The sequence below is a fragment of the Balaenoptera physalus genome (genome assembly GCF_965194825.1).
Source record: "Balaenoptera physalus genome assembly, chromosome: 2".
Classification (NCBI taxonomy): domain Eukaryota; kingdom Metazoa; phylum Chordata; class Mammalia; order Artiodactyla; family Balaenopteridae; genus Balaenoptera; species Balaenoptera physalus.
In genome coordinates, this window is record NC_138883.1 from 67,903,578 (window position 1) to 68,961,045 (window position 1,057,468).

The following is a 1,057,468-nucleotide window of genomic DNA, read 5'->3' on the forward strand; positions in this document are numbered from 1 at the left end:
TGTAGCTACCTGGCTGCCTCACAGAGTGGTGGTTTAGTTCTAAGAGCCAGCATCACAATGGTGGCTGGGTTCCAAGAATGAGCCAGGTGGAAACAATATCACCTTTTCTAACCTAGCCTCAGAAGTCAGGCAGCATCCCTTCTGCTGCCTTCTATTCATTAGAAGCAAGTTTGTAAGGCCGGCTCATATTCAAGAGGTGGAGAATTAGTCGTCACTTTTTGATAGGAAGAATGTCAAAGCACACTCTGAGGCAAACTGAGTTGGCAGACTGGATGGCCTAAGTAATCTCTCTAGGCCTTGAAAGGACAAAGTTTCTTTGCCTGGCTTTAAGAGAACATAGTTTTGGAACAAAAGCATGTGAAATATAAGGTTAAAAAAAAAAAGCATCAGAACCAAACCTGATAATTTGTTTCCCCAACAAATGGCTGAATTCTTGTCGTATTTCAGGAACCAAGAAGTGTAAGTCCTTATGGAGCTCCTTGTCAAATGAAGAAAAAACAGACAAACAGATCCTGAGGTCTTCAATAGAAGGGCCCATGTCTCACTCACATATTCTCAGTGTCTAGCACTGTTCCTGCAACATAGTTGACACTTAATAAACATTGGGTAGTTGAATATTCTATTGTAATAAGTGTTGTATTAAGTTATATACAAATATATAAGGAAGCACAGAAGAGGGAGTAACATACCATAAGGGAGTCATGGAAAGCTTCACAGAGGATGTGGCATTTAAGTTAGGTCCTGAATGATTGAGAGTGTGAAGTCAGGGGCATCAGAAACATCACATGCAATGACATAGAAGCGTGAAAGACCATGACTAAGAGAATGGCAAATTCAGATGACTCTGTGGCTAACATACATCCTTGGTACGGAGTAGGCACTTAAGAAATATTTGCTGAATAAATGAATGAAGGATGAGTGTTGGATGGTCAATGTAGAAAAGTGAGGTTTATGTTGGGTTGTGAATCTTTATGCCATATAAAGAATGTTAAAGTGTGTCCTACATGCATTATGGAGCTATATGAGGTTTTTACACAGGAAAATGTTGTAATTAGAGGTGTAAGAGCAAGAGAGAGCAGCCAAAAGAGTTTTGATGGCAGAATTAATAAGATTTGATAACTTAATTAAATTATGCAAAGTAAAAGTGAAAGAGAGAAGGATACTTCTTAGTTTTCTAGCTGGGTGACTAAATAATGATTATGATGATTAAGCCATCGAATGAGACAGAAAATACAGTGGTCAGGATACATTTTGTATGCTTTGTTTTGTGTGGATGTGTGATGTAATCTCTTCAGTCATATGTATTATATACTAGGTCCTTGAGTGGGACATTGAAGGGGAAATGACAGGTTTCCATTTAGAACTATGTGTAGCACAAGTTTTCCTAGCCCACAGCCTGGTTCATAAAATAATATTCAAACAAGAGACTTAAAACTGGAGCTTATCTAATTAGCTGGAAATCTAGCTTCACATTGTTCCTTCCTGGTTCAATGATAATTCCTAGCTGTTTCATGTGTCCTAGCACGTGGTGGTAATCACCTACATCTGCCCTATAGCATGGTATCTGTCTTCCCCTGCTTTCACCAATATCATGAACTGGCCTCCGGGTTGAGCACTGACTTTTGAAGACAGCTCCTGTTTCTGTTTCATTCCTTGATTTTTCACATCCGTTATGGGGACCTCATTGGGCTCCCATGATAATGCTGAGATGACAACTCTAAAATTTCTGAGGGTGGCATAGCTGCTCTTCCATTCAAATTAAGGAGACACCATCATGATGAAATAAGAAAAATAGTCTCCCCAGCACTTGTGAGGTGCCCATGGAGGTGCACCTCTCAGATCTCCCTTCAAGAGAATCTGTTGTTTGGGTGCTTAGCTGACTGACAGCCTCCACCTGCTGCACCTTTGGATCCACTGTGGCATATATGACGAGGTCACACTCCTGAAGAGGTGCTTTTAGTCAATGACTGAGCTTGGCAGAGGTACTAGAGCTGAGCTATTTCTGCCAAACATGGGACTCCTCTAAGGGCAACTGTTGCTCAGGGACACACCATTGGTTTGGCCAAGGCTTTCTCAGAATGACACTATAATCTGAAATCTTCTGATAATATGTTCTGAAGGCTCTCCCCATTTACCCCTGTTCTCATCCCCCAGGCGTTTTGGTTTGTTTTTCCCATAAATTTCTTATGTGTCTAATCCTGTTTGGGCATTTGATTTTTGGAAGACCTGAACTGACACAAGGGATCTTGAGAGTGGGGTTGTGGAGCAGGAATTCCTACTATCTACGTGCCCTCTCCCCCAAAATCCAAGGTGAGAATTTTTTAAAAAGTGCTTCTAGGTTATAGTTCCCATAGATATTTTTTAGAGGAAAACCCAAATCTTTTGAAAGAATCTTACCTTAAATTCAGTCTCAAATAAATTTCATACATAAATTTCATACATAAAGTGCAATTTCATTCTTGAAAGTCATACCCTTAAATGGGAACAAATGAAGGCAATATTGTCCTATACAAAGATTCATCCCAATCAATAGTTTGACAATATATATGAATGGAAGAGAAGCAAGAATTACAGATAATTTTATCAGAACATAAAGGAAAATTTCTTGGATATTTTAGTTCATAACAACTGAACACAAAGATAAGATCCTTGTACTCTGATTTTGTCAAAAGAAATTACAAGGGATGATAGTGAGAAACAATAAATAATAAAATTAGTAAATTCTTCAATGCCTAGAAATGTTTAGAAAATATACCCCCTGGGAGTACTTACATTCTCCAAATGGTATTTTTAAAATCACTTAATAAAACTTCTCTTCTTTTAAAAATGAGTTATTATTTTATATTTGCAGAAGTTTTGACACTGATGTCTTTAGAAAAATCGAATACCCTTGAGACTAGTGTATCTAATTAATAAAATGTTCTTTACAAACAAAATAAATTCAGAAGAATTCATGCCACAATTATAATATTGAGATAAATATTTGCATCAAAGCAATCTGATTTCAGATGTTGCATCAAATAACAAGCTGAACACTCCACACTGTATTTATAGACCTTCGAAGAGACTACATTATGCATAATTTATTGTAACTTGGAGCTTGCTACTCATTATGTAGTGTTAGCAGCAAATACTGTAGGACACATATAAGTATCAAAATAAATTATGGAAGGTGGGAGACCATGTCTTTTAAAGCTGAGAACGTCATCAGCTCTTTTTGTATTTCCTACAAAATAAGAATCAAAGCACTGTTCATTAGTTGCCAAATAATGGTAAATAAAAATACTCTCATGATAAATTCCTTCTAGAGTTTCTCACCACAAAGATGTTTGTTTCTCCAGGCAACTTGACAAATATTTTCGTAAGCTTGAAAGCATGAAGTTCTTCTTAGGCTTCTCTCTTTCATTTTTGGGGGGATCTATCTGCTTTCTCCAGATGACTTCTGTTATGGACTTCAGGTGAAAACAGCAATTCAGGTCTAGGCTGTATTATGAGCACATGGATATTATATATCAGTAGACCCTTTAAGCTGCATCACCAGCAGCAGGTCCAGTTCAGAAAACTGTGGAGCGATTCTTTTCAGCTGGGGCAAATGTGGGAAAAAAAGGGCTTCCTCTGCTAGGAAGATGGAAGGACTGGCCTGAGGAATTTAAGAGGAGAAGGCAGGGGCAGCAGGCTCTTGGCAGCCCTAGGCCATCATATTGTGGGATCTCACTGAAGAGAAGAAACACAGGAGGAAGTACAGGAGATTAGGACTGTGTGAACTGCATGACATAAATATGGTGCTCTTTGCTCATAAGAAAGCACAGAAGCTGTTTCCTAGAGGGAGACCACTGTCAATTCAGACTCGGGTGCTAGGAATGCAGGGACCAAAGAGAGGTAGAAAGAGAAAATTTGAGGTTTTAGATATACAGGATAGATGGTAGGCAGAGAATGGGGTTTCAGAGAAGACTTTATGAGTGGTAGTGCCCAAAATGCAATTTCTAAAATTTGAAAGAAAACAGGAGTGTTTCAAGTACTCTCTGAGAGTGGCAGTGCAGCAGTTGCATAAATGATAGATTTCCCATCTGCTACCCTTTCCCCTCACGATATGGAATTCTAGGGTCACAGTTAACCTCATGGGCTCTTTCTCTCAAGTGAAATTTAAGTTCACAGATGGGAGACTTGAGACAAGTGTCATGGATTGACTGGCATCCTAGTGAAGCTGAAACCAAGAAGCTTTTTTTCTTTTCCTCTCTTCTGTTTTCTTTGTTATAGTTTATGGCTGGTTAAGAATCACATGGTTCTAGATTTCAGTATTTCCTGATTTGACTGCATTGGTTTTGTTTGGGGAATGCTATTTAAAAGTAATTGATTCTTACACTGTAAATTGCTGAAGCAGTGGTCATATTTATTCTGGAAGTGTGTTTTGTAATTTTTTTGTGAGTGTGAGGCTTGCAATCATATTCTTCATGCACCATGCTGCATCACTGGCATTTACAAAAAGTGAGCACATGAAATGTTTGGGGTCAGAGAAACTCAATTTTATAGGTGCTGAAGGAGCTGCATTAATTCCAGTGGAAGATTGGAGGGGATTTATTTTTAGCATATTTTTAGCTTGCTTAAGTCTGTCATTGTGATAGCTGGGACATGGGACACTGTTCTGCAGTGCATTATTAGTTTTATGGTAAGAGAATTCTTGGTCAAACAAATTTGAGAAAAACTGTCTTTAGCAGACTTACCCAATCTTTCTTTTCCTGTGGGACTTCTCAGTTCTTAATCTGTTAATGTGCATTTTTAAACACCAAGAGGAAAATATACAATTCAGTAATTCCTTGATATTTTTGGTCACAGGATACTTTAATATGGCATATGAAGTAACATCTTTTCAACTGTTTCTTAGGAAGAGAGTTTGAGAAACACCAAGCTATGAAAAGGGACTTGGCTACTGGTTCCTGCTTAGTTCATACTCTGAGGCTTTGGACAAAAGTTTTATAGTAATAAGGAAGTCACATTTACCTGGCTTTGGGCTCTGTGTCTATATCCCTTGCAAGGGGGCTAGGGTAGTTTGGATGGAGGGAAGGGGAGGGAAAAGAAAGGTATTGCTATGAAAGAATGTGATACAGGCATTCAGAAATCTTGCATCCTGGCCAAATACTTCTTCAGTTCCACCTCTGACACATCTTACTGAATCAGAGATCTGGGTTGAAACCAAAGATATACTAGCTATCAACTATGGGAATGATACTTAACCCCTTTAATCTTTAGTTTTCTCACCTGTAAAATTGGAGGAATATTACTAACTCATTAGATTATCCTAAGAATTACTAACAACCTACCTGGCACATAATAAGCACTCAGTAAGTATTCACTGAACAAATGCACCCTAGTGCCTGGCATATTATCCTCAACAAATAGAAATTTTTATGATTACTACTATCATTGTAAGGTCTGAATCCCAAATATAAATGCAGTTGGAATGGACATCAGTGTTGAGGAAGATATACTTACTAAACCTAAATTTTAGACATGCTTATGAATATTTTTTGAAGGGATCACTTATATGAGTCTAAATTATCATAGAGCTAATTCTAGACTTAAAACATCTCATAAGGAAGTATTATGTGCCCAGAGAGGTGAGGAACAAAGTACCATGTAACCAGGGCAGCAGATGTCTTAGTATTGCTTGTGCTGGGGGAAAATATGGGTTCAAATATACATAATAAGTTCTCTGACCACATCAAACTATCCTACACACCAATGCCAGAGGATCTTCCCAAAGCTCAGTATGTCAATTTTCTGTTCAAAACCCTTAAAATTTGCCTACTAACTGGTTATATAATTCCTACCATCTCTTTAAAGGCCATTTCAGTTCCATGTATTCCATCATCCCATGATGAAAAGCCTTCTCCAATCAATGGTGACCATCCAGAACCACACCTTCCTCAGAGTTCTTGTACAATAGTATCTGCCTTTATCACTCATTTGATAATTAGTAAGTGCTCTCTTTTATCCATCCCCCCCCCCCTTTTATACACATATGTCAGGTCTCCCTGACTAGATTGTAAACAGGGACTATGCTTTACTTATTTTGGCTTAAGGGTGAAATATTGCAGATAGTAATGCCACATCTCTTCAGACGGTAGTAAAGTCTTTCAGAAAACTAACAAAATTTAGCTTAATTTTCCACATAAATACAATGATCTGACAGAAGCATAAGTATAAGAACAAAATGACATTTTTAAGAAGCTGAAATGTATTTTAGAATTTGGGAGAAATTGCAATCAGTTACCACTAGATGGAGGAAGTGATTTTCTTAGTCTCTGAGTGAATTTAAAGTTTTTCATTTGAAGAATTACAAATGCTTGCTTAGACCTCAGATGGTTATCGTTGGCAATTCATCAGATTATCAATATCTTTAAGAAGACCAGCTTTCTTCATAATTTTATAAAAAGTATTTTCTATCTTCCTTTCTCAAGCCCCCACCCCTAACAAAGGAAAAACAAAAATAAAGCAAACAGATATAACTACTAGGGTGAAATGAGATTGCCTAAATAAGTGATTTAAAATATACCTTTAGATTCTGGGAGAAATTTCATATGATTTCATTGCACATTAGCATAATTAATGTCTTTTTATAATAAGATAAATGTACTAATGTTTCTAGACCTTTGTAGACCTCAATGTCTTTCAGGGTAACATGCTCCTTGACTGTATTTATTGCTATTGTAGCGTGTTTGTAATATGACTGCATTTTAGACATCAAACACGACAACTTTTGCTTCAATTGACTTCTGTTTTGAAAAGCCTTTTTTCTTCCTTCAAGAGGGTAAACTTGCAACTTAGAAAAAAATGAAATCTATATAACTGTGAAAATCACTTTTCACTAAGGGCAAAATTGATATCATTGCAATTGGTTAGAAGTGAAACCATTCACCTTTCTTTCTTCCTTTTTTTTTTTTTGGTAAATGTTGTTACTTTTATATAACTCTAGTAGAAATGTTAGAATTATCATAAATGAGCTTTTACGCATGCTGTTATTTCATCTTCTGTAAAAAATTTCAATCATATTCTTAATGTTTCCGTTTCCAAGCCAACTGTTTAATGCGCAAGGCTTTATTTCAGACTGCAGCTCAGACTATTCATTTATGCTAACAGTAGAGCTTGAACAATACTGTAAATTAACGAAAATGTAATTTGGGGATTTGTCTTATAATTTACCATTTTCAAAAAGCACTCTCTGGAGAAATTAATAGCTTAAATATTACTGGAATAATGAGGATCAAGTTTGAGGAAAATATAGCTTGAAAGTCTATTACTGAAAATGATGGAAATAGGCATTTTTGTATTGCTATCTGAGCAAATATAATACCATACCATTTATCTCTAATTCTCCCTAGGAAAAAGAACAAGAAGCACTGAAAAAACAAAGAGTAAGGATTTAACTGGATCTGTTATTCTCCTGCTTTCCCTTGCCTACTATTTCTCTTATGATAAATATTAACAAAAATCAGCAAATAGAACTACAGAGTAAAAACAGAAGGCTGATATAGTCTTTGGGTCAACAGAGAGTTTCCACTTAGCATATCAAAAAATCTTGGGCCTATTATTCTGGGAAAAATATCCTCACATATAATCCAAATGTTCATTTTCAAATCTATTCATGTTCGATGAAGTGTGTGATTTTTCTATTCAAGTTAGAGAAAGCCAGATTGAGAATTTATCTAAATTCAGCTAATTACATTTGGTCAAGCATTGTCCTTGGCACAATTATTCTCCAGATCTAAATGTTTGTACTTTTAATCAGCTATGGCTACAGGGGTCATTGGCTGCAAAAATAGAAATTTTAATTACCTCAGGATACAGTGCTATCACTAGACCTTTATATTTTGTGTTGCTTTTTCCTGTCCAAATAAATGGTTGGGTTTATGCAACAAATGTGTCCTAAAGAGGTAAAACAGGGACAAACAACATGGAACAGTTCAGTGAGATTAATTTGTCTCTTAATTCCGCTCTGTGAAGTTTAGAACTTCATTTCTGAATGGTAGGTAGCTTTTGACAGCCATTTGAATTGTATCTCTTACGGCACAGTCATCATTTGGGCTGGGTAGTTTCACCACCACCCAATTAATTTTTAAATTATACCACAAGAAATTGACACATTGTCTTGATGCATTTATATCTGTGATCTTGGAGCTTTGATGCCTCACTTACCACCGCCCTCCCTCACTTGTGAGAAAGACTTCTCTCCTTTGTAAAGACAGGGATATGAAACAGAAAAGAAGCTGGCAGAATTTTTACACCTCCTCTTGTCAGTTTGGATGACTCACTAAGCTTGGTAGGCTGTATGCCCTGTATCAATACAATTACATAATCATTACCTGTAAGTTAAATCACTTCACACACCCACCGGCAAAAATATAACAATAAAGCTATTCTTATGATTTTTCCTCTTCAAAGTAATTATATATAGTTGAGGAACTAAACTAAATTCAAACTAATGTAATTTCAAACATTACCTTTCCCCTTATAAAACTTTTTGCTCCTCTTATCCTGCACTGTACTAAATTAAAAAACAAAACAAAACAAAACAAAAAACTAGTCATAGTGAAGAGATAAAATGAATTTCTCAGCTATTCAGTAGATATATTCAGGAAAAAAAAGGGAAACTGGTAGCATTTTCACACTGCCTAACAGGTAGTAGGTGCTCAAAAAGCACTCACTGAAACAGTGTTAAACATATACATTTCTTTCAAAATGACTTGAAAAATGCCAAGATTTTCAAGAATAAAAATTTGCTTAGGAGATCAGTTTTCTACAATAAATGCAAGCACCAGTAAAATTTCCATGAATTAAGGGAAATGAGGATGACTTTGATTTTATAGTTAGTTAGCTTTGAAAATTAGTGTGCCTAAGTTCTGGGCATTTAAAGGATTTAGAGATAGGAGAGGAAGCCACATAACCTCCAAGGGCATGGGTCTGAATCCAACACAGGTTGTCACGGAAAGTTGGTATCATTTGACAACTGCTTTGTGAAATGAGCTGGTCTCAGTCCAGTGGACAGATGTCCATATCACAAAATGCTCTAATTGGCAGTCTGAGCAGAGGAGCCAAAAATTGAACGGGTCTGGAATCTGAACCCTTTTCTCACTCTCTAAAGGGGCAGACAGAGGTTCACTCATAAAGGAAGCTTAGAATTGCTGGTGGCAATCATATAGCTGCTTTATGGATAAACAGAGGACTTTGTGTTTCAAAGCTGTCAGTCTAATTTTTCAACATACTCTAGTACTTTTAATAAGGCCTTCCCAAGTTGATGCAAGTGTTCTTTACTTTTTGCTGCAAATTAATGATTACAATCTTGCATATTGTCAAGGAAAAACCAGAGATGGAGGTACTTAAGGCAGTAGAAACAGATTTTATTCAGGAACAATTGCAATATGGCAAAAGAGACCGCAACATAGAACTGGGCTCAATTCTAAAAACAGTATGGGGGAGTAGAAATTTATAACCAAGGAGCAGGGTGGGGGTCAGTAGATGGAAAATTACTTAGAGGAAACATCAACGGTAAGGGAGAATTTTGGCTAAACCGATTTGATAGGATTCTTGCTGAAGGTAGGCCAGGGTGATCAGATATCCCCTGGGGGAAGATGGCGGAATAAGGAATTTGATCAGATATTGAGGGTGGAGATTTCTGCAAAACTGACTAAACAGGGTTTTTGCTAAAATTGGGTGATATAAAGATAGACAGGGAGGTCCAAAGGTCTAGACCTACATAAGAAGAGAGTTCTGGGGAGCCTGACTAAAGTTTGGTCAAGGAGAGAGTCTTTGTCAATATACTAGCGCATTTCTCATATAAAATGTGTAATATTGTTGGATTGAATGACTATCACTAGTCAGCTAAAAATATCACACATGCCATGAAAACTGGCAAGTAAAATTCAATAAATGCTTGAACTTAGAATATTTTGCCTGTGGCTCAAAATATGCCCAATCTGCTATAGCTTTTCTGTGTACCACATTGAAGCAGATATTCACAAGGCCTGGGAAATCAGATGGACTGAATTACTGGACATATCCTTTTACAATTACTGACATAGCAATAGCCTTGATCAGGGTCTTTATACTGAATAATGACAAATGACTGCCTACTGATATGATTTTAGGAGCTATAAAATGCCTACAGTCTCCATTCCCTAAAATTCTAGGCTAGAAGTGTCATTCTTTTAGCTCTGGTTTTGATTTCTTTGGGAGAGGTCATTTTCCAAACTACAGAATACTCTTTTAGCTATTTCACTAACTGCCCACCGAACCCCACAAGTAAGTGTGTGTGTGTGTGTGTGTGTGTGTGTGTGTGTGATTCCACAGTCATACACATTTGGGAAAAACTTCGTTAAACAATGTTAAATAGGTTTATCTATGCAAAATTCACTGAGTCTTTAACATACAAATATGTCTTTTGACACTCAAAGAGGAGAGAGCATGCAGCATTTCATATAACACGACTAACAATGCTGGAAACTAGTGTTCCAAGGAACACAGACTAAGAAATGCTCTTCTCAGTTATTTAGAGTTTGGTGTGCACTAATTGATAATTGTTACCTGTCCGCAGGATTTTCAAAGGAAAGGGGGGAAATAGGCAAAGTTTGTTAACCTGGAGTTACTGGAGACTGTTTTCCCAAATCTTGCTGACATCAGAACACCACTAAAAACAAAAACTTGTTCCTTTCCCCGCTACCCAGACAGGGGTCCATACGGCATTGTTCTGGATTCCCATCGTAACTTAAATGGAAACGTTCACAATGTTTGGAGCCCTTGATGTCCTGCAAATGAAGAAGGAGGATGTCCTCATATTCCTTGTAGCAGGAACCCACTTAGGTAGCACCAACCTTGACTTCCAACTGGAACAGTACATCTACAAAAGGAAAAGTGATGGCATATGCATCATAAATCTGAAGAGAACCTGGGAGAAGCTTCTGTTGGCAGCTCATGCCATTGTTGCCATTGAAAACCCAGCTGATGTCAGTGTCACATCCTCCAGGAATACTGGCAAGTGAGCTGTGCTGAAGTGTGCTGCTGCCATTGGAGCCACTTCTATTACTGGCCGCTTCACTCCTGGAACCTTCACTAACCAGATCCAGGCAGCCTTCCGGGAGCCAAGACTTCTGGTGGTTACTGATCCCAGGGCTGACCACCAGCCTCTCACAGAGGCCTCTTATGTTAACCTGCCTACCATTGCTCTGTATAACACAGACTCTCCTCTGCGGTATGTGGACATTGCCATCCCGTGCAACAACAAGGGAGCTCACTCAGTGGGCCTGATGTGGTGGATGCTTGCCCGGGAAGTTCTGCGCATGCGTGGGACCATCTCCTGTGAACAACCATGGGAGGTCATGCCTGATCTCTACTTCTACAGAGATCCTGAAGAGATTGAAAAGGAAGAGCAGGTGGCAGCTGAGAAGGCTGTGACCAAGGAGGAATTGCAGGGTGAATGGACCGCTCTAGCTCCTGAGTTCACTGCTGCTCAACCTGAAGTGGCAGACTGGTCTGAAGGTGTGCAGGTGCCCTCTGTGCCTACTTAGCAGTTCCCCCACTGAAGACTGGAGTGTTCAGCCTGCCACTGAAGACTGGTCTGCAGCTCCCACTGCTCAGGCCACTGAATGGGTAGGAACAACCACTGAGTGGTCTTAAGCTGTTCTTCGACAAACCCTTAAAATGGAAATAGGCTGACGGAAAAAAAGCACTTTCTAAAAAATTTTTTAAAAATAAAACCTTCCTCAGAATGAAAATGGTTTGCTTTTTGAGAAGCTTAGTAGATTCTCAGTAGCGTGTTGCTCCTGGTAAACTATTTTCAGTTAATCATCAGGACAGTACAATTTCTTGCTATCAACTTTCTTTGAAATATTAATTAGATGAGTAAGCACTGTTTAGAGTCCTTCCGTGCCCTTTCTCTAAGCCTGCAATGTTTCCCCTCTGCTTGGAATTATCATGGAAGGCTTCCACCAGTAATATGTGGGTAGTGGAGGACAAATACGCTGGAAATGTATCGACTAGAACTGATCTTCGGAAAATTCTTCCAATCATCATATGTGAAAAGTTATAGGATTTGTTTCTCACTCCAATCAGACTCCAATCAAAATGGAGTTTTTCTCTTGTCAGGAATGTATTTGATAATGGAGCAGAGGCAGTTGCAAATGTACTACTCATTTTGTTCTTTATTAATAGGAATTGCATGAGATAGGACTTATTTCATGTTCCTGTTTTAGGGCACAGACTTGTAGCTGGACTATTATTCTTTCTACAGGGAATATTGTAAACTCATTGCCATTTGAAGAAGGAGTCGAAGAATATGAAGCCAAAGGATGGGGGGGTGGGAAATTATCATAGAGGTGTGTCACATAGTTAATTCACAAAAATATTACATTATTTTTCTGGTATTTGAGATGTATATAGCATTTGTAAACTTTAAAAAATTTTCAGTCTGTTTTGATTGCTTTTGTTAAAAGTAATTATTTACTCTTATACTTAATTTTGTACTATTTAGCTTTAGGCACCACAAACCCTGGATGTATCCCTTATATACTACTCATAAAATGACTTAAAGTAGTATTCTTTTGTATATTCTCATTATATAGTCATGCTTTAGGTTAAAAAAATCAGAAAACAATTCTCTCCATCCATCTGTCTTTGTCTCTCTCCAGTTTAAAAGGAACGCTTAGTTAATGGTTAACTTTAAAAAAAGTTGTGATAGTTCCTCACAAAAACATGTGTTTGACTAGATGAAGAAAGGGAGCTAAAAATAGGACTAGAAATAAGGAAGATGATGAGAAGATGAAAAGAGAGAGAGTGAAACTTGAAAAGGAGAAGAAAGGTATGGCAAAAGAGAAATAAGAAAGGAACTAACAGAGAACAGAAAAAAGAAAAGCAAGAGAAGAAATGAGGATGGACATAATACCAGCTGGCTTTATAGTTACTGACAGCTGACTTCTATAAATTACAATCACTATAAGTAAGATACATAGGGTAATGATTTATTTTCCAGAGCTTTATTTCTTTCTGAGCTTTATCCTGTGTTTTTATTTATTTTTTAAAACATTATTATTACTTTATTTTTATATCCCTCTTAATACCAAGTGTACTATTTTCTTTTCAATTTTTAAAAAAATTTTATTTATTTTTTTGGCTGCATTGGGTCTTTGTTGCTGCGCGTGGGCTTTCTCTAGTTGCGGTGAGCTGGGGCTACTCTTTGTTGCGGTGCATGAGCTTCTCATTGCAGTGGCTTCTCTTGTTGCAGAGCATGGGTTCTAAGTACGCGGGCTTCACTAGTTGCAGCACATGGGCTCAGTAGCTGCGGCGTGCGGGCTCTAGGGTGTGTGGGCTTCAGCAGTTGTGGCACGCAGGCTCAAAAGCGCAGGCTCAGTAGTTGTGGCACACAGGCTTAGTTGCTCTGCAGCATTTGGGATCTTCCTGGACCAGGGATCGAACCCACGTTCCCTGCATTGGCAGGAGGATGCTTACCCACTGTGCCACCAGGGAAGCCCCTATCCTCTGAGTTTTTACACCACACATATTCTCCTCTCACATGATCTGATACTCATTCATACTAAAGCAATAGAGATCAAGTGTGTTATATAGGAACTTGGGAACTGCCATACTGGGTGAGATTTATGGTCCATCAACTCAGCATTTTGTGTAAACAGGGCCTCCAAGGTGTAGGAGAAAGTGTTTTCACACGTTTTTAGTAGATTTGAAACTGCTAGAAGTATTCTTTATCTCAAACAGTATGAAAAGAAAAAGTTAGGCCAAGAGAGTCTAAAGTTTTCTGTTTATCAAGGGAACCTAAGTAATACAGGACTGGTGAGAGAGTTCATTTACAGCTTAAGTGAGCAGACTTAATTTCCTAGAACAAAATAGTCTACAGATTAAGTGGAAAAAATATAATTTTATATTAAACATGTTTATTACATATTTTGTGATTAAAAATACTTATTGTATTGCAACAATTAAAAAAAACTATAACTCATGACCTGATGAAATCTTTGCATCACTGAATCTCCTGACCTTTTATTTTTTCCAGTCTTATTGTTGGCAACATGATCTTTCCAATCACTAAAACTATAAACTCTGGAGTCCTCCCCAACTTCTGCCCCCTCAGCCACAACATCCAATTGGTTATCAAGTCCTGACATTTCTACCTTCTTAATGTTTCTGGAATCATGTCCTTCTCTACAATTTCATGTCCACTGCTTCAGTTCAAGCTCTCATTATCACTCTTTGGTTTACTGCAATCACTTCCTAACTGATCTTGTTGCTTTGGGACAAATCATCTAATTCAGGGATTGGCAAACTATATAGCTCATGGGCCAAATCCAGTCTGTTACCCATTTAAAAAAAAAATATTTTATTGGAACACAGCCATGCTTATTTATTTACCTGTTGTTTACTGTTGTTTTTATGCTACAGCAGCACAGCTGAGTAGTTGTGACAGAGCCTGCATGGCCCACAAAGCCCAAAATATTTATGATCTGGCCCTCTATCGATAAAGTTTGCCAACCTCTGATATAATCCTTCTCCTCTCTGCAGCCAGAATGATATTTCAAAAACTCAGATATGATCATTACTCCTGCTTAAAATCTTGCACTGACTTCCCATAATCCACAGAATAAAATTCAGATATAATACTTGTATACCAAGTATAATTCATAAGGGCATTATTATTATTATTATTTTTTGGCCCTGTCTACTCTTCTAGTCTCATTTTCTGCTATTCTGCACTTCCTTACCATGTTCCGTTATGATAAAGTACTTGCAGTGCCCTGGATCTGTGATGTTTTTTCCTTCTTGCTTCTGGCAAGCACAGTCATCTTTCAAACTCATGTACAATTGTTGATCCTTAAGTAGACTTTCTAGATCACTCTAAGCCTAATTAAATCCTTCCTGTGAATTTATAATTTCTTCTTATATTTATCACCAGTAGCACTCATTTTAATTTGTTGCTATTTTAAATTACTTCTCTGTCTTTCCTAATAGACTAGGAGTCTTTGGAGGATCTGGATGGTGTCTTATTTATTCTAGTATCCCTTGTGCCTCACACAGTGCCTTAAATATAATAAACATTTGATGAATAACTGAATGAAGAAACTTTAGCTAAATCTTCCTTGAACAAACTTCAGTATGATCTGTGGAAAGGTGAACTTTTTCCCACAAAAACTGTAAAACACTACTGAATGTTTTTAAGCCAAAATTTGCTGAGGACTGTAAAAGTAAAGCAGAAAAACACAACACTTCTCCATAAATTTATGGAGTAGAAGAACAAAAACCAATTTTTTGAAATCAGAGGAATGAAAAAAAATTTTAATGAGAAAAACAAGGAAATGATTTTGTTACTGATTGTGACTATAAACATACTATTATTTAATGAATTAAATAATTAAATTATATTACTTTGTATGGAAACATTTAAGACCCCAAATAGCCAAAACGATCTTGAGAAAAAAAAAAAACAGAGCTGGAGGTATCATGCACCCTGACTTCAGACTATACTACAAAGCTAGAGTCATCAAAACAGTATGGTATTGGCACAAAAACAGACACATACATCAGTGGAACAGAATAGAGAGCCCAGTCCAGAAGTAAACTCATGCACTTATGGTTAATTAATCTACAACAAAGGAGGCAAGAACATATAATGGAGAAAAGACAGTCTCTTCAGCAAGAGGTGCTGGAAAAACTGGATGGCTACATGTAAAATAATGAGATTAGAACATTATCTCACACCTTAGAAAAATAAACTCAAAATGGATTAAAGACCTAAATGTAAGACCTGAAACCATAAAACTCCTAGAAAAAAACAGGCAGAACACTCTATCACATAAATCTTAGCAATATTATTTTGGGTCTATCTCCTAAGGCAAAGGAAACAGAAACAAAAATAAACAAATGGGAACTAATTAAACTTCAAAGCATTGCACAGCAAAGGAAACCATCAACAAAATGAAAAGACAACCTACCGAATGGGGGAAAACATTTGCAAATGATACAACTCATAAGGGGTTAATATTCAAAAGGCTTAACAGCTCATATAATTCAATATCAAAAAAACAAACAACCTGATTAAAAAATGGAAAGAAGACCTGAATAGACAAACAAGACCCACAAATGCCCAACAGGGGACTTCCCTGGTGGTCCAGTGGTTAAGAATCCATCTTCCAATGTAAGGGAAGCAGGTTCAATTCCTGGTCAGACAACTAAGATCCCACATGCCATGGGGTAACTAAGCCTGCGCGCCACAACTAGAGAGAGGCCTGCATGCCGCAATGAAGAGCCTGCATGCTGCAATGAAAGATCCCGCGTGCCGCAATGAAGATCCCGTGTGCCGCAACTAAGACCTGACACAGCCAAATAAATAATAAAAAATAAATAAATTAATTAGAACAAAACAAAAAAACCCAAATGTCCAACAGGCACATGAAAAGATGCTCAACATTGCTAATCATCAGAGAAATGCAAATCAAACCACAAAGATATCACCTCATACCTGTCAGAATGGTTATCATCAAAAAGACCACAAATAACAAGAGTTGGTGAGGATGTGGAGAAAAGGGAACCCTCATACACTGATGGTGGGAATGTAAATTGGTGCAGCCCCTGCAGAAAACAGTGTGGCGATTCCTCAAAAAACCAAAAACAGAACTAACATATGACCCAGCAATTCCACTCCTGGGTATATATCTGATGAAAATGAAAACACTAATTTGAAGAGATACATGCACCCCAATGTTCATAGCAGCATTATTTACAATAGCCAAGATATGGAAGCAACCCAAGTGTCCATCAACAGACGAATGGATAAAGAAGGTGTAGTTTATACATACAATGGAATACTACTCAGCTATAAAAAAGAATGAAATTGCACCATTTGCAACAACATGGATGAACTTAGAGGGTATTATGCTTAGTGAAATAAGTCAGACAGAGAAAGATAAAAACTGTAGGTTATCACTTATGTGTGGAATCTAAAAAATAAAACAAAAGAATATATATAACAAAACAGAAACAGACTAATAGATAAGAGAACTAGTGGTTACCATTGGGGAGAGGGAATGGGGGAGGGGCAAGGTAGGGGTAGGGGATTAGCAGATACAAAGTAATATGTATAAAATAAATAAGCAACAAGGATATATTGTACAGCATATGGAATATAGCCAATATTTTATAATAAGTTTAAATGGAGTATAACCTATAAAAATTTTGAATCACAATGTCATACATCTAATATAACATTGTAAATCAAGTATACCTTAATAAATTTTTTTAAATCAAGAAAGTATATTGCTAAAAGTTGAATTCATTGAAAGACTCAATTTGGCTTTATAACATAAAATGAGTGATTTTTTTACCTTCTAATAATGCTTTACCAGGTTTTAGAGACTGAGCTGACTTCAGAGAAAAATGTTATGATTTAAGAGGCTTCACATTTCTTACGTGAAGATCACATTAAAGGCTCTGAATTCAAATAACCAACAGATATGATGAATATATCTATCAGAGCATATAAAGCACATCATACAGTAAATAGCCTTGCAAAAAGACAAATTATATATTAACTGAAAAAAACAGAATGTAAGAAAATATATTAGATGTAGGCTTTTAGAAATGGCAGAGTAACTCAGCCAGAATAACCTTCTTGCAGATAACAATTATAATATATACATAATATAATAAAACCCCCTAACTGTTTGAAAGCACTGGGGAACAACAAAGCACTCAGATACTAGAGGGCATCTATCCTTGAAAGACAGAACTGCAATCAGTGAGATTTGTGAGTATGCACCTTTTTGCCTGAGAGTACATCCCAATCTGCACCAGGTTCTGGGTAACAGAAAGCTGCAATTTTACTGGCTTGGGATAAAAAAGAACAGAGTTCTAGGCTGGAAAATTCAGGGGGAAAATCCTGGAAGAGAGGGAGCTACAGAGAAAATGAATCTCAGAAACTGTGTATAAATTTCATCCAAACTCTTGTTTGACCACTAAACTGTACCTGCCTCAGAGAGACCCTGGTAAGCCTGGTGAAAAAGCAGCAGCTGGAAGATAAAAGACTTGGGAAGAGATTCTAGTTGCTGCCCATATAAAGGAAATATAGTTTGTATTTTAAGTCTAGCCAAGTTAACTACCTGTCAGAACAAAATTAATACTCTTCAGAGGAATATAACTGAATCCAGAGTCTTTACAACATGGCTGTCATAATGTCCAGTATACAATAAAAAACACAATATACACAAAGATATAGGAAAATGTGATCCATGGTTGGGAAAAAAAGCGGTTATTAAAATCGAGTCCCAAAATGATTCAGATATTTAAAAAATAAAGATTTAAAAATTGCTATTATAAATAAATACAAATTTAAAGGAAAATATAATGAATTAACAATGGGAAATTTTAGCAGAGAGCTAGAAACCAAGAAAAAAAAAAACTAAATTAAAAATTATAGAACTGAAAAATACATTAATTAAAATAAAAAATTCACTGGATAAGATTAACAGCATATTAGAGATAGCAGAAAAAAAACAGTAAGTAAACTTGAAGACAGAGCAATAGAAGTTATTAATTTGGAAACAATTAGGGGAAAACAAAATATTAAAGGAAAATGAATAGAGTCTCGGAGAGAGTGGGACAGGATGAAGAGGTCTAGTATACGCGGAGTTGAAGTCCCAGAAGGTGAGAATTGAAAATGAATCAGAAAAATCAATAACAAAAAAACACTTTGGAGACATAATGGTTGAAACTTACAAAATTTAAAAAAAAAAAAAAAAAAAGAACATGCAGATCCAAGAGACAACAAGCCCAATAAAGAATTATTACAAAGAAAACCATACCAAGGCACATCATAGTTAAACTGATGAACTCCAAAGATAAAGAGAAAATCTTGAAAGTAGCCAGAGAAAAACAATATATTATATTCAGGGAAACAACATTAAGCATTTTTTACAACAATAAGCGTTCTTATTTCATTACCTTCTTATCTGTAACAACTGAGGTGAGCTGACAATAGAACAACATCTTAAAAGCACTGAAATAAGAAAAAAAATGCTCAGCCAAGAATTCTAAATCTAGAGAAACTATCCACCAAAAATGAAGGTGAAATAAAGACATTTGAAGATAAACAAAAACAGAGAGAATTTGCTACCATAAGACTGCATTATAAGAACTGCTAAAGGAAGTTCATTAGGTTGAAGGGAAATGACACAATTGTAACTTGTATGTTCAGGAACAGATGAAGAGCATTAGAAATGATAAATATTTGACTATATATAAAAGGCTATATGTATTTTCTTTTTAAAAAAAGACATTAAAAGCAAAAATTATAATATTGCTTTCTGTATTATTGCCTTTTATAACAACTATAGCACAAAGGATAAGAGGGCAAATGGAAATATACTGTTGCAAGATTCCCATATTTTACATGAAATAGTATAATATTGACTCTAAATAGGATGTGGTGAGTTAAAGATGCATATTTCTAGAAATAAAGAGTTATATCTGGAAAACAAATAGCAGAATGATACATCTAGGTTCAAGCATATGAATAACTATACTAAATATTGTTGGATTCGGGTCTAGCATTAAATATCATTATTGGGCTAAATACTCCAATTAAAAAGCTAAGATTGTCAGACTGGTTAAAAAAAGCAACATCCTATTATATACTGTCTATAAGAGATAAGCCTTTAGAAAAAGACAGAAATAAATTGCAAGGAAAGGATGGACAAAATACATACCAGGCAACCTATAAGCATAAAACATATGTTGGGTAAAAACAGTGATAGAAATAGTATTCAATGGAATACTACACAGCAATGAAAATGAAAAATTTCTATGTACAACAATATGGATATCCCTCACAAAAAATATTGAACGAAAAGCCAGTCACATGAAAAAATGATGTTTGTTGTCAGTATGGTGATTATTTTTGGGAAGAGGGTGGGAATAGGGCTGGATGAGAGCACAAGGGGACTTCTGAAATGCTGAATAAACTTCTCATTTCTTGATCTGGATGCTGTTCATATGGATGTTTACCTTGTGGTAAATCATGGAACTGACACTTGTGACTTGTATACTCTTCTCTATGCATGTTATACTTCAATAATAATGTTTATTTATAAAAATGGGCTAGGATCAACCTATATAAACCTAGAGAGGTACTATATAATCAATGAATCATTTCACTAATAAAAGCATATGAGTAAAGAAAGAGTATATTTTAAGGCAAATATGTAAAAGCAATGTTCAACTATAAAAATTAAGTTTTTGAAAATCTCCATAGTGAAACTTAATTATAGGTTATGCCATAGAATCATTTGTAAATGTTTCTGAATTTCATTTTTAAAAATATTTTTTAAAAGACAGTACCATAAATAAGGAAATCAATTTCATTTTACACATCTTGAATTTGTAATAATGTTTTATTACCACCCTTGCTCTTTGAGATCGCCTTCCTTCTATGTTCTTTTACAAAATACGTGTAAATTAGTACTATGTTGAAGATAATATGCATAATAAGAAGCATTAAATTTTTCTGTCCTTAATGCCTTTGTGATATTATGACTCAGAACTGTCAACTCCCACTTCTAGGGTCATGTTTTTGGTTGACACCAAAAGAGATCCATAGTTATTTGGATGTTTGAGATGGAAAAATCTTTGGGCGATTATTATTTAATTAACTCAGCTTAGCTGGTTATTTTTTAAACCTCTTCCTCAATATACAAGGTTATCTGATGGTTGGCTTAATGATATCTTGCCAAAGCACATGCCTTCAGCTCTTCCTTCATCCTCAGTTCCCTTGAGCTAACAGATGCAAGAATACAGTTCTAATTTCTGAGTTTCTTTTCTTCCAGCTTTAGATAGCTAAGAATTCATTGCTAAATCATCTACTAATTCTTAGCCAATTTATTTAATTTTCCTTTTGAGTTCCAAATCCTTCTTTTTCTGATGTTCCCATTAGGAATGACTCCAGTTTGAACATATACTGAAATTTCTATGGTTTCCAGAAAGGTATACTGAAATAAACCCAGATATTCTAGAATTCCACATAAGGGTTACTTGTAGTAGGCACTGGTACCACATACCATACTAATTAGTATCTCTGGCTTTTAGAATTCTAGGCTATTTCCTCCATTTCTTTTTACTATTAATCATTTCCAATTTAGCATGCCAATTATCTTTATTTTTTAAATTTTTAAATTATTTTTTCCATTATCTGAATTGTTTAAATTTCTGAGATTAAATAGCAAGTTTGAACAGTGAGAGATACTGTGTTATACAAATCTGTTTGACTCCCGATTCTCTAATAGTACCAGTAGCAAGAGTTTGGAGAGCAGGCGGTTTACCTGAAAATATATTTGTAGCTATTTGATCCCGAGTTTGAATGACGAATGATGTCTGTATTTGAAAAGAATAGCAAACAAAGGCCTCACTTTTTTCTCTCTGGAAACTTCTGTAAGCAAACAGGCCTTTCCAACAGCTTCTGTTTGCTTTTTTTTTTTTTTTAATCGGAGTATAATTGCTTTACAATGTTGTATGTCAATTATCTTTATAATCAGACCAAAAAAATCCCTAAAACATACTCAGCAACCAGTTGTGATGTGCTGGAACTGCTTTTCCTGGAGCAGAGGAGCAGATTATGTACATCTCTTCTCAACTTCCTGTTCAGTGATCTCATGTTGGTAGCTTGAAATCAGCCTTAGTGGGCGTATTTACATCATGAAAATTGGCAACATTAAAAATCAGGGCCTGGGACTTCCCTGGCAGTCCAGTGATTGAGACTCCGCATTTCCATTGCAGGGGACGCGGGTTTGATCCCTGGTCGAGGAACTGAGATCCCAGCATGCCGAGCAGCTTGGCCAAAATATTAAAAAAAAAAAAAAAAAAAAAAAAAAATCAGGGCTTTAGCTTTAGAGAGTCTACTTACCAGTACAGGCAACCAGCATCTCCATATGAGCTGAAAGGGTAGTCAGTTGGTTCTATAAACAACAACTAGAAAGTCCATAGAGACTCAAGAGTTGGGGCAGGACTGCCTTTATACATCACTCATTTTGGTAAAACTCAATCTCAAGTGACCTTGGTGAATGGCTCACTGGAAATGAAAACATTAAAATGCTGGCTGATTGGGTGGCAAATTCTGGCATGAGAAGAGCAATTGCAGCTCTCAATTCTTTGGCTCACTATAAACAAAGCCACAAAGAGACCTGAGAATTATTTTGTTCCTTACCCAAGAAATCTTACTAGTTTTAGTGAGGGTTAAACCAGGAAAGGTAAGTTTATGTTTTAGCTTTATTTGCAATTTGAGTTACATATTAGTGTTTCGAATCACTAGGATGTGTGATGAAATTAATTACCTATAGCCTCCTTCTTTGACAACTTTTCAGATAATAGAATGCTGGGTTTTTGGTTTTAATTTTACTTTTCCTGAAGGCAGAAGGTAAATTACATGGTATTTTCGTAGTTTCTTTCAGGCTTTTGTGCCTATAAAAACTTTTTTTTGGTGGACATATTTTTGTAAGAATTACATTCACTTAAAAATAGTGAGAGAAATGGTATTTTCTTCTCACTGAGTTACTGGGTCTTACCATGTAGTGCTTTTCTCACCATGGTAGTGTCAGGGAAAGACAGACTATTGCTGAGGATGCATTATTACTATTCACAGCAATATTTAAAGACACAAAAATAGAAATGTTGATACTCAGCTTTAATGCACTAATCAAAGCGATTGGAAATTGCTTAAGTGGACCAATTTTAATTCTAAATGCAGACTTCTAACTCAATACCAAGCAAGAAATGTGCCAGAACCTAATGATTAGAATGTTGTGCTTGAAAATGATTTTACTTGGAATTTAATTTGGTTAGATTAAACAGACATTTGTGATGTATTTTTTCACGTGGGGGACACTGTTTTGAATTTAGACACATAGTGCTGACTCTCAAGGAGGTCAAAGACCAGCTGAAGGTGCTGTCATGTAAACAAAAAAGCCACCATTGTTAGAGACCTACCCAAATCCCAACAATACTAGATTCATGATATTTTATAAAGTGTGCCTATTTGCCTAAGCTCTCAGAACCCTGAAAAAACAGGTGGCCTGGTTGTCTGCCATTATCATATAATGATTACTACACTTGAAAGTATTTTTATATGCCAAAATCATCAGTCAATTCAGGAAAAACAATCCAGTTATACTGTAAAACAAGAAATATTACAGAAATTGGTTGTTTTGTAAAATTCAAAGAAAACAATGAATTGACTTATTTTAATAAAATGGTTGTTAGAGTTTGTTAGAGTATTTGCATAACTGCTTTTCTGATTCTGCACTGGCTGTTTGAGATAACGAGTAGAGTGAGCCTTCAGGGTACTGAAGATACTGCCATTGTGGTAGAAAAGACAGCAAAATAGACATGTCATCCTGTGCAGGTAAAGGCAAAATGAGTGGCTCATGGACGTGATGAGCACAACCTATTTGAAATTATCTAGACAGGAGGAGTCATGGTTAGACTCTGCTTCCACATCATTTTAGTTCAGAGAAGCTGAGACTATAGTATCTTTTAAAGTGTTTTCTTTAGATAGGGGTTATTATATTCAAAATATTTTTTCCGAATATACTAAGAGTTTTATATGATCTGTACAGTAATTAACAGCACCTTAGTCTGCTAAGTAAGCAAGAGAGTAAAGAAACCATTTAAAAAAGGAAACAGAGAGCTTCCCCGCTGGCGCAGTGGTTGAGAATCTGCCTGCCAATGCAGGGAACACGGGTTCGAGCCCTGGTCTGGGAAGATCCCACATGCCGCAGAGCAACTAGGCCCGTGAGCCACAACTACTGAGCCTGCGCGTCTGGAGCCTGTGCTCCGCAACAAGAGAGGCCGCGACAGTGAGAGGCCTGCGCACCGCGATGAAGAGTGGCCCCCACTTGCCGCAATTAGAGAAAGCCCTTGCACAGAAACGAAGACCCAACACAGCCATAAATAAATAAATTAATTAATTAATTAAAAAGGAAACAGAGACATGAAAAGAGAAATAATTTTCATAAGAAAGCAGAGCATCATCTAAAAAGTAAATTGTGATCTATCTTGGTCAGAACTTTCAATGGCCTGCACACTGTGAGTATCAGTTTCTCTGATTTCAAAGATCTTTCCCTTCTGATGATCCTCTGATCTTTGCAGAAGCTCCTTAGCATGCTAATTTTTTTTAAAAAGTAAGGTTTTATGCAATAAACCAGTTCTGTTTCTGTTGAAAAATGAGATGTGGATAAACCAAATCAACAGAGACACTCAAATCTCATTTTAGATACTACTTTTATCTTTCACCCTGACACCTTTGAGTAATGTGGACGGAGGAATTCACCCCTTGAAAGTTTCAGGTTTCCTCTTACACTTCTTCCAGATCTATTCTTGATTGTAAAAAATTAATAGGGAGCAAAGTGAACAAAAACTGTGCCCTAAGGGAGACATCAAGAACCAAAACAATTAAAAAAAAAAAAAAAGAACCAGAGCAATCAACAAATCTGTCAGTCTTACCCTAAAATTTAAAGAGTTGTCTTTAACAATTGAGAGAATAAACAGAAAATCCTAAGTCTATAGAAGCATATTTCTCCCCATGCTAGAATATCAGCAACAGCTAGGTCTAAAGTGAAATTACCTACTCACGACAAGAAAGTATTACTGATACAACACCCAAGAGGGTTCTGGGGGTAGTGTCTCTGTAGCATTTCACATCCAAGAAGGTATCAGTTTCAACATCTATTTCAGAAAATCTTTTGGTGGCTTATTGTGTGGGTGTGCTATAGATGTAAAGATATAAATTAAGTTCTTTCTCAGTTCAATTAATTAGTTTTATAGGGAGAACTCAGTTATTTAAAAGGAAGGGGTTTTTTTTGGTGTTTATGCAGGTGATATTTATTAACAAATAGACTGTGTGCATAAAGAATATGTTTGTATGCATGCAAAGTGGTATTTTATTGAAGAACGCAAGGTAGGTTGTCATGGAGATTAAAAGCCTTGAAGTGTTATTCACTGGTGCTAGTTATGGTTGCTGGGCACTAGGATATTAGGTTCTGGCACCCTGAATCTTTCATCGTTGTAAAAGTAATTACACTTTTATCTTCACTGTAAGGGCTATTCAAGTAGGATAAATAAATACAGACACACGAACAAGTGTAACTTAAAGGTAAATATAGCAACCCTATAACCCATCCCAGTGTAAAATTATGTAGCTGTAGTTACTATACCATCAAAATGCTTGATTTTTATTGCAGGGTCATTGAAGCTGTGTATAAGATGAAATTACAAAATGCACAAAATCTGCACTTACATTAAAAGGCAAAAGAAGAATGAAAGCTATTGACCGTTAGTATGGTCACTGGTAAATATAAAGCTTTCCTTTAGAAGCACAGGAAACAAATGCAAAGCTTGTAATATGTTTTGCTAGCATTTTCTTGAAATACTGTATTTATATGAGATTTCCAACCTCACTCTGAGCACTGTGTAAAGCACAAAGTGATTTTTCTGGTGTTCTTTTCTCTTCAACGATTAGATGAAATGAGCCTGACAAGTTTACCTCGGTGAGAAACTATGTATTTTCTGTATAAAGAGAACACTTATGCCTGGCAGAATCAGTATGGACATTTTCTTAACCAATAAATCAATAGAGAGAGTTGCAATATAGCAAACTGCACAACATACACAATATAACATTGAAATTTGCAGCAGTAAGTAATGTGGTTTTCAAAACTGCCTTAAGTGATGATTAACTAGAATTATATATATTTATATTTAAACTGACACCACCGAATTCTTTTAAGTCTTGACAGATATGTGGAATATTTAAATGTAGTAATTGCAGTTGCCAAACCTCCTGGTATTAACCTGCTAGAGAGATAGTGACATCTTAGGCAGAGAAAAATGATTTATACTGTGGGGGGAAAAACTAAAGATGGAGTAATTCCATGTGTGTTTTATATAACTCTTTGGAAAAAGAAGTTTATTGTAACTAATGAATTGGTAATATTCTGTAATAACCCACCGTATGAACAGTTACATAATTTATATAAATAGGCATATAAGAATTTACATGCTGTAGGCATATAATTTAGTTTTTCAACATTGATTTTTAGGTTTCACAATATAGTACACTTCACAAAAAGTAAAACAGAATGAGAAGTAGATCAGCACTGTATTACTGTTAATGGTAGGAATCTTGGATTTTTGTTTAAAGGCGGGCTCTGTATTACTTTATCTCCCATTAATGGGGAATGATGTAACACAGTACTTCTCAGTTCATTTTAGGAAATATCTGTTAAGTGCCTGTATGCTTCAAGCACATGTTTCAGTGAATTTCACTGAAGTCAAGGAGCAGAATCATTAATAAAGGGAGATAATTTGATATGTTTTCATCAAATTAAACAATTTAAAAATAAGGTCGGGACTTCCCTAGTGGCACAGTGGTTGGGAGTCCGCCTGCCAATGCAGGGGACATGGGTTTGAGCCCTGGTCCAGGAGGGTCCCACATGCCGCGGAGCAACTGAGCCCCTGCACCACGGCTGCTGAGCCCGCGTGCCACAACTACTGAGCCCTTGAGCCACAACTACTGAAGCCTGCACGCCTGGAGCCCGTGTTCCGCAACAAGAGGGGTCACTGCAATGAGAAGCCCACATGCTGCGACGAGGGGTGGCCCCCGCCCGCCGCAGCTAGAGAGAGCCTGCGTGCAGCAACAAATACCCAATGCAGCCAAAAATAAATACATTAATTAATTTTACAAAAAGCTGGTGGAAAAAAAAAAGGTCACAGTGTTACCATATTATCTGTAAATAGCAAATGTATTAATCATAAAGACTGTCTGTTGCCCCCTGGGGAAGTTCTTTGAGCTGTATCCATATAACACAACCAAATAGTCTGCAACTCCAATTTCAGAACCAATTTTAATGACCTTGAAAAGATATAAATCTTTTAAAGTAAGACTGGAGGGAGAAGATCTCAGCAGACCTCTATTTGGGTGGATACTTTCAAAGTCTAAGCCTTCTAGGATTCTGCACATCAGATTGTATCTCAAAGCTTTAAAGCACTTTCAAAAGTGGCAAATGTACATCCATAACATACCTGAGATAGTGGGATAATCTGTTTCATATTAGGGTAGATTGAGGTAGATATTTAGTAGAAGTGTATGTTGCAGTTGTATAACAGAGAGAGAAGCTACTGGAATGAGAACCGCAAATTTTAATTACAACTGTCTACAAGCCAACTAAATGCTTTAAAATAACTTGTTCATTGCTTTGGTGGAACAATGCTGGGCCACTGTGAAACAGAAATTTTTCTAGTGTGGTTGCCATCACTGCCATTGGAGAAAAGGGGCATTTCTCCATTCAACAACTTGAGGTCTGCCTTTCCCGATTACTCTGTTCCCAGAGTCCCTACACTGGTGGAAGTCTAGTGGGGCTTTCCTAAGAAAAGAGCAATATTTTCTTTACGGAACTTATAGCTGAGTGGGGGAAGACCAGCACTGAACGAGCTACTGCAAGTGTGAGAAGATATACAAAAGTTAAGTCCAGGATGCACTGAGAGTATATATCTGCTCGAAAGAACTGTAGATGGAGTATTTGACACCGTTAAAATGACTCCAAAATGGATTTATCTCTAATCTCAGACTCTTTTCAGAGTTAGAGACCTATATTGCTAATTACATGCTTACAATTTCAACCTAGATGAAATTAGCTCCTCTAACTCAACATGTCTAAATTCACTATCTCCTTATCCAAACAACACCTCTTTCTAATTTTCCTACTTATTTCAGTGGCTCTGTCCTTTCCCCAGCCCACTTATATCTGAGTGATCAGAAGACCTAAGATCCATAGTTCATTCTTCTTTCATATCCATTCTGTTGCCATGCAGCAAAGATTCTATTTTGATAATGTCTCCCTGCTTGATGATTTTTTTCCATTCCTTTACTCACCAGGCACTGGGCTTTCAAGTAAATTACAAATCATCAATTCATTCAATGAATAGTCACTTGTTTATTCAACAAATGTTTAAGAGCCTATTATAGACTATGCTCTGTGCTGGGAATACAATAACAAGCAAAACACCTATAGTCCTACTTTCATGGAGTTTACAGAGTCATAGATGAGGTAGATATTAAATAAATAATCTTACAGTATACATATTAGCTACAAAAGATAAATGCTATAAAGGGAAAGTATGGGGTGCCGTGCAAAAGGATAATAGGTCTACCTGATATACTCTGGTGGGGCAAGTCCTCTCTGAGACTTAAGGGATGAGTAGCAGTTAGCCAGAGGAGGAGTAGGAGGGAAAGCATTCTGAGTAGAGGGAAGAAGTCTTGCAAAGTGTCTGTTTCTAGAGAGAGTGTGGGGTCTTTGAAGCTGAAAAGGAAGGCAGAAACCAGATTGTGCAGGGTATCATCAGGCTTTTTAAGAAGTTCGGGTTTTATTCTAAGTGAGATGGGGAGCCACTGAAGTATTTTCAGTAAGGGACTGGAGATAGAGAGAGGTATTTGAGATACATATAGAAAGTAGAATGAGCAGAATTTGTTGAAAGATTGCATATGAAGAAGTAGATGAGAGGCTAGGTTTCTGACAAGGGTAATGGGGTAGATGGAAATGTCACTTGGTGAGAGAGGGAACTTGGGTTTGGAAGGCAGAATAATGAGTTCAGTTTTGGACATGTTAAGTTTGAGGAAAACAGGGCTATCTAAGTTACTGTTTAGGAGGTAACTGGATATAGGGACATGTACCTGAACTCATCTGAGAAGTGTTGAAACAGAATAACTACATAGCAAGGTAGATGATAGTTAATGTCACATTAAATTGATGGCTCAGGGAAAACCTCATGGAGAAGGACAAAAAAACATTTGAGAGGGCCTTGAAAGAGTCATAGAGTTTTGACAAACGCTCCTTGGTTGTCCACATGAGAAGGATGCACTCTAATGTTGACAGGATGTTCTAAATTTTGAGGTCGGTGTTTGCTGACTGGAGTAAGATAGTAGGGCGTGCATTGACCCTTTCTTTGAGGGGCCCTTAAGAGACAGTTTCTATAGGGCTGGTCACTTTCTTCCAATTTCTCATCCTGGAGGCTATAAAGTTTGCTGCCAATGTTCTGGGAGTCAAGTGGGGGAGGGGAGTTATGGGTTTTACAATTTTGTGTGTGGACTTTTAGTTAATTTCTCTGATTTAATTATGGTACCTCTGCCCTTAGCAGTTTCTGATGACCCAAGACTGGAGTTCTTTAGCTTTAACTTCCCCAGAGAATAATTTCTGCCAGGGTGGGAGAGAGGAACTCATCTTGCTCCTTGGGGAGGGGATCTGAGAATCTCATTGTTACTTACCCTTCAACAAATTCTCCAGTCCTTAGCCTTATACTGTACCACTTGCAAAGTTCCAGGTGCTTCTAATTCTCAAGCCTATCAGGGGTTCTGAGGGAGAGTCAGATCCAACTTGCTGCTTATGGGCTTCCTCCTCCAAGCTTAAGTTTATGCTGTCTTTGGCCTGCTAAGTCAGTATCATCATCCATTTTCTTTCTAGCTTCCGAACTCTTGTCTATCTCTTCTCTTTGTCTTTGCATGCTGTTTTCCTTCACTGTCTGCTATGTTCTCAACATTTGTGTCCCTCTCCCTATTCATATGTTGAAATCCTGATGCACAGTGTGATGGTATTAGGAGGTGGGAACTCTGGGAGATGCTTAGGTCATTAGGGTAGAGCCCTCATGACTGGGATTAGTGCTCTTACAAGAGAGACCTCACAGAGCTCCCTTGCCCCTTCAGTCATGCAAGGAAACAAGAAGTCTGCAACCCAGAATAGGGCCCTCACTTGACCATGCTAGCAACCTGTTCTCAGACTTCCACTCTCCAGAACTGAGAAATAAATTTCTGTTGTTTATAAGCTACCTAGCATGGTATTTTGTTATAGCAGCCCAAATGGACTAAGACTGTCATTTAGGAGGGAGTTGGAATAAGCTTCAGTTTAGTTTCTCATGTGTAACAGTAATGCAGTTTCTAAAATGTGACAAACTATAATGATAGTAAGTACTGGAAGATGACAGCTTAATAAAGTGTATACTTTAATTTCCTCCTGTTACAACACAATTCTGGTTGTAAAGAACTACTCCATAAACTCAAAGAGTATTTTGAGCTTCAATTATTTTACAATTGTTTTAGTGTTATTAGTGCTTTATAAACCTTCAGAAATCCTTTTTCTCTCTTAAGTCCATTTGCATCAGATAATCACTACATTAATGAAAGCATATTTACATAAAACTGTTTTTAGAGAATGGGCTTGCTTTGGTTTAAAAAAAAAAAACTAGGGACTTCCCTGGTGGCGCAGTGGTTGAGAATCCGTCTGCCGGTGCAGGGGACATGGGTTCGAACCCTGGTCTGGGAAGACCCCACATGCCGCGGAGCAACTAAGCCCGTGCACCACAACTACTGAGCCTGTGCTCTTAGCCCATGAGCCACAACTTCTGAGCCTGTGTGCCACACTACTGAAGCCCGTGCACCTGGAGCCCGTGTTCCACAACAAAAGAAGCCACCGCAATGAGAAGCCTGCGCTCCGCAACAAAGAGTAGCCCCCGCTCGCTGCAACTAGAGAAAGCCCGTGCACAGCAACAAAGACCCAATGTAGCCAAAAATAAATAAATAAATAAATAAATTTAAAAAGCTAAAGCTTTTAGAAACAAAAGGCACAAGGACAAAACAGCTACATTTAATTAACATTAAAGTTGTGAAGTCAACTGATGAAAAATAATGCAATTGGGAATTTAGGCTGGCACTTAGACTTAAGTCTATACTTAGACTTAAGTGTAACCACCCTGTACTTGGGAACGGGACTTGGAATAATGATATCAGGTAATGTAGGTGGTGGAATAGTCTAAGAATGACTTCTCAAGATCCCAAGTTAATGGCAGCTTTAGGAAAATAATTGAAGGGGTGCCGCCAAGATGGCAGAGTAGGAAGACCCTGAGCTCACCTCCTCCTATAGGCACACCAAAATTACAACTATTTACAGAGCAACTAATTGATGAGAAAGACTGGAATCTAGCAGAAAAGATCTTCTACAACTAAAGATATAAAGAAGGAACCACAATGAGATGGATAGGAGGGGCAGAGACACAGTATAGTCAAGACCCATACCCTGAGGCAGGTGATCCACAAACGGGAGGATAATTACAATTGCAGATGTTCTTCCCAAGGAACAAGCGGTCCAAACCCCACATTGGGCTCCCCAGCTCAGGGGTCCTGCACTGAAAAGATGATCCTCCAGAACACTTGGCGCTTACTTAGCCCTCTGGAGAGCCAGAGGGCTATGGGAAACAGAGACTCCACTCTTTTTTTTCTTTTTTAAAATATTTATTTATTTATTTATTTATTTGGCTGCATCGGGTCTTAGTTAAGGCACGTGGGATCTTTGTTGCAGCGTGTGGGATCTTTTGTTGTGGTGTGCAGGCTCTTCGTTGTGGCACGCAGTCTTCTCTCTTGTTGTGGCGCACAGGCTCCAGAGCACGTGGGCTCTCTAGTTGTGGCGCATGGGCTCTAGAGCGTGCAGGCTTAGTTGCTCCCTGGCATGTGGGATCTTAGTTCCGCGACCAGGGATTGAACCCACATCCCCTGCATTGGAAGGCGGATTCTTAACCACTGGACCACCAAGGAAGTCTCTAGAGTCTCCACTCTTAAAGAGCATACACAAAATCTCACATGCTTCAGGACCCAGGGCAGAAGTAGTAATTTGAGAAGAGTCTGGGTCAGACTCACTTGCTGATCTTGGAGAGCCTCCTGGAGAGGCAGGAGGTAACTGGAACTCACGCTAGGGACACAGACACTGGTGGCAGCTGTTTTAGGGAGTTTGTTCTATCATGAGGACACTGGTGCTGGCAAGCACCATTTTGGAATCATCCCTCTAGCTTATTAGTGCCAGCACCCGGCCCTGCTCACCAGCCTGTTGCACCAGTACTAGGATGCCTCAGGCCAATCCAAGCAACTAGCTGGGTGGGGACACAGCCCCACCTACCAGCAGGCTGGCTGCCTTAACACCCCCTGAGCCCACAGCACCCTGGGACACAGTCCTGCCTACTAAAGGGACCATGACCCACCTGTACACACCAGTGTGCTGGCACTAGCCCCAGGACCCCAGGGCCTTGCAGCCAGAGATGGCAGGACCCAGCTCCATCCACCAGTGGGTGGGCAGTAGCCCAGGCACCAGCCTTACCCACCAGTGGGCAGGCACTAGCCCCAGGAACCCTTGGGCCCACCAGCAGGCTGACACCAGCTCTGAGACACTTTGGACCCCTCAGCCAGCCACCCCAAGATCCAGCCCCACTGATAAGTGGGCTGACACCAGCTTTGGGACATGCCAGGTCCCACAGCCAGCCACGTCAGGAACAAGCCCTGCCCATCAGCAGGCTGACACTAGATCCAGGACCCTTGCCCCCACAACCACCCACCCTAGAACTTGGCCCCACTTACTAGTGGGCCAACGCTAGTCCTGGGACCCCTCTGGGCTCTACAGCAAGCCACCCCATGACTTGGACCCACCCATCAGCAGCCATCAGCTGTCTCACAAGGCAAGGCCTGACAAGCAACCAGACCAGGGGCCAGCCATGCATACCAGACCACTCACAGTATTCAGCCTGCCACAACAGAAGGACCCATGCAGCTCACATAGGGGGCATCCCTAGAGCATTCAGCTTTGATGATCAGAGGATATTGTGCTGCTGGGACACACAGGAAATCTTCTACAAAAAGCCACTTCTCCAAGGATGAGAAATATAACTAAATTACTAAATACATAGGAATAAAAACAGCAAATTAGGAGACAAAGAAATATGTTTAAAATGAAGGAACAAGATAAAACCTCAGAAGAAGAACTAAGTGAAGTAGAAATAAGCAATCTACACAATAAAGAGTTCAAGGTAATGATCATAAAGATGTTCAAATAACTTGGGAGAATATTGGATGAACAGAGTGAGAAGTTAGAAGATTTTAACAAAGAGTTAGAAAATATAAAGAAGAGCCAAACAGAGATGAAGAATACAATAACTGAAATTTAAAAAATACACTAGAAGGAATCAACAGTAGATTAGATGATACAAAGGAATGGATCACCAAGCTAGAAGGCAGAGTAATGAAAATCACTTACGTTGAACAGAAAAAAGAAAAAAGAGTTTAAAAAAATGAGGACAGTTTAAGAGACCTCTGGGACAGCATCAAGAGTACTAACATTTGCATTACAGGGGCACCAGAAGAAGAAGAGAGAGAGAAAGAAGCAGAGAACATATTTAAAGACAAAGGAAATGCAAATGGAAACAAGAAGAAAGCCAGAGTAGCAATATTTATATCAGACAAAATAGACTTTAAAACAAAGACAGTAACAAGAGACAAAGAAGGACACTACATAATGATCATGTGATCAATCCAAGAAGATACGACAGTTGTATATATATATATATGTGCACCTAACAGAGGAGCACCTAAATACATAAAGCAAGTATTAAGAGATATTTGAGAGAGATATAAAGAGAGAAATTGACAGCAGCATGATAATAGTAGGGGACTTTAACACCCCACTTACATCAATGGACAGGTCATCTAGAGAGAAAATCAATAGGAAACACAATCCCTAATGACACATTAGAATAGATGGACTTAATAGATATATATTTATAGAACATTTCATCTAAAAGCAGAAGAATACACATTCAAGTGCACGTGAAACATTCTCCAGGATAGACCACATTCTAGACCACAAAACAGGTACCAATAAATTTAAGAAAATTGAAATCATATTGAGTGCCTTTTCTGACCATAATGCCATAACGTTACAGATCAACCACAAGGACAAAACTACAAAAACCACAAACATGCAGAGGCTAAACAATATGCTACCAAACAATGGATCACTGAAGAAATCAAAGAATAAATCAAAAAATACCTGGAGACAAATGAAAATGAAAACATGACGATCCAAAATCTATGGGACACAGCAAAAGCAGTTCTAAGAGGGAAGTTTATAGTGATATGTGCTTACCTAAGGAAACAAGAAAAATCTCAAATAAACAACGTAACTTTACACCTAAAGGAATTAGAAAAAAAAGAACAAACAAAACCCACAGTTAGTAGAAGAAAAGAAATTATAAAGATCAGAACAGAAATAAGTGATACAGACAAAAAAAAAAAAAAGAGAAAAAATCAATGAAACTAAGAGATGGCTCTTTAAAAAGATAAACAAAATTGATAAACCTTTAGCCAGATTCATCAAAAAAAATAAAAAAAAGAGAGAGAGAGCCCAAATCAACAAAATCAGAAATGAAAAAGGAGATGTTATAACCAACACCACAGAAATACAAAGGATCATAAGAAATTACTGCAAACAACTGTTTGTCAATAAAATGGAAAACCTAGAAGAAATGGACAACTTTCTAAAAATGTACAATCTCCCAAAACTAAGCCAGGAAGAAACAGAAACAATTACCAGTAATGAAATAGAATCATAATAAAAAAGCTCCCAACAAACAAAAGTTCAGGACCAGATGACTTCAGAGGTGAATTCTACCAAACATTTAGAGAAGAGTTAACAACTATCCTTCTCAAACTATGCCAAAAAATTGCAGAGGAAGGAACACTTCCAAACTCATTCCATGAGGCCAGCATTACCTTGATACCAAAACCAGACAAAGATATCACAAAAAAGAAAATTATAGGCCAGTATCACTGATGAACACACATGCAAAAATCCTCAACAAAATATTAGCAAACCAAATCTAACAATACATTAAAATGATCATACACCATGATCAGATGGGATTTACCCCAGGGATACAAGGATGGTTCAGTATTTGCAGATCAATCAATGTGATACACCACATTGGGTATACACCAAAGTGGGTATAGAGGGAACATACCTCACCATAATAAAGGCCACATATAACAAGCCCAGAGCTAACATCATACACAAGGGTGAAAAGCTAAAAGATTTTCCTCTAAGATCAGGAAGAAGACAAGGGGTCAGGAAGAAGACAAGGGGTCAGGAATAAGACAAGGATGTCCACTAATATTGGAAGTCTTAGCCACCACAATCAAACAAGAAAAAGAAATAAAAGGAACCCAAATTGGACAGGAAGAAGTAAAACTGTCACTGCAGATGACATGACACTACAAATAGAAAATCCTAAGGACATCATCAAAAAACTACTAGAGCTCATCAATTAATCTTATACAGTTTCAGGAAACAAAGTTAATATACAGAAGTCTGTTGCATTTTTATATACTAAAAGCAAACCATCAGGAAGGGAAATTAAGAAAACAATCCCATTTAGAGCCACATCAAAAAAAAAAAAATTCCTAGGAGTAAATCTAACTAAGGAGGTAAAAGACCTATATTCAGAAAACTATAAGACACTGATGAAAGAAACCAAAGGGGACACACACAGATGGAAAAGTATACCATATTCATGGATTGGAAGAATTAATACTGTTAAAATAACCATACTACCCAAAGCAATCTACAAATTCAATGCAAAAACTATCAAAATACCAATGGTAGTCTTGACAGAATTAGAAGAAATAATTCTAAAATTTATATGGAAACATAAAAGACCCCAAATAGCCAAAATAGTCTTGAGAAAGAACAAATCTGGAGGAATCATGCTCCCTGATTTCAAACTATATTACAAAACTACAGTAATCAAAACAGTATGGTACTGGCACAAAAACAGAAACATAGATCAACAGAACAGAATGGAGAGCCCAGAAATGAACCCACACTTATGGTCAGTTAATCTACAACAACAGAGGCAAGAATATACAATGGGGAAATGACAGCCTCTTCAATAAATGGTATTGGGAAAAACTGGACAGCTACATGCAAAAGAATCAAACTGGACTACGCTCTCACACATGCATAAAAATAAATTCAAAATGGATTAAAGACTTATATTTTAATCCATTATATATATATACCACATCTTCTTTACCCATTCATCTGTCGATGGACATTTAGGTTGCTTTCATGTCTTGGCTATTGTAAATAGAGCACTAAATTTTTAAGCACCAATTCTGTTTGGCATATTGAAGATACTGGTGGATACAATGGTGAGCAAAAGGAAATACAGTCTATGATGTCAGGTAACTTTTAGTCAAGGAGAGGAGACAGACATTAATGAACTAAACCTATGAATCAAATCAACTGAGAAAAATGTCCTGAAGAAAAAAAAAGTTTTGTTGGCAGGTGTGTAATGAAAGAGTCCTACCTGTACTGGAGGGCCAGGGAACACTTCCAGAAGAAAATGACAGTTCAGCGGAGATCTTAAGATCTCAAGATCTTAAGAATGCCAAATTAATTAAGCTAAAAGGGTACTGGGATGGTGGGAACAGTATTTACCAGCACAGAAAGAGGAAGCACAAGGTATTTGAGAAACAGAGGAGACAAGGCCAGTGTGGTCAGGGCTTAAAGAGGACCATGATTAGGCTGGAGAAGTAAAAAGGATCAGATTATAGAATAATGGGAAGACTGAAATATTGGGAGTGGGAATGAAGGAGTAATATAAAAAGAAATTTTTCCTCAAATAGCAATACTTTCATGAGAGATATTAAAACTGACTGTTTCATCATAGCTGTTCTAACTGGGTGAAGCTGAAAAGGCCATGAACTTGGGCTTCCCTGGTGGTGCAGTGGTTGAGAATCTGCCTGCTAATGCAGGGGACATGGGTTCGAGCCCTGGTCTGGGAAGATCCCACATGCCGCGGAGCAACTAGGCCTGTGAGCCACAACTACTGAGCCTGCGTGTCTGGAGCCTGTGCTACACAACAAGAGAGGCCACGATAGTGAGAGGCCCGCGCCCCGCAATTAAGAGTGGCCCCCACTTGCCGCAACTAGAGAAAGCCCTCACACAGAAACGAAGACCCAACACAGCCAAAAATAAATAAATAAATAAATAAATAAATAAATAAATAAATAAATAAATAAATAAATAAAGGCCATGAACTTGAGTGACCTCCCCTAGGGTATCAGACCCTTTCTGGACTTAACCGAAGACTCTTTCCTGATTAATAAACAATGAATGGAACTCATTTGTTTTAACCAACTACCTAAAGACCTATAGACTCATTTTATTCAATCCAGAGAGCTAGTTTTCAATGCTTAATTAGTATGAACATCATGAGTTCTTTATGGTGCTTCTGATTCCACTCCGCCTCCCAGTGGATTTCTTAACTTGAAGGTCTTTCTTTGCCTGGAAAGGAAATACTTAGCTTTTAATTTCTTAGCCTAAATGTTTATTTTAAACACAATTTTTGACAGCAAGACTAGGGGAGGTGGGTTATATCAGACTTGAATCAGAAAAAAATCCTCTTTGATTGCACTTTGGAGACTAGGTTGAAGAATGAACCAGTGGATCCCAGGAGACAATTTAGATTACTGCAGTAGTCCAAGCCAGAGATGGTAACAGCTTGCTCTAGAATGGGGGCAGTGGAGAGAGGCAGTAATGGAAGATTTGAGAGAGATCCCAGAGGCAAACCCACAGGACTTGAGGATGGATTGGATATGGGGCTGAAGGAGGGAGTCACAGATGACTTCTATCCTTGAAAGGATGATGTCAGTCACTAAGATGGGGAACCCTGAAAGAGGCCCAGATTGGAGCGTGGAAAGAGAAGGTTAGGAGTTCAGTGTTGCTTTATCATCATCCAAATTATTTGTATGGGAATCAGAAGCTCTTTAAAGAAAGATTCCTGAACAGAATTAGGTTTTTATTTGTATCCTATTTCAGAGACATTACACGTACAGTTTTTCCTACTTAACACTCTTGATTTGTTACATGTCTCTCTGGATTTTCCTTATGTAATCCTACTGGCATTTTCCACTGATAAAAATTATAGTCATTTCGAATCACATTTTAAAGGAAATTATATATAAAAGTGTTGTGTGGTTTTCCTATGGATCATTTAGCAGAGTGGAGCACAAATTGAGAGTTCAATTCAAAAAATAAAACAAAAAAGCAAAGGTTTCCTTACATTGGTGCATTGAAGAGTGTGAATATTGGTTTAGATGAATGTAATCGTAGAAATCAAATATGGGCATGGGGAAACATTACCTGTTGCTCACTTAGCATTGATTTGTAGTGGCAGCAGGTTTAGATAAAATCTGTGATCAATGGACTGTTACAACTAAATGGTCTCTCTCATTTCCAAGGAAGAAGAAACCCTGATTCTTTTCTAAAAATAAAGTTTCCTTCTCTTATAAAAGCAATATGCTTTCAATATAGAAAATACGGAAAACATATTTTGATTCTCGGGTCTTTTTTTCAGACAGATGTCAGCAAGACTTTTCTTTTTTTCCCCTCCCTCCTTTCCTTCTGTTGACTGAAAAAAAAAAAGCACAACCTAAAAGTTGAGAAGTATGTGTTATTCGGCAAACTTACTGAGAATGTAAGTTTGCGATACAGCCTCTCAGATAGCTCTGAGGGACTGTTCCAAAGAGGTAAGGGAGGAACAAGGATATATAGGAGTTTTTGCAAAAAAAAAAAATAAATAAAACGGGTAGTCAAACATCAAAAGATTACTGCTAATTAAAGAAAATCAGACATCTCAAGTTAATGAATTTAAGCGTTTTTCTATGTATGGGAAGATGCAAGAGTCTGGGCTTGTTGAAAGTATTCCTTTGATATGCACCTTAACTACCTAGGGCCAGTATCCTGTTTTTCTCCATCCTGAGTTCCCCTCAGGGTGCACCTTCAGGGGTGGCTGCAGTGATTGATGGCTATATGGCCACAACATCCTTTGTTTACTGAAATGGCAGGTGACATTCCTTGTCTTTCCTTCCTCCCTCCCTCCTTTCCTTCCCTTTTCTTCCTCCCTCCCTTCCTTCCTCCCTTCCTCCCTCCCTCCCTCCCCTCCTTCCTTCCTTCCTCCCTCCCTCCCTCCCTCCCTTCACTCCAAGATATAGAGGGAGTGGGAAGCAAAAATAATCTAAACAGAATTTCTCAATCCTGTCTGTGACCCACAATTCTAGTAGTTTTAAAATTTTATCTCCCAACTAAATTATCCATAACACCACAGTGTGACTAGATAAAAAGTAAAATAATGTGCTATGTCTGTATTCCCTAAAATGGAATTGATCTTTAAGGAGCTAATGTTGGTCATATTTTTGGCAAACCTCTAGTGTTCACTTTTAAGGCACTGGTGCAGCTTTTTAAGAAAAATAACTTCTTGTTTCTGTTTTATATTATTTATAACCTTATCTTTTTATATTATTTTATAACCTTATCTTTTTAAGTCTATTTATTATCTTTATTTTATATTCTTGTTATGTCTGTTTCAATATCTCTGCTTTGTTGACTTTTATTATAGTGGTTGATCTCCTTAGGTGTCTAGATATTCTGGCCTTTGAGCTGAAGGGGAGCAGAATATGACACTCCAAAATATGCCTCTTCGGCATAAGAACTATTCTGAGCTGATTATTTTGAGAAATTGAAGACACAGGAGAATCTCTGAAAACAGAGTCAAGTTACTCTTTTGTAAGGGAAATTTTTATTAGAAGGGGGTCTGTGCCGGGAAGAGAGCAGAGGTCACCCTTCATTTGAGAGACTCATCTGCAAGGCAGGGCAAACTTTTTTATCAAACATTTCCTCTTCTCATCTTCCTGTGAATTCCCTTCCTCCCCTTTGAAGCCCTAGACCCCTATCCCTTTTCTTAGCTCAGGATGGTGTGCGCTCCAATGCCTGGCTGACTTTTGGGGTCTCATATCTTTGTGAGGATCCCATACGTAATTTAAATTGTTTTTCTCCTGTTAATTTGACTGTTGTGTTTCTTTATGATTGGTTCTAACCAGCTGAAGCTGATTAAGGACCATAAACACTGAGTGTCACTCTCCTCCCCCCATGACTAGGTCTGACTGAAGACACTTTCCTAATAAACAGTGAGGCTTATTTAATCAATTGTATTGAAGGGGAGCAGAATATGCCACCCCAAAATATGCTTCTTTGGCATAAGGATTATTTTAAGCTGATTATTTTTAAGAAACAGCAGACATAGGAAAGTTCTGAAAACAGAGTAGAAGTTGCCCTTTTGTGAGGGAAATTTATATTTATAAGGAAATCCCTATTTGTAAGAATATCTTCCTACCAGGAAGAAGAGGATGACTACACTTCCAGAAACTCTTATCAATGGGGAAGGCAGAGACTTAAATATGCATACCAACCACTCCCTTGTTTACTGTGCTTTTCTTGGTAACCTCCCATAACTAGCCTCCCTCCCCCTCCACCCCCGCCCCCAACATCTTCTTTTGTCTTTAGTTGAAGAAGGTATTTAAGGTGGTGGTTTGGGCCATTTCAGGGAGCTATTCAGTTTTCCTGGGTGTCTACATACAGAGGTATACATGGCATTAAACTTCTGTGGGCTTTTCTCCTGTTAATCTCTCTTTTATTTTGGAGGGATGTCTCAGCCAAGAAATTAGAAGGGTAGAGGAAAAGTTGTTTTTCCTCCCCTACAGTTTACAGACTCAGAGATTCTTTTCAATCCTTAATTAGCTTAACAGCCATAAACTATCTTCCCTCTCCCCTTCCTAGCATTTAAAACCCCTGACTTTTCTCCCTTACTAGAGTACTCAGTGAGTTTCCTCTAGGATACATGTCCCTCTTCCTGGCTGAGTTTGTTTGATACTTAATTCTAACCTTTCCTTTCAGGGTCTCCTTGCCACTTTCTGCCACAGGCTCTCATCACCTTTCCTTACTCTGTTGACAACTACCTTCAGTCTATCCTAGGATTTCTCATGGCTTCATTTTCTTCCTCTTATTTTTACTAGTTTTCCTATTCTTCTGGCTTCTTTAGTTTTTCCAGGGTTGACTGGTGACTAGCTCACTTCTCAAGAGGAACTGGAAGCTCTTGGTCCAAATATCAAAGAAAATATTTCCTCCTTACTTTCCAAGAAAATTTTTGTGAATAAGCATCTTCTAAAGAAAAGTGGGCAACATAAAAGGAAATGTCTATTTTCACATACTGTCTACTTTAGGATCTTGAAGCACTATTGTTATGTTACCTGTAGTGTTTAGTTCATTGTGGCTGTTTATGTATTCATCCATTTACTTTCCTGTAATAATTACATGAGCTGACTCATGAGTGAGAAGCCTTTACATCACATTTAAAAATAATTTTGCTCAGCATCTAAAATTACTACTTCTAGAATACAATATCCATATTACCTGGGGGACAATTGGTAAACATGTTGATTTAATTCTATGGGGTACTCTTTTTTTAAATGAGGAATTTTCAATTCTAGCTTTAAATTGAATTATATCTACCTTGTTTATGCCTGAACATTAGCAATCTAATGCTTAGGCATGGCTCAGGATCTTCTTCTGCTGCGTCATCATACTTCTATTTTACTAAAACAAACTACAAAGCTTTAAGGTACTTGAATGTTAGCTCCCCTCAAATACAACCAAAATAGTCTATTAATAAAACACAGCTGAGTTTATTGTAGGAAGGGCGATCACTCCCTTGACAGAGTCTTAGTAGTGTCTTGAAAGACAGAAAAGGTGAGATGTTGTCCCCAGTCACACTTTTAATAAGTGGCAGACATGGAAGTCAGACCTCCATCTGGCTGATTCTCAGCCCCCATCATTAACTGCTGAATTACACAGTAAATTTTGTCCTAACTGTGGTGGATAATTTCATGAAAAAATTTTGTAAGGTTCAAATTGAGAATATCTGGTGCCACCAAGGGACCTTCTTGAGAGTTACACCAGCACTCTTCAATGGACTCACCCTTACTTTGCTTACAGGACTGAATTAGAGTCCAATCTATTTTTACACGAAATGCTTTTGAGAGTCTCCAAAAAGTCTTCTCTAACATCTACAGATTTTCTAAACTTCTTGGGTTACCTATGAAGTTGAGAAGTTTAGAGTCCTTAAGTTACCCTCAGGGTCTTTCCATTCTACTTTTTCCATCCTGTGCATCTGAGGTTTTCACAAATATATGAACCACTTGTTATAGATCTAGGAGCTAGGAAGTATATATTCTCAAAACTATACTAAATTCCTCTGTATATTTCTCTCCATCTAGACTAGGCTTTGGGAAGTCTTTGACAATGGCTCTCCATTTAAAATATTAGCAGAATATATAATCAACCTTGAGGGATTTTCCTGTTCCGAGGGAGGTTTAGTTTTAAGAGGTAATTGAGATTTGGGTGTTACTGGCTGACCAGACAGGAAGGGAAGTAGGTCAGAAAGAGAGATAGGGACAGAATGATATATGCAGGAGCACAGGATGAAGGAAGACCAGTGGGATAAAAGTCATCACTTCAAGTTGAGATTTGGAATGTCTTGAGGACAGCTAGTTTTAATTTTTTCAAATTTTTCTTTTGCCTTGGCCAAGGAATCTCTTAATAAATTCTGGAAATAAATTCTGGAATCTAAATTCCTTCGGAATCCTTCCTTATACCAATAAAAACATGGAGACCTTTGGCACTTTGGTATTTTGCTGCCTTTTGGTTCTATGAGGCCCTTCAAATGAACAATTTTATTCATATCTAAAGGTCACCAAGTGGTCACTGTAAATTCTTTACTGGTGAAACTATATTACTTAAAAACATAAGTAGAAGAATTTGAGATGTAGCACAAATACATATGAGAAGGACGAGTCCAGCTCAGAGCAGGTGAGAACATAGATTAAGACTGAGACTAATCCATGAGAGTTTGGGAACAGTCAAAATTGCTGCTCACGTACTATGTGAATTAGATTCCCAGGCTAATGGCCAGGCCGTCTCCAACTGTGAGATAATAGAAAATATATATTGGTCTCTGCCTCTGGTTCCTCATACAGAACTCCTGAAGTCCTTCTAATTTCCTAAATGATAAAAACACTAAGAGCAGCTCTTGTTCTAATATTGTTATTTGACCTCTGTTCCTGACACAGAGCTCCTGAAACCCTTGTCATTTCCTGGGTGATAGGAGTGCCTTTTGTTCTAATGATGTGACTCTGGGTGGGCTCCTGGATGGCTCCTGGATGAGGTATGGTCACTGAAAAGACCAAGCCATGATTAGAAGCTTAGAATTTTCCGCCCTGCACCCATTCTCTTGAGACAGGATAAGGGCTGAAAATGGAGTTAGTGATTGATCATGTCTATGTGATGAAGCTGCCATAAATACCAAAAGTATGGGGTTTGGAGAGCTTCCAGGTTGGTGAACACATCCACACAGGGAGGGTGACACCCCCACCCCCTCAGGGACAGATGCTCTTGCACTTGGACCCTCCCAGACCTTGCCCTATGTATCTCTTCATCTGGCTGTTCATCTGTATCTGTTATCAAATCCCTTAATAAAATGATAAACATAAGTAAGTGTTTCCCTGAGTTCTGTGAGCCACTCTAGCAAATTAATCCAACCCAAGGAGGGGGTCTTTGAAACCTCTGATCTATAGCCAGTTGGTCAGAAGCACAGATGACAACCTGGGCTTGTGACTGGTATCTGAAGTGTATATGTGAGTGTATGGGGCGGGGGCAGTCTTATAGGACTGAGCCCTTACTTAACCTGTGGGATCTGACACTATACAAGTGGACAGTGTCAGAATTGAGTTAAATTGTAGGATACCCAGCTGGTGTCACAGAGAATTGCTTGGTGTGGGGAAAAACCTTCACATATTTGTTGACCAGAAGTGTCAGAAGTGAGTGTTCTGTGTGAGTAGTAAAGGAAACACGCAGGAAAGAAAGACACAGTAGAGAAGAACTGGATTTTTTCCCTACACAGGAAGGCAGAAAAAGCTGAATTTTTCCTTTACCTCAAATGAAAACTCAACTTATATATAGCTCCTGGTGGATGGAAAGGTTTGGAGAGGAAATCTCTCCCAGAACCAGAATCTCAGGGACAACTCAAGACTCAGGAAAGTTTCCATGATGTCTTGATAATTGACTGAGGGGAGAGTTTGTCCAAAGGACTTCAGTCTGAGAAGAAATCTTCTGAAATTCTCCATTCCCAGTGTAGCTCAATGAATCATCTTATCATGGACCTATGCCCTTCCACTTCTCTATGAACTTCCTCTCACAGATGTACAACATAAAAATGCTAAAGACAGATAAAGATAAATAGTAATTATTGTTAGTAATTAGGTTTCCACTGAAGACAAAAGTTTTGCAAATCCTATCAGATAATCAAAGAATTCCTAAAAAAAATTTCATATTCCAAGGGGTCAAAATAAACTCATCATTTGGGGAAATTAAAAAGAAAAAGAGAAACCGAAACTTAAATCCAATGTGGACTTAACCGCAACACTATTGTCATGGAGACTTCAGAGGAAGAGGCTCAAAGGGGCTTTGAGGAGCACTCTATTTACTTGTGGAGGGTTGCAGATCTTTATCTTAATGAAACTTCCAAGATTGTTGAATACTGGTTCCCTCAAATACCATCAAAATAGTCTATCGATGAAGCAAAGCCAGTATTCGAGATCGCTATCTTGACAGAGTCTTAGGACCATCTCTGAGTGGGAGAGTAACAATGGCATATTTATGAAGTTTTATGGATGTGATTTAAGATAGATTTTAATGTGTGATTAGGAATGGCAAAATTCATGATATAATAGTTTCAAATTAGTAAATACAGCAAGGTAGGGATTTCAAAACAAATGTTGGAAAGTCTATTGTCTTGAGAAGGGGTTATTTATTCTAATGACAGTAAGCTGAGCAGTCTAGGGGTCAGATAAATGGAATTTTGGTAAGTTCCTAAAACTTACTTAAATAGTTAGAGCAATTTTCATCTTCTTGTGCAAGAACTTCCTACAATAGTAAATTTACGTTAATGCACACAGTGAAATAGTAACATCATGTTGTAAACAGTAAGTTGTTTCATTTGTCAATATTTGCCCCCCAACATACATGCACATTTTTTTTTTTCCTGTTGAAACTTTGGAAATTTAGGTTCAGGAGCCATATGAAATGTTGCTTCAGTTTGCAAAGTTCTTTCTGTTTGCAGTGACACTTTTTTGCTTAGTTGACTTAGAATTTGCTTTATTCTGTTGTCAGTTGGGATTTATTTTGTAAAATGAAATTAAAATGCCAACAGAGAATTTAAAGTGCATAATGGCCTATAAAAATGAGAACATTTAGCCACAATCAACATAACTTTTTCCATTTTAAATCATGGTCAAAATTGGAAAGGAAATTTAAAAGTATGATTTCTTTTTTTCTCCCAGCAGGCATTATTAAATATAGAAAGCTTAAAATTTCAGAAACAGTCTATGTTAACATGATTTAAATAAAATATTCTGTTAAGATCATTTAAAAAATAGAAATCTGGGGTAATCTTGGTGCTATATTTTCATTGTACACTTTAAAAAATGTACTTTTGCCAAATTCAAAATCAGTTAAAAAATTACAGAGCACACTTATTTTTTGCTTCCAGATGATTTGTTCAAAATAACATCTTTTGATTTTAAAAGCAATGAAATTCTTATTATAACATTTTAGAAAATTTAGCAAAGTACAAATAAGAAAGGCAAATATGTAAAAAAAAAAAAAAGCTACTTTCTAGAGACAGCCACTGTATTAGTTTTCTGTGCTGCATAATAAATTATCACAAATGTAGCAGTTTAAAACAACAACACACATTTGTTTTCTCACAGTTTCTGTAGGTCAGAAGTCCTGGCACAGCATAGCTGGGTTTTCTGCTTCAGGGGCTCACTAGGCAGTCAAAGTGTTGGCTGGGTTGTGTTCACATCCGGAGGCTCATCTAGGGAAAAAATCTGGTTCCAGACTCATTCAGGTTGTTAGCAGAATTCACTTCTTTGCAGGTGTATGACTGAGGGCCCTGGTTTCTTACTGACTGTTGGCTGGAGGCTCTGTTCAGGCCCCAGAAACTGCCTGTAGTTCCGAAAGGCTGCCCACAGTTCCTTGCCACATGGCAGCTTGAATTTTCAAAGCCAGCAGGATAATCTTTCTTTCCAGTCTGCTAAAATAGAATCTTATACAATGTAACATCATCATGAAAGTGACATCACATCCATCACCTTTGCCATATTCTATTGGTTAGAAGCAAGTCATCAGTTCTGCTTGCACTCAAGGATAGGGGATATACGAGGGCATCACTCATTCGGGGTCAGTTTATGGTGTCCATCACAGCCACTTTATTTTTGGGCGGATATATCCTTCTGTGCTTTTTTCTATGATTGCATACATAAAGTACATTACAAATACAGTATAAATTGATTTTTTCATTTTGCCAATATTGTTTAAAAGCCTGTTTTTAATTTACTACATGTATATATAGTACATATACATTCATATGTACTATAATTTCTTATAGTGCCATAATTTATAATAAAATTTTATCATAACTTATAGCAGTAAAATTTGTAATAGAAAAACATTACATCAAAGCTAAATGCCCAGGACTTCCCTGGTGGTTCAGTGGTTAAGACTCCGTGCTTCCAATGCAGGGGGCGAGAGTTCAATTCCTGATTGGGAATTAAGATCCCACATGCTGCACGGCGCAGCCAAAAAAAACACACACAAAAAACAAAAAAACCCCTAAATGCCCAATAAGAGGAGAATGCTTACATAATTTTTAATTTCAAATCTCTTCTTGTTGTATTTTTTTTTTTTTTTTAATTTTATGTATGGCTGTGTTGGGTCTTCATTTCTGTGCGAGGGCTTTCTCTAGTTGTGGCAAGCGGGGGCCACTCTTCATCTTGTTGTATATTAAGAGTATTTCTATTTTTAACTATTATAAATAATTCTTCTTCAGAAACGTTTGCATATTTAGAAAAACAAGTCTTTAGGATAGACCTGTAGCAGTGAAATTTAGGTCAAATGGCAAGAACATCTTAAATCCTTTGAATTTATAATCCCAAATTACCCACCAGAATGGCAGTACCAATTTAAACTTCTCCCTTCCTCCAATCTGGTAAGTGGAAAAACAGTACCTAGTTTTAATTTTCCTTCCTTTCCCTGTAACTGAGCAGGACATTTGCCGTATGACTTATTCTCTATTTACACTTACTCTTTTAAAATTATCCGTTAATTTGCTTGTTTTTCTACTAATTTGTAATTATTATTTTTTATGAAGAAAAGATATTAAGGGATGTGGGAAGCATTAAAAGTTTGTTTTTTGCAAATGACAAATGCATTAAAATAGGCTTCAAATTATTTAGATAATATCAAACAATACTGGCACCTTTTAACACTGGCCACTGAAACACTAAAAAGTACAAAAGTTCACAACATATTGTAAGGAAAATCCATCAAGAATCTGCTCTGTTATCTTGGAGGTACCAGACATACCATATGCTGTGTCTAGGTGTTGCTATGGCAACTACTTAAAAAATTTAAGAACAGGGTAAATTGTTGCCTAAAATCTTCATAACTTACTGAGTCAATTAAGATCTTGTCAGAGTACTACATTCCTTTTACTACCTGGTAATGCTTTATTTCTTGTAGTTCTCTAGCATTGAAAGTCTCTGGGTCAGAGCAGAATGTGCTTTATTTCTGGCTAGTTAAAATCCTGGAAAAGAAGCTGTTCGTTTGGGACTTTTTTCTCATCAGCCAGTGAATGATTATAAGGGAGACACTAGACATTGCCTCACTGAATAAGGGCAGATTTGACCACGTAAGCATCAAATTGAGAGAACATTTTAAAGCCCTGGCCTCCAATAAGGAAACGGAAATGAAGAGACTTAGCCACAGTCTTTTGGAGTTGGCTGGACTGGGATTAGACCTAAGTTTCTTGCCTCCCATTGTACCATCACACTAGTTTTTCCATTGCTCAGTCACTTTTTAGAAAATTAAATTATGTTTTTGTTAAGGTAATACATTAACCCACCCACCAATGCCCCCAAAGGGGACTCAAAGGTTTATCAAAAAATTATCAGTTTCTGACCCTTCCCCATCTTCTGCCAATCTCAATTTTCCAAAATTTGATATTGTCTACTGATGTCTTATCATGGTAATGGAGGTTTTAAATCTTTAATACTCTCCTCTGCCCCTTTTCTTTTCCCTCATACTCTCCAACTAATTGTATAATGCTGTTTAGTTAATTCAGTAATCAAATTTATGAAATCATGATCTTTCTTATAAAATTACTGCTGACAGAAACAAGTCAGCAATATTTTCCTGGAATTAATAATTGTCTCCTTTAAAATTTTCTAATTTTCTATGTATTCATCACTATCTTTTTTGGTCATATACTTATCAATTAAAAACCAATATACTGAAACACAATTCTAAACACTAGAACTGTTCAAGCTCCTGCCCTGAGACATCCTTCCTGAAGCCATCTTTCCTCTTGTTTCCACCTGGACTTGTTGCTTTCTAGGCTGCTGCATAGCTGTCAACCTGGACTTGCCTTCATTGCTCTCATGTGTTGGAGTCTCTGCTTTCTGAAAACCACGTCTTCCTCTTTCTCTCTCGTGTTGCTGAAGGATATCCTCCAGTGGCTTCCTGGAAAACAGTGTACAGGAGGCAAAAATTTAAAATTCTTGCATGTTTGAATTGTCTTTAATTTAATCTTACATTTGATTACCAGATTGCGTATACAATTTTTAGTTGAAAATAATTTTCTTTCAGAATTTTGAAGGCATTGCTACACTACTGTCTAGCATTCATATTGTTACTGAACAACCTTTTTTTTATCCTGGTGTTTTGAAATTTTACAGTAATAAACACTGGTGAGAGTCTTTCTTCATTCATTATATGGGCCCTTTTTCTCTAGAGATTCATGTTCTTCAGTTCCAGGAAAGCTTCTTGTGTTACCTCTTTGAGAATTTCCTCCCCTTGGTTTTCTCTGTTCCCTCTGGAATAACTTCTGGGAGATTCACTCAATTTTATCTTCCTATCCTATTATTAAAAATTTGGCTTAATTCCTAAAAAATTCCTTAATTATTCTCTTCCTTTTCATGGATTCCTACTCCCATTTCTTGGATGTACAATCTTCTCTTGTTTTCTTAAATAGATTGATTATACTTTCTTAAAGCTTTTCTTTCTCTTCTTTGTGTGCGTTGTCCCTATTTGCTTCAAATTCCTATGGTATCATTATAAACTCCAAATATGCTTTTTGAAAATAAAAAATATAGAATTATGAGATTTGAGTTCATATATTCTTATTTAATATTATGACAGAAAAATGCTTAACTACTGAAATATGTTCAAGAAACTTCTTCATAAAGAAAGTTAATAGTGATTATGCGTTTTATGTTTTTATTTCCTACAATACATAGATGTAAATAAACCTTTTCATGTGCTAATAAGATTCTATACACTTTGGCAGGAGTCTTATAGAAGTAGGAAAACTATTGCATCAGAAATTGGTTAGCCAGTTTTCTAGTAACTTGCAAATGGTACTCTCTGCCCACTATCCAGTTTTTTAAAAATCTTCATTTCTTAGGTCTCTTTCTAAAGTGTCCTATTCAAAGCCTGTGCTGAGAATTTTTACTGTTTCTTCCCCTACTTATTTCCAAAGGTAATTCCCTGGCCAACCTCTCTTTCTAACATATTATATAATATCTTATGAAAAGGTCAGGCCAAACCGGTTATATAAATCTTCATATAATTGAATATGAAAAGAAATATTTCTTATAGGAATCACTATAATAAAACATTATTAAGGTACTCTTAAATATAAAAATGCCTGTCTTCAGTAAGTCTGGGGAATGAACAGGTTGTGTCATATTACACAAAAAGGGGGGAAAATATACTCTACACTACAAATTTTATTCTTTTTGGTTCAATGAAATTCTGGGGAAAAAGTATTTTAAAATAGTTATGTGCTATAATAGTAATCAAAGAAAGAATAGATTTAGAGTAGGGACAATCACCTGCAATTTTTTTTTCTAGTACTTGGATTTAACAGTGTGAGTCCCACCTTTAACAGGATTAAATATAACAACAAATATTTTGAAACTGACTATATAGTCCTTTGATCTTCATTTTTAAACTTTCTGGAAAGTAGAGACCAATTTCCTTTTTCTTTCATCAGTTGTTTTGGTAGGGCTACAATTGGCTCCACTGTAAATACGTGATGTTAAGGTGTGATTATTGTGATACAATAAGAAATATACATTTTGGTCTTCACTCGTAGATCATGGCCAGAGCTCTTAAAGCCTTTGTAATTTCCTAAGCAATAAAGGTGTTTGCTCTGATATTTTGTTTTTTGACAGAGGTTCCTGACACAGTGCTCCTAAATCCCTTGGAATTTCCTGGATGATAGGAACGTCTTTTGTTCTAATGAGGTGACACTTGGTGGGCTCCTGGATAGCTCCTGGATGGTGGCTGGTCACTAGAAAGACCAGTCATGATTAGAACCTCTATCTGCCATCTTCTAGGGAGGGAAAGGGGCTAGAGATTGAGTTAATAATTGATCACATGTATTAGATGAAGCCTCCATAAAAGTCCCTAAAGTATGGGGTTTGGAGAGCTTCTGGGTTGGTGGACACATGGAGGTGCTGGGGGTGGTGTTCCTGGAGAGGGCATGGAAGCTCTGTGTACCTTCCCACAAACCTTGCCCTATGCGTTGCTTCTATCTGGGATTCCCGAGTCGTATTTTTATAACAAACTGGTAATCTAGTAAGTAAACTATTTTCCTGAGTTCTGTGAGCCATTTTAGCAAATTATCAAACCAAAGGAGAGTGTTATGGAAGCCCAATTTATAACCAACCAGTCAGTAAGAAGTACATGTAACAACCTTAGACTTGCAATTGGCATCTGAAGTGGGGGCAGTCTTGTGGGACTGAGACGTTAACTTGTGGAATCAGATGTTAACTCCAGGTTGATTGTGTCAGAACTGAATTGAATTTTAGGACACCCAGTTGGTGTCTGCAGAGAAATGGAGAATTGCTTGGTGTGGGAAACCAAACAGTGTGTAGAGTAATAGAGGAAAACAGTGCATTTTCCTTTCATGAGAGCTTTATTAAAAAAACAAAATTCAACTGAGTACATTTTAAAGACTTTATTGGCTTTACTCAATCATTCATCAACCTGGCAGCATCCAATCTAGCAGGGAGAAAGGAGCTCTGAGGAACTGTACAAAATGAAGACTTTTAGGCAGAAGGGAGAAGGAATAAGGAAGTTATACTGGGTAAAAGAGCAGGTTGGTTTTTGCAAGGTTATTTTCTTTTGGGGGCTGGCAGGAATCTATCAGGCAGATTACCTAACTGATCAGGCAATTCCTGATTGACTGGTTTAAGATTCTATTTCTGGGAGAGCTGAAACTGTAATTAAGTCTTGGTTTTTGGTGATGGGGAGCTTAGCATAAGTGACTCCATTTTGGACCTGTTGTTTGTTTTTAACAGTTTGCTCTTATTTTGAACTCTATTAAAAAACTGAATCAAGTACTGCAGCAAGTTAAAAATGTTCTGCAAAGGCAAGGCATTTAACATATTTTTTAAGGGCTCTGTGCTAGTCTAATGGGTGGGAGGCAAGTCTTCTTGGGCATCCTGTGGGGCCAAGATCAGTGGCAATTTCCCACAGAGATGACTGGGTGTGGTTGGCCAGGTAATGTGAAATTGCACATGCCTCAACCTGGGCCTGGGACCCCTAAGGTTATAGGCAAGTTTATTATTTCTTTGTTTTGTTTTTCCTTGATTTCAGAGCATCTGTTAATATAGTTCTTATTCCTGAAAAAAGTGGGGAAAAAAGGATGCCATATGATTAAGTAGAAAGTCATCCTTCATCCTGAACCACCTCTTCCTATGCTTCTTCCATGCCTCTTCCCTTTTACCATCTTCTTTTGAAATGATACTTTTTCCATATAGTCAAACCTATAAAAATGATCACAGTCTAGGGTGGAATAATCAGGTTCAATGATCACAGAAAAGCACTGTAAGATACTTTTAGCAGGAAGTTACAAAAACCAAACCAAACCAAACCAAAGCCAAAACAGCAACAAAAAAACCCAACCAGACAAAAGCAAAAAACCCTGACTCAAAACAGGTTATTGTATGATTAGCAGCTCACAAACGTCATTAAGGACCCAAGTTCCTTTTATCTCCCTGCTCTGTCCTCACCACTGGCTTCCTGAGGAGGCTGGTGTCCTGGAAAACTAGAACTGGACAGTAGTTAAAGCAGTAAAAGCAGATTTTAATCAGGAGCTATTGCCATAGGGCAAAAGAGACCTCAGTAAAGAATTGGGCTCAAACCTTGAATTGACAAGAGTGGAAATTCATAGCCAAGGAGCAACGCTTTCATTACTTGATTTTACTGTTTTGTATGATATCTCAATGTATTTATTATGCTACATGTTCTTTTTGTGATAGGTATACTTATGAATATTTTAGATTTACTTTTATGTTTGTGTCTGTGTAACCCTTTTCAAAAGAATTCCATGAAGCAATAATATTTTGTATTACGGTGAAAGGTTTTTACAATAAATACGTTGATAGAGGGATTTTTTTTTATTAGAGTATAACTGCTTTACAATGTTGTGTTAGTTTCTGCTGTACAATGAAGGGAATCAGCTATATGTATACATATATCCCCTCCCTATTGGATCTCCCTCCCATCTACCCCCATCCCACCCATCTAGGTCATCACAGAGCACTGAGCTGAGCTCCTTGTATTCCCACCCTCCCCTTCCCCCGCTGTGTCCACATGTCTGTTCTCTACATCTGCATCTCTATTCCTGCCCTGCAAATAGGTTCATCTGTATGATTTTTCTAGATTCCACATACATGCATTAATATACAATATTTGTTTCTTGAGACTCTTTCTTAGGTGTGAGGAATGCTTTTCCAGAAACTTCCAACCTACTTCTCTCATATCTCTATAGCTGGATTGGATCAGGTGCCCATCCCCAGTCAATAACTGAAATGAGAAATGGGTTACCAAAATAGCCTTAGACACCACAATGACCACCACTAGAAGCAAGCTTTCTGTCTAACTTTGAATTAGAAATCCTGTAACTTTTTATACTTAATTCAAAATTCTCTTTCGGTTGTTAGATTTAGTAAAATTCCACAATTACATATTTGATAATAATGTGGATTTAGATATAACACAATTGACAATTGGATCCTGTCCTCTCCATAGCCCCCTTCTCAAGTTGAGTGGCCTAAATTCTTATCTTCTGAGGAGGGAGGAGGGATGTAAGGTGTAGGGAAAGGCAAGATTGGGTGGAGATATCCAGGCAGTACTTCTTGGGAAGTGGAGACAAAACCACTACATGTTCAGTATTCTTTCTGACAGAATACAGCAAGAACCAGAGTGGATTTGGAATACACGGTCATGTTTCTAGGAACTTCTCGTTGGCCGTGTAGGCAGTAAGCACTCCTGGTCATTTATCTCACAATAATGCAAAGTGCATTTTACACGATTAAATTTCTAGATTTCACTTATTACGAATTTTACTGCAATGGTCTCTAGTCTTCATATTAGTAGTGTGGTACAGTGGAAAGAAAACTGCTAAAGCATAGTTGTTTCCTCTAACTTGGGAACATTATCGGTTCTTTCTATATGTCTCGGAAATTCTGAACCGAGGGAAAAGGAAGTAGTAGAACAGAAGAAAGAGAACAAAGAGAAAGGCACAAAGGTACAGAGGCTATGGGACATTGCTCCAGGGAGGTTATCACAGAGAAAAGACTTTCTTTTAGACATTCTTAATTGACCATGGCTAAAATATTTATAGCAAGAAAATTTTCTACCAAGTGATGAAAAGCTGTTTAGGTATGGGCATGATATACTAGCTTGTATAAGCAGTTAAACAGAAAAGTAACTGGGTAACAATGGCATCGACTAGAGTGACATCATTGGTTGATTTATAACCAAATGTTCTTAATTTTCTCCATATTTATTTTCAATCTTGATGAAATATGTGAGTTTTACACTGTTGCAGAATAAATAGAACAGAACTTATGATACATAATTTATGTAGCTGATTTCAAGTGTGTGTGTGTTTTACGGTTTTAAAAATAATTCTTTTAAAAATAGCTCCACTGAGATATAATTTATATGCCATAAAATTTTACCCATTGTAAATACACAATTCAATATTTTTTTTAGCAAATATGTAGAATTTGGGGTAAATTTTCCTATGACTCAGTTCTAGAACATTTTTCATACACCCCAAAAGTTTCCTCAATATCATTTATGGTCAATCCTTCCCAGTCTCAGGTAGCTGTTCATCCGCTCTCTATAAATTTGCCTTTTCTGGAAATTTTATATGAATAGAATGATATAATAGCCTTTTGTGTTTGGCTTATTTCACTTAGCATACTGTTTTAGGTGTTCATCCAGGTTTGTAGTACGTATCAGAAGTTCACTTCTTTTTATTGCTCAATAGTATTTAACCGTATGAATATACCTACCACATTTGGTTTTACCATTCACCAGCTAACAGGCATTTGTATTTGCTTCCAGATTTTGGTTCTTATGAATAATGCTGCTGTGAACATTTGTGTAAAAGTTTTTGTGTAGTCATATGCTTTCATTTCTTTGGGGTATATATCTAGGAGTGGCATTGCTAGGTCATTTGGTAATTCTAGGCTTGACCTTTTAAGAAACTGCCAAACTGTTTTCCAAATGGCTATACCATTTTACACTCTTACCAGCAATGTATGGGGTTCCAGTTTTTCAATATCCTTGCCAACATCTAGTATTGTCACCCTTTTTGATGAGTCATTTTAATGTGTGGACATGGCATTTCACTGTGGTTTTAATTTGTATTTCCCTAATGATTAATAATATTGAGAATGTTTTTATTGGCTTATTAATTAGCCATTTGTATATTTTCTTTGGTAAAATGTTTACTAGAATCTTTTGACTATTTTTAATTGGGTTAATTTACTTTTACTTTTTCTTTTATGTATCATGCTTTTGATATGATATCTAGGGAATCCTTCCCTAATCCAAGGTTTTCTTCTATGGTTTCTTCTAGAAGTTTGATAACTTTAGCTCTTACAATTATGTCTGTGATCTGTTTTTAGTTACTTTTTGTATACAGTATAAAGTAAGGGTCTAAACTCATTTTGTTACAGATGTATATCCAATTGTCCCAGCAACATGTGTTGAAAAAAATCATAGTGTTCCTACTAAATCAACTGACCATAAATATAAGGGTTTATTTCTGGACTCTGAATTCTTTTCTATTGATTTCCATATCTGTCTTTACACTTACCACGGTGTGTTCGTTATTCTAGGTTTATGGTAAGTTTTGAAATTGGGTGGTATAAGTTCTGCAAATTAGTTGTTTTTAAAAATTGTTTTAACTATTTTAGGTCCTTTGCATTTTCATGTAAATTTTAGGATCAGCTTAGTTCCACAAAAATGACTCCTGGGATCTTGTTTGGGATTGCATTGAATCTATAGATCAATTTGGGAAAAACTGCCATCTTAGCAATATTTATTGAGGCTTCCAGTCCATGAACATGGAATATGATTCTAATTCTTTAGATCTTTAATTTCTCTCAGTGTTTCGTAGTTTTCAGAGCACAGTTCTCCCAGTTCTCTTGTTATTTTTTTTCCGCAAGTATGTATTCTCATTAATTTTATTGAGAATGGAATTGTTTCTTAATTTCCTTCCAGATTTTTTTTGTTTTTTGCTAAGAAAACAATCAGCAGTAAAATAATTTTTGTATATTGATCTTCTATCTTGTGACCTTGTTTATTTATTAGTTCTAATAGTTTTTTAATTGTTGTTTTGTTTGTTTTGATAGATTCCTTAGGATCATGCCATCTGTGAATAAAAAGTTTTACTTCTTTCTTTTCAATCTGTATTCTTTCAATTGCTTCCTCTTGCCTGACTGTACTACATAGAACCTACTGTGGGATGCTGAATAGGAGTGGTGAGAGTGAATATCTTGCCTAGTTCTTGATTTGGGGGAAAAGCATTCAGTCTTTTACCATTGAATATGAGGTTAGCCGTAAGTTTCTCATAGATGCTCCTTGTCAAGATGAGGAAGTTCCTTTTTATTCCTCACTTGTTGAGAGTTTTTATTGTAAATGGGTGTTGGGTTGTCAAATATTCTTCTGGTGTCTATGAGGTAATCATGTGTTTTTTGTCATTTATTAATACTGTATATCTATCAATTGATTTTTGGATATTAAACCAACTTTGCATTCCTGGGATAAATTCCACTTGGTCATGGTGTATAATCCTTTTTATCTGTTCTTAGATTTGGTTTACTAATATATTGGTAAGAACTTTTGCATCATTATTCATGAGGGATATTAGTCTGTAGTTTTCTTTTCTTGGATGTCATTGTTTGGCTTTAGTATGCTTGATGTTGTCCACAGGTCTCTGATACTTTGAATATTTTTCTTTAATTTTCTTTTTTAAAAATTCTTCAGAATGGATATATTATATTGATCTATCTTCAAGTTCACTGATTATTACTTCTGTTATCTCATAACTGTTGTTAAGTCAACCAAGGAATTTTCATTTTGTTTATTGCACTTTTTAATTTTTAGTATTTGTTTGGTTCTTTCTAATAGATTCTATTTCTTTATTGATAATCCCTTTTTGTTGAATAATTGCCATCATACTTTCCTTGAGATCTTTAAACATAGTTTGCATCAGTTTTTTGAACATATTTAAAATAGCTTCATTGAAGTCTTTATCTGCTAACTCTAACATCTGAGTCTAATCAAGGACAGTTTCCATTAGCTGCCTCCCCCCTCCCCCAACCTCAAACATAGGTCAAATTTTCTGCTTTTTGGATGGTTTGTATTTTTTTCAAACTGGATATTTTAAATAATATACTGTAGCAACCCTGAAGTTTGATTTTCTTTATTTTTTTTTGAGTTTTTTTATTGTTGATTTTATTTTGTTTTGTTTTTATAAGTAACTTGTCTGGATTTTATCTGCAGAATCTGTCACTCCCGTGGTATGTGATATGTAGCTACTGATATTTACTCAGTTAAAAAAGTCTTATTTTTATTTTTTAGCCTCTGTGCCTGAATAATTTACTTGTCAGCTAATGTTTGGTCAGAGGTTGTGCTCAAACACCTTGAGCCTTTATGGCTTTTACCCTCTGCTTGTGAATCTGTGTTTGGTTTGGGTAGTACATTGACAGTCCAAGCAGTTATCAAGTCTGCTCCAGATTTTACTTTTTATTGAGTCCTCTCAGGTTTCCACTGCCATTGCATGCAGCCTTCCACACAGCAACCTGGGGCTAGAAGAGTTGAAGGCTTTTGTCACTGCTATAGGGCATGGATTTTCCATCTTCAGTTCCAAATTAAACCAGCCTTCTCTCCTCACTTCCCCCATACCAGCAGCAAAGCTGCTTTTTAACCACCAGCCCTGCCCAGGCAGAACTAACGAACTGGCAGAGCTGGCAATGGTGGAGGAGATAAAAGAAGCCTCAGGCAAGAACACCACTGTCTCCCACAGTTCTTAGTTTGTTTTTTTTCTGAATATATACTTCTCTTTTGTTTGTCTTTGGTTAATTTCTAGAGCCCTGAAATGCTTGTTTCTGACAATGTTGTCCAGTTTAATAGTTGCCCTGGGGGAAAGGATTTGTTGGCCTCTTTACTCCTCTGTGGCTGGAGCTTCCATTATGTGTTTTTGATAGGTTTGGCATGTTTTGAACAATGATTAATGTTTGTACATGACAGTGGAATGAGGAGTCAATAGGCACGTGTGTCTCTGATTCTCTGACTTGTATTATTGAGGGATGCATACAGAGAGCAACTCCTCTTCTCCAAGTCTCTATTGCATTGGATAAGGGGGTTTTTATGTCTCATTCTTTTTTAAAAAGTTTGCTTCAGTTTTTAAAACATTTTTTGAACATATTCCTAGTAACTTAAGATAGGTATAAAACCTTTCTCATGAGCACTAAAATGTTTTCACAAGTGAAAAATCATTCTCAAGACTTTGGCTCCAAGATTAGCTAGGCTTAGGGTTCATAAGAATCCACCCCCTTCCACGCCCCCAACCAAAATCAATGGATGAGAATGAATAATACCCTGGGAAGAAAACTTTTCCTCTATCAATTTAGGTCCTAGTGCTTGGGGCCTATGAATTAATTGACAACAGACAGATTAACCAAAGAAAAGTTTATTACACATGCAGGAGTACTCTATATAGAGAGCACCTCCCTGAATAGTTAGGATTAAAGGTTTATATACCAGCTTAATAAGGTGGCGGGTGGAGGAGGGAGCTAGGGCTTCAGATGATGGAAGGTTCTGATGATGTTTGTTTACACATTTTTTTAGGGGACTGTCCTGCTGCCCAAGGTCAGGTACCCTCCAGACTGGAGACCTCTCAGGGGTGGGGAGGCAGTCTGTGGTAGCTGACACTTGTAAACTCTACAAAGCTTTTTTAATCAGAAAAGGGAGGTTCAGATAAGATATCCTTTTGCATCTGCTGTAGCTCAGATGTTTTCACTTTGATACCATTTTGGTGGGTTTTTGGTCCCTTCAATCCACTTAATGGTCTTATTCAGTTGTTCTTTTTAACAAATAAGACATTGCAGGTGGTAGGAGGATCCTAACAGTGGCTAATATGGAAAAAAGAGTAGAGAAACATAGATTTGACTTTAGAACCTACTTAAGATGGTATTTGATACAGCTCACTTCATTTCTGTTTGATTATAACTCCTTTAAATCCCCTGGAAGTGTTCAGATGTCATAATGAGGAGTTTGGCTTTTATTTGATGATACTACAGAGGCAAATGTTTTCATCAAGACAGTGTCATGATCAGAGTTATTCTTCAGAAAGGTAATTCTTAGAGTAATAATGTGTGGAGGGTATGAAAATAAAGGCTAGAGATTAGGAAGGCCAATAAAAGTCATCTGCAATAATACAGGACAGATAGTTCACAAATTTTAGCGCACATCAAAATCACCTGGGGGTCTTGTTAAAACAGATTGCTGGCCTCACTACCAGAGTTTCAGATTAAATAGGTCTGGGAAGGGGGTGCTTGAGAATTTTTATTTCTAACACGTTTCCAGGTGACCCTGATGCTGTTGGTTCACTTTGAGGACCATTGGTCCAGGCAAAGGAAATAAACACTTGAAGCAGAATGGTGGCGACAGGATGGAAAGCCATCAGAATGGAAGGCTTCCCATGTCACAGTAATTTATAGGATATGGAGAATCAAGTTGATAGTCCAAGATGACAGAATTCAGATTCAGACGTGGACATTTGGTAGTTTTATTAATAGAGGTAGTTGTAGAAGGTTATTTGGAGAGGTAGGTTGATGAGTTTATTTTGAACATAACTGAATTTGAAATGCTAGAAAGACACTTTGCTGAGGATTATCAGCAAACATTTGGAAATGTGGCTTCTTATCTGTGAGAGGCTGGGGTCAGAAATGGAAGTTTTGAAGCTGTCACAATAGAAGTGAGTTTGAGGCTGTGGAAATGGTTGAAGCTGCAGTGGGACTTTAAGGCCCAAGCCAAGAACAGAATTGTGGATTCTTACCTTCCGGAAGTGGGAGAAACAGGAAACAGGAGGGGCCAGGAGAGTGCAGTGTTATAGTGTGGAAAGGAAGAGAAAGGGTAAACAAAGAGCCAGCAGGGTCCAAGCCTGCAGAAAAAGATGAATGCCTTTCAGTGTCACTAGATTCTGTGATGAGGAGGTAATTGGTGACTTTTAAAAGAGAAATTTCAGCAAAATGGGAAGACAGAGGCAAGATTATAAAAGTTTAAGCAATCCTGAAAACTCAATGGGAGTTCAAACACGCCACTCCTGAACAGACAGAATTAACTCCACAGTTTTAGGGAATTTGAAAAGCTAGTATTTGGGTTTGGTGAAGCCAGAAAAGAGTTGTGATTAGAAGCAAGGCAAGGACCAATGAATAGTAAGCAAGAAATGGAGCAGTGGTTTACTAAACACAAACCCCACTGAGTGCACAGAAAGAAGAAAAATGTGGGTAAAAAAATTTAAAAAGGGGAAAGAAAAGGGACCAAAATGTGTCTTTGAGGGATATATTTAGGGATGTTCTATCAGGGACATTAATGTCCTATCTGGTTACTTAATCACCTACTGATGAAAAGATGGAATTTTAATGTTGCCAGGATTTACTTTTATATACAGTTGATTCTTTCTTAATAACACCAAAAATTAATAGCACTTACTCTCATCTTCAAGTGCAGTTCATAGGAATCTAAAGTGTGCAGTGAGATAATTATTACTGAGATACTCGATTTTCGCAGCACCATAAGTATAGTAATATGATCTGAGTTTGCAAATGCCACTATCTTCTGAAAGGGCTGTGGGCTCGGGACCAATGAGAACGATGGGGATTATCCACATAACCCAATGAAAGAGGAGTGCAGACACAGTTCTTATAAAAATAAACATAGAAAGGTACTTTCGTCATCATTTGTACTCCCTTCACCTCTTTTAGGTCATTGGAAGTATTAGTTAGAAACATATGTACTTTCACACTAGACCTTGTGTTTTTATTTCCAAGCACAGGGGAAATTTCTTTAGCTGAATTCCTTGCTCAGCGTACATTAAAGAACTGATGTTCACAGTATAGCTGATAGCTAGTGGAAATGAAATAATCTGTATTGACACATTTGGAAGTTTCACATCTTTTTTCTACTTAACATGCTAACGTGATAATTGCCAGACTGATGATTTTTCCAGTGACACATCTCCTTTTGTCAATATTTAGACCTGTGTATAGAAAGCTTATCTAACACACCTGGCTAATTTTCACTTCATTTAAAAATAAATGAAACATGTTTAGCCTGCTGGGTTAGAAGGGAAAAAAAGCGGTTTTATAAGTAATTTTCTCAAAACACCTTTATGATAAGAAAATAAATATAAAAAGATTTTTCTTCACTAGCTGTATTTAATCAGATTTAAAATCTTAGCTGGAGTATGTGTTAAGATCATCTTATGAATTTTGAGGCTTCTTTTTTTTTCCTTCAGGAAAATTCTTTGGAAACTCAAAAAAAAAAATCACTTGAAATATTCAGAGTGACCTCTGATTTGGGTATTGCAGCTTTGAAAGGCCATCCTAGAGTTTGGTTTATTTGTTATTGTTTTGGGATGCTCCACTTGTAATCAATCGCCAGTGCATCACAACATCCATAACTCAGAAGAGTCTTGGTCTTAGTTTAGTGACTTAGAAGATTAAAACTTATTGTGGGGAAGCTCTCCTATGATAAACTCAAGGTGACCCATCCTCTCCAAGATTCCTGGTGAGTCATCTAAGAAGAGAAGAGCATAAAAGAAATGTAACTCAAATTACCTCGTTTCCTGACTAGGTGGGTGGTCCTTGTTTTACTTCTTTTTTTCTTCAGTTTGGAAAACAGGAGTTTCAGTTTAGCATAAGAATCCCTTTGGCAGCAAATGCTGATGTCCCCCCAGGTCTCTGTCTGTCTGATAAAGCGGAGGGTGCTAAGGACCGGGAAATGCTTATTTCAAAAAGCTAAGGCGAATGGAGATCTTAAGCTGTTTTCTGATTGGCTTGTCATCATCATGCTTTTGAGGGTTTTATTGTTCCTCTCACTCCCGCTTCTTCCCTTTTCATAAAATATAATTGCTGTTTAAAAATGTTAGCCTGGCTTTCTTTTGAAAGTAGAATTGTACTGACAGTAACTGGGTTAACTGTTTTGCTAGATTTTTCTGGTTTCCAAAGAATGCTTCAAAAGTGTGGAAATAAAGCTCTTTTTCTTTTTCTTTTTTATGGCTAACAACTTCCCAGCCTTCTAATTTGCTGTCCCGTTGCAGTGGAGTTCATTATCTTTGTATTACAGTTTAGCCATTCTGTTGTTTCCATCCTTTCATTCTCCCCTGAATTCTTGCTGAAAACGGCAATAAAAGTAACACAGCTGAGGCTTGCATACAAACTGAAGACATAATGAGAACAGTACTTTCATAGGAATTCTACCCCACATCATAAGTTTCATTTTAAATATTCAGAATGAAAAGCATACTTCAAGTATACTACAGTATTTTCCCCTTCCTTCTCTGACCTTCTCTCTTTCCAAATTCAATTATACAATAAAGCACATTTAAAAAAAATAAATTTATTTACTTATTTATTTATGGCTGCGTTGGGTCTTTGTTGCTGCACGTGGGCTTTCTCTAGTTGCAGCGAGCTGGGGCTACTCTTTGTCATGGTGTGCGGGCTTCTCATTGCGGTGGCTTCTCTTATTGCGGAGCATGGGCTCTAGGCACGTGGGCTTCAGTAGTTGTGGCACGCGGGCTCAACAGTTGTGGCTCACGGGCTCTAGAGCACAGGCTCAGTAGTTGTGGTGCACAGGCTTCAGTAGTTGTGGCTCGCGGGCTGTAGAGTGCAGGCTCAGTAGCTGTTGTGCATGGGCTTAGTTGCTCCACAGCATGTGGGATCTTCCCGGACCAGGGCTTGAACCCGTGCCTCCTGCATTGGCAGGGGGATTCTTAATCACTGTGCCACCAGGGAAGTCCCTAGCACATCATTTTTATCTTCACTTGCCTGTAGAAGAAACAAAGTCATGCAAAGTCTCTGAAGATTTGGAGTAATGGCCCAAGAAATCACTAAATATGATATTTTTTGTTGCACCGAAGAGCAATATATTGCAACACCAAAGTTTTAAGTAACAGAATAAAGCTGGAATTGTAAGTTAAAGCTGAGTGGCTAGACTTTACTAGTTATTCTGGAAAGTCAACTAGAAAAATGACCATTAATTGTGTAATTTGCTATTACAATGCAAATGCAATACCTAACTAAGTGCAGCCCATAGAATGAAGATTATATAGTGAAATATCCCTAGTCATTTGATTTAAAGTATCCCATGAGAAGAGATCCTCTAAAATAGTGCCTACTATTCTTTTTGTGACCTCATTACAATGGTTCCAGATAATTAAAAGTAATATACACCTAAATCAATAGTTCTAGTAACCAGTCAACTACCTGGGGCTTACATTCTTTAATAGAAATAGAAGCCCCTGGCATTTCTAATTTATAAGACCTGGCTTTCTATTAGCTATTTTGGCAAAATAAGGTTGGCAATAAAGCTACAGGCAGGGACTGTCTAGAGTTAATTTTTGATTAGAATATCACAGGTCATGTAATTAGAGAATGAAAATGAAGTAAATACAAGCATTCCTAGAAATGAGTACTGAATACAAAGAATGGCATAATTTGAATGAATTAAATGGCATCAAATACAGTGTTTTTCATACTTTTATAGAATACAATACAGTTTTTTTTTTTTTTTGGCTGTGCCACGCGGCTTGCGGGATCTTAGTTCCTCAACCTGGGGTTGAACCCGGAACCCCTGGCAATGAGAGTGTTGGCAGTGAGAGTGCTGAGTCCTAACCGCTGGACAGCCAGGGAATTCCCACAATAAAGTTCTTTTCTTCTTTAGAAATTATCAATCTCTTTCTGTAGGCAGAACTATGTGGCAACCCAAATTATCATTACAAAGTTGCTTGGTGGGTAGAGTATCAATTGAATAACATTTAATGGCAGCAGGAAGACATCCTGAGACATCCTTCTTAGGGGAGGGTTGGCTTTATCAGTGGGACCAGAATACTTGAAGTCCTTTGAGTACTGTTCTGTCTTGGAAAAAAAGCTTGGAAAAGCTATGTTTGGCTGCTTGATCTTTCTTTCTAGTCCCCTCAATTCCCTCCAATCCAAATGTTTATTGTTTAGATGAGTTGCATCATTTAATTGATATGTTCTGGTTCTTTCAGTTCACTTTACATGGTTATATTTTGGTCTAGTTCATGTACATCTTATAGCTTAATCCTCTAGTCCCTTAATTATGTATTACAGTATCACCTGGGGACTGTTTATTTTTAACATCTTTATTGGAGTATAATTGCTTTACAATGGTGTGTTAGTTTCTGCTGTATCACAAAGTGAATCAGCTATACATATACATATATTCCCATATCTCCTCCTTCTTGCGTCTCCCTCCCACCCTCCCTATCCTACCCCTCTAGGTGGTCACAAAGCACCAAGCTGATCTCCCTGTGCTATGTGGCTGCTTCCCACTAGCTATCTATTTTACGTTTGGTAGTGTATATATGTCCATGCCACTCTCTCACTTCGTCCCAGCTTACCCTTCCCCCTCCCCGTGTCCTCAAGTCCATTCTCTACGTCAGCGTCTTTATTCCTGTCCTGCCCCTACGTTCGTCAGAACCTTTTTTTTTTTTTAGATTCCATATATGTGTTTTAGCATACAGTATTTGTTTTTCTCTTTCTGACTTCCTTCACTCTGTATGACAGGCTCTAGGTCCTTCCACCTCACTACAAATAACTCAATTTAGTTTCTTTTTATGGCTGAGTAATATTCCATTGTATATATGTGTCACATCTTCTTTTCCATTCATCTGTCGATGGACACTGAGGTTGATTCCATGTCCTGGCTATTGTAAATAGTGCTGCAATGAACATTGTGGTACATGACTCTTTTTGAATTATGGTTTTCTCAGGGTATATGCCCAGTAGTGGGATTGCTGGGTTGTATGATAGTTCTATTTTTAGTTTTCTAAGGAACCTCCATACTGCTCTCCATAGTGGCTGTATCAGTTTACATTCCCACCAACAGTGCAAGAGGGTTCTCTTTTCTCCAAACCCTCTCCAGCATTTACTGTTTGTAGATTTTTTGATGATGGCCATTCTGACTGAAGTGAGGTGATACCTCATTGTAGTTTTGATCTGCATTTCTCTCATGATTAGTGATGTTGAGCATCCTTTCATGTGTTTGTTGGCAATCTGTATATCTTCTTTGGAGAAATGTCTATTTAGGTCTTCTGCACCTGGGGACTTTTAAATGTAGATTCCTGGATCCCAAAGAGATACATCTTTCCAGTGGATCGGGGTGGGGACCAGGACAGATGACTCTGCTGCAGGAGATACTAGAATAACACTTCAAAAAACCCTGCTAAAGAGTATTTTTAAATTTAATATTTGAATAGATAATATGCTTCAAAAATAATAATAACTCTGGCTCCACATCTCCTTCATCTCCCACCCCTCAAAAGGTAACTATGGTTCACTGAGAAGCAGACACCAAACTGGGATTAGATGTGCAGGTTTGATAATCTGTGGAAGGAGGGAGAAGGAAAGAAGACTGGGTAAGAGGAGGTTCAGACAGTTCCAAGAAAGACTGGCCACGCCAGTATGGAGTTTCCTGTAAAAGAAGCTGCCTGGCTGGCTGGGCGGTCTTGACTTAGTACCCCAGCTGTGCCCAGTCATTGTCTGGGAGCAGCATGTGAGAAGTCAGCCTTGGCATGACCCGAGTGGTAGAGCCAGAGGGTGTGAAGTTAGGACCATAAGTCAATTATGCTCCCTGCAGCAGCACGTCTTAGTGACAGAGTTAACGGCTGCTATACACTGTTATTAGTTTTTTTGTGAATCTTTTCAAAGTATCTTTTTGCACATATGAGTTAATACAAGAAGAGTCCTATTTTTCCTTTTTCTTACACATAAGTTAGCATTTTGTACTTTGTCACTTTTTTCACTTGCTTTTTTCATTTAAATCTTGAAGATCTTTCTATATTGGTACATATAGCGTGTCCTAATTCTTCTTTTACAGTTGTGAAGTGTTCTGTTGTATGGCTGTACCATAATCTTTTATTTTTTTAACCAGTCCTCACTGATGGACAGTTAAGTTGTTTCCATTCTAAACAATGCTGTTGTGATTAAACTTGTAGAGACATCATTTTGCACATATGCACATATACCTGTAGGATAAATTCCAGAAAGGAATTGCTGGGTCAAAGGATATATGCAAGTAATTGTGATAGGTGTTGCCAAATTGCTCTCCATAGAGCATAAAACCCATAACCAGGGTTTTACATATTTATATTTCTGATGTCCAGAGTGCCTATTTCTCCACAGCATTGACAACTGAATGTGTTATCAAATGTCTGCAGTTTTTCCAATATAAGTGAAAAGTGGTATCTCAGTGTTGTTTTACTTAGCACTTGTCATTTTATAAAGCATAGGTTTGAAGATAAAGTTTTTTTTTATTGAGGTAAAATCAGTACATTTTATGTTTAGTACATTATATTGCATTATAATTCAACATCTTTATAATACTACAAAGTAATCACCACCAAAGGTCTAGTTACCATCTATCACCATACAATTGACCCCCTTCACCCATTTTGCCCCACGCCCCCCAACCTTCTTTCCTTCTGGTAACCGCCAATCTGTTTTTGTATCTATAAGTTTGTTTTTGTTTTGTTTTGTTTTAGATTCCACATATAAGTGAAAGCATATATTTATCTTTCCCAATCTGACATTTCACTTAACATAATACCTTCAAGGTCCATCCATCTTGTTGCAAATGGCAAGATCTCATTCTTTTTTATGGCTGTGATATATATATATCATGTCTTCTTTATCCATTCATCCATCATTTAGGTTGTTTCCATATTTTGGCTATTGTAAATGATGCTTCAATGAACATAGGAATGCACATATCTTTTCAAATTAGAATTTTGGATTCTTTGGATAAATACTTAGAAGTGGAACAGCTTGATCATATGGTAGTTCTATTCTTAATTTTTGGAGGCATCTTCATACTGTTTTTCATACTGCTTGTGCCAATTTACATTCTCACCAACAGTGTACAAAGGGTTCCCTTTTCTTCACATCCTCTCCAACATTTTTTATTTATTGTGTTTTTGAAAATAGCCATTCTAACAGGTTTGAGGTGATATCTCATTTGTGGCTTTGATTTGCATTTCCCTAATAATTAGTGAGGTTGAGCATCTTTTCATGTTCCTGTTGGCCATCTTCATGTCTTCTTTGGAAAAACGTCTATTCAGATCCTCTGCCCATTTCTTAATTGGGATATTGTTTTGCTGTTGAGTTGTATGAGTTCCTAATATATTTTGGATATTAACTCCTAATCAGATACATGATTTGCAAATATCTTCTCCCATTCAGTAGGTTGCCTTTTGGTTTTGATGATGGTTTCTCTCAGCTTTTTAGTTTGATGTAGTCCCATTTGTTTATTTTTGCTTTTGTTTCCCTTGCCTTTGGAGTTAGAGCCACAAAAACATCATTAACACTGATCTCAAGAAGATCACTGCCTATGTTTTCTTCTAGGAATTTTATGGTTTCAAGCTCTTATATTAAAATCTTTAATCCATTTTGAGTTAACTTTTATATATGGTGTAAGATAGTGGTCTAGTTTCATTCTTTTACATGTGACTGTTCAGTTTTCCCAACACCATTTATTGAAGAGACTGTATCTTTTCTCCATTGTATGTTCTTGGCTAATTTGTTGTAAATTAATTGTCCATATATGTGTGGGTTTATTTCTAAGGTCTCAATTCTGTTCTACTGATCTGACTGGTTTTATGCCAATACCTTACTGATTTGATTACTATAGCTTTGTAGTATAGTTTGAAATCAGTGAGTGGATTCCTCTACTTTGTTCTTCTTTCTCAAGATTGCTTTGGCTATTTGGGATCTTTTGTGGGTCCATACATATTTTAGAATCATTTGTTCTAGTTCTGTGAAAAATGCCATTGGAATTTTGATAGGGATTGCACTGAATCTGTAGATTGCTTTGGGTAGTACGGACATTTTAACAACATTAATTCTTCCAATCTATGAGTATGTAATATCTTTCCATTTATTTGTGTCCTCACCAGTTTCTTTCATCAGTGTCTTATAGTTTTCAGTGTACAGGTCTTTCACACCTCCTTGGTTAAACTTATCCCTAGGTATTTTAATCTTTCTGAAGCATTGTAAATGGGATTGTTTTCTTAATTTCTCTTTCTGATAGTTTGTTATTAGCATATAGAAATGTCAAAGATTTCTGTATATTGATTTTGTATCCTGCAACTTTACTGAATTCATTTATGAGTTCCATAGTTTTTTTTTTTTTTTTTTGGTGGAGTCTTTAGGGTTTTCCACCTATAGTATCATGTCACCTGCAAATAGTGACATTTTACTTCTTCCTTTCCAATTTGGATGCTTTTTATTTCTATTTCTTGCCTAACTGCTGTGGCTAGGACTTCCAATACTATCTTGAATAAAGGTGGTGAGAGTGGGCATCCTTGTCTCATTCCTGATCTTAGAGGAAAAGCTTTCAGCTTTTCACCATTGAGTATGATGTTAGCTGTGGGTTTGTCATGTATGGCCTTTATTACATTGAGGTATGTTCCCTCTATACCCACTTTGTTGAGAGTTTTTATCATAAATGGATGTAATTTTGTCAAATGCCTTTTCTGCATCTATTGAGATGATCATATGATTTTTATCCTTAATTTTGGTAAAATGGTGTATCACACTGATTGATTTGTGGATGTTGACCCATTCCTGCATCCCTGGAATAGATCCCACTTGATCAGGGTGTATGATCCTTTTAATGTATTGTTAAATTCAGTTTGCTAATGTTTTGTTGAAGATTTTTGCATCTGTGTTCATCAAGGATATTTGCCTGTAATTTTCTTTTTTTTGTGGTATCCTTGTCTGCTATTGGTATCACAGTAATGCTGGCCATGTAAAATGAGTTTGGAAGCTTTCCCTCCTCTTCAATTTTTGGAAGAGTTTGAGGATAGGTATTAAATCTTCTTTAAATGTTCAGTGGAATTCACCATTGAAGATGACTGGCCCTTGACTTTTGTTTTGGGGAGGTTTTTGTAATTTCTCTTTCATTTCTGACTATTTATTTGAGCCCTCTCTCTTTTATCTTGGTTAGCCTAGTTAAAGGTTTGTCAATTTTGTTTTTCTTTTCAAAGAACCAGCTCTTTCTTGATCTTTTCTATTTTTTTTTAGTCTCTATTTCATTTATTTCCACTCTTATCTTTATTATTTCCTTCCTTCTATTAACTTTGGGCTTTGTTTGTTCTTCTTTTTCTAGATCTTTTAGGTATAAAGTTTGATCATTTATTTGAGATTTTTCTTGTTTCTTGAGGTAGGCCTATATTGCTATAAACTTCCCTCTTAGAACCGCTTTTGCTGCATCCTATAGATTTTGGTGTGCCATATTTCTGTTTTAATTGTCTATAGATAGTTTTTGAATTTCTCCTTTGACTTCTTCATTGGTTGTTCAGTAGCATGTTGTTTAATCTCCACATTTTCGTGTTTTTCCAGTTTTTTTCTTGTAATTGATTTCTAGTTTCATACCATTTTGTGATTGGAAAAGATCTTCTTAAATTTACTGAGGCTTGTTTTGTGGTCTAGCATGTGATCTATCCTGGAGAATATTCCATGTGCACTTGAGAAGAATGGGTACTCTGCTGCTTTTGGATGGAATGTTCTGAATATATCTATTAATAGTCAAACTGGTCTAATGTGTCACTTAAGGCTGATGTCTCCTTATTGATGTTCTGTCTGAATGATCTATCCACTGATGTCTAAGTGGGGTGTTAAAGTCCCCTACTATTATTGCATTGCTGTCAATTTCTCCCTTTAGGTCTGTTAATATTTGCTTTACATATTTTGTTGCTCCTGTGTTGGGTGCATGTATATTTATAAATGTTATATCTTGCTGGATTTACCCCTTTATCATTACATAATATCCTTCTCTTTTATTACAGGTTTTGTTTTAAAGTCTATTTCGTCTGATATGAGTATAGCCAAACCAGTTTTCTTTTTGTTACCATTTGCATTGAATATCTTTCACTATCCCTTCACTCTCAGTCTGTGTGTGTCCTTACTTCTGAAGTGAGTCTCTTGTAGGTAGTGTATATATGGGTTATCTATTCAGTCGCTCTAAATCTTTCAGTAAGAATTTAGTCCATTTACATTTAAAGTAATTATTGATAGATATATACTTATAGTCACTTTGTTAATTGTTTTCTGGCTGTTTTTGTAGTTCTTCTCTGTTCCTTTCTTCTCTTTCCCTCTTCTTTAGTGTTATGTTTAGGTTCCTTTCTCATTTTCTTTTGTGTATTTATCATAAGTTATAAGTTTTTGCTTTGTGGTTACTGTGAGGTTCACATATAACATCCTATGTATATAACAGTCCGTTTTAAGTTGATAACAGCTTAAATTGGAACACATTCCAGAACTTTACATTTTTACTCCCCCAACATGTTTTCTATTTTTTATGTCACCTTTCATATCTTTAAGTTTATGTATCTCTTAACTAATTATTATAGGTTTAGTTAATCTTACTACTTTTGTCTTTTAACCTTCTTACTTTCTGTATAAGTGATCTATTACCTTTAGTATAAATTATATTTACCTTTTCAGTGGGATTTTTACTTTGGTATGTTTTCTTGTTACTAATTAGTGCCATTTCTTTTCAGGTTAAAGAAGTTCCTTTAACATTTCTTATAAGGCTGGTTTAGTGGTAATGAACTCCTTTAGCTTCTGCTTATCTGTAAAAGTCTTAATCTCTCCTTCATTTCTGAATGATAACCTTGCTGGGTAAAGAATTCTTGGTTGGAAGTTTTCTCCTTTTAGCACTTCGAATATGTCATGCCACTTCCTTTTGGCCTATAAAGTTTCTGCTGAAAAATCTGCTTGTAGTCTTATGGGTTTCCCTTATATGTAACAGGTTGTTTTCCTCTTGCTGCTTTTCAGATTCTCTCTTTAACTTTTAACATTTTAATTATACTGTGTCTTGGTGTGGAACTCTTTGGGTTCATCTTTTTTTGGAAATCTCTGGGCTTCCAGGGTCTGTTTTGTTCCACAAATTAGGGAATTTTTCAGCTATTATTTCTTCAAATAAGTTTTATGGCCCTTTCTCTCTCTCTCCTTTTTCTGGGGCCCCTATAATGTGAATGTTATTCCATTTGATATTGTCCCAAAGGTCCCTTAAAGTATGTTCTCTTTTAAAAATTCTTTTTTCTTTTTGCTGCTCTGTCTGGGTGAATTCCATTGCTTTGTTTTCCAGCTCACTAATCCATCTTCTGCTTCAGCCAGTCTGTTGTTGAACCTCTCTAGTGTATTTTCCAGTTCAGTTATTGTATTCTTTGTACTCTGTAACTTCTGTCTGGTACTTTCACGTATTTTCTATCTCTTGGTTGAAGTTCTCACTGTGTTCATACACTCTTCTCCTGAGTTCAGTGAGCATCTTTATGACCATTAATTTAAACTATCAATTATATTGCTTATTTCCATTTCATTAAGGTCTTTTTCTGAGGTTTTTGTCTTTTTTTTTTTTTTGGGAACATATCCCTAATTTTTCTGACTCTCTGTTTGTTTCTATATATTAGGCAAATTGGCTACCTGTTCCAGTTTTGAAAAAGTGGCTTTGTGTACGAGATGTCCTGTGGGATCTAGAAATGCAATCCACCCCTTGCCATCAGAGCTGGGAGTTCAAGAGGCATCTCCTGTGTGGGCTGCATGTACCCACTTGCTGTGGTGCAGGGGTGGGTGGGGCTCTCACTGGTCCAGCTGTGGCACACAGCTGTAGCAGAAGGGTAGGTGGGGCTCTCAGTGGGACAGCACTGGCAGGTGAGAGGGAGAGTTCCAAAATGGCACCCACTAACACTGGCATTAGCAAAGTAAAGTGAGATCACAAATGATGCCCGCCAGTGTCTCCACTCCCAGAGAGAGTCCTATCAGGTTCCAGAGTCTCTCTGGAAGATGCTTTAAGATTAGTAAGTGGGTCTCCTTCACAAATGGTGTAGGCACTTTTTCAACTGGTAGGTTTTTTTTTTTTTTTTTGGTGTGGCTGTGTTGCACAGCTTGCAGGATATTAATTCCCCAACCAGGGATTGAACCTGGGCCATAGCAGTTAAAGTGCCAAGTCCTAACCATTGGACCACCAGGGAATTCCCATCTAACTGGTGTTTTTGCACTGGGTTTCAGGGCAAGTGAGTCTGCCCATAAGCCCTTTAAAAGTGTGTTCTCTGTTCCCTACAGTTCTATGATTTTTCTTGGATGTAATCCCTGTTGGTTTTCAAAGCCAGGTGTTTTGGGGGCTCGTCTTTCCTCTGCAAGATGAGAGTTTGGGTGCCTGATGTGGGACACAAATCTCTTGCTCCTTAGGGAAAAGTACTGTATTTTTGAAATCCCTCCCAATTGTGGATGGCCTGCACCTGGGTTGGGTTTTGTTTTTTTTTTTTTTTTTTGGTGAGACCAAGTCTCTGTCTCTCCTACGTGTCTTGATGCTGCCCTTTTATCCCTTGTTTGGGAGGCTCTGTTCATCCAGTTTTCAGGGTTTTTTCAGAGGAAACTATTCCATATATAGTTACAGATTTGTTGTGTCAGTGGGAGGAGGTGCATTTGAGTTCAAAATCTTCTTATGCAACCATCTTCCTCTTTTTCTGAAGATAATTTAAGAGTTATTTGTATTTCTTTTTCTGTGAGCTGGCTGTTCGTATAATTTGCCTGTTTTTCTGTTGGATTGTTTGCCTTTTTCTTATTGATTTTTGTGAGTTAAAAAAAAAATATGATTAGCCCTTTATCTATGATGTAAGTTGTGAATACTTTCCCAAATTTGTTAGTTGTCTTTCTACTTTCTGTAGAGTGATACATGTGGGAGGAACATACACACACAGTATGTACATACTTTTAAGAGTTTTAAATTTATCATTTATTTTGGGGAGGGGCTGCTGGATTTTGAGTCGTAGCTAGAAAGGCCTTCCCTACTTTAAGGATATAAAAGAATTCTTCTAGTACAAATGTGATTTCAACTTTTACAGTGAAATCTTGAAGTCATTTGGTTTAAATTCTGAGGTATGAATCCAGCATAGTATTTCCCCTAGATTTATTCCAACTCCATTTATTTAATGAGCCATCTTTTACCCACAGATTTGAGGTGTTATTTTTGCTATGTTTTAACTCATGCTAAATTCCCGTACGTATCTGGATCTATTTCTATTAGTCCCATTATTACACCTATTTATTTGTGTACTGGTATCATATCTTTTAAATTATTGAGGCTTTATAATATGATTTAATATTTGGTAAGACTAATCCTCATAGCTCTTCCCTTTCATTGGTTTCCTGACCATTCTTGTTTATTTTTTCCAAATGAACTTAGAGGTATTTCAGGACTCAAACAACACAGAGAAATAAGAAAAAACTTGATAATGCTTTGTTCAGATTCTAATAAATTTGTAAATTAACTTATGAAGAATGACAACTTTATCACATTGAATCTTTGTGTTAATGAACATGATATCATCTTCTTTTATGTTCTAGTTGATTATCTTATTTCTCTCTTTTCCAGGTTCTTGAGATATTTCACTGTAGTTCTCAAATACAGAAAAAGATAACTGACCATTGAACATGTTAAAATATAATATTAAAAAAGGCTAAATCATGACTCTCTCGTATATGTAGGATGAAAACATGTCAAAGATTTTATTCATCTCATAAATTAATGAGGGAACCAGTAAGGTGTTACATTTGTACCAAACTTTGAGAAGCTAGGTACCTATAGGAAATTTTGCTGGGTTAGACACAAAATTATTTAATGTCCAATGATCCTTCATAAACCTTTGTGGTCATCTGTTCTGCTGGACAGAACTTATGTGCATATTTACTAAACAAAACACCTACAGGTTAACTTCTGCCCTCACAGAGTTGCAAAATAAACCAGGCAATATAAAATCAAGCCTAGCCTTGCACTGAAAGAACACCCATCTCTTTAGCCTATTTCCAAGTTTTGAATAATTTTTTTTCTCACAAACATATCACTAAATACAACTGTTGGATTTTAAAATTAAAAATTCATTTATTTGACTTTATTATTATGCATTATTACTGTTTTTCAGTCAGCACGGTTGGTTCTTTCTCTTTGATGACTCATTTTTCTTATGATAAAACCCGAGTGATACTTCCTGGACTAAGAAATTAAGAAAGACACTGCATCTATTCAACAAGTATTTATTATGTTGAGCACTGTCCTAGGTTTTTGTATATCAGTGAAAAAAACAGAGAAAGCTCTCTATCTTCATGGGCCTTACAGTCTGTCTGGGTAACAATAAACGTAATAAATAAAGTATATAGTATCTAGGAGGTGACAAAAGAGAAAAGAGAGCAGAGTAAAGGGCATCAGGGGTGTGAGGAGAGGTATTGCGAGTTGCAGTTTTAAACAGGTTGGTGAGTGTAGGCTTCATTGAGAAGGTGATATTTCCTCAAAGGCTTGAAGGAGATGAGGGAGTCAGCCCAATAGGCAAGAGCAGTTTTCGCAGAACACACAGCAGTACCAAAGCCCAAATGAGAGAATTTGCCAAGGCTGTTTGAAGAACATCTAGTAGACCAATATGACAGGAATGGAGTTAGTCAGAGAGGAGGTTAGAGGCCTTATCACTTAGAGCCTTGGAGCCCATGTTAGAACTTTGTATTTTATTTAGAGTAAGATGAGCAGATGAGTGACATGATCTGACATATTTGAACGGATCCCTTTGGCTGTGGCGGTGAAAATAGACTTAGGGAGGGGGTTCAAAAGTGGAAACAGGGAAACTAGTTGAAAGGCTATTGAAATAATCCAGGAAAGAGACTTTAGTGGCTTGGACTACAGTGGTAATAGCAGAGAAGGTAAGAAAAGGTTGGATTCTGGATATCTTCTGAATGTAGAACCAATTTGGTTTTTATGAAGATTAGATGTGGTGGATAAAAGAGAGGAGCAAAATATGACTGACAGACTTTTGTTTTGGGCCACTAGAAGGATGAAGTTTGCCATCAAATGTGATGGGGAAGACTGAGATTAGAACAGGTTTGGTGGGATAAAATTAGGAGCTCAGATTTCAGAGCTGTTGATGGGTAATAGACTTCCAAGTGGAAATTTCAAGTAGGCAGTTGGATATGTGAGTCCTAAGTTAGGAGTGAAGGCTGTGTTGAAGATGTAAACTTGAGGGTCATTGGACTACAGATGGGATTTAAAGCCAAGAGACTGAATGAAAAATTGTATATAGAGAACCAAGGATTGAGCTCTCTGTCCCCAACATTAAAAAGGTCATTTCTTGATATCACTAAGCAACCTGTGTTTGACAGTATCAACTGAGGTTTGATCTTAGTATCAGTTCCAAAAACATTGATGAGATTTTTGAACCATTTATTATTGCCTAAAAGTTAAACCAAGCATATGTTGAATCAAATCCTTCTGTAATCTCAATAAGTAAAATTGTAAATAAGCAATTAATATAAGATTCTTTCAAAATAAACAATATTTTGGCATTTGGTAATAGCTTAAGAAGTTAATATCTCTTACTGAGAAGCATATGTTCTGTTCTTAGTTTCATTTTATGTCATATTAAACTTCTTGGGCTGATCAGAGAAATATATTGGATATGTATTATGTACCTTGACCTTTGGAACTCATTGTCTAAATGTTACACAGGTTCATAGATGCAATTACAGCATTATACTGTCTCTGATATTTGATAGGCTTTGTAAAAAGACCTGGTAGCTAACAAAAACTCTATTATTTGTACCATATAATTATACTAAAGGTGTGGACTGTCTTTTTTTTTTTTTTTTAATGTATGGTTTATATACAGCTCCCTGATTTGGTCAAGTTGAAAAGTGTTTCAAGGAGAGCCAAGCATGTTCTGGAGAGAGCAGGTGGCTCTTGAAAACAGCTTAGCAATAAACATGGGAATTTTTCTTCTTCTAGAAGATCAGTGTTCTCTGACACCCATACGGACATGGTATGGCAGCTCTGAGGGTCCCCTGCTCTCCTTGGGTCGGCTTAGGGTTTCCACACCACCATTTTACTTATTCCTTCTATTTAGGAACATGTTTTTAAAGACTTAAAATTGTCTTCTTTTGCTATCAGCTGAAAACTTTTTATAACATAACTTTATTTTTTAGAGGCCATAGCTACATGATAAAGACAAATCATAGAGGTAAAAATGAGGGAGAAAGCATTTTACTCTATATGAGCAAAATATACTCTATATTACTTTGGCGTCTTGATCATAAATTTTGTCATATTAAAATCCACTTAGTAGTAGATTTGCCACGATAGTAGTCAGCTACTGCACAGCCACACTTGCTCCAAGAAGATACTGAATAAATTTTAGGGTTTAAATTCCTCACTAGTTTGAGCAGTATAAGCTCTGTTTCTATGGTTACTATCCATTCTTTTATCCTGTGTTATGGACTGAATTGTATACCCCACCAAATTCATATATTGATGCCCTAACCCCCAATATGACTGTATTTGGAGATAGGGCCTATATGGAGGTAATAAAGGTATATGAGCTCATAAGAGTAGGGCTCTAATCCTATAGGACTGATGTCCTTACAAGAAGAGGAAGAGACACCAGAGTTCTTTCTCTCGACGTTCACAGAGATGAGGCCATGTGAGGACAAGCCAGGAGGAGAAGCCTCACCAGAAATCAAGCCTGACAGCACCTTGATCTTGGACTTCTAGCCTCTAGAACTGCAAGAAAATAGATTTCTGTTGTTTATGCCACCCAGTCTGTGGTATCTTATGACAGACAGCCTGAGCAGACTAATACACTCTGCTTTATTTTTCCTTGCAACACTATTACCACATGACTTATGAGTGATTTTATATATATACTAGAACATAAGCTGGGACTTTTTGGTTTCTTCTGGTGCCATTGTCTGGCATGTAGTAGGCATGCAATAAATATTCATTGGATGAATGAATTACATGGACTTGCCTAGGGACAAGATATCATAAACAAACAAAACACCACATTTCTTAGCATATGGTATCCTTGACCCACATGAATGCACTTACCACACAATCAGTCTATCCTTTCCCCTCCACTCTCCTCTCCTCTCAGCTCCTCTCCTGTTCCCTTCTAATCTCATTTCTCCTATCAGATTGTGTGCTCTTTGAAGGCAGGTACCTTGTCCTTATTTGGGTTCTCCAAAAGTAGATCCCGAGACTAAGAGTCCAGATGCAGAGACTGCCTGCAGAGGTGTAGGGAAGTGACTCAAGGAAGGCAAGGCGGCCAATAAAGGATTAAGCTAGCTACCACTGTGAGCAACTGTAGCTTAATCCTATGGTGAAACTCTGGAAAGGGTATAAAACACATGCTGCAAATTATCCCGCCTGAGGGGTAAGGGAGCTGGAGTAGTTATTCACCAACCCCTGAGAGTCACTGGCCTGCCACTATAGACGGTGTGGCTTTCCACAGTTCCAGAAAAAGTCCTCAGGTACAGAGGTCTTGATACTGGTGTCTAGAAGTTTGCTGCTAAAATGGGAGGGTCCTAGGAATATGGGTGGGGTTCTCAAGGTGTTTGCTATGGCCCTCATTCATTTGTTTGCACACCAACTGCTCAGCAGTGCCCAAAAGTTTATTGTCACAATACAAAATATCACATCTTCCCTGCCTTCTAAATTATTGGAGGAATACATGTCTCTTACTAATCTATGTTTGCAGAAAAATAGAACTTTATCATTAAAGAGAAAGAGAAACAGACTTAAAACATTCCCATTCTCAATTCATTCAAAACCACTTCATTTTATATTTTTATACACCATGCAAAATATATCCCAATTATCTACAGATATCTACGGGATAGATGGGGTGTGCTGATCTCCAAGTTAATGGTGATGGGATCAAACTTCTGAGCCGTGTGGCCTTGCTCTGACCTCCCATTTAGGCATTGACATTTTCTCTTAAGCTCAGCACTGGCATTGTTCCAACCGTGCGTGTTATTCAATACGAGGTTTTATAAAAAAAACTCCACCTCCTTTTATTTATTTTTTCTTGGATGAAGCTTTTTAAAAATGTTAATCTATAGATCCTCCTCCTCCATAATTATACTTGCCAGACAAGTAGGAGCCAAACAATTAAATTCCCCATAGGTACTGAGTGTTATAATTCCTCATGAATCAGAAGATTAAGCATGGCAACAACAAATGGAACAAGATGGTCTAAGCTCTGTTTTTCCTGCAGAACAGCAAATAGTTGCAAATCAAAAAGCAGTTCTCCTTAATTACCACTGTATGAGGCAGTGGGCTAAAAGCAGGCTCATTTGGTAATGTTTTCTGTGTGGCTACGGTATGTACACACAGGGAAGGCCTTTATGCACCGTCTAATAGACAATATTATATACTAGGGTACTGCTGACATTCATTTTATGTGGAGATACAACTGGTATGCCCAGGACACTGGCCTCCAACCTGTGTGTGCACTGAACTAAAGGAACAGTTTTGCTTGCTCAAGCCAGGCAAGGCTATTTATACTTAAACACCGTCTTCACGACTTACAACATGCCCTACGAGGTGAAGGTCCATGAGCAGGACAGGCTGCAATCATGGATTGCGATCTCAGGGAGGCCTGCCAGCTGTAGCTTGTAGGGAGCTTCACCAAGTTGACATGTTTTCCTCTCTCTTTACCCTCGAATCAACTACCCTGCTGATCTGGAGGCCACTGGGGACAAGAACTCTTGCAGTAGGAATCAAAGAACTGATGTAGGAAAATGAATAGCAGAGCTGTATGTTTTATCCCCTCTCTTTGCTCCCCAAATTAGACCTGCTTGTTTATTGAAATTGGTCAAACAGTTTAATCAGCATTCCATGTTTGTTATTTCTTTAATCAAGGTTTCATACAGAACAAGGCAACAAGCCGGGCCAATAATGAGTCTCCTCCACCTACTCTTAAGTTAAATACTTGCTGAGATTCCCATTCATTTCCCAGGGATGTCTCATCACTGATGTACTTTCACTTATCATCAGGGTTATTGGACGCTGCTTGTAAATGCATACTAATTGGCAGTTAGGTGATATATATATTTATGTTAATTTATAGTTATATATAGGTACCCATAAAACATGAATTTTTTTGAGTGAGAAGAGTTGAATGTTTTTCTGATGGAATCTGAGAGAATGTGAAGGCCATCTATGAGGAAAAATGATTCAAAAGATTTACTGACTCATGTCTGAAAGCCCATAAATTAACCTTTTGCTTTTAAAAAGTTCACTTAAGATATATAAGCAAGGATATAAAACAATTCTCTGAAAAAGTGCTCAAGTATCTAATTACTTGGGTTCCCATAACAAGTTGAGATGCTTAAAAGAAGTGTCGAAGGTCAGGGCCAGCTTGGCAAATGGATTTCATTTTGTTTCATCCAAAACACTGCTCTGCTTTTAGCTGCAAATGTAGATAACTTAGGTAATGCTGAAGAAATTATGCAAATCCTAATTGCAAACAGTTTTCCTTTTAGCTTTTTTACATTTAGACTAACTGTAGTAATTATTTGAAAACCTTTTTGAATCCCACACTTAATAAAAGGAAATTTTATGCAAACAGTGAAAGAGAATTTCAAAGCACTAAGTGAGGGTGATGCTGGTTTGCCTTCAGGGGCTAGTAAACTGGTGAGGAGTTTATTTCTGATCTTCCTACTTTTGGTATCATGATCTACTGAGGTCTTGGCAGCTCTACAAAGAGCAGCAAAGGGAGCAAAGATTAATTCCTGCCGAGGTATTTGGGGGACAGGTTGTGAAGAAGGAAGGGTCATGATCCACTGAGTGGCTTATGCGGCCACGTCTCCAGCTTTGTAGGTATACTAGGCAAAACAGAATAATGGTTAAGAATTATAGAAACTAAAGCTGGACTTCTTGCAACCATATCCTATCTCTGTACCTCACTGGCTTTTTGACCTCACTTCTTTAAACCCTGGTTTCCTCATCTGTAAGAGAACAGTACTAGTACCTACCTCATATGATTGTTTGGAGGATTCAGTGTGTTCATACATGTGAAGCAAAGCCCTTATAACAGTGCCTGGTACAAACAAGGGCTATGTGCCCATTATTATTACATGGGCTATGACTTTTAAAATGTGAACAAATGAAAGTATCTACACGTGCCCCTGGCTGGAATTACTTTCTGGGAGTAAGTACTGTCTATGGCTAGCATAATGATCTGTTAAGAGAAGGCTGGGGACTTCCCTGGTGGCCCAGTGGTTAAGAATTCACCTGCCAATGCAGGGGACATGGGTTCGATCCCTGGTCCAGGAAGATCCCACGTGCCGTGGAGCAACTAAGCCCACGTGCCACAACTACTGAGCATGCGCTCTAGAGCCCGTGAGCCACAACTACTGAGCCCATGCGCCACAACTAGTGAAGCCCGTGCGCCTAGAGCCCGTGCTGTGCAACAAGAGAAGCCACTGCAATGAGAAGCCCGCATACCACAATGAAGAGTAGCCCCCGCTCGCCGCAACTAGAGAAAGCCCGTGCAGCAACGAAGGCCCAACACAGCCAAAAATAAATAAATAAATAAATAAATAAATTTAAAAAAAAAAAGAGAAGGCTGGAAATTGTGAAAGGCAGCAGTGCATGAGTTCTGAGGCAGGTCTATCTGGGCTTGGAGACACTTGGACAAATTATGTAAACTCTGCAAACCTCTATTGTCTTCATCTGTAAAATGAAGATAAAGTAAAGTTCACTTCAGAGATTCTTAGGAAGATTAATGAAATTAGGCATAAGGAGCATTCAGCATTAGCACCTGGCACAGTGTGAGTGCCAGATAATGGAGAACAAGGTTTCTCAACCTTAGTACTATTGACATTTTGGGTCAGATAATTCTCTGTTACGGGACGGCTATAGGACGTTTAGCAATATGCCTGGCCTCCACCTACTAGATGCTAGTAGCATACTGCCAACTGTCACAAACAGAAATACCTCCAGACATTGCCAAATGTCTCCTAGAGGACAGAGAAGTATTTGCTCCTGGTTGAGGGAGAGGAAGTATATAAAAAACAGGAATATCCACATACGATCTCCCTTTCTGACAAAGCCAGCCTGTTGTCAAGGACAAGAGGAAAGGGGAGGAGTGAAGTCAAATGAAGCAATTATTGTGTCCAGTTTGTCCCAAGTTCCTGGGGGCTCTCTAGAGGTCTGCGGTTGTAGAGTTTAGAGATATGAGGATATTTCACAGCTCTGTTCCTCTCACTAACTTTCTTACTAATTGATGGGGACCTCCTGAGTTCCCATCCCTTGGTCCCAGAGAGCATCACCTGTTGCCCAATAAAACCTGTGCTTTTTGTCTCAACTGACAAAGCAAATTGCAAGAGTGAAATTGCTAGCCTCAGTCTTAAATTATTCTTGGAAGCAGGTAAGGAAATCAGGGTCATATATCTTAAATTTTCAGCCTGATTTTATTTGGATTTGCTTACTCTTATTACTGCTGTTATGGTCCAATTACTAATTTATACCCTGATAGACTATGCTGGTTATTCTAATTTAAACAAAGACAGAAAGATTTAAGGATTAAATCTTTAATCCAGAAAATGAAGCTAAATGGCTTTATTCATATATATTTACAAAAAAAATTCATTGAAAGTTTACCATGGGCCAGGCATTGTTTGGGAGATTTGGGATATATCAGGGAACAAAACAGGTGAAACTTTCCTCCCTCTTGGAAATTAGCTATCAACTTTTTAGAACAGTAACAGCCTGATTGAACAAATATATACCTACAGGCTCAAATACTTCAAACCCGATTGATTCCCTTTTCCTCATTCAGTTTCATTCTGCTCTCTATTTTCTTTCTCCCCCAGATTTCCTGCCCTTAATTTTCCATACCATGGAACAGAAATGCAATAGGTGAGTCGAATATGGCTTTCTGTATGTAACTCCCAATCTTTGTTTTTTGTCAGTTGCAGACTCTCAAAATGAAAGAGTCATCCTATCTTGATCGAAAGAGATGTTTGCTCCTGGGTTAAGAACTTGATCATTACAGTATAGGCTCCAGGGTGCATGAATCTCTGTGACTCTCGCAGTCACAGTTTTGAGGATTATAAATACTGGTGAACCCTCCCCCCTTCCCACCTGTGCCCGTATGGGTGAGCCAGCCCTTGGGTTGTTTCCTATCCAAGCTCTCTCTGCTCCAGCTACACTTTGGCCACATAAAAAAGTTGTAACAGAGCAAAATATGAGACTTGTTAATGGGCCAAACTCTGAGGATAAGATTCCAGACATCTTGGCACATTGATCTCCAGGGAGTAGCATATATTCTTGTGGAGAATAGTTCATTATTTTGGATCAAATGCTTGTCCACTTGTCTGTAGGCTGGGTATTAAATATAAGTGAGAAGTCGATAAAAAAGATAATTATGAAACAGGCCTTAGACTGGAGTGTCATTACTAGACTTTCTGTTTGTGAGAACAATTCCTGGGGATTCATCATTGGTATGTCAAGCAGTAACGGGCTGCATTTCAAAAGAAACTTAAAGGGAAGACAAGTATTTGGACTCCAGGTTTAGGGATGGGAAGAAATGAGAGATGAAATAGGTGTTTGATTTTCTGTTGAGTCCCAGTTTCTGCGCCTTTTACTTTGGCATTTATTTTCATGATATTTACATACCACAGTCTTGAACGTACTATGGATAGAAACTTCCCTTTTAAAACTCATATAGAACACAAATTTAAAAGGTACTAATGAAGTTTTTCACTCCACATTGCCCTGACATACTAAACACAGTTCCCCTTTCAAAAGGGCTATTAGCTGACTTGGAAAGATTTGTAAATAATACTGAGTACACAGATTTGTCAGAATCACTTCCTCTGGGACATCTTCATCTTTTTCATGTTCTCTAAGTCAGTTTAAAAACATTATTTGATCTTACAGTCTTAGCATCTAATAATTAACCATATGTGGTCATTCAAACAGCCATTGAAGTTGGTCCATGAATGTGCAATACTTGGGATTATCTCCTTCACACTTTAATTAAGGGAAAGCAAGTTTAGACAGTCTGTATAGGAGGGAAAAGTATATTTTTCTGAGCTTTTTTTCTTTCTGTGACTCATTTCTTCTTCCTTCTCCTAAATCTTTTAGAACTCAGGCTTTACTTAGCTCTTTGCTGCAAAGTAGAATCGTTCAGGCAGAGCTTACACAAGATGATGGGCCATTGTGAGTAAGAAGGGTATAAGGGGTTGTGTCCCCTGTGGGGAGAGGGCAAATCAGATTTTCCAGCTAAACAGAAATTTGCTGCAGTAATTACTCTTTATCATTAACGACAGGCAATTGCCATAGCAACTGGCTGCCACCTGTCTCTTACACACCAGCTCTGTACATTCTGAAACAGAATAAGAGACATTGCAAAGGCAGTTGTGGAGCCACAAGTCGGAAGTAGGAATGAAACTCTATGCTGATATTCAGAATTTAAAAGCTGGTGGCATGCGTGGTTCATCTTGTTCATGAAAGCATTAAATAACAATAAAACTTAAGAGAATTTGATTTTTAAAAAATGAATGAACAGTGCTGACCTAGGACAGGGTAATGGTTAAGGGAACGGCTCTGGATTTGGAGGAAACTGGGGTTTTATCCAAGCTTCTCCACTTACCGGCTGAGTGACCCTGGGCAATGGCTTAACCTCCCTAAGCATAATAGGGTTAAACTCAGAGTTGAAAGGATTAAACTGGATAATGTTTGTAAAGCACTTAGCACAAGGTGAGCACTCCATCAGTGGTAGCTGCAAACGGCAGCAGGTGAATTGAGCACATAGCAAGGGCACAATACAAGGCTCTCGCTGACTTTGCAAATTAGATCACTGGTGGACCACGGCTCAGGGAATCCAGGTCTCCCAATTACATGCTCTACAAGCTCTCTCTCCACTTTACTTTGTATGTGTGGAGGCATATGCACAGAGGCATGCAGACACAGCCTTTGAGTGACATAATTTTGATCTCTGCATTTTAGAAATGTCTTCTCAATACCAGAGAGTTCAGCAGGTCACTTATTCTTTCTAATGACACTCCATATAGACAAATGTCTGTGACAGCCGAAATTAGTTTTTCTTTTGAATCTCCTTGATTACATCTCTAACCTCTTTAGCACTCCTCTCACCCCCTGAGTCTTGGCACTGTTCTGAGGACAATTAGAGATGTTAACCACTCTGTGCCTACAGTGGAGGGATTTTTAAAACATCATCGGGTGGTGAGGACATGCCAGATTTTCTTTTTCTTTGACCTATGTGCCAAAGAAAACTATTCAATAACTAGAACCAGCCTTATAAGGTGTGTGTACCTCTTTCTCTGCTATATATCATACAGTGTTAAGATAAATTAGGATTTGTCTAATCCTAAACTATGTTTCAGTGCACAACCTAAAAATCACAAACATTTCCCCCTGAACTACTAACGGTCTGAGTGTTGTTCTAGATATCAGTCACCTAAAGCAGAACTCAGGGTCATTCTTGGCATCGATACTCCCATCACCCAGCATAATTTAAATTCAATGGTTTGTCCCCTTTTCTACAGTCTTCAACTCTCTGTTTTCTGTCTAAACTCACTGCTTTTTCTTGGTTCCGGCCTCACCATCTCCGTCCTGAATTGCTCTGACAGTCTACGAGCTGGTCTCCTTCTCTCCTATTCATTTTCCATGCTTCAGTCAGCATGATTTTATAAAATGCTAATGTAATCATGTTACTCTCCTTAAAAAAGAACTTTTAGTGGGTTTCCATAACCTCCGTGATAAAGATCCTTGGCCACCTGCTTCTGTTCACCTCTCTAGTCACATCTTTCCTTTTTCTCCAGGGATACCCACTTACACCTGGCCATTCCATGCTTCTTGCCTTGGCCCAGGCTTTCTTCTATATAAAACACCCTTCATCCTTATTCATTTTTCAAAGTCCTGTACAGATGTCACCTCTTCTTTGAGGATTTTTCCATTTACTTTTCCCTGAAAGACTATAACTGCCTCTTTTGTTATAGTTCTCTATATTGATTACAATCTTATTATTTAAAAATACTTTATTCTTTCTTACTAGACTATTTTTTTTTTTTCCCTCACAGGTAAGGTCTGGATCTCATCCATTTTTGATACCCTTAGGGTCTGGTAATATAGTAAGTCCTTAATAAAATGTATTTGATGTAAACACATATTAGATATTTCTATGGATAGCATGGTCTTTTTAAAAACTCTGCTAATGAAAGAACTTTATTGGAATCATGTTTTTACATGATTCCTGGATCCTCAGATAGAATTTACAAAATTATAGGCTTGTAGTATCCTACTCCCAAAGTAAGTAATATTATAGCTCTCTCTTTTTCATAATTAAAATAATTTTTATACCCGATAACATGCAAAAAATGCTCACAGAGTGTTAAAAAATTATGATATAAAACTGTATATTTGAAATATCAAAATTTGGTAAAAAACTATCAACAAAAATATATAATCCTGTAAGAAATGTAATACAATATCAATGGTATTTACTGGTGGGTGAAAGGAGTATGGATAATTTTTTTCTTTCGTCATTCCAAATTCTTTACAAAGACCATGTATTTCATAATCAAAAAAAAAAATGATAGTAATTGACATGGATGTCATGTGATTTTCCTTCAGAAGGATTACCTAAACTTGCTTATTTACTTTTGATACTTAGGACAGAAAGTGGTAGGTAAATGTCTTCAATTGTTTATCTGTGTTTTTAGTCCTAAACAATTCCATTTTGCTATAGGATTTGAACTATCTCAGTACTGTAGGCTGCAAATCACTATTTCCACTAGATGTCACCAAACTACTGACAAATGTAGCTCGAATGCTCTGCACATATTCAAACAGCTTTTAAAAACATTTAAAACCCCACTATTCAGTATTCCTTGGTATCATACAAAGCATTCAGAATGTGAAGAATTAGTAAGAAAATGCATATTACATAAGGTTCTGGCCCCTTACATAACAAGTGAGGGCTTATATGGATCCTTTGGCTTTATTTAATCTATATTTTATTAGCTTCTTAATATAAATGTGAGGAGAAAACTGATCTCAGGAACCCTGTTAAAATTTTTTTGTTGTTATTTCCAGGTGATTTCAAGCTCTCTTTTTATATAGTACATGGAGCAGAAGAAGGTCAGAATTCTGAAACTCCTTTCTGAACAATGTGTTTTAACCTAACACAGCTTCCATTACAGAATGACTAGCTCCTTGGTTAATGAATAGAAATACTGTTATCTTTTCGTATTGGGATGATTTTCATGACATCTTAATTTATTATAAAGCTGTTTATAGCTCACTTTATGTTTAAGAAAACAAAGTAAATAACTTTTCCTTGAGGAATGAAGTAAGGCATCTCTTCTCTAATCCAACAAAGGGCAGCTAGAAAGCCATGTTTCTTTAAATGTATGAGCCTATTTACTTTTTAGGTTCAAAACTGGTCTTTTTTTTTGATTGGCTCAGTTAACAACTAAAGTGGGGGGTTGGAGGAAGCTCTTTTCCAATCATTTTGGCCTGGGAATGAAAATGATTGGCCAAGCAAAAGACATTTAAATTAGACAGGGGGCTCTTGGAAAGAAATCCATGTACTGTCTCCTACATTATTGCTCTCTACTGTGGTGTTTGGTTTTTTAAGACGTGATACATTATTTTTCTTATGCTTCACCATGGGACGACAAGGCATAACACAACAGTTTGTAAACAAAAGTCTGACTAAATTTCTCAGGTTCCTTCTTTCTCCAAATTTTTTTTTTCAGTTGTTACCCTTTTGAAATGGAACATGCTAATCTCTTTTCACAGTCTTAAGGATTTCTGATTATTGTCTATTTTAAATTTCCTCTGTCCCTTTTATGACAATTGTAGCATATTCTCAGTGTAAAAATTTAAAAATAACAAAGAGAGCATTACTGATGATAACCTTGGGTTTACTAATGGGAAAACAACTACTCTTGATTTCAAAAGGATACAAACCAAACCAAACCACAACCTCCCATCATTGGCCACATATCTCAGACCATTTCTGAAACATTTTTTTTTTTTTAACATCTTTATTGGAGTATAATTGTTTTACAATGGTGTGTTAGTTTCTGCTGTATCACAAAGTGAATCAGCTATACATATACATATATCCCCATATCCCCTGGCTCTTGCGTCTCCCTCCCACCCTCCCTATCCCACCCCTCTAGGTGGTCACAGAGCACCGAGCTGATCTCCCTGTGCTATGCAGCTGCTTCCCACTAGCTATCTATTTTACATTTGGTAGTGTATATATGTCCATGTCTGAAACATTTTTAAAGAAAAAAAAGGATACGTGACATTGATCATTACATTTCAAATGTTATCAACCCAAAGTAAATAAAGCTGCACTTCATCAGGGATCTTAGCTTCCACTACTGAGACTATTACGGTTAGCACAGCAAATTTTTTTTTAGCAGGTTTTTTATTAGTTATCTATTTTATACATATTAGTGTATATATGTCAATCCCAAAGCACAGCAAATTTTATTTTACTTTGTTTTGTGTAAAAACTATGAATTGGACTTCCCTGGCGGTCCAGTGGTTAAGACCCACGCTTCCACTGCAGGGGGCACAGGTTTGACCCCTGGTCAGGGAATTAAGATCCCGCATGCCGCATGATGCGGCCAAAAACTTAAAAAAAAATAAAAAATAAAAACTATGAATTATACACACTATGGATATAAATGTCATGGCAGGCGGGATAACCTCAGTGTTATGGGATTCTAGTTTCTGTAAGTGTTCATCAGTTATGACCTGAAACTTCCATGGTTTGCACCCTTAACACTGTTTTGCTGATACACATGTATGGTTTCATCATACAAAGAAGTCAGATCTGTGTTAGATCTTCCTGCAATATTGTAGCATGTAATTGCAATTTAGTTTTGCTGCCCTAGGCATTTCCTTCAAAATATTCTACATGTACCTTTCACATGAAATATTCATCTGAGTCCTTCTGATATGGTGACAAGCCTCAGCTGTAAAGTGGAGAAGCTGTTTTTGGACGTCCCTCTCCAGATACCCGGATTTGCTTCTCTACAGCACTTGAAAAAATAAATAGTTTCCATCAGCGATATACAAGGCCTGATAAGCTCACTCCCTTGACACATTTTAAAATATTATTATTCAATGCCTTTCTTTTCTGTGGCCACCCAAACTCCTCTATTTCAGCTCCAAAGCATAGTGCATTTACTCTAATTATGTTATTTTTCATATTCACTGTCTCCTTGCTACAAATGATAACTGAAATGCAGGCAGAGACAGGAATTTGCTGGTGGGCTCGCATCCATGAAATTACTCTGGTTTCTCAGAGTCTGAGACTGCAACTTCACATCTTTTGAAATAGAAGTTCATTTTACGGTGGGTCCACTTCTTTATAAATATTTGTGGTAATTTGCTGTTCTTTAACTTCCTATGTTTTAATGAATGCTCCAGGACAAACTTGCTCCAAGGGAGTTAGTTTTAAGCAATGAAAGGTACTGGTATCCGCACAGTTTGGTGAAAGAGAAGTCCGGCACTAAATTTTTTATTGGCGTTTGCTTTGGGAGTCAGCCATGAAAATGTGCTCAGCTCATTACTGAAGGATACTGAAACACATTTCTTGCCGACATGGCGTCATCTGTGGTGTGGATGGAACCTTCATGCTGACAAATACTGCATAAATGGCTGTTACAGCCAGTAGGCACTCCTGATGATTAACTATAAAAATGTTTTTGACTCTGGTTGCTGACAAGAATGACAATGCTTTGGCCAGACTGGCCTCCTTCTGGACACCAAAGGATGTTCCAGTCTTGGTTTTACCATCTGGTTTCAATATAAGCCAGGAACGATGAAGAGAAGAGAGTCTTTTAAAGAGGCAGTGATCGGCTAATACTTCTGGCTGTATAATCTTTCTTCGATAAATGAAAAAATGCACTTAGGCCCAGAGAAAAAAGCAACAGCTTCTGAAATTCTATTTTCTAGGATAGATACAGGTGTTTTGAACATCCTCATAAGGCAAAGGGATCTGACTGTGTGAGTCACACATAAGCTTTATGTAGAAAAGACAGTTAAATGTGTGAGCTTGTCCTGTAGAGCTGAAGTTTAGTATGCATGAAGGAAGGCCAAGCATATATTTAACAGGAATAATTTCCTTCTAAGTGAACTTAAATTTATTAATCTGATGTAGGAATACTTAGTTCTTCAAATGGTAATAAAAGCAGCAACAGCAATAATATTTCTGTAATGCTTTATCATTTGCAAAAGGCATTCAAGGAGATTGTTTCCTTTGATCCTCACAAATACCCTGTACTACAAGTATTATTTTTATACCTTCAATTTACACACAGGGAAACCAACTCAGAGAGACTAAAAATTCATCCAAGGTCACACAGCAAGTGGCAGGGGTCGGGGAAGCAGAGGAATTCTAACTCTGGTGACCTGTCGTCAAAACCAGTACACTTTCCACTACCTCTCGCTGCATCATATCCTCCCAGCAAAAGTCCTACGGTCCAAGGAAAGTCAGGTTAATTCCATGACCATAACTTGAAGAATAAAATATTGCCTTATTCCTCCTGTAACTCGCCATGATTTTGCATAGAATGCTTCTTAGACTCAAAATATGTCATGGACTATTTTGCTTTATCAATAAATGATGAGAACTTGAATTGTGTAGGTGGTGTGGTATAGACTATAATTGTCTTGGGTGGGAAAGCATGGTGAAAGCCTCGTATGTTTGCGTTCAAAAGGGCTTATTTGTAGAGTGAAGCTGCTTAAATAATGCGTCAAACAAATCCCCACATGTCTTTTCAGAGTTTCTTCTATCCCATTCTTGTCTCTTAGACCTTACAACTGTATGTCATTGTCTCTGTGCAAACTGAATGGCACTTTCATAAAGAGGAAGGCAGTAATGATAAGGATAAAAGTAATTTATTATACTAAATACTATCTCTATTCAGTATAATAACTGACATATAGTAATATATAAATTTTTTTATTTCAGAGCCAAAATGAAACCCTTGAGGCCTTCTCTGGAAATTCAGACCCATACATTCCTTTTTTCTCTGAATTGCTATAGTACTTACAGCTGATCCAGCAGATAAATTTTAATAGACTAAATTTTAATTAATTAAATAATATAATCACTTAATAAATAAAATTTAATAAAATTTTTAGTGTTCCCTAGTTGTTACATGTGTGTTAGTTTTCTTTTTCCTATCAGGCTATAAATTCATTGAGGTTATGAATTATGATTTATATTTCTTTGTAAACTCCATAATAAATATGCTGTTAGGTAATTATGTTTTCAACAAATTCTTGTTGGTTATGTAAAAGGTAATACATAGAAATATGTGAACTAGCAGTCCTATTCAGATATAGAAAGATTGATATTGGGAGTAAGGAAGGGGTGAGGGTATATAGAGAGGAAAAGAGAAGGAAAATGAAGGACCCATTGTACTATGCAACAGGTATTCTGCTAAGTCATCTAATGTAATCCTCCTAACAACCCTATCATTATTTTATATAAGAAGAGAAAAGTGATGTAAGATAGCATTTGTTTTCTTACCTGAAGCTTGGGTAACTGGGTAATTGGGAACCATTCTGAGAAGAGTTGGATGTAGGTGTGCCAAGAACTACACAAGCCAAAACTATATTGACTGGCAATCAAGCTTAAGAGTGGCTCTTTACATTTAAGGGGTTAATATCAAAAATATATAAACAGCTCAGACAACTCAATATTTAAAAAACCTCAAACAACCCGATTAAAAAATGGGCAGAAGACCTGAATAGACATTTTTCCAAAGAAGATATACAGGTGGCCTATAGGCACATGAAAAGATGATCAATATTGCTAATCATCAGAGAAATGCAAATCAAAACCACAATGAAGTATCACCTCACACCTGTCAGAACGGCCATCATCAAAAAGTCTACAAACAACAAATGTTGGGGAGGATGTGGAGAAAAGAGAATCCTAGTACACTGTTGGTGGGAATGTAAATTGGTGCAGCCACTGTAGAAACAGTATTGAGGTTCCTCAAAAAACTAAAAATAGAGCTTCCATACGATCCAGCTATTCCACTCCCATATATTAGAAGAAAATGAAAACACTAATTCAAAAAGATACATGCCCCCAATGTTCATAGCAGAATTATTTACAATAACCAAGATATGGAAGCAACTTAAGTGTCCATCAACAGATGAATGAATAAAGAAGATTGTGTGTGTATATATATATATACACACACAATAGGATATTACTCATTCATAAAAAAGAATGAAATTCTGCCGCTTGCAACAATGTGGATGGACCTAGAGGGTATTATGCTTAGTGAAATAAGTCAGACAGAGAAAGACAAATACTCTATATTTTCACTTATATGTGGAATCTAAAAAAATAAAACAAATGAATGAATATAGCAAAACAGAAACAGACTCATAGGTATAGAGAACAAACTAATAGTTACCAGTGGGGACAGGGAAGGGGGGAAGGGCAAGACAGGGGTAGGGGATTAAGAAAAAGAAACTACTATTTATAAATAAGCAACAAGGATATATTGTACAGCACAGGGAAATACAGCCATTAGTTTGTAATAACTTTAAATGGACTATAATGTACAAAGATACTGAATCACTATGTTGTACACCTGAAACGAATATAATATTGTAAATCAGTTATACTTCAATAAAAAAAAAGAGTGGCTCTTTACTAGTATCATTTGTCTTTTCACTTTGAACGCCCCTTTCTCAGAAGCACTGGCATCCAGGTCTCAGTTGCTAAGTTTGCAGTGACCCTTGAGGTTTCCCTGCTGATCTTGAAGAACTTTCTGAGGGCCACCTTCTTCACCTCTACCTGGGTCTGTTGGTTTTGGGCTGCCCATTAAGGAACAGCAAGAGGTAGGGAAGCTGCTTAGCTTTGCTTTCACAGGCTTTGATGTTGGCCCCCTCTGTAGAGGCCACTCCCAGCCCATCCGTAGGCATTCTGGATCAAACAGAATGAGACTGAGTGATAACACTGTTTTTACTTTCTGTCAAAATCAAGCCCACCAACTCAGTTCCTACCATGCTGTGAATAGGTACCTGGATGAAACTTGGCTTTTTTTGGGCAAGTACCAGGATGAACTTTTTATCCTTGTTTCACCTGTTCTTCCTCCAAATCAATAGGAAGCCTGGCTAGTTGAGCAACAGTGCATCTTCTACTGATCATCAAATATTATGGAATAATTATAAGGGGTCTGAGTTTGTTCTGACTAGTTATTATTTTTTTTTAATGCATTATAGAGTCACAGGGTTGGAAAGAACCTAAAGAGTTCTGGTATTATAAGGCAAAGACTCCAGAGACCAGTGCCTACCACAATGGAACATATATACTATCTGTGTCGGAAAAGATGGTGGTCAGAGGTGATAGATAAAAATGCAAATTCGTGGGCCCCTAATGAAACTTCCTGACCCTACTCTGCAAGTGGAACACAGGAATCTGCATTTTAAAATACGATCCCCAGGTGAGAGCTACTGCCATTAACTGTGCAGCCCACTTGATTCTATTTACCAACAGTGGCCTCCAGAATTCATGAGAAGCCGGTCTTTTGCTGAAACTCTGAAAAGGTGGTTTTGTTTAAAAAAATGGATGTGCTTATTCATGTCAGAAGGAAAGATATAGATATTTACTAAATAAACACTGATTATGCGTGTGTTATAGCTCTGTCCCTGTGGTAGGCACCCAGAGAACAGAGATGAAATACGACCTAGAACTCCTCTCGAGGACTCGCAGGTTAGTTCTAAATACAAACCAATGCACACCTAATTACAATATAATGTGATAGTGCCACTGGGAATTGTGTAATTTAAGGGCAGTTAGGCAATATGTATCAAGAACCTTAAAAACTTACACAGACAAAATAATTCCATGTCTGTAAACTTGTCTTAAGGAAATAAGTGTAACTAGCTCACCAAGAGCAAACTAACATTTATTTACTATGAACTTACATGTACTTTCTCACTGGTCCATAAAATCCCTAGGAATTAGGTGAAATTATCTTCCTTTTACAGATGAAGGAACTAAAGCTTTGAGATGTTAAGAGATTTATCCAAGATCACAACCACTAGAAAGTGACAGGACCCAAACCTCAGTCTGATGGGGACAAAAGATTACGCTCTTAACCACTGAGCTTTACTTCTCAAGAGTACAGCTGCATGAACAGTCATGGAAGAGCTGCATATTAATGTAAAAATGGGAAATATCCTAATATCCAGCACCTGGTACTTGGTTAAACAAATTATGCTATAGTTGTATGATGGGATAATACATTCAGATACTGAAAATTATACTAGAGATAATACGATTTGGCAGGAATTTAAACATAAGGTACTTTCAAATGGTCCATTATATCTTATGTGTCTGTTTCAATGTAGTCATATTAAGTTACAACCACAAAACTGGAAATCTGATTATTTGGCTGGAATTAACCAAATCCTCCTAGTCTCCCACAATGTAGAACCTCTTGATCACTTGAATTCCAACTGTTTCCATTGGAGGCCCAGAATAGCATGGTGGCACAGAGAGATTATCATAAACAAAGAACTGGGTTCTTGTCTAACCTAACTAGATTCCCAATATTCTCCAAGGGCCTCATTTAACAGGATGATTCTGACTTTGAACCCCTGTTTGACTATATGAAGAATGGGGGAGGGTATCCCCAAAGCCCAGGACAAATCAGTGGTCACCCTGACCATTAGAGTTCGAGCTATTTCTGACTACCTGAGACAAGAGCTGACTGGGTAATGGAGTGTCAGGTTAACATACCCCAGGGCTTGCTGTCTTACTTTACATATGATTTTGACATAAATGTTGGGACTACGCCTTAATAAGATCTCCAGTGGACCAGGAAAAAGATATTAACATTTAAAAACACAAAATACTGCACTTGTAAAATATTAAATTAAATGTAAAGCTGAGATACTTATAGTATATTCTCAACCTGCTGGAGTTTACTTAAGAGTCCGCTATTAACTGGTGTGTGTGTGTGTGTGTGTGTGTGTGTGTGTGTATACCCGTGGGCACTCTCACCAATATTATGAGAAAGAAGTGATTGACAATCAGTAAACTTGTGTCAGAACTATAAATTTTTTTAATAGGAAGACTAAGACATATTCCAAGTTCAGTTCATCTTTACCAAGGATGGAAATTATTCTATACATTTAGTTGAATTACTCATATTTTTAATATCATGGGTTAAAACTTAAAGTATATACCGGTTAATGTGTAATTAATCAGACTTTTTAAAAAAATTATTTGCTTTATTTTCTATTTATTTATTTTTAAAAAATTTTATTTATTTATTTATGGCTGTGTTGGGTCTTCGTTTCTGCGCGAGGGCTTTCTCTAGTTGCGGCAAGTGGGGGCCACTCTTCATCGCGGTGCGCGGGCCTCTCACTATCGCGGCCTCTCTTGTTGCGGAGCACAGGCTCCAGACGCGCAGGCTCAGCAGTTGTGGCTCACGGGCCCAGTTGCTCCGCGGCATGTGGGATCCTCCCAGACCAGGGCTCGAACCCGTGTCCCCTGCACTGGCAGACAGATTCTCAACCACTGCGCCACCAGAGAAGCCCCCAGCCTTTTAAATAAACTAGGACATTTCAATTCTCTAACCATTCTAGATACTATAAGTTTTATTATCCTAGCCAAATTAATTGCCCCACCTACATCTGTTTCTAAGAAATAAAAGAGGGGGCTTCCCTGGTGGCGCAGTGGTTGAGAATCCGCCTGCTAATGCAGGGGACACGGGTTCGAACCCTGGTCCGGGAAGATCCCACATGCCGCGGAGCAACTAAGCCCGTACACCACAACTACCGAGCCTGCGCTCTAGAGCCTGTGAGCCACGATCACTGAAGCCCGTGCGCCTGAAGCCGGTGCTCCACAAAAAGAGAAGCCGCCACAGTGAGATGCCCGCACACCACAAGGAAGAGTAGCCCCCGCTCACCACAACTAAAGCCCATGCACAGCAACGAAGACCCAACGCAGCCAAAAATAAATAAATAAATTTATTAAAAGAAAAAAAAGAAATAAAAGCGGGATATTAGGGATTTATGTCTCAGGTATTATCAACTCCCACTAACTCTACCAGGTAACGTCTCAGCCTTTTACTTTTGCCTGTGAAGACTATATATACACATATGTGTGTATACATAAATAACATGCATTTCCTTGTTTTCCAGAGATAAACATCTTTAAATAAGGACATACAGAGTTTTCCCTCTAATTGTAAACTGTCACAGCACTGAACTTTCTGTGACTTAAGATGAAGTATCAATACTTCATTATCCAAGTCACATTATCATCTGGAAAGAGCTGGCTGTGTTTAAACTGCACTTAACTGTATTTAAATGAAATACAACATATTTACCTTTTCTCCCCTAGTTTATTATAAAGTTTATACTTTAAAATTTTTAAATAGAAAATGTTTCCCAGAACTAGCATTTGTATGTGTTCCTTTGACTTAGCTGCAGGAATCGATCAGATCGTGTTACGGTGCACAATACCGCTCTTCTTGAAGACTGTTATTAAATATACATAAGAATAGACACTTTTTTTGTGTTCAGAAATAAAGAGAAAGAAAGTGTTCCATGTTTTTGAAGATTGAAATCCTTCAAAGCCCTTTTCGCTTGCAAGAAAACAAAAGGCTATTATAAACTGAAGCGCTGAAACAGCGACAGCAGCAAAGTAATTAATGGCTCATTCATGAACGAAAAAGTGTGAGAGGCCAAAGTTAACCCCTCAAAATAAAGTGTATGGCTAACAAACCAGCTATCAGCTTCTCTGTTTTTAAACATGATGGTTCTTTTTGTGCCGCTGGTTGTTTTGTTCTGAGGACTGGTGGCAACAGTTGATGTCGCCGTACCTATCCTGGGAAAAAGACACAAACTGCTTGTAAAGATTTAATATTTTTTCTCAGAGGAAGAGCTTGCTGCTTATGGTACTATAATGTGAAAGCCAAGCTGAGGAATATTCTGTAACTAGTGTTTAGCACTTTTAATGTAGCATATTTATGATTATCTCTGTGATTAGGTTATCTAATTAAAATATACATAAATATATATACACACATATATGGTAGAAGTGATTATTAAGCTTCCAGGGAGCTTGAACAAATACTAGATATTGAAAACTATGTAGGATTTCCCCTAAAACAGTCCAATTAAGTGATCAATCCTACCTAGAACGGTTTTTCAATATATTTCATATCCCAGGGAATCTTACTCTAACCAAGAGCTATGGCTGGTAGCCACTCTGTCTACATTTGCAACAGCTTGAGCTATGCCATCTCACAGGGTTTAGGGAAATTGCTACCAGCATAGAGCAAATAATTTCCTCCCTCCGGTCCTCAAGAATTGCAGGAAAGTGTCATTTCTCATTATCAAACCTTCTGCTCTGTACCATCCTGCTGTACCTTTGAACTGTAAGCCTTATTCACAATCACCTTTCTGTCTTAAGCACAGGTGTATATGTATTTTGATGTGACAAAATCACACCTGGTTGTCGGCAGTGTAACATCTTCCCAAGGTGACGGGGAGAAATCTGAAGCAGATTGAAGGGTGGCTAAAAAGTTCTCATCATTTTAATATTAAAACCTTGACTGACTTCACCTTAGAAAGGTTCACACATTTAAGTCAGTTGGAAAATGAAGCATCCATTTGGGTTTCACCCAAAATATTTGTTCACTTTACCCAAAAGAGCCTAAGGCACAGCTTCCCAAATTTCATCTCTAAAAGTTAATTTAACTGGAGGGATCTTTCCTGGATTGAATTGATTTAATCTCTTGAGCTACTGAGAGCAACAAAACAAAGACCAGAGTTTAGGATTAATAATAAAAATAAAAACAATGATAACTTTCTATTAAAAGGTAAATGCAGTTCCCAATATACAAATAGCTAGTTCTACAATTAATTTCATTTGTAAATTCATGTTTAAAACTCAGAAGCCATTTTTCCCATGAAAACATTGTAATAAATTGAGTTTCTTGGTTCACCTGTGAAATGTATTTGAAATGCAGAAAGTAATTGTTATTTAAAATATTATTTCTATGGGAAAATGTATTCAGAGTGCCCTAGCATGTCAGGGAAGGTCATTCCCCAGATCCCAAGTAGGGGCACAAACATCCCCTCCCCCATCTGTGACCACAGGATTTGAAGTGCTGAGGGTTGAAAGCACCAGTGGTGCCTCCTGTGGCTGGAGAAGAATTTTCAGCAGGACAGGGGGATGAATGAGCACAGCTGAGGGACTGGAACGGGAGGCATGGAACTGAGATGCTCAGGGACAGAGGGATGGAAGGGGATGGAGAGGGACATAATGATCCCCAGGGGCCTAAAGTTCTGACTTCATTCTGACCAACCCCCTGCCGTGGCAGGAAGGAGGATGCAGCAGCAGTGGTTTTCTCCCTCTTGAAGGATAAGGACTTCGTGGTAAAGGAAGCAGCAGAGGGACGGAGAATTCCTATCTTAGTTCAGATGAGGTGCTATCTGAATGTATGGGATATAAGTAAGTTGGGAGCCTGTCTGTGCTGAGTATTTTCTTTTTGGGATCTTCTGAATTCTGGCTGCAAATTATCAGCAATGCTTAAGAGAGAAGTCCTTGCTAAAAAATAAAGATCATGTAAACATTTGTTCATTGAACAAATAGCTATGGAGGGCTTACTTTGTATAAGGCACTGGCTATCCTAAATTCTTTTAGGAGCTAGTTGTACAAAGCAATGCAGTAGAAAATTTAAATTGCAAAGTGTATTCTAGTAGTTATTTTTCTTGACTTCAGGAGCTTCCAGTAGTGGAGAAGATAGTATTCTCCACCTTATTTTATGGGGATTCATGTAACTGTGAGGGTGTGGAAAGAGTATAGTAAGCCTTCAGAGGAGGGAGGGATCACTTCCAGACAGAGAAGTTGGAGAAGACATCATGGAGATAGCGGTGTTTTAAACTGAAGGTACTGAAGGATGGCTAAGACACATGGATATAGGGTAGGATATTCCAGTCAAGCTGTTGTGAGCACTTGAATTATGCTGTTTTCCGTAGGAATAGAGAATAGGGCATAGGAGTGAGAGAGACGAATACAGAATCAATAGGTGATTAGCAAGTGATTTGATAAAAAGAGTAAGAAAGTGTTATGATTTCTGAGCTGGAGTACTTGTGAAGATACTGAGCTCATTATGGATAGAGAAAAATCTGTATGTTTAGTTTAGGTCACGGTGAGACTGAGCAGCCTTTTGGTCTATTCAGGGGGACAGGTCAGCCAGCAGTAAGAAATGAGGGACTGGAGCTGTGGAAGGGTGCTGGGGTGAAGAGTCCAAGTCCTATAGAAGTCATGGTTGGATAAGATCATCAAGGTCTCCAGAAGATAAAATGGTCAAGAACACATCTTTAGGGGGATATCACTCACTCAGGAAGCAGGAGGAGGAAAAAAGGTGTTCAGACAGGTGAGGAGCAGAGAGAATTGCAAGAAAAAGGTGGTTATTGTTATCACAAAATAAAAAGATTTATTTTCTTGAGCACAAATAAGCATCCACCTGCTAGATTAGTAGCCAAGAACTTTTTGGTAACTTTAAGAGAAGAATTTTAATAACGTGATGAAGCTGGATGCCAGATGGCAAGGCCCAGGAAGCAAGACAGGGTAAGGAAGTAGTGGAGGTTGTGTAGAGAAAGAAGGAGAAAACAGTTTCACTGTGAGAAATGCTGTTGCAGATCAAGGGACAAGACAAAGCAAAGGGAGAGATCAAAATGCAAAGGTGAACAGGTTATTCTCTTACTCAAAAATATTCGGTAGCTCTTAGGGCCTAAAAGATACAGCTCATATTTCTTTTTTTTTCTTATTGATGTATAACTTATATACCATAAAATTCTCCATTTTAAAATGTACAATTCAGTAGTTATTAGTATATTCTCAGAGTTGTGCAACCATCAACACTATCTAATTCCAGAACATTTTCATCACCCCCCACAAAAAAACCTCATACCTGTGAACAGTCATTCTCCATTCACCCCACCTCCCAGCCTCTAGCAACCACTAATCTATCTTCTGCATCTATGGATTTGCCTATTCTGGACATTTTGAATATAAATGGAATAATAAAATATATATGCCTTTTGTGTTATGTCTTCTTTCACTTAGTATAATGTTTGCAAGCTTTACTCATATTGTAGCATGTATCAGTACCTCATTCCTTTTTATGGATGAATAATATTCCATTGCATGGATATACCACATTTTGTTTATCCTATCTTTCTTTACCTGATGGGTATTTAGGTTGTTCCCACCTTTCGGCAATTATGAATAATGCTGCTATGAGCATTTGTGTACAAGTTTTTATTTTGTGGACATGTTTTTTTATTTTGTGTGAACATATTTTTATTTCTCTTAGGTGTGGTATTGGTGGGCCATATGGTAACATAAACATATGTTTAACGTTCTGAGGAACTGCCAAATTGTTTTCCACAGCAAGTGTACCATTTTACATTTCTATCGCCCAATGTGTCAGGGTTTTGATTTCTCCATATCCTCGCTAACATTTGTTATTATTTATCTTTTTGATCATAGAGATCCTAGTGTGTGTGAAGTGGTATCTCACTGTGGTTTTGATTTGCATTTCCCTAATGCCTAATGATATTGAGCATCTTTTCATGTGCTTATTGGCCACTTGTGTGTCTTATTTGGAGAAATGTCTATTCAAATATCTTCCTCATTTTTAAAAAACATTTATTTATTTATTTATATGGCTGCATCAGGTCTTAGTTGCAGCATGTGGGATCTCATTACAGCATGAGGATCTTTTGTTGCAGTGCATGGGCTCTTCGTTGTGGCACATAGGCTCTCTAGTTGTGGCACACAGGCTCCAAAGCACGCGGGCTCAGTAGTTGTGGCGCACAGGCTTAGTTGCCCTGTGGCATGTGGGATCTTAGTTTCCCGACCAGGGATCAAACCCGCATCCCCTGCATTGGAAGGTAGATTCTTAACCACTGGACCACCAGGGAAGTCCCCTCCTCATTTTCAAATAGAGCTATTTGTCTTTTTGTTGTTGAGTTGTATGAGTTCTTTGTATATTCTTAATATTTGACACTCATCACATAAATGATTTGCAAATATTTTCTCCCATTATGCCGGTTGTCTTTTCATTTTCTATATGCTGTCCTTTGAAGTTCACATTTCTGGGCCATACAAAGTCCTCCAGGATCTGCTCCCAATCTATCTTCTAGTCTTATCTTTCTTGATCTCTCATTCTACTCATTCTAACTAGATGCATTCACTTTCTATTTTTTAAAAACAGCTAAGTATACTCACCATGCTAATGCCAGTCTCTCCACTGAGAAATGCTTCCTGTTTCCTCTACAACTATCTAAATCCTACCTGTCCTAAAAAGCCCACCTCAAATTCTGCCTCCTTTTTAAAACCTTCATTGACAGTCTTAGCCTAGAGTGGTCCCTTCTTCCTTTAAACTCCTGTAGTCTGTCTACACTTTCTGTTGTTGCTACCAAATATCTGGCACTTAGCATAGGATATACAGACTCTTATTCTTAATAATTTTTTTCAGCATTTTTACCCAGATGAAAGTGGATCCCTTGCTTTGCATATTTACACTTAAGTGTTTGTCTAAGAAAGAGAGAGGCAGGTTTTTATTTTATTTAAATTTGTTTTGGGAAAAGCTCTCTATTTTACCTTCAAAACAATGACACATGATTGGCACTAAATCAATTCTCTCTCCCACAAATTCATATTTATTCCTGATATTAAATATATTTAGCAAACTACCTTTCTTTATAAAAATAAACATTTGCAGTTTGTAAGTTCTGAATGTGATTCTCAAAGAAGAATATTGGTAGGAAAACTGATTCCACTAATTTTAATACTCAAAATAAATGCACTGTAATTTATTATTATTCTTTTAATTATATTTATTATTACATGTAAGACAATTAGAGAAAGCTGAAAACATAGTTATTTCCAATATTATGATGAGGCTGTCTTTTTAAAAGGAATATTATAGAAACTAACCATTAATACGGAGCCTGGAAAAACTATCTGAATATGTGATAGCTCCCAGGAGGAATAGTAAGACAGGAGTGAAGATTAAAACTGGGCTATAGTTCTGGAGGAACAGGTTAGCCAGGGTTACAATCATGACTGACATTGTCTAAAACAGAGGAACATGCCTCTAATAAATGACACTGAATCCATGGACAAATATAGAGAACAGAATAGAGAATAAAACCTGAAGTGGTCAAGAATCATGTGAGAGAAAGATTAGAAAAAAATATCACCACCCCCTTCATATTTCTTTAACTAGGAAGATAAACGTTCATGTTGTATTTTGACACTGGTGATGGATGAAATAACATTGACATTTTTTTTCCTTCTTGAAAAATTGATATGTTTATGTTGAGTTTTTAAGGTAGAAGAAAGAAATGGGGATGGATATCCAATTTCTCGCTATTCCTTCTTCACCAAATTAAGCAGGGGTTACACACATAACTGAAGAGGCCATGTACAAGCCAAGTGAACTCAAGGCCAAGATCTTGGTATAAATGATAGATACGGAAAAATATTTATCAAGCTAGGTTCTCTGCTTCTTCCCCCTGCCCCCTATGCAAGGGGGAAAATCAAACAGTTCTTTGGGGTGGGGAAGAGAGAGTGAGGGTTAGAGAGAAAGCCAGAGAGCTCTAATCACTGAGAAGGGATGCTGCCCCATGCTACCTCCTCAGGCAAAGTCCCAGGGCAGAGGACGCAAACCCTCTGACATACTTGGCAATCTGAGCAATGGAGATGCATACGTAAGATACCGGGAAGTGGCTCAAGAAATGACAAGGTCCAGAGTTCCTCCACATCCCTGACATGATATAGCAGCAAGAGAGTGGCTATGATGACGAGTTATGTTTGGCTTGAAAGAGTCTAAGATAGCCCATCAAAACTTGTACTTCCATTACCAAGAGTAAATGCTGAAATTGCCACATTGTCCTGTTCTCTGAGAGAGCTGTGCAGAAGTTAGCTGAGGGTCAGTAGGTGAACCTAAATGGACCTCACAATTGTGACACAGGGATGCTATAATGGAAGGCAGACTGGACCACACAATTTAGGAGTAGGGGTGGTTGGAGATATCTTGGTGGTTTCCACCACAGAAGACGTCAGTTGAGGACTAAATGGGATCGTATGAACATGTCAGAGGATGTCATGGTGGACTAGGTCTCTTCCCCAGAGGCATGGACAATACAGAAGGACCTTAGAATGTAAATGCTTCTCTAGGGAGAAGGAGACGGAGGGAAAGTTTATCCATAATTGACTAGGATCACATTTCTGTCATAGGGGAGAGCAGCAGCATGCTGGTAAATGTCTAACAGCTGGCTCTCTCCGGCAACCAAACAAAACAAAACAAAATCCAGATTTGTAACATTTGCTTATTTCTATGGTGTAAATACTCCCACCTCAGCCAATTTCAAACTAGCAACCTGATGTCACTGAGTTTGGACCTGGGAAGAAATGAACACAATCAGCTTTTGAGCCAGTACCAGCCTATCCTGTCACACCACTGGGGGAGGGTATCTGAACATAAAGTGAAATGTTATAGAAAAAAAAAAAAAGGAAGTTAAAATTTGTACACATCTGAGTTGCAGGGCTTGAAAACTTGTTTCTGCTGTAATTGGATTAGACTAAATTTTGATCATTGTTTTCTTGGTCAATCATTTCATATGATGCTCTTAAAATTCATTAGCATTTGAGTTAATTTTCCCAGATCATTTGCAAAGGGAGAGCAAGGGCGGGTAGTCATCCTTGCTTGTTTTCCCCTCCTACTGGCTTGATTGTACAATATGATTATTGCGTCTTTAATCATTCTTACATCTTCAAATAGAACAAGGGTTTCTAAATATTTCCGAGCCTAAGAATAGGTAATAGTAAAACCCAGGTGGAATGAAGTGGAGAGGGCATAAGATAGGAATGTTCAATTAGAAAAATGCAGTGTGGGCTTCCGTGGTGGCGCAGTGGTTAGGAATCCGCCTGCCAATGCAGGGGACACGGGTTCGTGTCCCGGGCCGGGAAGATCCCACATGCCGTGCAGCGGCTAGGCCCGTGAGCCACAACTACTGAGCCTGCGCGTCTGGAGCTTGTGCCCCGCAACGGGAGAGGCCGCGACAGTGAGAGGCCCGCGCACCGCGATGAAGAGTGGCCCCCGCTTGCCACAACTGGAGAAAGCCCTCGCACAGAAACGAAGACCCAACACAGCCAAAAATAAATAAATAAATAAATAAATTTATAAAAAAAAAAAAAAGAAAGAAAAATGCAGTGCACCATTACTTTTTGAGGGATTATGGGGCTGCCATCCATTGCCAGTTTATAATATTCTAGCCTTTCAAGTCCGTAGGAAAGAGACCACTTATGTCCCAGGTTATTCTTTGTTGTATAACCATATGACTCCTTATACATTTAACAGTGTGTTTCAGAAGTTTTTAAGAGCTGAAGTGAGATGTAATAACCCTTCAGCTCTTTATGATATTCATAATATTTAGCTAACGATAGGGCTCCTTAAAGAGCGAGTCTCCTATTCCATGATGATGTTTTTCCACTGACATATTACTGGACATGAAAAAATTAGGAAAAGAAGACACTAAGTTAAGTAATGAAAGTGAGTAATGAGTTTTATACACATCCTCTAGGAAATGAGCATTACTTCCCAGTCATACTTCACAGTATTAACAAGAATAAAAGCCTAATATGTGATAATAAAAGGGTAATAAAAGGCAACTGCAGGGACTTCCCTGGTGGTCCAGTGGGTAAGACTCTGCGCTTCCAATGCAGGGGGCCCAGCTTTGACCCCTGGTCGGGGAACTAGATCCCGCATGCGTGCCGCAACTAAGAGTTTACATGCCAAAACTAAGAAGTTCGCATGCCACAACTAAAGATCCCGTATGCGGCAACAAAGATCCCACGTGTGGCAACAAAGATCCAGCACAACCAAAATAAATAAATAAATAAATTTAAAAAGTCAATTGCATATTTATCAGGAAACTAGTTGTGATTATTCATCTGTCTTCTTGGTTATAACATTAAAAATACAACCAGAATTCCTTACAAGAGTACTATAAAAGCTGAATGAGTTAAATTTCTCTAGGCAATTTTCAACACTAAGAAAAAAGATGCCTTTTCAAACTAATGACTATTTCATAGACGCAGTGGAGAGATACTCAGCATCTGTAATTCTCTTTGGCCCAAGAGCGAAGAGATAAGTAGTAATCATGCCTTCAAGGTAGAATTCATAATCAAATCCTTAATTAAACTCAATATGGAAAGTTCTTAATAAATATCAAAATCTGACTACCTGGTTTTCTGGCAAATATTTAATGCTGTGTTCAGTATCTGCTATCTGAACATCACTGTGGAAAGAATTAAGCCTTTCTTTTTATTTACTGGGTGCTTGGGACTATCACTGTCATATTTAAATTGAGAAGTACATTATATTTTAATAACACACCTTCATATTATCCTATTTTTGCTTTACACATACTTAACACTTTCCAGAGGAATTTCAACTCATTTTACTATTTTAAAATTTATATTAATTATGTATTAAGTGAATATGTGTGGCTGATTCTTTCTTCAAGGAGTTTTTAATCAGCCCTCTTATGTTCATCCAGACCAAAAATCTCATTGTCTTTCTTGACTCCTCTTTCTCTCATACCCCACATCTTTACGTTCTCTTTAGTACTTGTCATTCTTTAACATACCATATAAGTTATATATTTATCTTGCTTATCATGTCTCCCTAGCAAGAATGTAAGTTCCATGAGGGCAGAGATTTTTGTCTGTGTTATTCATTATTGTGTCATCAGTGCCTAGAATAGTTGAGTAAACATTTGTTAAATGAATGAATGAAATATTTCATTTATGTGGATTAACCGTTATAAAACATGTAAAAGTATTTAAATGGTACAAGATTACGTGCTGCATTTATATTGTACTGAGAACGAGAACAAGCAAAGGACAAGTGCTTTTATCCCATGAAGGCAGTTGTTCAAATTTCTCAATTAGGACAAAATGTCATCTTCTTGATACCAAGTACACACAGGCTTCTAGAAAGAGGTAGGGTTTCAGATCCTGCTTGAAACTTGGAAGGAATACATTACAACCACCTTCTTTGAGTTTGAGAACACCTGAATTTCAGCAAAATGTTGGAAATTAGAGTAGACTGGCTAGACAGGCAGTACTATAGCATAGTGGTTAAGAGAGGGGTTCCAAAGTGAGAAAACCTGAATTTGTACTGGGGGTCTAGGGTGCTATATCTATGAGAATTTGGGCAAATTGTTAAATTTATTTGCCTCATTTCCTCATCTCTAAAATGAGGATAATTATAGTACCTGCTTCATAGGGTTGTTGTGACTATTAAATGAATTAATTCATGTAAACCACTTAAAGCAATATTTGAACATAATAAGTGCTCATTAAATTGGAATTAGTATTTTCATCATTATTATTTTGACCATAAACACTGTGAAGACAGAGGCCATTAGCCAAATCAAGGGAGCTGATGCCCTGAAAACTGGGGTCAGAGAAGATACTGAATTGGAAATGGATCACTGGTATCCAAGGTAGAACAATATTGGGGGTGGTAGGGATGGCGGGGGGGTAGTTCGAGGAACATTTCACAGTGGAGGGTTCTGAAGTCAGATTGGTTGGATTTTCTGACCATCATTACAGGCTGTAAAGGGGAGGACAGACGGAGGGAATGTATTCCAAAAGCCCCTATCATAATTTTTCCCAAATTTCTGATATTCCAGTAGACAGTGAAGTGAAGGGGTAAGGTCAGAGTAGAGACAGCTGGCAGGGAAGGAGAAACAGTGTTTTAGCTGTGACTGGAAAATGCTATTCAGTAGGAGGAGTATATAAAATATTCCCATTAAAAAATAGAAAACTGAGAAACTAAGAAGTAATTTGAAATAAAGTCAAAGATAGAGTCAAATAACCAGATGACATGCCAAAATTCTATCAGCCATTTGATGTTTCTGAATATCTTGGTGTCTAGTATTGTGTAGGTAAAATATCCAGCTGCTTGTCTAAATTTTTCATTTTTCATCCAGATGTTTCCATTCCTTATTGTACATGGATATATTTAATAATATTTATAGTTTAATTAGGCATTTATGAAAGCAATTATGAAGTTTGATTGGATATTCATAGTTTTGAAACTATAAAGAATGGCATAAAATGTTTGTACTGCTATAATAAAATTCTATTTTTATTTTGCAAAGATGTACTTGATTTTTCAATAGAAGAAAGAATATAAAAAATTCAGTGTAATAAATTTGACACATCTGTTCTTCCCGTACAGAATCCTAGAACTGTGGGGCTGAAATGCACTTTAGGTCACAGACTGGCTCTAACAGAAGGCCACCTTCATGAGAAAAGAGTTTGGGCAAGGGATATCTAAGATTCACATGGAGACGACAGATGCCTTTCTGAAGTTTTTGTCAATTAACCCTCTTTCAGGATTTTGTAGTTGTTGCTCAAAATCCATCTTCGTCCTTCTCCCTCAGGCCAATTTTATAAATATTTAAAGGCAACTCTCATGTCTCTCCTAACTTCTTGCTACCTCAGACTATATATGTCTTTTTTTCCCATCATTCGTCATATGATTGTGTTGAACCGCTTCTCTACCCTAATCACAAGCCTCTGTATATAGATTTCTGTATTTTAATTTCCTTTGAAAACTATGACACTGATAATAAACAGGATACTCTCCCTGAAGTCTGACTAGAACAGAGGGCAAGGGGATGATTACTTTTCTTATTTTGGACGCTATAGATATGCATGCAGCCCAATACATAAGTATTCACCAGTGCTTTTGGAGTTACATTTCATTGTTGATTTCTATTAGCTGATGTTAACCAAAACAACTGGATTCTTTTCATGTGAGCTGCTCTCATTCTATATATCCACCACCCTGTTAGGGAGCTTTGGTTGTATGCCATCAGTGAGAACATGCCATTACTTTTCTCCCTACTAAGTTTTATCTTATAAGCTTCTGTACATCATTTAGCCTGTTTAGAAGTTTGAGTGTGTGTCTAGTATGGTACCTATCCTTTCCATTGTTAGGTCAGCTGAAGATTTAAAAAAGCATGGTTTCGATGTGTTTGTTTAAGCATTTGATTAAAATCACAATAAAACAGAGCTAGACCTGAAGTACGTCCTTGGAGATGTCTCTCCTGGCTGGTAGCAGTGAGGAGGGCCTTCCAACCATTCATTGCATGTAATCTCTGGAGAAGATCTGTGTTTACTCAGAGTCTGAGGAAAATCTTTGGGAATAAACACGTTTTGTTGTGGAGTTTACAAGTTAAGCACCTTAAGGGTTTCACTTATTGCTAAGAATTAACATCTAATTAATTTGTTAAAATGTTTCAACAACAGCAGAGTAGGTAAAGGGAAAAAAAGCAAAGCAGAAAAAAAAAAAAAAGATTGGTTGACGCCATGTGCAAGAAGTGAAGTTGAATTGTGCCCTGATTAATTGATTAAGGATGGTTCCTGTGGTGAATAATTATGTTCAATAACTGTCAATATAATTTGCAATCAATTATCACTTATAAAACCAGCCTATAGCAAACTCAGTTTTACATGCATCCTAATGTAACTGCCACATTAGAAAGCATTACTTTCCAGTTTTTAAATCATGTCCTTTATTCAATGAATCATATTTGAACATTCTCACTTTTTATACAAGGTACCTTCCTTCCAAATTCATCACTCTCCTGTAGAGGCATTATACATCCACATGTTTGACATAACCTCATGGTAGGTGAAGAAAATTTCCTGCCTTTGACTCTAGGACTTTGTCATGTGACTTGCTTTGACCAATGGGTGTTAACAGATGTGCCATAAGCAGAGGCTTGAAATGTGCTTATTATAGATGGGCCTGCCCTCTTGTGCGTCACCATGAGAAGAGCTTCCCCTGGTAGTTGCTTGCACTTTCAGCCTGGATCCCAGAATGAATACACATGGAACAGAACTGAGCCCAGCCTGCAGCAAGGAGTCATATCCAGTCAGACCTACAACCTGAAGCAGTTTCCCACTGAACCCAGCTTAGATGAGCTGAATCCTAACTGACCTAGAGCCTGTAAGCATAAGAATAATTGTCTATTGTTACATGCCTCTGCATTTTGGGGCTGACTTTTTAATGTTGCAATAGGTAACAACACAGCTTTTCCTACCAAGCACTATTTCTTAATATAAGTGGGATATTTATTGTACACTCTATCACTTAAGATTAGTAGCAACATCCAGTCAGAATTTGGCTGTCAGAAACCCCATTCATCTGTAATGCAGCCAAGAAAACAGAAGAGAGAGAAAGAGATCTCCCAGTGGCCAAAATAGATAAAATGTCCACATACTAACACTCACACATTTATTCATAGGAGAATTCTTCAGACACTCACTTAGATATATTTAATCTAATTTTTATATTCAATATAAAGTCTTTGCTAATCTGCTGTCCTAGGTATGAGAAAGTATAAGAAGTAATATAAATGTGAGATAAAGGCTTTTACATTAGGCACCTGAAAGGAAATACATAGATAACATATGGTTTGATAGGAAGTGAGAAAACATGGGAAGTATAGTAGTCTGGAATATTCAGTGTGGAGCCAGAAATCAACCTACTTCTGCAGGCCCTGAGAGCCTCACTGCTTTCCTGCAAGGCTCCAAAACAGAGGTTCACAAAGATGCATCCTTTTGGGGCATAATGTAGCATGCTAGGATAGGTAAACATGGGTCATCTTTTTGAAATTTTAAACTTTCTTTTTAGACTTTATGATAAATTAAAATAGTAGGTCCAGGGCTTCCCTGGTGGCGCAGTGGTTGAGAATCTGCCTGCTAATGCAGAGGACACGGGTTCGGGCCCTGGTCTGGGAGGATCCCACATGCCGTGGAGCGGCTAGGCCCGTGAGCCACAACTACTGAGCCTGCGCGTCTGGAGCCTGTGCTCTGCAACAAGAGAGACCGCAATAGTGAGAGGTCCGCGCACCGTGATGAAGAGTGGCCCCCACTTGCCACAACTAGAGAAAGCCCTCGCACAGAAAAACGAAGACCCAACACAGCCAAAAAAACTAAAAAATAAATAAATAAATAAATAAAGATGTTCGCACTTAAAAAAAAAAAAAATAGTAGGTCCAGGTTTTTGAATTTTATGGACAAGTAAAAGAGGAGGGGTTCTGTGTTTTCTTCCCAATTAAAGACATTTATCAATATCATTTCATAAAGGAAGGTTATTTTAACATTAACCAAATAGGAGTGACATAAACCTACCCAAAAGAGGTCATTTGGCCAAGTGGACACTTTGTCAAATCTATGAACCAGTGTTAGGAAACCACTGATTTAAATAACTAACTTCATTTTAAAACAAAGATATATTATGAAATGCAAAATTTAGATAATAATTTAAGATAAAAATGGGGCATTTCATGCCTATTCTCTTGGAAACAAATGTTCACTCTCTTAGGCTGATAAAAGTTGTGTAGACAAATTTGAGAGATGATGCTCTCATTGTTAAATCAAGTCCATGTTGGCCTATTTGAGAAAACAGAGAAGTATATTCTGCGTTCTAGGACGAAGCACAAATTTCCATCAAATGGTTAAAATATAAAAGATTATGATGCTTTACATTTAAGAGTATATTTTTGTTTACCTGGAAATATAACTCTGGAGTCATTTGTTAGCCATGTATTCTAGACAACTGAGTCATTATTGTGTATCAATCAAGCAAATCTCACCTCTTCCAGGAAACTTCCAGTGAGATGTAGCACTGAGTTAGTTCATGGTGATTCTTAGAACCATAGAAATGTCAGTTTGTGTCCAGGGCTGACCTCTATAGGAAAGAAGAGGACATGGCCTGCATGAATGGAGTTGAAGGTCAAGCTGTCGTTCCCCCAAGCATTCCCTACTTGCCTGCAATTTCCTCCATTGGTGTAGTTACTATGACTTTTATAATGAATTACCAGGCCAGGCAAACCACATAGGCCATCAACATTTCCCACCATGTGCTAAGAGGGATGCGAGACACATACATGTATTACTCCTGTCTCAAAGAGTTTATAATGTAACTGGAGAGATAAGGTGGATATGAGACAGGAAAATAAAACAATAAAGACAAAGTAGTAGTTAACTGAGAATGAAAGTATGTGTTATCGTTTCCAGGATTTGCAGGAAGTTTGAGGAGGAGAAGTGTAGCAGGACTGGAGTAGCAGGAAAGTTTCAGGGCCTGAGGAGTAGTCCTTGAGTGAGACTATGATTGAAGGGAGTGGCCAGAAGCAGAGAGGTCATCCCAGGAGACTGCCATGTTGGCGGGTGGAGACTTGAATGGCAGGAACCCATCAGCAGCAGTAAAAAATACTTTTGGATGGTTAGAAGTAATACCAGGAGATCAAGGGCATTAGAATTAGAATTAAAGTAAAAGGAAATGAAAGGCTTTTGAGTAGATAAGTAATTCGATGATAAGTAAGGTTGACCTGAAGACACGAATAACAAGAGGACAACAGTTAAATGTGTAAGTGAACCACTTTTTAAATCGATGGATTCTTCATAAATTTAGGCAACATAAGGGTACCCTGAAGAGATGAGATAAACGATAGGTGAGCTCCCCTGTGTGTATGTGTGTGGGAGAAGGAAGGGGAGATTTGAGGATGTGCAAATGTCAGAAGGACGATGTGATACTTGGGTGATCAATACCAGTTCACAGTTTGACTTCTGCAGTCTTGGGAGGTGCATTTGGTTCACAAGTTTTGGGGTTGTGAACCAGCTCTGAGTTCTCAGGAAAACCAACCTCTCCAGGAAAGCAGGGGAGGGATAACGCTATGCCTCTTATCTCTTAAAAGATAAATCAGTTGGTGGTGGTAGAAACAATGGTTGTTGGGCATGCTCCTGCATCTTTTATTATGGCTGCGAAGTTCTCCAACTCTATAATCACTGTGGAAAGCAGAAATGCACTTTTACTGAGGACTTTCTATGTGTTTAATTTAATCAAATGCAAACATCAACCCTGTGATTTGCATACTGCTTTTCATTAACACATGAGGAGGTGAACACTCAGTAAAGGTCACATGGTGATAAGGGTGACGCCAGGGTTGCATGCTGGTCTTCTGACCACATATAACTTTGTCTTGCTGTGTTCTTTTTCTCTCATGACCTGGAAAGAAATGAGCATCTCAGAAGCTCGAGTTGCTGGACAAAGTGTAACTATGCATAAAGAGAAACAGCATTTTGTTTAAGAACTGAAATAATGGAAAATAAAAGCAGCACATATGTGTACACTATATATCCATTTATGCACTCCTCTTTCTCTCTAGATAAGAAGTGCTGTTTGAAGTGGAAGTTTTTTGTACTTAAATATAGAGAACCTGAAACAAGATGTTTCAATTCTCAATCAAGAACTTACAGACACAATAAAAGTGTTTTTTGTACAGTGTTCAGGGGAGGCCCAGGAGTAGGGGAAGGGATAAGGTGGGACCTACATGTTGTTCGGAGCCTCTTGACTCCTTCTTCCATCCTAGATGCTCTTCTCCTTAAAAAAAGTACTTATTTTCATACGTGTAAAATTTCCTTTGGACGAAGGGTTATACAGCTTAAAAAATCAGGGCCAATTTCTTTCTTTTTTTTTTTAAGTACTTGTTCCCTTTATTCTTTTTTTTTAAATTTTTAATTAATTAATTAATTAATTAATTTTTGGCTGCGTTGGGTCTTCACTGCTGCTTGCGGGCTTTCTCTAGTTGTGGTGAGTGGGGGCTACTCTTTGTTGCGGTGCGCGGGCTTCTCACTGCCGTGGCTTCTCTTGTTGTGGAGCACAGGCTCTAGGTGCGCGGCTTCAGTAGTTGTGGCGGTGGGCTCAGTAGTTGTGGCTCGCGGGCTTAGTTGCTCTGTGGCATGTGGGATCTTCCCGGACCAGGGCTTGAACCCGTGTCCCCTGCACTGGCAGGTGGATTCTTAACCACTGCGCCACCAGGGAAGTCCGAGGGCCAATTTCTGAGTCCAGTTCCTTTCTTTTTTCCCAAACACCATCAGCTGAACAACTCAATTGAATTTACTCTGAAATCAAACCTTGTTTTATGTTTAGTGCTACAAATGACACAATGCAGAATACATTATTCTAAACATGTAAGAAAATATGATCAAGATATTCAAATAATGACTAAATATACCCTCATAACCATTCAAGTGAGAGAAAAACTGACTCCAGAGGAAAAGCAGCTGGGCCAGCCACATAAGTAACAGGTCCTGTTTCAAGATCCTTTGGGTAAATGGAGGATGAACTTACTCTTGGGAAAGCAAGTGGCACAAAGAGTCTAAGTGTTACACACAGCAACTACTCAGATATCAACTAGAAACATCATCATTTAGGTAGGTCTTTACAGGAGAGTTTTAGGGATGAAATGGGAGACCAAAGAAATAGGAGCTCCTGACATATATTCTTGGATTTGCTCTCCAGACTAGTTTTAGTATTTTACGTTACCAAAGCTCATCAAAATATTATAGGAATGCTAGTTACTCCACAACTTCATTAATTGGGTATTATCATTTTAAAGATCTTTGCTGGCTTCAGGCCTTTCAAAAAATCCCAACTGGAGGAGGTACAGCCTTCCTCATCAAGTGGTGCCCCGAGTTGCTGCCCATTACTATGGGAGCATGGAGTTGTACAGAGCAGCACCTAGGGAAATTGTCCTAACTTGTGCCATCTTGGGGGAAGTCTACAGCCAATCCATTGGAACTAAAGCTTTCCACAGAGCACAGGTTCATCTGAATGAACATAAAGTTAGCAATCTATGGCGGTGAACAATCTGAGATAATTTGAACTTTTGAATAACCAACTGCAGTACAATGTTTGAAAAGCTGTAAAAAAGACTTCTTCACAATTCACAACTGAAGACGGAGACTTTTATAATTCTGCCCCAAGTGTTCCATTTTAAACATTTTATAGGTAAATACAAGTAAATGACATGTATTTAAATTGAATTTGTTCTCAAACCTGTTTCAACTTGAGCAATTGCTGCAATAAAATTTCCTTTAATATCTTTGTTTAACTGCCATTGGTAAAAAACCCTAAATCTGAAGCTATTTCTAAAATGGAAGATTGAACATAATTGATATTAAGTACCATTAAGCTCATTATTGGTCTTGTGAAGATATTTTTATATTCTCTGGGACAGATATCATCTCAGGGAAAAGAAAGTTCATCTCTCATGTGTTTCTTCTATTCAATTCTCTTCACCAGACTATGCTGTGTAATGTGCTAGCCTCTGAATACCAGAAAAATGAGGAACAAACCCAATCTTCAAGAAACTCTGTCTAGAGGTTACTGGCATATGTACATGTACATAAATAATGCATTGCAATGGGTGCTGTAATAGAGAGACACATATAAGTGCTTTGGAAACAAATGTGAAGTTAATAATTCTGAAGTCACAGTAGGGGGAATGGGATGAGAAAGGTCAGGGAAACGAATAAGAGATGGCATTTCATCTGGGACTTAATTGATGAATAGGAGTTTGTCAGGTTGATGCGGAGGCAAGGAGATTCCAGATAATGGGAAGAAAATTCATGGAACAGTGGGAAATTTAGTGTGCTTAGAGATATGGTCACATGAAGAGGAAGAGGGTAGACAGGAGCTTGGAAATCCCAACCAGGTCAGCTGTGGGCAGGCTGTGAACTGCATGTTTATTTGTCCACTGAATACTGAGCTAGAATGCACTTTTACTCAAAATCCTAGAGTTGTGGGACAAGCTCTCACTTCATTGCCTCTGTAAAGGATTGCATTTCCTTTCTTCTAAGATGTATACAAAAGGGAAAAAAAAGATTTTGAGAATGAATTCCAATATATCTCTTTCTAACAACATTTATTTGTATTTGATTTTTCTAAAAGAAACAGACATCCAGTGTATGGATCTTTAGAAACGTGTGTGATTTTGCTGAAATATATATTTCTACAGAACCATAATACTTTCTATCATATCTTTCCTATTCCACAAAAAAAGTTCTTAAAATGAATGACAAGCCAATGGTATAGCATTATCTCTACTAGGAATTCTTAGAGATAGTGTTTGTCAGTGTTTGAATAGTGCTTTTTTGCATGGGGACAAGCAAATTGTGGGCTCTTAACAAAAAGCATCTCAGAGAATTCTTTTGATAATGATGAATTTTATCTTTGTATGTGGGGTTATGCTGGGTGATTTCTAATGCCCCTTTCGCTCTCTCTGCCTTTCTGCCCCCACCTACCCCATCTCTTTCTACCCATCTACTTGTCTACAGAGGGGCCATAACACCTGGAAACATACTAATATTATTTTACTATGTATTATAATATCAAAAAATCCTTTATTAATCTATACCTACAGACTAGATGGCTGGAGTGTAGTTCCAAACTGGCTGATATTGAGATCAGTCAAATATATTTTGATATTAAATAAGATGAGATGCTTAAACATAATTGATTCTATTTAAGTAGGGTTTACTTTGGTAGAGCACCTTGTCACTTTGGGGAAGTATTTTAGGTATAAGCTGATATTTTAATATCTCTGTCAGAAAGCAGCTGTATATGATGTTCTATGTATATTGATTGATAAGGGAACCACTGAGCTAAAATAAACAGTTCATGGTAGACCTGGCTGAAAATAGCTATAGAATGGCAGGGTAAAAGGTAAGGTGGAGGCCATGACAGATTGATATACACATATGGAGAGTCTGCCAGTGCTTGACTCTGTCCTGGTCACATTCTATCTGTACAGAATATTTCAGGTGGACATTTAGGGGTAGGTGTTATTTATATTGGCTGCTCCATATTCTTCCAGCAGTGAACTAGAATACTTTGGATAGCATGTGAGTAACTTCTGTCAGTGTCCTAGGTATGTATGATGAATTGTGACCCAGTAGTAAGCCCCCTCTGAATGCCCTCCAGGTCAGGCCACAACTAGCTCATATGACACCTCTGTAAAATGAGAAAAAAGTGCCTCTTCTTCTAGATGGACATAGTCTGGGGAGCATGGATTGGGGATAGAGCACAAGATTGATTTGGGGTACCTTGTGCTGAAAATAAACTATGTGATTATATATGATGGTCTTGCCTCCATTATCTAGTGTCAGGCATCTCCCGGGCACTAATACTTAAGGCAGAATCCCACTGCCCACTTTTGGCTGAACACCTATTACGTACTTACATAAGTATGTGATTAAGTAGCACACTTACTAATATGTATACTTAATATACATACAGTGTACATACTAATGCTAATACTTAATATGGAGGTAGCATTTCAAGTTTGCTAGATTTTTCTAATTTCCTTTGCTAAAGTTATGACAAAACTTTCAAAGATTTCACCCTGTTTCTGAAATCAATTATTTTAAACAAGAAAAAATAGTGTGAATTCATGAAATATCTCGGTCAGTAAAGTAGGTGGTCATAAGAGTCTACAGAAACTCAGTTAGCATCCTGAAGTCCAGAGGATGAAGAGTTATCACAGTGCTTGGCTAGGATGAGGGGGAGAAAATGCGTTCAGAAAGTCATATAACAACACCAATTCCAGGTTTACTTATGTTTCACATTTTTTTTCACTCTTTTTGAAAGGCAGAGTAATGGGCCCCCCCCCCAAAGATCTCTAATCTCTGGAACCTGTTACTATGTTACCTTACATGGCAAAAGGAACTTTGAAGATTAAGTTTAAGGACCTTGGGATGGGCAGATTATCCTGGATTATCTGAGTGGGCCCAACCTAATCAAATGAATCTTTAAAAGAAACTTTCTTGACTGAGATGAGAGTCAGAGGGTGATGTGGTTATGAAGGAATGGTCAGAGAGAAATGCAGTGTTGCTGGCTTTGAAAATGGTAGAAGGGAGCCATGAGCCAAGGAATGTGGCTGGCCTCTAGGAGCTAGAAAAGGCAAGGAAATATATTCTCCTCTAGACCCTCCAGAAGGAATGCAGCCTTGCTGACACCTTGATTTTAGCCCTGTAAGACCCATTTCAGAACTTTGACCTACAGAACTATAGGATAATAAATTTGTATTGTGTTAAACCACTAAATTTGTGGTACTTTGTTACAGTAGCAATAGAATACAAATACATTTTATGTGTATAGTACTAAATTACATATTGCAGGTTTATATTTGTTTTGCGATGCCTCTTTCCAAGATTTCATAGCACTTAATTTTTTTACTGAAAGTTAATATACTTTGAACTTAATACATTAAAGGACACTATCAATAGAGTGAAAAAGCAACCCACAGGATGGGGCAAAATATTTGTAAATCATATATCTGATAAGGGATTAATATCCAAAATATATAAAGAACTCTATAATTCAACAAAACAACAACAAAAAACCCCACTAAAAATGGGCAAAGGACTTGAATAGATACTTCTCCAAAGAAGATATACAATGACCAATAAGCATATGAAAAGATGCTCAACATCACTAATCACTAGGGAAATGCAAGTCAAAATCACAATTAGATACTACTTCACACTATTAGGATATCTATTATCAAAAAAACAGAAAATAGCAAGCATTGGTGAGGATGTGAAGAAATTGGAACCCTTGTGCACTGCTGGTAGAAATACAAAATGGTGCAGTTTCTGCAGAAAACAGCTTCCTCAAAAAAGTAAACACAGAATTACCATATGGTCCAGAATATCCACTTCTGAGTATATACCCCAAGGAACTGAAAGTAGGGACTTGAACAGGTATCTGTACACCCACTTTCATAGAGGCATTATTTAGTATAGTCAAAAGGGACAAACAACATGTGGTATATATATACAATGGAATATTATTCAGCCTTAAAAAGGAAGGAAATTCTGACACATGCTACAACATGGATGAACCCTGAAGACACTACGCCAAGTGAAATAAGCCAGATATAAAAGGACAAATATTCTATGATTCCACTTCTATGAGGTACTTAGAGTAGTCAAATTCATAAAGTCAGAAAGTAGAATTGTTCTTTCCAGGGGGTGGGGGGAGGAAAGAATGGGAGTAATTATTTAACAAGTACAGAGTTTCAGGTTAGGAAAATGAAAAGTTATGGAGATGGATGGTGGTGATGGTTTCACAGCAATGTGAATATACTTAATGCTACTGAACTGTACACTTAAAATGGTAAATATTGTTACATATATTTTACACAATAAAAAAATTAATAACGTTGAGTAAAAGAATCAGTGAGATTGGTCTAGGCATATTTGAGAAATGGCTAGGAAAGCACAGCAAGAGAAAAGGGGTCTCATATAGGAGATTTTTATCCCCTAGGGGACATTTTTGGTTGCCACAATTGAAAGGTTGCTACTGGCATCTAGTGGGTAAAGGACAGGGTTGCTGCAAAACATCTTACAATGTAGAGGACAGCCTCCCACAACAAAGAATTATCCAGCCCAAAATGTCTGTAGTGCTGTAAGTAAGAAACCAGACAGAGTTGGAGGGAACTGATGAGAAGTGTCTTAAATGCTAAGCCAAGTTTAGAGTTTGTGCAATAGGGAGATTTCAAGACAAGATGGTGGAGTAGGACCCTGAGCTCACCTCCTCTCATGAGCACACCAGAATCACAACTAACTGCCCAACAACCATCAGTAAAAAAGACTGGAACTTACCAAAAAAGATATTCTACATGCAAAGAAAGACATAAAGAGGAAGCCACAAGGAGACGGTAGGAGGGGTGCACTCATGATATAATCAAATCCCATACCCACCCGGTTGGGCAACCCACAAACTGGAGAATAATTATATCAAAGAAGTTCTTCCACAGGAGAATTCTGAGCCCCACGTCAGGCTCCCTAGCTTGGGGGTCTGGCATCGGGAGGAGGAGTCCTCCAAAGCATTTGGCTTTGAAGGCCAGAGCAGCTTGATTTGCAGGAGCTCCACAGGACTGGGGGAAACAGAGACTCCACTCTTGAAGGGTACACACAAGGTTTCACATGCACTGGAACCCAGGTCAAAAGCAGTGACTTCATAGGAGCCTGGGCCAGATCTACCTGATGGTCTTGGAGGGTCCCCTGGACCTTGGGTGACGAGAGGTGAGTGTACTTCTGGGACACATATGACATCTCCTACAGAGGGCCACTTCTAGGTCGAGAAAGGTAACTAGCCTACCACATACATAAAAATACAAATAGAAATTTAGATAAAATGAGATGACCAGAGGAATATGTTACAGAAGAAAGAACAAGACAGAGTTTGTGCAATGGGTAAAATATTTTTTAAGGTGGGAGAAGGGTGACTTGACAATGTTGAGAAAGGTTAATGACAGGAGGATGGATTAAATGCAAGGAAAGATTAAGGGTAGATAGATGGTTGTGATAATCTAGTCTGGTGTGGCAAAATCTATAATGTTTTGTGTAGTTGCATGTGCCAGGCACTATTCTAGCACTTTACAGGTATTAACTCATGTAGCCCTCATAATACCTATGTGTTATATACATTATTCTCATTTCACAGAAGGGGAAATGAGGAACAGAGGAAGTGTTTACGGTCAGTAAGGGATGGAGCTGGCCTTTGAATGTGGGAAGTCTGTGCTACTTCTTTTTACAGGCTGAACTACTTTTTAAATACCTAGATACATCTCCTTTTTTTTTCTATCAACTTGGTTGGAAAATTGGGTTTATGGTTAAGTAGGATAAGGGGATTATTTAGACTTTACTACCTCCTTTCTACATTAGATTGAGTTTGAGGAAGACTGAGAAAGTTGATAAAACAGCATTTGGCTTCTTGAATTTTAGAAAATTGCTTGGAGCGAAGATTAGAATTAAGAGTGGGTGAATTAAAAATATAGGTTGGAGGAGGTGAATAATCAGGGAGAGATCACAATTTCTCACCCACCAGCTCTCAAATTCTGACTCTCCAAAAGCTTCAGCAGCATGTAGATGCCATTCCATTGACATGCATCAAACTTGAAAAACACAATCTAGGCCAGGACTGTCACTCCACCTCCCACTCCCGGTAACACTCACTCATCCTGAACACTTCCCACTCAATAATCCTTTCCCATGAAAAGGAAGGAAGACGGCCATGCCCTGCTGCTAGGGCCTTGTGTGAGCTTGTTTAGGGAATGGAGGGGGTCTATGCCACTGAGGAAGGAGAAAGGAGAGAGAATGGGCTCTTTGTTTCATTGAAAGCACATCACACTCCACTGTTTGCCTGTTTTTTTGTAAACAGTATTGCAGTTTGCCATAGCTCTGAAGACCTGGAAAAGGCTGAAAAGCTGCTGGCCCAATTAGCGTTTGTCCCTGAAGAGGTTTAAGACCAGGAACCCAGCTCTTTTAGTCTTGATTCTATCACTAATCAAGTCTGTGATCTTAGACAATATTACCATATTCATCATTATTTTACTGCCTGCTTTTCCATGCAACATCTTCTTTTTATATTCATAACAGGCTGCTGGAGTAGGCAAAGCAGATATTATTAGCATTTTTTTTCTGATGACAAAAACTGACGTTCTAAAAGGATAAGTGATCTACTCAGGATCACCCAGCTAGCATGTGACAAAACTGGGACATGAATGTGGTCTGAGTCACTTCAAATCCATGTGTTCTAATGCCACTACTTCTCCAACTCTAGGGTGCATAAGCATCACCTGGAGACTTTATTAAAACATATTCCTGGGACCTACTCTAAGGTATAGAATGTGTATTACTATAGAATAATACTAATGGTATCTATTACTATAATATCTCTATTATTTAGATAGTATCTCTATGCTAATTTAGTAGGTCTGGGGTGGGATCTGAGAATCTGCAATTTTAACAGCTGCCCAGGTGGTGCAGGTCTACGGCCCATTTTAAAAGTAGCACTGTTTTATACTATACCTATGTACCTCTTTGTAGCACAGTTTCTTTATCTATAAAAGAGAGTTGATAATAACTGGCTCTCTTTATCTTCTAAGAGTTCCAGTTGAGATTGTAGTGAATTAAGGATGGCTACAAACACTTTGCAGGTCCTCCCATAAAGAGAAACAGTCTATTTCCTTGCCTCTTGAATCTGGGCTGGTTTGGTGACTTGCTCTGACAAATAACATATGGTAAAAGTGACATGTGACTTTCAAGCAAGACCTTAAGTGGCCTTGAAGTTTTCATTCTTGCCCTCATGGAACCCTGAAGCCACCACGTGAAGAAGTCCAGGCTAGATGTGGTGGTGACAAAGACCCAGCTGATGACCCAGAAAAGAGTGAGGCCATCCAGGATCATCCTTTCAGCTAAAGGAAGCCACATGAGACAGCCAAAGAGACACTAGCAGAAGAACTGTTCCATTAACCCATAGGATTATAAAAAATGATAAATTGTTGTGTTTGGGGTGGTTATTTTACATCAATAGATAAATAGGGATAAAATAGAAAATGATTATAAAAATATTTTGAAATTATAGTAATATCTCTGTAAATTCTGTAAGAATAAAGCTTTTCCATAATAATAAAATCAGCTGTACTAAAAATTAACAAAGCAGATAAAAGATTTAAAATCAAGCTATTAGAATAAACATTAAATAAAAAAGATATCTATGAAGACATACTAATAAAAACAGATACATGAGTAAATGAATGGGAGAAAAGAGGATTCTTCTGTCCACCAGTGAGTACAGAGGGAATGGTAGAGTTAGAAAATCAGCATTTTGCAACCACATGGTAAAGACTGATTAGAGCAAGAGTCATCAGTGGGTGCTAAATATAGGGGGAAAGTTTGAAGATGAAATTCATACTTGAATTGAAGATGAAGATGATATTTGCGTCATCTCATAATGTCTTCACAGATTGTTATTCATTGCAAAAGGAAAATCTTATATTACACAGTAGGAAAATCATACAACACCATGACTAATCAAAATTAAAATCATCAATGAGGGTCAATGGACACGGTTTGCCTCTAGATGTGATACCACGAGAAGGACACACCCTCAGGGGTGCATAACCTTAATCTACTCATGAGGAAACATTAAATAAACTCAAACTGAGGGATATTCTGTAAAATAAATAGCTTGTATTTTTGAAAAATTAAAATGTCGGACTGAGAAATGAGAGACTGAGAAACTGCTCCAGATTAAATGGAACTAAAGAGAGGAATATGCTATTAGGGACATTATTGGGACATTTAAAAAGACTGGAGTGGGCTTCCCTGGTGGCGCAGTGCTTGAGAATCTGCCTGCTAATGCAGGGGACACGGGTTCGAGCCCTGGTCTGGGAAGATCCCACATGCCGCGGAGCAACTGGGCCCGTGAGCCACAACTGCTGAGCCTGCGCGTCTGGAGTCTGTGCTCCGCAACAAGAGAGGCCACGATAGTGAGAGGCCTGCGCACCGCGATGAAGAGTGGCCCCCGCTTGCTGCAGCTAGAGGAAGCCCTCGCACAGAAACTAAAACCCAACACAGCCAAAAATAAAATTAAAAAAAAAAAATTCGTAAAAATGACTGGAGTATAGCCTGCAGATTAAAGTCTTGTAACAATGTTAAATTCCCTGGACTCCATCATTGTACTGTGGTACTGTAAACCAATTATTCTTGGTATTAAGAAATGCATGTTGAAATATTAAGGAGTTAAGGGTCATGATATATATATATATATATATATATATATATATATATATATATATATATATATATATATAGTCTATCCTCAAATAGTTTAGAAAAACTAAATTACACACAGGCATACATAAGAGACAGAGAGAGTGAGTCTGGGAGCATGCAAGAGAGATAAAGCAAAAAAAGCAAATGTGGCAAAATGTTAAAAATGGATGAATCTTGGTAGAGGGTATATGAGAGTTCTTTAAGTTATTCATGAAACTTCTGAGTTTGAAATTATTTCAAAACAAAAAGTTACAAATAGTATATAAGTGAATATATATATATATATTTTTTTAAATTCCTTTTCTTCTTTTTTTTTTTTTTTTTAATTATTTTTATTTATTTATTTATTTATTTATTTTTGCCTGTGTTGGGTCTTCGTTTCTGTGCGAGGGCTTTCTCTAGTTGCGGTGAGCGGGGGCCACTCTTCATCGCGGTGCGCAAGCCTCTCACTGTCGCGGCCTCTCTTGTTGCGGAGCACAGGCTCCAGACGCGCAGGCTCAGTAGCTGTGGCTCACGGGCCCAGCCGCTCCGCGGCATGTGGGATCTTCCCAGACCAGGGCCCCGAACCCGCACCCCCTGCATTGGCAGGCAGATTCTCAACCACTGCGCCACCAGGGAAGCCCAAGTGAATATATTTTTGATTTCCAAGTGAAGATGAACTTTGTGAGCTTAATAAAGGAAAAAAAATCATAACACAAATAATTGATAGATTTGACCACATTAAAAAGAAAACTTCTGTAAAATCATCATCAAATTAAAAGACAAAATACAGGCTAGGGGACTATCTGCAATAAAAGCAACATAAGGCAAATATACCTAAAATTATAAATATGAAGAGCTCATACAAATTGCAGTAGGTAAGCAAAGGATACCGGTGCACGTGAGGGCATGGCGGTGGCCAGGTGAGCATGGAGCGCCTGAGAGGGCCGAGCGCCCACAGTCCCCTGTGCCCCGAGAGGGCTGCAGTGCACCCTGAAACCTGGGAGCCTCAAATTGTGGCGCTGCATACGTGATGATGGATGAGCCATGGTGGGAAAAGTGTGTCGCCTCAGACCTCCAATCCAGTGCTCCTGTGTTGGAAGGTGCCGGCCTTCCGTGTCTACTCCCTGCTCCTGAAGAGCCACGGGTTTTCTGACATCCTGACCCTGCTGAGTAACCACTGCCAATTCTGCCGCACGTCCCAGCATCTGGTAGTCTACCTGCCAGACCATTCGTGGATCGCCATAGCATCACCACCTCCAAGCAGTGTACACTGTGGCAGTCTCCTACCTCCTGCTAGCAAAGGTTGGAACAAAGGATCCGGGACCCCGATGTCCAAGCCTTCAGGGGCACCACAGCCCAGAAGGACTTACTCTGTACATCCTAAAGCAGCAGCCCCATCAGGCCTGGTCTGGTCTGGGGAAGCACAGGCCTGAAAGTTAGAGATTTGCCCCAGACCATTCAGCCAGTAAGTGGCTGAGCTCCTGTAGAACCTAGGATGGTCATCTTCAGAGTGTGTGATCAGTCCCACCCATGCTTCATCTCAAAGTAAAAGAGCTTTTCAGTGGGTGCTTACTCTGAGTTTTCAGCTTCTCCATCAAACTGTCAAATTTGTCTATCCTGGTTCCCATATGGGAAAGGCCTGGGACCCCGCATTCCCCTCTGCCTCCCTCTCTGTGAACCTTGAAACCACCAGCAGGAGGGTCAGAGTTCAAGATCAGAGTCTGGGGGAAGGGTGCTGGAGCCACTCTAGTGTCCAATATGGGCTTCATATACAGCCTGGACAGTGGGATCTGGTGGGGGTGGGTGAGCCTTTGTTAGAGTTACTTCTACTCCTTTCTCAAAACATGTAAGAAAATGTCTTGTAGTATCTGCCATCAACTCTAACAGTTCATCTCTACCCAACTAGGTCTGGGGTACAAAGAGTAAATACCACGCTCATTAAATAATTCAGAAGCAGCTGCTACCTTTATGGAGTGCTTCCTACCTGATAGGTCCTGTCTGTGCCAGTCATTTTACCAATGCTATCTTCTTGAGCCCTCTCTACTACCCTTTGAGGTGTGGGTTTCCAAATGATTGCTCAATATCACACAAGTTAGTCATGTTGACAATACTGATCAGCTTTTGTTTCTCTCATCAGTGTCTTATAGTTTTCAAAGTACAGGTCTTTCGTCTCCTTAGGTAGGTTTATTCCTAGGTATTTTATTCTTTTTGATTTGATGGTAAATGGGATGTTTCCTTAGTTTCTCTTTCTGATCTTTCATTCTTAGTGCACAGGAATGCAAGGGTTTCTGTGTATTAGTTTTGTATCCTGCAACTTTACTGAATTCATTGATGAGCTCTAGTAGTTTCCTGGTAGGATCTTCAGGATTTTCTATGTATAGTATCATGTCATCTGCAAACAGTGACGGTTTTACTTCTTCTTTCCCAATTTAGATTCCTTTTATTTCTTTTTCTTCTCTGATTGCCGTGGCTAGGACTTCCAAAGGAGAGTGGATATCCTTGTCTTGTTCCTGATTTTAGAGAGAATGCTTTCAGCTTTTCACTGTTGAGAATGATGGGTTCGTCATATATGCAATCCCTATCAAATTACCAATGGCATTTTTCACAGAACTAGAACAAAAAATTTTAAAATTTGTATGGAGACACAAAAGACCCCGAATAGCCAAAGCAATTCTGAGAAAGAAAAACAGAGCTGGAGGAATCAGGCTCCCTGACTTCAGACTATACTCCAAAGACACAGTCATCAAAACAATATGGTACTGGAGCAGGGACAGAAATATAGATCAATAGAACAGGATAGAAAGCCCAGAAATAAACCCACGCACCTATGGTCAATTAATCTATGACAAAGGAGGCAAGAATATTCAATGGAGAAAAGACAGTCTTTTCAATAAGTGGTGCTGGGAAAACTGGACAGCTACCAGTAAAAGAATGAAATTAGAACACTGCCTAACACCATACACAAAAATAAAATCAAGATGGATCAAAAAGCTAAATGTAAGGCCAGACACTATAAAGCTCTTAGAGAAAATCAAAGGCAGAACACTCTTTGACATAAATCGCAGCAATATCTTCTTTGATCCACATCCTAGAATAATGAAAATAAAAACAAAAATAAACAATGAGACCTAGTTAAACTTAAAAGCCTCTGCACAGCAAAGGAAACCATAAACAAAATGAAAAGACAACCCACAGGATGGGAGAAAATATTTGCAAACGAAGTGACTGACAAGGGATTAATCTCCAAAATATACAAACAGCTCACACAGCTCTATATCAAAAAAGCAAACAACCCAAGAGACTTCCCTGGTGGTCTAGTGGTTAGGATTCGGCGCTTTCACTGCCATGGCCTGGGTTCCATCCTTGGTCAGGGAACTGAGACCCCGCAAGCTGCACGGCGCGCCAAATAAACGAACAAACAAACAACCCAATCAAAAACTGGGCAGAAGATCTAAACAGGCAATTATCCAAAGAAGACATATAGATGGCTGAAAAGCACATGAAAAGATGCTCAACATCACTAATTATTAGAGAAATGCAAATCAAAACTACAATGAGGTATCACCTCACACTGGTCAGAATGGCCATTATCAAAAAGTCTACAAACAGCTATACGTATACATAGTAGAAACTAGCACAACATTCTAAAGCAACTATACTCCAATAAAAATTAATTTAAAAAATGTCTACAAACAATAAATGCTGGAGAGGGTGTGTAGAAAAGGGAACCCCCTTACACTGTTGGTGGGAATGTAAATTGGTACAACCAATATGGAGAACAGTATGGAGGTTCCTTAAAGAAGTAAAAATAGAACTACCATATGATCCACCAATCCCACTCCTGGGCATCTGGAGAAAACCATAATTCGAAAAGATACATGCACCCTGATGTTCACTGCAGCACTATTTACAACAGCCAAGACATGGAAGCAACCTAAATGTCCATCAACAGAGGAATGGATAAAGATGTGGTAAATATATACAGTGGAATATTACTCAGCTATAAAAAAGAATGAAATAATGCCATTTGTAGCAACATGGATGGACCTAGAGATTATCATACTAAGTGAAGTAAGTCAGACAGAGAGACAAATATCGTATGATATCACTCATGTGAAATCTAATTTAAAAAATGATACAAATGAACTTATTTACAAAATAGAAACAGACCTACAGGTATTGAAAACAAACTTATGGTTACCAAAGGGGAAATGTGGGGGGGAGGGATAAACCAGGAGCTTTGGATTAACATATATACAGTAATATATATAAGGTAGATAACCAAAAAGGACCTACTGTACAGCACAAGGAACTCTACTCAATATTCTGCGATAACTTATCTGAGAAAAGAATCCGAAAAAGAATGAATATATGTATATGTATAACTGAATCACTTTGCTGTACACCTGAAACTAACACAACATTGTAAATCAACTATATTCCAATAAAATAAAATAAAAAAAAAAGATCGCATAAGTTATAACAGGGGGGCGAGGATGGGAAACTTGTACCTGAGCCTGAACTTGAGTCCCTTGGGGAGGGTATTTTTGCTTGTTTCCAGTAAGGACCTCCCTAGAATCCTGGCTCCCCTAGGTCATGGGATTGAGGTCCTTATCAACTATCCTTAGGACATGCTGTAAATAAACCTGGCAAATACAGGTGGAGGATTCTGTTCCTCCTGGTGGCCACTTCTTTCTCCTCTAAGGAAGGAAGAATTTGAGGAAAATATAATTAGAATCAGAAAGATCTCCATTTAGCCTGGCCCTGCCTGGGAACTAATGGGCCTGACCCTTCCACTCCTGGGAAACTGGCCTTCCTCTCCTCTTCTGGGTATGGGAAAAGGTCCTTTCAGTCAGACCTTTCTCTTTCCTCTTGGGTCCCGCCACCTCTACTGCCTAGCACTTTCCACAGTCGCCTGGAAAGATGTCAGATCCCACTTGGAGGACAAGGCAAGGCCAGGAAACCATCAAGGCTGCTTTTTATCCCTCTGACCTGCCTCTCCCGTTTTTCCTTTATCATCAGCACTATATAGGGTAGGGCATGGGGTGACTAGAGGGATGTGGGGTGGTCATGGGGTCACAATTCTTGATCAAATTTTTTCATTAGCTGATGAAAAGAGGAGAAAAAGTCTTTATAATAGGAGAATGGCCATTCTTGGGGACAAGTAGCTTTGCCTGTTCTTAAAGGCACTGCATTTAGCCAGGAAACTTTTGCCTCATCTCTGAGCCTAGATTTAGCACCTGAATGGGCAGCAGGTAACCCTGAATGAAGCTGTAAATGGGCATCTTGCTGGGCATAAAGGGATTAACTGGGAGTAGTACTAAAGCAGCCTGTCTGATAGAAAGCAAGCAGTGCTAGGGTCTGGGCATCAGAAATGGGGACAACACTGACTTTTTATAGAATTCTATTCTGCACTATTTACCTTTTTGTTAAGAATTTTTCTAAAGGCAGTGTAAGGGTTGTTGATTGTTAGAACTGGATAATGCATTCATGGGGGTTCATTATAACATTTTCTCTATTTTTAAAAAATATATTTAAAAATTTCCAAAATAAAGCATTTTTTAAGCAATTAAAAAATAAAAATACAAACCAGACTATTCAAAAAAATAAAGGAAAAATTATAACCAGTGTTAAAAAATTTACCCTTACAAATAATATAAAAATGCAAATAGAAAAAAATAGATGCCTTTTCAGTTATGAAATTAGTAAAGATGGAAATGATAATACTCAGTAATGTTAAGGATGTAGCGTGGTGAGCACTTATGCTGGTAACTGAAAATCTGTACAATTTGGAAAGCCCATATCAAGAATTTTAAGTGTGTTCTTACTCTTGATCCAGTAACTAAATTCTAGGAATTCATCTCAGGGAATCAGAAATCCACACAATAATTTATATCTAAAGAGTTCTTTGCAGCATTGTTTATGTTATTGAAATTTGGATAGTCCAACAAGAAGTTAAGTAAATTAGGTTGCACATGATGTTTGTAAAAAAAGGTTTTAGTAATACGGGGAAATTCTTATATTAAGTAGAACAAAAGCATACACTTAAAAACTAAGTGGAAATGAAACAACATATTAATGGTGATCCACCAGACAGGATCCTTGTAGGACAGAGATGGCACACCGAATAGAGTTTAGCCTAAGAAAGTTTAAACAAGGGATGATCTGTACAGGTGTGGGCAGGGTTACAGGAGCCATTCAAGAACTTAGCAGCAGAGGGTGGTATCAGCCCTAGTCCTCAGGCAAGCAAGAGCAAGGAATGATGACCAGAGACTGGAGAGAGCTGAAGCTGTGCAAGATCCCAACCTAGTTCTTTTCCTACCCAGTGATCTCCTGATCTCCCATTGGGCATAATACATGTGAAGCCTGGTAATGTAGTCCCTAGAGATCAGCCTGCTGGCCCATAGAACAGGGCAGAGAACTGTGGAAAGTGGATCTAGACATGCAAACAGAAACTAACCAGCAAAATATTATCTCTGATTGGAGGATTATGTGTGCTTATTATTTTCTTTTAAAATTTTTTAAATTGAAGTATAGTTGATTTACAATGTTGTGGTAATCTCTGCCGTACAGCACAGTGACTCAGTTATACACAAATACACATTCTTTAATATTTTCTTTTTATCTGTTAGCCTATAAAACTCCTGGGCCTGGTGTGAACACCCCTGCCCATGAGGAGTTTAGTAACAAAAGCCATACAGTTTACATATTATGTTTCCTTTCTCAAGCCATCATAGTTAAAACAATTTAAAATGTAAAATTTATATTAAGAAGCATATGCTTATATTTTTCTAAGCTATGTTTTATGATGTTCTTTAGAAATTAATCCTTCCTTCCCCTTAACTCTTCTTTCCTGGTTTTCTATTCTGTGCTTCTTTTTCCCATTTTATTTGGGTATTTATTTAATAAGTAACCTTACAACAACAAAACTCATAGGACTGTCTGCTTTATGAATAGTTGTGACTGCATAAAGCATTGTACTGTTATACCAGCAGCAGGAGTAACAGCTTTGATTTGGTCAAGACCAATCAGGACAAGGGCAGGCCGCTTCCTTTGCCCCCATACCTGGGGAAATACAGTTCTTAGAATGTCCACAGCTACTGTACAGGTAGAGAAAGATTCAATATTGGTGGAAACACAGCTTTCTTATTTTTAGAACCACTGTGACTATATAATGGATGTTTTATTTTAGGACCGCCCTCCAAGCTGGCCAAATGATCATGCACGTATAATTTGGGAGCACAACTTTAATATAAAAAATCCAAATTCATTTCAGTTGAGTTTAGGAACATAATACTTGAATACTTTTATTTGAAATGTGTTGATTTTATAGAAAGTGTCTGGTGTGAAACAAGTGACTATATTTTAAAATAAGTTTTTTATTTAAAAAAATTTCTCCATGTACCAAAATGTTCATTGCAGCTCTATTTACAATAGCCAGGACATGGAAGCAACCTAAGTGTCCATCATCGGATGAATGGATAAAGAAGATGTGGCACATATATATAATGGAATATTACTCAGCCATAAAACGAAATGGAGTTATTTGTAGTGAGGTGGATGGAGTTAGAGTCTGTCATACAGAGTGAAGCAAGTCAGAAAGAGAAAAACAAATACAGTATGCTAACACATATATATGGAATCTAAGGAAAAAAAAAAAAAAGAGGTCGTGAAGAACCTAGTGGCAAGACAGGAATAAAGACACAGACCTACTAGAGAATGGACTTGAGGATATGGGGAGGGGGAAGGGTAAGATGTGATAAAGAGAGAGAGTGGCATGGACATTTATACACTACCAAACGTAAAACAGATAGCTAGTGGGAAGCAACCGCATACCACAGGGAGATCAGCTCTGTGCTTTGTGACCACCTAGAGGTGTGGGATAGGGAGGGCGGGAGGGAGGGAGATGCAAGAGGGAAGAGATAGGGGAACATGTGTATATGTATAACTGATTCACTTTGTTATAAAGCAGAAACTAATACACCATTGTAAAGCAATTATACTCCAGTAAAGATGTAAAAAAAAAAAATTTCTCCGCAAAGGCCTAGTATTAATTCAAACAGGTGAATCTGATTTTTGTCACAGACATTTTGTGTTTGAAAAGCGGTCATACTGGAGGTGTGTAAGGATATATCATTTTGGCCTTGACAAGCTAATTTGAAAAAAAAAAGATTATGAAAGAAAAAAGGTATTTTATTCACTCAGAATTTTGAATAACTTTTTAAAGTATAATTTGAAATGATTAAAACTCATTACTTGCTAAAGGCTTGGGTCATGTGTATTTTGACTTAAATTATTTTGCACACTGACATTGATTTTGATCATTTGCTCATTATCAAGGCTTCTCTGTGATTATTATGCAGTTATATCGTTAACAACACAGATTTCAATTCAGAATGCTAAAATTCACTGAAACATTGTATGTGCATTTGGTGTACTGAGAAACTCAGTCATGATAAACCTGTCGTGGCTTATCTCCTTGGAGAGGCAGTAATTTTCCCAAATGCTTTGGCCCATTTGAGTGTCAGGAGCCTGGACCCTGAACTCCCTTTGAACTCACCTTTCTAGGTTATAGTTCTAATTAATCAGATACAGTTTTAAAATATTATTTTAGAGTAAACTAGATAAAATAGATGCTGATTTCCTCCCTTTTCATTTTCTCGTGTTATCACAAGTATTGGTTCTGACTTTGTTATTCATCTAACTTGAATCATTAACTTAAGTAAACGTGCTGCCATGGTATGTTTATCAGTTAACTCAGTCAATTGATAAAATACTTTTTTTTCTCTACAAAATATGAAATTAATAGCCATAACTTTAGTGTTAGCTGATAAAAGACATGCAAACAAAATCAGAGTAGATCAAATGACTCATCTGGCTTCCATAAAAGCTAAGTAAAATTGCTTAGTTATCAACATATTAAAAGGGTAAAAATTTAGCATTGGATTTTTAAAAATAAGTCAAAATACAGACCTATAGCAAGAATTAAGCTGCTGATTTATGACAACGGCTTGAGCTAAGGATAAACCAGATGAAGAATGAGCCCATTTATATGTAATATAAATCAGTGCCATTTTTCCTTTACTAAATATTTAAGAACACAAGACTCCTACCCTTGGAAAAGGCGACCAGTGCTGTGGCCTGCACTTGAGGATGTGCATATATTACACACATGCACAAAGTAAATTTATTAAAGAACATACCATGGGAAACTCTGCCACTAGAGTCCAGTGCTTGACAATAGCATAGCAAATTCCATTAGGTTGCAAGGCCTGAGAGTAATCATCTGTGGCTTGATGCCTGGATCTGGAGCCTCAGAATGCCCTCTGCATCCATGGCTTTACCCTTGGATTTATTCTTCCTTTATTTCCTCTCAGCTATGTTGTTCAATCCAGGCTGGCAGTATTTCTGCTGGTATAACATTTTCAAAAACCTTGTTGGTCTTCTGTATAATTTATGGGGATCTAAGACATCACACAAGAAGGTCTTCCAAAGATCTTTCCTGGATAACCCCATCTTTATTCCTGACTTCTGCTGAGATGGTTGCTGGGATCCATGAGATACATGCTTAGTCTCTTTAGGAAAAGTCTGTCCAGCCACACCACTGGTGTTCTCTCCAGAGAACTCTTTCTCATCTTTTGCTATCTGCATAAGTTAAGAATTTTCCAAATTGGGTGCTGGTTCCTTTTTGCTTAAGAGTTCCTTCTTCAATATGTCTCTTTTCCCTTGCATTTTACGATAAGCAGTAGGAGAAACCAAGCTGCACCTTCCACACTTTGTTTGGAAATCTCCTTAGCTAAATATCCAAGTTCATCACTTACAAGCGCTACTTTCCACCCAACACTAGAACACAAATCAGCCAAGTTTTCTGCCACTTTATAACAAGGACTGTCTTTACTACAGTGTCCAATAATATGTTCTTCATTTCCTTCTATGATCTAATAAAATCACCTTTAATGTCCATGTTTCTACCAGCCACCTCCTTAAGGCAATCTAGGCTTTTCTTACCATGCATCTCAAAATTATTCCAGTCTTCTACCCATTACCCACTTCCAAAGCCATTTCCACATTTTTAGGTATTTGTTACAGCAGTACCCACTCCTCAGTATCAAAATCTGTATTAGTTTCCTAGGGTTCTGTAACAAAGTACCATAAACTAGATAGCTTAAAACAACAGAACTGTATTGTCTCACAGGTATGGAGGCTAGAAGTCCAAAATTAAGGTGTTTGAAAGGAGCCCCCACCTTGCCTCTTTTTAGCTTCTGGTGTTTGCTGGCAATCTTTGGTATTTCTGGCTTAGAGCTATATCACTCCAATCTCTGCCTCTGTCATCATATGTCTTTCTTCCTTCTGTCTCTCCACATGGCCTTATTATAAAAATACTAGTTATTGGCTTTAGGACTCTAACCCAGTATGACTTTATCTTAATTAATTACCCCTGCAAAGATGATATTTCCAAATAAGATCATGTTCTGAGATTTTGGGTGGACATGAATTTTGAGGGGACACTCTTCAACTCAGAGAACTTCAAACACGTTAAACTGCCTAACTATCCACAAAATCAAAACGGTTCATAATAGTCTAATTAGCAGTAAAGTGTATTGAGTCATTAGTCATTGAGTATCATAGATGTTTATGAGGAAAATTAATTCAATGTTCCTAAGGAAAAGTGAATTTCATGTGTGGTTCAGTTCACTTTTCTATCTTTAGGATTGTATTTTTTCCATCTTAGTTGGGTCCATTTTCTTAATCTACTGTAGAAAGACCCAATCTGGAAAAAAAATTAAAGGACAAAGGATGGTGTTTTTTAAAATTTTTATTGAGGTATGGTTGATTTATAATATTATATTAGTTTCAGGTGTATGACAAAGATGTTTTTATTTTTGTTTTTGTTTTTTACTTCTTTCACTTTCCTCTTACTGTCCCTGCCCAACTCTCCTCTCTCCCAAAGTGGATGTCATATTTGTGATTCTCCATTCCCCTTTAAGTAAACTTTTTATATTTGGGAAAATTCCCAACTTGTAAGTTCTGCCTACCTAAATTAAAATTCCCAGCCCCCTTATCAGTTCTCTTTAACTCTGAACCAGAAATTCTAGCCAGGCAAGTGATAAAAAGGCATGCAAATTGGAAAGGGAGAAATAAAACTCTGTATTCACAGATGACATGATCATTTGTATTGAAAATCCTATGGAATTGACCAATTAAAAAAAAGCTACTAGAACTAATAAGTAAGCTTAGAAAAGTTACAGGATATAAAGTCAATATACAAAAACCATTTGTATTTCTATACACTAGCAGTAAACAATCAGAAAATGAAATAAAAATAAAAATAATACCATGCATCATAGCATCAAAGACATGAAATGCTTAGGGATAAATATGACAAAATTTGTACAAGACATGAACACAAAAAACTACAAAACATTGTTGAGAGAAACTACAGAAAGCCTAAATCGATAGAGAGGTGTATATATTCATGGATCAGAAGACTCAATATTATTAAGATGTCATTTATCCCCAAATTGATCCATATTTTCAATGGAATCAGAATTAATATCCTAACAGGCTTTTGTACAGATTGACAAGCTGATGCTAAAATTTGTACAGAAATGCAAAGGACCTAGAATAGCCACACACACACACAAACACACACGAAAAAGAACAAAGTTGTAGTACTCATACCACCTGATTTTAAGACATGTAGTTTAATAGAATAGAAGAGAGTCCACAAATAGATCCAAATAGGTTTGGTAAAATGATTTTTGACAAATATGCTAAGGAAATTCAATGGAGAAAGAATCACCTTTTCAACAAACGGTGCTAGAACAATTGGGTAGTCTATGTAAAAGAATGAACCCTGAACTCACACCATATACAAAAATTAACTCAAGGGACTTCCCTGGCGGTCCAGTGGTTAAGACTCCGTGCTTCCAATGCAAGGAGCGCAGGCTCGATCCCTGGTCGGGGAACTAAGATCCCACATGCCGTGTTGTACGGCCAAAAAAGTATTAAAAAAAAATTAACTCAAAATGGATTACAGATCTAAATGTAAGAGCTAAAACTATAAAATTCCTAGATGAAAACAGGAAAAAATATTAGTTAACTTGGGTTTGGCAAAGATTTCATAAATACTACACAAAAAACCACAAACTACAAAAGAAAAACATCAATAAGTTGGACCTCATCAAAATAAAGTAATTTTGGGGCTTCCCTGGTGGCGCAGTGGTTGAGAATCTGCCTGCCAATGCAGGGGACACGGGTTCGAGCCCTGGTCTGGGAAGATCCCACATGCCGCGGAGCAACTAGGCCCGTGCGCCACAGCTACTGAGCCTGCGCGTCTGGAGCCTGTGCTCCGCAACAAGAGAGGCCGCAATAATGAGAGGCCCACGCACCGCGATGAAGAGTGGCCCCCACTTGCCACAACTAGAGAAAGCCCTCGCACAGAAACGAAGACCCAACACAGCCATAAATAAATAAATAAATAAATAAATAAATAAATCCAAAGTTTAAAAAAATAATAATAATAAAGTAATTTTACTGTTTGAAAGACAATGCTAGGAAAATGAAAAAGCAAGCCACATGATGGAAGAAAACATTTGCAAAACATTTATCTGACAAAGATTTTATATCTAGACTATAAAAAGAAGTCTTACCTAATTATATGAAGACAAGCAACCAAATTAAAAATGGGCAAAAGATTTGAGCAGACACTTCATCAAAGAATATAATGAACAGTAATTAAACACACAAAAATATGCTCAACATCACTAGTCAATAGGCACCCAATAAAATGGTTAAACTTAATAAGATTGATCATGTCAGGTGTTGATGAGAATCTGAAGTTACCGGGTCTCTCAAAGACTGCTTGTGTTAATGTAAAATGATATAGCCATTTTGGAAAACAATTTAACAATATATTAAAAAGTAAAATGTATACTTATCATTTGACTCAGCCATTCCACTCCTAGGTATTTATACAAAAGAAATGAACGCATATATGTTGGCACAATGACTTGGAAATGAATATCCATAGGAGCTTTATTTGTAATAGCCCCATACTGGAAAAAACCCAAATATCCATCAACAGATGAATGAATAAATGTAATATGCTATATCCATGTAATGGAATATTATTGAGAAATGGAAAGGAATGAACTATTGATACATACAATCATGTGGATTAATCTCAAAATTATTATGCTGAGTAAAGGAAGCCAGACAAAAAAGAATACATACTGTATGATTCCATTTATATAAAACTCTGGAAAATGAAAATTAATCTAAAGCAAGAGAAAACAGATCCATGATTGCTTGGGACAGGGGAGTGTGAGGGAAGTGGTGATTACATAGGGTATAAAGAAACCTTCAGGGACTACATACAGACTCATGATCTTTTAGGGTAAAGGTTTCACAGGTGTATACATGTGTCAAAACTTATCAAATATGTGCAGTTTATTGCACTATCATTTATAACTTACTAAAGCTGAAAAATTACAAAAGCCAAAAAAAAAGGAAGTAATTTTTTAAAATTTCAACTTTTTGTTAAAATTGTTTTCTATGTCTGTGAGCCTGTTTCTGTTTGGTAAATAAGTTCATTTGTATCATTTTTTAAGATTACATATAAGCAGTATCATGATATTTGTCTTTCTCTGTCTGACTTACTTCACCTAGTATGATAATCTCTAGGTCCATCCAGGTTGCTGCAAATGGCATTATTTCATTCTTTTTTATGACTCAGTAATATTCCATTGTACATATGTACCACCTCTTCTTTTTCAAAACTACAATTTGAAAAGATATATGTACTCCAATGTTTATAGCAGCACTATTTACAACAGCCAGTACATGGAGGCAACCTAAGTGTCCATCAGCAGATGAATGGATAAAGAAGATGTGGTATATATACAGTGGAATACTACTCAGACATAAAAGGAATGAAATTTTGCCATTTGCAACAACATGGAGGGTACTGCACTAAGTGAAATAAGTCTGACAGAGAAAGACAAATACTATATGATATCACTTACATGTGGAATCTAAAAAATATAACAAACTAGTGAATATAATAAAAAAAGAAATAGACTCACAGATATAGAGAACAAACTAGTGGTGACCAGTGGGGAGAGGGAAGGGGGGGTAATATAAGAGTAGGGGATTAAGAGGTACAAACAATTACGTATAAAATAAGCTACAATGATATATTGCACAACACAGGAAATATAGCCAATATTTTAAAATAACTATAAATGGAGTATAACCTTTAAAAATTGTGAATCACTATATTACACACTTGTAACTTATATAATATTTATGTCAACTATACTTCAATTAAAAAAAGAAAAGTAAGGAAAAGACAAGAAAAGTAAGGCCTATGCCAATATGTTCACATGTTGAAAAATAATTAAAACAAGAAAAAAGGAAGTTTGTCCAAATTTAAGTCTAAAGATGGGAAATTGCCTCTGAATGTCCAGCAAAATGAACAACAACAGCAAAAAGATTCACATGGAAGGACATCATCCTAAAATTTCAGGACACAAGGAGCAAAGAAAAGATCTTAAGTGCTTCTAAGGAGAAAAAACATATTGTAGAAAAGGGTCAGGAGTGAGAAGGGTATCATCAGATATGTAATATCGTCAGGGCAGCAACACCAGAAGGTAGAAGATGATGGAGAAATGAATTAAAAATTCTGAGGAAATACTATTTCAACCCAGAATTATTCACCTAACCAAACTATCAGTTAAGTGCAAAGTGGGAATAAAAAATTTTATGTATGCAAATTCTCAGAAAACTTATTTTCCATGTACCCTTTCCCATGAAGCTAATGGTGTAGAAGAGAAAAGTAAACCAGAGGAATATCTAGGATACAGGAAAGAGGGGAGCCAATGTGTGAGAGAGAGCTGAAGAGGATTCCTCAGATGACACTTAAGAGGAAATTTTGTATGAATGCTGAGAGCCTCTGGTACAGATCAGAGCAGGAGGATGGAAAGTTCCAGCAGGTGTGTCTTCAATAAACAAAAAGAATTTCATCACTTGATTATGTGGAAAATATTGATTAAAGGATTTTACATCTGTTTAAAGAGTTTGGAGAGTATTAGAGAAACGTACATAGAAAATCAAGCAAACAAACAAAAAAAAATCACGTGAATATAAACTCCAGGAAAAAGAACAAGAAAACTATTACAAAAAATGTAATCGTGATTTTTCTACTTGGCTAATCATGGCATCTGACTGAAGAGATGACACAGATCTACCAGAAAGTTTGCTCTGCATCAGCCCAAGGGTTAATACTGCCACAGATCCCTACCCATGAAACCTCCTGTCCTTTCTCAGTAGCTGGTAGTCAAGTGTCTTGATTAACTAGACATCATTGTGAGTCATTACTACATGAAAGTTGAAGATGGTTTGTGATAATAATACTAACATTTACTGATCCCCTACTGCATGCCAAATGCTTTCCTCGGTTTAGCTTCACTGATCCTTATTTATCATCAGCTCCATTTTTACAGATGAAGAAACTGTGATTTAAAGAGGTTAGGCAACTTTCCCAGAGTGATAGGGCTTGGATTAGAAAGTAGGCAGTGTACTTCCAGAGGCTGTACTCTTTTTTCCTTTAATTAAAGTATAGTTGATTTACAATATTGTGTTAGTTTCAGGTGTACAGCAAAGTGATTTGGCTATACATACATACATGTATATTTTCAGATTCTTCTCCATTATAGGTTATTATAAGGTACTGAACATAGTTCCCTGTGCTATATAGCAAATCCTTGTTGTTCAGAGCCTGTACTCTTGACTACTGCTCTCTTCTGCCTCAGTACATACTTTCCAGGAAATGCTGAAGGGATATATACTTAGGAAATCAAGGAGAAACGAAGGCTCCTCTGGTGGAAGCGGTGGTAGAATGAAGAGAACTAAGGCCAGACAGGAGGAGTCAGGCAGGATAGTAGGCTGACCTGTGTGTCCACTCATAAGAATCGAGAGTTGATGTGATCTTGTTAATGATTCATTTAACTTAGAGAGAGATGCTGAAAAACTCCTTTACTGAAGAGGGCAAGAACATTGGCATCAAAATGGGTCTTTCTCCTGAGACTCTCACTTCATTCGTTTCATGCCTTTTGACGACCATTTCTTTCATTTCTCATTCCCTTTAATCACCAGTCTTCAAATTACAAGCAGAGAAACCCAGCTCTGGCTTCTCTTGTTTGAACTTTCCTTCACTTATATTTGACCCCAGGAGTCTTGGCAACTAGGCAAGGTGACGGCAACCTGGAGGCAAAGAGGACCTGGTTCCCCCTCCCACCCCCAGCCTCATTAAATACGGTGCGGTTCCTACCAAGAGGGTTGGGGGTGGAGGCTGTGTGGGCAAAAGACACAGCTTCCAAATGTTCTTGTAAATATTCATAAAAACATGTCAGTGTTGCTAAACCCACAACAAACGATAATCATCCATCCCCCTACACCCTCATCTTTTTGCTGTTAATCCTTTTGTCCGCTTTGAAATTCTTCCCACAATTGCTTCTCCCTTATCCTTGTGTTTTTGAATTGCTGCCAGCCGCCCTAGCCTCTGCAGTCCTTCATGCAAGTCTGTGGTACCCTTTAAAAAGCAGTGGTGCTCTGCTGCCAGCAAGGGATGTGAATAACACACCATCCTCGGGATGTTGCTGCTTCTCATCTCCATTCCTTACTCTTGGGGAACACAACAATTATTCTGCCCAGGAACTGATGGGGATTTCGGAACAACCTGGCACATCTGAAACATTTTTCTGACTCACTGAGCTGGCATATACTGCTAGATCAGCACTGGCCCTGTTCCACGCAGCCTGTCACCAACAGTGGGTGTTGTTGTAAGCCCTAGTTCTGATTGTGGCAAGATGGGCTCTGTGACTCTCCTCTTGTTCTGTTGAGTTCAGAAAAGGCATCTGGTCTCCATTCACATTGCATTTGACAAGAGTCCAAAACCTAAATGAATGTTGCTAATAAAGAACTGTAAGGAAAAAAACATGTTGAGAACTACTGAGTGTATTCAACACATATCAAGCTTTGGAGCAGAGGGAGGGGGAGGAGAGCGAATACACTGGGTTAGGATCACGGATTGGAGGGTGAGATCTCTGGGCTCTGTTCCTGGCTCTGTCCATGGACTGTGCCTAAGACTGCCTTCTTTAAATTCAGAGTGCTCAGAAAGTGCTTCCGATACAGAAGATACTCCATGTGACCTTGCATATGCTTAACTCTGCTGTTGGTCAACTAAGTTTCAAATGAGCTACTATTAATTCAACAACCACTCTGTGCTTAAGTCAATGGCTGCCAAGGGGTGGCTTTAGCCCCTGTATATTGTCACTGGCTCCCCCTCTCCAAATTCTCTGATCTGGATAATTGGCATGTCCTCCACCTTTTGCAAAGTACATTCAAACTGGGCCTACTATCTCCCCTTTATCTTTCACAGGCATATCTCTTGCATTTCAAACTCTGTCTTGATCCTAGAGGACCTAACCAGCACATAAGGAGAGTTTATTTCTAAATGAAATTGGCCAGAATAGGCTGAAAAATGTTAATACATGTGAACCTAAATTAAACTTAGTATCAATGAAGCCCCCTTTGAACAATGATTATTTCCTGGGGTAGCTTCTAAAAATGTACTATCTGCAAAATATACATACAATGGAGGTAACTGAATGAGGAAACTTTTTTTTTTTTTAACTGAAGTATAGTTGATTTACAATGTTGTGTTAGTTTCAGGTGTACAGCAAAGTGATTCAGTTATACATGTATCTATTCTTTTTCAAATTCTTTTTCCATTTAGGTTATTACAGAATATTGAGTATAGTTCCCTGTGCTATACAGTAGGTCCTTGTTGGTTATCTATTTTATATGTAGTAGTGTGTATATGTTAATCCCAAACTCCTAATTTATCTCCCCTACCCTTCCCCTTTGGTAACCTTAAGTTTGTTTTCTAAGTCTGTGAGTCTGTTTCCATTTTGTAAATAAGTTCATTTGTATCATTTTTTAAGATTCCACATACAAGCAACATCTTATGATATTTGTCTTTTCTTTTCAAAATACTTTCTTCCTTTGGCTTTCCAAGGCAACACATTCTCTCTTACCTTATTTGACCAGTCCTCTGAACACCTTTCTTCCTCTACCCAGACCCTTAATGTTAGGGTCCCTGGAGCTCTCTCTCTTCTTATTGTCTGTACCCAGGTTAGCTCCTCACAACATTCATCACATGTCATTGTTATTTCATTGTTTTTCCTGCCACTGCAAACTTTATGAGGCCAGGATTATATCACCACTCTACTTCCAGTATTAGCACCATGCATAATATGAAGTTTGTGCTTAATAAATATTTGTTGAGTGAATGAATAGTTGATTGAATCCTTTACAGAAAGGTTATATTTGAGTTGAGGTTTAAAAGAAGAGTAGGAGTATCAAGAAAGAAAAAGTAGAGATTTTTAACATGACAGGTGATTGAGAGACGTTTGTGGATTTTGAGCAGATCAGTGATATATTGAGATCTGAAGTTAGATCACTCCAGTGACAGCATGGGGGACAGACTGGAGCAGGGGATCAGGGCAACTGATGTTGCAATATTCTTAGCAAATAGGGTGATGGCTATAGAGATGAAGGAAAAGGAAGTGAACGGGTTCAGGCATAATTAGGAGATTGAACCAACAAGCCTTGGATGGATTGGTTACAGGCAGTTAAGGGAGAGAGAGGAATCTTGGATGCCTTAGATTCCTTCACCAGCATAAGAGGCACAGAAGAAAAAGAAATCTGGGAGAAAAGGTTAGTTTTGGACCCAATGAGTTTCAGGTTCTTAAGTGTTCGATTATGGGTACAGAAGTTAGATTACATTATAAATTCTAGGCGTTCAGAAACCATGTCAGTTTAATCACATAGTTCATCCTAATGTTGGTGCTTGATAAATTCTTTTGATGGCATTGATAGAATGCCACAATGACAATATTGCATTGCCAGTCCATCTAAGGGAACCCCTTTATACGAAGCCCGTGTGTTTATTTACTCACCCCTGTGGGGCTTTATGACTAGGTTGCCCTTTAGATGAACATTATCCATTTTTGCAGATGCTGTTTCAAAATTGATTAGTTCTCCGACCTGCCCACCGAAATCATCCAACCTACTGAAGAAGCAGAATGGGATGTGGATTATAGGGTTTCAGATAACACCAATTCTCTAGTGAAAGGTATGTTATTTCATTGCTTTGTTCTGCTTTTGGAAAAAGTGTAGCTGTGTTTTCTTTTCTCCAACTGTATAGGTCACAGCGATTTTTTTTTTCCACTGGGAATTACAAGCTATATGGAAGATTTCCAGGGTAGAATCAGGCTCACATAAATGCTAAATATAACTAATCAGGGCCTGGAAGGTACACAGAGTGTAATTAGTAGGTTATATTTGGGTCAGTACTAAGGTCATTTATGAGATACAAGAAAAACAGACCTTTTGCCTTTCTGTAGGAAAAAAATGAAAATATATTCATTTTGTGCACTGTAGTATATACATTACAATGGGTTAAAAGTGTTTTTGGTAATTTCATGTGTACATGTAAGATAATTTTAAAGAGTAAACCAAAACAATGTACTGTATTTGTAATAAGAATATTAAAATTGATAGCAAGAAATTGCATAAATTTATCTAATATGCTATTAACTAATGTCAGAACTGACAAAATGGGATTCTCACTCTTAGCTTAGTATGTGTTCTGCTTCTAAGAAGTCATTCACCTGATATGCTTAAAGCCTTCACTGTGCAACTATAACTAATGAATTCATGATAACAGAACATGACTATAGTGGATCTTAGCTCCTATAGCCTGTGTGGGCTTTTCAGGGCTTCCCTGACTACTATGAACACCAAATGAGAGGCAATAATATTCACTCAAAGTGCAAATGTAGGACAGATATTTAAAAATCACTGAAGATAGTGAAGGTTATCAAATCGGTGAATTACAGCAATGGATTAAAAACGAAGCCAAAAAAATCTCTTCTTCATACATCCATAAGAGTTGATCTCATATACATCTACTGTTTCAACCACTATTCTTATAGGAGCAGATTTCCCCACTTTCTCTCTCTAGGTCAGACCTTTTCTCCTGAATTCAGATCCACAAGTCCAATTACTTTCTACATCTGCATCAATTTCTGTCTAAATCCATAATGTTATGAATCAATGTTTATTTATATTTCAATGTGTTCAAAGTTAAGCTCATTATCTTCTTCTATAAACTTCTCCTTCCTGCTGAGGTTTCTAATAAACCAAATGTTCAGTCCTGGATTATCATCCTCCTTTCCTCTTTCTCTCTTATTGCTGGTATCTAAATAGCCACTTCTTAGAATGATTTGCCTTATAAATACCTATGGAAACCACTCCTTTTACCCCCTTCTTGTCACTGTTTACTTCAGGCCTTCATGATTTTTCCCCTGAATGACTCCAGTAATCTTTTAATGGGTCTCCCAGTTTCTAGTCTTTTCTGATCTGTCTTTAAACCAATCCTTGAATCTCTACCAGAGGAAGTATTTAAAACACAAACCCGGCCATGTGACTCTCCTCCATAAAACCCTGGTCTGCCTCTCTTACCTTAAAAAAAGACCATTAACTTCTACTCCCCACATAAAATAGAGGCCATCAAGCATGAACTTTCTTAACTTCACTTAACTCTCACTGTTTGAATTTGTATTTGCACTCTTCTCATCTTTGCCTCCTCAATTTCCTTATTTCTGGCCAAGGCCAAACTCTGAGCCCATGATCTGAGTCCGCTTGCCTTCTGCCTCCTCAGGGCCCTCAGGCCATCATTGGTAGCCATTCTTCTCATCCTCTGCTTCTCTACTGTCTCACTCCCCTTAACATATAGACATGGCCAAGTTTCCCTGATTTGAGACAAACAAAATCACTCCTTAGATGCAACAGGCCAAAATAGAACTCACCATTTCCCCATATCTGTGGTTAACTTTTCTTTGTCTTTCAAAACTCAGCTAAAGTTGTACTCCCTACCCCTACTCCCACACTCTGCTATGTCACCTTGAATATTTATCAAATATTTCCCATATCGTAGCTAGCTATTTGCTTACCTATCTTCTCTATTAGACTGTGAACTTCTGTAGGAACTGGTATTAAATTATTACCAGCAATTAATTAATTAAATAGTGAGTATAACTGTCAAAATATAATCTCAGGTCTAGACACTTATTTTTCTAAAATTTCAATTTTTAGCTCTCGTTTTGTCAGAAACTAAACTTAATCTATCAGGTTTCTTACCCCACTGTGCCCTCCCCCTCCCCCCTCCCCCCCCCCCCCCAACCCCGAAGGCTGTGTGTAGATTCAAAGCAGGTTATTAAGTACTGATGCTGGTGGGGAGGGGAGACATGGGATATGTTTGGTCTCAAGTTACCCAGGCTGCATCGCTAAGACTCCTCATTCCTGCCTGGTCTCTATTTACTGTGCATTCAAATGGCTATATCCTCCTGACCCAGACCCCAGGCTACTCTGACTTGGCTTTCTCTGGACTACTTCTATCTCTTCTCAGGAACCATTTAACTGGAATTTCTCTTGTTCCCTCTCCTCCCTGAGATTAGGCCAGGGGTTGAGCAGAAGAGTAGGACCTCTTCTCAGGAAACATCAATGTTTTAGTTTTCTTACTTTCTCTCTCTCTCTTTCTCTACCCCAAGGAATCAGTTTTTAGATCAAACTGACTTTGACCTTTGCTTCCAAATCTGTTGGCATAAACTTTATGCTCTGAGTCTTTGAGAGATTAGGGTTTTGAAACCGCAAATCCTAGTGTATCAGTTCTGACGCTTTCTACTGCAAAAAATAGAATACCTAACTAAAAAGTAGCCTCCACAACAAAAAGTTTTAATGATCTCACAGAAGAGAAAGTTCAGGGGTAGGGGACAATTCTTGGGTTGGTTTATAGCACAGCAATGCCAATGATAATTCAGGTTCTTTCCTTCTCTCTGCCCCCTCTCCCTGTCCTTTGTATACTGGCTTAGTTCTCAAACTTGTTTCCTCATGGTCTCAAGATGGTTGCCTCTCTCTCTTACCATTAGGGAGGAATATATATTGTACTTCTAGAATAAGAATATATTGCAGGATCAAGTCATCCACGGTGTGGTAGTATATAAAATGTTTCTAACCCTAGCAAACAAGGAAATTAAATGATCAGGGCAACTTCAATATAACAAATAACATTAACATAAACAACACTTCTAGATTTGTCTTAAATTTGGAAGTCACATATGAAGGATGTTATTTAGTTGGCATACATAAAACATCTCTGCAAAATACACGTTAATCAACTGCTAGAAACACTATGTGTATATATTGGTAGTACATAATGATCAACAAAATCACCAAAGAAAAATAAAAAAGGAGGGTAAGAACTTGTCTAATATATAACCTGAAAGCCTGATTCATTAGAAACTCATGCTTCTATGTGAAGGTTCAAATGTCATGCTTTAGTTTAAATGATAGTACACTGGTTTTCTGGAGAAACTTTTTTCTGCACCCTCATCAGCTTACTTTGCTTATGATAAGTGTGTCCCCACCTTTGCTTACTTACAAAGCACTTTATTTCTGCCTTTTAAGTCTCTTACACTCATCTTTCCCTCTCTGATGATCGACCTATAGGTTGTCAAGCCAGGTCCTGTAGTAGCCAAGAATCAAAGCATCTGATCCCTTTTCATAATCACATCGAATCCCTGGGTAGCTATATATTTTACTCCAGAAGGAGGAAATTGTTTATATCTGGCTCTCATTCTCCCTTAGTTTGCATTATAACCAGAAAAATTATGCACTCTTGAGTTGAACCAGCTCACGAAATAACAAATGAGTAATGATACTTGGCTCTTGTTTTCCTTTTTTAATTTTAAAGGACATAATGTGTGTTATCTCAGAGAATGTCAGTTTGCTGATTCAAATTTGGCCATGTGGTTGAATCCAGCTGCCCTTTACAACTCTACTTTTTTATATATTTTAAATTTCTTTCACATTCCAAATAGCATAAGTGAATGCATTTTCAAGGCTAGAATTGGGATTCCTGCTTGGATTCTTGCTGAGAACTATTCCAATCTCAGAATGCGCTTCTGTAGGCCATGACCTTTTTCTTCATATACTCCAGAATCTTAAAATCTGTGGCTTATGGGATTCCTACATATTACCTGCCAAGGAGACTGTCTAGCTGAGAATGAACTCGAATGCATGTATTTTTATGAAGTTTCAAAAATGAGTTCCTAATATTATCCTTTGTCAATCATCCACGTATTATTTATTAGGTTTCTATAGCACCTTTTCTCCAAAGAGCTCAATGTATCTTAAACACATGTTACAATGCACTTTAAATAGGTGTTACCAAATTTGGCATTATATATGAGAAATAGTGCTAAAATTATTAATTCCAACTGTAAATCATTCAAAGAAGAAAAGGAAATTTCAGCATCACTTAAAAATTACATATATATATATATATATATATATATATATATATATATATATATATATATGATATATTTTTTTTTCCAGTCCTGTTAGATCTGTCAGAACCTCTTTCCAAAAGAACTGCAGGGTTAACTTTGAAAACAGTGAATGTTACCTATAAATACAGGCACTCAACTGGTATTTGAAATGTTATGCAGTTTTCTTGTTTGCAAAGGTTCTGATGTTTCCTTTGATTTCTAGGTATACAACAATAGCCATTTCTGTCTAAATGTCAAGTGACAGGCCCAACAGGCCTTGGATGTTTATTAGGTTGGACTTGTAGGGGTTCCCAACTCTTTTGCAGTTGATATGCTCTTTCTTTTCTTTTCTTTTTGTCATTAGTGTTGAAGCAAGACTGAATACAAGGGAGTTGTCATCAGTGAGCTCTTGTCCCCTCGATAGCAGAGGGAGGAGAGTGTGAGGGTGAGGGAGGCAATTACTATCTCTCTTCTCAGAAGAGGGAAATAAACAAATTATAATCTTTAAGTTAGAGGTAATTCAGAAAGTCAGAGGCAGGCGATGCCTTCTAATTTAGAGACATTTTCTCTTTCTTTGCCACTCCTTCCCCAAAGTACAACAGTAATAAAAGAAACCCCACAGTCAAAGAACTAACACCGACTTCCTCGTCCTAGAAATCCCAAATTGGGGGCTTCAGTTGCATTCTGCCCTGTTCTTTTCTTTCCTCTCCTTTTTACTCAGGTGGATTGCTTTCAGTTGGGGCAGTCTTCATTCCACATGAGCTTTGAAATCATATCCTTGGATCTGTATAGAACGGCAGTAGTTCAAAGTATTAGTAGCAGCCTTTCATACTAATGCTGCCATTAGATCATTATAACTATTCTAAGGTTCTGCCTGTGAGCATGGCATGAATTTTATATTTGGAAATAAAATCCTCCCGGGATACCACAAAGCTGCACGCCAGCCTTGCCCCTTCTCGCAGGCCGTTAGGATTGGCTGCCCTGCCTCCGTCTTGTGTTACGCAGGAATAAGTCCTGCCGTGTTTGTTTCACATAAGAACCCCTTCAATTTGTTTATAATGATCTGAATGATATTATTAGGTGAACAAAGCCACTCAATGGTGACATTTATTAACCAGTCATATCATCTGTGTTTAAATCTCGTATTACATTTCAGGGAAATTGTGTGAACCTAACTCCAGCATAACTTTTCTTTGGGGACCACTGCTTTGTATTGAGTTTGAAATAAAATAGAAGAACATAGAAAGGAGGTTTTATTTCCAGGAGAGCATTTCACTTAAGAGGTTTAGACTGAGCCAGATTATGTGTAGAGGCCCACAGAAAGGTGGATTTTGGGACTTTTCAACCTAGCACTGGCTATGTGTCTATGCATGAATTACGGGGTATGGTTTGTTTCTAAAGAGGGATATGGGAATTGGAATGAACAGTGCTGGGGAAGTAGAAGAGAGGTGTAATGCAATGGATGGAAGAAAACCATACCTATAAAAATGAAATCTTTGTGTGTGGGCTGGGAGAATGATGGATTTGCTGTGACACCTCCATGAGGAAGAGTGTGCATGTGTGGGATAATGCCCATTGTCTGGGAAGAAGGTATGCAGATATTGGTGACTGTGGTTAGGTATGTGGGTGAATTAAAATGTGGAGAAATTAGAACATGATTGAAGAATGATAGCCTGTTAATATGAGAGCAAGGAAGGCTGGCATGTACATGTATGATTTTGAATGATGATGCAATTACATACTTTAAAAATTTTTTATTGTGGAAAACCCTAAACATTACCCAAGAGTAGAAAGAATACTGTAACAAAGCCTCATATACCCATCACTCAGCTTCAACAATGAACTCATAGTCAATCGTGCTGCATCTTCACCTCCCCTCTCCCCCCATCACTACTGTATTAAACACACCATATCTTGGCATCCGTATCTACTTCTGTATGAATCTCTAAAAGATGAAGAATCTTTAAAAAACCATAATGATGTTACCATTATCATACCTATAAAATTAATAATTTCTTACTATCATCAAATATCCAGTTAGCTTCCAAATTTCTCTGACTATTTTTTTAATGGTTGGTTTGTTCAAACAAGAATTTCAACAAGGTCCACACACTACATTTGGTTATGTCTCTTAAGAATCTTTTAATCTTTGTTATCTGTTTTTTTCTTGTGATTTATTTACAAAAATGAGTCATTTTCTCTATAGAGCTTCCCACATTTTGGATTTTGTTGATTGCATTTCTTTTTTATTTCCTATGAAATAGTAGTTAGATTAAGAGGCTTCATCTGATTCAGGTTTGATTATTTGGCAAGAATACTTCATAGGTGGTATGGCGTACTTCCACCAAGAGGCATATAATGTATGGTTATCTCTATTTTGGGGAATGTTAGCAGCCACTGATGTTTATTTCCCAGATTCATTATTTCATTAAGGGTTTGCAACATGGGATTTTCTTCATTTATTTGCTGGAGTATGTCTATAGAGAGAAACATTTCCTTAACAACGATTATTTCTCACTGAGGCACAGTTCACACAAGAAAAGCAAATTAAACGCTTGATTGTTTCTCTTTATTTAGGTGGTCTCCTAATATTCTAAGATCAGTGAGGTTTGTTTCCTCTAGCACTATTATGAATGCATGGATTTTAACATATTTGATTCATTTCAATCCACAGCACTTATTACTATTTTATTATTATATTTTTGATGCTCAAGCTGTCCCATCTTTGGCCAGTGGGAGTCTTTCCAAATTGGCTCCCTAGTTCTTTGACACAGTAGCTTTTGAGAACTTTCTTGCCTTTTGGCGTAACTGGATGTCCCAGGCTCAACTTTTATATTTCCTATACAAGGCCTGGAATCAACCATTTCTTTAGGAAACCCTGGTTACTTTTAGCGGGAAGTGGAAATTAGGGTGGTCATCACTTTTAGTTTGTGGTTTGTCTGTGGAATGGTGTGCATTAGGGCTTGCCGATATTTCTGAAGTATACTGTGTTTGTTCAACTCACATTTGTTCCGTGGTCATATTTACAATTGTATCAGGATGTTTTGTGTTATAGGAAACAGAAAATCTGACTCAAGCAGACATGAAAGGGAATTTTCTTCTTCTTCTTTGTTTCTTTTTTTGTAGCTGAAAAGTCCAGAGATAAGACTGGGTTCAAGGGAGGCTTTAGTTTCTTTCTGTCTCTGATATAGTTTTCTTAAGGTTGGCTCCATCCTAAAACTTGCTCTCCTATTGGTCCTGAGGTGGTGCCATCAGCTCCAGGACTGTATGTTTCCACATTTACACCCAGCAAAAGCCATCTCTGTCTCTTCTTTCCCAGAAATAATCCTGAACTTCATTCTGAATGGAAATATTTAGCTGGGACATGTGCTCAAGGCAGAGACAAAAACTTGCCAGTTGGATGCAAAGTGCTGATTGGTTTAACCTAGATTACATATTCCACTCCTGGAGCTGGAGATGATAAGAGCTTTTCTAGAACCGCCTGAATCTTCAAAAAGAGATTAGGACTGTTGGAAAGGAAAGGAAAGAAAGGAAGGGAAGAAATGGATGTTGGAAAGGGGCCAACAAATATCCACTATTATTATTATTTTTTTTTAAAATAAATTTATTTATTTATTTATTTATGGCTGTGTTGGGTCTTTGTTGCTGCACGTGGGCTTTCTCTAGTTGCAGCGAGTGGGGGCTACTCTTCGTTGCGGTGCGCGGGCTTCTCATTGCAGTGGCTCCTCTTGTTGCAGAGCACGGGCTCTAGGCGCGCGGGCTTCAGTAGTTGTGGTACATGGGCTCAGTAGTTGTGGCTTGCAGGCTCTAGAGCGCAGGCTCAGTAGTTGTGGCACACGGGCTTAGTTGCTCCGTGGCATGTGGGGTCTTCCTGGACCAGGGCTCGAACCTATGTACCCTGCATTGGCAGGTAGATTCTTAACCACTGTGCCTCCAGGGAAGTCCAAATAACCACTATTATAATATAGTATTTTTTCTTTCTATCCATCTATCAATTCAGCTATTCATACTATTCTAGGTACTATTGTAAGCATTAGGGAGGCAAAGTGGAGTAGTGTTTAATAGAGGTAGGCATATTATCCTTGCAACAACTATGAGAAAATACTGTATGGGGTACAGTGAGATACAAGGGATGAAATAATCATTTCTATCGGGTTGGTCAAAAAGTTCCATAAGATCTTATGGAAAAACCCAAAGGAACTTTTTGGTCAACCCAATATTTGGGCAGAAGTCTTTTCAATTGCAAAGACTTTATGATTCTGTGATTATTTTATGGTAGATTTGTTATATTCCATGGAACCTATATTGGAAGGCTCAAACATTAGAACATTATGAAAATAATATTCCTTCTCAATAGTGGATTCATCAAGAAAATTCTTTGACATCCATAGCATGAAGGTATCAGCAGTATAAGAACAAATGTCTGGGATTCTTTTCCCATATGGCCGGAAGGAATAGAATATTAATGCTCTTCTAGAGATGAAAGAAACTCATGTTGTTAGTGCAAAGCTGTTTGATCTTTCTGAGCTGATTCAGATATCATCAGAATGTTATATATTTGTAATTTAAAAGAAAACAAGATGCCAAATCCAGATTGTTCCTTTGGGCTGACCATTTATTTAAGTGCAGTGTTTTGGATTACGATACTAAACTTCTCTACCACACGAATTGCAATAGAGCAGAATTTGGTAAATGACACCTCTTAATCCCATCTAGGCACGTCTCATTTCAAAGGGCAAAAGATGTCCTCGGTGGAGAAGTCCCATAGCAAAATCTCTGGGTATGAAGCTCACAATGATCAGAAGAACATCAGTTGAAAAATAAATTTAAAATAGCCTGATCTAACTTTGTATAGAGGTATGACAAGGAGACCATTAACTAATTCAAAATCAAACATACCACCAATGTAACTAAATACCATTATGAAAGGCTCTAATGATGGTTACCTTTTCCATTTTATCACCTGGTGCGACAGTCTGGTAATAAATTACAATCACAACTTACTCTATAAATAACTACTTTAACTGTTAAACCCATGGCATGTCACCTAATTATTTGTTAATCATTAAAGTGATCCATGCATTCCTTTCTCAATCTACTTTTCATCATTAAAATGGTTGGTTCTTGTTAACTGACCATATCCTGCCTTAGTCTCCCATTATCATTCCCTTTTATGATTTATTAATAATATCTTAGAGACCTACCACATTGTATTGCAGAAGGCTTATTGTGGTCAAGTTTGCCCTTGAAAAACCCCTGGGGGAAAAAACCAAACAAACAAAGCCAACAGTCTTAAACCCAAACCCAACCATCTGTGCTGTTTGATGGGGCGTTCCTGATGTGGAGCATTAGTCCTGGCTGAGAGTTACCACCGAGTACAATTGTTTATGCTGTGCCACTGTGTAGAGCAGACAATACCACACAATCAAAGCCTTCACACTCAAACAGACATCACACTCTGTAATTATATTTGTCTGACAGATTATTATAATTGTACATGGCAGGTAGTATAAAGCAGCTCCTTTTTACAGCCTAAATAATGTGGCATATTCTGCATACTCTAAATCAACCTTGCAGAAGGTAAATTATGAAAGCTAAATGCACGTTGAGTGTTTTTATTTACTCTTTCAGTTAGCATCTTATGTGGTGCTAGACAGCAAAAGAGCATTACCTTATTTTGCCTGGTAGTATTTCACTTAACACTTTGTTATGCAAAGTTCCTCTCTGGATGACAACTTGTTTCGTTTTGGCATACTCCGGGCAGCTCCAGTGATGATTATTTGTAATTCTTTTCCTCACACCCAAACTGACCAAATACCAGATCAGCCTGTGCTAAGTCAAAATGAGGATAAAATCCATTTCTTAAAAATTTTTTTAAAATTAATTACAAACTTAGTTCTATGGCTTCTTTAACAATGAGAATAAAAACAACTTGGGGAAACAGCCATCCAGTTGTTTGCAGAATTTAAAGACTTTGTGATGGCCTTCTAGACAAAGAGACATGTCTTATGGTAGAGGCTTTTAGTGCTTGCAATATCTGATTGGGAGATATCCAAGTAAATGGGAGGATTACAGTTCTCTACCACCTTGCAGTTAGATGGGGCCTTGTTGACTAGTTTTTGCAATTGGTTGTACGTGGAAGTGATGTATATCATTTCCTCTACCAATATGTACTTAGCAATGTGAGACGCTCCAGGGCCCTCTTACTCTGCTGGAGACAGAGGAGTCTGCATGTTCCAGAAGGAGCAGATATTAGAAGGTAGCATCTCTGTCAGCCCCAATCCCTGAGTAGCTGAAGCTGAGCTCCTGCAAGCTGGGGTTTTCATTTGTTACTTCAGCATAATTTAGCCTATCCTGACTGATACATGACTCTTCAGTACTTGATTTGTCTAAATTGGTCACATTTTACACTAGATTTGTGATGTTATATCAAGTTGTCATAGTTTCTACACTATGATGATTCTGTTCCAAAAATATACATGATAAAACCATGAAAGTTATTACACATTGAGTGTGTGACAAATGCTGTCACTGTATAATTTTTACATACAGTATGCCTAATCCTCATAAAAATTTACAAAATGAGATCACTTAGATTAAAGCAGGTAATTGATTTCTAAAGTCCATGCAGGAGTAGTGTTCAAAATCAGTCCTGTCATATATACACTACCAAATGTAAAATAGATAGCTAGTGGGAAGCAGCCACATAGCACAGGGAGATCAGCTCGGTGCTTTGTGACCGCCTTGGGGGGTGGGATGGGGAGGGTGGGAAGGAGGGAGATGCGGGAGGGAGGAGATATGGGAACGTGTGTATATGTGTAGCTGATTCACTTTGTTATAAAGCAGAAAGTAACACACCATTGTGAAGCAATTATACTTCAATAAAGATGTTTTAAAAAAAAAAAAAGAAGACAGAGCAAAAAAAAAAAAAAAAAAAAAAAATCAGTCCTGTCTAGCTCCAATATCTAGCTAGATTGTTCCATTTTGCTATACTGGTTCATGTTTTTATTTCCCGAAATAGTGAAATGAGTTAAAAAATAAAAGTATAAAAAGTAAATATGAAAAGTAAAGATATTTATATTTCCCAACATTTTATAGTGTTCTATTTATTTACTGCCTGGATTGATGTGTGGGGTTAGATGCGGCATAAGGCTAATCTTAAAAAGCATTGTCTTCAGACACTGTTATTCCAGGAAGAAGACATGAAACATACATAAATGCATTCAAATAAAATGGCTGATATTTTAAATGATCAATCCAACTTTTGAATTTTGACACATTTGTCTATGAGCTTCTTGGATTCTTAGGACTGAAGTCAATTTCAGTCCTATCTCATAGGACTGTTGTGAGTATTAAATATGTCAATATAATTAGAGCAGAAATTAACATGCAGTAAGGTCTAGGCTAGGGCTGAGACTAGGGTGAGGCCAGAGAGGCACCTAGAGTGTGAAATTTAAGGAGGCGCTTACAAAACCCTGAGAGTGCCTTCTTTTTTTTTTTTTTTTTTTTAACATCTTTATTGGAGTATAGTTGCTTAACAATGTTATGTTAGTTTCTGCTGTATAACAAAGTGAATCAGCTATATGTATACATATATCCCCATATCCCCTCCCTCTTGCATCTCCCTCCCACCCTCCCTATCCCACCCCTTTAGGTGGTCAGAAAGCACCGAGCTGATCTCCCTATGCAGCTGCTTCCCACTAGCTATCTATTTTACATTTGGTAGTGTATATATGTCAATACTACTCTCTCACTTTGTCCCAGCTTACACTTCCCCTTCCCCGTGTCCTCAAGTCCATTCTCTACGTTTGCGTCTTTATTCCTGTCCTGCCCCTAGGTTCGTCAGAACCACTTTTTTTTTTTTTTTTTTTTAGATTCCAATTCCATATGTATATGTTAGCATACGGTATTTGTTTTTCTCTCTCTGACTTACTTCACTCTGTATGACAGACTCTAGGTCCATTCACCTCACTACAAATAACTCAATTTCGTTTCTTTTTATGGCTGAGTAATATATTCCATTGTATATATGTGCCACATCTTCCTTATCCATTCATCTGTCGATGGACACTTAGGTTGCTTCCATGTCCTGGCTATTGTAAATAGTGCTGCAATGAACACTGTGGTACATGACACTTTTTGAATTATGGTTTTCTCAGGGTATATGCCCAGTAGTGGGATTGCTGGGTTGTATGGTAGTTCTATTTTTAGTTTTTTAAGGAACCTCCATACTGTTCTCCATAGTGGCTGTATCAATTTACATTCCCACCAACAGTGCAACAGGGTTCCCTTTTCTCCACACCCTCTCCAGCATATATTGTTTGTAGATTTTTTGATGATGGCCATTCTGACCAGTGTGAGGTGATACCTCATTGTAGTTTTGATTTGCATTTCTCTAATGATTAGTGATGTTGAGCATCCTTTCATGTGTTTGTTGGAAATCTGTATATGTTCTTTGGAGAAATGTCTATTTAGGTCTTCTGCCCATTTTTGGATTGGGTTGTTTGTCTTTTTTGATACTGAGCTGCATGAGCTGTTTGTACATTTTGGAGATTAATCCTTTGTCAGTTGCTTTGTTTGCAAATATCTTCTCCCACTCTGAGGAATCTTGTTCCCCAGGTGCCTCTCCTGTCCTACTCTAGTACTGATCCTAGGTTGAGCTATTATTAATTCATTCATTTACGTATGCTTTACTGTGGAAAGGCATAAGGAGGCTTTTCTTATGCACACAAAAATAGGGATATTTAGAGTTCCTACCCTATGAGTTTTTGTGAGGATCACGTGAGATAATTCACTAGCCTGTAGTAAACATCAAATAAATGTGAGCTTTAAAATCAGAAGGTGATGGACTAGGTAACCTCTAATGTTGCCTCCCACTCTAAAAAAATCTGTATTTAGACCTAGCCAGTTAAAATGTTGTAAATGTACTGATAGCTGCCTTGAAGAAGGGTGGCACCAACATTTAGCAGTGTGACTCTGTGGGGGTGGGATCATCATAGAGTGGAGAAAAAACATGTTCTCAGTCTTTAGGGGCTCACAATCAGGCTGAAAAAAGGCAGGTGAATAAGTAAAACATATTCTCATACATATGTAACAACACTATCTATATCCAAATACACTTTCCATGGGGAATGGCATGCTGTTGAGATGGAACGCTTTGGAAAGCTACTTTTCATTCTAATCAGTCAGGAATGATTTTGAGAAGGTGGCCAGCTTTGAGTTCTTTGAAGCATTTGCTGGGAGAGGGCCATTGTTTAGTCTAATGGGAGTTTGGAAGGGTGTTTGAAGGCTGGGAGATAGGATGGGTGGAATTTTAGGTTTAGAGCTGAATCAATGAAGAACTGAGAAGGTGAAGGTAGATATATTAAAAAGTGAAATGATGGGATAAAGGAACACAGTTTAGCATGAGGATATGCAAGAGAGGTATTGGATGATCGTGATGGACACGTCCAAGAACTTCATGCGGAGGTGGTGAGACCCTTAAGGAGTGTTAATGTAACTGCTCATTTACCCATCTCATTTATCAAGGTGAGCCTCTTGGCCTAACTGATATCTATTAGCTGTTATCTAAGGGCCCAAAGAAATATAGAACTGCTGAAAATCCTTGAGATTTGGCCCAGATTGCTACAGACTGTACTTCTGTCAAGAGAGGTTTGTTAGAATTTCTCGTTATTAATTAATTAACTGGTCAACAAGCTGACAAAGGTCCACATGCCACTCAAAAGTAGAGTTACATCTTTATATAACATAAATTAAGTGCTGCTTCTGATATTTGAGGAAAATGTAGGAAAAACATAAACATGCCCTGGTGGCTTTGGCTTTGAAATAAAGACATACCCAGTGTGGATGCTTAAATATTTCTGCCATGGCATATGGCGTAGTGCAAGTTATACAGCAGGTGCTCAATAAATATCTGTTGAATGAATCAATCAATAAATGAGAATTGTCTTTGGATTAAGTATAAGTTATTGTGCAGTGTTTCTTAAGTGTGTATATTATTTCATATCTTTATTCTACGGATGATGTTGTAGAAACAAATTACATGAAGTGCACATTAGAGAATTATAGAAGTAAAATGTTAATTGATGTAGATGCAATTATTTTGAGGGGTTTTATTTCGAGGTAAAAGCGGGGTGTGTGTGTGTGTGTGTATGTAATATAGCCTTAAAATTAAATGGAAGTTCAGCAGGCTGTCAGTCAAAGATGCCTCATTTCTCCTTCCTGTAGTCTTTGCAGCAGGCCAGCTTGGGCTTCTTTGTAGGGTGATCTTGAGATTCCCAACAGCAAGAGAGGGTAAGCCCTAATGTGCAAGCACTTTTCAAGCCTCTGCTTATATCATATTTTTGAATGTCTCATTGGCCAAAGAAAGTCATATGGCCAAATCTAGATTTGAGGGGAAAAAAAATAAACTCCACTTCTTGATGACAAACATAGCAAAGTCACATTGCGAGAGATGGGAGGGATTACCAGGGCCATCTTTGCTGACAGTCTGCCACACTTACTATTTGAATAAACTGGTATGTCAAGTAATGGTTGATGAAGTGAAGCTTATGAAGCTTTTACACCTTTTAAATATAAACTAGTGCAAATGCAAGTTTATCTTCCAAATAAAAACCCTTCCACTGACTTATATCCCCAACTAGTTTTTTTTTTTGAGTTATGTATTGGTGGATTTATGTACAATGTAATGGGAATTGTCATAATTTTGGATAGACTCGTGGAATTTTGTAGTCCTTGCTAATGTCATATTCCATGAATAACTTGGAAGAAAAAAAAAAGTGCAACAGCTCTAGAGATCTGGGAAAAATTAGGTAAGGGGGACAGATGATAGTCTTTTGTTTCACTGCTTTTTTTGTGGGGGGGAGTGGAAAATATACAGTGGTAAAGATATAGAACCTGCCTGTCCAGGTCCCAATCTTGGCTCTGCCATTTTTGAGTTGTTTACCTTGGGAAAATAAATTAATTTGTCTTTCCATAAAAAAAAATTAAATGGAATAGAAAAGTCTGAGTTGCTAAATTCACAAAAGTCAGAGGCTTTAAGAGTTGCAAAATGTCTTGTGAGGAGTCCAGATAGACAGGCTTAGGTACTCAAAAAGAATTTGCTATAAATTCATCAACATCATAATTGGGCTGTGGGGGCAACCTAAATGGCCAACCATGGGCAACACAGTGTTTCTCAATGGAATATTATACAGCTATTAAAGGGTTCTTGTAGTTGGAGAATATGTGAACACAGGGAAAGATGTTAACAAGACACTAAGTGAAAGAAAGAAACTTAAAAATCAGTGTGTGCCAGATTAACTCATTCAAACATGCACAGAAGAAGCCTGGAATAATGATATCTGAAATCAATAACAAAATCATTTCAGAGAGATATAATCACTGATATTTTTTTCTCTCATGCTTGTGTGTATTTCTGAATTTTTTTTACAATGGCCCCAGAATTTAAAAAATTGTATTCAATTATTTCTTAAAATAAAGAAGAGACCCAAAAGGACCTGCTAAAATTGGAGATACTACCCTCTTTTTATTTCCATGTTGAACTCAATGTCAACCTCCAAGTGCCTCTGACCTTAGCATCACCTATACCAGTGATTCGCCCTCCTGCTTGTGCATGGATTTAATATCTCCTGCTATTTTAATACAGACCACATCCTACCCAGCCCTGAATTCTACTTCATAAAATAGATTTATGAACTAGATACGACCTATGTTTTTTGGTACCTGAGCATATTTTTGGTTACCATGAATATTCATGAATATAGCTCATAGTAGCCCCACTCTGCTCCATAGCCTTCACTACAACAAGGGCAGTTTCTGGAATAATAAGGTCACATGGTATGTGAGGACAGTACCTTTGTTGATGGATGGAATAAAAGACAGAAAGGTCAGACAGACGACTATTACAAGGGACCGTTTCAGAACTGACCGGGCCTGTAGAAAGGTCATATTAGGCTGCTTAGCGTTTTAAAGAAAATGATTTGATTTGTTTGCTTAATACAGCGTAAGTACCACTGTCAACACATATAGCGTTTTAACATTATGAGCTTATTAAAATAGTAAATCTGTGGAGAACATTCAAATCTTCTCACAATTATGCTTGAACCTAATGTTCAAGTGAAAACAGGCGATGGTTATAACATCGTACAACACTGGAGACAACTTCTCAGCCTGCAGGTACAAAAAAATGTTACTTATTGCCCGAGCTTTGTGCCAGCTCCTTTTAATCTGTCTGCTTGTTGTGTTTCATTCAAATTATAACACCTTTTCCTGCAAGATAAATTAACAGGTTTTTTGTTTTTTTTCTAGTTTTAAGTTTAGATCCTTCGAAAAGCTTAACGTAAAGTAGAGTCATTAGGCTTTGGTAAGAGGCCAAATTTAGGCAGAGCAGATACAAAAATACTTAGTGTAAAATAAAAATTCAAATATGGGATGCATGCATGGAGCTGCCTGACTGCTGTATTTATGAGGGCCTGCAGGTTTGTTTTAATTTCTTCCTGCATTCGTGAATCCTTGTTTTTATTGTTCTGCTGTCCCTTCTCTTACTGTGGCGGCTTTGTGTTTGGCTTTCATTTCCCTTTCCTGGTCCTTCTTTAATGAAGAAATTAATTTTTTTCTTATCACTCATTAGATGTTTTTTGAAAGGTGAAAAGTATTCTCTCTTCTTGAGTAATCATTAATTTATCTAAGGCAGTTATATTTTCTTGACTTTGAAGCGGTATAGGTGAGCATCTTGGTTTGGAGGTACAAAACGGAGACCATGAAAGAAGAAAGTTGGTGAATAATAACTCTCTGGAGCCCAAAGCCTTCCATTTCAGAGGCATAAAGGCCCGCACAGCCGTGACTTTCAAACAGGCATTGTCTTTAAAATGTGTCTAGGTAGGGAGACAGTTGGGAAGCAGATGATATCCCAGGTGGAGGACATTTCAGTTCTCTTCCTGACAATTTAGTTGGATATACTGTTATTTTCCCAAGGTTCTAAGGGATTCATATGTGAATCGACATCTATTATTAAATATCACTATGTGCAGTCACTTAGGATATGTATGTAAAAGCAAGAGGATATATATATAAAAGCAAGATGAACAGTACTGCTTTCAAAGTGTTTCTAATCCAGATGTGTTAATACCATACCATCATATAAGATTTTGCAGATTTATTAATCTGATCCTTACAATAATCCTAAAATGTAGGAAAAGCAGATACAATGATTTTTAATTTATAGATGATAAAATTGGGTCTCATAGTGGGTAAGGATCACACAACTAGTAAGCAGCAAAGCTGGGACCCAATGTCAAATCACTTGATTTTGAGTCCAGCCAGCGTAATGGTTCTCACCTCGGATGACATGGGAATTAGAATTGCAGAGGTAATATTTTTGATTGCTCGTTGCAGGTGCCTTCATAGATTTTGGCATGCGATCAGAGGATTTAGATAAATACTCTCTCCTCTACACGTATTAGACTATGGAGGCGAGCAAAGTGAGGTGGGTGGGAGGGCACTCATAAATATAAACATTTAAATATACATATGCATTTATTTTCAGATGTTTTTGATATTCTTGCTTTACACAACTGAACCCACCCATTAAGAAGCACTGAGGTAAATATCTGCATGAGAAAAGATAAGCCAGGGTACAAGAAGTGTCACTTGGGTAACAAACAAGGGGTTGCATTCCGTCCCACCTGCCTCCTCTTTGAAAGCTTGTCTTTATATCCCCGCAATACCTGGTACAGGACCTTATTTTATTAGCTACTAAACAAATTCTGGGCAAACTGAATACAGGTCTTGATGTTCCCTTGGAATCTGGCATGATCAGGCCCAGGCCCTAAATTAGTTCCCTTGAGTTGGGGACTTGCTCCAATCACTTGGGATTTTTCTCTAATCTGTAACAGTTACACTAATCGGATTTAAAAGTGACTGAACACTTTTATTATAGCCTGCCAGAGGTATGCATTAAAATTTAACACTGTTTCCTCTTTGAACAGAAAGAAAGTACTTATGGTGTGATTATATAGGATTAGAATTTTTCATTAAAAAGGGTTTTAAACACTTCGGCAAGTAAAAGGCAGAATCCTATTTAATGAGTTTTTAAAGGTAGCGAAAGTAAGCAAAGTTTAACAGAACTGTTTTCTCTCCCCTTACATAAAGTTCCCCTTTCACTGCAATGTACCATGCATAAATCATGGCTTTATGACTTGTAAAGGATTGTTATTTGCACAGAGCAACAGAAGACAAAGCCTGTTATAAAACGATGGAGAGTTTATACAGAAATCTAAGAGCAGATCAGAATGCTTCACAGCCTTGAGTTTGGAGAATATCTGAATTATAACTATAAAGTGATTTTATAGACTCCACACTTTGAACTGGGGGAGGTATTTGATGGTCTGTGATCATCTTAAGAGGCTTATAGCCTGGATTCCTAAAGAAAGTTCAAGGTCCAGGAATTTGAAGGCAGTTATTGATGTTTGGAGAGCTCCATCTGTGTGGCACACAGCGGTGAATAGGTGCCTGGGGCCTTCCCTGTGGGGCATGGTTCTTATGGAGGTTGGCAGATGTGGTGTCATTCAATACTGCCCCAGTTGCCACATGCAAACGCAGAAGCCACATAATACAAAGCCCAGGCTTCTGGAAACAGGAAATCTAGCCAAAATATTTAACCAAGTAATTTTATCACTGCCTTTGAAATGGCTATGGTATGCATTTTAGTCAGGTTCAGGAGCACACGTATCTCAAATAAAGAACCTGGGCTGAAATAAACCTACCTCAGATCTGTTTACCCAGTAAGATCTAAAGATTCCCTTTTCCAAGCATTTCTGAAATAGGAGTTGCTGGAATTGGAGCAAGGCAGCTCAGTGGCAACAGTTTAAGTTTTCTCTGATGTGAACTTTGATAGGAACAGAGTGGCTATTGGAAATGTTGTGTGTACAGTCTCATTTATGGCTAATTAGAAGTATTTTTGTGACTCGATATGGGGAAATGGGTCATGGGTGTCAGCACACTGCATCGCACAATTAATAAGAATTGGCCCTAAAGCCACATGTATCATACTTGGAAGCAAACTCTGATGAAGACACAGTTTCAGAACTGTTGTGTATACCTTCTCATTTATAACTAGTTGAAAGTATTTTTTATCGGTATCTAGGAAGTGTGACACAAATGTCAGCAAAATGTACTATACTAACAGTTGCATCTCAGTTAAGAAAAAAATAGATCACCAACAGGAACTTGCATGCTTCTTGAAGAAGTGAAGTGACCAGGAAGCTGGGAAGAGAACCCTTCGGGCCAGGCTGAACACCTGGCAAGAAGGCAAAGTTTGCCAGGCCCACCCTGTCCCACCAGCATCCGAGTGGAACCTTTGGGGCTATTTTTTATCTTTCCTTTTTCTTCTTTCTTTGTCTTTGTTCTCCTCTTCCTTCCTCTCTCTCTCCCTCCTTTTCTCCTTCCTCTCTCCTATTTTCTCCTTTCTTCCTAGAAGCAGAAGCTGCCTTAGCTGCAGGAGTGGAGTGGCTGTGTGTAAATGGTCACCCAGCCATGACAGTGAAGCATATCTCCTCTCCCTGCCTAACTAAAGGTTGTAGCACCTAAGCTATTGCTATTGTTGTAGCTATTTTTCTATTACTATAATCAATTATAAAGAAATGATAATAGCCAAACTCTATATAGCATTTACTATGTGCCAGGTACCATTCTGAAAGCTTGCCCTATATTTCCCATTTAATTTTCTTAGCCCAGTGAATCAGGTACTATATTATCATTATCTCCATTTTACAGATGAGGAAACTGAAGCTCAAAGAAATAAAATAACCTGCCCAAGATCATGCAATCATAAGTGACAGAGCCAAGATTTGAATGCAGTTGTCTGGCTCCAGAGTATGTACTCTTAACCAATACGACAAACAGCCTCTTCATTTTTTGTTTTTTGTTTTTTTTGATGTTTATTGCTTTAATGTTTTTCTGATTATATAATTAATCTGTGTTTACTGTAAAATTTAAAACAAGAAAAGTGTGAGGAAGAAAGTAAAACCCTACCTGAAATCCCATATCCCAGCAGGTTGATGACTGTCCTCCTTTCATCTGTCATAGGCACATACTCATATTTGTATGGTTTTACCTGAATGGAATAATAACATTATGTTATACATGTGGTTTTTTAAATGAGGACTGCCTTTTCCTGTTTCACTAACCTTCTCCCTTCCATTCCCACACCCCCAACTGTTTAACAAACTAGTATGTATCTTTTTTAAAGTTTACATGTGTGACTAAAAAATAAATGCTTATATATATACATTTTCAAATTAAGTATTTTTACTATAGATATAAGGATTTGGGGGAGGCTACTTTTTGTGTTCTTTCATATTACATAACTGCTCTGCATCTTGCTTTTCTTAAACAGTATGTCATGGAAATTTCTCACATTAACTGGATTGACTTACCTCACTCGTTTTAATGGTTGCATACTATTTCACTGTATGGTCTCTCCATTAACAAAATTTCACTGTATGGTCTCTCCAACAACAAAATTCTGCCTAGTTAATATTTTCCTTCTATAGACAGTGTTTTAGCCTGGTGTTCCTTCTAAAGCAAAGCCTGAGACAAGGGTTTGCACATGCGTAACTCATTAGGGAAGGGATCCAGGGATGAGGAGGGAAAGACTGGGGAAAGGGAAACCGAGAAGGCAGGGACGTCAACGCAAACGTGCTTCCCTGAGTTGGTGGCTGCTGTGGACCTTATCTGGGGGCCTTGCCTGAGGGGCCTTACCGAGCGCGCTTTGGAACTCCTCAGCTTTTATCCTCTGGCCCACATCCCCCGAGGCCGAGAATTGCTCCTCCAGGAAAACCGCTACGGCGTTAGCTCGCTGCGCAAGCGCGTGCGCATGCGCGCGCAGGTGCAGAGGCGCCCTGCAGACCCGAGGTCCGGGCGGCCTGCCGGCGTGGTCCTTGCTCCGCCCGTGCCGGGCGGGTCGCTGCCCCAGGGGCTGGAGTAAAAAGTGAACTGAGAAAATGAAGCTTATGATACAGGAATTAACACCTCCTTTCCTCATCCCGGGGATCCCCGGTTTTCATGCAAGGGACAGACTCTTACCCTGTGTTGTGACAATGTTGAAGATAATAGTGTACTTCGTCTTCCGCCCAACTTGACAACAGTCACACGAGGTAGGTGTTTTACGTAGGGGACAAGGGGGGCCCAGAGAGGTGACGAGGGGAGAGACCACCTGTACCGTGTTCTCTTTGTGTTCCCAATGGTTAGCGCAATGCCTGCCGCTTAAAGGATATTTAATATATACTTTTAAGGGGATGCTGTTGAAGTAATTCGCCAAGTCACACGCCCAGTACGTGGCAAATCTTGTGATTAAACCCAGAACTTGCTGCCTCCGAAAAACCTGTGTGTCTTCAATTAAACCAGTGGAATGAAAAAAATGGATTTTTTTTCCTCGCATACAGCCTAAAAGAATTTCGTAAAACTTCGTGCACATTTTAAAGCACAATATGTGAAATAGTTCATCCTAAATTTGAAAGCTTTTTTTTTTTTTTTTTTTAATTTAATTATTTATTTATGGCTGTAATGGGTCTTCGTTTCTGTGCGAGAGCTTTCTCTAGTTGCGGCAAGCGGGGGCCACTCTTCATCGCGGTGCACGGGCCTCTCACTATCGCGGCCTCTCTTGTTGTGGAGCACAGGCTCCAGACGCGCAGGCTCAGTAATTGTGGCTCACGGGCCTAGTTGCTCCGCGGCATGTGGGATTTTCCCAGACCAGGGCTCGAACCCGTGTTCCCTGCATTGGCAGGCAGATTCTCAACCACTGCGCCACCAGGGAAGCCCCCTGAAAGCTTATTTTTTAATCTGAGGAAGGAAATGCTAAACATTTTGTAAGATGGAATAAGTTGAAGATAGGCTACACTTAGTACATATAGGTTATGTTTGTATTATGATATGATAAAATGAGTTTTAACTTCTTATTGAATAGCATTCGCTGACCATGAAAAAATTGTATGATGTTTTTAAAAAATATTTATTTATTTGGCTGTGCTGGGTTTTAGTTGCCGCCCGTGGGATCTTTGTTGCAGCATGTGGTATCTTTAGTTGTGGCATGTGGGATTTTTTTTTTTAGTTGTGGCATGCGGGATCTTTAGTTGCGGCATGTGAACTCTTAGTTGTGGTGTGTGGGATCTAGTTCCCTGACCAGGGATCGAAAACCCGAGCTTCTGCATTGGGAGTGCGGAGTCTTAGCCACTGGACCACCAGGGAATTCCCTGTATAATGTTTTATCTGTGGATTTTTATCCAGTATAGCTTGGAAAATCTTAAAAACATTACAGTTACATTTTAAAGGAATCGGCTTCAGTTCTGAATTCACAATATTCCAACATTGTCCAAGCTTACCCTATACAGAGATGTTTAAAGTGGGGGAAAATTGGGAAGCTCCATGGATTTAAGGTTCAGCAATTAATCATTAAAGCATTAGAAACCAGTATTTCCAGTCATTATTTTTTTTGGCTCTTGGGGGGTTCCCCTCAACAGAGCAATGCACCATAAAAAGGTATGGGATGGATTGGGGGGGGGTCCCTTTCTTTTGAGAAGTTGTTGTCTTGTTAGATCTCTGGGCCTCTTTAAAACCTCTTGACTACTCCTTTGAAATATATTCTTTTCCTGACTTTCTGGTTTGTTTTTATTTTTTAAATAGATGATACATGTTAATGACAAAAAATTAAGCCATACAAAGAATACAAAAAGCACCCAAATCCCACTACCCAGATAAAATAATGTCGTCCTCTCCTCTGCCTTTGATGTGGCATTGTCCTTTTGTGGTTCTTCTCCCTTCCTTGTCTTTTGGCTAGCTCCTCTTCTTCCTTCCCAAATCTAATTTAATTCCTGAAACAAAACCCATGGTTTGGATGCAGAAACTGATCTCTTGATGCCAGCAAAGATCCCTGAGTTCTGTGATCTGTGATTGTCAGGTTAAGTCTGAAATAAAAGGCTCATAAATGTCTCTTCTTTAAACTTCTAGCCATGATAACCTGCATGTGGGAAGACAAGGGCTGGCACATCTGTCTGTTGAATTTGAGGATGGGATTCTCTTGAAAGAAGTTTCTACTCCAGCTTTTATGTTTTGTTTCTATTGGACAACAAACAAACACACAAACAACAGAAACTTTAGTGTCAAAAATAAGTATTACATCCATAGTCGCTTCACTTAAATAAAGATTCTGGGCCAGTGTAGTTTGAGGATAAAACCAAACTGACTACTTATCAAGTCTCCCTTATTTCTCTCTCAGGTGGTTTTTTATTTGTCTCGTTGCCATGAAAGTATATTATGGTTTGACCAATAAACTATGAATACTCAAAAAAGTACATTATGTTTCCAAAATATACTGTTTTCTCACAGGCATTTAAAGTAGAGTATGCATTGAAACACATATAATTAAATAGAAGAATGAAATTATATTTGGAAACTACTAACTAAAAGAGACTATCTTTATGTCTTTTACCATAATTCTTAAGCCTTACAACAAAGAATGTGCTCCTGTATCTACCTGAGAGCAGGGCTTTCTGTGTGCTTCTTCTGAAGTGAAGAGATTTTCCTACTGACTGTTGAAAATAATGTGGTAACTAAGGAAATTAAAGCGAAAAACAAAGCGTAGGCTCAGTGTGCTTCGCTTAGGCCTGGGTTCCGACTGGTCCATGATTTATGAGACGCTAATATACTAAAGGATTAATCCTTCATTAACAATGTGTAATCAGTTGGGAAGATTTGCTCCACAGGGCAGCACACCAGTGACTGTCTTACAGAAATGGTCTCAAGTCACAAATTAAGAGTTATTTGGAGAAGACAGCATGCTCTTCCCTATGCTTGAATGCGTTGAGTCAGGCTACACAGAGCAGCTTTCCCTCTGTGAGTGCATGCCCAAAGTCCAGGAGCCTTAAAAGCTGAAGGGATCTGTCCCAGGCACCTATGTGCCTATACTTGTTATCTATTGCTGCATAACCCACTACTGCCAAACAGCTACCATTTTATTGTATCTCACAATTTTGTGGGTCAGGAATTCAGGCATTTCTTTGTTCTTTGATTGGCATCACTTGGTGACATTCAGGTGGTATCTGGGCTAATCTGGAGGGTTCAAGAGAACTTTACTTACATATTCGGCCCCTTGACAGGCTCAGCTGGGTTGTCTCTCTCTCTCTCTCTCCTTGTAGTCTCAGGGCCTTGCCGTATGCTTTCTCCATCAGAGTAGTTGGCTTATTATGCGTGACAAGTAAGTGGAGGTGGATGCTGCCAATCTCTTAAGGTCTGGGCCCAGAAGTGTGCTCAGCATTACTTCTGCTGTATTCTGTTGGTCAGAGCAGTCACAGAGCCCACCCAGAATCAAAGGGATGGGATAGAGATCTCACCTCTTAATGGGAGGCATGTCAAAGAATTTGGCATTGTCTTTAATTTGCCTTGATGAATTCTTTCTCCCACTGTTAAAGTCTAGGAAGAGGGAAGAAGGCAACTATGAGGAAAAGCAGTCCCAGACAGACTCTTTGCCTGGCCCATCTTAGCCTTGGGGAAAGAATGGAGGACTTTGGCACACAGGTAAGCTCAAGGAGCGTATTTAACTTGGGAGATACAGTGCCCAGGGGCCCTCTGTCAGCCTCCTGGAAGGAGGGCTCTGCAATGTTAAAATACAGTGAGCTGAGATCTCCCAAAGTAAGAAGGCTGTGATCCAGTTCCTTAACTTGGAAGGCCATGTGGCCCCTTTGCAGCACCTGCAGTGAGCAGCTGGTGAGCAGGAACATGGCCGCATGGCTTCAGGAAGAGCTTCCTGCTGCAAAGGGGTGAGCCTGCTCGGCTTCATCCTCTAAGGAGGAATTCTTCCAAGTTGTGAGGAGGGAGAGAAGGTCAGTGGAGCAGGATAAACACACCAGTTGCCTGCCTCTTCTTAAGAAAGGAAACGGAATTTGGGGATGAATTCTACTATTCCGCTCCAAGATCAGTTTGTATCAAAAGATGAGAACAGAGAACATTAACCTAGACCAAAGCGTTAACCTCAGCATGATTGGTGCAAAAATGTCTGTTGCCAGTTTTGTGATAAAGCACTCATTATGGTGTTGGAGATGAGAATGTGGGCTGTGGCGGGAGAGGTGGTCAGACTGCCAGCCTCAAAAGCTACAGCAGTGTGATCCTGGGCGTTCTTTGGTTCCTTCGTCTGTAAAAGGGGAGTAATAACAGTATTAAATGACAATAGTGGTAATAATATATACTCACTTCATAGGACTGATGTAGGCATTAAATGAGATGATGTGTGGAAAACCCTCAGGACAGTGCCTGACGTTTATTAAGTGATCACCACATAGAAAGTGTTCAATACATGTCAGCTTTTATCACTGTTATTATAGCAGTGGCCCACACCCTGGTGGTGGAACACGAGGGCACTGGGGGACTGAAGAAAGGGAGGGGTGGAAACCCAAGTAAGACTTCTCATTCCTCTCTCTCTGGTTATAGCCACTGGGATATAATGTGATCTATAAACTCTTCTGTCTGTTGACATGCCAGTAAATGATACGTCTCTCTGATCTACTTAGATTTTCAAGCTTAATGTAAGGGCCCAGGTGCTGGAGGCTCAGAGCAGAGAGAGGGCTGGGGGCTGTCCTGGCCTTTACAAACCATTGCCACTCTAATAAATAAAGCATTCACTCAGAGAGTCTGAGAGCTGGGGAGCCACACTGCGTGCAAAGCCAGATCAGTGGCTGAGCTTCTTTCAGGTTGAAGCTAATCATAACTGACATGTTAGAGAAAAACCACTTTATAAAATCAATATTAAATTTACAACCTTTGACATCCTGGGACATCAAAGATCAAGGGGAAGTAAGCCATAGAGTAAACAGTCCTCCAGCTATGCCAGTTGCTCAAGGAGATGGGGAGATGTGGGAAACCGGAGGCCCAAATCATACACAATTAGTCTTGTTTTTACGTCAACGTCTTGACATCAATAAAAACATTAAGAAAAAAATCACACAAACATTTACACGCAGAGAAGAAAGGGAAGCAACAAGGAGAGCTCCACCAATCCATCAGACTCCCAGAATCATTCCTGAGTGAAATGATTAGATTCCTTCTCCGACAGTGAGACTTGATTTTTCTGGACAGTGGGATGCTTCAATTATGGAGCAAACATTATTTTGTGAGGCTGGCAAATCCCCTGCTGAAAAGCCTAACCTATCTAGCCAGGGACCATGCTCTAATAAAAGCCTGCACCTCTCTAGTAAGTCCTCCCTGTAGTCACTGGGATTCAAGTATAGCTGCAAGGGACACGTGGAAGCAGAGTAAAACTATAAAGGTCATCACAAGGTGAGAATATGTTTCTCTGAGTGCTCCTCAGAGGATACTAGCTCTCAGCTGCTCAAGTCTGGGGTGGGATTCCTACCTCTGGAAAGGGGATTTTAATTTTGACATCTAGAAGCAGATTTGCCCTAAGTCCTACCAGGAGGAGTGGGCAGGGTCAGTATCCAGCATGGACAGGCTAATGATGGACTTCCTAGTCCTTTGCTTCCAGAAGCATTTTGTCTCAAGGACTGGTCAGAGAATTGTGTCACCTCCACTATGAGTCTGAATAAAATACCAAGTGCTGTAGGAAAGGTGGAGAGGGGAAGGCAAGGCCAGGTGGCTCTGCTGGTCTAAACAGACTCTTCTGTAGTCCTTCCTCTTTTGAAAAAACAGCTTGAATTTATGCCCTGGCTCATCTGCACTCAATGATGTGAATCTGAACTTACCAAAATAGATGTTTAATTCAGTGTTTCCATCTATTAAAAGCTTTAAGGGGAATAGCAGCAATGCCATTCTCTCCCCTCTCCTCTCCCCATCTCCCAGCTAACCCTCGAAAGTGATCAATTTGAGCCTCTTTGCTTTGTGGCCATCGTGAGGTCATAGTGGTATTTTTGATGGATTTTGTATGGTCCTATGATCAGAGACAGGCACTCTAAGATCAAACCTATCAGTAACACTCAGTTTCCATCTGCTTCCTGAATGCAAAACAAAACATAAATAATATTATCCATTTAGAATTCTACAGAAACAGACTCACAAGGTCAAAAGACTAGGAGGTGTGCAGCTGTTGGTGGGTCTTGCTGATGTGTATGAGAGTGAACGTGTGGGAGCCTTTGGCACAATGGTTGAGGAAAACAAATGGCCTGCTTGAGTCTGGTATGTGTAGAAAGTGAAAAATTACTGCAGTATATAAAACGATTTTGCTCCTTTGATTAGGTTGTAAACTCCAAGAGCTCCTAGAATGGTGTCTGGCACATAGAATGTGTTTTTTGTTTTGTTGTATTTCTTGTTGTGAATGCATGAGTTAGAATTTCCTAGATAAACTGTGGGAGGAAACTGATACTTGTTTAGGGCTTAATCTGTGCCAGGCTCTATGGTAGACCCTCTACTTATGCCTTCTCACAACACCTCTGTATTTGTTTTTTATTGCCACCGGAACAAATTATCACAAACATAGTAGCTTAAAACAATACACATTTTAAATATTATAGTTCTGTAGGTCAGAAGTCTGACATAAGTCTCACTGGGTTAAAATCAAGGGGTCAGCAGGGAATTTGTTTCCTTGACTTTCTCAGCTTCCAAAGGCCATCCTTATTCCTTGGCTTATGAGCCCCTTCCATCATCTTCAGAGCCAGCAATGGCAGGTCGAGTCTTTCTCATCCTGCCATCTCCCTGTTTCTTGTTCCACTGACACATCTTTTCATGACCACAGCTTGGAAAGGATCTCCGCTTTTAGGGACTCATATGATTAGATTGGGCCCAGAACAATCTTCCAGGATAAAGAGTCTATACTCCACAGTCTCTTTTGTCTGTAAAATACCATATTCACAGATTCTGGGGCATGGTGTGTGGACATCTTTTAGGGCTTTTATTCTGCCAACCACAGCCTCTGTCAGGTAGGTATTATTAACCCTATTACAGAGAGGAGGAAACTGTCTCAGAGAAGTTCAGTAACTTGCTCCAGATCATACAGTATGTGATAGAATTGAGACTGCAGCCAAGGTCTGTCTGTCTCCAAAGACCAGACATTTCCTACTATGCCGCACCATTTCAAGTCACAAAATAGCATGCTGCTGGATGGGTTGGGCTTAGGGTCTAGTTGGGTGGGAGCTGGAATAGAAACTGAAAGGAGAAGTCTCCTCATAGGAGGCAGGGCAGAGAATCAGGGAATTGAATTCTGTTGGAAATGCTCCCTTGGAAGAAGAAATGGATTTGCACTTGAAAAAAATAAATTCACTTTTCATAGGGAAAAGTTAGTTTAGGAGCAGGGAATCAAGTCTGAGAATTAAATAAAGCACTATCTTCTTTCTCAGGGCCTCAGGGACCCTAGTGATCCCATATCCTATGTTGTCCTGTACCCACTTGGAAAGAGATTTACCAAGCCAATTCCTTCCAAGCTGTAGGGACTCAGTATGCTACCCTTCTCGAGAGTTTTACATGTGAAAATAGGGCACAATGACCCAAAGGCATACACAGAACCTCTGGATTTCTTGGTTTTTTGAATTGATAAGAAGCTAATCAGAGCACTATAAGTTGGCGTTTGTTATCATGAGCTAAATTAGTTGGTTGGTTTGTTGTAATAGTAAACTTTTAATCACTATGGCACCTGAGTCAGGAGATATTCTTGGTCATGGAAGCCTTCCAGGTTCCAAGCTGGTTACCACCTATTCTGTATGCTTGAGGGTAATAGAAAAATGAAAAAGATTGGTGTAAAATTCAAAAGAAAAAATTAGTATTGGGTATTTGCTCATAACGTGAAACCATTAGGGAACATACTTGATTGCATGAAGAAAGGTAGTTTGAAGAATTGGGTTTGATGGGGGCCTTTGCCAGAGATTAGGCAGGAGGTTACTCTAATAGTTGATGTTCAACCTCTTTTCCATTTTTGTAAGATAAAAAGCTGTAAAAACCAACCTTCCTGAGTTTCATTCTTTGGTGCTAATAGGACAGAACAGCAATGACATACTACAAAAAATAAGGATATGATTTGTAAGTGAAGCAGATGGTTCCCATCTCATCTCATTGGATTGTTATCTTTTGAAGAGTTCCTTTTTGTGGATTTTAAAGAGAATGTAATCACTTTAGAAATCCCCAGAGAGTTTCATAATGAACCCTACTTATGTTATGTTGACACTAGTAGTAACTATAACCATGATCTTCAAATACCCATGTAGGAGGCAGGGTTATTGAAATTATAGCATGGGCTAGTAATTCATTTAAAAACATACTTTTAAAAATGAACTTTATACTGACCAAAAGCCCACTTAAGTCAGTTTCACTTGCATATATGAGATGCTATATTAATAATGAAATCAGTATGGTTTAACTGATGAAAAATAACATTTTGCTGACAAGTTTTGCCCAGTTTAGTCTTATATCAAATTAAGAAACTAAGTAAACCAAACATTTAATATGACTGACTCATACTGTGAAAAAAATGTGATCACAGCTTCATATCACAAAACTATTAAGTTCTGTTCAAGTAATTTCCTCTCAGCATTTCCTTTCCTCACTTAAGGTTTCCTTCTTAACCAAAAAGCATCAAATTAGGAAGCTTAAATGACTGAAGTATTAACACTCTCAGGAAAAAAATGATTGCCTTTCAGAATGGGGAAAAAAAAATCCCTTCACCAACCTACCTTACCAAGGCAAATGGTTACAGAGTAACAAGAACAGAGGGGTTGTTGTTTGTTGTTATATTCTTTTCAAACAGTTTGGTTTTTGATTTGAAGTTTCTTTAAAATTAATCCTTTAAAATCATTTCCAGCAGTGAGCAATTCAGCAAGTTCAGAGAACAAAATGGCCAGACCTTTGCATCCTTGAAGATGGGATTTAGACTAGTAGGGTTGTATTGAAGTAACTTTTGCTATTTCAAGTATAATAAATTATAACTCATATATGGTTCAGTTAGCATTCCTGTGAATAAATCTAGCATTTCCCTCTTTGCAGTCTTTGTTTAATTTGGTATGCCTAGTTCATTTTCATTGTATCTGAATAAATATGAAATTTTGAAATTTTACCTATCTTTTCGAATTTTATATCTGTTTGTACATAAACATGCCCCCCTACCCCACCACACACACACACACACACACACACACACACACACACACACACAGTAATTTGTTACGTGAGGCTGATGTATATTAAGGTGGCAGATGTGTAATGCTCCCAGGCCAGGTATAAAAAAAATCTTTTCCATGGAGTTTGGACCTCACTCTCAAAGTTCTAAACACATTGCGTTAGGCAGCCTTTACCAATTACTTGAAGTAGGCATTGGAGTCCAAACCTTCATCATAGTGTTTAGTTCCTAAAATAGAACCTGCTTTAAATATTTTCAGCTGAATGGAATGTAATACAGGGAATTAGGTGCTTACAAAATAAAATTGCTGGAAGACCGGAGGAGGCGACTTGCGGCCTGACCTCTAGGAACAACTCCCAGAGCACTGCTGAGCCGAGTCCCCAGTTATGCTGCTGCTATTAGGGATGGAAGGAATCAGGAAGTTGCTAATGAAATTCTGAGGTTCCAGAACACGCTGCTGTAGCAGCAACCCAAGGATCAGAAAGCTGGGATAGGGAAGCCAGCAACACCATCCAGGAAGCTGTTGACTGGATGGGGAACACAGAACATGGCTGCTTCCACCACTGGTGCAGCTGCCGCTTGACACTCAGGAAGCTGGGAACTGGTTCTCTACACAAAGCAGAAAAACCTCAGGCCGCCACACCCTTGCTTGCCATCTTTCTCATCTTATCTGAGTGATTTAATTTGGGGAAATGTAATTTGTGTGCAGAATCCTGGCTTCAAGAAAGCCTGAGAGATGCAGTTTTCAGTCTGGGAAGGCGTACGAAGTCAGAGCATATACAGAAGGTACATCCTTGTTGAAACCTTCCTGCTCTCTCTGTCCTTATTGGAGCCTCACTGTACAGAGATACAGAACTTGTATATAGAATAACAGGAAAATGTAGGGAACTGGCTTTTCTTAGAAGATATGCCAAAACTCTAGGGGGATTTGATCCCTAACTTCTACTTAGAGGACACAGGTAATGATGATTCTACCTTCTTATATTTAATTTCTCTTTTCTCCTCAGCAAATAATTTTGCTCAGGAACTTCATTTTAGTTCTTGAGCACCTTGATGCTACTGAATTACTGAGACCTTTGTAAGTGCTGACACTGTTTTCCCCTCTCACAAAAAAGGAGGGTGCTTCCTAACTTTATTACCTGAATTAATAGAGACTAACTCTATATATTTCATTTAACAGCTTACTATACTAATACTCAATTAATACCACTTAATATAGAGCAAAAATAAAATGCAAAATATGCATAAATATATGAATATATTACCCAAAATTGTATATCTGGGCATAAAATGTGCTCTTAAACTGATGGTGACAGCAACATCCATACCCTCCTGAGAAAAAAATTGATTCAGTGAGAAGCAAAAGAGTATAAGCACAGCACTGAAAATATTTTGACTCTGTAATCCATTAATTATGGCCATATGGGTAAAATACCTAACTTTTCTTGAGTACCCAAAGCTTTATGTACTAATATCTTTCATTTGTATGGTGCCCCCCAGAGTACTTGACTCTCAAGGCATCCCTGTAAGCACGTGTGTCAGGATCAGCATGGTTACACAATGTGTTTCAGTCATGGCACAGAGTGGAATTCAAACCCAGGCCTCTGAACTCAATAAAATTGTTTTCTGCTACACTAAGGAAGGCCAATACTCTTCTTAGAGGAATGTTAGTACACACTAATAATTTGTAACCAAGTCTTTAATGCATCTAGAAAGTATGAGATGGCTGAAAACAAATACCCATAGTAATATGAGTCAATATGCTAAATGTTATACATTTACTTTTACTTTTGCAATTTTATATAACTGGCAGAGGAATAGTTATATGACTTTTGCATCTCTGATGTGTGAGTTTTTAATCTATTTTAAAGTGTCATGTCTGTTTAGATACCACAGTTTAATAGCCATTTTAGAGCAGCTATTCATTCCTGTGGAAATATCTCTTTTGTAGGAAAAATGTATATGTATAGGAACATGGCCGTGAAGTTGGAATTTTTTGTCATAACTCTCATTTTAGTAAGCTCACCCCTGTGTTTGTGTCTATGCAACTATTCCTTTCAAGGCTGCTCTAAATAACTGTCTCTAATTCTTCCTTCTCCCTTTGGTATCACCTTGTGAAGCTTCTTCTCACCTGCCACATTTTGTAAGACCCAACTACATTTTGGTAGGTTCTACCATCTAATCTCACTTATCACGTACTTGGCCTGTAGGGCAAGCACATTGATATATGGCTTATCATTCCTATATTCTTTCAAAGTGACTTCCTTCTGAAGGCAGGTCAGTGTGAAGGGAGGCTACTCAGTCCTTCTGACCCTAAACTATTTGATGTGAGAATGAAATACAACCTTCTTTAGGCTATTAGGCCCCTGTGAAAAAAGATATAAATATATGGTGCCTATAAAGAAAGAAGCTGGATGACTACCTTAAGGTCAGAAGTCATTTGCATCCAAGAACACTGTAAGTGCCTGACTAACTTAGTTGGTAGAAATGAGATTCTGGGAGATACAATAAATGGACCAAGGAGTGCTCTTGGGTGACAGTTTCTGATGGGTTATAAGATCACATCATGTCCTAGTTTTTGGTCTCTGCTAATAATCTGTTGTGATGTACAGCAGGTTCTGGTATACAGAGTAATTCAAGTGCTCTTCTGTTGGGCATATGGTGCTTTTAAGAACACTCCAAAGGTTGATTTGACTACTCCTGTTGATAAAGGATGGCACAGTAGGAAGAAAGGGAACAAGCTATGGATGGTGCATGGGATTCAAGAGAGGAAGGGATTCATATGAGAGCAGAGCTGCTGAGAAAAACAACATGCAGTGACTTAATTAGAAAACCAATTTTGCCATGATTTGAGTTCCTGCAAATCTTATGGTAAAATTTAATGATATATAAATATATACATATATGTGTGTATAAAATATGTATATTATGTACATGTGTGTTTTATACATTGTAAGTAAGCATGTGTGTGTGTATATATATATATATATATATACACACATATATATATACATATACATATACATATATATATATATATACATATATTAAGCAGCAAACTCATATGAGGTAGCAGAAGGACAGGATTTAACCCAAGCTGTTGAATTTGGGGCAGGGGGAAATATTTGATAGGAGCAAAAAGAAATAATTCTAGACAAAACTTTTTGAGTAACAGAGAAAAATCTTCCAGGAAACACAGCTTGGTACTCTTCTTTCCCCTTTTAAAGACAGGAACAATAATACATTTTTCTCATAGTATCATCTACAGATCACATTCACTGGTAAAAGGAGTGATTTTAAATGTAAAATTAACAGGTTAAGTTTACAGTTGAAGAGTGTCATGCCTCCAGAATTATCTGTTACAGGAATTTGTGTAATAGCAAATAGAATCAAAAATTGTCAGAACAATAGGAATATGGCCGACCAAATCTGTGCAGTTGTAGAAAGCTCTCATGCTAAATTTGAGTAATTTCAGGCAGAGAGCCTGAGAACTCTGCAATCAGGAGGTCAACTCTGATGCAAAAACTGACCAATCAAACACCAACCAGGATGGAAGAGAGGAGAGAGGGAGGACTCAGGACCTCACAGGACTAAGAGGTCAAAAAAGAATATGCTTAAAAAAAAAAAAAAAAAAAAAAAGAATATGCTTAAAGCGGGGCCATAATTGACATTAACTAGCCATTCTCAGCCAAGATTTCCTTAAAACCATGGCTGTCCAACATATGGCCCATGAACCAAATAAATCATTTCTGAAATTGGATTGCAGTTCACCTGAGGTTTTGAAGAAAAAAAAAGATTTTCCCTAATTACCTAATATCTCCATCCTAACCAGCTGACATGCTTAGGTAAGAGCTGACTGCTGCTGGGTTTTACACAGAAGGCTTAGATCAATAATTGTAATTGAAGCCAGAGTCATTAGTTATATACTGTGAGTTGTTCAGGTTTAAATCTGTACTATCATATTATGAAATGTAGATATTATAAATGATTGTGGAATGAAGCAAAGTTACCGTAAATAAATCTTTGATAGAGACCACTCATGCTTGAGTTGAGGTCAACATTCACTAGATTCACTATTACCTGCTAAATAAGTAAGTAAGTAAATATGGAAATGTCTTCTACTATTGAAGACATGAGTGTGCTCTTATACCAATAACAGAGAAAGAGGGAAAGGGGAGATAAACTCAGGTGCCCCTTATATGCCAGGAATGGCTCTAGGAGTTTTTCATATATCTCTTCTTATACTGCTCCCCAGGCCCACAATATATAGATTCTCACCTCACAGACAAGGAATCTGAGGCATAGAGAGCTTACTTAACTTAACCAAAGTTACACAGTTTGGCGAGGAGCATAGCCAGCTCTTTGAACCTGTGATTCTAAAGTCCATATTTGGTCGGACCTTCAAGATGGCGGAGGAGTAAAATGTGGAGATCACCTTCCCCCCCACAAATCATCAAAAATACATCTACATATGGAACAACTCATACAGAACACCTACTGAATGGTGGCATAAGACCTCAGACTTCCCAAAAGGGTCTTAGTACTCCAACAAGATTACTGTACCCAGCAAGGATCTCATTCAGATTCGACAGAGAAATTAAAACTTTTACAGAAAAGCAAAAGCTAAGAGAATTCAGCACCACCAAACCAACTTTACAACAAATGCTAAAGGAACTTCTCTAGGCAAGAAACACAAGAGAAGGAAAAGACCTACAATAACAAACCCAAAACAATTAAAATGGTAATAGGAACATACATATCCATAATTACCTTAAATGTAAATGGATTAAATGCTCCAACCAAAAGACATAGACTGGCTGAATGGATACAAAAACAAGACCTGTATATATACTGTCTACAAGAGACCCACTCAGACCTAGGGACACATACAGACTGAAAGTGAGGGGATGGAAAAAGATATTCCATGCAAATGGAAATCAAAAGAAAGCTGGAGTAGCAATTGTCATATCAGACAAAATAGACTTTAAAATAAAGACTGTTACAAGAGACAAAGAAGGACACTACATAATGATCAAGGGATCAATCCAAGACAAAGATATAACAATTGTAAATCTTTATGCCCCCAAAATAGGAGCACCTCAATACATAAGGCAAATGCTAACAGACATAAAAGGGGAAATCAACAGTAACACAATCATAGTAGGGGACTTTAGCACCCTTTCACCAATGGACAGATCATCCAAAATGAAAATAAATAAGGAAACACAAACTTTAAATGACACCTCAAAGAAAATGGACTTAATTGATATTTATAGGACATTCCATCCAAAAACAGCAGAATACAATTTCTTCACAAGTGCTCATGGAACATTCTCCTAGATAGATCATATCTTGGGTCACAAATCAAGCCTTGGTAAATTTAAGAAAATTCAAATTGTATCAACTATCTTTTCAAACACAGCACTATGAGACTAGATATCAGTTACAGGAAAAAAATAATGTAAAAAATACAAACACATCAGGCTAAACAATACACTAGTACATAACCAAGAGATCACTGAAGAAATCAAAGAGGAAATAAAAAAATACCTAGAAACAAATGACAATGAAAACACGATGACCCAAAACCTATGGGATGCAGCAAAAGCAGTTCTAAGAGGGAAGTTTATAGCAATACAATCCTACATCAAGAAACAAGAAAAAGCTCAAATAAACAACCTAACCTTACACCTAAAGCAATCAGAGAAAGAAGAACAAAAAAACCCCCAAAGTTGGCAGAAGGAAAGAAATCATAAAAATCATATCAGAAAAAAATGAAAAAGAAATGAAGGAAACAATAGCAAAGATCAATAAAAGTAAAAGCTGGTTCTTTGAGAAGATAAACAAAATTGATAAATCATTAGCCAGACTCATTAAGAAAAAAAGGGAAAAAACTCAAATCAACAGAATTAGAAATGAAAAAGGAGAAGTAACAACTGACATTGTAGAAATACAAAGGGTCATGAGAGATTACTACAGGCAACTATATGCCAATAAAATGGACCACCTGGAAGAAATGGAAAAATTCTTAGAAAAGCACAACCTTCGAAGACTGAACCAGGAAGAAATAGAAAATACGAACAGACCAATCACAAGCACTGAAATTGAAACTGTAACTAAAAATCTTCCAACAAACAAAAACCCAGGACCAGATGGCTTCACGGACGAATTCTAACAAACATTCAGAGAAGAACTAACACCTATCCTTCTCAAACTCTTCCAAAATATAGTGGAGGGAGGAGCTCTCCCGAACTCATTCTATGAGACCACCATCACCCTGACACCAAAACCAGACAAGGATGTCACAAAAAAAGAAAACTACAATCCAATATCACTGATGAACATAGATGCAAAAATCCTCAACAAAATACTAGCAAACAGAATCCAACAGCACATTAAAAGGATCATACACCCTGATCACGTGGAGTTTATCCCAGGAATGCAAGGATTCTTCAATATACGCAAATCAATCAATGTGATAAATACAATACAACTTGAAGGAGAAAAACCATATGATCATCTCAATAGATGCAGAGAAAGCTTTCAACAAAATTCAACACCCATTTATGATAAAAACCCTCCAGAAAGTAGGCATAGAGGGAACTTACCTCAACATAATAAAGGCCATATATGACAAACCCACAGCAAACATCATTCTCAATGGTGAAAAACTGAAACCATTTCCACTAAGATCAGGAATAAGCCAAGGTTGCCCACTCTCACCATTATTATTCAACATAGTTTTGGAAGTTTTAGCCACAGCAATCACAGAAGAAAAAGAAATAAAAGGAATCCAAATCGGAAAAGAAGAAGTAAAACTGTCACTGTGTGCAGATGACATGATACTATACATAGAGAATCCTAAAGATGCTACCAGAAAACTACTAGAGCTAATCAATGAATTTGGTAAAGTAGCAGGATACAAAATTAATGCACAGAAATCTCTTGCATTCCTTTACACTAATGATGAAAAATCTGAAAGAGAAATTAAGGAAACACTCCCATTTACCATTGCAACAAAAAGAACAAAATACCTGGGAATCAACCTACCTAAGGAGACAAAAGACCTGTATGCAGAAAACTCTAAGACACTGATGAAAGAAATTAAAGACTATACAAACAGATGGAGAGATATACCATGTTCTTGGATTGGAAGAATCAACATTGTGAAAATGACTATACTACCCAAAGCAATCTACAGATTCAGTGCAATCCCTATCACACTACCACTGGCATTTTTCACAGAACTAGAACAAAAAATTTCACAATTTGTATGGAAACACAGAAGACCCCGAATAGCCAAAGCAATCTTGAGAAAAAAAAACGGAGCTGGCAGAATCAGGCTCCCTGAATTCAGACTATACTACAAAGCTAGAGTAATCAAAACAGTATGGTACTGGCACAAAAACAGAAATATAGATCAATGGAACAGGATAGAAAGCCCAGAGATAAACCCATGCACATATGGTCACCTTATCTTTGATAAAGGAGGCAAGAATATACAATAGAGAAAAGACAGCCTCTTCAATAAGTGGTGCTGGGAAAACTGGACAGCTACATGTAAAAGACTGAATTTAGAACACTCCCTAACACCATACACAAAAATAAACTCAAAATGGATTAAAGACCTAAATGTAAGGCCAGACACTATAGAACTCTTAGAGGAAAACATAGGCAGAACACTCTATGACATCAATCACAGCAAGGTCCTTTTTGACCCACCTTCTAGATAAATGGAAATAAAAACAAAAATAAACAAATGGGACCTAATGAAACTTAAAATCTTTTGCACAGCAAAGGGAACCATAAACAAGATGAAAAGACAACCTTCAGAATGGGCAAAAATATTTGCAAGCAAAGCAAGTGACAAAGGATTAATCTCCAAAATATACAAGCAGCTCATGCAGCTCAATATCAAAAAAAAAAAAAACCCAATCCAAAAATGGGCAGAAGACCTAAATAGACATTTCTCCAAAGAAGATATACAGATTGCCAACAAACACACGAAAGCATGCTCAACATCGCTAACCATTAGAGAAATGCAAATCAAAACTACAATGAGGTATCACCTCATACCGGACAGAATGACCGTCATCAAAAAATCTACAAACAATAAATGCTGGAGAGGGTGTGGAGAAAAGGGAACCCTCTTGCACTGTTAGTGGGAATGTAAATTGATACAGGCACTATGGAGAACAGTATGGAGGTTCCTTAAAAAGCTAAAAATAGAACTACCTTATGACCCAGCAATCCCATTACTGGGCATATACCCTGAGAAAACCATAATTCAAAAAGTGTCATGTACCACAATGTTCATTGCAGCACTATTTACAATAGCCAGGATATGGAAGCAACCTAAGTGTCCATCGACAGATGAATGGATAAAGAAGATGTGTCACATATATACAAGGAATATTACTCAGCCATAAAAAGATACGAAATTGAGTTATTTGTAGTGAGGTGGATGGACGTAGATTCTGTCATACAGATTGAAGTAAGTCAGAGAGAGAAAAATACCGTATGCTAACACATATCTATGGAATCTAAAACAAAAAAAAGGTTCTGACGAACCTAGGGGCAGGACAGGAATAAAGACGCAGACATAGAGAATGGACTTGAGGACACGGGGAGGGGGAAGGGTAAGCTGGGACGAAGTGAGAGAGTGGCATGGACATATATACACTACCAAATGTAAAATAGATAACTAGTGGGAAGCAGCCGTATAGCACAGGGAGATCAGCTCCGTGCTTTATGACCACCTAGAGGGATGGGATAGGGAGGATGGGATAGGGAGGGTGGGAAGGAGATGCAAGAGGGAGGGGATATGGGTATATATGTATATGTATAGCTGATTTACTTTATTATACAGCAGAAACTAATACAACATTGTTAAGCAATTATACTCCAGTAAAGATGTTTAAAAAAAATTTAAAAAAATAAAGTCCATATTCTTAGTTATGCCTATGTATTATATATATTTTGTTATATAGGTATATTTATGGATATATTAGTTGTTTCTTAAACCTTATGCAGTTAATTTATTAATGTAAATTCAGGTCTTCGAAACTATAATTATAAAATACATAAAAATATTAATGATTATCAATAATTAAAAAATACATTATTACATGTTATTAATTATAACAGTACTCAGTGAAACATTATTTTTTGTTCCCTAGGAAATTGTAACTTGAAAGAACTCAACTAAGTTACTAAGAATGATTATTTCAGAGTGGTAGGATAATGGGTGACTCTTCATTTCTCCTTTGTGTGTTTTGTATTTCCTGTTTTTCTATGATGATCATAGATCAGTTTCTCTAAGGTGTCATTGTGGTGAGATACCTGAAATAGGTGGTTTCAAATATAATTTGTAATGCCCTTTTTGGATACCATTAGTAAAGCAAAAAAGCATACCTTGCTTGAGCCGTGTCCATTCCTTTTTGAGTGTGCTACCTCTTAAATTTACTTGATCAAATTTCTCATTTCTAAGTTCATTTCAAGGACTTTTGTACTCAAGTAAATTCAAAACACTTATTTGGAATAGCCTGTGTAGGAAGTGGTAAATGTTAGGTGTATATTTGTTCCCAATTGTTAATTCAGAGCTGAGTGTCAAAAAACCAATAATTTGGCCTGTATGAGATTTTTGGAAGTTCTACATATTTTGTACCCCAAAGAGAGGTTGTATAGTACAGTCATTAATGCAAGAGCTCTAGGGCCAGATGATTTAGGTTGAATCCCTACCTCCCATTGGTAGGTGTATAATATATGGTGAAATTTTAATTCTTCGGTGGCTTAACGTAGTCTTCTGTAAGATGGGAATAATTATAGTACCTATACCTCATAAGTTTATTGGGGGAATTGAATTGGTATACATAAAGCACTCTGAATAGTGTCAGATACTTCGTAAGCATTCAATAAATGTTAAGTAAAATTTAGCCCAGGTGGACATTTTTCACAGTAAGGAAAGAACTAGCTCACTAGCTCACAAATTTCTAGAGACTTGTGTTATATAAAAACTAAATAAATAAGTTGCAAGACTAGATTTTCTTATAGAATACAAACCAATGCTCTTAGAATGAAATAATTTGAAAGCACATTATATATAATGTTTGAACTTACGTTTGATATCTGTACGTTGCCTCCAGGGAGGGGATGTCTCTACAAGTGTCCTGAGCCCCAAGAGGTTGTCTTGAAATTATATTGTGCTGTCCCCTTTTTCTGTGTCAGATAATCTGCAGTGGTTATCATGAAGTTAGTCTTACATCTTCCCTTCCTTTATTTTATCAGTAGGGGAATATAGTTAAGTGTGTAGGAAGAGTGTGGGCAGTTGGAGGTTTGGCTTTTAAATGCCCAGTAATAATAGCTGCCAATAAATTGGGTGCTTTACCATGAGCCAGCACTGATCAAAGCACTCTCTATAAGAGTTAATGTAATCTTCCTTCTCTCTCTCTCTCTCTTTCCCTATCTATCTATCTATCTATCTATCTATCTATCTATCTATCTATCTATCTGGTGACATGTATTATTGTCTCTATTTTACAGATGAGGAAACTGATCTCCAGAAATTAGTCACACAGCTAATTAAGAGGTGGAGCTGGGATTACAATCCAAGCAGTGAAAGATAAGTCTGGCTTTCCTGTCAGCTCCATCTGGTCCAACAATGAACACAAATTATAGAAAAAGCGAACATAGATATTGACTTTAGGCACAGAGGGATGATATTCAAAATATTCACCTGGTCAGCTGAGGGACTAATTCTGACTAATCAGAACGGATGCCAGCTGTGAACAACTGGCATGACTATTTGGGTGTGAACTGTCTGAATACCAGCTCTAATTTTTTAGTGAAAAATGATTAATTTGCAAAATATGGCACTCAAAATCTTCAAAAATAAAATTGATTAAATTACAAGGGATCACTAGAGACCATATCAAGTCCAATATGTAATGCCGATCGGTTCATGCTCCTGCCACACACATTACTCAACTCTGAGATACCCATTGGCAAAATGGCAGGTTTTAAAGATGGTAGAACTGTTTAACTGTGTTCTTCCCCCAAACAATGCTGTTCTCCTTGTTGGTACCACAAGCCAGTGGTAGCCAGCCTCAGGATGGAAAGAGCGGTCTTGAAGTGGCCCTGTTTTTCTCTAAATCTATCTCACTACCTGTCCGGGGAGGATTAGAATGGATTTTGATTTTAATTCATTGCATTGATTTGGCATCTGTTTGGTGTGACATAGGTAATAGGATGATGAGTTTAATGTCCCAGTCCTGGGTGGCTAAAAATACTGTCCACCCAGAATCCAATGATAAATAAGTTAGTGGACTCCTGTTTGATGTGCTTTGATAAATACACCCACATTTAGAGCTCCCACTTTTACCACAAGGGTACATGCAGACTTTCTTACTAAGATTTTCTCCTGTAATTGAGAAGCCAATTGCTTCTGGCACTTATAGTTTGAAGTGTAATATTAAGTCATAGAAGCAAAAGCATCTGGGTCCTGGCCCTGGACCTGCTTCTGACAGGCCTTGAGCAGGACAGCTAATATGTAAAATGGTCCCTATCCTGGAGAGCTGTGTGGCGAGATTTAACGACATCAAACTCATAAAGCCAGCACTTCCTTTCTGGAACAACAAGAACAAAAATATTAAAATATTTGGAATTCCTACATTCTCTTGACCCTAGCAAGTTTTTGAAAGTGCCATAGTCCTTAAAAATACTTATACTTACTTGAGAAAAAAAGTTTTCGTTATTATTATATCCTTGGGGGGAGTCATTGTACTGAACATGTGGCACAGCATAGCAATAAGATAGCCATCGTGATCTGCTTTGCCGCCGTGTCTTCTCTCTGTTTTGTCCAGCCAGATGTGTGTGTGAGGCCCAGTTTGGCATGACTTCAAACCCTAACCCTGTCATAAGGAAATTATATGTAGGGCCTGAGAAGATTGTTTTAGGTTTATAGCTAATGAGGTACATTTCTTTGTTTCCTTAAAGATTTTCCCATTCAGATTTTAGATTCCCTTACATTTTTCTTAATAAAATGATAGACCCCAGCTTTTACACTTTTATGTTCTTCTGGCTAGTTTTTTCCCAGCTTATCATTTTAAGCAGACACTTGTAGATGTTTAAGTTTTTGACATTGTCACTTTCCAAGTTGCAAAGCACCAACAACCACAGTAATTTATTTCACCTGGCATCCAGCAACAGCAGGAACTGACACTTTTGGTATTACCACTCTGTGAATTTTCAAGTCCTGACTTTCAACTTTTGACTGCTCTTTTTTATTAATTAAAATTGCTCTGGGCTTATGTGTCGTGTAACATACAATGAAAGCAACAGACAATGGGGGGGCCCTGAAGGAGTCAACATGGGCCAGAACAGCTCATGGAAGATAAAACGTAGGGAAAAAGTGCCCTGGAAGCACAGTTTTAATTTTGTCAGGTTCTTGGCACGTGGTTTTTCAATTAATGCTGTTTCTTGGATTTTGAAAGAAATCACACACATTTTTGCTCTAGGAGCACTTCGAGTAAGAACAGCATCACCCATCTCTGAAAATATTTCCCAGTGGATAAACTGTTAAGAAAACATGTTTGTGTTCACACTTTGAATAGAAATATTTACTGTTCAGACTGTACTTGAATGTTTTTTTTTTTTTAAATCAGGTAACTAAATTGGCTTTTTGTGAAATCAGGGCACTGGGTCACCACAGTTATAGCCAAAGCAAATGATTAATAATTTCAGAGCCTTGAAATAACCTCCACTGAACCAGCTTACATTGTACTGAATTTTGTTTGTTTTAATTCAGAAGCACAGTATTTCAGGAGGAAAATGTGTTAGAAATTAGTTCATAAAAGCCTGAAAGACAATGAGTATTTGATGACATTTTGAAGCTTGAATGAAAGCCTCTTTTGTTCATTAAAAAATGAGTTTAGATCATTCTAGTCATGTGGATGAGGGTCTGAGGTGATGGGCTTAATTAATGTCACTATTATTTTTCCCTAGTCAAACTTACATTCAGTGTATTTTTTATAAAAATTTCTATTCCTGAAAAAAACTTTTTTTTTCAGGATAGACCAGATATTTGGGGGTCTTTGAAATAAGCTAGCTTAATGGCTCAACTCACCAAGTCTTTACTAGGTATCAATCAACCCTTTATTTCATGTGCTTACCATCAAGCCCACATTTAGACTTTTGGCTTTTTTGTAAGTGACCCAACTTTGAAAGAGGATAATTTACCCATTCTGGACAGCATTAGGGATAAAGGAAATCATTGCAGAGAGTTTTATTTATTATTTCCTTGCAGCTTTAGAGTAGTTTTATTTAGAGTAGGATCATTTAACAAATACAATTTTTTGTAGTTAGTTTTGTTCTTATTGCATATATCATCACTGAGTTTTGCTGTTTAACTGTTCAGTGTTTAGCTCATTAAATGCTGCCTGATAAAAAAAAAACCTTTACTTCATTTCTCTTCACCTTCCTGTCATGAGATGATTTTCATGGTTGATAAAACGGAGGATGTTTGAGAGACAAATGCAGGAATATAAGCTGGCTTGCTTTATGACACTCAACACCTTGACGTGGTTTCTAGGTAACAGCAGCTGCTTACAGGGTCATTCTTGATTTCCTGAGATGGGGGTGGGGTGAGGCTCCAGCACAGCACAGGATGGTCAGAAAATTGGGAGCAAATGACTGTAGTTAGTCATCATTTACTTTTTCTGCTGTTTTAGGGAAGAATTTTGTCTCAGTTTCACAGAGCTTTACAAAAAGGATGATATATTTCAACATTCCTTGGCATGGAGAACCTGTTGACATAGTTTATATTATTACAATTTCATATTATATTTGAAGCTTTATATGCTTCCTTATTTTTTCCCAATATTGGATTGCACCAAGATTTGTTCTAAGTTCTGAGAAGCAGATGGACTATTCTTCTACTGGTTTGCATCTTTACTTGAAAATAAATTTCTGAAGGAGTGATAAACAGACTTCAAGATATCATAAGCAGAACCCTTCATGATGCTTTTAAAGGGCAAAGGTCCATTTAACATGTTTTTCCCCCATTTTGTACTTCCCAGTCCCTCCTTCCTCCCACCTTTTTTTTGAGTCCTAATTGAGGCAGTAGAACAAGGAGAATGAGAGAGGATTGTAAGTGTTTAGTAACACTGCTTCAGCACTCTGCATAAATACAATAATAGACAAGTAGAGAGCCAGAGGCCCAATGGCCACCTCCTGGACTCCAGCCATTCTTGACAAGCAGCTCCAGCAAATCCAGAAGCACAAAGTCAGTATTCTTAAGTACTCATCAAAGCCACCAGAAACAAGCTTTCAAAACTTTTCTTCCATTCTTGCTTCTTTTCCTCTTTCTCTCCATTCCTCATTGTTTGGCAGGTACTCTTTATTTTTCCTTATCCTTTCCTGTCTAATATGCAGGTTGCTTGAGTTGGAAAGAGTTTAAAAAAAACTCAACAAGGTGAATTTTTAAGAGCAAGGAGGTGAAAAGAATGGCCAGAGAGATTAGGAAAGAGATAACTGGGAGAAACACAATTTGTGAGTCCCTCTTAGACTTTGAAAGAGTCTTGATCAGGGAAGAAATACTGGCTTCAATATGTAGAACAATTTTAGATAGGACTTTGGGAGTAGCGATACATCTTAATGTTTGGAAAATTTTGGAATTTTTAAAAATAAAAATAAAATACTATAGTTTCATATAGTAACATGACAAAATATAGTCAAATCATCTATTATAGATAGGAATAAATGGCATGAATTTCATCATAAGTACTAGAGATTTATTGACTAATCAGAAAAAAGTTAAAGGGCCTTAATATGACAACATAAGTTTCACAGAAAAGAAATAGCTTAGTAGGATTAATAATCCAAGTTATTTTGTATGCTGTCAATTCAAATTAAAAACACAAATAAAAGGAAACATTTCTGCTAAAATATAATCATCACAAAGGGAAAATGGGTTCACCTCCTAATTTCTGCCTCTCCAGTGACATGGAAAGTATTAACTTTGCTTCTTCCCCTTTCCCCCCATCTCTTTGAGATGACACATGAAACTCAGTAGGACCTTATAATTAAAGAATAATGTACTGATTGTGAAACACTTCTCCACTAAATAGTTTTGAAAATAGAAATTCACTAGAACTGATAACTTCAGAGCTCCTAATGCCAAGAATGGGTGACATCAGCCAGGTTTTTGTGTGAATATCGTCAATGGCTGTTTAGCCATTGCCAAAACATGTTGCCATGCTATTGCACTTTACGTTTGGTTAGCATGACTACATGCTCTATAAAAGAGGTGAAGAAGGCAAGGGAAAATCCAAAAAGGGGAAGTAAAGTATTTGACCACTATTCTCTGTATGGTAACAATCTTCAGAATATATAATAATGGAAAAATCATAGACACATGAAAGCAAAATTAGGATGAGAAACCCAGACAATGCAGGCTCTAAGGGTGGACCTTTACTCAGTTCTGACACCTGTTCAAACTTTTATACCCATGAGCATGATGAATAATGCCATATAGTAGCAGTCATTGATCTTTGTTGAATGAGTAAATGAATGGCCAAGCCAGAGCACAAGCTTGTCTAACTCACTGAAGGAGCTGTTTGTTGAACCAAATGCCTGGAACTACAGGGAAATGAAGGAAATAAATGTAAGACATGGTGTCTTCCCTCAAGTTAATAGCCACCTCTGAGAAATTCACCTTCTTTTGCGGGTCTGCTGTCTTGGCTTGATTTGATTTTTCACCGTCTTTCCACAATTCAAAAGTACTTGATTTATGCTAGTAGTGGCAATGCTAGTGCTAAATGACCATTTCTCCAAAACCACCCATAAATATATTTATTAAGTTGCTAAGGAGGATTTCACAACACCTCACAGCTTTTTTTTTTTTTTTTAAAGATTTTTATTTTATTGATTGATTGATTGATTGCTATGTTGGGTCTTCGTTTCTGTGCTAGGGCTTTCTCTAGTTGCGGCAAGCGGGGGCCACTCTTCATCGCGGTGCGCGGGCCTCTCACTATCGTGGCCTCTCTTGTTGCGGAGCACAGGCTCCAGACGCACAGGCTCAGTAGTTGTGGCTCACGGGCCCAGTTGCTCCGCAGCATGTGGGATCCTCCCAGACCAGGGCTTGAACCCGTGTCTCCTGCATTGGCAGGCAGATTCTCAACCACTGCGCCACCAGGGAAGCCCCACCTCACAGCTTTGAAGTAGCAGGCACAAATGAGCCTGAATCTACACATTATCTGGCTATGGAACTGAACTATCAATTTTAGGTTTGGATGGGGATTTGAGAACCATGGAATGTACTTTTTCTTAATGAAGCATTATTATTTTATTTTCTCTTGCCATGCATTATTTTCCTAATTTAAAAGGGCAGCCTTGCATTGCTTCCATGCATTCTATTTCACAGGATGACAAACTAGGGAGATGAAGGGAATATTCCTTTGTGAGGAGAGTTTGTGCAACTAAATGACTTATCATTAGCCATCTTAGTATCTTTGAAAGTATAACACATGTTTTGAAATGGACTCGCTGTCTGGAAAACTGCTTCTTCCTCTCAGTTCTTTTAACGCTGCTAGAATCTCAAAGATAAGTGGAATCTGTTACTTCATTTATGTGATTTCAAATCACAAAGTTATGTGATTAAATGAGATTCTACTTACCTTAGAGCACCAGGAGGGCATTTTGGAATTTATCTGGGAGGACTCAGGAGGGAGTTACATTAGGTATGGCTACAGTGCTATATTCTGCACAGTCAGGATGACAAGGTTGTCATGGCAGTGAATCAAAATTAATAGTTCACATCTGTAGAGAGCCAAACACACACACAGAGATGCGCCTGGTTCTCTGCAGTTAAGAGTATCCTGCTAGAAACCTATATGTAAATCAAACTATCCCTTGGGAGTGAATAACCAATTATTTAAGAGACATTTCATCCCCTTGGTTGACCATTGTATATAAGAATACATTTTGGATTGACTTCTCATATTGAATCACTCAATAGTGTGAGTCATTCTCAAGATGACATTGAAACTTGATTCTTTTCTTTAGTATGTGTAGTTTCCATAGAAGGTAAATAATGCACTGTGTATGAATTATAAACCAATTCAAAGACATGTGAGTTTCAAGTCTCAAATCTGTGTGCTATTCTAAACAGATAAGGAGATAGGGTGGTGGACAGATGGTAGGTCCAAAGACTATAGACCTTTAATAAGAGGAGCCCAGAGGGCTTATAAATAACTAAAAGAAATTAAACGTTTTATTCATATAACAGAAAAAAAAAAGAAAAAAGAAAGAATAAGATGAGCAGAATACAAAATGACTCATCAGCATAACTTTGGCTACAGTATTGTGTACGCAGTGTTCAATCACACGAACACTGCCAGGAGTGCATATGAGCTATTTTGGCCCATACAGGCATTTTGATAAATTACCTTCCAAGCACCTGAAAAGAAAACTTTGTCATTGTAGCCTTAGAGGTAGAAGTCAGACCAGGGACTAAAATGACCAGGAAGAGCCCTGAGAGAATGGGGTTCGGGTCCAGTTGTAGATGCAGAATGCGGTTAATAGCAGAATGCCCTGGAGATCTGTACCAGAGAAGATTTTTGTTGTTGAATATATTTATTAACCATTTATAAGATGAGGTGAATAAAGGAGTGATATTATTCAGTGACCCTAGATTTTCAGTCCGATAAGGACTACTAGGGACTCCAGCAAGACTTAACAAAACTAGGTAATTGGGCAATATGATGAAGAGGAAATTTGAAACAGGCAAGTGTGAGGTGATGCACATCTGAAAGAACAATTTAAACTCATCATACACAGTGATGGATACTGAATTAGCCATAACCTGCCAAGAAGAAGATCATGAGCTTTGCTCAATGTGCAACAGTCCTAAAACTAAGTCACTGGAATAGGAGTGAGAATAATGTGGAAAATATTAAGGTGCCATTGTATAAATTGACAGCCTTGCTTGGAATATTATGTTGAGTTTTTGTCACCTCATCATAAAAATGGAATGGAAGCAACAGTAAAATTCTCTGAAGGCCAGCTAAACTGATTAGAAATATAGGATAAGCTTCATTATGAAGGAAATATTTTTATGCCACATTTAAAGATCTCCTATTACAAAAATCCTATAGTGATATAAAAGACAGGCATTTATGACTCTCAATAGCATCTGAAGTATGCCCATTAAAGAGAAAATAAGCACTCACATTTTGCAGTGTAGTTTCTAGACTTGAGTAATCAAGACATTTTTATCCTCAAATAGTATCTTGAGTCTACTGAAAGTAGTATAAGTTGGTGGCATCTTTTGGGGGAAAAAAGAAGAACATCTTGGAAAACCTCTTTGGGCCAGATCTGATGCTTGTCTGTGCTTCACTTTTATAGTGATAATTGGTATTCATAATGATAATTCGAGGTCATTACATGATTCTTAAAACACTTTCAAAATCCAAAAACCTGAACAAACAAATAAAAAACACAAACAAATTTTATTCAATATAACTGAACAAATTTAACCTATTTTCCTAAAACTTGGGCATTGATTTTTGGTCAGTATACTAATTTACTAACCATAATATTTATTTACGCAGTACATTCCAATCCTTGGCCACCAAAGATAAGTTATTATAGTTGTTTTCCAGTCTCTATTTAGCCTGAGAATTTCATCCAAGTTAACAGTAAAAATGAGATAAAGATAAAACAACACATGATACTAAAAAAGGGAAGGGTCAGGCACTGATGTTCTTCTCTCTTGTTGCCTGGGGACTTGAGAACCGAGTGGGGGTGGGTGGAGGTGGAGGAGTGAGGGTTTCTATCTCCATTATTATATTTGTATGTACACACACAGCCCCTGACTGTTAGAATTTGCTTTGAAGGAGGGACTGAGAGATAATGTGCAAGATGAGCTCAAAAAGAGAAGAATCTAGTACTTGGTAATGAGAGTAATAATCAAGTTAGGCTAATTTAAGAAATGTGATTGTCTACACTAGCTTGGCTCATACTTTCTTTCCCTGGGAAGTCTATTTATATGATAAGTGGCATCTTGGGAATGGCTTCTTCCAGAATGACCTAGACTCTTTAATGCCTCAAAGGATAATCTCTACCAGGGTATAAACTCCAGCAGCCCTTTACATAAACTAGATGGAAGTTATTTCAACATTGATTTTTGTCTCTAAAACATCATCTGGGTTGCTCTTGTAGCTATAACAAAGACCAACCAAATAAGAACAAGCAAAGGCCATCTGTTCAGACCTTGCTATGGCGAGAGATTCAGTGACTTCTGTCATTTGTGTTTTGGCAAAGACTTAAAGGCATGCAGAGGAATAGGGAAGCTTCGTGGTGGAAAAAAGGGAAGGCTTCAGATGTGCTCTGATTGGAGGCTGTTGGCATGGGGAAACTGTAGATGGACTAATTAGATGTGGGATATCGTATGTGATTAGTTAGGGGTACATATTTTTCTCTGGTTGATTCTAAGATGGAAGCAGGGATAAGAATTAGAGAAGCTGTCAGTTATTAAGATCTGCATGTTTGGGCTGACTGTTACAAGGCTTATTGTTTGGTTTCCCAGGTTGTTACTAGAGATAACATCCTGACTGCCTGCAAGTCTGACTTGCAGGAGGCCAGCTATTTTAGATAACGAGTTGGTTTCCTGGGCAAGTTGCTTCAAGTCGTGGGTCGGAGTTCTATTTTTATATATGGTCTGGCCATTGTCCATTTGTATATTCAGTCTCTCACTCCATAAAACAAGAAATGAAGTTCACATTTTGAGAGAATTGAACTCTTGAAAGCATGACTTCCATTTTTGAATAGCGTTTTTAGTTTTCTAATGCCTGAAATAAATCATCACCAAGATAAGAAAACCTTTGGAAGTCTCAGATTATGCCTTGCTTGTACTTTGGGCAAGAAGTGACATGAGTACAGAACTTTCATTCAAATAAGGTAACTCTAAATTAGAGAATTCAAGTTGAGAATATGGCTGTATGAGAAAGATAAAGAAAAAAGATTTTTTTTAAAAAAAGATAAAGAAAAAATATGTTTAAAACTTCCTCTGTCCTTTTATTTTATTAATTAAAGAGCATAACTTTTGAATTAAGTCCCAGTGTGAATAAGGCTGTCTTGAAAGTTGCAGTAACAATTTCAGGCCACAGGGTGCCATATTGGAAGCTGTTTCAGAGATCCTATTGATATTCTCACAGGCCAAAGAAGCTTACACACCTTAAGTGCCCTAGCTTTCCCTGAGGGATACAGTGTGAACCAGGATGATCTGCTTTAGCAATAAAGAACCTTTGATTGATGGATTTTATAGTATTCAGTATCCTAGATTGAATGATTTTAAGCCAGCAGAAAGAGCTAATTTTTTTTCTAGGTGCTAGTACTGACATTTAGCCATGTATGATATACTAACACAATTAACTAAAATATACCATTCCTGAAATGTGCTACAACCGAATGCACTATATTTTTCATATGATTTGCAATTTCCATGGAGAGCTCATTTGGATTACGTTTATAATACTCATTTAGCAAACTCCATTAGCAATGTTTACAAGTGCTTATGGATCTGGTAAATGAGTTTGCGGATGTGCTGTGAAGGAAGCTAAATGTATCCAATTGTGTATGGGATCTAATTCATAAACTCATTCCAATCAGGTAGGGTGTATAGCACATTAAACTCTAACCTTGGAGTCTGGATTCCTATATGGTTCCTACATGGTTTCTTAATATGATTGAATTGATTACCTTTTGGTTTCTTGATTTTCCTGGGGGGAGAAAACTCATTGAAAAACTGGATTAATACAAGCCACTGAGCATAAGAATCCTTAAAGGCAAACAAACAAGTAAACAAATACACAGAATAGAGAGATATCGAGTCAGTCTCTTCCTGGTTCTAAATTGGGTTTTTAGTGCAAAACTGTTTTAGCGCACTCATGGTTTTAGAATGTTTATCACATTCTTGGGAATGTTAACTTTCTGAATTATCCTGGCTACCTGAAAAGCTTTCTGCATCTCGCAAAAGGGCCTAACCTAAAAACTTCAAGTGTTTGTATTTGGAGTGACTGATTCTTTGATGGGAAATGTTTAGAGGCCTGTTAGAAAGGATAACAAAGGTCCTTTGTTAGACCGTTGATGATCTGCATGAACTGTGGATTTACTAGTTCGTGAGATCCAAATTTCTAGGTCATTGTTTATGCTAGGTCAAGACAGGGGTGTGGGGATGTAGGACCTGGGAAACAGTAAGTCACTGATACCCAGGCCTGTATAGATCTCCCAGGATTAAGAAAAAAGCCTGTAATAATAAGAGCTAACATTTATTGATGTTTATGGTAGGCTCTAAGCACAACAATCCCATAAGGGCAGGTACTATTATTTTGTCTTTATTTTACAAATGAGGAAACTGAGGCTTGGAGAAGTTAAGTAATATGTCCTAAGGTCACACAGCTACAAAGCAGAAGTGCCAGATTTTGAGCTCAGGTGCTCTGACTCCAGACCCCTTGCCCTTTACCACTGTATGGCAGATAACTGATATTTTCCTTAGAACTTACATTAAGATACAAAACTGGCTGAAACAGAAGAATCAGCAATCTTTCCCAAGATTATGCACTTGTTCTTTTGGATAGAAGTTCTAATTTTGGCTTACGAAGACATAGGGTAAAATCCCCCATCTTGAATCTTATTAGTATCCAGAAATTTGAGTCATCTTTGACATGGTAAGAAATTATCAAACAGTGCCATCCAACGAGTATATTTTCTTGTCTTCTTTCAAAATCAAGTTGGGAGTTTCAGTTATTATTTAAAATTTTTTTCACAAATATAGTTTTTTTTCATAGAACACAGATGCTCTTAACTCCCTAGCAGTCACCATCTGTACCTCAATTTACATTTCCCAAAACACTGGTGACATCTGTTTAAATGCCAATCTCCTTCCAACTTAGTAGGATTTTAGCTCAAAAGTGATATTCTATGAGTGATTTGAAATTTCAAAGTTAAGCTGATTTTAATCAAAATACTCAATGGCTACAGGTATACAGGCTTTATCTGCCCCTTTGAGAAGGTTTCCACAAAATGGAGGCAAATATTGAAAGTGATCTATCATTTCCAAGGGAATGTGGGACCATTTTGCCAGGTTAGACTTTTCATCTATGGGAAAAGGAAGGGAAAGGTTCTGAGTTGTCATGGAGAGAATTCTGGGTGATTAGGAATTCTCCTCAAGTATCACTGCCCCTGATTCTTTTCCATAGGTTGATGCCCCTTTCATATAGGGATGTCTGACTTTCTTCAATGAATCATTTTGTGAGGGGAGGTATAGAAAATATGTCTGGGGATAGACACAGTACAGAAGTAGTGCTGAAGGCTGGTTGAACAATGGGACTGAGAGATAATCATGAGTTGTGGGATACTGATTTTTTTTTTTTTTAAAGAACACTTAGAGGGGCTTCCCTGGTAGTGCAGTGGTTAAGAATCCACCTGCCGATGCAGGGGACACAGGTTCGATCCCTGTTGTGGGAAGATCCCACATGCTGCGGAGCAACTAAGCCCACACGCCACAACTACTGAGCCTGTTGTGCTCTAGAGTCCATGAGCCACAACTACTGAGCCCATGTGCCACAACTACTGAAGCCTGCGCACCTAGAGCCCATGCTCCTCAACAAGAGAAGCCACCACAATGAGAAGCCCGCACGCCACAACGAAGACCCAACGCAGCCAAAAATAGATAAATTAATTAATTTAAAAAAATAAAAAAATAAAGAACATGTAGAAATTATGTCCCTAAGTTCACATTGCTCCTTCACAATAGGTACCCAGGGAAACCATAAGCTTAATCTAATGGTGCTATAATTATTCAAAACATTCTTGGAGTTACTTTGAAATCAGGGGCATGTCTTTGGGGGAAGTTCTCAGTGATATCAAACCTTTGTTTGAGAGAAAATTTGATTTTTTGAACAATCTAAAAGTCTTCTGGAATGTGGTGTTGCTATAAAGTGGGTTTAAGGGGGCAGTTTTTTCTTAGTGGTTTACAAACTGATTCTAAGAAGGCAATTTCAAGAGATGAGCTTTAGAAAACTTGTAAACAATAGAAGCATCAGAGACTAGATATGTATGCCCTTGAGAGGAATTCTTCATTTGGAAGTATAAATTTGGTCTTGTTTGTTTGTGTTCTGATACCAGACAGACCTGGGCTTTAGATCTGGCTTCATATATATTTCAAATGTGTGACTTGGGCTACTTAACCATGTTAAGCCTCAGTTTTCTCATCTGTAAAATGGAGATAATAATATTTACCTGATGGCACTGTGAGGATTAAAGAGGGTAGTGTATGTAAAGAGTCTTGCCCAGCGCCTGGCATATAGTAAGCACCCAATAAAAGTGATGTCAACTCATACATACCCTCCTTTATACCCTCAAGGTAGCTTTATGGATTCTAATTTCATGGGATGCAGTGTGAGGTATTAGAAGGAATTGGAGCCATGTTCTACCATTTGTTTGGCTATAATGGTCCTAGGCAAGTCATTTAACTTGTATAGTCCTGAATCCTTCTTTGTAAAGTGGGTATAATAATACTTCTCTTCCCAGATTACCATGAATATTAAAGACAATATACATAAAGAATTTAGAGCAATAATTATGATTATTGTGAAAAGGAATCTTAGGATAATAACCTTTTAATGAGGTCCATATTGTTCTACAAAGATGATAATAAGTTTAATGTGTACTAACACCTGCATTTTTAAAACTGACAAAATTTTAAACTGCATCTTGGGAATTTTTCAAGATGGCAGATATCTTTGGGCATGGCTCTAACACCTGGATTTGTTAGTTTCTAGGTGCACACCTAGATTATCATAGGTTAGTTTGTTGCACTTGTATCTCCGAATGGATTTCATAGTATTCCAAGTGTTAATCAACCTGAGGCCTTAGTTAACCATAGAGCCCAATGGAATATCACTTCCATGGTTAGAAGTTTTTCCTTAACTACAGAACAAGACCTTAGAGAATAGCTTCAGTTGTGAAATATTTAAGTACATCTTTTAAAATGCAAATAAAATATTTAGTAGAGATAGGGCATTACTCTCTTACCCATTTTCAGCATTGAATTTCCACTAAGAAGTCTTCAAGAAATTCTTATAACAAAGGAAAATCAGACCCTGTAGCAGCATCTCTCTTTCAAGAGGAGAGAATATTCATATTTTCTTTTCAATTTGGCAAAAATGTCTTAGTTAAAATGAGATGTCTGACTCATTTCTACAGCCAAATATTTCTGAAATAAAAGTTTGTAGTTACAAAAAAAAAAATCCAGTTCAGTTCTGAAATAGGCTTAAAACTTGTTGATTTAAATCAAACCAAAATGTTGAGAAACAAAATTGTAGTTAAATAAAAAATTTAGAGGAGTGGAATCTTTTCTTCAAATCGAATCCCACAGAGAAGTCTAAAATGGGAAACAGAAGCAAGGCTACTCGAGTTAAAGAAGGAAGAGAGAGGCCTACCCTTCACCTCCCTAACTTCTCCTTCCTCCCCTCCTCCATCTCCTATGATCATATGATACCTTCCCAGAATCCCCAGGGTTCCCAGAAACACAATTTGGCATCCTCTGGTATAGCCATTCCTTTGGTTTCATCTATTGGCCCTTTTAAAAAAAAAGGCAGTCTTTCATGCATAGAGCATTAATCCTGTCAATTTGAGTAGGCAGGAGACAGACATGTTTATACTCCAACAGCTCAGTTCTCTCTGCTTTGCCCAGTGTTTGGGAGCAGGGGTTCTGAAGATAGATAAGTCTATCTGCAAGTTTGATTTCTGTTGGTGGTGAAGTTTCTCCTGCTTGACTTGGCAGATTTTCTCTAATGACTTTCAGATCAAGAGGACAGGTACCACAGTATTAAAAAGTAGCTCTACTGATGTAGATAACATGAGCCATGTTGGTACTTTGTCAAAGTACAGTGGGTGGGGTGGGAACTTGAGTACTCTTAGAAAGAACACAGACTCTCTGCAGCATATTCCATCTGGTTAGGAAAGATTGTTTTGCCCTTGGTGAGCCTGGGGATGGGGAAATGTCACCATGCCCTGTAAAGTGTTGATGTGACTTGTGCAGAGATTCTCTTAGGTGTCTTTTAATTGACATCTGGATTTTAGAATCCAACTGCCAGAAATCATGTCACTCAAAGGGTATAACTGGAAGTACTGTATAGCATGAGGACCCCAGACCCCAAGGTAGATGGAAATTGCTTGGAACTGATGCTCCAAACCGATCTGAGTGCACGGGACCTCATTGACAGACGGAGGGAATGGCAGACAAGATGCTGACGTAAATAATGAGCTGAGCTGCTGGATCTTCACCTCCTGGCTCGTCAAAAACTAATCAAAAACCTAGAGGTTTATATCGTAGGCCTCTAATGGGGCGCTCAAAGAGAGAAACCCACGGCAGAGTTCCACAATTCCAGTCCAGACTATCACTGCTTTCCTTAGGCTCTGTATATTTGGGCAATTAACTTAACCTCTCTAATTAAACCTTGGTTCTCACAGCTGTACAGTAAATTCCAGTGTTTCTCAAACTGTCTGTGCTGAAGAACCAGGTTTTAAAAAAAATTTCCAATCCATCTATAGACTGATACTTTTGTAATATACAATACAAATGAATGCCTAGAAATACTTAAATTTTTTATTCTTAAATTCAAAAGACATAAAGTTACTCTGTCAAATTGCTTTTAAAGTTTCTAAATATTTACTCTCAATTTCTGTAGTATTTTATTGCAGATCAGTAACAATTTGTGGACTGACATCATTAACAATTTGTAGACTAGATTTTGAGTATCATTGGTACACTAATGGTACTCACCTTATATGGGGGTATTATGAGGCTAAATGGAATAGTACATATTTTTTATCTCCATTGTCATAATTTTTATATTTCCTATGGGTTTAACCCTTGGAAAAGCATTTTACCACCAGAAAATCTCTACTTGTATTAAGCCATAACACAGAAGCTTTCATATAGAGTACATTGGAGGAAAGAGAAGGAATGGTTCAAATCAACCTCTCTTGAGAGACTGAGGAATGGTAGGTCTCAGGAACACCAGATGAAGTTTCAAGTTTTGGGAGCCAATCCATCAGCCAAGTACAAGTCCTGGGACTGCTACTTTAAAAATGTGAACTGAAGACACCCCAAACAGGCCCCCAGTTTTGGGGGAGAGTCATACCTGCAGCACAGTCAATCAGCATGATGCTCCAGTGATTAGGAGGGTCCTGGATTTCATTCCTCTTGCAAGAGCTGCTGGGTAGCTGAGCAACACAGGGTTTAGCACTCAGGCTTGGAGGCAAACAGACTTGGGTTTGAAAGTCTCCTGCTTATTGCCGGTGCAACAACAGATGAGGTTATTTATGCTCTCCAAGCTCCCATTTTCTTCTGTACAAAGTGGGGACTAATAATAGTGCCTGCTTTTCTTAGTGCTACTGAAAGAATTAAATGAAATAATTCCTATTAGTACTCAATAATTTTTGAATGAGTAATGATAGTTACAAGACCATAGTGAGCAGCTCAATTTTAGCCAAGCTGTGCTAGCACGTGGCCAGATTTTACATGGCATGATGGACCGAAGGGGTCGCTCTCTTGGACACAGTAGAGGAAAAGAACCCCAAACTTCAGTACACCACTTTTAAAAGGTTTCTGACCCTTAAATTATGACTTTCCCTATAGCTGTCTAACACTCTCACTCCTTTCCCTTCACCCCAGCTGTGAAAGAGATGTTTATAATATGGAAAAATGAATCAAAGTCTTGAATACATCATCCAAGGTGAGGAAAACTGCAGGGGTTGAACAGGAGTCTGGGGAAGCAGGAGCACACCTTTTTTCCTATCTTACACGATGTGCAGAGAATATCCGTGATTAAAATTCTTAACACGATTTCAAAGCATCACCTTCCTAGGTAGATGACACGCAAAGGCAGGCACAGAGATTGAGGAACCGTCTGACTCAAGTAGCTCATTTGTAAGAGCTCGAGTAACACTCCATAATGAATTTGCTATTTACTGATACAGCAGTGGATTCATTTGGCATTAACGGGCAGGGCCAATGTACAGTCATAGTTATTTTATTTAAATTCAAGCTTTTGTACCAGGCAACTAAATTCCTGCGGAAGGAAAGTGACATGCCAATTTCAAAGGTATTTATCGCCACACCATCTAGTAGCTGAAAAATAGAAAGAAGATATGAAAAATAAGATGAAACTATAAATGCTAACTAATGATGTTACTAATAACACACTGTATTTGGAAGGCACAGTTAGTGAAGGGAGATTTTCTGAAAAGGTATTGGCCTACAAGGGGTGAACATAAGCTGCAGGGTGGGTCAGTGGCTCTCAACTACTTCTCCTATCTTATACAATTGTGGGGGAAGTTTCATTAGCTGCAATTGTAATTAAGCTTCAGTAGGCTTCAACCCTCACCCTACCCTCATCCCCAAACTCTTTAGTTATTTTTCGAGTCCTCAGGACAGGTGGTGTCTCACATGTGCCCTAGAATAAGCCACCTCAGATGTTTTGGTCTCCTTGTCGAAGAACCTGGACGTTGACTCTGACCTGGTTGCCTCTGTAAGAATGCTGCCCGCCAGTACAATCCCTTTTCCCTGGGAGGCTATCGTGACCACTCAGGCTGTGGTCTGCAGCAGAGCTAGGATGGTAGTTCTCCATCACACGGTCTTTCATAAATGTAGATCTCCCATTTTCTTGCAGTAACCTCTCTTCTTATAGAAGCTCAAAAGCAGGCCATCAGGCTGGGTTTTGTGTGTGTGGGGCAGGAAGGCAGGTGAAGATAGAGACCACGCCACTCCCTGCATCGACTTCATGTAGTCCCTGTGAATAGGACTCGTGCACTTAATCATTGCCAGCATGAAGATCATCCAGCCCCAGTCACCAAAAGCATCTGGATCCTGGTTCCAGTCCAGAGAAGAGCACCCCTAGGTTAAAAAACGGATTAAGTCACATCTATCATTTACACCTTCACATGTGTGAGTTTTTAAGATATTTTTCTAGGAGCACACTTGGATAGGAGAACAGCTGGAGAGTATTGGAAAAGATAGGAGTGGAGGGGCAAAACGATGAGGGTACTAAATCCAGCTTTGATGACTTCGCAGTTGTACTTTCAGATGGCCTTACTCACTCTCACTAGTAGCAAAATTTAAGACAAGTCAGGAAGGAGGTGGGTAGCCGTAGCTAAAGAAGACCAAATACCCAAAGGAAAATTAGGTTCGAGTGTTTTCACTTGCGTCAGCCACTGTGTGTGTTCTGCTTTGGTATATGGCAGGGGTCTCCGACCCCTGGGCCGTGGGCCGGGACCGCACAGCAGGAGGTGAGCAGTGGGTGAGAAAGCAAAGCTTCATCTGTCTCTCTCTTCCCATCCCCCCCCCCATTGCTCACAGTACTGCCTGAATCATCCCCCAACCCCCGCCCCGTCCATGGAAAAATTGTCTTCCACGAAACCAGTCCCTGGTGCCAGAAAGGTTGGGGACCGCTGGTATATGGCGTTTCTAACACTGGGTCTGAATCAAGACCTCCTCTGAAAAATTGAGATGGAAATCCTTAGAGACTGATTACCCCTCATTTGCTGATTATGAGCAGTGTTCGCTCAAAGAAGAGCCATACATTTCAACCTCTGATGCCACAGTTCTTGTCTGAAGGTATGTTTCAGAGGAGAGCTGCAAAGGATTCCTATAATTGTGACTCTGAGGAGAACCTGTGGTCATTCTCTGAAATCTGTTTCTCTGACGTCCAGGTCACTTCTGCTCTAGACCTGGCCTGGTGGGGAGGAGGCATGTGGGGACCAGGAAGGACTTGTTCAAGCCTGGCATGTGCCTCACTCAGAGTCTCTTGACCCAACTCTGCATCTTCTCCAATAAAGTGAATCCAGGGAAGTTGTGCAGACAGTTGGAGACATAAGTACAGTCAGGGCCAGGGTTCCACCCTTTGTCATCACTAAGGCCTTTTTAAAAATTGCTTTTTTTCCCCTCAGGGACTTCACACGTTAACGATTTTATTTACCAAATAACATTTATCAAGTAATAATTGCTTTGTTTTCCTTGTTTATTAAGATAAGCTAGGGATAACTGCCAATCAGAGTTTTGGACTGACATATGATAACCAGTGTTATTGATTTGATGTAATGCCATAAAAATTAGATAAAACAAAATGAAAGAAAGCCTAGTGTGTATATTTATGTTTATTTTAGTTATGTTTGTTTTCCATTAGGTTTTCAAAATACTAAATATAATTCACAGATGCCTATTACTCCCTTTACTCAATCTTTGAAAAACATCAAAATTTAGGAGAGCAGTATGGAAAAACTTTCTGGGATCTACCAGGAGTGATATATGGAGAGCCACATCATGCCTTTGGAGACTTTGGGGCTTTTGGAATTCAGCCAACATTTTAGGATGAATGATAGGGGGTACACCTACTCCTCAGGTATGTTCTGGTTCAAAAATTTTGTCCGAAGAGCCGATGGCTATTTTCAAGCAACCTACAAGACTGGTTGTTTAGCTGACTGTCTTTCTAACTGTCCCATTTATGTTTTCAGCCTTGACACCCCAGAGAGAATATTGGGTTAAACTGGTTCTATTCAATGTTAGTGAGCCGTGTGGGCAAATTCAGCTTATGTGACAACTTCCGGGCTAGTCCTTATTCATCAATCTCTTAGCAAAAAGAAATATACCATTGTAGTAAAATGTAGGGTCCTGAGGAAATATGTGGGGGGACATGGGTGTCACTTCAGCCACTTTCATAGGCATCTAGTGTCAGTTCTCGTCTACACCTGCCAAATGGAAGAGTGAAAACAAAGTGAATGAGTTCAGCAGTTTGCCTCCATCAGGGAGATGTCTGTTAAGGTATTTATATCTTATGAGCAGTTTTTACGACATTCATCTATTAGTATATACCTACAGAATCTTATGTCATCTTTAGAGTGGTGATGAAAGCAGCATATAAAGTGTGAAAGTAACTTAGTTGATGATATTTTAGAGAGGAGAGTAGAACCCTGGATCTGTTAAATTATGGACCCTTTGTAGTTAATTAATGCAGATAAGAGACTTCCCATATGAAAGGTTAAGTTAAAATATATGTAACAGGCAAATACACATAGAAGATTTTTGGTAAGTGATTGTGGCTCAACTGCCTATTTAAACCAAACATACATTTGATTGTTTTTAAATATTGATGCCTTTGCTGTTATTACAAAACACTGAGTAGGAGTTCACACAATGAGGGTGACATGTGAACATGTCAAGCTAATGTCAAAACAACAGCCTTGAACAGCATCGCAGTCTGACAGGTTTCAGAATGGAGTGACTGCTGACTGGACTGCTCCGAGGCTGAATTAGGTCTCTCCTCATGAGGACTTTGCTATTTTCTTGGGTGTCTGCAGCCTGGAGTCATGTCAGACTTCACTTATTATATCCCTGTGCAGAGAGGGAGGGCATGAACTTTGCCAACAAGAGGGATGAATATGTATGGTGTTTTTCTTCGGATCAGGCTGACTGCGACCTCTGCTGAGAGAGATTGTGTGACAGTGTGCTTGACTTTCTTAGCGTGAGGCCTGCCAAATGAAGCATCTAGGTTGCACCTCTCATATAAGGACAATCAACCAGCCAAGGCTGTACTTCTTAGTGCTTGGAAAGCACTTCTTTTACGGTAGGGCCACTGAAAATGCTATTTCCTTTGCCTGGAATAGTTTTGGCTTCCCCTTTACACTGGTTGTGTCTGACATCTACCCATGATGTAAATCTTGGCGTAAATGTTGTTCCTTTAGGAGGCCTTCACTGATTTCCCAAACTATGTTAGGAGGACCCTTTAATATATGCCCCTACATCACCCTTCATTTCCCCATTGTAATAATCAGGGTTCTCCAGAGAAATAAGACCAACAGGATGTGTGTGTGTGTGTGTGTGTGTGTGTGTGTGTGTGTGTAGATAGATAGATAGTTAGATGGGGTTGGGAGGGGAGAGAGAGAGAGAGAGAGAGAAAGAGAGAGAGAGAGAGAGAGAGAGGTTGACCGATTAATTGGTTTTAAGTAGTTGGATTACATGATTCTGGAGGCCTAGAGAGTCCAAAATCTGATGGGATGGGCTGGCAGGTTGATGACCCAAGGAAGAGCCATTGTTGCAGTTCAAGTCCAAAGGCTGTCTGTTGGCAGAATTACTTCTTGTTGGGGAAGGTCAGTCTTGGTTCTATGAAGGCTTTCAACTGATTGGATGAGGCCCATCTAAACTATGGAGTGTAGTCTGCTTTGCTAAAAGCCCACCAATTTAAATGTTAATCTTATCAAAAAACATCCCCACAGAAGCATCCAGAATAATGTTTGACCAAATATCTGGGTACTGTGGCCCAGCCAGGTTGACACATAAAATTAACCATCACACTCATGTAACACTGTCATATCTGTTAGTGTTTACCTATGTGAATGTTTGCATTCCTCACTAGGCATGAGGACATGGACCATATTTGCTATGTTTTTGATATGCTCCCAGAATTCAGCACATGACCAAACACAAAGTAGACTCTCATTGAATATTTAATGAAGTCATTATTCATTCAACAAATATTGAAGTACTGTCATGTGCCAGGTGCTGCTCTAGTTGCTAGGCATAAGCAAGGAACAAGACAGGCAAAATCTTTGCCTTCCTGGAGCTTCTATTCAAGTAGGAAAATCTGAAAGTTGATGTGTTTTAATGGGGATATGACTGACTCTGATTTTTGTTTTAGAGATATGGCTGGCTGCTGTGTTGAATGGACTGTTAGGGTGGGAGAGGGCAGGTGGCAGCGGAGACCAGTTAGGCAGCCCATTGCATCAGTTAGGTGCGGTATGGCAGTGGCTTGGACCAGGCTGGTAGAAGAGGGGGCAGTGAGAGGAGTCTAGGTTTGGGACACACACTGAACGTGGAGGTAACAGAACTTGCGATTGACCTGGCTGTGGAGTACGTGTGAGGGAGAAATCAGCGGTGAGGCCTAAGTTTTGGGTCCAAGTAACCATGAGAATGGTGTTTCCATGTACTAAGTGCAAAGCTTGCTGGAGGAGTAGGTTTGAGTTAGAAATCAAAACTTGTGCTTCGGCTGTGTTGAGCTTGAAGTGTGTGTTTGATAAATGACTGGAGCAGGTGAGAGGGAGGTTGAATGCGGAAGTCCAGATCTCAAGGAAGAGGCCTGTCCCAGAGGCATAGACTGTCTTTGGAGCCCTGGGATGGGAGATGTTTGTGCAGGAAGCAGGCAGAGATATGAAGGTAAGAGTGCCAAGGACCAAGCTCTTGGGCACGTCATCATTCAGGGTTTGAATAGAGGAGGAAGATCTGAAAAAGAGACAGAAAAAGAATGGCTGAAGGTAGGAGGAATAGCAGGAGATTTTGGTGGCTAGAAGCCCAGGGGAAAAAGTGTTCTAAGAAATAGGAAGAGATCATCTCTGCAGCTGAACAAATGAATTAGCCCTCACAGTCTATGAAGCACTCAAATGACCCAAAGGGTTATAAGACGTGATATGCATCCCTGAACCTATTTGGGGAGATAAGTCACTCACATTTGTCTATTTAGAATGTTCCTTGAAAGTTATGGTGGAGAAATTGGCTGGGGGAAATAGGGCAGAAGGAAGAGACTTTTCCCCCCTTCTGGGATTAGCCACCTTGTGCTCAATGAGAAAAGAGAGCAAATGTATTTGTTTATTTTTGAATTTATTGGAAGCCAGTTGTGTCAGGCACTATTTAACCCCCCAAAATAATAATTATATGAGTTAGGTCTGAAAATCAAGCTTTCAGGGCAGTTTTATTTGTTTCTCTGTCTCGTATTCCATCATAAGAAGTCTATGCAACTTAAGTACCTTGAACTGAAAAGAAAAACGAGAACATCTTCTTAGAAAAAAGAGAACATCCTCTTAGAACATCCTCTTAGAAAAAAACATCCTCTTCCCTCATCCAAGGGAAAGAAATCTAAAGTTCAAAGTTTTAATATTTATTTATTTTCTTTATTTTTTTGGCTGCATCAGGTCTTAGTTGCGGCACGTGGGGTCTTCGTTGAGGCGTGCGGGATCTTTTGTTGACGTGCAGGCTTCTCTCTAGTTGTGGTGTGTGGGTTTTCTCTCTCCAGTTGTGGCGCATGGGCTCCAGGGCGCATGGGCTCTCTCACTGAGGCGCTTGAGCTCAGTAGTTGTGGCGCATGGGCTTAGTTGCCCTGCGGCATGTGGGATCTTAGTTCCCCGACCAGGGATCGAACCCATGTCCCCTTCATTGGAAGGCAGATTCTTTACCACTGGACCACCAGGCAAGTCCTGAGTTCAGAGTTTTAAATTAAGATTAGTAATAAACCAAGAACAGAATCATATCAAGTAGAATATGGGGATGATGGGGGATAGAACATTGTTAGGAGCGAAGATTTATTAAGTACTTACTATGTTCCAGGTACTTTATAAATACTTAGCATATAGTAATTTACAATAACCTGACATAGGCACTATTACTGTCATCCCAAATGAGGAAACTGTAGGATTGACAGATTAAGAACCTTGTCCCCAAACAAATAGCTTATAAGGGATTAAGCCAGGATTAGGATCTAGCTGTCTGGCTCCAGAGTCCACTTGCATAACCATTATGTTCCATTGCCTCTGGTAACCCCATGGGACAACCTTGAAAAGAAGCATGAAATTGTATTGGCTTGGGGGTCCAGTCAAAGGTCAGGAGAACAGTGACAGCTGCAGTGGAGGTAGAAGCAAGATCTTGTCCAGATTTGATGACAGAGAAGACTGGAAAATCTTTTCAGTGAATAGAGATCTCTGAAGTGGTAAATGGTGTGTGTGTGTGTTTGTGTGTGTGTGGTGTGGGAGAAGCAGTAAAGTCTATCCACACCTGTCAGGGTGTTTTAGTAATGCACTAGCTGTTCTGCCTAATATGTGCTCCAGTGCTTTGAAAAATAGGGTACAGACTTCTTGAAGGAGGCAGGGTGATGACAGCTGAATTTCCATGTGACATGCATAAGGGTTTCTCTGAGACAGGGATAATACAGCTTGGTCCATCTTGCTTGCTTCTGAAAATTTCTAAGCATGGTCCACAAAAAAAATCTGTGTGGTCCTATTTTGATGTCATTACCAAACCAGCAGGTTGATAAGATTGATAAGAAAGAGGACGAGAGAGAAGAATAATTAGGGAGTTCCATATAAAGGAGAAACCAGGGGCACCTGCTTGTTCAGGGATTGGCATCAGCCCTCCTGCAATTGTCTGCCCCGTTATTCTCTCTCACTCTGGCTGGGCAGGGAGAGTAGAGTCCGCCTACTACCTGAGCTCTCAGAAACAGGGCCTGCTCCTTCAGTTCTGGCGCCAAGAGGTCTGCCTGCCTTGTTTTCTCTTCTGCTCATTCAGCTTGTGGAGAGAGGAGATCAGGCCTCAGAAGACTTGTTGCCACTAAACAAGTCTCTGTTGTCATATCAAAGAAGATCAAAATCCTGGTCTCCTCATATCAACGTATGAAAGAAAAAAAACCACTCAGCTATTTATTTCTTTTAAACAGGGAAAAGAGCTAAGATTGCTAACTAAATAAGCGTTACCAGAATTCAAATAGGTGATAATTGAAAAAGAAAGTCTAAATGGGCTTTTATTTTGCACTGAAGAGTGAAAAAGCCATTGGTGTTTCAGAATCATAACCTTTGTCTTCCAGCGTACAGAAGAATCTTTTGGAATTCTAAAAAGCCTGACCCAAAATAACATTCACTTGCGGTGAAGTGGGCTAGCCATCTAATTTCCCCCGTGTTTCTTCTGTTCATAGAGTCTTCACTTGAGCCTCTGGTACAACTCCTAACAGAAAGCAATAATTGCGTTACCCAACAACATCTGCTTTGATATGATGAGCAAGTGGATGCCTTACTCTGTGGTGGCATCTTCACTATAATTCAACTGACTTTTATTGGACTCCAGCTGGATAGATGCACCGCACTGTCTTAGTCCTTGAACAGGACAGTCATTCAGTTGTGCTTCCTGCTCTCCCATGCTTACCGTTTCGGGAAGGAGACAAATGTACAAGTAATTCTGGCATAAGGCAGAATGAACTGTAACGTAGGTACATGCTGAGTGCAATGAAAATTTTGTGTAGTGATAATATAAGAGAATGCTAGGAGCATTCATATATTTAATAAAATTCTGTGATGAGGGACCTATAAAATGGAAAGGCTTAGACATATGTGACCTATAATAACTAGCATTTGATCCATATCTTATCTAGAACATGGACCCACAATAATTTCTGTAACATAATATTAGTTAGCACTTTTGAGTGCTTATTATGTGTCAGGCTCTGTCCTCCATGGCGTATATAGAATATGCCATTGAATTCTCATACTCTGTGAGATAGCAACTGTTATTTGCTCCATTTACAATTAAGTAACATGCTGAGAGAGATTAAATCTGTCTACAGGGTCACATACTAGTAATGAGGAAGCTAGAGTTAGAAACTGGGTTTGACTTACTCTAAAAGAACTCCATATTGCTTTGTTCCATGTCTGTGTATATGGCATGGATGTACCAAGATACACTGATCCCTAGTGTATCTCTAGTGTACATTCTGTCCCAGTAAGGTTGGTCGTGGCCCCAGCCTACTACTTTTCCTCAGGTTTCCTCGTATCACAAAAGAAATAAATTGTCTTGGGCCAAAATTAAAAGTTTTTTTTTTGCAGTATTGGTGCCAGGGGTGCTTTTATGCTAGAAATGGCACTGACAGATGCATCAACAGGAGCTGGGTATGAGATACTGTTACTGAGTTCGAGCTTGTACTGCTTGCCCCACTACAGGCCAGTAAATTGGGAGACAGGTGTCGGGACAAGTCACTACCTTATTCAGAAATCCAGCAGACTAGTGTCCCAAAGAACCATCTTACCCGAGTTAAAATTCAGGCTTCTTTTATACTAAAGGGAGGGGGGAATGTGACTGTTGTTGCATTATTTCTTGGTGCTGGAATCCTTTGTTCTTGCAGCTGTCCATGTAGGTGTGGTCGCAATGGTCCTTTAAACCTCCAACAAAACAGTTGTCATTTTCTGTTATGAAACTTTTTATCTCTATATGAATGGAAAAATGTTATGCCTTTAAAAGGTAGAGCCTCAAGAATGTGCTGTCATATATATTTCAGATTACAGGCAACATTCTTTTACAAAGGTCCAGAGCCAACATGACTAAGCACAGGCAATAGAGTACAAGGATTAGAGCTGAAGGAATAGATCCAATATGGAGTCAGGTTTATTCTTCTCCATTATAATACTGGTTTTGGTTATTTTTTTTTTTTTTTTTTTTTTTTTTTATAGCTCATCCTTGCAGAGAACATCAGACTTCTGGGAGAATTAGGGCATATAGCAAGCACTATGGTAGCTAGTAACAAAAGGAAAGTTCTGTAACCTCCTTCAATTAATAAAATATAGATCTTATATTTTGCTTAAAACAAATCAAAAGTCATTTCAAAATGTAATTCTGAACATGAATACATGGAAGGATGTCCACTGGAAAAGTATTACGGTATGAGATTTGGACTGACAGAACACTGTCACTTATAAAACTGTGATTTAGTTGTGTCCAGTGTTGTTTGAGGTTGTGGCGAGAGGCTTCTCACTGGCTCAAGTGAAAATTATGAGGTCAGGTAGTTGCTCAACCTTTTCATCATAAGGGTAGCCTCTGGTCTGCCTGAAAGTCTGTAGACCAGGATTTGGGTTGTAACTTTGCCACTAAGTTACACTTGTCAGTTCCTCTCTGTTTCTTCCTCTGTCCAGTAGATGTTAGGGCACTTTGGAAATCGTGGTTTATTCGGGTTAGGTCTTTCACTGCTTCATGTGCATCTGCCACTGAGGGGAAGAACATCCTGTGACCAAAGCTCAGCTGTGAAATGGGAATACTAGTACCTATCCACCCACAGCGTTGTTGGGAGTTTACAATGAGTTAATGGACATGGAAGCTCTTTAGCACGAAGTATACTTAGTATGGGGCTAGGCACATTGCCTGTACTAATTTATATAGCATCTTCACAGATTTATGTTTTTCTTTTCATAACACCACCTGCCATGGGAAAAGAGGCAGCATCAAACCAGTTTTACAGATGAGGAAACTGAGGTCCCGAGTGATTGTGATTTATTGGTAATTACATAGTAAATTAGCAGAATCAGAACTGGACCACAGCTCTCTTCCTGGGCACTTTCCCCTCTACATGTGACATATTATTATTTTGCTTTGAATCACAGAATAACGGAGAACAAAGAAACTGAGTCTTTTCAAGTAGTTTTTAAAATGTCCTGAAAGACAGAAACCTTTTTTGTTTTCCCCCATTTAAAGCAGATTTTTGGAGACTCATATTTATTAGGGTAAACAGGGCTATTCAGGAGGTAATTCCTCTTGGTATTTTATTTTATTTTTTTTGGTGAGCAATTGCATTTTTTTTCTCTGCAGTAGAAAAATATTACTGTTGTAAGTGAGGGTTGCAAATGTGAAAACAGGCTCTCAAATGAAAATCGTATGGGGCACTTATTAGCATTCTGAAAAATATTTGAGTCATTATGTTGCAGTTCTAAAATTGAATCAGTGCTATATTTAATAAGACACAACAGGCCATGAATTATTGCACATTAATTCATACCTAGTGTGTTGCTAGGCACATGGCTAAAAGCTGAGTGCAGTTAATGCAGCTAAACGTGAATATACCTTAATTCACACACCAGAGGGTCCCACTGTAATTATAAAATGCTATTATAAAGGGTTATTTAAAAATATTTAGATATGTTAAGTTTTATACCTACACGATTCATGACATGTGGTGCTGTCATAAATTCAGCAGCTCTCTCCCCTTTTCGCATTCCCATAATTCCAGGATTTTCATGTTAAATCCTAGATCTCCATTTTTCTCATCAGTGGACTCTCTAAGGCTAGAAATCTTATTCTGTAGTTTTCAGTTTTCATTTGGGAAGAAACAGAACTTTCTCTTAAGCAAGAAGTGTCATGCCAAACTGTGTGGAGCAATGTTTTAAATAAGGGGGAGTAGGAAAGGGTTAGAAATTCTACTGCAGTTTCACTGGAGACAAAATGATGGTCAGGTTGGTGGGTGTGGGTGGGTTTTCCCCGGGGGGATACTGTGGGCCCCTGAGGAATGAGAAACAGAAGGAAGCCCTGATGCTAGTTCCAGATATCACCAGAAGGGCTGGTCAGAGTAAGTTAAAGGTGTGATTGCTCGTCTGCTTTTCTTTTTAACGTCACAAACTATGGTTTGTGGTAGGAAGACTGCATTTAATGTTGGTAATTGTTGATGAGGTACTTTCAGGAAAAGCCAAGTCATTCACAAATACTTGTACCGTGCTTCCTCAGGAACTACATGGGCATCATTTCCAGTGACCCAGAAGTGTAACGGAGACTGATGGAATTCTAGGGCAGAGAGTTCTGGGTCCTAACCCTCAGGCCTAAACATGATGAAAATAAAGTTGCTGTAATATGTACAATAAAACTTTATTTTTACGTAATATTTTTAAATTATAGTATTTATGGAAGAAGAAATGGTTGACTGGGTCATAGGAGATTTTTATACTCTTATTGATACTTGTGTAGCTTACTTTGTTAAAATGAATAAGAGGAGAAAAATTGACCTTGCACCTCCAATCATTAGTCAAATAAGGTTTTTCTTTTTTTCTTTTTATTTATTTTTTCTTTTTTTTAACCTAGGAAGTCTGGCTCCAGAATCTGTGTTCTTTTTTTTTTTTTTTTTAAATTTTATTTATTTATTTATTTATTTATGGCTGTGTTGGGTCTTCGTTTCTGTGCAAGGGCTTTCTCTAATTGCAGCAAGTGGGGGCCACTCTTCATCGCGGTGCGCAGGCCTCTCACTGTCGCGGCCTCTCTTGTTGCGGAGCACAGGCTCCAGACGCGCAGGCTCAGTAGTTGTGGCTCACGGGCCTAGTTGCTCCGCGGCATGTGGGATCTTCCCAGACCAGGGCTCGAACCCGTGTCCCCTGCATTGGCAGGCAGATTCTTAACCACTGCGCCACCAGGGAAGCCCCAAGATTTTTCTTTTAATAATTATATAGAAAAAACTCCTAGCCTCTGTTTTTCTTGGAGATTTATTTTGTTCTTACCCTACCATATTAAATTGTAATTTTATTGTCTATATTATTAAAGTATATTATAAACTTTATTTAACAAGGTATTAACATAATAGCTAGACTTATATACTCTTAAAAGCCAAACAAGGAAGGATATTACTGAAATGAATGAACTGGGTTTAATTTACATTTCTATTACCAAGAGTAATTGTAAGAGCTTACACCTTGATTAGAGCCCTTAGTAAATAAAAATATGCTCAGTTTTTTTGGGAGTGTTTGAATTGCTCAAGTATCACAGGAAATTAGACTTGACCAAGACATTCATCTATTCAGACTAAGGTTGGAAAAATGAACTTCATTAAATAATAAAGCAATACAACTTAAAATCTATATTGTCTTGGTCATGCCTTTATAGTTGTGACTTTTAGTTGCACATATTGTATTGAAACTTCAGCCATTTTAAAACATGTTAAAAACTAGTTGAGGTCCCGCAGTAATCTACAAATAAAATCGTGCTTATGTTGCTACTTCTGTTCTCAGTGCGATGTAGTGGCTCTCAAATTTCCAGAGAGTATCAGCATCACTTGGAGGGCTTGTTAAAACACAGATTACTGGACCCTGTCCCCAGAGATCATGGGGCTCAAGAATTTGCTGTTTCTAACAAGTTTCTAGGTTTGTTAGACTGTTGCTGTTGCAGCTTTGGGACCACACTTTGAGAACCACTGATGGTTGGTGTGTGTGTGTGTGTGTGTGTGTGTGTGTGTGTGTGTGTGTGTTTGAAACACAGTTACTGTTTTCTTTGATGTTATTAGCACACAAGTTGGTGTTTGTGGAGCCTGGCAGAGATAAATTGAGTTTATGATTTATTTACTTGATGACTAGTACCAGTAAATTGATAAATCTAGATTGAAAGAAAAACATTCAACATAGGATTCCTTCCAAGTTCTGCTCCTTATGGGCATTAATAGGTCAAAAACTTTCAATCACAGGACGTATATGGGCAGTTCCTGGTTTATGAATGGCTTGTTTTCCAAAGTTTGTTGTTTCTTTTTGAATGATCCACAGATGGCCGAACTAACTAGAAAAAAAAAATGCCTATTAAATCCATATGTGGCTGAACCACAGTACCAGTTGAATTCTTGTTTTCCACTACTTCTAAGGAAATATGTCTCAAGTTAATAATAATTAAAATTTATAAAGCAACTTAAAATGTCCAAAGTGCTTTCATATGTATTATCTCATTTAATCCTCACAAAAATTCTGTAAGAAATATTTAAATTATAATAAATTTAAAGATGTGTTCTGCCTATGGTCATGCAATCAGTATATGATGGAGTCAGGGTTGGAATCCAGGTTCTTTGACTCTAGATCCTGTGCCATTTCCACTTGCCATGGTATTTCTAAGTGTCACCTAGGACCTTGAGACTCTAGGGACATGTGACTGTGCCTGGAAGCCTCAACCCCTGAACCTAAGTCTGGTTTTTCACTCTTCTTACCCTAATTTCCTGGCTTAGTGCCTGTTGATCTTAGACCTAGAGTTCCTACTTGTTCATTTATACCTAATCCTTGATACTTTTCTACTTTAGCTGTCCTTATTGGATTTGACTTGTAGCTCACTGGGGTAACTTTCATTTGCCCTTTCTGTCTGGTGGTTCAGGTCCTGTTTTAACCCAAGAGGTTCAAGCTCAACATAGAGTGATAAGGAAAACTGAATAAAATGTCTCTTCTTGAAAAGCAGATTACCTCATACTTAATGTCAACAGGGGTTTCTCCAGCTTTGATTCAGAAGGTTGACCATTATGCCAGTGAACTAGATAGATTTCTGGTGTGATTGATGAATTTAGGGAAAAGTCAGATCATCACGATTATGGCAATATGTGAGGTCCCCACTCTTAATCCAGAGCACCAGTGCATAAGCATATGGTTTACAGGTCCTTTGAGATATTAATTATTGGTCAATCAAATATGGAGCAATATTAGGTGCTGGGTGCCAACTGAGGATGCCACTTTGACAAGGCACATTCCTGGCGTTAAGAAGACTCCAGGTTCAGAGTCCTCAAGGCTGTGTTTTTTCCATACACCTCTTAGATCGTGTAAAGATGACTTAATCTTCAGTTGTCCAAAGTGCCAATTGCAATGGTAGAAGACAAGTGAGGTGCCCAGCAGCCTCAATTAGCATAAATGAAGGTACATACCATTAAGATGAAGAATATGTGGCATGTCTGCCTGACTCAAGAAATGCAGGTGATGAAGGCAGAGCAATGCCACCAGAAACAAGGGGGCCGGGCTCGCCTTCAAGCCCATGGAGAGTTAATATTAGCCCTCTTCAGACATAAAAAATAATAATTAAACACTGCTTGTCAATTAATGCCAACTTAAAGAAAGGCCCTACACTTAGATTAAGCGAGGAGCATGGGTTGCTTGAGAACAGCAAGAAAGGAGGAGGGAAAAGGGTATAAAATAATGGAAGAGATAAGGTGAAAAAGGAGAATAATTAAACATACATGTACTTTTGCAGAGTTGGGGCACTCATATTTCTAATTAGAATTTCAATGCAGGGGCCCAATTTAACCTTAGGGAGTCTTTATATTTGTGTCACTGTTATACACAGCAATCAGTTCAACTCTGGCATCTTACTTGCAAGTTGAATTTTCATATTACATTAGTGGAGCCCCAGTCTCTTTGTATTTTTAATGGATATTTTCTTTTTTGGAGCTTTAGTATGTGTTCTGTCTTCTAGAAAATTCTATGCTGAGAGGAACAATAGCCATTTAGATACTGGAATTCAAGAGTCAGTGGCTTTTTGACATTAACCCATTTATTTCTTGACAAATACAGTCATGGTACTTTTGGAATCATCCTCAATCATGTCTGCTTGAGTGAATTTAGAGGACTAACCAATGTATGTTCAACAAAACAGCCTGGTGCACTAGGCAGTGTATGGTAATAAAATTCTCCAGAATTCTGTCTCCTGTGACCGACTAGTGATTAACGAGGCGTCTCACAATTGACTTCCTCCCAGATCTCTGACATGGAATTTTGACTTTGTCCTTCCCTTCTTTTGTCTTCAGCAGATTCATGTTTAGCTAGCAATTTCTAATTTCAGAACATACTATAGACACACAATCTATTGCTCTATATAGCCAAAAAGTCAGTAGTTCTAGTCTTCCATCTTACCAAATGGGAAACTGAAACCAGAGAGATTAAGTATTTTGCCCCAAATCAGAGGGCTTAGTAGGAAGTGACTTTAAGTCATACTATGTAATGTAGAACTCAGCACATCATTAAGTCCTCTCAAGCAGGAATTTATTAATTTCCACGCCATTACTTTTTTGTTTTCCAACATCTTTATTGGAGTATAATTGCTCTACAATGGTGCGTTAGCTTCTGCTGTATAACAAAGTGAATCAGGCACACGTATACACATATCCCCATATCCCCTCCCTCTTGCGTCTCCCTCCCACCTTCCCTATCCCACCCCTTTAGGTGGTCACGAAGCACCTAGCTGATCTCCCTGTGCTATGCAGCTGCTTCCCAAGAGCCATCCATTCTACATTTGGTAGTGTATATATGACCATGCCACTCTCTCACTCGTCCCAGCCCACCCCTTCCCCTCCCCATGTCCTCAAGTCCACTCTCCACGTCTGTCTCTTTATTCCTGTCATGCCCCTAGGTTCTTCAGAACCATTTTTTTTTTTGATTCCATATATACGTGTTAGCCTATGGTATTTGTTTTTCTCTTTCTGACTTCCTTCACTCTGTATGACAGACTCTAGGTCCATCCACCTCACTACAAATAACTCAATTTCGTTTCTTTTTATGGCTGAGTAATATTCGATTGTATATATGTGACACATCTTCTTTATCCATTCATCTGTCTATGGACACTTAGGTTGCTTCCATGTCCTGGCTATTGTAAATAGAGTTACAGTGAACATTGTGGTACATGACTCTTTTTGAATTATGGTTTTCTCAGAGTATATGCCCAGTAGTGGGATTGCTGGGTTGTATGGTAGTTCTATTTTTAGTTTTTTAAGGAACCTCCATACTGTTCTCCATAGTGGCTGTATCAATTTACATTCCCACCAACAGTGCAAGAGGGTTCCCTTTTCTCCACACTCTCTCCAGCATTTATTGTTTGTAGATTTCTTGATGATGGCCATTCTGACTGGTGTGAGGTGATACCTCATTGTAGTTTTGATTTGCATTTCTCTAATGATTAGTGATGTTGAACATCCTTTCATGTGTTTGTTGGCAATCTGTATGTCTTCTTTGGAGAAATGTCTATTTAGATCTTTGCCCATTTTTGGATTGGGTTGTTTGTGTTTTTGATATTGAGCTGCATGAGCTGCTTGTAAATTTTGGACATTAATCCTTTGTCAGTTGCTTCAATTGCAAATATTTTCTCCCATTCTGAGGGTTGTCTTTTCATCTTGTTTATGGTTTCCTTTGCTGTGCAAAAGCTTTTAAGGTTCATTAGGTCCCATTTGTTTATTTTTGTTTTTATTTCCATTTCTCTAGGAGGTGGGTCAAAAAAGGTCTTGCTGTGATTTATCTCATAGAGAGTTCTGCCTATGTTTTTTTCTCTAAGAGTTTTATAGCATCTGGGCTTACATTTAGGTTTTTAATCCATTTTAAGTTTACTTTTGTGTATGGTGTTAGGGAGTGTTCTAATTTCATTTTTTTACATGTAGCTGTCCAGGTTTCCCAGCACCACTTATTGAAGAGACTGTCTTTTCTCCATTGTATATTCTTGCCTCCTTTATCAAAAATAAGGTCACCATAGGTGCGTGGGTTTCTCTCTGTGCTTTCTATCCTGTTCCATTGATCTATATTTCTGTTTTTGTGCTAGTACCATATTGTCTTGATTATTGTAGCTTTGTACTATAGTCTGAAGTCTGAGAGCCTGATTCCTCCAGCTCTGTTTTTCTTTCTCAAGATTGCTTTGGCTATTCGGGGTCTTTTGTGTTTCCAAACAAATTGTGCAACTTTTTGTTGTAGTTCTGTGAAAAATGCCATTGGTAGTTTGATAGGGATTGCATTGAATCTGTAGATTGCTTTGGGTAGTATAGTCATTTTCACAATATTGATTCTTCCAATCCAAGAACATGGCATGTCTCTCCATCTGTTTGTATCGTATTTAATTTCTTTCATCAGTGTCTTAGAGTTTTCTGCATACAGGTCTTTTGTCTCCTTAGGTAAGTTTATTCCTAGATATTTTATTCTTTTTATTGCAGTGGTAAATGGGAATGTTTCCTTAATTTCACTTTCAGATTCTTCATCATTAATGTATAGGAATGCAAGAGATTTCTGTGCATTAATTTTGTATCCTGCTACTTTACCAAATTCATTGATTAGCTCTAGTAGTTTTCTGGTAGCATCTTTAGGATTCTCTGTGTATAGTATCATGTCATCTGCAAACAGTGACAGTTTTACTTCTTCTTTTCCAATTTGGATTCCTTTTATTGTTTTTTTCTTCTCTGATTGCTGTGGCTAAAACTTCCAAAACTATGTTGAATAATAGTGGTGAGAGTGGGCAACCTTGGCTTGTTCCTGATCTTAGTGGAAATGGTTTCAGTTTTTCACCATTGAGAATGATGTTGGCTGTGCGTTTGTCATATATGGCCTTTATTATGTTGAGGTAAGTTCCCTCTATGCCTACTTTCTGGAGGGTTTTTATCATAAATGGGTGTTGAATTTTGTCCAGAGCTTTCTCTGCATCTATTGAGATGATCATATGGTTTTTCTCCTTCAAGTTGTTGATATGGTGTATCACGTTGATTGATTTGCGTATATTGAAGAATCCTTGCATTCCTAGGATAAACCCCACATGATCAGGGTGTATGATCCTTTTAATGTGCTGTTGGATTCTGTTTGCTAGTATTTTGTTGAGGATTTTTGCATCTATATTCATCAGTGATATTGGATTGTAGTTTTCTCTTTTTGTGACATCTTTGTCTGGTTTTGGTGTCAGGGTGATGGTGGCCTCATAGAATGAGTTTGGGAGTGTTCCTCCCTCTGCAATATTTTGGAAGAGTTTGAGAGGGTAGGTGTTAGCTCTCCTCTAAATTTTGTAAGAATTTGCCTGTGAATTCATCTGGTCCTGGGCTTCTGTATGTTCGAAGATTTTTAATCACAGTTTCAATTTCCATGCTTGTGGTTGGTCTGTTTATACTTTCTATTTCTTTCTGGTTCAGTCTTGGAAGGTAGTGCTTTTCTAAGAATTTGTCCATTTCTTCCAGGTTGTCCATTTTATTGGCATATAGTTGCTTGTGGTAATCTCTAATGATCCTTTGTATTTCTGCAGTGTCAGTTGTTACTTCTCCTTTTTCATTTCTAATTCTATTGATTTGAGCTTTCTCCCTTTTTTTCTTGATGAGACTGGCTAATGGTTTATCAATTTTGTTTATCTTCTCAAAGAACCAGCTTTTAGTTTTTTTGATATTTGCTATCATTTCCTTCATTTCTTTTTCACTTATTTCTGATCTGATCTTTATGATTTCTTTTGTTCTGCTAACTTTGGGGTTTTTTTGTTCTTTCTCTAATTGCTTTAGGTTTAAGGTTAGGTTGTTTATTTGAGATGTTTCTTGTTTCTTGAGGTAGGATTGTATTGCTATAAACTTCCCTCTTAGAACTGCTTTTGCTGCATCACATAGGTTTTGGGTCGTCATGTTTTCATTGTCATTTGTTTCTGGGTATTTTTTGATTTTCTCTTTGATTTCTTCAATGATCTCTTGGTTATTAAGTAGTGTATTGTTTAGCTTCCCTGTGTTTGTATTTTTAACAGTTTTTCCCCTGTTATTGATATCTAGTCTCATAGCGTTGTGGTTGGAAAAGATACTTCATATGCTTTAAATTTTCTTAAATTTAACAAGGCTTGATTTGTGACCCAAGATATGATCTATCCTGGAGAATGTTCCATGAGCACTTGAGAAGAATGTGTATTCTGTTGTTTTTGGATGGAATGTCCTATAAATATCAATTAAGTCCATCTTGTTTAATGTGTCATTTAAAGCTTGTGATTCCTTATTTATCTTCATTTTGGATTATCTGTCCATTGGTGAAAGTGGGGTGTTAAAGTCCCCTACTATTGTGTTACCGTCGATTTCTCCTTTTATGGCTATTAGCATTTGCCTTATGTATTGAGGTGCTCCTATGTTGGGTGCATAGATATTTATAATTGTTATATCTTTTTCTTAGACTGATCCCTTGATCATTATGTAGTGTCCTTCTTTGTCCCTTATAATAGTCTTTATTTTAAAGTGTATTTTGTCTGATATGAGAATTGCTACTCCAGCTTTCTTTTGATTTCCATTTGCATGGAATATCTTGTTCCATCCCCTCACTTTCAGTCTGTATGTGTCCCTAAGTCTGAAGTGGGTCTCTTGTAGACAGCATATATACGGGTCTTGTTTTTGTATCCATTCAGCCAGTGTATGTCTTTTAGTTGGAGCAGTTAATCCATTTACATTTAAGGTAGTTATTGATATGTATGTTCTTATTACCATTTTCTTAATTGTTTTGGGTATTTATTGTAGGTCTTTTCCTTCTCTTGTGTTTCCTGCCTAGAGAAGTTCCTTTAGCATTTGTTGTAAAGTTGGTTTGGTGGTGCTGAATTCTCTTAGCTTTTGCTTGTCTGTAAAGGTTTTAATTTCTCGGTCGAATCTGAATGAGATCCTTGCTTGGTAGAGTAATCTTTGTTGTAGGTTTTTCCCTTTCACCACTTTAAATATGTCATGCCAGTCCTTCTGGCTTGCAGAGTTTCTGCTGAAAGATCAGCTGTTAACCTTATGGGGATTCCCTTGTATGTTATTTGTTGCTTTTCCCTTGCTGCTTTTAATATTTGTTCTTTATTTTTAATTTTCGGTAGTTTGATTAATATGTGTCTTGGCGTGTTTCTCTGGATTTATCCTGTATAGGACTCTCTGTGCTTCCTAGACTTGATTGACTATTTCCTTTTCCATATTAGGGAAGTTTTCAACTATAATTTCTTCAAATGTTTTTTCAGACTCTTTCTTTTTCTCTTCTTCTTCTGGGACCCCCATAATTCGAATGTTGTTGCTTTTAATGTTGTCCCAGAGGTCTCTGAGACTGTCCTCGATTCTTTTCATTCTTTTTTCTTTATTCTTCTCTGCAGTAGTTATTTCCACTCTTTTATCTTTCAGGTCACTTATCCGTTCTTCTGCCTCAGGTATTCTGCTATTGATTCCTTCTAGAGAATTTTAAATTTCATTTATTGTGTTGCTCATCATTGTTTGTTTGCTCTTAATTCTTCTAGGTCCTTGTTAAATGTTTCTTGTATTTTCTCCATTCTATTTCCAAGATTTTCGATCATGTTTACTATCATTAGTCTGAATTCTTTTTCAGGTAGACTGCCTATGTCCTCTTCATTTGTTTGGTCTGGTTTTTACCTTGCTCCTTCATCTGCTATGTATTTCTCTGTCTCCCCATTTTGCTTCATTTACTGTATTTGGAGTCTCCTTTTTTCAGGCTGCAGGTTCATAGTTCCCTTTGTTTTTGGTGCGTGGCCCCAGTGGGTTAGGTTGGTTCAGTGGCTTGTGTAGGCTTCCTGGTGGAGGGGACTGGTGCCTGTGTTATGGTGGATGAATCTCTTTCTTGTCTTTCTGGTGGGCAGGACCATGTTCGGTGTTGTGTTTTGGGGTGTCTGTGAACTTAGTATGATTTTAGGCAGCCTCTCTGCTAATGGGTGGGCTTGTGTTCCTGTCTTGCTAGTTGTTTGGCATGGGGTGTCCAGCACTGGAGCTTGATGGTCATTGAGTGGAGCTGGGTCTTAGTGTTGAGATGGAGATCTCTGGGAGAACTCTCACTGGTTGATATTATGTTGGGCCGGGAGGTCTCTGGTGGACCAATGTCCTGAATTTGGTTCTCCCACCTCAGAGGCTCAGGCCTGACAGCTGGCTGGAGCACAAGCCCCTGTCAGCACATGGGTGGAGAAGATGGGTTATGAGTTGCGTGTCAGCCACTGCCCTGTTGTAGCTCTGTCTCAGCTGTCTCCAAAGGTCACCCAGACACATTGGGTTATTCCACCATTCCTCAGAACTTGCACATGCCAGTGTGGGATTTGTAGATGTCCTCCTGATACTCTTCATTGAAATACCTTGCATTGATGGTGGTGAGAGATATGCTAATAATGTTGGTTCTCTTCAGTTCAGAGAGTGGGACAGTCTGAGCCTTCATGTGGCCAAGTCAGGAGCAGCTTGCCAAAAGTCCCAAAGTGATAACATGTCAGATTCCAAGAAGGCTTTCTGCAGCACCTGAGCAGTAGTCCCAAGCAGCCACTCCGCTCAGCTGCAGCACTCTGACCGGGAAACTCGGTGGTGCCCTCCAATGAGGATTTCTGCCGGCCCTAGAGCCTGACTTGCTCACCCAGGCAAGGAGCTGAGGAGAGCGTCTCCCGGCCCTGTCTCACCAGAGGAGCGGATACCTGGAACGACGCCATTACTTTTTGGACAAGCCCTAATATAACACTCTTTATTGGGTCAGATCTAAGTATTATCCAGGCCTGTAGTTTGTCTCTGACAATATCAGTGAGAGAGTAGTTTGTCCCAACTCCTACTTTCTTTAACGTCCTGGTTTTCATCTGAGATCTCAGCAACTAAATGTGTGTTGGCCTGTCCATCTCCATGTATGTATGGTTTTGTCTGGCTAGCAGTATGGGGCCAGAATCAGGAACCAATACAGACCCTCAGTGAGCCTGCCAACCGAGAGCAATGATGATCCACAGAGAGTTGCATCCTGTGCACCTGGGTACCAGGCATAGAGCTAGAACAAAGGGTTGTCAATCAGGGTAGTAGCTGGGAACTCATGGGGAAATAGGCAATTAACCCAGGACATCCTCAATTTCTCAGTCTAAAGAGACAGAAAGAAACATTGATCATTGCCTGGATGTGTGTGCTGGACAGCAAGGTGCAGGCTAGTGTTGGACCACACTCTGTAGTAGGATTTGTGAGGTTAAGACAAAAAAGAAATCCCTCAACTATATATAACCTGATACATATACACACGGATACATATCAGATCATTTAATTGCAATATAGAACTTGGCATTTGAATCTCCAAGGACAGGGTCTGTGCTTGTTTCATCTCAAGCATTAACTCACTGCCTGGCACACTGGAGAGGCCAGATAAATGTTGATCTGAATAGTTTTATTCAATTCACTACTGTAGAAGTACTTACAATTTTCCAGGCAGTGGGGAAGAAGCAAAGGTAAGCCACACACATAATCATTGCATTCAAGGAGTTTACAGATTCTAGTGAGTGAAATGCAAATTATAATAAAGATTCAAAGAAAATGTTGCAGGGGAATGAAACTGGTAGGTATTACATTAGACAAAGAACAGGGGAAGCCTTCATGGTAGAGACATCTGAGAGCTGAGTCCTGGAGGATAAATAGGACTTGAGAGGAGATGGACTGGGAAAGAGGAGAAGAGACAAGATAAGCCTAACCGGGACTTGGGAAAGTGCTAGGCTATGTGTCCGAGGAGGAGGAGGCATGTGTGTGCGTGTGTGTGTGTGTGTGTGTACACACGCATGTGTGCATGCACATGAATGAGTGTGTATGTGTGATAAGTTCACAAAGATTTATGGGAGAAAACCTTGGATGATTTGATTTCAGTAAATAATAAGATTCACTCAGTCACAACTATGTTCTCATATAGTACCTGCCAACAGTATACCGAATAGAGGGAGAGAAGTAAGTTATGAAGTTAATGCATACATTTAGGCTGGAGGTAATAAAAGGCCTGAAAAAAATGTATGGCAGCTGGAAAAGTAAAGGAGGAAATGGATTCAAGATATAATGTAGGGTTTACAATTTAAAAATATTTGTAGGTTAGTTGAAAGAGAGTGATAAGGAAAACGAGTTATCAAAAATGACTGATATTTTATATCAGTATGAGATCCCAATGACATTAACTGAAATAAGGAAAGAAGGAAAGGGTAGTTTAAGGGGTTGAAAAAATTGAATACCTACCCGATTCTGTAAAGATGGAGCTTGGATCAGTAGGTACTTTATTCCTTGTCCAGCTCCGCTCCTAAGTCCCAGTCACCTCTGCCACACTGAGGAAGTTGCTTGGCTGTGTGGAGGGTATGGAAGGTGTGAGCAAGACCTCTACCAGGGCTGGAGCGGGAGCAAGCACAAAGCCTTGTGCTCTCTGGGCCTGAAGAGATGCCTGCAGACTGCAACAGAGCACTCAGGTGTGAGGACCAGAATGCCATGCACCCTGCAGAGGGCTCGGCTTGGGTCCCCTTTGCCCACCTCCTGAGGAAGAGCAGCACTCCCAAGGAAGTGGCCTTACTGGCTCCCAAGAGGTGAGGGGAAGTGGATCAGGTGAATGTAGGCACCTTACTCTGGAGGCTGGAGGAACCCTAGCCTTGACTGCAGGGGAGAGTGGGGAGATGAGGGGCTTCCTTACAATTCCCTGGTAGCAAACTGATACATTGACTGCTGGAGATGGTCTGTGGAAGCAGCGTGCTTCTCTTTAGGGCACCCCAAACTCTGGATATGAGGTCTGAGAATGAGTTAGAAATTGGCAAAGAAAACTAGGGGATCAACAGTGATAGGAGAAGAACAGCATCCAGAATATGTAGCTCCTAAAGGAAATAGAACTGAAGACAATTTGAACAAAAATTAATAAGAGAACTTGAGGTTCAAATACAGTATAAAATCTCTCACAGTCTTGGAACTAAAAAAACTCATAATTTTTGAATTAAAAAAATCAGTATATGAATTGGAAGAAAAGATAGTCACCATTGAATTCTGAATTAGGGGCCTGGGAAATTAAGTGGGGGAAAAAAAAAAGAACACTGCAGAACAGAAGTGGGAAGATAGAGAAATCAGGAGGGAAAAGGTAGTGGTTTTGGAGAACAGGTACTCAAGATACAAATAGGAGTTCCATAAGGAGATGTAGGAATCAATGGAGAAGAGGCAATAATTAGACAAATAATAGAAGACAGTTTCTCTGTATTGAAGGAAGATTTGAGCCAGAGATTCAAAGGGCTCCCTGAGTTCCTGGCATTATTGTCAAGAAAAAAAACAACGTGGTCCTAGCCCAAGAATCTCTCTGAGCTCAAAGGATAAAAGGCAAATTGTATAGACTCCCAGAGAAGGAACAAACTGTTTTAAAAATAGGTAAGAATCAAACTGGCAGTCAGACCTCTTGTCTACAACACTGGAAAATAGAAGGCAGTAGAGTGAAATCCAAAGACTACCAAGAGAAAAAGAAGGCAATATGAGAATTCTGCATCCAGCCAAGATACCCCTTACTTGTTTGTGGAAAAAAACACCTGAGGATGCATAATAATCCTGAGAATGTATTATCTACATACCATATCTGGGGAGAATATTCAAGAAAATCTCCAACAAAGAAAAATTGAATAATTGAATGAGAACAGATGATGAATGTATATGTGTAAATGTGTGTGTGTATTATTGTAGCATGATGGGAACATATAACTACTAAATAAAGATTCTTGAAATAGAAGTAGTATGACTAATGATGCAAACTTTAGGAATGGGATGTGTCATAGTAGAGTGGGGAATGAGGGAAGTAAAAGTATTCTAATGAATACTGATTTGATCTAAACAACATGGATCCTGTTTTATTTATAATTTTGACATTTGTTCATCATTAATTGTTTGCATATAATTATTTTTTAAAAAAAATATTGCATTAAAATATCATTTATTTTGATTACTGAGTTTTTTGGTACAACCCTAAATTTTGTGTCCAAGGCCAGTGTCTTACTTGCCTTACCCTGATCCCAGCCCTGCCAGGAAAAATAAGGAAATGGAAGAAGAGAAAACAGCAGAGTCACAAAGCCAAGTAAGAGGAAAGTTTTAAGAAGGGCATCAACAGAGGTAGCATACCGTACAGTCTAAGCAGAGTTCATGGGGTCTTGTGCTAGGCAAGCTGTGGTACCAGTTGCAGTCATGTAGTAGAGGTAGAGTCTAAGTGGGTGGTTAGGAAGTAGAGACCACTGATAAAGACAATGATTAAGCACAGTATTGCTTTTATAAATGAGGAAGTCAATTGTTAACAGTTTCAATAAGCTTTTGTCCATGGGGATGACTTCATGAAAATTTTCTATGAAGAGAAATCACTTGGACTTAGGGCATCACCAAAAGCAAATAGTTCCCATCCAATTACTAACCAGGCCCAACCCTGCTTAGCTTCTGCGATCAGACGAGATCCGGCGTGTTCAGGGTGGAATGTCCATTGACAGATGAATGGATAAAGAAGATGTGGCACATGTATACAATGGAATATTACTCAGCCATAAAAAAAATGAAAATGAATTATTTGTAGTGAGGTGGATGGACCTAGAGTCTGTCATACAGAGTGAAGTAAGTCAGAAAGAGAAAAACAAATAACATATGCTAACACATATGTATGGAATCTAAAAAAAAAAAAAAATGGTACTGATGAACCTAGTGGCACGGCAGGAATAAAGACGTAGACATAGAGAATGGACTTGAGGACACGGAGGGGAGGGGGAAGCTGGGGCAAAGTGAGAGTAGCATCAACATATATACACTAACAAATGTAAAATAGTTAGCCAGTGGGAAGCAGCAGCATAGCACAGGGAGATCAGCTCAGTGCTTTGCGAGGACCTAGAAGGGTGTGATAGGGAGGGTGGGAGGGAGGCTCAATAGGGAGGGGATATAGGGATGTATGTATGCACGTGGCCGATTCACTTTGTTGTGCGACAGAGGCTAGCGCAGTATTGTGAAGCAGTTATACTCCAGTAAAGATATATTAAAAAAAAAAAAGCAAATAGCTCCTACTCATCTTTGGCTATTGAGGCAGCTCTGAGATGAAAATGGTCTTTGAAAGAAACTTTCTAGGAAGTCCATGTCTCCTTGCATGTCTCATATCCAGGAAAACAACACAGGCTTTCAAAAATCATTGTTATCTCACTCTCACATGGGTAGCCATGACTGAAAAATGATGTGTTCTCCTTTCTTGTCCATCCTTCATTACACACGTGCACTTCTGAAAGAATAAAAATAGGGAACTTAGACTCTTTTTTTTTATGGCCCCTCTTCAGACCAGACTCCATTTAGGACCTGCTCTTCCTGTACACACTTTGAGAAGGGTTGCCAAGGAAACCCGAAACAAAGACGACTTCATGCACTCAAAGCAGGAAAATGCATCAGCACCTCAAATCTTTATATGTTACTGCAGATTGACAGTCTCCTTCCTTTCTCTAACTGGAGTTTTAAAGAACAGCCTTAAAGAACTTCACATGTTTTTTAAATCTAGGATACAGTCGATAGGGAGTTTTTTTCTCTTATCTTTTGGCTACTTTTCAAGTGTTTTCACCATTATTTCACAGTTTATGTATTCAAAAGTAAACATTACAAAATAGCAACTCTTCATTTTAAAAAGTGAAAGGCTTAAATAAAGAAAATGTTTTTATTCCATATTGACTTCTGTAGCACCACCTTTAACAAATATTGCTGTAGCTTATATGTTAATTTTAGAACTCCTAAGGCTAGTGTTAGTATCAGTGGAACAGATCTTCTGTTGTTGCTTGTCAGAGTGTATAACCCCATAACCTGCTAACACTTCGAAATCTTTTGGCATACAAATTGGCTAGTTGTAGGAGTTAATTGTCATAACTGAATAAGGGTCATTTTCAACACTGCAAATTGATATATTTGATTTAATTCATTAGATTGTCTTTTGCATCATGTTATTAGAACAGGAGGAATACACTGTATTAAGCAAGAGTCTTTGGGGGGAAATAAAATCCTGATACTTGACTAGTTACATGGGCAATGCATGGCTAGATAAAAATAAACAGATTTTTCATTAAAAAAGGAATATATTGTATAAGCAGAGGGGTGGTGGGGTGGCAATGACCTGGCAAAAACTAGGGAAGAATGAAGGTATATAGAGTAAGAGTGTCCATTTGGGGTTTGGAAAGAATGGTCACTGAAATAGGATCTAAATCTGAGTGTGTGTGTGTGTGTGTTTTCCAAAAAACGAAGTTTAACTTTCCCTGTGGTCATCTTCTTCTGAAGGGCACTGTTTTCTTGACTGTACCTTGCCTCAAGGTATTATTTTTGAGAAACCACACAGCCTCCAGGGAAGAGATGAATGTGATGCTGTGAAAAATGGAGGGACTCAACACCAGCCACCTGAGTCAGATGGAGACGGCGCAGAGAGGTAGCTCTTCAGGAGGTGTGGCAGCTCTCATGTGATAATCATATCCTTGGAGAATCACAGATCCAGAGCAGAACCTCTTGCCTCACAATGCCCTAGGGTGTGATTATCTTATGATAACCATCTTAAAGATGTCTTTTTGCTCAATTAACACATACTTCCATGAAAATTAGCTATCAAGATGAGTTACAAAATACAGATATTTAACATGACAGGTTAGAATAGTGCAGATGTCTTCATCCAATTATTGCAATTTGTACTCTGGACAAGGAAAACTACTTGGGTGAGTGATTCAACTTGCTAACATTTAGAGGTTTTGTAATTGTATATGATTACCAGATTTCTTCATATTGGGCAAACTCTGTATTTTCACTGACAGAGCTGTCTTTTTGAAAGGCAAACCCAGGCAGGTTTACATGAGTTTACATGAGTGTCTTCAGCTCCCGTCAATTTATTCTGTTTGGACCTGCCCTTTTACAAAACTTCCCCCGGGATCCCAATACATTTTCTCATCCATTCTGAGGCACGCAATGAGAAGGAGCCAGGCCATTTGCCTTTTGAGCATTTGCTGGCACAGAGTAAAACATACTTGTTATGTGTACCCATGGGCTTGGGATATTTCCTGAGCATAAATGGGGCAGCCAAATGAAGAAAGGTTTGTACATTGTTGAAGAAGTTGGTATTGATCTGAATTCCCCCTGATTCCTGGCAGAATGCTGTAATACCTCTATGGACCATGGGTTCCTTCTCTGAATGTGAGCAGATTCATTCAAATAATCTCTAACTTTCCTTCCAGCTTTAAAGTTCTGTGCTTCTGCAGTGAAAATACATATGACCTCCTGATAGATGAGGATGCTAAATGGTTAAGGTGTTTCCTAAACTGTTTGGGGCAATAGTTCTCAGCCAGAGGCAGGGCCAGTTGATAATGTCTGGAGACATTTTTGGTTGTCACACTGAGGGGGAATGCTACTGGCATCTAATGGATAGAGGCTGCTAAACATCCTACAATGCACAGGACAGCCCCCTGCCCAAAGAATTATCCAGGCCCAAAATGTCAAGTGCTTAGATTGAGAAACCTTGCTTTAGGGCAAGTTCCTTAACATCTCTAATCCTTAGTTTCCTCATCTGTAAAATGGAGATGATAATACCAACCTAATTGAGTTTCTGTGACGGTCCATTGAAGCAATGCATGTAAAGCAGCTAGCCCTGACTGGCATGTGATAAAGACACCCTACGTGTCAGCAGTAATTATTAATTTAAAAATTAATAGTGCCAATAATATTAAAAAAATATATTTGCTGTACACTTGGAAGAAAAATTCTTTCAAGTCATTTTCTTCAATGACTAGTTAATCAAGTATGCCAGCAACTTGAGAGGCTTCCTGGACCTCTGAAACAGTTTATCAGACCTCTGAAACAGTCTATCACAGTGGTTCTGAAGATGTGGTCCCTGGACCTGCTGCATCAGTATCACTTGGGAACACATGAGAAATGCAAATTCTTCAGCTCCATCCCAGATCTACTGAATCAGAAACTGTGATGGTGGGGCCCAGGAAACTGTGTTTTAACAAACCCTCTAGGTGATTCTGGTGAAAGCTAAAGTTTGAGAACCACTGCTCTAACGTATACCTTGGGAATAATTCCTCAAAGCGGAAACTAGGTCTCATCCTTTTAATTACGCCAAACACCTGGTTGAGTGCCTTGTATGTGGTAGGTACTTAGTAACATGATTGAATGGGATGAAAAGCTAATTCATGAGCAGGACCCGATCCTACATTTTTGACAATTGTCCCCACAGCTTGGCATTGACTGATGTTGACAGACACAACTGAGTTACACTCACAGACCCTAATCTCTCTCTATCTGCCTGTACCAGGTGTAAGGCAGCCCGCCTGTGGGCTAAAGAGGCCACTTGTGCTTACAAGTTGAGACCTGCCGGCACAGCTTAAGTGATCCTACACCTTAGTTAGGTCCAAACAGAGGGAGAAGTTTCATTAGAAATAATTAAACTCAAATGCAACAAACCCAGGAGTTCAACAGAACTGCACCTGTGGCTGTCATCAAATCATTCCTCTATTGTTTATATTGGAGGGATTTTGCAACTTATAGACAAGTGTTTTGGGGATGTTTGTATGTATATTTGGATTAATGATGTAAATTTCATTTTCTGAATCTCCTTTTCATTATTCAAAATTGAATGACCCTGAAAATATAAATCACATTGTAGAAATATGGAACCAAGAAGAAAATATGTTAATTTGAACTTAAAGTCATCCTCTACTATTGTTGCATAAATCTAGAAGAGGGATTCAGATAATTAATCATAGTAAGACTTATTGAAACCCTAGTGGTTTATGGGTCAACATGTTTAGTGATAGGTTTTTAAAACTATAAACATGGAAAGTAAATATGAGAAAGGCAGCATATTTGGGAGATAGTTTTTAAAAGCATAGTTTTAAAAAGTACTCACTATATAAAATGTGTAAGTTATAAAACATAATTATAAACTAGACACTCAAGAGGCCACAATTACACTTAAGCAGTAGAATATTACCAATGTTATTGAGACTTTCTTGAGATCCTTTGTGCACTGCAAACCCCTGCTGCTATAGTGTTACTCCAGTAACCACTATACTGAATTGTGCTTAAAAAATAATTTTAATACATATGTATTTATCCATAACTTCCTTATTTTTAGAGTTTGCTAGTTTTTGAACTTTGTTATAAATGATGTCATACTCTATACATTCTTCTGTGATCTACTTTTCATTCAGTATTATTCACATAGTTATGAATTCTCTGCTGATAATCCCTTTTATGACTGTATTACAGTTTATTCATTCTCCTGTTCAGTTTGGATATTCATTCATTCATTATGATGAATGAATTTATGATGGAATGGTACTAATTAGAAAAACTCTCTTGCATGTGTATATACCCCAGTCTCTTCAGCTGGAAAACAAAGTAGTTCAACCAGTTCTTTAAACCTTGGGAGTACAGGGCACCTTCTAGTCCTTGCTTTTTTGTGATTTGTGATCTTTACATACATCTATCTTATCTACTAGATGTGAGTTCTTTGAGGGCAGAAATATGTCTTATTTTTTTTCTATTTCTCTAGCACCTAAGATAGTGCTTGATCCATAGTAGATACAGAAGTGGGAATGGTTGTGACAGAAAAGCAACTCAAACTAGATTCATTTTTTTTTAAAGGAATATATTGGTTGATTTACCTGAAAATCTCAGAGGTGACCCCAGGAAACTTCAGGCTCCTATCATCACAGCATCCAGCCTCTTAGAAAAGAGAGAGACTCTCTTTCTAGCTCCTGCAGAAGTTTTTGGATCCATTCTCATTGGCCTAAATTGGTTCATTTGCTCATCCCTGTACCAATGATTATGGTTCCAGGTTATGAAATGCTATGAGTTCCTCATGCCCAGGTCTCATATTCCACCCCTGGGACCCAATCCAAACTGTCTTTATTAAGAGTGGGAATGAAGAAGTTCTCTCAAAGCAAAATTAGGGGGCCCCAAAGTGAATAAATAGATGTAAAAACAATAAATGTCTACTACTATAGATGCTTGATAAATTCTAGTTGAATAAAAATGAAAGAGTAAACAAAAGTAGATTTTAAAATCACACAAATAAGAATTGATCAAAGGCTATGGGGATTTAGCAAGGATTCAGTTTATAAAATGATCCAAAGGACACATTTATAATGGAAAGTCTTTTTCTGATGGTAAAAAGGAGAAAGGGGAAGAGAAAAAGACATGGGTTATGATTATTTCAGCATAAATTTTGTGGACTGAGTGCTTCAGAGATGCTAGAGGTAATGAGGCAATGAAAACAAGTGGCCTGGGATGGCAGATAAGCATAGATGGGATATAGAGAGAGGTTAATAGGAAGCCTAGGTAATGGGATCAGTTTGGTGTCAAGAAAAACGTTGAATTTGTGAAAGGAGGGAGATAGAGAGAATGCAGGGGTTACCAATGCCAAATTGAAGTTGACATATAACAACTTGAATTCATTGAAGAAAATGATTTTTTATATCAATTTCAAGTTCTCTTAATTCTGCAGGCTCTACTTTGGGGATATGAGAACCTTCCTCTTATTAAAGAGTCAGAAGATTAAGGTATAGGAAATGTTTTCTTCTTGAAGGGTTAATATGCAGTGACTGTAAAAAGAGATATATGCAAGGCATAAATAGTTATCTCTCTAGATATCATCATCATCACCATCATCATTATTTATAATAAACTTAAGTAAGAGCAGAGGGAGCAGTCTCTATGGCCTTAAGCATAAATGCAAGAGATGCTTCTATAATTTAATTTTCATAGGTTCGGAGTGTGAACTTAAGACCAAGTTAAGTCTCGCATTCAGAGGGGATTTTTATGATTTCTCCACAGTGAGGAAAAAGTAATAAAAAGCATAACAGCTTAAGGAAGAATTAATTTTTCTCTTAAAGCTATGGAGTTTCAGTTAGGTGTGGGATCACTTCCACAGCAAATACGATGGTGATAAATAACTGATGGAACTGTCAGGCCTGGGTGACTCCCATGTAACCTCTGTCCACTTCTCATGCCATTGGTCCCTGCCTACTTTCTAGTTGTTTGTGCTCCTTATACAGTGGGATTTCCTGTCTTATTCTTGGAGTTATTGGGTTGTCCAAAAGGTTCCTTTGGTTTTTAATTAAAAATAAAAAACACATTTTTCATTTTCACCAAGAACTTTATTGAACAATGTATTCACCCTTTTGTTCCCCTACCTTCTGCCATTTTCCAGGCAACTTCATAATTCCATCTTCCCAAAACATTTTATCTTTTTGAGAAAAGAACTGTTCCAGGTGCCTTTTACAGTCTTCTAGGGAATTGAAATTTTTTCCCTTAAGAGAATTTTGTAAAGACCGAAATAAATGGAAATCCGAAGATGCAATGTCTGGTGAATATGGCAGATGAATCAGAACTTGCCAGCCAAGCTGTAAAGTTTTTGCCTGGTCATCAAAGAAACATGCGGTCTTGCGTTATCCTGATGGAAGATGATGCGTTTTCTGTTGACTAATTCCAAATGCTTTTTGTCGAGTGCCGCTTTCAGCTGGTCTAACCGGGAACAATACTTGTTGGAATTAATTGTTTGGTTTTCTGGAAGGAGCTCATAATAGAGGACTCCCTTCCAATTCCACCATATACACAACATCACCTTCTTTGGATGAAGACCGGCCTTTGGTGTGCTTGGTGGTGGTTTATTTCACTTGCCCCATGATCTCTTCCATTCTACACTATTGTACAGTATCCACTTTTCATCACCCATCACAATTTGTTTTAAAAACGTAATGTTTTTGTTATGTTTCCATAGAGAATCACATGGGGAAATACGGTCAGGAAATTTTTTTTCGCTTATGTGGAACCCAAACATCAAAGTGATTAACATAATCAAGCTGGTGCAAATGATTTTCGATGCTTGATTTGGATATTTTGATATGTTGGCTATCTCCTGCACGGTACAACCTTGATTGTTCTCAATGTCTCGATTTGTTCGCTATCAACTTCAACTGACCTACCCAACTGTGGAGCATCGTCCAGCGATAGATCTCCAGCACGAAACTTCGCAATCTACTTTTGACACGTTTGATCTGTCACTGATCTTTTGTTCGATCAGTCACAAAAGATACACCGCACAAATCTTTTTTTGCATTTCAGTTGCGTTTTTACCTTTCTTGAAATAATAAAGCATAACATGCCAAAAATGTTGCTTTTATCCTTCCATCTTCAATATTAATATGGCTACACAAAAATTCACCAATTTGATAAGTTTTTTTTTTTAACTCACACTGATATGACAGCTGTCACAATACAATCTAACAAACTTGTTTCGAATGAAGTTAAAGACAACTAAGTGCTACTAGAGCCATCTTACGGAAAAAATTGAACGAATTTTTTGGCCAACCCAATATTTCTCTTTCTCTCCTGCTCTTTCCCAGAAGTCTTATCTGTTCTTGTTTCTTCATCTGTTACCTCTATACAGATAATTTCATATTGTCATCTCCAGACACATAGTTTTAATTGCCAGTGGGTTGTCCTCTAGATACCTTAAACCCAGCCTATCCAAAGGCAAGCTAGTCATCGTCACTGCGTGAGAATTGCTTATCTTGACTCTCCTATTTTATTTATTGACATCAGAGTCTCCTAGACTTGAAACAGAGTCATTGGTAACCTTTTAAAAATTCTCCCTGATACCTAAGTTATTTAATTTTTATCATGAACAGATGAGAGAACCTGTCTTCTCTTTTCCATTTCTACTATTGCAACCTTAGCTAAGTCTCTTATCACTTCTGCTCTGCTTTTTGCATTAGCTTTTCCTCACATCTTGTCTATCCCACCATTAATCCATCCTTTGCACCAGGACCAGATTAATTCTCCTAAAGTGCAACTCTGATTTAACTCAGTACCTCAGTTAAAGGCAGGAACAAAAAGCAAAAACAGCAACAAAACTCCATTGGCTCCCTACTTCCTACGTGATTTAGAATAAATTCTCGGGTATTTGATGCTCTCTACAATAGAATTTATCCTGCTAGTTTTATCTTTTACTACTCCCCTGTTTTTGCCCTTCACTCCAGCCAGTTATTCATCATTCTGTACACATTTTCTTTTAACCATGCCTTTGCTCTACACAGAATGTTAATAGGTAACTCTTTTACAGGACTTAGTACGTTCCAGGCTCTAAGCACTTTGTGTTTGTTTGTTTATTTATTTAGTTGACTTATAGTTGATTTACAATGTTGTGCTAATTTCTGCTGTACAGCAAAATGACTCCATTATACACATATATACATTCTTTTTTTATATTCTTTTCCATTATGGTTTATCCCAGGAGATTGGATTCAGTTCCCTGTGCTATACAGTAGGACCTTGTTGTTTATCCATTCTAAATTTAATAGTTTGCATCTACTAACTCCAAACTCCCAGTCCATCCCTCTAATAATTTATTTAATTATTACAACTATCCTAAGAGGTAAGTATTATTACTAGCTCCATTTTTTTCATAAGGAAATCAAGGTAAGAGAGTTTAAATGACTTGTCCTAAATCACACAGCTGTTTGATAGTAGAATCTGAATTGGAATCTGGGCAGAGCCCATGCTCTTCTTTTGCTTGTTTTGTCACATTCCTAACTGTGCCTCTGTGCCCATCAAAATCTTCACCATCCATCAGGGCCCATATAAATGCTGCTTCTCCAATGATGCCTATCTTGGTTTTCACAAACAGTGGTGAATTTCCCCTGCTTTGAACAGCATAGCAATTTGTTTCCTACATTTCTCCCACTATGTATACCATGAATGGTAATTTAGTTTCTCTAACTATTTTTATTCTTCAACTAAATAAATAAGGCCCTGTTCTTACTCTCAGGGAGTTCACAGGCCTTGAAGCATCTAGCAAAGAAATGTCCAATATTTAATTAATGTTTATTGGAATTAACTTATGTAACTGAAATCAGTAGAAGACTCATCCTAAGCCCCAAAATCAAGTCAGATGAACTAAAATGTTTAATGCACTTTTAAGAAATTCAAAATTATTTGTAATAGAGTATAGTTGCTGTGTATTTAAGACAGCCTTTTAGCATTACTTTATATTGAACATCAATGCATGTTTTGGTTTTTATTTCCATACCAGAGTTATTTAACAGTTCAAAATTATAAATAAGATAACAAGGGGGAGATTTATTGTGGTTTTTGCTAAACCTTGCTAAACTTCACGCCTTCACATAAACTTCAAATAAAGCACCCTGGGAACCCTTCCGGGAAAAACTCTAGGATGGATTAAGCATTTGACTTCTTCTTTGCTTCAGGTACTCCATTTCTTTGCTTTACAAATGCTTACCCACAGTCTGGTTCATATCTTCTAGTCCCTTGAAACACGCTTTTTAAAAGAGGAATTCAGTGCAACAAGTACTTACAGTTATTTGGATATAATGTAGAATAAACACAGAGGTTTTAAAATTCATTTTTCTACTTCAGGTATCACCATTAATGTAATGAACTCCTAGAAATCCATTACCAGTCTGGGCCTCTAGTCTTCAGGTTCAGTTTAAGCCCTCAGTCTGGGACAAAGATAGAAAATGGCAGAGAACCAGGAATCAGTTTTTCAGAAGAGAATGCCTAATCTCCCAAAGGGTATGCCTTCATTTTGTGGGATTTGCTCCAATCAGATCTTCATTCTGTCTCCCCATTTCTCTTATTAAAAAATTAATATTCAGCTGTGGATTTTCTTCCTGGAGCTGTCTTCTCAAGTAGTCAGAATGTGTATATGTCTGTTTGTCACAACATCTACATGAAAGTGGCAAATATTTGAGATGTTGCCGGAATCAGTGGACCATTTCCTCAGTCCCATGCTCCACTGTGTGGATCATGAAGTTAGCCTTACATGTACAATGAGCAGAAAAGATGGTCACTAATGTAGGACATACAGTCGTGCTAATAAGATTGCCATTAACACAAGCTGAAGTTGAGATTTCTGCATTTAAATAAGGTGAGTAGCAATCAGGCAACATCTACTTGAAATCAATTGCTAGAGGCTCTGGGTATCTAGTGGAATTATATTCTTTTATCAGTGGATTTTAATTTCTAATTTTTTAAAATTTCTTTGCATAGTAAAGTGTGTATGTGAACTCTGCCTGTAGTGAACCAGGCAACATTTATAATAGAGGGTGAGCCCCTTTCCTAGAAGTTGTGTTATTGACCCACAGCTTTAAAACTAAAGATTATCTTATAGTCTCTCAGGTACAGAGTTTTTTGGCTGAAATTGCATTAAACTCTGGTATTGGAAGAAGAGGAAGAGTCCGTTAAAGATCAAGACCTGTAAGAGATAGAATTGAGGGGTAAGTTCATGGTCAGGAATAGTTCTTTGTTGAATAATCCACCTGTCTGGGGAAGTCATCCTTTATAATGGAGTCCATAGATTGCAGTGTGATATTCATGTAATTTTGGGTAAAGGGCTCTTCTTGGCCAGTTAGGTCAGTAGAATCAAATTAGATCATCAATAAGTGACAGATGCCATACCCAGTTTGGAATGTCATTTGGTTGATGGTCACTATACCATTACAATATTGGAACACGCCAATACCCTACAGTGGAGTTTCATATCTTTCTATATTACCAAATTAAAAGTGTCAGTTTCTTTACTAATTTAACTTTATTAGTTAATTTTACATAGATATATATGTAGTATATAATAATATCAACTCCCATTTTTCCTAAAGAGATATTTATTTGAATAGATGAAGTAACATAAGAAGATGGTGAATCTTAAAGTAAGTTATATGGATCCAAAGTATTAACTAAATATTTAAATCATAAAAACAAGTGCTTCCTAGGAACAATGATTTCATTTCGTTCAAGTCAGTTTATTTATTGAGCACGTACTTATTGCGTTCTAAGTGCCAGATAGTGTATTAAGTAGGTATTGTGATGCTGAGCAAGTAAGATGTAGTCTGTGCCATCAGCAGCTTTCAGTAGGGGAGGAGACAAACATTTATAAATGTTTGATGATGCGTAAGGAATTTGTTAGCAACGTATATAATTGAATTGAATATCCATTAGTCTCTGAACACCTTGACAGTGGAGGGAGTTTTAGTCATCATTATAGCAAATATAACATTTAGTACATGGCAGATTCTCAAGAAGTGTTTGCCAAATGAAAGAGTGAATAAGTGTCAGTTAACCACCCAGTGGGCATATTTAGCCTCAGTCATTTGTAAAATCAAAAATCGTTATATCTTTGTGAACCCTGATACTTTTTATGGAAAAATAAAGACAAGAGTTATCATTTATTTGGTGTTCATCCAGTGTCAGGCACTGTGCTAATAGCTTTAAATATATAATCTTCTTTAGTCTTCATAACAACCCTGAAAGGCAGATGTTATTTTACAGTTGATAAAGTTTAGCAAAGTCCAGTAACTTGTCTAAGATCCCATAGCAGATAAATGGAAGGTTTAGGATTTAACTACAGGGTTGTCAAATTACAAAGCACATTCTCTTGACTGCTACTCCCCCCAAAATAGTGGTTAAGACTCTTTTAACAAGGCCAGTAACTTTGAAGAAACAGTTTATTAAGTTTTCAGAGTTTTACTTCTATAATAAAAAAATTACTAAGAATAATGTTGAAAGTATTTTAGTCAGCGGTACAAAATAGTGTTGGTGTTGACAGAGACTCTCAACCCATCTGGTCGGATAGGACAGGCTGCGGTCTCATTCCCACAGTGCTGGACAGGAGTGTAAATTTAACTGGGGAGCGGCGGAGTGTGGTGGGAGTGGTGAGCCCAGGCACATTTGCTGAAGAGCGGGCTCACTGTGGGCGTTTAGCTTTGTGTGGAGACATGAGATCTCTGTAAGCACAACCAAGACGATTGCCTTTTTTTTTAGCCTCCTTCCAGGCTTGCCTTATCTTTTCTTCTTGCCGTACCTCCTTAAGCGGTGGCTCCCTCTGCATTAATGTAGGGCTATAGAGGTGCTGCTAGCGCCTAGAATTTTGTGATGGTGGTGGCGGGAGGTAGGGGATGCTGGTTCAGTAATATTTCTTTCCTAATATAGTTGCATCTTTAGCCTCATTAGGAGAAGCCCAACAAGACATTGTAAAATGTAGTCACACCCAGACTTGTCCCTGGGGCAGAACTCTGAGGCAATGCATGACTGAATTAGCAGCACTGTCTACTTTCTCTCATAATAGGATGCCCTCAGCTTGAGTTAATTCAGTTTGGTGAAAAAATGTTCAAGGCAGGAGGCTTTGATTTCTGGGACTTTACCACTCACTGGTCAATAGCCTTGGATTAGTCACTGTACTTCTTTGGGGTTGTTTCTTCATCTACAACATGTGGGAATTAGAGTAGATGATTTCTAAAAATCATCATGGCCATTAGAAAGATAAACAGAGCCTGGAAACAGACTTGACTTAAAGCAGTTTCAACTGGTTTTGCTTCCCTATTAGCTGTGTAAATCTAGGGAATCATCATACAAACACACACACACATACACGCACATAATGTAATATTGGAATATGAATCCTGCTCTCTCTATCTTATAGGGTTGTTGTAATGATCAAGTTGAAATAATGTTTATGAAAGTATTTCATAAACTGTGAAGTGCTCTGCAAAGTTAAGATGCTTTAAAATTTTTACATTATTCTCCTAACCACACATTCATATTATTTGTGTAACTAGAATATGTTATTAGATAGTATTTGAGGAGCTAAGATTCAACCATTCTCACTTTATCATATGTTCATTTTAAAATGAGTTCATATTAAGGTGTCAAACAATACCCTGACAAATAGTAAAATACCACTCCTATGCATCATAAGGTACAGTAAATCCATGCAAAGTCTGATGAAAAGAGATTTAAAGAACTTCTGAGAGTTTAACACTGGTATTCCTTTTAGCTGTTCACCTGTATAAAAATGACGTTAAATGAAGTATCCTTTGTTTTTTTGGAAATCATTAAAGACTGTCCATTTTTAAAATTAGGCATTATGTTAGAGGAAGGAGAGGTAAAAAGTTAAAATGATTTGTACAGGGTGACAGAATCAGTAAGATTTGCAACTTAACTCACATGAAGCAGCGGCACATGCAGATGATAACTTATCTCTTTCATTGTGTTGGGCATATTCTCGATTTTGCGTTGGCTTAGCGATAGCCATCTTTACTCATTTCTGTTATACATCTGTATGTTATTTTATTCATACATTAAGTTAATTATCCTGGTAGCCCACAGATTAACTTGGTACATGTATGTGCACTTGTTTGAGCACGTATAAGTAACAGGTCTTAGACTCTTGCCATCCCCCCACAGAGTCTGCTACCTTCTTTTCGTAGCTCTGTCTTGCCAGAGCCCAGTCACCCAGGACAGGAAGGTAACCGCGGGAGGTCAGCAATTAGAGTGGCTCATTATCAGCTCCCTCCTAGGTTTTTGAGGGAGGCAGAGCGATATGATGGCAAGAACATGGTCTGTGACTGAGACCTGAGTAATTCTCTGGGCCTCAGTTTCCACATGCATATAATGAGATGAGGGGGGTCACTGTTCCAAGAGGTCTTTGAACCGAATTGGGAAGTGGAGTAAAAAGAGAGTGTTGTGGTAGTGGTGGGACTGAGGTGGGTGTTGCAGTCAAGATGGTTAAACTGACTGGGTTTGGATCCTGGCTCCACACACTTATTGCAGTGGGGGCTTGTTAGTAACCTCTTTAACCCTCCATTCCCTCACCTCTAATAGGAGAATGCAGTAACTCTTTTTAAAAAAATTTTTTCTTAAATTTTCATTTTGTATTGGAGTAGAGTTCATTTCCAATGTTGTATTAGTTTCAGGTGTACAGCAAAGTGATTCACTTACACATGTATCTATTCTTTTTCAGATTCTCTTCCCATATAGGTTATCACAGAATATTGAGTAGAGTAACACTTTCACAGTTGTTATGGGTATTAACGAACCACCTCTGTAGAGCAGTTGATTCTCAACAAACTAGCCATTATTGTTGTATGACCTTGAGCAAGTTATTTAACTTGCTGTGTGTCAGTTACTTCGTCTGTGAATGGGATCAATATTGATGCTTTTCTAAAATTGTTGTCTTGAGAATTAAATCCATCAATACAGGTAAAGGATTTACAACAATGCCTAGCATGTAGTAAATATAATAAATATTAGAGGAAGAAGGGATAAACTCTAATCGGCAGCATCAGGTAGGGTGGCATTTAGATGAAAATAATTAAAGGATAATTAAGATTTTGACAGACTGGAAAAATAAGGACATTCAACCTATAGGAAAGAGCACCAGCGGAAGAATCCCCTGAAAGTGCGTGGCATGTTGGGTGACCCTTGGTTTTATGTGTGGCAGGAACATAGTAATTATGGGCACGTCCAGTAGGAGATGAAGTTGGCAACAGAGCTTGGGGCTAGTGTGGGGAAGATTTTGAGTGTCATGCTCTTATGTTAGCACATTTTGAACTGTTTCCTGATTAAGTAGTTTGATTTCCAGCCTTATCATAAGATGTTGAGCATCTTTTCAATGAAACGTCTTCTGTCTTCTTCCTTCTTCTGTGCACCCGTGGAATGTTGTACCTAGAATATTTTAATTGTATAGAAAGATATAGAATTGTCATAGAATGTTTTAGTTATTTGTCTACTATATCTTACTTCTCTACTAGACTGTAACTGGGAGGCAAGAACTACAACCGAGTCATATTTGTATAAATAGCACATAACAAACCCCTGGCCCAGTGCTTACTACTGGGTACACAACTGTTTTCCTGAAGCAAGAGGAGCCACGTCCCTCTCAGTGAGACCTCTATGCTGATTGAAGCCTGGGACTGCTTTGCAGGATTTTGATGGGAGACATATGAGCTAGGTCTTCAATGTTAGGTCATTAGGCAGTGAATAAACACATTTTATTTATTTATTTATTTTTAAAATTTATTTTTATTTTTTGGGGGAAAAGAAAAATTGCTCATTTGTAATTTTTGTTAAATTAATGATGTAAATACTCTCTTAATGGTTAATTTTAAGCTACCAACAGTTTAAAACTTGACTCACAAATTCCTGTTTAACAATTAGCCCTCATGAACTAGGGTGAACCAGCTTTAGCACACCACTACAATATGTATACAGAAAAATGTACAAATCACTAGTTTATAGCTCATTGTATATCAGCAAAGTGAACACACCTGCCACCCTGGTCAGTAAATATAATTATACCTTTCTTTCTTCCTTAAAGGTGACCACTGTCCTAACTTCTAACACCATAGCTAACTTACTTTTGAGATTTATTTTATTTTATTTAAGGGTGATTTATTTTACTTAAGGGTGGCAGTGGGAATAGTCATAGATTTCTAATACAAACCAAATACAAAAATCAAACAACCATAAGAATAATGAAAATCTGAATATGAAAAGCTAATCTTTTAGGAGAAAAATAAGGAGACTATCTTTTTTTTTTTTTTTGCCAATGGTAATGGATATGTAAGGATATTGACAACAACATTGGAATAGCAGAGGAATTGAAAATGCTATACATTGATCAATGGGAAACTAGCTAAATTAATTATATTGCATACACACAATAAAATACCATGAAGAAAGCAAACACATATATAGTCTTTGGTTGAACCATATACCATTCTAAGTGCTCTACATTACATATACTATCTCACATAATTTCCCAACAATACTACTACTATCCCATTTTACATATGAGACAAGAAGTTAAGTAACATGCCCAAGATGACACATATATGTATATATTTTTTCTATGTCATAATATTGACATTCAGTCCAGTAATCCTCCACTGTAACAGCTCCTTTACTTTGCAGTGAAAATTGATTTGTATATTATTTGCCTCTGAGTCCTTGTGGGACTTTTTTTTTAATTCAAGCAGAAAGTCACAATAATTATAATCATCCTCATCAGTTCACTCAGTCCCATGTAATTAATTTTTTTTTCATCTTGATCTTTTGTTAGCACTTTTATGAACACATTTTAAATTGATCAGGACATACCTGATCTATACCTAGGTAGTTTTATTACTTCACTGTTCCTTTAAATGTCACCTTCTTAATTTAAAAAAATCTGTGCCTTCTTTATTAAAAGGAATTTTAATAGTTTCTTAATATAAAAATATAAAGAAGATATTGAAAATATGCTCCATAACCTCTCTACCTAGATAGTTCCTGCTGATATTCAAGAAAAATAAAAGTTGTAGATATATATCTTTAGAAATTTCTAAATGATTAGGAGGGCACAAAATAAAAAGTGACAGCCTTTCCCTACGTCCTCTTCCCCAGCCATAATCATTTCTCCCCAGATGAACTACTGTTAATTGTGATTTCTTGATTTACTTTAAATGATAATGTACAACATGTGCAATTTGTGTTCCAATACTATGAATTCTATTATTTTATAAATAACTTTTTCCCCCAGATAAATAAAATGTGTTCACAATTAACGTGTGCATTTTAATTTTTATGACTCTAGTTAGGATGACACACAAATCCATCAATGGATATACATTATCTTATTTGACTATTGCCAGCACGCCATTACCTGGATTGGAAGAATAGTCTCAGAAGGAAATAATATCTTCAGTGGTTGCCTTGCAAATCTACACTATTCAGTGGGCTCAAAGTTATAATGGACCTCTTTCTAATCCTTATTATTTGGCTTAAACTGACTTTAAAAATAACATGTAGAATTTGAGTTAAATATGATTTTTATACCTGCAAACAAGTTGGAAGCATTGACTCTATCTTGAACCAAATCAGAATGGCTAGGTTTGAGTAGGTGGATTTCTCTGGTGGTAACCAGGCTTGGGAAACCTTCTATGGAAAGGTGGCTGATTAGTGACACTGAAGGGCCAAAAGTAGAGAGGTGAGAGGAACCAGAGTCTGGGGAAAGGTAGGCTGGATCCTAGAAATCAAGACAGAAGCAAGGAAGGAGGACAGAACTAGAAGTGAAAACTGTTGCTGAATCTGGAAGCCAGGTGAACCCTTTTGTGGCAGTGGCTCAGGACTCCCCGGCTGACCCTGCCCCATGGGCAATGACACAGACTTTTCAGCAAAAGCTATGTCTCCCTCCTCCCTTCCTTCCATTCTCTTCAGTTAATCCTTAAATGCCAGGCACTATGTTGGTCCTAAAGAGAAAAAAGATGTAACCTCTATCATTGAGGAGCTTATAGATTTTTATTATTGATGAAAAAAAAAGGAAATAAGTGGAATGTAGTAGAAATATACTCTAGCAGTGATGCATTATTTCATTGATTCATTCATTCCAAGCACTGGGGAAGCAATGGTCCTCTGGTGGGTAGACAAATATTAATAATTACTACCCAGAGAAATATCACCTTAGATACTGAATACTGTGAAGGAAAAGTGTATAGCTGTGTAAATATGTGTCAGAGGGATCAGATCTAGGCTGATGAATCAGGGAAGACCTCTCAGAGAAAGTGATGTCATTTCTTAATTTATGCAAATGTTCAACTTAAATCCACATTTTGTTAATTGCTCTGTAAATCATGGTACTATAAGATGGTAGTGTGCATTATGGTAAATGCAAGTAAGTACATATCAAAGGAATTAATCCTGAGAATAATGTTTTCCATTAATGTAACACTGTTTAAATAATTCCACTAAGTGAAAAGTTTTTTTATGATAGAAATAATTAATTGTTGGAAAGCAAGTAATCTGTTTAACATCAAAGGAAAAAATTGTGCTGATTTCTGAAAAAATTGAAAAACACTGTTTAGCAAAGAATCAAAAAATATTTGAAAGAAAAAGGCAATAATATAAAGCAGACAGCTACCTGAATTAGTCCTTAGAAGAGTTTCACATTATCTTAACAACCTTAGGTAGACTTCTTCATGGAATCTGAAAGTTATGAATTTTATCATTGGAAGGGATTTTATTATTATGTTCTTTAATCCCCTCCATTTACAAATAATGAAACTGAGGGGCAAAGATTTTAATTGCCATGTTTCTAACAATAACACAATTCTAAAAATATTTCAGGAAAATATAATTGGTGAGTCATTTAAAAATATATCCCCAATTTAGGTAAAAACTTCACCTTTTAAGATATACAGAAAAACCTTTAGAGGTTGAGTCTGAATTCCGGTTCTGCATTAAAAATAAAGAACTTAGAGAAAGACAAATACTATGTGTTATCACTTATATGTGGAATATAAAAAAATAAATGAATATAACAAAACAGAAACAGACTCACAGATATAGAGAACAAACTAGTGGTTACCAGTGGGGAGAGGGGAGAGACAGGAGCACCATAGGAATCGGGGATTAAGAGGTATAAACTACCATGTATAAAATAACTAAGCTACAGGATATATCATACAGCACAAAGAATATAGCCAATATTTTATAAAAACTTTAAGTGGAATATAATCTATAAAAATTTTAAATCACTATGTTGTACACCTGTAAACCAACTATACCTAAATAAACAAACAAATAAGTAAACTAACAAATAAATGGAGTTAGTTTTTTAAAAATTTGTTTTATGTAGTTTGGAAATTAAAAAAACTTTCTACATTAATCATAATGCAGAATTGTTCCCGGTGAATTTAGGGTTCTTGCCTTGTCTCAGAAAGAATTCAGAGATGAGGCAGGGAGGTCAAGAAAGTAAAGTGAGGATTTATTTAAGCCAGAATACACTCTCAGAGGGAGAGCGGGCAGGCAGGTGAGTAGCTGCTGCCCTGGGTTTCTTTGGCAAGCCGGTTATGAGGGGCATACAAATGAAGGGGTGAGATATTCACTGGGGAAGGAGAGGTTTGGGGGTTGTATTCCTTGATTTTCATTCCAGCTCCACCTTCCCGAGGGAAGGAGGGATTTTTGTCCTTTTTTATCTTTGATCAGAAGTGTCATGGCATCAGGGCATGATAGATACTTCTTATCTGCATGACTACTTTTATTGTAATGATGGCATAATGAGCAACAGGTTAAATTTGGATGCACGAGATTCCCGCCTTTCCCCACCTTTCTTTGTGTGCCTCCAGGGCACTTATCACCCCAAATGTGCAGTTTCCTGTCAGTCTGGAGGTTCCTGCTTTTCCTTGTCTGCCCATGGAACCCCGCTGTTCACAAGATGCGTGATTTCCTGCCACCTGGCCCCTGCCCCCTTTCTCTGCTCATATCTAGCTACCTGCCTGCTGTAAGAGAATCATCAGTTATACAAATAAGGGAGGAAAGGAGTTGATGTCTTCAACAACATTTGGTAGATATACATGAGAAAAATCTTTATATATTTTAGGAGGAATAAAGAATTGTCTCTTTGCATGAAGTGTTGCATTTTCTAAAGTACTTCTCATACTTCGCTTACGTGATTCTCAAAGAGAGGTAGTAGGAGCCAGGTCTGCTTTCGTCAATTGGCAGAAGGGTGAGGTTCAGAATAGGCGCAAGAGTTAAGGGGACATCCAGGACTCTTATTATGAGATTAACCCAGTATACTTGTTCGCACAACCCAGTGTAAACTGCTGCTGTTATATCTGTATGAGTATGGTGGAATATGGGATGTTAACAGTTTTTTTAAGACTCTATAAAAAGTGAACAATGTCTAGTCATACAAAAACATGAAGATTTGATATAAATATTTCAAAAATGTGAACAAAATATTTAGTGATCAAGAAGACATTGGAAACTAACAGTTAACAGCATATTTGGCTGTGAAAGGCTGAATGCTTTCCCCCAAGATCAAGAACAAGGCAAAGACTACTGCTCTTACTACTTCCATTCTACATTGTACTGGAGGTTCTAGCCAGGGCACTTAGGAGAGAAAATGAAATAAAAGGCATCCAGATTAGAAAGGAAAATGTAAAACTAGCTGTATTTGTAGAGGATATGATCTTGTATATGGAAAATCCAAATCCTGAGGAATTCACTGAAAACTATTAGAACTGGCAAACAAGGATGCAGTATATGAGATCAATATGCAAAAATCAATTGTATTAATATTTCTGTACACTTGTAATAAATAATCTGAAAATGAAATTAAGAAAATAATTCCATTTACAACAGTATCAGAAAAGAATAAAAAATAAATAGTTAGGAATAAATTTAACAAAACAAATGCAAAACTAAATTCTGAAATCCAGAAAACATTGCTGACAGAAATTAAAGAAGACCTGAATAAATGGTAAGACATTCCATGTTCACAGATAGGAAGATCTAGTATTGTTAAGATGCCAATACTCTCTAAATTGATTTACAGATTCAGCACAGTGCCTATAAAAATTCCAGGTAACTTCCTTGCAGAAATTGACAAACCGATCTTAAAATTCCTATGAAAATTCAGCAAACCTGGAAGAGCCACACACTCTTGAAAAAGATTAATGTTGCACTATTCACACTTTTCGATTTCAAAACTTACTATAATACAGAGCTACAGTAATCAAGATAATGTGATACTAGCATAGGATAGACCTATAAATCAATGGAAGAGAATTAAGAATCCAGAAATAGGGAGTTGTCTGGTGGCCTAGTGGTTAGGATTCTGGGCTTTCACTGCCATGGCCCCAGTTCAATCCCTGGTCTGGGAAGTGAGATTCCGCAAGCTGCATGGCGCAGCCAAAAAAAAAAACAGAAAAGAAAAAGAAACCAGAAATAAACACATTTATGGTCCGTTGATTTTTGACAAGGGTGCCAATTCAGTTGAACATAAAAAAGAATAGTCTTTTCAACAAGTGGTGTTGGGACAAGTGGATGTTCACATGCAAAAAGAATGAAGTTGGATCCCTACCTCCATATAAAATAGTTAATTCAAAATGGATCAAAGACCTGAAGTTTTATAACTAAAACTATAAAAATGTTAAAAGAAAACGGGTAAATCTTTGTGACTTCGGTTTTGGCAATGGTTTCTTAGATATGACATAAAAAGCACAAGCAACCAAAAAAAAGATAAGTTGGACTTCATCAAAGTTAAAAACTTTTTTGCTTCAAAGGTCATTATCAAGAAAGTGAAAAGACAACCCAGGGTTTGGGAGAAGGTATTTACAAATTATATATCTGATAAGGGATTTGTAGCTACAATATGTAAGGAAGTCTTACAACTCAACAACAAAAAGATAAACGTCCCAATTAAAAAATAGGCAAAGGATCTGAATAGATATTTCTCCAAACAAGATATACATATGGCCAATAAGCACATGAAAAGATTTTCAGCATCACTAATCATCAGGGAAATGCAAATAAAACTCAGTGAGATACCACTTCACACACACTGGGATTGTTATAATTAAACAAACAAACAAACAAAGAATAGCAGATGTTGATAAAGATGTGGAGAAATTGGAACCCTTTCAATATGCTGCTGGAGGGAATATAAAATGGTGCCTTTACTTTGGAAAACAGTCTGGCTCTTAAACATAGAGTTACCATATGACCCAGCAATTCTATCCCTAGATATATACTGGAGAGAAATGAAAACATATATCCACACAAAAACTTGCACATGAATGTTCACAGCATTGTTTTTCAAAATAGCCAAAAAGTAGAAATAAACCAAATGTTCATCAGCTGATGAATGGATAAATAAAATGAGGTGTATTTATACAATGGAATATTATTCATCAATAAAAATGAATAAGGTACTGATACGTAGAATAGAATAGATGAACCTCGAAAACATTATGCTAAGTGAAAGAAACCAGTCACAAAAGGCCACATATTGTATAATTCCATTTATATGAAATATCCAGGATAGGCAAATCTATAGAAAGTAAATTAGTGGTTGCATAAGACTGAGATTAGTGGTGGAAGAAAAATGGAAAATGACTGCTAATGGGTATGGGTTCTTTTCTAGGGGTAATGTATTAAAAGCACTGAAATGTACACTTTAAACTGTATGTTTTGTAAGTTATATCTTAATAAAGCTGTTACTAAAAAAAAGAGGACATTGGACCATTCTAGCAATGATAAACAGAACCTTAGTGATATAGAAAAGGAGATATGTAAGGCTTAAACACGGCTTCAGTGGATCCATTCTGGATCCTAACTGCTTTTTGGCATAGGGAGGCCACTGACAGTGTCCTATCTGAAGCTTCCTCTTTTAGTTCCTCGTCTTTTGTTTGGATTTTTTGAATTCTTTGAATGCCTGACAGAAACCAGCTTAAGTTAGTCAAGAAAAAAGAGGGCACTGTTGATATAGGTGCCGCTTATAATATTCTAGAGAAGGATTACAATTGAGTCTCAGAAAAAGCCAAGAAACAGAACTCGGATAGCCATCAGGGTTCTAGGAAATGCCCTTTCTTCTTTCTCTCCCTCTCTTGCTCTTGCTCTATTTCTTTCTCTCTGGAATGATATTCTCTGTTCTCAGTCCACGGGGTAGAAGTTGGGCATCTTTAAGCTTCCTTACCCATTCTCATTGCAGCTATACACAGAAATGAACTGGCTTCTCTCAGTCTCATTTCCAATTTGAAATGATCAGGAATCTGACTGGTCTATCTCAGGTCAACTGTCTTCTTTAAGTCCAATTAGCTGTAATCTTGGGGTGAGATCATACATAAATGTCTTCTGGATGCCCCCTTTAATAAGGCTGAGGGCAGTTTGGGAAAAGGCAATGGCTTGTGGATTTAGCAGATATTGGAAAGGAAGTCTAGTATGCTTAGTCAATATTAATAGTGATAACAATAATGATAATAGTTCGAGTCATTGAGGACCTGCCTGTCTCTGCACTCTGTTAGGTGCTTAACATCCTTTAGCTCATTAAGTCGTCCTAATGCTTTGAGGTCATGTCATTAGTCCCATTTTATAGATGAGGAGATTGATACTTGGAGAAGTTGAATAACTTGCCCAAGGTTTCACAAGACTGACTCTAGTCCTCTATACCATGCTGCCAATTCTCAAGAGCCCTATCCTTCTAGCTTAGCCTAGCTTAGCCCTGCCTCTAGCTTTCTCTCATAGCTCTGTGAGGACACAGGGAAATGGAGAAGGCAACATTAACAGTGGTTATTCTGCTTATCTGTTTCCAATCACTCCAAAACTTAGTGGCTTACAATTACAATTTATTATGGTCTCATCGTTCTGGGAATTGATGAGGCTCAGCTGGGATCTAACTTGGGTGTCTCTCTCGTGTGATTACCATAAGATGGTGGCTGGGGATGGAGTCATTTGAAGGCTTTGACAGAGCTGAACCTCCAAAGTGGTTTCTTTACTCATGTATCTGGAGCCTCTGTGCTTTTACATGTGGTCTTTCTTTCTAGCAGAGGAGCCTGGACTTCTTACACAGAGGCTCAGGGCTCCAAGAGGGAGTGCCCCAAGAGTGAACATTCCAAGAGAGAGGAGAAGTTGCCAGTTCTTCTACAGGCTAGGTCTACAACTGGCACAGTATCACTTATTCCATATCTAGTGGTCAAAGCAGTCGTAGCATCTCAAATGCTACAGACCACCTGAGTGTAAGTGGAAGACAGGAATTATGGAGGCCATCTTTGTGATTCCAAAGATACCACAGTGTTAAGGTAGGAAGTGAGGTAGAATCAGCATATTAGTAGGAGACTAATGGGTGTGACAAAGTAGGGTCTTTCGAGATGAGCACAGTCTTGCATATGGGGTCTGTTCTCTACATCTGCCTTGACATAGCAGTGGGAATAGATTTTCAAGAGAACCTTTTTAAAGACACAGCTCTCCCAACTATCCTTTCGTAATATTTCATATTGACAAGCCACGATCCCTTAAGTGGAGATAGTAGTTGTGTCCTCTGATTTGCAACCTGCTCCTGAGCTGTCCTGTGGACATAAATATCCCAAGGACATATAAAGCTAGGGCTGCAAGCACCAGAATCACTTACTCAGTTCCTCTGCCTGCAGATAAACCACAACAAAGTCATAAATAAAGCTTTTCAATAGGGGTCCAACCTATATTCAAAGACTTGAAGAAGAGAAGCTTCCACAAAACCCTTAGGAAATCCCTTCTGAGATACAATTGTTTTTTATGTGTGATCCAAGTCCTTCGTGCCATGTGTCAGTCACCTCCCTGAACCCGATTCTCTGTGCTTGGGAAACAAAGCACTCAGATACTTCAGAAGGAAGTTATTTGGATGAACTAACGAATGGTTACAAAGGATTTTGAAAATATAAATTGCTGCATAAATACTTAATGTCTATATAAATATCTTCGCTACAGCCTGAGGGGGGCTCAGGCTTTTTGAAAGATTTCAGCCTTGTGGAGTACCTGAATAGCAAAGATGAAGCTCCTGCTAAGTGAGAATAAAATGATTCTTGCCTCTATTATGTATATTATTTATTGCAAAGGCGTTTCTAAAATAGAAACATGGCAAATTTTAGAGAGGAAGAAAAGTATTTCATGGTTCTCTTTAGATTGTTAGCTCTTTCAACCAGGTCTATGTTCAATACATGCTTTTAAAAATATATATAATTCATGGGTATTATTGGTGTTAAGAAATAATGTGCAAGTGCTTTCTTGCATATGATGTTTTCTTGCGGAAGTGGGGAGAAGGAAGAAAAATTGACACTGTATAATTTTCTTGTTTTGCCTCCTTTACTACTTTTAAGGCATTATTTTAAAATGAAGGAGATGATTTGGAGTGTGCCTTCTCAAAAATGATTTTTTAATACTTAGAAATTGGAAAGAAAAATGGTGAGGGGTTATATTCGGTAAGACCTGTTTCTCCAAACAAATTATTTTTACCCATCCCTTGCTGCGGATGGGGGCTAAAGGAAGAAAGGGATGTACCACACATACAACCGAAGCATATAGCCATCCTACATCTCTGCTTCATGGCCTCCTTTCCATAGAATTATTAGTAGGTCAACAAAGATAAAGAATTATTTAGGATCTCAGATTCAGAGGAATTAAAGAGAGTAGGGATGAATAGAAGAGGCCAAGGTATCTATGTGGGGAATTGTTTAGGAAAAGATGAAGGAAGCTTTTCCTAAAAAGACACTCCCTTGACGCCTTTACGGATTGGTAGAGAATGCTTTGAGTCTCATGAAAGGGTAAAAGCAGCAGAGATGGAGGGCTGGACTGTTCTCCCTGAGGTTGAAACCGAACCCAACAGATCTTCATATTCTTTGAGCTTCTGCCTGAGAAAAGGGGATCTGGTAAATTTCCTTTTATCTTTGTTATCCCATAATCCAAGATGGTGGGAAGGATAATTAAACCAATTGATGCAGACCGCAATCAGAGGAACAGTGTACTGTCTCTAGGACAGTATTTTGGAGAGCCGTTTTGTAATTAACCTGCAGATGACATATTCAGATTTGATTAATCTCATGTGGTCAGTAGGTAAGCTTGAGTTGAAGGTTATCATTTTTTATAATCAACAATAAGCCCTTCTCTATGATGTGTTTGCAGGAGAATGTTTAAATAATAGAAGTGGCAAAAATGTTGATCAATGCCATGGTCAGAGATTTGTCTCAGTTTCATAAATGGAATGTATAAAATGTTTCTACTTAATACAGAGAAACACTGATTTAGGTTCATGTTTATATGTTATAAAATCACATATGTATGTATAAATATGTATGTAAAGATTTTATAAATATGTCTGTGTGTACATTTATAGTGGTACATGTATACCTATTTATGATAAAAAGTCATCTAATTCTTTAACTAGAAGGATTTGGTTTTCATTTGGTCCCTAACCTATTCGTTTAACTAGTATACATGATAGATTCTGAGTTATAGATTATTTCCTATTGCATTGGTAGATTACAGCTCAAACCTGAAAGTTTAAAGATTTAATTTTCTGTTGTTCTTAATGAAATAACCAAAGCAGCAGCTCCCTGTGGCGGGATATGAAAAGTAGTGTGTAGATACCTACTAAAACATTTGCAGACCTCCTCAGTTTTCTGTTTTTAATGTGATGAAAATTTGTACAAATAACAAAGAAGGAATGTCATGGTAACGAAAACATTTCCTATACATGTATTTTAGAGGGAAGCTAAATCAAAGGTCTTCAAAGAATTACTAGGGTTCTTTCTAGGAGGTTATTGACAAATATGTAGTTTGTCTCTGGAGTTTGTGCCTCTTTCACAGATTGGTGTATTTGTGATCCCACCGGCAGAATAAGTGTCTGTAATTCATTTCTCCTTGTTAACTAGTGTGCCTTTGTGTGTAGGATGATTGGCAGCAAACTCGGCTGAGTCCCAGCGGATGAGCTTGTTAGCAAAACCCTAGCATCCTATCTCTAATAAAGCATATCAGCAGTACATTTTGTCCTATCTATTAGCCTCTCTGTTTCTTTTTTTGTGAAAAGCTGAGTGTCCCTTTGAAGCAATGACAAATAAACCCCTGAACTGAAGTGCTAGGCTGCCTTACGGACAGCTGGATAGTAAATGTCACACCGTGTAGAGAATGGCTATTATCAGAGTGAGCCATTTGTTCCCGGCCTTTCAGTATCTTAATGTAATACAAAATTGCTAAATCAAGCCCCATGTCTGTGACAGAACATAATTAATGAGAAAGCAGGAGCCAATTCAACACTCTTTATTGGGACCTAATTGGCTCAGGCAACAGAGTTGTCACTCAACAAGAGACTTCCTTTAAAGCAATTTTGTTCTTGGTTGTATTACAGAGCCTATTAAATTGTCCCCTCCTTGATCACACAAAGAAGTATCTGCATGCAATAATTAGCTTTTCCAGGGGGAATTTTTTTTTAACTCATGCAATACCGGATCATTTTTAAACTGTCTGGAAAAACACCCAGGCCGTGGGGCTGTGCTGCCATACTGAGCAGCGCTGTAGGCTGTCTTCCTGTCTGCTGAGGCACCAGCAAGCTGTGCTGCCCAAGGATGAAAAGGAGCCCCAAGGAAAAGAGAAACGTGGTCAAATGTGGAGGGTGGAAGGATGGTAGAGGGAGTGGGTAGAGGAAATTACTTTGGTGGGTAATCACAGCTCACTTCAGAGTCTTCAGCTGAAAGGAACAAAAAAGGGAATACCTATAATGTACATATTTAAATGTAGGGTTAGTTTTTGGTAGTCCTACCCAGCTCACTTAGAAATGAAAATGAACAGAGCTCTGGCAGGGGGTAGAGGTTAAACACATACAGAATTGTGAGGAGGAACATTAATTCATCTGACCATATCGCAGTGTTTTATGGGCCATACTATTTCAAAACCAGTACAAATATTTAATAGCATATAATTATTTATTATAATTAAAATTTCACTTTTGGGGATTATGTTCTTTCCCTCCCCCTTATTTAACAAACCTCAAGATAATTTATTCCTGGTACCTATATTATTGTTATAAATATTTTTTTTCGTGTCACAGTGTCACAGACTTCAAATAAATGTATGCTTTCTTCTGATAAGTTTTAAGACAATGTGACATATGATGACTAGAGACTGCAGACAACCGAGCTTACAGTTTACACTGGCATCTGCCTGGATTCGGGCAAAAAGGACACAGCTGGCTAAGCCTAAGGTAAAGCAAATGGGGACGTTGTAGGAAATATACTTTCAAACCTAAGAATTAGGCAATAAACAGTATGAGTTTGAAAAATGCAACAATTTATTTTAGAAAAAAATGATTAAAGATTGATTGAGGTAATAACACTTGGAAGAGTCTAAATAAACGCAAATATGTGGCCCCTTTCTTGAAATAGTTGTCAATATCTCCCTTCTGTGCCCTCAGGAACAATGCAAAGACTGTTTAGTTTGCATGGCAGCAGCGTTTGGTTGGATTCAGAGAGCTGTTTGCCCCAGCATTGTTACTTTCCTCAATGTGGAAGTGCCAGATTACTAGGAAAGGAAAGAAGGCAAACCTCTGGAAGAGAGGAGAGCCGTGCTGTTGTCTCTGTGCTGTGTGGTGTGGTGTAGAGAACGTTTGCAGCTGCTGAGATCCCGGGGCTGTGCCACAGCAAGGACGTTATTATGCGACAGGCGCTCACAGTGTCGCGTATTTTAGATTTTCTAGCGTTTGCCGACATATTAGCTGTATCGGTTAATTGTAATTTATTCAAGCATACAGAGAAATTGCTGGGTTCCACCGCCCCCAAACCTACCTCTAAACAGTGAGCAAAGTCAGACTCCTGAATGCACTCTAAATGTTTGAAAAATATTAGTTGTTATTCCATAGTGTAATAGAATATAAAACTAACAGCAACACAAAAATATTAGTCAATAATGTCCTTTCCCAGGTGACTCTTGAACCTTGTGAAAGCATACATTCTCAACAAAGATTTATTAGTCTAGTCAGGGAACACATGCTAACGATAGCAAGAGCTGCCAGAATCTAATTTGCTTTAATTAATCATTTGCTTCATAACATGGTGATTCTTCCCCCTCCCCCCGCTTTCTTTTTAGCTGTCTAGATTATTTTAAAACATTAGATATTACACTGTGGATGGCTGATGAAACTGAAATTGAATGCTGTAAAAGTTAGATTAAAAATTCATTTAACAGTATAAACATTTTAGAGTGCAGAATGGTGCCGATTAGGTCAAGTGTGTGTGGAGTGATAAAACAGTCATGGAGCTGAGAGAAAAAATATTGTCAGAGGGCACTCAAACAGCTGAATTTAGTCTAATTTAAATGCTATAGCAGACAAAAAAACGTTAACTAGAAATCCTATTATAATTACTCTTTGGTATTTTAGCAACACAGACTGGTAAGAAGTCAGAACCTAGGTTTAAACACATTTATTCATTTAACTGTACAAACAAGCTTTGGTTGTGACTGGAATTAGTTCCCATGGTTAGGCCAAGGGCCCTCAGTGGAGTGCTAAGGCTGAGTCCAAGGCCACTTTGCCTGGCCCTCTTAGGAGCATTAGACGACTATCTCAGGTTATCAGGAGAGCCAAGACTTTGGATATTCATCATACCTTGCTAAGCAAATCCCTTGTGTTCAGAGATCTTGCAGCTTACTCCATTTTGCTGATGCCATGAAGGACGTTTTCAGCACTTAATTCTTACCTTTGTCTTTGTAAGCCTCCCCTATAGTTGACTGGCTATATTGGGTGGGATTTAGTGCAAATAAGTGTTCAGAATTCTCTAAGAGTTCCCCATCATCTACAGGATAATCCTAACCTCCTTTGGTTGTCACCTAAGGCCCTCAATGAATTGGGCCTTTCATATGTGTATATATTTATGTACAGTTCTCATTCTGGCTCCCTTTCCATCTCTACCCAGTACTTCACTCACCATTCATGATGCACTACTTGTAATCTCAATTACGTCCCACTATCTCAGGTTACCATGCCTCAGCCTGAATGTTACTCCTCAGATAAGCTTTGCCTCTTTCAGATACATAGTGCTGACCTTGTAATAAGGTTGATATGAGGAGTAAATGAGTTAATTTATTTAGTTTGAACCTGGCACATAAAAGGCACTGTGTTAGCTATTATTATTAAGCACTCCCTTTCCTTTGCTACCCCTACACTTTGTACGACTCTCTCTCATAACAACCACATTATAATATTGTTTGTTTCCATGGCTTTTTTCTCACTATATTATAGTCCTCTTGAGGATATTTATTGATCATCTTTGGATCCCCAGCCTAACCCAGTGCCTGGCTCCCATGTAGTAGGTGCTCAGTCAGTATCTCTTACATGAACAAGTGGCTGTTTGTTGTAAAATATTTTGCAATCTGGTCCCTGGCCGATTTTTAATAGGTATGTAGGACTCTGAGTATTTTTCAAAGAAGCAGACATTTTACATGGAGCATAATATTTTTTCCCAAGCAAGTTTTCATACTGCTTTCAGAATCAATTCTAGAACCTCATAAGCATTAGATTATTACAGTCCCATTTCTTTTTTTCCAAATAAAAATAATATTCTCTAGGACAGTTAATTCATTACCTAATTCATTAAAATTGATAATCAGTGTATTAAAACCGTTTTTAAAAGTCCATCCTCTAAGTATGAAAACTTGGCTATCACTGAAAATATTCAAAGGCATTTCGCAAAATGAATTCAATAGTGACAGCAGGCATGGAGTGAGCTTATATTCTCTCACTGTGGTTCTTTGATGTAGACTGTATTCCAATACTCCATTAAACCTCTAAGTTCTAGGATGTCCTAAAGGTAAACAAGCTATTCCTTTTCCTTGTCTACTCCATAAACTTCACCTGAAATACAATTACAATTGTAATTGTTGACTGATACAACATGGCCCATTAAGATGAGAAAATGAGAGAGGTAAGAGCCCTATTCTGATCCTCAAGGATGTTTCAGATTAGGAGAATCACCCTAATTTGGTATTTTGAAAGGAAAAGAACATTGACATCTCCTGCTTCAACAGTGTAAAGTCTCACAGACTCCTATGGTCAAAAAAAGCCAAGGTCATGTCGTTCTTTTCAAGTCCCTGACCCTGAGAAGTTGGGATATCCACTGCAGCTCAAGGCACATCTTCACAATAGAGTCACAGCAAGTTTTGTGCCCAGAAGCAGGGCAGAATCAGAGAGATTTGTGGGTCTCCTTCCAATTTTCTCCCCTAAAATACAAGGGGGGAATTACAAACTGGCATTGATTTGACTGACTTCTTTGAATCTCACTGAAATGATTCAAGCAGAAAGGAATGCACTGTCACTTGCTTGGTTCACAATTTCTTAACATTCAAAATGGGGAGTGGGGAGTGGTGAGTAACTCCTGTAGTCCCACAGGGAGCATTGTAATCAAAGAGAGCTCTGAACAGTGTTAGAAGGGCCTTTACATCCCCTCTAGGTCCCTGCAATATGCACTTGCAGAATTGGTTAAATGAGCCACCATACTATGGTAAATATGAATAGGCTTGTAAGATGCTCAGTTTGATTTAATGGCCACCCATGGACACTTCCATACGCAGAAGGTAGTGTCACGTTCAGTCTGAATAAAGCTCTAAAAATCAACTACTCCATTTGGCATTGTAGTTGTATTTTAATGTCCTCTTCAGAATTCTCCATTATAGTAACATCTCTGCAATCAGTCTAGCATAAAAAGGGCTGTTTATAGTAAATTGGTCAGCCTCTTATGTGCCTATCTTTCCTGATGGGATAGAGAACTATAAGATTGTTCCTTGTAGACTAGGCTATAAGATTTTCAGTATTACTAGTTGTATCTCTCCATTTGCACAGATGATTTATTTCAGGCTTTATTTCTGTTTTGAGTCTTTGTTTTCATTTTATCTCATAATTTTCCTGAGGGAGGGGGAGGCAAATGGTTCTGCTTATGAAGTATAGGTCTTTGGGAGCCACTTAAATGAGGTGTAGTTTATGAAGAAGCCAGTTAGTGAAAAACAAAATTGTTCAGTCTTTTGTCATCTTTTCAATTAGAAGACCTATGTGACAGTTGTGAACTGTAGTGCCCTGGAAAGGAAATGTTGGCAGCGGTAGAAGTGTGCCATTGTTTTTATGAATATTCTGAGGTAAAATAATCATATTGCCTTGTTAGTGTATAATAATCACCCAGTGTACAAGACCCTAGACCTTTGGAATCACTCAAAGTTTTCATTAGAGAATCAGCAGTCTTTTAGACTCATATGGTGTACCTCAATGTTGAAACTGTGTATTACAGGTTATGCTCCTGTAAATAAAGGACATTTTGTTATGCCCACACTCAGCTGCATTTCCTACTGTGACTTCTTTACCAGAGCCTGCTGAGACCTATTGCCAGATACAGTGCATTATTGGTGAGCCTTTTTTACCCGAACTTGATGTCTGTCCAAAAGACAAAAACACTGATTAGGTAGAAGGAGGATAGAAGTCCTTCAGGAACAGAGTGACTCTGGACCTCAGCTACAAACTACAGCTTATTCAAAAAAGACATCCTGTCCTGAGGGTGCCTTCCCATCCATCTCTGGGAAGCATGACTTCCTTTTGGATTGAGGTTTAATGGGAAATGACCAAACATGACTCCTGGGCTAAATTTGTAGAGGCCACTCGGTTCAGTTTTAAAGGAAGATCAATTCCAAGGCAGTCTTTTGCCTTTATTTCTCTTGGAGGGTTCTACGAGGGACTCAAGGATGGCTCACTTTCAGAAATGCTTGGGGAAGTTATTAAGGAGCCAGCAGTTTCCCTAGACGTTGTTTCGGATTCTCAGTTCTTCTCCTCTTTACTCAAAGCACACAGAACAGCAGTCTCTTCAAGAGATACTGCTATTCTGAGTTGTTGTGTAGATAAGGAAACATTTTGTTCTTCAAGAAAGTCCTTTTCCCTAGTCATTTCTTAGCCTATAGATATAGAACTCTACTATTGAAAGATGGCAATTAAGAGACTTTCATTATGAATTTTTTTGGTGAAGCCAATCAACAAATATGCATAATGACATCAACAATTTACAGTTTCACTTGTTGTAATTCCCATTTATAAGCATTCTTAAATGTTGTCTACATTTTGCAGAAAAGGAAATGCGAGCTCAATAACTTGCCCAAAGTTGCTTTGTTGATAATAGTTGATAGCAAGCTTCTGAGTTAGTCCTGGTTCTGCCACTTATTTAGCTGCATGAGCCAGTTGCTATTATCATCTGGTTTCAAGTTCAGTGTTTTTTTCCACTTTGCTGTGCTACCAACCTCAAATAATTACCTTACCAATTAACTAAATAGAAGGAGAATGTATTTTCTTAAATAAGTACCACAAGTAATGAATTTTAAACCCTGTTTTGCAAAGAATGGTGGAAATTATAACTAGTTTTTCCAAAGCAAGAAACCTTGCTCCAAAGACACTCAGTTCTTCTGTTGTTTTCTGTTGGCTGAGGAAGCTAATCTTATCCCTTTACTCTACGAAAAGATAAAGGCACTGTTTTTGAGTCATCATAGAGTAGTGATGTTCTGTTAAAGAGTCAACACTATCTAGAAGAAGAGTCTGAATATGACCAGTTTTAGGCAGTCATGCTTAACACAGAGCATGGGCTTTGGAACAATAAACATTTTTTCCCTTTTTGCTTTATGACAGTTCTCTGATTAAAGTCCAAGAAAAATCTGTTGAACTGTGAAGTAAGCAAGGATTAAGAAATTGAATATGACCAGTGTATCCAGCTGTACCTTAGAGAACACATACTCAACACACGCATGCACACACATACATAAAACAAAGCAAAACAAAGAGCAGTTGACTTTCAGTTCTATTCATTAAAAAGATCCATTTATAATCGTGCATGTGCAGAAGGGCTGCGAGACTGAAGTGATACCTGAGAGAGGCCTGGGAATATGTTTGCACTACATTACTTGGACTGCATAATAACTGAGAGCCATTGTGGCTGAACACTTTATGAGCTTATTTAATTTGTCACAGTAAATAAAGCTTTTTTGGTGCAAGTTAATTAGCTCTCTTGTGTTACTGCACATCAAATGTAATTAACAACCAACTGCCAGTGTGGGGTTGCCCTTGTGTAACATGATAATAGGGGGAAAAACTTAACTGGGGCTGAATTAAGTAAAAGATATACTGTTGAATCAATCATCCTTCTGCCTGCTTAGATTCGGATGGACTCGAATCTAGGGGAAAAATATCAGGTCTCATAAAAATCTTATGTGTTATGCCACGCTCACATTTGCCACCATGTTAAGTAAATTCAGCTAAGTACAATTCCTACCACTGCTCAAAGTTCACTTTCTCCTTGGTTGGCATTGCCTGTTTATCCCTTGTGCTTGGATCTTTCATTCCCTTTCATTTACCTTTCTTTAGCTTTGACATTTTTATCTCCTTTGTGATAAGTGCTGCCATAGCTAAGGCAGAAGAAGTGCATTAAATAATGACTAAGAAGAAATTTGTTTGAATGGGCAGAAGAAATTGAAAAATCCATTCAAAGAAGGGGATCACACTTCTAAATTCATAATGGTATTCTAATCTAGTTTATACTTTGAGAAAGTTTTCTTCTGTACTTTTTTAGTTTTTCCTAGGTAAAGTTAACACAAAGATATCAGACATCCTTGATTTATCAAGTGACCAGAAGAAAGTTAGGAAGGCGGAAGAATCTTTAAAGGGACACAATAGTAGTAGACACTCCAGTTGCCTACTATTTTACATTTAAAATACTCACTGGGGAAACAATTTAGGATGAAGTAAAATTATAAAGTTGTATAGCTTTATTAGAGTTTTCCCTCTCATCACCACTGCCCTTAAGGAGGGAAGAATCTAGGCCAATTTATGTACGTAGTAACACTGTTTGGGGAAGGAACAACTTGAGTGGGAAGGGAAATTGAATCGGAAGTGGAAGACCTGGGTTAAGACCTGACTCTGCCACTAACCAGCAATCTGACCACAGTGGGCAACTCACCTTCTCTGGGACTCAGTTTCCTCATAGAAGTAAGAGTTAGGTTGGGTTAGATTTGAACACTTTCTATAAAGTAGGTTCTGGGAATCTGAGGATGAAAATGATCCAGATAATCCTTCATATACATAATTGAAAAATAGAAAACAGCTAGTTTAATAAATTATATCTCTCTGTTCATGTTGAATCAGTTAAAAATATTCCTGTGTGTTTTATATGTATCTATCATCCTTGGGTTTTTCTTTCAATGCCCTACATATTCAATACACTGAAACAAACAAGCAGGCCTAAGCTTAGGTAGGGGAAAGAGAATAAAGCTCCCTTTATACTTGAGCATTTCATCTTGAAACAGCTCTCTTTGCTAAGAGTTGATAAGAATACACACCTTATTTTCTCTGAAGTTTCAATATGAAGAATTATATATTGAATTCATTTTTACTCTTTCAAAATAATCTTTTTATTAATTACAGAAGTAATATGTTCTTATTTTAAAAAATAAAATATTGTGGAAATTTATAATGGAGAAGAAAATTAAAATGCCCCATTAATCCATTTTCCAGAGATAATCACTATTGATATTTTGGTTCATATTCTTGTATCTGTTACTCACACATGCTCCATCTTTCTCTCCTTCTCTCTCTCTCTATCCTAGTAAAAATGTATTATTATGTCTTTTCACATATATAGAATAATACTTTTAATACTGAAACTTGATTTTTTTCATAGCATATCCTGGCTCTATTTCTATGTATAATGATCTCATTTTTGAATAACTATGTTTTATTCTGTTGAATGGACCTAAGTTTATTTAACTGATTCTGCAATTGACAGATAGCTGAGTGTTTTGCTATTATAAATGATGCTGCATAGTATTTATAATAACATTATCATCACTATGAAGAGTAATAAACACCTCATAAGTCCTTATGAGGTGCCAGGCGGTTTGTTACATACTCAGTAGGCCTCATTTCATTTCATTCTCAAAATAATCTTGCAGATGAGGACAGTGAAATCTAGATGTCCTTTGTAATTTGTCCAATGTCACATATCTAGGAGATAATGGAGTTGCAATTCCAAAACCCAGGTCTGTCTTATTCCAGGGCTAGTGCTCAACACTCAGTCAGAAAATATTTTTGTACGTATATTTGTGTTAGTATATGTGCATATACATTTATAAGGATAAAGTTGCTGGGGATCAAGATGGTGGAGTAGGAAGATCCTGATCTCACCTCCTCCCATGGACACACAAGAACTACAGCTACATATAGGATAACTCTCTGAGAATGACTTGAAGACTAGTAGAACAGCTCTTTTACAACTAAGAATATAAAGTAAAAAACACATTGAGATGGGTAGGAGGGGCAGAGATGCAGTCTAGTCAGGACCCACACCACTGGCATGGCAACCCGCAAGTGGGAGGTGTTATCAGAACAGTGGAGGTCCTCCCTAAGGAGTGAGGGGTCTGAGTTCCATATTGGGCAGCCTAGCCTTGGGGACCTGCACCAGGAAGAAAAGCCCCTATAACAGTTGGCTTTGAAAACCAGTGGGGCTTACGTCTGGGAGAGCCAGAGAGCTATAGGAAAAGGAGACTCTGCTCTTAAAGGGTTTGTGCACAAACTCACTTGCTCTGAGTCCAAGTATGGAGGCAGCAATTTGAAAAGTACCTGGATCATATATGAAGGAGATTCATTGACTACTTTTAGGGTGAGTGCTGAAGGGGCAGGGATCTGATGGAACTTTCTCTGGGAAACAAAGCACTGGTAGGCACCATTTTAAAAATTCTCCCTCTACTTAGCTGGCCCAGTGCTGGAGGGCACCATTTCTGACTTTTGCCATCTACCTTGCTAGCACCACTCACCCAGCCCCAGCTGGTAACCCCCTCCCAAGTGGCTCCCACCACAGGGGGCCAGCCCAGCCCACCAACACACCCACAGCAACCATGGTACTGCCACAACAGGAGGGTGCACACAGCCCACACATGGGATACCTCTGAAGTGCCTGGCTCTGGTAACCAGAGGGGATTGCTCTTTTGGGCCCGTCAGGAAGCCTTCCACATAAGGCCACTCTTTTAAGACCAGGAGACATAGCTGATTCACCTAATACATAGAAACAAACACAGAGATTTAGACAAAATGAGACAGAGGAATATGTTCCAAACAAAACAAGACAAAACCTCAGAAAAAGAACTAAACGAAACAGATAGGTAATTTACCTGATACAGAGTTCAAAGTAATGGTCCTAAAGATGCTCCCTGAAGTTTGGAGAAAAATGGATGAACACAGTGAAAACTTTAACAAAAAGATGGAAAATGTAAAGAACAAATCGGAGCTGAAGAATACAATAACGGAAATGAAAAATACATAAGATGGAATCAATAGCAGATTAGATGATGCAGAAGAATTGATCAGTGATCTCAAAGACGAGGTAGTAGAAATCACCCAATAGGAACAGCAGAAAGTAAAAAAATAAAATAAAAAAATGAAGGTAGTTTAAGGGATCTCTGGGACAACTTCAAGTGTACTAACATTTGCATTATAGGAGTCCCAGAAGGAGAAGAGAGAGAGACAGGGACAGAAAACTTATTTGAAGAAATAGTGGCTGAAATCTTCCCTAATCTGGCAAAGGAAACAGACATTCAAGTCAAGGAAGCACAGAGAATCCTAACAAGATAAACCCAAGGAGACCCACAACAAGGCACATTATAATTAAAATGTCAAAAATTAAAGATAAAGAGAGAATCTTAAAGGCAGCAAGAAAAAACCAACTAGTTATGTACAAGGGAATCCCCATAATGCTATCAGCTGATTTTTCAGCAGAAGCTTTACAGGCCAGACGAGAGTGGCATAATATAGTCAAAGTGCTGAAAGCAGCAGCAGAATACACATTCAAGTGCATATGGAACATTCTCCAGAATAGGTCACGTTAGGTCACAAAACAAGTCTCAATAAATTTAAGAATACTGAAATTATACCAAGCATCTTTACCAACCATGATGATATGAAACTAGAAATCAACTTTTAGAAGAAAATGAAAAAACAACAAACACTTGGAGACTAAACAGTATGCTACTGAACAAACAGTGGGTCAATGAAGAAATCAGAGAGGAAATCAAAAAATACCTTGAGAGAAATGGAATGGAAACAAAACCTTCTGAAATCTATAGGATGTAGCAAAAATAGTTATGAGGCAAGTTTATAGTGACACAGGCCTACCTCAAGAATCTATCTATCTATATATAATATACGTATATATATATAGATAATGAAATACTACTCAGTCATAAAAAAGAATGAAATCTTGCCATTTGTGACAACATGGATGGACTTATGGGGCATTATGATAAGTGAAATAAGCAGACAGAAAAACAAATACTGTATGATTTTGCTTACATGTGGAATCTAATGAACAAAACAAGCAAACAAAATAGAGACTCATAGATACAGAGAAAAAACTGGTAGTTTCCAGAGAGTAGGGGGATGCTGTTGGGCAAAATAGATGAAGGCAATTAAGAGGCACAAACTTCCAGTTATAAAATAAATAAGTCATGGGGATGTAATACACAGAATAGAGAATATAGTCAATAATATTGTAATAACTTTAAATTGTGACAGATGGTAACTAGATTTATCATGGTGATCACCTTATATAAAAATGTGGAATCACTGTGTTGTACACCTGAAACTAACATTGTATGTCAATTATACTTCAATAAAAAGATAAAATTTCTGAGTCAGAGGATATATGATATTTGAATTATACATGTATTTTCAAATTGCCCTGTAAAATGTTTTGTCAATTAGCACTCCCAGTTGCAGAAAACAGTAGCAGTATTTTCTCTATACTTTTGCCAACATTATGTAGTATCATCTTTTTCCCCCCAATTTTACTGTCAAAAAATTATATTTTAGTGTTGTTTAAACTTGCATTTCTTTAACAATTTACATTCCTTTATTAATAAAATGTATACAGTTGATCTTTGAACAACGTGGATTTGAACTGCGAGGGTCCACTTATATGGAAATATTTTTCAATAAATATAGTCAGCCCTCTGTATCTGGGAGCCTTAATCTTATCACAGACCTAATACATGATCTGCAGTTGGTTGAATCTTTGGATTCAGATGCCATGGATATGGAGAGCCAACTATGAGACTTAAGCTTCCACAGATTTTGGTATCCATGGCGTGTCCTGAAACCAATCCTTTGTGGATATCAAGGGACAGCCATGTATTTAAATCTCATTTTTGTCATCAGCTATTGAAATATGGCTTATGTGCCTATAATCTCTCAGTTTTAGAAAAATTACATAAAATTCTCCATTTTAAAATTTTAATATATCATTTATTTTCTCTATCATTATATATATCCAAACTTCTTATATGTATCTGTATCCCTGGTACCTTTGGAATTCTTTTCTTTTTAATATATAATATATATGTATTTAATACTTAAACAGCCACTAAAAATCTGTACAAAGAGATATAGATGAAAACACCACAGATAAGTAAAAATTCAGTACTAAAGAAAGTATTCAAATAAACCAATAGGAGGAAGAAAAGAGGGAAAGGGAACAAAGAGAAAACAAATAATAAGATGGTAAAACTACATCTAAACATATATATAAAGTTACATTGAGTTAAAATCATCTAAAGAAATCAGTGAAATTACCAAGATTACCAGATGGATGAACAAATATGACTCAACTATATGCTCTCCACAGTAAATGCACTTGAAATATAATATAGAAAGATTAAAAGGGTAGGAAAAGATATACTGTACACACATTCATCAAAAAAAAAGGTGAGATGGTTATATTAATATCAGAAAAAGTAAATTTTAAAGCATAGAAAATTACCAGGGATAATGAGGGACATTAAAAAATGATGAGTCAAGTCTACAAGAAGATATAACAACCCTACATTTGTACTCAACTAACAGTAAAGCTTCAAATTACATGATTTTTTTTAACATTGCTGCAAAATAAATTCAATGGGGAAAGTATGATCTTTTAACCAAATGCTGAAAACAGAGAACGTTAATCTAAACTCCATACTTTATATAAAAATTAATTCAAAATGGACTGTAGATCTAAATGTAATATATAAACTTTAAAAACTTTTATAATAAAACATTGGAGAAAAATTTTGTGACACAAAAATCACAACCTTTGGAAGAAAAAACTGATAATGTGGATTTCAAAAAACTTAAGAATTTTGCTCTGCAAAATACATGGTAAAAAGGAAAAGACAAATTGCTGGCATAGGAGAAAATTTTACAAAATATATATCCAACAAAGAAAATGTATACATAAAATATAAAGAACTGTCAAAATTCAACAACAACAAAAAGAATCCAATTAAAAATGGACAAAAAAATTGAACAAACACTTCACCAAAGAGGATATAAGGATGGCAAACAAACACATGAGAAGATGTTCAATATTATTAGCCATTGATTAAAACCATGATCAGATACCTCTACACATTTATTAAAATGGTTAAAAGGAAATTGTTAATATCATTTGCCACTAAGGATGCAGCGTAACTAGAACTCTTATTCATTATTGGTGGGAATGCAAAATGGTAAAGCCTCTCTGTAAAATAGTTTGGCAGTTTCTTATAAGCTAAACATTCACAGTAATTAGTCTCTACCTTCAAGAAACATAAGTTCACACACAAAAAAGCTGAACGATTATAGCAGCTTTATTTGTATTTGCCCAAAACTTGAAACAACCCAAGTGTCCTTCTGTACAACGGGATACCACTTAGAAAAAAGAGGAATGGACTATTGGTATAATGCAATGGCTTGGTTGACTCTCAAAGGCATTATGCTGAGTTAAGGAAGCCATTCACCAAAAGTTACTTGTATGATTCGAAGTATATGATGTACTTGTCAGTTTACTCCAGAGAAATAGAACCAATAAGATACATTGGTCTGGGGCTTCCCTGGTGGCACAGTGGTTGAGAATCTGCCTGCCAATGCAGGGGACACGGGTTCGAACCCTGGTCTGGGAAGATCCCACATGCCGCGGAGCAACTAAGCCCGTGCGCCACAACTACTGAGCCTGCGCGTCTGGAGCCTGTGCTCCGCAACAAGAGGGGCCGCGATAGTGAGAGGCCCATGCACTGCGATGAGAGTCGCCCCCGCTTGCTGCAACTAGAGAAAGCCCTCGTACAGAAACGAAGACCCAACACAGCCAAAAATAAATAAATAAAATAAAAAAAAAAAAAGATATATTGGTCTGAAGTCTAAAGGACTGAGAACCAGATGACCTAAAGATGCAGTTGCTGTTTGAAGGCTGGAAGGCTCAAGATGCAGATGTACCAGTTTGAAGGAAATCAAGCAGGAAAAATCCTTCTTTATTTGGAGGACTGTCATTCTTTTTTTTTTTTTTAACATCTTTATTGGAGTATAATTGCTTTACAATGTTGTGTTAGTTTCTGCTGTATCACAAAGTGAATCAGCTATATGTATACATATAGCCCCATATTCCCACCCTCCCTATCCCCCCGCTCTAGGAGGTCACAAAGCACAGAGCTGATCTCCCTGTGCTATGTGGCTGCTTCCCACTAGCTATCTATTTTACATTTGGTAGTGTATATATGTCCATGCCACTCTCTCACTTCGTCCCAGCTTACCCTTCCCCCTCCCCATGTCCTCAAGTCCATTCTCTACATCTGTGTCTTTATTCCTGTCCTGCCCCTAGGTTCATCAGAACCTTTTTTTTTTTTTTAGATTCTATATATATGTGTTAGCATACGGTATCTATTTTTCTCTTTCTGACCTACTTCACTCTGTATGACAGACTCTAGGTCCATCCACCTCACTGCAAATAACTCAATTTCGTATCCTTTTATGGCTGAGTAATATTCCATTGTATATATGTGCCACATCTTCTTTATCCATTCATCTGTCGTTGGATACTTAGGTTGCTTCCATGTCCTGGCTATTGTAAATAGTGCTGCAATGAACATTGTGGTCATTGACTCTTTTTGAATTATGGTTTTCTCAGGGTATATGCCCAGTAGTGGGATTGCTGGGTCATATGGTAGTTCTATTTTTAGTTTTTTAAGGAACCTCCATACTGCTCTCCATAGTGGCTGTATCAATTGACATTCCCACCAACAGTGCAAGAGGGTTCCCTTTTCTCCACACCCTCTCCAGCATTTACTGTTAGCAGATTTTTTGATGATAGCCATTCTGACCGGTGTGAGGTGGTACCTCATTGTAGTTTTCATTTGCATTTCTCTAATGATTAGTGACATTGAGCATCCCTTCATGTGTCTGTTGGAAATCTGTACATCCTTTTTGGAGAAATGTCTATTAGGGTCTTCTGCCCATTTTTGGATTGGGTTGTTTGTGTTTTTGATATTGAGCTGCATGAGTTGCTTGTATATTTTTGAGATTAATCCTTTGTCAGTTGCTTCGATAGCAAATATTTTCTCCCATTCTGAGGGTTGTCTTTTCATCTCGTTTATGGTTTTCTTTGCTGTGCAAAAGCTTTTAAGTTTCATTAGGTCCCATTTGTTTATTTTTGCTTTAATTTCTTTTTCTCTAGGAGGTGGGTCAAAAAGGATCTTGCTGTGATTTATGTCATAGAGTGTTTTGCCTATGTTTTCCTCTAAGAGTTTTATAGTGTCTGGCCTTACATTTAAGTCTTTAATCCACCTTGAGTTTCTTTTTGTGCATGGTGTTAGGAAGTGTTCTAATTTCATTCTTTTGCATGTAGCTGTCCAGTTTTCCCAGCACCACTTATTGAAGAGGCTGTCTTTTCTCCATTGTATATTCTTGCCTCCTTTATCAAAGATAAGGTGACCATATGTGCGAGGGTTTATCTCTGGGCTTTCTGTCCTGTTCTATTGATCTATATTTCTGTTTTTGTGCCACTACCATACTGTCTCAATTACTGTAGGTTTGTAGTATAGTCTGAAGTCCAGGAGCCTGATTCCTCCAGCTCCGTTTTTCTTTCTCAAGATTGCTTTGGCTATTCGGAGTCTTTTGTGTTTCCATACAAATTGCGAAACTTTTTGTTCTTGTTCTGTGAAAAATGCCATTGGTAATTTGATAGGGATTGCATTGAATCTGTAGACTGCTTTGGGTAGTATAGTCATTTTCACAATATGGATTCCTCCAATCCAAGAACATGGAATATCTCTCCATCTGTTTGCATCATCTTTAATTTCTTTCATCAGTGTCTTAGAGTTTTCTGCATACAGGTCTTTTGTCTCCTCCGGTAGGTTTATTCCTAGGTATTTTATTCTTTTTGTTGCAATGGTAAATGGGAGTGTTTCCTTAATTTCTTTTCACAGTTTTCATCATTAGTGTATAGGAATGCAAGAGATTTCTGTGCTTTAATTTTGTATCCTGCTAGTTTACGAGATTCATTGATTAGCTCTAGTAGTTTTCTGATAGCATCTTTAGAATTCTCTCTGTATGGTATCATGTCATCTGCAAACAGTGACAGCTTTACTTCTTCTTTTCCAATTTGGATTCCTTTTATTGTTTTTTTCTTCTCTGATTGCTGTGGCTAAAACTTCCAAAACTATGTTGAATAATAGTGGTGAGAGTGGGCAACCTTGGCTTGTTCCTGATCTTAGTGGAAATGGTTTCAGTTTTTCACCATTGAGAATGATGTTTGCTATGGGTTTCTCATATATGGCCTTTATTATGTTGAGGTAGGTTCCCTCTCTGCCTACTTTCTGTAGAGTTTTTATCAGAAATGGGTGTTGAATTTTGTCAAAAGCTTTCTCTGCATCTATTGAGATTATCATATGGTTTTTCTCCTTCAAGTTGTTAATATGGTGTATCACATTGATTGATTTGCATATGTTGAAGAATCCTTCCATTCCTGGGATAAACCCCACTTGATCTTGGTGTATGACCTTTTCAATCTGCTGTTGGATTCTGTTTGCTAGTATTTTGCTGAGGATTTTTGCATCTATGTTCATCAGTGATATTGGATTGTAGTTTTCTTTTTTGTGACATCTTTGTCTGGGTTTGTTATCAGGGTGATGGTGGCCTCGTGGAATGAGTTTGGGAGTGTTCTTCCCTCTGCTATATTTTGGAAGAGTTTGAGAAGGATAGGTGTTAGCTCGTCCCTAAATGTTTGATAGAATTCACCTGTGAAGACATCCGGTTCTGGGCTTTTGTTTGTTGGAAGATTTTTAATCACAGTTTCAATTTCAGTGCTTGTGATTGGTCTGTTTATATTTTCTATTTCTTCCTGGTTCAATCTTGGAAGGTTGTGCTTTTCTAAGAATTTGTCCATTTCTTCCAGGTTGTCCATTTTATTGGCATATAGTTGCTTGTAGTAATCTCTCATGATCCTTTGTATTTCTGCAGTGTCAGTTGTTACTTCTCCTTTTACATTTCTAATTCTGTTGATTTAAGTCTTCTCCCTTTTTTTCTTGATGAATCTGGCTAAAGGTTTATCAATTTTGTTTATCTTCTCAAAGAACCAGCTTTTAGTTTTATTGATCTTTGCTATCATTTCCTTCATTTCTTTTTCATTTATTTCTGATCTGATCTTTCTGATTTCTTTCCTTCTGTTAACTTTGGGTTTTTTTTTTTTTTTTTGTTCTTCTTTCTCTAATTGCTTTAGGTGTAAGGTTAGATTGTATATTTGAGATTTTTCTTGTTTCTTGAGGTAGGATTGTATGCTATAAACTTCCCTCTTAGAACTGCTTCTGCTGCATCCCATAGGTTTTGGGTTGTCATGTTTTCACTGTCATTTGTTTCTAGGTATTTTTTGATTTTCTCTTTGATTTCTTAGTGATCTCTTGGTTATTTAGTAGTAATTGTTTAGCCTCCATGTATTTGTATTTTTAACAGTTTTTTCCCTGTTATTGATATCTAGTCTCATAGCGTTGTGATTGGAAAAGATACTTGATACGATTTCAATTTTCTTACCAAGGCTTGATTTGTGACCCAAGATATGATCTATCCTGGAGAATGTTCCATGTGCACTTGAGAAGAAAGTGTATTCTGTTGTTTTTGGGTGGAATGTCCTATAAATATCAATGAAGTCCATCTTGTTTAATGTGTCATTTAAAGCTTGTGTTTCCGTATTTATTTTCATTTTGGGTGATCTGTCCATTGGTGAAAGTGGAGTGTTAAATTCCCCTACTATTATTGTGTTACTGTCGATTTCTCCTTTTATGGCTGTTAGCATTTGCCTTATGTATTGAGGTGCTCGTATTTTGGGTGCATAAATATTTCCAATTGTTATATCTTCTTCTTGGATTGATCGTTTGATCATTATGTAGTGTCCTTCTTTGTCTCTTGTAATAGTCTTTATTTTAAAGTCTGTTTTGTCTGATATGAGGATTGCTACTCCAGCTTTCTTTTGATTTCCATTTGCATGGAATATCTTTTTCCATCCCCTCACTTTCAGTCTGTATGTGTCCCTAGGTCTGAAGTTGGTCTCTTGTAGACAGCATATATATGGGTCTTGTTTTTTGTATGTATTCAGCCAGTCTATGTCTTTTGGTTGGAGCATTTAATCCATTTACATTTAAGGTAATTATGGATATGTATGTTCCTATTACCATTTTCTTAATTGTTTTGGGTTTGTTATTGTAGGTCTTTTCCTTGTCTTGTGTTTTCTGCCTAGAAAAGTTCCTTTTGCATTTGTTGTAGAGCTGGTTTGTTGGTGCTGAATTCTCTTAGCTTTTGCTTGTCTGTAAAGGTTTTAATTTCTCTGTCGAATCTGAATGAGGTCCTTTCTGGGTAGAGTAATCTTGGTGGTAGGTTTTTCCCTTTCATCATTTTAAATATGTCCTGCCACTCCCTTCTGGCTTGCAGAGTTTCTGCTGAAAGATCAGCTGTTAACCTTATGGGGATTCCCTTGTATGTTATTTGTTGTTTTTCCCTTGCTGCTCTTAATAATTTTTTTTGTAGTTAATTTTTGATAGTTTGATTAATATGTGTCTTGGTGTGTTTCTCCTTGGATTTATCCTGTATGGGCCTCTCTGCGCTTCCTGCACTTGCTTGACTATTTCCTTTCCCATGTTGGGGGAGTTTTCAACTGTAATCTCTTCAAATATCTTCTCAGACTGTTTCTTTTTCTCTTCTTCTTCTGGGACGCCTATAATTCGAATGTTGTTGCATTTAATGTTGTCCCAGAGGTCTCTGAGACTGTCCTCAGTTCTTTTCATTCTTTTTTCTCTATTCTGCTCTGCAGTAGTTATTTCCACTATTTTATCTTCCAGGTCACTTATCTGTTCTGCCTCAGTTAATCTGCCTTTGATTCCTTCTAGAGAATTTTTAATTTCATTTATTGTGTTGTTCATCATTGTTTGTTGGCTCTTTAGTTCTTCTTGTTCCTTGTTAAACGTTTCTGTTATTTTCTCCATTCTATTTTCAAGGTTTTGGATCATCTTTACTATCATTACTCTGAATTCTTTTTCAGGTAGACTGCCTATTTCCTCTTCATTTGTTTCGTCTGGTGGGTTATTACCTTGCTCCTTCATCTGCTGCATACTTCTCTATCCTCTCATTTTGTTTACCTTACTGTGTTTGGGGTCTCCTTTTTGCAGGCTGCACCTTCGTAGTTCCCATTGTTTTTGGTGTCTGCCCCCAGTGGGTGAGGTTTGTTCATTGGCATGTGTAAGCCTTCTGCTGGAGGGGACTGGTACCTGTGTTCTGGTGGGTGGGGCTGGATCTTGTCTTTCTGGTGGGCAGGGCCACGTCCAGTGGGGTGTTTTGGGGTGTCTGTGAACTTAGTATGGTTTTAGGCAGCCTCTCTGCTAATGGGTGGGGTTGTGTTCCTGTCTTGCTAGTTGTTTGGCATGGGGCATCCAGCACTGGAGCTTGCTGGCCGTTGGGTGGAGCTGGGTCTTAGCGTTGAGATGGAGATCTCTGGGAGAGCTTTCTCCGATTGATATTATGTGGGGCCAGGAGGTCTCTGGTGGTCCAATGTCCTGAACTCGACTCTCCTACCTTAGAGGCTCAGGCCCAACACCCACCTGGAGCACCAAGACCCTGTTAGCCACACAGCTCAGAAGAAAAGGGAGAAAAAAAGAAAGAAAAAATAATAATAAATAAATAAATTATTAAAATAAAAAAATTAAAAGAAAAAAAGGAAGAGAGAGCAACCAGAGCAATAAACAAATCCACCAATGATACCAAGTGCTAAAAACTAAACTAAGATAAACATAAAAATCAGAAACAAATCAGTCTCAGACAGCAAACTCCAAGAGTAAAGTTGCTCCCAAAGTCTACCACCTCAATTTTGGGATGATTCGTTGTCTATTCAGGTATTCCACAGATGCAGGGTACATCAAGTTGATGGTGGGGATTTAATCCGCTGCTCCTGAGGCTGCACGGAGAAATTTCCCTTTCTCTTGTTTGTTCGCACAGCTCCTGGGTTCAGCTTTGCTTTTGGCCCCGCCTTTTCATGTAGGTCGCCCTCAGGCATCTGTTCCCGCCCAGAAGGGAGGGGGTTAAAGCAGCGGCTGATTAGTGGGCTCATGCTCATTCAGGCTTGGGGGACGGAGGGGATACGGTAGTTATAATTGGAATGTGGGGTGAGCCTGTGGCTGCAGAGGCTGGGGTGACGTTACAACAGCCTGAGGCGCGCCGTGTGTTCTCCTGGGGAACTTGTCCCTGGATCACGGGACCCTGGCAGTGGCGGGCTGCACAGGCTCCCGGGGGGTTGTGGATAGTGACCTGTGCTTGCACATAGGACTCTTGGTGTCTGCAGCAGCAGCCTTAGCGTTTCATGCCCGTCTCTGGGGTCTGTGCTGCTAGCTGTGGCTCGCATCTATCTCTGGGGCTCGTTTAGGTGGTGTTCTGCCTTCTGTGGGCAGGCAGGGAAGGAATCCCCTCTCCTCGAGCACCCCGAAACAATGGTCTCTTGGCTGTTAGGCAGGTCCAGACTTTTTCCCGGACTCCCTCCCGGCTAGCTGTGGCGCACTAGCCCCCTTCAGGCTGTGTTCACACACCCAACCCCAGTCCTCTCCCTGGGATCTGACTTCCGAAGCCCGAGCCTCAGCTCTCAGCCCCCACCGACACCAGTGGGTGAGCAGACAAGCCTCTCAGGCTGGTGAGTGCTGGTTGTCACCGATCCTCTGTCTGGAAGTCTCTGCGCTTTGCCCTCTGCACCCCTGTTGCTGCGCTCTCCTCCGTGGCTCTGAAGCTTCCCCCCCGTCTCTGCCAGGGAAGGGGCTTCCTAGTGTGTGGAGACTTTTCCTCCTTCACAGCTCCCTCCCAGAGAGGCAGATCGTGTCCCTATTCTTTTTTCTCTGTTTTTTCTTTTTTCTTTTGCCCTACTCAGGTACATGGGGATTTTCTTGCCTTTTGGGAAGTCTGAGGTCTTCTGCCAGCGTTCAGTAGGTGTTCTGTAGCAGTTGTTCCACATGTAGATGCATTTTTTTGATGTATTTGTGGGGAGGAAGGTGATCTCCACGTCTTACTCCTCTGCCATCTTTTTTTTTTTTTTTTTTTTAATAAATGAGAATCTCCTCTTTATTCCACCTGTAAAAGCTGGTTTCTGGAACTGGATAGGGAAAGAACTTTGGCATGGCTCTACCTCTGTGTGGGCCCTAGAGATAAAGGTCTAGATTCTGGTGACAAGGCCTTTCTCCAGGTGGGAATGAAACGTCCTGCCCCTTCAGTCCCAAATTAGGGGGTAGGAGCAACGATGTAGGGCAATTCCTTGGTGAGGTGTAAATCAAGCTTGCGGCAGGCTCTTCCAGGCAAGTTCTAAGATCCCATACTGGGCAATGCCCATAGGGAGCATGGTACGTACATCTTGAAGGTCCCCCCTGGAATTCTTTTGCAGGCTGCTACCTGCAAGCTCCATTTATTCAATTTAATAATCAATTAAGGTCACAGGGCTTGGCAAGGAAACTGACAAGAGAAAAATGGGAATAGATCATTTAAAGTTGACTTTTTTCATAAAAATCATGGTAGTTCTGGGAAGTGAAGAAATGACTTTTTAAAAAATAACACGGTATCTTTAAAAGAGAGCAGAGGGTTCAAGGGAAAAACTAAGAAAAATAACTTTAAAGGAATAGATGTTCAAAATATTTGTTTATTTTGTTATATAAAGTTAAAAAATTCTTCAGAAAATATAAACTTGTACCTAGAATTTCATTAAAACCACAACACTAATAGACTATAGGTATTTGAAGTGAATTTGTGCTTCAGTGTTAGATTGAGATATATAGAGTCACTTTCATACACTTTAATTTCTAGGAATGAACACATATTACCTAAGATTTTTCTAGTTGAACCATACTCTTGAGGAATGACAAAGTTAGGATCCATTTTACTTCATTAAGAAAAACAGGCTCCTAGTTCATATCTTTCTTTTGAAAGCTACCTGCTGTCAGCCATATCCTTGTGTAGGCAAAAGTTTCTTATTTGTAAAATTCAGGCTTTCCATGATTTTAACCAAAAAGGAATAAAATAATTATATCACATTGTTTATTTGATTCATTAAAAATATGGATAGCCAGAAAGATGGCTAGTCAGACAGATTATTATACTGGCTGAATCCTTAAGGAACCTGAGATTAAGAACATGACCAGAAAGCACTAGGGAGGTATATATCAGAGAGCAGGAGACGGTTAAAGGAAAAGAGAATATACTGCATTGTTGGGCTCAGAATGGAAAGGGCTGGCTTTTTACAGGCTACTCCATTGCTCTAAAGCTCTTGCAGCAAAGGAAACTTAAAAATGTATTATCCAGTACAACCTGCATCTTGAAGAAAGTGATTAATGCAATTTGGCGAGTCTATAACAGAGCCATAATATAGTGTTGAAAGGGGCCTGCTGAGGCAAGATGTAGTGTTGAAAATGTGCTGTTTCTTAGTAGTAATAGAGGTTACCAAAGGGAGCCTTAAGAAAAGTAGTCCTGGCCAGTGATTAAGCTAACATTAACACCTTTTCCTACTTGCAAAGACTCCAATTTTCCCCAAGAGCCTCTGGTTCTTTAAACTTTTTCTTTTTTTTTGCTTGGTTTGGATATTTCATTTTCTGCTAGGGATTTTGGAAACAAGGATGAAGGAGGGAAGAAAATCTTGGGGGAAACAGAGGCAGGAAGTTGGATTTTTTTCTTTCAGTAATCATTTCTTCTTCTTTAAACTGAAAATATCCTGTATATCATATCCTATCATGTGTCATGTTTCAGGATAGGGCAGATATGGCACAGTTAATGTCTGTAGAATGGGGCAGACTAGGAGGAAAAGGACTTTGGAATTAGACTGCCCGTTGGGGACGTGCGGTTCTGGAGGGGAACTCTGCTTCATGTGTAGGTAACGAGTTAGCCTGGACAGTAGAGCAGGTTTCCAAAAGTTTAGGCAACAAATAGGTGGTAATTCCAGTAAGAAGTTGGTGTTGGAGGGGGCATTCAGTATGAAGCCTGTTGGAAGCCTGGTAAAAATGAGACAGTGGGAAATCCTGAATGCCAGTTTGGAAACTCATATGGTAGATGGTGGGAAGCCTCTTAGTAGGGGGTGGCAGTGCCCCAGACACTGGCCTGAGGATAAAGAACATGACTCAAGCCCATGGTAGAGAAACTTGCATGAAATGACCCTTGCCCCCAAGGGATTTTATTTTCCTGGTACTGATAAGATTCCTGTTTGGATAGTGGCTAAGTTGTTAACAGAGAAGAAAAATAAGGAAACGAGCACTAATTGTTGATTCTTCCAAAGTGGGTAGCAAAAACAGCAGTAGCAGGTTGACACTGCAAACTCTCATCTCTAATGTAACAGCACACAATTCCCTTGACAAGAGACAAAGCAACTGCTAGGTTTAATGTGTCTTTACATGAGCAAATGCTCTCGCATAGTAATACTGCACCGTGCTGACAACCCTTTATGAATACAGCAGTGTAACGCCGACAGTTAGCTAACAACAGAGCTGCCTGCCCAGATAGAAGGTTTGGAACTACACGGGAGGCACATATTCAGCTCAAGGTAATTCTGGGAAAATGTGGAAAGGCTGACATCTGGACTGTCATGCAAAGCAGATACATTTTGAAGCACAAGAGAAATACCGTCTGAGAGGTCGTAGTGAGGCTTCCAAATTGTCATCAAGAACTTGTTAAATTTTCATAATTTTAATGTGGAAGCAAAAAAGATTGCTTTAGAGGAGTAGTGGGAGGGACCAGTACTTGAGATGGATGCATTTATTCATTTACTGAATATTTCTTGACTACTTTCTGTAGTCCAAGTACTGTGCTAGGTGGCAGAGATATGGACATGAATAAGACAGTCCCTGACCACAAGAGAGTTATTATCTAAATTTGGAGGGGGAAATAAGCCAACAATTACAGTGTGCTGTGGCAATAAGTAGGAATTAAGTAAAGGTTGCTATGGGAGCTGAGTTAAAGAGCATCTAACTCTGTATGCATGTGTGTGCACATGTGTGTATATGCATGTATGAAGGGTGGTGTTGGTCAAAGAAAGTTTCCAGGAGAAGGGGATATTTGAATTAGGTATTATAGGGTATGTAAGGATGTATCAGAGGAATGGGTGAGTGGGTGGATAGGTGAACATTCCTGTTGGAGGTAAGGATATATACAAAAGCTCAGATTCATAAAAGGGACACTTATGGAGTACATGGTGTACATTGTGCTGGGAGATATGGTGGAGACATGGAAATCAAGAACTGCCAAATGCCTTATTCAGTAGCACCTTTTTGGGGGTCTTTGTAAAGTTTTTCTCTCATGGCAAGACAGAAGCAGATTATATATCAAGTGTTTCCTGATACAAAACTGATTAGATCTTAGAGGAAGTTGTAGGAGAAGATTAAGAGATTTCCTTCTCTGAAAGATGTGGTGTAGAAAGTAAGGAAACTAATAAAGAGTTCTTTCAACTCTGGGATTTCTCTTTGTTTCCAAAACTGACTGAAAGGAGTTGGGAAAGATTAATGAAGGGGAAGGACACTGCATGGAATGCAATTGCAAAATGGTGCAAACATTGTGGGACCTTATATAGGGGTGCTTCAATATCAAGATGATGATTGTGGCATAATGGACTAAGATTATTTAATACCCCTAAAGCATCTAAACTACTTGCAGTAAATTCTAACATGCTATCCTTGCAACTTTTATAAACAGGATGCACTCAAGTTCAGGAAACTGCACTGAAGAAAGCCCAGATCATTACGGACATTTGGTTGGTCTTCAGCAATGTGTCTTGATTTCCAGTACTCCTCCATCTTATAGACTGTCTTCTGCCACTTGTGATCTGGAGGGCTCTGCTCCAGCCTGTGTATGGTAGCCCATTCATTAGTGGTGTCCAGGTTCATGTCTAGTTCTCTGTTAAACCCAACTACTTGTGTGCTAACTTTATCAAGTTTTTGCTTTGACATTTACATCCTACAAATTACATGCAAACTGTAAGCAGATATTTTGAGATATAAATGTATATATCATGTTTGGTTTTCAAAGCACATTTCTCCATCCCTTCTTTACTTGTCACATTCCATTGATAACAGGAGAACCGGTGCTACCAGAGATGACAGCAGGGCTGGCTCAAATGAGAATGCCATTCAGAGTCATCTCCATCTGGACACGTGGGAAAACATAGGTAATTTCATAGAATTATCAAATACTGGAGTTAGTAAGGACATTGAAAATCATCCAGTTCCTCATCTTCAATTGGCAGATGGGGAAACTGAGGTCCTTGCTCCGAGCCCTGCAATAATAATGGACTAGAGTTTTAAATGCTAGGCCAACACTTCCTTCTCAGCTGTACTGTTTTCCCTTTCATCCTTACGAATACTTCTTTTCTATTATGGGTCAGCTATTTTAGAAAACACTTGGAAAATATAAATGCCATAAAAATGTGTTATTTAAAAAAAATTTATATGTTACATTGAATTAAGACTGTAAACCTTACACTTATTAAAACCTCACATATTTGGTTACATTTTTCACACAAAGCTTCCAAAGTCCAACAGCCTCTGCATATGGAGTTTTTTTTTCACCTCACATGATCCCATGTGAAAGCTAGCAACCTGGCTAGCAACTCATCATGGTAACTTGGTTGGCAAAGGCAATCGAGCAAATCTGTGTCATTACTTACTTAAGCACGTTGCTTATTACAGAGTGATCCCATCTATTTCTTGCTTTGCCCATGTAACGGCCTTAAGAGGCACACAGGAAAGTATTAATCTTCCCATCATAGAGATGAGAAAGCAACATCTTAGAATAATTGATTTGTTCACAGTCATGGAGCTGGTCTATAGCAGAGCTGAGCTAGTACCCAGGCTTTCTCACTGTTGGTTGTGTACTCCTTTTACCCTATCAAATCATTGTCATCATTACGACCATCATCATTGCCACCACCACCAGCATCAACACCATCATCATCACATTTCTTTCTCCGATGATAGTAACTTTTCTAAGATCAGCAGATCTCGATATGTAATAGCATCTCTCTTACAGTACCATTGCCCCAAACTTGCCTCTTGGTTGCCTAGGAGGTTGTAGGGAAGATGACCACGCCTAACTATGTTTTAGGGACCCCATCCTACCATTAACTCCTCAATAGCAGTTAACAGTAGGATTGACATTTAGTGTGTCCCCAAACCATACTTCCTAAAACATCTGAAGAAATTGCTGACATTTTTTGATCGCAAGTACCGCAGTGAAAATTTTGATGGCAAAATTAGCAACTCAAAATAATTGGTCTTAAGCAACTCTAGTTCTGCCTTTGGTGTTTCTTCAAGGAGTCCCATCCCTCACTCCTTGGTCCTATATCTCCTAGTCCCTCTACACTTCTGTGCAGCTTCCCAACCACTGAGCTTGCCCACTTTTTGTGGCATACCTTTGGGCTCTCTGCTTCTCATTTTACAACTAATTAGTACTCATGCTTTTATCATTTTCCCCATTAGTGACTCCAGTGACAGGGAAATACATAGGGGTAGACAGAAACTTGTGTACTCTTTCATATCACCAGTATCCACTGATCGGCCAAAAGACAGGCTGAATCAGACAATAGATTAAATTGGGGATGATGGGACTGGGTAAAGATGGTCAAAAGGTACAAACTTACAGTTATGATAAATAAGTTCTGGGGATGCATGGCATACTTGAAAATTGCTAAGAGAGTAGATCTTAAAAGTTCTCGAGGAAAAAATATTTGTAACTGTGTGAGTTGATGGATGTTTACTAAACTTATTGTGGTAACCGTTTCACAAAATATACATCTATCAAATCAATGTTGTATACCTCAAACTTATACAGTGTTGTATATGAATTATATATAACACTCAATAACACTGGGGAAAAAAAAAACAGATTAGGCAGGAATACATGGGAAGTATCCATTGGCTTAATCAAATAAATCTCCCTCCCTCCCTTTGTTCCTGTTTTCCTTCCCTCCCTCCTCTCAGTCCATATTCACTGAACATCTTTTCTGAATATAGCAAAGTATGAAAATGATAGGGAGCTAACAACCTAGTTGGAAGACAAGTCTTATACACTGGGATAGGGTCAGGGTGTGGGAGAGAAGGACTTTGTTATTAAATAAGTTTGGGAATGTTAAGTTAGCAGGGATCATAAACTCAAATACCTTCAGAGGCCAGGCCTCTGAAGAAAGGCTGACATCTGGACTGTCAGGTCATATGAATGTAGTGTAGTGTGAAGACAATAGGGCAAGGTGGCATCTGTAGGCCTCCAGTTTGCACTTCTGAGTTAAAAAAAAAAAAAAAATGCCACTAGGGGCATTAATATCCTGAGACAAAGAGTTTTAGAAATACTGTTCTAGAGAGTGGGAAGTCATTGAAGAATTCTGAAATGGACATAATATCATTAAAGGCATGTTCTGAGGGAGAATGAGAAGGAGGCAGAGGACTCGGTATGAATTAAATGTAGGGAGACAACATATACCAGCTAGTGTCCAACAGTCCTGGTTTTCCAGCTGTAACTATTAGTAGTGTGCCCCTCACTCTCACAGGTGTCCTGATCTGGACAGAAAAGATCACCCTGATTCGTGGGCTATGTCAGCCATTTTTTTGGTGAGTAGAGCCCCCATTCACAAGGACTCCAACAGGCCCCTGTTAACATTTAAGATAATTTCTTAGTACGGGGTCCTCTACCCCACCCATGGCATATCATAGTTTAGGTGTGGATGGAGAGAGTGCTCACACACAAGAGAACAACAGAAGCTGACATTTCCAAGGTGCTTTGTTGCTGGAGTGATGGTGGTAAGATTGACAAGTTTAGGTATATGGTAGTATAATCACAGGATGATGTGGGGAAGGACATTTATCAAACAGGGAGTGCTGATTTTCTCAGGGGAATGGGATTGAATGGCAGAAAGGGGCAGACTATGAATTTTTTTGTTTATATGCTCCTCCATTGGTTGAATTATTTTATATAAGTATTACATTGGTAAAATTTTGAAAGACCCAATAAAACTATTTTATAAATATAAAGAAGGCTAGGTTGGGTCCATATCCTGTGATATACTAATAGATTTGTACATATGTAAGTATTTGAACAGATTTAGATCATCTTATCTTCTTATGAACTTATTTATTTCTTTATTTTTGGCCGCGCGGCTTGCGGGATCTTAGTTCCCTGACCAGGGATTGAACCCACACCCTCGGCAGTGAAAGTGCGGAATCCTAACCACTGGACCGCCAGGGAGTTCCCCTGTTGCTGTATATATTTTTAAAATTCTTTTGGCTGTGTGGGATCTTCGTTGTGGCATGCGGGCTCTAGTTCCCTGACCAGGGATCTAACCCAGGCCCCCTGCATTGGGAGCGGAGTCTTAACCACCGGACCACCAGGGAAATCCCGCAGTATACTTAACCTTTAGTTCTTAAGGACTAAAAAAGTGGATACCAGTACCATCTGTGAAATACTGTATCAGATAGTATAGTTTGCAAGGTGAATGTTATAATCTTTTTTTACACATGAGGAAAAGGCTTCAGAAAGGCTCAGTGACTGATCCAGGGCTACACAGTTTATAAGTATCAAGTTGGAATTCCCATCCAAGGCTGTTGGTATCAAAGCCCATGCAATTGTAGGTAAACAGTAGAAGACATATGCAGCAATATTAGATTTTAAAACTTTCAAACATGGGGCCTAAGTACAGCTATTATTCATTCCAGCAGGTTGCACTGGGGAATATAGAAAATAGTTCTGAAACTTCTCTTTCAATGCTGTTCTCTAAAAAGACCTACAGCTTCGGGGTAAGGTGGATGGGTGGTAGACTACATCTGACATTGTTTGGTCCTTGTCATAACAAAAGGATCTTTTAATGAAATAATTGTATCAGGACTGGATGCAAGTTTGAATTTTTTTTCTTGTTTATTGATATCTCAAAGCACATGCCTATTAAGTAACTCTCAGACCAGTCCTATAAGGATAATATTGATAACACTATGGCACTCTCAGAGGTGTCCCTCTCTTTCAGTCTTCTACCAAATGCAAAGTATGTCATTCACAGAGTCATGGTTTATAGACTCTTCGTGGTCATACATGACTATGAAACTCCCAGTGACTTCTGATCCTGGTTTGTCTACCTGCACGACCTTGGGAAAGTCACTTATATTTTTGAACCTCATTTCCTTCTCATGTAGGAACTACAGCCCTTCAAAAATTTCTTCTCTTTCAGGCATTTCTGGGACTCCCCAGGGGGAATCTTACTTGCTTGTGAATCATCCTGGACCACAGTTTACTTTTTATGCTCTTGTGGTGAATACTACTGTTGCTCTTCTCCAAGCTTCTGTCCCTGTTGCTGGTATTTTTCGCCACCCAGAGCCCATGTTCCACCCTAGGTCAAGGCTTGTCATAGTGAAATAGTCCGTGTGAATGGTTCCCCTAGAGCTGTAAAGTGCATAACCCGTTCATGTATGACAAAGCCCTAGTTAAGCCTAACCTAATAGTTTGCTAAACATGCCCAGACATGTCTAAATCTCCCACTAGGACAGTAGAAGTGATGAATGTTTTCTGCATATACAAATATAAGTTGTTGTTACTATTATAAATATTAATTTGTGACAATTCGGAATGAGCTTTATCAAGGAACATAGTTTCTCCTGGTTGAGGAGAAATTCTTGGTCATATGTGACTTAAGTGGGTTCTGTCACATGCCTTACATGGTAGGTTGGTAAAGGACCTTTCATTGCCCCTTAATGACCTTGTAGTTTGTGGTTATAGAATTATATGTGGATCTGCATGGTAACCCAAGAAGGGTGTGGACCTGAAAAGGTCATCTCTACAAAAACAGCACTGCTGTTCCATTTTCAGTATTCTGACACTGAGAATGTTGAAGTTCAAAGACACAAATTAGAAGAGAGCAAAAGAATAAGAAAGCAGAGCAAAAAAATTTTTCTAGATTTTACATATATGTGTATAAACATACACACATATACAAAGATTAACCCTAGAGTCTGCTCTAAAGAACTAAAGTTATTGCTGCTTTTAAAAATAAGAACAAAAAAAATGTGAAAACTTTAAAATTAAATTCCAACATTTTCAAACAAGTGCTGCCTGGGAGATCACGCAAAGCATCCAAAGCCTAAATTGAATGTATATTGGCAAGAGCATCTTCACATCTCTCTAAATAACTAGCTAATACAGTCAGTATTTTGCACCTCATCGAGGCCTGGCACTTATTTGCAAAATGTTCCAGTCAATTGTCAACTAAAAAGAATGCAGAATTTCAATCCTTTTTTGGGGGAAAAGCAGGCAAAATTTTCTCTTCTCCCAAAGAATGTTGCATTGCAAAGACTGGAATTCTCCAGGGACTGCCAAGACTGCTGTCAGGTGTAATCGAGCCCTTCAGCATTTTTAGGATAAAGGCAGAATCAACAAGAAAACAAAAGATGAAGCCATTCAAAAAAGAGGTATAGATGCACCCATCTGTAAGCTGCTATAATTTGCTATAATTAAGCATTTTATCTATCCTATTGAAAAAAGTTTAATAGAAAGTCAAATACAAAGCACGTAAAATACTCTGTTTCTCTTTTCCTTATTCTTTTGCCAGGCCTCTATTTATCTGACCAGAATAAAAGTTCATCAGTCACTCAGCCTTTCATTTAATGGTTTATTTATTTAAGAGAAAGGCAAGTGATCACAAAAAAGTATTAGCTGCACAGCTTAGCAGTCAAGGAATATATCATCTAGCAGAGGGGAAGAGATAGTACTGACACTATTGTGGTACCGGATAGAGAAGAGGCACCATGAAAGAAGAGCAAGTGTCTGTAAGCGTCCAAAAGAAGGATACATGGGTGGAGGTTGGGGTCTCATGTTTTGAACCCACCTACATTACAGGCATTATTCTTAGTGTTTTACACATTAAACACTTTAACAATCCTATGTGGTAGGTATTATCTCCATCTTATAGATGAAGAAATTGAGACTTAGAGGTTCAAATCCATTTGGTTAGGTCCCCACAATAGATGATAGGGCTGATACTAGAACCCTCAGGTACCTCTGACTCTGATTTCTGACAGAAAGGCTTTAGGGGACACGTCACAGAGATAGGGGCATTCACAGGTTCTTGAGGATTTGGTAGATTTGAACAGTGGGAGAGGTGAGAAAAGCTTATTTCTTGAAGAAGAAATAGTATGGACCTAGGAGTTAAAGTTTGTTTGGAGCCCAGGGTAGGAGCAGAGTTTCTGTATGTATTGAGTTGGGACCCATAGCTAGTTTGTAAGTTGAAATCTTGGTAAAAGTGGGGAATCATTAAAAAAACAACACATGTAGGCTTTTAATTTTAACATAAATTGTACAGGCATGCATTTATTTGCCAGTCTTTTCCTGAAGAACCAAATCATTTTCTCGGAGTATGAGTCTGCTGATTGGAGACCCTGCCCATAACACCATTTTATGCCTGATTTGATATAAACCAGTTTGGCTTATTTAAAGTGGAGCAAAACTAGGAGACACCTGAGAGCAGTCTGAGTCTGATATTTTTCTGTATTTTTATTATTTATTTTCTCAATCTGTTATAGCTGTATTGCCCATTTTTAATTGGACATCATTCTTTTGTTGGCTTGTTGTTTTTTTTTAATCAAGCATATAACTCAGTTTTCATAGAAACTATTTTCTTTCTGTACTTATATTTTATCAGTTTTTGTGTTTAATTAAATCACATAATTGCAAAAACAAGTAAGACTGGCATAAATAGGTTTGGACAAGCATGTAGCTAATTGGTGGGAGAAGGGCACAGATGTACTGTATTACTTGCTTGCTCAAAGCGTTTAATCATCCATGTTTTACAGAGGCCATATTTTACACAGGGAGTGGAGAATATTGATCTGATGAGTCAATTAAATAGAAATATTTTAAGAGAACTACTGTTGCAATGGAAAAGTAGGAGATAACGTATACTGGGGTTGGATCTTCTAGGGCCTTGAATGCCAAGCTAAGTGGTTTAGTCATCATTGATTAGCCATTGTTGCCATCCCCACAATGTTGGGATTGTTGTGCTCAGAGCTGTGGCCAGGGAAGATTAAGTTAGATACTGCCTAGAGAGATTTGGTAGAGAAAACAGTGAGAAGAAATAGTACAATGGCAAATGAAAGGAGAAAAGGGGATGGATGTGAAGGATTGTGGGTGTAGGATAAGTAGGACATGACAGGGGATCAGATGTGAGTGTGGTATTCAATGTGCCTGTCTCATTAAAGTGAGTAGTAAGTAGGAATTTGCTACCCTGACATGATATGGAACTCCAGGGACTTTACTAGTGCTTTTGACTTTTTGTTCCATTTAGCTTTAGTCATTGTGCAAACCATCCAAGTGTTTGCAGTGGTATCTATTGCAGCAACCCTCTGCCCATCACTGTGTGTACAACCTCTCCTGTATTTAGCATTTTTGTATATTATTTTCTGGTTGTTACAGTATATACCCTATTCATTGCATTTGATACTAAGATGCACTTTTATTTATTTATTTGCATTTTTGCATCTCTAAAATCAGAATGCATCTTAAAATGTCAATGCATCTTGACATACATGATGACAAGTCAAAATTTAATCAGATGCCTATTTTTCCTTTCTTAGTATTTTTTCTTCAAAAAATAGCTGTGCTTTATAACCAATAGTATCTCACCTCCTCAACCAGGTTGCAAATTCCAGGGACGATTCTTTGGCTTCTTTCCTTCTACATTCTTTATGATGCCTCGCACAGTGCCAGGCATGGAGTAGGCCTTTAGTAAATACTTATTAACTTATTGTTAACTTAGGTTAGAATCATGGTAGGTAGGTTCATAAATAAGGCATAGTGTAAGGACTTAGAAACTGTAATATTCTGAACTTCAAGGAGACTTCCAAAATCTTTTAAGGAGACTGATAAAATATTCACAGAAATCACAGTGTGAGCAAGAATTAACTCGGTTGAATTAATTTAAAAAAAATTGTCTGTGTTGATTAGCTCTCATGATACCAAAGGAATTTTTGAAGGGGGCTATTTAATTTTCTTTCTGTTTGTATTCTTATGTATGAATATATCAATTATTGGACAAGAAAAAGTGAAGAGAGAAGGAAACATTCAGATAATAAAGCCATCTAGACTCTACAAGACAAAAATATTTTTAATGAAGTTGACTGTTTCCAAGGTTTGTCTTAGTCCAAAAAGCCTGAAAGAAAAGGAGCCAGGTGTCTGAGGATACATATGTAAAAGGCATAGTGACATTTAGGCAAAGGCAAGAGGCTGGTTAAGCTGTATTCTAAGGAAGATGGTCAATATAAGCATGGATTATCTAGTAATTTCTTCAGTTTTTCAATCAGAATATAGAAATTGCTTTTCTTAGAAAAATTACTGGGTGATGGAAATAGATTTTAAAATTCTCTGCTGATATAAATCATTAATGAAAATATAGTGAATAAGAATTTTGAGAGGAAAGATACTTGCATTATCTACAAATGTAAGGTGCAAAATAAGGATTTAGCACACAGTTTCCAGGTGGGAGTAAGGTTTTTGGAGCCTGAGGACAAAAAATAAGAGATTACAAGGGGTGTGGCTTGACTCTTCCTCTGTTATGTCATAAAACCTATACCATACTGGAAAACCAAACCACATTTATAAAATGTAACCTTCCTAGAAAAATCTATCCCTTGTAGGGAGTGAACACAAATTTCCCCATGAGTAGAGTCTATGCCAGCCCTGTCAGGAAAATGATAGTAGAAATAAAACCATAAGAAGAAAATCTTTAATAAGAAAATGTTTAGTGACGCCATAGTATGGTATTGATTTAATAATAACGAAAAAAGAAGAAACGCTTTTTATTATTTATCCTGACAACTTCACTTTGAATTGACTTTTCTAGGGTTGTCAAAGATTAAATAATGCTAAGAAATCAAAACATTGTCAATTCTTGATTATTGGTATGAAGAGATGGTTTGTTGGCATGTAATTAATAACAAATTTTGACTTCCATGATAGGAAGGTTTCCCAAACTTTTCTGCACATTGGAATTACCTGGGGATCTTTAAAAAATACTGTGTTTGGCTCCCACCCCCAGACATTCTGATTTCATGGGCACAGGGTATGACCTGAGCATCAGGTTTTTAAAAAACTTTCTGGACCATTCTAATGTGCAACGAAGTTTAGGAATCACCGCATTGCCAATGAAAACATGTATTGCCTACTTTTTGTTTTGTTGACATAAGAACTCCCACTATTCACTATGTAGACTGAGAAACCTTTTGATATCAAAACACATGCCCTTTGCAGAAAGGGTAGTTTGTAGAGAGGGGCGCTTTTGCCTGAGAGGGTGATAAGGCATGGACTAAAGGAGAATATTCTGAGCATGGAAGATTATGGGAAAGAGTTAAAGGGTCTTGATACCTAATGAAGAAAAGGGATATTTCTCCCTTTCCCGAGTTTGGACTTTCATGAAGCCTTGTTAATTTGCTTAACCGTCTATAAAATATATATCCATTTTCAAATGTCAGTTCAAAATATATTAAAAGGTAAGTTTTGATGTTTCACTATTCTGAATTATTTAAGCCTTGGGGGAATAATCAGAGGTCTATTTCCTGAAAGGGAAAAACACTGCAGATTGTTGATCATTGAAATCACTACTCTAGGTAGATACATATTGTATCTTTGTTGTCTTTAATTTCGATGATTCCCTGAACTAAAACTTGTTGTAATACTACCCTTCCTTATGGCCCTGACTATTCTTTGGCTAGTTCTGTGACAAAAAGAGCAAGACAGTAATTTCAAGATGTATTTCCTCCATGACTCTGCTTTTGTGACTTTATCGATCCCAACATTATCTGAACTCTTTCCCTCCTTGGTTTTGGGATATCAGATGAGAGGGAGTTATTTTACTATCTCTTGAAGAATAACATCGATGAACTATTTTCGTCCAATGCAGCATAAATTGCTTTTATCCACAGTGGATTCCACCCAAAGAAGGCAGACTCTGATTACTGGTTATTAAGCTTTTTTTTTTCCTGCCATATGTCTGAATGGAAACGTGGCAGATTTTCCTTTGGTTTTCAACAAAGTGTTTTCTCAAACCTCAATGAAACGAGTTGATTGAAATGCCATAATAACAGTGGTGGTAGTAGATTGTTGCTACTTCTTGATAAAACAGAGAAATGGGGCTATTTGAAATCAGGGTAACTTTTGGGTGAAAGGATAAGGCCTTGAAACCAAAGATCAAATTTGCTGTTAGTCTAATCCTAGCTAATAAATGAGCAGTGTTTGCTTGATTGGAATCTCTTCAGACAGGATATTAGTTTCCTATGTCCTGAGACATACAAGAAACACATCAAAATGAAGAAGAAATGGCAGGGCAGCACTTGTGTTAGGTGATGTTTGTGTTGGCTGTACTTATGCAGGAGGAAAATGTCTTCTTTTTCCTGTTCAGTAGCATTCCCAATTCATTTGGGGTGATATTTAATGGGGCTGGGCATCAGCCCAGGAATGCGTACAGGAGAATGCATTAGCCACAATTAGTCTTAATGCTGTCTTCACTCGTTCTGTTCAAGAGACTGATGCATTCTGAAGATCACCTTGCTAGGAGTGCTGATCACAATGGTCTCATTAGACTTCCTGAGGCACTGAAGTGGACACTTTTGATAGTGATGTGATGTAATTGTTTTATTCTCAAGTCTGAAGCTAAAAGAGTTTATCTAAAATTAATGAGAGACTTTTTGGGGCTTCCCTGGTGGCTCATTGGTTGAGAATCCGCCTGCCAATGCAGGGGACACGGGTTCGACCCCTGGTCCAGGAAGATCCCACATGCCGAGGAGCAACTAAGCCTGTGTGCCACAACTACTGAGCGTGCGCTCTAGAGCCCGCGAGCCACAACTACTGAAGCCCTCGTGCCTGGAGCCGGTGCTCCCCAGCAAGAGAAGCCACCGCAGTGAGAAGCCTGCGCGCACTGCAATGACAAGTAGCCCCTGCTCGCCGCAACTAGAGAAAGCCCATCATGCACAGCAACGAAGACACAACACAGCCAAAAATAAATAAATAACATAAATAAATTTTTAAAAAATAAAATAAAATTAATGAGGGATAAGATAATATGTAAAATCAAAGTCCTAGAGTCTTGGGCATCATGCAAACTGAGACTAAAATCATAATATGTTATTTGACTAAGTGTCTGAAATTATGGACAAGGGGCATTTTTTTTACCTCAATAAATTGGATTAACTCTATATATTCCTTTTTGTTTTTGTTTTTTCCCCGAACATTTATTGGCCACTTATATTTGTCTTTTTTTGATTGTGGTTAAATATACTTCACATAAAATTTACCACTTTAACCATTTTCTTTAAATAAAATTATTTATTTATTTATTTATTTATTTTTGGCTGTGCTGCCTGGCTTGTGGGATTTTAGTTCCCCGACCAGCAATTGAACCTGGGCCCTCAACAGTGAGAGTGCAGAGTCCTAACCACTGGACGCCAGGCAGTTCCCCACTTTAACAATTTTAAGTGTTCAGTTCTGTGGTGTTAAGTACCTCCCATTATTGTACAACCATCACCGCTGTACATCTCCAGAACACTTTCATCATCCCAAACTGAAACTCTGTGCCCATTAGATAAGAACTTCCCATTCTCTCTCCCCTCAACTCTGGAAACCACTATTCTAATATCTGTCTCTATGAATATGACTATTCAAGGTACCCCATATAAGTGGAATCATATGATACTTGTCCTTTTGCATTATAAATTCTTTTTAAGCATCTGGTTTCATAAAGTCACATGGTCATCACCATTTAGACCAGGAAGAGATCAGTTATGCCAATCTACTTACATGGATAAGGGAGGCTGATTACTAGAAAGTTAGCTAATTTGCTCTGCTGACTTCTGGTCCACAACATTTTATCCAGTTTAAGATATTCCATTAAAACACTATTTGTACCTATATTCACTTTCATGACGTTTGTGCTGAGAAAGTCTTCAACATCTTTTGCCCACCACCTCTCTACTGGTTCTATCTTATGCTCTCTCTAAATAAATTAACATTAACTATAATGATGTTGAAGATAGCTAATATTTATTGTGCTTACCATTTGACAAGCATAATGATAAGTGTTATATAGGTATTGATCTCACTTACTCTATACAACATTTTATAAGGTACGTACTCCAGCTGTCCCCATTTACAGATGAAAAAACTGAAGCATGAAAGGTGAGGTTTCCTCCACTATGTTGTATAGCTAGTAAGTGGTAGAGCCAGGCCACTGAATAACAAAATTTACCTGGTTGATATTTAATAAATAAGAATCATTTGTTAAAATGAACTAGAATTGCACAGTCTGTTAAACTTAAGGAAACCTTATATGAAATTTCTGTTTTTTACCTTTGTCACTTACTTCATTTTCATTGATAATTCAGTTCCTTAATATGTAAAATGATTACCCATTTAGCATAATCAAAGATAATGTTAAATAGATAGTTTGCAGAAACATTCTCATGTATAAAATACCTTTAAAAATAACTATGTTTATTCATGTCCTGCCCCTAGGTTCTTCAGAACCATTTTGGGTTTTTTTTTGTCTTTTTTTAGATTCCATATATATGTGTTAGCATACGGTGTTTGTTTTTCTCTTTCTGACTTACTTCACTCTGTATGACAGACTGTAGGTCCATCCACCTCACTACAAATAACTCAATTTCATTTCTTTTCATGGCTGAGTGATATTCCATTGTATATATGTGCCGCATCTTCTTTATCCATTCACCTGTTGATGGACACTTAGGTTGCTTCCATGTCCTGGCTATTGTAAATAGAGCTGCGGGGAGTGGGAAGGGTAAGCTGGGACGAAGTGAGAGAGTGGCATGGACATATATACACTACCAAATGTAAAACAGACAGCTAGTGGGAAGCAGCCACATAGCACAGGGAGATCAGCTCAGTGCTTTGTGACCACCTAGAGGGGTGGGATAGGGAGGGTGGGAGGGAGACGCAAGAGGGAGGAGATAAGGGGATATATGTATATGTATAGCTGATTTACTTTGATATAAAGCAGAAACTAACACACCATTGTAAGGCAATTATACTCCAATAAAGATGATAAAAAAAAATCCTCCTTAAAAAAAGAAAAACAAAAAGCTATGTTTGATTCCCATCTGCATTTATGTATCTGTAAGTATTATTACACATGTATGTTAGGCATTAAAGAAATTAGTGACAATAATACCTGTGAGAGATGTATAGCACCAAGTTAATCACCAATCTGGGTAAAGCATTACTCTGATGATGCTTTTAAACTACAAGAATTTAAAGTCTTGCATTCTAAGTCCACATTCTCAGACAAATCTGCAGCACCTATGAGTCTATGATTTTTTTAATTTAATTTTTATTTTGTATTGGAGTATAGTTGATTTACAATGTTGTGTTTGTTTCAGGTGTACAGCAAAGTGATTCGGTTATACATATACATGTATCCATCCTTTTTTAGACTCTTTTCCCATATAGTTTATTACAGAATATTGAATGGAGTTCCCTGTGCTATACAGTAGTTCCTTGTGTATTATCTATTTTATATATAATAGTGTGTATATGTTAATCCCAAACTCCTAATTTATCCCTCCCCCCACCACCTTTCCCCTTTGGTAACCGTAAGTTTGTTTTCAAAGTCTGTGAGTCTGTTTCTGTTTTGTAAATAAGTTCATTTGTACCATTCTTTTTAAGATTCCACATATAAGTGATATCATATTTGTCTTTGTCTGACTTACTTCACTTAGTATGATAATCTCTAGGTCCATCCGTGTTGCTGCAAATAGCATTATTGCATTCTTTTTTATGGCTGAGTAATATTCCATTGTCTATATGTACCACATCTTCTTTATCCACTCCTCTGTTGATGGACATTTAGGTTGCTTCCATGCCTTGGCTATTGTAAATAGTGCTACAGTGAACATTGGGGTGCATACATCTTTTCGAATTATGGTTTTCTCCGGATATGTGCCAAGGAGTGGGATTGCTGGATCATAGGGTAGTTGTATTTTTAGTTTTTTTAAGGAACCTCCATGATTTTCTGTCTACTTTATTTTGGTTCTGCTCCTGATTTGCTCTCAGTAGAAGCCAAGTCTGCGTTCTGTGTCTCAGTCTTATGGTTCTCTCAGTCTCATCCTACAGTCCTAATTGGATGGGTCAGTGGAATGCCTGGCCAGTCAGGAGAGTGTAGCTGAACAATTCTCAGCCACGAGGTTGGCAGAAGAGGTCATGGGTTATTTAGTGATTGACAATATCTCTCTCATACGGAGTCAAATCTTCCACATCAGTGTGATCAGTAATTAGAATTCCATTAGTCACTTCCTCTCTGGTAGCTCAACTCCATACACAGCATCTCCAAATGCTCATCGTAGATGCATCCTTTGTAACAGGCAGTTGGAGTGGATCCTGCTGCAGACAACAAATGATATGTGAATTTGGATGAAGTCTTTTAACTCCTAATATTGGGCAGTGTTTTTTCCTTACTCTGACATTTGCATTAGGACTGGATCAGTCCTGGGCCAGAGGGGAGACATGATGTTCATGCCTGCTTCTCCAGAAATTAGCCTAATGCCTGAAACAGTTCATCATTGGACAGAACTTTTAGATTCTCAATTTCTATGCTTACTTTCATCCTATAGTAATAGGTGGTTATGTCACAGGACTCTACTCCCATGCATGCCTCCATCTCCTACTTCACAATTTCTTTCTTTAAAGTATTGTTGCCGGATGATTATATCCCCCACTTAGTCATCATAATTTTTCTATAATGTATATATTGTTTGTAATGTGTCATTTTCCTTTATATTGTTACATTGTAAACATGCTGTGTTAAAATATGTTAAATTGGTTTAAACAAGTTTCCTTTTTAGGTGCCTTTAATTTAGCTCAGATTGGTCTAAATCCACGAAGAACCATATATTAAACACTCTTGAATAGCTTCTATGAAAAGAAACTTAATTTATGATGTTTAGTATTATACATTATACAGTTTCTTTATTTTTCACTCAGTTCATCATGCTGTGAAAATTCATGAATATTTAACTATTAAATGAAATGCAAAATTTTCATTATCATTTTATTGAAAACTTGACATCTTAAAATAACGTACATACCATTAGTATTCTAATGCATTGTCACCTTATTGAAAAATGCTGCTAAAAAACAATACAGCCATTCAGAAAAAAAAATTTTTTGTCCGCCCAAGGCTATTAACTATAGTTCTACACATACATTAGTGACAAATAAGTGAAGCAGCCAGTGCTCACAAAAGATGTCACTAAAATGCTAGGAAACAACTGTAACCATAGAAACGATCTCACACTGCAATCTGAACATCTTTTGTCAGTGTGTGACTAGAAATGAGATGCTTAAAATCATTAGACTATCAAAAAACCTGAACATCTCTTCATTGAAATTTACATATTTAAATATTTTGAAACCTGCAAAAACTTCAACATGATACTTCTATAAAATATTGTTTCAGCTCCTAACCCTCAACTATCAGTTTAGATATAACAACAAAAATTATACATGAAGACTTACAATTTTTCCCCCCTGTATCTTTAGGCTACATGTATTGTCTAAGGAGCCTAAACAGACACCCTGGAGAACAGAGGTTAGCTCCAAGGGCTGTCTACCTTCCTGCTCTAAATCTTCACAGTGGTGCCATTCTTCACCTTTCCTTTCTCTTTTGAACAATCACTGGCTTAAATTGTACCTGTTCCAGCAAGACAGGTTTGTAGGTTTCATAAGCCTTCATGACAGTAAGTACAAAATTGTCTTAGATAATGAGATATTTAAATAAAAGATTTGACAAACCAGTGTAGGAGAGCGTGAGTTTGGATAAATGTAGAACAGCCTTTGCAACCTTGGATATGGAACTGACTTTTTTACCTTGTCTTCATTTTCTCAGAAACTCCTGAAAGGTCTGGTGATTTAGCTGAATGCTCTGCATTTAAGGGGCAGTAGAAGCTATTTTCCTTGAAACCTCCATTTGAAACTGAAGGTTAAGAAGCTCCTTGAACAGCCGAGAGTATTGAGACTTTACTGTTTCTAAATCACTCTCCCTACCCGCTTTCAGTCGTCATCCTCACAACATTTATGAAGGCCCCACAATGTGCTAGGCACTGTTCTAGGCACTTGGGATACATCAGTGAACAAAGTAATGTTCACTGCCTTTCGGAGCTTACATTTTAGCAGGAGGAGACAGGAAACAATGAACAGAACAAATAAATATGATGTCTATAATATGGTATTTTTTCAGCACCTATCATGTGCCAGGCATTGTTCTAAGCCTTCGAGATCCAGCACTGGGCAAGATAGGCATGGCCCCTGCTCTCCTGGAGCTTTCGTTATGGAGGAATCCAAAGGAAGTATTGAGTAAATACATGAATGCATAGATAGGGTGCTTAATCTTTGAGGCTTTAGCCCTGGGATCATCAAGGGGCCTCTCCAGCCATCCATGTTACAGGCAGTTAATAGGAGATAAATAAGGAAGTGTCTTGGAATAATTCTCAGTGGTTGACCGGGTATCTAAAATATAGTATTCAGTTGTCTGTACATTTCATCTCATCATACCTATTTTTCCTGATTTGCAAATGCTCTTTTCCATAGAAAATGAAAACCTTATTCTTCATGAATAATTTCTATTCTCCCACTGCCAAATAACAATAGTCTTTTTTCTATAAATCTGTATAAGTCAAGCTTACCAGAGATTTAATAATAAATATATAATATGTTAAATATGTATTGGCATGCATATATATCAGTACACACAGAGTTATTTTGAATACTTAATATGTGCTCAGCATCATGCCAAAAATGTCATCCACATTCTCACACTTAAGCCTTAAAAGAGTTTGTTGAGGTGGACATTGTGATCTTCAATTTCCAGGGGAGAAAAACTGAGGATTAGGATAGTACTGTCGTCCCTCAGGTTCCAGGACTCCCCACAGATACCAAAATCCATGGATGCTCAAGCCCCTTATATAAAATATGTAGGACTGTGGGCTTCAACCAACTGCGGCAGATGTAGAACCCTTGGATATGGAGGGTTGACCATATAGTAACAGGTCAAAGGGTACATAGCTAGTGACTGGTATTGCTGGACTTGGACATGAACCTGTCAGACTTTGAAGTCTATGCATGTAACCATCATTTTTGAGTCAGGGAGAGAGATTGAGGGACATGGCCTGCTCTTTGTCATAACGGTCCTAGAGCTTCTACTACCTTCCCAAGAGTGGCTCCTTTCTACACACTGCATTCCAGGGGTCAGATCAAAGAACAAGAGTTTCTCCTAATTGCTTGATAATGACCTCCTATACACAAATGTTTAGAAATCTTAAAGTTGTAAAGGACCATGAGGATATCTCAATCCTTCATTTTATTGATAAGCAGATGGAGATTTTGAGTTGACTTGAATTGCCTGATGACCTCACTAGCTAGTTAGCAGCAGAGCCTGGTCTGAATTCAGGAATTCTGTCTCCCACACATGTCTGTTGCGTGTATGTGTGTGCACAAATATGCAGATAACCAGTACAAATGCTCACACAGGATATGTGCTCTCTTTGTATATTGAGAGTTCTCAGTGTGCTTAAATTTAATTTACAGTTTAAATTTTACTTCTGGAATAACAACCTTGTTTTTCATCTGTTTTATTTAAACTGCCACCAGTAATGTCACAAGCAACCTTGATTCACAGGAGGGCACTGGAGGCGGAACTAGAGAAAAGACTTTCAGTCTCACTCATCAAGCCTCTATCTCTCCCCAACCTTTCAGTCCCTCCCACAGAGCCTGTATTGCTGTTACACTCTGCACCATTCCAAACCCCTATGTTGAGAAACAGGGCTGTGCAGATTCACCTGATAGTATGAATTCATTCGTGTTTTATAATCTATATATTGTACATGTATATGCACATACATACGTATATTCCGTACGTGCATATATAATATATACGTCCAGTAAGAAGGCCCACACATGCAATCTCCTCCTTCCTTAAAATATAAATGTGGTACTAAATAGTTACTATACCTTTTGAGATAATAAAGACAATGCTACTGAGTTTTTAAAAGATCCTTAATGATAAATGAACAAATTAATAAAAATTAAACAAAAAGGGCAGAGCAGCTTACTCTTTGCCATGCTAAGAGTGGGCTTCGATTGTATCCCTCAGTCACCAGAATGATATTGAATCTAAATTGTAAGTGGTTTCTGTCCCCATGCAATCTAATATTCAGCTGTTTGCTTTTCTTCCAGTACTCTGCGGCCCACCCATCTCTAACCCGAGGGCAGGAAGGACTATTAATCATTCTTTTGCTCTCCATTGAACTGGATTTTTCTCAGAGCCTCTGGCCCCCCAGGGCATGGGGGAACCTGCTTAGGCAGACCACCTAGGATTCCACAGAATAGTGGTCAGTCTGAATGCAGGTGATTGGTCTCCTGCTCAGGTTTCTGTTAAGACCCATTAACTCAACCTTGATGGGCACTTCAGAGAATTAACTCCTTCCTTCCCAAGCCTTTCCAGGCTCTAAAGTCTTTGAATGTTCCAGGAGAATTATTGCTACTGAGTCCTGGGCACCAGCAGTTCTGGTTCTGATGAGAGAACACCACCCCAGAAAAACTACAGGGTAGGATCCAAATCAGGGCCAAGAAATCCCAGCAGGTACCTCTTAGAAAACTGAGAAGTGCTCTGTATTATGGAATTGAAGATATAGCTTTTTTTAGGGGCTTTGGGAAGACACCTCTGATATCTCAATATCTCCCTCCATTAGTTTTCCAATGATTGAAAATTTAACATTACAGCTTTATTCCTTTTTATGTAAGATTTTGTCTCCTGTAAAAATGTAAATACCCTTGGGAGAGTCAGCATATCAAGTCTTATGAATGAAGTAAACCTTTGAATGAGAGAGCTGACCAGATTCCTTCTAAGTACAGGCTTTGAAAGAAGCTGGGGAAAATGCTGAGAAGCTGGGATGGAGTAAGGGCAGGTGGAGGTGCCAACAACAGGAGAGAAGGAAGAAAGAAGGGAGGCTGGATTTGCTGAAAGCACTTAGTAAAGGCTAGGAGGATTTAAGGATTTTAGGAGAAAGAGCAGAGAGTGAGAGAGTGAGAGAGCAAGCACCTGTGAAAAGGGGAGGAGAGGAGGGGAAGGAAGGAAAGGGAAGCAATGAATTTATCCATAGATGTGGAGTAACTGAGGGCTTGAAAAGGAACCTGTATATATCCTGCTGTGTCACATGAAGCCATGTCCCTTTTGGCCTTCAGGTTTGCTTTTCCATAGTAACTACTGAAACAGTATTGTGAGATATACCAGGAGCTATCTCTTAATTTGTGGTTCTAGTGTAGCCCATAGGAACTGTTTTAAAAGCTCTGGGGACGAAAGTCTTTTATTTTTCTTCAGTAAGACCTGCATTTCTCTTTTGTGTCTGCTCCTGGAAATTTACACAGCCTAATTGAGTTGTAGGTCTGAATTCTGTATCCAATGAGGATAAATCTGGGGATTGGTTCCTGTGATGCTATATACATAGTGTGGTTATTAACAAGTCCCACACAGACTATAGTAGTACTGATACCTACTGGCTAAGTAAGTCCTTTCATCAGCCCCCATGGTCCTTAAGGGGAGGATGGTCATCTTGAAGAGAGGATGGAGGGAAGATGGAGGGAAAATGGCTAAGCTTAGAATGCCCAGGATTATCTTGGATCATCCCAGAGTCATTGCTCTTAGAGCTTAGCTCTTTCAGTCACATACACAGATGTCCCCCAAGGCACCCACAACCCCAGGCACACTGCATCAGAGACGGTCTAGTCAACCCCTCCTGCCAAGGGCCTGATATACCTGTCTGTCCATTATGTGGATCTGTCCTCCAGTTGTTGGGTAATTCTTCCTTCTCAATTCTTGAAACCCCAGAAGTCTCCTTACCTCCCTTTCTTTTATGATAAGGCTAACCATCTAGTTTCCCAGGAGGGGTTCCAGTCCTAACCACTTTCATCATTTCTGAAGGTGGGGGGTGGGTGGAGCTAAATTTTGTGGCTCAGAGGTGAATTATCCTCATAAGGATCATCGAAGAGTCTTTTCAGCATCTCTTCTCACTACAGCTTAGGTTAAAAGTACAAATTCCAGTGGACTGTCCTTCTACTTTAGGTACCTCCATGGGTAATTCTGTTAGTACAACCTTAAAATCCCTCTGGTGGCACTTGAGTAGACATCAAATTTGAAGTGCTTCTGTGAGCCAGGGCTTCTCAATTTTAGTGGCTCTTTATAAGAATGGTTGATAGCTTTTTTTCAGTTGGGAGAGATTTGAAGATTTTCCTATCTAGGGCTAGCAAATAGACTTCAGAGTGATGCTAATTTCCTCCCCCATGTCATACATTACTAATCAATCATAGAACTCTTTCCTGATGAACCCCTATTCAACCTTGAAATCCTTCCCGATGTAACACTCTAGAAAGACACTCCCAATTGATCAGAGTTGATAAACAAGTTGAAGCCTATTTGCCATCCAGATCTAGGCTGATCTCCTTTCTATATGAGAGAGAGGCAGAGACAGAGGCAGAGAGACTGAGAGAGAGGAAGGGAAGGGAGGGAGGGAGGGAGGAAGGAAGGAAAGAAGAGTAAGTGCCTTGCCAAAGTCATATAAGCTTTTTCAGTATCACTGAGGGTACAATTTGTGTTATGCCAGCCTTTAACATTTTCATTATTTAATGTTAATAGTTTTTGCTCCACAGAAGCTTGTATTGTAGAATAAATTCTCCTTAGAAACAGTCCTGTGAGATAAGTTGCATAATTGTACAATATAAAGGATCTGAACCCCATCAGAATGAGGGTTTTCACAGATGTTTAGTTTCCAAACAACCTCTGTGTCACTGAGAGCAGAGCTAATAATCCCACAGGCTCACTTATAAGCTGAGAAGTGATGGTGTGATTAGGTTGCAGTTCTTTAATATTTGTGAATGCCTGAATGCCAAATGGACTCAACTTTAAACTTTCTGCTGTCACTCTCAACAGAGAGGCTGAAAACAGGTCAAGTGTGTGGGCTCATCCTTCAGTTATTTTGGAATTAATGGTCCACTTAGGCTGGGTCTGCATAATGCTACATCAGCTCACTGAAAGATGAAAAATTAGGTCAATCACCTAGCTATTTTGTTGCCCAATGAAAAGTCATCAGTGTGTCCATTGTGAGTGTTAAGCATAAACCATGGAAATCCATGATTTGTGTTATGTATAGACAACAAATATCATCAAGATCTCTGATCCAATAATAATACATTATATTTAATGAGTACCTTTTAAATACTGGGCTCAATGCTAAGCACTAGCACTTTAAATATATTATCTTATTTAAACTTCACAATGCTATGAGGCAAATACCATTTTCTTTGTTTCAGAAATGAGGAATGAGAAGCACATTTATCTTTTTTATTTAAAATATGGATTATATATTTAATAAAAAATTCTTTTATACTGTGGATAATTGTAAGCCTAAGGAGTTTCTATTAGAAGATTGATCAAATAATAGGGTCTTAGCACTTACTGCCATTGCTTTGGTGTCTAAAATTCTTCACAGTAAAGAGAGAATTTTTAAAAGCAGCCTGGAGATCTGGAATGCCAAGGTCATTCAGGAGAATTGAGACCTTGGTGGGATTAGGACTCCTTATCTTGAGTCTTCCATTTATTGACACCCCATATGGTTTGAAGCCACAGTGACAGATTTAGACCGTTTGCATTCATCCAGCTCCCACTTAGAGGAGCTATGTCATACTGGTGCCACGGAAGAATACAGAGAGGGACAGTCTTGCCAAGATCATCCGTAAAAAGGTACTTACTGCCAACCCTTCAACATTTTTTTTATACACATGAAATGACTAAAGTAAACAAGGAGGGAAGGCTTGCAGGGAAACAAGTCAAAAGCTGTCAATAAGTAATTTAAGAAGAGGATCATGTAAAGGAAATATGAAAGTACCATCACTTTGCTTTCGTGATGATAGAGGAGGTAGTATGTCAATTGTGGGTGTGCATTTGAGTCTCAAATCATTTTAACATCTGTAGAGAAACTCCCTCATTTACCCCAACCAGTTGCCTCCTTGAGTAAGTAATAAGTTCTGACAGTTGAGGCTCCCTCCAAAGTTTGGATCTCAGATAATAGCTGAGCACCTCTCTCTCTTTTCCCAATTGTATACTTTGGACATAGATAGATCTACATGCCAAGTCTCTTTCTTGGTCAGGACATGGGGACAGTGCTGTGAGTAGAGACTTGTCTTAGCATGTAAGGCTTATATGAGACGGTATATGCTTTGGACCAGGGGCATGAGGATGGTGGTAAGTGTGTGTGCCTGTGTGGAAAAATTCTCAAGGCCAGAAGATGCAACTGAAGAAAGAATAGGCATGCAGCCTAGGAAAGGGAAATATCACAGGGAATATAAACTAGGCAAGACCCTTATGACATTGAGTTTGATTCCTAAGAAATATTTGGTCAAGAGAATTGTTTGGCCAGGGGAAACAATGTTTGGCCCGGTGAAATGGACAAAAAGTCTTCTTTTCCTTTCCAGATCAAATTCAACTCCCTAGCAGTCTGAGAGATGCATAAGATACTGCCCGCAGTATGCTCATTCAGAGTTTTGGAAAATCTTGGCTTCCAGTTGCCTAGTATGGAAAAGCCAGGGATCAAAATATATCAGCATGATAAAAAAATGATGTATGCAAACATGGATGTTTAAAACTCAGGTGCAAATTATTATATTGATGCAGATTAACCATCCTGAAAGTTAGAGAGTGCTGCTGACAGCAGTCTATGCAAAGAATTGCATACCTCAGTGGCCGGTTGGTCTCAAGTGCGATTGTGATTCATTTGCCAAGAGATTTAGCCCTTGGCTAATGGAAAGGAACAGACAAGGAAGTACAAGTAATTTATCAAATAAAAATGCTTCCAGTGTTTTTCACTTAAAAAGTAGCTCAGTGATCTATAAATGGACTGAACTTGGCTGGGTTTAACTTTGCCAAATATTGTCATCATCTTTGACTCACTGGTGCTGTACGAAGCTACAGTTTTTCCATCATGGGGACATGTTCTTTTGGTGAAGATAAATGCTCTTTTTTGGTACTTTTCACTCAGCTCCTAGCCTTTCTTTCTACTCACTGTTTTTCTAAGCATGAAGTTCAGCCACTGGAGATTTCACTGATAGCTAAGTGCAATCATAGACTTTGGAGGATGGAAATAATTAAACTAGATTATATTCATATTTCATTTCTTTTTATAACTTCATATACTTTAATACACCCACAGCGACAGGTAAAAGTGAGTCAAGATTTCCATAAAGAGACATTTCACCTTGTGTCTAATTGAAAATGCAAAATAAGAAGTGAGTTTTAAAGATGAAACCACAGTGGAATGAAGACTCTGGCATATGAATGAGTTTGCTCCTCAGAAAAATTCATAAATGAACCTATTGTTTAATATTATAAAATCTTATTTTTTGTTGTTGGGAGGAGATAAGGGGATGGATCTTTATTAGTTGGACAAATGTCTCAATGTTTTCAGCTTGAGTTTTCTCATCTGTGAAATGAGATTGGATTAGATTACTGTAGTTCTCCTCTAGTTTTAAAATTCCATGATTCAGTCATAGAAATGATAGAAACATTCTACATAAGAGCTGAGTGCTCTGGAAGGAAGCACAGTTTTCAGAAGATGCCCCAGCTTACTTTGTGATGTTCATTATTAATCTCGTTCTGGTATAGTGATTGGATTATTCACATCTATGAGGAACAGAATCACTGTCCTTTGGACAGAGCTGGATAAAATTCTTATCCTCTATGTTAGTTCCCTAAGCAACACAGTACACGATGTGTGAGAGACTTTAGCTTTCCACATTTCACATTTATGTTTTTCTAAGGGCAACCCTGGTCACCTTAGTGTGTGTTCCTGAGCAGAAGGAGTGAGCCCCAGAGTTCAGAGAGCTCTGCCTAAAGCAAGGCAGCCCACAAAGAGTCTGTGTGCCATAAGAGAGAGACTTGGACCTCTCAGCACCTTATTAGGAAGGTGATGAAAAGCCATCAGTAACTTTTAGTGAGAGGAGAGGTAGTGAGAAAGAAATGATCTGATTTGTATTTTAGAGAGAAAACTCTGGCATAAAGTAAAGAAAAAATTGGTGTAGAGATAGCCTACAATAAGCATTGACCAGCTAAGATGCTATGGAAATAGTCCAGGCAGAAGATGAAAAGGAAAATAAAGTGGGACTAGTGAAGACAGAGAGAGAGGGTGATGACTGCAATAGTAATTTAGGGCACAGAACCACCAAATTTTAGTTGTTTCACGCATGTGGAAGGTCAGGGAAAGAGGGACATTGAAGATGACCCTCAGGTTTGTATCTTGGGAAACTGGGGAGATGGTTGATGTTTGGGTAGAGAAAATAATGGGTTCAATTTTATGGATGACAGATAAAAGTATAGCAGGAACGGTTAAAGAAGAGGAGTAGAGGGAGGAGGGGAAATGTTGACTTTAGAGCAGAGGAAGAAAAAGGAACCAAACAAGAGAAGGTGGAGGCCTAATTGGCAGGGCTGTGGGCTTCACAATAATTCTGGGTGCTCTTGTCATCTGCTGCCCTTGGCTTGCTCAGCTGATTCAACAAACACATCATACCTCAGGGGGCTTACGGTATGGGAGAGAACTTGGATGAGCTAGTGTTGTGCCTCTCTCCATATTCCCGATGCCAAGCATGATGCCTGACAAATGGTAAGCCACTTACGCTTATTGAATAAATGGATAAGTTAATTAATGAAGTTCTATCATAAAATCGTATAAAACATGATATAGGACCATTGAGAAAACAACGAACTATTTTTGAGTGGAGAGTAAAAGTCAGATAATATTTAACAGAGAATGTGGCATTTAATCTGGGTCTTGAAGGCAGAGAGTGGCTGAGAAACAATTGAGGTTATGGGAATGCATTTGTAAAGGCATGTTGGTATTGAAGTGATCTATCTTTTGTTTTGAACTCTTGAAGAAGAATGTCTTTTTAAGACAGTGGTTTTGAGCTCTATTTTAGTATGGATTATCACATGACAATCATTTTTTTTTTTTCTTAAAAAAACATGCACTCTTGAAAATCTGCTTCTATTTCATGGTTTGTAGGATTGCTATATTGTTATGCTTTTAGCATAAAGTAAATAGAAATGGTGTGCATAATTTCCCCCACTTAAATGAAATAGGGGAAATAATTCAACTAAGTTATTCCCTCAATCAGTGAGTGAATGACGTATTAATACTCTTATGTGAACAACAGCGTCAATACTGTTGAGTAAACCCTGATAATATTTGAAGACCTTAGTTTGGGACAAATAAGTGTGGACTAAATTAGGTTTTAAAAACTACTATTAATTTCTTTCGATAAACTATAGAGCTGAAGAGCCATAAATATGCATGTTTTCAGCCTTCCTCCTTTCAGCCTTCACATATTGTAGTCTAGAAACCTATCCTACATTCTGATATCTTGTTGTAACTTACTTATACAAGACAAGAGAAACAAGACTTCCTAGACTATTTATCACATATGTTCTCTCCTTTAACTAAGCAAATATTGTTTCATATGTTCTATATGTCAAGTATAATATTAGGTATCATGAGGAATATGCTGGCTTCCCAGGAACTTGCAGATCAGAAAGAGATACAGAATTTACCCAAGTGAAAAACAGAAGCAACCAACAAATAAAATTTGTGATTCTGATTATTAAAGTTCAATAGAATTCCCAAAGAAATAAGTTTTCCTTTGAGCTACTTGCCTGTTGTATGTTGGTAACAAGCACCTCATTGCACCCAATAGCCTAGTATATACATCTGAGAAATTTATATTTTATTCACCTTCTGCTCCTGGATCACTACTTACCTTCTGATGTTTTTTTTCCAGCAGTTGGTTTTATGAACACTTTCAGAAGGCAAACAAAAACAAACATTTGTTAAGTACTTCCTGTGTACTTGTCACCTTGCCAGTTTATGTTGGAGAATTCTGAGATGAAAAAGACATAGCCCCTGCCCTCCAGGTGTTGTATTTGGGAATGAGAAGAGTGGGAGTAGGTTGGGAGTTTAGATAAGTATTCAAATGACTCTGCTCTAGGCAGAGTAAATTAAGAATCACCGAGGAAGGAAGTAAAAATGCTATGGGTGAAAGCAATAGTCTCTCAAAACAGAAAAATCATACTGAGAACCTTCAATGTATCGGTTACTACGGGAAATAAAAAGGCAGAGGACATGGGTCTCAAAGTCTTCATAGAAATAAAACAATAAAAATGAGATCCCTAGGTATTTTTTATTTGAGTGGATCATGTAAACCTTTAATTTACTCGTATAAAGCATCATCTTATGCCTTGAAAGGCCCAGTGACGTATCGTGTTTGATAAACCTTTCCTACCCGCTGCCTGAGCTCTGAACTCAGAGCAGTTGTCTCTCTTGTCTGAGACTCAAGTGTTTCTCTGAGAGCAGATAGCTCAATGGTCCTCTCCTCTTTTGAGGTCAGTGACAGCTTTTATTAGTGCACTACAGCCAGTTCATTTGTAGCACCTGCCACCTACCACCAAGTGTATGGGTGGTGCCCAATTCCTGTTTGTCTCCCCGCTATGACTCCTGGGAATAAATGCGGGGGAGCAGCTCCGTGTGGTTCACATAGTAAGACCACGACTCACATGCTTTGGGTAGACGATTAAGCTGCCAGTTTGAATCTCTGTCTCTTCATAGGGCTGGCCTCCAAGCTGTTTCAGAAGTTCTAGGGATCCAGCTTGACATTGCACGTCAGCCTCAGGGGCTCCTCAAGAAAGTTTACAGGTCTAGGGATCTTGGCCCCATCCTCAGAGAGAATCTTGTTCAATTGGCCTGGGCAAGATATTTATTTATTTATTTTTAACTGAAGTAGGGTTGATTGATTTACAATGCTGTGTTAATTTCTGCTGTGATTTTTAAATGTTCCCAGGCGATTCTTATATGTAGGCAAGTTTGAGAACCACAAAGTGCTCTCTGTGGAAGCCTCTGTGTTCTGGGAGCCCTTCCGCCCTGGTTCTGAAAGAGCTTGACTACTCTTCTAGGGTATGAAGAGTAGGACTTTACCAAGCCCTACTGTTCTAGGGAGAATCAGTTAGAATATTTGGGATCAATTTAAAAATATTATGTAAATATTTTATTCACAAATCAGTAGCAACTTGTCAGCTTCCCTTGATCCTTCAAATGACAAATATTTCTTGGGTAGGTATTATGGCAGCCGCTGTCCAAGGTCAATGGGATACAACCATGAGATAGAGTCTTCTGCTAACAAGAAGCTCCATGGTATGGTAGAAAGAACACTGGCTTCAGAATCAGAAAACCCTTTGTTTGAGTGTTGACTTCACTACTTACCTTGTTGTGTGACTTCTCAAAAATTAACTTCAGTAGGATAGACCCTTCCTGGGCCTCAGATATCACATCTATAAAATTGAGACTTTAACACGTATTTCATGGTGCTGTGCATTAGGACTAAAAGTCATACACAGACATGACTGGAAGAGAGGTTATCAGAGGCAGGATATTCCTTTTCTTTAGGGAAAAAATAAGGCAAATCAACAAAAGTCTTTTAAACTCTCTCTTGGTAACTAGAATGATCTCGAATTTTTAAGACATCTTGAAACACTTTAGAAAAGGTTTTAAGTCATGACTGTTTTGATATTGCCAAGAGGTTAGTCTAAGTGTCATTGCCTTTGAAAGCAAATTTTTAAACCAAAAGATAATTTAATCATTAAATGGCAATTTGGTCCAATAAGCAGGAGTTAGGCAGTATCAGCATGAATTTCAAAAACCTGCTAAGAGCTATAAATATAGCCTGCAATATTTTGCAATATCTAAAGTGTTTGGCCTAATGTTGAACATGCTCCATTGTTCAAACCAGCTGTGTTCTTTCACTCTTTCGTTTCTATAAAACTAGGATAAAGGCTGTCAAAGCAATCGCAGCAGCAGCAGCAGCAGACTTTCTTGCTGAAAAGTTCTGTGTACATAGTACATAGCAATCTCAAGATGGAACTTTGAATGTTTCAAACCAGAACAAAATCTTCATCTAATTATAAGTGAACTATATTAAGCACAAAAGGCAATTTCAAATTATACTGAACAAAGTTACATTTTACTCTTTGCTTTCAAAATGCATTTATCGCAATTTCACAAACTAATTGCAAATTCATTTTGCTTAATTTTCTTAGGTTATTTCTTTTATTGCTTTCAAGTGCTCTGCATATTTCTCAACCATCAAAATCCTTAAGGGAGATTTAGAGGAGCTTTTCTTTCTTTTTTTTTTTTTTTGTTAATTTGTATTTAAAATTCTAGAATAGGAAATGAATCATTCTTTTCATTTCTTACTCTTGAATTAATGTGGTGACCATTAAACCGGTTTCAGTTATTATAGACACATTCAAAATAGAGGGAGAAAAAGTTACCAGTGATGAGCACATTTGGAAAACTAGATTTGGAGAAAGACATTACAATTTTAGAGACAAACTCTAATGGAGCTGTGTGTAAGTGACTTCCATCTATACCTACATGATTGCAGGTCTTTGTGTAACTTTGCGTAGGTTCTTAAACTGAGGTGGCTCTCCATTTTCTACGAAGGTTGATTATCTCCTACATAGATTGACTGTGGCAAATGTTCATCTAAGGCTGGTTATTTCCCTCTGTTTACTGTAATTCCAGTTTGTCTTTCCAGTTACATCCTGTGTCTAGGATAAAACACTTCTAAACTAAACTCTAAAGCTCCTGCATTCCAAAGTCTAATACAAGTTGATACATTAAAAAATATTTTTGTTGTTTTATATTTATGACCTGCCCTCCTCTTGCACCATTAGTAGGGATGGTGGATAGTGGCTAGTGTCCAGCATGTATGATTTTGTTTCAGTACTTTTGCAGACAAAGCACGTTTCTGGAAGGATTGAATACATAGTTTAATGTGGACTTTATTTGGTATCATTCTGAGGAAACCGTCAGTCCCTAAAGAGTCTGCACTCTCATCTTAGAGTTGTGTGTGTGTGTGTGTGTGTGTGTGTGTGTGTGTGGTGTGGTGTGGGTGTGGGTGTGGGTATGGAGGGAGGAGGTGGGGGGAAATGGGGTCAGTTCTATATTTTTTCCTCTGCACTGGGGCAGATAAGATAGCTACCAGAATTGGATTTCCAGGCCCACATGTTTAATAGTATTACTCTATCTTCCTGTGACTGAGTAAATCGTTTATGTGCTTGCTAATTAATTACCCCCAAATAATAAGAAGTGTGTGTGCTTCATTCTGTACTTTGTGGATTTTAGCAGTTTTTGCTTGAAGGGGAATGTCATCAAATTGTAATAATGACCTACATTTACATAGCACTTTCAATACTCTCATACTAAAGGAACCTAGAATACTTTGAAATTCCCTTGAATAGGTGGAAAAGCTCTAGATATCTTTCCTTAAACGTCCTAAAATATCATCTTGCCTGTAATTAAAATACAGTCATTCTTAAAACATAGCCATAGAAAATGAAAAGTATTATCTCCTTGGTTGGAGTTGGAATTAATCAAGGATTTTTGGATTTAAGGAGCTTGTTTAAAGATGTAGAGATCAATTCACGATTATTTTGGTTCCACCCTACTCTTGCTTGGCTCAACTCCTTATGGTCATCTAGTCTACCATGTATCCTAGAAAAGAGTCGCTTCCCTCTCCCTTTCCCTCTCTTCCTCCTCCTCCTTCCCCTCCTTCTTTAATAAAGTGACCTGATGCTTCCCCCTGCTTAGTTGATAGCCATAGAGTTTATGGCGCTGCTGTTAGTCAGCAGCTATTGGCTTTTCAGGTTCTTGATGAAAGTATAATCTCTAGCTTTCTGTTGCCCAACTCTTCGCAAATTCTCAGCTGAAAGAAACAGTAGTCACACAGAATGGCCTGAAGGATTTCTAGATAACTCATTTCTCCAGATATTTAAATATTTACTTTTAAGATCAATTTAAACCACAAGAGAGCTGGGTAGTTAAAGCATTTTATTTCACTCTCTCGGAAGATTATTTTTTCAGAATTTTGTTTAATAGTTTATTTTTCTTGTTCAAAATGATTTTGGACAGCTGCTTTTATTGAGCTGTGCTTTGCTCTGTGTCATTCTTGAGGGAAGTTGGGACAAGGTCATATGAAACTTGTTCTTTTTGTCACAGGAGATTTACTACGAAGTCCATGGCATTATGCAGTGTTCTCTTTATGTAGATCCAAGAGAGACATTCCTCTCTGGTCTCAGTACTAAGAGAGGTTTGGCTTCTTTATAGCAACTGTGTTATTTTTATATCAGAGATAGTACCAATCATATAATATTTTTCATTGTTTGGCTGCTCACAAGCTCACAGCCAGATTTGTAGCCCACTTCTAGGACCTGTGCAAACTTTATGGCCTGCATTTCTTTGTGCTAATCTTTCTCCTGGCTTTATTTTATTTTTGCTACTCTTAATGTTTTAACATGATTTAATGTATGTCTTTTTGAAATTATCTCATGTTCTTTTCAAAATAAGGAGCAATAAATATAAACAAGTAAATAAATAACAGAGAGCATTCTGTGGATCCCCAGGAGTGCCTGGCTTATTTCACATACAGCTGAGACAGAGCACCTTAAGTCAGTGCTGCCAGGCTGTATGGCATCCGTAAACCTCATCCCTGGGGAGCCAGGGCTTCAGTCATCGTGACAGGATATGCTACTCAGGTGTCCAAGAGGAAAAGGTGCTCTGAGCCCAAGTGAGTGAATTCCAGTCTTCTCCCCTCCCCATGTTAGATACCCAAGTTTTTAAGGAATGTAATAGGATATTTGGGATGAATTCCAACTCCATAAACCCTCCAGTAAAGAGATCACAGGTAGCTTAGAACTGCCAGGTCTCCATGGTTTATGGCTCGGTGTTCTATATGGAAGGAAATTCTCAGGCAGGAGAAAGGAGGCAGAGCCAGACACTTAGATGCCTGCCTTAGGTTGGAACAACCCCCAAGTTGGGAGAGTCATTGGTGGGCTGGCTGATGGAAGAGAGAGCTGGATGGTCACGACTGTCTCCAGGGACTCTTCTTCATGGTTTGGGTAAAATAATTGCCACCAGAGTTCCCAGGAATGTCAAAGGCCCAAGAAGTGTGTGTGACCCAGGGACCAGCAATCTAGGGCAGGACGTTTTAGGGGGCAGGAATCTCATGTAGTTGGCAGGTCCATCAGTTTTAGGACCACTGACCTTGGATTCAGTGAAAGATTCCATTTTCTCCCTCCCATGCCTGGAAAACATTTCAGCCTTTTGCAGCAATACAGGTCTATGTATGCAATTGTTGCAGAAACAATGCCGCCAAATTGCAAACATGGCCCCAGAAAGTTGTTCTGGCCCTGCTCATGTCCTAATTCCTGCCCTGCAGTAGGGTTCTGGCAAGAAGCTGATTGGGAATTATTATTATTATTATTATTCTGAGTATGGAAAATGGGGGTCTAGGTAAACAAAAAGGAGCCTGGACAAAAATTTTATTTCCTTACATTGACTCTGATCCCAGGTGTGAAGTTTTGTCCATCTCTGACACCTAATTTTACTTTTAAAAATATGGACAGGAAAAGAAGAGAACTGCACACCAACCCTGACTCTCTTACCAGTTTCTGCAGAGAGAAAAGGGAACATTTTATAGATATGAGTGATTTGCTGGAGATTACCCAGGAAGTAAAAAGTAAGTGGGATTGGGACATATGAGAAACATTTTGAATTTCCTGAGAGAAGATGATAAGGCAATAAAAGCTGAGATCAATCTAGAAAGTCTGGCCAGAATTGAGGATCCCACTGCCTAGCCTGACCAGCCACGCTTTTCAGTCCTCATGTGAATTCCAAGTGACAGCAGGGAGAGGGCTCACCTGCTCGGCAAACACCATGCATCGTGATGACAGGAATGGCAGCTGGGGGTCAGTGAGAGGTAAATGCAGATCTGCAGTCTGCACACCTGGGGCTGACTGGAGGCCTTTGGCACCGTCCCCTGCTTCCATGAGTCAGAGTTCAGAGATCCTTTGGCTTCCTGCATGGTTTTGGAGAGGCCAACCAGACCGAGCTCTCTGGACTACACCAGACAAAGGAGGCCTTTGGTTTTGACCATGGTCCCAGATCTCCTTGGGCCCACCCTTCTTCCAGCAGCATCATTCGCTTTAACTGTTTATAACAAGATGTCACTTAAACTAGCTCCCCTAGTTACTTGACATAAACAACACAGAATGCTTCAAGGAAGACTCAGAAACTAACATTTTGTGAAATTCTCTGCTCTGATCCTTCCTTAGAGTTAATTGTTCCTTGTGCTCTCAGAAGATTCTGATAGCTTTATTTAGCACTTTTTTTCTGCCTTGTTTCCTTATTATTTACATATCTGTTACTCTTATTAGGTTGGAAGTTTCTGGCAGAGAAGAATTATGCTGTTCATCTTGGTCTTCCCTTGGGAAGAAGCATGTAGCTTGGTCATTTGCACATAACTAGTATTTTATAAACACTTGCTGTATTTAACTGAAGTTTGGCAGTGAAAGACAAAAGGAAAGCTTAAAACAGCAGGGTTGGGGCTTCCCTGGTGGCGCAGTGGTTAAGAATCGCCTGCCAATGCAGGGGACATGGGTTCAAGCCCTGGTCCGGGAAGATCCCACATGCCACGGAGCAACTAAGCCAGTGCGTCACACCTACTGAGCCTGCGCCCTAGAGCCTGTGCTCTGCAACAAGAGAGGCCACCGCAGTGAGAAGCCCGTGCACTGCAATGAAGAGTAGCCCCCACTCACCGCAACTAGAGAAAGCCAGTGTGCAGCAACAAAGACCCAACGCAGCCAAACAAACAAAAAACAGCAGTGTTGCAGGAAAGGGTTTATTTATTTATATTAAGAAATAAGTGAGATATGGTAGAAAGAACATCCAAGTTGGAGTCAAACTTGGCTTAAATCCTGGCACTACCAATTTATTTTTCTGTGTGACCTTGACCCAGTCACTCAGTGTTTGTTAGCATTATTTTTTTTCTTATTTCTCTATTTATTTCTTACTTTTTTTATTAGTGTGCATATATTTTATTTAATTTATTTTTTTAACATCTTTATTGGAGTATAATTGCTTTACAATGTTGTGCTAGTTTCTGCTGTATAACAAAATGAATCAGCTATATGTATACATATATCCCCATATCCCCTTCCCTCTTGTGTCTCCCTCCCACCCTCCCTATCCCACCCTTCTAGGTGGTCACAAAGCATGGAGCTGATCTCCCTGTGCTATGTGGCTGCTTCCCACCAGCTATCTATTTTACATTTGGTAGTGTATATATGTCCATGCCACTCTCTCACTTCGTCCCAGCTTACCTTTCCCACTCCCTGTGTCCTCAAGTCCATTCTCTACGGCTGCGTCTTTATTCCTGTCCTGCCCCTAGGTTCATCAGAACGATTTTTTTTTTTTTTTTAGATTCCATATATATGTGTTAGCATACGGTATTTGTTTTTCTCTTTCTGACTTACTTCACTCTGTATGACAGACTCTACGTCTATCCACCTCACTACAAATAACTCAATTTCATTTCTTTTTATGGCTGAGTAATATTCCACTGTATATATGTGCCACATCTTCTTTATACATTCATCTGTCAATGGACACTTAGGTTGCTTCCATGTCCCACCTCACTACAAATAACTCAATTTCATTTCTTTTTATGGCTGAGTAATATTCCACTGTATATATGTGCTACATCTTCTTTATACATTCATCTGTCAATGGACACTTAGGTTGCTTCCATGTCCTGGCTATTGTAAATAGAGCTGCAGTGAACATTGTGGGACATAACTCTTTTTGAATTGTGGTTTTCTCAGGGTATATGCCCAGTAGTGGGATTGCTGGGTTGTATGGTAGTTCTATTTTTAGTTTTTTAAGGAACCTCCATATTGTTCTCCATAGTGGCTGTATCAATTTACGTTCCCACCAACAGTGCAAGAGGGTTCCCTTTTCTCCACACCCTCTCCAGCATTTATTGTTTTTAGAGTTTTTGATGATGGCCATTCTGACTGGTGTGAGGTGATACCTCATTGTAGTTCTGATTTGAGTTTCTCTAATGGTTAGTGATGTTGAGCAACATTTCATGTGTTTGTTGGCAATCTGTAGATCTTCTTTGGAGAAATGTCTATTTAGGTCTTTTCTGTCATATAACATGCCAATAATCAAATCAACCTTTTGAGGTTCCTGTAAGGACTAAAGGAAACATTTTGTGCAAATTGTCTAACACAATGTCTGGCACATAGGAGATCTTCAATGGTATTCATTCATGTACAGGCCTTGAGTATGTCTCTAGACAAATGGGAAGAAGATTGTGAGATGGAAAACATAAGAGAAAGGAGAAATTATAGAACAAGTTTCCATAAGTTGGAGCAGCAGAGGAAGTGTTTTTGAAACAAAAGACTGACAATAATTACCTTTAAACAGGCAGAAAGGAGAAAAGGAATAGTGAACATTTAAAGAAATTCTGTCAAGTGAAGAATAGGGGTTTTAGGATCACCAATCTCGGAAATGTTGGAAGAAAGATTATCTTATGAAGGTAAGGTGCGGGAGGGGTCGTAAATGGTGTTGGGTACTGGAAGGGAATAAATAATATTTGGAACAACTGCTATGGGTATTGGGGCAGGGAATCAACAAAACAAGAGAAGGATTGCTTAGAAGTAAGGAAGGTCAGTAAAGCCTGGATGGGATGAGTTTGCTGTTGAAGAAATTAGCAAGGCATCAAAAAGTGTGTGTCCAAAGTGTTACTGGTCAGTTCCATTTATGGAGCACCATCAGTGCTGGGCAAGATGGGCTCTCAGTAGAGGAGGAGGACGACAGAGCTGGAAAGCTGTGTGTGTATGTATACATACATACACACACACACATTTACGTTCTGTCAAAGAAGCAGAATAGCTTGCTCAATCTAGTATTACGTTATACCTGGAAAAGACTTTTAGAGCTTATGTAGTTCAACTGAAACTTAGATGTGAGAACTGAGTGTGACTTGCCAGAAATTGTTTTAGTAGGAGGCAGTATGTTATAATGGTTAGGAGAATGGCACCAGGACCTGATTTCTGGGGTTTGAATCCCAGTTGTGTGACCTTGGGCAAGTTTCTTAACTATATAAAGCTTATCCAGTGCCTGTGATGTAATAGTCACTCCATAAACGTTTTCTAGACTCAGGGCTCCTGATTCTTGTCCACTGTTCTGTCTGCTACATGGGGCTGCCTTGTTGACTAACAGACCCCCTTGAGGACTGACTGTTAAGTCTCTTTTGGAACAACCCTTTTCTTTACAAACCATATTCAGTATATTGGGCCCGTGTTTCATATGAATTTGCATCCTTAACCTTTGACACACCAAATTTTTTTTCAGTGTTCCTACTGAACTGACACAGTGGCTTCACAATAAGGATGATCTTGCTTGAAATACGTGTAATGAATAATCTTTGTATGTAATTTATGAAGCCAGTCCCATTTCTTTTGACCGTATAGCTTTTACAACAACTCACTTGAAGACTAATCTCAGCTTTCTTCATCAGAATTCTGTTCAAAAGGGAACGCTATTGAGCATATTTTTTGACAAGGAGAACAAGGAACAGAGAGGATCAGTGAGTTTCCTGAGGCCAAACAGTGACAGAAGTGTGGGGCATGAAGCATGGATTATCCACAACTTACCCAGTGGTGTGGCTTCTCTTCCAGTTATAACCTCAAGCCAACATGAGCTGATCTAGAGGCCTTGGGACATTGCATAGATGCTTAAGGTAGACCATAAAGCATTAAACTCCCTTTTTCAGAACCCAGAAATAATTTTTCTTTTCCCTACCTCTCTCCCTTCCATTTCTGTGGCAAAGGAAAAAGAATTAGAAATTAGACCTAGCGAGGCCATTTGGGCCTCAGAAAACAAGTCAGTTGTTTGTGTTTCCTTCACTCCAGAGATATTCTGAGGGTTGGTACACACCAGCCTGGAGGAAGGAAGAATCCATGGACCATCTCATTTCTGACTCAGTCAGCCAGCTGGGTGTTGAGACTATTTGCATGGCTTCCAATCCGTCAATGCTTGAAAACATTTACTACGGAAAGGATCGCTGGCTCGGGGAAGACATTTGTCTAATTCGGCAACAGCACTTTACACTGCATTTCCAGATTATGCCTCTCCTTGAAAATGATCTATTACAGGAGGAGTTTATAAAATTAAACACTTGTCATTATGCAATGCAAAATTCATGAAGCAACCAAATGTCAGGGATCTACATATTTAAAAGATGGGAGCTTTAGCATTTCTTTCCTGGCAGGGATTCTGAGCAGTAAAAGGCCCAGAGAAAAACATAGTTAATCACAAAGCTGTTTTGGAACGGACCAAACCACTCCTTTTGGGGACCTTGTTTTCCAATTGAAAAAAGTAATTATTTCTTTGATAAATATTTACTGAGTATCTACTATGTGCCAATCACTGTGCAAAGCAGGGGGCAACAGCCATGAATATAGGCAATATTCCGGCTCTCATGGAGCCTACATTCTAGTGAGTGGTGGGCTGCAGGGAGGTAGGCAACAAACAAGTAGACAAATACATGAACAAGAAAATACTTTTGATACACAAGGTTCCCTCCCTACCCACATACACTATTTTTTTCTGTCAAAGAGAAAGGAGAGCTGTGTCTTCAAACTACAGTAACCATTTTGGAATTGCCAGGGTGAAATCATACACATGTGAACAGTTAACACTAAGCAATTATGGGGAGCAGAATACCACACTAGATTCAGAAAATTATGGAATACCAAAGGTGAAAAATAAACTAGCTGCCTGCAAAGCACTTTCCTTTGAAAAAATATAAACCACAGTCTTGACAAAATTGAAGATCATCCGTCGGGACCCTCTAAGTCACGCTGTCTCCCACTGCACCTTCACTTCTAGCTCTGCAGGAAAGAGGAGGTAATAAACACCTGTCCCCAGGTTTGGCCTGTGATAGATGCAGGAAGATTAAGCAACTTCAGCATTTTCTTGCAGGCCCAATTACCTGTCGATTTTATGCTCATGACAAACACTCCCTGCTAGAGGGACCGGGGACTTATAAGTCTGCCCCTAATGACTTTTTCATTGGGAACCACGCCTAGTGTCCCTGATTCCTCTTGGGTATCTGTTCCAGCAGTTTGAGGCCCATGAATATGCTAGAGCCTTCCCCTCAGAGCTCTGTTGTCACTCTGTCGTCTGATCACCAGCTCACATCAAGGTTGCCAATTGTGTCATGACATTGAGACCCAGCTGCTTTGGCACAGCCATTTTTATGCCAGGAACTTTTCAACATGGAAACGTGGCTTTGACATAATATTTTAACTTCTGACTTTCAGCGTTTTAAAATACGCATCATGGTGAGAGTTAAAGGTGTAGTAAGAATCGAGGGTGATGGCTTCACATGTTAATTAGTAATGACACAACAAAGAAAACAGTGATTTTGTGCATTGAAAGTGCCATTCGATGTCAAAACAGCTACAGCAGAATGAATATGTCAAAGTGAACGCATCAAATCACGTCAAAGTTCTTGGATTGTCCTCTTCCTTTGTCTTCACTACTCATCTAGGGCATGATGGAGCAGGCCTATTCCAGGAAACTCCTTAGTCTGAACATGATATAAGCATCCAACCTCAGCAGCAAATCACACAGGTCAGACATCATGAGGCTCTCCTGCCATAACATCATGCACCTGTGTCAGAGAGCAGGGAGCAGATACCGGCGGGCGGTGGGGGGGTGGGGGGGTGATGAGGCTATCAGGCCATGGCCTGTCAGCAAAATTTTTATGAGCATCTATAGTTCCCTGAAAGTGGGCCCACCGAGGGAGGATCTCAGAGAAGAGGTTAGATCAGAGACAAGTGTGATTCATCTTAGACTGCAATCAGGGACAAACACATTTTGAGAGGAGTGAATGAGGCATTCCAGGGGGAGACTGTTGTACACAAAACATTCCTATACCAGGAATGCCAAAGAGATGAGCTTGACTGGAACTTGGGACATGTGTCAGGGAGCATGTGTTCTGTGAAAGTGGGTTAGAGTTGGGAAAGAGCTCAAGTGTGTGAGGCTAAGAAACTTGGTGGTGCTGAGAGGCAATAAGGAGCTATTATGGCATTTTAACAGGTGAGCTCCATGACGGCCTACTATCAATAGTTAAAAGACTACCCAAGCTTTTTTGTGAGATGAACTGGTACAGGAGTGGAATTAGAAGCCAAAAGAACTGCCCTAAAGTTACTCCCCAGCCCACGTATAAGGCAGTGAGGATTTAAACTCATTGTGCAGTGGCTGCAGAAGTGGAAATGAAGATGTGTATTTGAAAGGAATCAAGAAGAAGGAATTTCCAAGTCCTGGGGGAAGTTAAATATTGGGGGTAAAATAAGGGTAAATCTAAAATGAACCTAAGGTACTGAACTGAGTTGAAGATTGGGAACATTGTTGCCATTGATAGTAATGGACAGAATTGGGAAACATGTCTGTTTGGGGGTGAGAGTCAGAGCCCAGAATTTACTTACTTATCGTAGTGTTGATGGGACAGCCAAGAAGAACTATTCTGCTGCAAAGGTAAATGGTGATATGGGTCTGAAAAGAGGTTGAAAAATCACGGTAGAAATGGAGGATTTGGGAACTATCTTAGTAGAATGGTAGCTAAAATCATGTGAGCAAATCATAATCATCACTATCACCACCACCAATTGCTATCATCATGAAACATTGTATAAGGATACAGTGGGAGTGAGTAAATATATTTGTAAATTCACAAGCATACCTATGAACAAAATCCAAGTTCGATAAAGTCCCCAGATAGGAAGACAAGAAATCAGTGAAAAATGTAAGACACTGAGTTATTTGAAAAACAGAATAAACAAAGTAGAGAAGAGAGGAGAATGCTTCAAGAAAGGAATGCAGTCAGGATGCCACGATGAAGCAGTGAATTCAAGAAGAGGAAACAGAAGTGAACTCTTTGCCCTAGAAAGGCTAACTTCCTTTTTGGAAAGTAGCGAGTTTACAGACAGGGTTAAGTAGGGAGAGGCTGGAGAAGAAGTGGAGATTGAAATAGAACTAAGTTTAAAAGGACAGAATCAAAGTTGGAAGGAACTTAGAGGTCATCTATTGTGACAGCTTCTCCATTTCAGGAATCACTTTCGAGATCGGCAGACCTAACAGATGTCACTTCCCCATGTTGGAAGGGCGCTTCCTAATTTGTCAGGCAGTCGATTCTGTATTTGAACAATAGGATATTGGGTCAATGAATTGCTCATTTCCTTGAGATAAAATATGGAAAGATACAAGCACAGAAAGTAGAGATTTGCCGGTAGCAGGAAACTATAGAGGGATTAAATCCCTATATTTATTTCAACTAGAGGAGAGCTTGTGCATATTTAAAGGACATGAAAAAGGAGCATTAGAGAGTCTAGAGAGAGAAGGATGATAAAACCTCTTAGAAGCCAGAGGCAGGAAGTGATCAGAGACACAGATGGAATGGTTATTTTCTTTTTATTTATCTACCCACTAACCAGTGCCTAATGCAGTGCTTTTAGCATAGCATGCGAGGGGTAGAGAGATGTGCTGGTTGATTAAACGAGAAGAAAAACATTTTTGAGATCCAGGAAAAGAAAAGGGAGGAATTCAAAATCAGATCTGGGATCTAACTAGTGATACAAATTGTGTGAGCTGAGGACTAAGAGAAAATTCAGAAGCATCACTTTTGGCCACTAAAAAGAAAATGGCTGCTGTTTTAGACAATTTTAAAGATAATGATTAAAAAAAAAAAAAGCTGTGTGACTCCTTTGTATCTTCTCCCAAATCTGAAGTAATAGGCAAGGCATTCGGATCAAACCGTTCCTCCTGGAGGATGAGACATGCCAACAGAACCTTGGCCAGATGGAAGCTGTAGAAAAATCCTCAGAGGGGCATTTTGTTGCCCAGTCAGTTTGGATTTAAATCAGGTGCCTCCAGGGTAAAAGGCCAGAGCTTTGCCAGTCAAGAACAAGGATGTAAGCTGCTGCTGTGTGAAACAAGTTAAGTTGCTTCGTTCCAGGGAATATGGTCCAAGTGTCATAAATGCATCTGTTTAATAATGCATATCAGTAGCTGTTCCAGAATTTGGGTGTCTTGCACTGCCTTTGTTTCCTCATTTCCAGAAAAATGAACAAACCCATGTCTTAGTGAAAGCACTAGATGGCAGCATAGGACATCTATTCAACTGTCTCTCACCACAGGCTGCTGGAATTTTGACAGATACAAAACGGTACCTGTGGTTTTGTGTATAAAACTGATATAACTGTTTGTACATTTAAAAAATGTAACAATAAATTAAACATAAGGGAAAGGGGTTGCTAATAAATACAGTGTTAGACTGCATTTTTGTATACCAGGTGACGACAAGCTTGGGCATTCAAACCTGATTTGTGCAGGGGATGGGCAGGATGGGAAGCAAGTTGAAGGAGTTGCAACATGTACATGCTGGTTGGTTATAGCTTCCTTGAGGTTTGTTGATGATTTTCCCATATGCCTATACACAACACACAGAGGTGAAAATCTAGGAAGGTGAGGGGTGCGATATGTCTAAAAGTCTAGTTACAAGGGATTCTAGAAGGAAGCGCTGTTCTGTGGTTCCCTAACTCAGTGTTTGGATGGGTGGAAGCTGAAAGTGTGAGTTCATTATATGTTTTTTTTTAAAGGGGGACACAAATCATGCCTTTCCATCATTTCAAAAATGGACCCTTTATGCCTGCCCACATCCTAGCCTATCGGACTGGGCTCTGTACACACTGTCATCTAGGCCGATTCATTTTCTTGGTCAGAACAAGGTACAGTCTGAGATGCCAAGGATGTGAATTTGATACCAGGAAGGGCCAGTTGGCATGCTGCAGAGAAGAAGGAAAGCAAAAACGATTCCAGGCCGTACATGGTGAACCTCACTCAACCAGCAGTAATAGAGATTCTTTACCACACCTAGAAAAATAATTCGGAGCATAAATCCAATCATGCTGGTCAGAAACATTGTCATTTTATTCTTTTTTTAATTCAACAAACCATTTATTATCTACGATGTGCCAAGCATTGTGCTGGGCAATGAAAGAGAGCTAAAAACAAAAAATAAACAAAAAACCCTCAAAACCCAAAATAGGATATAACATAATGTACAACTTATTTATCACAAAGACAATAATAATAATAGTTACTACTGGCATAATGGCTTATAGTTCATGATACATAGATCCACAATATCTTTTTTGGGTCTGACAATAACCCTGTAGTTTAGATATTTTTAAAGGTGACGAAACTCAAGTTCAGAATTAGTAATTTGCCTAAGATCATAGCCAATAACTAGAACCAGGGGAACTTGAGGCTAGTCTTTTGACTCTAATTCCTAAACTCTTTCCACTACGCCACACAACTATAAAGAAAATGCTTGTCAGATTTTGTGCCATTTCAAGCTCTTCTCTTGAAAACATTTTTATCTCAGAAATGTGTGAAATTCAGATCAAAGATTTGAATTCAAGTGCTGTATGATTATTTGTTTAGTAAATGATGTTTAGAAATAAACGCATGTTCTACTAAAGGTAGAATAAAAGCAAAAGTAAGGTGCTAAGGAAGACCATTTCACCTTGGTTTGAGGTTATTTGATTGCTTATTTACAACTAGGACAAATGCTCTTTTTATTAGCGATCCTGTTTCTATTGAGTGAGCATATAGACTTCTTCTGGTGTAGGAAAGGGTATTTTCCAGATATCATTTCTTTACTTCTTATACCTAAATTTCTCTCACTTCCCTCATTGTTTCCCCAGGGTTGCTATGTTTTGCTCTGTAGCAAACAGAGTGCTACAGAGTGCTCTGTAGCAAATAGTGCTGTATACTCAGCACTTCGCAGACCGCTTGGCATTTAGTGGTTTCTCGTTTATTTGTTGAATGAATGGAGTAAATGAAAATGGAATCTCCATCTATTGGCCTCATTTGGTCCAGCCCAAGCCGGCCTTCTGCCTCTTTCCAGAGGATCTCTCCATTTTAAGGTCAAAACTTACCTCAGATCTTATCTACTAATCAAAGCTGTCTGTAAGTTTCTTTAGTAGTGTACAGGCCATTGCCACATAATTTAGCACTTCTTTTTAGGTTTTCTTGCATTGTTCTCCAGTTGTTTCATGTGGGTGAGTCATGTTTCCCCAACCAGAGTATCAGGTCTACGAGGGCAGTGCTTGTCATCACATATCAGTTTACTTGCTTCTCACATTTTGCCTATTTAAATCTGTAAATTCTGTGTGGTCATGCCTTTCTGTGGTGGCACATTCCAGTCTAATCCCATCTACAGGCACTTGAGCATGAGTGGGGAGGTAGAGATGCTATCTTTTTTGGGGGGGCATGGCACCAGGTGAAATCATCCTCTTTCAATGTGGGCATTCAAACCAACAAAGAGGCCGTGTTGCTTTATTCCTGGAGCCTGCTGATTGCCCATTTTAGTGATCTAGGTCCATCATCTCTGTTTTAGCTAGTCACAAAGGGCCAGTTGTAAACAACCACAGACCAACCTGGATCACATTACCCAGGAGATGAGCAAATGCCAAGTATAGCCTTGGATAGAGTCCGGAGGGCTTGAAACTTACAGCTTGTGATGTAAGTCAGAAGCAAAGACCATAAAAAAGTAGGTTGATTTCCTCCTACTTAGCATTCAGTGGAATGAATCATTTAAATGCTCAATGATTTTTTTTAAACAAGCTTTCAACATAGAGATTAATGAAGTTTTTCCCTCCTTTGCTTTCTGTATGCATAAGCCCAGAGTTGGCTTATATGTAGGCAATATGTTGCCATCTATATGGTGGGATTTGAAGTCCACAGTTTTCCCCCTGCTGACCTACTATAGTACAATCTTTGGCATCACTTATTTCGGATAAAGCATCACCTCTAGAAAATTTCTGTGAAAATGGATATGACCTGGCAGAGACCTTAGAAATTACTAACAAAGAGTAATTCTTTAGGTCATTTAATTTTCTCTCAGCATCTGCATCACTATTCCCCCAACCTTCCACTCCCCCCGCCCCCTTCCCCCAGTAGAATAAGTAGGAGGGCAAAAAGGAAAAAACTCATCACTCAGGGGTAAAAAATTCTAAAACAATCTTTGTTCAGCTTATAATTAATTAGAGTCAATAGAAATTTGGAAACACTGAGAGGAGAATTCTGATCTTCGTGTGAGAATACTTTAAATGTTAATTTCCCCCCTCCTGTGTTAGTGTTAGAATTCTCAACAGGTAATGATTTAGAATTCTTCCTAAGGCTTTATGGATGGCCACAAGAAGGTGGAAATACTTTCACTTTCTACAGTGATCAGACAGAGATCCAAGTCAGTGAGAAGAGACACAGAAATCCAGGGCAAGGGTTGGTGTTCCCAGCTCAGGGACAGAGAATCCCCATAGCCCGTGCCCAGCAAGGGGTGAGCAAGTTCTCTCTTTGCTGCCTCTAACTGTCCTTAAATCTCAGGGACCCTTTTAAGTCTCAACTTGCAACAGATGACAGAAGCGTCTCAGCAAATGAGTCCTTGCAGGTGGAAGAGAGAGAGTATGCACCTGCCCTCAGGAGAGGGGCAAAGGGAGTTTCCCACAGAATAGGTGGGATTAAACCTGACAGTGCAAATAATTAGGCTGCAGAAAGATTGTTCCTGAAGCGCACACTTAGACTGAGTACCTGCTTTTATAAACAAAGAAAACTTTTTGAGACCAGAGGTGAGAGGATCAAAAGTCTGAAGGAGCCAGAGTCTATTAGTTTTTATTTTGTGGGATGTTGGGGAAGGGAGGAGGGGCAAGATCCCAATTCTGTATTCTCGGTCAGTGTCCTGCCAGGTTGGTCTGAGGTTTCAGGTACAGGTGTGCTCCATCTCAGGTCTAAACAGCACATACTAGTTTACTGGTCGATGGCCCTCCTATCAAAGCCCTCCAAATCCTTCTGTAACTGTCTTGCACCTGGCCTAGCCAGAGGTCCAGGGAAATACATGTTTCCATGGGAACTGTGCCCAGGAGAGGACACAGCAACCAGTGCGGGAGTGAGGGGAAGGCCTGCGACCTGGGTCCAATGTCCCAGGTTCTTTCAGTCTTTGTGATGTTTGCCTGTATTTTACTATTTTGTGTTTGTAAAAACAGCCACGGGAAACCTGATCTTTTCTTTGTAAGCAACACATCTACAGAATTAAGAGGTCTGTGGGACCAATTAAGCAGTGAATCTTCAAGGCACCACATCCTTTACAGTGACTCAGGCTAAACTACCTCAATTGCCAGAAGACCAGCTTTGCCTTCGCTGATGTGCCCGGAGCTGAACTGTTTTAGGGAGAAGAGTGAGAATCAAAGGATTGTGTGTGTTTGTGTGTGTATGGTGTCGTGTGGTGTGGTGGTGTGTGTGGTGTGGAGTATATGAGTGTGTGTGCATGCATGTGTATGTGTGTGTGTGGATGGTGAATCTTATATTCCATAGCTTAATGGAGTTAATGGGAATAATATTATTATATGGTTTTAGGCAAATTGTTCACTTATATTATTGGCATTTCCAAGTATCTGCAGCTGGGTCAAATGAAAGCTGGACTAAACTGTACCTTCAGTTAATATACTCTGCTGTTAATTCTGCCAGGTAGCTCAAATGTTGATAGACCAATATGCAGTCCAGACAAGACAGCATGGGGTTCTAGAAGGGACTTAGACCTCGGGGGCCGGTGTGCTGGCCTAGACACATCCTAGCTGTATAACCACCCCAGATGGTTGTTATGAGGGAAAAAACTAAGTATCTCAAGAAAAGTGCTCAGCATGTGGCCTATCATTTAGCCTGTGTCCAACAAACAGACTTTCTCCTACCTGGCATATTGAGCAGAAACAATGTCTTAGCCCTTTCCTTTTGTCCTTCTCACTTTAGAAACCATAATATAATCCTCTTTTTCCTGTCCTCCCAGAAAATTCACTTCATTTTCCATATAAAGCTAAGACATAGTAACAAGATGGCCCTAAATAGCACATACTTCTGATGTGAGGAAATATTTTCTTATGTCTACTGTGGGGACTTTAAATTCTGGGCTCCAGGCTTATGGTTCCATTGAGTAATCACATGACTTAGAGCAAGACTGTAGGAACTCTAAGTCACTATTTTCTTCACACAAACATAAAAATTACCCTTCAAAGGCCTGAATCAGATTTTCTGTGCGGGTACATAACCATCTCTCATTTCCATGCTGGTCCATAACCGTATCTTGCCTTTGGGAACTCTGATGGCCATTACAGTTACATGTTCTGAGATGATTTCTTCCATATTAATAACATCTCTCCAACCAGATATTCAGCTATAAGTGTATAGGGTCCATATCATATTTTTCTCTGTGGTATGTTTATTGATTGGTGGATGACATTATCTAGGGAGTAATTATCTAAAATGTGGACTACTGCATTTGGATCTCTTGCTGCTGCTTCTTCGTCTTCCTCTACCATTTTACCTATTTTACAGCTCCAAGCTTTTCCACCAGACAATGGACAGGACAGAGGAAAGATAATCTGGTCTCTTGGTCCACTCTTTGATGAAATAGAATTTGAGAAACCCTTGCCTAGAATGAGATTTTTTAGTTCTCTGTGGTTTTTCAGTTATTCATGCATTCTTTATTACTACTGGCAAGGCCTCCTGGAGAGAACCTCATGAAAACTTTACGAAGAACCACTATTATTGCAGGGAAGTAAGGGTTAAGTATAATATATGGCATGAAATGTAAGTGCTGCAGCTGTTCAGCTGGGTATAATAATACACACCTGATGCTACTTATATTCTGATGTCCTGGTAGCAGCTGCTAAGAATTTTTAAACAAAGAAAGCATGGAATATTTGCATAACTAACTCCAAGTTTAGGAATTTGTTTTATTATTGTTAATAATGAGAAGGAGGAGAAGGGAAAAAAATCAAGGCTATATAATTGGTGGAACCAGTTAAATGCTCGCTTCCTCCCTCTCTCCTTCCCTCCACCTCCCTCTCTTTCTCTTTCTATACTGCTGAAGGTAATGGGTGGAGGGAAATAAGAGGAGGAATTGGGAAGAGTTGTATATATCACAAGTGGGCCAGTTCTATTCTGCTGGTCTCTGTCATAATGACAACTGAGAAAATATTCCTAACAGCTCCCACGTCTCCATTTCAGCAGCTACTAACATCACACTATCCTAACACTGGAGTACCACGGGCCAAGTCCACATACTATAGAAAGTGCTGAAATGTAGCTGCTATTTACCAACAGCAGACAGCCTGAGCACTGTGGGCATATTTCCCATATGGCACAGCACGGTAGAAATGTGGGCTTTGCCAAGACATTGGTGACCTTACATACATTTGCAAAAAGTCAAATACAGTAAAGCCCATTTCCAGGGCCTGAAACAGTTTAACACTAATCACAGGGCTTTCCCTTCTAGTTTTTACATCCTATTTGTATCACTCTTTCAGAGTCCATTAAGATGGGGCTCTAAGGCTAAGAGGCAACGTCACAGGGCCCTTGCTGTTCTGTGCATGCTAAGTAGACCACATTCCTGCCATGGGATGAACGGTAAAATGGCTCTGATTTCTAAATAGAGGCAGTAAGTCTTTAAGGAAACGTAACTTCATTTACTTTCAGTGGTGAAGGCCGTTGCCACTTGCCTGTGCCAACTTCCACTGGAGCCCAGTGCTGGGCCTAGAGGGTGGAGTGAGTATAGAAGAGAAGGACTGCTTCTGGCTGTCTGCTTCTCTGATTATTTGCAAAGCCAGTGCAGCCCCCCTGTTATTACGAGATCTGAGGCAAAGAACTGAACGTGGCTGGCTTAGATTTTTAAGTCCCAGAGTGCCAATTGCTTTTGAAGGAAAGTAACGGCATTGAGGTGATTATCACCATGCACAATAAAAGAGTACAAAAGTGGAAATAATCTGTCAAGAGTTACCTTGGCTTAATTTAGGTTTTTGGGAGATGAAATGGAAAGGACCAAGGCTTTAATATCTATTCCTTATTCTTCCCATCCCTCCAATGCCTCACTCTCCATCCCTGTCTCTCTAGAAAGCTGTTGTTTACAATGTATTTATGTGTACAGAAACAGCCAGACCTGTTTGAGAGCCTCAAAGATATGATCTTAGAGAGTCATTCATCAGAACCTCATGGATCTCCACTAAGGAGAGCAGTATAATATTCTTGGGGCAAGCAGTAGACAAATTCCTTTGCATATAAGCAACACTAAGCAAAATCCCTCTCCCATTGCCTATCAAATGCTTTACAGTTTGTAGACACATCATTCCACCAAATAAAGCAGGTGGAAGTCAATATGCCTTTTTTTTTTTTTTAAATAAATTTATTTATTTATTTATTTTTGGCTGTGCTGGGTCTTCGTTTCTGTGCGAGGGCTTTCTCTAGTTGCGGCGAGCGGGGGCCACTCTTCATCGCGGTGTGCGGGCCTCTCACTATCGCGGCCTCTCTTGTTGCGGAGCACAGGCTCCAGACGCGCAGGCTCAGTAGTTGTGGCTCATGGGCCCAGTTGGTCCGCGGCATGTGGGATCCTCCCAGACCAGGGCTCGAACCCGTGTCCCCTGCATTGGCAGGCAGATTCTCAACGACTGCGCCACCAAGGAAGCCCCTCAATATGCCTTTTAAAATTTATGCAGCTTATAATGGAAGAATGATCAGCCACTCTGTATGCAATGTAGGGTGACAGGCCTGTAATGACTGTCTCCAGAGTGTTCCCTCCAAACAAGGGAGGACTTTCTCTGGTTACTCTGTAACCCTGGATGGAGCAGCATATTTTACCTGTAAATGTGTTGAAGTCTACAGGACTGAGCTGGGTATTTTTCCTAGGATTTAGAAATAGACTGCTTAATGTCGGGTGTTCGTCACTTCTCGGTTAGATTGTTCACGCTGATTACTTTGGTCAAGGGAAAACTAAGGTTTCTAAGACCAATGTAATTATTTTGCTATAGCGTAGAGAAAAATGCTCTTCACACAAACTGTGCCACAAAAGTCTCACCAGATCCTGATCCTTAGCCAGTTGTCTTGCAAATACATATTACTAATCCCAGGAGGAACTAGGGGAATATTACAAATACAGTCATCCCTTGGCACCTGCGGGGGATTGGTTCCAGAAATCCCCCACCCCTGACAGATACCAAAATTCACAGGTACTCAAGTCCCTTATATAAAATGGCATAGTATTTGCATATAACCTATGCACATCCTCCTATAAACTTCACATCACCTCTAAATTACTTATAATACCTAATACAATGTAAATGGTATGTAAATAGTCGCTGGCATGTGGCAAATTCAAGTTTTGCTTTTTGGAATTTTCTGGAATTTTTTGGGAACATTTTCGACCCGTGGTTGATTGAATTGGTGGCTGTGGAACCAACAGATTCGGGAGGCTGACTACGTGTAATAATACAGCGCATGTATCAATCAGCATAGGTGAAGTGCTCTAGCAAAAACTCCCGAATCTCAGGGCCTCAGCACAGTGAGGACTGACTACTGGCTCAAGTCACAGTTTAATGCAGGTTGGTGGAGTGAATGCGGGTCTTCCACACAAGGTTCCTCCATATTCTAGGACCTTGAAGGGCTCCATTTTATTCTCTGAAATCAGCTAACATAGAAGAAAGAGCATGGAGAAGGTACAGCCATTCTAACCTGCCTTGGCACAGAGGTGACACATTGCTTCTTCTCAGGTGTATTGTGAGAACAAGTCACATGACCCTGTCTAATTGCAGTGGGTCTGGGACATGTGGCCAACCATTCACCAAAGAAAAGGACACAGGTAAGGGTGTGTGTCTATCACAGTGCAACTCTCTGCTCTGGCAATAGCAGTATCTTTGTAAACAGAGGACAAGCCTTTTTTTGTCGTTGTTATAGGATTTAGCTGGGGCATACTGCCAGCCTTATTCCATGTCATGATTTGTAAGAGAATTGCAGACACAATAGAGTGACTGTAAAATTTTCCTTTTGTATTACCTTCTCACAATATACATCCCATCACTGAATATCATAGCTAGGGATCAATATTTCAGGGCGACAGTGGTGGATTCACGACCAGTCAGATCTTGTCAAGTGAGCATACACCGCAGGCCCTTGATCTGAGCCTGGGTAGCTGCTTAAGAGGGTTGTAAATTTCAAGACAGTGCCATTCCCAATTGCAATGGCACCTCATGTTTCATTTCTGGCTCCTTGGTGAGAGTGTCTCCTCCCACTGGCATGACATTTAGATTGTTTTAGTGGCTCCTAAGATGGGTGTGAGGAGAACAGAAAAACTCCTTTGAATTGTAATCAGTCTGTCTCCAGACACAGTGCTAGCAAAGATGCGTAAACAGCACTCTGTAAAGATAAGAAAATATTTGTGGTGCTTCACACACACCTATAGACAAAAAACAGTTCTTGTTGCTGTAGAAGCAGCAACACTGTGCAGCCTTAATTAAAGCATCATCTGACCTGTTTATTTTTATGCTACAGTTGCAGAATCCTGCTGAAAAAAAGGATTAATTACAGATGAGCTGTGTGTCATGATAATTAACTATTGCGGTTTCTCTTGTTTGCCACATTCTGGTACTTTTTCCACTTTAGTACATTCAAGAAATGAGAATTTTTATCACATCTGCCTGCCTGCAGTCCCTGATGGATTTGTCACACATAAATTTGCACGGCATACACAAAATATTGAGCCATCAGCAATTTTTTTATCCCTATGCGCATTGCAACAGACAGCAAAGTCAAACTGGCAGTAGGGCAAAAAGGTCCAGGTATTAGAGGTATTAAAGTGATCGTGAGATGTAGGGAAAACAGATTGAGAAAGGATCCTGAAGTGGACAAAAGCTAACTTTGGAAATATCCAAGCACATGTTGACAGGAGGCGAATAAATTGAATCCAAATGATCCTGATGAGACAACAAGATCATCTGGCTCTGATTTGATTAAGACTTGGGATTTTCCACTTAATGCTGTGCAAGCTCATTTACTGCCAAGGTCACATCAGGTTGTACGGTTTTCCACAGGATGTAGAACTTCCAAAAGCATCCATGGAAAGTGCAGCCATAATCCTACAAAATGCATAATTTCCTCTACCTGAAAGGATTCTATTAGCATTACCATTTGATTTCCTAAGCATAATGGCTAAAAGTGCATCCAGCACCACCTTGCAGTTCCTTTCTGTTTTGGTTTGTACTCAACCCAGTGGAGAGCTGTGAGTAGTTAACGAAGATAATCAGTGATAATTTTCTTTGACCTGGAGCTTCTTATTTTGGTGCTGCAGACAGCTCAGGTTATGGCCGCAGCTTCCCTTCCATCACCTCACTTCTAGAACTTTTGAAAATAACCTTTTCACCTTCATTCCTCTAGCCCTCTTTATAGTTGTTGTATAGGTGTATAATTCCTTGTTTTGAATTTCTGTCTAATCAAAATGCCTGGGGTGGCTTCACTTTTCCTAATTAAACCCTGATCTTTAGATATAATTTCCAAAAGTAGAGTTCTAACTCTGCATCTGACCAATTTCTGAGTAATTACATATAAAGGAAATTTTTTTGTGTACATAGTCAAAGTTTCAATTTGTGATGAATTATTTTGTAACAAGTTCTTTTAGAACATAAATTATTTCACCTCTCCTTTCAAAATAATTTCCACATAGGCTGTAATATTATCTAGTGTAAATGCCAAACATACTAATCTAAGGGCACAGAGATCTAATCTCTTAGCTTCATCACATATTACTTTTTGGAACAAGACAAGTTACAAATAAATAATTAACAAATAAGGTATCTTTTGATTTTCTAGAAAATATGCTTCCCATATTTTCTAATGGTTGATTTAATTCTACCAAGTTTATCTTGTAACTTGTACAAGATAAACCTAACTGGAGAGAGAGTTGTATGACCATTTGCTAGTCATTTAGGATTGTGTTTCCCATATATGTTAATAAAATCCTGGGGGTCCACTCAGTGCCTTATCAAGGTTCAAAAATGTCTCAACTATCATATTTGGTTACATAAATACATATTTTAAAATAAGGCACTGAATATGAACAGTTGTAATTTGTGTTAAAGAATTAAAATCCATAAAAGGTAAGGACTGTATGACTGGTGTCAGAAGTCAGGGTTCTGGCTGATTTTCTGCTTTATAAATAGCAGATGCTCTGTTCTCCTAGACAAACTGAAATTCACATACACATGCCTCCTTGCACATGTGCCCACTACAGTTAAGAATAATCGATGGACTTTGGTGATAATTCAGAAATAACAATAGTGAACATTTCTTTATTCTTTGCAAAATTTAATTGTAGGAAGACTTCTTCAGTTTAAATTTAGTTTAGATAAATGTGTGGCACATACATACATTGATGTAGGCATCGTGGAGGAACATGGAATTCTCTCCAGAGTGAAATAGATAAACATGAGTATGTGACTTTAACATTTTTCTCAGATATGCTTAAATAAAAATACAAGATACTAAATAATTTTGGGAATGACATTAAGAAGGAAGATGTGGGGACTCCCCTGGTGGCACAGTGGTTAAGAATCCGCCTGCCAATGAAGGGGACATGGGTTCGAGCCCTGGTCTGGGAAGATCCCACATGCTGTGGAGCAACTAAGCCCATGCACCACAACTACCGAGCCTGCATTCTAGAGCCAAAGAGCCACAACTACTGAAGCCCACATGCCTAGAGCCTGTGCTCTGCAACAAGAGAAGCCACTGCAATGAGAAGCCCGCACACCACAATGAAGACCCAATGCAGACAAAAATAAAAATAAATCAGTAGGGAGAGACCTTCAAGATGGCAGAGAAGTAAGACGTGGAGATCACCTTCCTCCCCATAAATACATCAGAAATACATCTACATGTGGAACAACTCCTACAGAACACCTACTGAACGCTGGCAGAAGACCTCAGACTTTCCAAAAGGCAGGAAACTCCCCACGTATCTGGGTAGGGCAAAAGAAAAAAAGAAAAAACAGACCAAAGAATAGGGATGGGACCTGCACCTCTGAGAGGCAGCTGTGAAGGAGGAAAAATTTCCACACACTAGGAAGCCCCTTCACTGGCGGAGACAGGGGGTGGTGGTGGGGAAGATTCAGAGCCATGGAGGAGAGCGCAGCAACAGGGGTGCAGAGGGCAAAGCAGAGAGATTCCCGCACAGAGGATGGGTGCCGACCAGCACTCACCAGCCCGAGAGGCTTGTCTGCTTACCCACTGGGGTGGGTGGGGGCCGGAAGCTGAGGCTCAGGCTTCAGAGGTCAGATCCCAGGGAGAGGACTGGGGTTGGGTGCGTGAACACAGCCTGAAGGGGGCTAGTGCGCCACAGCTAATGGGCAGTGAGTCCGGGAAAAAGTCTGGAACTGCCTAAGAGGCAAGAGAGCATTTTTTTGGAGTGCGTGAGGAGAGGGGATTCGAGCACTGCCTAAACAAGCTCCAGAGACGGGTGCAAGCCACGGCTATCAGTGTGGACACTAGAGACAGGCATGAAACACTAAGGCTGCTGCTGCAGCCACCAAGAAGCCTGGCACAGGTAACTATCCACACCTCCCCTCCCGGGAGCCTGTGCAGCCCGCCACTGCCAGGGTCCCCTGATCCAGGGACAACTTCCCTGGGAGAACACAGGGCGTGCCTCAGGCTGGTGCAACGTCATGCCAGTCTCTGCTGCTGCAGGCTCGCCCCGCATTCTGTACCCCTCCCTCCCCCAAGCCTGAGTGAGCCAGAGCCCCCTAATCAGCTGCTTCTTTAACCCCGTCCTGTCTGTGTGGGAACAGACGCCCTCAGGCGACCTACATGCAGAGGCGGGGCCAAATCCAAAGCTGAACCCCAGGACCTGTGCCAACAAAGAAGAGAAAGGGAAATCTCTCCCAGCAGCCTCGGGAGCAGCAGATTAAATCCGCACAATCAACTTGATGTACCCTGCATTTGTGGAATACCTGAATAGACAACGACTCATCCCAAAATTGAGATGATGGACTTTGTGTGATTTTGTCTGTATAGCTTTGCTTTTACCATTTGTCCTAGGGTTCTGTCTGTCTGTGGTTTTTTTTGTTTCTTTGTTTTTTTAGTATAGTTTTTTAGTGCTTGTTATCATTGGTGGATTTGTTTCTTGGTTTGGCTTCTCTCTTCTTTCTTTTTTTTTATTTTCAATTTTTTTATTTTTTATTTTTAATAATTTTTTATTTTTTATATTAATAACTTTATTTTACTCTCTTTTTCTCTTTCGTTCTTTCCTTTTTTCTCCCTTTTCTTCTGAGCCGTGTGGCTGACAGGGTCATGGTGCTCTGGCTGGGTGTCAGTCCTTTTCCTCTGAGGTGGGAGAGCCAAGTTCAGGACATTGGTCCACCAGAGACCTCCCAGCTCCACATGATATCAAACGGCAAAAGCTCTCCCAGATATCTCCATATCAACGCTAAGACCCAGCTCCACTGAACAACAAGCAAGCTACAGTGCTGGACACCCTACAGCAAACAAGTAGCAAGACAGGACACAACCCCACCCATTACAGAGAGGCTGCCTAAAATCATAATAAGGTCACAGACACCCCAAAACATACCACTGGATGTGGTCCTGCCCACCAGAAAGACAAGATCCAGCCTCATCCACAAGAACACAGGCACCAGTCCCCTCCACCAGGAAGGCTACACAACCTACTGAACCAAACTTAGCCACTGGGGGCAGACACGAAAAACAAGAGGAACTATGAACCTGCAGCCTGCAAAAATGAGACCCCAAACACAGTAAGTGAAGCAAAATGAGAAGATAGACATATACGCAGCAACAGATAAAGGAGGAAAGTAAGGACCCACCAGACCAAACAAATGAAGACAAACTAGGCAGTCTACCTGAAAAAGAATTTGGAGTAATGATAATAAACGTGATCCATAATCTTGGAAATAGAATGGAGAAAATACAAGAAACATTTAACAAGGACCTAGAAGAACTAAAGAGCAAACAAACAATGATGAATAACACAATAAAAGAAATTTAAAATTCTCTAGAAGGAATCAATAGCAGAATAACTGAAGCAGAAGAATGGATAAGTGACCTGGAAGATAAAATAGTGAAAATAATTACCACAGAGCAGAATAAAGAAAAAAGAATGAAAAGAATAGAGGGCAGTCACAGAGACCTCTGGGACAACATTAAACACACCAATATTCGAATTATAGGGGTCCTAGAAGAAGGAGAGAAAAAGAAAGGTACTGAGAAAATATTTGAAGAGTTTATAGTTGAAAACGTCCCTAATATGGTAAAGGAAATAATCAAGTCCAGGAAGCACATAGAGTCCCATACAGGATAAATCCAAGGAGAAACACGCCAAGACACATATTAGTCAAACTATCAAAAATTAAATAAAAAGAAAAAATATTAAAACCAGCAAGGGAAAAACAACAAATAACATACAAGGGAATCCCCATAAGGTTAACAGCTGATCTTTCAGCAGAAACTCTGCAAGCCAGAAGGGAGTGGCAGGACATATTTAAAATGATGAAAGGGAAAAACCTACCACCAAGATTACTCTACCCAGCAAGGATCTCATTCAGATTCGACAGAGAAATTAAAACCTTTACAGACAAGCAAAAGCTAAGAGATTACAGCACCACCAAACCAGCTTTCCAACAAATGCTAAAGGAACTTCTCTAGGCAGGAAACATAAGAGAAGGAAAAGACCTATAATAACAAACCCAAAACAATTAAGAAAATTGTAATAGGAACATACATATCGATAACTACCTTAAATGTAAATGGATTAAATACTCCCACCAAAAGACATAGACTGGCTGAATGGATACACAAACAAGGCCTGTATATATGCTGTCTACAAGAGACCCACTTCAGACCTATGGACACATAAAGACTGAAAGTGAGGGGATGGAAAACGATATTCCATGCAAGTGGAAATAAAAAGAATCTGGAGTAGCAATTCTCATATCAGACAAAATAGACTTTAAAATGAAGACTGTTAGAAGAGACAAAGAAGGACACTACATAATGATCAAGGCATAAATCTAAGAAGAAGATATAACAATTGTAAATATTTATGCACCCAACATAGCAGCACCTCAATACATAAGGCATATGCCAACAGCCACGAAAGGGGAAATCGACAGTAACACAATCGTAGTAGAGGACTTTTAACACCCCACTTTCACCAATGGACAGATCATCCAAAATGAAAATAAATAAGGAAACACAAGCTTTAAATGATACATTAAACAAGATGGACTTCATTGATATTTATAGGACACTCCATCCAAAAAACCCAGAATACACTTTCTTCTCAAGTGCTCATGGAACACTCTTCAGGATAGATCATATCTTAGGCCACAAATCAAGGCTTGGTAAATTTAAGAAAATTGAATCATATGAAGTATCTTTTCCAACCACAACAGTATGAGACTAGATATCAATTACAGGAACAAATCTTTAAAAAATACAAACACATGGAGGCTAAACAATACACTACTAAATAACCAAGAGATCACTGAAGAAATCAAAGAGGCAATGAAAAAATACCTAGAAATAAATGAAATGAATGAAATGAAAACACAATGACCCAAAACCTATGGGATGCAGCAAAAGCAGTTCTTAGAGGGAAGTTTATAGCAATACAGTCCTACCTCAAGAAAAAAGAAACATCTCAAATAAACAACCTAACCTTATACCTGGAGCAATTAGAGAAAGAAGAACAGAAAAACCCAAAAGTTAGCAGAAGGAAAGAAATCATAAAGATCAGATCAGAAATAAATGAGAAAGAACTGAAGGACACAATAACAAAGATCAATAAAACTAAAAGCTGGTTATTTGAGAAGATAAACAAAATTGATAAACCATTAGCCAGATTCATCAAGAAAAAAAGGAAGAAGACTCAAAACAATAGAATTAGAAATGAAAAAGAAGTAACAACTGACACTGCAGAAATACAAAGGATCATGAGAGATTACTACAAGCAACTGTATGCCAATAAAATGGACAACCTGGAAGAAATGGACAAATTCTTAGAAAAGCACAACCTTCCCAGACTGAACCAGGAAGAAATAGAAAATATAAACAGACCAATCACAAGCACTGAAATTGACATGGTGATTAAAAATCTTCCAACAAACAAAAGCCCAGGACCAGATGGCTTCACAGGCAAAATCTATCAAACATTTGGAGAAGAGCTAACACCTATCCTTCTTAAACTCTTCCAAAATGTAGCAGAGGGAGGAACACTCCCAAACTCATTCTATGAGGCCACCATCACCCTGATACCAAAACCAGACAAAGATGTCACAAAGAAAGAAACCTACAGGCCTATATCACTGATGAACATAGATGCAAAAATCCTCAACAAAATACTAGCAAACAGAATCCAACAGCACATTAAAAGGATCATACACCATGGTCAAGTGGGGTTTATCCCAGGAATGCAAGGATTCTTCAATATACGCAAATCAATCAGTGTGATACACCATATTAACATATTGAAGGAGAAAATCCATATGATCATCTCAATAGATGCAGAAAAATCTTTCGACCAAATTCAACACCCATTTATGATAAAAGCCCTCCAGAAAGTGGGCATAGAGGGAACTTACCTCAACATAATAAAGACCATATATGACAAACCCACAGCAAACATCATCTCAATGGTGAAAAACTGAAACCATTTCCTCTAAGATCAGGAACAAGACAAAGTTGTCCACTCTCAGCACTATTATTCAACATAGTTTTGGAAGTTTTAGCTATAGCAATCAGAGAAGAAAAAAAATAAGTAAAAGGGAACCAAATTGGAAAAGAAGAAGTAAAGCTGTCACTGTTTGCAGATGACATGATACTATACATAGAGTATCCTAAAGATGCTACCAGAAAACTGCTAGAGCTAATCAATGAATTTGGTAGAGTTGCAGGATACAAAATTAATGCTCAGAAGTCTCTTTCATTCCTATACACTAACGATGAAAAATCTGAAAGAGAAATTAAGGAAACACTCCCATTTACCACTGCAACAAAAAAGAATAAAATACCTAGGAGTAAACCTACCTAAGGAGACAAAAGACCTGTATGCAGAAAACTATAAGACACTGATGAAGGAAATTAAAGATGATACAAACAGATGGAGAGATATACCATGTTCTTGGATTGGAAGAATGAAAAGAATGAAATTAGAACACTCCCTAACACCATACACAAAAATAAACTCAAAATGGATTAAAGACTTAAGTGTAAGGCCAGACACTATAAAACTCTTAGAGGAAAACATAGGCAGAACACTGTATGACATAAATCACAGCAAGATCCTTTTTGACCCAGCTCCTAGAGAAACGGAAATAAAAACAAAAATAAACAAATGGGACCTAATGAAACTTAAAAGCTTTTGCACGGGAAAGGAAAACATAAGCAGGATGAAAAGACAACCCTCAGAATGGGAGAAAATATTTGCAAATGAAGCAACTGACAAAGGATTCATCTCCAAAATTTACAAGCAGCTCATGTAGCTCAGTATCAAAAAAGCAAACAACCCAATCCAAAACCGGGCAGAAGACCTAAATAGACATTTCTCCAAAGATATACATATTGCCAACAAACACATGAAAGGATGTTCAACATCACTAATCATTAGAGAAATGCAAATCAAAACTACAATGAAGAATTACCTCACACCAGTCAGAATGGACATCATCAGAAAATCTACAAACAGTAAATGCTGGAGAGGGTGTGGAGAAAAGGGAACCCTCTTGCACTGTTGGTGAGAATGTAAATTAATACAGCCACTATGGAGAACAGTATGGAGGTTCCTTAAAAAACTAAAGATAGAACTACCATACGACCCAGCAATCCCACTACTGGGCATATACCTTAAGAAAACCATAATTCAAAAAGAGTCATGTACCACAGTATTCATTGCAGCTCTATTTACAATAGCCAGGACATGGAAACAACCTAAGTGTCCATCGACAGATGGATGGATAAAGAATATGTGGCACATATATACAATGGAATATTACTCAGCCATAAAGAGAAACAAAGTTGAGTTATTTGTAGTGAGGTGGCTGGATCTAGAGTTTGTCATACAGATTGAAGTAAGTCAGAGAGAGAAAAACGAATACCATATGCTAACACATGTATATGGAATCTAAAAAAAAAAAAAAAAAGGTTTTGAGGAACCTAGAGACAGGACAGGAATAAAGACGCAGCCATAGAAAATGGACATGAGGACACGGGGAGGGGGAAGGGTAAGCTGGGACAAAGTGAGAGAGTGGCATGGACATATATACACTACCAAATGTAAAATAGCTAGCTAGTGGGAAGCAGCCACATAGCACAGGGAGATCAGCTCGGTGCATTTTGACCACCTAGAGCGGTGGGATAAGGAGGGTGGGAGGGAGACGCAAGAGGGAGGAACTATGGGGATATATGTATATGTTTGGCTGATTCACGTTGATATAAAGCAGAAACTAACACACCATTGTAAAACAATTATACTCCAATAAAGATGTTAAAAAAAAAAGAAATCAATTAAAAAATTAAAAATAAAAATAAAAAAAAAAAGAATGGAGATGTGAACCCCCAAAAATTATTTTTACCCTATCATCAGGGCAAGGGTCCTTTGTTCTATTTATACCCATTTTTGAATAGAGTTTTCCTTATATTTGTGTAAGATGGTCTAGTTTTTTATAGTAGCTGTTTTGATCTTGGTAACAATCCATTTGTTTAAGTAAATGTAACCTTATTTTATAAAAATATTATTATCCTCATTTTACAGGTGAAAATACTGGGGTTTATATTGTCTAAATTATTTATCTGGACTATGCCAGCTAGGTAAGAGTTGGGGCAGGTTTCCTAGCATCCAGTTCAGTGTTCTGCCCACTATACTGTGCCCCTGTTTGCTCATATATAGAAGAGAGTTAAGTCTTATTGCCTTTAACTTCACCCACTTGCTTCACTGGTCATGGAGTGAGGTTTGTCTGGTCCGGGGATTAGAGAAGTAAGTTCTCATCCAGGTCAGTAGGCCCCTGAGGCTAATGTATGATCAAAGCAATAAACCAAGTAAGGAATATAGATGACAATATGTCTATAATGCTAGGACAAATGAAGAAACAGAAAAAAAACCACAAACAAACAAAACAAAAAACAAAAATGGTGTAGTGGCCATAAACAATGAACTTCCCCAATCTCTGGCTGCAGGGATCATAATGGACGGCCTCAACCGCTGTATATTAAAATTTGTCACTCCGTTCACCCCAAAGCCCCCTTTTGGACAGCCTGCTTCCAGAGAATAAAAGAATAATGCAGGATTACTAAAATAAGTCTGTTCCTGATAGGCCTGTTTCTGGAGGATACAGGACTCCTCTGACTGTCAACTCTATCTAAAGGATTCCCCATTGTCTCATTCCAGGGTGGTGGCAGTGGAAGTGGTTGAATTCTGTATATATTTTGAAGGTAGTACTGATGGAACTCACTGACAATTTGGACGTTAAGAGTACGAGAAAAAGATAGAAGTCAAGGATGCCTCCAAAGCTTTTGACCTGAGCAACTTGAAAGCTGGATTGTCATCAACAGAGATGGAGAAGGCTTCAGGTAGAGCATATTTCCAGGATGGAGGGGAGAAGGAGATCAGATGTTCAGTAGTTTTGTAGCGTTGAATTTGATGTGTCTGTTAGACATCTAAGCATATGTGTTAGGTAGGCAATTTGATGTATGAATCTGGAATTCAGGAAAGAAGTCTAGATTGGAGTTATATGTTTGGTAGTTATCAGCACATAAATGGGGTTGAATGAGGTCACTGAGGAAGTGAGTGAGGATAGAGGAGAGAATTGATCTAAGGACTGAATGGAGAAGTGGTCAGAGAGAAGAGGAAAAACTGTCAAAGAAGCCTGAGAAGGAGAAACCAGTAAGGTAGGAGGAAAACTAAGAGAGTATGGTACCCTAACTGTCTCTGAGACATACCTAAGGAGTTGGGAAGATCAGAGTTGCAGACCTGAGTATGAGTTTTAAGAATAGGTTAGGCTAGTGTTCTTCAATACAAGGGCTTTTGGATTGATTGTGATGTTGAGAGCAAGACCAACATTATGATGCTTTCGACTATTTTTTATGGGCTATGAATCAGTAAAGATGCTTTTAGTTTACTCAAACCAGCTTCAACAATGGAAGATATCTTTTGATTTACATATCTAAAATGTTCAATGATGAGGTGAGCTTCGGGTGAGATTTGATCCAGTTGCTGAGTGATGTCACTTGGGATGTGAGTTTTTTCTGTTTCTGCATTTGATTTCTACAGTATAGGTTTCTTTCTAAAGCTGGCTTCCCTCATAGTTTCAAAACCCCTGTCAGCAGCATCCAGGCTGGTGTTAAATGCTTTATCATTCATTTTTGGTGTGACAGAGAGAATTCTTTTCTGGCAGTTATCGAGAGAGAGAGAGAGAGAGAGAGAGAGAAAGAGAGAGGACACTCCTTTCTAAAAAGTCTCCAAAAATATCTCATGACATTTGTCCAAATTAAGTTTGTATCCATCCTTGTGGCCAAGAAGGTAAGAGGCACAGATTGGCTGGACCCATTCAGAACCTTCCCCACAGTGACACTGGAGCTGGAGATAGGTTAATTCTGCCAAAATCATGACTATGAGGTTAGAAGGAAGGAGAACATGGAAACTGTGGATATCCACTATGGTCTATAAGATAGCTAGACTTCTTTTTGTTAAATGCATCATGTGGTTGAGAGTTTGGAGTGGTCTCTTTGGAACATGATGAAGAAACACAACAAACTAGGTAACTCCAAGACTCATTAGTGTAATTGGATGAAGAAAATAAATTTATGCTCAGAGAAGGTGGCTATTTCTTGTTCAATGAAAAAAAAATGTTATACTGTTTGGCAGGGGGTAATTCTTAAACCTGGATTGTATCTCAGAATTACCAGATCCCCAAGCACTATCCCAAGACTTCCTGAATCAAAATCTTCAGAAATGGGCCTCAGGATCTATATGTTTAGCAAGCACTGCAAAAGACTCTCATGTAGCCAGATGGGAAGCTCTGGGAGCTGACATCTGAGGCTCATGCAAAGCCCACCTTCAGTAATAAACAGTATCACAACTCTGGGCTGTGACAACAAAACCAAGGGACAAGATGGCCTGTGGTTTGGACGTTCAAGCTCCATCAATGTGAATGAAGAGAAAGAATGTCAGTGCTCTCTGGTGGCATATAACTTTCCTGCAGATAATAAATATTTATATATTCTGCTGGGAATACATGTCTCTCCCCACCCTACCACATTCTTTTTTTTGGGGGGGGGGTTATTTATTTATTTATTTATTTATTTATGGCTGTGTTGGGTCTTCGTTTCTGTGCAAGGGCTTTCTCTAGTTGCGGCGAGCGGGGGCCACTCTTCATCACGGTGCGCAGGCCTCTCACTATCGCGGCCTCTCTTGTTGCGGAGCACAGGCTCCAGATGTGCAGGCTCAGTAATTGTGGCTCACGGGCCTAGTTGCTCCGCGGCATGTGGGATCTTCCCAGACCGGGATTCAAACCCGTGTCCCCTGCATTGGCAGGCAGATTCTCAACCACTGCGCCACCAGGGAAGCCCCACATTCTTTTTAAGCTATGGATGACATGGTTTCATTTATACAACTTTCTAAGTAAGCTGCACTTCAGAGCCAAAGAATTCATTAATCATGAGTGGCAGTAACCCTACATCCAAATGTGGCTCTCCAATTAGATAGAACTCAAAATTCCTCACAGCTGTTTTCCTCTAGAATCCTTACTATGTGCCAAGCCCTGTTCTAAGGTTTTATATATATTGACTCATTTAATCTTCAACACAACCTTTAGAGGGAGGTGCCATTATTATCTCTATTTTATAAATGAAGACACTGAGGCACAAAAGCCCAAGTCACTTTACTACATTGACTCAACTAGTCAGTGGCAGAGTTGGTTCTAGGACTGCCATTGTGGATTAGTATTAGGGAGTAGGGACCTAAGTTGAGGAATGCCTTTCGTGATATCAAACATGGAGGCCACCTGCTCATGAAGTGACACAGTGACTTGATTAATTCTGGATGACAGGGAGCTATCTTAAGATCATTTGGATCATTAGCACATTCAATAGTGGCCCCCTTTAAAACATGGATGAGAGGGAACAGGATGGCATGCCTAACAGTGCTTTTCCTATTCTGACATACTGTGATTTGACATTCGGTGTAACCAAATTTGGCATCGTGAAGCACCTTCTAATGACATTTTGCTGTATTTCAGATGGAGTCATTTTATGTGTTTTGCAGGAAAGGAGTGGAGGAAACCTGAAGGATGGGATCAGATTCATACCAGAAGGAACAGATTGCTAATCAGGGCAGGGTAGGGGAGGTTTTAGAAGAAGCAAGTCCTGTGAGGCAGGCAAAGCTTTGCTAATGCAAATTGATTCCTGGAGGGCTTCCAGGTCACCAAGAGCTGGGCGATTATCTCTGCTGTTGGAATAGCTCTAGATAATGAATGGCAACCATAGACACGAGTGAAAGTTACTTGCCTTTTGGACACTTCTGCAGCTTGTGCTTGTGGCGTATTTAAATAATAGGCCAAAGAAAAATAGAACTCATTTAATTCAGAGTAGCTTGTTGAAGAATGCCATGTCTAATAGCTATGACTTCATTTGTCCAGTGATTTTATTGATAGAGTAATGCTATACTTTATTGTATACATTAAGGTGGGTGGTACCTTGGGTTTCTAATCTAGGAATTGGTTGATTAACTGATTGATCCATTGATTGGTTGGTTGATTGATTCATTCATACATCTAACACATTTATTGAATAAGGGAAAAAGATGAGTGAAAATGGTTTGGGTAGTTTAACTTCTCCAGAAATGTCTAGCAGGTCATGATTGAGAAACCATGTATACCAACATCAGACATTGTCCTGAACAACTGGGCAAAAAGCCTTTTTTATGCAGCCTTCGAGGAATAATGATTATTTATCCCCACAAAACAAGACTGACTTTGCTTTTACTAACCAGACGTCATACTTCCTTTTTTTCATCCAAAGCATGATCTTTGTTTTCATGTTTTAACCCAATCATAAACATTAATGGCCTTTTCCATTTAGTTTTCTCCATTTACCCTGCCTGCCCTACAATAACTCCTGCAAAGACAACTTGCTTATGTCTTATTGAGTATACCAGGGCCACTAAGTCACTGCTAGTGCCTATTGCTTAATAGCTACCATTTAGTAGTGCACTAATGGCACACAAAATGCTGCCCAATAATTCTCAGCACAGCCCTGAGTTAGGTATTCTTATTTCCATATAAAAGATGAACACTCAGACCTTAGAAGATTAAATGTTTTGCTTAAAGTTAGGCTACTGGTAAGTGGAAGAGTTGGAAGTTTGAAATCCAGGCCTCTGTTGCCCCACAGCCTTTGTCCTTCATGCTGTACTGGAGTTTACCGCACAGAGTAAATACTTTGAAATTCATTTCATTTCATTTGTCTCCTTTTAAGGTAATGGCCATTTTATTTACTCTGGCTGACTTTCCACAATTATTTTCCAGTTTAGTGACTCATTTATAAGTCTCTCCTTTGGAATTTTTTCTTCATAGATGTTGAAATTATGGGCATTGACCTCCAAGAACCCTCATTGTATTCAAAGGGAGACACATAGTCTTTTCTCTTTATTTCTCCACCTCCCTTTGTGCTTTTACTGCTAGCCTTTCCTGCCTTACTTTCATTCTCCTCACTTACTTATCATCTCCACCCCTTAGTTCTACTGGACCACAAAGAAATGTGCTAAGAAGAAATGAGAAAAAACATTTTAAAATGTATTTTTGGATAGGAATAGGTAAAGCGTTGCTGGGAAAATATATCCATGTTTATTGCCAAGCTACCTATAGGAAATACAGGTGTGTATATTGTCTTTCTATTAAATTGCATGTTTCCTAAGCCCATGGACATGTTTTAGAATCAGGCATGGTTTTGTTATATTATCCAGATTTAAATACTGCATAGAAATTCAAGAGCCAGGTGGAGACTTAAATAAATCACTGGGTGCAAGAAATCGTTTCCATCCATTTGGTCTTCGCGCTTGATGTTGAAGATATGTACTTCAGAATATTGTATAACTTACAGGTCCAAATAATATTCTAAAAATAGGAAACTTGGTGGTATGTGTCATTTAAATGCACAGGCTAAAATGGATATAAGTAAAACCACTCAACAGCTGGTACAAGTGTGCTGCTATAAAAGAGCACTGTTAAAGATGTCATTAGAATGCAGGGCTCATCCCAACATATATCACCACATCTCGTGTCCTTTTCTTTTCTTATGCTGGATGAGTGTAAATAACCCAATTTTATTCCTTATGTAAATAAATTCTGAAACTAAGTTTGGTTCTCAGACCAGAGAAGAACCTGCAGTTCTTTTTGTTGTGAAATAATGACATTTCTAGGCTATGACATTTCAATAATGTCCTAGGAATCCTTATTGCTTAATTAGGACATACCATATAGATGAGGAAGCTCTGGGAGAGATGTTTTCTCTACACATTGTTTTTAGATGATACACTCTATCATCTGTGTTTAAAATTTGGACGTTAGCTTTTCTGTCTTCTAAATCTCCCATCCTCCCCTTCTTGTTGCCTTGCTCTCTTACCATCTTCAACTCATCTTCCATAAGACTTCCAAGTGATTTCAGTCATAAGCAAATAAAATATGCCCCTCTTCTGCTTAAAAAAAAAGCAGTGGCAACCCAACGTCTATCATATAAAATTTAAAATCTTTAATATAACCTACAAATTACTTCATAATCTAACCCACCTGTGCATAATTTTCAAGTCATCTCCTGAAAACTTACCACCTTCTCACCACATCAAGAATCCCCTTTATTTTAGCCAAACCAAACCACTGGACATTTCTTGAATATGCTACATTTTCTCACTACTCTTATTTTTGGTGCTTGTTATTCCTTATGTAACTGCATTCTCTCCATTGTCAGCTTGGTGAGATGCTCACCATTTATATCTGGTCTTTGGCATCCACTCCTCTCTGAAGTCTGCTCTGTTAGCCTCAGGAGAGCAGGTGGCAACTTATATAGCCTCCACTGTTGCATTTACATCTTATGATGTTGATTGGGAGAGTTTGGTCATTCATGAGACTCCTTGAAAATGGGGTTTAAAGCCTTTAACCTTTGAATCTCCAAAATCTAGCAAAGTGCCTATAACATAAAAGGTACTCAGTAAGTACTTTTTTGAATGGAAATGATAATTTTGAATTCACCTAGAAAGTAAACCTAACTCAGCGTGTTTATGATTTTATAATAACAAGTTCAGACTTTGAAATAATTCATGCCTCCCCCCAAAAAATCATGAAAATACCTGTCATGTATATAGTGGCCTATATATATCAACTCAGAAGGCATGTAATGGCTGTTTGCCCCAATTTGAGTGATACTAAGATTGATCAGAAGATTCAGATGGTGATAACCTGAACTTCCCATTTAAAGTTCCCCACCAACCTTTCTTCTCATGGTTTTATATATTGGTTATTGTTGCCTGATTCAGTTATTTCATTACCTATTACAGAATGATTTTTTAAATTCTGTCATTCAGTACACGTTTATTAGTTGGAATTCTTTTAAAAACAAACTTTTGCTCATCAAATATGGCAATTTGGTTATCTGAAATATAGTTCATACAGGAAAGGCACAATAATGCTTAATTATTTATTGGCAAATTTTAGGACAAGGAATTGGTATACTAGTTACTTTCAATGGTGTCCAGGGTACATATTTACTTTTGAATTTATTCCTGTTATTTAGAACTATGCAGTGTCCTTAGTATATAATATAATGTCACATCTTCCATTCTGACCATAAAAATTCTCAGCCTTTGATTTATGTCACCCTTTTAGTATCTAGGAATTGTGTAATGATCTTCAACACAAATCTGTAAGTGATTTCTTGTACCAATCAGCCAATCAAGTACAGCAAAGTAAAGCCCAATTATCTTAACACCTGGCACCAAAATTCCTGTGAGGGAGAGATCAATCTATGCTTAGGAAAATACTTTGATAAGTTGCTTGGGATGGAACAAGAGAGAGAGGAGGTGAAAGAGAAAAAAAGAAGCAAGGTAATATGGCAAGAACCTGGAGACCAATGGATAAAATTAGCTGACCAACTTTTTAAAGAACAGTCATATGTAATGTTTAATGTTACATTGTTTACGGTATAAACTATTGTCACCTCTCCCAATACTTTAGTAAAGCCTACTATATAACACTCGAAAGCCTGATATAAGGGAATAAAATGTTTAATGTATTGTAGGGGAAGAGGAAACCAAGGAAAGGGGCTAAGTTCCTTGTCTGTGTTGATATGAGTGGAAGAATGAGATGATAAATGGAATGAACCAAGCAGAGAAAGGAGTTGAAAGCCATAGGTGGCTCTGAGAACTGGAGTCTTCCCAAAATGCACAAATTCTGGAGGAACAGTTTGGAAATTCCTCAGGAAACAAAAAGGCAAATTGAGCCAATCATATCCAGTTCTTAAGCCACAAAGTAACATAATCATTACAAAGAAATTGCATGAAATGTCTCAAAAGCTTACAATAGAATTTATTGACTGTTCTTTCTACCCTCTTCCACCACAGATTAAGACTTTTTCTTTCTTTCTGCTACTCCTGCCCAGTAATGGTATCCTTAGTTATTCCTTTGCTTCACTAATACCCTCTTAGCTCTGTAATCAGCAGTCTATCTCCACTTGAACTTGAGGTTACCTTCCGTCAGGCATTTCGATCACACCAGTTTCCAGTTGGAAAAGTTCAGGATGGCTTCTGTCTCACCGTGGATGAAGTCTGGGATTGTAACCTCAGGTTCTTCACAAGGTGCCCTGAACCCGTTTACTGCCTTAGTTCTTATCCACCAGGTTGGCTGCTCTAACTGTTCCAAGAACAGTTTGTTCAAAACCCTGTTTTGGTGTTCATGTTATTCCCACTTTTAAGTTTTTTGAAAGCAAACACTTTATGTTTGAAATCTCCTTCCATTTTGCCCCAATTCCCAAGTAACCCATTAGAATTGTTAAAATGATGAAACAATATTTACTGCAATAAGTTTGGAGGATTCATTTATGTAGAACACATTGTCACTATATTAGTTATCTAGTGCCACATAACAAATTCATGAAGAAAAGTATGTTTGTTTTGAAAGATGGGAGACATAAATACATGTTTGTCTGCTGATGATAAAAGCACAGAGAATAAAAATTTGATGATATAGAAGAGAGTGGAAAGAGTTCTGAATCTTGTCCTTGAAAGATAGGACTCGTCCAAGAGGAGTCATGGCTTTAGATAAGAATGTGAGTCATTTATTTATAGTAAAAGGTAGGAAAGCACTGCATATGGTATAGGTATTGGTAATTAGGAAGGTCCACTGGTGGAAGTGGAAGTTCTCTTATGATTGCTTCAATTTTCTCAGTGAGATAAGAAACAAAGTCATCAGCTGAGAATGAGGATGTGGGTGGGTGTGCTGAAATATTTGAAAGGAATGAGATAGTTATCTGTGAGTAGGAGAACAAATGGACTAGGGAACTATAGTATGATTGCTGGGCACCATTAAGGACTCATTTAGATTTATAGTGAGATCATTCAGCCATGTTCAATTGCCTAGGTGTAGGTTTGAAGTAGGCAGAAAATTGGATTTATACATTTTAACATTTGGTCAAATGACTATAATTAAGTAACAGTGAGGCAAAGGAATTGAAAGCATATGCAAGGGAGTTAATGTAATGATTGATTATGAAATTTAAGGTGATTTAGGAGGCAAGAAAAGCTTATACAGGAGTGAGGGAAAGCAAAAATACGGTAGGATTAATGGAATGGAGATCCATGTTGAGTGAAGGTATTGTTGAAGTTGGGGAGGTAGAGAGAGTACCCCAACATGGTAGTTTGGGAATAGAATATGTTAAATCAAGATCATGGAGGGGTGGAAATTGTTAGCAATATCTAAGGCATGACAATTAGTGTTAATGGCTAAGGTAAGGTGGAGTGTAAGGCTTTGAGAAGTTCATCCTTGTAGGTATGGAAACTGTTATAGACATGGAAACAAGACTGTTGGATAGAGTGACAATGAACCAGATGTTTGACTTTTCAAATGAGAGTGGGTGATCTGGAGGACAATAATGACAACAATAATAAAGGAGTAGTGGGTAATAAAATCCAATGGCATAAGATTTAAAAGAAATAAGTTGAAGAACATAAAAAATTATTTAGGGACTTCCCTGGCAGTCCAGTGGTTGAGACACTGCCCTTCCAGTGCAGGAGGCATGGGTTCAATCCCTGGTCGGGGAACTAAGATCCCACATGCCAGGCAGAGCGGCCAAAAATAAATAAATAAAATGGAAAAATATTTTTAAAAAGTGTTCTTAGTATCCTTAGAGATATTCAAAAGGCATTCATAGGGCTTCCCTGGTGGCGCAGTGGTTAAGAATCCACCCGCCAATGGAGGGGACACAGGTTCAAGCCCTGGTCCGGGAAGATCCCACATGCCGCGGAGCAACTAAGCCCGTGAGCCACAACTACTAAGCCCGTGTGCCACAACTACTGAAGCCTGCGCGCCTAGAGCCCGTGCTGCGCAACAAGAGAAGCCACTGCAACAAGAAGCCCGCACACTGCGACGAAGAGTAGCTCCGGCTCGCCGCAACTAGAGAAAGCCGCCGCAACTAGAGAAAGACCCAACACAGCCAAAAGTAAATAAATAAAATAAATAAATTTATAGAAAAAAGGCATTCATAAATCAAGAATAGGCTGTTATGGAAAGAGAACAATTTAAAAATAAAAAATAATGTGTAGAAATTAAAAGTATCATTGCAAAATAAAATCCAATAGATAGGCATAACCATAAAATGGGCATATGTAAAGAACAACTTAATGGTCTGAAAAATAAAGATAAGAATATTGCCCATGATAGAGACCAAAATTATAAAGACATGATATCTAAAAGAGAAGAGTTGAGAGACATGAAGGAATCAGTTGAGGGTCCAAAGAAGTTCCAGAAGGAGGGAATGGAATACTCAAATCATTAATAGAAAAGAATCTCCCAGAGTGGAAGAACGATCTTATTCCTCATACTGAAAAAGCCAGCAAATGTTGAACATGGTACATGAAAAAAGACACCTACCTAGACAGAGCACATTAAGATTAGAATACCAAGGATAAGGCAAAAATTCTAATAGCTTCCAGAAAGGAATAGATTGTTAATTACTAATGAATGAGAAACAGATTTACATCAGGCTTTTTTCTAATCAACCACCTGGAATGTAAGAAGAAAACTGAGCAATATCTTCAAGCTAGTGAGTGAAAATACTTTTTTTATTGTGGTAAAAGGCACATAACATTAAATTTACCATCTTAACCATTTTTCTGTGTGTACAATTCAGTACTGTTAAGTATATTCACATTGAAATGCAAAGGATCTAGAGAACTTTGTATCCTGCAGACCTGAAACTCTACACCCATTAAATACAAGTCCTTCCTCCCCACTTCCTCCAGCTGTCAGCAATCACTTTTTTACTTTCTATTTCTATGATTTAAACTACTTTAGATACTTCATATAAGTGAAATTATGCAGTAGTTTGCTTTCTGTGACAGGATTATTTCACTTAATATGTTCTCGAGGCTCATCATGTTGCAGGTTCCCCTTGTACAGCAAGAGAATGTAGATACTAATTAATTTTAAATGTGTTTGAAAAATTTAAGTATAAATATGCGTGACAAAAGTGTAAGTAATCACTGAATAATATAAATAGGCTGTATAACTTCCAAATAGAAGAAAAGGAATAAAATAGAACATCAATAGCTCAAAAAGTTCAACAGGGCAAAGGAGGGCAAAAGAGAGAACAAGAAAGCATAGTCATAGAAAACATAAACTAGGTAGTAGGAATAAGGACAAATATGTCATTAGTTATGATATTGGTTATGATGTTTAAATGGGTAATAATTTTAATATTATTTAATTATATTTATTAATAAGGTGTTTGTTGATGGGTGTAATTTCTCTATTAAAGGATGGAGATTTTCAGATTGGGTAAACAACAATATTTAGATATGGTTTAGAGGCAACAGTAAACAAAATGGTTCAGAAAGGTTGAAAAGAAAAGCATATGCGAAACAATCTAAAAAAACTAAAGCATGTATAGCAAGACATCGAAAAGTAGATTTAAAGCCATAAATATTTGATAAACAAAAGGGATATTTTATATGAACAGCTCACTCAGAAGATACAGTAACCATGAAGAAAAAGCTGCTAAAAGAGTACAGTAACTTACCTGAAATCACAGTTGGAAACAGTATACTTCTCTCAGAATTTGAAAGATCAGCTGGAAAAAAAATAAGTCAAAATAAGTAAAATTTCAGTAACAAGCAACAAGCTTGATCTAAGGTACCTTTATAGCTGCCTCTATCTTTATAACCCACATAGAGGAAATCCACATCCTTTTCAAACCTTCATGAAAAATATGTGAAAAGAAAAAGTAAACATTAATAGAGCTCCCCTCCCCTCCAATTTCAGTATATTCCAAAAACCAGAAATAGTTTAGGCCATGTGCTCTGATCACAATGCAATAAAATTAGAAATTAACAACAAAAGGGTAGAGAAAATAATCTCTAATAATTGAAAATAATTACTTTTGAAGAAGGGAGCAGAATTTGGTGGGTAAGGGGGAGGTAAAATGGGATTTTCATTTTTCATAAAATTTATACCTCTGTACTTAAGACTTTCGTAATCTTACCTCTGTAGTTAAAAAAGAAAAATCAATTAGCAAGTTATTCCTTCAATGAATGAATAGAACCTCGAAAGTTCTCCTTATCTTCTGTCTTCATAATATTCCTGTGAATATTGTGGAGGTAGGCATTATTCCACTTTGATGCAATGAGAAACTGAGGTTTTAACAAAGCAGGTTAGAAGACTAAGCAGCTAAATTGCATTATTTTCCCCTTTTGGGGGGCTTACAGGATGAGTCTACCTTTCCTCTAGATTCCTATTTTCTAGAAATACATAAAAACAAGAATATCCATTTGTTTATGCAAACAAGTCAGAACCATGCTGTAAAGACAGAATGCTATATTTGAAAATGTTCTTATTTAAAATGTAATCCACTCTAATATTGTGAGCAGAAATCATTTTTTAAAGATCTTTTGTTTGCCAAGGACAAATTCTAGCTATTGATCGAGGCAGTAGAGTTCACTGCCTTATTCTCTGAGAGGTAAATACAAGGAAATGATGATTCTTATTACAAGGTACCAGGCCTTTTATCCTTGGAAGGAACAAGACATTTCTGATTTGGGAAAGTTTATGATCCCTGTTTTGATTTAAAAAGCCTTTTAAAAATAAACATCTTAAGTATTAAAGAACATATATAATGTTTTTCTTTAACAGAATACACAAAATAATGAAAGCATCTTTTTTTTATTCAAAATGAAATCACATGACTTAGGAAATGAGTTCAGAGTTCAAAGTCCTCAACCCATTGCAAAAAGCTAATACTTACTTTTCCATATTTTTCTCTAGTTCCCCTCTTTCTGCATTGAGAATTCCTGTAGTATTCAGAACCCTGACTCCTGTCTCCTTGATTTTCCACCAGGAACCTTAAGTTCCTCTCCATTCTACTATACAGAGCTCTAATCAATCTGCCACCCCCAGATTTTCACACCCACACTCAACATGGGGCTCAGTAACACAACAGGGCCTGCATGTAATGGGACCCACCCTCCTTAGAAAGAGTTGGGATCATAAATAACTAAGTTGTCTAGTTGACAGCTTGTTTTCTGTGGCCTGCAAAAGTTAGTGCACTTTTCTCAAGGACAAGTTAAGTATGAGGAAGATCCTATCCTGAGAACTCTTTTTATTTAAGTGGCAATAAAATTCAAATACAATATTTTACATTTCCAAATACCTCTGTGCTGTGTGCATCATAGAAACATGGCTTTGTTCTCCAAGATGATCAAGAAACCCTAGAGAGGGACTTCCCTGGCGGTCCTGTGGTTAAGACTTCGCCTTCCAATGCAGGGCGTGCAGGTTCGATCCCTGGTCAGGGACCCAGGATGCCTCGTGGGTCAAAGATCCCACATCCTTGTGGCCAAAAAACCAAAACATAAGATATAAGCAATATTGTAACAAAATTCAATAAAGACTTAAAATTCTCATCTCTCAACTTGCTTCACAAGAAAACAAATCTAAAAAAAAAAAAAAAAAGAAACCCCAGAGAGAGTGACAACATCAGTTCTAGAAGGAATATGTTTGCTGCATATGTGTGAGTTCAGCTATCAGAATTTTAAATTAAACTAAATTTATTAAAAGCCATTTTTGTACATCCAAGTCATTTTTATATGTTTGACACAATGTAAGATAAAGGGGAAAGGTCTCCCTGTATATGGCACTTAAAGTTTACTTCATTACATTTGTTTCAGCACTTGGGTGGTATAAAAATTAGTCATGTGAACGCCAAGCTGAAAATATGACTCTCAGCCTCTGCTAACAGCTGCCTTAAAAACAGTTTTGCCTTTTCAGTGGTAAATGGATTTTGGGAAGTGGATTTTTGTGGAAGTCTGGGATATTTTCAAGTGCATTCTTGGGTTTCTTTGTTTATTACCTGGGAACTCCTCGCTGAGAATCTAGTCAGGACATGTTGGTACATTCTGGAGAAGTTCTGTTTGTTCTGATGAATTCCTTTTGAGCTTCAGAATAGATTCCTCTGTCGAGGTACCCATTTTTGGTGGCAAAGGGTTGTTTTAGAGGACTAGGAGAAGGAAGCCTGTGATATTGTGATTTATAATAAGAAATATGTATTTGGTCTTTGATGGCATTCCTAGCACAGAGCTCCTTGGAATTTCCTAAGTGGAGAGAGAGATAAAAGAGTCTGTTGTTATGTTATTGAGGTGACTTTTGGAATGCCTCTAACTCTCCTAAGGATTGAGTCTGGTTGCCAGGGCAACCAACGGGTGATGAGAGGGTTGGAACTTTCAGTCCCCACCGCCACTTCCCAACCTCTGGGGAGGGGGGAGACAGGCTTCTGAGAGCATCCCAGTGGTGAGCATGTGGAGGTGTGGGGAGAGTGACACACCTGGAGAGGGTATGGAGGCTCCACGTTCTTTCCCACAGACTTTGCTTTGTGCATCTCTTCCATCTGGCTGTTTTTGAGTTACATCCTTTTATGATGAACTGGTAATCTAGTGAGGAAAATGTTTCTCTGTGTTCTGTGAGCTTTTCTAGCAAGTTAATCAAATCAAAGGAGGGGCTCATTTGGAGCTCCTGATCCATGTATGGGCAGTTGGTCAGAAACACAGGTGACGACCTGGGCTCCTGATTGGCATCTGAAGTGGTGGTGGCGGGAGGGCAGTCTTGTAGGACTGAGCCCTTAACCTGTGGGATCTGATGCAATCTCCAAGTAGATAGTGTCAGAATTGAGTTAAATTGTAGGACACCCAGATGGTGCCTGAGAATTGCTTGGTGGTTCAGGAGAATACTCCCCCACACTTTGGGATTGTTGGAGGAGAACCTTAAAACCAAATCTCTAAGAAAGAAGGTCTGAAATCATCAAACTTATTGACACTTCAGTAAGATCCAGCAGGAAACTCTAGGCAGAGCTATGGATAAGTACTGAAAGTGCATTAAGATCTAAGCAAGAATCAGTACTGAGCAGGATTTATTAAACACCATTTGTACATAATACCGGTCTAAATGTTGTACACTTAGATAGGTTTTGCATTCTTGAAAATTTCCCTTTGAAACCTAAGGTAATTTCTAATTCCTTTCTTTGAACTCCATTCTTTTTACCATTTGTTCCTGCTGCATAATTCCACTCACTGATTCACAGTTGATTCCCACCTAACCCCCTTCCCTTCTCTTTACAATTGTTCCTTTATATTTTGCTAGCTGTCCATTCCACCCTTCTCTCCCTTGGTCTTATCTTTGTCTCTTTATTTGATTCAAATGGGGAAGTTGTTGGAGTTTAAAGTGAAGGTTATTGCATCTGACATCCCTTATCTGCCCTCCTGGGGCTTGTTTGGGAGTCACCTTCCCACACATTCTCAGTGTAACATGTGATTGTTGCGAGTACAAATCCACAGCTCTGGTGAAATCTGAAGGGTAATTTGAGGAGCCAGCTGGTCTTGTGATCATGGATGACCAACCGAAAGGTAATGCTTAGAGTCAGGACCTAAATAGGCCCCAGAGGCTTGCGTTCCATTTAAAAGAGAGCATCTTCATGTTTCCCAGCTGTCCCAGCCCTTGGCAATTCCAGACTCATGGGGTTTCTTTCAAGAAGCACCTGTTTGCATTGTAGCCTGAATTTGTAGCAAATTATTTCTACACAGTTGGAAATAACATCAAATTGGCTCTTTTACCAGGCACGCTGGTTGGGCGCATTTGGGTTTTGTAGATGTTTGTATGTTCTTGTAGTGTGAAAATGCCTTTATTTAAAACAAATACATTTTCCAGCTCATTATCCCGCAGTATGAAGCCCAATTCTGTTAAAAATAATTACAATGGCTGAATTGTTTTGCTGAGAAAAACAGGTATCCACATGCCACTACAAATTCAAACTTTTGTTTCCAACAGACTTTTGATGCATCATCCCAGGATATTGTGGCTTGAAAGTTTGAAGAATATTTCTCTAAGGTTATTGTCATAAATATTTTTACTGACTTGGTGATGAAAAATCCTTACCAATACTCACATTAAGTATATTTCACATCTCTCTTAGATTAAATCCAAGGAGAATGAGTTTCTTTTATTCTTTTTTTGATTATTGAAAATATTGAAAGTTATGAGATACTGTAGTCTTGTTGGGAGGAAAATAAAAGGTTCATCTTATGACTTGCCATGTATGTATAAAAAAGTCTAATTTGCTTTGGGAAAATAGGAGTTAAAATCTGAATATGGTAGAACGTAAAAGATGCAAAAATTTCAATTCTCACACAAAATCTGACACCTTTGGGTCCATGAACCTCTGCTTTGAACTTCAAACGAACAAACCTCTACATTCTTTGTCTATATTTATCTTTGTCAGGACTACACAAGGCACATTTGCATGGCTTATTCTTCCCTCCATCTGTAATTTGAAGATAATTAAAGAATAGGCAGACGAGGGAGATGGTAAGAAAGAGAGAATTGAATGCTCTGTTCACCAGAAATTTTTTTCAGTGTCTGAACCTTCATGTTATTCAAGTAATTAGAGTTGATCGTTAATTAACAATAGCTTTCTAAGGTTAAAGCAGTCACGTTATCCGGGGAGACTGGAAAATTCCTCCAGGCAAATACAATTTTTGCAGTAACTGTTTTGGTGTGCAACAAAGTTTGAATTCGACTGCTTTGGCTTTCCTAGAAAAGACACTGGGCAGAGAGACACTCTAGTCCCTACGGGTGCCTTTTCCTGACCCTCAAAGATGCTCCTTGAATAGTGCTGTGAGATGTTGGCAAATACTGTATTTTATATCCTCCTCTTTGTGCTTCACACTGCACTTTAACATACTAAAAGTTCTAAGCAATAAAATACTTTTATTAATTAATAAAGTAATTTTATTTAACCAAATTTTCCCAAACTTACATGATCACGGTACCCTTTTTATATGCAACATTTATTAACATCCTGGGATTCCACAGAAAGAATGCTATTTTTTGTTTAAAAAGCTTTGCAAGGAAGAGTTCTAGAATTATCTCCTGAGGCACAGGTTATGGTTGGTAAGAATTATTGTATGAACTGATATTGCCAAAAGTATTCTAAAATCTTAGAAGATGTGTGAAGACCCAGGAGATAAGGAGGATGTAGCAGTGAGTATACGAAATATATAATTGAGTCTCAAATTTGGTTTAGGCTTTTCTGGCAGCGTTGTCATTCTAATTTCTTTTAGAATTATCAAAATTTGTTCTTGAGATATAAGTTAATGTTTACAGATACTATTATACACGGGCAACGTTGCTGGAAAGTAAGGGACTGGCTGAATGTTGGTGGGAGTTCAATTTTAGGAGAAAATAGTCCCAAAATTTATAATTAAAAACTATTATATTTAATATATATATTGTTTTCAAAAGTTTAAAATAGTAATGTTTGAGTTTCTCTCCCCTCTACCTCTCTCTGTGCCCTCCTGCCCTTTTGCATATTTAAAAAGCAATTCTAAATCACCTCCTGTGTACACCGTTGTATGTTAAGTACCACTGGGGGGATAAGAAGAAATAGAAGCCATGATCCCCTTCCTTGAGTAGCCGATTAGAAAAGACTTCAGGCTGGATTTTTCCACTGACTGGGTAGCTTTGGCTACACAGAACAAAGAGGGGAGGTGCGTTCTGGGTGGGAGGTTCAGCTGAACAAACAACAAAAGCAGAATGAAACCTGGTCTCATCCCGCAGTCAACTAGCACCAGGAAGCAGAAATAACGCAGGTTGCCTTGAGTCAAGTGGTTATTAACTCTTAGCTGGATGGCTGCTCACTCAGAGGGCATGACCTCTATTGGCAGCCGGATCCCCTTTGTTGTTTTTATATGGATATACTCTATCTTCATCCCAGTTTAGAAAAGTTCAAGAGTTTTTTTGAGGTCTGTGAGGATACAATTATTTATGAAACTGGATTGACATAGGGGAAAAGTCTGCAAGACATTTGAAGGCTGTCCTTCTGATGAATGTGATGACAACTTTATGCAGGATGATCTAGAGGAACATGTTCCCCTGTGGTCATGGTTAGGTTAATGAAAACTCTTTTTCAAGTGGTATTTTGGGGATCTAAAAGGGACTCTTACTTACATCTAGTGAAGGAAGGAAAATATATTGGACCATGGCTAGAAACCTAGCTTCCAGGTTTCTGCTGGAAAGTTGATGATGTTTTCCCCACTTTGGAAAGGAAAGGAAGAGGCAGATGTTCCACTTTTCTAAATAAATAAGCAAGTCTTTTTGTTCCCTTTTTGGGAGATATAACTGGTTTGGGAAAAGGTAGAAGGGAACGAAGAACTGGAGGAAAAGGTAAGGAAGGGTCAGACTGGTTCATGGCTGTTTGCTTGATGCCAATTTAAGTTGCTAGCCCGGATCACTTCTCATCTTCCTTTCCTGAGATGCAAGAGGGAGACAATCAGCTATTTTATAGTGGCTATTGGACTTGAAAGATCAGAAAAAGTGCACATTAGGGAATATTATTTCTGGTGAAAGATTAACAAGACACTACTCACTGACTCTCTGCTATGTACAACCTTTGTTTTTTCAAGTGCTTGTTATAAGGGACTTTACCTGTGGGCTATAGTTAGCTAACCAATTAACTAGAAATTACTCTCCAAGAATTAACTAGGGCTTTGCAGTCCAAAGATAGAAAATCCCCAAGAAGAAAAATTGAATAATTTAAATTCTATTGAAATGAAGAAGGCTTTGGAAATTTTTCTGATGTTTTCTGGGATTCTGATTTGTCTTTTTAAGCACCATCAAATTATGGATTTGCTGCCATGCTTAGATCAGTCTAATATAGCAATGTAAGTGCTGCTTAAATGAGGCAAGAGGTTTTGTTTAATGTTAAAACTATCATCTCTCTTCTTAAAAGTATAGAACCAGTTCTTTAAAATGTAGCCGATAGATGTATGACAGTTTAATTATTCTAAGGGAATTTTAGATTGGTGTATAAGTACATTTAAAACACAAATCTGAAAAAATACCCTTCAAAAATACAACACAAGCATTGAAATACTATGTTGTCACCTTTACCAAGATATCTAAAACTCATACCACACAGTAAGAGGTCTAATATGAGTATAAACAGTTTAGCTTTTTCAACTAGAATCATTTAACTGCTTTACTCTTTATATTACAGCAGCTAAGACTCATTTTAAGACCTAAAATGTATCAACAAGTATGGCGTCATGTATTCACATGTAGTCAGTCTCAGTGATAGGGACTATTAAAAAATTAGCCCAAATAACCAGTTATTTCAATCTCCAAGAGTAGAGTACACAATCCGAGGGCCACAAAGGCTGGGGTGTAGTCCTTGGAGCCAGGAGGCTACCAAACAGCCTTTAAAGTGTGGTCTGACTGTGAGGACTTTGGGAATTGGTCAACAATTGGCTAAATAAGCCCTGGACTCAGTCCTTGCCTTGAGCTGCCAATTACACAGCAATGTGGGCAGTGCTACATAGAAGTAAGCACAGGGCACTCTAATGGCTCCTTGAGCATCTAGCTCAGGCTTGGGAGGTGGGGGGTCAGCAAAGACTCCTTAGGGAGTGCTTATCATTCCATGAGGTAGAAATGTATAACAGGGAAGTTATTATCTAAGTACAGAACAACTAAATGCCAGTTACTGCAAGTGTTCATAGATGATAGGATCATAGTACAATAATATTACAACTTTATGTGTGTATAGTGCATCCAGTTTAATAATTCATCTATAGCATAATATCATACCAGCTGAATGTTATCAACTTGAATATTTCCTGATCTTCTCTTTTCCAGACACATGGTAGGATTATACTTCCCTAATCCATTGAACTAAGTGTGGTCATCAGACTTGCCTTGACAGCAGAAATGTGAGCAAAAGTGATGTGTGTCACTTCTTGGTGGACATTTTAAAAGCTTGTATGCAATTCACCCTCTCTTTTTCCATACTGTGGTGATCTAGGAAGACTGTGTCCAGATGACTCACTTCTCTACTGGGTTTTGAGTGACTAGAGAAGCAGAGTCACCCTGTCAACCCGTAATGGACATATCGGGTGAGAAATATATTTTTGTCTTTAGCTACTGAGGTCTTTTCTTAACAGTGTAATCTCATCTTCCTTGGTAGATACAAACACTGTTCATTGTTCCTATGAACTCTCATGGTACCTGCTAAAGGAAATTAATGCAGAACATGCAGAGCTTCTAATGCTTTTTTTAAAAAATAGACTTCTTTTTTTAGAGTAGTTTTAGGTTCACAGCAAAATTTATCTTAAGGCACAGAAATTTCCCATATGTTTCCTGTGCTCACATATGCATAGCCTTCCCCATTACCAACTTACCTCACTAAAGTGGTACATTTGTTATAATTGATGAACCTACTTTGACACATCATAATTACCCAAAGTGCATAGTTTACATTGGGTTTCGCTCTTGGTGTTGTGCATTCTGTGGGTTTGGACAAATGTATAGTGACATGTATCCACCATTGTAGTATCATACAGAGTATTTTCATTGCCCTAAAAATCTGCCGTGCTCTGCCTGTTCATCCCTTCCTCCCCACAACCCCTGACAGTTACTGATCTTTTTACTGTATCCATTGTTTTGCCTTTTCCAGAAGGTCATATAGTTGGAATCATACAATATGTATGTAGCCTTTTCAAAATGGCTTTTTTCACTTAGTAATATGCAATTAAGTTCCCTCTATGTCTTTTCATGGCTTTATAGCCCATTTTTTTTTTAGTGTAGGATAATATTCCATTGTCTGGATGTACCACTATTTATTCATCCATTCGCTTACTACAGGACATCTTTGTTGCTTCCAAGTTTTGCAATTATGAATACAGCTGCTATAAACATATGTGTGCAGGTTTGTGTGTGGAAATAAGTAAGGTTTCAACTCCTTTGGGTAAATACCAAGGAGCACAATTGCTGGATCACATGGTGAGATTGTGTTTAGCTTTGTAAGAAGGAGCAAAACTGTCTCCCAAAGTGACTTGTACCACTTTGTGTTTCCACCAGCAATGAATGAGAGTTCCTGTTGCTCCATGTCACTGCCAGCATTTGATGTTCTCAGTGTTCTGGATTTTGGCCATTCTTATATGTGTATAGTGGTATCTCCTTTTAATTTGCATTTCTCTGATGACATATGATGTAGAGCACCTTTTCATATGCTTATTTGCCATCTGTATATCTTCTTTGTTGAGGTATCTGTTAAGATTTTTGGCCCATTTTTTAATCACGTTTCTTCTTATTTTTGAGATTTCTTTGATATTCTGGATAACAGTCCTTTATCAGATGTGTCTTTTGTAAATATTTTCTCCCAGTTGGTGGCATGTCTTTTCATTCTCTTGACAGTATCTTTTGCAGAAAAGAAATTTTTAATTTTAGTGATTTTTTTTCATGGATTCTGCCTTTGGCATTGTATCTAAAAAGTTAATGCCCTACCCAAGGTTATCTAGGTTTTCTCCTATGTTATCTTCAAAGAGTTTTTAAATTTTGTGTTTTATATATATATTTATTCATTTTTGGCTGTGTCGGGTCTTAGTTGCGGCATGTGGGTTCTTTCATTGTGGCGTGCGGGCTTCTCTCTAGTTGTGGTGTGCAGGTTTTCTCTCTCTAGTTGTGGTGCGTGGGCTCCAGAGCACGTGGGCTTTGTAGTTTGAGGCACACGGGCTCTCTAGTTGAGGCGCACGGGCTCAGCAGTTGTGGTGTATGGGCTTAGTTGCCCTCTGGCATGTGGGATCTTGTTCCCCGACCAGGGATCGAACCCCTGTACCCTGCATTAGAAGGTGGATTCTTTACCACTGGACCACCAGGGAAGTCCCTGTGTTTTAAATTTAGGTCTATGTTTCTTTTAGAGTTATTTCTTGTGAAGGGTGTAACATTTGTTTCTAGATTAATTTTTTTGCATGTGGATGTTCATTTGTCCCAGCACCATTTGTTGAAAAGACTGTCTTTGCTCCATTGTATTGCCTTCACTCCTTTGTCAAAGATTAGTTGACTATATTGATGTGGGTATATTTCTGGGCTCTCTAGTCTGTGCTACTGACCTATTTGTCTGTTCTTTCTCCAGTACACACTGTCTTGATTACTGTAGCTTTATGGTAAGTCTTTAAGTTGAGTAGTGTCAGTCCTCTGACTTGGTTCTTTTCCTTCAATATTGTATTGGCTCTTCCGGCAATTCTTGTTCTTCTAGTGCTTTTTGTGCCTGGTGTGTAATACGGTGGTCCAAAGGCCTTTTTTGGACTTGTATCCTGATAATTGACTGCCAAAAAGCTGAGTTCTGGCGCAGTGAGTTGTTCCTAAAAAAGGGATAGCCATTGCCTCCAGACAAAATGTAAATGAGCCAGATCCACAAGAAGCATTTAAGTAATAATAATTCACGTCCATATGATTTTTGTCCTAGAACAAAATGATTATAATTCCAAACACATTTCAACAAACCTAAGATCACCTCTTAAATTATAGTTAAAAATAATCCAATAACCAATTTGTGTTAGTGTATTTACTCTTTAGGCAGGTAAAAAATACAATTTGCTTTTCCTATCTTGGTTCATGACAGCTGTGCCTTCCCAGTCACCCAGGCTCTGTTCTCTCTGTCATTCCTCAAAGCCCAAGCAATTGCCAAGGCCTACCGTGTCCTGCTCCAGAGTTCCTCTGTTATCCATCACTTTCTTCCCTCTGCATTGCCAAGGTCTAGCTCATGTTCTTTTCATCACTTTCTGTGTTACTGTGTCTTTCTGATTCCAATTTCTCAGATTCCAGAGAACGTATTCTCTATGTTGCTATTGTTCCTTTTCTAAAGCAGATTTGGATTTTTAGCTAAAAATGTGAAACCATATTTTGATGAATTTTTATGTCTCTTAGTATTTCTACTTTCTGGGCTCATTCTCCCCTTATCTATTGGCATTAGTATTTCAGCTTCTTGTTCCCATCACATAGATAAGTTTAGTTAAAAATTTAATTTCTGTGGGAAGACATTTATGACATCATACTATTTGAGAGATATTCTTTCCCTTATTGTACTAGTAGCACACTAACAATAAAACAAAAACCCTAGCCTGAAATTCAGCTCAGATTATATTTGTTTATCTTTTTCTCAGAAAACCTTATTGGATTCCTTATTCCCACCGAATAAAGGAATTCAGGGATATCTAAGCTTACTTCTAACTTCACCTACTAGTTTGTCCTTTAAGGTAGAAACTCTTATGATTCCCTTGCCTATTTCATATATTATAGTACATATTCAAAATAAATGTTTTTAGAATTGATTTTCTGAATGAATTATTTATCTTAATGACTAATATTGGGTATATGAGAGCCTGGGGTTATTTGATAAATTTGCTGAAATTCATTGAACTTTTAATAAAATATAATGAATATCTTCAGTTGAAAAAGAACAGTGGTCCCAGACTTAAGCTAAGCTAGTCATTTCAGCACTGAATCTCATGGGTAAATTTAATAGAAGGTTGGACCAAAATGTCATGTATAGCAACAACTTCTTCCAAGATAGTGAAGTCCAGTGGAAAGGCATTTGATGTATAGATGCTGGCGCTACTAAATCAATTGGTCAGGGAAGACCATAAACCCTGTATGTACAGAACATACAATGTCCGTTTTAAGTGAGCCCTAGATCTGCCCATCTTGCTGATCAAATGAGGGGTTCAAACAGGACTGTAAAAGGAAACACGGTTATTTGGGAGAATCTAGGGAAAGTATCTTAGAGAAGGTGGGATTGAGCCAGCCCTTGAAAATTGGGAAAGGTTTGCAAGGAAACAAACAGAAAAATACTAGGGGCAGGAATAAATAATTGAGAAACCTGTCTGATTGGAATTCATGTTAAAGAAGGGGATTTAGGTAAGTTTAGGATTGAGTAGATAGACTAAGCTAGAATCTAAGAAGCTTGTATAGCAAACTGAGAAGTTTGACCTCTATACTCAGGGCCAGTACTTCTAAACTGGGGCCAAGGGTAGGAGGAGGTAGCGAAACTTCCAGGAGAGCTTCTTAAAGCTTTATTGCCCTCTCAGTGCCTCATTACTAAGCTGCACTGAGTAGTCCCACTGTAGTGAGCCCCTGTTACTGACATAGTGCTTAAATTGTTTTTGGCAAGAACAGATATTTGTAAGCCACTGCTGTAGGCACTTAGGAGCTACTGGAAGTTTATGAGCAAAAGAGTTTATGCCAAATAGTTATATAATCCGACAATGACCTTCACCCAGTGTCCCAAATCCCTCTTGAGCCTCTCCTTGACACCACTAAAGAAATATATGACAGGTGGAGGCAATAGAGCCTGTACTTGTCTTTTTAACCTACTATTTATGACATATTATAAAGTTATAACCAACAGAAGTAATGTTTCAAGTATTTTCCCATATTTCAAAGAGGAAATATGGAATTGTAATATTCATGCACATCATAAATTCTAGGGTCATTGTTACCTCTTAATACACAGGTGATATTTTTGTACACTTTAAAGAGAGATTATTCTGGGTAAATGTCATGAAATGAACTCTATCTCAGGGCAAAGGTATGGCCAATATATAAATCCCTTTTAAAAATAAATGAAGAAGTGTTTCTTTCCATCTGTTCTAAGTGCTGCACCTGAAGTCCGGATCTGAAGCTGAAGCCTGCCAACATTTACATGCTGATTAATCCTATAAAATTTGATAGAGTCATTCCACTACAACACCTGGAATAATTGCATAGTTGCTGGCAAAAGAGAGCAGAAGGTACTGTTAAATCTGCCAATCATGGTGTAATTAATAGTTCCCCAGAAATTGCACTAAATACTAGAGTCCTGACCTTTTTGTTTATTCACGACCCATTTCCTTTGTATTTTTCTTCCTTTGATTTGATTGTTTGTTGCTACATTTAACAACAACAAAAAGAAGAAGCAAGCCACCCACACCAAAATCCTCCTTTCATCCATTAAAATTAAGCATTAATAATAACAGAGGCTGAGAGAACAGTGAAGCTGCTGAATCCTAAAGCACATCAATAAAATGCGGGATTGGGCTCTTTTATCAGTAAGGTAGGTCTGTTGGCTTCCCAGTGCTAGACTGGGCTCAAATCAGAGTGCAGCCCTAGTTTAGGAACACTTCTTATGTTAAATTATGCTAACTTGTTATTCTAGAACACCGTTTGATTTTTTTTTTTTTAATGTTTTCTTAATAGTGCCTCCATTCTCATATCAACTCTTGAGAGCCAAGTTAAAAAGAAAGGACTCAGGTGTTTTAGTTTCCCATTTTATTGATAGAAAACTAAGACATGAAATGGTTGTAACACTTTTCTATAGTTAATTCTGGTTGAATATCCAGATAATCTATGGGAAAAAAGTAAGACACTGGTCCACAGAAATAAGTGGCATTAGTGGAAGGTATATGGATTTTAGAATAACAGACCTTGGGTGAGTTACCTAAGCTTGTTGATCTTCAGTTTTCTCATCTATAAAGTGCTAACAATGGTGTGTATACATTTGTATTGAACTTTGTCTTTTCACTATGTATTTTGCTCAGTTGTTACATTTTCTGAATTTGAAAACTAGTTGTACAACGTGTGTTATGTAAGAAGTGCTAATAATTTATTAACTCCTATGCAAACACTGTTTGCCTTTTAATAAAATACAATTAAAAAAATTAGCAAATGGAATAATTGGGTCATTTATATAGATGAGAGATGCCTAAAATTAGTTTATAAAAAGAAGATTGTAAATAAATAAATCATTTAGAATGAGTGGAGATGAAAATTTCACTATACTACAGTTTTCTGAGTTCCTTAAAAATAACATTTATTGTGGTTTTTTTGTGATTACAAAAAGAATATTCATTGTATAAAGATTGGAAAATGTAGAAGAGAACAACAGGAATTACAGGTATACATGATAGATTGAAGATACCCTTTTTCTTGAAAAGAAATTGCTCAGCATGTCAGTAAACACATTTTAAAAGGCATAAAACCTCAAGGACACACCAAAGAGAAAGGATATGACAGCAGACAGAGATGTCAATAAAATTTTGAATGATGGGACACAGATGGATTGGTGCTAAATCATTTAGAAGAGTGAGAAAGTAGAAATATAGTCACATGCAAGGGGAAATAAGGGGAGAATTTTAAAAACACCTAATAGTTTTGAGCCTCCAAATTCAGGATTATAGGCACATAAAATGTTCAGTAGTCTTGGGCAGGGTAGGAATGAAAATGGGAAGATTGCTTTAAAATGTATATTATGAATATATTGGTCCTTAGATTTCCTCATCCCAGCAGAAGGCACCTTTGATGGAAAGGCTGAACCAAAGAGACTACGGATCCAACGTAGAGCTGAGGCATGAGTTAGGTGAAGTGAAAATCCGTACTGAAGAATGTATATTCCTACTTTTTAGGTTGTATGTGGAGGGACTTTCCTAGACTAACATTCTTGGCATCTTGCCCTATTTCTATCTTCCTTTTTCCCATGGAGGAGGAGAGAATTACCTGATTGTTGATCACTGTTTTGTGACTGGGAGGAGCTAATTCATCAGTCTTTTTTCTTCTCTCTTAGTGTGAGGCAGTGATTACGGATAAGTGAGCCTGCTCTGCAGCCCTGAAACTTCCCTCAGGAATGCTGACCAAGGTCTAGATAGGGGCAGAGAACTTGAGCAAGCTAATTCTGCCCTCACGTCTAAGCCATATTCTTCTAACCAATCAGTGAGAAAGACGATATTTGGACTTTAGTCTCTCAGGTGGTTTAAAACTTTGGCAGAGCTTTAAGACAACAGACATGTTATTAATTGATTTCCTAAGTATCGTACAGTTTGCATCTTAAACAAAAAGATTCACATTCCCCTTTCTCCACTTCACTGCCAGAATATTGGCCACTGGCATGACGTACTTCAAACAGAAGATGAGACAAACCCCTCTGGGAAACTGACCAAAGGAAAAAACAACACATATGTTGGCATTTTGGAGTCCTCCAGTGAGATAGCCAGATTCCTGGGTGTTCATCTATGGTAATGCCCAGCGGTCAGTAAGCCTGTTTAGGCAAGAAGTGTTTTCAGTCATCATTTTAGTGCTTCACTCTTAAATATAAATTCACAGTCAAGGACTTTTGAGGAAAGACTCTAATATAAAAGACAAGAAGAAAGAAGAATGAAAGAAAGAATTTTCAGAGAAAATAGACATATCAGAAGAAAACATCACACTTCATATTTAATATCCTCAAAGAGAAAATAAATTATTCCATGAAGTAAGAATAGGATGCTATAAAAGGTAATATTCAGGAATGAGGCAAAGGTCTTAGAAATTGAAAATATCATAGTGTATTAGTTTTCTATTGCTGTTGTAATAAATTACCAAAAATTTAGTGGCTGAAAATAGCACAGATGTATTATCTTACAGTTCTGAAAGTCTAAAGTCTAAAGTGGGTCTCACAGGACTAAAATCAAGGTATCATCAAGGCAAAATTCATTTCTGGAGGCTCTGGGGGAGAATTTGTCTTCTTGCCTTTTCCAGCTTCTGGATGCTGACTGCATTCATTGCTTGTGGTTCCCTTACATCTTCAAGTCCAGCTGGTTAAGTCTTCATTACATTGCATCACTCTAACTCCTCTGCCTCCCTCTTTCACATTTAAAGACCCCTTGTAGTTACACTGGGCTCATCCAGATTATCTGGGATAATCTGCCAATCTTAAAGTCAGCTAATTAACCACCTTAATTCCATCTGCAAATTTAATTCCTTGCTGTGTAACATAACATATTCACAGGTTCAGGGATTAGGCTGTGGATATCTTTGGGATGGGGACATTAGTCTATGTACCATAGATAGCAAAAGATAATCTAATTGAAAGACTGAAGATAAAATTGTAGAAATAGGCCAGTCAGTAAAACAAAAAGACAAAGAGATAGGAAATAGGGGAGAAAAAAAGTCAAGACATTTGAGAACCAAGTCCAATTAATAGAAATTCCAGAGAGAAAATACAGGAAAAAGAGGATGAAATTACTTTAAAACAAACAAAAATAATATAAGAAAATCTCCCAGAACAAAAAGACTTGAATTCCAGATTAACAGAAATTCCAGGAAGAGAATACAGAAAAAATTTATAGGAGGAAATTATCAGAGGGATAATACAAGAAAATTTCCCCAACTTCCCCAAAGTATTGAATTTCCAGATAGAAGGAGTCCACCCAGAGTCCAACAGAATGTTTGGGAAAGGATCATATCATAATATACCACACATTTCAAAATACTAGGAGTAAAAAAAGATGTAAAAGTTTCCAGAGAATGAAAAAGTCATGCACAAACTGGCCTTCTCTAATGATACTGACGTTCTCTAAAACAATATTGAAAACTCAAGGAAAAATAATACTTTACAAATTCTGAGAGAAAATAAATCCATTCTTGAATTTTGATCCTGAATAAATTAATTAAGGGGAAGAGTTGAAAACCATTTTTATCTTCTGTGCATCCTCTCTCAGAAAGCAAATTAAGGATATGGAAATGTGGCAATGAACTAAGGAAGGAAGAAACAAAGAATTCAGTAAGAGAGTGTGCTAAAGGGAAGTTTCAAATAAATGGTGAAGGGAAGTTCCATGCTGACTGCTCTGAAGCATATCCAAATTACGACCAGTCTCAATGGAGTAGAAGGACTGAGAGTTTCAGTGGCAATATCCCAAAGGAAAAAAAAAATTAAAGGGAGGAAAGAAAACGTAATGTTTTCTCTTTTAATGAGAAGAATTTGACACTTCCGTCAAAAATTTTAGACCTAAATTAAGATAAATACTTTGAAAAATAAACAAATGAAACAAGGCAATTAATAACGCGAGTAAAAACAAGTTTTAAAGAAAGCAGACATAAAGGTAGTATATCATGTAAATCAGTTCCAAATAGTATTTACATAATAGTGAAAACACTAAATACTAATTTAACTGAGTCATTGTTATGTAATTATTTGGGGAGGATGGGGGATATATGTAAGTGTATAGTTGAAGACAGTGAAATCTTTATTTTTCATAACAGAAAGTCAAAGAAAATGTCAAAAGTAGATACTTCAAGTATTTTCAATATAAACTTATTATTTTGAAAACAAGATAACCAGTTAAAAGAGTTAAAAGAACTGGGAATTCAGAATGTTAGGGCAAATTACAACTTAGTTTTTTTTTAACTATCTACAAATAATACTTTTAAAAAATAAAATTTAAATTAATTTTTCTTTTTTATCTAGTTCATCAATTACTATTTTCCTCTCATTCACTATGCTCCAGCCAGACTGACCTTCTTCCCGTTCCTTGAAAATGACACCTTCCCATCCAAGAGTTTTTACAGGTTTGTGATATTCTGTTTTTCAGGAACATATGCCTTAGAAAATTTCCAAGTTTCCCTTCTAATATTCATCTCTCAGCTCAATCATCACCTCCTTAGGGAGGTGTGGTAAAGATGATTGAAGTTTTTGGTACTTCTCTCATCAAGGGGTAAAATCTATTTCCTCTTTTCTTGAATCTGAGATGTGCTGTGACTACTTGATCAATAGACTATATACCAGTAGTGATGCTATGCTAGTTCCAGGCCTAGATTTTTAGAGGATTGGCAGTCCCCACCTTGGTCTTTTGGAATCCTCAACTTTTCTTGTAGAAAGTCTGACTACCCTGATGCAACCATTCTGTGACAAGCCCAAGCCCAACAAACAGTGATGTGTAAGTTCTGGCTTGCTTGAACTCAATTCCCTGCAGGGGCAGCAGAGGGCTCTCTTCAGACAGAGGCTAGGAAGTCTCCTGCTACTGAATCTGCTCATTTCCACGTGATACCTCTTGTGTGGACCCTCATCACAGCCCTGCTCTTCTCAATTCTCCCACATCGTCGTAGGTAACACTCACTCCAATTTTCTATCTCCTGACCAGCCTGGCCTCTCTAATTTTTCTCTGTCTTATAAGAGAGTCTGTGTTTTCATATATTTTCTTTCCAAGCCTTGTTTCTGGCCAAAATTTTAAGCCTTTTCCTTTAAGGTCTTAGACTTTTGATTTTCAAATAACCAATTCTCAAAGTTCTTCAAAACTTCTGACCATTAGAAATATAAAGGATTGTCTCTGCTCTGAACTTTATAAAAATTAGAAACTCAAAATCTGACCTTTTCCTTTTCATTCCTGCCATAATGGACAATGAAAGCCCCTGACTCAGCTGGCTAAGGAGAAGGTTCTACGGTAATGGTACCTACAAAACATATCCCACCATGCTATCAGCTGCAGGACTGGAATGTGAACACTGGGTGACTTCCAAGGCTCCATATAACCATGTGTTTTGTGTCTCTCCAGAATTTCTCCTTTTTCAACAAACCTACCTTTCTCTCAACCAGGGAAAAGGAGGGGGAAAACCCTTGGTTATAGGCTTTCCTCAGTGTGTGTGTGTGTGTGTGTGTGTGTGTGTGTGTGTGTGTGTGTGTGTGGCATGTTAGACCTAATTACATGGTAGTGGTATTACCAGAAAAATGGGTTCTTATGCAAAGTTGATGACTAACATTAGTCTACCCTTTTTTCTCTGGAGGTGTAGATATAAGATTTTCCCTAAGTATGAATGCTACGGAATCAGTCACATTTAACGTACTTTATCTGAATTCAAAAGGAAAGAAATTACCACAGCATTCTAGGGTCAGATTTCAGTTCCGTTGTTAGAGTTCTAAATGACTCTAAATTTGTTAGTCACTGTTGGAAGCTTCATGATTCTTCCTGTTTCTCAAGAGTGTCATACTGTGTAGGAGCCATGTTGACTTGCTGACGCACACCCTAAAGGCCCCAAAGAATTAATTAACAGCTTCTGGAGGTGTGTGTCTTTATTAAATACTCTCTTATCGAAACTTTCAATATAGTGATATGCAGAACAACTAAGACCAACATTTCCTCAGACGTTGAGACAGAGAGCAGGGACTCACCACTCCTCACTTCTTAGATGACTGCTTATTTCTCTCTGGGTCTCATCATTTCCTCTATAGACTCCACTCAGACTTTCAGATGAGTTTTTTGAAAGAAAAATTAAATGAGCATAGCAATTTTATTGTTAATAGATGTTAACCATAGATGTGGAATGAGGTAGACAAAGAAAGGGAGGAACTGGAAGGTGTAGGTTTGTTTCCCACAAGGTCCACCTGGCAGCATTCATGGTATAGCAGGCTTTGGAAACTGGGAGATTGAGACAGTGACTGGAAGTTTTAGGGGTGTGTTACGTGGCACCATGGATACTGAGTATTCCAATGTTATAAATAAGTACACTGAATTTGGTTGTTCAGCTTTCTATGCATTGATTCTTCAGAAAAACTGACTAGGGTAAATCAGGGCTACATGGAAAAAGAAAATTCCTCATTTGGGGAGTTGAGGGTTTCCTGCTGATTCCATTTACAGGTATCCCTCGCTTTTTGAAGGTTTGCTTTACGCCTCTTTGCTTTTACGAAAGACCTACTTTAGTACCTATTTTCACTAATGGAAAGAAATCTGAAGAGGATTTTGATTTTATGAAAAAGATGAAAAATGAAAATAGTGTTCAGTGAGCCCTTATAGAGGTAGTTGCAGTGAGCCCTTGTAGAGGTAGTTGCAGTGAGTCCTTATAGAGGTAGTTGCAGTGAGCCCTTGTAGAGGTAGTTGCAGTGAGCCCTTGTAGAGGTAGTTGCAGTGAGCCCTTGTAGAGGTAGTGCACACGCAGAGCAGCAAGGGTGACACCACCAAGCTCCTTCCCCGGGAACTACATGCAGCATCTCAGCATCAGGCTGCCATACCTTTGAACTGTGTCTGTGAGCATCTGTCTTCATCTTGATTTATTTTGTGCATCCGTTAGCAAGATGTGTCTTAAGGAAATTGCTTCATCACTGTCATTTTGGCTTATAAGAGATTTCATAGGAAAACTCTACTTTCAGATATCGGGGGAAACCTGTACTCCTTGAGGCAAAAATGCACAGCAAACACCCATTATCTAGAATCTACACAACTGATGCAAATTTTAACTGAAATCTTACTTAAAAAATAGGACAATAGGTCCTTCAGAGGAGGACGTCGTTTAGCTCTCTTTGCTGTGTAACATTTAGCCTAGTGCTTTGCATGCAGCACATGATCAACAATGTCAATACAGGTTAGTTGAATTAATTAGTTAACCATCATAGAAAGAAGAACTTATATTCAATATAATTATAGAGTCAAGTATAATCAATTTATCTGAGTATTCTGACTTTCAGTTGTTTTGAATAAATGGGGATTTACTGGGAAAAAATGTTTTCTGGGATCATTTTATGTAATAGTTGATTATGGGTTTGTTTTCTATCCTCCAGATATTCATTCAGTGTATATTTATTTAGAATTTAATATAATACTTGCAGAGCACTGGAAAAACATGCATGAAAGAGGAACACTCTGTGCTGTTCCAGGTGTTTATGCTGTAGCTGAGGGGCACAGCAGGGGAATGTGTACATAAATTCGTTAGCAGATACTTAATAACTTAGATGCTTAGAAAGGAACATCTGATAGTCATAGAAGGCTTTGCACGAGAGGAGGCATTTATGTGGTAAGAAAATGAGGATGACTTCACCATTTCTCCAGAAGTGGGTGAATGATTATATTACTGTATTTTAGGAGAAGGAGGATTTTGTGGAATTAAGAAAATAAAATATTTTTCCTTGATTTGATGAGCCAGAGAGACATTCAGAGGAAGATGCCTTGTAAGCTGGTGTTTTTCAGACATATTGAACCACAGGCCACAGCAGGAAATTACATTTTGCATGTTGACACAGGCCATACAGATATAAATATCAGACAGAAACTAAAGTGTCACAAAGCAGTCCTTATCCTTACTATATGCAATACACTATGATACTTTCTATTCTAACCTGGTCTACTATAGTTCGTGCTGGTTGTGATCTTCTAAGTGGATGTCAGGACCCAATCACTGCTATAGACAGTTGTGAGTGTGGTTCTACAGCTCATGGTGCAGATAGAGTTTAACATAGAGACTTATGAGTGATCAGCTCCAGGAGGAGGCAAAAGTCACAAGAGTGACCAATTAGTGGGACTTCCCTGGTGGCGCAGTGGTTGGGAGTCCACCTGCCAATGCAGGGGACACAGGTTCGAGCCCTGGTCTGGGAAGATCCCACATGCTGTGGAGCAACTAAGCCTGTGTGCCACAACTACTGAGCCTACGCTCTAGAGCCCGTGAGCCACAACTACTGAGCCCGCGTGCCACAACTACTGAAGCCTGCGTGCCTAGAGCCTGCGCACCACAACAAGAGAAGCCACTGCAGTGAGAAGCCCGTGCACTGCATCGAAGAGTGTCCCCTGCTCGCTGCAGCTGGAGAGAGCCCACGCACAGCAATGAAGACCCAACACAGCCAAAAAAATAATTAAAAAAAGAAAAAAAAAATCTACGAGCACCCAGATTCTAGAAGTTGGTGATAACATATCTTTACCTTTCTCATATGCTTCCTTTTCAGATCATAAGTCAGTTTTATGAGTCCAGAAATCCCTTTTCTATCTAGGTCATCATCCTCTTCCCATATTTTCCTTGTTCTTTTATGCTCCTCTAACCTCCTTCTCAGTATCCTAGCTCCTGAGATCCTGAGAAGGTCCCAATACATCTGTGGAAGAGTGTCGTAGATCCTTAAAGTATATCCTCCTGTCCTCATAGAAATAAACTTAGGCTTTTTAAGATTCTTAGTAGTGGAGTTGCTATAAAATAAACACACATTTTTGTTGTTAATACTGGCCATGTCTCATAATATTATATACTTTAATATGTTATCGTGCTAATGCAGTCTCAACAACTGTGCCGTTTGAAGGAAAACTCATTCCCTATTCAGGATGTTTTCTTGTGGAAAGGCTAGTATAACAATACTGGCCTTTTTCTGTCCCTTCACTCATTCCTCTCTAGTGAGAAAAGAAAGAATTCTAATCGATGTGTCTGGTAGCAGACTGGGCATGCTCCTCAGTCCCTTTCTCCTGCCCTTCCCTTAGGGCATCTTGTCTCAGTCTCCATGTTGTAAAGGAAGGCCTGTGATTCTGGGAGGTAGGATCAATTCAGTGAAATGTTAGGACCTGGTGCATTGGCTGAAAACATTGAGAGGTTGACAAAGACTGGAATTTAGGGAGCAAAATAGTGCCCTGAGATGAAAACTTCTGGCAGAACCTTGATCAAGAGGCTTTAACACAATCCTAAATTTTGTGTTTTTAATTTGGCTTATAGGCCATGGAAGCTGTGGTATAAGCAAGTAAAACTGAGGCAAAAAATGTGATTATATAGCAAACAGAGTTTGTAAACATACCTTTTAGACATGTGGAGGTGGAATAATCCTTAGCTATTTTACTGTGTTTTTCTGCAAAATCTGGGGGCTAGGACTATCAACAGCAACTAAGTTACTTATTCTAGAGTGCGCTGATGTGTGGACTTCTAGCTTTGACTTCTTTATACCAGGCTTCTTGGCAGCATAGAGAGGCTACTTGGAGTCCCATTCTTTTAAATGATGGATTTGGAGCAAAGGGAGGAAACTAGAAGAGATGACTTTAAATTCACATGGCTTGTCCAAAGTTTCCAGACCTACACCTCACTACAAAGTCTCAAGTTGTTTTTGAATTGTTAAAGATATAATGGCTGACCGTGGCATTAGAATTCAGAGGCCAAATTGTGGATTGGCCCATACAAGTGTGGTAGAAATTAATAAAAAATAAACCACAAGAAGAATTTGAGTTTTTTTAGAAAGAATAAAAAGCTGTCTTCTTGGGAGGAAGCAAACAAATCGTTCATTGAAATTATTGTAAACCTAAAGGCAATTAAAAATCTTGGCCTGAAACACGACCTCTAGGGATCATAAAGGAGAAGCTGCAGTGGTTTCCAAAGTTTGTTTCAGTCTTACTGTCAGAACAGAATAGTGGAATTATATAATGAGCTATGAGGAGAGGCATTTATATAAGACAAATATTAAAATCTTGGCTGGATAAAGGTGAAGAAGAAAATGAGATATTGAAGGCCAGTATTGACTGTAGGGTCACAACTGTGTCTAACTGCTTTGAGAGAGCATTATCACAAGGGGACATATATTTTAGTCGTTGTTAGTTGTTGCTAAATCAGAAATGGGGACAGGGGCTGGAGATACCTAACAGAAGAAGGCTGGCAAGACCTTAGAGAGCAGACTGGAACAGACTCTATCAAAGAGAGCCAAACTCCAGGAAACTATAAGAAATTTAGAGACATTAGACACCATATCATATCATGGAGTCTAAATTTCTAAAGTTAGACTCCATATCATAGAGAGTCTGTTATGAGAGAAATTGGGTTACTACTACCTCTGAAAGAGTAAGCCAGCACACTAAATGCTACAATAATCTAGACAGAATTTAATGGGTAAATCCACAAAAATGTGCACTATTGTTGGAAATACAAAGTAAGGGTGGAGGTGTGGCCAGTGGATAATTTTGAAAAACTCAGAACCTACTGATTTCATGTTTCTCATGATGGTGAATGCCTCAATAAAAAAAAATTTGAGTAACATATTAGAATAAAAATATGTAGGGGCCACAAAGCAAGGAAAAAAAAATAAAAGGAAAGAAATTTGACTCTCAGTTCCCGCAAACAGTTCTAGTCTTCATGGATTTAGGAAGGAAAGGATCAAAGTATTTTAAACTATTGGAAATATAACTGAGTTTCCCAAAGGGAATTGTAAGATCAGACAGAAGAGGCATATCTAACTACTGTAGATGAAGAAGAAAGAAAAACGATTGAAGGCCGGGAACATTCAAAAGTTTAGGAAAGATAGCATCAGGAGGAGCCTGTGACATGGGTATTGGTTGGCCCTAGAATATTAGGGGTCCAAGCTTTTAAAACCGTAATAGCATCGGCATTTCAAGAATCTTTTGAAGTGTTTCTCCAGCTGAAACTGATGTGAGGATGAGGGGCAAAATTTCTCTTTGAAACAGATTTCCTAACCTAATGCAAAGTTTCTCCATCTCATCACTATTAACATTCCGGGAGGAATATTTCTTTGTTGTGGGGACTGTCCTGTGCACTGTAAGTGGTTTAGCAGCATCCCTGGCCTCTGTGCCCTGGATGCCATTAGCATACCCCTTCCTCCCCACCTCCCTAGTTGTGAAAATCAAAAATGTCTCCAGATATTTAGCATTGTTGCATGTTCCCTGGGGACAAAATCATTCCCGGTTAAAAACCACTGACCTAAGCAATTCCTGTTAGAAGAGGTATGGAAGAAGCCAGTGTGGCACGGAATGGAAAAGTCTGTATGCAAGACATTGTGGGTGTTATAAGGTGGAGCTTGCCCTCAGTTCATCACTGGTGCGTTAGAAACACAGAGTCCAAAGGCAGAAAGGAAGTAAAGGAACCGAATGTGCTGATTCAGGAAGAAAGGCATCTCAGATTAGACCTGAGGTCTAAGGTTACCATTATTGCAAATTTTGTAAGAGGGCAGGATAATCTCATGCAACTTTCTATGAGAGGTGAGTGCATAAGTGTCACCCTCAAGCCCCACCGTGTCTTCCAGATATGGTAAATGCATCATGCTCAAAGTAACCTCTCTGTGGGAGAGTTCTCCCATTATGTTGAATTTTTAAAGTTGTGGACAATTAAATTTGCCATAGATGGCTAGCGTCCTAGTTATGTAGAAACCAAGATTTTCATTATCTATCTGCCTTTCCTCAGATACACTGAGTCTCTGCCGTGGCCTTTGGAAATGCTTAAGACCTTTGTCTGTGGACATAATTTTGCCTGGAAGATCTGCTTAGGAAACAGGGATTATTTCATATTCCAAATTTCATTGAAGATGGGGCCAGCACTGTTATATTCTTGTGTCTTAGTAACCATTTGGAATCTTGAAAAATGAGGCTCATCAGAGATTTTGAAACAGAGTCAGATTCACAGCTCTGAAGGAACTGTACTTCATTCATTATAGGATTGAAACTGCTGTGCCTCAACCAATGCTTTTCATAGAGAATCTCTCCAGCTGAAACTGAACAAAATAAGAAAGCTGACCTCAATTTAACTTTAAATATTTGTAATTTAACTTTCAGTGGCAAGATAATTTTCATTTGTGCTTCAATTTTATTGGATTTAATTTGTGAATACTTTGAAAGTGAGGTACATGAGTGTTCAATTTCTTCATTTCTTGAGAAATTAATAATGAAAGAGAGTTTATGTTAAAATTTGAGGACTCTTTATTGCTGTCATTTTATTACTGGAGTATCTTTGATCTCACTGTAGAACCTCTGATAGCTATGTTAATGTGGCTGGGAAAAAAATTGGAATTAGAATAGTGAGTGATCGTTAGGCTATGGATAATAGAGTGGTCTTAGAAATTTTAACCCACTGCCTGGTTCTGATCCATTTCAGAGCATTTTGGAGGCAAAACTATGCTGACCTAAGAAAACCCAAAATGGAACAATGGTGGCTCTTGGAGTGTGGTCTCTTGAAATTGAGAGTTGATCTTGTGGTGATAGTATGCTACAAATATTCTTTCTTGGAAAATAGCTCCATTTCTGGTTTATCGCTAGCGTAACAGTTAGCCCAATGCGTTTAGAGACTGAAAAGATGAGCAAAATTGGATGCGGAAACATTTGTCCTTACTTCCTTATATTTCCTTCAACGTGGAGGGATGTGTATTAGTGCAACACTCTTGTCTCACTTCACTTCCTGCTGGTGGTGGTGCTCTGAATTCAGCTTGGTGATTTGACAGAGGACTGCGCAGTCTCAGCTCTGCCCCTTCCTCCCGCCGTTTTCTTCTGAGCAAGGTGCCCTCCGGAAGCTCTGTGGGAGGCTTGCTTTAGGTACATTCCCTTGTGCTCTCAGTCTGACAGCGGTAGACTCCCACAAGAAAGGCCTGACGATGTTTTGCACCACCTTTCTTACTCTGAGGTTTCGTTGTAATGCTAATAGTTATCTCTGTCCTACTCCTCATCTGTCTCTGAAGTGGTTCAGAATTCAGGACAGGAGAAAACGGTTACAGTTTATGAGACCCTTCAAACTCCAAATGATCCTCTTAGCACTTAAGGAATACAAAACTCCGTCCTACCACCCAAATCTAAACTGTCCTTGAGCCTTTTGTTCCTGGCTCCCTCTCCACGGGTACTCCCATTTAAGCTAAAAACCAGGCCAAATTAAACCCTTAGGATAATAAGCAGACACCCAGTTATGTCCTCCATGGCAGAGATTCTGCTGTTTAGAAGGTGGAGGAAATGCTTTGGATCTGATCTGTTCACTCTGGGATTGTTCTCATTTCCTAGAGGATTGGCAAAGCACCTCCCTATAGGGTTTATTTCAGAGGTATCCTGGCTCATCGTCCAGTGCTTCTTCATTATACCATATTGTCTGGTAAAATCTGAGAATCCCTCTTTGTATATTTCCACTGCTGAGTGACATGCACAGAGGTGTTCAATGCAGTAGATCCCATTAATACACTGGCATCAGGATATAAGCCAACATTTGCTTTAGAGATGTTCTCTAACAGTTGAGTGAATATATTCTGTGAGTATCGTAGGTACACAAAGCATAGTTTTTTAAGGAATCCTCACCTTTACCATTATCCAACTGGTGACTTTGGCCAAGTCACTAAATAACTTCAAGTTTCAGTTCCTCAATATGTTTGTTAAAAAAAAAAAAGATAATGATACCTACTCAAATATGTGATGTTAAAGTAATACCACAGATGTAGAAGTGATTGAAAAGTTGAATGGATTTTAGGAATGTTATGTATCTGAACGATAGTGTAACCACAGCCATGGACGACTAAGGCTCTTGATGATGGGTGTTTGGTGAATGTGCTTTTTGTGAGTCATCCATTCTATTGTGTGTAGCACTGGGCACAAAGCAGGCACTCTGAAGTATCTCTTCATATGATTATCACATTACAAACAGCTGAAGGATCCAGCTTTCCACAGGATCCAGTATACGTTTCTAAATATGAAGGTGTAGCATTTGGATAAACCTTTTTTGTTAATGTTGATAGTGAACAAAACAGTCAGAACCAAGTGTTTATTTTGCTCAGTCTTTGATTCTGCATAACTAGGCACTGGTTTGACTCTCCTTTCTTGCAGGGAAAAGGCCCATGACTCATAACAGGCCTTTCCCTAGACCAGTGTTTCTCAGATACGTTAATTCTGATTAACAGTAGGTTGATTCTGTAGGTTAGGGTTGGGCCGCAAGATACTGCATTTCTAACAAGCTCACAGATGATACTGATATTATTGGTCTGCAGACACTTTGAGTGGGAAGGCAAGTCTCAGAGGCCATAGACAGATCCTTTCTAAAAAGGACCTTAAAAAAGAACAAAAAGGGGAAAACTACTCTTGCAATTAATTTGAAATTGATCAAGGTTCCAGCAGGGGAGGGGGGAGCAGTGTTGTGTTTTATAGCCTAACACCTGTAGCTTGAGGAATGATTTGTCTATCTAGAAAACTTTATGAAATTCATGAAAAAGACAGGTAATCATTGACCAGATTTGAAGAATTCTTTGTAAAGCTTAGCAGCTGGAAAGAGTTGAACAAATATGATGCATATTTTCTTGCCCATTGAGGTCAGTTAGTTGGCAGATAGGAAGAGCTACCTCTCGATATCATTGTCATTGTTGTAGTCAGTTTCTTCATCATGAAAACATCTATTTGGAGCACATCATTAATGATCAATTCTGTTATGCGTCCTGTCAAAAGTCTACCATATAATCTGTATGAGATAGGCCACGTTGTGACATCAACCTTGTCCAGGTAAATAACAATATTCAGTCCCTTAGAGATAGCTTCAACCTTGTATGCATGCAACTACTACAAGAATCAAGAATCAAATGAAGTATTTATTTATAAAAGTATTTATCTCCCCTTTGATGGTAGGTAGGAGGAAGCCAATATAATCAGAACACCAATTAGCTTTTAGCATTTTCTTTATTCCTTCTGTTTTTTCATGATCATAGTCAATGATGAATCTGATGTAATGACCATCAAAAACAAGAAAAATAAAGTGCCCATACTATCAAGGGCCCCCCTTTTTGTAATGAAAATGATCACAATAGGATCTCCTTAAATTGGGTCAATTGAGATTGGGTGAGTTTGAGTATAACATATGAATCATGGCATGTTTTAATAATGTATTACTTTCAAATATCCACAATAACTAGAATGAAGCTCAAAGAACACTTTTTAATGAATAAATAAGAATACAATTAATCATTTGATATTATAAGTAGATTCTTTTAAAATGTTTGAGGGTGTCAGAAAATTGTTCTTTGAAGTTGTAACTTTATTGCTCCTTTTTACCATTACCATGTATGTAAAAGTTTTGTTTAAAAATAAATTGACCCAAACTTAAAAAAAATCCTAGTCCTTCTATATGTGCCATATGATGGTGCTGGAAAAAATGAAATCTTGCTGACATTACAAGTTTGCTTTTCTGTTTGGCTGAAGTTCTTTCAGGCCCTCGGCCTGTGAACATAAGCTCTGGTTATATTTTGACCAAGTCAAGAGACCGTTTTTAGGTGGCATAAGGATAATGCATGGTTCTCTTTCCTTCCTTTTCATATGAGTTAATTTCTGTTGCTGTCTTCGTGTTCCAGTGCTGTTTAGAAGCAGACGATGGTATCCTGCCAGATGCTTGCATTCCAAGGTTCTTGTCTATAGGTGGAGCCGCCTATCTGGCGTTTGATGAAAACCCTTTCACTGATGATTCTATTTTCACATTTTTTTTTTAATAATCTCCCAATTAACTGCTTCAATATGTTTATGAAATTTCTAACCTGATAATACCAACAGGCATAACATTTGGTAGAGATATTTTGATGTGAGCATAGCTGGTAGTGGTAATACAGCAATAATTGCCGGCTCATTTACGGACTATTTAGGTCGTGCAGTGAGCCAGATGAGAACAGCTAATGAGCACAGCTTCTTGCTGTAATTAGTCAAACAGTGGTGGCTCACAGATGATTTACAGTTTGCAAAAAAATCTGTGTATTTACTGAAGTGCTTATGTATTCTGTAAAGTTGTGACAAAGTAACAACTTGGGGATGTTGTGCTTTCTGCCCCCACATACCTTTCAGAGAGCTTAAACAATAATGCTCTCAGCACCCGCAGCTTTGGCGGCGAGTGGCGCAAGTGATAGGTGGCTTCAGGTTTTCTTTTTTGCCTGTTTCTCACCCAGTATTTCTTTCATATCCCACAGTTTCTTTCACGTGCCTCTTTAACAGTGTGGCAGGTACAACAAAGCATCTCCACAGCTTTTCCATTATGTCTGCTGTAAGGTGAGATTGTTTTGTTAGTCACATTTTTAAGAGCCAAACAGCTGGAATAATCACAAGTAACTGCAGAGCATGGTGACCTGTCTTTAAAAGGTGGATTCTCCGTTTCTGGAGAGAACTGAAGCCAGAAAGCTATACCTGTAGATTAAGAAGGATCTCACTTGGAAAATATTCTGTTAAAAAAACAAAAAAAAAGATTGGTTTGAAGCTGCCCTTGGTTTTGGAATTATGCCAGAGGCATGACTTTAGATGCCTGTGATGATTAGTTTTCAAGGAAAGATGGTTCTGCCACTTTTTAAAAATATTTTTCTATAGGTAAAAAAATATTACTGTTAGATTTTTTCCATTATATTTTTTTCTTAATTTCTCTTCTTGCAATCAATCAGACTAATTTCTTTTTTGTTCTAATCTTGGTACCAATAACTTGTTAATGTCTCTGGTCAAACTTAAACATTGCCACACCACTTGCTAACCACACTCATCACCGTGGCAGCCAGAAGTGACTGTCTTGTACAGCGATCCCACTGAAGACAGAAGGGTGTTTCCTTTTTGCATCAGTCTGATAGGCATTCCAGAAAAAAAAGAAAAGAAGGACAGAATGAAGGAAGAAAGGAACCCTAACCTTTTGAAGCATTTAGTTAATCAGAGAAAGCAATTAGAAGGAATGAATATGTCTTGGGCTATCTGAATATTTTTTAAAGGTGGATTTTTCAGTTACTTGCAACAAAAATCTTGCTAAAGGATACAGTTCCAAGAAGTTGTTCATGACTCCTTTTGTTCATAAGTCCAAAACAGCTCTATACAAATGGTAGCCCACACCATCTCTTGGTGATGAACAGAGTTGATAAATTTTGCCCTGGCTTAGATTTTTATTGGAGTTAGAAGGGTGTAAGCAGAGAGGTTATGAACTTCTTTGATATTGGTAAATACCATTTAAAAGAAAGCACATGGAACTAGAAAGTAAGGGGATAATAAATGTTTATAAATGTTTATAAATGTTTATTGTCAAGATTGGGCAAAATTAGGAGTAAGGAACTCATAATGACGACGGCTAGGTCTCTGCTTCTCCAATGTGAGTAAGTGGGACTTTCTTACCTACACACAAACCCACACAGTCAGTTTTGTTCTTACTACTTGTCTGCTCTTATAGGTATGCCTTGATGTGCTTTCTACTTGGCTGCTTGCATTAATTTCTATTAGTGAATCAACAATGAAAAAAACCCATCCTCACACCATACTCTGCTAGAGAGCAGAGACTATGGTCTTTTTAGTAAGTATTAATTGATAACCAATTGAGGGCAAGTTCATTCTGGAAAGTTTATAAGACATAAAATGATATAAGTGTAGTCAAAAAGTCAAGGATATTAACATTTTCTGTTGATAAGAAACTGTCAAGTGCTCCTTTTAATGAAGTGTGCTTGTTTTGGTGGCCTAATGGCGCCTACTTATTTCCTTATTTACAGAGGCAACCTTCTGTCACCACTATCTCCCAGGAAAAAGAAAGCAATAATGCACTGAGATTAAGAGATATCCGGACCAGTTTCTTAGCAGAAACATGGCACTGCAAGCAGTGCTCTAAGCCCCAAGCAATGGAAATGTGATGCTCTGAGCAGGGAAACCCTCACTTTCTTCAGCTATAAAATGCAGACAATACTAGCCACTGTGAGAAATGAGGGAGGATTGAGTGGCTAGCATAGTGCCTAATATATAGTAGATATTCAATAAAAGGTAGCCATTATTCTCATTAATAATAATTATGATAGATGTAACTTGCTAGAAAAACCAGCTGATCTCGAAAAGTTGAAGTGTACTTTTATGACAGTGATGTTCATTTAAGAATTATTAGCTGTTCTTCTTTGATATAGGTTCTTTAACAAACTGCATATGGGCATAGGGAGCGCCTTGAGAAGGACACATTAGTTGGTGGCCTGTAAGTGGTGGCCTCTACGTAAGGAGAAATGGGATTCACACCTGGGAGACTACCTTCAACTCATAACAGTAATGGTGAAAATGTCTAAGCAAATTTTCTACGACGCTAACCTCCAGTAATTTTTCCTTCACTTTTGTTAGTCTTTTCTGACATTTTACTTAGAAGTGTTAAACTTAACACTATTCTTTTTTTTTAAAAAAAAAAGTATGCAGCAGCTAACTTTCGACTGTTTATCAACTATCTGTTTGTCCATTAGGCTTCTCTTACTTAGTGCATATTTCCCTATTTATTTGCATTGTTACCCAGAAAACATAATATCAAGATTCTGTTGCTCCAATTAATCATTGAACAGGTCTGGCAAAAAAATTTCCCAGGAGAGAGAATTTTTCCTTTTAATCATGATACGTATTAAACACAAACTTGGTTATAAATCGTCAAGGCAGTTACTTACTGAAATTAAACTTGATATGTGAGCCTCTTGGACCAAATCCCCTTGGACATTCTCAATTATTGTGTAAGACAAAATTATTTTTCTCTGCATGGGTCTTCTAAGAGTCTGAGAGGCCACTATGTAATCATCTTAAGTATGACCTCTTGAGGAAATGGCACACACACACACACACACACACACAGAACACGGTAAGCACAGTTATGGGGTCTGAGAAAATTGACTAAACTTGTAGGATAAGAGACTGTCACAAGTTCATTAAAGATGAAAAAAATTATGAATCTTCATGTACCTAGGATTTAAAAAATTATCTCAAGGAGGTAACTTTTAAATGCTTGTCAATGACCATAGAATAGTTAATTTATGTGAGAGATAATAAAAATTCTTAAATGGATAAAAAACACGTATCTGCAGTTGTTATAAAAGACTTTTTCAAAGTGAGGTACCATTTTGTACTCAGAAGACTGGCAAAATCTCTAGAAGATGAATATGAGTTTATATGTGTAGAAATGAATACTTTCAAACTTATTTTTGCAGCTTCATTAAGACATATTGATGCATAATAAGCTGTACATATTTAAAGTATACAATTTGATGCATTTTAACATACCTGTCATATCTTTAAAGACATTGTCATATCAGAATAATGAACATATTCATTGCCCCCAAGAGTTTCTTTGTGCCCCTTTGTAATTGATCCATCTCTCCTCCTCTCCTGTCTTCCCAATTAGTGATCCTCTTTCTGTCACTATAAATTAGGTAACATTTTATGGAATTTTATAGAAAGATAATCAAAGAGTATGTACTCGCTTATTGTCTCACTTATATCACTCAGCATGATTATTTTAAGATTCATCTATGTTTTGTGTATCAGTAGTTTATTTTTTTATTGCTGGGTAGTATTCCATTGTATGGCTATACCACAGTTTGTTTACCATTTGATAGTAGACATTTGAGAGTTTTTTTTTCTTTGAGGGTGAGCTGTATAAAGCTGCTCTGAGTATTAGTGTACAAGGTTTTCTATGGACGTGTGTTTTCATTTCTTGGGTAAATACGTTGGAGTGGAATGGATAGGTCATACTGTAGGTGTATGTTTAACTTTTTAAGGCACTGCCAGGCTGTTTTCCAAAGTGAAACTGTTTTCAGCAGTCTCTGAGAGTCCCACTTGCTCCACACCTGTGCTAACATGGGTATGGATCATTTAGTATGATCAGTTTTGGGTTTTGGTTTTTATTATTTTTAATTTTGTCTATTATAATATGTAGTGGTATTTCACTGTGGTTTTATTTTATTTAAGTTCTACAGCTGTGTTTTCTTTATCAGAATTCTCTTGGGTACTCTAAGTCCTTTGTATTTCCACATATATCATAGAATCAGTTTAATAATTTTTACCCAAATGCCTGTAGGGGTTTTTATTAGGATTGCATTAAACCTGCAGATCAATTTGGGAAGGAGTGACACCTTAGCAATAATAAGTCTTCTGAGCCAGGAACACAGAATATCTCTCCCTATATTTAGATCTTCTTTAATTTCTCTCATCAGTGTTTTCTACTTTTCAGTGTATAGGTCTTGTACATATTTAGTCAAAATATATCTCTGTTTTATATTTTTTGGTGGCATTATAAAGGGTATTTTGTGGATTGATTTAATTTTAATTTCCAGTTGTTTGTTGCTGGTATATAGAAATACAATTAATTTTTGTTTTTTGACCTTCCATCCTGAGAATCCTTATAAACTCACTTATTAGTTGCCTCTTTTGAAGATTTCCTAGGATTTTATGGGTAGACAATCATGTCATCTGCAAATAAATATCTGCATGTCTTATTTATTTGTTTATTTATCTATTTATTTTCATACTTCATTGCACTGTTTAGGACCTCCATGATCATTGGAGCAGACATTCTGTCTCTTTCCTGATCTTAGGGAGAAAGCAGGCAGTGTTTCAATATAATATATGATGTTAGTTGTAGCTTTTAATGTATATGTCCTTTATCAGGCCGAGGAAATTGCCTTCTATTCCTAGTTTGCTGAGGGTTTCATCATGAATGGATGTTGGATTTTGTCAAATGCTTTTTCTGCTTCTATTGATATGGTCATTTGGTGTTTCTTTTTTAATCTGCTAATTTGATTAATTGCATTGATTGATTTTGAATGTTAAACCAATTTGAATTTAAATCAAATTTAAGTCAAACCAACTTGAATTTCTGAAAAAAATCATACTTAGTCATGATATATTATTCATGCTTATATTTTTGCATTTGCTTTGCTAATACCTTAAGGCCTTTTACATCTATGATCATGAGGGATATTGGTCTGTAATTTTCTTTTCTTATAATGTCTTCATCTGGTTTTGGAATCAGGGTGATGCTGCCTTCATAGACTTAGTTGGGAAGTGTTCCCTCTTTAAATTTTTCTGTAAGAGTTCATGTAGAATTTGTATTATTATTTACTTAAATGTTTAGTGGCATTCATTAGTGAAGCTATCTAGGTCTGGACTTTTCTTTGTGAGAAGGTTTTAAATTGCAAATTAAGTTAAGTAATAGGTAGAGAGTCTTTAGTTCATTTCTTGATTGGGCTTTGATAGTTTATATCTTCCAAGAAATTGTCCTATTCATCTAAATTGTTGCACTTCTTAGCATTTTAATCTCATAGAATGTGTAGTATTGTCACCTCTGTCATTCTTCATATTGGTAATATGGGTCTTTTTTTCTTGATTTCTGGTTAGAGGATTATCAATTTTATTGATCTTTTCAAAGAAACAGCATTAATTTCTTTATCGATTTTCTATTTTCTAGTTTATTTTTTTCTGGTCTGATCTTTATTATTTCCCTTCTTCCGTTTATTTTGGTTTCATTTGCTCTTTCTTTTCCTCAGTTTTTAGTGTAGATATTCAAGACATTTATTTAAGACTCCCTTCTTTTTTTTCTAATTCAGGTGTTTAGTGCTACAAAATTTCCTCTAAGCATAGCATTAGCTGAATCCCACAAATTTTGATATGTTTTCATTTTCATTCACTTCAAAACTGTTAATTTCCCTTATGATACTATTTTGACACATAGTTTATTTAGAAGTTTGTTGTTTAACTCACATGTATTTGGGGATTTGCTAGAGATTTTTCTGTTAAAGATGTCTAAGTTCATTTAGTGTGATCAGAGAACATACTTTATATGGTTTGAATCCTTTAAAATTTATTAAATTTTCTAATGGCCCAGATTATAGTCTGTCTTTGTAAATCTTCCATAAAAAGAAAAAGAATGTGTCTTTTTCTGTTATTGCATGGAATGTTCTATAAATGTCACATATCTTAGGTCAAGATAACTGAGATTATCATGAGTCTTCTAAACCTTAAATACTTTCTGTCTACTTGTTCTATCAATTACTGAGAGATGGGTATTGGAATCTTTGATCATTATGTACATTGGTCTTTTTTTACCCTTTAAATTCTGTCATTTTTTGCTTCATATATTTTGAAGCCCTGTTATTAGGTGCATAAACCTTTAGGACTTTTATGTTTTCCTTCTGAATTGATCCCTTTATCATTATGAAATGACTCTATCTTCTTTATCTTGACAATATGCTATGCTCTGATATCTATTTTGTCTTATATTAATAATGCCACTTCAGCTTTTTTTGACTGGCGTTAGTATGGTATATCATTTTCCATCCTTTTCATTTTAACCCTTTGTGTTTTTATATTAAAGTGTGATTCTTGTTAGCAGTATATGGTTGGATTTTTTTAAATCCAATTTGACAACCTTTGTCTTTTAATTGGAGCATTTGAACCATTTACATTAATATTACTATTGATGTTTTTAGGCTTAAGTCTCATCTTGCTATTTGTTTTCTGTCCTGTCCTTTGTTAGCTTTTTCCTCTTTTTCTGTCTTCTTTTAGATTAATTAATTATTTTTTGTGATTTCATTTATTGGCTTGTTTTGTTCTTTTAGTGGTTGATTTAGGTTTTTTTTCAAAGATATGTATGCAACTTGAATTTGTCACCTATTGAAAGTGAGACACTATTCTGTAGTTACCAGATTGACAAAAATTTTAAAAGAGGAATATGAACTGATTGAAGAAATAAATATACTCTTACATTTCTGGTAGGTGTATGAATTGATATCATGTGTCTGGGGTGCAATTTGGCAGTAGTATCAAAAACCCTAAGATAATCCATTTGACACAACTGTTCTACTTCTAAGATGTTAACTTAAGGAAAAAAAGTGGGTGGATGCACAAAGGTGTATGTATAATGATATTTTTACCACAGCATTGTTTGTAATAGCAAGATAATGGAAATGCTTTGAATATCGAGCAACATGGGAGAGATTAGATAAATTATACTGTAGCCATTTTTTAGAATATCACACTATCATTAAAATGATGTTGTAGATTTGTAATTTTGCCATAGAATGATGCTGTCTTGCGTGTGTTCTCTCCCTCCCTTTCTCTCTCTCTCCATATACATGTATGTGTGTATATATACATGTACATACATACATATAGAATTACAGGATAATATGTAATCTCATTTTTTGATTGACAAAAAAACACACATACATGTGTGTATTTTTTCTAATGGGAAGAATGTGAAAGTATAACAGTGCCTATGCCTAGGTGATGGAATTTTATCAATTTTACTTTTACTATTTCTTTTTTAATGTAATAATCATGAATTAAGTAATTTGTTTTAGTTAAAGCTAAAATATAATAGTGATAGCAGTGACTACTTTGAGCTTAATTTTCCTATTATTTAGTCATTTTACCAGAATAATTGAGGTGATACTATTGACTATGTGTCTCATAAAAATGTTTTAAAATGTCAGGGACTGCACCTAGTTCCGTATTGATTTTGGATATTTTGTATTATGTTATATGATTAAATCTTTTAATAGCATTGATAAACATTCATAAATGACAGAGGCAGTTTGCAGCAAAACAAGGACAGTGTAGCATCACATTAGTAACTGACTATCACATCCCACTTGTCTAGAGTAATGTAAAATGAACTTATCTTTTTACAAAAGATAATGGGAGAAATTCAAGCCTTTGGTTTCATTTAGTTCAAGTACATAACCCAGTTCTCTACAGTTGCTTCATCTCGAAATGGTGTCATTTTCTGAGACGTTCTCTGATTTTGCTCATGTTAGAAATATCTTCAAGAAGTCTTTTTCAATAAGTTTCACAGTTCTGCTTTGAGCCTTAGATAAAAGTACATTGCTTAAAGGTGGTAAAATTTAGAAAACAAAATAAACTGAATTATGTTGGAACTTATGTTTTAATTCAGTTTCATACTTTCTTTGTCAGTATTTGGGGCATACAGCTTCTCTCTCAGGGGATTTATTTTCTGATTTGCTTTCTTATGTTTATTCTCATGAGAAACACCTGCAACATTTCATGAAAATCATTGCCCTCATATATTTTTCAGAGTTTTTCTTTTTTCTCCTCTGAGGATTCATTTATTAGGTGTAAGTTAGAAGAACCAACCTGAGGCTTTGGTTTACATACCAATAATATGTGGCTTCCCATCAGTGATTTCCATTGTAGGTTTGTATTACTGTGAGAATACCTGAATTTTTCTGAGGAAATAAGATTTGTTTTTCTTTTCTTTTTTTCTTGTGCTTGGTTAAGGAAACTTATCTTCAAGTGTAAATTTCAACCTAAATTGGAAGAGATATACATGTAATATGCCACAGTTTGTCAAGTGCTTTAGGCAATTATTATATGGAATAAATCATAGGTAGCATCAAGAGTAGGTAAGAAAATATGGCAAGTATACAAGATAGTTTGCAATTAGAGGAATTTGGCTTTAGAGAAATTAATTTAATATACCATAAAACTTGATGAACTAGTGTTTGAGTGTCCGTCAAGCTAATAACTTTCCCAGTATATGTAGTGCCTATACTAATTAAATCTGAAAACAAGGAAAAGATGAAACTCTGGAGCTGGAACTTGAGATCAGGAGATACAGCATAATCCCATTTTTAAATCTGGAAAGCCTAAGGAAGAAAATATACCTAACCCAGTTCCTTTTGTCAATTAACAAATATTTGTTGCCTGGCTCCTATCTGCAAACCGTCTGCCAAGCACAGGAGACTCAGTGAACAAGACAGACGTGGCTCCTGTGTTTAGGGAACTTAATTCCTGCACTGTAAATAGCTTCTATCTCAGAGTATTTTGGGTGCTTTTTAACTTTTGTGCTCCTCTGTATTTTCAAAAATTCCTATTCCTAAAAATACGATTTCAAAGAAAAAACGAATAAGTAACTGCATTTTAAAAAGTGGCCTCAGGATAAATAAAATCTATAAATCAGTAAAGTCATTATTCACTGAAGTCTATACTCTTGTTTCTAGTCAGCTTGCTGTGGCGTGCCATCCTGAGTTTGTTTCTCTCATTTAACGGTTCCAGTTTGGTTTCACTTTTTTGCTTTCCCTACAGTTGATTCATGGTGATACACTTCCTACCTCAAGATTTTGTATGTTCTGTTTTGCAGGCTTTGCAACCCTCTGGATCAATGGCTTTTTCTTACTTTAATTCCTTTATCTCTGTCAGTTCATTTTGGCCTCATTCTTTAAACTAGTCATTATAGAACACCCAGAAACTCCAACCCAACAACTTTTAATGTGCTTTAATAATTACGTACTTCATTTTGAAGATTAGAAAGGGAGGATCCCAAGTGTCCTATTCTCTATCTAGCAAAATATCTGAATGTAGAGAAGGACAGGAGCTAGTATATTCTGTATGGACTCTCATTCTTTCAATCAGTAAATATTTGAGGGCTAACATTTACTGTGTGATTATTCTGTGTTAGGCATCATGGTAAGTACTTTATTTAAATTATTTCAACTAAAATGTATAAGTATTCTATGAAGTAATTTCTGTTAGTTTCCTAGGGCTGCTAGGAAACCACAGACTGACTGGCTTAAAACAACAGGATTTTATTCTCATCTTTCAGGCCAGAAGTACAAAATCAAGGTGTTGGCAGGTTTGGTTTCTTCTTGCGGGCTTGGAGGGAGAATCTATTCCATGCCTCTGTCTTAGCCTCTGATGGTTGCAGCAATCCTGACATTCTTTGGCTTTCACCTTCCTAATTCCAACCTCTGCCTCTGTCACCACGTGGCCTTGTTCCCTCTGTGTCTGTGTCTTCACATGGTGTTCTTCTTTTCTTATTAGGGTACCAGTCATTTTGGATTAAAGGTCCACCCTACTTCAGTATGACCTCATCTGAAATAATTACATCTTCAACAGCCCTATTTCCAAATAAGGTCACATTCTGAAGTTTGGGGAAGGAAATGAATCTTTGGGGGATAGTATTCAACCAGTATATAAATATCATTCTCCTTTACACAGATGAGGAAACAAAGAATCAGAGCGGTTAACTAATTTACTTAGGGTTACATGTGTTGTGGGGAGTTAGGATTCAAACTCAGATCTGTCAGTTGACAAAGTCCATGCTCTTTAACACTAATATGAGATGCATGAGGAAACTTTCCATATCTCAGTAAATTTATAATCCAGTTGGGGAGCAGAGTCACAAAAATTTAAGTAATAGCAAAAAGGGAGTACTTCAAGGAGACTATACAAAATAAGCTACTAAGTATCCTACTAATTATCTTTACAAACAAAATAGCACACAGTTAGAACATAGTTTCATTTTTTCTGTCTTTTAAAAATGTGGTGTACGGAGAACTACAACAAAGTACAAACATGATTATTGAATCTATGTGTCATTACTTTTTGCTTCCTTCAGTACAAGTTAAAATCAAAGCTCGCTGCTACATTCTTTGCCTTTTATAGTTTATCGTATCTCTTTATATACATAATCTGCATCTTAAATTCATCTATGCCAAGGCCAAGACTTTTGCCCCAGAATCTTCTCTTTCCTTCAAATAGAATTAGGTAGTATCCTAACTCACTCCCCTCTTGTCTCTGGCAACTCACTATCATGTTTTGGGGCCAATAGGAGCAGCTGGGCATGCTAAAGGCATAAGGCTAATACTAGAAACCACCTTCTGGGAGTTGAAGATGACAGGGGTAGACATTACCTATGTGACTGGGTCTTCAGCTTAAAGAAGAACAAACGTTATCTGTGTCAGGGCTGGCAGGATTGGAGGCACCATGGTCATTTACAGAACTGGGGTACAAAGATACAGTGGGGCTGGCTACAGAGTTGACTTGCTGGTGATTTTCTGAACTGCACTTCTAGGTATGAATAGATTTCCTCCAACATCTGATTTATACCAGTGACAAAACTTAGGGCAGAAATAAGCTAAGTTGTTACTGCTGTGTAGTGTGGGTGGAAGTGCTGTGTGTGTGTTTCTTTTATCACACAGAAAGGTGCAGAGATTAAGTGGCTCAGCTCCCATTGAATCAAGACTATTGGACATTTCCCTGCACATTCTCCCAGGGAAAGTAGTATTTAGCTGTAAATAATATTTATATAGTTCTTTGGGAGAGAGAAATAACATTTATTAAGCACCTGAAATGCGGGAGACATTCTTTTATGTGTTTAACATATATTATCTCATTTAATTCTTATCACGTCTTTTTATGTTCCTCAAAATAATGCTACCAGGAGGTATTATTATTATCCTGCACTGTAGATAGGAAGAATGAGATTTGGTGAAGCTAAAAGCTTTTCCAAACCACTAGGCTAATAAGCTCCTTGAGGAGAGAGACCATGTCTGGGGTTTTTGTTGATTGTTTGCTTTATGTTTTTATTTTCCACCATGGCAAACCCCAACTCAGCATGGTGCAGCAGGACACATGTTGGCATTTGTGCCAGTGTGTGTTCATCCTAATTTTAGCTCATCTCTTTCTCTTTGTTATTTGGGAAATGCCATAGCATTAGTTAGCTCTCATCAAATAACCATATGCCCCCTACATTTTCCTTTCTCCTTTTCTGTGAATTTGGTGTCATGTGACTAGTTGTAGCCGATGGCTACACAATGGAAGGTATACATGCCATTGCTGGTCATTTTAGAGCTGCTGTGCCTCTTCCACCTCTCTCTTTTCTGCCTGTGGCGACCTTGAAAGGCAGGTGTTTCAAACGGCATAGCTGCAAAAGGAGGCTGGTCAGATTACTGACTCAGCATTTGGAGAACAACCATATAGGAGAGCAATACAACCACATATAAAGTGTAAATGTAAACTTCCACTGTATTATCTCTCTGAGATTTTGGGGTTGTTGGTTACTGCATCATAGCCTATCCTGTCATTATTAGCACAGACAATACCTTTTGTTGATTTTCTTCAATACCTTCTTCCTCTTAAGATACTTTCCTTGTCCCTTACATAGCGCTGCCTAGAAAAAGAATGGTATGCTTTTGAGTGGGGAGGACTTTGTCCACAAGTGTGATCAAGAACATCTTAATTACATTCATTACACAATGAGAATTTCATTAGTGTTAAGTTTAATGACATTGTCAGAAGCAAAGAATTCTACTATTGAATACATCTTACAAATTGCTATAGGCACTGTGTTATTGTAGTATGTTTAATGAAAGTTAATAAGAAGCATGCTATGTGGGATGAAAGCCTTTTCTTTACTTCATTGTAACGGCGACTCAATCCAGGCTATAGCAGACCATTCTAATTACGGGCTCATATCTTGGATTTTTAGCATTTAAAAATGTTAATTTGAACCTAATTATTGAACGGACAACCTAAAAGTTGCCACTTTTGTTTTTATTGACTCAGAGTTTACAGAGACAATGAAATAATGCAGTGCAAACCTACAAGGAGGATTTCCTTTCACTTTTTGCCAGCAGAGTAGTAATATAGCAGCCGTTCTGAGGCAAAAAGTAAGATATTCATTGAGGCTGCCTTCAGTTGCTTGAGGATACAGACCATCTGGCAATGAGAGGAGATGGGGCTCAACGTGCCCTTTGTGAATAAAGTGATTGCCACTGGGAGGAATAATTCTTCCTTTAATTGTGTACCTATTTGAGAAGAGAGAGCAATCAAAGGGTCTCCCTTCTCAGATGAAAATGATGAATGACCTTGAAGACTCAGCACTAGTCATCCTTGGAAAAGTGGATTCTCATCAACTCTGCTCATTATGAGTTCAGTCTGAGTGTACACAAAGCATCTATTGACTTCAGTGGGAGTTCTAAGGCACAATCAGTCCTGAGGGAGGCGATGTTTTTAAATTGTGCTTCCTATCTCACTGAAAGGCTAGAAAACGAAGGCAGAAAACACAGACGCCTCAGTTATGAGCCTTAGAATAAGATAAAGCATATAGTATGGGTTTCACATCAGTATCAACAGTTAACTGCAACCACTACTTGCAAATGGAAGCTTGTGGTGCTTGGTGTCACTCAGTCACTGCTACTATGAAGGAGAGAGAGACATGTAAAAGGATCTTCCCAGAAACAAATATTCAGTTTACAATTCATCTGAGACCAGGATAAGTGAAAGAGAAATGCTAGAGTTCATGGAGCTTAGATTTTATCAACTGGTATTAATAGTTATGATTTCATGACTTTACTTTTTAAACTAGCAAATATCGAACCAAACTTCATTGTGCTCAGTTCTATGTCTGTTACGGCAGTTATCTACCAGTTGCTTGATAAATCCATTTTATTGTTGCAGACAATGATGATGATGAAGATGATGATGACAGAAATGCAGAAGAAATATGACATAGGCTCCCCTCTCACACATTTCATGGAATATAGATATTGTAACCTGATGACCTTAGTCATGTTTTACTAAAGTTATTTCCTTTTAGTCATGATTATGGTTTCAATACCATCTATGCTATCAAGGAGAATTGCTATGTGTACCAAAAATCAGATCTTTCAAAATTGTGTTGATCCATCCTTCTGAGGAGACAAGTGAGAGAACTGGAGTGGAATGAAGGGATTTCTGCCTGAGTCATTATTATTCATTATCAGTTGAATCATTTGAAACCTTGAGTTAGGAATAAAGAGTTTGTCAGTAAGCAATATCTAAAAACTACTAAGTTAATGCTCCTTCTACCTATCTTATGACCAGAACATGCCTTATGTCCTTTACTTTGGTCTCATAAAAACTAATTTTAAAATCAGCCTGGGCAGAGTCCAAAAACCTAAACTTAAAGTGATATATTGACCATTAGTAACTATACATCACCACTTAGCAAAGTGCGTTTTTTACTTTTAATGAAGGGATTTTAATGACATAAATCTAAGTAATTTTATTACCATGCTAGGAACATTGTAAGTAATCAACAAATATGTTTGAATAGTTTCTCTCTGTGTCTCAGTTGAGTCCTGTACAAAGACCTGTTCTCTAGCAGGTTTCTCTTTTATTCTGCTTTCTATCTCTAATCTTCTTCCCTTATCTAACTCCAATGACAGAATCTTTCCATGAGTTGCGTGCACCTTCAAGCACACTGCAGGTTTCTCAGAACAGTTAAACAACAACTCTAATTACTATGTATAATTGAAGAGTAATTTTCCACAGTACAGGTGCAGTTACCTGAAATCCATTCTTCCGCAAAATACTTAACTCTTTTCCCCATGTTAATTTTGCAAGGAAACTATTTATCTTTCAATAACCTCCTTTTCTTTCTATTTAGAAGGTGAATTGGGCTTTACTTTCTTTGCAACAAGAGATATTATCATATCAGTTTATTCCTGTCAGCACAGTTTGCTGAGATTAAGTTGATTCTATTGAGGAGGGCATGGGCTTTGTCCATTTACTAGAATTGACTATCATTTAATGCAACAGTGATTATTTACTTTTATTTCTTCTGGTCCGAGACCATTAATGCTCTTTACTAAGAATCTAAGTACTGTCTGTTGTAAAGAAATGAGCTCTGCAAAAGCAAGACCCTATCAGTTTTGTACTCTTTGCAGTGTTAAGTCAGGTGTAGCGGGGAGGGCAAGAAATGGAAGGTCTCCTCCACAGAGAAATGTTTTCTTTTCTTGATTTTTTGGAAGTCTGATGTAAACAAAATAGCATTTTATGCTAAATATATAACTAACTTCCATTAGTTTCCTCAACCTTGAAAAGGTATGAATGTGCAGCTCTGTATACACATTGAAAAAAAAGCTTTGTTAGAGAATTTGTTCTGTTTCAGCTTAATAATTAGTAATATAGCCTGTAGTTTCAGGTAATATTTAATCTGTTAATGGAACATTAATGAATAGAAGGAAGACTAAAATAGAAGTGTTGCCTTACAGCTTAAAGATGGCTGGAAATAGCTGCTTTTTGAACTGATGACCCCGCCTCCCCAAACTCTAAGCAAGTGATGCTCTCCGTCTAAGGTATCTTTTATCTTCATAATTAGAACTGAGAAAATTAAATCCTATTCCTGAATTCCAGATATTTCAGCTTCTTTGCCTCATGTCATCTTTAACTTAATAATCATCCTAAAGTTGTTGTTGTTGTTCTTTGAGGAGGTTTAATCCACTTTTTAGGACAGTCTGAATGTCTTGTGATTCTTGAAAACAAAATGGCAATGGCATTTTATGCTGCAACATGCTACATAACACTTCCCCAGCAGCAGAAATTCATTCAGCGCACCATAAGTGAGGGTTCTTGGAGTCACACACACACACACACACACACACACACACACACACAGAGTTATTAACAGTCTTGTAGGACTTTGCAGGGCAGATTCTATGCCTGAGTTTGCTGATTAATTTGTATAATTCTTTTGCAAGTGTTACCCAGTAGGCTTCTTGGGTATACATTAATACAGTAGACTTAAAGTCACATATGCACAACAAAACAAATCATAAATAATGAGATACAAAAAACCAACTGTCACTGAGGTAGCAATTATTGGTGTCTCTTTTTCGCTTCAGTGACTTTTTCCTTTTACCCTGAGACACGCAAACAGAACAAACAATTAGCGAAATAATTGATGATCAGTACCTTCAAAGCTTGTGGTGACCTGGTTTATGCTTTATAAGCCTAATAATGAGAACACCTCTTATTACTGATTAGTGTGCTGCCTGGTGCTCTCTGATGGCGCTCAGGAGGTACATCTGTATCAGACAAAAGGTTTTTATCTGCCCTTTACAGTTAGTTGGTCCCTAATGAACTGAGCTTTTGTCCCTTGCTGTTTTTAGATTCCAATTAAACTTGTTTATAGAACAGACAAATAAAGATGAACTGTTTTCCATGACTTAATATTGTCTTCCAATAGGGTTGTGTTGAAGTTGGTGGCAATTAACATATATAGTAATGTTTTTAATCATTTACATATTAAACCACATGCAAAATGTGTCCATGTTTTCTGAATCTTCTTTGTGCTTGTCAACCCATTCTCTTAACTTGCATTGGGTATGCTAATTACCCTCTGTCAAGCTAGGGTAATTCATCTTTTCCAAGAAAAAAATTCGGTTTTCATTTTTATGCTTGAGAAAGTCAAAGAATGGCAATTTATTCTGGAGCTTTCAGAACCAGAAAGAAATGCTATAAGGTTATGACAAACTGATTTTATGTTGTGCACAGCAAGAAGTATTAAACAGATAAATAGCATGTCATGTTAGAAATTTTATGTTAGAGTATAATTTCATAACCTCTTTTGTTGAATTTTCTATCAACTTGCATCCTATATTAGGTCCTTATGCAAAATACATGTATAAAATATTTCTTGGTCACAAAAACATGGAGAATGAAATAGGGAATCCTTTTGGTAGCCACATCATCCCCAAACAAATTAAAAAGTCCCACAAACCTGAGAGACTGTGGAACTGTTAGTTCTCTTGTAATCTGTAGATAGCCTCAAGTTTTCACTTTCACAGTTCTTAAACAAAGATTTTAAATATGGTCATACCTTATCAGTGAGATGGGGAACTCTTTAAAATTCCTCTAGGATTTTCAGGAAATGTGTGACTTTAGCTCACACTCCCATATCCCGAACACTATTCCTTCCATATGGCAGGCCCTCAGTAAATGTCTATTAATGGATTCATTTCTCCATCTCCGTCCATTTGATTCATCTGATTTTGAGTTAAGTATTAGTGAAAAAGCTATGCCCTGGGCTTCCAATGGCCTTGATGAACAAGGAGACCACCTGGGAGATTGTTTGAGTAGGTGAGCTTTTTGTTTTCGTGAAACATCCAGAGTATGTCTTGCATAGACGCTGCAATGGAAAGCCAAGCTAGTACTATCTGATGCCTTTTGAAAATTGTGATGAATTTGTTGTCTTCAACCGATTAGAACAAGTAAAAATAGAAAATGTTCTTTATTCTGTAGTCCTGAGGAAAAGATGGGAATATAATTCTAGTTGTATTCTAATTTCTTTTCCTCTTTGTTCTGGAACAAATCTTAGACAGTTTGTACAAGGCACGTTTTGGATGGCTATCAATCCTTCAGACACTAAAACTTGCTACTCTACAATACAATATAAATAGCTTGGATGATCTATAATTTTTAAAAATATATATTTCCAGCTATGTGTTTAGTCTTTGAGATTAATACCAAGTGAACATTTTTTTTCCTTATGCAGTTATGGTCAGGGAAAGTGCCAGATAATCAAATCCTACATAATAGACGATTTCCCAGTAGGTCATGTGTACATGTGGTTGAAGTGGGTATCTAGAAATACACAATCAAATTGCTAGATCAGTCAGCTCTTTCTGTTCCTTTAGTAAGACGTGCTGACAGATGACCATGGCACATGGAGTGCCAGTGATTACTAGGCTATTCCATAGGGAACCCACACAATTTTGCTCCCACAAGGTAAGTTGCGTGCTTACCAAGAGTTAGTTGTGTTTGCTCCCAAGCCTATGTATGCCATTGGTACTTGTTATCTTAACCACATAAAATTGCTTATAATCTTAATTACTTTTTACATCCATGAAATATGAGTGCAAAAAAGAAAGCTATGTTTCTGTGACAACTAAATTGAATGCTTTGGAAAAACATGTTAAAGTTAACTTACTAAAAAAAAAAGTGTTGTAGAGTTAGATTTGGGTGAGACAAAGGAATACATAAAAATCTTTAAGGATACCCCGCTCAGATTGCTATGTAAGTCTCTATTAGTTGAAGAAACTCCAACTAGAACTCATAGAAAATGCATTATGGATGTGATTTATGCAAGAAAGATAAACAGACAGACCCACACTCAATGAAAAGGCCCACACAGAAATGAAAATTATTTGGTTCCTCCTCAAAATATTGGTGAAATAATGCACAGTCATATATTTTAATTTAAAATGCTTAGAACATATTCTTTTAACTATCTCCCACTTTAACTTCCTTTTTGGGTTAATTTGACAACTGTTATTCCCATTTGCTTTGATAAGAGAGCATCTAGTGTAACATAAGTAGAATTTCCTTATAACCAGTACTTTGGGTAATTGATTAACTAAACACCTTTGGCTAGGAGCCCAGACTCATATTTATTTTCCTGCATCTTGCTCTGTGGTGATGTTAGAGTGAAATAACTCTAGAGCATGGAAAAATATTTTTGTCCCAATTTGAAGCATGGTAAGGAACTAAATTATGGGTAAGCCAAATGACTGATTCAGGATCAGATCATTTATAAAGTGGAGTGTCTAGGTGATCTCACACCAGTTTACTCCTCAAAGCATGAATCCTGTACATTTATTTCTGTAACTGTAATTTCTTCAAAGGCTAGCTGTTCTCGTTTGGTGAATAGTAGGCTATTGGATTTTGGCAGCAAGTTCCAGGATTTCTCCCATTTTATATGCATATCTAGCACAGAGTATGTAAGTGAGAACTAGGCTCTGGGTAACTGACACATTAGCATGTGTGAAAATAGCTCAATTAACACAGGTAGAATGTGAGAACGTCCATTAATTCCTCAGGAAACAATGGCTCATAGTGCTAGGACCAATGCAGGGTCTTGCAGATGGTGTCCAACCAACTGTGTTTGCAAAGACACAATGCAGCATCTGGAGGGCTGGCAAAATACAACAGCTTCAGAGACAGCAAGTCAGATTTGATCAGAGAGACCAACACTTGACCACATGAGTGTCTCAGCTTCCTGGGATGTGTTCCAAAATCCATCCATCTCATCCAGTGTGACAGTCAAAAAAAGTCACACTTCACATCTCTGCATCAAGCCATGTCTCTGACTGTCACACAACTCAGCCTGCCTGACAGAATAAATTTATGGCATCCTCCAAAGGCTTCCTCACCTTTTTTTAAATGCATAACCTTTTCTTTCCCTTAAGTAAAAGAATATGCGTAATAGACACAATGAACTACAAATGCAGTTTCCTGTGGACAAAGGAGGAGACCAAGGATTTTAATAATTTCATTGATTTTAGAAAATGCTTCTTCTCTTACCAGTGGTCCCTTTGTGGAAATCAGGGCACCAGGCAATATAAGCACCTGAGCGTGTGCAATGGTTAACAGAAAGGGCTCTTGAGTCCAACTTTCTGAGTGTGCATAGCCTTATCTATTATCAGCTTTGTGCCCTTGGGTGAGACACTCACCATTCCTGGGCTTAGTTTATATTTCGTTTTTTAATTGGGGGGAGTAATATATCTATCTCTAGAGTGTCATGAGGCTACAAGTAGAATAGTTAGGATATTGTCTAGAATATAATACAAAGTTGGTAAATGTTATAAATTATTTTTTTAACATCTTTATTGGATTATAGTTGCTTTACAATGGTGTGTTAGTTTCTGCTTTATAACAAAGTGAATCAGCTATACGTATACATATATCCCCATATGTCCTCCCTCTTGCGTCTCCCTCCCACCCCTCTAGGTGGTCACAGAGCTCCGAGCTGATCTCCATGTGCTATGCGGCTGCTTCCCACTAGCTATCTATTTTACATTTGGTAGTATATATAAGTTCATGCCACTCTCTCACTTCGTCCCAGCTTACCCTTCCCCCTCCCTGTGTCCTCAAGTCCATTCTCTACGTCTGTGTCTTTATTCCTGTCCTGCCCCTAGGTTCTTCAGAACCAATTTTTTTTTTTAGATGCCATATATATGTGTTAGCATACAGTATTTGTTTTTCTCTTTCTGACTTACTTCACTCTGTATGAAAGACTCTAGGTCCATCTACCTCACTACAAATAACTCAATGTCATTTCTTTTCATGGCTGAGTAATATTCCATTGTATATATGTGCCACACTTTCTTCATCCATTCATCTGTTGATAGACACTTAGGTTGCTTCCATGTCCTGGCTATTGTAAGTAGAGCTGCAATAAACATTGTGATACATGACTCTTTTTGAATTATGGTTTCCTCAGGGTATATGCCCAGTAGTGGGATTGCTGGGTCGTATGGTAGTTCTATTTTTAGTTTTTTGAGGAACTTCCATACTGTTCTCCATAGTGCCTGTATCAATTTACATACCCACGAACAGTGAAAGAGGGTCCCCTTTCCCCACACCCTCTCCAGCATTTACTGTTTGTAGATTTTTTGATGATGGCCATTCTGATTGGTGTAGGTGTTACCTCAATGTAGTTTTGATTTGCATTTCTCTAATGATAAATGATGTTGAGCATTCTTTCATGTGTTTGTTGGCAATCTGTATATCTTCTTTGGAGAAATGTCTATTTAGGTCTTCTGCCCATTTTTGGATTGGGTTTTTTGTTTTTTTGATATTGAGCTGCATGAGCTGCTTGTAAATTTTGAAGATTAATCCTTCATCAGTTGCTTCGTTTGCAAATATTTTCTCCCATTCTGACGGTTGTCTTTCTGTCTTGTTTATGGTTTCGTTTGCTGTGCAAAAGCTTTTAAGTTTCATTAGGTTCCATTTGTTTATTTTTGTTTTTATTTCCATTTCTCTAGGAGGTGGGTCAAAAAGGATCTTGCTGTGATTTATGTCATAGAGTGTTCTGCCTATGTTTTCCTCTAAGAGTTTTATAGTGTCTGGCCTTACACTTAAGTCTTTAATCCATTTTGAGCTTATTTTTGTTTATGGTGTTAGGGAGTGTTCTAATTTCATTCTTTTACATGTAGCTGTCCAGTTTTCCCAGCACCACTTATTGAAGAGGCTGTCTTTTCTCCATTGTATATTCTTGACTCCTTTATCAAAAATAAAGGTGACCAGATGTGTGTGGGTTTATCTCTGAGCTTTCTATCCTGTTCCATTGATCTATATTTCTGTTTTTGTGCCAGAACTATACTGTCTTGATCACTGTAGCTTTGTAGTATAGTCTGAAGTCCAGGAGCCTGATTCCTCCAGTTCCGTTATTCTTTCTCAAGATTGCTTTGGCTATTCGGGGTCTTTTGTGTTTCCATACAAATTGTGAAATTTTTTGTTCTACTTCTGTGAAAATTGCCATTCGTAGTTTGATAGGGATTGCACTGAATCTGTAGATTGCTTTGGGTAGTATAGTCATTTTCACAATGTTGATTCTTCCAATCCAAGAACATGGTATATCTCTCCATCTGTTTGTATCGTCTTTAATTTCTTTCATCACTGTCTTAGAGTTTTCTGCATACAGGTCTTTTGTCTCCTTAGGTAGGTTTATTCCTAGGTATTTTATTCTTTTTGTTGCAATGGTAAATGGGAGTGTTTCCTTAATTTCTCTTTCAGATTTTTCATCATTAGTGTATAGGAATGCAAGAGATTTCTGTGCATTAATTTTGTATCCTGCTACTTTACCAAATTCATTGATTAGCTCTAATAGTTTTCTGGTAGCATCTTTAGGATTTAGAATCTTTAGAATTCTCTATGTATAGTATCATGTCATCTGCAAACAGTGACAGCTTTACTTCTTGTTTTCTGATTTGGATTCCTTTTATTTCTTTTTCTTCTCTGATTGCTGTGGCTAAAACTTGCAAAACTATGTTGAATAATAGTGGTGAGAGTGGACAACCTTGCCCTTTTCCTGATCTTAGAGGGATTAGTTTCAGTTTTTCACCATTGAGAACGATGTTGGCTGTGGGTTTGTCATATATGGCCTTTATTATGTTGAGGTAAGTTCCCTCTCTGTCTACTTTCTGGAGGATTTTTATCATAAATGGATGTTGAATTTTGTTGAAAGCTTTTTCTGCATCTATTGAGATGATCATATGGGTTTTCTCCTTCAAGTTGTTAATATGGTTTATCACATTGATGATTTGCATATATTGAAGAATCCTTGCATTCCTGGGATAATCCTCACTTGATCATGTTGTATGATCCTTTTAATGTGCTGCTGGATTCTGTTTGCTAGTATTTTGTTGAGGATTTTTGCATCTATGTTCATCAGTGATATTGGCCTGTAGTTTTCTTTCTTTGTGACATCTTTGTCTGGTTTTGGTGTCAGGGTGATGGTGGCCTTGTAGAATGAGTTTGGGAGTATTCCTCCCTCTGCTCTATTTTGGAAGAGTTTGAGAAGGATAGGGTCTTCTGTAAATGTTTGATAGAATTGGCCTGTAAAGCCAGCTGGTCCTGGGCTTTTGTTTGTTGGAAGATTTTTAATCACAGTCTCAATTTCAGTGCATGTAATTGGTCTGTTTATATTCTCTATTTCTTCCTGGTTCAGTCTTGGAAGGTTGTGCTTCTCTGAGAATTTGTCCACTTCCTCCAGGTTATCCATTTTATTGGCATACAGTTGCTTGTAGTAATCTTTCATGATCGTTTGTATAGCTGCAGTGTCAGTTGTTACTTCTCCTTTTTCATTTCTAATTCTATTGATTTGAGTCTTCTCCCTTTTTTCCTTAATGTGTCTGGCTAAGGGTTTATCAATTTTGTTTATCTTCTCAAATAACCAGCTTTTTGTTTTATTATCTTTGCTATTGTGTCATTCATTTCTTTTTCATTTATTTCTGATCTGATCTTTATGATTTCTTTCCTTCTGCTAACTTTAAGGTTTTTTTGTTCTTCTTTCTCTAATTGCTTTAAGTGTAAGGTTAGGTTGTTAATTTGAGATGTTTCTTGTTTCTTGAGGTAGGATTGTATTGCTATAAACTTCCCTCTTAGAAGTGCTTTTGCTGTATCCCATAGGTTTTGGGTCATCGTGTTTTCATTGCCATTTATTTCTAGGCATTTTTTGATTGCCTCTTTGATTTCTTCCAATCTCTTGTTTATTAAGTAGTGTATTGTTTAGCCTCCATTTGGTTTTATTTTCTACAGATTTTTTCCTGTAATTGATATCTAATGTCATAGTGTTGTGGTCAGAAAAGATACTTGATATGATTTCAATTTTCTTAAATTTACCAAAGCTTGATTTGTGACCCAAGATATGATCTATCCTGGAGAGTGTTCCACGAGCACTTGAGAAGAAAGTTTATTCTGTTGTTTTTGAATGGAATGTCCTATAAACATCAATAAAGTTCATCTTGTTTAATGTATCATTTAAAGCTTGTGTTTCCTTATTTATTTTCATTTTGGATGATCTGTCCATTGGTGAAAGTGGGGTGTTAAAGTCCCCTACCATGATTGTGTTACTGTTGATTTCCCCTTTTATGGCTGTTAGCATTTGCCTTATGTATTGAGGTGCTTCTATGTTGGGTGCATTAATATTTACAATTGTTATATCTTCTTGGGTTGACCCCTTGATCATTATGTAGTGTCCTTCTTTGTCTCTTGTAATAGTCTTTATTTTAAAGTCTATTTTGTCTGATATGAGGATTGCTACTCCAGCTTTCTTTTGATTTCCATTTGCATGGAATATCTTTTTCCATCCCCTCACTTTCAGTCTGTATGTGTCTCTAGGTCTGAAGTGGGTCTCTTGTAGACAGCATATATACAGGCCTTGTTTGTGTATCCATTCAGCCAGTCTATGTCTTTTGGTGGGAGCATTTAATCCATTTACATTTAAGGTAATTATCGATATGTATGTTCCTATTACCATTTTCTTAATTGTTTGGGTTAGTTATTGTAGGTATTTTCCTTCTCTTGTGTTTCTTGCCTAGAGAAGTTCCTTTAGCATTTGTTGTAAAGCTGGTTTGGTGGTGCTGAGCTTTTGCTTGTCTGTAAAGGTTTTAATTCCTCCGTCGAATCTGAATGAGATCCTTGCTGGGTAGAGTAATCTTGGTTGTAGGTTTTTCCTTTTCATCATTTTAAATATGTCCTGCCACTCCCTTCTGGCTTGCAGAGTTTCTGCTGAATGATCAGCTGTTAACCTTATGGGGATTCCCTTGTATGTTATTTGTTGTTTTTCCCTTCCTGCTTTTAATAATTTTTCTTTGTATTTAATTTTTGATAGTTTGACTAATATGTGTCTTGGCGTGTTTCTCCTTGGATTTATCCTGTATGGTACTCTCTGTACTTCCTGGACTTGATTAACTATTTCCTTTCCCATATTAGGGACATTTTCAACTATAATCTCTTCAAATATTTTCTCAGTCCCTTTCTTTTTCTCTTCTGCTTCTGGGACCCATATAATTTGATTGTTGTATGTTTAATATTGTCCCAGAGGTCTCTGTGACTGTCCTCAATTCTTTTCATTCTTTTTTCTTTATCTGCTCTGCAATAGTTATTTCCAGTATTTTATCTTCCAGGTCACTTATTCGTTCTTCTGCCTCAGTTATTCTTCTATTGATTCCTTCTAGAGACTTTTTAATTTCATTTATTGTGTTGTTCATTACTGTTTGCTCTTCAGTTCTTCTAGGTCCTTTTTAAACGTTTCTTGTATTTTCTCCTTTCTATTTCCGAGATTTTGGATCATCTTTACTATCATTACTCTGAATTCTTTTCCAGGTAGACTGCCTGATTCCTCTTCATTTGTTTGGTCTGGTGGTTTTTTACCTTACTCCTTAATCTGCTGTGTGTTTCTCTGTCTTCTCATTTTGCTTCAGTTACTGTGTTTGGGGTGTCCTCTTTGCAGGCTGCAGGTTCAGTCCCCATTGTTTTTGGTGTCTGCCCCCAGTGGCTACAGTTGGTTCATTGGGTGGTGTAGGCTTTCTCGTGGAGGGGACTAGTGCCTGTTTTCTGGTGGATGAGGCTGGATCTTGTCTTTCTCATGGGCAGGATTGCATCCAGTGGTGTGTTTTGGTGTGTCTGTGACCTTATTATTATTTTAGGCAGCATCTCTGCTAATGGGTGGGGTTGTGTTCCTGTCTTGCTAGTTGTTTGGCATAGGGTGTCCAACACTGTAGCTTCCTTTTCGTTGAGTGTAGCTGGGTCTTACCATTGAGATGGAGATCTCTGGGAGAGCTTTTGCTGTTTGATATTACATAGAACTGGGAGGTCTCTGGTGGACCAATGTGCTGAACTTGGCTCTTCCACCTCAGAGGCACAGGCCGGACACCCGGCCGGAGCAGCAAGACCCTGTCAGCCACACGGCTCAGAAGAAAAGGGAGAAAAAGAGAAAGAAAGAAAAATGTATAAAATAAAGTTATTAAAAAAGAAAAAATAATTATTAAAAATAAAAAAATTTAAAAGTAAGGAAAAAAAGAAAGAAAAAGGAAAGAAAGAAAGAAAGAAGAGAGCAACCGAACCAGAAAACAAATCCACCAGTGATAACAAGTGCTAAAAACTATACTAAAAAAAAAAAAAAAAAAAAGAGACCAAAGAAAAAGACAGATAGAGCCCTAGGACAAATGGTAAAACAAAGCTATACAGACAAAATCACACAAAGAAGCATACACATACACACTCACAAAAAGTGAAAAAGGAAAAAATATATATATCTGTATATTAAAAAAAAGGAGGAAGAGAGCAACCAAATCAATAAACAAATGTACCAGTGTTAATAAACTCTAAATACTAAACTAAGATAAACATAAAACCAGAAACAAATTAGGTGCAGAAAGCAAACCCCAAGTCTACAGTTGCTCCCAAAGTCCACCTCCTCAATTTGGGATGATTCGTTGTCTATTCAGGTATTCCACAGATGCAGGTACATCAAGTTGATTGTGGAGATTTAATCCGCTGCTCCTGAGGCTGCTGGGAGAAATTTCCCTTTCTCTTCTTTGTTCGCACAGCTCCTGGGGTTCAGCTTTGGATTTGGACCCACCTCTGCCTGTAGGTCACCTGAGGGCATCTGTTCTTCGCTCAGACAGGACGGGGTTAAAGGAGCAGCTGTTTCGGGGGCTCTGGCTCACTCAGGCCGGGGGGAGGGAGGGGTACGGAATGCGGGGCGAGCCTGCGGCGCAGTGATAGCCACGGCTCGCTCCCATCTCTGGAGCTCGTTTAGGCGGTGTTCTGAATTCCCTCTCCTGGTGCACCACAAAACAATGGTCTCTTGCGTCTTAGGCAGGTCCAGACCTTTTCCCGGACTCCCTCCCGGCTAGCCGTGGCGCACTAGCCCCCTTCAAGCTGTGTTCACGCAGCCAACCCCAGTCCTCTCCCTGGGATCCGACCTCCAAAGCCCAAGCCTCCGCTCCCAGCCCCCGCCCGTCCCGGCAGCCTAGCAGACAAACCTCTAGAGCTGGTGAGCTCTAGTCAGCACTGATCCTCTGTGCGGGAATCTCTCCGCTTTCCCCTCTGCACCCCTGTTGCTGTGCTCTCCTCCGTGGCTCTGAAGCTTCCCCCCCCACCCCGCACCCCCCGTCTCCACCACTGAAGGGGCTTCCTAGAGTGTGGAAACTTTTCCTCCTTCACAGCTCCCTCCCTGAGGGGCAGGTCCCATCCCTATTCTTTTGTCTCTGTTTTTTCTTTATTCTTTTGCCCTGCCCAGGTATGTGGGGAGTTTCTTGCCTTTTGGGAAGTCTGAGGTCTTCTGCCAGCGTTCAGTAGGTTTTCTGTAGTAGCTGTTCCACATGCAGATGTATTTCTGATGTATTTGTGGGGAGGAAGGTGATCTCCGCATCTTACTCCTCCGCCATCTTGAAGGTCTCTATATATTGTTTTTAAGCCTCTGCTATATATTAAATTCATGTCACAGTCATGAGAGAGAGAGAACAGAGCATGGGGCCTATGGAAATGGGACTGGGTTCTTTTCCTGTTCTAGTCTAGGCTTATGGGAGAGGATAATAAAAAGCCCTCTGAATGGTACTGTCAGGGCTGCCAAGGTAATACATTGTTATAAAGTGTGCACTTGCCTGGAGTCCCCCTGTGCCATGTAATTCTACTGTCAGGAATTGGTGGCAGCAGGTAGCCTTTAGGTAAAGATTTGGGTATTCAGGATCCTGGCCATCTTGCCATCTGTTGTGACTAAGTAATGATAATAAAATAACCATACAGACATAGTAACCATGTTTATTATAGTGCTAGACACTATTTTAAGCACTTTTCATATATCAACTCATTTTTTCTTCTCAACTGCCCTATAAGGTCTTTTCCCATTTTACAGAGGAAGAAACTGAGCTCAGTGATTAAGTGTAAGAGCTGGAATTTGAACCCAGGCAATCTAGGTCTGGCATCTGTACCATAGGCTATGATATTAGGAATAGATATGTGTTTCCATTATAATCTGTATCATTATATTGTGCTATGACTTTCAACTCTTCCATCACTTTTATCCCCAAAAGTAAGAATTCCAGGGACTATTAGAAATTGTAAGTAATAAATTCATTAGGAGTAGGTATAGTAACATAATTCACTGATAGTAGAAGGGCACTTATAGCTTTCATTACTGCAATTCTGTAAATTCTCCTGGGGAAAAATAATTGAGAGACATTTTCTATTGGGGAATGCTTTTGTGTTTAGTGAGTGACACTTACTAACTATTAAATCGCCAAATCATAGCCTAGTCTATGAATCTGAGTTCGATCAGAAAATCAGAAGCCACCAAGGTATTTTGGTTAGAAATTAGAAATTCCTCTAATTTATTAGAGGAATTAAAGGTATATACAACTTCTGGAAATTCTGAGAGGATGAAGTCAGGAGACCTTTCAGGAAATATGTCAGGAAATCCAATGAGACAGGGTTTGCAGGGAAGCTGCAGCCAATGATCTCAACTCCTTGTAGCGCCATTGTGGCTGATTCTTAGTAGAAATCCTCAGAAGTCAAAAGCAGGTCACACCTCACATAATCTAAGCTTCCTGCCTGCAGTTGCCACTGGGGAATGAGCTTCAGCCCATGACAGTGCCTTTTATAGGCACTAAGGGCCATGAGAGGGCCAAGGACTTATGGGAAGTGTAATTCCAAACTTCCCTCCTACCATGCAGAGATGAATGCAAATGGGGTGACACCGAGACCGCACTCAGTACAGACCCTGCCCCACACTGAGGCTCAGTCTCCGGAAGTCAGCTCAGTCATACTCCTACTTTTCAACAAGATTTTGTCAACCCTATGAGGACAGTTATTTTCAAAATGCAGGAGAGAGTTCGTTTTTTTTCCTTGAGATAGTAAAATGGTATACTACAGAGAGTTCATTTATTAATTCAACAGATACTTACTGGCCACCTTCTTTATTTAGAACACTGTTTTAGGGAGTTCCTCATTACTAAGGTGTAGGCCTAACACTGCATGTTCAATTAAGACTTTATGAATGAATAATTTAATTTTACATCATAAAGGTATTAACATCTTTTCTTGCCTTCTAGTAGATACTGTGATCATTGTGTGTCATCAGCAGGACAGATAAATGCTAGAGGAATTGGCCATTTAAAATTTTTGTGGCCGAGGAAGACCTTGTTAAACACATGGAATTTGAGCAAGGCTTAGAGAAAATGACCAGGCACTGCCATAAGTGATTTAATTATATCAGACGCTAAACCTAGGCCTCTCTGAGGGTAGGTACTCTTCCTGCTCCCATTGTGCATTGGTGGTAGCTGTGGCTCAGAGAGGTTGTGTGCCTACCCTCAGTTGCCTAATACCAACTGGCAGAAATTATTGGAGGTGGGCCTCAAATCCAGGTTAGTGAGATTCCAAAGCTTCTTTCACCATCACCCATACTTAGTACCAACTATGTTTTAAGCTCTAAATATAAACTGAGATAAAGAGAGTTCCCAGTGTAAGTTTATGAACATATCAGTAAAGCTACACAGGTGACCCAAGTCTCACATAGAAACATAGACATGAACACATATCGAAATAAGTATATTTAATGTAATATACTTATGTCTGATACCAACAGAGACCCAATGGTACAATTGTGAATTAAGATACTATAAACCCTTTTGTAGTCAACTCTAAATTGTTTGTTTGAGTTAAAGTCACTTGGCTATGGTATAGTAAGTGGTCCAATTTAGGGAAAGAACTTTCATTCATTCATTTATGAGGCAAGTTGGCTCTGTGATTAAGAGTGTGGACTCTGGAGCTATACTGCTCTTGTTTGAATCCTGTCCCTGTTATTTACTAGGTACATGAGCCTCAGAGTTCTCACCCAAAAAGTAGAAATAATAATAATAATGTATCACCTATTGCTGTGTAACAAATTACCATGAAACTGAGTCAGGAATCCAGGTATGGCCTAGCTGGGTGCCTCTGCTTCAAGGCCTTTCATAAGGCTGCATTTAGAGTGTCAGCAAGAGGGCTGTGGTCTCACCCGAAGGCTCAGCTGCGTGAGGGTCTGCTGACAAGCTCATCTGTTCTTAGCAGGATTCAATTCTTCATGGACTATCAGACTGAGGGCCTGAGGTCCTCTCTAGCTGTTGGCCAGAAGCTTCGCTGTATCCAGAAGAGTTGATTACAGACAGGTGTGAATACTAGGAGGTGAGGATCATTGCGAGTCCATCTCAAAGGCTGCCTACCACACCTACCTAATGGGTCTGTTGTGTGGGTTGAGTTAATTTATGTAAAAGATCTTTGAACAATGCCTGGAACATAATAAATGATAGATAAGTGTTGGCTCTAGCTATTACTATATTCAAATCACTGGCATGCTTAATAAATAAGCCTCAGTTTCTACTTTCAAGAAAATGATAGCCTAAGATACTATATGGCAGGAAATGAAAAGTACTGTAATGGAGGCGCAAATGAAGAGCTGTGGATATTGAGAGGAGGGAATGGTCACAGTGAGAGGTGAATGACCAGAAAAAGTTTGATTAATGAAACAATATTTGTGCTGAGCCCCAGAATATGGGTAAGGTTTTGATGGGGCTGGGTGAGGGAAGTTTGGGGGGTGGCGTGGGATGGACAGGGAGCTGTTGAAGGCAGCAAAACAAGGAAAGTAAGGGTATCCTTAACTTTTATAACCATATGACAATGCCCAGGGTTGCTAGGCATTATCCAGGAAACCATGGCTACTCCAGGTCAACTGCACCATCCAAAATGCAGCAAAAGCTGGGAGGGAAATAGAATGAAAAGAAGGATTTACACCTGGTTATTGAAAATACTGAAAAGCTGATGTATTTTGACTTAGTCCTATCTGTAGTGGGAATCACTGACGATTAGGAACTGAGCTACAGGAAGTTCATTCTGGCAGCTGGAAATAAGAATGGATTGGGGCAAGGAAATCCTGGAGAAGAGCCCAGTTAAGTCATTATTATAATAGTTAAGGTGATTAGGGTTAAAGATCTATCTGACTAGAGCAGTGTCAATGGGCTGGGTGAGGAAGGGGGTGAATCTGAAAGAGGAACAGCCTCAGCTGATAGTTTTGTTATCTCTGAAGTATAGGATGAGGTTGACTGGCTTTGAGGACAGGCTTAGGGACAAATCCTGACTTTAACAACTTTTAGCTGTATCACCTTGGGTAAATTGTTATAAACTCTTTGAACCTTAGTTTCTTTGTGACAAGAGGATTAAATGATCTAACGTGTGTAAATATATGTAAAGGACTCACCGTGGTGTCTAGCATAGTAAATGCTCAATGAATACTAGTTTCCTCCCTCTGAAAGGGTTGTTATTTACAAGTAGAACTATAAATAGAATTCTGGGTCATTATTTTATAATTAGTCCCACTTGTAATGGGTTTAAGCTTTAACTATTATAGTTATATATAATATATATATTATATGTATAATAGCAACAGCAGCTTTTATTAATTTATTAATTTATGCCCAGCACTGTGCTGAGCACTATACATGCATCATCTCATTTAGTTCTGCCATCAGCCATATGAAATATGTGTTTTCATCATCTTCATTTTATACTTCAGAAAACTGAGGCTTAGAGAAATTAACTTTCTTTTTTTTTTTTTTTAAATAAATTTATTTATTTATTTTTGGCTGTGTTGGGTCTTCGTTTGTGTGCGAGGGCTTTCTCTAGTTGCGGCGAGCAGGGGCCACTCTTCATCGCGGTGCGCGGGCCTCTCACTATCGCGGCCTCTCTTGTTGCGGAGAACAGGCTCCAGACGTGCAGGCTCAGCAGTTGTGGCTCACGGGCCCAGTTGCGCCGCGGCATGTGGGATCTTCCCAGACCAGGGCTCGAACCTGTGTCCCCTGCATCGGCAGGCGGATTCTCAGCCACTGCGCCACCAGGGAAGCCCAGAAATTAACTTTCTTAAAGCCCAGCAGCTGATGAGTGGCAGAGCCCATATTTGAACAGGTTTTTGCTGTTTCCAAAGCCTTGCTCTTAGTTATTGAACTGCCTTTCTAAAATATAAATGAGAGCACATGAATATATTTCTCTTTCCATATATATCTCACCTGATATACCATTTATACAGTGAGAGTTGCTAAATCAATACTTGCTTGTTGATGAAGACCCATCACTCATGTTCCAGTTGAGATGATGTGGCTGCCATTTTTCTGGCTTCAGACTCTCTTGGCACTTTACATCCTGCGTGATGAATGTGGTTTTACTCCTTACTATTTTGGCACTGCTAAAGTGCTTTAAAAATGTTCCCTTCCTGACTTCAAGAGGTGATTTACCAAAATGTCAGTCAGAATTAATTTGAATGATATTCATTGCAGTTCCCCAAGGCCTAGAGTTACTGGCATGTTGTTTTTGCATGTCATATTTTGATGGGAGATAACATTTTAACTGGAGTAGGAAGGGCACGATATTGGATGAGTCAAGCAGTAAGTCACCGGGGACTATATTCATAACTGTATTACTGTTCTGCTTTTACAGGAGTTGTCTAATCACAGTGATTCCAAGCCATTTAAAATTTCCAGCACCCTATTTTTTATTTCATTTACAAAATCCTTCTCCTTAAATTACTCTATGCCATGTTTTTCTTGAAGAGATTTCAAATTGAGTTTACTTTGATGACTTTTCAAAATTATGCTAATACCAGTGAGATCATTAAGGCCATTCCAGGAGGCTGTAGTACCAGGATTTGGAAGTGTTGCTTCCATGATTCCATTTCTCAGCTCTGCTTATTCAAATAAACTTGGAGAATCTGAAGTTCTTTCTTCCTTTTTTGGGGAAGAGACTCTTTTTTTAAAGCAACTTTAAGATATCTTTGACATATGGAAATTGTATATATTTAAGGTTTACAACTCTATGTGTGTAGATGTATGTATATAAAAGGTCATCATAATCTGAATAACATCAACCCATGTACATATTTACCCTTGTGTGTGTGTGTGTGAGAAGATTTGATTTAAGATCTATCCTTTTAGAAAATTTCAAGTATATGGTACAGTATTATCATCACCAGGCTGTAATTTCGATCTCCAGAACTTATTCATCCCAAATAACTGAACCTTCATACTCTTTGACCAACATCTTTCCATTTCCCTCATCCCTCAGCTTTTTACTCTCTGATTTTATGAGTTTAACTTTTAAAAATTCCATATATAAGTGAAATCATGCAGTATTTGTCTTTCTGTGTCAGGCTTATTTTACTTAGCCTAGTGTCCACCAGGTTCATCCATGTTGTTGCAAATGGTAGGATTTCCTTTAAAGACATTATTTCCAGGTGCAAAAGCAGGATAACAATGTTTGCTATTTTCTGGGATCAGAAGAGTTGCATCTCAGACTCATTTAATGTGAGAATTGCAAGCGATTTTAGAAATCATCTAATTCACGCCTTGTCTTTTAGGAAGAAGAACATTAAGATTCAGGGTGGTGAGGTAATTCATCCAAGGTCCTACAATTGCTAAATGATGGAACTAGAAGTGAAATTCAGGACTTCTGGCACCCAACCCAAATTCAAATTAAATTGACTTAGCAGGTGCTTAGCTCATCAGAGGTGCCTTGTTTAGGTGTTCAGTAAAAAAGCCATAATCCTTGAGAATACATTCCTGTTTATTACTGAGGATAAAATTCACTCTTACATATTGTCTTCTGAATTATTGCTAACTGGCTAGCAAATTCATTTTGACTTTAGTACTCAGTATTGCCCATAATTATTTTCTTATCACATTTTAGAAATACATCAATTAAAAGAGATGATTCCATCAAACCAAATGATTTTCCTAAAGTATTTTTGAAATGGAAACAAAATCTCTTAATACCAGCATTGGACATTATTTATTATGTACCTGTCTATACCTGATACGGTTTAGTCATTGTATAGACTAAGACAAACATATATTCTGATTTTTCTACTTTTGTAAAATGATTGCTGACTGGAATGGAGTTGATGGAATGGCATCCAGTAAGTTTAATTAAATAAATAACATGTTAAGATACATGTAACAAAGGGATTACCTTGCAAAGTGGTTAACAAAGAAGGGTCAAGTCAATTATTTAGACAAGTGGCTCCCAGACTTTCGAATTTAAAAGATTAAGGAAATTTCCCCCCAAAGTTTGAAAATCAAATAAAATGAAGCCCTGCTTATAAACAAATCTTATTTTGACAAATAATGAAAAAAAGTTTAGAAGACACTTGATCTTCCATTGACATTATTATATAAGAAACAGGATATATTAATATTTTAAAGAGTGTAAGAACATAATTTTAGAATAAAGGATAAGTCTTCCCAAGAAAAGGTAGTTTCAGCCGGCACCTTTATACCAATAGGGATGTGTGTGTGTGTGCACGTGTATGTGTGCACCTTATGTTTTCATTTTGCTACAGGTGGTACAAACTCTGTAACAGCAGTGGTCCAAGGACTGGTATTTAGGAACGATTAATATTTGTTATGTAGAATCTGTAGATATTTACTTCCTGCCCTGAAGCTAGGGAAGGATTAAAGGAAAAGGAAAAATTGCAGGAATGTTAAAAAAAATAAGCTACCACAGGTGAGAGCCAAGTACGTTTTCAGGTATAGATATAGCCTGGAAGAAGTCTTAGACTTAGGAATGTAATTATTCAATGAAGAAAGCATTTGATAACTACATCTGAGGAAAACATACAACCTGCTTAAAGAATGAGATGGAAAAGAAGAGGTTGAAGAAAACCTTTGGGTCATCTAATTAATTTAAATTTGAGGGAGTTTATTACTTTTCTTCTGAGTTTTTACTCGTGGCCAGAGTAATAATGAAGAGCATTGATTCAAGAAGAGAAGGGAAAAGCACTGATAAAAATGGCTGTTCTGAATAAGTAACTAGACATTTTTCCTTTTGAAAATACTGTACTTGAAATAAATGCATACCTGTCAAGCTTCAAGGTAAATGCACTAACTCTCTTTTATAGGAGTTTGTCCTTTAAAGATATGTCTTTCTTGCTAAGAAAATGTTATTTAAAAATCCATACTATAGAAAATAGCAAACAGGGGCTTCCCTGGTGGCGCAGTGGTTGAGAATCCGCCTGCCAATGCAGGGGACACGGGTTCGAGCCCTGGTCTGAGAAGATCCCACATGCCGCAGAGCAACTAGGCCCGTGAGCCACAACTACTGAGCCTGCGCGTCTGGAGCCTGTGCTCCGCAACAAGAGAGGCCGCGATAGTGAGAGGCCCGCGCACCGCGATGAAGAGTGGCCCCCGCTCGCCGCAACTAGAGAAAGCCTTCACACAGAAACGAAGACCCAACACAGCCATAAATAAATAAAGTAATTAATTATTTAAAAAAAAAAAAAGAAAGAAAATAGCAAACAGTTATTACAAACTCTTCCTGAACACCTTGCCTGGGAACAGCAAGGCCAGGCTATGCCAGGAGCAGAGAGACTCCCTTTAAGTCAGGAAAATTATTTCCAAATTACCTTCCTTCCAAGATGTTCGGGTGTGGGGAGGCTTTTTCTTCTCTTCATGTGTCTGATAGCTGCTCTCATTTGGAGGATGAGGCTTTGGAAAATCGTGACTGGAGACTGAGTTTCTTCTTGCCAAGTGGCCAATACTTCCTTCACCAATATCATGGAACACTTGTGTTAACCTGTGGTTGGAATCTCAAATTAGAATTTGGGATACCATTTTCCTTTCAAAAGCAATGTTATTAATGATAGTTACATCCTAGGATGGAATAGAAAAAATTAACTCCTTATGTAACCTCAGTGCCAGTTCTAATTATTTACTGAGCACCTACCAGGTCAGGTGTCAACCACAGTTCTGGATCAATAATGGGCCTTCCCTAATTTTTTTTTTTTTTTTCCCCCGCTGCGTTGGATCTTTGTTGCTGCGCATGGGCTTTCTCTAGTTGTGGCAAGCGGGAGCTTCTCTTCTTGCGGTGCACAGGCTCTAGGTGCATGGGCTTCAGTAGTTGCAGCATGCGGGCTCAGGATTTGTGGCACGTGGGCCCTAGAGCGCGTGGGCTTCAATAGTTGCAGCGCATGGGCTCAGTATTTGTGGCGCAAGGGCTCTAGGATGCGCGGGCTTCAGTAGTTGTGGCATGTGGGCTCTAGAGCACAGGCTCAGTAGTTGGGGCACATGGGCTTAGTTGCTCTGTGGCATGTGGGATCTTCCCGGACCAGGGATCAAACTCGTGTCCCCAGCATTGGCAGGTGGATTCCTAACCACTGCGCCACCAGGGAAGCCCCCCTAATTGTTTTTAACTCTGTGACTGTGATGAGATTATTTGTTCTAACTGGCTATGGCCTGTTTTATGTATTCTCCATTAAGATTTCTCTAAGTGGCCTCATTTGTACTATTATGATAAATGAGTGTAGCCAATTAGTCTTTTTTTGTTGTTGTTGAAACAATTACCAATAAAAACAAATATTCCATAGACCCAGGTCAGATTGCAAGAGATTCCTTATTCAACAGAATTTCACTTTTTTCTTGAATTTTGAATTACAGTATTACCTATAAACAATTAAAGGACCTCTTTATTTCAAGTAATGAAACTAGGGATTTATACTAGACCCCAAAACACAGTTCAAAGAAGATAATTACACTACTACCTTTACTTTCTGGTAATGGAGATGCCCTAATTAACGAATGTGGAAGAAGTTGCATGGGTCAAATATTCCTTCCTTCTCATCAGGAGATCTTTTGTAGCATAACTGATGCTTGCTCTAAAGAGGTCACTGGGAGGGGTAGTTGGGGAGCATTTGGGGAGATGCAAGGTAAATAAATGGATACACTCTTCTGTTATAGAAGGCACCTTTACCTTCCTCTCTATCCATAACTTGTTTTTGATTGTAAGGATAACTTTTGTTAATCTTAAAAAGAGCATAATTTAGTATTAGGTAACAGCTAAGGGAGGCAGTGAGATAAGATGCACAAAGGATTGAGAGGTTACGTGTGAAGTATGAAGTGTGACCAATAAACCTTTCTCTGTATAGCATGTTGAATATCCATACTCTGGACCACATTTTCTGGGTTTGGATCCCAGCTCTACCACTTCCTAGTTGTGTGACCTTAAGCAAATCACTCAGCTCCTCCAGGCTTCAGATCCCTCATCTGTCTGTAAAATGGAGATACTAACAGTACGAACTTCAGAGGGTTGTTATGTGAATTAAGTGAGTTAATATATCGAAGCTCTTAGAATGAGACCTGGCACAGTAAGTATTTGCTGTGATTATGGAACAGTGTTCTCCAAAGGAGAGAGTGTATTCCTCAGAGACTGACAATCCAAACATCTATTCATGTCTATTTTTATCTTAGCCTTTTACGTTTCCTACTTTGTGTATGTTTTCTAATGTACATAATATTTATGAATTATGTAATATATGTATATGTTTCATACATATTACATATACATGTATTAGAGGTACATAAATTTTTTTATCGTCATAAAGATTGGGAGACCATTGATATGGTAGTCTCCTAATTTTGTTTCAAAATCTAATTTTAATTAGTTCTCCTTGGGAAGTATCTTTATGCATAGCAAATTTTATTTTGTGTTGAGGCTATGGCCAAACTAATCAGAGTAGGAATATACTGCTTTTAAGACTAAACTAATAACACCACTAAATTTACTCAAAGTTTTGTTTTTCTTCTTTTAAATCATTTCTTCAGAATGTCCCCCAGTAGGGCATAATTCTTTAATTTTTATGAACATTCAAATCATTTATATTGACACGTTTCTTGAAAACACGGAATCATTCTGGGTGTCATGTACAGCTAGAAAGATCTCACTTGGGTATTTGTAAACTACTCAACTCCTTTCTACTTCCCCTTTATGTAGGTTTTCTTCCATGCATTGATATATTAATTTCCCAAATTATCTCCTGAAAATCTAAGGACAGGAGTATAAAAGAATCATTAGCCAGGTGAATTTTTTTTCTTTTCAAGTTAGATATTTTAAAAATCTGCTTCAAAACATATGTCCCTTTATGGCCCAAACCATTTTGTTACAACTGAAGAACAAACCTATGGCATCTAATTTAGGCTGAAAATTAGCAGGAAGCTTTTTGAAAGCACCACTGTGGTGACAGAACAAATATGTGAAATAATTATTACCTTCAAAAAATTCTAGAGAGGCTTGCTTTCACAGTATGTCATTATATAAATGATCTTTGGAGGGCCCCAGAGCTCATGATAAAACTACCAAATTGCTTATTAGGAGGCAAACAACAGCTCTGCTGAGATAAGTGTAACAGGCTTAGAAAAGCACATCCCTGGTGCGGTCCACCTACACAAATTCAGCTCCTACAGAACACAGAAAACACTTCGGAATACATTAGCATGCAGTATTTACTCAAAAGCTGCAAAAACATTGTGTTTGCATAATTTTATCAATTGTCAATAGCAGTGCTTGCCAACATTCATATCTTTATTGAGATGCAAAATTAAGAGCAGGAAGAAAGTTTGTATCAATATTAATACTGAACTCACTTGAAAAGATGACATTTATTAATAAAGCATCTGGCTCAACATTCACAGTGGTATTTAAAGGCTAAACACAGTCCTGGTGCAGGAAACATTTTTTAGCAAATCTTGTTCATGAGCCACCTTATAGTTTTGAAATGTAGAAATCATTTTTTCCATTCCACAAATGGCTACTTCCCTAAAATTCTTTTGAAATTTGGGATGGGCTGGATGTAGTCAGAACAAGAGCAGTAATAAGACAAAGATTACAATGCATTAAACACTCTTTGGAGAATTGTGTTGGTGCAAAGCATATTAGTTTTAAAAACTCTATGTTGGGAAACAGCTGGTGTGGGCTGAACATGGAAACAACTGTTGTAAAACAAATGTTAAGGAATTGCTGTAAACAGCACTCCATCTATTTACAGTATGTTTCAATTCTCTTTCTTTCCTCTCTCTCTCACTCCTCTATCTATATCCATCCTGTCCAATAGAACGAGAATGGTGAAAGATTCCAGTATGTAGGTAGGGGTGTGTGTGTGTGTGTGTGTGGTGTGTCTGCGCCTGTGTGATGGGAATGTTATATGCACACATGTACACACACGTACATATGTAATATAAAATATATCAATATCTATCAATCTATTCTGCTTTCTTAGGTTGATATTTTGTGCTCAAAAACTGTAAAAATGGAATAGTGATGATATTATGGCCATGATGTAAATTGTAAAAAAACTACAAATTTTTCTCACTATATTACCCATATTCTTCATGACCAACCATCCCTTTGTTTTTTATGAACCAACTTCCAATGTATTGTGGATACATTACCCACAGATACGTTACATTGCTCAAAAACAACCACATTTCACATATGACCTAAACAGTTTGAAACTTGAAACTTTAGATAAAAATGAGGAGGATGCTGAGATTACTTGAAGTGGGACAGGTACCTGAGATTCCACCTCTCTCTTTACAGTTGATCCACATAAATTTCTAGCAACATTAAGAACCTAACACTGTCTTGTCCTATTTTCAGTCTGCTTCCAACCCACTCCTGTTCAGCTGTTCAGTACATAAGGAACTCATGCATCATGTCATTTTTTTCATCTTAATGTTGTTGCCCTTGCCTGCTTCCCTAAATGATTATGATTATACAGCTTAATTAAAAGAAAATGAGGGACTTCCCTGGTGGCTCAGTGGTTAAGAATCCTCCTGCCAATGCAGGGGACACGGGTTCGATCCCTGGTCCAGGAAGATCCCACATGCCGCGGAGCAACTAAGCCCGTGAGCCACAACTACTGAGCCCGTGCTCTAGAGCCCACGTGCCACAACTACTGAGCCTGTGTGTTACAACTACTGAAGCCCGTGTGCTACAACTACTGAAGCCCGTGCACCTAGAGCCCATGCTCAGCAACAAGAGAAGCCACTGCAATGAGAAACCCACACACCACAATGAAGAGTAGCCCCCACTCCCCACAACTAGAGAAAGCCCGCGCACAGCAACAAAGACCCAACGCAGCCAAAAAGATTAAAATTAAAAAAATTAAATATTAAAAAAAAAGAAAACGAAAGGATTGTAGATAAAGTAATCTAATGGAAAGCTTCTTATGCAATTATTCCTTAGCATATAAATTCCTGGAAGGCAGATGGATGCTCTAAATACCATTCATTTTTTCTTTCATTGCAGACTTCTGGAAACACCTCTATTTTCTAGAAGACACTGGCATCACCATGACTTGATTCTTAGACAGTAAGTGTACTTCTTTTTTAATTCACGCCTCAGCTCCAATATGTCAGGAATCCTCACTAAATCATGCCGTGATTCTGGTCAAAATCCTGCAATGGTTGTCTGATTCTAGACCATGAGAAAATACTGCTTTGTTTTAATTTTAGTGACAAAATGCTATTAAGGAAAGAATACTTTTCTCAGAAAAGTGGTTTTGTTCCAGTTCTCTCTTAACTTTCATTGCTTTGTTGTATAATTTTAAGGCAAATCATGTGTATTCTGCTTCTTATGAAATGAGAATTACTGGTATTTAGGAATTGAATATTTTTCCTCTGCAGTTGTGGGCCATTATATTTATCATTTTTCACCCTGTGTGTTATAAAGTTTGATGAGTCCTAATTGTTTTATTTTTAATCCTTAGGAAGAAAAGTACAATATAGAATATGATGATTACTTTTATTATTGCAAGAAATCTATCAAACTATCCCATTGATCTCGATTAGAGTAATCCATTTATTATCTTTTTTTTTGTTTCAACAAAAAACATCAAGTGCCTACTATTTGGGAAGTTGCACACAATTGAATATTCTTTGTCATAGAGCTTACAGTTTAAAAGAGCAGCAGAAAAATCCCCCCAAAGTATTGAAAATTGCATGTATTTAATGAAAGAAAAGGGAGCTAACATTTATTGTGCTAGGCTGCTTACGTAATAACCTCATTTAATCCTCACAACCATCTTGCTTTGCTGGTAAGGACACTAAGGTTCTGAAAGGATAAACAGCCGAAAGTCTCAAGGCCCAGTAATGAGGATAGGGGAAGTCAGAGTCGTTCCAAAAGCTACATTACTTTCATCATAGTGAAGTACATTTGGAATTCTGAAAAATAGGGTTAGGGAATGGTGTCAAAGAAGTCAGTGGGAAGGAAGTAGATCAGGAAGAATTTTAGAGTGAGTAATAGTGAGAAAATCCTGTTTCATACAAATAAGTGTTTGCAAATGGTAATAGTTTTTAGCTGCTTACCTATCTCCTCAGCTTGATCTTCAATTAAACTAATCTAGAAACTTGAAATCTGTTTAGAATGGATTTTTGATTTAAAGTTAAATTGTTAAAAATAAATATTTACATTCCTTGTTCTGAATATGAACCTATGACTCGAAGCCTTCAGAGCTCACAGTTAGCACCAAGCTACCTGTATTATGATATATGTTATGGACTTGCTTATTAGTGCTCAACTGACTGTTACTCTGTGGGAGGATCATGTGGTAAGCTGATGCATCTGCACCTTTCAGAGCCCTGACCGAAACAACTTGCTTGGGTGCTCTGCAGGGGTAGAGTGGCTCCGGAGCTCTGAGGGAGACCTAAAAAGAACAAGGATGTAGAGAAAAAGCAACCCTAGTGCACTGTTGTTGGGAATGTAAACTGGTACAGCCACTGTGGAAAACAGTATGGAGGTTTCTCAAAAAACTAAAAGTAGAACTACCGTATGATCCTGCAATTCTACTTCTGGTATTTATCTGAAGAGAATGAAAACACTAATTCAAAGAGATATATGTACCCCTATGTTCGTTGTAGCGCTATTTACAATAGCCAAGATATGGAAGCAACCTAAGTGCCGATCGATAGATGAATGAATAAGATGTGGTATTTATATATGCAATGGAATATCACTCAGCCATAGAAAGGATGAAATCCTGCCATTTGCGACAACATGGATGGACCTAGAGGGTATTATGCTAAGTGAAATAAGTTAGAAAGAGAAAGACAAATACCATATGATTTCACACATGTGTGGAATCTAAAAACCAAAACAATGAACAAATGAAACAAAACAGAAAGATTCGTAGATACAGAGAAGAAACTGGTGGTTGCTTGGGTGGGGGTGGATGAATTACGTGAAGGGAATTGAGTTACAGACTTCCAGCTGTGAAATAAATAAGTCACAGGGATGTAATATATACATAGGGAATATAGTCAATCATATTGTAACAACTTTGTATGGTGACAGATGTTAACTGGACTTATTGTGGTGATCACTTCATAATGTATAAAAATATCAAATCATTATATTTTACACCTGAAACTAATATAATACTGTATGTCAAGTATAACTTAATTAAAAACAAATTAAAGCCATATGTTAAAAAAAAAAAAAAGAGCTAAAGACCTCAGAACAGCTCTCGCTGTCTGCTTTAATGACTCCCAAGAGTCAATATGGAAGGTGACGCCAGAGGAATGTGGGGAAAATTATTTTTTAGTGGAGGAGAGCATGCAGAAAACTAGCTGGCATGCATAGTGTCTTTGTGACCAGTGTACACTCACCTGTAAATTTTACAAAAATCAATATACATCAATCTGGATTGAGAATAAAGAAAACAGTGCAGAGCTACAGTTCTCCCAAGTAATGACACATTTCCAACACTCAGGTATGTGCAGAGTTGGGGAAAAATCTCCATTAAAAATGAGGGAGGAGCCCAAGCAAATAGGCTTGATAATCTACAGTGTATCAAAATCTGATACAGAATTCATAGGTATATGCTTGCTTTTAATGATCAATTTAAAAATAATTTAAAAATACATTTTTAGGAAGCAAATTTTGAACAGCTCCTGAGTATTACCACAGAGCTTTATAGTCTTCTAAGGGACAGAATTTGAGGAGTACTGATTTAAAGCATAATTTTCCTCCTGGAGAACTAAAACTGTTGAATATAGAGGTAAACACTTCCATTTTACTCTAAGCAAACAGGGGTCATTTGTGCCTGTCCAAATCCTTTTTCTAAATCTTCAGAGGATCTCCTACTGCTTTTGTTGGCATTAGTAATTGCCCACTGGGAAAGAAACTTTGTGGAGAGAAATGTCAAATGTTTCCTGCTAGAAACTGGAAGTGGGGAAACCTACAAGGGGACTATATATGTGAGTAAATAAAGTACTGTTGAATGACTTAAAATACAAAGTAGCATAAATTTTTTTTTCCATTTCTGAACTCGACCTCTACAAAGCTGTTTTGGCTATAATAGAAAGGATTACAATAAAAATGTAATATAATAAATTACAGTACCTCCAACTATATCAGTGATAATTGAAAGTTATTGCATTCAATTAGGTGATTACTCAGTCACACACATCTACATTTCTACGAATTCCACTTCATTTTACTATATTATAAAAAAAGAATCATTTTAATAGAACAACTTTAGAAAATTAACTAGAAGAATATGTCCACTTTCAGATTAGATATACCATTGTACATTTTGGCATACATATTTAACAACTCGTCCTTAATATATTAATGTAAAATTTTTTGGCTTTCTTCAATTTAACTTCTAAGAGAAAGAAGCAAACCACACACACAAAGCTATCTATAAAGGAAATGGAATAAAATAGAATAAACTGAGTTTAGACTCAGCTCTATCATCTACATCTTCTACATCTCTGCACTAGAGTTCATCTTTACATCTTTATGGTGGTCTGTATGTTGAAAATTTATGTTCAGATCAATGTTCCAAGGTATTTCAGTGTATTAACCATCCAAGATAGATTCAAGTAGGTTCACTTGTGATGTTCTTACTAAACAATTCTAGTCTGTCTGTCTATCTCTCTCTCTCTCTCTCTCTATCCAAATATATAGTTGTATAACAGTACTTTTAATCTTATTTTATTTACTATATGTGTTATTCTCTATCAGTAGAGCAGAGTTTGGCAGACTTTCTGTAAAGGTCCAGATATTTTATAGTTTAGGATTTGTGATCATACTGTCTCTGTCACGGCTACTCAATTCTGCCTTTGAGCTCAAAAGCAGCTGTAGCCAGTGAGTAAATTTACGTGTTGGCTGTGATCCAATTAAACTTCATTTATGAAAACAGGGGTGAGCAAGATTTGGTCCTTCATCCTTCTCCATATGTGTAGTTCAAATTCATCTTTCATGGATTGTATGTATATATAAAATCAAATCCTATTGAGGGATATTTAGGTTTCCAATTTTTACTCTTATAAACTGCTGCAATAAATACCCTTGTGTATGTATCTTTTAACTCGTTGATTGTTTCTTTATAGTAATTCCTAGAGTTTGAATTGTTGTGTCAAAGAGGATACAGATTTAAATATTTGAATCATTACAAAATTGCTCACCAGAAGAGCCAGACCAGTTTATACTCATGTGCACTGGATATGAGTGCTTGTTTGCCCATATCCTCCCCAATACTCGGTCATATTTATCTTTTAAATTCTTTCTCAGTTTGGTTGGTAAAACATTGATTCCTCATAGTTCTTTGGGTTTTTCTGATTTTAACAATATGGAGCATCTTTTCAGTTTCTTATTGTTCATTTATTTATTCTTCTGTGTGTTGTCTGTTTATGTAATTTGCTTATATTTATACTGACTTGTCCTTTTTTTTCTTATTGGTTAGTAAGAACTCTTTAAATAATAAAGAGGTTAACATTTTGATCTTTATATGTATTAGAAAAAAAATTCACCAGTTTGTTCTTAAATTTTGTATGTTTTTCCATGTAGAAGCTTTTACTTTTTAAAAGTGTTTTCATGTAGATCTTTTCTTTTATTGCTTCTGAATTTGGAGTCATGTTCACAAAGACATTTACCAATAGAAGATGTAAAACTATTTTCTGTATTTTTTTGTCGTGCTTAAAGCATTTTCCTTTTTGAATCTATAATATACTTTAAGATAGTGCTTTTAGATTTTTAGCTTATTAGCATAAATTTACATGTCCTGTTTCTTATTATTTTAAATCTCTCTTGCATAAATGTGATTACATCTCTTTTCTTAAAGTTATACACTTGTTTTTTTCTCTTTTATTATTTATCCATTTCTTCAACATTTGCACATTGTCGTATGTTATTTTTCTTTTCAGAAAACCAGCTCTTAACTTTATTGGTTAATTCTTCTTGGTTCCTGCTTTTAACTTATTTACTGCTTCTTGTTTTATGAATTTATCCCTCCACTTTCTGTTTATTTTCTTGTACTTTTTTCCATCCTGAATTGAAAACTTTATGAAATTATATTCAGTAGTTCTTTCCTTACAGTAAAAGAAATATTTAAGGCTATAGGTCACATCTCATTTCTATGCATATATAAGGATACCATTAGATTTGATTTCTAAATAACCTGGAATTATTAAGCTCCCACACATTATAGTTTCACAGTTGATTTAACTCAGGTCTTAACCATTAAGAGGTCATGGCTCTTTATCTTGATTCAGATAATTTGGTCAGTTGTTACACAGATGCATGCATTTGTCAAAACTTTTCAACCTATATTTTTGAGAGCTGTGTATTTTACCATGTATAAAATATACTTCAATAAAATTACTACCACAAAACAAAAGAAAAATAAATGTGAGAATGTGGAGGGGGGCTATTTGTGGCACAGCTTACTAGCTTCTTCAGTTCCATGGAAATGCACTGGAGGAGCAGGTGCAGGCAACTTCAAGCTTCAAGCATCTGAAAACCAGGCCCACTGCCTTCCTTACCCACTGTATAAGCCCCACTGTGTATACCAATGATGTATACATTGGTATACATCAACCCAATCAGATAAATTTGAATAGTTCAAGGTATTCAAGAATGCATTTCCAACACAGCCAGTTTATCTTTGGAAGATTATTCCTGTGGAGTTCATGATCTTCATTCCTTCCACATGAACTGCTACCAAGATTCTCCTTCTGATCCATTGATTTTATTGCTTCATCCATAGATCACTTCAGTTCTAGGAGTTATCATGGATCTCAATTATTACTGTCAGGCCTGATTATCATTTGGTGCCATATGGAAATTTTGACCTGATTATGCATAGGAGATTGGGTGTGAAGTTTCAATACCTTTGCTATATCTTTGCCTCCTTACTAGTCTTGAATTCTGGAAGACTAATTTTATTTCAGTGTATTAATGATACAATGTATTAACTATAAACTGTATAAAAAATTATAATATAAGCAGCCTGATCTTTAACAATAGCTTATTTTTGAAGGAGTGTGACAGAGAAAAAGCACAAGACAATTTTATGTTCTAACTCAAAAGACCACATGAAAAGAATGTTTCTGAAATAACTCCCTTGGTCACTCTGAGTTCCACATAGACATGCTGGCTGGAAGGTTCATGGCTGAGAACCTCAATCTCAGGTGCCCAATATGTTCTTATCTTGTCCATAAGCATAGGGGTACATATCAATGTAAAAAGATACATCTTTTTTTTTTTTTAACATCTTTATTAGAGTATAATTGCTTTACAGTGGTGTGTTAGTTTCTGCTTTATAACAAAGTGAGTCAGCTATACATATACATATATCCCCATATCTCCTCCCTCTTGCGTCTCCCTCCTACCCTCCCTATCTCACCCCTCTAGGTGGTCACAAAGCACCGAGCTGATCTCCCTGTGCTATGTGGCTGCTTCCCACTAGCTAGCTATCTTACATTTGGTAGTGTATATAAGTCCATGCCACCCTCTCACTTCGTCCCAGCTTACCCTTCCCCCTCCCTGTGTCCTCAAGTCCATTCTCTATGTCTGCGTCTTTATTCCTGTCCTACCCCTAGGTTCTTCAGAACCTTTTTTTTTTTTTGATTCCATATATATGTGTTAGCATATGGTATTTGTTTTTCTCTTTCTGACTTACTTGACTCTGTACGACAGACTCTAGGTCCATCCACCTCACTACAAATAACTCAATTTCGTTTCTTTTTATGGCTGAGTAATATTCCATTGTATATATGTGCCACATCTTCTTTATCCATTCATCTGTCGATGGACACTTAGGTTGCTTCCATGTCCTGGCTATTGTAAATAGAGCTGCAATGAACACTGTGGTCATTGACTCTTATGGTTTTCTCAGGGTATATGCCCAGTAGTGGGATTGCTGGGTCGTATGGTAGTCCTATTTTTAGTTTTTTAAGGAACCTCCATACTGTTCTCATAGTGGCTGTATCAGTTTACATTCCCACCAACAGTGCAAGAGGGTTCCCTTTTCTCCACACCCTCTCCAGCATATATTGTTTGTAGATTTTTTTGATGATGGCCATTTTGACTGGTGTGAGGTGATACCTCATTGCAGTTTTGTTTTGCATTTCTCTAATGATAAATGATGTTGAGCATCCTTTCATGTGTTTGTTGGCAATCTGTATATCTTTTTTGGAGAAATGTCTATTTAGGTCTTCTGCCCAGTTTTGGATTGGGTTGTTTGGTTTTTTGATATTGAGCTGCATGAGCTGCTTGTAAATTTTAGAGATTAATCCTTTTTCAGTTGCTTCATTTGCAAATATTTCCTCCCATTCTGAGGGTTGTCTTTTCATCCTGTTTATGGTTTCGTTTGCTGTGCAAAAGCTTTTAAGTTTCATTAGGTTCCATTTGTTTATTTTTGTTTTTATTTCCGTTTCTCTAGGAGGTGGGTCAAAAAGGATCTTGCTGTGATTTGTGTCATAGAGTGTTCTGCCTATGTTTTCCTCTAAGAGTTTTATAGTGTCTGACCTTACATTTAGGTCTTTAATCCATTTAGAGTTTATTTTTGTGTATGGTGTTAGGGAGTGTTCTAATTTCATTCTTTTACATGTAGCTGTCCAGTTATCCCAGCACCACTTATTGAAGAGGCTGTCTTTTCTCCATTGTATATTCTTGTCTCCTTTATTGAAGATAAGGTGACCATATGTGCGTGGGTTTATCTCTGGTCTTTCTATCCTGTTCTATTGATCTATATTTCTGTTTGTGCCAGTACAATACTGTCTTCATGACTGTAGCTTTGTAGTGTAGTCTGAAGTCCGGGAGCCTGATTCCTCCAGCTCCATTTTTCTTTCTCAAGATTGCATTGGCTATTTGGGGTCTTTTGTGTTTCCATTAAAATTGTGAAATATTTTGTTCTAGTTCTGTGAAAAATGCCATTGGTAGTTTGATAGGGGTTGCATTGAATCTGTAGATTGCTTTGGATAGTATAGTCATTTTCACTATGTTGATTATTCTAATCCAAGAACATGGCATATCTCTCCATCTGTTTGTATCATCTTTAATTCCTTTCATCACTGTCTTATAGTTTTCTTCATACAGGTCTTTTGTCTCCTTAGGTAGGTTTACTCCTAGGTATTTTATGCTTTTTGTTGCAGTGGTAAATGGGCGTGTTTCCTTAATTTCTCTTTCAGATTTTTCATCATTAGTGTATAGGAATGCAAGAGATTTCTTTGCATTAATTTTGTATCCTGCTACTTTACCAAATTCATTGATTAGCTCTAGTAGTTTTCTGGTAGCATCTTTAGGATTCTCTATGTAAAGTAAGATGTCATCTGCCAACAGTGACAGCTTTACTTCTTCTTTTCTGATTTCAATTCCTTTTATTGTTTTTTTCTTCTCTAATTGCTGTGGCTAGAACTTCCAAAAGTATGTTGAATAATAGTGGCGAGAGTGGACAACCTTGTCTTATTCCTGCTCTTAGAGGAAATGGTTTCAGTTTTTCATGACTGAGAACGATGTTGGCTGTGGGCTTGTCATATATGGCCTTTATTATGTTGAGGTAAGTTCCCTCTATGCCTACTTTCTGGAGGGTTTTTATCATAAATGGATGTTGAATTTTGTTGAAAGCTTTTTCTGCCTCTATTGAGAAAATCATATCGTTTTTCTCCTTCAGTTTGTTCATATGGTTTATCACATTGATTGGTATGCATATATTGAGGAGTCTTTGCATTCCTGGGATAAACCCCACTTGATCATGCTGTATGATCCTTTTTATGTGCTGTTGGATTCTGTTTGCTAATATTTTCTTGAGGATTTTTGCATCTATGTTCATCAGTGATATTACCCTGTAGTTTTCTTTCTTTGTGACTTCTTTGTCTGGTTTTGGTATCAGGGTGATGGTGGCCTCGTAGAATGAGTTTGGGAGTGTTCCTCCCTCTGCTATGTTTTGAAAGAGTTTGAGAAGGGTGGGTGTTAGCTCTTCTCTAAATGTTTGATAGAATTTGCCTGTGAATTCATCTGGTCCTGGGCTTTTGCTTGTTGGAAGATTTTTAATCATAGTCTCAATTTCAGTGCTTATGATTGGTCTGTTTATATTTTCTATTTCTTCCTGGTTCAGTCTGGGAAGGTTGTGCTTTTCTAAGAATTTGTCCATTTCTTCCCAGTTGTCCATTTTATTGGCATATAGTTGCTTGTAGTAATCTGTCATGATCCTTTGTATTTCTGCAGTGTCAGTTATTTTCCTTTTTCATTTCTAATTCTACTGATTTGAATCTTCTCCCTTTTTTTCTTGATGAGTCTGGCTAATGGTTTATCACTTTTGTGTATCTTCTCAAAGAACCAATTTTTAGTTTTATTGATCTTTGCTATTGTTCACTTCATTTCTTTTTCATTTATTTCTGATCTGATCTTTATGATTTTTTTCCTTCTGCTAACTTTGGTGGTTTTTTTGTTCTTCTTTTCTAGTTGCTTTAGTTGTAAGATTAGTTGTTAATTTGAGATGTTTCTTGTTTCTTGAGGTAGGAGTGTATTGCTTTAAACTTCCCTCTTAGAACTGCTTTTGCTGCATCTCATAGGTTTTGGGTCATCGTGTTTTCATTGTCATTTGTCTCCAGGTATTTTTTAATTTCCTCTTTGATTTCTTCAGTGATCTCTTGGTTATTTAGTAGTGTATTGTTTAGCCTCCATGTGTTTGTATTTTTTACAGATTTTTTCCTGTAATTGATATCCAGTCTCATAGCATTGTGCTCGGAAAAGATACTTGATAGAATTTCAATTTGCTTAAATTTACCAAGGCTTGATTTTTGACCCCAGATATGATCTATCCTGGAGAATGTTCCATGAGCACTTGAGAAGATAGTGTATTGTGTTGTTTTTGTATGGAATGTCCTACAAATATCAAATATATCCTTCTTGTTTGATGTATCATTTAGGGCTTGTGTTTCCTCATTTATTTTCATTTTCGATGATCGGTCCGTTGGTGAAAGTGGGGTGTTAAAGTTCTCTACTATGACTGTGTTACTGTCGATTTCCCTTTTTATGGCTGTTAGCAATTGCCTTATGTATTGAGGTGCTCCTATGTTGGGTGCATAAATATTTCTAACTGTTATGTCTTCTTCTTGGATTGATCCCTTGATCATTATGTAGTGTCCTTGTTTGTCTCTTGTAATAGTCTTTATTTTAAAGTTTATTTTGTCTGATATGAGAATTGCTACTCCAGCTTTCTTTTGATTTCCATTTTCATGGAATATCTTTTTCCATCCCCTCACTTTCAGTCTGTGTGTGTCCCTAGGTCTGAAGTGGGTATCTTGTAGACAGCATATATACAGGCCTTATTTGTGTATCCATTCAGCCAGTCTATGTCTTTTGCTGGGAGCATTTAATCCATTTACATATAAGGTAATTATCGATATGTGTATTCCTATTACCATTTTCTTAATTGTTTTGGGTTTGTTATTGTAGGTCTTTTCCTTCTCTTGTGTTTCCTGCCTGGAGAAGTTCCTTTAGCATTTGCTGTACAGATGGTTTGGTGGTGCTGAATTCTTTTAGCTTTTGCTTGTCTGTAAAGGATTTAATTTCTCTGTCAAATCTGAATGAGATTCTTGCTGGGTAGAGTAATCTTGGTGGTAGGTTTTTCCCTTTCATCACTTTAAATATGTCCTGCCACTCCCTTCTGGCTTGCAGAGTTTCTGCTGAAAGATCAGCTGTTAACCTTGTGGGGATTCCCTTGCATGTTATTTGCTGTTTTTCCCTTGCTGCTTTTAATAATTTTTCTCTGTATTTAATTTTTGATAGTTTGATTAATATGTGTCTTGGCCTGTTTCTCCTTGGATTTATCCTGTATGGGACTCTCTGTGCTTCCTGGACTTGATTGACTATTTCCTTTCCCATATTAGGGACATTTTCAACTATAATCTCTTCAAATATTTTCTCAGTCCCTTTCTTTTTCTCTTCTAATTCTGGCACCCCTGTAATTCGAATGTTGGTGCGTTTGATGTTGTTCCAGAGGTCTCTAAGACTGTCCTCAATTCTTTTCATTCTTTTTTCTTTATTCTGCTCTGCAGTAGTTATGTCCACTATTTTATCTTCCAGGTCTCTTATCCGTTCTTCTGCCTCAGTTATTCTGCTATTGATTCCTTCTAGAGAATTTTTAATTTCATTGATTGTGTTGTTCATCATTGTTTGTTTGCTCTTTAGTTCTTCTAGGTCCTTGTTAAATGTTTCTTGTATTTTCTCCATTCTATTTCCAAGATTTTGGATCATCTTTACTATCATTACTCTGAATTCTTTTTCAGGTAGACTCCCTGTTTCCTCTTCATTTGTTTGGTCTGGTGGGTTTTTACCTTGCTCCTTCATCTGCTGCACATTTCTCTGTCTTCTCATTTTGCTGAACTTACCGTGTTTGGGGTCTCCTTTTTGCAGGCTGCAGGTTCTTATATCCTGTTGTTTTTGGTGTCTACCCCCAGTGGCTAAGGTTGGTTCAGTGGGTTGTGTAGGCTTCCTGGTGGAGGGGACTAGTGCCTGTGTTCTGGTGGATGAGGCTGGGTCTTGTCTTTCTGGTGGGCCGGACCACGTCCAGTGGTGGTGGTTTTGGGGTGTCTGTGACCTTATTATGATTTTAGGCAGCCTCTCTGCTAATGGGTGGGGTTGTGTTCCTGTCTTGCTAGTTGTTTGGCGTAGGGTGTCCAGAACTGGAGTTTGCTGGTCGTTGAGTGGAGCTGGGTCTTAGCATTAAGATGAATATCTCTGGGAGAGCTTTTCCCATTTGATATTACGTGGAGCCGGGAGGTCTATGGTGGACCAATGTCCTGAACTCGGCTCTCCCACCTCAGAGGCAGAGGCCTGACACCTGGCCAGAGTACCAAGACCCTGTCAGCTTCATGGCTCAGAGCAAAAGGGAGAAAGAAAGAAAGAAAGAAAAAATAGAATAAAATAAAATAAAGTTATTAAAATAAAAAATAACAAATAATCATTAAAAATAAAAAAATTAAAAAGTAATAAAAGAAAGAAAGAAGAGAGCAACCAAACTGCAAAACAAATCCACCAGTGATAACAGGAGCTAAAAAAATACTTTTAAAAAAAAAATGGACAGACAGAACCGTAGGACAAATGGTAAAAGCAAAGCTATACCGACAAAATCACACAAAGAAGCATACACCTACACACTCACAAAAAGAGAAAAAAAGAAATATATATATATCTATATATTAAAAAAAAAGGAGTAAGAGAGCAACCAAATCAGTAAACAAATCTACCAGTGATAATCAACTTTAAATACTAAACCGAGATAAACATAAAACCAGAAACAAATTAGATGCAGAAAGCAAACCCCAAGTCTACAGTTGCTCCCGAAGTCCACCACCTCAATTTTGGGATGATTCGTTGTCTGTTCAGTTATTCCACAGATGCAGGGTACATCAAGTTGATTGTGGAGATTTAGTCCGCTGTTCCTGAGGCTGCACAGAGAGATTTCCCTTTCTCTTCTGTGTTTGCACAGCTCCTGGGGTTCAGCTTTGGATTGGCCCCGCGTCTGCGTGTCGGTCGCCTGAGGGCGTCTGTTCCTGTTCAGACAGGTTGGGGTTAAAGTAGCAGCTGATTAGGGCCCTCTGGCTCACTCAGGCCGGGGGAGGGAGGGGTGTGGAATGCGGGGCGAGCCTGTGCAAGCAGAGGCTGGCGTGACGTTGCAACAGCCTGGGGCACGCCGTGCGTTCTCCCGGGGATGTTGTCCCTGGATCATGGGACCCTGGCAGTGGCGGGCTGCACAGGCTCCCAGGAGGGGAGGTGTGGATAGTGACCTGTGCTTGCACACAGGCTTCTTGGTGCCTGCAGCAGCAGCCTTAGCATTTCATGCCAGTGTCTGGTGTCCGTGCTAATAGCCGCGGCTCGTGCCCATCTCTGGAGCTCGTTTAGGTGGTGCTCTGAATCCCCTCGCCTTGCACACCCTGAAACAATGGTCTCTTGCCTCTTAGGCAGTTCCAGACTTTTTCCTGGACTCCCTCCCAGCTAGCTGTGGTGCACTAGCCCCCTTCAGGCTGTGTTCACACAGCCAACCGCAGTCCTCTCCCTGGGATCTGATCTCCAAAGCCCGAGCCTCAGCTCCCAGCCCCCGCCCGTCCCGGCGGGTGAGCAGACAAGACTCTCGGGCTGGTGAGTGCTGGTCGGCACCCATCCTCTGTGCGGGAATCTCACTGCTTTACCCTCTGCACCCCTATTGCTGCACTCTCCTCCATGGCTCCGAAGCTTCCGCCGTGCCACCCCCGGTCTCCTCCAGTGAAGGGGCTTCCTAGAGTGTGGAAACTTTTCCTCCTTCACAGCTCCCTCCCAGAGGTACAGGTCCCATCTGTATTCTTTTGTCTCTGTTTTTTCTTTTTTCTTTTGCCCTACCCAGGTACATGGGGAGTTTCTTGCCTTTTGGGAAGTCTGAGGTCTTCTGCCAGCGTTCAGTAGGTGTTCTGTAGGAGTTGTTCCACATGTAGATGTATTTCTGATGTATTTGTGGGGAGGAAGGTGGATCTCCACATCTTACTCCTCCGCCATCTTGAAGGTTCTCCCCAAAAAGATACATCTTAATTTAGAGGTGCAGCACAGTCTCCAGATCTTATTGCTTGGGTTTGTATCCTAGTTCTGTTAGTTACCAACTATGTGATCTCGGGTAACTCTTTTAGCCTTTCTATCCTTCAGTTTGCTTATCTGTAGAGTGGGAACAGTACTACTACTTACCTAATTGGGCTGCTGCGAAAATCAAATGAATTGATTCTTAGAATAGTGCTTAGTGTATAGTTAGTGCTAAATGTGTGTTTTAATATAAATTGTAATTAACATTATCCACCATCCCTATAAAGCAATCCATTGGGTTATTATCTTGGTTGGGCTCCTTGTCTTTGCATTCTCAATGCATGAATACCATAGATATGTTTTCCTTTAGTTTCATGAAAAATTGCTGTTTTTAATGTATTATACTCAATTCTTACGGACATAGAAATTACACTTTTAAGTTGTCTCTTGTTTTATTCAGTAACTACGTTTTAGTTCAGTTGCTCTGATTGTTCTTTGTGACCCTTCCCCCTAATATATTTGTTGTTGTTACCCTCATCATCCTCCATCACCCTTCACTTCTGATTCCAGTGTTCTACCACACTAACATGCCTTTCTGGTGGGGGCTCCCAATCAGAGTACACCCCCTTACCACAAGCTAAGCTTATCATAGTATTTCATCATTCTGGCCACAGTGACTGCTCTAGGCATGGAGTCCCAAGTTGGACCAATCATAATTCTTCCTTGGGATTTTTAACATGATAGAAGGGAGGCTCCTTGGTCTTTTGTGTTGTAAAACTGAAAGTTTTGGAGTTAAGAGTAACCAGCAACTATGCTTCCTGCTATGAGATAAAACCCATATGCAGCAAGAGAGAATGAGGCTAAGACATTCTTATAAGCAGAGAAAATCCATGGTGAGATTCCTGTTGCTTTTCCAAATCCTTCATTTCAGTTATTATTACTAAGACCAGTTATACTCTTGCATTTTCTGTTTGTGTAAGCGCCTCTAAATTCCATACCCCTCTCCTCTTTTTTGTCTTTATTTTTGTTTAAGCTAATTCATATTGGATTTTCCTCACAACACAGTGTCCTAACTTATAGAATATCTCTCTTTCAAGCAGCCAATTTTCTTTATATGTTCGGAGATTTTAAAATGCCTATTCATATTTACAAATAACTGGTTAGAAGTCATTTTCACTAGTTCCGTGAGGACATGGACCATGTCTGTCTTAATAATCACTACATCCCCAATGTTTAACATGGTGTCTTATGCTGTAAGATAGTAAGGTGGTTGGAATTCTCCTCCAATGAACCAGACAGAAGGTAGTCGCCCTAATGCATGGGCTGAGGGGTTACCAGATTGTTTTCTTAAGGGTGTACTAAAGAGGACCAAGGGAGACCTCCCATCAAGTGTGCTAGATGGAAGGGGGCCATAGGGCTCTAGCAGGTAGAGGTTCCTGTCCATTCACTTCTAACCTATTGAAAGGACCCCTCTGTAATTATCTGTTGTAGAAGTGATACACATATTTAGCAACTGGCTTTCAGCATTGGTTGAGCTACCTCACTGGGAAACTTGGAGACAGATAGATGCAACTTAGATTTAGATTAACATATTGCTTCTAAAAAAATCAATAAATATAATTTAGATAAGTTATCAAGTATTAATATAATATTTCAGGTTGTAAGAAATTTAAATATACTAGTCTTCCCCATTCTGTACATTTTCATTTATCATGATTTATTATGATTGTAGTGTATATTTATAACTGTTGTGTTTTTAATCAACAATCTATAAAACTCTGAGTTCTTCTAAATTGAGTCATTGAAGCATTAAATAGGAGCTAGCTAAAGGAAATGACACATGTAATATATTTTTGTACATATATATGCTAAAATTCACCTTTTTCTTTTTTCAGTAGATAAATAAATGGACAAAAACAAAGTTTTTATTTAGAAAAATGAAAATTGAATGTGCTCTCAAATTCCTGGTATTGGACCATATTTTTAAAACAAGATTCATTATAATCTTGTTGGATATTAAATCATCAAATCAGATCCATTTCAAAGATTATTTCTTAATTCTGGATAATGAAGTCATTTTTTTTTTCCCAAGGAAAGCAATCAAAGTAAGAGACACTCCCCTTTCCATGATGCTGCAGAACTGAATCTGTTACTAACTGCATCTAAGGCACTCTGCAGCTAACTAAGCCAAGAAAATGTGCACGATCAGTTGAGTGACTTGACATTGAAAAGCAAGGTTTCCAGTCAGATCCTAATGAGAAGAGAATTTTAAGGGGGAAAAAAAAGAGAAAATCCTAAAGAGACTTGACTGCACTTGCAGACAATTAGGAGGAAAATCCAAGGTTTTGTGTTAGGATGATTATAGGTATTCCTGGCATAAAATATGATTGTACCAGTTGTTGCAGATCACCTAGCAATTCTCATCCCTGACTGATACCAAAATGCAAATTAAAGCAGCCTTCTCTGGAAGTTACGGATACTGGCATTTCTTCTCTCAATTCTTTCTCTTTTAGTCTCAAAATTCAATTCAAACACCATTATGCTTTCTTTGTCTACCCAGCCTTTCTGCTTTCCTGCTATCAACTATAGCTTCTTGTATATTAGCAGCTTTGGGAATGTACTAAAGCTATCTTCTGATTATACTCAAAGGGGAAGTCAAACTATAGTGAATGATGACTTGAAAGTATAAAAAGCTTATATAGAAATGAGCTCTTCCAAGAAGTTAAACTGAGTCTTCTTAAATCAGACTTGACAGACTTAAGAAGTTAGGCTTTTCCAAAAAATCATAGGGGTCATTATCCCGACGTTCTGTGAAAGATAGACATGTACTGTGTCTGATTAAACACAAACTCCTGGGCTCTCAGCTGGGCCTGTAGCATAAAAGGGAGTTGAACAATAGCTTATGAATTCATTAGAAATGACAACAATGTTTCTATCAAACATCTCATCGGTTGTATTTATGAGTCACATCAGTAGAATGAAAACTTTCACCACTTTGTGTACAAAACTTAGGACAGCAATGTACAGCAGCAATTCATAACATGTACACACTAATCATCTGGTTTATAAACCATTAGGTTTGAGCCTGAATACACTGTTTGACAGATGCTTTCAGCCTCTTAGGTTTTAAACAGTTTTCACTTGCCAAAATTCTCACTTCATTATTATAAACATAACATGAGGTGGCAGCAGCTGCTTCAGGTAAGCTAGCGATTCTCATCCACACCTAACAGTGAATCTTAAATTAAGAGTTACCTTCTCAGAAAGTTAGGAAAATTTAGATTGGTGCTTTGAAGTCCTTTTCTGGTTTCAATTTCAAATTACTGTTCAAACACAATTCTTAAATTTTCAAACAATCCAACCCCAGAAATACCCAAACTCGAGCAACTTACAGGTTATTTCTTTTGCTTCCCTATTGTATAAAATCCAAAATTTATGTCCAGAAAAATCTATTTAACTCTGATGGCGTGTCTGAGATGAAGGGCAAAGCCAGGAAAACCAAGAGCCTGAAGCAAGAGGCACACATTACCATGAAGAAAGAGTATAAATCTACCTAGAAATCTAGCATGCTGGGCAGCCTAGGGAAGACGAGAAAAAAGGTGTCTTCTCACATGTTGCCTGTCCCTGAGACCAGAGTGCTGCAGAAAATTTGGTTCAGGAAAATGGGCGAAGCATCTACTTTTCTTTTTCTTTCTTTTTATTAACATGTTTTTATAACTGGCCTTGAAGAAAGATGGCTGATCATGGTCCACTCCAAGCAAAAAATAAGACAAAAATATCAAAAGCATATGCTGAAGAAGATAGGTAGACAACTAGAACAGGGATTTGTAATTGGCAATTATAAAAGATGCATGGTAGGATCTGATAGTGGTAGGCTTCTCAGTTAGACAAGACGTATGTTTTCCCCATGTTTAGTTTCTTTCCTGACACACTTTGTCTCTTTTTTTGGCCAAAAAAACCCCCAAAAACAAAATAGAAACAAGACAAGTTTTATAGAGCATGTAGCTAATTTCATCTGCTAACACGTTAGTGTTTAATTGAGGTTATGGTAGTTACAACACTTTATGTCTGAGAAGGACTTCATGGGGCTTTATCATAGTGGCATGTACTCCTGTGGAGACAGCACGTTCACGCCACCCTCCCTTCCTGCCGCCTGCCATCCACACACACTTACATACTCCTGAATGCTACATTTTCCTCATTTAATTGAATCCCTTTTTTCTGTTTGTATGTTTGTTTGTTTTTTCTTTCCACCTGTAATTTTGGTGAAGGAGTTAAGGGCGTGGCAGTAGGTAAATGAATCACTAAAAGCAATGGCAACCTTAGGTCTTAAATATATGAAAAACCACAAAGTTGAAGTTCCTTTCAACCATATCTCTCTACATCATGCTTTCAAACACAAGAAAAATGCTCATTTTTCTTACAGGTTTATGTGTTTTAGATTTCCCCAGTGTTATTAATCTGCCAATTCCAGTTCAAGAACTAACTCCAGTTGTACACATTCTTTTTCTAGTCTCTTATTGTTCCTCGCCTGTTCATGTGCAATTTTTTCATGCCTGGTTATTTGTAGAATACAGGTAGAAAACAATAGAATACGGTGCTCTCTTGTTCTTAAACATAGATAACCAAGTCCCAAGACATTAGGAAATAGAGAGAAAAACAAATGCTTTGCAGGATATGTATTTGGATGCAAAAGATTTATTGCAATAGTATATGTTTTTACTCTGTAGACCATTTGGTTAGAGTCTTGTGTTAACTTAATGAGCTTATTTCTTATTTCATATTTCTGTAATGAACATGTGAATAAGTACATTTGCAATGTGCAGGTAGTGAGCCTATAAGTTCTATCTCTTTGTGTTCATCTGTATTTATCAATGGGAAATGGTCACATAAGCAGCACCATGAACAAGTGGTTACAGTCTAATTTTTCATAATCATTCTTCTTCTTGCCCATGTCTTTCATTATACAGACAGTTTATCATCTAGAACAGAACATTCACATTTTTTCAGTAATGGGCCATTCAATCAGATATTATATGTACTCAGATTGTAGGGACTTTTAAAATTTTTAAAAATATAAATTATAGCCTATATATATTAAAATATCCAGTTTGAAAGTCACAAAAGAGCAATTTTAATCAACTTATTTATGTGAAAAGCTTACCATTAACAGCATATTGCTAGTCATTGATCATTTTTTAGCAAATCAATAAAAATACTGCTACTTAGTACATTGAGTTAATTTTAAAACCTGAGGGATATTTTTTACTTAAGACACATAACAAAGATGTGGTATATATATACAATGAAATATTATCAGCCATAAAAAAATCGAATGAAATAATGCCATTTGCAGCAACATGCATGGACCTAGAGATTATCATACTAAGTGTAGTAAGTCAGACAAAGACAAATATCATATGATGTCACTTATATGTGGACTCTAAAAAAATGGTACAAATGAACTTATTTACAAAATGGAAATAAACTTATAGACATTGAAAACAATCTTATGGTTATCAAAGGGGGAAAGGGGAGTATAAATTAGGAGTTTGGGATTAACAGATACACACTACTATATATAAAATAGATAAACAACAAGGACCTACTGTATAGCACAGGGAACTATATTCAATATCATAATAACCTATAATGGAAAAGGACCTGAAAAAGAATATTTATTTATTTATAAAACTAAATCATTTTGCTGTATACCTGAAACTAACACATTGTAAATCAATTATACTTCAATAAAAAAAAGACACATAACAATTCTGATTCCAAAATTGCATCATTGGTGGTAGCTTTCACTTTTGAATTTGTGGTTTCATGAAAGAGAATACATTTTCACAGAGTCAAGTAAAATCAAATAAAAGCCAAAGTTTTGCTACAGGGCCACAAATTAAAGGACAGTTCTGAGATTTATATATTCATTTCCAAATTTCAGGGAAACTATATTTTCTGTAATTCTCCCTCAGCTCAGTAAGTTCCATATCCATATTAGCAGCTGGTTTATATTTCACTGGGAAGTTTTTCCTCCGTGCACCTCCACTGCAGAAACCTAAATCGTGATAAATATTTATCAATCTGTAAATTACTTCCGACATTGTGGCTTCCGTTGACCTCATGGAAGTTCAGCTGTGCAAGTGATTTTTCTCCCCTAGTGTTGGGAAGAGAATTACTTCCTACAGAGCTTGGGGCAAGATTTAGGAGTCACAGTGTCTGATATCTGCAGTAGAGATTCATAGGGCCGTGGGAAAAAGGAAAGATAGGACCTGGAATTGATGTCCAGGTCAAAGCCTAAAGACTTGTTCCAAATAGATTCTTAATACAGGTAGTGAAAGAAGCCCCGGAGGAAGGGGGGGGGGATGCAGGAAAGGGAGGAAGAACAAGAGCAGCCCAGTGGTGGGTGATATCACATATTAATTCCAGAGACAAGGTACCAACACTTGTGGGAGGCTTTTAGTATATTACTACATACACCTATATTTGTGTTTACTAGTTAAGTTCATTAAGAGGTCAAGATTCTACTTGCCCTTTGCTTAGTCTAGGCAGTTTGAGTTTCTTCCAAAAATTCCATAAATTGGCAGAGGTTAATGGCACAGTCATAAGGAGATAGGCCCTCATAATCCATTCTTCTGATCACATTACCTAATAACCCTTAAACCAAAATTCACAGTATATGTTTTTCTGTGGTACAGTGGACACTGGGAACATCAACTTCCATTTAAAAAGAGATTTTTATTCAATTATAGTTGACCTACAATACTATATTTGTTTCAGGTGTACAGCATAGTGATCTTTTTATACATTACAAATATACACAATATATATTATACACATAAAATATACCTATATAATAAATGAAATATGTAAAATAAAAATATATTTTAAAGGATACATAAAAATATACATAGTGTTTTTTACATTATGAAATAATTACCATGATAAATCTAGTTACCTTCTGTCACCAAAGTTATTACAATATTTCAAAACTGTATCCCCTATGCTGTACATTACGTTCCCATGACATATTTATTTTTATCTAAAATTTTGTACCTCTTAATCCCCTTCATCTGTTTTGCCTGTCCCCCATCTCTCTCCCCTCTGACAAATGGCAGTTTGTACTTATGAGTCTCTTTCTGTTTTGTTTGTTTTTTTAGATTCCACAAATAAGTGAAATCATATGGTTTTTTTTTCTCTCTCTGACTTATTTCACTTAGCATAATACCTCTCGATTCATCCATGTGTTGCAATTCGCAAGATTTCATTCGTTTTCAATGGCTAATACTCCATTTATATATATATATATATATATATATATATATATATATATATACACACACACACACATACATACATACACCACATCTTCTTTATCTGTTCATCTATCGATGGACACTTTGGACACTTAGGGTGCTTTTGTATCTTGGCTATTGTAAAAAATGCTGCAATGAACATAGGGGTGCATATATCTCCTCAAATTAGTGGTTTTGTCTTCTTTGGAAAAATATCCATAAGTGGGATTGCTGTATATTAATTTTGTAATTTATGACTTTATTAAATTCATTTATTAGTTCTAATGGGGTTTTTTTCCCTTTTTTTTTTTAGTCAGTCATCAATTTTATACACATCACTTTATACATGTCAATCCCAATCGCCCAATTCAGCACACCACCATCCCCACCCCACTGCAGTTTTCCCCCCTTGGTGTCCATACGTTTGTTCTCTACATCTGTGTCTCAACTTCTGCCCTGCAACCCGGTTCATCTGTACCATTTTTCTAGGTTCCACATACGTGCGTTAATATACGATATTTGTTTTTCTCTTTCTGACTTACTTCACTCTGTATGACAGTCTCTAGATCCATCCACATCTCAACAAATGACTCAATTTCGTTCCTTTTTATGGCTGAGTAATATTCCATTGTATATATGTACCACAACTTCTTTATCCATTCATCTGTTGATGGGCATTTAGGTTGCTTCCATGACCTGGCTATTGTAAATAGTGCCGCAATGAACATTTGGGTGCATGTGTCTTTTTGAATTACGGTTTTCTCTGGGTATATGCCCAGTAGTGGGATTGCTGGGTCATATGGTAATTCTATTTTTAGTTTTTTAAGGAACCTCCATATTGTTCTCCATAGTGGCTGTATCAATTTACATTCCCACCAACAGTGCAAGAGGGTTCCCTTTTCTCCACACCCTCTCCAGCATTTGTTGTTTGTAGATTTTCTGATGATGCCCATTCTAACTGGTGTGAAGTGATACCTCATTATAGTTTTGATTTGCATTTCTCTAATAATTAGTGATGTTGAGCATCTTTTCATGTGCTTCGTGGCCGTCTGTATGTCTTCTTTGGAGAAATGTCTGTTTAGGTCTTCTGCCCATTTTTGGATTGAGGTGTTTGTTTCTTTAACATTGAGCTGAATGAGCTGTTTATATATTTTGGAGATTAATCCTTTGTCCGTTGATTCGTTTGCAAATATTTTCTCCCATTCTGAGGGTTGTCTTTTCGTCTTGTTTATGGTTTCCTTTGCTGTGCAAAAGCTTTGAAGTTTCATTAGGTCCCATTTGTTTATTTTTGTTTTTATTTCCATTACTCTAGGAGGTGGATCAAAAAAGATCTTGCTGTGATTTATGTCAAAGAGTGTTCTTCCTATGTTTTCCTCTAAGAGTTTTATGGTGTCCAGTCTTACATTTAGGTCTGTAATCCATTTTGAGTTTATTTTTGTGTATGGTGTTAGGGAGTGTTCTAATTTCATTCTTTTACATGTAGCTGTCCAGTTTTCCCAGCACCACTTATTGAAGAGGCTGTCTTTTCTCCATTGTATATCTTTGCCTCCTTTGTCATAGATTAGTTGACCATAGGTGCGTGGGTTTATCTCTGGGCTTTCTCTCTTGTTCCATTGATCTATGTTTCTGTTTTTGTGCCGGTACCATATTGTCTTGATTACTGTAGCTTTGTAGTATAGTCTGAAGTCAGGGAGTCTGATTCCTCCAGCTCCGTTTTTTTCCCTCAAGACTGCTTTGGCTATTCGGGGTCTTTTGTGTCTCCATACAAATTTTAAGATGATTTGTTCTAGTTCCGTAAAAAATGCCATTGGTAATTTGATAGGGATTGCATTGAATCTGTAGATTGCTTTGGGTAGTATAGTCATTTTCACAATGTTGATTCTTCCAATCTAAGAACATGGTATCTCTCTCCATCTGTTGGTATCATCTTTATTTTCTTTCATCAGTGTCTTATAGTTTTCTGCATACAGGTCTTTTGTCTCCCTAGGTAGGTTTATTCCTAGGTATTTTATTCTTTTTGTTGCAATGGTAAATGGGAGTGTTTCCATAATTTCTCTTTCAGATTTTTCATCATTAGTGTATAGGAATGCAAGAGATTTCTCTGCATTAATTTTGTATCCTGCAACTTTACCAAATTCATTAGTTAGCTCTAGCAGTTTTCTGGTGGCAGTTTTAGGATTCTCTATGTATAGTATCATGTCATCTGCAAACAGTGACAGTTTTACTTCTTCTTTCCCAATTTGTATTCCTTTTATTTCTTTTTCTTCTCTGATTGCCATGGCTAGGACTTCCAGAACTATGTTGAATAATAGTGGTGAGAGTGGACATCCTTGTCTCGTTCCTGATCTTAGAGGAAATGCTTTCAGTTTTTCACCATTGAGAATGATCTTTGCTGTGGGTTTGTCATATATGGCCTTTATTATGTTGAGGTAGGTTCCCTCTATGCCCACTTTCTGGAGAGTTTTTATCATAAATGGGTGTTGAATTTTGTCAAAAACTATTTCTGCATCTATTGAGATGATCATATGGTTTTTATTCTTCAATGTGTTAATATGGTGTATCACATTGATTGATTTGCGTATATTGAAGAATCCTTGCATCCCTGGGATAAATCCCACTTGATCGTGGTGTATGATCCTTTTAATGTGTTGTTGGATTCTGTTTGCTAGTATTTTGTTGAGGATTTTTGCATCTATATTCATCAGTGATATTGGTCTGTAATTTTCTTTTTTGTAGTGTCTTTGTCTGGTTTTGGTATCAGGGTGATGGTGGCCTCATAGAATGAGTTTGGGAGTGTTCCTTCCTCTGCAATTTTTTGGAAGAGTTTGAGAAGGATGGGTGTTAGCTCTTCTCTAAATGTTTGATAGAATTCAACTGTGAAGCCATCTGGTCCTGGACTTTTGTTTGTTGGAAGATTTTTAATCACAGTTTCAATTTCATTATTTGGTGATTGGTATGTTCATATTTTCTGTTTCTTCTGGTTCAGTCTTGGAAGGTTATGTTTTTCTAAGAATTTGTCCATTTCTTCCAGATTGTCCATTTTATTGGCATAGAGTTGCTTGTAGTAGTGTCTTAGGATGCTTTGTATTTCTGCGGTGTCTGTTGTAACTTCTCCTTTTTCATTTCTGATTTTATTGATTTGAGTCCTCTCCCTATTTTTCTTGATGAGTCTGGCTAATGGCTTATCAATTTTGTTTATCTTCTCAAAGAACCAGCTTTTAGTTTTATTGATCTTTGCTATTGTTTTCTTTGTTTCTATTTCATTTAGTTCCGCTCTGATCTTTATGATTTCTTTCCTTCTGCTAACTTTGGATTTTGTTTGTTCTTCTTTCTCTAGTTTCTTTAGGTTTAAGGTTAGATTGTTTACTTGAGATTTTTCTTGTTTCTTTAGGTAGGCTTGTATAGCTATAAACTTCCCTCTTCGAACTGCTTTTGCTGCATCCCATAGGTTTTGGGTCGTCGTGTTTTCATTGTCATTTGTCTCTAGGTATTTTTTGATTTCCTCTTTGATTTCTTCAGTGATCTCTTGGTTATTTAGTAATGTAGTGTTTAGCCTCCATGTGTTTGTGTTTTTTACGTTTTTTCCCCTGTAATACATTTCTAATCTCATAGCGTTGTGGTCAGAAAAGATGCTTGATATGATTTCAATTTTCTTAAATTTACTGAGGCTTGATTTGTGACCCAAGATGTGATCTATCCTGGAGAATGTTCCATGCGCACTTGAGAAGAATGTGTAATCTGCTGTTTTTGGATGGAATGTCCTATAAATATCAATTAAATCTATCTGGTCTATTGTGTCATTTAAAGCTTCTGTTTCCTTATTTATTTTCATTTTGGATGATCTGTCCATTGGTGTAAGTGAGGTGTTAAAGTCCCCCACTATTATTGTGTTACTGTCAATTTCCTCTTTTTTAGCTGTTAGCAGTTGCCTTATGTATTGAGGTGCTCCTATGTTGGGTGCATATATATTTATAATTGTTATATCTTCTTCTTGGATTGATCCCTTGATCATTATGTAGTGTCCTTCCTTGTCTCTTGTAACATCCTTTATTTTAAAGTCTATTTTATCTGATATGAGTATAGCTACTCCAGCTTTCTTTTGATTTCCATTTGCATGGAATATCTTTTTCCATCCCCTCACTTTCAGTCTGTATGTGTCCCTAGGTCTGAACTGGGTCTTTTGTAGACAGCATATATATGGGTCTTGTTTTTGTATCCATTCAGCAAGCCTGTGTCTTTTGGTTGGAGCATTTAATCCATTCACGATTAAGGTAATGATCGATAAGTATGTTCCTATGACCATTTTCTTAATTGTTTTGGGTTTGTTTTTGTAGGTCCTTTTCTTCTCTTGTGTTTCCCACTTAGAGAATTTCCTTTAGCATTTGTTGTAGAGCTGGTTTGGTGGTGCTATATTCTCTTAGCTTTTGCTTGTCTGTAAAGCTTTTGATTTCTCCATCAAATCTAAATGAGATCCTTGCCAGGTAGAGTAATCTTGGTTGTAGGTTCTTCCCTTTCATCACTTTTTTTTTTTTTGGTGGAGTTTTTAGTGCTTCCTATATATAATGGCATGTCATCTGCAAACAGTGAGAGTTTTACTTCTTCCTTTCCAATTTGGATGCCTTTTATTTCTCTTTTTTGCCTAGTTGCTGTGACCAGAACTTTCAATACTATATTGAATAAAAGTGGTGAAAGTGGGCATCCTTGTTTTATGCCTGATCTTTGAGGAAAAGCTTTCAGCTTTTCACCATTGAGTATGATGTTATCTGTGGGTTTGTCATATATGGTTTTTATTATGTTGAGGTATGTTCCCTCTATACCCACTTTGTTGAGAGTTTTTATCATAAACGGATGTTGAATTTTGTCAAAAGCATTTTCTGCTTCTGTTGAGATGATCATATGATTTTTATTCTTCAGTTTGTTAATATGGTGTATCTTATTGATTGATTTGTGGATGTTGAACCACCCTTGCATCTCTGGAATAAATCTCACTTGATTATGGTGTATTGTTGAATTCAGTTTGCTGATATTTCATTAAGGGTTTTTGCATGTATGTTCATCAGGGATATTGGCCTGTCATTTTCTTTTTCTGTAGTGTGTTTTTCTGGTTTTGGTATCAGGGTTATGCTGGCCTCATAAAATGAGTTTGGAAGCATACCTTCCTCTTCAACTTTTTGGAGTTATTTGAGAAGAATAGGTATTGACTCTTCTTTAAATGTTTGGTAGAGTTCACCTATCTATTCTTGGCTTTTGTTTGTTGGGTGTTTTTTAAATTACTGATTCAGTGTCATTGTTAGTAATCGGTCTATTCTGATTTTTTCTTTCTTCATGATTCAGTTTTGGAAGATTATATATTTCTAGGAATTTATTTCTTCTGGGTTGTCTAGTTTGAACTTCCATTTTGAAGTGAATAAATTGCTAAAACTTTTTCTTCTCTTTCATTTTTCTGCCTAATCTGAGATAACCGAACTCAGTGTTTGCAAGCTTAGATTAAATTTCTTAATATAAGCAGGGAGTTAAGACCTCTGGTTTGTGCATGCTAACTATATTAGTCTAATATTTTTAGTTTTCTTAATTGTGTTTGATTTCAATTTAGCTTTGTTGTCCTAAGATTCATGGGTCTCAGGTAGATTTTGCTTGGCACTTAGACTAAATGTGACTCTTCTTTAGAGTTAGTTAGAAAGGTAGTGCTTAAAAAGCCATTTGAAATGGACAGAACTAGTTAATGCTGCTAGAATGTAAAGCCACAAAAGAAAGGCTTTCAAGTAACATCTTGCCTTAGAAAGTTATTAAATTATGTGAGTGTTGAGGATACTAATGTTTTAGATCAATATAGGTAGGTAGTACTTAAGAAATTAAAATTTTTTTCTATTTATTCTTGAGTTGGTGATTTTCAGGGAACTTTTCTCCTCTGTAGATTCAGGCTTTATTAATTTTAAAATTTCTTTTATTATTTGCTTCTACCCTATTTATTTTTCTTTCTTCTTTATTCTTGGTTTCTATCATTCTATTATTTATTATATACAGAATGGATGATTAGAATTTTTCTTCCATAGAACCTCTTATCTAAAATTATTTTCATTTTTTTAACCTTCACCTTTAGATAAATTCTGAAATTTGTCTTCTATTTCGCTAAAGTGAATTTTCTGCAATATCCAATCTGCTGTTTATTGCCTCTCTTCAGGTTTTAGTTGAACAATTTTATTTTTTACCTTCATGAAATCTGACATTTCTTAACTTCTTCCTTTTGATATTTGACATATATTTTTGAGAACTCAAATTAGACATTTTATAAAATGTGCTCTTTTTCTTGCAATAAATCTATTTTAAGGAAGGCATTTCCTCTGCTTCCTCCAGATGGTCTCTCTCCTTTTGACTTACAGTATCTTTTACATGTCTTTCTGAGGAAGCCCTACTTTGCCAACTCTTGGGTTTGGGGGGCCATCTGTTCTAGACTAAAGCTCATCCACACATATTTTCTGTTTGGTGCAGCTGCCTGCTCCATATCCTGCCCTCATTTCTCAATTATAGGGTATTAATGTATTATTTAGGGTCTCCTGTACCTGTTTCCCAGGTAATTCACAGTATAGAATAGTCACCAGTTGGCCTTCTATATCACCTTCAATACAATAGAAATTCCAAGTGTCTGGCATATGAGTGGTATTTTCCCCTCATTTCCAGCACAGGTACTGGCATATTAGTTTCATGCTCTTTAGCCTTTTTCATGGCAATTGGGAGTGAGGTCAGTTTAATAGCTACATTCATAGTTTTCTTTTTCTCTTAAAAACATGGTTTTTAGGTTCCTTGAAGTACCATCTCCAGTTATAGGCACCACTGAGAGCCCAATGAGAGTCTGGTCTCTCACATCTTTTCCTTATTACTGTTCTTTTCCCCATCCTCCTTCTGGTTTTGAACTCTCCAAGAGTGCATGGGAACCATGGCATTCCCATGCTGAGGTTCCCCTTCCTATATACATTCTCTAAATTCCTTCCTAGCAGCACTAGCACCCTCTTCTGCCTTCAGTCTTCATGTCCTCCCAGAGGTGCTCAGGGTTAAGATTATATTGCTACACTATTGTGGAGAGAATGGAACATCAGGCTGTTAGACTGCATCAAGCATGAGTTAGAAGGCAGCTCCCTCAGAGTGAGGAGGGATTCTTCTCCCTCATTGAGAGAGCAGGGGAGCTCCTGAGACTGTAAAGAATACTTCTTCCCATGGATACAACCTGATTTTAATCTGTTCTATGTGACTGAATAAACTGTTGTCAGGAAACTTATTTTACTTCTCTTTATAACTCTGAAGTGTCTGAGGAACTGAGAATCCAGGGACGTAGAAATCTTTAGAGTCTGGAAAAGTAGTTGGAGCCATTTTGTTTAAAACCAATGTTTTAGTCTCTTTTTCTTTTGATGTTTTTTTAAAATCACATATGTTTGATGATTTGGGGGTTGCATGAAGGATTTTTTTTTTTTTTGGTAAATCTGTTCCTACAAAAAGCAATCCAAAGCAATCAGGCTTTAATTTATTATATGATTACCCAATTGCTCTTATTGTCAGCACCCTAGCTAGCTTCCTGAGAACTTCCTTAGCCTCTTCGATTAGTTAAAAATTAGCCACAAAGGCTGAGAAATCTGAGTGTTTAAATGTGCTTTGCTATGACCATATCTTTCTCTTAAAGCAATGACAAAGCTTAGTACAATTTTTGCCAGTGAAAGTGTGGTTGAAAAAGGGAAGCAGATAGCCTAATGAGGACGAGTGGATGTGATGCTAAATGCAGCATGTTTGGAGGAAGAACACCTGGGCCAGGACATGGCCCAGCCTAGCGCCCTGGAAAGCAAAGCTGACAAGGTGGGAGGTAGGTTACTGGGCACCTCAAGAATTTCCTCACATGCCAATCAAGCTGATGTCCCTACCATCCTCTACGCTGAAGTATTAAGGGGAGAGAGCCTGCGATTCCAGCTCCTATGACTGGATGAATTCCTTGTGGAATGTCAGAACAAGAGAGGCTGCAGCAGGGTGAGTTGTATTGTACTCCTTTATAGTCCACTCACTTGTATCCCCATCTCCTTTATAGTTTTTGCCATGCTTATTTGCTGGGTTGGTAATAAACCAAAGTGAAAATAGCCTTAGAAGAATCTGAATCTATATTCTCAAAAATCTTTGAGCTTGCATGAGCTTGTGTTTTCTGGTCTGGCTTAGTGCCATACAAACAAGGTCAGTTTTTAATGAGAACTTTTCATCCTGGCTGTTCTACCAGTGATTTCATAAAAAAGGTTTGAGGGCAAAATTAACCATTTTACCAATGTATCAGATTCATCTTTCAAATGTAAACGCTATTCATGATCTGAGAATGACAAGCTTACCTCTGCAGAGCTCTGAAGATTGTCATTTTTGGATAGAAAATATCTCATTAATCAGAATGTTAAATAATCCACAGTACTTATATAATGTGTTATTATTTATCAGTCTTGAGCAGCTCTATTTCCAGAGGGGAGAAACAAAATAATTTCAACCAAGTGAGCATAATATTAATGACAGCAGTTTTATAAATAAATTTAAAATGATACCAGAAAGCATGTGACAACAAGAAAAAAACCCCAATTCTCTGAATTAGTTTTTCCCCTTCAGTGTGCAAAACATGCTGCTATACTTTTATCCACAGACTTTGCTTGAAAATTTCTCAAGACACAAGCCAGCTCCATGTCAACAAAGGATGGGTACTTGGTTTGGTGCAATTAAAAGATTTTTACAACTTCTACAATGGAAATCTGCAGGAAACCAGGAAAACTGGCAATTCATCAAACAATCTAACTGAAGGGAAAAAACAAACAGGGTGTAGATGAACCACTGAAAAGAGTACCATTCTTCTCTGTGATATTACTATAGGAGTGATCTTAGGGTCCCATGAATGTGAATTTCAGGCTTCCTTTCATTAAGCTCTCTTTAGACTAGGAATTATTCCAATATGATGTGAATACCCCTTTACATCCCTCATTCTTATAATTTAACTTGGAGCCTGTGTCCCTAAGCAGCTGTGTTGTCATTCTCCGAATAGGACAAACAGACAGGGACACTGTAGGAGACAGTGGTTCTCTGTGGGACACCACTCAGTCTTCCTGCAGAGAGAATCATGTTTCCAGTTTGAAGTTTGCTATTTTGATGCAAGTAGGCAGAGTGTGCTATGAAGACGAGCTATCTTTTTATGCCTAATTACATTGGCTTCTGAGGCCTGTTCTGCTGATCTGCATACCTGAGAATTAAGTTGTTATTTATGCTGAGACTTGCCACCAGAATGTATTGGGCCAAGAAATAGATTTTCTAATCTCAATATTTTTCTCCAGTGCTTTATCCAATGGGTACCGTTCTTAAAGAAAGGTGTTATGTGACTGTCAAATGCCAGGCTCACAAACAGGAATGTTAGCTCATGTGGATTGATTCCAGGATGACTCCTAGGATTTTTAGTTGTGTTTTGCAGAAGTTTACGTCCTAAAAATATACACAGATTCAACGCAATCCCAGTCTAAATCCCAGCAGTAATTTTTTTGTAGAAATCCCCAAGCTGATCCTAGATTTCATATGGAAAGGCAAAGGAACTAGAATAGCCAAAACAATTTTGAAAAAGAACAAGTTGGAAGACTCACACAGTCTGTTTTTAAGACTTATTATAAAGCTAAAGTAATCGAGGCAATGTGGCATTGGTGTAAAGATAAACTCATAATCAAGAGGACAGAATTGAGAGTCAGAAGTAACCCCCCACATATCTGATCAATTGATCTTTGGCAGAGGTGCGAAGGCAACGTAATGAAGAAAGTATAGTATTTCATCAAATGATGTTAAAGCAATTGGACAAAGCAAAGAAAATGAATCTTGACCAATACCTCATATTTTATACAAAAATTAGCTCAAAACAGATCGTAGACTTAAATGTAAAATCTAAAACTATCAAATTTCTAGAAGAAAAAAATAAGAGAAAAACTTTGTGACTTTGGGCCAGGCAAAAATTTCTTAGATATGACACCAAAAGCACCAAAAGAAAAATCAATGAATTGGATTTCATCAAAATGAAAACCTGCTTTGCAAAAGACATTGATAATAGAATGAAAAGGTAAGCCATAGACTTCATGAAAATATTTGCAAAACACATATCAGAGGAAAAACTTTTATCCAGAATACGTACAGAATTCTCAAAACTCAGTAAGGAAACACAGAATACATTTTTCTGGATTTGTACAAATACATCACCAGAGAAGATACATGGATCACATATAAACATGTGGGGTGATGGTCAACATCATTAGTCATTAGGGAAATGCAAATTAAAACCATAATGAAATATCACTAGAAACTATCAGAATGAATAAAAACAAAAAACAAAAAAAACCCCAACAATACCAATTGCGAGCAAGCACTGTGAGCAAGTGGAATTCTTGTACATTGCTGGCGGGAATATTGCAACGTGGCCAACCCAATACACTATGGTATAGCCACTGAGGAAGACAGTTGGCCAATTTCTTTTAAAGTTGAACATACACTTACTATATGACCTAACAGTTTTACTACTGTTCCAGTATTCCAGGTATTTACCCAAGAGAAACAAAAGCTTATGTTTAGGGCTTCCCTGGTGGCGCAGTGGTTAAGAATCCACCTGCCAATGCAGGGGACACGGGTTTGAGCCCTGGTCTGGGAAGATCCCACATGCCGCGGAGCGACTAGGCCCGTGAGCCACAACTACTGAGCCTGCGCGTCTGGAGCCTGTGCTCCGCAACAAGAGAGGCCGCGACAGTGAGAGGCCCGCGCACTGAGATGAAGAGGGGCCCCCGCTCGCCGCAACTAGAGAAAGCCCTCGCACAGAAACGAAGACCCAACACAGCCAAAAATAAATAAATAAATAAATAAATTTTAAAAAAGCTTATGTTTACACAAAAACCTGTACATGAATAGTGATAGCAACTTTATTCATAGTCACCAAAAACTAGAAGCAACCCAGATGTCCTGCAACTGATGCATGGATGTACAAACTGTGGTACATCATACAATGTAATTCTGTTCAACAATAAAAAGGAATGCACTATAAATCCATTTAAGAATATGGGTGAATCTTAAATATGTTTTCCTAAGTGAAAGAAGCCAGACTCAGAAGACTGCATACTATATGATTCAATTTATAAGACATTCTGGAAAAGGTAAAACAATGGAGGCAGAAAACAAGTAAGTGTTGCCAGGGTTTGGGGTGGATGCAGGGTTTGGCTGCAAGGGGACTTGGAGGAATGTTCTGGGGGTAAAGGAACTGTTTGTATCTTTATCATGGTGGTACTACACCACTGTATGCATTTGTCAAAACTTACAGACCTATGCACCCAAGAGTGAATTTTACTGTATATAAAATTTTTACTTCACTCTGTATGACAGACTCTAGGTCCGTCTGCCTCACTACAAATAACTCAATTTTGTTCCTTTTTATGGCTGAGTAATATTCCATTGTATATATGTGCCACATCTTCTTTATCCATTCATCTGTTGATGGACATTTAGGTTGTTTCCACATCCTGGCTATTGTAAATAGTGCTGCAATGAACATTGTGGTACATTACTCTTTCTGAATTACGGTTTTCTCAGGGTATATGCCCAGTAGTGGGATTGCTGGGTCGTATGGAAGTTCTATTTTTAGATTTTTAAGGATTCTCCATAGTGGCTGTATCAATTTACATTCCCACGAACTGTGCAGGAGGGTTCCCTTTTCTCCACACCCTCTCCAGCATTTACTGTTTCTAGATTTTTCACAGGGAGATCAGCTCCATGCTTTGTGACAACCTAGAGGGGTGGGATAGGGAGGATGGGAGGGAGGTTCAAGAGGGAGGGGATATGGGGATATATGTATGCATATGGCTGATTCACTTTGTTGTACAGCAGAAACTAACACAACATTGTAAAGCAATTATACTCCAATAAAGATGTATAAAATATATATATACATATAAAATTTTTTAACTGTAAAAAAGAAAGAATCAGCACTTAGAGCTAAGAAAAATCATATTGTAGATTTTTGAGGGTAAGGACCCTGGCTTCTTTTTCATCCTAGTGCCATACAGTAAGTGTGCATGTGTTTAAAACTTGTATAAAGTGAATTTTGTCTACATCAGGTCATAGTGAGATTTCTGTAGTCAGACACTTCTATGTTCTTGAGACCAACTAGATTTATTTTTACCAGAGATTTTTTAAAAACACATAGGAAAAGAAATAAATAAAAGAGGTCATTCATTAAAGCATCCCCAAAGGCATTCCCAAGAATTGTTTTGTCTTATGTAACAAAGGAAGACTTTATTTTATAATGTATCTGCATAAATAAGAGCTTTTCCCCAAAATGAACCAATGATGTATTTTTTTAAAGGCAGAAATAACAGAAGAGAAATACATGTGACCCTTTACAGTGTTTTTCTTTCCCCCTACATTTGAAAATGTGACAGCCCCTCGCCTCCAGCACCTCAGCTGCAGGATTGGGATGCGGAAGGATTATTAACGAGGGCACTCCCATTCTGTTTTCAAACCCACATAATACCCGTTAAAAAAATAGCCTTGCTGAAAGAATATTATACATCTTTCACACCATACTTGGAGATTTCTGACAGCCAGATCCAAAAAAGTACAACACTCCGTAGTCTTTGTCAACCAGAACGACTTTTCTTTACATAGAATCAAGAAGCAGTGCCCGTTTTCCCCAGAGATTCTCCCAGCCTAATATTCCCCAAGTCAAATGTGTCAGGGGAAACTACATCTTGCTGTGGGATTCAGATGTAGTTAATAGAAAGAAACGCTACTGTTGTTGCGGTACTTATGGTGGTGACAATCTAAAAAGTTCTCATGACAGCAGAAATGACACTTTTGACATGCTATATATAGAGGCAGAAGTGTACCATTTAGAATCTGCAATGGATCGTGACTCAGTCTGCTTGTTCTCACACTTTGTATTGTTCCTTGGCACCACTGTGTGTCTTAAAGCACACACCAGTTCTGCCAGTCACAGACCTCCTTAGCCGATCCTCATTATCACCATGGCACAGAATCAAACCCCCATTCAGCTCTCTCTGCTTTTAAGAAGAGTATCTTTTAAACTTTACATCAATGTCATGTCAGAAAACTAGGGAGCTCCCTGCTTATGGATTTGCCCTATTGAATAGAAAACAAGTAAATGGAATAGTCACTGTTTGTGCTGCAACAAAGGAAAGCTCCCAGCCCTAACATTTACCCCACTGGGCTAGCCAATATCAGGGAAAACAATCTTCTGCCTCTGGGGCAATAAGCTTCACGAATTCGGGAACATTCATGTTTTCCATCCTTCTCAACAACCTTCACTCTTCGCCATGAGGGAACAGGAAGAAACTCTTCCAACTTTACTTTCATCTGAAAGGCCATGCATAGTCTGTTTGCCACCCTGACTGCTTTTATAGTAATGGAAAAATTTCTGAGTCATGGAAAATATCCTGAGGCCATGATGGTTTCCTGAGAATAAAATAAGCAGAAAATGGAATGGAAGAGAGAAAGTTATAGAAGGCCCAGAGACAAGGTAAGAAAGAAAGAGAGGCTAAGGGGAGCCAAAAGAAAAGGGGTCAGTGTCTGGGCAGACTGAAGAACACTTTGAGAATTTCATGAGGGCCACAAAACCTTTACATAAATGCTATTCTCTGCTCAGGCAGTTACCTCTGCTGCTGTTCAGAAAATTCAAGGTTCTGCTCTTCATCTCCAGCTTCATTACTTACATTCCAGGCATTTTCCATTGAGAGGGCATTTGTTCTTTTTTTAAAAATTTTATTGAAATATAGTTGATCTACAACGTTATGTTGATTTCTGCTGTGCAGCAAAGTGACTCAGTTATGTGTGTGTGTGTGTGTGTGTGTGTGTATATATATATATATAAATTACATATATATACACACACACATTCTTTTTCATATTCTTTTCCATTATGGTTTATGACAGGATATTGAATATAGTTCCCTGTGCTATACAGTAGGACCTTGTTTATCCATCCTATATATAATAGTTTGCATCTGCTAATCCCTAACTCCCAATCCATCCCTCCCCCATACCCCATAACCCCCTTGGCAACGACAAGTCTGTTCTCTATGTCTGTGTGTCTATTTCTGTTTTGTAGATATGTTCATTTGTGTCATATTTTAGATTCTACATATAAGTGATGTCATATAGTATTTGTCTTTCTCTTTCTGACTTACTTCACTTAGGAGAAGACATTTGTTCTTAATGTTCTATCCCACATGGTATGGTACCACAACTTTTCTACCACCACCAAGAATCTTCTTTCACTTGCCTCGGGGTCACAGCATATAAGCACCCACTTACCTCACCCTCGCCCCTCCTCCCAAAAACAGACTGAGCAACCTTGTCTGTCTGTATATCTCTATATTCCATTTTAAAAAAAATTATTACCATATAAAAGAGCTGGTAAAATTTAGATAAGTTTTTGTGTTTTCTATGTATTCATTCATGAAGTTGTTTTTTAATTGAGCAGTGTATCAATATATAATTTGTTTTGTTCTAAAGGTTTTTACAAAGTGAAAAGAATTTAATTTTATGTATTAAAAGGCATGCTTATTTTTAAAAATTAGAAGAGATAAAATTATAATGAAGAAAATTTATAAAATACTGTAATTCCATATACAAAAACAAACTATATTACCTTTTACTATATTATGTCCTTGACACTTGTTTCATTTAACATGTCCTGAATCTTTCAGAATGTGTATCAGTTAGGATTGACTAATTTATGCTGCAGTAACAAAAATCCCCAAATCTCAGTGGCTTAATACTACAAAAGTTTATTTCTTGCTCATGTTACATATCCCAAATGGGTCAGTGGAGGGCTCTGTACCACACATTCACTTATGGACCCAGGCTGATGGAAGCTGTGGCTGCGAAGGTTGGAATGCCCTGCTTGCTCAATTTTCAAAGTAAGAGAAGGGAGAGATTAGAAAATCTTACAATGGCTTTTAATTGCCTCGATTTGGAAGTGGCACACCTGACTTCCACACTCCACCTTGGCCAGAGTGAATTACATGGCTCTACCTCACTGCAAGGGTGTGACAGAAAATGAAAGGAGTAAGTGAAATATCTAGTAGGTATTACTGTCTCTGCCAGATGAGGATGGGGAAAGAAAAGAACTCCATTGTTTTAATTTTTATTTCTTTGATTCTTTGCCCTATGCTTTAAAATGCTCCATTGTTCTGGGTGAAAAAACTCAAGACAATTCAGGACTTCAAGAAATAGGCCAATACAACAATTTGTATGAAATGAGAAAAATTAAATAATTTTCATATAAATTATTATAAAGATATCTTTTGAAACTATATAGTAAATAATTTATCTACTTATACTTAAAAGGCAAATTCAGTTTCTCAAAGTTTTAAAGAAGCTAGTTTATAATCTCAGAAGTTTTGCCAGAACTTTTTCACCAAGAGCAAGTAAACTGTCACCAATTTTGAAAAACAAATTTTGCAGATATTTTCTTCAATCACATATGGCAATCATTTATCATTTTTGTCCCAAACAGTAGAATTTTAAAAAATTGGATTGGTTAGGTGCATTCAGCATTTTGGGAAGGTCTGTGAATTAATCGTTTAAAGTATAGTTAAATAATACAAAATATATTTAAATATACTATAAAGCATATTATAAATATTATAACCTTGATAAGGCCATAAAAATCATTATCCTATGAAAGAAAAGCTCACTTGTATAGTTAGATTTTTGAAAAGTGTGTGACGTACAGAAAAATCATATTGAACACAAAGAACAAAGTAAACATATTGGATCAGAATCTTTGATAAATGAATCTGAATAAATGTTACTAAATCGATAAACACACTGTTGGTTTGAAGAGAGAGAAAGAAATTTTGTTCCTGTTTGCTTTTCGTTACTACCTTCCTACCTCTAATGTTTAATTTTCTCATTAATTTATGAGGTGACTTTATCATGTTTATAAGTCAAGGAGAGGATGGCCTTCTATATTTCCTTGTTTCTATGGCATACTTTTTCTTGGTTCACATTTTCATATTTCTGATATCAGGATGCATTTTGCATTTGCTGTTAGCAAGGCAGCAGTCATGACTTTTAGTCACTGTCAGCACATGCATGTCAAAGCTTAGAGGATGGGGGAAGCAATTGAAAGAACGTCTTGGAGACAACAGTGGAGCAGTCATAGGAAATGACATATAACACTTTTGATAGCGCAGAGTGTAATATTGTGTGGAAAAATATCCTCAACAATCCTGAGTATGAGAGGAATCGACCTGTGAATGCAGAGTTTTAGGAATACCTTGTTCAACTTGTTTGCCTACATTTTCCTTTCTGTGTAGGCTCAAGAGAGATATATGTGAGTGATAAAGTATTCTAGCGTAGTTTAATGGCAACGTTTATTTTTCTTTACAAGTGATGATATCTTAGGGTCAATAAAATAGAGTTTTAGAGAATAGAAGAGGACAAAAGATTGAAAACTTGAAAGACGGATTAAGGTACTAGAAGAGGCAAAAGTGGGTAAGGTCATTGACATAAATAGAGGAGTTACCTTGGGAAAGAAGGTGAAATTCTTTCTCTGTTGGAAGGAAAGGAGAAGATGAACTTTCTTCTAATATCCCATTTTTCCTTATACCCACCTCTCACTCATGCTGCTGCAGAAATCCAAGTCAGTCTATGAAGAGGAAGTGATTATCCTGTTGCACATTGACACCAGAGAATCCAAATAATAAAATCTGTCATTTATTCAACAAGCCTGCTATATTCCAGGCTTTATACTAGGTGCTTTATTTACAGATCAGAAGAAAAAATTTGAAAGTGCACTTGTTTCAGTGTCCTAACTATGAAAGTAAAAGTTAAGGCAGGTGAGGTTTCTCAGAGGTGTTTTGAAGGAGGAGGAAGGGAAGGCAAAAGCCTGATATGACAATTTTAATAGGTGATTCATAGATGCCATGGCTCTAGTGTTCTACAGAAGATATTGGGTCATACTAATGTAAGGTCATCTGTGAGTACATATTCAAGTCTAGAGTAAAGTGACAAATTTAGAATAGCCTTTATGGTATAAAAATAAATACCACTTATAGAGCCCATCTATAGATGAAACAGTAGGCTAAGTGTTTTACATTCATTTCTTCATTTACTTATAAGGAATAATTGTTGGGAGGCAGTACAGCGAAGTGCTATAGAGCATGGGTTCTGGAGGTTTAAATCCTGCTTCTGCTATGTGTTAACTATATGGCCTTGATCAAGTTAGTTACCTTCTCGGTCCCTCAGTTTCCTCATCTGTAAAATGCAGATGATAATAGTGCCCCCTTCATTATGTTGTTGTAAGGATCAAGTGAGTTAATTGTAAAGGGCTTAGAAGAGTGCCATTACTTTCACCTTTTTTATGCATGAGAAGATCAAGACGGAGGAATCTGTGTGATAGTTACTATGATAAAACCTATGTTTCAGGTAAGGAGACCGAGGCATGGAGAGGTTAGGGTCATATACTTAGTAAGTGGCAAAAGCTGTGACTTGCTGTTAGGTCTCTTTTATGCCAAATCCTATACTGCCTTCCTAATATGGTTGGCACTCAATTTGAGGTGAAAAACAATTGCTGAGCAACAGAGTAGACTCAGCTGAAGAGCATAGATTTTTTTAGTGAAAGCACCCAATGAGTTTGGTGACTTAAATTTCTGTAGACGAATATGTGCATGATATTTGTGTGTGTATAAATTTAAACATTTTTCTTTGTATCTTTTATGTATATATGCTTATATATGCAATTATAATACAGTATATTTTCATCAAAACACAAAAACCATAATTCATTAAGAAAAAAACCTGATATATCAGTATTAAAATGTCCTTCTGACAAGTCACGAGAAAGTTATAAAACAGACACCATATAGAGAAGAGTTTTTTTTTTTTTTTTTTTTACGTAGAATCATTTTGCAATTTTATTTTTATATTTTTTTATTTTTTATTTTTTGGCTGTTTTGGGTCTTCGTTTCTGTGTGAGGGCTTTCTCTAGTTGCGGCAAGTGGGGGCCACTCTTCATCACGGTGCGCGGGCCTCTCTTGTTGCGGAGCACAGGCTCGAGACGCGCAGGCTCAGTAGTTGTGGCTCACGGGCCTAGTTGCTCCGCGGCATGTGGGATCTTCCCAGACCAGGGCTCAAACCCGTGTCCCCTGCATTGTCAGGCAGATTCTCAACCACTGCGCCACCAGGGAGGCCCTTGAGAAGAGACTTTTACAAACATACATGAGATATAATAGTAGTATTCAGAATATATAAAGAACTCCTATAAATAAGACAAAAAGACAAACATCTCAAAAGAAAATTGGATAAAAATACATGAAAAAGCAACTCACAAAATAGGAAACCTAAATGGCCAATAATTATGAAAAAATCTTCCAGTTTGGCAATCATTAAGGAAATTTAAATTAAAATAGGGAGATTTTATTTTATGCCCATCAGATTGGCAAATGGTCTGACAATATAAATATAAAACGTTGGTGAGCACATAGAGAAAGAATTATCAAACATTTCTGGTGGAAATGTAAATTCACATAACCCTTTAGAGAACCAGTTGGTACTAGGTAGTAAAGATGAAAGTGTGTAGAGATGTGTATAAGGATATTCATACAGTATTGCACATAATAGTGAAAAATGGGAAATATCTAATAGGGGAATGGGAAAATTTATGGTATGGTCAATTATATAATGAAATGCTACCTAGCAGTTAAAGTGAACGAGCTACTTACGCATTGTTCATGTAACACATTGTTGAGTGATAAAAAGCAAGTTGAAGAATATGCACAGAATGAGTGCATATATGAATAATTAAAAGAACATACAAAGCAATATCATATATTATTTATACATAGATGTATGTTATAAAATGACCTAGAAGTATACAAATCAAATAATGATAGCATCTGGAGAGGGAGGGAGGGAGGGGTACAGGGTGGAGAAAAGTAACAAATACTATTTCAAATTTTTCTGAAATGCTCTATTTTTAAAATATCTGAAACAAAGTGACAAACTATAAGCATTTGTTAGTTCTGGTATGTGAATAGTACATGCATGATGATGTGTGTGTGTGTGTGTGTGTGTTTGCATTTTTACTGTATTTAAATTTTTTTCCTCCAAATATTTAATGAGAAAACAGGGTTTCCAGGAGGTCACTGCAATGAGGAAATGGTATTGTTGATTGAACAATGCAAATTTCAAAAGAAGAGTGATTGGCTCTAAAATGCTTCCCTTGACCCTGCAACTCTGCCAGACTACTTTCTCTTCTCTCTAAATTCTTTCGCAACCAATATAAAATGCAGGTGTTAATTTGGGAGTTTAACCCCTTGACCCAGTGACGAAGTAACATAGATTATTTTTCCAGATTCGCAGAAAGCCCTGTAAGGCTTCAAGGCAAGAGACAGAGCAAGAGGAGTAATTTTGATCAGTAGTGCTCAGATTGCAATAATTCTCATCAGTTTCTGTGTGGACACTGTTCAAGACAATTTGTAAATTGTAAGATTTAAAAGTAAAAGCCCAGAGTTTAGTAGGTAGGGTTTGGGGATGGGGCAGGGCAAGGCTTGGCATTGCATGTTGAGTGGCCCCAGTGGAGGGATGACCCTGTGTGGCTGGGACAGTGGATGAGAGCCCTGCAACTTGAACAGGTGACAGTCCTTACATTGGAAGCAAAGCCAGGGCTGCTCCCCAACATCGACCTCCCCTAGGGTTCCTGAAGCTGCTGGACTCTCCCTCTGTTTTCCATGCTGGTACTGGGTTGTTGCTCAGATGATCAATCAACTTTTAATGGCTCTTCCTCACTTTTCAAGGAATACTGTTCTCAGTGAAGTGGATACTAAAGAGATAGAGATATAAGCCACTTAGAAGAGGAATGGCATAACTACATTAAAAAATCTCTTTGGTAAGGGGATTAAGAAAAGATTTTTGATTAGCTATGCATCCTTTCCTCTGCCATCACAACTCAGAAATCAGCAAATAAAATTCCTTTGGAATAGGACTTCTCTGCTGAGCTAATTTTAGGCTTAGATTTTGTGGGTAAAATTCTTTCTTCCTTTCAATTAAACTCCCTCAACAGAGATCTCTCACTTCTGGTATGTAGAGACTTCAGCACAAATTTCCCTCGATTTTATACATTTCCCAGAAAGGCCGTCTGTGAAATATTTGCAGTGTCGCAATTTCCTTCCTTTCGATTTTTATTTTTCCCTCAGAGGAATACATTTCCATGATGACATGTAACTACTACTTGGGCTCATGTGATGTATCACTCAGGAAACCTTTCTAAGCCTTAATAACATTTTCACTTGTTTGCTATTGTGGTGTATGGTGCTGACACACTCGGAAAGTTTGTGGTCTTTCCCAGCACCTGCTTTTTTTCAAATATGCAATTGAATTTTTCACAGTTGAACTCTAACATTTCTCTCCTAACTGAGCGAAGTTTTACAACACATTTGAAATATTTCTGAGCCTGGGCATATGTTCCTGTTTATCCAACACGAAGCTGAGGCCTCTTTGAACTTTCATCTCCTGATAATGTTCCTCGTATTTTAACATCATAACACTCTAAGATTGGAACTGTTTGGAGGCTTTTGTGCTTTCCAAAGGCTTTTCTCCTTTTTCCCTCCTCCGTGTTCCTCGTCTCTCATTTTAAGCAGCTGTGCAAGGGCTGCAGTAGCAGAGTGTATCGGTGGTCAGTGCCAATAAACCTTTGGTATGTACCCTCTGTTTTCTCAGTGGGGAATTTTCTAAGAATCTTTATCTTACACATATTTAAAATCCTACAAGACCTTCTGGAGAGTTCCAGTACACCATCGTGGGTGTCAGAAGCCCAATCTATGCCAAACATCTTTGCTCCTGAGTTGAGCCCCTTCACTTTTTCTTCTCAGATGCATTTCCAGCCCCCTGTTTGTTCTATTTCTGATGTGTTGCTTCCCATAGGTAATGAGAGGCTAGCATAACAAAGCCTCATCTCCGTTAGGAAATGGAATGATGTGGTTACAGGTTGGACATACTAAAATACTAAACCTCATCTGGAATCTGTCAGGTTTGACTTTTTATCTTTTGTGAGGTTTGTTATTTTAAAGAAAAATCTGGCTCAGAGAAACCTGAAAATGACTTTCTTTGGCTCTTTAACACCTTCTTCACACACCACAAGAGTATTATCCAGGATGCATTTGGCCCCCTATCTGCCATGAAACCTTGGTGAGATATTTCTCTGGAGTTCCTCCAAAGCTGGAGGAGCCCACATGGCATCCTTTTACACCTCTAGGAAAGAAAGAAGGTATTCAGACTACGTTTATTGGCTGATTTCTTGGTTGGCTCCAAAATACCAGCTTTATTTGAGCATTGGTACCTTATGCTAGGAAAATATTACCTTCTCAGTCCCTCTTTTTAGATGGAGTTTGACATATTCTTCACCTCTTTTTATCTTCTTCTCCTACCTCTTCTCATGATAGGGCATAATAAGTCTCTCACATGAGTTCTAAGGGAATGGATAAAGTGATAAAGTGTTTTAAGACACAGTAATTATTTGGGTTGCACAAAAGCAAAACTTTAGCCTTGTTGTCCAAAAGATTAGAACCTCCGATTTTAACAAAATTTACAATTGCAGCATCTCATGTGAGCAGGTTTTTATTTCAGCTTAATGTTGTCTGCACTATTAATTATCTTTGAATTCTTCATAAAAAGAACAATTTGTAAATCCAAGATGTCATCATAATTATGTTTTTGTCTTCCTTGAAATTTACTTAAGTGATTGGGCAAAAATGGACTTCTCAGCAATTCTTTTTCTTCATCTGTATTTAAAAGCTTAAATTTTCTATATGTCTTTTATCCATGATTATATTTTCAAAGAAGAAAGTAGCAATTAATTAATTTGTTTGGTATAGATATGGTGACTAAATAATTGGGTCATCTGGATCTGGAATCTACTCTAGGGCCTAAAATACTTGACTGAACTGTCTATACTGGTAATGTTACTTGGATTACTAGATAAGGCTTCCTGAATTTTTTTTTTTTTTTTTGGCTGTGTCATGCAGCTTATGGCCCCGAACCCCGGCACCCCTGGCAGTGGAAGGGTGGAGTCCCAACCACTGGACTGCCAGGGAATTCCCTGAAATTTTTAATTAGAAAGACGAGACAGTCAATTTTATTTCCCAGGAGATCCAACGCAGCAGAAAATCTAATCATAAGGAAGTTTTGTCCCTAGTTTGGTTGTCTGAAAGAATAATGTGTTCCTAACTAGGAGTCAGATCAACTCACATAACTTAGAAAATCTATACAAACATTCTCCAGATGTGTGGTCAATGGTCATGTGAGGCAGAGAAATCTATTTACTCCCTTTAGTATTCAGTATATTCTGTACTTCTCCTAAGTTTTTTTTTCTTTGTTTTGTTTGTTTTTTAAATTAATTTTTATTGGAGTACAGTTGATTTACAATATTGTGTTAGTTTCTGCTGTACAGCAAAGTGAATCAGTTATACATATACATACATTCACTCTTTTTTAGATTCTGTGCCCATATAGGTCATTACAGAGTATTGATTAGAGTTCCCTGTGCTATATAGTAGGTTTTTATTAATTATCTATTTTATATATGTGTATATGTTAATCCCAGTCTCCCAATTTATCCCTCTTGTCCCCCCTTTCCCCTTGGTAACCATAAGTTTGTTTTCTACATCTGTGACTATTTCTGTTGTCTCCTAAGTTTTTGATAGACTGAATTATGTTTTGAATCAAAGATTTTAGAAAGATTTATTAGAAATGGTTAAAGGTCTACATTTCCATTTTTTGCATAATCATTTAGGGACCATCACATAACTGATTCTCCTTCTCCTAATCTTTCTGTTTTCTAATTCATTTGTCACACATTTGTTATGCACTTATTCATTCAGCTATTATCTCTCAAAAGCCTAGAAAGTCCAACACAAATTAATCTTTTAAATAACTGCCAAGTTAATTGAGTATTTTAATTGAGTATGAGTATTTAGCTTTACTTTTTCCTGTAATTCACATAACCTGTATATCATTGGCAACTTCCAAGGGCTTTTAATTACAGTAAAATACCTGTGTGCTATAAAACCACTGACTGTGTGTACCATACTTCTGACTGTGTGTACAAAATTAAGAAGTATACCAGAAATATATGAAAGTCTACTAATGCAAATAATCTTACTAAAAATAAAGTCAAAAGGTGTGCCTCAGAGATATTGTGGGTTCAGTTCTAGACCACCACAATAAGTGAATATCACAAAAGAGTCACATGAATTTTTTGGTTTCCAAGTGCATACAAAAGTTATAGACTGTAGTCCAATAAGTATGCAGTAGCAGTATGTCTAAAAAACACAATGTGCATACCTTAAATCAAAACTGCCTTATTGCTAAAAACTGCTAACCATAATCTGAGCCTTCAGCAAGATGTAGTCTTTTTGCTGGTGGTGGGTCTTGCCTTGATATCGCTGGCTGATGGTTGATCAGAGTGGTGGTTGCTGAAGATTGGGGTGGCCATGGCAATTTTTTCAAATAAGACAGTGGTGAAGTTTGCCTCATCAATTGACTTCCTTTTATGAATTGTTTCTCTGTAGCACGCAATGCTGTTTGATAGCATTTTAGGCACAGCAGAACTTTCAAAATTGGAGTCAGTCCTCTCAGACACTGCCACTGCTTTATCAAATAAGTCTTTGTAATATTCTAAAGCTTTTGCTGTCACTTCAGCAATCTTCACAGCATCTTCACCAGGAGTACATTCCATCTCGTGAAACTACTTTCTTTGCTCATCCATAAGAAGCAACTCCTTATCCCTTAAAATTTTATCATGAGATTTCAGCAATTCACATCTTCAGGCTCCACTTCGAATTCAGCGACTTCCTCCACTAAAATCTTGAACTCAAAAGTCATCTATGCAGAATGGAATCAACTTCTTCCAAATTCTTGTTAATGTTGATATTTTGACCTCTTCCCGTTAATCGTGAATGTCCTTAATGGTATCTAAAGTTGCGAAACTTTCCAGAAGGTTTTCGATTTACTTTGCCCAGGTTCATCAGAGGAATCACTCTGGCAGCTATAGCCTTACAAAATGTATTTCTTAAGTAATAAGACTTGAAGTTGAAATTGCTCCTTGATGAATGGGCTGCAGAATAGATATTATGTTGGCAGGCATCAAGACACCGTGAATCTTGCGGTACATCTCCGTCAGAGCTCTTCGGTGACTAGGTGCATTGTCAATGAGCAGTAGCATTTTGAAAGGAATCTTTTCTCTCAGCAGTAGGTCTCACAGTGGGCTTAAAATATTCAGTAAACCATGTTGTAAACAGATGTGCTATCATCCAGACTTTATTGTTCCATTTAGAGGGCATAAGCAGAGCATATTTGGCATAATTCTTAAGGGCCCTAAGATTTTCAGAATGGTAAATGAACGTTGGCTTCAACTTAAAGTCCCCAGCTGCATTAGCCCCTAGCAAGAGGGCCAGCCTGTCCTTTGAAGCTCTGAAGCCAGACATTGGCTCCTCCTCTCTAACTATGAAAGTCCTAGATGGCATCAGCTGCCAGTATAAGGCTGTTTTATCCACATTGAAAATCTACTGTTTAGTGTAGCCACCTTCATCCATTATCTTAGCTAGATCTTCTGAATAACTTGCTACAGCTTCCACATCAGCACTTGCTGCTTTACCTTGCCTTTTTATGTCATGAAGATAGCTTCTGGCTTCTTTCTTTAAACCTTGTGAACCACTTTCTGGTAGCTTCAGACTTTTCTTCTGCAGCTTCCTTACCTCTTTCAGCCTTCCTAGAATTGAAGAGAGTTAGGGCCTTGCTATGGATTCGGCTTTGGCTTAAGGGGATGTGTGGCTGATATGATCTTCTGTCCAGACCACTACAACTTTCTCCATATCAGCAATCAGGCTGTCTTGCTTTCCTATCATTTGTGTGTTCACTGGAGCAGCACTTTTAATTTCTTTCAAGAACTTTTCCTTTGCGTTCACAACTTGGCTAACTGTTTAGCACAAGAGACCTAGCTTTTGGCCTATCTTGACATTCCACATCCTTCCCTCACTAAGCTTAATCATTTCCAGTTTTTGATTTAAAGTGAGAGACATGCAACTCTTCCTTTCACTTGAACAGTTAGAGGCCATTGTAGGGTTATTAACTGGCCTAATTTCAATATTGTTGTGCCTCAGGGAATAGAGAGGCATGAGGAGAGGGAAAGGGACTGGAAAGTGGCTGATGGGTAAGCTATCCAAACACAAACAACATTTATCAGTTAAGTTCACTGTCTTACATGGGCACAGTTTGTGGTGCCCCAAAACAATTACAATAGTAGTATCAAAGATCACTGATCACCATAACAAATATAGTAATAATGAAAAAGTGAAATATTGCAAGAATTACCAAAATGTGGCTCAGGGACACAAAGTGAGCAAATGCTGTTGGAAAAATAGCACCTAGAAACTTACTCTACATTGGGTTGCTATAAACCTTCAACTTATGAAAACGCAGTATCTGTGAAGCACAATAAAACAAGGTATGCCTGTACATGAAAACTGAGAAAGGAATCAGAGTTAAGAATTGAAGAGTGAAGTAGTCATAGGGCAACAACACTAGTGTTTAACTGAAACTAGCATGGTTTTCAGTTAAACATTTCAGTTAAACAGAGGTCCAAAAATTATTGTAATTATAATTATAATGCGCAACACAAATGTCAAAATGATTCTTAAGAGAAAGCACCAAATGTTCAAAATAATGTTTTAGTCTCAAGTAGGTGAAACTAAACATTTACACTGTATTAACAAAATGATGAAGGGCAGGAGGTGGGTGGGTAGAAAGAAGTAGAAGTTTGTTAAATGCCTTATCTTAAAGAAATGTTCTACAGATGAGTTGTTTATTTTTAGTTACTATTATTAATTTTCAAGTTATAAGAGTAGTTATGTTTGTTATACGTATCACTTGAAAACAGCTTCTATTTACTGATTTAATTTTTTTTCTCTGTATCTACTTTTTGTTTTTCCAGTATTTCTGAAATGAGCCAGTTTATAAGGACTTATTTCAGCTATTACTTGGATATATTCTGCAAAATGAAATTCTAATAGTGCTTTCTCTAAGTACGTGAAACTTTGAATTTTTATTCAATCCGGATTCAATGATGAAATCTAAAACCAAAATTTAATTTGTATTTTCCCCCAAGAATCTGTTGTTAAAGCTGCCAATTATTAGTAAAATAGTCAAATATACTAACAAATGAAGAATGAAGAGGAATAATGTATGGATCAAGGATGATTGTACGTGTGGGTTTTGTCTGTGATATTACTGAGACTTACCAACATGGGGGAAAATGAATCTCACTGGGGTGGTAAGTTATCATGAAACCAGAGGAAGAAGCAGGAGGCCTGGCTAGTCTGCTGAAAGATTTAGTCAGGGTACGTGTGGAAGCACACGGGAAAGAGTGTCAAGAGATGGGTCACCAGCAAGCCTATATTCCCGACTGAGGCCCAGAATGTCTTCTAGAGATTGCCCTGACTCCCCCGGATTCAGTTTATGGGTTTAGAAGTTAACTTCCTCTTGTCCGCATCACAGATACTCTACGTGAGTACTGAGCTGGAGGATAGGCTACCTAAGCTGCTCTTGAGTCACCTCTTAACTAATGATGGGAAGGAAATGAACACTATCTAGGAAAGTACAAAATGAGCATAATGAGCGCCTTTTGCTGAAGCAGTAACTTCACTGGGCTCAGAAAGGATATGAGGAAATCCTTGGGGGAAAAAAACACGTTTCAAGAATCTTAAGTAAGCCAGCAATTCCACATGCATATTGCCATTTTATTTTTAAAGAGACAAAAAAAAAAAAAAGAGGAACTGCCCTTTCAAATATATAAAGCAATTGGATTCTTTGTATACAATACCACTTTAAAAAAAAGTATCTTTATTTACATGTATTAGGAACAATAATGAAAAGCTTAAAAGTGGAGTGCTTAAAAATGAGTTGAATATTCTTCACACATTGGAGGCTGCCTAATCATGCTTTTGAAATATTTTGAAACGATATAGGCAACTTAAAAATGGAAGTCTTCATTTTTTTTTTGGAAAAGCTATATCAAATATGTTTTTAAAAGAACATTTTTGCCTATTTGAGAGCTTCTTGCATTTTATTACCAGACCAAATATGAAAAAATACAAACTAACTCCAACTTATCGATTAATTCAAAAATTCAGGTTTTTGGGTTTTTTTGGCTGTGCTGCACGGCTTGTGGGAATCCTCGTTCCCCAACCAGGGACTGAACCCGGGCCCTCGGCAGCAAGAGTGCGGAGTCCCAACCACTGGACCACCAGGGAATGCCCAAAAATTCAGTAATATTTTTATCATTAACTATGAAAGGTGCTGAGGTTCTACCCTCGTGAAGCTGGCATGGCAACTATAACAAAACAATCCCTAAAGTTAAAATCTACCTCGAAAGGAAACTGTCCAGAATGATGGTACGTGTGCTAAGGTGATCAGTTTATGGGTGATCTTTTCCCCTTTTTTATTTTCTCAGTTTCGTGTAATGTGAATATTATCCTTAAAGTACCACTGATTGAGATCAGTGTGCTAATAGGTGCCTTATAAACACTGTCTCATCCATCTTAATGATTAATCACAATCCCTATTTTACACTTGTAGAAACTACAGCTTAAAAAATTAAAAATCATACCTCCAGCACTTATCATTGGAGTACTTTGAAACCTGGTTGGTTTTACCTCGAATGCTCACAACCACTATGAAACATTAGCAAATCACAGAACTTTTAAAGCAATATTTATTTCCCTTGAATACGATATAATATGTTAAAAGATAAAGTGAAAGAAAATTTTCCTGGACTTGGACTTTGTAAATTAAAATGTTTTTGTGAGAAACATAGCAATTCTTTATTTTCTTTAAATCAACTCAATGTCCAACTCTTCCCTTCCCGTTGGGCTGCTGGGCAGCTCATTCATCGTTCTTTAAGCTCTTCCTCTTCAAGGTTGCACCAGGGATCCAATATTATAAACAAGTTTCAAGGGGTTCTTGAGATCTATGGATATTGGTTATCTGTTTCCACTAGTTAGTACTGAAATGTCCATTGTCCAAGCCACGCGTTCCATTCAGGTCTGGGTAACTCTACAGCTTTTTTGATTATGTTTTAGGCATAGAGGTCTTTGGAGAGACTGGAAACTTGTAGCCATTCTTCTGTGGGGTCTCGTAATCTCTTTGGGGCGTTGTCAGAGAACAGGAAGTAGGTCACTTGCCCATCCCGCTCCCCACCAAAACAGCTGTAAAATGTAAAACCTCTGTTGGTGTTGTATGAAACCACCATTTTCCCCAAACACTTGCTAATCCTTGTGAGAGGTAAGGAAGGGTTAACTTGTCTAAAACTGATCTCCTGTAGATTGGCTTCCCAAAGAGAGCTGGGCTCCTGCAAAGCTCCGTGGAAACTGGCTATGACCTATGTTTAAGGCCACCAATACTTGGCAGTCTCAGGGCTTGGACCCCAGTTCCTCACTCCATCATGCCAGTCGAGGGGCCACTGCTTCAACTATGAAAGCACGGGGGCAGATTCTTTGCTGACTTGCCACTACGTGCACCTATCTGACTCCCAAGAAAGGGCATTCCTTCCAGCTGTGAACACCAAACTGGCAGCTTAGAACTGTAGCAAAGGTTCTGCATATGATGTTGCTATTGAAACTTGGCTTTTAATTCCCCCAGAGAAGGGGTTGGCCTTTCTCAATCCCGCTGCATAAAAGCATCATAGCCCAAGGATCTGAGTTGCTTTCCTAGACCCCAGAGTTGGGCTCTACTAGATTGCTGTGAGGTGCTCCAGGGTACCTGCTCCTGTCCCTTGAATGTTTCCCAGGAAATGCTGCTCAAGCGAGCCTGGCGTGTGAAGTGTGTGGCCACTTGAACCTGTTTACACGATACTTTGACATCATCAAATTAAAAAAAATTTTGTTGCTAACCTGAAGGGTATAAAGTGACATATATTGTGCTTTTAATATCCATTCCCTTGGCTATTAATGGACTGAGTGTCTTTCCTTATGTTTATTGATCATTTTTGTTCCCTCCTCTGTGAAATTCTTGTTCAGTCTTTGCCTTTTTCTTATTAATTGGTAGAAGTTTACTGAAAACCAATCTTTTGTTTCTTATATGTAGTTCAAACCTTTTTGCCCATTGTTTCTCTTCTAACTTTACCTATGTTATCTGTTTGCAAAGAATTTACATTTTCACTCCTGACTTTTATCCAAGCTTTGATACCATATTTTCTTTCTTTCTTTTTTTAATCTGATCTTATTTATTTGTTACTCTTAGAAAATCTTATTTTTGACTTGACTCAGACTAGCATAGAAGCTCTTAGAGAGAGTAGCCTCTGTCTCTTGGAAATGTTCTTGGCATTTCTCCTTGGTCTTCCATTCTCTTGGCCAAAAGTTTAGCGTATCCTTCAACCTCTTCCTTATTTTTCTTAGTAAGCTGTTTCTTCAGAGCAGTGTGTAGAATTCATAGAGTAACAGGACATAGAATTTGGGCACTCTGGTTCTGGGTTTCTTAATTTCTTTGTGCAATGATTTTCTAACAGCATCTTGATGGACATCCTCTTTTTAGAGAGATTGAAAACTTTACAGATGCTTTTAGCTTTTTGGGACCTAAGCAATGAGGCACAGCAGTATCCTTCCAGGAATTTCCTACTCTCCCTTTTAAAAAATAACCAAGTTAAGAACACTCAAATTACCATTTCTTTCTCCTGTTCTCCTTGGTCTATCACAGGAAAACCCCCTACTCAGTAGCAGATGAACATGACCATGGATCAGGGCACACTGTATCATACGGAAACCTTGTTTGTCATTCCCACCACTGATTCAAGCTACATAACCCTTCCACTTTTCACTCACAGCACCGTCAGCAACTTCTGTGTCCATAGGCTTCTTAACAAAGGTATGAAGTTTTTGTTCATTGTCTATTGCAGTGAGTTTCTGGCAGCCAGTGACTGGGAAGAAGATACCTATCTTCATCCTGAAGCAGCTGCTTTTCCTCTGAGATGCCTTGTGAAAGAGGGAGCCAATCTTATATTTCTAAGTATGTGTTGGACATCTTTCAAAATGAAGTCATCTTACCTTTCTCTTATGACCTCTCCTTCCAAACTTTTCTGTCTTGCATGGTCCCAAACTACTGTTGTACATAATGACTTGAAACAAAGTCAATTTTGACTTTTTTTCCCTTTTTTTTTTTTTTTTAACCTTTAGGCCCTTTCTAAAGACAATAAGTCAAAACACATTTGATGCCAAACAAACACACCATGATGTTACTCCTTTGGCTTTTTTCAAAGTTGGTAGAGAAAATATTTTATTGTTATTTTTCTTGCAACATGTTTCCTGGGTTCTAAGTTCAGTTGGGGAAGAAAAATGCTTATGCAAATAAACTATCATGTGCCAGTTTTCAGTGAATGAAAGCTATACTGTAAAATGTTTCTATGATTACTTAATATGCAAATAAACTCCTTTATTTACCTTTCCAAAAAAAGGGGTTCTTGGCAAGCCTCCTTTCTTGACCTTTTAGTAGAACAGTGTTGTGAGTATGAAGGCGCTCTGGAAAGGGCCAGCACTCGCTGTAGCTTTTTCTCCTGGTTTCCCATTTTCCTATGTGGTTGCCTCCAGTCCCATCTATGGGAATTTCTGTGAAAATTTACTGTATGTTGCCTTTCTACATGAGGCATACAACCATCAAAATTTTATTTCTCAGTAGCCAGCTAGGTAGAAGAAAAATCAGCTGTGATTGTAATTTTAATGAAGCAGAATTTACATTGTTTCCAGGCTGTCTGCCAATTTGTTATTTAGGAAAGTTAACCCAGATGCAGCTTAATCAGTTTGTCTTTTTATTTTAATCACAAAAAATTCTCTTGTCAAGATCAGATGAAGGGTAATAATATCCCCTTAATGGTTTTGCACACCAGACAGGAGTCAGTCCCTAACTTCAGTGAATAGGAACCAGCTGGAGGTCCTGATGGGTCCTTCTCTGCTCCCACCCATGGTCTAATGCAGTCACACTCTCTCCTCTCCCATCCAACCTGTTTCTGTTGGCTTCAGCAAATCCATCAGTAGCTGGGGTGTGTGGCCTCTTGACCAAATAGCTTGGGAAGCAAACTCTGACCTCATTGTGATAAGTCTTCCCCTGACCCATAAAAGTTTTCATTATATTAAAAGTGTCTTGGGATTTCCCTGATGGCTCAGTGGTTAAGAATCTGCCTGCCAATGCAGGGGACATGGGTTCGAGCCCTGGTCTGGGAAGATCCCACATGCCACGGAGCAACTAAGCCCATGCACCACAACTACTGAGCCTACAGTCTAGAGCCCATGAGCCACAACTACTGAGCCTGCGCCTAGAGCCCGTGCTCCGCAACAAAGAGAAGCCACAACAATGAGAAGCCCACGCACCTCAACGAAGAGTAGCCCCCGCTCGCTGCAACTAGAGAAAGCCCGTGAGCAGCAACAAAGACCCAACGCAGCCATAAATAAATAAATAAATTTATTTTAAAAAGAGCGTCTTGATGAATAGATTTGAATCTTACACTCTCACAGAACATTGGGATCACAACTTACGTCACACAGTTTACAAAGCTGATTCCTGAAGCCATCACATTTTATGTTCCATCATGTTTCTGTCAGTTAAAATGTGTGTGTGTGTGTGTGTGTACGCAGAACACTAGAACATTGTGATATCATACTGGAATACCAGAAGTTTCTTGTGAGGCAGGGTCATGTTATGGCCCCTGCTCCTAGGTGTCTACCTAGAAATGAGACTATAGCAGCCTTGATAAGCCTAGTGTGTAATGCAAAAATCAAGAGACAGAGCAGGTCCCAAACACGTTGATTATTTTCCTGTAAAAGAATAAAAGCTTCAGGGTCCATTTTATATCCTCTACCAAAATATAAATGGCTGTAACTCATCCCAGGTTCCTTTCTTCACTACCAGTCCTCACTGCCTTCCACCAGCCCCACCGTAGTAGGTAGTTATACGATGTGTGTGTCCTGGATCTGCTTGCTGTCACACCCCTTCCCTGCCCTCCCCGTGCTCCGCTCTGTATCAAGAGGCAGCTCTGGTTCCCATGCTTTTCAGACTGGACTGTGGAGGGGGCAATGGGGAGGAATAAGCCAGGGTATCTGTCTTCCTCCTTCCCTGCCAGCAGCTTTATGAATCCAACTCTTGGCGGGTGGGCCCAACTATGGTTCCAGCTTCCACTAGTGCTGGGAACACTGCCTTTGCCTTTTATCCCGTCAGTTGTGGGCGAGGGTGGCTTCCTGCTGTTGTTGATCTTTGGATTGCCCCAGTGTCCCTTGTTTGGTGTCTCAGCTCTTTCATCACCCACGGAATCAATTTTCTGTATTAAAGTCTCTTTAACTACTCAGGTGGTTTCTGTCTCCTGGCTAGACTTTGATGATACACATAATTTCCTCAGTACATATGAAATAACCTTTCAGACTTTTTTTTCTAAATCTCTATAAAGACTGAAAATTATTCAGTCACCCACAGAGGGCAAATCCAAAAATAAAACTGCCAAGGGGGAAGCCCAAGAATGTGCAACTTTTTAATTTACTCTGATACATCTGTTGACTTGCTCTATTTAGAATATATTTTTTTAATTAAATATTTCCTCATTAAAGATGATGTAGAAAATGAATCTCCACTTTAATAAATTTGAAGAAGATGAAATATTGCTTTTTACCTATTCGTATCATTTCTCTGGTTAAACTTTACTGATTGTTAGATTTTTACTTTTACAAAGAGAATTATTTCAGTAGTTTGTGGAGACTGAAAAAAATCAGCATATAACATTTTGCATTACTTTTCTCTGGTTAACTGCTACAAAATGTGAACCCAGTAACAGTAAAAGTAGCTTCCAAGGTTTCCCACTTAATTTCAAACTGAAGCAATGACTTAGAGTAGAGCCCTTTCATCTTTCCTCTATTTGACATTAAATATTGACTTTCAGTAAATTGCATCTTGACATTATTCCTCTGCTTTTCAGTGTAAGATGACAGAAATTTTTATAAAATAAGAAATAATATTTGGTGTGTATGTGTGTGTGTGTGTTTGTCTGTGCACATCTGTGTGTCACACTTTCTGTTTGTTGCTGTATATTCCCCCTGAAAAAAATGGTGAGAGTTCCAAGGAAAAAAAAGGCACTGATAAGGAAGAGTTAGATATGACATTGTAATAAAAATAGTTAGAATCTGAAATACCTTTTGTAACCATTTAAATGGCTTCCATTCTCCCTTTTCCTTTATTTCTAAAACAAAAACTCTAAGCCTAGTTTTTTTGTGTTTTTTTTAAACATCTTTATTAGAGTATAACTGCTTTACAAGGGTGTGTTAGTTTCTGCTTTATAACAAAGTGAATCAGCTATACATATACATATATCCCCCATATCTCCTCCCTCTTGCGTCTCCCTCCCACCCTCCCTATCCCACCCTCTAGGTGGTCACAAAGCAGGGAGCTGATCTCCCTGTGCTATGCGGCTGCTTCCCACTAGCTATTTTACATTTGGTAGTGTGTATATGTCCATGCCACTCTCTCCCTTCGTCCCAGTTTACCCTTCCCCCTCCCCGTGTCCTCAAGTCCATTCTCTAGTAGGTCTGCCTGCGTCTTTATTCCCGTCTTGCCCCTAGGTTCTTCATGACCTTTTTTTTTTTTTTTTTTTTTTTTTTAGATTCCATATATATGTGTTAGCATACTGTATTTGTTTTTCTCTTTCTGACTTACTTCACTCTGTATGACAGACTCTAGGTCCATCCACCTCACTACAAATAACTCAATTTCGTTTCTTTTTATGGCTGAGAAGATGTGGCACATATATACAATGGAATAAGCCTAGTTTTTTAATTGCCACATTGCTTTTATCAATGTTGAAAGCGCATGCCAGGTACCAAATTCCTGCCATGGGCTGTATGTTTTACTTGCCTGTTTCTAATCATTATTAGCAAGTTAGACATTTTTACTCTCATTTTACAGATGGAAAAACTGAGACTCAGATGTAAATTAATCACTCAGTGTACAGAATTTAGGCAGCAAACTCAGGATTCAAGACAATGTAGTACTCTTTTATTTCACTGAATTACTTCTCTGTGAAAGAAGGAAAGCAAACGAAAAACATTTTTGAGCCATTTATTTATGCATAGGACTCTGTTAGGATTTTTTGAAGACTTTAAAGTTGAAAATATTGACTCTACTCAACAGAGCTTACAATTTAATTTGAGAAATAAAGTGTCCCAGGTCATAAACAGTAACAGAATAAATGGCAATCCAGACTATGACCATGAGAGTGTCAGAATAGTGTGGATAAAAAAAAAAAAACCTCTGGAGTATTAGGGTCATGTTAATCAGGGGTGTTTTCTTTGAAGGATTAAATAATGAGAGATTCAAAAGATAACAGAAGATGCAAAGTACTGAAAGAGAGAGTGAGAGGATTGGTTTGATTGAACCAAGTTAATAAATAATGAGTAAAAGAAATGGGAAACAAAATAGATAAGTTTTAAAAACTAAACTGACTTCACCAGGGTAATTAGGTAAGAAAATGACATAAAAGACATCCAGATTGAAAAGAATAAAATAGGAATAAACTTAACAAAAGAAGTACAAAAGTTGCACTCTGAAAACTATAAAACATTGTTGAAAGAAATTTAAGAATACTTGAATAATTGGAAAGACATCCCATATTCATGGATCAGAAGACAATATTGTTAAAATAGCAGTATCCCTGAAATTGATCTACAAACTCAGTGTAATCCCTACCGAAATCTAGCTGGCATCTTTGCAGAAATTGACAAGCTGACCCTAAAATTCATATGGAAATTCAAGGGATCTAGAATAAGCAAAAAAAAAAAAATCTTGGTAAAGGAGAATAAAGTTGAAAGATTCACATTTACTGATTTCAAAAGTATTACAAAGCTATAGTAATCAAGACTGTGTGGTACTGCCACAAGGATAGACATATAGATCGATGGAACAGAACTGATAGTCCAGAAATAAACTCTCATGTTTATAAACAATTGATTTTTGACAGGGTACGAAGATAATTCAATGAGGAAAGAATATTCGTTCAACAAATGGTGCTGGGACAACTGGTCACACAGACCACATGGTTCTCTATTGTCTTTCTCTTGGCCCAGTTTACACATTTCTCATACCTGCTTTGTGTCTGTAAGCATTTGATTTTCCAACCTTGATCAAGTCCAACCATTCACCCAGTGCTTGAATTCTGCCTACTATTTCCCTGAAAAGAGGTTCTAGCATATGCTTGAGTATGTCGTATGGCAGGGATCTCCCTTACATTGAGCTCCATTACTTAAATCAGTAGTTCTTTACAGGGAGAATTTTTAAGTGATGTGATTATTTTTATTTTTCATAGCAAATAGAGGATGATGTTATTTAGAGGGTGTGGGTGGACAGAGATGGTAGATGTCCCACTATGCATGTGTCAGTTTTACACAGTAGAGAGTTAATGGTACATGACTTTCAAATTTTTGAAATTTGAAATTAATACTTGTGTAGGGGGAAAATGGTTTACAATTATTTGAGAGACTAGAAAATAATTTTACATATTACAACAAAGTTTCTTCCTTACAGTTATAAACTCAAATTTCCAGGGATGCAATACTGTTTATATCAAGGGAATATTGCACTATGTTTTCTGAGTGATATTCACCATTTCAGAAAATCACATCAAGAAAACAGTGCCACTCATTATAATTGAGTCACCTATATAACTTACCAGTGTCAGTTGGCACACATAGCTGCCACATGCAAATATATAACAAAGGAAACCTGAGACTCTTTTTAACAGACTTAGAATGAAAAATTGTTCAATTAGTGAAGATACACAAGATACAGGGATCTTGTTGAATTTTATTAATAAAGATTGTTTTTATATTTCATATTATTGCCATCACATACGTTTTAAAAAGTTTGTGAATAACAATGATAAATCTAGATTATAAAAGTTACATATTGGAATTATTTATTTTGAGGATTGTTTTTGCCAGTGTACATAGATTCTCTGTCATAGTTTTTCACTGGTTTCTTGTATTACTGCTTCTTTTTGCAGTGCACCCTCCATCCCCCATAGCTTATCAAAGGATATGATCTCCTGGGTCTTTCTAAGTGCCAGAGACTGATAGCGAGCCTCAACATGTGGAGGAATTCAAGGCAGGAGATATGTTTTCAGAGATACTTTGTCACTATCCTATCATAACATTGGGAATTATTTTGACAGTGCACTTATAAATAAGGCTTATCTCGTTCGTGCTAATATCATACTTCATCGTTTTCTCTGTTTCCAAAGTCTGTAATTTGCCTTGGCATGTTATCCTTATTTCAATTAAGATTATTTCCCTCTTTTTCTTATAGACAAATAAGTCTGGTCTGTTAGGACTTATTTTTAGTTTAGTGACCATCTGTATCTCCACTCTTTTATCTTCTGAATTTCTTGTGATGATGGGTTTCTGATCATGTTACTCTGCTACTCAAAGACCTCCTATATATATACTGAATGTATATGTGTATGTATATATGTATATATAATGTGCATACTGCATATAATATATAATACATATATATATAAATGTATATGTTACACCTCTTACTGTTCTTCATTTTTTCCCTGAATTAAGTCCAAATCCCTTATTATTTCACTCATGACTTTCTTGATTCTGATCTCAAATAACTTTCCCAGTATCATTTGCATCAATCTCCTATGCACAGGCTTTGCTTATGCCACGTGGGTGGTTTGCAACTCCCTGAATCCATTCATAGATTTCAGATCTTCACACTTTTGTTCAGGCAATTCCATTTGCCTGGAATGACCTTTTCATGTCTGTGGGCATCTTTGCTATCCTTCAAATACACATTCAATTGTTGTTTCTTCTGAACTTTTGCTTGAGCCCCAATCTGATTAACATCTCCCTCCACTGAGTTCTGAAGCCCCTTTTTACTTTTACAGCACTTGGATGACATCACATATATACTGCATATTTTTAATTTCCTTTACAAAATCCAAGTTCCTTGGTAAAGCAACATGGCATAGAATTAAGAATGTGAATTAAGAATGTGAGCCAGACCTACTGGGTCCAAATCTGGATTCAACCACTTACTAGCTTATGTGGCTTTGATAATACTAGTACCGTGCCTCTAGGGTGTGTTATGCACTTATTTTTATCCTGATGATTTGATATGTGGGACCTAACTGGCACTGGAGACTTACCTGCCCCTCCCAGGGCTAGCCAGTTCTGAGAGACAGTAAATGACTAGTCTGTGAGTATGGCTCTTACATGCAAACTACCCAATCCAAAACCTACACCCTCTCCTACCTCCTTTATCAGGCTCTTACACTGCAAGCCAATATTTCCCTGCCTCAGTCACCCGAAGGGCAGGCATCAGGCAACTTGGGACAGCCCCTACACCCCAGAGCTACCTGAAATCATTCCAAATAGCCAATCTTAAGCCTTTTTACCATGCCTTGTTCCTCCCAATGGAAACCACAATAAAGGCTCTTCCCCACATTTTCCTTCTACTCTTTTTATATTCTGATTGATCCTGGTGCTTCTTTGTGTGGCCCTGCGCAGTGTGACGAGTCCCCCTCTCTTGGGAACTATGAGTAACAAACTGTCTTTTCAATGGCAGTCATCTCCTGGTCTGTTGGCCTCACCATACCTGAATAATAATAAAACCTGAATATTAAAACATAGGGAATGTTGGGAGGGCCAAGTAAGTTGATATTTGTAAATCACATAGATCAATGCCGGACACATAGTTGGTGCTATTTGAGCATCAGCTGCTATTGAGAGAAGTGGTGGTGTATAGAGCATCTTTGTGTTCTCCCACAGTGGCTTGCACATAGTAAATTCTCAATAAATATGTGACTGACAAATGAATGCAGCTGTTCTTCTTCTGCTGTCATCTCTACAAAGTCTTCATTAATGAAAAGCAGGAGCAAGTTCATGAATGGATTAGAAAACAGAATAATTAAGAGGAAAATAAGGCTATAACTGAAGGAAAACATTAGCATTGATAATTTAAAGGGGAGTTTGAGAGGGAGCAAGGGAGCTGAAGAAAGCTGAAATCAGAGAAGTAGACTGCTATGAAGAGAAGAGATAAGGGCTAATGGGAAATAGGAGCTAAGGGATGTGGAACATCAGGGGGGGGATCCAAAAGAGGAAACTCAACAAGCAGGAAAATTAAATCCAAAGTTATTACTGTTGCAACCTAATTACAAACTCCCTACTTAGGGTGTTCAGGTATAACTTGCCCATCTTCAGACTCCGATACTGACAAAAATGGGGGAATGAAGAGTAGAGCTATTCAGTGCATGTGCTTGGGGCCAAAGTAAGAACTGTGTGAAATGATTCCATTTTCACTACATGAATTTTCACTTTTGAAAAATGAGACTTTTGCAGAAACCATGAATTTGATGAGAACTAAAACTGTGTCATTTCTACCACAGAACAGTAGGTTGTCATAGCACAGAAAATAAATACAAGTGGCAAAATTCCACATCAGTAATACATCCAGAACTCACTAATATTGCCCCTGGCAAAAAATTTACTGAGCTATATAATGTTAAAGGAAAAAGAACTCTTGAGGGAAAATGACAGACTTTCACCTGTGAGAAGTCACCTGTCATGGCAGAGGGAAAGAAAAACTTAGAAACTTCCAGAAAAAAAATGCAAGTTGATTTTGTTAGGCGTATATCACATTTTTCTCACCAACAGTGAGAATTTTTTCTCACAGTTCTAGAAGAGAAAGCAAAGCTGAAGTCAGCCAAAGTGTCCTGTATGAAAAATAACAACAAAAAAAAACTGTGTCCATAAGCTTGGAAAAGCACAATGTTTCATTTTCAATTTTTTTAAGGAAATATGACAAATACAAAAACAGAACAGATGTTATGTCTCTAAGCAACATCATCTTTGACACATCTTGAAACTTTGTGAAACCTGCTCTACTTTATTTCTAACTTTTTATATCATAAATGAAGGAAGACGAAAATGTTTGGTTTTCATGTTCCCGTGGGCTGTCAGTTAATTCTTTGCTCTTTTTCTACCACACCACAAGCATATACTTGCGCTTCAGCTATCTCAATCTATAATCAAAGGGTCGTTTAAGTGCAGTTACTCATTTAATTTAATTAAGTGCAGTTATTTAATTTAACTGTGTAGCATAATTATTATTTATAGATTGTGAAGAAATACCTGAAGAAAACTATGCCAGTGCTAAGCATATTCTGGTATGCTATAAATGTATTATCGTGTCACCTCTGCAACCCTTTAGGCAAAATTACTGTTTATTTTCAAAAATAAATTTATGAATCACCAAAAGAAAATATACACAGAAAATTTGAGTCCTTTACCTGGCACAACAAATCAATGCTACAGTCAACAGCTTTGTTCTTTATTTATTAAGATCTAACATACGACGGTGAAATTATTAGACAAAGTAATGAGTCTCTATCAATCTGTCTTTAATTATATAAAACCCAGCTTTACTCTGTCAACCTTGTCAATGCTACTGAATATTAATGGGAATAAAGTTAATTGCTGGGTGGAGAAAGGTCTTACTCAAAGTGAAAAGGAAGCACCTTGTTGAAATCTGTCATTTTTGACAAGCCATAATTTATTTCTATTTAGTGGTATGTACCGACAGGTTTCAAACCTCACTCTTATCTTTACCACAAATCTAATTATTTTTATTCGGGATATTGTTGGATCCTAAGCCTTTGACCACTTTCATCATTTAGAAATAAATTATTTCATGAAAGGTAGTTAACGCATTGTTAGTAGAAGGAATTTTGTCTAGAGTATAGGGAAGCAACTTCCTTCTGCAACCTCTAGAAGACATATAAATGTATTTATTTTATTTCAGTAACCAAGGAGAGGAAAGTAATGACTTTCATAACAAGAAAGGGTTATATGTGAACATAATAATGCAAGCATAGCTACATGCTAGTTAAACAATTTCATTCAGAGAAAATGAATAATGAATAATCACTTAAGGTTCATCCTGATTAGATTGTCACCTGATTGGAAACACAGCATTCGGTTAAGAATCTTAAGAAGTTTCCATTAACTTTAAACAGTTATAACTTTAAAACAATACATATTTTACTTTAAATCAGTAGCCTATCAAAAGTAATACCATTCTTCACTCAGTAGAGTTTAGGAAATAAATTAACCTTGAAAATAAGCACTGGCCAGCTTATAAAGTTCTTATTTGAAAGGACCAAATTAAAATAAGGTGGTAAGATGAAAATGCATTTAATATTGTCCATTTCCCCTTCATATATCTTTGCAGTTGCTTTTTTATGAGAATCTGCATTTATTGTTGGAAACTTTGAATTACATATTGTTAGCTGAAGGTTCATTGTGGTCCTTACACAAATAATAAAGAAAACACTAGAAAGAAGACAAACAGCTAAGAGGAAAAAGGGTAGCTCAGTGGGGTCAACACAGGATTTTGTTTTTAGAAATTAGACTTTGTGGCCTGATGATTTTGGTAATGATTCAATAAATGAAATCCACCTGCCCTCATGACCTGGCCTCTGATAGTTGGCTGTAGATTCTTCATTATATTTGTCATCTACATCTAGTAACATTTCAGGAACCTGCTCTTTTCCCTTGGCTGAAAGTAAGTGCCACATGTGACTGGCCAGCAGATTGGGTGGCGTTTATGTTGTGGTTCTTAGTCATCCCAATTTTTCTCCACCACATCCCAGTCACAATGGGGAAAAATGAAAAGCAGCTGCTAACAGCCTCACAACAGTTCTGTAATTACTTTCCTGGGCTGGCATTATATGATTTGACAATGGCCTGGGGATGTAACAAATAAGAAAAACCTTGTCATTCAATTTAAAAGGCTTCCTACCAGGCCAACACACTCCCCACTTCATCAGAATGACAGTACCCCACTCTGACACAGCCAGCGTGTTTAGTGCTGAGTGATGTAACTGCAGCCGGGTGGTGCCAAGCACAAACAGCCGACTTGCTTTCCTGTTGACACTGCCATTGAATTCAAAGAGGAACCCTAACTTAGGCCAGAGATTCACATCTCAGGTCCGAAAAGCACTAACCTATTTATTCCAAGAAAAAATGCTAATATATTTGGGCATTTTAGTTAAAAGCAAAGATTTTTGCCAGAGATTTCAAGTTTCCTTGATGCTAACACATGCCATTTTCATAGCTTTGCATAATCAAGTTTCATCCTACCTTTCTGAGACAATATTAGGTACTGGCTCTGTAGGTCATGGTGGAATAGATATAAAAATCAACCCCAATTATCAGTGCGATAAAACTATAAAGATTTTAGCCGTCATTCACGTCGTTGTCCAGTAAAGAGTTTGGTGAATGGTCTTCCACCTTGTGATTCAGAGACTCAGCCTCCTTTCATCCGGTGACTCCATCATGTTCTAGGGCATCTGAATCCTCCACTGCATGCTCTCCTTCCGACCAGGGGACAAGGGAGAAGAAAGTCACAAGGGAAATGTAAGGACTCAGCCTGGAGTGCAATCCTATTCTGTTGAATTTCTACCCTATTCTACTGTCCAGAACTACACTCATAACCTCCCTAAGACTCCCAGGGCTGAGAAGTGGAGTCCAGCTGTATACCAAGGAAGAGATAGTGTCACCCCTGCCATGCTGCATTGCACAATAAGGTGAAGGACCGTTAATCATTGCAGCTTACAACCACTTTAAAGTAACCTATCCAAGACCAATAAATTGTTATGCCGCTTAGCATTACTGTGAAGCTCTTCTCCACTAGTGTCAGTGATGAGGTATATTTTTTGAAGGCAGTTTTTGGTGTTACACTAGTCATAATTATACCTTAATTGGTGAGATCACTAGAGGAAAAAGAAAAATTATTTTTGCCTTCAGAAGCTATTGGTCTAGCCTTAAAAGTTAAAGCATTCATTCACTCAACAAGTATTCAGTGTTCTTGGTGCTTGAAATGCATCAGTGACCAAACAGACAAAATTTTCTGTCCTCACGAACCTTATATTCTAAAGGAAGGAGATAATAAACAATAAACATAAGAAATATTGTATAAATAGATGGTAGTACAAAATAATGAATACTTGGGGTGTGGATGGAGGTTGGGATATGCCTCATTGAGAAGGTAATAATTACTCAGACTTGAAAGAGTGAGGAATTAGAAATGCAAGTATCTGGAGAAGAGGCATTTTAAGCAGAAGGAAAAGTAGTTGCAAGGGCCCGAAGGCAAGGGCAAACCTGACACATTTGATGAATGTTAAGAGGGCAGTATGGCTGGTGTGAAGTTAGTGACAGAGAAAATAGAATGAGGTTCAAGTTTTCAAGAGGCCAATTCATATAGGGCTTTATGGGCCACTGTAAAGACATTGGCTTTTACCCTGCATGAGGTGAGGAGGCATTGGAGGATTCTGAGCAGAAGAGACATGCTATATTACTTAAATTCTAACAAATTTACTCTGGCTGCTATGTTGTCAATAAATTGTAGGAGGACAAGGGTAGAAGTGGGCCAGTTGGAAGAACATAAAAGTAATAATTTAAGTGAGAGATGATAGTGCATTTATGAGGATATATCAGTGGAGATGGAGAAAGTGGTTGAATTCCGATTATATCTTTTTTTTTTTGGCCAGGCTGCATGGCACGTGGCATCTTAGTTCCTGACCAAGGATCAAACCCTCGCCCCCTGCCATGGAAGCACAGAATCTTAACCACTGGACCACCAGGGAAGTCCTGATTCTGATTATATCTTGAATGTACTTTATATTTTGAACAGAAAATCTTTGTGGATTCTGCATGGGGTGTGAGAAGAAGGAATAAGTCAAGAAAGACTAAGATTTTTGGCACAAATGACTGAAAGAATGGAGTTGCCATCCTCAGAGGTGGAGATGCTAAAAGCAGAGCAGGTTTGGTGGCAGGATGACTTCAGCTTTGGACATGGTGAGTTTGAAACGTCTATTACACACTCAAGCATATTGAATTGGCAGTTAGTAATGTGAGTCTGAAGTACAGGAGAGGGGTCTGGACTGGTGATACATATTTTGGAGTCATTAGCATATAGATGGCATTTAAGGCCAAGAGATTGGATGAGATGCCAAAAGTGTGTGTGTGTGTGTGTGTGTGTGTGTGTGTATGAAAAGAGATCCAAGGATGCTCTAGTATGCTCAAATATTAAGAAGTTGAAGAAGAATCACCAGAAAAGAAAACTAGAAGGAGCAACTAGTGAAGTGAAAGGAAATTGAGACGAGTGTAGTGTCCTGGAAGGCAAGTGTGTCTACAAGACAAGAGTAGTCAACTGTGTCAAATGCTGTTGATTGGTCAAGAAAGATGAAGATTGAGACTTGAACATTGGATTTAGCAATGTGGAAGCTATTGATAACCATGACCAGAACACTTTGAGTGGAGTGGTGGGGTGAGAGTCAGATTGGAGTGTGTAGGAGAGGACTTGGTGAAGGGAATATAGATGTCTTTCAAGGGGACAAAGGGGAAGAAAGGGAACAAAACCATTTGTGCAGGATCTGTCAGATAAAGTAGACTCAAGAGTTCTTTTGAGATGTGCAAAATAATGGCATCTTTATGCATGTTGATGGGAATGATCCAGTTGAGAGTGAAAATAGGAAAGTCAGGGAGGGGGGATTTGCTGAAGTATAGGATTTAGGGTACAAAGTTACGGATAGGCTTTAGATAAGAGCATAGATAATATATCTCTGGTAACAGTCAGGAATCCAAAAATGTTGGGGAAGATGTAGGAAAATCTTTGGAAAGTCTCAGCAAAGTAGGAAGAAGAAACAATAGCACCAAAGAATAATCAAACAAAACTCAACACTATTGAAGAGTTCTAAAGGAGATACTTCTAATACTTCAAATTTATGTAGGCTATTTTGGGAAAGACTCCTTTCGAATTGATTAATATGGTGTAGCATCTGCACCATGAATATTTATGACCCAGGTCTCATGAATTCCATTTTCATGATTATCCTCATTTTTTCCATAGTACATGTGCTCCATTTCATTCAGGAGTTTCCTAACTGGACTGTTGTAGGTTGAATTGTGTCCCCCAGGAAGATTTGTTGAAGTTCTAACCCTTGGTACCTGTGAATATTATCATGTTTGGAAATGGGGTCTTTGCAGATGTATGGATGAAGTTATACTGGGTTAGAGCCTTAAATCCAATAACTAGTATCCTTATAAGGAGAAAGAGATTTGGACAGACACAGACATGCAGAGCAAAGACAACCATGTGAAGACAGAAGCAGAAATTGGAGTGATGTAGCTGAAAATCAAGGAACAACGAGAATTGCCAACTATCAGAAGCTAGGAAGAGGCAAGGAAGGATTATTCCCTGGAGTCTTCAGAGGGAGCATGGCCCTGATAATATCTTGCTTTCAGACTTCTAGCTTCCAGAACTGTGAGAGAATACATTTCTATTGTTTTAAGTCACCCAGTTTGTGGTAATTTGTTACAGCAGCCCTAGGAAACTACATCAACCATGATCATTTCAGCCTCCATAATTTTGCTATGCTCTTTCCCTCACATGAAATGCCTTCTCCCGTCCTCAATTTAATTCTTATGTATTTACACACATTAATTAAAATTATATATTCCAACCGTTTATGTTAAATGGTCTGTAACCAAAAATTGAGATCTGTAACAAAGGTGAGGTGGAAAAGTTGAAAATAAAGCAGTATCTAGTATTTGCTATCAGAATAATTTCAAGAGCTCACCCCAATCAAATTCTGAGTGTATCTGCCTTAGAGAAAATCCAACAAAGTTTTAGCACTTGGGGAATAGAGAGAACTCACTTAGGAAGAAACCAATTATATTGTAGATGTCAGTCAGTGCCCTCATTCCCAGTCTATGCGCCTTCCTAAGGAGATCTCCACCCATGACCCCTGCTGAAAGGATCGCCATAGAAAATCATAATTACTTCAATAAGCTCAACCCACTGGCCAGAGATTATTGACCCAAAATGGATGAATCAGACTCTTTCTTTTGAGAATTGCAAAATGAGCACTAAATGACTAAGTCTCTTGTGGAAGAAGACCTGTAATGTCTGTAAAGACAGACAAAAGTCAGTTCATGCCAAGCCAGAGCCATGTGGCCTTTTGTGGGAGTAGAGAGACCATGGGCAAACAAAGCTGGTTTATAAGAGGAAGAAGAACAATAAGATAAGGGGAGAAACAGAGACCCACTAGCATGAACCTACTTTAAAGCCAAGGTGGATAGCCTTGTCCTGACCTTTCGGATCCCATCCTATGAATCCTGGTGTTATTGTTTCCCATTCTTGAATTCTCATGAGATTGTCTATCAATCCTGAAACCAAACTTCTCTATTGATCCCCCTTCAAATAAAACACCTACACATTCTTGCAGAGAATAGGCTGGCATGCTGTATTTTATGAGGGATATGTGTTTCTGGAAGCAGACATGGAGCTGAATTAGGACTACTGGGGGATGAAGATAGGTAACCCCAATCTTCAACAACAGCAATAATCCTTTTTCTTAAAATGATCAGAAATCATGATATTTTTACATCCATTGTTTTAGCCACCATTTCACGCAATTATCGGTCAGTGCTACTAGGTCTCTATGCTCTTAGGATGCCATAATGTTATGGTGCCATTTATAATAACAAGGATATTGTGAATCCCCATTAATAATATGCCAACTGCTTTCTAATCTTTACCTTCCTTTATAGATCATTTAGTAGTCCTAGACCACTGGTAAGGTGGCTTAAACAACTAAAATTTGCATTTTGAAATCCATTATGATTCTCTTGTTTTGTTTATTTGGGACAGGTTCAACCCTGTCTCTTGCACCACTGTAGTCAGGCATATGTGTCAAAATTGTTCCCCAGAGCAGAAACAAAATGGTAGAAAAAGGGTCCACTGTGGAATAAGGAATGCATGATTTGAAGGTAGAACTTTGGGCCATGGGGGAAGGAAGAGGTCAGCAAATCCTATTCTCAAAAGCCAACTGTAAAACTGTACAAAATTGTCAAAGCAAATCCCTCAAGCATTTCTGGGCTTTAGAAATCAACAAAAGGCGAACAATAAAGAGAGAACCATTTATTTATGAAAAGCTGCTAGAATTTAGGTAAAAACAGTGGGAGGCAGCGGCCTTCTTGCCCGAGGCTGCTTCCATCTCTCCTCCACCCCAGCTCAATTGGCACACTATTTAGACCAGGATAAGGCTGTCTGTGAAACCAGCAGCTTTGCTGCCAGAGGGAATGGAATTGGTCTGTAGCTGAAAGCAAAATCCCATGGCTGACAGGTGTTTTCAGTAAAAGGAGCAAACTTGGTAAGAAATGAATAGGCAAGCCTGCAGCTTTGCTAGCTTGAGAGTGCGGTCCTGCTTGTGATGGGTGGCAGGCTTACAGACTAGCCAGAAATTTAACAGGGAGATCCTGGAAGTGAGAAAGCTGTAGCGGGGATATGTACATTCTTCACACATCCCCGACTGACTGGGGACTTTGTGAACACACAGTGGGACTCCAGAGGGCTGAGAGGAAAATAAAATCTGGAACAGACAAGAAAAAGTTGTCTGAACTTTGAATGTCTTCTTCAAATCACACACAGTTCCATTGGCAGAAGATAAGTTTTATGAGCACAAGGTGTTTGAGCACAATCTCTGACCACTAAGCTATGGCTTATTGGCTGGCCACTAAGCAATTTAGAGTGATCCCTAGGAAGCTAGGGTAACAGATAGAAATAAGAATTTTAAAAATCTTAGCAGAGGCATTTGTGGTGGCACATTACAGAGGAGACAGCTTCTACAGAATAAGTTCAATGAAGCAATGTATAAAGAGAGAGAGAAAGAAAGGAAGTGGGGGGAGAGAGAAAGAAGGAGAGGGAGAGAAGGGGGAAAGAGAGAGAAAGAGAGAGAGAGAAGAACTCAATGAAGAAAATCAGGAAAACCAGAATCCAGAGTTACTACAATATACTATCTAAAATATCCAATGTTTAACAAAAAAAGTATAAGACATGCAGAAAAGCAGGTAAATGTGACGCATACCCGGGGGAGAGGGGGGGAACACTAAATAGAAACTGACTTTGAGTGGGCTTTACAGTATTTTGGATCTACCAGATACAGACTTCAAAGCAGCTGTTAGAAATATGTTCAAAGATTGAAGGAAACCATGTACATGTAATATAAATATAAATGGTTAAAAGAAAATATGATGACAGTGATAAACCAGGAATCTCAGTAAAGAAACAGACTATAAAAAAGAAACAAGTGGAAATTCTAGAGATGAAAAGTAAAATAACCAAAATGGAAAATTCACTAAAGGGGTTCAATAGCAGATTTCAGATGACAGGAGAAATAATCAGAAAACATGAAGACAGACCAACAGAAAAATCAAATAAACAAATTTTTTGAAAGAAGAGAAAAATTATTCATTATATACAGGAGAAACAATATGACTAATAATTAATTTCTCATCAGAAGCAATAGAGGCCAGAAGATAATGGAATGGTATAATCAAAGTGCTGAAAGAAATGGAAAACTACTGTCAACCTATAATTCTATATCCAGAAATGTTCTAAAATTGATTCTGGTGATGGCTGCACAGCTCTGACTATACTAAAAAACCATTGAAATGTATACTTTAAATGGGTAAATTGTATGGTATATAAATTATATCACAATAAAGCTGTTAAAAACAGACACAGAAAATTCTATATACAGCAAAATTATCCTTCAAAAATGAAGGCAAAATAAAGATATTTCCTCAAAATTGAATACTGGAAGAATTCATTACTAGCGGATCTTCCTGACAAGATACACTAAATGTAGTTCTTTGGGCTGAAAGGAAATGGCACCTGAGAGTAACATGAATCCACAGGAAGAAATAAATAACATCAGAAATGGTAAATATGTGGGTAAATATAGGACCATGAAAAAAATTTTTCGTTTTTTCTTCAATTATTTCTGTAAAAGACATAAGATTATATATAAAACAGAATGAAAGATGCCAAAGACACTCAATTTAAAAGAGTACAATAGAGCATTCATTGACAGAAAGCAATGGAAACAGGGTGTGCTATGCCCATTGCCTGAAAGCTTACATGGCAGTTTGCCTTAAAAGTGCTTGTTAACTGAGAGAAAACAACACTCAGCAAATGAAAACACATACTATAAATTTTTATGTATATATCTATTTTTTTTGAATTTTATTTTATTTATTTTTTTATACAGCAGATTCTTATTAGTTATCCATTCTACACACATTAGTGTATATGTGTCAATCCCAATCTCCCAATTCATCACACCACCACCACCCCCGCCTCTTTCCCCCCTTGGTGTCCATATGTTTGTTCTCTACATCTGTGTCTCTATTTCTGCCCTGCAAACCAGTTCATCTGTACCATTTTTCTAGGTTCCACATATATGCGTTAATATATGATATGTGTTTTTCTCTTTCTGACTTACTTCACTCTGTATGACAGTCTCTAGATCCATTCACGTCTCTACAAATGACCCAACTTATCTATTTGATGTGTATATAATTGTTTTATATGGTTGGCCCTCCGTATCCACGGGTTCCACATCCTCGGGTTCAAACAACCACAGACCAAAAATATTCGAGAAAAAATTCTATAAAATTCCAAAAAGCAAAACTTGAATTTGTTGGCAACTATTTACATAACTAACATTGTAGTTACAACTATTCACATAACATTTACATTGTATTAGGTATTAAAAGTAATCTAGAGATGATTTAATGTGTACAGGAGGATGTACTTAGGTTATATACAAATACTAGGCCATTTTATATAAGGGACTTGATCATCCTTGGATTTTGGTATCCGCAGGAGTCCTGGAACCAATCCCGCACAGATACCAAGGACGACTGTATTCCAGCTTTGGGACTTGGACTATCTGATTGATTTATCACCAGCCATTTTCTCATGGCAGGGTTCTCAAGGAATGGGACACAGGAAGGGAAAATATTGATGGGAGAAAATGCGTGGGGAACATTGGGAACGTGAGTTCCTGCCAAAGCCCTCAAAATGTTATGTGTGGAAGGTAGTGGTGATGGTGGTGGTCATGGCGGCTAGGGGAGCAGCCGCAAATAACAAGATGGGAGCCCTAAAAACCTGTAGGAGTCTTCCGAAAGTAGGGAAAAGCCAAAGAAAAACTCCTCATATTTTATAGTTTTGCCTTGGGATGACCTTATCAATAAAGTGTGATAACAATAACTGTAGTAGGCAGGTGAGTAAACAGTAAGCTCGGGTGGGGACTTGCAACACCTTTTACCCCTCATGAATAGGTTCTTGCACTTTTTTCCCCTCTATGAAGTCAGTAGAATTGACCTATTCAGGGCTTTTCCAACTTTAACGAGTGTGATTTAGTCATACTGTTCTGAATTCTTATTCCTCTCCATACATCGTCCATCGCCTTGGGGAGAAGAAAAGACTGGAACCATTAAATAGGAAAGGGTTTATCCTTAACTACTTCTTCTATTCTTCTCTCATCATCAAAGAACTACACACCTCCCTGCCAAACAACAGGAACAAGAAGAAGTGGATATGTGCCTTCCAGCCTTTCTGGATGTTAAAAGGGATGGATTGAGCAAAGATGGTTTTGTAGCAATTATTTGCCTTTGTTTCTGGGTGTATGTATTTGTTTCCATAAAAGTTTTTTTTCCCTCTGTGCTGTGGAAGTGTCATAACAGCAGTCATTAACAATATCTACATGCTAAACAAATACCTAACTAATAGATAGCTAATAAGTATTTTTACTATTGAAAAGGTAGCCTTTCCTTTGCATCCCACTTTAATTTCCTACCCTAAGGTAGATATGAAGTAGCAAACCAAAGGGGAGGGAGATGGGTGAGAACTAGAGGCCTGCTCTGGTGAGGAGCCGTATGCTATCACCAACGTGATTTAGAAATGCATGGTGATAAGAAGATGTAAGCAGATCTTTAGTTGGTTTTATTATGGTTTTTCAATTCCCTACAGACAGTGTGCCTCCTTACAACCTACACCTGGGGCAGACCACACCCCCGCACCACCCGCACCTTACTCTGCCGCTGGCATTTAGGAGAATAGACATGACATGCATATTGGAGCCCCAAGAAAGCAGACACTTTGTGTGCACCTTTATACAAATGAATATGCATGCAAACATGAAAAGATGGTTAAGTTAATATAGGGTCTTGAGCTTCATGTCCATAAATGAATTCTTATTTAGTTATAACCTTCTGGTTCTGCTTCAGAGAAAATATATAATATATGGACACACATATATCTTATATTTGTAACTGTACACACATTCATGGTTTAGGACAAAGTTAACAATTCTTATTCATATCTATCTATCTATCTATGTAACTATGTATCTGTGTAACTATGTATCTATCTATGTATCTATGTATCTATCTATCTATCTATCCATCTAGGAAGAGGAGGGAGATAAGCAGAAAAATAGCCGTCGGATAAACTGCTCCCAGCTCTTCATGTATAAGTTGTATCATTTACTACTCAGTGCCTCATTTTCCTCAGTGGTAAACTAAGGATAATAGTTGTGGCTCCTCATAGAGTTACTGGAGGATTCAGAGAAATGATGCACATGAAGTGCTCACTCCAGCATAAGTCCATGTCCAGTAATCATTAACTATTACTATTATATGAAATAGCCTTGTATTATAGTAACTTGGGTATGTTTTTATATGCTCCATTTCTCTTTTGCCAAATTTCCTCACACTGCATATTCATCAGGCAGAGGAGGGAAAGGTACAAATGTGCCTCTGTGCCATCAGACTTCAGCGTGTATGTGCATGCCCATTCCAGGGGCTACTTCAGTGACACCACTGCTGCTAGGAGAAGACAGCATTTTCTGTGAGTCATGTATTATTCTAAGTGTTTCATAAATATCAACTACTTCAGTCCTCCCATCAACCTTATGAGGATGAGGAAACAGATGAGGAAACTGAAACCTAGGCACAGGTATTTTGCTGGAAAGCATGCTAACACGTGACAGAGGCAGGAAGCAAACACGGGCGGTTTGGCAAAGCCCTGGTGGTTTGGACTAGCCCTCTGCACCACTTCCCACAGTTCTGCACAGATACACACCATGCAGGGACCTGGCTGTTTTCCCAGAATGTGGATGCATAGACCGAGGTACTAATAAGGTCAGGTTAAATAGTTTCGAAGACAAGTCAGTTTCATAAAGTGAGCAACTCTGCCCTTTTGTCACCTGCGTGACAAGTTGCTGCTTCTGGTTGTGAGAAGCACTGCTGAATGCTTCACCACAAGAGAGGAAAAAAATCCCAACTCACATTTCATTATTCCCAGGTGTAAGAAGCACCTATTATTGTGTATGAAATAGGAGACATTATTTCATTGACTAGATTCTCTCCTCTTTGTCTTAAAACAGCCTGTCATTTTTCTAGTCATCATTGGGCCTTTTTCCGAGCCTTTCTTTGGGAAGAATTCCTCCAGATTACATCCCCCTCCTTCACTCCCCTAGGGAGAAAAACCAAATAAGAGCAAAACCCTCTTTAGTATTATAAACTAAACTTCAGAAGAAAATCCATCCCCAGAGAGTACAGTAATACAGTAATATCTTACTTTGGGGATCTATTTGCCTTCTCCAGGCTAGAGCTCTCCTAACATTTCAGTTCGGAGTACATTGGTCCTTTTTATGTGACCACCTGCGTGGCTCTGTGCACCTTTAGTGCCAAGAAGCATGAGAAGATTTTATAACAAGAGTAATTGTAATAGGATTTAATCATGTTGTTGGCAGCAAAGGGCCAGCAACCCTAATGATAATGTTACAATAGAGAGCCCTGGAAATGGTATAAGTAGGTAAAATACTGTAAATTGAAGGTGCCTTATGCCTGTAATATACACTTAAATAGCCATTCAAAGCCAGGCAGCATAAAAATATGTCCAGCGTCTATATCAGGCATTAAACATGAAGCAGACCTCTGACAAAAATCCAAAACCCCAAAGGATGCCATCATGTTAAAACCCCATCTGTTAGAAAACTGAATTGCAATGCATCAAGAACAGTTAAGAAATCAACAGTGAAACAAAGGAAAAATTACAATTTACAAATTACTAGATCTTTCAAAATTTTGAACAAATGAAATTTCACAACGCATTCTTTCACCTCTCTAGATGGAATGGGTAGACTGGCACACTGAGTTTAGATGGCAAAATAGATATATATGTATAATCTTTTGGCAGATGCTTTAGGTGTCTGAGAGTCTGGTATAAGCCGAATATCAGGTTGATCAGGAAGCTATCATTTGTAGGTTTTCTGCATGTCTTTAAGGGATAATTTGTGCATTAAGTAATACTGACACTGTTTATTCCAACCCTTTTTACAGAATGTTGCAAATGTTAATTCATCAGCCTCCACAATACCGTTTTGGAATAACATAAAAAGCAATATTAATAACACTTTGGGCTTATGTAATGCTTTTGTCTGAAAATCCCTGAAGGCATCATAAACATTAATAACATGAACAAAAGTCCTAATAACGCTGGCTGCGTCTCAAACAGAAAAGATTCCTAACCTCATTTTGTAGATGCTGAGATTTAGTCACAAATCGGCTAGGAAAATTGCCTCAGACTACAGAAGCAGTCACCAGCTGAGCCAGCAATAGAAATCAATGCTTTTTGATTCTCACGTCCCCATTCCAGACATTGGACTTTTTCCTATAGAAGCAGGAGGCATTCGATCTTTACTCTTGAACTCTTGAATGTAACATTTTATGTTCACAAAACTATCTAAAACTATCTTGGACTCTCCTCCCTGCCTACATCTGTTATCCCCAGTATCAGGAACATCAGTTCACGCCAGATGTCTATTTTAGGTGTGGACACAAATATTATAATGGCTGCCTCTCACGTTCCCAATCATACTTACCTGTACTAGATCTTGTAAATGCTCCCACTTTAACAAGATTAGGAATGGTCTGGTTCTCTTTCACCATACCTAGACTTGGAGCCTTTATTGAATTTGAAACTTGCTAAAGCAACTGACACACACGCACACAAATCTAATTCATTAGATGATCTCACTATTAAATAAATTTTTTTTCCTACAAACTGGTTGGTAAATATTTACCTTAAACTAGATTTGCGTTAAATTCAACTTGTACTCTGAGTGTCTAATATCTTTTAGAGCAGATCAAAATCTACTCAAAGCCAACTAACTAGTTTCTTCTCCCATTATAGATCTTGACGACTTTTAGTATTTCTCCCTTAGAGCTGCTTTTATGAAATGATGTGGAGCTTTTCAGCTTTACTTTTGAAGGAAGGTGATGCTTTGCTTCCCTTTTATATTTGTCTGAAAGCACCTTCGCCATCCAACTAGCATCTGTGCTACATGTGAACTTTTCTACAGAATCTCCCAAACAAGGTGAAAAAAAATCATTAGTAGTCCAGATTTCAATCTTCTGCACAGCTCAGGTAACAATAAATGAGTAATTTGCCGCCCTTCGCTTTGGCAAGCTGATGCCTAATGATTACCCAGGGACAGGATAATGGTACCATAGTGATTACACTATGTTTTTCTAACCACTTTCAAGGCCTTTGCTTTCAGACCTGCCCTAATGAAAAGAAAGCTCTGAAATTGGGCCAGGTTTTTATTAAAAATGTTCTGACAGGCTCTGCTTAGATAAAATGTATTCACTTCTCAGATTTGAACCTTCTTCAGAGGATTTGGGCTCCACAGTGGATATGATTGCCTGAACACTTTCATAAGGAGGAAATGGGGTGTTGGTTAATTCCAAAAGCCACTGGAAAGATTTATTTAAAGAAGATACAATGATAACCCATCTCTAGACAGTTTACTGGCTGAGGGAGAACTGCATAAGAAAAGGAGACAAGATCATAAAAATCTGATGTTTGTTTATATTACTGAGTTACTGTGTGATTTTACAAAAGTTAATTAATATTTCCAAGTTTCTTGGTCACTGTAGGCAGTCAGCACAGATGTTAATAATCTACTTTATAGCTAGAAGAGATTGATAGGTGATAATGATAGATAGACAGGAATACAGGTAGACTTACTATTGACAGGAACCACTATCTGTGCATGCAGTTGTGGCTATAACTAGTACCTTTAACATTTTTATCTGCAGGAAAACATCTGGGCAGCATTTAATCAGCCTCTAGTACATCCTGCACACTGCTTCCAGAACTGTCTTTCTGAAGCACAGTATTTTATACAACATCATTGGGTAATACCTCACCAGTGCCCAGTGTTTATCAGACAATGGTTTGTTTGATAATCACCTGGGAAAATTTTAAAACACAGATTATTTCTGCCCCCTTTCTGACTCGGTATGTTTATGGTGGGAGTGGGGGTGGACAGGTGTACAAATAACAAACCTGTATTTTTAAATAATCTTCCTCAGGCTCTCTGGGTAAATCAGATTTGGAAACCATTGACTACAGTATACATCCCAAACTCTTTGGAGGACTAAAGACCCTCTACTGGAGGACGCTAGAAAACTATCGTAAGAGTCCACACTGAGGTAGAAGAATACAGATGTAAAAACAGGGGACAGAGCAGGTAGGAGGAGCTCTGGATGTTACTCGGGATTTTGGATGAGGTGATAGGAGGATAAAAACCAAAACAGGGGTGTAAAATGAAGTAGAGCAGGGGTCCCCAACCCCCTGGGACGCGGACCGCCAGCGGTCCGTTAGGAGCCGGGCCGCACAGCAGGAGGTGAGGGGCGGGTGAGGGAGCGAAGCTTCATGTGCCGCTCCCCATTGCTCCCCGTCACTCACATTACGGCCTGGACCATTCCCCTCTCCCACGTCTGTGGAAAAATTGTCTTCCATGAAACCGGTCCCTGGTGCCAAAAAGGTTGGGGATGGCTGAAGTAGAGACATATTTGAGGGATGAAGTAGAAAGTGAACGTATGAGAAAAGTGATGAGTTTAATGTGTGCAGAGTCTGAAGCAGTTGTTGATAATTAGCAGCCAGTTAAAATGAGAGATCTGGAGCTCAGGGAAAGCTTCTGGGTAAGACATATTGCTTTGAGAGTCAGCACTCATGGAGCATGGATAAGATGACCTAAAGAATATAGCTGAGAATTGAACCCTGAGTAGCTCCAAAATTCAGGGCAGGCAGCGGATGGGGAGCAGACGCAGAGATGACTAAAAACAAGAGGTCGCAGAGTTAGAAGAGAGGTGTCCCAGAAGCTTGTGTGTCGGGGGTGAGAAGTTGACAGTGTCCCATGTTCTAGAGGGCCCCAGGAGGATTAGAACTGAAAGGCCTACACTAGTTTTGAGGAGAGCCAATTTATTGATGTGTGTTGACAGATGTGTTGCTGCAATTCACTGGGAGGGAGTGGGGCTGGAAGATATTTAATTATGTATTTATTTATTTTTATTGAAATATAGTTGATTTACAATGTTGTGTTAGTTTCAGGTGTACAGCAAAGTAATTCAGTTATATATATATATGTGTGTGTGTATGTGTGTGTGTATATATATATATATATATTCTTTTTCAGATTCTTTTCCTTATAGGTTATTACAAAATACTGAGTAGAGTTCCCTATGCTATATAGTAGGTCCTTGTTGATTATCTATTTTATATATAGTAGTGTGTATATGTTAATCCCAAACTCCTAATTTATCCCTCCCCTACCCCTCGCTGTCCTCTTTGGTAACCATAAGTTTGTTTTCTGTGTCTGTGAGTCTATTTCTGTTTTGTAAATAAGTTCATTTGTATCATTTTTTTAAGATTCCACATATAAGCGGTATCATATATTTGTCTTTGTCTGGCTTACTTCACTTAGTATGATAATTTCTAGGTCCATCCATGTTGCTGCAAATGGCATTATTTTGTTTCTTTTTATGGCTGATTAATATTCTATTATATATATGTGTGTGTGTGTGTGTATATATATATCTCCACATCTTCTTTATCCACTCCTCTGTAAATTGTGCTGCAATGAACATTGGAGTCATGTATCTTTTCGAATTAGAGTTTTCTCTGGATATATGCTCAGGAGTGGGATTGCTGGATCATATGGTGACTCTGTTTTTAGTTTTTAAGGAACCTCCATATTGTTCTCCATAGTGGCTGCACCAATTTACATTCCCACCAACAGTGTAGGAGTGTTCCTTTTTTGGGGCTGGAGGATATTTAAATTCTATTCTTCTCTTTAAAGCAGCTTGGCTGTGAGGAGATGAAGAGAGGTAGTAATAGTTAAAGGGCCAAAGGTGGGATTTGTTAGGTAGAAGAGGCTTGAGCATGTTTATATGCTAAGGAAAAAGAACAACTGAGATGGGAAGATTGAAGATAAAGAGGAGAAGAGAAAATTGATGGAATGAGGCTGTCAAGGAGATGAGAGAGAAAGGGATTCAGAACACAGTTACGCATTTGGGCATGGGAAGCAAGAGAAATGGCCCTTCCTCTGAGGCTTAAGGTAGGATGGCAGTGTAGATAGAATTCTTATCTCAGGTGCTTTGATAAGCCTGACTGGGGAAAGGTTGAGTAGGGCCTTGAGAATAGCAGTGAAATGTGGAGCAGCTTCTCTGCAAATTGAGAGATCAAGGCTCTGAGATTCTAGGCAATATTATTAATCCACTGGCAGTTAAAGACTATGAAAATATAACAGCACAAATCTCATCCACCTTGTGGTTTTTCTCCCATAGTTCTCAGCAGGGTATACAGTAAATTCAGAGTTGGGTTTTTTCAGGGAGGGTATGTAGAACAAGAAGATAGAACTCTAAGGATAATAAGACTTGGGAGGTTGGAAATTATGATTCTGAGCATTAGACTGGAAGTGTAAGCCCTACCATCGTAGAACAGAAGTGAAAGTTCTTGGAGTTAGGAATTAAAGGAATTGAGAGGTGAGACGTGAGTTGGTGTGGGATAAAGCCTAAAATTAAGGCTCAATATGGTGTGCTGCCTTGACATCTGGTAAAATAAGAAGGGCCTCAAATACCTTAATCACAAGCTTCCCCCACTCCCACTCTGCTCTCAGAGGTAAGACCCCCTAGCCAAACAGCCCTCCTTATCATGGGGACCAGGTGCAGTTCCTGCTTATCCCTGAGTAGTGGGTTTCAGTTCCCTGTCATCCCATAGAATTATCCCAGCAAGCCAATCCCCTGGGAACCAGGGGCACCTACCCTCTTGGTACTATAACGCCGCCTCCCACTGCCCCTTGGTAGTTCACTCTGCTCCCAAGCACAAGCCCATGTAGCCTGGCCTGGCATATGGTGTCCTCCTCTCCTGAGCTGTGAGTATCATGAGTATCATGGGACCTTTGGGGCCATCCTCACAACTCCAGGGCAGGAATCCCTCCCTCACCAACAGGGTTCTGAATAGGAGGTGATTAAAACAATTGGATGTGGTGTTCACCTGGACAAGATGACACCCAGTAGGTGGAAGTAGTGTTTTTCTGAAGGAAATGAATGTTCCCACTGTCAGTCATCCAGGGAAGTGATTAATCATGGGGCAGAAATTGAGAAAGCTTTGTATGCCAAGCTTTAAAGGATGTAAAGTTACAGAGCTCATCATGGTCATTCATGTTCTAATTGTGTTACCTGGAGCAGTTTTGTTGGGAAATGGATAAAGGCAGTCAAATTTAGATGGACAGAGAGGAGGGAAAAGTCAGCAGGTGCCTTGGAAGAGTGTGGCACCCTGAAGAGTTGAGGCAAATCATGACCCCAATGGGGGAGGCAAGATAGACAAGAAAAGCATGTATAGCATGATGTCAGGACTTGGGGAAGAGGGAAACTGAGAGTCAAAAGCCAGTTTTAGTAAATGCTGGAAAGCAATTTTGAGGCAGATGGAGCATTAAAGATAAGAGCAGACAGAGAATATCCAGGTAACATGAGCCATGTGCCTGGGGTCTAAGATTGTCAGAAACTGCTGACCTTCCAATCCTCAAACTGAGGCGTGTCGGAGAGTTGTAGGAGGTCAGAAAAAAAGGACCCACATCTTCAGAGACAGATCTGTGCCGGATGTTATACTGGACACTAGGCATGATACTTCATTTAATTCTTTCCCAAGCCAAATAAGATGGGTATTATCATCTCCTTTTTTTCAGAGGTGGTAGCTGAGGACCATAGAAATAGGGAAACCTGGCCAAATTCTCAGAGACAAAGGCTAGACTAGAACATCGATCTCCTAAGTCCCACTACTGTCCTACAGTGACTCTGTCAGTTCCTATCACTGGACATTTTATTTTGAGATGCTATTATGTTCAAAACTCTATTTTAGACACCGAGGATACAGGACATCAGTGGATACAAGAGTTCCTTGCTTTCAAAGAGCCTACAACATAATGCGAAATGTTGTCATAGTCATTCCTCCAGGAGAAACAAAGACTTATGCCAAAAGAATTTTAAAAAATTGGTAATGTGAGGTCTGTCTTTACTGCATACTGGATTATAAGTTATTTTCAAACCTAGTGTAATCCTTTTGCCAAACATGAGAAGAGGGATCACTTTTACCAGTGAATATAGAAGCATCTATTTTTAATCACCCTTTTGTTTTTGGATCTTGCACCAGCCCCTACAGCTTAAAGCTGTGTCTGTTTCTCTTATAAGCAGCCTAGTTATAGGCATTGTATGTGGTTCTTTAAGAGCCTTATGATTTTTTATTATCCCTTTGTGACAGTTTTCTCAGAGTTATGCAAATGGTATGCCAAGTGTAGTAGACTGAAATTTCTTCCATTTTATCTCTGTCCAAATAGAAGTTGCCTCATCTGCATATAACAGTTCCCTTTGCAACTCAGTTGTAGTAGAAAATTGGAATTCATTTGTATTTGCATTTCCTGGGGATACAGACAAGAGCAGATGCCAATAATGGATGTCATAATTTGCTGCCTTCTCTTTGCTGCCTATAAATCTTTGAATATTTTTCCTACAATAGCAAGTAAAGAGATTCAGCAAGCATAATGGGGAGAGAGGAGGTGTAAATCTCAGCAGTGGTGGTGGATTCCAGCTATGAATATTTCAGAAACAAGGCACTCTCTTTAAATGAAACACTAATGGTTTTTAAGATGCTGATAGGCCTGATGTGCTTTTGATTTCATTTAATAACCAAAGCTCCTGACTGCATAACACTAGTTCCAGGTTGGTATATTCTAAAGAAAGTCTTTTCTCCAGTGCTGGCCTTATTGTGGTGTTAAATCTTGATTGCCTACACACTACACCAGAGATACGCAGGTACGCACAGTTCAAAATTTAAATTATTTATATTTGGTTTTGAAATGACACATATACAAAAAGTCTCTCTCTCTCATTTTACACACAGGCATACAAATATGCACACTCACCCAAATTCACCCCCAAACACCTAGCCTTGAGTCTTTGCTTCCCTGAACCTTTTTCCAGTAGTTTGTGACTCAACTGAGTGTTGGTGATTATCCAAACATCGATATGAAAGACAGCATGTTTACTCAAATTATGAGTCCCAAATATAGAGATTTCAAAATGTAATGCTATTGATCAAATGTTAATTTTATGGTTTTCTTACATCTTATATCTTGCAAGTAATAAATTAGGAAATCCAAAATTCTCCAATCTCCACTTTTTCTAACTCACTTGGGCCATTTTTCTACCGTTTTACTTTATTTATTTATTTATTTACATCTTTATTGGAGTATAATTGCTTTACACTGTTGTATTAGTTGCTGCTGTATAACAAAGTGAATCAGCTATACATACACATATATCCCCATATCCCCTCCCTCTTGCGTCTCCCTCCCACCCTCCCTATCCCACCCCTCTAGGTGGTCACAAAGCACCAGCTGATCTCCCTGTGCTATGCGGCTGCTTCCCACTACCTATCTATTTTACATTTGGTAGTGTATATTTGTCAATTCCACTCTCTCACTTTGTCTCAGCTTACCATTCACCCTTCCCATGTCCTCACGTCCATTCACTATGTCTGTATCTTCTTGGATTGATCCCTTGATCATTATGTAGTGTTCTTCTTTGTCTCTTGTAATAGTCTTTATTTTAAAGTCTATTTTGTCTGATATGAGAATTGCTACTCCAGCTTTCTTTTGATTTCCATTTGCATGGAATATCTTTTTCCATCTCCTCACTTTCAGTCTGTATGTGTCCCTAGGTCTAGGGTGGTTCTCTTGTAGACACCATCTCTACGGGTCTTATTTTTGTATCCATTCAGCCAGTCTATGTCTTTTGGTTGGAGCATTTAATCCATTTACATTTAAGGTAATTATTGATATGTATGTTCCTATTACCATTTTCTTAATTGTTTTGGGTTTGTTATTGTAGGTCTTTTCCTTCTCTTGTGTTTCCTGCCTAGAGAAGTTCCTTTAGCATTTGTTGTAAAGCTGGTTTGGTGGTGCTGAGCGTTTGCTTGTCTGTAAAGGTTTTAATTTCTCCATTGAATCTGAATGAGATCCTTGCTGGGTAGAGTAATCTTGGTTATAGGTTTTTCCCTTTCATCACTTTAAATATGTCCTGCCACTCCCTTCTGGCTTGCAGAGTTTCTGCTGACAGATCAGCTGTTAACCTTATAGGGATTCCCTTTTATGTTATTTGTTGCTTTTCCCTTGCTGCTTTTAATATTTTTTCTTTGTATTTAATTTTTGATAGTTTGATTAATATGTGTCTTGGCGTGTTTCTCCTTGGATTTATCCTGTATGGGACTCTCTGTGCTTCCTGGACTTGATTGACTATTTCCTTTCCCATATTAGGGAAGTTTTCAACTATGATCTCTTCAAATATTTTCTCAGTGCCTTTCTTTTTCTCTTCTTCTTCTGGGACCGCTATAATTCAAATGTTGGTGCATTTAATGTTGTCCCAGAGGTCTCTGAGACTGTCCTCAGTTCTTTTCATTCTTTTTTCTTTATCCTGCTCTGCGGTAGTTATTTCCAGCATTTTATCTTCCAGGTCACTTATCCCTTCTTCTGCCTCAGTTATTCTGCTATTGATTCCTTCTAGAGAATTTTTAATTTCATTTATTGTGTTGTTCATCATTGTTTGTTTGCTCCTTAGTTCTTCTAGGTCATTGTTAAACATTTCTTGTATTTTCTCCATTCTATTTCCAAGATTTTGGATCAACTTTACTATCATTACTCTGAATTCTTTTTCAGGTAGACTGCCTATTTCCTCTTCATTTGTTTGGTCTGATGGGTTTTTACCTTGCTCCTTCATCTGCTGTGTATTTCTCTGTCTTCTCATTTTGCTTAACTTGCTGTGTTTGGGGTCTCCTTTTTGCAGGCTGCAGGTTTGTAGTTCCCACTGTTTTTGGTGTCTGCCCCCTGTGGGTATGGTTGGTTCAGTGGGTTGTTTAGGCTTCCTGGTGGAGGGTACTGGTGCCTGTGTTCTGGTGGATGAGGCTGGATCTTGTCTTTCTGGTGGGCAGGACCACGTCCAGTGGTGTGTTTTGGGGTGTCTGTGAACTTAATATGATTTTAGGCAGCCTCTCTGCTAATGGGTGGGGTTGTGTTCCTGTCTTGCTAGTTGTTTGGCATGGGGTGTCCAGCACTGGAGTTTGCTGGTCGTTGAGTGGAGCTGGGTCTTAGCGTTGAGACAGAGATCTCTGGGAGAGCTCTCGCCAACTGATACTACGTGGGGCTGGGAGGTCTCTGGTGGTCCAGTGTCCTGAACTCGGCTCTCCCACCTCAGTGGCTCAGGCCTGACACCCGGCCAGAGCACCACTACCCTGTCAGCCACATGACCCCAGAGTCAGTTTCTGCTTTCCTGGAGTGCCATCTTCTGCCCCAACTCCTGTTTTCTGTTTAGTTAAGCAAGGAGGCATTAGACTGAGGGGGCTCCAGTGCCATGACAACTAAGCAAACCAAAATCTGTACCATTTTACTTTAAATGTAAACCTTTGTTTACTACATTGTTTCAGAAATTCTGGAGCCTCTGGCAAGACTACCTCTCATACACAGTTTTTCCTTTTTAACATCTGCCAACGTATACAGCCTTTCTATAAGGTGTCTATTATTACTCTAGTGAGATGTTGAAATACGTTAATTAGTGTAAATGTTGTACACTAACCCCAGTATACCTCATTAACCAGCTATATTCAGTAATACTACTGCCAGGAAGTATTGGCAGCCTATAGCTTAAAGAAATTTATCCAAAAGAAAAAGAGGAAAAGGGAAAGAAAGAAAGAAAAGAAAAGGAACTAAATAAAAGTTAACACCTAGTTGATGAGCTTCCACTGAGTTCAGAAAAATGTTGAAATCAGATATATACGATTCTGACCACAAATCTCCTCCAGATTTGAAGTCAGTGATCTTGTTGCCTACATTACTGTTCACTCCCTAACTTGGCTACTCTGTTCTCAGCCTAATTACCTCTTTTCTCTTCCTAACAAGCCAAGTGTAATCTTCATGACAAAATCTTTTCTAATTCCTCAGCAAAGAGTTTCTCATTCCTCCTGTAGGAGAGCTGCTGGTGCCTGGCCCAGATCCCTTTTAGCAGCTCACGTACAATGATTGCCTCCCACCAACAGGAGCCACCTCACTCAGAAGTGTCTGAAATGTTGCTCTCTGTCCCAGAGCTGGCGATATGGGGAGACAGAAGTCTGCCCTCTTGCCTCTAGGTGGGGCAACTCGGTGTGCCCTTCATGCTGGAGAGTTCACCAGGGGATCGCTGAGGCTAGACTTCTGCCGTATCTCCACCTAGCTTCATCCTCTGCCCTATTCTGCTTTCCTCACTAACTTAAAGTTTCTTCTGAGAGAACTCCTTCATTAAATCATTTGCACTAGAATCCCTGTCTCTGGCTCTGATTTTAGAAAACCCAACCCAAGATAGTTGGTACCAGGAATAATCCTAGAAAGCAGTCTCTAAGGATGGGAGGCTGGGGTGAGATCATTCACCAGCCAGATGGCAACAAAGACTTCATTACTTTTGATTAGTAGCGTACTGATTCCTGACCTGCTATAGCAGTACAGCTGCTGAGACTTTCACCTCTGGTGAACTTGGATGGGATACAGGTGGACGTAGCTTGTGTAATGGTCCTGAGGCTTAAGAATTTCAGGGAAAATAATAACTGTAAAGACTGAGGTATTTGGGAGCTGTTGCTAAGTGCTACTAATGCCTTAAAGAGAGAAAAATGACAGGCTCAGACTCAGTCTCCAATTTAAAGTAAAACATACTTCCTTGGCTGCAATTAAAGAGACCCGTACCTCTTGTTGCCAAAGTGCAGGCAGATCTGACAACCAGTCACAGGACTTGACTGTAAGAGTGGCAGAAATTCAAAGAAAGCTGAATTCATAGGCTTGGCGAGTCTGTGATACCAGTCAGAGCCCTGATAGGGATGGGACCAGTTGAATGGGCTCCCTCTCAATATGGTTCACCTGGCTACTACCATGGCTGACTGTCTGACCTGTCAGCCACAACGACCAGCACTTTGCCTCCAATCAATTTAGGCAAACTGATAAAATCGGACCCTTTCCACCCTAGAAAGAGAAACCATTTAATCTGATTGCGATTAACTCGTATTCTGGATATGAGTTTGCATTTCCTATTCACAGTGCCTCAGCCAGTACCAAGATTCAAAGGTCTGATCTACCAGCATGAAATCCAGTATAATATTGCCATGAAGCAAGACCCACTTTATGGCAAATGAGGTGTACTGTTCTTACCACATACTATACCATTCAGAAGCTGCCAGCCTGACAGAGTGCTGGAATGGCCTCTTGAAAGTACAGCTGAGGCTTGAAGATGACAGCCCGTAACATGGTGCTATGTCCCCAACAGGTAGAATATATGGATCTGGTGATCAAGGCATGGAAGTGGGAGTCAGCCAACACCTATAACTGAAGTAACCCATTTGGAGAATTTGTGCTTCCCAACCCCACATATTTAGGCTCTGTGTGTCTAGAGGCCTCAAGAAGAGGAATTCTCTTTAAGTTTTCCACTGCAATTAAAGCTGCAGCTGCCACTGGTCATTCTAGGCTCCTTATACCAATAGACCAGCAGAAAAAAAGGGAAATTACCATATTGGCAGGGTAATTGAACTCTGATAAGCAGGAAGTAAGACTCGTTGCATCGTGGGGTAGGGAGGAATATTTTTGGCACACAAGTGACTCCATGAGTCATCTCTTGGTATTCCCATGCTCCATTTTAATAGTGAATGTGTAAATGGTAAGTGGGTTAATATAGCAACCATGACCTAGAATGGTCAAGGTAACCAGAGATTCAGATCTGTCAGGGATGACAGTCTGGGTCACCTTACCAGAAAAGCTACCTGAATCAACAAAAGTGTTATCCAGGGATTTCCCTGGTGGTGCAGTGGTTAAGAATTTGCCTGCCAATGCAGGATACATGGGTTTGAGCCCTGGTCCGGGAAGATCCCACATGCTGCGGAGCAGCTAAGCCAGTGTGCCACAACTGCTGAGTCTGCGCTCTAGAGCCCATGAGCCACAACTACTGAGCCCACATGCCACAACTACTGAAGCCTGCATGCCTAGAGCCCATGCTCTGCAACAAGAGAAGCCACTGCAATGCAAAGTCCATGCACCACAATGAAGAGCAGCCCCCACTTGCCGCAACTAGAGAAAGCCCGTGTGCAGCAGCGAAGACCCAACACAGCCAAAAATTAATTAATTAATTAATTTTAAAAAAGAAGCCGCCTACCAATGCAGGGGACACGGATTTGAGCCCTGGTCCGGTAAGATCCCACATGCCACGGAGCAGCTAAGCCCATGCGCCACAACTACTGAAGCTTACGCACCTAGAACCCGTGCTCCACAACAAGAGAAGCCACCGCAGTGAGAAGCCCGTGCACTGCAACGAAGAGTAGCCCCCGCTCGCCGCAACTAGAGAAAGCCCGTGCACAGCGACAAAGACCCATTGCAGCCAAAACTAAAATAAATAAATACATAAATTTATTTTAAAAAATAATAAAAGTGTTATCCAAGGCAGAGAGGACTCTAGAATGGGTGGGTAGAGAAGGGCAATGGCGAGTACTAGTGCTGTGGGGACTGTAGTTTGTCTCACTAACCCTCCTCATGTAAGTTTCTCCAGAAATTTTGAACAACCCAAATCTTGGAGAAGTTGTGCCATCATGATACTAATTTAGTGTGAGAAGCAAGTGGGGCTGAACGGTGTAAATAGTGGAATGCAGTAGACACAGATTCTATTTCCTGGGCCAGTGCACCCATCCCCCAGTGGCTGTGAGTGATGACAGTTAATAGTCTACAGGGATATGCCTGAGAGTTGTCCCCGGTCGACAGAAGCCTGCCTGTTTGGAAACGCCTAGGAGCATATGCCTTCTCCCCAGGGCCATCCTGGAGACTGTGCTTTATTGATATAAGGTCTGGGCCTTTATCTCAAGGTGGGACAACTTTATGATGCTGTTCCTGACCCAGAGCTTCTTGAAGAATCAGACCGAAGCTGAACTACTGAACTTACATCTTTGTCTATATTCTTGCTGCCCACACTGTATGTTAGGTTTCACTTGAACACATTCCCTCAATAAATCACTTGCACAAGAATCCTTGTCTCTTAGGCTCTGCTTTTAAGAAACCCACCCTCAGAAATTTTCTTCTGTGTTCTCATAGCTCCTTTCACTTTGTATCAAATACCTCCTATCATATCATTTATTTTTATTTATTTATTTTTGGGCTGCGTTGGGTCTTTGTTGCTGAGCGCAGGCTTTCTTTAGTTGCGGCAAGCAGGGGCTACTCTTCGTTGTGGTATGCGGGTTTCTCATTGCGGTGGCTTCTCTTGTTGCGGAGCACGGGCTCTAGAGCACAGGCTTAGTAGTTGTGGCGCACGGGCTTAGTTGCTCTGCGGCATGTAGGATCTTCCCGGACCAGGGCTCGAACCTGTGTCGCTTGCATTGGCAGGTGGATTCTTAACCACTGCACCACCAGGGAAGTCCCTATCATATCATTTAATACTTTGCATTTATCTTCATTACTAACTATGAGCTCCAGGAGGAATTTGTCTCTGGGTCTCTATTATCTAAAACAATTCCTGACAGACTACATGAAAGCATATTGAATCAACTGAACAAACAACTGAGCAAATGAGTAAATAGTCATTATTGTAGGGTTTGCCAAATCTGGGCTAGACTACGCTTTGAATCTTTTCATCTTAATTAGAAAAAAAATTCAAGATAATTACTGTGGCTGATCAATAGTTTCAATGTATGTAATTCTCAATTGAATGTAATTTCCAAGTAATAATAAGGTGTTTTTCTTCATTTTTAGCTCTATACCTGAAGGTGGCGAAATTCAACTGATCAAATTGTGCTGGTCTCAGGAGCTACCAATTGCTCACTCTGTGATGGAAGGACTATACCATACTCCTGCAGCACAGAGGAAATCCTCTAGGGTAAATAAATTGTTTTTTTACAATTTCTTCTGATGGTAAAATTCCACTAGGCTTTTTCCAATGGGGAAATCCCTTGAGCTTTTCTTTTGATTTATTTAGGAAACAATGGTTCCTGCCTCTTCCAAAATAGTTTAGGCAAACATATCAAAAGGAACAAACAGTTCTAAACAAAGGTTTGCAAATTTTCTTCATATTTCCTCTGTGCAGATTTATAGATGTCTTATTGGAAAATCTCAGAGACTTTAGTTAGCAAAGCTTCCCATGTGGGATATTTCCTGTTTGTTCCTTCGGATTCACTCCTCATTTTCCCACCCTTCTATGTGACCCTAGGAGTCTGACCTGTTTGGACTGCATCAGTGGTAGAATATTTTTCATCATTAGTGAGCATAAATACTTTTCACATACTTATTGGATATGTGTATTTTATTGATAATCTGTTCATGACCTTATTCCATAGGGATGTTTATCTTTATCTTAATGATTTCTAAGTTATTTTTATGTTAGGATTATTAATCCATTGTCTTACATATATGTTACATTATCCCTAGTTTTCTGCTTATCTTTCAATCTTTTCAAACAGTACCTGAATCTTTATTTTTATATTCTTTAGTGGTTTGTGTGTTTCATATCTGACTTAGATATCCATGAAAAATTCTGGTTATGAGTCAAATAAATGGAGGATCCCTAATAATATTTAGCTGCTATGCTTAATGCCTGTTGTTGTAGAGGGTTACTGAAAATAACTTCTAGCTTGGACACTAGAAGACAGAAGAACATCAGATTTCTTTAATTTGTCTATTGTAGAATAGATCATATTCATTGATTTTCTTTTGAAAATTCTTCCTTCTATTTTATTTGGAGCTATCTAGTTGCAGAGCTTCCCAGTTACTTTGTGGAGGTTGGAGGCAAGCGCACCTATGCAATTCCTCAAGCATTTCATTCCCTAATCCAAGGATTACTAGCAACTTTTCGGGTCACTCAGTAAATGGGCCAGTGTGGAATATGTTGCTTCTAAATTCCAAAGAGGCCCACTAGGCATTGTGTCTCTTTTTCGGTTGTGCCATAACTTACCCTTAATCTTAGAAGGCACATCTCAACATGCCCTACAGTACTGAAGCCCTAGAAATTTCACTGAAGTAGAAGGTCCCTGAATTTTTGTCAGATTTATTTCCCACCCTCTGACACACAAATGTCTTACCCATAATTCTAGAGTAGTTTTTATTTCTTCCTCACTAGGTTCAGTCAGCATAATGTTATCAATATAATAGACCAGAGTGATTTCTTATGGAAAGGAAAGGCAGTCAAGATTCCTGAAAACTAAATTATGACAAAGGATTGGAGAGTTGATATACCTCTAAGGCAGGACAGAGAAGTTGTATTGTTGGCCTTGCCAGCTGAAAGCAAACTGCTTCTGGTGGTCTTTATTGACAGGTATCAGAAAAAGCATTTGCCAGATCAATAGCTATATACCAGGTACCAGGGGATGTATTAATTTGCTCAAACAATGAAACCCCAACTGATATAGCCATTGCAATTTTAGTACTTATTCAGTTAAACCTAAAATAATCCACTGTCTTTTCCAAGATCCCTGTCTTCTTCACAGATCAAATAGGAAAGTTGAATGCAGATGTGGTGGGAATCACCACACCTGCATCTTTCGAGTCATTGATAGTGGTACTAATCTCTGCATTCTCTCCAGGAGTGTGGTATTGCTTTTGGTTTACTATTTTCCTAGGCAGAGGCAGTTCTAATGGCTTCCAATTGGCCTTTCCCACCATAATAGCCTTCTCACCACAGATCAGAGAACCAAAATGGGAAATCTCTCAGCTGCTAAGTATGCTTATTCAAATTATGCATTCTACAACTGGAGAAATAACCACAGGATGGATTTGGGGACCCACTGGCCCCACTGTGAGTCAGACCTGAGCTAAAATTACATTGATCACGTGACCTCCATAAGCCCCCTACTATAACTGGTGGACCACAGTGATGCTTTAGGTCACCTGGAATCAGTGTCAGTTCAGAGCCAGTGTTCAGTAGTCCCAGAAAGGTCTGATTATTTCCTTTACCCCAGCATACTGTTATCCTAGTAAAAGGCCATAGACCCCTTTGGAGGAGGACTGAAATACAGATTAGCAGTATAAATTTCTGGCAGTGTACCAGGGTCTTTCCTTAAGAGAGCCTCCCTTGCATTTAAAGGGTTCCAGGTCTGTAAACTGGCTCAAGTCTGGGAACGGATTGAGGGGCTGTGACTCTCTCTTTTTATATTCAAGTTAGACTTTAATTCACTTAACATAGAATTTTTCTGCTTATACAGATCAAGTAAGTATTTAGTAGGCTTGCTATTTAGTTCACATTTAGGTATATACCATGATCAGCTAGTGAATACTGCTTGAGGCAGACTATTCTAACTGCTGCTTTGACTCTGCTGTCCACTGCAGTAACCATACTCACTTTTCTTTTGGCAGTTGAGTGATGCCATTTGGACCCTGCCACTCTGGGATTCAGTTACTCTCTTGCATTTAGGTTTCCCAATTCAATGACTGCAGTTCCCAATGTAAGGTCTGGCTTGCAGAGACAAGCAAGCAACAGAGCACTTCAAGGCTGTTGGAACTCCCCTCACAAATTGATTCCTCATAGTTGTGATAAAAAGTGTATCTTCTGGACTATCCCAGGGTGGGTGAGTAGGTCTTAAGTGACAAATCCACTCTAACATTTCAGTCTCCCTAAGCCTTTGAATCCCTTCCTCTACAGTAAAGCAAGGTCGGTCCAGCATTTCCAACTTGCTCACTGTGGGCCACCTTTTGGTCCATGTTTTAGCCAATCAACCAACCAAATTGTTAGCTCCCTTTCTAACTCCCCAAGATGCAAAATGAAATGCAGAATCACTGCTTAGTCAGTCCATATTAATGAATTTGGCCTGATCCAACTTTATATTCCTGATACCATTATCCCACATCCTTACTATCCATTCCCACACATGTTCTCCAAATTTCTGTCTGTACAAATTGGAAAATTCAGGTTCTTTTTTTTTTTTTTTTTTTGGAGTATATTGCACATCCTCATGGGTCACACTTTCTACCTCGGCCTTAGGGACCTATTGGGTCTTTAGCCTGGTTGTAGGTCTGGAAGCACAGAGGAGTGGGGGACAATCAGCATTGTGTTGCGTGGCATCTGCCTCAGGGTAGGCCATTACTCTTTCATCAGGCATGGCGGGGTTAATCCCCCTCAGATGGGGGTGGAGAGGCTGCTTCTACTGGAGGTTCCACTGGGGTTGAAAAGACCTCTTCCATTGTGAGTAGAGAGGCTGCTTCCATTGGCAAAATGATTCATCAGAATTTAGGGGCTCAGTGTCTGTAGCTTCAGCAAGGGCTTTCCATGTGTCCTCATTCCACTTTTCAGGATCCCAGTGCCTTCCCAATCAGTGCCCTTTAATAGTAGACACCTTACCAGGCTGGGAGTGCAACATGCCTTGTAATTCAGCCAGCTGCAGGTTGAGATTCTGCTTTTGATTTTCAGCATTTTCAGCCCTGCAGCTATAGGAGCACACATAGAGCTTTCAGGTCATTTATGTGGCTCTTGAACTGGGAATGTGAATCCCTGAGCTCATTCTTTTCTTCTCCCACTTTGTCCACCGGTGTTAGGAGCAATGAGTTACTCTCCTTATACTTGTTAGTTTGACAGAAATGTTCAAAAGTATCATGTACACAGACACTTAGATCCTTGCTTCTTGTAAGTGGTTGTTTAGGAGTCTCCAGTGGTGATATTTTGCTTATCTCTGTTGCCAGAGGTTGCCTGATCATGAACTATCAGTGCTTTCTTTACTACTGGAAATGGAGTCTTTAGCATCTTTAAACCTAATCAAATTAGAAAGCCAATTCCAGGAACCCCAGAACCAATTCAGAAAACTCATTCTTATAATTCTATTCCTCTAGAATCACTGTTGGTAAAATCTGTTTTAGAGTTCCCCAGAGAAACAGAACCAGTAGGATAGAGATAGAGAGGGAGATAAAGATGGAGGTAGAGGTACAGCTAGAACTAGAGTGAGAGTGATAGTGAGAGCAAGAGAGAGAGAGATTGAGAATGAGAGAGATTTATTATAAGGAATCAGCTCACATGATTATGGAGGTTGGTAAATCTTAGATCTGCAGGGTTAATCAGCATGATGGAGGCTCAGGAGAGCCAGTGGTTTAGTTTCAGTCTCAGTCTGAAGGTCTGAGAGCCTGATGGTGTTGTTCTAGGTCAAAGTCCAGAAGGCTTGAGACCCAAGAAGAGCTGATGTTTCAGTTCGAGTCCAAAGGCAGAAAAAAGCCAATATCCCAGTCCTCAGACTCTCAAAAAGAACTGTTTTACTCATGGGAGGGTCAGCCTTTTTGTTCTAGTCAGCCTTCAACTGATTGAATGAGGCCCATCCACTTTAGGGAGAGCAATCTGCTTCACTCAGTCTACTGATTTAAATGTTAATCTCATCCAGAACTCTCTTCATAGAAATATCCAGAACAGTGTTGACTAAGTATCTGGGTACCCTGTGGCCCAGTCAAGTTACCACATAAAATTAATCATCATACCAGACTTCTCCCCCCCAAAAAAAGGCCTTAATCTTTAATACCAAGTATTACCACTCCAACTTGTATGTTATGTTTGTTGGGTATTTAAATCTCAATTTGTTCGTTTCCTCCTCCCCAAATTAATCATTATTATTCCTGTTATTTAATGAAGTCAGTACTTTTTTAGATTTATCTACTTTTTACCAATTTATTTGCTCACCTTCCCTTTTTTCATCTCAATCCTTCTTTACCAATTCAATATTCTTTTTCATGAAGAATATTCATTAGCAATTCCTTCAGTGATAGTCTATTGATAGTAAATACAATTCATTTTTATTTGTGAAATGCCTATTTTGATCTCATTCTTAAATGATGTTAAATGAGCACAATATATCCATTTTTATGAGAATTTAAAATTTTCTCAGCTCATCGAAGAGGGTAATTTACTTTCTTCCCTTTTTCATATTGCTGCTGAGAAACGTCTATGTCTAATTGTTGATTCTGGTCTGCCTCTTCTCTTGGCTTGGTTTAAAAATCATTTATTTGCCTTTGCTGCTTTAGAGACTGCTTGGGATTTATAAGATTTCTTGAATCTGAGGACTGGAGTGTTTTATAACTTCTGGAAAATTCTCAGCCATTCTTTTAATAGATAGGCTTTTCACCATTCTCTCTATATTCTCCCCTGAAATTACTTTTGAATATATGTGTGACTTTCTCATTTTACCTCATGTCTCTTAACCTCTCTTTTTTGTATTTTTCCATTTCCTTGGTCTCTCTGTGTTTCTTCAAATTTATCCTTCTATTCACTAATTCTATCTTTAGCCATATCTAATCCCTTTTTAAAAAATTTCAGTGACTAAATTTTTTATTTCTAAAAGTTATTTTTCATTTTTTTTTCCAATTTGCCTGGTCCAATTTTTTCATTAGTAATAATTTTGCATTATGTTTTAAAATTATAGGAAACAAAACAGTTAACTGGAATCAGATATAAAGAAACTGAACATCCTTTGTGGAGAAAAGGGAACTCTTATGCACTTTTGGTGGGATTGTAAATTGGTGTAGCCACTGTGGAAAAAAGTATGGAGGTTCCTCAAAAAATTAAAAATAGGACTGTCATATGATTCAGCAATTTTACTTCTGGGTATCTATCTGGAGAAAACAAAAACACTAATTCAAAAGATAACATGCAAAGCAATGTCCATTGCAGCATTATTTACAATAGGCAAGATACGGAAGCAATCTAAATGTCCATTAATAGAAGAATGGATAAAGAAGATGTGGTATATATATGTATAAATATATATATATATGTGTGTAATATTACTCAGCCATAAAAAATGAGATTTTGCCATTTGCGACAACATGGATGGATATAGAGAATATTATGCTAATCGAAATAAGTCAGATAAAGACGAATACCATATTTTCTCACTTTTATGTGGAATCTAAAAAAACAAAACAAACAAAACAGTATGAAAAGAGACTCATAGATAACAGAGAACAAATGGGTTGTTTACAGAGGGGAGGAAGGTGGGTTGGGAGCAAAATAGGGGAAGGGGATTAAGAGGTACAAACATCCAGTTATAAAATAAATAAGCCACAGGGATGTAATATACAGCATAAGGAATATGGTCAATAATATTATAATAACTTTGTACAGGGACAGATGGTTACTAGACTTATTGTGGTGATCATTTCATAACGTAGGCAAATGTCAAATCACTCTGTAATACACCTGAAACTAACATAATATTGTACATTAACTATATTTCAATTAATTTTTTTAAATAAAAAAGAGAATGAACATTCTTAAAGCAAACACACAAGTGCCTTTTAAATTCTTTTAAACAACAATGGATTTATACTATATGATGCTTTTGTAACTAGCTTTTTTATAAGAAAATTTGGAGATCTTTATATATCAGCATATATAGATAGACCTAACCTTTTTTAATTGCTGCAAAGTATTCAATTATATGCATTGTTGATAGTATTGTGTTACTTTCTTAGACTTTTGAGTCCTTCCTCTATTTATTTTAGTCAGTTTAAACGCACTTATTTTTTTTAGTGTGTTTCAGTCTTATTACCTAAAGCTCCCAGGGTCTTATTCTGCTGTTTGCTTTTTCTGTGGATGCAAATTTTTTATAGACGTTTTTTTCCTACCTAGGTCCCAGGTCACCTCAACAAGGTTTCTCTCATTTCACTTTGCCAGTAGATGACTTTTTCCCTAGCTACCCTTGCCCTGAGGACATAGCCCTTCATGTGTCCTGGACTTATATATGTGTCTTTGAGGGGAGGGTTTGCTAGTCCAACTCCCCAACTCAAGCAGTTCCAGTGCTTTGGTTTTTGGTCCATAATGTTCATTAAATTCCTTTCAATCACAAGAGTGACTAATATGCCCCACCCTCTCAAGCTGCCAAACTATCAGCATCAGTTCACTAATCTGGTTTTCAATTTTCTCTTTGCTTTTAGCCCCTGGAGATTTTACAACTTCTCTGTGAGTTTGACTATGCATTTTCAACAATGTTTGTTATGTTATTATCTCATAAGTGTTTGCTGCTGAAGATTTTCAGGGTCTCTAATAGTCTGTAATGTTGCTAGACACAGAAGTCCTACTGTTTTATCACTCAGCCTTAGAAATGCCTGGGTGCTGCTTGTCTCTGAAACTCTCTAACTCTGAATTCCTTGTCTTCATGTGTTCTTATTGATATATATTTAAGTAAAGTGGGGCTAATTTAGGTCTGAAAATTTGACATGGGTTAGTAATCGCCTTGTTTGAATTTCAAAGTAAAAATGAACATGCCTAATGAACAATGCCAAGGACATATCTGGCAAATATCTTTATTCTTCCTCACCTCCTTCCCTTCTCTCACACGACGAAAGCTCAAGCTCCCTGTTTCAATTTCAAGTCCAATATCAATTTTATAATTACATTCGAGGCAGTGCAAGGTAGTAGAAATAATAGTGACTACAGTGAAACAACCTGAATTATAGTTTAAGTTCTACCACTAAATTGTATGCCCTTGAATTAAATTATTCTACCTTTTAGTGCCACTGTTAATCTGTATGAAACCCTCAAGCTCTATCTATGATCATGTAATTCTAGAGCTTATTACTTCTAAGAATTACTTCTAGCCACCAAAAGTATAGAATGATTAAAAGATGGAAGGTTTTATGTTTTTACGTTTTTTAAATTATAATTTTTAAAGGCATTCATAAAAACTGAACGAAAGGGTAATTCTTAGTTTCTGGGGTTTTCCCATATATCAGGAGAAAGTGGTCATTAGATACATTATATTAAAATTATTGAGGGTAAGAAAATAGACTGATATGATTTCAATAGGAAAAGTCTAGGCATCCGAACATGTAAGTGTCTAGGTTACATGTAGGGCTGGAGCTAACTATTCTGACCCAGAGCATAATTGAAGGAATTAAATATAGTCACAAAGCATGTAATTAAACAACTGACTATGGTGTTTCATTCTTTGCAGTAATTCGACATTTCGTCTACAGTGTCAGTTTATCCTGTCTTCTCCCCCGTTTACTCTTACCCCTACTCACACAACCCACTGAAGCCCAGAAATAGACAGAAGTCACTAGAGAAGGTCTCAGAATCCTGACTCCCTCAATCCTAAAAGCTATTTGTAATAGTTAGGAATTATATACACATATTTCTATGGTCAGAGCACTTCCTTTAATAAAAATGCTGGGAAGGAAATGAGTAGATCTTTTTGCTCGTGGCCTTTTAGTACTTTTGACATTTCAGAGGTGAATCTCTCTTGCGATTTTGCCGACTCAAATTTATATGGGTTCCTTCTGTACTTTCACCAGCGGTTAATGGGATTATTTTATCTTTAATTTTCTTTAACAGTAGTAAAGGAACTCCAAACCTGTGGTATGATTTCCTCAAAAAGCACTGATAGCATTTTTTAGACTTGCTCTCTGGAGGCCTTAGTTGATAGTAGGGAAATGTACCTCCCATAGACTTCCAGTAGATGGCAGGTACAGTATTTCAAACCTCTCATAACATGAAAAAATCCAATAGCTCAATGCGTAAATATAGATTGTTATTGTGTTTTAAATCTCAAGAGCAATAAAAAGAAAGAGTAAAACTTTTGTTTATGGATCTAGTATCATATTACCATATAAGTATCTTCTTATTTTTGTCTTCTACTAAAAATACAAATGCAACAAATGAAAATATGTCTTTATCAGGGAATGCCTGCAATTCCAGATTGCAAATTAAGCATTTAAATGTTGAATAATATAATCACCATGTTATAGTTGTTAATTAAAGTGCTTAGTGAACAAAGATACATTTAGCAATTTTTAAATATAAATTTTGGGGGATGAGAAACTATTGTTTTACAGCAATTATAGTTTAATAGGCTTCCATTTTACACTATTTATTCAGGTTTTTTTTACAGATTCGTAGATGGCAGAAGTACAGACATAGATAGATAAATACATACATATGTACATACATACAGACAGACAGATTTCTCAATCTGTTCCTTTGTTTTCTTTGACTAATTAATCCCATAGTGTTTCCTTCAGCTTACTATAGAAATGACTATCTACAGTGTATTTGGAAAGAAATTCCTCTCTACTATCTATGGTAAGAAACAAAGAACGTTTAAGCTGGCCCCTTATAGATGGGAAATGAGCACTCGGTCAGACCATATATCACCTGATTAGTGAGACAGATGTTTGTTCTGGGAAGCATGACTGTGAAAGCTGCAAAATATTCCATTATACATTCAGATACACACTTTCATTAAAAATATGTCCAGGTGTGACACAGCTAAGGTTCCCAGGACTTTCTGAAATATTTTTTATTAACTCAGTAAAATACTTTCAAAGGATTTAAAAATAGTTTTAGCTTCAACATATATCTTGAATTCCTTATAAATTTATCATATTTGTATTATACAGAAGATGTTCAAGGTGACTTGTTTGAATGAAACTCAGCCAAAGTAGATTTTGGGCTATTTACTTGATTTTCCCAACTTTAATACTGTATGTTTTACTTATTTTGTTTATTTTCTGTCCTTCCCTTGAAATTATAAGCAAAGGTTTCAAATTTTATTTTATAGTTTTATTCATTACTGAATCCACAACATTTAGAACAATGCCTGTCACTTAGTGGATACTTAGTACATAAGTGCATAAGTGTAGACTAAGTGAATGAATGGATTTACTTTATATGGTTAGGTCGCAGGATAAAAGAAAATAATGAACAGCAGTCACTCGATGAATGTTGGATTGGCTCAGTTTCCCTTTTCTCTCTCTCCTGTCTACTATAGCACACTAGAAACCTTGGAGTCATCTTTGACTCTTATTTTCCTTCATCACACTGGATTAGATCATTATTTTCAAAATCTTGTCTTCTTAACATGTGGTTTACAGATTAGCAGTGTGGGTATTACCTGGGAGATTGTTAGAAAGTCAGAATTCTGGGCCTTAGCCCAGAACTACTGAATAATAGTTTGCATTTTTAAGAAGATTCTCAGGCAATTCATGCATACAGTAAAGTTTGAGAAGTACTGATCGAAGTCTGTTTCTTCTCCCACGTCTTAGATTTTTCCCCTCTCTGTAATCACCATCAGAGAGAAAACATCTTCCAAGTTAGTTTACTTGCCTCTGAACTGTACAGTATACCACAACCAGATTTAACTTTTTACACAAACATTTGGTCACAATACACCTCTGCTTAAGGATCTACAACTCTTCCTTTTGCCTAGTTACAGGAAGTCCAGGTAACTCCTCTTCTGTAATTCATGCCTCTCCATCATCCGGCACCACCTTCCCAACCCAGTATCATCTCTTATCACAATTTATTCTTCCGTTGGATTTCTGCAGCTTCTACAGTCATTCCTGGCTACTTTGTCTCTTAATCTAGAACACATTTTTTTTTAACCAAACTTTTTATCTAATCAAACTCTACTCATCGTTCAATGTTTAACACAAAGAACTATGCCTCCAAGATCTTCCCTCCTTGCTAGAGCCCACATGGATTTCTCCGTTGTCTACTGCACATAATTATGCCACCTAATGCTCATTGTGGAATAAGCTGCATTGTTTTGGAGAGTTTTGTTATATGTGAAGGTCTTGTTTCCCTAATAAGATTTTAAGTTAATCAAAAGCAGAAAGTTTATCTTTTTATTTCTTTGGTATCACTCATAAGTGATTTAGAAACTTAAGTAAATGCTTATGTTCCATTTTAAACTAGTCAACTTTTAGGTCTCTCTGGGTTTCCAGTAATACAAAACAAAGCCAGTTGGCTTAAGCATTAAGAAGTATCTCACAGACTCAAAGGGCAGAAGTTCAGTAGAGCCTCAGAAGGTACAGGAGCTAGAGCGTGCAAAGCTGTGTAGAAATCTTTCACCACTCACATCCCTTTTCCTTCTGCCTGGTCTGTTAATTTACACATATCTGCTTCATTCTTCTCTTCTTTCTCTCTGCGTATTTGCTGTCTCTGCTTCTCTGATCTGCATGGAAGGCAGATCACACTCACCAGTAGCTCTGTCTTTGAGCCTACATATTTCAGGACTCAAAGACATTGACTCAGGCTCCTCTCACCCCAATCTCAAATTCCTGATTAGTCCAGCTTAGACCCATCCAGTCAATCAGTGTCAGAAAGGGAAATCATTGCTGCCAGGGCTTCAATGTTCTTGTGATTAACAGTTAATATGGAGAGAGGAGAATCATAACTTAGGAAATTATTCCAAGTTTGTACATTATAGCCAGGTAAAATAGAATCTTAGCCCATGTCTATTTAGGTCAGATGAGAAGAAAGCTTTTTTCCCTCAGCAAGTACAGAAAATATAATTAATTCAACAGTATAGCCTTCTCTTTTCTCAAAATCTTCCATGATAACTTTTGTTTAGTCATTTGATCAGTAAGATAGATGTTTCACTCTCTACTTCAACAGCGCTGTAGCAGAAGAGTTTTCCAGGAGTTATCTTGCCATCCTGCTTTTATTCAGGAAAGGCTGCATTTTTCAAAGCTCTCTAGGGTTGAAAATCTTTCAGTTCCAGTTAAGAATCTATTGTACAATTCCAGTAACCCTAAATATACACTTCTGCTACTTAAAAAACAAAGGTGGCAGAAATAGTTCTGTTCACAAAAAATGCTGTAGGAAGATTTTTATAATCATTAGAAGTTTAAAATAGGTGAACTCTGTTCTTTCTGACTTACACACACACACACACACACACACACTGAGGCCACTGAATCTATGTGAAAAAGAAACAAGAGCAGAGGTAAACCCTGAAGTGTGGACTTTTTTATTCACTAACTTTTTTATTAACTAACAAACCCTAAAGTGTAGTCTTTTGACTACAGTAATTATGATTTGAAACTGTAGTCAAAAGAAATATTTGGGCATGATGAAAATGTTCTAAAATTAGATTATGGTGATGGTTATATAACTCTGTAAATATACCAAACGACACTGGATTATATGCTTTAAATGGGTGAACTTCACAGTATAAAATTATAACTCAATAAAGCTATTAAAATACATTGCATAAGATTAAAAACCAAATTTAAAGAAACCTGAAAAGCACACGTACAATGTTGTTTAGATCACTGTTTGGACACTAAAAATGTCACTTAGTATGTGTGACTCATCATTTTGGTAATGTATGATTATAAGCAAAATCGTTGAGCTGGTTTTAGGTTATTGAATATTTGAATAAGGTGAATTATTAAATAAAGACTAGAGATATAGGAAAATTATAGTTGTGCCATTGTAATGGGTGGTATAAATGAAGCAATTCATTTGTAGCAAATGACTTGTAGTTTTCATTTAAGTGATATATGAATAAAGCTAAGTATAAGGTTGAGGAGCAGTAGGTTGTCACTATCTGGATATTCACTTGAAGGTCGAATATCAGGGAACATTGAGCTAATCATAAAAACAAGCTCTTCAAGAAGAATTATATGCAGGTTTTTTGTGTATGAATTATCCTGAATAACCAGCTACCTTGAATTTGGTTGATTGATTATTCAGTTTTTCATTTCACTTTGCTCACATAGTGTCAACTTTGTTTCAGTAATCAGCACTCATAGACTAAGAGAAAAAGACCTTAACATTGGCACTTAACTTAATGCTTCAGTGAAGCTCTAACAAGACTGTTACACTGGGTCTCTCTCTGGATCATTAAGCAGATCATACAACCTTTAATTCCAGTTATCAGTGTAGGCAAATGAAAAATCTTGCAGACAAATGTAAAAGAAAACTAAGTGTCACTCACTGTCCTGCAAAATGTCTTCTAGTGTACAGTGTAGTGGTGCCTTGTTCTCATGCCATGTTCTTCAACTCTGTAAACCGATTTTCTGTTTTCTCATTGTTCGCTGGAGATAATCCTGGATTTAGTGATTTCCTGTGCCTTCTGATAGCATAACCCCTAATTGTCACCCACTACTGCTTTCTCAGCAGGTCCCTCTACATTTTTCTTCCTTCCTCCATCACTTTGAAGAGCAAGCCATATTTACTTGTATGCTACAGCCTGTATTTCTTACATGTCTACTTTATCAGTTTCTATGGATCATGCTATCTGTCTTCATTTGTTCCTTCAATGGCCAATTCTCTGTAGTCAGTCAGTTCACTGACTATAAGGGCCAAATTCCTCTGTGATCAAGAAAAATGTGATGCCTGTAAAAATTTATTCAAATACTGTATTTATGGAGCTATTTTTTATTGTAGCTTTATTTTTAATTGTTTAAAACTAGAACAGAAACGAAGAACCCAGTAAAAGAGATAAATAAATTGTGTTATAGTCATACAATGGGATACTATACAGCAATGAAAAAGAATGTATGCCTTTCACACACAGGATCATTGTGTACAGGCATACTATTAAGTGAAAGATGATTCCATTTACATGAAGTTTTAAAAGAGTCAAAACTCAGCTATGAAGATAGAAGTAAAAGAGATGTACTGTTTTTCCATTGGGTAATAAGGGCAAAGGGACATGAGGGATGTTTCTGGGTTGCTATTTTAATATTCTATGTCGTGATCTTGGCAGAGGTTTCACAGGTGTATCACTTTGTAAAACTCACTGAGCTGTACACTTGACTTAATATTTGTGTACTTTGTGTGTATTATATTTCTTTTTTCCTACTCTTTCTCTTTAATATTATTTCATACAAATAATAATGTTATTTTTATATTCATCAAGATGGGCCACAGAACTGTTTCAGATAGCTTTTTAGTATTAAATTTAAATTTCTTTTTTTTTAACCTTTTGACCCCCTTCACTCATTTCTCTCACCTCCCACCCCCTGTCCCCATCTGGCATCCACCAGTTATTCTCTGTATTGATGAGCTTGGTTTGTTTGTTTTAGATCCACATGTAAGAGAGATAATATGCTCTTTGTCTTACTAGATGCCTAGACCACTGCTTGGGAAACAAAGGTAAATTGCATAACCCCTACCCTCAATAAGTTCACAGTTAATTGGAGGAGATATTTACAATCAGATAATATGAAAATAAGTGTCACAACTTCTGGCTCCCAATCCCATGACTCTCTATATCCTCCTTATGCCTTTAGGTGTGAAAGTACAACCAAATACTTCTTGCCTTTAAGAGCTGTTAGTCAAAAAGCATAAAATCCCAGATGATGGGAATGTTACCACATGAGAAAATTCCTTAATCAGCTAAAAGAGCTTAGCATTCAGAACTATCCAAAGTGACTAATCAGACATTTTATCCTGTGAAAAAGCAAGTGATAAAGACAGTCATAAAACACTACTTCTAAGAACTTTGTCGGAATTAAAATAAATATCCCCCCCAAATTTGGAATAAATGGTTACTTTACTATAGTACAAATAGATATAGATGTTCTAAGTAACAGTAAAAATTTTTAATTCAATCATATGAATTTTAAAGGTAAATTTGGGGCAGAAAAATCACATAGATGTAGTTTTTTAGGCGTTTAAGTAGTCTGTTTTATCTGTCCCCATTATCATTGTTTGCAAATGCATTGCCTGTCTTTAGTCTTCAAAAGCATGAGCATGATATCTAGGTAATTTGGGAATGTTCTCCTTTCTCATTCAGTAAACTGTTCTAAGCCTCCAACCTGGTGGCAAGATTCCCTTCACCCTCTGACTAGTCATCTTTTACAACACAACCCAGCAGCCAAGATTGCCCTAGACAGATTCGCTCTATCATTGTAAAGAGGAAAATGCCCAAGTCTGCAGGAATCACTGCAAGGAACAAACTGGTTTACCATAAATAAAAATGCCAATTTAAAAAGGTACATAACAAAAATTGGTTTTTTTGTTGTTCTTTTTTTAATTTTTATTTATTTATTTATTTATGGCTGCATTGGGTCTTTGTTTCTGTGCGAGGGCTTTCTCTCGTTGCAGCAAGCGGGGGCCACTCCTCATCGCGGTGCGCGGGCCTCTCACCATCGTGGCCTCTCTTGTTGTGGAGCACAGGCTCCAGATGCGCAGGCTCAGTAATTGTGGCTCACGAGCCTAGTTGCTCCGCGGCATGTGGGATCTTCCCAGACCAGGGCTCGAACCCGTGTCCCCTGCATTGGCAGGCAGATTCTCAACCACTGCACCACCAGGGAAGCCCACAAAAATTGTTTTTAAATGTCATTTTAGCATCCTTGTTTCATATAGGCCTCTGGACACACAAGTTCACATCATTTTGTGTTACTGGGTTTGTTGGAGATTTAGTGTGTCCTGATCACAAGGGCTTTTTCCAGAGTCCATGTGACTGTAAGGGTTAGAGTTTTCTTTGGTAAATTTTTGCTTACTTACTAATTAATTCAATTATACATTACCTGATTCCCTAGTATGTGCTTTTTATAGTTTCTACAGAATTTGCCTTGTAAGTGGTAGGCAACCTGGAAAAAAATGAATGAATTATTGAATAGAAAACATTATATCCTAACCTTCAAGAAACTGGCACATAGGGTGAAAGTACTTGTGCCCCCCCCCACCCCCATTCCCACCCGCTATGGCCTGATACCCTGTGCTTCTGTTCTCCCTGACCAGGCTCTAACCACCCACACAGCAACTTTGTGGGAATTAGAAAAACACACTTCTTCCTCAAGGAAAAAACACGTATGATGGTATATTTTCTCATTTATCAATAGCAAATTTATAACATTAAATTGTTACCCCAATTGGATTTTGTTACAAATGGATTGTTAATATTAAATGTTAGTTATGAAATATAATTATATGTGAATTATGTCTCAGTGAAAGCACTTGTAGATTTAAACTGGAAACTCAGCATACATTCTGGTGGAGTAAATGTAGATGATATTAAATGCAAAATGAAACCTTAGAATTATCTAGATTAAACCATCAGGCTTTTTTTTTTTAATGTAGAGATATGCCCCCTAAGTTGTACATCTGTCAGGAAAGAAGCTCCTCTTTTAGAAGCACAGGTTACAAAAATGTTATTAGATCAGCAAGAGTTTTCTTGAACTCACATCACCTTTGTAAGTCAAAATGGAACAATCAAGACCAACTATATAGGAACAAGCCTAATCATTTCATTTATTTACTATGATAAAAGCCAGAAAATTGCCATAAGTATACAAATTGCCCATCTCTGGATTCAGCAATTATAATGAAAAGATGCAAAAGTGAAAAATAATAAAAATGTGAATTACGACCCATTGATATGGTGCTTTTGTGCAGTGCACAACCTAAACAAAGGTGTGCTGCAGATCTGTCCCTGACATATGACTCTTTCTATATTATCAGTTTTCTTATGCAATCCCCTCTATTGGAATGCCATGGCAACCTTCATAATTCTGACACAAACGTCTATTCACTTTTTGGCCAAGTCAAATTGAACCGATCTATGAGGATATTCTGGAACTTTCTCTTCCTGGTTGGTTGAGCATTGCCTATGCTTCTACAACACTTGCTTCATTTTGTATTGCAAAACACTCATCAGGTTGTTTTATGATACAGTCAGTAGTGTGCTAATAAACAAGCTCCTTGGAGGGTATGGAGAAACCCTGATTAGTAGTATTTGTTGATTTCCATGGTATAAGTACTCCCACCGTGGCCACTTTGAAGCTATCAATGGTTTAACAACTGGCTGGCAAAAATTCCCAGATGTTTAACAGTTGGCTCTCATGAGCCTGTATCAGCCCGCTCTAGCACACCAGTGGGTATCATTGTTTTATATATCAGTCTCATCTACTGGATTGTGAATTCCTCAAAGCCAAGAATCCTGTATGTGTAGCTATGTAACCCTATGAGCTAATAGGGTGCTAGGTACAAGATAGATGCTTAATACATATACTGAGATGTTAGCTTACAATTGTTTTCCATCGGGGGTTCCCATTTTCTATTCCACAGTTCAAGCAATTGGTTCAGAGAATATGCTGTAGGGTAGAAAAAAGAAATAAATGCATGTGTCTGGTTTTTGTAAACAAAAAACCTGAGTCCCAGAGAGGGGAAAGGATTTAGAGTATAGATCAAATGTTAAGACATTCTATTTGGGTAAATTTTATAAACATTTCTATGTGCTCTAATTATTGGTTACAGTTAGTAATTGTGTCGTCCAAATTTTCTATATCCTCAACTTTTTTTTCTTGATTTATCAGTTATTGGTAGAAATGTCTTAAAATTTTCATCATAGAGAATGGATTTGCCAATTTCTCCTGAAGGTTTTATCATTTAAAAAATAAACACCTTTTCAATTGTATAATGTACATAGAGGAAAGTGTACTTATTTATATCAAGCCATAGTGTTCGGCCTGATGAATTATGACAAAGAGCATACACCGAGGTTAAGAATCCCAGAAGTCCCTTTTAGGCCACTTCTTGTCACTAGCCCATCTTCTTTCCCAAACCACTATCCAAACTTCTAATATCACAAGTTAGTTCTGTTCATCTTTGAGATTCATATAAATGGAATCTGTTTTATATACTTGATTTTTCAATCAAACTTATGTTTGTGAGACTATTCATTAATGCAGTTGCATGTAGCTTTCTTTTTTTAACTTTCACCATGGTGTACTATTTCCTTATATGAACATACTATAATTTATTCATTCTACTGTTGATGAGCATTTAGGTTGTTTCCAGTTTGAGAAAATTAAGAAAAATGTTTGTCTTTTGGAACACATTTCTAAACATTTCGGCTGGGTATATATCTAGAAGTGAAATTGCTGGTCATATGGTGTACATATGTTCAACTTTAGTGGATAATGCCAAACAGTTTCCCAAAGTGGTTGCACCAATTTACAATCCTACCTGCAATGTAATGAGAGTTTACATTGTTTTATATCCTTAGACACACTTGGTATTTTCAGCCTTTTTAGTTTTAGTCATTCTAGTGTTATGTGGTATTCTCTCATTGTGTTTTTTAATTAAACTTTTTATTTTGAGATAATTGTAGATTTATGTGTAGTTGTAAGAATTTGTACAGAAAAATCCTGGGTTCTCTTTGCCCAGTTTCCCCCCGTGGTATCATCTTCCAAAACTATAATATTATATCACAAACAGGGTATTAACAGTGATGCAGTCAAGACAAAGAACATTTTCATCACTATAAGGGAATTCCCATCACTACTCATTTTGCACTTTTACAGCCACGTCTAATTCCTTTCTACTCCACCTGCTCCTTAACCCCTTACAACTACTAATCTGTTCTCCATTTCTATAATTTATCATTTCAAGGAAGTTATATAAATGGATCATACAGTATATAATCTTTAGGGATTGGCATCTTTACCCAGAATAATTGTCTAGAGATTCATTCAGATTGTTGCACATATCAGATTTCTTCCTTTTTGGGGGGATGAATAATAGTTCATAGTACAGATGTACCACAGTTTGTTTAACCATTCACCCATTGAAGGACATCTAAGTTTCCAATTTTTGGCTATTACAAATAAAGCTGCTGTAAATATTCATGTGTAAGTTTTCATGTGAATGTAACTTTTCATTTCTCCAGGATAAATGCCCAGTAGTGTAATTGCTGAGTCATACGATAGTTGCATACTTAGTTTTTTAAGAAACCAAATTGCTTTCTAGTGTGGCTATACCATTTCACCTTCCCAACAACAATGTATGAGTGATCCAGTTTCTTCACTCCCTTGCCATTGTTTCTTGTCATTATTATTTTTCAATCATACTGACTTGTGTGTCGTGATATATCATTGTGGTTTTAATTTGCATTAACCTTAGTGATTAATGATGTTGAACATTTTTCATGTGCTTATTTGCCACCTGTTCCTATTCTTCTGTGAAATATCTCTTCAAGTCTTTTGCCCATTTTCTAATTGGATTTTTCCTTTTTTATGGTTGAGTTTTGAGAATTCTTTATATAGCCTAGATACTTTGTTGGATATGTGGTTTGCAAATACTTTTCCCCAGTCTGTAGCTTATCTTTTTATCCTTTAATAGGATCTTTCACAGAGAAAAAGTGTTTAAATTTGATGGAGTCAAACTTTTCAGTTCTTTCTTCTATAGATTGTATATTTGGTGTCAAGTTCAGGAACTCTTATCTAGTCCTAGTTCAAAGATTTTCTCCTAGTTTTTTTTTGGTAGAAGTTTTATAGTTTTACACCTTACATTTAAATTCATTATCAATTACAAATTAATTTTTGTATTAGCTGTGATATTTAGGTTGAAGTTCTTTTCTTTTTTGTAAAATCTATGGATCGCAATTGCTCTAGCACTATTTGTTGAAAAGGTTTCCTTTCCTTCATTGAATGGTTTTTTTCACATTTGTCAAGCATCAGTTGGGCAAATTGGTATGGGTCTATTTCTGGGTTCTTTATTTTCTTCCATTGATCTATGTGTCTATCTCTGCCAGTTGTACACAGTTTTGATTATTATAACTATATAATCTTGAATTTAAGTAGACTGATTCCTTCCGCTGTATTTTTAGTTTCATAATTGTTTCAGTTAGTCTAGTCCCTTTGCCTTTCCATATATATTTTTGGAATAATTTTGCCTGTAATATATAATAATATATATATAATTTTGTCTTTAAAATACTTTGGGGATTTTGATAGCAATTGTGTTAAACCTATATATAAATTTGGAGAAAATCAACATCTTTACTCTGTTGAGTCTCCTAATTCATGAAAATGGTATTTCTCTTCATTAATTTAGATTGTCTTTGATTTCTTTGATTAGTGTTGCATGGCTTTAAGTATATAAACCCTCTACATTTTTAATATTTACATTTAAATATTTCATTTTTTAGTGATTGTAAATGGTGTTGTATTTTTAATTTCAGTGTCCACATGTCCATTCTAGTATATGGAAATACAACTTGTTTTTGTATGATTATTTTGTAATCCCAAAACCTTGGTGATCTTACTTATTAGTTCCAGGAATGTTTTTGTAGATTCCTTGAGATTTTTCTGTGTAGACAGTCATGTCATCTGAAAAAGGGAAAGCTTTATATCTTTTTTCTAATCTGTATGCGTTTTCTTTTCTTTTCTTTTCTTATTGCATGGGCTAAAACTTCTAGTACTGTTTGAATAAGGGTAATGAAAGCATACCTTCTTGCCTTAGTCCCAAGCATAGTGGAAAAACTTTCAGTCTTCAGTCTTTCTCCATTAAGTATAATATTTTCTGTATGTTATTTGTGGATGCTCTTTATCAAATTGAGGTTGTACCTAGACCAGTGTTTAGATACAAAGGTAAATTGCATAATCTCCATCCTCAAGGAGCTCAAAGTTTAATGGAGGAGACAAATGCAAACAGATAACTAAAATACAATGATGAAAATACGTGTAATACATTACAGGAACTCAAGAAAGGGGGAAATAGCAATGTGTATCCTAGAGTGGGGATGGGTGTGAAGGTCATGAAAGATATGTCAAAGGGCCCATGCCTGAGCTGAGTCTCCCCCACAGCCAACATTTTATTATGGAAATTTTCAAGTGTACAGCTAAGTTAAAAGAATTTTAGAGTTTCCACATCAAGAACCTAGAAAAAGAAGAGCAATATAAATCCAATGTAATCAGAAAGAAGGAAATAATTAAGATTAGAACAGAAATCAATAAAATTTAAAACATAAAAGTAGAATGAGTTAATGAAACCAAGATCTGGTTCTTTGAAATATCAATAAAAGTGACAAATCTCCAGCAAGACTGACAAAGAAAAAAGAAAGAACCCAAATTACCAATGTCAGGAATGAAACAGGATATCAGTACATACCCTGCATACATCAAAAGGATAATACAGGATTACTGTGAACAACTGTACACACACAAATTTGACAACTTAACTGACACGGATCACTTCAATGAAAAACACAAACTACCACAACTTACCTAATATGAAATAGATAATTTGAATAGACCTATAACTGTTAAGGAAATTGAATTAATAATTTTAAAACTACCAGAAAAGAAATCTCCAGACCCATATGGTTTCACTGGAGAATTCTGCCAAACTCTTAAAGAATTAACACAAATTCTACACAATCTCTTCCAGAAAATAGAAAAGGAGGGAACAATTTACAATTTATTTAACAAAAAGTACTATCATATCAAAACCAGAGAAAGACATTGCAAAAAAAGAAAACTATAAACCGGTATCCCTCATGAATATAGACATAAATATTCTTACCATAGTATTATTAAATAAAATCCAGCAATATATAGAAAGGATTATACACAATGACCAAGTAGGGTTTGTCTTACTGAGGTCTTAATCTGTATTTTCCTGAAGAGTAAGGTTTAAGGACCTTCTTAAATATTTATTTTTCTATTGTATTGTTTGTCATTCACTTATTGATTTATAGAAGTTCCTTATATATTCTGGTTACAAGCTCTTTACCATTTAAAGGTGTTGCAAATATTTTTTTTCCTTGTGACCTGCCTTATCCCTCGCTTAATGGTGTCTTTTGTAGAAGAGAAGTGCTTACTTTTAGTTTAGCATAGTTTGATAATCATTGTCTTTATGATCAGTACTTTTTGTGTCCTATTTACAATTTTTTCCTATTATTAAGATATGTTCCTTTATTATCTTCTAGAATTTATTTTTTTACTTTACCTTTAATATTTAATTTGCAATCCCTTGATTTTTGTGTGTGGTTTGAAATAGAGATTATATCTTTCTCGTAAATGAATATCTAATTGGTCCAACACAGTTTATTGACTATACTACTCTATTCCCACTGCCTTTCAGGGCTTCCTTTGTCATTATGTGCATGGGTCTATTTCTGGATTCGCTATTCTATTCTACTAGTTTATTAATCTATCCTTGTGACAATTCCACAAAGTCTCTATTTTTTTTTCTTAAAAATGGCTCTGCTATCCTTAGTCCTTTACATTTCCATGTGAATTTTAGGATTATCTAGCCGACTTCCACAAAAAACAAAATGTGCTTCTGTCACCCGGATTGGAATTGCATTTAATCTACAGACTAATTTTCAATACAATTCATGAACATTGTTTATCATTTCATTTATTTGGATCTTCTTTCATTTCTCTCAGTAGTGCTGGAGTATATCTGGAGGTCTTGTATATCATTAGATTTATTCTTAGGTATTTGATTTTTTGTTATTATAAATGTATCATTAGTCACTTAAATTTTCAATGTCTTAATTTCCGTATTTTTACCCTATGTGGTGGGTACAGCTACTTTAGATGAAGAAAGTAAAGCTTAAAACAACAACAACAATTTAAGGAGGTTAATTAGCTTATGCAAGGTCACACTTCTAATAATTGGTAGAGCTGGGATTTAAATTCAAGCAATTTGACTGTAGAGCTTACAGCCTTAACCACCACCTTGTTAGGCCTCATCAGTCATTGCTTATTTTGGAAATACCAGTGGGCTGTGATGAGACTGGCCACGGAGAGTGCTACAAAATGCCCTGTAACTCTGGGCACATGCAGGATGGCAGGCACAAAAAAGAAGAAAAGGAAGTGCAGCCTTATCAATTTGCTGACAAAATTAAATTCTCAGATTCCCAAGAAAATACCTAAAAAGGGAAGGATTAAAGGTGATTTTTAAAGTCTTATTTTCAACTCTAAGTTTTTTTAAAAAATGAGAGGTAGATGATTCCAGTGGTACCAGCTCAGGTTCTAATACTTAGATGGACTCTTACTCAGTTTAAAGTCCTAGGTGGCATTTTGCTGGCTTTATGGAAAGCCTGGTGGAGCAGCCACAGACCTTCCAAAGCTGATCCAGGGCAAAGGAACCCATGGGTTTCTCCAAATAGGCAAACACTAAATTTGCTTCCCATGAGGTGGCCTGGGACCCAATGGAGAAACTAAGACCAAGGGGAGAATTCCTACTGAGAACACTGCTCATCCTGATGGGATAATGTTTCTAAGATTTAGGGAAGTGTAAACACTCCTCTTTTTGCTTTGACTATGGAGAAGATGGATTTTTTTTATGGTCAACAGCCCTCTTCAAAAGACTGCAGGGCTGCAGCCATGGGTGAGTTGGTTGGTGAACAGACCCTAGTTGCTGCAATTTCTGATCCGCTGATACCGTAGTTGTAGGGTCTGAAGAAACCAGAACAGGACCAGAGTGTGGAGCTCCATTGGCCCCGCAAGAGCCAGGCTCAGCCGAATCAGTTTGCTTTCTTGTACCAGATGTCTGATCTATGAGGAAGACAAGGTAATGGGTGAGATCAAGTTGGAGAACTACCTATTGTCCTTCTCCAATTCCCTGCTTCACTCCCCCACCAATGATGTGAGGCCTGCTGGAGTTTTATCTCAAACAAAGAACTTTCCATCTGCACCACTGGCTTAGCTTCCTGGAGGGCAGGACTGAGACCCTCCTGAGGGAATACGTAGGGACCCACAAACAAAGGAAGTAAGACATCTGCCCTGTAATGAGGCTCCCCAGCTCCACACTTAGGGAAAGATCACCACACAGCCAGCCAGTGCTATTGGAGTGGGAGTTACCATCCTCAGAACCCTATTGCGGACAAGGACACAAGTCCTACACTCTGGAGATGGAAGGAGAGGGTAATATCTGGATGAAAAGTAAAATTTCTTTGCATAAAAGCAGAGAATTTCTAGAAAAATGTATCAAGATGATATTTTTCTGATATTGATTTATATTTCCTGTCCTAGTATTTCCTCCCTCCCGTTGCCCCCATTGAGACAGATAAAGATACTCTTCATAGCTTCAGAGAAGGAATGTGAGAGGTTTTAGGGCACAGATTAAATAGCTAAGACAGAAACATGAGAGAAAAAAAATGCCCAGAGACTAGAAAAAGTTTCATTGGATCAGAGAGCTGGGAGGAGAAAAGGAGGTTACTTTGAATAGCTTTCTCAGAGTGTATCTGAAGACAGACAGGACCCCAGGCAGTCTCACATAAGAATTCCCAGGTTCCAAGAGTAGCATGGAAGCTGAAGGGGTTTCCTGGACCTTAGGGCCTTGCTTGACTGGATCAGTGAGTGTCTTAGCAGTAACTTGTGTGTCCCGCTCCTCTGCCTTGTTGCCACGTCACTTGGGACATAACATCCCTGGACAGGATTAATGAGACACATGCTAGGATTTCCAAACACAGCCCAGTAGAACAGAGCTAAGACAGTACAGTTTTATTTCCTGGACTCCTGAGTTTTTGATCTGAGGTGCATTAACTATCACATTCTATTCTACCATACCTAAACAGATTAATATAGTATTTCCTAAAATGTGTTTTTAGGGTACAAATGGGGGTTCCTCGATTAAACAGTTCTGTGGGATGTTCAAGCTGTTCAGTGGTTATTTCTATTGTTCATGAGCAAGAAGTTGTTAGGGGATTAGTGCTGGAATTGGCCTGGGGTCCACAGCAGAGAAACAAAGGCACTAAAAGGCCACAGTCTAAATTCAGAGAAAGCTGACTATCGGGCCAGCTACCTTTCCAAAGGCATACTGAGAGCTGGCTCTCAGCAGAACAAGGGGAAATGGGCCAAGACTTAACCTTCTCCAAGTTACCAGTTCCCATGGAAGACTGAAGCTCAAGAGTTGGCCACAGCATGTAGATGAGATTGGGGCTTTAACCTTGCAAGGGGCTGTCACAACATAGCACAGAGAAGCGCATGCTTCAGAGGAAGACAATATGATGTTGCCTTCTACCAGTCAGCACAAAGATATAGCTGAGTCTCATGGGCCACCAAGGCCAGGGGCTGCTGGGTGTGAGTCCCTCACAGAGGGGGTGCCTACTGGAGCCACCACCTGTTTTACATCAAGATGATGAGAATAAGCTAGAACTGAAGTTATAGCCACTTGCCCAGGCAATGTATTAAGCAGCTATTAGCATTTTCCTTCTATTTTTTGCCCCATCAGAGTAGCAAACATTGTAATGAGGAAAGAAAGTGGTGTGAAGACAGACTATGTCTTTCTTAAAGAAAAATTTTCATGGTCAAAGACATTTGGGAGACATTATATTAAACAAACTAAAGTTTCTTTATTGCACTGCTTCTTGAAGCAATTAATCACATGAAATCCTGAGAAAGGGAATGTTATGCACAATGTACCCAAATTCATTTAGCCACCTATTCCTTTTTTCACAGTCTGGTATAAAGGTATTGTCAACTCTGAACACCTTTTGAGAAATGCTGGGTTATTTGTCTGTACACAGTCAGCAGTAGGGTTGGGGAAGTGGCGGTCACAGAATACAAGGGAAATATCCAAGTTCATTCTAAACCAGTACTTAAGTAACACCCATATTGCTTTTTAAAAATAGTTAGGCAAGTATTTTTCTCTTCACAGCTGAAATGGTAGTAAATATCAAAAGGTTGAAAGTCCTTTCATCTATGTATAGGCTACAAATATTTTAGGTCTTCCGTAGGTGTTTAAGTGTTTAAATGACCCTGTTTTCCAGAACAAAACATTCTGGAGAAATATTTCTTTGTGAGCCTTTGGCTGCTGTAGAACAAGATAAACTTGTTTTATTGACAGAGAAAAAAGGTAACTTTTATTTCAAGAAGTAACCACGTTATTCAAAAAAATAAGTACGTTTGTCATTTAAAAATGTCTATTTAATTGTATTCTGAACTTCAGTTTTACAAACGTATTCACATTTCTATTTATCCCATTGGCTTTTCCACCCTTCTGTGAAACACACTCTAAAAAATTTTTTGCATAGTCAATCATTCCCTAACATACTTACACCCACACACAACCACACACACACACACACACACACACACACACACACACACTTTTATATCTCTGCCTCTAAAACTACATACAAGGTCATTTCTTACCATCAAATCTTTTGCTAATAAGAATCAGGTGTGTTCAGTTGTGTTCTAGCCTGGACAAACATGTAATTAAAAGTGACTGTTTATTAATGACTGATTCCTGAGAGGGGAGAGTTCATCAGTGTAAAGCCTCCCATCTAAACTGTTGTTAAGACATCTGAAGTACAACTTTGTTGCAAAAACTTGAAGTCAAGCTGCAGCCATTAATTTGTTCTCATTTCCTGAACTTCTGGCATCCAATGGAGGTGAAATTCTCTATGTACAGCACACTTTTCAGTCACTTGAACTCTACTCCTTGTCCCCCTCAAAGTACACAAAACTCTTCTCAAGGAAAGGAGTTTTTGTTGGAAGGACAAGTCTTCTGGTACCCAAAGTCAAATTAGTTTTTATCAGTGAGTGACATATATAACTCTGAAAAATATCAGTGTAATTTTAGTAAGCAGGATTGGGAACCTAACAGTTGCCAAGAATGATAAACAGACCATAACATACACATTGTGTATGTTCACCTCTGACTTTCAGGTGAAAATATCAGAGAATAAGGTGGGAGAATGCGCAATATAATGTATGAGGTAATTGTCAAGTGTCACATTTGTCTTGGGGCAGCACCTGTCTTATGTAGCACCTCTATCCCTCCAGATAGGCTCAGCTTCTGAGCCATCTTAATAAACTGAGACATATTCAACACACAGGAAAGGGCAGGATTTCAGACATGGGGACCACCTTCCCACTGTTTCTCTGTCACACCATAAATATACACAAGGCCTGATCTAGTGATGGAAAGATGAAAATGGGTTACACATCTTGTTTATCAATTGTTATTTCTTGTGCTTTTCTTTGATTTGTCTTTAATTCTTATAACTTGCTATCGCAGCTACTCAATTATTTAATAGTCAAGAAATAAACCACCACTGGAAAGACAAAACACTAAAAAGATCATTAATATCCAAATTGACTTCTTATCCCAGCAATGATAGATTTTTTTATTGACAATTTTAGAGTGGTAAGGGAAAAATCAAAGTGGCATGTAACAAGCTGACACATTGAACAAATCACATAATATTAGGTGACCATATGAAGTTCAACACACAAAGATGGCTGTTTCATATGGCTCGCTCTAATAACAAAGCACACAGACCTTGTCTAAACCGACTTGCTGCTGCCTTTCCAGATCCCAAAGGTAAAGCTTCCATGGGTAAACGAAGGACTTCCTCTACTTGCTGAAGCTTTGTAATGCTGAACCATGGTAAGAACAGTAATAATGGTAGCTACCACTTACCACGTACTGAGTGCTGCTGTGTGCAAGGAGTCTTATATTATTTATCATATTTAATCATTACAAAGAAAACACTGGCATAACCATTTTGCCAATAAAGCTCAAGGAGGCTAAATATTTTGCCGCATTCACACAAGGAAAGAGGTTGCAGTGGTGGTGGTTTTTGAACTTAGTTTTGCATAAAATGTGCACATCACATCCCCTCCCACTAATCATATAAGTTTATTATTGTTTTTTTTTTTTTCTCAAAGACAATCTGTTTTACTATGTTTTCAAGGTGTCAACTTGAAGTTAAAAATAACTACTTTCTCATTCACTGCTATAAAGTTAACAGGAAAAACAAACTGCAGTTGAAATATATGAGTTCAAAATGAAACTAATAATTGGAAAATTTATCTAACCAAACTAAAAAGTAATAGCAAGTGAGAACAGCTTGAATTTCCACTTTACTGCCTGGTTTCCTCTAACTGTGGTTAAACTGTCACTTGCAATTCTTCAAATGACAAGTAATAGAGACCAGCCTAAACAAACCCTTTTCAAAAAGTACTTTTTAGTATAGATACTGATAAGCTTAATGGTTTTAAGAAACAAAAACTCTCTAGGTGTCAAGGGTAGCCAGGTGAATGCATCTTTGAAATTTACTTTTTTCTTTAGACCTAATACTTTAGAGAAGCAGCCGGGGAGCTTCTGTGCATTCTGCTGTCTGGCCCAAGTGTGATCTGTCAGAGAAAGTACACATCACAATTCCTACAAAAGTGCCTAAGGAGGGAGATACAGAGAGCCTCCATCCACATTTCAATCAAATGTATACACACTTTATTGCACAAATTTACCTGGGAATCTTACTAAAACATTATATCACATAGTTTAAGGATGCATATGTTCAAAATGTCCACTATCACTCATTCCTCTATAATATTCTGGGAGTTATGCATGACATTTGTGTTTCTAGTGAGATAACGACAATTTAATTTGAATGTTTAGTATCCCTCTGCTGCCTATCTTATTTAATGTCAACATTCCCATATTTCATCAATTCTAAAGCACACCGCCACTCATTTTAACATGTCTGTAATCAGGATGCATCTCATAATTAATAACTTCTAACTGTTGTTGGCCCAGGACACAGTTGTAATATAATTTTCATTGCTGGTGCCTGCGTGAACATCTTAATTATTCCTCTTGATAGAGCTGGACAATGGCAATTCCCTGACCTTTTAGTCAAGAAAAATTTTAAGGATCACTTGAAGGCATATAAATCCTAGACATTGTCTAAAAGCCTTGCTTTGACATGCTCTTGTAAGATCAACAAAGTGCCAGCTTCAAAGCTTACAACTTCAAAGAAAATCTCAGAAACAATAGCGGAGGACTCTTGTTGGCACAGAGGACAATACTGTATGAAAAAAAATGGATTTTGACAATTCTGAGTAGAAAAATAACTTGTAAGAGTTAGATTCTGAATGTGAAAGAAGTTTTAGGAATGCTTTAAGCAATCTATTTTGCTTATGTTTTCCTTTTCAGAAGAGTAAACTATGATCTTTAAAATTTCTGTCTAAATAAATCTAAAGTAACTTTTTCAGTTGGTTCAAAATAAAAATTCTAAGAGATAGGAAAACATTATGTTACAGTTTAATAGAATTTTTCCCTTTCTTAGTGAGAGATCAAATAATGGCGCATTCTACAATCAAAGTTGACATAGATTAGTAATAATCTAAGCTAAAGATGATCAGAGGCTTCCACAACATCTTCACTCCTTGTATCCAATTAATTACAAGACTTTGTCAATTTTGCTTGTGGAATATAATTTTAATCTGACTGCCCTCCACCATTTCCATTGTTTCTTCCCTAATTATGATCATCGTAATTTCTTCCAAGATTGTTAATAGTGTTTTATAGCTCCCTTTGTCTATGGTCTCTTCCCAGCCCAATTCATCCTTCTCAACAACTGAGTGATCCCCACAAAATACAGTTATAGTCAGGTCACTACTCAGGTTGCAGACCCTCAATAGCTCCCTATTTCCTAAAGCACAGTTAATGAATGTACTGTGTGTCGTCTTCCCACATGTCCATGGCTAATCAATCAAGTTTTTTTTTTGTTTGTTTTCTCTCCTTTAGTTTCTATGCTCAATAAGGACAGGTTTGTGTCTACCTTGCCAACCACTGAATTCCAAATCCTTAGCATACCACTGGCATATAATATGATCTCAATAAATTTTTGGTGAATGAATAAGGAAGGCAAATTTGCTTCATAATCCATCTAAACACCAAACTCCTGGAGGCAACTATCTATCTCTTGGAGTTGGCACTTAAAGTTAACAATCCCAAACCTTCAGGACAAAATCTTAAACTCTTTAAGATAATAATCAAGGTCATTAAAAGTCTATAACTCTGTTCTTTTACAGTCTCATCTTTTGTCTCTCTCCATCATGCATCCTTGTACTTCAACCTCATCATACCACTTGACATTACTTGAATAGTCTTGCCAAAATTCATAACTTCTGCCTCTGTGCTCCCCTCATACTGCTAACTCAACGTTATTACCCTGAGTTAATTGAATGTGTCTGTTTGCCCTTTTAGAAAGTGAAGGAATTATGCCATAGTCATTTTTTATGCCCTGACTGCCTAGCATCATTTCCATCAGAAAAATGTGCTGAAGTAAAATGTTTATGGATGACTGTATTTATGTTTCCTAGGGCTGCCATAACAAATCACACAAACTTGGTGGCTTAAAACAGCAGAAATGTATTCTCTCACAGTTCTGGAGGCCAGAAATCCGAAATCAAGCTGTTTGCAGGGCTGTGCTCCTTTCAAAGGGTCTAGGGGAGAATCCTTCCTCTCCTCTTACAGCTTCTGGTGGCTACAGATACTTCTTGGCCTCCATAATCACCGGTCTTCTCCTCTTTTTTGTGTCTCTCCTCTGTGCCTCTCTTATAAAGACACTTCTCATTGGATTTAGGGCCCACTCAGATAATCTCATCTTGAGATTATTAGTTTAATTACATCTGCAAAAATCTCTTTTCCAAAAAAGATTACATTCATGGGTTCTGGGATGTGGACATATCTTTTTGGGAGCCACCATTTAACCCACTAAATGACTGTCTAGCATACACACTTTCCCCACAAATAGTTCTAAAGGTGTGAACTCAATAAAATGTAAAGGTAGATCTTACAGGGACCACGTACAAAAAGACCACATATTTTGAATAATACTAATATGTACTCACGTTGCTTAAATCTCAGGCTAATGTTGAAATTTGCATTATTGCATTTTTATTGATGTTAAAATTATGGCTATTCTATGGTGTATCACTAAAATGCAAATAAGTGGTTCTATCTATTACAGACTTTGAAATATGATCTCATCTCTCCACATTCAAAGTAAGCATGCATTTTATTCATAGACTTTCCAAAGATAAGTCAATTATTCTAAAATATATGTAGTTATACAGATATCTATCTATATATCTATGTATCTATGTATCTATCTATGAGTGTTATCAGCTTCCTGCTATTGCTAACCCTAGGGAACATTGCCATCTCTTGTTGGTTTCCTTTAACCTTGCCCACAAATTTTAAATAATCCCTCCATTAATTTCTCTTTAATCTCTTATTTTGAGTTTGACAATTTTTTCCTTCTAGGATCCTAAAGAAAATGATTTGGCATCAGGAGTGACTGCAGGAAATTAACCTTTCAAATGGGATTCTGTAATTGAGTTGCTAACACATTCGTGAAGGATGCAGCTAACCTCCCTGCCATAGGAAAATATGACAAGTCATTGTGGCATGTAGTGGCATCACTATTACTCAAATTATCACCTATCATGGCATAGAATAGACAGTAGGTCGAGGGCAAAATATTTTAAGATCAGGTGACTGTGACACTTCATCACTTTGGGGACAGTGGTGATTACAAAATTGTGGCTTGAGCTGGTTATTTCTGACTATTCTCTAGTGTGTAAAGAGAAGAGGACAAATTGAAAGGCTTGAATGCCAGAGTCATTGCATAAAGGAAAATCACAAAGCCTTTATGGTTAAAGGAATGTCTTATCCCCTATTGCTGCAGAGCAGATATGGCTGAGCATCAAGCCCACGGCCTGACTCTAAGGGTTGCAAAGTTGTGGTGCCAATTAAATATGCCGCCTTATCAGGTCTTTTAGGCCCATTTGATCTGATGAATAGGAAGTAGCAAGCACCCTAGATGCTTTACTAAAACACATACATGCCAAAGGATGGGAGGTAAACCCCATAAAAGTGCTGGTTTCTTCGTATAAGTGAAGTTTCTAGGCCTCTGTGTTGTTTGGAGTGTGTGGTGAGACCCCTTCTAAAATGAGAGGTACATTGTACTGCCCACCACAAAGAAAGAGGCACAATTTGATGGATCTCTTTGGATAGCAGGGACCACATATATTACATTTGGGCATGTTGCTCCAGTTTAATTACTGAGTAATCCATAAGGCAGTTTTGAGTGGTACTAAGAGCATAAAAATGTTCTGCAGCAGGAACCAGTGTGGTGTAAACTGCCTTGCCACCTAGGCCTTAGGACCCAGGAGACCAGTTTGTATTCAAAGAGTTTGTGGCAGATGAAGAGGATCTGTGGAGTATCTGGTGAACCCTGATAGGAAAGCGCTAGGATTTGGGAGTAAGTTCATGTCCTCTTCTGCCATTAACCATTTTCCATTTGAAAATAAGCTCCTGGCTTGCTTTAGTAGAGACTGAAGAACTGACCATGGCACACTGAGTGACTGTGCACTCTGAAGTGCCCATGTTATGGTCCACAGGGCCATAAACCTGTATATGTACAGCAGTATTCCAACGTTAAATGAAAATGGTCTGAATGAGATAAAGCTTTAGCAGATCCAGAAGGCTCTACAAAAATGAATGAGTGGGTAGCTCAGAATCCCATGGTATCTGCTTCTACCGCTTTGTCACTTCTTTCTCAACTTGCATCCCTGGCTCAGCACTGTATGCTAACACATGCCTGAAAGTTGATAGGCACTGCATTACAGTTCCACTCAGAGGTGGGCCTGAAAGACAGTGGCTAAGGAAAATCCTCCAAAAGAATAGAACGTCTAGTTGTCTAGTTGGCAGGGAAGGAGAGATGGCCTGAGATGCAGATCTATGCTGATTCATAAGAATAGCTAACAAGTTTATTACATCAGTTGGTCAGGGACCTGGAAAGAACAACGTTGGAAGAATGATAACAAGGAGTAATGGGGAGGAATGGGGATGAGCTCTTCACAAGTTGATAAGTAAAGCTTTTCATAAATCAGTGAGTAAGATGACCTGACCCATGAATATCAGTCAGTTTTTAATCCCAGCCACTCTTAATGTTTGTTGAATGAGCCCATGAACAAACTGCCAAGGGGGCAGGGATGGAGGCTGTACATGGACTCCACAATATGGACTTTCCCTCACTTATGAACACTAGCTACTCTATTCCTCTACACCCCACACACAGTCTCTCAATTCATCCCTGAACTTCATCGCATCCCTGGGAGAAAGGCCTACCACTGCAGATAGGAAAAGTTGAAGCAACAGAAAGACTGGTGCTTGAAAAACGAATGTTACCCACTTTACATGTGTGCCCAGAGACTTATCCCCCTCCCTGCCAAGTTCTTACAGTGATATTTTATAATGGTATGGGATTGGTTTTCTACTCGTTTCACATTTTACGTAGAAGATAAGAATTCAGGTCTTTCTAGAAGAGAGGCATTTTTGTGGAAACAACCCTTTGCTGAGTTGTCATTTTTAAAATTTATTTGACTTGCTGCTGTAAATATCTGAAAAATTCAGCAAGTTGCAGAATACAAATCTTTCTGCCTACATGAACCTTGAAGGTGCTCCAAATATCCTCTTAGCTTTCTAAAGCCCATGCTCTTACCCTGCGTTTGTGTCAGTTGAAATGCCTTTATCAATTTAGAAAACTTTAGATTGGGAAACACCACCTTAGAAGTAATCTAGATGATGGGTGTCATATACAAATAAAGAACGTGGATCTCAGTTAGATACACTGATTTGATGAAAGTCACACAGACCTGAGAGTTAGGACTTAGACCCACTCTCCTGTCTCCCGGCTACTCAGATAACACAGGCAGGGATGTTTGCCTGGCCTCTGTGGCGCATACTCCACAGCTGTCATGAACAAACCAACAAATCTAATTAGTCAACAAAAAATTAATAAAGAAAAGAAAGCGCCAGGTCTTTATTGGCATTGTGAGGATCCAGTTTCACATGGTCACTGAACACATCAGAGTAACTTTGTTCTTTCTCTTAGTATATAACATGTGTGGATGTTAGAGTCTGATGTGTCACCTGCCAGCAACTCTGCCCCTTCAGAATTCAGTGCTTTTCACATGGACAGAACTATCCATGAAATCTACTGATAGATGGCCACAATTCACTCATTTACCAGGAAATTAGAAAATTAGAGTTTGACAGCAGGTGGGGGGCGTTAAACAGTCACTGTCACTTTTGTCTGTTGAGTTCCAGATATATAGTGATGCTAGCCTTGCATAAATTTATCTTTCATCTTTTTATTAAAATTCAGTCTTATAAACTAGCAAAAGAAGAGGAAAATTTTTCTATCTATCTATATATGTATTTTTACAATTCAGCAGCAGAAATTTCAGGCCAGTTTCCTCTCCTTGAGCCTTAATTTATTGGTCCCATAACATATTCAGTCTCAGTTTCCTTATTTAGGTTTCCACAAGTTAGTCATCATTTAGAGTCTGCATTTTTACTTTGTAAGAAGGTCCTATGATCCTTTTAAATTTAGGTTGTTTGAGCTGTGAAAATGCTTATAAAAATAAACATGCTTTGTTTAATCTGCTCTAGTTGTCGGAAAACTGCACCCGATTCATGCTTTTGTTTTGTTCATTGTCTTTGCCTTTGTTTATTTTTCTGATGGAGTAAAGCCTATGATTTCTAGTCTAAATTTTTTATAATAAGCTTGTGATTATTTTAACTTATTTCCATTATAGTCTATGCCTATCTCATTTAGCTTGCAAAGGATCTTTGGGGATATTTAGGGGCTAAAACCTAAAGATTAAATGGGGGATTTAATAAAATTTCTTGAATTTACTGACAGAATATCATAGCTAGATTATTTTTTATTTCCCTATGTCCTAGTCAAGTAATTAGAAAAATTTAAGTCATTGATTGTGTCCATTTGAGCAATATAAACTTAATTATGTATACTTTTAAATGAATCTCTTTATCTGTTAATCCTTGATTAAAGTAAATATATTAAATCAATTCATTAAGTCACATTATTTAACTTAGCATCAGCAATACAAACCAGTTTCCAGAAAGACTGCCTTGCTTATTGCTTGGTGCCAGATAGCCTCTTAAGTACATATGGAAAAGTCCACCTGACTTAGTCAGAAAATTTGCTTCTAACAACTTTATGTCTATTTAAATTGAAAACCCATTGCTATCCATATTTCTGAAAGTAATTAAGAATGATTCCCTCTAAGATCATATGGCTTCAATTCCATCTTTTTTCCAAATGCTCTAGAATATTAATATTTATTTAAAAGAATTGTTGAAATAGTAGTTTCTTTTAACTTAGCTTTCTAATCCATTATTAAAGCATGCATAATGATCCAAATATTAGCATATGCAAATTTGAAAATGTGGCAGTACAGAATAAGCCATTTACTCCAACATTTGGGGAGTAATGCATGTAAGACCTGGTGCTAATTCTAACTTGATTAATATCTGGCTCATCAGTCTATGCATTTCTATTTTCAGTGTTGATGTGTATAAACAACAGGTGTTATGCCAATACACATCCAATAAATGTTTTTTCTTTACACCATTACTTTCATCATAGGAGAAGAGTTGTGTCTGTCTACATAAACACATGCACATACACTAACAGTTAAGGAAAATGATTTTAAATCAACTAAAATACAGAGACCCAAAAATCCTTTAGTAACAGGGTCTGAGATAAAGAGGACACATTAAAAGAAAAGTGTTCTACAGATTACCAATTGCACCGTTGATCAATGAACATTTTTTTAACAGAAAAATGTACAGAATAAAAACAATGTCTCTTAGTTTCTGTCAATATAATGGTAATTCTCTTTAATTACCAAGCTAAATGGAAGAGAATATATAAGGATCATTTCTGGATTCAAGGCTGTCATGCTCATGGTTAAAAATCAGAGATGAGAATAAAGTCATCAAAATACACCAGAAATCAGCAGGTGAACAAAACTAACTTGGCATTATTTATTCTCATCACAAAATTTTAGGCATTTTTTTTTTTTATTCCTTTGAGAAAGTCTGACTAAAAAAAGTAAACCCTGTTTCAAATTTAGAAATTCTGAGGGATGGGGTTTGCCAGTTTACTCTAGAGACTTACAAAAAGACAGACTTTTGTGAAAAATCATATCCTCGGCATCTCAAAGCATATATTTGGTAATTGTATACTGACCCTAACCTCTTTGGTCCTCTCTGGGATATTGCCTCACACAATAGTCCCCATTCTTGGGCATTTTCAACCTATTCTGCTCCAAGAGCTCCTTTCTCTCTTCCTTCAGGCATGTATAAGTCTCCTTCATTCTGAAAATAGCTTTCCACAACCAGTCTCCTCTCTAGCTACTACTGCTCCTCTCTCGTTCCCTTCTCCAACCAGCCTTCTTGAAAGAATATCTATATTGGTTGACTCTTTCCTCAATATTTATTCTCTCTTTATCACCTTACAAGCCTGGTTCTACTTCTACCACTTTACTGAAAACTGCTCTCATTAAGGTCACCAAGAAGATTCTTCAAGAGGTTAGGAGGAGTAACTGTGTTAAAGGCTTTTGAAACCTCAGTTGGATGGTAATTGAATCTAGACCTCCCAATGGGGCAATTAGAAGAAAGGCAACCTAGGCTTTTCACTGGGGCATGTCTAGAGGTCATGAAACAGTTGATGTCCCCCAAAGTGAGGAGGCCCTTTTAACATTCTGAAATGTATGCCCTCTGATTCAAAGAGAGGTTAAAGCTCAAGAATGTCACCTAGTTAAGGCAGCAGAGAAACATTCTGAAATAAACAAGAAATCTGGAAATTTCACATATTTTAAGGAAAAAATATTACCCCAAATGTACATAATTCAACTGAGAAATGAAGCAAATTTAACAGCTCAAGAATAGGGAACTTGTAAGAATTTATATAAAATGACAAGTAATGAAACAAGGCAAAAATAGAGCTAAAAGTCTAAAAGAATCAAAATTTCATTACAAAACTAGTATCAAAAATGAATATTGAAAAAGAAGCTATGTAATATAAAGATAATATTTTAATAAATCATCTGGGTCAAAAAATAATAGATTATGCAGACAAGGAGCAGCAGTACATGAATATGGTACCCAAAAGGAAGAAGGTTGTAAAATTCAAGCTGACCAAGGAGATATGCAAATAAGTCATGTCTAAAAATTTGTAAGGGTTTAAACCCTCCCAATAAGGAGAAAGATTTTCATATGGAATAAAAAATTAATATAGATACAATTACTTGCTTTTTCCTACAGCTACCTCCATAAATATATAATTCACATATTTTGGCCTCTGGGCCAAGATGGTTTCAAGTAATAGAAATAATAGATAACTCCCTATTATAGAAACTGAGAGCTTGTTTTTTTAAAAGGTGGAGAAATATATCAAATAGTACAAACTTTTAAAAAGTAGTTTTTGTAGTTTGAGTAGAATTCAAGGCAAAACAAAAAAACAACAATCAAATATTGAAAAATACACAGCCCACAATGAGGACGTTAGTTATGGACTTTTAAGTGCAGAAGACATAAAAATATGTAAAGCAAAATGTTCTAGGAATATAAGGATTCATTGATTAAAAATGCAGTAGAAGTAGGAGACCACATTACTCTATGAATCTTTGACAAATTAAAGCAAAGCATGAGTAAGGGTACAGATGTGAATAATATGATTAGAAAATTTGATTTAAGAAATTGCAGATGTGTCATTTTGTCCTACAATTGAGAACACCCTCTTTTCAGAATCCATGGAACATTTGCAAAACCTAACATTATAGTAAGCCATAAAATACATAATACAGTCCATATATTCTGACTACATTACTATAAATATAAAACATAATGTTTCCAAGTTTAAACGTAGCAACTTGAAAACGAAAAATTACTCTAGTGCTTAAATTACAAAGTATTTAAGACAGGAATTAACAATAGAGGGAGGGGTTTTATTTAATTTGCTGTGGAATTCAAATAAAATTTGTAAGTGTAAGATTTTCATATTTGTTGAAGAGATATGACTTAAAATTTTGAGAAACACTGATTCAGAATTTAATTTAAATGAATATACTAGTATGAAAACTCATAGGTACAAAGTCAAACTTGAAGTGATCCTTAAATGTTTCTATTATTAACCAATAAGAATTAAAATAGATTATACATATGCTTTAAAAGGTAGAAAGAGAACACAACCATCTAAAGAAATTAGGAAAAAATAATTAATATATTCACTTATGGATGTCAATTCAAAAGTCCTAAGTAAAATGTTCAACAAATTTAAAATATACTTCAAAATGATTAGTGAAGGAAAGGATAGATTAGTGGGAGAAAAACTATTACCTTTGTATTATTAAGTCAAAGAAGAAAAATGTTGAAAAAAATTTTACTAAACTGGAAAGATAAATTATCAACATTATCAAGAATTTCTATTTCTAACTAACTGCTGGTCTTATACTTAATGGAGTATTTCTATTAAAGTTAGATTTAGGAGTGAGGTTGCCTGGCATCACTACTTCCATTTATTTACTTTTTTTTTTTTTCTGGAATTCAAACTAATACTATGAAACAAACCAAAAATGAGGGAAAGAAGGAGGAGAGGGAGGGAGAGAAGGAAGGAGAGGAAGAGAAAGAAGGACACAGTAAGAGAACAAGAAAGAGAAAATAAGTGGTATAGATATTGGAAAAGACAAAAATCTACTTGGAGTTAATGGGATTATCATGTCAGTGCCCTAAGAAAATGTTAGCTATTAACAACAGCAGCAACAAAGAAACCACAGAATTTTTATGAAAACAAGAGCAAACTAGAAAATATTACAAAGCAAAAGATTAAATAAATGGGCATTTATTTTCTACTGGGTTTTTTGGTAAGATTCAGTATGGTAAAAATATAAATTCCCCCAAAATTAATTTATATACTAAATTTAATTCAAATAAAATTCTTAACAGAACTTATAAACAATCTTAAAGTACTTCTGTGGTGCTTCTGGAAGAATACATGAACAAATATTGCAAGAAAAAATATAAATAAAAGAAGAATATTGAGAAGGAAATTGCCTTACTGATATTAAAACATATTTGTAAAGTGGCAGTGGTTAAAACATTGAGGTATGAGAATAGTCAAGTCAGTGTTACAAAATTAAAAACCTGTTTTTAATGTTTGTATTTTGTATTTTTAATCATATATGAATCATCAGAGGAGAAATTTATTCTTCATCTCTAGGAACTTGCAGTGAGGTGAACAGTTGTGTCTGAAACATTAGGCAAATCCAAATAAGGAACTTCTGAACAAACACACATACAAAAGTAATCATGTTTCTATGCAAGTGAAGGAATGAAAGCACTTAATGAGATTGAGTAAAGGATGAATGAAGTGTAAGGAGAAAAATTCAAAATTTAAATATATAAAAAAGGGCACAAAAAGTAATCCTATACTTCTGGTAGATGATGAGTAAAGGAAATTTGCCAAATAAGAGTTACTGGTAAAACATTAAAGTAGTAAAATGTCTTTAAAATTTTTATTTTTCAAATATTTGTGGTACAAGTAAGTAAAAATGATAAAAGATCACCTTTTAAATGATTTGATCAATTAAACAAATGCATCTCCTTTTTATTATTTAACTTTATTGCAAGTAGCAGCTTCTGAAGCATTAGCTGCAGGATTGTGTTATAGTCTTTGGTAGCTCTTTAAAGTGAAAGCAAGGCTGACCTTGGAATGTAGTAATTTATCATTAAGGGCTCTCTACAAAATTAACTTTAAAAGTCACACATGAAGACCTATCGTCCAAAAACTTATCAGAAGATAAGCTTTCGGCCTAAGGACTTCATAGGAGAAAGCATTGACCTTGCTCTGGCAGTTTTTAGATAGTGTTTCATTTATAGACAGAATAAATGAAATATGATGCTTGTCATATCAGAGTTTATTTTGCAACCTTAAACACTACAGGTGGAGCATGACTTTTTTTTTGAAAGATTAAAACATGATCATGAGAATTGTTCCAGAGACGATTCTGGTCAGAAATTTTATTCTATTGGAATTAGAAAAATTACTCTAGTGGGAACCCTCTCCACAGAATCCCTTTTTCTCAATGTTTTTCTTGGCCTGGGACAACAATTTTTCAAATCAGTCCTCGACTCACCTCCCAAGTTGCCTTTCAAAGACTTCCCTGGAGGCAGGATAGGGGAGTGGACAGAGGGCCAGCCAGAGGAAAAGGAAACTGATTTTGATAATAGTGTGTTATATAGCTTTGTATAAGTTTATTTCTTTCTCTAAAAAGGGAAGGTGATGCCGTCTCTGCCCAACAGCCCAATATGCTGGCTCTGATTTTCTTCATTCAACATTTACCTACCCCATAATATTACTTAATTATTTCAATGTGTTAAGAATGAGGGACCATGACATGTATTTATTTTATATTCCCCACAGTTTTATCATGGGGCTAAGAACTATAGTAAGGTACTTAATACTTCTGTGGATTGTCACAAATTTTGAATTGAATGAGAATTATAATTGCATATTATTCATGTGGAATTGAAACACTTCTAAGAGTCTAAGTTGATAAGCAAATATAAGATTTTATTACTATATTTACTCTCACAATAACAGAAGTCAGAGGTTCACTATATCTTATGTCTCTCTCCTTTCTTTTGTTTATCTTATTTAGTCCAAAAGTATCGATGCCAAAAACTCAACCTTTGTGCACTGGTGCCAAATCGAATATCAGAGACAGAGTTTTGGGTGAAGTAGAGAAGAATAGCTTTACAGCTTTGCCAAGCAAAGGGGGACACAGCGGGCTCATGACTCAAAAACTGTGTGTCCCAACCCAGGAGGATTTGGTGAGGAGTTTTATAGCAGTGGTTCAAGGGCAGAGTTGCTGATAAGGATCAGAGTGTGTGCAGGGCCTGCACTCCTTTAATCTGGTCTCAGGTGGTCTCCTGATGAGCTTCTCTGGTTCCTTTAATCTGGCCTTAGGTGGTCTCCTAATGAGCTTCTCAAGGTTATCAAACTGTGACCTTCTCTGGAATGAAGAATGCTAACATCATCCATCTGTTGGGGGTTTTACTTCTGTAGAGAGCTCAAAGATATTGTTATGTGTATCCCTGGAGGGGGAACCAGGACCCTGCCCCAAGGCTGCACTATTATTTCTTGGCTGTTCCTCCCTTATCTCTGCATCCCCTTCCTTCCCTGATTAGCAACTGTTCAAATCTGCCATTTGGAACTCAGGGAAGTTCATGGAGGCTGGAATCTATTTTCTACAAACAAGAAAAGAGAGACACAGAAAGGCTTCCATGCCCAGGAGCCCCACAGGGTCCTGCTCAGTTTCAGTATTAGGGTCCAAATTCTATTATGGTAAACTCTTAGGGGGTGATCTAAATTATCTAGTTTCCTTAAATTTTTTGTTGTGTACAGTAACACTTCAAAGTTGACTGAAGGCTGGATATAATTTTGTTATACATAACTTTAATATTTTATTGATAGAAATAATTTTAGATTTCACATAAGGATAATATCAATCACTAATGCTAACCCTCAGGTTATTTTCAAAACAGTCAAACATATTTTTTGTTAACTTGATCTTAAGTACAATAGTTTTTTTTCCCCAAGCCAAAGTATATTTTCTTGTAGACATCATGGATCTTCAACCACAACCTGTCTATTACAGGTGAACAATATTTTGTCCACATTTATAAAATTCAAAAAACTTTGAAAACAGAAAACTTTTCATGACTCATTTAGAGCCAGAATCCAACCTAAACCAACTCATTAGATGGCACAACTTGACTTGGACTGACATGAAGCTATTTGTGTTTTTATCCGTTTTTGTACATTTTGTTACAAAATACAAAAATATTAACATGTTTGATTACAGAGTGTGGCTGTAGACCTAGATGGGCTTATTAAGAAATACATAGTAGATGTATTGCATTGCTTTCTAAATTTCAAAAATAATTTAAATTCCCAAACACATCTGGAATTTGGGGCCTGCATTTGTGTTTTCATTCATGAAAAGATTTTAATCAGGTCAGAAAAGATCACAGCACTTATTTTTTGGTTAATCTTTGCAGGTAACTCTTCATCCTATTGCTGTTTGATTGTTTATTTGTTTGCTTTAACTCCCCTGGTTGTGCACCTCATGGTTCATTCTGCCTTTACCATCATTCTCTACTCAGTGCTCCTTTGTGTCCCTTGGACTAAAAGGCACTCTTACCATGTCTCTCCACTGTCACTAGCAACCCTCCTTGCTTGTCTCTGGGGAAAGAGTTTCTACAAATCACTGAAGGAACCCCTTGACTTGTTCCAACTTTCCTTCCTCCAAACTCCAAATTTCTGTCCTTATTTACCCTTTTCCATTATTAATTGCAAACAATCGACTCTGGTGATATTTGAAACATTTTTGTTCTTCATAAAATGGGGAAAAAAGCCAGTTTAAGAGGAATTTATTCCAATATATTTTAAGCTCAGAGATTGATATACCAAATAGTACTTAGCATATATAAATTACTGAAAAAATAAATGAAGATGGCATGGTGTTCTGGTTACCTGTTGCTGCATAACAAAGTGCTCCAGAACTTGATGATTAACAAAACCCCAATTTGTTCTTATTTTGTTTCATGATTCTGTGGGTCAGGATTTTGGACAGGCACAAAAGAGGTGGTTTTCTTCTCAACCACGATGTCTAGGGCCTCATTTTTTTAAAAATTTAATTTTATTGAAGTATAGTTAATATACAATGTTGTATTAATTTCTGCTATACAGCAGAGTGATTCAGTTATACATATATATATATTCTTTATTCTTTTCCATTATGATTTATCACAGGATATGGTATATAGTTCCCTGTGCTATGCAGTAGGACCTTGTTGTTTATCCATCCTATATATACTAGTTTGCACCTGCTAATCCCAAACTCCCAATCCTTCCCTCCCCACCCACCACCCCCCCCTGGGCAACCACAAGTTTGTTCTCTATGTCTGTGAGTCTGTTTCTGTTTTGTAGATAGGTTCATTTGTGTCATATTTTAGATCCCACATGTAAGTGATATCATGTGGTATCTGTCTTTGTCTGACTTACTTCACTTAGTATGATGATCTCTAAGTTCATCCATGTTGCTGCAAATGGCATTATTTCATTCTTTTTTATGGCTGAGTAATGTCCCATTGTGTATATATACCACATCTTCTTTATCCATTCATCTGTCGATGGACATTCAGGTTGTTTCCATGTCTTGGCTATTGTGAATAGTGCTGCTGTGAATATAAGGGTGCATTATCTTTTCAAATTATAGTTTTGTCTGGGTATATGCCCAGGAGTGGGATTGCTGGATCATATGGCAACTCTATTTTTAATTTTTTGAGGAACCTCCATACTGTTCTTCATAGTGACTCCACCAATTTACATTCCCACCAACAATGTAGGACGGTTGCCTTTTCTCCACATCTTCTCCAGCATTTGTTATTTGTAGACTTTTTAATGATGGCCATTCTGACTGGTGTGAGGTGATATCTCATTGTAGTTTTGATTTGCATTTCTCTAGTAATTAGCGATGATGAGCATCTTTTCATGTGCCTGTTGGTCTAGGGCCTCATCCTGAATGACACTGACACTCTAATGGTTGGGAGCTGAAATAGCTAGACACCAAGCCAGAATTTCAACCTCTCTCTCTCATGATCCATTGCCTCTTCATATGGCTATTTTGGACTTCCTCATAGCATGATGGCTTCAGATAGGCAGACTTCTTACAGAGTAGCGTGAGGCACCAAGAGGTAGGGAAATGGAAATAGAGTTCTCTTAAAGGCTAGGCCCAAATCCGGCATAGCATCATTTCCACCATACTTTACTGATAAAAGCAATGAGAGACTTGTCAAAAAATTTGTGGCCTTCTTTAATCTGCTACAGTGGGTCAATCAGCTTCCTCTGTTCTCTGGAGTTCTTCTCTTTCCCTTTATTTTCTTTATTCTATGATCATATGACCTGATTCCATGATCACCCTTAGTGGATTTACAAAAATTTTCCTAAGTTGTTATTTTTAAAAGCCAGTTTGTTTGCATTTTCTGTAATGTTTTTGCTTCCTCCATTCTTCCTATATGTATTACAAGAAGGCTAAAGGAGGTGATGATTGCTCTAGCCGGGACTTCACATTGCTGTCTAATATTTACTTGGAAAAACAAGCAATGCCAAGAAAGACAGAGAGTATTCCATCTTACCTTTCCTCCAAAAAAGCCCCACAGGGAAAAAGTTGTGGATACCTCTGAAATCTCATTTTATATAAGATTAGCAATTAAAGAAATGAATTTAGAGAGTGCTATAGAAAAGATCAAACAAAGGAGAGGTTTTAGGAGTCCTTTATTTCTCCCATTCAATACCACATGTTCTTGAAGATGAGCTCCAAAAGTATGTATTTTATAGGGTATTATTAAAGTTCTTAATTGCAAACAAGAGAATCCACTCCAGCTAATTTACAGAAAAGACATGAAGGAAAGGAGGAAGAGATAAAGAAACTATACAAGCTCCCAGAAACAATGAACAGGAACACACCCAGAGAGAACACACCCAGAGGAACACACCCTGCTGAGAAGTATGTCACCAATATCTGAAGAATGATAGCACTACCTGCAGTAAGAAAAAAAATCACCACACAGACTTTTCAGATAGTTCACTTATGAATCATTGTCTTCCATGAATGTTTCTGATCGATGGAACCATGGCCATGTGTCCCACCCTAGCTATTAGACTCCCTAGGACCTTTAGGATTAAAAAAAAAAAAAAAAGGTTAAGATTGTGGCAAAATATCAAAATGCAACGTGGGTGTTTAAAATTTATTTGAAAGCAGACATATATGAGAAATATCTATCTCAGTCCATCTTTCAGTTGACAAACATCAGTATACATTTTTTCTACCATATTAAACTTATAAAGAACACAGCAGCAATATTCTCCAACCTAATATTCTGTAAATATCGATTATACTTTAAATATTCTTACTCTTTTCCTGAAAGGACTGCCCAAATTCTTCTCAATCCAGCTCCAAGTTGGAGATTTAGGTGATGTCCTTTCCTCCTCTGGTGTACAGTAGTCCCCCCTTAACCTCAGCTGCACTTTTCACAGTTTCTGTTATCCATGGTCAACCTCAGTCCTAATACATCAAATGGAAAATTCCAGAAATAAACAATTTATAAGTTTAAAATCAAATGCCATTCTGAGTAGTGTGATGAGATCTCATGCCTTCCCGATCCATCCTGCCCACGATGTGAACCATCACTTTGTCCAGTGTATCTGACCTATTAGTCACTTAGTAGCCTTCTCCAGTTTGGTATCACAATGCCTATTTCCAGTTAACCCTAATTTTACTTCATAAGGGCCCCAAACTGCAAGAATAGTGATGCTGGCAATTTGGACATGCCAAAGAGAAGCTGTTAAGTGCTTCCTTTAAGTGAAAAGGTGAACTTCTTGAATTAGTAAGGAAAGAAAAAAAATTGTATGCTGAGGTTGCTAAGACCTATGGTAAGAGCAAATCTTTTATCCATGAACTTGTGAAGAAGAAATTTATGCTAATCTTGCTGTTACACCTCAAACTCAAAAGTTACAGCTACAGTTCATGATAAGTGCTTCATTAAGATGGAAAAGGCGTTAAATTTGTATAAGATATTTTGAGAGAGACCACATTGACGTAACTTTTATTACAATATATTGTTATAATTGTTCTATATTGTTATTGTTGTTACTCTCTTACTGTGCCTAACTTAGAAATTAAACTTTATCATTGATGTGTATGTATGGAGAGGAAAAAAATAGTATGTATAGGGTGCGATACTATCTGCAGTTTCAGGCATCCACTGGGGGTCTTGGACGGTATCCCTCGGTTAAGTGGGGAATACCGTATTCACAATTCGGTCTTGATGCACTTTCTAACTTATGGACTAAAATATAATAGCATTGGGAAAGGTGGGGCATGGAAAATGTTATAAGTTTATATATGACCATCAAAAACTAAAATGTGTCTGCAAGCATCCTCCTTTTTTGAAACTAATCATAAGGCTGTAGTTGATATTTACAACTCTGTGCTTTCACTACACGTTCCAAGTTCCCTTTTCCCTCAACCAAATCTTAGTTGGTTACGGTTCTTTACCTTGTAGGGTGATACAAACCTTTATTTTTGAGGGAGCTGAAGCTCATCTCCCTTGCCCTGAGTTGGAACAAACTCTGAGGTCCAGTTTATGCTCCAGAGATCCCTCAGGGTCAGGCTGAGGCTGTTCCTCTTCCAGGTCCAGCCTCCCAGCTCCCTTCCTGGCTTCCCTTAGGAGCACTTTTTAAATACGTCACTTGGGCAGGAATCCTCACTTCAAGTCTACTTCTGAAGGAACCCAATCTGACAGTGTCATAGGGTTCATCCTCAAGAATTCCCAGCCTACTCTGCATTAAGAAATTCTGTGCTGTGAATTGACTGAGGGAGCCATGGCATGGAGGCTCAATTCTGGACTCTGTTTTCTGGATGGAGTTGTTGCTGTTGTTTGTTTGTTTGTCTTGCTTATACAGATAAAGGGGGACTTTAGTGAGTGCATAACTTTTTCAGAGCTGAGGACCTCCTAATCAATCAGCAAGGCAAAGTGATGTGTGTCAGATGACTCTGATTATCACTATGTGGGTTAAGTGCTGCTAATGAGGCTCATATTAATGGCAGCATCTCTCACCATTGTTTTCAGCTTGCAGAGAATAGACACTGAATACTTTTCAAAGATGGTTGTGTCTTTTGTCTGTTTTTTTTTTTAATCTCATACTTTCCTTTTTCTAAACCCATATCTAAAACTTTGCCTCAACAGATGATTATATTCCATTTGATCTGATTCAGAATCTCAGAATCCATTCCCACATGTACTCCTGCAGGTCTTTGGCAATATAATTTGGCAATATACGGCATTCTTTTTGGTGTATAAGCTTTTTATTCATGGGTTTGATTTTGCAGTGGCATCTTGGAGCATGCTATACTCTGACACTAGTTATGAGCCTAAGGCATTGAAGGGTATCAGGAATAGGTTGTGAGGAAAGTTACACCACCTTGCAAGGTAACTGCCCCAGGCAATGTGCCTACATAATTTTCAAAGAGGGCAGGACAAGCTCATTAAACAGTGGTGAAAAAGCTATTTCTTCCAGTAAGGGATGTTTAGTAACTTAAAGTATTCAAGATGCTCTGAGTTTTCAGGGTTTTCCCATTTGTTCCAATTACGATTGGGATTTCAATGTCTTAACTTTCAACAAGAGACATGATACCAACTGAATTCAACAGACGTAATTCATAAGCCACAGGATTAGACTGTGCATCTAATTTTTAGTTTCATCAGCCCTGCAGAGTTGAGAGCTAATTTTAGGGTAATCATTTTGTCACCCTGGCTTTTTTAGTTTCTTGAGTTGAAAATTTTAAACTGTAAGCTTGTCATTTCCTTTCTTTCAAAGCTCAGCACATTTAGAAGTAGTTGACTCACCCTAAAGCTCTTGCATTCTTCATTCCCGTTATACTATTCTAAGGCAGTGACCATTCATTCTTCCCATTCCTTGCCTTTAATAGTCACTTTATTCCAGGGGACCAATAGCACAGATGATAAAATAATCAACTGTTTCATTACAGTATGCGCTGGGTACCAGTGCTCTTCTCTCTAAGACTCACTGGACTCAGAGCTTTCACTCTCAACCTGCCAGATAATGAATCCCAGATATCCATTTCCTTGAGGGTTCCTTGCACTTCTGATACAAAGTATTCTATTGTTAAGAATCTTAGTTGCAAGCAACAACATTCATTCCATTTAATTTAAGCAGAAAAGGCATTTATTAAAGATACTAGATAGCTTTTTTAGTCATTGAGAGGCCTAGAGGAAGAAACAGGATAGCCTCACCAGAACACTACCCATAGTCTACTGCCAACTTCTGAACTGCTTTAAAAACAGTCCCAAGGGAGAAACTGCCTATGGCACTGCCAATTCCACAATCACCAGAAGAAAATGGATGCTCTCCAGAGACTGTCCTTACTTAATTGAAGACTTATGTGGGTGCAAATGATTGCCAGTGTCTGGTTTTTAATTGGTATATTTAGACCATTTATATTTAATGTAACTTTTGACATGTTAGGGACTAAATTTTCCATTTTATTATTATGTCTTGGTATGAAATTCTTTGGTTTTATATTATCTGGAGTTCACTCAGCTTCTTGAATCTGTAGGTTTATGTATTTCACCAAGTTTTGGAAATTTTCAGCCATTATTTCTTTGAATACTTTTTTAGTTCCATTGTCTCTTTCTGGAAATCGGGTGATTCAAATAGTAGCTCTTTTGTATTGTCCCATCTGTCTCTGAAACTTTATTATTTCTTCAGTCTATCTTCTCTTTGTTGTTCAACATAAATTCTCTTGATCTGTCCTCAAGTCCACTGATTCTAGCCTCTCTGATCTCCACTCTACTACTGAGCCCTTCAAGTAAGTTTTTATTTCTGATATTGCATTCTTCAGTTCTATACTTTCCATGTGGTTTTTTAAATAACGTTTATTTCTTTGCTGAGATTGTCTGTCTTTTCATTTGTTCCAACAAAATTTATAATAGCTTGTTGAAACATATTTATAATGGTTGCTTTAAAATTCTTGTAAGATAATTCCAGTATCTGATTCTCCTCAGTATTGGAATCTATTGATCATTTTTTCTCATTCATGTGATTTTCCTGGCATGATGAGTGATTTTCTATTGTATCCTGGCCATATTGGATACTATTTTATCTTCTTTTAGAAGATAATCCCCTGGTGAGGTATAGCCCAAGGGTTGGCTGGATGTGTACATTCAGCTTCTTGCTGGCCTTCACTGACACCACTCAGGCAAAAGAGGAGCAATGACTCACACCGACCCATCTGTCAAGCCAGACTTCTGTATCTAGTGAAAATGTCCTTCAGGAATTAAGGTAAATAAAGATAGTCTCCAGTGAAGGAAGACTAAGAAAATTCATATGTAGGCAATAGACTTGCTCTAAAAGAATTGTTAAAGGAAGCTCTTTAGATAGAAGGGAAATGATACCAGAAGGAAATGTTAAACATTTGGAAAGAAGGAAGAGCAATGAAATTGCTGAAGTTACACAGTAGCTGGGGATATGGGGCAGTAAGAGAGAGTGGAGCTACATGTAAGTACAGGCCAGTGATAAGGATGTGAAACTTGAGGAAGGGGAAGAGGGTGAGGGCATGAGCCAGCAAGCTTTGCAGGTATGATTGCAGGCAATGAAGAGGGGTGGGAGGGTACACAGAGATACAGGCCAGCAGGCTTAGAGACCAAGGACACAGAATGGTGTTGGTGGCACTGTGTGGAGGTGGAGGGTGGGCCAGCATTGTTGAGAGATTGGTTACATTGAAAAAATAGGTAAATTACTTGAGCAAATGAATAAAAATACTGAGGATGATGGGAACCAAGTTTCTCATGTTGAAGAGTATATTAACAAACTCAGAAAAGGGGAAGGCTAGAAAACCCTGAATGCTAGAAAAGTGGATTACAGTTGGAGATACAATATCACTGTGAACTCCTTGTTTTATAATATATACAGATGGATATAAAAATAGTTATAGAAGTATTAATGTGCATACATTCATGTATATATAAATATATACATACGTGTATTTCCTAGCTCCATCTGCTGAGAGGGACTAGAAGGAATGACCCATCAGTAGCAATGGGCACTACTAGGCAGGGCCCTGATCTTGGTTTCTGGTAACTTATCCTCCACTAAAGGAACCAGGGTCTCTTGGGGAAATGACTGACTCCAGGGCTGAAGATGGAGGACAACGTGAGCCTGGGATATCTTTTTGTGCCAGAAGGTAAGACTAGTCAATGATCGGGGTACATCATAAGGACACAGAAGTCAGCTGGAAAGGGCTCACTGGCCAAGTACAGGAAAATTTCAGCATCAAAATAAATAATAATAAAATATTTCAATACCATAAACAAATAAGAATCCATGAGCTCACAGTCATAAATTTAAGAAATGAATAGAGTACCTTCTCAGAAAAAAGAGAACATGGCTAACAGTGAGCTTTATTACCTTGTGGAGGAAACCTCCATTAAAGGACAGAGGCACAAAAAAACTTATGGAAAAGAACTTCCTGAGGTCTCCAGATCTGAGATAAACTTCTTTTACATCTTAGATTTGAAGTTGGCAAAAATGTGACAAATACATTCCATTTCTCACTCTTTAATATATAGGAATTCTTAATTTGGGGGGGCAAAAATTTCAGCAAATTTCAGGGCTTCTCTTAGATGCTTGACTTTGGCCACCCTCCCTGCTTTAACTTATAACTTGTCCCCTCTCCCCATTCCCCATCACAACCAACATTAGTACTACCAGTTAATTATCTAGATTTTTTCTCACCAGAACTCAACCTGATCTTCAACCTCCCAGCCTCCAGAACTATCAGAAATAAATCTCTGCTGTTTAAGCCACCCAGTTTATGGTATTCTGTTACAGCAGCCTGGAATGACTGAGACAGTCAGGCTTTTGGTGTCATATCTAAGAACTTTTAAAGTTATGGATTTATTGTAATTTTCTTAATAGTCAAAGATGATTCAATTACCTATTCATTATTGAGTTGTGGTATTTATGCTTTTAAAGAAATGCTCCATTTCATCCAAGTTGTCAAATTTATGTGTGTAAAGTTCCCTATAGCATTCCCTTCTCATTTTGAGGTCTGCAGGGTTTTGTAGTGATATCCCCTGCTTCATTCCTGATATCAGAAATTTGTGTCTTCTCTCCTTTTTTTTGTCAGTTTTACTAGAGTTTTTTTTCCAATTTTATTGAAAAATAAAATTCAGCTCTTTAAGAAGCTGAATGAATTTTATTTCGTTGATTTTCTCTATTTTTCTGTTTTCAATTTTATTAATGTCTGCTTTTTATTATTTCCTTCCTTCTGCTTGCCTTGGGTTTATGTTCTTCTTTTTCTAGGCTCTTGAGGTGGGAATTTAGATTATTGATTTGAGATTTTCCTCTTCTCTAATGTATACCTTTAGTGCTATAAATTTCTCTCCCAGCATTGCTTTAGCTGCATCCCACAAATTGTTAGATGTTGTATTTTTTTCATTTAGATCAGTATATTTCTTGATCTCCCTTAAGACTTCCTCTTCAGCCCACTGTTTACTTAGAAGTGTGTTGTTTAGTTTCCAAGTGTTGTGAATTTTTCCTGTCATTGTTCTGGAATTGATTTCTAGTTTGATTCCACTGTATCAGAGAACACATTCTGTATGATTTCACTTCTTTTAAGTTTGTTGAGATTTGTTTATGGCCCAGGATATGGTATATCTTGTTAAATGCCCTATGAGTGTTTTAAAAGAATGTGTATTCTGTTCTTGTTGAGTAGAGTGTGTTATAACTGTGAATTCAATGTTGATGGTTGATGGTGTTGTTTATTTCTTTTACATACTTGCTGATTTTCTGCCTAGTTGTTCTATCATTTGTTAAGATGGGATATTGACATCTCCAACTCTCTTAGTGTGAATTTGTCTATTTCTCTTTTTACTTTTATCAGTCCCCCCATCCCACTCATTTTGCAGTTCTGATGTTTAGGGTCTCTACATTTAGGATTGCTATGTCTTTTTGGTGGATTGACCTTATTATCATTATGTAATGTCCCTCTCTGTCCCTGGGAAATTTTTTCACTCTGAAGTCTACATTATCTGATATCAATATAGTCACTCATGCTTTCTTTTCATTAATGTTTGAATAGGATATCTTTTCCATCCTTTTACTTTAAATTTTTCTATAGTGTTATATTTGAAGTCATTTTTGTAGAAAGCCTATACTGAGTCATGATTTTTAATCTACCCTGCCAATCTCTGCCTTTTAATTAGTATATTTTAGATGATCTACATTTAAGGTAATTATTGATGTATTAGAGTTTACATTTGCTGTTTTATTTCTTATTTTCTGTTTATCCCTGCTGTTTTTCTTTTCTACTTTTATTCCTGCCTTCCTGTGTGTTACCTAAACTTTTAAAAAATAATTTTATTTTGATTTATCGGTAGTGTGTTTGAGTGTATATATTTGTATATTTTTTAGTGATTGCATTAGGTTTTACATTATACATACATAACTTACTACAATATACTGATATCAACATTTTATTCATTTGAGTGAAGTGTAGTAACCTTATCTTCTTTTAACTCCCCTTACCTTCCACCATTTATAATATAATTGCCTTAACTATTTCCTCTATATAGACTGAGAACGATATCATACAATTTTATAATGTTTCTTTGAATTACAAATCTAATTTTAAAACCTCAAGAGGAGGAGAAAGTCTATTGAATTTATCTATGTATTTTTCCCTTGCTCTTTCTTCCTTGTTTATGTTCCAGGTTTTCTTCTTTTATTATTTCCTTTCAATTGCAACAATTTCCCTTAACCATTCATTTAGGGTAAGTCTGCTGGCAAAAAATTCTCTTTAGTTTCCCTTCATCTGAGAATGTCTTTATTTCCCGTTTTTTCCTAAAGGATATTTTCATTGGACATAGAACTCTGTGTTGACAGATCTTTTCCTTCAGTACTTAAACAATATTGTGCCTCTTTCTTCTAGCTTCCATGGCTTCTGATGAGAGCCCACTGTCATTTGAATTGTTTTTCTTCTAGAGGTGAGTTGTCATTTTTCTCTGGCTGCTTTCAGGATCTTTTCTTTATCTTTAGTTTTCAGATGTTTGATTATGATGTATCTTGGTATGGAATTCATTGGGTTTATCCGGTTAGGGATTTACTCAGCTTCTTGAATTTGTAGGTTTATATCTTTTGCCAAATTTAGAAAATGTTCAGCCATTATCTCTTTGAATACTTTTTAAGATCCATCCTCTTTCTTCTCTCCTTGTGTGACTCCAATGGTATAAATGTTGGAGCTTCATCTCTTTCCATTGGATAGCTTAGACTCTGTTTATTTATTTATTTGTTTCAGTTTATTTTTTCTCTGGTTTAGACTGGGTAATTTCTATTGTTCTATCTTCAAGTTCACCAGTTCTTTCCCCTGACCTTTTCATTCTGTTAAGCTCATTCAGTGAGATTTTACTGGATATTCAGTTATTGTTTCTTTCAGTTGTAAAATTGTCATTTGTTTTGTCTTTATTTCTCCTCATCCTCCTCCTTCCTTTTTGTTGTTCTTTTTTTGTTAAAGCTTTCTATTTTTGAGTCTTTCTATTTTTTATTTTGTTTCAAGCATGTTTGTAATTGTTCATTGAAACATTTTTATAATGTCTCACTTAAAAATCATTGTCAGATAACTCCAACACCTTTGACATCTTGGTGGTGTTATCTGTTGATTTTCTTCTCTCATTCAAGTTAGAATTTCCTAATTCTTGCTATGAGAGTGATTTTCAGTTGTATCCTGGACATTTTGGATATTGTATTAGTATACACTGGATCTTATTTAAATCTTCTATTTTAGCACGTCTCCTCTGACACTGTGTGAGAAGAGGGAGAGGCAAGGTAATTACTGTCAGGTGGAGGTGGAAGTCCAATTCCCTGGTCTGTCTCCATTGTCACTAAAGTGAGGAGGCTTACCTCATTGCTGGGTGGGTGTGGAATTCCAGACTCTCCACTAGGCTTCTGCTAGCACCACTCTAATGATAGGGGAAGGAATGCCTCGTTACCATTCAGAGGGTGTGGAAGTCTAGACTCACCATGTGCTCTCTACTGATAGGAGATTGTTGGCAGCTAGAAGGATTGAAAGTCCAAGCTCCGCACTTGGCTTTCTCTGATATTATCCCAGGGGTAGAATGGTGGGGTATTTTATGTGTGCTGGGTGTGGTGCTTGTTCCGGGGGGTTGATGAGAGTTGAAGTCTAGGCTTCTTGCTCAGCCTTTGATGATGGGTGTGGATCACAGTTTTTCCCATGGCGTTAGGCTGGAATAAGGTAGTTATTATCTCAAAGTTTTCTGTCTTACTGGGCTTCCCCTTTCCTGGTCCTTTGGCTACAGAAAGCAGGCTTTCCTTAGGGCTTTTTTGTTTATATCTGTTGGTATTTCCAGGCTGTTGGCCTCTCTAGCACCCAGTCCAGACATATGAGGCAAAAATAAAACACAGTGAACCTGATTTTGTGTTATTTCTTAGGTCTCAAAATCCCTAGTTGGCCTGTCTTCTTCTCCCTACTTTTCAGAGTCCCCCTTTGTTTCACTAATATACAGTGTGCAGGGTTTTTAGTCGTAACAGGAAAACTATGGAATAAGTGTATCTGCTTCATGTTATCCAGACCTGGAAGTCCCGTTTGTAAATGCTCTTTTGAATTTCTATATTTGTATATATTTTACACCAATCATATAACATTAATATAATTATACGTATGTTAAATTACAAGTAAGTATACAAACACATACATAGAAGGTACATACTAAACTTTTACTAATGGGGTACACAGTCAAATTCAGATCGCAGACCACTGTTGCAATGAAAGCACTTGACCCATTTCTTGCCTGGCTCTTCTACTAACTTATACTATTTGGAGAATTCCTTTTTTCACCTCTAAAATGAAGCGATTGGATAAGATGGTCTGTAATACCACTTCTACCTCTAAAATTCTACAAATAAGACCAGCCAGTATCCCTTTTTAAAGATATAAAATACCACATGAAAATTGTTTCCATTATTTATATTTTATTTAAAGCACTTTTTAAATCCTGAAAAATATTCATTCCCTCAAGTATAAATTTTTATACAATTTGTAATTATAGTAACAATCAAGATTGATATCAAAAACAGCAAAATTGATTTGATTAAAAAGAGCCTATTATTCTATTTAGTAGCTTCTCTTTTTGTTTTGTTGATGTTTTGTTTTGTTCTCTTTTTGCTTTTGTTTCCTTTGCTTTAGGAGGCAGATCCAAAAATTATTGCTGTGATTTATGTCAAAGAGTCTTTTGCCTGTGTTTTTCTCTAGGAGTTTTATAGTATCCAGTCTTATCACTACCTTTAGGTCTTTAATTCATTTTGAGTTTATTTTTGTATATGGTATTAGAGAAGGTTCTACTTTCATTCTTTTACATATAGCTGTCCAGTTTTCCCAGCACCACTTATTAAAGAGACTGTCTTTTCTCCTTTGTATATTCTTGCCTCATTTATCATAGATGAATTGACCATAAGTTCATGGGTTTATTTCTGGGCTATCTTGTTCCGTTGATCTATGTGTCTGTTTTTGTGCCAAAACAGTACAACACTGTTTTGATGGCTGTAGCTTTGTAGTATACTCTGAAGACAGGGAGCATGATTCCTCCAGCTTCTGATATTTGCAAATGATAAATAGCTCTTACAACTCAACATCAAAAAAACCAAACAACCCAATTAAAAATGGGCAGAAGAACTGAGTAGACATTTTCCAAAGAGGAAATGCAGATGGCCAACGGGCACATAAAACGATGCTCAACGTTGCTAATCATCAGGGAAACGCAAATCAAAAACATAGTAAGATATCACCTCACACCGGTCAGAACGGCTGTCATCGAAAAGAACACAAATAACAAATGTTGGCAAGGATCTGAAAAGGGAACCCTCGTATACTATTGGTGGGAATGTAAATTGGTGCAACCACTGTGGAAAACAGTATGGAAGTTTCTCAAAAAACTAAAAATAGAACTACCATATGACCCAGTAATTCCATTCCTGGGTATATATCCAAAAAACCAAAAACACTAATTCAAAAAGATACATGCACCCCAGTGTTCCTAGAAGTATTATTTACAATTGCCAAAGTGTGGAAGCAACCTAAGCATTCATCAACAGATGAATGGATAAAGAAGATGTGGTATATATATACTACTCAACCATATAAAGAATGAAATTCTGCCATTTGCAGCAACATGGATGGACTTGGAGGAAGACAACTACTCTATGATATCACTTACATGTGGAATCTAAAAAATACAACAAACTAGTGAATTAAAAAAAAAAGACGCAGACTCACAGATACAGAGAAAAAACTGGTAGTTACCAGTGGGGAGAGGCAATATGGAGATAGAGGGAAAAAGGGTTATGGGATCATGTGAAACCATGTGTGTGAAACCTTTGAAAATTGTAAAGCGCTATAGAATTTAAAGAGTCTTACATTCAATTAAAAAAAAGAAAAAAAAATAAAAAATCTATTATCCTAGTTTTCTATGAATTGTTAAGTTCAGGGTTATATTATCTTATTAAGCAATTTCATATTTTTCCTTGGCATTTTTCAGTAATATGCTCCCCTCCCACACTTTTCTTATGAAACTAAAGAAGGTCAAACATCAGAAAGAGAGGCTATTGTACTCTATGTCTAGTGGTCCAAGAAAATAGACCTTTGTCTTTTGGCTCTGTATGTATACTGAAATATATTCATTCTACCCTAACATATTATATGTGACTGTGTTAGTTTGCTAGGGCTAGCATAACAAAATACCGTAGCCTGGATGGCTTAAGCAATAGGAATTTATTTTCTCACAGTTCTGGAGGCAGATGACTATTCCCTTGCTGCCTCTTCACATGGTTGTACCTCTGGGCATGAATGCTCCACAGTCTTTCTATGTGTCTTAATCTCCTCCTCCAGTCAGACTGGAATAGAGGCTACCCTAAAGGCTTCATTTTTAGCTTAAAGGCCCTATGTCTAAATACAACCACATCCTGAGGTCCTTGGGGTTCAGGCTTCAATATAGGGATTTTAGTGGGGACACAATTTAGCCAGTAACAACTACATTCACCATTCTGCCATTAAAAAGTAAATTCTTTAAGTTAAGATTTTGAGATTATGCTAATGACCATAGTTTTAGTTTTGCTAATACAGTACAGTGAAATGTATGTGTATGTGTGTGTATGTGACATATTTGTTCAAAAGAAGCTACCTTTCCTCAGGTTATTTCAAGGCTGTGGGCTGTCAAAGTGCTCCACAAATATACAGTTTAACAGTAACTAAGAACATAGGTCAGTTAGAAATACTGTACTGACATAATTTGGGGACAAGCCAAGCAAATTTTATAGGCCCAATAGAATAAAGTTGCTTAATTATTTTTTTTAACTAAAAACTAGATGATTTCAATTGTATCATTAACCAATAATCTATGGCTTTGTAATCTTGAAAACGGGATTGGTTTGTTAAAATAGAAGTTTTTTAAAATATAGTTTTACTAGGTTTTAAAAATCAATTTTAAACATCCTTTATTCCATCTACTTTTGAACCATGTGCTTATAATTTTTAAAGTATTATACTTTAGCATTAAGAAAATTAGATTGGCACTTATATTTCTAGCCAATTAACAAAAAGTATAGTTGGAATGTAGCAAAGCAAATACTTTACAATTTCACTTGTCAATGATATTTCATGAAGTTAATTAATTTCTGTCATAATAAAATACAGTAAAAAAAAATATATTCTATCACTTACTTTCTAAATATAGCATACATCACTGTTTTGATTCCTGACAGCAGAACTGATGTTCTCCTGAGGTGTCAAATTTGATTTGATTATTCAATTTAAAAACCTACAAAGTGTCTTGCTGATTTAAAAAAAATGGTTTTTCAGATTTTATGTCAACTTAATGTATTTCACCGTTATGAATTCTTTGAAATTTTGTGCATTTTAAAATGATTCTATTTTAATTAAAAGCCTCTAGATATTATCCTTGTTAGCAGAGCCAGTTCCTCCCAGAATTTATTAGTCTTATTTATGTTTTTTTTCATGCAGCTGCATTTCTAGATCTATATTTCAATTTATGAATATCTTTATTGCCCAAGCAATAGTGCTATTATTCACATTTTTTAAAGTGTCCTAGCAAAAACAAAAATAAATGTCACAAAAGCAAGACACAAACCTTATTCTAGAATACTCTGCAGCCATTCCAAATGATGTTTCTGAAGAACATTTAATGACTTCAGAAAAATACTTTGGTATATTAAGTTTAAAATCAGATTTAACAAACAATATTTTATTTATATTACTCCATACACACACTCACATAGGAGAAATAGAAGATTAACATTAACTCTGAGTTAGGAGCTGATAGATTATTTTTTTTTTAGATTTTTGTTTTTTCCAGATTTTCTAAATTAACACATATTACTTTTATAATCAGCAAAAGAACAATGCATGTTATTCCAAAATAGAAGCACAGCTGAAGTAATTGATTTGGGGGAAAACTAGGCCATTAGATTATGCAATCCATCTTTTTAAGGCGTTTTAGACTCGTCATTGACTCCTTCAATAAACAATTATTGAACTATTACCAAGTATCAGCATCTATTCTATATCAGGTTTAACAATTGATTCTGGAGACACTTGAGGAGGGGTATGTTGAAATGATTACAAAATAGTTCCCACAGGGATACGATGCAAGTAAAATCCATATAATGTGATAGATACTATAGCAATAGCCCTAAGAAAGTGCTATAAGCATATCAGGCCAGGGGAGCTAACTATGTCAGACTACATCACAAGAATCGAATTTATCTGAACCTTATTAACTGAGTCCCTCAAAGAAATGTCTGTCTGATTTAGAGTTGGTTTCTGTGACTTGAACTTTTGAGCAGGGTGGATATATATGACTATTATCTTGAAAAACAATACTTGCAAATTTTTAATCTTCTAACTGTAGTTGAACAGTTTTATTCAAAAAAGCACATAAATAAACATTTGCTGTTTTTGGGTGCTAAGGGACAGAAGGTGAGTAAAACAAGAGTCTTGCCCTCAGGAAGCTCCGGTTCTAAATCAAGTGTTTTTCTATGTCTTGTGTAATATGGACACTTGTGATAATTTTATTTAAAATTTGTGTTTAAAATCAGACAATAAGAATTAGAAAATACATTGTTTTCCTTCTTTTGTATTGACGGAGGAGGGTTAGAGCTAAATGTTTCAGCGGAAATCGTGGATATTAGTTGAGATATTTGTGCTACTTTGTTTTAATAAAAATGTTTCTAATCATTGATATGGCTTCGTTGTTTTTTGAAAAGATGCAGGTGATATATCATAAATTAAAACCATGTAAATCCATTCATCATTTAATTACGAAGTATTTAAAATTTTATATAAAAGCAAAGAAAATATTGGTAAAGGAAATTAAGGTTAAAATGAATCTTCCTCATAGGTGACTTAAATTGTTGTATTTCTCCAAAGCAAGTGAAATTTATTTCAATAACTAAATTTTTTTAAAGTTCAACTTACAAGGTTAGATGTAGTTGGATATGTACTGAAATAAAATAAAGAGAAGACAAAGATGTGCTTGCAAGTGATAGGACTGCTGTGGCATGGACAAACTAAAGAAGCATTCAAATCTAATTATCTACACTTGTCGACTTCAGCATTCAACCACAGCAGCAAAGTGCAAAGGTTAAGGCACTCTAGAATGTTCTTCCTTTATCTAAAAGAGTAAGTACGTAATTCTTTTCTTGAATATATTCTGAAATAAGTCTAAAAAATAATGATTTTTTCAGTTTATGAGGACTCCAATTTTCCTAGACAGTCTGGATGACAAACTTATTGAACAAAACAAAATATATGTATAAAAAGTATGTATAATATCATATAAATATAAAGGATTTATATATTTAAAATAAACACAAAGTTAATATTTAATTCAAGAAGTAAATATTCTACTTTGAGCTGTATGAGGTAGAGATTTTTACTTCGAATGTATGTGAGATCAAATGTGTAAATTCGGTTTAAAAATAGTAAAGTATGGGTAAGAAGGTTTACTGTGGTTGCAATGATATGATTTTTTAGGATGATATGTTTGAGGAAAAGAATTGATAAAGAAAATGCAGCATGATAATTAGATAAAATATGGCTTTAATTCCATATAAATGACCTCATTTTAATTATGCAGACTTTCATCCTAGTGGAATATGAATTTTACAATAAATGAATTTTAGAAATAATGCCATTTAAAATTTTTCTAAGCCAAGAAAAGCAAATTATTTTTTTCTTAAACTATTAAAACTATTTTTCCCGGTTATGTCACGAAGAAATAAATCTGCCAAATTCTTTCCCTTAAAAAGTTCACTTTCCAAATCAAGCATCAGAAACCACACACGAGAAATTTCAGCTCAACAAATATTTTTTTCCAGGAAGGAACCCAAAAAGCAACTTTGGATTAACTGTACCTCCTTTATTCTTTCTTATTAGTTGTTCAAGATTTATCCAGTGTTTTATAAAATGTACTGAATAATAGCATGTAAAGTATCACAAAATAACCTGTACTAAAGAGAATAAATCAGGTTATGGAATATTATCAACTGATGGGATGTATTTGATATTCATAGTTGGAAAATATTTGGCTATGAAAACATGTAAGATCCAACAAGAATGGAGGAAAAGTTTGTATCCCTGGAACCAATGTGCCTCAAAATTGAATCTTTATTAAAAAATATATATATGTGCTGCTGTTAATAGTTTCTGAATTTGAAAGTTGGATTGACTTAATAAAAGCTGTTGTGCACAATTAGAGTTGGCAATTCTAAGCAATAGCCTTCTGAGTATACTGAAGTCCAAGGAAAAAGTGTTTCAGTCTGTTTTCTACAGGGGACCTGAGCACATTTTATAATACCTTGGAGCCAGCAGATTTTAGTTCTTATTAGAACAGCAGAGTCAGAGTTATTACTGTCCAGGAAGGAATGATGTTTAGGGAATCAAGTCTAACAAAAGAACATAGTATAAAATAGAAATGTAAATGTAGGTATTTTGCATGTGTGCAAAAAGTAAAACCATCAACATTTTGGACAAAAAATTTTAAAGTTCACTTCACTCGTGACTTTAAACATTAGAGAAATGTAGGTTAAAAAATACTTTAAAAAATTTTAAGCTAAACACTGGAAGCTGGATCTATTTTTTCTAACCCATTGATGCATATAAAAGCAAATAAAAATGTCCTCCAATAGCTGAGACAATTGATATTTTAGAAAAAAATAGGTCTAGAAATCAGTACATGTACTCAGCTCCCAGATTGATTAAAGTTCTTAAAAAGCAAAATAATAGAATAATAATGGAAAGTAAAAACTACAGATGAATATTTTTCTGATCTCAGATTAGAGAATGCCTTTCTAAGCAAAATAAACAAAGGCAGAAAAAGACATTTATAAAGCAGCTTGAAAGATATAACCCCGTAAAAAATTAAAAGATGAATGACAAAAAGCATTTGCCTTTATCTATAACAAAGGAATGACATTCCTTATATATGACAATCGCTTATTCATTAATAAGCAGAAAGCAAATATTCCAATATAAAAATGTATGAGGAACTTAAAACGTAATATTCAAAAAAAGAAGACATACAAGTGATCAACGAGCACATTAAAACGTTTAACCTTGCGTAAGTAAAAATTAAATTGAAAAATTTAATTATTGCCTATAAGTTAATTTCTGGGTGGGGCGGAGAATGTTTAAAAACTTGGCACTCTCACATATAGCTAGTACATGTTGTTTTTAGCTTAAAATAACCTTTATTTTTATTTACTCTTGCTCATATATTTTATGTCTATTTTTGTTCATTCTCTTTGCAGATCTGTACTCATCCAAAGCTTAAAGTGTAGTCACACTGGTGTCTGAGTTTATTGCTCACTCAGATCATTTGTAATTTTATAGTTAAATGCTTCTTCGAGGGCCTCCTGTCCTTTTGAGGGTCTCTGACTCTAGGATCATATTTGTTTTTTCTTTGAATTTTTGAAATTTGCTTTCTTAAAGAGTAAATCAGTTTTCCTTCTTGGTGAAAATTAATTTCAGTTCTTTTCTGTTTTATTTTCCATGAAATTATCGGCAAGACAAGGCAACATTTTGTCATATTCTCAGGTTTTAGCAGAACAATATTTTGGCAGATGACTGTATAGTTGATATCTCCATTAGGATATTATTTTTCTGTTGTGCCAGTTTTGTGTCATTAACTTTATTTAACCTGGTGTTACAGACTATCATTTATGAACACTCTTAAGGAAACAAAAAATATAAAATGGTTATCATATACATTAATCATCTATCATCCATCCATCCATCCATCCATCATCTCATCCATCCATTATCCTCATGTTCACAACTTTCAGTGATTAATTGTATAAAAAGGAGGCCATTCTGGGACCATACTTTCAAATTTCCAGTTTCCACATTGGTATATGATTTCTCTGCTCTTCAGTTTTTTAGGCTGTAAAATGGTTGTACTAGGTGTAGATAGGATCCTTTCAGCCATAGAATTGCATATGTTTTCTACTCATTTTTCTTTCTCCATCGTCTGTTTCATCTGGACAAAGCATATAGTGCTTCCAGACTGTCTCCCATTCAAATTGGGTCATTCTCAATCCTCTTTCCGATTACTGATTGTGAACTACTAGACACTAAATATGCATCTGTTTTTGCCATTCATGCTCTTCTTCAAAGTGTCTGCTTCTAATTATCTGAGCAATTTTCTTTACCTTCAAATTTTAACTTAAATTCTTTTACATTTGTTGTATAGTACTCCATTTCCCAAAGTGTGTTCTGTGGAACACTAGCCACGTGAAATGTTAGGGTATGCCGTGTGATAGAAACAACATCAGCAGCAGCAACAAATGATAGGGGTTCTGAGATCAAAAATGTCTAGAAAGCAGTGGTTTAAATAAAATAAAACTTTTGTAGGACTTCCAAGTGCCTTCAAATGCTAGTTTATATCGAGAATTTAAATGCTAAGTTAATTTATAAGCTACAAAGAAAAATAAAATGTATGCACTTATATCTAAAACTATTTCAACATCCAGCCCTCTTTTGAAGGCCATCCTAAAGGATTAACATTCAGCTTTGGAAATTGTTAAGTACCTCCACATACTTCTGCACACTTAAATCAGTTTACAAGGAGTCTTGATTAGGGTAGTGAACCTACTTTCCAAGATGGTATTCCTTGACACTGCCAGAAGTCCATTATTCCAGTAATGTTAGCCAAGAGTAAAAAAAAAAATCCAAAATTCATGAATATAATTTATATAAACAGCTATTCACTCTCTACATCCTTTTTTTCTTTTCCAAAGTTCAAACACCCAGAAGGGATTAAAACCACTGAATTCTTTCAAATCCTTCAAGTTTTCTATGTATAGTTTCAAAGTCACCAGAGATGCACGTCAAGTTTCTTTCAGGTGTTATCTGTTGTTCATTCTCTTTTCACTCAGCAAAAATGGGGAGCAGTTGGCAAACAGTCAGATCTCAGGTGCCTACTATTGAAATTGCAATAACCAACTCCATAGGCATTTTCTGCTTGTTATGGGGGAGCTCCAGTGGTTCTGAGATTTTTTTTTCTTCTTCTTGTTTCCCTTTATTCACTCCCTTGCATTCAGTAATTTACCAGTCTCTTAAAAGTGATTCTAATTCTCCAGAATTAAAATTCTTTAGAAGTCCCTCTCCCGCCCCTGCTTTCTTCTCAGTTATTTCCAACATCCTACAAGAATCTTTCATACTATTGAGAAATCAGAGTATAAGAAGCAGTTCTTGTCCCACAGCTTACTTTCTTCCTATACAGGACATCTAAGTTCCTGTCTCATATAACTGATGACTGCCTTAAGCCCTTCCTCTGTAGCGATCTCATCTAATCTCAGTTTGAAACATCTTTGCATTAATTATTTCCAAATGTATTTCTGACCCTCGTCTCTTTCCTGAACTCTGGGCTCAAATATTCAACTATAGCTGTTATTTCTAAGTTGAATGTCTAGTGGCATCTCAGACTCAACATGGTCAAAGCAGAAATCTTATTTCTCCCCAAACTTGCTTCCTCCTTGTCTTCTCGGTCTCAGTCATCAGCACCACTATCTGGCTAATAGCTCAGAAATTTAGGAGTCTTTCACAACTCTCCTGTTCTCTCACTCCCCATAAACCTCTGATTCATCAACAAGACCTTCAGTTCTGCCTCCAAATTAGATCCTGCATCTTTACATTTTTTAGTATCTCTACTACAACCAGAGTCGTCCAAGCCATAAATGTCTCTAGACTGAACAACAGCTAATATCCTACCTGGTGTCTCTGCTTTGACTCTTTTCTCTTACACACAGAGGCAGAGAGTGATTTTTTTAAAATGCTAATTAAATTGTATCACTCCCCGCTTTAAAATCTTCCAGTGGTTGGACAGTGCACTGAGAATAGAATGAAAACCCTTTACCATGGGCTTTCAAGACCCTTTGTGATCTGGCTTCTACCAGCTCTCTGACCTCATCTCAGGCACTTGCCCCTCTGTTCCTGTGCCTTGAAAATGCCAAGTACATTCCTATGTTAGTTCTTTGCACTAGCTGTTTCCTGTGCCTAGAGTGTAATTCCCCCAGATCTTCTCAAGACTGGCCCTTTTCTGTCATCCATGTTTTGGCTCAAATATAAAGTCAGTGAAAACTTCTCTCATCCTTAGTTCAAAGTTGTGCTTTTTCCACCATCCCCCTCCACAAGTCACTCATTACTATTGTATTATTTTTATTCACTGCAATTATTATTATCAGAAATAATCTTATTTATTGTTTTCCTTTTTTTCATTTTAATATGATCTGTTACGGTAGGAACCTTGTCTGTCCTCGCAACTGCACACAAAGGCACAAAGAAGGCCTGAATAGATCATTGCTGTATCTACAGAACACGAATGTCTTCATTTCTCCTGAATCTCAAGCAAAACTATTAGCTTTTTGTAAGGCCCTTGTAAACTGACCAGCAAACTTTTTTTTTCTGGTAATAGGAAATTGTGGGAAAATTGACTTATTCCAACTTTAAAAGAAAATGAAATACATTTTCTGACATTAAAAAAAAAAAAACCCTCAGAGAATTCCAAAGGGCATTCATTGCATTAAGAATAATTCCACTATTCTCCTAGCTTAGCTGAATCTGGTACATTAAGGAAATTACACTCTCTACCATGGATGAAGCGAATCACTTTTTAAGTAAGTTAGGAGGGAAGCTGCCAACACACATATAGACCTTCTCAGACCATCAAATCCAGAGAGAAAAAATTCAGGTCTCTTCTAGAGCAGTGAATGACACAATGTTTTGGGGGACATTCAAGACTCCATTACTGACCCTGGGAACGAGGCTCAAAGAGAAAAGCACCTTGCAATGTCATGTCCTGGGTCAGAAACAGAGGTCAAGACATAAATAAACAAATATTGTAAACAAACAAAAAATGCAACTGAGTGCAAAATAAAATATGCATATTCGTTTGCGCGCGCGCGCGTGTGTGTGTGCTTGTGCTGTATAAGGGGAAGGACTAGGGAAGTGGAGAAGTGGGCTACATAATTTACCTGGCCCACTGCAAAATGAAAAAAAAAATTATTACTTATTCCAAGATGGTGACAGGCAGCAGATCGAGGCCCTGTGCACCTACCTGCACAGTTACACACCCTGCGCAGTGTGTGAAGCACGCCCAGGTGGGAAGAGAAGATTAGAGTTCATCTCCAAACACCCCCCCCCCCACCTCCCCACCCCCGCCAAAACTACAACAACAAAGGCAACAACAAGAAACAGCTATCACAACTAAAGCAGATGGTGCCCAACTTTGACGGTGGCGCTAGTGATGGCGGTGGCGGCTGAGAGCATCACTCCTAAAAAGCAGACTTTAGAGTGATGGCAAAGGAAAGAAAACGGTTTCTGAGGCTCCCGAAGTAGAAACATCAGACACAAAGAATAAGGTAAAGGGAAAGAGGCTACATTCAGACCTTCCTCCTTTCTTTATGTAGACAATGCCTTCTCTTTCAAAAGATACCTTATCCTGATTTCAGTGACTTGTGTTTGGTCTGGTGCCTTGGTAGCTGCGGTGGAGCATGTGGGATTGGGGATCAGGGTGTGTCAGAGTCAAAAAAGGTAGAGACAGGTTTAAATACATTTCCGTGGATTGGCCTCCTGCCCTCTTTGGCAACAAACCCAAGGGCTCCTAAAAGGAGCCGGGATGTACGTGGGTTTCCAAGGAACCTCTATTTTCATCCTCCCTCGACACTCCGAAGGTAAGACCCACGGAGAGCCGCAGGGCTGGGCATTCTTGGGTCCAGCACAGGTCACCTCACTGGTAGAAGTGCGTAGTCCTCGGACATTTGGAAGAGGTGGCGGGGACTGTGGGGACCGTGAAGCTCGCGGTCCGGGGCAGCGGGTCGCAGGAGGTGCGCCCCGTCCCCTCCGTCAGCAGTCGGGCAGCCGGGCCAGCGGAGAGCGGAGCCCGGGAGGGGAGGGTCGGACCACGCCCGCGGAGGCGGCCCCGGGCCCTGCCGCTCGGTCCTGCCCCGGCCTGGGGAGGCTTAGGCCCCGGGAACCTCGGGCGGAGGGGGCGGCGACCAGGAACCCTGCGGCCACTGCGGCCGCACGGCCGCGGCTCTTGCGGCTCCGGCGCCTGCCGGGTGGTGGCTCCGCAGTGCCCGCCCCCAGCTCCCCTTCCCCGCCCCTCGCGCCCCCTTCCCCGCCCCCGCCCGGCGCCCTGGCCTCGCTGACCCGCCGCCCCGTCCCTCCGCGCGCGCCGCGGCTGCTGCTCCTCCGCGCGGCGGCGCCTCCCCCGCGCGCCGCCCGCGCTCCCGGCGGCGCAATCCTCCCGCCTCGGCCATTTTCCCTCCACCCCCTCCCCTCCTGATCCTCATCCCCTCGCCCTCCCCCCGCGCGGGGACTTTTCCGGAAAGTTTTTATTTTCCGCCTCGACTCCTGAAGAAAGAAGCTCCCGGCTCGGCGGCAGGAAAACTTTTCGGCTGTTCGGACTCGCGGCCCTCGGCGCGCCCGGCCGAGCGATGAGCGCCCCTCCGGTCCTGCGGCCGCCCAGCCCGCTGCTGCCCGTGGCGGCGGCGGCGGCGGCGGCGGCCGCGCTGGTCCCGGGGTCGGGGCCGGGGCCCACGCCGTTCCTGGCTCCCGTCGCAGCCCCGGCCGGGGGCATCTCGTTCCATCTGCAGATCGGTCTGAGCCGCGAGCCGGTGCTGCTGCTGCAGGACTCGTCCGGGGACTACAGCCTGGCGCACGTCCGCGAGATGGCTTGCTCCATCGTCGACCAGAAGGTAAGGCGCCGCGCGGCTCCGAGCCCGGCGCCTCCCAGCCGCGCAGGGGGCGCTGCCAGCCCGGCCGCCCCCTCGCCGCGCCAACTTTCCGGCTCCGGGGGCTCGGCCGGGAGCCAGCCTCGCCGGCGCGCTGGAAGGGTCTGGCACCCGCCGAGGTTGGACGCCCGCATCTGAGGCACTGCGCTCCCTGTTGTCCAGTTCTCCCCTTGCCCCATCCTCTTATATTCCCGATTTCTCTACAGTCTGCATCCTCCTCACCCATTCCCATCCCTTTCAGGACATTCCCAGGTATCTTGCTCTTTTCGCGTCGCGCCTCTCCCTTCCCCTTAAGACTTCCCGGCTCTCCCCTCTCTTCCTTCTGCACCCTGGACCAGCACATTCCTGGCGCCGGAATCCTTCCTGCACTAGAGTTCCCCCGGGGACACGCTCAGCACGATTTCAGCACCACTCCCTTCCCCTTCAGGCCCCTCTCCCAGCTCAGATTGATGCTGAGGAGTTCCTGGAATGATCTGGAGAGGAGGAATTTCTCACCTGTCAAATAAGCTTTGAAGAGAGAGTGATTGACTCTGCCAGCTGTGAAAACAACTGACCAGACCACAGCTACCCACCTCCTTGTGGTCTTTTATTCCCAACCTTATGTGAACATGGGAGCAAATTTTTCAACGATAAATCTGAAAGTTGCAGCCTTCTTGATTTTGATTCCTAGGGTACTGATAGTGGAACTTTGAAGTGGGGACACAGATATATAGATGGTAGGGGTACTGTCCAGGAGCACCCGAGGCTGGCTGTGCCCTTAAGTTTGAGGCTGTGGGACTCTGGACAGCGGCCACCAAAGGCAGGGTTGAAAAAGGGCCATTATCCTGGACCAGGCCACCGGAAGAGGAGACCTAGCCCGCCCACCAATGTTTATAGTGCAATTCTGAATTTCAGGTTGTGTCTGTAGCCATCCAGAGGGACATTGCATGGAAGGGGGTGATAAGAGTATAAAGGAAAGGGGGGCATGGCGCCAGTCTTCTTAGTATAAACAGCAAGTGTTTAGGGGTGGAGACAGAGGTCTCTAAAGGTGCTGAATTTCAACCCCTGGAGGACTGACTAGTACTTGCCTTATAAAGATCACTTGAATAATCATGAAAGCTTTCTTTAAACTATTTGGAACAGAATTTGCTAAACCTGCCTGTTGCAAATTGTGGCACTGAGCACAGGAATATTAGGAAAAGCCCCAGGGAAAAAATCACTAATCTAAAAGTTGTGAAAGTTCTGGAGGCCAGACTAAGGTAACAGTGAGTGCCAGGAATTTTTGTTTATTGAACATAGTGACATTTTGTAATACATGTTACTCTTAATTTTTTGCAACTTCCACAAAAATTAGGCAAATTTTGTCTAATTCTGCTACAAGTCATATCATATGACTTATCATCATCAGTATCGTGGAGTGTCTGTTGCAGGTGAAAAGGAACATTCTCCTAGGCACTGAAAGCCTTCCCTTAGTGGCAGTTGTAGTCTACAACAATTTTCCCTGGGGTGCAATCCAGTTAATTAAAGGACAATACTGAATAAGCATATAAGCAAGGTAAATTAAAATTTCTTTAAAAAGCTAGTGTAATTGTACAGAATTTTAATTGAAAGCAAGTGATAGAGTTACAGGTAATATTAAGTTAACATGGACAGACTGTTTTTGACCAGCTTGAAAACACACACACACGCACATACATATACACACACCTTGATGGAGTTTAGGATGGGGAGAAACATGTATGGTTCAAGAGGTTTACGACTGGAAATTGATTAGAGAGCGAATTCTTATCTCAGTAGCTACAAAGAGGGATGTTATATGGAGGGGGTGATATGCATGCAGAGGAGAGAGGCAGCAAGCACCTGTGGAACACAGTGGACCTGAGGGTAGTGGCTAGGATACTTAGAGAAAGTAAAACTGTGAAAAGGCCTTGCAACTAAGATGAACTCAGATTACTAGGAGTCTCTGTAATCGTCTACATAGAGATATCAAACCAAGGACATCTGAAAGATGGATTTGCTGTGTGGAATATGTTTTAGAATGCCAAGAATTTTGTGGCAGAAGGAAAATCGGAGTTCATGAGCTAATGGAGTCCTGAGCCAAAGCTCTTGGGGAGAGACCTGGAGAAATACTGCAAAAGGAAAATCATCAGCCGTGGTGACTGAGATATAGGGGGAACCCGTTCCTTCTATATTTACTCTAGTAGTTCTGTCTCGAAGAGTTTGAAACGTTTGACTGCTTGGGATAGCCGGAATAAAGATCTCACTTACACTTTTTTTTAAGGTTATGGCAAAGGGATAGTTAGATTTAGAGATGTGGATTTGACAGTTATTTATGTACAGGATACTGTAAATAAGTATTTACTGGATTGTGGGTCTAAATAGGAAAATTTTCATCTATTTATCTGTCTTCTGTCATCTATCTTGAGATACAGTTATGGCCCCAACAAGATTAAGAGGGCTGAGTATCCATCACAGGATAGCAGAGATCACTTTGTTTTGTGACAGTAGAAATGGAGGAGGGGTCAATGTGGAGTTAAGGAAGTAGGAGAAGGTTCTTTGTCCTTCATTTCAGGTTCTCTTGAAGTACTTTTTCAAGATACTAACTCTGAGGAAGGATGACAGGAGAGAAAAAGGGAGAGAGGAAGGGAGAGAGGGAAGGAAATGGATGTTTTAGGAGAGTGCTGGGAGTTTGAAGTCATTTATAATTTACTATGTAGAATGGAGTCATGTTGAGCTGACAGCAGAATTCTCCAGATTTTCTGAGCCCTCCACATTCACTGTGTTACGGCGTGTTAAGAGGGTTTTCATATGATATGTTTGAGAGTTTTCTAAATACTAACAGAGATCAGACTAGCTTAAATCTTTGGAAGTATTAGCTGACAGTTCAGTTTATATCAGCAACATCCGTGGGACATTTTCTGTGGGATGAGTGCTTGAGGTGTACAGAGCTAAATAAGAGAAGTCCTGTCCCTGAGAAACAATCTTTAAGTTATTATTGTTATTATTTAGAATTTAGAGTATAGTTTTCTTTTTAATTATATAGGTTTGAAAAGTGGCAGACATATGATTGTACTTGAAAATTTTTGATGGTAATTGATCAAAAATATTCTTATTTTAAGATAAATGTACCCCAGGTATGTACTGAATTATATAGCTAAAGAATTTTTTAAATTTTAAAAATTTTTTTAAGTTTAATTTTTATTTTATATTGTAGTATAGTTGATTTACAATATTGTGTTAGTTTCATGTATATAGAAAAGTGATTCAGTTATTTTAAAAAAGATTTTAGTTTAGATGAAAAATCTAGTGTTGCATTTCTGTATGTAACAATTTATGAATATAGAGATAGAACTAATTCCTTCTTTTTTTAAATATTAGCTTAAGGTTTTATTTATATTATGCTTATTTCTTTACTTTGCAAGCATGTAACCTTGAAGGCTGGTTGTATGTAAAGACATGTATCATGTTAGATAGTATACATGATTATTATTTTCTGGAGGGTAAAAAAGAAATAATAACAGTAGTTGACTTCACTTTGAAACATTGTTACTTTCTACTATCAAAAGAACCTTGAATATATAGACTAAGAAGGAATTGTTTTAAAATAAGGAACAGTATTCCAAAGGAAGAATTACTTTAGTTTCATAGTACATCATCTATGTGTCTACACACACACATACACACACACACACACACATAGACACACGTTTTTAAAACAAGCAGTATTAATTTAAGGATGTGGGATGCAATTAATATGACTGTCCATTCATTTTGCCTGTTATCTTATTAGAAAGACGACTCATATTTCCCTTTTGAATTTACTTAAATGGAGTAATAACATCTATAAGACTCCTGGCATAGTTTCACTTTGCGTAGTCATTTATCTGACCAAAGAAACTAAAGAGTGAGATTTTATAGAAGATAGCTTACTAAAGGAATAACAAAGGTTAGTGCCTTGGTTTGAGAGCAGCTGTGCTCTGCTTATAGTTGTTTTGCTTTCTTAATTGTAAATTGTTTTTTTAACACTTGTAGTGTCACTTTAATTTTTATTGTTAATTTTAGCTATTCTACTTCTACACAGATTGAGGAAACTGGAAGTAATTAGCTGCTTGATGAGGCCAGCATATGTGGACCAACAAAATCCTTTCAAGTTAATAGGTGTTTGGGTTTTAGGTATATTTTTTAATTTATATTTTATATTTGTCATCATTATATGTTTATTGATTTCTGATTTAATGATGAAGTATAGAATGTGTCAGTTCATTAAGCGATTCTTAAAGTAATATAATGCTTTAATACTGTATATCTAAAATTTTGTTTTCAAGTTTAGTTAATAATAGGATTATATTTTGATATACAAGTAATGCCTATGTAATATATATCTAATATATACGTACATCTGTAGTATATTATCTAAATATCTGTGTTTTGAAACATAATTTTGAAAGCCTAATTATTCATAGCCTCCAGATGCTGAAGTATTGTTTTTTATTTTGCATTGTAGGCTGCAAAAAGTGGGGCCTTGTTATATATCTCATAATCCAAAAGAGAAACTCTGCTTTATGATTTTTCTATCAATACACAGAACTAAAAACCTTTTCTTATCGGTATATACTATTTAACAGTTTTCCCAAGGAAATACCATTTGAGTAAGCCTTCCAGACTTAGGGCTGGGAAGAATTGGACAAATATGTGAATTACTTTAGACCTTTAGATCCAGGATTAAGATAAATTTGAAGGAATTTTCTGCAGCAACTATAGTGTGTGTGTATGTGAGAGTGGAGGTTGAGAGTAGGGAGTGGAGCTGGAAAACTATTAATGAAGTTTGAAAATTTGTCCGATACTTCATGACTGCATTGCTCTATGTCACCAGACTCCTGTCATAATTATTAAGGGAGATTTAAAACTTTATTTTGCCAATTATTATTACGCTTTTTTTTTGACAAGATGATTGTATGTAGGTCTTCACTATTTTTGCATAAATGACTTTTTTTTTACCATCTTTATTGGATTATAATTGCTTTACAATGTTGTGTTGGTTTCTGCTGTATAACAAAGTCAATCAGCTATATGTAGACATATATCCCTTTATCCCCTCCCTCTTGCGCCTCCCTCCCACCCTCCCCATAAATGACTTTTAATGACCTTACTAGACAATACAAACAAATTTATAATCCTATGAATGTATGGTTGTCACTTATCTAAGATTACTTTGAAGATTAAAGATAATATGTGTAAAGGATTAAATATACTGCCTGGTAGATAGGTGAATAATAAATAGGATTATTGATATGTGAGGCTTTATGAATTAGCATACTGTTTTGTTAACAAAGAAATGTATATTCTATTATCTCATTCTTATCTCAATATAAAATTAAAACTGTATTAAAAAGCAATATAGCTGTAAGGTTAAGGTAACACTTTTTCTTCTGCCCTCTATAATAGAGCAAATCTTAGGAGTAGTTGCATTTTGATACTGCCTCTGAAATTCAACCTCTCAGAATTCCTCAAGGAGTAATTTGATTATTGCTAAATGAAAAACACATATGTTGATGAAGTAAAGCATCTTTTTATTGCATTTTATTATTTTTGACAAGAAGTTGATTTAATTGCTTTTCAGTTTCAAGTGGCATTCCAATGATATTTCATTTGATAAAAAAAGGGAAATAAAATAGGTAATGGTGCAACATTTGGCAACAGAATGATTCTCAAACATGGTCCTCAGGACTGAAATCAAAAGTTCCTTTGCAGATCAACCCTTGATGTGAGGAGGATGGCACTTGGAAATGACTTATGGAGATCACATTTTGCTGCGGTGCTAGCATATAGAGCTTATTTGTTAAACTGTTGCATCTGATGAATATCTAATATAACATGGTTGTGCACACGCAGAAGTGTTATATTGGGATGAGAGGCAATTTTACTGGGAAACAATTGAGACAACAGTTTGGCTAAGCCAATCACAAGTCTTTTTCCAGATCTTTTCACTGACTACCACTTAACACTCATGGAGTCCATGCTCCATTAAAAAACCTTTAAGACAACAACAATCAGTAATTATTCATCCATCTTTTAAAGAAGAAAAGTGGAATGGATAATTACATGAAACCTGTGTGTGTCTCTGTGTGTGTGTGTGTGTGTGTGTGGTGTGTGTGTTTGTATTAGATTGGAATCATTGAATAAGCTCTCAAGCTATAGTGAGAAACTAGTATAATCAAGATAACAAAGGCTGGACTCAGATTGGATTAGAAGTGAATAAAATGCAGTTCCATTGGAGTTGATCATAACATGAGAATTCTTTATTTTATTTTTATATTTTTTGTGTTGTTTCTGTGTGTTGAGGATAGCTAATGCTTTTGACCTCTGACCTCTGATAGTCACCTTGGTTCATCTGAAAGCTCTAAACCCAAATGTGAAAATAGAGGTTGAAAATATAGGGTGTTTTTAAAGATAGTGCTCATCTTTTAATTTCCCCAGTATTATTCTAGAGAGGTTTTGAAAATGAGATTTCAGTTTCTTAAATCTTTCCTTGGTGTTGGAATATGTAAGAACAACAAGAAAAAAAATGCATCAATTTTTCTCTTTCTTCTGATAACGTTTAGATACAGAGAAAATGGTTATTTTGCTCACAGATATTAAAAATTCTTTTCACATTTTCTACAAGAATATGTGAAATTTCTCCCAGGAATTCCTCTGGTACTGTCAAACAAATATTTTTGTACCATTAAAAATCGATAATGACGGTACCACTTGACGTTGCTTGGCAGCAGAGAAACCCACATTATGCTGTTTCTTATTCTGTCTTTCTACTCTCACAGAAAATAGATAATTCAATAAATAAAGCCTTTAATTACATGGCCACTATGGCCATTATGGAATATCATACAATTTATATAGTTATAAAAGTAAGAGTTGGGGTAAAAATCTCACATATTGAGGCACAATTATGCCGGTCCAAATTTATAATTTCCTATATAGAAGATTCTTCCAAAGTGGCAAAAAGGTTTTATTTGGCTAAAGCTAGACACTTGATACAGCAGCTAAGCAGTGTTGGCAAATATGAAGATTAGATTTTTAAATATGTAATCATGCACAAATTTTGTCCAGCTTATTTTACTGAAAAGAAAAAAAGGTATGTACCCTTCACTGCTTCACTGCTTCACTGGATTTTATTCTGACTAGGCCACTGATTGATGAGGAATTTCTTGAATTTAGTCACAATTTCAAAAATTTCTGAATGCCTCTCTCCCTGTCAGCAGCCACTTTTTTTTTCACATATATGTTATGAAATGAATGAAAAGTATGAATGTGATAATGAAAATATGAGCCACAGGCAGCTGTGGCTTTCACCATTGTTAAAAGCAGAAAAGAGTTGAGGGGAATAGTGGGGACAGGAGGGGTGGCAGTGAAGCTTTGGTGATGGCTTTGAATCCATGGTGGCTGAGTAGACTTGAGTAGGCTACCGTGGGCGAGGCCGGTGGGATTTTTGAGACTAGTGGCACCTTCGGGCAGTGAAGGAGAATGACAGCAGAGCTCTGACCTCTTAGGGATTGAATTAGCACGAATAGCCCACCAAGCAAAGCCTGCATAGCAATCGGGAGAGGTATGGAAGTGGCTTTTTACAAACAGAGTTGGTCCACTTGGGAGGTTTTCAGAGTGCCACAGACGAGAGGTTCAGAGAGCAACCCACAAGGATTTGACTGTGAGAGTTTCAGGAGGAGCTTGTCCTGGGAGCCTTTGGCCCAAGGTTCTCGGGCCTCATGGTAACAGTGACCTGCAAAGGGGAGCCTACAGAGCAACACCTTCCTGTCAGTGACTCTGTGTGCCTGTCTGTGTCTTGGCTTCTTTGCGTTTGTCGCGTCTGATTTTCCCAGTAGCCCTTTGTGATGGTCATTTTCTCTCCATTTTAAGCTAAATAAGGGTCAGAGAGGTTAAATCGTTCACCCCAGATCACATAGCTGCTAAGTAAAAAGCAAAACCATCCAATTCTTTCTGCCCTTCACTGTAGGTAACCCTAAGAACAAGGAGGGCTGGGAGGGCCATAGGTCTATATACAGAGTTTGGAATTATCAAATTGAGGGGGAGGGGAAATGTTAAACTCCCTTATGTTGGGTGAAATTTACTTAAAAACACTTCAGCTTTGACAGTGTGATATTATTTCTGTTAGTTTAAATTATTCCTTAATCTGGAAGACTTCCCTTATGCCGGATTCACATCCCAGTTAGCGGTCAGCTGGTATTCTAACCACTTTGGGGGTCACCACTGCACGGCTTCTTTCATCTGTGGCAAGATACCTACCCCAGGTATTGATAATTAGCATAAGGGACATTAAATATGGACTCTCACTGGGGATATTAGGGCCATTAGAGATAGGTGATCGCCTAAAGTATTTTAGAGACATGCATCACCCTTGAGGAGTCATATGAACTGTAATGTATCTACTTGTTAATATGTTGGGTTTTTTTTAAAATAAATATCTGTGTGGCAGGATCTGGTTTGGTATTTGCTTTCAGCCAGTCGTCACCCATCTTTAAATTTCCAGACACCACTGTTATTTGTCCAGAGAAGTTAATTACCTTATGTGAATACATTTCCTGGGTTGGTTCACAACACTTCCTTCCAAGGAAATATGGACACAGAGGTGTTTTGGAAGAAGTGACTATGTTAAGAACGTGTATTGATTAGTGTGGCTCAAGACTAGTGTATGTAAAGAATTTTAGGTACCCGTGAAAATCAGTGAATCGTTTCTTCTTGAATAGTATATTGATTCTGAGCAGATTTTGAGAAAATAATTAAGGGTCTTAAGAAAAGTGCCTGTCAGTGGTTGCTTTTCATTTGAGAAGTATTTGGATTGCCTGTATGCATATGCTAAGGATTATGCTTTGCAAATATGTTTCCTATTTTTATAAATTTTATGTATTTGTTTGTTTGCTTATTTTTGGTCAATTATAAATTAGTCCCCACCCTAAGGTAAACTTAGTCTCACTTGTGCATAATCAATTACAAGCCATGTGGAATTTTTCTTTCCACTTTAGTAGTGCTAACCAATCTGGATTGTGAATTGTCGTGTGTTCCTTTGCATTGTCTGTGTACAGGGCTAAGGCCAACACTTACCATGTAGACTAATTGCACTGTTTTTACAAAAACGTAGTTGTATATATAGGTAGACATGATTTGATTTAAAGTATTATCATAACTCAGTTATATCCCAAGGGTTCCTGCCCTGAAGGACCATTGGGAAGCCTATAGTAAAGTAGTTACTCAGCCCTAATAGATTAGAAAGGTACCTGAAATATTGCCTCTTTCTGATATATTTGGCACTATGGAGCTTTAGTACAACGGACAGGTTACGTAGAGAATTATCTTTTGATATGACTCGCTGATAGTCTCTTGGCTGACAGGGAGCAGAGTGTCCCGCTGTACTAGAAATCTGAATTTACCAGATGTCTCCTAGTGGAGTACTTGCTGTTCTTGTAAGCCTTATCTTCAGATAACCTGTCCTGAGCTAGGAGGGCACGGCATCAGTTGTTGTTCGAGGAGTGGTGAGGTGGGTCACTCACGCCTGGCTCTCCTCTACCAACGATCAGTGCTGAGAAAAACTTGCTTAGCTCTAGAGTGCTCTCCAGACGGCAGGGTTCTGTGCCCTTCCCTTTGACACATGCTATTTCCATCTACTCATGTGGCATGAGCTCTTGTCACCTGGGATGTAGATTTTTAGAGTATTTAAATACATCCTGTAGCTTGCATAGATTTGCAAAGAATGAAAGACTAGATCTTGCATGATCTTTGCTTTTATTCAATTCTTTGGGGAAGAATGGGGAGCAAAAGTGAACATAGAGTGAGGATGGACTAATTAGTAGAGTTAAATACAGTGACCAGATGCCCACTTGTCTGGGATAGTCCCAGTCGTGTCTGTTTTCCAAGAATTCTTTTACATTGTATGTTTACTGATAAAAACTGTGGAATTTTAAGTTAAAAACAAACAACAAAGAAAAACCTTACTTAGGACATTTTATTGACTTTTGGCCAAATGTCCTTGTATATTTAAATATAAAAGCAAAACTTACACTTAGAATTTATTTCGTGGAGTCACCAGATTATGTATATTAACCATGTGACATTGAGTAATTTTTCTAAATGGAATCTTAAGCTAAAAACAAAACAAAAACCTTACTGTGATTAGAATATTATCCCCTTTGACCAAAAGTTTCTGTATAACTTAAAGATGAAGGCAGCCAACATTTAGAATTGATTTCATAAACCAGTTAATTAGATCTGACTTTGAATATAGTATCTAAAGTAATTTGACCTCTATTTTTTTCAACCAATCAATGTAAATCAAGATACTGTCATACTTATGTATGTTTTTTGTTTCAAGCAGCAAATAATTGTACTTATTCTGGTAGTTCCTACTACCCTTATTAATTCAAGTAAGTAAATAGAAAGGCCTGCCTTGAAGCTCCAGCACCCTTGGCAACCATCACAAAGGTAGAGTACACTGACTTACATGCAGAGGGATAACATTATCATAGTTTCAAGGTGTACTTTACTGTATTCTCTGGTCTGCAGAAAATATAATGCGGTTAGCCAAAAAGGAGAGAAATTGCACACAAATATCCTTGATTACTTAGAAAACTTGTCTTATATTTAAAAAAACAATAAAGCGAATAAGGGAGATAATTTCTTTGGAAATTATATTGTCCCACAATAACAATGTGTAGGCTGTAGCTCATGTTTTCTTAAGATGTTCACAGGCGTAGCCTGGAAGAAGCAAATATTGAGTTATAGCTGTTCCTCTATGCTTGATTTCTATTGATGAATATACTGTTGAAGTAATATTAAGAATTTTAAATTCAGAAATTATAGTGTTGAAAATAATGCAAGTCAGTGGGATCTAAAACCACTTGAAAAGGAACTTGATTTTGTATAATCATTTCTGTTTAGAATTTTCCCCACGTGGAATATTATAATTTTATACTTCAATTAAATAATTGTTTTTCTTTTACTTTGAAAATTATAAAATTACCACATATAATAGGCTGAATAGTGACCCTCAAAGATGTCCACGTCTTAATCCCTGGAACCTGCAAAGGGTACGGCAAAAGGGACTTCGCAGATGTGATTAAGTTAAGAATTATGAGTTGAGGAGAGTATCCTGGATTCACTGGGTAGGCCCAGTCCCATCCTATGAGCCCTTAAAAGTGGTGAATCTTCAGGTTAGGTCAGACAGGTGAGACCGAAAAGCAGGAAAGATTACAGGTATGAGAGGGATTGGATCCCCTTTTGCTGACTTTGAAGATGGAAGAAATGGGCCAAGAGCCAAGGAATGCTGGGATCACAATGAGGGGGAAACAGGAGTCAGATGATAGTAGTAGGAGGAGATGTGACAGCAGTAACTGGAGTTGATTCAAGAAACGGGTCGTGAACCAGTACAGCTGAAGCTAGAAGCTGAAAAAGGCAGGAAAGATGATTCTCCCCTAGAGCTTCCAGAAGGAACGATACCTTGGCTTTAACTCAGTGAAACTGATTTTGTACTTCGATGTACAGAAGTGTGAGAGAATAAATTTGTGTTTTTTAAAGCTGCTAAGTTTGTGGTAGTTTATTACAGAAGTAATAGGAAACTAATATACCACATTCGCTGGAGAAAAGGCGAGAAATTCAGATAAATCCCCAAAAGGGAGCTCTATTCATTCTATAAATGAATATGCTCATCATAACTTGCATATAGTTCTTTTTCTCTTTTCATTCGATACTGTCTTTCTGTGTCAGATTTTAAATATAAAATGTTCAGTGCCCTTGGGGGTAATTTTTGTGTGAAGAAAGGCTATTCAGATATTTACTTTGGTTTTAGAATTTAATATTCAAGGTATTAAAGTTACAGATTCAGATGTTAGTCTTAATCTTTCTAGTGCAATTTATAAATAGTTTAATTTTTTAAGTCTAGTAGATTTTAACAATCACATTTAAGGACGTTTGAAGAATTAGTATCCTTTGCAAATACAATTATTTAGATACTTTCAAACATTTCAAAATGCATTTGTAAATTTAATATATTCTATTTTCTTTAAATACTGCAATCACCTGCTTGATAAACCTTTATATCTTCTTAAGTAATTCTTATACATTTTATAAATGAAACTTATAAATATGCAAATATGGTAAAATTTAAGTTCTTAAATGTTCCATTGCCATATACATAAGCCAAAATTAAAATTAATTCCTTAATTATATTTATATAATATGTACAAAAGTATTAATATCATGGTTTTGACTCTCAAACTTTTCTATATTTAATTTCAAATATTCCCATTTTTGAAAGATGTTTTTCCACCTGTGAAATAATTATGTGATTCCACACAGTTTGTGGAGTTCCCTCCCCATATAAATTCTGCAGTTGTCTTCTTGGCTTGGTTAAGGTTGCATAAACACCAGTGCTTTTAGCTGGGATGGAGATTGGATTCTTTCTGGAAGTGTAGGTCAGTTCCGTGGAATCCTGTTTCTGTCTGTGATTCCATTACTTCAAGAATGGGGGTAATCATGTATCCCATCCCTGGATTCAATTTATGTATTACTTCTGAGTGCTGAAAAGTCTCAAATTCCTATCCAGATTGATCATTTGATTGGATTTTGAATCACTTTAAGTCCTAAGATAAATGAATCCCTTTTCTATCTACACTAAAGAGCTTTGAACCTAATGGAATAACTGCATTTTCATATTTTTTTCTTAAGGCTCTTAAGGCTACATTATTCCTAGAGATATTAAGTATGTGATTGAATGTTGGCCCTCTCTCAGGGCCTTGCCTGACCATCTAGTCACAACTCATAAGATGATTCTCCTAACTTGGTATTTTCCCCTGTAAATAAAAGAACACTCAGGGCACCACTTTCTAATATCTGAATAGAATTGGTATATGGATTTATCACAATATGTTTAACTTGTCTCCTACTCTTGGATATTTAGGATTCTTTCAATTTTGGGTTTTAGTTTTTTTTTTAAACATCTTTATGCATATGCCATGGCAGAAATTTTCCACCTACATATATAACATTTATATTTGAACTTGTCTGTTAAAATTCCTAAGATTAATATTGTCTTTTAATATTTTAATATTGTCTGTTAATATTCCTAAGATTAATATTTAGATTATAGTTTTTATTTTAGAATTATAGTGATTCTTTGCTTTCTTCAATTTGAAAAGTACAACTGCATAGGGTTTTGGGGTTTTTGCTCTGCTTTTAGAGAGAAAAATCAAGTGAAGCAAGCAGCAAGATGCAGAATAAACTGTTATATTTAATAGCCAACACTTAAATCCATCATTGGGTAGACTACATATGGAATATATCTAGCAAATTCACAATGAACAAATAATAAAATTTAAAAAAAGAACACTTTCCTTTTTCCTGTTTTCTTTTGTAACAACTGGCCTGATATTTTCTCTGTATATCCAAATTCACTTTGATCTTGTAAAAAGCAGTTTGAAAAATACACATTCCTATAAAATTTCCATAGGATAATTTCTTAAAGATTAAAATTTCATCCTAGCTTGCTCTTACAGTTCTCTGTAATGTTCTTTAGATACCTGAAATGCAGAGAAGAGGTTCTTAAAGACCTAAGTGTGAGTGTCATCTTGACATGTCCATTTTTCTCCAAAAGTCTTTTCTTTTGCAAAAGAAGCAATTGCATTTTTTATTCAATACTGTAGAGCTGTCTTTGATAATTTAAAATATGTTTTGATTGATAAAACTTTGATTTACACACAAAGGTTCAGGAACGTCTTTATTGAGTAAATTGAATAAGATTGAGTAAATCACATGAGAGTGTAAACACCATACAGGCAGCCATCTTTGCCTGTTTCTCCTTTGTTACATCCCAGGGATCTAGAATAGTGCCTGGCACTGACTGATTTGAAATAAAGATTTGTCCCATTATTTACTGGTGAAGTTTCTAGAAGCAGAACTGTGTGATCAGTCTGTATGCAAATTTAAGTCTTTAGTTATATCTGATCTATTTGCTTTCTAGAAGTCCTCATTTCTACTTTTGATCCATAATTATTATTCAAATCATTGGTTTTTTTAAAAGTGAATTAGAAATGTTTTGGGAGAACTTCGAGAGAAAGTTGGACTGTTATTTGAGGAAACAAGCAAACACAAAATTCTGGGATTTGAGTCTCATCTGAGGAACTGGTATTCCTCTCATCTAACTGGGCCAAGAATTTGAAGCCAGTGAAAGCTTTCCTGAAAACGTTTTATGATTGGGCCTGAATAAATATTTGTTGAATTGAATTGAGTCTTTGGAACAGAAGGAGTCTTTTGTGGTTGTTAGTGGATACCTAGTTGAAATATTATGAAAGACACTTCAGTGTTTTACTTGTCAAATCTCAGCCTAATTTACCTGTAGATTTTAAGAACATAATTATGGAAATAATAAAAGTCTGACATATAAAATATAGTGGTAGGAGAGACAGTGATGGAGAGGAAAGAATAATGTCTTTGCGGGAGTCGGGGGGTGAATCAGAAAATAACACAAATTCAACCAATGTTAGCTGGAAGTCCCTTTGCTTTTTTTTTTGCTTCCCACTGGCTTGTGGAGTGAACTTGAGAAACTCGGATGGGCTGACAGGGAACAGGGAACATTCAACAGAGTGGCCTCCAGCAAGGAACTTTTTTAATAGTTAATAGTCACTAGTTTGGCTGCTTTGATGTGAGTCAGTAGGATTACAATTTAAAAACATTTACCTTTTCTTTGTTTCCTGCCAATTCTTAACCTTAGTTACTTTAATTTCTTTGCTTTTTATGTCACAATTACTGTGTTTTATATTTCTTAAGTCAGATTTTAGCTTTTTAAATGATTTAAAGTTATGCTTATTTTTGAAAATCATTTTTATTCATACTTTTAATACTTATTATATACTAGATGGCAGGTGTTGAATTATATATCTATACCTGTCCATCTATATGTGTGTATGTTTGTTTTTCTTATCTTATTTGGGGGGATATTTTGTAAAGTCTTATCTTATTTGGGGGGGGTATTTTTTAAAGTCTTTTCTTAATTCTTTTTATTTTCTGTTCATAATTTTAGCTCTTGACAATCCAGATTTACACCTCACATGTTTTAAATTTTCTGTCCTGCTGTTTGTATCTTTTTTTTTCCTTCATAATTTACGTTCTCATGCAGTTTTACGTCTTCTAGGACATTCTTAAATGTCTGAGTTGATTTTCTCCAGAGTCACAAACACCACTGGGTGGATATCATATTTGATTTTCTGCAACCCTGTTGCTTTTTAACATAACATCCAGTCCTTGGATGAGGAATCTGTGATCACCCAAGTACATAACCACTCTATTTGGGCAAAGAGTTGCGTGCTGTCAGCCAGAAGTTTATGTAACCTCAACAGTCACTGCTGGCGAGGGCTTCTCCCAGCCCTTGGTGCCAAGCCAGGGAAGATGACACCCCCATATCAATCATTCCTAACAGGTGGAACAGTAGTGATTTTGTACCCGTGATTCTGTTTAAAACTATCCTGCTTCTAGGCTACTTATACAAGGATGGTCCCCACCTTTCCTGGCAAGATTTTATAAAGAACGAAAAAGCTGGTGAGAGCAGGAGTTATCTCAACTTGGATTTTTCACAGTGAAAATTTTCTCCACTGGCAAACAGTTGTTTAAAGTCATCAAGTGTATCTTTTACCCAGCATTTTAAGAGTCGAGCTCTTGATATTGAAAAAAACTTTCTTCCTGTTTATTTTTGGATTAGTGACCCTACCCCCCTCTTCCCCCCAATTCCTTGTGGTGCAGGGATATGGAAGACTAAGAGTTCCTGGAGAGAAACTTGGTTAAATTTCATGAATTAGGCCAAGTTACAACACTCTTGATGGTGTAGTGTGACCTTCCTGCCTTTCTCCTCCAAGAATTTTCTCTCTGACTCCCTTGAAGGTGTGCTCTTTCATCTTGATGGGGTTCATCTCACACCGTCAGTGTGCTGTGCATATGAAAATCAGCTTTAGAGGTGACATCAGTCATCTGGCAGTCCCAGAGTACAATTAAACTGTCTTCAGAAAAAGTACCATGTGTTATCCACAAATTATTGATTTATTGGCATTTTGTCCAAACTGATTTCCAATTAAAAATCTTAAGTCTTGTTGAGGCCACTGATTTTTTATAATAGGAACAGTCAGGAATTGGATGCTATTCTTGTACCACCTCTTTTAACTGGAAATAATATCAAATTACTTTTAGGTTTTATTAACTTCACCTTGGCCTTTGAATCCATGAATAAGAATCAGTCGTGATTTAACTTATTTGAACTCAGCATATAGCCCTGATCATTTAAGCTCTATCAGAACCTGCTCAGTAAGGGACCATTGGCATAAACATCAGTAGGAATCAACTTCTGATAGGTCACTTAAGATAATATTAGCAATTATTATTATTATTGTGAGTATTATCCCCAGTACAGCTAACATTTGTCAGCCATTACTATACTACTCTTAAAGGGCCTACCTAGTCTAACTCATTTACCCCAGAGGTAGATAACAACTTTTACCCTCATTTTACAAGTGAGGAAACTGGGTCACTGGAAGAATTATCCAGTATTACATAGGCAATGACAGAGTTGGGATTTAAATTTAGTCATCTAGGCTCCTAAGTTCATGTACTTAGCCACCAGACTATATCTATAGAACATCTTGAACATTTCCAGGCAGATTAATAAACCTGAAAAAGCAGTGGCCCCTCATCCCTTTAGCTTGTGTCTTAATCATTTGATAATACTTTTGAATGAGCTAGATGTCTGTTATAGAAAACACAAAGAAAATGTTCTTTTCTAAATGGATAAGTTTTATTATTTGAAATTACGAGGAGCCCGGACTAGAGACTGATCCTGTTAATTAATTATTGCCATAAAGACAGGTACCTATAAACTTTTCTAAATCTAAACTTATTATGTTTCCAAGCTTATAATTGATTTTAAAGAAGCAATTATATATATGCATATGTATTTGTACCTGTAAAATATATGTATTTGTTAAAAACATGTATAGTTAATATAAAATGTAGATGCATATTTAGGTTTCTTGGTATCCTCACAAATAGTTTATCTTAAAGAGTACATCAAGACTAGTACTGTACCATGTTAGGCTTTCTTTGGATACTTTAGTAGATTTTTATTTTCACTTTTTAATTATGGGCTCCATATACCTATAACCTAACTTCAATAGTTATCAAAATATAGCCAGTTTTGTTTTATTAATAATTAATTTCTTGTTCCCCAGTCATTATCCCTTCATCCTCTTTTCCCCAGATTATTTTGAACCTAAATATTAATATTTATTTATTTATTTATTTATTTTTTAATATTTATTTTTAATTAAAGTTCTGGAAAGTCTTCAGAATGAGTTTTGGAGAGAATCTTGGTGTTGTAACAGTACTCTTTCTAAGGGGGGATGCCTTGCATTTAAGTGCTCAGCTTTTATGGCTCCTTACGTGTTAGTTTTATTGTCAGTCAGGATATGTGTTTCTTTGTTCTACTAGCAACGAAGAAAAATTATGCTCCAGGCATTATACTGATACTTGCTCCTTAGTAGTATCTTATGTGAGAGAGATGGGCTTCAAGGGGAATTGCTTGAAGGACACAGAGTCCATCCATTCTCCCAGATCTTTTATAGTACATTCCTGAATCCAGTTATGTTAAACAGCTGTGTGCCAAAAGGCATTGCGTTAGTGAAATGTAGAATTGCTCGTCATGATGCCATTAAGCAATTTCTAGGTTGGTTAGTCCGTATGATCCTATGAATCTCAGGTCTAAGGTGAGGCCCAATACATTGTTCATTATGATGTACAGCCTTCTTTATAAGGAACCTACAGAAGAATTTCCTGTCAGACTTTAGTTCTGAGAATAGTTGTTCGTCTCTGAAGCTATTCCTAGGCTTCTAATCTCATTGATAAGTGTGAAGTGTGAAATTAACATTTTTCAAACTTGTGATGACTGTCCTAAAAGTTAGAGGCAAATTTGAGGCCCAGAGAGCAGGTGTATAGGACTTTATGGTGTGGATTTTAAAATTTGTTCCTACCTCTCCTTTGTCCTCACACGTGTTCTTCTTTTTCCTTTTTCAGCTAAGCCAAAATATAAACAAATGAATAAAAATCCTAATAACGGTTATCTCTGTTTTGGGGTAAGACAGATGTTTATTATTTTCTTTTTACTTTTCTTAATTTTTTTACAAAAATTGTGGTTGGACAGCCAGGGTCATGTGAGAATTGGAGGATTCTATGAGTGCAGATTTTATTTTGTCATTTTGAATTAGGCTTATTTGAAATGACCAAATCTTTATAGAACAAGGCTGTTATGTTGAGTACTTTCAGAACAGTACCTCATTGCATCCTTGGAGCATCCATGGAGGAGAGAAATATTCAATCCCTCAAAAATACCTTCTAAAGGAAGTGACAACCTCAGCTAAGCGGCTATTAATTTGATGCTTTAGCTTTACTCTATTTGCCTCACTTTTAGAAGGCTTTGGTACTGCTTTGAAGATCCATATTATTGATAAAAATAATTTATTCCCGTAAACGTAATGTGTTTTTTTTTTAAATTAATTAATTAATTAATTAATTTACTTATTTATTTATGGCTGTGTTGGGTCTTGGTTTCTGTGCGAGGGCTTTCTCTAGTTGCGGCAAGCGGGGGCCACTCTTCATCGCGGTGCACGGGCCTCTCACTATCGCGGCCTCTCTTGTTGTGGAGCACAGGCTCCAGACGCGCAGGCTCAGTAGTTGTGGCTCACGGGCCCAGTTGCTCCGCGGCATGTGGGATCTTCCCAGACCAGGGCTCGAACCCGTGTCCCCCTGCATTGGCAGGCGGATTCTTAACCACTGCGCCACCAGGGAAGCCCCCGTAATGTGTTTTGAATGAGTTTCTTGCCATGAACATGAATTCATCACAATTCCAACGCACCTTGCTCCACGTTGTGCGTTGTGCCCCGTGAGAGGCGTGACAACATGACAGAGTGGAAAGAGAAATCTGGCTTCCGAGTAGAAGACCCAGGTTATGGTCTTTCCAGATGTACACCCAGTACTTAACTATATGCCAACCACTGTTCTAAGCACTGGAGATGTAAACGTGAACAGCATTGGGATCCTTGATAGTCTCCTAACTTCTGAATCCTGAGTCCCCACATTTTTACGTCTCATCTAACAGGGATAACAGTTTCTCTTATTCCTACTACGGGGGTGGTTGTTGAAACAATCAAAAGAAAAATGGCTTGAGTGAGTGTTTTGAAAAGGACCCAGCAGTGTTATGATGGGAAGATAATTTTATTGATGAAATAGTTTGACATTTTCATGTTACTGTGGATCAGATGCCAGTGTAAGTTGATTAAATGATACATGTGGAGTTGAAAACTCATAGAATTAATGAACTTAATGCTTTACCTTTTAAAGTGCTTTATAGTAGGGTTATTATAAGAGTTTTCTTTTTCCCTTTCCAAAGCCAAAGGTTTTTAATTAACACTGGCTCTCACTTGGCCTGGTTTGAATACTGTTTTTGCTACATACTTTCTGAGTAACCTTGGGCAATTTACTTTTTTTTTTTTTTTTTTTTAATTTATTTATTTATTTAATTTTGGCTGTGTTGGGTCTTTGTTTCTGTGCAAGGGCTTTCTCTAGTTGCAGCGAGCGGGGGCCACTCTTAATCGCGGTGCGCGGGCCCCCCACCGCCGCGGCCCCTCCCGTTGCGGAGCACAGGCTCCAGACGCGCAGGCTCAGTAATTGTGGCTCACGGGCCTAGTCGCTCCGCGGCATGTGGGATCCTCCCAGACCAGGGCTCGAACCCGTGTCCCCTGCATTGGCAGGCAGATTCTCAACCACTGTGCCACCAGGGAAGCCCCGGGCAATTTACTTTTGATCTCAATTGCCTTTTCTGTAAAATGGGGATAATAAGTGTCTATGCATCATAGTAACTTTTTTTTTAACATCTTTATTGGAGTATAATTGCTTTACAATGGTGTGTTAGTTTCTGCTGGTGATTTTTTAATAATATTATCATGCAGGTTAATAATGTCTATAGGACAAACAGTGCTTTGCACATTCTAAGCAGTCTATGCTAGCTATGATGACATCTCATTCGTAGCATTTATTAAGGTCATAAATTCAGGCTTGTATGGGCAAAATCATACATGGTAAATTATTATTTTACATGAACAACCTCTTCATGTTTAAGGGTGTATTGTATAAAATAAATTGATTCTACATTTTCTTTTCAGTTTCCTCATTTTATTATTATTTTAATTTTTAATTGAGTTATAACTAACATACAATAGTATATTAGTGTCAGGTGTACAACATACTGATTTCATACCTTTATACATTATGAAATGATCACCACAATAAGACCAGTTACCATCTATCACCATACAAAGTTGTTACAACATCATTGACTCTATTCTCTATGTGTACTTTTCATTCCTGTGACTTATTTATTTTATAGTGGGAAGTTTGTACCTCCTAATCCCCTTCACGTGTTTCATCTGTCCCTCCCACCCTTTGGCAACCACCAGTTTGTTCTCTGTATCTGTGACTCTGTTTCTGTTTCGTTTTACTTGTTCAGTTTTTTAGATTCCACATATAAGTGAAATGATATGATATTTATCTGTCTGACTTATTTCACTTAGCATAATACCTTCTGTGTCCATTTGTGTCATCACAAAGGGCAAAATTTCATTCTTTTTTATGGTTGACTAGTATTCCAGTGTGTGTGTGTGTATATTTATGTATATATGTGTGTGTGTATATATACACACACACACACCCCTTCTTTATCCATTCATTTACCAATGAACATTTAGGTTACTTCCATAGTTGGCTATTATAAATAGTGCTGCAGTGAACATAGGAGTCCATACATCTTTTGGAATTGGTGTTTTCATTTTCTTTGTATAAATACCCAGAATTGGTATTGCTGGATTGTATGGTAGTTCTATTTTTAATTTTTTGAGGAACCTCCATACTGTTTTCCATAGTGGCAGCACCAGTTTACATTCCTACTAACAGTACACCAAGGTTCCCTTTGTTCCACATCCTTGCCAACACTTGTTGTTCTTATCTTTTTCCCTGATGATTAGTGATGTTGAGTACCTTTTCATGTGCTTGCTCGCCATCTGTATGTCTTTGGAAAAATGCCTATTCAGGTCCTCTGCTCGTTTTTTGTTGTTGTTGATTTACAATGTTGTGTTAGTTTCTGGTGTACAGGAAAGTGATTCAGTTTTCTATATACGTAGTTTTTCAGATTCTTTTCCATTATAGGTTATAACAAGGTATTGAATATAGTTCCCTGTTTTATGCAGTAAGGCCTTGTTGTTTATCTATTTTGTATATAATAGTGTATATCTGTTGATCACTAACTCCTCATTTATCCATCCCCCCTTTCCTCTTTGGTAACCGTAAGTTTGTTTTTCTATGTCTGTGAATCTTTTTCTGTTTTCCAAATAAGTTCATTTATGTCGTTTTTAAGATTCTGTATATAAGTGATATCATATGATATTTGTATTTGTCTGATTTACTTCAGTTAGTATGATAATCTCTAGGTCCATCCATGTTGCTTCAAATGGCATTATTTCATTCTTTCTTATGGCTGAGTAAGAATAGGAAAGTGTGTGTTTATACCACAACTTCTTTATCCATTCATCTCTCAGGGTACACTTAGGTTGCTTCCGTGTCTTGGTTATTGTTAATAGTGCTGCTGTGAATATTGGGGTGCATGTATCTTTTTGAATTAGAGTTTTTATTTTTTCCAGTTATATGCCCAAGAGTGAGATTGCTGGATCATATGGTAGCTCTATTTTTAGTTTCTCAGGAACTTCCATACTGTTCCCCATAGTGGCTGCACCAATTTGCATTCCCACCAACATTGTAGGAGGGTTCCATTTTCTCCACACCCTCTCTAGCATTTATTATTTGTAGACTTTTTAAAAAAAATTAATTTACTTATTTCTTTTCGGCTGCGTTGGGTCTTTGTTGCTGCGTGCGGGCTTTCTCTAGTTGCAGCGAGCAGAGGCTACTCTTTGTTGTGGTTTGCAGGCTTCTCATTGTGGTGGCTTCTCCTGCTGCGGAGCACGGGCTCTAGGCATGCAGGCTTCAGTAGTTGTGGCATGCAGGCTCAGTAGTTGTGGTCCACGGGCTTAGTTGCTCCATGGCATGTGGGATCTTCCTGGACCAGGGCTCGAACCCGTGTCCCCTGCTTTGGCAGGTGGATTCTTAACCACTGTGCCACCAGGGAAGTCCCTATTATTTGCAGACTTTTTAATGATGGCCATTCTGACAGGTATGAAGTGATACCTTGTAGTTTTCATTTGCATTTTTCTAATTATTAGAGATATTCAGCATCTTTACATGAACCTGTTGGCCATCTATATGTCTTCTTTGGAGAAATGTCTATTTAGGTCGTCTGCCCATTTTTTGATAGGGTTGGTTGCTTTTTTTTTTTTTTTTTTTTTATAAGTCTAGTTAACATCCATGACTGTACATAATTACACATTTTTTCTTGTGATAACAACTTTTTAAATTAATTAATTTATTTATGGCTGTGTTGGGTCTTGGTTTCTGTGCGAGGGCTTTCTCTAGTTGCGGCAAGTGGGGGCCACTCTTCATCGCGGTGCGCAGGCCTCTCATTATCGCGTCCTCTCTTGTTGTGGAGCACAGGCTCCAGACGCACAGGCTCAGTAATTGTGGCTCACGGGCCTAGTTGCTCCGCGGCATGTGGGATCTTCCCAGACCAGGGCTCGAACCCTTGTCCCCTGCATTGGCAGGCAGATTCTCAACCACTGCGCCGCCAGGGAAGCCCTGGTTGCTTTTTTGATATTGAGCTGTATGAGCTGTTCATTTATTTTGGACATTAAGTCCTTATAGGTCACATCATTTGCAAATATTTTCTTCCATTCTATAGGTTGTCTTTTCATTTTGTTTATGGTTTCCTTTGCTGTGCAAAAGCTGATAAGTTTGATTAGGTCCCATTTGTTTATTTTTATTTTATTTCTTTTGCCTTGGGAGACTGACCTAAGAAAACATTGCCATGATTTATGTCAGAGAATGTTTTGCCTATGTTCTCTCCTAGGAGTTTTATGGTGTCATGTCTTATAGTTAAGTCTTTAAGCTACTTTGAGTTAATTTTTGTGTATGGTGTGAGGAAGTGTTCTAACATCATTGATTTAGTCCCATTTGCTTATTTTTGCTTTTGTTGCCCATGCCTGAGGGGACATTTCCCCCCCCCCCCAAATATTTCAAAGTCCAATGTCAAAGAGGTTACTGCCTATTTTTTTTCTAGGAAAAAAATGGTTTTATGGTTTTAGGTCTTTAGTCCATTTTGAATGTATTTTTGTACATGGTGTAAGAAGTGGTCTAGTCTTATTCTTTTGCATGTAGCTGTCCAGTTTTTCCAAAACCATTTATTGAAGAGCATGCCTTTTCCCCATTGTATATTTTTGCCTCCTTTGTTGTAGATTAATTTACCATATGGGCATGGGTTTATTTCTGGGCTCTCTATTCTGTTTCATCTATCTAGGTGTCTGTTTTTGTGCCAGTACCATACAGTTTTTATTAGTATAGCTTTGTAGTATAATTTCAGATCTGGGTACATGATACCTTCAGCTTTGCTCTTCTTTCTCAAGATTGCTTTGGCTATTTGGGGTCTTTTGTGGTTCTATACAAATTTTAGGATTATTTGTTCTAGTTCTCTGAGAATGCCATGGGTACGTTGATAAGGATTGCATTGAATCTGTAGTTTGCTTTGTGTGGTATGGACATTTTAATGATATTGATTCATCCAGCCCATGAGCATGGTATATCTTTCCGTTTATTTGTGTTGTCTTCTGTTTCTGTCCTCAGTGTCATACAGGATTCAGAGTACAAGTTTTTTACCTCCTTGCTACTCCTAGGTATTTTATTTTATTTTATTTTATTTTTTGGTGCAATTGTAAATGGGATTGTTTTCTTAATTTCTCTATCTGATAGTTTGTTATTAGTGTCTATATTAATTTTGTATCCTGTAACTACTGAATTCATTTATTAGTTCTAATAGTATTTTGGTGGCGTCCTTGGGGTTTTCTGTATACACTATCATATCATCCTCAAATACTGATAGTTTTATTTTTTTCCTTTCCAATTTGGTTGCATTTTATTTCTTTTTCTTGCCTGATTGCTGTGGCTAGGATTTCCAATAATATTTTGAATGAAAATGGAAAGAGTGGACATCCTTTTCTTGTTCCTCTTCTTAGAGGAAACACTTTTAGGTTTTTCACCATTGAGTATAACATTAGCTATGGGTTTGTCATATATGATTTTATCATGTTGAGGTATTTCCTTTGTAGCCACTTTGTTGAGAGTTTTTATCATAAATGGAAGTTGAATTTTGCTTTTTCTGCATCTGTTGAGATGATCATATGATTTATACCCTTTGTTTTACTAATGGGGTGTATATCATTGATTGATTTACAAGTGTCAAACTATCCTTGTATTCCTGAAATGAATCTCACTTAATTACGGTGTACGGTCCTTTTAATGTATTGTTTTAGTTGGTTTGCTAATATTTTGTTGAGGGTTTTTGCATCTAGGTTCATCAGGGATATTGACCTATAATTTTCTTTTTTTGTGCATTGTCTTTGTCTGGTTTTGAGATCATGGTAATGCAGGCTTTGTAAATTGAGTTTGGCAGTGATCCTGACTCTTCAGTGTTTTTGGAATAATTTGAGAATGATAGGTATTAACTCGTCTTAAAATGTTTGATAGAATTCACCTGTGAAGCCATCTGGACCTGGAATTTTGTTTAGGGGGAGTTTTTTGATTATTGATTCAGTTTCGTCTCTAGTAATTGGTCTATTCAGATTTTCTATTTCTTCATGATTTAATCTTGGAAGATCGTATGTTTTTAGGAATCTATCCATTTCTTCTAGGTTGTGTAATTTGTTGGCATATAACTGTTCATAGTATTCTCTTATCTTTTGTATTTCTGTGGTGTTGGTTGTAATTTCTCCTCTTTCATTTTTAATTTTATTTATTTGGGTTCTCTCTTTTTTCTTGATGAGTCTGGCTAAAGATTTGTTGATTTCATTTATCTTTTCAAAGAACCAGCTTAGTTTCATTGAGCTCTCCTGTGGCTTTTTAAGACTCTATTTCATTTAATTCCTCTCTAATATTTATTTTCTTGCTTCTACTAACTTTGGATTTTGCTTGTTCTTTTTCTAGTTCCTTTAAATGTACATTTAGATTGTTTATTTGAGATTTTTTCTTGTTTCTTGAGGTAGGCCTATCTCACTATTAATTTTCCTTTTAGAACTGCTTTTGCTGCACCCTTTAGAGTTTGGGCAGTTGTGTTTCCATTTTCATTTGTCTCAAGTGTTTTTTTTTTAAACTTTCTTTTTGTTTCCTTTGTTGACCCATTGGTTGTTGAGTAGCATGTTGTTTACTCTCCATGTGATTATGTTTTTTCTATTTTTCTTCTTGTGGTTGATTTCTGGTTTCATACCATTGTGGTCTAAAAGATGCTTTATATGATTTTGGTCTTAAATTTATTGAGATTTGTTTCGTTGCCTAAAATGTGATCTGTCCCTGGAGTATGTTCCAGGTGCACTTGAAATGTTTTTCTTTTGTTTTTGTTTTTGCTTCTTTTGGATGTATGGTTCTCTGTATATCTATTAAGTCCATCTGGTCTAATGTGTTGTTTAAGGTCAGTGTTTCCTTATTGATTTTCTGTCTCAATGATGGATCCATTGATGTAGGTGTGATATTAAGTCCCCTATTATTATTGTATTACTGTCTATTTCTCCCTTTATTTCTTTAATATTTGTTTTATATATTTAGGTGCTCCTATGTTGGGTGAATAAATGTTTACAAATATTATATCCTCTTGTTGAATTGACCCCTTTATCATTATGTATTACCTTTCTTTATCTTTTGTTATAGTCTTTGTTTTAAGGGATGATATGATTATTGCTACCCTGGCTTTCTTTTGATTTCCAGTTGCATAGAATATCTTTTTCTGTCCTTTCACTTTCATTCTGTGTGTGTGTCTTTAGATCTGAGGTGAGTCTCTTGTAGGCAGTATATAGATGGGTCTTGTTTTTTAAATAAATTCAGCTACGCTATGTCTTTCAATTGAAACACTTGGTCCATTTATAATTGAGGTAATTATCGATAGATTTTTACTTATAGCCATTTTGTTCATTGTTTTCTGGATATTTTTGTATTTCTTCTTTGTTCCTGTCTTCTTCCCCTGGTTTCTTCTCTTGTGGTTTGATATATTTCTTTAGTGTTATGTTTTGATTCCTTTCTCTTTTTTTGTGCGTATATTCATTGTAAGGTTTTAGTTTGTGGTTACCATGAGGTTCATATGTATATCAGCCTGTATATATTGCTGCCTGTTTTAACCTGATAGTTGTTTAAGTTTGAAGGTATTCTAAAAGCAGCACCTTTTTACTACCTCCTTCCTTCACATTTTCTGTTTTAGAAGTCGTATTTTACACTTTTTTATTTTGTGTATCCCTTAACTACTTATTGTAGTTATAGTTAATTATAGTATTTTTTCTTTTAACCTTCATACTAGCTTTTTAAGTGGCTGATGCACTGACTTTACTATATATAAGTGAGATTTTTCCTATATTATCCTGTGTTTTCTTGTTCGTAGTTGTGGCCTTTTCTTTTCCACTTATAGAAGACCTTTTACCATTTCTCATAAAGCTGTTTTAGTTGTGTTAACTCCTTTAGTTTTTGCGTCTGAGAAACTTTGCTTCTCCTTCAATTCTGAATGATAACCTTACCAGATGGAGCATTGTAGGTTGCAAGTTTTTTCCTTTCAGTACTTCAACTATATCTTGCTACTGCCTTCTGGCCTATGAATTTTTACTGAAAAATCAGCTGATAGTCTTATGAGATTTCCCTTATATGTGATTAGTTGTTTTTCTCTTGCTGCTTTTAAAATTCTGTTTTTACCTTTAACTTTTGCCATTTTAATTAGACTATGTCTTGGTGTGGATCTCTTTAGATTCATCTTGCTTGGGACTTTTGGTGCTTCCTGGACGTAGATGTCTGTTTCCTTCCTCAGATTAGCGAAGTTTTCAGCCATTATTTTTTCAAACATGGTTTCTGCCCCTTTCTCTCTCTCTTGTTCTGGGACCTCCATAATGGGAACATTAATATGTTTGATGTTGTTCCTTAAAATCTCCTTATTTTTAAAAAATCTTTTTTTCTTTTTGCTGTTCTGATTGGGTTATTTGCACCATTCTGTTTTCCACATTGCTTATCCGTTCTTCTGTATCATCTACTCTACTGTTGATTTCCTCTAGTGCATTTTGTATTCTTCAGTTCTAATTTCTAATTTCAGTTCTATTTTTTAAGTTTTTAAAAAAATTTTCATTGAGTTTCTCCATTCTTCTTCCAAAGAGTAAGCATTCTTATGACCATTTCTTTGAACTCTTTATCAGATAAATTACTTATCTCCATTTCATTAGGGTGTTTTCTGGGCATTTTATTTTGTTCTTTTGTATGGGACATATTACTCAGTCTCCTCATTTTGTTCAACTTTAGATTTTTATTTCTATGAATTAGGCAAAACTGCTACTTCTCCTGGTCTTGAAGAATTGGCTTTATGTGGGAGTGTCCCCTGTGTAGACTGCTTGTGCTGGTGGCTTTGACAGGCCAGCTGGAGCTGGAATGAGCCCTGGCTGGGTGTAGTCTTTGGGTAGTGTGGTTCCTCAGGGTGGCTGGAGATGGGGCAGGCTGGGCTGGGGGCAGTCCCTGGGGAGCACTGTGCCTGTGTCCACCCTGACAGGAAGGCTGTGGCTGGAGGGGGCATGGGCTACTGGTAGTCCTGAGGGTCCTCGAACAGTGGTTCTTGCTGGTGCCTCCAGCCTGGGAGAGGACTCCAGTAGTTTCCTGCCTGTTTGACAGAAGCTCTAGTGTTAGTAAATGGATTTCCTTCCTGTATAGCCCAGCCTTTTAAACTGCTATTTATCACTGTGTCCCAGGGCAAGTGAGTCTGCATTCTGGCCCCTCAGCAGTATCCCTCCCTATTGTAGGTCATAGCATGAGGAGTTGGGTTCTTCTGGATACTGTGTCTCTGTCCTCCTACCCATTTCTGTGTGGTCCTTTTATTTGCAGAAACTGCATGTAAAAATCAATCAGCCCTCAGGTCTTCTTCAGGCAGAATTGCTCTATATGTAGGTGAGATTCGGTGGGTCTGTGGAAGGACGTGAGTTCAGGGTCTTCCTATGCTGCCATCTTGGGACCCTCTCCCCTGATTCTGTAATTTTTTGACAAGGTTTGAAAACTAGAAAATTGATTTATATCATAGAAACTCTCATCAAGAGATGTTTGAGTTTTATTTACAAATGTGTCTAAATTCAGTGTTATGAAAATACTGTATTTATTTGATGTAAACTGCATTCTGCTGGTGTGTGCTTGTATTGATTCTTAGTGAACTGTGGATTGAATTCAAAATAGCAAGTGCTAACCTTGGTATAAATATTTTCATATTTGCATCATAAGTATGAGAATTTGCACTTTGAGCATTTCATAAATATTAATCAATTAAACTTCAGAATACTCCAATGATCAAGATATTGTAAATCAACCTTCTGGATGAGTATTAAAATTTTCCAGCCCACAGAGGTATTCTCTGCCTTATGTCCTCTAAAATATCATCCGGATAAGAGCCTTAATATTGATTCGTTCTTCAAAATATATCTTTCTTTTTATTTTAAAAGGAATATTTTAAAATATACTAAGTGTAGCAAAGGAAGCCTCAGGCAGTTTGTATCTGTGGGCACACCTGATCATTTGGAGTGAATTGGAGCCTATTTAGTCCAGTTTTCAGCCAGCTCAATTAAAAACAAAACCAACATGAGTAGTGATAACAGTGTCTTCTATTTTGCTCAGAATTATTAATCTAGTTATGTTGGAAGATATAATGTTGATGTGCTTTGTCTTAAGAAGTCTAATAACCCAGTGAAGTGATGAAATGTGAAGTGCATTACATCTTATCCATGAAAAGCACCAGTATTTGAATAATGTGGGATTCATTTATTCAATAAACATTTTATAATGTGTCTTTATTGCACTAGGCAAACGTAGACCTGTTGATGTAAAAAGAGAAAAAGACCATGCCTCACCCTGAGGAGATCACAGACCACTCCACGGCTTCCTTAGGCACATTAACTAAAATGTAGTGAAATTTTTTTAATCCTTTAAGAAATGAAGTAGCCTCTTTCTTTTTTTTAAAACGTAGATGATTATTATATCTAATGACCCACATAAACATTATAGAGTGAGTCCCTGACTTTCTTAATGTGCAAAAATACACATAAATGTAGAACTGCAAAATCCAGGATTGAAAAGTTGGATATATTACTTTTGCAAACACGATGAATATAAGAAACAATTAGTAGTTTTAGGATAAATTTATTTCAATTTCAACTTGTTTTAAATTTAAAGGGGTGCATAATGTTTGAGATATGTCCTATATTCCTTTACATTTCAAGAAACATAGGTAGCTTTATATTACTATACTAGATTGTTTTTGAGAATCACTTCAATATATAAGAAAATGCTAACTACTATTTCTTGAACATTAGTACTCAGAATTTATCTTTTATCAAAAATCATTGAAAAGAATGATTTCTACTGGAGAACTTACCAAATTATTTTTTTAAAAAATCTTAATTTTCCCCAGATTTTAAAGTATTATATGTCTGTCTTTAGTGATATAGCATACATGACCAATATCTGTTCCATTACTTTGGCATTTAAGCTTATCTCCTCAAGAAAGGAAAGCATTATTTTTTAAGATTTTTTTTCATGTGGACCATTTTTAAAGTCTTTATTGAATTTGTTACAGTATGGCTTCTGTTTTATGTTTTGGTTTTTTGGCCGCAAGGCATGTGGGATCTTAGCTCCCCCACCAGGGATCGAACCTGCACCCCCTGCATTGGAAGATGAAGTCTTAACACTGGACTGTGAGGGAAGTCCCAGGAAAGCATTATTAGTTTTCTACTTTTGCATGAAATGCCCTCCAAATTAAACTTCATATGCAGATAATATTTTGAGTATTGCAGAAGTCTTTTTTTTCACTAACTATACATCACACTCTCTTCAGCAATAACTGAACTTTTCTTTGATGGTTTAATAGACTTGTTGGTGGGTCCTGTTTTGCTTGATTGCCTACTACAGCTATTGTGCACTGAACAGTTAGTTAAGCTGTCAAAATACTATGAGATCATAGTTTCTGCCAAGTTAGAAAGTCAGTCTTTCAGAAATGCAACTCTAATTCTTAATCATATCTTTAGAAAAAAATTAGAGTAACTAGGCACCTACCAGATACAGATCACTTTACTTATTTTCTTTCCATCTTCATAAAAATGCTGTGAGATTGGAATTGTTCCTATTTTACAGATTAGGAAATTGTGACAGAAAGAATAACTAGTAAATGGCAAAGGTCTTTTTGCTCCAAAACACTTGTTTTCCCACTGGATCATGGTTCCACATCAGAGATCATTGCACTGCAGTGCACAAGGTTGCTTTAATATGGCATTTGTCATCTGGTCATAGAAAATACTCCCCTTTTCAACATGCATTGGATCTGTTATAGCTGTTTGTGGGGTTCCATCAGTGTAGAGACTTACTGAGGGTTTTGGACCACACCTTCCTCCCCAACACATGCTTCTTCCTTGTTTTCTCTATTAAAGTGTTTCTTTTTAATTCCTTTCTAAAAATACCAGTTTGAAACACAAAAACATTATATAATGCTTCCCTATGTGTTGAATTTTAACCTTAAGGTTAAATGGGAGTTGGCTAAGTCACACAATTTACTACCAAATATTCTCTAACTTAAGATGCACAATTTTAAGGTTTCTGAAATTGGAGAATTGGAGAATTTCTTATCTTTGTTTTGTAATATTATGAAGAGTTTTCTCTTTTGTTAGCTGTGGGACATTGGACAGTTATTAAGCCTCTCTGAGTCTTTTTCTTTTAAAATTTCTGGAAGTATCTCCGGATCTTCCTGTTCTACCTGCTTATTGGGTAGCTCTTTTGAGACAAAGTAAGCCAAACCTTTTGTAAGCTGTTCAGCACTATAAACATTAACATATGGGCTAGTGATTATCAGATTTGAGTGTTCATGAGAATCATCTCCTGAGCGTGTTAAAAATGCAGTCCTGGGACCCACTTCCAGTGATTCTACTTCTGTGGATTTGGAGAATAGAAACAGGTCATTAGAAAAAAAAGATCTTGCCAATAGCTTATGAAATTTTGTAATAAAAATGCACACAAAACATCTTTCAGAGACTGGTTTTCACCTTTTAAATTGGTAAAGACGAAAACAGTAATAATTGATGTCAGGAAATGACTGTTCTTGTATGTCATTGATGTGAGTATAAACTTGGAATCACCTTTCTGTAGAATAGTTGTGGAATATGTATTAAAATACGTAGAAATATTCTTGCCCTTTGATCTAGCAATTCCATTTCTTGGATTTTTTTAAGCTGAAAATCTCACATGTACACAGTCATATGTGCAGGAATATCCAAGCATATGTGCAGGAATATCCATTGCATAGTTGTTTATGAAAGGAAACATACACTAGACAACTGAAATATGTCACAATAGGAATTAGGTAAATGAATTATGTTATATCCACATTATCAAGAATTATGCAGACTTTAAAATGTGGATGTAGAACTATATTTTTATTTACATAAAGGTGTCTGTGATATGTGGTTAAGTGAAAAAAGTTTATAAAACACGTGTAAAATGAGTCAATTAAAATTTGTATATATACATATAAGTCTAGAAAGATAATCTGATCATCTGCAGTGGTAAATGGTTTTCTCTGGCTGATGAGATTGTGTTTTCATTTTTATTGTATTTCATTTTTAATAAAATATGAAAATGTACAAATTTTTATAACCAGATAAAGGAAAGTAATTTCTCTGCTTTTAAAAGGAAAAACATTTAGGGGACTTATATTACTGATTAATACCATTATTTTCTCTCATATTGTGTATCTATAGCCCCTTCCACTGCCCATTCTTCTGCTAAACATGATAGTATTGGGTTTTTTTCTTCTTAGGCTCTGACAAGAAGACTCATTTATGTGTTAGTTGTGGTTATAGAAGCCAATGAGTTTCCTGCCCCCTCCTCGATTTTTAAATTTAATTCTCATGATAAATTGAAACATCAGCATTTTTGGACCATTTGATTTAATTAAGGCCTAGCTACCATGATATAATGTACTTTTACTTGGTTGCCACATGTCTTATTTGTTTCGTATTATGTTTTCCCAGCTTTATAACCATATCTAAAGGTTTTGCTGATGGAGGGAGAAATAAGTTCTCTCTTTTTATTTTCCTGACCGATTATTGATTATCAGGGAGAGAAAAACCACTGAGTCCACTTCCACTCCTGTCACCTAAGCAAATATTACTTTTAGAAGGGAAAAACAAACCTCTGTTTAGGCTAACAGTTTTGATGGGGAATGTTTGTGAGTGTGCGTGCAGGTGCACGTGTAGAAGCATTAGAAACCTGATGACTCTTATAAACATGGTATTGAGCCAGAGGGTATCCACTTCTCAAAGTTTTTCTTCAGGGCTTTGAATTTAAATATGTACTGTTATTTGAATGTACACATTTTAATATCACATGTCTAGAAATTAAATGGGACATCTTAGTTTTAGAGTGATTTAACTAAAGCCCTGGGGAAGAAATAAAATTTCAAGCGCAATAAAGATTGCCTTTGTTCTTCCTTTGACAGTACACGATCTGGGGTGATTCACTGTTGCCCTTGCTTATTTCAGAAACTGAGAAGGCATTCTCAACACCACGCTGTCTCTGTCCCCTCTCTACTTTATAATCACCATGTCTTGTCCATTGTGTTTTCGTATGTTAATCTCTCATCTGTTTACTTCTGTGCATCTCCACTGTTATCCCCACAGTCCTAGACATCATCAATTTTCCTTGTACTGCAAGTATCCTCATCTGTCCTTAGCAAACAGAGACTTCTGTACAAACGCAAGTCTCATCAAATCACAGCCCTGTGTAAAACCGTTCAGTGACATCGTCTATAGCTTATTCTCTACAGGCTCCTGTCCCTTCTCTGCCCTGCTCTGTACCTCAGAAGGCACAGACTACATCACTGGAACTCCTTTGGCTGCTGACTTCCCATTGAAGATGGTATACTTCTCCTTGCACCTAGGATGAAGTCCACAATCCATGACACTGACAGTAACCCGCAAGGCCCTGTACCATCTGACAATCCACCCAGGACACTCATCTTGCCTCTTTTCCTGTCTCTGGCTCTGATGGTTCCCTTTCAGTTCCTTAAAGACCCCAAGCCCCTCCTACCTCCTTGGGTTCATACATCTCATCCCTTCTGACTGGACCTCCCTCCCCCTTCACTTGTCTCGCCCTTGCTCATCCAGAATGTCTCAGCTTTAATGTCTCTTCCTCAGAGAAACCTTCCCTGGTTATACACTTCCATTTCTCACTAAATTTTTCCTTTGAAGCAGGCGGCATGACTATATATAAATATTCATGTCGTTATTTGCATAATGTTTCTTTTCTCTGCTGGATTCCAGGCTTCGTGAGGTCAAAGATATGAAAGTTTTTGTTTATCTTTTGAATCTCGGCCTCAGATACAGTACTTGGTAAATAGAGGGCAGTCACTAACTGCCTGGTGAATGCATTCAGAAAGTGAAGATAGCTTCACAGGTAGTTTTCAGTAATTATCAAATAAATTTTAATGTGTTAGTGTAGGGTGAGACGTAGGAGCAGAACTAGAATTCAGAATTACAAGGCAACCTTGAACTAGAACCTTGGTGTGGCATTCTTTCCTGCACTGAAATTGATACCCATGAACCCAGTGGTAACATGTAAGACACTAAGAATCGTATGATAAAGAAAATACTGTCAACAGGCATTTCTCATCTTTCAGTTTTGAAATGGAAAGAGTATATAATTTTTTTCATTACATGTGCTTATTATAAATTTTGTGACTGGAATTATTGACATTTTTTGTAACTTTAATTAAGAGCAGTTATATGTAACAAATGGAAATGAGGGAGGGAAAACTTTGGCACCATATATGTGGGTGAAGACGAAAAAAATGACGTTAATAAGATTTGAAAAACAAACCTGTAAAGCTATGTTATAGATAATTCTTGTTATAAAAAAATTCCAGTTATTTTTAAAAACATTAACTTTGGTCATTAACACCCTCAATAAAATATAACCTTTACACATAAAATTTGTTTTTGCCAGTAATGAACTACTCTGTTACATGCGTTAAATATTTTGAAATCTTATATTTTACATTTTTGTCATTATGAAACTTATTTTCTACTAGAAAATGAAAATCTACTAATCTCAGCATTATAACTTAATTTTATGTCATTGATTAATTTGTAGAAGTTTGACTTGTACCCTGAGATAATGCATCAATAGCCATTTCAGAAGTAAACAGATATGTTATTGAAGTACATATGGTATTCTAAGCATTTCAAGTTCATAGAGCTGAATGGAACTTATTTTTAACTTTATGAAGAAATAGTCTTTGATGGGCATTTTTAATGGTGCTTCTATTCCAAAATAAGTTTTGTGGCTGTAACATTCTAGAAATAGATGTGTTTGATGGAAATGTTGACAGATACTTATTTGTAAGCAATGAATAAAGCCACCTAGAATTTTAGTGACCTCTCTTTCAATGAATGGCTATTCATATTTATTATTATCAATTCTAATAATAATCAGTTTGAAAGTGCCAACTGAGCACTGTATAACATTTGGTGTGCGCTCAGTCTAATAGGTCCACTTCTAAAGTACCATGGTTCAGCACACTAAAGCCAGTGCACAGCAGGAGATGATTCAGCTTTGAGCCTCTACCTTTTCCACAAGTTAATATAGGATAGGAGGTCGGGATGTATATGTAATAGACCTTGTAGCGTTAAGTCATTCTTGGCACTGCAAAGAAAGGTAATTTGTGTAAGACTTTTATTGTGAGGTGGAAACTGCGAAACAAACTCCTGAAAGAGATGATGTCTAATACTCTTTTGTCTTTTATTTATTATTATTGTTTTCTTGGTATGGGTGGCCAGACATGATTCCAAATTTAGTAGAAAAAGGCACAGAAATTTGTTCTTGATACACTGATAAACTTCCTCAATAATTTGGCTAAGGTATTTGGGAAATTTGAATCCTTAAATGAAAAGAGAAAGCCCAGTTAACTATTTATCTAGTATCTACCATATACTTATCAAGGTGTTACACTCAATACACTGGTGTGTTTTAAATGAAAGAAAGAATGGTTGTATGTATAGACATGGATGATGAGATGAAAGAAAGGTGCTGAAGAGCTGTGTGTAAAAAAAACATCTGGAGAATGTGTGATCTGTAAGAAGTGTGTGGTGTAACATCCCCCATATACTAAAAGGACATGTGGTTTCGTGAAATTAAATAATTCTTTTTTTTTTAAAATTAATTAATTAATTTATTTTTGGCTGTGTTGGGTCTTCGTTTCTGTGTGAGGGCTTTCTCTAGTTGCGGCAAGCGGGGGCCACTCTTCATCGCGGTGCGCGGGCCTCTCACTATCGTGGCCTCTCTTGCTGCGGAGCACAGGCTCCAGACGCGCAGGCTCAGTAATTGTGGCTCACGGGCCCAGCCGCTCCGCGGCATGTGGGTTCCTCCCAGACCAGGGATCGACCCCGTGTCCCCTGGATTGGCAGGCAGATTCTCAACCACTGCGCCACCAGGGAAGCCCAATAATTCTTAATTTATGCCAAAGTGAAGTCATTATTGTTGATACGAACACGATGATTTAAGTGACTTATTTGTCAGCATCAATGGGCTTTGAAACTTTTGATGAAAATATTTTAGAAATTTTAAGAGGTGAATAGGGAAATCCTTTAGAAGTTTTTATAAAAAATGAATTTAGATTAGATTATTTTGGTATTTTATATATATGTGTGTGTTTATAAATAGCTAGCTACATAGTAAACTCTGTTTCTGAATTTAATTCCCCAGATATCTCTCAAGTACCTTCTATTTTTCAGACAATGTATTTTTTTCTGTAAAGGCTAAATAAGGGTAAGGTACACACATTCTTTAGAAATTTACCCCATATGTGGCAAACAGAACAATCTAGAAGGAGATTTAAAAAAAAAAAACAAACACTAAAAGTGTACCATCTAGTAGTAAAGGCAGTTTGGAAGAAACCATGCCTTGGGAGAGACAAAGAAGGACAAGATCCCATTCACTTGGAGGGATCAGGAAGGCTTACCTCATGGAAGAGGTAAGCATTGGAGTAGACCTTGAAGAAAGAGGCTTCTTTGTATATATGAAGATGGAGGGGGAAGAGGCATCATGACTTTAGATAATGGACTGTAATAATATAATAGCACATGGGAGGGAGGGAGAGGGCAAACTGGTATCTAACCAGATAGTTCACTTGTGGGTTTTGGTTTTCGCTGCTGAATTGGCCTGAGGCTGTTGCCATCCGTGGTGGCTCTGCTTTATATGTGAAAAGGTCGCTCCGTTGTTGAGCAGCCAGTACCTTTGCCACACCAATGATATTTATCCCCTTTAAAGGAGTGTTTCTGTCCACTCATATTGCCTTTCTCCTTATTACATAGCTGTCTATCGGGCATCCTGCCAGCATCCCTTGACCATATGTGATGGGAGGTGTTGTGCATTGGTGTTTCTTCCTTGATAAGTCCCCAGTGTCTAGAACAGTGCCTGGGATATAGCAGGCACTTGTTAAATATTTGGTTAATGTTCTTGGTATTCTTTTTTTTTTTTAATATTTATTTATTTATTTGATTTGCTGGGTCTTAGTTGCGCCTCCTGGGCTCCTTAGTTGTGGCATGTGAACTCTTGGTTGCGGCATGCATGTGGGATCTAGTTCCCTGACCAGGGATCAAACCTGGGCCCCCTGCATTAGGAGCGCAGAGTCTTATCCACTGTGCCACCAGGGAAGTCCCTGTTCTTGGTATTTTCTTATATTTAGTATCAGGTATACTGAAATGCAGATTAAGCTCATCACAAGAAACTGTGACTAGTAACTGTGGTGATAGATACAATTTTCAGTCATGTGAAGCATCTAACACGAAGCATCACAACAGTGGATCAGTTTCATAAAAAATTACACATCTTTGTTTGTCAGAGTATGTGATGTCAAACAGCTGTCAGGTTTCTTTGATAATTGGTTTCAGTGTTCGCACTCTTATCCATCCATATGCTATCTAGGCAGTATCTTCTCTTGGAGGAATTATTGTATTGGAAGATTCCCTTTCCTTGGAGGATACTTAGAATATATTATCTTTAACCACTTTATTAAAAGAAAAAAAAAGACAAGTCAAGGGGCTTGTTTCAGTCCTGTGATAGTCCTTAAAGTATACCTGAATTTTCTAAGGTTATTGACAAACTCACCTTCATTCTTTAGATTGTCAGGAGTTTACTCATCTATCTATCTTCTATCTATATCTACACACACACACACACACACACACACACACACATGCATGTATTTATTTGGGGGTAACATTTATTATGTCAGGTACTAGGCCTCGTTTGTTATTCCTCCCAGCATATTTGCTTTATAAATGAAGAATTTAAAATTAAGAGGCTTAGCTCTCTTGCTCAAAAGTAAACTATTAGTAAGTTATGGGAAGGGATTGACTCTGAGAGATTATTTGATGGGGTTCTCGCTTTCAGAAGATGCCTTTAAGAGATTTATTCTTCTACTTACACAGATTGGGAGAATTAATAAAAGTTCTCAACGGTGAGTAAAAAGAAAACACTGAAATATCTGAGCATATCAGAAACTAGCAGCTCCTTGCTTTTATCTTAAGAGAAACAGAATGGTGTCTGGAGAGAACTACATTTGATAAAATGTGGGCAAAAATATTAACTTACTATGGTAATATAAATAATATAATCGTCTAGGGATTTAAGAAGCTCAAACGTGTAATAAAAATGACACAAATTATTTGAGAACCTTGTTAGAGAATTACCAAGAAAGGATTTTTAGTTTAAGTGATTCACTGTATTTTTCAGGGCTAAGATTTTTCCAAAAGTTTCCCTTTTGAAGAGTCAAGGAGAAAGGACAGGATTGAAGTATATTTATGAGCACCTTAGTGGTTGACTTCTTCAGATTAGAATTCCTTAAATACCTGAACTATTGCCAGCTGTTATTGGCAGTAGTCTCAGTTTGCAGTCTAAGGTATACTTTGTGCTTCTGATAATTTGGGGGAGTGGGTATGACTGTGTTGTTGTATTTCATCTGCAAAGTGAGCAGTTTTAATAGTACAATGATCTTGGTCATTTTATGTTAGAGTAGCATAAGCTTTTTACTTTTTCTGTGTATCTCTTTTTTTTTTTTTTAAGTAGCTTCATCACATTGTTGTCTTACCACAATGTAATTTCACATTTATCTGTATGATTCGCTAAGTGATGTCTGTCTTCTCTGTTGGACTCTACACACAAGAATACTTTTCTGCTTTCTTCTATATCTGCAGAGCCTAGACGAGTGTCTGGCATACAATATATGCTCTGTAAATTCTTGTTGGATACATGAAAGGACATTTGTAGGTTTTTTAGAGTAGGCTAGATAATCCATTTTTCAGCATCACTGACTGCATTATTTTCTAAATGCTCAGGAAGTATTTGTAAAGGATGGAATTGTCATTTAGCAGTCTATAGGTTTTATTTTATTTATTTTTTATCTTTTAAAATTATATTTGCACAAAGTAATTTCTTATATTCAAAAATGGTTACTTTCCTCATCAAACACACCTTATGTTATTTTTTAGAAAAGTTTTAGCTTCACAAAAAAATTAAATTGAAGGTGTAGAGATTCATATTATTTTATTTAATTTTTATAGGAGTATAGTTGATTTACAATGTGTTAGTTTCAGGTGTACAATAAAGTGAATCAGTTATACATATACGTATATCCACTCTTTTTTAGATTGTTTTCCCATATAGGCCATTACAGAGTACTGAGTAGAGTTCCCTGTGCTATACAGTAGGTCCTTATTAGTTATCTATTTTATATATAGTAGTGTGTATATGTCAATCCCAATCTTCCAATTTATCCCTTCCCCTGCCCTTACCCCATGGTAACCATAAGTTTTCTACATCTGTAACTCTATTTCAGATTCATATTATTTTAAAATGATACTTGGACTACTGATTAACCGGTGAACCATTTGATCATATGCATTATATATTATACATATAAACTGATGTGCTGTTATAAAACTCCATAAAAGCAAACTTTTGTCCAGTAATATTCTAGATATCTCTAAATTTATTAATGAACTATTGGACCACCATAGGAATAGTTTTTAAATTTCAAAATTTTCTGTTTTGAAAATATTTGATATACTTGAATTTATTCATAATTAAAACCACTTAGACATGTTGACTTCTTGTCTGATTTCCCAACAGCTTTTTTTTCCTTGAAGGAAATAATAATGCATATTAGATACTTTTGTCTATATTTGCAGATGAGGAAATTGAGGTGGAATGATTTTTTTTATGATCACTTAGCTAATAATTAATAGGAAGTTAGAAAGAATTATATTATTGTATCTATCTTTGTTGTTGTTTTTGTTGCAAAGAAGAAAATAACCATTCATGGGGTAGTTTTTCGGTTGCTTCTCTATTTAGATGTGCTGTTATACTCAAATGATGATACTATCATTTCATTTTTAATACATAAACTCTTTTCTTTTTTTAAATGTCCATGGCATTGGGCAAAACTTCAGAAAAAAAGTTTAAAATGTGAACAACAACATTTCTAGAAGAATACTCCTAATGTGTCATTATTAAGTAATGATGTCAGCTGTTGTTTTGTATATATTTTCATGTAAATGGAAACTTCTTTTTATCCCTGATAAAATAGTTGTTAGTATATTACTTGAAGAAGCATCGGTAGAGATCATTGCAACTACAAATCTTTTAAATTTAATTTTATTTTTTATTGAAGTATAGTTGATTTACAATGTTGTGTTAGTTTCTGGTATATATATATGTGTGTGTATATATATATATATATATATATATATATATACACACACACACACTATATATATATATATATTTGTATTCAGTTTTCATATATATGTATTCTTTGTCAGATTCTTTTCCATTATAGTTTATTGCAAGATATTGAATATAGTTCCCTGTGTAACTACAAATCTTAAAAAAATTTTGGTTTGGGAATAGTCTTTCTAATTTAGACCTGAAACATAATTGCCTTTAAAATCACAATTTCGATCATATTAGGATAACAGTATTTATAATTTTTTTTTTGTTTTTTTGGCCACTGTGAGGCATGCTGGATCTTAGTTCCCCTACCAGGGATCGAACCGTTGCCCCCTGCAGTGGAAGCGCAGAGTCCTAACCACTGGACCGCCAGGGAATTCCCAGTATTTATCATTTTAAATTGCATTAAAATTAAAATGAGTTTAAGAAATAGTATCAAGAGCTCAAAGTCTAGAGGATTACTGCTTATAATTTTATAGTAATCTTACTCTGAGGAGAACCCGAACTCAGAATGCTTGGGAGGTGTTTGCACACATGAGGAACACAGCGACTCAGGGGATAGGGGAAGACAGATGTTTCAAAGGTTTAGGTCACTATCACTACTTGTATAATAAAAGGCTGACTTTGCCCAGCTTTACTCACCAAGTTATTTTCACGTTATACATTGTATGCTTTCTTTGTGAACTCTTTTAAAATCATTTTAGAAACAGGGTTGAGTAGGTATCAGTAAATACTGGGAATTTTGGAACTAGGTGAGCTATAAATAACTTAGTGTTGTATAAATGAATTATACATTACCTAGGAACTGAATTTCTGATTTGTATGGTGTACCTGTTCTTTTCATCACTCCTCTAATTCTTTTTCTATTTCATTGCTATGTGGAGTTTTATTCCCATACTCACCTATGTTAACCCTGTTGGTCAATATGGATGTCACAGATTTCCTTATATGTCACTTGTGATTTGCTGTCCTGTTACCCTTGAATTAAACCATTTAGGTCTGGATTTTTTCTTCTTCTCTTGAACATATTGCTTACTAAAATACAACCTATATTCCAGGTCTTGAGCATATGGTATCTCCCTTCATGAGATGCCTTTCTAGCCTATTCCATGTAAAAATTGATACATCTTTTTATAGGTCTTCTTGTGTTATTTTGTTTTATGAGGTATTTCTACATTGCCTCAAGTCGTATTGAATAGGACTCATATCACTTATGACATATGACACCATAAATTAATAACTTGAGCTTTTCTTTCTTCCTGATTTTAAAGTCATTGAGGAAAGGCTCTTATATTCTTTTATATCTCTCAAGGAGCCTAGTATTGTTGCTTTTATAAATTGGGTGCTCGGTTTTTCCACAGTATTCTTGTACTCACAGAACGTATAGCTTATTTAATGCTTATTTGAAAGAAATACTGCTCCTACTGCAGTATGGATATATTAAGTACACACACGTATAGGTACAACACAGATCAAATCTTCATGCATTATAGGGGGCATGCATTGTGTTAACTCCCTGTTGTGTACCTGTCACACCCCTAGTGGGCGACTTTACCATCTTTGTGCAAGATGAAGAGAGAGCAGTAGTGGCAGTGGGCTGTCATAAATGTTAATTCATATCCACCCCCCCCAGGGCAGTCAGGATTGCTTCCTGAGTTTTCCCCTGTAGTTTGAGCTGATAGTAAGCATTAGAACCGTCTTTAGAAGATTTTATATTAACACTGGCAAGAAACAAACAATTGACATCAGGCATAAGTCTTATTTTGCGTTATGCTTTTGGCGCATCGTTGCTGGGAAAATTATGCTAATCCACACCATCTGCAGATACCAGATGTGCCATTGAGAGGTGCACAAGTTCCTTTCCAGAAAACTGCTTGATGTCGAATGTCAATCATTCATGTTAAAATGACAGCATCTACCATCAAAGGAGGGAGAAAAACTACAATTCGTGTTTTATCTTTACCATCACATACCAATCTGGATGATTTATACTGTAAATTAAATGTGGCTGACAGGGGAAAAGTAACAAATGCAATTGCTCAGTCCATCTTTTGTTCTTTTGCAAATAGCTATAGAATCTGTTAAAGACTGTCTCATTGGGTACACATGTACAGTGGGTGTGGTTACATCCTGCTGACAACCTTACATTTCTTGGCTTGTATAGTTTATTATATTAAAAGAATTGCCTGGAAGGGTGTCAGCAGATGGTGCTAGGCACAGAGTAAGTTTTGTCATCGCGTGGTTGCATATGCTTCCAGGAACTCTTTTCCAAATACGATTTTTGAAAATAAGTTCGTTCATTTAAGCACACTAATAGGTTCTTCATTCATAACATTATGTCATAAAAGACATTGCCATCTATTCAGTGGAACTATGATTTCGTGTCTTCTGGTTGGGGGAGAGAGGGAGAGAGAGTAAGAAGCAGTTACAATTGACTTTCATCTGAAATCTTTTCATGTTCTGCCTGGGTCTGGATGTATCTACATTTAGAGGTAATAGAAATCCTTTCTGTTCTCTTCTCATATCTTTTCAATTTTGCTAGCTACTGTTAAAAGAATGTCAGGGCACAGTTCAGTCTGAACTGTTGAACATGTCAGGTACACCCTAAAATTCCATTAATTTCTAGGATATTAATGAATAGCAGTGTTTGTCAGCAGCTAGAACTTACTGTAAGCGTTCCTTGTGTAGTAGTGTGTCCAAGTGGGGAGCAAATCTCTTCCTCTCCTTTTTCTTGTCCTTGTTCTAAAGTTCCTGCAGCCACACTGCACTGTTGCCTGAAGGGGCTTTGTACGGACATCAGAGAGCGTTTCTCATAGGTCAGGTATTCTATAAACATGTTGGAACCATTGTATCAGAAAAAAGTGTGGCTTGATTGAAATTACCCCTTAACCCTGCTCAATGCTGTTCTGATTCAGGTTTTGCCAGGAAATGAGACATTTTTTTTTTTTAAGTTATAATTATTTCTACAAACTGTCTTGGATAAATATCTAAAGTCACTCTTTGGTCCTATAATTGGTATATGGTGTCATTCCTAAGTCTCGAGTAAATGGGAATTTATAAAAGAAAATGAATGAAGAGCCAGCTTCGTCCAAAAAATATGGGGTCCCTGTGGATAAGTAGGAGGTCATAATGTTAAAAGAATTACACTGTTTTGCTTTTTTGAATAACAGTGCCCATTGAAAGCTCATCTCAGAAATAAATAAAATTGTACGTTTTCTTTTCTCAGGACTGATGAATAAAGCCTATAGAGAAAAATATTTTAAACATTTTTTACTGGCCTTTGTGCCTTTGTCCTGCTCATTCCTTCTGCTTAGAGACTTGTCACTTTACCCACGAAACCCTGGGCTCAACCCCAGGTGAATTTACCAGTGAATTATTTACTAGTCTTCTTTGCAGGATGCTTTTTTTTTTTGACTTCTCAGGAGAGAATTCTGTGCTTGTTCCATCCTGTACCCCCAATCTCCTTCCCTTCCACTCTCAGTGAACTGCTTATATGCTCTAATAATATGCTAACTTTTGTCTTTGTCACCTAACTAAAGTCCTTGATGTGTTGAGAATTTCTTCTCTTCTCCTTTTTTGTTAGATATATCTTTGAATCTGTCTTTGGGAGATAATGAATGTCTATTAAATGTTTGTTGAATAAATGGATAGATGAATAATTTAATATTCTATTATTTTTTTATGGACGTTTAGTTGATTTATAATGTTGTGTTAGTTTCAGGTGTACAGCAAAGTGATTCAGTTATATATACATATATATCTATTCTTTTTCAGATTCTTCTACCTTATAGGTTATTACAAAATACTGAGTAGAGTTCCCTGTGCTATACAGTAGGTCCTTGTTGGTTATCTGTTTTATATATAGTAGTGTTATATGTTAATCCCGAACTCCAAATTTATCCCCCACCCCTTCTCCTTCGGTAACCCTAAGTTTGTTTTCTATGTCTGTGAGTCTGTTTCTGTTTTATTCATAAGCTCATTTGTATAGTTTTTTTAGATTCCATATATAAGTGATATCATATGATACTTGTCTTTCTCTGTCTGGCTTACTTCACTTAGTATGATAATCTCTAGGTCCATCCATGTGGCTGCAAATGGAATTATTTCATTCTTTTTTATGGCTGAGTAATATTCCACCATATAAGTATACCACATCTTCTTTATCCATTCATCTGTCGATGTACACTTAGGTTGCTTCCATGTCTTGGCTATTGTAAATAGTGGTGCAATGAACACTACTGGGGTGCATGTATCTTTTCGAATTATGGTTTTCTCCAGATATATGCCCAGGAATGGAATTGCAGGATCATATGGTCGCTCTATTTAATAGTTTTTTTAGCCTCCCTACTGTTCTTCATAGTGGCTCTACCAATTTACATTCCCACCAACAGTGTAGGAAGGTTCTTTTTTCTCCACACCCTCTCCAGCATTTATTATTTGTAGATTTTTTGATGATGGGCATTCTGACCGGTGTGAGGTGATACCTCATTGTAGTTTTGATTTGCATTTCTCTAATAATTAGCGATGTTGAGCATCTTTTCATTTGCCTTTTGGCCATAAGAATGTTATATTATTCTTATATACAAAACTTTCATAAATGGAAAGTCATATTTGCTATCTTTATCTTCAAGGTTCAAGAGGGTATAAAATTGTGGACCATGAATTACAGATAAAATAATTAATATCTCTTTTTATTTTGAAAAATGTAATAACATAATGTGTTATATGGATCATTGGTATTGCTAATATTAGACTTGACATATTAATACATCAGTGTGCATTTGAAAGTTTTTTATAAAGTCTTATTAGCTTTCCGTGTTTTAGTTATTTTAAATTTGAAATATTATTTGTTTCATATTAAAAAAGAGCTTAGCTGATAAAAAATCTTACCAGTAAAAGTTACTGTTACACTTTTATTCATTATACAAGCAGAACATTCCATATAGTTTGAAAAAAATTGTTTTAATCCTAATGTCAGTAAATTATTTTTGAAATTTTTGTCTATAGCCCTGCAGACCTTTTAAAACGTATTTGCGGCAGACCTTTTAGAATGTATTTGTGTACAGACTTTAAAGTACAAAGAAGATCACACGTTGTTCTTTAACTGAGCATCACTTTTGAGTCGACCAAATTACCCAAAACATTTTAGGGTAGGAGTTGCCATTTGATGATCATCTCTGCAGATGATGCTCACATTGAAACTAGAAGGTCAACCATATGGAGAGGTTAAAAATAAAATCTGCTGGCCTTCAAAATCCTCTTATCAGCCACCTAACGGGGTCAGATGCTGACAATGATGCATCTGAGGGCAGTGAGTAAAGACAGATTGCAGAAGTTTCGTAATTGTGAATTGTGTTCTCAATGTATTTAATTCTGCTTATCTTTGTTCCCAGCCTTGGAGTCTCTGGACTGTGCAAATTTGGTGGCAAATCTCAGATGCAGCCCCAAAGGGCCCGTAGTTGTTTACGTATTTATGCATGAAATGAAGTATTTTATGCTATGTCAATCAAATATACCCCAAAATCAGAAAATGAGTGTTTTCCCAAAGTAAGTTCCTTCTAAATGTAGCTAAAAAGAGCTACTTTGTCATTAAAGTGAATGAATATTCATTTTTAGAACAGACATGATATTTGGATTGTGTTAAACGTATATCTGTTAGTGAAAGTGTGAGTCACAAAGATAAAATTTCTTCTAAAAGTAATATCTATAGAAAAAAAGCAATAAGTATACACATGGTAAAATATTTCTCTTTTCTGTAAACTTTTACTTCTTTATTTTTAATGGTTGTGATATTGTTTATTTTCTGTTATTAAAAGAAACTTGTGGGACTTCCCCGGTGATGCAGTGGTTAAGAATCCGCCTGCCAATGCAGGGGACATGAGTTTGATCCCTGGTCCGGGAAGATCCCACATGCTGTGGAGCAGCTAAGCTCGTGCGCCACAACTACTGAGCCTGAGCTCTAGAACCCGCGAGGCACAGTTACTGAGCCCGCGAGCCACAACTGCTGAGCCCGTGTACCACAACCATGGAAGCCTGCACGCCTAGAGCCCATGCTCCGTAACGAGAAGCCACCACAGTGGGAAGCCTGTGCACCACAACCAAGAGTAGCCCCTGCTCACCACAACTAGAGAAAGCCCGCACACATCAATGAAGACTCAACGCAGACAAAAATAAATAAATAAATAAATTAATTAAAAAAAAAAAAAAAGAAACTGTGACCATGTTCATGGTAGTGTTTTTCACAATAGCCAAGAGGTGGAAGCAACACAAGTGTCCATTAATGGATTAATGGATAAATAAAACATGGTATATACATACAGTAAAATATTATTCAAACTTAAAAAGGAAATTATGACATGTACCACAAAATGGATGAACTATTATGCGAAGTTTAAATATGCGAGTCACAAAAAGACAAATACTGCATGATCCCGTTTATGTGAGGTATCTAGATTTGTTAAATTCATAGAAACCATTTGATGGTTGCCAGAGGCTGGGGAAACAGGAAATGGGGAATTGTTGTGTAACGGGTACAGAATTTCAGTTTTGCATGATGAAAAAGTTCTGGCAATTGAATATACCTAACCCTACTATATGGTTAAGACCTTAAAAATGGTTAAGATAGTAAATTTTATATTAAGTATATTTTACCACAATAAAACAAAGAAACAGAAGAGAAGATATAATTTTTAGACCAAAGCTTATTTATTTTTAGTCATAATTGTTTCTACAGAATAAATACCTAGGATTGGTCTTTGAGCCTTTAACAGGGTTATGATATAATACATGATTACAGATCAAATAGAAATATACAATGGATATAGTAAATTATTATTTGTAGAATAATTAAAAGCTAACTAAAATACTGAAATCACTATGTCCAAATATGTATTTAATAGATTCTTTGCTTTTATGGTTATCAATTCATAATTTGAAAACATTTGTTTATTCAAATATTTATCGACTGCTTACCATCCTGTCAGAGACTGAGCTGGGTTCAGATATACAATGCTAATAAGTGTTGTCCTCAAAGAGTGTAAAGGCAATTGCAGTGGAGCAGGGGGAGAGTTTACAAATAAACAGAAAATTACTATAAAGTACCATAAAGATTATGAAAGGGGTAAATAAAGAGTGAAGTGGGAAAAGGTAGGAAGTTTAGGGATTTCAGGGTTTCTTTTCTGGGGCTTCAGGAAAATCTTTATGGAAGAAGCAACAGCTTAGTTCAATGAGAACTGGTAGTTAATTAGATGAAATGGTTGGAGGAGACATTGGAGAGAACAATAAGGGCAGAGGGCTTGTGGGCTGAGAGAGCATCTTCCAGTTTTCCTGGGATAGTCTGTTATGCCTGTTGTTCTATTTGGATGGTTTCTTTTTCACTCTCACAGGTCCAGGTTTGGTGATCTGCCTGTAGGGCTCAGAGAACCTGCCGTCATAACTGAGAGGAGTTTACTCTGCTTGGAACATTGAGTTTGGTGGTGGGGAGAGAAGAGACACCATAGATAAAAGGAGGTTATATAATGAAGGAGGTTATATAATCATGGTTATATAATAAAGGAGGTTATATAATCATGGTCACCTTTTACCATGATTCTGATGGCATTGAGGAACCATGAAAGATTTTTGTACAGGAGAAGAGTATGGCAAAATATGTACTTTAGAAATTTAAGTCTGGCTGCATTGACGAGAAGAGATTGGAATAGAACAAGAGGCACTGCTGTCATTTACTAAGTACATTACAGTGAGGGCAATAACTGACACTGGTTGTGGGCATAAAAAGGAGTGAATGAATTCCAGAGCTATTCAAAAGCTGGACTTAACAAGACTTAAGAACATTGCATGTGAGTTTATGTGCATGTGGGGTGGGGAGGGAAAAGCAAAGGATGACATTATGGCTCAGACTACTGAGTGAATGATGGAGCGTTTCACCAAGGTAAGGACATGAAGGGGAGATTTGGGGAAAACACATCCATTTTCACTGAAGCCTTGGGAGGGGATGGATAAGCCTAGTGAGAGTCCATGGAATGGACTAAAGAAGTCTAAAATGTAGAACCAGAGGACAAAAATTAAAGAATTAACAGAGGGTGAACAGCCCACGACCAAACCTAACCAAACCAACAAAAACAAAAAACAAACAAATAGCAAAACTGGGCAGGAGTGGGTCAGAGAGGAAGGAGGAAAACCTAGTGTGTCATTTAAAGAAACTGAGGGAACACGGTGTTTTTAGAATGAGGCAGTGGTCAGTGGGCATGTCAGGGAAGGATTTGGCAGTGAGGTTCTGGGCGGTGTGCTTGGTGAAGGCATTTCAGGAGCCCTATGGGGCCCAGGCCAGGCTGAAAGGGGTTGCGGAGTTAGATCAGAAGTGGGCGCCATGAGTGAAGACAACCCTTTCAGTAATTTTTACTGTAAAGAGGAGGAGACTGGAATAGAAAGAATTATTCTGGAGAGGATGTGATAGTATAATTTTATATTTATTTATTTAAATGTTTTATTGTGGTAAAATGAACATAGCATAAATTTACCACTTAAATCATTTTCAAGTGTGCAACTTAGTGGTATTAAGTACATTCTTGATGTTGACCAACCAATACCACTATCTAAATCCAGGACTTTTTCATCACCCCAAACAGAAACTCTGTACCCATTAAGCAGTAACTCTCCATTCCCTCCTCCCTCTAATTCCTGGTAATTTATAATCTTTCTGTCTTTGAATTTGCCGATTCTAGATATTTCACATAAGTGGAATCATATAAGGTTTGTCCTTCTGTGTCTGGTTTATTTCACTTAGCGTAATGTTTTAAGGCTCATCTAGGTTGTAGCATGTATCAAAACTTCATTCCTTTTTATGGTTGAATGATATCCCATTATATATATATGCCACAATTTGTTTATACATTCACCTATGGACACTTGGGTTGTTTCTACCTTTTGGCTGTTGTGAATAATACTGCTGTGAACACGGATGTACAAGTATCTGTTTGAGTTCCTGTTTTCCATTCTTTTGGGTATATTACCTAGGAGTGGAATTGCTGGGTCATATGGTAATTCTGTGTTTAACTTTTTGAAGAACTGCCAAACAGTTTTCCACAGTGTCTGCAACATTTTACATTCCCACCAGCAATGTGTCAAGGTTCCAGTTTTTGCACATTATTGCAAACACTTGTTACTTTCTGTTTTACATATGACTCCTGGACCTTAATAATGTTAATACGAACTACCATCTTGGCTTTTGTGAACCGCCCCTCCCACCCCGAATAAAAAGATCTGTGAGGCATTATCTCCATGTTATACATGTAAAAACTTAAGTTTTGGAAAGTTCAGAAGTTTGCCTAAGATACATGCATTGCATCTCTCAGGGTAAAAAATCTTTACAGCTATAAAGATTTAATATATTTACTCTATTCATCATTTAAAAAAATTTTTCCTCTCCATGAATATTAGCTAAAACTTGAAGTTGAAATGTGTGTGATTACAAAGCAGTCTGCTTATTCAAGATACATGGAGCTTTTACTATGTATACTACCAAGCAATGAAATATATATTAATACACATGCCAGCCTCATTTGATAAAACTGTTAGACCTGTAGCAAATAAATCTTAATAACATATGAAACAACTGCATGAATTCAATCTGCGAATGAAGAGCTTTCCTTTTTGTGTAGTCTTCAAACTCTTTTGAGCACACGCACCATTGGTGAAAACAAATTGGATCATATATTCCAGATCACATATTCCACATAACTATATTAATGAAATGCATATATTATAAAATTTAAAATAATACACATTTTATAAAGATAAGAATAGCATTAATATGAAATTATTTAATATGAACATATTCTTTACTTTTCTCTCTCTTTACAGTGGTTTTTCTTGCCCATTTCTGGGATGGGTGCCCCCCTACTTGTGTAAATTACTGATTAAAAAATGGCTAACAGCCATCTTGTACGATATGTTCAGGTACTTTTAAAAACAAATATTTAAAAGTCTTTTGCACGGGAAGGGTATTTACTCACATCAGTTCACAAACGCATGTTGAATATTTATTAGGTATAAAGTATTTTTGAAAATGTCATGATCTTGCTTTGCTGTCTTCAAAATATACAATATAACAATGAATGCTGTTTTTCCGAATGGGTAACCTCTCGTAAAATCTAATTTTAACTTAATAATACATGGCTAAAGTTCCAAAACCTTGTCCTTGAGGAAGTGCCTCTAATTATGAGATGATAATATAAACAACACCAGATTCACTTGTAAAGCAGTATTTGCAGCCTTCATCTATAACTTGTATATAAAATTGTCTTTGGAAAAGTGAACAAGGTAATAATTTATCTCATGAAGTCATTTATGCTGGTGCTTTGACATTTTGAAGAAAAACACAAATACATAAAACCTAATAGATGCTAAGGGGAAACTGACAAATGACTCTTTGTGATCTCAGGAAAACAACATCTAAATACATATATAGTTTTTCATAGCCTGAATTCATGTGACTGTGTTTCCATTTTGACTGGTTTTGTACATTGATTTGCTCCATAGCAACTAGCAAATAGAAATATTCCAAAGGGAAGGAAAAAAAGGCAAGGTACTTGGTGTGGAGATTGTTAAATGTTTTTTGAGTTAGGTCAGTCAGATGTTTTCCTTTATTTTTTTTATTTTTTATTTTTTTTAATGCTATTCTTGTCTGCTTACATTCTTTTTTTATTTATGTATGTATGTATGTATGTATGGCTGTGTTGGGTCTTCGTTTCCGTGCGAGGGCTTTCTCTAGTTGTGGCAAGCGGGGGCCACTCTTCATCGCGGTGCGCGGGCCTCTCACTATCGCGGCCTCTCTTGTTACGGAGCACAGGCTCCAGACGCGCAGGCTCAGTAATTGTGGCTCACGGGCCCAGTTGCTCCGCGGCATGTGGGATCTTCCCAGACCAGGGCTCGAACCCGTGTCCCCTGCATTGGCAGGCAGATTCTCAACCACTGTGCCACCAGGGAAGCCCAGATGTTTTCCTTTTGATTGTAGTAATTATTTAAGAAGATTTGAAATGTATTTTCGTGGTTATATTGTAAGTACATTAGAAAGTTTTTCCTGAATAGTGTGTTTTTGTTTCTTTGTTGGATAAATAAAATGAATTTCCTCTCCTGAAACAGTATCAGAATCAAATTTTCAAGGTCAGAATGTGTAAACCTTTTCCCCAGTGGCTCCTGAAAATCTAATGGCTAACTAGAAGTGACTGACTAGCTAAATTCCAGAGACGAGATTAATGAGTGAGAATAAAAACATCACGGGAACAGTTTATCAGTGAATACAGCTACTGTTATATTAGGTCTGGAATAAGCAAAAGATGACAGTTTTCTGTTTGTTCAGGAGAGTCAAGATCACCCTTTCTAAGTGTGTTTCCTATCTTTCACATATTTTTTTCATCCTTATTTTACCAGGATTAGTAGATGGTAATTTGGGCCAAGAGCTTTACCATCTCATGCAGCACTGGCTTAATTTCCAAACGTGTTATCATCTCCTTTAGAAAACAGGTTAATTTATGTAATACATGAGGACCCAGACCTAGAAACAAACACTTGGCAGACACGTCAGGTAAGAGCACTCACTGCTCTTTGAAATGATGATGCTGAAGCTGATGATGCCGATAAAAGTAGCTAACATTTATTAAAAATTGATGAGAACCTGTTTTGGTAAGAACTTTGCATGTATTATCTCATTTAATCCTCAGAATTTTGCAGGTGTTAATTATCTCACTTCACCCTGAGTTACGTACTCTCATAACCCCCTTTTTATAGATGAGGAAACTGAGACATGGTGAGGACAAGTCACGTTCAGGGTCACATATTTAATGGCAGAGTCAACATAAGAACTCAGGCTTTCTGGCTGCAGAGGCTGTGTCTACTACACTCTACTGCCTCTGATTTTGGCAAAACATTTTTTAGCAGGTGGTGATCACAGAAGTTGCTTAAAGTCACAACTTTTAAGTACTCTTTTTTTCTAAAGCCAAATTGTGTAACTTTTATTCCCCCCAGATTATATTATCACTTTTGTAGTTTTGAAGAGGAAGGTGTGAAAATTTGAAATGTTATCTATTCTCATTTAATTTCTTACTTTCCATGGAGAACATACCATATCCAGATCTAAATGTCATTACCGACTGTGTCTTACACTTAACGAAAGGGAAAGTGTATGCTCAGTTTTGAGCAGAGGCTCCCTTGTAGGTGTGTGACAGTCCTCAGCAAAGTTTTGGCACTTGTGTTTGGCAAAACATCCCTGGCAGATGAGTGATTCATATGGCAGGAGTACTGCTCCTCGAAAAGGTGCATTAATATGAATATTAGCACCTCTTAGTGCTTGTGAAATAACCTTAATGGAAGGACTAGAATATTGACAAAACATTTTCAAAAAATTGCACTACATCTACTGGTTAAAGATATAGACAAAGTAATTTATTGCAGAAGTCTGTGATGATCCAATTCCAAGTTGTATGTGATGTCTGTAATTATATTTTAGAGGAATATTAAGCAATATGGATGTGATATCTGATTCTTAAATATCATCATTAAACAGTTCTAAATATAATCCACCTATAACCATACTCAACGGATGTTACTATGTGACAAGCAAGACTTAGATGTAACAAGAAAAAATAGAAATTTCAAACTTACATGATTTCAAAATAATTCTAAATAATTCTTAGCATTTCTTCAAGGATTATTAAGGCAAATGAAAGGGATTTTTATAAGGTATAGTTCAGTTGCAGTTTTCCTCTTCAGAATTCGCATTATTGCCACAGTTTACTAGTGACAAACATTTGTGGACTATGGCAGCAATCTCTTGGGTGTTTCAATCTATTTTGAGCTGAAATTGATTAGCACTTTATGAAAAGTATACAGAAAATTGCCATGCTTATCAAGGCAAATCAAGCCATAATTCTGCCTTTTTTTTTGTACACCTGCAGCTATGAATGTTTTTTGGTGGATACATTGAGATGTGCTCAAGAATATACATATTGGACTGCATATCATGCAATTTATTCTGATCTTACTGACAGTTTGCAAACAAAAACTCAAAACAAGATGCAACTGTGTACAGCTTCCGAACTGTAGGTTCTGATTTTGGCATCCATGAATGCACGAGGAAAGGGGCTACAGCTGAAGAGGGAAGTGTGCTTTTGCTCATCTTACTGTGAAATATAATCTGGGCAATTGTTTGATGGATTTCATGAAATATGGAGGAAATCTGAACTAAAGGCTTTACCTGATTGCCTTTATTTTGTCCCACCTTGGAAATAATGAAAAGTTAAAATAATTTGGAATTGATGATTGTAGTGACACGAGTTGCCCATATTCAGAGAAAATTGTTAAGAGTGAGGAAATGAGGAAGTGAGCAATGATGGTGAACTTCGTATTTTGAGAGGATGAGCCCTCTTGGTTAGTAATACCTTCAAAGAAAAACAAGTATCAAGCCAAAAGAAAAGGAGGGAGACCATGGGCTACATTTGAAATCTGTTATTTGATAGAATTTTACAAACAAAAATAATGTAGAAAGAGACTAGTCTTTATGCTGTCACTCTGGGGCAGAATTGAGAATAAATACTATGAGATTAAAAAAGAAAGAAAATCATTGGAAATTTGCATGTGCTATGGAGTAAGCTATTCACCTACAGCTCATTTTAATTCCACCAAATGTTGTAAATTGCTACTTAAAGTAGCATATTGTGTGCAAATCTTTTACTTTATGCCTGGCTCTATCTAGAAAAACATCGTGAATCATCTTGCTAAGTTCTGTATCTGCAATGAGTCCGTTCTGATAAAATACTGCATTTTACATGAAAACATTTCTAATAAACGTTATCTTAAAAATAGATGTTTTTAGATGTTTACTATGAAAAATAAGGAAAAAGGAAGAAAATTTAAATCACTCATGATCCTAACACCCAGAGATGACACTGCTAACATTTTGGAGTACATCATTCCAGTCTCTTTTATTATAGATTTGATACGGTAAACTGTTCGGCAATTTTCAGTTTTACACAGTACACCATGAACCTATTTCTATGTCATTAAATATTCTCCTCTAATATTGTATTTAGAGAATATACAGTTTTTTAATCATATGGACTTTCCAACATTATCATATAGATTTTCAACATCCGGTCTCTACATGGTTGGATGTTTAGATATTTCCAGTGTTTTTCTAATTAACGATAATAATAATTTTCATCATCAACATTAACAAAAAGTGAAATTCATGTAACATAACATTTGGTTTTGTGCATCCATTACCTCTTTCTAGTTCCGAAGTATTGTCATCACTCCAAAGACCCCTTACCCATTAAAGGGTATTTCTCTATCTGGCCCAGCCTACTCTCCATCATTGTTTCCAGTCTCCTCAAAATTAAACTCTCAGGTCTTATCAGGGCCCAAACAAGCCTTGTAAATTCCTGCCCTATCACCTTTGTCAACTGTATTAACTTTTCTGCTTCTCTCCCTCCATTGTTTTTCAAGCCCAAGTCAATTGCCATCTCTCTTGTGAAAAACTCTGACAGACTAAGCCTAAATAGTCTCTCTGTTATGAAAACTCTTAGCACACATATCTGTACTGTTCATTTGGCCCATTTTTCATCTTATGCCAGTTCAGTAGCATGTGTTGCCCATAAATTATATTGCAAACAATTTCTGTTTTGCTAGAGTGGTGTCTCATCTATTTTATGTCCTCTGATGATTATCTTAGTACATGGCACAACAGAAATGCACAATAAATTCTTGTCAAAATGAATTAAAACTTAGTTTTTTTCCTTACAGACCTTACCATAGTGCTTAGCACATAGTAGAGTGCCAACAACTATTTGCCGATTGATTTTTTTATGTATTTATACTTTCATCTAATTCTCTGTCTGGAGGTTACAAGTCCTGAATAACTAACAGATTTGTAAAACAATAAAAAAAATATGTACTCGTTTTTATATGACCTTATTTAGGAGATTGGTATTCATTTTTAGACACTGAGGTTTATTGAACAAGGCCTTGTTCGTCACATGTATTGATAAATCTTCCTCCCTTCCTCCCTCCCTCCCTCCTTTCCTTTCTTTGAGTTTGGTGTAGTCTTTTCTCAGCCTTAATCTTTCTATGTGTGATGTTTATTTGCACATGGCAAATTTCAAGTGTGGGATTCTAAAATGTAGGATTATGTTTTTGCTTTTGTTTTCATAATGGTACTGGTGGCTAGTAACTTAAGAGAACATTCCACAGTGACTTTGGCGTCCTTTTTGGCTATTATTTCTGATATCTCAGAGCTCATTTTACTAGAGTTATTTATTATATGACTTCTCCCTAATGTATTTGCTTTGTACTTGTGTCCATATCAATTGCCTTCACTTAATTGAATGCATATTTCCATAGGAACTAGAAATAATAAATTGGTATTACTGTGCTTAGAGTTTCATTGTACCATGAAGACATTTGCAACGCAAGAGAATGTGAATCTGTGTGCTCAGTAATCTATCTCTTTTGCTTTTAAAAATAATATATGTTTTTGAAAAGCTCCACTTCACTCCAAGAAAATATCTTTTTCTTTATTACTTCTGAGGAAAAGTTTCTACTAGGAACTGATGAAATTTTCACCTCCTTTTTCCCCTTTTAAATGATTCCATGAATAGCAAATGAAAAAAAAATCAATGAAGATGAGATTCAGAGCTAGATCTCTCAAAGTGTACGTCCATATGTTTCTGATAGAGTTTTTGTATAGCATAAGGGCCACCATTTATTTTTATTGTTCTTATAACCAGTGAATAGGTTGAGCTTAATTTTATTGGCATTCCTTTTTAAAACAGTTCAGCCTGATTTCAGAAGTTACACCTTTTGCATCAGAGAACTAAACTATGCAGAGTGGTGTCCTTTGAGGAATGCTCATGACCAGAATGGCATCAAGGAACTCAGCTCAAGCAGTTCCTATGGTGATTGCAAACTGGCTCATGTCCCAGCCCTTAACAATTTCAGCTTGGATTTTTCTTGATTGACCATCAGTCTTCAGCATCTCTAAACACATTATATTACACACACACACACACACACACACACACACAGTTGGCCAGACACAAGATAAATAAAGACTCTTATTAAACTTGAGGAACAGCTTACACAGACTGATTTAATCCTTTTTGCATAAATAAGATCCCTGTTCTGCTACGCTGTTCTTGGAAATCCTGTAAAGCTTGACTGAATTTTCAGAAGGCATAGTCAACTGTAGAATGTTTTTTAGTAGTCCAGATATTCAGGGTCTATGACTAACGCTCTCCCAACATGGATTCTTCTATAGTCTAAAACGCATTGCCAGACTAATCACTCTAAAACTAATTGGTGACTACCACTCCCAGCTTTAAAGTTGTTGACTCATTTATTCGTTAATTCTGTCATCTGTATTTGGTACATTTACCATGTGCCGGTTCTGTACTAGCTGGAGTGTCCGAAACTTCCCTGCAGCGACCCCATGCCCATCCTGCCTCTAGCACCACTTCTGCATGCCACAGTCATGGTCATCTTTTACCAACAGATTTGACCATGTTACCCTCCTGCTTCAAACTTTTCAATGAAATCCCATTACAATTTGCGTAAGTTACAAACTCCTTATCACAGCTCACAAAGCCTTGTGTCATGTGGCCCCCCGTCACCTTCTCTGACCTCCTTTCCTTCTGTTCCGTCCTAGATGAAGCCAGGATCTTTCTCATCTACAAACCTTTGTATGATGTGCCGTTCCCTCTGGCTGGAGCATCCTATTCTCTGTTCTTCCCAGAGTTGGCTCCTTCTCCTTCATGTCTTATCTTAAATGTCACTCCTCAGAAAGTTTTCCTCTGACCACACTATGTGAATAGATCTTCCCATAACTCTCTGTTGTTACACTCTGTTTTCCTTACAGCGCATTCAATGCTCTGGGTTTATATTTATTTGCTTGCTTTATTATTTTCTTCCTCCCCCAGTAAGGAATGATGTCAGAAGGGAGTAAAGTTTCTGTCTTACTGAAGGTGTAGTGGGAATGGAGGTTTGAGACAGCCAGAAAGATGGAAGATTGTGGCCAGATTGGCTTTTAAGATTTTAAATGTGTAGCAGTTCTCAGGACAACTTTTGGGGTTAGGTTAGGAGTGTAGGAGGCCAATGTCAAGTGGAGAGGAAGTGAGGGTTGCTAGAGTTGAGTGTCTACCATGAACCAGGCTTCACTAGGCATTGGGTACATACGCCTTAAACCAAAATCGAAAGCTCAAGCCCACTACAGTATTTTCTTACTGTTTTTACCTTCATTCCCCAATGGTACTGTTTTTTAACCTCCTACCTCTGCCACATTCTTTTCCCTAAATCCAGTCTAAGCCTATTCTCTGCCTTTCCTTTTTGCCTGTCTAAATTTTGTCCATCCTGTAAACCTCAACTCTTAAAAGTCCTTTCCAATTACCTCTTGCTGCCAGCTGCCCCATCTCCCACTAGCATGCGCCATCTGTTTTTCCCTTAGGCATGTAGAGAGTTGTACCTCTCTTTGTGTTGCCAGTTTGTTTATGTCCCACCTAGACATAAACATCTAGAGTGCATAACAGTTTCTCCTATATCTTTGTAATATCATGTCTCAAGGAAGCATGTTAGGGAAAGCATTTGATGATGATAAATTGAGAATTTCTTCTCATGTATATAGCTACCAAAGTGTTACATGGTGCTAATACATAGCTGACTAAGAAATTAACCATTTGACCACATTGTATATGAAATACTTGTATTGTCTTTTATTTCAGTAAGAAACTGATGGAGAGAGACATGCTAGACCTCTAAATGACATAGGTGCCATAGTCAAGGCTAATCCTTTCCTTTTTCTTTTTTGGTCTGAAATAATATCAATGTACTTTTAAAATTTCCATGTCTTGTTTTCTGTCCATCACTTTATCTTATCATGTGAACTTTCACAGTGATTAATGTATAATAAACATCATCATTCAACATGGTTGAATAATAGTACTTTTTGTTCATTTTATCTTGGGGGTAATGCAAAGTTATGGATTTTTTAAAAAACTAAATACATTCAAAGAGTATTGAGCACAAGGTAACCTTTGTTGTTTAAAAAGTAATTTAAGGTCTAACAAGCCATAATTATCAACAATTATTATTGTAGACCAGGTGTATGGAAGTTCATGGATAATTCTGTTACATAAATACAGAATTAGTAGAAGGTTTGTTGTAATAGGTAATCTGGAGAGTAAGCCAGGAAAGTGGAATTTGGGGTTTCCTGCCATTACCAGAAAGCAGCAGAGAGATATGGCAAATGGTAAGACAGATAACTGAAACAACTGTGGCCATTTTAATTTCCTCATTTGCAGCATTTTTGAAAACTTATTTATTCAGCAAATGTTTATTCAGTGCCTGTTCTGTTGTGTTGGAGGCTAGAGATAATTACAAAGGGAATAAGATAAGCACGGTCATCCAGCCTCATGATGTTTACATTATCTTCAGTATGCAATTGAGTGTGCAATTTTTTTGGCATCTACCTCCCTTGCATTTTGTATATTAATTTTGTATTATCACTGAGTACTTCCTGACTGATTGATATTATCATAAATATATGTTGGCAGCAGTTTTGTGTATATTTTTCTAATAAGATGGTGCTTGTACATGTGACTTGTGTCCCAGGAAAATACAGAAAATAGTTGAAGACCTGAAAAGACTACCTTAATATTCAGTTCAATAAAGATACAGCTATTTGAGGAAAACCTGATGAAATAATCTGAGCATGTGACTTAAAAGATCAGACCTAGAAAGGATTCAAGAGCATCTACCAGCAAACAGGATTCAGAGAGAGAAATCCAGTAGATCTATGCTGTTTATTCACATGGATTAACTCCACTACTCTAGTTCCTTTATTTCCCTGTCCTTAATACCTTAATTCTAGGCTCTTGGGATTTAAACTAAATTGCTTCTTCTTAAAGTCATCTTCAAAATGATTCGTTTTTGGTGCCAGACTGTCCCTCAATTTGCCTACACACCCACACTCATACTCCCCCTTTGGCTTGACTGTACAATAGTGGACATTTTAAATGTGTGTTCTGAGCCTTTGAAATGCAAAAATGACAATAGCTGTTGATAAAAAGGAGTGACATTCTTAGAGAAAAAGAAGCTGTGCTTAATTTTTTCTTTTCTTTGTGCTGTCAGTACTGAGGATCTATGGGAAAGAATAGGTGTTGAACTGAGAGCTTTGGGCTGTTCAAAGTGTACTTTGGATATGCTTCAAAATCAGACAGAATGTGTCTTCTTTTTAAGGTCAGAGTCTACAATTTAAAAAAAAGAGAATTGGATTAATTGACGGAGATTCCATATTCAGGAACCCTTAAAGACTTTTAAGTGCAGGCTCTACTCTTTGAACGTCGGAGTGAAACTTTCCACATGTATTTTCTTTGATTCCTCCTGTAGAGTTATAACAGTGTCTTCTGACCAAGTTACATTGGCAGGAACGTTAGTATGTCACCAGTTTAATTCACATATAGTCATTGCCCAGTAGTGATAAAAATGTCCCAATTAATGTGATTTGGTTCTGCTTTTTAATTCATAAAATATTCTCTTTAGTATCTTGCTTTAGAGATAGATTCATTGCTTTAGCTGATACCATACATCTGTATTTTAAAAACAAGCATTTTTTTAAACTGCAAAACGGTATTATGCCATTTGGTTTTAGGTTTACCTTAAAATTATTTTGGCTGTTCTTGCATCCCTTCTGTTTCCTAGAAGTAGCTAAGTACTGTTATTCTTTTGTAGTTTTTTGAGACCATATCATCTTACCTTAGATTCTCTGAAAAACTCTGTATGCTTTACTGATTTTTGTTGGGGAAAAGTGTGCATTTCAGGACATAGTTCTCCAGGGTAATGGACATGTTATCCAAATATGAAAAATAGTAAGAATGCCCCCAAGAGCCTTGAAAACAAAGGGCAAGAGAATGGTGGTCACATTTTCTTTGCCATGTATTTTGCTTGATTTTTCACTATATATTAACTTATTTATGTTTCTCCTTTTTCTCTGAATTATAAGAAGTCACTTTGTGACCAGAGCAGATAGGAATATTCTTAGGCCTCATTTAGCTTTCAGCAGTTAGTTCTAAAAGCCACATTGGGGGAGGAGTCACGATGGCAGAATAGGAGGACGCAGAATTTGTCGCTCCTCACAAGTGCATCAAGAATACATCTACAAATGGAATAGTTCTCATAAAGCACCTGCTGAACATTAGCAGAAGATTTCAGACACCTAAAAGAACAAGAAAAATCCCCTCACAACCAGGTAGGACGAAAGAAAGAAGAAAAGAGGAATCAAAAAAGGGACCAGCAACCCTGGTGGGAAGCTGAAAGTGAAGGGAGGTCCCTGAACTCAGAAAAACTCCCTCAGGGTGGGGAAATCAACTGGGACAGAAAAGAACCTTCAGGGGATCAAAGTAGAATGCAGCAGACAGTCTGTGAAAGGCAGGACAAAGTAAGAACTACGCGCATGGTCTACACTGCCGCTCTGCGCATTCCAGCCTGAGTCGTGAGTCACCTGTTGCAGAGCGGGGCTGGGTCCTGGAAAGTGGGGTTTGGAGCGTAGACCCAGGGAGAAGACAGCTATTGGCAGTGAAAAGACAGCCTGAAGAGACAGAAGTAAGGAGCTCCACAACCAGGAAAGTCTGCAGAAAAATCCTGGGACACCATAGAAACAAGGTGTCAGTGTTGAGTGGCGCGCAAGGGGCAAAGCTGCCATTACAGCCCCTTCCAGCACCTGCCAGCTTCTTTGGGCCATGGGAGGGGTTCCCTTCTGAGCCATGCCCACCTGCCCCTCAGGCCGGGGTCTGTTCCGCCCGCGAGGGCTCCGGGGCCTGAGCGCCGCTCATCCCAAAGCCTCCTTGGGAATCAGCCCTGGAAGCCCTGCCTGAGACGAGAATCCGCCAATGCTGGCAGGGGCTGAGTGCAAAAGCGTGGGGGTGGGAGAACTGATCTGGGTAGAGGAATGCTATTCACTGCACAGATACAGCAGAGGGGATGGGAGGGATGGGATGCGCGGCCAGGAATGCCCCTAGAGGAAGTGTGGTCTGCCTGGAAAGCGAGACGCCACGGTTGCGAGGCACGTGGAGGATGGGGCCGCTGCCACCGCCACACGCCAGCTCCTGCCTCCACGGGCACTGGGAGGGACTCCCAACAGAGTGAGCCACTACAGTTGGTTACAACCGCCTGCTGGCTCCTGACGCTGCAGGCAATTTGCGCACCCCCTGGTCTGAGTGAGTAAGTGTGCCCCAAGCAGCCACTGCTTTTGCTCCCTCTCACCTGGGCAGGGAACAAACACCTGAGGGTGGCACACAGAAGTGGGGTCAAAACCAAAGCTAAACCCCAAGGGCAGTGCGACCAAGGAAGGGGAATGGAAATCTTTCTGTGCAGCTGCACAAGCCACAGGTTAAATCCCCTAGATTGGCTTGGTAAGTCCGCGTCTGTGGAATATCTGAATAGACAATGAGTGCTCCCACAATTGAGAACGGTCTAGTCTTCGCAGCAGTGGCCTTACGGGACAAATACATGCAGGAGTTGGGCCAGGTCAGAGTCTGAGCTGGCCCCACAGTGCCCATGGCTGGCCCAGAGACCTACCTAGAGGTATTGGAGGGCCTCCTGTGGAGGTCGGGATTAGCTCTGCCTCACTGTGGGAACAAGGACACTGACAGCAGAGGCCCCAGGAAAATATTCTTATTACTATTATTCTTTTTTCTGTTTCTTTCATTTTGTTCAGTTGTGGCTGTTGTTGCTTTTATTATTTTTATCTTTTATTTTCTTATTTTTTAATATGTATTTTTATTTTAATTTACTTTTTTACTTTTCTATTTTTAGTTTTTTTTTTGTTTTGTAAGTTTTTTTCTTGTTTTTGTTCTTTCTTTTTTATTTTACTTTATTTTTTCTCTTTTTTGATTGGTTTTTATGTGTATAGTTTATGTTTTCTTGCTACTCTTGTTGTTTGTTTACTTTCTGTTTTTGCTTTAGTTTTCATTTTTTTGTTAGTTTAGTCCTTATTGACTGTTCTCATTTTTTAATTCTTTGTTTATTGTCTTTTTTTTTTCTCTTTGTGTGTGTGTGTGGTGTTGTTGCTGCTGTTTCTTTACTGTTGCTTTTGCTGTTAGTCCAGGGTGTTGTTTGTCTGTCTCTATTTTTTCCTCTTTTCTTTTCTTTTTCTCTGGCTACATGGTGTGGCTTGTGGGCTCTTGATTCCCCAGCCAGGGGACAGGCCTGGGCCTCTGGGGTGGGAGCGCTGAGTCCAGGATGCTGGACCACCGGAGAATTCCCAGGCCCAGGGAATATTAATTGGTGTACGTGCTTCCAGAGGTATTCATATCAACACCAACACCCAGCCCCACATGACTGCCTGCAGGCTCCAGTGCTGCACACCTCACACCAAACAACCAGCAAGAAAGGAACACAGCCCCACCCATTGCAGACAGTCTGCTTAAAGTCATACTAAGCTCACAGACACCCCAAAACACACCACCTGACTCAGCCCTGCCCTTCAGAGGGAAAAGACTCAGCTCCACTGACCAGAGCGCAGGCACTAGTCCCTCCCACCAGGAAGTCTACACAAGCCCTTGGACCAACCTCAATCACCAGGGGGCAGACAACAGAAGCAAGAGAAACTATGACCCTGCAGCCTATGGAAAGGAGACCATAAACACAGCAGGTTAGACAAAATGAGATGACAGAGAAATATGTTGCAGATGAAGGGGCAAGGTAAAATCCCACAAGAGCAAATAAATGAAGAGGAAATAGGCAATCTACCTGAAAAAGAATTCAGAGGAATGATAGTAAAGATGATCCAAGATTTCGGAAATAGAATAAAGGCACGGATCAAGAAGATACAAGAAATGTTTAAGGAGGACCTAGAGGAACTAAAGAACAAACAAACAGTGATGAACAACACAATAACTGAAAAGAAGACTACACTAGAAGGAATCAATAGCAGAATAACTGAGGCAGAAGAACCAGTAAGTGAGCTGGAAGATAGAATGGTGGAAATAACTGCCGAGGGGCAGAATAAAGAAAAAAGAATGAAAAGAAACGAGGACAGTCTCAGAGACCTCTGGGACAACATTAAATGCACCAACATTCGAATTATAGGGGTCCCAAAAGAAGAAGAGAAAGGGAAAGGGCCTGAGAAAATATTTGGAGACATTATATTTGAAAACTTCCCTAACATGGGAAGGGAAATAGTCAAGTCCAGGAAGCACGGAGAGTCCCATACAGGATAAACCCAAGGAGAAACATGCTGAGACACATATTAATCAAACTATTAAAAATTAAATACAAAGAAAAAATATTAAAAGCATCAAGGGAAAAGCAACAAATAACATACGGGGGAATCCCCATAAGGTTATCAGTTGATTTTTCAGCAGAAACTCTGCAGACGAGAAAGGAGTGGCAGGATATATTTAAAATGATGAAAGGAAAAAACCTACAACCAAGACTACTGTACCCGGTAAGGATCTCATTCAGATTCAATGGAGAAATCAAAAGCTTCACAGACAAACAAAAGCTAAGAGAATTCAGCACCACTAATCCAGCTCTACAACAAAAGCTAAAGGAACTTCTCTAAGTGGGAAACACAAGAGAAGAAAGGGACCTACAAAAACAAACCCAAAACAATTAAGAAAACGGTAACAGGAACATACATATCGATAAATACCTTAAATGTGAATGGATTAAATATTCTAACCAAAAGACACAGACTAGCTGAATGGATGCAAAAACAAGACCTGTATATATGCTGTCTACAAGAGACCCACTTCAGACCTAGGGAGACATACAGACTGACAGTGAAGGGATGGAAAAAGATACTCCATGCAAATGGAAATCAAAAGAAAGCTGGAGTAGCAATACTCATATCAGACAAGATAGACCTTAAATTAAAGACTATTACAAGAGACTAGGAAGGACAGAATATAATAATCAAGGGATCAATCCAAGAAGAAGATATAACAATTGTAAATACTTATGCACCCAACATAGGAACACCTCAATACATGAGGCAACTGCCATCAGCAATAAAAGGGGAAATTGACAGTAACACAGTAATAGTGGGGGAATTTAACACCCCACTTACACCAATGGACAGATCATCCAGACAGAAAATAAATAAGGAAACGCAAGCTTTAAATGACACAATACACCAAATAGACTTAATTGATATTTATAGGATATTCCACCCAAAAGTGGCAGAATACACTTTTTTCTCAAGTGCTCATGGGACATTCTCCAGGATAGATGACATCTTGGGTCACAAATCAAGCCTCGATAAATTTAAGAAAATTGAAATCATATCAAGCATCTTTTCTGACCACAATGCTACGAGATTAGAAATAAGTTACAGGAAAAAAAAACTAAAAAAATACGAACACAGGGAGGCCAAACAATTTGCTACTAAATAACCAAGAGATCACTTAATAAATCAAGAGGAAATCAGAATATACCTAGAAACAAATTACAATGGAAACATGATGACCCAAAACCTAGGGGATGCAGCAAAAGCAGTTCTAAGAGGGAAGTTTATAGCAGTACAATCCTACCTCAAGAAACAAGAAACATCTCAAATACACAACCTAACCTTACACCTAAAGCAACTAGAGAAAGAAAAAACAAAACCCAAAGTGAGTAGAAGGAAAGAAATCAGGATCAGAGCAGAAATAAATGAAATATAAACAAAGACAGCAATAGCAAAGATCAATAAAACTAAAAGCTGGTTCTTTGAGAAGATAAACAAAATTGATAAACCTTTAGCTAGACTCATCAAGAAAAAAAGGGAGAGGACTGAAATCAATAAAATTAGAAACGAAAAAGGAGAAGTTACAACTGACACTGTAGAAATACACAGGATCATAAGAGACTACTAGAGACAACTGTATGCCAATAAAGTAGACAACCTGGAAGAAATGGACAAATTCTTAGAAAAGTACAACTTTCCAAGACTGAACCAGGAAGAAATAGAAAATATCAGCAGACCAATCACAAGCAATGAAATTGAAACTGTGATTAAAAATCTTCCAACAAACAAAAGTCTGGAACAGATGACTTAACAGGTGAAATCTATCAAACATTTAGAGAAGAGCTAACACCTATCCTTCTCAAACTCTTCCAAAAAGTTGCAGAGGGTGGAGCACTTTCAAACTCATTCTATGAGGCCATCATCACCCTGATACCAAAACCAGACAAAGATACCACAAAAAAAGAAAATTACAGGCCAATATCACTGATGAACATAGATGCAAAAATCCTCAACAAAATACTAGCAAACCGAATCCAACAACACATTAAAAGGATCATACACCATGATCAAGTGGGATTTATCCCAGGGATGCAAGGGTTCTTCAATATACACAAATCAATCAATGTGATACACCATAGTAACAAATTGAAGAATAAAAACCATATGATCATCTCAGTAGATACAGAAAAAGCTTTTGACAAAATTTAACACGCATTTATGATAAAAACTCTCCAGAAAGTGGGCATAGAGGGAACCTACCTCAACATAATAAAGACCATAAATGACAAACCCACAGCAAACATTATTCTCAATGCTGAAAATCTGAAAGCATTTCCTGTAAGATCAGGAACAAGGCAAGGGTGTCCACTCTCACCACTCTTATTCAATGTAACTTTGAAAGTCCTATCCATGGCAGTCAGAGAAGAAAAAGAAATAAAAGGAATCCAAATTGGCAAAGAAGAAGTAAAACTGTTACTGTTTGCACATGACATGATACTATACGTAGAAAATCCTAAAGATGCTACCAGAAGACTACTAGAGCTAATCAGTGAATTTAATAAAGTCACAGGATACAAAATTAATACAGAAATCTTTTGCAGTCCTATGCACTAACAATGAAAGATCAGAAAGAGAAGGAATAATCTCATTTACCACTGCAACAAAAAGAATAAAATACCTAGGAATAAACCTATGAAAGGAGGCAAAAGACCTGTATGCAGAAAACTGTAAGACACTGATGAAAGAAATTAAAGACGACACTAACAAATGGAGAGATATACCGTGTTCTTGGATTGGAAGAATCAATATTGTGAAAATGACTAAACTACCCAAAGCAATCTACAGATTCAGTGCAATCCATATCAAATCACCAATGGCATTTTTCAGAGAGCTGGAACAAAAAATTGCACAATTTGTATGGAAACACAAAAGACCCTGAATAGCCAAAGCAATCTTGAGAAAGAAAAACAGAGCTGGAGGTATCAGGCTCCCTGACTTCAGACTATACTACAAAGCTACAGTAATCAAGACAATATGGTACTGGCACAAAAACAGAAATATAGATCAACGGAACAAGATAGAAAGCCCAGAGGTAAACCTATGCACCGATGGTCAACTAATCTATGACAAAGGAGGCAAGAATATACAATGAAGAAAAGACAGTTCTCTTCAATAAGTGGTGCTGGGAAAACTGGACAGCTACATGTAAAAGAATGCAATTAGAACACTCCCTAACACCATACACAAAAATAAACTCAAAATGGATTAAAGACCTGAATGTTAGGCCAGACACTATAAAACTCTTAGAGGAAAATATAGGCAGAACACTCTTTGACATTAATCACAGTAAGATCTTTTTTGTCCCACCTCCTAGAATAATGAAAATAAAAACAAAAATAAACAAATGGGACCTTTTGAAACTTAAAAGCTTTTGCACAGCAAAGGAAACCATAAACAAGACGAAAAGACAACCCTCAGAATGGGAGAAAATATTTGGAAACAAAGCAACTGACAAAGGATTAATCTCCAAAATATACAAGCAGGTCATGCAGTTCAATATCAAAAAAAAACAAACAACCCAATCAAAAAATGAGCAGAAGACCTAAATAGACATTTCTCCAAAGAAGACATACAGATGGCCAACAAACACATGAAAAGATGCTCAACATCACTAATTATTAGAGAAATGCAAATCAAATCTACAATGAGGTATCACCTCATGCTGATCAGAATGGCCATCATCAAAACTCTACAAACAATAAATGCTGGAGAGGGTGTGGAGAAAAGGGAGCCCTCATGCACTGTTGGTGGGAATGTAAATTGATGCAGCCAGTATGGAAAATGCTATGGAGTTCCCTTAAAAAACTAAAAATAGAACTACTGTATGACCCAGCAGTTCCACTGCTGGGCATATACCCAGAGAAAACCATAATTCAAAAAGATACATGCACCCTAATGTTCATAGCAGCACTATTTACAATAGCCAGGACATGGAAACAATCTAAATGTCCATCAACAGAGGAACGGATAAAGCAGATGTGGTACACATATACAATGGAGTATTACTCAGCCACAAAACGGAACAAAATTGGGTCATTGGTAGGGACGTGGATGGACCTAGAGACTGTCATACAGAGTGAAGTAAGTCAGAAAGAGAAAAATATCGTACATTAACGCATATATGTGGAATCTGGAAAAAATGGTATAGATGATCGTATTTGCAAAGCAGAAAGTGAGACACAGATGTAGAGAACAAATGTATGGATACCAAGGGGGAAAGGGGAGTGGTGGGAGGAATTGGGAGATTGGGATTGACACATACACACTATTGATTACTATGTATAAAATAGATAATTAATGAGAACATACTGTATAGCACAGGGAACTCTACATACTGCACTGTGGTGAACTGAATGGGAAGAAAGTCCAAAAGGGAGGGGATATATGTATATGTATGTCTGATTCATTTTGCTGTACAGTAGAAATTAACACAACATTGTAAGGCAACTATACTCCAATAAAAATTAATTAAAAAAATAAAAGCCACATTGGGTCCTGAAGTCTAAAATCTTTTGTTTTTTGTTTTAAAGGAAGTAGAGTGAGATTTGGAGAAAGAGTAAAAATATGAATTGAAGATTTCAAAAAAATGAAAATTATTTCAATAGTATCAGTTTAGGATTGGAAGATAGGAAGACGAGCATTTCAAGAACATTAATGAATAGAAACCATGGATCTTATATTTGGCAGCAAAAACTGGAGAAAAAGAATCTGTATGTTTAAATATTATTTCCTCATGGAAACCTTTCTCATCCTCTTAGACTAGGTCAAGTGCGCCTCTTCTACTTTCTCATAGCACTAGGTACCTGTCCCTCCATGGCAGCTATTGCAGTAGTAAATGTATTTATTTAATGACTGTCTTTCCCCATTATTCTTTTATTCACTGGTATTCCCAATAAACATCATGCAGCATGGCACTTCGGCTCAATGAATTAAAAATAAAACAAAATTTAAAAGTCAGACAGAGATAACTAGTAGAATGAAAAATAAATTGTGTGTACATTATCATGTGAGAACAAAAGTATAACAACTTCTGTTATGGTTCCCAAATGAACAACCGACAATGATAGAACTGAAAAATAAGGTGGCTTTTTTTCAGCTCCAGGGGATTGGTGCATTTTCTTCATACAGGTGAAGCATTCAGTTGAAAACACTTTGTTTTTAATTCAACTGTTTTCAAAATACTTTCATGTCTGATATCTTGTTTTTACCTCAGTCTACTGTAAGGCAGTATGAATAGAAATTTTACTCAATTTATGGATTTAAACACAAAAAGAACAATATTGAAAAGATACTAGGGGGACCTACCTAAATGTCCAGAGTAGGAAATAAAATAAACTCTTTGATTTTTGGCTCCTAAATGGACTCTTCTGCTAATTTCATTCAATATGTATGTTTTTCCCACTTGAGAGGTCAGTGAAAGGAAACCCTTGAACCGGTGCTACTGTTCTTCAACCAAATTCTCAATGGAGAGTGGCAGCTTAATCCAGCTAGTAAGATGTTGATCTCTTTATCAAAGCCAAAGTTGATTTTGCCCTATGAAGCTGCCAAAGAAGAAAACTCTTGTTGAACAGGTAGGATAGAATTATATATGGTATAAAAACTTCTAGAAATGGTGTGTCAGGATACAGTTTGTGAGTCAGGGCACCTCTTAGTAGAAATAAACAAGCTAAAACCAGCTTACTTCATGAGAAGTGGCACCAATGAAACTGGGAACTCCTTTCCCCACTGCCATCTTTTCCCCCACCGCTATCACTCGGTAAAAGTTATAGTTGGTTTAGGTGGTGCTGGTTATAGTTTATTTGGACTACTTTTGTCATTTATTCTGGCTGAAAAATGAGTTTAATTTGGCTTGCTTAGTGTACTATTACTGAATTGAAAAGTAAATGATGGAAGGGAGGGCCTGTTTCATGTAGGCTTGAAATTAGACTGGTCTGTTTTTTTTTTTAGTGAATGTGGAAAATGTAACCTGTCTGATTACAGAATTAACATATAATTGGGTGAGATAAAGATCTGGGAAAAGCTGGGAAGTTGATTTGGTAGAAAGTTTATTGGTCCTGGAGTCAAACTAAATTTGAGTCCAGGTTTTATCAAGTGACCTCAAGAATGACATTTAAATTATTTAAGCCTCAGTTGCCTTATTTACAGAGAATAAAAACACCTACTTCAGAGAATAAGAGGTAATATTTATAAAAGTACTTTCTAAATTGCAAATAGTTAAACACATATTAAGTATGATTACTAAATGAAAAAGGCATTTGTAATGCATGCAAATTGTAGAGTGACATCAGTAAGCAATAGCTAAAACATGGTCTTATTTCTAGAGTTATAATTGTAAAAGTATCTCTCTGTGCCATCTTTGGGCAACAACATCTCAGATGAGATTTGAGCTGAATACACTTAAGTTTGAACTCCCCTGAAACCTCCGTGCACTGCTTCTTGACTTGGCTGCAGCAAGTCTGAGACATCTGATTTGACTTCTGCCATGCAGCTTCCGCTATTAGGAATGCTATTATCATCTATCTTGCCTTATGTTAAGAAGAGTATCTTCATGTCCCCTTCTGAGCTATACATTGCCTATGCAATTTAGTTTGGATTTCATTCTAACAGAAAAGTGTAGCCACATTTTTTCTATGATAGACCTTTGCTCTTCCAGACCTTCAATATAATACGGCTGGTCATGTCGAAAACAAAGTTGCTTGTCTTATAATGATTTTTTTCAGGAATAACACTGACAGGAAAAAGAAGTGTACTTATTTTGGAGATTGTAGACATGGCATATATCGTATTCATGTATATTTTGAGTGAAGTGTTTATTTTCCAAAACCACTTCTTGCCCCTCCCCTCTTGCACTTAAGTTTCTAGGAATGAAGAGTTGATTTAACTAGGACTGAATTACATAGAATTCAGTAAATGTCCTAAAAACTCACAAGAACCCTTTATTCATCCAGATTATGAAATATATTAGTTATACATTGTTTTAAAGAAATATCTTAGACTAAGTATGTTAGAGTTAATTATTTTAAAAAATTGTTATTTCCTAAGCATAGTCTCCAACTGAAGAAGAATTACAGATCTCTTTCTAGGCCTTGAATGTTTACTACCAAGTGATGTACCTTTATGATTATTAATAATTAATTAGTTACTAAATTCCCCTTTCCATCTTTGAATTCTTATAATGAGATCAAGGTTATAAAGTGAAGCTTATTTCACCCACTTATCTACATGAGGAAGCTGGGTGACCAAATATAAAGAAGTCATTACTGCCAGACTTATAAATATGATTCACAAAGCATCTGGGCTTTGCCTATTGATAGCCTGCTTTATTTTGAAAATTATCAAACACTTCATGTGAGAGTCTGTCCAAGTGGGGAAATGATTTACTACTTTATAACAATCAGTATAAGCAATGAATACATTGGTCTGGAAATACAGATTTGACATTGGTTTAATAGTCATGGCTTTTTGAAACCAAATGAATAATAACTAATTAGAAATAAATGGTATTGTACCATTATTTAGATAGAGGAGACTTCTCTAATATTAGAAGCAGATGGTTCTACAGGAAGTTATTTTGAGACACTAAATATGAAATAGGTGATTGTGTCCCCTCGTCTTATTTTTCTAAATATCAGTATTTATTTTTTCTACAGAAAAAGAAATGGGAAGATCTTACATTTCTGTATATGTGACTTGGTTTCAGAGGTCTTTTCAGAGAGAGGAGGAAGAGTTTATGGCACTGAAAAAAACCCAGAGAGACTCATTATATATGTGGAATTATCTACTTTTGGTGCAGGTGGAATCTCTCTTTGAAGGCTTGCCATTAAAAAAAAAACGTGGGGGAGCAGTGGTGCCGACAATCGCTCATATCATGACAAGTGATCTCCAGTGCTTCAAAGTCATCCGTGGGGCATTATTTAAAAGGAAATGATCACAAGTCCAGACAGTAGTCAGGTACTTGTGGTGTGAAACAAGAAGTGGAGACTGAGTGAAGGAGGGGGCCCAGAGTACTGCTCTTCAAGGCTTAGTGTTCAATCTCAAAGTGTCTTATGAAGACATTGCCTTTTCAGATCAGCCATCCACGTATTCAGCAAGTATCAATATTTACTGAGCATTTACAGTTGCCAGAGGTTGTTTTAGGTGAGGACTTTAGCAAACCAGAAAACAGTATGTACCCTCATGGAGTTTATGTTCTAGTAGAGAAGACAGGCAATGAATTGACAAACAAATAAATACGTATTATAAGGTCAGATAATGATATGTGTTCAGAAGAAAACCAAACCGAGATCAGGGGAGAGAGGGAGATTGATCCGGCTGCTCCTGGCGCTGGCTTGTCACGAAGGCTTTCCCTTCAATTATTCGGTCATCCATACATCTGCTCATCTGTTAGTTTAATGAAATAAATTATCTGTCTTAAACAAGAAGATATAGGTTCTTCTTTTCAGGGAGTCATGTGAGTGAGTTCTGTGGAACTTAGAACTCATTTTCCTATATGAAAAAAAGGTAAACAAATGAAGTTAAGATTATTAGCTGGCTCACGAAAATCCCCTTTAACCCCTGTTAAAGCTTCACTGTGGTACTAATTATGGAAGACTGCATTCCAGTTCTTGGGAGAAGGAAGAAACCAAGTCAGAGGAGGGAAAAGGAGGAGAGGACTTCCTCCTCTTCCCTGGATACCTAGTGGCCACCTTGTGGGCACATTTTTAAATTGGCTAGTTTTGGTTTTCAGTGCTCCTACCAGACTTTCAACACCCTAGACTTTCCTTGTTTCCCACGCTGCCCTTTTCAGCTGCACTCAGCCTGCTCTGTTCTTAGAAAGCACTCTGTGGCATTCCAGCATTTTCTTTATTTTTGGTTCCCCCTCACGTACCCTATGAGGAGAGCAGTTCGATTGAACTACTTCTCATAAGTGTATAGATGAGGCATAATGTGAGCATAACCCTAAACTGAACACAGGAATTTGTATTTTTCTGAGGATACTTGAATCACTAATTGCTGGGGTTTTAAGCTTTCTAACAGACCTACGTGAAAACACTCAGGGAACGTAGAGGAACTACTGTGGGCCGGGGGCCACTGGGTTTCGAAGGCCAACACTTCCTTTCCGTCCACTGCGAGGTAAGGTGTGGAGCCTTGCTTTTCACCTTTTTCTCTTCCTTCTGTGAAAAGACTGGAGTTTTCTTCTCTGATGGCTCCCATGACAGCCAGGGAAGCGAGACAGTGGGGACAGAAGGCATTTTTATTTCCTGCCTTTTATTAAATTGGACAGGGAATTCCCTGGCAGTCCAGTGGTTAGGACTCCACACTTTCACAGCAGAGGGCACGTGCTTGATCCCTGGCCGAGGAACTAAGATCCCACATGCCAGTTGGTCAAATAAATAAATAAATAGATAGATAGATAGATGATAGATAGATAGATAGATAGATAGATAGATAGATAGATAGATAGATAGGACATTTGTAAGTCAGGGGTGGGGGGCAGTGGGGAGAATTGGTTCTACCAGGTAAGTAGTCTAGCCTGTTACTGCATGTGGGAGGGGAGCTGGTAGCAGTGACGACAATGATTATCTTAGAGACTATGTTTCCTGACTGTCTAATATACTAGATATTTCACATGCATTCATGATTTCATTCAGTCTTTACCACAGTCGTGCAGAATGTGTAATAAAACCATTTACAAATAAAGAAGGCTGAGAGGTCGAGGAATCTGCCCAAGGTAACACAGGTAGTAGTAGAGTTGATCCTCAAGTCTCTTTTCTCTTCATCCCCGCTCATCCCCAGAAAGAGCGAGTGATGATTCCAGAGAAACTAGTCCCTTGTTAGACATGCACTCTTAACTCAGGATCAATACGCTGCTTTTCGTGTCCTGTGTATGGAGGCGGATGCACTAGGCTGTGGAAAGGAAAGCCTGGCAGCTTGAGTTCTGTTTGACTGCTCTGTCTTGTGTCAGCTCACTAGAGGCTCAGAGCTGTGTGCTGGGGTCATTTCCACCTCAGCCAGACTCCAACAGGCCTCCTGGGGCCCCTGTGCTTGGACTGTGTCCTGAGCTTGCTCATTCCCTCTTTTGCGTGTTAAAATGGGAACATGGAACAGTGATTAGTGTATTGAGCTAACAACCCTGTCGGTCCTTCTCATGCTCACTATTGACAGGGCCTCCTGCTGCAGATTTTAGATAAAGTTTTATCTATTATTCACACCCGTTAGTTGTTTGTATTTCTTACTCCATGGGGACACTTTGGCTGATTGTTTACTTTTTTTTCGCCAAAACACCTAATGAGAAATCTGTGGTTTTAATGTCTTTGTTGTTCTGCTTAGGGCACCTGACAGATATTTGGTTGTGGTTGTACTACCAGTTATTCAGGTATTTCAACAACTGGCTGAATTAATTTTTTGTTTGCTTGTTTTTGAGGGGTTTGGGGGATGGGCAGTGGTGCCTGAGTTTCTATATTTGTAATGTAAAGTTATCTGCTTGGATCAAATGAAAAATGTATTCTTGTAGACTTGGCAAAAGGATTTGTCTTTGACTGTAGGCTGGCAGCTGCTTTTTGGTTTTCCAGTTTTTTTCCAGTCGGCCAATTTCAGCTGCCCTTTATTCCCTCTGTGATGTGAGGTATTGGATGCAGCATTCTTTATACTGTGTCACTCTTCATCCAGATGTACATGTTTTTAGTGAAGCCCAAAGCTGAGGGAATAGAATAATTCCATTGTGTTGGGTCTGCATACAGTTTATGACGTATTCTCTGATGTCAAAGATGGTCCTTCCACAAGTGTACTTTTGCGTCAGAAACTTCATCACCAGTGAAGGCAGTCGAGCACAGTGGAAAGAGCAGAAATCTAGATGGCCTATATATGGTCCCATCTGTACCACTGACTAGAAATGTAACTTTTGATAAGTTCCTTTATTTTCTCAGTCTTAAGTTTTCTCACTTATAAATTAAAGCAATTATTAACATGGCCTTTAAGGCTGTCATTTGGGTCTCATATTCTGTAATCCAAGGCAAAAGTAAAATAGGGTACATTCTAGGAATGAAGAAGATAAGACCGAATGGTTAAAAATGCATCACGAAATATGAAAACAAGAGCAAAACAAATCGCAGCTGTAGAACTCAGATTGTGTTGAGATGTGGTAGAAGGGTCTGGACTTAAAACACTTCATTATGACAGTGTTATATTATGTTGGTGTTAGTTTAAGCTGTATCCTAGGGTGGTCTATGCCCTAGGAATAAACAAAACCAAGAGCTAAGGATTTAATTAAAAGGCTGAACTGAGGAGATGCATATTATCCCATGTCTAAATCTCTAGTCAACAGGAGAAGTTTTGCTAGCGTTAAAAAACAAAATTCAGTTGAGTACATTTGAAGATCTAATTGGCTTTATTAAGAGATTCATGAATTGGGCGCATCTCATCTGGCAAACAGATACTCTGGAGTTATACAACATGGAAGGCTTTTATAGTAAGGAGGGCGGGACAAGGAAAGGAAGTCATCAGTAAGGGAAAGATGAAAGTTCATTGGAGGAAAATAAAATTTCAGATGAGGACAGCTTCTCATTGGCTGAACCGTGGCATTTTTCCATTGGCTGGGCGTGTTGCTGGGCAAGGAGGAAGTCTTCCTTCCTCCTGCTGGGGTAGTAAAGTAGTTTCACTTACTGTTTGGGAGTGTAAGGTATATCTCTTTTTGTTGGGGGTCAGTAAAGTAACTTCTTTTTTGGGGTAATTCATGTCTTCCTGCTTGGAGTAATTGATAAAGCGTGGTAGGGCATGAGAGCTCCCTGTATAGACCATCCCAACTCCAATTTTAGTTGAAGTGTCCTTTTATTAATATTTTTTTAACATTTTTATTGGAGTATAATTGCTTTACAATGGTGTGTTAGTTTCTGCTTTATAACAAAGTGAATCAGTTATACATATACATATATCCCATATCTCTTCCCTCTTGCGTCTCCCTCCCTCCCACCCTCCCTATCCCACCCCTCTAGGTGGTCACAAAGCACCGAGCTGATCTCCCTGTGCTACGCGGCTGCTTCCCACCAGCTATCTATTTTGCATTTGGTAGTGTATATATGTCCATGCCACTCTCTCACTTTGTCCCAGCTTACCCTTCCCCCTCCCCATATCCTCAAGTCCATTCTCTAGTAGGTCTGCGTCTTTATTCCCGTCTTGCCCCTAGGTTCTTCATGACCATTTTTTGTTTTTGTTTTTTAGATTCCATATATAAGTTTTAGCATACGGTATTTGTTTTTCTCTTTCTGACTTACTTCACTCTGTATGACAGACTCTAGGTCCATCCACCTCACTACAAATAACTCAATTTCATTCCTTTTTATGGCTGAGTAATATTCCATTGTATATATGTGCCACATCTTCTTTATCCATTCATCTGTTGATGGACACTTAGGTTGCTGCCATGTCCTGGCTATTGTAAATAGAGCTTCAGTGAACATTGTGGGACATGACTCTTTTTGAATTATGGTTTTCTCAGAGTATATGCCCAGTAGTGGGATTGCTGGGTCATATGGTAGTTCTATTTTTAGTTTTTTAAGGACCCCCCATACTGTTCTCCATAGTGGCTGTATCAATTTACATTCCCACCAACAGTGCAAGAGGGTTCCCTTTTCTCCACACCCTCTCCAGCATTTATTGTTTGTAGATTTTTTGATGATGGCCATTTTGACTGGTGTGATGTGATACCTCACTGTAGTTTTGATTTGCATTTCTCTAATGATTAATGATGTTGAGCATTCTTTCATGTGTTTGTTGACAATCTGTATATCTTCTTTGGAGAAATGTCTGTTTAGGTCTTCTGCCCATTTTTGGATTGGGTTGTTTGTTTTTTTGATATTGAGCTGCATGAGCTGCTTGTAAATTTTGGAGATTAATCCTTTGTCAGTTGCTTCATTTGCAAATATTTTCTCCCATTCTGAGGGTTGTCTTTTCATCTTGTTTATGGTTTCCTTTGCTGTACAAAAGCTTTTAAGTTTCATTAGGTCCCATTAGTTTATTTTTTGTTTTTATTTCCATTTCTCTAGGATGTGGGTCAAAAAGGATCTTGCTGTGATTTATGTCATAGAGTGTTCTGCCTATGTTTTCCTCTAAGAGTTTGATAGTGTCTGGCCTTACATTTAGGTCTTTAATCCATTTTGAGTTTATTTTTGTGTATGGTGTTAGGGAGTGTTCTAATTTCATTCTTTTACATGTAGCTGTCCAGTTTTCCCAGCACCACTTATTGAAGATGCTGTCTTTTCTTCACTGTATATTCTTGCCTCCTTTATCAAAGATAGGTGACCATATGTGTGTGGGTTTATCTCTGGGCTTTCTATCCTGTTCCATTGATCTATATTTCTGTTTTTGTGCCAGTACCATACTGTCTTGATTACTGTAGCTTTGTAGTATAGTCTGAAGTCCGGGAGCCTGATTCCTCCAACTCCGTTTTTCTTTCTCAAGATTGCTTTGGCTATTCAGGGTCTTTTGTGTTTCCATACAAATTGTGAAATTTTTTTGTTCTAGTTCTGTGAAAAATGCCAGTGGTAGTTTGATAGGGATTGCATTGAATCTGTAGATTGCTTTGGGTAGAATAGTCATTTTCACAATGTTGATTCTTCCAATCCAAGAACATGGTATATCTCTCCATCTGTTTGTATCATCTTTAATTTCTTTCATCAGTGTCTTATAATTTTCTTAATACAGGTCTTTTGTCTCCTTAGGTAGGTTTATTCCTAGATATTTTATTCGTTTTGTTGCAATGGTAAATGGGAGTGTTTTCTTAATTTCACTTTCAGATTTTTCATCATTAGTGTATAGGAATGCAAGAGATTTCTGTGCATTAATTTTGTCTCCTGCTACTTTACCAAATTCATTGATTAGCTCTAGTAGTTTTATGGTAGCATCTTTAGGATTCTCTCTGTATAGTATCATGTCATCTGCAAACAGTGACAGCTTTACTTCTTCTTTCCCAATTTGGATTCCTTTTATTTCTTTTTCTTCTCTGATTGCTGTGGCTAAAACTTCCAAAACTATGTTGAATAATAGTGTTGAGAGTGGGCAACCTTGTCTTGTTCCTGATCTTAGTGGAAATAGTTTCAGTTTTTCACCATTGAGGACGATGTTGGCTGTGGGTTTGTCATATATGGCTTTTATTATGTTGAGGCAAGTTCTCTCTATGCCTACTTTCTGGAGGGTTTCTATCATAAATTGGTGTTGGATTTTGTCAAAAGCTTTCTCTGCATCTATTGAGATGATCATATGGTTTTTCTCCTTCCTTTTATTAATTTTCACACTAGTAAGCCAGTGAGTGTCCAAAGTGGATTTTTACTGGTGAAATTCACAGCTTGTTAGTTAGCATAATGGTTGCTAGAATGAGTTTTTATTTTTTACATAAAAAGTGATACTCAGGATTCATGGATTGGCTGCAATATCTTAGACACACATCCTACCCCTGCAAGAACATGGCATAACAATCTAGTGTGGCTTTCACGAATGACAATTGAAACATGAATCCCAAACTGGCCAGCTGATAATCAGGGGATTGTAGTTGCTTAATACCTGCATAAGGATAACAGAATCCTCTCTATAGATTGTTGCATGGAATGTATGATCAGAATCCCTAAAAGAATAGAAACCTGGGACCTCACTGAGCTTATAAACAGGTTTAAAGAACAGTATTTTTGTTTGCTTGCTTTTTTGTCCCTTCTAGCTAATTAATGTTCTAAGCGGGTCACCATTTGTTCTAAGCCTTGCTTTTCATACCTGTTTGTGATGTCCAGAAACAAAAATACAGAACTTTCATTTACTTGTAACTACTGATAGTAACAGTCAAAAAGAGCTTCATATTGTGCATGGCCAAATTAGCTTGGGTAAATTTGCATGAGACTCTGAAAATCTTAGCTTTGCCACTTAATCAGCTGTGTAATGAGTTATTTAGCATCTATGAGTCTTGGTTTTCTCATCTATAGATTACCTTATCTGGCGATCGTGATTACTGGGATAATATATGCACTGTCCTCAGCACAGCTCTTGGAACAATGGGCAGAATGCTGGCAGGCTTTGGTTACAGTTAGGATTTGCCCAACATATTCCTATTTGATCAGGTCCTGGATGAAGCCAGTGATGTTAGACACGCCCCCATTGCCCTGTAGGAGTCACAGAAACTGCAGGGATGGACACTTGATCCAAGCTGGGCAAATTAGATTATCTTTTCTGGGGATTTGGCTATTGGTCCTACAGTTGGTCTTTGTGTGCAGCTGGAACTGTAGAGCATGTTGAAATTTGGGAGTTATGGGATGGCCACCTTTCTCCATCATGAAGTTCAACTCCATTTCTGCCTTGGCTGCAAGAGAGTTGTTTGTGTCTGTCTAATGAATAACATAAAATAAATAAAAGGTTTTGTTTGGACTTCCTCAGGTTACTTTCTATTAGTTGTAACCAAAACAAAACAAAACAAAACCAAACTAGTCACCAAGTGCAGAGTTGGTCGCATCTTTTTCATGCTGTCAGTAGCATTTGATATAGTTGTAGTTGTCTTCATCTTTCTTAAGACACACTCTCACCAGGTATCCATTATACTGCACTCTCCTGATTTTCTTCCTACGGCAGTGGTGATTCTCTCCCAGTCTCCTTTGCTGGATTCACTTTCTCTTACCAAACTCCAAATGTTGAGATCCTGCAGGGCTCAGCTGTTGGCTGTCTCTTTATCTACATTTATTCCTGGTTATTTCATCTAGTCCGATGGTATCAAGTCCTGTCTACTTGATTAAATATTGTCTATGTAGTGATGATGCCCAATTTTAATTTTTGCCTCAGCCTTTGCTCTGAGCTCCAGACCTGTGTATCCAATGGTATAGTTAGCATCTCTTCCCGAATGCCTGTTAGGCATCTCAACTTCATGTGTCCAAAACCGAGCTCTTGATTTCTCTTTCCTACCTGTTTCTCCCAGTGTATTCCTGATCTTAGGAAATGACACCAATGTTCATTCAGTTGCTTGGGTTGACACTGGTGTCACGCTTGACTCTTCTCTTTCACCTCGTATCCAGTCCACCAGCGAGTGCTGTCAGCTCTACCCTGTATTCCAATCTGACTTCTCATCTCTACCACCTCCTTGTCTTTGCCGCTGCCCCTCTCAACTGCCAGTCTGTCACTCGCTGGTTTCTCTGCTCTTGCCCTTGTCTGTCTGTAGTCTCTTTTCTTCCCAGCCACCAGAACAATCCTTCTAATGTGTCCTATCATGTCTCTGCTCTACTGTAAACCTTCCCAGTGGCTTCCGCTTGCACACTGAGTAATACCCAAACACCCTTAACATGGTCCACGGGGCCCTGCCTGATCTGGCCTCTGGCTGCCCTTCTGACTCATCTCCTCTGTCTTCCCTCCTCTTTCCTCCCAGTCGCTCTACTTGCTGTTTAAGCACGTATGCCTCAGGGCTTTTGTACTCACTGAGCCTTCTGTCTGGGCTGTCCTTCCCTTGGATATTCATGTGGCACCCTTCCTCCTTTAATTCCGAGCTTTGCCTAAGTGTCATCTCTCTGGAGAGACTCGCCTTGCCCAAATTCTAAATACCCTTCCTTCCCCTAATGCTTGCTTTTTTTCCTTACCAGTTTTATTTTTCCTTGTAGCACTTATTGCCACCTGCAATTTTACTTTATATTTAGTTGTTAATTGTCTCCCACAGTAACATGTAAGCTCAAAAACCAGAGATTTGTCTTGCTTATACCTGTATCCCCAGGGCTTAAAAGAATGCCTGACATCAATAAGTTTTGATTTTAGTTTGATAATGAATGAATAAATACTACCAGCAACTATCACCTGTTAGATGTTGAAAAATACACAACTTTCTTGGTTAGGTACGAAACATCGATAGTGTATTTCCTTAATTTTAAGATTTTTTTTCATGTTTTATTATTTGAAATCAAGTTGCATCTTATAATTGATACATATATTTAATATGGTAATTGTAACATCCTGAGCTGATGTTAAATTGATTCATCAACATCTCATAAATTTTAAGCAATATGTTGGCCCTATGGTTGGTGGGGTAAACAACATACTTCTGGTCCTTCTCAAATATTTAATAACAGTAGATGCATAGTTTGTTGTTGGGAAGTCTTTTTTTCCTCAACTGGGTAGAGGTTTTTGCTATTTCTTCTTTATTATTCTACAGACATTAATGAATGTCTCCTAGACATTATTTCCATTGTACTATACAGTATAAGTCATACTAGAATTGCCATGTAGATAGTGATTTTTATCAATTTAGCAAAATATGCTGCTATACAAAATGTGACTTATTTTCTAAGTCATTTACTGTCAAAATCATATGCTGTCTTAAATTTACTCTTATTTTGGGAATTCTACATTGATCTTGATCATATTATCTTGTGTTCAGAGTTTATCTAAAGATTTTCCAAATGTTGAACTCATTAGAAAGTATGTAATTTTGCAGCTCTTTTAAAAGTATGTTTTATTACCTAATAAGCCTTTCTTGGAATAATTATTTTGGTAGTATGCTTATAGACAGAAAATACATTAAATATGCCTAGACGTTGTATCTAAGATAGTTCCCTAATATTTATGATAAGTAGACATTAAGTTAACCTGTCAATAATTTAGTTTTTTCTCTTTAACTTTAAGCCCTTTCTTTACAGAGCACTTATGTTTTGGTATCACTTAATAACTTTGAGTATCATAAGCAAGAAAACCTTTTGTTTTCAACATTGTAAATATTACCCATGCACTGTACAGAATTTAGAGAATATAGAAGAGTCTTATGACAGAGACTACAAGGTACTTTCTTAATCTCTTCTCCCCTCTTTCTTAGTTCGGAAAAATAGCAACAAAAACAGATTGGCATTCTGCCACCCATGTAAAGTTGGTGTATCCTTGCTGTGCTACGGATGGGTATCTGTGTTTGGGTAGGAGTGTTGTGTGGTCTTGATGAGAAATCATCTTACCAGCAGGAGGGTACCCTTCCTCTTCCCCTTTTCCTCCGTCTTGCCGACTAGAATAGATACCTGATGGGTAATGCTCCACCGCCTCACTGGACCTTGGGGATGAGGGTCATACTGTAAGGATGGCAGAATGATAAACTAGAAGGAGCCTGGGTCATTGATAACTTCGTGAAACCTTCATACCAGCTCTGGGCTGCCAACCTCCAGACTTTTTTTTAAATGTGTAAGAAAAAAAACTTTTGTTTAAACTATTGTTCTTTGCACGTGATCATCTGTTATCCTGCTATACTGGGGAAAAAATGCTTTCCTTCTTCCAGTCATTCCCTGTGTCTATGTATCTGATACACACACATGCACATACCACACACACAAACTCATACAGAGCTGAGGCAAAACTGTAGATAGTGTATTTATATGGTTTTTGTCTCAATATCATATCTGCACTTTCCCATATCATTAAAATTATTTTTAGACATTTTAATATCTACTTAACATGTCTATATACTATAGTTTGTTTAATTGGTCCATTATCTTTGGCTCATTATTTTCTTTTACTATATAGCAGTCTTTTTATCTCTCTTAGGAATATTTTGATTTGCATTTTAACTTACTGAGTGTATGTTGTGTCGAAAACTCTATTTAAACACAGCACATGAAATTCACTTTCACTTCTCCAAGGGATTGTCCCTTTGAAAAAGATGCCCTAGATTTGCTGCACCTTCATTCTGCCTATAATCCCTCATACTTGCCTCTAGTTTAGCACTTGGCATTCCTACTATAATTACTTATTTTCTTCCATGCTTCCCTCATTTGCACTTTAGGAAGGTCTGGAGCTGGGTTTGGTTACTCACTGAATATTTGGTTTGTTCACTTATCCCGGTCGCTCCACGCAATAGCTCCATGCTTTCCTAAGTTTGAGTTTCTTTATCTGTAAAATAGGTATAATATAGTTTTCCACTCTAAATATCTTGAGGATAAATTAGATAATCCCTGTGTATTGCTTAATACAGTACCGAACCCAAGGTCAATACTTATCTACTGCCTTCAAGTCTTTGCTCAAATTTCATCTTCTCAATGAAACCTATCCTGGAGCTGTATTTAAATTGTAAACAACACTTACCCATCATTCTTAATCCCCCTTACTCTGTTTTCTCTATAACCTTTATCATTTCCAACACACTATATGATTCACTTATTTATTTAATAGCTCTGTTGTTCGTTGTCTGTTACTTCCCACCAGAGTGGATGTTTCAGTGAAGGCAGGAATGTTAATCTTTTTGTTTACTGCAGTATCCCAAGTCCAGAGAACAGTGACCGGCACATAGTAGGTGCTCAATAAATATTTGTTGAACAATAGTGATATTAGTATATTTAAGATGTGTTGAATGAATAAACATGTTTGAGGAGCAGTTTACAATGTTCTCTTTATTTGTGGTTTTAGAGACTCTGTAAAAAGCATCTATAACTTTTCCAGGCTCCAGAGGTTATTTTTCAGGCTCCATAGCCTGTCCTTGGTCAATATCTGCTGCTGTTTTGGTATGGAGCCTTTAGTTTCCATCCTGCACTTGTCTTCTTTATTAATTTTTTAAGGATGCTGTAACAAAGTACCATAGACTGGGTGGCTTAAACAACAGAAATCTATTTTTCAGGATTCTGGAGGCTACAAGTCCAAGATCAAGGTGTCGGCAAGGTTGATAATCTTCTGAGGACCCCTCTCCTTGGCTTATAGGAGACCATCTTCTCTTTATGTCTTCACATGGTCTTCCCTCTGTGCTTCAGTGTCCTAATCTCCTTTTAGGACACCAGTCATCCTGAATTAGGGATCACCCACATGATCTCTTTTTTCTTTAGTTGCATCTTTAAAGGCCTTGTCTCCAGATATGGTCACATTTTGTGCTAGGCGTTAGGACTTAAACATACGAATTTTGGCATTTTGGCAGGGGGCAGGGACAATTCAGTTCATAGCACCTTCTCTTTCTCTGACTGGCCCTTTCAGTAAGTTGCATAGTGGGACAATCTGTCTGAATTTTCTTGTCTCTTTTCACCTTTGGACACTGTCTTTTTATGATCTTTTTCTCAAAGCTTTGAGTTGGCCGGTCATCCCCCAACCCCAATATCCAACCCTGTGCCCTGTCCATGTTTCCAAGAGTCTTTCAGAAAATAAGGCACAAAGGAAAGATTGTATTCATGCCTGGTATGCTCACAATCCTGTGGACATATCAGTTTGGTTTAGTTTTGGAGGATAATGTGGGTCAAAGATGGACAATTAGTATACAGAAAAGGATGATCTTATGATGTGTTAAAGGAACAGTTTGCCAGGACAGTAGAATAATTTGGATATTATACACACCCAAATAACATAGCCTTTAAATATCTAAAGAAAAGCAAACATATTTACAAGGAAAATATAACAAATCCACAATGGGGATTGTTGCATATTAAACATACAGTCGGCCTTCTGTATCCATGGGTTCCGCATCCTTGGATTCAACGAATCGTGAATTGAAAATATTTGGGAAAGAAAATTTTGAGAAAGTTCCAAACAGCAAATCTTAGCATTTACATTTGTATTTACAACTATATACGTATCGTTTACATTGTATTAGGTATTATAAGTAATGTGGAGATGATTTAAAGTATATGGGAGGACGTGTATAGGTTATATGCAAATACTACACCATTTTGGCTCAAGAATATGTAGATCAAGCCAGTGTTTTTTCTACTTCATCATAGACCAGGATCACTTGCAAGACTTGTTGAAACAGATTGCTGGACCTCACTCCCTATCCCCAGAGTTTCTGATTCAGTAGGTCTGGGGTGACCTGAGCATTTGCATTTCCAACAATCCCAGGTAACTGATGCTGGTGGACTGGGGATCACACTTTGAGAGCCACTGGATCAAACAACTAAAAATGAGAAATTAATAAGGATGTAGAAGACCTTGGGAACAATTAGCAAACTTGATCTAATGTACATATTAGAATCCTGAACCCAGTAATTAGAAAATAAACCGTATTTTCAATCATACAGTGAGTATTTACAAAGTGGACCATGTACTGTGGCATCAAGCCAACTCAGTAAGCACCAAATGTTGGTATAATACAGACATTTTGATCACTGTGCAATTAATTAAAAACCAATAATAAATAACTTAAAAAGTTCATATATCTGAGAAGTATTTTTAGGAGATTCTATAGTTCTAAGTAATTTCTTGATAGGTTTATATAGGAGGTCTCAATTCTGTCTGTAACTTTTATTTCTTTTTTTTTTTTTTAATTTTTATTTATTTATGGCTGTGTTGGGTCTTCATCTCTGTGCAAGGGCTTTCTCTAGTTGTGGGAAGTGGGGGCCACTCTTCATCGCGGTGCACAGGCCTTTCACTGTTGTGGCCTCTCTTGCTGTGGAGCACAAGCTCCAGATGCACAGGCTCAGTAGTTGTGGCGCATGGGCCTAGTTGCTCCGCGGCATGTGGGATCTTCCCAGACCAGGGCTCGAACCTGTGTCTCCTGCATTAGCAGGCAGATTCTCAACCACTGCACCACCAGGGAAGCCCAATAACTTTTATTTCTTAATAAACAAAAGATATGAAGCACATATGACACAATGTTAAAAATGGACAAATTGGGATGGTGGTTCCATTAATGTTTGTTTTATGCTACTCTGAAGTTTTTATTTGTTTTACATATTTCTAATTTAAAAAATGATAAGTGATTTAGAAACCTATACCCATGTACATGAACTTTATGTAGGAGGGCAAAACAGAGACATTTTCCTAGACTTACGGACCCAGAAAATTCACCACCTATGGAACCTATTAGAAAGAATTATAAAATCAGAAAACCCTCAGAGTCCCTTTCACTTCATTAAGCATCCTTAGATCTTCGCCTGTGAAAACTAGTATGTGAATGCAAATAGGGAGTTTTGTGCTCTGCAGTTTTGTGCTCTGCTGAGAACTCCATATAGCTTCCAAAAGTCAGCAGCCAGGGAGTAACAGTATTTTCTAATGTAGTACAACACTGACTAATGAGAATGTTTGAAAAATAGGTGTGCTGATAAAGTAAATCTGGCATTCCCAAAATTAGTCAGTAGAGCTTTTCATTGCAATGCTTGAAGTTCTATCAAAATTTTCTAAAATATAGTTATGTAGTTTTTTGTACACATATGTGTGTGTGTGTGTGTGTCACAATAAGTACTTTAAGCAAACCTAAATGAATCTTTTTAATGATTGAGAATCAGTGTTTTAGTTATTATTCACATCAATTACTATTACACTATTTATTACTGTAATTAATGATAATACTTTACATTTGATTTTACTTATGTAAGCTTTAGGTACAAAATGTAGGCCTTGTATTAAATTTATACCTGACAAAGCCATAGATTATAAGTGCCCATTGGATATAAATCTTTTATGCTGCTACATTTCATCATAATTTATCTTCCTTGAAAGTAGGTTTTAGTTACTCAAGGGTTTATACAGATGAATTTGATTACCACTCTACTTTTACAGTGTTAAATATTAAGCTTCTCTAGATACACATAAGAAAGCTGAATAAACATCCTTAGCACTAATGGCTAATATTTATTAGAAAACAGTTGATTGAAAGTGCAGTGGTTTATGCATTATGAACCAAATTCCATTTTTTAAAGGCAGACAGTCATGTACTTCAGGCTGCAACAAACCAAGGAGACCTAAAAATAGATGATTTTGTTTGTTTGTTTTTATTTTTATGTTGTTTTTGGAAATAATTTAATTTTGAATCGTTTACAAAAGGAACACTTCAGCCATCATGAGAAAAAAGGGTACTTAGTTGCCTTCCTTTCCCTTCTTTTATTGTCATTGTGTTTATTGGAATTACTTATGGTGTGGAGGTGCATGATCCTTTTTTTCAGTTCTTAGGGCCATTTAAAGTCTAAATCCAGCCAAAGATCTTTTACTGTGCAAGGAACTAGATGGAATCATTTTGACTACACTCACAGCCAAGAGTTTAGCTAACCATCCTGGTGATAGGTCTATGCCTGTGACTTTATTATGACTTTTATGGATACTTTGTGGAATCATGTGGCCTGCCATTTCTTCCTCTAACTTACTTCCTACTAAACTTAATCCTAACCCTGTCTAGCTCACTCAGATCTGGCCGTCCCACCTACTGGCCTTGTCATTGGCCCTGAGGAATGCTTGTTCCATTCCTCACCCCACCTGGCCCTCATTATTCCCACTTGCCTCGCTTACTTGAAAGTGAATCCTCTGATGACACTGGTCTTCCTCTCCAAGCTCTCTCCAGGGAGGCTGCCTTCCTTGCTGCCTCTGACTGAGGATGAGGAGGTGTTGGCAAGCTTTTGCTCCCAAGGGCTGAGTCCTGGTTATGTGATTTCTCAGCAGTTCCTCTCTGCAGTTCTGACTGCCTACTGACACCAGCTGCTGCTCTTCACCTTCATTAGTGTGGTCTGGGGACCTTTTAAGACATTGTTCTAACACCCAAGGTTACAAGTACATGAGCTCTATGTCTACAACATCCCTTTATAGTTCTTCAAGGCCCTCAATACCAGTGAGCACGTTTTTTTAGCTCCTAGCTCTATAGTAAACATCCCTGGGTTCCATTCTACTCTTGGTTACCATATTAAATTTTCCTAGTTCACTGCTCTGATTTAAGACTGAATGGTTCAAAATCCTCGGTGACTCCTCAAGATTTACCAAATGGACTTGAGGACACAGGGAGGGGGAAGGGTAAGCTGGGACAAAGTGAGAGAGTGGCACGGACATATATACACTACCAAATGTAAAATAGATAGCTAGTGGGAAGCAGCCGCATAGCACAGGGAGATCAGCTCGGTGGTGCTTTGTGACCACCTAGAGGGGTGGGATAGGGAGGGTGGGAGGGAGGGAGACGCAAGAGGGAAGAGATATGGGATATATGTATATGTATAGCTGATTCACTTTGTTATAAAGCAGAAACTAACACACCATTGTAAAGCAATTATACTCCAATAAAGATGTTATAAAAAAAAAGAAAGATTTACCAAATAGAGTACCAAAACCTCCGAGTGACAGTCCAGGCTCAGCTCCACTCCCACCCCCTCAATTCAGCTCCAGTTTACTTTCCAAACACCTTTATCTTCCAGCTGGCTAAATGTGCTTGATGTTTCCAAGCACACTCCTTTTTGTTTGAAATACGCTTTTCCCTCCAGTCTGAATTTAGCCAAGCTCTAGTGAAAACCTGGCATAATTATCACCTGCTCAATGAAGCCTGTCTTGATTGTCTCCTCTGGGGAGTCCTCTCTTCTGATCTCCCATGGTACTTAGTTCATACCTTTTAAGTGACAGTTATTATACCTTTTTATTTTTAGAATATTTTATTGGGTTTTATGATGGCATGAAGTATGAAAAGGGGTCCTGGACCTTAGGAAGAATATAATATTGATTATGCCTGGATTTTCAGATAATTTCTCCAAAAAGCAAGCCCAGAGGTGACAAACATTCAGAGTCTGGTCAGTCAGTACAGATTGAGAAAAGGAGTCTTTTCTTTTTTTTTTTTCTTTTTGGCTGCGTTGGGTCTTCTTTGCTGCACACGGGCTTTCTCTAGTTGTGGCTTCTCTTGTTGTGGAGCACTGGCTCTAGGCGCGCAGGCTTCAGTGCTTCAGTAGTTGTGGCACGCGGGCTCAGTAGTCATGGCTCGTGGACTCAGTGGTCGTGGCTCGCAGCCTCTAGAGCACAGGCTCAGTAGTTGTGGCACGTGGGCTCTAGAGTGCAGGCTAGGTAGTTGTGGCTCACGGGCCCCTTTGCTCCGCGGCATGTGGGATCTTCCCAGACCAGGGCTCAAACCCGTGTCCCCTGCATTGGCAGGCAGATTCTCAACCACTGCGCCACCAGGGGAGTCTCCAAAGAAGGGTCTTTGAACAATAACCAGCAGATTTTTAATCAAAGTTGGTCTAAAATAACAACCAGTTTCCTTAAATCTACACTGTTATGCCTGTTGAGGTAAACTGTACTATGTAATTATAAGATTTTTCACCCAATTAAAAAGGCAAAAGCTGAACCCATCATCCAGTTTTCAATTATTCAAGCCAGTAAAAGCAGGAAATAAAATATGAGCTGGAAAAGGTTATTAGCGTTCATTAGCACAACCAAGTTGCTAAGTAAAAGCAATGAAGTTTTGATCTTTTCATTTTTAACTGCTCCAGTAGTTCTACAAAATAAATTTATTATTATTTTTGCATTGGAACAGCATTCACAGTGCGAATACATTTTTAATTAAATGTACTTGTTAGTTGGTGTTCCTACATTTGTTTGTATTTTTGTGTGTTAATATTAATCAGATTGTAAAGTCACAAATGGAAAAGGATAAGTTTCAGAAAAAAAAGTAGGTCTCTGTACAGCATTATGGACTAGAAGGTAGTAATTCATAGCATTTAAAAACATTGACGGGCTTCCCTGGTTGCACAGTGGTTAAGAATCCCCCTGCCAATGCAGGGGACACGGGTCCGAGCCCTGGATCGGGAAGATCCTACATGCCACAGAGCAACTAAGCCTGTGCGCTACAACTACTGAGCCTACTCTCTAGAGCCCGTGAGCCACAACTAGTGAGCCTGCGAGCCACAACTACTGAAGTCTGTGCGCCTAGAGCCCGTGCTCTGCAACAAGAGAAGCCACCTCAATGAGAAGCCTGCACACCGCAATGAAGAGTAGCTCCCGCTTGCCGCATCTAGAGAAAGCCCACGCACAGCAATGAAGACCCAATGCAGCCAAAAATAAAATAAATTAAATGAATTAAGTAAATTAAAAAAAAAAAAAAAAAAAAGCATTGACGCTGGAGTCCACGGCCTGACTGTGACTCTTAGCTCCACCATCTTTAGCTGTATGACCTTTGGCTAATTACCTAACAGATATGAGTTAGTTTCCTCCTTCCTACAACGGGGATAATATTCACTTCTTAGGATGTAGGAGCATTAATGAGATAATCCTTGTAAAATGCTTAGTAAAGTGCCTAACACATAATGACTGCTATATGTTTGTAACTTACTATTATTGCTTTTCAAATAAATATGTTACAAGATAGTGCCACTAATATTTAGTTAAATAGAAAACAATAGCATTGGGAGAAAAATTAATTATATGTAAATTATAAACTGGAAGACTAGGCATTAAATAATTAAGAATATGCTTTGGTTAATTTGCTTTGTTCTAAGATTTAGGGCAAGCTAAACCTGGAACTTAGTTATGTATGAGGACTAATGTTAAAGAAAAAGAAGTATCTTATTGTAACACCAGTGATGTTTGCACTGGATGAAAAAAACAAGAAGAATCATTTTAGAGAGAAAAAAAAATCACTTAAAAAATCAGGCCTGTATTTCAAACAAAACAAGAAAAGTGAGACAATAGTATGTCAACACAAACTAGATAAATGGCACAGCTATATTTTGCGCAAATCACAACTTGGATTTATGAGTTTCCCCAGCCAGAACAGTGAACAGCTGACGGTTTCTGTTTCTGTTAGAGCCATTTTGACGAAACTTATTAACATTTTTTTTTTTTTAACTGAGAAACCCTGCTTGAAAATATTCGTGTGGTTTAAAACAAATTAAAATTTTAGGAACCTATACAATTTAATATTAAAACCCATATAATTACTTTTTAAAGGAAGAATAGGTCTATTGCAGTACAAAATCTGTAGAGAGGATCTCCATCGGGAAGCTGGAGAAGGACATGCTCTTTCAGAAAAGAGCTGTATTCCTTGCTCTGTATTTTGCCTTGAGAGGTTTGAATAGCTACTCTCTTGAGAGTTTTTCATTTTCTTTTTTTCAAACTCACTACTATCCAGTAATGGGTCTGATGGATAGAAAATGGAGGTGTAAAAGGGATTGCTTTTTATATACGAAATTGAAATTGGTTGAATTCAACAAATAGCAATTTCAATGTGTAGGAAGATAAATCAACTAAAGTTCTTTCAGAGAGAATGCAGAAAATGGATAAATGTGGTCAATTGTAAAGTGTAGAATCCTATCTTATACATATTCTTATACTGAAATGTTTCCTACTTTATGGGGAAGGAAAGACTGTTCAATTCTTTCTGCTCTGGAAGCAACAATAAATATCTGACATCATCAGAATCCATTTCCTCTGAGGCACACTGCCTTTGGGTTGTGAGTAATGGTTTTTATTTCAGTAGATATACTGAAGAAAGGAAGTTGCCCATCCCATTTTGGGCAACCGAATGTCAAAAGGAAATTTTAGTTTCCCAGCTGCTGTTGAGGACCTTGAGAATTTGTGTGTGTGTGTGTGAGTGTAGTTTAACAGACTTATAAAGGAATAGAATTTTGTAGTTCATTTTGCCTAATGCATTATTTTACATAAAAGGAAAATGAGGTTTAGTGACTTACCGTAGTTACATAACTAATGGCAGGGTGTTTGATGTATAGAACTGTTTAAGATACTATTAATTCACCCAGATGATTTCCAAAAGAATAATCTAGGCTAGGGAAGGTGTTCATTAAGTCCCACCTTTCAAAAATGGATTGTTTCCAACTTCCATATTTTTGAGATATATTTTAAAATTTTACAGATAATGAATTATAGGGAAAAATATATTTTGTCCTTATAATCTCTTTCCTTACATAATATTTTTCAGTTGTACATGCAGTTTGTATTTCCAGCTTCTCTGAAAGCTTAAAAATGTAAGTTACCTCAGTAATAAGAAAAACTGACTCCAAATAAAGGAGGAAGCATATGCAAAATGTGATACCCAGGTACAAACAGGGGATAAAATAAAATACCACAGATGGGTCAGTTGATAAAATATATAATCATATAAGTTACTGTGGTCCTTGTTATGATGGATACTGTTATCTTAACAAACATTATAAATATTTTAATATTTTTACTTCAAATAAAATACAAAATAAAAAGATAATTCCACTGAAAATGAAGTGATGAATTCTGAATTTTATTGGTAATAACCAAGGATGTAAATAGTCACTTTGAGGAGCATTTTGCTCAATGCGAAGAAGGAATTAGTGCAGTTCTTATTCTTCTCTTAATTTTCTTTGACAGAGTTACAAATAAGGGGGCCATTTCCAAAAATCTTGGAATAAAAATATATACGTTCATATGAATTTGAATTTATTGCGCGAGTCAATGGGAAAAAATAGACAAGCTTTACTATCTCAAAATTAAAGTCCCTATATAATAAAGAATACTGTGAACAAAGCTAAAAGCCAACTCTGTCTGGGAAAAAAACAACTTACATAACAGACAAATAGAAAAAATTTTCAAATCAGTAAGAGCACAAACAAGCCAGGGGAGGAATGGGTGACTGATAAATGAATTAAAGAAGAGGAAATCTAAACAAGTAATAGTAATGAACTAGTACTCAGGGAAATGCATGAAATAAGAATGAGAATACCACCTCATATCTTCTAACAAAATTTGAAAGTTTGGACAATATGCGTTAGAGAAAATTTGATGGGGGGTCCAGCAGGGATAACTGTGTAGTGGGTGAAAGTGTGAATTCGTACAACCACTTTGGAAAAGTATTTGGCCATATCTAGTGAAGCTGAAAATATACATGTACACTGAGCCAGAAACTTCTGCAAATAAGCCCAAAGAGACATGTACAAATACGTTTATATAGCATTGTTTGTTATGATGAAAAACAGAAACAAAGAATAATACAGTATGTTCATAGGATGGATATAACTAGAAATTGAAAATAATGACCTGGACATACATACATATATTACATGGACAAATCCCCCCAGGCATAATTTTGAATGACAAAGCAACATACTTATAGTACACAATATGTACCTAAATAAAAAATACTTATAGTACACAATATGTACCTAAATCAAAAATACTTATAGTACACAATATGTACCTAAATCAAAAATAATTCTATGTGTCAGTTATGAACACCTATAACAAGTGATTATTGAATAATCATTGAATGATTAAAGCATGGGCTAGAAGAATACACAGCATATTTAGGAAGAGATGAATACAAATAAGGAGAACAAAAGGGACTAAAAAATTAAAAACCCCTATACAGAATGTGAAATAAAAAACATTTTTTTGACTATTAGGCTGGGATTGAGAAGAACAGGGTTAGATTGTGTTCTGCTACTAATATATTTGTGACCTTAAGCCATCTGGCTTCGGTTCCCTTACCTACAAAGCAAGTCAATTTTAAATGTTTCTTCTAAACTTGAAATTTTCATGAGCTTTGTAGCTGTGCAACACCAGGTCTGTTTTGTAAACTTACTTTGTCTCAGTTTCCTCATCTGTAAAACGGGAACTAATAGTAGTACCTACTTAATAGGATTGCTTTGAAGAGTATATAAATAATCCATGTAGAGTGCTTATCTCTATGCCTAGCAGGTATGCTTACATATATACACACTTGAGTAAGACTGAACTCAACAAATGTTAGCTCCTACAGCCATGACTTTAAGTTTATGAAACAGACTGACTCTGAGATACTTCAATCATAAAGAATATTTTCCTCTTTAGAGATTTCTTTTAGATAACAAGTTTTTCCAGGATATTACTATAAACTTGGTATATATGACTCCCAGGGACTCATGTCTTACATTCTGTAAGCTGGTCATACTTTTTCTAAACGTTGGTTAGATCGTAGTTTTTAATCTAGACAGGAAAAAATATGTATATGAAACAAGGAAAAATTTTAAACATTGTGTTATATGTGATTTTTTTCTGTGTGTTGATTAGAAGGTTGACTGTCTACTTGAACAATGCCTTTTATTAAGTCTGCTGATTGTTATGGTTAAATATATACAAGCTTGAGTAAGAATGAAAATAATCTCTTGAGAAAAAAATTGAGGATTAGCATTTAATCATCTAACAGGAGAATGGACATGGAGTACCTCCAGGGCAGACCTGACTTAATTCTTAGATATGATTCAGTAAAATATAGATTTCTTAAATGAGAAGATTTGACAATGTGCATAATTTAATTGTACAAAGACAAACTCCACTCTGAATGTCTTCTTGGCAAATGAAGGCCCATTAAGGCATGTTTCAATACACATGCTGGGGTGGAGGGTAGGGAGGGGGGAGGGACAATTTGTAGTACACTGTATCTACTTTATGGCTACTGATTTTAAACAAATTTCAGATTACCCTTATTGTCTAATCATATGTTTGGGAGGATGGGCTATTTATGAGCTGTTAGCTTTCCAGATGCTCGAACAATGTGCTTTAAATGCTGTATTCATAAACCAGCCCCCAAAATGCAGCAGATTAGCTGTTTCTAATCTTTGAATTCAGAACAAATGTTAGAAAAAGGAACACTTGCAGAGCTGTGTAGTCTCTATTACCTCATTAAAATGTATTTATAAATGAAGTAGACAGAGGAGCAAATGTCTGCACAAAACATTGCTACTTCATTAATATTTTTTTATTACAAAAGCACTTTCTATGAAATCTGTCAGCCTCAAGGAAATAAGTGAATCAGTTGTCTTTCATTTTTGTGTTTTGTTTATTTTCCCTGATATGCAAACGCAAGTTTAAAAGAAATATTTTAGCAGTAAATATGAACTTAGTGAAATAAAAAGAGTACATGTGACTAGAACAACATCTGTTTCAAAGTACGCATAATGCTAGGATTCAAGCGGGGAAGGTTTCTGAACTTGAGGTTCTATTTTTCTTAAATGTGAGGTTTCTGTGTTAGGGGAGAAATATGTTATGATGGGCTTCATGCCTAAGGGTAATTCCGTAAAAGAAGGTTTCTTGTTCTATCAAGAGTAGCTAGAAACAAACAAACAAACATACAAACAAACCATTTTCCTTCTCCAGATTAGAGATTATTAAATACTTAGGTTTAGAAAATACACAATAAAAAAGTTTTTAAAAAAGGGAGTGACAATGATCCTAGAATGATGGACACCTGTCATTATACATGAATATACTTGTAACCCGTAGAACGCACAACACCAAGAGCGTGTCCGAAGGCAGGCTGTGGACTTTGGGTGATGATGATGTGTCAGTGTAGGTTCATCAGTTGTAACAAGTGTCCCGCTCTGGTGGGGATGTTGGTCATGGAGGAGACTGTGCATGTGAGGGGCAGGGGGTATGTGGGAGATCTCTCTGTACCTTCCTCAATTCTGCTGTGAACCTAAAACCGATCTAAAAAAATAAAGTCCTTAAGTTAAAAAGAAGTGAAAAGTAAAAGCGTACTGTGACACTCTTCCCTATTCAGTTTGTATAAGGCAGTGTATTTTGGATCTTACTTAAGAAAGGTCTGATAGTGAACCACCTAAAAAATCATGTAATGGATCTTATTTCTTTTAAGGATGGACCTTATTCAAGTTATCTATTGCTGTGTAATAATCATCCCCAAATTTAGTGACATTAAACAAGTTTTTAAAAAAATTATTTTAATAGATTCTATAGGTCAGGATTAAGAAAGGGCACAGGGGGTTTTTTGTCTCTATTCCACGATGTCTGGGGTTTCAGCTAGGAAAAATTGAATGGCTGGGGGCTGGAAGCATTTGGAGGCTTCTTTAGTATTATGTCTGGCTCCCTGGCAAGATGATTGAAGATGGTCTATGCCCATGCCGTGTGGTTTAGGCTTCTAAGCCTAAGAATTGAGATGCCCAAGAGGGAGAATTCTAAGAGAGTGGAAGGTCCTTTGTCTCTTAAGAACAAGCTTAGCAAGTTAAATGTCATTATTTACACTGCACTCTGTTGGTTGAAGCAATAACAAGCCTGTCTGGATTTCAGGGAAAAGGTTGCAGACCCCACTTCCTGACGGGGGAGTGTTGACAAAATATTGGTGGTCCTTTTCAGAAAGTTACAGCTGATCAACAGTCCAATCTTTAAAACCCCATTTGATGTAATACGGCTAAAATGTAAATGAAGCCATGTCATTATTCCTTTTAAACTCCTTACATACTGTCCCTTTGGAAATTAGGTCCATACCATGGTATAAACTTGCTATAAAAGTCTTGATGATCTGGAAAATATCTATTTCTCATTCTCTATCCCATTGAAATTTATGCTACTTTTACTAGAGTGAATTTTCCCTGCCTCAGGGCAGTGACTTCTCACAAACACACATATATACAAATCATACATGCACACACACACATATTCAAAAATATGGCTCTTAGCCTGACCAACTGCTGCTACTTATCGTCTGTCAAGTGTCGGTTCCAGTATCACTTTTTCAGACCTCATATCTGCCTCACATACCGCTTTGCTTTCTACACATACCTCTGTCATAGCCATCATGACATTATAAAGAAACAATCTTTTTATACATTATTTTCCCCTTTGGACTCTGTTAAGTCTTTATTCTTACTTCATCAGGAAGCACCTATTACATTTCCTGACACATGTGGGAAACTATGTCTTCTGCAACCCAGACAAGAATACTTACCTTTTAAATTCCTCACTAAGGAAAATTGGAGACCCACTAGATTTTGGAACCAAAAGTATTATCTCTCTTTGGAAAATTCTCATATTCAATGAAATTTTAAAACATGGATGTTCTAGTCCTCCCATAGGATCCCCTGTTGAGGTGATTAATTCTCTGGCTTTTTCAGTATGATCTGACAAGTGAATAAATACTGAGTTTATGTCCAGTTGGACTAAATACTTTGTTGTCATCATTACTGACAAATGCTGGGCTATTTGTAACCACAAGTCTCTCTTAATTAAAAACAAACCTGAACAAGACACATACTCAGTTATCTACTTAGGGATTTCATATGGCCAATTATATAAACTATCTCCAAGTCACCTAGAATGGCAACCAGTTAAAGAATGTACTTAACAGAGTTCCTGGTACAATTTCATCGCTATGGTGAATACATTTCTTGCATATGAATATATTCTGTTGATGTCAGTCAAGTTGTTTTTCAAGTAATATTTTGACAGGTCATTTGATACATTAGTTATAATTGGAGACACTCACATTGTGCCTGATTATTGGTACAGGGCCCTGAACAGAAAATGATATTGACCCTAAATTGCATTCCTATTGATAGATCTCATGCAGCAGGGAAAGGAAGAGGCCACCAAGTGCTGCTGCCACTTAAAAAAATGGTGGTTTTGAAAGGCAGGGGTGGGAGAATCAAGTTTATTTATGACATCATTTTGGTTGTTCAGAATGCTAAGATATAGTCCCTACTTTAATTTTCATAAGTGGAAAATTGTGAAAGCTTGTTTTGGAAACTTGGACAAAACATTATTTAGCTTAGTCTGCTACCACTAAGTTTGATCCCTGTAGCCTTTGGCAGAAGGTAGCAAGTGTGACAGAGGCTGTTTCTCTAAAATGAATAAAGGAACATTAGAACATTCGGATCCCATGACTTCCATTTAAGAACTTTCCAAATACAGAATTGCTGTGCCCTGACCATAGCTGATAACTCACTTAAAATTCACACAAACTGATTAAAAAATGCATGGACCTCAAGCAGTGCTTTCCAACTATGTGTCTTCTGATTAAACTGAATGCGTGCAGTGTGTCTGAGAATGTGTCAGCTTATGGAGAACTGGGGGTTTCTAAGGCTTACCCTCAGAGTTCTCAAGTGGAACATTTGGAGAGCCAAAATACACAACGGAAAATAAGCACAGTCTTGCTGTTTCCAATTAGGAGTGGGCTTCTGTTTCTTTGACTTCAGCAGGTGGCTGTTCATCATTAAGATGGAAAAATGTTTATTAATGTGATATATTTTGGAATGGTTACAACCGAGAGCCAAAGACTCAAAACCTTTCTTTCCTCTTCCATCAAAAACTTATAATGGTCTCATCCTGATGTTTCTGTCCTCTGACCTGTTACTTAAGAGCTTTACAAAAGTGGTCTTGACCTTCTTCCTTTTTATGTCAGCTCTTAGGTTATGCAGTGGAGACAGTGCCCCACTAAATAGTGTTTTATATTTGATCCAGTTTACTAGGTAGTACAAAGGAGGTGATGGTGTGGTATTCACTGAATGATTTTTGTCATTTGTATCATTGTATCTGATAGGACTAGGAGCCCAGGTATTTTAAAATTACAAGCCTTTTTTTTTACATTTATTAATCACATATATACTTTAATATATGTGCATTTGAATAGTTTTCCTTTTGTATTATTCTATGAATACGTAGGCTATGGAAGTAACTAACATTAAACATCGCTTATGAATCCACTTGTGACAGTTACTTCCCATGTATCACAGTGGAATATTTGTGATACTCTTTTTTTACAGGCTGGCAAGTAATCATTGAAATGCAAACCACACACATGTATAATGAAAAATTATGGAATTCCCTAACAGTGTTGTTATTTACAGTATCAAAATGGAGAGTCAAGAAGGAAGGTAATATTTAATGAGTGCCTAGAGGATACCAAATGCTAGGCTTAGTTTATTCACATATTATGTTCAATTATTTCCATCTGTATTGTCAGCAAAGTCAAATAACTTGTCTAAGGTCATCCAGCCTGTAAACCTGGGAATTTAGGTCTGTTTGAATTCAAATGTGACTTTCAAACCTGACTGTACTGTTTCCTATTTTGAGTTAGTCTTTTGTATAATTTACTGTTGGCATAAGTTTAAAATTTCCTTGGAAAAAATTTTTTTTGGTATCTTGATTCTTCACAGAAATATCCAGCTCTTCCTTAGTCAGAATAACCTTTAAGAATGTGGTAGTACTGAACCAAGAACTGTGGGAGTATTTTCTTAGTAGCAAGACTCAGTAAAGAATGTCTTTTTTGCATCCTAGCTGCTTGTGGGATATTCCCTAAACAGAATAGTTTCCAGATATGCATGAACAAAACCCAGGATTCTGTACTTAGAGCAACATTTTTAAAAATGTTGATGAAAATCTAGATATTATGTACCTAAAGTAAAGGGCAGAACGTTAACTGTCTGCAAACGTAGTGATTGCTTTCTTCCTTTGGAAGCTAAGGATCTCAGCATGAGATTTTATTTATAAACAATACTGTTTCTCTTACAGGAGGTTCATCATAAGGTCATCTTTTTCACTGTCCAGATTGAAGCACTAAAATAATTATTGCTCTATTAACATGCTAGACCAATGGCAAAGCCATTTTGGATCTGAGCTTTTATTTGCTGATTTAGAAAGCATAAAGTGAATATTGACCCAAGAAAATATGCACAAAATATAAAAGAAGGTTGTGTAACGCACATGGGATAAAATTCAGATCCTATCTGGACAAAAGAAACTCCTGTAAGGCTTCTGTATAAATCCCTACCTACGTCACTTGTTTTGAAGCTTCTAAACTTGATCTGTGACTGATTATTTTCTATAGCTCATGTGTAATGAATACCTGTAGTCAGATGACTGGGTATTATTTATTCAAATGATTGTACAAGAAAAACAGATTGCTTTCTGTAGTGACCTGGCAGGCCAAGAACGGTGCAGATCCAAGCAGCACATTGATTATGAAATTTAAAAAGAAAAAAAATTATACAGAGACCAAACTGGCTCAGGGAGCTAGTTGTAAAACCTGGTTGCTATGCTGGGTTACTGATTACAGGTATCAGTGTTTCTGTGAGAGGATAGATGATTGCACCAGACTGTTGGTCACTGTGTGTGATGAGGGCAGGGCGTGTAAAAGGTCACTCTGACTATGAAGTCTGTGTGAGTGAGGAGGATGTTTGTGGGTGTGTGTGCACACATGTGCTGTCACATGCGCATCTGCAGGCCTTCCCTGTGGAGGGTGCTTGTTGTTTAACCCAGAATCACCCGGTATTACTATGATGAAATCAGAAATTTGCATTATTTTAACCATGGTTTATTATAATATTTTCCCCATAAATAATGTTAAAAAGAAGGGTGAATGTGTTGAAGAATAAGTTTGTGAACCTTTTTATCTTTATAGCCCTGAATGGCTACAAAGGCTCTAGTGCGTCCATGATTATAGTCCCTTTTAATATAAAGCCTTTTGTTTAATTTTGTAGTTCAGTGTGTAAAGCGAGAGTGAATAGAACAAGAATTTAACTTGCACTGTATCCAAACTTGAAAGTGACTATCTCATTCAGATACAGTAGGAAATTGGGATAGTGTAATAATCAGGTAGCAAAGCATCGGGTGTCTAATAGGCCTCAGTGATTGTGTGTTGAATGTTGGTAGAACTGTCCTGACTGGGTGTCTGACTCATGTATAAGTACCATGTAGTACCAGTTACCATAGAATTCTGTCCTCTCATTCTTTTTCCTTCTCTTGGCTTTTTTTGTTTTTTTCCTGATCATCTTTAAATATCTATCCTTAACTATCGTCTCAATCTACACGATCTTCCTTAAAGAATACAAGAAAGCTATCTTGTATTTAATCATCATCAGTATGACCCTAGCATCTTTATATTTACCCTAACTTCTCTCCTGAACTTCAGGGCACTTTGCATAATCCTAAATTCTATATTGAACGTCTCGAAGCATACGACACTGGAATTTCAGACTCGGTCACTGTTAATGACTCCCAAAGTTTAAGCTAGAAAGCTGTGCCTTCACTCTCATCCCCGTCGTATCTCATCGCCCACAATCACTTGGTTGCTGAGCCCCGCTCATTCTGCTTCCTTCAATGTCTCTTTCCTGGATGTTGTCTCAGTACAAGGTCTGGTCACAACTCTTGAAGGCTCATGCAATTTACACATGAACCGTTCTTCCTGACTCCATCCTTTTTTGATAATGTATGCTAACATTTCAACCAAAATTGTCTTTCTAAAATAAAAATTTAATCACTTGAAATTTCCTGCTGAAAATATTCTGCCGTTCCGTCTGCAAGAAGATTAGCTGGCAGCTCCTTAGCACGCTCTACAAGGCCACTCGGGATCTGGCTCGGACTGATTTTACCTCCTCTGCTAACCAGACTCACAGGAGATGTGCTGTGCTCCCAGCCGTGGAGATTCCCTTCCTAATCTCTGAAAGCAGCTTATACTTTCATGCCTCTGTGCCATTGTCTCATGTTATTACTTGCTTTTACCTGAAATTCCTGTCTCACTTCTTTGTCTGTCAGCTGGAGGTTGTCACCCGTCTTTAAGGTCCCTTTCCCTGACACAAAGTAAACGTTTGAATAAATGAATGAAGCCAAGTCTCACGTATGCGCTTAGTCCTTCTCAGAATACTTGATATGTACCTTTATTACATCAGTATTTCATATATTCTACTGTAATTATGGAATTAGGTCTTTTTCTCCTTACGTTGTGAGTTCCTTAAGATTAGTGCCAAAGCTTATTCATCTTTCTCTTCCCAGCACATAGCCCAGTGCCTGCACAGAGTAGGCACTAAGTAAACATTCACTGAGTCAGACCACTAGAGTTGTAGCCATAAGGTGTAGCCTCTGGATTGGTGGTGTGGGTGAACCTTATTTCCAGGGCACATGAGGGGTGGCTTTGTGATCCTGCAACCATTGTATTAAGGTAGATGAGCCTCGCTTTCTCATTATGGAGACCGTGAGCTTATAGTGGCTGAGGAACTCGAGTGTATCCAGGAGTGCCTTTTTGGTGAGACCTTAGTGTTAGAAATAACTGGCACTCCATATACACCAAGGTCTTTTGAGACTTGAATGTCTGTGATAGTCCATGACATAAAATCAATACCTTGAGGGCAGGCTTCAGGGACTCCCCTTCTGTGTCCTGTAAAGAATGAGCTCAATCTGTGGGATTTAATTCATACTTCTGGTTCAGGTCAGTAGTTCTTCACTGTTGCTTTTTTTTTTTTTTTTTTTTTTACTTTTTATTTGGAAATAATTTCAGTTTCACATAAAATTTGCAAACAATAAAAATAATACAAAGAACACTCCTCTACCTTTACCCAGATTCACCTAAACATTTTATCCCATTTACCTCTTCCTCATTCTCATGCTTTTTTTTTTTTTTCTCCTGAACCATCTGAGGATGTTACAGACATCTTCAGGAGATGGGTCTTTCCATGCATTTACTGCAGGGTGTATTTCCTAAGGATAGGGTATTCTTGTATACAACCAGCGTATAATTATCAACTTCAATAAATTTATCACTAAGAAAATACTGTAATCTGTCTTTCAGATTACAGTTTTATCAACTGAGTCAATAACTTCCTTTAGAGCATTTTCCCCTCTAGTACAGGATCCAGCCTAGGGTCAGGGATTGTGTTTGGTGACTCTGTCTACCTCCTTTAATGTGGACATTTCCACAACCTTTCTTTGTCTGTTATGACATTGACTTTTGAAGAATACAGTGTACCTCACCCTCTTTTTTTAGTAGAACATTCCTTCTTTGGAGGTTTGATATGTCTCTGTAGATTTTGCTTAATCATTTTTTTTCTTAAACTAACAATGATTTGGATTTGAGCTAATAAGTTATTACCACATCTAATACAAGTAATTACTACATTAAAACTGTTTATTACTTAATTTTCTTTGAGTAACTTGATAATATTTGTGAAACTTCACACAGAAATAAAACAGATCTTTCAAAAAAGATTTATACCCAAAAGAAGCAGATTGAAGGAACCAATTTTTGGTGTTTAAATAGGCTCCTTATGGTACTGAAAGAAAAAAATACAATGCCTTCTATTGGGTTTTCGTTAGTAAAATGAAACAATATGGTAAAATGGAACAAAAATAATTGTATTGAAGGACAGGTAAATTTTTTGTTTTATTTTAAAATAAAATGAAGTATTTATTTCAAGTGAACTATTCAATATTTGAAATTTTAAATGTCAAGAAGATTGAATTCACCTCCAGTTCCGTATGTTGACTAATTAAGTCTTTAAATAAAAGCTTTTGCTGTTATTTTGAGGAAGGTGTGCTATTTTTACTACAGGTACTTGTAAATTAATTCCTTGTAGAATAAAACCCTCAAGGTATTAAAACACAATACATGAATATTTCATAGGTAACAAATACTTAGAATGTTTAAACAAGAAAGTAAATTAGCATCGAGTTAAATAAGCAGCTCTGGATATTCATCCCCACTATTGGAGAGAATTGTGTAGTTTGATATTTCTGTTTGTTGTTGTTTGTCATCTGTTCTGCCATCTCAGCTAAACTCATGAATTGAAAAGCATCCTGGGCTTATTTCCACAACATTCAGCCCTTACTGTGCATTTACATTTGCTTACAATATGCTTCTCTTTTCTTTGCAAGCATGGTCATCTTTCATTTTCACACCCTGGGGTGCCGTGCACAGCCGCTATATACAGTGCCGTCAAATTGTCATAGGCAGCAAGGTAGAAAGGATACTGTCAAATGCCATTTCTTAAAAAACTTTAATTTGTTTTTCTTTCTTCATTGTTTATGATAACCTCCTAGAAACCTGAAAATAGCTTTTCCTTCCCTGCTGTTTTTTTGTCATTTGTGTTTGGAAGTCAAATTTTTTTTTTTTTTTTTTATTTCTTACTTTTAGTGAAAAATAGTTATGTTGCCTTTAACTGAAAAGGAAGAAACGCCAAAGCTCTATACACTTTCATTTTCTTCTGTAATAAAGATGTTGTCTTGGTTTCTTATTGGATTTTTTGGTGGAGTTTATGAGAAGAATAAGGGAAGCAGTGGCCAGGAGAAGGCAGTTATTAAGAGCATGGTCTCTGAAGTCTTACTGCTTGGGTTCAGATATTGGCCCATGCAGTTTACTAGCCAAGTGGTCTTGCACAAGTTACTGCATCTCTCTGTTCCTCTACATTCTCATCTGTAAAATGGGTATTATATAACAGTACCGACGCATGAAGTTGTTATGAAGATTTATTGAGTTAATATTTGTAAAATACTTAAAAATAGTGCCTAGACTATAGTGAATGGTATGTGTTTGTTAAATAAAAACAAGTGTTTCCTCCTCCCCCAATTTTACTACACTCATTCTTTTTCTTCATCGTATGACTTAGTGGAAAACAGAATGCACAGCTCTTCAGAGAGTCCTCCTCAGAGAAGTAGGGGGGCCCTTAACTGAAGAACTGCAGGTCATTTTTGAAATTTAACCTTTTTAAAAGTTAACCTTTTTAAAAGTGACACATTGAAATGTGTCAATGTGCCGTTCATCCCTGTGCTTTGGTTGAGAGAAGGCATTATTAAAAGGTTAACTATTGTTTATTCACCCATGGGCTTCTACTTAGTCATGCGTGTCTTCATTTTGATTTAGAAGGAGCCCCACTCTGTGTTCTTGTGAAGAACATTTAGTTTAAAATTTCACAGATGTTAGGTGTGTAAACTTGAAAGAAAACACATTTTTAAAGATGATCCTAGGAGATATAACCTCATTCTTCAAGCAAAATAAAACAAAACAAAAACCCAGCTAGTGCGAAAGTAGGGTATATAAATGTGTATTTAGAAAAAATAGTTATAAACCTTCAGGCCTTAATATGTCTCTTTTATCTAAATGTAGTTAAAATGAGTCATTTTTGAAACCTAGTAGATCACCAGTAGTTTATTTTATACTGAAGGTAGCAACAGAGAAAGCATGATCTCTTGGACTTGCAGGAATGTGGAGGCATTTCAATGTGTAGAAACTATTTTTAGTAATCATAGGGTTACATGGAATAGGTTATTTACTTTATTGAGGACATAATATCCTGGATGACAACTGTCTTAGTTACAGTTGCCAAATTACCATAGACTGGGTGGCTTAAATAGCAAACAGTTATTTCTCACAGTTCTGGAGACTGGGAAGTCCATGATCAAAGTGCCAGCACATCTGGTGTCTGGTGAGAGCCCGTTTCCTGGTTTGCAGATGGCCATCGCTTTGCTGTGTCCTTAGTTGCAAGGAGAGAGTAAGGAAGAACAAGCTCTCTGGTGTCTCTTCATGTAAGAGCACTATCCCATCATGAGGGCACCACCTTCATGACCTGATTACCTTCCAAAGGCCCTGTCTCCTAATACCATCACATTGGGGATTTAGAGTTTGAACATATGAATTTTTGTGGGGGGCACAAACATTCAGTCCGTAGCAACAGCTTTTACACTCCATTGAAATTTAACACCGTCAGCAAAGCTAAAGAAGCCTAGACCAACATCTTCACCCAGGACAAAGTCAAAGTAAATGTAAACTTCTGAAGATTATTAATGACATGGCTGAGGATATATATTTACTGTTAGAAAAAGAAATCGCCTAGAAATTCAGGACAGTAGTTAATTAAAAGAAGTTCATATGTTGGGCAGTGAATAAAGAGAACTTAAAAAGCAAATAACTTTCCAGGTTATTTAAATGTTGTGTTTGTGGGTAATAATTTTTCTATTAATTATGTTACTATATAAGTTTCATAGCAATAGATGTAACTAACAAGAAAACGTATTTTTAAAAAAGAATGAAAATCAACTCCCTACCACTGTGGTTCTGTTGTCATTCCTGAGTTTGTGGCACATGGTTAGTTCTTTTGTTAGGCAGTGGTGGTAGCTCAGGGAGCATGGCTTTCTCTCCCTGCTGATTTCTATAAATGCTGATAAAAAGCTTCTAAGAGGAGTATTGATTAATTACTGACATGGCTATGTTTCATTCGTTAAAGTGTTCCCTTTGCTTACACCTCCACTGAGGGTAGAATTATTTTTTTTAAGTTAATGGAGAAATGAGTATTATTAATATGTAGAAAACTGGCACCACATTGGAACTGGTAGACATAGAAGCTATTATAATTTCTGTAGTTTATCTGGAAATAAAAATGGAGTCTGAATTTGTGCGATTCCAACTGTGAGAAGCCCAGCTGGAAGTATTCAGTGCACTGTGAGTCCACTTAAAAACTTGTGAAGAACATACATTGTTGATGGTCTGGGAAGCACCCTGTGATGAGGAGGCATGCCCCACTCTCCAGAGAGGCGGGTACTACAAAATGTATCAGGCTGCGTTCTTATCGAATGTTCCATGGCAGAGTTCTGTAAATTGTTCCAGGCTCTCTAATTAAGTACCGCTTGGATTAATGATTAGATTGTTACCAATAAATTTCACCCCATTTTGTGTGTTCATATTCATACCTCAGTTTGTGCCAAAGGCTTGTATTCTGTACTTGAATTTTCTTCTCATTGTTGTGTTTAACATCTTGCTCTCAACAGTTTCTCTCTAGGGACATTTTGAAACTGAATTTCTGGAATGGAGAGCTGAGAATATGCTGGGCGGGTATAAATCATGAGACTCTCTATGGCATTCTTGTCAATTATGATGTACTAGTGGATTAGAAAGAGATAGCTAATTACCGTATGATTGATTGATCTTAAATAATTTAGATATTTATAATGGTAGTTTTGCTATGTCATGATTAATTATTTAATGGTATAGACGTGTTCAGTCAACTGGTAATTTCTCTTTGATGATTGAAAGGTGATTTGATGCACTTTTAAAAGTAGCTCTTTAACTTGAAAGGCAGTGAGAAACCTCTGAAATAGAGCGAGGAAGAAGAGCGGGGAAGTTGGAGCAGCAAATGATTTCCATGGGACGTTTTAGAAAACTAGTTTCTAAGAATCAACACAAAACACTTTGCATTGTTTATCTATGTTAAACCACACATTTTGTCATCTTCTTTTGGACTGGTATTTATTTAAATATTGAGCCCTCCTTTACACTGTTTATATAGTGACACAATTCAAGTTGGCTCTTACCTATGTTTTGCTTAGTCATTAAAACTTTTGCATGTAGTTAATTAAATTTCATGAAATAAAATTCCTTCATTTCAAGTGCTGAGGAATCAATGGTAGAATAGAGCAGAGGCAGGGTTTTTGTGGTGCGTAGATACAGAGCTGCATTTGTGTCAGTGCCAGCCCTGCAGGCAGCAGAGAATCACTGAGACGGGCACGCAGCCAGCCTGGGATCCGCGCCTACGCCAGGTGGGGAGGGCTTGAATATACCTTTGAGAAAGTGTATGGAAGTCAGGTGTGCGGGCGCAGGCAGACGTGAGAGGTGAGCGGTGCCAAACCTGAAGGCCGGAGATGGGACAGGGAGAAGCCCAGTTCCTTAGTTCCCTGGCGCAGTCAGAAGCCCAGCAATCCACAGAACCTGGAGACTGCCAGAACAAACTAGGGCATCACGAGAAGCAGACAGTGATAGTCAGCCAGCGCTGCTCTCTGCCTGGGGAGGTTCTTAAATGCTTTTTGTTAGACTCGCATGCTCAAAGCTTGGCTAGACGAAGGCGCAGTAATTTGCCACACCTGGCAAAGCCTGACGGAGCTGTTGATCCACGTCCGACTGGCGCTGACAGTGATTAATTGCGTAGCTGAGCCCGCACTATACAGTCAAGTGAGGTCGTGAGCAAAGTGCTGTTTTATTTGTGGTTCCTCCCCCTCTACTTTGATATGTTAACTCCAAAATGCAGCTGAAAGGGAATTTAGCTAGGAAAAGAGGAAAAAAAGCCAGGTTGGAGAGATGTCTGTGCAGCTCCATTCATTAATTCAGTCTTTCATTCAACAAATATTTTTTGAATGCCTTGGTATGTAACTAGCCAAAGTGAATGAATATTCATCCACCTTTGAAATTCAAATTCCATTTCACTAATGAACAGCCCAGTGTTTTACCCAGAGGTGCAGAGTTAGCAGTGGCAATATGAATTTGAATCTCAGACTTCTTTCATTGCTTAATCAGTTCTTCAGGTCTCTGCGAAGTTCTGGCTTGAACCAAAGGTGGGCTTATCTTGGCTATGAGCACTGTCTGTTGGAGCAAGAAATCGTAATTGGATGCATAATTTATATGGAGTTGGTGCTGAGCCCTTGAGAGGTCAGAGTGGGAACAGGCTGCTGTGGTTGATATAAATTGTTAAAGTCTGGGGAGTATTTCCAGTGTTCTGGGCTTGGTGGTGTTCAGAGCGTCTCTTCTTTTACCTTATTTATGGAAGTCAGGGTAGAATTAGGTGCCCTTTGGGCAGTCTCTGTTCCTGAGGCCCTATAGAAGTGGCCTTCCCCTTCCCCTCGGACTGTGACAAGATCCATCCCCTTTGGGTATTTGCTCCCATACACAGTCCTAAAAAGCAACATGGAATTCTCACCTGGCTCAGTTCCTTGGGAACTCAGCCTGGAGAATTCAGAGTTTCCCCATTATGTTTGTGATGTCTCAGCATCTGACAGAGGAGATGTTTTATATTTGTATATAAAAATTAAGTCACTGTACCAGCATCAGATATGTCCTTTCAGTTGTAAATGATACACTGGCCAACTCTTCGGATGCAAGAACATTTTAAAGTTGATTTTGTGCTATTCCGTACACATTTCTCCCTCTTTTGTGAATAAAGGCATGCTTTTGTGTACACCACTTCAGTTTCCAGAGTATGTCTGTAGTTTCTCGATGGTGTGTTTTCATTTTATCTCAAGTAGATAAGAGAAGTTTCAACAAGAAGTAGAACTGAACACGTTCTTCCTGATAGTACACTCTGTGGTTAACGTGCTGATTGCAGATTTGTATTTGAGCTAGTTATTTCAAGGGTCGCTCTTTTACATCACGTCAAGTCAAATTATATACGATTTAATGTTCTGAATATATCCAGGTAGAGGTAAGTTTCGGTAACGATCACCTGTATGCTGTATTTTGTCCGTGTAATAGGCCTTGGATCTTTTTTCAAATTTGAGATAATTAAAATTTTCAGTTGTAAGAAATAATACAGAGAATCCCTTGTACAGTTGACATGGTTTCTCTCAGTGGTAACGTTTTGCAAAACTGTAGTGTAGTATCACAGCTAGGATACTGACATTGATACAACCCACCTTTACCCAGGTTTACTCAGATTTTCCCAGTTTGTACTCATTTGTGTGTGTGTGTGTGTACGTGTGTGTGTTTGTATTTAGGTCTATAAAATAAAAATAGGGAGCACATAATGAATTTGTGTGTCATCCTATGTGTCTGTTTTGTTCAATTTTAGTGTGTATACTGCAGAAGTAAGCACAGGCCTTGGGTTTTTATATGAATCAGGGCTGGCTTCACGGGCCTGTGACCAGAGCACTCAGTTGGAGTTCAGTGCTCTGGCTTTCCTGACTTGAAGTCCTTAGTTTTATGTTTGAATTTGTGTTTTGTAAGTGAAGTCCGATAGGATAACGGAGCCTGGCCCGGAACTGGGAGCTTTAGGTTTGGTGGACGCTTTGGTGTTTCAAAGCCGGAGCAGGTGCGTGCCACCGGGAAGTATTTTCTTGAGTGCCTTGCTAATATCAACGTGATGAGACCGCCTCCTTGGGATGGGTCCTCTTCTGCTCTCCACCGCTCATTCCCCCAACTCCTAGGATCCCAAGGACCTGGCCTCTTCCTCCCTGCTTCTGCCCCACAACTGCTGCTGCCTTCAGCCCCTGGCAGGGGAGGCTCAGGGTCTGGAGCAAGAGCCTAGGATGTCTCAGGACAGGACACTGATGCGGCCATCCACATCCTGGAGTGTCACAGCAGTACCTCAGTAGGGCGAACCTGTCACCCACCACAGTCTAGGTACCCAATCCAGGCACCTCCTTGCGTAGAGACTGCAGTGTCCTTGTGGGTAGGGAGATGCCTGACTTGAGCTCCCCGGTTGGTGTGCAGAGCGCTGGTCTACGGCTGGAAGGAGGTGGGGAGCTCAGTACGTAGTGGGTGGGGAGTTAGTGTGCACTGTGGGAGCACACGTGGGGTGGTACCCAGATCTGCAGTCACTCTGCAGGTATCCCTGTGCCGGAAGGACTGAAACATTGAGTAGCAAATAATCAACACCGTGGCAGGTTGAGAGAGGAACTGCAGGAAAAAGGGAAACCTTGATACTTTAGTACCTTTACTAGAACTTTTTCTCTGCATTTTGAACAGGGGACCTCGCATTTTCATCTTGCATGGGGCCCTGCAAATTCTGGAGCCCATTCTGATAGGCACAGTGTTAACTTCAGCAATCATGTACCGTACACAGTGCCCACTTGTTTCCACCGCATCATCCTATATTTGCTTCAAATTTCGTTGAGACTGTGTGGGGACTGGAGCAGCACAAAACCCATAATGATATAAATATGTGGTGGAAAATTACAATAAAACCCTTGCATCTTCCACTTTAATTTTGCCTCAAGGAAATGGCAAAATGCCCAGCTGGCAATAACCAGTTCCCAATGAGCTGCCAAAACTGCTAGGTGCTGAAATATATAGTTTGTTGCTCTTCCCCATTTCAGTGTTTGACTATAGGTTTTGAGGTTGGTGTTTCAAAGCCGGAGCAGGTGCCTGCCACCTGGGAGCATTTTCCTGAGTGCCTTGCTAATATCATAATATCAACACAGTGAGACCTATTGAAGTATTTTTAAATAACATTGAAACTGCTTTACATGTGTATACATGTCTATTGAAATACAATCATAAATAGGCCTAAAATGTTTTCGTCTGGAATTCAAAGGGATATGATTTGTGTCTTGGAACAATGAAGGATTCTTATTAAAAAAAAAGGAACACGCTGATGAAAAACATTCAGATAAAATTAAAATATTTGAAAAGTTTGTAAGTGTGGGTTGAAGTACTAGCATAACAAAATTAGATTGCTTCACCTTAGAGCCCTACAAATAGAGGTGCCTTGTAAATATCAGGCAGCAGTGCTCCTGGGGGCGAGGTGATGATGAAGAATAAGTACAGTTCTTAGGACACATTTCTATCTTGGAGACCAAAGGCCCTCTCTTGTTTTATTTGAAATAAGTACCTTCATTTTGGTACCTGTAAATAGATTTACGTATCAGATCCTTTCGGGACGCTAAAAGGCACTTCCTTGTCTCCAGTTAAGGTTTTCTTTTCCTTAAGCTAGTGCTAGAGTTTTCCATGAGTATCTCTGCATATATATTGCATTAGGGATCAGTGAATGTCAAAAGTTTCCGAGGTCAGTTTTTGTTTTAATGCTTGTCTGAACAATCTGAACTGTTTCCCAGTTCTCATCTAACCAAACAACTGCTTTGTTTATAGTTCTGCCTGACCTGAAGTCTACTCTGCATAATGTACTGGCTGTTTTCTGATTCAGACTATATACTTCAGGCTGGGTACACTCAGCACATTTCTTGCCCCAGCAACATGAAGGCCAGGCAAAGAAGGGGCATTGAATTCTAGGCTTAATAAGAATGTATTTTCATCATTAGTTTCACATGCTAATCTCCCTGATCCAAACCTATTGCTAGACCCCCAAATAAGAACAAAAAAAGCAAAAACAAAAAAACCCCCAAAACCCTGATTTAATTGTCTTCTCTTCTCCCTACTTTCACAAAGTTGCTGATTAGAAGCAAAATGTCCAAACAATCCTGTAGGAAGAAGAAAGAGACCTAGCAGGGGGCCCAGATAATCTGTAAGTTAGGTAATTTGTGTAAGGATAATCATGACTGTTGTCTTTGAGTGCTTTTTTGTATATTTGGTGGAAGTAAACTGTTCCTGTCCTCCTGTGGTTGGTGAGATCTACCACTTGACTTGCTTTCCTCTCTGGGGCGTTTATTTGCCAAGCAGATTGGTCTTCATTCAGTGCATCTGTCTGGTTGGATGATACTTCCATTAACACAGCACTCTCCTAAATCTATTTTACTCCAAATATTACTTCCATTTTCTAAAGTTTCCCTTCTCCAGCTTGTTCTCATTTCCTGTCTTACCCTAACTTCTCAGTTTTCCTCTTTCCTCTCCATCCCCTATTCCCCTTCATTGGCAACTTAAAAGTACTTCTGTCGCCTTGCAGTGATTCACACTTCCCATCAACACTGAAATGTGCCTATGTTCCAGAGATCAGAGTCTCTGCTCTGGAGGCAGCCTGCCAGGAGTTGCGTCCTGGCTCTACCACTCACCAGTGTTGTGACTTTAGGCAAGTTACTTAACCTCTCCTTGCTTCTTTTTTTCCACATCTGTAAAATGGGGATAATAATATAGTTCCTACCTCATAGAGTTGCTGTGAAGATTATATGAGTTATTCCATATTAAGTATTTAGAGCAATGCCTGACATATAGTGTTTAACACATGTTAGCAATTTGTTTACCTCAGTTACATGACCATTGAATCTCCTATTAGCATCTTATTTTTCTGACAACACCTATTAATATCCCAGATAACTAGGACTCCTTGGGAGACATTTGGAAAATGCTGCTCTTCAAGGTAAGTTTAGTATTGGCATTTTTTTCAGTGATTTTCCAAGGAGGGCAGTTTGGGGTGGAGAATCTAGAAGTAGAATCCCTCTTGCAGTCAAATCCTTCTTTTGTAAGCATCCCTCTGCCGATGTGCTGTCTTTGGCTCTTTCTCCTGACCAGTCAGTAATGTATTCTGTCATCTTGCTACTTCAGGGATGGTCTACTGACATCACCTGGGAGCTTCTAAAAATGCAGATATCAGGCCCCACCCAGACCAACTGACTCAGAATCTGGGTTTTAACAAGATCCCCAGGTGATTCTTAAGCACATTAACGGTTGAGATGCACCAGGCTAACATTTCTGCCTCTGCAGCACCAAAATTCTGCTCTAGGGAAATAGGAAGAAATCAACCTGAATTCTATTTTACAACACATAATATTGACTACTTCTACAACTATAGCAGTTTAAGCCCTATGAGATTTCCTGGAAAACCTATGCTGACATTCTCTTGGGTGTAATTGTTATCGATTAATGTCATGATTAAAAGTGTAGCTTAGGTCTACTGGGAGCTTTAGCTCATTGAAAGAAAAAAAAAACCCACCTCATTGATCTGAAGCCCTCAGTCAGTCATTCTTACCTTTTCAGAAAACACTTCAGATAAATAGCAATAATCTTAGCAGTGAGAGATTTGTCTTAAGGGATAATCTTTCCAACAATGACTTGCATTGATTAAGTTCATTGCTTTTTAGCTGTTCAGTTTGTTGCTGTGGTAACTCTGTTTTAAAAATTAGGATGCATTTTCTTAGTCGGGGTTATGTGTGGGGATGGTAGCACAAAGAAGCACATTTGGGCTTCTTCTACTGGTTTGGTACTTGCTGAGAGAGTCTAGTGCTCTTGATGTTTTCGGGTTAGTGCTTTGTTGAAACAGGGTTCTGGAACGGGGAGACATTGGACACGTTTACGGGGTGGACAGCATACAGGAGGGTCACGCTAGTATTACGGTTCTTGATATCTCTGTCAGCTGTCAGGAAAGGACCAAAAGTGCTAGATTGTTAGCTGGAAAACTGCTTTTGAACAGTTTGGTCTTATAAACCATGTAGAGTAGTGTTGTTAGATTGTTGCCTCGCCCTTTACGCCTGTCTTTATGGGTGGGTGGGACGTTTGGAAAATCTCCAGCTTGCTGTGGTTGTGAAGAGTAAAGACTCAGCTTGCTAGATTGGATTTTGACTTATGAACCACTAACTGGAGTGTATTAACTCATTCAGCTTCCTCAGCTACCATGCGTTCTTTATAATTGCAACCATGATTATTAATAAAAAATGATTTACTCAAGTGTTTATAACATTTACTGTTAAGAGAGACAGCAGAAATGTAAGACTGGTGTCACCTGTCTCCTACACTTTGCCTCACAAAAGCAATCTTTCTAAAATGTAATTCACATCATGCCTCTCCCTCACTTAAAATTCCCCTGTGTCTTCCATCACCCCAGGGAGAGCACGACTCATCAAGACAGAGCTTCTGGTTCAACCATATTGTGAGCTGATTATATAGAAAGGATTTTGATTTCATTTCTTTTGTTTTGTAATAAGAGCTAACTTACTTACCGTTGAGTCAGGCACTCTCTCTCGGGCACACTCTCTCTCTTTTTTTTTTTTTTGGCCACACCGCGTGGTTTGTGGGATCTTAGTTCCCCAACCAGGGATTGAACCTGGACCCTCAGCAGTGAGAGCACAGAATACTAACCACTGAACTGCCAGGGAAATTCCCAAGGCAGAGCTTCTGACCATTCCCTATGTGCACCTGGATTATACTACAGCCCCTAACCTTGCTCCCTTCTCTGCCTGGTGCCATAGCTTCAAGACTCAACCAATGATATCACCTCCGTGGAACCTTCCCTAACCTCACAGGTTGTTCATCTTGTGTGCTCATACCTCTGCCATGGCATTTATCATGTCGTATTAGTCAGGATACTCTAGAGAAACAGATCAGTAAGGTGTGTGTGTGTGTAAAGAAGTTTATTTCAAAGAGTTAGCTTATGTGACTGTAGGAGTTGGCAGGTCTGAAATCCACAGGGCAGCCTGTCAGCAGGAACTGATACTACAGTTACGGGGCAGAACCTCGTCTTCCTCAGGGAAACCTCCGTTTTGCTCTTGGGCTTTTTGACTCTTTGGATGAAGTCCATCCGGATTATTGAGGGTAATCTCCCTACTTAAAGTTAATGGATTGTAGATATTAATCACATCTACAAAATACCTTTACAGCAACATTTATATTTAGTGTTTGATTAAATAACTGGGTACTGTAGCCTAGCCAGGATGACACAAAAAAATATCCATTACATGTGTCATACTGTAATTGTTTATGTACCTGTGTTTTCAACTTAGGACTGTGAGCTCTCTCAGTCATAAACAAACAATAACTTTAAATAATTGAAATATTATTATATAGATTGTTCAAACTGTGAAATGAAAAGCATGATAGTTCTACCATTTATATGTATAGTCCTTAAAAACTTGAGTCAGTTTGCCCATGATTTATAATGAAGTTATCCATTAATCACTTGCTAAGATTTTTAATTGAAGGGAAACAGAGGAAGCAGTAGATTTATTAACAATATTTTATATATTATATATTCATAGGCATTCATTATGTGCTTTATTAAATTATTAAACTTGCAAAATATGGGTATAAAAATGAAAGAAAAAGATCTGTGTAAAAATTGTGTTTCAGCTTGTTTTAAAATTAAGAGATCTGTATCATTATATGTAAATATATGCTACCTTTGTTTTTATTGAGAAAAGTCCCCAACTATACATAATATTAAGTACAATTATTTAATAAATATTTAGTGTCAGCTTTTTACCATGTTGTGTCACCACTGAAAAGGCAGTCCCCTTATTTTGATCCTATCTTTGTATTATAGATGTTTGAAAATATAGCTCAAAACACCTTTCTCTCATGAAAACTTCCAGGATTAATTGATATATTTTAATGTTCCTTTCTTCTCCTTAATATGTGTATATATGTTCACATTTGCTCTTTTTTTAAAAAATGGATTGGTATGCTGTTCTGTACATTTCAAACATCATTTTTACGTGTTAATGGTTTGAATCTCTTAATATCACTGTTTAGCATCTGCAAGTGGGTTCATTATTTAAGGCCAAATTTAGATTGTCTAAACCCAACCTATTTGTCTTTCCTGCTACCCTATGTCTGCTTTTTTCCCTGGCATGTGTATTTCTCTTAGTGGCAATATTATACTCCTACTCCTAACCTTGGAGTCCATATCAACCTTTCTAGGTCCCTCATCTTTCACATTCAGTCAGATGCTCAGTGAATCCCAATGATTATCCTTGCCTTAGGGTCTCATCTTTACACCTTCTATTTTTTATTCCAACAACCATCTTTCCAGCTTGGATTATTATTGTCTCCTATGTAGACTGTTGCAGTAAACTTCATGGACCAGTCCCTCTCTCCTCAAAGACATCTACTGTGCTCTTAACAGGTTAATTATGCTATTGTACTTACAATTTTGATATTCACCAGCTCAAAAGAAAAATCAAAACTTGGTGGCTTCCTATTGCCAATAAAATAAAAATCATTATCCAGTCTGGTCATTTAAAGTGCTCCAAATACCCGGTCTACCTGTACAATCTTCTTTTTCAATCTTCCTAAGATTGTATTAGAATAAATTGGATTATTTATTCTAATCAGTACATACATTGTGTTTCCCCATCTTGGAACCTTAGCTATGTTTTTCTCTCCATCTAGAATGGTCTACTCAAAATTTCTACCCATTAAAATACTTATCCTGCATCTTTTTTTCTGAATCCTCTAGGTCCTTTCAGGCTTCAACATACAGGAATGACTCAAAGACCAATACTGGGAAGGAGTACAGAAAGGCCTGTCATGCATGGCCTGTCAAGCTGGCCTATCATATGACTGGTTCATTGAGGTACAGTTTCTGGTTCTCAGATTTTAAGCTCCAGAAATTTTATTTTTTCCTTCCAGCCAGAGTTGCTATAGCTCCTCAAAGACAAACGCCATCTAATAAAACTCACAAAAAATATTTTTATGAACCAGAATGCCTATTTATCAACTCACAGTGAGTGATATGCTCTTCTGGGGCATTGCCTCTCCATAGCAAGAGGCCTATGAAGCAGCGTTAGTAACTGGAAAGTTGCTAAATTGGCTCGGAATTGAAACATAAGGAATTGATTAGTCTTGAGGGGTATTCCATCTAGGTTATGGGAAAACCTCATTGCCTTATTGGGTCACCTGATAAGGTTCTTTTCCTTGGATAATTTGATATAAACATTGATGGGTCTTCAGGTTCTAACCTCTTATCTGTCACTCCAACCGACTGAATTACAGTTCTCCTTTACATTTTCCATTCCAATAGTGTCATTCTAAAGATGTTGCTTTGTTACCTCGTTTTAAATTTTGCAACACTCTATCCTTATCAATTAATTTGTAAGGTAATCCAGGTTTACAAAACCACAATTAGATCCCTCTACTATGGTGTCTTTGGATGGCTGATCTCATACATTGTGTTTGGTTTTTGACCCTTCATAGTCTCAGAATGTGCCTCTTGTTTGTCTTACACCAGAATTCTTTATGCATTAGATGCATTTACTTCTGTATTGCTTTCTTAATATGTTTGTATTATGTTTATAAATGTTTGTATTTGCAAGCTGGACTTCTTTACCACTTGTCAGGTCTAAACTGTTGGAAAGCGGGGACTGTTTTTTGTTTTTGTTTTCACTTTTTTTTTTTTTAACGTTTTTATTGGAGTATAATTGCTTTACAATGGTGTGTTAGTTTCTGCTTTATAGCAAAGTGAATCAGTTATACATATACATATATCCCCATATCGCTTCCCTCTTGCATCTCCCTCCCTCCCACCCTTCCTATCCCACCCTTCTAGCTGGTCACAAAGCACCGAGCTGATCTCCCTGTGCTATGCGGCTGCTTCCCACTATCTATCTATTTTACATTTGGTAGTGTATATATGTCCATGCCACTCTCTCACTTCGTCCCAGCTTACCCTTCCCCCTCCCCGTGTCCTCAAGTCCATTCTCTAGTAGGTCTGCGTCTTTATCGGGGACTGTTTTTTATTCTCATTTTTTTTCCTGTAGTCTCAAGTACTGTAGCTTTGGGTTCTTTCCAGAAGTGAACCTTGACATTTATTTCTTCATTTACTTATACATTCATTCATTTTTTTCCTTCCTTCCTTCTTTCCTCCCTCCCTCCCTTTCTTTTTTCCTTTGTTCTTTAATAAGCATACTGAGGTTCAGGGAAGAAAAGTGACTTTCTTAGAAACACACAGTTAGTGAGACAGCTGGGATTTAAGCCCAGGACTCTTGCCTCAGTTTGTTCTTTTTCCCTATTGCTTATTAGTGTTCACTGGAGGCAACTTTATGGGGTACTGTGATGGTTAGTTATATGTGTCAACGTCATTTGGCTGTGGTGTCCAGTTGTTGGTTAAACATTAATATGAGTGTTGCTGTGAAGGTATTTTGTAGTTGTGGTTTACATCCACAGTCAGTTGACTTTAAGTAATGATCTGGGTGGGCCTCATCCAATCAGTTGAAGGCCTTAAGAGCAAATACTAAGAAATTTTGCCTCAAGACTGCTGCTCTAACTCCTGCCTGAGTTTCCAGTTTGACCTGGAGAAGGTTTTCCTGTCTGACCGATAATTTTGGACTTGCCAGCCTAGACAATCGCATAATACACACACACAGAATATATATATGTACACACACACAACACTATTGGGTTCTGCTTCTCTGGAAACAAAGATTGATTAGCTGCTAAGCTCATACAGGTTCTGACAATTAAGTAGGCAAAAGTATTACACAAAAATGTTTATTGCATTATCTTAAGTTCCCAAATTAAAACAGTGTTTTAAATTTAAAATTCATATGGCATATAGTAATTTTTTTAATAAGGAGGATTGGTGCCAGTGGCCTTATCGGGTAGGGAGCAAGTGTGGAGAGAGAAGGAAAGGGATATGAAGGATTGGATTGTTTCCCAAAATGACTGAAATAGTGGGCTGAAACAATCTACTCATGTGATAGCCATCTAGGGAAAGATTTACAGAATTGCTAAAGGCTTTTTCTTTCAAGGAAATCCAGCAACAACAACAAAAACAAACTCCGTTTTTTTTTTTTTGCCCTTCTATTTTATGTTGGCATCTATCCATATATAGGGTTTGTAGTGTTCAAAATTTTACTTTTGGGATTTTTAAGGTAGAGCATGTCAAATACTTTCCTGAAACATGGTTTTTCCAAATCAGAAGACATTGAAAAGGAAAAAGAGTGGTGATTTTAGGAATTTGGATTGTGTAAGAAAAGTAATGTCGTTGTTAGACCCAAAATCACCATGGTCAATCCATGGAAGTATAGTTTTTGGTTTGTTTGTTTGCTGTAGATTGGAGATAACACTCTTAATAAATCCCAAAATCTAAAGAACGGATTTTTGTTAAATAGAAATGGACAAAATCTAGGAACAAAGTGTTAAAGAAATGTAATGTTCTGCTTTTCTCCCAATGCTGCCTCTCCTTGGGATGGTATACCATAGCCAAATTGATTAGAAATAACACAGTCGATGGTAGTTATGCTCTACAAAGTTACTTTGAACACTGAAGGAGTAAATACCAAGCCATTGTTCATAAGGGAAATACAAGATTGGTTCCTTTGAGCCTCTGGTCACAATTTTTGTCAGCCAATCAATACATAATCTTGTTTATGTGTGTTTTTGTTTAAAGACACCTTGTTTAGTATACTCATTGGCCACCAGCAGTCTTAACTCATGCCGGAATGAAGCTAATCTGACTCACTTATTTCTCCATAAGGCCCATTACAACCTTCTTACACTCAGGCACACCGGACAGCACTTCAGCACCATTCTCGGGGGCCATTTTAAACAGTGAAATCATCAAAAGAAGCACAAAATGCAAAAAAAATGTGGCGCTAAATAAACGGAGAAAAGTATACTTGTTTCCAGTATGAGAGGTGAAACAAGAAGGCAGAGCATCAGCCTGGGATGTGCATGTTGGGTGACTCAGAAATTCTGCCACTCTGTGAATGACCCTGAAATGTCTGTGCATGACCCTGAAAGCACCGTGAGTATTGGTTTGGAGGTTACAAATACGTATTAGCCAATAGGTGAATTCACAAATACAGAATCTACAAATAATGAGGATCTACTGCAAATAGTTTGGGGCTTTCTGGAAGATCCATATATTTGTAGTTAAATAGCCTCCGGCAAAGCCACTCTGTGAGAGTACAGTGCTGCGAGAGAAAGTTGTTGGGCCTCTAAACATTTTATGTTCATTTGCAAGATTCTTTAATAAACATTTTTAATCCTTGCTATCACAGCCTTTTAGGAGAAGGAAATAAGTGCTATAAATAACAAAACTCCAAATATAGCAATAGGCTTTCCTCAGGAACCCTAGCAATTTCAGGTGTCTGTTTTGAACCACTGGCATGATTCATAAAATCAACAAAAGTAAATATCTGAGCAAAGTAATTTGTCATCTTTTCCAAAATATTAGAGGAGAAGCAATTTGTTTTCTTTCACTAAGATTTACAAAGTTAATTCATTAAAATGTCGCATGTTTAACCATGTTAAGACAATTGCTTGTTTAATTGAGGTCTTCACCTTTTAATGATTTTTGTCATATTGAAATTTGCCAAGAAATTAGCAAGTCTACAACTTTGATTCTTGCGAATTGTTTATGTGCTTTTAGATTGATACCAGTCCTATAATTCTTTATTTTTCAAGCACTTATGTACAAATTTCTGTGCTTAAAAGTCCTGAGGGACTTCCCTGGTGGTCCAGTGGTTAAGACTTCACCTTCCAATGTAGGGGGTGTGGGTTCTATCCCTGGATCCCTGGTCAGGGAGCTAAGATCCCACATGCCTCGTGGCCAAAAAACCAAAACATAAAACAGGAGCAATATTGTAACAAATTCAATGAAGACTTTAAAAAAATGGTCCACATCAAAAAAAAAAAAAAATCTTAAAAAAAAAACAGTCCTGAGTTAGCAAACCAGGGATTTCCTTGGCTTAAGCAGCTGTCACATCATGAAGGTACCCCCCGTGCCCACCCAAGAAAGTGGAGTAAATGGGAGATCTGCTCATTTATAGCTACTAAAGCAAAAGTAGAACTCAGGGCAGAAGACGTAGATTGGCTCAAATACTGGTGAGATTATTATCAAAAAAAGAAGAAAAGAAAAAATGAAGAATCAGTGATGTGGAAGATGATTTGAGTATTTTATTGTCAGTGTTTCAACCGCTAGCCCATTGTACACTGAAGTGAAAGAAAGGTTAGGTTGTTATCTCTTTATTTTGAAAAGACATTGCAAACCACTTTCCTCAGCCATTTCATAAATTAGAATGGGAGAAAATAGATTTATGTTACAGCAAGTAGAATTTAGTTTAGACTAGTGGAAGGGGACACTACCAGAGGACTTTGGTTATGAATATTTATAACCTGAAATACATATAAGAAGTAAATTAGAGAAATTAGCATTGGCAATAATCATATTCATATAGTGACACTCTGACTTGGAGGGAATTATATTAGGTAGTCAGAAAACTTAAGCCTATTGCTGCTTGAAATTATGTATACGTGGATCCCTAATGTTCTGGGCTTGAATTTGAAAGACTCGCTCATCAAGATTTTTAGACACATTATATTTGCTTTTGCAAATTAGAAGCTCCAACCACAGATGCAAGTATACATTGCCATGTGTGGAATTAATGCTTCAGACATCTTATGAATATGTATGTGTATTTTGGTGGTGCTTCTGCTACATAAGTCTGAAAAGCAGTGGGAAGTGGGTGGATCTGTGTGGAACTGCATATTGCTGTCAGAAAAGTGCAATTCTCAAAGAAAAAAAAAATTATAGGGGCAAAATTTCATTTCAGACACGTCTTCAAAGACATAAGGTTTTCCAGAAGAGGAAAGCTGATATTTGTCCATTTTAATTGTTAAAATTTTTGTTGATATTTTCATAACAACTTGGAAATAATCTGAGGATAATCCTTTGTATTTAAGTGTGCATACATCTTCATGATGGTTCCTGGAATGCCTTAAGTATTCATATGCGGTGAGATTTGGATGATATTTAGTTCTGTAGTTACAGTTGTACCTGGTGGAATGTCTCTATTACTGGTATGCATCAGTTGGGTTCAGCTTAAATTTTAGTGTGAGGTTTCATTTCTATATGTCATCTGGATTTGGGTATTAACTAGTGATTATCTCAAAAGTCTGTTTTGGCAAAAAAAGAATAAAAGCAAAGTTAATGGTAGTGCAGTTGCAATGCATCTGTTTTATGGTCCCCCACTTAGATCATAGTCCCTGGGCAGACTGGGGAGGAAGAACAGGAAAGCTGAGGTGAACGGCTGCTCGTCCAGTGATGTGTGTTTCTGCAGTGGTGGATGTGCCTTGAGATTTCCTGGGCTATCTCAGGAAACAAGGTATAACTTAACAGGACACAGGATCTCCACCAATTAATTGAGGCCCCCATGTGTAGTTTGAATTAATTATCCATTACAGTTCAGTGCAAAGAAACCTCTTTCATAAAGGTTTTAGATGTTCGGAGAAACCTTGTTACTTAGTGACAAGTTGATGTAAGGGTGTGGCTACAGCAGCATCAGATCATAGTTACATATTTTATATATTCTAACAGTACAATTCTGATACTTAAGACAGACATTTAAATTGACATCAAATTGAACTCGTGTTAATAACATCATCCCTCCAGGTCTATTTTATTGAATTAAGCTTATTACATTTGACCAATCAATCAACACCAAAGAGATTTTAATTTATCACTTACATACAGTTTGTTTACAAGGCATGCTAATATTCTCCCTAAAAGACCACCTAATACAGCTTTGCTTTTTTACCTGTTCTGAGAATAGTGTCCCTCAGGAGATTTCCCGTTACCCCAGTATCATTTATGAAAGGGAAAAGAGCACTTGACTGCTGCTTTTGATACGTAGTTAGAATCCTGGTAAATTTTAACTACTTTGAAAGTAAGGCTGGCCTACTTGAGGGTTGAAAGTTTTCTAGACAAAAATATTTTCCTACAGTTAGACCAGGTCATCATTTCTTAATGCCCTTCCTCATTTAGAGCTTTAAATTGGATTAAGAAAATATGTTGTCTAGGGACTTTATAATTGTTGTAAATTTTCAATTGTCTTAAAAACAAACAAACAAAACCCTCTTGCCTTTTCATCCTTCTTGCCCCACTAGCCATTCTTTGTTTCCCTTGGCAATGAAACTCACAAGTCTATACTTTTCGTCTCTACTTCTCCTTTAATTATCTTTTAAATGTGCTTCAATCAGATTTATGTCCCCACCACTCCACTAGAAATCTGATCAGGTTCAAAAGTGACCTCGCAGTCACTTGAATTGGTCAATGTTTTGGTCCTCTTACTTGATCTATCCCAGAGCAGAAGAGACAGTGCATTTTCCCAGTTGCCCGTGACTCACTTTTTCTTTCCCCTTCTTTTGCCGGACATCTTCACATTGGAGTGCCTGAAGGATCAGTACTTAGTCCTCTTCTCTTTATTTGCACTTATTGTTGGGGACATCATTCAGTCTCATGACATTAAATATCATTTATAGGCTGATGACTGCCAAATTCATGTCATTAACCCAGACGTCTTTCCCAAACTTTCAGTTTTTCTATTTCAGAAAGTATAGGAATCTCTGGTTCTACACCCTAAAATTTAAATAGACCAGTTTTGCATCTTCCACCAAAAGAAAAAGCCATCTATAAGATGATAAATAAAGAACAAACATTTAAAACATTGATACATTATAATTAAATATTCATTCTAATTTCCGTATTCAGGAGTTGGGAAATTTAACTTCAGATAGACAAACTAGAATCACTCAATTCAGGAAAACATCATACATGTTTAAATGATTTTTATGCATACTTGTTGATTGCTATTTCATGTTTAAAGTTATTTACCTAACAAACTAATTCATACCAACATAATATACCATGTAATCCTATTGAGAGATATCATTTAGCCAGAGAATCATTTGCTTGTTTAGGAGAGTGTTACAAATATGCATAGCACTGTTATTTATATATCAATAAATAAAAGAAGAATATAGCATTTATAATTAAGGAAGAAACATATATACTAATATGGCCAACTAACACATTTAAAATGATCTTAGTAAATTATTTGTTTTGCTTGCCTCCCTTTGTAAACATTGTACTTTTTGCTTACCTACCAATAAAAAATTAACTCACCGTTTCAACCAAGTTGAGATATGCAGTCCACAGCATACATCTTTTATTTTCAGGCTTAAAAATGTCCAAAGTAATAATGATGAGCATCCTAGAACATTTTGTGTCACATGTATTAAGTGATTATTTTAACACCTAGAGTTTGGGAATATTCCAAGTTATTATATTTATCATTCTTAACTTCTTGGTCAATTTTGCTATAATTTCTCACTAGAAAATAACTCTGATTTGAAAGCAATTCCATATTACTTCATTTCAACCTTAGTCACCAAAATGTTTACTCATTCTCTAAGTTACACAAGTACTACTGCTGAAGGAAAGACAAAGTTAAACTGAAGATTTCAGAAATGTTTGTTGGAATTTGTTAGATGAAAATTAGGTGAGGAGGTAGTGAGAACATGAGTTATTTAATGCACAATGTTGTAAAACTGAGGTAAGAATATAGAAGTAGATAACTTTTCCCTATACCTCATGTGATTCAAAAACAGGAAGACATATGTAACGTACAAAACGGATTAAAATAATTACATATATGTACGTAAATATGTGTTATATTTAAAAATAGAAGAAATACAAAAATTGACAAAAGCAAAATGGTTTTGGGGTGAAATTTTCTGGCTCTATATTTAAAATTTCAATAAATTTAATAGTATGATGAAGTATTGATAGAGTTGATAACTAAGAAATTGCTATTGATGTCATTTTGGAGAATTAATGTAAATTGTGAGATTCAAAGGAAAGATAGATGTTCAAAGAATGAAAATAAATTTTCATATAAATGAAAACACAAATATCAAAGTTGAAAAGAAAAATATCTTAGTAATATTACAGAAATGTAAATTAAAATAAATGTGGGGTGTGTACTACTGTCTATTAAATTATTAAATAACTAAAAATTATAAATCCACTTTAGGTGAATTTGTAGGGATATATGTGAACTCACACATTGCTGCTAGTATTATAAGTTGGAAGAATTTATCAGTATATCGAGAGGGTTACAACTGTGATCATACCTTTGACTCTAACATTTAGCTTCTAATTCTAAGACTTTTGCTCAAGAAAATAATCCCCAAATTAAATACAGTGGCAGAGAGAGAGGGGTGGGAGGAGGGAAGTGTCTAAATTTTTTTATATTTTAACTGGTTTTATTTCAGTAAATTAAAAAAATTTTTTTTTATATTGGAGTATAGTTGATTAACAGTGTTGTGTTAGTTTCAGTTGTACAGCAATGTGATTCAGTTATACAGCAATGTGATTCAGTTATACATATACATGTATCTGTTATTTTTCAAGTCCATTTCTCGTTTAGGTTATTATAGAATATTGAGCAGAGTTCCCTGTGCTATGCAATAGGTTTTTGTTGGTTATCTATTTTAAATACAGCAGTGTGTGTAAATTTTTTATATTTATTATGAAGATGTAGTATAAATTGATGAACAATCATATATGAAATAAATATATCAGTATGCAGCATTTTATCTACACAATGATTATAAACATCTAAGGGTCTGTATGTGGAAGGGTAGTGAAAGGAATAGGCTAAGGAAAAAAAAACCCAACCCTAATAATTTATAGATGTTATCTAATGTAATTTAGCTTTGTTTACTTCATTAATTTAAGCTTCTGGTTATAATAATTGTTGCATATTCATTCATTAAAAAGAAATATGATACTTTTATATACTAAGGTATACTCTACCATATATTGTAATATATAATATAAATCATGGCCCTTGTTTTGTATGAATAAAATTAAAACTTGAAAATAATCTGAAATAATTTTTTGAAATTCTGAGCCACCTTTTTAAAAATCAGCATGTTAACCTTAAATTACAAGTTAGATTTGAAACTAAAATATCTGTTAATATGTCTGCATTTTGTGGCAACAAAACAAGCTTAATCACCTTTGCACAGCAGAAATTTGCAAAATGCTAGTAAGCTTGACTTAAAATGGCCACAGTAAAAATCTGTGTTGAAAGGAACAGCTGATGTTAGTAAATTCACAGCATGGCCCATGAATTGCTGTGTTGAGAGAAGGTACTCCTCTAGCTTGCTTGTTTCCTGTCTCTCTCTTTAGCATTCCCATTAATGCAAAATACACCTGTACATGGAATAAAAATAATATTATGTGTTTAAGAAAAAACCTAATTAAATTCTACACCTCATTTTCTGTGGTTAGACAGCGACTGTGGATGACCTGAAACCCACCACTTCAGTAGAGTTATACAGAAGAGTGCTGGAGACCAGGTTCATTTTTCAAAGCTTGAGAAACTGACAACAAATGAAACCCCCTGCCCCCCCAACCAAAAACAAACCAAAAGACCAAACTTGTACTCCTTTCTTCCTATTTTTATCAGAAATACCCACTGTTCATAGACATGATTATTTTAAACATGGTACCTATTTAAGTGTAAGAAACTTAATTGTTCAAACAAAATAGTGTTTTTACCCTCCCACCTTCCCAGAGAACACACATTGAACAGGTAGCTATGATACTCTTTACAGAATGTGGGATTTAGGTACACAAGTATCTTAGAACAAATCGATTCTTGGTAGTGGCTTTTGTTTTCTTTAAGGAGAGCATATCTCAAATTTCCCTGAAACAGGGGAAAATGTGAACAGATGAAGTGTTTTCTTTGGTTATTGTAGTTTGGACGATTTTAAAATAGTTGGCTTCTTTAATTTTTCCTGTGGACATTTTTTTCTTGCCAGCATTTTAAAGATGACTACTGTATATGAGGTATAGAGTTTGATTTTTTTTAAAGCGCAATTCCATTTCCTATTCTGCAGAAACACCTACCATTTAAATAAAATTACAGTGCTCCTACAAGCAAAAAATAATCTTTTGTTACCCTTGTATATTTATGCATATTTTGCTTTTATTTTAGCCACAAGAGCTTTATCCAGTTTTGGCAGCGCTAATAATCTGCAGATTGTCATTTTTTTGTGATGCTAGTGTGAAGTTAAAAAAGAATCTGATTTTTAGCTGTCTCTATATTGCCATTACATTCTCTTGTATTTTTGAATATATTTTATTTTGTGATTAGGTCACTTTTGATCCAGTGAATGTTAGAGGAATGTTTGGCTTTTTAAAGCAATGTCTTCAAATTGGCAGCTCTTTAACATTGGCTATTTTACTAAAACCTTGCTAAGTGAATTCGAATAATTTTTCCTGTCTATTTTCCATCATGTCATTGCTTTGTTTGCAAGTATTGCTGTGTCCTGGTATTTGGGAGTTGGTAGCAGTTTCCATACAGATAATAAACTTTTTCTTTTTGCCTGAGTTCTTCAACAATGTCATGTTCTGGCACTTATGACATTTTAGCAATTTTCCTGACTGCTGCTGTTACTGAGATGGTAAATTATTTCCTCCCATTTTTTTTTTTTTTTTGACTTAGTTATCATGGTCATCAAATTTCAGCCTCCTGGTTGCAGTTTCACAAGCTCAAATTGTGCCAAGTATTGGCCTTGGAAACTTTAAATATTGAATAAAATTTTTTTCTACAAAGGAATCACTCATAATAACATTTGAGATAAATTGATATGTGTAACATTTGAAATATTACTAATATTTGATAACTGTACTAAGAAGGTATCTCATCCTGCCCAGCTCTATAGGATTACGGTACAAAATTTGGACCTTCTGACTCTGTAGAAGATATTTCGTTTTTTATAATATTTCATGTTCTAGTCTGTGTTTTGGATTAAAACTCATTTGCCTGCTAATTTTACTGTGATGTAAATCTGCATTATGAAAGTTCAATTATAATATCAAATGGCATAAGAATTTTGACATTTTTTAAGTTTAAAATTTTTATATTAGAACACAATTTTGTGAACTCTGAAGGGACTTTTTGTAATTTATCTCATTGGGAGGAAAACATGAGCAGAGCTTCATTGTTCTGATCTATGACATGGAGATTATATATCTTTTTCATAGAATGAGAATTAAACAAGGTATAACTTTAGAATGGCTAAAAGTAAAATGATTTACCATACTCAGTGTCAGTAAGGATATAAAGGAAGTGGAACTCATACACTGCTGGTGGGGAATATAAAACGGTACAATCATTTTGGAAAACAGTTTGGCAGTTCCTTAAAAAGTCATATATTCCAGCTATTCCATTCCTGGGTACTTACCCAAGAGAAATCTAGTATACTTTGGTATGGTATGTCCCTACCAATAATTATATACAAATAACTATAATAACTTTGTTTGCAATAGCCTTAGACTGAAAATAACCCAGATGTCCATTTCAGTAGGTGAATGTATACACAAACTATGGTATATCCACACAATGGAATCATACTTGGCAATGAAAAGGAATGGAGTATTGATATACGGTACAATATGGATGAACCTCAAAATAATTATACTAAGTGAAAGACGCCCCACACATAAAAAAGTATGTAACAAATGATTCTATTTATAGAAAATCTCAGAAAGCATGCAGTCTAATCTGTAGTGCCAAATTGTAGATCAGTGGTTGCCTGGAATCAGAGGGTGGAGAGGAACCAAGGGAGGGATTGCAAAGAAGCATGAGACGTGATGCATATGTTCCTATCTTAGTCTGTCTGGGCTTCTACAACACGGTGTGATAGATTGAGTGGCTTAAACAATAGAAATTTATTTCTCACAGTTCGGGAGGCTGGGAAGTTTGAGATTATGGTGCCAGCATGGTCAGGTTGTGGCTTGCACACAGTACTTTCTTGCTGTGTCCTCACATGGTGGGGTGAGATCATCTCTTTTGTGTCTCTTCTTATAAGGTCACTAACCCCATTCATGAGGACTTCATCCTTATAGCCTAATTACGTCCCATAGTTCTTATCTCATACCATCACATTGGGGTTTAGGGCTTCAGCGTATGAACTGGAGGGTGACACAAACATTCAGTCTATAGCAGTTCCTTTGGGATAAAGCATATATTCGTTATCTTGATTTTGGTGGTGATTTCAGTGATGTATTCACATGTCAAAACTTACCAAATTGTGCACTTTTAATAAGTATAATTTATTATGTCAATTACGCCTTAGTTAAGCTGTTAAAAAATTTAAAAAGGTAATATATATGAAAGCACCTACTATGTTGCCTAGGAAATGGCAATCTCACAATGCATGGCATTAAACTGAAATGATAAAATGATGAGGTAGGGGAAAATCAGTTTCACTTCTACTACAAGGAAGAAAATGGATAAACACTAGTTTCCCTTCCAGTGAGAAGATTGCTGTGTATATGTAAGGATTGTTGTACACACTGGCTCTTATTTATTTCTGTGTATGCATTCATTGAAGCCACTGTCACCCTGTTTTAGTCATCTGGTTGTCCACACATGTGAATGCTTATACCGGCAGGTCCTGGGGCTGAGGCCGATCTCACTGAAATGGCCCAGTTTGAAGAGGAGCTACATGACTGAGGAATGTGGAGAGATACAGAAGGGCAGAACTGAACAGGTCAAGGATGCTAAGTTTCTCAATGGCTTCATGCAAACTGGAGGAATGAGGGGCCTAATATGATTGGAGCTGCCTGACCTCAGCCCTAGCTCTTCTCTTTCCTGAGTAGCATGGCAACTCCCATTTGGATCTCAAATAACATATTTAGAAGAGGAGAGCTAGAAGTATTCTAGGGAGGCACACACTGTTAAGGTTCTGATGAGCAGAGTCTATGATAAAGTAATGGTAAAGATAATGAAATGGACAGCTACAAACTCTAAGGCCCTTTGTTGTTATTCCTGAAGCAATAGACAACATACAGTTGTTCTTAGCACATCTGGTTCTATTCATAATATATTCTAAACATGCCTGATCTGGAGGACTAGGAAGATATTGAGCTGAATGATTTTAATTGTGTCATATCATCATCATTATCACCATCACTTCACTGAGTGGCTTCTGTGTTCTGGGCCCCAGGCCGTATGCTTTTCAAGCATTTAATTTTCACAGTAACCCTCAGAGAAGACTTCCCTGAAAGCCTTTTCTCCCATCCCTCTTCCCCAAAGTAAGTCAGAACTTTATTTTATATGGTCTCATAGCATCCTGTACAGCTCTTTAACACTTGTGACCATTGCAGTCATATAATGGATTACGTAATTAGTTGATTAATGTCTTTATCTCCTCTAGAATGTGGAACTAGATATGTCTTGTTTACAGCACCTTATACATACTTAAAGTTTAATACTATTTGTTGAGTGAGTGAATGAATAAAATATCATAACATAACTTTTACAGAATTGCAATAAAGTCCCTGTGATATAGTGATTCCAAGTTCTGTATAAAGATGTTTAGTCTGGGGATAATTTTAGTTTTAAACAAGTGAAACAAGTGAACAGAAATATGAGCTATGACATTGAAAACAAGACTAGCGATTGGGAAATTGGAATGTTATAAATAGGTTAAATCAGAAAAATCCCCTGGGACAGGCTAGTTCCAGGGATTGTTAAAACTCAGTCAGTTGATGAATATCTTCATCACTGGGAGGCATCAGCTCTTTTGTTCAAAAAGCAGAAGTAAAAACCTAGTGGTATTTATGGCATATGATCAGCGTGTTGTTGAATAAATTACAAATTTCTGTTACATTACAACTGGTAAAGTAAATAATAATTAGACTGTATCCATAATATACATCTTCCTTTTTGTCATAAGATGCTCTCTCAGCCAAGCATACATCATTAGCAAATATGACTTTTATGATATGTATTTCTAGATGCAACATGCTTAGATGATGCTTCTAACCAGTTTGCATCCTTACTATTAAATAAACAGTGAAGAGTTCCCAAACCAAATACGGTGGAAGATAATTTAAATATTAAAATTGTTCAAAGGAAAGATTCATAGTTACAATTCAACTAAAATGTATAATTTACCTAATATAAAATCAAATTTTGTATTTTGCCTCAGGACTTTTCTGTTGTTGTTAGTAACACTCAGAACTCAGGAGAAATCATAAAAGTAAAATAGTCTTTAAGATAAAGCAAATGACCCAAAATGCATTTGTGAATCAGATCAGAACATATTAGTGCAAGTGCTCTTGAGAGCACAAGACTTCACTAAGACACAGAGAAGCATCGATAGTGGTCAGAAATGTTCACTGGTACTTTAGAGTTTCTTTGATAACTTCTCTTCTCCATCGTCCAGAACCTTCTCAAAGCGAGTAGTTTTTCGGTCTTCAATGGAACTGAGCATCACGATACAGTATCTTACAAAAGCAAATGTTTTTAGGTATTCAAGGAATATAAGGGCATAAGGAATGCATAGTAGATATATTTCATATATATGAGATACCTCAGTGCATTTTCCAAGAATATTCACAAATGATACAATTGCCTCCTTTTCAATGCTTTTCAGAGAGAATATGCTGACTGCTCTTTTTTCCTCTGTCAAGTTATTTAGTGTGTTCTATGATTATGTTATAGAAGTGTTCCTGTAAACTAAAATCTCTGAATATACAACATAAACAGTGAACTTAAAAAAAATTCCAACTGTAGCCAAACACTTTAGGCTCATCGTGACCTTATTCCAGCTCCCCTTCCACAATGTCCATCCTCTCTGGTCGTACACAGCCCATTCTCCCCAGCACGTGCTACACTAACTACCCTTCCTTTGTCGTTTTCATGCTCAATCCTATTTCCAATGCAAATAGAGAAGGTTTTTGGTTTTGTGACTGCTTCTCCCATGAGCTTATTCACATCGCATTTTTTAGGACTGCTCATATTTCACCTTTTCTAGGAAGCATTTTCCATATACTCCAGCCAACTGATCCTTCCTTTCCCTGATCTAATATTCATGGTACGTAAAACTTAACACTTCAGTGCTCTACTGTTTCTTATGAATGTGTATTAGTTTGTGTCTTTCTGGCTTGAAGTATGAGGTCCTGGGGGTTGGGGCCACAGTGGCTCACTGGTCATAATGGTTGGTTTTCATTAAACACATAGTCCTGAATTAGTCATTTTGGAATAATTTCCTGGTTATGTGGGTCTGTCTCATAGTCTCATGTCTAGCTTGTGGTCTCTTATCAATTTAGTTCTCTCAAAATAGGAAAAATCAATTTTAACAAGCAATGGTCAAAACTAATGAAAACTTGGAGTAAGTTGTTATGTTTCTCTCTATAGAAATAACATCAAATGTGATTGAATTATATAACTGTATATATTTATATTTTTAAAAGGAAGTAACAAACAGCACAAATGGCTGTGATGAGTGCAACTGCTCAGCAGAAAAATAGATCTGATGGTGATTTATGTGTCACATAGAAATGCATTGTATATACCTATATAATATAACTCTCTTGGGTTGTCTTTACAACTCAAAGAGTTCTCTCTTTTTTAAAGTTAATTATTTCTGAAAGGATTATCTAAAAGCGTTGGCAGAAGGATTTAGCAAAAAGTATCTTCATTGGTTTTCCAACCCTTATTGTAAAACTATTTTAAGCAGTCCTAAAAAAACTTAAGATTTTATAAAGTACATTTTAACATTTAAGAAATCTTAAGGCACTGAGCACCAAAAAAAATTGAATATGTTAAAACAAAAAATGAGCCAAAACAAGAAGACACTATCAAGTGAAGATAAAGAATGCAGTCACTAAGATTTCTCTAGAATAAAACCTTATGAAGAAAATTCTTGTTATCAGTTCTACTTCCTAAGGAAATGTAGAGAGCTGAAAACTGTGGAGGTGAACATGCAAGGGCTAACAAAGAGAAATGGGCACTGTATTTGCAGAAAAGGGGAAAGAAGCTAAGATTTCTGAGAAACTAAATCCTGCAATCTTTGAAAGCAGGGAAGTATACTTTGATTTGTTTGTTGATCTAATGTGCATAATCACATAACATTCTATCTTAGGCAGAGCTTTGCAACCTGTGGGCAATTGTGAAATATCAGTAGAGACAGGATTGGTATTAAGTAGGTGTCAGGAACATTTCAGATGATAATAGAAGAAAAATGTATACTCAAACACATAAATCAATATGAAATGTATAATATGTAAGCTATAAGGTATGAAATATGATTTATAATATGTAACATAATACATAATATATATCATTTATTGAGAGTTATTTTCTATAATACACATAGTATTTAATAATATATTAATATGAATTTTTGTTTATATTCATATAGATAAATTTCCTTGTATAACAGTCTATATCACTATTTTCCTATACATTTATATATATGTATGTGTATATAGTATGTTGTTTCTTTGTTAGTTTCCTTAATATACCAGTGGATTGGGGGTTGAGATAGCAAACTGCTGCTTTTTTCCACATAAAGGAAAATATTGGCATGGACTCTTCCTCAAGTAACTTTTACATAAATTCTTGGGGAACTTAGATATTCCATATTAAAAAAATAGGAGAGAAAAGAGTGCCATATAGAGTCTCCCTCTGGGTGTGTCCCTGCATGATAGACCTGTGGTGCTTTAGTTTTCTCCCTCTGGTGATGTGTGGAGCTCCCATGACCTACATTTCTGTCATTTCTGTCTTTTTTTTTTTTTTCCCCCAAGACTCTTATCTGTTGATGCTTCTGTTATTTCCTGGTATTTGTACAAGTTGCTGTAATGCTTTTAGTTTCCTTCTTATCGGCTAACATTTGGCCCAGGTTCAGCATTTTGGGGTGTGGGGAGGCAGAAGGAAATGTACAGGTCAGGGATTACAAGTGACTTGGTCTCCCAGATTCAGGACAGTGCATATCATGTTGGCCCTGAGATGTATGTAACCAAGGATGGTTATAACAGAGGGAGAGTATCTTTTAAAACTGGTTTCAGAAAGTTTAAGGCATAGCATAATCTAAAATATACAGCATAACCTAAAATATACAACATCCTGCCAACAGAGAAGGAATTTGAAATTAGTTTCATAAGGAGATCCTGGAAGAGGTAGACTGTTTGAAGACTGTTGTATGGTGTTCCTAGATGATAACAAGAAAGCAGAGGTACTTAATAATTGTTTTACTTGGATTTTTTTTTAAATCAAGGAGAAAGAGCTTCAAATTCTAGAGGTAGAACAAAGCTAGCTAACAGGAATTTGATGTCTTAAAAGATGTGGAAACAGTGAGTGAACCCTTAGGTAATGAAGAAGTTTTGTCTTGAGTCCAGATTTACCACTTAGGGATCTTGGAAAATCACTAAGTCATCTTTACAGATTCAAGGAATTGAAGAGTTCTAAGAGATTAAAGATAATTTTCCAGAAGGGGTAATAGAAAAATTTATATTGATAAATTACCAATTAGTTATTTTAATCTCAAATTTTAGCAAAATTTCAAAACAGGTTATGAAACTGTGAGCACTTAGAAAAGTAGCAGTGATTAATAGGAGATGGTACAGCTTCCAGAATCTAAGAGGAAATCATGCCATACCAACTTGTGTTAAATTAATTAGACAAGGGGTCCATTAGACTGAGGCAGTTCTAGTGCCTTAGTAGCCTATGTAAGCAAACCCAAACCTAAGCCTGTAATGCCTCAAGGTTAAGAAATCAAAACCTAAGGACAACCAATCAAAAACAGCCAACAAGGCTTTCCCAAATAAGGCAACAGCTTATAGCCAATCGAGTAAGTTTGTTCTGGGTCTTCCTTGTAATAATCTTGCCCCTTGCTCCTGTTGGTGGAGGTCTCCTAACCACTTCTTGTTTGTCATTGCCCTGTTTCAATGGACTTTTACTTAAATATCTTTATCTTTCAACACTTGATATCTCTTTTCAAACAGTTATTTGATTGGGGGTACAGGGAATTTTGTGTATGTGGTGAGTCTGGATTGTTTTTACAAAATTTCTTTTGATAGTCTTAGGAAGTAGATGGAAAAGTATAGACTTCCTGGAAATGGTTAACTTAGTTCTTAGTTGTGACGTTAATCCATCAAGGACTGTTGTTGAATGGGTCGGTGTGTCTTCGTATGGGAGGTTTCTAGTGTGTTGCAAGGTTCCTTCCTTGGTTTTGCCCCATTCAGAGGTTATCAGTGACTTCGGTAAAGACTAGAAGACCTACTTGTCAATTCTGTGTTTATCTAAAGTCGTGGGATGAGTAGTAAAGGGCAGGGAGGTAGAGCACAGATATAGGAGTCAGATGAGGTATGAACACTGATTTCAAGGCAAGTTACTTTTGAGGTTTTGTACCTCTATTTCCTTATCTTTAAAATAACAATTTTCTGTGTTACAGACAGTAAGTACTCATCGAATGCTAACTAATTTACCTCTTGGTTAAAAGAATAAAAGATAAATATTTCAAGTGACTCAAAAGTTGGTTTATAATTAATAGGGTGATATTTATTATATATAAGTATAAAAGTAAACATAACTTTATTGAAATTGATCACTTATGCAAAATATAATTGTGTGTGTGTGTGTGTGTGTGTGAGAGAGAGAGAGAGAGAGAGAAGGAGAGAGTGAGATTCTGAAGGTTTGCTGATTTTCACGTAACAGTGTAATAGTGCTGACAAAAACAAGGTTTATTCCAGGCTGCATTAATGGTAACGTGGTGTAAGCACAAAGTACCATGTTGAGTTTGAGCACTTTATTTTGGAAAGAACATTGACAAAATTGAGTTCAGTCCAGTAATGGATCTTGAAACCATACTCTTTGAAGAACAGCTGAAGAAATGGAATATGTTTAACCTGGAAATAAGAAAATAGAATCCTCTCTCTCTCTCTCTCTCTCTCTCTCTCTATATATATATATATATATATATTTAGACCTACAAGACCTACATGAGGTTGAGAGATTGGAGATATTTTACATGGCTCAAAAATGTACAAGGGCCAGCTGGTACTGCCTACAAGAAATAATTAGAACATCCTTACGACTACTCAGATTATGGATCCGTCCCATTGGAGTTTGGCTTCACTACTGCTGAAGGTTTTCAAGCTGGATAAGCATTCAACAGAGATGAATTAGGTAGCATTATTGCGTGGGTTTGGGGAGACTGTGTTCTCGGAGTTGAAGAAACTGAATCGGTTGCTCAAGAGGAACAGGGAATCTGGGCAAGTTTTCTGTTTCAGGGGCAGAGAAGATTCAGGAGAGTCCGACAACATGAAAATCAGGATTTAGGGGTAAGGGTTGGGCACTGTTATTAGGAATAATATAAGATTAACTACAAGTAACTTTTAAAAACTTAAACATGACATGAAATACAAACCATTCCTTTTTGGAAAGTGCGTTTTAAATAAAACATGATTTCATTTGGGAGAAGGAACAAATTCCTAACCTTAAGTAGAATTTCTCCCTCAAGACAGTCAGGGAATGATTAGTTAATTTTTAAGTCCAGTGCACTGAGTGACACCAAAGTGTCCCCAAAGAATATGCAGTATGTTGAACAAATATTTAACAAATGTGTTTTTGTTTTGTTTTGTTTTCTTCATCCCCAAATATCTATCATCTTAAATTCTAAACTAAAGTTCCTCATTTAAAAGAATCACGTTGTTTGGCCCCTGAAATGTTATCTCAAAATCTGTTAGAAGCCATGAGTTATGTTCAGCAACCACATTTCTTCCAGCTACATTTTTAAAGGTGTTTTAAAAAGTCTGGGAGAGTATACATATAAAAATTACAGGCAGGCACTCCTACTCCTGCTGAGGTTGAGGAGAGAAAAGTCACATACTTGCTCTCATATCTGGAGAACATGGCATTGATGATCATACGGTCAGGACTGTTCAGCATTGGCAAGGTTCATAGACAATAACCATAAAAACAAAGCCATAGTAGAGGTATTTATGATACCTGTAAGAATGATATCCGTAAGATTAAATGAGGCTGAAATTATATTGAACAAGTATCATCCTGCCCATTTCCCCTGCTCCTTGAATACTCATTCCAGGATGTATTGTGTCACAGTTTTTGGCTGACTGAGAAAGCTACCAAAGAGAACCAAAAGTCAGGACAGTAGCTGAATTAAGACCACAGTGAACAGTGGGCAGCGGAGAGGGTTTACAGAAAGGCACTGTATGATAAGAACTGATCTGACACTGTGCACTCAAAGGAAAAGATATGGTCACTGGTCTTATGGAACTTGGGATTTAAGTCAGTATTAAGCTCTGCTCCTCCTCCTCTACCTCCTTTACCTCCTTCTCCTCTTTCACCTCCACCTCTACTTCCACCTCCTTCTTCTCCTTCTTCTTCCTTCTCGTCTTCCCTCTTCCTATTACTCCTTATTCCTCTTCTTTTTATATATTGTTTTTGTTATGAAACATAACATGTGACCAGGAGAGTCCATGAAGCTGAAATTATGGTTTAAATAATTACCATAAACATAAATCCATGCAGACATCACCAGCTCAAGAAAAAGAACATTGCCTGCTCTCCTGTGTGTCCCACGCCACTTATAGCCTCTCCAACTCCCCAGTTCTTTTCCTTTTTCTTTAGAATTTTACCACTATGTGTGCATATCTAAACAGTATTATTTGATCTTACCTGTTTTTTACTTTTATGTAAGTGTAATCATACTATAGAAATTTTAGTGGCTTGCTTTTTTTCATTTACTGTAATGATTTATGTTGTGTATAATTGCAGTTTACTTATTCTCATTGCTATATAATACTCTATTGTGTATACCACATTTTATTTATCCATTCTACTGTTGGTGGACTTTTGGGTTGTTTCCAGTTTTGGCTATTAAGAACAATGCTGCTAGGAACATTATTGTGTATGACACTTGATGTTCCCTGTGCATGAGTTTCTGTAGGATGTATACCTTGGAGTGGAATTTCTATAGCATGTGTATTTCTTCAGTTTTACTAGAAAAAGCCAAATGCTTTCCAGAGTGGTTTTTTTCCCCCCAATTTATATTCCTATCAGAAGGGTATGAGAGTTACTGTCTCTCAATTCTCCAAAACATGTCCCATTCCCTGGCTTCAGAACCAAGCAATCAGGAGGGTGTGTAGTGTCTTTAATTGTGGCTTTATTTTGCATTTCCCTGATTATTAATGAAGTTGAGCACCTTTTCATGTATTTATTCACCATTTGGATTTCCCCTTTTGTGAAGTATCTATATAAATCTTATATAGGACTATCTATATTCTAGACATTAGTCCTTTGTCTATTACATGTATTACAATTTTTTCTCCCATTAGGTGGCTTGTCTTTTTCTTTATGATGTCTTTTGATGAACAGAAGTATTTTATTTGAATATAGTCACATTTACTTGTGTACTGGAATGAAGATACCTTCTCCCAGAGAGAATCTGTATTTGCTTCTACCAGGCACCTGGAGGCACTTTGAGTCTAGCACCAACTAAGTTCAGGTCTTGAGTTTCTTTGGATGACCCTCATAATGCCAATCAGGGCTGCAAATGCATTCGCTTTCACCTGTGCCCTGAATTTAAGATGGGATTCCTAAAGGAATCTATATCTGCCTCTGCCAGAGTGATCTCCTATTATATCCCCCACCCTGTGTCAACTTGGGATTTTGATTTCAAACACCTACTAGTAAGCCCGTTAAGAGAAAATTCAGATCTGTAGGAATTGTGAAATTTGCACTCAAAGAAAGGTGTTGTCCCATGCTAGCTTATCTCTCTGGGTTCTTGTTTTTCTTTCGGTATTGATCTGATAATTCCTTATTATCTTGTTAGCTCTTTGATGCTTTTGAAGTGATTTATTAAACGAAAAAACTACCCAGCATTTTTTTTGCCAGTGGAGGGAGATTGGTTTGAAAACCTAGTTCATTATTACTGCAAACTGGCACTTCTTTAGTGGTTCTTTATCAAGGGTGTACATCCGAACCAAATAGCGACTTCTTTTTTAACCCCCAAAATACACATGCTTGGGTCCCACCACAGCAATTCTGATTCAGCATGTCTGTGGCATAAGACAGGTCTAATTTTGAAAGTCTTCCTGGGTGATTCTGTTCTGTAAAATGATTGAAGTATCACTGTGAAACAAAATCAATCAATCTGTTACCTACCTACAAAAAAACAATACAGGCTATCCTAATTTATACAATGAAAGCAGATTAAAATCAATAACTTATAGGAGGGGAGGCGTAATTTAGGTTGCCTGGATTGCTTTGGGATCCAGTGTAAGCCAAAATCCAACAGACAGTTTATCCTAACTAGAGCAGGAGCTGTTGTAGTCAGTTCTCTACTCTGTACGTATTCTTCAGCAGGAAGAATAACAGGGTAAAGGGAGGTTTTAGGTACTTGGTTCCCAGTCCATTGTTTTTTCTATGGTTTCTCCCATGAGGTACAAACCAAATCATCAGTACCTTGAACATCTGTGGAAGCTTCTGGAGCACCACCCAAGGCTACAAGAGCTACATTTCCTGGCTTTGAAGCTTCTGCCTTTTATTCTATGATCCTTCTGCCACCAGGACACTGATTTAACAATAATCAAATGGCTCCATTCTTCCTATTACTAATCATAATTTACTTCTGAAATACTTCAGTGCAGTCAGTAATATATGTGTGTGCTCAAGTTTGCTTTCCATGTAGACATGGTTGGTTATACAAGAGGAACCTTAGGGGGCGTCTGCCATCTAAAGTGGTCACTAAAAACACTTCAAATATTGCTCTATAAATATGAACCACAGAATTAATTAATGGATGTTAGAAGTAATTTTCTGATAGTGAGATGAGTGTGGTGCGTTAGGAGTTATATAGGTACCTCCATCCTTTGCATGAAGGGTGTGTAAAAATCTTGTAAGGGGAACAGCTAACACCTGCAGAATAAAGCCTCTGAACTGAGAATTCCAATGAGTCCACTCAGAGGAACATTCTGCCTCCTTATTTGACTAGAAGGTTAGCTGATCCTCCAGGAGTGGTGAATCTTTCACGCAGAGCGGTGGTTGGAGTGCCTAAAAAGTTAAGAGGGGAGTTCCAGAGCCTACAGCAACAGGTAGCATGGTGGTGTTTATGCCTGTTTGCTAATGCTTATTTGAACTGGCAGCCAAGTTCCATCTAAGACTTATTTTCATTGCAAACAGGTTTTGCTGATTATTCCGGGATGCACATGTGTTTATCAAAAGAACTAGACAGCTGTGATAGGGCCAGTTGGTGTAAATCAGTTTGTAGCACCTCTTCTTCCTCCATTTCCCTTCAGGAAGCTCTTTACTTAGGGGAATCCATTTCTCTGCTTACAGGGGGAAAGAGGAGAACTCTTTTCTGTTTTATACGGGAAGGTTCCTTTTATTTGTTGTATCCGGTACCCCCTTTTTACCTGATAGACCACTGGCTAACATAATGATAGCAGTGATAGCATCAGCCTATAGCACAGGCAAATAGACAATAACGATCAAATCACGCATGAGAACTCTGAATGTGCAGCGGTCTGGAGCTGTGAGACTAGAGGCAGAAGTTTCACCTGTCACAGCAGATTCTGAGAGCACTGCAGCCTTCTAGAGGAATGATGTGGACTTGTGTTTTTTGAGTGCTCTTAATTATCTAACTCAGTCATCCTGACAACCATAAGAGAGATGTGTTCTTATTGTCATTTTTGTGCATAAACAGGCCAGGGGTCAGACAATCCCAAGTAACCTGATGAATTCGAGCAATGAGCCCAGGACTTTATTTATTTATTTAAAAATTATTTATTTATTTGTTTGTTTGTTTGTTTATGGCTGCGTTGGGTTTTCGTTGCTGCGCTCGGGCTTTCTCTAGTTGCGGCAAGCTCGGGCTTTCTCTAGTTGCGGCGAGCAGGGGCTACTCTTTGTGGTGCAGTGGCTTCTCTTGTTGCAGAGCATGGGCTATAGGCGGGCAGGCTTCAGTAGTTGTGGCTCGCAGGCTCTAGAGCACAGGCTCAGTAGTTGTGGCGTGCGGGCTTAGTTGCTCCACGGCATGTGGGATCTTCCTGGACCAGGGATCAAACCCGTGTCCCCTGCATTGGCAGGCGGATTTTTAACCACTGTGCCACCAGGGAAGTCCCGAGCCCAGGACTTCTGATTTTGATGCTCCATTGTGTTGCTTCCAGTAATTACTGATGTTTATTATGATGACTTCAAGCTAATGTTCAAAATTTGAGTTATGTTTAACAAAATATCCTTTGGAGGGAAGGAAGCATGTTTTCCATGTTAGAAATATTTCAATACCTGTTACTTAACATAAGGGCTTAAAATGCTAATTAAAAGTGAAACATTAGGAAATCTAGCCAACAAAGGTATGCCTAGGACCACCAATTCTGTACCAGCTTTGTTGGGATAAACTTTTACTATGTAGCTAATATAAATACAAGCTACCTATTATTAGGGTAGATATATGTGTTACAAAGGATCTAGAAAGATTGAAGGACAAAGTGGAATGACTGCATCATAAGGCTGGTAGAATGGAGCTACAAAGTAGTAATCAAGAAATAATTCACTAATATGCATGTTAACTAACATGTTTGGTGTTGGCTAAAGGTGAGAAAATTCTAGATGGTGAGACCTAAGTGGCACTTTATAGTGAATTTGAAATCCAGAAGCTGTTCTGATGCACCACTGTTGCAGGCAGGAGTGAGCTCTGTGTGGTCTCTTATTGGCAACTCAGCGACTCTGCAAACTAGAACACAGAACAATTTCTCCAATATGAGGAAAGAGGGAATTTTTGGTTGGCTGAATGGAATGTTGCCTATTAAAAGGAAAATAAGAGAGCTATTGAAAACTGCCATCATATGAAAATAGTAAACAATGGTTCTTGCCCATTAACTGGACACAATAGTCTCTTATTGAATAACATTGGGGAGGTCTGTATTTCTAAAGCCTTTCCATGTGTTTAGTCAAGGGTCTGATTGGCCAGATTGTTTTAACTTTTGACCACAAACCTGAATTTGAAAAAGTTGAAATTAATTTTTGTAAACAAAATATTTTGCCAGTGACTAATATGCAGTGTCTTAGTCATAAAGAAAATATACGTACGAAACTTTTCTGCATGAGTGCCTCTTTAAGAGTTTTCACTTAGTGAATTTTGCCACGATGTAGCAGCTTTTCACCTACATGAGGTTGGTGCCTGACTAAAGACAGTACCAACTTCTGCCGCTGTGCCTGTGGCCCTCATGTTTCCTATGTGCTTGGTGGGCTCTCATATTTCTTGCGTCAAAGTACAATGTTGTACATTTTAATAGAAGCCCTCCCTTTTGTGCTTATTCTGAGTATCACTAAATTGCGCGACCTTCAAACTGCTGCCAAAATGCAGAGGGCTAGGAATGCAGTTGCTTCCTAGTCTGTAGCGGCTTCTGGAATGTTTATATTTTTAAATTAGTGTTAGGCCAGTGTTTAAAGTTACCTGAAGTGTGAAGATGCTTAACACATTTTAGCAATGTGACCTGTTTAATGCTTGAGCTTGCCTTCATAATAATAGAAAGATAGCTATTTTTAAATTAAGTAGGGTTCGTTATAAGGGCCCTGTGCTTTTCACACACGAAGTGATTCACATGCTCTTTCAGGTGAATTCCATGTGCACTTGCATAGTCCCAATAACTACTCTGTTTTTTCATTTTTTTCTCTTCTTCTGTTTACTTCCTGATAGTATGGCATCATCTCACTAGCATCTTCCACACTCATTGCCTTTGTACCTAATCTCAATATTGCATGGTAACTACAATCATGGAGCCCAGAAAACCCAGCACAGTTACAACAGTCTCCTTATACTAGAGAACCCTGTAGTGGTGAAGACCAAAAGACTACATAATATTAATGAACACCATCTGTAAAATGTTGAGATACTTTTGCTCTGGAGTGCAGCTTTATTCTCATATATGAAAGTTTATAAGTTGAGAGTTTGTAAGTATAGGAACTCTTACATTTAAAATTTTCTTTCTACTGGAAGTAAACGTGCTAATATCAAATGAATATGGTTACAGTATGGGAAATGATGTGTGACAGGAGTATTCTTTTCTTGAGAGTGGTAGATTGAGGTTCCAAAATTAGCAAGTTCTTTATCTGAAGAGGGAGGCTTCTCTCAGTCCCTACTTTGAATGTCATGTGGCCAGATTTCTAATTTTTGAAAAGAAATCAGAAATTATGTGAAACCTCCCAGTTTTTAAATATTGGTCAAAAAAGAAAAATAAAGTATATACTACACCCACGACCTTGATGGAATTGACCTCTTGTGCTCAAAAGCTCAATTGAGGAATTGTCTCTTTGCAAATATAAGTCCTGATATGGCAATTAAACTTCTCCAGTTATATATTTGCTAACTGTCCGCATCTGTGGAAAAAAGGAGTTCAGTAAGTCCTGCTGACCCTTTCTTGCCTTGGCTCCCTCAGAGAGAGAACCGGCTTTTGTTAACAAAAGGTATCTGAGGTCTATGACCTCCTGCTGAACTGCCAGCCATCTCTGGAAGTTTTACTTTAGTGGTTTGCTGGTCTCACTGTAACCACCTTGAAGTCAGATCTGCACAGCTGCAAAGGTTTGGTTCACTCTCGCTGATGCTAATTATTCTCTTTCCACTTTCTGTAGATATCACTTCCCTCTTCTTCTTCCATATTGTTCACTCTGCTCATTGAAGTATCTTCTTTTTTCTCTTTCTCCTTTCCATGCTTTTATCCCCCTCTCTTGGTAAGAAGAGATTTTTATTTACCCCATAGGAAACTATAATTTTGGCAGAAAATTACTAGCTTCTGAGCAGTGCAGTCAGAAAGAGAGGCACACCCAGGAAGCAAAGCTTGCATCCTGGCATTTTGTACTCCCAAGAGCAGTTCTTCATCTTCTCCCCTGACTCTACTCTTCCTCTGGTATTCCCAATTTTGGAGGCTATCAACATGAACCATCTGGTGGGTCAGCGCTCAGATGTGAAAAATGTCCCTGCCATTTCCCTGTACACACGACACCCTCCCGATCAGAGCTGCTCCCCTTCACTGTGTCCTCGCTGCCCTGCCCTTGGATGGCTCTCAGTACTTCCCGTTTGGATCTCAGCCACTCCCCCTCTCATTCCCTTTACTCCAGTCCGTGGAATGCCTCATCTATGATCACACGCATTTCTATTGAAAAAAATCAATCAAACTTTTTTGCACCCATAATAAAACAAAAAGTTCTTGTAACAATTAAGGACTTAAAAAAAAAAAAAATCAAGGACTTTTCCCTGCCTACCTTTCCTGCCATTTTCCTGAAGTATGATTTGTTACAGCCGTATTCAGCCATGAGTCATTCTCAAGGAGTGCTGTGTATTTGCACATGCTGCTCTCTCTTTGCCCAGTGATGCCTCCATACTTCGAAACGCAGCTGAGATGACACTTCTGCCATGTAGCCTTCAGGTGGGCCAGGTAACCCCCATCCCTGCATTTAGCTTTATCATTGTGTACATACTGCTTGGTTCTCCAGCTCTCTCATTAGACTGTGAGCTTCTTGAAAGCAGGAAATATCTTTCATCCTAGAATCCTTAGGGTTTAGTGGGATGCTTGTCTGTATGCCCAGGTACTGTGTTAGAACCTAAGAATGGTGAAACAGCTAACAGACGTCAGTTATTCAGTCGTTCAGGGTATGGAGCTGTTGCACTTCACTAGCAATATGACATGTTAGCTCTGATGATCTTTATTAAGACTCATGTACAATAGATTCATTTAGCCTGTCTTATAATTATTATTATTTTTATATAGTTTTAAACTCTGAGTTATAATTACTTTTAGTCTTTTAATTACTTAGACAAATCTAAAATTAAAAACATGAAGTTTATATGCGATAAAGGTGCTATTGGTCTGAATGTTTGTGTCCCTCCAAGACTCATCTGCTGAAATCCTAATGCCCAATGTGATGGTATTGGGAGGTGTGGGGCCTTTGCTTAAGTCATAAGGGTGGAGCCCTCATGAGTGGGATTAGTGCTCTTATAGAAGAGACCTCACAGAGATCCCTAACCTTTCCCATCATGTGGGGAAAATGTGAGAAGTCTATGACCTAGAAGAGAGCCATCACCCCCATGATCATGCTGGCACCCTGATTTCGAACCTCCAGCCTTTAGAATTGTGTGAAATAAATTTGTATTGTTTTTAAACCACCCAACCTGAATAGACTAAGACAAAGGGACTTCAAAGTCAAATAATCTGTTCTACCAGAAAGCATTCAAGTTAAAAGAGGCATTGAAATTGGTCGCTAGCCACTCTGCCCTTTTTGTAAACTTCATGAACAGCTAACTCAAAGGGTAGTCCCTGATGTTGAGTCCTGAGCCTCTCAGGTAGTTTCTGAAATACCCCATCTCCTAAGTCTGGGGCTACTGCTGAGGTTTTGCCACTGTGCAGGCTCGCAGAGCTTTGTTTGCAGGACCTCAGACTTTCTGATTATGTGGTAGAGACTTCAGTCTGCAATGAAGGAGGAACCAATGGTGTAGTTCCTGAAATGAGTATTCAGTATCCACACTGATCCTATTTCCATCAAGGACAGAATAAAGGACAAACACTGGACAGTTTTGGTGGAAGTTTTATCTTGCTTTATTTTAAAGTAATATTCCAAAGAACTGTCTATGCTATTAGTATTTGAGGGTTTTAGTTTGTTTGTTTGTTGTATGTTGCTTTTATTCTTGAAAGCTTGATTGGTAAGAGATGAACTACCATGTGCATATTTTCAAATCCTACTTCCCCCCAAAATCATCAAAATCTTGGATATACCTTTATTACTGAGTAAATTTTGATTTAAGAACATAGAAAGTCTTTATACACATCACAGAGAAAGAACACTTCAAGCAGACTTTGGCAGCATGTGTCATTGTTTCTAAATGTAAAGTTTTTAAACATAGCTTGGTACAACAGTTTGTTACAGTTAAAATTCCGTTTGTGTCACTTTTAGAAATCTAAACATTGTTTCTCTGTCATATGTCTTTGAAATGATATCATATGTTCTGGAAACTCAATGGAAGTATTGAGAGTGCCAGAACTTACTAGAGGAAGAAATACATATGTATAACCACTATAGATATAGATATGACTATATATAAATATATGTTTTCCTTCTTTCTCATTAGGTTTATGAAACTGTAAAGTCACAATTGGGGACTACCTAAGGAAACTGAGTGATAAATGTGTGTGAAAATTGGTAAATCTCTATTTTATCTGCAAATCTCTGACACCATGACCTGGGCAGTGTGGGGCTATGGTGATTGGGTGGAGAGCTAAAGAGAAAGCTTGGTTGTTCAGAGTCAAAAGACAGCCAAGTTCTGAAAGTGAGATCAAGGCTACTGCTTCAGAGGGCTCCGTTCCGCACACCCGAGAGCAAGCAGAGACTGTGGGCTCAGGATCTCAAGGCAAAGGCCACGGAGTCACCAGTTTCCCTCAGGCAACATTTTCAGGGGCAGGAGGTCAGTAATCCACCAAGAACCAAGGAGGATCCAAGTTTCCAGGCCAAGGTATTAAGACCAAACTTTTAGGAATCGTGTGATTACAAAAGTCAGAAACTAGTTGAGAAACATCTTCTTGAGGAACTCTTGGCACACCAAACCATGCTGACCAGGATTCAGTCTCACAAGGACTTATCTCTTGGCTTTGTTGGCTCAGATTTGGGTCCAGCTACACAGTGAGCCTCTAAAATCCAGCCTCTCCCTTTATGATTCCATACCTTATATGCTTATGCTACTAAGCCAGGCAATGAAGAGCTTTGTTTATCATTCTTCACAAAAAAGTTGTGGGTTTTCTGTCTGGGCCAATTAAGGTAATACAGCTAATCCCTAGACCACTCATTATGGCAAAGGTAACTGATTTGCTGATTGGTAGGGTTAAAATATATGGCCTGACTCTAGAGCTGGAGAAGGGTCACTTCTCCAAAGAATAATGTCTGATTTGTAAACTTAGATGAAATGAGTCCATTTCTAAAAAGATATAAAATGCTCAAATTGGCACACGATGCAGTAAGGGATTGGAATTAATCAGTTAACTATTACAAACACATAACCCAGGATTGGATGGCTTTATAAGTTAATTGCACCCAACTTTTAAAGAACTCTAATTCCTGTTCTTGAGAGTTGCTCCAGAAAATTGAAAATGAAAAAAAGCTGTCCAGCTCATTTAATGAGGCTAGTATAATCTTAACTCTAAAGCCCAATGAGCACAATAAAGAAAAGATTACTATAGGCCTGTTTCTCATATGACTATAGATACCATGATCCACACAAAGTAAAACTTCAGCTAAGCAGATCCTATGGTGTATTATAAATAATGCGTCATGATCAAGTAGAGCTTGATATTTAAAAATATGTCAGAGTAATTCAACATACTATTAGATCAAAGGAGAAATAAAATCAAATGATCATCTTTATCGATCCCAAGAGAGCATTTGATAAGGTTCAATACCTGTTTATGAAAAATATATCTTGGGAATAAAGGATTAGAAGGGTATGTTCTTAATTTGGTAAATTTTATGTACAAAAAACTACAGAAATGATTATATTTCATGGAAAAATTTAGTACATATTTTGGAACATGAAAAAGTTAACGGGTAAAGGACAATACTTAAAAAAAAAAAAGAAGTGGAAGGGGATTGGAATGAGAGAGATAAGACTCATTATTTGCAGATGAGATGACCATCTATCTTAAAAGAAAAAAACCCAAAGAATTAACAGGCAAACTATTAGAATTATTAAAAGAGTTAACCAAGGTCCTGTATGCAAGATCGACTTTCGTAAATCAATACTATTGCTCTGTACCACGAATAATCAACTAGAAATTACAATGGAAAAAAGCAATACAAAGTGTTAAATACCTAGGAATTAACAATGAGTTTATACAAGACTTCCATGGGAAATGTTAAAATAGAAGCATAATAGGTGTTGTGTATAAAAAGAGATAGTCCATACTCTTGGGATGATATAATTTGATATTATAAACATGTCAAATCTGCCTAAATTAACCTTGATCTCAATTTCAATTGGATTAAAAAATACTAATTTGATTTAAAATATTTATGGAGAATAGAATTCCGGAAACAACTGAATTAACCTTAAGAAGAGAAAAGCAGAGAGATTTGGCCATCAAATATTAAGATATAATACAAAGTCATAGGAAAATTTTTAGAAAGTTTTATTGGTACAAGAATAGACAGTCTGAAGAGATTGAATGAAGAGCACAGAAATAAACTGGTATATATGGACAAATTTTATATATGACAAAGCATCACACCACAAATCAATAGGGAACAGATGGATTGATTAGTAGATGATGTTGGGAAAATTGGTTCAACAATATGAAAAAAAGGAAACCTCATGCCTTCTTAATACCATATACAAAGACGTACCTCTTCCAAATAGGTGAAAGACCTAAGTATGAAAGGTAAAATTGTAAATTGAATTGAAGAAAATTTAGGAGACTATCTTGTAATGGAGAGAGGGAAGAAGGCCATCTTCTTCAAAATTTCAAAAAGCAAAATCATAAAATGAAGAACTGATGAATTTTATATAATCAGTTGTAGGATTTCTGCTCATCAAAGGATACCATGGACAACATTAATAAACATGTAGCTAAACGGGTGAAGATATTTGGAATATCTAAAACCCAACAAGGGACCAATATATAGAATACAAGGAGTTTCAAAAAATCAACTAGAGGAAGAAAGCAGCACCAATAGAAAAATAGGCAAAGAATATGAACAGCTAATTTATAGAGGAAGAAACCCCTAATGCTCGCAACCTCAAATTATTTTGTAATGAGATAAATGCAAAGTAAACAAATTATGAAATGTCATCTTTCACCTGTTAAAGTGAAAAAACATTAAAGTTGGATAATGCCAGGTGTTGATGAGGATTTGTATAGTTAGGAAGCCTCAGGCACTGCTGGTGAAAATGTGTGACGGTACAACCATCCTAGAGAGCAATCTGGCACTATTAGTGAAACTAAACTATACAAATATTGTAACTCAGCATTTTTGGGTACAGATGTCCCCCAAAATCTTCTTGCACTGGTATATGAGGAGGCCTGTGTCAGGATATCCATTGCAGCATTGTTTGTGGAGAAAGCGAGTTGGTAGAAATATGGGTGTCATCACTAGAAAAGTGGATAAGTAGATTATAGTGGTCATCAGGGAACATTATGCAGCAAGTAGAAACTGTGAATTTGATGTGCATATGGCAACATAGATACATCTCAAAAGCAAAAAAGAAATAAAGTGATTACTTTGCATAGCACTGTTTTTGCAAATCAAAATATATGCATATACATACAAACTAAAGATACCCATGAAACACATTATGTTGGCTTTCCCTGGGGTGGAGAGAAAAAGGAAGTGAGTTGTGGGTATAAAAGAGAAGCAGAAAAAAGACATATCCCAAGGGAAGCAAGAAGCATAGATATTGTAAAAGATTGAAGAATGAATCTTGTCTGGCCAAAAAAAGCCAAGTGTCTACTGTCTCAAGAATGTTCAAGAGATCAGGACATCAAAAGTAGACTCTAATAGGCAGAGTATGAAAGAAGACTGTGTGAACACCAACTAAGGCACAGAGCGCTGACTTCATTTATAGTCACTATCAAATTAGCCACCCAAAGACCTGGGCACCCCCCAAATGTGGAGAAAATGGCTAGCTATTTAAATTTAAGGAGCAAGTTTGGCAAGCATTTGCAGAATGGATTCTGAAATATCATGGCACAGTAAGCCAGAAACTAATCATGTCACACATAGAAGTTTCTCCCTAGCTCTGATAAAATTGGTTTCACTGTGATGCTTTCTTTCTTTCTGGCTTTTTTTGCTCTTCCTGTTTCTTTTATATGCCTCCTAGTTTTTTCTATACCATCATTCACATTCCTTGGCTCTGTCCTGTCACAATTTTTTTTCCACCACATCAACTTGCTTTTTCCACTTTTTTCCTTTCTCTCTGTATTAAAAAATGACTGTTATTTCTCCTTCTACACTTTTTCCTGTTCCAAACAGTCATACAGCCTCTGTCCCCATTTCTTTCTACTAAGAGATTGTTTTTCCTCAGCCTGTAGATCTATCCTGCACACCTCCCACACTGTTTTCCTAATATGACTTGGGGAGGAAAATGGTAGGAGGGAATAAACTACTAGGTTCCTTGATCTTATTTTCATGCACATATTTTAGCAATAGAAAGTAAATGTTATGAAAAAACTCAGGAAATCAGAAAAGTTCATTTCTAAATATACTCCTTTTTACTTTTTACTTTTTGGTACTGTAGGTTGTTCTTTGATGATTTCACAGAAATGAAAAAATTTAATCACTGTATCAACTAATCCCATTTTTCGGCCTTTGACCTTATGTTAAGTTGGTGATGCCCTCATGGATCCTCAAAACTGAGGCCCACGTAAGAAATTGTTACCTGATTCCTATTTCTAATTGATGAAAACAGTTCAAAGAGCATGGATATAATAATAAATTTTTAAAATTGACTGCTCACTTCTGGGGAGGAATGCAAATAAAAAGTCCTTGTATTTGGAAATCCACCTCCCCACCCCACCTCCCACCATTATTCTAGCTTTCCCTGCAGGTGTGTAAGGAAGTTGAAACCTACTTTCGCTGATTATGTCATCCTTTTCCTATAGAGCTGAGCAGCTTTCTCTTGGGGAAAATAATTATCTTTCTTTATGATGTAGAAATGGAAGAATCTCTTTTCTGTCTCAGCCTTTGGGAGTTCAGGGGACAAGGTGGCATGTTATCCCATACTCAGTAGTGTGCTGGTAAATGTTTAACACTCAACTCTCTGAAAAAAAGGTATTATAAATTTTAATGATATAAAAGGTGTAGCCTATAATTTACAAATAATAATAAAATGTACAATACCCTTTATTATAAATTCAAAATAGCCAGTTATATCTCACGGAATAACTTCGTCTTTTTTTCCCCTAAACTCTTGCATCCTGTGGATGCAACCTATGGTTGCAAATGATGAATAAGTATAGTTCTGACATGACCGTTGGTTTATAATTTTTTTATATGAACATGAAGATGAAAATGAAACAGCAAAGATGGAGGTCAGAACTTTACATGCTCACCAGTGACATGAATGACTTCTTTGCTGAGTTGAATAGCAGTTTTGAATACTGGAAGAAAATTTCCTGTGTGTGTATATGTGTGTGTGTGTGTGTGTGTGTGTGCACGCACATGTATGTGCTCTTCACGTGGCAGTGGCAGGTTTCAAGGGTAGCAAGAGAGGACAGACTCTAGTCTCCAGAGCTTGAATCATGTTTGCTTACATAATGTTGGCCAAAGAAAGTCACACGGCCGATCTCAGAGTCAGAGTGAAAAGGCACTAAAAATTACAGGGTAACTGAATGGACATGGATACAGGGAAGGAAATAATTGCCAGTCATTTTATGTATTCATTCTATCATAGATGCCTTCAGCTCCATCACAGAAAACCCACAGAACAATATTAAACTATAGGGACATGTAAATGTATTTAGCGTGGAGTTTGTAGGTAGGCATTTCCAGGGTCTCTTCTACTGCTCCACAGTATCAGGTTGAGGGATGGTATCTCTGTGATTCTCTTGGCTTTATCCTCTTTGTCATAAGATAGCTGCCCACATTCTAGACATCATGGCCTTATAAAACTTTGAATAAAGGCAGAAGGTATCTGAGAGGTCAGGGCAGTGAGAGAGCTTAATTTGCATGGCCCATTCTTTCATTAGGAAGGAAAAAGTGTTCCCAGAAGCAGCCAGTAGACTGCCCCTATGTGTCATTGGCCAGAATTAGGTCACATGACCTCCCCTAGCTTTAGGTGGCTGGGATACCAATTTTCAGGCTTTCTCCAAGAAGGATGGGAATAGCTCTGAGGGGTAGGCAACTATGACTGAGCAGGACCCATTAATAGCCTAGGATACTATAATTAAGAGTCAAGTCAGTGTCCCCTCTCATGCACTTGTATCACTCAGTTCAAGGATTAGAGGCACAGCAGAGTTTAGTTTGCATAGCTTGGGTCATGTCATCACCCTTTTACCAGAGGAGGAAATGAACTGTTCCTTTTTTTTGTACATCTAATGGACCAAAGATGTGATAGTAATTCCCTCTACCAAAAAGTGAAATGCTATTTCTCCAAGAGAGGGATGGATATAGAATGACAAAAACCACTACACCGCCATCATAGGACATATTCTCTATTATGGGGGATAGATCTTTTGAATGGGAAGATACACTTTTCTGACTAACTAGAAGTAACTTCTCTGCTACATCACCTACTCTCCTGGCACAAAAATGTATGATTTGAAGTTATGGTAAGCTAAATAAATGTTAAAATCCATAGATGATTTTTCACAAATTTGCTTTGCTAGAATGAACTGATTCTCTTACCGGGTGTCCCTTGGTTCACATTTGTTAGAATATTGATCACACCTCTGAGGGAGACTTATAATGAACTGTGATGCAGTGAACCTTGTTCCATACGGTGCAAGGACGAGGTAATAATTCCTTTGGCAGTTCCTCAGACTGTGCCTTGTGATACCTCTTTTATTGTGATCTGGAATACATTTTTCTAATATCTTTTGCTCTGTGATTTTTCATGTGTGTATGGTATATACATACCAACGAATTCTGCCAGCAACTAATTAAATTTTCTCTAAAGCAATCTTGCACATGCAGGAGGAAAATAAATATTGGATTTGTGATTAAATAAGGGTTTAGAGGTATAGGGTTTCATCTTTCAGTCGCTGTTTTTAGATCGTCTCCTTGTCTTATTTATTAGTAAGTAATTATAGGGACTTCCCTAGTGGCGCAGTGGTTAAGAATCCGCCTGCCAATGCAGGGGACACGGGTTCGAGCCCTGGTCTGGGAGGATCCCACATGCCACGGAGCAACTAAGCTCGTGCACCACAATTACTAAGCTCGTGCACCACAATTACTAAGCCCGTGTGCCACAATTACTAAGCCTGCGCTCTAGAGCCTGCGAGCCACAACTACTGAAGCCCACGTGCGTAGAGCACATGCTCCGCAACAAAGAGAAGCCACCGCGATGAGAAGCTCACGCACCACAACAGAGTAGCCCCCGCTCGCCGCAACTAGAGAAACTCCATGCGCAGCAACAAAGACCCAACGCAGCCAAAAATAAATAAATAAATAAATAAATTTATTTATTTAAAAAATAATAATTATAATAATGTCGATTATTTATTACACTTTACTACGTGCCAGGCCCTGTTTGACAACTTTACAGACAGCCACATGATTTATTTATACATAGGTAAGGAAGATGACACCAAGCATGGGCCAGTAATAACCATGAGGTAATTGAGCTAAGTGGGCCTGACCTGTTCTTCCTGACCTCAGATGTGTTCATAACCCCATGGCTCCATCTTGGTGCTGAGGACTGTACTGTGGTGGAGGAAGCACCCCAAATCTCTTGGTAGGAAATGAGTCCCTGGAGGAGCGACCCCTATATACCAGCCCAACACGGACACATGTACACACATACAGACGTTATCTGGTGTATGTTCCAACCTGAATGGGCTGTAAAATTGTATCCTGGAGGGCGGATCACAACCCGTAGCCTGGTTCTTGCCTGTCTCTGTAACTGCCTGCTTGCCACCCCTCCATTTTTCTCTCCTCCTTTCCTGTGTATTTGAAGAATGGGGCTACAGTCTGGCACATAATGTGGTATGAGCTGGCTGGCTAGAGAGTGGGAGAAGAGATAGCAAGCAAAGTAATTTTAGGAGAACAGCAGGACCAAGTCCTTCTGCTGTACAATAGCTTTTTCCTCCTCCTTAATTATAAAGGGATTACACATATGTAGTGGAAAGTTTGAAAAGTGAAAAAAAAAACTTTCACAATCCCATTCCTAGATATATCTACAGTTAATGTTTTTCGATTCTCTTCAAATCCTTTTTCTATGACTGCATTTATTTTTAACGAAATAAGGGTGCCATTGTCTATATTATTTTATAATCTTCCTTTGCACTTACTGGAGCATCAAGACAAATTTCTCACAACATTAAATATTTCAGGTGGGGGGTGAGATGAACTGGGAGATTGGGACTGACATATATACACTAATATGTATAAAATAGATAACTAATAACCTGCTGTATAGCACAGGGAACTCCACTTTGCTGTACAGTAGAAACTAACACAACATTGTAAAACAACGATACCCCAATAAAAAATAAAATAGTACGACTATTGGGAGTAGACAAGTCTGGATATAAATCTCCAAGCTATCACGTACTAGCTTTGTGTCCCTGGAAAAGTTGTGTCCTCCCTCTTAAAAAAAAAAAAATTAAATATTTCAATTCCCACTGTCCATTCGTTTGTTCGTTCATTCAGAACGTATTTATTGAGAACTTCGTATATGATTGGCCTTGGATTTTAAAGGTGACATAGTGGTACATTAAAGTGACTCAATTTATTTAATTTTCTATTAATGGTTATTAATTCACTCAATAGACAAATATATATTGAGCACCTATTTTTTTTTTTTTTTTAATTAACTTATTTATTTATTTATTTATTTTTGGCTGTGTTGGGTCTTCGTTTCTGTGCGAGGGCTTTCTCCAGTTGCGGTGAGCAGGGGCCACTCTTCATCGCCGTGCGTGGGCCTCTCACTATCGCGGCCTCTCTTGTTGCAGAGCACAGGCTCCAGACGCGCAGGCTCAGTACTTGTGGCTCACGGGCTTAGTTGCTCCGTGGCATGTGGGATCTTCCCAGACCAGGGCTCGAACCCGTGTGCCCTGCATTGGCAGGCAGATTCTTAACCACTGCGCCACCAGGGAAGCCCTTGAGCACCTATTATTAACCTGGCCTGTTCTAGGTGCTGAGGATATAGCAGTGAATGATGCAGATAAGATCCTTGCTCCTTGGAAGGTTACCCTGAGGGAAACAGTAGTCAGTCTCCATGTAAATATATGCACAGGAAAGGTGAGGGCCTGTAGGAGATCTGTTTGCATCAGATTTCCATCTCCTTGATATTTGTCAAAAGTTTGGTTCATTGATGGTTCTTGCCACTCCCATGTTCAGTGGTGACATGGATTAAATTCTCTTTATACAATACTTTACTGTTCTTTCAGTAGAATTTTTTGAAATGAAACATTAATGTTTCTGCTTCATCTGCCATCTTGAACCAGAAGGCTTCTTAGTTTAAATGATTAGAAAGGTATTTCCTAATCAGATAAATATACTCTTATATTTCTTTCTGATTTATTTATTTAACTATTTATCTTATATTTAATTCCTTTAGCATGTATTTTGGTTGGTTGTAGAGATTTCAATTTATTTTTCCGCAATATTTTTGCTGTGTTGGGTCTTCGTTTCTGTGCAAGGGATTTCTCTAGTTGCGGCAAGTGGGGGCCACTCTTCATCGCGGTGCACGGGCCTCTCACTATCGTGGCCTCTCTTGTTGCGGAGCACAGGCTCCAGGCGCACAGGCTCAGCAGTTGTGGCTCACGGGCCTAGTTGCTCCGCGGCATGTGGGATCTTCCCAGACCAGGGCTCGAACCTGTGTCCCCTGCATTGGCAGGCAGATTCTCAACCACTGCACCACCAGGGAAGCCCCTTCCCCAATATTTTGAAATCCATAATCATAGTACATTATATGTATTCAGTAAATTATAGCTTTTACTCTAATTATTAATAGAATCAGAATATTCTGATTTCTATTGGGAAATATTTCAAATAGTAATTCTATAGCCAGATTACACAGTGCCCATAGATATGTTTGTTACATTAAGCATTTGGAGTGGTTTTGGCATATATGTTTAGGAAGAATTGTATTTTTAAAGTGTAATTCTTTGAAGCTACTTACATTGAAATTATTTAAAGTATACTGGCTGTAGGAACTTACAGAATGGAGTGAAGAAATTGTTCCAGAGAAGCAGTGAAGCAAAATCATAGACAAAGTCATGTCAATTCATAAATTAATGAAATATATTAATAACTGTTAGCTGTGAATAGTATTTGTTTACATTTCAGTAATGTTCTCCAGTTCAATAAAGTGAGTCATTTCATAACTAAGAAAGAAAATTATATTCTAAAGTAGATGTCAAAATAGCCTATTCTTAATAGTTTTGAAATAAATGAAAATTTTCTCAGTGAATAATGAGGGGAACTAGCGTGAAGATGTACTATTTATGGAGCATTCATTCAACAATTGTTTATTGACTCTCTGCTCTGAACCTGGCCTTGTCCTGGATACTGGGATAGAGCAATAAACCAAACACATAGTTTGTGCTCAAATGAGGTCATGTTTTAGTGATCAGAGAGATACGATACATGCACATGGTGAGATTATAACATAAAGATATTTGGGCATATACCAGTACCAGATGGTATGTGCCAGTGGACTGTTAGGTGGAAGAGTGTTTCAGGCAAAGGGAACAGCAAGAATGAAGACCATGAGGCAGCGTGCCTGGTAGTTGAAACATCCCCAGAAGAGTGACTGAGGGGAGAGTGGAGAGTAGTAGTTGATAAGAGAGAGAGGTGAACTGAGCCAAGATCGTGTGGTTTTCTATTGATTGTGCAAATCAGCATATTTAGTTTTCCTTGCTTAATCTAAAGTTTTATAGAGGTGATAAGGACAAGATTCTCTGATAAGTCAACTGAGGAAATACCCATAGTGGCACAAAAACTGAGAATTAAGTCCCGGATGCCTGGAGTTTCTATATTGGGGAAACATGCTTCTCCAGTATGAGCAGTCTGCCAAAGTCATCGTAAACATTTGAGTGTTCGAATATGTCTGGGCTGTAACCTCTGCAGGGAAAGGAAATCCTGATTTCTAAAAATAAAGACTGCTTTTATTTTAAGAGTCAAAGGGGAACAGACTGTCCCAGTAAATACAGGCCATTGACATGTTTTAATTGTAAAATTAGAATATGAAGAGAGATCATCACTTTAAATCCGTGGTTCGCTAGATACCACTTTTTAAAATGTCTCCGGACATATTTTATAACCTCCATTGTGAAGTCATGAATTGGTTTTCAGTACTGATAGGTTGGTAATGTTAAAGGAAAATGAAACAATAGTTAAATTCCTCTAATACTTTTGTGAGGTAAAATAGCTCGCTTTGTTGTGACTTATAAATTTATTCGTGCATTCAGTACTTCATACTGAGCACATACTATGTACCAGACACTATTCTAGGCTCTTAAGTTATAATAGTGAATGAGATGGAAAAAGTCCCTGCTCTAATGGAACGTTTATTCTAGTTGGGAAACAGATAATAATTTTTAAAAATGGAGATAGATACATTATATAACTTCAGATAGTGATGACTTCTCGGAAGCAAAAGGAGGCAGGATAAAAGAAATCAGTTAGAGGCGTTGCTTTTTTACTTAGGGTGGTCAGGGAAAGCTTCACTGAGGAGGGGACGCTTGAGCAACATGAAGGAATTAGTCATGTGAACCTCAGGAAAAGGAGTATTTCAAGCAGGAGGAGACGAGCAGGTGCAAAAGCCCAGAGGAAGAATTGTTTATGATTTATTTGAAGAACAGTAATGGGACCAGGGTAGGGGAAGAGTGGTAGAACATGAGAGCAGAGAGGTAATAGCTGGGGTAAGAGCACTGTGGGCTCTGGTTACCACTGTGGGATGGTTTTAAGTATGAAGAGAAGCCATCAGAGGGCTTTGATCTGATACTTGTTTTAAAAGGATGACTCCAAGTCCTGTGTGTAGAATAGACTGTGGGATCAAGAGTAGGAGCAGGTAGCTTGAGCAGTTGTTGGGGTTTGGGTGAGAGATGGGGGCTTGGACTAGGGACATGGCAGTGGAGATGGAGAAAAATTTTAAATTTGGAGTATATTGTACTTTTTTGTAGAGCTAACCGAATTTGTTGATGGATTACACATGAAGTGAGAGAGAAAGAGGAAATTTAAAGATGTTTCTAAGGTTTTTGACCCAACAACTGAATGTTGGTGCCATTCCTTCAGGTGGTGAGCAGGAGGGAGGACAATCAGGAGTTCCTGATTGTCACATGTCACATGTTGTGAACATGTTAACGTGAATACCTCATAGATATATCTATATAGAGATGTTGAGTATTGTTAGATAGATGGGTCTGTGTTTCAGGGGAAAGCTCATTAACAGAGATGGACATTTGTATCACCCGACTCAGAGTATGATGATACAAATGTCTATCATCATTAAAGCCAGAAGACTGGATGAGGTCCTCTAGGAGAGTGATTATAAATAGAGAAAATAAACTTTCTGAAGAATGAGCCCTGAACACTGTAGCATCTAAGAGGTTGGAAAGAAGAGAAAGTTTTGGTAAACATGACTGAAAAGTTATAGCTTATCAAATAGGAGTAAAAGCAAGAGAATGCACTATTGCAGAATCAAGGGAAGAAGGTGTTTTGAAGGAGGAGGAAATGAACCACTGAGTCAAATTCTGCTGAGATGTTGCCTATGAGGACTGAAAGTCACCCATGGAATCTGGCAATGTGAAGGTCATTGACAATCTTAAGAGACTGGCTTGAGAGTAGAGGCTGGGCAGACAGCTTGCCTGCAGTCACTTCAAGTGAGAGTGTATGCATTGAGCACCAGTACTTCTTGTGAGGAGAATTTCTATAAATGGGATGAGGGAAATGGGATGGACTTTGGAGTGCAATACATCTTGAGTGTTTTGCTGGCAATCTGAATCTGATTGTTGAGTTTGAAGTTTCATAAAGCATGGTGTTCTGATTCTTAACATGTTCCAGTCTCAACTAATGAATTTTCTTTTCTATGAATTTGAAGTGAGATATCAAATTTCTTTTGATTCTCATTTTCTTGATTCTCTGTGTTCAACAGATTACAGTTTGTTTTCAGTGCTAATATAATCACTATGGCACACATATATATAGTGAACTTTAAAATACCATATTCAATTCAAATGTTTGTTTTAATTTTTATATGCACTCATTCCCTCCCAGTGAAAAGGAATATGAATTAGTGCAGTGACTGGATCTAGATGAAATGACATCATCACGGGCTGCACTCTTATAAACTCCCAGTTGCTTTGAGAATACATTAGAGAATTTTGATAACTTGCAGTTGCTGAGCTATTCAGATCACCCAGATTTCTCAAATTTCACACTGTAAACTAGATTCCTTTCAAGAGGATTTTACTCTGCCCTCTTTTAAAGGCAAATAGAAACTTAGCTCAAAATGTCTCACTTAAAACATTTTCCACACTGACTACCATCTTTACTGTGCTGTGATTAGTATAAGCAAATTAGATCATAAAATACCAAGGGAACAGGATGAAGAATGGCAAGAAGTTAGCTTTTGGGGGATTGTCTGTGGTAACTAAGATAAAGTCATGAATTTTAGGCAGCAAAAATAAAGAGGATATCTTAGATTTTCATGAAGGTGGGGCCTATTTGTCTATTGTTTACCACTGTGTCTCCAGGCACCCAATAAAATAAAAATATAAACTTGTACTGGAATAACTTATGTCACGAAGTATTAGTATAGTTATTGGCAGGCTAGCTATTATTGTTTTTCTTCTTGAAAATACAAGTTATTTTATATTAGCATACATATGTATTTATAGGTGACCTTTGATATGTATGAAAAGTGAAAGAAACTAACCTACTTAATGCTAAGTCATAGTATAGGGTTTCACCTTTATATTCATCTGTACTATATACTCTAAATCAAAGAACACAAACATCTGTAGTTTTTTTTTCCCCCTCAGTGTTTCATCCTTTACTTCCACCTCACTTGGAATCCAGTGTACTTGCTCTCTCTCACCATTTTTCAGATTTAGTCTTTGCAAATTATCTATATCTGCCTTTATGAGCGACAGTATCAGAAGATTGGTCAGTTTTGCTGGAAATATAATACATTTCTCTATGACCCAATAACTTGAGTCAAGGTCCAAGCCATCACAGATATTTGTAAGAGCCTTTGCAGGTATCTTTTTTTTTTTTTTTTTTAAATGTATAATACAGAATTATTAACTATAGTCATGATGCTGTATTACTAAGATTTTTTATAACTGAAAGTTTGTGCTTTTTTTTTTTCTTTTTAAAGATTTATTTATTTTATTGATTGATTGATTGCTATGTTGGATCTTCGTTTCTGTGCGAGGGCTTTCTCTAGTTGCGGCAAGCGGGGGCCACTCCTCATCGCGGTGCGCGGGCCTCTCACTATCACGGCCTCTCTTGTTGCGGAACACAGGCTCCAGACGCGCAGGCTCAGCAATTGTGGCTCACGGGCCTAGTTGCTCCGCGGCATGTGGGATCTTCCCAGACCAGGGCTCGAACCCGTGTCCCCTGCATTGGCAGGCAGACTCTCAACCACTGCGCCACCAGGGAAGCCCCAGGTATCTTTTTAATACAAGTTTAGACAGGTCTTTGTAGCTGGGGCCAAAACCTTTTCTTGACAAGAGCTCAGCTGAGGACATCTGGCCACTTAGAAATGAATTGAAAGGCTAATTTATTAAATGTTACTTCTGGTGGGGTGGCAGGTGGTTTTATTATCTTTGGCCACTCGTGACTCTTCCAAAAGCTATAGCATTCTTTCCAGAAGCTGTATAGCATTTTATAAGGGGAGAAAAAATTCTTTCCTATCTTGGGGAACATCAAAGTAAATGAGAGAAAATGTTTTAATTTTGATCCTATAAATCAGATGCACTGCCTGCTTATCAGTACAAAGAAGAAAAAAAAAAAATACACCAGCTCCTTGGGGATTTGGTTTTAAGGAAATGAGATTTTTATCCATGGAACCAAAGGATCATTAACAGCACAATCAGAACAATGGAATTCCACAGTATGGATGCCAACATGCAAATCTATGGCCCTTGCTTGGTTCTAGTACAGTACTTGGAATTAACGCAGTAACATTACAGTATAAATAAATACAAGGAAGGGAGTTGTTTAAAAATCAGTTAATTTATTTTCACCAAAAATAGGTTAGTTTTGAAGAAACATATCTTACATATAATGAATAGATGTATCAGAAAATTCACAAAACTGGGAGTGAAGAAGGTCTTAGCCTACCTAGCCTTTTGAGTTCCAGGATGTGGCTAGAGTCAATTAGAAATTACATGAGCTGTATTGGAGCTATAAGGAGCCAAGCAGAAATGGCAGAACACTGAGCATGCCTGACGTATGCAGCTGAGTTGTCCCTCCTCTGGAGTTTCTGATGAAGAACAGAGTGGCTGGAAAATCTTGCTTTTCTTATAGCTAACTTACTTATAACTAAATGTTGTAATTATTATCTATAATAACAACAACAAACACTTATCAAGCGTTTACCGTGGGTCTGGCCCTATTAGAAATACTTTACTTATGTTCATTTAATCACTACAGTGGTCCTGGGAGGCAATCAATCAATAAACAACTAAACAAGTATATGTGTGTATGTATTGAATATATATATGTATTCATATACATGGATGATGTATATCACATATATACACATATATGTGTCAAATATAGAAATATGATTTGGACACAAGTTTCTTTATAAACATTAATTATGATAATGTGCATGGTGGGTTTGCAAGAAGGGCATAGTGTATGACACATTTTCCAAATTTATTTCAAACCTTATTGTCATAGAGCTTCATAGAGCTTCTCATGGAGTCAATACATATGCTTTGAGAGATATTAATTTAGTCATTGAACTCAGGTCTAGGTCTAAGTCCAGGGGATTCTTAAATGAATGAGTGTTTTGTTGGGTTTCATGTGGTATCAGAGCTACAAAGCAGCTCCTGCCGCAGGCATTGGACCCAGTGCGTATGACCGTGGGATCTGAAGGGGTGATGCCAGCAATACTTTTTTCTACCCTTAATCAAAGGAGACTTAGAGCCATTATTTTTAAGGATAATAAAGAACATGTAAGATTTCTGCACAGATGCTTGCTCTGCTGGGAGCTCCAGCCTCCTGCCACCCTCCATCTGAAGTTACTGAGTTTGAGCATTGGATCTGAGCTAAAATGTAATCTCTTCAGGGGAGTCTTTCCTGATCCCCTGTCTAGTCCTTTGTCATAGTCCTTGATCATATGCTCTCTTAGAATGGCGCTCCATTTCTTTGTAACATTGATCTCACTGTGCCGTTACACTCTCATTAGTGCTATACTGCCTCATGTCTGTCTCCCCTACTTGTGCTCTCCTGCTTCTACAGCCTCCCCTGACTTATCTCATGACAATGGGGACCATCTCTGGTTTGACTTATCATCATATCTCTAGCTAGGGACACAGTGCCTAAGTGTCTGCTTCATTCCTGAGTGAATGAAGGACCATGAGCCCTTGTGGTGTGCCCAATATCTGTACCTACCTCTTGTGAGAGGTGTTATGTGTATTCTGTGCGCTGTGGTGATCCAGGGAAACTCTCGTCATGAGTGTTGGATTCATGACATCAGCTTTTCAATTTCATTTGGAAAACCAGTGTCTATACTCATTCCTTTTTCCTCTAAGGCATATCATTCAGATAGCTTTGGTAAGAAAAGTATTTTACCTCCAAACCGTTAGGAAATGTCCATTTCTGTACTTATGACCTGGGGTTCTGTATTTACGATCCAGGCAGTTCTCCTCTCTTCCACACCTATCTCCAGTGTTGTTATAATCCCTGATTTTTACACATACTTAGATCTATCCCATTATTCTTTTTAATGAAAATTACCTAGAATAAAATTAATTTAGTAAAATTAAACATTTTAGAACATGACAGTAAACAGTTAAAAAGGAGATGGTTTACTTATTTAGTTAGCTATTTTACTGAAGATTGATTTTTTTTTTAAACTGACTTTCATAAATTGGCAAACTGTTTATGGAGTCCTATAATTATTTGAAGTTAGTACCATCTTTAAGGATTACATATATACTTTGTTGCAAATGTGTACTATTAAATTAGCATTTCCTAATCATTGGCCTATGTATGTCTAATGTTAAAATTTAGTTTTAATATAATGGAAAAGTATACTTCCTGCATCTGAAATACAAACCCAAATTGTGTGCACTAATAGAGTTAGCCTTTCTTTATCATCATCAATGAAGATGGTAGTCAGATGTACAAACTTAACAAATAAGAGTACATTTTATTTTTCAATTTTATTTTAGATAATTTAATGGAAATCTTTTCAAATGTATTATTCGGTACTACATATATGTTTATTTTTATCTAAAAGATCAATAATTCTGTAAATATTAATTGCAGTTCCATGTAATGCAATACTCCTTTGAGGGTCGGATGCGTAAGGCTAACAACCCCTTGTCTCAATGACCTCAGCCAGTTTTTCTGCTGCTGTAAGCTGCCATTCTGCTGTCAGCCAGCCTTCAATGAGCTACCTCACTGTCACTACCCTTTTAATGACTTGTCTGTCTAGTAAGAACTGAAGATTGCCAGGGAATAAGCTGCTACAAAGCTCATTAAGCCATTTACCTTGGTTTGTTCAGTCCAAAATCTGGAGGCCTGGGTCTGTACTTTCTGGCCAGGATAAGTGCTCAGAATTTGCAATTCTGAATCACTGTTTGCTGGACATTTGGCTACTCTTCCTGTATTTTCTTTCTAAGAAAAGCAGAACTGAGAGGAAAGATCAAGGAGTATGTTTTTAAGAGACTAGGCCACTCACCTTGTTCTGGCATTACCTAGCATTGCCACCTTGGTAATACGTTCTGGGCATCAGTCTACTTATCTCTAAATGAGAAGATACATAATCCAGAAGTTTTTCTTTTCCAGAGTTAATGATTCTTAATTTTTGGTAAAACCTTTTTAGTTGCTGTCACAGTCTTCATTTTATCCAGTACATGCATCAATTATCATTAGTTCATTAATAAGCAAACATGTAACCTTATTATGCAATGTAAAAAATCTACAGTATGCTATAATGACAGTTTTATTCAGAGTGAGACAAAGAGTGTGAAGTACATTTTTTTCCATTTTCAAGCTGCACATCCACACACCTAATTACTGTTGTGTGAATAATTTCAGAGTGCCTACTAAGACTTCTAATAGCTATCACTGACTAGTAATCTGTCAAGCTATAATGCAGGATAATATGTTTTTACACAACAATGGTGAGGCTCTCATTAATTATTACCACCTATAATTGCTAGATATGAACCTTTATTCTAAAACTTAAAAATTATATACAACAAAATAATGATTTAAAATACTTCTAGGAAGTCTATACGCAGATGTTGCAGCATTAGAGTTAATGATGTATTAAGTCATTTCTTATTGCTTTTGTCTTTTTAATAGGTGACATATTATTCAAATTGAAATAGAATAAAAGTCTCTGCCAACAATTAAGCATCACACTTAGTCACATCTGCTGCCTTAAAGATAAGCATATAATTTATTAGACAGACTTCTTTAGCAATATCTGATACAGAACATCAATATATTTATATGCCCAAGGAAGAAGAATTTATAGTCTAGCTTTATTCTCCAACGGTATTGCATGTTCAGGTTTTATGCATGTTCTGTGTCTTGTAGTATAACTGAATTTCAGATCTCATAATCAAAATCTACCATTTCACCTTTAATCTAAACTTTAATTCCAGAAGATTTCAAGCAGACCTCTCTTTGATAAAGTATATTCTTTCTTTTCTCAGATATCTTATTCCTTTTACTTTTTTACTGTAAAACATATAGAGGGTAAGGCTAAGGTCCAAATTTAAAATTATGAATGAAAATGATTGTTTAAACAATGGGATTTTGAGTTTAATGGAAAGGAGAGGGGCTAAAAAAAAGGAGATCTAAGCAGAAGAAAGTCCGTGTGTCAGATTCTAGATTTGCCTGTAGGAAAGCAAGAGTGGAATAAATTAAGGTTCTGTCTTGAATGAGAAAAGGAAGTTTTTGGCGTTGGAGTGGAGAAAGGAGGACTAACTAGAGTGACTTGTTTCTAGGTTTGGATCTTGAAGATTTCGGAAGTTGATAGACCCCTGCTGTTAGGCATACCTTTTCAAAGGCAGCATCTGGTTTGTGGAATGGAGAGTCATACGATTGCAGGTGCTCACGTGAGAGAAGGAACGACAGAGGAAGCAAGGCAAGGGTTGTGATTGTTTGCCAGGGTGATCTGCATTTGGACAGTATGCCCATGGCCCAAAAAATAGCAAAGTCAAATGGAGAACAATGCTCTGCAGTGGACAACAGTGCTGTTTCTCATGGCTGGGAAATGTACAATGAATCTTCTTAAAGTCAACACTGTAATTATCATTTAGTCTTTATTTCAGAAACTGAAATTCTTCATAGGCTTTTTAAAACTATTTCCTGAAAATAGGTATTGCAGATTTATTTATATGAATCACATCTTTCAGACTGAGAGATGAATGATTCAACCAGGGATCTCTAAGAAAATAGATTCCCACTAGGAACGATAGTAAAGTGCTACCTTTAATAGTAGTTCTTAGTTATTTTGATTCAGCGCTATTCATTTTCTGCCTAGCTTGGGTGGCATTGGGTGGAGGAGCGAAGGAGGGGAAGAAAAAAGAAAAGTCTGAAAAATTTTTTCTGGTTTCTGTTTCCTAAGATTACATTCAGACACTAGTCACATAGCTATGTGGTCATAGTGTGGAATTCTTTTCAAGTGCCTCCTTTTGAGGATATGAAATCACCAAATAAAAGAGCCTGTGCCCAAATTTGAACACATTTCAGAACTATGCCTGCAAATAATACAGATTATTCACTTTTTCTTTTATGCTTTCGTTGACACGTTATAACTTGTGTTTCTAAGTGAAAATTTAGTGTTCATGCTTTTAGTGGGCTTGAGCCATCTCATGATTTTTTTTGTCATTATAGCTGTAGTGCTATATGCACATGACACTCACCCAGTGGTTATTCACTGTATTGTTTTTTTCATGTACTTAATTTTTTATACACTTAAATTTTCAATCTGTTATTAGATGCTTTTTTAAAAAGGAGATAGGTTTAATTTCCTAGGCAAAGTTAATAATACAAGTTTATGACTCGTGTCTTAGTACTCGCCCATGAGACCCCTTGGAAGGATCCAACTGATCTTAAGGATCTACTGCTTTCAGAACCATCTTTAAGTGCCTGCCCTTTCCTGCTTTTTACAGCTCAATGGCAGCATCACTCAGGTGCAACTCCTCCAAGGGAACCCAGAGACATTTTCACCCGGTGGTTTAGGAATTCTCATTAAAATAGTTGCTTACAATGTGTCCATGTTGTCCCTGTATTCCTGGAACAAAACTTAGGGAGGATTTTGGTCAAGCTAGGAAGCGGTGGCACCTTTTTAATTCCTTTGCTCATGAAGGGTGACCAGTCATGGCACTACTTGTTGTAAAGAGTAGAGTGCTTGGAAAGTGACTTGGGAATCATCTTTGATGAGAAGAGAGCTGTATTCAACTGCCTGATGTGTTCTCTTATTGAGCAGAAAAACTGAATTTCAGGACTTTCATCGCCTTTTAGCAGCAGTAAACTGCAGTGTATTTTCATTTCCTCATCAGGCCATTTCTCTCTTTCTTCTTCTGCTTGACTGAGTCAGGGCGGCATTTGTTTCTGACATTGCTTGTTCCTCGCCCTCTGTGACTGCCCTCAACTGTGGAAGAGCAGCCTTTGTTCCTTGGCGTTCCCTTTGGCCAGGTCACATTTCAGCTACTCGTGGAAACATATATTTATTCTACTCTGGAGCACATTGTCTGGCCAGCCAAGAATTTATAGTGAAATGTAACAGTAAATTGTGCTCTGTGGTCAAAAAAAATGCCAAATGATACACACAGCAGTACAGAGATTTCCAGCATAGGGTAGAATTAAAGAGCTAAGGACCAGTGCCAGGATTGTTGGCCGTATTTTCACAGTGGCCAGGTTTGTTAGAGTCGAACTTGGAGAGAGCTTGAAATCACTTATCTCAGATGTTTGGGCTCACAACCACAAAGCCTCTGAGAAACACAGAACTGATCTTGTAATAAGCTCCAGCTGAGTTTACAAGCCTCCGAGCCTTTCTGAAAGCCTGTTTAGTTTAATGAGGGTTTTCAGATTTCAAAGCTCACACACCTTCACATAAAAACAGATGATTATGGCCAAATTGGGGAATGTTGTTCCATGAGTGTTTTCCCCAATATGTTCTCTTCTCAGTTGTCAGGCATTGTTCCTTTACACTTTTCACCTTCCAGGCATCATTTTTAAGTACAATTTTTGAAAGTCTTATTGTATATAGTTTCCATTCAAGCAGAATGTTACATTACATAAAAGAAACGGTTTTCTCTTAACAGGAAAAGACAAATATGCATATATTTTATTCTGGTCAATAAAAAGAAGGTACAATCTTAAAAAAAATCGAACCCTTAACTTCTGCTGCCATGACAGCTGTCCCGAGAGGCTGCATCTCCACGTTCACCCCTGTACCCTGCTTCGCAAGGCTCTACAACCTGTTTCTGAACGTCTTGTTAATGAAGAGAGAAAAGCCATGTCTGTGACCCAGTAGGAAGGAATGTGGGAGAGTGCCTAGCCACACCTCAGTCATTTATGTATTGGACAAACAACCTTCAAGAACATTTATAACACTAACTTCATTTTTTCAATTTAGCCTTTTAAAATAATAGCTTTAATGTGTGGCATATATTGGTATTATTCTACTTATTCTGATTTTTCCAAATGTGTTCTGAGTCACCCTTAGAAAGAAACATAATTGGGATGTGAGGCATTCAAGCCTTACTTGAATACCAAATCTTTGATTACATTATACCCATGGTCTTACAAAGAGGCATGACACAGAGTGTAATGTCCACATGTCATCAATACAGGACCACAAGGGAATGGTATATACAGATGTCCAAGGGCCATGTGCATAAAGCCGGGTTGCGCTGAAATTGTGATGAGCCAGCAGAATCCTTGTCTCCTAAGCCCCTCTTCGGTATTCCCACCTATTCTTCCACCACACAGGCACATTGACAAGGTATTTGTTAGACGATACGGTAAAGTTCAGCTCTTCTTTGGGGAAACAATTGCTGTTTCATCTCTTCCTTTCCAGCTGTTATTTTCTATTCACTCCAGCTCAAGTACTGAATCTCTTGAATTTTCTCTTCTCTCTTGAGTCAGAATCAGCTACCCATGGTTTTTGAAAGAATATGGTAAGAGGAACTGTGCATTAATTAGTGTATTATATTTTGAAGAACATTTGTATTCCAATCAGGGACAATCCTTTAACAGTTAAAGTGTAACTCAGGATAGGTCAAACTATGTTTTGAGAGTTATATGATAATTATTAATTTTTAATTCTTACTTCATTAAATATACTTTGCATTTATTTCAATGTAATATTAAAAATGTACTCTTACTAACTATGGATGTTTTATTTTTCTTTAATTTACTTTTCTTGCAAATGCTATTTGCATAGAATTAAGTAGTCAAAAGTTTGGGTAGAAAAGATCAGTATTCTATATTGAAAAAGCACATGAGACTTTGGCTTTCATTCACAAGGAATATCTGGTATGGGACATGCTCACCTGCCCCAAACAAATAGAAAATAATACAAAATACATAAAATGCCTGTTAAAGACACTGGCCAACAGGCAATGCAGAGTGACCCCTGAGAAAAGGAAACAAACAAGGTAGGTATTACAGTCATCTGAGGTTTAGTGCAGGCAGAGAGAACCCAAGAAGAGCCTAGTTCTGTGGCTGCATAGAGGAGACAGGTAATAGAGCTCAAGGTGCCCAAGTCAACAGAATTTTTAGGGGAAGAATACTGGAAAGTTAGGACCTATACAAAGGAAGAGCTCCAGAAATCTGGTTAAGGGTCCACTTGAATATTGGACTGAATACAAGTCCATAGGGTAAAAATCTGTGAGGCAGAATAAAGAGCAACTGTTGGGAAGCTATGAAATGAAAACTTTTCAGAGCCCATATAGGGCTGTGAGATGGTCGATTTCCTACCAGACAAATAGAAGAGATTTCACTGAACATTTGAAGTGTTCTATAGAGATACAGAGTCATGCATTAGTAGTGGGACTAAATTATCCCTAGAACAACTATTATTCTAGAGCTGCCATAACAAAGCTTAAAAGTTAGCCTTGAAAAGATAAAAGCCAGTCTGCAAGTACCTTAATGTTTTGCCAAAACAAATATCAGTGTTCTTTAAAGGAAGACAACAGCGTACAACTGTTCACATTAATTCATAAAATCTGGCATCTAATTTAAAAAACACAGGTATAAAAAAGCAGGAAAATGTGACCCATAACCAGGATTAAAAGAGCTAATGGAAACAGTACAGAAATGGTAGAGGTGATGGACTTAGCAGAAAAGAACTTTCATGGTTACATGAAAATATGAGGTGAAAGACTTGTACACTAAAAGATCTCTGAAAGAAATTTAAGCAAAGACAAATAAATAGAAAACATCACATGAACATGTATTGGGAGAATTAATATTGTTAAAATGTCCATACTACCCCAAGCAACCTACAGATTCAATGCAATCCCTATCAAAATCCCAAGGCATTTTTTACAGAAGTAGAAAAAACAATCCTAAAATTCCTATGGAATCACAAAAGACTCCCAAACAGCCCAAGCAATTATGAGCAAGAAAAATAAAGCTGGAGGCATGACACTTCCTGATTTCAAAATATATTATAGTAATCAAACAGTATGACATAAAAACAGATATATAGACCAATGGCCAGACTAATCAAGCAAAAAAGAGAGAGGACACAAATTACAAATATAAGAAAATAATAGACATCACTACAGACATTAAAGGGTGATAAAGGAATAATATGAAAAAACTTTTTGCCTGTAAATTCAGCAACTTGGATGAAATGAATTGGTTCCTTGAAAGATTCAAAATGCCAAAGCTCACTTAGAGGAAATTGAAATCTAAGTAGTGATATATATATTAAGAAAATTGAATATATAATTTTAATCCTTCCAAAAAAAATAATTCCAGGCTCAGATGGCTTTGCTGGAGAATTCTACCAAACATTTAAGGAAGAATTTATACCAGTTTTATACAGATCTTCCAGAATATGCAAAAAATGAACCTTAATCCATATTTCTTACTTTATTAAAAAATTACCTCAGAGTGGATCATAGACCCAAATGTAAAACCCCAAACAATAAAATTTGCAGAATAAAACATAGGAAAAAATCTGTTACCTTAGGTTATACAAATATTTATTAAATATTAAACCAAAACCATGACCCATGAAGAGATTTTGATAAATTGGGTTTCATAGAAATTAAAAACTTTAGAAAATAGTGTTAAGGGGATGAAAAGACAAGCCACAGACTGGAAGAAAATATCTGTGAAACATGTATTTGATGAACAGCTTTTATCTACAATATATAAAGAGCTATCAGAACTCAACAATAAGAAAATAACTCAATTTTTAAAATGGGCAAATGAATTGAGTAGATGTGTCTGTGTGTGTGTATGTGTTAAATAAGTACAAGAAATGATGCTCAATATCATTAGTCACTAGGGAAAAGTAAATTAAGACTATGAGATACCATTATACACCTATTAGAATGTCTAAAATTTAACAACCCAACATTGCCAAGTGCTGTCAAAGATGCAGAGCAACAGGAACTCTCATGCATTGCTGGTGAGAATGCAAAATTGTATAGCCACTTTGAAAACAGTTTGGCAGTTTCTTATGAAGTTATCCAGATACTTCCATATGCCCCAGAAAAATAAAAACTTACTATGTTCAGGCAAAAACCTCTAAGTGAACATTTATAGCACCTTTATTTGCAATAGTCAAAAACTGGAACTAACTTAAATGCCCCTCCACTGACTGAGGAATAGATACTTACACTGTGGTACATCCATACACACAATGGAACAATCCTCAGCAGTGAAAAGGAGTAGATTAATGATACATGCAACAGCATGGACAAATATCAGCTTCACTGCACTAAGTCAAGTCAGATTCAAAATTATGTATGTATTGTATGATACCATTTATATCACATTCTTGAAAAGACCAAACTATAGGGACAGGAACTGTTCTGTATGTTGGCTGTGATGTGTGTACTACATATATGGCATGTGGTTATCGTATACGTCTTTCAAAACTTTCAGAACTGCACACTAAAAGGGGCAAATTTTACTGTATGTTTATTATACTTTAATCAGCCATTTATAATAGCAGAAAAATATAAAAACTTAGAGATAAATTTAGCAAATATATCTAAGATATGTACACTGAAAACTACAAAACATTTTTGAGAGCAATTTAAAGGAAACTAATAAATAGGGCGATATGCCATCTTGTTCATAACAAAATAGAAGTCTCCACATTGTTAAAATATAGATCTATACCCAGGTTGATCTATGTTTCAATGTAGTATCATTGAAAAATCACAGCAGATTTATTTTGTAGAAATTGACACAGTGATTCTAAAATGTGTATGGAAATTCAGAAGACCTATAATATCCAAAGCAATGTTGAAAAGGAAAAAGATGGAGAGCTTACACTAACTGAATTCAGGCTTAGTATAAAGCTCCAGTAATAAGTATAATGTGTTATTGACGTAAAGGTAGTTATATAATCAAACATACACTTATATGACCCAGAAATTCTTTTCCTAGATATTTACTCATAAGAAATGAAAAACATATACCCATCGAAACACTCATACATAAATGTTCATAGCTTTATTATTTGTAATAGCCACAAATTGGGGGGAAAAATACGAATGTCCATCTGTGGGTGCACAGATCAGCAGTTATCCTAGATCCACATAATGAAATGGTAATAACATAATAAAAACAGGTGAATCTCAAATACAGTATGTGTAAATGAGTCTCAAAAACATAATGAGCAAAAGAAGCCAGCCAAAAAAAGTACATAGTGCATGTTGTATGATTTCATTTGTATGAAATTCTATAGCTGGCGAACTAATCTTTGGTGACAAAGTAAAACTGTGTTGAGTCAAGATTGTGGGTAGCATCAACTGCAGGGGGTACAATAAAATTTGGGGGGTTGATGAAAATGTTTCATGGCTTGGTTGTGATTTTGGTTTCATGCGTGCCGGGGCAAGAGTCAAAACTCATAGACTTATATCCATTTTATTTATTGTAAATTACACATCAAATGAGGTTGATTTTTAAAATAGTACATGAACTATTTGTTGCTTTAGTTTAGAAAATGGTATTTTAGTTTTTTCCTTTCCTTGCACTCTAATAATATTATTGGAGAAATTACAAAAAAAGGGAACTATTATTTTTGTTTTAATTAGCGCAGTGGAAACAGTGACATCATTTCAGCTGTTGCATTTTATTTTACAGAAGCCAGCTTTACTAAGTGATACACAGAAGTAGTTTTAAGCCTGGTTGTCAACAGACTCTTAAGAGCAAGAGGATGTTCTGTATATACTTTTTTTTTAAAAATTAATTAATTAATTTATTTTTGGCTGTGTTGGGTCTTCGTTTCTGTGCAAGGGCTTTCTCTAGTTGTGGCAAGTGGGGACCGCTCTTCATCGCGGTGCGCGGGCCTCTCATTATCGCGGCCTCTCTTGTTGCGGAGCACAGGCTCCAGACGCGCAGGCTCAGTAGTTGTGGCTCACGGGCCTAGTTGCTCCGCGGCATGTGGGATCTTCCCAGACCAGGGCTCGAGCCCATGTCCCCTGCATTGGCAGGCAGATCCTCAACCACTGCGCCACCAGGGAAGCCCTATACTTATTTTTAATTCACACAAAATGTCTTACATGATCGTAGCCCCTAGTTTTATTAATAAGAAAAATAAGGAAGAATGCATAATATATTGTATTTATCTTCAGAAGATCTCATATTCTGGACATTTCTTCATGACAGTAGCTCCTTAAAGTCCACCTTTATTGACATACGTGTCAGAAATATCACCAGTTTCAGGAACAAGACAATTTTCTCTCCTTGACTTATGACCTTTTCCCACACATGGCAAATATCAATTTATAAAAGAAATAACAATTGCTAATTATGTGAAAATATCATATATAAGAAAAGAGCCCTTTTCGCATACCTATTAGCCTAGGTTGTTTTAATAAAAATATTCAATGCTAATACAGACGGATCTTTGCTTACACTGTTCATGAGATTGTGGTTTGTAATAAGTTTGAAGTTGGCTTTAAGATTCTTAAGGATGTTCCTACCCTTTGATCAAATAATTCTACTTTTAAGACGGAATTCAACAACCAGGACTATGGTTTGAATTTAGAGTTCTTTCTTGTGTTAGAAGGAAGAGAGGAAATGAAAGGAATAATATTAATTGTTAATATTCTAATAGTTATTGCTAATATCAGAATTTTTTAGGTTTCCCATTAAAAAAATATCATTCATTTAGCTTTCATTATATGCCTGCTATTGGGAGATAGTCTTGAGTAATAAACTCTTGGATTTATCCCTGTGAGGAGAATATAAACTATGTATACTTAAAATGAATTGACTTCTAGCTATTGTACTTGTCTATTTAACCTAGATTGCATGAAAACTAAATGAAATGTACGGGCAGCAACAAAAGGGAGAGTTGGGTTGTCTCCTCTGGTGCTTTCCTGAATCAAAGAATCTAGATAACACCTCTGCCCACACACAGAACATGTTTAGATTTATTGAGTCATCTCTTATTTTTGAATATGCCAAAATGGACTGACCTTTTTTTTTTTTTTTTTTTTTTTTGCAAATAAATTGCAACAATATTTGTAATGGAATTGTAACAAACTAACTCCCATTTTAATGTAATTGAATTGCTATAAATCATGTGAAAATGCACAGTTCTTACCACCTATTGTATTTCTTGACTGCCTTACTGCCAGGACATTCTTTGAATCTTATCTCAGATTCTCTTGTTTTCTTGCTCTCTAATTAGAAGATCATTTTGTCATTATTGCCCTTATGATATGTGATTTCTTTCCTCCTGCTTTGGAGTCATGTCAATATCAATTTGGCCATTCTTTTTTATTTTTTGATGTTCTAGATATTTTGAACTTTTCTAATTAGCTTGTGTTGGTGCCCTGACATTTGTTTATTTGGTTTTGATTAAATTTAGGAAGATTTTGACATTTAACCTGTTGTGGTATTTGTATTTACAGTTCCCTGAATGTGGTTTCTATGGAATGTACGATAAGATCCTGCTTTTTCGCCACGACCCTACCTCTGAAAACATCCTTCAGCTGGTGAAAACGGCTAGTGATATCCAGGAAGGCGATCTTATTGAAGTTGTCTTGTCAGGTAGGATACTTTTTCCCTCTCTCCGTAGATAAATAATTTGTATCTGGAGAATTCTTGGCCATATGTTTTTAAGGCAGCATAGAAAACAAACATCAAACCCAGCCCCATGAGGAAATTTTAGGGCTCTGTCTATGTGAACTTTCAATATTATTTTGAAAAAAGCAAAAGGTTTCCCTTGAATTGGCTCTTTCCCTAGCCAGTCCTGTCCCAGTCACTTCTCCCAACTTCACGCTCTCCCCAGGCTTCCAACAACACACATGAATACCTTTATTCGTTACCTTAGATCATTTGGAAGAGCAGTAAAAGCCAACAAAAACAAACTCACCAATAGTGAAGCTAAGACAGATGTCAGGGCCCCAAATGTACTGAATGTCTGGAAGCCAAGGGCTAGGGAACGATTGCTTTAGTCGGGTCAGAAATCCAGTAACTACTAGCCAAGACCAAGTTGGAAACCAGAGCTCAGGAGTTGCAGCAGGTCAGGCTGTGCTGTGTGACTTTAGCTAACTCACTCCCTGAGAAATGGCTGCGTTTCCCTCTGCCCAGATTTATATTTCTTTTTTTTTTTTAAAAGCAACTTTAATTATTTATTTATTTATTTATTTATTTATTTTGGCTGTGTTGAGTCTTCATTTCTGTGCGAGGGCTTCCTCTAGTTGCGGCAAGCGGGGGCCACTCTTCATCGCGGTGCACGGGCCTCTCACTATCGCGGCCTCTCTTGTTGCGGAGCACAGGCTCCAGACGCGCAGGCTCAGCAATTGTGGCTCACGGGCCTAGTTGCTCCGCGGCATGTGGGATCTTCCCAGACCAGGGCTCGAACCCGTGTCCCCTGCATTGGCAGGCAGATTCTCAACCACTGCGCCACCAGGGAAGCCCAGATTTATATTTCTTGTTTAGGATTTAGAAGTTAGTAATCGGACTGTGCCTGTCAATACAGAAAAAAATTTAACTTTTTAAAGAAATGCCAGAGAGCACCTGTAGCAGGGACCCTAACAGCAATGATCAGTGCCCTATTCTGAAGAGGTACAGGTTTCTATTGTTTACTTTTGTTAAAATTGAGTCATTATTGAGAAACACAGATTACATGGCTCTTTCTCCCTTCTTTGCTTGCTATCTCTTTGACTAAAGGAAATTCATTCGCTTTAAAAATGATTCTAGGCTTCATTTCCTCAAGTTCCAGAGCCCAGTACTTGGATGCACTGATTATAATTCACTTGGTCTTTGTTTTGATTCAGTCCAATTCGTGTTGTCTGTATTGATCTATCATTGTGACAGGTCCTGGGATTGCCACATTTTCACTGGGTAGGTAGATCCTATAAAACAACTTGGTTTAGCTAGATAAAAGTAATAATTTTCCAGTTGTTTATAAGTTTGCCAGTTGCTAAACAAACCAAAAAAGGAAAAGTTTTCATTTTTTAAATTTGGGGGGCAGGGGTAGAAATCACTTGCTTTGAGTTATCCTTTTTACCTTTCTTTGGCTCCTTTGACATTGGCTCACCAAGCCTGGCCTCACAAAACTAGTGCCTAGACATGTTGTTCTTTAAGTTTCCTGTTTCTGAACACTAGGGGCTGCCTGAAATACATTATTCAAGGACATCATACACCGGATCTATTCTCACCATAATTCATATTAGACTCATAGCAAGGCGGCTTCGCAAAGAATGTACTTTATGAGTCTTTTCCCTGTGGCCATGTCCAGAAATATATGAAGATTTTCAAGATTGCATTTCTAAATTACTTATTTTTCTTTACATTTTACTTTTGTGATCAAGCCCTTCAGAGTAGTACCAGACAGATCGAATGCAAGCTGTGTGTGGGTGTTCTTGAGCGGGGGAAGAGGTGCTGCCCGTTTGCATGTTATTCCCGCGCCCTCCATGAGCCAGACCTGCTCTGCCCCACGTTGACGCGATGCAGCCCTCTGGAGGGCCCCTGGGCACAAGGATCAGCATTCTGCTTTTCCTCTCCATCTTTGCAAGCCCAGAACCTCATTGTACCTGCACTCCTTTTGCCATCCACCCTTTATGTTCAGTGTCCTGCCTCTCCTGTGTCCCTGGCCACAGTGCTGAGGGGGCATTTAAAGGCAGCCCTTTTCCTCACCTGCTGTCGCAGCACCTGGCTCAGGAAAGCCTCTCCTACTCTGTCAGTAGCTATCTGGTTGGTAATTAAAAGGAGCCATTTTATAACAGCCTGATTCCAATTTTGAACCTTGAACCTTTGAACCCTTTTCACACTCCACGTAGTTCCACTTCACCTGAAATTATTCATCTATATATACATACATATATATATATATGTACACACACACACACACACACACACACACACACACACACACATTCAATTATGTTTAGATCTCCAGCATTTACCTGTAACTTCTTTGGTATTCTCCTACCACTCTAAGACTCAGCATTGTGATTTTCTCAAAACATGTTAAAAATGTTTTTCCTTAAAGCCTCCTAGTCCTGCATATTACAGCCCTGTTTCCCCCTCACAGCTCTTACCTTTGCTGGATGTTGTCAGTCACCTGCAGTGTAACCACAGACCTGACCTCACCAATAAGGTGTGGCCCCCGCTCTGAGATCTCCACTTGAGCGGCACCCCTCCTCCATCTTGTCAATCGCCACCAAATACACACACCCATTCCCTGTCTTTTTCACTTTAGTTTTCAATCATTAACTCCCTACCATTTTTGGACTATATTTTTCCCTTTCTTCTTTGCCCACAGCACATGGCCCACTATATGTATGTCTTACATCACTTTGATGCACTCTCGACTACTTGGTTATTGTCTTATACCTTAGCAGGCCCTGCTATACCTTTCTGTAATCTGAACTACTTTAACATCCATTTTTGCCATTCCTGTTCCTGAGCCACACATGACTGCTAGACACACGGTCCCTTGCCAACATGGCTCAAGGCAGATCTGTCTTTCACCTGGCTTTACTGTTGTTTCTCAATCTTCTTCTCCCCCCCATCCTTTTGTTACCATAGACATGAGGTTCTCAGTAAACATATGTGGGTTGCCTGAGTGACTATTGGCTATCACATTAGAAGTTATCATGTATACAAAATTTTGTAAAAATACGGATTTGTTGTAAAACTATTGGTTTTAGATATATACTCAAAACTAAACAGAAATTCAAGTCTCCTTGGTGTGCGTTTACCCAGCCCTGACAAGAAATTAGTGCCTGTGATATGGGCAGGATTGTATCGTATTATAATGTGAGGCAAGACAAATGATAGCTACTAAGACACTTCAGGCCATTGTGCAAAGGAGCTCATAAACATACTCATTCCTGAACCAGTCCCTGAAGAGAATGGATGCTATGATTGGCCAGAGAAATGTGCCATTTCCTGGAGGTGTGGTTAAGGATCAGCTTCATTCAAAATGCGGGTAAGTGGTGTAGAGGAGCAAAACATGGAACATCTTCTCTGTGGTCTTTTGACCAGTTCCAGAACATAAACATGCTCTGGAAATTTTCCTCCTAGAGACTATAATTTTACTGTTAAAATTCATTTCTCCATATTTTCTGTTTTTCCTCATTAAAAATTAAATTTGGGGAACACAGCAGGTGTCTCTTGCTCTCATTGGAGGAGCTCTCACATTCTCAGGAAGCCGCACGTGAGAGGGGCGCTTGTGCAGAAGCCGGCGGCATCTGGTCCAGCCTCCTCTGGGAGCGGGCAGGTGGCGACCCCACGCTAACCCGTGCAACTCTGTCCCGATCCCCGAATTCTCACATGGTGCCCGGACAGCCGTGTGGCTGACAGGGTCTTGGTGCTCTGGGCGGGTGTCAGACCTGTGCCTCTGAGGTGGGAGAGCTGAGTTCAGGACATTGGTCCACCAGAGACCTCCTGGCTCCATGTAATATTAAATGGCAAAATCTCTCCCAGAGATCTCCACCTCAATGCTAAGACCCAGCTCCACTCAACGACCAGCAAGCTACAGTGCTTGACACTGTATGGCAAAAAAACTAGCAAGACAGGAACACAACCCCACCCATTAGCAGAGAGGCTGCCTAAAATCATAAGGTCACAGACACCCCAAAACACACCACCAGACGCCATCCTGCCCACCAGAAAGACAAGATCCAGCCTCATCCTCCAGAACACAGACACCAGTCCCCTCCACCAGGAAGCCTACACAACCCACTGAACCAACCTTACCCACTGGGAGCAGACATCAAAAAAAATGGGAACTATGAGCCTTAAGCCTGCGAAAAGGAGACCCCAAACACAGTGAGTTAAGCAAAATGAGAAGACAGAAAAACACACAGCAGATGAAAGAGCAAGGTAAAAACCCACGAGACCAAACGAAGAGGAAATAGGCAGTTTACCTGAAAAACAAGTCAGAGTACTGCTACTAAAGATGATCCAAAATCTTGGAAATAGAATGGAGAAAATACAAGAAACGATTAACAAGGACCTAGAAGAAACAAAGAGCAAACAAACAATGATGAACAACACAATAAATGAAATTAAAAATTCTCTAGAAAGAATCAATAGAATACCTGGGGTAGAAGAACGGATAAGTGACCTGGAAGATAAAATAGTGGAAATAACTATTGCAGAGCAGTATAAAAGGAAAAGAATGAAAAGAATTGAGGACAGTCTCAGAGACCTCTGGGACAATATTAAACGCACCAACATTCGAATTATATGGGTGCCAGAAGAAGAGAGAAAGAAAGGGACTGAGAAAATATTTGACGAGATTATAGTTGAAAACTTCCCTAATATGGGAAAGGAGATAGTTAATCAAGTCCAGGAAGTGCAGAGAGTCCCATACAGGATAAATCCAAGGAGAAACACGCCAAGACACATATTAATCAAACTATTAAAAATTAAATACAAAGAAAAAATATTAAAAGCAGCAAGGGAAAAACAACAAATAACATACAATGGAATCCCCATAAGGTTAACAGCTGATCTTTCAGCAGAAACTCTGCAAGCCAGAAGGAACTGGCAGGACATATTTAAAGAGATGAAAGGGAAAAACCTACCACCAAGCTTACTCTGCCCAGCAAGGATCTCATTCAGATTCGATGGAGAAATTAAAACCTTTACAGACAAGCAAAAGCTCAGCACCACCAAAGCAGCTTTACAACAAATGCTAAAGGAACTTCTCTAGGCAGGAAACACAAGAGAAGGAAAAGACCTACAATAATAAACCGAAAACAATTAAGAAAATGGTAATAGGAACATACATATTGATAATTACCTTAAATGTAAATGGATTAAATGCTCCAACCCAAAGACATAGATTGGCTGAATGGATACAAAAACAAGACCCGTATATATGCTGTCTACAAGAGACCCACTTCAGACCTAGGGACACATACAGACTGAAAGTGAGGGGATGGAAAAAGATATTCCATGCAAATGGAAATCAAAAGAAAGCTGGAGTACCAATTCTCATATCAGACAAAATAGACTTTAAAATAAAGACTATTACAAGAGACAAAGAAGGACACTACATAATGATCAAGGGATCAATCCAAGAAGAAGATATAGCAATTGTAAATATTTATGCACCCAACATAGGAGCACCTCAGTATATAAGGCAAATGCTAACAGCCATAAATGGGGAAATGGATAGTAACACAATCATAGTAGGGGACTTTAATGGCCCACTTACACCAATGGACACATCATCCAAAATAAAAATAAATAAGGAAACACAAGCTTTAAATGATACATTAAACAAGATGGACTTAATTGATATTTATAGGACATTCCATCCCCGAACAACACAATACACTATCTTCTCAAGTGCTCATGGAACGTTCTCCAGCGTAGATCATATCTTGGGTCACAAATCAAGCCTTGGTAAATTTAAGAAAATTGAAATCATATCAAGTATCTTTTCCGACCACAATGCTATGAGACTAGATATCAACTACAGGAAAAAATCTGTAAAAAATACAAATACATAGAGGCTAAACAATACACTACTTAATAACCAAGAGATCACTGAAGAAATCAAAGAGGAAATCAAAATACACCTAGAAACAAATGCCAATGAAAACATGATGACCCAAAACTTATGGGATGCAGCAAAAGCAGTTCTAAGAGGGAAGTTTAGACCAATACAATCCTACCTCAAGAAACAAGAAACATCTCAAATAAACAACCTAACCTTACATCTAAAGCAATTAGAGAAGGAAGAACAAAAAAACTCCAAAGTTAGCAGAAGGAAAGAAATCATAAAGATCAGATCAGAAATAAATGAAAAAGAAATGAAGGAAACAATAGCAAAGATCAATGAAACTAAAAGCTGGTTCTTTGAGAAGAAAAACAAAATTGATAAACCCTTAGCCAGACTCATCAAGAAAAAAAGGGAGAAGACTGAAATCAGTAGAATTAGAAATGAAAAAGGAGAAGTAACAGCTGATACTGCAGAAATACAAAGGATCATGAGAGATTACTACAAGCAACTGTATGCCAATAAAATGGACAACCTGGAAGAAATGGACACATTCTTAGAAAAGCACAACCTTCCGAGACTGAACCAGGAAGAAATAGAAAGTACAAACAGACGAATCAGAAGCACTGAAATTGAGCCTGTGTTTAAAAATCTTCCAAAAAACAAAAGCCCAGGACCAGATGGCTTCACAGGTGAATTCTATCAAACATTTAGAGAAGAGCTAACACCTATCCTTCTCAAACTCTTCCAAAATATAGCAGAGGGAGGAACACTCCCAAACTCATTCTACAAGGCCACCATCACCCTGATACCAAAACCAGACAAAGATGTCACAAAGAAAGAAAACTACAGGCCAACATCATTGATGAACATAGATGCAAAAATCCTCAACAAAATACTAGCAAACAGAATCCAAAAGCACATTACAAGGATCATACACCCTGATCAAGTGGGATTTATCCCAGGAATGCAAGGATTCTTCAATATATGCAAATCAAGCAATATGACACATCATATTAACAAACTGAAGGAGAAAAACCATATGATCATCTCAATAGATGCAGAAAAAGCTTTCGACAAAATTCAACACCCATTTATGATAAAAACCCTCCAGAAAGTAGGCATAGAGGGAACTTACCTCAACATAATAAAGGGCATATATGACAAACCCACAGCCAACATTGTTCTCAATGGTGAAAAAGTGAAAAAATTTCCACTAAGATCAGGAACAAGACAAGGTTGGCCACTCCACCACCATTATTCAACATAGTTTTGGAAGTTTTAGCCGCAGCAATAAGAGAAGAAAAAGAAATAAAAGGAATCCAAATCGGAAAAGAAGAAGTAAAGCTGTCACTTTTTGCAGACGACATGATACTATACACAGAGAATCCTAAAGATGCTTCCAGAAAACTACTAGAGCTAATCAGTGAATTTGGTAAAGTAGCAGGATACAAAATTAATGCACAGAAATCTCTTGCATTCCTATACACTAGTGATGAAGAATCTGAAAGAGAAATTAAGGAAACACTCTCATTTACCATTGCAACGAAAAGAATAAAATACCTAGAAATAAAATACCTAGAAACCTACCTACCGAGACAAAAGACCTGTATGCAAAAACTATAAGACACTAATGAAAGAAATTAAAGATGATACCAACAGATGGAGAGATATACCATGTTCTTGGATTGGAAGAATCAACATTGTGAAAATGACTATTCTACCCAAAGATATCTACAGATTCAATGCAATCCCTATCAAACTACCAATGGCATTTTTCACAGAACTAGAAAAAAATTTGCACAATTTGTATGAAAACACAAAAGACCCTGAATAGCCAAAGCAATCTTGAGAAAGAAAAACGGAGCTGGAGGAATCAGGCTCCCAGACTTCAGACTATACTACAAAGGTACAGTAATCAAGACAGTATGGTACTGGCACAAAAACAGAAATATAGATCAATGGAACAGGATAGAAAGCCCAGAGATGAACCCACGCACATATGGTCACCTTATCTTTGATAACAAAGGCAAGAATATACAATGAAGAAAAGACAGCCTCTTCAATAAGTGCTACTGGGAAAACTGGACAGCTACATGTAAAAGAATGAAATTAGAACACTTCCTAATACCATACCTAAAAGAAACTCAAAATGGATTAAAGACTTGAATGTAAGGCCAGACACTATAAAGCTCTTAGAGGAAAACATAGGCAGAACACTCTATGACATAAAGCACAGCAAGATCCTTTTTGACCCACCTCCTAGAGGAATGGAAATAAAAACAAAAATAAACAAATGGGACCTAATGAAACTTAAAAGCTTTTGCACAGCAAAGGAAACCATAAACAAGACGAAAAGACAACCCTCAGAATGGGAGAAAATATTTGCAAATGAAGCATCTGACAAAGGATTAATCTCCAAAATTTACAAGCAGCTCATGCAGCTCAATATCAAAAAAACAAACAACCCAATCCCAAAATGGGCAGAAGACCTAAATAGACATTTCTCCAAAGAAGATATACAGATTGCCAACAAACACATGAAAGGATGCTCAACATCACTAATCATTAGAGAAATGCAAATCAAAACTACAATGAGGTATCACATCACACGAGTCAAAATGGCCATCATCAAAAAATCTACAAACAATAAATGCTGGAGAGGGTGTGGAGAAGAGGAAACCCTTTTGCACTGTTGGTGGGAATGTAGATTGATGCAGCCACTATGTAGAACAATATGGAGGTTCCTTAAAAAACTAAAAGTAGAACTACCATAGGACCCAGCAATCCCACTACTGGGCATATACCCTGAGAAAACCATAATTCAGGAAGAGTCATGTCCCACAATGTTCATTGCAGCTCTGTTTACAATAGCCAGGATATGGCAGCAACCTAAGTGTCCATTGATAGATGAATGGATAAAGAAGATGTGGCACACATATACAATGGAATATTACTCAGCCATAAAAAGAAATGAAATTGAGTCATTTGTAGTGAAGTGGATGGACCTAGAGTCTGTCATACAGAGTGAAGCAAGTCAGAAAGAGAAAAACAAATACCGTAGGCTAACACATATATATTGAATCTAAAAAAAAAAATGTTTATTAAGAACCTAGGGGCAGGACAGGAATAAAGACACAGATGTAGAGAATGGACTTGAGGACACAGGGAGGGAGACGGGTAAGCTGGGACGAAGTGAGAGAGTGGCATGGACATATATACACTACCAAATGTAAAAGAGATAGCTAGTGGGAAGCAGCCGCACAGCCCAGGGACATCAGCTCGGTGCTTTGTGCCCACCTAGAGGGGTGGGATAGGGAGGGTGGGAGGGAGATGCAAGAGGGAGGAGATATGGGGATATATGTATATGTATATAGTTGATTCACTTTGTTATAAAACGGAAACTAACATACCATTGTAAAGCAATTATACTCCAATAAATTTGTTTAAGAAAAAAATTAAATTTTTCTCTGTAGTTTGACATAAACATATTCTGATTCTTTTCATGTTTAACCAACATTCCACCAAAAGGAACATTTTCTGGCATAGTACAGTAATAAAATGTGAGAAAATGTGGAAAAAATTAATTTTCAGGAATGTTATACACTCTTGTCTCTTCAGACAGCATCAAGAATTTTCTCTTGCTTGTGTCATTTTCTGCTGAGACCGTTCATCATCTGTTAGTACTAACTAGACTGCTCCTGGCTAATTTGCTGGCTTCCCCCACCAATCCCCGCTTTTTTTTTTTTTTTTTTTTGGAAAACATGGTATGGTTGAACTAATGCTTTTAGAACCAGTAAGCCAGGAAAAGATTGCTCATGGGTGGATGGGTTGGGTTATGGAGGGGAAAAAAAAAACAAAACAAAACTCTATGGAAGTTTCCCAACCATATATACTCCCATGGCTGGCAAACTTTCTCTGTCTGTTGACCAAAGGGTTAGCATTGTTACTATTGTTATGAAGTAGGAAAACACTGCAAATGGAAATTTCTTTTACTAAAGCCAATGTCAAGTTCAAGTGTATGGTACTGAACTGTAAATAAAGTTCATGGAATTTATCTGAAGTCTTCTGCATGATGGATCTCTATTTGAAGCATGGTAATTCATCCGTAGCAAAGCATATTAATAACAGGACTGGATTCATATGACTCAACCCTTTGTTGCTTTGTTTTCTTTGGACTTGAGCTCTAATAATTGTCTATATGTGTGTATGTATCAATCTTGTAGGTGATTAAATAGACAAGGACTACAAGAATTTCTCAAATAAAATCACAGTTTTAAAGTCTTAGAGCTAAGTGTTAAACCTTTCCTTCTTTTATTAATAGTAAAAACCCACATTTTTTCCTGGGAAATTTTTGTTATCTTTTATAGTAGATTATGCTGTATTATTTATAACTTTTGCAGAATGCTGTTTCCACATGTGGTTATTGGTTCCCCACTCTCTAGAGATGGGAGCCTCCTTAGAAAGCTAGTACTATAGCCCAGGCAGAAGGGTATGGACCTATTCTCAGGCAGTGACAGAAGAGCTGGAAATGAGGTACAGAGATCAAGAGATATTTTAGAGGTAAAATTAAAGAGATATAATAACCATTTGTATATAGTTGATGAAGGAGATGAGAAAATGAAGGCGACTCCAAGGAGAGCTACAGCTACCTAAGCGTGATCTCATTTCCTTTCCTTCATCCCAAGTCTTGCCCTCATACATTCTTTAACATGTTTGCCAAATGGTTTGGGTACTGCCCCGAAGGGCTGAAGAACTGATTTCACGGATATATAGTACCATTGATTTCCTTCGTGGTTTTGTATAAGTTGCATAACCTCTGGGATTCATGGGTTTTGTTTATTTTTTAACCTAAAAAGGAGCTTATACTGGATGAAAGTATCATACAGTGATAATAATACATGGATCCCATGTTTTCTTAAGCCTGCAAGTAAAGTGGTATGCATAAGGATTGAATAGTTTCCAGGGCCAGATCATCTGGGTTCATAGCCTTTTTCTGTGCTTCACCACTTACATCTTTGCTAAGACATTAAATCATTCAGCGATCCAGTTTCCTCATCTATAAAATGAGGACAACAATAGCACCTACATTGTATGGTTATTATAAAAATTAAAATAAATTAATGCATGTAAAACACTTCGGAGAATTTCTGTGCATAGCCAGCTGCACAATAGATGTTAGCTGTTTTGATTGCTCTCCTCACACTCTAAGTGGCCTTTCCCATGATGTTCATGATTGTTAAACATACCACAAAAGGGAATCCTGGTCTTTGATAACTTTGAGATAACTTTGAGAAATGTTGTGTTAAGCAATGTTGAAAGAATTATTTACTGCAGGACTCTTCAGAACTCTGGTGCATGCTAATAGGAAACATAATTCTCCAATATCACTTCCCAAATTCATTGTATCACAAAATACTTTTTTTCCCCCTCTATCTGGTGAGTCTTGGGTCAGCAGTTCACACTGGAAATACTCCTCTAGGTCAAGCCCATAGACCAGTGATGTGAGATGATATATCCATTCTCTTTATACAGGCCACTTCTCTCTCACAGAGGGCAATGTTTGAACCATGGAAAAGCAGGAGTTAAGAAGCAATAAATCTTTGTTTACATAGTGGCACAGGCTTTTGAAGCATTACATAAGTAATGTTGTTTCCTTTGCAATGACGCTGTGAGGTAGTGAAATCAGGTATCTTAAAAGCTCTGGAATATAAATTTTAACTTGCCCACATCCTACAGTGAGTAGGGGTAGTACTAACCAGAGCTTGAATCTAAGTGACTGAATTCTTCACACCGCTTCAAGTTAGCCCTTTGAACTTGTACTGGTAAACAGGAATTCTTGAGAACCTGTTCAAAGAATTCCTACTATAGTAAGACAGTTTATATTTCAAAGAAACATTGATGGTATTTGTAACAACAAAACGCAGCAATGAGCTAGCTTCAGGTTCCATTGACGTGATTTTTATCACACAGCCATTATTTCCCTCTTCCTCATAAAAAATATTTCATAAACATACAAACTGTGATCAGGTTAAGAAAACTCTGGAGGCTCTTCTCTGTAGAGTTATGATACAAAATATGAAATAATAAAGTAACCATGTCCTTGTTTAAATAGAATCCCATCATATAATTTCACAGCTCTGATCAAAATTGAAATAGTGTCTTAGGGTCACTATATTTAAGGTATTCTTATGACCATGTTTTTCTATTAGTAAGATTCATTGCCTAAACTATAAGCCAGAAAAAATACATGGTAACGAAATTCTAGGTAGTCCTCCCTTATTTTATAGAAAGTGTAAATTATTGATTTATATGGTGCTATGCCAGTTATATCCATTTCTGTCAGATACAGTACATTGCCTAGCAGTGTTTTTTTCCCCCTCTGAAATATGGATGGAAGGGAAAAACCTCGAGAGTGATGTATTAGATCACTGCATTATTATTTCTCCAAGAGTACGTTATGTAGACATAAGTTTGTTTGTTTGCTTTTAAGAAGGCAGAATTAATCATGGGAAGCACCTCCCCAGCCCTAATACTGCTTGGATAATTGTATTTCTTTGTAGTTGTTCTTGGACATCTACATCTGCCAGGCTGAGTGGTCCCAATTCCTATCCAACTTTAGTTGCAATTATCTGTGCAGGTGGTTTTTTAACAGTGGAAAACTTAAATGTGAGATTACAGGTCATTACTCTTTTCTTCTAAATATGGTTTATGTTAACTGTGTCTTTAGCATTTCCATTTATTAGTAATATTAATTCTCTCTACATTCTTATCTTTCAGATAAACCTGGTTTTGGTCTCATTGTGCCCCTCTAAACCATTTTCATTAAAAAGTGGATGCAAAGAGCAAACTGTTGGAATGTTTCCATAGATTTCCCATTTCCTACTTGTGACCTCCATGATCACAAGTAGGAAAAGGGGCCTTGGAGCACTCCTTCCTTACTTTGATAGTTTTCTCGATTATTTGTCCTTTTGTGGAGTGGATTCTCCAAGGAGATATAGTACAATAGTGCATTGCTTCTCTGTCTTTTTTTTATTTATTTTTTTATCCTTAAGTGTCAAGGCAAAGTGAAGACATTCTTCCCAGGTCACATGGGGCATAAGACAAACCCTAAAGGAAAAAGTTCTTTGAAGAATCTTATTTCATCTGAAAATTTTATGTACATGTTGCATTCTGCTACATTGTATTTCTCTTAATTTTTTTTATTGAAGTACAGTTGATTTTCAATGTTATGTTACCTTCAGGTGTACAGCAAAGTGATTCAGTTATACATACATATATATCTATTTTTTTCAGATTCTTTTCCCTTTTAGGTTATTATGAAATATTGAGTATAGTTCCCAGTGCTATACAGTAGGTCCTTGTTGCTTATCTATTTTATATATAGTAAAGTGTATATATTAATCCCAAACTCCGGGATTAACATAATTTTGAATAAATAATATTTCTTCCCCATGTTGTTCTTTAAGAAAAAAATGATAACATTAGTGATAGTGATATAAGGACATATAGCATTTATGATGTGTTAGGCACTGTTCTAACTGCTTTACATATATTCATTCAGAAATATGCACATTTTTTTTGTGGCATATATCCTCATAACTTCCATTTGATGAATAGTGGACTTCTAATAAAAGACTTCAGTTTAAACCCCAGAGCTGCCATTTATTTCTTATATAGTGTTTGGCAAGTCACCTCATTCCCCAGAGTCTTTATCTATCACCTGTCAAATAGCAATAACAGTATCTCCAAGGTAGGGTTGGGTTATAGATTTCATGAGAATAAATAGAAAGCCTTTCACAAGATGCCTGGCAAATGTGAAGTTCTCAACTTTCATGCCCCACCTCCACCCCACTGGACTACACTTTACTTGAAACAGGAACTGTTTATTTTGATATTGAATCCTCAGGACCTAACATATGACATGTAATCAATATCTATTGGTTCAGTGAATGAATGAATACTTAAGTAAACAAAATGAACAAACCAACAAATGAACAGTTAAATAGGTGCTCTGTATATGATGTTGAAAATTGCTGTTGTTCTGTCGGAATTGAATTTCAGTGCTTACTGTTGACTCTCCTTGGCCTAATCTGTTAGTGAGATTAATATTATTATCATCTGACTAATCTTTTTTTTTTCTGGTTTCTTGCTATCTTCTACATATCCTTAAAAACTAATTATTTTTTGGAAATGATTTATTTTTAGAAATTTAGTTTGCTTTCAAAACGTTGCAATGTCTTTCACAACATTTCTCATGTACAATGAGACCTAATTCATAAAATACCAGTTGTTTTCCTATCTAATTCTTACAACTCCTGGATTCTGGTCATCACCGTGACCAAGTGACCTCATCTGCCACCGAAGTCCATTCATTCTTGCTTGAGTTAGCATTCCCACCCATTGTTCTTTTCTTTCAAATATCCTTGCTTTCTTTCTAAAACATGTTTAGTAATCACTTCTTTTTGATGCGCTCCCCCTCAATAGTAATCTCACTTTCCTTCATCAACTTGCCATCATTTCTTCATCTGGAGCCTCAGGGTTCCCTACCTGGCATTACAGCTCAGAGAGGTGACCCTGGAGCTGGCCTCGGGCTCTGAACTTTCTGTTTCAGCATCTGGAAGGAATAAGGAGTGATATCCTGAGATGCTGGCTGACCTTTCCGGCCGCTCCCCCTCTTCCTTTCCCTCCTCACATTGGAGCGCTGTAGCTTTGTCCGTCCAGCAGAACAGCTGTCAGTGCCTAAGGGTCAGCTGGCAAAAGATCTATAGGAGAAGCTGCGTCACCCGCTCCGAACTGGAGTCTAAATCTCTATAGAGATCTCTCTCTGTGTACGTACTGTGGTTTTCAGAGAGGGACATATCAAGCCCCTCTGCTCTCTCAGAATTAGCCTAAGGTCTAGTTCTTAACCATCTGGCAAGTGAATATCTAGCCAGAAATCATACTTTTTCCTTCTCTTCTCTTTTAATCTACTACTTCTGTAATTGAGGACAGTACTGTAAGTCATCCAGATAAAGAGGAAAAGAACACATGGGTAATGAAAACCACACAGAGGGGGATTTTTCTCTGTATGTTCCGGTCTCTGTATAACCAAAAATTCCTTATAATTCTTCTTAGGGTGGACACTCAATGTCTCATGTATGTAAATCTTACGATGTTATCATCTTTATGATACAACAGGAGCTCAGAGGACTTGCATATTCAGAATCCTTCTAGAAAACATAGTAAGATGTTCTTGTTCTTTTTGCCTTTTTACATTAATTTTGTCTTTATAATTGGTTTATAAAGCACACAAAAAATGTCTTATTGATCTATCTTATTTACCAGATTTGACTCAGAATTATTCGGAGCTTACTTCCAAAAATCACACTCCAACTCAAAAATGAAGACTTTGACACATCAGAGATACTGAAATAGATGAGTTACAGAATCTGACCATAATATAAAAAATAGTTGAAGCAATAATAGTATCTTATACATAGGTATTGCCTTGTCTCAATTCTCCACAGAGGTAATACAGATATTTTTCGAGTCAGAAACTTTGAACAAATGGTTCGTTTTCTGCTGAGTTAAATAACATGAAATTCTTGTGCTCTAGGCTCAAACTAGAAAATAAAAGTGTTTGGGTTTTTATTTTGTCCATCTATTGTGAAAATATGAAATCGTATTGGTGAGAATAGGTTGAGGGCTATGCAGTCCAACCACGCCTCTGGCTGTGCCCTGTCCGGTGTGGTAGCCACTAGCTATGTGTGGCTATTTAAATTTCAATTAACTAGAATTAATGTAAAATTAAAATTTAACTCCTTAGTCACATGACTACATTTCAAGTGTTTAATAGGCACATTGACTAATAGCTGCCGTATTGATATAGAACATTTTGACCATCAAAAGAAATTCTATTGGACAGAACAGCTAGATAAATGAAATTTTACTCCTAAAACTCTGGAACACATTCTTTACACACACACACACACACACACACACACATACACAGACACTGCAAAAATGGTTTTAACTGAAATGTTCTTTGATATGACATATTGAGAGATGTTATAAATAACACAACTGAAAATTTGGGTAGCATATTTATTACTGAAATCTCATGGGAGAAATTGTCTACTATATCATCTACTATATCACCCTTCCTTATTGGATAAATTCCTCAGACTTTAGTACCCAAAACAGCTCTATTTTATGAATAATATTACTCTTAGGACATTTAATTTTCCTTCTTGCTTCGGCCTTGACCTCTCAAATCTGAATTCGTGGGCCACGTTTAATAATGGTGCAATTCGGTATTACATTGCTTTAACTATACTAATCCTTTGTATTTGGCATGATATTCACTTTCCCCAGGGCTTCTTGATTTCTTTATCTCATTTCACTGTGTGCTACACAGAATACCCTAGTAGTTAAAAGCACAGATTCTGGAACGAAACTGCCTGAGTCCAATTCCCAGCAACCCATTTATTAGCTGTGTGGCATTGGGAAAGCTGTTTTGTGTTTGGGTGCCTTCAGACTAAGGCTTGACTATGATAATAATGTAAAGTGTCTAACACGTTATGTAAGACATCCAGATCTTGTAAAATCATCCTAGAAAGGAAGGAGACAGGGAAAGTAGATAGTAGAAAAGAAATAGGTCAGGAAGGATAATACAGCATGATGGTATAGTATATAGACTATTTGTACAATATATGAATGGCTTCATTTCTTTGTTTTATCTCACATTTTTCCAAGGTATATTTATAGTGGTTTACAAAAACATACAAAATATAATAAAATATCAGGGGTTAACAATGGATCTTGTGGAAGTTAGAAAAGACATTTAGTTAAGTATGTAAATTGTAAAATCTTTATTTAAAAAGTTATATAACCTTAGCCTCATACTTCATAAGGTGCCTTGAATCAGAGAAAAACCTGCTTTTGAAGGCCAAACAGTGTCCAGCTGTTTGTTCTCTGGAAAATCATGTCTCTGGGTTTGCAGGAAATTTACATGGTAGCATTCTGAATGCAGTTTTTAAAATGTATTAATCAAGATTGATCAATGAAGATTAATATTGATCAAGACTGTCTCATGATCTTACATGGTGGATTATTTTTCACTATGACGACAGGATATACTGAAATGCTTCTTGACTTCTTCCAAGATAATCCCCTTAGTAGTAGGAGAAATCATAATATATACTTTGTTTCCATATTCCTTCCTCCCCCCCCCCCCGTCTCTCTTTCTGTCTCTCAACACACACACACACACACACACACACACACACACACACACACACACACGAGAGCCCAGAGGAGGAAAGGAAGGAAGGAAAGGTAGAATTGTATGTACCATCAAAATCCGTGAAATAAAGTCATTGAAGCCTGCCTGTGTTGACAAAGGCCAATTGGAGAATGGCTACTGAATGGCTATCTGAAGACTTCGTGGACATGAATTATTTTTGCTTGAGGTAAAGGATTGGACTTCACTTGAAAAGCTGCCAAATATCCCTTTTTGATGTTCCATGATTGGTAGCACATAGCACTTCAATTCAATAACTCAGCCGTGCTGCCATCTGCCCAGCACTCTCATTTTGCTGGTTGGCATGTCGTTTATTTGCTTTTAACATGCCACCCATATAAAAATCCCTCGTAATCTGCCAAAATTAGAAATGCAGCTGTTTTAAGTCTTAAACGGCAATAGACTATTCATTTTGCCAGTATGGAGGAATAAAATAGAAAGATGTATTTGAAAAGAGCAGTACTATACCAGAATGTATTTGTACCTCCACTTCTAAGAATTTTTAAGACATCTATATACTGTTACCAGTGTTGACTTCAAAAAGAAGTCTGCACACAAATATACCAAGTACCTCTTTTCCTACATATACTTTAATACAAGAATTGGGATTTGAGTCAAACTCTGAATTCATTTTTTTTTTCATGTTATGAAGGAATTTCAGCATTTTGATTTCTAGAAAATGAAAAATTTCTAGCTAACTCTGGGTCTCATCTTATTCTATTTTTATTTTCCCCAGGAGTTTTTTGAGGTTCTGATCATTATAACTTGTTAATCCTGAGAACGTGATAATGTAGAGCTGTGTGGAGAATTCTCAATGAGAACAAGCAGTTGGTCCTCTGTTAAAAGAAAAAAAAAAAAAAAAAGATGAAGAGAAAAAAGATTTTTCCCCACATGGTAATCCTGTGATGCTGAAAAAAACAAAAACAAAAACAAAATTAAAACAAATACTACCCCTTGTTTCACTACGTTATCCACAATCAGATTATTTGGGAATGATGGACATGAGGAAACAATAAAGATCTGGTATGGGTCACTCTATCCAGAAGCATCTTTCCTCACAGTGACTAGACATAACCATTGTGAAACTCAAGTTGGATAGTTTGAAATTGGTTTGCTCCAGCCTTTACACTTTGACGTTCATATCGGTAAAGGTCTAAGTTGAATTCATTTGGTTACATGTTATGTTGCCCCCACATGAGACCTTACACCGTGTGAGTTTTGAACGCTTAAAAAAGAAAATCATTTATATTTTTGAGACTTGACCTGTAAAAAATTACCTCCTGTGGAATCAGGGCGTGAAAAGCAACAATAGAGCAAGACACAAGTTTGCTAAAATGAATGTATTTGATATGCATTTATCTTATGTATCCAATAAGATTAATAATACTAAAGAACAGGGACAATATGTTACAGTTCTTCAAAAATAACAATTAGCTCAGTGCCAGACATATAGTAGTCACTGTGTAACTACTTGTTCATGATATACTTGGCTTGGCAACTTAAGCCTTCATAAATGGATCTCAATTTGAAGGGAAAAATTTAATTTTGGTTTTAAGGAGTTAAAATGGGTAATTCCAAAGTTAAAAGACACACTAGACCTTATCACATGTTGTTATAACAATTATTTTGAAAATTTTAATGAAAAATATTTGTTTAATTCTATAGCCTTAATATACTACCTTTTCCCCAAGAACAAATGTGTAATGTTTATATATCCAGCCAGATAGATTCATCTTGTCCTTCAAGCTTAACAGCAACCTCAGTATTATCTCATGTGTAAATCTCCACTCTTGCTGGTTTTATGCTTTCAAAACATTTAGTGCTGAGCAGAGGTCTTGGTTTGCTATCGCTAATGACTGAAATCTATTTTTGGTCTCCTGGAATACTTAACATGCAGAACAAGTGAGACAAGCACAAATGCATCTTTCCCACTTTGAAATCAGACTGGCCTCCTTAGATGATACCACCCTAGCAAGTGAATCAGTAGTCAAGCATGATAGATTTTTAACTAAACTTTTTATTTTTTGAATAGTTGTAGAATTACAGAAAAGTTGCAAAGACAGTACAGAAAGTTCACCTCACTCGGATTTACTTTCCTCAAATGTTATCACCTTACATTGTCATGCTACATTTATCAAAACTAAGAAATCAACATTGGTCAAGGATTTGAACTTAGCAGTGTTTTCCCATTAATGTCCTGTTTCTGCTCCAGGACCCAATCCAGAGTATCACATTGCATTTAGTTGTTAATGTTTCATCCAGTTTCTTCTGGTCTGCCTCAGTTTCTCAGACTTTCCTTGTTTTTCATGACCTTGGCAGTTTTGAGATTTACCTCTTCTCCATTTATTTATTCAGAACCCAATTTTAGGTGTTTATTCTTTTACTACATTTGATAACACAAGTTCTAATTCCACTTGTCACAGTAATATCTTTGAGTTCAGCTTTTTAAATTAAACGTATAAAGAGGATACACATACATATATATGTATAGTTCAAAGAGATAATTCTGAACACCAGTGAATACCAGTATAACCAACCATGATGGTTAATTTTATATGTCAATGTGAATGGGCCATGGGTGCCCATATATTTGGTTAAACATTATTCTGGGTGTGTCAGTGAGGGTGTTTCTGGATGTGGTTAAAATTTGGATCAATAGACTAAGTAAAGCCAATTGCTCTCCCCAGGGTGGGTGGACCTCATCTAGTCCCTCATAAGCCTGATTAGAACAAAAAGGCAGGGCAAGGGAGGACAGTCTGCCTGACTGCGTCTGAGCTGGGACCTTGGTCTACTTCTGCCTTTAGAATGGGACTAGAACTAAATCATTGGTCCCCAGTTTGCTGATTGCTGATCTTGGGACTTCTTAACCTCCATAATTGTGTGAGCCAGTGCTCTTTCTCTATAGATAGAGACAGAGATAGAGATAATCTTCATCCTGTTGATTCTTTTTCTCTGGAAAGAACTCTATTTATTGTACCAACCATCCCACCAGAGAATTAAAGAAATACCATAAACCTGAAAACCCTTTGTGTGCCTCTTCCCTGACTCGATCCCTTTCTACACTCCTGAAATTTAAGTTAATCATCTCCTTGCATTTATTGTTTTATGTGATGATATTTCACAACTTATAAATTGGAATTCTTCTGATATGGTTAAGTAGGTATGGTTCTTAGTCAGCAAAAGCTATAAAATAATTTTCTTTACACTTTGAGATTGACTTTTCCCTTTTATTTAGGGGGATAAAAGGCATCTCTTCCTTAATTCTTTAGTAAAGATGATGAATCAAACCCTGTGTACTGAATAAACTAACTCTTATGGAGTTTCTTTACTCCATAACTAATCTGTTTCTGAAGCAGGTACTAATCAATGGGTAAGGATCCTCTTATCTTTAGATCTGAAATTGCCATAAAAAAAGAAACTTTGCTTAAGAACAATTTTTTCAAATATTGCAGTGCAAATTGAAGAAACTTGACACATTAATACTACAGTAAAAGTTAAGTTGCATAAAAATATGTCTTGGAATAAATATATAAATGTTTACTATCTTGCTGTAGGAGTGATTGTAGCTTTATCTCAATTTAAAGACCTAGAGTTTTTTATAAAATAAATATTATAACATAAAGATGCTTGGTGTCTTTACCTTACCATGACTAATAGGTAAGGAAAGAATACTAAAATCTCTTATTTGACATCATGGCCACCGTATAAATTTTGAAATAAATTTTTTTAAAAATTCAAATATTTATGCACTTATAACAGTAGTCATACAATCACTAAAACAAAGTCTTGCAGGGTTTAAACCCTAATAGTTATCTCGACTCTCTAAATCATTTAAGTTTGCCCACCTAAGACTGCAAAATAATCCTAATTATACTTTTTAATGTCATCCTTTAAATACTTAATCCCCTAAAGTCTCCTCTTTTCTGGGATGTGTTTTCTTTTATTTTTTCACTTTGCAGGTACAATTTACTTCTTCTTTATGCTTTACTCCCACTGCCTAGAACAGAGCCTGACAACTAGTAAACACAATACATATAAGTTAAATGAATGAATGAATGTAATAAATTGGCAAGTTCTGTGGATATTACCTTTTACTAAATATCTGCATCTCTTACTGTTTTCTAGTTCAGATCACCATATTTGCCCACCTGTATCATTGGAATAGTTTCCTAATTGGTTTCCTTGCCTCTAGTCTTGTCCCTTCTCATTCATTGTCTTCCATCATGCAATCCTAGTAAATTCTAAAGCCTAAACTGGATCATGCCATTCCTCTGTATAATACCCTTCAATAGCACAAGGATAAATCCTCCTACATGTTTTAGGAAACTGTGATTTGCCTTCTGCTTATTTCTCCAGCCACATGGCCCCCTATTCCACTCCGTACCCTACCCAACTCTAGAATATGGACATATGGAACTTCTTTCATTTCTTTCAATGTTTATAATATCCTGTTTTACTTCCAGTGCCCCTTTACACCTATTAGTCTTACAACCTGTGCTATTCATATGCACCTCCATCCTCTTTTGACTTGCCTGGCCAACTTCTATTCATCTTTTATGACTGGGTATATGTATCCTCCAGGAAGTCTTACCTGAAACACCGGGTTTGGGTCAGGCAGCTCTTCCTACCAGGTGCTCCCTTCACTAACACTATGTTTATAACAACATGTTTATTGGTTTTAAAGTAAATGATACTCTGTGAGTAAAGGGGCCATGGTTATCTAATATGCAAATGTAATAGTAATATTATAGGACTTTTGGTAAAGATTATATGAGATACTACTGTCAACTTCTTACATGTTTTAACTTTTCTTCTGATTATTATCATCTTCAGTGCCTTGTGCACCATATGGCAATAAATGTTCACTAAGTAATTATCATTGAGTATATTAAAATTCCACACTTATTATCATCATGGGCACTTAAGTCAGATTTGGATTAAATATGATACGGGTGAGAATCAGTTTAGAACATGATCATAATTACTTGTCAACCCAAAGAGAAATTTTTCAAGTGAATGTTTATGTGGGTTTTTAAAATTCATAACTTGAATAGTATCTAACAACAGTGTTCCTAAAAAGCACGCATCAGTGAACAAGAATAAAGAACATATGGAATGAGTCTCCATTGAAGTTAAAAAGCTTAAAAAGAACTGGGGAAACCAAATTAAAAACGGGCAAAAAATTTGAATAGAAATTTCTCCAAAGAGGTTACATAAATGACCAATAAGCACATGAAAATACGCTCAACATCATCAGTCTTTAGGGAAATGCAAATCAAAAGCATGTGAGGTACCACTTCATACCTACTAGAATGGCTGTAATCAAATAGGCAAAACAAGTTTTGGCAAAGATATAGAAAAATTGGAACCTTCATACCTTGCTGATGGAAATGTAAAATGATGTGGCTGCTTTGGAAAAGAGTTTAGCAGTTCCTCAAAATTTCTGAGCAATTCTGCTCCTAGGTATATACCCAAGAGAAAACACGTTCATGCAAAATCTTGTACACAAATATTCATAGCAGCATTATTCATTGTAACCAAAAAATAGGAAAAAACAAATTTTCATTAACCAACGAATGGATAAATAAAACGTGGTATATCCATTCAATAGAAATGAATGAAGTTCTGATACATGCTACATCATGAATGAACCTTGAAAACATTATCCTAAATGAAAGAAACCAGACGCAAGTGTGGCATATTGTATGATTCCATTTATATGAAATGTCCAGAATAGGCACAATTTTAGAGACAGAAAGTAGATGAAAAATAAAAGAAAAAATAAAAATAAGAGAATTTGGCTTTTCTGTTCACCTAGAGGATAAAGGTTTGGTGAAGGGAGGATAAAGAAGATATTAGTGTATAAAAAATACCACGGGGGTTTTTCATACACAATTTCAATTGCCCTAAGGGCTTTTAATTGCTTACAATCTATAGAATATAAGGATTAAAGAGTCAAGAAGTTGAAAATAAGCTTTATTTCTGGGAACCTACTTAATGAAGGATCATTATTCAAATTATCCTCTTCTGAGGATAGCCTGTTAATATAATTCAAAGGATTTGGCTATAGCACCTTGCAGTTCTGAAGTACAATATGCTTTGATTCTTTTGCAGCAGAGATTTTCCATTCTTGCCAATGCAAAGCTCTCTCATCTCCTTAACTTATACATCTTTACGCAGTGATATGATATTCTTGATAGAGCAATACAACATCTTTAGCTTTGACAGGACAAAAATTGCATGGACTGAATTGTGTGTTAGTCTGTGCATGCGTGTGTGTGTGTGTGTGTGTGTGTGTGTGTGTGTGTGTGTACAATAATTAGTTGGTACTCTAATTATTTCCAGTGGTGTTTAACAGGTATTTATTTGTTTCTTTTTCACTCTGTTTTACATATTATGAGCTCACAGATTTTTATATGTTCATTTCAGTTAAGAACACTGGAAACACCCCCAAAATCCAATGGAGTATGATGATTCACATGTAACACTCTGCATGATCTGCATACCAAAACAGTGGCCACATAATTTACTTGCCATACTTGATGTAGTAGGAAGCTTCACAGAGGCAAAGTAGATTTCCTGAAGGATGAAAGGCAGAAAGTAAAAAGGAGACATAAGCTTTAGTCCACAATCTGGTAGATTTAGTCATAAATGCTATCATCGTTTTTACATGGAAGGTGATGGGAGACTTCTGGATTTAAATGGGATAGCTCCATGAGCTGAGGATCAGTAAATGGAGACGAGGTAGCTAAAGAGAAAGCATAGACAAAGGATGAGCAAAAACCCATGGGAAAAGATCAGGGATTGACTACATGGCAAAAAAAAAATCTTAATAAATTCCTGAAAGTAGAAACCATCCAAGCTATGTTCCTTAGCCTCAGTGCAATAAGATAAAATAAAAATCTAAAGGACAAACAAAATCTATCAACTTGGAAATTTTAGATGATTGTACTAGAAATGCAAGTTAAAGAAAAAAAGCAAGCAATGAAATGATAGACTATTTGGAAATGACTGATAGAGAGCACTGTACATCATGTACTTTTAGGATATTTCCAGTACGGTCTTAAGAAGAAAATATGTATTCTTAAATTCATCTATTAGAATACAAGAATGTTTAGAAATAATGAATTCATCATTCCACTCAAGAACATGTAAAGGAACAATAAAATAAGGGAATTGCAAAAGATTAAAGAGGATACTATGCATTATTCTTACTAATACATTTGAAAATCTAAATGGGGTTTATTCTAGGAGTGAAAGACTGCACACTTTCTAGAGATTTATTGATATAATTTCTTACATTAATAGATTAAAAGAGAATAAATGATATGATCAGCTCAGCAGGTACTGGAAAAGCTTTGCATCCATTTATGCAGTAAATCTAGCAACTTAGGAATAAAGATAAACTTCCTTAACTTTATAATGCGTATTTTAAGAAACCTGTATCAAGCATCTCATGTAACAGTAGAGTGAGAATCATTCTCATAAAAATCTGAAATAAAACACAGTAGACTGGTCTAATGCCATCATTATTAAATATTGTACAAGAGGTCTTTGCTAATGACATATGTAAAACAAATTGTATGTAAGTATTGAAAAGAAAACCAACTATTAATTTTTAAAACAATTTGATTCTCTAATAGTTAAATCTAAGGAATTTAACTGAAAAGCTCTTAGAGTGATTAGAGGGTTTAGAATAAGGTGAGATAACAGACCATAAATCATGGGAGAAATCTATAAAGCACATAGGCATACAACTTAGAAATGTTGATGCCTCTAAAAGAAAACTGTTACACATTGCTGAAAGGCACTAAAAGGAAGAGCAAAGGAGATATTTCCATATTCCTAGATAGGAAGTTTCAATAAAATAAACATTTCAGTTCTTCCCTGAGTAACCATGAATTTATTGCAATCTTAATAATGTTTAAGAGACTTTGATTTAATCTGAAAAGCTGATTTAGAAGGGAAAATGTGCAAGTATAAGACTATGTGGCGTATTCAGATTATGGCCTTTTCAGGTGATTCTTAGAAGGTTGGAGGATTTATGTCTGAGACAGGAAATATACAAGATAAGCCGGTGATATTTTGTTGTGCCAGGAAGTAAAGAAGTTATCAAAAACTAATGAGTCTTGTCAGAAAGATACAGGAGCCAACATGAAGAGTTTCCGATTGAGTAAATGTGGCACAATTTAAGCATCAAAAAGGAATAAGTCCAATTTATGGAAACACTGAATATATAAAAAAAAACTATGAGCTCATGATATTTAAGACAAACCTAGAGTAAAAAAAGAAAAAAATAGATAAATAGTTATTGAACACTACTGGAAATAAGTAGGGCACTGATTATGAAAAATAATAGCAAGTAAAAGGAAAGAATTAAGAATTTATTTTGCCTTCCCTATATTGACTGCATTGCGAAATAGCCAGATAGCACCAGTTTATGAGGAAAAGATATTCTTTATAGAAATATTCCAACTAACAATGTAGAATGAATGATAGAATTAAAACCACTATTTTGCAGCCTCTAATGAGATCATTGATTCAGGCAGTGTTCATCAATGGATGAAACCATTACAGCATCAGTTCTGAAAATTTTAGTGTGCCTCAAAGTCTCCCAAGGAACTTGTTAAAATACAGATGGTTGGCCTTCACCTCCAGAATCTCTGATTTAGAATGTTTAAGGTATGGCCAAGAATATGCATTTCTAACGTGTTTCTGATGTGATGCTGATGCTGCCGGTCTGAGGGCCACACTTTGAGAACCTCTGCATTAGGTGAAATTTTGGTGGGGAACCAAAATGGAAAAATCAGGCTGTCATCAACTGAATCTATGCATCAGTCAGCGTAACTAAAGTAGGGCAACCAGATACTGTGAGTCTCCAGATGTCACGCAGAAGGAAGTACATAGTACTGAACTATATGGACAGGGTTCTCCAGAGAAACATAACCAACAGAGAGAGGGAGATTGATTTTAAGGAACTGGCTCATGTGATTGAGACTGGCAAGTCCAAAATCTTCAGGGTAGACCAGCAGGCTGGAGACCCAGGGAAGAGATGATGTTTTAGTTTGAGTCCAAAGGCAGTCTGCTGGCAGAATTCCCTCTTTCCTCGTGGGAGGTCAGTCTTTTCCTGTTAAGGCCTTCAGCTGATTGGATGAGGCCCACCCATGTTATGGAGGGTCATCTGCTTTACTCAGAGTCTACTGATGTTAATGTTAATTTTACCTTTAAAATACCTTTACAGAAACATCTAGAATAAATGTTTACTCAAATATCTGGGTACTGTGGCCTAGCCAAGTTGACATGTAAAAGTAACCAGCACCTGAACATAAAGTGTTCTTGCCAACAGAGTTGAACCTGAATCCAGTCAAGCCTCCAGAGCTAACTTTTCTTAATAAGAAATATGGGAGAAAGTGGAATAAGTTAAATGAGAAAACAAGATGTCGAAGTGATTAGGCTTCTTCAACGTATCAGTGGTATGAAAGAAAGAAGGAAGGAAGGAGGGGAAGAAGGAAGGAAAGGAAAAGGAGGGGGATCTGCCCTCAACCAAGAGAATTAAGAGACATAACAACCACATGTGATGTATTGAATTAGTTTGGACCTATTCAAACAAATTGATTGTAAAAAGAAGTTTTGAAACTATTGGAGACATTTGTTTATGGAATAGAAATGACCAAGAAATGAAGTTGTTGTTAGTTTCATTTAGATGTTATTATGGCATTTGTGATTACATATGAAAATGTCATTTGTATTTTAAGGAATTCACTCTGAAATACTCAGGGCTGTAATGACAAAATGTATGGAATTTGCTTTAAAATACTTCAGTAGAAGTAAAAACAAGAATTGAAAGGGATAGGTGAAGCAAATGTAGCAAACTCTTGATAGTTTTTGAATCTCGTTTGGGAATGGAAGTTTACTGTACTATTTTTTCTTCAGGCTTAAAAATTTTCATAATAAAAATTTTAAAATACCTTGTAAAAGAAAAATAATAGAGGGGCAGGGCATTTACTCTTCCAGATATCAAAACATACTATACATCTACATAATTAAACAATGTGATTTTAACTTGTAGAAGGCACATCAGTAGAAAAATATAGTCAAGAAGAGACATATTTGTGTAGAAAAATTTAGTTTAATTTTGAATCAATAGAAAAAAGAATGGATTATGCAATAGATGATGTTGGAACAATTGGATATCCATTTAGAAAATAAAATTTAAACAGTCAAGAGCTAAGAAGCAAATCTATAAATTTTAGGTAAAGCCTTCTGAAGTGTGACACAAAACTCTAAATCCATAAGGGTAATTGTTGCCAGATTCGAACTTATTAAAATATTTAACTTCTGAATAATTAAAAAGCCATAAATATAAAGCACTGATGCAAGGATTGGAGAATGTTTTGCCATAATAGACAGAGGATTGAGAGTTTGGATATTTGTGGAGCTCCTTCAGAAATCAGAACAAGAGAAATTAATCAAAGGAAAAGTATGCAAAGATCTGGATAGCTCACAAAAGAAGAACTAAAAATATGTGCAAACAAATGGGAGACTATTAATAAACATTTGAAATGATGTTCAACCTCATTTTTAATCTAAGAAATGCACATTAATATAATATAGCCTTCATCTAGCAGATTGTCCAGACTTAAAAGCCGGGGGAATTCCCTGGTGGTCCAGTGGTTAGGACGCCAAGCTTCTATTGCAGGGGGCCCAGGTTCAATCCCTGGTCGGGGAACCAAGATTCCACAAGCCGCGAGGTGTAGCCGAAAAAAAGCCAGGCAGTGTCCAGTACAGATAAGGCTCAGAGAAGTGTGCAACCTCACATATTGTTGGTTGGAAAACAAATTGGTAAAGTTCCTTTGGTGGCAACTTGGTAGTTCCTTTCAAAAATCTTTAAAAAGCAAACTCATTGACCAAGCAATTCTACTTCTAGCAAAACCTTTTTTAGAAAGACTCTCACATGTAGAAATACTCTTTCAAGGTTATTAGCAACCAATTAGAAATCCACTATAATAAGTCCTTAATGACCCAATAAATTTTGATACTTCATTGCCAGGAAATATTATTTAATAATTAGAAGGTAGAATTAAGGAGATCTATATTTACTGACATGGAAATATTCATAATATTGAATTAAGTGAAAAAAAGTCAGCAAATTTTATCCTGAGTTATGCCCTTTGTTAAAAAGCTGCACTTGACCACATGAATCTATATTTGAACTTTAGCATCTAACAGGAAAAGACCTTCCTCATTTGTCCCAAACGAAATTTCTTTTGCTTCATGAGGGCAGTACAGGCTGAGCTTTGTGTTTTGTGATTTTTTATGGAGTTCTAGCTGCTGTTGATTCTGTCCTTAATTTTAGGGCAAGTGGCTCATGATTAAGTCGACTGTCAGGACTCACAAACTAGCAGTCAGTGCTGTGAGATAATGTTTGGAGCTGTGTCTGGAAGGCCTTTGCATTGTCAAATGGCTGTACGTGCTTTCAGGCAGAGGGTTAGGATGATGTTCTTCCAATAAGCAGGGTAGACCCTCTCCCAGTTTTAAGAGTAATAAATGTTTCATGATTAGAGAGCTGCAAAGGAATTGGAAAAGCCAAGATTTCCTTGTAGCATTGAAACTTCATTGGCAACCTGGGAAGGCAGAAATTAATTCAAACGGCCAAACTATCTACCATCTAGGATTTTTTTGTAATAGGTCATTTTCTATTATCTCATTCCTTCCCTGTCAAGCTCGATAGAGCTTGATAAAGCTTGCTTTACAAAATTTCAAAACTGTAAAAAGCTTTCCTTATAAATAACACTGTTAAACTTGTTACTTTGCTCTCTTCATTAAAAAAGGACATCCTAGGGAACTATGTCTACTTTACTTAGTTTTAGTAATTTAAAAGGTTTTATATAGTATCTCATGATCCAGATTATAGTAATTAGAAACATTTATGTTTGCATATCATTTTTCAATTTTCCCAAAATTTAGTTTCAAATATCCAAATCTTTGAAGTGAGGAAACACTGGGTTATTGCTCCAAATATCGATGCTTGGCAGATCCCATGTCATTAATGATAACAGGTTTTAGAAAAGTTTGAAATATAGGGTGTAATCAGAAGGGCATATTTCAGTAAATTCTTTTGAGCATCTCTTGTTTCCTTGTGAATTTTGACCTCAGGTTACTTTAGAAATGCATAATACTGCTTCAGATATTGCTCTGCAAGTTTGAAAAGGCATTTATTCTCAGGTGCTCTGTCTTCTCTGGCATATAAAATTACAGGGTTCTTATATAATATCAAAAAAGTAGAAAGCTGTGGGAGTTGTACAATTTTGTTATGTCAAACAGGAATACATTAAGGCTTACTGTTTGTTAAAGTTAAAAATGCATTTGCTGAAATTACTGGAGAAATTCAAGCACAATCATGTCAAAAAAAAAAAGTAAAAAAGAACTGAAGTGTGATTACCTAAAATTATTTTAGTCCAGTTCATGAAACAGAATTTTATATTACTACCATATTGCCTCTCCTCCAAAGTTATTTTGCAAATAGATTTTAATAAAATAGATGTTTGCAGTGGGAGAAAATACTGTTAATCAGGGGCTGCCCTAAAACATTTTGCTTCATGAAATTTAAAATGTTACTAAAAGTAAATCTGCATACATGATACAGACATCCTTATTTTAGAAAATAGTAATTCAAATGACGTTTTAACTTTTTATTAAATGTTTAATCTTGCGTACATATATTCAATTATGCTGTTGTAACGCTGGGAGGTGTGTTGGCGCTATCATTTGCCAACTGAGTGGAAGTGGCCGTCTCCCTTGGAGCACAGTGTAAGAATAGTTTTCAAAAGATGCAGCCCCACGTTTTAGCTCTTAATACTGAGATTTTAAATTATCTGGTCAGAGGAGGAGTGGACTTAAATACGGGCACATGATTTTTATTTTCTTTGACTATGTATCAAAATGTGGCAACAAACTGGCAGTGCATGGGCCAGATACAACCTGCAGACATGCTTTATTGAGCCAACAAAATGTTGCTTTTTTCAGAAACTTAGAGCAGACATTTCAAAATACAGAGATTTCACATAAAATCTGGATTCCAGAATTTTCTTGAAAATCCAGAGGGCCTGGCGCTCAGGCTCAACATTCCACGGCAGCCACTACTTGGAGCAAAGCAGCCTCTCTTCTGATGGGTCTTCCACTCTGCTGTCATCTCCACTCTCTGTTGTCTTCCTGGCACTGAGGCTGCGTGTCAGTTACCACTAATCTTTGCAATTGCAAATTGTATCTCCCATCATTCAGAAATATTGAGTGGCAACTATATCTCTAGCAAATGACAGAAAACAAAAAATTGAAACGGCTGCATGTTTCAAGCAGAATGTGTTGAAATAATATAAATGATTCACTTCGTTTATTTTTGTTGATTTTCTGCCAGGTCTTATAGACATTTAAAAATGTCTTTATTGACATATAAATCATATACCATAAAATTCAGTCCTTTAAAATGCATAATTAATGGTATTCGGTATATTTACAAAATTGTGCATCCATCACCATCTAATTTTAGAGATTTTTGTCACCTCCGAAAGAAACCTTATAACCATTAGCAGTCTTTCTAGACATCTAAAAGTATGAACCTGGTAGAAGATGGGAAACAAAGGAATCAGCTTTAGTCTGTAGTCTAGATTTTATTTCAAAATTTGGGGAACTCAGTTTTCACGTCTTATAAATACCTGGCCTTTCCTAACTTTGTATGTACTTCAGATTTCATCTCTCCATCCAAAATAATGATTTGAAAAATAAGCAAAACCAAAAAAACCTTGTACATGTGCACAAATATAGATAAGTACTTGGCTTAAAGGAGTATTACTAGATGCTTTCCTAGTGATGCATATGAATTCATTAATCAGCAGTTTATATGTTTAAAGTTCAGCCCATATTTTTTTTGTTTTGTTTTTTAATTTATTGGGCTAACCCAAGACACTCTAACGTGTGTTTTGCAGAAAACAAGATGCTTCGTGCTCTGGTTATTCCCTTGTCTTCCTGTATACACCAAAAGGAACACTTACTCCTAAGACGAAGTGAATTTATTTGGCTGAAACGAATGAACTGATCACTATTTTTGTTTCCCTCAGGGCTCTCAACTTGTCTAATAATCCAATAAGAAGTTTATATTGTAAATCTATTGGTCTATCATTTTCCCACTTTCTTCCCCCTTTTTAAGATCTAGGATAATATGTGCCAGTTTTCATTGCCTGGCAGTCTTCCTCTTTTCTGGCATTTCCCTACAGATTCACTCTAAACTTTCTCCAGTTTGAAGATGTCCCCCCTGAACTCCAGACTGCCATGTCCACCTGCCTCCTCAGCACCTCCACCTGGAATGTCTAATAAGCTTTGCAAGGGCAACACGTCTAAAACTGGACTCCTCTTAGTTTCCTCTAGACGTGCTGCTGTCATACTCTTCCCTTCTGGGTGAATGGCAACTCCGTGCTTTCTGTTGCTCAGGCTATGAATTTGGAGTCATCTTTGCTTTCTCTCTTTCATACCCTCCCTCTGCTCATCAGTCATATCTGCTCTGCCTTCGACATATATCCAAGTGCCGATCGCATCTCCGTTTCTCTACTGCCTTCACCCTGGTTCAAGCCAACATCATCTCTTACCTGCTTCTGCCCTTGATCCCATACAGTCTGCTCACAATATAACAGCTAGATGATCTAATTAAATTCTAGAATTCAGTGCTTGTGGAGTAGCATTCAGGGTATCCTGAATTGGAGGAAGTCGAAGACAGTGGATAAGTGTCATATCAGGCCACTGCCATCCTTATTTAAAAAAAAAAAAAACCCACAGTGCACATTTCCAGTAATTTACATTCATACTAAACTTTCATTACAAAAAGAAAATATTCTGGTTGCCCCGCTAATCAAACATTTTAAATTTCCTTTTTCTGATGGCCACCAAATTTTGCAGTTCTTTCTCTCCTGCCTCTAAATAAAAATAATCCTTTCCCTTGAAGCAACCCCAAGAACAGTCCTTCTGTGAAGTTTTCCCTGATTAAAACCCAGTCCTTAAGGGACAGCACTCTCTTGCTTCTAAGAACACAAATGAGGTTAAGTGCTAAGACAACCTAAAGTTCTAAGGATATTTAATTTTTATTTAACTGTGTACACTGAGAGATTTAAAGGCAGGGATTAAATCATCCAACAGGTACACTTGAACTAAAGGCTTGCTGGGACACTTCATTTTCTTTTGAGCAGAATTTTTTTAAATGAGTGGGAAGTCTGTTGTGAACTCCATTTGAAGACATTTTTAAATTCCTAAAATGCCCCTCCCAAATTATTGTAATGGGGATAACGTATAAGGTCACTTATCTCAAGCACACAGTATCATCATAGGAAGATTTAAGTTGTACTCAAAGCTTGGCTGTGTGGCTTAAGTTTTACATTTAAAATATTGCATTTATATGCATCCATGAAAATTTAACATGTTAGTTATTCTGGTGGAACACTTACCTAGAATTGTATATGTGCATCTTTAAAAGCCCTAGAGGAAGGCTGCCTCTTCATTAAGGTAGGCAATGGGGAGGGGAAAACATCTTTTTAAAATAAGCTCTCATAGCTGTATGCAAGTGCTGTTGGAGAAATGGCGCCTATAGACTTGCTAGACACAGGGTTGCCATAACCCTTTAATTTGTAAAAATCAAATTGATGAGTTTGACTTTGAATATATGACATCTAAGGCTCCTGTGAACTGAACAAATGAACTATGGAATAGTAGCTGGTCATACAAATCTAAAGCTCATAACTGATGCTGGGTCTAGGGATGACTTGGGGGGTATAAACATTCATAGGATAATTAAACCAGGGGAGTGGATGACATTCAGAACGTGAGAAAAGAGAGGAGCCTGGATTTAAAAATTTCAGGAATAAAGGAGTTTACTAGTGGGCACTCCTGTCCAATACCAGTACATTGGACATCAGTATAACTAGGTTAGAGTTCTGGCTTTGGCACTTCTTATAACTATGCCATGGGCAAGTGATTAAATGGTTCTCATTTCATTTTCCTAATCCATTCCTGGAAAAACCTCTGCCTCCACCTTTGGTACTGCTCTATCAAAGTTGTCTATGTCCTAATCCCTGGAACTTGTGAAAATGTCAGGTTACATTGCAAAGGAGAATTAAGCTTGCAGATGGAAGTAAAGTTGCTAATCAGCTGACTCTAAAATAAGGAGATTATCCTGGATTATCCTGGTGGGCCCAATATAATCACAAGGGTCCTTAAATGCAGAGGAGAGAGGCAAGAAAGAGAGAATCAGAGAGAGCATCATGAAAAGAACTTGGCCTGAGTTACTGGCTTTGAAGATGGAAGAGTGGGCCATGAGCCGAGGAATGCCGGCCACCTCTAGAAGCTGGAAAGGCAAGAAAACTGATTCTCCCCTGGGAATTTGAGGAGGAATGCCACTTGCTGACACCTTGATTTTAGCCCACTAAGGCTCATTTTGGACTTCTGACTTCCAAAACAATAAGATAATAAATGTGTGTTGCTTTAAGCCACTGAGTTTGTGGTACAACAGCACAAACTTAGTGAAAACTAAGGAAACTTGTATTAGGAAACTACTACAAGTGATGGGCAGATGAAATGAGATTATGGATATGAAATAGTTTTAAAGACAGCAAATGGATATACAAATGGATATGCTTATGAGGGCATGTTTATGTTTTCCTCTACTGATTTCAGTGACAGATATTGAGCACTGGATGGGGGTGAATTGTGCCAGATGTGATTGGTTTTAACATTAGACTCTTAAGCAGTTACTAAGTAACAGGGAAAATGATCAGAAGACAAATGTCACATGAATATGCAATCGATGTTGATAATCCTGGTATTGAGATATCTGTGAAGTGCCAGGTCGTGTGTCAGAGTGGTTGTGATAACTGAAGACAGCTTCTCTACCCCACTCAAGGACTGTCCACATTCAGGGCCCCCTTTCCACCTACAACAAATCATGCTGGAGTCTTAGGTGAACTTGGGCCTCATGCTGTTGACCGTGAAGAAATTAGCAAAACATTTTGAGCCTCCAGTGATACTAGCCTGTGGAGCTGTTGTAAAGACATAAGTATATACATGATTAATCCCTTTTCCCTCTTTCTCTCCTCTCCACTCCTAATCTCAACCAGTTTCTCTTCCCACCAAAAATATGAAGACAGCCAGTTTCAACTGGGCTTTAGCACAACTGGTAAAATAGCTTCAAGTACTTTACTTCTGTTATCAAGAGACTAAAGTGTGTTTTCTAAGAATACACAAGAAGTTTTCTATTCTGATAAAATTTTTAAGTCCGTATTATGAAAAGAAATATGTTGTAGATGGTGACATCAGTCTCAAGAAATGCCCAAAGAGTCGGGGTGGCTGAATGCTTAGGAGGGCTCAGGCTAGCAGGTCTTAGAACCTGGGGCAGGGAGTGGGTAGTGAAGGTCAGGCTGTAGAGAACGAAGTAAAACAGACTGAGCTTTAGGAACGGGATGGAAGGCTCTGACAACAATACCGTGGCGCATTCTTAACAGTCAGCTGGTAGTAAGTTCTGTGCCGTGGTCAGCATCAACCCTGTTTAACCTCAGGTAGAAAGAAGGGTAATGATAATGGATTTCCTTCTTGAGTATTTAACTGAGTGCCAAGTATTGTCTTAATTACATTACAAATAATCCTCAAAATATTCTGTTAGGTAAGTAATGTGACGATCATTCCCATTTTTACAGATGGAAAAACTGAGGCACAGAGAAGTTTATGAATCCGGCCAAGGTCACATAGCTGGTAGTTGGCTAGTAGAGTTACATGACCTACAGACAAACCCCTTGACTGGGAATCCAGAACATCTGTCAGATAATAGCAAGGCCCCAGCCCCTGATTAGTGTCTGTGGCTCACCAGTGAGGGGAAACCTGGCAAAATCAAGATGGGGCAACAGATGTAGAGGGGATTGTCTGTATCCTAGTACAGACAATGGGAAAAAAGATCCAGCCATCAGAACTGGATGCTTAGAGTACTCTGAATGTCGAGAAGAAGACCGAAGAAGTACGTTTGTCACAATTGACTGACTCACAGGGGTAGCTGGATATCACATCAGAATGTAGAGCACCGACTTAAAGCCCCCAACCCTCTCCAAACTGACCACACTTCCTGTAGTCACTCCCCTAAATGCCTCCACCCTGAGACCTTGTGAGAATCCTGGTGTTTGCTAGTTCGCCCAGAGTCAGGCAAGTCGAGCAAGCAGGTCACCAGCTGAATTGGGGAGCACCTCTCCCCTCAAACAAGAAAGTACCCCAAAGGATACAAATTAAGAGGAGGAGGGTAAGAGGAGAAGGTTTCAAGCCACCAGTGAGACAGGAGCTCTGTATTCCATTTCACAAAACCAATAAAGAAAGTAGGAAGCCCCTTGAAGAATTGTGCAAACTGAATCTAAAACTGCATTATGCCTTCCCCCCCTGATAATACTGTTACTGTGGAAAGTTATTATATGTGTGTCTTTGAAGACTTTAAAATGGAAATAAACATTTTCCCCAAATCAGCTGTCATCATCAAAATGAGAATCTGTCTTACTGTTAGAAATTCTGAGTTTAAAAAGTTTCTATTTCTAAAACTAAATGCTGATGAGAGCTGTACAGTCCAAAATAGAAACATTTTTTTCTCCTAAGAATAAACATCTGAAGTTCGAGTTATAGTTAGCTGGTCCAGTATTGCATAGAAAAGACTGTTAATACACACACATTCAGAGGGAGCATAAAGGTACATCTTTGTTCATTGTCTGAATTATAACTGTCCATCTTTCTAAAGTATTAAACTAAAGATCCACAAAGGATGCTATTTGCTTCCAAAGGCTTATCACCTTTCCTGGAAAATATGTCAGAACGTTGATCACAGGATTGGGAATTTTAACCACCCACATTTTTGTTCACTTGAACAAGATGGAGCTAAAGCTGAATAAGATGGTCCCCTTGCCGTAACAGAGTTTGTGATGCCAGATTCATTTCCATGCAATTAAAGGAACACTTTACTTTTTTTCCTTGGAGAGGATATAAAACTGTGCTTGTGTAAGAACACTGTTCAGTTTAATATTTCAGAGAGATAAATGCTGATTATTTACAGAAAATTTTAAGGTAAAAACTTATGGTGTATGAGGAAAGTTCAGTTGTAAAAAGCTTCATTGCTATAGTCTTTTTTTCACCGAAATGAAACTTTTTAGATGTTTGCATGTACTATACTATCATTTCTATCAAACTGAAGTTCCCTTGCAGATGATGAAAGGAACAGCGGTTTTAAATGCATTTAGTTTGGCATTTGCTTTCTCAGATACGCTTGGAATGATATTATGGAGTATATTTAAACAAGCTGAAAACAAGCACTCAAAGCAGGGGGAAGACGTGCTTTCTAGCAGTTGTCAAGTTAGATGTTCTGGATCAAATAAGGTGTCCCTAGTCCCAAGGGCAGTCAAGCTTTTGCCAAGTGGGCAGCTCCTTTGCCCTCTGAGTGGAAAAGAAGTCACGTTGAGTCTGTACCTGAGAAGTGCTGCCAGATGGAGACAAGCCAGGGAACTGGAGAGGCTTAAATTTTGGAGTTGGTCTCAGCCTTACTCTAAAGAAAGACTTCATCTTTGTTTTTTACCAAAAAAAAAAGTAAAGTTTTGTTTGAGAGACATTTTTTTGTAGAATACTCCCTAGAAAGGGGAAAAATCCAGATTTCAGAAACCAAAGAATGAAAGGCAAGAAAGCCTTCTAAAATAAATTTAAACGTCTCAACCATTGGAAAGATTGTATGCCATAATTTGCTAACAGTCTCAGGGGTCTGATAAGTGCGTGAGAAGCCAGGTATAATTTCAGAGCTTCTAGCTTGGAACAGCCCTCCTCAGCCCCACCCAATGAGCAGGGTCTTTCCTTCCTAGTCATTGTCAATTCAAGCTTTTTGGTGGGCTGAGGATATCTTTCTGCTCTCTTAGAACCATCCTGGTAAATCCATATAACTGAGAATATTTCTTCTCACTTAACCCTCAGCACAATTCTGATTTCTTTTAAAGTCTGGAGGAATGGGTTCATTCACGACAGATATTTCCTCACTGGGTATACCACACCTCTCACTGACAAATTGCTTTGTCGGGTACAGAAGAAGTATACAAGGTGATAAGTCTCTGTCTGAAGGCACCAGCTACTTAGCTGAGGAGAGAACAATGCACTTAAATCTTTGGTGCATAACATAGGACGTTACATAAAACTAATTGGTCTTCTACGTCTTGAGAAGTAAAATGCTGTGAATGTTATAAAGAGGATATTTGAAGAGTCAGAGTTATGGGAATGATGGCTCTTGAATGAATTAAGCTCTGTGGGCTGGTTTTGAGGAGTGAGGGACATTTTAGCTAAAGAAACCTCACAGCAGTGGGGCATGTGGGCACAAGGAATGTGTTAACTGTGGGAAAATGATCATCGGGGGTCCAACCGCCCTGAATGCATCCCTGCTCTGCCAATAAAAACTAACATTATGTCTTCAGACAAGATGCTTAAATTCCGAAAGCCTTCGTTTTTTTATCTGTACAACGACAGTAGAATCTACCTGTTGTGATTTGGCGTCAGGAATAAATGAGATCGTACACAGAAATTGTTTAACGTGGTGCCTGATGTATATGCTATGTGTGTAATAAATGTTCGTTATTATTTCTCAGTCTGTATCCTACTCCATAGTCATCTTTGCAGTTTTTGATAGTGGTTTAAAAACTGTTCAATTTGGACATCACTTCTTCCTTAGCTTCCATTGAACTCCTGCCTCCTCTTTGACCATGGCTCTTCCATCCCTTAGAGGACCTCCAAATGGCCTCTTTATACTCTTTCTGTTGGTGACCTTTTCACTCCCGTGCCTTTAGGAACTACCCGTGTGGTGGGTGACTTCTCCAATCCTGAAGCACATTTCTAACCACTTGCTGATATTTCCACTTGGATATCCCACTGGCACTCTTGGCTCAATATATCCAGAGCAGAATTCACTGTTCCTCCTGCTCAGCTCGCACCTGTTGGTCGTCTGCCATCATTAATGGTGCCAGCTGGTTTCCAGTCACTTGTAAGGGTTCAGTGTCACCACTGACTGCTTTTCTCAGTACCTTCTCATTGCATAAGTTGTCAGGTCTGTAGCACGCATTTGTTTTTCTCTTTGCTTCCACTGCTAGAATCCCTGTAACTCCTCTGGCTAGTGTCCTTGCCCCTCTGCAGACCACTGACATATTAATCTTCCAAAAACCTGCCCATGATCTGATACCACCTCTGCTCCAAGGCTTCCGTTTCCTCCCTGTTCACTGTCTGCTGAATACAGCTTCCCTAAGCAAGTGTCTAATCCACACAGGTCCTGACTCACCTTCCACATTTTCCCTGGCACACTTCTGTACATCCCCTCTGGGTATTCCATGATCCAATCAAACTGAATGGCTATGCTCTAAACTGCCCTTTGCTTTTCTGATTCTGGACATTTCTTTCTGCCTGGAATACCTGCCTCTTTCTAGCTTTGCCTCTCACATTTTATATTTACCCGTCGAGATCCCAAACTCTGCATGAAGTTCTCCCTCTTCTGTTACAGTATTTGTCACATTCTACCTAATGTAATTTTATGCACGTTTTATGTCTTCTACTAGACCGTAAGCACCTGAACCATATTTTACTTCTCCTCTGTTAATATCCCCACCTCTCCTTTCCTGCCCACTTCCTAGCACTATGTCTTCTGTATAGTTGCTGTTCAGCAAATGTTTCTCGAATCAGTAATGCAGTGAGAAACATAAAGCCATTTCATTTTAAGCAAGGGAGGGGTGGTGATGGAAATGGTACTGGAGGAAGATTAGTCTGATGCTAATTACATGAGGGATCTGAGCTATGTTTTCAGAATATTTGAAACTTAAAAAGGGAAGTAAAATTAGCTTATTGAGACCCTGAATCCAATTTATCCTTTCAGGCATAGGGAAGGCCTAGAAAAAGCCTTTGAGATGGAGGTTAAAGGAAATTTCTCTAATTTGTACCTTTTATCCTACTGATATGCATAGTTCAGTATCTCCGCTTTAACCAATGCTAAATAAATAAGTGCATAATAATTACCAAACCTTGTTGATATTCTCAGACACGACATTCACATTTTAGATGACCTAGTATGATAGAGAACCCTAAGTCAAATCTCATACCTAAATTCTTAATTACATGAATACTCACACACACAGACACACTGCTCTATAATCAGTGGGTATCAAATTATGCAGTATGATCCGTGGGCATTTTGCTAGTTTTTACTTTCCGTTTGTTCATTATCTGTAGGTTCGGTGTATTTTTTTTGCCATGGAAAATGTCATTGGTAGTGTAATTGAGAATTGCATCTATACTCAGCAATTTTGAAAGCTTAACTGCTCATTTTCTCATCATCCTCTTAGTGTTATTGGCTTGAACTGATCCTTCTGGAAGAATTTCACCATTATGTGAATTCTTGAATACAATTTGTGCCACCTTGCAGGTTTAGAATCAAAATCACAGAATCAAAACTATGATCCATGAGGGCAAGTTTTGGTTTTACACAAAGGACAATGTAACTATGACAAAAGGGAAACATCTCTCAGAGATATTTTTTTTCTTATTTTACTTAAAGATATTAAAGTATATAATTACTTGACGTGTCTAAGTGCCCGCCTAATAATTTCAGCATAGTAAGTCTCTGCTTCTTCACCTTACTTAGAATGCAATGGAGAATAATGCCTGTCAGAATGATTTTTCAAATACACACTGAATGGGGACATGAGGAGGGCAGGGTTGGTCCCCTGTGGACATTATAGCAGTGACACAGACAGTTTATTCACCTTTCCCTTCCCCCAGTGTGAAAGTATCACCCATCTCTGTTATGGACACATGTAAATATAATTAATTTATGATTACTCAGAAACAGAACAAATTTTCCAGGATACTAGGTTCTTCTCTCTTTTTTCTTTTTATTGTTGAACTTTTAAATTCATCCCATATTCTCATTTTCATGAAAAGACAAAGGATCAGGAAGCAGACTTGAAAGTAACACAGAAAACTTTAAATTTTACTGTGGGAAAAAATTGAAGGCAGTAGCTAAATAAGGTTTGGGGATTTTTTTAATGCATTAGTCTTCCATTTTTGAAAGCAAGAAAATATGAAAGAGAGCAGGCAAGCAAGAAGTAATACCTTATTTGCAGCAGGAAATTTGTCCCAAAATACCAGTATAGGACTCTACAGAGCTAAACTGAAATACATGGAACAGTGCTTCTCTGTATTAGTTTTCTTTTGCTGCTTTAACAAATTACCACAAACTAATTGGCTTAAAACAGCATAAATTTCTCTTAACAGTTCTGCAGATCAGAAGTCCAAATGGGTCCCACTGGGCTAAAATGAAGGTGTTGGCAAGGCTGCATTTCTTCCTGGAGGCTTTAGGGGAGAATATGCTTCCTTGCCTTTTCCAGTTTCTAGAGGCTGCCTGCCTGCAGCACTTGGCCCATGGCCACGCCACCATCTTTAAAGCCAGCAATGAAGAATTGAGTCCTTCTCATTTTGCATCATTCTGCCTTTGACTCTTCTTGCTTCTTTCTTCCATATTTAAGGACCGTTGTTATTACATTGGGGATTAGATAATCCAAAATAATCTCACTATCTAAGATCAGCTGATTAGCAACATTAATTCCAGCTACTACCTTAACTTCTCTGTGCCATTGTACATTCACAGGTTTGGGAGATTTAGATGTGAACATCTCTGGGGGAAGGGGTGATAATTCTGCTTATCACAGTTTTCCCTCTGGCTCAAAAAGATTCACATTCATCCCACATCCCAAGATCCTCAAAAGTCATTGTAGAATCAACTCAAAATCCAAAGCCTCATCGGCTCCCTCAAAAGCCCCAAATCTCATTATGTGCATTTGAATCCACTGGTTATCTTGTTAAAATGTAGATACTGATTCAGTGTGTCTGGCAGGGCAGGGATAGGGGTGAAGGGTATGGATGACTGTGATTCTGTGTTTCTAATAAGCTCCCAGGTGATGTTATATTGATACTGTAGATGCATGGACCACATTTAAAACAGCAAGAATTTAACTTCTCTTCTAAAATCCTTGGTGGCTATTCTTAGAAAACTATTCCTGAAATTTGGGTGTAGACTTTTAGATTGAATACATAGAGCAGGTCTTTGACAAACTTTAATACTATGGTATCGCACACACACACACACACACACACACACACACACACACACAGACACTCAAGTAAAGAAAGGAAGGGAGGGAGAGAAGGAGGGAGGAAGTAAAGAAAAAAAGATTATAAACAACAACAAAAAATAGTTTATACTTGCTGCATGTTTACTGTTTGCCAGGCACTGTTCTAAGAGCTCATTCAAACCTCAAAACCAACTGGGTCTTATTTTTATTCTCAACTCCTTTGTCACATGAGGAAACTGAGGCACAGAGAAATATGTAACTCACCTAAGGTTACCTAGCAGATGAGTGATGGAGGAGCCACAGGTTTATGCCCAGGGCTCTGACCCCAAAGCATGTGCTCTTTGGCTATGTCTTAGCTCTCTCTTATTTGCTCTACTCCCATCTTTGCTATAGTGCAATGGATATACTAGCTTCAAATAAGGTCAAATTGATGAGGGCAGTAGTTTAAGCCATAGGCGGGCGCAACAGACTAGAGAGAATACCATGGAAGGCTGTCCTCACCTCTCACGTGCAAGGTAGGCTGCAAGGAAGACTGGAGAGAAGAGACCACACCCCTGCCCATAACAGACTTTATTCTTCTGAATGTCACACTGGCCAAGAGCAAAGTGTGTACGTTAGAATCCAGAGAGGGGACTTAGTTGTCCTAGCAGCCTATTAAGGTAGAGATGTCAGGTAAGGAATAGTACATGTATGGCCCATGTTCTGCCATCAACACTTGCTATTCTTGTGGGAGAAGTTCACAGCATTGCCTGTGGAGAGTAGTTGCTGAATTCACAGGCAAACACTGACCAGGTGGTAAAGAATGCATGGGAGATTAAAGAATTTTACTCCACGCTTCATTGCTTTATAGTCTCACCAGGTTTACGTTAAGCTAGAATATTCTCTCCCATACTTTGAAGAGTAGCATCAGGCATATAGTTTTGACTGTGTTAGCTCCCATTATTGTCATCATACAATTCAGCTCTGAGTCATGTATGTCTTTTGATGTTCTCAAAATTGTTATATGGAATGTTGTTTTATTTCTCCATCTAGCAAATTATGGATGGCAATCACATCTTGCTTTAAATATGCTCCTTAATACCTTGAAAAATAATGAACCAATGCTAGGTTCTAAGACTTTGTTAACTGAATGACTTTTGGAGACCCATGAAAATCAGTGAGGTCACTCTTAAGCAGTGATTCCCACCCTGAGCACTCATGAGAGTTTATATATGTGTGTGTGTGTGTGTGTGTGTGTGTATATATATATATATATATAATAATGTATACTTATATTAATTATATAAATATATAATATATATTAATTATATTTTATATATATATATATATATATTCTCTAACCCAGAACAATTCAATCAGATTTTCTAGAGGTCAGGTCCAAAGCTTTCCATTGGTTTAAAGCATCCCAGGTGACTTTAATGCACAGCCAAGGTCAAGAATTTCTGCACTAGATAACAGGCAATTTGTGAGAAGGAGGCATAGGGAGGTTTAGGAAAGGCCAACTGCTTTGGCACTTTGGCAACTGAATAGGAAATATGTACTGGTTTTTGTTTCTTCTTCTTAAGGCGTGAAGAGGCTGGAAGGAGAGAGAGGTGATGAATGTCTCAGCACTGCTCTGGGCTTATTCTAGGTGCCAGAGGGCTGCTTATGGGTTTCCGCCGCAGAAGTATCATTACATGGCTACAGTCCAAGGGAATTTCCTCTTCCTCCCATGACCCAAAGAGATCACTGTGGACTTCTGCTGCCCTTTAATGCCAATTACTGGGGATAAGAGAAGCTTAAATATATGATATTCCTTTGGAATTCTAAGTGAGGGAAGAAGTCCCTGCACAATCACTTTCTCTTTTTCATCCTTTTCTTTGTCAGCTTCCATCAGGCTGGACTCTGCCCCTCTACTCTCTCTCACAAAAGTCTCCAACTGACTTGATGTTAAAAAACATGCAGGTGTGTTCTCAGGCCGCACAACTCACCCTTCTCCCAAAGCTGTCGTCTTTACTTGCCTGTGACACAGGGTGCTTCTGTTACCCCTCTGCCCTGTGTTTCTACTTCTGACAATCCCTCCATCTGGTTCCTTCTTAGCTCTCAAGCCTCAAATCTTAACTCTTTACTTCTTACTTCTCAAAAGGCTCATGTAGTCTCAAATTCTTCAGCAGGTGTTTTGGGAAATTATTTCTTGAACCCCTATCCTTCACCTTGGCTTCATTGTGCATTTTCTTCTACTGATGTAGTTTTCACACTTAAATGTCTCATTCCCTCAACTATGGATCTAAAACACAGGCTTTCCCTTCAAACCTTCCTCTCTTTTCCTATTTCTATTAGGGGTACCAATATTTTGTTTCATTAACGCCAGAACAAGTCAAATTAAAACAACTTCAAAAATAAACAAGCAAAACAAACACAGCAGATTGAGTCATATTTGCCTTCCGATATTTTCATAACAGTATACTATAGGTTTTTCCCTTCTTCTGTATTCCCACTTCTCTTTTCTTAGTCTAAGGCCCCCAGGATTCGTATTGCTCTCTAAAGCATGTCTTTTTGTGTCTCCCTGGAAATGCTCCTGAACATACTTGACTAATCTCACCAAAACACAGACACTTCTCTATTTAATCCACCTACCTGGGAAGGAGATCATAAGGCAGCTTCAGAGGTAATGGTGATTTTTCTTTTTCTTCAGTTTGATGGAAATTACAATGGCTGTTTACTATTACTCTTTAAACTACACATATGTTACATACACTCTTTTGTGTATGTGATACTTTTAACTAAAATGAATTACAGTTATTTTTTTAAAAAAGTCCAAACTATGTCTTATTGTATTCTCGAGCCTAAGCTTGAAATACCAGAGTTGGCCATCAGCTAATCTCAGTGTCCCCTTTCTCACTGCTTGGTGATAGTAACCTTCCCTTCCAGTCACATTAATTCCTTCAGTATCCCTCACTTCCCACATGTGTTTCCTCTTCTGAAACTTATTCCCACTGTTTTTCTATCTGAGAAATTCTGTTCCTTCTTCATTCCAAGATTGATATTTTCCTTCATCTTTCATAGCACATCTTTCTGTACACTCTCCCTTCTCCTTGCCTGGAACTCTTCCTGATCGTCAGATCTCCAAATCTATGTTTGGTTACATGCTGTGTTATAGTCTATCTGACCTAGTTTGTTTGTTTTTTAGTATATTTATCATCTTTCCTCAGTTAGAATATAAAATCCTAGAGGGCTGACCATGAATCTTATGCTACTTTGTTTTAAATATGCTGGAGTATGCTGTTTTTGTTTGGTCTAATCATGTCGAGTGTCGAATTAATTTGGAGAATGTTACCGTAAGTGTGGAGTGAGCCAAAAAATGTTGAAGGCCAGATACAGTCTTTAAGTGTCAGAAACAATGGCCTTTGAAAATGAATTCAAAGCTTTACCAAGTGTAATAATCCTGCAGGCAAAATCACCTTTTGGAATGTTTTGCTCAGAGTCACTTGTGCTAATGTTATGTTTATAGCACACTTTAGGAAGATGGGCTAAAGTTGCCATATGGTACATGTTTATTCTCTGCTTATCATCAAATCAGTTTTCTTCCATTTTAAATTTCCATTTTTAGGTTCATTTCATCAGCTTTTTTGATAAACATGGCACATGACTTGGTTTCTGAATTTTGTACTATTTTTCTTTATCATTTTCATCTAGGAAAATTACTTAAAAGTGTCCAGAAAAATGACTGCATTCTCTCCTGCCATGTGGCCTTCTGATTAACAGGCAGCTTTTAATAATGGCTGAAGCTTTTAACTCAGCTAAAGCTGAAAGTTGATGTACAAATTGTCCTTTGTTTTTAATGTTTGTCTTAATGCTTACTTATTATCATTTCGAATGTTTGTTTTAATGCTTACTTATTATCATTTCAAGTATCATTTCAAATAATATCTTATGATTTAAGATGAGGATTATCATGTTAAATGTATGCTAATTGTGTTGTGACTCAAATATTCACAGTTTATTAATTTAAATCTGACCGTTTATGTTTAAATTCATTATTTTTATAAGAGATACATTTAAAATCAATTACTGAAATACATTTTAATAGTAAGATTTATCCACTATGATTTTGTTCTAAGAAATTATTGGAATGTCCTCTTTACTCTCTGGTAAACATACACACACACACACCCACACTTTTTGATAGAAAATGAAATTTGCTCAAGATGTGCCAAGTACCCAAATTTCCCCTCAAAAAAAAAAACAAACCCAACATTGTGTAGGCAATTTTTATTTATTTATTTTTGGCTGTGTTGAGTCTTTGTTGATGTGCGTGGCCTTTCTCTAGTTGTGGCGAGTGCAGGCTTCTCTTGTTGCGGTGGCTTCTCTTGTTGCAGAGCACGGGCTCTAGGCACGCGGGCTTCAGTAGTTGTGGCACACGGGCTCAGTAGTTGTGGCTCGCGGGCTCTAGAGCACAGACTCAGTAGTTGTGGTGCACGGCTTAGTTGCACTGCAGCATGTGGGATCTTCCCAGACCAGGGCTCTTACCCATGTCCCCTGCATTGGCAGGCGGATTCTTAACCACTGCGCCACCAGAGAAGTTCTAACTTATCTTTTTATTGTATTTTTATAAATTTATTTATGTATTTATTTCTGGCTGAGTTGGGTTTTCGTTGCTGTGCGTGGGCTTCCTCTAGTTGCAGCGAACGGGGGCTACTCTTCGTTGCGGTGCGCAGGCTTCTCATTGCGGTGGCTCCTCTGGTTGCGCAGCATGGACTGTGGGCGTGTGGGCTTCAGTACTTGTGGCTCATGGGCTCTAGAGTGCGGGACCAGTAGTTGTGGCACACAGGCTTAGTTGCTTCGTGGCATGTGGGATCTTCCCAGATCAGGGCTCGAACCTGTGTCCCCTGCATTGGTAGGCGGATTCTTATCACCATGTCACCAGGGAAGCCCGTGTAGGCAATTTTAAGTGAGATTTCTGTCAAACACTTAAGCAGAAACTATTTCAGAACACATAAAAGTTGAATATCTTGTCCAATACGTTATCTAAATCTAGCAAAATTTTAATACTGAAACCTAGAAAAGAAAGTATACAAAAGAAAGAGAAATTGCAATGGATTGAATGTTTTTTTCCCCCAAAATTCATGTTGAAATCCTAACCCCCAAATGATGGTATCAGGAGGCAGAGCCTTTGGGAGGTGATTGGGTCAAGAGGACCCCACCCTCATGGCTTTAGTGCCCTTTTAAAGAGAACCCAGAGAGCAGAGCAAGAGCACCCTCCCCCCTGCTGTGTGAGGTAAGAGAGAAAGAAATCATCTTTCAACCAGGAAACAGGTCTTCACCAGACACCAAATCTCCTGGAGCCTTTATCTTGGGCTTCTGAGCCTCTAGAACTATTGTTTGTAAGCTCCACAGTCTGTAGTATTTTGTTATAGCATCCCAAATGGACTAAGACAGAAAGAAAACTGTGGACCATATGCACTAATGGAATGGTTAATGTTTTGAGTGTTTCCTATTCACTAGGCACTATGATAAGCCTTTTTCAGAGGTGTAGAGACATTAAGTAATTTGCCAGGAGTCGCCAAATTACTTAGTAGTAAAATTGTACATAAAACCCAGGAATATCTGAAATCAGAACCCATTAATCAGGCAATTAATGAAGTATTGTTTTTACTTCCTGGATACAAAAGTTTTAAATAAATTGTTAGGAAAAATAGAATCCATAAGAAATCAAAAGAATAATACAAAATAGCCAAGGAAGTTTATTCTAAGAATAAAAAGATGATTTGACATTGTTAGTAAATTAATTCATTGTCATGAGTTTTATTACTCTTTTAAAGTAATAAGGAATAGCTAGCTCACGTCAACAGCATCATATGAGGTATAGTCCGATCAAGCTTAAGAAGAAAAGAGCTGTCTTTACTGGAATTCAGCATTGTTCAGGAAGTTCTTAGCAAATGCGATAATGCCACAAAAAGAAATGAATTGGAAATATTGGAAAGGAGCAGCCAAAGTGATACTTACTTGCAGTTGATATGATGACTTGGAAAAATCCATATATAAGTCTGGATTCAAATGGATCTAAAATATTCTCCAGAACTTCTCTGTTATTAGTCTGTAGCCTGATTTGTCCACAAAGTCTTAATCTCTTCATCTATAAAATGATGGTAATAATAGCACTCATTTTGTGAATTTGGGAGATTAAATGAAATAAATAATATATTGCTTTTAGCATGGAACCTGACTAAAAGTAAGTGCTCAATAAATGTTAGCCTATTATTACTAAGTGCAATACTTATAAAGCTTGAGAATAAAAATGAAACGTAAGCTTAGAAAATACATGTAGAAAAATCACTCTGTGTTTTATGTGCCAGCTACAAGGTCCTTTTACGTTGCTAAATGCTCTCTCTAGAGCAGTGCTGTTCAATACAGTTTTCTGCAATCATGGAAATGTTCCACGCTTTCCAATATACTGGGTTGGCCCAAAAGTTCGTTCGGGGTTTTCAAAACCCAAACGAACTTTTGGGCCAACCCAATAGCCACTGGTCACCTGTGACTATGGAGAACTTGATATGTAGCTACTGTGTCTGAATTTTTAATTTTATTAAATTTGAACAAATTTAAATCAGAATAACAACACGTGGCTGGTGGCTACCATACTGGAAATGAAAGCTCGAGGGGATCTCATAAATTCATATGGTTTTAATTACTGTTGTTATGCTGTCGATTCCCAAGTTAACCCTTCAGCCCACACCTCACTCTAAACCTCATTGTGTATCCATTTGCCTACTCCTTACCTACCTCTGCTTGTATTTCTCCGGTTTTCTCAGTTGTGCCTTGCGCTTAGTAGATCCAATATTGAACTCAGGAATTGATCCCACTGATGTTCAAGGAAATGAAAAATGTTTAAAAATCCACTGTGAAAGAGACTAGTTGCCTCCCAGTATCCATCTGCTCCTCCTTCTTTAGCCATATGAACCCCCTTTTTTTTTTTTTTTTTTTTTTGGACACATTTTCTGCAGGGTTCCTTGCAGTTGGTGGCTTCCAGCAAGTGTGAGTAAAGGGAGGTGGGCTGTCCTATTTCTCTATCCTGCTGCCTAGAACTAATGTCCATTTTGGAGCTGGAGGAAAAACCAACTGAGGAGATACCCAGGAGGTCAGCTGGAAAGAGCATAGGTTCATGGAGTAGCCATAGCAGCATGGAGCTTCCTACCTCTTTGTGAGAGTGTAACACATTCCCATGTTGTTTATGCCACTGTTATTTTGGGTTTCTTTGAAATAAACATATGAACCTAATCCCATCCTAAAACAAGAACAGGACCACCATTATAAAAGCATTAAGGACTTCAAAATATTGAATAAATGGAAATTCATGCAAAATAACAATAATAATGATCATCATATTAATGTTTGACACCTAACCTGAAGATATAATAAGTGTTAAATAAATTTTTATTTATCTCAGCAACAATAAATACTTGTTGAATGAATGAACATTCCTTTGAGAAAGATAGAGATAATGCATTTGTTCAACATATATCTACTGAGTAGCTGAAATGCCAGGCAATGTGCCATTTTAAGAATAAAAATGAAACAAAAGAAAACAAAGGCAAGCAAAGAAAACAAAAACAGGGAAGTAAGATCCAGTACCTTGGTATAGTTCTTTTCACTGATGATTTGCAAATGTTGACTAGAGAGTTAGCTGGGATAAACTTTCAATTTAGAAACAGCATTTAAAACATTACTCTATGAAAGCTGAATGAAAAATTGTTACACTGTTTCATGTCTGCAATATTCACATAACGTAAAAACAAATGAATTATAAAATGAATATGGGAGAGACCTTCAAGATGGTGGAGGAGTAAGGCATGGAGATCACCTTCCTCCCCACAAATACATCAGAAATACATCGACATGTGGGACAACTCCTACAGAACACCTACTGAACGCTGGCAGAAGACCTCAGACTTCCCAAAAGGCAAGAAACTCCCCACGTACCTGGGTAGGGCAAAAGGAACAAGAAAAAACAGAGACAAAAGAATAGGGACGGGGACCTGCACCTCTGGGAGGGAGCTGTGAAGGAGGAAAACTTTCCACACACTATGAAGCCCCTTCCCGGGCGGAGACGGGGTGTGACGGAGGGGAAGCTTCAGAGCCACGGAGGAGAGCACAGCAACAGGGGTGCAGAGGGCAAAGCGGAGAGATTCCCGCACAGAGGATTGGTGCCGACCAGCACTCACCAGCCCGAGAGGCTTGTCTGCTCACCAGCCCGGGCGGGCAGGGGCTGGGAGCTGAGGCTCGGGCTTCGGAGGTCAGATCTCAGGGAGAGGACTGGGGTTGGCGGCGTGAACACAGCCTGAAGGGGGCTAGTGCGCCACAGCTAGTCGGGGGGTAGTCCAGGAAAAAGTCTGGAACTGCCTAAGAGGCAAGAGACCATTGTTTCAGGGTGCGTGAGGAGAGAGGATTCAGAGCAGTGCCTAAACAGGCTCCAGAGAGGGGCACGAGCCGTGGTTATCAGCGCGGACACCAGAGACAGGCAAGAAATGCTAAGGCTGCTGCTACAGCCACCAAGGAGCCTGTGTGCAAGCACAAGTCACTATCCACACCTCCCCTCCCGGGAGCCTGTGCAACCCACCACTACCAGGGTCCCATGATCCAGGGACAACTTCCCCGGGAGAACACATGGCATGCCTCAGCCTGTTGCAATGTTACGCCAGTCTCTGCCGCAGCAGGCTCGCCCCACATTCCGTACCCCTCCCTCCCCCCGGCCTGAGTGAGTCAGAGCACCCTAATCAGCTGCTCCTTTAACCCCATCCTGTCTGGGTGGGGAACAGACGCCCCCAGGTGACCTACATGCAGAGGCAGGGCCAAATCTAAAGCTGAACCCCAGGAGCTGTGCGAACAAAGAAGAGAAAGGGAAATCTCTCCCAGCAGCCTCAGGAGCAGTGGATTAAATCCCCACATCAACTTGATGTACCCTGCGTCTCTGGAATAACTAAATGGACAATGAATCATCCAAAAATTGAAGTGGTGGATTTTGGGAGCAACTGTAGACTAGAGTTGGGGTTTGCTTTCTGCATCTAATTTGGTTTTGGTTTTATGTTTATCTTAGTTTAGTATTTAGAGTTTATTATCATTGGTAGATTCGTTTATTGATTTGGTTGCTCTCTTCCTTTTCTTTTTATATATAGATATACATATTTTTTTTCTTTTTCTCTCTTTGTCAGTCTGTATGTGTATGCTTCTTTGTGTGATTTCGTCTGTATAGCTTTGCTTTTACCATTTGTCCTACAGTTCTATCTGTCGGTTTTTTTTTTTTTTTTAACTATAGTTTTTAGCGCTGGTTATCATTGGTGAATTTGTTTTTTGGTTTGGTTGCTCTCTTCTTTCTTTCTTTCCTTTTTTTTTTCTTTTTTTATAACTTTTTAATTTTTTTATTTTTAATAATTTTTAAAATTTCTTATTTTAATAACTTTTATTTTTATTATTTTTTTGTTTCTTTCATTTTTCTCCCTTTTCTTCTGAGCTGTGTGGCTGACAGGGTCTTGGTGCTCTGGCCGGGTGTCAGGCCTGTGCCTCTGACGTGGGAGAGCCGAGTTCAGGACATTGTTCCACCAGAGAACTCCCAACTCCATATAATATCAAACGGTGAAAGCTCTCCCAGAGATCTCCATCTCAACGCTAAGACACAGCTCCACTCAGTGATCAGCAAGCTACAGTGCTGGACACCGTATGCCACACAACTAGCAAGACAGGAACACAACCACACCCATTAGCAGAGAGGCTGCCTAAAATCATAATAAGGTCACAGACACCCCAAAACACACCACCAGATGCGGTCCTGCCCACCAGAAAGACAAGATCCAACCTCATCCATCAGAACACAGGCACTAGTCCCCTCCACCAGGAAGCCTACACCACCCACTGAACCAACCTTAGCCACTGGGGGCAGACACCAAAAACAAAGGAAACTATGATCCTGCAGCCTGCGAAAAGGACACCCCAAACACAGTAAGTAAAGCAAAATGAGAAGACAGAGAAACACACAGTAGATGAAGTAGCAAGGTAAAAAGCCACCAAGCCAAACAAATGAAGAGGAAATAGGCAGTCTACCTGAAAAAGAATTCAGAGTAATGATAGTAAACATGATCCAAAATCTCAGAAATAGAATGGAGAAAATACAAGAAACGTTTAACAAGGACCTAGAAGAACTAAAGAGCAAACAAACAATGATGAACAACACAATCAATGAAATTAAAAATTCCCTAGAAGGAATCAATAGCAGAAAAACTGAGGCAGAAGAACAGATAAGTGACCTGGAAGATAAAATAGTGGAGATAAATACTGCAGAGCAGAATAAAGAAAAAAGAATGAAAAGAATTGAGGACAGTCTTAGAGACCTCTGGGACAACATGGAACACACCAACATTTGAATTATAGGGGTCCCAGAAGAAGAAGAGAAAAGAAAGAGACTGAGAAAATATTTGAAGACATTATAGTTGAAAACTTCCCTAATACGGGAAAGGACATAGTCGTTCAAGTCCAGGAAGCGCAGAGAGTCCCATACAGGATAAATCCAAGGAGAAACACGCCAAGACACATATTAATACAACTATCAAAAATTAAGTACAAAGAAAAAATATTAAAAGCAGCAAGGGAAAAACAACAAATAACATACAAGGGAATCCCCGTAAGGTTAACAGCTGATCTTTCAGCAGAAATTCTGCAAGGCAGAAGGGAGTGTCAGGACATATTTAAAGTGATGAAAGGGAAAAACCTACCACCAACATTATTCTACCCATCAAGGATCTCATTCAGATTTGACAGAGGAATTCAAACCTTTACAGACAAGCAAAACCTAAGAGAATTCAGCACCACCAAAGCAGCTTTACAACAAATGCTAAAGGAACTTCTCTAGGCAGGAAGCACAAGAGAAGGGAAAGACCTACAATAACAAACCCAAGACAATTAAGAAAATGGTAATAGGAACATATATATCGATAACTACCTTAAATGTAAATGGATTAAATGCTCCAACCAAAAGACATAGACTGGCTGAATGGATACAAAAACAAGACCCATATATATGCTGTCTGCAAGAGACCCACTTCAGACCTAGGGACACATACAGACTGAAAGTGAGGGGATGGAAAAAGATATTCCATGCAAATGGAAATGAAAAGAAAGCTGGAGTAGCAATTCTCATATCAGACAAAATAGACTTTAAAATAAAGACTATTACAAGAGACAAAGAAGGACACTACATAATGATCAAGGGATCAATCCAAGAAGAAGATATAACAATTGTAAATATTTATGCACCCAACATAGGAGCACCTCAATATATAAGGCAAATGCTAACAGCCATAAATGGGGATATCGACAGTAACACGATCGTAGTAAGGGACTGTAACACCCCACTTTCACCAATGGACAGATCATGCAAAATGAAAACAAATAAGGAAACACAAGCTTAAAATGATACATTTTAAAAATGGACTTAGTTGATATTTATAGGACATTCTATCCCAAAACAACACAATACACTTTCTTCTCAAGTGCTCATGGAACATTCTCCAGCATAGATCATATCTTGGGTCACAAATCAAGCCTTGGTAAACTTAAGAAAATTGAAATTGTGTCAAGTATATTTTCCAACCACAATGCTATGAGACTAGATATCAATTACAGGAAAAAAACTGTAAAAAATACAAACACATGGAGGCTAAACAATACACTAGTAAATAACCAAGAGATCACTGAAGAAATCAAAGAGGAAATCAAAAAATACCTAGAAACAAATGACAATGAAAACATGATGACCCAAAATGTATGGGTTGCAGCAAAAGCAGTTCTAAGAGGGAAGTTTATAGCAATACAAGCCTACCTCAAGAAATAAGAAACATCTCAAATAAACAACCTAACCCTACACCTAAAGCAAGTAGAGAAAGAAGAACAAAAAAACCCCAAAGTTAGCAGAAGGAAGGAAATCATAAAGATCAGATCAGAAATAAATGAAAAAGAAATGAAGGAAACAGTAGCAAAGATCAATAAAACTAAAAGCTCGTTCTTTGAAAAAGATAAACAAAGTTGATAAACCGTTAGCCAGTCTCATCAAGAAAAAAAAGAGAGAAGACTCAAGTCAATAGAATTAGAAATGAAAAAGGAGAAGTAACAACTGACACTGCAGAAATACAAAGGACCATGAGAAATTACTACAAGCAACTCTATGCCAATAAAATGGACAACCTGGAAGAAATGGAAAAATTCTTAGAAAAGCACAACCTTCCCAGACTGAACCAGGAAGAAATAGAAAATCTAAACAGACCAATCACAAGCACTGAAATTGAGACCATGATTAAAAATCTTCCAACAAACAAAATCCCAGGATCAGATGGCTTCACAGCGAATTCTATCAAACATTTAGAGAAGAGCTAACACCTATCCTCTCAAACTCTTCCAAAATATAACAGAGGGAGGAACACTCCCAAACTCATTCTACGAGGCCACCATCACCCTGATACCAAAACCAGACAAAGATGTCACAAAGAAAGAAAACTACAGGCCAATATCATTGATGAACATAGATGCAAAAATCCTCAACAAAATACTACCAAACAGAATCCTGCAGCACATTAAAAGGATCATACACCATGATCAAGTGGGGTTCATCCCGGGAATGCAAGGATTCTTCAACATATGCAAGTCAATCAATGTGAAAAACCATATTAAAAAATTGAAGGAGGAAAACCATATGATCATCTCAATATATGCAGAAAAAGCTTTTGACAGAATTCAACACCCATTTATGATAAAAGCTCTCCAGAAATTAGGCATAGAGGGAACTTACCTCAACATAATAAATGCCATATATGATAGACCCACAGCCTACATCGTTCTCAATGGTGAAAAACTGAAACCATTTCCTCTAAGATCAGGAACAAGACTAGGTTGTCCACTCTCACCACTATTATTCAACATAGTTTTGGAAGTTTTAGTCACAACAATCAGAGAAGAAAAAGAAATAAAAGGAATCCAAATCAAAAAAGAAGTAAAGCTGTCACTGTTTGCAGATGACATGATACTATACACAGAGAATCCTAAAGATTCTAAATCCTAAAGATGCTACCAGAAAACTACTAGAGCTAATTAATGAATTTGGTAAAGTAGCAGGATACAAAATTAATGCACAGAAATCTCTTGCATTCCTATACACTAATGATGAAAAATCTGAAAGAGAAATTAAGGAAACACTCCCATTTACCACTGCAACAAAAAGAATAAAACACCTAGGAATAAACCTACCTAAGGAGACAAAAGCCCTGTATGCAGAAAACTATGAGACACTGATGAAAGAAATTAAAGATGATACAAACAGATGGAGAGATATACCATGTTCTTGGATTGGAAGATCCAACATTGTGCAAATGACTATAGTACCCAAAGCAATCTAGAGATTCAGTGCAGTCCCTATCAAACTACCAATGGCATTTTTCACAGAACTAGGACAAAAAATTTCACAGTTTATATGGAAACACAAAAGGCCCCTATTAGCCAAAACAATCTTGAGAAAGAAAAACGGAGCTGAAGGAATCAGGCTCCCAGACTTCAGACTATACTACAAAGGTACAGTAATCAAGACAGTATGGTACTGGCACAAAAACAGAAATAAATATAGATCAATGGAACAGGATAGAAAGCCCAGAGATAAACACACACACATACGGTCACCTTATTTTGATAAAGTAGGCAAAAATATACAGTGAAGAAAAGACAGCCTCTTCAATAAGTGGTGTTGGGAAAACTGGACAGCTACATGTAAAAGAATGAAATTAGAACATTCCCTAACACCATACACAAAAATAATCTCAAAATGGATTAAAGACCTAAATGTAAGGCCAGACACTATACAACTCTTAGAGGAAAACATAGAACACTCTATGACATCAATAACAGCAAGGTCCTTTTTGACCCACCTTCTAGAGAAATGGAAATAAAAACAAAAATATACAAATGGGACCTAATGAAACTTAAAATCTTTTGCACAGCAAAGGGAACCATAAACAAGATGAAAAGACAACCCTCAGAATTGGAGAAAATATTTGCAAATGAAGCAACTGACAAAGGATTAATCTCCAAAATTTACAAGCGGCTCATGCAGCTCAATATCAAAAAAAAAAACAACCCAATCCCAAAATGGGCAGAAGACCTAAATAGACATTTCTCCAAAGAAGATATACAGATTGCCAACAAACACATGAAAGGATGCTCAACATCACTGATCATTAGAGAAATGCAAATCAAAACTACAATGAGGTATCACATCACATGAGTCAGAATGGCCATCATCAAAAAATCTACAAACAATAAATGCTGGAGAGGGTGTGGAGAAGAGGGAACCCTTTTGCACTGTTGGTGGGAATGTAAATTGATACAGCCACTATGGAGAACAGTATGGAGGTTCCTTAAAAAACTAAAAGTAGAACTACCATAGGACCCAGCCATCCCACTACTGGGCATATACCCTGAGAAAACCATAATTCAAAAAGAGTCATGTACCACAATGTTCTTTGCAGATCTATTTACAATAGCCAGGATATGGAAGCAACCTAAGTGTCCATCGACAGATGAATGGATAAAGAAGATGTGGCACATATATACAATAGAATATTACTCAGCCATTAAAAGAAATGAAATTGGGCTTCCCTGGTGGCGCAGTGGTTGAGAATCTACCTGCCAATGCAGGGGACACGGGTTCGAGCCCTGGTCTGGGAAGATCCCACATGCCGCGGAGCGACTAGGCCCGTGAGCCACAATTGCTGAGCCTGCGCGTCTGGAGCCTGTGCTCCACAACAAGAGAGGCCGCGATAGCGAGAGGCCCGCGCACCGCAATGAAGAGTGGCCCCCACTTGCCGCAACTAGAGAAAGCCCTCGCACAGAAACGAAGACCCAACACAGCCATAAATAAATAAATAAATAAATAAATAATAATAAAAAAAACAAAACAAAAAAAAACGTAGAACTTTTTAAAAAAAAAAAAAAAAGAAATGAAATTGAGTTATTTTTAGTGAGGTGGATGGACCTAGAGTCTATCATACGGAGTGAAGTAAGTCAGAGAGTGAAAAACAAATACTGTATGTTAACACATATATATGGAATCTAAAAAAAAAAAAAAAAAATGGTACTGAAAAACCTAGGACCAGGACAGGAATAAAGACACAGACTTAGAGAAAGGACTTGAGGACACGGGGAAGGGGAAGAGTAAGCTGGGAAGAAGTAAGAGAGTATCTTTGACATATATACTACCAAATGTAAATAGATAGCCAGTGGGAAGCAGCCACATAGCACAGGGAGATCAGCTCGGTGCTTTGTGACCACCTAGAGGGGTGGGATAGGGAGTGTGGGAGGGAGATGCAAGAGGGAGGAGATATGGGGGTATATGTATATGTATAGCTGATTCACTTTGTTATAAAGTAGAAACTAACACACCATTATAAAGCAATTATACTCCAATAAAGACGTTAAAAAAAATGAATACGGACTGAGACAGAGTAAGCTAGACAGGACAAGCTCACTTTGCAAATATCATAGTATGCTAACAATAACTTAAAGTGAGACTAGAGAAACAAAAAATTTCCTAAATGTTAGCAAACATTTTTTATAAGGTTATTACATGCTAGGCACTGGTCTAAATGCTTATATACATATTTAATACTTCAGCAGTCCTGAGGGAATTTCTTTTATATTCATCACTCTCATTTTACAGATGTGGTAACTAAGACCTACGCAGTTAAGGAATATAGCCAGGCTCAGACACTTAGTGAAGGTGGGATTCAAAACCCGGCATTCCTGCTCCAGAACTGGCGTTCCTAACCCATTACATGGAATGAAACAACACAGTCCTTTCTGCCTCCGTGTTATCTACATGCTCAGCACAAAGTAAACTCTGCTATTACATGGAATAATAGTCAGTCACAGGAGAATATTCCTCTAGACCAGGAAATCAACTGCTATCATAATTTCAAGGGTAGATATATAATTTGAAAACTGCTTTGTTCCCTTCCCTCCCAATTCTGGAACATCACTGGGAAAATATTACTACTGTGTGAGAATCACTTACCTAAACAAACCATAAAAGGAAACATCAAATTTAGATTAAAATTTACATCTCTCTCCTTTAAAAATTTTTTTCTACGCTGTTTATCCTTTATTGTCCTGAAACCACTATATTTAGAATTCTGGTAGAGAATTTATATGATAATGAAATTAGCCCCTTGTTGTTTTTAATAATAATGACATTGTGATTTGTGATTTTAAAAAGGGAGAAAGGATAGTATTAAATAAATACTAAAATCAGGCATGACTGTATTAGAACAAGGTGAGAATAAAGTACATATTAAATGAGTAAATGAACAAAGTTGAGATAATAATTCACTTACCATACACATGCAGAGCATTTTGATAATCAAAAAATGAATGTTGTTATACAAAATTAATTAAAGGCTGTCCAAACATAGTTAATTTTATATTAAAAACCATAACCTGCAATTACTTGTGATGTTTTCTAAAAATTGTTTGGAAATGATGTCTTGATCTTCCAAAATATTCTCTTAAGTAGGACCATAGTTTGTGATTTCAGTTACAGATATGGAGTATGGTATAATGTCCTAGGACTGATATAGATTGCCCTGTATATGGGTGAGTTATATCCCCAAATGTATTAATTTGTAAGTTAAATATTTAGAACATGAATGATTTGGGATTGAAAGAGTTTCATAAATGGTGATAATAATCCCAAACTAGTTTACTAAAGACCACTGAACCCCAGTGTACTGCAGTGAACTAGGTTTCATGTGCTTCTTTGCCATCCATGTAGCTTCTTTGGTCAACTTGTCTTTTCAAACCTTTTGCTTATTTTTAGTTGGTTCTTTTCTTAATATTGTTGAGAGTTTTTAATATAATCTGGATACAAGTGCTTTATCAGAAATATATTTTGCAAATATTTTTTCCCAGATTGTAGCTTTTCTCTTCATTTTTTTTTTAACATCTTTATTGAAGTATAATTGCCTTACAATGGTGTGTTAGCTTCTGCTTTATAACAAAGTGAATCAGTTATACATATACAATATGTTCCCATTTCTCTTCCCTCTTGCATCTCCCTCCCTCCCACCCTCCCCATCCCATCCCTCTAGGTGGTCACAAAGCACCGAGCTGATCTCCCTGTGCTATGCGGCTGCTTCCCACTAGTTATCTATTTTACATTTGGTAGTGTATATATGTCCATGACACTCTCTTACCCTGTCACATCTCACCCCACCCCCTCCCCATATCCTCAAGTCCATTCTCTAGTAGGTCTGTGTCTTTATTCCCGTCTTGCCACTAGGTTCCTCATGGCCTTTTTTTTTTTTTTTTTTTTTTTTCCCTTAGATTCCGTATATATGTGTTAGCATACTGTATTTGTTTTTCTCTTTCTGACTTACTTCACTCTGTATGACAGACTCTAACTCCATCCACCTCATTACAAATACCTCCATTTCATTTCTTTTTATGGCTGAGTAATATTCCATTGTATATATGTGCCACATCTTCTTTATCCATTCATCTGTCGATGGACATTTAGATTGCTTCCATGTCCTGGCTATTGTAAATAGAGCTGCAATGAACATTTTGGTACATGACTCTTTTTGACCTATGGTTTTCTCAGGGTATATGCCCAGTAGTGGGATTGCTGGGTCGTATGGTAGTTCTATTTGTAGTTTTTTAAGGAACCTCCATACTGTTCTCCATAGTGGCTGTATCAATTTACATTCCCACCAACAGTGCAAGAGTGTTCCCTTTCCTCCACACCCTCTCCAGCATTTATTGTTTCTAGATTTTTTGATGATGGCCATTCTGACCGGTGTGAGATGATATCTCATTGTAGTTTTGATTTGCATTTCTCTAATGATTAATGATGTTGAGCATTCTTTCATGTGTCTGTAGGCCATCTGTATATCTTCTTTGGAGAAATGTCTATTTAGGTCTTCGGCCCATTTTTGGATTGGGTTGTTCGTTTTTTTGTTATTGAGCTGCATGAGCTGCTTGTAAATCTTGGAGATTAATCCTTTGTCAGTTGCTTCATTTGCAAATATTTTCTCCCATTCTGATGGTTGTCTTTTGGTCTTGTTTATGGTTTCCTTTGCTGTGCAAAAGCTTTTAAGTTTCATTAGGTCCCATTTGTTTATTTGTGTTCTTATTTCCATTTCTCTGGGAGCTGGGTCAAAAAGAATCTTGCTGTGATGTATGTCATAGAGTGTTCTGCCTATGTTTTCCTCTAAGAGTTTGATAGTGTCTGCCCTTACACTTAGGTCTTTAATCCATTTTGAGTTTATTTTTGTGCATGGTGTCAGGGAGTGTTCTATTTTCATACTTTTACATGTACCTGTCCAATTTTCCCAGCACCACTTATTGAAGAGGCTGTCTTTTCTCCACTGTATATGCTTGCCTCCTTTATCAAAAATAAGGTGCCCATATGTGTGTGGGTTTATCTCTGGGCTTTCTATCCTGTTCCATTGATCTATATTTCTGTTTTTGTGCCAGTACCAAACTGTCTTGATTACTGAAGCTTTGTAATATAGTCTGAAGTCAGGGAGCCTGATTCCCCCAGCTCCATTTTTCGTTCTCAAGATTGCTTTGGCTATTCGGGGTCTTCTGTGTTTCCATACAAATTGTGAAATTTTTTGTTCTAGTTCTGTGAAAAATGCCAGTGGTAGTTTGATAGGGATTGCATTGAATCTGTAGATTGCTTTGGGTAGTAGAGTCATTTTCACAATGTTGATTCTTCCAATCCAGGAACATGGTATATCTCTCCATCTATTTGTATCATCTTTAATTTCTTTCATCAGTGTCTTATAATTTTCTGCATACAGGTCTTTTGTCTCCTTAGGTAGGTTTATTCCTAGATATTTTATTCTTTTTGTTGCAATGGTAAATGGGAGTGTTTTCTTAATTTCACTTTCAGATTTTTCGTCATTAGTGTATAGAAATGCAAGAGATTTCTGTGCATTAATTTTGTATCCTGCTACTTTACCAAATTCATTGATTAGCTCTAGGAGTTTTCTGGTAGCATCTTTAGGATTCTCTATGTATAGTATCATGTCATCTGCAAATAGTGACAGCTTTACTTCTTCTTTTCCGATTTGGATTCCTTTTATTTCTTTGTCTTCTCTGATTGCTGTGGCTAACACTTCCAAAACTATGTTGAATAATAGTGGTGAGAGTGGGCAACCTTGTCTTGTTCCTGATCTTAGTGGAAATGGTTTCAGTTTTTCACCATTGAGGACAATGTTGGCTGTGGGTTTGTCATATATGGCCTTTATTATGTTGAGGAAAGTTCCCTCTATGCCTACTTTCTGCAGGGCTTTTATCATAAATGGGTGTTGAATTTTGTCGAAAGCTTTCTCTGCATCTATTGAGATGATCATATGGTTTTTCTCCTTCAGTTTGTTAATATGATGTATCACATTGATTGATTTGCGTATATTGAAGAATCCTTGCATTCCTGGGATAAACCCCACTTGATCATGGTGTATGATCCTTTTAATGTGCTGTTGGATTCTGTTTGCTAGTATTTTGTTGAGGATTTTTGCATCTATGTTCATCAGTGATATTGGCCTGTAGTTTTCTTTCTTTGTGACATCTTTGTCTGGTTTTGGTATCAGGGTGATGGTGGCCTCGTAGAATGAGTTTGGGAGTGTTCCTCCCTCTGCAATATTTTGGAAGAGTTTGAGAAGGATAGGTGTTAGCTCTTCTCTAAATGTTTGATAGAATTCACCTGTGAAGCCATCTGGTCCTGGGCTTTTGTTTGTTGGAAGGTTTTTAATCACAGTTTCAATTTCAGTGCTTGTGATTGGTCTGTTCATATTTTCTATTTCTTCCTGGTTCAGTCTCGGCAGTTTGTGCATTTCTAAGAATCTGTCCATTTCTTCCAGGTTGTCCATTTTATTGGCATAGAGTTGCTTGTAGTAATCTCTCATGATCTTTTGTATTTCTGCAGTGTCAGTGGTTACTTCTCCTTTTTCATTTCTAATTCTATTGATCTGAGTCTTCTCCCTTTTTCTCTTGATGAGTCTGGCTAATGGTTTATCAATTTTGTTTATCTTCTCAAAGAACCAGCTTTTAGTTTCATTGATTTTTGCTATTGTTTCCTTCATTTCTTTTTCATTTATTTCTGACCTGATCTTTATAATTTCTTTCCTTCTGCTGGCTTTGGGGTTTTTTTGTTCTTCTTTCTCTAATTGCTTTAGGTGCAAGGTTAGGTTGTTTATTCGAGATGTTTCCTGTTTCTTGAGGTAGGCTTGTATTGCTATAAACTTCCCTCTTAGCACTGCTTTTGCTGCGTCCCATAGGTTTTGGGTCGTCGTATCTCCATTGTCATTTGTTTCTAGGTATTTTTTGATTTCCCCTTTGATTTCTTCAGTGGTCACTTCGTTATTAAGTAATGTATTGTGTAGCCTCCATGTGTTTGTATTTTTTACAGATCTTTTCCTGTAATTGATATCTAGTCTCATAGCGTTGTGGTCGGAAAAGATACTTGATATGATTTCAATTTTCTTAAATTTACCAAGGCTTGATTTGTGACCCAAGATATGATCTATCCTGGAGAATGTTCCATGAGCACTTGAGAAAAATGTGTATTCTGTTGTTTTTGGATGGAATGTCCTATAAATATCAATTAAGTCCATCTTGTTTAATGTATCATTTAAAGCTTGTGTTTCCTTATTTATTTTCATTTTGGATGATCTGTCCATTGGTGAGAGTGGGGTGTTAAAGTCCCCTACTATGATTGTGTTGCTGTCGATTTCCCCTTTTATGGCTGTTAGTATTTGCCTTATGTATTGAGGTGCTCCTATGTTGGGTGCATAAATATTTACAATTGTTATACCTTCCTCTTGTATCGATCCCTTGATCATTATATAGTGTCCTTCTTTGTCTCTTGTAATAGTCTTTATTTTAAAGTCTATTTTGTCTGATATGAGAATTGCTACTCCAGCTTTCTTTTGATTTCCATTTGCATGGAATATCTTTTTCCATCCCCTCACTTTCAGTCTATATGTGTCTCTAGGTCTGAAGTGGGTCTCTTGTAGACAGCATATATATGGGTCTTGTTTTTGTATCCATTCAGCCAGCCTGTGTCTTTTGGTGGGAGCATTTAATCCATTTACATTCAAGGTAATTATCGATATGTATGTTCCTATTCCCATTTTCTTAAATGTTTTGGGTTTGTTATTGTAGGTGTTTTCCTTCTCTTGTGTTTCTTGCCTAGAGAAGTTCCTTTAGCATTTGTTGTAAAGCTGGTTTGGTGGTGCTGAACTCTCTCAGCTTTTGCTTGTCTGTAAAGGTTTTAATTTCTCCATCGAATCTGAATGAGATCCTTGCTGGGTAGTGTAATCTTGGTTGCAGGTTTTTCTCCTTCATCACTTTAAGTATATCCTGCCACTCCCTTCTGGCTTGCAGAGTTTCTGCTGAAAGATCAGATGTTAACCTTATGGGGATTCCCTTGTGTGTTATTTGTTTTTTTTCCCTTGCTGCCTTTAATATGTTTTCCTTATATTTAATTTTTGACAGTTTGATTAATATGTGTCTTGGTGTGTTTCTCCTTGGGTTTATCCTGTATGGGACTCTCTGTGCTTCCAGGACTTGATTAACTATTTCCTTTCCCATATTAGGGAAGTTTTCAACTATAATCTCTTCAAATATCTTCTCAGTCCCTTTCTTTTTCTCTTCTTCTTCTGGGACCCCTATAATTCGAATGTTGGCGCGTTTAATGTTGTCCCAGAGGTCTCTGAGACTGTCCTCAGTTCTTTTCATTCTTTTTTCTTTATCCTGCTCTGCAGTAGTTATTTCCACCATTTTATCTTCCAGGTCACTTATCCTTTCTTCTGCCTCAGTTATTCTGCTATTGATCCCATCTAGAGTATTTTTAATTTCATTTATTGTGGTTTTCATCATTGCTTGGTTCCTCTTTAGTTCTTCTACGTCCTTGTTAAATGTTTCTTGCATTTTGTCTATTCTATTTCCAAGATTTTGGATCATCCTTACTATCATTATTCTGAATTCTTTTTCAGGTAGACTACCTATTTCCTCTTCATTTGTTAAGTCTGGTATGTTCTGACCCTGCTCCTTCATCTGCTGTGTGTTTTTCTGTCGTCTCATTTTGCTTATCTTACTGTGTTTGGGGTCTCCTTTTCACAGGCTGCAGGTTCGTAGTTCCTGTTGTTTTTGGTATCTGTCCCCAGTGGCTAAGGTTGGTTCAGTGGGTTGTGTAGGCTTCCTGGTGGAGGGAACTAGTGCCTGAGCTCTGGTGGATGAGGTTGGATATTGTCTTTCTGGTGGGCACGTCCACGTCTGGTGGTGTATTTTGGGGTGTCTGTGGCCTTATTATGATTTTAGGCAGCCTCTCTGCTAATGGATGGGGCTGTGTTCCTGTCTTGCTAGTTGTTTGGCATAGGGTGTCCAGCACTGTAGCTTGCTGGTCGTTGAGTGAAGCTGGGTCTTGATGTTGAGATGGAGATCTCTGAGAGATTTTTGCCGTTTGGTATTACGTGAAGCTGGGAGGTCTTTTGTGGACCAGTGTCCTGAAGTTGGCTCTCCCACCTCAGAGGCACGGCCCTGATGCCTGGCTGGAGCACCAAGAGCCTTTCGTCCACACGGCTCAGAGTAAAAGGGAGAAAAAATAGAAAGAAAGAAAGAAAGAAAGAAAGAGGCTATAATATAGTGAAGTAAAATAAAGCTATTGTAAAGCAAAGCTATACAGACAAAATCGCACCCAGAAGCATATACATATACACTCACAAATAAAGGAAAAGGGGAAAAATTAATATATCCTGCTCCCAAAGTCCACCTCCTGAATTTGGGATGATTCGTTGTCTATTCAGGTATTCACCAGATGCAGGCACATCAAGTTGTTTGTGGGGTTTTAATCCGCTGCTTCTAAGGCTGCTGGGAGAGATTTCCCCTTATCTTCCCTGTTCGCACAGTTCCTGGGGTTCAGCTTTGGATTTGGACCCGCCTCTGCGTGTAGGTCGCCTGAGGGCGTCTATTCCCCGCACAGACAGGACGGGGTTAAAGGAGCAGCTGCTTCGGGGGCTCTGGCTCACTCAGGCCGCGGGGAGGGAGGTGTACAGAGGAGGCGGGGTGAGCCTGCGGCGGCCGAGGCCAGCGTGACGTTGCAGCAGCCTGAGGTGGGCAGTGCGTTCTCCTGGGGAACTTGTCCCCGGATCACGGGACCCTGGCAGTGGCGGGCTGCACAGGCTCCCGGGAGGGGCGATGTGGAGAGTGACCTGTGCTCACACACAGGCTTTTTGGAGGCGGCAGCAGCAGCCCCAGCGTCTCACGCCCGTCTCTGGGGTCCGTGCTGATCGCCGCGGCTCGCGCCTTTCTCTGGAGTTCGTTTAGGCGGCACTCTGAATCCCCTCTCCTTGCGCGCCGCGAAACAAAGAGGCAAGAAAAAGTCTCTTGCCTCTTCGGCAGCTGCAGACTTTTTCCCGGTCTCCCTCCCAGCCAGCTGTTGTGCGCTAATCCCTTCAGGCTGTGTTCACGCTGCCAGCCTCAGTCCTCTCCCTGCGATCCGACCGAAGCCGAGCCTCAGCTCCCAGCCCCGCCCGCCCCGGCGGGGGAGCAGACAAGCCTCTCGGGCTGGAGAGTGCTGCTCGGCGCCGAGCCTCTGTGCGGGAATCTCTCCGTTTTTTCCCTCTGCGCCCCTGTTGCTGTGGGATCCGCGCTGGTAGCTGCGGCTCGCGCCCGTCTCTGAAGTTCGTTTAGGCAGCGCTCTGAATCCCCTCTCCTCGCGCACCAGGAAACAAAGAGGGAAGAAAAAGTCTCTTGCCTCTTCGGCAGCTGCAGACTTTTTCCGGGACTCCCTCTCGGCTAGCTGTGGTGCACTAACCCCTTCAGGCTGTGTTCACGCCGCCAACCCCAGTCCTCTCCCTGCGATCCGACCGAAGCCCGAGCCTCAGCTCCCAGCCCCGCCCGCCCCGGCGGATGAGCAGACAAGCCTCTCGGGCTGGAGAGTGCTGCTCGGCGCCGAGCCTCCGTGCGGGAACCTCTCCGCTTTGCCCTCCGCACCCCTGTGGCTGCGCTCTCCTCCGTGGCTCCGAAGCTTCCCCCCTCTGCCACCCGCAGTCTCCGCCCGCGAAGGGGCTTCCTAGTGCGTGGAAATCTTTCCTCCTTCACGGCTCCCTCCCACTAGTGCAGGTGCCGTCCCTATTCTTTTGTCTCTGTTATTTCTTTTTTCTTTTGCCCTACCCAAGTACGGGGGGAGTTTCTTGCCTTTTTGGAGGTCGGACGTTTTCTGCCAGCGTTCAGTGGGTGTTCTGTAGGAGCAGTTCCACGTGTAGATGTATTTCTACTGTATCTGTGGGAAGGAAGGTGATCTCCGCGTCTTACTCTTCCGCCATCTTCCCGAGGACCTCTCTCTCTTCATTTTTAAACAGTTTTTTCGAAGACCAGAATTTTGTAATTTTTATAAAGTCTATTGATTTTTATTTTATTTTCTGCTTTTTAAATTTTTATTTTATATTGGAGTATAGTTGATTAACAATTTTGTATTAGTTTTCAGGTGTACAGCAAAGTGATTCGGTTATACATATACATGTATCTATTCTTTTTCAAATTCTGTTCCCATTTAGGTTATGATAGAATGTTGAGCAGAGTCCCCTGTGCTATACAGTAGGTCCTTGTTGGTTATCTGTTTTAAATATAGCAGTGTGTACATGTCAGTCTCAAACTCCCAATCTATCCCTCTCCCTCTGGTAATCATAGATTCATTCTCTAAGTCTGTGAGTCTGTTTCTGTTTTGTAAATAGGTTCATTTGTGTCATTGTTTTTAGATTCCGCATATAAACAATATCATATGATATTTGTCTTTCTCTGTACGACTTACTTCACTTAGTACGATAATCTCCAAGTCCATCCATGTTGCTGCAAATAGCATTATTTCATTCTTTCTAATGGCTGAGTAATATTCCATTGTATGTATGTACCACATCTTCTTTATCCATTCAGCTGTCGATGGACATTTAGGTTGCTTCCATGTCTTGGCTATTGTAAACAGCGCTGCAGTGAACATTGGGGTGCACGTATCATTTCAAACCATGTTTTTCTCCAGATGTATTTCCAAAAGTGGGATTGCTGGATCATATGGTAGCTCTATTTTTAGTTTTTTAAGGAACCTCCATACTGTTCTCCATAGTGGCTATACCAATTTATATCCCCACCAACAGTGTAGGAGGGTTCCCTTTTCTCCACACCCTCTCCAGCATTTATTGTTTGTACATTTTTTGAAGGTGGCCATTCTGACTGGTGTGAGGTGATATCTCATTGTAGTTTTGATTTGCATTTCTCTAATAATTAGTGATGTGGAGCATCTTTTCATGTGCCTCTTGTCCTTCTGTATGTCTTTGGAGAAATGTCTATTTAGGTCTTCTGCCCATTTTTTGATTGGGTTTTCTGTTTTTATGATACTGAGCCACATGAGCTGATTGTAAATTTTGGAGACTAATCCTTTGAAAAAATAAAGCAAGACCCTATTGATTTTTTTGTTATTTTTGGATTTTTTTTTTGAATTTTATTTTATTTTATTTTTAGAGAGCATGTTCTTATTAGTTATCTATTTTATACATATTAGTGTATATATGTCAATCCCAATCTCCCAATTCATCCGACCACCCTCTCCACCCCTGCTTTCCCCCCTTGGTGTCCATATGTTTGTTGTCTATATCTGTGTCTCTATTTCTGCCTTACAAACCGGATCATCTGTACCAATTTTCTACATTCCACATATATGCATTAATATACGATATTTGTTTTTTTTTTCTGACTTACTTCACTCTGTATGACAGTCTCTAGGTCCATCCATGTCTCTACAAATGACCCAATTTCATTCCTTTTTATGGCTGAGTAATATTCCATTGTATATATGTACCACATCTGCTTTATCCATTCGTCTGTCAATGGACATTTAGGTTGCTTCCATGACCTGGCTATTGTAAATAGTGCTGCAGTGAACATTGGGGAGCATGTGTCTTTTTGAATTACGGTTTTCTCTGGGTATTTTCCCAGGAGTGGGATTGCTGGGTCGTATGGTAGTTCTGTTTTTAGTTTTTTAAGGAACCTCCATACTGTTCTCCATAGTGGCTGTGTCAATTTACATTCCCACCAACAGTGCAAGAGGGTTCCCTTTTCTCCACACCCTCTCCAGCATTTGTTGTTTGTAAATTTTCTGATGATGCCCATTCTAACCAGTATGAGGTGATACCTCATTGTAGTTTTGATTTACATTTCTCTAATAATTAGTGATGTTGAGCATCTTTTCATGTGTTTGTTGGCCATCTGTATGTCTTCTTTGGAGAAATGTCTATTTAGGTCTTCTGTCCATTTTTGGATTGGGTTGTTTGTTTTTTTAATATTGAGCTGCATGAGCTGTTTATATATTTTGGAGATTAATCCTTTGAGCTGCATGAGCTCTTTATATATTTTGGAGATTAATCCTTTGTCCGTTGATTCATTTGCAAATATTTTCTCCCATTCTGAGGGTCGTTTTTTCATCTTGTTTATAGTTTCCTTTGCTGTGCAAAAGCTTTTAAGTTTCATTAGGTCCCATTGTTTATTTTTGTTTTTATTTCCATTACTCTAGGACGTGGGTCTGAAAGGATCTTGCTGTGATTTATGTCAAAGAGTGTTCTTCCTATGTTTTCCTCTAAGAGATTTATAGTGTCCAGTCTTACATTTAGGTCTTTATTCCATTTTGAGTTCATTTTTGTGTATGGCATTAAGGAGTGTTCCAATTTCATTTTTTTACATGTAGCTGTCCAGTTTTCCCAGCACAATTTATTGAACAGACTGTCTTTTCTCCATTATATATCCTTGCCTTCTTTGTCATTGATAAGGTGACCATAGGTGAGTAGGTTTACCTCTGGACTTTCACCCTGTTCCATTGATCTATATTTCTGTTTCTGTGCCAGTACCATATTTTCTTCATTACTGTAGCTTTGTAGTATAATCTGAAGTCAGAGAGTCTCATTCCTCCAGCTCTGTTTTTTCCTTCAAGATTGCTTTGGCCATTCAGGGTCCTTTGTGTCTCCATACAAATTTTAAGATTTTTTGTTCTAGCTCCGTAAAAAATGCTGTTGGTAATTTGATAGAGATTGCATTGAATCTGTAGATTGCTTTGGGTAGTATACTCATTTTTACAGTGTTGATTCTTCCAATCCAAGAACATGGTATATCTCTCCGTCTATTGGTATCATCTTTAATTTCTTTCATCAGTGTCTTATAGTTTTCTTCATACAGGTCTTTTGTCTCCCTAGGTAGGTTTATTCCTAGGTATTTTATTCTTTTTGTTACAGTGGTAAATGGGAGTGTTTCCTTAATTTCTCTTTCAGATTTTTCATCATTAGTGTATAGGAATGCAAGAGATTTCTGTGCATTAATTTTGTATCCTGTAACTTTACCAAATTCATTGATTAGCTCTTGTAGTTTTCTGGTGGCATCTTTAGGATTCTCTATGTGTAGTATCATGTCATCTGCAAACAGTGACAGTTTTACTTCTTGCTTTCCAATTTGGATTCCCTTTATTTCTTTTTCTTCTCTGATTGCCATGGCTAAGACTTCCAAAACTATGTTGAATAATAGTGGTGAGAGTGGACATCCTTGTCTTGCTCCTGATCTTAGAGGAAATGCTTTCAGTTTTTCACCATTGAGATTGATGTTTGTTGTGGGTTTGTCATATGTGGCCTTTATTATGTTCCCTCTATGCCCACTTTCTGGCGAGGTTTTATCATAAATGGGTGTTGAATTTTGTCAAAAGCTTTTTCTGTAACTAATGAGATGATCATATGGTTTTTATACTTCAATTTGCTCATATGGTATGTCACATTGATTGATTTATGTATATTGAAGAATCCTTGCATCCCTGGGATAAATCCCACTTGATCATGGTGTGTGATCCTTTTAATGTGTTATTGGACTCTGTTTGCTAGTATTCTGTTGAGGATTTTTGCATCTATACTCATCAGTGGTAATGGTCTGTAATTTTCTTTTTTTGTAGTATCTTTGTCTGGTTTTGGTATCAGGGTGATGGTGGCCTCATAGAAGGAGTTTGGGAGTGTTCCCTCCTCTGCAGTTTTTTGGAAGAGTTTGAGAAGGGTGGGTGTTAGCTCTTCTCTAAGTGTTTTCATAGAATTCACCTGTGAAGCCATCTAGTCCTGGACTTTTGTTTGTTGGAAGATTTTTAATCGCAGTTTCAATTTCAGTTCTTGTGATTGGTCTGTTCATATTTTCTATTTCTTCCTGGTTCAGTCTTGGAAGGTTATACCTTTCTAAGAATTTGTCCATTTCTTCCAGATTATCCATTTTATTGGCATAAATTTCCTTGTAGTAGTCGCTTATGATCCTTTGTATTTCTGTGGTGTCCGTTGTAACTTCTCCTTTTTCATTTCTAATTTTATTGATTTGAGTCCTCTTCCTCTTTTTCTTGGTAAGTCTGGCTAAAGGTTTATTGATTTTGTTTATCTTATAACAGAACCAGCTTTTAGTTTTATTGATCTTTGCTATTGTTTCTATTTCATTTATTTTTGCTTTGATGTTTATGATTTCTTTCCTTCTACTAACTTTGGGTTTTGTTTGTTGTCCTTTCTCTATTTCCTTTAGGTGTAAGGTTAGATTGTTGGAGATTTTTCTTGTTTCTTGAGGTAGGATTGTGTTGCTATAAACTTCCCTCTTAGAACTGCTTTTGGTGCATCCCATAGGTTTTGGATCATTGTGTTTTCATTGTCATTTGTCTCTAGGTATTTTTTGATTTCCTCTTTGATATCTTCAGTGATCTCTTGGTTATTTAGTATCGTATTGCTTAGCTTCCATGTGTTTGTGTTTTTTCCTTTTTTTTCCCCTGTAATTTATTTCTAATCTCATAGTGTTGTGGTTGGAAACGATGCTTGATATGATTTCAATTTTCTTAAATTTACCAAGGTTTTATTTGTGACCCAAGATTTGATCTATCCTGGAGAATGTTCTGTGTGCACTTGAGAAGATAGTATAATCTGCTGTTTTCTGGTGAAATGTCCTATAATCATCAGTTAAATCTATCTGGTCTATTGTGTCATTTAAAGCTTGTGTTTCCTTATTAATTTTCTATCTGGATGATCTGTCCATTGGTGTAAGTGAGGTGTTAAAGTCCCCCACTATTATTGTGTTACTCTCGATTTCCTCTTTTATAGCTGTTAGCGTTTGCCTTACATATTGCGATGCTCCTGTGTTGGGTGCATATATATTTATAATTGTTTTATCTTCTTCTTGGATTGATCCCTTGATCATTATGTAGTGTCCTTCGTTGTCTCTTGTAACATTCTTTATTTTAAAGTCTATTTTATCTGATATGAGTATTGCCACTCCAGCTTTCTTTTGATTTCCATTTGCATGGAATATCTTTTTCCATCCCCTCACTTTCAGTCTGTATGTGTCCGTAGGTGAAGTGAGTCTCTTGTAGACAACATATGTATGGGTCTTGTTTTTGTATCCATTCAGCAAACCTGTTTCTTTTGTTTGGAGCATTTAATCCATTCAGATTTAAGGTAATTATCGATATGTATGTTCCTATTACCATTTTCTTAATTGTTTTGGGTTTGTTTTTATAGGTCCTTTTCTTCTCTTGTGTTTCCCACTTAGAGAAGTTCCTTTAGCATTTGTTGTAGAGCTGGTTTGGTGGTGCTGAATTCTCTTAGGTTTTGCTTGTCTGTAAAGCTTTTGATTTCTCCATTGAATCTATATGAGATCCTTGCCAGGTAGAGTAACCTTGTTTATTGGTTCTTCCCTTTCATCACTTTAAATATGTCATGCCACTCACTTCTGGCTTTTAGAGTTTCTGCTGAGAAATCAGCTGTTAACCTTTTGGGAATTCCCTTTTATGTTATTTGTTGTTTTTCCCTTTAATGATTTTTCTTTGTCTTTAATTTTTGTCAGTTTGATTACTATGTGTCTCAGTGTGTTTCTCCTTGGGTTTATCCTGCCTGGGACTCTCTGTGCTTCCTGGACTTGGGTGGCTGTTTCCTTTCCCATGTTAGGGAAGGTTTTAACTATTATCACTTCAGATATTTTCTCGGGTACTATCTCTCTCTCTTCTCCTTCTGGGACCCCTATAATGTGAATGTTGGTGTGTTTAATGTTGTTCCAGAAGTCTCTTATGCTGTCTTCATTTCTTTTCATTCTTTTCATTCTTTCTTCTTCTGTTCTGAAGCAGTGAATTCCACCTTTCTGTCTTCCAGGTCACTTATCCGTTCTTCTGCCTCAGTTATTCTGCTATTGATTCCTTCTAGTGTATTTTTCATTTCAGTTATTGTATTGTTCATCTCTGTTTGTTTGTTCTTTAATTCTTCTAGGTCTTTGTTAAACATTTCTTGCATCTTCTCGATCTTTGCCTCCATTCTTTTTCCAAGGTCCTGGATCATCTTCACTATCATTATTCTGAATTCTTTTTCTGGAAGGTTGCTTACCTCTACTTCATTTAATTGTTTTTCTGGAGTTTTATCTTGTTCGCTCACCTGGTACATAGTCCTCTGCCTTTTCATTTTGTCTATCTTTCTGTGAATGTTTTTTTCGTTCTACAGGCTGCAGGATTGTAGTTCTTCTTGCTTTTGCTGTCTGCCCTCTGGTGGATGAGGCTATCTAAGAGGCTTCTGCAAACTTCCTGATGGGAGGGACTGGTGGTGGGTAGAGCTGGGTATTGCTCTGGTGGGCAGAGCTCAGTAAGACTTTAATCCACTTGTCTGCTGATGGATGGGGCCGAGTTCCCTCCCTGTTGGTTGTTTGTCCTGAGGCAACCCAGCACTGGAGGCTACAGGCTCTTTGGTGGGGCTAATGGCAGACTCTGGGAGGACTCATGCAAAGGAGTACTTCCCAGAACTTCCGCTGCCAGTGTCCCAGTCCCCACAGTGAGCCAGAGCCACACCCTTCCTCTGCAGGAGACCCCCCCCAACACTAGCTGCTAGGCCTGGTTCAGTCTCCTATGGGTTACTGCTCCTTCTCCCTGTGTCCCAATGGGCACACTACTTTGTGTGTGCCCTCCAAGAGTGGAGTCTCTGTTTCCCTCAGTCCTGTTGAAGTCCTGCAATCAAATCCCGCTAGCCTTCAAAGTCTGATTCTCTGGGAATTCCTCCTCCCATTGCTGGACCCCCAGTTTGGGAAGCCTGACATGGGGCTCAGAACCTTCACTGCAGTGGGTGGACTTCTGTGGTATAATTGTTCTCCAGTTTGTGAGTCACCCACCTAGTGGTTATGGGATTTAATTTTATTGTGATTGTGCCCCTCCTACCATCTCATTGCGGCTTCTCCTTTGTCTTTGGATGTGGGGTATCTTTTTTGGTGAGTTCCAGTGTCTTCCTGTCAATGATTGTTCAGCAGTTAGTTGTGATTCCAGTGCTCTTGCAAGAGGAGTGAGTGCATGTCCTTCTACTCTGCCATCTTGAACCAGTCCCGGGCCTATTGGTTTTTAAAAATGAGGTATATTTTTGGCGTTGTATCTAAGACATCTTTGCTTAAACCAAGCTTATAAACATTTTCTCTGAGGTTCTCTTCTAGAGTTTTTATAGTTAGGCTTTCTATTTAGGTCTATTTTGAGTTAATTTTTGCAAATAATGCAAAAACATAAGATTATCGTAAGTCTACATATGCATATTTGAGAAAATGTCTAATGCGTTTTACCATATTTTGTGCACTGCCACAGTGTAGTGCCGATTACAATGCTGTTACTTCAAAATATTTTCTCAATGAAATGATTATGCAACTATTCTTTGAGTTAATAATTATACCCATTTCAAAGATGAGGGAAATGAGATACAGAGAGATCTTGCAGCCTAAAAGTGGTAGGTGGAAACAGCAGTGAAGCCACTTTATCTCACTCTAAAAGTTATATGCTGTCCACTGTTGTAAAAAGAAAATCGTTTTCAACAATAAAGTTCCGATGCTGTGAATGACCTGTTCAGATCACAAATTATTCCTTTCCACCTCTTCCTCCCTACTGGAGCCTGGGCTCTGCACCCTAGATCCCTACTGCCCTCAAACCCAGCATGACCCTTGGCCCTAATGCCCAGATGAATGGATAAACTGATGCCCTTTGGAAAGATTCAACTGGTGAATGGATAAGCAAACTGTAGCATATCAGCCAAATGGAATTTGACTCAGCACACAAGGATGAATTTCAAATGCATTATGCTGATAGAAGCTACACTCAAAAGACTACATTTATATGACATTGTGGAAAAGGGACAGAAAATAAATTAGTGGTTGCCAGGGAATGGGGGTGGGAAAGAGTTTGTCTCCAAAGGGGCCCAGGGGAATTTGGGAACGGTTGAAAAAAATTGTTCCATATTTCGATTATGGTATTGGTTACACAATTGTATGTGTTTGTCAAAACTGTTCACAGCAAAGTGTAGATTTTACTTTAAGTGAAATATTTACTCAGTAAGTGTGACTAAAAAGCATAAAAGCAGATTTTCAATTAATAGAGCTCTTTTATTCTGATAAATCAGAGCAGACCAACTGAGTCAGTCAGCCTGATTCTTCTAAAAGAATACAAGGAGTCCCTTAGCAGTAAATTCCCTCCTCTGGGCACCCTTGAGCAGCAGCCAGAACTATTCCTGTTCACAGCAGGTGCCTGGTCAGCAGGCATTGAGTTGAATTCAGCCATCATTGAACTGTTGCTTCTTTGGGAGTGGGAATACCCAGCAAATTTCACAGCTTTTAAGGTTTTTGTTTGTTTGTTTATGAATCAAGAGTAAGCATCTGTTTTTAAGAAAAGTACAGTGAGACTTAAAGAAACTTGAAGCAAAGCATATAGGACCTCAGCATGTTGTCTCTATATGCGAAGATATTTGACAACAGTGATGCTATTTGTTGCCAGAAACCCCGCTGCCTATAAGAACATTTCAGTATAATACTGTACCTAACCTCTGTCTACCAGCCTTTTGTAAGTAGTCTAAAGGGCAGTTTGTATTGCTGGTATTCCTCATGCAAATAAGGTCATTATCCTTTTAAAGGTATAAAGTCTCCTGTATGTGATGCAGCTTTCTAAGAAACAGGCTTGACCTTTCTTTCCCCTATTCCGGGTGCCTGCAGAGCCTGCACTCATTAGCTAGAATTTGACTCCATGACATTTTTACTTAATTTTCTTTTTCCTCTATGTTGGACACATGGGGCAACCATTTATGTTCTTTCTTGACCTGACATGCTCTCAAATCTCTTTCCAGCTGTGGCATTTTTCATTCAGTCACATCAGGATATAGTGATCCTTCCTTCCCCTCTGCAATTCCCAACTGTTAATTGTTTCATTTTAGAGAAGGGACTAGACACAGTCCTATGGACTTAGCACCATTTAATTAGCATTAACCAGAACAGTGGAAAGAAAAGCAATTTCCTCTGGAGTGGAAACATATTCTTTATGAGGTAGTAGAGGAAACGAATAATAATAGTTTTTAAAGGCCTTAATTTTTTTATGTGCTGTGATTGATGATAGATTTAAAAGCAGTGTTTCCCTCTATTAGTATTGATGATGATGACAATAATAATAATTACAAATAACAAATAATAATTGGGATTCAAACCCAGATCTTTCTGGTTACAAAGCCCATACTGTTAATTATTATGCTAAGAAATCCCTGTGATAACTACTACCAGTATGCCGAGGACTGTGCTCATCACCTTGTGTCCTCCTCACAGCCTACCTGACAAGGTGAGCTTCACTAAGCCAGTTTGAGAGAGAGGGACACTGAGATTCAGAGAGGGGAAGTGACACATCCAAGGTCGCCCATTTGCTGTGACTGGGATCAGAGCCCAGATATGCTCTGACACCAAGTCCGTGCTTCTCACCACTGCCTGCACCACTCTGCCTATAGAGTAATAAGGCACTAGCAAAGACATCTCTGGAAGTGTCAAGGACATTGCTAGTTAACTTTTTTAAAGGTGCAAATTGTGGTCCACGTTATGAGTCTGATGGGCTTTGCTTTTGAACTTGAAATACTATATTTACAGATTATTAGGACTTAATAAAATGTGGAACCTTAGAACTGCAGGCTAGCAATATGAGTTTTAAAGGCATTGCTTCATTTATTCAACCATGGACATTAATCGATTGCTTAATGTGTGCATATCCACTCAGAGAATGTATACTCTCTATCCTTCAGCAATCTGCTAATGTCAGGTGTGAATGCATAAAGGGTTAAAGGGTGTCAGTATAGCATGATACATTTTATGATACGAGTGTGCCCAGGAGCTTATCAGAACATAGAAGAGGGCAGTTAATGTCAGGTGGGGGTGGGCTTATCACTGAAGGCTTCCCAGAACAGGTGATACTGAGCTGAGTTGTGGGATGGGAAGCAGAAGGGAAGGTTTGTGTGAAGGGCAGGGAGGCATATATCAGTAATGACTGGATCAAAAAGTATGTTGAGGGGAGTGTTAATATGAGGGTCTTTGGCAACTTCTTAATATGGAGGTGGAGGGATATAATAACTCTTCTTACAGCTCTCTTCCTTTAGTTACATAGAGTTCCATTTTGTATCTGTTTCATCCTAATAGCCTTCCTGGCAGAAGACATTGCTACTACTGTAACAGTTATTCTGCAGCAGCTACAGAGCTCAGTTGCCTGAGAGGGAAACAAAGGATTGATTGCTCAGATGTTAACTGTAACTCTCCAGGTTCATGAACAGATCCTAAACTTCTTGTGCAGAATTTTTAGCCCTGCCATCATAACTCCTACTGTCCTGCTGCTTGCCTCTGGTTAAAAAGAAAAATAAAAGAAGGCAAATAAGGATCTGTTTCCTTCTGAGAAGGAATGAATGAATACTTGTGAACTTCCCTAATTTTCATACTAGAACATAGGCCTTGTCACCTGCATGCCTGACATCTAACAAGCGTAGGGATCTCTCCTTGAATGTTTGTGATTATATTATAAATGCTTGAAAGTATTGAACATAATTCTGTGACCTAGCACATATAATTATTATAAATAAACCTATGCTAAACAAAAGAGACTATTACATGACTCTTAGGGCAAGTCAATCAGTAGTGCCTGCTACATGATCATGCTGATGAATCTTTCCCATTTGATTTTCCATCACTTTGAAGATTTATGAATTTCTTTTACTTTCTAAAAAAGTCTTTTTCCTCCAGAGATTTGATAAGCACTCACTTCTGTTTCCTTCTAGTTTTTCCATGGTTTGTTATTTTAACTTTTTACTCATCAGGTATTATATATATATATATATATATATATATATATATATATATATATATATATATATATATATAACATAGGAGATAAGCTTCTAAATTGTGTTCCCCCCCAAGTAGCTAAATGTTACTAATTGTTAATCATTTGTTAAATTATGTTTCCCTGCTGCATTGATTTATGATATCTATTCTATCATATTTAAAATTCATACATAAAGTAGATTTCTATGTTATCAGCTCTACCCTATTGATCTCTTTTGTCTTACACAACCACCACTTACTTTTTTTTAATAAATTTATTTTTATTTTTGGCTGCGTTGGGTCTTCGTTGCTGCGCACGGGCTTTCTCTAGTTGCAGCCAGCGGGGGCTGCTCTTAGTTGCGGTGTGTGGGCTTCTCATTGCCGTGGCTTCTCTTGTTGCAGAGCACAGGTTCTAGGTGTGCGGGCTTCAGTAGTTGTGGTGTGCGGGCTCAGCAGTTGTGGCTCATGGGCTCTAGAGTACAGGCTTGGTAGTTGTGGTGCACAGGCTTAGTTGCTCCGCAGCACGTGGGATCTTCCCGGACCAGGACTCGAACTCCTGTCCCCTGCATTGGCAGGTGGATTCTTAACCACTGCACCACCAGGGAAGTCCCACCACTTACTTTTAAATATCATAGTTTTATAGAATATTTTGATATCAACTAGGGCTAAATTTCTTCATTAGCTCTCCTTTTAAACTCTTCCATTCTTATCAGAATATTTTCTATTTTTCTTACAGAAGGCCTTTGGCATAATTCCACAAGCCCAACAAGAGTCTGTTAGAATATTGTGGTAGATGTTTTCATAAGATTAAAAATAAATTTATATAACTCACCTGGGCCTATTGAGAACAGATCAGATTAGGTAATCTTTGTTTATCTACCCTAGACTTCGTTTCCTTCTTGAGTATATTTGATATTTCTTCTTCCCTTTATTTATTTTTTTATTTTTTATTTTTTTTGTTTGAACATAGATACTCCTCTTCTAGAAAAGGTAGAAGCAAAACTGCAGTTGAATAGTTTAGCTTTTTCTACTTTGTCTGTTAGCATTAAACTCTTTTTTCCATGGTGCAGGCCTATCTCTTCCTCATTCTTGCCACATATGACACACAGCTAAACGGCCTTTTGTTCTTTCCAGCTTTTTAAAAGCTTCAGCTTTCTCCTCCTGTTAGCCTTCTTAAGGTGGTTTTCACTGGCCAGGCCACTATCTGCTGTTTCCCTGACTCTGCTGCTCCTTCTGTAGCTGCATTCTCTTTCTGAGTATGAGCCTATCAGAGTTCCCTGGGCAGTTACATCGGTTTCTCTAGGTACCACCCCCTCTTCTCCCTAATTAGGGTAACTTGTTATTGTGCTGTCGCTCTGGCTTGTGAGACCTTTTTATTCCTCTTGGAGCCATACTTTTTTTTTTTTTTAAACGTCTTTATTGGAGTATAATTGCTTTACATTGGTGTGTTAGTTTCTGCTGTATAACAAAGTGAATCAGCTATACATATACATATATCCCCATATGTCCTCCCTCTTGCGTCTCCCTCCCACCCTCCCTATCCCACCCCTCTAGGTGGTCACAAAGCACCGAGCTGATCTCCCTGTGCTATGCGGCTGCTTCCCACTAGCTATCTGTTTTACGTTTGACAGTGTATATATGTCCATACCACTCTCTCACTTCGTCCCAGTTTACCCTTCCCACTCCCCGTGTCCTCAAGTCCATTCTCTACATCTGTGTCTTTATTCCTGTCCTGCCCCTAGGTTCTTCAGAACTTTTTTTTTTTTTGATTCCATATATATGTGTTAGCATACGGTATTTGTTTTTCTCTTTCTTACTTCACTCTGTATGACAGACTCTAGGTCCATCCACCTCACTACAAATAACTCAATTTCGTTTCTTTTTATGGCTGAGTAAAATTCCATTGTATATATGTGCCACATCTTCTTTTTAAGAGTCTGGCCATGTACTTATAAAATATTTTCCCAGAACTTTCTGAACTGCCTGATCAGCATATCTAAATACATTTTATGTTTCTTCTCTTGGCTGCTGTTATCTTTGGGATGATATATTCACAGCCTCCCAAGTTCCCATCATTGCTCCTCACTAATGTTTTTCTGGTCATATGTGAGTGAAAAATTGAAATTTCTGTCTTTTTTTCTCCAGTCATCTAAAAGATGCTTTTGTAAGTGTCTCAACAAGAATTTGTTTAATGCTCTTGTTTCTGAAGAGCTAAGGGACTTTCCCGACTCTAGATGTCTCCAGGTATAACAAAAATGTGAACCGTGTGATTAATTTGAACAGTGCTTGCATGAAGGGAGTATCTGGTACAACAGTGGTTTAGAGAGACTGGGATCAATGGAGAAGCAGAAAGAAATGACCAACCTCAGGGTGTAGGTATTAGGTAGTGGAATGGGGGAAGGGAGGTACACATCTGCAGGCTTAATTTTACAGGCTCAGATATCTGGGCCACGATAGCGTCCCAATGATCTATTGTAATTCCTCAGTTACCTGTGTCATGGACAGTTTGTTGGAGTCACTCTTGCTAACTGTCCTGGCAGTGTACCAACGATCAAGAGCCCACAAAATTATAATTATAAAGAAATTTGTAGGTAGTCTTACAAATATTCTGTAATTAAATAAAATCAGGCTATACAAAATGTTTCCTCTTTCCTTTATCCTATTCTTTGCTTTTCAAAACACTCTTCATCCTTCAAGATTCTATTCAGTGATCCCTCCTTGATGAAGCTTTCCCTGATAGACCCAGGCAGTCTTAGTTGCCCTTTCTTCTGTGTTTCCATCCCTGCATCTTGTATTATGATTATTTATGGGTCTCTCATCTTCATTTTGACTTTGAACCCTCAACAACAGATACTATTCCTTGTTATTTTTCTATTTCTAATATATACTACATTACAATACATATATATTACTATATAGTAGGTTCTAGATATATTAGTAAAACATAATATTAATCAACTATATGCTTGAAGGTATTAGGCCTGCTTGACTTACATGAGCTGATCTAAGAAAGACACAAAAATGTCTTAATTTAAATGCTTGCTTTTAGAACTATCACCTCCAAATAGAAATTACAGAGTAGTGTTTGGGACTCAATATAACAAAAATATTTCTAATAATTTGAGATATTTACAAATACAGTAAACTGATTTGTGAATAGTTATCATTCCACTAATGAAAGCTCTCACGGAACAGAGGATTATTTATGTGTGTCTGTTATGTGTGTGTATGGATGAATGATAGGATGTTAAAGTGGATATGGTTTCTTATCCACAGAATACCTTCAAACTGATGAGTATGTGTATTTATGTGGGGAGAGTGACATTCAGAAGCTATTTTCAGTATTCCAGAGGTTAAGAAAAAAACAGATTTATCTACAACAAATCTTAACAGTTTTTAAAAGCTTCATAATGTTTTGCTTTGGGCCAGACTTATCAATTGAATGACACTGGTTATCATGTAGACACAAAACTCGAATTGGCTGTTATCGTTACCTTTGATTTTTGTAAAAATTTTAAAACCAGTTATTGTTACTAACTCCAATTTGTTTGGAGGGAGAAGGATTTCAAAAAATGGAGTATATGCAGAAAGCATGTTAAACGAGTTTTTGATCATGAACTGAATTAATTTCATTTTATACATTATTGCATGGACTTCTTTTCCTCAGTATTTTTTGCATCTCTGAGATAAGGATGCACCTTACAATAGTGGTGTGTTGTATTTAATTGCAGTGTTTTTTAAATCTTTGCTAGTAATTCATAAAATAAAGATGCAGCTTTATAATCCACAGAATTTTGATGCTCAGAGAATATGATGATTAGATTCAGAGTGGCTGAGAGAATTTGTATGGTTCAGCTATCAGGCTGTCTGAATCAAGATCCTGTGTTACGTAGGGCAGCTCCTTAATTTTGCTGAGACAGTTTTCTCATCTATAAAGTGGGGATAATAGTATCTACTTCATAGAGTCCTTGTGAAAAATTGAATGAGATGATACTTGAAATGTGTTAAGCTTTTCTTCTTCTTATACCTGTTCCAACTTGGCAATGCCAGGAAGAGTTAACACTTCTCCCAAATTGCCAAAATTACCAGTAGAAAAAAATTACTGAAAATCTTGGAAGATAGGATGTTATTTCATTTTATTATGCAAATATTTTTGACCTCCAGAGATTATTTATTTTGCTTTGGAAGCCTGATTTCTTCTGTACTGCTAACCAAACAGTTTATTCCATTTTGTGCAACAATTTATCATGAACCTTAAAAGAAGTACTGATTATCTTAGAGTTTTTGGCTCAATTACCTGTTTTAAATGCTCAGTGACTAAGGAAAGCATGTTATTTTCTCCTCTCCTGCACCGTGGAGTATAACAATAGACTGTGAACAAAGCAAATCAAAGATACACAGGTACCAGTATAAGGGGCCCATTGTGTTTAGTTTGTAGCCCTGTCATGTGGTTTTAATGTAGGTCACCTGATTGATTATGACATACTGACAGATAGCACATTGTTCTCTCTTGGAATCTCTAGACACTTTAGTATTTCTATTCTTATCTGTCCATTTTGCTTCCAAACCTTAAGTGAAATGGAATTACAGCATTCACTTTGTTTTCCTGTGCTAAGTGATTATCTCTGAAGTGCAATTTTGTGATTAGGCAAGATGGCATGCATACACTCAGCTAATGCTGATTTCCCCCAGGGTGCAGAAACAGGTAAATTCATAATGAATGGATGTTGTGCTTTGATTTCAAATGCATGTGAAACCTCACCACACTTGGTAGTTTTATTTTAAAAAATGTATTTAATTATTCTAAAATTAACAGGAGAATATTAAAATTGAACTTTAGAAAATGGCATTTAAACATAAGTCAAGGGTGCTAACTGCTTATGAATGTTAATCCCCTTCAAAAAGTGAAAAAACAAACGTACCTGACATAAACTGGATTTGGGGGGGGGGAATGTCATTGAAAATCTTCTTTTTAATTATTTATATTCTTTCTGATTAATTCAAAAAATATCTGAACACATCTAGGTATTAGTATTGTCAAATTCTAACATTCCTTATTTTGAAAACTACCTTAATTATTCAACTAAGTGCTATCATGGTATTGTCACCATTGTTTGGGTGACATTTGGCAGGGGTGGGAGATGGGGGGAGAGGCAGGGGAGAAGTTAGGAGTTAACGGTTGGCACAAAGTATTTTCTTTAACTATTTTCTTTGACGTTTTAAAAACAAATTTGTCCATGACTGTGAGAGACCAATTTTAAAGAAGATTTAGCATTTACAAAATTAGACACACTTTGACCAAATTATAAAAGTAGTTGATTGGAACCCAAACCATACCTTTTTACTGATTTACTTAGAATAAGCATTGACTGTAATATTGTGAAACTTGAAGTGAGAACATAATAATACAATTTCCCAATCTTATTTCAATTGAAATCCTTTTTGTAAGGAGCATTGACACTAATCAGAACTCCTTGTAGGCAATGCTAGAGCAACTTACTTGGCTGCACTTCTTTGATAAGCTCCTTCTTCCCACACTGTAATCTCTTAGTGTAGTGTCCGGTATACAGTAAGAGCTCAATAAATCTTAACCTTATTATTATTCTCATTATCTTTCCATTGAGTAAAACTAGTACCTTTAATAAGTTGATGGATGATTTCCAATAGTAAAGCATATTAATTTGGAATAAAGTACTTTTATTCAAGGTTCAAGGGAAGACTGACCCATTAAAAATTTTAATCTCTTTTTATGGTCCAGATATATGTCTGTGAACTATCAGTAATATCCTTTCTGGTTGAAGTGATTCACTTTCCTGCATGTTCTGTTGTCACTTGCCCTGAGGGATGTGATACCCTCAAAGTTGTCCTCATAATTTTGGACACCTATCTAGCAGAGATGAATCACCTACAGTTTCAGCGTTCACTCTGTCACACCTTGCATACTTACCAAGGTAAGCACTTCATAAGTATACTCCACAGGTGATTCGTTAGCCCATACCTGCTATCCAAGGCACCATCAGGAAAACTGCAGATGTTTATTTCCCTCACCATGGGGCTGTTGGATATAACTCTTTGGGCAGAGTTAGGAAAGGTAAGATGTAACCCTGGTATGATGAAAAGGACAGTGGATTGGGGACAAAACACTTGTGGGTTGTAGTCTTAGTTCTGTTTAGTAACTTAGGCCAAATTTTGTAGCTTCTGTGAACCTCAGAAGTTATTTTATAGTTATTGTGGAGTTTTTTGTTTGTCTTTATCTACCTTTCTGCTGGTCTGGTAGCCTCTGTAAAGATGTCTTACTTATCTTTACATCTTTGTCCCTGGAGTGGTGCCATTGACAGTATTGAAAAGGTGTTTAACAAACGTGTGTTGAAAAAGTAAGGCAAGAAGACAAACAGGAGGAAGAGAAGGGAAGGCAGAATAGAAGGATGTATTTAAGGCCTAAATTTTTCCCCAAATTCTCTTTGCATAAAACCTTATGAAATCAAGTGCATATGGTTCTATTCTAAGTTAATGGAAGTTTACACTTTAAGGGTTAGGAGAAGTCACCATGGGTCAGACCTTCTCTTTTTATGTATGGGAGACTGAGGCTCGTGATGATTAAGTGAGTTGTCAGCAGGGTAATGGCAAAGCCTCATCCAGTTCTCCTCACTCGTAGGTCAGCACTCCTTGAACTATTATGGGCAGCCTTCATATCGGGCTATATGTGTAAATAGATCCAGAAAGATATAGCCCTACACACTAGAATCTTGGGAAAAGGGGTGGTCTTTCACTTTCAATTCTCTGTACCTTTCTATTTCTTGATTTAAGCAACACCAAAAAACTGTGAACTATTTTTATAACATAATAAAAATATCATGTGGAAAAGTATAATTTTTAAAACATAATGAATTTCAATACTCTGTATGAATACCGTATGGGATAAATAACAATAAGCAATAACAAAAAGTACCCTATAGCATGAATATGATTTGCTAAAGTATATTTCTCAGAGTGGGCTGAAATTCACCAGTGTGTGTATTAAATCCCTCTGTTTGGCATATTGATGAAGAGGCTGCTTGTTATTTTTGGGTCAGGATTTAAATGCTTGGTTATATTGCCTAAGAGTTCAAACAACTGTATCTCCCCAAAAGAGGCTGCCCAGATTTCTTCCAGTTGGGCCCCACCCTTCTAATGTACTTCTTCAAGGTCATATTCAAGTACACTGTCTTCTGATCTGTCTAAATTCCATTCATCAAGTGTTTCCTTTCCATTAATATTTCTGAATACCTCTCTGGCTCATTTACGTAAGAGAAAAAGCAAAGTGTTTTAAAGCAACATCCCGTATTTATAGACTGAATTGAGTTATTCTTTCATTCATTCTTTGTTCTAGCGTTTTGGCTATTTTTGAAGTGGCCTGAGACCTTGATAAGCAGGAAGACAAGAAAGAGGTTCCTGTGCCACCACTTGTAAAGCTGTGGTTGAGAAGACTGGAGTGGAATGGCTAAAAGTCAAGCAGTGTTGCATCTTATCTTTACTGACTTTGCCCGGTTATACCCATACTTGCATGTTAATTATCTTGCGTACTAATTATCTACAGATGAGCGTATTTATTCAACTTATTTTTCAATGTTATTATTTCCACAGCCTCCGCCACCTTTGAAGACTTTCAGATTCGTCCCCACACTCTCTTTGTTCATTCGTACAGAGCTCCAGCTTTCTGTGATCACTGTGGAGAAATGCTATGGGGGCTAGTGCGTCAAGGCCTTAAATGTGAAGGTAAGGTATTCCTTCCCCAGCCAAGTGGAACGCGTGCTGGAGTTAGCTACTTATGTCGTGCCCTCTTCTGCAGTGCCTTCTTTCCTTCAGATACCTTCCAGGGATCTGGGTAGTGCGTGGATTCTGTTCGGTTCATTTCCTATCTTCAACATGTTAGCCCTGATCTGGGAAGCCAGATTCTCCTATCTTTTCCCCTATATCATGTGGATATGTTTCTCTCCCATAAGGTGTTGGTTATTTTGCTAACAGGCTAAACATATAATTTGCATCTTAAGCCAGAACTTGGAATAGTAGGCATTCAATAAATGTTTGCTGAAAGGAGCTGAGATTCAGGAGGTTAATCAAACCATCCAAGGTCACTCAGCTGTTGAGTGGCAGGCTGGAACATGTACCCAGTTTCTACACCAAGATCATAGTTTTATCATCCTCCATGGACAGAAATCCTTGCAGTGCATAATTCAGGTTTATAGAATACCATGATATAATCTTAAAAACGAACCAAATCATACCTTGCTCTTTTTTTTTTTTTTGCCTGTGTTGGGTCTTCGTTGCTGTGCGAGGGCTTTCTCTAGTTGTGGCAAGCGGGGGCCACTCTTCATCGCGGTGTGCGGGCCTCTCACCATCGCGGCCTCTCTTGTTGCGGAGCACAGGCTCCAGACGCGCAGGCTCAGTAGTTGTGGCGCACGAGCCCAGCTGCTCCAGCGGCATGTGGGATCTTCCCAGACCAGGGCTCAAACCCGTGTCCCCTGCATTGGCAGGCGGATTCTCAACCACTGCGCCACCAGGGAAGCCCCCTTGCTCTTTTTTGATGAAGGGTGGGGCGGGGAGGGATAGAGCTGTTTGAACTTTGACCAAAAACCCCAAGCTTTTATGATGAAATCCATAAATAAAATAACCCTAATTTCTGAATTTCTGTCTGTAAGAAGGGAAGTTCAGAGACAGTGATCTGGAAGCAAGTCTACCTGAAGTGTAGCTTTATGAAAATTTGTCTGGCCTGCTATGTGACACATGGGGAAATTCTGAACAGTAAGACTACGTGAGAGAAGTATGAACAGCAGAAATATTGAGAGGAAAAGGGTGCTTTCCTAATTATCTACCATGTGGAAACTAGCATGTGAAGTATGTTACATATTTTCTTAACAATTCTTCAAGGTAGTTATTATCCTCGTTTTACAGACCGAAAAACTGAGGTGAAGTAATTTGTCCAAGGCCATGTAGACAAACAAGTTGTGGAGCCATGATTCAAATCAGTGTAAGTCAAAAGTTGTGAAGCGTTACGATTAATTTTCCCTTGCAGTAGAACTTGAGGCAGCTAAAAATAGGTCATCTCACTGGAGTTTTATTGCTAGACCCCTCAAAGCCCAAGTCCCTTATGTTAGAAAACATTTTTTTAAATGATAACCAGGATAGTTGCTGGGCTCATCCAATAAAATCAGATGTCAAAACCCAGCTTATTGACAAATTGGGAAAATAAATCAGGAGACGCTCAAAAGAAAATGTCAATTTTCGAACAGCCTCAAGAAAAATGGAAGCAGTACTGTTTCTAAAAATTCATAATCTACAACTTATACTAAAGTAGCTTTTAATTTATAGTTGAACAAAAGTCATTTTTACTTTCTCCTTCCAGGATGTGGGCTGAATTACCACAAGAGATGTGCATTTAAAATCCCCAACAATTGCAGTGGCGTGAGGCGGAGAAGGCTCTCAAATGTTTCCCTTACCGGGCTCAGCACCGTCCGCACAGCATCTGCCGAGCTTTCCACCAGCGCCCCTGATGAGCCCCTTCTGGTATGGCCTCCTGTTTATCCATTTGCCCGTTTACATGAGAAATCTGTAGGACGATGTGGTAACAGTGGTAATCAATCCAAGACAGTGCCCTGGGAGAGAGGACACAGCCAGGGTGTTGATGACTGTGTTTCTTCAGGGCCTGTGCTGTAGATTGGTCAGTGCTTCAACAAATATCCAACAGCTTCGAGTTTGCTTTTATCTGTGAGCTTAGAGCAATTTTTAAATCTGTGAGGTTTCATCATGGTCATGGAGCCAGAGCGGCACAAACTAATGCGTGGATGTGACAAAACATAGTTTGTCAAAATTTGGAAACCAGAGATAAAAGATTTTCTTCTCTGACGATTATTAGAGTACTTCGTGGCATGGTTGACTGTTTATTCTGGGAGAAAATCTGAAATGCGCTCATATGAAAAGATGAAAGTCTTTAATTGTTTGGCATTAAAGGCATACATGCTGATGTCAAAGTGACACTGGCTGACAAATGCCATGGGAAAAATAGCATTTAATACTTTAGATATTTCCATTGGCTCTAAAATATATGTCTGTGGACATGGCTTAAATATTTTTCTTTAAGAAAGTTCAATTTTGATTTTCCAAACATTGAAAGCAAAGTAAAAATTGTGGCAATTATGTGCACTATTTAAAATAAGAACATTATTCTGAAATAAGCTAATTGTGTGAGCTTAAGTTTCCTATATTTACTCCCGCTGACAGTGGATATTACAAAAACTCTTTATAATCTAATAATTACAAAAATCAATTAAAGAGAAAAAATAAACATTATGAAACATTTAGGTTAGATAAATCCCTGGAGTGGAGAGAGGCAATGCATTTTGAAGCCATCTCTAAAAAGCTGTATTAATTACTCTATTGTTCAGAAAATATTTTATCGTGATCTTTAAATCACTTAAATTTTGTTACAACATAAGCCAGACATATAACTCAAGTGAATGCTTATTTTGATAAATAGGAAAAGTCCATACTCTGTGTTTCTGTGACTTTTTTGGGGGAGTTTGTTGTGTTTTCATGAAGTGAACCTGTAGGGGAAGTCAGGCACTAAATCCCACCAGTAACTAGAAGAATATATTATATTTTGGTGACTATTCAGAATGCATGTGTGGTTATATATTATTTTATAAAGTTGTATTAGTTAGAATTAATGATACTCTTACTGAAAGGTGCTTAAGTCAAAATCTATTTACTTTTTCAAATAACTCTCATATTATCTTTCCAACTCTGACATTTCTTGATTTCGTTTGAATTTTTGTAGGTAGTGATTTTATAAGTTAGCAGTTACTCTTGCTTTTAAGTACCATCTCTGAGAGTCATACTGTTTACAGAATAGACATTTTTAAACAAATTTAAGAAACAAAATTATATACTAATGTGTATTGTTTTCAGTTTCACCAGGAAAAGATTTTTAAAAGTTAGTTAACATCTCATAAGAAATCTAAAACTCTAAACTAAATTTATTCATCATTAGAATAGATTAGAATCTAGGTAATTAGTGCTAAAGATTCTTCTTTTAAAACTATCTCAGTTTTTAAAAAAGAATTAATAGGAATATATTTAATTAAGTTTGCCTGGAGAATTCAGACCAGACTTCCAAGGTGAGGTGTTACTTAAGCTGATCTTTACTGTGCTTTTTCATTTATCAGCGGTTTGATTTGCTATATTAGGCTAAGTGTTTGATCTCTTCAAAGTCATACAGGGTAATTTTAAAATGATGGCTTTTGTGCAAAGACTTCATAAGTCAATGGAAAGAGTTGCATGTATATAATCTGTTTTAATGTGTTTCTTAATATATGCTTGATGTATTTAAAATTAATTTTGTGTGAAATTTGAATACTAAAATTAAGAAAAAAAAACTATCTGTTTTTAATAATATATACATATATGCACATATGTATGTATACATACACGTGTGTGTGTATATATATATATCTACTTCCAAACATCACATATGTATCATTTAGATTTTATAAATATAAATGAAATTATTATATGCATGCATATTTATAAATGTGAATGTACAATTTATATATAAATTTAATTTAGGTTACTAAAGTCTTTAAGCAGGTTTTTGTGTTTTTCAACCAAATTATTTAATTGCTTTAATTGCTTTATATAATCAAATTACATAATTATTTAATTATTCAATTACTTGATTACAAGCTATATTGTACATCAGATGTTGAAATTCATTAGCACTATTGCTGAACGGAATTTTTTTGTAGTAGAATGCTTAAAAATGTTTTAAAAATACATTTTAAAAATCACATTTTAACTATATCTGCCAAGAATGCTTACAAAAGTTTGATCAAATCAGATATTTATGAGGTGAGAAAATATTGGGGCCACAGGATACTTTGAAAAATGTTATTATGAACTTTCATAACCTTATATAAAATGCCTTATGGGTAACCTTTAAATGAAAAATGCCTTTGGTAATAGTGTTGGTGACACATTGGCTCTCAAATGCATGTTTTACATTCATCATAGCACTTTTTGCCCCTGTGGGGTGCCTGTATGTCTCTCTTTGCATGTTCGGAGTGCAGCTAATATGTCTCTTTTCATCCCTGTGCAAAACATAAAAGGCCAGTAATTATAGTTTAAAGGTTATAGTGAATGCCTAGTCAAAGGTAACATTATGGTAATGATAGTAAAACCTTTTAGTCCGTATACAATAAACAATATTTTCCATTTCTGAAAAGGATGATGACCTATAAAAAGATGGCATTGCTAAGTAATGCCACTGGACCGCCCATGTTGCAAGTCTGCCATAAGTATAGATTTTCTCCCAAATGTAAGAAAATGATTTTTCTATTCAACACTTGATTGCCTATTTTGACTGGAAAATCACCATTTCACATATGGATTAAAATACTGGTAATTCTATTAATTTACCCATTTCTGGCAAATAAATTGAGTCATGGATTTCTATAATGCTGCTAACATAGAAAAAAAAGTATAACAACATAGATCTTACGACAAGCTTTGTCTGTCATCAACTTTGGCACTAAACTGTATCCATTATTCCAACCATGATGCAGTCCTTTTTTAAGAAAATCCAAAATGTAGGCAATTTATGGCATAAGAGCTCTGCAAGGGTGTGTGTCTTTTTCTACATCATCACCTATGTTAGAAGGAAACAAGAAAAACTCAGTAGGTACTTAAGGAGGACACACTAATATGTTGTTTCATTATGTATAAGTATACTTATTAAGATTATATCAGTTTTATAAACTTTTAGACAATTGCATAGGAGAAGTCAAGATTAAATGATCCTATAATATCTCTATTTATCATCTAGATGTTTTTAAAAATCATCTCATCTTTTTAAAAATTTACAGATGTTCTTGTGGTGTTTGGGAAAAGTTAAAGCCATTTGAAATCATGTTATACAAGGCTTAGTCTTAGGCAAAAAAGTTAATAATCTGTTCCAGAACTTCTGCTCCTAGCTATGAAGAAGCTTGTATCAGACCTACTCTCCCGTAAGGGACAATTATAAAAGCTGAATACAGTATAACAGAACATAACAAAACAATATTAAAAGGTACCTAAGAGCAACCAAGGCAATCAGGATTTGAGGGAAAAATGTCTCAGAAATAAGGAAATCACAGAGAGGTCAATGCACAGGACAGCCCCCAAACAAAGAAGCAGCTGGCTCAAAATATCAGTAGTGCTGAGTTTGAGAACGCCTGATGTAGAACAAAGCTGGAGAATTTCCAAACATATCATAAAGCCGTAGTTAAGACAATGTGGTATTACACAAGAACAGAAAATAAACCAATGAAACAGAATAGAAGGAGTCCAGAAACCGTGGGCATATACAGGCCAACTAAGTTATGACAACAGTACCACTGCTGTGAGAAAAGGATGGTTTTTTTCAACAAATATTTCTGGAACCGATGGGATATCTATATGGAAAATATGAATCTTGACCTTACCTTATACCATATACAAAATAAATCCTAGGTAGATTAGGAGCTTCTAGGAGATAACATAGAAGAGTATCTACAGTAACTTGGGTCATGAAAACCTTTTTCAAATAGGACTCAAATCACTGATGACAAAAGAAAAAAATTGATAAATTGGGCATCATTAAAATTAACAAATTATTTTCAGCAAAATATACCATTAAAAGGGTGGAAAAGCAAGTCACAGAATGGGAAAAGATACTTTCAATGTATATAATATGTATATATATCTTGTAGAAGAGTCATATCCAAATGTATAAAGAACACCTATAAAAGTTGAAAAGACAGACAACCTTATTTAAGATACAGGCAAAATACTTGAACGGCACTTTACAAAAGAAGACAGCCAATAAACATGAAAATGTATTTTACATCGTTATTTATCAGAGTCTAAATTTAAATCTACAATGAGATATCTCTACACCAGAATGTCTAATGTTGGGGAAAAAAAAACTGACGGTAACAAGTATTGGTGAAGATATTGAGCAACTAGAACTCACATACACTACTACTAGGAATATAAATTGGTTCAGCAGCTTTGGAAATCTGGTTGGCAGTTGTCTTCTAAAGCTGAACATATGCATATCATGCAACTCAGCAGTTTTACTCCTAGGTATATATTCACCAGAAATGTGTATAGACATGCATGGAAAGATATGTACCAGAATTTTAAAAAAATTTTAATTTTTAAAAATATGTACCAGAATTTCTAAAAAATTTTTAGACTTCACTTTTTTAAAGCAGTTTTAGGTCCACAGCAAAATTGAAAGGCAGGCACAGAGGTTTCCCATATACCCCTTGCCCCCCACACATGTATAGCCTCCCCCATTATCACCATCACTCACCAGAGTGGTACTTTTGCTAACACTGGTGAACATACGTTGACATACACATCATAATCACCCAGTCACATCATAACCAACCAAAGTCCATGGTTTGCTTTAGGGTTCACTCATGGTGTTGTACATTCTGTGGATTTGGACAAATGCATAATGACATGTATTCATCATTATGGTATCATGCAGAGTATTTTCACTGCTCTAAAAGTCCTCTTAGCTTCATCTATTCTTCCCTCCTCCCCTCCACCCAACCCCTACCAACTACTGATTATTTTTACTGTCTCTATAGTTTTGCCTTTTTCAGAATGTCATATAGTTGGAATCATACAGTATGTACCCTTTCCAGTTTGGCTTCTTTTACTTAGTAGGACATATTTAAGTTTCCTCCATGTCTTTTCATGGCTTGATGGCTCATTTCATTTTAGAATGGAATAACATTCTGTTGTCAAGATGTCCACAGTTTATTTATCCATTCACCTAACAAAGGACATCTTGGTTGCTTCCACGTTTTGCCAGTTATGAGTAAGGCTGCTGTAAGCATCCATGTATAGGTTTTGGTGTAAACATAAGTTTTCAGCTCTTTTGAGTAAGTATCAAGGAGTGCAATTGCTGGATCATATGATAAGATTATGTTTTGTCAGAACTGCCAAACTGTCTTCCAAAGTGGCTGCACCATTTTGCATTCCCACCAGCAATGAATGAGAGTTCCTGTCGTTGCACATCCTTGTCAGCATTTGATGTTGTCGTTATTTTGGATTTTGTGTTCAGATAGGTGTGTAGTGGTTTCTCATTGTTTTAGTTTGCATTTCCCTGATGACATATGATGTGAAACTTCTTTTCACATGCTTATTTGCCATCTGTATATCTTTTTTGGTAAGATGTTTGTTAAGGTTTTTGGCCCATTTGTAAATTGGATTGTTTGTTTTCTTATTGTGGAATGTTAAAAGGTCTTTGTATATAGATATATTATTTAATATTTATTTATTTATTTATTTTGGCTGCTCCTGGTCTTAGTTGCAGCATGCGGGATCTTTAGTTGCAGCAGGCGGACTTCTTAGTTGTGGCATGCAAACTCTTAGTTGCGGCATGTGAACTCTTAGTTGCAGCATACACGCAGGACCTAGTTCCCTGACCAGGGATCGATCCCAGGCCCCCTGCATTGGGAGCGTGGAATCTTACCCACTGGACCACCAGGGAAGTTCCAAGAGTTCTTTGTATATTTTGGATAACAATCTTTATTAGATGTGTCTTTTGCTAATATTTTGCAAATGTTTTCTCCCTGTCTGTGGCTTGTCTTTTAATTCTCTTAACATTGTCTTCTGCAGAGCAGAAGTTTTTAATTTTAATGAAATCCAGTTTATCATTTATTTCTTTCAAGGATCATGTCTTTGGTTATGTATTTTAAAAAGCACCACCATATCCAAGGTCACCTAGGTTTTCTCCTATGTTATCTTCTAGGATTTTTATAGTGTTGTGTTTTACGTTTAGGTCTATGATTCATGTAGAGTTAAATTTTTTAATTTAAATTAACTTAATTAACTTGCATTAATTTACTTTTTAATTTAAGTTAATTAAGTTAATTCATTGTAAGGTCTGTGTCTAGATTCATTTGTTTACATGTGAATCACCAGCACCATTTATTGAAGAGACCATCTTTGCTCCATTGTATTGCCTTTGCTCCTTTGTCAAAGGTGAGTTGACTGTATTTATGGGGGCCTATTTGGGGTCTCACTGTTTTGCTTCATTGATCTATTTGTCATTCTTATACCACACTGTTTTGATTATTATAGCTTTATAGTAAGTCTTGAAGTTGGGTAGCATCAGTCCTCTAAGTTTATTCTTCTTCAGTATCATGTTGGCTATTCTGGGTCTTTTGCCTCTCCATATAAACTATAAAATCACTTTGTTGATATCCATAAAATAATTTGCTGAGATTTTGATTGGGATTGCATTGAATCTATAGGTCAAATTGGGAAGAACTGACAAATTGATAACACTGAGTCTTCCTATCTGTGAACACGGTATATCTCTCTCCATTATTTTGCTCTTTTATGTCACTCATCAGAGTTTTGTAGTTTTCCTCACATAGATCTTATTCATATTTTGTTAGATTTATACCTAAGTATTTCACCTTGGTGGGGTGCCAGTGTGAATGGTATTGTTACAAGCATGTTTTTAACATTTTTATTCATTGTAGCTAAAAGCTAGAAACAAATAAATAGTGGTAGAGTCATATGATGGAATAGTATACAGCAATACAGCAATAGAATTGAGGAACTGTTGATTCATTCAGCAACATAAATGAATCTCACAAAATAATATTTAGGGAAAAAAAGCAGACACAAAAGATTATATGCCTGTGAATCCAGTGTATGAAGTTCTAATCCAGAAAAACTGATGTATGGTGAGAGACATCAGAATAATGGTTCCTCTTAGGTGCCCACTGAGAGAGGGAGCAAGAGAGAGCCTTTCTGGATGCTGGAAATATTCTGTATCTTGATCTGGGTAGAGGTTACATGCTTATATGCTCATGTAAAACCTCATCAAGATGTACACCTAGAATTTTCTGCACTTTATTCCATATAAATTATACCTCAATAAAAAGGTTTTAAAATGACAATAGCAAGTTATAAAGTCATTAGGTTTCTTCATCCCAAGTCATGTGATAAAAGAATGAAATGTTATATCAAAAAAGGTAATAATTAAATTTAATTCTGAGATTCCTATCAGTCAATTTAAAGAAAATGGGGTTACAGAAATTACATTATTCAGTAGCAGGAAACATAAATTCTTTGGGTGCTAAATGAAAGTAATATGCCACATCACCCTAATATATATAGTATTCATTTACATAATAAACATTTTCTACAGTAGTCTTCACCACAGATACACAACTGTGATTCATATGATCTTCTTTCAAGGGAAAAACAAAAATAAAAACAAAGCTCTAGTAAAATATTACAACCAACTACCAAAGGAGTAGGTGGCTCTCTTTTTCTTGGCGACCTATGGACATTTCTGGTGATTCTAATTTGATAGCAAGGGAGAAATACAGAGGTGTGTGTTTCCCAAACTTTTTTCTTTAAAATAATGGTGCTATAAAATATTATGCAAAAAATCCTTCTCCTAGTCAAATAAGATTGGGAAGTACTTCTCGGTCCATCCAAGTACTGGACATCACAATATTCATTAAATATAGTTATGGTTCTCAGAAGTCTTGCAATAATGAAATCAGTGTTCCTAAACTGACTCAACTATGGAATCCCTTTTTCTCAGGAAACCTAGGAATATCTAGTGGGAAAATAACATGCACTTTTAGAAATGGTAACTTAGAGGAATAAGTCAATTAATGCATGTTGCATAGACCATCTTCAAATATCGTGCAGTAAACCAGCACTAAGCCGGAATTGAATTCTGATGATAGCCCAGAGTAAAGGCATTCAGGGCTACAAACTGGAGGAAAATTCTGAGCTTTGGATATTAGGTATGTTGATGACAAGGATAATATCTTATTTTGGAAATTGAGGAAATTTGATTTCTTCTCGCAAAAGGAAAGCTTCGCCTCCTCTGTATGAAAATGTTCCATAAAAGTACTTTCAAACACGGTTATAATCTCTCCTCCAAAGTCATGTTTGGATCTGGCCAAATGAGCAGTTGTTGCCCCTGAATTCTGCTCATGCTTCATGTTAATCCAGAAGTCTAACTGGTATCACTGGGTAACAGTTAATCTTAGCAGAACCTCAATCTAAATGGATATCCCTTTCCAAAGTCTCTGACAAAATGGGTTAGCTGTAGATTGCAAATTAGGATGCAGGGACTGAGAGAACAAATAATAGGATTTTTCTCAAAGTGTAATGTTTATTCAACACTGGAAATATCATGGATTTCAAAACACCGTCATGCATTTTTGTTAAGAAAAAGAGTCAACTGTATTTTAGTTTTGATTTAATTTCTAGTTATCAGATAGAGCTACCCCACAAAGTTTGAGGGAACAGAGATGAAAAAGAACATATTCAGCATAAATTACCAGATGCATGTCTACTTAACCAAAATGTTCCTTAGATTTTTCATTGATACTCCTCCTCTTAAAAAAATTTATCATAACCTTTCTACTTTTGAATTATATTTCAACCTTAAATGAAATCAGACAGAAAACAATGATATGCAGTGAAGACTCTAAAATGAGCAAAGAATACACTGTAGACATATTTCTCTCATTAAAACTCTAACCCACTATTGGACTTTTCAGGTTTATAAAGCACTGACTGATACTGATTATTCATCAACTTATTCTTGCCTGCAGGCAGATAACTATGTCACATTTGATTACTTTGATGACCTTTTTCTTTCTTTTTCCATTGAGAGTATGAATTATTGTGAAGAAAATCTGATCTTTCACTTAAAGGTCAAAATGCTTCATTCTGACTCTAATTTATTTTCAAGAAGGTGAATGAACCGTCTTTCATCATTGACACTGTGACAAGTCGATATTTTCTTTACCTCTACCAACTCAAAACTGTAAACTGTGTTTTTGCAATCTTAGTGTCTGTAGTTCCATTGACATGTTAACATGTAGTTTCTAACCCAGATGTTTCTGTGCCACAAAGACTGATTAGTATCACATTTTGCTTTTTCTTGAAAATATATCTATTATTTGCTAATAATATTATTGAGTAACATGCATTGCTTTCCTCCAATAACACGGTTCTCTTGTCTTTTGCCTCCCCTTTTCTGCACCTTTGTCTGCTTTTTGCTCTTACGACTTCATGTTTCAGTCTCCTGTGAGTCCTGGCTTTGAGGTAGGTACTAACTCTGCCTAGGAATGTGCTTCACCATCTTTTGCAAGCCAACATTATAATATTAAATTAACATCAGACAGTCATCTGTATTGACTCTATGAGAATACTCAGGTCAGAATTTAGCTCAGAATCCCACCTGTTGAACTGCAGAAAGCCCATGGGTGGTGGTGGTGGTGGTTGTCTTTTCCTGGTGTTATTGTTTAAGTTTTCACAGTCTTCAATAAGACAAAGAGCAGTGCAGGCATTAGACCAATAGTTGGTTTATTAGATAAAATGTTGCCCTCAGATCACTTGATTCCATAACATTGGTGTCTTTTCTACAAAGCTGGGCAGGCCGGTTGAGAATAGAACAGAACACAGTGAGCACTCACTTTACCTGGTAGCATATTAACTGAAATGCCTGCATGCTGGAACTGTGTCCTGGTGCTAGGTACCACAGAACCGTGCCAAGTGAGGTCACCATCCTGATATCCACCAGTTTTGGTTGGCGCCGTAAGGCACAAAACAAGGACTGCCTGAAGAGGACGATAACTTTTCAAGAAAGGAGCTTTGAATCCTTGATGTATTATCACAGTCTATTTAATTATTTTTAAAAAGGATGGTACTACTGTATGTATTAAGGTCTCAATCCAAGAAGAAATTATATATGGAAAAACACACATTTCCTTCATAAAGGTTTTAAGTAAGACCCCCTCCAAAATTGGCCTTTTGTCTATCTTAAGCAATTAATAACCTAAACATGGAGAAGTCAAGCATTAAAGCAGGATATACAACAGTGCTCTTCTTGGGATAACTTGTTTTGACCAGTTGACTCGTTAATGTTTCGCTTTTCTTATTTCTGTACCTCTGGTGAGTTGAGAGTTGACATATTGTTATTTTCCTTCATGAGACTGTAAATTTCAAATACCATTATTAGTGTCCATTCTAAGATGGTATTGTTAAGGTAACTCTAACATAGGAAGCAAATGAAAACACAACCAGAACATGTTCTGGGTTAAAGAAAATTGACAAGTCAAGGTATCTTGATTCATAAGATGTAAAATGAAGAGATCTGCTTCAATAACAGTGAATTCCCATGCTTGAAAAATTATCCTAGTTCAAAATGTGATGTGCTTAGAAAAGTCTGGGGTGAATGCTAGGTCAGTATAATTTTTGATATTCTTGTAAATTTAAATTTTGTAATTTACAGTGCCGTCCAGACATAATTTTAGATGTGGACTAGTACCTTTCCCTTCAAATTATCCTTTGGGAATAAAGCCAAAAAAGGGCGGGAAGTGTTTTCCACTCCCCTCTCCTGCACTGAAATCGGAGCAGATGGTGTAAAAGAGGACTGAAGAGTAGTTTGCTTTTCTGTGGAAGTTGTACAACTTAAAGGCAGCCAGGCCTTCACGGGATAGCTCCTGAGGGAAACAAGATGCATTTTCTGCATAAGCTATTGTTCTTGAAGTTGTTTATAGCTGGTTTGTTGAAAAGGTAACAAACTTTTCTTCTTTTCTTTATGATGTCCTGGAAGATAATTATTCGTAAAATTTGACCAATATTTCAGAGAAATATTCTAGTGACAGTTTGTGAGTTGCAGAATTGTTTGAGAAACCTGGTCATGGCTCCATGTTCAGCATGTCCTAGTCAGAGTTAATATTTTCAGGTTTGTAACTCAAGGATGCAAAAGTATACAAGTGTAGATCAATCCTCTGCCCTCATGGACTTGCAGGAATGGACACTATGGAAACAAAGAGATGTGTTTTTGTAAAAGCTTTCTGGTATTACATTGCAATGATACATATTAATTTACTTAATCTCCCCTATTGATTAGATTGGTTCCTTTTTTTTAAGCAATGTGGAAATAGGCATCCTTGTCTGTATTTTTTGCACATTTGTAAACGTATTTGTAGGTTTCTCAGTAAGTATTTATCGAATGAATCCAGTAGGTTATATCCTTAGAAGCCAAGTAGACTAAAGAATATACACATTTTTTTTGCCAACTAGTTCTTCAAAAGGATGTAAAAGTTTAAATTTATGACTTCGTTGACTGCATTGTATGAGTTTCCATTTCCTCATAGTCTTCCCAACAATCGATTTTATCAGTATTTTGAAAGGTTTCTTTTTTCACAAATTTGATAGATAGGTAAAATAATTTCTATTCCTAAATATGATTTCTTTACTGGAGAAGAGAAACAACTTTTCATATATTTATTGGCCATTTGTATTTCACCTATTGTGAATTGCCTGTCTCTTTCTCTATTGAGTTGCTTATTGATTGCTTTGAATACATATATATATATTTTAAACTTTAAAAAAATTTTAACATCTTTATTGGAGTATAATTGCTTTACAATGTTGTGTTAGTTTCTGCTGTATAACAAAGTGAATCAGCTATATGTATACATATATCCCCATATCTCCTCCCTCTTGCATCTCCCTCCCACCCTCCCTATCCCATCCCTCTAGGTTGTCACAAAGCACAAAGCTGATCTCCCTGTGCCATGCAGCTGCTTCCCACTAGCTAGCTATTTTACATTTGGTAGTGTATATATGTCCGTGCCACTCTCTCACTTCGTCCCGGCTTACCCGTCCCACTCCCCGTGTCCTGAAGTCCGTTCTCTACATCTGTGTCTTTATTCCTGTCCTGCCCCTAGGTTCTTCAGAACTTTTTTTTTTTTTTTAGATTCCATATATATGTATTAGCATATGGTATTTGTTTTTCTCTTTCTGACTTACTTCACTCTGTATGACAGACTCTAGGTCCATCCATCTCACTGCAAATAACTCAGTTTCGTTTCTTTTTATGGCTGAGTAATATTCCACTGTATATATGTGCCACATCTTCTTTATACATTCATCTGTCGATTGACACCTAGGTTGCTTCTATGCCCTGGCTATTGTAAATAGTGCTGCAGTGAACACTGTGGTACATGATTTTTTTTGAGTTATGGTTTTCTCAGGGTGTATGCCCAGTAGTGGGATTGCTGGGTCATATGGTAGTTCTATTTTTAGTTTTTTAAGGAACCTCCATACTGTTCTCCATAGTGGCTGTATCAATTTACATTCCCACCAACAGTGCAAGAGGGTTCCCTTTTCTCCACACCCTCTCCAGCATTTATTGTTTGTAGATTTTTTGATGATGGCCATTCTGACTGGTGTGAGGTGATACCTCATTGTAGTTTTGATTTGCATTTATCTAATGATTAGTGATGTTGAGCATCCTTTCATGTGTTTGTTGGCAATCTGTATATCTTCTTTGGAGAAATGTCTATTTAGGTCTTCTGCCCATTTTTGGATTGGGTTGTTTGTTTTTTGATGTTGAGCTGCACGAGCTGCTTGTATATTTTGGAGATTAATCCTTTGTCAGTTGCTTCATTTGCAAATATTTTCTCCCATTCTGAGGGTTGTCTTTTTGTCCTGTTTATGATTTCCTTTGCTGTGCAAAAGCTTTTAAGTTTCATTAGGTCCCATTTGTTTATTTTTGTTTTTATTTCCATTTCTCTAGGAGGTGGGTCAAAAAGGATCTTGCTGTGATTGCTGTCATGGAGTGTTCTGCCTGTGTCTTCCTCTAAGAGTTTTACAGTGTCTGGCCTTACATTTAGGTCTTTAATTGAATATATATTATGATAGTAATCCTCTATCTGTTAATCTGTGATGGAAGTATATTTTCAGTTTTACATGTGTTTTTGATGCCTTTTTCCCATACTGATATTTAAATACAGAGAAAACATTTTCACTCATTATCTTACTATACATGGACTACTATTGAAAATAAATCAATGTAGGCAGATTAAACATAATATTCTTTTCAAATGATTCAAGAGAATAGTCTTTTCTTGACGTAAATGAGCTGAAGTCAAGGTAGACATTGAAGCAGAATTAAAGACACTGGTGTCCTTTGCAACGACAGGATACAATTGATGACACAATATTTTTTTAAGTTAGGTAGGCCTTATGGAATTTTTTTTAAATTTAAGAACTTTACTGAAGTTATTTTAAATATTTTTAAATGTCTTTAAGGAAGCATTTACTATTATAGCTTGGAAGTTATGAGGCTCTAGAGAGAATTTTTTTTTTTTTTTTGGTGAAATTTAATGCTTCTAAACTAGTCTTTCTTGGTAATTCTTAACATTCAGACTGCCTTACAGTAAGATATTATTAGGAAATAAATTGCTCATTCCAAAAGCTTTCTCTATGTTTGACTGTTTACACTTCACATCCTTTAGTTTTTACAAAATCTGGACAATATTCAGTTTAACTTTTTATGTGAGGGTGCGTATTTTCTGAATAATTCTTTGCCATAAACCACTATTATTTTTATAAAGTTTCCTGAGTCACATTTAATTAAGACAAGCATTGTAGTAAAAGGAACGCTTGGCTGCATACTTTCCTAGAAAATCTACCCCCAAAATGACTCATTCAGTTACTGTTTCTGTTCATTAATAAATAAGTAAAGACAAGAGAATACCACTATTGCATTATCTATCTGTAATTGGGTATGATCCTGATACACTTTATAATAGTTAAGGCAGATTCTTTTCAAATGAGCAAATACTGGGGAAAAAATTTATTTCTAATGAAACTATGGTGAAATTTCTGGCCAAATAAATATTTTCCAGGATATTTTCCAAAGTAGCAAAAGTCTGTCTAGAGGTAGACACTTTAATTGTTATGCTTGTGTTCTGGAGTTCCAGGAATCCTGGTGATTCATCTGAATTAAGAAGTTGTTTTTCCATTTAAATATGAACCATGACATCCAGTACGTTAGCCAGATATTGCAAGATTTCTTTTGATGATTGTACAGACTAGTTCTCTAAATTCAAACCTGGGCAGTGTATACTTCCAGTGAGGAAAAGACATCCAAGAATTATTTAACTGGCACTTCTCCAGCTCCTGAGAGTCAGAAGAATATGTGCAGTGGTGCGTTTGTCGGGAAGGAGCCCATCAGTAAAATTAAGAGTATGAGGCCTTCTTTGATGTGCTATTAATCAGCTGTTGCCTGATTTCATTCAATTTGTCTGGCTTGTCATATGTACATTATTATTTCATGTTCTGAACATAGACTTCCAGATGTGTAATTCTAAATACGAACACAGCTGGAGAGTCCTTCATGAACTCCACTGGGGAAGAGGACATCATATACCACTTTTCCACAGTTACAAACATACAGGTCTTTGGAACAAATGGATCTTTAGTGAATTCCCTGAAGAGCCTGCACTCACATCGGGAAGGTACCTTGGCCTCCGTAACACTCCCCACTGCCATGACTTAAGACACAAAGCATTGCTCTCTGCTTTAAGATGCAAAACAACCCCCCACGCACCCAGTTACCAGTAACAGGCATTTGCTAATTGGCTATCTGTGTCCATCTAATGTCATGCCAGGCCTGTCAAATTTAAGTCTCTGCTCCTTAAATTCCTCACCAATCATGACTACTGAGCTCCAAGGCAGTAATCGATGGGAAAATCTCTTTCTAGATTATTTCATTCAGCTTTCCCGTGAGCTCGAACACCGAGGCCAGGCCTCTGTCAATTCAGTCAAGGTCAAATACCATGAGAATATGTGTCCCTAAAATCACTTTTGAATTTCCCACATGATCTGCTTACCTTCCAGTTCACTTTCTATATGGAAATCAAGTCTGACAGTCGAAGCCCTCAACTTGTTGACATGCAGAGTTATTTTCTTCCTCAGCGGAAATGCTTTTTTATTTTATGAATGTATAGTGTGTGGCGTTAAGGTTGCATTGCCTTCAAGTATAAGGAGAGGCAATCTTACTTGTATTATGTCTCCCCTTTCCTCCAGGAACCCAGAGATTTGTAGGATGTCAGTAACTGACATTTTGAAAGAACAGTGCATGTAATTTGTAACAGTTCTCCAAGGGTCTAGTGCTTTCCCTGGAAAGGGTGGATTGCTTAAGAAAATAGTAAGGTTCCTTTATCCTTCATTTCTGTTTACTTAAAAAGAGTGAGGCAGTATAAAAGTTAATGTAACTTCCAAGACTGCTTTAGCACTCAGCAAATCCAGATCACCGTGTATTTTTAATAAGAGATTATATATGTTGTTACTATGAAAGCTTTCACAAATTGCTGCAAACGTTAAAAATGGATTCTCCACTGTAAAACAGCATCCATCACCACTAAGCAGGGGGCACACTTTTTTTTATTTCTGCTCTGTGGCAGTCCTTTTCACTGTTATGAAAAGGTGTTGATTAGATTTTATTTATGCTACATATTTAGGGTATCCAACTGAGGAGCCAAACTCATTTATCTGGCACACTTGGCAGGTAGTTCAAGGCCTGTAGAATCAGAATTGTAACAGAATAGCACTGAACAATTTAAAACTCGCCAAACACCCTACCCTCTACTCAGCGAATTACAGCGCATGGCAACATGAGTGTTCCTATGTGAACCTCAATTCCCAGGGGTCTTCAAACTTGTCTGTTGCCCAAGAACTGCTCTGTGCTGGAAAATCGTGGACTCCCCATGTTTGAGGTGAAATATTCATCTCAGTGTTGTTGACAGAAGTCGATTGTTTCTTTTTTGCTTCGTAAAATAGACTCAGACTAAGCATTCACAGCCGTGTTTTACTAGCAGTGACAATGGGTGGCATTAGATAATCATTTCCAAGTGGGATAAACAGGTTTCAGAGCATATAAAAGAAATCTCTAGGCAGTCTGAAGATTAGGAGGACTGAGTTGTCCTAAACAGAATTTTAACTGCTAATAATAGTCAACATAGTCATTGCATGGCAAGACTCACTTCAGGATCCACACCCAATGCCTCTTCTTCAGGAAACTCCTTTTCGGAATGACCCCTTTATCTCCATCATGGAAGTGGTTTATCTTTGCTTCGAACCTTCATACATATGGGCACTTATTCTGTGTGAGGCAGTATTCCCGAAGTTGGTGATACAGTGATGAACAAAATTGTCAAGTTCCCCTTCTCATGGAACTTATATTCTACTGAAGGGAGACAGTAAAAACCTAATAAACAAAGAGGTAAATAAGGTAGTTGTGCTCTGCAGTAATGGCTCTGGAGGGGACATGATGATGTGCCAGAGAACACAGAGTGGAGGAGATGTGGGCAGGAAGTGAGGTGATCTGAAGGCGTCCTGGAGAAGGTGATATATGACCTGGAATCTGAAGAATGAGACAGAACCATCTATGCCTATAGAAGGGAAGAGCACATGTTGTTGATGGCAACAGTTATGTTGTGTCCAGAATTCTATTGAATAGTAAACTCATTGGGCACAGAGACTGTTATTTACTGGTCCTTGTATGTCCTGTAGCATCTGACTTGAGCCTTTAGGTAGGATTTGTCCCAGCAACCACTTGTTAAATTAGATAGATCCATCTTGATGGCAGTAGGAGCAAACTGTTATGAGGTGCTGTTCTGCACAGTTCTTTGATAATCAAAAAATGCTAGATCTTAAAACTTCTGGAATAAAAGATTAATGTTTGGTTGGCTCTGTTTCACATCACTGTGCTGGTATCTTTTAAGCATAACAGCACCTGAACAGGAAAGTAGGCAGGCAACTGAGTGATACTTATACAATAGAGGCTGTGTATTATGGTAATCATTATGTTCTAGAAAACATGCACGACTCAGATGCTATCCTCTGGGCACAGACAAGTTGCCTGAAAGTCTCTTCTGTAGGTCAAGGTTAAGGGGTTCACAATATTTTCACTTTGCATTTTGGCAAGTAGAACATACTATTACTTGATTTTTCTTGTTTCCTGTGAACTTTTCCTTCATGACTTAAATGAAGGGAAGAAAATACTTTCTATTTTTATATTAACATAAAACCAGGGGATGTGAGAACCGGGAGAGACTAAAAAGAGAGGAATCATTATTATCATCTGGAACAAGAATACCTGAGTTCATAGTTCTGCTTCTACGGGCTGTGTGATCTTGGGCAAATAATGCAGTCTCTCTATGATTCAGTTTCCTTATCTTTAAAAAACCTGGTGGTCATGAGGTTTAAATGAGTTGATGAATGTAAAGTGCTATGAAAAGAATCTGGCACATACAAAGGTTATATAAAGTGTTTTATGTCGTTATCTAGTTCAGAGGTCTCAGACTCCCCATGACCAGATTTATTCCTCAAATCAGTTGACTGGCACAAAGTTTCAGAATTTTTTCAGAGTGGCTAATGTTGAGAAATAGAGTTATTTCGTAAAGCAACTAGATCTGCTGCTTCTTTTGCAAAACTAAGAGGTCTGGAAACATAGGGCTTTCATACTCACAGCCATTAGCAGTCTTTGAGCCACCCTTTTTCAACTGAGCCTGTCCTCTCCGATTTACTGTAGTTTCCACCATTCTCTATTGCATCCCTGACACCCATTAATATTAGCAGCCTACAGGTATTATTGATATTTGAGCTTGCCACCTGTCCTCTTTCCAGAGCAAAAGGGTTCTGACAGATTTTGTTTTCATGTTGGAGATGCCAAGTAGGGATGAGGAGCAGGCAGACAAGTACAGAGAACAGTTCCAGTGGAAAACATTCAGAAACAGTCAGTTGTACTCTCTTAAAATTGAAACCCTGTAGAGCAAGTGTGTCAGTGTTACAGTGCATGTCATACTAAATTTTTTTAAAAGCTTATATTAACAGTCTGTATTTTGAACATCTCTACTGAAATGTCTCATCCATTATTTGCATGCATTTATTGCTTGAAGACATTCATTTTTGTTTAGTTCAAGCAATGCTTATTACTTATCTTTACCAGGCACTTCTTTCCATTAACAGAGGACAAACATGATTAAGACGTTGTCCTTCCCTTAGGAGCTTATTGGGTAATGATTAAGACCAAAAAGAGTCCCCAAAATGAGGAGTCCAAAAAGTGATGTCAACACATATGCTAAAGTGTTCTCTACTTTTCTATTTCTCTTTGATTCAACGGGAGTTTATGTCACCCCAAATCCAGTCCCCAGTATGGGTCTGTGAAATGGATTTTAGTTAATAAACATAAATATCTTAATACTGGAGAAGTTTTTACTTAAATCTTGTTTTTTTTTATAAATTTATTTATTATTATTATTTTTTTTTTTTTGGCTGTGTTGGGTCTTTGTTTCTGTGTGAGGGCTTTCTCTAGTTTCGGCAGGTGGGAACCACTCTTCATCGCGGTGCGCGGGCCTCTCACCATCGCGGCCTCTCTTGTTGCGGAGCACAGGCTCCAGACGCGCAGGCTCAGTAGCTGTGGCTCACGGGCCCAGTTGCTCCGCGGCATGTGGGATCTTCCCAGACCAGGGCTCGAACCCGTGTCCCCTGCATTGGCAGGCAGATTCTCAACCACTGCGCTACCAGGGAAGCCCCTGAATCTTGTTTTTTATACAGTGACTTTCATCTCTCAGGAAGTCTTATGTTCGATTTTTCCATAAATGACAACAAGAAACCACAAGTAAGGGCAATTTTTCCCCTCTGTTTTCTAGCTTAACTAATAAAGAGAATTCATTTTGAACTGTGAAGTGGAATATACCTTGTTGGGAAATTGTTTCAGAGTCCTGTTGAATGTTTAAAGATGTGCTGGCAGTTGGAGTTTCCATAATCTAATCTAACCAGTCATTTCCTGGGATGGTTCCAAACTTGCTGAGTCATCAATTTAATATACCAGGTTAAAGAACAAATTCAGTCTCTAGAAAAGCAAGATGCATTGCCTCTGTAAGTAGGTGTTCAGTGCACATAGTTTTAACTTTGGCAGTCATTTCAAATGAAATATTGTTTAGCATGAGGATGTTACAGACACTTCAGGAAACCACAGTCTTTTAAAAAATATTTAATGTGTAGAATCTTTATTTAATATCTAATCCCGCCTTTAAATTCAGCTTTCATCATTTTTTTGTTCTCATATTCTCTCTTATCTATGATGTGATACCTCTTACGATGAGAACAAGAGATCTTCATATTTTTCATCATCTATAATTTGCCAAATCCGATCATTTACATCAATCCATCCCAATACCATATTGTACAGTGATGTCAGTTCTCACAGAAGTTCCACACCTGTAATGTGATCCAAACTCCTCCACTCAGGAAAAGAACAATTCATAGGACCAATGGCTAATGTAAAAATGTAAATTTTTAGAAGCGTGTCCTCCTGCAAGTGCCTACCATAATTATAGAGAAGAGAATTTTATATCTGTTCCGAGTTTTGAGCCAGTTTTTGCTCTGCACATAATAATGAAGCAGAATGAAACAAAATGTTGCTGTTCCCTTTCCAAAACATTTCAACTTTCCTCCCTGTTCCCTTAAAAAAAAAACAAAACCCTCATTCTGCAGATTGCCCAGGTTCACCAAACACACAGTGCCAAACTGGAGCAGCAAGTAACAGTGGAAATGAATTTAAACACCATTTAGTTAACCTAGTAAAACTAGTGTTGATGGGAGAGAGAGAGTTTTCTCTTTACCAGAATTAAAGAAAGATTTTATTTAAAACTGTAAAGTTCTATACACATTATAATTAAGTATAAAAATATACAAATAAATAAAAAATAAAATGAAGTTAATGAAGAAATACAATGATACCATATCTCTTTACTTTGCATAATAATGCATAACATCCATAAAAGCTGTTATTTAAGTCAACATTACCCTTTGAATTGCTAAGTCTACTTTCATATTGAAGTTATCTTAAAGTCCAAGCTAGTTGGATTTAGATCAATGAGATTTCTTAAACCATCCCCTGTTTCACTTAAAATTACTAATTTCTGAATTTTTGCCTACTCTGTAGCTTGATGCATCAAACGAAAATACTGTAATTATGGATTTCTGGTGTATATACCTTCAAATAAAACTGCACATAAAAATTGAAATTACAACTAGTAACTTTATTAAAATAGTAACAGAATATGAATTATTAATCAAAATCTATCACTGATTCTGAAAATCCTTAGAAGCATTTAGTTTGCTTTCATATTATTGGAAGGAATAATTGGCAGGATTCCAGAAATGATGGTTTTTAAACATTTATATAAACAGTGATATATAGATAGATATTATAAATATAAATTTATATTACAGGTCAATGGCCTTGTTTCATAGGATCTTATTTTTCTGTTTGTTTTACAATCTGTTATATATCAATAAAAGGTTTTTTTCACACTTTGAAGAATGGATAAATATCTCAATAAGCATTTACAAAGTCATCAGATAATGACCCAGTCTTCTCTTTTTGTCTTAGCTCTTAGATTTGCTTCGTGACAGGGAAAAGCACGTGCAAATGTATATGTGTAAACTCCTGAAACATAGAATACAGTTCTGCAGACAAAACTTCCCTTTCCCAATGTGTTTAACTCAGTCTCCTTCCAGCAATAAATCAGTTCCCACATGCATGTACCCGTCTCAAGATTGTAAAACTTTCCTTTTTCATTTAGAAATAGAGGTCACATTGAAAATGATTGATTATATTTGGAACCATAAGAAAGGGGAATGATAAGTATTTCTGGTTGTGTTACTAGTTGATTTTAATTTTAAAATGTCATAAATGATAAGAGGACACTTTATTAATGCTGTGAAAATCTTAAGTTGCTATTGTATCTTAAATGCTATTAAAGTCTTAATTTTTGACCCTATAAATTATGCAGTTTGTGAGTTGTTATTCTGTGCCAAGGACACATGTGGCTGTGTGAATCTCATCATTGCCTGAATACATGTGTAGTACGGACTCTGGGCCACAAAGTAACAGCCAACTTCTTTTCCCTAAACTCATGTAATGTTTTAAAATTCCTTATGTAATCTTGCCTTGAAGGTAATAAATGAAATGACTTCTCAAGAATAATTCTGGTTCTTGTAGTTTATGACAGTGTTTATGTGAATGTTACCATGTTGGATGAAAAGAAAACATTCAGTTTTATCAGATTGCTTCTTGCTCTTCTAAGTGAATTTGCCCCATGGTATACTGAGTAGTCCTGCATCAAACTGGCTTTGTTAACACAGCCAAGAATTAGGTCTCTTAAATTAAGGAAAATAGCTGAAAGGTGATTTGGTCAACTTTTCATATGATTTTCCAAATCTGAGAACATTTTAAGTCTGCTAAGAAAGTGTGACATCACGTCAGCTTTTATTCTGAGTGTTGAAACTTTCCAACTACGGAAAAATATCACTTTTCATTTTAGTGTATGCTTAAAACTGGCCCATTGGATATGGTTAAAGCAGGGACCTAACCCTACAAATTTAATTATTTTCCAGTAAAATTCAATTCCATTGAAGATATTTATTCAATATATTTATGATTCTGGTTTGGCAAACCTTTGGCTCATCTTTGAAAGTGCCCCAGATCTCTCTTCAAGAGTTGAGCCCTTCCAGAATAATTATGCTTGGTAGTTTTATTTTACGGAATTGAAATTATAAATGTAACTGTAGACATAATATCCCTAAGTAGAACCTCATCTCAAATTTCTTTTTATTGCTGCTGGTGAATCTGCAAATCAAAAATTTCCCATTTGGTAATAAATGGTATTACCTTTTGATGCAGATAGGCATTGAAAAGGATGGAAATTGTCTGTAAATATGATTTGTTTCTCATCAGTAATTATTTCAAATTAGAAATTAACTGAGTAATGGGATAATACAAGGGCTCTAGAAGCAGACAAGTGTAGGTTCATGTTTTGGCTCCACTGTTTACTAGCATTTGACCCAAAAGAGTATATTTAAACTTTATGAGCTTAGATGCCTCAACTATAGATAACAAGGCCTGTCTTGTAAGGTGCCTAACACAGTGATTATTAAGAGTTAATACTAAGTTAAGAGCTTAATAAATGAGATATATAATTATAATAACTATTAAAAAGTAATTCAGTTCTTTTATTCCAATGATTATTTTTCCTGATGATTCCCAAGTACATTTCCATGATATCAAGAGATACCATGAAATTGTTCAAAAACATTGGAAACACAGTTAAATTTATTTTATTTTATTTTTTAAAAAATTTTTGTTGGAATATAGTTGCCTTACAATATTGTGTTAGTTTCTACTGTACAGCAAAGTGACTCAGCTATACGTATACATATGTCCCCTGTTTTTTTGATTTCCTTCTCGTTTAGGTCATCACAGAGCATTGAGTAGAGTTCCCTGAGCTATACAGTAGGTTCTCATTAGTTATCTATTTTATACATAGTATCAATAGTGTATATATGATACTATATACAATAGTGTATATATGTCAATCCCAATCTCCCCATTCATCCCATCTCCCGTTTCCCCCTTGGTATCCATATGTTTGTTCTCTGTGTCTGTGTCTCTGTTTCTGCTTTGTAAATAAGATCGTCTATACCAACTTTTTCAGATTTCACATATATGCATTAATATACGATTTTTTTTTTCTCTTTATGACTTACTTCACTTCATTTATTTTTTTTTAATCTATGTACTGGGCTGATTAATTACAAAATGAGAGACAAGAGTGCACAGAGATATAATTGTAACTGAAATATTAATATTTGTGTGTCATATAATCCAGTAGTCACTATGTTTTTCAACTATATAAATGATAGTATAATTTTAACCCTTTACTTTCATGGTTGAGGAGTAATTTTTAATTATATTCATTTTTTTCTTGGAGGGAATCCAAAGAAGCTGTAGACCTTGTTCAGATGAAGTACTAGATTGGACAGATTGGGGGAATTTACTTTTCATTTTTTATCTTCCTGAACTGCTTGCATTTCTTATATATAAAACTTCAGAAAATGTCAATGAAGTAATATATGGAGTGGGATTAAGAACCATTTTTTGGTTTGCTTTCAACTTTATATTTCTGTATTAAACTGATGAAATTGAAAAGCTGCAAATTATTTGAAAGTCCTAGAAATCAGGTTCAAATAATCTGATCTCCAATTCTCTTCTTTTCATGCTATAAAAACAAAGTAACTCAAAAAAGAAATTAAGGGGAAATAAATTACATTAATAAACAGAAACATAGTTTTAGTTTATTCCTCTCACATTCTTAAGGATCAAACCACTAAATACAATAGTAAAATAGAAGGCAATTTAAAAATACACAAATATATTATGCTGTGTCAGGGTCACTTGCATCTTACCATATCACTCTGAGAACATCACTACTATCTGAACAGCTGGATGTGCTTTATTGGGAAAATGATTTTTCTCTTTGTGTCAGTATTTCTGCACTAGTGCTTTGGTTCAGTCATGAATATGTGAGACCTTTTGTTGGAAAATAAAATAAATAAAAATATATAAATATATAAATCAGATAGTCTCTTATATCTTATTGTCGTTTATTGTTTTTCAAACATATAGCAAAAGTCACCATCAGAGTCATTCATTGGTCGAGAGAAGAGGTCGAATTCCCAGTCATACATTGGACGACCCATCCAGCTCGACAAGATCTTGCTGTCCAAAGTTAAAGTGCCGCACACTTTCGTCATCCACTCCTACACCCGGCCCACTGTGTGCCAGTACTGCAAGAAGCTTCTCAAGGGGCTCTTCAGGCAGGGCCTGCAGTGCAAAGGTAAGGACGATCTTGCCACCAAGTATTTGTCAACGGCCGAAGTTTGAGCCTCACCTATTTGAAATGACTCTTTTTCCCACACCTTCTCTTTCTGATGCATGCTTGGTTTTGATTTGTTTTCTTTTAAAATGATTGTGATTAGATTGCAGATTCAACTGTCATAAACGTTGTGCACCAAAAGTACCCAACAACTGCCTTGGCGAAGTGACCATTAACGGAGGTAGGTAGAAGGTCAGCTGTCACGTCTATGCTTCTTTTCCCTCTTAAGGCATGTGTCAGTTAGGACTTAGCGAGATTTTTTTACTTTTAATTTTTTTCCATTCAGATACTCGTGACCCAGACCAAAGTAAATTACGGCCTCTGTCCTACTTTACTGTAAAAAAGCACCCATCATTGCATTGTGATAAAGACCAGAGATTTTCTTGATTTTTACGTGGTGAACCAGCTAGTACTGAAAACTTGGATATCCAGGATTTCTTCCCCAGCTCTCTTATTTTTCTACACCTATTCTAGTTCGTTCAGAAGCATAGAAATTGTTAGAATGCCTCCCAGTTATAGCTGTCAGTCTCGTCCTCCATCCTTTTCATTCCCAGCATTGAGACAGAAGTTAACTTTTCTTCCCTGTCTGTCAAGGAAGGGAAGAATCACAGAAATTGACCTACCAGGAAATAGTTACAACTTTCTTCCTCCACCCGCTTACTATTCCCATTATGTACGTGCTTGTTAACCTGCATCTTTAATAATAATAAAAGGAACTTGAATTTAGACAATTAAAAACTACATATCCTTCTCTATATTGGGGAATATTCCTTTGGGAAAACCTTAATTGTACAAATTAAGATTGAAGGAATTCTAAGAAAAACGCTATGTCCTAAAGGAACAGCTCTCATTTTCTTCCCTGGTAGAATTCCTGATGGATTCTGACCAAAGCATTTGACTTAGTGTCCCAGGCTGACTTTTTCCATAGATAGTAGACTGTGTTATACTTTCAGTCTGTTATCAGTTTGCTGATTCCTCTGGGAAGAAAACTGGTGATAAAAGACCGGAGAAACAGGTTGAGTATTTCTGTTGCTAAAATCCTGAAGAACAAGTGATTATGTATGTTCTCCAACTTTCTTCTCTAGAAGAAGAAGAGAAAGCTCTCTAGGAAAACATTCCCATAGTAGTTTCTGGCTTCAAGATGCATGAATTAGCTGCCAAAATCAAAAGCTTGGCAATCTTCCCACTTTCTGTGGCATATGGTATTGATTTTGTTCAGGCCCAGGAAATGTCAATGTGTACTTGATAACTAGAACCAAAGGGAAACAGTGTAGTTTATGTTATGTTGATTAATTTGCAATTGCATTTTTCCATACAGCCAGAAAAATCTGGAAAATTATGCATTTTCCAAGCTTGGCAGGCTAGGGTCTCTGATCAATCTGTTTTCTAACTTTAAAGTAAGTACTTTGCCTTAGTAAGTAATTATAATTTACTACATTACCATCAGCTATATAATGACAGGATTCAGTATTACTTTGAATATCAAATATCTTAGGCTTATGTGACCATATATTAGAATCCATGATTTTAAAAGTTACTGGAATATCAAGAATCAGTGACCTTGAGTGTTCCTGCATATCAAAGTTTCCCACATCCTCCAATGTATTTCTTTTTCCCACCAGGGCTGTACTACTGAAATAAGATTCGTATCCTCTTCACTGGTGCCTGGTATCTCTTTGCTTCCTAGCACTTTGTTTCTGTCTCACCCTTGGCTTCCTTCCAAGGCTTCCCATGACTTTTCATGCTTTTAGGCTTAGGGGCACAAAAAAACGAGCATCTGCTCGTAAAATTATATATTCATCCTCTCATACATTCAGGTGATTATGAACTAAAATTTAAAAGGAAAGTGAAAGAAAAGAAAAATTCACATAATTATATTTTTAGGCTTCCAATTGATTTGCTTTAGGATTGCCTAACTTTCTCTTAAGTCCTGGCTCCAGGATTCCAGGCTTATCTTCATGGGCGCCAAACAATTTTTTAGATTTGCTTAGCCCTGGGGCAGAGTCTGATGTAGTCATGGAAGAAGGGAGCGATGACAATGACAGTGAAAGAAACAGTGGGCTCATGGATGACATGGAAGAGGCAATGGTCCAAGATGCTGAGATGGTCATGGCGGAGTGCCAGAACGACAGTGGGGAGATGCAGGATCCAGACCCAGACCACGAGGACTCCAACAGAACCATCAGGTGAGGGCTGCAACCCCAGCCTTGGTCAAACAGGGGAGCCCCAAGTGGTATGTACTTTTTAAAGCTCTTTGATATTTTAATCTGTTATAGAAGAAACTTAAAGTGTGCATTCACAGGCATACCTCGTTTTATTGCTTTAATGCACTTCACAGGTATTACGTTTTTTTTACAAGTTGAAGGTTTGTGGCAACCTAGTGTAGTGCACGTCTATCAGTGCCATTTTTTCCACAGCGTTTGCTCACTTTGTGTCTCTGTGCCACGTTTTGGTAATTCTTACAAGATTTCAAACTTTTTCCTTATTATTATATTAGTTAGGGTAATCTGTGTTTAGCAGTCTTCGAGGTTACTATTGTAATTGTTTTGGGACACCACAAACCATGCCAGTATAATACAGTATACTTAATCGATAAATGGTGTGTGTGTTCTGACTGCCCCACCAACCAGCCGTTCTCCAGCCTCTCTCCACTTCCTCAGGCCTCCCTATTCCCTGAGATACAACAATATTGAAATTAGGCCAGTTAATAACCCTGCAATGGCCTCTCAGTGTTCAAGTGAAAGGAAGAGTCACACGTCTCTCACTTTAAATAAAAAGTTGGCAATAACTAAGATTAGTGAGGAAAGCATGTCGAAAGCTGAGATGGGCCAAAAGCTAGGCCTCTTGAGCTAAACAGCCAAGTTGTCAATGCAAAGTAAAAGTTCTTCATAGAATTAAAAGTGCTACTTCAGTAAACATGTGAATAATAAGAAAGCAAGACAACATTATTCCTGAAGGAAAAAGTTTCAGTGGTCTTGATAGAAGGTCAAACAAGCCACAACATTCCCTTAAGGCAAAGCCTAATCCAGACCAAAATCCTAACTCTTTTCAATTCTGTGAAAGCTGAGAAAGGTGAGGAAGCTGCAGGAGAAAAGTTTGAAGCTAGTAGAGATTGATTCACAAGGTGTTTAAGGAAATAAGCCATCTCCATAGCATAAAAGTACAAGGGGGGGGGGGAGCATTATAGATATAGAAGCTTCAGCAGGTTACCAAAAGATCTAGCTAAGATAATAAATGAGGATGGCTACACTAAACATCACATTTGCAATGTAGATGAAACAGCCTTATATTGGAAGACAGTGCCATCTAGGACTTCCACAGCTAGAGAGAAGACGATGCCTGGCTTCAGAGCTTCAAAGGACAGGTTGACTCTACAGCTGGTAACTTTTAAGTTGAAACCAATGCTCATTTACCATTCTGAAAATCTTAGGGCCCTTAAGAATTACACCAAATCCACTCTACTTATGCTCTGTAGATGGAACAACAAAGCCCGGATGACAGCATATCTGTTTACAACATAGTTTACTGAATATTTTAAGTCCACTGTTGAGACTTATTTCTCAGAAAAAAAATATTCCTTTCAAAATGCTACTGCTCACTGACAATGCACCTGGTCACCCAAGAGCTCTGACAGAGATGGACAATGAGATTCATGTTGTTTTCATGCCTGCTAACACAACATCCATTTTGCAGCCCATGGATCAAGGAGTAATTTCAACTTTCACATCTTATTATTTAAGAGATACATTTTGGAAGGTTATCACTGCCATAGATAGATGGCTGTTCTTCTGATGGATCTGGGCAAAGTCAACTGAAAACCTAATGGAAAGGATTCACCATTCTAGATGCCATTAAGAACATTCATGATTCATGGGAAGAGGTCAAAATATCAACATTAGCAGGATTTTGGAAGAAGTTGTTTCCAAACCTCACGGATGACTTTGAGTGGTTCAAGACTGCAGTGGAGAAAGTAACTGCTGATGTGGTGGAAATAGCATGAGAACTAAAATTAGAAGTGGAGCCTGAAGCTGTGACTGCAATGTCATGATGAAACTTTAAGGGTTGAGCAGAGGAAGTGGTTTCCTGAGATGGAATCTACTCCTGGTGAAGATTCTGTGAAGTTTGTTGAAATGATAACAGAGGATTTAGGATATTACATACATTTAGTTGATAAAGCAGTAGCAGAGTTTGAGAGGATTGACTCCAATTTTGAAAGAAGTTCTGTGGGTAAAATGCTATAAAACAGCATTGCGTGCTACAGGGAGATCATTCGTGAAAGGAAGAGTCAATCGATGCTGCAGACTTTATTGCTGTCCTATCTTAAGAAATTGCCACAGTCATACCAGCCTCCAGCAAACACCATCCGCATCAGTCCACAGCCGTCAACAGCAAGGCAAGACTCTCCACCAGCAAAAAAATTATATCTCCCCTGAAGGCTGAGGTGATGGTTAGCATTTTTTAAAGCAATAAACTAATTTTTAACTAAGGTACATACATTGGTTTTTTTAAACGTAATGCTATTGCACACTTAATAGACCACAGTATAGTATAAACATAACATATATACACTGGGAAGCCAAAAAATTCATGTGACTCGCTTTATTGCCATATTTGCTTTACCTCTGTGGTCTGGAACCAAACCTGCAATATCTCCGAGGTATGTCTATAATTTGTTTATAAATGAGCTGTGTACTGTGGAGGAGACTCCTAACTTTGGAATTAGGAGGTCGGGATTCCCTTGGAGAAATGTAGTTTGCATCCTTTCCTGGTATTACCTCATCCTTTGACCCATTTTCTTTTGCATGTGAGGGTTACACATATGTGCAAATGACAAATTTACTACTAAGTTAATATTTATTCAAAGCTCATTGTGTAAGGGTAAGCTGGGACGAAGTGAGAGAGTGGCATGGACATATATACACTACCAAATGTAAAATAGATAGCTAGTGGGAAGCAGTCGCATAGCACAGGGAGATCAGCTCGGTGCTTTGTGACCACCTAGAGGGGTGGGATAGGGAGGGTGGGAGGGAGACGCAAGAGCGAGGAGATAAGGGGATATATGTATAGCTGATTCACTTTGTTATAAAGCAGAAACTAACACACCATTGTAAAGCAATTATACTTCAATAAAGACGTTAAAAAAAAAAAAAGCTCATTGTGTGCACATACAGAGATCAGGGATCAACCTCAGCGGACAACATCTATTTTTATAGCTGGCCCCTATTACAAATATCACATACGTCTGGACCTTACTGTTCTTGATGTTATTTCAGAAGTGTGTGGAGTTTCATATTTGTCATCTAATTATCTGTACTTTTTATTCTGTAGATCATCCCCATTTTTTATATTAGTGGTCAGCACACTATGGCCGAATCAGGCTGCTGCCTGTTTTGTGATAAAGTTTTATTGGAACATAGCCAGGCCCGTTCATAGCTGTGGCTATGGCTGCTTTTGCACCACAATGACAAAGTATTCTGCAAAGCCTGAAATATGTATTACCTGGCTCTTTACAAAAATAGTTTCCAAACCTCTGATTTACGTTATAAAGTGTATTCAAACTTTTGTGTCCATTTTACAAATGCCATATTCATTGACTGAAATTGTTCATGAGGGGAGAGCAATAAAATAATTGGATTTTATTCCATTCAATAGCATGAGAAATATTTTTAAAATACTGGAAAATATTAGTCTTATGACCCCACTGTCTTTCAAAGGTGTACATTTCTTTAGTATCAAAAGATTGGTGTGGGCAGGTGGGCCTGTGGTTGGAGGCAGTGAAGGAGAGAGGAAGACAGAGACAGAAAAGACAGAGAAAGAAAGAGACGAAGGACGGGCATAATTCCATGAGCAATAGTTGTTTAAAAGACAGTTTCAACAGCAGGTTCTAATTTTTGTGAAATTGTCCAGAGAGAGACTGAAATTCACAGTAACTGATATTATCTCTAAATGATTAATATTATGGCTGTAATATGTAGCAAGCAAATAAGCGTTCATGTGTGATTCTGAATACTGTGGCCTCAGTACACTAAGACTGTAATCTACCCAATGTTCAACCCCAAAACCGAGCCCCATGCAGTTCAACCTGAAAACCGAGGTGCTTATTATCCTCCCTCGAGATTGTTAAGGTGTACCTATAAAGCGCCTATCCCTCTTCAGAGTAATCCAGATTCTGAACTATGGTACTCTGGCAGTACCGTTCACCAAAAATGGGATATGAAAATTTTTTTTTTGACTTTCACTTTGAAATAGCTGAAATAAGGTTGTATGCAGGAAAAGAAGATCTGTATCTAAAAACATTTCTTTCCTAAAATATTTTGACTTTTCAAGTCCATCAACGAGCAACAATATCCCACTCATGAGAGTAGTGCAGTCTGTCAAACACACGAAGAGGAAAAGCAGCACGGTGATGAAAGAAGGATGGATGGTCCACCACACCAGCAAGGACACGCTGGTAAGATCCACAGCAAGAAATTTTCTCTTGTCTTGCGAGCTTTAATTAGAGGAACTGCTGATGCCCTGTCAAGACTGTGGGATGTCTGGGTTACCAGGAGCAAACCTCAGTGCAGGCAGGGCACCGGACTAGGGCAGTACGTTCACAGTCTCTGAGTGTCCCAAGTAGTTGAGCAAACAACTGAGTTAGAAAAAAGTGTAGACAGCAATCTCAGGGAAACAAACTCATTTCCCTCCATTCCTTGAGATGATTTCCCAACAGCTTGAATGTCTTGCCTGCCATTTTACAGGCTTGCTTTCAGAACACTCCTCTGTGATTCAGGTTTTTTTTTTAAAGCACTGCATTTTAGGGAGAGAAGAAACAATGATAACTATTATATACTTCTTAAATCCTTAGGTGTTCACTTAAAAACTGACCTATTCAGAAATACAGGAATCCTATATTTTATTAGATAAAAGACAACACATTTTAATTTTTTCATATAGTCTGAGTAGTTCATTACTTCTTATTTTCCTAATAGTTGATGAATGAGTTTGTGCATGTGTGTTAGAGAGAAAAAAATTTGGTGTATGTTTCAGTTAAGCTAATTGACATTTAGTGCTAAGCTTCTTTCTCAGCTATTGGTAGTGTTTTCCTCATCACCCCCTAGCTATAGGATTCCTATCATTTCTTTAGATAAATGGACGTCTATAAACTAATCGCTCTAGCTATAATCTCAACCTTCTCTTCTGGAGAGAGGTTTACATGACTTACTGTAGGACTCAACTGAATACCATCCCGTCCTTCCTAGACATGATAAAATATGTGAAGCATATTTAGTGTATTTGACTGGTCTAAGATAGGTTGTGGAAGAGACCAAGAATAGTATTAGGGCGTTTTGGTCTAAAAAGAAGAAACACATACACACATACAGACACACAAGGACCTGATCACCAAATCATAGAAGTTTAGATCTGCAGTGAGCTTAAGAGAGGATCGAGTTACTGATGCACTCTCCTGATGTTGTTAAGTTGATGCCATGGAGTGAACCTTGCCATCCTACAGAACATTCTTTAGTTCTGCTGTAACAGTCAGAGCTCTTCCATCTCTAATGGAAGCCAGAATACCTGGCTGGATCAACATGTCATGCCTTATGTTCTAAAATAATAAGAATATATAAATATTATATCTCCTGTTAAGACTTTTTATTTTATTACAGCTACAAATCCACCTTTAGCTCTTCAAGCCATCAAACAAATTTTAAAATGGAGTTTTCTATTTAATATACATGCAGTAAGTGCCAGGCACTGCTTGGGTGCTAATACATCATCTCCTTTATTATTCATAACTCTCGGATGTAGACACAGAAACTCACCACACATTTGCTGAGTAGTCACCTTCTAGAGTCTTGAAATTTAGTGTTAGTCTTCCTGGTCCAAAGCCCATGCACTTTCCACCATTGAATCTTATGTCCCCAGTGGGAAAATGTTTTGATTTTTATCTATCTTGGATATTTTTTAAGTTTTTAAAAGATACTAAATCCAACTTCTGTTTCAGCGGAAACGGCACTATTGGAGATTGGATAGCAAATGTATTACCCTCTTTCAAAATGACACGGGAAGCAGGTACTACAAGGTAAGGGTGCCTCTTTCCTTGACTGAAGTTTCACACCCCCTCTTTCTTTCTCTTGGGAATGTAGAGTATCAGAAATACAAAGTACATCCAACAGACATGACTCTTTTGGAGCTTGCTCCAAAGGATATTTTTTCTTCTCTGTAGTTTACACATTTGGGGGGAATCAGGTTGTGACCCCATGTTAGTCATCTGTGAATTTCAAATATCCCTGTGGAATGCTTCTGGCCCCATGTGATGGTGGGGCAGGAGGGGGAGGGGGAGAGAAGAAGCTTAACTGACTATTTTAGCAGAGATGTGTGATTTAACTAGAAAATTCAAGGTCACAGAAGATTAGCGAAAAGTAAATTCCTGAAATCTGTTCTATCCAACTTTGTTTTGTTTTGCATCTGTAGCCTTAAGGTACGTCACTGGGGGTTAAGAAACATTATATGATTTCTCCATGTATTGTCAATATTCACAAGGAACACTTTCCTCTAGAAAAAAATTTGTCAGCTATTTTCATTCTGTCTCTCTACATGAAATAATACAGGTGTCACATAACGTTATCACCCAGTAAAACATGGTTCCAAAAGAAATTCATACTGAAGACAGTATATACTTGCTCCTTCAAGATTAATGCAGCCTCAGGCATAGTTGGTATCATTCTCAATGGCCCCTTTACACAGATCTAACAGAAAAAGGAGACCTCGTTAACTTTTCAATTAAAAATTTGTTTTAAAAGTTATTATTTCTTAGTCACTCTATACCTGCTGGAAGACAATGTGGTGATTAATTTTTTTAGTATCTATATTGTCTTAAAAGCAACTAATTTTAGAGTCTGAGGGCGGCCGAAATGGCTGGCTTGTTTTAAGATGCGGCTTCTGCTACTTCTCCTGGTGGCGGCGTCGGCGGTGGTCCGGAGCGATGCCTCGGCCAACCTGGGCGGCATGCCTGGCAAGAGATTAAAGATGCACTATGCCACGGGGCCGCTGCTCAAGTTCAAGTTTTGTGTTTCCTGAGGTTATAGGCAGGTGTTTGAGGAGTACACGTGGGTTGTTAGCCAGTGGTACCCAGGCATCCTCATTGAAGGAGAGAATTACCTCCCTCAACCAATATATGGACACATAGCATCTTTCCTGTCTGTCTTCAAGCTAGCCTGTTAATTAGGCTTAATAATTGTTGGCAAGGATCCTTTTGCTTTGTTTGGCATGCAAGCTCCTAGCATCTGGCAGTGAGGCCAAGAAAATAAGGTCTATGCATGCATGATGGTCTTCTTCTTCAGCAACATGATTGAGAACCAGTGTATGTTAACAGGTGCATTTGAGATAACTTTGAATGATGTACCTGTGTGGTCTAAGCTGGAATCTGGTCACCTTCCATCCATGCAACAGCTTGTTCAAATTCTTGACAATGAAATGAAGCTCAATGTGCATATGGATTCAATCCCACACCATCGATCATAGCCCCACCTATCAGCACTGAATACTCTTTTACATTAAGGGATTTGTGCAAGAGCAGCGTGACTGACATTATGAAGGCCTGTACTGAAGACAGCAAGCTGTTAGTACAGACCAGATGCTTTCTTGGCAGGCTCGTTGTACCTCTTGGAAAACCTCAATGCAAGGCAGTTTTTCAGTGCTGGCACATTTTGGAATTCCGCACATTCGTAGAGTGCAATAATACTGTATAGTTTTTTTTTCTTCCCCAAGTCCACTCGGTTAATAGTTTTTTTAAAAAATGCAGACATTACTACTTGTACTTCTTTTTTTCTCGGTCATATTTGAAAAAGTAGAAAACTGAGTTGCAATTTGATTCTTTTTTCAAAGATGTCTATTAAGTCTGTTGTGATTTTTATATGAATTTTCCTCTTTTATAGTTTAAAATTGATCTTTTTGGGACTAGAGCTGAAGTTCCCAAATACTTTATAAGAGTTTATCAGACATCTCTAATTTGGTCATGCCCAATTTATATAGTTTTCAAAATACTGCAGATTGTGGACAGCACATTATATAAGATTATGAGGGGAAATCCTATATCCAGAGTACTCTACCAATTTGTGTATGTGTGTGTGCGCGTGTGGGATTATGCGAGAGCTACTAAAAGACCAAGCACTTTTTAAATCCTGTTAATGTAGTTCAAGTGTCCTGCCTTGACCGTCAATTTAATGAGTTGATTAACTGGGCTTTTATACTTAACTCAATAAAAAACTAAGCAGATGTAAGTTAAAAACAAAACAAAACAAAACAAACAAACAAAAAGCAACTACTTTTAAAACCACTCTCTGTGGTTTTTCTCATTAAAACTATTCATGTGGCTTTATTATTATATTAACATCTATCAAATCAAATTGTATGATTCATTTTCAGTGCCTTAAAGAATAGTTGAAATTTAAAAACAGCTGCGCATACCCAAATGCATTTCAAAAGGGTCGTGATTTTACCTCACCATTATAAAAATTATCATTTACATTCTAAGTCTTAGATTTTGATGCAGGTTCAAAATTATTATTCTTATTCATACTTATTCTTACCACATGAACATAGTAAAAAAGTCAGTTGAATTTTTCTGTAGAAAGGAGATGATAAGTTTTCCCCTACTAAAGGTATTTTTGTATTTTTCTTAGTAATATTCTGTGTCTTATGAAACCATTTGATGGCTGATTGTAATGCCATTTCTCACATGTCCCTGGCATGAATTTTATTTGAAAGTTTACATGGTTTTGATAAACTGCATTTAACACACTCTTTCTTCCACAGGAAATTCCTTTATCAGAAATTTTATCTCTGGAACCAGCAAAACCATCAGCTTTAATCCCTAGCGGGGCCAGTCCTCACTGTTTTGAGATCACTACAGCAAATGTCGTGTATTATGTGGGGGAAAATGTGGTCAATCCCTCCAGCCCACCACCAAGTAGCAGTGTCCTCACCAGCGGCATTGGTGCAGACGTGGCCAGGATGTGGGAGATGGCGATCCGGCATGCCCTCATGCCCGTTATTCCCAAGGGTTCCTCCGTGGGTTCAGGAACCAACGTGCACAGTGAGTCTGCTAGTTTTCTGACTATCTTTAGAACAGGTGAAGAGAGACTCTTTGGGGATGATTTGTTTTATTGGCAAACATAGGGTCTCCAAATAAAAGCTGCTGCTACACATACTAAGATATTTCATTCATTAAATGATCCTATTTTATTTTTCATTTTACATTAAAATTTTGAATAAATGCATGTCAACCCAATATATTAGGCAATGGCAGAAACCTAGAGCTGTTGGTCATAAAAATAAGAAGTAGTCTAGTCAGCTTGAGCTTGACCTGGAATGCCAGTCATGCCATTTGCAAATGTGAGTTAACATGTGTCCTCAGAACCACCTAATATGCTATTCCGGGCACGATGCTTAGTGTGCAAAGTACCTGGAAACTCTTGATCATTTTATCCCAGGAAGAAATCTCTGTTCATTGTAGAATGAGATAAATTTTACCAAAATGCAAACAGGATCAAGTATTGAGGATGAATTTGTAAAAGATATTTTAGAGGAGTATCTATTTAAAATGCAACTTAAAATCTTATAATGGCTATTAATAATGAAGCCTATGGCAAAAAGCCCTCTGTTTTCACATCACAGTGTGTTATCTGATGATCTATCACAACTTTTTAATTGATCTCTACAACCAATGTACGTATTAATAGAATATATATGCCTAGTTGGGTGCTAAGCATTTTATGTGAGGTCTCTATTTTAATGCCTAAAATAACCCCAATAGGTGGATGTTAATGATTAGCCTGTTTTACAGGTGAGGGAATCAGGCCCTAGAGACATTAAGTTGTCTCAGCTTGTACCAGAGTTACGAAATGGCGCACCAGTATTTGAACCCAAGTCTTTACAACGCCTAACTCTAAACTGACAAAATATTATTATTTTTCAAAGCCAAGTACAGAGTAAATCTGTAACTGTAAAAGGAAAGAAACATTCTAATAGACATTTTTCTAGAAAAGTCTAATTATTATGGTTTTAAAACAGCCCTGCAGCTTGATTAATAAGCATGTATTTACTTGTTTTGCTATTATCTCTCTTACTTATTTTGTATATTTTTTAACATGTATTTCCAGGAGATATTTCTGTGAGTATTTCGGTATCAAATTGCCAGATTCAGGAAAATGTGGTGAGTGTGTACCTACTAATATAAAACTTGGTACTGTGATCCTTGATTTGAAAATAAGAGCATCATAAAATACATTTTTATTGATCTGAAATTTTAATTTTTTAGTGTTTTCTAGAAAATAAAATAGGGTCCTTTTGGATGTTTTTCTTCTATAAAATTTTAGAAACATTACGTTGTATCAATTCTCTTAGTGATTTTCTATCATCTGTTCTGTAGTGTGGAGAGTTAAATACCTATTTTTCATCTCAGATAAACAATTATAATGCAGTGCCTGACTTTTCACATGTTTGCGCATCTTGGTACTGGAATTTTAAATGGTTGATACTATGTAATACCAGATAAAATGAAATAAATTATTTGAATTGCATGAATAGCTTAAACATGTCCTTATTCTCATTCCTTGATTGCTACCCAGAAGTGCTGTCGTATGACAAGGAGTTGCATATACTCTTACAATCACTTGTACTTAACAAGGAGACCTCAGAAAGCTGCATAAATCAGATTTTGTGGATCCACATTCTAGCATCCTAGTCAACTGTGCCACATAACTCCATCCTTTCAGCTCAGTTTTTGAAAATTGTAGATCATACATATTATGAAATAATTTACACTCTGTCCTATGTTTGCTTTTTTTGGTTATACTTTGTCACTGTAGCAAGCAGCCCAAAAGTAATAAGGCCTTTCCTACCTCATCCTGTGACTCGATCTTTCCCTCTATTTTGACTGCTATGCCTGTCACCAAAAGGAAAAAGTTTGTAGATTTACACCGATCTGAGTCTGTTTTTTAAAGAATAAGCTCCATGAAACTCAATTCATCACTAGCATAGCTTTGCAACCTTTGCTAAATTGGCATAAAGTAAACTGAAAACCAAATATGATTGAGAGAATTAGGGAAACTTCATAATGAAGATTAGACATATTCTTGTTCTGTCAATCATGAGATAGATTTCTAAAGACCTGAAGGTTCCTGTTGTTCTTGCTTAGCAAGAGAAGACTTTGGGAAATAGTGATCTACCTATAAGCCTCTTGGGAAATTCTAGATTCCTGTGGAGTTCTTCCACCCTGTTTGGCTGAAAATTCTGGGTGGCCATTGAGCTATCAGAGAAAGATGGAGTAGTAGTTTGGACTCAGAATACTGGAGTAGTATTAATGCATTTTCTTGTCTTCAGACAACCTTGAACTCTGAACCATGGATACTCTGAAGTGATCACAGGATAGAGAGAACTTGTAGTTGTTTTCTGGGGGGAAGGACAAAGGGAAAGGATAGCAATGTATGGAATATGCAGAGGGTAGGATGTGATGTAAAGGAACTTTTATTTTTGTTTGTTTGTTTATTTATTTATTTATTTATTTTTGGCTGGGTTGGGTCTTCGTTGCTGCATGTGGGCTTTTCTCTAGTTGTGGCAAGTGGGGACTACTCTTCATTGCAGTGCGTGGGCTTCTCATTGCGGTGGCTTCTCTTGTCGCAGAGCATGGGCTCCAGGCACGCGGGCTTCAGTAGTTGTGACACACGGGCTCAGTAGTTGTGGCTCACGGGCTGTAAAGTGCAGGCTCAGTAGTTGTGGCGCACGGGCTTAGTTGCTCCACGGCATGTGGGATCTTCCCAGACCAGGGCTCAAACCCATGTCCCCTGCACTGGCAGGCGGATCCTTAACCAGTGCACCACCAGGGAAGTCCAGGACTTTTATTTTTGAAAGGACAAAGAGTACAAGGGTGGAGGATAGGCAGAGAATTCCATAGGATGTCATAGGAATACTGAAAGTGAAAAAGTATTGCATTGTGCTTTCCAGAGTGTGGTCATCAAAATCACAGACTAAGCATAGTCATCTAAAACAGAATGCTTTACTTAGCAATTATTATTTCAACGAGGAAAGAGTAGGTATTTGGAGACTTGTTAACCTCCAGAAGTGGTAAAAGTGAAAGAGTTTGGTTACCTCACAGATGAGAATTTCATTGTGGATTGTCATCTTTTTGTGGGGTCTCTGGCTCACTCACAGTGATTCCGCCCCCTCTTCCTTCACTTTAAATTCATGTGGATGTGGATGATTGATAAAGAGGCAGCCACAGCATTTTAGCCATAAAGAATGAAATGGTTGGAATCAGGACTCACACAGACATATGATTGGGAACCATGATTATTTAATGTGAGATTTCTAAATAACCATTGCAATAAGCAAATCACTTTTTGAATACTGACATTATGTATGTAAACGACATATAGTTTTAAGTCTTTTTTCTCTCTAATGAAACCTATATAATTGAACACTGGAAAATTTCTGCTGCTTAAGATTAGAATAGTTGTCCAACATTACAGTATTACATTAAATTGAAGAGTGGGTTTTTAATATTATAGTTATATTGTAGATTTCATCTAGCATTTAAATTGTAATTGTTTATGTTTAAAATATTTATCAGTGTTAATGATATATTTAATAAAATTATAGAGTTTATTAGGACTAATCTTTTGTTCCACTTCATGGTTGTTTTTCTCTGGACTTGCACCTATAGGACATCAGCACAGTTTATCAGATTTTTCCTGATGAGGTACTGGGCTCTGGGCAGTTTGGAATTGTTTATGGAGGTAGGTTAATTCACAAAGTAGTTTTATTAATTTAAAGTTTTAGCATTTTTGTTTAGAAAAGTAATATCTCCAAGAAAAATATAAAAGACCTATATGTAGATACGTTTTTATGTATGTCTCTTTGTGTTTTACCTCTTTAGAAATTTCTCTTGAGGTAGTCACTAAATGGAAATTTGGTACCTTTCTGTTTTGAAAGAGAAATTTTTCTACTACTAAATATCAACAAACTTTTGCTTAAATATCGACAAACTCTATACACTGTACTGGTTAAATATTGGTTTATTTAGACAAAATATTGAGAAACAAGGCAGCTGTAATTATAAAGATTCCTTTTCCTCTTAGCATATTTGATCAGAATGCTATAGAAGTCCATTCAAAAATTCTTTAATTCTAACATCTTTAACAATATTATGTATTTTGGTGAGGTTTGCATTTTTTACATTTTTGAAGTAAAATACTGAATTTTTACCTTTTTCTTATTGTCAAGCTATTTGGTGAATTTAGTTAAAACTTCTGCTGTTTTTGATTCTAGCCAGTTCAATGACATTTTTCAAGTCTTTAAGAAAGATTTAATATCAGTGTTTCACCTGCCCTATAAAATGACATCATAACTTTCATTTCCTTAATATAATCAGTAACAGATTATCTTTTTCTGGTGAGATTGGGGTGTGCTGAAATAATCACAATGTCTCACTCAATATTATTTATCATAGTATAATATTGTGCTTTTTATTTAAAAGCTAATTAAATTCTACTGTATTTTAAAAGTAATTTTGATTCTTACAAGATGCACCAATTTTCTTTTTGATAGAAAATCTATCAAGTCAGCAAGCATTGTGCTTTTTGTTAAGGCATAACAATATAATAGAGGAGACCAAGTACTACACAGAAAATTCTTCTGCAGTGTAATAATTGCATGCAAAAAAATCATGGTATATAAAGCATGGTAAATATACGTAACTGCATATAGTGTGGAGGTGAAACAGGGATAAGAAATGAGGTTAGAGAAACCAGCAGGTGCCAAATAATTTGTAACATTCAACAGTGAAGGAGCAGGCATTGGAAGAGGCCTCCACAAGGAAGACTAAAATGTTACGGCTGGACACATATGGGATGAGGCAGATAAGAACAGTCACAGAAGAGAGGTCAGTTGCCATAGTGACAAGCATAGAGAGAAAAGAAGCCGCAACCTTGAAGACAGTAGATGCAATAAGAGTCTGCATTGGAATAGAGATGGCAGCGAGTCAAAGAGTTAAAAAGTGACGTGAAGAAAGTAGAGAACATGAAAGCAAGACAATAGTTTTGTCAGTTGGGAAGGGAGGTATTCTGGAAGGAGTTGGAAGGAATAGTGAAAGTGGGATGTAGGGGGAAGGAACGCTAGATTTACACCAAATGTAGAAATAATGGAATTTCAAGTTAGTTTTTATGTGACCCCAAAAATGAGTAATTAGGTTCATTTTCAAATTCAATTAGCATTCCTGTATTCTATACCTTCTCTAATCTAGTAGTGTAGGAGTTAAAAGCTTGAGGGTACCCTGTGGTTCCCTAGAAAACTTGCTGTGAGAATTAGATGGGATGTGATGTATGTAAAGGGACTGTCAGGTGATGACAATGGTGATGATGATAATTCATATTTTTGAGTGTGTGTAGGTATCTGGGCGCTCTGTGTACTGTATCATATTACATCTAATTCTCACAACAGCCCTACCATGAAAGATGAGGAGCTCAGAAAGCTTAAGTGATTTGCTCAAGATCGTGAAGCTAATAAGGGACAGAGCCAAGACTTTTATTCTTTCCGTTATAACGTACATTCGTTTTTTAGGACTTTAAAATTATACTTTCTTAAGGAGAGTACTTTTGCCCGTGGTATGAATATTTTCTATATCAAGTAGCTCAATATCCTGTTTCTAAAACATGTATTTTACAAGAAAATATCAGGCTGTTCATACAAATAGCTTTTAATGTCCTAATTCTTTTGTGTTCTAAATTGTGGCTAATTTTATAGTGCATATTTGATGTAGAAAATGGAGCTAAGAAGTGAAATCTTTATGGATATAAGTCAGCGCTCATCAGAAATGTTAATTTATTCAGTGAAGCATTTTTATAATTCCAAAAGGTTTTTATAAATTCTGGTATTCTTTAATAGAGATGATATATAATAAGATTATGCTAATATTTCTCTTTTTTATTTTAAAGGAAAACATCGTAAAACAGGAAGAGATGTAGCTATTAAGATCATTGACAAGTTAAGATTCCCAACAAAACAGGAAAGCCAACTTCGTAATGAGGTTGCAATTCTTCAGGTACTTTTTTGTTTTTTATGTAGGGGCTATAAAATGTCCCTTCATCTTCTGCAAAACAAAGAAAAGTTATCCAAATATCTGTGGCCTAGATATTTAGGAACATTTTTAAATAACTGAGAAGGCAGATCAAGCATCAAACTGCAGCCTGTGTAGTATCTTTCCTGAGTCTAGGCAGTGTTTTCTTTTTTTATGTACTTAATTCTAGGTTTTAATGTATTATTAATTCTCATTAAATGGGTAATGTTTCAGCATTTGCTCCTAGTGGACACGCTGAGACCATTTTGTTTTACATTATCAATGATCTTGCCTTCATAAACATTCCTCCTTTATGCTGTGATAATTATATGAACTGAGTACGTAGCTATCAGCATATTAGACAAAAGAGTAATACATGTCCGAGAATCAGATGATCTTGATCTTATTAATGTCATCTTTGTGTCTCACTGTAAGCCTTTTATTTAATATTGAGACTGTTCCTTAACTCTTCTCATTTTTAAAACCAGTCCCTTTTTAAAGCTAGAATTTGTTAATAAAAGGTATTATGTGATATATATAATTTCTGTAACTATTAAAACTTTTTCTGCAGATCAAAAGGAAATGGAGCAGTTGTTTGCTAAATGTGGTCAACCTAGCTATCTAGTCTAGACAATTTAGACCATTGAAAAGTGCCCATTTTTATATAACTTCCATAATTCTCTACTTGTCATGCAAGCTGATCGTAATTTCTAATTTATAGTTTTATTGAATAATTTTCATTTGAACATTGCTAGCAAAGCAAAACAGATTACATTTCTTCATTTATTGTTTCATGTAACTGCCATTTATTGAGTTTATACAACAAAATGTTGAAAAAGATATGATTTCTGCCCTAAAGGAGCTCATGTGTACAGACAACTGAAAATAATTGCTGCTGTACATAAAAAATGACATAAACTTTTCTGGGACTCATATTTTCTAAAGATGGTGTTCTTGTGCTTTTGGACAACTAACGTAACACAGAAAACTACCACAGTGTTCTCTGCTTTCTTGGAAGAAGATAACTACAGATCTTAAGCTGACAATTCATAGATTCATAGCTTAGTGCTCGCTAATCAGATTCTTTTTTTTTTTTTTTTATTCTTAATTTGGCAACATTGAGCTGCAAATGACGTCTTTCCACACTTGGACCCTGCTGTCCTGGTCTCCACCCTCACATAGTGTCCTGAAGGCAGACTCCTTTGCAGCTTGCCACTGTTGGCATAAGGATAAGACATTTATCCTTCCTTTCAGGACATAAGAGGAGTTTCAGGGTTAACATGGTTATATCTTTCTACATTTTATTGCAGCTGCAGAGGAAGGTCTAATTTTCTGTGTATAGCCCTTTAATTGGCTCTCCTGAGTCTGTTAACACATTATAAGCTGCTGACTCTGTAGTAAGGTAGAAAAATAAAATACACCATAAACCGACTCCATCTCCTTTGCAAAAGAGTAGCTGCAATCAACAACTCAGATGCAGTAAACATACATTTGGCAAAAATTTCATTGTAATGTGAAAAAAGAGTTTGGTTAGGTTGAAAGTCAAATTCTGCCCCTTGAGCATATGAAGAGTTTGATCAGCTCTTATATTATGTCCTGAAATCTCAAGAATCCTCATCACTTATCACTCGTCCCCATTGTCCCCAACCATTCTTCACTTCCTTCATCCAACTCATATTTATTGAGTACATATCTCGAGCTAAGCACTGTTCTAGGCTCCGTGGATACAGTGGGGACAAAAGCACACAAGTCCTTCCTGTCACGAGTCTTTAAATTGTATTACTCAGGCTTACTTATAGTCTGATGTTTGCAACATACTTATGTATAGAATTTTTAATTACAAAACCTGTATAAGGAGTCTTATTAAGGCTTGGCAGAAATATATGAGGTTCAGGAGTTCATACTTTATCAAAAGTTGACATTTGTTTCAAACTTGTTCCTCAAAAGTTACTCTGACCTATGTGTTCTCTTTTTCCCATGACACTTATCATCTTCTAGCCTATTACAGAATTTCATTTATTATACTTGCTGTGGGTTTCTTTCCCCATCCCCTACCCCAGCCCCTCCACTGGAATATATACATTTCAGGAGGGTGGATATTGTTGTTTTGTTTACTGCTATATTCCAAACACCAGAGATTTTTCCTGACAAACATTAGGTATTTAGCAAATATTTGTAGAATGAATGTTTGTTGAATTAAAATTGCACAGAGACATCATCCTGTCACATAAGAAGACATATTAATACATAGTATCCAACCAGGTAGCAAAAGTCCAGACTCTATTTTCTACTAATGGTTAATTGGTTAGTTAAGAAGGACTGTGTGTGTTTTGTTCTTTGAAATCCCTCATTCCCCTGTTTCATATTTCTTATCAAAAGAAAGAACTCATTTTTTGAACCTGAAAAGACAAAGTGGTAATGAGGCAAGAGATAAGGGAAGGATTCTGACTCACTAAGTGATATGTTCAGGAAAAGTACCATGATTGAAATCAGCTGAATGGTGAGGAAGGTTTTCCTTTACTAATCTTGAGGAACAGAATTCTGTCCCTCTGGATATAAAAGTGATACCCAGAAGCATTTGGTATTCTCTGCCCTGTGGTCTGTAGCTTATGAAAGCTGTTTTCCTGGTTTATGGTTATACCTGGAGTCTGACAAGTTCTGCCCCATCCCATTCCTCTTTCTGATTCTCCAGAGGGGATCAAGTGGGCCGAAATGGCTGATGGGAGAAAATTCCCCTCATGCAGTTCCATTAGTCCTCTGGTCGAATTTTGATTTGTTTCTGTTTTTGTAAAAAAAAAAAAAGCACCTTAGCTTATAGAAGACTTCAAAGTTGTATAAATGCAGAATGTGTAAAAAAGTAGACTTCTTTCTTTTTCTATTTCATCTTCTTTACATAACCTATGTAAAGGCTTTCCAAGGTCTGATTCAGTCATTGGAAAACCAAGCTCTTTAGATATTTTTGAATAGTTGGAAAATTAAGGCAGGTGTGAATCTTTTGGCATAGTTATCCCTTATTTATATCTTTTCGAGTAGCCATTTTCATTATCTCTAAATGCTTCATTATTATTATGTTTCAGAAGAATGTTAATTAATGTAGATGTTAAACTTGGTTCAAACATTCCCAGAAGATCCTATTTATATTGTTATTTTAAAAGTTGTATCTTGATTTTTAAAAAGGTAAATTTGAAATTACTGTTTTTTCTATTCATGTCAACAAAATAAGAATAAAAAGATAGTTTACGATTATTAAGGGTATCACAGAAAACTGACTTTTACAAGGAGATGCAATTACATCTTAGAAGGCTTAGAAACTTAAAATCTAAAATAAGTGATATGGGCGTGATATATTTAATATAATTTATCAACACAGGCTTGTTCGGTCTAAATTAATTTTTATTTTCTAACATAGTATCACAATGCATAAAAAGCTTTAGGATAATACTTAATTGATTTACTATTATTTTTAATTGATTTACTATTATTGAATATAATATATGAATATTATAGTCTATTTGATTTGAATATAATTCTATATATTCAGTTGATTTACTATTATGAATTTAATTCTAATTGATTTACTATTATTTTTCCTCTTTATCTTAAATATCAACTTATTTATCTAAGGAACAATACTAGAGCTTCTGTTTATGACACAGTATATTAAAGCATTTTGAAATTGTAAAGATGCTGAATACAAAATGTAAGAAAAAAATATGTAAGAATTTTACAGGCCATCAATTAAGTGTATCCCCTTGCACTTATCTCCTGAAATTTCCCCATCATTCTTATTTCTCTGTTGTGAGGCAGTCCTCTTCCCATTCTTAACTTTAAAACAAAATAACAGCAATAACAAACTGTGAGCTCGATATGTCTGCCACCTCTCATAACTGCAGCATGTTTTATATTGCCACACTTCAGATTTCTGCTCTATGCTACTTTCCATTCTTATTCCTAAATTCCTGTCTTTGGTTTCCACACCTTTCTTAAAATACAAGGCCCTTTGGTCTTCTACCTCTGCCCAACTATCACCCTTTGGCTATTTTTTAGTCTTTACCCTACTTGACTCATCTCAGTCCTTCAAGAGCATTGATCATTTGCTCCTTTTTAAATCTCGCTACTCATTTCATCCCTGCACTTATCAGGCCCCATTTCACCTTCCCTGCTAGCTCCATCCTTCTTCTTGAACTTCTTCTGTTCATCTAAATGATTTATGCTCATCTGGAACTCATTCCCAGAGTGAGCTCATCCACTTTAAGAGAGCTGTCTGTCATCTCTTCACAGGTCATTCCTTAATTTATCTCTTGAGCTCTGTTCTTTCACAGACACTTCAGTCTCCTGTTTCTGACCTTAGGACATCTCCACTTTGCTGTGCCAGTCTTACCCAAACCAACCAGCCGAAAACCAAACGATTATTCCTAATGTCTTTCCCTGCAAGTTATTCTCTCCCTAATTTTGTCTGTTTTGCCATCATTCTTCCAGTTTCTAAGCCTAGTATCCTTTACCTTCAATTAATAAAAATATTAAGTCATTCAGCGGTACTCTGAAGCACTTCCTTCTTTGATACAAAGCGATTTACTGGGCCTCTGGGTCATATAACAATGAATGAAACCTTTTAGGATGTTTATCATCTATTTGAGCAGATAGATACAAGTAGCTACAAGTCAGGATAGCTGTGGAAATATCATATATGTATAGCTGATTCACTTTGTTATACAGCAGCAACTAACACAAAAATGTATAGCAATTATACTCCAATAAAGACATTAAAAAAAAAAAGAAGTCATGGATTATGACAGAGGTCAGGGCATTGGAATGAAGGATTACTTCAAAGAGAAATATAGCATTGGTGAAATCTTGAAAGATTCACAGACTTTGGTAACCAAAGAAATGTTGGAAAGGGTTATTAGGCTGAGGGGCCACCTTAATAAAACAAATATACTATGAAATGTAAGTAGAAAACTAGATCATTTTAAAAGAGTGGCTTCAAACCATTTCATGTGTCCTCAGAAAGAATTCTAGAAACCTTTATTTCTGCTTGTATATTTTTAAGTTGACAGATAGAACTATTTTGTCAGAAGTTTAAAGAATTTTAATTTTGTACTGTACTAAAAATATTGATATTTGAAAATAAGCTGCTATATAACTTATTTAAATATACTCATTAGAATCTAAATATCAGAAACATTTGATATTTTTTAACAATCATTTTAAAAATACATGCATAGGCTTTTTAAGCAATAGTTTATTTTACAGCATTCCTTGTTTTCTTTGACTACGTTACACTTTTCCCACAGAACTGTATTCCAATGTAATGTATTTTTATACTTAAAAGTCTTTTACTGGTCCCCCTTTCATACTTATTTGCAGTAAACATAAGTATATATTTTTAAATTTCTTGATTACAACACTGAATGTTTAAAGCATTCTCCTGGATGAATTTATCATTACAGTTATTATTAGTAAACCCTTTATCCAGCAAGATAAATATTCTAAAAAATTTGATCTATGTTTGTTAAACATAAAAAATGAAATGTTGCTGAAAATACATTATTTAATGAGATTTTTAAAAATTTAGTTCATAAATTGGTGGGTGATTATTACTTATTGTTTGAATTAAACAGAGTTCAGCAACAACTTTATTCGTTTTTCTAAATTGTAGGAGCCCAGCTGTAAGCCCTCCCAAAACAAGACAAAACTATCCCAGTGATTTATCTTCGAAATTCATCCTCTCTCTTTTAATCCTCTGTTAATAAATCTATTAAATGCTTCTCTAATTTTGGTGAAAGCATGAATTAGAAACTAAGTTGCAAAGGAACTGATTTCCAAGTTATTAGGGTCATTCACTTCATATCAACACAATGTTTCAAATTTTCCTTTTATTTTTCCCCCAATTTTCTTCCCCATGGCAAGGTACCCTAGTAATATTTGGAATGTGTGAGAAGCATGCCTTCCTTTTGGAAAGTGGAAGAAAAATTATTCTGAAAGGCAACTTGGGGATGGAGAATTTGAAGACTGTGGGGATTTTCTCAAATAGATCTGTATTAGAAGAATATTTATAGACTGTTAAGATTCATTCATTCATTCAAAGTATAGTTATTGAGTACTCACCATGTTCCAAGCAGTAGAGACACAAATGTAAACAAAGCACATTTTCTTAAAACTATCCCTCTGCTCACATATCTTTAAAATCTTCTGGTTCCCCAAGAATATGCCTACCATAGTTTAGAGACTGCTGTGAAAGGACAGAGTACGCTTACGTAAGACTGGGAAATGACTTTCATGTGAGTTCATGGAGAACCTTAGATATTGTGCCAAGTCAACTGGATTTTATTATGCTTTGGTGATTGTGAATTATTGAAATATTTTGAAAAAGAAATTGTTATGATCAGATCAGTATTTGGGGATGACATATTATAGAGAAGAAAGTTTAAAGGCAAGAAAACTTCGTTAGAAGCTATTTTCAGCTAGTTGTGACAGTCAAAATGCCCCCGTTCTTGTATAAATAAATAATTACATTTTAGGCTCTAATTAGAAAACTATGATGTTTTATGAGGAGGAGGAGTTTGTAGAGTGGCTGCTCATTGTTCCAGATGTTACAGCTGTCTCAAAAGCTTAGACCTGGGGGGAAAAATTGGGCATCGGGTGCGAAAGAAATCAGAGAACATGTCAGAGTGATACCTTTAAAGGCAATGGAACCTCAAGAGCAGGAGGGGATTTGGTAACACAGAACAACACTGTGGCGGTACATGAGCTTAAAAACAGAATAAGCTGTAAGGAAGAAGTTCTTCCAGTTAGGAAGGCGAGGAATCCAAATTGTCAAGGTGGATGTCATAACAGGTACAGAGGACACTGCAGTGAGAAGACAAGGCAGCATTCAGAAATCCAGACAACATGCTCAAATGCACTCTTGAGAGCAAAGTGAGGAGGCTTAAGGAGCGTGGCCCCTGAAGCGTACTAGTTAGAACAGGCAGGACAGGTCCTAAATGGATTTGAGTCCAAGGAAAGCATTAAGGCAATGGATAACATAGAGTTTAGAGAGCCTAAGATCTGGGGTTAGACTGCCTGGGTTCTCACATCAGGCTTAAGAGTCTTAGGAGCTTGGATAAGTTACTTAAGTTCTCTGACTCTCACTTTCCTTATCCAGAAACCTTGAACAGATGTTATAAGAATTGAGTGTGATAATTTTGTGAAATTCTTAGTGCCTAGCATATAGTAAAGATTTCATACTTATACTACTAGTATTGCCACCACTAAGTTGTAAATCTAGCTCCTAGGAACAAGTTCAAATAACTTGATATTGAGAATTTCCTAAATAGAGAACATAGAGACACATAATTTCATTGTAACAGAGAACACAGTTGCCTCAAATTCTGGGGTAAAGCTGAACATATATACATTAACATATGCCTGACCCCTGGTAGACACAGTAAATATTTGCTGAACAAATTACGTAGCCATTTGCCACCCCTTAGGTAGTGTTGTGTGCAAGGGGCATGCGCAGTACCCCGCTTTTGCTCCCTACCCCCTGCTTTTGCTCCCAGCTCTTCAAAAGTGGCAGATGGGTTTTTTGGTCTCATTGCATCTTTTGTCCAGAATTTGCCCCAACTGCACATACATTCCTTTTTGACTATAAAACATGGTAATTTATCTTTACAGAACAAGATTAAATATACATCTTGTAAATACCTGGCTTTGTTCTCTTAGTCTAAAAAGACGATCAAGAGTAGGTGGAAAAGAGGTAATCATGATAGAAAACCAGAGAATAATATTGCTAAATATGAGTGGGAAAATGAAAATTTGCACAAACTGGTGATTTTGCTTAAATCATGAAAGAGTCAGCTTTTCTTTCTCTAGAAAAAATATGCAAAATTTGAGTTCTTTCTCTTTTGTGTGTACTGAGAGGTTAGTTTATACTTGTTTTGTTTCATCTTATATGTTCATCATATTTCTTCAAATATTTTTCTTTTTTATATTACTGCATGAAAAATTTTAGTGAAACTGTTTCTTCTGAAGACATGTTCTGCAGCTCTAAAGTAATCTTGTTATCTTCTGCACGTTCCAATAAATAAAGCCCACAGATTATGTGTATATATATCTAAGATAGAGGGAAAAATAAAACAAAGATCTATTATAAGGAAAAGAAAACAAACAGAAAATTTTCTGAATAGGTATTGTGTTCCATAAGAAGTTAGTCATAGTGAAAGCTTAGTGTCAGAGGGTCAGGTTCCAGTCAAAGCTTTTCCATTTTTTGGCAGCCCTCTTTTGGTTTCCTTAATTATGGCTTAGAATTCATCTGACTTGGTGTGCTTGCTTCACAGGAATGTTTTGGGGGGATTAAATTAAATAATATATAAAGTGTGGGGTTTTTTTTAAATTTATTTATTTATTTATTTGGCTGCGCTGGGTCTTAGTTGTGGCACACAGGATCCTTCTTTGTCGCGGCATGCAGGATCTTTAGTTGCAGCATGCGGAATCTGTAGTTGGGGCAACTCTTAGTTGCGGCATGTGGGATCTAGTTCCCTGACCAGGGAGCAAACCTGGGCCCCCTGCATTGGGAGCGTGGAGTCTTAGCCACTGGACCACCAGGGAAGTTCCTATAAAGTGTTTTTTAAATCAATGTTTCCCAACATATTTTTGGAAGATCATGTCTTTTGAGTTCCTTCATGGAAGAGGGTGGGGGTTAAGATGTTCTCATGAAGACAGTTAAGAAAATATTGTGTACTACATCCAGGTCATCTACATCTTGGAAGTGAATAGTCTTTCACTTATTAAAGATTCTGAGATGCCCCATAATTAAGAACTTGTTTAATTTTGATAATATGCCAGTTAAGTGCCACAGAACCCTTACACAAATGTAAGATATCACCAACTGACCTTTTTGCACATAATGTTCTGTCTTCTAACCCTGTACAGTAGACTTTACATGGTCACTCCCGTTCCCAATATCCAGTACTTAAGACATGAGAGAGATTATGTGTCTACACAGGTCATTTAACCTTATAATAGAATGTTATGCTTTCTGGGGTGCTGACATTTAAATATAGTAACTGGGCTACAGTGATATGAATTGTTAAAAGTTACACTTTAAATCTAAAACACCAAGGTAAGATGGGATTCATGTGTTCATGTTTCCAATCAGGCAGGTTAACAGGAAATAAAAAAGTGTTCCAGATGTTGTCTCCATTGCCATGCATTTGTAGCAAATAGAAAAAAATATCCAGATATTTGATCCATTTTTTAACTTTTATGTACAGTAAACACACCTTGATCTACAAATTCCAATTTCCTTATTTTAACGTGCCATTCTTTTAATTCTTGCCTTTCCGCTAAAAACAAACAGTAATGGCATAGAGGAAAGGGAGTCACACTTTATGGGTAGAATGTTTACTAACACTGATTTTTTTAAAAGGTAACAATCAGTTATTAATTTTCTGCCTTTGAAGCCTTTGCTGCTTGTTCTCAAATATTACGTCCTTTTGCCTAAATTCAACTTGAAACTCTGGCCTTTGTCGGGGGCTAGGGGACAGATACTAGGATGCATACAGGATCCTTGCTGTGTAAGGGTCTTTCTTTTGCTAGAAATCACTCCCTCGACCACCAAAAATTATAGTAACAATTTCACCCATATACAAACATCAATGCCGGTGAAACCTCAGTGTATGTATGACTCTAGATGGTGGGCTTAGGAATCTAGATTTGCTTTTTAAATTTCTCATTCATACCTCTAATCTGAAAGTTTCCTGGTGATAAGTAGAAAATATGACATATTTTTATACTGTTTCTACCTCCTGAAAAGTCAAGAAAGGCTAGAAACATGAGAGATGATGGAAGGGTTTTTTAAGTGTATTTTTTACATACTCTTCTCCCTCTGCATTCGGTCTCTTCTCCTTTTATAAGGAAAGGAGAGGATTCATTCTGTTTATCATGTGTCTGCACAGCCCTGGAATCTAAAGCTAGATTAAAGCATTTCCAGAAGAGATGAAGTGCAGAATGACTGAGAGGGTTGTAAATAGATTTATGGATATATATGAATACAGAAGTTTTATATCAGGCGTCACCTGATTTTCTTCTTCTATGCAAATATTGAACTGGTCCTTTAAAACAATTTTTTTTGCGCCACTGTTACTTAATAGAATGCAGAGGACTTATAGCTAACTTATGATGAAAATATATATATATAATGGTAAATTTTGCATTACAAGCCAGCCACCTAAAAGTTGACTTCCTTTCCTGATATCCAGACACAATATATGTATTGCCATTAGCAGTCAATGGAGATGCTTCAACTTATTATTTCTTCCACAAAATTTTGAACTATTTAAACCAGGGTCAATCTGAGCTAATTAGTGCCACACAGAAAAGGTAACATTACACTCCACTTCTGATGGATGGTATAGGCAAACAATTTTTACCAGGAATGATCTGATCATTTCTGAGTTCTCAAAGTCTAATAGGTTAAATTTGGTTGTGGCCCCATTGATCTAAATGTCAGCCAGTGATACCTATTCACAGGAGGGTGGATTGTTACATCTGGTCTTATTGAAGTAATATCGGTGCATTTATTCCTCTGACAGTATATGTTAGCTTTATTTGGTTCTAGATTATTATCAATGTGCATTTCTAAAATTTTACAGATGAAATTTCCCCCAAAAATGCTACCTCCTAAAAGATAACCACTGGAGTATGAGCCTATTTAAATTGTAGGCTTTTTGCCAACGGAACATGAAATAGGGATACATTCACATGCAACAACCAAAGGATCTCCATCCTCATGTTAGATCAGGAGGGCTCTCACATGGTGTAACACAGCCCTCACCTGTTGACTTCACAGTAGAGGCACCTCTGCCATCATTGAAGTTTAAAAATACAGCACAAGGGAAGACAGGGGAGGACAAATTAGAAGGTGCAAGTTTGTGGCAGTTCATACTTAGCTTAATGTAGCCTCCTTTAGGTGAAAGACAAAAGGAAATGTTCTTTTCTGCCACTTACTTTAAATTTCCAGTTATCAAACTAAAGAGAGAATTTAGGAGAGATAGCTGAGTTTACTGTATCAATTTGGGTATTATCTTTCGCAAGTCTTTTTATAATCATCTGCTCTCTACACGATGACTTTTCAGCATCTAGCAAGGTACTGTTAAACGCTGTGTCTCCTTCATAAGGCATTAGGTGATTGTGACTTCTAGGACCAGTAAATGAAGCATAAATTGTAAGAGACTGTGTTTAGAAAATTCATAAGATGGTGTGTTTATCCCTCAATCCGGGAATGAGAATCAACAAAGCCGTTGCCATGGTGCTGTGCCTCCAAGAAAGGCACCTCTCTTCCCCACCCCCACCGCTGTGCACCACTGTGCTGTGGTATATTCTTCTGTCTGCTCTGCATGCTATTTAGAATTTCGATCCTGGATTCTTCACTTTGAAGTTTCTTTCTTTCTGTCCCAGTATAACCTAAATCACTTAGTTGTTTGATAGAAAAGTAGTCAGAAGTTCCCACATTAAGGCTGAATCCTCCTAAATAACCTGTTGAAAAGATACATTGATTCTAATTTTTCTTTTTCCTACCTCTCATATGTTTGAGTATAATAATCCTGAAGGTAGAAGAAGGGGAACACATGACATTAATTTATCACAGCTAAATATATAGAATGAATTTGCAATGCTAGATTTACAATAAAGCAAAACTATTAGAATCAAAGATTATAAGTTCAAATTAAATATTCCTTAATACAAATCCAAAAAAAGTAACATAAAATAGAAGGTATGCATAAACTAAAAATTTTAATTAAATGTTTTTATAAAATCCTTTGCTTTAGTGGCTAGTTTCCATTAATTACATAAGAATTCTCTTTGCAATTTGAGTCAGGAGAATTTTTGTCTTGATCTCCAAATGGCATTTCCTCCCAGTCTTCGAAACAACTTATATTCACCCCATGGATATGTCATCAATCTGTAATGTGTGAATAGACACTATTCTTTCCTATATTTGACCAAATGTTTCATTTCCTGAAAATTAAATTACTTAAATGCAACAAACAGATGGCCAGAAAGTCCTGTAGTAGCTTACTCTGCCATGAAATTTATTATCCAAATCCCTGAGATAGGCCTGAGAAGTTAGCAAAAATTCTTTCTGAACTCTACTATTCCACAGTTGATGGTACAGTCATCAAACCATTTTTAAGTTAAGTTACTTTAAACTTCAGAAGGAAAATGTTGAAAAGCTATTTCATATTTTATATAAAAAATTAAAATTGTGAACAAGTCACATCAACTACTTTGGTTAAAGCTCATCTTAGAGTTGATCTTAAGGTATTAAAAAGATAATATGAATTATACATGATAGAAAATAGTGACTTTAATTTTTTTTTCTATCTCTGGTCTTCAAATATTATCTTCTCTAGGCTAAATAAATGCTTCTCATCAGTATAGTAGAGAATATTTGGATGATGAAGGCATGATTCTTTATATTCCATTTTCTTTTGTTATTGTCAAATGTAAAAACAAGTTTGGTCATTTGGTTCAGTGCAAAAAATTACGGGTCTTGAGTAGGCATCTATGATGGCCTTGTCTCAACCATACATAATAAACCAAAAAAAAAATCAACTTATTATATATCAGCTATACAGAAAAAATAAAGTCATTTTGCTATTGGAAAGATTTTTCAGCTACCATTCAATGTATTCTTTAGCAAACCTATAAAACATAAAGGTTTTGGTAAAAGAGCAAGGGCCAATTGCAATGAACATATGAGTTTAAACTTTTCTAAGACATATTTTTTTTTTACCAGTTGTGTATACATGACCTTTAGTTCAATGCATTCATTGACTATACTTTTTTCTAAAATATATACCTAACTATATTCAAAGTCCTTTATCGAGAAATAGAAAAATTTTCCCTTATCCTTTTCATAAAGATGCTGTTAAAGGACAGTTGTACAGTCCTTCAGAGTCTACAGGGAACGTGGCACAAAATAGTTGACAGTAAACAATCTCATTAATCCATTGCATACTTTTGGCCTAGAACATTTTGGGAATATACCAATTAGGTAAGCACATGTTAAAGTCCTACCTTCTAAATAGGGGTCCCTCAAGTCATCTTGTTGAGTGGTGGAAAGGAAAAAGAAGTATACTGACTGAAGGACTTAAGTACCTCTAGGAACTCATATGCTTAGAAAAATACAAGTAGAGGCCCATGAGGGTTGACATTGTGCATATATGCAAATAATTTAGGTAGGAGAGATTCCTGGTCATCTTCTGACTCTCCCCCCAACCTTCACAGCCTACGACAAGGGCAGCAGAAGCAGCAGGCTGAGCCACTACCACACCACTTTTGTCCTCCCCTGCCCTCCTTGGGTCCTGGAGGTCTCACTCCCTTAACTTTTGTCTTCTCCTTCACGCTCTAGGTTTTCCTCTGTCTACACACAAGGGACCTTCTTGCTTTGCTGCCTACTTCTTTTGGTCTGCTCCTTTCCTGTTCATTGTTCCTACTCCCCACCTAGACAAGGCCTTGGCCAATTAAGGAAGCCAAACTCCCAAGAACACTGCTTAAGTGCCTAAAGTTAGAGTAAATAGAAGAAAGAATCAGTTAAGAAGATACTCGGAAGAGGAAGGTATACTTATCACATCTCATAGTGGACTTGTCCCAGGAGAATCATGACTCTGGCAGGACTCTCATGTCATCCTTAAAGCTTCTTCTGTGATCACTGATTGAAAAGAGGACAGCTGAGATGCTTGGATACCCAGAGGCTAGTGGTCTGTCTAGTTGTTGTGACTCCTCTATCAGGGATGGGGATATAAGAAAAAAGAAATGAGACAGCCTGGGCACAGGTTCAGGTATGAACGATGCTGTCACTGGTCTTCCATACTGCGTATCGAACAGATATATGGAGTCATTAATTAGAGTCTCCCACCTAAGGATCTGGCACTCCCACAGTGGTCAAAGCCAACCAGCTATCTGGTCCTATTGGTAGGCAGTCGAGACAAAGAAATTTAAGAGTAGTGACAACGTGAGCTTTGTTGATCCCACCGTTGTTCCATGTACTTGAGCTCTGACCAGGAGAGAATAACTCTGGGGGCCTAGTCTATCTGAAGTAGCCAGATTTGACAGTTTCAAGAATAATCACTCCAGCCCTCGAGAGGTGAAAGGCCATTGGGTAGGTGTGTAGGCATCTCTCAGACCACATTCAGTACCTTGCTATTCCATGACCACATTATACTGCATGATTGGGCACCAAGGCCTCAGAATCAGAAAGACCCATCAGATGTCTGAGGTGGAGATCAAAATTGCCAAATGAGTGGAAGGGCACCCTGAGAGACAGGTTTTCATCACGGGAGCTACTGCCAACCACAGCCGTAGCTCCATGTTGAGTTGATGCCAGGCTCTCTATGCTGATGAGTAGCATGGAGGACAATGGCAGTGCAGATTCACCCACATCCCCTCTGCTGCTCACCACCCAGCATCTGTCTGCGAGGTCTGAAGAGTGAACCATTTCAGATTTCCAATAATTTGTGGAGTTTTCATTTTACATTTAATTTTATTGCTCGCTGAGATTTTTTTTCCCCTAGAATAAAGGATGCAGTTTCTTCTGCCTGTTCAGCTGTTAGCACATTAAAGTTAGTCCCTATTTTTTTCTCTTGGTAGTTTTTATTCATGATGATTTTTCCCCCATTTTTCGTTGAAATATAAGTGGAATATGTAATAGTTCTTTTAATGTTAGGATTTTTTGTTGTCATGTGCAGAAAAAAAATATTAAAAGTCAAGTGATCAAAGGCTTTTGTTGATGACCCCAGGCCAACATTCAGACTTAAGCATCATGACAAGGGCCCATCTAATGTTAAAAGTAACTTTACTTTACATGTGTGACAACCTGTCAAGCCAAATTCAGCCTATCGTTATTGGCCATTACTTTATTGTGGAAATATTTATTGAGTGCTTGAGAACCGTGCAGCAGTACCACATAGCATGGTGTCCTGAACAAAACAGGGCTCAATAATCACTTCTTTTCTGTTTTCATGGGGATTTTTACTCTATGTAAGAGCTTCTGTAGCAAACTAGAGCAGCCTCCAAGAGCAGAGCAGTGCCAAAAGGCTTTGACTAATGTGCTTCATCAGTGCAGTCAGATGCACTCCATGAACATACTTCATCTTGTCTACCTTAAATTTCTACGAAGTGTGTAGAGATGGCCTAGTAAACTTATTTAGGACAGTATGCTTAATATTGGAGATGATCCTAAGAAATCACAGATTTCTCAGTATGGTATTCTAATTAAAACCTAATTAGCAATTCACTGTGCTGGAACTTGGATTTGTAGCATAGAAAAAAAAAATTTCACTATGCACAAGTAAAGATGTATTTTTTGGAGACATTAGAATTTCAAAAATATAAGGCAGCACATGTGGAATTTAGAGGTGTTAAAAATCTTAAGTGTGGGTTTCTCCATAGCTTTAAACTTGAACAGTTTTGTATAATCAGTGAGCTTGCCAAACAGTATCAAAAAACTCATTTTCTTCAAGTGCTTTATTTATCTTTAATAGAACCTTCATCACCCTGGTGTTGTAAATTTGGAGTGTATGTTTGAGACGCCTGAAAGAGTGTTTGTTGTTATGGAAAAACTCCATGGAGACATGCTGGAGATGATCTTGTCAAGTGAAAAGGGCAGGTTGCCAGAGCACATAACGAAGTTTTTAATTACTCAGGTAAGAAATCAATTAGAGTCAGGAAAAAAAAAAAGGTAATATCTAATATCAAATGTTATCAGTGTTTAACTAGAGCTTTCTACCCTTGTTGTTTAGTCCCTACCTCCACAGTCTAAACTACACTTTAAAAAAAAGTTGCAGTGGCTTATTGTATTCTCTAATTTATATCTGTAGCTTCCAGAGTTCAGGATACGTACCAAATGAATAATGTGTGTGCAGGCCCATGTATTAAAACTACTCATGAAATTTTAAAATGCACAGTGACTGAGTCCTCATTCTTTGAAAATATTCAAGAATATGTATCCTTGTTAGATATCGTTGAATTCTTTTATCTATACCTGTTGTGGTTGCTCTATGGATACCATAATATGATACTTTTTCCATTAAAGTTTCCTTAGAAACCTGCTGTGTTAATCTAGCTCATTTCAGGGACTGGAGTATAAAGAAACTCAACCATTCATTTTGAGTTTTCTCTTGACCCTCTAAATTTTTGTCCTAGTAGAAAACATTTTGAAATAAACTTTTAGACTAAAATAAAATGATTTTGATGATTTTTTCCTTTATAGATACTTGTAGCTTTACGTCATCTACACTTTAAAAATATTGTTCACTGTGACCTCAAACCAGAAAACGTGTTGCTAGCATCAGCTGATCCTTTCCCTCAGGCAAGTATGAAAGCCTCTCAGCAAAAAGCCAGCCGACAGCATCACTGGTTCCCCTGCAGCATTCTGTCACCCTTTCTCCTCAAAACCTTTGTTTCAAGTTTCACCTGTCTGTTTTCATCCATTTGTTACCCTTCTTATATTGTGGGGACTGCAGCTTTGTCGCTGTGCATCTCAGTTCAGCCTGCCTTAATAATGCACACTGAGCCTCTCATTCTGCTTCTGCTTCTGTCGTGTGGACGTCCTGGAGAACTGGCAGCACGAGGTCAATGCTGGGAGCACTGGCCTAAGAGGGAGATGCTTAAAGAGTCCCAGGGATGCTACCAGCTCTCTATTGTTAGGCAAGATATTGCAGTTCGGTGTTGTTCTCAGGGGCAAGGAAAAAAGTTTCTTCTTTTCCTCAACTCAGAGGATGCAAGACAACTGGATCTCTTCCCAGGAACTGTCATATCTGAAGGGACCTGACTGAGGTGGCTCTTCTGCCTTGGTTCCCTGATACCCTCAGGTCCTGGCTAGGTGTCCATGCAGAGCTAATTTGGAGGATTATCGTGGATGGCATGATGCGTCCTTGTGCTTATCCTTCAGCCTGTACTTATAATAAGCCCTTGAGTTAAATCCATCAGTTTGCATGATGTTTTCCTGCCTGGTAAAACAATATTACCCACTTCTGTGTATACACATTTTCACATTTATCTCTGGTTTTACAGAGGAGGGAAGGAGAATGTTTAGATGATATTTTTATGAATAAAAGCATACTTTTGTATCAGTACATAAACCACTATCTTCAAGTACATAAAATGGAAAATAGCTATTCTACCATGAGAAATCCATACAATGTATGTAAAATATTATAGTTGTTTTTTAGCGGATGTGGACTAAGACACACAATTTGTGACCTTACTATATCTCCAAACCGTTATTATCAACAGGTGAAACTTTGTGATTTTGGTTTTGCCCGGATCATTGGAGAGAAGTCTTTCCGGAGGTCAGTGGTGGGTACCCCAGCTTACCTGGCTCCTGAGGTTCTAAGGAACAAGGGCTATAATCGCTCTCTAGACATGTGGTCTGTTGGGGTCATCATCTATGTAAGCCTAAGTGGCACATTCCCATTTAATGAAGATGAGGACATACATGACCAAATCCAGAATGCAGCTTTCATGTATCCACCAAATCCCTGGAAGGAAATCTCTCATGAAGGTAATATCTTCCATTCAAAAGTGATAATGATTTCATCATTGTGTTATATTATTAGTTCAGTTGTGAATTTTTAAATTGATAAATGCTTATTGCAAATTGCCCACTAAGGCAGGGGCACAAATTTGTTGAGGTGGGTGGAGAAGTAAAGGAAATGGAGACAAAAATATCTACTGGTAAAAAGTATATATATTATAGAGAAATTGAGAAATACACATTAAAAGGTAAATGAAATAAAGAGAAACTGTTAATATTTGATGTATTTCCTTAGAACTTATAAATGTTTACACATTGATATAATGGTAATACTTGATCTTTACTAACAGTAATCTTTTATTTACTATATGCCTATTTCTGTATTAAGCACTTTTAACTTATTATGGACACAAGAACCTTATGACATTGATATTTTAATTGTCACATTACATATATTAGTATACTGCATTCTTTGTATACTGTTTTCCTTTATGTGACATTAGAGCATATATAATATTTTATACATATTCCCCGCTATTATATTTTTAGGTTATTTCTATTTGTTCAGTGTTAGATAACCTTTACGTATAATTTCTTATATGTATCTCTGGTGCTTTTTTTTTAGGATAGATTACCTTGGCAGTGTTGCATTATTTAAAATTAAATTCTTCTTAATCAATGTTTCCTTCTCAAAGGAAGAGTGATAGATAGTTTTAAAAGAAGTAGTGGGGCAGTCAGGGCAGCAAAAATGGCTCACTGCATGCTTCAGAAAGCAGTTCCTCATGAACGTGTTTTGGAGTTTATTTAAATCTCACACACACACACACACACACACACACACACACAAAACCTGAAGACAGGTGTAGCTATTATATCTATATTTCAAGTGAGAACACTGAATCAAAAGAAGTGAACCACCTGCCAAAATCACAAAGCTAGTGAGTGGCAGAGCCAGAATTTATACCCAGATGTTCTGAGCATACATTCTGTAACCACTGGTCCTGCTTCCTTTTTAGTTTTCAGGCAACATCTAGTTCTAAGTTTGTTGAGATTTTTCACCACTTAAAGAGGCAAATACATTCATAGATAAACATCTATTTGATACCTGTTATTGCACGTGGTGGTGCAGAAATTGGAAAAGAGCATGTATAAACTGCTTGGACAATTAGTTCTTAGACTACATTCATATTAAATGGCACGATCCATCTATTATCAGAGCTTTGAGTTACTACTGGCAGCAAACTTTTTAAAAAAATTTTATTGAAGTATAGTTGATTTACAATGTTGTGTTAATTTCTTCTGTACAGCAAAGTGACTCAGCTATACATATATATATATATATATACACATTATATATCTATATATATCACATTATATATATATATATGTTTTTATATTCTTTTCCATTATGGTTTGTCACAGGATATCGAATATAGTTCCCTGTGCTATACAGTAGGACCTTATTGTTTATCCATCCTATATATAATTGTCTGCCTCTGCTAATCCAAAACGCCCATTCCTTCCCTCCCCTCCCCTCCTTGGCAACTACAAGTCTGTTCTCTATATCTGTGAGTCTGTTTTTGTTTTGTAGATATGTTGATTTGTATTGTATTTTAGATTCCACATATAAGTGATATCATATGGTATTTGTCTTTCTCTGTCTGACTTACTTCACTTAGTATGATCATCTCTAGGTCCATCCATGTTGCTGCAAATGGCATTATTGCATTGTTTTTGATGGCTGAGTAACATTCCATTGTACATATATACCACATCTTCTTTATCCGTTCCTCTGTCAATGGCCATTTAAGTTGCTTCCATATCTTGGCTATTGTAAATAGTGCTGCTATGAACATAGGGGTGCGTGTATCTTTTCGAATTATAGTTTTATCTGGGTGTATGCCCAGGAGTGGGATTGCTGGATCATATGCAACTCTATTTTTGGTATTTTGAGGAACCTCCACAGTGTTTTCCATAGTGGCTGCACCAATTTACATTCCCACCAACAGTGTAGGAGGGTTCCCTTTTGTCCACACCTTCGCCAGCATTTATTATTTGGAGACTTTTTGATGATGGCCATTCTGACTGGTGTGAGGTGATACCTCATTGTAGTTTTGATTTTGTCAACAACCTTTAACATCATTTAATTAGTTGTAAATCATAGCTAGGTGGATATATTTTAAAGGAATCTGTGACCTTAAAAAGAACTACCATGTAGCCAAAGGACTAATGAAATATTTAGGATAATTCAATAGGGGAAAAAAGGGAAGTGTGATTCTTTTTCTCAGCCAGGAGGCAGAAAGGAGAGAATTATCAAATAACCTTGTGACCTAACCTTGTCAGGGAACATTACCTTTAAATACAGTTAAAGGTATGTTTGATATCTATAATCTAGAAATCCAGTAGGATAACCTGATGTTGTTACCACAGTGCAAATCTGAAATATCTCTAAAGCCAGTCATACATTTTCCTGTTATGCAAGAATAGGACATTAGGAAAATAGCCTTCACATTAAAAACTTGTTTTCTTGGAGTAGTAGAGTACTTTTTCTTGAAGTAGTGGAACAAATGATGCCCACCCTCTGATATCATGGAAATATGCTGGCCTTCTGTGGAGATAGAAGCTATAGATTATGAATGTTTAATTATCACTAGTAATAGAAACCAGAGGCATAGATATCAATAGCTCAAGAAACTCTTGTTGGGAAACCACAATATACATGCATAAGTAATATGAAAGTAAAGGGCAAAACATAAAATGTCCTTCAAGTTTTCATAAAATGTCCTTGAAAGTTTGTTGGGGAGATGAGTTATATGAACTTGGGAAAATGATCATTTATTTCCTTGAATTGTTAGCTTGGTATAAAATCAGGGTCTCCAAGTTCAGAGAAGGGAGAATCACTGTGGACTTGACTAGTCAGAATTGCATTTTCAGGGGAGATGGAACTTAGGCCAGTTCCTGAAGAATGAAAAGGAAGAGATACAGCGTTTTACAAAGAGGGAATTACATGGGATTATTCAAGAGGCATTTATATTTGACCAGAAAGAACACATTTTACTTGGCTATAGATATGTCTAAGCACTAAAAATTTCCTGCCACTCAGACAAAGTGATGTGGAAACCAGCTCAGGTAGAATCTCCTTCTTCTAAATGACTCAAGCATCAGTTTGGGAATTAACTGGCCTCTCTTCTCAGTATCTTTTTCTAGCTCGTCCTTGCCTTTGAGGCACAGGAGTTGTACTATTTGCTCAATGAAGCTCAGATGGCAAATGAGTTAACCTACCTGCTGGTGTACGAACAGAAGTATTATTTAATATAAAGAAAAGCTAATTAAATTATGTCATAATATTAGCTGAGGTGTTACAAAAGTAATTACCGGCCCAGATTCTATTCCACTGTCTTGTTGGGAACAAATAGTTTCCTGATTAGATATTATCACAGGGCCGGTACCAAATAATTTTAAGCACGTAGGATCTGATGAGTACACGAGCAAACTAGTATCGGGCAAAGGGTGGTCACAACTGAAATTAGTGAATTTTCAGTCTCAGGATACTATAAACCACACCAGAACCACTAAAATGCGAGATGCAAGGAAGTAAAAATCTAGGAACCTCAGTGACTCTAAATCAGAGGTAAGGATCAGCAGTGAAGCAGTTTGTGGTGTTGCACTTCCTGCCATTCTCATTAGCCATCACTTACCTTTTCTGAGCTTCAGTTTCTCATCTGTAAAACAGGGTAATGATTCCTGCCCATATAATGAAGTTGTAATAGAGACTGAAAGAGATAAAGGATGTGAAAGGCATTTATAGAACGCAGGTGTGGGGTGAGTCAAGGATTTGGATCTAGGAAAAGGATAGCAGAACACTAAGCTAAGCAGTTGCTCTGGCGAGTAACCAAGAATTGATTGTATAATTTTAGAAATTATATGCAAACTGATGTGCACATTTCCCAAGTGTTCTTCAGAAAAATTGTTAGTTGTACTTTTTTTCTTGGCATGGAAAAGCAAAAGATAAAAGAAAGTTGTAAGGTCTTTGTAACATACGTAGATGTGTCAGGAAGAGAAAATTCCTTTATCGTGCTTTTTTTTCCTGTTAGTGTAGACATGGACTCAGTAAAATATAATACTATATATTGGAGTGCTTGAGCTATCATTGTGCCATTTTATCCTCACAGAAATCCTCTAATAAGTAACGTGATTTAGTCTCTATGTTAGAAACCAGAAAGGTTCAATGACTTGCCTAAGGTCACACAGTAGTAGGGCTTGGACTTGAAATCATTGGTTTCTCTCCATTTTTTACAACATACATTGTTGCACACCAAAGGGTGCTTATTTCTAACGTCTTGATATTTAGCAACCTATAGGGAATTTTTTTTTTTTTCTTTTTTGGCTGTGTTGGGTCTTCATTTCTGTGTGAGGGCTTTCTCTAGTTGTGGCAAGTGGGGGCCACTCTTCATCACGGTGCGCAGGCCTCTCACTGTCACGGCCTCTCTTGTTGCGGAGCACAGGCTCCAGACACGCAGGCTCAGCAATTGTGGCTCACAGGCCTAGTTGCTCCACGGCATGTGGGATCTTCCCAGACCAGGGCTCGAACCTGTGTCCCCTGCATTAGCAGGCAGATTCTCAACCACTGCGCCACCAGGGAAGCCCTATAGGGAATATTTTAAACTCATTAATTATTTTTGCTATTATAATATAATAAGCTGAGTATTGGCATTAGAGATATGCTTACTAATAATTTATCAGTGAGTTAATCAGGACTCTTGCATGCAAATAATAGAAACTTTAAGTTAGACAGAGATAATTTATTGACTCACACAACTGGGGAAGTCCAGAAGGTGAACTCCATTCATCTGGATCCTATAGTTCAAGTGTCAAATTTGTCTCTCTCTTACCTCTGCTTTGCTTTACGATGGCTTCCTTCTCAGGTGGGCTTTTCATGTGGTACAAAGTGATCTCCCAGCAGCTCCAGGCTTACATGCTACCCATTGTACTTGACTCAGAATGGAACCATAATTATCTGTCAGTAGCTACTGTAGAGTCTCTGAAAGGGGCACTGATTGGCTGCCCTTAAATCCTGTAATACCCTGGGAACAATCACATTGTCACGGCAGGAGCCTGGCTCTGATTGGCACTGTGGATGATGGAGAGCCCCTCCAGGTTGGAGAGAGGAAGTTCCTGCAGGGAAAAGATACTAGGCTAAAAACAAACACAAAAGCATTAACAGATGTCCGTTATAAAAACAGATTTTTTTGTGAATTAAAGCATGACTTGAAAAATGAGAAAAAAATTGGGGAAAATTTAACTTAGCAAATGTTACAGGTAAAATGGTAATAGTAAAATTAATTAAATTTTGAAAGAAAAAATAAGAATCACTAATCTATAACCTTTGCACTGTAGCCAAACACTACTGTACACACTTTACATATATGAACTTATTTAATTGTCCCCAACCTTTGAGTAGATACTATAATTGTTTCCATTTTAAAGATAAGGCACTGCAGACATAGAAGGTTAAGTGGCTTCCCTGGGTGGGGCTAGGGTGCAAATCCTGTCAGCCTGCTCCAAGGCAGATGATCTTACCCACTGCATTTACAGCCACTTGATTATCCTTTCTAATGGATTTAGCCATGCTGTCACATTAAATTTTTAATATGTTTTCACTAGCTTAGAGCTACTGTAGCAACACAATTTTTAATAATGTCTAAAAAGACAGGGAAACAGGATCATGTTGTGATAAAGACCTGAGTTGCTTCCACTCAGCATCTTGGTGACCTCATCCAAGTTACTTATTCCTTCAGGTCTCAGTTTTCTTGTCTGCAATATAGTGACACTAGTTACTAACTCACTGGATTATTTTAAGTATTAAATGAAATTGCACTGGAAAGTGGTTAGCACAGTGATTGACATAACTAGATTACCTTAAATGTGTTAAACACTATTTCCAATCACATTCCATGATCAATCGATCTCTCTGTATATATATTTTCAGTTCTACACACACACACATACAGTTATATAATTATGTATGTAACTAAACACATATTTAATCACAATTACATATATAACTAAATACTTGTATAAATTATGTATCGCTATACATATATAACTAAATAAAAATGCATGTATACAATAAAACACTCCAGAATGAATCATATGATTACAAATAATTGCACAAAAGGAGACTTTAGGTAATCATGGAAAGGGAGGAGTTTGAGAACATTTCAGTTCATTCTAAGGCAGTGTGTTGTACCTTCTTTGATTTCATCATTGTGACTATCTGATGGCCATTTGACCATCCAGTTTATCCATTACTACCTGTCAGTAATTAGACATGGCCTCACTCTCACCTCCAGCTTTATCTCATACTAGGTTAAGCTTAGTCCTCAGCACATAGGATGGCCATGACATTTCTCAGTTCCTTGAAAGGACTTGTTCACCTATTTTCAAATAGTTACTTGATTAGGCAGATTTACTTCATCTTATGGAACAGGCAGCCCATTGTCACTTAAACGTTTTTTTAGATAATCAGATGAAACTAAAGAGAATTGCACCTTATTTGATCATGTACCAATATGCCCTTTCTTTCATTGCATTTTTAGCAATTCCAAAATAACAAGAGATAGGCCAGGTTGTCCTCCATGTTTGTCACATCTAGTACATAATAAGGGTGAATCCTGGATGGACATGGCCAAAAAACCAGAAAATTGCAACCAAGACTCAATCTATAAGTTAAGAAATAGGTAACAGGGATGTAGAGCTTAGAAACAGGAAATGGAAAAACTACGTAATAGTCAGAACACAGGAATATTTGCAAGGTAGGGGATTACTCATAATTTTGCCAAAGAACCTCCTTGATCATGGCTCATTTTAAACTACCTGTAATTGTCGAGTTCTAAATATATAGCAGACATTTTTTAACTTTGGCATGCCAGCAGTTAATCAGAGGAGCTAGTTAATAATGGGGATTCCCAGACTCCACCCCCATAAACTGCCATCTTGCTCTGAGACTATAAGAAGTCCATAGAGCACACTTTCTAAAACACTGCTCGGGAGCCCTGATCCCCTGAAAGACCTGACAGCTGACAGTGCTCTAAAAAAAATTTTAGTAAGTTTCCAATATTCAAATTTAGATGAATTAAAAATTCCTCTCATTTGTAACATTTTTTTGTATCCACGTCATTTTCTTTATCAGATATTTAATATCAGGACCTGTAATTTGTTCCAAATGTTGAATGTATTTCAATATAGACTTCCATGAAAATAGTAAGAAAAAAAATAAGAAAAAGCTTCTTGACAAGCTTCCTATGTCAAGATGAAAGAAGAAAAAAGAAACTCCAGGAAATGCAAAAATTTGTGTCATAAAGTTATGCGTAATAAAGAAGAAACTAACGTGTGTCATGATTTTGAGTGATTAAGGGACTATAGGAAGAGAGAATCCTTTTAACACTTGAAAATTCTCCTTTGAGTGGGCATAGGTGTAGAAATTTGATGCTACAGGTTGTAGGGTTATAGGTTATAGACTATAGGGGGTATGAGTTATAATCCTATAGTTCATAATAGTTATATATAAATTATTCCACATATTGCTTATTAATTTTAAATTATAGAAAACCTTTAGACCAAGCGTATGCGACTTCATTATAATTATGCAAAAGGATGTGTAAATAATGAAACTTCTTTCACACTGGAAAGGAGGACAGAGAAGCGGTGAAAGGAGCTGTAAGAGCTGTAACTTGCACAGAGTTCATATCCGATTCTGCCGAGGTGAATGGATTGGCTTATGTATTGTGTTGGCCAAAATGTTCGTTTGGGTTTTCCCATAAGAGTGTACGGAAAAACCCGAATGAACTTTTTGGCCAGCCCAGTACATTCACCACATGCATGATTTAATATATGATTTAATCATAGAGTTAATCCTTTTGAATAAATGTTTTATATATATATATATATATATCTCCTGTGTTGTGCACCAGGCACTGTTCTAAATTACAACAGTAGCCAGTACATTAATTTAATGTAACTAAATTAATTGCATGAAGGACAATGAGGTAGAAAAAGCTAAAATGAAATGATTCATGGTCCTTAATGGAAGAGAATCAATGTTTTGTTTTGTTTTTAAGGTGGTTCTTCTCAAACTATGTGATAAAGGACCAGTTTTATTTTATTTTAATTTCCAAACAAATGGATCAGTACTTCGTGAAATATAATAAAAATGTGACAGCAATGTCAAAATGCTGTGAAAGTTTCCAAAGACTTAGTCTCACTTTCTATACTTATCTCATTGTAAACTAATAAACATTTCACAGACTGGCATTCATCCATACTCTGAATAGCTTAAAGTTAGTGAATCAAGCATAAATGATACTGCACATATTTTTTTTTAAGGTGTAGAGGTCATCAGAAGAAATTTTTTACATAGTTAAAAGAGGTTTAATAATGAGATATTAGGTTTTATCTTTCAAGTTGAACTCTTCCTACTGATTGATTTAGATCTTTTACCAGGTGCATATGACACTTTTGTAAAAAATAATAATAAGGGACAAAAGTGCAAGAAAGTTCCAGGAATAAGTGGAGTGCAACCTTTTGTGTGACTAAAATTCTTGCACACCTGGTCTAAAAGTTGTCTATCATGTTAAATATACAAACTATGTCTATGTATCTATATCTATCTATATATATACATACATATATGTATATACTATTTTATATGTGAATATTACTGAAGAGTTAGAGGGTTATAGTTCCTTTTCTATAATACCAATCCTTGCTTGGTGACTGAGCAGATGAAGAAGATGTAATCTTAAATCTCTAAACCTGCTTTGCCCGCACAAAGGAGAATTTGCAAGTGTGAAAGTCAAATTAATTCTCTTTTTCTACATTCCTTCAGTTGGTCAAGATCCTAACACATCTTAAATTACTCTACTTTATAAATGGCTTTTTTATACAGCATTTTTTTACCCAAGCATTTATTCTTAGAAGAAGAAGAGAGATGACGCAGGTAACCATGTGAGGTGGATTGTATAGCTAATAAGGTGAAATATAATTTGCTTCAGTGCAAATCATCCTACTAGGAGAATGATGGCAAACCTGCAGTGATGGGAAAGCCTCTGTTAGAGTAAAAGTACGTTTCCGTTGTCAGATTGAATTGATGTGTTCAATTAGAGACACACGGTAAATCTGAGGAAGGTTAGTAATAGACCATGATGATCACTGGATAAATTACTATTTTTTCCTTCTGAGTTTTGATATTCCTTTATATGCCATTAGGGAGGCAAGCAGGCAGTAATCAACACAGAGGCAACCTCAGAAATTGTCTCACAAAGAGCCCACGACCCCCGCAGACAGAGATCATTTTCTGTGCTTGCAGGTGAAGTCTGAAGAAGCACCTATTCTCATCTCACCTGCTGTGTTGTCACTGCTCAGCTTCAGAGTCACATGGTTAGTTGATATAATCAAGAATTAAGATCAGACATGAAGCCTTGACATATGTGACAAGGAAAAAAAAGAAAAGGAAATGCCCTTGCATTAATCCTATAACTTATGTTTAGTTCAAAATTATCAACTTGGGATGGTGCACCCGTGACACAGGTTTTTTTCCACTGCGCGATCCAACAGTCTCAATGGTAATATTTCTGCTGCTTCTTTCCCCTGATAAGCGCAGCTGTAGTTTATTCTTCCATTTGGTCTCAATCCTCTGCTGACATTTATGTTCAGTGCAGAATATATGGCATCCCAAGGCATAGAATGGCTATAATAATATACCACTAAATTTATCCAAGCATCTAAATTTTATTTTAAAAGCAATTTTTTTTTTTGCCATTCAATGTGGTAAATTCAAATAAAATTGGTCACAAGTGCATTTTTCCCCCAGAAATTGGAGATGAAAAATACAGCCAGTACAAACACAAAGCAAAGCTAAATAAAAGCCTAGCACCATTACCACATGGTATGTTTTCAAAATCCAACAGTGTTCCAGAACGCTAAACACTTAAGTTGGAAGTAGCACTTTGCCATGAAAAGGAACCAGCTGTAGGTCCCTCTTTCACTACATATTGTTCAAAACAAAAAATAACCCTATTGAAAATAAGCCTCGGGTAGATGAGACCCAGAAATCCAATGGTATGAGAAACAAAAGAAAGACAATTGTCATTTAAAAATTAAACTGTGTTTGTAACAGTTTATGAGCCTTGCAGATCCAGCAAGCCTGCTGAATATTAATGAATAGATTGATTTGTCAACATATTAGCACCACTGTCAGACATAACAGCATGGAGGAGATGCAAGGGGACTAGGCAGTGAAGTACTTAAAAATGATGGGCTGGGTACCATGAGATTCTATCATGATTGATAAACTATAGTGAATGATGTGGGTCACAACTTCCACTGGGTTTTAACATTTTAAACAATCTCTATTTGAAATTCTAGGATTACTTGCATTTAATTTTTTTGAAAAAGAGTATGCTTTTTGTTCAGTAATAAGGAACTTTAAAATTATGAGCCAAAGACATACAATGGTTTAAATGATATCTACTTAGTTGAGTGAATTTTTAAATATATGTATGTGTGTATGTGTTTATATACATATACATACACACACATACGTATTTCAAAATTCAAATGAGTTAATATCTGAAAAGGTGTCCCACCAGGAAAGGAACCTTTGATAGCAAATAAAATATAATTAGTGAGACTTTTTTCCTGACAAATGATAATTTGTAGAGAGAAAATGATCTAAAGAAGTTTTAGCCAGAGCATTGGCATTATAAGTACTCAAAAATTGGCTGTTTATTTGTGCTCCAAACTGAAATGTTTCCTATATATCCCAATTATAAAAATAAAATTTCACTTCTGAATGTATATCCTAGTTGAGTTGAAATGTGACATCTAAATATATGTGGAGATGTCAGGATATAGGAACAACAAATGTTAAATATTCTGTAAATTTGCTTTCTTTCACAATAACAACACAGAATAATATTTCAAAATACAGAATGTTAAAAATCTTATCCTACCCCTGTACTGCTCCACAATACCAATCCACTGAGCAATTATCCAGAATACTCTTATGTTGCTACTGTAATGGAAAATGTAGTTTCATGAGGAGTCCTATTTCTTCTCAATTTGAGCCTAGCACAATGAACAAAATGCCTCTGGGTTTTTACCCACTGGTAGAAACAAACCCAATCCTTTTTCCAAATAAAAGCTTATCTCAGAGGTTTGAAAACAGCCATCATGTCACCCCAAGCTTTCTCTTCTCCTGGGCAGTCAGTTTTTTCTTTAACCTCCTGTTCACTCTGGTCCAGACACTCCCCTCTTCATGTTCTTTTTAAATCAAACCTCAAAACTGTTCTGACTCAAGGTTCAATGAGCCTGAGAGTAACGTGAATCCACCATTCCTTCATTATAAAGAACACATTTCTTTTAGCATGGCATAAAATAACACTTGATGTATGTATAAAATGTAGACTCATGTTGAGTTTACTGTGCATTTAGGACCCTGAATTTTTGCTTATAAATGTTGTTGATAAGCCACATTTTTCAATTCTGTACTTAGACTGGTTTGGTTTTGGGGAGGTGGGTGGCTAAATAGAGGACTCTATTTCATTTGTCCCTGTTAAATGTTATCTTACCAGTACAGCTGTATATGTATCTAGTTATCTTGGAACTTATTTGTGTAATCCAGCTTGTTTGCCCTTCCTGTTGGCATCCTCTGAGGAGAAGCTATCCTGAAACCTTTCTATTGTCTTCGTTCCGGAATACTGAACAAGATGGGGCCTTCTCTATGTTTATATCCATCTATTCTGGGGCCCTTTGAACAATATTAAACCAGTTTTTAACTACTTTCAGTGTTCTCATACCCCTAGTCCTTTGCTATTCAAAATGTGGTCTAAGGTTCCACCTGGGACTCTCAGGTTCCACCCCAGACCTACCTAATCAGAATCTACAGTTTAGGATCCCTAGATTATTCATATGGGTGTAAAAATCTGAGATGCACCGCTTAGCACAGCCATTCTCAACCCTAGGAGCACATATGAGAAACACCTGAGGTGCTTCTAAAACTACCGACACCTGGAGGCCCCTAATGATTTTTCACTTGACCTTTGGCTTGAGTATCAGCATTAAAAAAAAAAAACAAAAAAAACCAGAAACCTCTCCCAAGTGAAAATGAAAAAAAGAACAATTCACCCCAAACTTCATTAAACCAATATAAATATATTTTAATTTAGACTTTAAATTTTGAATCAATTTGGCATCAGTTTGGGGGCTGCTGTATGCTGTGTTTAAACAATTCATGATTTCCAAGATTGTCTTTCTAGTCTTCAGGAGGAAATTAAACTGAATGTAAAGCAAAGGACTACCCAATGATAGAATAACTTTCTACAGAGGAAAGGACTGGGAAAGGAAAGACCCTGCTTGAGTCTCTAAAGGTCTTGCACTTCATTGGATTGCGGTAATTGACTCAGGAACGAGTTAGATGATGATTTCCAGTGGCCTTGTTTGCTGCCGGCAGCCTCTGGTTTCAGCCCCTGAGAGGAGGGTCCCACTTAGTGTTGCCGGGCAACAGCTTGCCCGGTTGAGAGCTGGAATGTGAAGGGTTGCAAAACGATTTTTTAAATAAACACATAACTTACCATCAGCATGAAGCAAGCCAAAGGGAGAAGTACTGAGCCTACAGGGTGACAGGCAGTGAGGCAGAATGGAAAGGGAAAAAAGAAAACAAGGAGCTCAGTAGTGACAGATGAAGACTCCATCACTAGAGTGATAGTTCTGATCTGGTTTCTAATTTGAAAATTTGTACCTCAATAACTTGCAGCTGGACGAAAGACAGTATGGAAAAAACAATTTTTTCTAAACTACCATGTCTGGACAAAACAGGTCAGCCCCCGGGTTTCATAGATAATTTCTCTCGTGTCAAATAAACGTTGTAAAGTAAACATGATCTGTATTGCAGATCCTCTCAGCATTATTCTGATTTTCTGATGGAAGTCATTGATCCTGTGATCTGTTTGTAGACGTGTGATGTCCTACCATCCAGGAGTATTTTTAGCCAAAATATACAAACTATATGCACATAATGTGGATATTAAAACTTAGAGCTGAGAAAATGGATATTTAAATTTCTAATTAATGTATTCAATCTATCAAATGCTATTTAGCAAGCATTTTCCTAATACATTAAATGATGCATTTGATTTTAAATATTTATGAAATTGTGCAAAAATGAATACACAATCTGTGGGACCTTAAAGGAGCTAAAATCTAGTGGGGAGACTGGGGGGACAGACAGGTACCTAAAATGAAAGATGGGAAATGGGGGAATTCCCTGGCAGTCCAGGGTTTAAGACTTGGTGCTTTCACCGCAGGGGCCCGAGTTCCATCCCTGATCGGGGAACTAAGATCCTGCAAGCCTCTCGACTTGGCCAAAAAAAGATGAAAAATGGAAGATGACTGAGAGGTGTGACCTGAGGGTCCTATTATGTCTTCAGATATGTCCAGTTCCATTCTTAATGTAGGATTTTCTCCAAGCTTTGGATGCTGTTTAGTTTAGCCATAGCTATGACACATGCCAATGTCCCTTCTGCATACTCAGAACCTATTGTCCATACACATGGTATTTGCTTTGAAATGGAGAATGACTGCAATATAGTTTCCACAATTTCAAAGATGATTCTGAATTTTGACACCCTAAGAAAATAGAATCCATACAATTAACACCGATGGAACGTTTCTTTTCATATTAAAACATAAAGCCCTTCAGCACCTGCATATACCATTTAATTTTGTTTTTGTTCAGATATACTTACACAGAACTTCAGCTATCCCAACATCTGCTGAAAGTCCCATCATGGTAAAAAAAAAAAAAAAAAAGTCTGATAAAATTTTCTCTTCGCTTTCCTGACATTTCAGTCTCTCAACAGATGGGGCAACAAGAGAAATTGCTGTACAGGAAGTTAGGGGGAAAGTAACTTTGTTAGCCAAGAATTTGTTGTAGCAAAAAAGAAACATCAGGCGTCATAAAACAGATTTTCTTTGCTCTTATTTTAATTTATAGGAAACATTAATATGAATCCATGGCTAGAGACATTTTAGAAAACACAAAACTCTGTGCTTATGAGAGAGGGGATTCTTTAAAATAAAAATCTGAACCATACAATTGTTTAAAATTTTCCAATAAGAAAGAAAAAGGAAAGACTTCTCACATTGCCCGGATATAGCTATTTGAGGTGTTCAGAGAGCTCAGCCTTAAGACAATTTATTAAAAATATGGAAGGAAGGGATTGAGTTTTAGGATGAATAAGAGAACAGAACTCTCAGAATAATATTAGAAAGGCTAACTCTCAGAGTAAATGGGCAAGTAGAATCAGAAAATAATCCTACCACTTCCTGAAAAAGTTGACATCATATTTACTGCAAAAAGAAGAAGGAACCAGCCACTGCCTATTTTGCTCCTGTTTTCTTTGGAGGTGGGGAGATGGCTCTTCACATTGAGAGAATAAGGGAAGGAGGGTGTGAAACAAAAAATATAACTCAGAGAATGGAGGATTTTCCTTCACAGCTTTGGCCCTAGGTACAACGACAGCTGTTTTAAATTACATCTGCTTATTGCCCCAAACTGGAGAATCCAGCACTGTGTAGCAATAAACCTTAACCTCATGAAAGGCAGGTATTGGGATATGTACCTTTTGCTATATTTATGGAAGGAAGTATGGGGTACCAGGAATTTGAGGCATTCTCTGCTTCCCCAAATACCTCTTTATCCTGGGGCTCCAGATCTTCCTGGTGCTCCGGGGAACCTGGAGTTTCTGTATCCTTCTAGCTTCCGCCTTGGGTGCTAGTATCCTGTTCTGCTGACGTGCCAGCATGTCACCTTTCCTTCTGACTTCCCATTCTGCTGCAGTCCCCTTCCTTACTTCCTATTTCCCACAGCCAGACCACGGTCCCTTTCTCCTTTGCTTTTTTTTTTTTTTTTTTTTAAACATCTTTATTGAAGTATAATTGCTTTACAATGGTGTGTTAGTTTCTGCTTTATAACAAAGTGAATCAGTTATACATATACATATGTTCCCATATCTCTTCCCTCTTGCATCTCCCTCCCTCCCACCCTCCCTATCCCACCCCTCTAGGTGGTCACAAAGCACCAAGCTGATCTCCCTGTGCTATGCTTTGCTTTGTTTTTGAAAGAAGTTCACGGAATGGCCCAGTTTCGTATCTGTCTTTCCCATTGTCTCTCCTTCTCCACCCCCAGCCACCCTGCAGTTTCAAAGACAAACCCTGTCAGATTCCCTCTAGGTCAGAATTCTGAGTCTTGATTTGAGTTTTGGAATTGGAGTTGAGATCCCATTTGGAATTTTTTCCTGATTGTTGACTCTCTAGGGACTGCTGTAGCTACTCCAGTTTTACTAGTCTTTTTGCTCCTTTGCTGTTGGCTTCCTTCTTCCCTTAACTTGGATCCTTTACATTTGAGGGTTACCCATAGCAGTCTCAGCTGGGAGCTAGTACCTAGGGGGCAAATAGTGGTATCACAAGAGTACACTCAGTGGCAGCTATAAACTATGACTGATGTTCAGAACAGGACTTACTGCATATTGAAGAGGCTAACAGAGGTGCTCCTAGAGCCATTGTGGGTAGTTAGTAAATCATGGATAAAATGAGAGAGATACCAGAATACTTAAGACAGGCCAGAGTTTTCTGAATTTCTAAAAGGGGGAAAGAATGGATTCTGTAATCATTCAAGAAGAAGCTTAATATTTGTCCTTGTCAAAATCCTAGAATGAATGATTAAATGAATAGTTTGCAAATATTTAGAAACAAATCCTGGTACTGAGAAGGAAATGACTAAAAACCAATACTAGTCAATATTAGTTTACTTAGAATCTATTACTCCAGAATAATTGCATTCTTTTTCAGTAGGATTGCCAGATAGGTAGAATGAGTAATACCAAGGACTGATGTTTCTTAACTATAATAAAACATTAGAAAAACATCTCCCACAGCAGCCTTTGGAGAAGATGATAACATATGGACTGAATGGGATACTCTTAGGAGGAAACATTGCTCATTTATGAGTGTGTTCAAAGAATAATTAATAGGCATGGCAGTTGGGCGTGTAATCTATTGGAGAGTCATCAATTCCTATGTTTAAGCCTTATCCTGAAAAAAGGTTCCTAGTAATTTGATTAACACATAGCAGATAGGCTTACTCAGTTTGGAAGTGGTGGAAAGCTAGACGATTAGTCCCTTCGATAGGAGAAGATCACATCACATTCAGAATAGTCTTTGAATGCTGAAATGTTGAGCTAAGGTCACAAAGATAGATAGATAGATAGATAGATAGATAGATAGATAGATAGATAGATAGATCGATCCAGGCATTTATGTACATAAAAGTGTGGTGGAAACATGACTAAGAAGAATTTAATGTTCATTATTGGAAATTTTCTAAATTTAATTAGTTTTTGAGATTATTATCGGTTAAATAATGAGTTAATGGTATGATGTGGCTACTGCATGCCATAGTATTTAAGAGCACGGGCTTTGGAGCCAGTTACCCTGGGTTTCAACCTCAACTGTTACCTGGGAACTGTCTGACTTTGACCAAGTTATATTACCTTTTGAAGTTTCAGTTTTTCCTTTTATATAAAATAGAGATTAAAATAGTAACTACTTTCATATGTTTGTTAGGAGTACCTAAGAATATGAATGTGAAATTTTTTAAAAAAAGGTAAACCTTCCATCCTAGGCTATATGAATAATATCACAATTAAGTTGTCAGTTAATTGTGAGGAAAATTCTGGTCCATTGTGAACAGGAACATTGAAAAGGAGCTAGTGAACATAGAAATAAGGGTGCACAGGGAGACTGAAGAAGCTAACGGAACCACAGAAGGCGAGGTTAAGGTGAATCAGTGTCCCCAGAACTTAAAGAGCTGTCATATAGAATAGTCAAGTTCTCCATTGCATCTAGAACATAAATAGGATTAATGTGGGTAAGTTATAAAAAGACAACCTTGGGCACAACATAGGAGAAAAGAATTCTTGTCACTGGTATCCTGCAACACCGTTGAGATGTGAAATAGATTGGACTACTGCAGTTAGTCACTAGGACCCTAGCTAGTTATATTTAGGGAGTGCTAAAGAAAACATTTTTTTCTTTGAGTAGGATATTAATTAAAGGTCAAAGATTTTAAATGGTGCATTTTGTCATGTTATATGTGTGTGTGTGTGTGTGTGTGCATGTGCGTGTGCATATTTTGCCTTTGCAATTAGATTGGGAGCTTTTCAGGGCTTTATCATTACCTTTTTTATTCCCAATGCCATTGCCAACAGTAATTCCATAAGGAATATTTGGTGAATGAACAGATAAATGAATGATACATATATGCGATAGACATGGTCAATAAAGAGAATATTGTAAAAACAAAAAAAACAAAACAGTAGAATCTCTTTTTAAAAGTGAGCTTAGTGAAAGGCATTTTGGATGGTATATTTAATGCTGGGTTGTATGAGACTTGATTAATGAAAAGGATGTTTTAGGAGTTCCAGAAACAGTGACCAGTAGAATGGAACTCTCAAACACTACGATGAACCTATATTCTCAGTAACACCAGGTTCCCAATATTTAACTACAGTGTCCAACATTTAATAGTTAATTATTTCTGTTTTCTGCTATCAAGAGCCATGAAATGTATTTATAAATACACAGATGCACACACACACACACACACACACACACACACACACACACACACACTTCCGCTAATTCTCTCCTTAGGTCCTAAACTATTTTCTCTCGGAGGTACTTGGCATTGGCTTGCTGTGCTTATTCAGGTCAGCTGTGTACTGCGGCTGTAGTGAGACTTGTGATTATATGCTTCATTCAGCAGAGCAATTTTTTCATCTTCACATATTCCATTCCCTTCAGACACATCTAGTTTCTCCCCTGGCCGTACTTCCTTCCCCATTAGGCAGTGTGATTCACTGTAGGGGCCCATTTGGGGACAAACCAGACTTTTTGTCGAGTTGCTGTACTCCTACCTTCCTAATTATAGAATTCAAAGCAGAAGGAGTGAATTAATAACATGTCTTTATTCCCTGCAGTGTCTGGGGAAGCATAATGCTGCGGCATGCTTATGGTAGCACATGCATTCTCCCGTCTCCCCTTATTCTCCATTTTTGCTGTGTGACTTCACAGCAGCAAGAATGGAAGGTGCACTTTACACACCAGTGAGTAAATCATGTGAATGGATGTTTTAAAGCCCATGCCCAATACACAGTTCACTGAGAGAACTATACTTTCAAAAGCTCTCTGAGAACACATGCTTGGAATTTGAAATTGTACTAAATACTGTGTTTCCTAAGGTATCCTAGCGAAGGCAAGGGTGTAGGGGCATAGACAGCATTTAAATATGTGCTATTGCATTTACTTTCTCCAATCAAGCAATTCTTGGATGTTTGATTCTACAGTCCTTCCATGCAGGCAAATACTTGGAATATTAGTATCAAAGTGATACAATTCTAGATTACCAAAAGCCTGTAAAAATCATGTCTCTTTGCCTGATAACGAGAAGGATTCTGATTCATTCTGATGGAATAAAGTGATCTTTGTTCCAGGTGGCCTCAGGACTCCTGTGACACTGGATTTTCAGATCCACACAGACTGATGTAGACCAAACAATGGAGTCAAAGCCCCCTCATTCAGGACTTGATGGTTGAGGAAGTTGGGGAGTTAATTTGCATCTTTATCAGATACCTGTCTAAGGTTTTTGATAGAAAGATCCATCTCTCAAGAAACTTAATGACCAGGGTTGATTAAGGGAGGGAATGGACTCTTTGGTGGAATGTGAATGCTTTCATTAGTTTGGCAGATTTCACTAAGTTCTTTTTGGGAAGAAAATGCTAACAGGAAAGAAAGAAATGGGAAGTCATTACAAGAATGAATGGGAAGCATGAGGTAATGAATTTAATAAATAGTGGACAATTAATGGTATAAGCTGAAAATAATAGTTTTCAGAAAGGTGAGTGAGAACTTGGTTACATGGTACTCTGGGTAAGATGCTTTGTAGACTAGATAACTAGAAGAATCACTTTTTTTCCTAAATTACACTCTGTTGAAGTCCCAGTCAGAGGCAGAGTATGAGGCTGGATGGTTTGTGATTGTAACCTCTTAGAAGAATTCTTGTTAGGCAAGTTGATTACCTGTCTTCCCCATGAAAGCAATGAAGGCTGATATAATTCCAATTCATGGGTTATTTTTAAAAGTAAAGAGAAAGAGACAAAAGTGTTTCACCACTGGGCCATTGGATTTTAGGCTCTAAGTTTATCATGAGTCATGGCCTATGTTATGCTTTATTTTCTTCCTTTTAAATGTGGTGTCCAGATGTCTGTCGCTTAATTCAAGACTACGGAGCCCATTATGTGTATTCAAACTTTAAACACATTTTGTAACAAAATTAGTAAATGCTTTCTTTTTTTTTTAAAATAAGTTTATTTATTTATTTATTTATTTATTTTAGCTGTGTTGGGTCTTCGTTTCTGTGCAAGGGCTTTCTCTAGTTGCGGCGAGTGGGGGCCGCTCTTCATCGCGGTGCGCGGGCCTCTCACTGTCGCGGCCTCTCTCGTTGCGGAGCACAGGCTCCAGACGCGCAGGCTCAGTAGTTGTGGCTCACGGTCCTAGTTGCTCTGTGGCATGTGGGATCTTCCCAGACCAGGGCTCGAACCCGTGTCCCCTGCATTGGCAGGCAGATTCTCAACCACTGCGCCACCAGGGAAGCCCAGTAAATGCTTTCTTTTAAATATTAGTTTTATCCTGCCATTAGTGCAACACATATTTAAAGGATGTATATTTGAACAAAACTCCTACTTCAGAAAAATGTATTAGAAACTAGACTAAGAGAAATTCACATCATACTCACAAAGGACTCATACTCCTTCCTCTACAATTATTTGCAATTTCATTTTTTCGCATCTAAAATAAAATTAAGGCCAAGGTTTTAGAATTCTCAAGGGGCATTTTCTTCAAGTTCTAGTGTCTATTATCACTGTGTTGCATTTAACTGTGTGAAATAGCAGATGTGGAATAAACTATAAATGAATTATGCATATGTTCCAGATATGTCATCTATTTTTACCAATAAAAATTTTTTTCAGCCATTGATCTTATCAATAACTTGCTGCAAGTAAAAATGAGAAAGCGCTATAGCGTGGATAAGACCTTGAGTCACCCTTGGCTACAGGTAAAAATCAATCACTGGATATTTTCTCAGTTGAATAAGCTTCTAAATATTTAAGATTCTGATACTATATATAAAAATCTTTTGTCATATTTTTTAAAGTATAATTATAATACCAGTTTGTTTGCCAAAATGCATGCAACTTCATAGGATTTAATAACAATTTAGCATTTCTAAACCTCTCTCTCTACCAGCAAAATTGGATAAGGGAGAAACACACCATACCACACACATACACACACACACACACACACACACACACACACACACACACACACACACACCAAAAACAAAAGACAAAAAAAGAAGGGTCACAATGAAACTCCAAGGACCAGATTTCAAAAGCATCTGTATGTGTAATCCTGATAAATATCCAAGTAGATGCCCACCTGGTCATGCACTGTACTTGTTTGGAAGCTATATATTTAAATCCAAGGCAATACTTGTAAAAGAAATGCATGGTAGATATAAAGCATATGCATGTGTTTGTTCTCTCTTAAATATTTTATTTTCACATTGAACTTAGAAGTTTAGAAAAACGATCCTCTGAAATACTGAAGGATTATTTGTAGGCATTAAATTCCAAAGGAATACCAACATTCTGCTTTGCTTGACTGCAAATATTAATTGCCCACCTTCTGATGCCTGATATCCTATAAACAGTATGCATTTGCAAAGTTTAGGTAAATAGGATGGCTCTGGTGCTGATGCTGTCACCCCAGGGTGCCTGATGAAAGACATAGCACGGTGGGAGTGGAAGAAAAAAGGGTAACATGTGTGTTGTGGGAGCTGACAACATATGAAAGAGTGTTTTAATGAGTTTTAATCGTATCTATGGTAATATTTTGCAATCTCTTCCTCAGGATTATCAGACCTGGTTAGATTTACGAGAGCTGGAATGCAAAATCGGGGAACGCTACATCACCCATGAGAGCGATGACTCAAGGTGGGAGCAGTACGCAGGCGAGCAGGGGCTGCAGTACCCCACACACCTGATCGACCCAAGCACTGGCCACAGTGACAGTCCTGAGGCCGAAGAAACAGAGATGAAAGCCCTCAGTGAGCGTGTCAGCATCCTCTGAGTCCCATCCCCTATAATCTGTCAAAACACTGTGGAATTAATAAATACATACGGTCAGGTTTAACATTTGCCTTGCAGAACTGCCATTATTTTCTGTCAGACGAGAACAAAGCTGTTAAACTGTTAGCACTGTTGATGTATCTGAGTTGCCAAGACAGATCAACAGAAGCATTTGTATTTTGTGTGACCAACTGTGTTGTATTAACAAAAGTTCCCTGAAACACTAAACTTGTTCTTGTGAATGATTCATGTTATATTTAATGCATTAAACCTGTCTCCACTGTGCCTTTGCAAATCGGTGTTTTTCTTACTGGAGCCTCAGTTTGGTAAGAGTCTACAGAACCTGTCCATGAAGTAGTTCTGTTCTGTGTGTCCCATTGGTGTTGTCACTATAAGCAAACTCTTGAAGAGTAGATTATTACCAGTGTTCTATGAACAACTCCAAAACTCATGTGGAAAAAACGAATGATGGGGGCTGGGGGGTCAGGGGGATGGATATGCAATCCTAAGACGCAAATGCATGAAAGAGTTTTACTGTATAGTTTCAAATCCTTTGCCTGCCTGGTGTGCCTCAGTATATTTAAACTCAAGTAAATGGGCCTAGGTGCACCTACTATTTTTTAAGCCTGAATGCCTTAGAAATGTAACTGCCATGTATAGAACAGGTATATTTCCCCCTTTCTTACAATACCCTGCTGTACTATGGAAAATCAGCAGCTAAGCAACCTTTTGCCTTTGTGTATTTTTCAACAATAACAAATAAATATTCTTGGCAAAATATGTGTCCATCCGACTGAATTATTTTCATTTGTGATCCTTGCTAATGTTCTCTGGCCAAGTAGGAGCAGGGGTATCTGCTCAAAAAAACCAGAAAAAGTCTCCTGACCTAGAACTTAGCTTTGTCTAGTCTGCAGCCACAAAAGTATGTTTCCAAGTGTACTGAAACCTTTCTATCTTGCATGTCATCTAGTTTCCAATAGAAAGGAGAAGAATGACCAAAGCCAAACAGAATACTTGGAGACATAAGAATATTACAAACAGCAATCTCAATGTAGCTTCCTGATTTATTAGAATAATGGCTCTAATAATTTCTTTCTAAATAAGAAGATTCTGAGGTGAACTATAATAACACATCAGTACTGGAAAATTCCTAAAGAGAAAGCCAACTTAAGTAAAGTACTATAGCCTGGGGAAGACAAAACTAGTATTGGGCTTAACAGACCTCAGGTGTGTGGAGTGGATAATTGTGGGCTGTTTTTCTTTGTAGCAGGATGACAGTGAATTATCATGTATTACTGTTACTATATAACAGAAAAAAAATTGTAGTAAAGGTTTGGAAGAATTTTATGTGTTGTAAGCCACTTGAATATGTTACATAATTATGTTAAGACAACAGACAATATTTGCACTTGGAGGGATGGGAGGAAAATAGTTGATCTTTCCAATGGTTAATTACTATTTTGTATTATTTTAAGGGATTTGGAATTTATTCTGTGTTAAGTCTGAGGAAATCATTCAAACTTTTTAAGCAGAAGAATAATCAACATCAACAAGTTCACTCTGCCAGCAAGACAGAGTCTGGATTGAAGCCAGGGCAGGGGTGAGCCAAAAGACCAGGTAAACTATTGTAATAACACATTGGGGATAATGAGGGCATGAACTAAGGCAGGAGTAAATAGGAAACTAGGTGGAGAGGTATATATAAGAGATGCTGATGGGTGGAATCAGTGGGACTTGGTTACTGGTTGAATGTGGAATTTAAAGGAGTCCAGAGTGAATCCTAGGTTTTAGCTCAGATGAATGATGGAACTATTAATCAAAAGGAGTTACAGCCTTAGAAAGGGTAAGTTCACATTTGAACATGTTGAATATAAAGTTCCTGTTAGACATCAAGTTTGAGATATCCTGAAGATATTTAGATATGTGTGTAGAGTTTAGGGAAGAATTCTGGAGTTGAAGGTACAGATTTGGGTGTCAATAACTCACCACAAGTTGATTAGAATGACTCAGGTCCTTGGGGGTAGAATGAGAAAGAATGATCATAGGACACAAACCTGAGAAATATCAACATGAATGATTCAATCAGAATAAAAGGAAAATTGGAAAGGAATATTTAAAGATAGAATTACACGAAGTAATATTATGGAACTCAAGGGAAGAAGTAAGTTCAGGAATGAAGTAAACAATAGTAGAAAATATTATGGAGGAATAATGGTTTCAGCCTTTTGGGGGGCAGCCTTACCAACTATTCCAGCAGTTTGTAACAAACATTACTCTTTCTGTTACATTCAGAGTAGCATGTCAAAAGGATATCTGTGTGGCCATGCTACTGACACAACTTATTCAAGCACAGGAAAGAGTAAGTAACTGCTAATGTTCAGGAAAAAAAGTGGGCCACTGACAGTCATGCCACTTTCTTCCATCCAAAATATCAGTTGATGCTGCAAAGAATCCAATTTCACTGAACCAGCACCCACTTTTTATGCTAAATATCATCAGTGCAGTTGTCCACACTTCACATCAGTGGTATATCATTGTGTTCAATGACATGGGCAGTAGTCTGTGTTTAATACAAGAGGCAGAGCAACATTTTTGACACAGAAGAATCTTCTGATTCTGACAAAGATAAGAGAAATGATTGACACACGATTTAGGGAGGATGTGTCCTCTGTCATTGTTGCAGTGACGATATTCCTTAAATGACATTATCAGTCTATTCAAGATGTCATAAAGTTGCTGATCTCTATATATCCAGAACCACTAGAGCAAACTCCCACTATTCTTGCTTCTGGCCTGAGCAAGAGGACAGTGCTTAGAAAAATATTTTGATCAGTGATGCTTTCGATTTGTCCATTAGCCCTAAAGAATCTTCGAGTTTAGTGAATGCTCACTCTCATGGAGACTTTTTTAAAAAATATATGGTCAGCCATTGTACTGAATGTGTACAGTAAGTACAGCAGTGAGAATAAGAAAGCCATCTGTCTTCTCTTTGCATCCATTATCCAGTCAGTGTTAAGTTTGACTACCTCTATGAAGTGATTACATTTTACGTACTTTCTGTTTAGACCTGTTTTAAGGAACCCAATACTGGTTCATCTGAAGATACACTGAGGCCCATGGAGAAGGGCCAACTGCTTTTAGTTGCCAAAAGGGAACAGGCTCTTTGATCTCAGTCTTTTCACATTATCTGAAACACCCAGACAATGTGGGGGGCCTCTCCACCCTACCCTCTTGCCTTGTTAACTCCTGTTTATCCTTTTACCATGCATTTGACATAAGTCTCATGTCTTTTTTGTTCCCCTGCTCTTCTTTAATTACCTTCTTTTTTGTTAGATAGATATTATTAATGTAACATTTTAATTCTTTTGTTGGTTTCTTACTATTTTTAAGTTATTTTTTAGTGATTGCTCTAGAGATTATAATATGCATCTGTTCTTTTCACAGTCTAACTTCACATCAGTAATAACAATTCTGGTGAAATATACAAACTGTGCTCCAATATAGCTCCATTCCCTCCACCCTTATTTGTGATGTTATTATCATATATGTTATAGATTTATATGTTATAACCCAATTTTTTGTAATTATCATTTTATACAATTATCCTTTAAATCAGTTCAGAGAAGAAAGGTGAAAAAATACACCATCTTTTATATTTACCTACCTTTTCCATTGCTCTTTATTTCTTCATGTGAATTCAGGGTACTATCTAGAGTCATGTCCTTTCTGCCTGAATGACTTTCTTGAGGATTTCTTTAAGACATGTCTGCTAGCAACAAGTTCTCTCAGTCTTTGCATATCTTGTGAATGCCTTTATTTCACATTTATTTTTGAAGGAAAGTTTTGCTGGATATAGAATTCTTGGTTCACAGGGTTTTTTGTTTTTTGTTTTTTTCTTTCATCCTACTGCTTTTTAGCCTCTATTGTTTCTGATGAGAAGTCACCTTTAATTGTATTGTGGTTCCCTTATATGTGATGAATTATTTTTCTCTTTCTGCTTTCAGTATTTTCTCTTTGTCTTTCAGCAGTTTAACATCATGTATCTAGGTGTGGATTTCTTTGTTTTTATCCTATTTGAGCTTATGCTTCTTAGATGTGTAGATAATTTTTTTCATACAATTGGGGAAACTCAGACCATTGTTTCTTCAAATACTTTTCTGCCCTTCTGTCTCTCTCCTTTCTGTCTGGGACTCTCATTACATATAAGTTGGTGTGCTTGGTGAGTTTTACAGGTCTCTGAGGCTGTGTTTTTGTTTTGTTTTGTTTTTGTTTTCATTTTCTTTCTGTTCTTCAGATTGGATAATCTGTATTGATTTATCTTCAAGTTCACTTATTCTTTCTTTTGCCAAATCAAATCTGATGTTGAGCCTCTCCAGTGAGTTTTTTATATTACTTTTTTTCCAAATGTAAATTTTCTCTCTGGTTATTTTTTATTATGCTCATCTTTCTAAAATGTATTTTCTATTAGGTGAGTCATTATCATACTTTCCTCCAATTCTTTAAATGTGGTTTCCCTGAGTTCTTTGAACATGTTTGTAATAGCTACTTTGAAGCCATTGTTAAATCCAATTTCTGGGCCCTCTCTCCCATCCTCTACCCCACCAGAGACAGTTTCCATTGAATGCTTTTTTATCCTGTGTATGCATCACACTTTCCTGTTTCTTTTCATGTCAAAATTATGTATTTTAACTAACATATTGTAGCAACTCTGTATTGTATCTCATCTCTTATCCTCCCCATCCTAGTTATTGTTGTTGCTTTTGTTTGTTCAGTAACTTATCAGGATTAATACTCTAGAAACTGTCTTCCCTGAAGTACGCAGCTGCTTATGTCTCTGCTCAGTTTTAGTTTGTTTACTTTTATTTTTATTTCTAAGACTGGCCTCCTAGATGCCACATCTAGGACGGCATAGGTTAGTGGTCAGTGATAGTTCAGAGATTGTGTTTAAGCACCTTGAGCCAGTTAGACTTCTATCCTTTGCTGGTGAATCAAAGTGTGGGTTAGGTTCAAGCAGTTAATAAGTTTCTTTCCCTGAGATGCTTTTAGTCTCTCTGTGTGCAAGTTCTTTCACTCAATCAGGTGAAAAGTAGATGCCTAAGGCTCAGACTCTTCTGTGTGTATACACCTTTGTACATACATGTAGCTTTTGAGCCACGAGGGGTATGTGAAAACCTCCTCTGTATCTTCCTAGTAAATTTCTGGCTGTTCTACCAATCTGTTCATTATCCCAATCTGTATTGCAACTTCAGGATAGCTGTAATGTTGTCCTTCCATGTTTGTTCATGATGAGATTGCTATTGTTTTTGACAATAACTCTAGAAGTGGGTTTTCCATGCTCTGCTCCAAGTCAAGTCAGCCATCTGCTGTCAGTAAGACCCCTGGTTTTTCCCAGCCTTCCCCACCCTGGTAGAACTCCCTTGCCACAGAGTCAAAGGGAGAGGGGAGAAGGGGAGCAAGCTAAAAGGCCACAGACTCCCATTGTTCTTAGTAAGGGTTGGTTAGTTTTTCCTGAATAAATGCTTATCAGTTCATTGTATGCCCTTGGCCAATTTCCACAGTCCTAAAATGATTGTTTTGGGAAAATTTGCTAGGTGTATTATTGCTCTTTGGGAAAAGATTTGCTGAGCTTCTCACTCCCCTATTATGAAAGTCTTCAGAGTTAATAATATTAACCTCACTTTAAGAATGTCCATAGGACTTTAAACAAACACCCTGAAAACATATATAATCTATTATAAATAAAAAGAGAGATACATTAAGAGAAAATATTCAGAGAATCCAAATTTTTCACATTTATTCAGACTTCTTATGATGAGCAAATAAACTATCAGGTAATTAAATTTCAATTATATGTGAAATTGAAATGTCTCATTTAAAATTTTCACTTAATCTATTTCTCCCTCACTTAGGCTCTGAGTGTCTGAACAACATGACTCCTGGTACTCAAGTGGTTAAAAACATTCCCTATCTCCACAATAAGGGATGAGTGGGTGTGGGTGTGGCCTGCATGAACCTTCAAACCCTTAACACTAACCTCAGCTGTTGCTGCTTGAGGAGAATGTTCCAAATTGTTTTTCGAAAGACAAAGAGAAAGACAAAGAGTTGGCACTAGTGGTAGCTATTTTGCATGTTCTCCTCAGCACCTCCAGCTTCTTTGTTCCTTTGTCCCTTTGGTTTGACTTGTTTTTCTTTCTCCCAGCTCTGAACTTTTGTTGCAGATTCAGAGAAAGAATTTTTTTTAAATCTACTCAAAGGCTGAGTAACCCTCCTACCTGAACTCTTCTGATTCCTTCTTGCCTTTTTTCAGACAGAACGCAGCCCCCAATTAACCTTGCCCTGTTTGGTATCCACCAACAAATTATCTTTTGACTTAAAACAAGTTCAGCTTCCCACCTCCAAGAAAACCTAAACAAATCAAGTTGGACCTTCCTTCTTCTAGCAAATATCTAATTACTGTCTCTTATTTCTCTGGAAAATTCCTCACTTCTTTTCCTTTGGCTTCTGTATTTATATTCCATGGAATAAAATCTTCATTTTTGTCATCAATGAATCTCTTCTCACATGAGTCATCAGTGGCTTTAAACTCAAAATTGATGGATTTTCTCAAGATAGAATAGAGGTTAGAAACCCAAATGAAGAGACAGACTAACTTTGTCTTGAATTCTGGGTGACCATGAAAGCGTTGTAATCTCTTATAGGGGTATTTTGAGAGATTAAACAGGATAATGGGTATAAAACTCTTTAGTGCATGCTTGATCTGAGACATCAATAAAGCCATCAATTGGTGATAATTATTATTCTTTAGTCATTCAACAACTATTTTCGACCACTTTCTATGTGCTGGGAATATAGCAGATGAAAAGACAGTTGTGGTTACTGCCCATATTCCCTCTAACTTCCATCTCTGGTGTCCTGCCTCCATTTGTTTTGATGGGCTACGGGAAAGGCCTGAATTCTGAAGCTTAAGAAGCATGGATCCAAATCCCAACTCCATTCCTTGTTTAGTGAATTTAGACAAGTTCCTCTAAAGTCTCTCCGTCTACTCAAAAGTAGAATGGCAATGATGTATGTTTCAGAGTGCAGGTGGGATAACTAAGATAAGTATTTAAATTTCTTAGCCAAATTGCTGGCATATGTTACAGCTCAACAGATGTTAACTTCCTCCTCTCTCCTACCTCTATCTTCATTTCCCAAAGTTTTATTATTTTTCTCTTTCAATATTTTCTTCTCTTGATATAACTTATTTGCATGAATTCAACTGTTACTTTAGCTAACATTCCCGGATCCATATTGACCATGTCAAACTCTCAACATTCCAGTTACATCTCTCTATAAATCTATAGATAATCTCCATAATCTATATCTATCTAGAGGTTCCCACCCCATGACTTAAATTCAACACATCTAAAAATCACTATTATCAATTTACTTTCAAATCAGCTGCAATGTAATGTTTTCTAAGTGAAATCTTCTCCTTCAGATTCCTCTCCGTATCATCTACTCTACACACCTCTGCTAGATTTACCGTCCCCCAAATTGCTTTAATCATTGTACTCGTATGTTCTGAAATCTTCAAAGACTCTGCTGCCAGTTACCTATAAGATGAATTCAAATTACTTAGTGTTACAAAAGCTGTGGGATCTAGAAATTAATAAAGTACTATTCAGTAAGAATTCCATGTATTCCACAGATTTCTGAACCACATATATGAATGTCAGGGCTTAGACAGAAACAATTTTCACCTCTTTGAAGTTCATTTCTTGTTTCTATAGCAAGACAAGAAGCTGGGCAAGCTGACTTCTAACTTACCTTCTAATTCACAGATTTCATGAAAGCATGGTTTAAGTTGAATGTCAACAAGATGTCAGTGATGCATATGTTTTCTAATTCTCTGGGGGCAAATTCTGTTTTGAAAGAGGAAAAGTCACATCCTTCCCTGGACCTCATTTGTGTCATAGATTGTGTCTAGGGACTTTTGACAGTGACGGTTTCTTTAAATGAATCTGGACTACCAGCTACTTTCAGCTGAAAAGCGTGAACGTTTGCCTCAAAACTTCTTTCTGTACCTTGAATGAAATGGTAAGATTTTGAATTAAGATTTATTTTTTCTGGGAAATGAAAGGATCTTCATGTTTTATACTATTTTTTAATAAACCTAAAACCCTTGGATCTTTTCCTTTTGAAATATTCAGCCTGTTTTGGTCTGAGAACTGAGGTTACGCTTTACTTGAGTTTTGGACACTTAGTGATCTCAATTTTCAAGGAGATCCAAATAGATTATTTTTCTTTTCTCTCATAATTTTGTCTCCACTCTTGAAGGTAGATAACTGTCTCGTATTGGTTGACTACTGCATTCCAGTACCTTCCATAGAGACATGGGTTATTAGAAGCAAATACCTGAATGTGACCTATATATATAGGTCTCCTGCAAAATCTCCAAAATCCTGGACTCATTGTGGGTGATTTCAGCCCTCTAGATGGAGGCAGAGGAGCAGAGGAATCACTTGAGTAAGGATAAAGAAGTAAGAATGAATTGCACAAGGGAAAAGCTCTTGATGAAGTAGAGGGTTAATATGGAGGTAGATCCAGGAAATAACATTGTCCAGGTTAACTAGAGCAATACTAACAAAGGCCTCAAAAACTAGGAAGAAGAATTCACACTTTGTCCCAAAATAGATAGGAAGTTATTGGTTATTTTGTCAAGGGGAATTGTGGAATCCCTATTTTACACTTAAGAAAGTAAAATAGCATTTTCAGAACTCTGATGAAAAACTGATGAACTCATAAAAGTGCTAACAAAAGATCAAGATGAAAAAAAAAACAACAATTAATTACATGGGACTGAGTGAACTGATGAGGATGAGTATAATTTTTGTGACTTTCTGCCTGAATTTAAAAAAAAAAAAAAAAATCCCACAAGGACTCAGAGGCAGGGAATATACAAATCAATTTTCACTGCAAAGTAAAGGAGCTGTTACAGTGGAGGATTACTGGACTGAATGGCAATATTATGACATAGTATGAGTGTGTTTCATGTTTGGTAATTGCAATCATTGTTGCTTTTGTTGTGGTCATCCATGTACAATGCTTGGTGTCAGTCTATTTATCTCTTGTAAAAATAAAATACAGTGTGTGTGTGTGTGGAAAAAAAAAAAAAGAAAGTAAAATAAAAATTGTTTGGGGTCCAAGAATTTAAATATTAAGTCATGCTTATGTTCATAATGAGATTAAAAGGCTTTTTTTTAAAAAAAATAAGTAATACGAGCAGAGTCTAAAATTAAACTGACTACCCTTTCATTACTCCCTTTCGAAGACAGAGTACTCTTTTTCCATCAGATGTGAATTTTTTCTTCATTCTTAATTCCCTCTATTCAGGCACCCAGATAAACTAAGAACATCTCAGAGGAGATAGTGACTTGAAGTATGCTCTGTAGGCAAATCTGCAGAATAAGCCACACTTGGACATCATAAAACTGTGGCTTGTGTACATAGAGAAATAATCATTAGAGCCAATTATCTTTAGACAGACTGATATTTCAAATTCTAATTACAAAGTTTTAGCCTCATTAACACATGTGTTTCATTTTGTATCTTGGCTACCACATTTTATTGTTACAATTCATTAAAAATAATGTGAAAAATGAAGATGATCATAAACATCATATAAGCAAAAGAAAAAAATAGTGCCTGGGTAATGATATAGCAACACTTTATATTTGCGTAGCAACTTCCTTTTAAGGAGCTCAAAGCATTTCACAAACATTATCTCATTAATCCTATAAGTACAACAATACAAAATAATTTTTTAGAACTCTAAGCTAGGGAAATTGATGCATTAAAATGGCTACAGTTTGTTTCCAGTGTCACACATTGAATTATGAACAAATGAAGTAAGATATTCAGATTCATTTATTATTATTTTAAAGTTTGCATACAGCAAAATTGACTTTTTTTTTTTTTTGGTCTACACTGCTGTGAGTTTTTACACATACAGATTAATGTAACTACCAAAACAAAAACACTGATTCGAAGATACATGCACCCCAATGTTTATAGCAGCACTGTTTACAATAGATAAGATATGGAAGCAACCCAAGTGTCCATCAACAGATGAATGGATAAAGAAAATGATCTGTAAAAATAGTAAATCATTATGCTGTACACCTGAAACTAATAATATTGTAAATCAACTATACTTCAACAAAAAAAAGTATGTTTTTTAATTTCCAAGTATTTGGAGATTTTTCAGTTATCTTTCTGTTATTGATTTCTAGTTTAATTCCCTAATGATCAGACAATATACTTTGTATGATTCAATTCCCTTGAATTTGTTAAGATGTTTTTGTGACCAAGAGATGGCCAATCTTGAGAATGTTCCATGTGTACTTCAAAAGAATATGTATTCTGCTGTTGTTGGGTGAGTGTCCTACAAATGTCAACTAAATCCAGTTGATTGATGATTTTGTTCAGTTCTTCTATATCATTCTGGTTAGTGGTTAGTGTTTGCATGGTACATGTTTTTCCATCCTTTGGAAAGGATGGAAAAGATGTATATAGAGAGAGTTTCTTGTAGATACCATGTAGCTGGGTCTGGGATTTTAAAAATTCATTATGAAAACCTTGGTTTTTAATTGGTGTGTTCAGACAATTTAAATTAAATATAATTATTGATATTTGTGGATTTAGGCTACAATGATATCATGTTTTCCTATTCGTTCCTTTTGTTTTTTCATTCTTTCCCTTTTCTGCCTTCTGTTGAATTATTAGAATATTTATGTTTTAGTATTCCATTTTAGTTTGTATGTTGAGTATTTTACTATATCTCTTTGTAATTTTTTATTATTGGTTGATCTAAGGATTAAAATATACCTAGTTAACTTTTTACAGTGCACTTAGAATTAATATTTTACACTTCAAGTGGAATATTGGAACTTTACTACCTTATAGGTCCTTTTACCGTCCCCTCTTTATGTTGTAGTTGTAATATGTATTACATCTACATATATTGAAAACCCTATCAGACTGTTATAATATTTGCTTTTAATCATCATACGTAATTTAAAAAGCTAAGAGGGGATATTTGTCTGTTATGTTTACCCTAACATTTACTATTTCTGTTCCTCTTGCTTCATTGCTGACATTCCAAGTTGCCCTGCAGTGACATTTTTATTTAATCTGGATAACTCCGTTTTGCCTTTCTTTAAGAGTATTGCTGCTGGCAACAAATTCTCTAGTTTTCCTTCATCTGAGAATATCTTTTTTTCCTCCATTCCTGAAGGATAATTTCACTGGATAAAGAATTCTCAGTTGACAGTTTTCTTTCAGCACTTTAAAAATGCCCTACTGCTTTCAGACTACTGCTCTCTGGATTTTGATAAGAAATCTGCTGCCATTCAAATTGTCTCTGTATATGCAAGCAATGTTTCATTTGGCGGGGGCGCTTTCAAGATTTTTTGCTTGTCATTTGTTTTCAGGAGTTTGATTAGGGTGTTTCTGGGCATGGATTTTTTGCATTTACCCTATTTAGGTTTCACTGAGCATCATAAATCTCTAAGTTTATGTCTTCGGTCAGATTTGTAAAAGTATTCAATCATTATTTCTTAAAACAGTTTTTCTTAATCATACTCCTTCTATTATCCTTCTGGGACGTCAGTGATATTGAACAACATTTTGGTGTTGTCTCACAGATCCCCAAAACTCTGTTCATTTTTTTTTCAATCTTTTTAGAGATTAGATACTTTCTATTGATCTATGTTCACATTTACTGACTCTTTCCTCTTTCATCTCCATTTAGTTCTTGAATCCATCCAGTGAGTTTTTAGTTTTTGTTGTTGTGTTTTTCAGGTCTAAAATTTGCCTTTGGTTCTGTTTTTATGTCTTCTATTATTCTGCTGAGACGTTCTGTCTTTCCATTCATTTCAAGAGTGTTTGGCATTACTTTTTGGAATACAATTAAAATATCTACTTTAAAGTCTTTCTCTGATCATTTTTACCTCTTTGCCATCTCAGTTTTGGTGCCTGTTGATTGCCATTTTTTTGTGTGATATTGAGATTTTATTTTTCTCTGTAAGTTAAGTGATTTTACAATTTTATCCTGAACATTCTTAATATTATGATTTTGTTTTGTTTAAATCTTATGAAGAATATTGTTTGTATTTTTTTTTTTTTTTTTTTTTTTAGTAGTTATTGATCCTGTTAGATTCAGGCTACAAATTTCTGTTTGCTGTCTGCGGGCTGTGATTTCAAAGTCAGTGCAGTTTTTGAAGCCTTTACAAAATATGCTCTCTGAACCTGTCTTTTGTGTGCTCCAGCCAGTAGCAGTCTAGCATCTGGAAAATGGTTACCCCGCAATTTAGTTCTCAAAGTCTTTGATATGCTGATTAGAGTCAGATTTAAGTGTGCACAACTTGTGACTGAACCCAAGGGTTCATATATAACTTTCTGGAATTATTTTCCTGAGCTGCCTCCTCTCTGTGATGTCCCTGACTCCTCTATCTCACAGGAGCACCTTTCATGGTCCTTTGGCTAATAAGCCAGGGCTTTAGCTTCCCCACACTGCTGCATAATTACTGTGACTGTGTCCATCTCCTGGGCCAACCAGCAAGAGGATGTATTGGGTTGGCCAAAAAGTTCGTTTGAGTTTTTCCGTAACATCTTACGGACTTTTTGGCCAATCCAATACAAAGGTAAAGAAACGATGGGGCTACACTCTTGGGACCAGAGTTCCTGTGGTCAAAAAAAAAAAATGTTACTTCATTTGAGTTTTAGGTACCTGCCTGACAGTCACTGCCATTGCTGTCACTGCTCATTCGGGATTGTCTGGGGGCTAGGGTGAAAGACAACAGAAAAAAAAAAAACCACAAAAAGAGGATTTTCTCCAACTTTCTCCGACCCTAGGGAACCCCTTTCCTGCTTAGGGGCCAGAAAATAGATTCTCTTGGCACTGTTTCTATTAACATTCAATGCATAGTCCCAGGTTTTAGGCTCTTTGAGTTTTCATTGCCAAGAGATACTAGAGAAGAAAAAAAAAAATGCGAAACTCGTCACTGATTTGGTGCTACGTCAAGTTTTGGTTTCTTTCCCCAATCTGCCTACTACCATTTACTTTTCAGAGTCCTCAAATAGCTGCTGTATGTATTGTCCAGGGTTTTTAGTTGCATTTGGAGGAAGAAGTAGGATGTTATGTGTTTATTCCATCTTGATTGGAACCAGAAACCATGGTTTAGATTTCTTGAGCCCTAGTCGTCAAACCAATCTTGAAAGTATGCTTTAGTCTGGAGCCTAAAACAAATGTCCAAACAATAATAGTATGTGAGATTTAAGCAACAAAGGTGCCCAAAATTCAAGCGTTTCATTTAAAACTATGAGGGTTATGTGATACGTGTTTTATATATTTTTACTTTACAGATAGGGGACTGAGGTACAAGGATATTGAGTAACTTACCCAAGGTCACACAGTTAATAACTGTTGGGGGTCAGGATTTGAATCCATTAGTTGTCTATTTATATTTTCTTTTTTTGTTTTGTTTCAGTGCATATGATATTGTGCATTTTGGGGAGAACATTAAGTGTAATTGCTATAGCTACAAGCTTAACTTATTTTACTCTAAGTTTGGAAAGGAGTAAAGATTAGTTGACAAAGTGGTGATATTACCACTTCTCCAAAAGGGTGAGGAAAAATTGGAGGGATCAAAATAATTTTAAAGTCCCACTGATAGATGTGTATCAGCTGGATTTATTGACACAGTCCCTTTCCCCTCAGACTTTTAAACTCTAATGTTAAATGGAAGGGCATATGGAGGGTAGGAGGTTTCCACAAGAATTAGCTCTTGCTGGAAAAAAAAAAGTTTTTAAATTAAAACAATCAATAGCTTTCAGTTATTCATAAAGCTAAAACCCCAACCAAAGCACTAACGTAGTGCTACAAGAAGTAAAATCTGTGGAATAAGGCTGATCTTGGGCCACCACAAGATGAGTACAGAGATTGAAAGCAAGTGTTTAGGAATTTCTATGGCAATTTGATAGAGTAATTTTATGTTGTTGAATATAATAATTAAAAAGTAGACTAATATTTTATTGTATTTGTTTTTATTTTATTGTAGTAATACATTTTTTACAATATTTTCCAAAAGTATAACTATGCAATGGATTGGGAATTAAAACAAAAAAATGAAAAACTGATTCTTTACCATAACCAGTTTGAGAAGTGCTGCACTAAAGCACAGTGACTGCCTTCTAATTTTAAAAGAAACAATGGCAAAATGAATTCAAACACAGGGTTTCTGACAGGATTTTCTTTCTTCAGTGATTCTTAACATTTCTAAAAAGTATGTCTGGCATTTTAAATAAAGTTGTGTTTGTTATTAAGAGACAGAGGCCTGGAGAAAGGTCCCAAGAGTTGATATCAAACCTGTCTGAAGGATCAGCCCCTACACTCCCATTATGAAGAGCCCCAAAGCTGCTGCAGCAGGGGAAAACCACTGACGCCAGGTCCCAGCCTGGTGTTCCTCAGGAGGTTGGAGGCCCCCTTGGAGACATAGCACTGTAGTCTCAACCCTTGCAAGGTAAAAGGGAATGAAGACAAAAGAGAAGGAAGTGGAGGCACGTGCATCCCAGTACATGTTCACTATTTTCCTTATTACTCAACTTGGTGAGTGACAAACAGCTCCTACTGTTTTAATCTAATCTGTTCAATTAACAGGCTACTAATATTTTCTGACAAGTGTGCTACATAAACATCCATGTCTAGTTAAAAATGACAATCAACCAACTTCTCTGGAGGTTCCCTATGTATCTAGAAGTAGATCTTAATGTAAGATAATGTATTGCAACACACACTAAACGTGTTCTTAGAGAAAAGAACTGTTACGGGTGTGGAGATTGTGTTCCTTATGATAAAGTTTTACAACAACATTTCATCAGGAAAACCCTGTCTAAATTTGTTCAAGACTTCTTTTCTTTTTTTCACTCTAATCAATCATTTTATTAGTATTCTAAAAAAAAAAAAAAAGTATTTACAGAATTGGAAAATTGGGATGTATAAATGTCTCAATTTGTTCTAACCAAAATACTAAGAATTAGTCAAAAATACAGAAAAGAAAAATAAATCATTAGTTATATATATCATGTTCTATGAACTAGTCCATAAATGTTGGTTTATAGCCTTCAGGTATCAGTTACCTCAGTATCTTCAAGTCTTTCAGTCCACTTGAGGCACTCTAGCCTGTAAAAATTTAATGTTCTTTGTAAGATAAGAAACACAGTGTTTCCTGGAAATTCTTGGGCTACTCTGATGATTCTCTCAGTGTGACATCTCTTTCTGCTTGAATAAATATTTTTGACCTCCCTGTGTTTTCTCTAGTCTGCATTTACCTGAATGTAAATGGAATATAGCCTTTAACTTCTCCAGATTATCGCTTCCATGAGGCACCTGCATGTTGTAAACCTTCCCTGCAGACTGGGGTTCACAATAGTTCCTACTTCATAGAACTATTAAAAGCATAAAGTGAAGTTTTGAAAGTAAACTACCTGGTATACGGTAAGCATCTAATAAATGTTGGTTGTTATTATTTGTTTAGGGATAATGGTGTGGAGCTACATCGCAGCAGATAGAATGAAATGAAGTATTAGACATCCCTGTTCTCTTTGAAATTCCTTTAGCCTGTTAAACCATGGGCATTTCTCACTAGGTCAAACTGACTTCCATAACATACTTATACTTATTACTATTTCAATCTAGCTGTCCATATCTCAATTCTAGTTACTTTCCTTAGGCAGAGGAACTGAGCGTACTCTCGTTCTCTTGCTCTCACTTGTCTCATGACACCCCTGTCCTATGGTGTGGTGGAGAGGAGAGAGGATTGGGGTCAGATATGGGACCAAGAATCATTTGATAGACCCTTTCATCTTCCAAACTCAAGTGACCCATCAAGGAGGAATTGTTCCACTACCCTAACAGCTGAAGGTCAGATAGGGTAATCAATTATGAAATTAAAGGTTAAACTAGCTCTCAAATTATTATTTGACTTTACCCAAAACTGTTTCAAGTAATGAATCCATCACTGAAGCAAGGATAGTTTGATACTGTGGAAAATTACTCTTAGACAACTAATATCAAATATTGCTCCACATTTACTCTTCTAATAAGTGTCTAATGTGTCTCTTATATGTTTCATTGAATGTAGTGCCTATTCTAATCCAGAATGGTCTCATCTTTAGACCTCTAGCTTAATTACATCTGCAAAGAACGTTTTTCCAAATAAGGCCATATCCACAGACTTGAGGAGTTAGAATATAGACACATCTTTCTGAGACCACAAGTCAACCAACTACAGCTCAGAAAATGGATAATGCACTGATTTGGAAAAAGAAAAAAAAAAACTTCTAGCAAAAATTCATTAATTGGGTAGAATTAAGGTCAGTATGAAATAGTAAAAAAATACTTTAAAATCTGATTATTTAGTATATATAATAATTTTAGCAATGCTAACAATCTATTAAGTAAATTATAATATCAGTGAAATAAGAATGGTACCCTGCAAATTTGAAAGCAACTCCTTTCTTCCTTTGAGTATTCTTCATATTATTATGTATGATTTTTTATATTGTTAGCAGATACTTTCATCACAGGTAAAATCAATATGAGTTGAACCATTCTGAGTAATCAAAAATTAGTTAAGTTTGAATTTATAAAATAAAACTTATAATTTTTTAAAGTTGAATGAGGAATTCCATAGTTGAAGAATTAAAAATTACCGAAATTCACTTGGAGACTTGCTTATTTCAATACATATTCCTATAGGTTAATCTTATCCCATATTCTTGAATAAGTCCAAATTTGATGAGCTTAATAGGGGATAAGAGGATATTAAAGTCCTAAATCTTGACCTACAATATCACATGTATATTGGAATATCAAAATTTTTAACCAATTGGCTAAGCAAACTAAAATTCATGACTTTTTATATAAGATAATTAACACAAAAAACATGGGGCCTTGTCTAAGGCCTACTTGTCTAAGTTAGGTTTTGATCTAGAGAGTTCTCAAGCGCCTTCCGAGTAAATCAGTAGACTATCATAATGTGTCTTTATATTCACTAATATTCATTTGGGAAAAGTGTATCAGTTTCTATTTCAAGAACAAACGCTAGAATACTAAACCTTGCTTTTGTCTAGAACATTCGGTTTGAGGCTAATCTCTTCAAGACCGTTCTCTGAAGAGATTCTTGTGCTTTAACAGTTCAGTTACTGAAATATAACAAATTTGCTCTATTAAATTATAACCAATTTCTCTAGGGAGTACCCTATTTAGAGCAAAGGTGAATAATTTTAACTTGGTTTAATAATTTGCTTCATCATTTTCCTGAGGCCATATAAGCATGAGGAGTTAAGGGGTACTGGATCAAAACAACTATCAACATAGGATGTCAGTGGCTTCATAGCCACCAGCAAAATCGCAGAACCCCAGTCCTGAGCAATGACATCAGCCGACTTTTATTTAGCATTTACTTTGTGCCATCCACTGTCAGCACTTTACATGCATTAACTCATGTAATCCTCGTAACAGCTCTATTATTGTCATTCCCATTTTATCTGAGGAGCAGAGAGAATAAATCATTTATAGTGAGAAAGTGACAGAACAAAGATGTGAGCCAGGTAGTCTGGCTCCAGAGTCCTCTCAACTCCCCCCTCAACTTTGTTGCTTCCTTAATATTATACAGCAAGCATTTTTCTAAACTGTAACATTATTTGAAAACGTTATTTACATAGCTGTACAACATTCTTAGAGTTTTACTGTAATTCATTTTACCATTTCTATATAATCTTAGTTTTCTGGGTTTTTTTTTTTTTTGCTATTATAAATAAGATTTATACAAATGTCAGACCAGCTTTTCAATGATTTACTTTTTAAAAAAGTGAAATTGACAAACACAAGAATGTGAATTTTCTAAAGCACTTAATACATTATGCCAAAAGCTTCCAGAAAGCTTCTATGGGTTTATAGTGAATATAACCCCAGGAGTACTAGCTAGATAACAAAATAGCATAAGCAAAGGCACAGAAGGGTGAGAAAATGTGGTAAGTTTGGGAGAAGGGCGTAGAATAGTGGCAGAGGCTGAAACCAAAGAAGTGGGCAGGGTCCAGACCATGAAGGGTACAGGGAAACCAAAAAATAGATAAAAACAGTCCTAGGTTTCTGACTTGGATGTCACCAACCATTGGATTACCAGAAGTGAAATCAGATAAAAGGAGTAGGCATTTTGGGAGGAAGAAAATGAGATCAATTTTAAATACATTAAATATAAATTGTGTATGGCTTATCCACATGGCTATTTGAGATTTTCTGGCTTAGGACTCAGGGAAGCCAGAGCTTCAGCTGTAGATTTGAGAGTCAGTATTATATATTAGGTCATTGAAAATTGGTTGATCACTCAAAGTACATTACAGCGAAAAGATAAGCCAGAACATAGAGTTTTGGAAACAACAATATTAAGAAGTCTTATAATCTAGCTTCTCTAAACCAAAAATTTTTGAACTATAAATAACTGTAATTTTGTGATAACTAGCACTAATCATATAATCACATCGCGGTTCTGAATTTGGGTAGCAATACCGCCCACTTTCCAACTGACTCGTGTATACATATCAAATGGATTTAAAACGTTGTAAGAGAGAGTCCTAATCATTTTGCCTTTAAAATACACATTTAGGATTTAAGAAATTCAACTTTGCTCTAAAAAGGAAAAATTTATAATAAATTAGAGTAGTAACGATACACACACTCATCTCAAGAACCAGGAATTTGGAATAATTACCAAATTTTGAGAAATTAGTATAATTTTGATATTCTCTGGCCAGCAGACAGTCATAAGAGAAGCCCTCCCCTCCCCACCCCCTGCCCCATGCTGAAAGACATTTTTTTCTACAGGAAGGTCCCATCTAAATGATGTAGATTTGTATACTTTGCCACCTTGTGGTCATTGTAGTTATTTGCATGACTCCATCTGTACTATGGCTTGAAGATTTTCCTGTTAAAATGGCTAGATGTTCGTATATATTTAATAACAATGAGAGCAAAAATATATTAGAATAAACTTGCATGACCTTGACAAAAAGGCGACCATGTCCAAGATGAATACCTATGAGATGAATTTATTATGGGCTGGAATGACTACTTGATCACCTTTCCTGGACCTTTCTTAAATGTTTTTTTTCCGCATGTTGCTACAGTAGTTATTTTGAAACAGAATAAGTATTAATAAAAAGAAAAGGACTATTACTCTTGACAGTGTGAATATTGACATAATCTCTTTTTTGTATTTCACTGAAGTTTTAAACAGAAAATAAAACTCATGACATCATATATATGGAACATATATATGAATAAATGACAACCTTCTGTGAAACTCAAACCAAAGCATCCCTGAACACTTAAGCCAAGCTCTAGTTTCTATATTTTCCAGTTTAATCTGTAAGAAATAAGTGTGCTGGAGAAATGAATACTTAAGATGTTTCTAGAGGTTCAGTAGCTATTGCCAGTTAACTAATGTGGTACAGATGCATTTTTAAGAGGTTTGGATTACTTGCAAGATAATAATTACTGTATATTTCATTATATTGTTTCATTTTTGATTCCTTTTGGCATGAGATTTGATTTTCCTATGTTTTTAAATCAACAAAATATTCAAACATTTGTTTTGGAAGCTACTCAGAGAATCATCTTAGTTTTAGTGCTCTTTCTTAGGCATAAACAGAGGTTTTTGCCAGTTCAAGTCACTAGTTCTCTGTATCTTGAGGCAATAAACTGGGTTTTAAACAACAGATTTGGGACTTCCCTGACGGTCCAGTGGTTAAGACTTCACCTTCCAATGCAGGGGGTGCGAGTTCAATCCCTGGTTGGGGAGCTAAGATCCCACATGCCTCGTGGCCAAAAAACCAAAGCAAAAAACAGAAGCAATATTGTCACAAATTCAATAAAGACTTAAAAATGGTCCACATCAAAACACCTTTAAACAACAGTTTCATAGACATAGTCATTCTTAAGCTGCATTTTATTTCAAAATTCAGGAAATGTTATTTAAATGTAGTGAGTTGAACAGCTCGGCTAAATGTTCTTAATCTTTTTCCTTAAAAAATCTGTACACTTTTGACTCATTTAAGCTTTGGCGTTAGAGTTGATAGGCTGCATATTTACTCATGTTGTTCAACTGAAGGGACTTCCTCAAAATTATACCAGTAGTACAGAGCCCTGTACAAAACACACAGCCTTGACTACAAGAGAAACGATGGGGAGAAATGATTATCATTCTATTACTAGAAAACCAACCCAAATTACAGATGCTATTGATGTTAGGTCCATAATGGCTGTTCTACATGATAAGCTCTCAAGAATTATTTGACTCATGTGTCCAATAAGGACAAGTCCCTCCAGAAGCATGAAGTAGCCAGGGCACACAGGCTTCTGCCACATATGTTTTCTCAGTTACCCACCAACTTTAACTGAAATGAGGAGGGAGATTTCTGATAGACTGTTCTCTGCTGTGTATTGGAAACAAATTGTAGTACCTTGTTGAATTCTGAATTAGGGAGATTGGGTTTTACCTCATAGAATAAGAGGCTTTACTTATGCAGTGAGGATGGTCATAGCAGGCATACATTGAAAAACATAAGGATAAAAAGGGATAAAAGGAATCACTTTTGTTTACATCCTAAGGAGCTTTGATGCAAAAATAGTAGCTCCATTCACATGCAAGTCCCATTATATGTGATATAATAAAGAATAGTTTAAGTGAAAAAAAAATCAGTTCAGATGAAAGCTTGATTTATACCCCAGCTCAGCCATTTCCTATTTAGGCAAGTATTTAGATGTCTCCAAGTCTCAGCTTTCTCATCTGTAATATAAAAATAATTACACTTGCCTCAAGTGAACTCATGAACATTAAATGGAAAAAAAATATTAAAAATTATACAAATGTGTGAGTCAGGATAGCATAGACTATGGTGTGGTAAGAAATAAGCCCCCAAGTCTCAGTGGATTAACAAAAAAAATAAAGTTTATTTCTTGCTCATATTACAGTCTGATGCAAATCTAGTGAGACTCCTTTCCAAGTAGAAGCCCAGTTTCTAGCAGCACAAATGGAAGAGAGCACACAGTAGAAATACACCCAATTTTTGCTGTCCAGAATGGAAAGCGATGCATCACTTCTAAATTTGATTGCTGAGAGATAGTTACATGATCTTATGTAGACGCATGGCAGTTGAGAATTGCAGATGGGCACGTGGATATATTGCAAAAACCAGCAACCCCTACCACAAGCAATGTATTTTTATTGTTGGAAAATTAGAGAGTACAGATGCACATAAAGAAAAAAATACACATTAAGCACAATCTCATTGTCTTTTCAAAATTTCAGTATCCTGTCAAACTTTTCTACATATGCATTTTCATATAATTTTTAATGAACACAGGTTTTCGATAAATGCTGTTTCCTTCTCCTTTGGAGACTCCACCCATTTTCCTTCCATGCAAGAAAAGCATGCAAATTGGGAACAAGAATGACACGGTAGGGATAAACTTAACTCTGCTCTAATTTCCTTAAAATGCACACCAATTACACATGTCTATAATTATTGGCAACTGATTACTTGTGATACAACTTTTTCCCAAGACCATGAAACAATGTGTCCTGATTCAGAGGGTGAAAAGCCCTGCTTGCAGAACTTGCCAGAAGAGTTAGGTGGTGATGGAAGGAGTCATGAAACCTGGAACATATTTCCCTGGCTTCCTGTGTTCTACCTTAATTTTCCATGACAAAGTAGTGTGTATGATTTTTCATTGTTTCCTAATCATGTTTGTATATTCAGTAAGTCAAACTGCAGCATTCAATAACTCCTATGTTCCTGTTCAAAACAAATTATACTGCACACAAGTTTATTTTCTTTCTCTGGTCTCACTTCAAATCAGGTAGCTATTATAAATAATACAAAACAAACATGTTATTTTAGAAAACTACAGAAAATAGCATCACCTCTTACAATGTTACAGAAATATGTGGCTAGTTGGAAACCCTAAATCTAAACTCTTATGAATAAATATTCAAATGGACTCAGGAGAAGTAAGACTGACTTTTAAAAATCATCTTTTCTAATTTTTAATACTAGGGTAGATGTTTCATTGTAGGTTAAGCATGGCTATAGAGATGTATAGACAAACAAGACAAGACAATATATTCCTGCCACCAGTACAATGAAGATGATTGTTAAATAGTCATAGCAGTTTACTTTTCGTAAAAAATAAGTCCTGAGTGACATTCTTAGAGCTGGTAAAATACATTGTTGGTAGTCTTATGAATACACTCAACAGAATTAACTTAAATATTCTTTATTGAATTTAATTTAGGGTAGTGGTAGCAATAGATGCTTAGAGAGTGTGCATTCAAAGACAAGGAGAGAGTAGCTTCAGATCAATTTCATTCTCCCATGAGACTCATCTGTATAACAATTCCCAACCTGGTTTTTTGAAATTTCTACTCTAATTTTTTTTTTTTTTCTTTATTAACACCCTACTCTGACCAACTTTTTTTTTTCCTTTTTAGTTACCTTGATTGGATCTCTCAGTTACTTGAGCCCATAAGGAGCCTTTGAGAGGTGACCATCTAGTCTGAAATTATTCATGATGATTGGTCTCTGAAGACTTTATGAGGTAGGACCCTTCACTTGGGAATCTGGTAGATGTTTGAAACTTTTTTAAAGCTGATAACAATGTACCCATTTGAAGAGACATTTATTTTTATTTATCTGGAATAAGTCATATGTTATCTCACTAGCATTCTGCAGTCCCTAGGTGGTAATTACCTATGTGAGAGGAGCTTGAAGAACAGTGCCTATTTGATCAAAACCCAGTGCCTAGGGTTTTGATTACTTTGTTAATGAAAATATTTCAATTTTTAGTGGTCTATAAGAGCAGGATAAGATACTGCATTTGAAGGTTAAGAATTTCCAGTTCAAGATACTAAGTCCTTGCTTTGCTAGAATGAACCGCTCACTTAGGAATGTAGAAGTTTCCCTAGTTCTACTTGTGTAGACAGGATGAGCCCAAAGGCTAGGCTGGAGACATTGCCTTTCACCGTAAAGGGTTGATGTGAATCAGGGTCAGAAATTAAGACTAAAATTTTTTAGTCAAAGATGGAGATTTCTGGGACCTGGCAAAGATTGTGTCCTGCCACAATAGTATTATAATTAGTGATATGTTTTAGGAAGTTTGAAATAAACCAATGATAAAACATTCCTAAATCCAGGGAAACAATAAACTCACAGAATATATCTGTAGGAAACCTACCATATAATTTAAGCAGCTAGAATTAACAGGGAAAGATAGGGGGTGGGAGAGAGAATGATACAGAAAGAAGATAGAAAAAGAAGAGAGGAGACTTAGAGAGAGACAAATAGATATGAAAAGTCAAGATATGTGGGCAAGTATCTGCTCCAATTCATAAAGAGGTTCCTGTCCCAATACTAGGTCACATGTAACTTAGCTGTACTTCATATACTTTAGCTGTACTTCATTTTGATGAGCCCACTATATCATTAAAATAAGAATATTTTTTCTTGAACTGATGTAACTGGATTTCTCATCTTTGCCACAATACACACATACACACACACGCACACCTTAATACATACATTAATTTTCTTAGTGTTTCAAGAAAACCTACTGGGTGTAACAAAGTAGTGTATTCTCTGTAAATAGTGTGAGCTAAAACAAGAGTTGAATTCTGCCTGGTGTGATGTGATACAATCAAGATAATACTAAAGAATGTATTTATTTTTTAATGTATTTTTTGAAAAGCAGCATTTATAGAACATTCCCTGATGTTCTCTGGGAATTTGTAGATGAACAATAAAAAGACGTAATTTCCAACCTGGAGAAGTTTGAGTCCAGCAGTGGAAGTTCACTGTCTGGCAAACCCTGAAGTGTAATGTTTTGGACTAGAAATATCTCTGCCATCAAATCACTCCGTCAAGGTTGTGGGCTGTCAGAGTTGGTAATTTCTGCTATTGATGTCAGTATCCTGTCCCTCCTTGTCATGATATTGTTAGCTTTCTTACTCCTTAATTGCACTTATAAAAGAATCCATTACCAACCTGAATTCTTTACCATGAGATTCTGTTTTGTTTGTGAACAAACCTGATGTACCTGCTGTCTAAGTCAGCTTGGGCTGCTATAACAGACATACCAGAGACTGGGTAGCTTAAACAACAGAACTTTATTTCTCACAGTCCCAGAGGCTGGGAAGTCTGAGATCAAGGTGCCAGTAGGTTTGGCTCCTGTGATAATCCTATTCTTGTTTGCATACTGTCACCTTCTTGCTGTAACCTCACATGGTGGAGAGAGAGAGCTCTGATCTCTTCATCCCCTTCTAAGGGCACCAATCCCATCATGGGGGTGCCACTGCTGTTACTTCCAAATACCATCACACTGGGGGATTAGGGCTTCAACATATGAATTTGGGGGGAAACACAAACATTCAGTCCATAGCACTTGCACAGGGTCACCTTTAAAAAGGGTATTAGTTAAAGATGAACCACATGTCTGATTTTTAGATAAAATTTTAGCTAAGATATGAAATGCAAACATGTTCTTTTGCCCAATTGAGATAAATATACTTGCATCCTCTTTCCAGAAATCTAATCAAATGGAGAGTTCTCACCCTGGCCAAGTTTTCTGAAACATTCAAAACACTCTGTTGACCTACATCGTTGTACATTGTTAGCAGCTGAGAACATAACATCGCAGTGTGCTAGAGTTACAAAATGTTTTGAAATAGTTCTAGAGACCTGGTTATGCTTATATAGTGCAGCAAGATATTAAAGATATTAAGTCCTGCACATATTTATTGACGTCCTACTATGCATTTTGTAGGCACTGTGCTAGATAGTGAGGACTCAGCCCTCAAATAGAGTCGAATCCAGAAGATTAAAAAACCAAAGAGACAGCATTTCAAAAGTCTCAGAGATAATGGCCTGTAGCATTCCATAGATGTCTGATTCTAGAAGGGAACCAAAGCATCTGGTCTAGCCCTTCACAGTACAGAAGTTGAAGCTGAAGTTCAGAGAAAGTCCCTCATTCGGGACCCCCTGGGTCTAAAACCCAAGGCTTCTGATGGTCCCACGAGCATTGTTGATTTGTCAGAGAGTGGATGCATGGCACAGATCCTAAATTCACATATTGGTTTGTTTGGGGGACTCATTTAAGTTCCTGAGTTTTGTATTTTTTATAGGAGTCAGGGTCTAACTACAAAGAATATTATGATCATCCAAATTCAAAAAAGCACAAAACAATGCTGTGAAAATTTTACGGTACCAGTTTGTAAGTTATTCTTAATGGCCCCAATATTGTTCGATTTCTAACTCCTAGAAGGAAGGAAGTCATACAAGCTGATACCCTCACGACATGGACCACACATGGTACTTGGTGGTAAGTACCAAGCTGTTAGATTAATTAATTAATATATAAACTGGGGACAGGGAAGTGAGAAGCTGGGGTTTCAGGAAGAAGTAACTGAGTAAGTTATTCTGGAAAGAAGTTTGCCTCATAGCAAGTGTATCCACCTGCGTTATAAATAACTGAAAATAGCACCTCCTAGGAAAGCACAAATCTTATGTATAGTAGCCTTGCACGGCAAAATTCTATAAGATTTTCAAGGAAAATGGTATAACAAATGACAGAAAAATGGGTGATACGATACAAAGGTTAATACAATGTTCTTGCTTTTTTGTGCCTTCAGATTTCAGACATACTTAGATTGAACCTCCACCCTTACAAAGACATCTTGGTCTCCTCAATGATACCGTGGGACCTCAGGAACCCTTGTTCTATTTGCATGTAACTTTCCCCTGGCCTCCTCCTCAGGCCATGAGCCAAGGCACACAGTCACGCCTGCTTCCACTGCAGCTCCAGGGGAAGCTCGGGAAGGCTGCAAATAATTGGCATTGTCACTAGCTCTTCCACAGTCATAGAATTCCAAACCCTCTTGGTTTTTTGTTTGCCTTTTAAAAGTTCTGACATGAGTTTCAGAGAATCAATCTAGAATGAGATTATTCATTCATATTAGATTACTTAAGTCTCTCCTTCTGATACCAAAAAAAAAAAAGAGTCTCCAAATACACAGAACATTAATATTTGTTTAAAAGGCATGGGTTTATAAAAATAGGCCCTAATTTCTAACAGGTGTCACTGACTGAGTAGCACGAAAACTGCCAATTATTTGAAAGAAGACTGTATTTAGAAAAGATTTAGAGACTCAATAATAATAATAATTTTAAGGTTCTTGATCAGGGGTAGTGTTGGATATTTTCCATCTGTCCTTCCAGATCCACTGTGCCGCTTCTGGACTCTGCTCTGTGCTCCGGTAGATGGAGCTTGTGTCCTGCTTCTCCTGGGCTTCCTGTTCTTGGGCTACAACTGGCTTCAGTCTGTGGAAGGAAAGAGCAGAAGAATGAAGGAGGGAACTAGAATTCTGGTAAACTACTTATTCCTTCCCTTTTCCTCTAGAGGCAGGGATGGTAACAACTTCCCTTGTTGTGAGCCCCAGGGTGCTGCATTATCCTTTGGGTTTCCTTTCTTCCCTTGACAGATACAGAAAAACTTAAGCAAAAACATAGAGCTAATTAAGCTCAATGAGGTTAGGAATTTCTGTCTCTGCTTTGCTCAGAGCCTAGAAGAGTACCAGGCAAAGAGTAGGCACTCAGCACATACTTGTTGAATAAATTGTTATACACGTACATTCTTATGAGAATTATAATTGTTAAATAAAGATATGTAAAGATAATATTTATGATTTGTCAACATAGAAATTAAAAATAAATTCCTACATGCATACCAAAAAAAAACCCCAGTCACATCCATTTTTATCATATGTACTTGATTTTTGCTACAAGTATATGAATAAAAAGGTATTAATGAATGAGAGTGACACTGGCAGTACCCTAATGAAAATAACTGGAGAAAGATGGTCGCTGCTTAAGACAGAATTTAACCTTTGTAGGCAGGAGACAGTTTATGCTTTCTCTTTCAACTCCCCCAAAATAAACTGCACACTTATACAGTCCCTTATGTAATAAATGTTTATCTAGTCCCGACTGGGCTTCTGCACTGCTCTAGAAGCTGGGAGTATAATGATGAATAAACTAGATCCTACCTCTCTCCACCCTATGGAAATGTGATGGCATAAGGGTGGGGTAGATGAGTATTGAGTGTTTTGGGAGCCCAGGAAAGGATTATCTGGTCCTTGCCTTAAGACTTCTTAACAGGAGAGCTGAGAGATAAGGTGATGGGGGGTGAGGTGGGGCAGGAAGGTTTTCCAGGCACAGGGGACAAGAGTCTGCACAAAGGTGTGGAGAGTGAAAGCATGCCTCACTCAGGCAACTGGAAGAAGTTCATTGTGGCTGGAAAACGGAGTGAGAAATGGGGATGGAGAAGTAGGTAGGTCAGACCATGAAAGGCTTTACATAAGATTTAAGGGAGTTGAGATTTCAAACCAGCTAAGCGCTCATAGAAAAGAGGGGGAAAAAAAGTAAGGAAAATGATTATTCTGTCCATATTCTCCAAAGTATAAATATACATACACATTTTATATCTCCCAACTGGAAGGAAGTTAAGGATCCCCAAAATTGCTGTAAAGCAATGGTTTTCTAGTTGATACTAACACATATTCTTTGATTTGTTTAAATAACAAGTATGGTAAAGCAGTTAATAGTTACTGTATGTTTGCTATGATACAGGCAATGTTCTAGGAAACTTACAGGTGTGATTTTCTTTAGCAATCAAGATAACTGTATAGATAACCTTTAGAAGTAGTTCCTATTAGTATCCAAAATTTAGAGATAAGGAAGAAGAGGTAAAGGGAGGTTAAATGTCTTCTTCAAGGTCACACAGATAATTAAGTGGTAAAGATTTTTAAAAAGAGAGGGAGTAGAGCAGTTGCTTTTCCTTACCTGTTATGAAGGTAGGCTGGGCATTGATATTGAACATGAATAATAAAGGCTCTGCTGATAAGCTTTCTTTATAATGAGGCAAAAAATTGTTTATGCATCTTATACCATGGCATAGAGAACAAGCCTAGCGAATGGGTAAATTAAGACTTTATCTGTTGAAATCTATGTAATCACAAACACAGCAATTAAATTGCTTTTCTATGGGGAAAGTTTAACAGAATTTTTTAAAGTCAGGGGAGCCATGGAAACTAAAAAAGGAAGCTTGAATCCAAACAGATCAGGAATCAGGAAGTCAGGGCAATGTCTGGTGCCTCCATTTTCCTCTCTTTAGAATAAAGTCACATTTTCTATTACCATATTAAAGTGTTTAAGAATTATGCACCGGACAACTACTTGAAAATAATCTATAATTCTATAATTTGAATCAAACAACTTCTAAGTCTTTAGTTCTAATACATGCATACCATTTAATCTTTTTTTTAAAAAGTTTTGGTTGTTTGACACCAGCAGATGGCACCCTAACAAAATAATTTGTGTGCCATAGGTGAACTTTGTATAGTCCTTTTACATGCAAATGCAAGGGAAGCTCATTGGATCTGGACGTGCAGGGTAGCAAAGAGAAAAAACAAAGACAAGACTTGATCTTTTTAAGTCAGACAACTTTTATTTGTGGAGGAAAAAGCAGAAAGAACATTTTTCTTATTATTCTTTATTTTGTGAATAAAGAATAGTTTGAATCATTATTGTAAGAAAACCCTCTATAAATCTGCATTAAAAACCTTACTATAATAGGTAACGTGATTACATTGAAAGGAATAAAATGGATTGATACATATATTTTCCAGCCAAAAAAAAAAAAGAATTTGAAGAACCAAATATTCTTTTTGATTGCTTTGACTTTCAGAGGTGACCCTAGAGTTTTGTTTTGTTTTGTTTCACAGTTTAATTGAGAAGAATTTAAACAGAAGTCTGCACAGAAACTACTAGGCACAATACCCATCTCAACATCAGGCCCATTCAGTTTGAATTGTTCCAATTAGGTAATTGGTGTTTGAATGCCCCTTTTGCTATTCATGTGTTAACTGTTATTTTTAAAGCAAATACAGATTATTGTGTCAAGATCATGATAAAGCCATCTATAAGGGATGAGTACCTTCCTGTTTTGGAAGGAGTCAGGGTTACCACTTTTCCTTTCTTCTTCCTCTCCTCATCCTTTCACTTAAGTCCAGGTATTTGCTTTAAGAAATCAACCATATTTGCAGTTTGCCTATCATTTTCTTGTCTGTGAAAAGAATAACGACCTACGTTATTAGCCTTTTTACTAAGCCTTCTCACCTGCCTCAGTTTCCTACCAAATAATTATTTCCTTTATAAAGATATAAATTTATAATTAACTTTGCAAGAAGCCATAATAAAAGAATCAAACTTTGGTATGAAAACTACCCCGGATCTAAGAGCAGCCCTCTCTCTAAGATGGAAACTCCAGGTTTGAGGCAGCAGCAGTAACATTCTAGAATCAGGATCCATCCACTTTCCTTGTGCACTGCTGCAAAGGGGGAAGAAAGACATAGAAGTTTGTGTAGGGCTAACTTCAGAGCAGGCGCCAGAAGATGTGGCCAGTTTGTGAAGACCAGTGAGGATCTGAAAGAAGAACTGAAGGTTCTCTGCCTCCTAGGTCTTGCTCAAGAGAAGGGCTGAAATTAAATATATAATTCCATCCTCTTTAAGACCTTGAATGAGAAGACTCAGGATTTGCTTTCTAAAAAGAAGGAATGGTTACAGGAGGCAAAGCCCTCCTAAATGAAAAAAGAAGCTCAATTCCACCAAAGCCTTGGCAAGGAAGTGAAGCCAGAGCTTGGAAGATGAAATACACGTTGAAGAAAATGAAGCTCAGTGAATTAACAACCTGACTTGAGAAGATCACTCAGCTGCAGATAATAATGGTTAACATTTATTGAGCGCAACCTATGACTTGAGGACTCTTTAAAGTATTTTAAATTAATTAATTGATGAATTAATTAAATGCTTATGATAATCTATGATCTTGGTGCTACTGTATATATATTTTAAAGTTGAGGAATCTGCAGCGAAAGCGACTTTACCCAAAATTGCCCAGGTGGTCTGGGTCCACTTTTAACCACTAATTCTTACCATCTTTCTAATAATTTTCTATGAACCTTTTGTGAGATTGCATTTATTCTGGGAGAAGTCTATACCCTACTCCTATCACCACTGTCTAAATAAAGATGGAGAAAGACTGGGGTTTTATACAGCAAAAAGAGAAGGTGTTTTTCTTTAATTTTGGAGCAGTGGAGCTCTCTGGATTGATAACAAAGCTCAACACTGCCAGGTTTCTTCACCATTGGGAAATGTGATTCAGCTGTTCTGCCCCAGAGTGCCTGGTCAGCATAGCAGATCCGTCAGAGTTTGCAGAAGGGGAAAGTTTCCGCTCCTCAAGAGTGATGTCAAGGTAAGTGTGCTTCAAGAGTTAGTGGGAGGCACAGAGAGAAATGTGACAGCAGGTAGAGACTGAGTAAAGGAAACTGGTGTTTTAAACAAATGCAGAAAAGCCATTTTAGAATCACTGGGAAGGAGTGGTCAGTCAAGAAACATACCAGGATGGTTTCAAGTCAATGAAGTCAGGGCTTCACTCTCCATACGGAGAGACTGTTTTCTGGGTATAAGAGAGAAGAGTTATCAGTTGAGTCTTGACGACTATTCTAGCATTCTAAAGTGTGAATCATGTCTGGGGAGTCCTTGTCCAAATGTCGAGTTATCGGTGTCACTTGTCAGTCTCTTCTTCCGCCAAATAACAATGCTAACAGTCCTGCCAAGTAACTCCTTGATCAATAAAGAGCAATCTTAGGCCTATTTTCTTCACTTTTTCTTTCCTTCTTGAGATGCCAAGATGTGGATGGTTTCTGGGTCTTCACCTTAGCAACTATCTTTCACAACTCACCTCCCATCAGCCCAATTTGTTTTCCCACTTTATCCTAAAGTACTCCGATGAGGGAAGCTAATAAAAACCATGAAAGGCAGAAGTTGGGTAACTACAGTCATTAGCGTCTCTGAAGTTTTTTTCCCCTTCTGTGTATTATCACCATCAAGGCTAGGCTGATGTTTAGCAAAGAGCACCTGTCAAAACAAAAGAAGAGTTTCACACCTCACAATTTTAAGCCCCAGGTAAGAAACTCAGCCTGGTGGATCGGCAAAAAGGAAGACAAGAAACCCGAAACTCGTAGACTTGGAGTAGAGTTAAATGAGTTTCCTCTGGGTACCAGCAGCCTTTTGTTTAACACGATTAAATCCTCTTTGTTTCATTACAGACATCAGTGCGAAAACAAACAGTGTGATCAAGATAAGGGCCTGGAGCAGCATTCTGTTTCTCTTTCTCTTTCTTCTTTTTCTCAGAGAGCTATCACCACCTCTCAGTGGACAGGCTTAAAGGAACTTAACTGGCTCACAGAAAATTGATGAGCTGAGCTGAGCAGGTGTACAGGAAAGCTTTGGGCTGCCGGGTTAGGGGATGGAAAAAGTGTGAAGCACTTATGTCCGTGACCAGATTGAGTGATAAGAGGACAGGCTTCCTTTGCTATCTAATTAATTGTCTTTCTTTTCAAAACACAGTCTTTGATTTCGAGAAGCATCTGAAAAAGATAAGACCTAGTCCTGGTGAAATACAACAAGCAACCCCAAAACTCATATTGAGGTTGAAGTCAGGGGGTGGGAGGATGGAGAGGGGAGGAGGGAGATGTTACCGAGTCAGTAACCAAAACAACAAACTATTGACCGGTCAGGAGACAGCAGTCAACTGAATTCTATCAGGGATGCAACAAAACTGAATTCTATCAGGGATGCAACAAAACTGAAACCAAGGCAGTCCTTTCTATATTATTAAATTGCTTCTTTTATTGTTGTTAGACAACACGAACTCCTCTTAAACAAAACATAGATATTGTCAATGTAGCAGCTACACTGAGCTGACAGAAGCTGGGGTCATCCATATACACATTTTAATTACCTCTTTTCAGTCAGGAACATCATTAGAAGTTTATTATTACCAGCCACTATCTTGTGATCTTAATTGGCTTCCTTCACAGACGACACCAAGATGCCAGTGCAGAAGCTCTGGCAGCCTCCCAGAGATAGTGACCAGATCGGTGACACTTTACACTGATACTGTCTTCAGCTGAATAACAACCATCAGTTTAAGTTTTAATGCTAGACATGAGGTGGAAGCTTCTTTTAACACCTGTATGCAGAGATGTTCCTGATTCCCTGGTGTTGAAAAACACACTGAGAGGGAACGACTTTTCACACACCTTTTCTAGAGTTACAGAGAAATTATCTATAGGATAGGAGAGGGGTATGCCAAGCAGCCAGTTATTCCCCATGGCTCTCTTGGATACTGGTAAAATGAAAAAAAGAAAAAAGTTTGCTTACCAAATGGAAAAATCTGGATCCATTGACTCACAAATTAAATCTGCAACATGGACCATGGTTATCTGGCTGCTTGCTACACAGAAAGTATGGAAACACCCTTAAATTAATAGTTTTCATTAATAACACTGGGCTTGAATGAATAATAATTATTAATTTAGTTTTCAAAGCACTTGCAATCATGTTGGGGATAATGGCAAACTTGGAGGCAGGGAGGAAAAAGAGAATGATTATCAAATAAACATATGGTCAGGTCCTGTGGTGGATAGGCGAGAGAAAGGTCTTTCTGTGAATAGAATTAGTAAAAGAAATAAGTTCTGAAATTTTAATTGCTGGGGTTAACTCTTTGTAAGATCAGGCTTATGATATCTCTGGGAACAAGGTTACTTGGATACCTTCTTATCACAGATAATTATACTGTTGATTCCCGGCCCTTTGGGCCATTCTTCAGACATTTGTAGAAAATGAGCTAAGTCACAAATATTCTAACTTTAGTTAGTTATCAAAATTCAGTAAAATTTTGAACTCCACCAAAGAGAAAAAAATCAGTTTAAAAAGCTACAAATATCAATGGATTACTTACTCAGAATAATAATGGTTAGAAAGCTTGTTGTTATTTTTATAGTTAAGATTCATGTAATTTTGGTATTATCAGTATATTCCTGACATTCTTTTTTTGGCCGTGTTGGGTCTTCGTTTCTGTGCGAGGGCTTTCTCCAGTTGCGGCAAGCGGGGGCCACTCTTCATCGCGGTGCGTGGGCCTCTCACTATCGCGGCCTCTCTTGTTGCGGAGCACAGGCTGCAGACGCGCAGGCTCAGTAATTGTGGCTCACGGGCCCAATTGCTCTGTGGCATGTGGGATCTTCCCAGACCAGGGCTCGAACCCATATCCCCTGCATTGGCAGGCAGATTCTCAACCACTGCGCCACCAGGGAAGCCCTCAACCTTTTAATTATAGGTAAATGTTATGAAAATTTTTAAAGTATAAATGACAAAAATAACTTCAGTTTATGGAATTCCTGGAATATGAGGTCATGTCATGGTTATCCATATATAAGTATAATTTCCATGCCACATGTATGGGTTTAAATTTTAAAATGTCTCTTAAGACATGACATTGATATATTCCTTCTACAAATATAGCTGAGTTCTCTGTGAGAAGAATCTTGAAATAAAGAAAAAAATTGGATGAAAAATTGAAATCCCCATAATTATTATGAGACTGCTACATATGGTTTATACTACACACAGTGAAATGGAGACATAAAATGATTCTTTTCCTCCACTACCAAGCATAACCTCTTGGCGGCTCCACTTCTGTTGCAGGAATGGTCATCTTTTGCCTCCAGAAAATAGTTTCCTTCTCATCCTCATTTTTGTTTACCTGATGGATTTCCTCTTTTTAGGGAGACATTAAAATTCGCTTTACATTTCAACTGCTTTACTGTATTGAAACAGGATGGTGAAAATACCGCTGTTTAAAACATACTGTGTGCAAAAAGGAAATATTATTTTTAAGAAGAGTTATCAAAATCAGGTGCCAACCACTCTTAAAAGCAGGGTCAAAATTACTTGCACTTCAATATTTATATTTATATTTATTATAAGAAAAAAGTTTTTTTTTTTGGTGGAAAGAAGGTGCAGAAAAGGGCACAGTATTAGCTAAATATTGTACCTTAGAACATCAGTCATTTCCTTCTCAATAGTACTGAAAGGGTCTAATTTATAAGTTCTTCCATCTCCCTGTTATGCTGGTTTGTAAGTTCTGACACTGCTACTGGTATGTTAATGAGAAGCTAGCGTTCCATTAAGAGAAAACCATATGCTCTGCTGCCTACTGTGAAAGAGAAAGCATGTAATGTGGCTGTTGCCTTAGTAACACATTAATTCATTTTGTCAGTGTTGGCACAGATCATTTCATTTATAAGAAAACAAGTATAATAGTTTACCACATCTATAATATTTACAGTGTTTCTGTTACAAAACAGTGACAAAATGAGTTTAAAAAATAGAGTTGGTATATCATTAAAATACGGAATTTGTGGTAAAATTTTCCCTGTAAAAATGAAAAAAAAATAAAGATTGCTGTAAAATTTCCCTTCACAATTCTACTTCAAACATTTTAACACCAAACTGTTTGCTTTTTAGCATATTTGTATTATACTAATAACGTGCGTCTGCTGCAAAAAATTTAGCCCATGAAAAACACAAGTGCATTAACAGTTTTTAATGAATGCTAAACAAAATATTTCATACAACAGTTTTGTTAAATTACAACCATTATAAACCTAATCGTATGCTAGTGTGTTACTCATAACAAGGCTAAACATTTATCTAGTTTTATCTGTTCTTCCAGATGTTTATTAGTATTCTAGCACTCCTAAAATATTTAAATTAAGCCACTCCATTTTCTCATGTGAATGCATTTGGGGTTTTATTCACAGAAAATCTAGTCACATGTATATCTAAATAAATATAGTACACTGTATATGCTTTATGCACAAGTGATACTTAATGTGAATTGAGATAATCCAAAAGCATGATAAAGGAGAGAAGTGATTAGAGGAAAGACAAGTTCCTGTTTATTAAAGTCTGCACCTGCAGCAGGATATCAGTTCTACCCATCCTTAGGGTTTCCACACCTGTAAACACACATTCTTAACAACAAACATTTTGCATCTGTGATGTTCACCTACCTTCTTTAACCAATAAAAAGGGACCTGTGCACAAGATAGCAAGCAACTATCATTTACCAGTTTATGTAATGATGCAAGTTTTATCTCATTTCAAAGGAAGCATTTATACATTTACATAACTTATACAAATGGGTGCAAAGCACTGTAGAGCTGGCCATCTAAGTAATGAATGGCCAATTATACTTTCAACATTAAGAAATACCTTCTTAATACATGTGTTCAGTGGGTTCTTCCAGAGCTTCATGAACCAAATGTGGGTGTTTTTGTTTCAGTTCTCTCGATTATATTCACAGCAACGCTCCAAGTTTGATGGGATTCTTTCTAATTAGAACCCAAGACCCAAGAGGACTTTTGAGAGCCTCCCTTACAGACCTGCAATGTGATTACTCTGGGAAACACTTTAGAAAATAAAATTTATGATTAGCTTTGATGAAAATGACTTTAGTTTTAACTTCATAATATCTCTGCTTTGATATGAGTAAAATACTTTGAATGGTTATATCACCAGAAGAGAAAATATAACCAAACATCAATGTGATTTTATATGATGGGGAATTAAATGTCTCTGAAATGTAATCATATCACATTGACTCACCCAATAAAAGTAAGTTAATGAAGTATTTTATCTAATTCACATGTTTTTACTTATTAGTTTGCAGTGCTTGAAAAAATAAAGCTGTAAACTTTTCAAGATCCTTCTTTCAACTCAAGCTATTTCTATCAATAAAACTGGTTTGTCAGCAGTTAAATGGCACCACATTTATGCTTTAAGTACACTAAATTACAGGTATCTTTATAATAAGATTCACTGATTAGACTTACTATAAATAATGTGATACATATTACTATGACTTTGGTTAAATAAAAAAAATTATCTTGTGGTTGGTAACACCTCAAATTTTAAATTCCTTTGATTTTAACAATTTATTGTTACTTATGCCCCTCCATTACTTAATATGATAATTAATGTAAGATTAGAGATTAAAGTTATGAACTGGAAAATATACAAATATAAGTGTATATATGTATATATACACACATATTTTTTATACTCTTCAATATATTATTATTTTCTCTTGAGAAATAAAATCACATATTTTATATCTGTATAGTCCTAGTGAATTCTCTTATTTTTCTCATGATTAATTCCAAAATCCACATACAATATTAAGAGCAAAGAAAGCTATTGTCGTATCTATATGACCATAAAAAAGATAAAATAAAAATTCACCAAAAAAATTATTATGCTTAGGTATATTATACCCTGTAATCAGGTTAACTATCCTTTCCTCTCTGGTAGTGTCAGCTGTGTTCACTTAATTTCCACACAGATATGTGAGTAATACAGAATGACAATTGTGAAGGTCAACTTTGCTCAAGGTCAGTTTTATGTATACATTTGTGAACGTATCTGAGTCTAAGGAGTTCAACTCTGATAATATTAAATTATTATGTTGCTTCATAACTGCTTACCCACAATATTATAAAATGATATAATCTTTGATCTGTAAATAATATTTATTATAATCACTACTTTGAGATATACATGAAATACAATCAATATATATCAAGTAAAAGTAGATTTTTTTAGCTTTTTGGAGTACTTTAAAAACTTTGAAGGAGAATATAGTAAATATGTATTAAAAACCCCAACATTAAAATATTTTAAAAATCATACATGTCAAAAAATAAATGCTTCATTAATGCTTGTTGAATAAATGAATGAACATAAAGTATGTAAGTATACTTGCATTTATACAAACCCTCTTAGTCACATATGTGATAAATTTATCATATAAATAAACTTATTGGTGGAGCATTTTGATTATAAGAGTGCTGAAAGTGAGTATTTAAAACTTAACAGTAACTAATCAGGCTTAGCCTTTGAAGTTAATCTCTTATAGAGTAACGTTTCAGTCCAGTTTAATTCAATGTGAATTTGCTGTGTGGTGAAGAAGGGAAGACAGAATTAATGACCTCTCAAATTCTTAAGAATTTTAAGATTTCAACAGATAAACATGCCAGTATTTGGAGAAGGATTAAATAATGTTAGCTGCACATGTATGCCTTTTCAATATTTATCTTCACTTTTGTTTAATGGCATATAATTCAACAAAAAAGTTGGTCAGTAGTTTTAGATGAACTCAAATTCGCATTGTAGTAAAAACTCAATTTACCCAAGAGACGAATCATTTAAAATAAATGTCTGAATATTCATTATTCCTGATTTAAGTAGAGCAGCACATTTATATATTTTATATAATGTGTGAAAAATTTATACATAATATATTTTATCATAAATTAAAATAGTTATACAATAAGAATGCAAATTTTAATAGTTATCAAAAGATTTTAATCTGAGATGTAATTTGTTATTGTCATAATTTAACACAAAATATGTAATATGATACAAATATTAAACTTTAAATAGTTGAATACAGAAAACATTGGTCTGATGCATTATGGGAATAGAAACAGAAATATGTCAGTATAAGCATAATGACAAGATTTGGGTTGTGTTGTTTTCTGGGAAAATCAAGATCCCTGTTTTAAGTTTGTCTTGTTTATTATCTACTTATATGAATAATATTTCCTAATTAAGTGAGAAATTAAAATTCATATATATGCTGTAATATTTAGAAGATATCTGTAGTATTATATTATTGTTCCATTAATTTATACACTAACAATTGCTAACTACTAACTTATAGCTATTCCAGTGATTAGGGTATTCTAAAGAATCTAGTCCTGGGATATTGTTTTCTAAGCTATATGGTATAGGAGGATATATTACAGCACATGTGACCCACACTTTTATGATATAATTAGTATATAAAAAGGCTTTATTTAGAAATACTGGCACACTAGATAGTTAGTTATACGTTTCGTTAAGTTGACTTTAACAGAATATGTTAGAGATAGAAATTTTTCCAAGTTGATGTAAAGATTATTCAAACATACACCACACATTTTTTTGAGTTTTGTCTCCTTTTTAACTTTTGGTCAAATTGATGAGCAGCCTAGCTTCACAGCAGTGTAATATGGAGGCATAATCATGTCAGAAGGCTGGACTTTTGACTCCTGGAATCTTATGTTCTAGCCAGTCCAGCAGGATTTTTATTTTGCTTGTTTGTTTTGCTTTTTCCTCTTTTATACGGAGAACGAATTTTATGCCTAAAAAAGAAAGATTCTTATGGGGAAAAATGTAGTAAAGAACACAGTATCAAATTTGAACTATTCTCTAGAAAATAAAATTTAGGTATTTATACATATAAAATACTTTTATCACTAACTATATCCCCATAAACTATACCTTATTTTAATAAAATCAAAGAATATTTTCATAAACAAAGAGTATATACTGAGACACTCATGTCAGAACTGAACCTTTTCATCTTTAATATACAAATGCTACTTGCAGAACTTTTACCATGATAAAATTTTCTCTTATGTTAATCAATAAAGGGTAACAAATTTTCTATAAGTCCCACTCTATTTAAGTCCTCTCAAGGCTACTTTACTGGTCATATTTACAAACTTTTGGTTATAACACTCATGCTGAAATGTTTTTTGAAAATATGATGATACCACCCAAAGCAATATATAATTATTTTAGATTTGGTGTATGAAGAATGCTAGACCCGTGGCCTCACTAGAGAGTTAATCAAGAAGACTTGAAAGGTGGATTCTCTGATTTGTGCAAGATTAATATTCATAAAACAACCAACTTTTTTTCTTCATTTCTTTTTGTTTGAAAACAGATCTCCAATTCTTTTGCTCGGTTCACTCATGCTCCAGGAGTGTGGGAATTTTGTCTTCATCTGTGTATTCTTCATAGTATGCTAAGTCACTGCTCACTAAACATTTGGCAACTTGAACTGAAACCCTGCAGTAGGTGAATTTGTCTTTACTTATAAGGGATGATGTTGCACTTTGTGTTAAATATTTGTTACATTTACAGAAATAATTAACTTCATAAGCTAAACCTAGACAAAATGTAATTCCCCTTCTTGGTTGTCATGTATTAAACGTATAAGTAATTTTGGCCATAATTGCTTTAGTGAATTGTCAGCCTATGTAAAATTTTAAATAATATCCAGTTGATTGTATATTAAAAGTTTCAAGAAATACAGATGGCCTAATGCGTTATGCTAGAGTAGGCAAGTAATCAATGCTCACACCAAATAATTTTCATAAAAGTAACTTTGACATTCAAGAATTCTTGTATATATATTTTATTATCAATGCTGCTCAATGTACTTATAAACTATCCAATTACGTAGGGAAGTTTCCACTCAAGTGAACATCTAGTTGTTGAGTTTCATATGTAATTCCAGAAAGATTAAATTATTTATTCAAGATTAGAATTTAAATACTACTTAAAATTCAAACTTTTTGCCAGTTTAGATTATTTCTAGATATAGCTAATTAAAAAACTTATAATCATAAAATTGCAATATTAAGTACAATATGGTTGGGGTGAAGAAGTAAATAAATCTACCCTGAAAGTTATAAAACAAACTCATTTCCCTTTCACCTGTTTAATGTTAATTTTCCTGTTGTTAAGCCCACAATAAATTATTCACTGAATATAATACCATAAAGGTACAAATCAATCATTACTTACTAACACAGTAATTCACTGAGAGTATATGTTTGCTAAAGTTATTTATCTAAGTTTACCCCTAAAACACAATATTACCATAAAAAATGTTAGAATTTCAGGCTTTATCAGGATGCTAATGGGGCAAATACTTACCACTTTGGTTTTATAAGCCAAAGGTATTTTAGAAAGTCCTATCTTACAAATAATTAAAAGCTAAAACTTGGAAAGAAGATTCCTGGAATTTGAATCTAGTTTTCTACATGTATAATATTATAATGAAGAAAAAGGAAGAGGAAGAAGCTGAGAGAAAGAAAGAGAAGGAGGAATGAAGAGGAAGGAGGAAGGAAGAGGGTGAATGAGGGAAAAGAGAGGAAGTGGGGAAGAAGAGAGTTCTGGAGGAAATTTTCCTAAATTACTGAACAAAAGTTGGAATAGAAAAAAGATAGAAAATTCAGAAGGATGGGTGTGTTTGTGTGAGAAGGAGATTAACTAAAGGTAAGTCTGGTTATGTGTTTAAAATCGGAGAGAATGAGGGGTAAGAAGAATGCTTCAGGGGACTCATTCCCCTCAAAGGAGGAAAGAGATGGAGAGAAATGCATGAGGCAGATAAGGGCCAACAGGTGGCACCAATGGATTGAGACAGTTGAGTTGTTTGGCAAGTGTAGCTGGTCAGCTTGGAATTGGGAAGAAGAGAAAAAGACTGAAACTACTGCAGGAACACATATTTGTCCTGAAGAAAGATTAAACACAGAATGGTTTCTCTAGTTGAAAGAAAAGCAGGCAATTAAATTTATTCAACAAATAATTATTGAACACCAACTAGTTGCCAATTACTGTTACAGGCTCTGGAATTTAATGGTGAGCAGATAGACATAGCCTCATGGAGTTTGCAGTCTAATGAGGCCAGTAGCCAGTACTTATCAACACATCACCAAATAAACATTTAAGTATAATCGGTGATAAGTTGTTTGGAGGAAATGACCTAGGAGTGTGTTTATAACACAGATGTAATACTTGTCCTGGGGGTAGCATTACTTCTCTGTGGAAGTGATGTTTGAGCTGAGCTGGGATCAGAAGAGGATTGATCTGAAGAGGCAAAACGTGGTAGAAGAAAAATGTGCAGAAGAACCCTAGAACAGGAAAGAAATTAATGTATTTGGGGGACTAGACAAAGGCCAATGTGGCCCACAATTTGCTGAGAGGAGTGGTTAGACACAAGATTGGAGAAGTAGACAAGGATGGTCAGGCAGAGGTTTTATGCAATGTTAGGGTTCTATGTGTCATAGAAAATGTTTGAAAGTTCTTAACTAATGCATTATTTCATCATATTTGTGGTTTAAAAAAAATCACCCTGACTGTGATTTGCAGAAAGAATTCAGAGCCTGTGTTTGGGGTGAGGGGGAGAAGAGGTGGTAATGGGGAAGCAGAGTGGAATTAGGAATACTGTTTTGGAGGCTCTTATAATAACCCAGAAGAAAGATGATGGTATCATCAACTAGGGTGGTAATGGTAAATGTGGGGAGGAGAGGGAAGATTCAAGATGTATTTAGGAAGTAAAATTTACAAGAATGGCAATACATTGGGTATGAGAAGTGAGGGAAACAAAGGATGTCAAAGGTTACTTTGGGGATGAGGGACCTTTTCACATATCATAACTGACAATTATTTTCTCACAATATCTTGCACTCTTGTTTGAAATTCATATATGATTGTAAAATTAAAAAACATGATTATTTGCAAGGGATCCCCAAATAGGAAAATCACATTGCATTGGTAGCTCTGGAAAATATATTGTGTCCATTTCCAAACTGTGAGCGATTTAGTGTTCTATTGCTCCCAAGGTTTCCCTGCTGAAGGTGAGAATGACAAGCATGCCAGTTCCCTGGTTTCTCCTCTGACATTCCTTTGTCCAGGATGCCCCTGAATTCCATCATAGATCACTGACTTTTATTCTTTACAACTGGTTCCCAGTTGGTTATGGTAAGACTTTGTAAGTTCCAGACTGTATCAGCTTCAGGAAAAAAAACTGTGGCTCTCTGCTCCTTGTTATCCAATTTTGCTATCAAGAGAATTTAATTTAAATAAATTATTTAAGTTAACAATAAAAGTATAAATAGAATTCACGTTATTGAATTTTCTTATTCTCATTTGTTATGAACATTAAGCATGCCATATATAATTACACTGTTTTTAAATTTAAAAGATAAGGAATTAGCAGTTATTGATATGTGGCCATCTAAATAAAGCCACTTAATAATGTTAAATTGTGCTTTCTTTTGAGTCCACAACTCACACTTAAGATGTTTTTCTAATAATAATGGCTATAATTTTTAAGCTTCTACTAAGGGCAAGGAAATTGATCTATACATGATCTCATGTAAATCTCACTAAAACCCTATGAGGTAGGTTATTCTTATTCCCATCTTTCAGAATAAGAAACATTATTTTTTTTAAATCAAGTAATTTGTCCAAACACAGGTCTGTCTCATTTCAAAGTTTTATGTTATAGCATATTCTATTTTTTATATCATATTCTTAAGAAATTTCATGTTTATATCTTTATTGAAAACCTCTGTAGAATGAATCTTGGAAAGAAAACACTTTTCAATATTCTTTTTGTGTTTTGAAATTATGTTAAGTATTCTTGGCCTAAAACAAAGTTTTAGAAATAAATTTTAAGAAGTATACATCACTTGCTTTGAAAAGCTTTACTGACATCTGACCTTCAAATACAGTTATGTGTAAAGCTCATGGAAGCCACATGTTGGCTCACAGGTCATACAGTGATGCACTCACTTTTGTCTCTAGGCAAGTTATTTAACTGCTTTAATCATTAATTGTTTCATTTCCAAATGTGAATAGTAAAATTTGCTTCTAGGAAATCCAGGATGACCAGTGAATATAAAAGACAATTGGTTAGAAATTATGAATAATTTATGAAAGAATGATTCAAGCTAATTTAATGTATTTTTTATCTTTTAGCTATCACATTGGGAAAGGTGCTATGACCCTAAAAGTTCTCAAGAAAGGTTGAAAATAGGATCTTTTCACAGCATCTATTATTCTCTTACCATGCACATCAAAGTAGAATAAAGTGATGGTAGAATTAGATCTTTCCTAGGTCTTTCCAATAATTACCCAACACAGGGAATGGTATTGTCATAAGTTTTCTGCCTCAATTTCAAAACATCACATAGTCATAGCTTATTAAAAAAAGAGATAAGTTAATTTGATCAGGTAAAATATAAAACATTTCTATCGAAAAGTTATAACCTGGATATATTAAATTGTTTTAGAAAAAACAAAGTAAAGTAAATAGGGAAAAAGGCAGTTGCATTTTTGGAGACTGTCACAAGAGGGCATTTATGGACTAACTCAGTAAATTTTTCTATATGTGAAAACACTGAAACACATTTGCAACTCCCAAAAGCAAACTAAGAATAATTAATTAATAAAAATTTAAAGAGAGAAAAAGAAAGTCTCCAAAATTTTTATTTTATATTAATTCTGCTCTAGGAAATTGGCTGTTCTTTTTCAGGTGTCTATCAAATGAAATGTAGTATATACTTTCAAGTGTTAGATGCTAGTAACTCATTTCTCCAAAGTATTGAGATCCAAAAAATATTGTATTAACTAAAAAAAATAAAAACCACCCATATTTTGTTTCTAGCATTTGTTTGTATACTATTACAAAACAAATATGTAAAATAAATCCTATTACTCCAGCTGATAAAAGGTAATTATGTTTTTAAAACATGATTTTATCTTTTGTGCTGAAAAACAAGCTAAATAATATTCCTAAGTATTTTGAAAACAGGTGCCATTTAGACAATACAAGCACAAATGCCTTAATAAAATAATGAAAAGCTTGGTTTCATTAGGAAATAGGTAAAGTAAAGCTAGAAAGAGAGTGTTTGGGGGCCCAGTTAAGGGGAAAAAAACCAAACTGAAACAAATGTTAAAATATCTTTACTCATGAGATCTTGATATAAAAGCAAGGTCTTTGACATCTTCATCTTTGCAATACCAGCCCAGCATGGTGCTGAGCATACAGTAGGTACTCAATGAATACAGCTAAATAAATAAATAAAAGAATGTCTTTAATTGAGGATAAATTTAGAAGTGGCAGCGCAAGGGAGAATTTTCAGTGATTATTTATTAAATCAATGACCTTCTTGTTGCATTAATTGATGTCAAACCTTCAAATACAAAGGGAAAACTTCATCCAATCACCTGGGGTTTCCAAATAACTGCAGCGTTGGTGCCATATAAACAAAACATCAGGAGAGCTAATGTGATGATTGGTGTATGATCAGTTGGCAAGAACAAAGAAGTTGCAAATACAGGAGCAACAATGTATATAATACGATCTGGGAATCCTAGAGTTATAAATGTCTTCATGATCATCTGACCTATCCCAATAATACCCAGTTTATATCATGAAGAATCACTATAATTTTTACCCAACTGGTCCAATATTTTGTAATATTTTCTTTTTTTCATCGAAGACCTGCAATGGGCTATAAGAGTGTTTAATAAGCATTAGATAATCCTTGTTATCATATTATTTTATATAATTTCAATCAAAAGTAAACAAATGTGACATTTTAGATAACCTGCAGTCATATTACAGACAAACATACAATTTCCTTTAGGCATTTTGACATAATTAAAACAAATTTCAGATTTGTTTTTCTACGTAGGCCAAAGCACAAGCTTTCAAAAACCATTTTCATTATATCATACTCAGGGAAGACAGTGAGATACAGAGAAACAGGCTTATTGTTTATTTGTGTTAATAGCCCTGGATTTAGAACTCACCTCCAGTACTTATTAGCAAAATTATTTTCCTTAAATCTGTTTTTAGTCTATAAGACTGGATAATATTGCCTACTTTACTATAAGTCGTACAGTTATAGGTAGTAAATTTTAGTACTATAGGTAGTTTTTTTTTTTTTTTAATATCAGTGTAGTTTTTTAAATTTATTTATTTATTTATTTTTTAAATGTATATTTATTTGTTTTGGGCTGTGTTGGGTCTTCGTTTCTGTGCGAGGGCTTTCTCCAGTTGCGGCAAGCGGGGGCCACTCTTCATCGCGGTGCGCGGGCCTCTCACTGTCGCGGCCTCTCCCGTTGCGGAGCACAGGCTCCAGACGCGCAGGCTCAGTAGCTGTGGCTCACGGGCCCAGTTGCTCCGCGGCATGTGGGATCTTCCCAGACCAGGGCTCGAACCCGTGTCCCCTGCATTGGCAGGCGGATTCTCAACCACTGCGCCACCAGGGAAGCCCCCTGTAGGTAGTTTTAATGTGTGTAAATTGCCTGATAAATAGAAGGTAGTCAGTAAATGCCAGCCTTTATGATTAGAGATTTTAGGACCCCTGTTGAGAAATTTGAGATTGTGGCAGATATAGAAATGATCACAAAATATCCCATGTGCTCTTTTATATTTCTCAGACACCTTTAGACCATAAGAATAGTTCTGACCAATTGGCTGTGATGGTAATGGTGTATATCACTTTCTGGCTGAGATAATTAAAAGCTATGTACCCCCTGCATCAACATCGTCCCTTACCATGGTGCCCTGTGAAGCCTGGTCCTGAGATTCAGGTGGTGTCTCAACATAACAAGACCTCCACCAACTGGGTTGCTGAGTGACTAAATGAAGCAGAACCTTTGCAGGCCAGTATTGGACATGAGAAAGATTTTACATTTGTGTGTTAGGCCACTGATATTTAGGGGTTAAATGATCAATGCAGCATGATTAATAATCTGATTTAACCCAAACACTCCATTTTATTAATAAGGAAACAAAAGTCCAGAGAAGTCATACAGCCAAGACTAGACTGCAAAAATAAATAAATACAGAGGTATCATGGGTCCTTTCTTAAGTTATGTATTATGAATCACAGAGCACTTTCTTAAGTTCCTCTGTGTAAATATACCTAATATAAATTCCTCCACAATGAAACTGACATCTCAAGTTTTTTAAATTAATTTTTCTTCCTTCCATCCATTTTCAATATAAAGTCCTCCTGATCAGGTCAGATAGTCTTCTGGGGAAAAAAAAAAACTTCTTTCTGTCTATTCTGGTCTTCATCTCAATCCAAATATCATCATTATTTTTGTGTTTTAAACTATGGTCCAGATTTCAAATCCTATTCATTAAGATGTATTTGGAACCAGAAGTTCTTTTCCCGGATATTTTTGTCTGACTAATCATTGGTTGAATTTGGAAAAAAATTAAATATGACTTTAAAGTATTTTAAATTCTAAATTAAATCGATTAGGTACTACATTCAATGTTGTTTTATGCCATTTGCTCTTAATGGAACTTTTTATTGTGCTGATATAGGTGCGGGCTAAAATTTCTGGTTATAATTTGAATTTGTTTTTCCAATGTTTGGTTACTCTTGAAAGGACTGGCTCATTTTTGTAATCATAGTACAGTGATGAAAAGTGGGATTATTTACATCTATATTTGTTATGCTCATTTACATTTAAGAGCAAAGCAGATGAAGAGGAGCTGGTGAAAAAGACTTAGGTGCAGTCAAGTAAGTAGAAGTGTAAGCAATAAAATAAGTTTTTAAGAATCATAGGATAGAGTTTCAAGAAAGAGATAGTAAACATCACGTGAGTCTGAGAGATAAGGATTACAACTGAGGAAAAGCATCTGACTTTGATGTTAAAGACATCTTTGGTGGTTTTTGAACGTAGTAATTCTTAAACTTCTTTTTCTCTCTGTAACATAAGATATGTAGCCACTCCCATCAGCAACAATGCATTATCACAGCAGGAGATGATCAAAAGCAGTATCTGGTATCAGAATCTCATAGTAGGATATGAGTTGTTTAAAAACGTTTCAAGTTATTCCGGATCCACCGCCCCAGGTGGCCACGTAACTGTTTCTTCCACCCCGATAACAACCATTATTCTAAAGTAGTTTCCTCAACCTACCTTCTGTGCAGTCCACAGGTTCATAGGGTTAGCCTTTGGGTCTTATGAGTTCACCATGAAAAAAATTTTAATTTTATGTTTTCATTTTATTTGAAAATCTAAAAAATAATATAAACATAAATTGCATTATTGAATATCTACCTGCTACATGGTTAGTGCTCATGTTTGCATCTAAAACATGTATTTTCAGGAAGTGAAGGATGGGTGTCATTTCCATCAGTGTCTGCTGTTGGGGGGACTTAGTTTGACATGCACTTCAGAGTATAGGTGTCCAAGCTCAGAAGCAGCAGCGCAGTAGCAGGTCACTCCATATTCAACCTGTAAGCTGTATTGTGTGAATTCTGTCTTTGTTCACGTCAGTCCTTAACAGTTATACTAAATCTAAATACCTTAATGAAGAACTTTTCTGTTTCTTCTTATTGCACTAATTGGGTCACATAGGCATTTAACATAGATTCCAACAATATAGCGGTACTAAATCTGTCTTAAACAAAGGAGACAAATTTAGAGAGTTCTCAAGGGACAGCTAATTAAAACTGACATTTTAAGATTGCTTCCTCAAAGGGTTTAGGTTAAGTATAAGGTCTGATTATCATGAACCAGAATTCAAAGACTAAATATTATTTACATATCTTCGAAAACTGGGTTGTACAGATAGGTATAAGTATTATTGATATTAAAATAAAGAAGCAGATTAGATATAAATGCATATATTATTACATTACTAAACATAACTAAATATTTTCCAAAATAAAAATATCATCTAGACACTACATTTATATTTTACATTTATAATTTATTGATTTTTCAGTTTGTATTTAATTTATACATTTATGGTTACATTATCATAACTGATAACAATTATACAGAATTTAACTTGAATTTGTATTTATGCATATTTAGGTAACACAAAAATGCAAATAATTTAATACCACCAATATGTTAGAAGAGGATTCTGTTACAAGAGGTACATGTCTCAAATATAAGAAAAACTGTTCTAAAGTTTACTTCATAAAATAATGTGGATGAAAGCCAGATTCCTTTCATCTAAGGAGAGTCTGCGGTAAGAAAACAGTGGTTGTGATAATATAAAACATCAATTAGAGAGATGTGATGGGAAAAGGAATAAGAAAAATAGAGCTGGTGCTAGAGAAATCAGCTGAGCTAGGCAGGCTGGGCCAAGATAGAGAAAGGAAGCCAATGCAGTTAGAAAGCCATGGAGGGAGAGGCCAGGAAGAGCAGATTACCATGGAACAAGATCTGTCCTGAAACCTGCCATATGGAAACAGACCAATAACACATGGTAACTTGCCACATGGCTTCAGCCATGAAGCAACACTGGGCAAAAACCTGAGACGTCAACCCCACTGTCCTTCTCCACTTTCTGCCAGAGGTCTCTCGTTGGTAGGGATCCCCAGGCTTGCCTGGTGAGAAGTCGTTGAGGATAACTCTTAAAATAAAAATTCCCCAGTCCCATGCCAAACATTCTGAATCAAAATCTTCATGAGACCAGTCTGGGAAGCTATGTTATTAATAGGTTTCTAAGGCCTTATGATCATCTGGTACTTTTTGTGGCATAGTTAATAGTGTTTCTCAAAATGTGGTTCACAGACCAGCAGTATCAGCAATATTTATAAATATAAATTCTCAGACTCCACCCCAGACCACTGAATCAGAAACCCCAGAGATGAACCATAGAAATCTGGATTTTAACAAGTCACCCAGATGATTTTGAAGCCTGCTAACCTTTGAGAACCACTGGATTCATGGGAAACCATTTGAAACTGGATCTCTGGAAGTGGAGACCCAGGCATGGATGTTTTTTAAAAGGTTTTTTGGGTGGTATTAATATGTAGCTGTGGTTTACAGGCAGAGCCCATGCTTAATTTTCTGCATATTCTTGCTCTAATTTCATTTTTCTCAACCCAGGAATAATTGGACTACAAGTTGATACGAGTGATGATATAGATAGAAGTAACTTTGAGTCTGCTCTAATCTGTTTAAAAAAGTAATTATTTGAAAAATGTGGTGATTTGTTATTAGCAACAAATTACTTGAGGCCCACCACAGTTCATCAAGGCACACCACAATATTGAGACTGAGAACAACAAATTAACATGTATGGAAACTGATCAGGTTTTGGACTCCAGCTTAGAGCCCTTTAGCCTAAGAAACACAAAATTATTTTGTCCAGGAAAGAGTGTATACAGAGGGGTTAAGTCCTGGTGTAAATGGCCTTAAAGTGAGACTGAAGTCTTCACTCATTACCCTAGTTGCCATAGTCAGTTTCCTTTAAAACTAGGCCCCTCCTTTTTTGAGACTTAGTAGGAGGGCTTGGAAAAAGAGTTATACAAAGGAAAGAACTGTCTATTTTTTTTTTTTTGCTATCTAGCATAGACCTGGGATGAACTGGTACAAAGCATTTGTTGGGTCATATATTGGCTGTTGTCAGGATTATCATATCGGAGACCCTCATTTTATATATGAAGAAACTGAGACCAAGAGAGTTTGTCCCTGTCCTTCCTCTCTGTGTGTGCCATTTCTCTCTTAGATATGAGTCAGTTCAGAGACAGTGTAGGTGAAGATGAGGAAGCTGGTCTCTTTGCTCTTTGTGACACATCTCCTGGGATTCTAACTCATTATCCAGAGCCTTGGAAAGCGTGACTCTTGACTTCTTAACAGAAGGTAGGAGGAATACTTGTCACTGAGAAAAAGAAAAAAGAAAAAAGAAAAATCCTGAATTGAGTGAAAAAAGAAGGAAAGGACTGGAATCAGTGAATTAAAGGAAGGGAATAAAGGCACAGAAAAAAAAATGAACATGAATTGCAGATCACTAGATAAAAGAACATTATTTTTAGGTAATACATCAAGTATTACTTCCACTTTATGTAGAATTCTTTGTAAAAGAAGTTATTATATCTACACTGTCACATAAAATAGGTTATTATATCATACACTGTCATAAACTTCTCAGAGAAGCCTTGATAAATGAGTGTAGAAGTTGGACCAGCTGATGGAGATGGAACTCTCAAAAAAAGGAATAGAATTTATTCATCCTTTTACCAATTCCCTTATTTTTTTTTTTCATTCACTACACATTCATTCACTGAACAAAACTTTTTTGAGAGCTTACACAGACAAAGACACAATCTCTGCTCTCATGGAGCTTTTATTGAGTAATGAAACTCAGAGACTCATAGTTTGGTGTGGCTAAGGGAAGAGATTCACAGGGCAGCATTGGGTGATAAAGTTGGAGACTTGGGGAGAAACTCAGAAAAAAGAGGAGAAACTCAGAGCTCACATTAAAAAGATTACTCAAGCTATAATATGGAGGGACTGATTAGAGGTAGCAAATTTGGAGGTATGGAGCCCACTTAAGGAGCTATTTTAGTACTCAGAGTCAGAATGGAGGAAGACTATTGTAGGCAATTTCAGTGGGGACAGACTGAATGGGACAGACACTGCAAATATAAAGGTTGATAAACAATGTAACTTGACATCCATTTTGCCATTTTGTTCCAGGTGTGGCTCTCGTATACAGAAAAATCTCCATCGTTTTTAAGTTAATTCAACAATATTTGTTTTTGAATATAGGAATTTAATCAATTCATATTATTCTGGGTAATTGAATTTTTTATTCCTACCATCTTTTTTATTGTTTTGTATTTTGTTGCCATTTTATGATATTCTGTGCTATTCTTTTAGTATCACTTTCTACTTTCCTCTTGTCTCATTCCTTTTTTTGCTAAGTTGATAAAGATGTCTTTTGAATTCTTTCTTTTTTCTGGATATTTGGAAGTTCAACTATGCAATCTATTTTTCTAGTGATTACCTTCATACATTTTTAACAAATACATTTGAATCCTTTTTATCTATTTATCTAATTTACCTACATAAGGATAAAATTAAACTAAATGAAGGATATAATAACATTAATCCTCATCTTCCAAACAATCTAGAAGTAGAATATCTATAATTTCTTAGAAATAAAAAGTTTATATTACCATAATCATAGTCTAAGATTTTAATACATTACCTTAGAAGGCTTTAACAGATGGACTAGACAAAATATACTAATTGATATAAAAGATTTGAGTAATAAAAATAAAAATATTAATTACAGCCCTCAATACACACACACACACACACACACACACACACACACACACACAGGAAAAGAGAGAGAGACACAGAGGTTTAGTTTTCACAAAATAGTTGTGAGAGTAAAAGAAACTTTCATTAGAAGAAAGGTTACAAATAAAGCCTAAATTATAATTCTTAAAATGTGCATCTTATAGACTACTTGCTATACATGATTAAATAAAACAAGAAATTAAGAATAAAAAGATACAAAAGAATTAGGAACTTGAGAGAAAAAAGAATTATTATAAATAACACATGGACTTAAAACCCAATCAAAACGGAAGCAAATGATTTGCAATTTAATAAAATAAATGTGAATATATCAAAATATATGACAGTGCAGGCTGTAGTTAGGATCTATGGCCTTATATGGTTTATTATTAAATAAGCATTGAACAAACAGAAAAAGATGAAAAGCAACAAAAAGCAAGGCACATGAGTATAGATAAAGATGAATAAGTTTGAGAGATCTGCAGTACAACATTGTGCCTATAGTTAGCAATACTGTATTTTTCACTTAAAAATGTATCAGAAGGGTTGATCTCATGTTAAGTGTTCTTACCTCTATAAAGAAAAAGATAAAAGGTTAAATAGTAAAGTAGGAAAAAAGTAGAACTGAATTTTCACCTCAAGCTATTGAACAAAATGTAAAAATCCCTGACATGAATGAACAGAGAGAAATTTATATTATGAATGAAAAATAGATATAATTATGTAAATATAATATTACCAGTATTATATGAAATATTTATAAGCACATATCAATAAATTAGAACAGAACAATAACTGTGGAAGAAATTAAAAATGTGGTCAAAGATGTAACACTAAATAAAGTTGCGGTCCAAGATAATATTGTGTGTACGTTATAGTTAACCTCTAAGGAACCAGTATATCCCGTGTTGTTTTAACTATTTCTCAGCATAGAAAAGATGGAGACTTCCCAATTCATTTTATTTTTTTAAGATTTTTTTTTAAATATTTATTTATTTATTTATTTTGGCTACGCCGGTCTTAGTTGCAGCATGCAGGGCCTTCATTGCCGCATGCAGAATCTTTTTAGTTGTGGTGTGTGGAATCTTTAGTTGTGGTGTGTGGAATCTTTAGTTGCAGCATGCGAACTCTTAGTTGCAGCATGCAGGTGAGATCTAGTTCCCTGACCAGGGCTCAAACCTGGGCCCCCTGCATTGGGAGCATGGAGTCTTAGCCACTGGACCACCAGGGGTAGTCCCCCAATTCATTTTAGCAAAAGTAAGGTATCAGTAATAATAAAATCTCATACATTTACTTTCCATACAAAACTCTGTAGACCAATCTCATTTGTTCATGTAGAATTAACAATGTAAATTATACAATTGTAGTCTGTACTATATTCAAAGTTATTTTAGTAATAATACATAATGATAAAATATCATTTATTCCAGGAATCCAAGGATTGCAAAATTTTAGGAAATAGATCAACATGAGAAAAGAATAATTTATAGTGGTTATGAGTGTGGGCTCTGCATCTAGACTGCTGGGTGTGAATCCTGATTATTCCACTCAAAGCTGTGTGACCACTTTATGTATCAGCTTCTTCATTTTAAAATTGGGGTAATGATGTGACATAATGAGTTCATCAGTATAAAATGTTTAATTATGTGTGGCATATAGTGAGAACTACATAAGCATTAGCTAGTATCATTATTAATAAAACGATGGCAAAAAAACCACATGATTATATAAAATGATCCTGAAAAGTATTTGACAAAATTCAGTCATTTCCGATAAATTCCATATAAGCCAAATAGAAATAATAGATACACCCTAAATGCTATAAAATATTTATCAGAAACATCAAGCATATGGAATCATATTAAATGCTGAAATACTAAATACTTTCCTTCTTAAATATGTATCAATACAGGATATTCAGTATTATTTAGCATTCCTGAAGGTTCCAACTAATGCAATGTGAGTAAAACAAAAAAAGTAGAATAATTACCAGCAGAAAATAAAATATACTATTTTTTTCAGTTGACAGAAAGTTACAAAATTTACTTAGAACATGTGACAGACTCTACAAAAGCAAGTTTTATAAAGTCAAAGGATACAAAATAAATATACAAAACTCAATAGCTTTTTTATTTATACCAGGGAAAACTAGCTAGAAAATAAAGTGTAAGCAAAGATTCCAATCACACTTGTGTTAAAAACTATAAAATACATAGGAATAAGTTTTGTAAAAATGATATAATACGTAAGTATATGTATGCATACACATAATATGTACGTGTGTGTATGTGTAACTCAAAAACGTCACTGAAAGATGTATGAATCTGTCCACTTAAATAAACAGGTAAGTAGGGCTTCAAATATATAGGGAAAGTAAGGCTTTTTCACTAAATGGTTTGGGAAAAATTAACAGCCACTTGGAAGAAAATGAATATAGACCCCTGCTTCACTACAAATTTGAATAAAAATTCTGGATGGATTAAATGCATAAATATGTTTTGTGTATAGTATTTGAAATAACTATACCATTTTCGTTTAAATTACAGAGGCTCAAGGGGAGATGTCAAATTTTTTTCAAGGTGGAGTTTGTTTAATAAATTTATAGGAAGAAGTTCAAAAAAAAAGAGGCTTTAGAGTATGCGTATGTAAGAGAATAATAAAAGGAATGAAGTCCCTGAGGAGGCATGACGGGAGGTGATACTGATCACACCAGTGATGTGTATGGGAGAAAGGATGGTTCTTGGTTAGCAGCCATCGCTGAGCTACCTCATGTGTAGTTGTGTTTTAGGTTGTCGATAAAACAAAAAAGAACCCAATGTATATTTTTCTCCATGAAAACTAGAGATGGGGGATGAAAAATTATTTCTTGTGAGAAGTGGGGAGAATTCCTCCAGAAAGGCACTTGAGAGAATGGTCTTTATCCAGAGGAGGAGTGAGAGATGTCAGAAAAGTTAGAACATCTATGTCTGGGCACCCTACTTTCAATGGCCTAAGGCTCTAAGTGCTTTCTTCAGTGGCAGGGTGTGTGTGGGGATGTGGTTCCAGAAAGCAACTAACCAGGTGCAATTATAGTGTCTTCTGTTCCTATCTCTCTCTCATCACCCTTTTGAGACTTCTCTAACCATTTATGAAACACTTTCTTATTTCTCCACTGTAGCCCCAGCGTACATGGACCAAGGAAAACTTGCCAGGCCAGCAGTTACTTTGGAAGGGAATAATTATTGTCCCCCAAATATTTTAGGAGCCTCTCGTGGAAACGGGGCTTTAGGGATAAAACTCTCTTAGCACCAATGAGGTTAGATAAAATTCTTACTGAATTAACTATTAATTTGAAATGTATTTCCTATAATTTATAGCATAAATTCTTTTTTCTTCTTTTCTTTACAAACCAAAGAGATGGCCAGCTGACTTCTTTTGGGACAAAATAGCTGGAAGAAAAATAGGAGCTGTTAAGCTGAAACCCGCTATGCCAAGTTGTAAACTACAGCAAATTTTCATGGTTGAGTGGAAAAAAATCCTGAAAGACCGGGTTTATAATGGAAGTGCTGACAAAACCAGCTCTAGCAGCACAAACGCAGGACTATTACCAGGCCCTTAGGGTGGACTAGTTGATATCATTTGTACTTTAAGCAGTTTAGGTGTTAAATTGCATGCAATTGCACAGTGTGATAAAACACCCTTCAAAGATATGAAATAATCTCTCTTTTTTTTCCTGCGCTATTTTCTTACAGGAAATCTTAACTCATAAATGGTAGGATTGGGTAATTTGTTTCTAGTAAAATGCAGCATAATCCACTTAGTTACAATGCTTATCCCGTTCCAGTGGCAAAATGTAACAGGTGTAGCGTGTATTCAGTAGACAGTGAGCCTAATTTCACAGGTCTGAGTTTAGATTCAGATTTTCCTTCTTATTTTTCCTTTACTGATTTCTAATGGCTATTTAAAACCATTTGACTAAAACAAAACAGGAAAGTAGCCAGAAGTAGATTTTTTTAATGTGAAAATTTTAATGTAACTGCTCTTCTCTCACTTCTTTTTTCTAAGATTGAGAACACAATGAAAATAATTTCTGTTCCGTTCTGGGATATATATGGTTTGCTTGCTCAGTTTTGTTCACTAGTGTCATTTTGGTTTAATTCAGTGAGCAACAGCTGTCATAGGATGATTAACCTGCAGCTGGGCTGATAATACAGAAAGTAAAAATGATTTTCGGGTTTTGGCAAAGGCTTCTTGAGAGTGACAGGCTCTAGAGGAGGATTTTCTCTATCACTATATGGAGATTGTCCATCTTGAATTGGTCAAATAAAGACACATTATGGCAGGCTCTATCTCTTAATGGAAATATTGGTTAGAGGAGTTTAAAAACATACTTTAGAACACTTTTTGAAATAAAATCTTAGTATTATTTGATGACCCTTGTTAGAAAAGATTGAGAAATAATCTTTTGGAGAATTGAGAAAAGGGAAATTGTAAGAACCAATGAAAATAGTTGACCAGAAAATGGAAATATACTGTATTTTTCATAAATGAAGTTACTTGTTAATCACTTAGATTAACCTTTTGGGAGGGGTGAGAGTTAAAAATTGTGCTCTTATTATAACATATCAACACAGTAAAGTCAGGACAATGCCTAAAGTTTAGTAAGGGCTGTTTACTAACTACCACCCTAGAAATCCTTTACACAAAGTTCTTTCTGATGAAATAGAGCTGAAAGTTGTAAATGAATATAGCCATCCATCCATCCATCTATCCATCCGTCCATCCATCCATCCACCCATCCATCATTTCATCCACCCATAGAATATTTATTTTCTATTTCTCTATGCCAGACATAGGTAGGTAAATGTTAGATACTAAGGACAGAGCAATGAAAAAAATTTGATCCTTATCGTCAAGGAATTTATAGAACAGTGAGTGAGACATTCAAAAGCAGTAAATGCATTGACAACAAAACTGAAAAACAAAATTGTAAAAGTAGACTATGTAGCAGGCAAATGCTGTTTTTTTAATGAATGGGTTCAAAGTGAATAAGATGTGAGTGTGAGTGTTTACATGTATTACTTTCTAGGTAGCTATGTGACCTGTAGGAACTCAGAAATAACAACTCTCTCAACTCAGTGGGCTAGCTTAAGGAACCACAGGAAATCACAACAATTGCTACTGCTGATTGAACCACAAATGTATGGCCATGGCAAAAATGTCGCAACAAGAGTTTTCAAATTTTAAAGAGGTATTTGTGTATCACTGAAGCTACTACAGTGAACTTCAATTATGAAACTTGGCTGGAGAATGCAGTGATTTTTAAAATAATATTTTCCACTTAATCCGTCTATGCAGTGAAACAGCCTCAGAGAAACTTTCCCTGGCTTGAATACAGGCGCTTGTGTATTTGGACTTTTTTTCACTTATGCATAATTATATTGGCTGATTGCTGAGGATGGGGGATCTATACCTATTATCCTAGATGAGGCTGGGAATATTCTTCAGCTCAATAGTTTAGATCTTCACAAAGTTTTGAATATCCTTCAGGTAACTGCTCTTCACTGTATGTTTGTGTCATTCCAGTGTCATTCTGTTTCTTTACACACACACACACACACACACACAAGCATATGTTTCTTTTCAACATAAACAGAATCATTGTTCAGTAATTTGCTTCCAAAGATAAAATTTCAAAAGAATATCCAAGTCATCAATTGCAGTATCAATGCATTTTGAAAGATACCTAATAAAAATACAGAGGGGGATTGTAATAGACCTCAGGTGATTCTGCCTATAGCCCTTGACAGCTGTGTTTGAAAGGGGACCTCAAAAAAGCCATGATCTCAATGCATGGATGGGTTTGCCCAGAAGAGAAAGTACCCAGAAGATGGGTAGAAGGGAACTTTTAAGTTTTCTTTTCAGTTGAAATCTTTCCCATATGTTTAAATATTCAACATATTTATGATTATTATTAGGTTTTCATAGCTTCAAACTTGTGATTAATAAGGTTAGCAACCTTTGAAATAGAAAGAAAACTTCACAAGATGTGTTTAGTCATATTTGTCCTTTCATTTTGCGTGGTACCAAGTGTGCTCTTTCAATTTGAACAATCGAGTCTTTAGTTTAAAGAAATTTCTTTTTTATTTGGTTCTTCCTGTTTCATTTTTCTGGAAATGTATATACATCTCCACACATATGCATATATATACATAAATATATGCATATATAATCTGTATATATATATTGTCTTCTGCTGCTGTCTTCTTTTTCCTCCTCATTATCTTTATCACTTCATTCTGCTGTAAGAATATATATAGCTGATATTTGAATGTATTTACTATCTCCACAGTATTTTAAAATTTAGTATGGTTTTCCTTCAGTTTTAGAATTTGTTTTTGAAATGAAGATAATAACATCTCCCTTATAGTAGTATGTGAATTAAATTAGAATGCAAAATTAGTGCTTAGTGAATTTCAGTTATTATTGGACTGTGGTAAGAGAAGGTGTTCTATAAATGTATTCTTTTGGAAATTACCGAGGCTTATTTTGTATCTTAGTGGATGATTATTTTTGTGTGTGTGTCTTTAGAAAAAAGATGTTTCTCAGTTAGGTACAAAACTCTCTGTATATGTTTGTTTACTAAGCACATTTGTCAATCATTCATTCAGTTCTGGTCATGTCAAATTTTAAGCTATGTCACTCCACAATCAGAGTTTCATCAGGTTATTCTTATATTGTTGATGTTTTTTACCTTATATATTTCAGTGATACGTTTACTGGTGCATAAAAGCTCCTGACTGTGTATCTTTGAAATCTTTAACCTTGTAAAATATCCACCTCCACTTTTCTTCATTTTATGATTTTAAGTTGAATTCTACTTACCTTTTATGACTCTCTGTGCTGGAAATCTTATACTTTCCTCCCAGATCCACGCTCCACCCTTTTCTATTCTGCTCTGCCTCTAGATGCTGACTTGTATGGACCACACACATCAAAAGGTGCCCTTGCCCCCTGGCTTCTGGTTGGGTTAGGCTAACAGGGACCACTGGCAAGACATCTCAGGGAAGGAGGAGAATGAAGTTGGGATGCCTCTTCCACAGGCTCCTTCCTTGTGGAGTTGCCATGTGACTCTAGGTTTTGACCAAAGGTCACAGCTCCTGTCAGATGACCCTTTCCTTATAGCCCGTGGGTTCCTGTCATAGCTCCCTCCCTTTACCCATGCAGACTTAGGGGTGGTAAGAATTTCCTGCTATAAATAGCGCTGGTTTTCCTAAACCCTGCCCATCCTTTCTTTTTATTAAACTCTCTTCAAATTATCCAAGCTGAATATGCTAAATATTTTCTGCCAGGACACTTACTGATAAATTATTTTCAAACCTGCTTATTTTCATTTCTGATATATTTTTACCTTTCTTTTTTTAATTTTCAATCCTTCTGTGTCATTTTAACTATGTCTCCAAAAAACAGCATTTATAGATTTTCTTTTTTGTTTATTCAAACTGAATGTTTGGTCTTTTAAAAGGGACTTTTTTAGTCCATTCATATTTATTATGACCTCTTCTATATCTTATTCCTAACATCTTATTTTTTGTTTTCTTTTCTTCCTGTTATTTGTATCCACTTAATTTTTGACTTATATGAAGTGATCATGTAGACTTTGTTCCTTGAAAAAAATCTTTCTAGTGTTTTGGAAATTTTTACATCCTATTTCTTTTTCCCCCCTATATCTATAAAATATTTGACCTCATGTTTTAGTATTATCATAAAGAATATTGATAACCTAATCTTCAAACAAGATTTGACTTTGGCATTCTTTTGTTCTCCACCACCCCAGACTCCAAATTTTTCTAAAAATCAGAAATTTCACTTCTAAATTGTCATAAAAGTTTATTTTACAATGATCAGCAAAGGTGAGAAGAATGTACAGGATAATCATAGTCTTGGAGGTGCTGGAAAAGATGTCCATTCCTCTGGATAAAAAGCTAAATATAATTAATGCTAAACTTACTTGGTGATATTTATTATTGGATTTTTTTCCTGGAAAAAAATAAATTTGTTATCGCTAGTTTGAAATTCTATAGTCCTAGTTCCATTTTTTTCTTCATGAAAGTTAGTATTGTCAAGTAATTTTTGACAATAGCTACTTTCTCATTGATTCTACAATTGTATTGCACTATAGACTATTTTAAAAATTATGGACCTGGTTTGAGAACTATTTATTCCTTAATTCACCATATATTATAGAATGCCTACTATGTACATACATCAATGAATAAATTAGACAAAAATCCTTGCCCTGGGGAAGCTTATATTCATGGGGTGGAAAGTAGACAATAGTAGTATATATAATGAATAAAACCATTCTTTGGCTTCTATCTCTATTTGAGCTATTTGTTTCAGGTCATAATTGAGTCTTCTTGCTTTTCTTAGACCTTTGATGTCTTCTGAGGTCTTCCATAGGGCTGACCCCCTCTTCTTTTTTTTATAAATTCTTATTCTCTTCCCTTCCGAGACTAGATAGCCTGATTGATTCTTCTTTTCTATTTCTTTTTCTTCTTTTCCTTCATGAGTTTCTCCACCTTTTTCTACCCTTTAGCTGAGACTACTTTTTTAAAGGCTGAGATCTTGGCTCGCTTCTTTTTCCACAGTCTCAGAGATTTTATTTATTCTCATATTTAAATGATCATGTCTACGAAAAGTTTTCTAATCGCATGTTGCCAAATCTCTACTAGATATTTCTTTCTTAGCTGATCATTCTTCTTCTTCAAAATTACTGTTTTTTTCCTGTTCCCTCTCCCCCCATTTTGTCAACACCATTGTTATTCTTTTCTTCAGCAAGGCTCAATATAATAATAATGCAATGATAAAAGTGATGATAGTAATAAATAATACTTATTGGACTCTTTCTAAATGTCAAGCACTGTTCTAAGAACTTTACATTTAATAACTCACTTACTCCTCACAAAAACCCTATGAGGTAGGTAAACTTAGGTTCAGCATTTTACAGATGTAGAAACCAAGGTACAGAGAGGTGAAAATTTTTCTTAAGGATCTCCCAGAATCTACAGCCTCTATTGCCTTATCCAAGCCAACTACCACATAGGCACTAAATCAATTTTTCTAAAACTTTCTTTTTATCAGGTACAACTCTTACTTAAACTCTTAAATGTTTGCACATTGTGCATTTACTCATAATAATAATTATAATTTATTGAAGATTTACTACATGTAAGAACTGATCTAAACATATAGGCTGAAATTTTAAACTTGCATGTACTAACAAGTGCTTTTTTACTTTTTTTTTTTTGGTTTTAAGGAAACATTTTATTTTAGAATAGTTTTAGATTTAGAGAAAAGTTTCAAAGAGAGTACAGAGAGTTCCCATATACTACTCTATTGCTAACACCTTGCATCATTATGGTCAATTTGTCACAACTAATGAACCAACTTTGATACATTACTATGAGCTAAGCTTCATATTTTATTATTGTTATTATTATTATTAACTAAACTCCATCAGATTTCATTAGTTTTCTCTAAAGCCCTTTTTCAGTTCCAAATGTCCCATATGGAAAAAATAAATATGGAGAATACACTTTGCTCTAATGTCCAATAATCCACACAAATTTACTGTAGGAAACCCAGTTTTTTATCAGAATCCCCCCCCAATATTTTTGTAATCCCAAAGGAATTTAAAGGCTGCACATTTGTCATCTTGTCACATCTGCCTTCACTGAACCACCGCATCATGAGCCCTTCTCTAGCTTCCCCGTTGTCATCTGAAAGCACAAACCAAGACTTCCACAGTATCCTCCTAGATTCTGGTTTACCTCCCATTGTAGAAGCCAGCTCATCTGCCCTACTTTGAAATAAAAGAATCCTAAAAACTGCTCCTTGTAAATATCTTGTTTCTCCTGGTGTCTGTGATGAGTAAAACAACTGTTAAATTAATGGAATAAAACTTAAATATTAAATGATTTTCAGATCTTCAATATACTTCTGAGATCTTCCTCTTTTTACTTACCCATTTTCCAGATCACCAAATCTAGTTTATTCTTCCTTTGGAATTGCTCATACTTTTCTTTTCATTCTGTTGTAATTGTAGACCAAAGTTCGTTCTTTCTTTTTAAGCTTGGTGTGGTTCTGCTGTATGAACAGCTCACTGTGAGTCTGTGTATATCTGAATGGTGTTTTGTGTTCTAATCAGATACAACCTTCACATTTAAAGGTGTGCATGCTCATTATTGAGCAACATTGTTGTTAAGCATAAATTGTGAGTAGTAGACATAAATGACTGGAATTGGTATTACCTTTTTTTTTCTTTTAACAGCTTCCAAGATATAGTCCATTGATTTAGTGAGGACCCTAAAGCCCACATTTTCAGGATTTAACATGGTATTTTCTTCATTTATACAATAACTTGTACATATTTGTACATACTTAAAGTATTTATTATCATGGGGTAAACTGGATAGTACCAGGGAAATGATGGAACTTTAGCTATGAGCAACATTGCCAACTGTTACACTTGTGGATTTGAGGGAAATAGATACAAAAGACTAGAACAAGTTTAAGTTCACAGTTCAGGAGTAACAGCCACTAGGAAAGTGGTATGACATAGAGAAATGATCTTACTATTTAGGTATTATATTTCAGGACTGTTTCAGTGTATATGAAACAAGCTTGGAGTAAAATTCTTTGAACATGGTAGTACCCTTCATTTTTTCTTTGCAGCAATATGTCTTCTGTGTCACCTGAGTAGACCTATGTTGATCTAGATGGAAAAGAATTCCTTAGAATTATATGTTTATTATAAGTAGACATGCTAGTAAGAGTGTAAAGTCTCCTCAGTCATCTCTCTGCCCTCCTAGCCTTTAATAAACAAGTTTATTTCCAGTTTAACCAAAATGAAAGGAGTCAGCTTTGGTGTGTTTGTGTGGTTTTGGGGGTCAAGTTGTAGATCTGTCCTAAAGTGTATCTGAGTGCCAGGTTCTGTCCCACAGACATCTGTTGTAGTCGTAGTATTTTTCAGAGGGGATGACCCGAGGTCTGGTTAGACATCCCTGGTTATTTTAAAACACAATGGTTTGGTGGGGGAAGAGAGGACAAAAACATCTTCTCTGACCAAATCTGTGTCCGTTCCTTTCTTTATTTCCCCCCTCAGGGGGAAGCATTGCTATGGTTTCTGCCAGACTGTAGGATTTTGATTGAGACACATTTGCCAGTGAGTGGGTTCACTGAGGGTTAAGAAACATTCCCCCTTTCCTTTCCTTCTATTCACTTTCCTTCCCTTCTCATTTCTCTTTTTTTCCTTTCTCTTTCCCCTGTTCTGCTCCCCACTCATGCCAAGTTTGTACACTCACTAAACTGGTTTAGGGCTTTCCTTGGGGCCAGATTGTTCTCCTATCTCTCTCTCTTTTTACCTTAGTTTACTGGTCACTGCTTTGAGTTCTTATAACATTGGGCAGAATGATCCTCCCAAGATTTAGGTGGAGAATGGATAGAGCTGGTTGGAAGGTGGAGGGCTCTTCTTACATGTATTCCCACCCAAGTTTTCCAGAGTTCTGTTCATTGAAGAACTGGGTGCTGGTCCAACTATTATAAACGTGTCCTTTGATTCCCATTTTGAAATTATTTCTTGCTTGTAGCACCACAGGTGGCACACTGTGAGGACAAGAAATGGGTACTTCTGGGTTCTAACTTCCTAAACATAATCTCATCAAATTCCTGCAAAATTTCACCTCAGTTCTGAACAGTGGGATGGTTCAACTTGCTTCCAAGGCTCCCAGAGGGAGAATGGGGGTGGGCCAGGCTGAAGGTGTTGCGAGAAGCACTTCACTGTATTCTGATTCCGTGTTATCCCTCAAACTTATGCTTAGTATCTTTGCCTTGTGGGGAAAGCCCAGGTGGAGACTCTGAGAACAGACTTGTCATGGCACTTCCCTCCCTTATTTTGTTACCCTGAGAATGCCATTCCTCCCACCAAGGAGAAGTGTGATTGCTTGCATATGCCATCTGCTTACAAACCCCTGTGAGCTGAAATTCTCCCCCAAAAGGTTTATGTAAGCCCCCTGTGAACTCAAACCACTATGTTTTGCTCAGCTCAAATAAACATTGAAAAAGTATCTAAGCATTTGAACTTATAATAAGATATTTATCCCAACACATGAGGCTACTCATCATTGGTATATGTGTAATATATAATTGCAGCATGTAGAAAACAAACAGCTTTCGATCAGAGAAGTCTCTAGATCCCACGGGGCACTAATCATCTACCAAAAATAGAGATGGTTGGGGAAAATAACTTATAATTGCAATGGCAATCCACTATTAAAGTATAATTTCATGTTGTTTTCATTTCTAGCAAATAAATAATAAAAAACTGATTTCATAAAATTGCTTATTGCATTTACTAGCAGACTCCAACATGAAATCTAGAAATTGAGTTTGTATACATATTTTCTTAAGTGTGCATTTTAAAAATCTAGGAAAAAATATGCACACACATATATGAACTTGTACTCTTTTAATTTATAAATAAAATTTAGTTTATATTCATAAAATTTAAATTATACCCTTTAAAATATAAATTTATACTCAAGTTATGAATAAAAGTATGAATACATATTTCTCTTTAATGGTTTTAAAATATTTATATTTATAAAGACCTAGTTTTGCTATATATTCTCAAAATAGGGGAATTGCATTTTAACTATATTTGCATATATGAAACATGAAGTTGCCGATCAACCAACAAGCAGAGCCTGAAATTACATGACAGTAATTGAACCTGTAATTATTTGAACCAGAATTTATGTTAATGAAAATCATATAGGCTTAATTATGGAAGAATAAAAATGATATTATAAGGCAGATAAAATAAAAGAAGCTAAAGATAATGGGTGACCAATGCCCATCAGCGAATGTTTTGCCCGTGTTTCCTTTGTTGCTATTTCACTGAAATTTATACATGAAATGGGTCAGGTCTGTAGCATGGTAGAGAATTACCTCTCATCTCTAAAATATTACCCATGTAAATCTTATTTAAAGCTACCTACCTAATGGCTTGTTGTAAATATGAACAAAAAATATAAAGTAACCCATTTGTTACTGCAATAGAATGAAAGGCATCATGCAAAATTAAAATAGTAGCTATAATAATAGATAATTAGGAATAAAACCTTATTTTCCAAGTTATAGGTCAGAGGCAAGAGTGCCCTCCAAGGGCTTTCACAGAGGTAGGACATTTGGTCTAGACCAAATGGCCAGTAATGTCTCCCCAGTCCAATAAGTCACCACAAAGAGTACCTTTTGGCATTAGAATATACTAAGAGTCTTTGAAAATATATAAGGCAGACTTTCCAGTTGCTGAGAAGAACTAGTAGGAAAACACATTTTGCTGAAGCATCCTCCTGTAGCAGGAGGTTAAATACAGTTGACCCATAGGTCAAGGCAGAGATTCACAGGTGACCATGAGAGTTTCCTATCAGAAAAAAAGCAACATTTTAGGCATAAGCTGTACAGTATATTGGTTTGATTTGCTAGTCTATAAAGTGTCACCTTTTGAAATTATAGTTTGCTTGTCGACTGGCAGGGGAAGTGACTACTAAGCAGTAGGTTTATTGATGAACTGAGCAGAACTTCCAATGGTGGTACCTTTGGAAGTTGGGGTATTAAAATGAATATTGCTTTATGGGTGACAATAAATCAGTCAGTCTATAGTTAAAGACAGAAAATATGGAGGAAACCCCTCAGAAGTCCAAGTAGGGGTAGAGAAAAATCTAAGACAGCTAGTAGTGTGGGTTTTACATAACATATAACCTTTTTAAATAAAGTGATCTGCATTGGCTCATGTAGACTGTGGGAAGGCTTGGCGAGGAATGCTTTGGGGTATATTCAAGTCTGTATAAATGACTCCCAATGTGTCATCTGAAAGCTGTTAGGATTGAAAAAGGCACTGGAACCAATTCTTTCTTTTGTCTCCAGGAGGATTTGAACAGCCCACTCTCCTGGACTCAGAGAGAAGTTTTTTCACACCTCTTCCGAAGACACTGGTGCCGGAAGCATGCTTTGGGCCATATGTAAGAAGCAGCTAGTGCAAAGATAGCCTTGCCCGTGTATTCCCAATGGCCTTTAAAGGGCAGAGGTAAGTTGATGCAACACCCTCATACCCGCTCACGCTTTGTAGCCTTTCTGCCGTGTATTGTGCCACGTTTTGGGATTTTGCTCACAGTGGATAAGGAAATCTTATGAAACAGTCTTATTATTACATAGGGGATGCAGTCTCTGAATCTGAGTTTCTAAATACCTTAAATGGGTATAACATTACTCTAAAGCTCAAATGAAATAATAAAAACATTTCAAACCTTGTCAAGTACTAGAATAAGATATTATGGGCTGGTGTTAAAAACTCAGTTTCGAGAAGAAAATATAATGGCACTGCCTTGTGAAATGAGTCTTATCTCTAGGCAGTGAAAGTCTGAATAGTCTAGTTTTATAGGATAGCAGTGATCCCCATCATGTCAGAATCATCTCATTCCAAGACACTGGACTGGTTTTGTTGTCCTTCGAGGAATTCCACCTTTCACTTAGTGTGCCAGCTATATTCCAGGGCCACCAAATTTTATACAAAGCAAAATTATTTGGTATGGCTCTCTGAGCCCCACTCAAGTAGCCCAGATTTGAACCATACTGTTCTAAGGACACGGTTGCTAAAAGGGAGCCAGGGACTATTGGGGAAAACGGATCCCTAACCATTAAATACTCTGATGAATATGACTATTAACCTGTCACTGTTCCAGAAAACAGGGAAAACAAGCAAAATCAACCCAGAGACTGGCTTTCAGGTATTTGTGCTCTTAGAAGCTCACCCCGCTAAGAAGGTGAACATTCTGCCTTCCTGCAGAAAACTCTGGGTGGTCTTGAAGGCTGACATTAAGTATAGAACTTTACAACAATTAGCCCTGAGGTTAAAAAAAAAGAAGTCTGAATGGATGGGTATTTCACCAAATTTATGCAAACAGTCCTACATCAGATGCTACTTACAGAAAGTGTATATTTCTAGTTTCTTTTTTTTAAATGCCTGACTTCTGTGTTTCTTTAACTTTATAATTCTCTTCCATTAAATATACTCTAATGAGATTCATGGAAAAAACAAACAAAACTAAAAGCAAGCACATTTTAAAGGCTTTTAATACATATGAATTTACTTTTCAGAAAGGTTGTATCCCTATAAATTCTGTTTAAGATTCATTTCCTTGCACCTTTACCAACATTGAATATTATACTTTAAAAAATTGCCAATTTAATAGATGAAAAATGCTACCTATCTTTATTGCTAATTTGTACTTATTCATTTGTGAATTCAGGCTCTATGTAATCTGAACTAATTTTAAGACTTCCAGTGGAAAGTCCATAACTCGCAGGTTTGGTGACAACCCCTTGTCAGTAAATTATTTTTTAATGCAAACTATTGAATTTAAATATCATTTATCATCAACAATAATGTATAGTGTTTATTGAATGTTAACTATGTGTCATACACTCTGGTAAGGGCTTGCAGACATCACACATAAATCTAACTATTTGTCCTCCTGCCACTTGCCTACTTCTCAACTTCCCTTGACAGTAAAACTTACCAAAGTCCACACTTATTGCCTCCAGTTTGTTACCCTCCCCTCAATTTTTGCCTCAGTCCACTTAGATACAGAAGCCATCTTCCATTTCACTGAGTCTTAAAGACACAAACAATCTCCTTATCACCTAATTTAAAAATCATTTTCTCTTTCTAATCTTTCTCCACACCTCAGCAGGCCTTTACAAAGTTGTACTGTTGTTAAAAAAGAATTCAAATGGGTGAGTCACTTTTTCTCTTGGCTTCTGTGACACCACAGTCTTCTGGTTTATCTTCTCCAGGCAGCTTTTCCACTCTATTCTCTGTGGGCTTCTCCTTGTCCTGTCATCCGGTCAAGGTGGGATGCCCCAGAGATCAGTCCTGGATTCTCTTCTTGCCTTCTACATTTTCTTTTTAGGGGATCTCTGCATATAGAATGTTAGCCCCGTAAAGGCAAGGATTTTTATCTGAATTTTTTCAGTGTTGTATTCCTAACACTTAGAACAGTACCTGGTTCATCTGAGGTGCTCAGTAAATATTTGTTGGATAGATGAATAAATGAATGACTCTAGGCTCAAATTGTAAGTATCATCTATACGTTGATGACTTTCAAATGATAACCTCCTGCTGGGCTTCCTCAGCTTGTGAACTCCAGATCTGCGATTCTGATTGCCTCCTGTGTCTCCACAGGGATGGGTAACAGGTGCCTCCAACTTGTCATGTCTAAAGCGCAGCTCTTGGTAAAACTGACCCGTTTGTCCTCAGTCTTCCTTATCTCATGACATAGTTACTTAAGTGAAAAAACCTAGTATTCATTCTTGATTCCTTAGCTCCACTTTTAATCCATCAGAAGGTCCTTTAAAAGTATTTCCAATATGTCCTAACTGTGTCCGTCCTGCACCACCTTTGCTGCTACCTCCTTTGGTGAAGCCACCCTCATCTCTCACCTGGGCTGCTAACACAGATTCCTCATGCCCCATCCTCACATTTATCTCTCCACACTAATCCATATAGACCCCCGACACAGTGTTTTTAAAATGTCATTTCACTGTCTTGTGCTTAGTACTTTCTAATGACTTTCACTGCCTTGATTACACAATCTAAACTCCTTACTAAGACCTAGGAGATCTGAATCATCCTTAGAGTCAAATCAGGATGTGAACTGTATCATAGAGTATGCCAGTGTCTGCAAGATTTGGAGGTTTGCTATGTTTTTAGGTGGAATGTAGCAACCCCCCTCCCCAATAGCCAAAGACTAGCTAATCAGATTTTTAAGTTCTAGATTTTATTTCCTAAAATGTGGTGCTTTGTGGGGAGGAGGATATGAATAGAGGGCATTTCACAGCTATTAGGACAGGTAAACAGAATACTTATTGTAAATGAATACTACAATACTGTAAGTAATACTTAAAGCAAATGCTTAAATATTGTATTTATACTTAAAGTAAATAAATAGGAAAACTGCAACATCAGAAATGACCACAGGCTGTTGCTATTTACCCACAATTTGGGGAATAGCATTTCTTATTGTACAGGAATTAAAAAAAAATTTATCATACATAGTATACATTATATGTACGTATATGATTATGAATATTGAATGTATGTATAAACACACAATCTCAACACTTTGGTTCAGTTTGTTTACCCATGGAAATGAAAATTCTTTATTTTAATGTACAAGTACACTAGAAGAAAATAGTGTAGAATTTATGATTTTTACTTTTTCCATTGTTTTTAGACTATTTTAATATATGTAATATTGTCTTTTAAGCTTTCACAATTTGGTATAAAGGTATTTTATATATGCAACTATTTTTGAAAAAACATAGGCATATTGTTTTCACAGGTGTATTTGTTCACAATCATACATATCTCTATGGTAGATTCTTAAGATATCTGAAATCCTGGCATTTTTAGTTGTATTTCTTCCTGTCATTTACCTTGTTATTGAGTGATAGATCCTTATTCACATTTAAATTGTCAGTCTCTTCAAATGTCTAGCTTATTGTCTCCAGCCTTCTTTTATAACTTTAACATATTTGTGGGAAAGAACTAAAGATTTAGAAAAAATTAACTAATCATTTCACTAATCAAGCCTGTCCACTTCACATTTTATAAAGATAAATTAGCACACTATTTTAGAACTCAGTATCATCTATTTTTTGACCTCCAATATTAGTATTTAAAAAAACTTCCTTTTGTGTTTGTTATTTTTCATTCAGTAACACCAGCTATTTACATGGTTTTAAAAGAAAACCTTCTATTTGTTGTTGTTGTTGTTTTAATTTTGATTTTATTGAAGTATAGTTGATTTACAATGTTGTGTTAGTTTCACATGTACAGCAAAGTGATTTAGTTATACATACACATATATTTATTCTTTTTTAGATTCTTTTCTCATATAGGTTATTACAGAATATTGAGTAGAGTTCCCTGTGCTATACAGTAGATCCTTGTTGGATATCTATCTTATATATAGTAGTGTGTGTATGTTCATCCCAAGCTCCCGATTTATCCCTCCCCCAAGCTCCCGATTTATCCCTCCCCACCACATTTCCCCTTTCGTAACCATAAGCTTGTTGTTGATATCTGTAAGTTTGATTCTGTTTTGTGAGTAAATTCATTTGTACCATTTTTTAAAATTAGATTCCACATATGAGTGATATCATATGATATTTGTCTTTCTCTGTCTGACTTACTTTGCTTAGTATGATAATATCTAGGTCCATTCATATTGCTACAAATGGTATTATTTCATTCTTTTTTATGGCTGAGTAATATTCCAATGTATATATGTACCACATCTTTATCCATTCCTCTGTTGATGGTTGCTTCCATGTGTTGGTGATTGTAGATAGTGCTGCAATGAACACAGGGGACATGTGTCTTTTCAGATTATGGTTTTCTCTGGATATATGCCCAGGAGTGGGATTGCTGGGTCGTATGGTAGTTCTATTTTTAGTTTTTTAAGGAACTTCCATACTGTTCTCCATAGTGGTTGTACCAATTTACATTCCCACCAACAGTGTAGGAGGGTTCCCTTTTCTCCACACCCTCTCCAGCATTTATTGTTTGTAGACTTTTTGATTATGGCCATTCTGACTGGTGTGAGGTGATACCTCATTGTAGTTTTGATTTGTATTTCTCTAATAACTAGCGATGTTGAGCATCTTTTCATGTGACTGTTAGACATCAGTATATATTCTTTGGAGAAATGTCTTTTTAGGTCTTCTGCCCATTTTTTGATTGGGTTGTTTGTTTTATTGATATTGAGCTGCATTAGCTATTTGTATATTTTGGAGACTAATCCTTTGTCTGTTGCTTCATTTGCAAATATTTTCTCCCATTCTGTGGGTTGTCTTTTCATTTTGTTTATGATTTCCTTTGCTGTGCAGAAGCTTTTAAGTTTAATTAGGTCCCATTTCTTTATTTTTATTACTCTAGGTGGTGGATCAAAAAAGATATTGCTATGATTATGTCAAAGAGTGTTCTGCCTATGTTTTCCTCTAAGAGTTTTATAGTGTCTGGCCTTACATTTAAGTCTTTGATCCATTTTGAGTTTATTTTTGTGTATGGTGTGAGGGAGTTTCTAACTTCATTGATTTACATGTGGCTGTCAACACCCAACCACTTGCTGAAGAGACTGTCTTTTCTCCATTGTATATTCCTGTCTCCTTTGTTGAAGATTAATTAACCATAGATGTGTGGGTTTATTTCTGGGCTTTCTATCCTGTTCCCTTAATCTATGTTTCTGTTTTTGTGCCAATACCATACTGTTTTGATTACTGTAGCTTTGTAGTATAGTCTGAAGTCAGGGAGTCTGATTCCAGCTCTGTTTTAACTTCTCAGGGTTGCTTTGGCTATTTGGGGTCTTTCTATTTGTTGTTAATTTAAATGACTTTCAAAATCAATCTCTTAAATTCCCTTGATATCTGATAATCTTCTAGTCCTTTAAAATCCTCAGTTAAGAAGTGCGCATAAAGATAGCCTGTCATTAATTCCATACAACTCACAAAGTAACAATCACTAAGAGAAACTAAAAGAAATCACAACTTTATTCCTGTTATTTTTAAATATGGGAACATCTACTGCCAATGTGTAATGTACAGTCCAAATTTCAAATGCAGACTTGACTGTTGGGATAATGACTAGAGCTCCATATTAAGTGTAATAAAATCTAACTGAAGGTTCTGTGCAAGGCTCATAAGGTGGTACATTGTGAATGCCAAGGCTTAAACTCCCTAGTATGAAGTAAAACATTATAAGACAAATCTGTCATGGATATGAGTTTTTAAATTGTCATGAGGTAATTTCCCTTTCTGATGATTTCATTTTTAGTGAACAAATATAATGAATAATAATGACATATGCTAAATAAAAAAACTTACTATATTTAATTGTGTGAGAATTAACTTGCATAGTTGACTATGTTTAAGAATTTCTTAATTATAGTATTAAATTGGCTTTCCTCCAAATTGAAAATTTTAGGTTATGAATAAATATATAGGTTATGAATATATAAGTTATGAAAAAAAAAAAAAAATATCTTTTGACTGTCTTCATCCAATTCCTCCTCTCCCCACCCCCTGCCTCTGGTCACCACACATCTGATCTCCTTTTTCTGTTAGTTTGTTTGTTTATTTTTGAAGTATAATTGACCTACAATACTATGTTAGTTCCTGTTATACAACATGATTTGATATTTCTACACATTTCAAAATGATCACCACGATAAGTCTACTTACAATATGTCAGCACACAAAGATATTACATAGTTATTGATGATATTCCCCACACTGTACATTTCATACCCATTGCTCATTTACTTTGCAACTGGAAGTTTGTACCTCTTAATCTCCATCACCTATTTCTTTCCTCCCCTGCCCCCTTCTGGCAACCACCTGTTTGTTCTCTGTATTTATAACCCTATTTCTGTTTTGTTATGTTTGCTTATTTGTTTTGTTTTATAGATTCCACATATGAGTGAAATCGTACAATATTTGTTTTTTTCTGTCTTACTTATTTCACTTAGCATAATACTCTCTGGGTCCATTCACATTATCTCAAATGGCAAGATTTCATCTTTTTTTATAGCTCAGTAATATTTCATTGTATGTATATACACCACATCTTCTTTATCCATTCAACCATTGGTGGGCATTTGGGTTGCTTCCATATCTTGGCATATCTTGAATATTTTTAAGAAACACAAAAATATAAAGGATCATAAAGGATTAATTCATGTTTCCACTACCAAGATTTATATTGACTTCTTCAGTTCTTAGAATGAGTAGGTATGGGAGAAAGTAAACTTAGAAATTTTTTTTTCATGATAATGGACAATTATTTTTGTTTTACAAAGACTATATTACAAAATCAAAGATACAAAAATGACTATTTTTTATTAATATTTAGTTAATAAAAAAAGTTTGGGTGATTAATAAAGTACAGAATTTATAAAGAAGAATCAAAAGAATATTTTGGAGAAGGAATTTTGGAAATAAATATTTGCTTATTTGTTCTCAATAAAATTTTGATTTAGGTTTACTTTAAGCTTGAAAATATATAAAGATCCAAATACAGATATAAAGACAGAGAGTTACAAGCTTGAATTTTAAGTTATGAGTGCTCTTGACATAGAGTAAAACTTTATTGATTACAACTTCTAAAGCACCTTGGTCTTCCTTTATGGGAATTATCAGAACACGTACTAGACAGGTGAATGAATGAGTGCTTGTTACATATGCAACGACTCATTCTTAGCAGTTTCATTTCGTAAACGTGTGTTTCATTTTGTTTTACAAAAGAGAGACAAATATGTTATTCAGTTCTGGACTCTGAAGGCTTAGTGATCTGTTTTAAGATAGTTGATTACCCCAGAATCTAAGTTTTTGCCTGAGTTATGAGAATGAAGTTTTTCTAAAAGGTGTTCTAGAATAAATCTCATAGGAGAGACAAAACTGATGCAAAAGTTATTTTTTCTATATTAGTTACAACACAGTATTTTCCAAAATTGTGTAATTAGTAAAATAAGAATAATTCTTCTGACAATATTATTAGACAAGATTTTTTTCAATATTGGTAATGTCTTATATAAGAAAAGTGTTTCTGACAAATGACAATGGAGACACGACGACCCAAAACCTATGGGATGCAGCAAAAGCAGTTCTAAGAGGGAAGTTTATAGCAATACAAGCCTACCTCAAGAAACAGGAAACATCTTGAATAAACAACCTAACCTTCCACCTAAAGCAATTAGAGAAAGAAGAACCAAAAAACCCCAAAGCTAGCAGAAGGAAAGAAATCATAAAGATCAGATCAGAAATAAATGAAAAAGAAATGAAGGAGACAATAGCAAAGATCAATAAAACTAAAAGCTGGTTCTTTGAGAAGATAAACAAAATTGATAAACCATTAGCCAGACTCATCAAGAGAAAAAGGGAGAAGACTCAAATCAATAGAATTAGAAATGAAAAAGGAGAAGTAACCACTGACACTGCAGAAATACAAAAGATCATGAGAGATTACTACAAGCAACTCTATGCCAATAAAATGGACAACCTGGAAGAAATGGACAGATTCTTAGAAATGCACAACCTGCCGAGACTGAACCAGGAAGAAATAGAAAATATGAACAGACCAATCACAAGCACTGAACTTGAAACTGTGATTAAAAATCTTCCAACAAACAAAAGCCCAGGACCAGATGGCTTCACAGGCGAATTCTATCAAACATTTAGAGAAGAGCTAACACCTATCCTTCTCAAACTCTTCCAAAATATAGCAGAGGGAAGAACACTCCCAAACTCATTCTATGAGACCACCATCACCCTGATACCAAAACCAGACAAAGATGTCACAAAAAACGAAAACTACAGGCCAATATCACTAATGAACATAGATGCAAAAATCCTCAACAAAGTACTAGCAAACAGAATACAACAGCACATTAAAAGGATCATACACCATGATCAAGTGGGGTTTATTCCAGGAATGCAAGGATTCTTCAATATATGCAAATCAATCAATGTGATACATCATATTAACAAATTGAAGGAGGAAAAACCATATGATCATCTCAATAGATGCAGAGAAAGCTTTTGACAAAATTCAACACCCATTTATGATAAAAGCCCTGCAGAAAGTAGGCATAGAGGGAACTTTCCTCAACATAATAAAGGTCATATATGACAAACCCACAGCCAACATTGTCCTCAATGGTGAAAAACTGAAACCATTTTCACTAGGATCAGGAACAAGACAAGGTTGCCCACTCTCACGACTATTATTCAACATAGTTTTGGAAGTTTTAGCCACAGCAATCAGAGAAGAAAAAGAAATAAAAGGAATCTAAATCGGAAAAGAAGTAAAACTGTCACTGTTTGCAGATGACATGATACTATATATAGAGAATCCTAAAGATGCTACCAGAAAACTACTAGAGCTACTCAATGAATTTGGTAAAGTAGCAGGATACAAAATTAATGCACAGAAATCTCTTGCATTCCTATACACTAATGATGAAAAATCTGAAAATGAAATTAAGAAAACACTCCCGTTTACCATTGCAACAAAAAGAATAAAATATCTAGGAATAAACCTACCCAAGGAGACAAAAGACCTGTATGCAGAAAATTATAAGACACTGATGAAAGAAATTAAAGATGATACAAATAGATGGAGAGATATACCATGTTCTTGGATTGGAAGAATCATCATTGTGAAAATGACTCTACTACCCAAAGCAATCTACAGATTCAATGCAATCCCTATCAAACTACCACTGGCATTTTTCAGAGAACTAGAACAAAAAATTTCACAATTTGTATGGAAACACAAAAGACCCCAAATAGCCAAAGCAATCTTGAGAACGAAAAATGAAGCTGGAGGAATCAGGCTCCCTGACTTCAGACTATATTACAAAGCTACAGTAATCAAGACAGTTTGGTACTGGCACACAAACAGAAATATAGATCAATGGAACAGGATAGAAAGCCCAGAGATAAACCCACGCACATATGGTCACCTTATCTTTGATAAAGGAGGCAAGCATATCCAGTGGAGAAAAGACAGCCTCTTCAATAAGTGGTGCTGGGAAAATTGGACAAGTACATGTAAAAGTATGAAATTAGAACACTCCCTGACACCATACACAAAAATAAACTCAAAATGGATTAAAGACCTAAGTGTAAGGCCAGACACTATCAAAGTCTTAGAGGAAAACATAGGCAGAACACTCTATGACATAAATCACAGCAAGATCCTTTTTGACCCAGCTCCTAGAGAAATGGAAATAAAAACACAAATAAACAAATGGGACCTAATGAAACTTAAAAGCTTTTGCACAGCAAAGGAAACCATAAACAAGACCAAAAGACAACCCTCAGAATGGGAGAAAATATTTGCAAGTGAAGCAACTGACAAAGGATTAATCTCTAAGATTTACAAGCAGCTCATGCAGCTCAATAACAAAAAAACAAACGACCCAATCCAAAAATGGACAGAAGACCTAAATAGACATTTCTCCCAAGAAGATATTCAGATTGCCAACAGACACATGAAAGAATGCTCAACATCATTAATCATTAGAGAAATGCAAATCAAAACTACAATGAGATATCATCTCACACCGGTCAGAATGGCCATCATCAAAAAATCTAGAAACAATAAATGCTGGAGAGGGTGTGGAGAAAAGGGAACCCTCTTGCACTCTTGGTGGGAATGTAAATTGATACAGCCACTATGGAGAACAGTATGGAAGTTCCTTAAAAAACTAAAAATAGAACTACCATACGACCCAGCAATCCCACTACTGGGCATATACCCTGAGAAAACCATAATTCAAAAAAAGTCATGTACCAAAATGTTCATTGCAGCTCTATTTACAATAGCCAGGACATGGAAGCAACCTAAGTGTCCATCATCAGATTAATGCATAAAGAAGATATGGCACATATATACAATGGAATATTACTCAGCCATAAAAAGAAATGAAATGGAGGTATTTGTAGTGAGGTGGATGGAGTTAGAGTCTGTCATACAGAGTGAAGTAAGTCAGAAAGAGAAAAACAAATACAGTATGCTAACACATATATATGGAATCTAAGGGGAAAAAAAAGGTCATGAAGAACCTAGTGGTAAGACGGGAATAAAGACACGGACCTACTAGAGAATGGACTTGAGGATATGGGGAGGGGGATGGGTAAGATGTGACAGGGTGAGAGAGTGGCATGGACATATATACACTACCAAATGTAAAATAGATAGCTAGTGGGAAGCAGCCGCATAGCACAGGGAGATCAGCTCGGTGCTTTGTGACCACCTAGAGGGGTGGGATAGGGAGGGTGGGAGGGAGGGAGATGCAAGAGGGAAGAGATATGGGAACATATGTATATGTATAACTGATTCACTTTGTTATAAAGCAGAAACTAACACACCATTGTAAAGCAATTATACTCCAATAAAGATGTTTAAAAAAAAAAAGTGTTTCTGAAAAGTTATAATATCCGTGTTGATGTATCACAGCAGCTCACTGACCTATAAAGTACTAATGAAATTCCAGATACCAAATTCTAACTTAAAAATTACTTCCCCTTCTAACCATGACTTTCTTGATTCCCCAGTCAGAATTTCTAGGTTTTCCTGTTTATTTGCATTGCTAAAGTTTAATTTGTATAAGCACTAATTACTCTACATGTATTAGCTAATTTATAGTCTTGACACCCTGTGAGGTATGTCCAATTATTATCACCTTTTACAGATGAGGATATTGAGAAGAGGTGAATAGCCAGGATTTCAGATCCACACAATCTAGCTCTAGAGCTGACACTCTGAATTGCTGTACTATATGACTGCTAGTACCTTCTTTCCTAGTATAAGGATGAGGCCAGCCTCACCATTTATATTAAGTAAAGGAAAATTATATTGCATAATCCACTCCACAAAATCCTTCTGTCAGTAGTCCTAATCCAGCAAGAGCTATCTGTATTTGCTGAAGAATTACTGTGTACAAGGCTTAGAGTCAGATTCTGGAAAAATACAAAGGTACATATTTTGGTCTTAAAGAAATCTAGAAACCTAGGTGGGAAAATGGATGTGTTCACAAATAGACATACAAGTAAAATACTGTGATAACATAGAGAAAATCATGAAAATTCCAATCTGAGCTAAGTAAAGGGAATGAGAAAGGAAAGAGAGCAATCAATATTAAGAGCATCTGGCATAGAAATTGAGATAGCATGCATGTTTGACACCAATCAGAGTATTTTCTTAAAATAAGAATAAGTACAAGAAGTACAAAGAGTTTAAGTTAATTAAATTCTCATTTATTTTCCAAAAGAGAAGAGACCATTAAACTGAAGATAGTTTATATCCCTATCCTTTAATACACCCATATAAATGCACGTATTTTATATATATATATATATATATATATATATATATATATATATATTACAAAGAGAAATATAAGTTACCATTTTCTAGGATGAACCATGGCCTATACCTTTTTAACTTAATTCATGAGACAGGGACCATCTCCATACCATCGATAGAGTGGTGAGGCATTTCTGGTACAGTTCTGGCATCGGACCCGCTAGCCTGTAACAATAAAATCTCAAACTGTGTGGGAGAACATTACCTGAGGTCCAGTGGAAGATGAATATGAAGACGAGGCCATAGCTACTTCTTCCTTTGTGTGCTTGAGGGAAGTGGTTTGCAGAAGTAATAAGTTTAGAATTCATCAGTCCCATTTCCTTTAGTTTTGTTGATATGATGATATTAAATGAGATTTTTAAATTATTGCTAATGATCCTCTTTGAATTAGTGTTTGTGGATTTTAAAGAACTTCAGAATTAGCTCACAGGGAAACAATGATAACCTTAATTTTGAGAAAGACATTTTCTCAATAAGGTATTAAAAAGAATCACCTGCTTGCTCCTAGAATGGGGTTGGAGAAACTTACAAAAACATGTGTATACAAAAATGCTTTTAGAATAGAGAAAGATTTTTCAAAAGGTAGAAAGTATACTATTTCAAGAGCAAATACATTAACTGTGATTAAGTCTTATACTTAGCTCAGAGATTCCTGGCAGCCAATAACAAGGAAAGGAGGATGGATTTCATAAATCTTATTATCTTGTAAAAGATACAGATTGCTTCTTCAAAGGAAGACATTTTTTGTTACTAAATTCTAAAAAAATTTTATAAGGGACATTGAACAAAATATGTAGAAGGTATTTCCAATGATAGTTTTATATGGTTTTTCCTCTTAGACTCTTGGTAAAAATCAAGGGCATCACATCAAAATCTTAGTAATATATAAATTATTTAAAATAATTTTATTTGTATTTTTAATAAATAATTTATAAATTACTTAGTAAATCTATTACGGTGGGGAGCTTAGATAATGTGGTCTAAACTTACTGCTTTCTGATTTAATTTGCTATGAGGTGGTTCTCAGTCTATTAGACATATGGTCCACACATTCCTCTAAACATTCTCTTTTCATTGTGTATGTACTGCTTCTTTGAGCTTTTGAATGAAAACTAGATATGGAAATGTGTCCTCTCTACTGAGAATTATGTCATTAACAAAGCACATTTTGAATACAGATTCTGTATTAGGAGTAAGCATGTTTATCTCTCAGATGTTTAATGTAGCAGTATAAAGTACAGATGTAGAAACAAAACGTTAAGGTCCAAATGCAAAATCCACTCTCTTTTTAGTTGTGGGACGTTACTGCCTTAGCATCTTCTTCTGTAAAATGGGATTAACAATAGGCAGTACCTTAGGGGTTAAGCAAGGGTTTAATACATATATGACACATAATTAGCACCGTGTAATTGAGGACTCCTATTGTCTCAGATGAGTGCCTGTGAGTTTCACATGTTGTTATACCTTCAGGAAGTCAGACTGATTTCTATTTGTAGAGAAGAGCTCCCGCCGGCAGAGAGGAGTTGAAAGATGCCAAACCTCAGGGCTAGTCTTTTTCTTTACGATGCTGCTTGTGAGCTACTCAAATTCCTGAAAAAGTATTTAAATGAAAACTTACAGTTATACATCAAAGTGCATGGCAGAAATCATTTTACCCTGAAACTTTGAGTAAGCCATCTACCTCAGCCATGATGGGGCTACAGTGTTATACCTTTGAAATGTTTGACTTTGAATTATGCCAAAATCATCAACTGAACTAGCAAAAGTTAGTAGTTAAACCCATTTCCAAGAAATTAAATACTTGATTGGATTGTTTAATACTGGAAACACAAATTTCAATTTTAGTAGAATTGATATCAGGAATGTTATGAGTTAGCAATAACAAGGCAATAACTTGTAAAATGTAAAGATTTGAAGAGACAGGCAAAAGGTAATTCAGCCTATACCATGACATTTCTGTAGTGCTACTTAAAACATTTCATAATATGAGTATGGGTTTCATTGTAAACATAGTTTAGGGAAGAAAAGATACCATACTGTTGAACATAAAGTACTCTGCAAATTTCCTAGCATATCCACTGGAGAATCCCAGTGACTCAGGTCTTTCTCTTCCTTCTCTCTGACCGAACTGCCCCCAAAGCTCAGGGCCACAGTAATTAATTAAGAAGTGCTATCTCTGATGCATTTTTAATTTACCCGACGTAATCTCCTCCCTGAAATCACCACTGCAACACCTATAGTGACCAGTGCTAATATTAATAATAAAACAAAAAATCATTATTTCTCTGGATCAGATATGCTTCTTTATTAGTCATAGATTATTAATAATTGTATTGTTTTATCTCTCTTTAATTTGAGTCAGTCCACTGGACCTAGAGCATATTGCAAAGCTACTCACAAGCCCTAGGACTCAAAGGGCTTCAACAACAATTAACTTGAGTTGGTTTAAGAGGAATTAAAGAGGTAAACATTCCAAATCATCTATTGAAATTTTCTTTAAAGGTCCTAAATAGCTTGTTGTTTAAATATCAAGGACTTTGGCTGGACATCAACAGGAATGGCAGAATAGGAACTTCAAAATTTTACTCCTATGTAACCGAATGGGAATATTTGCAAAATAGTCAAAATAACTTTTTCAGGACTCTGGAAAATACCTCAAACCTGCAATCATTCGAGGAGCATTTATTCAAGAAAAATGGTTGAATCTCACTAAGAACAGCAAGGTTTGTGGTATTTTAACATGCCCTGATTCCACCACCTTCTCCCCAGATCTGGAGTAGCCTTGCAAAACAACAGCCCCAAAATCACGAAATTAAGCAGCTTAGCAGCCACTGGAAGGATCACAGTGGGTTGGAGACTTTTTAAAGCCTCATTTTCAGAGAATTGTCATCAGTTGACTTGTTCAGTAGTTCTCTGGAAATCTCCAGTTGCAGAGCATGCTTTTACTTGACCCAACTCAGAGATCACTCAATGAAAACAGCATTTTTACCTGAGGGAAAACTGTCAATTGTAATTGTTTAACATCACCCCTGTCTAAGGCAGCAATAACAGTTGGAGCAAACAAGAAAATGACCCCAAAATGCTAGGGAATGAGATGTCCACAGGGGACTTTGAAAGGCTCCTACATATTCCTGAGAATCTAGAAGGCCATGCATGTTCAGAGGTGTGCACATCCCCAGGATTCTGTGAATACCCAGGAAAGCTCTGAGAAGGCCCTAAGTGCTCACCTCTGGTTGACCCTGATGTCTGTGAAGGCAGGAGATGAAGGCTAAAGCACAGATGTAAACTGACCACCTGGACATTGAAAGGATGCCTCAATATGTGCATAGAGAACCTCAGCAAAGGCTAAAAACTTATTGTTTTCAAGAATTTAAGAAAATCTCTTTCTAATCATTAGGTAACTACTGAGTTAAGCTGACTAAGCAATAACTTCAGTGATCACACACAACAAAGAATACAGACTTTCCAAAATTACAATTAGTTCAGAAAAGTCACTTGCAAATGAAGCAACTGACAAAGGATTAACCTCCAAAATTTACAAGCAGCTCATGCAGCTCAATATCAAAAAAACAAACAACCCAATCCAAAAATGGGCAGAAGACCTAAATAGACATTTCTCCAAAGAAGATATATACATTTCTCCAAAGAAGATTGCCAACAAACACATGAAAGAATGCTCAACATCATAATCATTAGAGAAATGCAAATCAAAACTACAATGAGATATCATCTCACACTGGTCAGAATGGCCATCATCAAAAAAATCTACAAACAATAAATGCTGGAGAGGGTGTGGAGAAAAGGGAACCCTCTTGCACTTTTGGTGGTAATGTAAATTGATACAGCCACTATGGAGAACAGTATGGAGGTTCCTTAAGAAACTAAAAATAGAACTACCGTACGACCCAGCAATCCCACTACTAGGCATATACCCTGAGAAAACCATAATTCAAAAAGAGTCATGTACCAAAATGTTCATTGCAGCTCTATTTACAATAGCCAGGACATGGAAGCAACCTAAGTGTCCATCAACAGATGAATGGATAAAGAAGATGTGGCACAAAGAATGAATGTTGAAAGAAACAAAGAGAAGTGATTCTTTATGTACAAGGGATCCTCAGTAAGATTAACAGGTAACTTCTCAATAGAGACTACACAGGCCAGAAAGAAGAGGAATGTCCTATTCAAGGTGCTGAAGGGAAAGGACTGTCAACCAAGAAGTTTATATCCACCAAGCTATCCTTAAAAAATTTAGGAGTAATTAACCAAGAGAATTTATTGCTAGCAGACCTGCCCTAAAAGAATACCAAAGAGAGACCTTTAGGCAGAAATGAATGGACACTAGACAGTAACTTAAATCCACAGGAAGAAATAAAGAGCACAAGTAAAGATAGCTACATAGGTAAATACACAAGACAATACTATATTAATGCATTTTTTGTTTGTAGATTTTTTTCCCCTCCTACTTGGTTGCATAAAGACAAAAGTATAATGCTTAAAGCTTTTGTTTTTATCTTTAAATTTGGGAAAAATGATTTTATTGTAACTACCTTTTTCACTGCTGAAATTTTTTTCCAGGTAAGGGCATATTCAGGGCTCCTATAAACTGAATAACAAAAAATAAATGTATCTCCATATAAAACAATATTCACCTCATTAAAAAACTCTTAGTTAAATTCAAATGTAGTCATTCTGATGCCTTAAGTTCATATATTGATAACAATGCCACATTGTCTTTTATAGCAATGGATGGGTAGCTATGGACTATTTCGTGTCAATAGGGAACTGAACTATTGTAGCCATTTATTTGCCCAATGTCAGTGACTCTTTTGGATGTATCCATTAGGAAGTATCATGATGTCTTTGGAGTTGAAATGCCTTTTGCTAGTCAGATGCTAGTACATTGGAGTAAGCATTTATAGACTGCTTTTGTAGATTAATGTGGAATACAGCAATGTAAGATAACTATACGATAGCACATTTCTAGGTGAAACAAACACCTCATTTGATTTGTGTCAGTGGTAACTTAGAGCTGGTGAATCAAATGAAATGTTCTCTCAATCTAGATAATTTCTAGCAATGCTAAATCAAACCAATTGAAATGAATTTTCTAATTGAGTCAAAGACTTTGATCGACAAACCTGGGGATTCCTTTTGTATGAATTTATGTTTATCTTTGTTACCTTACACAGTGATCCATTAGTAGGTATAGTAGGTATTCATAACCATAGTGAACATTAATGTTAATGAATCAGAAAGCACACATTTATTCTTTTCGTTGAAATATATATGTTTAAATCTAATTTAAACTAAAATAATAATAAAAGTAAAAAACATTTGTTGAAGTCCTACTCAAAGTGCTTTACATGTATTGACATCTTAAAGGTGAAGTAACTAAGTCACAGAGAGGATAAGTAAGTAGCCTGAGGTCATTCAGACCACCCAGCTAGCAAGCTGAGCTGAAATTAAAATCTAGGCAGTTTGTTTCCAGAGGCCATTCTTTTAACTACTTTGTAATTCTGCTTCTCAATAAAAAATAATGAAATTAGGACATATTAATAATTACTAGTTAAGCTGGTAAACAAAAAAAGGGGCGGTATTAGACCAGAAGGATTAGCAAAAGTGTAGTTCTGAGATTATTTGTGGATCTTCACAGTTATCAGCAATTAGTATGCCAGCCATTACCAACCTCCAGTAAAAAGACTGAAAGTCATGTCAGGTGTGTCACACATTTGGTCAACCATAGACTCAAATATTAGCTGACATTAACTGCTATGAGTATTAAAACAGATTTTCCACTGCTTCACAAACTCTTCTCCCCAGTCACCTCAACTAAGAAGAGTGAACTGGCACTCCATGGAGACCTAGGGAGGGACCATACTTGGACAGAAATATCATGCTGACACTTTATCTTACAGATATATATGAGAAATTCTTATGCAGAATATATTCAGTGTCCCAAAAATCTATTTGTTTTAATACAAAAATATGTTTTATCCAACACTTTGCAATAATTTGACATTCTGGGAAAATACACTATGTTGCACCTGGAAATGCAAATTGAGTTTTAAGAAACACAGGATTCCACCTCACATCCATCAGGATGGCTACTATCAGAAAATCCCAGAAAATAACAAGTGTTGTGAATGATGTGAAGAAATTAGAACACTTGTACACTATTGGTGGAAACATAGAATGGTGCAGACTCTGTGGAAAGCAGTATGGTGTTTTCTCAAAATATTAAAAATGAAATTACTATACGATTCAGCAATTCTACTTCTGCGTATATACCCAAAAGAATATTGAAGAAATATTTGTACACCCATATTCATAGCAGCATTATTCACAATAGCCAAAAGGTGGATGCAACCCAAGTGTTCATCAATGGATGAATGGATAAACAAAATGTGGTATATACATACAATGTGATATTATTCAGCCTTAAGAAGGAAGGAAATTCTGACATATGCTACAACACAAATGAACCTTGAGGGTATTATGCTAAGTGAAATAAGCCAGTCACAAAAAGACAAATACTGTACGATTCCATTTATATGAGGTACCTAGTGTAGTCAGATTCATAGAACAGAAAGTAGAATGGTGGTTGCCAGGGGCTTGAGGGGAGGGAGAATGGGGAGCTGTTGTTTAATGGACACAAAGTTTGAGTTTTACATGATGAAAAGAGTTCTGCAGATGGATGGTGGTGATGGTTGCACAACAATGTGAATGTACTTAATGCCTCTGAACTGCATCCCTAAAAGTGGTCAAAATGAAGATTTTTATGTTATGTGTATTTTATCACAATTGAAAATAAAAAGACAGAAAAAGGAGGCATAGGATTATGTAATAAAAATAGCAATTTCCTATGCATTATATGCTTTACTTCACTGATACTTCACTTCATCCTTGTCCAAGCTACCTAGATCAACGTCTTACTGGGTCACCTCCATAGCCTCAGACTATCAGGTGACCATACATTTGTGACCCAGACCTTTGAGAGTGAAACAGGGCACTATTAATAATTATCCCAAGACAATTTGCATAAACCAGGATTGTTCTATTCTCAACAGAGAAGCCATAGTGATCTTTGAAAAAAGTCAGATCATATTCTACTGAAAACCTGCAACAGCTCCCTATTTCCACAGGTGGCTAATGGCTATCATATTGGACAGTGCTGATCTAGATGATTTATATCCACCACTCTCTTTTTGTCTGAACAAAATGGCCTTTTCCTCACTTAAAGAAGTTGAATACTTTTCATAATTTTAGCTAGTATGTAAGCTCCATGAGAGCAGGGACTGTATATTTATTCAGTCCTATATCCCCAGGGTTTTGTCTCTCCTGTGAGGTATCTCCAGGATTCAGTTCAGTGTCTGGCTTGAGCGAAGGACTTAATATATGTTGAAATAAACAATGATTATATTAGCAGTATTCAAACAAAATATGATTTTGTTTTCAGACCAGAAAATATTTAAAAATGCAGCACAACATAATAACCTGGAATTATATTTTTTTCTATTTCCAATTTCTCTAATAAGTATTATGATAGATAATATAAAAATGTCTGGACCAAAAGATAGATAAGCAGACATTAAAGTATCAAGATGTCAATGTAACTGGTACATCATGTTGGAAAATTGAACAAAATACTTGAACTTTGCCTTTTCTTAGCTACTACTGAGTTTTTTATCTTTTCCTGGTATTTCTTTGACACAAAGAAGATATCCATTATAGTGGCTTCTACTTGAAACATATCAATTGGATCACATTTTACTAATCACCACCCTTTGCAACCTTCACTTCTGGGATGTGAGGGAGGTAGGAATGGGAAATACAGGTGGCGTGTAGGACTCACAAACAGATACAAAGAAAGACCATGTGAAGTTCTGCTGCTTCTCCTTGTCTTTATTTAAGTTGGCTCAGATAAGGAATGTGTAAAGCTTCCTGTGTGTGTGTGTGTGTGTGTGTGTGTGAGAGAGAGAGAGAGAGAGAGAGAGAGAGAGAGAGAGAGAGAGAAGGGGAGAGAGAGGGAGAGAGATGCCTGTGCTTACTCATGAAAATCCGAACTCAGAGCATGAAAACATGGTACAGGGACTTGTATCATTATGACTGTGTGTTCTGGTCATAGTTCTTAGAAATGAGCCTATCGTAAGTCAATGGATTTTTCCATTTCATCATATTATAAGTAAATTATTAGTAGTGTCTGTATTTTATTTATTTCTGCATTCTTCACAGTACCAAGCTCTCAGTAGGCTCTCAGAAAATGTTTTCTAAAAATAATAGATTCCCAATTAGCATTTTTAATCAACTGATGGCAACCAAAATTACATGTTAGTAGCAACATGTGTATATTGCCCAAATTTATAAAGATTTATTGGATTAGTATTACTACAGCCAGGGAGCATTTAAAAAGCTCAACATTTTGCATATGCAGTGCAAGTATCTTCTTGATATATTGAATTATTATGATAAAAGTTTTATTATTGCTGAACAGATGACTAATGATGCGAAGAGGAATGTTGGAGAATATTTTTGTTAATTGCATGGACAATGTGTCCAAAAGCATTTGAGGAAAGTGTTTACTATATATTCATCTACACCCGGCCTCAAGCAATTTAAGAAGAAACTAGTGTGTTTGTGTGTGTGTGTGTGCCTGTGTGTATAGGAAGTAAAGACCAATGGCAAAGATATTTTTCCTTTTTTTTTTTAATTCATGGCATTAAGTTCATAGTTAGCTCATGGGCACACAGGTCTTAATCTCTTTCCTCTCTGCCATTCTTTTCTTTTGTAATTTGTTTACCATGAAGAGGTTGGAGAAGCCTGTTAAAGTACAATGGCAGGAGAATAGAGAATCACGGAAGAAATCCAATAATGAAACCACTCTGCCTGGCAAGCAACCTGTTGGAAGGTAATGTCTCTGAAGAAGTTGGTAGGGGCACTTAATTATTGCAACCTTTAATTCAATGTGAGTTGCCTGAACACCAAGAGTGTGATTTGTATGTGTTACTCTAGTTAAAATAGGCACTTTTTTCTCAAAATAAACTGGGAGTGCAATGTATGCATCTCAAATTCTGATTTATAGCTGTTCCAAACTTCAGAGATAAGGGTTTAGGTAGTGTTGCATTTAAAACAAACACTTTGCCATTATCTATAAAAATGCGGTTATTCTGACTTCAGGATTGTCTTTCCAAAGTCTTTTCCCTTCATATACACATGTACTCACACATATATGTAATGAATGATGATGGCATATAATGAAATAATACTGCCTTCTTAAAGCCACTTACTTTTGTACCCACCCGAAACAATACCCATTTATACTGATTATGTGGCAGTTGGACCAGATGCCTTATGACTTCTTTTCTATTGAAGTTGCGTTCTATAAATGACAGAAGCTTTAACCTTTATTTAGCGGGAGCAGTCATTAATCTGTCTTCAGACTTTCTCCTACCTCCCACAGAAAAAACAATTTGCTCTTCAAAAGTTTGTTTGGAAATGAAACCAAATTCAGTGTTTCCTCTACAGATGGTTGACCTCTTTCAGTTAGTGGCTGCATTACTCATTTAAACAATCATACAGGTCAATATAGTGTAATCTAAATTATTTAGTCTCTTAGTGTTTTTCAGACACTACTGACAGTTGGAGAAGCTCCAGCTGCTGGTTGTACCTGGATTTGAACTCCACCCAATGATAACAAGAGTTTTAGTCTGAATTCATGGACAGTGCCTACTGACCCACTTGACAGTCTTGCACATCGGTCCTTAGGGATTATAACTTAAGAATCAATATGTCGACACATGATGATTAATTATTTTCAGATGAAAAGTTTAAAATATGAGTGATTTTCAAAGACTCATTACTACCTGGACGGTCTTTCTTCTAAAGCCTAACTTTAAAACACCTCTCTTTTTTGTTTGTCCCCCACAGGGAGCAATTCAGATCTACCAAATAGACTAGCAAAATATTATGATAACCTTTTCCATCCTAATTTGTACTGGAGGCTGAGTGTGTACTAGGATCAACATTAATTACTGTATAACATTTCAGCAGTGTGGGTCATGGAAATGTCAGGGAGTTAGCTAAAGGGGACTTGGGGTCTTGGAAACATCAGGGGGGAAATAACTAAAGAACATGTGCTCCACTGGACAATGGGGATTTACAAACATGAAATTTAGGACTAAGGTGGAAATAAAACCCAGGATTGAGGTGTTCATGTCAAGCAAATCCGATAAAAGTTAGGTTTATCAAGGTAGAGAAAAGGCACACTGCAGTGCAATCTGGTGGTCTTTCTACCATCTTTAGATAATTTAAAAATTACTGAAATTTAGGTTCCAACAGTGAACACAACAGCTCGTAAAAACCGATTCCGTATAATAAGGGATCTAGTTTGTTAAAGTTAATATATCAGTTTGAATTAATGAATTTTTAAGTCATTATTCCTTTTGCAGTTTGATTTCAGACTAATTGCAGGTTTTAAATTGTCACTAGTCAGAACTCAGCCAAGGCATATTTCCTCTCTTCTTTACTTGTACCCTGAGAATTCATGAATCAATTTTTTTCTGGGTCATGACTTTGCCCCACCAGGAGCAGAGAAAACCCTTCAGTGAGAAGAAAATTCAATGGCAGGGATCCCAGTCAGTCAGAATTTATACGCAAAATGCAAGGAAGTAAATGACAGAGGAAATTTCCCAGCTATGAGGGAGAAAGGCTTAAAAATCACATATATTATCGAAACAGTAATGAATTTAGTAAATACTTTCAAGAACAGCAGTACTCACTTCCATCCTTGTAATTTAGGATTACTGAATATTTTAGGAAAGGGACTGCTTTTTGCAAGCCTTTTTTTTAAACAGCAGAGGTCACCTTAGTACAAACCTCTTCAGGGGGAAATGCTTTCTGTTCAGTGGTGATAAATTAAGTACTTTTAAACCATCAGCAAGTCTTCTCTTATTTCATTGAAACTCAAAAATCAGACACATATGGTTAGCTGGATTTTTTTAAAACTTAGACAAAATTGTTTTAAAATTAATTTACTCTCTATATCCTTTAAAAAAATGATTCTTTTCCAAAATGAATGAGTATAATATGAAATAATATAAGTAATCATAGCATCAATTATATTTCCAATTTGCTTAACAATATTCCATTTTGTATTTACTGTTAGAAAAATATCCAATAAACTATTCTGGCCTAGGCACTGTGGCTAATTTTTAAAACTAATTGTATTTATAAAATATATCCATTAACAAAGAATAGCTAATAAATAGCTGACTAAATGTAAAAATTTCCAAAAAGGGGAAAAAGTTATTCAATAAAACTTCATTTAATAAGACATGCATTAACTTAGATAAATTGATAGTAAACTCAATTTTTGTGTTATGGCTGTTTTGACTTTAAACTGTAGTTCATCTAATCTTGCATTATAAGCTACTATGGGCATTTGCATTTCAGATATTTAAAGACCAGAGGGTATACAAGTGTATACAATACACTTTTAATTAATAATTACATCTGGTTACACTATGTACCTTTAAACATTTAATCCATGTTTTCTAATGAACTCATTACCTACAAGATATAATCAATTTTAAACAAATATTTCTAATATCCTTTTTATTACATGTGCCAACATATCATTTTCATATTATAATGAACAACAATAACTATCTGACAAGGAGAATAAGATTTCTTAACATCCTCTCCTTTCCCTGCCCTTTCCTTTTCCTTCAACAGATGACAAAGTTGCTTTAACTTTCACACTAAGACGGCGAAGACAATTGCCATTTTTCAGGGAATGGGGGGGAAATTCAAAGAAATAAAAATGCCTAGGAAATTCTTAAATGCTATTTTAGATTTTAATCACTTTATTAGATTTCTTGCTTGAGTGATCTGTGCAGAAAACATTTTATCTATTTTGTTTTCCTCTGATTACCAAACTGTGTTAGACACAAAAGTCTACTTGAAACTAGCTTACAGTTTAAAGACAGGTTTAATAACAGGTGAACACTGGAAAATATGCAAACAAAATGGCAGACATGAATGACTTCATTTAAGGCATAATTGCTTCTCATCAACCCAAGAAATCATGCAGAAACAGTCTCTGTTTTACCCAGCCAGGAAGAGACCAGAGAAATCACTCAGGCAGAGATACTAAAAGGAAGGTCCATTCTTGGGTCTCAGCCAGACAACCACTCCACACACAGATCCAAGCGTAAAGACAATAGTCCTTAGAATCACAGTTCATCATAACAGATAATTATACAGCAAGTAAGACAATAAGGTTTTTTGGCCTCTGACTATATAGACTAATTGCTGGCTATGGAGCTCTGCCTGGAAGGCATACGGCAGTGCCTCTGCAATGGCTTCTTATTATGTGAGGACTGGTGTAATTTGGGTGGACAAGAGCTTTAGTATCTAGTGAATTCCATATGGTGGCTCTTTCTCTTTTGTGGATTTTTTTTCCCTGACAGATACATAGCAGTATTCCAAATGGTTGCTGATATATCTATCTGGAAGGAGTTTTAAAATGAAATAATCCTGCCTAGTATTCCAAAGAGGTTTTTAGTTGATTAAAAAAAAAAAAACAAAAAGATAAAAAAAGACAAGAAAATCTGGCCATTCAACTATAGGGTATGCCTTTATACATTGCAAAATATTAAAATTAAGATATGATGTCAGGTTTTATTCAAACGCATATGGTTGTCAGCAGATTTGCTGGGTAATATAGGCAAAATTCAGAGTTAACAAACAAACACTGCTTTCAAATATGCATCTGGAAGGAATAAATCCCCCCCCCTTCATTTTTGTTTTCTTTTGCTCCTTTTACTCTCTAACAGGATCTCTCATGATTGCATTTATTATTTATTTATTTATTATCAGGAAAAGTGTCTGTTTTTAACATATTGATTTATGAGAGTGAGTTCCTGCCAAGATAGCAAGGGGATGAAGAGGCTCTGGATTAGCGATCCCTTCTTTCCCCATCAGAAACAAATACGTCTCTCTGCAATTTGCGCAGCCCCCAAAGCCAGCCAATTAACTTGAAGTTGAGTTTTGACTCAAACTCGTGACCCTTCAAGCCATAGAGACTTATTCTACATCTGGCGTCATTGAACCAAGTTAGGGTAAAAATAATCTCTGCTATCGTTTTTGTGTGTGTTGCTTCTTTTTCTTGTACTAAAAAAAATAATAATAATAATTGATGTTTCTAAGACCTACTGAGGTCTTTAGAATTCCTAAAGCTTTCTACATGATATTTGTATGTTTTCCCCTCTTTGAGAGGAGAAAAGAGCTGGGGCACAATCATTTTTATTGAATAAAGTTTGCAGTTCAGGAAAGGCTTTCTTGCTCCCACGTGCAAGTGCTGACCATTACATCATGCGCCCTGAGGGTTGTGCTAGAAAAGAAAAAAGAAGGCGAAATAAGCAAAAATAAAAGAGTCTTCCTGACTTGAATTGAAAAAAGTGCTTGTTTTTTGTTAAACACCACAAATTTACAGGAAGGCTGGCAAGTGTAGTAGCATTCTGAGCATATGCTGCCTCTGAGGCACAAAGCCCTCCTTTAAAGAAATACACACGAAATGTACACTTTGATTCCCAAGATTTGTTCGGATAAAACTGTAGTTTCCAAGCTATGTCATCTATTTTGAAGCTAGTTTAAAAATTCTATTAGGATTGAATATGCACTACCCAAACCGATTTCGTTTCGTTCACTTTTTATTGTAAATTAATTTGAAATTTTTTTCCAGTGAAGAAAGAAGGAAGGTGGATATCTTGAAACAAGGTGAGCTGAGGATCAAAATAAGCAAAAAAGAGGTCCTGAGCCTAGTGAATTTGCTCTTTTTTTTTTTTCCTGTTTTACTCCAATTTTCTAAGAATGCAGCGACATTTGGCTGTTGTAGATGTTTGTTACGTTATGTATAAAATATATACTTAGACGTTGTAAGTAATATTATAATAGAGGTTCCAGGAGTGTAATGAGGTGCATATGTCCAAAAGGGGCTTTGAGTAGTGTCTGCAATTTAGCCACCATTAAATACTCATCTCATTTCAGCCCCATGTAAGTGTCTATGTTTTATTGGGAATAAAGTGAATTCACTACTTGCGGTTTGATTTGCAGAAAAAAAATGAAAACAAAACCAAGCCCAGCAAGGCCAATCATTTTGCTATTGTGGTGGTATTTTAATGCATTCTCTTATTCTGTGTGAATATTTTTTTTGAAAGTACACAGATCTTAAATATCGTAGCTAGAAAGTTGATATGGTTTGGATTTCAGATGATAAACACTACCAAACGGTGTCATATTAAAATGTAAAAACTCTGCATGCATGCCACAGCCTCTGCCTGCTATGAGTTTGGTTGTAGGAGTGTTTTTTTGACTTCTAAATCACACATTTGCTAAAATGAGCTCTGCTAGATATCAGTTTGCGCTCAGGCACAATGTGTCTCAGTCAGATTCCTAAAACAGATAGCTGAACTAGACTTTGACTTTTGACATCAACAATCTGACTTCAATATTTCTCCACAAAAAAGAGACTCCTGACTCTGTGCTGTTTCCATGTGATGGATAGCTTTTCAGCTGCTGACAGCACTGAACATAATAAATGTATTCATTAGCATTGGGGGCTGCATATCCCCATGTCTTAAGTTTTACAGCTAGTGGCTTTGAAATGCCACCCAGAAACACCTGCAGCACTGCCTTGTCTCTACAGAACTGCAGAGCCACTGTGCAAAAATATTATTATAAAGTTGTCTGTATATCAGCGTTTCTGTGCTAAACAACCTTTTAATTGCCTACCCTCTAATTTTTCTTTGCCTGGAAACACTTGCAGGCACATATTTTAATTTAAGTTGCTCTGTTTGACTCCTCTGATCATCTGGGTTTTCATTGTCATTGCTTCACAATAATTTAATGTCATATATAATGGCATCAAATTGGGGAAAGCCCTAAAAGCTGCCAATCCAAAGTGATCTGAATGTTCCCGCGTACAAGCCTAGATAAGCTTGATTTGTTTGTGCCAACATTATTCATCACATTCTGTGTCTAACTGGGCCAGTGTTCTCTTGCTCTTGCATTTTCAAATCCTCTTTCAACATACACTGAAGCTTCTTAATCAGTGTGTTTTCTATACCATAGTTAACAAAATGGTTGAAAGTGTGCGTTTGAGACAAAAAAAAAAAAAAAAGAGTATTATGATGACGCTTAGCACACTACTATCTAAACATTTTACCATACTGTTCTTTCACTTGGTTCTTGTTAAACAAATTTCATTTTGTTTGCCGCTAGAAGAGGAGAGTTGGACCACATGTGCAATTCAACATTTGTTTTAGATTTTCATTTAATAATATTAAAGAGAGATAACTACCCTTCATGAAAACTTATTTGTGAGTCTACTCCAAAGCTGATCATATATGTCTTCTTGGGAGGAGAAGAGTTTTATTTTACAGCTAATTAAAAGTTTCTAAAGATGCAGTGGATTTTTTTTTTTGGTGCAAATTAAAATTAATTAGAGTTATTAAGGAGCCATGAAAAGAAGGATTTGAGAAATAGTGAGAAATATTATTTAAACCCTAATGGAATTCAGTGAAACCCACAGGTCTATTACAGGCCCCTGATTTGCCAGGATCACTGCAGGGGATCTAACATTAATAAGCACACTGGTAATTAAATCATTTGTTACTTTGTCTGTAATGTTGTAATGTTTCACTGATACTCTGTCAGAGCTCTTTGTGCAGATCAGAGCTAATCAAAGGTAATCAATTTTCAGCATTTGAGAAATCTGTAAATGATTATACATTCATCAGATCATTTAGTGGAGTGCAAGGAAAGTGCAATGCAATTAATCTTCCTGCATGAGGAGGAATTACCACCACAGAATTCAACAGTTATAATTAATTTCATTGTCTTGCTGTGAATTTTGATTGCTTTTCTTTGGACTGTATAGTACAAATGATGATTCATTGCAAAGTATTTGCAAAGCAAACACACCAGTGTGCTATGCAAATTAAAGTAGCTGTATAACAGATAGGTTTCAAACTTCCTATTTACTCAGGGTTGTTGAGTACTAATTTGCCAAATAATAATTGCTTGTTAACTTTATACACTCTTCCCTTGAATATCAAGATTGGTAACCAATGTAAATAGAAAGCACGTGCTATTTTGCATCATATGGTATGTATGCAAAATACTAGTTAGCACTTAAACTTGTTCGCTTTACCCAATAACTTAATTTAAGCATTAAAAGATGGCTATACCTCTGAAATAATTTGCTATTTATTTTACTTACACAAAATAGATAGTAGCAAATAGATTATGCATAGAAATTATAAGTGTGTTGCTTTTTCCATTATTGTAACTATAAACCTTTAAGAGACTTTCACTTGAAACATTTGATTCCTAGAATCTATTTGTATCTAGAATGCTGCTTGTTTTAAAAATATGTAATTTTTGGTACATAGTGGGGTGTTTCCAAGACACATTTTCCATAATTTACAGATTTCCTATATAATTCCTTTTTAGTTTCCCAATATTCTGTTCATTTAAAAATGTGCCTGTGGGGACAGAAATGATTCAAAACGACCTACCGTTTCATCTCACGTTTTGTGATAAAATGAAATGATTTTTAAAAATGAAATCAAGGTTAATGACAAACAATAAAAAAATGTGCATAACTTTAACGTTAACTGTTTGCCAAATGACTCCAATTCCTGTGGTAGTTAAAATGCGGAACACGAAATTTATTTCCTTTAAATCACTTTGCAAGATCCAAGTCTCTGTTTTCCTCCAAATTAAACTCTGTAAGTCTTGAAATCAGCTCTAATTCTTTCAATTCATACAGATCCACGAACATGAAACCCTATTTTAATATTTCTTAATCAAGAAGTTGAACTATGTGAATCCCAACTGAAAACCAAGATGAGACATTACTTTTCCCTCAGATGCATTCTGTATATGATGTTACTGAGACCTCTGTTGAATGCACATGAGGAATAAGTCACTTTTCCTGTATATTAATTTTAAAATCTGTGAATCAGTTTAAATTCGTTCAAACCATTACTTGCTAAAACCAGAAAGGTTAATATAAGTCTTTTCTATTCTGAAAAAAACAAAAAACAAAAAAACCATGAATGGGCTAACTGACTAAATTAACACATTCCAAATCATGTACAATTAAAATGTCAAGGTATCTTCACTTAAAATTCATGGTAAGGTAAGTAATACTAGGAAGTAGACCAAAATAATACAAACATAATAGTAAACTAATGTTATTTTTTTTTCTGAGAGAATTAAATTATTAAATTGTCTGGAAATCCAAAGAAATAGTCAAATAACAAGTGAGGGCCGCCAAACCACTACTTTGCTGTCAAAATCAATAAAGCAACTATGGAAAAATTCTTTGAGAGCATCAGATCTTTCACATATTTTAAAATACGTGTCTAATGTGGAGATGCAATACATGCCTCATCAAGATTTTGATAAAAGAAAAATAGTATACCTACATTGTCTGTTTTTTCATGGGAACGGTTTCTCTTTAATTTATTCAAGTTGCTAGTATCTTTTAACAATTTTCTATTGTTGATGGGATCATAGCATTCCTACTTGACAGTTCTCTCAAGTTTTCTTACTTGATATGCCATGGCAATTTCAGGCATTGCAGTTGGTTCAAGCATTATTATGTACTAAATATAGTTCAACTAATTTAAAATTATTTGAACTGCCAAAGTTAGAAAATTCATTAAAGAAAAATTAATCTTCTCAATTGATACCTTCCATCATAATTTCTTAAGGTTGAATCTCCAAATATTAATCTATGTGATGATTTTGACTAAATTTACTGATTAAATCATTTGGAAAAAGATAGTCTATTTGATTTAATAGAGGAAATAGAGATATAAACACAACATAAAACAAGGATGAAAGAAAATTTAAATATATAATGTAACATGCTTTGTATGAGGATCATGGATTTGCAGTAAAAAAAAGACCTGATTCAAATCCTGGGTTAACTTCTTTAAGGTGGTGTGATCTTGGGAAACTTTCCTTATGGAAACTTTCTAACTCTCATCTATAAAATGGGAATAATAATCTATTTTGCAGAAAGTCTTTTATTGAAATGTGCATTGATTGGCACATTATAGGCACTCAAAGAATGAAAGCTGTTGTTTTGATCCATGGAATGAAGAAAAGGAAATGTGTGAGGTGGTGGTGGAAATAGTGGAAGAAAGAGTCCTAACTTCTGGGTTTTATATATGAATGTAAAGCAGTTTTCAGTCATATTGGCCTCTTAGTTATAAAAATCAGGCTAGCAAAAATAATGTTACAGATTAAAGAATTTAAAACACATGATTTGGGTTGCAGATAGAGATGTTATGGATTTCTCCATTCACTGTCTCCAAAAAGTTTCTCTTTTCTTTTCTATGAATACCTTTGAACTACTCCAAGCTTCTGTTTTTGAATGTTCATCAGCTCAGGTCTCTTGCACATCTATTTTTTAAAAAGTTTCTATAGGTCTCCTGAATTATTACCCTCTCCTTCATTTGCATTGGGACAGAAGTTTGAAATGGTAGAAATATTTGAATAATTTCTACTAGCCTGTTCAGCATTATTTTTATCAACAATAATTCAGAAAATTATTTATTAGATTTATCATTAATTTACTTAAGCAATGATTTTCTAGGTAAGATAGTAAAATCCAAGACACACAAAAACTTTGGCTCACCAGAAGTCAATTTGCAAAATTCAGCAAGGGTCAATATCAAGTTGTCAAAAGGCAACCTAAATATTTTTTAAAGTAAAAATCTCTTGGAAAGCTAGATTTTTTTAATGGTATAGTCTCTCCATAATTCTTGGCTCTTTACTAAATCTCTTCTAAAATTTTCTAGTTTGAATATACATGAAAAACCTTTGTAAGTGAAAAGTAAATTCAGGGATAGTTTTATAAGATTGGAAAAGTCTGTTTTATTTTGATTTTAATAATTACAAATCCAAAAAAGTCCCTTACCTGTCATTTAATTTAAAATTTGATGAGACCGGATGTTTTCTCCCAGTGCAAGATTGAGGGAAACTTTTTATAAGTCAGTGGTTATCTTTATTAACAAAATATATTTGATGAATATTTGCTTCCACTGGTAATTTCTATGCTTCATCTACTAAGTAAAAATTGCTTTTTCCTTTTTCCTATTTTTTAAATTCAGAAAGTCTGATTTTATTTTGTTGTACATCCAAATGGCTTGGAGGAACCCCTAATTCTAATAATTAATAAAATGCAATTGGGGAATGAGCATATATATTTTTGATAGATTTTTGCAAGTGTTGTTCTGTTCTTTCAAAGCACCAGTCTTTGAAATTTTTCCTTGATATAAGATGGAGAGCAGTATAAATAATCTATCTGACTTAAAGGATATGATTAAAAAAAAGAAAACTTGAGGTTCTTGCAATATCATAAATTATGTGAAACACGAAAAAAGAAAAACCATGCATACATAACACCTTTCCTGTCTGGCTTCATCTGTATTCATTTGTTGTCAAAACAGGTTTCCATATTTAGCTTCTTTTTTTGATTATGCCTTTTCCTTTATTTCATGGAATGATATGTTATTATCTCTGAAGTGTAGATTTCTGCCAAGTTCTGTGCACTTCAGTGTTAAAAGTATGGCCCACAACTCTGGGAATCTTTGTTGAAGCTGTAGAAATAAAATGAATAGTATAAAAGCTTGATGGCATCTGTGGATAGGAAACTCATTAAAGGCCCCAGCCTTCTGTTTTATTTCTAACCACATTTTCCCTGTGGGATTTCAATGTCTTGCAGGATGAAACCAGCAGGACTCATTACTTACAAAACAATGTTTAGAGTCCTTTCGTGGTGCTGGAATGCTTCTGCCAGTCAGGTAAAAAACCTAGGCCTTTATCCTTTTGGGGACAATGCAGGCCAGCTCACAAACTGCTTGGAAAAGTCATGCCTTTGAATGCAACTGCAGGTGTTGCGCCCCAAAGGCTGTTGGTTGGTACCCTCCTATGCAATGTACAATGGGATAATAGAAAATTCACTTTGGAATTCAAACAAAGTCTTAGAGAAATGGAAATAATAGGAACACAATTTTGAGACTTCCTTAGTTTTTCCCACGAACTATGGACCATGACTAATACCCTCAGGGCAAAAAACATCCCTTTGCCTTTAAGGGATGTACACAATTCAGTATTTCAGATAAATAAGTTTCATGACCTCACCAATTTTGTGACTTCATTTACTAGAAAATAAATTTAAGCAAGAGAGGAATGCCATGTTATGGATAGAACTTCAAGACAATCTAATAAAAGATCAATGCATTTGAATAAAAAGTATAACAAATAGTATTTTTATTTTCTCTTTTAAAAGAAATCATTGCTCTAACTGGGTTCGCTAAATCAAACTAGTATAGTTCTGACTGAATTGCCTGTCTCTCTTTGGCACTGTGGCTAGTGGCATTTTGGAAATATTCTTAGAACTTGTAAAATTCCTGCAAGAATAATAAGGACCTTGCTATTGTGGAATCAAAGAGATTCAATCACTTAATGTAGTACTATAGGCTTGTCAAGTGGAATTGCTTTTACAGAGTTGCTGAATAACTCATCCATAATGGCTGAAAATTTCAGCCATTTTGTTAAAACACCCAAGGCAGAAGAGATTAGTGCGCACCATAGAATAGCATATGTATAATCACGAAGAAGTTTAGACCACGTCTGCACCGTGAAGTACCATTTAAACATCCCAAGCTCCAGTCATTACATTATGGAAAACAATGTGAGCTATCTAAAAACTGAAGTGTGGCTTGCCCTTCGCTAGCTGATGAGACTGCAATAGCATTTAAGCTTGGTAAAATGTATTTCTAAACAAAGTTGCTATCTTTACAGTTTACCTTTACAGATGAGAAGGTCATGTAGAATTTGACTGGAGGGAATTTAAAAAACAGTTAAATGTGGCAACTATAGAGAAAAAGTTAAACAGTGAGAAAGTGCTAACCTAGTTGTTGAGGAATTGATATCAATTAGATTCCTATTAATAATAATAGGATAAGCTGACAACAAACATCTGGGTTGCTAAAATGAGACACCGTTAAGCTCTTCCCTTTTAAACACGTTTTTGACAATGGAGACGTGTATGTTATTTGTCAATGGCTAAGTTTCAACTTGCAGACTTCCGGTGTTTATTTTCACAATTTTATCTTAATTCTGAAAAAGAGTCAGGAAATAAATCGCCATTTTAAAAAGTGTCCCTCAAGCCTCTTATGCTTTGCAGAAATTATTGTGAAAGTAGTTGGGGGGCGCAGGGGTTAAGACTATTTTTAAATGTCAAATTCACTTCTCATTTTCTATGCGGAAAATGTCATGAATACTATACTTGAATTTGTACAAAGGCTCAACTAGACTTCATGGAGAATAAATATTCTTTTCTCCACTTATACTTTGAATTTTGAATTTGGGGGTTATATTTATCTTGGGTTGTATATGGTAGTCAGTGGAATAAAAACATGTATATAAAAGTTATCTTCAGCTTGAATTTAAATTCATCTGCTTATTACCTTGTTTAAACAATAAAAAGGGAAAATATTCCCCAGGAAAGATGTTTAAATACTAGTATGTAAACAATGATGTCACCTTGTAATTTGAATGAAATATTAATAGAAAGAAGAGCAGATGAATATCAGAATATATTATGAATAGAGTAAATGCAACAGAAGGGTATTTTCTATCAAAAGAAAGGTGGTAAGAAATTTAATAGACCTAATTCAGTCTCATTAAAATGAATGCATTTGGAATAGGATATACAGAAGTCATTCAGCTTCTCTGTTCCAAAAATCTCAAAAGTCTATACACATTCAGATTAAAAAAGCGAGTCAGAAGGATGATAACTCAATCAACAATATCTTTTGGTTTTTTGTTCACGTAGCTCTTGCCAGAGGTCATGCAATAGGTCACTTGCAGTGTCAAAAATCCATCTTTAACTCTAACACTCTTTCTACAACACTCCTTACATCCTCCAAAGCAAAGTTGCCTACATAGAAAGGATTAGAAGATTTATCTTGCACAAAAAGCTATCTGAAAAAAAAAATCAACTAATTAACGCATCTAATGAGCCATTCAATAGTAAAAGCAGGATTTATTTGATATGTTCCAAATAGGCCAGCAATTGCTGCCTTTTTTTTTTTTCCAAATCAGATCTAGTCCCTCTCTACCAAGTTTCCCATTCCAGTTAGTTGTGCTTAGGGTTTTAGAGGAGGCCAATAAATAACAACTTCTCCTAAGTTCAGACTCAATTAAAAGATAGGTATTAGAAGAAGGTGGATGGAGTTCAGATGGTCAGCCTTACTACTGGTAAATGGTGGGGTGGAGGGGTGCTGGGGCTACGCGCTTCTGTTCTCATAGTTGCCAGGAGTGTCTTACTCCAGTAGCTACGGCAGTGTGTGCGTGGGGAGGGCCCTGCGTGAGAGGTCCAGGCCTAGGAGCAGCACCAGGACATTATTCAAACAATATGGACCATGGACTCAGACCTGGCTTTGAGTCCCAGCTTTGCCACCTACCAGGACTGTGAGCTTGGCACGTTACTCGACCTCTCCCAGCCCCATATGCTGGTATGTGGTTGAAAATTGGAAAATGATACTGAGCTTTAGATTTGTTGTGACGTTTACATTAAGAACCACATGGTAAGTGCATGACATACAGTAGGGGGATAATACACTTTAGTTGCTTTCCCCTTAATTTCTTACACGTGAAAGATATCCTTGCTTATTTTAACAGCCTTGGCTTTAGCATCCTGATTCTGCCCCAGCCAGTGTGGGACCTTCAAGGAAAGAGGTTTGCTTCTCTCTACATGAGTCCATCATGGCCGAGCAATGATTGTCATATGCTCTTTTGCTGCTGCTATAGCACAAATACTTCTTGTATACTGATCACTGACTATTCTCATAACAGCCCCGTGAAGGGAAACTATCCCTAGTCCCATTTTCACAGGTGCTAAGGAGGTGTGAGAAAGTTATGGAACTTACCTAAAGTAAGAGTTTCTCAGAGTTCAAGCTCCTAAGAGTTCAAGTTGAGATTCAAGCCGTGTGCTCTTCTTCTAGAGGCTAAATTAACAACTACATAAGACATGGAATTGGGAAGATTCAGCCACTTTTTTCCATGGCTTCTGTTATGACCAAGGACATATATTTTCAGGTTAAGAGTAGAGTCCAAAATCTGAGGAAACACAGAAGAACGTGGAGGAGACATCAAGCCTTAGATCTGGACCTCATTTTTCTGGGTAAGAATCACAACCTCCCAGCGGCAGTAACGATTCCTTTACACTGCAAAGTTAAGTCACTTCATCATTCCTATTCTCTTGGGAAATAAACAATTCTGGTTTTGCACAGTCTACTTTAAAGAAGTCTGGCTCAATAATCAATGGTTATGGTGGGGAAGATGGGCCAACTTCCTCCCTGGCTTTCCTTCGTGGTCAACAGGAGGCTGTAACCAATGCCTGTTAATCTCTGTGTAGAGAACAAAAATGAATGTGAGCTCAGCTTTCTTCAAATTTTATTACAGACATAATACTTAAGATTTACAATATACTTTCGATGTCTTGAAAGTTTCAAAACTGTGCTCAAGGTGATATCATTTTAAAGGAAACTTAAAAACTCTGAATACTTTTATTAGTCATTCATTCACTCATTTGTTCATTCCATACTTATTTATTCAACAAATATATATCATGCATCTTCACAGTTATGAGCCTTATCAGAGGCACTGAGGACCCAGAACTCAACAAGACAGACAAGATGCCTGCTTTCACAGAGCCTGTGCTTCACTCAAAGGAGACAGAACTCATCTGTATAGGTAAAGCCTTTGATATCCCATTTCATCAATCTTGATCACTTTGAGCTCATGACTAGAAAAAAAGAGAACATTTCATTTAGTGAAATGCATCCAATATTTTAAAAAGCTACATGAATAAAAAAATTAGTAATGGTTTTTACTGGGTGAAATCTAGCCTATTTTAATGGGTACATGTTTTAGCATAATCAGGTTAATTCTCAGAAAACACTGAATAATGGTAATTTAAATTAAGAACATCATTTGCAACTGCATGTACAGTAAATCACTTAATATCTAAATATGTTAAGTTGGGTTTCTTGAAACATATCAAACAATGTCCAGAAAATATGGTATACAACATGAGAAAATCTATCTAGCAATCTGTATATCTATCTATAAACATACATAATATCTAATAAATCTACTATTTTTGATACAATTGCATTTCTCACCAGGTGCTATTACTTAATCAATCAAATGAAAACTTTAATCACCTATACTTCAGTAACAACCCTTTGAAGAGAAATGTACCTTGGAATTTTCCAGGTTTTTATTATTCTGTGGAAAGGTAGTATTGCACTCTGGCTGAAGAAGGTGCTCATAGTTTTACTTCTCTCCCAAGACTCTTACATTTTCTATTTTAAACATTTCTTTTCCTCCATTTCTGACATTTGAATTCATCATTCACGTCTGTGACATGTTTTCATATTATCATTTAATATCGATGTCAGTACCAAACAGTAATAAGGGTGCAAACATCTGTTGTTTACTCTGAAATGATTAGCTTCCATATATAATAATAAAAATTTACCCTATTGCAATAACATTTTAAAAAAACCTTGCAAACATTTTGGACTCTGGTGATACCTTTAAAAAGGCAATGGAAAATCAGCTATGTGAAGTTTGCCTGCTAGTTGCTTAATCCCAGTAAAATCCAGGATGAGTGGTACTAAAGTTCATTCAGATACTGTTTACATTAAAGAGAGTCTATTAAATATATGCATAGGCCTACTTGGTGTTTAACTTCACTGAGGCTCAGAAATAATCCAACCAAAGTGATAAAATCACCTAGACTTCTGGTGAGGAAGGCCTATCATTTTACTGTCCTTTACCAAGTTGGCTGGTTGTTTCTTTGGTGGCATTTAGGGACAATACACAGTTGGTTGATAATACTGCTTTAAGCTGAAATGGAAACATTGGGAGGAATACCATTTCTTTGCCAGGCTAACCTTTATTTCTCCTTTGAAATTCTGCTCAGACATTATATTCTATAGCAAGCCTTCCCTAACCCTCTAGGTTAGGCTAAATGTTCCTCTTTGAAACTCACAGCACCCAGTGGATACCCCTAACTCAGAACTCATCATAGGGTTGTATTTGAAAAATCTCATATCTGAAAATCTTCCCTATTAGAGTGTAAGCAGAGACCCAGCCTTACTCATCTTTGTATCACTGGTACTCAATATAGCAATATATTGCCTGATCATGGATAAGCGGCCAAAAGTTGGGCAAAAACGACAAGAACATTATTACATCAGGCAGTGTGCTAGGTAGGCCAAGGATGAATAAGATATTTCTTTCCTTTAAGACCTAATCATCTAATAATCTAGACGTAAATAAATACTGCCATGAGAGTACACACAAGTTGCAATGGGGAACAGAAAGGGAAAATTAATCAGCTCAAGGGAGGAAAGTCTCTTGGAAGAGGTAATGTGGGGATTAAGTATTTAAAATATATAGGTACTCATTGATTTATTGATTACCTCAAGAGTAAGAGAGCAAGACAACTTTGGGAAACTGCAAAGAGTTTAATATGTCTTGAGTTTAGGATTTTAAGGGTATAAAATGATCTGAAAAATTAGATGGGAGTTAGAACAGGATGGATATAATTTGAAATGCCAAGTACTTAGTTTTTTAACATGGAAAATGAGAAGCCATTGAAAGATTTTAAACAGAGGAGTGACATAGTAAGTTTTAAATTTGTGAGTGATAATCCACAGTAGAGTGATGGAGATTGAATTATTGGGGGCACAGGAAACAAGGAACAGTGAAAAGAGAAATAAGGTGGAACTAAGGTATGGGAGTCAGGGATAGATTAGAGACATATTGAAAAAGTAAGATCACAAGGACTTGGTGAATTAAAGGATGAGGTGTCTGGCAAGGTGAATGGAGTTTCCTAGCTTGGCCCATTGAGGGTATAAAGGTGGCATTCACTGAGAAAAGCAGTGCATGAAGATAAGCATGTAAGCCCAGTTTTGGACAAGGTGTGTTTGGGAAGCCTGGTTGACAAGGAAGAGGTCCAACAGGTAGTAAGGTGTATAGGTCTGGAGTTCAAGGGCGAGGTCTGCAGTAATGATACAGATTTGGGATTTTTCATGCTGGTTGAAGCTGTGGGTGTTATAGTGGACACTAATATTTTGCACACAGATCCTCTGGGATCCCTTTTGCATTTTCTATTTTCTAGCCAGCATCCCCACCCCATCTTCCATATGGTCTTGTATCTGGTGCCTTGTACCTGTGGAAAGCTGCCCTTGGGAACTGTGGCTGCTTTGTCTGCAAGCTCAGAGAGCTGGAAGCCTCTGGTTGTTTCAGTGCCAAGGGGCAGACCTTAGCCAATGATCAAGTGGTACTGGAGTACCAAAGCCCAGCTCTCTTGCCTCCAGTTGGGACAAACTGTGAGATGTAATTTGCCCTCCAGGACTTTGCCCTTAATTGTACTTTGCTTGATTTGATCCATTTCCTGTCCTGCTTTCCCACTCCCTTACTGGTCTCCCTGGGAAGCATTTCTCTAATGAATCGCTTGCACACAGATTCTCATCTCAAGGTCTCTTTCTGGGTGTGTGTACCTAAGACATGTTGTGAATAAGACCACTCAAATAGAGTATTTAAAATGAAAAGGAAAAATATCCAAGACAGGAACTCAAGGGAGTATCACCAGTTAAGAGGTGGGCTGTGAAATCCATTACCTTGAATCCTATAATTATGGGTAGGGCCACCTTAGATGTTGAAAACTGTCCTCTTAGAACATGTGGTTTCCTCACCCCTGCTCTCTTTCTGGCAGGACAAAATTCCTGCTGCTGCTAAATGTGAAGAAAGGAGAGATTGTCTGATGAGGCATCGCAATGACACTGTTAGCAAGGATGCTGATAAGCATACCATGACCATAATAGGGAAATGAGCACTGAACTCTGGCCAAGTGGATATTGTGGATTTGTTTATTAGGGAAGAATTAAATTGCACTACTTCATATATGGGGAGGAGCTATCAGTTTTCCCCTTTCAATTTACTGATTATGTAGATTTCTATGGGCATAAATATAGATACATATACTTTTAAATTACTTCATTGCATATTATTGTGTATATGAATTATGGTTAGATACATAACTAACTTCTTAGTATGGGTACCTTGGTTTTCTCCATTCCTTTCTTATTGTGAATGATGCCTTTTTTGTTATGAATGCATGATGAACAACCTAGGACACATATCTCTTTTTGCATAGTTGAGTATCTTCTCAGGGAAAATTTCTTCAAGTGAGATTTGTTGTTTCAAGGGTAAATGTGTTATATATTTTGACATGGGTAATTATATGAATTTTTAAGTTAAATTAGTAAACCACATTCATGCATATAATTTATAACTTTTTTCCTCATGATTGACATTATCTCTATTAAAAGTCCCCATTTCCACTTGATTACGGTAAATGCTGTATAGTCAATTTCAGGTTTAATCAGTTCAGTAAACTAACCTTATATTGATACTTAGTTAATACAGGTTAAAAGTTCAGCCATGAAGAGGTTTAAATTTTCTGCTCTGGTTCTCTCTCACCATATCCTCTATGGGGTCAGTTCCAAGTTCTAGGGACCTTATGCAGCTGCCACCAATGTTGGGGAGGAAAGGACTACTTTCTGCTCTGGCTCTGAATTGGTTCTGCACTGGCACCTTCCCCAGATGTCACTTATCAAGCCTGTCTCTTGTCACAAACAGTATCCAATGTTTCTTCAATGATGACTAGTCTGCAGTTTTAATGGAACTCTGCTTGGATCTTTGGCTCAAGTGATTTCTCCAAGATGTGGCGTGTTGTCCTCAGGTTTCTGGTTGGAACAGTAACTATCTCTCATCCAGACCTTATGAGCCTTGTACCCCTGCAGGCTCTCTCAGCCAATCTTCAATCCCTCTTGGCACATGGGAACTTTGGATTTCCTTCCACACCAATTAGGGGATGAAAACAACTGTAGGAAAATTAGGAAGTCTAACAATTTCCCCCTTATAGACATTTTTCCTTAATCTTCATAAGAAAAGAGGTAATTCCCTAGGTAATTCTGAAGAGAATGAATTTGAGCTTGGGGAGAGTAGTTAAGTATTAAAAGAATAGCTGAGGACAAAAAGCAGACTATGAGGAAGAAATGTCAGGTAATACTAAAAGAGCAATGTAAGTTTCTGACCATAAATTTCTAGTGGAAAAAACTGGGCAAATATGTGACATTTTCTCCATCATTGTGATAGCAAGGTGTTGAAGACTGGGAGAAAATGGAGAGATGTGGACTGGAAGATTGAGGATGTCAACAAATTGTGAGAGTAAAACAATAAACGAGCTGGACAGTTTATAGATGTGATCAGAGAAGAAGGTAATGAATTTTCCTAGTTTCAAGGTAGAAAATTTGGGGGTGATGAAACATTTTTTGTGGGGAGGTCGGAGTAGAGTAGTTAAACCCACTACATTGAGGAAGCCAAATCACTGTGACACTGGGGTTTTGATGGAAATTGAAGGTAGTTAGAATGAAGGTTAAAACTGGAGTGAATAGGAAGACAAAAAGCCAGGTTCTTAAGTGTTCAAAACATGTAGAGAAGTGATGGGGAGTTAAATGGAAGGAAATAAAGATACAGTGAGTGACAACAGCAAGCAGGAGTAAAACATGATAGACTAGAGGGCAAAAGCCTGAAAGGAGGAAAGATTTGATATGAGAGAGGAAGATAATGGTCTGGAAGTGAAGACCTGGAAATTTTTTGTTTTTAATTTTTTAATTTATTTTTGGCTGTGTTGGGTCTTTGTCGCTGTGCGAGGGCTTTCTCCAGTTGCGGCGAGCGGGGGCCACTCTTCATCACGGTGCGCGGGCCTCTCATTGTCGCGGCCTCTCTTGTTGCGGAGCACAGGCTCCAGACACGCAGGCTCAGTAGTTGCGGCTCATGGGCTTAGTTGCTCCGCGGCATGTGGGATCTTCCCAGACCAGGGCACGAACCCGTGTCCCCTGCATTGACAGGCAGATTCTTAACCACTGCGCCACCAGGGAAGCCCCCGAGACCTGGAAATTTTAATCCTAATTAATCCTTCCATTCTACTTCCCCAACTCCAGACATTTAAGACATACAGAAGGTTGAGAAGAGCTATTCTCAGTGGGGAGCCAGATTTCAGTTAAGGCAAAGAGGTGGAGGGAGTTCATTTGACAACTGACTCAGAGAGCAGGAAGGGCATAGTGATAAGGAAGTGAGAGGACAGGAAAGAATGAAAGCCTAGTGGGGCTTACATTTTAGATGATAGGCAAAGCAAACAGGATTGGGAGAGAAATTTAGTTGACTCTTCTTAATGTTCTGAAGAGAAAGAACTTATGTACACAACTGTTTGCTGTCACTGCCCGAGGTCTCAGGGGTTATAGGCCTCTTTACTTCCTCTCTGTGGCCTTGTCAGCAGGGGGCAACTTGGTTTGAGGTTCCAAACAGAATATTGATTAAAATACAGTTAGAGGGTTAAATCCAGGGTGGGGCATTGGGAGCAAGTGTGGTTATGCTTAATATGTCAAATAAAAGTAGAATTCACTTGTGGGATGAAGTGGTTGAAATTCTAATGCGAACCTAGGCAAAACCTAGCCAAAGGTTGTGGAGTTGCTTGGGTTGTATAGTAGAGTTTGCAAAAATATAATTAAAGACTTTGAAAGTCACCTTTCCCAAAGCAGATGCTAATAGCAGCTAAAAGAAGCAGTCTATTTTATCTAGAATCTGAGGCGTATAAGAGAGGGTGAGGTGAACACTGTGCAAAACTCACAGCTAACTTGACTTACTCTATTCAGATTGTCATCCTTAATTCTTGCTTTTTAGTTATAACAAAATTGAACCCCAAATCTCATTTGGGAAAGAATAAGAAAAAATAAGTAGAGTAATTAAGAGAAAAGAAATGACAGCATGTCTGTTATTTTCTTATTCCAAGAGAGTGGCAATAGTATCAGGCAAGTATAGGTACTGTTACATATTGTGGTCCTGTCCTAGGAGGGCACAGCTAAAGATGTAAGACTCAAGTTGGGTCCTGGTTTTATATTTCTGTTATATCTTTAATCAGTCATTTCCTGTTTGGTGTGAGTTAACGGTTCCTTTAGTGGATTTTTTTTCCCCTCTGAGTCATCTTACTTGATAATGTCAGCCATGGGCTCACTGGCACATGTTGTATTGTCAATCTGTGATTCTCACTTTGGGCCATTTCTGTTGCTTGTGTCTCTTCTACTTGCAATTTCCCTTTGGTTGCCATCCCCTATTTTAGGAGAACTCAATCCACGTGCAGAGAAATATTATAGGTTCATCTCAGCAGGATGTGTGAGAAAGAGACCTTGGAAACAGGATGAAACTTGGAGTGTCATAATTCTATTTGCAGAGACTTGATCCTTGCTTACATGGACCGATCACAGTTGCTGAAAAAAAATAACTCTGTGATATTTTCATGGATTCAGCCATATGGCACCGCCCTACCTGAACCATCATTCTGTTTTCCCTTACAGACACTGAGGAATGCAATATGGACATCCTGTCTGACTGCACAGTATACAAACTCTTTACCTAATGTTGCAGATGGGTTTCATATATCCAAGGGGCTGTTTATTAATGTGGGTATTTTTTCTCTTGCTTATTTACATATTGCTCAGAAGCCTGCCTACAACATGGAAATGATTTGCATGCATCTCGTTTCTTAGGAGTAAAGCACACTCCTACACAATAGGGCACACCATTTCACGGGAGGCAAGTCATTTTGGGGTCTCCATTTCCATGTTTTGTGGGGGCAGTGCCATAAAAGCACTCTCTGCACAAATCACTTTCTTTAATTTATTTGAAGTTTTGAGCAAATATAAAGAGGTTCTTAAATGCTTGGAAATAGTAAGGTGTTGTAATAATAAGAACCCTGAGGAGTTTGGTAGAAGTGTAGGCCTTGGAATAGGCTGACTAAAGAAATATTCCTGGCTTTAGTATTTACCACCTGTGTAGCCTTAGAAAATATTACCCTGTATCAACCTGGTTCCTCATCTATAAAGCACGAAAAAATAACATATATCATATAAAGTTGTAAGGATTGGACACTATGAATGTATGATTAAAATGGTGGTGAAAATGGCATTATTAAACATAGTGTTGTTAAACATTATTTAGAGATCGTTATTATCTATGTTTCCTTAGGACAAGGATATTAATGCTTCCAGGAAGTAGAGATAATTGTCTGTAATTATTTGTCTTAACTCCATACGAGTTCTTGAAATGTATATTCCCAGTCCCTGTGAAAGTACCTGGCAAGTAGTAGATGCTCAATCCATGCTTGTTTGTTTGTTTATTTATTTATTTATATTGGAGTATAATTGCTTTACAATGTTGTGTTAGTTTCTGCTGTACGATGGATGAAGTGAATCAGCTATATGTATACATATATCCCCTCCCTCTTGGAACCTCCCTCCCATCACCTGCCCCCCCCCACCACATCCCACCCATCTAGGTCATCACAGAGCACCGAGCTGAGCTTCCTGTGCTTTATAGCAGGTTCCCACTAGCTATCTATTTTACACATGGTAGTGTATTTATGTCAAACCTAATCTCCCAATTCATCCCACCCTCCCCTCCGCCCCCGCCATGTCCACACGTCCATTCTCTACCTCTGCATCTCTATTCCTGCCCCGGAAATAGGTTAATCTGTACTATTTTTCTAGGTTCCACATATATGCGTTAATATGCGATATTTGTTTTTCTCTTTTTGACTTACTTCAGTCTGTATGACAGACTCTAGGTCCCTCCACATCTCTACAAATGACCCAATTTCATTCCTTTTTATGGCTGAGTAATATTCCATTCTGTATATGTACCACATCTTCTTTATCCATTCATCTGTCGATGAATGTTTAGGTTGTTTCCATGACCTGGCTATTGTAAATAGTGCTGCAATAGACATTGGGGTACGTGTGTCTTTTTGAATTATGGTTTTCTCAGGGTATATGTCCAGTAGTGGGATTGCTGGGTTATATGGTAGTACTAGTTTTAGTTTTTAAAGGACCCTCCATAATGTTCTCCACAGTGGCTGTATCAATTTACTTTCCCACCAACAGTGGAAGAGGGTTCCCTTTTCTCCACACCCTCTCCAAGCATTTATTGTTTGTAGATTTTTTGATGATGGCCATTCTGACCAGTGTGAGGTGACACCTCATTCTAGTTTTGATTTGCATTTCTCTAATGATTAGTGATGTTGAGCATCTTTTCATGGGCCTTTTGGCCATCTGTATGTCTTCTTTGGAGAAATGTCTATTTAGGTCTTCCACCCATTTTTTGATTAGGTTGTTTGTTTTTTTGATATTGAGCTGCATAAGCTTTTTGTGTGTTTTGGAGATTAATCCTTTGTCCGTTGTTTTGTTTGCAAATATTTTCTCCCATTCTGAGGGTTGTCTTTTCATCTTGTTTATGGTTTCCTTTGCTGCGCAAAAGCTTTTAAGTTTAATTAGGTCCCATTTTAAAATTTTTGTTTTTATTTTCATTGCTCTAGGAGGTGGGTCAAAAAAGGTCTTGCTCTGATTTATGTCAAAGAGTGTTCTTCCTAATTTTTCCTCTAAGAGTTTTATAGTCTCCAGTCTTACATTTAGGTCTTTAATCAATTTTGAGTTTATTTTTGTGTATGGTGTTATGGAGTATTTTAATTTAGCTCCTTTACATGTAGCTGTGCAGTGTTCCCAGCACCACTTATTGAAGAGGCTGTCTTTTCTCCATTGTATATTCTTGCCTCCTTTGTCATAGATTAGGTGACCATAGGTGTGCGTGGGTTAATCTCCAGGCTTTCTATCCTGTACCATTGATCTATATTTCTGTTTTTGTGCCAGTACCATAATGTCTTGATTACTGTAGCTTCATAGTATAGTCTGAAGTTGGGGAGCCTGATTCCTCCAGCTGCATTTTTCTTTCTCAAGATGGCTTTGGCTATTTGGGGTCTTTTGTGTTTCCATACAAATTGTAAAATTTTTTGTTCTAGTTCTGTGAAAAATGCCATTGGTAATTTGATAGGGATTGCATTGAATCTGTAGATTGCTTTGAGTAGTATAGTCATTTTCACAATATTGATTCTTCCAATCCAAGAACATTGTATATCTCTTCATCTGTTAGTGTTGTCTTTAATTTCTTTCATCAGTGTCCTACAGTTTTCTGTGTACAGGTCTTTTACCTCCTTAGGTAGGTTTATTTCTAGTATTTTATTCTTTTTGTTGCTATGGTAAATGGGATTGTTCCCTCAATTTCTCTTTCTGATCTTTCGTTGTTAGTGTATAGGAATGCAAGAGATTTCTGTGTATTAATTTTGTATCCTGAAACTTTACCAAATTCATCTATTAGCTCTAGTAGTTTTCTGGTGGCATCTTTAGGATTATCTATGTATACTATCATGTCATCTACAAACAGTGACAGTTTTACTTCTTCTTTTCCAATTTGTATTCCATTTATTTCTTTTTCTTCTCTGATTGCCATGGCTAGGACTTCTAAAACTATGTTGAATAATAGTGGCGAGAGTGGACATCCTTGTCTTGTTCCTGATCTTAGAGGGAATGCTTTCAGTTTTTCACCATTGAGAATGAAGTTTGCTGTGGGTTTGTTGTATATGGCCTTTATTATGTTGAGGTAGGATCCCTCTATGCCCACTTTCTTGAGAGTTTTTATCGTAAATGGGTGTTGAATTTTGTCAAAAGTTTTTCTGCATCTATTGAGATGATCAAATGATTTTTATTCTTTAATTTGCTAATATGGTGTATCATATTGATTGATTTGCCTATATTGAAGAATTCTTGCATTCCTGGGATAAATCCCACTTGATCATTGTGTATGATCCTTTTATTGTGTTGGATTCTGTTTGCTAGTATTTTGTTCAGGATTTTTGCATCTATGTTCATCAGTGATATTGGTCTGTAATTTCCTTTTTCTGTGATATCTTTGTCTGGTTTTGGTATCAGGGTGATGATGGCCTTGTAGAACGAGTTTGGGAGTGTTCCTCCCTCTGCAGTTTTTTGGGAGAGTTTGAGAAGGATAGGCATTAGCTCCTCTTCTTCTTTGACAGAATTCACCTGTGAAGCCATCTTGTCCTGGACTTTTGTTTACTGGAAGATTTTAAATTATGGTTTCAATTTCATTATTTGTGATAGGTCTGTTTATATTTTCTAATTCATTCTGGTTCAGTCTTGGAAAATTGTACCTTTCCAAGAATTTGTCCATTTCTTCATGGTTGTCCATTTTATTGGCATAGAGTTGCTTGCAGTAGTCTCTTATGATGTTTTGTATTTATGCAGTGTCAATTGTGATTTCTCCCTTTTCATTTCTATTTTTATTGATTTGAGTCCTCTCCCTTTTTTTCTTGATGAGTCTGGCTAAAGGTTTATCAATTTTGTTTATCTTCTCAAAGAACCAACTTTTAGTTTTATTGATCTTTGCTATTGTTTTCTTCATTTCTGTTTCATTTATTTTTGCTCGGACCTTTATGATTTCTTTCCTTCAACTAACTTTGGATTTTCTTTGTTCTTCTTTCTCTCGTTGCTTCAGGTGTAAGGTTAGATTGTTTATTTGACATGTTTCTTATGTTGAGATTGAATTGCTATAAATTTCCCTCTTAGAACTGCTTTTGCTGCGTCCCATAGGTTTTGGGTTGTCGTGTTTTCATTGTCATTTATTTCTATGTATTTTTTAATTTTCTCTTTGATTTCTTCAGTGGTCTCTTGGTTATTTAGCAGCACACTGTTTAGCCTTCATGTGTTTGTGTTTTTTACAGGTTTTTTCCCCTGTAATTTATTTCTAATCTCATAGTGTTGTGGTCGGAAAAGTTGCTTGATACAATTTCAATTTTCTTAAATTTCCGAGGCTTGACTTGTGACCCAAGATGTGATCTGTCTTGGAGAATGTTCTGTGTGCACCTGAGAAGAAAGTGTATTCTGCCACTTTCAGGTGGAATGTCCTATAAATAGCAATTAAATCTGTTTGGTCTATTGTGTTAATTAAAGCTTGTGTTTCCTTATTTATTTTATTACTGGATGATCTGTCCATTGGTGTAAGTGGGGTGTTAAAATCCCCCACTATTATTGTGTTACTGTCAATTTCCCCTTTTATGGTTGGTAGCATTCGCCTTATGTGTTGAGGTGCTCCTATGTTGGGTGCATAAATATTTAAAATTGTTATATCTTCTTCTTGGATTCATCCCTTCATCATTATGTATTGTCCTTCCTTATCTCTTGTAACAGTCTTTATTTTAAAGTCTATTTTATCTTATATGAGTATTGCTACTCCAGCTTTATTTTGATTTCCATTTGCATGGAATATCTTTTTCCATCCCTTCACTTTGAATCTGTATGTGTCCCTAGGTCTGAAATTGTTCTCTTGTAGACAGCATATATACAAGTCTTGTTTTTGTATCCATTCAGCCAGTCTATGTCTTTTGGTTGGAGCATTTATTCTATTTACATTCAAGGTAATTATCATTATGTATATTCCTATTACCATTTTCTTAATTGTTTTGGGTTTGTTTTGTGGGTCTTTTTCTTCTCTGTGTTTCCCGCCTAGAGAAGTTCCTTTAGCATTTGTTGTAAAGCTGGTTTGGTGGTGCTGAATTCTCTTAGCTTTTGCTTGTCTGTAAAGCTTTTGATTTCTCCGTCAAATCTGAATGAGGTCCTTGCTGGGTAGAGCAATCTTGGTTGTAGGTTTTTCCCTTTCATCCCTTTAAATATATCTTGCTACTCCTTTCCAGCCTGCAGAGTTTCTGCTGAAAAAGCCGCTGATAACCTTATGGGGATTTCCTTGTATGTTATTTGTTGCTTTTCCCTTGCTGCTTTTAATATTTTTTCTTTGAATTTAATTTTTGTAGTTTGATTAATCTGTGTCATGGTGTGTTTCTCCTAGGGTTTATCCTGTATGGGACTCTCTGCGCTTCCTGGACTTGGGTGGCTATTTCCTTTCCCATGTTAAGGAAGTTTTCGACTATAATCTCTTCACATATTTTCTCAGACCCTTTCTTTTTCTCTTCTTCTTCTGGGACCCCTATAATTTGAATGTTGGTGCATTCAATGTTGTCCCAGAGGTCTCTGAGACTGTCCTCAATTCTTTTCATTCTTTTTTCTTTATTCTGCTCCTCGGCAGTTATTTCCACTATTCTATCTTCCAGGTCATTTATTCCTTCTAGAGCATTTTTCATTTCAGTTATTGTGTTGTTCATCTTTGTTTGTTTGTTCTTTTAGTTCTTCTAGATCTTTGTTAAACATTTCTTGTATTTTCTCGATCTGTGCCTCCATTCTATTTCTGAGATTTTGGATCATCTTTACTACCATTACTCTGAATTCTTTATCAGGTAGGTTGCCTAGTTCCTCTTCTTTTATTTGGTCTTATAGGTTTTTACCTTGCTCCATCATCTGTAACATATTTTTTTGTCATCTCATTTTTTTTGATGGGTGGCGCTGTGTTCCTGTCTTACTGATTGTTTGGCCTGAGGCTTCCAGCACTGGAGTTTGTAGGCAGTAGGGTAGAGCCGGGTCTTGGTGCCAAGATGAGGACCTCTGGGAGACCTCACTCCTATTAATATTCTCTGGGGTCTGAGGTTCTCTGTTAGTCCAGTGGTTGGGACTCAGCGCTCCTACCACAGGAGCTCAGGCCCAACCCTTGGCCTGGGAGCCACGATTCCACAAGTCGCATGGCAGGGGAAAAAAAAAAGGCAGAACAATAACAAAGAATAAAAAATAAATAAAATTAGAAAAATAAAAAATTTATTAGAAAAATTAAAAATATAATTGAAAGAACAGCAAGGTAAAACAGAACCACAACAGCAAAAACAGAAGGGGAGAGAGAACAAACAAAAAGGAGCAGAACAATAACAAAGAATAAAAAATAAATAAAATTAGAAAAATAAAAAATTTATTAGAAAAATTAAAAATATAATTGAAAGAACAGCAAGGTAAAACAGAACCACAACAGCAAAAACAGAAGGGGGGAGAGAACAAACAAAAAGGAGCAGAACAATAACAAAGAATAAAAAATAAAATAAAATTAGAAAAAATTTATTAGAAAATTTATTTAAAAAGTAAAAAGATAAATGATACAACAAAAACAAGGTGAAAGAGAACCACAACAGCAAAAAAAAAAAAAAAAGCCGAAAAAGGCCTTGGCTGTGGGGGTTAGTGCTCAGGTGGAGTAGGGGCTTAGGCGGGGGTGGGGCCTAGGCTCACGACAGCTGGACGGAGCCTCGGAGTGTGGAGGATCAGGCCCGGGACCTCAGCAGGTTCCTGGGGGCCAGAGTGGGCGGGGGAAACGCTGGCTTTTCCTTCTGATCCTCCTATCCCACGAGGGTCTCTCTTTATTCCCATTGATCACCTCACTGTGTGTGGGCCCCTCCGGGCATGAGAACCCCTCTCCTCCCCCAGCTGCCCCTCAGGGGCGCTGGTCCTGTTTGGCCTCCACTTCTCCTTCCCACTCCCTCCCCCCATGTCCTACCTGGTTGCTTGGGGGTTCCTCCCATCCCCTTAGGTGTCCAAGGTCCCCCACCAGTGCCTGGTAGGTGCCCTAGTTGTGAGGCGATGCAAACTCCGCATAATCCTACTCTGCCATCTTGACTCCGCCCCTCCATGTTTGTTTAATTAACTATAAAATTGTTTCATTCATATGAAAAACATTTAATGTGCCTAAATCGGTATTCATATTTAGGGAGATGAAATCAAAATATTATAGACAATCACTGGATAATTTTCTGACAGGAAAAGAAATCAGATATGAAAAGAGATGTAGATTTTTTTCACTCTTTACTTGTCTCATTCTCTTTTGGTTTAGAAATGGAAACCTGACACTTGGAGAATAAAAGAATAGGAATATCATTCCATCAATTTCTTCACTTTTAAATGCTGCCTTCTTTAATAGAATGCTAACCTGCCTGAGAACAGGGATCTTGTTTTTTATTTTCTGCCAAAAACCAGCCCATTGCCTAAAACAGTGTCTTGAACATAGTAGTTGCTCTATAGTTACTGAATAGATTTCTACCTCTTTGTAATCTAATATGTGGAGAAAAATTTATAATAACACATATTTCTTCCTCTTCTGAGTAGAATTCTGAAGCTCACAGTCTCATATTCAGAATGTTTGTTTTATTGCTTATCCATGATATTTTATTTAGCATATTAATATGAAAGTGAATTACTTGAATAAAAAAAATCATTTTAAAGGCTCATGAGTAATATTTCCAAATTCCATTCTGGGATGATTGCCCCAATTTCTTTTTTTTACTTTATTTTATTTTTTTGGAGTATAGATGATTTACAATGTTTTGTTAGTTTCAGGTGTACAGCAAAGTGATTCAGTTATACATGTACATATATTCATTCTCTTTTATATTCTTTTCTCACATAGGTTATCACAGAATACTGAGTAGAGTTCCCTGTGCTATGCAGTAGGTCCTTGTTGGTTATCTACCTTACCTAATATATATAGTGGTATGTGTGTATGTGTTCATCCCAGGCTTCTGATTTATCCCTCCCTACCACATTTCCCCTTTGGTAACCATAAGTTTGTTTTCAATATCTGTAAGTCCATTTCTGTTTTACAAATAAGTTCATTTGTTTCTTTTCTTTTTTTTAAATTTAGATTCCACATATGGGTGATATCATTTGATATTTGTCTTTCTCTGTCTGACTTATTTGCTTAGTATGATGATCTCTAGGTCCATCCATATTGGTGCAAATGGTATTATTTCATTCTTTTTTATGGCTGAGCAATATTCCATTGTATATATGTACCACATCTTTATGCATTCCTCTGTCGATGGACATTTACGTTGCTTCCATGTATTGGCTATTGTAAATAGTGCTGCAATGAACGTTGGGGCAGGATGTTTCTTTTTTAATTCCAGTATTTATTTTTAACAAAACACTTCTTCTACTATTAATTTCTGCTTCTGTCACTTGGTTAAATGGTTATCCAAATAGTTTACCCTGCGTACCTAACTTTGTTTCAGTCAAAATTCTTAAATGTGGCTATCCACAGCAATCAAATTAATGTTTCTTTTTTGTTTAGTCTGTGTAGACTCAGTCATGGTTTTCAGGTGTTTCTGTTTGGAGCCGACCTTAGCTCACACAGCAAGCTTTGTGGGAAAAAATGTATATTAATTATTTTCTCAGGATTTAAATTTTTGTTTCTATCAGATAAAACTTCCAGATGGATGGCAGATCATAGGATCACGTTTTCCTGCTATCTTATGGCACATGGAAACACTTGATTTGAAAGCTGGAACACAATGATCTGACCATGTAACTGTCAACAGCATAACCAGGTATACACCTTATGCCTGGATCCTCTAATTTGCACATTTTTTTCTGACACATTTAGAAAGTCTACAGTCTGAATCCTTCAATTCATGTTCACTTAGGAGTTAGTGAAATTTTAAAATATACAAATTCTAATAGGAGTTTAATGAGAACCAATAAACCAAACCATAGATTATGTCCAAAGCCAATTAATATTTTCTATTGAAACTAGAGTAAGGATGAGCATCGAGTTTCTTGCTCTTCTTATAGTAAATTTTCTGATAAGTATAGCTGGCCACAAAATGAGATGTCACACACAGTAGCAGGAACTTAGCAATGGAGCAAAAAGGCAGATTCTAGGTCCCCCAGCCTGTTTTTTGGTTACATGACCTTGGGCAAGCCTTTTAAACTTTAGGCCAAACTGATTCCTCATAGAAAATAGGAAGGGTTTCAATAAGATAATTTTGAGATTCTTTATATCTCTAAAGTTTTTATGATCTACAAACTAGGTAGGTCAATCCTAAATTATTGAAAAATTGATGCATAATTTTGTGAAATGAAGCCGGTATTTCTATCACAATAAGCCCTTTAAATAATAGCAAAGATCCTGAACCTTGCTCACATTTATATGACAAAATACCATGTCAGTGACAGCCCCTGTCCTCGACAGTATAATTCATCAACAGTGCACTTTGAAACATTTGAGGGGTTCAAAGGATCACTCAGAATTTTTCTCTTACAAGTTGAAGAAAAATGAATTCTGTCAAAAATAGGATCCAAGGTCTGTGTTATTGTGCACTGGAAAATATTAAACAATAAAAAAAACCAGCAATAGCAAATATAACAGTAATTTATGGATCATGACAGAGCTTAGGCATGTGTGTGGCTTATCTCTATATTCTAACATGCTGACAACAGAGCAATAATGATGTTTAATTCAAACAATCTTTTTATGGCAGGCCGTATGTGAGAAATATTTTTGATATATTCATCATGTTTTTGTGTTCCAGGATCATCTTGCAAAAGCAATCTTGAATCCTTCCTAAATGCGTGGTCCTTCGATTTGAACTGATAGAATATTATGACTTCCTTTGTCTTCTGTTTTGTGATTTTGCCAGTAGTTGAAACAAGGCGAACAATAGAGTGTATATGAATAGAAGTGAGCATTACGGAAGGTGTAAAGATACTGAAAGCTGACAAAAAAGGAACACTAATGAACCAAAAAAAAAAATTGGTTTACTTTCTTGAATTAGGGATTCCTATATCTACATCTCTGCATCTTTTGTTTTCCTTTAAAAAAGGACAAATAGTTTATTCAAAGGGAATTAATTCCTTCATGAACAGCTATATACAATTTATTTCAACCTAAATGGAATTTATATAATGTACCTAAAAGACAAAGATAAAATGATACTGGTCTTTGTGGGGAAAAGGCCCCATATAAAAATAATTGGACCTCGAATACATGTGTTAAAATTGTTTGTTGATTTATTTATACACACTTTATCTGTCTAATGTGATTCTTGCTCTAATTCTTATCATTAGCGACCTTTAGCAGAAAGTCAATTGCTACATCAAAATGATCTTTCTTAGAAGCAGTTTTCTGTAGAAATCCAGGCACTGTACTTTATGGGGGCTTTAAGTTTGCTTTAGAAGCCTTCCCCCAAAATCTTTATTTATCTTTCTTCAAGTACCATGTTGCCTCTGTTCTGTCAACTGGGAATGTATTACCTCTCCCTTGACCTCTGTGTGCTTCCAACTTCCTCAAATGATGGACTCCTTTCTCCAGAATTAACACTCCAGACTCTTCTTCCTCCATCACTCTATCAGTTTGGATATTTTATTGTTTACTGAAGTGTGAATAGATTTAGCTCGCGTGTAATTTGCACTTTTGAATGCTACTTTTCAATGGAAAGGGATCTCTAACTGGTGGGTTTACCTGATGCCCACCCTCACTCCCTGTTCATTCTCGACCTTAAACTTCTCATCCTGCCAATAAAAGCCCTCATTTGGTTACTTTGAATTTTCACGTTTGTTGAAAAATAGTTTACTTCTTTCCAAAAAAGTATTTTGTGGGGCAAACATTTTGCTTTACTCTAGTCTATGTGGCCCCTTGATTTGCACTTAGCTATTACTTCCTGCCATTACCCTAGATCCCCCAGTGAAGGGGTCCTCAGTAAGAGCCCTTTAGTTACTGATTCCTGGGCACAGTGGGTCAACAGACTTCACCTCCCAGACAGAACAGTGCCTCCCCACCCTCCTACGTGCGGGATCTGCAGGTGCTTCCAAAGGAGGCGAGTGCACTCAAAACTACAGCCCCAGTTTCTGCCTCTGCTTCTCTCTACTCCAGCTGCACCTTTGTTTTGGTTCCTAATGTGCCTCCAGGTCCCCGTCCCTTTGGTAGGGATGACACACGTGTGCTCATCTACTACGTTTCACAGTGTCTCAGAGGCCTCTTGGGATAGTTTCTAGCAGCCTCCACTTGGGGAGTAAAATTTCTTTCCATCCAGCGAGGAAATACCTTCCTTTCTAGTGTCCAGAGTGTTAGTGGTGGTGGTCCCATGGAAATGAGACCAGGTCCTGAGTGACACTGAGTATTCAGCTTTCCTGAACCAACACTCTGTTTCTGGAACTCCGTCCCCTGGATGGGGTGCTTGCATTTGCTTGGCAAAGCTAGGTTTAAACCTGACTCCTGATGCTTCTCTTAGGTGTTCTCTTAGGAGAACGTTTGTTTCTCTGTGTAGTCTGGCTTCTATTTTTACTCCCTTTTCGTCTATAAGACATATTAGTGTATGTTTGGACTCCTATTGAAGACCGGGTTCAAGTTCTTCCCCATGGTGTTCATGCGTGGCATACGAATCAGAGGTTGTGGCTGTTGACCTCTGCTTCAGTTTCTATAAGCAGATAAGGAGGCTTTGTCTTACCAGTGTCAGCTCTGACCCAAATAAATCATGTTGCACCACATTTCTTCATTTGGTCAGACTAATTTATTTATTCAGAGTACAAGAGGGAGAAAGATCTCTCTTTTCACTGCTAGTCTAAATATTACATTAACTAAGCTGCCTGCTTTGTTATTGGCTTGGGAAGAGTGACTGGCAGGGCATATGGGAGTTATTATGACTCCATGTTTTTTATTATATACTATTAGTTGCACATTCTAGACCAACAGATAAGAATAGGGTGAGTGCAACTCTCCTGTATGGCTAGAGTCAGATGAGAAAAAAATGGGGAGAAACATGGTCAATGCTAACTGAGCATGAGTTTAGAAATAGAGGGCTTCCCTGGTAGCACAGTGGTTAAGAATCCGCCTGCCAATGCAGGGGACATGGGTTTGAGCCCTGTTCCAGGAAGATCCCACATGCCGTGGAGCGACTAAGCCTGTGCACCACAACTACTGAGCCTGCACTCTAGAGCCCACGCGCTACAACTACTGAAGCCCTTGCGCCACAACTACTGAAGCCTGCGCACCTAGAGCCCGTGCTCTGCAGCAAGAGAAGCCACCACAATGAGAAGCCCGCGCACCGCAAAGAAGAGTAGCCCCCATTTGCCGCAACTAGAGAAAGCCCGTGCGCAGCAACGAAGATCCAATGCAGCCAAAAATAAATAAATAAATTTTTTAAAAAAAGAAAGAAATAGAGAAAGTAGGACCCACAGATTTTGTAAGCAGAGTAGAATTTTGCAGCACTCTGAAGATGGAAGACAGAGTTTAAAAATTCAGAAAGGAACTGTAAGATAGAGAAATGATTTTATGTCAAGAGGTGGGTCCTGAGGAAGAAAATGGTAACATCAGGTCTTAGACAGTGGGATGGGATCTCAGATATTTGGGTAAAATGAGAGATTCCAGAGCAGAAAGTATGTGATGTGTACAAAGTCTTCAGTGTACATTACAAAAATTTTCTTATTAATCTCCTACAAAATGTCTGGGAATTAATACTTTGTCTTTATAAAATTTTTATGTGATATGAAAATGTTCATTTTAAATTTAGAAATTTTCTTTTATACCCTATGATGAAATGTTGGTAAGTATGGTTAGAAGGTAATAGTGACTGCTCCCAGCTAAGAATAGGAAATTTCAAGATTTTAATTTACTGAACCAGAGGTTACCAGGTCACAGAATGTATTTCTTTACAAATGGTTTCTTTTCTTTGGACTACAAATCTAGAGAGGTTATGATATATATGTGTTGCCAGGGAACAGTGTCATTAATCATTAAAAATTCTTAGGTCAATATCAATAGAAGTTTCAGAGAATAATGCTGTTTCAAAACAGTCTTTAGGGAATTCCCTGGTGGTCCAGTGGTTAGGACTCTTGTGCTTTCACTGCCTAGGGCTCTGGGTTCAGTCCCTGGCCCAGGAACTAAGATCCCACAAGCCGTGTGGTGTAGCCAAAAACAGAACAAAACAAAACAAAACAAAAAAAACAGTCCTTAATTGGTAAGTTAACTTTCACGCAACTTGTTCAGAAGACAAAGTCTTGCGTGCTCATGAATGTTTAGTGTACTGTGTCTCTGATTTTATCCTGGTATGATTTCACTGGTGTTTCAAATTGAGGATCACAATGGTGGGAGGACTGCTAAAATTGTGTTCAAATTGATGTAGGCATTTTCATTCTCCTGGAAGGTTGCATCTTAGTGTTTCTATATGCAACACTAAGCCCCCACGTCACACTGATGGGAAAACCAGAGCTGTAGCCTGTTTATCTTCTACCTCAGAGTGGGCATAAGGTATTACTACGTAGAATGTGCTGGTTTTGCTTGTAAATTCAATGGATTCAACTAATAGAACTTTAAGGTCATTTCCAGTTCTGACTGTATGATTCTTAACCTGATTATCAGTTAATTCAAGGTGGAGAGATTTAGATTTTAAAATATTGAATCTTCCCATCCTATATACTCATTCATTTCATTTTATGTCATTTAATTGTTTTATAGTTCAGTGTTTATTATTATTTTTTTTTGGTATTTTAGAGTTTTATCATTGCTAGGGTGGGAAAGCTAATATTGTTCCACATTGCCAAATCTCATAATTTCTGAGACAGTTTTCTGTTGACAGTGTTATATTTTCTAGGTAGACATAGTAGCATACCTCATGTATTTGACATCTAGAATAGATCACTTTTTGGTACTCTGTCCTCTATATGACAAAATTATTTTCAGTAATAATCATGAAAAGAAACAAGTAATAATAATAGCCAGAATAGAAATGCAGACAGATTAGAGATTTTTAAATTAAAATTTTACATACATGCCAGTTAAAGTTAATATTAAAAAGAATACAGGTATTACAGTACCTAAAAAGAAAAAAGCTATGGGTTAATACTTTTCAATTACATTAATGTATTTTTTGAAAAGAGAGGAATTTATATCTGTATATAATAACCTTACAACTTTTCTTTTCAAGCCTTACTTCTGCAAATTTGTCAATTAAACTTTGGAAAAATTAATCTTGGTTGTGCATGTTTAATAGTATAGCTAGGTTTGTTAATCCATCTTTGATCATAGTAGACAGAATATTTCTATTAGTTTTAATTTTAGAGTATTTTTTTCACATGAAGCAGCAGATATACAAATAGGAAAAGTCTTAAACATAAAGATAAAATTTTCAGTGATTCATAAAGATTCCATTTCTTAATACAGTCCAGAAATTATAATACTGTCCATGTCTATGTTTCTTGGGGATCAATTCTATCAGCTTCCAAATATTGTTGTGTATAAAAATTTTCCATTAAAATATCTTCATCAGAAAGTCATCATAAATTTCTATTGCATTTGGTTGAAAGAAATATTTTTTTCTTCTGCAAAAATCAGAGGCAATGGCTGAATAGTAGCAAACATTGCCGTTATTTGATCCGTTGCTTTAGAATGAGCGTCTGGTTCTTGGGGAAAATGATGGAGGCAGTCAAGCCCAATGTCTTTGGTCTTTCTCCTGGCATTTCAAACAGTGGCAGAACTGAAGTGAATCCAGTTCAGTTTCTTCATCTTTATTATCACTTTGATATCATTTTTTGGTTTTAAACCTACTGTTTCAAGGCAGGAATACGTAGTGCCATAGAGGTACAGTGCCTGAAGCAACCTTGAATAATTCTGAACTCTTAGGAACTTTCTCTCAATACAAATCCATGTAACTAAGCCCTGTGTCAGGGCTGACTGTATAACTAGGAATTTTCCATATTGACTTCCAGATATATTACAAGTTATTAAAGGACAAATAATAAAATGTGCTAATTTGTGTATATTATATATATATATACACACACACACACATGCATAGTAATGCATATATATACATACATACGTATGTTAACAAACAATAGTCACTGAGGCTATAGTTTTAGATCTTAGACCAACAATATTTTTTTTTTTCAGAGAGAAGTATTTTATTATTGCCATTGCTTAGAATTGCTGGCACAAGATGGTAATAAAAACAAACTGTAGTCGTTGGTTTTGCTACCATTTTACAGTTCTCTATAGACAACACATACCTCTTTGTAGCTGAAGTTGACCATTCGTATCACTACATTGTAGCAGTGATAATGAGCATTCTTGACTAGTTCCAGACTGAAATGAAATTATCTTTAATTTTTCCATTATATTTAAGTTTTTGATAGCTATTTTGTAAACAACCCATTACCAAGGAAGATTCCTTCTATTTCCAATTTATTAATTTTCAAATCAGAAGTTAGTGCTGAATTTAATGAAATAACTTTCTATATCTATTATGATGATTATGTGGTTTTTATTGTCCAACTTGTAAATACTACATTAATAGTTTTCCAGAGATTGAAGCATTCTTGAGTTTGGGTGATAAAACCTACTTCATAACATATTATTCTTTTATATAATGCTTTTGTAATTTGCTAGTACTTTGTTTATAAATATTTGTAACAGTAAAGGCCTAGAGATTGTCTTTTTTGTGTTTATCTTTTTTAGTTTTGATATTAAGGTCACAGTATCTCATTGAATGAGTTTGGAAGGTTTATATGTTTTTTGGTATTCTGTAAGAATTCATGCAACATAGTAATAGTCTGTTCCTTAAAGGCTTGGTCCTTTTTTTTTTTTTTTTTTTTTAGGAATAGTTTTTGTATTTTGTTATCTTCTGTCTACCACTCCCAGAATTGTTTGTAATATTGTGAAAGCAATTACATCTTGATTTAAAACATAAATGTGTTATCCTCTTCAATCTCTCTCAGAAACATTATTTACATTATTTTATAGTTACCCGTTGTTTCCTCTAATAGCCCTGTTTCACTTGGTGTGGGGCTTAGTTCTTTTCTGTGTTGACTGTGTTGACTTTAGTTTCTCTCTTGCTGGTGGTTTTCCTCAAATATCTGCCAATTCTTGGTTATCTCTTTTCATGTGTAAATGAGGTTCTAGGTTGAACAGTATTGGTATCTGAAATAGAGTTTCAAGATATCTGCAGACAGCCAAAAGTTGCTAATGGAAATTGAAAGCCCTTCTCATCACTTCACACTTTTCACTCCCCAGCCATGAGAACAAACAGACCCTAGGACAGTTATAGGGAAGATTAGAGTGGATAAAAAATGATCCTGAAGATGAGTTATTTTCCAGTAAGTTCCTAGGTCCTTTATGCAAATAAACCATCGATGGGTCTATCAGGGGTGTTCCCAGACGCAAAAAATTTTTCTCAGCCATAGAGTGCCACCAGTTTAGTTTGCCAAGCTTGGAATCAGATGAAAGGATAAATAATGAATACATAGGAGTGAATAAATAATGTTCTGTTTTAAAAATCTGGGACCTGGGTTGTGAACACAGATGTTTATTTGCTGTTATCTTTTAGAATTTACATAAAAATACACTCATATTATGTATGACACATTTAAAACATAAAAATGAAGAAAGGCTAAATGAACAAAATTAATATATGATTCCAGGATCTCTTCTGAACCAAGAATTAATTTTTGAAATTATGTGTGTACAGACTAAGACTCTACAGATAAATTTATAAAAATGATGGTTAATTTGCATGGTATAACCTGATCATTCTGTTAAATTCTACCTATTCTTCAGATTACCAACTCTTGTTTTATATCTGAGTTCAGAGTTATTCTACCTTAAACTCACCTCTCTCATAGGCATTGCTATTTGGAGAGGGAATTGAGGCTGAAGTTGCTCCCTTTAGGTTAACTAATGTGTTAACATGTATTAAAGTAACAGATTCTTTAGCTGCCATCTTGAATGGTACAAAGGGTCTGAGCCCAGAAGTGGGAGGGGGGGGGGGTTGAAAGAAGTGACACAGCCAGTATTTTTCAGTAGGGGAGACAGGCATAGCCATCAAAATTCTGGTTGACTGAGATGGGGGCGAGGGTGCCTGGAGAGGAAGCTGGGACAGCCTGTGAATTCCATCTCTGAAAACATCCTTGTATCCCTGATGTCATTGCCCTGGTTCACTCTCTCATTTTCTTTCTATCTGGATTTTCACTATTGTTTTCTGATCATTCCCCTTGACTAAAGTCACACTCTTCTCCATGCGTCCTCCATGTCATCTTTTTAAAACACAAACTTAAGCAGTCATTCTCTTCATAAAAACCTTCAATGACTCCCTATTACTACAGAATAAAGTACTAATTCCTTGGTGAGATTCAAAGCCATTCCCTCTCCCTCATTCTACCTTTATTGCACATGTATTGTGTTTGGGAACTCACACTCTGGACTGTTTGTCTTCAAATCTTAACTTTACCGCTTACCTGTTGCATGACTTTGGGTGAGATACCAAACCTTTCTCTTTCTCTGTCTCAGTTTCCTCTTCCAAAATAAGGACCTACTGTATAGCACAGGGAACTCTGCTCAATATTCTGTAATAACCTAAATGGGATAAGAATTTGAAAAAGAATAGATACATGTATATGTATAACTGAATCACTTTGCTGTACACCTGAAACTAACACAACATTGTTAATCAACTATACTCCAATACAAAATAAAAAATTAAAACAAAACAAAACAAGGATAATAATCCTAGCTTTGCATAGGATTGTTGTAAAGAGCAATGGAATGAATACATGTTAAGTACTTGGAAGTAGTACATGGTAACCACTCAATAAATGTTAGCAATTAACATCATATTATACCAATCTACTCTATGTAATTGATGCTATACTATATTAAACTAGTTACAGTTCCCAGAAAGTGCTAGGTAGGCACTCTCCATCCTCCCAGTGCCACAATTTTGCTTATTCTATCTTGGAAGTTGCAAATTTAAGTATTTTTAGGCATCTGGCAAAGCAGGGAAGGAAATTGTGTGAATTGGAGAACATATGCCCTTTCCTTGCAAAAGCATGCAAATTAAAATTTATATTTTAATACTGTCCTGACCAAAGGAATCATATCTGTGGTTCCTCCTCTACTTTTATGGAAAATTACAACCCATCACTCAAGGCCAACAGCAAATATTTCTTCCATCAACTTTTTGGACTTCCTTCCTCCTTTGTACGCCCATAGTGTTGACTGTATTCATGCTCCCATTGTAATGTTTATTGTACTATAATTTAGTTACCTACATAATTGTCTGCCCACTTAAATTTTTTTGTTATCTGAGAGCAAGCAAAATGGCTTGTCTAGTTTTGCTTTTCCAATATCCAGCCAGTGCTTATTACATTTTTTGAATGAATGTGATAGTATCTGGAATACATGCAAATACGGAAAACCAATATGAGTAAGGATGAAAAGGTTAAGAAGCCAAACTGGTGGGGCAGTGAATGCAAACATAAACTGCTTTTCATGTTTGTATTGATTTTGACTAGAATCTCACTCATGTTGCCCTATACCATCTTTGGTCAAAGGTTATTAAGGACAGCACTTTTAAGCGTCTGCCACTTCAACAAAGCAAGCAATTAAAAGGTGATTTGATAAAGTAATAGACTTATTTCCCAATGGAGGTTGGCTGGTTTTTACATAAAAATTACTAAGAATCATCAAAGTCATTGATAGAAGATACTCAATAAAAGATTAGTTATTTTTCAGATGGGTTAGAGATTATGATTTTCTTCTCTATTTCATCAAGATAGTTTTGCAAAGCAAAATGGCTGAAATGTCAATAATTTACCCAACTGAAGTGCTTCTGTTTTTATATACAACAAACAAATAAGTGAAAACCAAACAAATAGCTCTCTCCTCCTCACAAACACATAAGAAAACAAAACAAAACAAAAGAAACAAAACCAAACAAACAAAATCCAAAACCGTCAATGGGAATGGACATGTCAAGCATCAGGGGTTTGTGGCAACCTCTGCTGGACTGTTCAGGCCCCGTTGCCAGTTCAGGAGCACGTAGAAGCAGTTCTCACCTACTCATTTCCCAGTCCTTGTGACTCACCAGTAGATTTGCACGGAGCTCTCACTTCTTTCTGGGTATATTAATCAGTTTTGGCTGCCATAGCAGATTATCATAGCCTGGGAGGCTTAAGCAATAGAAATTCATTTTCTCACAGTCTGAATGCTGGGAAGTCCATGGTCAAGGTCTGGCAGGGTTCAATTCCCTGTGAGGTCTCCCTTTTTGACTTGTAGGTGGCAGCCACTCCTTCTGTACTCATATGAACTCTTCTTTGTGTGCCCACTGACGGAGGGGGAGCGATCGCTCTATTCCTCCTCTTATCAGGCAACCAGTCTTACTGGATTAGGGCCCCACTCTTATGACCTCATTTAATCTTAAGCACTTCCTAAAGGCCGTACCTCCAAATACAGTCACACTGAGGGTTAGGATTTCAACATATGAATTTTGGGGGGGGACACAATTCAGTCCAGAGCACTGAGGTAAAGTCCTCTTAACAACGTGCTTTGAGTGCTAGTACACGACATCATTCTCTTCCCTTTTGGTTAAAACACTTTTTTGATAATTATATCATAGGTACTGACTTTTTATCTTTTGAACCTCTTTAAACAGGTTATTTCTCCCTTTAATGAATTCAGCCAGTTTCAATGATTACTGAGGGAGGGTCTCAACAAATATAATGTCTTTCAAACTCTTAAATAAAAACATCAGCAAAGGAAAAGAAGTTAATATTGTAAAGATCTTCCTTCTCAAACAATTTTTAACAAGGTATTTGCCCATACTGATCTGATCTCAATGAAAAAAACAAAATCCCAAGGTTTATTTGTGATCATGTTCAACATTAACAATAGCACCAACTTTGTGATGCTTCTCCCCAGCCCAAATTCTTAAGAACCCCAAATCTGATGGTATAAATATAGTTACAACTAAATAATTCAATTGATACACATAATGCAATAGATTAAGCAAAGGAGGGGGGAGAGGATATTTTTAAATATGTTTTTTGGTGTTTCCAATAAAGCTTAATTTTTTTTCATCTCCCTGAGCTGCCCAGTCCTTCCCAGAAACTTTACTGTCATGATAGTACCTGCAGAGTGACACCACTACCAGACCTGGCTGTTTGTTTCTGAGTAAGAACAGCTGTGCGACAGACTGTTTGAACAGTCCCCGTTTCAGGATGCAGCATGGATCTCTGACACCGAGGCAGTACTGCACCAGCTGGCTCTGTGTTCGGTACTTTGCTATTCCTGGATGATCTACCTGCTCTCAGCCCTGTCACCTTACTGTTTCTGCCATCTAATTAAAAACCCATGTTACTGGATTCACTCTGCTACAAATTAGCAATGCTTTCTGTGTTCTTTCAGAGCCTAAACTGGCCACTTTTACTTTATGATACATGATTTATTTTTAAATTCATACAAGATGCTTGATTATTTATTTGTGGTCTATTTGAGCTCTCTTGTGGAGCCTCGATCAGAGTAATCCTCTTCTAATGTATTCATATAGAGTGAAGATCTAAATTTCCTAATCAAAATCATGTCAGCAAAAGTAGAGCTGCTCTTATGATAACATTTTAGTCTAGAAAATGATTTTCCTTTAAAAGGGATTCAATGGACATGATGACATAAAAAGAAGCGGCAAAATTACACACAATCAGTTCACATAATCAAAACAGCAATGTTTTATATTCAGCAAGGATTCCTTTTTTTACTATAATAAATGGGAACAAAATAGTCCTTTTGGAATTCTGCAACTGTGTTATGGCTACAAATGCAATACTACTAGCATTCTAGAGATAGGGACAAGCATTTTCAAAACTTTAGAGGAAAGGATCCCATTGAGACATAGTCCCTAAATATACATTCGGATAATATTTCATCACTAACACTGATGTTCTGTCTTCACTTTAACTTCATTAGGAACTCACTATTAAACCAAGATTAGTCTATTTTTAAAACAGCCTAATTCATGCAAGTAGTCAAATGGTTGCTTTTTTTTTTTTTTTTTGGCTGCATTGGGTCTTTGTTGCTGCTCGCAGGCTTTAGTTGCCGCGAGTGGGGGCTACTCTTAGTTGCGGTGCGTAGGCTTCTCATTGAGGTGGCTTCTCTTACTGCGGAGCACGGGCTCTACACGCTCGGGCTTCAGTAGTTGTGGCTCGTGAGCTCTAGAGTGCAGGCTCAGTAGTTGTGGTGCACGGGCTTAGTTGCTCTGTGGCATGTGGGATCTTCCCAGACCAGGGCTCGAACCCGTGTCCCCTGCATTGACAGGCAGATTCTTAACCACTGCACCACCAGGGAAGTCCCCAAATGGTTGCGTTTTAATCACAACTGCTTGGGAAAAAATTATTTTCCTAATATATACGTTGGAAGTGTACAACATCTATGGAACTTTTCTATATTCATTAGGGAAATCTGGTCCTGTCTTGTGGGATGCTCCAATGGTCTTCGTGCATACTTCTATCAGTATAGTATTCCAGAAGTGTGTGTTGTAAGGCATATCCAGTTTCTCAGAAAGACTGAAGTTCTGTGAAACAGGTATCATGTATTGCACATCTTTATAATCCTAGAACCTAACCTGGGCCTGAAATATGGCAGGTGTTCCAAAAATGATTGTTGGTTGACTTCATGAAAACTAAAGAAACAGGGACTAATGTTTATATGAGTAAGGTATTAATTGCCTTCACAAGATGTGAAGTTAATTGCCTTCACAAGATGTAAGATTATAGTATACCTACAAGACAGTATCCAAAACAATTGCATGAATTATTGTGCATAATCATAGTCAAAGCTCTGCTTCTTTTTAATTAAAGGCTCTTTGATTCATAAACACACACACACACACACACACACCTTTTATGAATTTGACCTGGTTAGATAACCACTTCCTACTCAGTGATCACATTATCCTTTTGTCTTTTCTAGATTTTTTACTTTAAGGGTTTTATTTATATAGTGCATTTCTTTACTTTTTACTGTGAACTGTAACAAACTTTGTGTGAATTTTGGAGCCATCAGTTTACATATTACAGTGGCTACATTTGGGAAGTAAAGATGGAGTGACAGAGGAACTGGAAAAGTTTAAAAGTATTGAATGTATCTCTCAGTAGTTAGGCTGCCTTTAATGTGCAGGGAGTCACAACCTCAATCCAGGACAGACGCATACTACCACAGTGGTTACAGAAGACTTTGTTATGAGCCTGGAAGTCACCAAGACATTTTAAAAGGGATAGAGGAAAATATCATTCAGAAAGAGGACTTAATTCCCCAAGGGCAATCTGCCTAGCTCCCTTTCTCCCAAAAGCTATCTCTTCCTGCTTCAAACTACAAGGGTATCAAGAAAAGAAAATTTTCCCTTTTCATGAAAGCAAACTGTAAAGATTCACAAAGATTCACAGATCAGAACAGAGCAGGCTGTGACTTAGAACAAGCATCATAACTGGCTGAAGTGAAACTAATAAGCTTATAGCAAACGAAAATCTACCAGGGTGGTCAACAAGACAAAAACGTAAGTGGGCAATAAAGTCATTGATGAAAGCATGGCCAGGAAGATCATGGCTTTTGTAGCCATTTGGCATAATGCTGAGGAAACAGTCTAAAAGGTAGCCAAAGAGAAAGTATAACATTCAGGGTCTGTGTTGACAGCAGCAGGAAATGGGTGCAAGAGGGAATGCATAGAGACAGGAAATGCACAAGGAGAAGAGGATAAAGAACAATAGTACTAGTAATAGAGTTTTCATATTGAAGTGAAAAACCACTGAACATAGAGGGAACCTGAGGTTCTTTATTGCTTACAGGGAATGTTGGTATAGAGCCCAAGAACTGGACAAGCTGATTAGAGAATAAAAAGAAAGGAGGCAAAAAAAAAGAAAAAAAGGTCAAAGACAATACTTTTGTATACAATTTGTTTTTACGAGTGTATAATTCTTTGTATGGACCACACATGCTTCTTTGTGTTTTATAGTAGGAACCTGTGGCTTCCATTTATGTGATTTTTCTTAATTTTTTTCTGAGCTTAAAAAAATCTAATTTGTATTTTTTCTGATCTTCATTTTAACAGTTGTATTTAATTATGTATCTATTTGCTTAAATATCTTTATTTGTAGATTAAGGCAGATAATTTGAAAAAAAATACCTGTGTTTATGCTAATTATAGACATATAAGAATTACCTTAAACACAACTGTAATTATTTATACAGTATATTTTATATATAAATTTATAATTAGGTATATAGTTGCCTACATTAATTATGTACACATATTTACTTTAGTGTTAATTTAGGCATTTCTAGAACTAATTATAAAAAGTTAGAAAATATATTTTTTCACTGTTACTTGGGTCCTCTGAACTGATTAGCTTTTTTCTCCTCTAGACCCTAAAGAACCCCTTCAAACATTATAAACCATACACAGCTAAGGAGACCCAACCAACATTAGGCATTATCTTGGAACTTTTGTCCAAAATAGAGGACAAATCATTACACCTCACATCACCTATCACAAAAAAGGAAGCACCAGGGCCCTGTGACCGTCTATGGGTTTTGGAGGCCACATATTTGAATGCACTTCTGACCTAGATAAGCGACATAAAAGGCTGCTATTTTGACTGGGCCCAGTAAAGGGCTTTGCATCAGGTCCAAGTTGCAGTAAAAGTAGCTTTGCTGGACTTCCCTGGTGGTGCAGTGGTTAAGAATCCGCCTGCCAATACAGGGGACACGGGTTCGAGCCCTTGTCCGGGAAGATCCCACATGCCATGGAGCAACCAAGCCCTTGAGCCACAATTACTGAGCCTGCACTCTAGAGCCCGTGAGCCACAACTACTGAGCCCACGCGCCTAGAGCCCGTGCTCCACAACAAGAGACGCCACCGCAATGAGAAGGCCGCGCACTGCAATGAAGAGTAGCCCCCACTCTCTGCAACTAGAGAAAGCCGCGTGCAGCAATGAAGACCCAACACAGCCAAAAATAAATAAATAAAATAAATAAATTTATTTAAAAAAAAAAAGTAGCTTTGCTACCTGGCCTATATGATCTGGTAAACCCCACGGTATTAGATGTATTAGTGGTGGGGAGAATGGCATGTAGATTTTATGGCAAGTCCTGATTGGGCAAATCACAACACAGACAGCAAGGGTTCTGAAACAATGGCATTCCTTTGCAGTGAAGAATTAAACACCTTGTGGAAAACAGCTACTTGTAGGCTTCTGGTTCCCAGTAGAGAAGAGGCTCTGGTTGTGCAGACTGAACCTGACAGACCTGGCCATTTAAGAAGGCCTGGCTTGTCAGTCAGTGTTCTCAGTCCAGATGGGAGTGCCTTGCCACGTTATTCATTCACCACTAGTCCAATACAAAGACAAATTTTGAAAAATAACCTCGAACATACTAGGGTTGAACTATATAAAAATTACGTTTTTTGTAGATAAAAATGATATCAGTAATTTCATATGCTTTAACCTAATAGAAAAATAATATAGAATTTATTCAGTGCGTAGTATATGCCCAAGACAGGACTATTTCCTCCTTCCCTCTCTTCCTTCCTCCCTCTCTCCTACCTTCCTTTCTTTCTTCTTTCCTTCTTTACAATGTACTTTCCATCCCATTGTATGATTTGACACCATTATTCCTTTCTAAGCTACTAAACGCATTTGTATTTTTGAAGCATTTACTGCCTTGATTTTTTTGATTATCGTTCTTGGTTGCAATAAGAAACTGTGGAAATCATAACCAGCCCCAGTTCCCAATGATCGGCTTACAAATGGATAGAAATCCTTCTTTTAAGATGCCCTTAAGATGTAGAAGCATACTTTTGCTTAGTATACTTATCAAGTGTAAAGCAATAGGTACACCATGTACTAAATGTACATGATAATTACGGCTTGACTGATAATTATTTTCTGACTGGTTTGTGATTAAATTTTTCACACGGTAAGCAGACTGGTTAGATATTATTATCTTTAAAAGCAAATATGAAATTAATTTCATACTAAAGACTATCTTAAATGCACAGAATAGCAGGAAAGAGGGAGGAAGGATTTAGAACAATGAACTTAGAAGATATGATTAATTTTTGACATGTTTCCATGTTCCTTCACCTACAAGTCACTTGATAAAAATGACCAAAAAATTTTTTCTCTGATGCTATCTCCTGCTATCTCCTCAGCTCTGAACCTTGTCATTTTAACTAGCAGAAAAGCAGCCTATTTGTACTTTTTTCCTTCTGCATCAGTTTCAATTCCTTTTTATGTACTTGCTTTTATCTTGGTGTCAGATCCTCTCTAAATGATAGATTGTAATCTCAGCTATAGAAAAAAAAAAACTTAGAAAATGGATGGATTTGATTTTAAGCAATATGGTCTAGTCAGTTGGCAGCCACAGAGAGATGAGCCTCTAGTGAGTTTTGTCATTACGTGTGTTTTACATTAACTCTTGGTCTCACGCATATGAAAATATTTTATAAGAATTTTCTTTGTTGTATTTTGTAAAATTATTTAAAAAGTCTTTCCTCCTCAGGACTTTGAGGGTAATCCAAAACCTCTGGCAGTTTTAAAATCAGAATATAAATTATATTCTGAAAAACAGTCCATTTCTTCCACTTTAAGTACATGTAAATTAGTCATTTATTCAATCTTTTTATATAATGAGAATATACTAATTGGAAACATTTAGCAATGTAATGAAGATTGAATAAAATGTTCATGGAACCTATAGTTTAATGGAGGAAGCAAGGAAATAAAGAGATAATTATAACAGTGTGACAGACCTTATCATAGGGGTAAGAAACCTGCTAGAGGGAATAAAGTTGTGGCTTCTGTAAAGCAGGGACTGTGATGAAAACATACTTAGGTTTTATTAAAAAAGGATGGTGGTGCAGTGGTTAAGAATCCGCCTGTCAATGCAGGGGACATGGGTTCGAGCCCTGGTCCAGGAAGATCCCACATGCCATGGAGCAACTAAGCCCGTGCACCACAACTACTGAGCCTGTGCTCTAGAGCCCATGAGCCACAACTACTGAGCCCAGGAGCCACAACTACTGAAGTCTGTGTGCCTAGAGCCCATGCTCCACAACAAAGAGAAGTAACTGCAACGAGAAGCCAGCGCACTGCAAAGAAGAGTAGTTCCCACTCGCCACAACTAGAGAAAGCCCGTGTGCCGCAATGAAGACCCAGTGCAGCCAAAAATAAATAAATAAATAAATTTATTTTTAAAAAAAAAGGATGTATCGTTTGCCAATATTTTCTCCCAGACCATAGGTTGTCTTTTCATTTTGTTTATGGTTTCCTTTGCTGTGAAAAAGCTTATAAGTTTGATTAGGTCCCATTTGTTTATTTTTGCTTTTATTTCTATTGCTTTGGGAGAACAACCTAAGAAAACATTGATACGATTTATGTCAGAGAATGTTTTGCCTGTGCTTTCTTCTATGAGTTTTGTGGTGTCCTGTCTTATATTTAAGTCTTTAAGCCATTTTGAGTTTATTTTTTGTATGGTGTGAGGCAGTGTTCTAACTTTATTGATTTACATGTGGCTGCTCAGCTTTCCCAACACCACTTGCTGAAGAGACTGTCTTTTCTCCATTGTATATTCTTGCCTCTTTTGTCGAAGATTAATTAACAATAGGTGTGTGGGTTTATTTCTGGGCTCTCTATTCTGGTCCATTGATCCATATGTCTGTTTTTGTGTCAATACCATTCTGTTTTGATTACTGTAGATTTGTAGTATTGTCTGAAGTCTGGGAGGGTTATGACTCTACTTTGTTCTTTTTCCTCAGGATTGCTTTGGCAATGCTCAGTCTTTTATGGTTCCAGATACATTCTGGGATTATTTGTTCTAGTTCTGTGAAAAATGTCAGGGTTAGTTTGATAGGGTCACATTAAATCTGTAGATTGCTTTGCGTAGTATGGCCATTTTAACAATATTAATTCTTCCAGTCCAGGAGCATGGGATATCTTTCCATTTCTTTCAATCATCTTTACTTTCTTTTGTCAATGTTTTATAGTTTTCAGATATAAGTCTTTTACCTCCTTGGTCATATTTATTCCTAAGTTGTTTTTTTTTTTTTCTGATGGGATTTTAAAAGGGATGATATCTCTTATATGTGGAATCTAAAATATGATACAAATGAACTTATTTACAAAACAGAAAGAGACTCACAGACATAGAAAACAACCTTATGGTTACCCAAGGGGAAAGGGAGTGGGGGAGGGATAAATTAGGAGTTTGGGATTAGCAGATACAAAACTACTATAAATAAAATAGATAAACAACACAGTCCTACTGTATAGCACAGGGAACTATGTTCAATATCCTGTAATAAACCATAATGGAAAAGAATATGAAAAAAAAATATATGTGTGTATAACTGAATCACTTTGCTGTACACCAGATACTAACAGAACATTGTAAATCAAATATACTTCAGTCAAGGAAAAACAAAGAAGGATGTACCTGTGGCATTGAGTTGAAGGTCTGTGCAGATCTTATGATCCCATTCAATAGATCAAACTGGCTTTAAGCCTTCAAGTTCTTATTGACGATGTGTAAAATGGATCATAAAAACAGCTGAATCTAGAAGGGAAATGCAGGATAAACCAAATTATTTAAATGATTTCTCCACCCCAATGAAGTTTAAAGAATCATATTTAAAGATATCCAGTTTCACATGTGACTGATTATGTTTTACATGAGTTTGAAAGGGAAGTGTTTTGGGGCACTAGAGAGGTTGGGGGAGGTGTCTAATTGTTGAACCAGATTTCCCAGTGTGGTTTCATTTTAAGTTTTGTAATGGAGTCTCTGAATATCATACTCAAAATTTAAGTATAAATACTATATAAGAACCTATTTAATAATTCATATTCAGAAACACATTTAGTAAATGGTGGAAATCTAGATAATCTTCCTAAGGAGTCACTTTTCAATTTCAAATTCAAGAATTTAACACTGGTCAGAATGGCCATCATCAAAAAGTCTACAAACAATAAAGGCTGGAGAGGGTGTGGAGAAAAGAGAACCCTCTTACACTGTTGGTGGGAATATAAACTGGTAAAACCACTATGGAGAACAGTATGGAGGTTCCTTAAGAAACTAAAAATAGAGCTACCATATGATCCAGCAATCCCACTCCTGGGCATATATCTGGAGAAAACCATAATTCAAAAATATACATGCACCCCCCAATGTTCATTGTAGCATTATTTACAATAGCCAAGACATGAAATCAACCTAAGTGTCCATCAACAGAGGAATGGATAAAGAAGATGGGGTACATATATGCAACGGAATATTACTCAGCCATAAGAAAATGAAATAATGCCATTTGCAGCAACATGGATGGACCTATAGAGATTATCATACTAAGTGAAGTAAGTCAGACAGAGAAAGATAAATATCATATGACATCACTCATATGTGGAATCTAATTTTTTAAAAATGACATAAATGAACTTATTTACAAAACAGAAACAGACTCACAGATTTAGAAAACAAACTTATGGTTAGCAAAGGGGAAATGTAGGGGGGAGGGATAAATTAGGAGCTTGGACTTAACATACACATACTACTATATATAAAATAGATAACCAACAAGGACCTACCGTATAGCACAGGGAACTCTACTCAATATTCTGTAATAACCTATATGGGAAAAGAATCAGAAAAAGAATGAAAATATATATATATATATATATATATATATATATACACGTATATATATAATTTAAATATTGTATTCAGGCTTTCACAGATCTATTTTTAACAACAGGTGTATACATTCAGGGAATATTTTAAAATATCCTGTTTTCTGGAGTCTATGTAAAAATTTTTGGATTTAATTGTCTGAACTCCTATGACCCTATTTTTACATTTGATTTTATTGAAACAACAGCAATGAGACATGCACAATGAAGTATATCATGAAAATAATCATTAGATGAAAAGCTGACATATACTTTTCTTCTAAAATTTACCTCACATTTATTTAGTATTTTACAGTTTAGAAATAGTTGTTTGTTTGTTGTAATCTTATAGTCTTTCCTATTACAAAATTTTTATTTGCTCCAATATCTTGTTTTATGTTTCCTTTTACCCTCTTTCCATCTCTTTCCTCCAAACACTCCTTTCTCTTTTCTATTCCTTGGACTCTTTTTTTATTTGTGGTGAAAATTTAGTATAAGTATTTCAAATGAGTAGTTTTTTCAGTATACTCTTCATTCTGGACCCCATATTGCTTGTGGTTGAAGGTTTGCCTCCGAGCCTCGGGTAGAGATAGGTAAGGAGAAGGCAGAATGACATTTCATACATGGAAGCATATTACCCAGGTTGCTGTGGACCGGCACTCTACCCACGCTCTTTTCTCCACATTCCTGGCTTCTAGGGGCAATATAGTGTTTCTTTAACTTGTGCCCTCAAAGCAATTTTGTTTTAAATCCTGCCTCCCACACAATGACACCCAACCTTCTGATGTTATTTCTTTTTTAATTAATTAATTAATTAATTTATCTATTTATTTTTGGCTGCATTGGGTCTTCGTTTCTGCGCGTGGGCTTTCTCTAGTTGTGGCAAGCAGGGGCTACTCTTCATTGTAGTTGTGGGCTTCTCATTGCGGTGGCTTCCCTTGTTGTGGAGCACGGGCTCTAGGCATGTGGGCTTCAGTAGTTGTGGCACATGGACTCAGTAGTTGTGGCTCGCGGGCTCTAGACAGGCTCAGTAGTTGTGGTGCACGGGGTTAGTTGCTCCGTGGCATGTGGGATCTTCCCGGCCCAGGGCTCAAACCCGTGTTCCCTGCATTGGCAGGCAGATTCTTAACCACTGCAATGCCAGGGAAGCCACTCTGATGTTATTTCTGTTTTCTTGTCATCTGGCCAGCAGAGGGGTGACAAGTGTATCTTTGATAATCAGGTGAGACACATTAGAGGACTTCTCATTAAGATTTTATCCCAACAATTAGATCCAGAATCTTATTTGAGGGAAAAACAGTAACAACAAACCTATCACATAGGAACATTAGATCAAAACCGTCCAAAATGCCTTCAAACAAGACATGTGCATCCCAACATCCCAATCTTTTTTCGCTTCTTCTTCCTCTTCTTCTCTCCCTCCCTCCCTTCCTCCCTCCCTTTCTTTTTGTAGATCTTTTTGGTAAAAAGTAACCAGTTGTGATTTGGCTAGGAGGCGTAATCTGTGGGAGACTGGCAAACATCTTCTGAATCAGGTTGCCACAGTTCCTGCAGTGGTTGTCTTCCTTTATAGCTTTCACTTTCTCTGTGCTCCAGTAAAACTGTTTCTTTCCCTTAGCCCTATGGGCCGAAGGAAGCTAATGGCTTCCTAGTATCATCAACATGTAGGTGCCTCAGATTCCAAGTTGGTTCCATTAATTCTGTTTACACCTGTATAAAATGTCTCTTCATTAAGTTCTCAAAATTGCAGCTGAGTGTGCTTTCTGCTTCTTACTGAGTCTCTCATTTATATACCACATAATTTAAAATACCGAAGTTTCCCTAGTAAGTATCCTAGAGCTAAAGCCTCAGTGAACTCATGGTTTGCGCCCCTAGATAGAGATGGGCAACATTTGAAGCAGCTGTTGCCCTAGCACATTACGAGGATAGCCAACTTCACAGCCTGGGGTGTAGGTGTCATCACTGTACTAACTTCACTCTATGTTTTAGGGTCTATTGCTTATAAGACCCCACTTTTAGGACCAGATTCTATATCAAGTATGATGTCTTTATTTGTAAGTGGCAGAAAAATCTAATTTAAGCCTAAATATTAAAGAAGATATGTTATCTTATGTAGCATACAAATCAGAAGTAGGGAAGGCTTTAGCTGGAGCAAAAATTCTCTGTTATTTTTTGTGTTTTCCCTCTCTTCAGGCCTCATGCAGACATCATTCCTTTGTTTATTTGCTTGCTGATTTCATTCTTACTGTGATTTCCCTCATGTTTCCAAGATGGTTGCCGAGTGCAACCAGAACTACAAGTGTCCTGGTTTACACTGATCAAGAACCCCCACAATGGTCATACCCATGTCCTAGGTTTTAGTGTATAGGATAAACAATAACAACAACAATAACTGTTTTAAAAATTAGGCAGGTGACAATTATCTGATGTGACTCAGCAGAAAAATATCGGAACTCTGAATAACTGAACATAGGAAGGATGCTTTTATTTTTCCTGAAATATAAGGCAACAGATAAATACATTCAGGGACTTGCCTATATTTTATTGCGGCAAAATGGCTTTAAACGTTTCCAACCTGTGCCAGCCTACACTTAATTATTTTTTATTTTTTTACTTATAATTTTCCCTCAAGTTAGAGTTAGTTTTCTTGTTCGCTACATCATTATTAAATGTATGGAGTATATGCTTTCATGAGAATAGCAGTGTGCCAAACTTTTAGTATTTAACAAGTAGCTATGAAATTCACTCTGTTGGTCAAGGAACCACAGAAAGATGCCAAGAGAATGACGATGTGGTCCTGTGTGAGAAAGGCCTCACCTGAGGCCTCACAGCTTCACCTGAGCAGCATCCCACCCACCACTCCCTTCTGGTGAAGATAGGTGGGTTAGATGCTGTTCAAAACGTGCATTTCCATTTGTTTCTCAAAGCGTGTTCCACAAAACAGCAATTTTAAACTATGTAAGGTTACATGGTCCAACAAGTTTAGGGAATGAAGGGTTAAAGGTTGAGTTCAAAATGTATCTTTACTCCTGGATTTCTCAGAACTTTTAATAGAAAGTGTGCGTTGCAGATGGTCAAGAGGATGGTATAGTACGTTGTGTTCCTCAGATATGTTTATACAACAGAAAGTCTTCTGAGACTGCTGTTTGAAGGAGTGTACCTAGATAAATGACAGCCTGAGCATGGTTATCTTGTACTTACGTTTAGAATTTATGAATATCTACATGGTTTGAGAAATTATTTATTCATTCAGCAGAAATTTAGCATTGCTTGCTTTCTCCCTGTCTTAATCCGACTGGACTGCCATAACAAAATACCATAGACAAGTGAGTGGCTTATAAACAATGGAAATTTATTTCTCACAGTTATGGAGCTTGGGAGGTCCACAATCAAAGTGCTGGCAGATTTGGTGTCTGCTGAGGGCCCTTTTCCTGGTTCACAGTTGGCTGTCTTTCCCCATGTCCTCACATAGTGGAAGGGGCACCATTATAAGAGCACTAATCCCATTATGGGGGCTCCACCCTCGTGACCTAATCACCTACCAAAGGCCCCACCCACCTCCTAACACCAGCACATTGAGGGTTAGGTTTCAACATATGGCCGGGGGGGTGGGGGGGGGGAATTCATTCTATGGCACTCTCCTTGCTTGATACAATGAAAGGGACCAAACAGGAGCTCCATAAATTTGAGGCAAAATCATCTCTATTAAAACCACATACATCTATTGACAGTGCCCCACTATGCTTGGGACTCTGTAATAAGAGACCCTGACTTTAAGGGCCTTGTTATAATTTGAAAGACAAGAGCAGCATAAAAAGTAATTAAATCTACCAGGTACTGTGTGCCAAGTGACAAATATATAACAGGTGTTCAAGTTAGGGGGTTATCACCAAGGACTGAAAGGGGAGAAAAGGCTTTTTGAAGAATGTGAGAGCTAAATTGAACTTTGAAGGAAGGACAGGGCTTGTAGGAGGTTCAGGTGAAGAGGGCATTTTGAGACCCTAACAGAGTTTTACAGAGATTTGCTTTCCCTACCAGATTAATAATCAGTGTTACTCTGTTAATGCAGAGTGAACATTTTTGTCGTTAAAAAAAGATGTGAAGAAAAGGATTCACCTGAGGAATTACAGATATCACCCCCCCCCCATTTAAAGAGCTCATAATATCAGGAATGGTTTTAAAACATCTTTAAAACTTTGAAAATAAGAGAAGCTATAGCATTTTAAGGCATTTTTTGGGCCATGGCAAATCTAAATGATACTGGAAATCTCATAAGAACTGAAGTACTTGCCACAAGCACCTCTTATTGTCATCCAATTTCAAGGTTATCTCCCAGGAATAGTGGAAAATCACGAACACCAAAAATTGTAGACTCTGTAATTTCCCTACCTTTTGCAATTTGTCTCTTTTTCTTTTTTCCACAGGTAAGTTTTCATTTTAAACTTTCATCTCCTTTCCAGTAGCAAAGATAAAAACCTTTAACAAATTTCCCAAATTGACACTGTATCTCAGCTATACTAGTTTCAACTAAATCAGAAAAAGCCTATAAAGTAAGCTGTAATTATTTCTTTTCCATTGTAAGAATTATATAGAAGCTTATGTTGGGTTCTTTAAATCCTAGTTGTTGTTTCTGAGAATTGGTTTCACAAGCACTCAGCTGGAGTTAAGGCACTTGAAATTACCAAGCCACTTTCAGTCTTTTTTTTCCTAATTGGCCATTTTGATTATTTATTAATAAAAGCTGTTGACCCAATCATTGAAGTCATATTCCAGTGGTTCGTTTACTCCATTTTGGCGAATGACAAGCCTGACAACATAGGAATGTGAAAAGAGTTCTTACCCAAAGTCTAAGTCATTAATTGGAAACCACAAAACTTTAGGCTGAATGATACTACTAGACAAATCTTTATGAAACACTTACAGAGTCTGAGGAACTAATAAAATTATAGCAGGGGCCCAAAGATGGATGAGTAAATCATAGACCATATTTTCAAAGGTTTTATTGTCTCCTGGGAGGATCACATGTAACTAAATAGTGATGAGTCAATGCAAATATGTTAAATAACATTAAGGAATAAGGTGAAAAATCAAAGTAGGGAGTGAGAACAACTGAGTCTACCAATCACGAAATAATCTATGTGGTAGAGAGGAATTTAAGTTATGCTTTTAAAAGAAAGTGAGAATTTTTACAAGAAAAAGTGGGATCTGGGGAGGAAGATGAAAGTGTGGACTATGTCAAGAACAAAACAGAGACAGAGGAAGGTAAAGGGCTTCGGCAATGAGTAATTTCGATTGGATTGTCTCATGGGTTGCCATTGGGGAAACAGCCAGAGAAAAGGTTAGAAGAGAGGTTGGGATCACACTGAAGGGCCCCATGAAAGACAGGGTGGGGATTTGGTCTTGATTTGGTTTTGACAATGAGAAGAGGATTACCTAAGGAAACTATCACTGGCATACAGTTTGTAGCTAAGTATAGATAATACTGAAGTTTGATTACCAGGTAGGATTGCACTGACTTAATCCAGTGATGTACCCTTGGATCTGTGTTATAAGAAGACTCCCCCTAAGCAAAATAAAATAACTCAGGTCAAACATTAGAAGGCATTTGAATCCAACAAAAATCTTTACTAACCTTTGATTCATTTTTCCTTATTCCAGACATAAAATATTGAATGAAAGAATGAAAGCTTTCCCAGTCTAGTTTTATACTAGCTTACTATTCCAAAGTTAATGATTAATGACAATAATAACTTCTTGTAGGTTAGAATACTTAATGCTTAAAAGTGTTTCCATATGAGTAGGCTAAAGATAAAAAAATAAAATAGTATTTGGCCCCTAAATTGTAATCATCCCTCAACCCAGCCCTGCCCTGCATTTAGCATTGTTCCCCATCTACACCTCCTTCTCCTTTAGCAAATCTCTGTTTGAGGATTCAAAGGCATTTATTTTTCTCAGCAAAAGCACTAATATGGTCTGTTTTCCAATGTAAAAACAGATTTTTTTGGATTTTTCACCACTTTTTACCACCCCTTCCATCAAGTCAATCTGTCATCTTTCCTTTCCTTTCCTTCCTTCCTTCCTTCCTTCCTTCCTTCCTTCCTTCCTTCCTTCCTTCCTTCCTTCCTTCCTTTCTTCCTCCTCTCTCTCTCTTTCACACACATACACACACACACGCACACACAGAAAGAAAGGGTAAAATATATTTATTTTATACTTCCTAACCAATTAACCAATCATTTTCATTCTGCTTTAGTATTTTATTGGGTCATAATTCTTTGCTTTTGTGTTAACTTTTATGATAGATCTACTAAGAGCAATTTCTAAAATAGAAACATTGTACTTGATCATTTAAAACATTTCATATATGTCTATATCTATCTATCTATATCTAGCTCTTGTATAGTGAGCTATATTTTTCCTTTGACTTTTTAAAATATAGGGTTGTCAGATAAAATACAGGACACCCAGTTGAATCTGAATTTCAGATAAACAACAAATAATTATTTCATCTAAGTATACAATAAATATTGCATGGGGCCTAGTTATACAGTACTAAAAATTATTTGCTATTTATCTGAAATTCAAATTTAACTGGTGTCCTGTATGTTTTTCTGTTTTACTTTGTTTTTGCTAAATCTGACAACCCTTTATATTATTTAAATACAAAATAATTACTCTTCTTTCATTGAGATATATTTTAGGTCTAAGCAACAGAGCTCACTGTGACATAACTCAGGTATTTGCAGAACTCTGCCAATTGGAAAGAGCACATGGAAACACTTTTTCAAACAGCTTAGCCAATGTAAACAGTTCTTGATGTTACTGAACAATAAAAGAATTGTAGTATTTTTAATAAAATAAACCAAATCTCACTAAATAATAGTAAATATTTCTTGAGTTAGAATACAAAAATTTTGGCACGTCTATTCTACTTCCTAAAATTCTTTAGAGAATTTTACTCTTTTCCCCTAAACTCTGGGAATCAGTAATTCAAAATATTTTATGCTTTTAGGTAGTTCAGATCTGGAACTGTGTACTGGTACATTTTCTAGCTTTCAGAAAGTCCATAAAAATGATATTAAGGTAGTTTTTATCAACATGCTTTTATCTTTGCTTATCCAATTACTCCCAAGGTGAGTTGGTCTAAATTTTCTATTGAGAAAGAAGTTCTACTATATACTAAATGGACCATCACCAAAATAATATATGCTATATTAAAAAAAAATTTTTAAATTATAAATATAAAGTGGATTGACTTCCACTTTGGGAAAGATAAATTAGACAAACTTTTCCCTGAGTAAAATGAAAAACCCTGGACATACATGTAAAACAAACATAAGGAGATTTCCAAAAGTGAAGAGAAAAAGACAGACTGGCTAGGAGTGAGTTCCCTAGGTTTCCTTTTGCTTCACGTATTCCAAACTTGGAGGTGAAGAAGTTGGTAGCCTGGCAATGCCAACTGGTAAAGACACAGTAAACCCCAACAAAGGCCTGCTTTCCAGCCAAAGGACAGGAAAGGGGCAGTCTAGCAAAACAGATAATTTTTAGACAGTAACCGCTTTACGTTAGCCAAAACATTGCAGAAAAAATTGTGGCCCAGCCCCTACTCACACCAGTAAAGGCTAAGTGGGGAGTCTGGAATTCCACCCCCTCTAAGCTTTAATGAGGCTCCTCAGATCTCTCGCTGGGGTGGTATCAGAGGTCCCTGAGTAGAGAGCTGAAACTTTTATCCCCCACCAAGAAGTAATGAGCCCTCCCACCACCTCCCCACCTGCCCACTACCCCTGCCCCATGATGGCAGTAGGGAACACCTGGAGAGCCTGAACTTAAACCCTCACCTAGCTATAATGCGGTGCCAGTCCCCTTCCCAGCTAGGGTGGTGTCTTCCCACCCTCTTCCCCCCTCCCCCGTGGTGTCAGTAATGAAGCACTCCCACCCTCCCAGTCAGGGACTCATCAGTGGAGGCAAAATAAATCCAAAGCAAGCAGAAGGAAGGAAATAATAAAAAGCAGAAATCAGTGAAATTGAAAGAAAAACAGTAGAGGAAATATCCATGAAATAAAGAGATGGATCTTTGCAAAGATTAATAAAATGGAAACCTCTAGCCTTGTAAGTTAAGCAAGACTTACAAGGAAAAAAGACAACACAAATTAGCGACATCAGAAATGAAATGGGGATATCACTACAGACCCTGCAGTCATCGAATGGATAATAAGGGAATACTATACACCAGACATAAAAACTGGGGTGGGTAAAAAGCTCCCGTCCAAGAGATGCTGGCACAGGAGCAAGACAGAGGGAGAGCACGAAATAGCGCCCACCCTTTGAGGTCTCAGGAAAGGGTTACAGTCAGCCCTTAGGTGTTTAATTAGAGAAGCCTGCCCTCCAGGCTGCAGCTATAGTGATAAGCTAATAGTCCTCTTTCACAGAAAGACTGAGCTCTTGGATCTGTTGCCTCTTGCTGTACCCTAGAGCTGGTAGCTGTTTAAGAACTCTTTCTTCATTGGCTACAGTCTTGTGGGACCTAGGATCATAAGCCCCACTGGTCACCAGAGCCAGGTGATATAGACTGTCTCCTGGCAGCGGCCACAAAAATCAGGGCGCCAGACAAGCTCCTTTCTGGGAGATACCATTGAGATGAAGCAAGGCAGAGGGAAAGCACATAGACTCCATCCCCCAGCCTCAGTTCCCTGAGAGCACCTCCGTAGGTCCCTGTTAAGTGTGCCAAGCCAAAAGCCTATCGCTCGGGCCAAAGCTCCTGGAAAAGCAAATAGGCGTCTTTCTCAGAAAGACTGGGGGTGTGTTTCAGTCTGCTAACCCTGCAGTGCCCTGGGAGTGGTCCTCTGATGAGAACTTTCTCTCTGATTGTTACAGGCCAGGAATGCAAGCCCACCTGGCCTCCAGAGCCAGGTGGTCAAGGGGCATCCCTGAGTGACAGCCACAAACCTGGGTCACCAGACCTATGTAGAGGTGTAACCAAGCAAGGGTTCATGTGCCTGTGGTACAAAAAGCCAAACTCTGGCAGCAAGTGCTTGCAGCAAAGTAAGGGTCCGTTTGCGGGGTGTCAAGCAAGGAAAACGGGCAGCTCATGCTCAAAAGATCCAGTAAGGGAACTCGATTTTAGGGGGACTCGTTTTCCGAGGCTCCCCTCTGGGAGATACTAACACTCTGGAATGTGTCAGAGGAAGAGCACAAAGATAGTGCCCGCTGGCTGGAGTGAGGCAGATAGGTAGTGCAAAGATGGCGCCCACCAAAAAAAGAAGAAAAAGAGCACAAAAAAAGAAAGAGGAAAAAAAAAAAAAAAGATGGCAACGTTTGGCCTCAGCAAGGCAGAGGGAGAGAAGGAAGATGGCAGCCACCAGCCTCCATCCCTGGAGAGTATCTAGAAGACTAGTATCTCTCAGACCAAAGCTTAAAAGTTAGCACCTGAGTCTTTTCCACGTCAAGTCTGGGCACTTTTCAATGGGCTGCTTCTGCGCTGAGCCCTGGAGTAGGTGAGTCTGTGCGCTGGCCCTTTAAGAGCCATTCCTCGGTTTGCCACACCCCCTGGGTCTCCAGCGAGTGAGCGCCTGGAGTGAGCCCTGCTGGTCTTCAAAGCCAGGTGTATTGAGGGCTTGTCTCTCTAGTACCAGTCTTAAAAGTTGGCGTGTCCCATGTGAGGTACAAACCCGTCACTCCTCAGGGAGAAGCTCCAGGTTTTGAGTTCCCTCGCAGTTACGGGTGGCCTTGCTGAGGGTGCAGTTTATGGCGAGATGGCGTCTCAGCCTTTACTACCTGCTTCCAGGTGGTTTCCCTCTCGTTGCCTGATGAGAAGGGGTCGCTCCACCAGTTTTTAGTTGTTTTTTTTTCCTGAGGACATTGTTCCATACATAGCTGTAGGCTTGGTGTGTCCGTGGGATGAGGTCAGTTCAGGATCTTCCCCTGCACCGACATCTTGACCAGGAATCTCTGAAAAATCTTAAAAGGAACCAGAGCTTCTGAATCAACAAACCTACAGGAGCCAAGAGGAGGTGAGAGATGACACCAAACTCCTTTTTTCAGATACTTATTTTCCTCTACTTGAATACTTTTTAATTCTTTTAGAATACTCAAGGTAAAACCATCATGTTTCTACTTTGGTGACTTTCATGCTCAGCTGAATAGATTTTGAGGCTGATGGCCATGTATTTAATTGAGGCCATTTTGGGTGGATTTTCATAGTTTGCATTGAGGGAAGAGGGCTTATTACATGTTTAATGTAGAGAAGTAGAACATTCTTTATAGATCATTGCAAGGAATAAACTTGCCTTTCACAAAAATCATTCAGATCCTTATGTTTTGAAAAGATTTCAAGTTTCCTTTCCCTGAATGTATATTATTCATGCATAGAAACAGACACTTCTTTTTCTTTCCCTTTGTTGTTATTAGCTTTTGTAACTTTTTGGAAACAGTTGAATTGAGGTTTGATTACGGGTAACCATAGAGAGATGCTAAAAAAAAATTGAGAAATCAACGAAGTGTCATATTATTTTGACTTGTCTATCTTTTCTATTTTTAAAAAAATTTTATTTATTTATTTATTTATTTATGGCTGTGTTGGGTCTTCGTTTCTGTGCGAGGGCTTTCTCTAGTTGCGGCAAGCCGGGGCCACTCTTCATCGCGGTACGCGGGCCTCTCACTATCGCGGCCTCTCTTGTTGCGGAGCACAGGCTCCAGACGCGCAGGCTCAGCAATTGTGGCTCACGGGCCCAGTTGCTCTGTGGCATGGGGGATCTTCCCAGACCAGGGCTCGAACCCATGTCCCCTGCATTGGCAGGCAGATTCTCAACCACTGCGCCACCAGGGAAGCCCGACTTGTCTATCTTTGCTCACGCTCAACTGATATTTTCAAGCTGAAACAAGGTTAAAGATGTAATTATCTTAAAGATTTAGAAAATATTAAAATGTATAGGGCCATTCTGATTTTCGCCTTGAAACTTTGTGAGTGATATGCCTATTAAGAGCAATTTCATGGTTTGGTGACTCAGCTGGTGGCTGGTCAGAAGTGATTGCCATGACTCACCTGTAAGTTTCCCTCTATTTCTACTTAGATACGATATGAAGAATATAAAGCAATAGAACTAAAATTAAATGGAAGGCAGCCAGGCTCTTCTAGTGTAAGAATCAGCTCATTTACTCTGAATAGTATCTGAGGACATTTGCTTACGTATTACTTTAAAAGCTAAAACTGAGTCACATATTTAATACATGGGACTAGTAACGGTGGTGTAAGTTCTTAAAGAGCCTACAATAAATCTCCATATTTCAGTTGGAAAAATATATTGAAAATGTTATTTTAAGCTAAAAGTTCTATCTTACAAAAACCACATTTTTCTCTATTTTTGTTTGTTTTCATATCAGTCTTTGATATATCAGCATATAGAATGTTTGAATGCATCAGTGAAAAACATGTCCAGGCCGGGCAAAGAGGTGGTTGAATTTGGGAGTGGCTTCGTAGGAAAATCATTTTTTTCATTCTGGAATCAGCAATGGTCATGTTTCTAATATATTGCTATACTCAGACACAGAGACCAAGTATACCAACTTTTGAACCATGTGCTTCATATTTTAAGATGTCATTTGTTATGATAATTATTATTGTAAAGACAAAACTATTATGTCATCCTCACTCTTTCAAGTGGGTCCTGTCTACAGAATTAGTGTTTTCCAAGACAAGGCCTACTGGAATGTACTGTTTATTTCTGCTTCTTAGTAGAGGGTTATTTTTTCCAAAACCTGTAATAATACAGAGTTTATGTATAGCCATGACAAGTAAGACAGAGAGCTGGTTACCTAAAATGATAATCAGTAAAATGTGAGATCTTTAGGTACAATTTAGGAGACACATCAAAGGATAGGACTATATTTATTAGAATCCTATAACCATATAATTGTAAGGAACTCCAGCGTTGCCTTTGGACCAGGGTGATTTAAATATTGGATGACAGTAAATGTCGAAGTCCAAATCTGTGCTTCAACTGTTCACTAAAATAATCTCCAAAGTTTAAAACAGACAATAAAGAAAGGCAAAAGAACTGGAGTTATTTTGTGAAGAAAAGAGAAATGCGAGCGAGTATTAATATATCTCAAGTAAACTAGTGATATAAGTAGTTTCCATATAGTGATATAAGAAGTATCCATTAAGGAGGTAATAAATACCATATAATTGTTATCCAAACTTGGATAATTTTGAAAGTGAATGGGGCCTATTAATAATTAAACATGAAAAAATAGGCAAAAAATAAGATGTATAGTCACCTTAAGAATGATTCCTTCATTCATTGATTCTTCAGGCACTCTGCTAAATACTTGGGGGATAAAATGAAAAAAACACCATCCCTGTCCTCAGAAAGATCAAGGCTGTGAGGGTGGAATATATATGTTTTCATTAGGAATTAAGATAAAACTCTTTTTAGGGAGCACAGAGGAGAGGTTTCTATCTGTAGTGAGGATGCAGAGAGATGCTGTTAATCCTTTAAAAATCCATAGGGTTGGGAATAATGAGCTCTCACTCCCATTTGACAGCTAGGGAAACTGAGATTCATGCTATTTAACTAGCCAGTAGCAGATTTGAGGAAAGTATATGATCCCTGATTTCCATTCTAAAACTTTCCATCCCACTATGTTATTCTTATAGGAGTTATCAGAAAGAAAGGGACATACGAAAATGCTTGAGATTGACTTTACATTTCTCTGGAGACCGAGGATAGCATGAAGCTTCTCTGTGATCGAGTATCCTTGCATTGAAAGGGAAGGTCTAAGCAACCCAACTTAGTCATTTTTAACCTTATGACTCAAACTATACATTCTGCTCTTTTAATGCTTTGAGATACCTAGTAGTTTTTTGTTTTGTTTTGTTTTTAAGGAAGTCTCTTTGAGATAAAGTTTCCCTTACAAGTTGAATCTCATGACAGGAGGAATTGCAGTTTGCATATTGTACTACTAGGATGGCTGAGCCTATACCACATTCTAAATGGAATTTTATTATATCCAGGTATAGCATAAGCAGATCATACCATGTATACATATCAACTCAACCAAAGTCCATTATGAAAATATTTCTCAGATGATGCTGTATTATATTCCAGAAACATACTTGTTAGCTGGGTGTGGTGCCAGCCCATAATATCTGGGATGAACCTGCCCACACGTAGACACACATTTAGGCACACGTTACGTTGTCAAGCTGTTCTGCCATTTGTTATTTCTCCAAATGCTACTCATTTAATTATTCATTTGGTTGAGGCTTTTGACTTAATTCACAATATAGGACCATTAAATCAAACAAATGTGAATGCCTGAAACTTGTTTTTAATATCGCTCCTTATTTTTATTTTAGTCTGAAAATAATATTTATGAGTTCAGTATGTTTATTTTGAAGATGACATTTTAAAGCTAGAAGATGGTAATTATGAGAAAAGTAATAAAATGTGCTCTCTTTGAGGCAGAAAGTGCAGCACTTAGAACAAGACAATGGCCTACATTCTCTGACTGACAGGTGGATATCACATTAGATGAAAATGATAAGAGATTTAGTGGACTGAAGAATAACTTCCTCTTGACAGTGCCCTGACCCTTGACCTACGGCCTAACTCTTGTTAGCTTCACTAACACAGGGTAATTGTCACAGGTGCAGGATAAAAGACATCTCTACAGAAGCTACCAACAGTCTGAGATTTATTTCTTTCAATGACCACACATGTGCTGTTGAGATAAAACTATAAGTTCTGACCTTCTCTGACCTATAAAGACATGAAAATTCACCCATGAGAAAGCAAAATTCCAAATACAAAGAGCTTTTTTGACTGTTGGGCTGGAAGATCACTGTTGTAACAGGGAGGGTACATGCGTCAGGGCAAAGTGATGGTAAATATGTTATTGTCATTACCCTGAAAGCATGTTTCATACATAATTGTGACACAGATTTAATAACGAATGCTCTATCCACAATAGACTCCCTGAATTTTTAGAATTATTAGTAAACTCTTACTATGTCATACACTGGAAGTGTGTCCTATTCTGAAATGATTCTTTTGTATTTATATGCTAATCAGCTTCTTCAAAAGAAATCAGTTCTTTGAGTTTTATTTAAATGTTCTGAAGGTAGTAGCTTTAAGAGTACTTATGGATGATGTAGTAACAATTGTGATTTTTCATGAAAGTTAATGCCTCCTCCAGTAAGAAAATACATTGTGTCCTCCTTTTTTTAGCCATACAAGTAAGAAATTCAGAAAACACAGTGAAGCACAATGAGTTATGCAAATCCATGTTATAATAGGAGAGTATTACAAGGGGAAACCAAATGACTGTTACATCCATTAAAGTGAAGTCAGTTTAGTCACGTACCCATGATTTCAAAAACTACTGAAGAATGAATATTGCTGGTAAAATGAAAATGACTTCACATTTCATTAAGTTGAAGTCAAAGCAGTAACCTGGCAGTGTTTTCAAAATGTTTTATCATGAAGGAAACAGTCAACTTTTCAAACACTTAGCACAATAAAGTGGTGTATTTCATTATTCTGCTTTTTTAGGTGTGTACTACTAGAATCATCCCAATATTTTGTTACCCAGTATAAAGAAACCATAACAGTTTCCTTACCATAATAGATTTCCAGGATTCAATTTCTATTCAAAACTATGTAAAAGGTATAAATTACTTTTAAATTTATTGAGGGTTCTTATTCAGGTCGTAGGTCTTGCCCTTCAGCAATTTTATTTTTATCCACAGCATGCTTTGATGACACAAAATTAGTATATATAAGCTTTAGAATAATCAGTCGAGGAAAATATAAAGATTATGTTTATCTTAAAGGGATACTATAGGTAAACTTACTTCAGTTGATGCAGTAAAGATATAGCCAGAACCATCTGTTTCCAAAATATCACACTTTCTTTTTATTACATCATGATAATAAGGGATTATAATCATGTAACTTATTGTCATGCATACTTGCTATAATAATGCCTTCTTCCCAGACTACCATCTTTTCAAATGTGATGAGATCATCAGGTAACAGTGTAGGATATGAAGGCTTAGCACGCTGTGTTGTTCATTAAAAAAAGAAATTGCTGGGATAATTAACAACTACCTATTTGTCTGTGGGATGCATTCATTATGGCTCTACAAATTGGAGGTCTCCAAAATCTGTGCAATAAAATTTACTCTTTGTTCAGGAAGTTCCCCTTGGATTTGGGGAAAATTCTGGTTTGCTGTGTCTATTGTAATTGTGACAGGCAGTTGACATGTCTCATAGTCTAAATGTAGTGGCAAGCAGGGGGTGGTACAATGATGAAAAAACTGCCATTCATTCTTGTGCAAAGGAAAGGTGTTTCTTAGCATATTCCAACCTATGTTCAGACTAGAGTTGGGTCTCTGGGGTTGAAGGTCAAATCTGTGAGGTCAAAGCTATTTCTTGTCAATCTTCGTTCACTAATGACACATGAATTGGAAATTAGAACAAAGTAAGTAAAACGAATAGCCAGAAGGTGAGTGTCTGTTTTATTACTCAGAAGAGCTGGGAAATCTGGCCAATTGTTGCCCTATGTGGCTTGAATGACAGTTGTTAAGTTGAAAAAGGGACAGTGTGATGGGAATGCCACTTTAAATCTCAATTACCTCCTCCACTCCAATCAGCTTGGTGGAGCTTTAATGAAGTGCAATTCTCTGTCCTTTTCCTCATACTTCTATCTCTAGAATAAGCCTCACATTCAAGTTTGACAGCAGTACAATCAGTTTTCCATTCATCACTGGCCCTGTTTTAACCCTGCTGAAAAAGGGCCTAATGTACGTGGCAGTGATGGCAATTAGGCAGAAAAGTAATATTAGAAACAGACAAAAGCCTGAGTCTTTTAGCATTACAGGTGTTTTTTTTTCTTTTTTTTTTTTCTTTTTTTTTAGCCTGTTCTAGACATAAAGGAATAGGCAGTGTTGTTAAGTTCCCTTCTTCAGTCTTCTCTTAAGCTGAAAGTCCAACGATTTCAAGATTCAATTAATTAGAGACATGGAGAGCCAAAGAACAAGGTAAAAGCTAAGTTCTT

General features: G+C 37.3%; 1 protein-coding gene, 6 long non-coding RNA genes and 3 pseudogenes across 14 annotated transcripts in view; 8 read left to right on the top strand and 2 right to left on the bottom strand.

Annotated features, from left to right (window-relative positions):
• Window positions 1–10,716: 10,716 nt before the first annotated feature.
• LOC309656079 (small ribosomal subunit protein uS2 pseudogene) lies at window positions 10,717–28,796 on the top strand (annotated as a pseudogene). Its single transcript has one exon. The product of its transcript is annotated as a small ribosomal subunit protein uS2 pseudogene (transcript).
• Window positions 28,797–151,195: 122,399 nt separating this feature from the next.
• Window positions 151,196–974,185, bottom strand: LOC309656174. The gene is made up of 2 exons (XR_014261204.1): window positions 971,379–974,185; window positions 151,196–162,244 (listed from the first exon to the last, which is right to left on the bottom strand). It is a non-coding gene; the product is annotated as an uncharacterized lncRNA (long non-coding RNA).
• On the top strand, window positions 439,499–906,025 carry PRKD1 (protein kinase D1). 5 transcript variants are annotated; one of them, XM_082452100.1, is made up of 20 exons: window positions 439,499–442,202; window positions 477,015–477,178; window positions 500,377–500,500; window positions 738,891–739,029; window positions 823,295–823,426; window positions 825,054–825,214; window positions 849,066–849,276; window positions 849,419–849,496; window positions 851,297–851,501; window positions 855,643–855,766; window positions 857,303–857,380; window positions 860,116–860,395; window positions 861,462–861,514; window positions 864,023–864,095; window positions 866,292–866,398; window positions 881,941–882,102; window positions 882,669–882,767; window positions 883,694–883,961; window positions 904,082–904,167; window positions 905,028–906,025. In XM_082452100.1, exons 3-20 carry the CDS (start codon window positions 500,453–500,455, stop codon window positions 905,244–905,246), a joined length of 2,523 nt encoding a protein of 840 aa, XP_082308226.1. In that variant the 5' UTR covers window positions 439,499–442,202; window positions 477,015–477,178; window positions 500,377–500,452; the 3' UTR covers window positions 905,247–906,025. The 5 variants fall into 5 exon arrangements, with proteins under 5 accessions (XP_082308226.1, XP_082308225.1, XP_082308224.1 ...); XM_082452099.1 differs by lacking the exon at window positions 439,499–442,202 and adding an exon at window positions 442,467–447,747; XM_082452098.1 differs by lacking the exon at window positions 439,499–442,202 and having other exon boundaries at window positions 470,693–477,178.
• Window positions 461,670–464,227, bottom strand: LOC309655617 (small ribosomal subunit protein eS6 pseudogene; annotated as a pseudogene). Its single transcript has one exon. The product of its transcript is annotated as a small ribosomal subunit protein eS6 pseudogene (transcript).
• Window positions 601,843–612,945, top strand: LOC309656170. The gene is made up of 2 exons (XR_014261200.1): window positions 601,843–609,621; window positions 611,627–612,945. It is a non-coding gene; the product is annotated as an uncharacterized lncRNA (long non-coding RNA).
• On the top strand, window positions 639,506–665,133 carry LOC309656143. Its single transcript, XR_014261172.1, has 2 exons — window positions 639,506–651,262; window positions 651,571–665,133. It is a non-coding gene; the product is annotated as an uncharacterized lncRNA (long non-coding RNA).
• Window positions 724,753–738,471, top strand: LOC309656158. Its single transcript, XR_014261188.1, has 2 exons — window positions 724,753–724,831; window positions 725,244–738,471. It is a non-coding gene; the product is annotated as an uncharacterized lncRNA (long non-coding RNA).
• Window positions 857,422–860,109, top strand: LOC309656098 (thioredoxin reductase-like selenoprotein T pseudogene; annotated as a pseudogene). Its single transcript has one exon. The product of its transcript is annotated as a thioredoxin reductase-like selenoprotein T pseudogene (transcript).
• A 6,034-nt stretch (window positions 974,186–980,219) lies between the features above and the next one.
• Window positions 980,220–1,057,468, top strand: part of LOC309656172 — a 467,255-nt gene continuing 390,006 nt past the window's right edge. The window contains exon 1 of the long non-coding RNA XR_014261202.1: window positions 980,220–981,154. This is a non-coding gene — a long non-coding RNA (uncharacterized lncRNA). The remainder of the gene's footprint in view (window positions 981,155–1,057,468) is intronic.
• LOC309656150 overlaps window positions 1,047,529–1,057,468 on the top strand; it is a 63,311-nt gene continuing 53,371 nt past the window's right edge. Inside the window, exon 1 of the long non-coding RNA XR_014261180.1 lies at window positions 1,047,529–1,057,468. This exon is cut by the window's right edge and continues 9,971 nt beyond it. This is a non-coding gene — a long non-coding RNA (uncharacterized lncRNA).

Bases quoted from the DNA above. Each gene is read 5' to 3' on its own strand.
- PRKD1 (XM_082452096.1), top strand. From the start codon at position 566,412: ATGAGCGCCCCTCCGGTCCTGCGGCCGCCCAGCCCGCTGCTGCCCGTG. The intron at 851,502-855,642 runs GTGAGGGCTGCA...TGACTTTTCAAG, and splicing joins GACTCCAACAGAACCATCAG to TCCATCAACGAGCAACAATA. The intron at 855,767-857,302 runs GTAAGATCCACA...CTTCTGTTTCAG, and splicing joins ACACCAGCAAGGACACGCTG to CGGAAACGGCACTATTGGAG.